The 1,146,561-nt window shown below is 38.6% G+C and overlaps 1 protein-coding gene across 2 annotated transcripts; it reads left to right on the forward strand.

Annotated features, from left to right (window-relative positions):
- The first annotated feature begins 38,510 nt into the window (after positions 1-38,510).
- Positions 38,511-644,264, forward strand: NALF1 (NALCN channel auxiliary factor 1). 2 transcript variants are annotated; one of them, XM_081081165.1, is made up of 4 exons: positions 38,959-40,036; positions 603,055-603,226; positions 640,643-640,688; positions 643,156-643,942. In XM_081081165.1, exons 1-3 carry the CDS (start codon positions 39,110-39,112, stop codon positions 640,663-640,665), a joined length of 1,122 nt encoding a protein of 373 aa, XP_080937291.1. In that variant the 5' UTR covers positions 38,959-39,109; the 3' UTR covers positions 640,666-640,688; positions 643,156-643,942. The 2 variants fall into 2 exon arrangements, with proteins under 2 accessions (XP_080937290.1, XP_080937291.1); XM_081081164.1 differs by lacking the exon at positions 640,643-640,688 and having other exon boundaries at positions 38,511-40,036; positions 643,156-644,264.
- Positions 644,265-1,146,561: the final 502,297 nt, after the last annotated feature.

Below are 1,146,561 nucleotides of genomic sequence, written 5' to 3' on the forward strand. Positions count from 1 at the left end.
GTGAGTGGTTGAACTGGTCCGTTGAACTCCCAAGGGGACAATTTGCATGTTAGCCTTTTATTATATAGGATGTCTTAGGATAGAGGTTCACCTGAAGACATCATGAAGGCTACAACAGAAGTCCAATACATTTCAGCAACCCCAGAATGTTATGTAGATGTGGAAATATTATCACTTTAGCATTACAAGTCTCGTTGGGTATTTTTTAGATTTATTTTTCTGTTAAGACTTTGAGTAGAAACTATTCCATCTCCAGGCATATGCAGACATACATAGCCAGGGACAAATGCTCAAGGTGTTTAGCTTTTTTTTATTCTATCTTTTCCGTTTTTTTCACAGGTTTTGGTCCTAAGGGCATGTTAATAAACATGGTTCATACTAAACACTCTCACAGATTATGCTTTTCAGGAAACCCAAACCGCAATACACAGGAAATCAGGCTTTAGAAAATAGAATGGTCCTTCATGAGATGGACCAAATGGACAGGCCTTTGTAATTGCCTTTGGATCCAACCTCTGAGGAATGGGCGTGGCCTTGGGTATAGTGTATGCCAGCTGTAGCCAATGGGCTGCTCTCTCCTGGAGGCTGCCCACTAACTCAGGCATCTTTGACCAATGGCTGATATGCTTTTTCTTTTCCTCTTTCCAGGGAGATAGTGGGCCTAGGATTGAAACTGTACTCTGCAGGAGGGGAATGGGGGGACTCACAGCAAGATGGATTCAAAGGTTTGGTGAGAGAATACCCCATTAATGTATGTGGAACTATGAAACCCTCTGGGTTATATACATGGAGGAAAAGAAGGAAGTAAAGAGAAGAGTGCAGTTAAGTTTCATGATACCCATCCTGACCCCATCACCAGATGATTTACAAACATGTTTGCTAGTATGACCTCAGCCATGAAGGGACTTTTGTTCCTCCCGAAATGATCTATCTTCATCATCTTCATGTAGTAACATTTAAAAAAAAATTCATTCTACCATTAAAGATTAGGTAAAATCATTAAAGTGGACATTTCACATGCAAGTAAAAATGAGGTTAAGTAAATAACTTAATTATCTAATTCTTCCCTATTTTGGAAATACGCAGGACATTGGTAACTGAAAAAAAAAAAAAAAAGAAAGAAAGAAAAGACATGAACTAAAAGTGAGAAGCATGAGATATTAAAAACACAGTTAATTGTGTTTTTATAGCCTATATTTATTTATTTTCGTTCTCACCCCAGGACATATGCAGACTTTTCTTCCTGTGGGTTCTTGTCCTCATGAACTTTGAAGAATTTAACTCTTGGACAAAAAGGTTTCTTTAATAAAAAATGTAGAAGTTTATTGAAAGCAGATACAAACTCCATCTGGACAGGGATGTCCCCAAAGGGGGTCCCATAGGGAGAGGCCCCCCCCAATGGGAAAAGCTTCTGCTCAGCCAGAAGCCAGGCTTGCTGCTCCTTAGTGCTGCCTCAGAGGTGGGAGAGGCTCCCGCCACCCCTGCTGCGCTCACCAGCCATGAGCCTGCTGGTGAGCCTGGCTTCTGGCTGAGCGGCGCCCACTGTGGGAGTGCACTGACCACCAGGGGGCAGCTCCTGCGTTGAGTGTCTGCGCCCTGGGGGTCAGTGCGCATCATAGCAAATGGCCATTCCTCCTTTTATTATATAGGATTTTTCAGTTACAAAACTGCCATCCAAGATTATGTACACACCCAAGTAGCAATAATTTGTGAGGGCAAAAGAATGATATAATCAGATGTACAAGTGCTTAGTAGGTGTACCATCCAATCCAGGGTATCATTTTGAAGGAATTGACTAAATAAATCCTCTAAGCAAAAGGAAATGGCATCAAATAAAGGTCCAAAGATGAAAAACAGATAACATGCAAGCAAAAAAATGCACCCAATGACTTTTATGTTCTTAGCTATTTTAACTGTATAGAAATTTGCCCCAAGCCATGTTGGAGTGGAAAGGACTAGACTTAACCTACTGTCATAACTAATTTGAAAAACAGGAAACATATATTAAACCACTGTTTTTAGACACTGATAGCAAGTAACTTCTGACTGTGATCTTTGATAAAAAGCAAACAAATAAGGTGAGTTCTATGGTTATTATCCAGCTTTTTGTCTGGAGGCAATTTTTGAACCAAGAGCATGGGTGGGGACATGGAGACAATGCCCAGCATTCTCACTGGATTGAGGAGAAGGAGATAGGAAGTTAGAGAGCCTGAGGGGACTGGTCTTTGTGGGAAAGAACTCCAAAAGGAAGTTTCAGGGTGAAAGAATGCTAGAGATTGGTACAGGAATATCCTGGGGGCATTGTTGAGTACTAGGCCATGCATGTAAATGGCAGACATTAAAAAGGCTCAGTAAAAAAACAAACACAAAAACAAAAAACAAAACAAAACAAAACAAAAACCAAGGGATGGTAAGCTGAGCACTTCCCAATTTCCTGCAAGGTAAAAACACATTCAAATTTTGGCCAGACCAATCAGAGAATTCTCAATAGTTCACTGAGGCATTAGGCAGAAACCCCAGAAGAGTTATGCCTATAGAAGAGTGGAACTTTCTCAAGTGAAGCCTACTTCATAATCATACTAGCAAAGCATAAAAGTAGACTGCAAAGGAAACATAGAATTTTTTCTGCAGCCATTTTACACAGTAAGTGGGTTTTTAAAAACATTTCCATTTAAGGACTTTACACAGTTTTGGGGGGAAAAATTGAAATTATCTTTGTAAATTAAAAATAAATATCTGGAATTGTATATAATTTATAAATATATACTGACATATTGGGTTTATGTTAAACATTTTACTAGAAAACCTGTGCAATCTTAAAAGTTGTAGACCAATTGTTCTTAATGTATAAGAGTAGGACCCGGTCTGAAGGTCCAACAATAGTGGGCGACTTAAATAAATTAGGCCTATTTAATAGGTTACTATAAAATCATTAAATTAACTATTGAATTACATGGAATAACAACTGTATTTTATAGCAAGTGGAAAAAACAAAGCATGACCAGTATGTGGACCTAGATAATTTGATAAGTAGAAAGATCTACTTGATATAATGAATTCTGCATCTTGACAACAGAAATGCTTTTTAAAAATTAAATGACCATATGCCCAAGCTCAAGGAAACTACAGATTATTGAAGGCATTTTAAACATGACTCTTGTAGCTATCTGGAAAATTGTTCCTTGTCTTGGTTCTCAGACACTAAATTTATGAATTGCCTCAGGCCAGATTGTACAACCTGAGTCTGTAAGTGATGGATGAGGACTTCTTCAGGTCTGAGGGCATTATTGCTCCAAAGTGATAAATTACACAGATATCTCAGTGATTGATGAAGCACACCTGGCCCAGGTGAGATGTTCTCTTGGCATGGATTTAGATTTGACTACAAGTAGGATTTCTAAAGCCTGATATACTAAATTGGACTTACCAGAAATTCTTAAAATTCAAGAAGTTCTACAGTGACTTTCATTCATTCTCATATCATCAGTCCCCTGCAGCTTTGTTTTGTTCATTGAGGAATTTTAGGACCAAATATTTACCTTCTCTGTAAAAATAATGCTGATATTTTGCTTACCTGCCAATATAGTGCTATGGATCTCTACATTATAGGTAGTTTAACGCTAGTTGACTTACTTGTACCTTATCTACTATTGACTCTTGTCAACAAAATGACCATTCATCCTTAAATAGTCACAATAATTGACAAAGAAAACATCAAACCATTCCAAAGAGAAGAAATGAAAGACATTATTATTTTATCAAAATGCAATACGACTGAATGATGACATATGAGAGAATGACATATCTACTATCTAGAGATTGAATACTTTTCTTTAAAGACATTTGGTTTAAGATGTTTTCATCCCAGATATTTTCACCAGCAGAGAGCTATGAAATTAGTGCAGGTAAAATATTTGGATTATTTATTAATATTTTCTAGTGTAGAAATGTAAGGAATTTTGATGAAAAAGCCTTTTTTCTTCCCTAACATATGATTCTGGTCATTCTAAATCTTGCATTCAAAACCTTATCAAAAGTATCAAATAAATTAAAGAGTTGCTAATGAGAGGCAGAAAATCTCCTGTGAATTCTATAAATCAGCGGTTCTCAACCTGTGGGTCGCGACCCCTTTGGGGGTCGAACGACCCTTTCCCAGGGGTCGCCTAAGACATCAGAAAACACATATATAATTACATATTGTTTTTGTGATTAATCACTATACTTTCATTATGTTCAATTTGGAACAATGAAATTGGGGGTCATCACAACATGAGGAACTGTGTTAAAGGGTCGTGGCATTAGGAAGGTTGCGAACCACTGCTCTAAAAGAACAGGATTTCTGGGCTAGGATCAGATGAATAGCAGCCAGATCTGCTTTACCTGGGGAATCTCCTAAGTTGTATGGGTGACTTCAAAATGCTCTAGAGCAGTGGTTCTCAACCTTCCTAATGCCGCGACCCTTTAACACAGTTCCTCATGTTGTGGTGACCCCCAAGCATAAAATTATTTTCTTTGCTATTTCATAACTCTAATTTTGCTACTGTTATGAATCGTAATGTAAATATCTGATGTGCAGGATGTATTTTCATTGTTACAAATTGAACATAATGAAAGCATAGTGATTAATCACAAAAACAATATGTAATTATATATGTGTTTTCCAATGGTCTTAGGCAACCCCTGTGAAAGGGTCGTTTGACCCCCAAAGGGGTCGCGACACACAGGTTGAGAACCGCTGCTCTACAGGCTGTTTCCTCCTTTCAGTAGTGCTTTAGAATCTGACTCTGCATGTATGAGTTGATTCAATTGAAGAACAGCTCCAGAAACACTTATTTTTAAACAGGGTTGTTTCTTCAACTGGAAGCTCCAATCATTATATAGTAGACCGCGTGCTTTTTGCTCCCATTTCTCTTTAATGCACAGATTAATTCCCAGGATTGGATCCTTTTCCTGTGCACTTCCTTGGTGTGACCAGCTATGCCCAATACAAGCTGCTTCTGCAGAATGGTGAGGGAATATAAAAATATTGCACGATGTGACTTCTCTACCTCTACTTCTTCTCAGTAACCCTCGTTGCTGTGTGTCTGTGCCTTGGTTGTATAAGGAGGGGAAGACTGCATACCTGCTTGCTTAGGCCAGGAGGTTGCCATGTTAAGGAATCAGCTAACATACCCCTGGCTCATTATAATCTGAGGCAGAACTACAGAGCCAATATCCAGTGATGTGCTGGAGTGGGCTCCCACCCACTCATGACAGATGATTGTTAAAGTTTTAGCACAACCTTTATTACAAATCAAATGATATAAACTCATACTTAAATCATATTAAAACAAAATAAAAAATAGCCATTTACTCCCTTATGAATTATTTTACTATTATTTTATTCAAGATTGTTTATATCTATTATATATAACCACTACACCATGGTGTACTATGCGCATTTTTTCTCAACTCTGTGTTCAGTGACATTGTGTTATCAGTTTGACAGCACACCACTGATACACCTCTCCCATATGGAAGCCATTGTTTGTTGATGACTAGAAGGCAAGAACAGAGAACTACCCATGTGGTTACCTGGTCCTGAAAACGAAGCTCTCAGGAAACTTTCTCCGGCACAGGAAACAAAGCAAACTGTTTTAATACAGAGCTGCAACTTAGCCATTTTTTTCAGTATATGTAATCAAATCTCAGTTATATACATAAATGAGAACTAACAATTAGAAATAAATAAATACATACATACATAAATAAATAAAATAATTTCAATGAGGCTTTATAAGCCATTACCTAACTTATTTGGCGAGGCCTTTACATTTACCTTTCCAAATATATCTAGTTTAACTCAATCAGTTATTAATGCCTTGAGCAAATACCCTTTGACAAAGGGCTTTGTCTCCTATCTTGAGAGAAAGAGGAAAATAGCCTGAATAACATGTTTTGCCACAAATGATGCATTCAAGAAAAAGAGTATTCTTGCAATGCCTTTCATGCTAGGAATTCTGAAGTTGTTTTAAGTTAACTAGTCTTTATTTTCTATGTTTTTTATTCTTTTATAAAAATCTTACTTTATTCTTTTATCCAACACATACTTTAAAAGAATGATGGAGGTTCAAGGGTGAAATAAGAGTGGTCTCTGTGCTCCAGGAAATTATAGTTTTTGTTTTGTTTGTTTGTTTGTTTGTTTTTGAAATTATAGTTTAATTGGAGGAGACAGCCAAACAAACAGGAAATATCCTTCAACGAAGTGTGTGTAATGATATAAATGAAGGATGGTTCATGGGAGCATATGTGTGTATAAATGTGTGTTCAAGTTTATGAACATGAGATAGCCCTTCCTTCCCACCTTCCTTTACTTTCTTATAGACCCTTCAGTGCTCCTGCTAGGTGAATCCATCTGAAATGTATGGTGATATCCCTCATCATCAGTTGCTTCTTGTGGTACTGTAAAAACAAAACTGATTTTAGCATCAAAGGGTATTTTCAAGTATTTTTCTTTACCAGGCAAGCTGTAAGAATCTTCAGCTGTCTTGTTGCCATGGTGAGTGGAGTTGAAGCAATATTTCTAGTCAATACAATCTAGAAAATGAATGCTAATATGAAATAAACTAACAGGCATCATCCTTTAATGCAGTGAAGTTTAAACGTGAGCATTATCCCCTCCTCTCAGACATGCAGAGAAGCATGTAATGGTGCATGAAGACTAGGGGGAAGGGTCACCCATTTTCTCCTCTTTGCAGATTCAGTTTTGAATATATCTAAAGTTAAAAATTGTACTTTATTTCAAGAATTGGCTTAAAATTTGATTGTTGTGAGAAGATAAATTTTTATGGGGACAGAGGAACTAGGTAGGTTTCCAATCAGTCCTCCAGAACTTATTACCTCCTATTTGATGCAGGGAAATTAATAAATTTGCAGGAGCTTAGTTTCTTCACCTAAAAATAAGAAAAAAGAAAATAAGAAAAAGTCAACTATTAACCTGATAACAGTAACAATTAAGGAATTTATGGTTTCAGTTCTGGCACCCAGGTACATTTGGTTGTACTCTGAGGGGTCCAGACAAAGGGAAGTTACAAGTTACCCTGAGATTTCACTGATATATTATTATAGATGCAAAAAGACAGTAGGCTCAGTTAAGGTAAAGATTGACCTATGTCAGGGAAAAAACTGGCCTAGGACATGACTACCCACTATAAACTGCTTTTGGTTAAAGTTTTAATTTCAGACCATCCTTTGTGGTTACTTTAGGTCTTTGAGTTTGCAAGACTGCCATGCAGGCCTCCCCTGAGCTTGTCAGGTTAGCATGTAGCCCTTTTTTTTGTCCAAATGTCCAAAAAGATTTATATACACATGCCATTTTATTCATAATAGTACCAAAATGGAAATAATCTAAATGTCCTTCCACAAGTGAATGAATACATACTTTATGATCTATAATAATAAAAGCATAATATGCTAATTAGACTGGACATCCTTCCAGACATCCTTCTGGATGACCTTCTGGGCAACATTCCGGACAAAGCCAGGGCTGCGAGGGAAGCCTGCATCCTGGGTGCCCGCCGGCAGCCAGAGGGAAGTGCGGGTACCCGGTGCCTGCGGCTGAAGGGAAGCCCGGGTCATGGGTGTCAGAGGGAAGCCGGTGCTGGCAGCCAGGGAAAGGAAGGCCTATTCTTAAATGAATTTTGTGCATCGGGCCTCTAGTATACTTATAAAATAGAATAATCCTATATAATAAAAGCCTAATATGCTAAGTGTCCTGTTGTCTGGTCATCCATTCAATCAATGAAAGTGCTATATGCTAATGATATGCTAAGGCCACTCAACTGCTTGCTATGATGTGCACTGACCACCATGGGGCAGACAGTCGATTAGTCAATCAGTTGCTATGACGTGCACTGGCCGCCATGGGGCAGATACTCCGACTGGTAGGTTAGTTTGCTGCTGGGGTCCAGCTGATTGGGACTGAGCGAGATGGGCTGGACATGCCCTGGAGCCCTCCCGTAGTCCCTCCCTGGCTGGCCAACCTCCCATGTCTTTCCTGGGCTCCAATCATGCACCAGTGGGGTCCCTTGGCCTGGCCTGCACCCTCTCACAATGTGGGACCCCTTGATGGATGTCGGAGAGCCGGTTTCAGCCCAGTGGTGGAACTACCAGTCGCCATGATGTGTACTAACCATCAGGGGGCAGATGCTCAAGGCAGGAGCTGCTGCCTGGTAGTCAGTGCGCTCCCACAGGTGGAGCACCACTCAGCCAGAAGCTGGGCTAACAGCTGGTGAGTGCAGTGGCAGTGGTAGTAGCCTCTCCCGCCTCTGTGGCAGCATTAAGGATGTCCGACTGACATCCCTCGAGGGCTCCCAGAAAGAGGGTGCAGGCTGGGCTGAGGGACCCCCCAAGTTCACAAATTTCATGCACCAGGCCTCTAGTACTTATCAATAAAAAGTAATGACAAGTTGGTTTACAAACATTGATGAAACTCAAAAACATCCTGTGACATGAAAGAAGCTTGAAACAAAAGAGTACATACTTTATGTTTTGCTTATATGAAGTTATAGAACAGTGAAATTAATATATAATGATATAGATCAGAAACTGTTTGGGTAGGAATTAGTCTGGTATTAAATTCAAAAAGATGCAAAGAACTCTGTGGAATGATAGAAATCTTCTGAATCTTGAATAATGTGGGTATATACATTTGTCAATATTCATTTGATCAGGTAGTTAAAATTTGTCCATATTCTTTAAAGTATAATTTATAAGCTTTGCTTTAAATAATGAAGGTAAAATGAAGAGTTTTTCAGATAAATACAAAGAAAATTTGTTGACACTTGGCCCTACCTTAAGAAATGCTAAGGAAAGTTTTTCAGGCTAAAAGGAAATATTATCAGACAGAAACTCAGATCTCCCTGCAAACTTTTATATTTAGTCTCCATCTTTTAAAGCTGTTTTACTGCAAATAGATGTTTGTGTAATTTTTAGTTTCAACAGTTTAAAGATGTCATTCATTAACTTTGTGTTTCCATTGTTTCTGATGAGACAGCAGCTATCCGTCTTATTGCACTTCCCATGCATGTGAAAAGTGCTTTTCTTCTGTTGCTTTTAAGATTGTTGTCTTTGTTTTTAGAGCTTAGCATTTGACTGTGATATACAGAGATGTTATTTTCAATGTATTTATCTTTCTTGGGGTTTACAGAACTTCTTAAGTTTGTGGGTTGATATTTTTTTTTTTTATCAGTTTGCCCCATATCTTATAAACTTTGCCCTATATCTTTTCTGGTCTTTTTCTATTTTATTCTTTCTCTCCTTTCCTTCTGGAAATCCAATTTTATAAATGGTAAGTTTATTTGATTTCTTAAAGGTGTCTAATATTATGTTTATGTTCTTTTCTTCATTTTAATGTTTTTAAAATTTAAATATTTACTATTTACATTCTCTATGTTCACTGATCACTTCTTATTCTATCTCAAGTATGTTGTTAATGTTACCCAGTAAATACTTTATTTTATATTTTTTAGTTCTCCATTGTCTATGAGTTTTAGTTTTGAGGCTTTGTTTGCTGAAATCCCCATATATTCATATATCCTAACCATCTTTTCCTTTAAATTAATAATCCTTATCTCCACTAGTTCTTTCATTTAGTTATTTAGTCATTAATGATTTTACCTTATTCTTTACTTTTTGCTTCCTAATTCCAAGTTCAAGGACATTCTTTGTTTTGACCCTGTTGGCTTTTTTTTTTTTTAATTCTTTATTGTTGAAAGTTTTACATATGTCTCCCTTGCCTCCCCCGCTTGACCTCTCTCTGTCTGCTTCCGCCCCTGCCTCTCCAGCACATTCCTCCACCTCCCTATTGTCTATGTCCATTGGTCATGCTCAATGCATGGATATAAGTCCTTTGGTTGATCTTTTACCCCACCTTTTCACCCTCCCCTGATTTCCTTCTGAGGTTTGACAGTCTGTTTGATGCTTCTATGTCTCTGGATCTACTTTGTTCATCAGTTTATGTTGTTCATTCCCTGTATATTTGCATGTCTCTAATCATTATAGTATGCTAGACATTTTGTATAAAGATTCAGCAGAGACTGAAATAGATCATTTTGTTTTGTTTTGATTTTTCTCCCCTGGAAACAGGAGCCTCAGTGAAATGGCTAACACCATGAGCCAAACTGAGCTGATGTTGGACAGCTGCACATTTAACTGTTTTTACTTTATATCTGGTTTCAAATGAAATAGTCGGAAGCATTATTGCCCTTTTCCCCAACCCTCAACTCCTTGCATTGACCGAGGGACTGTTCTCTCTGATCTTTCATGTATTACCTGGAACTGAGTGTTTGCTAGTAGCTTTAGTTACGTTAAGCTTAGTGCTAAGTTTAACTCCACTGGTTCTCTGTCTTCTAGCTCTACTTTCCCTCAGTTAACTTAGCAGAATGCTAGTGGAGGATAACTGTCAAGTAAAGATACTCATTTTTGTGTGTGTGTTTAATGCTCTTTCAGTTACCAACCAGATTTTCCAAACAGCATTAATGAAAGCGTGGCTGGATTCTCCTTTTCTAGGAAGGTTTCCCCAGTTTCAGCAGTCATCTCCTACTTACCCATACCTACTTTGGGCAACTGGCCCACATCTACCAGCAATTGTCTCTCTTTGCCCACTGAAGGGCTTATCCTCTCCAGAATTTATTTAATTTAGATTTTTTTGCATCCATTGCTTTTCAATTGTATTAAAGAGAAGCATGCTTTTATTTTACACAGTGTGTTTTCTTCTTTCAATGGGAGCAAGGACATTTCACATGAATGCAATTGCTATTTTTATTTTGTAGTTTGTTTTTTCCTTTATCTTTAACTGTGAACATTCCCCATTATCTTCTGAAGTGGATAGCTCTCTAAATTAGTTCATATAATGGCTTCATTATTTCCAATGGTCGAACAGTATGTCATATTATGACATTACCAAAATGTTTCCAAATTATCTTCATTGTTGATCATTACAACTTCATATAATAATAGAATGAACAACCTTGCACATATAAAATATATATTTATCTTACACCTTTGTGTGATTGTTTGTTTTGGTAAGTTCTTAGGATTGAAATTATTGACTCAAAAGAAATATTAATTTTTCTAGTTACAAATATTGCCAGATTATATTTACAAATAAGTATTATCAATAAATGCTTCAGAATTTTGTGAATGCTACTTTATCAAACCCCTACCCTCTTCACCACTACATATCTCATTCTTTTAAAATTCTGCCAAATTAATTAAGGGCCAATTTCTTCTACTCTTTTCTTTTAATGTTTTATTTTCTTGTTTACTAATGAATTTTATCTTTACTAATAACTAGTAGTTAAACTTCATCTTTTAAGATCATTTAAATTTGCCCATATGTTTTGCCATCACATCCCTTTTTATCCCCTATTGATTTTGAAGAACTCTTTAGATATTGTGGATATATAAACATTTATTGTTATTTATGTGTTTGTATTCATTACTAGGGTGGAAGCTTCTTGACATTAAGTATAAAATCATATTAAACTTTTGCTATACAGGAAAAGTACAGTTACTTGCCTAAAGCAGACATTCAAACATTAATTAACTGAATAAAATTGACACAGAGTGTTCTATTCCATAATTATTTAATTACTTCATTAAATAATATGTACCCCCATGTCCCATTACATAAGTAATCAACTAATTAAAATAGATTCCAATATATTCTGCCTTCTATTTCAGTAGTTGTAGTCATCAACATGTTTTAAAAAAATTATCTTTATTTTAAAGTATTACAGATGTCTCCCTATTTCCCCCATTGATCAACATGCTTTTTAATAAGCCCTGTCATTATAACTTTGTTTTAAGTTCCACTTACTCAGTTATTTGGATTACTCAGTGGCTGTAAAAGATTTTCCTATCATTTACTAACCAGAGGCCCAATGCATGAAATTTGTGCAAGAGTAGATCTTTCTTCTCCTGGCTGCCGGTACCGGCTTCCCTTACAGCCCTGGCTTTGTCTGGAAGGATGTCTGGTCTAATTAGCATATTACACTTTTGTTATTGTAGATGCTTCACCATTTTCTAGTGCAGCAGTTCTCAACCTGTGGGTCGCAACCCCTGAAAATACATCCTGCATATCAGATATTTACATTATGATTCACAACAGTAGCAAAATTATAGTTATGAAGTAGCAATGAAAATAATTTTATGGTTGGGGGTCACCACAACATGAGGAACTGTATTAAAGGGTCGCGGCATTAGGATGGTTGAGAACCACTGTTCTAGTGCATCAGTTGTTCTTTCTGACTCAGTAATTGATCTTATTTATTATATAGACATGATATAAGAACAATTCAAAACTGAGTTTGATCAAGTCATTGATTCAGAGTTCTGACAATGAAATATGTTTCAGCTTTTTTAACCTAAGTTAAAAGTAAAACCCTCTTAAACAAGTATGTATGTGTGTAGACAAGACCCTAATTTATTTATATGTTTGTCATTAAGAGCTAACCATGAGGCGTTTTGATTGGAAAATTTCAGTAAGAAAAGCAGAACATAACAATTGAAGCAGATGTTTTACTAAAAGAGCATCAGGTATTCTGTCATTTCAGAACAGCTTTTCTTAGCAGTCAGGACACTCCTGTGTCTTGATCAGTTATTGAACATGTAGAGAAGATAAAAATTTCAGCATTTAATTTGTGCAAAAGACAAATTGTTTATATTATTAAATTTAATATTTAGAGAACCAGGATGGTGGCAAAAGGTATAGACTTATACGTACTGCCCCCCACAACCACGCCAAAACTATAACTAAAAGACAAAATGGCTATCATCCAGAACCATGGGAAAGCTAGCTGAGTGGAAGTTCTACAACTAGAAGGAAAGAAAAAAATGCATTGAGACTGAGTAGGAGGTGTGGAGGCCAAGAGCAGAGGTATGGAGGCACACGAAATGGGCTGGCAACTGGGTGCACTGTTTTTTTCAATTGGAAGGGAGATTCAAGCTCCTGACTGCTCTGAACTCGTTTCTGGTGAGACTCTGGGGACCCAGACGCCTACGGGGAGAACCTGGACTGTCTGGCATTGGGTCGGAAAGCGAGGATGGCTTTCTCACAGAGTTGCCCGCAAGGATCATTGTTACTGTGGGGGCGCTGGACTCAGGGACACGGAGACCCGGAGACGCGGAGACAGCTGACTGACAGCCATCACTATTTGCTCCACCCTGGTGATTCCCTGAGACCCCGGCCCACCCAATTTACAACCCACCCAAGCTGTGTGCGGTGGCTTTTGCATATGAATTGCCTGTCGTTTCATAGCCTAACCTAACAAACTACAGCTGGGTCAGAGAGCTCCAAAACTTCCAAACCCCAAACAAAGAGGAGAAATCTGCAGATCTTGCTGTAGCTCCTGCTGGGTGGACTCAGGCAGTGGCTGACTTTGCACCTCCTTGGAGACCCAGAAGCCAGTGTACCCAGTGGTCAGATACCAGATTTCAAATCCTCACATCCATAAGTGACATACTCAAGAGGCAGACTCAGTGAGCACCAAAGCCCCACTGAAACAAGTCCTGCCCTATAAGGGTGTCTCCAGCACAGCAGTTCTTCCACTACAGACACAGTGGGTCCTCACAGCCAATTGGCCTGGAGGTCAATTCCTCCCAGGGATACCAACAGCAATCAAGGCTTAACTACTGTGCACCCAGCCCACAAAGGGGTGCACCAAGAGTGTCCACCTCAGGTGATTGAGGAGGCTGAGCCACTGGGCCCAATAGGACATTTACCACAAAAAGCCACTCTGTTAACACAGGGAAGCAGCCAAAATGCGGAGACAAAGAAACATGTCACAAATGAAATAAATGGAGGAAAGCAAACTACTGGATATAGAGTTGAAAACCACAGTTACAAGGTTACTCAAGAATCTTCTACAAACTTTGAGAAACTTAGTGAGACCTCTAAGGAACTTAGTGAGACCTTCAAGGATCTTAATGAGAATGCCAAAAAAATGGAAAAGGACCAGTCAGAAATTAAACATACACTGTCTGAAATAAAGAATAATATACAGAAATCCAACAGTAGACTAGAGGATCCCAAGAATCAAATCAAAGATTTGAAATATGAGGAAGCAGAAAACACCCATCCAGAAAAACAAAAAGAAAAAAGAATCCAAAAATATGAAGATAGTGTAAGGAGCCTCTGGGACAACTTCAAACATACCAACATCTGAATTGAGGGTGCCAGAAGAAGAGAGAGAGCAAGATATTGAAAACCTATTAAAAGAAATAATGACAGAAAACTTCCCCTACCTGGTGAAAGAAATAGACTTACAAGTCCAGGAAGCGAAGAACACCCCAAATAAGAGGAATCCAAAGAGGACCACACCAAGACTCATCATAATTAAAATGCCAAGGGCAAAAAACAAAGAGAGAATCTTAAAAGCAACAAGAGAAAAACCAGGGAGTACCCATCTGACTGTGAGCTGATTTCTCAACAGAAACTATGCAGGCCAGAAGGGAGTGGCAAGAAATATTCAAAGTGATGAATAGCAAGAACCTACAACCAAGATTACTCTACCCAGCAAAGCTATCATTTAGAATTGAAGGTCAGATAAAGAGCTTCACAGACAAGAAAAAGCTAAAGGAGTTCATCACCACCAAACCAAGATTATATGAAATGCTGAAGGGTATTCTTTAAGAAGTGGAAGAAGAAGAAAAAGGTAAAGATAAAAATTATGAACAACAAAGTGACAACAAATACATATCTATCAACAAGTGAATCTAAAAATGAAGTCAATAAAAAATCTGATGAACAGAATAAACTGGTGAATATAATAGAAGCAGGGGCATAGAAAGGGAGTGGACTGACAATTCTCAGGGGTAAGGGGGTGTGAGTGGTGTGGGAAGAAATTGGACAAAAATCTTACACCTATGGATGAGGACAGTGGCAGGTGTTAAGGGCATGGTGTGGGGTGGGAACGGGGTGGAGGGGAGCTATGGGGTGGAAAAAGAGGAACATCTGTAATAATCTGAACAATAAAGATTTATTTAAAAAATTAAAAACACCAAAAACAAACAGTAACCTTAATATTTAGTTCAAAGCTTTTATTCTGCTCAGACAAGAGTACCCTTAATTTTTTCTCCTATATGGCTATGTCCCAATAACTATATTGGGACATAGTCATATAGTTATACACATTTCAAAAATCTGGGGCCAGGGTATGTGTGGAGACCTGGTAGAATATGTTTCTAATTCATTGGTTCATAGATGTTACTGCATATTTCTACCCAAAAGGCTTATGCCTCTTTCCTGTCCTGCTGTAACACCATCCCTATTAATGAGTGAGATATCACTTGTTGTAGGAATGGACACAAAGGAATAGGTTAAAATAGAGGGAGAGAGAAAGGAAAGTGAAAAGAACCTCACTGCTACATATGTGATAATAATTTCACTGTGGAATACTATGAATTATTTGCTTTTCAGAGAATATATACATTAAAACAAATGTAGTTTTTCATCAAGTAGCATTCTCACTAACTTTCATTTAGAGGTGCTTTTCTGAATTGGAAACAAGTGGTTTGCACAATATAACAGAAACATGTACATTACAAAAATATTGAAATATGTAGTCAGTTACTTTGGAGGAATACTGCTGTTCCTTCAGGATTTGTGACAAAAAAATGTACAAACTTAGTAAAGTTGGATATAGAAAACTTTGGTATATCATGGAAGTATGTCAGACAAGGGAATATCTTTATTTATGCCTCCAGCAGGAAAAAAAATGCATGAAATGACTTTTTATAGAGCAAAATATAATTGGTATTTCAATGGACAGGTATCAGTTTGCAATAAAACAAAAGAATTAGGAACATATATTAAACTAGACTCATCCAGAAAAAGTTTTCAGGAAATGAATAGACAAAGTAAAATAAAAATGTGTCAGTTGTTTTTCAATTAAATATGTTTGTTTGATCATCTAATCTGTGCATTCATTTTAAAAAATGCACTTAAGGGGATGTAGACGTCTAGGAATGGGAGATAAGGACTGTGAATATCTGGCAGCAGTTATTACCAGGAAGTGCAGGACAGTGTCATGTTCTGTGGCAAGAAAAAAAAATGTTGCTGCAAATTTCTACCCAAGAGGCTTATGCCCAAATTTCAAAATCCCACGAGACTGTACTTAACTTGCCAAGACTGCCTGATGTGTGCTTCTTGATTATGCCTTTGGGAAAGTGAGAATCAAGCCTCTTTGATTCCCATAGAGAAGCAGTTCTCTACCTGTGTGTCGCCACCCTTTTGGCGGTCGAACGACCCTTTCACAGGGGTCGCCTAAGACCATCTTGCATATCAGATATTTACATTATGATACAGTTATGAAGTAGCAACAAAAATAATTTTATGGTTGGGTCACAACATGAGGAACTATATTTAAAGGGCCAGAAGGTTGAGAACCACTACCATACAGGAAGGCAGCCATTACCTTCTCAAAGTATCCAGGATATTAATAGAAAGGAGACTGGATTCTGGGTATCCAAAATGAAAAATATCTTTTACACAGGATCACAAGGACTATAAACCTTGAGTCCACCGCAATAAATTGATCAAAATTGATTGTTGTGTATGTACACATCATAATGTACACAACCAGTCTCATTTTAGATAATTAGATTATACCTTTCTTTACTTGCTACTATTATTTTAAAAATTGCAAGGAGCATTCTTACACATGACTTTGTCTTCATATAGGAATATTTTCTTTAGATTATTTCATGGAAAAGACTATTTGAATCACATCTAGTACTCATTGTACATTTTTTTTTTCATTGTACATTTTGACCTATATCACCAAACTGGTCTCCAGAAATGTTCTTTAAATTTATACAACCACCCATAGTGCTTGAGAGAAACCATTTTTATTTGCAATTGAGAACACTCTAGCAAGAGAGGGTAATGTTTGAAGATTATATGAGAGCAGTAAAAATTCAGGAAGAGAGTGCCATATGTGGCTGGGATTGTTACTGTTTATTTTGGGGTTCTATGTGGAGTGTGGTTCCTCAATGAACCACATTTTCTTCAAAATTTTTTTAGAAAGATAACAAGGTGAGGCAGGCACCTGAGAGAGCAAAGCAAACAGACACCTTTACTTCTTACGGTTTTAGTCCAGAATAGAGCATAGATGGAAGCTTTGTTAAAACTTATCTGAGATCTTAATTGGAACTTTTGTGACTTGTACATTTTAAGATTTAGTGTTTCAGGTGGAGAGTCAGACCCTGGAGTCCTGTATGAGCTTACTAGAGAAAGGCCAAGAAGTTATGTGGCGATAGGAAAATGTGGAAATTGGAGTGTAACCAAGCTTTGAAAGTGAAAACTTTTATCAAGAAATTGGAGTTGTTTAAACATGGGAATACATATGTTTGTGGAAGGTGCATGTAGTGTGATGAAAGTCCCTTTCCTTCACTCAGGAGACCCTCGAGGCTGGTTAGCTGTTGTGGGATTGGCTTTCAAGCACAATTCTGAACAACTGATGTTACCTGTATCTAGAAATATTTGTAGGAAATACAGTACCAGGAACAGAAGTGGAGAGTTTTGAGTTGGTGTTACAATGTATCACTGAAATTTCAGAAAAATGACAGGCCTTAGACAGGAGAAGTGACTGATACAAATGGAAAGTTTGCAAGGCCTGGCATTAAGAATTGTATTTGTCCACACACCCTCCAATTCTTCTGTTTCTAAGCTGATGCACAGAGCACTTGAACTAGGTAGGGAGTGATATGGAGAGTTCCTAGAATTTTGACATTTATTTTCTTCTATAGCAAAAACTGCAAAATATACCTTTGCTGAATTACGGAGTTTAGAAAATAGTCCTGGTTAGATAAAACTTGTGGGAGCAAATTCTCCCTCTTTTGAATAAACCTTCCCACACCCCTCCCCACTAAAAAAAAAAAAAAAAAAAAAAAAAAGAGTTCCATGAAAGATTAAAGAATATCCCGAAATTCTTGTAATTATTGAAGCTAATTCAGGAGAAACGAGTAGGAGGCAGCATTGAATGGTAGAAAACAAGATTCAATGTTTCAGCTTGGGATCCAGAAGTTGGGGTTAAGACAGATGTGACTCAGCCCCAGTGGAAATCCTGGAGGTAATGGAAGGCTCTCTGCTTGCCCTGCTCCAGATTCTGGGAGGAGATCAATGATTTGTTTCAGATGTAGGGAACTAGTACAAAAAGGCAGGCTTGAGCCCATTTGAATGTACTCCTAAAAGTCTTCAGTAACAATGGAATAAATCCTATAAGTAAAAAAGAACTAATCTAGGGAATCTTTTTCCAAAAAAAAAATATTTTTATTGATTTCAGAGAGGAAGGGAGAGAGAGATAGAAACATCAATGATGAGACAGAAACACTGATTGGCTGTCCACAACCCCAACCAGTAGTTGAATCGTGAACTCAAATCAAACTGTGAACTCAAATTGAACTGTGAACTCCTGATTCATAGGTTGACTCTCAACCACTGAGCCATGCCACCTGGGCTAACTTAGGGAGTCTTATGAAGAAGATCCTTTTCCTATACTGCATCTGATTTTTTGTCTCTTAAGTTCTGTGTAATGACTTAAAGCTCTGCTCAACTTTTTAGTCTGTCATCTGTCATTTTTGACTTAACTAAGTCTCCAGTTGCAGATTTTAAATTAGCAATATTCTGATGGGAGAAAATGACACCAAAATACCAAGCTCACTTATTGTACATTTTTCTTTTGTAAAATATATATTTTGGGATATGTCCAACAGGAGGACTCTCCTAAAACCATCTACTACTTTATTGCGGGAAGCCAAACTTCTCTGTCATGTTATTCGGTGGGTACATTTTCCTTATGCTCCAGTTGAGTATTTGCCGTTTTTAAAAAATATGTCTTATTTTACATTTTTCCCATTTGACTACCTTCATGTGGCTTTTAAAAATTATAAAATTTGATAAATTTTGACATATAATACACCATTCTATCTTCAGTCATGATATAAATCATTTACATCAGACGAAGAATTTCCATTTTCACCCCTTTAGTAAATTTTTACCCTCCGTAGATAAGCACTGTTTTTATTCCTATAACCATAGATTAGTTGGAAATTGTTGTTAAATTTATATAAATGGAATAACTTTGTGTGTACTCTTTGTGTATAGGTCAGTACAATGTTTTTTAGATTCATCCATGTTGACTATATAAGTAGTTTCATCTTATTGGCAAGAAGCATTTTGCTAAATAAATATGGCATAATTTGTTTATTCATCCTCCTATCTATCCATTCTCTATTTTGTTGTTTCAGTGCTATTTGTTGAAAATACGTTCTTTTCCACTTTGAAATCTTTGTTCTCTGGATCTGCTGCTTAATCCTTTCCCTAATACCACACTCTCTTTGATTACTTTAGCTTTATAGTAAGATTCAAAATCAGATATGCAAACCCCTCAAATAGATTTGCCATCTATTTTTGGCTATTCTAGATGCTTTTCAATTCCTTTTTAAATTTAGAATTAATACTCAGTATATTTTTTAAAAAAATCATGGAGATTTTCATTGGGATTGCCTCAAATCTATAGATATATTTGAAATCTTAATAACTTTGAACCTTCCTGTCTATGAACATATATATCAACTGCTCAGGAATAAATTTAACAAAAGGAATATACCTGATCATTCAGAACCACAGGAACGCTGGCTGAGTGGCAATTCTACAACTAGAAGGAAAGAGAAAAGCACACTGAGACTCAGAGGAGGTGCGGAACTAAAGTGCAGAGGTATGGAGGCGCACGTGGAAAGGGCTGGCAACTGAGGACACGGTTGTCTTTTTCAATCGGGAGGGAGTCTCAAGCTCCCAACCGCTCTGAACTCCAGTTCCGGGCGAGTCTCTGGGCTGGCATCGGTCAGAACTCAAGGGCGGCTTTCTCTCAGAGGTGCTTGCAGCGATTACCGGGACACTGAGACGCGGGGCCTCTTAGGGTAGGACTGAGGAGCAGCCATAGCTCTTGCTCCGCCCTGTTGATCCCCTGAGACCCCGCTGCACCCAAGCTGTGCGAAGAGGCTTTTGCATATGAAAGGCTTGGTCCTTTGCAATCTGAAAATTACCTAACAAACTGCAGCTGGGTCAGAGAGACCCAGAACTTCCAAAGGAAGGCCCAAGGCCCCACAGCAGCTTGCATTGCTTCACAGGTGGGCCTCATCTGGGCACCCCCAAACCCCAAACAAAGAGGAGAAATCTGCAGATCTCTCCATAGCTCCTGCTGGGTAGCTTCAGGCAGAGGCTAAATTAGCACCTCCTTAGAAATCCAAGAGCCAGTGTACTCAGTGGTCAGAGTGGGACCATCCAGATTACAACTCCTCAGATCCATAAGGGACACACTGAGGGGGCAGACTCAATGAGCACCAAAGCCCCACTGAAGCAAGTCTTGCCCCATAAGGGTGTCTCCAGCACAGAAGTTCTCCCACTATAGACACAGCTGATTCCCACAGCCAATTGGCCTGGAGGTCAATTCCTCCCAGTGATACCTACAACAATCAATGCTTAACTACAACAAGACTGTACACAAAGCCCACAAAGAGGTGAACTAAGAGTGTCTACCTCAGGTAATTGGGGAGGCTGAGCCACTGGGCCCTATAGGACACCTAGCACACAAAGCCACTCAATCAACACAGGGAAGCATAAAAAATGTGAAGACAAAGAAACAGGTCACAAATGACAGAAATGGAGGAAAGCAAACTACGGGCTATAGAGTTCAAAACCACACTTATAAGGTTTTTCAAGAATTTTCTAGAAACTGCCGCTAAACTTAGTGAGACCCTCAAGAAATCTAGTGAGACCCTCGAGGTTATGAGAAAGGACCAACTAGAAATTAAGCATACACTGATTGAAATAAAGCATATTATACAGAGTTCCAACAGCAGACTAGAGGATTGCAAGAATCAAGTCAAAGATTTGAAATACGAAGAAGCAAAAACACCCAACCGGAAAAACAAAAAGAAAAAAATAATCCAAAAATATGAAGACAGTGTAAGGAGCCTCTGGGACAACTTCAAACGTACCAACAGCAGAATTATGGGTGTGCCAGAAGAACAGAGAGAGCAAGATATTGAAACCTATTTGAAGAAATAATGACAGAAAACTTCCCCTACCTGGTGAAAGAAATAGGTTTACAAGTCCAGGAAGCACAAAGAACCCCAAACAAAAGGAATCCAAAGAGGACCATATCAAGACACATAATAATTAAAATGCCAAGAGCAAAAGACAAAGAGAGAATCTTAAAAGCAGCAAGAGAAAAACAGTCGGTTATCTACAATGGAGTACCCATATGACTGTGAGCTGATTTCTCAACAGAAACTATGCAGGCCAGAAGGGAGTGGCAAGAAATATTCAAAGTGATGAATACCAAGAACCTACAACCAAGATTACTTTATCCAGCAAAGCTATCATTCAGAATTGAAGGTCAGATAAAGAGCTTCACAGATAAGGAAAAGCTAAAGGAGTTCATCACCACCAAACCAGTATTATATGAAATGCCGAAAGGTATCCTTTAAGAAGAGGAAGAAGAAGAAAAAGGTAAAGATACAAATTATGAACAACAAATACACACCTATCAACAAGTGAATCTAAAAATCAAGTGAATAAATAATCTGATGAACAGAATGAACTGGTGATTATAATAGAATCAGGGACATAGAAAGGGAATGGACTGACTATTCTTGGGAGCTGGGGGGAAGGAGTATGGGGGGGTGCGCAAAGAGACTGGACAAAAATCAAACACCTATGGCTGAGGACAGTGTGTGTGGGGTGGGAACCGGGTGGAAGGGAGCTATGGGGGGAAAAAAGAGGAACAACTGTAATAATCTGAACAGAAGATTTAATTTAAAAAAAAGAAAAAAAAGAAAAATGAAACCAAGCAAGTTAACATATAAACTATTTATTTTATTTCCATTCCTAAAAAAAAAGGAATAGACCTTTTGTACACTTAAAAATCTATGAAACATTGTTGATATATTTATTTACCAATTATTTGCTGCTAGTATATAGAAATACAATTGAGTGCTTTATAATGACTTGCATCCTATAAGCTTGCTGAATTTACTTTTCATTTCCAATTTTTTTTATGAATTATTAAGTTTTCTACATAATTATGTTGTATGCATGTAAAAATAGTTCTAATTATTCTTGCCATTTACTTTGTTGCATTATTGCACTGGTTACAATTTCCAGTTAAAATGCTGAATAGCAGTAGTAATTTCAGGTAACTTCTCATTGTACTTTATCTTAGAGGTAAAGTGTCCAAAACTTCTCTATTAACTCTGATTCTAGTTGTAGGATCTTCATAAATGCTTAGCATTAGTTTCCTATGGCTGCGTTAATATATCACCACAAACTGGGTGGCTTAAACAACAGAAAATTATCTCACAATCAGGATGCCACAAGTTTGAAATCAAGGTTTAGGCAGTGTCATGCTCCTTCTTGAAGGGTAGATTCTGTTCTTTGCTACTTCCTGCTTCTGGTGGCTCCAGGCATTTGCTGGCTGTGGCTGCATCACTCCAATCCCTGTCCCATGGTTGTATTGCCTCCTCCTCTTCTGTGTGTAATAGTTTCTTTTTTTTGTCTCTTATAATGACATTGCTCCTTGGAAATTTGGACCCATTTTCAGCATCTCAACTGTGAGATAATGAATTTAATCCAGGTTGATCTTTTATTAACTGAAATTATATCTGCAAAGACTCATTTTCTGGATAAGGTGACATTTACAGTTTATGGGGACTAAAAATGCAAATATTGTTGAGGGGTCACCTTTTAGTCTACTACATACCTTGAATCAAGTTCAGGAGATTCCCTTATGTAATAATTTACTGAGAGTCTTTACCATGAATGGGTATTGAATTTTGTCAAATGCTTTTTCTGAACTTACTGAAATATTTCTATGCTTTTTATCCTTCATTCTCTTAACATGTTGAATTACATTTATTGATTTTCAGTTGTAAATGAACCTTACAGTTCAGGGATAAGCCTACTTAGTCATAATAGATTATACTTGAGGTATATTGCTTGATTTTCTAATATTGTATGTTTATGAGGGATTTTGGTCTGCAGCTCTGTTTTGTTTTACTTGTACTATTATTGTCAGGTTTTGGTAATAATTATTTTAGTCTTATAAAATGAGGGCATCAGGTTCCTCCCCTCTACTATAAAAAATTATTTTGAAATATTGGAAGTATTCTTGTCTTAAATGTGTGGTAGAATTCAACAGTGAAACCATCAGAACTAGAGTTTTCTTTGTAGAAAATTGTCTCATTGTGAATTAAATGTATTCAACAGATAGGAAGCTAATCAGACTTTCTATTTCTTATTGTATTATTTTGGGTATGTTTTATATTCCAAGGGATTTGTCAATTTAATCTAAGTTGTCAGACTTATAACATCATCCATAATATCTTTTGAAATATATTTTTATTGCTTTTAAAGCGGAAGGGAGCGGGACAGAGAGAGAAACATCAATGATGAGAGAGAATCATTGATTGGCTGCCTGCTGCACGCACCCCACTGGGGATTGAGCCCACAATCCGGGCATGTGCCCTTGACCAGAATTGAACTCGGGACCCTTCAGTCCGCAGGCCAACGCTCTCTCCACTGAGCCAAATGGACCAGGGCCATACTATTTCATATTATTCTCTAATGACTGTAGAATTGGTAGTGATATCCAGTCTTTCATTCTTGATAGTAGTAATGTTGTTTAATTAATAGTTAACATTTAACATTTATTACATGGTACAGGTGTTTTCAAAGTATCACTCTCTAATAATAAAAGTAAATAATTCCTGGGCAATTGTTAAGGAGTAAGCCTTTTCTAAGCACTATTTTTGTCTAAATCTTGCAGCAAAACTGTGAAAATGCTGCTTATTATTATCCAAATTTTATAGATGAAAACATTGAAGCACCAATCTGCCCAATGTCTCGTGGCTAGTAGAGACATAGTCCTGGTGAGAGCACACACTGACTGGCCCAGAATAGGCACTTTTAAGCACTTTACTACAAGTTCCTACATATATTTTATTTAGTCTGCACAACTTTATGAACAAATACTGTTATGAACACTAGTTTTATAGATGAGGACATTCTATTTCAATTAACTTGAGTTAATTAACTTGCAGTCACAAACATGGTGACCTATGAAGATAGATTTAAACTGAAGTGCAACGTCAAAATCTTTACTAAATATATGAGGCTTTTGTATGCTATGCTTCAAGGGGGCAAAGTAGGGGAAGATAATGGCAGTGTATGATGAGGCTAGCTAACATGGGTGATAACAGTAACTTGAAACCAGTGTTAAAGGGATAGATGATGTTTAAGGGAAAACAATTGGGGTGAAGGCCCAATTTGCTCCTTGCATTTCAAATATAAACTATTTGCATTTTAATTAATTGTGTACCACATGCAAGTGTGAGAGAGAGATAGGTGTGTATATTGGAAAATTGTGGGGTGTCACATTTTGATGACCTATGGAACATCAGATCTTTTAGATGCAAGGGACAGAAAAATCAACTCAAACTCTTCTAAGTAAAGAGTCTACTTACTAGCTCAAATAAAAGTCACTTACAGATATAGGTTTTATTTTGTCCAGTTCTGATTCAAAAATTGCGATGGTCTCCTGAACACATTTTTCATTTTTAGCAGCACTCTTCTTTTCTTGGGTCTCCTATCACATTACCTTGGGGATTAAGTTTCAACATATGAATTTTAGGGGGACACAGACCTTCAGTCTATAGCAATATTATACACATTAAAGCAGATCTTTAAAATCTTCTTTCATTTTCAACATTAAAGTATAGTAAAAGAAGTAAAATTAAAATCTTGGTCACATTATAAAACCACTAGAGGCCTGGTGCACGAATTTGTGCATGGGTGGGGTCCGGCCTGCCAGCCCCTATTTGGCAGATCAGGCCGGCAGGCCAGTGGGAGGAGGATGGGGAGGGGGCAGGGGACATGGGAGGTTGGCCAGCCGGCCCCACCTCCTGGTCAAACTCCCAGTGGAGGGGACAATTTGCATATTAGCCTTTTACTAATATTATGTAGGATTTCTTACCTACATCTGTTTGTTTTATTCTGTCATTGGTATTTTTCAGAAATAAAGTTTGTTTTTCAATATGATCTTATGATATATAATTTGTTATAAAAATTACTGAAATCTCAAAATTTTAAATTTATGGTTAATAATTTTATGTTTGTTGAGATCTTTGATTGACTTTCTCTGGAAACCCAAATATTTTTGAGATAATACTCCTTTTCGGTTTTTAGTTACCTAGTAATCTCTGAGCAAATTCTGCTTAGTGGAGGATTTTCTTGTCTCTTTAATAAATAAATATTAAATGTGTAGTTATTTTACCAACATATTTTGTGGGTACTATCTTTTAGTCTTCACTCAAATCATCTTTCTTTGAAAAACATTTATAAGAAAAAATTACTTTAATGCAGTCTATTCTATTTATGATTCTTTTAAATGTTTCACCTAATTTATATGCTGGAAGAAATCATAGGCCTTCTCTGTTTCATTTTGTACCATTCAGAACATAAATTTATCCAATTAAAATAGGAACTTCATCAAAAATTCTTCTCACAATCCAAGATACTCCAAGTCACACTTATAGAAGTTCAAAATTAAATTCTCTACACCATCTGAGCTCTCACTGTTTGATTTGTTCACTTCCTCCCTGGATTTTGTCAGGATAATTTTCAATGTCTTTTTGCTTGTAAGGTCTATTTGCAATAATTGCTGTCCACTAGTTATTCAAAAGCTTAAGTTTCTTAGCACTCTATTCACTGAATACTTGGATTAAAAGATTTCCAACCACTTTTAAATAAATTGGGACCAATGTTTTGAAAACCTGTTTATAAAAGAATTCAGTCATATGTTGTAGGTTTGGTTTAGCCATACCATTTCTCAACTTTGACAGTTTTGATTGGTTATTTCAAAGCTTTGATTTTTTAAAATTCTTCTAGATGAATATAAAATATTAGACCATAGTTCCATCCACTTTGTGCCTACATGTTTCTGGTGTGTTTTCGCTATCTGTCAAAATGTTAATAGGTTTATTTTTTATGTTTCTCCTTGTCATTCTCTGGTGACTTTAATGGATTAGAATATATTCCCTTTGGGCCTTCCATTGTATGAGATGATGAGACATGTTGGCTAGGGAAGCTTTCTCCATTTCCCTGCTGACTTGTAGGCTTTGCCTCTGTTGTTTTCCTGAAGGATGCAGAACATGGCCTCACCTCTGTTAGGTAGAACTTCCTTGGTCTTTTAAATCAGGTTTCTCTCAGGATGAGTTTTTTCCCCTCTTACTCGAAGCCCCAGCTCCAGGGCTCAGGAGCCTTTCTGTGCAGGGTCAGGCTCTAAGCCTGTTATTCTCTTGCTTCCCACTACTTCTTGGACCTGCTTCTCTGGGACATCTCTCCTTTGGGTCGTTGGAACATTCTCTCACTCTCATCCCCAGTGTTCCTTCTCTGCTCAATTTGCATCCTGTCTCTCCAGCTGTTCCTCCGAACAAACCTCTCCTCACCTGAAGGAGAGTATTTGAGGTATTTCTGAGGCTCACAGGGATTGACTGTCATGCCAGTGTTTGAAGCCCTGCCTTCAGAATTTTTGAGCTTGCCAGCAACTTGGAGGCTTTGAGGGCTTCAGGTGTGTCTGTGGCTCTTTGCCTTCTCAGGCTTTCAAACTCAAAGTTTCATCTTTTCTTTGGGGGCATTAGAGGTTGGAAATACATTCGTTTCTGCAGGACTTGTAGGTTGTGCATTCCCACACATCCTACCATTCCTACTCCACAGATACTTATCTGTACTGGTTTGGCTTAACCCAAACATTTCTTAGGGCCTTTAGACACTCTTTGTCATATAGTTTTATGGACTATGCCATCATTGTTTTTCCTTTCACTATCCTAAATGATTTCTTTATTTTTCCATAAAGAAAATTTTAGATATTCAAAAAATGTGCTGCCAAAGTGATCACATCACTTGCTACCCTTGAATTCTAATTAAATAATTCAAAGTAGTTTTTATTTTGCCTTTTAACCCTGCCCCTCAGAGATAACCACTATTCAGTGTTTATTGGATTTTAAAATATTTTTTATAAATGTAAACTGAAATATACAAGTTTCTATGGACAGAATTGTGTCATCCCCAAATGTATATGTTGAAGCCTTACCCACCAATGTGGTGGTATTAGGAGATGGGGCCTTTGGCAAGTAATTGGTGTGATTTGAGGTCATGAGGGTGGGGTCCTCACAATGAGATTAATGCCCTTATATCAAGAGACACTAGAGTTTGCTTCCTCTATCTTGACATAGGATTACAGAGTGAAAAAGCTACCATCTTCTTGCAAGCCAAGAAGAGAGCCCTCCCAGGAGAACCTGATCTCTGTCGCTACTACCACTATTGATTTGAAAGTCTGAGAACTGGTGAGAGAAATATATCAAGCCTACTCTTCTGTGCATGTGTCTGATACTAATTTATGATTAAATCTGTAGCTAGTGTCACAGATATATCTTTGGCTGGTACTGTGGAAACAAGCGACAGCATTATAATATCTGGAAATAACTGCCCAGGTGTAGCACTCTGGGATCTGTCCCTCTGGCTTCACCCATATTCTGGCTGGAGATTTTCTGAGTGCTGTGGAGAGATGGAGGGGCAGAGGCTGAATCAAATGTTCATGGAATGAATATGTCACCATTTATATCTCCTGCCTGGTGTGCTTTCCTGTTGAGTCCAGTGATGGAGCACTATGAAAGTCAGTTGAAAGTGAGACAGATGTTCCTATGACAACTGCAAAGTGTTGCAGGCACACATTTGGGAAGGCTTCATTCTAGTATCTATTCATGATTCCAGACAGTCTTCATAACTTTTGAGGTTCTATAAAAAATTCACGTTTTATTGAAATTCTATTAAACAAACTATATTTGTGCCTAAATATAAGGCAAACCCAAATATAATATGTCTTAAGACCATCCCTTCTATTTTACTTTATATTTTCTTTATTTTTTATTGTGGTGACACTGGTTAACAAAATTATATAGGTTTCATGTGCACAATTCTATAACACATCACTTGAGCACTATATTGTGTGTTCACCCACGTCAAGTCTCCATCCTTCACCATTTATCCCTCATATCCTCTACCACCTCCTCCCACCCACTTCTCCTCAGCAATCACCACACTGTTATCCCTGCCCATGAGTTTTTTTTTTTCCTTTTTGCTAAATCCCTCCACCATCCCTACCCAGCCCCACCCCTGACAGCTGTCAGCCTGCTCTCTATCTATGAATCTGTATCTATTTTGCTTGTTAGTTCATTTTGTTCATTAGATTCCACATTTGAGTGAAATCATATGGTACTTGTTGTCTTTTTCTGACTGGCTTATTTCCCTTCGCATAGGTAGATATATCCATGCTGTCGCAAAGGGTAAAATGTCCTTATTTTAATAGCCAAGTAGTATTCCATTGTGTAAATGTACCACAGCTTTTTTATCCACTCATCTACTGATGGGTACTTGTGCTGCTTCCAGATCTTGGCTATTGTAAATAATACTGCAATGAACATAAGGGGCATATATTCTTTCAAATTAATGTTTTGGGTTTCTTAGGATAAATTCCCAGAAGTGAAATTGCTAGGTCATAAGGCAGTTCCATTTTTAATTTTTTGAAGTAACTCCATACTGCTTTCCACAGTGGCTGGACCAATCTGCCTTCCCATCAATAGTGCATGAGTGTTCCCTTTTTTCCATATTCTAGGAAACACTTGTTATGACAAGTGTAAGGTGGCATCTCATTGTGATTTTAATTTGCATTTCTCTGATGACTGGTGAAATTGACCATCTTTTTATATGTCTGTTGGCTATCTGGGTGTCCTCTATGGAGAAGTGTCTATTCAGATCCTTTGCCATTTTTTATTGGATTGTTTGTTTTTTTTTGGTGTTGAGTTTTATAAGTTCTTTATAATATCTTTGAATATTAAGCCCTTATTAGATGTATCATTGGTGAATATATTATCCCATTCAGTGGGTTGTGTTTTCATTTTGTTGATGGTTTCCTTTGCTGTGTAAAACGTGTAAAATCTTTTTAGCTTAATGTAGTCCATTTGTTTATTTTTTTCTCTTGCCTGAGGAGATAAAGACCATCCCTCTTAATGAATCAGAAACTTATCCCAGAAAGGCTTCTTTAAGTTTGTACTTACCAATTTTAAGGATGAAAATGAAATTAAATAGCAAGTGTCTATTTATAACTTATTGAATTAGCACATGAAATCATATATTAATTTTGAAACAACTTTTTATATTCTCACAAGCCAGGAAGCAATAGTATTTAAAATCTTCAAACTGTGTATTTGATATCAGAGCCTTCCTCACCACAAGAGTCACTTTCATCATCAACTTCACTTTCTCTCCAACACATGGATAGTTCTATGATGATGTGAGTGAGAGCTTTTGCACCACATCAGAGAATCCATTTGTATAACTATTCTTTTCTTTCTAAAGAAACAAAAAATACTCCTGAAAAAATTGAAAATATATTCTTAACAACTTCCACATGAACATTTATTACATTGTGTTCCTCTATGATCCTTATTTAAAATGACATCTAATACTTGCTATTGTGAAATCTTAAAAGGACACATATGTAATACCCTTTGTAATACTTTAAGCAATAAAACAATAAAAACAAAAAGAAATCTTGCTATTGAGCAAGTCCTAGTTCTGCCCAATCAATGTAGTCAAGGTCAGTCGAGGGCAGACTCTGGTACATTTACCATTGTAGGTATTTAATCAAAGCCCTCAGGTATCTTATGGTGCTAATATTGGCTTTTATCTTTAAAGAAAGGTTTCTATTAGCAAAATCCTTATTTAAATTACAGCTAATACTTGCTATGGTGGAATAATTACCCCATAAATAATTACTAAATATACCTTCTTTAAAAAATATTAATTTTGCTTGGCCGGTGTGGCTCATGGTTGAGCATAGACCCCTGAACTAGGAAGTCATGGTTCAATTCCCTGTCAGGGTACAATGCCAGGGTTTTGGGTTTGATTCCCAGTAGGGGGCATGCTGGAGGCAGTTGATCAGTGAGTCTCTCTCATCATTGATGTTTCTATCCTTCTCTTCCTTTCCCTTCCTCTTTCTGAAATAATAATAAAAAATTATTTTTTTACAGTAACAGCTTCATTAGGTAAACTCTGTAAGTATCTAAAACTAACGTTGGTGGATATTATTTTAGGGAATACTATTATTTTATTTCAGAATTCCCCAAAAGAAGTTGAAATAAAATATAGAGCCCCCCCATATAATATGAGAGATTTTATAAGGATTAGAACATAAAGTGGCTCCCTCTTTTATGAGGGATCATTTCTTTCAGGAAAAATAATCTCATCTTGTTTTCAATTATATTTAAATTAATTTAGGGAGAATTTCCATTTTTATAATAATCATCTTCCTATTTAGATACAGGCAGATTTTTCCTACTGTTTAAGTCCTTATATTTCTCAATTACTTCTGTTCATTTCTCCTCAGGGAACTTGCTCTGTATATCTTGAAGGAAATATGATTTCTTTGTCACTTTTTTACTTGCAAAACTGTGTGTGTGTTTACACACATACACAGAACATTATATGGAAAATACTAATTTCTATGATGATGATCATGTAGATTTTTAATGTGATTTGTGGTATACTATATTCGCATTCTATGGAAAGTGTTCATGAACTAACTCCATATGTGCTAACTCTCAATCACAAATAATATTTAAGGCTACATTATCCCACAAATGAATCTTTTTTTTTAAAGCATATTTTTATTGATTTCAGAGAGGAATGGAGAGGGAGAGATTGAAACATCAATGATGAGCCCTAGCAGGTTTGCTTGGTGGATGGAGCACCAGCCTGTGGACTGAAGAGTCCCGGGTTCGGTTGTGGTCGGGGGCATGTGCCTTGGTTGCGGGCACATCCCCAGTGGGGGGTGTGTGGGAGGCAGCTGATAGATGTTTCTCTCTCATTGATGTTTCTGGCTCTCTGTCCCTCTCGCTTTCTCTCTGTAAAAAATTAATAGAATATATTTTAAAAAACAAAACAAAACAAACAACAAAAAAACACATCAATGATGAGAGAGAACCATTGATCCGCTGCCTTCTGCACACCCCCTACTGAGGATTGAGCCCGCAACCTAGGCATGTGCCCTTGTCTGGAATCGAACCCGGGACCCTTCAGTCCACAGGCCAAAGCTCTATCCACTAAGCCAAATCGGTTAGGGCACAAATAAATCTTGATACTGGTTTAGAATTTAAGACTGTGCCCTCCTTTGACTATTGCTGGCCACTCTATCCAGCTGGGTTATCATGGCGAATAGAAGGATTTATTGATTATACAAAGTTACCAAGAGGAACATCTTATGACTACAGTTTCCTCAGATCTCATCCTAGTCCCATTGAAGCAGGTCTCTGGAGAGGGGCCAAGTTTGCTAAATTCCCACTTGATTTTCTGCCCACCAACATTTGGAAACGACTGAGTTAGAGCACATTGCAAGTACACAGATAGAGAGCAAGTTTTAGTTCTGACCAATCAACCTAGTCAAGTCAAGGTCAATCGAGGTTGCAGAGAGACTCTGGTACATTTATCATTGTGGGTAATTAATCAGAGCCCTCAGGTACTTGGTAGTGATAGAATCTGTTTCTATTTTTAAAGAAAGGGTTATATTGGCAAACTATAAGGGCTTAAAAACCTAAAGGTTTAATCTTATTTATAGTCTATTCTTAATAAGCTCTTTATGCTTAATTTGTTTTTAAAAATATAGTTATTCTGATCAAGAATTTTCATATTTTCTGTGAATTCTAAATGCACAAATTCCTTTTCTAGATCATTTGGTATATAAGAACATAATCTAGTTTCACTTACATGTGGTACATAAACAGTGTATAAGAACAACGAAGATGTGCCCTTTTTTCATCCAGAAGACATTCAAAGTGGAAAAAAAAATCTCAGGATTACATACATTTGATTAGGGTAGGGGTCCTCAAACTACAGCCCAAGGGCCACATGCAAATACAAATATTGTATTTGTTCCCGTTTTGTGTTTTTACTTCAAAATAAGATATGTGCAGTGTGCATAGGAATTTGTTCATAGTTTTTTTTTTAAACTATAATCCGGCCCTCCAACGGTCTGAGGGACAGTGAACTGGACCCCTGTTTAAAAAGTTTGAGGACCCCTGATTTAGGGAGTGGTTATATTCAAGTAGTGTTTTTTGCTAGCAAATAATAGATATTCTCAGTTTGACTTTTCTGTGGTAAAATTATTTGGCAGATGTTAAATCTAGGGGATAAGAGTCAATATTTAAAAACACAACAAACATTTTATTATTTATATAATATAAAAACAGTAGAAAACCCTATCTACATTCTAATGCATTAAAAATCATTCTGTTGCCATATCCCTCAACACAATGTATTTGCAACTGTGTATGATTCAGCACCCTCCTGAAATGTGCCTGTGCTATTAAACTTCTGTATGCCATTAGTCACACTGTTAGGTAAAACCTACGTAGGAGTTTCTAGACTCCACAACCTACTTTTTCTGATAAATGAACCTACCTCCCAGCCAAACTATTTGCTCTTTTTCCCCACTGTGCTACATTTGAACGGATAAGCTAACAAGAATTAACATTTACTACCCTGGTTAACACCTTTTTTGACATATGTCCCATTTTGATTTTAGTGAGCACTGATGTTAATGAAAATGGAATTTTTAACCAATGTCTAAATTTCCTCGAAGGATCCCAACCACCTTCAGCAGAACCTTCACTTACTATGTGATATCATTTATGTGGACCCTAGTCTTTCTATTTTCTTTTTGTATATTCACCATGTACCCCCCTTCCCGAACACACACACTCCAGCACAGCCCACTCACCCATAGGCCCTCCATGCCTTGGGCTCCTCCAAGCATCAGAGTCCTTGAAAATTGGTGGTCTTCTTCAAGGATTCTTCCTAATGTTACTCATTGCTTAGTACCTTATTATCTGGTCCCTCTCAAAATTAGATGAGAACTCTCCCTCCTCATCTGAAGTTTCCTAAATTGCTAACTGTTGAGTATTTTTCATTGCATTACGGTTGCTGGCCTAATTATCTCTTTCCCTTAATTAAGCTTCAAGAGTCAAGGCATGCTCTTTCATCTCAGTCTTCCCATGTTCATTCTAGAATCAAAAGAGAGAAAGCAGACTTGGGATTGGTTGTCATTGACAATTTGCTTTCAGAGGGCCTGCACCCTTAAATCTGTCTCATTTTAAAACATACTGACTCATGGGAACTATTAGAAGAAGGCAAGGTCCAGATTACTTTAAAACTAATACTTAAATATAGTCTATTATAGAGAGTATTATTATCCTAATTATTTAAAAAATCATGTGAAACACTATTGTTTTAATGCAATATATCAGCTTTTTGCTAAACATAATTGCAATATTTTGTGAGATATAATTTGACTAGATATGCATACTAATATAAGATAAAAGTAATAGCTCAGTTTTGCTTCTTCACCTTGGTTGAGAGGAATGGATCTTTAATTTTATATATTGTTCATTTATTTTCCCCATTCCCAGTCCTCTTTCTTATTTAATCACATGCTTGAAGAAAGAGGTATAATGTTCTGATACACCATTAGATTTTGTGTGCCTGATTAAAATTAATAAAGCAGTAGTAAAGGAAAACTTGCATTATTATTTAATGAACATGGATATATCATACTTCCTATGTGAATCCCAAATGTTACAAAATGGGGATTTATAATATAACGTAAACGTTAGAGAGATACTACAAAAAAGAAATAGTGACTATATCTGGATGTTGGAATTATTTATGACTTTTTAAATTGCTTGTTTGTTTTTTTGTAATTTTCTACAATGTCATACAGAACTTCTAGATTTACATATACATGAGCAGATGTATATATTTAGTTTAGTTTATGATATATTATATTTGAGGGTCCACATAAAAAGTACAAACAGCCCTTGCTGGTGTGAATCACTTGTTTGGGCATCATCCATAAAAAGTTGCAGGTTAAATTCCTGATCAGGGCACATGCCCTGGTTTTGCGCTTGATCCTCAGTAGAGGACATACAGAAGGCAGCCAACAGATGTTTCACTCTCTCCCTTTCTCTTCCTCTCTCTCTAAAAATCAATAAGAAGTATTTTTTTTTTTTAATACAAGCAATCTGGTTAATAAATTAGTCTGAGTTATGGAGAAAAATTCCAACATTAATCAGATTTAAATGATAATTGTCGGTTATCCCCTTAACTTTGTATAGGCAAGAGAGGTTAAGGGAATTTCAAAATTTTATAGTCTTTAAAAATTATTCTATGACATACTATATGATGAGGTGATGATTCTAGATGAAGATTTCTTAGATTATAAATATACTGTATTAGAGAAAAAGGCATAGCTTTATTTCTGATGCCAGAACTCCCATGCAGATATGAATTAGGTAACCACTGCTACTTTGAGATGTTTCTAAAGCAGTGGTTCTTACTTGGGAGAAGGTTTGCTTCCAGAGGACATTTGGCAATACTTGGTGACAGTTTTGGTTGTCAGAACTGGGGAGAAGGCATTGTGTTACTGGTGTCTTGTGAGTTGAGGCTAGGGAGGCTGCTGAACCTCATACAAAGTATAGGACAGCCGTCCACAACAAAGAAGTATCGACCCCAAATGTCAATAGAGGCAATACTGAGAAACACTGTCAAGGGAAATTGTAATTAGCTTGATATCAGTAGCTCTGGTGGTTTTTAGCTTTAAACCACCCCCTGGGGGTCATAATGAATCTATCTGCCAATAGCAACAGCACTCAACAGCGAGCACAACTCTAGACTAGTGGTCATGGAATGTGAAGAAGAGTAAAAACTTGAAGTAGTGGGGTTGGGGAAGGGTGTTAGTAAAAAACTGGACTTGGGAGAAAGAATATATATTTTAAGAACAAATGTGATAGTTCATTTCAGCAGAACTTTTGCTACTTTTTATTCTTGGAAGAGGAACTTATTCATCACTGTGAATAGGAACAGGTTTGACTTGAGCTGAAAATTTTATTGCCTGGGTTGGAGGCACATGGCATGCAAAGGAAGCCAGGCTGGGAGATGGGGGTGGTGCACACATAGGAAGTGGTCACTTATTTAGGTATTCAGTTACTTTGCTCACCTTTCTCCCTTTGGGCTAACAGAAGTATTCTGGTTAATTTTTCCTTTTTATATTAAAATTCTACCTGTCCTAAGATCATCTTTGTGTTATATATTGTTCATTTCTTTATTTTCCCTATTCCCAGTCTGCTTTCTGATATAATCACTCTAGACTGCCTAGGAGCTTTCTGTGTGAGAATCCCAGCTCAGGGATATCTTGTAGACTTCTCTAGCTAAGAATTTTTCTGAGCTTTCTGTCTTACACAGGAGAGATCAAGAGAAATACAAACCTATCCAGGCAGCATCTTTAAATGAGAAAGAAACAGGGTGAAGAAAAATGAAGGGGCAGATAAGAGAAATAAGTATGAAATTAAACCCTGTAATGTAGATATTAAATAACAATCTAGATAGAGCTAAAGATAGAAAGATAGGTAACAGAGATAAGAAAAATTCCTTAGTAATTTTTTTTTAAGATTAAAAAAATCCCCACCCTGAGTTTATAAGAAGAAAGGCTTTGGGTTATTACATTTCATCTATACTTTATAACAAAGGTCCAACAGGTTAAAAACAAAAGGGAGAAAGAATAATTTTAGGATTTAAAATACAATATGCTCATTTTTATGTACTGCAAAATCTACAAAGTAGAAATGCAGACTTTTGATATTATCTTCTACATGTATTTATTTATACAATGGAAAATGCCAGACCTTATACTCACTTATGTCTGCAAGCAGACTTTATGTTGTATATAAATCTGATTTGGTTGAAGAAGTTGAAGTTTTAAATTTAAGAAAAGAGTAATCACAAGAAGAGGGTAGAAGAAAAAAACAATGTTTTCCAAAATTTTAATAGATTTTCTTCAAAGGATATCTTTATCCATGTCACTGTTTGAGAAAAGAGTATTTTACTCAATGTCAAAATAATTTAATCAAAACCTTTTGAGGCAGCATGGAAAGACGTGGATAGTATTATCCTAAGTGAAATAAGCCAGTCAGAGAAAGACAAGTATCACATGATCTCACTCATACGTGGAATCTAATGAACAAAATAAACTGATGAACAAAATAGATCCAGAGACATTGAAGCATGCAACAAACTGAGATATTTTAGAATGAAGAGGGGGGCGGGAAGAGACTAAACAAAGAACTTAAATACATATATGTATAACCCATGGACACAGACAGTAGGGTGGTGAAGGCCTGGAGAGGGAGCAGGACCAAAGTAGAGAGGCTCATTGGGGGGAAAAAGGGGACATCTGTAATACTTTCAACAATAAAATTAAGAAAAAGAAAAAAAATTGAAAGACTATCTCCTCAGCTTAAGTACTGAAAATATTTTTTAAAAAAATTTCAGCAAAACCTCAATTTTTGCTTACTTAAAGATGCTTTAATGTAAGGATGAACTTGTCATAGACAGCTTATCTGTAAATGTTGGGATCTTTTATGTAGTTAAAAAAAAGCAGCACAATGAAATCCAAAGAGTCAGAATGATATAGGTACACAAATGTTCTTTCTAAGACATTACCTGACAGATCAATCAATGGTCAACTGCACCACGCTTTAATCTTCACTGCATATAGTTTTTAGGAACTTAGAATTTACCTGGGTAAAATATAGTATACACCTTATTATGCTGAGGACAGAACTAGTTGGTTGAATCCTGCCCATTACGTTTTGCATGTTGACATTTTAAAAATTCTCATTTCTCAGGCATCCCAACACCCATAGCGTCTCTAGAAAATGAATATCATGATCCATTCCTTTGGTTTCTCAATATACTTACTTAGAACACTGGCACCCTAATACTGCCCTTGTGAATGTGCACCCAACAGAGTATGAGGGTCATTAGAAAGCAGGGACGGGATACGGTGAGTACGAGATAGAACAAACGGCTTTCCTTGATCATCAACAAAAGAGAGGACTCTGAACAAGTCGGTGCAGAGGATCCAGGCACAGGCGCAGCCTCCTGCTCCCACAGCTCTGGTGGGAGTGAGGGATAGAGTGGGCAGGGTGCCCAGATAAAGCCAGACTAATGTTTGCTCAGAGCATCAACCTGCATGAGCTGGGAGCGTGGGACCCCTTTCCCAGAGCGTCTGTTGCTCTCTTGGAACTCCAAGAACCAACGCTAAGGGGCACCAGAGGCTTGGACTCAGCGGCTGCCACCCAGGCAGCCGGTGGCCAACTGCTGCGGAAGTCTTGGGCGACAGCAAAGCCTAACTCGGTGGGGAATGGGGTTAAGGAAGCTTTTCATGCTCCAGATCCGAGGAGGAATCCTCCGAAATCAAGACGTTGAAATCCAAGCCGAGGGCTAGGCGGTGACCCCTGATATCCCAGGTTTTACTGTATTTTTTCTGACTATATGAGGCCATTTCTAACCTGTACTTTCGAATATGAAATACGTCGCTGTAACATATACAGCGGCATATATAGTTGTACATGCACACCATCCGTTCCATATAAAGCACTAAACTCACTTGACAAAATGTAACTCACTGGTAGTTGATCTCTAGTTTGTTTTAGGGATCCCGAGGTCCATACAAAGAAACCAGATGTCACCTCCTCTCTCCTCTAGCCTGTTCGTGTTTACTTCCCTACCCCCCACCTCCCAACCTTTCCTTTGAAGTCTATCATCACTTAGTTAAGAGAGCACTACCCTGACCCTCTCCCCATGAGAAACCAGGAACCGACCGCTTGCAACTCGGACTTTTTCCAGACGCAGAGAGGCAGTGGGAGACGCGGAAGAAATGAGCTAGCATCCTCAGTCATGCATCTGCATTCTGACTTTTGTCAGTGCTAACAGAAAGAAAAAGCCAAAAGGTGAGGACAGGGGACGGAAAGGAAGGAGCAAGCAGTGGAGCTCAGAAGCCCAGGCGGGGCCAGTGGCACAGCCGCACCATCCCCTCCCCCGGCCCCGTGCGTCCTCGCCCTCCTCCGCCGCCCGGCCGAAGCGGTGCCAATGCGCCAGGATGGAGAGATCTCTGCGCGGGAGGAGATGACGCAAAAGCCAGCGCTCCCCCCCAAAAAAGTGTTTCTCCAGGACGAAGATGGCGGCAACTTAGCTGGGGACTGAAGATGATTGTGGCTCTTGGGAGGCCCAGCCCAGGCGATTCGGCCCCAAGGTCCGGGGGAGGCGGCGTCAGCAGTCGGAGCCCGGTGGCGGAGGCGCCCTCGGGCAGACCTGCAACAGCAGCGGCGGCAGCAGCAGTTCGAGCGCGGGGTGGGGGGTGGGGGGGAGGGAGAGCCCTGTCTGCGGTGGCTGCCCAGGCTCCGGACTCGGGGAGAGACTGCGAGAAGTAGGAGCAGGAGGAGGAGGAGAGAAAGGAGAAGGAAAGGAAGGAGGAGGAAGAGGAGGAGAAGCGAAGGGGAAGGAGGAGGAGAGCCACTGGGGAGGCGCACTGGTCGCTGTCTGCGGGCAGCGAAGACGCGGCATGCCCCTGACTGGGAAGAGCGGGCCGTCCTCAGTAGGACCATGGGGACCCGCGCGCTGACAATGCCTGGGTGAGAAGAGCAGCGCAGAGCCACCCCGCCACCTCCACCATCACCTCCTGCACTCAGCTCGCCACCGGCCACCAGCCCAGCCACCTCCGACTGCCTCTCTCTCTCTCTCTCTCTCTCTCTCTCTCTCTCTCTCTCTCTCTCTCCACTATTGTTTCCTACTCTACAGAGGATGGGGTCGGCTGATGATTAGGTCGGAAGCAAGTCAGATCTTCCTCCAAAGCCTAGTAATATTTATGTAGGCAAAAAGAGAGAGAGAAAAAAAGAGAGGGAGAGAGAGGGAGAGGGGGAAAGGGAGAGGAAGAGAGAGAGAAGAAACGGGAGGAGGGGATAAGGAAATTAAACCCTTTAAGTCAATGCATATTGTGGTGACACCGGCACAGGAGCCCTCACGGTGGAGTCGGCCCGGGCTGTGCGTTCCCAAAATATGACCAGGGGTGCTTGGATGTGTCGGCAGTATGACGACGGCTTAAAAATCTGGTTGGCAGCACCCCGGGAGAACGAGAAACCGTTCATCGATTCAGAGAGGGCTCAGAAATGGCGACTGTCTCTGGCATCTCTCTTGTTTTTCACAGTCCTGCTCTCTGATCACTTGTGGTTCTGCGCCGAAGCCAAGCTGACCCGGACCCGGGACAAGGAGCAGCATCAACAGCAGCAGCAACAGCAGCAGCAGCAGCGGCAGCAACAACAGCGGCAGCGGCAGCAGCAGCAGCAACAGCAGCGGACGCGGCAGCAGGAGCCCTCCTGGCCCGCGCTCCTGGCGAGCATGGGGGAGTCCTCGCCCGCTGCCCAGGCACTCAGACTGCTCTCCGCCTCCTCATCCCCCACCCTCCCCCCCTCCCCGGGCGACGGCCGTGGCGGCGGCAAGGGCAGCGGGGGCAAAAACAACCCGAGCAAGGCTCTTTTTCTAGGAAACTCTGCCAAACCCGTGTGGCGCCTGGAGACTTGTTACCCCCAAGGCGCCTCCTCGGGCCAGTGCTTTACCGTGGAGAGCGCGGACGAGGTGTGCGCCAGGAACTGGAGTCAGGGGGTGGCGGCCAGGGGGGAGGAGCAGCAGGTGAGAGGGACACATCCAACTCCACTCTGGAACTTGTCGGATTTTTACCTTTCGTTTTGTAATTCCTACACACTTTGGGAGTTGTTCTCGGGGTTGTCAAGTCCCAACACTTTGAACTGTAGTCTGGATGTGGTGCTCAAGGAGGGCGGCGAGATGACCACCTGCAGGCAATGCATTGAGGCTTACCAAGACTACGACCACCACGCTCAGGAGAAGTACGAAGAGTTTGAAAGTGTGCTCCATAAATATTTACAATCGCAGGAGTACTCGGTGAAATCCTGTCCTGAGGACTGTAAGGTAGGATCAGTGGATTTTCTTTATCTTCTGCCCTTCTTGCGCTTTTCTATCTGTTTTATTTTGTTGGAATGCTTTCTAGAGTTTTAAAAGTTTTTTTTATGATGATTGTGGGGTTCCAGCGCGGGGTGGGGGGTGGGGTTTTTGTGTGGCTCTGGTTTTGTTACTTCAGTCGTCGTTATTGTGGTTATAAGAGCTTGACTTGGTGCTTGAGTTGGGAATACCTCGTGGATTAGTGGTAGACTGGTGCCTTCATTCCGGGAATCCCTGAAAAATCAGGGAACACCCTGGTTTTCTGAGATAATAAAGCTAGGGCTTAAATTACCTCTTACAGATAAGCGATTGGTTCAAACTCTGTTACCTTATTTAAAAAATGGAATTTGAATATGGCTTGTTAAGAAGACATGATGGGACTGCATTCTAATGATCCTAGCCCAAATCAGAAGAGTCAGAGACAGGCACGTGTGATTTGGCTTATGGACCTGCACACGTGAATTTTCAGAGAGTGACGTCATTAAGTTGGTTGACCAGAAGGTAAAGAGAAAGTGTTTATAGGTGTTTATGTAGGAAGAAGCAAAACACGTTTTACCTGTTTTAGAGAGATAGTTCTGGTTGTTTGGAAAGTCTGGAGGCCTACCTAAGCATACTGAAATCACAATACATTTTCTGTTTTCTCTTAGAAATTTGAATAATTATTGACCTCAGACTCAATATGAGTGGAAAGTTTCAATTAACTATCTGGTGATCAATTATTAGTTTTAGGTTTTATCAGATACCTTATGTAATTAGCTTGTATTTTCAGCATGCTCTCCAAAAATATTAAATGGCAAATGCATGGTGCTAGGGATAAAAAATACTAAACTCCTTAATAATGTGTATCATATTCAGTCTATTTCTGTTTAATATAGTAAGGGCTGTAATCCTTGCTGATTGACAAAAAAGAAGTGTATGCAAGTTTCTTAAGAAATGGCCAATGGCATGGGTGGTGCACTTCCTAGTAGAGGTGTCACTGTCCGTGGTGCTGAAATGAGATTCCCCAAGAGCTCTGTTGATGATGAAGAAACTGCAGTAAGTGACATTTTAGTAGGGAAGAAATGATGACAGAATATTAGTAAGCCTTAATGTTTTGTTCCAAGGCTAATTTATTAAATAACACAATAAAATGGTATTGCTTTTAAAAAGGAATAATATACTACACTCTCTCCTTTCCTTTCTCTTCACTACTCCCTCAACACCACACAGGAAAAGAAAAATTGTCCCTCTTCTGCTTCACTTGCTTTGTACTGGACAAGTGCAATCAAGGGCAATATTGATAAGAAATGCATTGTGATTCTATGACATGAGAACTGGTCTAAGGAATCTATTTAAAATGAACATAGTTCAAGGGCTGTACCTTACTTTGGATTGATTAATTGTGCTTTTGACAATTAAACTAAACTCAAACTAAACTTGCTTTTCAACGTTTTTTAAGATCAGAAACAGATCTTCTTTGGAAAGACTAATATTGAGTTTACAATATTAATTTAGAATGCCACTTCACAAGATAAATGGATTTAAATTTTCCTACATACTTTTCTTAACCATATCACTATAACTAGTGCCTGGGGATTAAACTTATTCTTAATGGCAGCTGTTAATAACTTATTACATAGTTATTTATTATGACCAGATATGTTTCATTGGAATTATAAAAATAAGGAAAATGGTGTGTCTGCTAATTTTGCTACTCATAAAAAGGTTATAAGCATTTCAGTATATTATTTATGTTTAAAAGTGGTATCTTGTAATAATATAAATTTGCTTGCTTTTCTTAATGTAATTCTCATAGAAATTTCTATCAATTCCAACTTGCATAGGTTCAGTATTTAAAAGATAGTCATTATTAATAGACTGCAGCATATTTTCAAATAAGCTTTTCAAATATATCTTTGCTCAAATATCCAATTTAAATATAAATAAGTATATTTTCCTCTTGACCTGAAACATTTCTCAACTTTATATTTGTCATCAAAGTTGTAAGGTATAATGTAGGTGAAATTAATTTGTAATTTCATGAACTACTTCTGGATTGTGCTTTTATATAAAGTGATAATTGTTAACTGTATATACAAAAGCACATTATAAAAGTCTTAAATTCTTAAGAACATTTCTTCTTCACATTGAAAAGTAAGTACAGCCATTTGAGTTTCTCATCACTACACACATGATTTATTACTTGTGATATCTTGTAGCTGTTTTCTTGGTTGTGTGATTTCTGTTTTTTTGTCCATTTGAAAAATTTTTTTTCCATAATAATTGTTTTTAAAAATTAGAGTTCCACATTTAAGTTTCAAGTGTTCCTGGTTGATAACTTACAAATTGATTGATTATTTTCTTAATTTAATATATAATTTCTTATGATTCTGAAAAAGCCACAAAGACATCCACATACAAATTATATTACATGCCTTAAAATGCTACTTGTAAACTTTGAATAATGTGCCTGAGTTTCTTTCTAAACAGTTTTACTCATTTCAAATATAACTATAATTATGAAATTGTGACTGTCATCAAGGACTTTGCTCAAGATATACATTCTATGAAAAATTTTCCATATTTTAAGATAGCCACAAAGCCCAAGGCTATGTTAAAAGCAAATGCATTATATTTCTTGAATTGGTAATATATTCATGAAAGATATAATTTAATAGTGTATAAATATATTTGTAAGTATAGATAGAATATACTTAGTCTTATTAGTTATACAATTTATATACAAGTTATATTTTAGGAGAAATATAATTAAATTATTGTAGTAATTTCTAAAATTTAAAACTTAAGGACCTATTACCTTCTAATTGTATATTCTCCTCCATTTACAAAAAAACCACATTCCATATATAAAATAGAATTGATTACATTTAATTTAACTTGTTTTGAAGGGCTTTTAACGCCTTATGCTGAGAAAGCAAACAAACCTTAATATTGATCTAATACAATCATAGTGCCTTGAGTCCATAGTAATTGGAGATTAAATGCAGCTCGAATTTATTTTAGTGAACATTTGTATTGAACACATAATAAAAATCATTTGTACCCAAGAATATTTTTTAATATTCTGAGAAATAGCTGGCTTAATTTTAAAAGAGTAAATATGCACATTTATCTGGGAGGAAATTTATGGAAAAATAAAGAACATTCAAGCTGCTATCTTACATAAGTAGCAAAAATGATGACAGTAATTCTCTGTAGTTTTCATTGTTTTTCAAAATGATCTTTAATATATAATAAGAGTAACAAAGCTGTAATAATCTTCAAGTTGGTTGCTAATATTTAAATACGCAGTATTCTAAGCTACAAAATTACATATGTATATTATTAAAATGCTTGTTTTTTTAAAGTTAAATAAATATTTTCTCTTGTCCTTTAGCTCCTAAGCATATGTGAAGATATATATTATTAAATTGGGATATTTAAGGAATACAAATTACTCTGTTACTGGTAAACTTTTGTTATTGATAGCTTTATGTCCTTACTAGTACTATACCTTAACTTAAGTCAGATGATCAGTGAAAGCAGATTTGAGATTAGATTATAACATAGATATTGCATCATCTGTATTTTGGTTTTCTCATAATAGATACTAATCTTCATACTCTCAAGAACATATGCATCCATATTTTTATAATCTCATGTTAAAGCAGATTCTATTGCTTATTCTTAATTTAACAGATACTGGCCGAAAGGATGCTCTGCCAATGTAAGGCATATATAATAATCGTGATACCTGAGGCCTTCTGTATTGTTTGCAGAAACCGCTCACAAACATTAACCAGTTTGAGCACATATAATTTGGATTACATAATGTACAGTTTGAACCTTTCTTAAGTTCTTAATTAATTTTGGCGTCATGCGCTCTACATTCTTAAAAGAATATATTTAAAATCAAATCAAATATCTAACAATTATTTTTATTAAAAAATATTGTTTTGCTGTTGATTAAGTGCTGTTGTAAAAAGTGTGACATTGTCCAGGAATGTGGAATGCATATGCAAATAGATATTTTTTGTATCCTATCACTTGATTATTTTCAAATCTTCTCTTTATTGCTGAATTGCTTTTCTACAAAGTCAAATAGTCTAACCATGCAGATAATCATTTTAACCATTATTAAGGCCATTTTTAGGTCAAAACCATTATCATAACAAGTTTTATGACCCTGATTTTTGTTTTTCCTATTTTTTGTTTTATATATGATCACTAATTTTATGAATTGTATTTTATTTTTATAGGAAAACAACCAAAATTTTATCTTAATATTAGGTGCCTATTGTTTTTATAGACTAAAGAATGATTGTTTTTACTTTGAACTTGTAACTGTGTCAAATTAGTAACTATATAGGGCTCAAACTTTTAATAAATGCTATTACACATTGGTTTTAATTGTTTTAATTGTATGATGTCAGTGTCTGCATGTGCAAGGTGAATTAAAGTATGGAGCAAAGGAAATCAATAATGCTCCTAGTCTCATGCCCCCCCCCCACATATAAATTATAATCCATTAAGTTTTTCATGCTAGATTGAGTACACAAGAACAAGTATACATATAACTATTTCAAATAAAATAATATTTTAATTTGAATTATTTGACCTATTGCTTTAATTTCAATCCCGTTTCCTTTTAAATTTTTATTGTCAATGTTGACCTCACATTGACTAGGCATAAACATTTTGCTTTTTACTTTATATTGATTTTCATTGCAAAGATGTTTCTTCAATATCAGTGAATTGATACCATAGATGAGTGATCCTTTGACTATCCTGGGGAATCTTTGAAAATGTCCCCAGCTCTGAGATACTGATTTCATTCACCTGGCTTGTGTCATGAGCTTGGGATCTTCCACTTTCCCTGATGATGTGTGGCCAAGGTTGAGAACAACTCTTCTAGTTGACATTGACAACTAATGTGATAAGATCTTTTGGCTCCTGTGCCTCAGTATAATCTAATTTGTTAAACTGATGAGAATGGAACTCAGACATATATTTTTTAAAGTGGTAAAGGCAATAGGTCAGGGAGCAAATATGTTGTGAGTTGGGCTAAGGAAATAGATGAGAAGTGACTCGACTGGGTGAAAGGGTTAAGGGATGCTCCAGAAGAGAACATGGAGAGAAGGTGGTGGATGCACAGAAGACCAGAGTTTGAAGTGTGTAAGGGTGGGCCTATTGGCTGTCAATATTCTGTCTTTTAGCCCAAACTGAGTCATTATGCTGGTGTTCAATAATGGGCTGAGCACATGAACAAAGAAATGGAATGATTGTCTGTAAGACTGCTCAACTATTTGATTAGAGGAACCTGGCCTTATTTCTGTCTCAAATTTTAGGCTATATAAATTGCTGAAACTTTTTCTAAAGTATATGGTTTATTTTAAGAAAAAAACACACATGTTGGCTCTTCATAGTATTTTACATCAATCAGATTTATTCTTTTTAAAAAATATATGTATTTTCTTGATTTTATAGAGAGGGGGGGAAAGGGATAGAGAGATAGAAACATCCATGAGAGAGAAGCATTAATCAGCTGCCTTCTACATGCTTCCCTCCCCTGGGGATTGAGCCCATAACCGGAGCATGTGCCCAGACCAGGAATCAACTGTGACCTCCTGGTTCATGGTCCAATGCTCAACCACTGAGCCACACCAGCTGGCCAGATTTATTCTTTTTTTAAAAAATCTATTCACTTTTGTAAACTTCGGAAGCTACTAATTATTTTTATTTCTTTATTGTGATGTTTTATTTTTTACTTCTTTTTGTAATACTGAAATAACTAGATAACATTTATGTAGTTTTTTGAAGACATAAACTGCTAAGTAATCACAGATTATTACTAACCTTAAGTTTTGGAATTAGTTTTAAAATTATCTGGTTGCTCTGTTCTGAAGGGATTGTAATATCCGTCTTTTTATTTTTTAACATTTTATATTACAAGATGTTGTGAAACACTAAAGCTAAGTTTTACTTAATAATAAATTCAGTATTATTGCAATCTAAATAATGAAATTTCCTCATGAAATGTTCTAATTTATTCTTATTTCGTACTACTGGAAATAAGAGAAATAACATTGTCCTTTTTGCTAATAAATAGTTAATGATTTGTACTATGTGTTGTACTGGAATGCATGAAAACATTTAATCCTTGGCTGTGTGAAGTGTTAAAAGGTAACAGTTACTTATCTCCCCCCCCACCCCTGTAGTCTGTTTCTGCATTCAGTCATTTATAAACAAAATGCTGTAGAAGATACCACAGATGGCAAGAAAAATCCTGCAAAAAATAGATGTTTATTATCCGTTTAAATACTGTTGTTGATTTTAGCAGTAGCAGTAGGATAGCCACACATGCGTGATAGGTGAATGCAATAATCATGTCTATGGAAATGCTTGGGGATTTTGTTTATCAGCTTCTCCACCTTGCACAAGAAGGAAAATAGGCTCTAGTTAAAACAGAATTCTTCACCTTCCTTCCTCTGTGTGCTTTCTTGCTATCATCTTGCTGTGTCCTCTCCTGGCATGTCGAAGATGCATATTCAGGGGCTGAATCCCATGAGAAATCCAAAGTTGAGAAATCTTTTTTCTCTGTATCTCTATTCCCATAAAAAATGACCAGTCTATTTCTTACTGAACTATTACTGATTTTGTTTATTTGAAAGAAAATCAAACTAAGAGGTAAATGGGATATCATGACAATGCATTAGCTCTTGCAGAAAATTATTTGAATCACTCAGACATTTAAGTATTAAAACAAGCTTCAATAATAAGCTAACATGCTTTAGAAGTCAGAAACTAGTCTAATTCATTTATTCTTCATGTCCTCTTTATGAGGTATTATCATAGATTTTACAGATGAGTAAAGTGAGGACATAAGTTTACTATTCCAAGGTCAAACTGATGGCAGTGTTAAAGATAAAGTACACTATTGCTTGAATGTATATTCTTTTTCTCTTTCATTATTAGTATTACAAACATACCAAAGAATGAGGAGATTAATATAATACCTACATATACCTGTAACATAGATTTAACAACTGTTAGGAATCTTACCATATTTATTTCTTTTTATTTTAATTTATCATTTAAAACATTTTACAGGTGATAAACAAGCCAAGATGACAGAAATTTAGGAGTCCTGGACAGCTGGGATGAATGGTCAGAAATTCCAGGTTCATCATTTCAAAGGCTTAGGGAGGAGATATGAAAATGAATAAATTCATCAGAACACCTAGGGCTAGAATTGAGCAGGTAAAATGATGCATATAAAATTTTAGTGCGAGGAAGTAAACTTAGGATGCCTGTGATTGTTCTTGTGCTGAATTTACAAGTTAAATAAGATACATCCACTTTATGATTTTTTAATCAATGTCCTATTTTTAACTTATTGCATTAAAAGATGTTTGAGTGTATTAGTTAAGAATGTCTCTGTATTGTCTAGCATCTGTAATACTTAGGCATTTTAATTTTTATCTAATTTTTATTAGCTCCTTTTAGGCCCTGTCTTCAAATACAGTCACACTGGGGCGTCTGGGTTTCAACATATGAATTTGGGGGATACAAATCCATCCATAACACTGAGTAAGGTATGTTTCAGGAGCTGTTGGAAATACCTCTGGGAAAATGTTAGTGCTCAATTGTGAAGGATCATGTATCCTGTTCTAAGGCCTTTGAATTTCATTCCTTATATGATAAAATATCAGAGAGGAATTTTAATCAAGGAATCACCTGGGATGATTTGTTTTTCTCAAAAATGAGCTCTGACAGCTATGTGATCATAGGTTGGAATAGGGTGAACTTATGCCAGGGAGACCCATTCAGAATTGGCTCTCTTCCTTGGGAGATATAGGGTGATTCCAAATCAGCACTCTCCAACAGAACTTTCCATGGTGATCCACTCTTTCCAATATACTAGCCACTAGCAATATGTGGCAATTGAGCACTTGAAATGTGGTTAGGGGGAGTTAAGAACTGAATTTTAAATTATATTTAATCTTAATTCATTTATGTTTAAATAGCGCCAAGTGGCTATTGGCTACCATGTTGGGCAGAACATTCTAAATTACTACAGGAGTTATGAAAGTAACACAAGAAGAAACATAAGAAGATTAGGAGACTTTTCTGAGTTCAAATTTACAAATTGCTATGTAGAGGAGGGATATGAGTAAAGCTTTATAAAAGGTTAGGCTGTGAATTTTGATACCATTTAATGAGAGAGGCAATATAGGAGGAATAACAAGTTGGGATTGAGAGTGGTCAAAGAAACAAGAAGTTCATTTTTGGAGATAATGATATCAGGATGTCCAGTAGATAATAGCAGATACCACATGAGAAGGGAGTTTAGGTGTGAAGTTTACTATCTACCTGTTGGTTTCATTGAAGAAGTATGGATAGAGATTAGATAACGTCACAAAAATATTATATGGAGAGAATACCAAAGATGAATCTTAAGAAAGAACAACACTTAAGGGTTTGTGTAGAAAAGGTACCAGGGAAAGATAATGAGAAGAAACAATAAGAATGAGAATGAAAATAAGGGGGGGAGGGGAGAGGAGGAGGAGGAGGAGGAAGAGGAAAGGAGAGAGAGAGAACAAAAGAGTGGAGGGAGAGGGAGAAGTAGAGACAGAGGCAAAGATGAGAATCATGAGAATGCAATGATTTGAAAGGCATAGGGAAGGATTTGTAGAAAGAACATGTAGGATGAAGCCTAGAAATAGGCCATTGAATTTGTCTGTTATATTTGTTGACTTTACAAGAGTAGTTTCAATAGAATGATAAGAAAACATGTCAAATTGTGATGAATTAAGGAATGTGTTGAAGTTGAGGTAATAAGGACTAGTCCAAACTACTCTTCATTAATTAGGCAGTGAAAAGAAAAGAAAAATGGAGTAGGTGGGAAGATGTGAGTTTAAAGAAATAAATATTTTATGGTGAAATAAACTTTAGAATATTTGTAGCTTTTAATCTAGAACCCAGATGAGAGTATAAATTTGAAAGTATCAGACTCAGAAAAATTAACGATGGCTCTGTATTCCAAAGAAGGGGTGATGGGCTCCCATCTATTACTAGCTCCCATCTATTACTAGTATAGATATTACTTATACTTTAAAAGTAGAAATTAATTGTTACCCTACTAAAGAAGTATGGTTAAAGGAATAGTTGAGCATAGATTGGGTTTAACTCCCAACATTAATCACCATTTATTATTTATATGACATTGTCCAAGTTACTTAAAATAAGGATTCTAGTATCCCTTTCACAGGATGTTTATGGGGGGAGAAATTGAGATTACTCGACATATAAAAGTACTTAAGCTATGGCTTGATGATGCCCAATAAATTGTAGCAATTCATTAAAACCCATGGAGAAAAAGCCATGGGAAGCATCAGTAAAATTAATGTAGTTTTCACTTGAGATCTCATAAATTTTCTGCTAAATAACACTCATTTACAAAAGGTTATAAACAGACTTTGCATTTTTCATGGTAAAATTGTCTGCTTTATTACACCTACATTCATCCGTTTCTCTAAATTATTGACCAACACTGGAATAAAATGAAAAAAAAAAGTTCAGCTGGAGTGAAAATATTTTATTCCTAGTGCTTGAATATTTTCTTTGTTATTTCAGATTAAAATGGACATGTGCTGGGTTTTAAACTGAGTAGATACTCTTAAATTAGTCTAAACTGGCTTGAGAACTTTTGTTCACAAACCTTTCAGAGGTTTAAGTAAAAAAATCATTGTAATGATCTTCCATATCCTAGAAACTGATGGGTAAAAATAATCTTGAGGAAGGTTGTGTGTTATATAGTTTGTTAGTCATCGCAGAATCATGTGCCCCAAATTCTATATTAAAAGGTGGAGCCCTTTGTCCTGCATTCTAGCTACTTAACTTTGTATTTTGTTGTCCTGGTTATTTTCTGCTCCGCCCACATTTACCCACTCTGCTATACTTAGTATTTTTATTGATTGGGGAGGGAGAAGAAGTGGGGTCAAAGATTGCCTTGTACGAGAGCTGGCAGACAAAGAAAACATAGTTGGTGCCAATATACAGAAGTCTGAGTTGGGTAGACTCTAAGCTGTACTCCATTGCCCTGAAAAAGAGAAGACACAGGGAGTCACAGTAAGGTTCTTTAACGATATGAATCGTATGTGTGAGTGGAGTCTTACTATTCAGTACTTCCTATGGCTGTAGGGGTGAGAAAGGGGCTGTATGTAGGTGTTTTAGGAATATCTGTACTCTATACAGGGAAGAGTGTTTTATTAAAGGATACAATGGAAAACGTTGGTTACCTGAGAACTTCAGAGCCCTTTACTATGGAGATGTGCAAATGGGTTGGGAGCTATCTGCCGAAGGCATCTTGCCTATGTGTTGCAAGTTGACCAGATGATTTTAAATATTCCATCCAACATCCTTTGACATCTCATGAGGCATCCAGAAATGATAACTTTGCATTGTGAAATGGTACTTATTGCCAATTCCATCAAAGAAATAACACCTTGCTCTTAGTAATAGCACTTTGGTTTTAAAAAGTAAAGTCTTGAACACTTTAAATTACTTATCTAATTCCTATTGTTATCAGTTTGAATAATTTTGAAAAAGAATGAATCAACTACATGAGCTTACCCTGAAGATAGATAGGAACTGAGTTAGAGTAATTTATAGTAAATTTTTGTTATTACTAATATTAAAAAATAGATATTCTTCCTATAATAAACATATCAATCACTATTATAAAATCTCAAATAATTATTTTGAGCAAAGCAGGACTCAACAACATGGTCAGACTGGGAAAGACATGGTGCATATGACCTTTCTCCATTGGTTTCACAGCACTTCTTTCACATATATCAATTCATTCCCACATCCAGTTCTTTGGGGATATTATCATTGTAAAAATTCCATGCTCTCATGGAATTGTACCCATCTATTACATTTTTATAACAAAAAAGTCCTATATTGATAACTTCAGCATGTTTCTCTTATTCATTCTCCACAACAATCCAATATTATAGGCAAGATTAGCTTTCTTCAACATATGGGGTGACTGACTAAGGCTAAAAGTTAAGGAATGTGCCCAGGTGGTCACAGGTAAATGTGGCATAACCTGAATTCAAACCCAGTAATATCTGGCTCTTAATTTCGTGGGCTTGACTTAACTATAATATATTTTCCACTCTGTCACAAATAATTGTTCATGTCTAGTGTTTGTGTTTTCTTTTGTTTTTAGGGGAGAGAATGTGGGTGGATGACAGGAGTGACTATAAAGTTTGTTGGGAATATAAACTTCGTCCAAATTTTTTTTCTTGTTGTAATATTTTGGTATAAAGAATGAGCCTTGCCTGAAAAGTTAGAAAGGCCTAGTTTCAAATAGTTTTTCTATCAATTCCTGTAAAATGGGGATACTTATATCCGGTCTAAGGAGTCCCTAAGAGAAGGAAGAGAACAATGTGTAATAAAAGGTAGCTGGCAAGTAGTGGTTCCCTCAGTTCGAGGTACTCTGAGAAGAGAGAGTCACTTCACAGTGCAAGGCAGCAAGACTGTACTTTCTTATCCGTTTAGAAACTGAGCTGGTATAGAACACCTTGACAAATTTGTCCTCCTGACCCAATAATTGGTTTCTAATCAAAGCTGTCCTAGCATAGATCAACAACCTGACAGAGATTTTCCACTTAGTTTCCACTGAGGCATTTCAAAAAAGACATCGATGATATACTTACCCTCAAGAATCACAATGATCCTAGATAAAAGCTGTTTAAAAACATGATTTTTCCTTTCCCATAGTGAAAGCTGGACTTGCTGTTATGGGCCATTAGGCAAGAAGTGGTGGGGCACCTGTGCTTCCTGAGGCAATGACTTCATGTCAAAGTCCATGTGAAATAGTAGGAAATGAAAGACCACCTGGAAATGCAAATGATCTTGGTGTCAATAGAATCTATGTCTGATCTGCTTTGTGGAAGTTAGGCAAGTTTGACAAGTTTCATGTATTCTATTTGTACCATGAAATTTATAAAAATATATTGAAATTATTGAAATCACTTATAAAAAGTAAATCATTTCATATTATTTCAGTTTAGACTTTTTTAAACTTCATTTCTATTCAATTTAAGTGAAAATTCAAGTAAAGAGGAGGGGATTTAAATCTGAGTGAACAAAGTTCTTGTTGGCTTTGTTTGGCTTCATTGATGTATATAAATTATTTGGTTTTTCAGTTGTCATAATTGCCAGCTGCATAGCTATGGATTTGATTTTTCCATTCAACTAATTGGCTTTCAAGCAGTTTTAAAATAATTGATCCAATCTTTAGTTATTTTGATATTTTTGTTCTTAGGAATAAGCCAAACATGTGCAGGGTGTGGCAAAAGTAAGTTTACAGTTGTGAGTATGCGAAACACAGAGTTTATTCTTGTTTATTACTTATTAATTATTCTATTATTTTCCATACAAACAACTGTAAACCTACTTTTGTCCACCCTACATATGCATTTTACCTACAAAGAGTCAAAGAAGCTATTTGTTTTTGACAAAAGTAAACATACTAAGAATATGTAAATTCTTCTTTTTAAAGTTGTATATTTTGTCTTTGACAAATAAATCTCTCATTTTCAAATGATGTCAAAATATGGGTAAATTTAATAGCATTAATTGATATTTATAATTCTCAAATTATCAGTTTTACATTTTATATATGATATTAAGAAATTTAACTTTATAATCATCTAAAATGTTTTCTTAAAGCTATGGGGGATTAATTTTTTATATTACTCAATTATTTCATAAAGGCCCTCATGCAGGAGGAATGCTTAACCTCAACAAAGGGAGGTCAGGCGTTGCCCTAGTCATGCTGTCAAGACGGGCAGCACCACAATGTGTTGGCTAGAGAGTTCACAGTCATTAGCTTCCACGGCTCTTGAATGTCTATCGGCTTTTTCTAACTCCCATTTTGGCTGTGTCCACACAGAGAAGAAAATTAAGAGCAACTAACTAAACAACTATAATTGAGACAAATATAAATTTGCAAAGAATTGAAACACTGTCTTGTTTTTATTTATTTATTTATTTATTTATTTATTTATTTATTTATTTATTGGCTAATTGTCTTTGTCTGAAATATGGTGCAGCCTATTAAGGAAGTAGTGCTCACTTCTCCAATATCAAGTTTTTTTAAACTTTATTTTTGTTGTTGACACTATTACAGATGTTCTTTCTCCTCCTTGCCCACCTCTGACATCTCTTGTAGCAAGGGAAACAAAGGGAAAAAGTAAATGGTACTATGTCAAACTGAAAAGCTTTTGCATAGTAAAAGAAACTAACAAAATGAAAAGGAGACCACTGTGCGGAAGAATATATTTGCCAATGGTACATCTGATAATGGGGTTAATGTCTATATATAACGAACTTATACAACTCAACACCAGGAACACAAAAAATCACACAAAACAATGGAAAAAAAATGGTCAAAGGAACTAAATAAACATTTCTCCACAGAGGACATACAGATAGCCAAAAGGCATATGAAAAAATTTTCAATGCCTCTAATCATCAGAGAGATGCAAAGTGAAATCACAATGCAATATCTCTCACACCTATCAGAATGGCTATAATCAATAAATCAACAAACAAGTGCTGGTAAGGATAGGGATAAGACTGGTGAAGCCACTGTAAAAAACAGTATGGAGTTTCCTCAAAGAAAGGAACTTTCTTTTGACCCAGTGATCCCGCTTCTGGGAATATATCCTAAGAATCCTGAAATACCAATTCGAAAGAATAAATGCACCCCTATTTTCATAGCAGCATTATTTACAATAGCCAAGATCTGAAAACAGCCCAAGTGCCCATCAGTAGTAGATGAGTGGATTAAAAAGCTGTGGTACATTTACACAATGGAATACTATGCTGTCCAGTATTACTTTAATTGGATGGATGTTTAATATTCTCACATTAGTCCCTATAAACAGATAAATGCAAAAGCTAAGCAGTGAAAATTTGCATTTTTTAACAAGTTGATTATATAATAGTAATAAAATAATCTGGTGAAATGCACGATTCAGCTCTCAACAATTTCCTTTTTTCCTCCAAGTCAAGGCTAGAGTTGATGAAGTAGAAAGTTAACTCATGATAGATATGTTTAGGGGAAAAATCATGTTTCACCCAAATATAATAATTTATTTTAATAGCCTAATAGTTGAAATAAATGGAAAAAGATTAAATGGCTGAATAGCTGAACTGATGCTGCAAATAGAGCATGGAAAACACACAATATTTGAGAGTTTCCATTTTCTACCTTTGACTGATTATAATAATCTACTCTTGTTCATGTAATGCTGTGTCCATTCTGGGTATTTTGTATGGCTCTGAGCCTGTTCTTACTGTTTTTTTTTTTTGTTTAATATCATAACAATCTATATGATAAATTATTAAAGAGAATTTCCTATGGGGCTATTTCATCCAAGTTCCTCTGAATTCTCCAAGTAATGGCTACCACTGTTTATTGTGGAATGAGCCTTGAACCAGATGGGCCAAAGAAGTATTAGCACTGAAGAGAATCATGTATTTTCTCAGAATTGTCACAGTGGTTATTTGCAAAGGATATGATAATTGCAATCCAGATGCATTAAAGGTTGCTATATAAAGAATACTTGAATAACTTAATCTACACTAATAAAAGAGAAAAATGGTAATTGGTGTACGGCGATACCGTTTTCATTGGCTAATCAGGGCTATATGCAAATTAACTGCCAACTAAGATTGGCAGTTAACTGCCAACAAGATGGCGGCTAATTTGCATATGTAGGCACAATGCAGGGAGGCGAAAGGGAAAGCAGGAAGAAGCCCCCTGCCACTGACAGTGATCGGAAACCCAGGGGGGAGCTAAGAGCTGGGGGGCAGGGCAAAGGCGGCCCTGGGGCTGCCTTTGCCCTGCCCCCCAGCCGTGATCGGAGAATCAGGTGCCTTTGCCGCCCTGGCCAGTGATAGCAGGAAGTAGGGGTGGAGCCAGCGATGGGAGCTGGGCACGGTCGAAGCTGGCAGTCCCAGGAGCTAGGGGTCCCTTGCCTGGGCCTAAAGCGAAGCCCACGATCGCGGCGCCCCCGCTGCCACTGCAGGTCCCCGCTGCCTGGGCCGGACGCCTAGGCCAGAGGCGTTAGGCCTGGGCAGGGGCGGAGCCTGCAACCGCGGGGAGCTGGTGGTCCCCTGCCCAGGCCTGACACCTCTGCCGGAGGCCTCAGGCCTGGTCAAGGGGCCGATCCGGTGATTGGTGATCGGAGGGTGATAAGGGTCAACTCCTCTGGCCGAGGCATCAGGCCTGGGTGGGGGGCGGAGCCGGGGATTGGGGGGATATGATGGTCCCCTTGCCCAGGCCTGAAGCCTGGGTCAGAGGCGTCAGGCTTGGGCGGGGGGTGGAGCAAGCGATCAGAGGGAGATGGGGGTCCCCTGCCCAGGCATGATTCCTGGGCCAGAGGCCTCAGGCCTGGGCGGGGGCCAGAGCCAGTGATCGGGGGGAGATGGGAGTCCCCTGTCCAAGCCTGACACCTCTGGCGGAGGCGTCAGGCCTGGGCAAGGGACCGATCAGGCGATCGGAGGGTGATGGGGGTCAACACCTGAGGGCTCCCAGTATGTGAGAGGGGGCAGGCTGGGCTGAGGGACACTCCCCCCCCCCACCCAGTGCACGAATTTCATGCACCGGGCCCCTAGTTTGTAATAATTTCCTCTGGGAATGCATATTTTTATGTACTATCCTATATAATAAAGAGGTAATATGCAAATTGACCATCACTCCAACACACAAGATGGCTGCCTCCATGTGGACACAAGATGGCCACCACAAGATGGCTAGCAAGGGAGGACAGTTGTGGGCAATCAGGCCTGCAGGGGAGGACAGTTGGGGGGGACCCAGGCTTGCAGGGGAGGGAAGTTAGGGGTGACCAGGCCTGCAGGGGAGGGCAGTTAGGGGTGACTGTGCCTGCAGGGGAGGGCAGTTAGGGGCAACCAGGCTGGCAGGGGAGGGAAGTTAGGGGCAACCAGGCCAGTAGGGGAGGGCAGTTGGGGGTGACCAGGCCTGCAGGGGAGGGCAGTTAGGGGCAACCTGGCCTGCAGGGGAGGGCAGTTAGGGGTGACCAGTCTGGCAGGGGAGTGCAGTTAGGGGTAATTGGGCCTGCAGGGGAGCAGTTAGACGTCAATCAGGCTGGCAGGGGAGTGGTTAGGTGCTGATCAGGCTGGCAGGCAGAAGCGGTTAGGGGTAATCAGGCAGGCAGGCAGGCGAGCAGTTGAGAGCCAGCATTCCTGGATTGTGAGAGGGATCCCAGATTGGAGAAGGTGCAGGCTGGGCTGAGGGACACCGTGTCCCCCCCCTCCCCTCCCCCCTGCACAAATTTCGTGCAACAGGCCTCTAGTATAGGATAAAAACATACTATAGAGACAAATGAATATTACTTTCAAAAAATAGATTTTTAGTAGAAACTGTTCTTAGATAACCTACTTGAGCACTATTATTATATGACAATAGTTATTTAGTCACTGAGGTATAAGATATCCCACAGTGAACCTAGTTAAAAAAAGAATAAATAATTAGACCTTTCATCATGTGTGACTCATATATGGACATGAAAAATACAAAAAAAAATTTATATATGAGCAGGATGATTGTTAAAGCAAGGGAATATGAGGGAGAGCCCAGAATAATATTTTCTTTTTCAAGATGCATGTTAATGAGAGTAAGATTAAAAGACACATAAATAAATCTCTTGATCCAAAAGCTGTTGTGCTTGTAATCTGTTACTGAAAGAAAAAAAAAAATCTTGGTAACAAATTTTCCTTTTCAAATGGTCATGCTTTCAACCTATAAGAAAAAATTGGATTTTGCTCAGAGCCATGGCATCAGGATAGTGCATCACTTTCAACGCTTAACTTGTTTATGAAAGTTCATTGTTTCCCTCTTAAACTACAGTGGGCTCTGAATAACATAATTACAAAATATCAATGTTATAAAATATGTTGTTTGATATCTTTGTTGATGAACATCAGATCTTTTTATATGGAAACATAAACAGTATTTTATTTGTACATACTTCTTTATGGGTAATTATGGGTATGAAAAGTAATAAACAGCAGTGCAATTATGCCATAGCTTGTGGTGGGGATGTGTGTTTTCTTAATCTGGCCACTTAAAGAAAGATGTAACTATTCATCACTGAACCTTTCCCGATAAGCATTTCCTTAAGCCAATATCATTTTCCAAATTTAGAAGTCTTTAGAAAAATATATCATTGTTTGCTTCTTCTGATTAGTTGATGAATTTTAAGAAACTGGAAAGCTACCATAACTTTATTATGATAATAAAATCTAGAAGAGATTGAAGCAAGTTTCCACTTTACAGGGAAAAGCAAGATAAACTATTTGACAGCATGATAGCAACTTTTCGATTAATCCAACCATTGGAATATAAAGTATAGATATATTTTTTTCTTTACTATTTCTGGTAACTAGCTTGGGTGTTCAGAGCAGCAAAATCATTATATCATCTGAGAAATTAACCAGGACAGTTCAAATGGTTTCTAAAATTCAAATAACTCACAGACAAATGTTTTAAGCTATCACTTTTTAAACAGTTCCTGTATTATATTACATTGTGGAATGAACTAGAGTGTTAGTGACGAAACAAGGAAGAAGCTGAATCCTTTTGTGAAAAATCTGTTACTCATACAAATCAGTATTTTGACTCTTTGGTCACTTGAAGAAAGTTTGACCTCAGTAAACAATCCTAGTATAGGAAAAAGAATTGATGTAAACCTGTATCTCTGTCTTTATAAATTTAAGTGATTTAGATAAATTTTCTTATGAACTTTAATTTTTCTTCATGGATATCCAGCAAAGTTATGCCCAAAGCTGGAAGGCTATTTTCTTCTCTGTTAAGATAATGATAGTTAACAATTAGAACCTAGTGTTTGTACCAGACTATTAATTTAACCCTATGAAGTATGTCTGGTAATATCCCTATTTTGTAGATAAGTGAACAAAGGCCTAGGGCACAGGTTTCCTAACTAAAGCTTTTAACAACTATTTTATGTTCATTTTCTATCAGATTGCTATGGTATAGAAGCAATCCTAGCTGTTAGAGATTAGTGATTATTGAAAAAGAAGAAAATAAGAAATCACTGAAAATATTAGTTTGAAGTCATTGTCTAGGAACATGTGGCCAGTTTACATGATACATCTATAAAATGAAATTTGTATATTCGGGGGGGGGCAAAAGTAGGTTTACAGTTGTGAGTAATCAAACCACAGTTTATTCTTGCATTATTATTTATTAACTAGAGGCCCAGTGCATGAAATTTGTGTGTGGTTATGGTCCCTAGGCCTGGCCTGTGATCAGAGCCATCTTCCCTGGCTGCCTGCAGCTGGCCCCGTTCCCACTGCCACCCACCCCCGGTTCCCCATTCACCATCGGGCAATCCGAGCCTGACGGCCATTCCCACCTGGCCCAGCCTCCACTACAGGTTGCCCTTTGTGTGTGGGGTGACTGGTGGGATGGGGGCTTTGGCCTGGCACCACCCGCATCCCCCACCACCCACCCTGGTTCTCTGTTCACCATAGTGTGTTCGGAGCCTGCTGGCCAGGGAAAGGGACCGAGAGGTGATCAGTGTGCCTCATAGTGACTGGTCAAGTCGTCATCTGATCATTTCACCATTAGGGTAAATTTGCATATTACCCTTTTATTATATAGGATAGAGGCCTGGTGCATGGGTGGGGGCCTGCCAGCCTGCCCTGATGGGGGCCTGGGATCAGGGTGGTGGTCCCGCTGGGGGGCGGGGTCAGTTGGGCCGAGGGGTTGCAGGCTGTTTGCAGGCTGGCCATGCCCTTGATCAGAGTGGGTATCACCGCTGGGGGGGGGGGGGGCGGGGTCCGCAGGGGTGAGAGGCCGCGGGGGGGCTTGCAGGCTATCCATGCCCCTGATTGGGGTGTGGGTCCCGCTGGGGGGCAGAGCTGGCTAGGGTGAGGGGACACGGGTGGTTTGTAGGCTGTCCATGCCCTGATTGGGGTGGGGGTCCTCCCTGGGGGGCGGGGCCAGCTGGGGTGAGGGGCCACAGTGGTTCTGGTCTCTGGTCGTTCTGGACGTTCTGCTGTTTAGGTCGCTGGGCTTTTATTATATAGGACTATTGTATTACTTTTTATATTAACAACTATAAGCCTACTTTTATTCCACCCTGTATATATGCTAGTCTAGTTGTTTCTTCTGTTGGATTTTGATAATACTGTTATAGCTAGGAGATCTGTCTTGGTTATTCTTGTTTAATATTTGTAAAGAAGAAAAGAAAGAAAATTAGGTAATGAGCTTGTGATGGTTATAAAACATGGAAGCAGATTCTTTGACATTCCTCCTACTGAGAAGTGCAAGCATGCCCTCCCTTTGAATCTGGACATGTGTGTGACTGCTTCATTCAAAAGATTAGGGTATATGTGATGCTCTGTGACTACTAAGATCTATACCAGTGATGTCGAACCTATGACACGCGTGTCAGAAGTGACACGCAAACTCATTTTTTTGGTTGATTTTTCTTTGTTAAATGGCATTTAAATATATAAAATAAATATCAAAAATATAAGTCTTTGTTTTACTATGGTTGTATATATAAAGAAATTTCTATATGTGACACGGCACCAGAATTAAGTTAGGGTTTTTCAAAATGCTGATACGCGAGCTCAAAAGGTTCGCCATCACTGATCTATACTAATAAAAGCCTATGTGGTCATCACACCCTCACGCCTTCACCAGGAGGCTGCATGCACAGCGGGTGGGTGGGGCTGCGTGTGTGGCAAGGTGTGCATGGGTGGGAGGGAACTTGATACTGCGTGCATGGCATGGAAGCAGGTCCCGGCGGGTCCTGGCCTACCTCTTTGGGGCACTCCATCGAGGAGTCCTGGATGGGTGGGCAGGGCCTACTTCTTTGGGGGAGATTGATTGCAGGGCTCCCTCACTCTGAGAGGGCACAGGCTGGGCTGGGGAACCACCCCCCAAAGTGCACAAATTTTGTGCACTGGGCCTCTAGTAGGTGATAATAGGCCATGCAATTTGCTGGCATATGTATTCTTGAATCTTGAGCTGTCCAGTAAAATGCTCAGTTAAACCAGGAACACCATACTGTAAGGAAGCCCAAGTCACATAAAGAGGCCAAGGGCAGGCTTTCTTGTAGACAGCGTCAGTCGAGCCCAGCCTTTGACCTGACAGGTGCCAGGTATGTGATTGACTCTTCCAGATGAGTCTACCCATTTAAGTGATCCTGAACCCTTTAAATCTTCTCAAAACAGTAGATACTTTTTTGGGGAAGAAGAACTATCCCCATTATATAATATCTGACTTAACCAATCCACAGAATTCTAGACTGTAATAAAATGGTTGTTGATTTAAATTATTTTGGGGTAATGTATTATGTAGCAACTAGAGGCCCGATGCACAAAAATTCATGCAAGAGTAGGCCTTCCTTCCCCTGGCTGCCAGCACCAGCTTCCCTCTGGCACCCGGATCCTGGGCTTCCCCCTGGCTGCCAGCAGGCACTCGGGACCTGGGCAGCCATGTCTTCATCTGGAAGGCCGTCCTTCCGGACGTCTGGTCTAATTAACATATTATGCTTTTATTATTATAGATACTTAACTAGGATAGTATTCAGTAATAGTTTGTAGAATGCTTCTTTCTTATGTGAGAAGTTCCACTGAATAAAACTATTGAAAATTAAAATACAGGAAACCTATGTGGCCTCATATGTTTTATTGAATTATTTTCCTCTCTGGTTAGTAATGTTGGTAAGTAGTTTCTTGAAGCTGTTATTATCACATTTCACCCTGCCAGTCATTTTAACTCATTTACAGAAAATATTCATGTATCGACTCTTGTGCACAATTTATCATCTGAGGAAGTATGAGATATGATGGTAAGAGACTATGCCTATAAACAGGTTGTGTGCAATATAACTGAAAATATACCATTTGAAGTTGCATATACACAGTGCCATGGAGGAGATAGCACACTGCTCTGGGAGTTTAGGAGAGACAATTTTCTTACTTCTTTCATTGGATTATACTAATATGTTACAATATGTGCCATTTGTGGCAAATATGATGTAAATCAATGTAACTGCTCAAAGAATTAAAGCAACATCATATTTCTGCTGAAAATTTTAAAAGTGATTTTAAGGCTTCATTAGTTGGGATATTCAGTTGAAATCCTCATATTTTTAATTTAATTTTAAATTAAGAAACCATAGTGAATTAGTCCTCTTGAAATTGAATCCTTTACTTTGAATTTATACCGAGCATTTTCAAGTAGGCAATTATCATGCTATTCTGTCTTAGCTACCCAGTTCTACTGATCTTTAGGAGATAGTAGTTACACTTTCACACACAAAGTAAAAACACCAGTTCTTTGAAAATATACCTACTAGCACATTGTAAACAGCATTTGCACAAATTGCATATTCAGTTCACCTGAAATATTTTGAGAAGAATTAAAAACTAATATTTAGAGAAGTCACAAAAGAAACTGGTTTGATACAGTCAGGAGCAAGCAACATTACCTAACTGCTGGGGAGAATACAAAGAAGTGAATGATCATCATGAAGGAAAATGCCAACCAGTTTTCTGAGTGATTTTTCTAGACTTTTTATTCAACAGAATAGTCACTATTTTTCTTTTCTTTTTTTAAAATATATTTTATTGATTTTTTACAGAGAGGAAGGGAGAGGAACAGAGAATCAGAAACATCGATGAGAGAGAAACATCGATCAACTGCCTCCTGCACACTCCCTACTGGGCATGTGCCCACAACCAACGCACACGCCCCTGACCGGAATCGAGCCTGGGACCCTTGAGTCCGACCCTCTATCCACTGAGCCAAACTGGTTAGGGCGAGTAGTCACTATTTCTCATGCGTTATTTCAAAAGTGGAGTAAGATTACATTTGACTTGTTTTTGAAGTTTAGATCAAAGTGAAGCAGCTTTAGTTTATTTTCTTGCTTTGCAAAGAAAAACATGTAGAAATTCCATTGTATTCATTATCTATTGCTTAGTACAAACTTAGAGATTTAAAACAATGCAGGGATAGTATCGCACAATTATATGTGGGTCAGAAGTCTGGTTGTGGCTTTGATATGTCCTCAGCAAGGTTATAGTAAAGGTGTGGGCCAGGCTAAGGTCTCATCTCAAACTCTACTAGGGAAACATCAGATTCCAAGCTGATGTGGTATTGGTGGAATTTGTGCCTTGCAGACTGTGGAACTGAGGACCACAGATACTTGCTGCCCATTGGCTGGAAAATGTCCTTGCTTCTTTGCCATGTGGCCCTCTCTGGAGTAGCTCACAACCTGGCAGCTTCCTTCTTTAAAGCCAGCAAGGGAGAAGGTTTCTCAACAAGACAAATGTTCTAATCTTATGTTATGACATTATGAAAATGATGCCCCTCACTTTTGCTCTGCTTTGGAAGCAAGTCCTGACCACCCTCAAGGAGAGGAGGCTATACAAGGATGTAAAGGCCAGAAAGGGGAATCGTGGAGCATACCCGTTCCTTTTAAGGATCCCTCAAGAACATTATTCTTTAGATAATTGGAGACAATTTCACATATTTTTAATTGTCTCAGACAAAATACACGTTTATTTTTGTTTTATGTTTGACTAAATCAAGAAATATTTGATAAATATTTAAAAATACCAGTAGAAGAACATCAGAACTGTTAAATACAAATGCTTTTTATTGTGGGAACATAGGTAAGTAAACAATTTATTAGGTATGATACTGCATGAGGAAAAGAGAATTTTAATCAAAGAAATTGGAAATGCTCATTTTCCAGCCTTCTCATTTCTTCCAAAATTGTTTCTGTATGAAATTAAATTTTATAGTTTACCTTGAAATATTTTTTTAAAATTTAAAAATGTACTCTAATTATGGAATGATAAATAGCTCATAATTGCTTTAGACAAATGCAGTCTGTTTTTTAAAATGCATTTTAGGGTAAATTATTGAATCTTTAGAACCTGTAGTTTCTAAATGGTGACTTATAGTTCTTACAATAAGATTGACTTATTTAGACCAATGCAGTAATCACATAGGCCTATTTAGTCATCCATATATAATCTCATTTGTCTGGGATGCTGCCCATAATGCTAAATTCAGATTAAAGGTTTCAGCAGTGGGATTTGAAATAAACATGAAGGCATGCTAGAGCAATTGCCTTTATTAACAGAGATATGGAAACTCTATTTCTTCAACTATTTTGACCCCACTAGAAGAATTTTACCCCCCACCAATCCCAGAACACCAGATATTCTCCAGGAACTATATATACCTTTTATCTCTAGCCCATGATCTTTATTAAAGTACTTGCTTAGTATTAAAAACCCAATTATTGGAGATAATGTTCTGTTTATGGATTTATACTCATTGAGGAGCTGTCATGGTTTTGCATGAAGAAGTAGTAAGTTATATTAGTGTGTTAAGCAAACAGGGTAAGACTAAAGTTTGCTGCCTACCTCAATTTCCACCTATTCTTTGTCATCAGGTAATTCTATTCCACAGCACAGACTAGACCTTCCAATTGTTGAAAGAAGTAGAAATGGGAGAGGGTTGGGAGACATCTGTAATACTGTCAACAATAAAAAAATATTTGACAATAAAGAAGAAGAAATGGATCACTGCAATGTATCATTACTATTTGAAAAATGATTCTAAGCATATTCTACTTGATAGCATCATCTTGGTATTTAACAGAAAAAATGGAATTAGCAATCCTGCATCTGGACTTGGGTCATGATCATGATCATGATTATCATCATCTAGTGCAAAATTAAGAGTTAAAAAATGTTTCTGGATTTACCCTTTTGCTATTAATGTATTCATCTTCCTGGACATTCTGAAATGAATATTAAACTATGTGTATGTTTTTATTTTTCCCTATGCATAATTAGTGGCTTAGAATTAATGTGCTATATAAAATTAACTCCAAGACTCATTATTTATTCTTGCCTTACACTTAGAACATAATTGTTCACTAAATATTTTTTAATAGATAGTATTATTTGGAGAAAATCTAGTTTTAATTCCATAAACATAAAAAATGGTATTAAGCTGAGTAGCCAAATCTGTGGTGACTCCCAGAAACACTTAACTTTAGGCTATATTCTTGAGGAAATCAGGCACAATTCAGCTATGATCTTTTTCTGCATGGTTTTTAGATGAAGTCATGCTGAATAACAATGTGAAAATCTTATTTGAATTAGGGAAAAAGAAGTTAAACAAACCCATCTCTTCATTTCAAACTATATTCATTCCATTGTCAAATTATAAGTAGTTGTTGGATTTTTTCAAATCAAAGCATGATTCATATAATTACTGTATTATGACTAGCTTTATTAAAGGTCTGAAGATACTTTAATGCAAAAAAGTATGAAGAACTAGTCTGCAGTAAGAACTGTTGAATATTGAATTCAGTTATAGTTATTATTGAATTTTCTTTTAATAAGATTGAATCCAGAGGCAAAACATTTTGTTTTTTTAAAATCCCCATTGAAATATATTTTAAGAGTGACCTACATAATAGTGAATTTTCAAATTTTTACTAACATCCTGAAAAAACAAACAAAAAATAACCAACCTGACATAATGACTTGGCTTTCAGTTTAAATTCATGCTTCTTATTATCAGCTTTCTTCTGGTCATTTCATAAGTTTCTCTCATATAGTTATTGATTTTCTAGATTTTCTTTCAATCTATATTTAATTAGTAGTGAGTTACAACTTGCTGCTCAACACTTTGTACTTACTTATTTCCAGTCATAAATATTAGTATCTAACAGATGCTTCCTATTTAATTTTTGTTGTCAAACAAAAGAGACTGGGATATTTTAATTAAAAATAAAGTAAAAAGAGCATTACAAAAGCACAAAACAGACACAGTCTTCCTAAATTCAGCCATATTTTTTTCTTACAATTCAGTCATGCTTATTGGTTGTCTACTGCAAAGATACTTGTTTGCTTGAAGTTATTTATACTGTATCTTTTATAAATCCATTCAGTTTGCTTTTGGTGTAAAGTTACCTTTAATAAAACCAGTTTTCATTTCTTAAATCCATCCAGTACCTTTGAATTTTAAGTCATATATTCAAGGATACTATTTTTTATCAGACTCATTAGGAAGTTTGTATGTAATGCGTGATCTATCAAAAGTGAATTAAATAAACAGAGAAACATGCACATAGTAATGAAGAAAGTAAATTCAGTATGCTATGAGAGCCATAGTTCAGAATCTGTTTTAAAAGTTACTGAGCTTTACTTCTCAACTTCAGCCTTCTGGGCATTTTGTTTTGGATTAGTTCATTTAAAAATATTCTGCACATTTAGCATATGGAATAGGAAACAATTTTTTTGCATGATGTTTAAGAAATACATCTTACTTGACTTTGACATATTACTTATTCTCTCCATTATTTGAAATGTTAATTATTATCATAATTTAGGAATATCTCAATGTCAGAAGCCTCATTTGATTAAATAAAATTTGTTAGGCTCTATTGAGTTGTTTGGATAAAAGTCCTCATTTTAGACGAGGAATCTCCCCAGTAGTCAGATTTAGACTGAGCAATTGTTCATTTGTCATGACAATAATTTAGAAGACCATAATGTATCTGGTATTTTTTCATTTTTAATTTAAGGTTAGATATAATGGTTTGAAGTTTTTTAAGATCATTGAACATAATGTGCTTTATTTATAATGTAGAAATCTGACAGATAAGGAATCATGAGTCTGATAAATTACTGGGCCAGACCAGGATACCTAGTGAGACCTTTTGACTTGTACTTAGATTAAAGTAGCTTTCACTCCTAGTAGTAGAAGTTGAGCAATGTGAAAATATAAATAGGTTGTCAAGACAGTTGATTTCTTGTATGCTTCTGTAGATACAAGAAAGGTATATGGAAACAAATCCACTCACCTGTGGGTTTGCTACCTTTCTATCTTTAGGCATATCAGCACAGAAATTATTTATACTCCCTATACTTCTATATAAGCAGGTTAATGTGGGACTTAAAGTGGGACTTGTACAAGAAATATAGCCACCAGTCCTTACCTATCCATCTAGGCTTTGGCGTAGATGATTTCTATTTTCATCTACTCCAAACTTTCCATGAGCAGTCCTGTCCGCAGCTTACTGTTTGTATAGTTTTAATTTTATATATGGAGGAGATGTCTAATACAATTTAGAGCAATAATGGGAGAAACGGAGAGTGAAATCCATCAAATGAGGCTCAGAATAACGGATACAAAATTAGAAAATTACATGCATCTGTATACTTATTCAGGCATTTAAAAATCAAGTAGAAGTTGTAAAAATATCAAAGCTTTCATTTCGTATAAAGTTTCAGAATTTAAATAATTTTATAAAATTGCTACTTTTATAATCTTAAAGTATTATTATACTTTTATCTTAAATGTAAAATAGTCTTTCAAATGTTATGTGACAAACAAGATTTTTTTTAGTTATATGAGGTTACCTGGTTGTTTATTTTGCAGAGGATGTTATAGGTGCTTAATCTTATTTTACCTGAGGTGATTCAAGTGCAGTTCTGCTCAATAGAACCTTCAATGATAGAAATGCTGAGCAATACGGTAGCCATTACCTACATGTGTCTATTGAGCATTTACAATATGACTAGTGAAACTGAGGAACTGAATTTTTAGTTTTATCTAAATTTAATTAGTTTACAATTTAATGTAAATATCCACATGTGGCTAGCCAAAATATTGAACAGAACAATTCTAGAGAATAGTAGCACTTTTATAAATACCTGTTTATTGAATGGCTTTTTATGTCTCTATAGAAATCCTAGGGTAACTTGTATATACCCTGTACTCAGTAATTAATAAAGTGAGGAGTAATTAAAATTAACTTTTAATACCACCAACCCTTACTAATTATTTTTATTCATATGAAAATCAGAATATATAATCTTCAGTTCAGGAAGCTCTCAAGTGATTGTCAGTTCTTTGATAAAGCTGAATAAGTTTGTACCAATACTTTTAAGATCAATATTATAAGATCCACAATTATGTGATTGTGCTGCACACCATGAGTAGAAAACTTCATCATCAGTAAGGTAAGCTTTGAGGAGCTCATGTCATTTGACAACATCTCCTTTGGTAGAGCAACAGATCATAGGGATAATTCTCTAAGTGATGCCTGACCTTCATGGTTAGATGTCTAGATTCAAATATTGTGTCAGCAATTTTATTTTTAAATTTTATTTTTAGATTACAGTTTTAAATTCAGTATTATTTTGTATTAGTTTCAGGTGTACAGCATAGTGGTCAGATAATCATATACTTTACAAGGTGTTTCCCCCTGATATTTCCAGTATACACCTGACACCATGCATTGTAATTTTAATATTATTAACTACTAGAGGCCCGGTGCATGAAATTCGTGCACTTGAGGGGGCCCTCAGCCCAGCCTGTGCCCTCTCGCAGTCCGGGAGCCCTCAGGGATATCTGACTGATGGCTTAGGCCTGCGGGGAGCCAGACATTCTTAGTGCTGCTGTGGAGGTGGGAGAGGCTCACACCACCACTGCTGCGCTCACCAGCCATGAGCCTGGCTGAGCGGTGCTCCCCCTATGGAAGCCCACTGACCATCAGGGGGCAGCTCCTGAATTGAGCGTCTGCCCTTGGTGGTCAGTGCGCGTCATAGCAACCAGTTATTCCGCTGTTCGGTTGATTTGCATATTAGTCTTTTATTATATAGGATTCCCTATGGTGTACCTACATCCCTATGACTATGTTGTAGCTACCAATTTATAATTTTAATAAATTCCTTTATCTTTTTCACCCAGTTCCCCACACCCCTGCCCCTTTGGCAACCATCAGCTTGTTCTATGTGACTATGAGTCTGTTTCAATTTAGTTTATTTATTATATTCTTTAGATTTCACATATAAGTGAAGTCATACGGTATTGGTATTTCTCTGACTTATTTTACTTTGCATAATATACATTAGGTCCATCCATGCTGTCACAAATGGTAAGATTTTATTATATTTTATGGGTGAGTAATATTCCTTGGTGTGTGTGTGTGTGTATATGTATATATATATATATATATATATATATATATATATATCACTTTTTAAAAAAAATCCTCACAAGAGGATATTTTTTTACATTGATTTTTTTTTTTTTTTAAGAAAGAATGGGAGCGGGGGTAGAGAGAGAGACACACACACACATAAATTGGTTGCCTCCTATGCATGCCTTGACTGGGGCTGGGGGTTGAGCTATAACTGAGGTAAACACACTTGATTGGGAATTGTACCCATAACCCTTTGATCCAAGGGCCAATGCTCTAACCACTGTGCAAAACTGGGCTGTACCACCATTTTTTTTATCTACTTGTCTATTGGTGGACACTTGGGTTGCTTCCATATCTTGACTATTGTGCATACTGTGCAATGAACATAGAGGTGCATATATTCTTTTTAAATAGTGGTTTGGGTTTCTTCAGATATATACTCAGAAGTAGAATTGCAGGTTCATAAGACAGTTCCATTTTTAATTTTTTGAGGACCTTCCATAGGGCTGCACAAATCTGCATTCCTACCAACAGTGTGTGAGAATTTCCTTTTCTCCACATTCTCATCCAATACTCCTTGTTTGTTCATTTATTGATGATAGCCATTTTGATAGGTGTGAGGTGATACCTCATTGTGGTTTTAATTTGCATCTCTCTGATGATTAGTGATATTGAGCATCTTTTCCTATGTCTGTCGACTATTGTATGTCCTCTTTGGGGAAGTGTTTTTTCAGGTCCTCTGCTCACTTTTTAATTGGCTTATTTATTTTTATTTTTTTGGTGCCGAGTTGTATGAGTTGTTTGTAAATTTTGGATATCAACCCCTTATCAGACATATTATTGGTGAATAAATACCCTTTTCTGTCCAGTAGCTTGTCTTTTTGTTTTGTTGATGATTTCCTTTGCTTGTGCAAACAATTTTGGCTTGATATAGTCCATTTGTTTATTTTTCCTTTTGTTTCCCTTGCTTGATGACATATATCAGAAAAAATATTGCTAAAAGAAATGTCAGAAATTTTACTGCCATTGTTTTTTTCCAGAAATTTTATGGTTTTGAGTTTTACATTTAAGTCTTTAATTTGTTTTGAGATTATTCTTGTGTATGATGTATAGCCTCACTTCTTTGCATGCATCCAACCAGTTTTCTCAACATTTATTGAGTAGACAGTCTTTACCCATTGTTGGTTCTTGCCTTCACTGTTAAATACAATTGACCATATAGAGGTGGGCTCAGCTCTGGGTTTTCCACTCTGTTCCATTGATTTATATGTATATTTTTATGCCAGTATCATGCTGTTCTGATTACTATGGCCCTGTAGTATAGTTTGCTATCATGTCTCTGCAATTTTGAAATGCTCTAACTGTTGGTCGTTTGCTTAACTTCTCTGACTCAGTTTCTTTAGCTGTAAGAAGGGGTTGTTTATAGCAGCCTAATTTCTGGAGTTGTTATAAAGATTATGTAAGTCTAGATTAGTAAAGCACTTAGAATAATGGCAGGCACATTACACATTTTTAGTGCCATAGAAGTATTTGTTAGACAAATAAAATATAGTTGGCATGTAAAAGAAAGCAGGCTGCCATCAGTTACCATTGATGGTCTGCTAAACGTCATTAAATGCTAAATTTATTTCTACTACCTAGGTAAGTATCAGTGGCCTGGATACAATGCACATGGCACATCCTTAGCTTGTCCAAGAATATCTGGATGATTCTTTTATTGGAGAGAACACACAAAAGCTCATTGGGGTGTTGGGGGAGTGTCCTAGTGATATCTAAATTAAAAGCTGGGAATAAATATCACACTGGCAGATGTCCTTTTCCTAAAGACTTGCCAAGATTATATTAAATCACTGTCAAATTTTTCCAAAGACTGTTCTGGGGAATGACTAATTACATAGGAGGTTAAGAGATATTGAAAGATAAAGAATTTTGTGCTCAAGTATATCTGAGATTTGATAGCTTTAAAAATGTTAATTATACTTTTATAGTAGGTATACTTAGAGTTTTCCATATATCTCTGTGCTTTGTGAATCTCTGAATTTATTTAGTCATGAAACTCTTTTTTTAAGAGACATCGGTGAGGGACTTATGTCCGGTATAATTTGAGATACTAAAATAAATCAAACAAAACTAAAGAGAATTTAAATAAATATTATTCTTTCTTGGGAAATGTACAAATGTCTACCTTTAACCTTTATATGTAATATACTTTTAATATACACATTTGATTTGGAAAGAAATTATAATATTTGCATCATAATAATTGTCACCACTTGGTGAATTTTTAAAAGGACATATACCAAATATCTATAGTAGACACTATTTCTTTGTGACCCTGCACAAGTAATTTGATCTTCCTAATTTTGATTTTCTTATATTAAACTAGGCTTACCTCATTTGAACACAATAATGGACTATATCACTTCTAATATTTTTTAAAAAATTATGATATTTATGAGTTTTTGAATTTTGGATCATGTTTACTTTAATGATATATCAGGTATTTTAAGAAAAATGATTTTTTATTATTTATCTTACTGTATATAGTCAAATTGTCTAAAATGTTTCAAAATGAGATCAGAATATTTCAATAGTTCAATAATTATGTGTATATGAAGAGAATATATTTCACCTTTATAGATAAGAAAGATTTTATAAATATAAGTAGAAAGAAAAACATTTGCGTTCTTAATATAAAACTATATAATAAAAGCCTAATATGCTATGTGTCCGGTCATCTTGTTGGCCATTCAACCAATCAAAGCGTAATATGCTAATGATATGCTAAGGCCGCACAACTGCTTGCTATGATGTGCACTGACCACTAGGGGGCAGACAGTTGACCAGTTGACCAGTTGATATGACTTGCCCTGACCACCAGGGGGCAGACACTCCGACTGGTAGGCTAGCTTGCTGCTGGGGTCCGGCCAATTGGGACTGAGCAAGACGGGCCGGACACGCTCTGGAGCCCTCCTGTGGTCCCTTCCCGGCTGGCTAACCTCCTGCTTCCTTCCCCAGCCCCCGATCATCCACTGGTGGGTTCCCTTGGCCTGGCCTGAACTCTCTTGCAATCTGGGACGCCTGGGGGGATGTTGGAGAGCTGAGTTCAGCCCTACGTAGGAATGACTGGTCTCAACGTAGGAGCTGCCCCCTGGTGGTCAGTGTGCTCCCACATGGGGAGCACCGCTCAGCCAGAAGCCAGGCTCATGGCTGGTGAGCACAGCGGCCATAGAGGGAGTCTCTCCTGCCTCCGCGGCAGCAATAAGGATGTCTGATGGTTCCCGGAGTATGAGAGGGTGCAGGCCGGGCTGAGGGGACCCCCCCACCCCCGAGTGCATGAGTTTCATGCACCAGGCCTCTAGTTCATTAATATTTTATCTACATGTGTTTTAAAATGATAGAAAATTAAGAATAGATGCACATTTTTACATATGTTTTGTGAAAAGCATTCTTTTGCAAAAATATTTGAGATTTCAGCATGGAGGAAATATTATAAAAAGTAAAACAAGTAAAGTATGCAATCGACTTTTCTCCCAGCACTGATTCAAACAATAGCTTTCCCCATGGCAGTGTGAAGCAGCCTTTGTGAAATGTGGTGTGCAAAAACAAAATAAAACAAAGCAAAGTTAAACAACAACTAAAATGAAAACATTTTCATGTTTTCTAGTTTGAGCTTTAAAAAAATAAGTTTAGCAGAAATTACTACTTGTCTTTTGCATTTTTGTTTTGTGTGGTCAATAAAAGCCCCGAGTCATTCTCACAGAGAAGAACCAAGGACTAGAACAAGAGAGAACATCTATGACCTACGATGCTTTTATAGGTTATTTGAATGCTGGGGATTTCCTGTTATTTTCCCCGTAAGCATTTTATTACTATTGTTTCTACTTAAATGAAAACATTCCTGTAATGGCATCAGTTTTGCTAAATGGTGGTCTCTGACCAGCTCTTTCCTTTTTGAAATGGCACCTGAAGGTGGATAGAGCCAGGGCTTTTGCTCCATGGCCAGCTCCTTGGACAGTAGTTTTGGCAGGAACAGATGGAGGCACAGACATGCCCAGATTACCACAATCCCTATTGGATTGTAAAGCCTTAAGTGCTGTTAAAATTTTATTATTTGAAACTTGCTTACATGTAGTTGCAGAATTTAAAAATATTTATTTTTTCTATATGAAAAATATGGGGGGGCATCATTCCATTCTTGTTTGTTGAATCCCTGGATAGATAAATGCACTGATGATTTCTGCCACCAAATAGCATATCATTCAATGGGAGAAACATAATTGCTTAAAACTATCAGGATGTTGTGAATCAGTAGGAAAAGGTCAAGTTCAACAAAGGGATTAGAAAAGATTTTGTTTAGTGAGTACATTTTAAATTGAACTATAAGGTTGGGTAGGATCTTGAATTACAGAGTAGTTATTCTCTCTTTGCTGTTTCTTGATAGAATCCTGATATCCTGAACTCATGCAGTTTGTAGGGCCACATGACCAAGTACTAGCCAATAAAATGTATGCGGTACTTCAGGGCTGTTCTTCAGAGGGGTTATGTTGAAGGGAAAAGGCAATACTTTTTTTGGTATCTCTCCATTTTGCAACCTGGAATGCAAGTGTGATGTTCTCCAGCTCCAGCAGGCATCTTGAAATCTTGATGAGGGAAGTCTGTATCCCAAGGATAGTGCAATTTAGCCAGGGGACCTGATGAGTATTTGGAACCACTAAACCGATGTGCATTACCTAGCGCTAAACTTTCTCCTTTTCAAAGTGAGCATTAAACTACCAGCTTGAAACCATTATTATTTGGGATTTACTGTTAAATGAAGCATGTGTGAATAAGTGACTTAAAAAAATGGTGAAATTGCTAAAGAGTTTCATCATCTGTGCTCATTTATTTTAGTTTCTTTATATTTAGATTTTAGGATATTTATAGGATCAATTGTAGATCTCTTTTATCTATGGCAAGACCATAGGACATTCATAGCATATGTGCATTTGTAGAGTATCCATTTATAAAATCACAAACATTTTAAATTGGTAGTGGAAGCATATTAGATGAGGAAACTGGGATTTAAGTAGGTTAAGAGATTAGAACCTGGAAGATAAAGTGAATTTGTTAGATCACCACTTAAATAACAGATAAGCTCTTACACATGGTGACTAGAACAAGAACAGGAAGATCGTTTTCATCTTCATGGCATACAGATTGTTCAAAGCACTAAACTAGTTAGGCCAACTAAATATCAACATTTTACTCACAGTCTTACTACAAGTCAGGTATTTTTCTCCCATGAGGATGGCAGTTATTAACTTATTTTGGGGTGGTGGAGAAGGCAATTATGAATCCTTGCTCTTTGGGAGGGTAAGACCCAGACTCACAGAGCTGGAATCTGAATTTCGTAGCTAAAGATAAGGTACCTGCAGATTGGTGTGGGTAGCCATCTGCTGTGCTCTCTTTCTGTAAGGTTAATTCTTCACTGGCTATAACGTAATAATTACCAATAAAATGAGATAGAATATGCTTTCATGTATGACTTTCATATTATGACTTTAATATGTTATAAAGCATCCCCAAACTCCTTGCAGACCAGTGATTAAAGAGCTCCGTGTTATCCTCTCACCTGCTCAGGAATAACTGGAACCTCTAACAGCACGTATTTTTTTAAGCTAAGCGAGATCACAAGGATGGGGGAGGGACTAGAGAGGTGGTGTATTTGGCAAAAATTTAAATCATAGCCTGAATAAAAAAGACCGCTAAAGCACTTTTTACATTCTGCTGTCTTCATTGTTTCTGCTAAGATCTTTCTAATCTATGATATATCTAGATGCATATTCATGCAAGCGTGCTTCCCATCAGTTAGCTTTTATGTGCAACACAACTTGAAATGTCTTTAAGAAATGTGTCCCTGAGTCTCCTTTGAATAGGAAAAACAAAATGATTTCCAAATATAGGGTGGTATGTAAGGTATAAGCATTACAAAAATAAATAAATACCAGAGTTGAAAAGGACTCACAAAAACATTCATTGACATTTTACTCTACTTCTTTAGGAAAAAGTACTTTGTGATGGTGCTTGTCACTGTATCCTATATGCAAATCTCCTGGGGACCCTGTTAAAATGCAGATTTTGATTTGTTCATGGGGTAGGGTCTGAGTGTGTATTTCTCACAAACTCTCAGATGATGCTGATGGATGCTGGTTTTTTGGCTGCTCTCATGCTTGATGGCATGATTCCCTGGCAGATGTGAAAAAATGGTCACAGACAAGCTCTTCAGAACCCCACCCTTTCATGAGTGGTTCTCATGTTCAGCTTCCAGCATTTGGAAGTTCAATCTAAACGGAAGCCGTAGCCACTCCTATTCACATTCTGATCGCCTAATATGAATACCAAACCACAGCACATTTCTGAAGAATAAAGTGTCTAACATTAGTTTTTGGACCTATGTGTTTTTTTTAAAAATCTGGATAATCTAATGATGGAGACTCCCTTGTAAGTTACTTATGACTGGTTTTTCACAGAGGAACCACAGTGAAATGATCTTTGAGGTTTTCAAGCTATCCTTCTTTGCAAAAATATCATTTACATTTTTCATTTTCACTAAATGTCTTTTCTGGAACTGGTTGGCACTATATCTAGTAAGTGAAAGCATATATCTTGCAACTCCAGGGAAAGTCTAGGTAACTGGTGAGGCATTCAGAGCTTGGAATGCTCCCCAGCCTGTTTCAGGTCATCTGTAGCATTCAAGCTTTGGCATCTCTCTGCATCCTCAGCATCTTCCCGCTAACTTCAGGACCCATTATATGCAACAGCCTCTGTGCATACAGAACTCACAGCAAACCCTTCAGAAAGGTAGATGCCTGAAGAAACTTGTGGAGGTGCATTTGACAGGGGGAGGACTAAGCTCTTTATTGCTACGAACAATTGCCTTTGCACCAACACACTTCATTCAGAACTGGCAACTTTGAGACTGCTGCCTTTCCTCTTACCCTGTCTCAGTACCAGCCCCCTGCATTTATCCCCGTAGACGCTCTTTGAGATTGATGAGTTTATAAAAAGGGTTGTGAATAACATCTCCCAATGTTAGTAACATTTCTAGGGTGCTTTCCATTTACAAAGCTTTTCACATAAATTGTTTCAACCACAAAAGTAGGGCAACTAGCCCTGGGGTCACTTGTCTAGTGGGGATTTAAAGGCGTTCTGAAGCTAGGTCAGGACTTCCATCGCTGGAAAAAATGCAGTTAAATACCCTTCAAATATAGAGTAATACTTAACACAGAATATTATGGAATTCTGATTTTCTTATTTTTATGTTATGATGCTATCATTTTCCTAATTAAAACCATTATATTTTGAAATTTAAAATATTCCATCTCATGATCCAATGGGTTAATGTTTCTCAGAAACTTCTCATTCTTGATGGTATCCTAACTGGTATATTTAACAAACAAAAAAAAATAACAGTATATAAATGTTAATGTTCAACTACCTTTATTTCAAGGTATATTATACCCTTGTAAGTGCTTCTTATATGAAACACAAATAACGCAGGGCAGTTTTGAAAGCAAAATATTTTCTGAAATTTGCATAAAATTGCTTCTGAATTGTTCTTAAAGTTAGGCTGGCTCTCTTTGTCACTGCCTGTGTTTGAATTTTTGTTTTAATGATAAAAATAATAGTGTGAAGCAACACAGCCTTATAGAGAGTAAGCATGGGTGAGTCAGTATTGTCATTTCACCTATTTTATCCACAGATTGTTTATATACTTACAAAATGCCTCTAAGACCAAGATAAGTTCTCACTGTTTGGCCTATTGAACTTGTTCCTGCTTTTAAGTTAGCTTGAATGGCTCACTGTGTAGTTTTGTGCTTTCCATTGCTTCAAAATCAGTGTCATAAATGTCCCCAGTTTCTTCTTTCTCAGGGAAGATTCAGCTGAAGGAAGAGACAGTCCCAAAGTTAGGATTTATTCCTCCTGACTTTGGGAGGCATGAATGGGTGGATAATATGGCCTTTTTTCTTTAGGTAAAATATGCTCATTTGTATCAGCTTTCAGAGTGCAGGAAGTTAGGAGGAGAAATGTGAAGTCAGTCTGCTTTTCCACCTTTGAGGGGGAAAATATACTGATGACATATGTATAAACATGTGAAGGCTTTTAATTTTTTGTGTACCCAAGAATAGAAAACTATTTCTATGTACCATTTTATATGTGAACTTGTACTCTTATGTGTTTCCATGACCTTCATTTTAATTTGACATTATATCTGGACAACCATCTTGTAATTTCATGCTACATTGAAGGAAAAAATAAGTAATTAACTAGTAATTGACCCAAAAGCAGACAGCAGACATTATGGATGATATATGATCATATGTTTTCATGTAAGAACGAAACAGCAGAAAAAGGAAAGTGCTAACTTAGGTATCACAGCTGTGTTGAAGGCTATCATATATAGTGTATCTATGGAAATTCTCTTCCCTTTCTGCCAGGGTGCCATTTGCTGTCATATTAAACCCGGAATTAGTTTGCCTTTCTTGTTTCATTTTTTTTTAGAAACCTTTCTGAGTGATTTGTTATACAGGATATTATAATCCCACAATAAGGGAAGTACCTTTACAGATGAGTAATGTTTTGACAGAATTTCAAAATTAAATTGCATACCATACCTTAGCAGAGTTGAAATATCATAATGTATATGTTTCTGAGAGAGTTATCGTTATCATCCAAATAGGGTATACAAGAATGAAAAATGATTCAGTTTTTCTTAACAAAAATTGGAGAGTAAGCTTTTCTCCAGGCAAATGATCCAGCTGTCTAGGGTACCATTTAGACATAAGATTCAGAATCTCTTTAATTATACCCATTAATTGTTTACTCAGTTAGTGCAGCATTAATTGCCACCCTTGTTGGGCCAGTACCCTGATGACTACCATCTCACAGCTTGGCTGATAAGTAGAGGATGATTCATTGCATCCCCCCCGCCCCCCTTGACATCAGTGCTTTATGGTTATTTAAAAATGTAAAAAAAATCAATCTCATGTCCTCCGGCTCATATATAAAACAAAATGGTCAAATTTAATATTATGTTTGAAATTTATTCCTCAAAGTTGCCAGAGTTAATACATATATTAATAAATGGTATTATTAAAAGTAAAAGGTTATCTTAACTATGCAAAATACTGAAAATTAAAATGTTACGAGAAGAAAGTATAATGGTGTCATGAAATAGTATCTTTTCATGGGAAGCATTATGGGGGATTAGATAGCTAGGGGGTCATAATCTTCTATTTATTATGGTAAGAACACAACATGATATCTATCCTCCTAAAATTTTTTGGCCTCGCCGGTAGGGCTCGGTTGGTTGAGTGTCCTCCCATGAACCTGGAGGTCACAGTTATATTCTTGGTCATGGCACATTCCAGTGTTGTGAGCTCTATCCCCAGTAGGGGGCGTGATATAAAATTGTGTATATATATATATATATATATAATACTCATTTGTATTAAAAACACATCTGTCTGCCTAAGGTCAAAAATGTCAAATTCATAGAGACAGAAAGAATGGTGGTTGCTGGCAGCTAGAGGGAAGGGGAATAGGGGCTTTTTAATTAATGGGTACAGAGTTTTAGTTTGGAAACATAGATATTTTGGTTTGCATAATCTAAACTATTCATCTTATCAATTTTTAGACCACACGCTGAATCAGATTGCTTTGAATATACAAGATGAAGTAAAAAGAAAAATGGGCCATGGACAGTTGGATCAAAGTGGTGTCAATGTAGTTTTCTTACTTATTAGGTGAGGGTTCCCAAGGGTAGTGATGGCATTCTTGGAATCATATAAATGGAGTCCTCTGGGTGGTATAGGTAGTCAAACTATCATGTTATTCCTCCTTGCTAAGCCTTACCATGACTTCATGTCATTCTCAATAGTGACACTAAAAATATTTTTATCTTAAATTGTATTATAATGTCAAAATACAAAAAGGAGGTTCTGTTGATAACATGACCCCCTAAATGTCAATGCTTTTGTCTGAAAGCCTCTGAAGGCCTGGTTTTATGCAATAGCTGAAAGAAAACAAATGACTTGAATTCTAAACTTATTTCGTTTCTATTGTGGGTACATATTATATCAACATTAAAATGTCAGGTTCACCTCTCTGTTTTTGGTCTAGCAAATTTGTGAAATATGCATGTGATTTCTGTGGTAAATGTGGTGTACTTTATCGAGCCCCGGGCTTTGACTAACCAAGGCTATTAGAAGCAAATAAGAAAGCTGGATGTAGGGATAGGTATTTTTATTTCACTCCCATGTCATCCTGAGATCCCCCAAAGATCTCTTTGCTTTGAATAAATAATAATGGCATAATTAATAATAGAAAAATCTTGATTGTATATATACCTTGCATTCTCAGATTTGCCTCTGCAGTTTCATTTATTTGTTCAACAAGTCTTACCTACAAAACAAAGAGTGGTCATCTTCATACTCCAACCTTCTTTGAAAACTCTTCTAAGTTGAGACAGTGGGTACAGATTGTATTGAACTTTGGGCCAGGAAAAAAAACAAACCAAACATAATATAACTACTTAGAGAAATGTCTTTGTCCAAGTAATGATACACACATAACTGAAATGGTGAAATTGATGCTATCCCTCCAAACTGGTATGAAGCTGCATCCCTAGTCAATATATATTGAGTTGCTAGTTATGAAGTGAAATATGAATTTACATCAGTCTTAGGTTTTGAATAGGTGACTAATTGTTAAGTCATTATTCTTTTATCTGCTTCTCTAAGCAGAAATAAATCATCTCTGAAAAGAGATATTGGATGGGAATGCACCAGAAATGGAAATCATGTTTGTTGTTAGGGGAGATTTTTTATGCTCGCATGTTCACAAGTGTGTGTGTTCTGATTGAATTTAATGTGAGTCACTATGTATTCTGAATTTCCTCATGGTATTCTTCTCTTTGGGGAAAAAAGATCTCTGTGATTCAACTTTCAAAAATTACTTTCCTTTCTGAATAATTTGACTTCATAAAATAAAATGCGATGAGTTATAGAAAAATGTTTGTCCCGCTCTGATGTATGGATGCAGTTACTACCCAGAACCTGACCAGAGGTCTTTTCACTTCCTGTGCTCACTACAATGACTGAAGATTAGAACCACACACGACATGAATAAAGGCCATATATTAATAACAAAATTTGAAATGCAAACCATACTTAAGGGGAACCTTAACTCTAATTACTCATAAAAGCCTTTTATAAAAGGAAGAAGATAAGATTGTGTAGTTTAATACAAGTGCTATCAGCATTTTAAAATGAAGCTGAAAATTACCCAAATGAGAAATCATGTGGAATCCAATTCACAGATCCCTTTGATTTGCTGGGACACTGTAAAAATCTCTATCATCTGCTCAGTGCCTAGCACTATGAATACACATTGGCGTGGCAAGCTAAATGGCAGCAAGGAGACTCTCATTGAGGGACAAAATATTTCCTCTTCTCATCTGCTGCAGTTTTGTTCAAATACTAATAAATCTACCTACATGGATATTCCTACAATTTGTCTTTTTTGTGCTAAAATATGTATTTTTAATGGCCCTTTCCAAAATTTACCCAAGTTCCATTTTTTAAAATTTTTCGAAAAAATATTTTTATTGATTTCATAGAGGAAGGGAGAGGGAGAGAAAGAGAGAGAAAAATATCAATGATGACAGAGAATCATTGATTGGCTGCCTCCTGTACACCCCTTACTGGGGATCTAGCGTGAAACCCAGGCATGTGCCCTGACCTGGAATTGAACCATGACCTCCTGGTTCATAGGTTAATGCTCAGCCACTGAGCCGCACTGACTGGGCTACATTTATTTATTTTTTTATTGTAGTTGACATTCTGTATTATATTAGTTGCAAGTGTACAACATAGTGATTAGACATTTATGTACCTTACGAAATGATTACCACAATGTCTAGTATCCATCTGGCAATATAAATTTCAGAGAGCTATTACATATTATTGATACCCCTATGACTAACTTAATAACTGGAAGTTTGTACTTTTTAGTTCCCTTAACTTCTTTCACCCATCCCTCACCTGCTTTCATCTGGCAACCAATCAATTTGTTCTCGGTATCTATGAATTCATTTTTGTTCTTTCCTTACTTTGTTTTTTTAGAATCCACATATAAGTGAAATCATATGTTATTTTTCTTTCTCTATCTGACTACTTTACTTAGTATAATACCCTCTAGATCAGCCGTGGCCAAACTATGGCCCGCGGGCCGGATCCGGCCCGTTTGAAATGAATAAAACTAAAAAAAAAAAAAAAATACGTACCCTTTTATGTAATGATGTTTACTTTGAATTTATATTAGTTCACACAAACATTCCATCCATGCTTTTGTTCCGGCCCTCCGGTCCAGTTTAAGAACCCATTGTGGCCCTCGAGTCAAAAGGTTTGCCCACCACTACTAGATCTATCCATGTTGTTGCAAATGGTAAAATTTCACTCGTTTTATGGCTGAGTAATATTCCATTCTTTCTATCTATCTATCTATCTATCTATCTATCTATCTATCTATCTATTTATCATCTATTTATCTATCTATCTATCTATCTATCTATCTATCTATCCATCCATCTATCTACCACATCCTCTCTATTTGTATATCACTGGACATTTAAATTGCTTCCATATCTTGGCTATTGCAAATAATGCTGCAATGAATATAGCAGTACATGTATCTTTTCAAATTAGAGTTTTTGATTTTTTTAAATACCCCAAAGTGGGATTGCTGAGTAATATGCTAATTCTGTTTTTAATTTTTTGAGGAATCTTCATACTGTTTTCCATAGTGACTGCACCAGTTTACAATCCCACCAACACTACACGAGGGTTCTTTTTTCTCCACATACTATGCAACACTTATTCTTTGTTATCTTTTTTGACAATAGCCATTCTGACATCTAGTTTTGATCTGCATTTTTCTAGTTGGTACTGATATTGAGCATCTATCATTTTATGTGTTTGTTTGCCATCTCTATATCCTCTTTGGAGAAATGTCTGTCAGGTCTTCTGCACATTTTAAAATCAGGTTGTTTATTTTTTATATTGAATTGTATGAATTCTTTATATATATATTTGAATATTAACCCCTTATTGAATACTAGGGGCCCAGTGCATGAATTCTTGTACCTTGAATAAAACTGTGGGCTGTGAGGCTGCACTGGGCACAGGGGCCAGGTCTTGGGCCATCCTCCACGTTCTTGCCCAGCCTCTCCCACTGCGGCCCCTAGTTCCCTGTCTGCCAGCAGCCCCCCTCCCGCTGCCGCCACTCCCACGCACAGATAGCTCTGGCCCCACTTGCACCCGCTGACTGGGTGGAGTGATTGGGGCCGGCGCCAGCAGCAGGTGTGAGTGGTGGCTGCTGCCCCAATCACCTCTCAGGAGCAGGGGGAGATGGAGAAGCTCTCAGGGGCGATTGGGACCAGAGCCAGGCATTGGCAGAGGGTGCAAGCAGCGGCTCCGTCACTGGCAGCAGGTGTGAGCAGGGCTGGCACCAGCAGCAAGTGCAAGTGCCAGCAGGACCATGGTGTGCGGGAGCAAAGAATTTTCAGTAACGACCAGAGGCTCACTCCGATGACAGCGACTGGCCTCCCGCCTTGGTCTGGCACCCCAACTCACCTGCTCCACCATCCCACCACGTCCAATGCCCACCATGTTCCACGCGCGCCCCCTGGTGGGGGCATGTCATAGTGTCCGGTGGTCCGTTTGTTCCAGCGTTTGGTCTATTTGCATATTAGCCTTTTATTATATAAGAAGATATCACTTGAAAATATTTCCTCCCAGTCAGTAGGCTGTAGGTTGCCTTTTCCTTTTGTTGATGGGTTCCTTTGCTGTGCTTTTGAGCTTAATGGGGTCCCATTTTTTTTTTCTTTTGTTGTCTTTGCCCTAGGAGTCACATCCAAAAACTATTGCTAAGGCTGATTTTAAATAATTTATTGCATCTGTTTTCTTCTGACAGCTTTATGGTTTCAGGTCTTATATTTAAGTCTTTAATCCATTTTGAGTTTATTTTTTTTAATTTTTATTTTTTTTAAGTTTTATTGCTTAAAGTATTACAAAGGGTATTACATATGTGTCCTTTTTCCCCCCCGCCCTTGACAATCCCCTGGCCTCCCCTACCCCCCAGTGTCTTATGTCCATTGGTTATGCTTATATGCATGCATACAAGTCCTTCGGTTGATCTCTTACCCCACTCCCTCCTGCCCCCCAACCTTGAGTTTATTTTTGTGTAGGGTGTAAGAAAGTTGTAGAGCTTTGATTTTTGTTGTTGTTGTTTTTTGCATGTATCTGTCCAGTTTTCCCAACACCATTTATTGAAAAGTTTGTCTTTAACTCATTGTATATTCTTAACTCCTTTGTCATAGGTCAATTGACCAATAACCATGGTTTTTTTCCTGGGCTCTTTATTCTGTTCTATTGATCAATGTGTCTGTTTTTGTGCAAGTACCAACCTGTTTTTAAAAGATATATATTTTTATTGATTTCAGAGAAGGAGGGAGAGAGAGAGATAAAAACATCAATGATGATAGAGATTGGCTGCCTTCTGCAGGCCCGCTACTGGGGATCGAGACCATAACCCTGGCATGTACCCTTTACTGGACATTAGGTCCACAGACCAATGCTTTATCCACTGAGCCAAACTGGCTAGAGCCAACACCAACCTGTTTTGATTACTATAGCTTTGTAGTATGGTTTGAAATCAGTTGGTGTGATACCTCCAACTTTGTTCTTCTTTCTGCAGTTTAAATTTTTAAAGCTGTAATAATATAGTATTTTTCAATTAATTACTATACAGACAAAGAAAGAAACATTTTATTTATGTATTTTTGTGTTTGTGGAAAATAAAGCAGAGTATTTATAAATACAACATTTTTTTGTTGAATAAGACCAGACTATTGATTCAGGGTGTCATAAACTGAATGTTTGTGTTTCTCCAAAATTCATATGTTAAAACCTAATCCCCAAAGGTGATTATATTGAAAGGTGGGTGGGGCCTTTGAGAGGTTACTATGATATTAATAACCTTATAAAAGAGACCCCAGAAAGCTCTTTTGGCCCTAATGTCGTGTGAACCAGGAAGCAGGCTCTCACCAGACCTACCAGCCTTCAGAACTGTGAGCAATAAATTTCTGTTGTTTTATAAGACAATCTATGGTAGTTTTTATAGCATCCTGAATGGACTACAACCAGGGGTGGGCAAACTTTTTGACTCGAGGGCCACAATGGGTTCTTAAACTGGACCGGAGGACCGGAACAAAAGCATGGATGGAGTGTTTGTGTGAACTAATATAAATTCAAAGTAAACATCATTACATAAAAGGGTACGGTCTTTTTTTTTTTTAGTTTTATTCATTTCAAACGGGCCGGATCCGGCCCGCGGGCCGTAGTTTGCCCACGGCTGACTACAACACAGACAAAGATTATAGCAGCAAATAACCATAAAAACACACAAAAAATGTTGGACAGTAGTTAATTAAAAGCAAATGGAATAAATTGGCCTAGAGATGGCATAATGTTAGCTGTCCTATGAAAGTGTGTTTTGGCGGTTGATTCTAATGCTTCCTTATGATCAGGAACCCTTGTGGGAAGACACTGGGTTTATTTCATAAGAATAGGTGTGTTCAATGATTCTGCAGCAAGCTCTATGTCTCTGACAAATGTTGTTCCTGGGTTCCTGCAGCTGAGGCTGGGAGAGTGAAGAGTGTTTACCCAAGGTCACATATATATTAAGATAGATGAGAGTTTTAATTGGAATATTTCTGAATTCAAAGGTGATTTCATGTCTAGAGGAAAAGGTCCTCTTCTCTGTGAGCTGACTGTAGTCTCTTTACCAGTTGGAATGATAAAAGGACTTTCCTACCCTCACAGAAAAGTGTTTACAAGCTGTCTTCTCTGTTTTTTTTCTGCTTTACACTTTCAGCCCAGAGTCCCCTTGGCATCTATTTTAGATGATGCTTTTTTTCTGCTCTTTCTAGGGCATGCTCTTCTGTTTTAAGCATGCAAATATTATTCTTGCTTTCTCTATTGTGCATGGTCCTCATGCTGTGGTTGACAGCTTTTCATCTGCTGGCATTCCCTGAGGCACGCCCTCTCAGGTTGTGTTGTTGGTTGAGTGACTTTGAAATATGGTAAGAGCTACATATGTATGCACACACACATATGCACGCATAAACACATGCACACAGGAGCAATCTGGCACCTACATAGGAATGGACTGGTTCAGAAAGGCCACTTTTCAAGGACTTCAAATGAACCACAGCTTTCTTGCTCACTCTCTCTTTCTCTTTGTCTCTCATTTTCTCAATCTAAAATTTTCTACTCCAGGCTCCAGAAAAGCACTAATAGGTTATGCTACATGCAGTCAAAATACAGATGCATCATTGGACTTTGATGGAATGGTAACTGCTCCTTTAAAAAGGTTATGGATTCTCTTTTTATAGTTTTGCAGGGGTGAAGAGCTGCTTACATGAGGGAAATGTGAAGTCAATTATTTTCTACAAGTATGTGAATTTATTTACTTTTAATTATCTTTTTGGCTTTGATTAATACATATTTTCAGGAGTTAATGCTCTTTGCAAGTTGTATTTTTAACATAGTACATAAGGATTAAGGCCTAATTATGGGTTGAGGTAAGAGTTCAAATGAAGGAAAGAGAATTCTGATGAAAGATAATGTATCTCAGTTTTTTTAAAAAGTACATTTCATTGACATTCCACAGAGAGGAAGAAAGAGGGACAGAGAGCCGGAAACATTGATGAGAGAGAAACATCGATCAGCTGCCTTTTGCACACCTCCCACTGGGGATGTGCCCACAACCAAGGCACATGCCCTTGGCCAGAATCGAACCTGGGACCCTTCAGTCCTCAGGCCAACACTCTATCCACTGAGCCAAACCGGTCAGGGCATCTCAATTTTTTTAAATTAAGGAGCATCAACATTTTTTAAAGTGTCATATGGCAATTGATATTTAAAAACTGGCATTTCAATGATTAAATAGCATGCTTCTTTTAGATTAGGTTAGAGACCATAAATTATGTATAGATCAGAAATCATACTTATAAAGCCTTTTAATTATTGGTGATCATCCACAAACCAATATCATTATTTTATAACTGAGGGAATATCATAAGGTAGATTTTAGGTTACTTATCACAAAACAACAAAGCTAGTTAGTAACATAGGCCAGAAATCCTAACTCTGCCCTGCCCTGCCCAGAAATATATCCCTTATTCCCTAGAAACTGCCAATTGCATTTTACTTCTGAGAATGATGAGTTTATTATTCTCAATATTGCCTTTCCTTTGTAAATATCCAAAATACTATTGGAATCTAAAAAACAAGAAAATAAATAACAACAATAGCATAACTGCTCAATTTGTTGTTTGGGCTCATGTCCTAATATTCAGGAGAGGTGGAAAGCAATTTATTACTTTATCTCCTACTTTCACATTTCTGACACCAGCCAATGAAGTGGCAAACTGCAATTCATAAGGGCAGTGTTGCACAGTAAGTGCGATCATGACTACATAACGATGGAAAGGCCCGATATACATATGCCAGAAAGCATGTGCACTCACACTTCTCAGACTCTCATCAGAAATGAACTGCAGTTATGGTTGTGACTTCCTCTCCTTCAACTCTGTGATTTCCATACATTTATGTATGAAGAATGGAGGAATCAGTACATAGAAAATGGAGCTGAGAGACAAGCAACCTTGTATTTGAATAAGTTATTTTAATCCTTTAATCTGGACTAGTGTAGGTCAGAATTTCCTGTGTAGAATATCAGACCCATGGGTTTCTATTCTTCTCTTTATCTTGTGTTCTCAAATCTGAGGAATGTTTCCCTAGGCTTTGTATTAATGGAGAATGAATTCCATTGTAGCCTTTTCAATCCCATGGAGTCACCCAGAGGCAAGTAGTTAAGGAAATTATGGGGGGAAAATGGCTGTAAAGCAATTAATCTGTTTACAGTTTATTTTCATTTATTTCCTAAGTTGGTCATTCATTCCATAAGATAAATATTTACTATATATTTGGCACTGTTAGGTACAAGAGTCAAAGCAGATGACTTTGATATGCTCCCTACTATTATCAGCCAGACAATTTAGTGGAAAAACACAATTATGTTTAATTATTTTAATATGAACTAAATATAATAATAGAAATAGTCATTTCTTTATACTATAAACATTTATTGACAGCCAGTTATGTACCAAGGCGAGAAAATAGAAGTCATTCTTGCCTTTAAGGAGCATGTAGCCTGATGGGGGATAATAATAAGAGCAACAATTATCCCAGTACTAGCAGCATTTCCTAGATACCAGCCATACAAGAAACCATTTACATGCGTTAACTCACTGATTCCTCACAGTCACCTTATGAAACAAGCATTATTATTATTCCTAGTTTATGGATGAGAGCTCTGAGAACAGGGTGGTTAAATAAGTTGTCCCATATCACACAGCTAGTAAGGAACATAACCAACATTTAACTTAAGGTTTTATCACTTTAAAATCTATATGCTTATTATATAAGCACTAGGGTCCCTCTGGGTGGCCTGCAGGGATCGGGCTGAAACCCACAGTCCAACACCTCCTGCAGCTCCTACCTGCTGCTCCTGCTCATCCTGGCCCCGCTGGGGGCTCCTGCCCAATCAGACCCAATGGATCAGGACAGGCTTGTGCTGCAGCAGCAGCGCTCTCCAGCCATGAGCCCTGCATCTGGCGCCCTCCCAAGGGGAGTGGCCTGCGGGATCCAGCTGTATGTAACTGGCTCTCCAACATTTCCCAAGGGATCTCGGATTGTGAGAGAGCACAGGCCAGGCTGAGGGACCCCACTGGTGCATGATTGGGAGGGACCGTGGGAGGGCTCTAAGGCGTGTCCGGCCCATCTGGCTCTGTCCTGATCAGCCGGACTGCAGCAGCAAGCTAACCTGCAGGTCCGAGCATTTGCCCCCTAGTGGTCAGTGCACTGTCATAGCGACTGGTCCACCAGTCGACTGTCTGCCCCCTGGTTGTCAGTGCACATCATAGCGAGGTGTTGAGCAGCCGTAGCATATTATTAGCATATTACACTTTGGTTGGTTGTTCAGTTGTTCTGCTGTTTGGTCTACTTGCATATTACCCTTTTATTATATAGGAGGATATGTAAAGTTACATAGAAGAAGAGCGCAGAATGGTCTCTGGAAGGTCATGAAAGGCTTCTGTAAATACTTATCCTTTGCTCAATTGTTTACTATTGTGCATTTATTAGCACTGAGCATTAGTAATTATCCCTGTAGTTAAATATCACAGGCATAAATGTAAACGTAGATGATGCGGTGATGACAGGTTTATATCATGCACCCTCTGATATGATGTGATGAGGCATTTATTCTCTGTGGTATTCTTTCCAAAGGCTTACAACCCCAGTCTAATCTTAAAAAAAATATATAGACAAATCTTGCTTGAGGGCATTCTTCAAGGTACCTGGCCAGTACTCTTCAGACTGCCAAGGTCAAAAAGATAAAGACATATTGAGAAACTCTCACAGACCAGAGGAGACTGGGGAGACATGAGAACTAAATGCAATGTGGTAGGTTAGATTAGCTTTCTCCTGGAACAGGAAGAAGACACTAATTGGGTAACTGGTGAAACCCAAATAAAGTCATATCATTAACCAACGTTAATAAAAATGTAAATAAGTTTTAAACCAATCAGTAGTTGAATAGTAGGGTGTAATCCATCAGCAAATTGTGAAGAAAATTCTCTTCCTTATAAATATTCCTATAATAAACTAAAAGTTCATAAATTATGTTAACAAGTAAACAAATAAAAAAAATCATACTTAGGCACAGAGATATTTTTGGTCCTTACACATTTGTTCTTAGTTCCAGAGACATATTTTACATTAAAGGAAGTAGGCAGTGATGCACATGTACATATGATTGTAGTTTGTATTTCATATTCCTATTTTTTGATGAAATGCTATGGGGAGGGAGTGTACAAAATAAATAGTATGCATCTTATCCATATACATGAGAGTGCAAGTAACACAGGATAATTTTTCCAGTACCTGGAATAAATATATGGCAGGGGTGTTTTGCTGCCAGGCTTCTAACATTGATTATGAACTACATCATGAAATAATGTCATATTTTGCCAAATCAGTGTCTTCTGTGGTTATTAAGCTACAGACTAGAAGTGGAAAATCTCTGTAAGCAGTAAGTACTGTGACAGAAATATCAATGTAGTTAGTGCTGGGAAACATGCATTTTCTATTAAAATGTGAAGCCTTAAGCAGGAAGAGAAAGATTTATATAGTAGATAAGGGGAAATAGATGAACTCTCCCAACATTCATTTGGAAATTGTCATTTAGGCTTTCAGACTCTATAACTGCCATAAGCTTCTGCCTGCCAAGTTTTGAAAAAATATGTTTGTGTGTCAGCACCTTGACAAGGCAGATAGGGAGCTGCAGGTAAAAAGGCTGAGGGCAATTTTAGCCTGCTTGTGTGATGCACGAGGAAGAGTCTGGGATAATCCATTCAAAGTAAATGTCAGATCTGTGTGTGCATTCAATTTTAAAAATGTGAGTGTGATTCAGGCCATTAGACTCATCCATACGCATGAAAATATATAGTTAACAATGAGTCCAGTTGACTATAAAACTTCTTCGGTAGAATAGAAAGTCTTGCATTCACAAAACATTAACTCATCCATCATTCATGAAATATGTATTTATTGAACTCTTATGTTGTGCAAAACACTGTATGGCATAGATGATGCAAATGATATGTGAGATAATGAATCTACTCCCAAGAAGTGTATGAGCAAGAACATAGATGTTTGCATATCTTTTCAGACCAAAAAGGGAGCATAGGGTTCTACCAAGTTGGGTTCCGTGAAACAGGGCAAGGCGAGGAAATGGAAAGCATTGACTCTGAAATCTGAGTAGTTCTGTAATCTGCATTGCAAGGATTTAGAAAAATTCTAGATTTCCTGCGAATGAATCTACTGTTGCTAATGAAACTGAAAATAAGCTAGAACCAGTTTAGGCAACTATATAAACAAATACTGCAAATCAGAAACACTACGAAATAGAGGTGGCAAGGATCACAAGAAGATATAGATTATGAAATATGTTTGAGAGAAGGAGGGTAAAGGAAGAACAAAGAGAGAGAGAGAGAGAGAGAGGGAGAGAGAGAGGTATTGAGTACAGAATACCTCTTCAAGTGGAGACTTTGAATTCATTTCATGGGAATGTAGTGCCAGAAAACAAGTAATATCCCCATAAAATAATTTAAGTCTAAATCTTACTAAGTGGTCAATGGGAAGTGATTAATATTTATAAGTTGTGAAGGGACATAAACACAAGCAGTACATGGAAAAGATGATGATGTCCCAAGCTTGGGAAAAAAAGAGCACACAAATGCAAGAAACACTGTTGAGGTAGGACTGAAGAATTATAACTACTTATAGAATCATTCGTGTTTAAAGGTTTTTATTGAGTGCCTGTTCTATTTGTCACAGTCACTGGGTTAACACTGGAAATTCAGAGTGAACAAAGTAGATATGGTCCCTTATCTCATATACTTATAGTTATACTTTAGTGGGAAATGGAGACTTAGCCAATGAAGTGATTACAAATCATTTATCTATTTATTCAATAGATATTTATTGAGAATCTACTATCTGTGCTCAGGAGACAGAGCAATAAACCATGAAATTATTGTCAGTGTTATAAAACGAACTAGGTGAAGTGGGAGTATGCATGAATGAGAGTGTGCCCAGTGTAAAGAAAACAGAAGGAAAGTAATTGATTTTTGACTTTCAGGAGGCAAGTTATCATTACAGTTCCTCAGCAGTCTCTTCCTGCAAGAACATAGCTGAATGTTTTCACCCTTACACTAAAAGTCTCACAGAAGTCTCAGACTTGCTCAATTGAATTTCCAGGATCAATCCTAATCTCAAGTGGAAGATATGGCAACTCTAACTCTACAGTCTCCAGTTCTGCACTAAATAATCTATGCTGCCTGATGAGGGACTCTCTGTGACTGGGACCCGTGATCCACACACCCACTTCCAGCAGGAAAAGCTGTGCCTGTACCCTTCATACCTCAATGTTGCCAGGGTCCTCATTCACAAAGCCAAAATATACTGAGTGCTTGCTATTCCCAGCAACCCATGGGAACAGGTAATCCCAAACTAAGATTACTTGACATGCAAGCTCAAAGTGCTTTGCTTTCTCTTCCCATTTTCATGTCCCTTCTTCTAGATCACTATCCCACAATGTGTCCATTTGAACAAAAGCAAGCTTATTTCTTCCCATATTTACCCCAGGAAATTAATGCACCCCTGACTCTGACAAGGAAATGCTTATTGATGTTTCTTAGACCATCATATATTAGAGAAAATAGATTTATAAAAAGATAGCACTGATCATCACAGGACTTATAAGGAGAATTCAAGGAGTATAGGAATTGCTCTTTTATTTGCTTGTCTGTCTCTACCACCAAACAACTTCTTTAAAGTAAATATTTGATTCATATATCCTTATTTTCATACTACTTAAATGAGCATCTGATAATCAACAAATATTTGCCAGATGGATGGATAAATAGATGAATGAATGGGTGGATATAGACATCTTAAAGTCTGTGTGTGCTGCTATACTACAAACAATGCTTAATTATGAGGGGTTCTTTTTGAGAAGGAGTAGGAATCACAAAGATAGTGCCCTTCCAAAAAGTTTGTCATTGATATCAAGAGGGACAGTGTAGAATAGAAGCACAGTGTTGATAAAGGACTGAGAGAAGTCCTTTAGTAGTTAGGAGACTTGGGAATGACTGTAGACTGATGGGATGTCCTCTATAATTGGTGAGAGATAGAAAACAAATTTAAAAATTAGGAGGAATGGCACAGGTGGGTGAATTACCATATAAAGAAAAAAAGGCTTCTTTAATAGGACAGAACTGTGAGAGTAGATAGAAGAAATTTATAGGGATAAAAATCCCTATAATCCTGATGGTGAATGTTTTAAGAACATTTTTGAAGAGATCATTGTATGTTTTTTAAGTAGCTATGGTTGGGTGTCATTCACCTGTTTGTACTTTTTTTTTTTTTTTTTTAGTTTTTCTCTATGACTTTTATTTTTGTTAATTTTTTTTAATTGCTTAAAGTATTACAAAGTGTATTACATATGTGTCCTTTTTCCCCCCGCCCTTGACAATCCCCTGGCCTCCCCTACCCCCCAGTGTCTTATGTCCATTGGTTATGCTTATATGCATGCATACAAGTCCTTCGGTTGATCTCTTACCCCCCTCCGTCCTTTCCCCCAACCCTCCCTGGCCTTCCTGCTGCAGTTTGACAATCTGTTTGAGGCAGCTCTGCCTCTGTATCTATTATTGTTCAAAAGTTTATAATGGTCTCTATTATCCATGAATGAGTGAGATCATGTGGTATTTTTCCTTCATTGACTGGCTTATTTCACTTAGCATAATGCTCTCCAGTTCCATCCATGCCATTGCAAATGGTAAGAGTTCCTTCTTTTTTACAGCAGCATAGTATTCCATTGTGTAGATGTACCACAGTTTTCTAATCCATTCATATACTGATGGGCACTTAGGCTGTTTCCAGATCTTAGCTATGGTGAATTGTGCTGCTATGAACATATGGGTGCATATATCCTTTCTGATTGGTGTTTCTGGTTTCTTGGGATATATTCCTAGAAGTGGGATAACAGGGTCAAATGGGAGTTCCATTTTTAGTTTTTTGAGGAAACTCCATACTGTCTTCCATAGTGGCTGCACCAGTCTGCATTCCCACCAGCAGTGCACGAATGTTCCTTTTTCTTCACATCCTCTCCAGCACTTGTCGTTTGTTGATTTGTTGATGATAGCCAGTCTGACAGGTGTGAAATGGTACCTCATTGTTGTTTTGATTTGCATCTCTCGGATGATTAGTGACTTTGAGCATGTTTTCATATGTCTCTTGGCTTTCTGAATGTCCTCTTTTGAAAGGTGTCTATTTAGGTCCTTTGCCTATTTTTTGATTGGATTGTTTATCTTCCTTTTGTTAAGTTGTATGTTTGTACTTTTAACATCACAGATTTTTGTTTATCTACAAATAGTTTTAGAAACATCATTCTAAATAACATATATAAAGATTCCACAGTTGTTATACATTGTTGTTTTCATATCTCTAATGTGTCATTTTACACAAATCCCAGTGCATTCCAAAACAGTATATTAAATGATAAGTTTATTTTATTTTGTTTTTAGTCCTGAGATGTCTTTTAAATGATCTTGTATGTACTAGTACCTTAATATTTATGCACCTATTTATATACATTTTAGGCATATATTTACATTTTAATTTATTGGTTTTAGAATTCAGATAAAGCTATCTGTTTCTCTTTATCCATCCAACCTAAGAATAGTTAAGTCCTAAAGAAATTACAAAATTATAAAAATATTGATATTAAGTTCCCCAAAGAGAATTTCATAGTATAACAGAAGGAAAAAGAGGTGATATAATAAAAATGAGACTGGAAAGGCCACTCATTGTATTTGCTGACCCATATATTTTTTGCTTTTAAAAGGTCCTGGCTACTTATGTATTAGGTAGAAAGAACATTAATTCGGTGAATTAGGTGGACACACTCTTAATAAAAATATGATTTAACATAATTTTATTTGTTTAATTTAAACTATTTTTATTTATCATTACAAAGGTCAACAAGCCTTGTCATATTAACAATCACATATGCTTTGTTGTCAGTAAAAATTTCACATATCATACAATTTACCCTTTTAAAATGTACCTTCAGTGGTGAATACTATATTTACAATGTGGTATAATCATCATCACAGTAAGTTTTAGAATATAGTCCTCACTCCCAAAAGAAATGCTGTATATATTAGCAGGCACTCCCGATTTCTTCTTACTTCTTCTTACCTTCAGCCCTAGTCAACTACTAATCTGCAGTCTCTACAGACTTGCCTATTTTGAAATTTTATATAAAGGAAATCCTGCAAGATGTAGTATTTTGTGAGTGCAGTGCTTCACTTAGCATGGTATGTTTTCAAAGTCCATCATGTTGCAGTTTGTATCAATACTACATTCATTTTCATTGCCCAATAATGTTCCATAGTATAAATATATCACATATTTATCATCCGTCCACCCATTGATGAGCATTTAAGTTGTTTATACAACAATAGATTAAGACATAAACAAATAAATAAAATATGTATTATATGTGATAATCTTATACTAATAAAAAGGTAATATGCTAATTAGACCGGACATCTTCCAGATATCTTCTGGATGTCCTTCTGGACAAAGCCACGGTGGCAGGGGCCAAGCAGAGGCAGTTAGGGGTGATCAAGCTGGCAGGGGAGAGCAATTAGGGGGCGATGAGGCTGACAGGGGGGACAGTTAGAGGGCAATCAGGCCAGCAGGGAAGGGCAGTTAGGAGGCAATCAGGCTGGCAGGGGAGGGCAGTTAGGGGCGATCAGGCTGACAGGCAGAGGCGGTTAGGTACGATCAGGCTGGTAGGGGAGCTGTTAGGGGCATCAGGCTGGCAGGTAGAGATGGTTTGGGGTGATCAGGCTTGTAGGCAGAGGTAGTTAGGGGCAATCAGGCTGGTAGGGGAGCAGTTACGGGCAGCAGACCAGCAGGCAGAGGTGGTTAGGGGCAATCAGGCAGGCAGGCAGGCAAGCGGTTAAGAGCCAGCGGTCCCGGATTGTGAGAGGGATGTCCGACTGCCCACAGGGATAGGGCCTAAAACAGCAGTCAGACATCCCCCAAGGGGTCCTGCATTGGTGAGTGTGCAGGCTGGACCCCCCACCCCCCATGCACGGATTTCGTGCACTGGGCCTCTAATCCTATATAATAAAAGCCTAATATGCTAAGTGTCTGGTCATCTGGTTGTCTGTTCAACCAATCAAAGCATAATATGCTAATTATATGCTATGGCTGCTCAACCGCTCGCTATGATGTACACTGACCACCAGGGGGCAGATGCTCTGACTGGTAGGTTAGCTTGTTGCTGGGATCCAGCCTATCGGGACTGAATGAGATGGGCTGGACACACCCTTGAGCCCTCCCACAGTCCCTCCCCGGCTGCCCAACCTTCCGCATCCTTCCCTGACCTCAGTCCTGCACTGTTGGGGTCCCTCGACCTGGCCTGCGCCCTCTTGAAATCTGGGACCCCTTGGGGGATGTCAGAGAGCAGGTTTTGGCCTGATCCCACAGGCCAGGCAGAGGGACCCAACTGGTGCATGAATTCGTGCACCGGGCCTCTAGTAATATATAATAAAATTTGCCTTTTATAGCCAACTTTATAAGAAACTGTAAAATCACACAAGCAAAAACATTAAAACAAATTTGAGTTTCCCAAAATATATATTATGAGCTTTTCAAAATGATGTTATTATAGGAAGAATTAAAAAAATTGGCTTTCTCTAGGTATGTTCATATGTTTCATACATTATTTATTTAGATAGTAAGCTTGTTTCTAAATCAGCCACTTTTAAGACCTATAATGCTTTTTCAAAATATAATCATTTTTTATCAACTTAATTATAGCTTTGGTTTCTTTGTTCATTGTGCTAATTTTCTGTGGACAAATGACACATACAAATAAACATATTTATTCAAAGCTTACAAATCACAGTTTATGAAAATTTGCTCATGCCTGTGCAAAAATGATTATTTATGAAGAAACATGTTAATCTTATCCCAATAAGGCCAAACTTTCTAAAATCTCATAATATTATGGACAGAAATAATGTAGCATTATTTAGACATTTACATAATATCATACTCCTTGAAAACAGAAATTTTGGCTTGGAAAATATATATTAATTATATACAATCTTGAGAAGTTTTACATGTCAAATATTAACTGTGTTGTATAAAGTTCTAGATGGTTCCATGTATGATAAATAAACATAAGTAGATGTTTGAATATTAATATTATAACACCAACTTTGTAGCCCTTATTAGAAATGCTGTTTCATTGGCATGATTAAAAATCACATGGTTTGTTAGACCTAGTCAGTGTCGCATATTTGCTATACCTTAGTCAAGTGAACCCATTTCCTGTGGTCTTCTTCATTATTCTAAATGGACAAACCATCTCCAGATATCTTCTTGGTGTTCACTGGAAAGTAAGCAAACACTGTTATAATAGAAATATTTAATTATTTAAAGTAGGTTAACAGTGCTTATGCTGGAAAAATTCAGTTTGTAGTTATATTTACTTTTTTTTTAATATATTTTATTGATTTTTTACAGAGAGGAAGGGAGAGAGATAGAGAGTTAGAAACATCGATGAGAGAGAAACATCGATCAGCTGCCTCCTGCACATCTCCTACTGGGGATGTGCCCGCAACCCAGGTACATGCCCTTGACCGGAATCGAACCTGGGACCTTTCAGTCCGCAGGCCGACGCTCTATCCACTGAGCCAAACCGGTTTCGGCTAGTTATATTTACTTAATGTTAATGAAAATAAAACTGCAATTGTACTGGATATTATAACATCTGTTGTACATGCAGGCTTTTTATTAATATATAGCTAGCTGAAATGAGTGAAATTTTATTCTTTTCTGGGATTTAAGATTTAATCAGTTGTAAAATCTGGCTATTAATAATTATCTTTAAATATTAAACACTATATAGTATTCAAAATGAAAATATTTTTCCTGTCTTAAAATCAATTTCTTATGCCTTATGAAAATGTTTAATAGAGAAAATTTTCAATTTTTATGATGAATTTTTAAGTGAAAACAGTGTGAGGTGTAAAGATGAGGAAAAAGCATATTTTAGACCTTAGGAAGCTAAAAAGCTTAATAAGATGCAGTTCCTGTTTACTGTGAAATAATTTAATAAAGGGAATACATAGAGGTCAATCAACATTAAATATAAAAAGTGTAACAGAGAATAAAAGCTCTGTAATCAAAGTGAAAGGGACAATTATTACTGATATAGGAACTGTCACATTTATATTGGTGTTAGATGGGTTAGTAGAATTTTTTAAGTGGACATAAGGGAAATAGCATTCCTCTTGAGGAAGCAGAATGAGTAAAAGCAAGTGTAAAATTGCACACAATGTTTCAGTAGCAATTAATTTTCTAGTGGGCCTGAAGCTTAGGTCATGTTCACTGGAGCAGTATGCATTGGTTTAAGAAAATGGACAGTCTGAAAAGCTCATCTAATAGAAGGCCTGCATTTCATAAGGAGGATTTTAATAAAGTAAAAGGTGTAATGTGTCACCGTGCATCACAGAATGTATTTGCTCATCGATTTATGTGTTATATTACACATACATTATATGTGGATAATATATGGTTACACAGAAAGGCTATATATGGAGAACTATATAGAAGTTAATCTGGTTGCATTGTAGATAGAATGGAGAGACACTGAAGATACACATTGCAGAACAATATTCAGATGCAAAACAAAAAAGCTGATGGGAGAGATTTCAAACTAAGAATTGACAGGAATTGGTGCCTGAAAGAGCAATGAATATAGAAGAGAAAGAAATCTTAGACCATCATAAGAGTTCCACTCAAATTATGAAAAGAATGGTCATAGCAATGAGCTGGTTAATGATTGAAAAAGTTGTTGTTTTTGAAAAATTATAAATTTGTTTAATCTCTCTGCAACTTGAGATATTAACAAGACAGCCATGCATAAATGTACAAGAAGCTATTGAAAAGTGAATATGCAGTTCAGTAGAGATGATGACAAAATATGGACTTGGGTATCATCTACACAGAGGTGATTAAATTAAATTATAGGAATCTATATAATAAAGAGCCAGGGTCATTATGACCGAAGGCTGACCAGACCGGAAGTCAGTGCTGGGTTGCCATGGTGACCCAGCACTGACTGGGGCCACTGTGGGTGCCCGACCCAGCACTGACTGCCTAGGGTGCTGCGGATCAGGCCCGGAGAGAGGCCTGCAGAGAGAGAGGCAGGGTCTGATCCATAGCCTCTGTGGCAGCCGTTGATCAGAATTTGCCTCTCTTTCTCTCCCGGCCTGGACAACAGCTGCACCTCCATTTCTCTCCAGGCCTCCACCAGAGTTGCTGATCAGCCCTGCCTTTTTGATCAGGCCCCGTTGATAGTCCCAGAGATGCTGACTGGCATAGAAACTGACTAATCAGAACCAAATCTGGGTCAACTGTGAGGAGCCAATGGCTGCCTAGGAGGCAGAGCTTTTGACACTGACTGGCATAGAAACTGACCAATCAGAACCAAATTGTCCTGTAGGGGAGGGCAGTTGGGAGTGAGATCAGGCTGGCAGAGGAAGGCAGTTAGGGGTGATCAGGCAGGCAGAGGCAGTTAGGGGCGATCAGGCAGGCAGGCAGGCGAATGGTTAGGAGCCAGTGGTCACAGATTGTGAGAGGGGTGTCCTATAGGGATTGGGCCTAAACTGGTGGTCAGACTTCCCCTGAGGGGTCCCCAGTTGGAGTGGGTGCAGGATGGGCTAAGGAAACCCCCCCCTCTGTGCATGAATTTCGTGCACTGGGCCTCTAGTCTATATATATAAAAGCCTAAGTAACTGCTGTGATCAGTCACTATGACAACACACTGACAACCAGGGGCAGACGCTCAATGCAGGAGCTGCTCCCTGGTGTTCAGTGTTCTCCCACAGCCAACTTCCTGCAGCCAGCCAACCTCTGCAGTCCCTCACCCGTTCCGGCTGGGTGGTCAGTGCGCTCCCACAGCCAACCTCCCATGGTCCCTCTGCCCTGTCGCCCCAATAGGCCCTGATTGCTGGCCAGGCCAAGGGACCCCACCTATGCACGAATTCGTGTACCAGGCCTCTAGTGAATATATAAAGCATGGAAAGAATGGAAATGATGTTAGTGATCTAGGAGAGATTATTTTTAGTATGGCTGAGCATAGAATGAAGAATGAAGACACTGTGAGATGAATTATCATTGACAGAGAAGGAAAAGCAATACTGAATCATCATAAAAGAACAAAGAGAGATATGATTCCAGGATTGGTCAAAAGTGTCAAATGCTGTGGACATACTGAGTCATGTGCAGACTATGGTTTCACTATTGGGAGGTGGGTGTTGATCTTGGGGAAAGTCATTTCTGCAGAAATGGAGAAAAAGAAAAGAAACCAGTTTGAGCACATTTAGGACAGAGAAAATGGTAAAGTGGAGGTAATAAATGTAAATTGCTTTCTAGAAAACCTTAGATTAGATGGAGTCATAATATGTCATGGACCTATGAGATGGAGGAAACGTGAACATGCGTAACAAGGGGAGGGCCAGTAAGATGTGAGGGAAAATGATGGACAGGAGAAGACTAAAAATACAAGAAAGCTATTTACCTAAAAAAGGAATAGAAGGCTTTCTTCCTTAAGACAGAATGGAGATGATAAATAAGGATGAAAGAAAAAATTAAGGCATAACTGAGAAATTTGGAAGACATTTGCATTAATATGAATTCTGTGTCCTAGAGAATTGTACAGGTGGACAGAGGCTGAGAGCCAGTAGCACGGACGTGGGGTTGTTACATTTGGGGAGTGAAAGTCCTGCTTGAGAAATTCAATGTGAGGATATCAGGAGGGGTGGTATTCAGATCCAGTATGAGACAGGTGACTACAGCAAAAGCAAGTCTTTGAGAAATTGAGGTTTATTTTTAAGAAGGTAAAGTCCACCAGCCAAAGACCACCAAGGACAGAGTTAACTCTTCATTTCCTGTAGAAAGGGGAGGACACCCCATATGAGCTTTGGGTGACTCAGTTAGAAGCCGAGGAGACTTTTTTAGGGTTTGAATTTTTCCTGAGTAAATGCAAGAATGTTGTCAGTAAAGCCAGGGGGAGTGACTTCAAAAGGCATATTGTCATGAGGCAGAGTCCATTGCTGATCTCCGTAATTTTGCAGGAGGTCGGGGAGCTGAGAGGGGCAGAGGTAACTTTGGAAAGAAAGCAGTTAATGCACAAGAAGAGATGTGTGGCTTCAGAAAAAAAATTATTTATGTGGTCTTGCCCATTTCTAGATAAAAACATCATTTTCTATTCTGTTAGGAAAATCATGGTCTAATTAACAGTAGTATTAAGAAGTGGATTTGAGATTAGAGTTCTGTTTCTTTGCAATATATGTGATTAAAAAATTGTGGAATGTTGACTCCAAAAGCTCCCAATTTGAGGCTCTTCTGCATCTTATTTTGACATCAAGGCTGCATTGTTGTCAGGGGAGAGATTCCTCCAGTAGTAGATTGTTTCTCACTGGTCTTTTACAGCAAATTTTGCATGATCCATGATTTTGGAAAAGAAGGATTTTTAGCCCTGTTCTTGATGTTAATCAATGAAATTAGACTTACCATTTCACAGACCGATTAGTCACCTCTTTCCTGTTCTGGGAGTCAGTCCCGAATTGGACAATCTGGTTACAAAGCACTTTGATTTGGACTTGCCTTTTCAGATTTTTTTGACCTTATTCCCAGTTATGTTTTATATTGTGAGTAGAAACTAGGAAATACATTTTGAGAGATTTCAGGAAATTACATTCCAAAATGCCTTTTCTTTTACTAAACAGTTTTCTACATTTTTCTCAATAATCTATCCAAGGAGTATTTTTTATCTGTATAATGGGAATTCTGTCACAACTAGAAGTGACATGGAAATGGGAAAGATCAATTCCTCTGTCAGCTAAACTTTTTTTTCTTCTTGTGCATCATCTGTGTTTCTCTAAATCTTTGTTCATGGCTGATGTTAATAGCAAGGAGGCCTGTTAAAGCTAACACAATGCTGTTGTACAGGAAGTCAGGAGAAAGAGAAAGACACACTTAAACAAGCCAAAAGTAGGGATAATCTTGGAAGAAATTTCCAAAAACTAAGAGAAGTTTGTATTTTCCAGGAAAAAAAACAAAAAACTGGATGGGGAGAGCTTCCTTTAATATGGAAAAATCTAACTAAGTATTATAAGCATTATATTGTAAATATTGTTTGGTGGAATCATTTATGTGTTAATCCTTATAAGGTATTCCCTGTGGGGTATATATTTAGGCTGCAAAAGCATTGGGTCCTATAATACCCTTGCAAATTAGGTGATCATTGTGGCCCCCTTTGATAAATAAACTAAATGAGGCCTAAAGAGGAAAAAAGTAACTTCTCTAATTAGACAGCCTGTTAATGAGGAAGGTCTAGAACTTACTAGAAAAAATTTGCATTCTGCATAAATTATAGTTTGTAGAAAGAACCACATTGGAATCTTGTGAGTTCAATTATCATTGATACATTTCCTCTTTTATCAAAATATGTAGGTAATGCAGTGTAGAAAGAATAATATAAAATCTGCGAGTGCTGCTTGGTGGAAACAATGTACTGGCTCTGAATCATTTTTTCTTTTGGAGAAAATCAATGCTCATCAGTTTTGGAAATTTTCATTTCTTTGTGTGGCATTTTAGATGTTCATAGACCATTTATTTGAAGTGTTAAGCTTTTTGTTTTTACTTATTTGATTTTATCAGCCTTTGCAGAATTGGCCAGGAACAGTAAGGTTATTCAATAATGCATCATAATGTATTGCATTGTGATAGTTTGTATTTCAGATGCACATAGTATACATTAGATGTTGAGGATAATATTTTGTCATAATACAAAGTGTTTCATGAAGCTGAGTAAACAGGCCCTCGCATCAATAATATCTTACTTACACATTGAATATTTTATCACTCGATATACAAAGAAGTCATGAGGGGATTAATAATAATAAAAAAATAAATACACTGCTATGTTCTTTTGCAAGTACATGTCAGTATTAGGTGTTCTACTGGCTCGATAATCTGAGTTTTAAATGCATATTTCTTTGAATTAGATAGGAACTAAGAGGAATTTACCAAAATAGTTTTAACTTTGAAAAGGAATTATAGGGTGTCTCCTAGCAGAATAATATAATTTGTAAGAATGTGAAAAAAAGAAAGAAAGAAAACATAACATGTACGAGTCAGGAGTATTTAAATATGTGTTATTGATTTCTTGCACTTAATTTGTTTGGGATTGGAATAAAGAGGTTATTGAAAAGTCTTTGTTTTTAGTTAATTGTTGCTATTTGGAGATATACTCAAAGTAAAATACAGATAGTTCAGTTTAGTTATAAAATATAATAATGGTAGGTAAGAGATTAAAAAGTTGACTTTTGTAAGAAATATTCCCAAAAATAAATTTCAGATTTTCTCATCTACTTGGTATACTAATGTTTTCGCTTTTCTGACAAGATGCCACATTTTACAGCATCTTTAATGATAAATGAATAATCTGACACTTTATAGAAATCATAAAGTTATATATTGTTACTATTTGAAATTTTATGAAATGATATGGAGAGGGACACAATATATAACTGACTTTAAAAATAATTTGTGTGCCTCAAGGTTCATTTCATTTTACAGTCTCTTCTGAGATAATTTCTTTAATTTGATCTAGAATGTTTTAACATTTCAATGTTTTACTATTTCTATAACTGATAAAACACAATATATTCTATTTCATCCTCCCCCACATAAAAAGGTCAGTGTGAACCCACATCATCAGAGACTGCATTAAGGAAACGCCTGAGGGTGTAGGGAATTTTAAAGCTGTTAGTAACAGAACCTGGAGCACAGTGGAATATTTAGTGTAGAAACTAGGTCATCTCTGAACAAATGCGTGCACTCTCCTTTTCTCTCCAGGTCACTTTGAGGTTTGTATGCTTAGTTCAAAATACTTGCAGTCTGAAACTGTTACAGAACAGGCGAGGTTCCTGAATATTTCTCCATGGTTTTTGCTCTATAATTCTATAAAATCTATCCATAACATTGAATACCAGAATAAAAGCAATCAGTATGTTTTCACTTTATTTCTTAAAACCTGTAGGTGCTTGGACTGGTCCTTTAATTTGGTGCATGAAACTTTTCCTATGGTTTTATGATCAGCAGCCCTGTCTACTTCGGGACCTGGGCCAGAAGAAGCCACAGGCATTAGTTAAACAGAAAGTCTGTTAGGACTTTGAGAATACATTGAGAATATACTTACAAAATGCTTATCTAAGACTTCCAAGACTATTGAAAATGCTTTATTTGTATATAAATTGAATCTTGTGTTCACTAATCTTAAGGATTAAGTGTACATAGGATTAAATAAAGTATGCCATTTCTCCACTAATTGTGTATTTACTCATGGAGTATAATTTAGAAATTTTGCAACCATGAAATTTATTTTCCTACATGGAAATAAAGAAAGGGTCAGGCCCTTTGGCTCAGTGGTTAGAGTGTCAGCCTGTGCACCAAAGGGTTGCTAGTTCCATTCCCAGTCAAGGGCACAAAGCTGGGTTGCAGGTTCACTCCCCTCCTGCAGGAGGCCACCAATCGATGTGTTTCTCTCACAGTGATGTTTCTCTTCCTCTCACTCTCCCATTCTCTGAAAATCAATGGAAAAAAATATCCTCAGGTGAGGATTAATGAAAGAAAAAAAAAGGGGGGGGTTAGAAAGTGGATAGACTCTGCAGTCTATTAGAGCTTCTCCCATCTCCCTTCCCTGTGTAAGAATAAAAAAGCCCCCTATGAGGGGTGGAGAATAAGTGAGTTTATTTCATAATCATTAAGGAGTAGATGTTGCATATCCTAAAACATTATCCATACCTATGGCCAAAAGCATGCAAGTGAAACACTGCAAAGAGAAGCTTGGTGAAAGTGGCAGTGCCGATGACACTGGTAAAGTTGACTTACTTGAGGGGGAAATTGATGGTGATATATGTACATGTAAGAGGACTGGGTATAGTATATAAAAATATGCTCTTAGAAATCTTTAAAATATGGCTCAATGACCTATAGAATTTACTTACACTCTGATGTAGTTACTGCTATCTCAAATGTGAGATGATTGAGCTCATAAAAACATAAACCAAGAATAATTACACTCCTCTAAACATATTTCAATTACTGTTGTTAGCTGCCTGACTCAAGGATGATTTGATGCCAAGTGTCTGGGGTTACCCATCAAGACAGTGATATACTCAGTGATTTAAATTATGCTATGTTTATGGAACATAAATTATGTTATAACATTTGCTCTTGCATGTCATTGTACTTAATTCCTTAAGTCCTTGAAATTTAATTTGAAGCAAAATAATTATGATTAAATATATAAGGCACACAATCATATTTGACTTCATAAAGTTGTTACTTACTTTTGAACTTTGAACAAGCTCTCATTAATATTTACTAGAAACAACTAGGATTCTAAGAGAAATATTGACCGAATAGTGTCAATTTTAAAAATGTTAAGTTTAGATATTTGATGTCACTAAGTTATAATTTTTCCTTGAATTCATATAAATGTAATTTGCAAATCAAATCCAGTCCCTTCTGGTTTTATGATCTGTTCATTTGCTTATTTCAAATAATAGGCACAATTCTTATGCCTTTTTCTAATTTGAGAGGATATGGTCCATTTTTTTCATGTCTGCTAGGATTATTCCATAGTACAGCCTAATGCGCAAGGGCTTAGTAAATATTTTTAAAGAACTGAATGCATGATTGAATGACACTGATGAACCCAACTTTCCACTAAGTTTTGTTACTTTTGCTCTATCAAGCAAATGATCAGTCTTTTATATAAATCTTTTCTTTATCTGTGAGAGAAACATCTTGATAATAGAGCTAAACATATTTCCAGTGAAGAGTTTTTCCTATTGAGGTGATTGTATAAGACATAGTTCAGGCAAATTTCCATTTAAAAGAATTCCTACATCATATTCCCACCTAAAAATATGGGCAAACAAGATGGCTCCTCAAACTACTGATACAGACTACAGCTAATGAAATGTGCAAACGGCAGAGAGTGCTAGTAATTCACAATCATTTTATTCAGCCAGCATAATGAAGGGTGTGGGATGAAGAAAGAGAAAAAACCCAGGCAAATAGGAGGGCTAAGTTTATGCATTTATTCACAGCCAATTTTATAGAGCTGACTGAATAGACTTGGTTCATCCTTGTAAAACATTTTCAAAGTTGCTCTCTATCAGTGGTAATTAGGACATGAAATTAAAATCTGTTCACATTCACTGAATATTATGTCAGCAATATAAGGCACATAGTTAGTTGGCCCCTGACAGGATTTTAATTTTCTGCAGTCAGTTTCTAGAAGACCTTGTAAGGAATGGAATGCACTGAATTTTATTTTCTATTGACAGCTGCTAAGGTCCAGCCAGAATCATCTTTCTTATAATTACTACATTATACTGGATTTCCTTGGAATTTCCAATATGTAAGAGAAGGATAGTACCAGAGTATTACCTGTGACTGCATTATAATTCACCCAGCCCTCTTATAACTGCCCATCTATTCAAAACATTTCTTGGAAATATTTTTAAACAAATTGACATCATCCTAGTATACCAGTTAATCTACTCATCTGTAATACCGGGAGGTGTCTTACTGCTATGTTTTGTATGCCTGGGCACCTAAGAAAGAAAATTAGCTATGGAGGCAGTGGGGAATAGTTTAATGAAATAATTACATGTAGTCATCTAGCATCACTAGATTTTTTGTGATACTGTTATAGTTTGAAAGGCTTTTAAACAAATACCTTAACATTATGTCATGTAGTATACCTTTGAATTTTGTATTAATCTGTAGATAAGACTACAGGACTAGTCAAAGCAAATGAGAACGTGCATTATTGAAGGGCATTTAAATAGTTTACTGACAAAATTAGAACCTGTAACAAGATAAATTATGCAACCCTGTATCCTTGAAATATGATGGAGGAACTAGAGTTGGTATAAGATAGTTTGGTGATATCACTGATATTCTACTGTTGGATGAAAGATAATTCTAGAGCAACCATCAAGATTTTGCTTCAAGTACATATAGTTTATTATTTTAGAAAAGGAACAATATTCTAACTCAATCCAAGTGATGCTGAGAGGAAGAGTTGAATGTTATTTCATTTGTAATTTAGAAATTACGTTTACTGCTTTTTATTTAATTGCATAAATTCAAGCCATGAGAGAGCTTCTGAAAACACACACACACACGAATTCAAAATAATTTTTTAAAAATTTTCAAATTTGAAAGTTTAAGTATCTGAAACCTTCTAAATCACTCGAGCATTAATTTTCTTGCTCACAAAATTCAGGCAATATGTAACTCTGAGTGATACCTAAGAGAAAACTTTAGACTCTACTACCTTTAAAAAATCTTTTTTTCTCTCTCTTTCTTATTTCTGTATTTCAATCAACCAACAAATAGTATGCTCTTCAAGTGTGGGGTTTTCAAAAGAAGTGTTAGGCATAGTTTAGTTCTTCAAAAACAATTGTAAAGCATTTCTTCCCCCCCCCCCCCTATATTTCTCCCTTTCTTTTCTTCCTTTCTCCCTTTCATTTCCTCTCTTCTGATATTTTTATTTTTTCTGACATCTGAAATTTTCCTTGCTTTCTCCTATATCTAATAAATAGTTTAAAAAGATGTAACTAAAGTCCCAGAAGTTACTTATCTGTTGTTTCTCCTTGTTGTATCGAGTAAAGAGAATCTGAGCAACATTTGGACCTCATCCTTGCTGTTTTGCTTGTATGTGCTGACCTAATCATAATAGTTTTCAGAGTTTCAGCATTCTCTTGATGCTCTTTTGCATAAAACATATTAATGTCCATTAATTCTGATTTCAAAAGTACCTAAGAATCAATCTATAGATCCTTCTACCCTAAGATTTATTACTATTAGCAAAACAAGCCCACAAGTTCTGTTAATTGTCAGAGTAAATAGTGAGTCCAAACTTCCAGCCTTTACCAGAGATAGTGGTTGGGTTGTAGAAAAGTCGATAAACTTAAACTCTTTACATCGTTTCCATCATCCCCCTGTTTGCATATGCCAGGGAAAGGCAGGCGAAAAGTAGGTTTAGGAAAACCAGTATTTACAGAGTGTATAGCATGGCTCTGGCACTGTGTTGAGCTCTGTGCATACATTAACTCATTTATGAAGCATGCCCCATTCATATCAGCACCAAACAGGATCCTCTGCTGAGCCAACCAATGATAGAGGCTGTAAGTAGGACATAATAAGAGGATGCTGGTGGCGGCTTACTCTAATTGGCTAATGATTTTGCAGTGCATGCTTTCATACCCCAACAGAAGGTGTTTTGATAATTGTATAAACGTCTAAGGTAATGATCATGTTTACAAGGCTTCCATGATGTTGTTTGTGAGGATTATGCACGAAGTAGAAAGTGTAGATACCATGGCAAGGAACATAGACTTTAGGGATAAGGAAGAATGCGGGGTTCTAAATTTTGCCATTTTCTGGTTGCGGGATTTTAAATACATATGGCTTTTTTGCAGCTGGCTTTTTCTGTAAATGAGACTAGTTATGGGAGAGTCATTGTGAGCTTAAAAGAGAAAACAGAAAGTCCTTGGCATAGATAAATGCTCAAAAGGCCACAATTTATGTTTTTATTATTATTAGTGATTTGTAAAACATTGCATGTTTTTTAAAAAATACATTTTATTGATTTTTTACAGAAGGAAAGGAGATAGTTAGAAACATCGATGAGAGAAAAACATCGATCAGCTGCCTCCTGCACACTCCCTACTGGGTATGTGCCCACAACCAAGGTACATGCCCTTGGCTTGAACATGGGACCTTTGAGTCCGCAGGCCGACGCTCTATCCACTGAGCCAAACTGGTTACGGCTAAAACATTGTATTTTGTTCCACAACAATTTAGGGCACATTTTTTGTCTTTATTGCCATAACTTTATGGACTATGGGCTGCACTCAAAGTAAGACTAGCCAGAAAGACTTAGCTTGGAAAAGAGATACCATTTTATCTTGCATTGCAAACTCTTTTTAGAAATACTTAAGATGGAACCATAAAAGCACTCCAAAGTAAAAGAATTTCCACTTTGGATATACTTCTTTTAATAATTTAAGCTGCACTATCACTTGGCTCATCTGTTTCTTGAGTATATTTCAAAATTTAAAAGAAAAGACAGGAAGTACATAAGTGAAAAAAATGAAGGGAAAAAGGAAAAATAAGAGAAGGAAGACACTGATAATACTGATAATGGTATTCTCTCAAAAGACTACTATAGAATTTTGAAACTATAGTTTCAGAAATTTATGTTTTTCTGTTAGGAAAATTGTGTTATTAATTTAAATAATAGTGGTATCTCAATTCTGAATGGAAATATAATCTCTAGAGACAAGAAGTTAGCATATTCAACTTGCAACATATATTTAATGTGGGTCTTATTTTATTTGTGTGGCCTCTGAAATACAATTTTGCATCCAAAGGACAAGAAAACACATAAAGCTAAAACTGACTGCCGTCAACAATTGATGATCTTCACTAATTGTTAGTGAATGGACAGGTGCTATTGCATCCCATGTTCATAAGGGTAAAAGCAGAAAGCATAAATCATGGGGAAACTGATATACTTTCTTAGACATCCACTTGTCTCTGTGGTCAAGAATATTGTTTTCCAAAGTGCAGTGATATGCCTTGTTTTTGAAGGACTTCTGTAGAATCTGCTATATCCCAAGTTAAGAAAAAATGGATATGCTCTTTAAATTGCTTCAAGAGCAATTTAGAAATTGCTCTTGTTAAATATAGAAACTTGTTAAATATAGAAAAAGATAGCCATCTTGGTTGGTTTTTATTAACATGCATTTCATTTGGCCTGTTAATACTTTTTATGTGCACACAATAGGAAAAGAATGTAGGACGTTTGGTGAGCCATCATGAAGGAAGAGAATGCATGTGTCAGAGGTTTATATTTTCTGCCAAGGAATTTTCCTTTATTCTCTAGTTAGAGAGGTGTCATTGACAAGTTAGAGAAGAAAAATGCCCTTTAATTAGAGGATGTTACAATCAATGGAATATTGTAAATGTATGCTAAATTCTCACTCATTACTAACTTATGATTTTTGGGGTTAACTAATTGCAAGCGCTATATGAACCATAATATTATTATGTGTACAATGTGATTTGTTGAAATCATAAAAGAGAGCCTTCTACCTTATGAACATGGATTGTATGAGGATGGCTTCATACAGAAAAACATAAAGGCCCTTTCTTCCAGCATTTTAAACCTGCTGAAAGGTAGAGAAGGATATGTGGCACTAGAGGAAAACCTTAGACTAGAGAGGGATGGGCTAGTCCTTTAGGGAGACTGGATTTGTTGATCCATGGCTTCTACAAAAGGATGCCTAACTACTAGTAGATATGATGAGCCTTGTTGAAGCTCTTCTCTTCTCTAGATTAGTGGGGTTTCGTTTCCCTCTTTCACAAAATGTGTACTGATTTTTTTTTTAAACCTGAGAATGAGTAAATTAGATTGACCTAAATATTACTTGACTGTAGACTATCTTGTCCAGAAGCACAGGCATGGTTTGTAATTATCCCCGAGTTCTGAATAAAAATTGCAAATGCAGAACACTAACACTATCTTCGATAATTTTTGCCTGATGCGTGTTCTTTTATTCTCAATTAGTTTTGTATGCAAATAAACACCTTGTGAAATTAATGTGAATGTTCAGTTTGCCTCTTTTCTTTTCATTGTTATACTCTCAGTCAGTAAGACTACTGGGAATAAATTAATCCAAAGATATATTTTTTGTCTCTTCAATGCTAAAAGAACTTGTTCAGACAGATATTTTTTCTCTATTGTTTAAGGACTTAAACCAATTACTTGGTTTAAACATAGCTTTAGGCATGAATATATTGTACAAACATTCAAAATATAACTCAAAGAGCATAAGTAAAATAATTATTCAGTGCTTTCTTTGTGGTAGAAGTTTGCCTTATAGTATTTTAAATTCTGACAATTATTTTGTAATGGAGTCCCCCATTACTCCCAGTGTCCCCCAGGTAGACAATAGGGATAGTTCCCCCCCCCCCATTATGTAGATTGAAAGAATACTTGGAAACTGGCAACACATGTCAAATTTTAGTAGGAATCTTGTTGTTGGATGAAGAAATTTGTGGAAAAAAATGTTTTTATAATATATTGGCATATTTTGTTTTAAGCACTTAACATTTAGCAATAAAAAACACACAACTCCATGCTACTCTGATTAGAGGACAAAGACTTTCCCATTATAATCAGCATTATGAGATCCTGTGCATCTCTATCCAGCTCAGGAGTCTAACAGTTAAAATAGAACTGGGAAAAGACAGACAGAAATTATTCAATAGGAGAGAGGTTACAAGTTCACAGGAAAACAACCATGGTTTAGATTGAGGGGTGGGGAGGCCAAAAGAGTAACATAAGCATAAGCTTTCAGATTGAATGAAAGGGTGACAGGCTTGTTCTTCATTTCAAGGGGCATAGAACTAGAAATAAGGGGTATGCTTCAGTGCATGGATTTAGGTTAACGATAAATTGGCTGTTGGTTAAATATAAAATGGCTGTGGGAAAAACTTACTTAAAGAAGTTGTCTAACTCTTTTTCCTTATATATGGGTGTCCCCCTAAAAAAATGTGTATATACTTTAACAGCTGATAGCTCAATTTTGAAAATCAAACGTATTTTAATAAACTCTGCCTTTATAATTATTAACAGTCTGTGTGCCCATTTTTTTGAACATCCTATATTTAAAAACAGTGAATATTCTCTCACCTATTTGGAATGTTTTAATTATTAGTCACTATGCTTAAAATTAAGAATGAATAGGATGAGTTAATGAATTTCATATTGAAGTTCATCTTTTTTTTTTCCAGACAATTTCCAGCAAATTTTAAAGACTTAAATTAAGAAAAAATCTGTAATGATTCATTGCCAATTTAAAGACTAAAGAAAGTAATTAAGCCGAAGTGGGTTTATTTGTGTCTGAATACCAGAATTCATTATAGGTTATGTAGGTGGGAGAGACTTTATAACCTAAAATTACAGTAGAAATTGACTCAGAATAACTAACCCTACTCAAACTTGTGACTCATTAGTGGCAGAAACTTTGAAGATGAGATTTAAAAATACTAATACTAAAATTTTGACATAAACTAACTTCTTAATAAGAGCAGGATGGGTTATTACTTGCTACATGTCAACATACTTTGGAAAAATTACAGAAATAGATTAAATAGTAAAATATTTGGGATAGCATATTACATGATATTGGGTAGAGCTATTTTATTTGATAGATATGTTGAGATGACATTGACTAACTTTAAATTTATTATCAACTTATAGGATAGAACAGTTCTTATATCATACTCAGTCTAGGGTTGACAGTATAAATTTCCACTGACATTGTACAATGTAAACACACACACACACACACACACACACATTTTTTTCCTTTTATTTCACTGTTTCCTAAGTTTTATTTCTACTTTTGGTTCAGTTCAGATGAGGCTTTGGTCTACTTTATTGACAACCCAAGGGAGCAGTTAAGTTGGACCAGGGCCTCCTTTTGTCACCCCTGACAGTTTCCTCTCTCCAGTTAGAATATCATTCGTGGCAGACACTCAGGTTTCTCTTTAATCTAATAAGGTTTCATTAATCTAACTAGGCTACACATGCTTGCTTTTTGTTATGATCAACCTCCAGGCCAGCATTTTAAATAATTAATCATATGTTTCTGCATTTTATTTTGTTATCCTTATCCGAGGATATTTTTTCCATTGATTTTTTTAGAGAGAGTGGAAGGGATTGATGGGGGAAGGGAGAGGGAGAGGGAGAGGGGGAGAGAGGGAGGGAAGGGAGAGGAGGGGAGGGGAGGGGAGGGGAGGGGAGGGGAGGGAAGGGACACATCAGTTGGATGCATCCTGTATGCATCCTGACCATGGCTGGAGATCAAACCTGCAACCCAGGTATGTGCCCTTGGCTGGGAATCAAACCCACCATGGGTTCCTTGCTAGGACCAATGCTCTAACCACTGAGCATGCCAGCCAGGGCTGCATTTTTATTTACAAAAAATTCCAACTATCCCTCTTCATCAACTTGACAAAAGACTCCCCTTAGAGGAAAAAGAAAAAAGAAAAAAGAAAAAAAGAAACAGGAAATAAAACTGCATTCATTGATTGGCAGATATGTCCCAGTCACTAAATTACGAGCTGTGGTCACTAAGATAAGCAGATAAGCCCCTGTTCTCTGGAGTTTGCCTGGTGGTAGGTGGGTGATATTGCCCACTGGACCAGGGCTGAGTAAGAACTGTTTCCATATGGAACTGTACTCCAAGTATGTGGAATCATATGGAGGGAACAATGGACAGAGCCCGGGCAGTCCCAGAAGGCTCGATGTAAGAGGACAGAACTAGAGTGATTGTGGAAGAGGTTGCCATGTATAGAAAGAAGAGGAGGATATTTTGGGAAGAAAGATAATGGTTATAACACATTCAGAGAAGTACCTTCTTTGGATAAGACTCACCCTATAGTCACCAGTGGAGGGAAAACAGAGAGAGAGCGATGTGGTCATGAATGGCCCAAGTAGAAGGATTAAAAATGGAAAACTTCATGATTAAGTTGGCAGTTAAGCACTGGCCTTCAGGCCCAAGTATGGGCAATAGATTGATAAGGCCAAAATTACCTGAGATCATAATTAGGAGACTTTTGCAATGATCCAGCTGAGAAGCAATGAAGGTCAGCGAAGACAGTGATGATGGGATGGAGGAAAACAGAAAAGTATAAAGGTAGAATTGACAGGATTCACATGTGGAGGGCAGAGAAGATTTAAGTGCTAAGAATGGCATTCAAAGTTCAGATTTACACCACTGTTTAAATAGTGATTGCACTGGGCAAAGTAAACAAGTAGAGAAGTAGATTCATGGAAATAATAGCTTTGAGATGTCCATGGGATAATTAGAGAGCACAGCTGGTTGGTAGACACCTATATAATCTGGAGATATCAATGAATTAAAGTTTCATGAGTCACAGTAATGGATGGAACCACCATGGTCTAAAATAATGAATTATGTCATATGGAAAGATTTGCTTAGCAGATACACATTAAAAACTTAAGTCAAACTATAGAGTGTAAGAAAAGAGTGTTTTTATTACCTAATCCATGAGCTACATAATGTATATTAGTTTGCAAGAGGGTTCAGATTGGCATTAATCCATTTCTAAAGAAACAACTTTGCAAATACTTTATTTTATATACTAACTTACTGGAATAAATGATACACTACTTACAGGAAGATAGCTAGAGTCAGGTTAGCTCTGAGTCCCAGTCCCTAAAACTCATAAGAAGCCATATAAACACTGGCAATAGCTTTTAATTCTTCTAACGTCAGCCACATAATATATGTCTGGTGTCATTTTTTGGGGGTAAAATTAAACACAAACTGAATCATAAAGAGAAAAAAAGGCATATTAGGGAGTCAATTCATGTGAATTTTCAATGCCTTTGGGCCTTTAATGAGGTTTGTTTCTGTGAATAAACCCACATACAGAGACATTCCCATCCATAAAATTGTGATGATATTTTCTGCCATATGCAGCTATTATTATACAAATTTAAAACTGGAATTTTAGAATGGTCAAAATAATTGGTTGCATGCATATGTATGGATTTCTCATCAGCATAAAAATATTTTCTATTATGACTAGATGAACGAATTACTTAAAACAGTTTTTTAATCCTCAGGAATAAATAGTGACAACAGTTTAATATAATAATAAAGAAATAATATTAGATTACATAATAGTTTAATAGTAGATTTTAAGTGCAGATAAATAATAAGCATAGAATGGGAGACAGAATAATTGTGTAAAATATTATGTTAAGGTTTCAGGATGTCTCTCTCCTAAGTAGGCTTATTAACCTCTCTGGAGTTCTGTGTTCTTATCTCTCAAATAGAGATGGCAAATACACCAGACATCGATTTGTCCCAACACATCCACTCTCTACCATTTTGTTCAGTCTTCTGTGGGAGGTGGACCCATGATATCTACTCTAAGCTTTATCTCAGTGAGGCTCCTGACAATTTGGGTAAGGTAAGCGGTTCCCTCAGGAAAAAATGAGAGGAAGGAAGGAGGCTGTGGTTAGGGTATTTATTCCATGGTTCCATTCCTATGATGTTGATTATCCTGGTTGGGTCCTCAAGTGGCCTCGATCTTCCAAAAGAAACCCCTCTAGAACTTTCCCTTATTTTTTCTTTCTCTCTCCTTGTCGTTTGGGGTGTTGGTTGTGGAGAAACTAGCTATTCTCTGGCTTTTACACCACCCCTTATGGTATTATTACATCTTGCCCACAATTGCCCTTTCATAAATAAAGTTTTCTCACATTATTTTAATTTGAGTGCCATCTGTGTTCTGTCAGATGCTGAGATACTATAGTCTCTAGAATTATATCCAGGAAAAGTATTCTTCGTTGCTGCATGTCTTGAAAACCAGTGTCATCAGAGTACAATCATTTGCAAGTCTGCCCAGGGGCACTGGCACTTCTTTGTATCTCAGTGTCAATTTCAGTTTAAATATTGATCAAAGAAGGCCTTGAACTGGTTCATCTGTGACACTTTTAGACAATATTTGACACTTCTGCTATGTTCATTTCCATTCTATATAAAGGAAGAAAAAGAGTCAATGACAACTAGGAAAACTCTTCCTGAACTAAGACATCGAAGCAGCTATTCTGGTATTGTGCATGCTTTTGTATAACAGCACAGGACAGTTGTTGCTTCAGTGGCTACTAGCAGCGTGCACTTTCCCTATCTCCTCCTCCTGTTTTGGTTGCTCAAAACACAATTTCTATTTGAGACTCATCATTCAGGGCAATAGTTATTTAGGCCATGTCTTCATGGTAACCTATTTATCTAAAACAAACAAATATATGTAGGCCCTAAGTATGTAAATTTCCTGATCTCTCATACACTATCTGCAGCTGCTGATACATGCTTACGACTTTTGGGAAGGGAGTTTACCTTGATCGAAGGGAGCAGTAGCATGGAATTGGTTTTTCTGTAACCCAGACAGGACTTTCTGGCCTCCTAGGAGCTCAGCTCTATTGTGCTGCATAGGAAAGGGAGTGAGTTCACCTCTAACAGTGAAAAGGTTTTCATATGATTTTCTTATAAAATTGGCCTACAGAATTGTAACTTGGCTTTCTTTACTATTTTAAACACATACTATGGAGTTAGAAAAAGTAAAAAAAACAATAACACAGTTTAACTCATAAGTCAGTTTTGTGTAAAAAATAATCAGAAATATTGACTATAGAATAGTCAGTTGGTACACTTATTCATTCAACAGCTGTTACTGAGCTGTAGGCAATGAGGATATTATAATCATTAAAACGTATATACTTACAATCCACATAATAATTACAGTAAATGCAGGCAACATTCAATTAAATAAATAATTAAAATAAAACAATAGAGCTTTTAGAGGCATAAAATAGAGGCATCTAACTCAAAATTGTATTCCCAGATGAAGTGCTCTAAAGAAGAGCTGAAGATGGGTTTTGCTTCTGACATGGTCTGGTTGTCTGGAAAATGTGTGCCTCTATCAACTAATGGGAGTTGCTGATACATTTTAAGTGATCTGACCGAAAACATCACCCTCTTAAAAACAGTTCAAACACGTAATATTATTAGTGAGGGATAAACAGATGTAGATAGACTCAAGTAGCACCTGGAGTTAGAAAAAGAACAGAGTTTACATGTGAAGGGTTGGGATGAGCTGATAAAAGTTTTGTGCAGATCCCAACTCTAGGTCAGATTTTAGAAAGTCAACAAATTATCCAGGCTGTTTCTTCACGTGGATGTTGATTTAAATCTCTAAAATCTCTTAAGCCATGTGTGATACAGCCTCTTCTCAAGTAGATACACGGTCTTTCATATAGCACCTTGTTTTGCGTTAGACTGATTAATTTGGGGGGAAGTCATTGAATGTAGAGCTGGTCAAAAAGTGTACAAATAAAATTAGATCTTTTGAATAATACTATTTATATAGATTATTTTGGTTATTTTCCCCCTTGTATGAGCAGAGATTTGTAGTATTATTATAAGTAAAAAGTGAACTACAAAGCCATCATAGATTTGATAAATATTTGACATCTCTGCTATCTTCTACTTTGTGCAACTGATAAAATACTTAGAAGGTATTTATTAATTCCATAAGTAAGCATCTAAATTGTGAGGGACAGTACACTGTTAGAGGAACAGTATAATTGTTAGAAACATAAATATCACTAAAACCTTGGTCTCCATTCTCCAAAAGCTAACTTTCTATTTTTTCTTTTGAAAGCATTACAAAAGTTTGTGTGTTTTTTTAAGCTAGCTTTGTTGAGAGATAATCTCTTTATATAAAAGTATATATATATATATATATATATATATATATATATATATATATGAATTTATTTCTGGGCTTTTAATTCTTTTCCACTGATCTATGTGTTTTGTTTTATGCCAGTGCCATGCTGTTTTGATTATTATAACTTTTCAAGATAGTTAGAATTCAGGAATTCAGGTGATGCCTCAAGCTTGACATTTCTTAGGCATGCTTTGGCTATTTGAGATCTTTTGTGGTTTTATACAAATGTAGGATTGCATTTGTTCTGTTTCTGTGAAAAAATGGCATTCGAATTTTGGTACGGGTTGCATTGAATCTAGAGATGGCTTGGGGTAATATGGACATTTTTAATATTAACTCTTTCATTCTATTAGCACAGTATATCTTTCTGCCAAAGGATTTTCATGTTAGTTTAGGACCATTAAAACGGTTACATAGTAATAACTATTATTGCAAAGCACTTTGCATAGAACTTTTATTCAATTGCATTAGCTTATTTGATACTTTCAATACTTCTGATAATAACTATCATTTTTATCATTCTCATACTATGGATAAGGTAGTTGAAATTTAATGGAGTCAGAACTTCTTTATATGGTAGGGAAAAATTGTGGTAGATGTTGGATGTAAGCAAAAACTTTAAATAAGAGAAGAAACTTGAATAAAAGTTAAAATCTATATAAAAGCCTAAGCGACCATTCCACTGAACGGATGATCGAACAGGCTGCGTGGGGTGACCAGGCTGGCAGGGGGGTTAGTGAAGGATGACCAAACGACTGAGCAGCAGGCTGCGTGGGGTGACCAGGCTGGCAGGGGGGTTAGTGAAGGATGACCAAACGACTGAGCAGCAGGCTCCATGGGGCAACCAGGCCGGCAGGGGCTTTAGTGAGGGGCGACCAAACGACTGAGCAGCAGGCTGCATGGGGTGACCGCTGGCTGGGGGTGCAGTTGGGGGCAACCAGGATGGCGGGGGCAGTGATCAGGACGGCAGGCAGAGGCAGTTAGGGGTGATCAGGCTGGCATGCAGGTGAGCGGTTAGGAGCCAGCGGTCGTTCGACCACCAAAGGGGTCGCGACCAACAGCCACTGCACGAGAGCAAAGTGAACCTGGAGCAAGTTACTGTTGCAGTGGGGGATGGAGGGAAAGCAAAGGTGAGAGACTTAAGTAAAATCAGAGTGTCTAGGAAAAATTAAAGGGAAGAGATCCTAAAACTTCCAGGAAATCTCCACCAATGAAGCAAAGAAAAAAAAATGCCTCTGTTATTCTGTGAGCAACAAACCAGACTGGGTTGGGGGTCTCAGACAATTCACTCATATGATTGCAAAGACAGACAGAAACTCCCGGATTGGAGAGGGCTCCCCTGGGGGCTCCCAGATTGGAGAGGTTGCAGGTTGGACTGAGGGACCCCCCCAACACCCCCTCCTGTGCACAAATCTTTGTTCACTGGGCCCCTAGTAAATAAATAAAATTCCTGAGATGCAGAATGCTGCACAGAGCCCTTGCTGATTCTGGCGAATGAGAGGGAAGAGAAGAAAGAGGATTCAGCAAGTTGGAAGGGACTTTAGGGTTTGTGGCCTTCATCTCCATCTCCTACAGAAAATTTATACTTAAATCCTTTTAGAAATAGGCAACTCACCCCTCCACTAAAATGTCACATTCCCATCTTAACCCTGTCCTGAAATCTGCCTTCATCAAACATCAATATTCATCAAAAGCCGCTCCAGTTTCCATTCCTCTTCTACAATCATAATTTTAACATGTGAATTTTACAGTGGTACCCCTCCCTCTTTAGGTATTCAGTCCAACAGGTACAGTATTCCCAGTTCCTTTAATCACTCCTCACAGGGTATCACTTTAACTTTCTACTGTCCTGATTTTCCTCCTCTGAGCACACCCTAATTAAGTTTCTTCTTAAAAGGTGGTGCCCAGATTTAACCATGATGTTCTAAATACATTCCACACACCAGGAAATAAAGGAGACAGATATTTCCTTTGTTCTGAATCCTGTGTTTCTGTTCATGCAGCCCAAGTTTGAAGGGGCATTTTTGCAGCCAAGCCTCTCTATGCACTCCTATTAAATATGCAGTCACCCTAAAAAAGCCCTGGGTGTTTTTCAACAAGTTCTTTCATTTGCTTGGGTGTCCTTCTTCTGGGCATTTGGAGTCAGTTCTTTAAGGCATAAAATGTGCCATTTAAATCTATTAAAATAATTTGTAAGCAAATAAGTCAGACAATTTAAACAAGATAGAAAGTAAGCATCTCATTAACAGTCTCAAGGGAGAACATTTTCTGGGAACATTTTGTAAGAATAGTTTCTAAATTTATTAAACATATACATTCCATAAAATATATATAATGTTAAGAACCATTCAAAGTTTATTTTCTCCAAATTTTAAAACCTCTCTCTTGTGCTTCCTTTCCTATAACTTATATCAAATTAGATTTCTGTCCTAGAAAGGCATTGGTGGTGTGTCTTTCTTTCACTGCAGCTTTTCCCCAGAGAGCGATGGAGCTCATGAGGCAAACTTGTGGCTGCTTCAATTGTTAGTTACATGTCTATGGCAAATATTAAATTTTCTCTTAACCTTAATTTTCTTACCTTAAAATGGGGACAGTAATAATGTTTTCCTCATGAGGATGCTGTGACAATCATGCCAGACACCACATGTCAGACAAATTACCTGACATAAGAAGGCATTAGCAGACATTAGCTATTTTTTATTAGGCCATCACTGAATTGAGACAATTTCTATGTTTTTTTAACATCAAAGTACATTTCAAGGGTATTTCAAGTTTTTTTTTTTTTTAAATATATTTTATTGATTTTTTTACAGAGAGGAAGGGAGAAGGATAGAGAGTTAGAAACCTCGATGAGAGAGAAACATCGATCAGCTGCCTCCTGCACACCCCCCACCGGGGATGTGCCCGCAACCCAGGTACATGCCCTTGACCGGAATCGAACCTGGGACCTTTCAGTCCGTAGGCCGACGCTCTATCCACTGAGCCAAACCGGTTTCGGCCAAGTTTTTGTTTACATTTTTGTTCATTCTAAAATCTGTCGCATCTTTCAGGGAACTGTTTCCAAGTCAGTTTTGTATTCATAAGTTCTGTCATGTTTCTTGGCACACAGTAGGTACCCAATAAATGCTTGTGAAAATAATGTAATAAATGAATTAATAAGTTAAGAGATACTGCAGTCTAAGAGCTCATGAGTCTATTGTTTAGTGATAGTGCTCATTACAACGTAATGCTAGTATACACCCATGCCCTATTCTTCATGTGTTAATGACTATAATGCTATTATTACTGAAAGCTTACCATATGTCAGAACAGTTTACGTACAGTTTCTCATTTAATCTGCACTACAACCCTGTGATATAGGTTCTATCACTAGCCTCTTTTTACAGATGAGGAAATTGAGGAACAGAGAGGATAAGACTATTATCCAATGTCACTTAGCTGGTGAGTGATGGAGATGGGATTAGAATCCAGGCTGTCTGACTTTAGAACTGAGACAACTCATCACTTTCTTATATTGCTTCCCACCCTGCTGGGTTTCTCAAGTTCAATATTTCTAATGTGGATAATAATAATAGTAATAATAATAATAATAATAATAATAACAAAAAAGGACTTTGATCCAGATTTAGGTCAACTTGCTAATGTTTTTTCCTCCCCTGATGGCTTCATGAAGCTATAGCTGATGAACCATGACTCTTCTTTCTTCTCTTTGGCTGACAAGGCTAACAAGTTGTATAGTTGACATGTGAGAAAATCAAGGGCAACTGCTTTTAGGATAATTTACTATGTCAGTGTTAATAGGATATCACTATTGGGCTATCATAGGCCAGGTGCATAAAAGCCAACTTGTTATGGCAGCCTATCTGTCATTTCCTAGCTAATCCCAGAGGCCTGATTCAACCTCTCCAAATTTCAGTTCCCTTGTATTTGAAGTGGTGGGTATGATACTTTATCATATTGTTGTAAAGAATAAATGAAATAACATGTGTGAGAGCTTAAAATATTGCCTAGCTTAGAGTAGAGCTTTGTGTTTCTCACCCAAATGAAATTGGCAAGTCAATGGGGAGACAGGGGAATTTATATCAATAACTGTAGTATGACACAGCCTCTGAGATGTATTGTACTAGCTATATACATATAGAGAGATATTATGTCATAACAAATATTCCTCTTGACACTGAAAAGAGGAAGAAATGTCTATAAAAATTGTGATTTCTGGCTGTTCCTTGGAGAAAAACTTTAACTCCAGCAGAGCATGGCTATTTTTATAGTGATCCATTCCTATAGATTCCATGCGGGCAAAGGCAAGAACTGTTTTCCTAAAACTCCAGCCAACCTGCCTAGCAGCAAAGGCTTACATATAAGAGGAACTTGACAAATATCTGTTGGATAAATTAGTAAATAATAGAGCATGTGAAAACCAAAATGATATACTGAGTGTTAAGTCAGAAGTATTTTTAACTTTATTTCACTGATGAAAAATTTAGGCTGAGAAAGGTTGTTATTTGGCCAAAATAGTTAATCTAGTCAGGATTTTAAAAAAGGAACATAGAATTTCTGACTGTAAAATTGGTGGCTGTAGTTTCTTAGGGGAATCAAATGAAATGTTGAAGTTTCTTTTGGAATCCAGTGGTGATTGCATGTGGACTTTATTTTCCTAGCATATTTAAAAGTAGAGTGGGTCTAATGAGAGTCCCCAGTAAGGACAAGAGCTTTCGCTAATATTTGCAAACCATTCAACAAAATGAATGGCATAACATACAAAATTGGAGCTCTATAACACAAGTATGCACATAAATACACACATATAAATTGAATCATAATTACTTCTTAAATACATTGGAAATGTCAAGAGAAATAAATGATGGAAATGAATTACTGCTCATTTTGCATTCATTAAGAGGAAGAATATTCAAGCTCACTATTGTAGCATAGTAGACACTCATTTAATGGTTGATGAATGCAAGCATAACAGGATGACTTCATTAAGTAATTAATTTAATAATGAATTGTTTAAAGTACTTGGAATTGGTCATTTAAGGGGAAAAATGTTTTAGCTGGACTGAAAACATAAAATAATCTTTAGAATCTAGTTGATTTTAACCTAGTACAAAATAGTGACACATTTTATTTTTAACTGATAAGGAAAAGACAGAGCTTAAAACACAAACATGCTTTTATTAAATACAAGATAAATTTTTGAAGGTTAATTTTTTTAAATTTTTTTTTCCAGAAAATTTGTTGAGAAATGGAGGGCTATAGTTAGGACAAGAATAAAAAGTCAAGAAAATATATCTGTAAAAAAACATCAAGCCCCTGAAATATTAAAATACAATTCTTTGTTATCCCCATGATAAACTAATAACATAATTATTTTGCTATTAACTTCAAGATACAGCCATATAGTAGCTTTAAACAAAGATATTAGGCCACATTCAACATTATTTTTAAGCTAGCTTATTATATGAATATGATTTATAATGCTGAACTATGATTTATGATGCATATCAAGATAGTTTCACATTTTCTGGTGCTATCCTTGTTCTAGCTCCTGTTTTTGATGAGAAAATTGAAAATAAACCATCAGGAATATGAACAAGCTGGCTGTGTCAAAGATGTGAATAAAATATATATCACAAGTTAAATAGCTTTTGTAGACATATGGCCAATATACTGTTAACTTTAATTAAGAACTAGTACTTTTGTTTTATCTTTGGATGAAATTGAGCTCTTTAAAATATGAACTGTGACTTATTCATTCTAAATTTTTTAGGTCTATCTGCAATGTACATTTTAGATACTCATTTAATGTTCATTCAATAAAGATGTAAGAAAACTTTTTTAAAAAAATATATTTTATTGATTTTTTACAGAGAGGAAGGGAGATAGAGAGTTAGAAACATCGATGAGTGAGAAACATCGATCAGCTGCCTCCTGCACATCTCCCACTGGGGATGTGCCAGCGACCCAGGTACATGCCCTTGACCAGAATCGAACCTGGGACCTTTCAGTCCGCAGGCCAACGCTCTATCCACTGAGCCAAACCGGTTTTGGCAAGATGTAAGAAAACTTTTTTAATGAAATAGGTAATAAAGTCTATCCTGAAATTTTCTGTTCTATAAATTTAAATGTTTTTTAACTAAGAGCAATTACAAATGGTAGTGATTTTGTATATAAATTTTAAATGTCACATTTTTTAGAAGAGTATTTAATGGAAAGAACACTGCTTTCAGAGGTTGTTATCAGGTGTTTCTCTCATACAGGGCCCATGTTCTCAGAGATTTTATTGTAATAAGTCAGTATCCAAGATCATGCCCCAATAATCGAGATTTAATCGGAAAGCACATGACTATTTCACCACAGAATTTCTTTTGTCATTGAATATATTTTGGGAAAGGCTATTTAAATGATATTGCAAATTTCAGATTAATTTGTCCTTTGCTGATGTATTTCCTACATTGTTAATAAGGAATTTTTTTCACATTAACATTTTATGTGACACCTCCAAGGTCTCACTGAAATTATGTTTCAGATTGAATTTATCTCAAAAATATGGGGACATACTGACTATATTATTTGTGCTAGGAAAAATGGGGACATACTGATCATATTACTTGTGATAATTATTCCATACTAGAGGCCCAGTGCATGAAAGTCATGCATGGCAGGGGGATATTCCTCAGCCCAGCCTGCAGCCTCTCCAATCTGGGGCCCCTAGGGGGATGTCGGACTGCCTGGATTGGGCCTAAACCGGCAGTCAGACATCACTCTCACAATCCGGGACTGCTGGCTTCTAACTGCTCGCCTGCCTGCCTGATTGCCCCCTAACCACTCCCCTGCCAGCCTGATTGATGCCTAACTGCTCCCCTGATGGCATGATCATCACCAACTGCCCTCCCCTGCTGGCCCGATCACTTCCAACTGCCCTCCCTTGCTGGCCCGATCACTTCCAACTGCCCTCCCCTGCCATCCCTATCGCCCCCAACTGCCTTCTCCTGCAGGGCTGAGAGGCCTGGGAGACTGAGACTGGATGAGGCGGATGCTGTGGGGACTGGGTGAGGCGGGGCTGAGGGGACTGTGGGACTGAGGCTGGATGAGGCGGGTGCTGTGGGGACTGGGTGAGGCGGGGCTGAGGGGGCTGGGGGACTGAGGCTGGATGAGGTGGGGCTGAGGGGACTGGGTGCCGCCATCTTGTGACTGTGGTTGCCGCCATATTGTAAGGGTGTGACAGTCAATTAGCATATCCCCTCTTTATTAGATAGGATATTGTCAACTATGGAAACTCCAGAATGCATAAACAGATCAGCCAAATAGTCCATACCACAATATTCATTCACAGTGCTTTCTAATATATAGTAATATGTTATATATATGTTGTTTAGTAACAAAAATGCAATGAAGTATCTTTTAAAGACTTACTGACTTTATTGAACAATTCATGAATTGGGCAGCATCTCTTCTAGCAAGTAGAAAGGGGCTCCTAAAGGCGACAGAAAGGGAAATGATTTTAGAGGTTGCACAAGGAAGTTACAAACAAATAAGCATACAAACAAAATATCATTGTTTCAGTCAGGGTCATAACCTTTTGGGAGAGAACGGGATCAATTTTAGGAGGATTATCTCATCTTCCTTTGGGGGATGGAAATGCCTCTGGTGTAATTACCTCATAGGTGCTAACCAGAAAATTCCAGACTGAGCAGTTAAGACTGCTTTCCGGGGGGTGGATGCAATGCAATTAAATTAGGTATCAAGTCTTGGTGGGCTTATAATATGATCCCATTTTGAGCCTGCCATTTCTGTGTGTGTGTGTGTGTGTGTGTAATGGCCTCCAATATACTTGATAGCTATTGTATATGTTATATATTAATTATAATTATAAACCTTCTAAAATATATTTACATGTTTCTTCAAAATCCAAGTATTTATAATATACTAAAACAACTTTATATAAAAACTAGAGGCCTGTTGCTAGAAAAGATTCATGCAATAGGCCTTCCTTCCCCTGGCTGCTGGCACCGGTTTTCCTCCGGCACCCGGGACCCAGGCCTCCGCTCTGGCCGGAGCCACCTTCAAGCTTTCGCTGCTCCGTCCAGAGCCGCCTTCAGTCTTCACTTCGCCGCTTCACACCTACGTATGCAAATTAACCGCCATCTTTGTTTGCATATCTCTCTGATTAGCCAATAGGAGGCATAGCAAAGGTACGGTCAATTACCATGTTTGTCTATTATTAGATAGGATATGTTCTCAAACCAATCTAAAATTTGGGGTTTGAAAATATCTATAATAATAAAAGGGTAATATGCTAATTATACCGGGTCAACCAGACATTTGAACTTTAATCACTAATGCAATGCAAATCTAAATTGCAAGATACAGTATTAGATTTTTTAGAAGTACATTGTCAAATGAAATTGTTTCATGTCCTTTTGAAAAGAAAGTATACACATCAAGTGATTTTTAGTAAGGTGCTTACCCAAGATCCCTTAGTCTTCACAAGGAAGAAGACAAATGACTGCAAGGACTGCTAAAAGTCAAGTAAAATTTAGGACAAAACCAAGAATGCAGCCAAAGAATTTTCAGAAGCAAAGAAGATACAGTGAAAAAGGAAATCAGCAAGTTCTTTAAACAGGGAGGAGAAAAATTAAAGGTTAGGTCATTAAAGATTTAATTGACTAGTCAAAGTCAGAGAGAACAGAGCCATCAAAAGAAGTTTTACAATGCTCCCATTGAGATTTCACCCAGGCCATAAACATATCCTCCTAATTACACAAGGCAACTTTCAGGCAGGCTGTTGGTAAACCCTGCACTTTTAAGACACATAATTGGATAATGTCTTGAAAGGGATAGAAGGATCATTGGGTAAGAGAGTCTGTATTATTTACTTGTGAAACCCTGGTACTTTGAAGACTATATCAGAAATTGAAGCCCAGTGTCTCTCTCATTATGCATGCCTCCCCACTCTTTAAAAATACCTCCTTATATAGAAGCATGAAAATGAGAAAACACTCTATAAAGATTTACCAATGCCTTAAAGTATTTGCTAGAGCAGGACATGCTATCATATGTAAACAGACAAATTCTATTATAAATGGCATTATGGAGTTATACCTACATGCATACAAATGAATGTATATATTGACATGATTTGCATGAAATGACCTTTAGCAACACCCATATAACTCACACTGTTTTACATGAAAGCACACAATACAGTTGATATTCTCCCTAACTTGAAGGTACTTATGCAATTCTAGGATAGTTCTCAGAAGGAATGTACTTGTCCCTTAATTTATATGTAGATATGTGATCTTCTGTAATATTCTAGATGTGGACCATGAAACTACATCTTGTAAGGCGTTATAGAGGGTTTAAGGACACTGGAATAGCATTTAATAACCAGTTATTGCTACAAAACAACAATGCAGGGCTAGACTCCGCCTCTGCTGCCCAATTATACTTGGATGGATGGCAGGGAGAGGGAGTCCTGGGCCCTTGACTGCATTTCATTCGGCCATGGAGGCAAGTAACAGGAAATGCCAAGCCATATTTACTCACCCAATCACATTGTGTCTTTAACTTTAGAAAAACTACCATAAAGGTTACACGGTGTGGAAGTCCATTGTGTTATTTTTTGTATCTGTTTCTGCACCCATAATATTCATTTCATTTCTGAGAAAAACACACCATGGGGTACTTCTGTATCATTTTCTCCATGTGAATCTTTCTTTATCTCTATTTTTCTCCTTTTCTGTTGCATTTCCCCTCGGACTCTCTTACTCTTTTGTTCCCTTCCCCCCACATTTCTAATTCTTTCTGTTTTCAGTTTTCTGCTTCCTTTAGCCATAATATAATATAAAATAAAATAACACCGAGTCAGTTTGGGGCCTTTTCTGTAATATGAAAATAAAAATTAATTTGCTTATACTTCTTTGCTTTTAATTGATTATTTTTATGGACCAGATGCTATTACAACAAAGAATGGGGCACAAATCCCTTTCTCCGCCTTTAAATGAACTGTTTCTAAGTGATTACATGAAATAACTATATGTTAATTTGCAATTTATTTTGTTACATAACATTTATTTTAGTAAAATTGGCCTTATATTTTAAATTGAATCAGCACTCTTTGAATGTTGCGTTAACTGGTGGCTCAGTTGGTTGGAATATCATCCTGCACATCAATACCTTGCTTTTCAATTCAGGTCAGGGCACATACCTAGGTTGTGAATTTGATCCCTGGTCAGGTAGCATTCAGGAGGCAACTGATCAATATTTCTTTCTGACATCAATGATTCTCTCTCTCTCTCTCTCTCTCTCTCTCTCTCTCTCTCTCTCTCTCTCTCTTCCTCTCTAGCCTTCTCTCTGAAAATCAGTACACATATCTTTGGGTGAGAATTAAAATAATAATAATAATTATCACAAAGGTATCAATATCTTCATATTATGAAAGACTTTTCTTTTGTTTTCCATATATAGATGTATATCCTTTCATATATATCCTTTCATATAAAAGACAGTGTTGTCCTAGCTGGTTTGGCTCAGTGGATAGAGCATTGGCCTGCGGACTAAAGGGTCCTGGGTTCAATTCTGTTCAAGGGCACATATCTGGGTTGCAAACTCGACCCATAGTAGGGGTTGTGCAGGAGGCAGCCGATTGATTCTCTCTCATCGTTGATGTTTCTATCTCTTTCTCTCTCCCTTCTTCTCTGAAATCAATAAAAAAATAGTGTTTGACACTCGACCCATCTATTTAAATATGTATTGATTAAACATATTAATCCAAATAGTAGCTGAGACAGCAAATTAACTGAGATTTCAATGCATAGTTCTCCTATCATTATTAATGCTAATAGGCCTGCATTTTTGTTTTGTAATAAAATTTCACTTTAAAGAAAATTAATTTTTAATGACCTGAGCATGCATTTTCTTTGTCCGATTTTCACTTTATTTCAAAAGGAAATGTTTGGTTAGCACATTTGTAAAGCAGCATTTCTAACACATCTGCTAAGTCATTGTTTGCTTAGTATGAAAGATGCCTCTTTTATTGACTTGGTCACTAGGGATGATGCAGATTCATCTTTCTAACACTGCCCTCAGTGAGATTTACTGGGGTGCTCAGGTGGCCATTAGCCACAGTCGCCTCCAGTAGAAAGGGAATGGGACTGCAGAAAGGCTCATTATAGCTGCACCTATATCACATATCCAATTACAGCACCTCCTAATATCCAATTACACTCACCTCCTAACTCAACATGAAGGATAATCATCAAATGTAAGCAGTGGTAGCCTCTGATGAAGCTATTATGGATGGTCATTCTCTTCTTTCTCTTTTTTTTTATTTTTACAATGAGCTAAGAAAAACAACAAAGAGCGAGAGAGAGAGAGAGAGAGAGAGAGAGAGAGAGAGAGAGAGAGAGACATTAATTTGTTGTTTCACTTATTGATGCATTCATTGATGCTTCATGTGTGCAACGTGAATGGAGATTGAGCCCACCTTGGCATCTCAGGACGATGCTCTAACCAATTGAGCTACCTGGCCAGGGATAAAGCATATCTCTGTTTTTTAAAAGGACAGTAATGTGACCTAGATAAAGAGGAATTTAAATCAGCTTGTTGGTTAGACCCCTAAAGGATGTGATTTGTCATAAACATGTTTCTCTAATATTTATGAAGGTTTAATAATATGTATTCTCTAAATATTTCATTCTTTTTAATGCTTCCAAATCTAAGTAATGTTTATTAGTTTAAATATTAATACCTTAGTAGGTTTAAATAAACTAAAGTGATATTTCAGGACTATTCATTAAAACCAGGTTTTATAAGTGATACAATCAAGGCCTCTATTTTTCATTTATTATGAATATAAAGAGTGAGTGGGCAGGAATTCTATTTATTAATGGTCTCATGAGAGACCATTCAATTTATGTTTTAAATCTGTCTGCATTATTAAACCCATTTTTATTTTAAAAATCTATCCTTAGTGTTACTTTGTGTATATATATATATACACACAGACATGCACATTTATATACATACACACATAATTGCAACTAATTATTATGTAAATGGGTTTGTGCATTTCTATGCTAAACTCTAATAACTAATCAAGATGACACTTTAGTATGCTATTATTTATATAACAAACTATACTGTCCAATCCACATCAACCTGATATGCTGATCCTTGGAATTTTGTTGTTAGATAGATGTTTTTAGGAGAAATTTAGAAACCCCATTGGACTGGGTTTATTCAGAACAGATTCTGGTGATACCCAGCTCTTTGGAAATGGGTATTTATGGCTTGTGGAACATTTGTGGAGCAAGGAAAAATCTGTAAATTGCAATTAGCACAACAAAGCTGAAAAATGAAGTTGTGATATTTCAGTGCATGTGGTGGTGGGGATTTCTGTGGTATTCTAATCCTAGAAACATATTTTCTTTTCATTCAGTCGTAACTCTCATTTAGAGAAGTTGCAAACATGTCTACTAGATATCGCTCAGTGGGTGAAGAGTAGCTCTTGTTTTAGAGAGTTATCAAGGATGCAGTAATTTGTACTGACTTAAAGCAGGGACTAGATGTGGTCCCTGAATAAACTAGTCCCGAGTGGTAAGATAAATGACTTTATAAATGGTATTCTTTCAATACAAACTTAGCTCTTCAAAGGGCTTGACTTGAAAATATACAGTTGATCTCAACACAGAATATTTAGCTTGAGGAATTGTAAACTTTACTAAAGTATGTCCTTACCTAATCCATCACTGAGCTGAGTATTTTGCACTGTTTCTATTGATTTTACAGGTCTTGGTCATTTGATGAATATTCTTGTGATAGAAGAGATTTCTCAGTATTAGTTATTATGCTTTACACTTGACAACACAGAATAGCCCATTTTTATATAAACAGTAATTTTTAGAAGCTTGTTATAAGAAGTGAAATGTACTTGATTTTTCTTTCTTACATAACTGTCACCTAGATGAGACCAAGTCCCTTCATTAGAATTCTATACCAGACATTCATGTCAAGGACTCTAGATCTTTTTGTTCTCTCTCTCTCTCTCTCTCTCTCTCTCTCTCTCTCTCTCTCTCTCTCTCTCTCATAGATAGGTTGGTAGGTAGATGGATAGATGATAAATAGATGATAGATGGATGGATGGATAGACATAGATATAGGCATATTTATAGACTATACACACACACACACACACACACAATAATCCTATATAATAAAAGCCTAATATGCTAAGTGTCCGACTGTTGGACCATTCGACCAGTTGCTATAATATGCACTGACCACCAGGGGGCAGAAACTCTGACGGGTAGGTTAGCTTGCTGCTGGGGTCCAACTGATTGGGACTGGGCGAGACTGGCCAGACATGCCCTGGAGCTCTCCCATGATCCCTCCATGGCCCTGGTCATGCACCAGTGGGGTCCCTGGGCCTGACTTGCACCCTCTCACAATCCGGGACCCCTTGGGGGATATCAGAGAGCCAGTTTTGGCCTGATCCCTACAGGCCAGGCCGAGGGACCCCATGGTGCATGAATCCATGCACCGGGCCTCTAGTCTATAATAATAAAAGCATAATATGCTAATTAGACTGGACTGCCAAATGACTGTCTGGTCATCATTCCGGACGTCATTCCAGACCAAGTGCGGCGGCAGGGGCAGAGGCAGAGGTGGTTAGGGGTGATCAGGCAGTCAGGCAGGCAAGCATTTAGGGGCATCAGGCAGGCAGGTGAGCAGTTAGGGGCATCAGACAGGCAGGCAGAGTGGTTAAGGGTGATCAGGCAGGCAGGCAGAGGTGGTTAGGGGCAATCAGCCAGGCAGGCAAGTGGTTGGGGACAATCAGGCAGGCAGGCAGAGGGGTTAGGGGCGATCAGGCAGGCAGGCAGGCAGAGTGCTTAGAGGTAATCAGACAGGCAGGCAAGTGGTTAGGGGTGATCAGACAGGCATGTGAGCATTTAGGAGCCAGCGGTCCCATTGGATTGGGCCTAAACCAACAGTCGGACATCCCCCGAGGGTTCCTGGATTGTGAGAGGGTGCAGGCCAGGCTGAGGGACACCCCCTTCCCCCGTGCACAAATTTTGTGCACCGGGCCTCTAGTATATATATAATAAAGCTTAGCCTCATGATTTTGCAGTATTTTTGCCATCTAGCCCCTCTCATAACATGCCCATTTCCATAATATTTCCATTTCAGCTGAGAGAAGTGGGAAATAAAACAAAGGTGTCACCATAGTGGGAAAATTATCTTGATGTTATTATGGTACTTCATCGTAAGCTTCCTGACAGGCTTTCCCAGAGTTCATGGAATAGAAAGACGTGAAGACCAAACTGAAAAGATGAAGAACAAACTGCCAAGATTATGATATCAATTAAATATATACTGCCAAACAGGAGGAAGAAGGTGGTAGATATCACACTTAGGGTAGGGTGCCAGAGGGACGGGCCGCTGATGATGGAGTGAGGTACACCTTTGGCCTGTGCTGGGAAAACTCATTCAGATGGCTGGATACCTCATTACTTCGATGATACAAAATAGTATTTTACTAGTAGAATGTGTTTATTATAAATCCTGGTAATACCACTGTAATCATAAGTACACATGTCAATGACAAAAATCAGTTTCTAAGTTTTTAAAAAATGTTTTCTTTATTTTCTAGCAATATCTATTTGATGCTCTTTTATTTATTTATTTATTTATTTATTTTTAATATATTTTATTGATTTTTTACAGAGAGGAAGGGAGAGAGATAGAGAGTTAGAAACATCGATGAGAGAGAATCATCGGTCAGCTGCCTCCTGCTCATCCCCCACTGGGGATATGCCCGCAACCCAGGTACATGCCCTTGACCGGAATCGAACCCGGGACCTCTCAGTCCGCAGGCCGACGCTCTATCCACTGAGCCAAACCGGTTTCGGCTGATGCTCTTTTATAAATGGTGTTTGACAAGTAGAAACAGGTCCCAGAGCTTTAAGAAATATTTTTGAAGGACATTTAAAATGGAAGCAATCTTATCTACTGTTTTTCTTCTTAATGAATTGGAAAGGCCTGCTTTCTTTTTTCTTCTTTTAATTTTGTGGGCCTGACCAGCAGCCCTTGAACTACGGATGAACAGATTACTCAGACACAGTTTGACTGTGAAAGAGAGGGGGCTAAAGGGCTTGCCCAGCTCTGGTGGCCAGAGCAGCCTCTATTGCCTGCCTCCTTAGGCCTTTATTGGAATTTTTATCTTTAGATACAATCAGTAGGGTGAGTAATCTTGGGAGGACACATGTGCTTACATTGTCTTCTAGGCAGGGACATCCACGGATTAAGCATAAGGATTCCAGTAAACACCCCAGGGTCTGCATATGCACACAGACTTATTTGAAAGGTCAAGGAATAATTAGGGGCACCACCTTCTACACTCCCCTAAGTCTCCCTAAGTCAGGATTCTGATAAACAGGGCAGGCGGCCTTCCACACACTTCCCTTTTTTCAGAATGTCCTTCTTACAACTTTCCACCAAGTCTCTTGTGCTCCCCAACATAATTTCAGTATGGAAAACTTCAGTATAGATCTCAGGTGTTCTGAAAGTACATTATGTGAGAACCAGTGATTTAGTGTGGAGGAAATAATAACAGTACAACTAAATAATGGTTTAAGGCTATAAGTGGACATTGTATAGAGGATGACATCTAGTGATACTTAATTTACTGGAATTGTTATTTTTATCCATTGAGGTCTAATTGGTGACTGATTCTTGGGGGAGGAGGAGGAGGAGGTTAAGAGCAGTTTAACTGGATATCTCTTATTTGTATAGAATATTGATTTTCACAGTTTTCCATTTCTGTTGTGTTAATATTTCAAAGATTTTCCAAAATATATGAAAATGGTTTCAATGATTTATTGGATGCCAGAAAAAGTAACAAAACATGTGTGCTCATTGTTATTCTTTGCAGTATCTGCAAAGGCTGATATCCAGTGTGTTGGAAAAATCTGTAATTACTTTTCTTGCCTCAATTTCCTTTCTAAAAACCTTGTGATGGAAAGAGACCTGACTTGGTGTAGTGAACACACAATGCAATATACAGATGATGTATTATAGAATTGTACACCTGAAACCTACATAATTTTATTAACCCATGTCACCTCAATAAATTTATTAAAAATACACCTTGCAGTAGTTTCTTATTGACCTTCAGATATAATTGTATCTTTAAGAAAATGTAAAAGACTCTTCATAAATAAGTGTTTTATTTTTAATTGTGGTAAAATTTACCTTCTTAGCCATTTTTAAGTGTACAGTTCAATAGTGTCAAGTATATTCACATTGTTGCACAACAGATCTACAGAACTTTTTAAAAAATCCTTCTACATTGAAACTGTGTGCCCATTAGACAACTTCTCCTTCCCTCTGTCCCCCAGCCTCTGGCAATCACCACTCTGTAAGACTTTCGTGATATGGCTCCTGCCCGTGCTGTTTGATTTTTCTCTAACTCATCTTGAAACGTGCTCTGTAGGCACACACACAGTCTTTCCTTTCCCCATTCATATTCTCACTTCCACATTGTTTCCATTGGTTGGGACAATTGTCCCCCCACCCCTTATATGGTTAACTTCCAACTTAACTTTTAGATATAAACTTATAAGCCTCCTAGATTGGGAGATGTACACCTACTATGTGCTCGTGTAGAGGGTGGGACAAAAGTGGGTTTATAGTGGTTAGTATGGAAAATATTAGTAATACAATAATTAATAATACAAAAGCTAACTGTGTTTAGTGTACTCATAGCTGTAAACTTACTTTGCCCCACCCTGTACTTCCAGCTATCATAATAATTAGCTTTACTTTTTTTTTTTTTTCTGATAGAGCCCTTTGAAACTAAAATCACTAGCTACATCAATAAGAGCATCCAGTCTTGAAAAGCAGGGACTAGATGTCTTCCATGCATTAACTACTTTTGAGTTATAGTCATTTTATAATCTGTACTAGTTCTTTCAGTCCAATGGCTGGAAAATTAATAGTCAAATATAACTCTCTAAAGGGTTTGACAACACAGAATGGCCATTTTGGCACAATCACCGTAATTTGGGGGTGCTGGTTGTAATAAGTTAAATGTACTTGATTTTCTCTTTATTTTTCTTACATTACTGTCACCTAGATGAGACAAAGTCCCTTCATCAGAATTCTGTACTAGACTTTGAAGTTAAGGTCTCTAGGTCTTTCTGCCTCTTTCTCTGTCACTATGATAGATAAATACATATATACTTAGATACATAGATATAGGCATATTTATAGATTTTATATATACTATAAAGGTTGATCTCATTTATTACTGGCACCATAGGACACACTAAATAAATAGCTGTTGTTTGACTAAATGGGTCAGTGCTCAAAACACCTAAATTTGAATTAAACTTTACATTTATTGATTGTGTGCCCTTGGATACATAATAATAATGCTGTTTACAATAATAATAATTATAGCAGTAATGACAGGGGTATCATGCTGCCATCACTGACATTTACAGAGCACTTATTATGTACTAGGGATTTTTCAGCCTATATATTAAATGAATGTTCCTTATACCTCATGTGGTAGATTTATGATAATGACTATTGTGCAGATGAGTAAATAGCACAGAGATGTTAAGTGATTTGTCCAAGTTCACATAGCTCAAAAGAATAGAACTGTCCCTGGAATCAGGCATTTTGAAACTGATGTCATATACAGAGATATATTACTTGATGTGTTGGACCCCACTTCCGTATTTATAATGATTATTATAACCATTTAATGATGAGCATTAAATGTTCTAATCTATGCAAGCTTCTTAGTATATAGTGAAAATCTAATAAATGACAATTATTACTGTCATAATATATGTCAGGTACCTGGCTTAGTGCTTAAAACGATGTAGGCTTTCAGTAAATATTAGCTCCTTTCTTCTCTTTCTTCTTCCTTAATTGGAGCAAATCACAGGCAATTACTAGTGCAAAATAATTAGGTCAGGAGCATATTGCAATGGCCACAAAACATACAAGTTACAATTGGTATAATCTGTAAAAGAAGACAAAGATTTAAGAAGAAAACAGTATCCTGTAGCTGGAGTGCTAATATTTTGCTTCAATTGTGATAAAAATGTCTGGCGTTTGAATCATATTTATAACTTTGAAAGCATGTTCACCTTTTTCATGTCATTTTTATTTTATAGCTGACCTTGAGAGAAAGACTAGGACATCACACTTCACATTTTATAAAGTCACTTGCCGAAGATAAGAATAGTTAGGGTACAAAGAATTACTGGAAATTGTATTTTTAGATTATTTGTTCTGTAAAAATATAATTCATTATGAAACCAGAACATTTTTGAGAATGGAGGGGGAAATTTCACAAGTTCATACAACAGGCATAAACTGGGACTATCCAGGACCAACCAAGAGGTAAAGTGCCCTTCCTTTATGCACATTCTTCTTTCATTTGTTCATCCTTTCTATTCTCTTGCCCAACAAGCATCACACTGACTTGAAAATTCCTTCCTCCCTCCCTTCCTTCCTTCCTTCCTTCCTTCCTTCCTTCCTTCCTTCCTTCCTTCCTTCCTTCCTTCCTTCCATTCTTCTTTCTATCTCACCTGAGGATATTTCTTTTCTACTGATTTTTAGAAAGAGTGGAAGGGAGGGGGAGAGAAAGAAAAACATCTATGTGACACAGACGCATGTATTGGTTGCCTCCCGCCAGAGCCCCAGACTGGGGCCAGGAATCAAACCTGCAACCCAGGTACGTGCCCTTGACTGGGAATTGAACCTGTGACCCTTTGGTCTGCAGACTGACACTCTAACCACTAAGATAACCAGCCAGGGCAAATATTCCTTTCTTGATCTCCAGAGGACTAGTCTTTCCTCCTCCTCAGGGCTTCTATAGTTCAGTTTGTTATGCACACATATATGTGCAAATATCAAATGTATGTAATTGGAAAAAAAGAGATTTACTGCTAGGGCTGACCAGCAGCCCCTGAACGACAGATGAACAGATAACTCCGACACAGTTTCACTATGAAAGAAAGGGCTAAGGGGTTGCCTGGCTCAAGGGACCAAGCAGCCTCGATTGCCTGCCTCGTTAGCCTTTTATTGTAACAGCAGTTTGAGATAAAGTTTATCTTTTAGATACAATCAGTAGGGTGAGCAATCTTGGGAGGACACATGTGTTTGCATTGTCCTCAAGGCAAGGGCATCCAAAGATTAGGCATAAGGATACCAGTAAACACCTGGGGGTCTTCATGTGCACAGACCTGTTTGGAAAGGTCAAGGAATAATTAGGGGCACCTGTCTCCCCTAAGTCCAAATTCTGATAAACAGGGCAGGCGGCCTTCCACACACTTCCCTTTTCTCACAATGTCCCTCTTACAAACTTTCCAATCAAGTCTCACGTGCTCCCCAACAATTTACCTTTAGGCAGTGACTATATACACACATATTTATATGTAAGCATATGTATACTTATAGGTGTATTAGTAGCCCTGTGCACGAATCTGTGTGCAAGTAGCTCGCTGTCACTTGCCTCAGCTGGCCACCCTGCCCACTGCTGCTGGTAGCTCTCTGCCGCTTGTAGCTTGCTGTCCTGCCTTCCTGTAGCTCTCCCTGCTCTTAGCTTGCTGCCCTGCCCTCCTGTAGCTCCCCCTGCTCTTAGCTCGCTTCCCTGCCCTCCTGTAGCTCTCCCTGCTCTTAGCTCACTGCCCTGCTTTCCTGTAGCTCTCCACCTCTTGTAGCTTGCTGCTCCGCCCTACTGTAGCTCTCCCTGCTCTTAGCTTGCTGCCCTGCCCTCCTGTAGCTCTCCGCTACTTGTAGATCAGTTGTGACTTTACAGCATCCCAGCTAATTTGCATATTCCTCTATTATTATACTAGAGGCCTGGTGCACGAAATTTGTGAAGGGAGGTGTCCCTCAGCTCAGCCTGCACCCTCTCCAATCTGGAACCCCTTGAGGGATGTCCATCTGCCCTCTCACAATCCAGGACTGCTGGCTCCCAACCACTCACCTGCCTGCCTGCCTGCTTGCCCCTAACTGCTTCTGCCTGCCAGCCTGATCACCCCCTAACCACTCCCCTGCCAGCCTGATCGACACCTTACTTCTCCCCTGCCAGCCCGATTTCCCCTAACTTCACCCCCTGCCAGCATGGTCTCCACTAACTGTCCTTCCTGCAGGCCTGGTTGCCCCAACTGCCCTACCCTGCTGGCCCAGTCACCCCTAACTGCCCTCCCTTGCCAGCTTAGTCCCCCCCAACTGCCCTTCCCTGCAGGCCTGGTCCCCCCACCTGCCCTCCCCTGCAGGCCTTGTCCCCCCCAGCTGCCCTCCCCTGCTGGCCCACTCACCCCTAACTTCCTTCCCTTGCCAGCCCGGTCCCCCTAACTGCCCTCCCCTGCTGGCCCAATTGCCCCTAACTGCCCTCCCCTGCTGGACTGGTCACCCCTAACTGTCCTCCCCTGCAGGCCTGGTCACCCCCCACTGCCCTCCCCTGCAGGGCTGGTCCTCCCCAACTATCCTCCTCTGCAGGCCTGGTCCCCCACAACCGCCCTCCCCTGCTGGCCTGATCGCCCACAACTGCCCTCCCCTGCTGGCCATTTTGTGTGTTGGAGTGATGGTCAATTTGCATATTATTCTTGTATTAGATAGGATTAGATTTGGGGTAAAGGCTGAAAAGCCTGACATACTTGTGGTTTGCTTCTGTGACTGAACTATATGTTTCTCTGTTGAACCTCCTTTATTAAGTGTATTGAATAATATAGTAGTCTCCTAATGCTGCTGTAACAAAGTATCACAAGGTGGGTAGCTTAAAACAACAGAGTGCATGTATTCTTTCACAGTCCTGAAGAGTAGAAGTCTCAAATCAAGTTGTGTGCAGAGGTGATTCTTTCTGAGGACTCTGAATAGTCTGTTCAGTCTCTCTTCCAGCTCTGGTAGTGCTGTCTGTTCTTTGCCTTGCAGATCGATCCATCACTCCAATCCTCTGCCTGCACATGGCATTCCCCCTGTGGGTCTGTGTCTTTACATGGCCATCTTTGATGGTCATGCTGGATCAGGGACTAACCCTACTCCAGAACGAGCTCATCATGACATTACATTTGCAATGACCCTATTTCCAAATAAGCTCATGTTTTTAGGTACTTGGGATTAGAAATTAAACATATTTTGGGGATAAGGGGGTGACATTTTAACCCAAAATAGTAACAACAGTCAACCAAATCAGATTATAGAAGGACTTGCCAATGTTGCACAATCTGTGTTGAGCTATCTGTTGTGTTACTTTGTTTTAGTAAAGTAAGAAAATATAGAATTAATTGTGTCTGTTGAAAATACAACCTCATATTGACCCTTCCTTTTCATTGCATGGAAGATGGTGATGGGCTTTAATTTTATAGATAGGAATTATAAGCAGAGCTACTACAAGATGAACATTTTGCTTACATATTTGTGTGAAAATCAAATGTTTTCTCTACTTGTCATGTTTAAAAGGTATGAAAATTACCTCCCAAGTTTACAAAAATTATATTAGTGTTTTACAGATAATTTTGTGTTGATTGTATTCATATTATAGTTCTATTTTAGTCATGAATAGTTGTTGATTTGTATGGGAAATAATTTGGCATTTTAGCAGAATTATAGACTATTATGTTGGATATAACAAAGAAGCTATTATTGTGACTTGCTCTGGTTTCACATAAAAATAAACAGCATAGTGGTATCTGGATAGATTCCTCATTCCCAGCAGAACACAGCTGAAGGAAAGGGCCGATAGGATTGAGGAAAAATATTCTGGAAAGAATGATAGACCCTCTGGCAAGAAATCAGCATTTCCAAGCAATTATGTCCCAAAGAGAGGGGCCAAAGCACCCCACAAAACAAACACACACCACAAAACAAACAAACAAACAAAAATGCCATTTGAAGGTAGCTAATTGATCTTCTAAACCAAGAGGATAAGTAGAGATGTGAACAGGTAGGGTGGATAAAAACACAGGTGGAATGCAGGCTGATGGATTCTGTGAAAGCTGAAGGACTAAGATTAGCACCTAATCTGGCAGGCAGCAGTTAAACCAGGAATTTGGGTTAGTTGAACTCATAAGAACCAGATCCATGTGCAAGAAATCAGAGGCACACATGAACCCATTTCCTCTACACATTTCTAGCAAGATAAAGGGGTATTCTTGGTGTTTGCCTTTTCTTCTTAAGCCATTGACTCCTCCACAAGAGGACAGTCTATTACAAAACCTACAAGTACCTTTCATACCACTGCTCTTCACCAGGCAACTAATGGGGAACCTATCATTTGTATATAGGTCCTCCTCACCTTTTTTTCAGACTAGATAATTTACTGTAACTTCATAGAGTCTTGCAATTTGGACATCTGGATGTTGAATTTTGGGTTTTGTGGTTCTTTGGAAATCTGCATTGAGACCCTGAATAAAAGAATTCCATACCTAAAAATTGTTTTCATTATGCATAAGAAATTATTTTAAGCATACATTTTGGGAAAAGCCAAAAGTATGGCAAAGATAACCTGCTTTGTATTGATGTAATAAATGAGTTGGCAATGAGAAAGTGAATGTGCTTTTATATAAAACTTAAAATAACTGAATTGTTTAATAGCTTTGATAGTTTGGATTTATGAAAAGGTGATGTCCATACATCATTGGGAAATTATTTATTCTGGAAACTTATAGTTTTGTCAGTATAAAACCCACACCAATTCATTAATAGTAGTGTAGGAAGGAATGACACAGATAGAAGGCCCACTTGAAATGAAAATCCTGTTGGAGTACTTTTGACCTTTTTAACCCATTTCTCAGTTAGTTGTTTTGCTTGCATTGCCTAAATAACACAAAAGAGGGGCTGGAATTTGATGCTACTTCCTTTTGTCATTTTTTTAGAGTGCAGATGGGGAAACACCATTGTTAATTGAATATATAAATAAAATAGCCAAATAAAGAGAAATAATATATCAGGCTTGTCAGTCCCCAAACAAACAATGCTATTCAGTGTTCAAAATAAGAGGTTATTCATGTGCCATTATTATTAAGAATGACATCCAAAACTTAAGATGATTTTACAAAATTTTTCAAATTGATTAAATCATTCAAGCATCCAGTTTGAAAAAAAAGTAGTCAAGTGATTCATTTGACAGATGCTCAATTTTACTGATCAATAAATAGCACTCCTAACAATTTATATTTAGGTCTTAGACCCTGTCTATCCTTCAATGACACAGCCAACATTTAATCAATTACATAAGGGAAATATGTGTGTGTGTAAACATCTATTCACCTTTTTCAAAACATTGAAAGCGATACTTTGGGAATAGTGATATGCACAACTCCTTGTATCCACAATGACTCCATTCTATTTGTTAGACAAAATTAAAATTTTTCAAAAGTAGAGCCTACATTTTTACAGATCCCTAGGTCCTTATTGTTCAGATAGACTTTTTAAAAAATTTATCTTTATTGTTGAAATTATTACAGATGTCCCCCCTTTTTTCCCCCTGTTTGCCCTCTCTACCCCAGTCCCACCCCCTCCCCAGGTCTTCACCACACCATTGTCTGTGTCCATGGGTTATGATATATGCATGTAAGTTCTTTAGTTAATCTCTTTCAATAGTATATGTTGAAAGAACAAAAACCAAGGCTAATGTTAACAGGAATGTGAAGTTGTGCTACTAATGTTCCTCCTCATTTCCCTCAAATGAAGCCCTGTAAGTTATGCCCACCCTCCCCATCAATCTCCCATCCTTCTTCCCAATGTGGAATGTCTTCCTTACTGCTAGAATAGAGGTGACCTCACGTTATGAACTGGATGTTGCAGGTTTCATAGTACTTTCCTGTATTTATCTCTCACTCCTCCACACCAGCACACACTGCCTTACAGCAGCCTTGTTCCTTGTTTAAAGTTATGGACCATGTCTTGAAACACCTCAAAGCTTATGGAGGTCAAGGATTTTGTGTTAATTTGTCTTTAGTCCATAGTCACATCTGCACATAATTTTTTCCTTTACAAAATATCTTTGAATATTTTTAATGAGGGACAACTGGAAGTTAAGATGTACATGTCAATTTGTAGCCTATAATATGAATTTATTAACTAAAACTCATGACAACGCATCAAAGAATTTATGAGACTAATTGTGAAGATTTGCGTGACAAATATATCTAATGTCATTACAACAAAATCAGATCTTTAAACCTTTGTATGTGAACAAACAATTAATTTCACAATGCAGTGAGTCTTCTGCCGTAGGTTATTGTGTGAAAGAGGAAATGTGGGTCTTCTTTCTGGGATTAATTGTTTCTTTCACTGCTCACAAACCTTCTTTTCCTGCACCCTTTTAGGATTGCCCCTGACCCATGATGTACTTGTGAAAATTGATATTCACGGTTTATGAGCCACAAGGAATAATTTAAATGGCGACAAATCCCTGGAGGTGTTCAATACAGTTAAGCATGAATATTGAATAAAGGATAAAATTTTTATAATGACAGTTGTGAGGATACAAAAGCTGTGTCAGACCTGCTTAGGCTAAAATTTATTTTAGTTTATGTTACAATGTGGGGCCTCCATCATGGATTTGTACTTATGTTTTATATGCATTGATAATGAATGATTTAATATTTAGTTATGAATGATTCAAATACTAGTCTTACTGAAAATGCAGATTTCAGGTGCCACCCTAAACAACTAAGTCAAACTTCAGTTTTAACAAGAAGCTCAATTCGATGTTGTTTATGCACATTGAAGTTCATCTGCTGTTCTTCATCTCTGTGAAGTGTTCACTCTCTGTAGACGTGAATCAGTATTTTGTTTTGAAACACTGCCACTAATTTTGAAAAGTTAGGGCCCCTGGGAGGAAAAAAAATAATGTTTTTCATAAAAAGGGTCTTCTCTTCTAGCTTCTACCTGGAAGGTAGAGATTTTACTTGGGAGCCACACAAATGAAATATTAGAAGGAAACATTAACATAGTATTGTTAGTAACTTAAAAAACAAGATTTCATTAGACATTCTGTATATGACGAGCCAAATTATCAATGAAAGCAGGTTCTTTCTCATTAGTGACCCATTTATTTTTAGTTGTCACAACTGTATTTCATGTAGAAATCTATAGGATTTTCATAGAATTGTATATAAAATAAAATTTTGGCCAGATGAATTTGTTGGATATGATTTCTGTTGTTCCTTAAGTAACAACTCCTGGTTGTAATGCTCAAGATTTTATGCTCTGAAACAAATATACCAGCTAAAATTTGGGAACCATTCTAAGTCGACAGTACCCTGTAACTTTCCCTTACATACACACACTCAGGCATATTTAGAATTAATTCTGAGCAGCTCTCACAGTTTTGACTATCAACCTAAGTTCATTATTGGAGCCTTAGCAGTTACATAGATAAGTAGAGAATAATTCTGCTGCCTGGGCATTTTTAATCTAGTATACAAAATAAATTGAACAGAAATCACTTCAATATGAAATGCCACAAAAGACCTCCTGATTACTTTTGGATGGGGTAGTCAAAAAGACATTTTTGATGAAATAATGTTTAATTGAATCTTGAAAGATTTGTGGCACTCCAACATGTAGAAAAAGGCAAGAACATTTTAACTGGAAATAACAGTATGAGCAAAAATAAAATAACAAATGATGAGGTGTGGAGAGAAATTGAAAATAATCCCAGGAAAAAAAAATAAAAAAAGATAAAAAGTACTACTATCAAAAATTGAAGAGAACTGTACTTGCCACTACTTTGCAATATGTATCCTTCTTACCTTTGTAACAGATGAGGTCTGTAAGTGCATTATTCTTGTTAATATTGGTAGCTGAAAATACTCAGGTGAATTTAGAAGACAAATGTGAAAAAATACTTCTTAAAGTCTCTCTCTCTATATAAAGCTCAAGCCACCATCCATCCAGCCAGTAACTATTATGCACACTGACCAAAAGGGGGCACATGCTCAAAGCAGGAACTGCCGAGCTGCGGTGACTTAACAGCAGTGGTTTTCGGGTGACACATCTGGAACCAGAGAGGAGGGAGCCCGATTCCAGGGTGCGGAACCCGAGAACTGCCCTCTTGTAATCTGGGACTCCTCAGGGGATGTCAGAGAGTCGGTTTTGGCCTGATACTCCCAGGCCAGGCCGAGGGACCCCACTGGTGCACGAATCCGTCCACCGGGCCTCTAGTAGTTAACTAAAAAATCACGGTCTCAGAATAAAAACCTCATTATGAGCCATCTTTTCTAACTTTCACGTAAAGGACAGAAATTCCTTTTATCTCATTTCTCATTTCCATTAAGGTTTGTTTAAATTCACTTTTTGACAGGCTTCTTCACTGACATTTTCAATACAGCTTTGGTAAGTTCTTTTTATCTTCAGTTGATTAGAAATCAAAGGAAAACCATTCATTGTTCTACTTGTTTGTCCATCCTTGACCCCAAATTAAGAAATTGGGAGCACATTCTTTCCTTCTGCTTAGACGTTTGGTACTTTTCTAAGTTAAATATTTAGATTCTCAAATGTGCTATATGTAAATTATATATATATGTGTATATATATACATATATATTTGTATATATATATATATGAATTTATAAATACACACACATACACACACTATGTCTTTATATATCTCTGTGTGTATGTGTGTGTAAAATTTTTAAACTACTCCGGTTTCCCTTTTTTATTTTTTATTTTATTTTATTTTTTTTCTGTTCATCAGATTATTTATTCACTTGATTTTTAGATTCACTTGTTGACAGATGTGTATTTGTTGTTCATAATTTGTATCTTTACGTTTTTCTTTTTCTTCCTCTTCTTAAAGGATACCTTTCAGCATTTCATATAATACTGGTTTGGCGGTGATGAACTCCTTTAGCTTTTCCTTATCTGTGAAGCTCTTTATCTCACCTTCAATTCTGAATGATAGCTTTGCTGGGTAAAGTAATCTTGGTTGTAGGTTCTTGCTATTCATCACTTTGAATATTTCTTGCCACTCCCTTCTGGCCTGCAAAGTTTCTGTTGAGAAATCAGCTAACAGTCATATAGGTATTCCCTTGTAGGTAACTGAGTTTCTTTCTCTTGCTGCTTTTAAGATTCTCTCTTTGTCTTTTGCTCTTGGCATCTTAATTATGATGTATCTTGGTGTGGTCCTCATTGGATTCCTTTTGTTTGGGGTTCTCTGTGCTTCCTGGACTTGTAAGTCTATTTCTTTCACCAGGTAGGGGAAGTTTTCTGTCATTATTTCTTCAAATAGGTTTTCAATATCTTGCTCTCTCTCATCTTCTGGCACCCCTATAATTCTGATGTTGGTACGCTTGAAGCTGTCCCAGAGGTTCCTTACACTATCTTCATAATTTTGGATTCTTTTTTCATTTTGCTTTTCCGGTTGGTGTTTTTTTTTTTTTTTGCTTTTTCGTATTTCAAATGTTTGACTTGATTCTTGCGATCCTCTGGTCTGCTGTTGGGAGTCTGTATAATATTCTTTATTTCAGTCAGTGTATGCTTAATTTCTAGTTGGTCCTTTATCACAACCTCGAGGGTCTCATTAGATTTCTTAAGGATCTCACTACATTTATTGGCGGTTTCTAGAAAGTTCTTGAAAAACCTTAAAAGTGTGGTTTTGAACTCTATATCCAGTAGTTTGCTTTCCTCCATTTCTGTCCTGTTTTTTTTGTCTTGGCATTTTTTATGCTTCCCTGTATTGATACAGTGGTTTTCTGTGCTAAGTGTGCTCTAGGGCCTGGTGGCTCAGCCTCCCCAATTACCTGAGGTAGACACTTTTGGTGCACCCCCTTGTGGGCTTTGTGCACAGTCTTGTTGTAGTTAAGCCTTGATTGTTGTCGATAACACTGGGAGGATTTGACCTCTAGGCCAATTTGCTGTGAGAATCAGCTGTGTCTACGGTGGGAGAACTTCTGTGCTGAAGACACCCTTATGGAGCATGACTTGCTTCAATGGGGCTTTGGTGCTCACTGAGTCTGCCCCCTGAGTGTGTCCCTTATGGATCTGTGGAGTTATAATTGGATGGTCCCACTTTGACGACTGGGTACACTGGCTCTTGGATCTAAGGAGGTGCTAAGCTAGCCTCTGTCTGAGGCTACCCTGCAGAAGCCAGCTGTAAAGCAATGCAAGTTGCCCTGGGGCCTTGGACAGCTGCAGTTTGTTAAGTAATTTTCAGATTACAAAGGGCCGGGCCTTTCATATGCAAAAGCCTCCATGCAGTGCTTGGGCGGGGCAGAGCCCCAGGGGATCAACAGGACGGGCAGAGCGAGCAGTATGGCTGCTCTCAGTCCTGTCCTCAGAGGCTCCGCTTCTCAGTGTCCCAGCAATTGCTTCAAATACCTCCGAGAGAAAGCTGCCCTCGAGTTCCGACCGATGCCAGACAGTCCCGTTTCTCCCGTATGAGTCTGGTTCCCCAGAGACTCGCCTGGAACTGGAACTTAGAGCCTGAGACTCCTTCCCGATTGAAAAAGACAATCGTGACCTCAGCCACCAGCCCTCTCCGCATGCACCTCTGCACCTTTGTATTTTACTCCTGCACCGCACGTTCTCTGAGTCTCGGTATGCTTTTCTCTTTCCTTCTAGTTGTAGAATTTCCACTCAGCCAGCCTTCCTGTGGTTCTGGATGTTGTCCGTTCCATCTTTTAGCTGTATTTTTGAAGTGGTTGTGCGAGGCAGCAATCTCCAGTGTTTACCTATGCCGCCATCTCTAATATTTTCTTTATGTCCGGTTTCCCTTTTTTAGACTAGTTCTAAGACTTTTGTATCTAATGGACCAATAAATTCAAATCACATCAAAGGCTTGTCAAATAATTAGATTTAAAAAATCACTATCATATATCTAATCTCACTTTTATTGTGTAAGTAAAAATATAAATTTCATTTAAATATAGGGAAAAATAACCACAGACTAAAACAATACCTCTTTGACAACAACTTAATTTTATCGTATATAGCAATACTATGCATAGTAAGTATAGTCTCTATCTTTCCACTTTTTTTTGTTTTTTACAAAGACTAGAGAAAACCTATTTATGGTCAGCAGATCAATATTTTGAAAGCATTCATCTGTGTGATCTCTATTTTGTCAATATATGTATTTTTAAATGTCAGATCAGAATTGAACACCCTACCTTCAAAGGTGCTTCTCCTGTTTGGGCATGCTCCAGGTATAAGTGCAGTTGATATTTTTGTCAGTGTTAATATTCTGTTTGCTCATCTTGGACTCTTAAGTATTGTCTCATACTTGTTACTCCACATCTTTATTTATTCAATAAACTTTTGAACCTAAAAGCAACATTTTGTATTCATCTTTGTTCAACTGTATTTCTTGTTGGTTTGGGGCCAGTATTGCATTCTGTTCTGACGTTAAAAATAATGCTGATGTATCTCTATAAAATGTATTTTTTAGTGTCTTCAAGCTGTCAAAAACATGAGCAGGAAAATACATTAAATTAATTTTATGTGCTTTAAAAATATTCTGCCATGTTGAAGTTTTGTAAAACATAGTTTTGTATTTCATCATCTGTTTAACATTTTTATAATGAATTTTTTAAAACAGAAATTATATATATTTATGGCTTACAACATGATTTTATATATTTATAGTGAAATGATTACTACATTAATATATTTCACAGTTACAATTTTTTGGTGTGTGATGAGTATATCTGGAATCTATTCTCTAAGTATATTTCCAGTGTTCAGTACAGTATTATTAAGTAGACTTTTAATGCCTGTACTTTAGTCACCTAGACATTCATCCTACATAAGTGCACATTTTTATCCTTTGGCCAACATCTCCTCATTCCCACACCACCTGCCCTAACCTCTCACAAACACTGTTTTACTCTCTGCTTCTATGAGTTTGACTTTTTAAAACAAATGTATACTAATAAAAGGGTACTATGTTAATTAGACTGGGTCAACTGAACATCTTCCGGGTGTCCAACTTCCTTCCGGACAGTTAGGGGGTGACCAGGCTGGCAGGGGGGCAATTAGAGAGTGACCAGACCAGAAGGGGGGCAGTTAGGGGGTTACCAGGCCAGAAGGGGGGCAGTTAGGGGGTGACCAAGCTGGCAGGCAAGTAGTTAGGGGGCAGCCAGGCTGGCAGAGGGGCAGTTAGGGGGCGGCCAGGCTGGCAGAGGGGCAGTTAGGGGACGACCAGGCCTACAGGGGACCAGTTAGGTGGCAATGAGGCCGGCAAGCAGAGGCAGTTAGGGGTAATCAGGCAGGCAGGTAGAGTGGTTAGGGGCAATTAGGTAGGCAGTCAGGCGAGGGGTTAGGAGCTAGAGGTCCCGGATTGCGAGAGAGATGTCTGACTGCCAGTTTAGGCCCCAACCCAGATGGAGCCTAAACTGGCAGTCGGACACCCCCTGAAGAGTCATGGATTGGAAAGGGTGCAGACTGGGCTGAGGCCCCCCCCCCCCCCCCACACACACACAAATTTCATGCACCAGGCCTCTAGTTACATATAAATGAGATCATATAGTATTTCTCTTTTTCTGGCTGACCTATTTAACTTAGCAGACATCTGTGTTGTCTCAAATAGCAGGATTTCCTTCTGTCTTGTGGACGAATAATATTCCATTGTGTATATATCTTCTTCATCCATTCATCTATTGATGGACATATATTTAGATTGCTTTCATATCTTGGCTATTATGAATAGTACTGTGGTGGTAATGGGCATATAAATATTTCCTTGAGATACTGATTTTGTTTCCTTTGGATATCTATACAAAAGTGGGGTTGCTGATTCATATCTAGTTCTATTTTTAATTTTTTGAGGAATCTCTGTACTGTTTTTCATAATGGATGTAGTTACATTTTCACCAATAGTGCATGAAGGTTTCCTTTTGTCTCCAACATTTGTTAGCTTTGCGTTTTCCATAATAGCCATCCTAACAGGTATGAGGCGATATCTCATTGTGGCTTTGATTTGCATTTCCCTGATAATTATTAATGTTGAGTACCTTTTCACACATCTGGTGGCTATTTGTACGTCTTTTGAGAAATGTCTTCTAGTGTCCTTTGCCCATTTTAATTGGGTTGTTTTCTTGCTATTGTGTTAAGTTCATTATAAATTTTGGATATTAATCCCTTGTAAGATATATAGTTTGCAAATAGTGTCTCATCACTCTTTTATTTTTTTGCTATGCAGAAGTATTTTAATTTGATGCTATAGCATTTGTTTATTTTTGTTTTGTTGCTTATGCTTTTGGAATCACATCTAAAAAGTCATTGCCTACTGATGTCAAGAAGATTTTCCCTGTTGTTGTTTTTTCCTAGTAGTTTTATTGTTTCAGGTTTTACATTTAAATCTTGAATCCATTTTGAGTTGATTTTTGTATATGGAGTGAGATGAGTCCTATTTAATTCTTCTCTATGTAGAAAACCACTTATTAAAGAGACTGTCCTTTTCCCATTGTATATCCTTGACATCTTTGTTGAAGATCAATTGACCATAAAACTATCAATTTTAAAGTTTTGAAAACACAGCTTTGTATTTTTCTATTTGTTCAACATTTTTGAGGAATGGCTGAATTGTTTTTATCATTTTGTCAAGTTGTTCAAATTAAAACTACAACAAGAAATAAGATGTATTGTTTTGTTGCTAAAAACTTTAACAACTAATTTAGGGCCAGGAATTTAGTCATGGGCTAAAATTCATTGGTAATTTCAGAAAATCTGAATGGGTTGCACCCTCTTGCAAAATGAATGAAAGAGAATTATGTATAAACCAGTTAAAAACAAGTAAAATGGCTAAAACTACTTAGAAAAGTAATGACTTAAAGAAGTTATAAATGTGTCAAGATACTAGCAAAGTTCTTGGATAATAAGACAAATATGCAAAGCAAAGGCAGATTGCTAAAGAAAGACCTAGGGCTAAAAGGAGCATTACAGAAAAAAAGCAGTTTTCTTCTTGTGTTGACTATTTATTTAAAATGTGATGACTTATCGATGAACAGAGTGTTAAGATTAAGAAATATCTTCAGAGGAATTTACAACATAAACTGATTGACTGTAAAAAGCAAATGGGAATCTCATAAAAGTCTGCTTTCATATTATTATAAACCATAATATTATGTTATGACCAAAGTCTAACTAGTGGCTAACACAGTGCTGAAAATAATTAGAAGATTAATAGGTTGGTAATCTATTATAGAAGAAAGGAAGTATATAGTGCTGTATAATTTGTGAAATGGATATAGCATAGCACACGTAGTCAAAACTTCTGACACCTCTTTATTAAATTTAATTTGAAATGTTTTATTGTGTATGAGATAACAGTGATTGAGTCTTTTCTACGTATTAGTGCTTTTTGAAAATAGAAAAAATAAAAATTTGACTTTGGTAAAAGAATAAAAGTGAATATACTTTGCAAAATTTAAAATTTATATTTTTGTTCTTTGCAAAAATTTAAAGTGCCTTGATTAAATGAATTTTATTTGATAATAATTTAAATAATAAATGGCATTATATAGGTCATAGAAATATTTTATATATGAATAATGTGCTTATAGTAAATAATATATCATTGATTAAGTTTGGGATTTGTTTAAGTTTGTTTTGGAGTGGGCAGCCATTTGTAGACTATAATATCTTTGAATTTCTGCATTATATTTCTCATCATGATTTACCATTGGTGATACAGCTATATTATAGAGCAGTTCCTTAACAGGGTTTGAATTTGTACATATTCAATACCATTCAGGAGGTGATATATACAGTAGAAAAGTCAGTTAAATTTAATTAGGTCTCTTTTAAAGAATAATTACTGTTGATGCTTGAAAAACACAGGTTTGAACTGCCTGGGTTCCCTTATGCATAGATTTTTTTCAATAAATATCAGACTTCCATATCCTCAGGTTTTACATCCATGGATTCAATCAACTGTGGATTGAAAACAGTATTTTTGATCCATGCTTAGGAATCTGTGAATGGAGAGGGACAGCTGTATGCATCATCCCACGCCATTTTATGGAAGGGACTTGTGCACCCTTGGATTTGGTATCCATGGGAGTCCTGGAACCAATCCTCTGAGGATACTGAAGAGGTCTAGTTAAGTTTTGGAGGAATCAAAAGTTATAAATAGTTTTTTGACTATGTGGGGGAGTTGGCACCGCTAACTCAAGCATTGTTCGTAAGTCAACTGTATTTATTTTATTTCAGTAAACTATGCATGTATGAGATGAGTTGATCATACTTTGTAATTGATAAATCTAAATGTATTATTTTAAAGAAAAATAGTCAATCTAGTAAATGTTTTGTGTTTAATCCAAGGACAAGTTGTTGGGGACTGCATAGCTATTATTTTTACTATTTTTTTTTATCTAAGTAATTTTCTCCAATGTTTTACAAAAACAGAGATTTTCTTCAAGGTCAGTTTCCCATTATATTTAACCTGAAAGAAGGCCTCCATAAACACAAATGAACTTCTTTTCCCTGTAAGTTGAACAAACCAATGTGAAATATTATTGGATCATACTCTGCTTTTTTACTATGAGCCTTACAATAATTTACACACTCCAGAAAGGTTAAGACATGTCATCCAGCTGAAACCTCCTAAGTCTACAAAATAGATTAATTTATGGTAAAGCAGCTTTCCTTTCTAAGTATGCTTTGCCCTGGAGGAAATGAAGTTGCTGCTTTAGAATGCTTAATAGCACATTCCACTCAGCGTTGTAGCTCACAGAGATAAATCAATTTCTGCTCTGTTTTATCACTCACTCAAGAGGCTACCAAATTAAAGTTTCCACCTGTTAGACTGTCACCTATGCACTCTAGGATATAGTCTTTACTGGAGGTTTTCTATGTTGCTTTTTTGGCTGTCCTGTATGATGGAAAGATATAAAATTAATCAGTTATTAAAAATGTAACACCATTCAGCTTCCTAAATTAAAAATAAAGAAGCTTATTTTCATATTTTTTATATTTTATAAGATTTTAGTGTAGTGGATTTCCATGGTAACATTTGGAAAAAAAAAATCACTTAGGATCTGTGATTCTCTACTGGAATTGTCAAATAACTGAGTAAAATATAATTATTATTTTAGTGGAAAGCTAATATCTACAGGTAAAGTATTTTACCTGTTACTAATAACATCACTGTTTGTGAGTTTGGTTTATTGCTTATCTTTGTTTTTCCTTTCTTTTTTTTCTGAACCCACCCCCACCTATCCTCCACACCTTCACCACTCTACTGCCTGTGTCCAGGGGTTATGCATAAGTGCCTAGCTTTGTTTTCTTTATGTTAATTAAATAGAAAATAATATTGTGGTGGGTAGGTATTTGCTCCAAAGAATTATTTTATTCTTTTTTTTTCTTTTCATAAAAGTAGTGATTCATGTTATCTATTTTCATTCTAAAACACATCTAGATATAAAATTTCAAATTGTTTAAATTTATGATGAGATTTTTAAAAAAGTGATGTGGCTAAATTTAGTGTGAGTTAAATATTGGCTAAATAATTTTCTCTTACTTGAGAAATTAGATTCTCGTGGTTACTTTATGAAAGACCTAGATAGATCCTCATGTTGGAAAGCTTGAAGGTCTTGTTGCATTTTCTAGTCTTGATGGATGATGTCATTATCATGAGCTGGCTCTATTTTTGGGCAGATAATGTGGTGAGGCTCTAAGCCTGTGCTCTCCAATGTGGCAGCCGTTGGCCACATATTGGCATCCAGCACTTAAAATGGAGTCAGTGAGATGGAAGGATTGCTTTTATGCAAGTTTATTTAATTTTAATCAATTCAACTTTAAAAACGGATACAGTGTAAAATAAATTTACATTAAGCATATCTTTGTTTTGATAGAACTGTATTTGACCTTTGAAATGTTAGCATCTAAGATATACTGCATATATAAAATACAAGATTTTGAAGATATCAAATGGAAAAAGGGGAGTAGAATTTGCAGGAATAACTTTTAGTTTAATTACATGATGAAATGATAAGATTTTAGATATGTGAAACAAAATGTATTATTAAAATGAATTTCACTTGTGTATTTTGTATGGTTTTTAATGTGGCCACCTAGGTGGTTTACATTATATTTATACAGTACAGCTGTGGCAGTTCAGATAGAGGGAGTGATAGCTCTCTACATAGAGGTGAACTTGGTAGGAAGTTCCCACAAAACATTGCAGATTCTTTCATTTTAAATTTATTAAGATAAACTAATCTTAAAACAGATTTCCAAAAATATGTTGACAATGTTAAAAAGATTTCTTAGGGTTTAATATGCCATTCGCCATATATAATAATCATTATACCATAAAGCATTTCCCAATTGACTTTGTAATGAGCATCTTTCAAAAATAGCATGCTATGGGCCAAATGATCAGATGTTGGGAAGTATAATAACAGTTATGCAAGTCATTATTTTGCTCATCTTTTATTCTAATGTCACAAATCTCAGTGCCTCATATAGCATTCGACATGCATATTACATACATATACATATAATGTTATTTGACACTTTCCCTATGGATAAATGATATTTTCCTGCTATCTAGCTTTTTGTTGTTCTTAATCCTCACCCGAGGACATTTTTTCCATTGATTTTTAGAGAGAGTGAGTGGCAGGGAGGAGGAAACACAGAGAGAGAAATGCCGAAGTGCAGGAATCAAGCCTGCAACCCATCAGTCCTCAGGTCGATGCTCTAATCACTGAGCAAACTTGCTAGGGCCAGCTTTATAACTTTAGATTCCTTACATAGCTTCACTCATTCTTTCCCTCATCCTCAGACTCATTCTTTGTGGATAAAAGAACAAATACCATATGTAAATCAAACCTTGTGTGTGAAATCCTTACCCAGTGTATATAACTTTAGATTCCTTAAATAGCTTCACTCATTCTTTCCCTCCTCAGACTCACTCTTTGTAGATAAAAGAACAAATACCGTATGTAAATCAAACCTTGTGTGTGAAATCCCTACCCAGTGTTTAGCACATATTTTCACATGCTAAATTATTTCTAATTTTTATCACTAGCTTCAATTAAATATTTAAGACATTAAGTTAAATATCAGAAGACTTTCAATGCTCTCATTACAGTTATTCATGACTAATGAGTATTAATTAATATTCAGGTCAGTTCACAAATATTTATTGAGAGCCTTCATATGCAAGAAACTGTGCTATGGACCCTAGCTGGTTTAGCTCAATGGATAGAGTGTCAGCCTGCGGACTGAAGGGTCCCAGGTTTGATTCTGGCCAAGGGCACATGCCTGGGTTGTGGGCTCATCCCTAGTAGGGGGCATGCAAGATGCAGCCAATCAATGATTCTCTCTAATCACTGATGTTTCTATCTCTCTCTCCCTCTCCCTTCCTCTCTAAAATCAATAAAATATATTTTTTTAAAAAAGAAACTGTGCTATGGACACTGGAGATTCAGCAGGAATGCACATGAATGAAATTTAATAATCTGACCTCACAGAGAATAACTGTATTAGTAAGTAATTGTCACCTATTTAGCAAAAATAGCCAATGGTGGTATAGTTTAAAGACTTGTTCATTTGTTATTTTGTGAAATCCCCCTTTTGCTTATGTTAAACAAGATATCTTATGTGGAATATTTTTATATATTTTAGGTTAATACATATAAAATTATCTATGAAAAAGCAGATGGAACATTACATAATAAAATCTTGCCTTTCATTTTCTCATGTTTTTCTCTCTTTTCAGTGTGATTTAACACTTAACATAACAATTGATCCCTGAAAAGAATAGGAAAACTGGGAGTGTTTTCACCATTCCAACAAAGAGCAGTTAAATTATTGTAGTTGAGATTCAACTTCATCATTTTGTTAAAATTGAAACCATTACTTACAGAAACAACATGGCTTCTTTCAATTGATAACTGGTTCACTTAAGATGTTCTTCAATAATAACAATAGGGAAAGTATTTGGTGAGACATAACATCATTCTATGAAATGCACCTCTGATTGTATGCAAGAAATAATAATTAAATTAATAATGAAACATTTTACCTTAAGGCTTTAAAACTCTTGAAAACGTTTTACCGTCTCAGTACAAAGTTATGTATACATTTTAACTGTGATCTTTAGATTAAAAAATAAAGTCCCAACTTTTCTTGAAGCAACACAATTATATTCTGAAAGGTTGTTTTAATAAAAAAGAGGCCACTATTACATGGCAAAATTTTAGTTATCTGTATCTAACAAAAGTGAACAACATAACTACTGTGAATTATAGAATATGGGCATATAAGACACTCCACTAGTTCCCAAGACTGCCATTCGGATATTAGATTTACACCAGAATTGGGCCATCTTGCAGAAGTGTAAGTCCATTGGAGGAAAAGATGTATTGAGCTAGGTGTTTGAGGCAATAGAGCAGGGGTGAGGAACATCCAATTCACAGGCCTCAGAAGGTCTACAAAATCATTTGGTCTGGCCCTGCCAAGGCATTAGGAGTTAGTTAATTACAGATTGATCAGATATAGCAGGCTAATTTTTAAGTTGATAATTTCATATGACCTGAGAATGATGTTATAAATATCCAAATGGCCTTACCCAGAAAAAAGGTTCCCTACCCCTTCAATAGAGTGGATTGAATTTGGAGCTATATTGGTTTAGATAGAGGCAAGTTGTGTGACCCTGAAGCCAGCTTTCTTTGAGATCAAAATTCTGGTGAAATTCAGGTAGTCCAGGAAACTACTTTGCATAAAAATATTTTATTCTCAATTTTTAAAGCCATTTAAAAGTATGAAGTTTATTGAGATTATTAAATAGAAAATTTATTTATTGAACCATTTGATTCAAAATGTTAAATGGCCTTGGGAAGTTTAAGTGGGGATTCCTTTACACTTCAGAAAGAATATGTTTAACAAATTTCTTCTTCCCATTTGAGTTTACTGTAATTCACCAGAAAGATTTAATAATTCTAGAATTGTATGCAATTAACAAAAAAGATTAAAGTGTTAACACTGCAAAATTGATAGAACTACAGAACTGTACTGTCATAATGAGAGATTTTAACATATTTTCAGTTATGTCAAGGAAGTGAATAATAAGCAAATATAAGAAAGATTGGAACAACCTAGTCAAAAAGTCTGATTCATTAAGACTTGTAGAGAAAAATCAAGAAAAAATATTTAATTTAAAAATTATATGTTGTTCATTAATTTTAAAAAATCATCTACAAAACCATACATAAACTAAGTCCCAACAACTTTTAATTTTCAAGATTTCATATCACACAATGATTCATGAGGCAGTAGGGTTTACTGGTTAAGAGTGTGGGTTCCTGGGTTCTTCATCTATTAAAGACTTTGGGAACATTTATATATTTATTACATTTTCTACCTTAGTTACCTCAACTATAAATAGAGATAATAATAGTACTGTTTATTTAGAGTTATTGTGAGTATTTAATAAATCAATATATGGAAAGTACTTGGCAAAGTATTTAGAACATAGTACGATGATCTAAGAATTTGCTATTTTAGGAAACAATAGTTTTGTATAGTACAGAAACAATGGGGAAGGAAATAGTCTTTCAGAGCAAGGTGAGATTTCTCCAGCTGTTTCAATAGAGATCCAGAATTGGGGGGTAGAGGATGGAAGAGAGTGTGTAATATAAAGAGCAAAAGGGAGCCTAGTAATTGAGAGAAGGAGAGAGGGGTTGGGAAAGTGAGTATGAAAAAAAAGCAAAATCTCCTGTTTTGTGTTGAGTGTATTGGGTAACAGTAATGATTATCAGACACTGGCTAAGGCACATTTTTGGCCCTGGCAGCTCCAGAAATATCTCTACAAATCTTAGGTGTTGGTGCTTTGAGGGGTACCAGTATGGGCATCTCATTAGCACCCCCTTCTTAACATCTTTGTCATATCATAGGTTGTGAGCCTGAGCTTTACACTGTGGTGTGGACATTCTTATAGACACTGGAACAGAGTACCAGCTATGGAGCTTGTATGCCTTGCACATTATTAAACACAGCCTGATATTGTATACTAGAGGCCCAATGCACGAAATTCATGCAAAAGTAGGCCTTTCTTCCCCCAGCTGCTGGAACTGGCTTCGCTCTGGCACCTGGGACCCAGGCTTCCCTCTGGCATCCAGAATCCGGGCTTCCCTCTGGCCACCGGCAGGCAACCAGGACCTGGGCTTCCCTTTCAGCCCCAGCTTCATCTGGGAAGTTGTCCAGAAGGACATTCAGAAGGATGTCTGGTCTAATTAGCATACTATGCTTTTATTGTCATAGATTCTTAGGCAATTTAAATTTCGTTGCTGATTTTCAGTAAAGTCCCAAAATTGGGCCTTTGGGTTTGAATCATGGTATATATGTTCATAAATGTTTTGATAGAAAGTAGAAGCCATGGTATTCTTTTAGCTACATTTATTACAATAGAAACTTGTTCCGTCTCAGAATGATAGCCAAATGCCCGCCTAAAGAATAGAATTTAATCTTCAACCTTATTAGTGGAATATATATATATGAATGCTTGCTTGAAAGGTCCTGTTTAAAAAGTTTTTACATCGAATGTTTCTTTCCAGTTAACATTAAGAAGAAGCTTCAAAATGTTAGAGCATCTGCAGCAAAGATGTAGAAATAATAATTAAGAATACAGTTTTTTATAATAAACTTTCTAAGTAAGTAGAGAATAACTGCTAATTTGCAGTCATGGATGAATTAAAAAGCAATTGGTCTCTAAAAGTCTATGCCAGGACAAAGTGCTAAACAGTGAAAAATCAAGTTCTGTAACTAAATGTTTCCCATAATGTCTTGAAAGGAAATTTGATTTTCTTTTCCAACAGGTTATCTATTTCCTTTAGACACACATTGAGGCATCAATATTTATTAGGCACCGTGAAGTGAGCTCAGATCCGAGTTATTGTTCTGCCTTGCTGGCTATAATAAATAATAAATATCGATGCTGTGTTTGAAAACAGGAATTGCCTGATTTGAAGGTGTTTTGAATCAGAAAGAATAGACACAGGTCATGATAAATATTTTATTATTTTTTATTGGTTATCTATGTGAAACCCTTTATGAAATAAAAATGAAGTGAGAATTAGGATTCGATCTATGTTGGCTCAGGAGCAATAGCAGTTTAGGTAGGATTTTAGAACTTTAAGAGACTTTTATAATGATCTAACCCAACATTCTCATGAACATTTATTGAAACTGAGTGCTAGTGAGCATCAGCAGTTTGGCTAATACACACAGCTAGTATATGACACGCATATAGTAACCTTTCCTGTCTTTAACCTTTTACATTTTAATTATGATAGGTCTTTTGTTTGGGATTCTCTGTGCTTCCTGAATTTGTAGCTCTATTTCTTTTACCAGGTAAGGAAAATTTTCATCATTATTTTTTCACAAGTATAGATTTTTCTACTGGTTTCTTCCCTCTTAATCAGTGTTCTCATTGTATCAGGAAAAACCTTACCTTTTGTCTTATTCTGCGTAACTTTCTATAGGTGGGAAGAAAACCTTGCTTCAGAAATTATTTTGAAAAAGAATAAAATCATGTGTTATCTTGTTTCTGTTTTATTTGTGTTTTAGTCACAATGAAAAGCCAATGTTTGTATTCCTTTGACTCTAGGTACTTCATGCTGAAAACCTTTCCCAAGATGGATTGGAATACTGTTATTGTTGTGTTTGTTAAGAGACTTTTATTGAAGTTGATAATGGATCCAACTTACTTGTTGCAGCTGATTATTAGTAGAAATGAAATAGAATAAAAAAGGCTATAGAGTGGAATCATTTATTCAGGAGTATAGAGGGCCACCATGTGCCAGGCACTGTGAGAGGAAAGAAATATACAAATAAACATACTTCTTGCTAAATTCTTCTCAGCCTAGAATTTGATCTTAAGATTTGTATTCTTAGAAACTTGAATTTGTCTTTGTATGTGGGTGTGTGTGGGTTTGTTAAATAGGTAATATTTCTTTCTAAAAACTTATTTTTATATTTTTTCAATTGCAGTTGACATACAATACAGACTAATGATTAGAAATTATATAACTTACTAAGTGACCACCCCGATAAATCTAGTATCCATCTGACATCATACATAGTTATTATAATATTATTGGCTATATTTTCTATGCTGTCCTTTACATCCTATGACTACTGCAACTATCAATTTGTACTTTTTAATCCCCTCATCTCTTTCACCCCTCCCCAACCCCTCTCCCATCTGGTAACTATCAAATTGTTCTCTGTATCTATGAATCTGCTTTTGTTCTGCTCATTTGTTTATTTTGTTTTTTAGGTTTCCAAATGAAATCATATGGCATTTCTGTCTAACTTATTTCACTCAGCACATTACCCTCTAGATCTATCTATGTTGTTGAAGATGGCAAGTTCATCATTTAAAGTAACTGTTGATAGATATGTATTATTGCTATTTTATTATTCATATCTTTTAGCTTTTTCTTCTATTCTTCTTAAAGAAGACCCTTTAATATTTCTTGTAATACTGGTTTGGAGATGATGAATTCTTTTAGCTTTTTCTTATCTGGGAAGCTCTTTATTTGTCCAATGCTACCTTTGCTGGGTAGAGTAATCTTGGCTGTAGGTCCTTGCTTTTCATCACTTTGAATATTTCTTGCCAATCACACTGACCTTCAAAATTTCTGTTGAGAAATCAGCTGACAGTCTTATGGAAGCTCCCTTGTAGATAACTGCTTTTCTCTTGTTTCTTTTAAAATCCCCCTTTGTCTTTAACCTTTTGCATTTTAATTATGATGTGTCTTGATGTGAGCCTCTTTGGTTTCACCTTGTTTGGGACTCTGTGCTTTCTGAATTTGCAGGTCTATTTCTTTACCAGGTAAGGAAAGTGTTCATTATTATTTTCTCACACAAGTTTTTCAATATTTGCTTTCTCTTTTTTCCTTCTGGCACCCACATGAAGAATACATTGGCACCCTTTAAGTTGGGTTAATACTCTGAGATACTGAGATTCAGTTCTATGGGAATCTGTAAGACCTTATTGTTTGTCCCTGCTAGGGAGGAGGAAGCTGGGGTGTTTATTTACTAAATCCCCTTTGGTACTAGTTGAGGATCATACTCAGATAAAGTTAATCCTCCAAGCCTCACCAGCTCAGATTGAGCCAATCTAGCAGCCAGAGAAAACAAGCATGATGGGCCTGGAAACTGAGTGTGCTGAAGGAAACTTGTATGGGTAAGGCTGACTATGTCCACCCTATGCCTCCAAGGCAAAACCTTGTGGATTTATCAGTACAGTGATCCTTGAATAACAAGGGTTTGAACTGCATCAGCCCACTTAAATGTGGATTCCCCCACCCCCCAACAATAAATACCTGTTCTGTTTTATATCTAAAGTTGAGAATTTACAGATACAAAGGACCAACTGTATGCATTGATATGTGCCATTTTATATAGTACTAGAGGCCCGGTGCACAACATTCATGCACGGGGGGGGGGTCCCCTCAGCCCAGTTTGTGCCCTCTCGCAGTCCGGGACCCCCTTGGGGGACGTCCACCAAGGAGCAGACCTAAGCTGGGAGTCGGACATCCCCCGAAAGATCCTTAGGGCTGCTGCAGAGGCAGGAGAGGCTCATGCTACCACTGCTGTGCTCACCAGCCATGAGCTGAGCTTCTGGCTGACTGGTGCTCCCCCTGTGGGAGTGCACTGACCACCAGGGGGCAGTTCCTGCATTGAGCATCTGGCCCCTGGTGGTCCGTGAGCATCATAGTGACCAGTAGATCTGCTGTTCAGTTGATTTTCATATTAGGATACGGAATTTGAATATCTGCAGGATTTGGTATTTCAGGGAGTTTCTGGAACCAATCCCGTGCAGATACTCAGTGACAACTTAAGTGTCAGGTGAGTCAAAAGTTATACTAGATTTTTAACTGTGGGGTTGGTGCTCCTAGTCCCCATGTTGTTCAGTAGTCAACTGCACTTAGAAATCAATTCAATCTAATTTATACTGAGTGTTTGAAATTACATAGCATCCATCATTGGGTCATTATTCACTATTAATCTTTCATATTCATGTCAAGGTATAATAAAATCAATACATATAATTATAAAGCTAAAATTGTTTGAATATCAGTTTCATCTATCTTTCCATGAATCAAATGGCTAGAAACTCCAAGATATTAGTGAATGTACTCACTTTGCCTAGATGATAATTTTATAAATAGTCAACATTTGCATGCATCACTGATCCAAGAATAGTTTGCCACATGGATAGAATATAGTACCAATTCCTGCCAGTTTTTTTGGGGATCAGAAAAGCAAACTCATACTGGACTCTTCAGAGTGAGGGGTAAAGAGTATCCTTTGGAATAGAGATAAGAGAAAGTAAACTATTTCTGTGGCTTAGAGATGAGGATGTGTGGCTGGAGATGAAAATAATGGAGAACATCTTCAATTTTCATTAAGTTCAAGAGGTAGAGTGGCAGTGTCCATGATGTTCATTCATTCATTCAATACACATTTAATGTGTTTCTACTATATGCTAGGCATAACATTGTTTCTCCTGTCTGATATGAGTGGTGTTTTGTTAGTTATAATGCAGCAAAATCAAATTGATATTAAGATAATATATTTGTGACAATATATATGGTGTCACAAAAAATATACACACACTTTGAATAATTACAAAGGCCGTGTTTATTAAAATAAATAAAAGCTTCCAGCAAACAAAAGCCTGGGGCCAGGGGAGTTTTACCAAACATTCAAGGAAGAACTAAAACCTATCCTCCTCTTACTATTCCAAAAAATTCAAGAGGAAGGAACACTTCCAAGCTAATTCTATGAAGCCAGCATCACCCTAATAGCAAAACCAGATAAAGACAATACAATGAAAGAGAATTACAGGCCAATATCCCTCATGAACATAGATGCCAAAATCCTCAACAAAATCCTAGCAAATCTGATCCAGCAGTACATCAGAAAGATCATACACCATGACCAAGTAGGAATTATCCCAGGGATGCAAGGATGGTACAATATCCGCAAATCAATAAACATGATACATCACATAAACAAATTGAGAGAAAAAAACCTCATAGTCATATCAATTGATGCAGAAAAAAGCATTTGACAAAATCCAACACCCATTTTTGATAAAAACTCTCAGCAAGGTGGGAATAGAAGGATCATACCTCAACATAATAAAAGCCATATATGACAAACCCACAGCCAACATCATACTCAATGGGCAAAAACTAAAATCGTTTTTCCTAAGAACAGGAACAAGACAGGGATGCCTACTCTCATCACTCCTGTTTGACATAGTACTGGAAGTATTAGCCATTATGATTAGATAAGAAGAAGAAATAAAAGGCATCCAAATTGGAGAAGAAGAAGTAAAACTGTCCTTATTCGCAGGTGACATGATATTGTACATAAAAAACCCTAAAGACTCCATCAAAAAACTATTAGACTTAATAAATGAATTCGGCAATGTAGCAGGATACAAAATTAACGCCAAGAAATCTATGGCATTTCTTTACACCAATAGTGAACTTACAGAAAGAGAGACTAAAAAAGCAATCCCATTTACCATCAAACCAAAAAAAAACTAAGATACCTAGGAATAAACTTAACTAAAGAGGTGAAAGACTTCTACTCAGAAAACTACAGGACACTGAAAAAAGAGATAGAAGAAGACATAAACAGATGGAAGAACATACCATGTTCATGGATTGGTAGAATCAACATCATTAAAATGTCCATACTTCCCAAAGCAATCTATAAGTTCAACGCACTCCCCGTTAAAATACCAATGACATATTTCACAGACCTAGAACGAACTCTCCAAAAATTCATCTGAAATAAAAAAAGACCCCGAATAGCTGCAGCGATCCTAAGAAAGAAGAACAAAGTAGGTGGGATCTCAATACCAGATATCAAGCTGTACTACAAAGCCACTGTTCTCAAAGCTGCCTGGTACTGGCACAAGAACAGACATATTGATCAATGGAATAGAATAGAGAACCCAGAAATCGACCCAAACCAATATGCTCAATTAATATTTTATAAAGGAGGCAAGAACATACAATGGAGTCAAGACAGTCTCTTTAATAAATTGTGTTGGGAAAATTGGACAGATACATGCAAAAAAATGAAACTAGACCACCAACTTACACCATACACAAAAATAAACTCAAAATGGATAAAGGACTTAAATATACCACGGGAAACCATACAAATACTAGAAAAATCCAAAGGCAACAAAATCTCAGACATATGCCGAAGCAATTTCTTCACCGATACAGCTCCTAAGGCATTGGAAACTAAAGAGAAAATAAACAAATGGGACTACATCAAAATATAAAGCTTCTGCACAGCAAAAGAAACCATCAACAAAACAACAAGAAAGCCCACTGCATGGGAGAACATATTTGCCAATGTTATCATCAATAAGGGTTTAATCTCCAACATTTATAGGGAACTCATAAAACTTAACAAAAGGAAGATAAACAATCCAATCAAAAAAATGGGCAAAGGACCTAAATAGACACTTTATAAAGGAGGACATTCACAAAACCAAGAGACATATGAAAACATGCTCAAAGTCACTAATCATCCGAGAGATGCAAATCAAAACAACAATGAAGTACCATCTCACACCTGTCAGAATTGCTATCATCAACAAATCAACAAACAACAAGTGCTGGAGAGGATGTGGAGAAAAAGGAACACTTGTGCACTGCTGGTGGGAATGCAGACTGGTGCAGCCACTATGGAAGACAGTATGGAGTTTCCTCAAAAAACTGAAACTGGAACTCCCATTTGACCCTGTGATCCCACTTTTAGGAATATAGCCCAAGAAACCAGAAACACCAGTCAGAAAGGATATATGCATCCCTATATTCATAGCAGCACAGTTTACCATAACTAAGATTTGGAAACAGCCTAAGTGCCCATCAGCAGATGAATGGATTAGAAAACTGTGGTACATCTACACAATGGAATACTATGCTGCTGTAAAAAAAGAAGGAACTCTTACCATTTGCAATGGCATGGATGGAACTGGAGAGCATTATGCTAAGTGAAATAAGCCAGTCAATTAAAGAAAAATACCACATGATCTCACTCATTTATGGATAATAAAGACCATTATAAACTGATGAGCAAAAATAGATACAGAGGCAGAGCAGCATCGAACAGACTGTCAAACTACAGCGGGAAGGCCGGGGAGGGTTGGGGGGACAGGTTAAGAGATCAACTGAAGGACTTGTAGGCATGTATATAAGCATAACCAATGGACACAAGACACTGGGGGGTAGGGGAGGCCGGGGGAAGGTCAACGGGGGAAAAAAAGGAGACATATGTAATACCCTTTGTAATATTTAAGCAATAAAAAATAAAATAAAATAAAAAATAAATTTCATTTCAAAACTGAGCCATCAGCTGTTAAAGTATGTATAAGTGTTTTAGGGATACCCTGTATATGGACTTACCAATGGTATAGTTGACATGCAATTCTAAGATTATTATTTGTATTAGATTCTGGTGCACATTGGATTCTAGAATTCCACTGACTATTGCGATTTTTCTCTGAGTATTGGTTTCCCAAATAACTAATATGACAAAGAATATTTCTATCTATTTCACAGGAAAATCTTAATAAATAGTAATTACACATTGAAAAATAATTTAACCTTTCTTAGGAAAAATATTTTCAAAAGCATAAATTGATCAAGGATAGATCAGTTTATTATTAATTTAAGCATTGTTTTGTTGATACAATAAAGACAAAAAAGATAAATGTCTTTTCATTATTAATAAGAAACAGCTATTGAGCACCTATTTTAACCGCTTTTATACAGTCTTTTTGAGAGGAAATTTTATTGAAATCATATAGCTAAAGCATTATATGATAATTGAAAAAGTGCTTTAAGCAAACAAGAGGATATATATATATATATATATATATACACACACATATGTACATAAATTTACATATAAATTTAATACTTATATATTTATTTATTTATTTTTATTTTTTTTAAATACTTTTCTTTTTTTAAAAAAATATATTTTATTGATTTTTTACAGAGAGGAAGGGAGAGAGATAGTCAGAAACATCGATGGGAGAGAAACATCGATCAGCTGCCTCCTGCACACCCCCCTATGGGGATGTGCCCGCAACCCAGGTACATGCCCTTGACCGGAATCGAACCCGGGACCTTTCAGTCCACAGGCCGACGCTCTATCTACTGAGCCAAACCGGTTTCGGCAATACTTATATATTTAATCATGTTCACCAGCACCTTTCTCCATCCTAAAGCAGTACTCCCTGGATTTTTAAGAAATGCTCTTGGTGTAGTTTTTGCTTCTTTAACCAAGCTGGGGGCAAACAAAATGTTGCTTGCAGGTGTTCCTTAAGCAGTGTGCATGGAAGCTATCTCCCTGTTTACTTCCTTCCTTGTTTCCTGATTCTTTCTCACATGTGTAAACTCTGTGAGAGCAGCACTGATATCTACCTTGTTTGTGTATATATCCACAATCCCTAGCACAGAACCTGGCATCTAACAGACACTAGATAGACAGTTTTAAACGTATGAGCAAATGAATGAATGGCACCATGCTAAGAATTATGCACACTATGAAGAATGTAAGTTGACCCTTGAACAATGTGGAGATTTGGGAACACAGACCCCCTGTGCAGTGAAAAATCTGCGTATAACTTTTGACTCCTCCAAAATTAAGTTGGTTCCAGGCCCCCGCTTTGATACCAAAATTTGTGGATGTTCAAGTATCCTATACAAAATGGCCTATATCATTGCATATACTCCACCCTCCTTATCCCAGACTCCCAACTGCAGATGAAAAGCAGTTCAGGTATTTAATGGAAAAAAAATCTATGTAAGTGGACCCATGCAGTTCAAACCCAGGCTATTCAAGGGTCAACTGACTGTACTATTTCTCCCAAACCAAAAATAATAATTTGAAACCTCCATTCTATAATCTCCAATATAAAGAGGGCAGATATAGTATTATCAACAGATACCTCATGGCTTGTATCTGTCTTGATTCTATTCTATGGTTTTGTTTTTATTCTTAACAGGATATTCTCATTCTGCTTCATTCTGCAGTTTTTATTTCTAATGGGAAAGTGCATAATTTTCTATATTCTCAGATATTATTATTTACCTGGGAATTATGAAAATATTATTTCTGGAATATAAATTGTGCAAAGCATATATTAAGTCATATTGATTTGCATGCATGTTGGAGTTCAGTTCCTCTGGGTCCTAATGAATAACAGAGATTACCTTGTACAGTCAGTATGGCATTAGTCCAATAATAATACATTAGATATATATTTGCCACCATATGTTCCTGATGATTCAGTGGGGTCAGTATCAGCAGGTGAGCATTTGTCCAATGTATGATCAGAAAACCCCTGCAGTCAGATTTTTGAGCAAACATGGTTTTTGAGTGCAAAATGTAGCTTTAGTTTTCTCCTCGAAAATTGTACACAGTTCTTTTGAAATGATTTTACTTCACTTCTAACTGCCTTTTTAATTTACCCATTCTAAAGTTATAGGGGCAAGCTCTTAACCATCTATTGTTATTGAGTAAAGTGGTCTTGTTGTTTCCTTGTGTGTACTCAAGTTACTAATTATTTGACACAAGTTGATTGTTAGGATGAAAAAAGTTTGTAAACAAGGAAATGTATAGAAGTAGGGAGATTGGGCAAATGTGTGCCCATGATTAGAAATGATGTAAGACACATAGTTACTGTGCAATTGGTCAAATGTCCATAAAGGTCTTGAGTTTATAAAATGGATAAAAGCCAGTCAGAGGAGAAAATGATGACCTCTTATCCAGAGCACACTTTTCATATACATCAGATAACCGATATCCTCATGCAAATGAAAGAAGTCTACAAATAATTAGGATTTTTTTTTTCTACTGTAGTTCTTTCAGCTCCTCGAAGTCATTTATGCAGGATTATACAGCAAAACTAAATAACATTTAGTGTTTGATTTTGACTCCTAGTCCCAGAAACCAGCAATTATTTTTAGGTTTAAGAAAAATAGTGATTGTAATATAGGAAATGTAAATGGCAGTAAACACAGAAAAGGGATACCTATCATTATTGAAGATGTATAGATTTTGAAAATAGCAATCTTCCAATTTTCCCCATTAATAGTTTAAAAAATAATTAGTTTTAAAATGAAAATCTCTGATACTATTTAGGATTCAGTGAATGGGAATTCTGCATTGCACTGGAATGTCAATAAAGCCTACTATTTCAAAAATAATTTGGCTCGCCAAAACCGGTTTGGCTCAGTGGATGGAGCGTCGGCCTGCAGACTGATAGGTCCCAGGTTCGATTCCGGTCAGGGGCATGTACCTGGGTTGCGGGCACATCCCCAGTAGGAGATGTGCAGGAGGCAGCTGATCGATGTTTCTCTCTCATCGATTTTTCTGGCTCTCTGTCTCTCTCCCTTCCTCTCTGTAAAAAATCAATAAAATATATTAAAAAAAAATAATTTGGCTCAGTAAACTTATAAATATTCATCATTTTTGACCTAGGAATTTCATTTATTGTTAGCTATAGAAGCAACAACAACAAACTTCTGAGAAGTGGGTTCATGAAATCATTAATACTGTAATAATCATGAAATCTAGAAATTACATAATGGTTAATGAAGAGGTTACTTGTGCTTCTGTATGACATGCTCTTATTCAGCTATTAACAATGCTGTTTATAAAGATTTAATAATAGTCTTTTAATGTTTAGAATAAAGGAAGAGCTCAGAGCTCAAAAAAGTTGATGTGATTCTCAGCTGGCTTCCAAACTAGTTGAACAGATAAAGCTTGCTGTAATTTATGGAAATATGTGTAATTAGAAATGCAGGGCTGCCCTGGTGGCTGGCAGGCCATTAGTATTTCTTCACTGCCTGGGAATCCCCTGCCAAATTAGTGCAGGAAGATATTAATGTGGAGGAGTGGCTTTTGTTTTGTTTTACATTGTGGGGAAGGGTGTTGCTGGCCTCTACTCGGGCACTTCTTAGCCTTTATTTTTCTCATTTATCAGTGTCTCTTCATGCTTGAAATTAGCTAACAGTCTGATTCACTCTCGATTATTCATAAATTTTAAACTAAAAGCAGTAAATTAAATGACTAGGATTTATAGGCAGCAGGATTGAGCTGAAAAAAAAAAAAGAAAAGATAATTTAAAACCCCTAACATTTGAATGGTAATCTAACATCCAAATTGAACTTGGGGCTATGCTCTATACCTGGGAGTTCTTTAGAGAAATAAAGTAGGTGCATTTTAAAGAGATTCATAACTAAGTGTAAAGGAGCGAGTAGGTTTGCTGTTTATTTGTACAGATTTATTCACGCCTGTGAATTTCAGCATCTTATTTTCAGGGAAGCCTACTGACAGCAGCAGTAGCAGGGGTGTAATCAACCTGCATGAACAATCCAACAAGTGAACTCCAACAGGGAAACGTTACATGATCTAACAAATGCTGCTGCCACAGCTGCTGCTCCACTAATGAAAGTCTCCAAATTTTTCTCACAACGGAGGGCAACTGTTTAGATATAGCTTATTAGATGTGTGTGTGTGTGTGTGTGTGTTGTGTGTGTGTGTGTGTGTGTGTGTCTTGGTGTGATTGTCAGAGAAGCCATAAAATATCATGTTTGTTCTTTTATATCCTATTGGGTTATAACTCACATCATATTATAACTCACGTCATATAAGCAGACAGCACAGGGCTATTGTCAGTATGCTGGGATTGTTTCCACCCTCAGGTTCTTTATCGTCTACTAGGGAAAATAACATTAACAACCCAGCCAGCACGGCTCAGTGGTTGAATGTCTACCTATTACCCAGGAGGTCATGGTTTGATTCCTGGTCAGGGCACATGCCCTGATTGTGGGCTCAATCCCCAGTGTGGGGCATGCAGGAGGCAGCCGATCAATGATTATCTCTCATCATTGATGTTTCTATTTCTCCCTCTCCCTTCCTCTCTGAAATCAATAAAATATATTAAAAAAAGAAATGAACATAAAAATGACTTAAAAAGGGCTTAAAACCATTAAAAAGGACTAGGAGTTCAAGAATACACATTACCTATTTGCTGCAATGATGCAGTTTTCATATTCCAGGGCTTATTGTGTTTCTACGTTATCCTCATACCTTGAACAGTTTGCTGTTAAGAGGCTGCTGGAAGAGAAGCCTGTCTTCTTTTGACAATAATCTGTTCATTATGTGAATTCAAATCTAGAAAGCCTCAACTCTTTGTATACTATCTACTTTTACTAATAAGATTAGATATTCTAGTTAAAAAATTATTTCATGATCATGGCTTCTAAAGGGGTCTATTTGAGGCAATGCAGGTAATCCATTATTTCTTTCCTACTTTGCCACTTACCCCTCTCCCAACTTAATCGAAGAGTAAAGAAAAATTAAACATGTGTGTCTTCGATGGGGAATTTGGAGAGGTGAGCTTTCTGATTTCACAATGTCTTCCTGACTAAAGTGGGCTAGTCAGGAGAAAAGGCAAGCTGCCAACACTCATGTCAGCTGAAAACATTTGGCCATTCTCTGCAAATTATTTTATTCATCCAAGCATGTAATATTCCTGATCATTTGTTATCTAGAAATGCCCATTACTTAGTCTGCCACAAAGACATATTGGCTTTGGTATGCCTTTATTGCATAGGTTTAGATATATGCGGAACTAAAATTTAATAAAATCAAATTAGGTTATTATAATCCTCTTTCTCAGGGGAAGTCTGATGAGGATAGGTGGCCTCAGTTACAATTTTTCATCGGAGATTCATGCTGCTGGATCAAGTCTTTACCCATGTTTCTGAGCTGTCAGCTCACCAGATTTCCTGGTGGAAAATTGGTTTTATGATGGGCAGGCAGGCTCTCCCACCTGCATCTGTAGTTTTTGCTCAAAGGACTGATAGCTTTTGATCCCACAGATACCCAGATGGGGTTTAGTTCACCAGTCAGCTACTCTTTCACTTCCCCAAAGAAGGGGATTGGGAATAATGTCTACCCTTTGGTCTCTAATAGTTCCTGGAGTGTAGTTGGAGGAGGGGAATTAGAAGGAAATTCACTTTGGAGAATCTAATGTAATATAATGTTATACAAACCACTAGCATACAGTGAGAGTACTGTGAGTTGTAGTTCTTGCCATCATTATTAGTAACGTGAACACATTACATATCTTACTTTATTTCATCCTATTAATATTCTTATGTGATAAGCATTGTCATCCATGTTATAGGTAGTATCTTATCCAAGTCACCAATCTTTTGGCAGGAAGAGCTAAAACTGTATCTTTCTGATTCCAAAGCTTGTTTTCATTTGGCCACAGATGTTACTATGCAATACAGTTTAAAGAATTATAAGGATTTATATGACCAGTGGTTTGACAGCAGAAAATAAAATATATTTTTCACTGTCCTATATCTAGCTATTGGCTCCTTCCTTAATTCCATTGTAATTCATTTTAAAGCACAGAAAAGATTCGTGAGTTTTCTCTTGCCTCACAGTGCAACATCATAGATGTTCTCTAACTATGACCTTTTTTTTTTTAATTGATTAAGATATTACATATGTGTACCCTCTACCCCCCCCCCCCCCCCGCTCATCCCCTCACCCCCCCGTTGTCCGTGTCCATTGGTTAGTCCTATATGCTTGCATATAAGTCCTTTGGTTGATCCTTCCCCATTGCCCCCACCCTCCCCTACCTTCCCTCCAAGGCCCGCCAGTCCAATCAAAGCCTCTCCGTCTCTGGATCAGTCCTTGTTCATCAGTTTATGTTGTTCATTATATTCCACAAATAAGTGAGATCTTGTGGTATTTATCCGCTCTCCAGTTCCATCGATGCTGTGGCAAATGGTAAGAGTTCCTTTTTCTTCTTCCTCTTCTTAAAGAATACCTTTCAGCATTTCATATAATGCTGGTTTGGTGGTGATGAACTCCTTTAGCTTTTCCTTATCTGTGAAGCTCTTTATCTGACCTTCAATTCTGAATGATAACTTTGCTGGATAAAGTAATCTTGGTTGTAGGTTCTTGGTATTCATCACTTTGAATATTTCTTGCCACTCTCTTCTGGCCTGCATGGTTTCTGTTGAGAAATCAGCTGACAGTCGGATGGGTACTCCCTTGTAGGTAACTGACTATCTTTCTCTTGCTGCTTTTAAGATTCTCTCCTTATCTTTTGCTCTTGGCATTTTAATTATGATGTGTCTTGGTGTGGTCCTCTTTGGATTCCTTTTGTTTGGGGTTCTCTGCGCTTCTTGGACTTGTAGGTCCATTTCTTTGACCAGGTGGGGGAAGTTTTCTGTCATTATTTCTTCAAAAAGGTTTTCAATATCTTGCCCTCTCTCTCCTTCTGGTACCCCTATAATTCTGATGTTGGTACGCTTGAAGTTGTCCCAGAGGTTCCTTACACTATCTTCATACTTTTTGAATCTCTTTTCTTTTTTCTTTTTCGGTTGGGTATTTTTTGTTTCTTTGTGTTTCAAATCTTTGACTTGATTCTTGGGATCCTCTTGTCTGCTGTTGGATCTCTGTAAAATATTCTTTATTTCAGTCAGTGTATGCTTAATTTCTAGTTGGTCCTTTTTCATGTCCTCCATGGTCTCACTATACTCCTTGAGGGATTCATTAAATTTATCGGCGGTTTCCATAAAATTCTTGAAAAACCTTATAAACGTGGCCTTGAACTCTATATCCAGTCGTCTGTCCTCCTCCGTTTCTGACAATTGTGACCTGTTTCTCTGTCTCCGCATTTTGGCTGCTTCCCTGTGTTGATAGAGTGGCCCTGCGCGCCAGGTGTCCTGTAGGGCCCAGTGGCTCAGCCTCCCCAGTTACCTGGGGTGGACACTCTTGGTGCACTCTTGGTGCCTTGGTTGATGTAGGATCACTGGGAGGAATTGACCTCCAGGCCAATTGGCTGTGGGAAGCAGCTGTGTCTGAAGTGGGAGAATGGTCCCCCTCTGACCACTGGATACAGTGGCTCCTGGATCTAAGGAGGTGCTAATTCAGCCCCTGCCTGAGGCCTCACAGCCGGGCCATGAAGAGGCTCAGCTGTGAAGCAATGCAAGCCGCTGCGGGGCCTTGGGCCTTCTCTTGGAAGTTCCTGGTCTGGCTGGCCCGGCTGCAGTTAGGTAATTATCAGGTTGCAAAGGGCCGGGGCATTCACATGCAAAAGCCTCTGCCGCAGCCTGGGTGGGGCGGGGTCTCAGGGAGTCAAAAGGGAGGAGAAAGAAGCAATGGCTGATTCTCCGCGCCCTGAGTCGTGCGTCTCAGTGTCCCGGTAACGGCTGCAAGCACCTCTGAGGGAAATCCGCCCTCAAGTTCGCCTGCTGCCGCCTGACAGAGCAGCCTCTCCCCGTATGAGTCCTGGGTCCCCAGAGACTTCCCAGAACCGGAGATCAGAGCAGTCGGGAGCTTGTGATTCAAAAAGACAGCCGCGTCCTCAGGTGCCACCCCCTTTCCGCGCGCCCGAGCCGCCGCCGTACCTCTGCACTCAGCCTCCGCAGCTCCTCTGGCTCTCAGCGTGCTTTTCTTTTCTTCTAGTTGTAGAAATTACACTCAGCCAGCCTTCCTGTTGTTCTGGACGATGTTTGCTCCGTCCTTTGGGATAATTTTCAATTGCTGTGGGAGGCGACTATTTCCCGGTGTTTATCTATGCCGCCATCTTAGTTTCTCTCACTATGACCTTTTTTAAATTTATATTGTAGGAGTCATCATTGGCTGGTACTACTAGCATAATTAAGTAAAGTGTGGCAAGACCAAACTCCTCTGTATACATCTTCTATTCCTTTGTCTTCTTCTTCTGGGAGGTAGATATAGCTATGTGTATCCTAGAAACAACTTTAGATGTCACATGAGATCTAAAAGTAATTATGTTTGTAAATTAAGCTTTACTAATTACCCTGGTGGCTTTTATGTAATAATATTTCTAGTTTTTGTCATTGATCTCTTTACATTATGAATTAGGAATTAGTAAAACTGCTTTTCTTGGTTTGAATCTAATACAGATATATCCCTATTTTAGGTTGACACTAACATATGCCTTTGCTTTTTTTAAAAAAAAGTAGTAGAGCTAAGATGCATCACTGTCTATTTGTGTAATTTTAATACTTAAAGATACAACTAGGTATACTAAAATATACAGTGTAATTTATTGAAATCTTCCATGTGACCAAAATTCTGTCCTTGTCTTGGAAATTCAACAAGAAAACAAAATAAGATTTAAGCCATTCTGAATAAACAGAAGCCTTCAAAGTTGTTATAGTATAAATTTACTCTCTTGAATATAGTGATACAGGAACATCTGCAGTAAAACATAAGTGTGTTCTGGGAGGTGGATGATGGTAAAGTGGTGTGCAACCTGCTTCTGCACCTTCTGGGTCATTTAGGCTGATGGGGACTAGATGGTGGTTTAATTTTAAAAATGAGACATAAGGCATGAATGACTATTGGATTGATCTGCCAGGCATTTTTTATGTCAATGGAATAATTTATGAACCCACAGAAATGCCCAATGTTTCTAGAGAATTTGAGTGAAGGTGCTTTTGATCCAGGAGCCCTTCCGGTTCTGCAGGGTGCTGCCTCACTTTATGGTTTTCTATATTATTCCATTAAGTTACCACAATGTATTTTGAAGCAATGGTGTACTCACTCCTTACCTGTGTACATCTTTATGGAGGAAGGAGGAAAGGTGAAGGGGAGAGTCAGTGGTTAGTTTACCTGTTTTCTGTAATAGACTTACACATTACTTTGCATATCTGTTTATCATGACAACAAATGTCTGGCAAAAGGTGAGGGAAAGCCACAAACCTCACTATTGAGAAAAATAGTTTAGCATAAATGAGTACCAGGATGCAAAGATTCTCCTCCTTCTCTAGTCCTGTATAATACTTAAGTGGAGCTGCTTGCACTTTTATTGACGGTATGTCCTAGATACGTGGGTGGAGAATCACGTGGCAGTCTGCTGAGGCAGTGAGGGCAGAGTAGACCTATTCAGTAGCAGTTGGTGCATCGTCCTTGCTCTCACACAGAAGAAAAGGAGGCAGGGATGCCAATTCTAAACCCAGTTCAACATGACTTCCTGTGAAGCTGGCCGAGCCTCTGGATGGTTTGACTTTTAGGTAGTTAATAAATCTTTTCAAGTGCCCACAGTGTTCAAAGCCCTCCAGCAAATGAAAAACTTACGGTGTGCACTGCACACAGTACAGACATAAAATCAAATGGAATTGAAATCAGTACAAAACATCTATGTGTACGTATTTATACATATGATGTATATAATATATACATATTTGCTGTGGGTATACTACTAGTATGCAGAGTGGGGCAAAAGTAAGTTTACAGTTGTTTATATATAAAATAATACAATAATAAATAATAATATACGAATAAATTCTGTGTTTTGCATACTCACAGCTGTAAACCTCCTTTGCCTACCATTATATGTATTCATATTTATACAGTATACAAAATCAAGTTAAAACAATCCAGAAAAGATTTGTGGAGAAGGATAAACAAAATTGTTCTCAGCTAGCTAAGAGTCAAGAATCACTAGAAAAAGGAGGAATAAGAAGTGAGAAGTTAACCTATGAGGAATATGTCAGTTCAAGAAGTCAATTCCTAATCCCCATGTTCCTTTGTTTGTCTTTCCTTTTCATAAAGATTTCTTCAGTAACAAATAGCCCTATGGAAAATTATATAGGGCAAAGGAAGAAAGAGCCAAAGGTTTTAAGGAATCTTTAAATTTAGTATTGCATAAATTAATGTGTGGATCCCCACGCACACTTTTCTCAACTATTACCCCCTAAGTGTTACATTATATTGAGAATTGACATATGCTATAAAGGCTGTTGTTGAGAATGAATCATGCTATTCTTGTTGATTTAATTTAGGGATAAATTTTTCTTACAGTATGGAGGGATATAATTCAAATCACCTCCTACAAAGATACAGGATGCCTTCTACCCCTTGGTGCAAAAATTCCTTCCACAATGTGTCTTTTGGAAAGCTAGTCAGCATGCTAACTTCCTAAGAAAGACTTCAGTAAAAATAATATCCAGAAAATTTCTAATAATGCTCATTTAGTAATTGATACTGTAGGGATAGCTCTCATGCTCTCCTAACATGTTTGACATGCAGGTCCTGCTCTTAGATGGTTATCTATTAACATACAGGTGGTGTGTGGTACTAAGCACTTCATCACTGCTCCGATGCTGAAAACCCACAGGTAATTCAGTTTTTATATGCTACGGTGTCTCTAATTGTTCATAGACTCTGACACTAACCATTTGAGTTCATGTTAGCCTACCCAGAGGAATGTTGCTTGGCTCCTACAGTATCACTGGCACCCAGTTTAGATTATATTACTTAATTGCTGATTTATAATAAAAAGTAAATAGATGGCGGCAAGCCATCTGAGATGGTCATCCGATTTTATTTAATACTAGAGGACCGGTGCATGAAATTTGTGCATGGGTGGGGTCCCTAGGCCTGGCTGGCAATCAGGGATGATCAGGTTCCCTGCCTCCCCACCTCCTCACCTCACCCCCTCCTCACCTCCCCCACTCCAACTTCCCTCCCCACCCACGTCTGCTGCCACCCACCCCCAGTTCCAGCCCAGGGCTTGGCCCTGATCAGGTGATTGGGACCTGCTGGCCAGGGGGAGGGACTGGGAAGTTGGCTGGCAGACCCCGAATGGGTGATCGGGCCTGGTGACCAGGGGGAGGGGCCAACCGCCACATGGCAGGCGGGCCGGGGGCCAATTGGGGCCTGCTGGCGGGGGGTGGGGGGAGAACAGAGGAGGGACCTGGGAGATTAGCTGCAGGCCCCAAGGAGGGAGCTGACCTTCGGTCCCCCTGGGAAAGGGGTCACATCTGCTGCCACCCACCCCTGGTTCCCCATCCCAGTCCAGGGGCCTAGCCCCGATCAGGTGATCAGGGCCTGCTGGCTAGGGGGCAGGACTGGGAGTTGGCCGGTAGGCCCCATTGGTTATTGGAGCCTGCAGGCTGGGGGTAGCTCCTGCGTTGAGCGTCTGCCCCCTGGTGGTCGGTGCACATCATAGTGACCGTTGTTCTGGTTGTTCCGTCGTAATGGTCACTTTGGCTTTCATATATATATAATTTTGTACCCCAAAACATTAAAGAAATGTGACACTTTTATTGAAAAATATATTGCAAATGATTTCCACATGACATTTTAAAAATTGTTTCTGAAATATATATTAATCCAAGGTTATACTGAATGTTTTTAAGAAATATAAGTATTAGATCAGAACACTAGGAATTATTAGAAACTCATTTCCACTCCAACTAGTGAATTAACTCAATGAGCAGAGAAATGCTGGGAAAATACTAAATCTGATTTAAGTCCCAAGTTGACTTCATGTCATGGCTAAAGTTAAAAAAACAAAAAACAAAATAAAAACATACCCAACTCAGCAGCTAATGTCAGTCACAAAAAAAAAAAAAATAAAATAAAATAAAACAAATTTAAGAACCAGAGTCCTGTTTAATTTTCATGTTATGGAGGATATGGCTCAGTTATTACATAGGAGAGTGTTGGTTGACCCTGAATCCCTGTGATATGCAAAATGTGTGTAAAGTATTTGTGTATCAGCAAAATTTTCAGTAACCCATTTATTTGTTCTGAGTTTTGTGAAGAGAAATCACTTAAAGAAAAATAATAAGAAGATTCTTGACTGCAAATTTGTGTGTATCAGTAGAAGCCTATTTTATAAATGTGCTCTTGCATTTTTCCCAGAAGACAGATGTTTGATCTTTCCTGTACCAATTTTAGTAGCAGACTTATAAAATAGGTACTATAGAGATCACATTACTGATAATCAATAGAAATGTCTTTTGTTAGATTGACCAAGAGTTTTATAGATCTAGAAAATTTGACTACGCTGCATGGAGAGAAAGTCAATAAATACTTGCACTTGATTGAGTCAGTTCTAGGCATATACCCCGAGGTCCATCCACTATACTTGGCCAAAGGGAGTTGCACAATTCTAGTAGTTTGATTTATTTTAAACTCATTTACAAAATTGAAAATAAATTAATACCTAACATCTTAAGAGCATCATTATACATTACATTTCCTCATTTATTTTATTCCTCAGTAACAATGTAATGTATCATAAATAGCATTTGTTAAGGATGAGACACAAAAAGAGATTTAAGATAATGGCATAGTTCAGGGATTGGCAGCCTTTTTTGTAAAGGGCAGGATCGTAAATGTTTTAGGCCTTAGGGTTTGCAGTCAATATACAGTTTCTATCACATATTCTTCTTTGTATTATTTTTTTTAACACCTATTCAGAAATTTAAAAATTTTCTTTGATCATCGCAATACAAAACTGATGCATTTGTATGTTGGGCTCTAATTTACAAACTCAGTCAAATTCAGTGTGTAGTTGGTGGCCCAGAGAGTAAATGCCCTCTTTCTCCCCAAAGTTCTGAAACCCTCAGCCTCTAGATCACTCATGAAAGTGCCATAAGACCCAGAATAATTTTTCATGGTAAATTTTTGGAGCAACCCATGCAAAGTCAACTAGAGATAAATAATGCATCTACTGGTAATAGATTTTATCTCTTCAGGTAAATATTTTACAAGATTATTTTGTTTATGTATATTATCACTTTTTTTTTTCATGGCAAGTTGTGCCTCTGTATGTCATTTTAGTAAAAAACTCACTGGCCTCAAGTCTGTGCCTCAACAAATGCCATTTTCTTTACTATTACGAACAGTCTCATGTGTGTGTATTTCTTTTGACAATTTTCTGTTCTGCCATGCTGAAATTTTAGAGATGTATAGTTTTACCATCAGGTAGTCATGAATCCCAAACTTGGAAAAATAAAAATAAATAATTGATAAAAGCATAAAATGCCAAGAAGATAATAACAGCTAAGACAATAATATCTCTTAGAAAAGAAAATCAAGGCAGAACTCTTTGGAAATTGGGGGTCCAAAATAGTCTTGGATTTCTCCTAAAAAGAGGTACATGTAACAAATCTCACACTTTCCTCTTTAATTTTCTGTGTTTTCTTTGTAAATAATAATATGTTTTTGCAAATTAATTTGCAAACATCTATTTTCCTATGAAAAAAGAGTCTCTTATTTTTCAACTTCAATTATTTAGGTTAGCATTTAACTTTGAATACATCTTTATCAATATAAAATTCTAATGGGCATATAAAGAATATTAATAAATACAGCATATATGAACTTCTTGAGTCTTCATACAGATTTTCATATTAAAGTTAGATAAAATAGTAAAGTTGCTACTAGAAAACATATATCAAAGATAGAATATTAAAAGGAACACAGATTTCTAGTTCAGATAACAAATATCTTTGCTTTTCTGAAGCACAATAAAATTGGAGTTTGCTGAGGGAAACCAAAGGAAAATCACAAGTTAGATGTGGATCCACTTTAAAAACCTTCTGTGAAGCCCAGTTGGATAGTTGGAGTTGTTTTATAAATAATTCAATAAATCAGTCACTAAACTAATCCCACTTAATGCTTAATTGCTTCAAGAGGAATTTTTCTCCTGAAATTACATAATTGACATTCTTTTCAGTTTCACTCTGCTAGCTTAACAACCTTCTTAGCTATGTTGGACCATTTTTTTCCCCTTACTTCTCCACAAGTCTACTCTGTTTGCAGTGAGCCTCAAGGGACCATTTTAAAAAATTACATTTAGCCCTATTGATTTTGAAATTTGAAAGTATTTACCCTCCCTGCATTTGTGGGAACTATATAACTAAAACATGAATTTATTGTAGAAGTAAAAACTCAACTTTTGGACAATCCATAAGAAATTATCAAGGGACATTACACACATACACACACACACACACATACACACTCACACACACACATATATATATATATATATATATAAGTATGGTATATTATATGTATATTTTTACATATAATATGTATTTGTATTAATGTTTATAAACTACAGCCATGTATCATATATATCATATCTCATAAACATTATTTTAACATATAGAATATGTAATACATATTTGACTCTAGTAATTTTAATTAGTAAAATTTTATTTAATTATATAAATAAGTACTAATTATTTAATTTAAATTTTAAAAAGTTTTGCACTGAACTCCAATGGGCCAGTGTATCTCTGCAGACTTCAGAGTTGATATGTGTAAAATTTAACTTTAAAATCATCTCTAGACTTGTAAGCTTCCCTAGATTTGTTCAAGAAAACCCTATAAAGTAGACATTATATGTCCTTGGTACCATCTATTCTTGTTTTCCCACTGCTGTCTCATCCACATCTCTTTTTTGATCATTAATTGTTATTTTGCAAAAGTTGTCTGAAAAGGGTTAATACCAGGGTAATTCTATACCAGTGAAGAACTCTTCACTTCCACAGAAATTAAACAGATAGGAGCAAGACTATGTCATTTCTGGACAGATGGACACACCTATTCTCTAACAGGACATTGTCAAATGTGGCTATTGACTCCACCTCATAGACATGTTTTTACAGTCAGAGATAAGGGACATCAAAGGCAGTGTATTTAAGTCTTACATATATTAAAAAGTAAGACTTCAATGAATTGATAATTTAATTATTCCCAAGCAACAAATAGATGAATTTTTAATATGATTCGATTTTATGGAAGATAGTTTACTTTGATATAAAGTAAGATATAATTTTAGATATAATTTTTAGATATAATTATTGTCCGTGGTTTTAGTTTTAAAAATATATGAAGCCTTATGTGTACCATTATATTTTCTATAATTTAACTATACCAAATCAGGACTTGTTTAAAAAAAGTAAAATAAGACCAAGTCCTCTCCATCCCCCAAATTCACGCAGGATGCCTGTAGCATATAACTATGGGAACTGAATCAAGTTACCTGCAACATGATTATGTACATAATGGTCTGGCCTGCATTATAAGAGAGATTTTACTCTGCTTTGAATATGTAGCATCAAACTTTAATATATGAATAAAATTTTAATTGCTTCTTTCTCTAATGACTAAGCCATGCATTATATCAGAAATATATTGACATTACACAATCTAAAATGAACTTTGTGGAGGTGGGAAGAGAGAGACAAGGTAGCTTTAGCATTATTGCATATATCTTTTTTGTTTAATGGACATTATCATTCAGTAGGAACACTGATTAATCGAGAGGAATTTTTTTGGTTTTGCATTTAATGAGTCAGTGGTATGGAGCTAAGAATTATACATCTTCATTGTAGAGCCCTAAGTTTAGATTATCAGAAGAATAACGCAGGCCAGACAATCTATTGCTTTAGGTGGTATGCCACTAGAAATGTCATTCTCTTTTTGAAATAATATTTTTGTAAGTGTATGGCTTCTGAATCTGATTAGGCCTACCTCTAGCCTAAAAATAGGAAGTAATTCTATAATTTTCCAGTGTTTAGGGTAGTTAGGGTTTACCCAATTCCTTACAAAGTAGAAATTTCCCTTTCAAAATTTGGGGAGAAAGCACTTTGATAAAGGAAGATTGTCCTGAATGGTAAAATTTTACTTCCAAAACAAATGATGCTTATTACTTTTCTTATTAATCAACCAATTAGCTCTTTCTGATATGTGCAAAAGCTGTTGGGTGGAGATAGTTGGAGAGGCATTTCATGACAGAACCCAACAAAGTGATTAAAGATGGATGCTTGAATTTAGAAATGTTCTTCACAGTTGAGATCTCAGGCTTGATAGCTAAAAGCCTTTTTCTTTTTGGGGAGTAAGAGAGTTGAAATATTTTGCAGGATTCAAAATGTAGCAGGCACCATGCTTAATGGATAGCAATATGAATCTTTAACCTTTGGATGTGATTTTCTTCTGTGCTTCCATTAGGGATATTTCACTTTCAGTTTACATCCATTCTATAATGCTGACTGGCATTTCTAGAGAAAATTCTACAGTTTTCCATTTCCCACATCAAAATTGTGCCCTTTATGTCTATTGTTCATTCAATAACTCAAGGAAGTGCATTTCCTGCCTCATATGTTTACATGTTCAGTCCATCTTTTATTGGGCATTAAGACCTGGCATGCTCAAAGGTTGATCAACCCAGTCTAGTTTATGTTATTGTAATATGCTCATGTAACCCTTTATTCTTATATACACAGTTCAATGAGGACAGGCTGTGTCTTCTACCTGTTACATATTAGGCATTCAATAACTATTTTGCTGAATGAATGAAAGCACACACTATTTAAAGATTGTTTTAAACCAAGTATAAGAGATTACCAGATTGAACTTTGGGGGCTAAAGAGGAAGATAAAAAACAGAAACTCATTAAGAGATAATATCAGTGTCAAAGGTATAGTATACGATAAAGAAGAAGTAGTTGAATGTTGCTACAGGTAATGAGGGATATGACACTGGCATAGTTGGGAGGAGTTTTATTTTAAACAACATCATCTGAGGAGTTTTGAAAGTGTGTAAGTTCTCTTGCTGTTATATAAAACTCCAAGAAGAAACAGTACTTGTTACAATTCAAAATTGTTTTTCTTGGAGGTTTAAGTTGATCGTATCTTTTATCCTGCCTCCAGGATATCATTTATTTTGATTTATATATAATCCACACTCAGAAGGGTTTCACAGCAGATCATTGGATATTAGTTGCATAGAACAGGGAGGGTGTTCTTGTGCCTCCCTCACAGCTGCCAAGAAAACCCCTTGCACAGAGCTGATACACAGGATCTATTAAGTTTTGTGTTTCCATCTTTCAGAATTTTTCAGCTATAGTCATTCCAGCTTTAAGGTCAAGCCTAAGAAACTTAATTTTATATATTATATATGTGTATACTCATTGTATATATTATGAAAATGAATTTTTTGAACTAGTACACTAGACTGTGAGTTTTTAGGGTCTGGAAGATACCTAAATATCTAGCAATAGTAATTGCAGGACAAAAGATGCATAGTCAGAGATCACAAAACCTGGCCATGTGAATTGGGGCATTCATAAAGGAGTAACCCAGGAATCACTTCATATTTGTTATCTTCATAATTGAACTCAACAAATGGGTTCAACTTTATGAATGAATGCAATAATTAATCAGGATTATTGTGCATGGAATTCCAGCTTTGGGTGTGGCTTCTAACTAGATTGCTTGTAAGGTTATTAAAATATTGAAAATCTGTGACAAATAAATGCATTGGAAATCCTAACTTGTGTGACTAGTATAATAGCCATCCTCTAGGGTTTGCATCAGACATGCGCTCAGAGCTGGGCTGGAAGCTTAAATTTAATATCTGAGATTGTCACAGCAACCCTTAAAATGGGATTTTCTTACTTACATTTTAGGGAGGTTTAGTGACCTGCTCGGTGGATAGGGCTAGGTATACCTGGGCTTGATCTCAGGTCTGTCTGAATGCAAAGCCTTCCTCCCTCACTTGGCTGCTAGAGCTATAGGCAGACATTTGAAGAAGGGAAGTAGCAGTGTTGTAAGGGGAACTGTAGGAAGGCACCACAGGAAATCACTCTTGAATCTAATGGCACTACTTCTGCCCCTTTGGTTTTGGAACATTCAAGTCAGGCAGCCAGACAAGAAAGGATGTGGCTGAGCTTATGCCTCAGTTTCTACTACATGAACCACTAAATCTTCCAGTTTCAGAGCCTATTTCTTTGTTTTTGTCAGTCTAGGCCAGGGGTGGGCAAACTTTTTGACTCAAGGGCCACAATGGGTTCTTAAACTGGACCGGAGGACCGGAACAAAAGCATGGATGGAGTGTTTGTGTGAACTAATATAAATTCAAAGTAAACATCATTACATAAAAGGGTACGGTCTTTTTTTTTTTTTTTTTAGTTTTATTCATTTCAAACAGGCCGGATCCGGCCTGCGGGCCGTAGTTTGCCCACGGCTGGTCTAGGCTCTCTGAATATAGAAAGGATATGGGCATCACGTTCATTTTATAAAACCATGTAATGAATTCTTTTTCCCCCCAAAATATGTTTTTATTGGTATTAGAGAGAGGGGAAGAGAGGATAGAGAGGTAGAAATCTATGAGAGCACATGAGTAGGATGCCTCATGTACGCACCCTACGGGGGATCAAGCCTTATCTGAGCATGTGCTCTGACTGGGAATAAAACCAGCAACCTTGACACTCAACCACTGGGGCACCCCGGCCGGGCTAATAATTCTTTAATATTCTCTTTCTCTTTCTCCCTCCCCCTCATCTTTCTCCCTTCCTTTCTCTGTCTGTCTGTCTCTCTGTTTAGGTCATGGTGTACATATAATTTCACCAGAATGTATTTATTTCTTAACCTGCTGAATGTTTCATTTTGACTTTATAATGGCCTTAAACTCAAAGGCTGAAATAAAAAGCACTCACTGATGACTTCTGTAATTTATCATTCGCTAGAGCGTGTGGATAAGCAGAGCATGGCAGAAGCTTAATGGATGCATATGTAGTTCAAGAAAGTTTAAAAATATTCATGAAATGACGGCAGGATGTGTATGAGAGATCCACAGTCTCCAGAACGGCTCTCCCTCGGAGGTTTCCTCTCTCCCAGGGGAGACCAGGGAGGATATTATATATTCTGTTTGCCACTACACTAGGCAGTAAGATTAATATAATGAGAAGCAAAAATGCAGATTGAGGTTACCCCTGGAGCCCATTATTCCCCAGGAGTTAGGTGTTTGGATTCTGCCAGAGAAGCCCTCATTGGACATTGTGGGCAGAGCTCAGAAGTGGGTGAACCTACTGTAATTTCCTGCAGCACAGGGCCATGCAGGGAGGGACTAGGCCATGGTTTCTGCCATTTGTATGCAGAGAGAAAGATGAATTTGCATCTCACTAGAAAGAGCTGTATTCTGCATATTTTTTTCAGGAACACAAAAGAACTTGAAATATTAAACCTGCTCTATTTGAAATGCCATGTAGCATTGAAAATGACAAAGCTTATAGGCATGGACTCGACCTGCCTGCACTGCTGTCTTCTCTAAATGTGCAACAGTTTGTTTTCGCTGCACTGCCCAAGTCCTGGCAGGGCCTCTGAACGGTAGAGGGCTGTGTTATCCTTCAGTCGTGGGTGCTGCTAGAAGAAAATGAGGGACCAGAGGGCAGGCAGAAATAGAAGCGGCAGCCAAGTCACCTTAGTTGACTTCATTTACAGTGTCCCCTCAGAAGCTACATTATTTTCTCTTGTTAACTTTATTTCCTACAATTTGGTGCATGATATCCAGAGCATTTACAATCCTGTCCTTGCTGAAACGAAAGTTAGGATAATTGCTATATGTATATGTATATGTATATGTATATGTATATGTATATGTATATGTGTATATACACATACTAGAGGCCCGGTGCACGAAATTTGTGCACTTGGGGTGTGGTCTCTCAGCCCAACCTGTGCCTTCTTGCAGTCCGGGAGCCCTGCAATCCCTCACCTCGCAGAGGGAAGCCCCGCCCACCTGCTGCAGTTCTGCCAGCCAGGTAGCCGTGGCCTCCCTCTTTGGGGCGATCGATTGCAGAGCCCCCCTCACCCATTGATCACCCCGCAGCGGGTGGCCTGGGCCTCCCTCTGTGGGGGTGATTGTGGGGCGATGGCAGGGCCTCCCTGACCAATCGCATCATACCCACCTTGGCTGGCCTGGTGCCAGTGCATGTCATAGCGTGGTCTTCTGGATGGTCATCAGGACGGTCGTTCTGCTGTTCGATCATTCAGTCGATTTGCATATTATGCTTTTATTATTATAGATACGTTGAAATTCAATGGCAAACTGGTTTTAAACTAATACAAGGTAAAGATTCACATTATACACATGATGAAATGCCCATGAGGAGTACTACCATTTATATAGATATGAATTGATTTATCTCAGAGTTCAGTTCAGATTTGCTTATAGACAAACAGAGCTGCAGTAGGTAGTCTCCCTGTATGAAAAAAAGAAGAAGCATATATGTAACCTCTGGTGTAAACAGATATGTTTCAACCTGTGTTTATCCAGGAGTGGGGCGGAATCAGTACCCTCAGCCCAGCATGATTGTGCTCTAGAACTGCAGCGCAGGCAGATGGGTACTGCTGGAGAAAATAACAAACCCTCTGGTTCCCCAGACAGATTTCTTCCATCATTTGATTTGGTTAATTTGCTGCTACAGTCTTTTAGGTGGTCAAATGCAGAAGTTAAAAATTCAATTCAACAGGCATTGCTGGACTCTTAAGACTTATAAGTATGATGCTTGGAGTTGTGGCTGCTACAAAATTGAGCAGAGCACAATTGTCTTCAAGGAGATTGAATAATTCAGATAAACCTTGTGCAGGCCCAGTGAGTGGCTAGCTTATAGGGTGGAGGGCACCAGTGTGCTATGGGATAAAAAGTATGTCCAGCTGAAAGTAAGCAGGAAGGTATCCATGGAGTTGGTGACAAATGAGAGAAGCCACAAAGGTGGGATGAGTTTGGAGTGGCGGCATAGTCCGTGGGGATGGGGAATGCATTCCAAACAAAGAGACCGGAATGAAGGGAGTGAATAGATCAGTGGGGAGTAGGAGAGAAGTCATGCAGCCATATTTGCAATGAATTTGGGTAAGAGAGGCCCCAGAACATGCCCCCCCCCAAAAAAAAAAAAAACACAAAACATTTTATTAGTCTGGGTTGGAGGTGATAAAGGGCTGAATGTGGCAGAAGCATATGAGTAAATTTTGGGAAATGGAGAAATAAAGAGTAAAATATGACTATGGGCTTTCAACTCTGAACCCCAAGAAAACATTCTATTACCAGCAATGAATCTTTCAGGCACAAAAATCGAGAATTTAGTTGGAGATGAGAGAAGATGAGGAGCTAGATTTTAATTACGTTATTGTGTGTGTATTTTCTGGAACACCTAGTGCAGATGTCCAGTAGGCTAGTAAAAGTGCAGATTTGGAGCTGAGAAAAAATGATCAGAATAGAATAAATACATTTTGGAAATAATTTTTAAAAAGCAGTGAATGTTCCAAGTGGTAAGCTGGATCATTATCATAGAAAAAGAGGGAGTTAGGAAAGTATGGTGAATATTTACATTTATGGGAGACAGTAAAAAAGAGACTCCAGACATATTTACAAGGACAATTTTGGAAGTAGTGGGCAAACAGGACAAATCTGTGTTGAAATAGCTATGAGAGTATTTCACAGAGAAGAAAGGGCTCAACAGGATTAAATTTTGGAAAATTCGAGGAACTCTGATAATTTGAAAACTAAGAGGTTATTGGTAACATCTGTAGACAGTCATCAGATTTTAAGTAGCTACAGAGAGTAGGTATGAGGAAATAGAAATAATAGCTCTCTCAAAATGTTTTTGAAGAAGAACAAAAGGAAAACTAGTAACCTGAAATGATATCATGATAATGCCATTTACTGAGTACCTACTAGGGGTTAGCATCATGTGTAATTTGTCTCATTTAATGCAGACACAAGCAATCACGATTTCAGATTTAGAGAAAAAGAAGATGAAGGCATGGAGGGTATCACTTCACTCTCCCCTTGTTTCAGCAATTTGAAAGATGAAAAAGGCAGAAGATAAAATCTTATTTTCTTGTTGAGAATCAGCCCTTGTCTGTCTGGTTCAGTCTACTCCTCCTTGCCACTTCTTGCTTATCACCACAGTGCTCTGGGTACTGGACAACATCCCCCAGCTACTTTGGCGAGCATAATCTGCTCCCTCCTGATTTCACACCTCACAGGTTTCCTAGTTTCTCTTCTCCTTCCTTTTAAGAATTTTCTAGCTCAGTTCTCAAACCTCAGTGTGCATCATAATACCCAGAGTTCATTAAACAAGTGCTTGCTGGCTTCCAGCTCAGAGTTTCTGACTCAGTAGGTTTATGGTGAGACGTGAGATTTTCATTTCTATAAGTTCCAAAGTAATGCTTGTACTGTTGGTGCACATACTGTACTGGGGCATTTTGTAAATTATGAATATCTTGGATTGACTCTGGAGAGCATGACTGACTGATTCAAGTATCTATATAGTTGTCAGTTAGAAGAGGGATTCTGTTGATGTGTAGTCCCAGTGGATACACCTATAATTAATGAGTGGAGGGTACAAGAAATTCTTGCTGGCACACAGAGGAAGAACTGAGCTCAACCAGAAGGGTGCACCGATGTGAGCCACGTGAGTGAGCTTTGAGGACCACTGCTGAGGATGCTGTAGCAGGTTCCAGCACAGATAAGCAGTTGGAACAGATTATTATTGTTGTTGTTGTTAATCCTCACACAAGGATATTTTTCCTTTTTTTTTTTTTTAAGAGCGTGGAAAGGTGGGATGGAAGGGGAAGAAGGCGAGAGAGGGAGAGACAAAGAGGAAGGGAGAGGGAGGAAGGGAGGGAGAGACATGCATTGGTTGCCTCCCTCCCAGGCTCTGACTGAGGCCCAAGATCCAACTTGCAACTGAGGTATGTGCCCTTGATGGGGAATCAAACCAATGACCTAGTGGTGGACTGGCCAACACTCTAACTACTGAGCACACCAGCCAGGGCCCAAGTTCAATGGTAAGCCTGAGCCTTCTTCCCTTTCCAAAACCCACTTTCCCATTAAAACAAGTAATCTGCTGAAACCGGTTTGGCTCAGTGGATAGAGCGTTGGCCTGTGGACTGAAAGGTCCCAGGCTTGATTCCGGTCAAGGGCATGTACCTGGGTTGCGGGCACATCCCCAATAGGAGATGTGCAGGAGGCAGCTGATCGATGTTTCTCTCTCATTGATGTTTCTAACTCTCTCTATCTCTCTCCCTTCCTCTCTGTAAAAAATCAATAAAATATATTTAAAAAAACACACACACAAAAAAACAAGTAATCAAAATTTGTGAGTTTCTCTTTACAACTCCACTCGTACCCACCACTATCTGAACTTTCTTCCTATGAAACTTAACATTCATCATACTTTCTGATGAGGCATATGACCCATGTGAGGTCTTATTAGCCATTCAAGAAATTTCACCTGGAAACAAATCCGTGTTCAAATACAGTCACCTTTCCTGTGTCCAGCTAAGCTGGCCACTGCATATCCACTTCGGGGAAGGAGGCATTTCCAGCATAATGTCCTGTAAAGATTTCAAAACATGTCCCCTGACTACACAGTAAGTGAAGAGAAAGTGGATTTTTCAAATAATTTGTCTCTACCTTAAGTGCAGAGTTCTTGTTCCATATCGAGCTGTGACCTGGATGTACTGAGAATGAGATCAGGAGGAAAAAGCAATCAAGCTGTTCTCGCTCCTGTACTCAGCCTTGAACATTGATAAAGCCTTTGCAGTGAGGAGGGAGGAGGAAAATACAGTGCAGTGAAATATAATATGCTGTGACTTTTCCCCCTGGGTGAATTTTACACCTGGCTGAAATCAGGGAGCACTGTTTGGAGTGATTGAAAGTTTTCTTTTCCAAATGCAAGGACTCCAGTGGGTGAATTTTGAACCTTTCAGCGTTCTCTTATCCTTGGTAATAACTCCGGCGAAGAAGTGTAAATGTGTCTGATGCCTTTGAGAACATCTGAATGGTCTTGATGGAAGCATTGATAGACTGAACTTGGATACTAATGTTGCCTGAAGGGTTTGACATAAATGGGTTTGAATTACTGCCTGAGAGATGGACACCTAATTTTTACAGGTACCATCAGTCTGTAGCTTCCCCAAATTAGCTGTGTTCCATGCATTGAACTTGACAAACTTTGATAAAGCAAAGTCAGAAAAAAACAACAAAAAACCAAATCTAGCATGACATATTCTTTACACATCCATATATTTTATTTTATTTTTTGGCACTGATTCTTCACTTTCAGGAAGCCCTGCATCTCAACTTTTTGAGCTTTTGTTTTCATTTAAAAATGTCGAAGTCGTTCACTGCTAATTAAACAAACTGTGGACAACTGCAGTGGTGAGCAGAAGACACTCGGGGCTTCTATGCCAGAATTGCATGCTATAGGGCAGTGCTTTGCAAACTATCTCTGCTGAAGCACTCACTCTTTCCTCTTGCATCACAGCCCATGGTAGTCTCCTGTACATGACCATGCAGAGGTCATGCCACACGCAGCTCATCACTGAGTCTCAAAACAAACACACCAACTAGGAGGTGCCCTGTGCAGCAATGTGACTCTCCTAATCTATAAAAATGTTTCAAAACCCTATCAGTTTCTATACTTACCTTGCTTGGAGCAGCTCTGCTTTTGGTAGAAGAACCTGGTTAATTTTTGAGACATTTTGTGATATGAAACTCTTTCAGGCGCCAAAACCGTAGGCATAGAATGTTGCCCTGGATTCTTGGACTTTAAGGTTAGAAGTAAAACAAATACATCTATATCAAATTCATAGGAAGCAAACTCAGAACATCAAAGCAGAAAAAATGAATACACAAAATTGGTAGATGATCTGTTCAGATTAATTAACTGCCCAAATTGTGAGGAAAAAATAATTGAGGGCAATTTCAGGGTGTCTGCTGCCATCATGTGAAGAAGCTAGGAGAAGGTTGTAAAGAAAGATTTGGAATTTGTTGATTCCAAACTTTTTATGTTTGTTTTAATCATCATATCTCATGATCAATGAGAAATGCAATATTGGCCATGAAATGGATTCTTCACATTAAAATTTATAATCACCAAATTAAAAGCTGCAAAAGGCTTTAGTGATAATCTGTTCCTTATATGAAGTCAACGTAAATCCATAGAGTTGAAGTAACTTGTGCCAGGCCCCACTGGTAGTAAATGCTTAGGTAGGGCCCTTGTCTAGGGCTTCCAAAGTCAAATATGAGATCTGTTCCTGTATCCTCTCCTGTCTCTCTCCATCTTGATTATCATTCATATCACTTAATTATTAAAAACACTTCTCTCCTTTTATCTACACAGTATACTGCCCATTAGGCAATTCTTGTTTTCTTTAAATTCAATGATCTTGTTTCTTACAATGCAAGACTCAACTTATACATTAGGAAGGGTTGAGGTATTGGGTCATGCAGTCCTTTGACCCTTTCTTTAAAAATGCTGATGCAGAAAAATTTCTGATAAGTATAGAATATACATAATGTATATACTGGCTGTTTAAACTCTCCATTTTATTATGCTCTTGCTTCCATACTATGTTATTTGCTAAGTATTCAGGACTAAGCTGCCAAACTGGGGTAAGATTATGATAGCGCATTGATTGTTACACCAGTTCATACAACCCACTCTTAAATCTACTTGTGTGATTTCAGATGATGTAGTTAATCCCTTTAGCCCTCTGTCGCCTTATATATAGGATGTAGATAATAACAGTTTCTACCATACAATCCCATGGTAAACATTATATGTGTACATTTATTAATGCACTCAGCACATGACTAACATGCAGTATGCAAGCAATAAACACCACATTTGTCATTATAAGTTTATATGATTATGTTCAGTAGAAAACTATCAGAGTCCTTAAAAAAGGAAAATATCGTGTCATGCATTAAGAAAGGAACAATGATCAGTTATATTGTCGTGCTCTCATAGGAAAATCCATTTATGGCACTCATTTCCCTCAAAGGACAATCAATATTTGAAATGCTCTGCTTTCTGAAGAAACAGAGAAATTAGAAGAATATAATTCAATTAGAAAATAAATTTAAGACTGCCATTCTTGGTAACATTAGATGCTGCCTGGCAGTGGCTGTCCCTCATGTGGCCACGGTCTGACCAACAGATTTGGGCCAGGAGGGCCTTGCTGCACCTGCAGGGACACTGTAGCTCTTAATGACTTGCTTGGGAGACAAGGGCTCACACCGCAGCGCCAGGATAACACACTGGCCAGGTCCATCTCCAGATGGAAGTGAAGCCTGGGTGGACCTCGGGACACAGTGTTTGGTTAGTGGGTTAGCAAGTCAGCTTCCATCTTTGATAGCACACAAGAGGAAAGCTTTTGAATTTAAGGAATCAAACCACTGCAGCTGTTTTGAGGAAACAATTTGAAAAGCTTTTGTAATCTGTCTGCTGAAAGACTGCTCTGGACCTTTTCATGCAAGCCTTTCACACTGCGTGACATTTTCAGTGCTTTCATTTTTTTTTTTTTTATCCTTCTAGGACATGCCACAGTAAAATTACAAGTATAGCAGTCCTCCATCTGGCAAGATTCATTCTCCTCCAAACAAAGCTGGGGCTGTGGAAGGGGCTTTGTAGTTTGCATTTCTGCTTCTCGACATCTGTATCACTCTGCGTTATCTTTTCTAATTGTTAATCAAATCTTGGAACAGAACCTTCAAAATTAATTTCTATGGCTCTCAAAGCCTCAGTCATCCTGGATCTCAGCTTAATCCAGGACCTCTGAACTTAGTTTGCGTTTATGGCTTACATCTAACATATTTTTTAGTCTGGGTGTTGCCCTAGTCTCTGTTTTATTGCTGTTATTTCCATTTGTTTGTTTAGGGTTCATTCTTTCTGTTTGTTTGTTTTTAAATTATTTTTGGGAATGTCACTGCTTAATATCTCTTCCAAGGGAGAGCCATAAAAGAATTATAGGTATCAAAAGTTCTCCAAATGCCAATGTAACATCTGAGTTTAATAAGAGTCACTGATTTGAGCATATTTTTTAGATCCTATTATCAAATTGAAGCATAATTTGTAGCATGTGTGCATTGTAAGATTAAAAGATATATTATGTATAGATTAAGATTATTTAATTAAGGTGAAAGTTCAAAGGACTTTTTTGTTTTTTGACATGAAGGGATTGATATAATTAGGGTCTTATTTGTGTATTCTGGCTGGGGACTTTTGCATGACTTTAGGTAGTCCATATAAAAATCTGGTTCTCTTGCTATAAAAATAATCTAAATTGTCTCATATCATTATCTTTTTATTAAGAACCTCATGCTCTACCAAAGGGAAGAAACTGATTCGAAAGAACAGAAATAAAAGATAGACTTCTTTGAATATACCTTGTTTTGTAGATTGAAGGAACCATCTATTACTTTATATTAGAGGCTGGGTGCATGAATTCATGCATGGGTGGGGTCCCTCTGGGTGGCCTGCAGGGATTGGGCTGAAACCCACAGTCCAACACCTCCTGCAGCTCCTACCTGCTGCTCCTGCTCATCCTGGTCCCACTGTGCCTGCCACGGGCTTGCACCCAAACAGTCCATATCGGGAGAGGCTTGTGTTGCCTCAGCAGCACTCGCCAGCCATGAGCCCTGCATCTGGTGCCCTGCATCTGGCGCCCTCCCAAGGGGAGTGGCCAGTGGGATCAGATCAGGCTGAAAACATCTCTCAGACATCCCCTGAGGGGTCTCGGATTGTGAGAGGGTGCAGGACAGTCTGAGGGACTCCACTGGTGCACAATTGGCCCAGGGAGGGCTCCATGGCATGTCCAGCCCATCTCGCTCAGTCCCAATTGGCCAGACCCCAGCAGCAAGCTAACCTACCAGTCGGAGCATCTGCCCCCTGGTGGTCAGTTCACGTCATAGTGACTGGTCGACTGTCTGCCCCTGGTGGTCAGTGCATGCCATAGCGAGTGGTTGAGCAGCCTTAGCATATCATTAGCATATTACACTTTGATTGGTTGTTCTGCTGTTAGGTCTATTTGCATATTACCCTTTTATTTTATAGGAGAATTATAAAAATAAAATTAAAAGATAAAGTGATATCTAATACTGAAAGCAAAATAAAAAAGGAAAAAAGTTAACTATATCTAATTGTCAAAGAGCTGACAAATCAAATTGTGAAAAACTGTGACCAAAATAACAGCAGTCTTTGGGCACTATTAGAGGATACTAGAGAATCTACTCATTATTTTGAAAACTAGTAAATGAAAGGAAATCAGCATTAATCAAACCATTTCTATATAAACAATAGATAACGAAGTAATTGATTATTTCAACTATTAAAAGAAGAAATGGGAAAATTATAATATGATCATTTTATAGCTTTTAATGAACTACTGGGTCTAGGCAGTGATCATCAATGGTTGAAAGTTTGTAAAAAAGAAAGCCAGCCAGATACTGTGTGCCCCTGATGGAGGTACCTCTGAAGGAGGCTTCCAAAAAACCTGCATCTGAATAGAATCAGGTAGCTTACATGGGAGCAGGGTGGGGAGGTGGGTTGAAAAGGGAAAGGGGATAAAGAAGTACAGACTTCCAATTATAAAATAAGTCACAGAGATGTGACATACAGTATGGAGAATTACACAGGGGTGGGCAAAAGTAGGATTACAGTTGTGAGTATGTGAAACAGTTTATTCTTGTATTATTTATTAATTATTGTATTATTTATCTGTATTATAACTGTAAACCTACTTTTTACCCATCCCTGTGTTGTAATAATTAGTAGTAGTATTTAGAAGTACTCTTGAGAATGCTGTTTGAAATTCTTGCTGAACAACCTGGGGTTTGTCATAGATTAATAAGATATTTCTTCTTTTTACAAAAGTTGCCCTACAAACCCTCATGGAACACAGATATCCCCAGGATGAAAAGAAAAGCTTTGATAACATATTCATGAACATTTTCCTGGGTACTTATACAACCGACTGCTTTTTTCTTCCTGAATACATATACTTTATGCTAGGTTAAAGGGAACACTATAAAAGAAGAATTGTAAGTTTGGTGTAGTGTGAGAATGTAATACAAAATTCAATTCCATAAATACTTCTGTAATATATACTGAGGGAAGGGCATTCTTTTAGTTCCTGCAGGTAATATGATGCTGTGTAAGGCACAGCCTTTTCTCTCAAGTTGCTTTTAATGTAGTCTGGAAATGAGGTAAATATAACTGCTGTAAAATATAGGTGTGAGTGGTAAATTCCTGAAAATTTCAGGAGAAGGAGAAATCCCATTATTTAGAGGCATTAAAGAAAAAGAATAAATAAGTGTTACTTGAGGTGGTCTTTAATACAAGAATTACTAACAGGAAGATTTAATTATTTCCAAGCAAATAAGACCCATGGAAATGTAATAATTAATATAAGCTTTTATATCAGGCATAAGTCAGAGGGAAGTATCCATGCTGGTTTTTACAGAACCACATTGATGCTATAAATCTTAAATGTATATCAAAAGAATGAGATGTGGTTGTCTGCAAACATCTTGGGATAACTGACGTCTTACCCATTTTGCTATTGGATGCCTATGTCAGCCAAATTTGATGAAATTACTGAATCTCAATGAAGCTACCATCACAAAAGCAGACATCAAATTATTAATGAAGACTGTCTATGCAGTTATAAATGTTATATATATATATGTATATATATATATATACATCTACACTAATAAAAGAGAAAAATGGTAATTGGTGTACGGCGATACCGTTTTCATTGGCTAATCAGGGCTATATGCAAATTAACTGCCAACTAAGATAGGCAGTTAACTGCCAACTAAGATTGGCAGTTAACTGCCAACAAGATGGCGGCTAATTTGCATATGTAGGCACAATGCAGGGAGGCGAAAGGGAAAGCAGGAAGAAGCCCCCTGCCACTGACAGTGATCTGAAAACCAGGGGGGAGCTAAGAGCTGGGGGGCAGGGCAAAGGCGGCCCTGGGGCCGCCTTTGCCCTGCCCCCAGCCATGATCGGAGAATCAGGCGCCTTTGCCGCCCTGGCCAGTGATAGCAGGAAGTAGGGGTGGAGCCAGCGATGGGAGCTGGGCACGGTCGAAGCTGGCAGTCCCAGGAGCTAGGGGTCCCTTGCCTGGGCCTAAAGCGAAGCCCACGATCGCGGCGCCCCCCGCTGCCACTGCGGGTCCCCGCTGCCTGGGCCAGACGCCTAGGCCAGAGGCGTTAGGCCTGGGCAGGGGCGGAGCCTGCAACCGCGGGGAGCTGGGGGTCCCCTACCCAGGCCTGACACCTCTGCCAGAGGCCTCAGGCCTGTTCAAGGGGCCGATCCGGTGATTGGTGATCGGAGGGTGATGAGGGTCAACTCCTCTGGCCGAGGCATCAGGCCTGGGTGGGGGGCGGAGCCGGGGATTGGGGGGATATGATGGTCCCCTTGCCCAGGCCTGAAGCCTGGGTCAGAGGCGTCAGGCTTGGGCGGGGGGTGGAGCAAGCGATCAGAGGGAGATGGGGGTCCCCTGCCCAGGCATGATTCCTGGGCCAGAGGCCTCAGGCCTGGGCGGGGGCCAGAGCCAGTGATCGGGGGGAGATGGGGGTCCCCTGTCCAAGCCTGACACCTCTGGCGTAGGCGTCAGGCCTGGGCAAGGGGCCGATCAGGCAATCGGAGGGTGATGGGGGTCAACGCCTGAGGGCTCCCAGTATGTGAGAGGGGGCAGGCTGGGCTGAGGGACACTCTCCCCCCCCACACACACACACACCCAGTGCACGAATTTCGTGCACCGGGCCCCTAGTATATATGTAACAAAATAGAATTAATAAGAAATAACTCACTCTCTATTTCTGATAATAACATTTTGTTTCATCATGAAAATAAAATTTATAAAATAGCCATATTGTTTTTATACTAAATAACAAATGTTGAAAGAGTGGAAAAGTAATATAATGAAAAATATTTTTGACCCTCTCTAAAGTTACATTCTTAACAATAGTGCACCAAACCTACCTTGTGCCGTACAACAGCCAGTATCCATGTTTTTCTATTTAAAATGAAATTCAAATTAATTAGAATTAAAGAAAGTAAAAATTCCTTTTCTCAGTCCTGCTAGCCACATTTCAAGCACACAAGAACTGCATGTGTGTAGTGGCTTCTGTATTGGACAGTTCCGATATACGACATTTCCATCATTGCACAAAGTTCTCTTGGATAGCACTGTATGTAAGTTTCTTTGAGGGCAGAGCCATAATTTTTCATTGCTTAAGAGATTAAAAAATATTTTGAATAATTAATTGAAAGAATCCTAATTTAGAACTTTTGATCTCCAGGGGATTCCTTTTGGGTTTTGAAAATCCCTGTCTTTGGTTAAATGTAAATGCTAAAATATAACAGTGGTGGTGGTGGCGATGATGGTGATAATGATCAAAAGATAATGATGATGATAATCAAATAAGAATGTTTATTAAGAATGAGCCAATCTAGAGGATTTAAATTTTTGTCAATTATATAATGAGCAATTGTTGTCAACTCTCAGAACAGGGAATGGATATCTAGAGGTTTGGTATGTCTGTGATGAGGACACAGGTGCTGTTACTTCAATCCAGTCCTTTTTAACCATATTTGACATCTCATAAAATTCCTATTAGAAATGTTCTGTATTTGGGACTGAGTGCTATGGAACAGGCCTGGAATGTGTTGAAATGTGCCATTGTGAACCACCAGTACTTGATTGGGATCATCATATGTTGTAACTATTTTAAATGGTGTAGGGAAGAGTTCTTGAGTGTTTATTCTTAGCTGCTTAAAAGGTGAAATGGCCCAGAAGAGTTTCTAAACTCCATATGCATGTTAAAACTATTGACCCATTTCTAGCTGCTGACTATTGAAAACCAATTTCACAGGAGACTGATGAATAAACCAGAATTTTTCAAAAGGATTTTACTCTATTGGAGACATTTTCTCAGAAACTACAGTGACACATTTGCAACCTAGATCTTTTTTCCAGTATAAGTTACACACAAGAAGCACATTTGTGGTCAGCTAGCTGCCTGGTTGGCATGCATTCAGAGATGAAGAATTTCAGACTCTGATCCAGAGACCTAACAGAGAATGTCATAAATCATCCCCATTCTCACTGCAGAGCACATCGCACCTGATAACCTGAAAGACACTTGGCAGTTACCTCTTTTGAGATAATTAAAGCATGTCTTTTATTAATGTTATTTAATACTAAGCCTACCCTTGAAGAAAAAGACTGTGACTTAGTTGTCTTTGCTTTCTTTCAACAGTTCACATGATGTCTGGTATAGCAGTGCTCTTGACTGTGCAGATGTCAGGGATAGAGACCTTTTCCGGAGAGCAGGTTGAAGTAACTGAAATAGACTTTCAGCCAAAAGAGAGTGACTTTAAGGGGTAGTTGTAGTCTCAAACAAGAATTGCTCCTTTCCCCCAGCAAGAATATCTTGCTTACAGATATAATGGAGAAAAATGAGAGCAATATATTTCTACCTAGAAGCAAATGTTATTATGACTTTTAAAGGTCCCCATCATTTTCTTGATATAAAAATTGCTATGAGCATTTTCTAGATGGCAGCTAATGGGCTCTATTCATCTTTTCTTTGCTGCCATCCAGAATACAATTTGGGGGAGGTTATAATTATTTGTATTAGAATAACATGCACTTCCAAAATCAGGGATCATTGTGTCTTCTTGCTCTAGAAGTTCCCAAGCTGAAAATTAGAGCAAACAGTAAAACTAGAGTATGCATAAGAGTTCTTATTGGCAAGCAACAGACATCAGCCAATTATAAGTCTAATTTAAACTAAAGTAAATTGCATTTAAATCTATTGGGTAGCTAAGGGAAACTCTAGGAAAGCCTGCTAACCCTCCTGGAAGGGTATAAAGCAATGGACAAGACAATCCACCCCCCAAATCTAGTCAGGTAAAAATGTCACCATAATCATCCGTGGGACAGTGAACGCTGTGGCTGTTGCAAACCCTCACCAGAACCTGTTCTGTGCATTTCTTCTCTCTTTGCATCATTAGCTTCCTGTTCAGAGTGGGGAGTGAGTGCTTGTGGTTGGCAGAGCCAGAGTCCTATGCCTGTGTCTTTGCTGTGTAGCAGAAGGGAAAGTGAGTGTCTGGAATTTTCAATTTGGTAGTGAGAGTCAGTTCTGGCTGAAAAGGTAGAGAATGTCTCAAATGTTGAAAGGGGATTTTGAAATGAAGCAACCACAAATGAGGAAAAAGCCCTATTATACATAAAATCTAGTTACATTTTTTATCACTGATATCAGATGCATCATTTTTATGACTCAAGAAAGCAAGGAAATGAAATGTTGCCAGATGATGAGGCTCACTTCAGCTTACCTGACTGTCCAAGTGACAGAGTAGTCCTATGATGCACTTAATTTAAAAACTGCAGGATAGAATTATCTTCCCATGTATGTTAAAAAATTAAGCAGTTGCACTAACTACTAATTAAATTAAAACTAGTAAGGGAGAAACATTTCTTGTTGATGTTCTAGGTTAGAAGATGGGAAGTTTAAAGTGAAAGAATTGAAGACCCGCAGTGTATCTAGTCATTGAACCAGCCCCCTATGAGTGGTGACTGGAGTTATGTTCTCTCCTTTAAAAAAATCCATTCTTGTTTTTCTGGATGATGCTGTTTTGCTCAGGACTAATCCTGCTTTCAAGTTGCTAAATAAAATAGACTGCATTAAATACTAAGTACAAATTTGCATTAAGGAAAGCTCTTCGAGGGGCAGTAGGCATAAAAAAACACAAATATGACAACAGAATATTTTCAAGATAAAATGCATCTGCTTCAAAAGAATGCATGTGAGGAATCTAAGTATAGGAGGAAACCTTATTAAGCTTAATGAAGTAACTGTCAATACAATCTGTCTAGCAGGTCCTCCTGCACTTGCACATCATGTATTTATAGAAAAAGAAATATAGGATGAAAGAGGAAATTTATAATATATGGAAGTGAGCAGAGTTCTGGCCACATTGCTGGCTTATAATTTGACTTTCCCTACTGTGTAGAGTGTAGGCAGAAAGCGTTTTGTTTGTTTGTTTGTTTTTTTAGGCATTTAATTGCCACTAAACACTGAGTCCTGTTGTCTCAGAATACTGCAGACCTCTGGCTTTCTCTTTCTCTGCAGTTTAGCAGGATGTTAAGCCTGTGCCCTTAAACTGAATAATTTGTCATTTATCCAGATGTCTGTTATAGTCATTGGTGTCACTGGAGTTAAAACTCAGACTCCCTGCTGAGTTAAGCTCCTGACAGCTCCTCAGTGTTTCAGCCACTGCAGCACTAAACAGCTCCCCCATCTTTTCCCTCCCTCCCTTATGTATCCGCAGTATGTGTCAGCTGGAGTGATAACTAGCCACCTCCTGTCTCCCCACTGCAAATCTATGACCAAATAAATAAATTAAGCAACCGCAAAAAAATAAAAGGCCTCAGTGGAAATAATAATAATAATAATAATAATAATAATAATAATACTAAATGCCTCGCAAATTTTGTACAAAATTTCTCACTAAAGCATCTGTTTGTTTTCTTATGCTGAAAGGCATTGTTGTTTCTCTCTGTCCTCAGCAGAGGTTGGTAGCTAATTCAACCATTTTTTTCTTTAATGGTAGAGCCTTGCCTTTGGAGTAAATTATATGGACAATTATATTACTTTCTCACTTTGTTTTTCTTTCTAAGTCAGTGTTTTGCTTCTGTTTGATACCACTTCTGTTGTTCAGTGCCAGACTCTGCGAGGTTTTATACTTATGCAACATGATCCAATTTGGATTTCAAATGTAAATAAATGTGTATATATACACACATGTACCCAGTATACATGTATATATGTGTATACATACACATACTGCTATCATTTTGTAGACTTGGCACATGAACTTTCTGCAACTGACTGCCTTAGGCTACATAACCTGCCAATATTGCAAAAGTGAGTGCATTCTCCTGTGTTGCACGCCCATCTCACAAGCACCCTCCTGAGCTTAGAGCGGTGGGTTTGGATTTATTTAAATTCAGGTTTCTTTTAGAAACAAAACAATGCCCTAGCTGATTGGCTCAGAAGATAGAGAGCATAGGCTGATGGACTGAAGGGTTCAGGTCCGATTCCTGGACAAGGGCACCTACCTTGGTTACAGGGTCGATCCCCATCCCTGGTCAGGGTATGTGCAGGAGGCAACCAATCGATGTGTCTTTCTGACATCCACGTTTCTCTCTTTCTGTCTCTTCCTCTCTCTCTCTCCCTAAAAATCAATGGAAAAAATATCCTCAGGTGAGGATTAACAACAACAAAAACAGTAACAAAAAATCTAGCAGCAATGTCCACAACATACATAGGATGCCCATCATGATATCTTTGTGAGGGAGGTGGTATTACCCACATAGCGGATAAAAGCATAAACTTCCTAGTTGGACAAAGCTGGGTTTGGGTCTTGCCACCACCATTTTATAGTGTCTTGGCCTTGGGAATACCTTTTTTTTTCTTGTCTAAAAAGGGAAGTAATATGTGCACCTGTTTCAGATAATTGATATAAACTTTAAATGAGAGAATGTCTTTTAAAGCTGGGCACATAACACAGACAAGGAGGTCAGAACATGGAAGAACCAATTTCCTTGAATTATATAGGCCATACTTGAGGCTGATAATAGGAGGAGTGGTTGAAAGTCTGTTTGCACATTCATTAGCCCCACAGATACAGACATAAACAGCCAGGGAGCATTCTCTCTCCTCTGTTTCCTTTTCCTCTCTGTTTAGTCTCTATAGTAAATGAGCCAGAGAAGTTAAGGTTCAGGGCATCTCAATTCTAGAGTAAAGTTTATAAATAAAAGCACAATGAGTGTACCATATTCTGTACTGAATGGTGTGGTTCCTGTCTTCTTAACATTTTCCCTGAGAATGCCTGCAGCCATGTAATATTTCCCAATGCTGGAGAAAATGAAATTGGCCTTGGGGTAACCTCATAATCCCAAGGAAAAGACAGTGACACTCGAATCTGGGAGCCCACAACAAGTACAGCTGGCTCAGGATAAATGTACTTGCATTCTGAGATAAGAGCAGGATAGTATGTAAAATACATTGTCAGCACGGAAAAATAGCTCTTGGAAATTAGAAATATAAGCGCTAAAAATAATTGACAGATGAATTCTAATCTAACGTTGAAGGTATTTTCCCAAAAAGTACATTGAAAAGGAAAGGGATAGAAAATATTAGTAAATGAGATAAGATAATTCAAGAATTTTCATATCTCACTATTTTGAATCCTGAAAGGGACAACAAAGGGAAATAAATAGGATATTATTAAAGAAAGAAGTATTTCTTTAATATATTCCATAAGCAGAGAGCATAGATCTTCAGATAAAAAAAACCCATGCAAACAGAATAATGGTACACTAGCTAAGGCACACAATCATACTATTTCAGGCTGCCAAACATAAAATTAAGAACCAACAATGTCTAAAAAAGGAAAAGGTCTCATGCAAATGCATCCAATTTAATGAAATATCTTAAGAGCCACATTGGAAGCTAGAAGACAGAACAATCAATGCCTTTCAATTTCTGAAAGAAAAAAAAAATATTTTTCCTTCATGATATAGCCAGCCCAAACTATCAATAAGAGAGAAAAATAAAGACATTTTTGAGCATGTAAAATTCTAAAAAAAATTTTTTTACCTTCCTTTCAATATTTGTCAGAAAGCTAGAGAGGCCAAGCTCGATCCAAATAATGGAGTAAATCGTGGAAAGGAGAAGCATGAGATCTAGGAATCAGGAGATTTAATAGAGAAGAGAGGAAAGAAATGCCCCCTATGGGATAGGACTAGAAAAGCTCTAGCATGAAGGATTCCAGATAAAAGAACATGAAAGAAAATAGAATTGATAGGTTATCTGGTGAGATTGAAAATAAGTGGATTATATTGATAAAGCTTTTATAGGTATCTTTGGGAAATTTTCACAATGGATATGTAAAAAAAATAAGCAAGTGAAGAGATACAAATCATTTTTTAACTCTAAGAAAAGCAAACTTTGTGTAAAAAATACATACATATTATAATGTTTGGGTCCAGAAGGGAACAATATGTAAATAGTTATATAATATATAAGCTAATTAATAATTTAACTAAAATATTGCTTGAGACTGCAGAATATCTATCCACCATAATGGAAAATGAGTAGAAAATTTCTAAAATGTATAATTTAAGAATTAATATTTAATAGCCATTTTTTTAGAAGTATAACTTTAACTACTAAAAGAAACAACTAAAACAGGTAATAGTGGTTGTTTCTGAGAAGCAAGCCTGGTGAGTCAGAAGAGATGGATAGGGGACACTTGTCATAATAAGCTTTGTATAGAAAATGACATTTTAAAATTTCTGTTGCCTGCATTAATTATAGTAGCTGCTACTCACATCATTACTTTCATAGAGTGAAACTAAAAGTCAAGAAAATTGAGTTCGTTTGCTAATGTCATTCAGATAGTAAGTGGAAGTGCCATAATTTAAATCGTTTCTGCCTGAATCCAAAACTCCACCATTAACAGTGTCATCAACAATTCCATATACATATGAATATACTTAGCTCTTTTTCTGCTTCAGTAAAGAGTGCAGTGTGCTTTGCTTTCAAACAAACATTTGACTAGTTGAGTTGGTTACTGTGTGCCTTTAATTATAGTTCATAGTCAGTTGTGATTTCCTTATCTGTTTGCTTCAGGTGGCTGCATAGTTTTAGGAACCCACCAATTTCTATCCAAGGGAGCCCATTGTAATGAGCATACTTTGCCACCTATTTTAATAAGAAAACAATTATTTTTCCTAATGTGCTCTCATCCTGTTTTTCCTCCCCTTGTAACAGGACAAGATACATGTTCATGAGAGTTCTTGCTTAGCATGACTGTGGCTGGAGAGGACCATGACCTTTCAGTTGCCTGTTTAGAAATGATTTGAACAGAAAATATTCAGAGAAATTCAGAATAATTGTTTCATACTGTGGAACACCCATCCCCTAATCAAGGTTCAGGACTCTGTAGTGATTTCTCTCCCCTCCATCAAAACAATCCAATCCACAGCAATGCACTTCCTCCAAGTAGCTTCTTTTTTTGGTCCTGAGTATAGTGACAGATTCATTCAAGGGGGTTTCAATTATTACTGGCTCAGCAAGACAAACATCAGTAATACCCCAAACCTGAAAGGTCACATTAACATTACTTCCATAAAATATTTATCATAATTCTTGACTTCCTAATTGAATGAAACATTGGTTGACTCTGTATATGTTTAAGAAGGAATATTCACTATAATATATGTTCAGTTATGAATTACAGAGACTTGAAATGGCAGACTCCTTAAACAAAATAGAATTATTTTTTATGTCTGTTGTCAAATTCCAAACTATTAAGGCAGCACTGCTCCATGAGGTTATGAGGATCCTAGGCTTGCTCTGTCTTGTTGCTCTGCCATACAAAATCCTCATGGTCCTAGATGTTCACCATCCCTGTGTTAACATTGCAGTTAGCGGGAAGGAAAAGGACAGGCATATCCTCCCTTTGCAGCCAAGCCCCAGAAGTTGGCTACAGTTGGCTCATACCTCATTAGATTCAAGGCCAGACCAAATCTATAAAGAGGGCTGCGAAATGTAGTCCTCATTCTGCAGACCCCTTTGTATAACCAAAAATTGTAATCACTATGGATGAGGGCAGACAACTTGTGGTCTTGAGCTCAGAGAATGGTATTTTACAATTTTTAATATTTTTGTAAAAATTTTAATCATAAAGCAAATAAGTAAACATTTAGTAGGGAGTACATCCTGTAAATATATATTTGGGGTATTGTACTGATTTACTGGGAGTAGGTAGGAGACAGCTGTGGTTACAGGAAACAGCCTCTGACAAACAGAAAAGTGATGCTAGTTGGTACTATGGTGGGCAGTTAGAGAATTTTTCCTGGCTGAACCAGGGAGGGCAAGATAGGAAGTAGAGGAATGGAGAGTAGGTCGTAATTGCTGTTGGATGTGTAAATTAGCACAACCCTTTTGGAGGGTAATTTGGCAGTATCTTATGAATTTATATAGTGTCCAACAATTTGGACATACGAACACATTTGAGAAATTATATATGTCCAAGAATATTCATTACATCACTATTTTTGTAATAAGGAAAAAATAGGAAACCACCTAAAATTCTATCATCAGGAGACTGATTAAATAAATTATTGATACATTTATATAATGGACTAGTAATTAATTGCTATTTAAAAAAAGAATGAGGATGGTCTTTATGAATTGACTTGTAGAGATTTCCAAATGAAATTGTTAAGAAAGACAAGTAAAATAGAAATAGAGGCATGAATACTTGGAACAGATTGACTGCTGTCTGAGGGGAGGTGTTGGGCGAACTGGATGAAAGAAGGTGAAGCAATTAGCCAAAGGACATATATGCATAACCCATAGATATAGATAACAGTGTGGTGATTGCTGGGGGTGGGGGAGGGCTGGGTGGAGGTGGGCAAAGGGGGAAGGATGGGGACAGCTGTAATAGTGTCAAAAATAAAGTTAAAAAAATTCCTCTCCACACAATGGATAGCCCACACTAACGGTAATGAATATAGTCATAGCAAAAAAAAAGAAAACAAAGAAACCAAACAAAACAATAAAATGCACAACAGTCTGTATGCTGTTGACACTATTTGTATCAAAAGGATGGAGATTTTATATATATACAGTTGGTTCACATATGTATTACACACTGGAAACAGGAAAATGGGTGGATGGAATCAGAATGGAGAGGACTTTCCCCCACATGTTTTTATATTTTGAGATTTTGAATCTGCTACTATGTGAAAAATAGAGAAGAGTAGAGTTGTTCGTTAAGAGAAGGTTTAAATGGTGTAAATCACAAAGTGTTAAGGAATGAAATGCAAGGAAAACAGGTTTTCATTTCAAATGCTACTTCAGTTTTTCATTTAAACAGTAAATTAGTGTCTTTACATAAGCTATTCCTAACAAACCCAGTGCTATTAAGAATTATTTTGTAGCCTGAGATAAAACATACCAAAAGGCTCTTTATAAATATTTGTCCTAGAGATAGTCATTCTATTGAAGTATTAGGTACTGGATAAATTAGTTTATATTCCCAATTTTAATTTCCATAGCCTTAATATGTAGCTTTAGTCAGGTAACTTAACTTCTATATAATCATTATTATTATACATTCTCTAAAACGCACCAAAATTGCCTCAATATACCAAATTCTTTATCCTTTATTATTGATCATTATACATATTAACTTCATGTTCATGGAAAGAAAGAAAACAAAAAGCTAATGTGGAGGGGAAATATAAGATAGAGAAAGAATGTACATGAAAATGTAGAAAAGTAAAAGTAATATACAGGCAGAAACACAATATATAAAATACAAGATCCAGGTCAATTATGAAATTAAAACCAAAATATAGAAGTAATTCCCAATATAAATACCATGTAAATTAGAAAAATTAAGTAATAGCTACTATGTATTGAGCATTTTGTATAACAAACACTATGGGTATTTTATGTAATCATATAATTTAAATTCCCAAACATTTCTATGATATATTATTAATTCTGATATCTTGGCTACATATGATATATATATATTATATATATATATATATATATATATACACATACATATACATACACACACAAATATGCATATATATAACAAATAACATTATATATGCATATAAACACATTTTATGTACACACATATAATCATATACATACAAAACTACATGCACGCGCGCGCACACACACACACACACACACACACACACGAAGTCCTGGAGGTGTGAACTACTTTACCCACATATACTTAGTACTAAGTAGGTAGTAGAGCTGGTACTTGAATTGAATGTGTCTGACTCCCCAGTCCATTATATTTCCCTCTTTGTCAGTGTTCCTTCTGCTCTCCATTTGTGTGAAGTTCTTAGCTGTGAAATGGAAATCAGATTTTGAACCACCCATTATCAAATGGATGTTCACCATAATTAACATTTGCAAGGTGTTGGAAGTTTTGAAATGTAAATTATACGTAGCATAACTTTTACCATCACCACTCTGGTGCCTTCTACTGTGTTAAGTCTCACAAATTCAAGGATGACTAATAAAGGCTTGCACTAAAAGTCACTTGTAGAAGGGCAAACGTACAGCGTATTTCCCACCATAAATGGCACTAATTTATTCAACAAAAGCTTGTTGAATTAGGAAAATTGCATCTTATTTTGTAATTAAGCTTTTTATCTATCTTTTATCTTTCTATATGTCAAAACTACCAGTTGAATGATTTAAAATAATATGAATTACCTATAAACCTCAATGTCTCTACTTGTATCTTTTTATGTAAAAAATTCTGCCTAATATTGTAGTGCTCAATTGTTCATAAGTTTTTATTTTGCTTCATTTGTTTACTTTGCAGACTTGAGAAACATTATATATGTACTATGTGCTAAAAACTATGCTTGTAGGTGAAGATAAAATAAATAGATACGCCATTGTTCTGTCCTCAATTTATCCACAAAATAATGGAGGGGTGAGGGTATTGTGGTTAAATGTTTTTAACAGAAATAGACTTTAACCAAATATGGTTCACTCTCTTTGACTATGTTTGCTTCATACATATACCATTTTTATTTTTTCACATTTGTAGAATATATCACAAATCATCCAAAAAAGCATACCATTCATATGCAATATTTGAGAATATATAGTACAGTATACATGGATTTTAGATACTTACCTTTTCAATATTCCATTGTTAATTTGTTACTGCATTGTTTGCCTGTGAAAAAACAAAACAAAACAAAACATGCTATTAAGAAAAATGGAACTCTGATTCAGGCTAGACAGAAGATGAGCTCTTCATGTTCCTTTGGTTCTGACCTCAAATGCAAAGTGTGTGTGGGTCATGCCTTTATGATCTGATGCACTTTATATATATATAAAAAAAAGGTTGAGAACTGATTCCTGGGATGCTTTATTAGTTCGCTAGGGCAGCCACAAACAAGATGCCACAAACTGGGAGGCTTAACAGCAGAAACTGTCATAATTCTGGAGCCTAGCAGTCCTTCAGGGTGTGGGCAGGTTTGGTCCTTCTGGAGGCTGTGAGCTAAAATTGGTTCCAGGCTTCTCCCCCAGTTTCCAGAGGTTTCTGACAATCTTTGGCATTCCCTGACTACTGCTGCATTACCCCAATCTTTGCTTTTATCTTTCCATGGCATTCTCCCTGTGTATGCATTTGTGCCCAAATGTCCCCTTTCTAGAAGGACATCAGTCAGGTTAGATTAAGGGCCCACCCTAATTATCTCATCTTGATTAATTGCATTTGCAATGACCCTGTTTTCACAAATGGGTACATTTTTTTTTAGGTACTTGTGGTTAGGACTGCACCACATGAATTTTGAGGGAACACAATTTAACTCCTAACAGAGAATGAATTCTTGGCTCAGATTTCCATAAAACTGGATTTTCCAAATCTCTGCAAGGGTACATGCATGATCTATATTCTTACCATCATCTTGTTTGTGGGACTTCTTCATGACTGGTAGAAACTCTTCACAAGTTTTTATAGCATGAATGGTTAAATTTCTACCTCTTATTGTTTCTTCTTCCTTTCCAAGGCAGCATTTGGTTCTTGGGTTTAGGGGCTATTCTGAATAGTATCAGTCACCCATCCTCCCTCAAACTGTTTGTTCTGACCATATGTAATGGACTGGTGCAAAACAGTCCCCTCACCCCCTCCACCCCCACCCCCCACACCACTAATCTATTCTTTGAAGTTGTAAGACGAGAACACTCAGTGTAAACAGTTTATCTGTTCCACTAAATCAAAACATCTTTAATTTTGAATATTTTCTTTAGATTAAATCACTCACTAATTCCCCAGGAGACAATGCAAAAACCACTTTAGCTTATCAGAAAAACACACTTAAAAACTGTCATTCCAAATGTCCTACATTGAATTCTCCCCAGGGAAATCAAGTCCTGGAAACTTTTAAATGCTGTTGAACCTGTGAACTGCATATTAAGAATATGAAGGTCCTAATTTGCATCCTTTCCCTCTTGGTGAAGGACTGTACATCTTTGCTTGTATTGTGAGCATTCTCATTTGACTCTCTGATTGCATTAACCCTTCAAGCATTATAGAAAGGACCAAGCATGGACTTGGGACCACAGCAAAACTGAATTTGAATCTCAGTTCAGTTTTTTTTTGTTTTTACCTCTGAAATAATTTCTTAAACTCCCCTATGCTCACATTCTTTATCTGTAAACTTGGAAGAGTGAGTCTTCCTTTTTTTTCTTAATATATATACTAGAGGCCCGATGCACGAAATTCGTGCAAGGGGCTCAGCCCTTGCAGCCTCTGCAGCATGTCTTGGACCTTACAGCTGAGGCAGCTGCCTCGGACCTCGCAGCCCCGGTTTAGTCCGGAAGGTCATTCAGCTGTCTGGTCTAATTAGCATATTATGCTTTTATTTTATATACTAGAGGCCCGGTGCACAAAAATTTGTGCACTCGGGGGGGGGGGGAGGGGGGTCCCTCAGCCCGGCCTGTGCCCTCTCGCAGTCTGGGACCCCTTGGGAGATAACGACCTGCTGGCTTAGGCCTGCTCCCGGGTGGCAGAGGGCAGGCCCAATCCCTAGGTGCAGCCCCTCGTCGGTCTCAGAGCAGGGCCGATTGGGGAGTTGGGGCGCCTTCCCCCGCCACGAACAGAGCAGGGCCGATAGGGATATTGTGGCCCTGCCCCCTGTCACACACAGAGCAGGGCCGATCAGGGGGTTTGGGCACTGCCCCCTGTCACACTGACCCCGGTGCTCGGAGGCCTCTAGCTCCGCTGATCCTGGTGCTGGGAGGCATATTACCCTTTTACTATATAGAATAGAGGCCTGGCGCATGGGTGGGGGCTGGCTGGTTTGCCCTGAAGGGTGTCCCGGATCAGGGTGGGGGTCCCCACTGGGGTGCCTGGCCAGCCTGGATGAGGGGATGATGGCTGTTTGCAGCTGGTCACACACCCTTCAGGGTGGGGGTCCCCACTGGGGTGCCTGGCCAGTCTGGGTGAGGGGCTGAGGGCTGTTTGTAGGCTGGGACTGAAGCTCCCAACTGCTCCTTTTTTTGTTTTTATTCTGGGCCAGCTTTAGCTCTGAGGCTTGGCTCCAGCTCTGAGGCCTCAGCTGCTGAAAACAGGTATCTGGTTTGTTTAGGTTCTATAATCGAAACTCTGTATCACCTCCAGCTCTGAGATCCCAGCCGGCTGAAAGCCGGCTTCTGGGTTTTTGTTTAGCTTCTATATTTGTTACAATGTTTGAAACTGCAGGCTCAGAGGCTGGCAAGGCAGGCGGGGAACGTTGCAGTTCTCCGTCACTGAAGCAAGCAAGCCTCATGTTAGTTTCAAGCTGCCTGGCTGCCGGCCGCCATCTTGGCTGGCAGTTAATTTGCATAACTCGCTGATTAGCCAATGGGAAGGGTAGTGGTCGTACTCCAATTACCATGTTTCTTTTTTATTAGATAGGATATATATATATATATATATATTTTTTTTTTTTTTTTCTTTCCTTCTTACTTTCTTTCTAGAGAGGAAGGGAGAGGGAGAGAGAAAGAAACACTGATCAGCTTCTTCTTTCGAACCCCTTACTGGGGATCGAGCCCGAAACCCAGGCTTGTGCTCTGACCAGAATTGAACCAGCAACAATTCAGTGCAGGGGATGATGCCCAACCAACTTAGCCACACTGGCCAGGATAAGACTTACTTTTAAGATTTGCTATGAGTACTGAATCAGCTAACACAGCAGCAAGAGGCAATTAATAGGGTTAGTTCCTTTCTTAAGCTTTCCTTTGCATATTTTTTCATTTTTACATATGCAAATGCTAAATTTAGCTAATAATTGCTTTCAAAAGGGTGCACGTAAAGATTTAGTTATATCTACTGGGAGTTATAGTGTTTGGTTATTAAATGATAAAATATGTACCATTCAACATAAACTGATGAACAAAAAGTAGAACCAGAGACATAGAAGCATTGAACGGACTGTCCAACCAATGAGGGAAGGCGGAGGGTGAGGGGCTAAGAGATCAACCAAAGGACTTGTATGCATGCATATGAGCATAACCAATGGACACAGACAGTAGTGGGGTGAGGGCATGTGCTGGGTAGTGGGTGCAGCATGGGAGAGGTCAATGGGGGAAAAAGGAGACTCATGTAATACTTTAAACCAGCGGTTCTCAACCTGTGGGTCGCGACCCCTTTGGGGGTGGAACGACCCTTTCAAAGGGGTCGCCTAAATACATCCTGCATATCAGATATTTACATTACGATTCATAACAGTAGCAAAATTACAGTTATGAAGTAGCAACGAAAATAATTTTATGGTTGGGGGTCAGCACAACATGAGGAACTGTATTAAAGGGTCGCGGCATTATGAAGGTTGAGAACCACTGCTTTAAACAATAAAGAATTTATATACACACATATATATGTGTGTGTGTATATATATATATATATATATATACACTATTCTAGATTTGACCTTTGATGGTGTCTTCAATTTGCAAAGGGAATGGAGCTAAATAAATAATATTAAATTGAAAGGCAGACTTAGAATGTTTTCAGAGTTGTCATAACTTATTCACTTATCCATATCAAAAATTTGAAGATTTTTTCTAGAAAAAAAATATTTTTCTTTTCACTACTCTTGCATTCCCAGATTTGTAGGGAAAATTCTAAATCCACCCCCACCCCCAAGTCAATTTTTAAAAATATCTGTCATGACTCTCTGATGTCTAATTCTTTATTAAATTGAATGTTTCAATATTATTTTCAGAGTTTCAGTTTAGGCTCATCTCTGGAAATTCTGTTTTGGGACCAGTCTATAAAACCAAAGTATATTCTTTTAAATTGTCAACCTAGCACCAAGGTAGTTTCCATTTCACTTATTAGGAAATTGCTGCAAAATTCAACTCCAGTGTGATTCTATATTTACTGGGACCTTAAAACAAAGAAACTTGAATTGTTTTATATCAGTTATAAAAAAAGAGATGTCTCCATAAAAAGTAGTAGTACTGAGTAAGACAGAGGAAGGAAGAGAAAGGAGAAAGAGAAGGCAAGATAGCTGGAGAGCAAGGGCAGATCAAGGATAAGAGATAAGAGGGAAGAGGTGAGACAGCATGACTGGGGTTGGAGGTGGGGTTGTGAATTGAAAGTCTGCCTCCTGGAGAGCACAGGCAGGTGTCCCACATCACTGTGAATCTTGGCAGGGTGACTTCTCTCTGGATGTTTTCAACAGGACTAGAGAGAAATTATCCCCAGGGAAGCAAGCTGTCTGATCAACCTTCCTGCTCAGTCCAATGACAGAACAAAGTCTAGGCTTTTCCGGCTGGGTCTTTTTGCTCTGTGTCATTATGTCCTTCTACTTCATTTAAAAGGTGCCTTCCTGCTTCTCCTATTACCATCATCCTCACCTATGACCTCAATTTAGAGATTCTTGTCTGCCTCACTTTGGTGACATTTTCATTAGGTAATGTAGTTATGTCACCAGACCCAGGAGCCACATTCTGCCAACCTTGGCCTCTGACCTCGGAATTCTCTGAGCAGATTCCTCCCAGTTCTTGGGTTGCAGGTCCATGGCCTTTGGCCCTGGGGCTGCCTAGGAAAGAGCTGTGCAGTGAGCAGCATAGAGAAATGCTGCCTTTGACTCCGCCGCTGGGTTTTTCCCTGTAAAATCTTAGACAGAAAACAAACATCTGGTTATATTTTATTTGAATAGCCCCTTAGAATTGTTATTTTCATTTTTTCTTTTAAACTCTAAAAACTATTGACTAGAGCTTTGCTATGGATATCTAAGGCTTTGCATACTTATACATATATGGTAAATCTGGGATTACCTACCACTCATCTAAGTTAACAGAAATAGCATTTAATGTAAATTTACTAATGTTAAGCTCAAGGATATTTGGGGTAAAATCCTACCTTATGTCCTTGTGAAAGGTAAACTCTCCACAATGTAGGTGAGAAGAGAGGATTGGTTGTAGACAGGAGTCTGGTGTTAGGACCTAGGCCAGCCGTGGGCAAACTACGGCTCGCGGGCCGGATCCAGCCCGTTTGAAATGAATAAAACTAAAAAAAAAAAAAAAGACCATACCCTCTTATGTAATGATGTTTACTTTGAATTTATATTAGTTCACACAAACACTCCATCCATGCTTTTGTTCCGGCCCTCCGGTCCAGTTTAAGAACCCATTGTGGCCCTCGAGTCAAAAAGGTTGCCCACCCCTGACCTGTGATGCCACTGCTTCAGATCTGAATAGCCTTGAGGAAGTGAAGGAACTGCTGCAAGCCAGTTCCACAGACATGAGATGCACTGTTGCTGTAGCTGTGCCTGTATCACTAGATTTTAATCAAAATGATATGCGAATACATTTAACAGAGCATCTGCCACATAGAAAGCAATTCAAAATTGTCAGCTGTTATTGTTAGTAGCAGTGTCTGGAATTGTCATATTAGTATATTATATTTTATTTTAAAATGTTAAAATGCTGCATCAGAAGTTTTAGAAGGAGGTTGTTATTTTTAAAGTTTCTTACTTACTAATTGGTTTGGGGATTGCAGGTCTTCTTCCCAGTGCTCTCCGGTAGGCCTCTCCACAATCTTGGCACTTTCCAAGGCCTACAGAACCATGTGCTGCTTAGGGTTATTGAGCACTTGGCATATGGCTAGTGCAGTTGACAATTGGAATTTCCAGGTATATTTAATTTTAAATAGTTTTAATTTTAATAGCCTAGGATGGTCAGCTTTAGCAGATAAAAATTATAGAACATGCAGTTCAAACAACAGACAAACAACAAATACATTTCCATATAACTATTTCCCAAATATTTCATGTGACTTGCTTATACCAAGTATTTTATCTGCAAATATAAAATAGCTACATGTTACTAGTGCTTATAGTATTGGGTAGTGTGGCTCTACCCAAACTTATTGTTTTAAGTAGATAAAATTACCATACTTTTCTAACAAGAACATATATTATTAATTCCTCACTGCATTTTGTGACCAATTATCTAAAATCAAAATACATAGTTTCTTATGATATTAAGGGGAGATTCAGGGACTTTATATGAAGCTAAGCTGAACCTTAGCTCTTTATAATTTATTATAAGTGAGAAGCCAAACAAATGAAATAGTTGGTAACTTCAAGAAATTAGTTCTTGGAGTTAAGTAGCATAAATATGGGTTTTAAATAGCATGTGGGGTAATGTGGAGGACAGGGGTGACAGGAAGATCTGGGCCATGGGATAGAGACTGAACAAGCAAGGGTTACATCTTTAAATATAGTATTATTAGTTTCTTATTTATCTGCATATCAAAGTCCCAAGCATTAGGACTTTGAGATACAAACAAACATTTGCTCCCAATAGAGATAGCAATAGTGATTTGAAATAAAAGTAGAGGAAAAAAGAGTTGTGTATTTTTTATCACTCTTCTCTGTAGAATATCTTTTGTAATTTCTCAATCTTTTGAAAAAGTCATTGAGTATTCATAATTATCATTATCAAATGCATAATTACTTGAAGTCTAGTAACATTTTCTATTCTGAGAATACAAAATTAGTTAAAATGATTTTTCCTGTAAATTTTTAAAACTATCTTTAACACAGGGAAGTTTGCATGATCATGGAACAGGTAAACTGAAGGGATGACAGAAAAAGGGGAAAATAAAACCTACCTCATAGAATGATCATGGAGACCAAAGAAGTAGGTGTATTTTATAAACATTCAAACCTTATACAGATGTAAGATGGGTCAAGGAGGCAGATGGGAGTCCCATCCTGTAGAGGAAGGACATCACAGTTGCTAGCTGTTGTTTTGCTTCTTAAAATACATTTTTTAAATTAAAAAAATTTAAATATATTTTTATTGATTTCAGTGAGGAAGGGAGAGGGAGAGATAGAAACATCAATGATGAGAGAGAATCACCGATCAGCTGCCTCCTGCATGCCCTCTATTGGGGATCAGGCCCACAATCCAAGCATGTGCCCCTGTCTGGAATCGAACCCAGGACCCTTCAGTCCGCAGGCTGATGCTCTATCCACTGAGCAAAACCAGCTAGGGCTTAAAATACATTTTACTACTGTCTTCCCTTTTAGCTTCAACTTGGAGACAGTAACATTATCTCCATCACAGAATTGCTAGGGGGTTAAAGAATAAATGCACACATGTAGAAGAGGTTGTGCAAGGCTAGCACTTGACAGAGGCTTGTTAGATGTCAGTCAAATCTGAGTTTATATGGAGTTTTTGAAAGTTTGGGATGAGCATTGGCAAACCCTATAATATATTCTGAAATTGACTTTTTTTTTTCAGTTGGTTTCAGATCATTGTTTAGCCATGTCTGTCTGTGAAATGCCCAGGCTGTCTTCGGGGTGCTCCGTGATAGTAGGGTTTTAACAACAGTCCAGGATGCACATACTCCAAGACAGTGATGATGGCAGGGAACTTGGGAGCTCTCTTGGTGGTCCTGGAGAGAACTGAATCAGGCCACAGTATCATTTCTACTCCTTTCTTGCTGCTTCCCAGCCACCTGTATCTATAAATAGTCAAGGCTTCTGGAACAAGCAGGTTCAGGTCCGAGAACAGAAGAAGAGTGGGGGATTTGCAGCACTTTGGGCTCCCTGGAGGGGATGACCTCTCATAGGCACCACAGTGTAGTGCAGGGTCCAGATGGCAACATTAAGTGTCACAAGATTGCACCAGCCTGTAGGGTTATGGACAATTTGTTCCTGCATCTCCTCTGGCTCAGCCTACCCTGCTCACTGCAGAGGCCAACCTGGCTCTCCTTCCTTTCTTCAGAATGGTATTCGATAATCGGTTTTAGAGAATAACTGGGCACAGAGGTTGTGTAAAATAGTGATTAATTTTTCCAAACTTTTTCCCCTGGAAACAGGGTTCCTGAATGTAACCCAGGGCCTTTTAGGGAGCAGAAGGTTAGATATGACAGCCTGTCCCTAGTCCCAGGCTCAACCAAATCAGTATCCCTTTTATCTCATTCATATATTAGATTTGAAGATAAATTTCTTTTGAAGTCAGTATGGTCAATTTCATAATACATACATACATCCATCCCAATGGCTGCTGGGGAGACACATTCAGATGTACCACATCCCCCTAAGTGAGGGAATTACGCTTCCTCCTCAAAGTAAGGGAGCAAAGCAGAGTAGAGAACAATGTGTTCTTGCTTCTCAGAAATGGAACTGAATATAGTCACCAGCTTCAAATACACCCTAGTGCAGAGTATTCAGGCTTTGCTTAAGAAATCTAATTCTTAGTTACATTGAGGTGCTCTGCAAATTCCACTCACAGTCAGCTGGGTGTAGCTTCATTGTGAAGATTCATTGTTTCCAGTGAGAGGTTCTTTGGTATTATAAAAATTCCCTGAAACCAGGTGAAACTAGGACAGTTGAAGGTACAGAGCCGTGTGGTTCCTGGGGCCATGGAATGCTGTGGTGATATAATCAAGGAAGGACTGTGAGAGTCTCTGAAGAGGTGGGTGCACACATTCTGTCAGGACACAGATGCCCCTTCATGGCCTTCTGCCCCCCTCCATCCAGTGGGGTCATTGGCTCTCAAAAGTTACATTCTATAATCCTAACCAATTTGCACCTTCATAACACATTAAGGTAAGAGTGAAAGTTAGCTGCACAATGCCTGTAACTGCCCCTTCTCCTACCCAGTCCCAGGTTCTATCCCTCAGCAGAGCACAGACTTTTATTCCTTCAACAAATACTTATTGAGCAGTTATTATATGCTAAGCATTAGGTATACCTAAAAGGGAATTAATAAAGAAAATTAAAAAAACATTAGGGTTCTATCCTAGGATCATTTGTAGTTAAAGATGACTTTAGTTTCCAATAAAACTTAATAGTCTGAAAAGGTGTATCTTTCTACTATAAATTTATTTATGTGAAAACCTAAGATAAAAATCAACTATTAAGTTATCGACCTAATAAATTACCCTTTTTGAACATTTTTTAAACGTATAGAAAGTTGAGGCTATCATAGAATATATAAAATGTATGGGCCCAGAGATTAAAGTCACATACATGGTGTGTGAGTGAAAACTACAGCACACAATCATCATTAAAGATATTCCCAGTAAAGGAACAATCACGTATCAAACACCAATTATTTGCCAAATACTTTACGAATTGCCTTGTGAGGTACAACAGATGAAGCCAGTGTACAAAGAGGATGGTGACCTGCTTGCAGTCACAGAGATTTGGCTTTGTGGAGGACAGTCTAGGACAGGGTGCTATTTTAGGAAACTTCCCTGGCCACTTCTCAGGAGCCATGGAAACATTTATCTAAAGTGAACGGATCATTCTAGAATATTGTTGAATTGGAGATCTGGAGATTTTCTCCCCACATCTCCTCTCTCTCCCCTGTACTCGCCACACCTTCCCACCTTCCCATCAGCTGACCTCTGGGCACACAGTTAATCCCCAGCATTAAGAATGTCCTCTGGCGCATCAAGTTCCTTGGCAGGAAAGAGAAAGCTGTTTAAAGTGTAAACTGAATGTGTAAACCCTTGGCTGTGCAAGTGCTTCAAAAAAGGTCACTGGCTTCAAAAACAGTCTACCTAGGAATATTTTTCATCTTGACACACACACAAAAGGGACTGTGACTTCTGTAATTGTTTGTCGTGGTTATTAAGAAATCCAAAACGTCAGGATTCTACTGAAAATATAGTCAGACCATTGCTGTGTATAGACATTTTCCACAATTTCCTGTGGTGGAAGCACACCTAAAAGGTTTAAAAAATGAGAAGTGGTCTCTCTAAACACAGGTATGAGAAATGTTCTAGAAAATTCAGCTTAAACCTCTGTAAGGCATCTGAATCCAAGGTCTCTACTGTTTTGTTTTGTTTGCTTGATTGTATCTGCTTCCATTATCTCACATTTTCATTCTTTACCATATAATCAGAACTGGATGTGTTGACTGAATAATGTGATTAAAATCAGTAAGTTAATAACATGATTAAAAGCCTTTTAAGCAATACCTATATATATAAAAAGCCAGTGACTGGAACGTCGTAACGACTGAACAATGGTTGCTTTGACACCCACTGCAGCCAGGGAACCCCGATCACGGGGTGGGGCCAGCCGGCCAACCTCCCGAGGCCCTGCCCCACAGCCTACCCCACTCCTAATCAGACTCTCCCACCCCGATCAAGGGTGGGGCAGCTGGCCAACTACCCCACAGCACTTCCCCCTGGCTGGCCCCACCCTTGATCAGCCCACAGCCCCTCCCTCACAGCTGGCCCTGCCCCAATCGTCCCCCCTACCACAATAGGGGGCCAGGCCAGCTGGCCAACCTCTTGCAGCTCTTCCTCCTGGCCGTTCTCATCCCCAATGGGCTTCCACCACCTCGATCGGCCAATGGCTCCTTCCCCCAGCCAGCTCTGCCCCTGATTGGCCCCCCTCCACACCAATTGGGGTGGGGCTGGCTGGCCAACCTCCCATGGCCCCTCGCCCAGCCACTGACCCCCAATAGGCTCCCCCACCCCATTCGGGGGCAGGGTCAGCTGGCCCACTGCCATAGCCCCTCTCCATGACCCGCCCCATCACCAGTGTCCCCCCACCCCAATCAGGGGCAGTGCTGCCAATTGTCCCTGGCCCCACCCCGCAGCCAGCCTCCTGCTATCTCCTCCTCCTGACAGGCTGGTCGGTTCCAATCCAGCCCGACTGGGGCTGGGCTGGCCGGACCCCACCCCTGCACAAATTTGTGTACTGGGCCTCTAGTTTAGATCATAATATTGTTGTTTTGTGACTTGCATTTTTCACTTAACAATTTGTTATATCTTTTTCTTTAAGAAATAGTTTTTTCTATATAATATTCCTTTATATGAATTTGCCATGAAATATTTTACTGTTCCCCTGTTGTTGAACAATGAATTTTATTTTCATTTTCATTTTTAAATCCTATAAATAATACCCTTGTTAACATGATTGATTATGCATCTTTGTATCCAATTCTGATTATTTCCTATATCACATTTTTAGGAGAGGAATTACAAAAGTGATATTTAACCCTTTAAAGAATCTTGATAAAAATTGTATTTTCCTCTATAATGTTTATACCAGTTTGTACATCCTGGGCATCAGATATGCAGTTTACTTTAGTCATATGTGATTCGGACCCCCAAATTCAGGCAGTGTCTTATCATCTTTAGATTTTCAGAACTAGATATGTAAATTCCATAGGAATTTTAAAATTTTCTGGTATTTTATTCCTCTCAACCATTTTTTGCTTTATTAAGTTGATTTACATGATTTTAAAAGCCTAATAACTTTATAGTCTTATAAAAAATTTTATGTATATATTGCACATTTGTCTGTGATATATATATATATAGGCATATATACACATATACACACACACATTTGGCATCTATATTAGTATAATATATATGTATCTATTTTTGGTGTATATTCAAATATAAATCTTTTCCCTTTAAGTTCCTCTAAGTGGTGGGGAACCTTTTTTCTGCCAAGGGCCATTTGGATATTATTAACATCATTCATGGGCCATACATAATTATCAGCTTAAAAACTGACTGCCCTGCTATATTTTGTCAGACATTTAATTAACTCTCCCCTAATGCATTGGCAAGGCCCAGACATTCCCCATCCCTGCTCTAATTGTAGCTGAAATCGTGTTTCTAAGAGATAATCGTATAACTCCCCTCATTTAAAAATGCTGTTGTAACTACATCTTGAGGACACAACAGAAAGTGGGGTCTTGAACATGGCATCACAGCCCCTGTAAGCAAGCCCAGTCCACCTGGTCAGCCCTGATCTTTTTACATTTTTCAGATATCCCACATATTTTTGTCTTGTCTACTATGCTCAAAGTAAGCATGCCCTGGATTTTTTCTTTCCACTCTTCTGCAGTTAAATATCTAAGACTATCCAAAGGTTGATTCTTCAAGCAAGAATTTTCAGAAAACTGCCCATTTCTAGACACTGGATCCTGCTCATCTCTATGCCTCTGTGGGTTGGAAAAGTCGTATTTTTAATGCACATATACTTGGAAGGTTGTAAGGTTCAGAATGGTCATTTGACTTCAGTATGGATTTATTTGATTTGATTACACATTTTCCAGAGCGGGAAGGAACAAACCTGGGCACCTGTGTCAGTAGGTGACATTCCATGAAGGCCTTGGTGACTTTGGGATGGTGCACTTGTAGCTCTGAAGTTCTACCTGCAGCTAAAAGTTTCTCATTAGATCTAGAAATCTGATAGAAAGTTCCCCATTCTGAGAAGGAAAGTCCCGACTTTCCTCTATTCCAGGCTGCCTGCAATTAGTGGCAAGAAGAGGGTGAAGAAAGTTTTTAAACCTCTGTATATGAATGACATTCCTGGCTTCATCTGGAATTGGCTTCATAAAAGTGACCTTTGGTAATACTTGTTTCCTTGTCATAGTAAGTAACACGAAACAATGCAAGGACAAGATACTGCACACATCTTCCAGGCAATGTTGCAACAGTTTTAATGAACTAAGTCCTGTGTTTGTCATGAGCAAATTGCTTGGCATATTCATCTGATTGAACTATTTTCATATTAAATATACAGCAACAAATAAACTTTCAGAATATGTTCAGCTCAATGAGCTGAATCGTGACTATCAAAGACAAGGGCCTGATGTTCTATTTGTGTGATATTGTGTGCATGAGGGGGTGGTAGAGAGAAATACACAATGCAATTTGAAATGACATCCACAGAAGTGACCTTGACATTCCTAGTGGGGCCAGGGAGGGCTTTCCTGAGAAGAGTACCTGTGTTAGATTCATCAAGGTGGTCACCAGTGCAGACAGTGTGGATACTCAGCCTGGGTTGTGGTCCTCACTTGCCCCTCCATTCTTGGGAAACAGCTTAAATCTCTGAATCCCGTCTTCTTTGTAAGAAGGGAATAGAACCTACTTGCTTGGATTGGTGAGGATTAAATGAGAGCATGGTTGTGTTTGCCACAAAAGCAAGGGCTCAAAAGATATACCATATTATTTTGTTTAATCAGTAGGAGTTATCTAGTGTGGAGAATAAGATGCTCATTCCAGGTTGAAAAACCTGGTACTGCTCATATCTCTACCTTCTGAGTGAGGTGGTGAAAGAAATAAGGTGAGAGATGAGAAGAGACTGGGAGAGGTAAGGCTTGGTAGTAGGTAGTTAGGAGAAATTAAATTACAGTTGATTTATGAAGGCATGAAAGTAGGTGTGATGATCCAGGGGTGTGGAAAGAATGGCATACAATGGAAATAGAAACTTGAATCCTGGGAAAATACTAATATTTAAAAGGATGGTAATAGAACAGTAAAAGAGCTATAAAAACGAGAGATTTTTTTTTGATACAGTAGACTCATTATATCTAATGCCCCTGTGACAGCAAATAAACCATGTAATGATACAAAATATTAATTAAGAAATGTTTGTATTGTTCAGACAATGCCAGTCTAGAATTTAATTAACATTAAATGCCCAAATAATAACAATTGATGTATTTTATTTTTGCAAACCAACTGATTGTTCTAAAGTCATCAAGGGCATTTTTTTTATGTACATGCAGTTTCTTTTAAAAACATTTCCTAATGTAATATTGAACATTGCATTATTTTAGCTTTAAAACCTACATTATTTTTTTGTTTCTTTTCCCTAGAAGGATTTACACCAATGACCATAGGTATAGATCAAGATCACCCTTTCTATTTGCTATGTAGTGAATGATTATATTTTTACTAATAAGAATTCAGATACTGGACAGATAGCTAACTCAAATTCTTCTGTAAGGTAGATTTGTGGCTATAAAATAACACAGATAAGAGGTCTGGCTCAGTGAGACATGCTCTGCCCCACTGTGTTGTTTCCAGAAAGGGAGTCCTAAGGATGTCCTCGTCCCTCTGGGAAGTTGGTAGTGCCATTTTCCAGGTCATAGGCCTTGCTGTCAGGGAGTTTGTCTTTCTAATGGTCTCTGGGTTGCATAATTGATGGTGACACGGAACTTCTGTGTGGGCCACTAGCATGTGTGCATGAATCGCACAGTGCCATGCATTGTCTCTAGCCTGGACATAAACCATTTTCTCAGAATAGAGACCCTGTCCTTAAACACATTACACTCTCTGGATGAACTGATTATTTGGTTAGACCACTTGTTATCTAGGGTTAGCTTTTGAGGGAGAATGAAGGTAAGGATTTTGCATATACAGATATAATGTGATTACTAATATTGTTGGAACCATTTTTTCAGTTTGAGAAAAAATTCTTTAGTGTTAGTTTAACTTTGAAAGTATTTCTTGGCTTGGTCAGAATGCTGTAGTCAACACTTATTTTAGGACTTTATATATGTAAAAGGTTAAGTGACCATCCATCCATCCAACCAACCGGCCAGTCGGTACATATGAAGCTCTCGCTGGCCCCAATCACATGCGTGTTTTAATTTTATACTATATTATGTATACTATTTTGACATGTAATTTTTTGAAGTAATGCAATTACTGCATGAATCTTTCTTCTAATTAATTTCCTTTCAATGTGCACGAATCCATGCACTGGGCCACTAGTATAATTAAATGATACACTTTCATATTTCTAGGTTCCCCGAGAAGGAAACAAAGGATGAAAGAGGTATAATGCAAGATGAGTTTAGAATTTTTACACATACCTGAAAAGAATATATTTTCCCCATAAAAAAGCCATGAGAACAACTCTGATTACTTTTATTCAACAAGTGTCTGTAGGGTGATGGTGCTGTCTATGAACAGGTGCTATAGGGGCTTGGGGACGGAGGAGCCTCTCCTCCAGTGGGGAGAGCTATAATGTGCAGGGACCAACATCAGAGCAGAAGGAGAAGCGCATTGCCATGGAGATAGTGCATTGAATGTCATTTTTCTTCTGAAAGGGAAGATTTGATGTGAAAGGTGATATTAAGAAAGAGCAAAAATGTCTCTCCAGTCCCAATTTCCCCAGCCCTTTGGCTGGGGCTGGTGTGTGTCTCTCTTGCCCAGATACTGCAGAGGACCTGTACCTGGCCTCCATCAGGACAGGCCTCGGCACTTTGACACAAAATTCGTCACACAGCCAGGTTACCTTGTGCTCAACTTCTCAGACTGGTTAAACATAGTCCTCAGAATTGAGCTCCAAGCTTCCACTCACATCTTCTTTTTGAGTAGCTGGGGAGGGAGGGAGGGAAGGTAGTAAGGTAAACTGCTACTTGGACAACATTCTCTTCCATCACTTGACCTTCTCTTCCAGCTACCATGAGCTAAACCTGGACCCTAAATCCCGAAAGCCCTTCAGTCTCCTATACTTTGGAAAATCTCGTTTTATGGTCTTACTATATTTAGAGCTAAGTTTTTCATTGTCCCTTCTGGCCTCTGACTTGCTTGTTTACACATGCATTGTAAGACAGATGGTAGAATTGTAATTGTTTTGTTTATCAGTCTCTCTCCAGTCTCCAGCTTTAGCCCTTGAGGAGGGAAGCACAGGTCCACCACATTGCATAATATGTAGACGGCACCAAATTAATGCAATTTGGGAACAAATAAGAATGCATGAATAAGTGCTGATTATTCTAAAAGAAATAAATTGGAAACAAAGGATAGAATTAAAAGAAAACAGTGTGAACAGAAGCTTCTAGTTATAAAAGGACAATATAAGTAATGATATGTGGTCTAGGGTGAAATGGAAAATGGGACTGGTATATTTGCATCATAGAAGGTGGTTATAAAAAGAGAATTTGCCATAATGCAGATTTTGGAAAAGGAAAGTGGCCTGCCCTCTTCTGTTTGTAGATCATGTTCAGATTGCATTGCAGGGCGGTGACATAGCAGTGAGTGGAGGCAGTGACTCTGTGCAGGTTTTTGGCTCTTGTTCTTTGTTTTTGAATCTTTCCATGGGTCACACCAGGACTGAAGAGCATTCGATGCCAGGAAACCAGATTAGACACTGAGCTCCATGTTGCAACTAAAAGTGAAAATTAAGTGATGGATTGGTGTTGCCTCTTGTCCCTGTAGATACACTTTGGATGACATTTAATAGCTGCTGCCCATTTTATGGTACTGCCCCCCTATGTGAGGAGAGCACATGTTGTCCCCAGGCTTCCTACCTCTGCACATGGATTAGCACCAGTATGTACACCTAAATGACTTCTGCTGTGGCTGCCATCTCATTTTCTCCTTCAATATATATATATTTTTATTTTAGTTGACAAACACTGGGAATCTTGTGCCCACAGATCCCTTTCCCCAGCTTGGCAGAGGGATTCTAAATCTTGATCCTGAGAGGAAAGGATCTGCATAGCGTGGTTAGGCTCAGCAGAATCACTATACTTCTGTGATTTACCCCTCTGGCTTCTAGAGGATGGAATAGGAGAGGTTCTAGGGACAAGTCCCACCTCTGGCTACAAGAGGGTCCAGGTGAAATGGGCTATTTTTATATATTTTTTCCTACTAATTTTGTTAAAAAATTTCCCGGAGAAATTTCCCTCACGTTGTCTGAATGTTAAGTAACAACAGAGGAGAAGAAAGAGAGGAGAAGGTGAAGAGGGAAAATGAAGCCTAATAATGATACTGTTGAAGTTTCTAGCAGATTCGAGAAAAGGCCAAATATGCAGCAGCACTGCTGGAAAAGGAGAAGGAAGCATTAATGGCATTTTGGGGGTAGATGCCAGTCATCTTTGAGGTCAAGTCTGGATATGTAGCTGCTATTAGCATTATTGGATTAGAAGTGACAATCTCAATTTGTGAAATAAAGAGATCCCCACATGAAGGCACACAAGAGGACCTTGTGAATGAAAAGCGGGGGGTGAAGGGCAGAGAGAGGAAAGGGGATGATGAGGTGTTGGGAGATGTCAGACATTGTGAGCAAGCATTGGGAGGAGAGCAGTCTACCATTAGCAGGTCAGTGATGACCATGGAAAACGTTTTCAATGTATAATTTTAAATCAGCCTGAGCTCACCAAGGTTTAGCTAGCGAGTTTATGAAGAAGGAGTGCAAGTATTGATGCAACTACAGTTCTGACATCACTGGCAATGGATATACAAAAAGAAGTAGAGATTTTTGAAGTAATGAGACAGAGGATGATGATATGAAAGAACCATAGATTTCCTAGCTGGTGTGGCTCAGTGGTTGAACATTAGTCCGTGAACCAAGAGGTCACTGGTTCAATTTCCAGTCAGAGCAAATGCCTGGGTTACGGGCTGGTTCCCCACTAAGGGGTGTGCAGGAGGCAGCCAGTCAGTATATTTCTCTCTCATCGATGTTTCTATCTCTCTATCTCTCTCCATTCCTCTCTAAAAATCAATACAAACATATTTTTTAAAGTATCATAGATTTTTAAAAGGCAATAATTTCTAATTCACATTTAAGCAAGTGTCCCAGCAGGGCAGCCTTGGCTCTCTTCTTGACCTTTATCCTCTCTCTGCTTATCCGTTTTCTTTTTGACAAAATGGTATTAAAAATAATCTCTAATCTATACTAAGCACTTATTCCATGCCATTCCCTATGATGAATATAATCCCTGAACTAGAGTCCCAACTTTTAGGATAAAGCATGTCATGTTATTTTCTAAGAGGTAAAGGGCTGGGCAAATATGTAAACAGCATTTTTAGATTGAAAACATAGTAACTATGTTAATAAATCTTTCTCAATTTTAGCAACTATCTGGGAAGGTCTCATGATCCCCTTCTGGACATATTGGAGAAAGGCCTAGATGATGTACTAGTATTTATTGAATATTCACAGCTTGATAGCAGTCTCAAGATTGTTCTTTGATGAATACATGGCCAGTGGAGACTGGAGCATAATGGAGAGAGGGAGACTATCTCACATTGTTTGAATGTCTACTCTGCCAGGTGCCAGGTTTGGGGTTTCACAAGGTTGATTTGATTTGAATTCTTAGAAACCTATGAGGTCCATATCTTCAATGTAGTTTTACCGATTTTTTCAAAAATTAAAGTTAAGAAAACTATTAGAAAAGCACAAAACATTTCCCATCACAAAGTAATAAATACTATTTAATATTTTGGTGCATATCCTTCTAGGTATATGACTATCTCCTGTACAGGAAATATTGCATCATAATAACTTCTATTCTTTGATTATTGAAGAGGTTGGTCACATTTTTCATGTCATTATTGGTCATTGGTCGTTTACTTTTGTGGATTTTTCTTAATAAATCTAAGACCATCTGAAGATGATTAGCTGGGTTGTACAACGTAAATCTATTATCTAGAACGATGAACTGAGACAGACATCAACATGGTGAATTTAAATACAATTCTGAAACACACCTAAAGAGAGCATGGTCTTAGTGACTAGGAAATAGCCATATCCCTCAAAGAATAACAAAACAGCAAGGTTATATAACTAATCACCATTAGAAGCTCCTATTTTGTGGCAGAAGCAATACTAGGCATTTTATGTACATTAGGTCATTTAATATATAAAGAGCCCCACAGGAAAGAAATCATTGCCCTATTTTAGATGATAAAACAGCCTCAAACAGGTTGACTTGCAGCCCCATCCATCTTTCTTAGAGAACTTACTTAAGTCGTTATCTCATGTTCACTCATAGTTATCTTGAAAATGTCAGGATAAATGAGAGACGGCTCTTCCTATGTTCTTGTGAGTGTGTGTAGGAGAATATTTTTAAGAGTATGACTACTTGACTAGTCACCAAGACCATGTTTTCTTTAGGTACAGTTTAAAATTTTATTTAAATTCGTATTGTTTTTGTCTGTCTCAGCCCATCCTTCTATATCATGGATTCACCTTTATGCACACCAGCTAATTATCTTCAGATGGTCTTAGATTTACTAAACTTGATGACTAATTTTAATAAGTGACTCTAAACTGGTAGCATAAACTTATCACTGTGCACCAACATCTGGTGAAGTCCAAATGATTCATTTCCTAAAGGAGGATTTAAAAGCAACTATTTTCTCGAAATCATTAAAAATCATAGAATGAGACCAAATAATTCCAAACATTATTTGAGTCAAGCTTTCATCACTGAGAATTTGAAGCCTCATTATCCGCACAGTTTCATGACCTAGAGAGAATAATAAAGCCGTGCAGAGCCAGCAGGTGGGAGGATGGATGCTGAAAAGGCACTCCAGGATTGTCCTTGTATTTGTTCTCACTTGCATTATATCCCAGAACACTTCTGCTTTTCCTCACCAGCTTTTCTCCAAAAAAGAACCAATAATTGCTCCTGTAGCTTTGGATCCTACATTGAGTGCACCAGCATTAGCAGAAAACTCTGTTGAAATGAGGGCCACAAATATGCCACTGTGCAGTTCACCTCTAAAAACATAGTTGTGTTGGTAAACCTTTGTGATGAGCTCACACAAGCTCTGCTTGTAAATCTGTTGTAAATAACAGATGTTTGATTGTTCACGTGGCAGCTCTGTGCTCTTTCAGGGAATCTGATACTTTCAGCAGCTCCTGCAACTCACTCACCTGGTATTGAATTATTGGATTTGTTTGCTCCATTAATGCCCTATTCTCCCGTCATATGTCTCTGTATTAATTTGGATGGAAGTTTGGACTCAGGTAAAAATATCTAAAGCCATTTTAGTGTAGCATTCAAAATCTGACACTTTATAATTTTTAAGCATTTTCTGCATTATAACCTTTTCTGCACAATCTTTTCAACAGTGACTAATATTACTGATTAGTACCCAAAAATTAGTAAGTAAATGCAAATTAAAGTGCAAAAACAATGCATAAGCAAAACTATCACTGACATTTCCTATTATCCGGAGCATCTCCTGAAAACCAGAGTCAGGTCTTTCTCCTTTCTTTCTCCTGGACCTCAGGTTTAGGGGAGTGCTCATATATAACAGGGTCTCACAAAGTGTTTATTGATTGTGTAAATGAATATACAATTACAAACTTAAGAAAAATACAAACTTAACATCAATGCCATATAGTTAAGTTTTCCAAAAGAGTATTTTCATTTATAAATAATGAAAAGTGTAAAAACAAGGATTTTAGAGTATGGTTTAGTATTTCTAATTTTGAAGCTGTTTGAGCTTTTACTTTTGTATTTTTAAAAGTTGTTATCTGAAAGTGAAAACTCTGGAGATCATTCTAGTATTTAGAGCACTATTTATTGGATGTCTGTCTTCCAAGAAGCTCATAGTATCCTCTAAACTCAATCTCATTAAATTCCATACTATTCCACTGAGGTAGGTGATGAGCCATGGCCAAATTATAAATGAAAAGCTGTTAGATTTATAATAAAGTATTTCATGCATGGAGTCTCAAAGGGCAGAGAGGCCTGGACTCTCCACGAGCACAACTCAGATGTCACAGACAGAGTTGCTTCTGATTCCAGTGTCAGTAGTGTGAGTCCTAAAGTGGGGAAGAGAGGAATAATTGCTATCATTAACTCAGAAACCCCCACCAAATGTAATTACTCCTCCTGAATGTTGCAACCATGGAAACAAACCAACAAAGCTCGATTTAGTTACCTAGGTATCAGATACACAGAACTAAGTAGCTTTGGGGGTGGGGGAGTTTCCTAGGGAAGTTGGAAGTTGGGTCTCCACCTCATAGCAATCCATGCTCCTCTGCACCTCCTACCCCATATTTTTCTTTATGTATTCTCCATATTAAAAATTATTTAGGGAGATTTTAAAACACAGACAACATGTTAAGGTGAGCTAAAATACAAATAAGTATTAAAATAATGTAGGGGAGCACAGTTTCCACCAGTAACAGTACCGTACTACGCTGTAGGTTATACTTAGTTCTCAGAGTTGGAAAAGGGAGAGGGAAATTTGTTTTTTGAAGAATTAGAAGCCATGAATTACTTTATGCTTGATAGAAATGATCCACAAATTTGTCTTTTAAGATTCATTGCAGCCAAAGCTGATATGGAAACATGTCAGTTACAATATTTATCCTGCCCATATAGTGAAAAACAAAAGTTTTGCTTAAGACAAAGAACTATTGAAATGTGGGGTTCGGAGGCAGACTTCTTCTTGTGGGTTCTTGTCCGACAAAGATGAAGAATAAATTTGTGGATTAATAGATTTCTTTAATAAAAGTGTAGAAGTTTATTGGAAGCATATAAAAACTCCATCTGAGCAGGGGTGCCCCCACAGGGGACCCCATGGGAAGTGGCCCCCAAATGGGAAGTCTGTTCTTTCTCTCTCTCTCTTGAAAAAAATCTAAATCCAAAAATTTAAAAACGAAAAATCTGTCTTGTGTCCCTTTGTCTCTAGTTTATATATGTTGTAGTTCTTTGTTTGAACCTGACACTTTCTAATTGGACCTTTCTTAATTTAGGAACCCTGTGCTTTCCTCATTGGTTGCTCTGCTACATAGTATCAGATTCTGAGCTCAAAGCCCATATGGTAGCTCCCCCCTTCTCTCCCCCTTATCTTTCTGGTTGAAGTTGCTTTTGATCTCCCAGCCGCTCAGGCCAGAGGTACCTCTGTCCTTGGTTTATGGTTGTTTTAATTGCTCAGGCCAGAAATGTTTCCATCTGCCTGAACCCCCTACCCCCCTCTATTTTCTTGTGGCATTTCTCTATCCTCTGTACAAGTAAGATAAGCATTTTGGTGTCTTCAAACCCCTATCTATGCATTCTTCTCCCATGGGCCTTCTTTATCTCTAAGACTCCCCAAACCAGACCTGTTTTGTCTCTAAAATTCCTTTCTCTATCATAATAGTAATAGCATATGTCTTCAGTTATCTCTCTTTAGAAATATCCTTCCTGGTCTTGGAGTAAACACAATGATAAATCTCACTGGTTGCTTGTTGTGAACATTCCCTTTTTATATGTGTATAAAATCAGTGTTATGTATGGGGGCATAATTTGGAGTACAGATGTCTCTTTTCACTTCCTGTTTCACTTGTCCACTGTTGTTCCACTTGGTGAAACCAAAGTGTCAATTTGTGGTGTGAAGAAGGGGGACAAATCGCTTGGTCAGATAGACTTCAAATTCAAGATACCCTTGGGAAACTGCAGAAGTGCTTATAGAAAAAGATGCTAGGGTCAAATTAAATAAAGATGAATGCAGAAAATCACACTGGATTAAAAGAATATAGTACAGATTCCTAATGTATGGTGCCAGGTGGGCACTTGAATTACCAGGGCAATCACTTTGTAAGTTATATAATTATCTAACCACTATGCTGTACACCTGAAACTAATATAAAATAATATTGAGTAGCAGCTATAATAGAAAAAATTCAAATGAAATAAAAGAATACAGTGCAGAAAATTAAGGGCTATGGGTGCCATAGCAAAATGAAATAAAAGAATACTGTGCAGAAAATTAAGGGCTGTGGATGCCACATCTCATATTTTTAGGGGAACCGTTTTCTTGTGTTTGTATTTGTAGTAAAGCGTATAATATCAGACATGAATTAGAGATTCATGGAGAAGGGAAGAAGTTGGTTCAGTGAAGAAGAGTAACAGGAGAGAAGTTCATAGATTTGGGGTTGGGGAGTGTTGTGGAATACAGATCAGCTAAGGCCTTGCAGATGATCATTATGGTGTTGGCTTTTTCTCTGAATGAATTGAGAAACAACTGAGGGTTTTGTTCAGAAGGGGGCTGTGAGCTGATTTATACTGACTACTGTGATGACAGTAGACTTTGAGGAGGTTGGCAAGTGTGCAAGAGAAGATTAGTTAGGCTAATGTGATAACCCAATTGAGACAAGAGAGGAGCTCAGAGAAGTTGGCGATGGGATGAGAAGTGGTTGGGTTGTGAGTATAATTGGAATGTAGGAAGAACATAGCAGATATGTGGATAGATAGGATAGGTGTGAGAGAAAGGAGAAGAATGGAAGTCTGAAAACGAAGAATGAACTCCCTTCTAACTTCAACAAATAAGACTTTTCAGGTCAGGACTCAGTCATGGATGTGCCTTTCTGAGCTATATATTAGACATGAAGAAGGCAGTTAATATATGGGTTTAGGCTTCAGCAGAGATTTCTGAGCTAGAGATAAGTATTGGGAGTAATCAGCATACAGAGGACGTTCAAAGTGATGGGATTGGGTGGGTCAGAAAAGAATGAATGTAGAGAAAGAAGAGGTCCAAGGATAGAACCCTGGACCACTACAACAGGAAGAAGTTTGGGAGTTGAGAAGAAACCAGAAATGGAGAAGAATAGGAGTGCTCTACAGTGTGGTGTCTGAGAGTCCAAATGAAGAAAATGTTTAGGGAAAGGAAGGTTCAGTTGTGCAAATGTTGAGAGCTCCTAGTAAGATAATTGAGAATTTGTTATTAAATTTGATAATGAGAAGGTTATTGATGCCATTGTCAAGAATAGTGTTGTTGTTTTTTATAAAAAGATGAGAGCATAAGGCTGACTGAATGCCTTACACAATGGATTATATATATTTAAATCTCTTTGATTTCTATAATAAGGTATTGTAACTTTTTTTCTAAATATTTGAAACAAAATATAATGTATTTCCCAAGGTAATGATACTGAAAATTGAACATGTGTAACTGTAGTTAAACTGTGGTATAAGGTGTCAAGTTCTACATTTAAAAAGGAGACTACTATCTTGATAGTTAGATTTTCTAGAGTTTTCTGCTTTAAAGATCATTAAAGATCACCTAAGTTCTCATTTGCTGAAGATAGCTTAATTGCATGTTTTCCTGCAGCGGTGGTATCTACTACATACCTTTTGAAGGTCATTTTTGGCTTTAGGATAAAAGAATTTCACATCATATATTTGTACAGAGAAAGAAAAATATGTTTCTTAAGGAACTGATGAATGAATTTTATGTGCTCAGGTATACAAAGAAATCACTAAATTTATCATCTCCAAACACAGTTGGATATTCTTGTTCAAGTATGAAAGGCCACAATACATTTTAGTCTAAGGGCTTATTACTCTGAGACTGAGATGATTCCTATATAAAACCAGCATAATTTGTTTTTTAGTGACAGGGATTCACTCAAACTGAATACTTAGTGTCACAGTAAGTGGGAGAGGAATATATATCTTGTTAATTTAGATGAATTAATTATTTAAACTTTCATATTTAGGCATATTAATGTGAATAATGTAAAAATAACCAAAATTTAAAAAATGGCATTGAATTCTGAATTAATTGTACATGACTAATTTAATTTTAATTTCTAAAATTTAAAATATACTTACTCTAAAAATTCACAGACTTAGTTTAGTTGAACTAAATCTGCTTTCAATTTTATATGTAGTCATTGAGCCCCTGAAAATTGAGATTGCCTTTTTATAACTAATAATAGTATTTGTTATCATTTAATTAGAATATGTTCATAAATGAAGATTTTCTTTTATTTCTTAAAAAATATTGCATAATAATATTTTACATAATTTCTTAATAATTTACACTATTAGAATCTTTAAGATCACAGAATTTGATGAAAAAGAATTGACACTAATTCTATTTTCAAATTATTTTAATGGACATGGTGATTGAGAACTTCATGAAATACATTTGTAGGAAATAATATGATGGCTAAAATCAAACCCAATTTTTGAAAAAGATTATTCTCATATATTTCCTATGGTGTTTTAAAAATGATTGTTGAGTTTCATATTAAAATACTACTTATGCTTTCAATAATTTAAAAAATTTGCTAAATAAAATATGGAGGCTGCTAATATATCTTAGGGCAAGGGAAATAAAGGAAAAAATAAACAAATGGAACTACATCAAACTAAAAAGCTTCTTCACAGCAAAAGAAACCATCAACAAAATGGAAAGGGAGCCCACTCTGTGGGAAAACATATTTGCCAGTGAGACATCTAATCAGGTGTTAATTCCAAAAATATGTAAAGAACTTACACAACTCAACACTAGGAAGATAAACAATCCAATTAAAAAATGGGCAAAGGGCCTAAATAGACCCTGTTCCAAAGAGGACATACAGATAACCAAAATACATATGGAAAAAATGTTCAATGTCACTAATCATCAGAGAGATGAAAATTAAAACAACAATGAAATATTGCTTCATACCTGCCAGAATAATCAACAAACAAGGCCTAGCAGGGCTGTGGCGAAAAGGGAACCCTGTTGGTGGGAATGCAGACTGGTGCAGCCACTGGAAAACAGTATGGAGGTTCCTCAAAAAATTAAAATGGCACTGTCTTTTGACCCAGTGACCCCACTTCTGGGAATATGTCTTAAGGATCCCAAAACACCAATTCAAAAGAATATATGCACCCCTCTGTTCATAGCAGTAGATCTGGAAACAGCCCAAGTCCCCATCAGTAAATGAGTGAATAAAAAGGTTGTGTTACACATTGGAATTCTATACAACCATAAAAAGGAGCTCTTACCTTGGGACAGCATCATGGTCATGGAGATTATTATTCTAAGTGAAATAAGTCAATCAGAGAAAGACAAATATATTATCTCACTTATATGTGGAATCTAATGAAAAAAGCAAACAAAACAGAAACAGAGGCAAGGATACATGGAACAGACTGACAGCTAGCTGTCAGAGGGGAGAGGGGAGGGGGTACTAGATGAAAGAAGGTGAGGGGATTAGCCAAAGAACATAGATGTATAACCAACTCATAGACACAGAAAACGGTGTGGTATTGGCCCAGCAGTGGTTCTCAACCTTCCTAATGCTGCGACCCTTTAATACAGTTCCTCATGTTGTGCTGACCCCCAACCATAAAATTATTTTCGTTGCTACTTCATAACTGTAACTTTGCTACTGTTATGAATCGTAATGTAAATATCTGATATGCAGGATGTATTTTCATTGTCCGCGACCCACAGGTTGAGAACCGCTGGGTTAGAGGCGGGGGGGTGGGGGGAGAGGTGTAGGTGGAGGTAGGCAAAGGTGGGGAACATTAGGACATCTGTAATAGTGTAAGCAATTTTTTTTTAAAGTAAAAAAATATGGAGGTTTAGTAAATGATACACTTTATTTGTTCTTCTAGTCTGTCACAGAGACATATCCTGGAAGTATTTTCACTGCCAACTGGTCAAATTTAGTGCCCGGTATACCATATGTATGTTTTCTGGTATAACTTGCAACTATGGTTACTTTCAGCATGTTCATCACCAGCCCTGGCCAGGCTATCATGACAAGACCACGGGACATAAAGAGAATGAAAAGAGTGGTTGCCAATGTAGGAGAGGAGAGAAAACATGAGTCAGAAGACTTCCATGCCCCAAAATACCAGGAGAAAGGATTAGATTTTAATGGAATGATAGAAGCTTTGTTATATAACACCACAGCCATGCCTTTTCTACCTAAAGGGGATTTTTGCATTTAGCCCACTTGGAACAAAAGTAAATACTAATAATTTCTTCATACAGTTTTTAAAAAAGTTTATAGCCATAGAAATATCCAAAATCATAAAATTATAGATTAGGTTGAAGGATTGAGAAAATTATTATTTTTCCTTCTGGATAAGACTTTAACAAGTTTAAGTATCAGACCTAAATTATGTATAAAATTAATGTAGAATATATTTATTCCTTGACATTTCTTATTAGCTAAGCATAATTACCTCAATGTGACTTGGCCTGGGGAACCCATGATTTTCCTAGTGATGATGGATGACAGGATGTTATCTCAAACTGTGAGATGGGAGGTAATTCAGTTTTCATAGAGCATTTATGTAATGCTAATTGAATTAAATCTTGAGTTATGTGGCATGCCTTATTTAAGGTATTGGATAACTACTGCTTTTATTTGTTAGAAAGCTTCTTCATCATGCATTTCATACTTAGTTATCTGTAGTCCCAGTATAACAGGTCTGTTGCAAAAGACATGGCTGCAATTTGGTTGTTGGGCATCATTCCTTAAATATGTCATGAATACAGATCCAAAAGTAAAAACAAATTCTAAACCTGATTTCTCAAGCTAACAAAAGTATATACTTTACAGATAAAATTGAAGAGTAAGTGCTATAGGAGAGAGGAGACAGAGAGGGTTTCTAAGAATAAATTAAATGTTGATAGTTTGAGGGATAAGAAGGATGATCTTTTAAGGTATTCATTCATTTGACTTTGTTTTTAATGCCAACAGACACTCCACAGGGTACTAAAGACAGGAAGATAAAAGACACTTTTGATAAGGAACCAGCAGTCTAGCTGGGGAAAAGATAAATACAATAGATTACATGCAAATTATATGGTAGCAGTATAAATGGGATGGTATGCAACACAAAGAATTGACTCTTGCCTGGCCAGTGTTGCTCAGTGGTTTAGCATCGACCTATGAACAAGGAGGTCACAGTTCAATTCCTGGTCAGGGCACATGCCTGGGTTGCAGGATCTCCAGTGTAGGGCATGCAGGAGGCAGCTAGTCAATGATTCTCTTTCATCATTGACGTTTCTTTCTCTCTTTACCTCTCCCTTCCTCTCTAAAATCAATAAAAAAAATCCTATATAATAAAAGGGTAATATGCAAATTAACCCTAACAGCAGAGCGACTGGGAATCACTGGTCACTATGACACACACTGACCACCAGGGAGCAGATGCTCATTGCAGGAGCTGCACCCTGGTGGTCAGTGTGCTCCCACAGGGGGAGCTCTGCTCAGCCACAAGCCAGGCTGATGGCTGCCAGCACAGCGGTGGTGGTGGGAGCCTCTCCCGCTTCCTCAGCAGTGCTAAGGATGTCCAACTGTAGCTTAGGCCTGCTCCCCGCTGGCAAGTGGACATCCCCCGAGGGCTCTCAGGCTGCCAGAAGGATGTCTGACTGCCAGCTTAGGCCCAATCCCCCGGGTAGTGGGCCTAAGCCGGCAGGTGGTCATTCCCCGAGGGACCCCAGACTGCAAGAAGGCACAAGCTGGGCTGAAGGACCCTCCCGAGTGCACAAATTTTTGTGCACTGGGCCTCTAGTCTATATATATATAAAAGCCTAAGCGACCATTATGACCAGTCTCAATGATGTGCACTGACCACCAGGGGGCAGACGCTCGACACAGGAGCTGCCCCCTGGTGGTGAGTGTGCTCCCACAGCCATCTCCCATGGTACCTCCCCTGGCCAGACCCGATCAGCCCTGATCGGGATGGCAAGATGGCCCAGATGGGACCCGATCACTGGCCAGGCCGAGGGACCCCACCCGTGCACGAATACGTACATTGGGCCTCTAGTATTTTTATAAAACTCCACAAAAGAACTGACTCTTGGTTCAACCTGGGAGGTGTGGTTGGCTTTCCAGTAGCACAACAGTGAATTCTTAAATGATGAATAGTTTTAATTAGGAGGAAAAGTGTGTGTGTGTGTGTGTGTGTGTGTGTGTGTGTGTGTATGCATGTAGGTGCACATGCACACATGCATGCACATGCTGACGTAGTTAGTTGAGGAGGCTATCCCAAATAGAATACTTAATATGAAAGGATATAGAGAAATGGGAAAAAATAATGGTGCATGCTGATAACTTACAAAGTTTAGTTGGCACACCTGGAGCATTATGGAGCACATGGACAAGAAGAGCTGGAGATGTAGTCCAGTTTTAGACTGTTAAGGACCTCCTTTCATTTAATGATGAAGTAATTGTTTTTTTAAATTTATTTTAAAATATGTTTTTATTGGTTTTAGAGAGAAAGGGAGAGAAACATTGATGAGAGAAAAATAACTATCAACTGCCTCCTGCATGCCATGCCCCCCCTATTAGGTATCAAGCCTGCAACCCTGACATGTGTCCTGACCAGAAGTAGAATTGCTGGCCTCTTGGTGTAGGGAATGGCATTCAACCAGTTGAGCAACACCAGCCAGGGCAAGTAATTGTTTATTGAATAAACAATTTGAGGAGGGAATGCCAATCACATTTTTGTTACTGAGATATAATTCTAGTAGTAGTAAGAGAGAGGAACCAGAAATGAGGACTTACTTAGGTAAGGTAGATTGTTTTAATAATAGTGGTACGAAATGATAAATGTGGGTGAGGTAAGGAAGCTTCCATGAGGTTGAAGGACTGCTGGGGGCAGGATGAGAATTTTGAGTTTGATTTTTCAGAAATAAAGCAGTCTTAAGTGATAAGAATCAGGGTTTGAAAAAGACAGTAGGGTTTTGAAAAGTCCTAGTGATTGAGGTAAAGGGGCCAGTCCTTTTTGTTTAGAGGTTAAGATATAAGTTTAGTATTTAATGTGAAGTACAATGGGAGGAACAAGGTTTTGACCTAAAAATAGTAGATACTCTTAAGGAAGATGATAGAGGGTCATAAAGATTGAAAAGCAAACAAAGAGATGAAGAATGTGGAAAAAAAAAATCAAGAAGCATGGATAGTAGGCAGATAAGGTCCTTGCATAAGATAATGAAAATTGCTCAACAGAGAGGAGATTATTGCCAGGAGACAAAATTCAAAGATAGGTGAGAATTTTGCAGAATCAGTAAACCCCACCAATCTTCATATTCAGTAGGCTCATCAAATCCCAACAATGGTAAGCAAAAAAAATATTCACACCTAGATACATCATAATGAAACTGCAAAATAATGAGAAAAGATACATCATAATGAAACTGCAAAATAATGAGAAAAGGAGAAAGAGAAAGAGGAGAGAGATGCTATTTCGTTTCCAGACTAATGTTGTATGCTCATTTTTTACTTTGAGTTGAGAAAGGATAGTATGCTGCTTTCTGAGTTATGAATGAAATAAGAAATTTCTGAGGACCGTGTTGATATATTGTTCCATCCCCACCTTTGTCACCTAGGGATTGATTTTTCTTGTTTATTTGGGATCCCTAAGCACCTCTCCTTGTCTGAAGGGACTACTTATTGGTCACTGTGTAGTCCCTGGTATTTGTCAGTCCATGATCTTCAATTTCTTTTCACACTTTGAAATACATAGGCATAGAGTCTAGGTCAAGGCACAGGATACCTATCAGGTGTGACCTACAGAACTTCAGGTGGGTGGAATTACATTATTTTCCGGGCTGTCTTGTCCTCGGACTGCCCTTCCTGCTTCCACAGACAGGTGACTCAACTAGTTAGCTGCTGTCTGCAGGCCAGTCACAGTATTTCCAGTATCCTGAGGGGGAAAGAGACTCTCACTTTCTGATCTTCCTCACTTTCAGATGCCACAGCATGGAGGATTTGGGCTCACATTAAAATGGCACTCATATTTTCACTTGCTTGAATTTTATTTTTTATTTACAGTTTCCCTCCTCAATGTGTATGAGCATGCATGTGAGTAGTGGGTAATAAAAGGCGAGTAAGTTTGACCTTGAAAATCCCTCAATGCGATTATTGTTTCCAGTTGAGCAATTGTGGCGGTCTCTAGGAATCTAGATTTTGGAGGTTATTTTTAATTGATTCCTGTTCCTATGTGTATTATGTATGGTAGAGTAGAGAGAATATATTTTACTTGAGGATGGTCTATCTATATGAAAAGCTCAAAAAGCATTGGAAGTAACAAATGAAGCTAATGATTTAGTCAATAGATTCCAACATTTCTACACCTTAATATGTAACAACAAAAAAAGAAAATTACTTTATGCTAAGAACAAAAATGGTGTGGTTACATTTATTAGTGTTAGATGACTAGAGACTAAAATAAATGATGCCTCAATGTAAAATTAAGTAGATAATTTCTCCTATAACCTAATTCACTTAATTTTCTGTTTGAACAGGCTTCCCAATTGGGTAATTCACAATTAGCTTCTCCCCCTATAAAAAATATGTGAAAAAGATAGTTTATGAGTTACCTAATAGGCTAACAATTCAATAAACAAAATTTATACATTTAATTTAAATGTGATAAAATAAAACAGTATAGATTATTTTTCTTGAAATACCATGTTCTTAAATAATACTGTTAATCTTACAGCAGACATTTGCTACTTAAATCCATGACATTTTTTTTGTGATCAAAAATTCATTTTCTATAATGCAAACTCCCTAATTTATCCTTTCCCCCATATATCTGACTTATTTGATCTATTCATGCATCCTTTCAAAAATGGTAATTGAGGCTTGGCTATGTGCAATTGCTATTCTAGGAGTTGGGAATACATTAGTTAGTAGTGGATATAGTCTTTCCCTCACCACTGGTTTGTCTACTGGCAAAGTAAGTCATTAAATAAGCAATAACATAAAGAACAATATGTGCTATGGTAGATGAAACCTTCGCAATGTTGACTGCCTTCTTTTGCTTCATGCTTAGGGAATATGTGTATGCACGCCTGTCCTTAATTTGATAGCATATGGAAAAGTTTAAGTTGAATAATATAAGCAATAGGTATATTATAAAATCGAAAAGGGAAGATATTTTAGGGTGCTTAATTTCTGTTAGCTAAAGTGTATCTACTGATATCTGTTTAAATTTTAATATTTTCTTAAAAGAGTGAATACATATTATATATAAATAAACTGTCATCATAAAATAATAATAAATATTATTGTTTATGTATAGTAATACTTATTTTTTTAAAAATGTATTTACTAACTCCAAAATCTATGTGTCTCCAAATATCACATTGCCACTAGCATCCTGCTCATGTTTGTGGAAAAAGTGGAAAGGAAAATAGAAAACTATAGGTTGCTATATATATATATGTATATATATATATATATATATGTATGTATATATGTATATATATATATATGTATGTATATATGTATATATATATATGCAATAATTTTGCAATTTAAATAAATTTGATTTGTGTAATCTAAGATACTGTGCAAATGAGATGCTATTTTGGAATAACATCAGTACTCTGAGTAGATACTCAAATTGCACAGCATATCTAAGTAAGCTTCGTTTAATTAAAAGGCTTATGCAAAATTCCCTGGATTTTCAAATTACTATGTTTCAAAAAAATTAATGGTGGACATTAAGACATTCTGATGGAGGAATGTAATAAGTGCAATAAGAACATATTGTACTTAATGTTTTAGGGCTCTTTCTTTTTTATGTTACTGAGTATGCTTCTATATTGAATTTAGTGCTATGACTTTTGCAGGTTATGTTTAAATCATAGTAAATACCTGATTTTTCCTTTATAATATTATAAAAATTAGCCTTGACCAAACAGTGACATTTTATTCACACTAAAAGGTATTTGCTTTCACCAATCTTTGTTCTTATTTTCATTTTATTACATCTATCTTATTCCCTTTGGTAGCATATCTTTTTTTATAGCATTTGAGGTTAGAGATTGCTTTTCAGTAATTTAACTACTGAATCTTTGTTGAAGTATTTACAGAGATGAATATTGCATTTATTTTTCATAACCTGTACCATTCATTGTCTTTCCACTTTGATCCCTACCACACTTCAGACTTCCACACATGTATACACAAATAACACAGAATAAATGAACATCAAGCCTATGCCAAGAGTGCTTTGAAATAAATGCAAAGTTTTCTCTACATTAAAAAATTACTTATTTCACCTGGAAGTCTAATTTTCAGAGAGATAGTAGCTGAAAATTCGAGAGACAAAAGTTATCAAAATTATATGGTGCCAGGATTAAACTCAAAGAAGTACTGAATTTTTCTTTTTTCTTATTTAGCAAAATCAGGTATATAGACACATAATGTCTTACATTAGCTTCAGGAGAAAAAATTACAAAATGAAACTGATAAAAATTTTAAAAAGATAAATTACTCTGATTTCTTCTAACTTCTTATAATTCATGTGATTGGTTGTCTGATGAAAATATATTGACTGCGAGTATTAGGTGTTTAGATGGTGATGATGAAATTGAGGCTAGTGAAGGCTACACATACCACTCAATAAATCCTTAGTGTTGTATATTAACCTATTTTCTCCTAAATAATAGAGTGTGTTTTATTATTATTAAGGGTAAATGAAATTTTTGGATGCCATTTTTTTTTTAAAGGAAAGGCCTTTGTTTTAAAGATATTGAATTTCATGCGGCATTTTTATATTATATCATACAAAATAATCATTAACAATGTTGAAAAAATCACAGTAAAGGAATATCTAAGTATGAAGAAAAATGTTATGGGGAAGTTTTCACCAGCATAAGAAACTGAGCTTTAAGGTTTTCCTGACAAGACTTAAGGTGTTTTTTTCTCTAGAATAAAGTAAAGGGTTACCAAGATTGACTGCTGTATTTTAATGTTCATTTTCTCACTATGAAATCGTCATAGTTGAAATTTTTTTCTTCCTCTTTACTTAAAATTTCCACATTAACAATGATATCTAAGAGTCAGATGGGAACATACAACCATAAACATGGCCAAAAAATTCTTTACCCATTCTAATTATTTATTTTTGAGCTTCTACAATACAAAGAGATGCAATATACTGATTCTGTTGAATAATGTCCTGGGGGCCTACTGTAGAGGTGAAGTTAAATCTCAAAGCTAGAAATGCTACTATCAGAAAGGTTTGCATGCCCCCCCTACCCACCCCAAAAAAATGCTTTTGCTTTGAAGTTTTATCTCCTGACAAGTAGGGGGCAGTGGAATGTCACAATTATTCCCAATCCGCAATCTTTAGAGAATAAAGTTTCCTTCAACCTGCGTTTATCTCTGTTAAAACATAGTTTGCAGAAGTCATGGAGAAAAAGGAAAGTGAACTTAGTGGATATAGCACAAGCTGTGGATAAATTGAGGGTGATGACCTGAGGCACTAAATGGTATAGTGCTTCTAATCATTGGTGTTTTCCTTATTGTAAAAAAAGGAATAATCGGTAAATTTATTCCAAGAGTAAGGTCCTTTATTGACAATTCAAGGATGATACATTTATCAAGGTTAGGACAGGCAGAAAAAATGGAAGCGGAATAATACTCCTGGAATGTTCCAAGGGCTATGACCTCAGAATTTCAACACTTTAAAAAATGACAAAAAGGGGGAAAATGTCTTTGTGAGCATTAGGTTCCCTATACTCACATATGCTTGATGAGGAGAGTTTAAAAATCCCAAATGCATTTATCATTTTAACTATATGAAAAAATAAGACCATTATTTTTCTATTTGATACCTTGTTTCTTATTAATTTGTCATATTTTTATTCTTATCTGTTCAATAGCATCAGGTGGCAAAATGCTTTAAACTCAAGTAACAGCTTGATTTGACCACTGGATTTCCCAGACTGAAAATAAGTAAAAAGAAAATACAGTATTTTAGTGTTCTGCATACATATTTATAGAGTTGATCATACCTATATCTATAAATGTATGTTTTTAAATCACATCTTTTTCTTATTTATAATCTCTCACTCATTAAAATGGAACACTTCCATGATTAAAATTAGGTTTGATGTACTCACAGGGCAATCCTGATAGCCCTGTTTGAACATCCATGGAAAGTTGGATCCTTCTACCTTCCTTGCCTTCATTTATTCTACCCCGAATCTTACTTCAATTAAACTAGATCTTAGTACTTGAAAATTAGTCTCCAAGTGTATAGTATTGAAAACACAGCATTGTGAGACAATTCTTTAGGAAGTTCTTATAGTAAGCTGAGACTTCAGCTGTCTTCAGAGACTGTTAAAAGTGCTGGAAGATAGAGGTGTGGGTAGGACTTGTGTTTTCTCCCCTGAGCAAGCTGAAATGTCTTCTCCATTTCATGCTGCTCCATTGAGCATGGTATTTTTTTTTCAAATATTTTATTGATTTCAGAGAGGAAGGGAGAGGGAAAGAGAGATAGAAACATCAATGATGAGAGAGAATCATTGATCAGCCACTTCCTGCATGCCCCCCACTGGGGAATGAGCCAGCAACCCAGGCATGTGCCCTGACCAGGAATCAAACCATGACCACCTGGTCCATAGGTCGATGCTCAACCACTGAGCTACGCCGGCTGGGCTAGTTTTTAGAGTTAGGTTTAATACTATGTCCATCAAGTTTTTCATTATTGTTATTGCAGGTACAATTTCAACATTTTAATATGTAGGTTTTGCCTGTTTTAGGGATATCCCTCATCCCCGCCAGTGCACACACAGAAATCAATCAAGTCTCTAAGATAGCAATTATCAACATTTTTCATCTCATGGCACACATAAATTAATTACTAAAACTCTGTAGCACACCAAAAAATATATATATTTTCCCCAATCTGACAAAAAATAGGTATAGTTTTGATTTATTCACACTGAATGGCTATTGTTCTGTTTGCTGCTGTCATTTTTTTATTTGACAATCTAAGGGAAAAGATGTTTTAAAAATTCTTGTGGCACACTGTGTATCTGTTGTGTCACACTAGCTGAAAATCCCTGCTCTAAGACATCAAAATATTTATGAAATCTGAGATACTCACCCAAGTGAGATAATAGAAAAAATGATATAGATGACTCATCATTTTGGCATTGAAGAGTTACAATAGTGAAATGTTTTAAAGCATCCCTGACATGATCTGTCTCCATTGATTTCCAATTATTGCTTTGTGCAAATAAAGATTGAGAATGATAGGACCCACATCTAGTGTATTATGTGACCCTGAGCAAGTCCCTTACTCTGTTGCCACATATAAAATAGGATTAATAACTCATTTGGCTCCTCTCTCATAAGTTTTTAGGATCAAATAAGGTAATGGATTTGAATTAATTCCATAAGCAGATATTACTATTCAAATTCAGTATTTGCCAAGAATCTTTTGATTTTGTTAAAGGAGACTAAACTTCTACCGCTACGTGGTGTAAACTCATTGCACTCTCCCACAGGGCCAGTTCTTGACTGCCAGACAGTTGGTCCTTTCCCATGGGAGAATTTGCTAACTCCAGAAACTGGAGTGATCTCCTTTGCATATGTCATTATAAACTTGGGAGGCATCTGTATCTGTTTCATGTTACCAGATAAAAAGTGTATTATTAATAATCATGCAAGATGTGCCCCATGTAGCACAAACTCCTCCAATGTAGACTTATTAACCAACTTTTAAAGTACTCATTTTAAATATGGAGGGATCATAATGCTCTCCATGTCCATCCATGCTGTTGAGAATGGTAAGAATTCCTTTCTTATAGCAGCATAGTATTCCATTGTGTAGATGTACCACAGTTTTTTAACCCACTCATCTGCTGATGGGCATTTAGGTTGTTGTAAAATCTTAGCTATTGTAAATTGTGCTGCTATGAACATAGGGGTTAAATTCTTCTGAACATAGGGGTGCATATGTCCTTTCTGATTGGTGTTTCTGATTTCTTGGGCTATATTCCTAGAAGTGGGATCACTGGGTCAAATGGGAGTTCCATTTTCAGTTCTTTGAGGAAACTCCATACTGTTCTCCACAGTGGCTGCACCAGTCTGCATTCCCACGAGCAGTGCACGAGGGTGCCTTTATCTCCACATCCTTGCCAGCACTTGTCATTTGTCTATTTGTTGATGATAGCCATTCTGACAGGTGTGAGATGGTATTTCATTGTCATTTTGATTTGTGTCTCTCAGATGATTAGCATGTTTTCATATGTCTCTTGGCCTTCTATATGTCTACTTTTGAAAAGTGTATAAGTTCAGCATTATGCTAAGCAAAATAAGCCAGTTGGAGAAAGATAAATATCACATGATCTCACTCATTTGTGGAATATAATGAACAACATAAAGTGATGTACAAATATAGATCCAGAGACAGAGGAGCATCAAACAGACCATCAGACTTCAGAGGGAAGTCAGGGGAGAGTGGGGGAGGTTAGAGATCAACCAAAGGACTTGTATGCATGCATATAAGCATAATCAATGGACACAGACACTAGGGGGTAAAGGCATATGCTAGGGGTGGGGTGGCTGGGGATAGGTCAATGAGGAAAAAAGAAGACATATGTAATACTGTATATGTACATATATTTTTAAACAATAAATAATTTTTAAATAGTTAAGGGAAGCTTTCTTTAAAAAATAAAATAAAAATGGAGGGGTCAGCAGAGCAAATGTATTCTTTTTAAAATTTAGATCAAGCCCTAACCGGTTTGGCTCAGGAGATAGAGCGTCAGCCTGCGGACTGAAAGGTCCCAGGTTCGATTCCAGTCAAGGGCATGTACCTTGGTTGCAGATACATCTCCAATAGGGGGTGTACAAGAGGCAGCTGATCAATGTTTCTCTCTCATTGATGGTTCTAACTCTCTATCCCTTTCCCTTCCTCTCTGTAAAAAATCAATAAAATATATTTAAAAAAAATTTAAATCACATTACCAAATATGCTTTTTAATCTATTGTTCTTCTTTTAAATTCTGTACTTTAATGAACAAAGTAACTCACAACATAGAATTACATTTTTAAATGACGAGGTGATTTTTAGGAGCCAGGACCTGACCTGTGTCTGTACCATTGTGCTGAGGATCATCTTCTTAGTTTGGACTCCAGGACATAGCAAACCACAAAATACAAATTTTACTAAAAAGTCTGTTTTACAAAAGTTGAATCTTTTGTGCTATCTCAGCTATATTATAGCTTTCCTTTTAACTACTATCTAACATAGCATGCCTTTTTTTCAATAATTCTCCAGGATATTTTTTCCCTGTGGCTGATCAACTTCTTATGTGAAAAATCTTATTTGCACTTAAAGCGAATTGAATAAAGGTAAATATGCACGTTATTCAATGAATATGCCTCATGGGGAAAGTAATGTGTAGGAAATAACACTATAACCAAGGACTCAAATGTTAATGCTTGGCAAAGGAAACATCTGACTTAATCATTTTAAATAAAAATATAACTTTGGGGACAAAACACACAATTATCGCACCATCAGTACTCTAAAAAAACTAGTTATGGAAATTTTATTGTATAACATAAAACACCAAAGAGTAATTTTTAAGAATGTTTTTGGTGTAAACACAACACAACACTATATATCTGTGTTTCTTGATTTAATCTCAAGATTCAAGAAATCCAAGTCCCTGTATGAGAATCTGAATATCTATGTAAACAATAAAAATGGAAAGTTTCCATGTAGTGTGATGGAAAGGAAAGCAACAAATTAATCCATAGCATAACTTTTTAATATGATTTTTTAACATTTTAAAACAGTGCTGTTTAGAGAAAGAAAAAAGAAGCCATAGACTGGGATAGGTAAATATTTACAAAATACATAACTATAAAAGACTTGTATTGAAAATATATAAAGAATTCTAAGTCAACAAACAGCCTAATCAAAGAATGGACAAAAACATCTGAGCAGGCTTCTCAGCAAAGATATTCAGAGGGCAAATGGGCATTTGAAAAGATGTTCAACATTATATGTCATTAGAGAATCATAAAATAAAACAAGATACCTCTATATACCCCTTAGAATGGCTAAAATTCCAAACACTGACAACAACAAACACTGGCAAGGATGTGAAAAACAAGAGCTCTCATTCATTGCCGGTAGGGATGCAAACTGGCACAGCTACTTTGGAAGACAATGAACAGTTTTACAAAACTAAACATGCATCAACCATATGATTTAGCAATCATTCTCCTTGGTGTTTACCTAAATATATTGAAAATATACCCACACAAAAACCGGCACAGGAATGTTTATAGTAAGTAGACATATTCGTAATTGCCAAAACTTGGAAGCAACTCAAATGTCCTACAATAGGGCAATGGATAAGCAAACTTGGGTCATCCATACAATGGGATATTATTTAGTGCTAAAAAGAAATGAGCTATCAAGCCACAAAAAGACATGGAATAGCATTAATTACCTATTGCTAATTGAAAGAAACAGGACTGAAAAGGCTACACACTCTCTGATTCCAACCATATGACATTCGGGAAAAGGCAATATTATGGAGACAGGAAAAAGATCAGTGGTTGCCAAGGTTTTTTGTTCTTGTTGTTTTGTAGGCGGAGCACAGGAGTTGCTTAGGGCAGTGAAATTATTCTGTATGATTCTGTAAAGGTGGATACGTGTCATTAAACATTTATAAAAACCCAGACAATAAACAGTGAACCTTAATGTAAATGTCACACTTTAACCATAAAGTGCCGGGGTCCATCCCCAGCAGGTCCAGGGGTCCCCAAAGGTGTGGACGGAGTCGGCGAAGAAGGAATGACACGGAGACAGCGTTCAGTTGATCAGCAGCCTAGCCAGGATCTCCAGCCAGGATCTCCAGCCAAGTTCTGCTCTGGATCTCCAGAGAAGTTCTGCTTAGGATCTCCAGCCAGGTTCTGTGTCCATGTTCTCTTGCTAGGTTCTCCAGGTTCTCCAGCCAGGTTCTGTAGCCATGTTCCCTCGCTATGTTCTCCAGCCAGGTTCTGTCCAGGTTCTCCAGCCAGGTTCAGTCACCAGGTTCTAGTCAGGTTCTCTTGCCAATTTCTGTAGTCAGGTTCAGTCCAGGATCTTTTGCCATGTTCTCTCCAGCGAAGTTCTTCTGTCTCTAGAGAACGCTCTGTGTAGGTTCTGTGCCAATTTCTGTCTCTCTTCGCTCTGTCTTCCTACATCTGTATTTATACCAGTTGATTCCAATCCTATCAATCTCTATTTCAAAGGTTAGGGCGTTTCTTATCTCCATTCCAGGGAGTAAAGATTATGTAGCTTAAGCATGATTGTTCGTAGTTAAAGTGATTAATTACTCACCTGGCACTTAGTTGAGGGGTTTTATTCCCTCCCTAACTTCAGGGGAAAATCACTACCTGGGGAAACAACCTTTCTCAGAGACCTTGGTTAAAACACATAGTGCCTAGAAGGTGAGCAAACATATTAAGAACAGTATGCCATATATGCCAGGTCCCTTGAAACAGCAAGCATGGACCAGCTCCCGGCAAATTCCCCCTTTTTTATTTTTTAAAAGCGGGCATTAAAAAGAAAAAAAAAACCCAAATGCTCTCTTGTATCCATTTTAAGAGTAGGATTGGCGCTTTCCGCTATTACCTGAGGCCTGATCTATCACCCCAGGGAGAGCTTGCCAATCCTGCACTTTCCCAGGGTGGAAAGGATGCAGTGGGGTTAAGGATAAGGCTCCTTGGGCCTACCTCCTCCCATGCCTTTACATTTACCTTTCCTTCCTCAGAAAAACATGGACATACTTCTTGTATAAAACGTTCTGTCTGACTAGGAGTAACCTTAATTCCTCTGCTAGCAAGCATATGTGTTAAAAGATCAATACAGAGTCTTCTTTCTTTGGACTCAGTATGGCACATCTTCTCAATCTAAGTTCTGTACTATCCACCTTCTTACCCTACTTATCCTCTATAGGGGGGTCTGAAGTACCCTGGTGGAGTCGTATCCATCCCGAATGTGGGGGTTCTCAATGGGGTGGGGGGGCTTACCTAGGGGAATCCTGTTCCAGGGGTTCCCAAAGGTGTGGACGGAGTTGGCAAAGACTATCCACCCTCTTCCTACGGTGGAGTCCTATCCATCCTGAGAGTGGGGCTTACCTAGGGGGTCCCTGTTCGGGCGCCATATGCCGGGGTCCAGCCCCAGCAGGTCCAGGGGTCCCCAAAGGTGTGGACGGAGTCGGCGAAGAAGGAATGACACGGAGACAGCGTTCAGTTGATCAGCAGCCTAGCCAGGATCTCCAGCCAGGGTCTCCAGCCAAATTCTGCTCTGGATCTCCAGAGAAGTTCTGCTTAGGATCTCCAGCCAGGTTCTGTGTCCATGTTCTCTTGCTAGGTTCTCCAGATTCTCCAGCCCGGTTCTGTAGCCATGTTCCCTCGCTAGGTTCTCCAGCCAGGTTCAGTCACCAGGTTCTAGTCAGGTTCTCTTGCCAATTTCTGTAGTCAGGTTCAGTCCAGCATCTTTTGCTATGTTCTCTCACTAGGTTCTGTCTCTAGGTTCTGAGGCCAGTTTCTGTCCAGGATCTTTTGCCATGTTTTCTCCAGCGAAGTTCTTCTGTCTCTAGAGAACGCTCTGTGTAGGTTCTGTGCCAATTTCTGTCTCTCTTCACTCTGTCTTCTTACATCTGTATTTATACCAGTTGATTCCAATCCTATCAATCTCTATTTCAAAGGTTAGGGCGTTTCTTATCTCCATTCCAGGGAGTAAAGATTATGTAGCTTAAGCATGATTGTTCGTAGTTAAAGTGATTAATTACCCGCCTGGCACTTAGTTAAGGGGTTTTATTCCCTCCCTAACTTCAGGGGAAAATCCCTACCTGGGGAAACAATCTTTCTCAGAGAGGAGACCTTGGTTAAAACACATAGTGCCAAGAAGGTGAGCAAACATTTTAAGAACAGTATGCCATATATGCCATGCCCTTTGAAACAGCAAGGATGGACCGGCTCCCGGCAATAAAGTAGCATGTTGGTTTATCAATTGCAACAAATATACTAAGGCAATATTTTAACAATAAGGGATACTTGGAGGGAGAGGCATGGGACTCTACCAAGTATTCTACCAAGTATTCAGTAAACCTAAAATTGCTCTAAACAGTAGTCTATTAATTTCTTAAAAACAATGCTAATTATTTTATTATCAATAGCTTGACATAATGCACATACTTTAGGAAATAAGTTATTGTATTTTATAAACATGAAGTAAATTTCACAGTAGGTCTTTTTAAGTTGCTAAGCTTTTTGAAAATAATTCTTAGATAAGTTTTAAAATAACATTTTTCCATTTTAAGTTGTGATGAAGTTTAAAATTTGGAAAATGTAATATTTAATGCCACTACATTCTATAACACTAACTACCTCTCCATAATATAAACATTCCTAGGTCATATTTAAAGCAATGTGACTTTTTTGCATTTTTTTCCCTTTATTGAATAAGATATTACAGATGTGTCCTTATCCCCCCAATGTCCCCTCATACCCCCAATCCTGCCCTCACCCTCACCCCCTGTTGCCCACATCCATCACTTATGCTTATATGCATGCATACAAGTCCTTTGGTTGATCTTTCCCCCTCATCCCCACCCTCCCCTGCTTTCCCACTGAGTTTTGAGCATTTGATCGATGCTTCTCTGTCTCTACATCTGTTTTTGTTCATCAGTTTACATTGTTCATTATAATCCAAAAATGAGTGAGTTCATGTGATATCTATCTTTCTCTGACTGACTTATTTTACTTAGTAGCATAATGCTCTCCAGCTCCATCCATGCTGTTGCAAATGGTAGGAGTTCCTTCCTTTTTACAGCAGCATAGTATTTCATTGTGTAGATGTGCCAAAGCAATGTGATTTTTATATATTTTCTCTCTAACTTATTTCTGACTAATTTAATTCAGAGTCAGCAGTGAGTTGCTCAGGGCAGATATGATTATCACTAGTGGACTTCTGACCCTGAAGCCCATGTTTCTGCTGTAATAAAACGTAGTTTATTTTAAATAGTATCTCACTCACATTATTAAGTTATTAAGGCTTTCATAAGGGGTATGTTAAGATTGTGATTCTGCTTTTGTAGAAGCAATCTATAAGAATTTTAAAAATGTCATAGAACACTATGCAACACTTTAAAAGGAATGAACTAGTGTTGCATGTGTTTTATTATAATTGAGTAGAACATTTTTATTAAAATGGAAACATGCTACACAAAATAGTATTGAAGAACACATAATAAAAAGTTAGTCTGTCTCTTTCAACTTGGGAGCTGGGTGGCAGAGATTTGTTCAGTTTCTTATATACTTTTCTGGGTGGCACCCCAATCTTTTCATTCCTTTCCTTTTATTTGTCTTCATTTACTAATATGTTTTAATGATTGTTTATATTATCACATATCAAATTATCTCAATCTTCACACTGAATCACTGAATATGTTTAACATAATTTTACCAGTTCAAGTTAACATGTGTTAAGATATTTCCAAACTTTTGACTTATAAAATGTTATAATAATCATTCTAGTATATACATCTTTGTCCACATGAACAAATATATTTGCAGAGTAAATTTCTATAAATGAAATTACTTGATCAACATTTGAGTCCATTTACATTTTTATTAGTAATATTGCCAAACCTTTAAAGAGATTATATAAATCCTTATCATTGGTTTTAGGAGAATAAAGTTAATATACTTTTTTTTTTTTTTTTTTTTTTTTTACCACTGAGGCCATTAAGATGAACCCTAATGAATTCATGAATGAACATTAAAATTTTACTGACAAACACTCAAAGATAGCTGCTAATGTAAAAAGATTTATTTTATACTTATGTCATGGTTAAATAAAGCTAAATGTAGGAATCTCATCAAATTGATTTATATGTAGTATTACTTAATTTTTATTGGAAATCAAATATTCGTTAATAGAGAAATAATTCACATAAAAGGCAAAAATTACTCAGTAATTAAGTCTAAGGAATAATCTAGGTCATCTGATCAACAAATCACTGGGCATTTTAACTGTGGAGAATAAAGTACAAGATGAAAGCCATAGGAAAGAGAGATAAAGATGACCTTCAAAGAATTTATTTATTTTTTATTTTTATTTTTTTTAAATATATTTTTTTGATTTTTTACAGGTCGGGGGAGGGAGAAGAATAGCGAGTTAGAAACATCGATGAGAGAGAAGCACTGATCAGCTGTCTCCTGCACACCCCCTACTGGGGATGTGTCCACAACCAAGGTACATGATCTTGACCGGAATCTAACCTGGGACCCTTCAGTCCGCAGGCCGATGCTCTATCCACTGAGCCAAACCGGTTAGGGCCAAAGAATTTATTTTATGGGAGTAGCTTCTCTATGGTGGGAGAGACCATGATGTTAGGAAAATACTCTTGCTATTATTTTAGAATGTGGGAATGTTCCTACCCATCTACATCTTTTCTGTTTCTTTGTTTTATCCTAAATAGCTGACAGTTATCCAGGGAGTATGTGTGGAAGAGGACAAGGGAGAGAATGTTTTCCCTGTATAAAATTCTCCCCCAGTTGTGATACATTAGCCTGTAGTTGACCAATGCTCTTAGGAGAACAAGTAGAAAAGTCAGATCACAGTTATAAAAAGTGTTCGAGAGTACCAGACAGCTGCCGAAGCAGCCACAACTAGAAGGGCCAACACAGTCTGTTTTCAGGTGGGGTTATCTGCTGACCACTGATGCAGGGCAAGTGCCTGAGAACTTAGGTGAGGGCAGCCACTGAGAGGCAGAGAAAGCACTAGTGCTTTCTGCCACCTCTTGCAGCTTAGGAGACGAACTTGGCATTGCATTTTGCCATGAGACCCAGGAAAGAGGAACCCAAAAGGAGGAGAGGCACTAAATTAGCCCAGCTGCGTTTTGAGTTACTTACTAATTAACCTACTCAGGGCAACTTAAGTAAAAACATATCGATACTCTAAATACTAAACATCTTTTCATACGCTTTTTTTTTCATGGTCTATGGTGCTAAAGTAATTGAGAAGAATTCCTTCAGTAAGCTCTATGTAGGGTGGTTGAATGGAAAAGACACATGCTTTAAAGTTAATTAGACATGGTTTCAAGTTCAGGGTCTGACATTTATTGGACATTTAGCATTTGACAACAATTTTTTACTTTGGTTTCTAAGTATATAAACAGAGGGAAATAAAATGAAACCTGATGGGCTGTTTGGAAAATAGTAGAAGCGCAGCTCTGAGTATGTAGCAGCACTCTATGGATTAGCAGAAGCTAGTATACAGTTGTGGAACCTGTCATTAAAAGGTCATCTGGAATTCAGTGGCAGGAGTAGTTTCCATCTCCTGACTATGGACTTCTCTCTCTTTCTCAATGCAAAATCCAGCTGCCAGGCGGGCCAGGGGCCCCTGCCTCTACAGCTTGCCCCCCCCCCCCCCCGCCCGGCTACACAAGAAGTGAATTATCAGAAGGCTCAGGGTTGCTGAGTGAGCAGGGAAGGCAACAATGGGATTTAGTTATAATTCAAATATTTTGTGGCATCAGGCACAATACTACTTTCCATATGGTTCAAAAACCCTCTTTGCCGAAACCGGTTTGGCTCAGTGGATAGACCGTCGGCCTGCGGACTGAAAGGTCCCAGGTTCGATTCCGGTCAAGGGCATGTACCTGGGTTGCGGGCACATCCCCGGTGGGGGATGTGCAGGAGGCGGCTGGTCGATGTTTCTCTCTTATCGATGTTTCTGACTCTCTATCTCTCTCCCTTCCTCTCTGTAAAAAATCAATAAAATATATTTAAAAAAAAACCAAAAAAAAACCCAAAAAAAAAACCCTCTTTCCTTGTAGAACTGCAAATGTATTTTTTTCTTATCATAAAAGATAGTATATTAAATTTTGAGACTTGAAAATAAAGAAAATCATAGAGAATAAAATAAAATTACTCATTTTTCTGTCTGCCTTTATTGATTGGTTATTTCCTCAAATAACCTTTTCTAATTTTTCTCAGATTTATTGAGGTATAATTGACACATATAGATTGAATATATTAAAGGTGTACAACCTGATGGTTTGATATACATATGCACTGTAAAATGATTACCACAATCATGCTAATTAACATACCTATCACCTCACATAGTTTTATCTCTTTTGCCTGTGTGGTGAGAACACTTAAGATCTAGTTTCTTAGCACATTTCAAGTATACAAGTATAGTCACTATATTTTAAATTCTATTCTCTTCCTTCCATTCTCCCCCCCCCCCACACTATATGTATGTATGTATATATATATATATATATATGAATTTCTATATCCCGAGTTTTTCTTATCTCATTTCATTGGAAGGCTTTCTTATAACTTACATATTCTTTGAAAACATAACTATGAATAACTATATCATATTCATTTTTGAATGGGAATAGTTTATTAATCCACAACTTGTTGGTGTGTAAACCCTCCTTTCTGCCTTTTTTTTTAGTTATGCTAATACTACTTTTATCTTTTAGTTATGCCAATTCATTAATTAAAATGAATAAAACCAAATAAAGCTTTCATCTCTGGTACCATTCAGTTGGCCATCCTACCCCTGGAAATATCACCTGAGTAGAAACATTTATTATTCATGTTTTGTATATTATATTTAACTAGAGGCCTGGTGCACGGATTTGTGCACATTGAAAGGAAATTAATTAGAAGGTGGCTGGCAGGGCAGGACTGGGAGAGATGGGTCGGACACGCTCTGGAGTCAACCTCCCAAGGTCCCTCCCTGGCCAGCCACACCTGGGGTGGCACCGGGGCTCAAAGGGCATCTGTGGAGTGAGTGGGGTCCCTTAGGCAGGTGAAGTCCCTTGGCCTGGCTTGTGGGGATCGGGCCAAAACTGGCAGTCCAACATCCTCTGAGGCAGTGGTTCTCAACCTTCCTAATGCCGTGACCCTTTAATACAGTTCCTCATGCTGTGGTGACCCCAATTTCATTGTTACAAATTGAACATGATTAAAGCATAGTGATTAATCACAAAAACAATATGTATTATATATGTGTTTTCCGATGGTCTTAGGTGACCCCTGTGAAAGGGTCGTTCGACCCCCAAAGGGGTTGCAACCCACAGGTTGAGAACCGCTGCTCTGAGGGGTCCTGGAATGAAAGAGGACACTCTGCAAAGTTGCTGTCACTTGACAGTTTCTGCGTTGAGCATCTGCTCCCTGGTGGTCTCTGTGTGTCATACCTACCAGCCGGTTGTCCAGTTACTTGGTCTCTTATATATAGAGATGGGACTGTTTTTTGAGGATTGGCACCAGTCCATAACACACCTTCATGGGAATTGAAACAAGTAACCCTTTCTTTATGGCAGACCACACCCATGCCAGGGCTCAAGTTTAGATAGGTGAATGCAGCCCCTCCCATCCCTTTGACTAAATGCCTGAGCAGAGAACAAACTGCGAAACTTAGTGACATAATAGTATTCTTGATCCAATAGTCTCTCGTGCTATTTTGCCATCTGCTGACTTATGCTTTGAGATATACTCTCTGATTCTGCATGCTTTGATTCTCATACATGTGACATTGTGACAAGACAGAAACTCCAGTGAAAGTTCTCCACATAAGCTCCTTTTCCTGAGGCACCTGTAATTCAAAAGCAGAACACATAGCTATATTTAAGTACCGGTAAAGGCTTCTGAGTTAAATAAGTAAAATATAATGAGAATGAGGAACTATGGCCTCCGTTAGTGATGAATGACATGGTGTAGCTGTGTTACCTGTTAGGCACTGACTCCTATATCTTCAACTATCTCATGTCCTCTTTGCAGCAGCATCTTCTTACTTGGTCTTTGTGATCTATTTACCAACAAATTCCTCCTTAATACACTGGTACGTCCTTCCACAGGAAGTGTACACATTTCAGATACAAATAAAAATGGGTTTATCTGGGACAAATCTCATTCATATTTTCAGGAGATGAATGCTAATATTTGTAGGTAAATATGTGGTGGAAAAATAGGTGAATTTCAGCTCAACAACATGCAATGTGCATCATGGTCACTATCTTATTTCCTGGGCATATAAAATAGATATTTTATTTATTGGAAACTGAAAATCTACCATGTTTGATACAGTGCCAGACACACAGCATTGACTTCATAAATATGTGCTGATAAATGCTGACTTTAAAGCAGATAATTTTTCATTGTGCAAACAAGGCCGATGTTTTAGCTTGAGTAACTGAATCACAGAGAAATAAACAAGTGAGATATTTACTTTTAGTGTAACTATAACTCCGTGAGTTATGGCCTTCAATTCCTACCAGTCCTGATATGTGTGTAAAGCAGAATATGTGTCAGTAAAGCTTCTCAGCTTTCACTGTGCATAAACATCACCTGGGGAATGCTTTAAAGATACTGATCGAATAGTTCTGAGGGGTGTCTGCATTTCTAACAAGCTGCTAGGCAATGTTGGTGCTGCTGGTCTCAGGACTCCCATTGGTCTCAGCACTGTGTTTTTCATACTTGGTTGCACACTGGGATCACCTGGGAAGCCATTACAGCTACTGATGCCGAATCCCACACCCACGGTATTTGGATTGCACTCGTGTACTATAAGAACTGGGTATTGAGGTTTATAATGTCCCCTAGGTGATTGTAACATACCGACTGTTTGTGGAGCACTGTGTGGAGGGAACCAGTTGTAAACCTGCCCTAGATTGTTTATCCCCCTTAGCCCTGCTAAGTTCGACCCCAGCCAAGTCCAGTATGTAATGTCTGATGAAGTACTGTCATCCAGGAACTTGTCAAATTGGGGCTGTGCCACTCTGGTGATCGCCTAACACAGAATGGAGAGCAAAGTCAATCTGGACTGTGGCTATTTTCTGACATTTGAGAAATAGAAGCATCAGTCTGCACAGAGATTGAAAAATGAAGCCAACCTCAGTAAGAATTGAGGGGATCTTGGTGCTCTGGGTTTTGGTTCCTGTCTTTTGAGATTCAGCAGCATTTACTGCCTTTAGCCTCCATGAACTATTTCTGCATCTTGGAAAGAAACTCCCCTTTGTGGGTTAGCTATCTGCGATCACATGATAATTAACTCAGATAATAACTGATCAATTTAAGCAACAGATTTTGAAAGTCCCAATCATAAGCAAATTATAAATGAGTATATATGCTTACATATTCTTCATAGACACATACTCACAAAATAGCATCATTGCTAAAAAAGTAGGGGAGTGAATGTATGTAGAAGGAAAGATGCTAAGAAAAGGGGCAGCAATATCTTTCTCAATGACACCTGACCATTTTTATCTTACCACTGCAGTGGATTCTCAGCTTTTGTTGAAACCTCACCAAAGGCAGACTACAAGTGCAGGTAAAAGTTATATGAAGAACAAAGGAGAGATTTATAAAACCCATACTTCAACTTCATTTGGTTCACTTTGTTCTCATGCAAGAGGGGGAAATTATATGACCAGATTTCCCTAAAGAAGTACTAGTATGTTCATGCCAAAGTAGCTGGGGATACCTCAACTTATGCATGAGATTTGTTGTTATGAACTAATTAAATAATTACACACTTATTATATTCTTAGCACTATGGTATATAATTTGCAGAAGTAAAAATATTATATACCCATGGTCCCTACCTTTGAGGAACTTCCAATACAGTTTTCCTTTATTCCTGCATCATTTTTATAGGTGCTGATATAGTGGACAATAATTAATATAGCTCTGCCACTTTCTGTTGTGCAATCCCGGGCATCCATTTCTGCATATACAAAACAGGGATAATAAAGATTTCACCTCCATAGATGTTGACAGGATTAAATGATTAAATGATTTTAAATAAAATAGTTGAGAATAGTACCTTAGATATAGTGGTATATTTTAGCCATTTACTAACATGGCTCTCACTAATATTTTTTCCCCTAGTCTATATTTCTTTCCCCCAACTATAGTGCTGAGTCTTTAAAGATAGGTTGTTACTCCTTTTAATCATTCTCATCTTAACACAGGGCCTTATATTGATCTCAAGATCCAGAGGTAGCATAATTAATGTTAGCTTTTTGGAGGATCTTTCATTATTGTTGTTATTAGGCCTCACCCAGAATGGTGTAACACGTATGCCAAATGCATTTCTTTCACTTAAGCATTATTCTTATAAAATATTTATGAAAATGAAACCTGTGGAGGGAAAATTTCTTTTAGAAGTATTTTCATAAATACATTTTTCTTGCCGAAACTTGTTCCATGAAGTGATGTATCAAAGTGAACTCTGAACAAAACCTGGTCCAAAAATTGTTGTTTCAGTTTCATATTTATAAATCCCAAATCTCATAAAGAAAACTGATGTGAAATTAAAGGTAATGAGAATGCTGCCAGGAGAGCTGGCTAAAATAGTTTAATGCACTCTTACTTTATCATAGAAAATTCTATCATAAGAAATACTTTATCAAAAGTATCATATTCAAATGAATAAAATCCAATAAGCTGACCTATCCAGGAATATCTATCTCATTTTAAATTATATTCTAAAATTCCATGCTTTGTTTTTAAATCCTAAATTTATTTGCACAACTGCATAAACAAGCCATGTTCTCATCAGTTTACCTGTAGGCTACATTATCTAGGGCAGCTTATAATTTTTATTTTGTTTCTCTGTGATACTTAGTGGTTAAGACATAGAATTTGTTTATAATCTTCAATATTGTATAAACTTGTTTTTCTCTTCTTTGGCAGAATAATCTTCTGATTATAATTTTAAATAATTTCCTTTGCATTCATGAAAGCAATGCCATAATAATAATACAAGGTAAACCATGAATATTTAAACTATTAAATGATTTAATCCTTTGAATATAAGATTTTTCATTATCTTATCATGTATTTGCTTATATGATGTTTGGTTATAAAGATTGGTTGAAAACAGCATAAAATAAGTTGACTGATACTGCTCAAATATTTATATATTCATCAAACATTAAGTACCAACTATCTTTCTCAGGTATTGGGAATACCAACATACGTAGAGCATAGCCCCACTCATCTTTATAGGTTACTACATGTATGAAAATAAAAGGATACCATGAGTACAACAAGGATATGAAGCTGAGCATGTTTATTTCCACTTGGGATATGAGACATGATATCAAATAGTAGATAACCTATGACCTGAGTCAAGATAGTTCATCTACTTTTAACTATTATATGAATACCTACTCTAGAATTTGTTCCTAGGTGCTAGGGATATAAAGACATACTAGTACTAGTATATGCTCAAAACCTGTATCTTGAGGAAGTCTGTGATCTGGTGAAGGGAACCAACATTCCTAAACAAACAATAGTGTTTAAAAATATGCACAGGCTACAATGAGTATATGGTGAGGAGTGGGAGGGAAGGGAGGCAATTAGTACAGGCTGGGCAGTTTCTTAGATGAATTGTTGCCTAAGCTGATTTTTTTAAAGCATGCATTGGAGGAATAGGATAAGGACACTCCAGGTAGAGGAAATACGATGAGCAAATGCAGAGATGACATGTAGTGTCTGCGGAACTATACATTTATTTTTCTGCACCATTGGAAGAGAAAGGAAGGTGACCTTGTTGATAAATACATTTGAAGAAGTAGGCAAGGGTCAGATCGCGCAAGGTCTTGTGTTCCAGATCCAGGCAGTAATGCTGTGTTCTATGGAAGATCAGACTTGTCTTGCTAGTCAGTCTAGCTGCCATAGAGGATGGATTAGAAGTAATCCACTTGGCCTCCAGCAAAATAAATAGCTTATATTAGGTAAATTATCTCTTCCATAAGACAGCTATCTTTTTCATTATTTCTCTCAGGAGAACAATTTGTTTTTACTAGGTATACACTGTAATCAATCAGCTATTCTAACAATAATCAATTAGCAACTGCTCACTGAGCTCCTGGTAATGAAAAGCATTTCACATGTCATGTGTGTATATAGAAGCAGGATGTTAGCCAATGGTTGTCCCTAATCACTGTGGGGTTTGACCTCTCTCTCTTAAATGTGTAATTTCATCACTGATCTCTTTCCCTATAGCTCATGCTTCTGCAGTCTCACCAGCTTCTGCAGTGCTTCTACCAAATCAGTCTCCATCATGCCCCAAGGTCCTTGCCCATTCCCTCTGACTGGAGAGCTCTCCTTCAAAGTCTTCAAGTGACTGTCTTCTCATTTAGGGTCTAGCAGTAGCTCTTCAGACTGGTTTCCTGACTATGCCATAGAAATTCCCTTACTTTATTTCGCTCTTTTCTTTCATTTAATGCTTTTGCTATTCTCTGAAATTGTCTTATTCTATGATGATTTTATTTTATTATTATCTAGCACCCTCGTCTTCCTCTGCCCTATTCCAGGTTTTAGACTCATTAAAGCAGGGACCACTTCTGACTCTCTCACTGTGGTATCTCCAGCCCTTTAAACAGTTTTGCACATAGTAAGCATTCAGTAAACATTTGATGAATGAATGAGAATGAGGGAATTCTCATGAGAATACAACAAAATCAGAATCAACCTTACCTTATACCAGTATATTATATATTTATGAGAAACAGTGGGAATTGTGAATACCGGAAAGTATTAAGAAATACTGAAAATAACGAATATTGAACAAAAGACACACAGAGACTACTAATTAAGTGAATTATAAAATGAAGACTGTTTTAAAGACTGCTATAATTTTATATTTTAAAACATATTTCCCCTTACCGTACAAAATTATTTAAGAGTAATAAAAAAGCCACCATTATTTCAAAACACAAAACAAAATGATGCATGATAAAAAGTGCACACATACTAAACTATTACTGAGTCATGAAGGCATTTTATTCTGTTAGAGTTAGAAATAAAGAAAAGGGTTTACCCTTTACTATTTTTCCTGAAAATAATTAAATGTTTTGTCAGTCTTTTTAACAAATCTATATATTGAGTAACCACAATTCAATCTTTTATTTTTTTATTTTATTTTTTTGACTTTTAATTTCTTTATTGATTAAGGTATTACATATGCATCCTTATCCCCCCATTTCCCCCCACTCATGCCCTCACCTCCCTGTTGTCTGTGCCCATTGGTTAAGCTCATATATGCATGCATACAAGTCCTTTGGTTGATCTCTCCTCCTTACCCCCACCCTTCCCTACCTTCCCTCTGTGGTTTGAAGTTCTGATCAATGATTCTGTGTAAAACAACAATCAGAAAAGATATACGCACCCTTATGTTCATAGCAGCACAATTCACCATAGCTAAGATTTGGAAACAGCTTAAGTTTCTATCAACAGATGAGTGGATTAAAAAACTGTGGTACATCTACACAGTGGAATACTGTGCTGCTGTAAAAAAGAAGACTTCTTACCATTTGCAACAGCAGGGATGGAACTGGAGAGCATTATGCTAAGTGAAATAAGCCAGTCAGAGAAAGATAGATATCACATGATCTCATTTTTGGAACATAATAAACAACATAAACCGATGAAGAAACAGATCCACAATTCAATCTTTTAAATAACATGCAGTGAAGCAATGTTTTGGTTTTATCTTTCAAGTTCTATAGAATTGGCACCAGACCATTTCAAACAATTGTTTGTTTAAAAAATTTTAAATTCATACATGTTTTATTTCAGTTTATTTCTTATTTGTCAGCTATGATTTTTGGATCAACTTATGCTGCTTAATGTATTAAGTAATTCAACTCTTTGATGTAGTGACAGTTTGTGCTTCTCAGACATGGAAGAGGAACTCAATTGACCTTCTGCTTTATCCCTCCTTTGGTGCAGGCTCAAACTGCACTCATTAGGGTGTTCATTTTTCAAACCTGTAGAGTCTCCCACTTATTTTCCCTTCCATACCTTACAAAAATGCCTTCATTTACATCTCATTTGTGTGGTTTTTCTTCCTGAACATCTCTTAGTCAGATTGAGGTTTACAGGTTTAATAACTGAGTATGGTAGAGGGGGAGCACAAGTCTATTTGTAAATTTTAAGATAAGCTTTTTATCTCCTATTCAAGCCAATCATTTAACTGTTTAATTAATAAGTTTTTCTTTGATTTGGGCTGCTACTAATAATTACAATTAACATTAGGTAATAATCATGTGGCATTCACAGGGTTAAGTCTTCTCTAAGCACTGTTATATTCAATTCAAACAAATGCACCAGTTTATTAAAGTTATTGCCATTCCCCTTTTAAGGATGGATGAATTAAAATTTAGTATGGCTAATCGAATTGTCCAAGGATAAGCAGCCAGCAAGTAGTGGACGGAAGGCAGAGGATGCTTTAAGAGACTTGCATTATGCCAAAACCAGTTTGGCTCGGTGGATAGAGCATCAGCCTGCGAACAAAAAAGTTCCCAAGTTCGATTCCAGTCAAGGGCATATACCTCGGTTGCGGGCACATCCCCAGTAGGAGGTGTGCAGGAGGCAGCTGTTCGATGTTTCTCTCTCATCGATGTTTCTAACTCTCTATCTCTGTCCATTCCTCTCTGTAAAAAATCAATAAAAGTATTAAAAAAAAGAGAGAGACTTGCATTAGACTCAAATGGTAATCATCAAGATATGAAGGAAATCGAGGTTGCAGATGTGTGAAAGTCAACAGCCCCACACTTTGTGAAAGGGATTCTAGTTGTTAAGATGTTCATATACTCATATTTGGTCAAACATTTTAATTATTGTTTGTATGAATTAATAATTGTAATTTGGATAAATATAAAATTCTATATAATAAAAGGCTAATATGCAAATTGTCCCCTAGACCAGGAGTTCAACTGGGAGTGAACTTCCATGGCCCTGTCCCCAATCACCCCCCTACCCTGATCAGGATTGGGGCTGGCCCGCCAACTGCCCACAGCCCCTCCCGCTGGCCAGTCCAGCCCTATCAGGACTGATCAGGGTGGGCTAGCTGGACCCTACCCATGCATGAATTTGTGCACTGGGACTCTAGTAGAGAATAAAAGTTAATTTACAAACAATACTCTTTTCTTTATTTGGATAACCATAACCTTACACTGCTTATAGGGCTTGTTCCCAGCATGTTCCTGAAACAGTGCTTTTTATAGTTAACTATAACTGTCTTGCTCTACCTCAGGTCCATCATTAACATTTTTCCCTTCACTGCTACAGTAGCATTTGATAGATACTGTAAGACACTGAATATCATCCTTTGGTCTGTCTTCTGCCTTGATGTGAATCATTGACTTTCTTGATTCTCTCAAGATTTTTCACTTTGATTTCCCTGTGATCTTTTACCGTCCTTCTCTCGCCAAGGAAGAAAGGGAGGGAGGAAGGAAGGATGGATAGAAGAGAGAGGAAGGAAGGAACTACTGTCTTTGTGTCTCTTTTCATTTTCCACCTCTGTGTTTTATTTTTTTCTTCTTTGTTTATCTAAATCTTACACAATTTAGTTGAAGTCCCACTTCCAAAAATAAATCTTCTATATCACTCCAAGCTCTACAGTTTTCTTCTCTCTCTAAACTTCTGATGCAACACCACATGTTTTAGAGAAAAAATTGTTCTCTGATTTGTTCACATGTATTAATGACATTTTCCCAGGTGAGATATAAATATGTATAAGCAAAGGGAAAGTAAATCAACATTTTAGTTACTCATTGTCTCTCTGCCATCCTTAACCATCTTCCCAGAGGTTATTTACTAAACATACCTTGGATAAATAGTAAATGTTTGTTAATTAACCAATCATAGTCCCTTGTTTGGAGTCAGTCCTGTAATTCTACATAATTTCATAAAGAGCTAGTACTTAGTACATCTTGATTTTTAAAATATATTGTTAAAACTCATATAATTATCTGAGCATTATATCTAGATAGATATAGTTATAGATATGGACATAGCTATAACTTTAGATAAAGATATAGTTATAAAACTTTGGGCAAATTTTCTGGATTTGTTTTTATATTATTCAATGTTTAAGGAGGAAGAAAAATATAAGAAAAGAGGCTTAACAAGAAATGTGACATTTATGAGATTTAGGTCATAAAGTATCACAAAAATCAGGGGAGTGTCAAATTCAAAAGCAAAACCCAGCTATTTTACTAGCAAAATTAGTTTATTTGTGAATAGCAGAGAATTGCAATTTGGAGTAAGCAAGCTATGGTGAGACATAAACAAGTCCTAAGAGACAAGGAAGGTTAGCTTTCATTAAGTTTTAGGAGGAAATTGGGGAGGGTTGTTTTGAACAAAAGTTTATTGGAGAAGAAGAGTTTTAGGTTGTGGTGTTTTCTCATTGATTGTAATTGGTCGTTAGTGTGTTGTTGCTGGCACAGAGAGGGATTTTCCTTCTTTTTATTCAAAGCAGGAGATAAAATTCTTATGGGGGGAAAATGTCTTCCGTTGTCAAAACAATTAGTTATGTAGGATGCAAAAAGTGTGTGAGAGGTCCCCCTTCAGGGTTTCCTGACCTCCTTTTAAATGAGATTTCCTGTATTTCTTTTCACAGGAGGGAATGAATGGATTGGATGAAATAATGTTAGTGACAAGCCAATGTTTCAGCATTAACAATATAGAATGATCATTTCACAATGATGAGTTATAAAATAATGCATTGTGATAGAATGAAGGAACTTGAAATGACCTCAGAAATTACCTGTTTCCACCATTCATATTCTAGATATGATTACTGAAGAGTAAAGGGTTATGTGATTTGTTGAGTGTCAGCATAGATCTTATGAGTTCGTAAGTGTCCTGACCTATTTTTTTTTACATTTGAAATTATTGTTTTCATAATTCCTTATATCTATATTTTATATGTGTGTTTTATGTACATGGAAGTCTCTAAACATTTATTTTTGAAATGTCACTAACTTTGAAAATTGTCTGCCTTTATGTCAAACTATACATGTCTGTACATCAGAATACGCTATTCAAACATCTTTGCTTTATAAGTAAAGCCTATTCACCTCCACCCCCATTTTTTTAAAAATAAGTTATGATTTTAGAATCACCAGATTTCCCTTTCTAAATATACATGCTTACCTTATTCTGCATGCCAGTTCTCACTAAAGACAGGTGCTAATTTTAAAAAGAGTTGCACTAATTGAAATCTGTCAATGGTGTCTTACACACCTGCACTTTCATGTTTTTTCATGAGGCTTGTCAAAAGTTTTTGCCTTTATTTTCATTTTTCTATAGAGAGAAGATGATATAATAATCATATTCCATGTGTCCTTATTTATTTTGAATATAAGGTTTATGCTCAGTATGTCTTAAAATAAATATAAATTGATATCAAATTTAGCCTTTAAGACTTCTGGATGGAAGCAGCTAAGAGTGAAAATTTTTTCACCCTCTATTATTGATTGGGTTTGGTGAGGAAATTAGGGGCAAGTGACATCAGCCTGGAGAGGCAGTTGAAGACTTGGTGTAGAAGATGTCATTAAAAGACACAAACAATTGTGCAGCGAAGGCTTGGGCGTGCGGGTAACTGGGGGTCAATGGGGGAAAAGCGGGACATCTATAATACTTTCAACAATAAACATAAATTAAACAAACATATGGAAGACAAAGCCCTGGCCTGTGTAGCTCAGTTGCTTGGAACATTATTCCATGCACCAAAGGGTCATGGGTTCAATTCCCGGTTAGGGCACATACCCAGGTTACAGGTTCAATCCCCAGTAAGGGTGCATACTGGAGACAACCATTTGATGCTTCTCTCTGTTTCCCTCTCCCTTCCTTTCTCTCTAAAAATTAATGAAAAGCATATCCTCAGGTGAGAATTTAAAAAAAAAAAAGAAGACGACAAAGAAAAAGTAAGAGAGGATCAATGATCTTGGAGTATGCCCACGTGTGAAAAATTACATAAGTTTAAGTGTTATTAGGAAAGTAGGTTCGTAGGGAAGGGAAGAGATGATGACAGAGGATAGTGGAGAAGACTCAGAAAAGGATCTTCTGCAGATATTAGCCAAGGCTAGACTTTCCAACAGCCCTTCACTTATACTTCCTCCCTCAGGGACAGAATCTAGAAGGGCCATACAGAGGTGTGAATAACACACAACAAGGTAAAGATGGAGATAAACCAGTCAAGTGTACGCGCGCGCACACACATGTATACACAGATGCAGGTGAATGGCTAGATGGAGACAGATAAATACATAGAGGCATGGAAAAAGATTCAGAGATACAAGATAAATACGAAGAGAGATATAACATTAGTCCCCAGAGCATTGAAAATGTGTACCATCCTGTCACTGACAGTGATAATACCCCAGTGTGGTACATTAGACTCAGTTTAAATTAAATAGCATTTGCAAAGCTGTCTTGGTAACCGCACATTTATGCAAATGATAGCTATCTTTTATTGTTATTAATATAATATATCAATTTAAAATTTTGTACCCATCACATGAAATGTGGAGAACTAAGACATGGGTCATTCTCATTTCTGATGGAGTAGTTCCATCTTTTCTAAACCTTTAAATGGAAAATTGAAGGGGACAAAGAGGAAACATGAGAGAGAGAGGTGAGGATGTTATGTGACTGAACTGATGTTTTCTTGCATTGCCTTTGAAAAATAAAAGGGAGCTCATGTGGAATTTTTAAAATATGTTTGTCTTTGTATAATCTGAGTCAGATAAGATAAGTTGTCTCTTGATTTGATGTCAGCAAGAATATGTGGGGCCTTATCATAAAGAAAACAAATCATTTGTTACTCCAGATCCTCGAAAGTCTTGACTGAAGTCGGTGCAGTCCTCCCGTGGAGTGACCTGTAGGCTTGAGTCCCGCTGTGCATTCTGCTTGCTCAAAGCCCGCCTCCTGGAAGAGAGGACTCTGAAGATGGCCTCCAGTCTAAATGCTGGTTGTCTGGCTACCTCAGTGGCATTGTTTCTGTTAGGTTTGCCAAATAGCGAAAGTAATTTTCTCATATTTGAACTAACTAAAAATCAACATTATGATGATTATTCAGTTACTTTCTTAAAAGACAGTACATTTCTCTCTTTAGTGATGCTGTTTCCATTATGAAAATATTATATGATCAGATTCTGGTCCACATTTGTAAAATAACGAAGCAAGACCTAAATGGAACGAGTGGGGAGCAGGCAAGCATAAACACCCAACACAGGAGAACACAAAGTATGTACTAAGGGTGGCAGGTTTTATTATGACATACTTATTAAAGAATATTTGAAAGTACAGCATGGAAAGTAAGCCATTTTAAACATTCAGGTCTATAGATTCAAAAGCTGGGAATGTTGAGTTGAGTTACCAAGGTAATTGCCTCAGCTTCCTGTTGGATGAGCATGAATCCTCATCTTTTCTGTCTCTTAATTGATCAATCACCTCATAGATAGGAATTTTAAAAATATGTCATAACATAACTAACCATCCATGTTTTAGAAACCATATCTCAGAACTCTTTTCTGTCCCTTTTTATGCCAGACTTAGGTAATACCTGTATATGCAAAATGAAATCTAAACCAGCTATTAATAAGTAGAACAAAAAATAAATTTTGTCCTAATTATTCATTGAGAGCTTACTCTATGACAGGGACAGCAGGTAGAGAGATGATAAAAACAGTATCCCTACCTTTAGGGGCTCTAGTGGATGAAAATGATACAGTAATTTTGTGCACTGATGGCTTTCTAGTACTCTGAGAAAGGACTGCATCTTAATGCTATTTTGGGGTCAGAGGATGATATTTGAGATTTTTTTCCACTCATATCTGGATGTTGAAGGAATTTAGGAAGAAAAAATGATCTAAAGAAAAGGCCCTAAAGTCAGAGAATTCATGATGTACAGAGTGATGTATAGAGTATAGGTGATGAATGAACCAGGATGACTGCCTGAGGTTGTGCAATTAACTAAAAGGTATGGGGGATGGAAAGAGGGTAGAATGGACAGACAGCATAACAAACCTAAAGAATGTCTTGAGTAAGAATATGGCTTAACTCAATTAGGAAAGGACACTCATCAAAGGCACTGATAAATAGATATGTACAAATATAGGTCATAGATACATGTATACATATATAATCTATTTAGTGCATGGCTGTGTGTACATGTATTCATTCTCATATATTTTTCAAGAAAAATCACAACGTTACTTTCTGGATTACTTTAACAGCTTCCTAACTAGTATCTTTGTTTCTCACTTCCACTAGTCAATATACCTTTTCTAAAATATCTATCTCTCTATCTCTCTATCATCTATCTCTCTTTCTGAAATAGAAGTTATAGAAGTTGGTGATCAGGTGAAAATGAATACAGTAGGAAAACAGTTATTGAGAATGATTTCAATGTTTGTAGCTTAGTAACATGATGAATGATGTCATTATCAATCAAGATGGAGAGACAGAGCAACTGGGAGAATGAGGAGGAATGCTGATTTGGCAAAACATGTCTGTTAGGCAAGAGATGATATCCAGTAGACAATAAAAAAAAAAAAAAGAAATATGGCCCTGGCTGGTTTGGCTCAGTGGATAGAGCATTGGCCTGCAGACCAAAGGGTCCCGGGTTCGATTCCAGTCAAGGGCACATGCCTGGGTTGCTGGCTCGACCCCCAGCAGGGGGTATGCAGGAGGCAGCCTATCAATGATTCTCTCTCATCATTGATGTTTCTATCTCTCTCTTTCCCTCTCCCTTCCTCTCTGAAATTAATAAAAAAATATATTTAAAGAAATATGGATGTGAAACTCAAGAGGAAAGTGAGAATTGAAGCCTGATGTAGATATGTGAATCAAAAGGGGTATTTTAAATGGATTACATAATTGCCCAAAACCTCAAGCACATTTTGGGACTGCAGTATATTAATTGTAATAAAAGAAACAAATGTTCTTACTGGTAAAAAAACAAAACAAAAAACAAACAAACAAAAAACCTTAAGCACAATTTTCAGTGAAATGATTTCATGATTTAGAGCACAATATTATAAATCCCTTACATATAATTATAAAAACTTATTTTAAATATTCTGGGAAGCACAGGACTTGTTTGGAAAAGTCAAGGTAGGGGCTACCACCTTCAGCAAGGTTACCCCCAGAGGCGCCTGGCCTTTCGGAGAATCCTCTTTACAGACTTTCCAACCAAGTCCCGTACTACCCAGAAAATATTTTTATGTTGATCTGAATAAATATATGTATAATGGGTGAGAGTAGAATGATATATTAATGATGACAATTAATTATATCATTATTGTTTTCAAAAAAAATAGCATCCTAGAATCAAAGGTCAAGTAAACAAGTCACTTCTGACTATTGATGAAAAAATGAGAATTTCATAAAGTTGACTCAGCCTTTGATTATATATCTAGAAACATTTTTTAAAAAATATTTTTATTGACTTCAGGGAGGAAGGGGGAAGAGAGAGAGAGAGAGAGAGAGAGAGAGAGAGAGAGAGAGAGAGAGAGAGAGAGGAGAGAGAGAGAGAGAGAAACATCAATGATGAGAGAGAATCACTGATCAGCTGCCTCCTGGGCAAGTTCCCTGATCAGGAATGGAACTGTGGCCTCCTGATTCATAGGTTGATGCTCAACTACTGAGTTACACCAGCTGGGCTATCTAGAAACATTTATTCTTTAGTGCACATTAGACTTAAGGAATTTAATTCAGCTCCATGTGGGGTTCATGAGAGATAGAAAAGAGAGTAGAAAATACTAAATCTCTCAAGTAAATTCTTAGTAGAGAGCAGACTATAAATACAACTGTTACTTATAATAACAGGTAAAAGTAAGAGGAATGTCCTAAGACATATGAACTTTAATTGGAAAAAATTACAGAGAAAGAACACAGTAACCTCACTTCTTAACCCCAGGTTAAATATGTTTGCATAGTAGCACTTTGATGTCTCAGTGTCCTGATCATTGAAAACTGCCCAAGTGTTTAATACAATATTTTGTAGTAAAATATCAATAATAATTTTTAAACATGAATGCCATTTGGCATTCCATATAAAAACTAGTCAGTCTTTGTTTGTTTAGTTTTTCTTAAGTAACATTTTTACAAATTGGCAGTATCACTTTAGACAATGGCTGCTTTCTTGAATAAGACAAAATAATTGTGACTGAAAAAATATTCAAGATATTACTTAAAACTCTGATAGTGTCTTATTTTAAAAGACATTAAGAATTACCTCAAGCATTTGAAGTCCTAGCTGGCTTGGCTCAGTGGATAGAGCGTCAGCCTGCAGACTGAAGGGTCCCCCAAGGGCACATGCCTGGGTTTCGGGCTCGATCCCCAGTGGAGGGCGTGCAGGAGGCAACCAGTCAGTGATTCTCTCTCATCATTGATGTTTCTAACTCTCTCTCCTTCTCCCTTCCTCTCTGAAATCAATAAAAGTATATTTTTTAAAAAAAGAATTACCTCAAGCAATTGAAGAACGATGTTACATTTTCATATGCAAAATGATTGAGCAAACTACTTTAAGCTAATTATGTATTCCATTTGCTAGATAGTTGTGAGTATATTGGATCAATACACCTTTTAATAATGTGAAACATATTTTATGAAATGTTAAAATGGTAAAGCACTTCTCAGACATTTGTGTGACACAAAAGTAGGTGAAGTAAAGCCTAGGCTGCCTCGAATGGAATGTGTTAACTAACAATTTTGCCAGTGGCCTCACTTTTTAACTGTGGTCCACAAAACAGCAAGAGATCAATTAATATACTCACTGGACATTCTGCTTGAAAGAATAATGCTATAAAGGGGTACCCTAGTGAAAGAAAAGTGGGTCTTGGGATGTATAATGTCCATTTCATGGAAAGGGCTTTGGGCTTTGCCTTCAATCAGCTACAATGCACTGCAAAAATGCAAGTGAAGCAGACTGTCTGTTGATTTATAACATGAAATGATCAGAGCATGCTCTTGGCTGTCTTTTTAAATGAAATGCCTTGCTTTGGGAAGATGTCAAGTGTCTATTACAAGGGTAGTAGACCTTCATGAGGGTTTATTCAAAACACACAAACAAGCATAAAGGATCAATTATATGGCTGAAGCAATATAAATCTGATTTGTGTGACAGTTTGTACATTTTCAGAAATATGAGTGAATCGTTTTACCCTCATAACATTTATACATTCCATATAGATATTACTGAGAAATGAAAGAATTATACTCATTGGTTATATATATTTTACTTTTCTACTTTCAATGCAGATAAAAACCTTTACAATTACATTCCTATTTTCCACATGAGCTGGGTTTCAGAAAAAAATTCTAGATGATAACTACTCACAAGTTTAAGGAAAATTAAGCCAATCTGTGGAAGGTATTCATTCATATGGAATGCATGCTTCCTCTGGAAAGCATGATGTTGTTAGAACGAAGCTGAGAATCAAAAATAATAATGAAAGGTGGAAAGAAAACTTGATAATGCAAAGTGGGAAGAGTCTGTTGAGGAGGAAAATTTTATCTTCTACCTACCTAGGTTCTTTTTTGACTGGTCTAATTAAATTGACCTGAGACAGAGTCACAGGAGAAAATCCAATTTAATTTCATACATACATGGACTCCATAAGAATATGAAGCCCACAGATAGGTAATTGAGGCTTTCATGCTCTTCTGAGCCATGAAAGGAGTTAGGAGTCTGGGACATCAAAGAGGAGGAAAACCATCTATAGGAAGATGGGAAAACAAAGGTTTGTCATGCCATGCAGAGAGAGCGAGATACAGAAAAGATTTCAAACAAAAAAAGACTTTGCTAAGTTTCTCCCCGTCTGCTACACCTTGCTCTTACTCTGTAGTTTTCTCTGGTGAGACATCTCTTCCTGGGCCAGGCTGGCTATGTAAATCCTTTCAATCAGGTCGGGGAGGTAAAAGCTCTTCCTGAATCTTTGGGGCTTCAGTTGTCTTCAGCTTCAATAAACCACATGCCAAAGTGGCACATTCTGGACAGACTTGTTCTGAACCCCTACAAGCCCATAGTTACAGTTCTTTCTCAATCGTGAAATTTTATTTGCTTCTTGGTTCCAAGCTGATTTCTAAGTGGCATTTTTCTTTAACCCTTGTGTGTAGGTTTTAAAATGTAAGTTAGGCAATTGCAGTCCTAGGCTTCTAGGGAAGAGTGTGTCCTGGTTGCTGACATTCAGGCAGTTTTCATGTAGAGAAAATATAAATGCAAAAGAAACAACTTCATTTAAGTGTCACTGCCACCTATTGAAAGACCCATGGCAAATATCACTGAAAGGAATGTGATTTTCTGTTAAGTCACGGGCTCCATTATAGGCTTTTCTCAGAATAATCAGAAGGAGAAAAAACCACAAGAAATCTGTTCATTTTCATAATACAGGGTCTAATCAATTAGGAATCAAGCTGGTGAGGTGCTTAAGTTCACAAAGTACTCATTTTCTTTAATAAGTTTTTGGAGACTACTCTCTAATTCCCATATCCCAGGACAAACAATAACTTATCTTGTTGGTAACTAAAACTTTCCCAAGTTCACTGGTACAGAGAACAACTAAATTAGTTGAATTAAAAATATTTAAACAGGGAGCAAAAATCACCTTCTCTAAGTTTTGATTCCTTTTTTTTGTGTGTGCCACACTATCTTGAAATTGACGCAACTTTTAGAATTGCTCCATGTAGGATCTTGGGGGGTGGGGGGGGGATACATGAGAAACTCTATGTCACTCTGAAATTGACTTAACTTTTGGAATTCATCCTTGGAGTGTGTGTCAGAGAATGAGAAATAGAATGTGCCTCATTTATTTAACCACTTTCTTGTTGTAGAGATTTTTATTGTTTCCACTTTTTAGTTACAAATAATAATTTAAGGAGCACCATTGCATATAACTCCTTTACAGTGCCGGTGATTGTGATAGATTTGTAAAAGTGGGAGCACAGTGTATTTTTGACATATCTTTTATCTCATTAGTTATTACTGAAATCTACTAAATGTCCATTGCCATTATTTTCCAATTTCATGTACTGCATAAGATTAACAAGTTTTTAAAAAGCCTTTTACAATCTACATAGTGGATACTTTTACAATAGTAGTTATTGAACCAAGTAAATACTGAGTGTCTATTGAACCACTGTACAATTTTTCTGCTTTGAATATGGAACCCCTCATGTGTCATTTATGCACTAAATTGACTACATTCGTGTCTACATTGCAAAAACAACCTGTCAGTTCAGAGAAAATAATCAGTCAAAATAGTTATTTGATGTCAGGTAGGAATGAATTTTCTTTTTCAACAGGTTTTGTTGGTGCTGGAGCTCAGACTAGAAAGCACATTTATTCCAGAAATATACTTTCTTGGAAAGGATAATATTCCCCTGGCTTGGACGACAGATGAAAGACCGTATTAGGGAATGATGAAGAGGAAATGAACATTGGGTTTAAATGGAGCAAAAGTGTACTAGTCATCTTTTTTTCAGCCTGTCATTTATAAACTTTGAATTCTTAGAGAAAAACATTGTGTATAGACAACCGATGCCTCACATTCAATGCAGCACTGACCTGTGGGAAGGAAAGAGGGGAAATGATGGTGTTGTGCAATATCCATAAGACATGTTTTAACATGTTCTGTTAGACAAAACTTTAAATAATAACTTTCACTTAAGTAAATTGTTAAATCAATTAAGACGTAGCTAATTATTAGGAGTTGATGATTCATATCTGTGTGCCATTTTCTGCTAAATGTGGGAGTCGACATCTTTTCTGAATCATTAAGATGCTCTCCTTTCAGCCCTTTTTATCAAAAACATTTGAACCATGTTTTCTTTTTTTTCAAGTTACATTGCCTCTGGGTTAAGATGAATCTAAATTCTGGTTGTCATACAGCTGCAAGTAGAGATAGGTTAGGAACAAATGATCAGATCCTACTGGAAATTTATCTTCAAAGGCAAGAAAAAGTGATACTCAATGTGGGAGTTCTGTGCCTGCTCCATAATTTTTGGTAATTCTTCAGCATAAATGGCTCTGGATCCTAACAGGCAAATGAAATCATATGCATATATGATTAATGCATGATGGGAAAGCCAGAGATTATGCAGAAGAACCTACATGTTAAAAATAGAGATTTGTAAAGGTCTATGGTTTACTGAAATTGAGTGTGTTATTTTAACTGTGGCCTGAAAATATAACCTAACATTTACCTTAAAAATGTGGAACTTGAGAATCCTTTTCTCCTCCTGCCTCTCTCTCCCCTCCTTCTTTACTGAGAAGTCAAGAAGGATAGTGGCGCCCTAGCTGGTTTGGCTTATTGGATAGAGTATTGGCCTGCGGACTGAAGTGTCCTGTGTTTGATTCCAGTCGGGGGGATGCAGGAGGCAGCTCATCAAAGATTGTCTCTCATCATTGATGTTTCTAACTCTCTCTCTCTCCCTCTCCCTTCCTCTCTGAAATCAATAAAAATAATTTTTAAATAAAAGGATAGTGGTAATACCAGCAAAGAGCATGGTGATGAAAAGAGAAATTGAGGGAGAGTTGGGAACTAAAGGTCAAAGATCCCAGATAGGGGTGATTTTAACTTCACAATTTAACTATGTCTGTTCTACAATTCACTATTTAAATTCTTTTAACAAAAACTAGGACAAACCTGAGCACCCATTATAAACATCCACTATTGATATACTCTGCAGCTATTTTTAAAAAAGGACATTGATCATATTGATAATAAAATATCTCAGGATAGGTCAATTTTAAAACAGTGCATGGTAATGTGTCTAGTATGTTACCTTTTATGTAATAAAGAGGGAAGTTAAATTGTGTATGTGCATGTTTGTGTATATGTCTGTCTGTGTTTGTGTGTGTGCATGGGCATGTGTGTTTGTGTATATGAAACAGTCTGAAGGGATACACACTATGAAGTGAGAAGTGGTGGGTGTGAAGATTGGAGATAACAGATATCAGAATAAGAGCAATAATTTTATTCTATAATTTATTGAATTATTTTGCTTTCTAAGTGATTGTGAATAAATTGTTATTCAAAATAATAAATTCACTTTAAAAAAGACAAGGTTTATACCATCCTTAAAATTATTTCAAATTAAATCATAACTTGCCTGTAGAAAGTATTACACAGATGACATTCTGTATATCCCCTGCCCCCCCACCCCCCCCCCCAGAACTACAGATTAAGGAGTGCCTACTATCTTAAGAATTTTTACTAAGAATCTCTAGTATATTATGGGAGACGAGTTATAGCAAATAATTTATATTTTCAGAGCTTTAATAATTGTCTCCTATATTTTTTTCCCAATCTTTGTTTGCCAATAGCCACATATAATATGTACTTACATTTTGTAAACCACACAATGGCTTAGTACAAGAGCATTAGATAATAAATAAGATGAAATTTTCATACTACCTCTGTCACTTTCTTGTATCTTTAGATAATTTACCAGCATTTCTGAATCTTTATTTCTTGGTTTGTAAAATAAGGATGCTTATTCCTCTATTACTGAGTTATTTTTTATCAAGGAGTTAATCCTATAATGTTAAAAATATTTTACAGATATTAAAGTACTATGCAAATGGAATTGATGATATTTGGCTATTTGGTTATACAACAGGATGGTAGTTATGCTTCAGTCAACCAAGTCTATCTGTTGACATGGTAGCCATATTCCTATATATGTTTCATTTATTGTCTTGCCTTAAAATGCTTTTGCATGTCATTTTCTCTCTTTCTAAATACTTTCTTGTCTTTTGGCTCAAACCAATTTCCTTTTTTCTATTTCTTGATTATTATCTAATCCAAAAAGTCTTTCCTAATTAATATTGCCTTCTATATGTAGTCATTTTATTAGCTTAATTGGATATTTATGATCATTTACTTTGTTTTAGAATTCTCAAGAGATGTTTGGGAACACAGAGAATAACCCCACCTCATTCTTTTTACTCCATGGGAAGCTTGCCTTAGCTCTGCATTTTTGTAGAGGTTTTGTGTAGTTGACTCAAACTATGCATACAACAGAAATAAACAAGGGTGCAGATACTACATTTACTTATGTTTAATTTAAGACTGGAATATTTTTGCATTTGATATTCTTAAGCATTCAAAACATTTCCAATAGTAACTTTAGAGATATGGCTCAAGGGGAATTAAATTATTTTCTGATTTATTTACCCTTGAAAATTTTTTCTTTCTGAGTAATATAGACCTTCAACCTAAACATGTGATTGTGTATAAAAATATTTTCCTAAAAATGCATATAAAGAAATATTACTATATATGTGTTTCTTTGAATATAGCCTAGAAAAGAAGCCATGATATGAGATATTAGAGCAAAGATTTATAAACTCTCTCACTTATGTTAATAGGAACTTGAAAGACTAATCCTAGATAACTCTGTGTGTGTGTGTGTGTGTGTGTGTGTGTGTGTGTGTGTGTGATAATTTATGGTATCTGTGCACTCTCATGAGGAAGCTACAGGTCCTGGTGACTCAAGTCACCTGATCAAGCTTGGAGCAGACTCATTGCATGCTTAGAAGCCTGTCCTTGGCAGCAGTGGCAACCTACTACAGAGGTTCTGTGTGTGTGTGTGTGTGCGTGTGTGTGTGTGTTTCACTTAAAAATAATTTATTTAAATTTTTCCCATCTCTATTGAGATACAACTGACATAATATTGTGTACATGTAAGGTTTATAATGTGTTGATGTGATACACTTAACTATTGCAAAATAATTACCACCATAATGTTAGCTAACATCTCCATCATAATTACCATTTCTTTTTCAAGGGAAGAACATTTAACATATATTATCCTAGCAACGTTCAAGTATCCATACTAATAAAAGGGTAATATGCTAATTAGACTAGACATCTTCTGGATGTCCTTCCGGACAAAGCCATGGTGGCGGGGCCAAGGCAGAGGCGGTTAGGGGTGATCAGGCCTGCAGGGGAGAGCAGTTAGGGGCATCAGGCTGGCAGGGGAGAGCAGTTAGGGGGATCAGGCCAGCAGGAGAAAGCAGTTAGGATGATCAGGCTGGCAGGGGAGCAGTTGAAGGCATCAGGAAGGCAGGCAGAGTGGTTAGGGGTGATCAGGCAGGCAGGCAGGTGAGCAGTTAGGAGCCAGTGGTCCCGGATTGCAAGAGGGATGTCAGACTACCAGCAGGGGTCCTGGATTGGAGAGAGTGCAGGCCGGGCTGAGGGACATCCCCCCCATGCACAAATTTCATGCACCAGGCCACTAGTATAAATAACTAGTGGCCCAATGCATGGATTCATGCACATTGAAAGGAAATTAATTAGAAGAATTATTTTAATATCACTGTTCGCCCTTTCTCTATAATAAAAGTGTCAACTAAATTCACAATTGACAATGACAGATGGAAACACATGCATGCAATTGGCGTTAGCAAGAGCTTTATATATAGATACGTTTGCTTAATTAGACCTGCTTTCTGATTTAGCTAAACTTTTCCCAGCCCAGTGAAGCACCCCAACTTATCTTTCAGGTAACTGTGAGCAACACAGTAGTAAATATCAACACAAAACAGATTATTATTTAGATCATACAGGGAGAACAAAGGGTAAAATATTTAACTGCAGCAGTGTTTGACTGTATTCTGCGCAGTGAGAAAACCTGAAGTCATTTTCAAGGTCCACTATTTCTTACTTCTTTTCAGTTGGGTCAAGTTTCTAAGCTTTCTAAATCTTCGTTTTCCTGCTAATGAAAAGAAAATAAGATTCCACTGAGCCTCCTATCTACCTACTCCAGGACTTCTGTGAGGATCAAACGAGATGTGGCACGGGAAAACCCTTCACAGACATTTGGTTACAGTGTAAAATGTTTCCACCTGGCTGTAAAGCAAGTTGTGTTACTGGTCTAAAGAAACTCCAAGGAGGCTAGTTGTCGCTAGGGAGAGGAAGCCTGGCATTGCTATTGGTGTCATTACTTGGTGCCCACAGCCACTGAGCCTCATTTTGTGCCATGGGGTCTCAGCAGTGTCAGCTGTGATTTGGTGGGCTGTTGCTCTGGGGTGCTTGTGGGGCTTGTGTCCCATTTGGGGGGAAGCTGAGTATTGCTTTGTTGGCATCAGGTCTGTGTGTCCGTTTCTCTGTAAATGGCAAGTGTGCAATCACAACAGTTCCTGTGTTGAGTGTCTGCCCCCTGGTTGTCAGTGCACATCATAGCGACTAGTCAGACGGTGGGAGGGACACTTAACATATTAGCCTTTTATATATATAGATATTATTAACTATAATCCCTATGCTGTACATTAGATGCTCAGAACATTTCTCTTATAACTGGGAGTTTGTACCCTTTGACAAACATCTCTCTATTTCTCCCACCCTGGCAACCACCATTCTATTTTCTATTTCTATTTTGCTTCCACATATAAGTATTATCACACAGTTTTTGTCTTTTGGCATACTGTACATTTTTCTGGTCAATTCAGGTTTATTTTATGATCTCTACAATTTTGCATGATGCAGTGAGTCTAATTTTAGTATATACATGGTCTCATATCAATGTGTTTTTCTCATTTTCATAGAAAACCACTGGAGGTGGCATCAGTCACTCTCCATTTCACTGCTATGGCTAGTTTCTGAAAACCATTCCCTATAGGTACACTGTCTTAAAGGAGGCAAAAATAAAAAGTAATACGTTAACCTGAGTTGACAAAAATAAAAACTAATAAGTTAACCTTAATTGGATCAGAAATAGAATGATTTTTGCTGGTGAATAGAGAGGTGTTCATTGACTAATCATTGATATTCCACCTGGTCAGATTTATTTTTGAATTCTTGAGGCTAAAACAACCCTAGAGTTTTATATAGTATATTTTTTCTCTTTTCTGTAGCTTATTCTGAGGTAAGCAGGAGAAATTCATCAGAGACAGAGGATCAGTGGAATCGAGTTCTATTCTTGGACAAATTCTCTCATGGGCATATTTCAGATATCATTCCATGAATCACAGCATCATCTCCTGGGCAGAAGGCGATTTTATTCCTAGTTCCACATGACAGAACTGATTCTTGGAGCAAAAAGGGAGACAGAGGCTTAGGGGACTCAGTTCTTCAGGATAACACTTGGATCAGAACCCCAGGGATTGGACTCCAGCGTGGTTTCTGCTTAGGAGGTCAGAGCCTGGTCGAGGCCTTCGTTATAGGCAGCCTCAGTGGAGTAACGTGCCTCAGTTTTTCTCCTGGATTTTGAGTGTTAAGTATGTGAGTAGGGGTGACAGGTTAGATTGCCATACATTACATTCAGGAATGTCTGGGTTGTGTTTCTTTTTGGTTGTTTTTTTCCCAAGGTTCCTATTTAAATATATATATTGATTGATTTTTTACAGAGAAGAAGGGAGAGGGATAGACAGAAACATCGATGAGAGAGAAACATCGACCAGCTGCCTCCTGCACACCTCCTACTGGGGATGTGCCCGCAACCAAGGTACATGCCCTTGACCGGAATTGAACCTGGGACCCTTCAGTCCGCAGGCTGACGCTCTATCCACTGAGCCAAACCGGTTAGGGCTGGAATGTCTGGGTTTTTAATGTGTAATGTTCTTGAGGAGCAAGAATTCCCAAAGCAGAAATTAATGTCCTAACAACTATAAGAAAGGAAAAACAATGCAACCATTTGAAAGTGAGAGCCTGCTAGCAGTGGCACAGAATGGGGACAGCAGGCATGGAAAACATGATTATCCTCTGGTAGGCCCGTGCTTCTGATGACTCAGCAATTCTCCCTCTAATTTTATGTCTAATTTAGTTTAAAAGTTCACTAAACAGGATTCTTATACTGTCTTGTTTCTCATGGTTCACAGCTTCTTAGTAGAGATTAGAAAGTTCAGCATTGTCACTAAATAAAGATATATACTTTCATGTTTCTATAATCATTTTAACCTTAAAGAATATTAATAAAACTAGATAAATAATATCTATCAAATAAGAAATAAAAAAGAACATATTCTTACTGACCTTGAAATATGCAAACTACCTCATAGTGGACTGATGTGTGAACACTGTAATTTAGGACAAGAATTTCATGAAATTGCAGGGACAGTTCAGACAGCCAGATATCAAGATCAACTAGAACACCACATGCCTTCCATGATAGCATGGGTCTGCTGCAAAACCTTCAAGATCATGATTTGGTCTGATCTTAATTACATTTTACTTGGCAGAATGATGTTCTTTGGGACTCTCAGTGAGGGGTACATTGTATTTAAGCCCTCGGTAAGCTGGGTACTATGCAAGCTATGAAGGGGTGAATGGCATGAGTCCTTTCTACTGATGTTAGAGAGAGATAAAGAGATAATAAATAGGAGAGAGAGGATGAGCCTGGGATAGACAGGATTACTTCCAGTACTGAGGACTAAATTTTCTCCTCAGAAAAATCAAAGACATTTTAGAAAACTTTGAAACACAAGAATGGTGACTGATTGGCCAAGGGGAAGCTTTGAGTTAGAATAGGCAAATGCCCATCATGCCTTCCCTGCACAGAAAGTTCCATATTTCTCTACTCTGTAGTCCTATGGGAATGGAATACCAAAGGAAAAATATGCTTGAGTAGAAATTACACTCAATGTTTAGGAACCTACATATTTGGTAATATTTGGTGGTTTGGTGTTCTCAGGTACAAAATATATACATCAGTTGTCTCTTTATATACCTTCAATTGGCCAAAGAGCGGAGACAGAAAAGAATCACCTGTACCTGGTTCTAACTGCTGTGACAAAGCCATTTTGTGCAACAGTATCAGAAACCTCTGCCCATCTACCAGGGAATACGCGGATGTGGAAGACATCCTGTGATTTATAAAGGTGAGAAATGTGGCAGATAAAGGGTCTACCTGGAAAAGAGTCCTGTTCAAGATTTGTAAACATTCAGTTATAGGATTGCAAGCCTGGAGCCTTTTCTGTTCCTCTTAGAATTTCCAGAATTACAATTAGAGATGATCCTGTCTCATTCAAACAATAGCACATTACTCCCTACATGGACTATCTCTATTAGTGTCTGGTGGCTCTTTGTGGCTCAGGTATTGATAGATAGCTTTGAATATCAAGGGTATTTCCCAGTTGATTAAATCATCACCATGCATTTGAAATCCCTTTTCTGGCTCACCATCAAATTGTGGGACCAATGTGTACTTTGGACTTCAATGATAAGCTTCTTGGCTAAGGATTGGTGACTTTTTTGTTGTTGTTCTGGAAGGTTTTTTGGAACAGATTTCAAACATCACAATTAGGGATTATTCACTTTTAAAAGCCCTGAAAAGCCAATTGGAAAATGCCAGGAAAAAAAAGTGTTCAGCTTATCTGTGCCAGATTACTTAATAATGAACACATAGAAAGAAGGATACCTGTGTCTTTCCAACCCTCTATTTATATACGGACATTAACAGGAAAACAGAATGTCCCCCAGGCACTAGAGACTCTGAAATTTTTATATTAGCCGCCTCTGGAAAAAAATAATTTTGGCTACTGTTGTTGTGGTTAAATTTTATCATGGTTACAGTAGAAGTCTACATGATATGCACTAAGAATAAGAACTTCATTCTTGTCCCAGTTCTGCCATTAGCGAGCTGTTTACCTTGAGGCAAGCCACTTAGCGAGTCACTCATTCACATAAGTCAGATGGCAGGACTCAATGATCCTTGGGTGCCCAGGTCAAACCATCTGTGATTTTCTATAATACTGGAATTCATTAGATTGGAATTCTAATATTCATTAGAATATTTTTTTATCTTTACAAATTTGAATGTACTAAAATGTTGTATATTTGGTCATGATCTAATAAATAAAAGTGCAATGTGCAAAAGATTTTGCCTTTTGAGGCAACCCAGGTTAAGTTTTCTGTCATAATTCAACATTCCTTCCAAAATCCCCATTGATTACCATATTTCATTAGGAGCATCGTTTTGATGTGAACTAAGAAGATACTCAATGATGGAGTACCACTCTTGGAGTCCTTCCAGGAATCAGATGAAGAGCATCTTCTAGATAAATTGCTATTCAATACTAGGGACAAAGAGGAAGGGACAGATGTAACAAGTATTTAGAAAGAAATCAGTAAGCCTTTGCCATTGTTGCCACATCTTAGCCCATGTCCAAACTGCCAATGGTGTTTCCTTCCCAACCCATACACTGTAATCTTCACACCTATTCCCCATAACTCTGACACCTGTGAAGTCCACCAGCCAGTCCTGCAAAATGAATCTCAAATCCAGCCACTCCTCTCTCCCTACTGCCAGCATCCTGGGCCTCCCACCATCTTATCTCTCACTTGGAGAACTCCAGAGGCATTCAGAGTGGTCTCTCATCTTTCACACTTGTCTGGACTCCAGTTCATTTTCCACATAATGGCCAAATGATCTTTTTTAACGTATAAGTTAGAATATGTCACACTTCCATTTAAAACTCAAGGGGCTTTCACAGGAAAGACTCTTATGACAGAAACACTTAGGACAACACATGGCCCAATCACCCCCCATGACCCAGTGGCCCACAATACTCCAGCCCCTATGCCTTCTCAGATAATGTTTGGCCCACACTGTGAATGTCTGGTTTCTTCTGGCTTCATCTGATCTTAGCTGAAATCTTTCTTCAAAGAGGCTTTTCCTGATTGTTTTACTTTAGATCCTTCTGTATTTCCTATCTCAGCACCCTGTTTATATGCTCTGTAGCACTTTTCACAACTATAAGTAGCTTTTAATATATTTGTGTTCTTTTTAATTACTTTCTTGATGAGAACAAGGATCATGCTTGTCATAATCACTGTGGAATATCCCCCCAAAAATGTGTTGAATGAATGAATGAATGAATGAATGCATAAATGAACAAAATTCATTCATCAGTTTAGTTTAGTTACCTGCACCAAGCACTTCTAAGAATGAGATACAGCAAAATTTTGGCAAGGGAAGGCCATCACAAAAATCTTGTACGTTATTCACAGGTTCAAGTTACAGGCAATGGGAGAGCATAAAAACACCAGGATCCAGCTAACTGTGGGAATGCTAAAGAGAAAAACGAAAGGGAAAAGGGAAAAATGAGAGCAATAGAAGAACACCTAAAACAAGTAACTATCTCCCCGCCCCCCCCTCCCCCCATAGTTTTGCTTTTTCAGTGAACTTCTTTCCATTCGTCATTCTAGTGCTGTTTTATCTACCAGGTTTTCCTGCTTTGCCTTATTTTTTAATCAATTGGTGGCACTTTCCTTATTTTTTGCCTTCTCTCACTCAGGAAGGTCCCCATGTGCTTTCTTTGTGGCTCATCTTTTTATTGGAACTCTTTTTGACAGACCAGTTACCACCCACTGCAGTGATGGTTTGACTATTGCTTGGATATTGTTTTTTCCTTATCTCTCATACAGGTAAATATAACCAAAATGTTCATTCAGCTTCTGCTGAGTTGCTATTCAAACAACTTGTCATGGGAGCAATTAAGTTGTTTCTTATGGATACAAACAGGAAAATTATAGAATCCTTTTGCAGAATGACTGTAACTAATGGTTCTCTGGTAAGATAGTCCAATGCAAGCAATGGATTGTAAAATAAGTGATTCCTGTTATCAGGCATTTCAAAAAGAGCTCCATATCATAGAGAATACCTGGATTGCTTCTTCAAATGGAAGCCTGGTCTTTAATTTTTTTTCATGGTTAAATTTAGAAGGACCTTTAAAAAAATTCAGAGGGACATAAATAGGTTCAAATGTAAAGAAGCAAGATTTTAGATATAAAATGCGTAATATTTTTATTTGGATTATTAAATCTCATGACAAAATGAATGTACTGGTCATGACTTTTCCTTGCTAAGTGTGCACTTCTTTATAGGTACTGGAGAAATCTTATTTTGTATATAAGGTGTGTCATTTCTATATTAAGATAATTTTAAAAAATGATTAAGTTGGATGCTATACATATAAAAACAATAATGGCTATAGAAGAGTTTTCACTTTTCCATACCTTGATGTTTTATTTCTGTATTTTTATCTGCGGGTGGCACCTGACTGCAAATCCAGCTTTATTGCAGTCCAGGAAGAAGTGAATACAGCCAAGCGCTTTTGGAATTGTTTTTGCTGGCCATGCTCAGTCGCTGTGGTGGGGAGCTCTTGGCAGCAAGGCACTGGCTTGTCCTTTTGCTTCTCTCACTATTCCTGATGACCCAGAGCACTGTACATCTTCTCATATGTCAGCTTGTCTGGCATTTGTTCTACAAAGGAGGGATGAAATAGCAGCTTACTGACATTTGCTTTAGACTAAAGGAAGAAAGAGTAAGCATCTGTTTATATGAGCTCAGGTAGGTTTTCAGAAGGCTTCCCCAAATTCTGTTTCAAAACCAAATTTGTATTTTCTTTTTAGTTTTAACATTTTTCATCAAAAAAAGAAGGAGATCGATGGCTTTGAAAGAGAGATTTAAAAAACAACAACTGATTATACCATATATGACATCAAAAAGTTTATCACTTGTTGAGCTAAAACTCGCAAATCGCTTTTGGGTTATTACTAAGTGAGATGATTTCTCACAAAGAACAGGCCAATTGGCAGGTATGTTTGAAGAAATCAGTTTCTAAAAAGCAGGTGCCCACTTTAAACTGAAGCATGTGTGTGTGTTTTAGAACTTTAGACCTTTTATTTTAAAAATAGATATTAATTTTCCAAAACATTTATATTTTTCTAATGCAGGAATTAACTTTCACAACACTCTTATTGAGCAGCTGCGCTGTGACAGGCACTTGAGATTCATTTGCTTCATACTCACAACAGTTCTTTGCAGTCTGCGTCTGTGTGTCCACTTTACAGATTAGGTCTTTACAAAGTAGGCGTTATAGATTCCATGGACCGTGGAGCTGTAAAATGGCATGGCAGAGCTGGGATTATAAATGGAGACCATGAGTGTTTTCTAGAAATGCCCCAGTAGCTGTAGACAAAATGTAAGACTAATTAGTAGCAGAGTAGGGAATTACCTTCAGTTACAAATGGACTGAGGCAGAGCACAGTTCAACTACGATCCTTTTTTAACTGAGCCAAGTTAGATTGCTGTGAAATAAAAACAAATCATGCCTAATAATTTTTTATACTTTGCAGGACAGATAAAATTCATTTTAAAGGAATCTAAATCACTACTCAGAGAAAGATCTTAGCTAAGAAAATATGGAACCAACCAACCAACTATTCAGCTTGGAAACAAGATTTGGGTTAATAAGTGAACCGTTTTAACTTGTATTTTGTTTTTAGGTATCACTAAATAAACTTTAAATGTTTCTTCTCAAAAGATGTGAAGAAATACAAAATTGACAGGAAGATAGAGACTGTTTCCTTGGGTGTAGTTGATCCCCACCGACTGCTTAATTTTGGTCATTGTGAACATTTAGGCCATTTGTTGTAAGTGTGGCAAGGTTTGAAAAATGCTTATTTAGGGGCTTTTTAATGTGCTTGTGAGTTTAAACAGTAGAAATCATGTTTTTCTCAAATTGGGCATTTTGTCCGCAGTATAGATATGAATGGAGAATGATGTTCTTTAGGGTATGTCAGGAAATCTGTTGAAGATTTGACTGTTGAGTAGTGAAATCCAAACATCCCCAGGTTGTGTCCCATCATGGATTATGATTTGAATGATACCGCCTGGCTGGGTCTACATGTGTTTTTGGAAGGAATTAGCTGGTACTTAAGAGGTGAGACATTAGCTTCTCAGCATGGGACGAGTTGTCTGCTAAAAATATTTTGATGAGTATTTTCTTCAACAGTGTGGACAGGCTATTTCCCAGCAGCAATAATTCCATCCAATTTGCTTAATCAGCAACATCCCCTCCCTAGCTCTCTAGACACACACAAATGTGAGCATAAGATATCTTTTCTAGCTTGTACAACATTGCGGTGTCATATGCACAGGGATGGAAATTTTCAAGAAAGACCAAGTTAGTATTCTTCCCTTCGTAGTAAGAGTCCTACTTTCTTAACACATTATTTTTTATGACACCCATAATAAAAAGTGCCCATAGCAAAAGCTAAAATGGTTGGAAATATCAAACACAAAAGCATGATAACATACAGTTAAGGAATAAGCCTTATAATGAGGTTATCCTTGGATCTGTTACAAATCTTCACAGCTGAGTCCTGAATAAGTTAACAGGGAGGTTGAAGAATGTCTTTACTTCTTTTAGGAACAGTTGGCTATGATGCCCAGTTAAGTTGGAAAGGGAGCAGGAAGATGTGTTACATACTTAATGCCGTGAACATTAAAGTGTTTTGCTAGAAGCAAAGCACATCAAGTTCTTAGAATTTTGATTTAAGGAAAACACAGGATGCCTTTAGATGTGACTATATGAAATTAAGACCTTTTCACAAATGAAAGTCATTCTTTGACTAACACTTTCTTTAAAATGTTCTTTAGAGGGTAGCAGGGCAAAGCAGCTTATAGTCTATCTCTAGAGACAACTGTAAATAACTCCACTTTCTGCAAATTATGAAACCTCAGTTTTCTCATCCATAAACAGAAACAATACTGTATCTACTTTGGAGTATACTTTTTAAAAAGAGAGACTGCATTTAAAGTGCTTATCATAGAGTCTGGCACATAGTGAGCATTCAGGAAGGGAAAGTCATTCTATCTGTAAAATATTAATAACCCGATAGGCATTGAAAAGTTAACATTGCCTTCCCTTGCTTGTTATCTGTTGCATATCCATGGGTGTTGTCTATGAGACTAACATCACATTATGTAGAAAAACTTAAATTTGATTGCTGGGTACCTTTCTTATAAATGTCATTGTAACATAATCTTCAGCCTTGAATTTCATGGTGATTTTCTTATCTATAATATTTCCTAGAGAGGTGAGTTTCCTACAGCTTCTTAACCAAAGATGAGAATTTGATTTGTGATGATTACCCATCAAGTGATAAGTCACTGAGACACTGGTCTACAATTTTTGTGATTATATATCATAAGATATGATTATCTCATTTGAATAATAGTAAAGTATTATGTTGGAGTTAGGCTCTATAATGGGAAAATCTTTGAAGATATTTAAATTTTCTTACTTATATAAAATTAGATATTTTTATAATCTACCTAATTATCCAAGGGCTTAACCTGCCTGCAGGTATCCTATACAATAAAAGGCTAATATGCAGATTGTCCCCTCAGGAGTTCGACCAACTGGGAGTTCCACTACTCACTATGACATGCGCTGACCAGCAGGGGGCGGTGTGGAATGAAGGAAGACCCTGGCCAGCAGCCGGTAGCCAGCAGCCAGAGGAAAGAAGGCCTGATTGGCCCTGATTGCCAGCCAGGCCTAGGGACCCTACCTGTGCACGAATTTTGTGGACTGGGCTCCTAGTATAGATATAATTACCCTACCTTGCACTATTCAGCTTATTTGGATAAAGACACCAAGTCATATTTCTTTGTTAGAGTTATTTTTAATAAGTAGCATTTGTTAGCTTCTTATCTCATTTTACTGGTTAAAATTGACATGCAAAGACTGGATAGGAAAAAACAAACACAAGAGCACAGAAAATGCTCAACCTTCTTAATTTTTAAATTAATTTAAAAATAAGTAATAACAGGGTAGTATATATTCATCATATTTACAAAATTTAAATGTCTGGCAGTGACAAGTATTGGCTGGGATGTGGAAAAATGGGAAGTCAGATTGCTGAAGGAGGTATAAAATTTTGTACTTTCGGGGGATATTTGACATTATTTTAAAAATATGACACCAGTTGCCCAGCTGGAGTGGCTCAGTGGTTGATTACTTAATTTGAAAATTAATTATTTTGCATTATTTACTCTTCTAGTCTTTGAGGAAAGAGCAGCCAAAAACAAACAGAAAGTACTAAATACCACTTGGCTTTGCAATCAGGGAAGACAAATTATGTCAGATCAAAAGTTAGAAGAAAAATAAGCTACAGTAAGCAAGCAATGATACTGGAAAGGAAGGCTGCTCTCTCAGGATGGTCAAGCAGAGCCTTTCTATACTGTGAGATTGATTTGAAACCTGAGTTAAGGAGGGAGTAAACTCTGCAGTAGTGTGGGGAAGAAGATCCTATGTAGAAGGGCCAGCAAATACATTCCAATGCATGTATGTCAGAGGAGTCAGTGTTTGCAATTTCTGAACAGAGAAAGTGGAATAGAAGAATTTCTGTTTTGCTTCCAGGGTGGGGAACCTTTTTTCTGCCAAGGGCCATTGGGATGTTTATAACATCATTTGAAGGCAAAGCAAAATTATCAACTTAAAAATTACTCTGCTATATTTGGTCAAACTTTTAATTAACTCACCCAAAATGCCTTGTCAGGGCCAGACCAAATGACTGTGAGAGCATTTAAGGCCCTCCGCCAGATTTAACCACACTCCGCTATAGACAAGATTGAGCAAGGAACATTCTGGAGATAAGAAGGATTAATTAATTAATTAATTTATTTATTTATTTTGTCATCCAGGAAATGATGTTGTCTGGGCAATTGTATATATGAAGCTGGCGTTCAAGGGGAATGCTCAGGACTAAAAGTATACAGTTCGGAAACTTCTGTCTTTAAATTGATTTAAAATTGTGGGACTGGCTGTGATTACCTAAAACGTGAGAATATACTTTTGAGGACTGAGCTTTGGGAGACTTAATATTTAGAGATTGGCAGATAAGAGGATTAAGCAGAAAGACAATATAAAATTCTTTTAAAGATGAAGGTAGAGATCAGAGAGTTATTTGTGCACATAACATAAAAATAAGTAAAAAGGAAATTGCACATCAATGAATTATTGTGTGTTTGTCCATAAAACATTATATGAACACATTAGTATCACCATCTAGGTCAGCGGTTCTCAACCTATGGGTCGTGACCCCTTTGGGGGTCGAATGACCCTTTCACAGGGGTATCCTAACACCATCGGAAAACACATATATAATTACATATTATTTTTGTGATTAATCACTGTGCTTTAATTATGTTCAATTTGTAACAATGAAAATACATCCTGCATATCAGGTATTTACATTACGATTCATAACAGTAGCAAAATTACAGTTATGAAGTAGCAACGAAAATAATTTTATGGTTGGGGGTCACCACAACATGAGGAACTGTGTTAAAGGGTCGCGGCATTAGGAAGGTTGAGAACCACTGGTCTAGGTGATTGGACATTGGATTCTGGATATATTTTACTTTTTTATTTTTTACTATATTGGTTGACTTTTAAAAATAATTATGTCTATTTTTTACAATGAACATCAAAAGCTCTTTTTATTTAAAAAAATCAGACATATTTTTCAGTCTTAGGATACATTTTTTAACTGTAATTTTTTACTTACATTTTTATTGATTTCAGAGAGGAAGGAAGAGGGACAGAGAGAGAAAGAAACATCAATGATAAGAGAGAATCATTGATTGGCTGTCTCCTGCATGCTCCACATTGGGAATAGAACCGTAACCTACTGGTTCATGTGTTGATGCTCAACCACTGAGCCATGCAGGCCAGGCTCAGGATACATTTCTGCTCTCATTTGCCATTGTATTGAGCTACCTAAATTTGACTATTTTTCTTTTGTTAGCTTTTGTGATGTGTTTTTTTCCTAGAAGTAAGCCATTAGCACAATTCAGTACCTTTTGTGTTACTCTATTTTTTATAAAAACAAAAGCCCTGGAAAGAAAGCATTTTCTTGGGTATGAGATTGATAATCTCAGCTGGACTTTAAATGTACAAACTAAAATTAAAGTATTTTCACTGTCTTTATTCTGTGAAAGTTTTGGAATAAATGGCGTGGGGGATGGGATGCTAGATAGGAGAATTTACTGTAGAAGTTTCCTAAATCTTGTACCAAAAGCATAATTTAAACCATATTTGCCTTAATTCACCTTTTCTACTTGTGCAGGAATGCCACGTGTATTTGTAAATATGTGTGTGTGTGTGTATGTGTGTGTGTGTGTGTCCGCGCACACATGCAAGTCACAAGGCATTAAAGCTATTACATGCTACTTTTTGTTTAGTATCTTTCATAATAGGTAGACTTTTTCAAAGATAGTCTTAAGAATCTGTTCACTTTATCTAAAAGAGCACTTCTGACAATCTCAGAGAGCAAATATGAAAAGTAGCCCCCTCAATATATGCAAAATATCATTTGCATTCATCTCAATTTAAATATAGATCAAAATATCTCAAGCAAATGCCAGATTGAAACAGGGCAATAGAGTCACATACCTAGAAGAACAAATCATTCCTGTTACTTTAACTGACAGGTGATAACTTCAGAACTTTCAGCCTCTTAAAAGGACAGGCACAATGTCTTTCCCTGAGATAAGTATAACATTGAACATAAAGAATATTGCCTTTTCCTATGAGGAGGCACTTAAATTTCTTCAGAGGATTTGGCATAGCATGGTTATTATCCAGATGTGAGACTGACAGAGACCTTAATATTGCAAGGCATCTGCGACCTTATATTTATCTAGATGTTTTCTCTCTTAAATTACTCCTCTTCCATGAAGATTTCTTCTCTTATTGCTTTCAGAACCTGATCTCTCTCTCTCTCTCTCTCTCTCTCTCTCTATCTCTATCTCTATCTCTATCTCTATCTCTATCTCTATCTCTATCTCTATCTCTCTATCTCTCACGATACCACACCATAGCACACCACAACACATACATATATGCATAGGCTGCCTTTTAGCAATTTTCATTCTACAGTCTTTAACATTACTCTTTTTATTACAGTCTTTAACATTATTCTTTTTATTTGTCATCTCAGTAGCTAGTAACCAAATATGTAAACTGAAGCCACAGAAATATCCAAAAATTAGCAGAAAATCTAGATGGTGCACTATACAATTATAAGTAGAAGATTTCAGAAAAAGGAGGCAGGCAGGTCACCTGATCATCTGTAGAGTAGGGCTTTCTTTCTCTGTGTTCAAATATGTCAGGTTCTTCAAGACTTATGTTTTCACTTTTTTGGAATTGTTCTGCATTTTTTGTCACACATCACTCATGGTCAGGGATGACGAATGCAATAGCTATCTCAGACTGCGCATGTTAACCAGAGTTTTGCATTCAACTTCGTAAGAAATATCATCTGGTAGACCTGGCAATTAGAAAGCATGCATTGGAAATACATCTATTTTTCTTACATAAAAATATAATAGACCATGGTACTACACTTATTTTTATTACCAACTATTTGGGGTTGTCATGAGTTAGTGAAGGTGGTGGGCTATGGAAAGCATAACTATCCAGGCAGGCAGTTTAGGAAACTTTCCTCAGCACTCTCTGCCATGGCCATTTCTAATGCATTCAATAAAAAATCTGAGACACTGCCTTCTAAAATTTTTAATATACTGAAGATTGTGAACAAAGAGGAGAGATGACCTGGATTTGTTCTTATTGTTTAGAATGTTTTGTACAAGAATAATTTTTCTTAGGGCCACATTATGTTCTCATTATGTCCTAGATTCAAAGTACTCCAATTACAAGGAAACATTTTGCCCTGGTTATTAGCAATGTGGTGATTTTAAAATGACTACATTGCAGTTTTCTATATAAAAGCTGAAGGAGTTCTGTTCTCTTTACTATGACACTAAAACACCTTAGGATCATGAGTGGTGATCTTGGTGGCTCACGTGCCTGGAATGGTTTCTAAATCGTGTGTGTGTGTGTGTAAGTTTTAAAATGAGCACAGGTTAATTAGTTTCTGGAATATCTAACATTTGAAATTATATAGTTGTAAAACATAAGCTAGTGCTCTGAAAGCCTACAAAAAGTTCAATGCCTACTTTTTATTTTTGCCAAGATTTTCTAACTTTTAACAGAGTTATTATTGGGAAAGCACCATTTCAACACATTCTTTAAAAGGGAAAACAACACTATTAATTGTATTTTTATTTTGCAAGTTATAGAGATAATTGTCATAGTTGAATATTGAATCTCTCAACTATTATTGTGTTTTTGTGCTTTAAATATAAACATATGAATATATGTAATTACTTTGGTTATGATTTTCATTTCTGCTCTCATATATTAAACTCTAATAGATAGAATTTTTAGGATTACTTTAATGGCAGTAAAAGTAAGATTCTTTTGTAATATGCCAAACTGATTAATTTAGGAAAAAACACAGGGACACACACAGAAAAAGAAGGGGGGGAGGGGCTGGAAGCAGAAGGAGAGAGATGGATTGTATTAAAGCCACAAATGATTGGTTTTAAACTTGGTCACTCAAATGAAAATTGTTACTCATATGTCATTTACCCAAGCTCTGAGAAAGAAGAGGTCTCTGGAATATTTCCATCCATACCCCACTTCATATGCAATTCTTCTTACCCAGTTCCTTTATATATTCTGTGCAAAGTATAACTTTATTAGAATGTCTATCTTTATATATAACAGCCTAAGTGACCATTATGATCAGTCACTATGACAATGCACTGACCACCAGGGGGCAGACGCTCAACTCAGGAGCTGCCCCCTGGTGGTCAGTGTGCTCTCACAGGTGGAGCACCGCTCAGCCAGAAGCTGGGCTCACAGCTGGCGAGCACAGCGGCAGTGCTGGGAGCTTCTCCCACCTCTGCTGCAGGCAGGTAGTAAGGAGCGAAATTCGGTCCTGGACTGCAAGAGCCCTGGACTGCGAGAGGGATGTCTGACTGCCAGCTAAGTCAGCAGGCAGACATCCCCTGAGGGGTCCCAGTCTGCGAGAGGGCTCAGGCCAGGCTGAGGGACACCCCTCCACCCCCAGTGCACAAATGTATGCAGCAGGCCTCTAGTGTAAATATATTTTGGTTATATAAAAATGCTGGAGAACCATGGAAATATTGAGTTCCCCTGGTGGGATCTGTTGTTATTTTCATTCTTATTAGTTAACCGGAGGCCTGGTGCACAAAAATTTGTGCACTTGGGGGGCACCCTCAGCCCAGCCTGTGCCCTCTCGAAGTCTGGGACCCCTCTGGGGATGTCCACTGCTGGCTTAGACCCGCTCCCTGGGGGATTGGGCCTAAGCTGGCAGTCAGACATCACTCTGGCAGCCGGGAGCCCTCGGGGGATGTCCACTTGCCAGCAGGGAGCAGTCCTAAATTGCAGTTAGACATCCTTAGCGCTGCTGAGGAGGCAGGAGAGGCTCCCGCCACCATCGCTGTGCTGGCAGCCATCAGCCTGGCTTGTGGCTGAGCAGAGCTCCCCCTGTGGGAGCACACTGACCACCAGGAAGCAGCTCCTGCATTAAGCATCTGCCCCTTGGTGGTCAGTGTGTGTCATAGTGACCAGTCATTCCAGTCCTTCTGTTGTTAGGGTCAATTTAAATATTATCCTTTTATTATATAGGATAGAGGCCTAGTGCATGGGTGGGGGCCGGCTGGTTTGCCCTGAAGGGTGTCCCGGATCAGGGTGGGGGTCCCCTGTGGTGCCTGGCCAGCCTGAGTGAGGGGCTGAGTGCCGTTTTCAGGCTGTCCACACCCCTTTCAGGGTGAGGGTCCCCACTGGGGTGCCTGGCCAGCCTGGGTGAGGGGCTGATGGCTGTTTGCAGGCTGGTCAAGCCCCCCAGTGGGGACCCTCACCACATGGGGGTGTGGCCAGCCTGGGTGAGGGGCTGATGGCTATTTGCAGGCTGGCCACACCCCCTTCACAGTGGGGCTCCCTACTGGGGTGCCTGGCCAGCCTGGGTGAGGGGCTAATGGCCATTTTCAAGCTGGCCACGCCCCCTGGCGATCCAAGCCCCAGCCTCTCCTTTTTTCTGTTTTTCCTTTTTTTCCCTGGGATTTATTTATCTTCTATAATTGAAACCTTGTAGCCTTGAGCGGAGTCCAGTGCCAGCCAGGGTAGGTGGGAAGCTTGGCTTCCTCCATCGCTGGGGCAATCTAAGCCTCCTGCTTGCTCCAGCTTCGTGGCCATTGCCATCTTTGTGACGGAGTGATGGAGTGATGGTTAATTTGCATATTACTCTTTTATTAGATAGGATTAGGCATTTGGCCCACTGGTTTGTCTGTTTCCTCTTAGCTGCCTCTCAGTTTCACATTTATACATTATTTCTGTCAAGTTTTGTCAGAGTCTTTATAAACTCTATAATAGAGTTTATAACAGTTTGATAATTTTAAGGTTAGATAATAGTCACAAAATCCCTATGATATCATAGTTTATTAGTCAACTCAAGGTAATATACCAGGGTTTCCAAGTGTCTGTATGGTAAAAGCCTATTACAGAACATAGCAGTGAAAGGTTGGGGACTGTGATGGAGCAGGAGATTTACAAAACTGCACATGAAGAAAGCACTGTGTTCATTTACATAATCAACGTGATAAGACAAACATAGCCTAAATCAGTACTCATATGCCAATTTAAAATATTGTCTATGAAATTCTACCGAAAGACAGAAATTCACCACTGATAGATGTCTAAATGGTAAAAGAAAGGTGTTAGGGATGGTTGAGGCTTGTTCCTAACTTCTGGGAAGGACTCTACCTATTTTATTTTACTTTACTAGAGGCCCGGTGCATGAAATTCGTGCACTGGGAAGGGAGTCCCTCAGTCCAGCCTGCCCCCTCTCATAGTCCAGGAACCCTCAGGGGATGTCCTACTGACACCTTAGGCCTGTTCCCCGTGGGGAGCGGGCCTAAGCCACAGTCTGGCCTCCCTCTGCAGGAGGCAACTGGGCTGATCAGGGGAAGGCATCACCCCCATCACCCTGCTGCTGTTGACACTGCTGGCTGCCATAGCCACCAAGGTGTTTTCATCAACACAGACTCCAGTCCCTTCACCACAAAAAAATGACAACTTTCTTTAGGCATTTTCAAGATGTCTCCTCCATACGATATGACATTTCTTTCTTTCTTTCTTTTTTTTTTTTTTTATCCTCGCCTGAGGATATTTTTCCATTGATTTTTAGGGAGTGTGGATCAAAGAGGGAAAGACAGAGAGAAACATCAATGTGAAAGGGATACTGGGATTGGTTGCTTCCTGCATGAGCCCTGACCTGGGCCCCAGTCAGGGAGGAGCCTGCAACCTAGGTACATGCCCTTGATCAGAATTGAACCCAGACCCTGCAGTCCACAGGCCTAGGCTCTATCCGCTGAGCCAAACCAGCTAGGGCAGTACATGACATTTCTTAGCTCCTCCAGCAGCAGACCTTCATTTTTTCCTCCAGGAGAGAGGTGTAAAAACCCTAGATTATCTTCTTGGATTCTTATTACCCAAGTTACCAATAACACTGTGAGTGGCATGCCGGGAACTTAGCTAATCAGTGGTCAAAAAAGTGTTTCCTCTGCAGCTCACGTGCAGAGGCAGGACTGCTGGCACGCGGCGGCTTGGGCAGGCCCCCCTGTCTCCACTCTGGGCCTGCTCAGGCCGCCATGGCATCCATGGCTTGCCTCACTTCGCATGCAGTCCCCTCCCGCCCACCTGCATGCACAGCATTTTCCTGAGCGGTCGTGATGTTATGGTGTCCCAGAAAATTTGCATATTACCTCGTTATATATATAGATTATTTATTTATTTAATTATTTATTTTAATATTGCTTTTATTGATTTCAGAGAGAGGAAGGGAAAGGGACAGAAACATCAATGATGAGAGAGAATCATTGATTGGCTGCCTCCTGCAAGGCCCCCATTGAGGATCGAGCCTGCAACCCAGTGCCCTATCTCCCGACCAGGAATCAAACCCTGACCTCCTGTTTCATGGATCGATGCTCAACCACTGAGCCACACCAGCGGGGTGACTCCACCTATTTCAAATAACAACTTTTTCTTTCTTCAAAATATTTATTTGATGTCACCAGATATACAAAATATTTGTGTTGTGTGTTGTTGTAAATCAGAAAAACATTTTTTGTTTTGAATAATATAAGCATGGTTTATTCATTTTACAATTAATAGTCTATAGTTCAAGAAACTTTATTTTGTTTCAACCAATGAACAGACAATTTAATACATGATATTTAAGCGATTAAAGGTCATTCAGTACAATATTTATCCTGAAGATCATACATGACATTGTTTTTCCTAAACAACTCTGAGATTTTTTAGAAATCAAGAGGTTAATGAAGTCATTTCTGTCCCTTAAAAGAAGAAAGCTTACAAATAGATTTCTCATCTTAAAAGCCAGATGTTGATGTTTTAATTGCTGTGGAAATGTTACCATTTAAATTTTTTGTATATTTTCATATATCTTTACATTACAAATATCAGATATTTCCTACCTATATAATGGTTAGTATTTTTTATGATAATATTTTTCAAAACAGTGCTTAACAGCTTTAGTAATTACAATCTTGATGCATCTCTAGTGTCTTTTATGCCAACAGTAATCAAAAATAGAAAGCATAATTAATTCCATTCAAGTAAAAACTAAATGTTAGCCTATAGAAATAGAAGTGCCTATTTGCCTCCCTCTACCTGCTTTCAGCTGTGATGTCAATGATCCAGCTAGTCTAGATTGAAATTGGTTTGGCCATCCTGACTGATGTTACAAGTTTTAGTAAATATTGCGAGCCCAATCACAGCATGTGATCACTGCCTCCGGGGAATTTTCAAAACTCAAGCAATCAAAGCAGAAACTAGTTTACTAGATAATCTACTTTCTTAATCAGTATCTAATTATACATGAATTGTTGTTTTGGAAATATTGTACTTTAATGTTTCATTTCACAATTGCAGCCTAATTACACAGAATTTAGAGAAGTTTATATTAGATGTTATAAAACTAAGGGATAATAATGTCAATTTAATTTTTAGGGTTAAATCCAAGTTATTCTCTATCTCACAAGAAAAAGAAAATTTTAGAGAGGTCATTTACCCCCAATCCATTGATAATTGCTTGACTATTAAAGCAAATTTTTAAAACAAAATTTTAACCTAACTAAATATGCCATTTATTTAATGCACTTGTAAAAGTACACAATGTTCAGGAATTATTTCCTTAATTGAATTTATTACAATAGAAAGTATTTTAATTGACATTTATTAAAAAAAACACTTCAAAAAACTACAAATGGAACTACCATTTGACCCTGTGATCCCACTTCTAGGAATATATCCCAGGAAACCAGAAACACCAATCAGAAACGATATATGCACCCATATGTTCATAGCAGCACAATTCACCATAGCTAAGATCTGGAAACAGCCTAAGTGCCCATCAGTAGATGAATGGATTAGAAAACTGTGGTACATCTACACAATGGAATACTGTGCTGCTGTAAAAAAGAAGGAACTCCTACCATTTGCAACGGCATGGATGGAACTGGAGAGCATTATGCTAAGTGAAATAAGCCAGTCAATGAAGGAAAAATACCACATGATCTCACTCATTCATGGATAATAGAGACCATTATAAACTTTTGAACAGTAATAGATACAGAGGCAGAGCTGCCTCAAACAGATTGTCAAACTGCAGCGGGAAGGCCGGGGAAAGTTGGGGGGCAGGAGGGAGGGGTATAAGAGATCAACCGAAGAACTTGTATGCATGCATATATGCATAACCAATGGACATGGGACGCTGGGGGGTGGGGGAGGCCAGGGGATAGTCAAGGGCGGGGAAAAAAAAAAGACACCTATGTAATACCCTTTGTAATACTTTAAGTAATTACAAAAAAAATGCTAAAAAACAAACAAACAAACAAAAAAAAACAACAACCAAAGTTCAGACAGTTGGAATTTGCTTTTGGCTTCTCTTGCAACCAAGAAAAGTCACCAAAAGTTGAATACTGAGAAATATATGTAGTACATGTAAATTTGACTTCATCTTGATTTTTCTCACCACTGCTAGTGAACCAGTATTTATCAAAATGTGAAAAGGCAGGAAAAGGAAAACTTACAGATAAACAACAATTTGGGTAATTCACAAATTAACATTTGATTCTTGACTTCTTGATAATTAATTATATGCTACCACATTATACACTACCACACGAATATTAGAAAACCAATAAGCAAAAATACTGGTCCAAAATATCTTGGCAGTAACCTGTTTGCTATTTTCTGTCCTGAATATTTTAGACAAATTTTCAATTGAAATTGATTGTAATTAAATTATTTTGGACAGAAATGAACCTTGGCCTTTGATTAAGTGGATAATTTTAGCATTTTTAAATGCTTAATCAATTTTTTTCAAATGACACCAAGTTATGATATTGCCATTTATGGAGGGTTACATGCTCTGAATGCATTTAAAGATTTGGCTCTCTTTCTCTTTTTTTCATTACTCTTGGAAAATATGATTGATTCAGTTTTATACACATGCAGAATGTCATCAACATGGTGCCAAGTATACCCCATTCAGAATAAAAAATTTAAAGGGCATTTCTTTTTCTGTGACAGCCAAAATTATGCAGATGTAGAAATTAAAAATCCTAAGACTACATGCCAGAAATTGTTCAAGGGAAATATACTTATGTTGTTTTCCCTTTTCCATTCACAAATAACAGATTTATAAATACCAAATGGCCTTCATCAAAACAATGTAATGAGCAAAGTGGTTCTTTAATGACTCCACTCTTTCTTCCATTTGTGCCCAAACCATCATATCTTGGGTCCCTTTTTCATGCCCAATTAGGGCTCATCTTGTTTTTTTCAGATGTGCTTAATTGGTTCAGTTATCAAGGGCTTTCCTTATGGCCTCCAGACATCTAAGGCTGTCATGGCCATGCTTCTCAAATCACTCTTTCCAGATCCTGTTACTATCCTATGTCAAATTGCATCTAGTCAGAGACTCCAAATTGCCTGAAGTGATATGGGCCATTAACTTATTTGATAAATTAAATTCTGTTAAGCCTCTTTGGACCTTTATTCTCAGCCAAATTATGTGTGTGTCAATAGTAGCCAACCACTGATACTCCACTTCTTAAAGCTATTGGATGATATCACCATGAAAATAAAGGTTGTTTATGAAGTACCCACTTCATGTGAGCATTGTAGCAATAGCCCTTGATGGGTGGACTATGGTAGCTTCCAATATAATAAAAGCCTAATATGCTAAGTGTCCGACCATTCGTTCGACCATTTAACCAGTCACTATGATGTGCACTGACCACCAGTGGCAGACACTCTGACCGGTAGGTTAGCTTGCTGCTGGGGTTCGGGCTGATCGGTGAGATAGGCTGGGCACACCCTGGAACCCTCCCATGGTCCCTCCCTGGCCCCGATCATGCACCTGTGGGGTCCCTTGGCCTGGCCTGTGCCCTTTCACAATCCGGGACCCCTCAGAGGATGTTGGAGAGCCGGTTTCGGCCCGCTCCCCACAGGCCAGGCTGAGGGACCCCACTGGTGCATGAATCCGTGCACTGGGCCTCTAGTAATTAAAGAAGTCTCTAGGAAGAAGACTCTTATTAAAGCAAGAGCACCTGTACTGACAGAAATCCTTAAGTACCATGTCTATTTGACTCAACACCAGCCCAGTTGAAAGTAAAATCAAGCACAATAGTGCTAATGGCTAGCAGCTCTACACATACCTCCCATTCATTTTTAGGCAAAGCTGTGACAAAATCTGAATCTCAGACAGTAATTTTATTTACTTTTTATCACCTTGACAGTCCCTTTCCCTTCATATCAGATGGGAGTACATTACTTTTTCAGATCCACATATAAACCTGCTTTTATCCATTCTTATTCTCTCATTTCTTCTTATCCCTCTTCTGCCAGATGCAATAATCACATTGAACTTTTGGTAACAATTACCTTCTCAAAAATGATAGTGACATTTGAAGTTTTATTTTCTTTACAGATAAATGATTAAAAAACAAAACACAATTGAAATAGGAACAGGTTACCCTGAAAGATACAGATCAGAAGTATGAATATTTTGTAAGTTAGTAAACTTATCTTCCTAAGAGAGTGATTCCTGACCGTTGCACTGTGTTGTGTTTGACACCTTTGCTTCCAAAACATCCACACGCAGCTGAGAAAAGCACATCAATCCCTGCAAGTCATAGTTAGAAATATTTATCCATCTTGCTGAATGTCCGTGTCTCCATCACACTTCTCTTGCTCTCCTGAACCTCAAAATCACGGGGGAAGCATGTTAACTTTCAGGAGCTTCGATTATCCACACACTATATAACACGTTGGGGGTAGTAGCTATGGGTAGGAGCAAGAAGCAGATACTCCTGAGCACAGGTCCCCAAACCAGTGACATGTTTAAGACTTCTCTTTCAAGTGACGAGTTTCATGAGATGTATCCATTCTACCGTTAATTCATGGTTTTGTAAAGTAACTTAGGATAATAGATGATTCGTGGCAAATATAAGAAGTGTAATGTTTCTCTTTTTACCAGGACTCCTTCGTTCTTTCTGTTTCGTTATTACCCATGTTTTTCTATGTGCATAAATCTTAGAAGCCAAAGGTAATCGAGGTAGATTGTTGAAAATAGTAGAATGCAACAGTGGTAGCATTTTGGTAATGAAACACTGTTTGCTCAAATGCATTTGAAAAACTTATCCCTAGAAAAAAATCAGCTTAGGAGAACTGTGACTAAAGGCATGATCTCTGAATGATTGCTTTCTGAAAGTATAATCCTAAACACAAGTTAAATAACTTATATCCCATGGATAGATAAATTCATTTTTTTAATTTAAATAACCAGTAAAATGATTTGAAATGGACCCATACCACACTGGTATTCTAGGAACATGTTGGAGCGATTGCTTTCAGTGTTTGAAGCCACTGGAAAGTGAAGTTCCCTCTGACACTCAAACTTTAGATGCATACGTGTTCAAGCCACATGGACCACTGGGATTCTCTTTATTAATGGATAGTAAAACTACATCTTTTAGTGCTTTACTCTCTTCATTACCTCTCTGTATAGTAGGTAAGATGGTTATGGAGCCACTTTATAAATGAGGAAACTGAGGTTAAGACTCCATGGAGCTTGCTAATTAGCACTAGCTCTTTTCTCAGAATAACACAATATCACCAGGTGCCTTGAACTTCCTTCTTTTTTTAAATCATTTTTTCAATTACAGTTGACATACATTATTATATTAGTTTCAGGGGTACACCCCAGTGATTAGACATTACATAACTTAATAAGTGATTATCCTGATAAATCTCACACCAATCTGACACCATACATAGACTATATTAACTATATTTCCCATGCTGTACTTTACATCCCCTTGACTATTCCTTTCTTGTCCTTTCTTTCTTTCATACACAGCCTTCTATACTCAGTAAGTGTAAAATGATTTTATTGCTTGACAACATTTTGTCACCTGCTGAGGTGACAAGCATTCTTCCAGAGCTTGAGCTTAAGTTTTCACAGTAGATGTCTTACAGTAGTGATTTTCAACCTGTGTACCCCAAGAGGCACACTGATGTACTGCAAAACTTCTTAAAACATGTAGTACCTGACTATTTAGTCAGGGGCACTGACTTCTTTTCCCTTAGATTATCAAATAAAAAGTGACAACAACCAACACAACAATAGGTGTGAATAAATCAAAATTATATATTTTTTTTTGTCAGATCAGCAAAAAGTTATTTTGGTGTGCTGCAGATTTTGTAATTAGTTTATGATAAGATAAAAAATGTTGAAAATTGCTGACTTTAGAGTACTGACTTTGAATTCTATCTCTGTCCTATACAAATGTTTCAGTGCTAAACATATGGCCAACAGTAATTAAATACAGACTTTGTGTGAAATTTCAGAGAATTGATACTTTTCCCCCAATAGAAAAAATGTTGTGAAACTAGCGATTGAATTAATGAAATACCATACAGTGTGTTTATGATGTTGGTATGTGGTAATGGGGGCGGGGGGTAAACACCAAGAGCATTACTTTGTTGTTCTGAAATATTTATTGTTCCTGACTGTGATCCAAGAACAGATGGCGGAGGCTGTCAGCTGGGTTGTGAAGCCCCAACCAGCAGGAAGTAGGTGATGATAAATGATTGGTGGAACAACTATACAGAATGCTCTGCCGAAATGAATAGATGCTGGGCTAAAGCATCATCTGTGGAATCTTGTCCAATAATTATTTTTTTTTCCTGTAAGAAAAGAAAATTCAGAAGTCTTGTCTTTGCCTTTTGTAATCTTCTTTAGACAACTGACAGTAATTTCTTTGCTCCTAAAATAAAATTCTTGGCCTTATCTAAGAGGTAAAACCTCATGTCTCTTGCAGTTGGGTTTTTCTTTACCTCTCTAAGCTGCTGGGTTTACCAGATACTTCTTGTTTGTTCATCTTTATCAGGCCAGTCATGATTGGTTTGCCTCATTAGCTAAAATATCCATCTAGAACTTTCCAAATTTATTTGTATTGATGTTCAGGTGAAAGAACGGAAGAGATTCTCTATTTGATTTGTTTAAACAATTGATTATTAAAAATATGTTTTTCAGGGAGACTAATGACTGATATAATAGGAAAGTTAAGACTCTGAAATCAGAATGAGTCTGAATTGCAATTTTATCACATTCTACCTTTGTGCTTACAGTCAATAACTTTATCTTTCTGGGTCTCTGTTAATCATCTTCAAAATGAAATAAAAATCACTTCCAAGGCTACTGTGAGGATAAATTATTTTTAATCATTTGAGGAAGCCAGCACTGTATAGTACCAAATAGGCATCTCAGAATGGTAGCCTGATATTAAGTACTAATGATAACTATACTACTACTAATAATAATAATGTTGAAAACACAATGAACTGGGATAAAGAATCAGCAAAGCAGGAGGAATGTGAGAACCACCTAGTCTGTAGGCTTCAAATGGAGCAATGCCTGTCACAGAGACTTTCCATCTGACCAGCTACCAAAATGAGAGTGAGACCCACCTGCTATCAGAAATGAACCTGTTCATTTATCATAAATGAAAGGACAAACCAACTAAAAGCATGTGGCAGTTCAGTTAATATTTCTGTTTTGTTTAATATTATTTACTTCAGTGATAAAAAATGAGAACCATTTTGATACTTGACATTCCCTCAGGAAGCAATAATTTAAAGGCCTCTTCTAACTGTTGTTCTTGACATATTGATCACTGCTGCTTTGAGGCTGAATTTATGATGCTAACCTGCAGGTATGAACTGATAAATGAATGCAGAAAACAATGAGTTCTTCACAGCCAAGATTTAGAAGAAAATAGCTTATTTTCTTAAACAGCCATGCATTAAAATATTTTCAATCATCCTGCTTTGTAAGTGCTTTGCTTATAAGTGGTAGCTTCAGACTATCTGACATTTCAAGTCATAGTTTCTATTAAAAGCCTTAAATAACTCTGATATATGTCTACTTTTCTTATGTATGTGATGCATATTAATCTTGCGTTCATTTTAATAGATCACTCTTATTATAGTTTATTATCCTGAGCCACACACCAATAGACAGAAAATATTTATTTTATGAATACTAAGGTCATGAAAGTTTGATCAATTTAAACTTTATAATTTATAATTGATCTGAAGTAAATTATTTTAGGAAAAAATTTCTTATTTCATGATATAAAACATGTTAATAAAATTACTTGAAAATGTATTAATTTCTTAAAACATAGATTGAAAAATACATCACAAAAGTGATTCTTGCAAAAATACGTATACATTATGATTCTGAAAAATGAATCAATTTCTTTGGTGTTCATGCTATATTAATTTTAAGACACCATTCAATCAATAAAAATTTTCTTTTCCATTACTTATTTAATATTTTGTATGTAATACTAATGATTTACACCATGTCCAGAGTTGTGTGTTAAGCACCCAATGACATAGGAGACATCAATGGCAATGTAGAATAAAATGTAAAAATTGGTGGAAGAAAGCCTATAATTATATAGCAAATGAATCATATGAGGAGTAAGTTCCCAATGGGATCTGATGAGGAAATAATCACCAGGGGATGGAATTGTTAGGAGCAAGAACAGTTATAATTATTATGGATTTATATAAGATGATGGGGAACATAATCACAGAAAGTAGGATACTATTTAATGTGAATTACTGAGTGTCTGAATTGGTGTGGGAGTAGAAAATGCAATTTGCTTGTAAAGGAAGAGTCAACAGGGCTCAAGAATGTACTTGCAAGGTTACATCTATTATCTAGAGATTATTGGAATATACTTTCACTGTGTCTCATTAAACTTTGCTCCACATACAACTAGAACTATCTGTTTACTTTTATTCATAATTCAGTTACCTCTCCTTATTCAATTTTCTTGTACTACACAGATCTTATGTGTTAGTTTTTATTAAATTAGCAGGACCATTGATTTCAAAAGTGCATTACTATCTTCTGGTTGCTTTACTCTAGATGGAATAAATAGACATTATGTTAAACTTTTACATTAAATATATAGTAATTAAGATAAATGCTAAGTAGGAAATACTAAAGGTTTAGGTCAGAAACAAGTTATAGTACACGAAGTTACAGAGCTTTGCTCTGTTAATTCTACTCTCTTCTCTTTGGCCCAAAATGGGGTTACTTTTTATATATGAAAAAAGAGCACATGTTCCAGTTCAAGTAATACCAAGAAGAAACAATAATACAGCATTTGCTCAGCCTTTGACAAATGCTGTTCTGAATCAGTGGTTAGCTTGCTGTAGCCTAATCGAAATGCCCCCAAGGAACAAACAATGCAAACAAAACAGAAATAAGCTATTTTCTTGAAAAAAATAATTTCCAAGTCTTCGTTTTTACTGCCAGAGCCTTTTACTTACTAAGCCCTTACCTGGGTTTACCGTATTTTGACCATTTTTCTCTGGTCTCTGTCTCATTCAATGCCTCTTGAGTGCTGTTCAGGTGGGCACAGTGAGGAACAGTTTTTCTTCTATTGTTACAGTGACTTTCTCTTTCCTTTTATTCTTCAGCTGGTTTTTCTTTGGCTTCTGAATCTCCACCAAGCCTTATCCTCATTGGGCAGAAGCTGGCACCCTTTCCCTCTGCTGTTATTTAGTTGTGATTCAGAAAGAGGTAAAAATCTGTGCATTAAACATGACTCCCCAGAGTTTTCAGCTTCTTTCTCCAAACTCAGAAAGAATATATGCTTACAGTTTTATGTATTAGGGAAACATTAATTGATTTCCTTCTATGTGGTAGGCACAGTTACAGAATAAAGAAACAGAAAAAGTTCCTTCTGTCATCAAACATATTCTTAAAGGAAGACACATAAAAATGGAACAAATAAAAAACGATATAATTTGAGTAGCATGTAATGAAGAGCATCTAGGGCAGTGCTGCTTTGGAACAATCGGCCAGGGCAGACCTCCCAGATAGGTGTCATTAGAGATGAGACATGAATGATAGGAAGACCCCAGCTATACACAGAATGGTGGCGGAGCATTATACACAATGAATGAAGAGATGGAAAATCTCTTGGGTAGGAACCAGGCAAAAGTGTTAAGGGTGCAAAGAGAGGACATATTGGAGCATGGTATTCTAAAATAAAATACTTTATAGATATTGATTAGGAAAATGAATATCCAAATAGAAATCTGACAGGATATGGATTATAAGGTTCACAGCATGGAAGCTTAACGACCAATTTTAGGTTATGGTAGTCATTCAGACAAGATATACAAATGACTTTGATCACATTGATAGAAATTAAGAAGGAATGCAATAAAAGTAACGGTACTTGCTAATGGATTAGATGTAGAAGATGGGAGAAAGGGAAAAAGTCAAACATTAGACTAGTTTTTGGCTTGAGGCTCTAACTTGTAAAAACATAGACCTTTATATAGGTGACCCATATGCATGAACTTGTACATAGTCTTACTATAGCATATCACATTGTGTGCTAATTGTCTTTTTACAACAGCCTCTTTCACTAGACTAGCAAGTCCTTGTTGAGTAGGTATCATGACTTTTTTGCCTTTGTCCCCTCCTCACCTGTTAGAGTTTCTAATACACAAAAGGCTTCAAACTTAGTCCAAGCAAACAATTCTCAGGAGAATAGAGAAAGAAAAATTTTCTCCCCTTTGGGGTAATAATTATTTTACTCTTGGGAATTTTAGACCCAAAACGTTTGTTAATGAATATGTATAAATTATTAATTCTACAGTTATTATCCGAAATGAACTTTTTAGTGCATTTAAATCTGGTCTAATAGGTGCTGAATTGTTATCTACAATAAGACCTGTCAGAGAGATTCCCTTTCATCATTAAATTAAAAGTTGAATAGGACAGTAGATTGTACTCTCATTTCCTGATTCTTGTAGGACAGAGAAATTAATCAGGTCTGATCCTGTCACTGTTTTATTTATGACCTTACTCTTGATCAGGAATCAGGCACTAAATGTGTTAAACTTTTACACACACACAGACACACACACACACAGACACACACACACACATACACCCCTTCCCAAATATGCATGCAGGTACTTTATTTTATACCTAAACTATGCTCCATGTCAATCTTGAGCTGGAGTTCAGAGTCTAAAGCTTATATTACTGAAGGCAAACAAGATCACCTTAAATGCTATGATTTTGTTAACACTGAAAAATCTGACATTTTTGCAAATATTGTTCCACCACAAGTGGATGAAAGTGACAGTCAAGTGTCCATCTTTAACCAGGAAAGAAAGGAAAGTGACCAAAAGGGGACAGAAGAAATAGTTCATATAGGGAAAATGGAATAATGTGGATGATAACAGCAGATCCTTTATATCAAGAAATATAAACCACTTCTTGTCATTTCCCAGCATGTCAGCCATGCTCATGGACCCTTGCTGTTCTTTGGCCTTAGCATTTTGAGGAGATTTTGCTCTCCTGGTAGTTTGGAGGAATCCGGGTGGAGCCTTAGGGAAACCATGTTGAACTTACTTACATAGTAGATAAAATAGAGCTTCTGAGATGGTGCCAGAAAAAGGTGGATCATCTTGGACTAAGCTGATTGACAATGAATTCCTCCCTCCATCTCTTTGCTCCTCAATCTTTTCAAATGCGAAATGAATTAATGTATTCCACCAGATGACCTTGAAGTCACTTTGAATCAAAGATTTTGTTCTTTTATTCCCTAGACTCTACTAAATTTTGTTAATCCAAAAAAATCAGCAAAATCCCATGGTTCCAATCTATGGCAAATCACTTTCTATTTCCTAATAATTTTCTATTGCTAGTAGAAAATAGCTTTGTCACAGCCTTGCCCACTTAGGTCTCAAGTTTTCCCTTACTCATTATAAGTAAAAAGGGTTTGATCCCCTTTCTCAGTCCCAAGAAAAATGTTATGCCATGCACCATGTGTTTTGTTAGCTGAGGATAGTATTCATAAATTATATGTGCAAAATACTTCAAATGTATTGGAAGGCTAACTTTTGGTTACTCTACCACCTGAGTTGTCAAGAACTTCTCCAGTACTTACTGTAGGTCATTTACTGGCTTTTTTCTCCAGCCGTCTCTTCTACTTGGAGTGCCAGTTTCTATTTATAATTCAAAGTAACATCTTTGCCTAAGCAGGGCTGTTCATGCAGATTGAAGAGTCAGTGTGTCCTACAGGAGTTTTAAGCTATAGAATCAAGTACAGGCCTGCAGAATAACAGGGCCATTGAGCCTTTTACATTATGAGACTTTGATCAGCTACCAACCAGTCACTAAGTTTTATCTATGAATCTCACTTCTTATGAAACAGCAAAGCATGATCTCCAGTAAGTGATTCTAATTTAGGAATATAGTCTTGGTCTTAAAAGTCTTTGTATATTCATAGCACAGATCAATTATAGAAAAGGAGTGATTCATTGTATTTTGAAATTCACTCTCATATTCAACAAATATTTATTGAGTGCTTGGTTTTGTAGGTGCTGGAATAGACCAGTCCTCAAGAAAGAGCCTCATCTCATGGAATTTGTATTCTAGTTGTGGCGAGGAGGGAAGAAAGAGACAACAAACAAACAGTAAATGATAAAGATATCATGTCAGGGGATGATAAGTGATAGAAGAAAATGGTATATGTAGGATGAGAGAAGAGAGATGATGGGGCAGTGGAAAAGACTCGGTTTGCTAATTATATCTGTCTAGTTCAGGGGTGGGCAAACTTTTTGACTCGAGGGCCACAATGGGTTCTTAAACTGGACCGGAGGGCCGGAACAAAAGCATGGATGGAGTGTTTGTGTGAACTAATATAAATTCAAAGTAAACATCATTACATAAAAGGGTACGGTCTTTTTTTTCAATAGTTTTATTCATTTCAAATGGGCCGGATCCGGCCCGCGGGCCGTAGTTTGCCCACGGCTGGTCTAGTTGATCAAATCTCTGAGCACTGTATCATTTAGGATCATGTGTTGATGCATAAAATGGAACTCCAAAATAACACTGGCTTACACGGGACCAAAATTTGTTTCTCTTTAATGCAGTAGGAGTCCAGAGATAGACTGTTCAGAGCTATTATATCAGTGTCCTAAGTGACTTATATATTTACTAGAGGCCTGTTGCACGAAGAGATTCGTGCAATAGGCCTTCCCTTCTCCTGGCTGCTGGCACTGGTTTCCCTCCGGCACCCGGGACCCAGGCCTTTGCTCCGGCCAGAGCCGCCTTCCCATCCTCTGTCTTCGCTGCCCAGCCAGAGCTGCCTTCCATCTTTGCGGCTCTGGCTCACCTTCAGTCTTCACTCCAACGCTTGGAGCCTACATATGAAAATTAACCGCCATCTTTGTTGGTGGTTAATTTGCATATCACGCTGATTAGCCAATGGGAGGCATAGGGAAGGTACAGTCAATTACCCTGTTTGTCTATTATTAGATAGGATGTTCTTCTATCTTTATGGTCCTAACAAGTAACTTCTATCCTCAACATCATCTAATGGATATGGAAGCTCAAGTCATCCTATCCACATTTCAGGCAACATGAAACAACAAAGACTCGCTAAATGCTCTCTGAGTAGCCTTCCTAGACTTTACCTACAAGTTATTTCTGTACCCTAGTTATCAGAACTTATTCGCATTCCCACACTTAGATGCCAGAGTGACTTGACTGGGAACAGTAGGCTTTCAGCTGAGGACATTGACAAAAAGAAGAAGAGTATATTGGGGGCAAAAAGTTCCTGTCTCAGACACCACTATGTGCTAAGCACTGTAGATGTTCTGATTACCCAGGTCAGTTATTTCTCTTTACACTTTGCCAGATAAGAATAGACGCCAACAGCACTGGGGGACTTTGACTATCTCATCTCAGCTTAAACTCTAGAGGCCTTTCACCTCAGAAATTGCTCTCAGTATGGTCATGAAAGTTCAGAAAGGCTTGGCTGTGACTACAGACTTCCTCACCTCTGTTTCTGGAATGGAGCGTATTTATGTTCATATTTGTTATTGCACAAGTTTGCAGAGTGTGTGAAACGCTGCAAGTACACCTCATTTCTAATTGAACATGCTCTGCTCAAGCCTTCTGCAAAACCCTTTCTTGCCTGTAAACTTGTGAATGTCTTTTATGAAATGCCTCTCATAAGATCCTCTATTGTGATGAATAGGATGGATGCTTTTATAGGAATTCCTGACTTTAGGTGAGAAAAGAATATCTTCTTAGCTCAATGTTGCTGAGAAAAAATTTCCTATCACTTAGAAATTCTTCCTATAACAATTGCCTCTCAATAAGAAAGCCTATATCAAAGTAAATTATAATTTATGTATGTTGCAATGTGTTTGTTTCCTTTATCTAGAAAAAGAGAAAAATTATATTTTACTGAAAAGTTAGGCCTTAGTTATATGTTAAGAGATTAGTTAACTTTTGAGATTGAGAAATATTGTTTCTATCTTAGAAAGTAATTTAAATATTTGAAAATGTTTCCTGTAAGAAGTTACTACTAGAAGTCGCTAGTGAAATCAATTGCAAAATATTATAGGGAAATTCAAAATTCTGCCTGGGCAAAGTATTATAGGCTCATCAATTTCAAGAACAATCAGATTCAGGAGAAAAGTCCAACTATACTCATTCTGGAAGACATAGAAGCCTTAAGAAGTTATAAAGTATGAAAAATAAGAGAGAAGAATGGGTGTTATATTATCAGAGAATTGCATGGATTTTTTTTCCTTTTTCTTTGCTAATAGAAGTGGGGTTCTTAGGGTGCCACATTTCCGGAGGCCCTCACAAGAAGATGTGATATGGTAGAAAACTGTACTTGCATGGAATTACATCCCTCAGGTTGCAAATTCAGTTCTGGAAGAGGTGCAGCTGGGAATTCAGCAGAGCTAGAAGCAAAGCCAGTGTCCAGAGAGTTCATAAGTTATATAAATGTCTAATCACTATGTTGTACACCTGAAACTAATATAATATTGTCTGTCAACTGTAATTGAAAATTTAAAAAAAATAAATGAAGGTATTTCACACTTCATAAAAAGGGAAGAAAATAGGACATATCCCAATCCTGATATATACACATACACACAATGCATACATATGTACACACATGCATGCACACACATGCATATTATTTAGCATCATGATAACTATTTTGTTTTACAAATGAGGAAATCAAAGTCTATGGGGAATAATTATTTGCTTGAGTCACAGATTCTTTCAAATTTAGGCCCAACTTGCAAAAATGCTTTCTTTTCAAAATATCCTCGTGCCTCTTCTCTAGTCCTTTTAACTAGAGTTCTGTTTTTATTTGATCTTTACTTCCTTCTTGGCATATTTTACCACATGTCTAGAGTTCCTTTGTTTCAATAATTTCTTTTTTAAATGTATTGTTATTGTTGAAAGTATTACAGATATTCACCCCTTTTTCCCCCAGTAACCCCCTCCACCCTGTGCCTGCCCCTCCCAGCCTTTACCACACTATCGTCTGTGTCCAGGGGCTAGCATATATGAATGTATATTCCCCAGTTAATCTCTCCCCTCCCCACCCCTCCATTCATCTTTCCTCTGAGATTCCTCAGTCTGTTCTATGTTTCTATGATTCTGAATCTATTTTGTTCATCAGTTTATTTTTTTAATTAGATTCCACATATGAGTGAGATCATGTGATAGTTATCTTTATCTGACTGGCTTATTTCATTTAGCTTAATACTCGCCAGGTCCCTCCACGCATCTCAGAGAGTAAGAGATCCTTTTTTTATATAGCTACATAGTATCCCACTGTGTAAATATACCACAGCTTTTTTATCCACTCATCTACTGATCAGCACCTGGGCTGTTTTCATATCTTAGCAATTGTAAATTGTGCTGCTATGAACATATGGGTACATACATTCTTTCTGATTGGTGTTTTGTATTTCTTAGGATATATTCCTAGAAGTGGGATTACTGGGTCAAATGGCAGTTCCATATTTAATTTTTTGAAGAAACTCCATACGGTTTTCCACAGAGCCTGCACCAATCTGCATTCCACCAGCAGTGCAGGAGGGTTCCTTTTCTCCACATCCTCACCAGCACTTGTCATTTGTTGATTTGTTGATGGTAGCCATTCTGACAGGTGCGAGGTGATACCTCATTGCCATTTTAGTTTGCATCTCTCTGATGATTAGTGACTTGTAGCATGTTTTCATATGTCTCTTGGCCATCTGTATGTCCACTTTGGATAAGTCTCTCTTTAGGCCTTGCCCATTTTTTGATTGTCTTGTTTGTCTTCCTTTGTTAAGTTGTATTAGTTCCTGTTATATTGGGCCATTATTCTGTTTCTTCTGGTAATCTCTGGATTTTTATGTCTTCTTCTTGTTTGACACTATTTGTTTTCACTTTATATTGGCTTCTTGTCTTTGATTTTCATTTCCCTTTGTAGTATGCTAGTTTTCCCTCAGGTATTACCCTTTGTTTTCCTACATTTCCACATTTATTCATCATCCTTTGTTCCTACCTTTACCTCTCTCCTGCCCATATTTCAAGTCACCATGATTCACCTGTATCTTTTACTTGGTTCTATTTTATTCTACTTCATTTAGGATTGCTGTTTCATTGCTGATTTTTTTTGTCTAGAGGATTTATCCAGTGATGTCAGTGGGCTATTAAAGTACCCTACTATGATTGTATTGTTGTCAATCTCTCCCTTGATATCTTCCAGAAGTTTTTTTTATGTATTTGGGTGCTCCTGCATTGGGTGCATATATGTTTACCAGAGTTATATCCTCTTGTTGTATCGATCTCTTTAGTATTATGAAGTGGCCTTCCTTATCTCTTGTTATGGCCTTCACTTTGAGGTGTATTTTATCAGATATAATTCCTCACCCCAGCTTTTTTTAATTTTCCATTTGCCTGAAAGATATTTTTTCATCCCTTCACTTTCAGTCTGTGTGAGTCCCTTGTCAAAAATAAATTAGAATTATTGAATGTTGGAGCTAATAAGCCTTTACAATGGATTAGTTGCATATTTAAATTTGAGAGATGAGCCTTTGAGGTACAGAAATAGAGGAGGCCTTCTTTCGGTTGCTCCTTCTTTCCCGGTATATACATATATTCCAAATCATGCTAAGAACGGGGAAGTTTAGAAAATATTGTCTTGATGAACAATAATGGGTCAAATATGAGACATATAATAGATGTTTAGAGATCTTTGGAAAGGTAAGGTTATCAAGTATTTGTAAATAACATTTAATTCTCTCATATTTTAAAATGGTTATCTGCCTGACATATTCATAGTGGATTAATTTATGCTTTTTATTTGGCCCCGGATGGATAAACTAAATAGAATTAGAATTATACAAGTAAATGTTATTTCAAACCCTCCAGTAGCAGGAAATAGCTTTATAACAAAATTACATAACAGCTGGTGCTGCTGCCAGTGACCGGAATGGTAATGTTTTCCTTTGATTCCCTTGCAACTGCACAGGGTTATTTAGCTGCACTGTCTTCAGAGACTTTCAGCCAAGGGGCAGAGCTAAGGGACACTGGGCTTTATAGGAATAAATAAATATTATGTTGTAGTATAAAGTGCCTTTTCCTCCTGTGAAATCAACTTTGCAGGTTGATGTCACCATTTTAAATGTGGGCATTTAAAATATGGACATATGTAGGTACATAAAATATGGGCATTGCTTCTCAAACATGGATATATTCAAATCACCTAAGAAACGTGCTTCAATGCAGGTTCTGATTCCCAGTTCTGGGTTGGTCCTGAGATGCTACTTTTTTAACCAGCTCTGATTTTGATGGCCCTCTACCTGCTCTTTCAGGAGCAGGCATCCTCACCACTGATTATCTTTGTCAAAAGTGATCGGTGCTGTCTGGCCTGTCCTTAAGCTTACAGATCTGGCCAATTGTTGATCTGGGGGCTTGTGATTTTAATCAGCAGCTGAAGTTCACGTACAGTTGTCCTCTTCCTCAGTCCACTATCCCGCTCCAGGCAAGGACTGTGTTGCATTCAGTGTTTTTACTGCTCAAATCCCGGGAAACATGCCTTAAACTAACCTCTTGTTCAGTTAATGCTTTTTTAAAATCAGATTTCAATAAACACCTCTAAAAACTCATTAAACACATTTCACTCACATTAACTTGTTTGTTTGAAGAAGACTTTCAAAAAATCTGAGTTCCAAAATGCCAGCCCATCTGAGTTCTCCATAGAACTAACTCCAAAATTTCAGAAGTCGTAATCAGCAGTTATGAAGTGGAACAGAAAGGAAACTAGACAGGGGAAATGGGCGGGCTCTAGTTGGCTGGGAGGTAAAACTTTTTAAAATGATAAAGAGAATTCACACCGCCCACTCCTGTTCCATCAGGTCACTGCACAATTCCCCTTCAGGGAAGAGACCAACTTAGCCTCCTTTAGCCTGGAGTGCCATGGAAGGTCAAGAATGTCTCTTTGGCCCTAACCGGTTTAGCTCAATGGATAGAGCATCGGCCTGTGGACTGAAAGTTCTCAGGTTTGATTCTGGCCAAGGGTGTGTACCTTGGTTGCGGGCACATCCCCAGTTGGAGGTATGCAGGAGGCAGCTGATCGATGTTTCTCTCTCATTGATGTTTCTAACTATCCCTCTCCCTTCCTCTTCGTAAAAACAATCAATAAAATATATATATTTTTTTAAAAAAAAGAACCTCTCTTTGGAAATAAATGGCATTAAGATTCTGAGCTTCACATTTGTAGGCTGATACCTGGAGACTCTACAAAGGAGATTATGATTTTAAAGACCACTAGATGCCTAGCACTTAACCAGTTTTCTCAGAACAAAATAAACTGGAAACGTTTGTATTTATCTCAGATATCTTCACAGAGCCCATGCTGCAGCTGCTGTGGGTCGCTTACAGAGCAGAAGAGGCACAGCAGGGGTGGAATCTGTGCAACACAACAGCTCCAAGTTTACAGTCTCCCAGCTTCCAGAATAGTCATGCAGTGAGGAACGGAGTGGCAGATCAGGATGGAATACACAAATTACACATACAGCTTCTGACTATCATTTCTTTTAGAAATAAAGCTGCACAGATGCTAGCATAAGACTTATTCAAAATAGCATGTGTTGCAGAATGACAATGAAAGTTAAATGTATGCCAAGATATACTAGTTTCAGAGGTTTCATACTGTTCTGAGAAAGTGTATCCATGTGTTCAAGTCATGCAATGGAGTGGGCCCAGAGGTAGAAGACAACTTTTTTAAAATTTATTTTCAAGATCTCAAGGTAAAGCCAAAATAGCAAAATCTCTTTTTTTATTATCTGACTAGAGGCCGGGTGCATGAAAATTCGTGCACTCAGGGGGGGGGGGTCCCTCAGCCCAACCTACACCCTCTCACAAACCAGGAGCCCTCAAGGGATGTCTGACGGCTTAGGCCTGTGAGGGGAGCAGTCTGTGTGCAGCTGGCCACACCCCCTGATCACCCCTCTGCCACCGTTGGTCGCCGCCACCCCCCAATAACTGTCCCCCGATCACCGGCCCCTCCCTCTGCCCACTGCTACCTGCCTTGGCTGGCCTGGTGCCACCGCTTGCCAGCCCCGTCCCCATGCTGACTGATTGTCCCGCTGTTTGGTTGATTTGCATATTAGGCTTTTATTATATAGGACGGTCTATTAGGCAGTTATTAGACTTTATTAAATAGGCTTAAATTCAAGGAATTATAAAATGGCCCTCCATTTTGCATCTTATTTTATAATGTAACATGGAAAACCTTGGAGGGTTTCTTTCAATAAAATATAAGTTTCTTAATAATAGTGTAACTAATTCACAAGCTGAGAAATAAGTGCTGCCCCTGCCTTTGAAAAGTTGATAAAGGGAGCAGACAACTACGTACCCAGGAACTTACAAAGGGTAATGTAGACAGGCATGCACAGGCTCTGCTGGCAGCACAGAAGGAAAAGCAATTAGCTGTGCTCTGGGACTGGTGAAAATTGTCTCCACAAAGATGGTAATCTTAAAAAGTAATAGGGAGGAATTCAAAAATTAAAATCTGTCAGGAAGTAGAGTATTTATATGTTCTCCAAATTTATCCCTACAGATAGCTTATTAGTTCAAAGGAAAAGTGGTAAGTGAAGTGAAAATATTAGACACCTCTTGACCGAGAATTTAAGATTAACATCAACAGGGGCAGACATTGAGTGTCTTCATAGTTGATACCCCGAGAATCACAGTTATATATTATTCTGGTGATGCTACATCAGACAAAGAAACATTCTATAAAATAATTTGCCTTTGGTCTTAAAATATCAATATCATTAAAAGGAGACTTAAGAAACATGGCAACTAAATATACTATGTAATCCTAGGCTGAATTCTATCTCAGAGCAGGGACATGCTATAAATAAAGTCCATCATTTTGCTTGTCAAAATTGCAAGATGGGATGAATATTAGATGAAACTATGGTATCACTATGACATTAAGTAACTCTAAGAGCTGTGTTATTAATATCCTATATAATAAAAGCCCAGCGACCATAACAGTGTAACTACCAGAGCGACTGCTTGACCAGTCGTTATGAGGTGCATTGACCACCTCTTAGTCCCTCCCCGAGGCCTGCAGGCTCTGATCACTGGATGGCAAATGGGGAACTGGGGTGGTTGGTAGTGGGGTGGGAATGGGGACTGGTTATCGAGTGGAAGGCAGACCTCTTGGTCCTTCCCCCCGGCCCGCAGGCTCCCATTGATCGCTAGATGGCGAACAGGGAACCACGATGGTTGGCGGTGGTTGGGACTGGGGACTGGCGAGTGGGCAGAAGGCAGACCTCTTGGTCCCTCCCCCCAGACTGCAGGCTCCAATCGCTCTCCGGATGGCGAACAGGGAACCACGGGAAACTGGGGAGGTTGATGGTGGGGTGGGACTGGGGACTGGTGAGTGGGCAGAGACAGACTTCTTGGTCCCTCCCCTGGCCCACAGGCCCCGATTGATCTCTGGATGGTGAATGGGGAACCACTGGGAAACCAGGGTGGGTGCCAGCAGGTCAGGCCTGGGGACTGGCGAGTGGGTGGAAGGCAGATCTCTTGGTCCCTTTCCTGGCCTGCAGGCTCCAATTGCCAGACGGCAAACAGGTAACCATGAGAAACCAGGGTGAGTGGCGGTGGTGGGGCAAGACTGGGGACTGGTGAGTGGGCGGAAGATGGTCCTGATCGCAGGCTAGGCCTAGGGACCCTACCCGCACATGATTTCGTGTTCTGGGCCTCTAGTATAAGAGAAGATCCTTGTTCTCAGGGAAAAACAAAAACATAAATGAGCTTATTGCTCTTAAATGATGCAGGAAAAAAAACTGGCAAGGCCATTCAACACTTAGAGCACATATGTAATGACACAAAATAATGAACTTACATAAATTATTAAAAAAATAAAATGCTATTCTCAAAATGTGTGTTTAGTGGTGGGTGGTGTTAGGAAATAAGCCTCAAAAAAGGTAGGTTGAGAACAAGTAATTAACTACATGCTTTCAACTGTAATGGGAGTTTATACTGTATACATATGTTTGCAGTGAAGACTTTCAAATTGTATTTTTAAGAAAGTTGGTTTTGTGCCTTACCAAATATAAAGATATGAACATTTTAAAATGATTGGAGTTGCTGAGCAACAGTAGATTACAGAGAGCACAGAGTGCAGGCGTGTGTGTGTGTGTGTGTGTGTGTGTGTGTGTGTGTGTGTGTGAATTTACTATATTATGAAGACACTAGAGGCCTGGTGCACGAATTCATGCACGGGTGAGGTCCCTCAGCCTGGTCAGTGATCAGGGCCAATCAGGGCCAATTGGGCCATCTTGCCCAGTCCTGATTGAGGCCAATAGGGGCCGGCCGGCTGGGGAGGGACCCCAATCAGGGTGATTGGGGTGGCCAGGGAGGGACCACAGGAGGGCTTCAGGGCGTGTCCGACCATCTCACTAGTCCTAATTGGCCAGACCCCAGCTGCAAGTGAACCAGTTGGAGCATCTGCCCCCTGGTGGTTAGTGTGAATTATAGCAACTGGTCGAGCAGTCAACCAAAAGGTCAACCAATAGGTCAGACACTTAGCATATTACGCTTTCATTATGTAAGACTAGAGGACTGGTTCACAAAAATTGCACTTGGTGGGGGGAGGGGGGATCCCTCAACCCGGCCTGTGCCCTCTCACAGTCTGGGACCCCTCAGGGGATGACCACCTGCTGGCTTAGGCCCACTCCCCGGGGGATTGGGCCTAAGATGGCAATCAGACATCCCTCTGGCAGCCCAGCAGCCCTCGGGAGATGTCCACTTGCCAGCAGGGAGCAGGCCTAAACTGTAGTCGGACATCCTTAGCACTGCTGAGGAGTCAGGAGAGGCTCCCACCACCACCCCTGTACTGGCAGCCATCAGCCTGGCTTTGGTTGAGCAGAGCTCCTCCCATGTGAGAGCGACCTGACCACCAGAGGGCAGCTCCTGCATTGAGAGTCTTCCCCCTGGTGGTCAGTGTGTGTCATAGTGACCAGTCATTCCCAGTCTTTCTGCTGTTAGGGTCAGTTTGCATATTACCCTTTTACTATATAGGATAGAGGCCTGGTGCATGGGTGGGGGCCAGCTGGTTTGCCCTGAAAGGTGTCCTGGATCAGGGTGGGGGTCCCGCTTGGGTGCCTGGCCAGCCTGGATGAGGGGATGATAGCTGTTTGAGGCTGGTCACACACCCTTCAGGGTGGGGGTCCCCACTGGGGTTCCTGGCCAGTCTGGGTGAGGGGCTGAGGGCCGTTTTCAGGCAGGCGGGTGACTGAAGCTCCCAACCTCTCCTTTTTTTCTTTTTCTTTTTATTCTGGGATTTATTTACCGTCTATGGCTGTCATTGGAGCTGAGAGCCGGCTTTAGCTCTGAGGCTCGGCTCCAGCTCTGAGACCTCGGCTGCTGAAAGCAGGTACCTGGGTTTGTTTGGGTTCTATAATTGTAACACTGTTGCGGTCCTGCTCACTCCATCTCTGATAGCTGAAAGCAGGTTTTTGGGGTTTGTTTAGGTTCTATAATTGCAACATTGTTTCTTAGACTGCAAGCTCAGAGGCCGGCAGCGGCAGGTGGGGAACCTTGTCTTCCTCCATCACTGGAGCAAGCAAGCCTCCTGTTCGCTTCAGCTGCCTGGCTGCCGGCCGCCATCTTGGCTCGCAGTTAATTTGCATATCTTTCTGATTAGCCAATGGGAAGGGTAGTGAAGTTACGGTTAATTACCATGTTTCTCTATTATTAGATAGGATAAGCAGAAAGAATGTGCTAATTAATAATCACGCAATTTTGGGAAATTCCTCTTCATTTAAAATATAAATGCTAACCCTAGTGTATATCATATTAAAAGATACATTTAAAGACTAAATTAAACAGTAAAAAAGTACTGAAAGAAAATATTAAATATATTTAATCTTGGAGCGAAGGCCTTTCCACGTAATACAGAGTGTCATGTCATATCTATTTTGCTTTTTTGTTTGCAGTGTCCTTGAAAAAAGTCATTAGACAGTATTAGCTTGAATATTAGCTCTCTTCAGAGGTCTCTCTTTCCTTTTTTCAGATCCCTAAATCTTCCCCCTCCAGACCCACTTTGTCTACCCTGCAACAGGCCCCTTCTCTTCTCCTTTCCTACCTGGAGTTTTGTTTTGTTTTGCTTTATTTTGTGTTGTTTTTATTATCCTTTCCAGTACATTCCTTTGCCAATTTTCAAAAGCATGGTCCAGAAGCCCACAGATTTGATTAAGACTGCTTGAAAATTCTTTTGGCTTTTCAAACTGAACATGTCCAAACCAACTCGTTTCCTCCATTCTCTACTTGCCACAATTCCAAGAAAGGAGGTCATGTCACTGGTGTTGCTTAATGGGATCTCATTGTTACAGAGGGAAACCTTGGAATGATCTGACTTCAAGTCTTCCTCAGCCAATTCCATATCCATTACCATGGATTCCATCCCAGCAGTGTCTCCCCTTTTCCTCTCCTTTTCTCTCACCAATATTTATTTATTTCAAATTATTATTATTCTTTCTCCTTTATATAAAAGCATTTATGTTAATTTTAGTTTTTAATTTAAAATGTTATCATTAGTGAACATTGACAAATGATATAACTACCAGGCCTATAGAGTCTGTTCTTTTTTGCATAGATCTAATACTGAATATATGGTTCTTTGCATGATCTTTACAGCCCCTAAATAGAGAGTCTCCATCTTCATGGGTAACCATTCCTCCCCTGAACAACTTAACAATGCATATAGACAGTGTATATCACCTCTGCAGACACTATGATTTCCAATTCTGATAAGGTTTTCATCCTGATTTTGGATCTAGGAAACTCAAAAAAAACAAATGGTGCATTTTTGGATATTTACTTTTCTCTTGATTTCATCTGACTTCTCCTATACATAATTTCCTGTTCCCACTGTTTCTTCATTTATTTTTACTTTTTATTGTACTCTTTGTATCCTTTTCAGCTACCTTCATCTGTTTATTTTATTTTTATTTTTTAAAATATATTTTATTGATTTTCTATAGAGAGGAAGGGAGAGTGATATAGAGCTAGAAACATCGATGAGAGAGAAGCATCGATCAGCTGCCTCCTGCACACTCCCTACTGGGTATGTGCCTGCAACCAAGGTACATGCCCTTGACCGGAATGAAACCTGGGACCCTTCAGTTCATAGGCCGACGTTCTATCCACTGAGCCAAACCAGCTAGGGCTGTTTGTTTATTTTTTTAATCCTCACCCAAGGGTACTTCTCCATTGATTTTTAGAGAAGGTGGAAGAGAGGGAAATATAGAAAGAAATATCGATGTGAGAGAAACACATCTACTGCTTGCCTCCTGCACGAGCCCCACCAAGGCCCGGGCCAGGGAGGAGCCTGCAACTTTGGTATGTGCCTTTGACAGGAATTGAACCCCAGACCCTTCTGTCTGCAGGTGGACGCTCTATCCACTGAGCAAAACCGGCTAGGGCATCTGTTTTGTTTTTCTGAGGTGAAATCCTTAAGCAATCAAAGAATTATTCCTTAGCTAAAATAAACTGTTCTCTCTGTCTGGTCCCATTCATACTATGCAAGTTCTGGGGGTAACTCACCAAAGCCTTTTGTATCACCCTTTCTTCAACTACACAGACTATTCCTTGAAAACAATTTATTCTCTCTGCTTCTCTGTATTTGTTTCTGCAGTTTGGGATGCCTCTTTCACATAGGATATCTCCACCTTCCAAAATCAAATTCCAGTTCAAGTCACATTTTAACCAATGTCAAGAGTAGGGAATGAGTTGGTTATGCTCTTACTGTGAAAATAAGCATAAACAGTCACACTTGTTCTTAGTATTTTGTTTATGTGGTCATATTAGTATTTTTTTTTGAGATATGTAGAATGCTATATTCAGTTACAGTTAGTATATTGGAATGTTCCACTAGGAAAGAAGAGACCCAAGTTTTATTCACAGACATATCACAAATTTTCTACTATATTTGAAAGTGATTAATTTTTCCTTCCTCATAAAATTTCAGTACTTTTTTTTATTGGAAGATTCTCAGGAGAAGCTGAAGAATTATTGGGCCAATGGCCTGAGTGCATCCATGAGGATATAGTTTGGGTATGGGTTCTGTTTTATCTCTACAGTCCTTCTGAGTGCAGCGCCTTTCCAATCTGAATGACCATTGTGACAAAGACACATCCCACACAATCATGAATCCACAGATTCAATGTTGACAGCAGGTACTTTTGATAAAATTATTTTTTTAATAAAGGAAATTAGAGTTACTCTGTAGCCTCTTTTTTATTCATTAAGTGTAGGTGTTTCAGTTGTTTGGTTTTTATTTGCATTTTCTTGCAGTGTGATATGGTAGAAAGCATATTGAAGTTGAATTTGGTATCCAAAGATTTTGTTTCTTATGAAAAACACCCAAATTTTCTGTGCCTAAATGTTCTGTTCTACAAAATGTGTTTTCTTCCATCTCAAAAATGGCTGCATTTCTGAGAAATCAAAATAATTAAAGGAAGAATAACATCATCTATTTTCCAGGGCAGCTGTGACATTAGAGCCAGGAAGGGCCCCATCATTTGGGCAGGCAACACAGTGTCTAGAATCCCTTATGGTGTCAGGAGTATTCTGTTAGTTGTGTCATGCATTTGGGCACTATTTAGATGTGATTTGGGCCATATTGCATCCCATTTCAGGATTCTGTTCCTCAAGAGTTTTAGGCAATTTCAAAAACATTTATTTTATGCTATAATCAGCCCAAACCCATTTCTGTTGCTTTAAAAGTAGGAACTCTGCCTTATGCAGTCAACTTATATGGTCCACAGTCTATAGAAAAGATTTATAAGAAAATTAGAAAAAGTATGATTGAACCTCTAATCTTTGAAGCTGAATCAAATCTCAGTGTCCATAGATAATAATAATAATATTACTATTGCTAATAGAAAATAGCCTTATTGAGAATTCACTATATGTTAAGAGCTGTATTAAATCTTTCTGTTCCTTATTTCCTTTAACTCATGGAAGATATATGAATTCACGTTTAGGGAAAAAGAGGCAGGTAGAAAGATATGGCCTGCATTTTAGGGCATGATGATGGTGATGATGATGAATGAAGAGAATCACAGTTAGACTCAAAGCCCATACATTTTTGAATTTGAAGTGTCCCAAGTCCTACTAACTCTATTGGCAATAACCCCAACTCCAAGTAAATTTCTTTCATATTCAAAATGAAAGAAAGATTTATACAACTGTTGATTGTAGTGATAACTTCTATGTCTTCTGAAATTAGTGACAATTTAGTGGTAAGCATGCCCTTTGGCAAATTCTTAAATTTTTCAGTTCTATTGAATTTATTTGTGAAGTGGTTAATCTCTACTAATGGTGGATGTCCAGGTCATAGGAACCATTTGAACAAGGGCAGTAGCAGCTCAGTCTGAGCACACCAGCATGATCTTTGTGGCTTTACCTACTGGGAGGAATGGCATCGTGCATGGTCACATTTTGGTACAAAGAGTATCTGGCCAACTAGCCTAATTTCAATAAGTTCTCTTTGCTATTAAAAATAGTTTAATTTAATAAATTGCTAAAATGAGTAAACAATAATGTACAATTAAATGTAGTCAAAGTAATGTGCCAAATAAAAATTTAAGTAAATTAAGCTAACAACCTATTAAGGTCCTTTGTCAGAATTAAAGACATTAAAAGGTCTCATGAGAATTAAAATATTCCTGGTTAAGCTTGAAGTGGGGAAATGTTAGTTAGGCAATTGTTTATTGTCCAGAGTGGGGTTATTAGGATGAGATATAACTGGCAAATAGCAGGCAGGCTCCTCCTTTTCTATCAGCAGCATGGAAATCTTAACCACCACTCTTCTCACATAGTCTTCCCAAAGTTTCCACCTTATCTCGAATTTGAGTTGGCTATGTGAAATTATCCCTACACTCTCCAGTGCATCTCTGGAGGAGTTAAATAAAAACTTTGTATAGACTGTGCTTATTCATGTGATTGTTGTGTTTGCAGCGGTAGCCCCTGTTTAGAAGAGGTCCAAGGCATATTCAGCACTCAATTTAGGTGAAAGAATGAGAAAGTGAATGCATGTATCAATGTTCTTTTAAAAAACCAAACAATATTCTTATTAAGAAGTAAGCTTCTTGCCTAGCTGGTTTGGCTCAGTGAATAGAATGTTGGCCTGTGGACTGAAGGGCCCCAGGTTCGATTCTGGTCAAGGGCACATGCCTGGGTTGTGGACTCGATCCCCAGTAAGGGGGCGTGCAGGAGGCAGCCGATCAATGATTCTCATCACTGATATTTCTCTCTCTTGCTCTTCCTTCCTCTCTGAAATCAATAAAAAAATGTATATATATATTTTAAAAAGTAAGCTTCTGGCCATAAAAATAGATTAAAGAACAGATATTACTTTATTTGCAATGTTTTAAAATCTGATTAAACCATTTCCCTATCTTGGGGAGGTAAACTGTTATACCCTAACCGATACATCTGGCATGTCAGAGGCTGGGAACTTGCATCATGCAAACAGTATAGTATTGACTGTATTTGCTTATCTTCTGTGTGTTAGCAGAGTATTCCTTATCTCTCATGCTCATCCTTCTCTCTGGTTTTATATTTAAGTTTTGTTTATATTTAAGCAAAACTTAAATATAAAACCAGAATAACCTTCAAGAGAAGAATGAATCCTACTTTTTTGAAGATATAATGTACTCTTAGACTAGTCTTTAAAAAAAGTTTATTGATTTAGAGTTTGAGAATATTCAATAATAATTTGTGTAAAAAAGTTATTTTTTCATATTCCCAAATTAGATTATTTTAGGTAACATTGAAACATTTCTTTTGATTTCAACAATATTCTCAACATATATAATTTTTACTCAGTCATTAAAAGAGACATGGATAATTATTGGTGGAAATGTAAAGCAATATAGCCACTATGGAAAATAATATAGAAATTCTTCAAAAAATTAAAAGTAGAACTACCATATCATCCAGCAATCCAATTTCTGGGTATATATTCATAGGAATTAAAATCAAGATCTTAGTGATATCTTCACTCCCATGTTCACTGAAGCATTATTCACAATAGCCAAAATACTTAAGCAAACTTAGTGTCCATTGACAGATAAATGGATAAAGAAAATTGGTATATATATTTACCCTTAAAAAGGAAGGAAATCCTGACATATGCTACACTGCAGATGAACTCTGAGGACATTATTGGAAGGGAAATAAGCCAATCACAAGAGGACAAATACTGCATAATCTCACCGCTTGTATGAGGTATCAAAGTGGTCAATCCCATTGAAGCAGAAAGTAGAATGGTGTTTGCCAGGGTTTGGGGATATAGGGAGTTGTTCAATGGTTATAAAATTTCTGTCACGCAAGATGTTTAAGTTCCAGAGATCTGTTGCACAACATCGTGCCCATAGTTAACAATGCTGTGTGTACACATAAATTTGTTAAGCTGGCCAGTTTGGGTCAGTGGTTGAGCATTGACTCATGAACCAAGAGTTCACCAATTCGGTTCCTGGTCAGGGCACATGTCCAGATTTCTGGCTCAATCCCCAGTAGGGGGCATGCAGGAGGCATCCAATAGATGATGTTTCTCTCATGGATGTTTCTGTTTCTCTCTATCGCTCTACCTTCCACTCTCTCTAAACATCAACATAAACATATTTTTTTAAAAATTGTTAGATTTAAAAAATAGGTAGACCTCATGTTACATGATTTTTGCACAGTAAAACAAACACAAAGAAAAAGATCTATATCAATTGCATTTGATAATATATTTTGCTACCTGATGAATGATGCACTAAAAAAACATGAAGGCAATTTGAATAAGCAGAGAAAAGTTAATGATTGTTATTCAAAGTGAATTTGGTTTTCTAGAGAGCTTCCCAAATTTGTTTTACTACAATTGAATATTTTCTCCTCTCACTAAGAACTTGGAATGATAACTTGCATGAAGAAATTTGTATTATCCTGTTCCAGAGTCCTATTCTAATGGTTAGGGGTTGTGAATCACAGTATAATTAAACAGCCTGTTAAATGATGGATTGGATTATTGTGGTTGCTGCCAACTAGAATAATTAGAGAGCTGCAGTAATTGCTCAAGTGAGAATGACTGTTTTACAGCACGACCTAATCTTCCTCACCTGAGAGAGTTAGGAGCGAGCAGACGCCTTTCAGTGGCAGCCTCCCTGGGTAGTTTGGGCTCACAGCCTTTTCTGCGCTGTTGTTGGGTCCAGTGCTTGCCTGGCTCACCGCAGAGTTAGCAAGCTCCTTGGCATTTCTCCCACCTACATGTCAGTTCCTCCCTACTTGGGCATTCTCCACAGTCCTCCCTCAGCATGCTGGCGTCCCTTCCCCATGAGCCAGCCTGATTGTGCATTTTGCAGAGGGAAAGACCTTCCCTCCACTGAAGGAATGGCAATATTTATCTTTATGCCTCAATGGCAGCGGGAGAAGGAAAATTACACAGACACAATGCAAAACCAAGGGCAGTGGGTGTGAATGGTGAGCCACTACCAGAAGCTATTAGAAAGGAAGAAACTCTGTAGTCAAAACATGTGCAAATAATGTGTCCAATGTGATGGAGGAGGGGGGTCTACTTTGACAACTCCCCACAGGCTCTCACATCTCGCTACTGCTCCCTGGGAGTGTTCCTGGGCCTCACTGCCACTGCCACGGGGCACTGCCTGAGGGGTGGCATCTCTGCCAAGGAGCAGGCCCCCCTGTGTCCCAAGCCTGCAAAGGTTTCTAGTGACTAATTGCACTGCTTTCCCTCGGGCCTCTCTTGGCTGGAGGCACTTGACCTTCAGGGAAAAAATGCTCAGCTCTGCTGTGGCTTTCTTCACCACCTCTTTGAAGCCACAAGCCATCTGACTCAGGACTCACAAAATCCATCCCCAAGTCTTTTTCCCAGGATCTCTGGCTAAGACCACGGAACCCGACAGAAGAACAGACATAGTTCTATCCTCTCAATTAATCTACAGAAAACTGAATATAGAGCTTCCTGCGAAGAGAAGCCAGCACCTTCCACTAGCTGCACCTTCTGCCACAGCCTGCCTGGCATGGGCTCATAGTTGCACTCAGACTCGCTGCCATACATCAGGAGACCCTGCCTGGTTGCAGGTGCTTTCCATATCGCCCAGCCACTGGCATGATTGTTACAAAGATTAGAATATGCATGTACAGGGTCTCTTATAATAACTGGATCCTAATAAATATTGTATAACTATTTGCTTAAAAATGTAGTTACATTCTAAGTACAGTGCAACTCCCAACACACCTACCATCAAGAATAGCAGGTTAGGGTTAGGGTGCTGTGGGCATGTCACAGGATATGATTATTGATAATTGCCCTAGGCCTACTAACTGAAATGTTATTATTTTGAAAAGTAAAGTTCATTAGTTACAATGGGTTTTTTTTTACGTTTTAAAACAGTTTTATACAAAGATTTGGTAATGAGGCCCTAGCTTTTAGAGGTCATGAAACACATCTTTTGTTTAAACATTGGGTAGAGTTTTCTCTCAGAACCATTTCTGTCCTTTTACTTGGTCTGTGTTGCTTCCCATTTACTACATATCGATGTGGTTGGAAATCCATCTGTTTGTATTTATGAGAAATGAGACTCTCAACATTTTACAATTAAATGAGGACCACTATTTAGTTTTAATTCATTGATTTACTAGAGAACAATTCAGAGTTTTTATCCAATGGCGTATACGTTTTATGCTCTATTTAATATTAGTGTGCACTAATATTTTGATATTATATAGTGGAAGTAAATCACTGGCAAAGCATATGTCTTTAAAATCCCAAACATGTGATATAACTCTATAAACATTCTAAATACCCTAACATTAAAGTGCGATATGAAAACTTGAACTGCTTAATGCAAAACTATAACATAATCATCCATCTTTTTCGTATATGCTTTCCTTGTGTAGGGCAACCAGAATCAATACAGATGTACATGTTACAGTCTCTTTAATGTTCGACAGCAGAGAAGGGCTGAAACAGAAAGACTGACCTGGGGGAGTTTTTGTGGTACCTGTAAGAGATGTTGCCAAAATCCTCTGTTTATGAGATAGCAATATGCACAAATGAGCCCAGTTAATGTCTGTAGCTTCATGATTCCTGTAAAAGGCTTTAAAATCACTAAATTCTTCCTGCAAAGGAAGAGATTCTATCAAATTGTATGTTTTCCTGATATAAAGTAGTTTGTTAATGCATGATTTGCCCAGTGCATGAATTTAATTTAATTTAATAACTAGGCGCTTTTTGAGTCTCACAAGCATCATTAGTCTTACAGCACACTTAGTGGCACTGCTCGTGTGTTATGGAACTAAAAGAGGAACAGGGGTGGGATGCAGAGAAGCCGGAGGAGTGTTAGAAGACACCAGTAAGGGACTGTGGATGGTGGAGGAGGAAGAAGCATTATGTCAGCCACTGAGATGGGGGCAGGGTTTCTAGACAGTGCTCACAGTGGTCCCGATGGGCCATCTACTGTTTCTTCTTTCCTAATAGGACGCTTATAGTCTATCATCACTTGTCTTCTGTCCTGCTGCAGGTGGTCTTGCAGACACAGCTCTTCTATCTAGATTTTTAAATTTTTGTTTCTGTTTTACTAATGGCTTTTAGGCTAAATCAATAATTTCAATTTAATACAAGTATGCATTTACCACTCTGTTAAACTCTGTTAGCTTTAGATGAAATTGCTCTCACGTGGGCCCCAGTGTTGAACACTTAGGATGATCAGAGGGGTGGATAGTGTATGTAAGTCAGAAACATAGGCTCTAGAGCCACTAGCCTCACTTTAAACCTGGCTCTGCCATTTGCTCTCTGTGTCACACTGACAGGTCATGTCTCAGCGACCTCATCTGTAAACTGGGGATAATGATACCTGCCACCTTAGAGAGCTATAATGAGGTTTAATTAAGTGAATCTATGTAAAGTACTTTTTATAGTACCCGGCCAAAAAGGTAAACTCACAATAATCCTGAACTATGATGTTATTCAACAACTGCTAACAAATTAACTTGATAACTATGGGTGGTATTTACTACAGGCTGTCTTAAATTCCAAAATAGTTGAAATTTATTTCATTCTAGTCAGAATTATAAAATGAAAGGAACTGGGATCCCATATCAGAATTCAGCTTTTCTGGATTTCCGTTTCAATAGAACATTTCTCTTTAGGGAAAACACAACCCCTTTAACACCTTTCCCCTCCACGTGTCACAAATATATTAAAAACCATAGTATTATACATCTGAGTTACTTTTCTAATGCCATAAAAGTATGACTTACAATGTAATTCTGTTAATAAAATATGACTATTATTAATAACTGCCATTTATTGGAGATTCTCCAAGTGTCAGGCACTGAGCAAGGAGCTCTATAAATACATTATCATTTAATTTTCTTTACAAAACTATGAGGCAGGTATTATTATCCCCACCTGCCAATGAGGAGCCTAAGGTGATAAGAAAGATTAAGTGATTTAGTAACTCTCACACAGCTAATTTTGGAGTTGGAATTAGAAAATCCTGCTTGCCAGTGTTTTTATGCAAATCCTTTTTACCATGTTTCCTCCCTATACAATAGATTATTCTTTTTAAAAAAATATATTAAATTGATTTTTTACAGAGAGGAAGGGAGAGAGATAGAGAGCTAGAAACATCGATGAGAGAGAAACATCGATCAGCTGCCTCCTGCACATCCCCTACTGGGGATGTGCCCGCAACCCAGGTACATGCCCTTGACCAGAATCGAACCTGGGACCTCTCAGTCTGCAGGCCGACGCTCTATCCACTGAGCCAAACCGGTTTCGGCAGAATAGATTATTCTAAACAAACTTCTTCCCTCTTCAATAACATGGCAAATATGATATTAGTTACCCAATTACACTGAGTGCTGCAGAAAATGCTACTTGGGTATATAAAGCAATATAAATAGGTATAGCTATAGCTATATATAATTGTGTATTCCTACATATGCCATTTTATGTGTATATATATAATACATTTATCTTGGATATCACATTTCTATTTTTTCTTATAGTGGTAGTAATATATCTGACAACATTTTTACTCTTTACTAAAATAGATTTTTATATATATTCTATATCAGTGGGATTTTATCTGTTTTTTTTTTTAATTTACTTAATATTGGTCTTAAGAGTTTTACTTAGTTACAGCAAGACTAGTGTGTAGAAAGCTAGCCAACAGAAAGAGAAAGAAAGAAACAACAAAGTAAACTCGCCTCACAGTGAAGTATTATTGATTTGTATTTGCAGGGCTTCAGGTTACAGCTAGAGCTCTTTTGCCCCCTGGAAGTGCAAATAAAAAGGTCAGTGTACAACATGAATCTACAAATTAATGCAGTATTTGGGAGAGCTGAACCTAGTTTAAAATGAAATAATTTGGGCTGTTATACTCTGGACACTTATCACCCATGGTGTCAATTAAGAAGAAATATGTAAGAGATTTTCTGGGCAAACCTGTGGTAGGAGAGACTAAAAAAACCATAGCACAGTATGTTTGTGCTTTCTATTTGATTCCTTTTGCCTTGTGGACAAACACAGTAGGTATCTGTTAAGAGCAATAAGTTCAAGTGGCACTTTTCCTCTTTTCGTAGGCCTGCCTGCGGAGCAGCAGAACGGATAAATCACAATGGCCTTCGCAGGCACAGGGGCCCCAGGACGCCAGAGGCCAAGTGGGAGATTACAAGTATTACTGGGTTGTTGGCTGTAACTCCTCAGGAAGGAGGAAGGCCCAGCAGCTTCAGACTTCCCCAGGGGAACTCTGGGGAAAGATAAAGATATTCTCAGGCCCTTGACCTGGAGACCATGAACACCTAGTCAAAGACACTCCTGTTTTTATTTGCCTGCAAAAAAAGCAGTGTTATTTTTTTTTTCTCTAGAAAGATGTTTGCTATTGGAAAGAAGCCATATTATTGGAGGAAAAACTAGTTATTAGGGATACTTGTATGTCCCTATGATCTATTCCAGGGTATTAGAAATCAAAGGAGAGAGTTGTGTATTGAATCTGTCTCCTGCTTAGATGTGTGATAATGGGTTTCTTTCCCATTAGGTCCATGAGGCCTTTACGATCCTGCCCTTCCTACCTCATTACCCATGCTGACTCCATTGTCTCCAGGCATAGTGCTCTTTGCAGTAGGAATGCATTAGACATCTTGCTTCCTTAGGCCTTCACACCATGCTAGTCCCTGCCTGGAAATACACCATATTTATCCTTCACTCAATTAGTTGACCCTGCTCATCCTTCAGATCTCAAACTCCAACTTCACTTCTTCAGGGAACTCTTTCCTGGCCTCCTAACTCCCTCTTGTGATAAGCTCAAGCATTTCTGCTATCCTCTTTCATAGTGTATTAGTTTCCTGCTGCTGCTGCAATAAAATACCCCAAACGGGATTATTTAAAACAGCAGAAATTTATTCTCTACTTCTGGAGGGTAGAAGTCAGAAATCATGGTATTGGCAGGGCCATATTCTCTCTGAAGGCTCCAGGGGAAAATCTGCTCCTTGCTTCTCTCTTTGCTTCCAGTGTTGCTGGCAATTCTTGGCATTACTTGGCTTGTAGATGCATCACTTCTATCTCTTCATCTGTCATCACAGAGCATTCTCCTCATGTCTCTTCACATCTTCTTCCCTCCATGCAAATTGGCTTCTGCAGTTATTATCTTACTAGAGGCCTGATGCACAAAAATTTGTGCACTCGGGGGGCGGGTGGGGGTGTCCCTCAGCCCGGCCTGTGCCCTCTCGCAGTCTGGGACCCCTTGGGGGATGTCCACCTACTGGCTTAGGCCCGCTCCCCGAAGGCTCGGGACCTAAGCTGGCAGTCAGACATCACTCTGGAAGCCCAGGAGCCCTTGGGGGATGTCCACTTGCCAGCGGGGACCAGACCTAAGCTGCAGTCAGACATTCTTAGTGCTGCTGAGGAGGCAGGAGAGGGTCCTGCCATCACCGCTGTGCTGGCAGCCATTAGCCTGGCTTGTGGCTGAGCAGAGTTCCCCCTGTGGAAACGCACTGACCACCAGGCGGCAGCTCCTGTATTGAGCGTCTGCTCCCTGGTGGTCAGTGTGTGTCATAGTGACCAGTCATTCCCAGTCATTCTCTGTTAGGTTCAATTTGCATATTACCCTTTTATTATATAGGATAGAGGCCTGCTGCATGGGTGGGGGCCGGCTGGTTTGCCCTGAAGGGTGTCCTGGATCAGGGTGGAGGTCCCCTGGGGTGCCTGGCCAGCCTGGGTGAGGGGCAGATGACTGTTTTCAGGCTGGCCACAGCCCCTTCAGGGCAGGGGTATCCTGGTGTGCCTGGCCAGCCTGGGTGAGGGGCTGATGACTGTTTTCAGGCTGGCCACACCCCCTTCAAGGTGGGGGCCCCCTGGGGTGCCTGGCCAGCCTGGGTGAGGGGCTGATGGCTGTTTTCAGTCTGGCCACAGCCCCAGCCACCCAAGTTCCCAGTGGAGGCTGGCTGGAAGCAGGTATCTGGGATTTATTTATCTTCTATAATTGAAACTTTGTTGCTTTCAGCGGAGGCCACAGCCGGCCAGCACAGGTGGGAAGCTTGGCTTCCTCCATCGCCAGGGAAACCAAGCCTCCTGCTTGCTCCAACTCCGTGGCTGCTGTCCACCATCTCATTTGGGTTAATTTGCATATAGTCGCTCTGATTGGCCAGTGGGCGTGGCTCGGGGCATAGCGAAGTTATGGTCAATTTGCATATTTCTCTTTTATTAGATTAGATTACCAGGATACCAACCATATTGGATTAGAGTCTACCCTAATGACTTCATCTCACCTTTACTGCATTTGCAAAGATCCTATTTCCAAATAAGGTTACACTTAAGGTACTAGGAGGAAAGGACTTCAAGATAATTTTGAGGGAGACACAATTCAACCCATAGCATATAGCAACCTGAACTTTTCACTTAGAGCATCCAGTACAATCTGTGATTGTACATGTATTGTGTGATTGTTAGTTGTTTCAAGTTTGTCTTCTACAGTGGACTGTGGCATGAATTTTTTCACCTCTAGCTCCATCCAGCTCTTTATACAATGGTTGGTGCACGGTTGATCCTCAAAATTTCTATGAATTAATCTCTTCTCTTCGCCTCATGTAAAAAAATATTCTTCATTTCTTTCTCCCCAAGGCAGGTGTCATTAATAGGTTCCCTGAATTTGAGAGGAAAAAGCTTCCACACAGAGGTGATTATTGAGGCAGAGGTTATGTAGTGGCCATTGATGGTAAGTGCAGATGTTGGTATTGTGGCCTGTTTGACCAAAATACATATTGTTAAACTAAGTTTAGCAGTAAAATCGATTAAAACAGACTGGAATTCTGACTTTGGAAATTGCTCATGCTTCTATTTTGCCTTTGAGACATTTTTGTTTATTGTAGTGGGGAAAGATTGTTGTTTTTCTTCATTTGGGATAGTTAAGACATCTGTTATCAATTATAGCTAGACTCATTTGAAGTAAGGACGTCTGTGAACTGGGAATATAGAGCATATTAAAATAATATCACGAATGATGAAACTTTTTAAGGATTTGGTAAAGTCAAAATGTTATTCTCTTTTGATGCCACAGAGGTCACTAATCTAAAAGCATGCATCAGCCCACTGCCTTTATGTTAGCAAATTATTATTAGTTCTCTTAGAATGATTTTTCATAATTTAACTTGTTCTGCATTAGCTTGCTATTATCATATCTGCATACTTCGATTGTCTGACTAATTGTAGCAGAAGGGTACATTCTGATATATTTGGGTTTCAAGATATTTTGGATTTATTTTGACTTTTAAAAAAAGTTTTTTTTCCTAACTGGAAATACCACTTACTGTTAGATTTACAAAAACGCATCCTTGGCCATATCTATTGACAATATATTTTTATCATTCATAGATAGTTTGCTATTTTAGATTTCCAATGTAGTTCCACTATTTTCATTCTAGTTTTATTTGCAACTCTGAAGTGCTATTAAGGTTGAGAACTAAAATTCGCCATAAAAAATCTTTCTTTAGGAAGATACCCTGTAAATGATGATCTCTGATGATTGACTGAATTATATCTGCCTTTTCATGTATAAAGCCATGAGCATACTTGGGTCATTTCCCCCACAAGTAGGCCTGTCTAACACCTTAGTTATTAGACTTGAATTCATGATATGTGATTTTTGTTTTTTGGTTGTTGATGTTTTAAATAAAGTGAGCTGAAATCAAATCATAACATATCATGAAACATTTGTTTCACATTTTAATGCTAAAGATACCTTGAGTTACATTTATTAAGTTTGGTATCTGTTACAGGAACAATATTATTTTTAATTTAAGAACAGAATTTGTCCTGAAAAATAACAATGTTATGTGTTGCAAAGTAAATAAGCTTAGTAATAACCATGTTAAATGTCAATGCTATAGCTGCACAATAATTAAATATATTTTTAGTGTTTAATTCACTTTTCCAAAAGACAATAGCTTCACTTCAGCAAGTCTGTTAAATATATTTTGATCAGAGTACATGTGGGGTAATTTCAACTGATAGCAAAACTGGGTGAGTTATGGTTCTTTGGAAAATAGAGATGAGAAACTTAACAATAATGTTTACCAAGGTAATGGCTAGAACAGTGATCACTACAAATTGTGAGGAGAAAAGGGGTTAAATAGGTAACGGGGTTAAGAAAGTTTATATAAATTATCAAGGGATATAAACTATCTGAATGCCATGGCTTCTAATGGTTTCAAAACATAAATTAAAATGATAAATGATAACATCACTTAATAGTCTAAGTGGATAATACTTTAGCATAATATCTAATAAAAATTTGAAGTTAATTAACTTTTATTTTTAATCCTTTGAAAAGCCCTATAGCAACAATATGTACAGAATAATTATATTTTGCTTTACTTTTATTTTCATACATGGTATATTGAACATCTCTTGCCTTTGACTTCATACTAAACTACATGTAAACTAAATATATTAAATAGAGTGAAAATATTAATACTTATGTGTGTTTTTTAAAGCAAATACTATTGGGCAAATATAATTTATTTATTAAAGAAAACAGATTTATAGAGATATAATTCACATACTATACAATTCACCCACTTAAAGTGTACAATTCAATGTTATTTAGGGTGTCCATAGATATGTGCAGTCATCACCATAGTTAATTTTAGAAAATTTTTATCAACATAAAGAGAAAGCTGTACCCTTTAGTTACTAACACTTTGTGCCACCATTTCCAACCAGCCCCCACCCCTGAGCAGTTACTCAGTTACTTTCTGTGTCTATAGATTAGTCTGTTCTAAATATTTTAGAAAACTGAATCATAAAGGATGTGCTCTTTTGTGACTGGCTTCTTTTACTTAGCATAATGTTTTCAAGGTTCACTCATATTATTGTATTTGTCAGCACCATATTCCTTTTCATCATTGAATAATGTTTCATAATATAGATAAAGGGCATTTTTTTTTTCATTCATCTTTTGATGGGCTTTGTTTTCACCTTTCAGTTATTATAAATAGTGTTGCTATGAATATTTGTGTACAAGTTTTTGTTTGCACAAGTTTTAAATTATTTGGCATATATAACCAGGAGAAGAATTGCTAGCTCATGTGGAATTCTGTGTTTAAACAATTGAGGAACTGCCAAACTATTTTCCAAAGTAGCTGTGTCATTTTACAATCCCAACCAACTGTGCATGTTCTGATTTCTCCCCATCCTCACCAATAGTTATTATCTGACTTCTCAATTTTAGTCATTACCATGGTGTGTGAAGTGGTATCTCATTATGTATTTGATTTGCATTTCCCTGGTGACTAATAATGCCATCCATCTTTTTTATGTATTTATTGGCCATTTGTATATATTCCTTGGAGCAATATCTATTCAGATCATTTGCACATTTATTAATTGGGTTCATTCATCTTATTTTTAACCTTGGTGATTTTAACTCTTGCTCAAGACTTCAAATCTTAATAGCAAGATTTTTATCAAAGAAATCAAGGAAAACTCTCCTTCATCTCAAATCTCCTTCTTGCTCTCTCCTTTCTTTCACAGCCCCCACATATACACCTCTGTTCATATGTCCCAGGTCTCAGTTGAATGTCACTTCCTCTGATTCTTTTAAATGGGGCCGGTCACCCTATCATGTTCTCCCATGGAAGGGTGTGCTTGTGTTTGCAGTACAACATTTATTCAATACTGCCTGTCAGATATAACTCCAACTATTCTGCATGCACTTTCATATTCAACCTTTGTATGACTGCAAGGCTAAATAACTTGTCCAAGAACTCACATCTATTGAGTGCATGATCTAGGATTCAAGCTCTAATATCAGATTCCAGAGCTCAAGCTCTTAATATCTACCAGTTTGTTTTGCTCATTTTTACTATGTTTAATTACTATAAGTAACTAACTTAATGTAACATGGACACTGGAGACACACAAAGGTAAATACCTAGTCTCTGCTCCCCACAGTATCCTTAACCCTTGTCACAGAGTAGGTGTTGGTTATGTCTTTTGCCCAAGACTGAATAATTCCCTTCACCTCTCAGTTCCTTTGCTTAACTTACCGTTGTTTATCTTTCAAAACACAGATAAGACATAATCTCCTCTGGAGGTTGACCCTTTGAGAGCAGATCATGTGCCCATATATGTGTGGGGGAAAGCATCTACTTTTCCCTAAACCATAGTATTTACTACACTATAATTTAACTCTTGCTTTGCCTGACTCTCATAATAAAATGGGAGTTTTGGGGGAGCAGACAGTGCAGAGAGAAATAATATCCCACAGTGCATTTTGTTGAACGAATGGACCTCTCTGGACTCTGTATATCTCAGTCATGGTATAGCTGTGTATCCACTAATATCTGTAATTGCACTCAAGTAAATATTTGCATTTTAGCTGCATAAAATTAATAAACCAATATGAAGAATTTTCTAAAAAGTCAGGCTCTTTGCGTTTTGAATATACCAGCTACTAATGCAGTAGTGTTCCATCCCCATGTTGGCAAAATTCCATTCATTGCAACCATAAAGGTTATAGGTAAGACTTTCTTCTCATGCTCATGGGAAGAGAAACTGAGTTCATGCTGGTTAATGCTGCTTAGGCCCGAAAAGTTTGGTGAATGGCAGGCTTGGTGACATAAGGCAACCTCTGAACTCTGGCTTCACATTAATTCAAATATTTTTTCCTGCTTCTTCATTCAAAAATAAATGAGCTAAGTATTAAAAAGCACATGGTATGTAGAAATTTATTTTATACTTTTCTGGAGTGTCTCTATTCATATATATTGAAGGAGCCTTATGATTTCTTGCTAAAATATAAGTAACACAGCAGGGTGGTGACACACTTAAGTTAGTTCTTTGAGCTGCCTTCAAATGTCATTGAGGCAAAACAGTCATCCAGAGATAGAGGTTAGGTGAACAAATATAGTAGAGTTTACTGCTTCTCTTCATCCTGGGAAAACATTTAAAAAGTTCCCTTTATTTATCTTTTGTTCCATACTTACATTGGAAGGCTGTCATGTTACTACTAGTAAAGGCGGTTGGCTGAAATTTAGAGATACAACCCCTCTGAAGAACTCTTTACTGTCAAGCCACTCATTTAATAAGATTGCCTTTGTTCTACCTAGTCTTTTATCTGTAACGTTCACATCCATTGTTTAAAATTATGTATACATACTTCTGAAATAAAAAAAATGAAGTGCATAGCAGAGATTTAAGCTATGTATAATTTAAGTGCTGGGGTGTAGTGTGGTCCACAGGGGACATAAATCTTATTCTCTCTCTCTAAATTCCAAGTGATTGGTCATTTAGAAGTCTTGAGTTTAGAATTAAAACTATTCTTTTCTTCTGCTTAAATGCTTCTTTTGATCTAGACAGTGAAGGAGGAGAAAGGATACTTCTGCAGATGCACACATTCTACATTAATACCCTGAAGCCATAAGAGAGTTCTATCACAAATACCATCTGAGCTATAACAGCCTCTTCAAAAGCAGGCTGGAACAGCACTCCAGTAACCAGCCTCATCTTTGAAATGACAGGGCCTTCTTCAAAAATGCCTATAATAATCCTAGCTTTCCATTCTATGACAATTGAATAATTAATTACAATACATTTGAAAGATTATTAAAAGCTTTAAATTGGGTGGAGAAAAGTAGGAAGCATAAATTTTGCTTTTAATTTTTGTTTATTACAAGTAGTTGTCAGCGTTGTTTTTAATTCATTTAATATTCTCCTTAATAACAAGTCTAATTAAGAAATCCTCTAGGAGTCTATAAAGTTAATTTAACAGGTGGAAATCCTAATGGGGTGTTATTGAAATTGTCTTTTTTTAAATTAAATTTATTGGTGTGGCTTTGGTTAATAACATTACAGAGGCTTCAAGTGTAAATTTCTATGATACATGATTTGTATATTACATTGTGTGCCCACCAAAGTCAAATCATCTTCTTGCACCATATTTTTGGCCCTTTTACCCTTTACAACTCCCCTACCCCTTTCTTCTGGCAACCAGCATGCTGTTGTCTGTGTCTATGAGTTTCAGTTTTATATCCCACATATGAGTGAAATCATATGGTTCTTAGCATTTTCTAATTGACTTATTTCGCTTAGCATGCATAGTATTATCAACATCCATTCATGTTGTCCCAAATCGCAGTATTTTATCCTTTCTTATGGCTCAGTAGCCGATATATTTCTTTATCCAGTACTCTAGTGAAGGACACTTTGGTTGTCTCCATGTCTTGGCAACCATGAATAAGACTACAATGAATATAAGGGTGCACATATCATTGAAAATAAATGTTTTCGAGTTTTTCAGGTAGATACCCAGAAGAGAGTTTCTTGGTTCATATGGAAACTCTATTCTTGATATTTTGAGGAATTACTATACTATTTTTCATAGTGACTGTACCAGTTTACATTCCCACCAGCAGTGAATGAGAGTTCCTTTTTCTGGACACCTTCTCCAACACTTGCTATTACCTGTCTTGTTGACAATAGCCATTCTAACAGCTATTAGGTGGTATCTCATTGGAGTTTTGATTTGCATTTCCCTAATAGCTGGTGAAGTTGAGCATCTTTTCATATATCTGTTGGCTGTTTGTATTTCTTCTTGGTAGAAGTGCCTATTCAGGTTCTCTGCTAATTTTTTTATTTGGATTGTTTGTTTGTTTTATGTGTGGGGTTGTATGAGTTCTTTTTATATTTTGCATATCAACCCCTTGTAAGAGCTGTTTCAAATGTTATCTCCTATTTCGTTGGTTGCCTTTACGTTTTGTTGTTGGTTTCTTCTGCTGTGCAGAAACTTTTTAGTTTGATATAGTCCCATTCATTTATTTTTGTCTTTAATTCCCTTGTCTTTGGGGTCAAATTCATAAAATGTTTTCTAGAACCAAGGTCCATAAATTTAGTACCTGTGTTTTCTTCTATGTGGTTTATTGTTTCAGATCTTTTATGTAGGTCTTTGATCCATTTTGAATTAATTTTTGTACATGTGGGAAAACTGAAACCCAGTTACATTATTTTGCATGTGGCTTTCCAAGTTTCCCCCCAACATTTATTGAAGAGCCTTCCTTTTTTCCATTTTGTGTTTTTGGCTCCTTTGTCAAAAATTATTTGTTCATATACATGTGATTTTATTTCTGGGCTCTCAGTTCTGTTCCATTTATCTTTGTGTGTTTGTTTTTCTGCCAATACCATGCTGTTTTAATTATTGTAGCTCTGTAGTATAATTTGATGGTAGGTATAAAAAGAATGTCATACATGGATTTTTAATCAGAATCTCCTATCTTATTATTATTTTTAAGGTAATAAATACCTTATTATTACCAAATTAGTTCATGTAGTTAAGCCTGTAAAAAGCTTAGATTTTTATTGTTTGAGTATATTTCAAAATATTTTTGGTATATGTTGTAAATGTCACCTCATAGGTACATCTTCTGACATTAGTGTTGCTATGTTGTCAGGAGTTTGAAGATAGGACAACTTTAATTTATATAAATTGTTGTGGGTATAAGGAAGATTAAGTGATTTTTACCCTTAATGAATTCGACATTTGAAAATTCAGTGGCCAGCCCCTACTGTGGAAACTGACAACAAGCTTTTAACTAATCCTGCTTTACAAAAGCAAATTGTTCACTTTTCTAAAAGACATGTTCTACCTTTTGGTCAGCATATATACACAAATATATTTATTTAAGAATGCAACTTTAGAACAAATGATATTATTTTTTGATCATGATAGGTGTTATTTATGTAGTACATAAAGCAGTCAAATGAGAACTCAGAGGCAATCTTTTTAGGTTTATCAAATTTAACAATACTTTTTATATGTTCGTTTCTAGCTTTAGTAAAGGCTGAAGGATTTGGAGTTATATTCCTTTTCAGTGGGTTAGAGCCTTAGGGTAAGACCAAAAGTCCATGTAAAATCCAGTCTCTGCTATACTTAAGGAGAATGCCATTCACACCTACATTAAGGTCTGAAGAGCATTCCTTAATTGTGGCAAGGAATGACTTAGCAGTGTTATTCTGCTGGGAGTTGCCTACAACATCATAATGATTTTAGAAATTGCCTTGCAGATGATTATTACTCCATAACTTAAAGGCACTTTAATTCTCATTGGGCTAACAAAAGCTGGTGGCTATCTGTTTTTATCTTCTTTATTTGTTGATGTTTTTAAAGGTATTTTAAAAAACTATTCATTAACTACAACTATTCTTAAAATCATGCTATCAATAAAAACTTAAAAAACCTAGATTTTGTAAGTTTATATATCTCGGTAATATAAGGCAAGGTCAATGCCTCACGGTAAATAAGACTATCTGCTTTGGAATCAGATAATTGGGTGTGAGTCTCAGCTTCACCATTTATGATGTAGACACAAAATCATAGCATCTACGGTTAGGAACATATATGTACGCCATGTAATTTAGAACATTTAAAAGAGCCAAATGAAAGAAATATACTACAAAAAGAAAGTCTGTGTAGTAATTGGAAGATAAGTCATTCAGATGTGGAAAGCAGATAGCTTGTGAGTCAGTTGTAGTCCCAACACATATTTGTAACTCTCACATTCATTCACATTGGCTGGCTGGTCCTGGGCACTCTTAAGCTGGTCATTCTGATGTAGGACAGCAATAATACCATCTTAAACATGAGTATATAAAATACTGTTGAGATGGCAGAGTGGTAAATAATCCCCAGATATTGTAGAAATCAGATGTTAAATGAATGCCAGTTCCATTAAAATGCTCAAGTGGCATGATGAAAAATGTGTCCCAGTCACTAAGTAAACAAGTTATAATAATGAAGTCAGAGAATAATCAAATGTCACATCTCAGCTATGACACAGATCACATGTGGAAGGGGAATACATGTTCAAGTTATCTTCCAAATTGGGTTAGCTAATTACATGCAGAGTACTTGTATAAAAAGCTCATTTGGATGTCTGAAGGCCCTGAGGTAAATAATCAGAAGATGAGGCAGAAATTCTGAAGTGAACACATTTGTGGTTCTCAAAATTGAGTGTGCATCAAAACCATCAGGAGGGCTTGTAAAAACACAGATGCCTGGGCCCCTCCACAAAGCTTCTGATATTGTAGGCCTGGGAAGGGCCTGAGAACATATATTTCTCCCAAGTTTCCAAGCTTACAAAGAACGCTGGTCCAAGGGCCACACTTTCAGAACCATTACTTGAGATTTCCTTCTCACATTCTATCCCCCCAGCCCTTTCATTCTCTCTCCATTGTGCAAAGGATACCTTCTTGCAGCCCTTTGTCTAGTAGCATATTTAGTCCCTTGGTTCTCCATTCAACATTAGGCCTCTGCATTCCTTCTCCTCTCCCTGTCCAATAAAATTAACTCATTAGGTTATCAGACAGTTTGAAGACCTGATTTTACCTCTTTTTATCCAATGACATATGAAGACTCTCCCTTAGAGATATTAAGCTCTTATTAAGTCCTTAACTGAAGTCATGATCTCTGACTGTCCCCTTCCAGGTACCATAGAGCCCCGTGCAACACAGGCAGGATTTGGGAGGATGGGGGTGTTTTAGTTGGTGAGCTTGTTTTGTTTTATATTTCACAGAAAGGCCTTTCTAATACTATTTCAGATTCTAATTCAAAAATATATCTGAACATGCATTTAAGAAACTGCTATAATCATAAATGCACCGTGTGCATCTCAAATGTGTGAATGTCCATGAAGATTTCTGTCACTTTACAAACAATAAAAATATAGAAAGGAAAAGAAAAGAGATTGACAAAGATGAGTTTCTTTAAAAGTTATAGTTACAGCCCTGGCCAGTGGTGTACAGTGGTTAGATTGCCGGGCCCACACATGGAAGGGTCATGGGTTCGATTCCTGGTGAAGGAAGGGCATGTACCTGGATTGCAAGTTCGATCCCCAGCCCTGGAGGCAACCGATAGATGTGTCTCTCTCACATGAATGTCTCTCTGACTTCTCTCTCTCTGTCTCCCTCCTTCCCCCCTTTCCACTCTCTCTAAAAAGTCTTAGGAAAAATATTCTCAGGTGAGGAAAGAAAAAAAAACACAGAAAAAACGTTATGGTTACAACTGTATATTTCAGTGGGAATATATATGTCTGGGTAAAATGATTTAAAATTTTAATTCCAAGGGCAGGCAACAAATAATTGAATTTTTGTCAAAGCAATCCAGTATCTAAAATGTTAAGTTTCAGCTTAGTATTTATAGTTAATTGGCTTTCATATAATTTTTAATATTTTATAGGTATTGTTTTTATGTTGTTTTTCTAGTAGTTTTGCCACTAAAGCTAAAGTAAATTATGAGGCCTATCTAGGGGCCAACATTTCGTCTTTGGTCAATATAATTGTAATTTTTTTTTTTAAAGAAACCAGCACAAAACTATGATTATATTTCTAAATTAATTTATAAACTACTGTCGTTTTAGATATTTATATTTTCTCTAAGTTAAAGTTCTTGAGGGTTTTTAAAATCCAAGGCTAATCAAATAAGTAGATGAGGCATATGAGATGGAAAATCTATGCTGTAATTATATGATAATCAAACATTTTTGATAACTCATAAAAATATGGGTACATAAAACTTCATGTAGTGCATATTTGATTAGCTTTCTAGTAGTTTCTGAAGTGTGAATTTGAACTATATCATACAAAAATCTGATGTTTTATAGAACCCAAACTCTCAATATTTAATGTGACAAAACTCATGTTTACTGATGAGAATGCACATATCACTAGAATAAGCACTTGCTGGAAAAACATTGTAACCAAGAGAAAATATTAACAGTGGTTTGCTTTTGCTGTTAGTTGTTTGTTTATTTATTTTTTGTTATTGAGGTTTTTTGGGGTGACATTGGTACAATGGTTTTTACTCACTAAGAAAATATGTAACAAAATAGTTCATGATGATAGCTTGTCTATAGAAAATAAAGATAATTGAAAAGTATTAATGGATTCTTTAAGACATACTTGAATAGGAATCTATCTCATATTTGGGGAAATTCATCATATTTCAAGAGACCTGATGAAGCTTTAAATTAAAAATGTGTTCTTGAAAACCTGTAGTTTTTCAGATTCTACTTCTGTTGAATTTATCCTATTTTGCTTTCATTGTGTACCTGGTTGACTATAAGAAATTTTATGCAGACCCAAGCACTTAAAAGGGTTTAGTGGCTTGTAAATTAGTTAGGAAATAAAGCATTTTCAACAAATGCTTCTTGGACAACTAGCTAACCGAGAGAAAAAACAATGTTTGATCAGTATACTAAATCAGCTGTATTAAAGACTGAATTATGAAAAAATATGCCTTAATCCCCTAGAAAACAAATATTAAATTGCAAAATGACAGAGAACTTTGTAAGCATAACTGTAATGAAAAACATCAAAGGAGAATATCAAGTGTTTATAAAACACAAAATTTTGTCATGTCCAAAACCACCATAAAATTACAATGTAAATGAGAACATATATATATATATATATATATATATATATATATATATCTGCAAAATTCAAACCAAGGTGAACATGACAATAGAAAAATGGAAAAAATACATATGAACAGGGAAATCATAACAGAAGAAAACAGAAATGATTAATGTAAACTTTAACAAAAATGTCTTTCTAGGGAGCCATATTAAAAAATTATGTATATATACATCAATTTTTGATTCAGTAATTCCTCTTACAAGAATGTACCTTAATATAATATTTCAGATGCAAGACAAGTATTTCTTAATAAGAATGTTCAGCAGAGATTTATTTATGAGTACAGAGGACAGAGTTCTATCTATTATTAATTGATTTTAGAGAGAAAGGAAGAGGGAGGGCGAGAGAGAGAGAGAGAGAGAGAGAGAGAGAGAGAGAGAGAGAGAGAGAGAAACATGGATTTGTTATGCCACTTATTTGTACATTCATTGGTTGATTCTTTGTGTGTCCTGACTAGAGAACAAACCCACAATTTTGGTGTATTGGGACAACGCTCTAACCAACTGAGCTACCTAACCAGGACCAGAGTTCTATCTGTTTAGGAGATTTCACACAACTAAAATTTCTTCACTAGCCTGACCAGTGTGGCTCAGTTGTTGAGCATCGACCTATGAACCAGGAGGTCATGGGTCCATTCCAGATCATGGTACATGCCCTGGTTATGGACTTGATCCCAAGGAAGGGCATGAGGAGGCAGCTGATCAATGATTCTCTCTCATCATTGATACTTCGACCTCTCTCCCTCTCCCTTTCTCTCTGAAATCAATAAAAACATTAAAAAAGAATAAAATTTCTTAACTAAAAATTGCAATAAAAATTGGGAGTAATTTTTGCACAGGGCCGGACACTCATCTGAGTTCAATAATTACATAGGATAAAAAGAAAGAAAGGTTTCAGGGACTCAGGTAGTGAATCCCTGTTTAATTAGACAATTTTAATTATAAAAGCTATGATTCCACTAAAGATTATAAGTAACTGATATGTCACTTTTTCTTTAGAGACTTAGAACATCTGTTGATTTATTTTTTACATAAGGCAACTCAAATGAAAAGGTGATTAAAAATTCATCTCTACCACATTGCTATCTGCAAAACATCAGATATTATGGATGCTAGATTGCATGTCAATATTAAACCTTCACTGATAGATGTACTTAGGTAAATCATGAGAACTCTGTAAATAAAAAGTGAATTGTGGACATAAAATGATCATGCCACTTGGATAACGGCACCAGGCAGCACTTGCATAATAACTAATGACAACCACACATGGCTAGTGATATATAAAATAAAATTTTCTTTGCAGAAAAAAAAAAAAATCCCAAGAACCTTTCATTGGTACAGGCCCATCTGGCCTAGGTGAGTGTGAGGATAAAGCGTAATGAAAGCATACCCTTACACCTGGTTGCCCTTGACTCTTCCTTTGGAATTCTCTAATACTATGCTCAGTTAATATTTGACAAAGAAGACAAGAACATACAATGGAGTCAAGATAGTCTCTTTAATAAATGGTGTTGGGAACATTGGACAGATACATGCAAAAAAAATGAAACTAAACACCACCTTACACCATACACAAAAATAAACTCAAAATGGATGAAGGACTTAAATATAAGATGGGAACCCATAAAAATATTAGAGGAATCCACAGGCAGCAAAATCTCAGACATATGCCGAAGCAATATTTTTACCAATACAGCTCCTAGGGCAATGGATACTAAGGAGAAAATAAACAAATGGGACTACATCAAAATGAAAAGCTTCTGCACAGCAAGAGAAAACAACAAGAAAGCCCACTGCATGGGAGTACATATTTGCCAATGTTATCACCGATAAGGGTTTAATCTCCAACATTTACAGGGAACTCGTATAATTTAACAAAAGAAACATAAACAACTGAATAAAAAAATGGGCAATGAACCTAAATAGATACTTTTCAAAAGAGGACATAAGGAAGGCCAAGAGATATATGAAAACATGCTCAAAGTCACTAATCATCCGAGAGATGCAAATCAAAACAACAATGAGGTACCATCTCACACCTGTCAGAATGGCTATCATCAACAAGTGCTGGCGAGGATGTGAAAAAAAGGAACCCTCCTGCACTGCTGGTGGGAATGCAGACTGGGTGCAGCCACTGTGGAGAACAGTATGGAGTTTCCTCAAAAAACTAAATGGAATTTCCATTTGACCCAGTGATCCCACTTCTAGGAATATACCCCAAGAAACCAGAAACACCAGTCAGAAAGGATATATGTACCCCTATGTTCATAGCAGCATAATTTACCATAGCTAAGATTTGGAAACAGCCTAAGTGCTCATCAGCAGATGAGTGGATTAAAAAACATATGTCACATTTTAGATTATATCTATATACATTTTCTTAAGTAGAGTATATAGTTTTACTTGTTTTTAATGTGACATAAATGTAAAATTTCTGTATACTTTATTATGTAGATGAGCAAATTGGCCCCACTGTGAAAACTATTCTAATTAGTCAAACATGATCATGTTTTTAATTGCTATTACAAACCTGCAGATTATGTATTATTGTCTAGATTAATTAAATTAGGGAGAATATTTTTAAGCTATCGTCCTCACATAATTTGCCATTTAGAACTAGTTATATTCATATCCACTTGCATTTTTTAACTCGTGGATGGTCTTTCAATTATATTAGTAATGACCACATTCATTTTAAAGGATCAATTATGTTTATATTAATGTGTAGTAAACTAAATACTTTCAAAATATAATAAATCTTATTTTTTAAAGGAGAAAAATCAAGACAAGCTTAAACTTCCCAGAGTTTTTCAAATTGTGGCAAAAAATTCTATAGTTTATTATCAATAAGAAAAAACATGCATGTGTGTGCGTATTTCAAATAACTGAAAATTAAAGATTTATTCTTCTAAAATGGAACATATCTCTGTGAGTTCTCAGAATATGTTTTTTTTTGTTTTGTTTTGTTTTGTTTTTGGTCATCAAATTTTCCCTGTTCATGTTCCCACAGATGCCCTCTGAACTGTTTGCAAATGTTAACAATTTATCACAAAGGAGCCAAGTTGAGCACGGAGGTGTATTAGCACAAATCTCTCCATCTTTCCACACTTCAAAGTGATTCCCCGTGACAATGGGTCAGCAGCTGCAATTCCCCAAGTAAAGATCAGTACATCATTGTCCTACCTGACACTTTTTTATTCTTACCACTTAAGGCAATAGAAAAATCATGTTTGAAATTTCACTGGGGTTAATTAGAAAACTCCAAAAGACACACTGCAAGTATGTGGCTTAGACATATCCTGCCTGTCCTCATTTTTAAGTGCTGTTCTTCAAGAGTCTCAGTGGATCTCCTGCAGATCAATTGGGTCATAACTAGGTTAGGCTAAACTTGTTCTCAATTTAATTTCATCTTGTCACTTAATAGACAAACACCTCCCAAGCTGTCTTGTGTCTGAAAGTGTTTTCTCGACTCCCTTTTGTTTCTGAGCAGCAGAAATATAAAAGTTGGATAGATTTCTGTTGATTTTGAATGTTTTGAGTTCAATGCTCTCTAGACACAGAGGCAGAGCTACATTTCTTCATAGGGTTCATCCCACGCCTGCAATTTCAGATTTCCGCTTGTTTTGACCTTTAAATCATATCAATTATAGTGATAACATAACAATTCCTATCACACTTTTAGACTCCCCTTGCTAAACAATATTTTTTTTTACTGTTCATCCTACTACAATAAACTTATTTGTAGTTCGAATGCAACTCCAGTGCTCAAAAATTGTCAGACTTGCTATATTGCCTTGGAAAATAATGCATGAGATGAATTATGAATATTAAATTATTCACACTAATAACCGTGCTGTGCAAGGACTCTCCATTTTCTCTGCTAGGCGATAAGCAGATAACATAAAACAATCAATTGAAACAGAGTTAAGAGATAAGGGTGTCAGTAAACAGAATGTTAGTTGCTGCCAGGAAAAGCTTTTAGTAGATGAATACTCACAGGAGGGCTGAGCTCAGAGCCACTCTTTTAGCGAAAAGGCCAAATTATCCTAATACCATACTTCAGTTTATCTAAACACATAGATGCTCAAGAAGAAACATGGGTCAGAGAAAAAGTTCCTTTAGAGGGAAATTTAAATGAAAATTAACATGATAAAAAAGGAACGATTTTAATAAAGAAAGCCTTTGCTTTGTGAATAAAAGTTGAAGAGTGAAAAGAAACTACAAACTGGGTAGAGGGGTAATATTTGCAAAGTGGAACTTTTATAGAAAGTATACAAAGAACACTTAAAACCAATAGTATAAAAAGCAAATGACTCAATTAAAAATTGGGAAGAAAACATGGAAAGACAGGTTGCCAAAGAGGACATATGGATTGTACTTAAACACATGACAAGATGTTAAAACTTATTAGCCGTTACAGAAATGCAAACTAAAACCACATAAAATACCACAACCTATTATTATAACTAACATTAAATATACATACACACATATATAGTCTTTATATGTAAATATATGAGAGAGAGAGAGAGAGAGAGAGAGAGAGAGAGAGAGAGAGAGAGAGAGAATATCAAGACGTGCCAGTGAGGATGCAGAGCATCTGGAGCTCTTATACATCGATGAAGCAAAATCTTGTAAAAGTATAAAATGGTAGAGACACTCTGGAAAACACCTTGTTCATTTTTTATAAAATTAAATATTTACTTACTACATGACCCCAGAATCTCATTCCTTTCTTTTGAACTAATTGTGGGTATTTATGCAAGCAAATATATAAACCTATATTCAAACAGTTTGTACATAAATGTTTATTGAGACTCTATTCATAATGATCTCAGAAGGTTATATACTATATGATTCCATTGATATTACATTCTGGAAAAGCAAAAGCTCTGTGCAGATCAAAAGCAAAGTAGCACTTGCTGGAGGCTAGGAGTAAGGGGGTTGTGTGACTTTAAAGGAATACAGTACAAAGGGAGTCTGGGGATTGATGAGACAATTCTGTAATCTGATTATGGTGGATGTTACAGAAATGTGCATGTGTTAAAATTCATAGAACTGTACACACACACATCTATTTTACATTAATTTAAAATTTTAAACTCTTCTCCAAGGGGGATTCACATACTAGTAACCTCTTGAAATGTTCAAGATTCGCTGACTGAACTGTAGGTTAAGCTCTCCAAAGCCCCATGTGGAAAATGAAGTCAGAAATGGTGGGTTGAACTTTCAGCGCTTGGCAACTCTCTGTGTCTCCTGGGGTTTCTGTTTTCCGAGAACAAGTTCCTCAGCTGTTGTACTGAAATGTTTAAATTCACAGCTTTTAAACTGCAGCTGCTGAACTATGGCTCTGGAAATCATCTGAAACTGAGAATCTGTAAATATTATATATACAGTAATTTATAAGAGAGTCAACATTTCCTCCCTTAACACAAGATTTTCAGTTCCTGAAACTGCCAAAGTTGAGTAAACTCTTAAGCCAACCATCTTATTTCATTTTATCCAAGTTTTCCTATTGAGTGACTCTCTCCATACCAAGGGTATTCTAAAATTCTTATGATTAGCCTGCGAAGTGCTTTGAGGCTTTGAGTGCTAATTATTTTTATGTTATAGTCTTAAAAAAAATAGCACAACTCTCTACCTTGCCTTCTCTTATACTGTCCTCCCTTATTTTCAGTTACTTTACTGCCCTCATGTTATTTTCCTGCTACATTGCTGATCTCCCATTCTACCTTTTTTTATAGATCTCCTTTTTATCACCCTTCAAATGTAGACATTTTTTTAATATATTTTATTGATTTTTCACAGAGAGGAAGGAAGAGAGATAGAGAGTTAGAAACATCGATGAGAGAGAAACATCGATCAGCTGCCTCCTGCACATCTCCCACTGGGGATGTGCCTGCAACCCAGGTACATGCCCTTGACCGGAATCGAACCTGGGACCTTTCAGTCCACAGGCCGACGCTATATCCACTGAGCCAAACTGGTTTCGGCTAAATGAAGACATTTTTAAAAGAAATTTGGATTTATGAATTCTTTCCCCTTACACACTTTTTTTCTTTGAAAAATTACATTAACTGTTTTGGCTTCTTCTAACAAATAATTGTGGAAATAGCTTCCAGACTTATTTTATCTTTGGTCTCCTTACTGAACTCCAGGCATTCAGTTCTAGTCAATTGCAGCTTCTCTGCTTGACTTTTCTGACAAGTTCTTAAATTTTCTATATTTAAAAAAAAAAAATCCCATCATTGCTGAGGGTTGGAATAGAAATTCTCTGTATTATTGATGAAATTTAAAACTATGAGAAATTTTGTTATGCAAGTTATTAAAAGGTATCTAACATTTCTATTGCATGCCCTTTCACACGGAAGTACCACTTTTGGAATAAAACACATGTGTATCATCAAGGCTCAACATCATTTAAAGTAAATAAATTGAAAATAACGTCATATGCATCAGTTGGGAACCGTCTAAATAACGTAAGGCAGTTTCATGCAATGCACTTCTGTACATCATTACATGTTCTGATATAAAATACACCCACATTATATTAATAAATGAAACTATGAGGTTATAACTAAGGTTATTATTGAATAGTTTTAATATTGATTTTTCTTAGCTTAATTATTTTTATAATCAGAAAAAATCTGCTTTCATTTCAGGAACAAATTTTAAAAAATAATTTAGCTTTATCTTAAAAGTATTCATTGTTCTGATTTGCCTTATTTCCATTGAGAGGAACCACCCATCCTCCTGATACAGACTTGAAAGCTAAAAGCAATGACCCTAAGAATGCAATCTATTCTGCTCTAGCTTTCACACCATTGACAAGTCTTGACACCCGGGGCTGTCTCTGCAACATGATTGTCAAGAAAGATTGGGGAAGAATCTGTACTAGTATATAAAAACTCCGCAGCGGCACTTTTGCAATGCAGATTCAGAAATATCTGTGAACTGCTCACCTGTGCCTCTTGTGAATCATTCTGCGCATTGAAGGCTATAACTGACAGCAGTGTTTTGCCTCCTGTGAATGATCCACAACAATAACAAATGTTGAGAATTACAGCTCTAAATTCCATCCCTTCTTCATAATTCCTGCTCAGTTCCACTGCCTGGATAATTCTAAGAATAATGTCATTGGCTTTTCTCCGCCTCCTTTTTTTCCTTCTGATATCCACACCCCCCCGCCCCCACTTCATTCAACTTACTCACCTCTCTGTGATCAGTGTTACCAAACCATAGTTTGAGATGGGGAAACAAATGATGCATTCCGTTTTTGACTTGCTAAGCTTATGACTCCATATTCCTAATTTTTTACAACTTGTCATCTTTCCAGAATTTCTTTTGAAAATCTTCTAGTGAAATGAGCAGCATTCAGGGCTCTCTCAACAAGCAGATATGAACCGAAAGTGAAAGTTTATGTAAAACTAAACCTAGTAGGTGCTCTAAAGAACACCAAATAAAATTCTGTAAATAATAAATATTTTAAAAGATCAAAGCTGAACAATTATCACTGAAGCCTTAAAAATAGGTAAATCCTTTAAAGGGTAGAAGTAGAGAGAGAAGATAAGAGAACTAGGCTAGCCCTGCCGAGGTAGCTCAGTTTGTTAGAGCATTGTCCCAATACGCCAAGGTTGCTGGTTTGATCCCAGACCAGCGAACATACAAGAATCAACCAATGAATGCATAAATAAGTGGAACAACAAATAGGTGTTTCTCTCTCTCTCTCTTTTTCCTTCCTCTCTGTCTAAAATCAATAAATAAATATTTTAAAAAGAGAGAACTAGGCTAGAGTGAAGAGACACTGGCCTTAAGAGGTAGTCTAAGATGAGGATGATTTGTTGCTGGCTGATGAATCTATTATTTTCACCTTGAATTATAAAAGGATTTGTGATGCAATCAGAGGAGGATTGCATTCTCCTCACCTATACCAGTACTCTAATTGTTTTTTTTTTCTCTTGTTCTCTGTAAGGCTGTATCTATCCCTGGAGATTGGCACACAGTAAGATTCAGGATGTGTAAGAGATATGCCCTTTTTGTGTGTGTGTTAAGTGGAAGACAAATGATTGTGAAAAGAGGGATGGAAAGGAAAATCAGGCTCTTTGTCTCTGTCCAAGTTCTTCCAGATAGATTTAAGGATGGTGCAGAATTAGAAGTGATTTATGCCTTTGTAAACTACAAGAAATTGGAATTAAGTGCCCAAAGAAGTTTTCATCTCTTTTTGAGAATCTCAAATACAAAAATTCTTATTGGAGACCAATATGAATAATAATTATACTTTATCTGTAACTTATGATTGGTTATGAACAAACATTATAAGCAATCCTATATAATAAAACCCTAATATGCAAATTGACTAAACAGCAGAATGACCAGTCGCTATGACACACACTGACAACCAGGGGGCAGCTCCTGCATTGAGCATCTGCCCCCGAGAGGGAGGTGACTGGCGGCGGTAATTGGGGGCGTGGGACCGGCCAGTGGATGGTGCCAAGCCGCCAACGAAAGTGGGTGCCAGCAGGGACCCCCAATTACCCTGCCCATCAGTCACCCCACAGATGGCCCTGATCGCCAGCCAGGCCTAGGGACCCTACCCTATATACTGGGAACAATCTCTTAGATTTAAAAATTAAAACCTAGCAAGGCTACTCTAACAGTGAAAAATAGGATGATGCAGTGATGACATGCATGGACTCGGGCTTGCATATATTGTGGTCAGCCCTGATTCTGACACTTATAACTGTGTGACAAAGCCAATTACTTAACTTCTCTCTGCTTCAGTTTTTCCACCCATAAGATGGGGAAAATGGTACTACTGCCTCAGAGGATCATGTTATGTACTACTTTTTATAATCAGGGGGAAAAAAATGTAGCTGCTCATACAACAGCAAGATGCCTTTTACCTATATGGTCACTGGTGCATGCAGCGTCCCAGATTGTGAGAGGGATGTCCGGTTGCCCGTTTAGACCCAACATCACCCGAGGGGTCCCGGATTGCTAGAGGATTCAGGCCGGGCTGAGGAATCCCCTCCCCCGCCTCCACTGTGCACAAATTTCATGCACCAGGCCTCTAGTTACCTAATGATTCTTATTGGCCAAAGTTCTCCAGAGCCACATTGTAAATTCACAATACTGAAATTTAGAAGCTTTGGAATCTGATGTCTATCAAAGACCATGTCCGTTTTTGTAAATTGACAAAACACAAATTTAAATATTTATTTTGGAAAATATCATTGAATGTCCTAATTTTTTTTTTTTACCGAATTCCTAGTATTTCTTTTTTTTTTATTATTGCTTAAAGTATTACAAAGAATATTACATATGTCTCCTTTTTTTCCCCCCCGCCCATGACAATACCCTGGCCTCCCCTACCCCCCAGTGTCTTATGTCCATTGGTTATGCTTATATGCATGCATACAAGTCCTTCGGTTGATCTCTTACCACTCCCCCTCCTGTCCCCCCACCCCCACCCTCCCCGGCTTTCCTGCTGTAGTTTGACAGGAATGTCCTAATATTTATTAAAACGAGTCCTGTGTGGTGTGCAAATAAAAAATGGGAATGGGACTGTGCTGATCATTTCTACTTGCTAAATTCATTATTTTTTAAATAATGATAGACCATGAAAGAGTAGCCACCACCATGGAAAAGTCTTTTTTTTTTTCTCTAAACGAGATTGCTAGCCACTACAAGATTATTTAAATTATATTTAGTATTTTACACATAGTTGGAGGATTCACAATAAGTTGTGAAAGAAGTGTATATTAATAAAACTGAGAGAACCTAACTTAGTTATAAAATTAAATAAAATCCCTTTGTTTATATTGTGGCATGTGCTTGTGTTTAAAGACAGTTCCTCTACACTTAACAAAATGGTTATTTTTTTAAAATGGTGTTTTTAATGGTGATGGAACAGCAAGAAAATAACCTACCCTCTTCTTTCACACACTGTTTTCTGCCACATTCCTGGATTAGCTCATATTGTTCTAAAATCTGCTGGAGTTTTTCTCTCCACTTGTAGACCTCAAACACAGACTCTGCTCATTGTCATCTTTGCCTTCTGTCATTTTAGAAAGCTGGATGGGAACTTTTTATTTCTTGTGGATCAAGTGTCAGCCTTTTTCTTCTTCAGACCATGGAGGTCATGCCCAATTGCTTCAACTCACAGAATAAATGTTACTGAAGCACAAGTAGGCTGTCCTGGATATGTGTCCCACTCTTCCCAAGTTCCTTTTTGCTCAGAACAAATTAGTTCATCCTTCACTTTTGGAGGGCTTCTCAGTTCCTTTTACACCGTAGTCAATACTGGTGGGGGGAACCTTTTTTCTGCCACTGGCTATTTGGATATAGTATTTATAACATCATTCAAGGGCCATACAAAATTGTCAACTTAAAAAGTAGCTTGCTATCTTTGGTCAAATATTTAACTAATTCACCCCTAATGTCTTGGCAGGGCCAACCAAATGATTTTGGAGGCCTTAAAAGGCCCACAGGCTGGACTTCCCTCACCTCTGTTCTGGATCAATGGTGCTTCCTGTTTGCCACTAAGACCAGAAATTATTCCTTCTTCCTTAAATCTGTCTTAACACAGTGGGAAGATAGTGTCATTTCCACTTCAATTCAACTCCAGAAATGAGTTTGACAAAGGAGCTATCCCAGGGCCTGGGAAGTGGGCAGCATGCTGTCCAAGGGCTGTGAAGGTGATGAGGAGAACGTGGAATAAATATCTCAAACTCACAGTTTAAAGGGTTGTGCTACAGCATACTTATCTGTGATCAGTACCTGGTTATTGTTAGTACTGAATATGAATATGGGCTCTATTCATGGACAGGAAATAGCTGGTTTTCAAACCTAGCATTTATTATGAAACTGTCTGATTTGAGACAATTCTCTCTGGTTTACTAAGAATGTTTCCTTTCCTGTTTCAAGGGAATGATGGCAATTCCTACCATGGAAGGTTGTTATAAGGCTACCATGGCTTAACTGATGCAAACAGCTTTGCATGGTAAACATTCAGTATACTGATATTTAATACTCAATATACTATAAGCCTGAATTTTTAAGAAAAAAAAATATGATCTTTAATCTTTCTCTCTTTCTACCAAACCATCTCTCACCCTAACCTTCTTATTCTTAATGTCAACACGAAGGTTCAGGTACCAAGTACCATTCAACTGTTTGTACAGATCATACCATCATTTTGGAGCAGTCTCTATAATAATTGCAGTGCACTTTTGCAAAGGCATGCCTTTTATCCTCAAAACTTCCTTTCAGAGGGTACACCTATTTCTCACATTCTGTAAATGAACAAACTGTTGCTCAGAGGAGCGAAGTAACCTGCTTATGGAGCTCTTTGAGAACAGGGTCTATTCCTATTTATTATAAGAATTACATGATAAATAGCTGTTTCATAAATAAAGGTCATATCTGACCACACTGTCCATTGCCTACCAGTGCATTACAATTCCTTAGTCTGACTACTTCTCTAATCTTGTTACCTATCCAATGATTCAGTCAAATGGAGTGAACAGCCCAGTGGGGAGATTTGGGGCTTTAGATCAGACAGACCCCATGTTCAAGTATAGGTTTAACCATTCACTTGGTCTGTGACCTTGAGCAAATCTCTAAGAGCTCTCTGAACAAAGAAAGGTCGTATTCAGTAAATAAAAATAATGTATACTACTTTATTCCACACTGCCACATGGAAGGTGTAAATCTTTCTGAAACAACTCTTGTATGCAAGAAAAGTTAGCTTACATTTATTTAAATCAAACCTGAGCCATAAGTTTCATCTTCAATTTTACAGCTGGCCCAGGGGTTCCCCAACCCTGAGGTCATTCAAAGAACTCAAGGTTTTTATGCTGAACAAAAATATAGAAGCAGCTTCTCAAACTATAGGTCCAATAGTCACTAAAAAAGCCATTGTCTATTGAATTGTGGCACATAACACTGATGTTCTGGGTCTTCCAACTGCCTTGGGGCCAATTCTCTTTCTGGTTTAGCATCTCTTGATGGACCTTTAGTCGTTCCCCAGCTAACCTACCACCTCCAGGAGGACACTGGGGCAATGTGAGGAAAAGTACCTGGGATCTTAGGTATCCATGCATCTCCACTGTTTACCTAGGCTTCAGGCAATACCTTTACTTTCTACCATCATCATTCAAAAGCACTTCTCTCCTCCATTATAATAGCAATAACCTTTTAATTAGTTCAGATATCAGAGGAAAAAAACCAGGCTGTTCTGGTCTCACACAACTGCTGCTTGTTTCCCCACAATGCAAACCTCCTCTAAGGCAGAGAAATACATGTATTTCTCAAAGGGCTTGAAATGAGAGAATTCCAGAGATTCATAGCCTAAGAACACCCAAAATATCATGTAGGCATGATATTTTTTTATAGTTCTGAATTTTTTTTCAGAATAAAAAAGTAGACCAAAATGACTTAGTTTTTATCTTAACCAAATTAATACTTTCATAAATTAGTTTTCCACAGAGCACCTAGAAAAGTGGTAGATGGTGTGTAGTAATCAGCAACTACCTTGTATACCCAAATATCAAGGAAAGCTTGACTTCACCTAAACATTATTCCTCAAAAAAGTTGGTGTTGTCTTATATTTGAGTCCTTATGGAGTCCTTTATACCATGCTGTGTTATCTTAAATACTTATTTTGAAATTGCTGTTATGGGAAGACATGTTGGCTTGAAATAAACTCAAGCAAAGATGTTTTGATGCCTATTATAATAGGTCACCAAATGATATTTACAAATCAAAGACATTTAATATAGGCCTAATATTTACTCCTCAGGGGTATGTTCCTACAGTGGTAAGCTTTAGATATTGAAGTAAACAAGCTTTTTCTAAAGATTATTTTGGAAAGCAATGCAGTATGTGGTTCAGATAAGTAACCCCAGAGGATATGAGAACAACAAGTACTAACATTGTAGGGATGTTTGTGTGATTTGGCATTTGACTTTCAGGAAAATCATCAAGGAGATGACTGCCTCTCAGATATTTGGAATGTGAAGGAGATGTGCTTTGGGGAATTACTTTTAGGTACTCAGAAAACTATTCAACATGAAGGCAGTAGATCAGGTAGAGATGAATGACTGTTTCTGCAATACTTTTCAAATGACTATCATTTTATCCAATTTCCAATTTGTGGAACAAAGTTAACAAATCTTGTAAGTACATGTGCAATTATTTTGTCTATAGTCCTAAAATGTGCATCCTGGCTTGGTCATTTACCAGCTGCATAAACCATTTGCCAAGATGTTTACTTGGTACCTTAATTTCTCCATTTGTAAAATCTGAATAAAATCTGACTCGTGGTGATATTATGAGAAACATGTTAATCCATGTAAGGCACATAGACTGTGCTCACTGTCATAGACTTGTTAATTCATCCTTTTGTTGGAGTTTGTCAGTATTTGGACATTTTTGGCATTATTTTAACATTTCTTACTCATTCCTGCCTCTGCACATTGTTGGATGAATTTTATTTGCCAACTCCTCCCACCCTCTCTATGTGATTTTTGTGTGTGTCCTTCAGTTGTCTGTAAATCTATATTTGAGATTCTCATGACTTCAATAGCATGCCATATGTTGTAAGTTATATAAAATTAACTTGGGCTGCAATGATGTAGGCACAACAAAATGCAGATAATAGAAGACAAGAGTTTAACACCTGAAAAAAAATAAGTTAAAAAAAGAGTTTAAAATCTTCGGTTCATTAAAAGATTTATCATCTGATGAAGACACTTAAAGTGATTTCACTCATATCTGGAATATAAACAAAAAAGCATCAAATAAACTAAGAAATTTCTAGATATAAACTACAGAATGGTGGTTACTAGAGGGAAAAGGCGTGAGGTAAGGACAAGTTGTGTAAAGTGGGTTATGTATGGTAAGTAAAGGTGAGCACACAATAGTGTATACAAATATCAAAATACTAGAGGCCCAGTGCATGAATTTATGCACAGGTGGGGTCTGGCTTGCCCGGGGGCCAAATCAGGGCCAGGGGGAGGGACCTTGGGCTATTGGCTGTCGGGCCCCGCCCCTGATTGGGGTTGGAGGCCAATCAGGGGCAGGGACCTGGGGGAGGAGCCACAGGGGGTGTTGGCCAGTTGCCCCACTCTTGATGGGGTGTGAGAGGCCAATTGGGAGCAGTGCTGGCCTGGGAGAGTGGTCACAGGAGGTTGGCTGGCCAGCCCCACTCCAGATCAGGCTGGTTTGCTGGCTGCATTGGGCATCATAGCGACCAGTTGTTCCAGTCATTGTCACATTCTGGTTGCTGGCTTTTTATATATATATAGATAATATATATATACATCTGAAATTCATATAATGTTATTTTTTAAAAAATATATTTTATTCATTTTTTACAGAGAGGAAGGGAGAGGGAGAGGGATAGTTAGAAACATCGATGAGAGGAATATTGATCTGCTGCCTCCTGCACACCCCCCCCACTGGGGATGTGCCTGCACCAAGGTACATGCCCTTGACCAGAATCGAACCTGGGACCCTTCAGTCCGCAGGCCAATGCTCTATCTGTTGAGCCAAACCGATTAGGGCCATATAATGTTATTAAGCAATATTACCTTAAATTTTAAAAAATTAAAAAAACAAACTTCCTGAGTTTTACTATGTCAATGCCCACCATCATTAGAGGCATTGAATATCACCAGAAACATACCTATAGTTAAACAAGTTGCAATATCTGTTATTGTAGGGGCGGAGAAGACACCATGGGGAATCATGAGGCACTAATAAAGCTTACCTAGGAGAAAGGAAAACCAGAGTGACAGTCACTTGTGTTAGGATAGGGGGGTATTTGACCATCTGTGGTTTGCACAGTGGCCATATTTTGTCTGCGTTCAGACAGAATTACAGAGTGCCCTTCATCTGTCATGGTCCCAGAGTGGCCTTATCTGTTGTTGATGATCTGACAGATAGTTTTGTGTTCACCAGCAGAATGCCAAGGCCTGGCTGTGAGTGATGGGCAAATTCTAGGATGCCAGAGATGACTTCTGTTTCTCACCTATTTTGCCATTTATAAATTGGGCATGATGATATTAATGTTGCAGGATTACAGTTAGTATTAAATTAAATAGGTTTTTGAGTATTTAATATAGTGTCTGAAAAATATTAAGCACTTGAGGAAGGTTATTTTTATTTCAGTGTTATTTTGGAAATCTCCAGGACACAGAGCGTGATCGACCTCTGTTGTGATTCTGTCTTTGATTTTCCTTGATATTTCATTGAAAAGCAATGAAACAAAATAGTCTGTTGTAGGCTCAAATGGGAAAACATTCCTCTTCTATTCTGCTCACAACCTTTATTGTGCAGTGCCCTTGAGAATCATGGTGCAAGACAGGTTTGTTTTTTTTTAATGCTTCTTTTTATTGAATTTATTAGGATGACATTAGCTAATAAAATTATATAAGACAGGTTTAATTGCTGATGCTCTTCGAGTTAATAAGAGGATGGCATGGGCGTTAGGTGTGAAAACATCAGTGAAACTGAATGTTATCATGTAAATAACACTGTAAAAATCACAAACATAGTTAAACTTTGATTAGGTATTATGCAGGATGTAAATTTTATTAAGGGACAACAATAGCAAGCTTAAATTTTAGTTAAATAATTTTTTAAAGAATTTCAATGGAGAGTACATTTAAATCAAGTTTTACTTAATGGTTATAAGGAAAACTTTTGAAGTGGCTAATGGTTATTATTGCTAATTTACTTCTTAATGCATTACTTTCTGATAAATTGCAACGATGAGATTAATGTACATCTAACAGAAATGTTGAAATTTTGGAAAAAAGAGAAGGAACAACTTGTAAATGACATTGTGCAAAGTTCATAGGTTTCAAGGACAGCCTGACAACTATTGTGTCTTTGAAGCATGAATATTCCAACATTGCAATTCTCCATTGTTCTAATCCCCATATGTCAATATTAAATTTGTTTCTCAAAAATTCTTTCCTACTGTAATCTTTGTCATGAGACTTCGGTTATAGTAAACTTAGTCAACAATTACCTAATTATTAATTTGCTTCTTTTTTTTATTGCTTAAAGTATTACAAAAAGTATTACAATTTGCTTCTTAATCATTATTTAGTTTCCTGGAGTTAAAGCACTAAAATAGTAAAAAGTACAACAGTTAATTGAATCTTATAAATGTGTAATAAGATTCCTAAAAGTGTCTGGTATGTTTGTGTATGAATATGTGTGCCTATATGTACAATATTGTAAGACACAATATAAATTATACACATAATTCTACTAAATATAAGTATATACACTAAGAGTATAATCTGACAAATCAGTTCTGCGACAGGCTAAATTTGTATATTTTCTACAAATTTCTGTTAGAAACAGAATCTGATAAATAATAAAAATTGTATACGTATAATTTTTATTTTTAACATAAATGTATATATCTCAAAATTTTAGCTGCATTATTAACTGTTGGAGCTTTCAAATATAATTTACAAATAATCATTTTTCTGATGTTAGACTTATTTTCATGTTAATGCACTCTAACAAAAGACAAAAATTCCTGAAATCCTAATTTTAAACCCAGTAAGCATGCAGAGTGTCTTATTTTCTTGCTTGCTTGTTTATTTGCTTTTTAACAAGTAAAAGATTTGTTTAGCTTTGCTTTCCATTTATGAGGGTGATTTGGTTGGCTATTTCTTTCTGATTCTGTATCAGTTATGGTGTGGGGGTTGTCTATGTGTAATTGAAACCTGTGATAATGCACAGCTGGGCTTTCCCTTCAGAAGTTTATTTTTGGTGTTGCTTTTCAGCAACCTGCTCAAGAAAAAAAAAAATCAGAATGCGTCTGAAAGATGATGGTGAAGTCAGATTCCATATAACTGCATTTTATTGTCCACATTTGAAAGTTAATTTATCCCTCTTTGTATTACAGATGAAAATGCGAAGTTTAAGGGAGATTAAGTGACTTGCTCAAGAGTCACACCTGTTTAGTTATAATGCTTCTACCAGGCAAGGAGTCCGGCTCTCATTTTGCTATCAAATTTCCTTATTTTCACTAGTACTAATCATCAGTGATTACAATAACCATATATTGACCCAATATATGTCACATATAGTTAGTATCATCAACTATATAGCATAGTACCATGTAATATTAATTCAATTATTATATCTATATATAAATGTTAATATAATATATTAGTAAACTTCTTATGTTACTTATTTTATTAAAGCACTTATGACTAACCTGAGAAATCCAAATATTTGTACTAAGACAAAGACTGAATCAGTGTTTTTAAGATTTTATGACTCAAGCAGAATTTCCACAAATGTTTACCACCTTGAACATTATAAAACAACAATCATGAATAGTTCTTTTCATACTTATATTAAGAGCTAAATATTCCTACAAATATTTCCAATTTTCAGACATCATGATAGATAAATTTTTATAAAGGATGTTCCAGTATAATGTATTACTATTTTTTCTAATTAATGAGCCTAATCTGTTTTTATGCAGGTTGAATTCAGAGGGAGTGGGTCAGCAAGAATATGTGGGTGAGAGAAAGCAGTCCACCCATCCCATTCTGGGAGCACCCAGTTAACTGAGCAATATTTGGTCTACTGACAGCCTTTGTTTTTTCTTTTAACTTAAACTTTTTTTTTAACTTAACACAGCCGCCCCCCCCCCCCCGCTTTTTTTAACTTCAACTTTTCATTTGGCTCTTTAAATATCCAAGCAACCATGAGTGCTAGTGATTCCCTACTCTTTTGAAAATATAGCTTTTATTGGTTGAAGGAATCCCAATATCAAGAAGGTAAAACAGTTTTAGAAACCTAGAGCTAAAACTCCTGATTTCCAAGCAACTTCACCACACGAGGTCAAGGGGCTGCCTGAGAGCTACCGGGAACTTCACTGTTTCTGCTCTTCCTTTTTTTCTGGAGGATGGAAAACTAGGACATATTGAGACAACTTTAAAATTAAAAAAATAAATTAAAAAGGTGACTTGGACTTTTAAACACACATAAGCAGGTTTGTTAACCCTTGGTTGCCTCAATTGTTTTTTGTCCCATGTAACTCTTTTTTTTTCTTTAGTCACTTAAAAATGCCAGCATATAAAATACATGTATATTCTTTGGGGCCACTTACAAACAAATGCCCTACATTCTAAGTTAATGAAGGCAAGTAAATTTGAAGAAAAACCTAGCTTCTTGTTACATTTTGTTGCCATTTTCATAGTTAAAAATCTGCAATTACCTCAAAACCCGCTGACTAGGAAATCCCTAATATAATGCTTAAACTAGGTCAGCTTAACATAAAATTCTATTTATGAAGCTCTATTGCAATCCGAATAATGATTTCCTCCTTGGGAAATGACTTAGTATTTTCATGTGTATCCATTCAATGTTGAATGAGGATTACATGGATTTTGTATGTGCTCCATGAGAGAACTCCCAAGTCAACTAGAAATTATCAATATTGAGTCAGTATTTTTTCTTTTATAGTTTACCAATAAAAATTATGTTTTTTGACAAATTCAAGTTTTCGAATTGTATTAATAGTTTAAAATAGATTTTTAGAAAGCTACTATTACCCACAATTATACTCTTAGTTATATACTCTAGAAAAATGGAAACATATATCCACTCAAAATATTGTACTAGTACATGAATGCTCATAGCAGTTTTGTTCTGAATACCACAAAAGGGAAAACAACCCAATTGTTCATCAAATGATTAATGGATAAAAGGTGGTTAAACATAGAATTACATTTTATTCAGTACAAAATAATGAAGTTCTCATAACAGTGTACCTATTTTGTTATTCCATTCATATGAGATTTCCAAAATAGGAAATATGGAAAAACAAAAAAGTAGAATAGTGGTTACCTTGAGTTGGCATGGTTGACTGCTAACAGTTACAGGTTTTCTTTTGGGGGAGACAAGCATGTTCTAAAATTAGATTGTGGTGGTGGTTGCACAATCCTGTGATTGTACGAAATCATTAAATCGGTGAATAAATGGGTGCACTGTATTGTATGTGAATTATATCTTAATAATGCTGTTTAATGCTATTTTATTTTTAAATCTAGTATATTTTAAAATCAATTCAATTGAAGCATGATTGTTATGCAAAAAAATCTGTACATATTTAATAGATACAGCTTACTGGTCCATTAAGGCCATAGACATATCCATCATCTCCCAAAGTTCCCTCTCAACCTATTATTATTAAAACTAGAGGCCATCGCTTCTCGGCCTTTTGGCTAAGATCAAGTGTAGTATCTGTTCTTATCAGTTTAAAACTAGAGGCCCAATGCACGAAATTCGTGCAAGAGTAGGCCTTCTTTCCCCTAGCTGCCAGCATGGCTTCCCTCTGGCATCCGGGATCCAGTCTTCCCTCCAGCTCCCAGGACCCAGGCTTCCCTCTCAGCCCCGGCTTTGTCTGGAAGGTCGTCTGGTCTAATTAGCATATTATGCTTTAATTATTATAGATTATTATTATTTGGTATGTGTGTGTGTGTGTGTGTGTGTAAGAACACTTAACATAATATTTACCCTCTTAGCAAATTTTAAATATATAATGAAGTATAGTTAGCTATAAGCACTGTGTTGTATAGACCTCCAGAACTTATCTGGGTATCTTTATATTGCTCCTGGTCTTAGAGGAAAAGCTTTCAGTTTTTTACTAATGAATATGATACTAGCTGTGGGCTTGTTCTATATGGCCTTTTAATATTGAGATAAAATCTAGTGTATTGTTTTAAATGTTATTGCAGTAAACAAGTAGGAATAGATATGGAATGGTTTGACTTCAGGGAGAAATAATTAAATTTGACTTCATGTCCTTAAATTAATGTTTTTTAAGGGCCTTTCTGGCCTAAACAGAATCTTTAATTTCCCACCTATTGTGATATCATAAATTAACATAATAATAACAAAATGTACCTCATATTTGAAAATTTTCATGGTAAAATGTTGTATACCATAACTGTTAATAAATAATGTCAATATAAAACATCTAACAAGCTTGAAAGAATTCAGAATTGGTTTTATGAACAAAATTCACAATGTGTCAAACCACTTACATTTTAAATGTTATTTTCATTAGTGTAGCCAATAGCCATTGAACTTAACTATCAGATTGCAATTATATGAAAACCACTCAGAAGATAATGTTCTCTCTTCAATAACTTTTTATTTTATGGCAAGTAAACAAATCTTACATATGTAATTAAGATACTAAGACTAAAAACTTCTCACAGTAATATGGATGTATCAAATCTAATAAATCCCAATTTTATATGCCCAACTCTGGAAATTCAAGATTTTCACACATTTAATGATGTAATAAAAATTTCCGTTGGCAATCACCATTTGGATGCATCATACATACCCAATAGTAGTCTTACTCTCTACTGCCCACCAAACTCACTCTTCTGCCAGTATTCTTTGATTCATCTCCATTCCTAGTTGTCATGTTCCGCACATGAACGTCATATTTGACTAACTCTTTTCCTCCTCATATCCAGTCTAGTCCATTAGCCAGTCTGGCATCCTATCTTCCACATACACCAGATATTGACCAGCTCCTCCTTTTCTCCCAGCTGCTTTTACCTCTACCTGGACCATGGCCAGAAGTCATCTCTGAGCTCCCTGTCCCTTCTGAGAGCCTCCTATCTAGCACATGGCGGGATGCTTTTGAAAAATGGATTAGATCATGCCATTTCTTGTTCAACCCTCCTCACCTTTCCTTCACACTGGAACAGAATCCACTCTTCTTTGCATGGGCCCTGAAGGCTGCCTCCCATGACTCATTGTAGTTGTGCTTCACCAATGCCCACAACATTTCTCACAAATGCTTTATTTTCTCTGCACTGGTTTTGATCTTGCTGTACTGTCTGCTTGTAACATTCATCTACATATTCAGATGGCACTGACTTCACCCCAAGTTTTCTTCTGCTCCCCTCCTGTCACCTGTGTAGAGCTCTTTCTGAGTTCCAGTTACTCTCTATGCCCGTACCCATGTAATTCCTTGCATAGTCCTTAGAGCTTCCTACAGGTACACCAAATACATATAGGTTTATCTATGTATTGTCTGTTTCCCCTGCCTAGTTCATAAACTCTCTGAAGCAGGAACCTTTGTCTGCTTTGTTTGACACTGTATTTCCAGGGCTGAAAGCAGAGTCCTAGCATATGTAACATTCACTAAATATTTGTTGAGTAAACAGACGTGTAAGGAGGGAATGACTAGGCCTGAGAACTCAAAGTGACTTTACCCAATATAATCTCTTTTCCTAGACATGAAGAATGACAGAAGAGGGACAGTTAGAATGGTGCCAGATGTAATGATAGTAACTGAAGGCAAAACAGGGAGAATGGTCCAAGTGAAAAGATATGCTGTACTCAAGGAAAATATGAGTGTTGGGGATGATGTTAGTGCATAGTATAAAATAAAAACTATGCTGAGGTCAGATTTTGGAGAGGTGTTCAATATTAGTATCAAGAACTTTGCACTTTAGGTTATAAACAATTTTAAACCTATTAAGCAATGTGAAACTGAATAGTGATATAATTGGGGCATTTTGATTAAAAAATTAGTTGTCTTTTAAAAAATTTACAATGAACAATAATAGCTACTGGGGGTCTATTAAAAAGTTGTTCTATTCTTTCTTATTACATCTGCCTTCTGTTAAAGTCCACAATTTCTAATGCCTCTAAGGGTGGACTACAGAGCAAAGTTAAATGGAAGAGCTGGCCTGGCTGGAAGGCTCCCTCTGGAAGAGGCTGAGAGAGGCTTTCCTTCAGCTAAAGACATTATATGCAATTTTGTATTTTGAACTTGAAGTCTGACCTTACCAGTGTGCTGGTAGAATTCAGCCTGAGGGCTCTGAGCCTGCAACAATATTCTCCACACTGAAATCAACTAACCCATGGGCATCCCCTGGGGCTGGATGCACCTTCAGAGCAAGGGGCTGTATTCAGTCAACCCTTAAATGGTTATTTTCACAAATAAATGAGCGAGCTATATCTTCACTCTTACAAATCGTTTTTTAAAACAAATTCACATTAAATAACAATATCAACATTAATTTAGCTACACTTTCTGAAAGCTTTTAGGAAGTCAAATATCACAAAGCACAAATATAAAAGGAAAGAGCTAAACTTAACCATCCATCTACTTTCACTTTTATCTCATTGTCAGCAAACATTTCCAACATTCTAGAGTTTATTGTTTAAATGGTTATAAGAAGCATAATATCTAACAGATAGATTTTAAAATGAGGAATAGCCCAGCCAGCATGGCTCCATGGTTGAGCATCAACCAGTGAATCAGGAGGTCATGGTTCAATTCCTGGTCAGGACACATGCCCAGGTTGCCAGCTGGATCCCCAGTTGGGGGTATATAGGAAGCAGTCCATTAATGATTTTCTCTCATCATTGATGTTTCCTCTCCCTTCCTCTCTGAAATCAATAATTTTTTTTTTAAAAAAAAAGGAAATAAAGGAGGGGTATACCCTAAGTCTCAGGTGTGAGATAAGGAGCTCTGGGCCTTTGGGAGGGGACTGGTAGTGATGTAATCAGGTGAATTCCCATTAAGATGGGTTCTCATCAAGGCCATTGAATTTCTCATTTGTTTTATTATCTTAGATGAATATCGCTTATGTAGCTTGCTGTTCTAAATTAATAACATCTGAGCTATACAATATGTATGTCTTTACATAAAAATGTCCCAAGGGATTTAACTCAGAAAACTATATGGGGGATTTACACTATGTTTAATAAAGAATGGGTTGCTGGAGGGATGAAGGGAGGCTGGAATGCTCAAACATCTCTTAAAGGTCTTTTCTGAAAACCAAAAATTGATATTAATTGTATTTTTCTAATTTTCACACTATGAAATAGTCTCAAAGGTTCTTCTCATATTTATATTTTCACAAGAATCTCCACAGTATTAAGAATGAGGGAAGCCTTATTTATCATTCAAGATTATGCATTCTTTGCATACTTGACCTTATGAAGCAGGCACTCAGTAGTAGAAACAGATTGTTCTGCTAACAGAAATAATCTGTCTTCTTCTAGGATATTAAATACTAGGTATAGTCTGCAAATGACAAGAGATTTATTCAGTCATTTTTAATTCGAGGGGATTCCTCCAAAAGAAAGCTCTGAACTAAAACATTTTGCATTTGTTCATGTGAAAAGCAATGAAATGGCCTTTACAAGTTTCATCTTTTCAGTTGGACAAATTGTTAGTTGTTCCTGTTATACATCAAAAATTCTTATTCATATTAAAAGGAATGCCTAAAGTTATATACTTCATAAGATGAAAGGATGCAAAAAAATTTCTTCTCTCTTATTTTTTATTAAATCACTATTTCATTTACCCTTTTTAAACTACCACATTCAACAGAAAGTAGAATGCTGTTCCCATTCGTAGCCACCTTAAACAATTAACAGACCTATACTTAAAATTGTATGAGAAAATCTACCCTGGCCGATTGGCTCAGTTGGTAGGAGTGTCATCCCATATATCAAAAGGCTGAGGGTTCCATTCTCAGTTAGGGAACATACCTAGGTCGTGGGTTTGATCCCTGGGAGGCAATTGATCAATTGATCAATGTTTCTCTCTCTCTCTCTCTCTCTCTCTCTCTCTCTCTCTCTCTCTCTCTCTCTCTCCTTCCTCCCTCCTAGCCAGAAAAACAAAATGGTGTAGTATTTTTCTGTATTCCTAATTAATATATGTTAGAGTCTAACATATATTAGGTGGGCAACCGCTGGCACTCGTGCCAAACATGGCACGCCAGTAAGTTTTGCTGGCACGCGAAACCCTCTCTTATAATCTTCCATTTACAAGTTTTTTCTTAATATCGACTTTTTTATTTTTCAGATAGATTCAGTGTAGGTGCATCTTAGATAGATAAATAATTTTACATAACAAGTTATCTTAAAGACCATAGACATGGATTGACGAGAGAGGGGAAGAGCGATTTCAATGGTGTCGAAAACGAACTATTGAGGACTTGGAATGCCATTCCAGAAAATTTTTTCTGTTTAAAAACCTTTGCAACAGCATTACTCTCCATGTTTTCATCCACATACGCTTGTGAATCTTTGTTCTCGGTGATGAATTTTGTTCAGTCTCGTAATAGGAGTAGCCTGATGGATGAAAGTAGTAGCTCGTGCATATCTCTGAAGGTCACGAAATATAAACCTGTTGTAAAATCTCTGTCATCAGGGATGCAGCAGCAAAAGTCCCACTGATAATATCTAATGGAGTCATAAAGTTTTCTGTCGGACTCTCAGTGTACATGTGTACATTAAAAAATAAATGTATTTTTCATCATCATATACTGTGTTTTTGTCGCTTGAATGAATTTTATTATTTCTTCAAGGTTCTTCACATACGTACACCTTAAGAGATATCAAGTAGGCGTAACATGTTCTCAAAAAATTAGGGTTGACACGCAGAAGAATTTTGAGTCAGAGATTTTGCTGGTTTTGGCACGCACTCACGTAAAGGTTGCCCACCCCTGTGTTAGACTGTCAAGCCTTCCCATACTCTTGCTAACTAGCTCAATTGAAACTTTTAACCTCATGCATCATAATTGATACAGGTGATCTATAAATCATGTGTGATCTGTTTTGATAGTATATGTAATTTTGATTCTATTTTTATATCTGACCTTTTTCAATGGAATCTTAAGATGAGTTTTAAATATAATGAGTTGTCTCAGAGAAACAAGAGTTATCTATCATCATATTATATAAAACATAAATAAAAATTAAACTAGAAAATGTATATATAATGTAAATAAAAGTCCTAAAGTCACTTATAGCTCAAGGAAAATAAAAAATATTGCATATAAAAGAAATATAGAATAATTAGAAAATAATATGTCAAATTAGGGATAGCAGGAAAGGCAAACCAAAAGCATAAGGAAATAATAGTTTTATTTTTTTCTTTGGCCTCTAATCTTAGTCTTCTTTTCACTGTCCTCAATTTTCAGAATTTTACTATAAAAATAACACATTATTAAGATGGTATCAAATGGTGACTTAATCAAGGTCATGCATGTGGCATGTAACCTAGAATTTCCAACTAAAAAGTAGGATTACCATTGCTTCTGAGTTAAAGGGACTTAAAATACTTTATTGTGCATAACCAGTGGATATGAAATAGTGATTAAACTCTAATAGTTTGTGAATTCTGTGCATCTATAATTCTCAAAATGTTTAGGAGAAATCCTTTTAGTATTTGAAGAATTGCTCTTCATGTAGTCTCTATTAATAAATTTGTTAAGTGACTGTATATGAGGTGCTTTTCCTTCTGGCATCCATTTATTGACTAAAATAATTAATTTAATTAAAAATGAGGCATAATCTCAGTTTTATTCACATGTTTGTTGATCTTGTCTCTTTGCTGAAGTATAGTTGTCATTAGGGCTGCATCACAGGTGTATGTGTGTGTGTTTGTATGCATTTATGATGGAACCCTAATAACATTTTAAAAATTCATTACCATTACTCTTTCTCCATATATTTATTCTCATTCAGTTGTTCTTAATGAAAACTGCTTCTAACTATTCTCCCAATGATATTTTTAATTAACCTTAAAGAATCTCTTCTAGCCTCTTGCTGTGTGACAATCATCAGGACTGGTGTTTTTATTTTTCTGGTTGAAGAAACTTGTACTTGTTAAAATTCTAAAAGCAACAAGAATAACAAACAAATTTATGTTTATTTTTTTTCATATTCTGTGTGTACTCATTCATTTTCTTTCCCTTTATAATTGAGATAGTCTCATTTTCAAGGCATCTCCTGGGTCTGAAATCACTTAATTCCTCATTGTTCTCATGTCTTCTTCCCACCATTTTCTCTTTTTAAAATTGCAGCAGTAAATCTTACCCTTTGATCACTAGTCATCATCTTCCCATATCTTTTTCTGCAAAAAACTTGCTTACTTCTGAAATCACTGCCCCAATTCAGTTGACTTACGAAACCTGAAGCCATTTTTAACAATGATCAGGAAGCAGACCTCTCCAGGGCTTTCTTATTTCTCCAACGTAAGTTTTCTGTTCTCCCACAGCTCTCTCCCAAGACCATCAAATTCTTTCGTAGTTATCCTGTCATGCATTCAACAATAGGAATTTTTCTTTGAGCTTTCTACAGCCTGACATATTTTATCTGCTTGGCTCCTTTGCCATGTCATTAATATTTTCTCAGCCTCTCTTTAAATATAGAATAAGTCCATCATCAGCTATAACTTTCTTCATTCTTCTTTGGTGTTTAAACATAGATTCTCAGGCCAGGATTGTTTTATGTGATATCTCTTTAATTAAGAAATATATATCCCATCACTCTAACATCAAACTAATAAAATAAAATATCAAATCTTATTAATTTTTTGGAATAACAGGCAGAACTTGGGGAAGGCAATCAAACAAGCTGGTTGTACTTCATAACACAATATTCTGTTCTTACAAAGGCAATGATGCTGGGATCAGGAAACAGATAAAATTTATAATTATTGACTATATCTTCATGCATGTTGTAGACCAGCTGATTTGTGATTTAGTTGTTTCTTTCTATTGTCAAATGCAACAAAGACATTTAATCCTCATTAGTTAAAGGACTGGACCTAGGAGAGGGGCTGTAAGCATGTGAAGATACTTGAAGACAACTATCTGATCTTGGAATGTCTACATTTGATGAGGAAGATTTGCATGCATGCAAATATCTATAATATCAATCAATTATTATAAGCTATATGCAAAGTGCTGTGGGGAAAATAAGAGTTATTAATTTTAAGTGCTTTGATTCCAAAGGCTTTTATTTTATTTTTTTTATTTTTATTTATTTTTTTTGGGGGGGGAATATGTTGTTGTTTTTTTTTTTTAATATTTTTTTATTGATTAAGATATTACATATGTGTACCCTCTACCCCCCCTCTCCCCGCTCACCCCCTCACCCCCCCGTTGTCCGTGTCCATTGGTTAGGCCTATATGCTTGCATATAAGTCCTTTGGTTGATCTTTCCCCCTTGCCCCCACCCTCCCCTACCTTCCCTCCAAGGCCCGACAGTCCAATCAATGCCTCTCCGTCTCTGGATCAGTCCTTGTTCATCAGTTTATGTTGTTCATTATATTCCACAAATAAGTGAGATCTTGTGGTATTTATCCGCTCTCTAGTTCCATCCATGCTGTGGCAAATGGTAAGAGTTCCTTTTTCTTCTTCCTCTTCTTAAAGAATACCTTTCAGCATTTCATATAATGCTGGTTTGGTGGTGATGAACTCCTTTAGCTTTTTCTTATCCGTGAAGCTCTTTATCTGACCTTCCATTCTGAATGATAGCTTTGCTGGATAAAGTAATCTTGGTTGCAGGTTCTTGCTATTCATCTCTTTGAATATTTCTTGCCACTCTCTTCTGGCCTGCATGGTTTCTGTTGAGAAATCAGCTGACAGTCGGATGGGTACTCCCTTGTAGGTAACTGACTGTCTTTCTCTTGCTGCTTTTAAGATTCTCTCTTTATCTTTTGCTCTTGGCATTTTAATTATGATGTGTCTTGGTGTGGTCCTCTTTGGATTCCTTTTGTTTGGGGTTCTCTGCGCTTCCTGGACTTGTAAGTCCATTTCTTTCACCAGGTGGGGGAAGTTTTCTGTCATTATTTCTTCAAAAAGGTTTTCAATATCTTGCCCTCTCTCTCCTTCTGGTACCCCTATAATTCTGATGTTGGTACGTTTGAAGTTGTCCCAGAGGTTCCTTACACTATCTTCATATTTTTTGAATCTCTTTTCTTTTTTCTTTTTCGGTTGGGTATTTTTTGTTTCTTTGCATTTCAAATCTTTGACTTGATTCTTGGGATCCTCTTGTCTGCTGTTGGAGCTCTGTAAAGTATTCTTTATTTCAGTCAGTGTATGCATAATTTCTAATTGGTCCTTTTTCATGACCTCCATGGTCTCCCCATACTCCTTGAGGGATTCATTAAATTTATCGGCGGTTTCCATAAAATTCTTGACAAACCTTATAAACGTGGCCTTGAACTCTATATCCAGTCGTCTGGCCTCCTCCGTTTCTGCCAATTGTGACCTGTTTCTTTGTCTCCGCATTTTGGCTGCTTCCCTGTGTTGATAGAGTGGCCTGCGCGCCAGGTGTCCTGTAGGGCCCAGTGGCTCAGCCTCCCCAGTTACCTGGGGTGGACACTCTTGGTGCACTCTTGGTGCCTCGCTTGTTGTAGGATCACTGGGAGGAATTGACCTCCAGGCCAATTGGCTGTGGGAAGCAGCTGTGTCTGAAGTGGGAGAATGGACCCCCTCTGACCACTGGGTACAGTGGCTCCTGGATCTAAGGAGGTGCTAATTCAGCCCTTGCCTGAGGCCACACAGCAGGAACTCTGAAGAGGCTCAGCTGTGAAGCAATGCAAGCCGCTGCGGGGCCTTGGGCCTTCTCTTGGAAGTTCCAGGTCTGGCTGGCCAGGCTGCAGTTAGGTAATTATCAGGTTGCAAAGTTCTGGGGCATTCACATGCAAAAGCCTCTGCCGCAGCCCGGGTGGGGCGGGGTCTCAGGGAGTCAAAAGGGCGGGGAAAGAAGCTATGGCTGATTCTCCATGCCCGGAGTCGCGCGTCTCAGTGTCCCGGCAATGGCTGCAAGCACCTCCGAGGGAAATCTGCCCCCAAGTTCGCCCGCTGCCGCCTGAGAGAGCAGCCTCTCCCCGTATGAGACCTGGGTCCCCAGAGACTTCCCGGAGCCGGAGATCAGAGCAGTCGGGAGCTTGTGATTCAAAAAGACAGCCGCGTCCTCAGGTGCCACCCCCTTTCCGCGCGCGCGCGAGCCGCCGCGTACCTCTGCACTCAGCCTCCGCAGCTCCTCTGGCTCTCAGCGTGCTTTTCTTTTCTTCTAGTTGTAGAAATTACACTCAGCCAGCCTTCCTGTTGTTTTGGACGATGTTTGCTCCGTCCTTTGGGCTAATTTTCAATTGTTGTGTGGGGCGACTATTTCCCGGTGTTTATCTATGCCGCCATCTTAGTTTCTCCGACCCAAAGGCTTTTATTGATAGACTAGCATTGGATATGGATCTTAAATCATCTAGAAAAAAGGTGTGCATCATGTTGAAGGAGTGACTTGCCCTGAGAACAGCAGGTGACCCTGCTGATCAGAGTGGCCACTTGGGTAGGGAGACCACTTAGGATACAGCTATACCAGATAAGACAGAAACAACACAGCATTCTATATCATCAGTGATTCTACACATATGTTGTTGCTTTAACAAAATTGTAAAATGTTGATATTTTCTTGGAGTGAGATGTTATTTTGTATTCACTTCTCTGTTATATCAATGCTATTCTTTAAATAAAAATAGGACTAGTTAGCAGTGTCAATTAATAGTAATTAAGTAGTAAGAATAATCAATCAAATATGTATGATAAATAGATTACAATATTTTTATAACATTTCTTTCTGCTCCTACAACAGTAATTCATTTTAACTTTTGTTAAACTAGTGGATGTTTAAAATTTGTAGGCTATATTAGGCTATATATTATTACTCTTAACATTCATAAATGTGAGGATTTTATAAAGGAAAGTAAATAAAAATAAGGACTAATTAGATATTGTTTATATTTAATAAAAATCATACAAACTCATTGCTTTCTGGTCCATAGTACACTAGGGTATTTTCACTTTTTGTTTCCCTATCCAGCACTTTTCTGGACTTCCTGCAGCCTTGGGGACATCCTTCTTTTGTGTGGTGGTAAAATTGAATACAGTCAAACATAAATTGTATTTGGACTCACAGTCCTGCTCTTTTCAGACCTGCGTGACACTTATCCCTCATGTGTCAGTCCTCTGTGATGTCATCAAGCTGAATATTCTTTCCACAAAGGCACTGGCGCATGGGATACTTAGCATTTTATTTTTTAAAAAAGTTCTTTATTGTTTAAAGTATTACATATGTCTCCTTTTCCCCCATTGACCTCTCCCCGGCCACCCCCACCCCACAGCACATTCCCTCACCCCCCTAGGGTCTATGTCCATTATTTAGGCTTATATGCATGCATACAAGTCCCTTGGTTGATCTCTTACCACCCCCTCTCCCCTGGCCTTCCCTCTGAGATTTGACAGTCTGTTCCATGCTTCTCTGTCTCTGTATCTATTTTTGTTCATCAGTTTATGTTGTTCATTATATTCCACAAATGGGTGAGATCATGTGATATTTATCTTTCTCTGACTGATTTATTTCATTTAACATAATGCTCTCCTTGTCCATCCATGCTGTTGAGAATGGTAAGAGCGCTTTCTTTTTTACAGCAGCGTAGTATTCCATTGTGTAGATGTGCCACAGTTTTTTAATCCACTCATCTGCTGATGGGCACTTAGGCTGTTTACTTTCAAGCAACAGCAGGTTTTAGACTTGTAGGATCAGTTTCTAAAAATGAACATCCACTTTGCACCTATAGGCTTGTATTGGTAGACCAGATGTTTTTCAATTAGGTCCTTTGTGTCTGAACATTCATCATACCAGCTATCTGTGACTAAAATGCCTGGCATTTTAAATGCTCTAAAGGACATTGGGTGTATTCATAAGAGAACCTTCACTTTCTTGGGGAACATGTTTTTAAAGCAAAAGGTAATTTGAACTTGTGAAATCAAAATTCTTTTCCAAATAAGTTACAATATTAGTAAATAAATTGAGAAAGATCTTAAATTTGTTTGTCCTTTTCTGGTAATGTTTTTTCAAAAAGTTTTAAGTAATCCCATTTCAAAAAAAAAAATGAGATGTTTTCTTTTTGATTGCTGTGTGTTGTTTTCGTTTGTTTCGTTTTTGTTTTTTTCCTTGCTGTTGAGTTTTTGTCATAGCTTACTCATAGTGTTGAACAACTCAGGCATAGTCAGTTTATCCCTTCCTAGGTGATTTCTGGCCTCCTCAAAGATCATTTGTTTTAGAGGAGCAGCATATGTATTTTTGTTTTCTTGTATTCTTTTTCTCCATTCCCATCCTCAGTGTGCTTCTAAATTAGTGAACTAATTTCCCCCCACACTTTGAAAGTATAATTGTACATCAGGTCAACATTTTAACATCTTTTTCTATGGCTGAGAACAATAATAACCATCTTGTCTGTAGGTGCTATCTCCTTCTATAACTCTGCATTTTAAAAATCTCATTAAGTGCTTTTGTATGTTTTGAGGCAACTGAAAACTGACCAAAACTCTTTATGATGAAAGCCTTACAGTCACAGGGAGGCAAATCAGGGCATTTATTTGGAAGGTAATTTATTGTGGCTGGATAAGGGTAGGAGTGTAGAGTTTATAAGTCTGACTGGAATTTACCAAAATTTGTATTTGTGCTTTCTGCCACATATGCAGATACATAAGCAAAGTCTAGTTCCATTTAGATAAGGTATCAAGAACTAACAATTTTTGTTTGTGTTTTCTGTGCTTTCATTAAAATTTTCATAGAAATCAAGATGACAGTGTAAAACTCAAATATTTAGAGCAAAATATTTAAGAGCTAGGAAGACTTTTTAATATTTTATTGCTGTGTTTGGACACATCAACTGATATATTATTATAGAAAGCATGCTTGTTAGTAAAATCTGACAAAATCAGTTTTATGTTGTATAGTCAACACATCTGTTGTCAAAATTCTCCCTTTGTTCACCAATGGAACATTTCAGTTGCAATCTCTGATTCAGGAAATGTTACTCGACTTGGTTTCATTGAGCCATCAAGAGAAGAATGGTATGGTAACATGGGTTTGAATGATAGGTTAATGTTTGTTTTTGCTCTGTGATACTGTGTGTTAATTTATGAAGTACACACTAAACAATTCAGTAGCTGCTATGTTTCACTGAGTATTTGTGTTTAGGGTGGGATGGGGGAGAGACAGAATCTTTTGAATGACTTAGAACTACATGTTTGTCTTACGCTGACTTGGGAGAGTCAGTCTTCATATGCGCTTGTAAGTCCCATTTTCCACCATGCCCAAAGCAAATTCTATTGTGAAATATGCTCTCTTTTGGTTATTTACCTCCATAATCCAGTTTTTTTTTAAATATATATATATATATATATATATATATGCACACATACATATATATATATATGCACACATACATATATATGTATATATATATATAGAGAGAGATATAGATATCTATATCTATATATCTATATATATATCTATCTATCTATATATATATATATATATATATATATATATATAAAAATTTCAGAGAGAAAGAGAGAAGAAGAGAGAAATAGAAACATCACTAATGAGAGAGTCATTGATCAGCTTCCTCCTTTGCTGGAGATTGAGTCAGCAATCCAGGCATGTGCCTTGACTGGGAATTGAACCATGACCTCCTGGGGTTCATAGGTTGATGTTCAATCACTGACCCATGCTGGCTGGGCATCCATGATCCAGTTTTTGTGTTCTTCCATCTTGCATTAAAATAACACTGTCATTTAGCTTTCTTTTTTCAGTAATGTCTGGGTCATGTTGCCTTGGGAGTAATCATTCTTGTTTTCACTATGTGGACTGTTAGGAAATGTGGTCACAATATTAATCATATTATAGGTAAACTAGCATTATTTTGTTACAGTGCACAATGGTTAAGCCATTGAAATTCATGAGACTGTGAAGGCTCATGATTACCATATACTTAAGTTGCATCATTAAGAGTGCAGCTATGGATGTTCAACACTGCATACTACAGACATGGTTGCCGACATCAGTTGCTGGTGGAAATTCAGCAACAGCGACCATGGATGCTGAATCATTGACACCATACACATTTGAAACTTAAAAGAACACTGCTTTCAGCGCCTGTTTTGGTGGCTGACATTGGAGTTCTGTACTTTCCCTCAGCCAACATTACTCAATGACAAAGGTTGACTTTTTGAGCTTTGCATCCTGGAGGTATTTCCTAGGATATGGGGCTGCCCAGGTGGAGCAGTAAGCTTGGCTTGGTCAACCTAACAATTTGTATATTTTGACTATTTGGAGGGTAAAAAGGTACACTAACAGTTGAAATACCACAAATAAATGTTTGTTATTTTTAGCTTCACTATTTTTTCTCTGCTAAAATGCAAATATTACAAAAAGATAAAAATATGAGGATTACTAGTTGTTCACCCTTATTGTAAATGAGGTCACCAGAGAATGAAGCATGTGATTGCAGAAGCTCTTTGATGGCCTGGTTTATGATATGAATTGAGAAAATCACCCAGACCTTTACAAGGGGATATGGTAATATGATAAACAAATCTCCCTACCTCAAAATGTTGCCTATGGTTCCTTTCCTTCTAAGGGTCCTTAATGCTGTCTTTGTTCCTTTTTGTTTTTAGAAGAAAATTTTTGCATAAAGAAAGAAATGTTGACTCTACTGCAAAGAGCAGCTGGCTTTAGGAATAGAGATGAAGTTTTTTTAAAGTTAATGCAATTAGAAGATTAGAACAAATTTGAGCTTCTGTACTTGTCAGGGAAGTTCAAAGTTAAGATCTGGTTTTTATCCTCATAAAGCTTACAGTCCACTATGCGGATGCAAGTATTATTCAAAGAACTATACACAGAACACTAAACATCCCAGCTGAAATAGTGTTGCAGGGAAGAAGTTCATAGTTTTTTGAGAATGTGATAAGAGGCAATTGATCTGGTCAGGGAGATCAAGGAAATCTTATCTGGAAAGAAGACAACTGAGCTGGTATCTGCAGAAAGGAGCTACTTAGACCAGAGAGTGCAATTTAGGCATCAGGAAGCACATGTACAGAAACCCAGAGGTGAGAAGCAGTATACTATTTTACAGGAATTGAAAAAAGTAAATGTGGTTTTGGTTATAGAGAAAGTGGGCATGGTGGCTACGCAGAGGTTAGGTCTCTGTGCTTAGTGGAAATTCTGGGTGTGTTCTTTCATTCTTGTATTTCCCCCTTTAGAAAGAAAGTCAAGAGGCTGTTCTTTACAGGGAGAGAGTAAAAATACCACTGACCCTCTGCCTACCTACCTGTTGAACCTAGCTACCCATTGTTATATTCCACAAATGAGTGAGATCATGTGATATTTATCTTTCTCTGACTGGCTTATTTCACTTAGCATAATGCTGTTGCGAATGGTAAGAGCGCTTTCTTTTTTACAGCAGTGTAATATTCCATTGTGTAAATGTACCACAGTTTTTTAATCCACTCATCTGATGATGGGCACTTAGGCTGTTTCCAAATCTTAGCTATGGTAAATTGTGCCACTATGAACATAGGGGTGCATATATCCTTTCTGATTGATGTTTCTAGTTTTTTGGGATACATATTAGAGTCTAATACATACAATTTCTGTGATAAATTCTAATTCATCAGTTTTTATAATAGATTGCTCAATTTTTCATAATTATTCTACATATGAATATCATTGTGAATTCATTTCAACAGCTGTCTTTTCTTGGTTAGAGATGTATTATCCTTAAAGAAAATAAAATTGTGTATTTCCCCCCCACCCCTTGGAGTTTTGATTGAACCGGTTTTGAATCTAAATAACTGCAGAAATAGCTTTTGTTGCTTATTTGTGACGTACATCCATTAGCCAAATCTTACAAGTTAATCTTTTTCAACACACTTTATTCCTTTGGTATCTAAGAAAACACCCTACTTGCAAACAGTGAGGAACTGATAGGAAAGTAGGAGAGAGACAAATAAACAGCCAATTATAAAAATTCTGTAGAATTGCAGTTGTAGAGTTACAGGTGGGAATATAACAAGCCATTGGGGAGCCAGTGAAGCCTTCTTTGAGGAGGTGACCCATGAAGTGAGGTTTTATAGAAGGAGAAATTTAAGGGGGCAGTGGTGCAAAAGAAGGCACAAGAAAACCTGAGGAGGCAAGACTAGGTAATTGACTTTTGAAGCCATCAGTCTGGTATTGTTTCTGGTGCCATCAGTTCTCTGTGTCAGGGTAAGTTTAAAACAGACCAGTGAAAAAAAGGCAAAAATACATTTGCAGCCTGCCAGAGTGCCTTAAATGGTATACATTCTTAGACATCATTGATCAGTATACAAATAATGGCAATAATCTTACATAATAATAGAGGAGTATGCAAATTAGCCAGGGTACTGTAATGTCATGACCGATCTACAAGTGGCTGAGAGCTATAGGAGAGCGGGGCAGCAAGCTAGGAGCAGGGAGAGCTACAAGAGGGTGGGCGTGGCAGCAAGCTACCAGCTGTGGTGGGCTGGGTGGCCAGCTGAGGCAAGCGGCAGCGAGCTACTCGTGCACGGATTCGTGCACAGGGCTACTAGTAATTATTATAATTATTATCATTTAAAATAACCTATCCTACCCTTTCTTTAGCACATTTTATCTTTGTCTTCTGCCTTTTTCTCTTTTTTTCCTTTCTACAGTAATCTTTATGAGAATGAATCAAATGTGCACCACGATTTCCATACTGTTTCATGTTTACTAAAACATAAATTATTGAGTGTTCTAAGAGAGAGAGAGAGAGAGAGAGAGAGAGAGAGAGAGAGAGAGAGAGAGCAGGGGGTGAGAGTAAGTGAGGATGTTAAATATGGGGTAAACTAGAGACAAATGAATGTATTAGCAATGGTTTCTCATGTGGTTATTTTGATGATTTGCACATTCCATTTATTGTTTCTGCCTTCTACAGTCACATCCTTAATCTTTGCAGGGGTAGAGGATAGGGCCAACCTAACTCACGTGGCACCTTTTGGTACCTGGATCAAGGACCCTCGTTTAGTGGACTCAGCTCCAGGTGGCTGGTCCTCATCTCCCTCCTGCTGTCTTGGCAGGACAACCTGGACCCTGTATCAACTCTACATGCAGCATTCTATCCTCCTCTGGAAACCGTGCCTTCTCTGCAGACATCATTCCACTTTTCCCTTTTCTTTCTCAGACCTCAAGTCATTTACCTAGAGGGATTTCTTGCAACATCTGTCACTTACAACTGACAAAGTCATTTGTATGTGACCCTCCAGAGAGAGACAGAAATTCTTCAAGCCTGTATAAATGTGAATTACAACTCGCCATTTGCCGCCTCCACTCCACAAAATGTCCTCACGGTTAGTTCCCCTTCGATTGGGTGGTCCACTGTGCAATGCATCAACTCAGGGCATTTTCTCTTCCCCAAGTTTGGTTTTTATTTCTTCTTGAAACAGACATCTTCCGCTGTAACCCACTGTCTTTTCAGACCCATAGGCATTTGTTACATATGACTTTGAGGTAGAGAAGTGTGCTGCCTTTTTAAGTTGAGTCTGTAAGATACTTGGCTTAATTTTGCAGAGGTAAAACAGTAAGTTGGGGTAAGGGTGTGGGTGTCCTTGTTTCTGGACACGTTAGTGTCTTGTCAACACTTTAAGGTTTCTTTCCAGAATAACTAGGAGTTCTTTGAATTGATTAAACACTTTTACTAGTCTCTCAGGTACCTTATATTACCGTTTTGTTATGCTGCGATATGTTTCCACATAATAAATGTGAAGAGAAAACCCCAAGAGGGTGATACTGACATTGATAATGGTACCTTTTTAAAAATGAGACATTTTGTGGGGAAATAATAAAATGTTATACAGAGTTTAGCATCAAGTGGATATACATTTCTAACACCGTGGTTCCACCATGTGGCTTAAATGCGTGCTGAGCTAATAAAATTGTTCCTTTAGTATGCAAAGTTTCCTTACTGTTGGTCATAATCCCCTACTTTTTCATAGAGGCCCCTGTTTATTTGTAGGGACCTTATCAGCAATAGATTCACTGTCCAGACATACCCAGATGTCTGGAAACTTACTTTCCAAGTCTATGGAATTGTCTGTGAAAATTACAAGTGGTTTGTTCACTTTTTAGTATTCCCAGATGATTCTCCATTATCATCATTTAGAATTGAAAGTCTATGCATTAAATAGTAAGCCCTTTTTTTTGAATTGCAACATACATATTAGGGAGTATATGGGGGGGGGTGATGGTAGGTAGTAGATGATACTCTTCATCCAAGGGTGATTTCAGACTAACCAAATGCTGTTGAGAATAGTCTTCATGGTGAGCCTTGGGGACAGAGCAGGACCCACACAGACAGGGTTACTGCATTTGAAAATTCAGATTGGACAGAGGACATGAGAAAGCCAAAAAGAAACTCTTGTGTTTACCTTCTGTGCCTGGATTTCCCTTACTGACTGACCTTTGGGGAGCTCTTCCCAGGTACATTGTAAGAGGCCAGACTTGCTAACACCAAGCCAGGAAACATCTCAAAACACAGAAAGGAGTTGGCTTCTCTCTTCTATGAGTCCAGCTTGCCCCCTAGTCTCAGAGATATGGGAATCCAGGAAATGGGAAAATTTTGATCATTGCTTCATAAAAATGCTGCTTCCTCCTAGTTTCTTGTATCTGCATTCTTCTACTGAGGGCTCTTCCTATAATCTTGCCCCCAGTAATTACTCTATATTCCTATTATCTTTAATCTGTGTTTTAACAACTAAAAACTAAACATTTTCTCATATCAATTTCTAATTATTAGTTAAGTCTACTAACTAGTACATTAGATCAAAGCTTAAAGAAAAGGCTTATTTGTCCAATAAATTGAGCTCCTTTACAATCCATGAGGGCAGAGGGTCACTCTGCATATGTGTTTTGGCCTTTTCACAATGATAAATATTTTGTGCACTCAACTTTATGCCTGACACAATGCTAAATTCTGAGCTAAGCTGGGATTAAAAACATTGGAGCTGCGGGATTTGGTTGGGTGGGTGTAAAGGAGGAGATATACATAGGACAGGCAATGATTTCACAAATTTATGGGTGACTATACTGTTTTAAGTGCTATGAGAGCATATAACAGAGAATCCTGTTATGGTCTAGGGATTTGAACATCTTCCCTTAAGGATTCAATTATCTTGAAATAACTATAAGAGGTGATGGGGAGGCAGGGTGAGATAATTTATTTTGCAAAGCTCCCCCACATACTTTGCAAGAGAGCATGGTGTTCTGGGAACTGAGAAAAGGCCCCATACCCAAAGATCCTGAATGTATGTTAATATTTTTTCACTTCAGTTAAATTTTAGGTAAACATCATATGAAATGGCTTATAGGAGTTGTGCACAGGTGCATTGATATTACGATTAAAGCAATTATTCATTTGTGCACTCAGTGAATAGTTGCTGAAAATTCTTTGCTTACGTGTTGGTCTACTGGGTACCAGGAATACAGAAGTGTCTGAGACTGAACCTCTGCCTGATTTCAGGCAGTTCAGTCTCTAAAGTATTTACAATTTTGTCTTTTATAAAAGTTTAATTTTTTTCAAGTACAGTTAATGTTCAATATTATTTTTGCATTAGTTTCAGGTGTACAGCATAGAGGTTAAAACATCATATACTTTACAAAGTGTTTTCTCTGAGAGTTTCAGAACCCACCTGGCACCATGCATAGTTATTACAATGTCATTGACTATTTCCTTTGCTGTGCTTTACAGTCCCATGACTGTTTTGTAACTACCAATCTGTACTTCTCAAACCCATCACCTTTTTACCAATTTTGTCTGTGAATGTCTGAGTGTAAATGAGATGCAGGAAATATATACAGGTAAGAGAGAGGAAAGTAGACTACTTGTTTAAAAAGCAGTGTGTTTGCCCTTCCATAAACTGCTTTGCACTGGTGGGTCAGCCTTTACAAAAGAAGAGGGCTGATGTTATTGCAGATGTCTGGAGCTTTAGAATGCTGGGAAATGCAAAAGGAACTAATGGAATCCAAGTAGTGAGCTTGCTGAAGCTCCAGCAGAAGGGCAAGTAAAGGGTCTAATTAATTTTTACTCATTGACAACCACTGAAAGAGGCAGCAGTGAACTGCACTGCTTTCATCTCCAAAAAGAACACAGACACACACAGTACAACTGGCAAAGCCTTCATTTTTTGGGAAAGTGGCAATTACCCATGAAGACCTACTCAATAACACTTACACCATAGCTGCACATTTAGGAGATTTGCTGAAAAATAAGATGCTTTTTAAGACCTATGTGAGTGTTTATGAGGTCAGCAAGTCCTGTGAGGGTATAAACAGAAGCAGAATTTGATATTCCATCATGCCCCACTAGTCAGGTGCTTTGATCATTGGAAACACCCTAAAGACAAATAGTCTGCAAGGTGATTCCTCTGAGCTCTCTGAGACGCTTTCAAACTAAAGATGAATTATTATGGCTGTGAATTCCAGTTTCTCTAAAGACTATCTCTGTTTATATGTCCATAGAGTTATGATTTGAAATATAATGATTGTCTTCTACTGCTCTTAAGAAAGCTGCTCTTAGGACTTCATCACACCCTTCTTCTACCTTTGAGAACTTTGTATAGACATCTTCTGATGAATGTCAATAGAAGATGCTCTCTCCATCTTTTCCTGCCTGCTACTGAAGCATGCTGCATTGTATGCAGGATGTTAAGGAGAGCTATGAATGGATTAGAAACATTTATTAAAGGGGGATTCACTCAACAAATATCTATTGTCTGGCATGGAAAATCCTTAAATGGGCATTAGAAAGCCCTTGCAGAGCTTTGCTTGTTCTTCATTTAACCTTGGTAAGGGAAAAGGGAAAAGACAAGAAAGTCCTTCTCAGTCCAAAGCATCTACTCTCCCCCTGCCAAACCAATGGTTCTCCTTGCCAAGGTCTTATGGGGATTTTGAAGTACTAAAGAATAATTTAACTTTCAGACATCTAATGTGTTCCTGTGATTGAAAATATGACTGTTCCCCAAAGTAATTTTCCAGAAAGTGTTTATAAAGCAAGAGAGTCACAAATGGACACGAAATGAGCTCAATTCAATAGTGAATATAGAATATATAGGAAAAAGCAGATACTTCATTTTTTCTAGAAGTACTATAATATATAAGCATATTGTACACATATTTGTTTCAATTATTTATCTAGTGTCTGTGAACTATAATGCATGACGAATTTCTCATGTCTTTTTGGCATTCTTCAACATGCTGTAGTGGTTAGGGGAAAAGAATGAGATTTTAAAGTTTGGAAATTTGCATTTAATGTTGAGTTTTCCATTTACTTGCTGTGAGACTGTAGATAAAACATTTAACCTAAAAATGTGAGAAAAGAGATGACCACAATAATAACAATAATAACAGTAATAATAGCAGTAATATATATTCTTGTGAGACTCTTAAGATTTTATATATCCATGTGTGTGAGAATATGTATGTGTACATTCTTTTAAAAACCTTTTTATCTCTAAAGGTTTCTAGCTATATTATTTATGCAAAAATTTATAGTTATTAAATTGCTGTCCTTTATAATTACTTATAGTGTTGTAATGTCACAAGTGTGAGAGTTTAAAAATTAGCTTCCAAGTTGAAGCTCCAATTCTTTTCTGTGTAATCTCATTCTGATCTAATTATATATAATAAAAGCCTAATTAATATGCTAAGTGTCCGGTTTTCTAGTCGCCATTCAACCAATCAAAGCATAATATGCTAGTGATATGCTAAGGCTGCTCAACCAATTGCTATGACTTGCACTGACCACCAGGGGGCAGACAGTCAACCAGTCAACCAGCGCTATGATGTACACTGACCACCAGGGGGCAGACACTCTGACCAGTAGGTTAGCTGGCTGCTGGGGTCCGGCTGATTGGGACTGAGCAAGATGGGCTGGACCAGGGGTGGGCAAACTTTTTGACTCGAGGGCCACAATGGGTTCTTAAACTGGACCGGAGGGCTGGAACAAAAGCATGGATGGAGTGTTTGTGTGAACTAATATAAATTCAAAGTAAACATCATTACATAAAAGGGTACGGTCTTTTTTTTTTTTTTTAGTTTTATTCATTTCAAACGGGCCGGATCCGGCCTGCGGGCCATAGTTTGCCCAAGGCTGGGCTGGACACATCCTGGAGCTCTCCCGCAGTCCCTCCCTGGCAGGCCAATATCCCACATCCCTCCCTGACCCCAATTATGCTCCGGCGGGGTCCCTCGGCCGGGCCTGCACCCTCTCACAATCCAGAGTCTGTCAGGGGATGTTGGAGAGCCTGCGGGACCTCACTGGTGCATGAATTCATGTACTGGGCCTCTAGTGTAATAATAATTTGTTCAAAGTTCATTCAACAAAAAGGGCATGGTTTACAGTTCTAAAATGATCTCATCTATTTTATGTAGTGATTCCTATGAAGTCCAATATTTGTGTCTGTAGATAAAAAAAGTAAGAAATACTCTGAAAAATTACTGCTTTAGTTGCCTTAATAAATCAGATCTCTATATGTTACAGGAGAAAATCTGATTAAATGAAGACCAAATATACTTTGCATTTCTTCAAATCCAATATACTGCCAATTATAAGAGTAAGAAAAAACAAAGATAATTAAAATATGACAAGTTATTGATTTTATTACATGACTACATTTCAGAAATGTTATGACACGATGGGTAAAGTTGTCTTAGAATCAAAGAAATGTTGAATGTGGAATTTTATCTAGATTAGCTAAAGCATTCATTATGCTGATTATAAAATATGCATGCATTCATTCATTACTTGATAGATATTGATTATGCTTGCTAGGCACTATGAGGCGGGGTGAATAAAATGAGACGCAATGAATGTGCGATATTGTACAGGGGAGCTCACACACTATTTGGGAGGTAGCCACCAATCGATAATTTCACTAATAAATTTAAATCCATGACATTCCATACCTATTTACTAGGGGATGGCATTTCCTAGGTGTTACCCTCAGCATGAATTGGGGAAGGCCTCTCTGGGAGATTTATGTGGCATTGAGGCCAGGAGAATGACAGAATATTAATTGGGAAGGGGTAAAAGGAGATGGCGATTTACATTTTCAAATTACTAGTCACAATGAACTTTGACACTGTAGCTAGGAAAGTGCTTTGGGAATGATTCTGTTCACATTCTTCCTCTTCAAGTCTAAGTCCCACAGTTAATCTTACATGTAGGACTACTATCCATTCCCCACGTTGATCTTGACCAAAATACATCTCTGTTTTCCAAGGACAATTATTTTAGATCACTTCCTAAGGTCTTGTTGAAAGTTCATTTAAAGTTTATTTTTATTAATTATTCTATTTAAAAGACTTATTTCTCATACGTTCTGCAAAATGTGGGTGCCCACTTTACTTAAAAAACTCAATTCAGTTTCTCTGTCTTTATCCATTCCCTTTTTCTTATTCCAATGCTCAGTATATTTAAGTACTCTGCTACAATCATAGAAGGATATCATAAAACTTATTTTATTAAAAAATAACTTCTTCATTAGGGTTCCTGGGTGTAGTAATCAGGGTTCTCTAGAAAAAGAGAATTAATTGTGTGTGTGTGTGCGTGTGTGTGTGTGTGCGTGTGTGTAGATGGATAGATAGACAAATAGAAAGAGCAAGAGATTAATTTTAAGAAATTAGCTCATACAATTGTGGGGCAAGTACAAAATTTGCTGGAGACCATGGAAGTGTTGATGTTGCAATCTTGAGTCTAAACACAGTCTGCAGGTAGAATTCCTCTTCCTTGGAGTACTCAGTCTTTTTCTCTTAAGACATTCAACTAATTTGATAAACCCACATTATAGAGAGTCATCTCCTTTGCCCAAAGGCTACTAATTCAAAGATTAATGTCATGTAACAAATGCCTTCATAACAACATCTAGAATGATGTTTGACCAAATATCTGGGCATAATAGCCTGCCCAAGCTGACACATACAATTCACCACACTGGGATCATCCATTCTATGCAGATGGCAGAATTTAGGATAATTGAATACTTTCTGCATGGCCTAAGTCAACATCCTCTACTTCCATGAAAACTCATGGTACTTTAATTACTTGATTAGGGAGGACCACTTAAAATCACAATGTTATGAAGCATAGGGTCCCTTTCTGTCTTCTGACCCTCCAGGGCCCCTATCAAACATCACCTTTGCCAAGAAGTGTTGCTTATGCTGTTAATTACACCCATCTAGTCCTTCTTTTAACACCTCCCCGCCGCCTCAATAGCACTTTGCACATCCTTTCCTTGGATTTTCACTCATACTGCTTCACTGAAAACTCTTAGACTGAAGGCAATACGTCTTTTTTCTCCTAGAGTGCTATCTTTTATCTAATAGATGCTTAATAGATTATTTTAATTTAATTAAAAGTCAAATTTAGTATATCTGTTTAGGTGTTTTAGAGAGAAATAACATAAACAATGGTTAGTTCAGTATGATTGCTTTTATATGACAATAACCTATTTTTAATAGAAAAGAAAATATCACTACATTTTTATTGTTTATTTTATTCTGTTCTGTTAGAGTTTGAAAGGACAGTATGAAAGAAATACTTTAAGACTATTAAATCATTGTGAGAAGGATTTATGTGTAACAAACCATTTCAAGATAGTCTCATTTATTAGGAATTTTTGGTATGGCCAATTTTCATTCTTGGAGAGAAGTTTCATGGCATAAAATCCATTCAACTATACATGGAATGAACACTTTTCTTCAGTAGCTTTCTCTTAGTCTCAATAGAATAATAATGCAATTACTCTCTAACATGTAACTCAAATTCTTAGCAATCAATCCAGTAGTTGTATGTTTGTCAGATAAGTTTAATTGTAATCAGTATAAGAAAAATTTTCAGCCTGAAAGAATCAGATGGTGCTACAGAACTTTTCTGATGGTCAAAAGAACTAGCATATTTAGATATTGATCTTCAGTAACATCAAGGGGTTCTTCAGTATCAAATGATCAAAGCTTCCCCCCTTGTTTGTTTTACTTTGTTATGTTTATAAAGATTATAGTAGAATTAGTAGATATATTAACCAGAAGATATAAGAATGCCATCATCAGTATATTCTGTTTAAAATTAGATTTAATAGCAATCCCATTTTTAGTGAATACTTAGGGCTGTAGAATTTACTTTATCTCATATAATCTCTATTGAAGTTCTAAAATACTTCATTTTGGACCAGAATACAAAATACAGTAGGCCTTTAGTATAAAGAGATTTAACTATGCTATAAAGACCCCAAAGACACATGATATAGCATTTTGGAATTTTACTGAAGAACAAATTTGAGTGAAAATACTGCAAGGCAGATATGCTAGAATGATTTAGCTAATAATTGACGTACCAAATGAGTGACTTATCAAATGAATTATTTAGCTAATGAGTAAGCTTTACCTCCACAGAGGCAAAATTAGTGTTGTTATTAAAAGAGGGTCTGTGAGGTCACCATGCCTGGTTTCAAGTTCAGCTCCTGTACTCACGAGCAATGTGCTCCTGGCCCATCTACCTAGCCTCACTGAGCCCCATTGTCCTCCACTGTAAAGTGGAAAACACCAGGAGAAATTCTGCTAAAAGAAGCTAGCTTTCAATAGCTCAATTTAGCTTTGAAGTTTGGTTATAAGTAAAATAATCCCCTACACTGATTAGTGTATTTGATTCTTTATGAAAATCAAACACTTTGAAAAAAAATTTTCTCTGCCCTATATCAAGACAGAAATTCTTTACATTGCTCATGTTCCTGAGCTTCAAACTCATACTTGGTGTTGCAAAACTTTTCATGAAGGAAATTTAGAGAAAGAGAAAGGGGAAGAGAAAAAAAGGGGGGGGGGAAGAGAAGTTGAATGGAGATAATTGTGCATGATTATAAAGAAATTATTTATTCTTTCCACAATATTAATTGCCTCCAAAGTTCTTGAAAAATAATCCACTTTGACTTTTAAAAGTTACCAGGGGGTTTCAAGTACATTTCATGTGTCTCAATGTTTTTCAATAGACTAAGACTGTAGAAGCATAACATTCTCTTTGAGGGTCAGGATATTAATGAATGATGAGTATAATTAAAAAGGAAGTATTAGTTACTTCATTTCCCTATTTTTGGACGATATCTCACTTAAAACCTCATCTAACACTTTAATTCTGTGTAGAAAGTAACTATTTAGCAATTTTAATCACCAAAGTCCTAATGAAACTGAAATGTGGGGTATTGAGTCCCAAATTCGTTGTCTCCCAAAATTGATGAAGTCTCAGTCAAAAACAGTTAGTGGAACCAAAGTTTATCGAGAGAAGCCAGTCCTGGAAAAGGTGCAACTAGAGTTTCAGGAACAGGCCGGTGTCCAGAGCTTCCTTTCCATGTTACAGTAGTTTAGTATCCAAGCTAATTAAAGTCTAATAGTCCATGGTTTATGGCCATGTGGGCACAGGGGAGCCTATTTCCTGCCATCAACCTAAGAACCTAGCATGCTATGGGAGAGGAAGAGGGAGAGGCAGCTTGTTAGTTCCAGATTGGTCCTTTCAAAGAATTTTGCCTTAGCAACATCCTTGGGATTGGTTTTTGCGCTTACTACCTTGGTTATCTGCCCACTGCCTGTCATTTTACTTGGATTTGTTCCTTGATTCAGTTTCCCTGACTACAAATGTTGTTAATAAATCTCTAAGCACCACATAGAAATATTTTTAAAGTCACATTAACATGACTTATATTTTGTAAAGAATTACTGTCCATTCAAAAAGACTACTCTCCTAAATTGTTTGTTGACTTAAAAATTAATTGATACCTGAGTTTTTAAATACCTCTTGGCTCATTAGAGGAACACTTGTGTTAATTGACCCTGCAGAGGGTCTCTGTGGTTGTCTCTGCTGCCAGAGAATTTCTACCAGGTGAATTCATTTAGGGATTCCAACATAAATCTGTCATCATAGTCTGATGAGATTAAATGCAGACCTCCCAACTCCACTTGCCTAAATTGAGGTGTACCTATAAACAGAATTAATAAAATGACCAAACGTTAGCTATACTTTATATGAAAGAGTGTGTTGGATAGCTTGATATTCTCTAAATATCAAAGAAATACGTTAGAGTTCTAACTCTTAGAATGATCTCTACTTTGCTTGCAATATATTAAAATTAGATTAATTTAATATTCTCACTATATTTCAAAGGCAGATTATATAGTTTTGCAAACTAAATGTAATTTAGCTTAATATACATGTTATTCATGAGAAAGATATATTCTGAAATGGTCAGATAGTTGGTGATGGAAATTAGAAATTCTAAACCTGTGTATCATAGATCTTTATACTATACAGCTTGCAAACCAAAATATCTCATTTTGTAATCACTGTCTTTGATAAGTGGTTTATATTTCAAAGTTCAGAGAACATGGCAGGTAATTTGTGTCCATAAAATGTCAAATCAGACATAAAGTGGCCTGCAAGCATCGGATGTTGTTTGTAACTCCGTGCCACTCCTAAAAGTAATGACATTAATCCTAGAAGCTTTCATTTTTGAAATATATATTTCAGTCATAAACTCAATGTGTAAACTCAGTACTGATTCATTTCCCAAAAGAATGTGGTTGTCTGCAGACCTAGAATCTTCTCAATAAATGTGTCTCCAGAGGCATCCTGTCCCAGCGATTTATAGGAAAAATTGTATTTTTGTGTTGGGTGAAGGCTGTTGGTATGAGTTTCCCTAGGTGTGAGTTTCCACATTATGCAGATTGAAGAACTCTTCATAAAGAGCTCTGTGAGGAAACAATTTCTCCCTCAAGCTATGTTACTTTCTGATTTAATTCTGTCCATTTCATTGAGCTGAAAGAGACAGTGATTTCTCTGAGAATTTCTTTAGTAGCTTCTAAAATAAAATTAAGTTATAATTATCCTTATTTTTATTAGTTTATTACTTTTCTCTTTAGGGCATCTTTAGAGTAAATTTACATTGAAAAGTAAATTCTTATTATCCTAAGACTCTCCAATAAACCCATTGTCGAGAGCATCAGGCATTTGATCATTTTATGGTAATTAAAACCTTCTGTGTGAAAACACAGTATTATATGTGGCACCCTACAGAGAAGTAGCTTCCCCATATATTCAATGAGTGATAGCTGAATTTGAATGTAAGTTCCATGGACTTGTGACCTATTACTTTGTCTGCCTCTCAGTTTCAGCTCCTCTAGCGTCCTCTCTAAAAACCTAGTGCCCCACCTGAGTTCTCTAATGAGAAATTTTGTTCCGTTTTTCTGGATGGTACCAATTTCAAATATTGTACCTAGATACCCATGGGTTTGTCTTTGAGCATCCCCTAGCTTTATCAGCAAGGTTTAGATAAGAGTGGCTTAACTCAAATGACATATTCAAAGACTTTATGTTTAGCTCAGATTGGAAAATAACAAATGCACTAGAAAGTAAAATATCTTGTGGAAGAGGAGGAACTTAGAAGATATTTTTCATCACTATGATTTTTAAAAATATAATATATTTTAATCTCATTTATAAATAAACATAAAAACAAAAAACTGGCTATATCTGTGGAAGTAAGACCTCAGTGAGTTTGGCTAAATCAAAGTACATATTTTCTGATAAAAAAAAAAAAAGGCATTTACTGTAAGTTACATGTAAACATAAACTGTCTGGTCAAACTACTGACATCTGTGGGACAGAGCTTAAGGGCTAACCAAACACTGTGATCAGGCAGGACCCTCTAAGGGCTGAGAAGTTATACCCCAGGAGCCAGTTAAGGGCCATCCTCCTGAGACAGGCCTTTTTTGGGATGTGCAGGACTTGTACTACTAAGACCTGCTGAAGGAACCCTTCATCGCACTCCATGTTTTATTACAATCATTCCACATGCCTCATTCTTCTACATTCTCAGTACTTGCCATTTTCAACTCAATATTTCTTGAGTGTGTGTAAAAATACATAAATGCATTTCTAAGCTGCTAACATGACCTAACATTCTTTACATATGTGCAATGTCCATTATGTATTTATAGGTTCATAATAAATAATAATAATTAAGACACAAGTTTATTTTACATTTCCTTTTATTTTAGGGAACCAGCTTAAATATAAACTTTATATTTGTTCACACTTCAAATTTTGCATTCATATTTCTTTGGATTATGAGAGAGCCTTTCAAAGATTTTGGTAGCTTGCAATTACAGTTATAAAGCAAAGAAACTCAACATTGATCTTTCCTTTAACTTGAAGTATATAAAATGACAGAGTGTTTGGGTAAACAGAGAAAATATTCCTTGGAAGGGTTCAACTTCAATTCAGCAGAAATACTGGAAATGTGGAAATGTGAGGGTCAAATCCAGTGTTTACAAAGCCAAGGGAAACGTCTAAATAGTAACTGACTGCCCAAAGATATGAATGAGACTAACCTTCCCCCCTCCCTCACCCAAGAATATGTTTCTTATTGATTTTAGAGAGGCTATAAGTTTCTCAAAAAAATAATTTTATTAGATCTAATCTCTTACAAAGAATATAAATTATTTCAACTTTTTAAAAAAGTTGATAAATCTTAGGCTTTGGGGCCTAATCCATAGCTTTGAGCTTTATTTTGCCTTCAGGTTTTTGTAATATGGACCCTCCCCCACCCCCAAAAAATGTTCTTTAGGTGGTCAGTTAAAATCAGGGCAGTATGCTCTGATTTATACTCTATATTTTATTAGGTGGTTTTTAAGTTCCACATCAAATATTAAAAGATGTGCTCTGATATGCCAACTGAGTCCTTTTTATAAAATAGGATTATGATGAAGAAAACCTTCTAATACCCATGATTAGATTATAGTACCATTAGTCAAAGTTGTTCTTGCATATAAAGGCTAAATTTGGTATAGTCTGTAAAGAATTTTCAGAAGAAAAATAATTTGTAGAATAATTTTGCCTGAGAAATATGAGTTGGGACAAAAGCAAAATTACATTAAGAAAAGCTATGACTGCCCTAACTGGTTTGGCTCAGTGGATAAAGCATCAGCCTGTGGACTGAAGGGTCCCAGATTCCATTCTGGTCAAGGGCACATGCCTGGGTTGTGGGCTTGATTCCCATTAGGGGACATGCAGGAGGCAGCCAATCAATGATTCTCTCTCATCATTGATGTTTCTTTTTTTATTTTATTTTATTGATTTTTATACAGGGAAGAAGGAAGAGGGACAGAGAGCTAGAAACATTGATGAGAGAGCAACATCAATCAGCTGCCTCCTGCACACCCCCTACTGGGGATGTGTCCGAAACCAAGGTACATGCCCTTGACCGGAATCGAACCCGGGACCCTTCAGTCCACAGGCCGACGCTCTATCCACTGAGCCAAACCGGTTAGGGCTCATCATTGATGTTTCTATCTCTCTTTCCCTCTCCCTTCCTCTCTGAAATCAATAAAAAATATATTTTTTTTTAAAAAGAAAAGTTATGGCAAATTTTTATTATCATTATACACAGTCTGGTGTATAGAATACCAGATACAACTATAATATGTGTAAAGTTATAGACCTATATTATGTGCCACCCTCATATCAAAATCTATTGTGAGATTTGTAAGGTACAGAATAGATCAGTGCTTTGCTTCACCATATAATTCCATGCACATTCTATAGAAATTGAATTTGATGCCCAGGAACATTTTCTATAGAACAAACAGACTAGGAAAAAAGTAAGTATATTGGAACTGAGCCCACCTACTCCTTACACAGAATAATACTCTGAATATCAGTTGTTAGTTAATAATATTAGAGGTAGGTGCCAAATCTCTGAGTTTTGAGATGTGTTTAAATTAGAAAAATAATTGGATGTTATGTAAAGTGTCAATAACCCTGGTTGCTGCACTCCCATCTAAGGTCCCTCTGGTGCAGAGTCTGGCTAGGGGGATGCATAGCTGCACTTCCTGGGGACAAACGTGGAGGCTGTGAATCTCTGGGGATGTCTGGGCTTTTTAATTTATCATCTTGTCACCTCCCACTCTTGCCTCTTTGGGGTTGAGATGAAAGAAGTGAGATATAAAGGAATATTCATTTCACTTTTTAATTAAACATTTGGTTTGGTTCCAAAATACAAGACTTCAGTTCACAGGCACAGAAAAAATGTCATAAAAAATGTGAAAATGTGAAGCCTTGAAAGGACAGTCTGACACACAAGGGACTTGTACTTGCTCTTCAGCAGAGCTCTGCTTGAAGAGCTGAGGCTTTCATAGATGGCCGGTTGGAGTGAGACTATTCCTTGAACTCTGTCAGTGAAAATAAGTGCAGTGTACCATAAAAATATACAATTTCATAAGATCTCTGATGAAAAATGTTTGTTGTTTTCACATTTATGCAGTACAATTTATCAATCTCTTGCTTTATTGTGTCTTCTTTTATGTTTAGGTTTAGAACAGCTTTTCTCATTGCATGTTAACAAAAATACTTATTTTTATATATTTACTTTAAAACCTTTTTATCAATTTATGAAGTGAAAGGATATCTGTAGAAAGAATTTATGCTTATTTCATCTGTATATTTTCTTTGGTAAAGTGTCTGTTCAGAGCTTTGCCCATTTTTTAAATTGGGTTCCTTGTTTCTTTTGTTGACTTTTATGAGTTCGTTGGATACCTTTTTCAGATATGTGTTTTGGAAATATTTCCTTCCAGTCTGTGGCTTGTCTGATGATTCTCTTAACAGTGTCTGCAGGGAGCAGAAGTTTTTAATGTTAATAAAATCCAACTTAGTTTTTTCTTCCTGGATCATGCCTTTGTTATTGTATTTAAATTGCTTTTAAAAATAGATTCTTAATTTTTTAAATGTATTTTATTGACTTCAGAGAGGAAGGGAAAGGGAGGGAGAGAGAGAAACATCAATGATGAGAGAGAATTATTGACTGGATACCTCCTAGGGATCAAGCCTATAACCCAGGCATGTGCCCTGAGGGGCAATCGAACCATGACTTCAACCACTGAGCAACACCGGCCAGGTGACTGGTCACTTATTTATCTTCTGACATAGGATATACTTTTTCTTTGTTTTCCTAATATTGTGTCTAGCATGAAATCGGCATTAAGAAGATGCTTTGAACAAAAAAATAAATGGACAAATGCATAAATGCAGAACGTTTTCCCTGTATAATTCTCTTCCTGCTGCTGTAATTTTTGCGAGCTGTAAAAGTAAAGAGATAGAGCATGAGAGATTACCATAGTGCTGCAGAGTATTGTTCAGTTAAACATAAAAAATAATTAACAAAAAAAAATAGACTAGGTGTCAACAACATTTCTGTTTGCATTTGGGAATGTCTCTTAAGAGTACTATAGTTCGATGTTGCGCTAGTGGAAAAATAAATGTGAACAAAGTTGCTAAAAATAAATTTAAAAATAAAGCCATAGAAACATGCTTTCAAAGTGTTTACTTGTTTGGCTTTCTTAACCCAAATAAATGTTATGGCATTTGTTCTAAAAGACTGGTTTAGATTTCTGTTCACATCTCTTCTTATTATCCTCAATTGGCCATTTAGCTTTGAGCAATAAATAAATTGCAGAGTGTTCAAAAACATGCACATCTTTTTATTTTACCTTAGCCTAGAAAGATGTAGTTACCAGGAAGACAAATGGAATATTCTCTGAGTCTAAACCACAAAGTTTTATTCTAGTAATTATTCAAGTTAAAGAATAGAATCCCTGTCTGCTTCTCTCCTGCCTGCCACACATTCCTGGGCTCAGCACGTGCTTGCAGATTAACACAGTATCTCATGATTTAAGTCAATGACAATATTCATGTGACCTAAGAACTCTCCATGTTCTTTCACTCTCTCCTGATGTTACATGCGGTATTTCTCACAGGCCCAGTGAGGAGCACTTGTTTTGGTCTGGGTCATAACTGTTTAATGGGGTGACCCTGGGTAAACCATTGCAGGTTTTAGCTTTTCACCAGTAAAATTAGGCATTTAGATAAAATGTTTTGAATGTCCCTCCTGAAGCTAATCGTTGGATATCTTAAATGTGTCATTGCCTCACGGAGAGGTTTTACTTTAAATCATACCATCAAATTGTTGGGATATAAACTTCTTTATCATTAAAGCAGGATTTATTCAACTTTAGTGGAAAAACTAAGTATAAAAACACTCATTCTAGTGCAGGGGTGGGCAAACTTTTTGACTCGAGGGCCACAGTGGGTTCTTAAACTGGACCGGAGGGCCGGAACAAAAGCATGGATGGAGTGTTTGTGTGAACTAATATAAATTCAAAGTAAACATCATTACATAAAAGGGTACGGTCTTTTTTTTTGAGTCTTATTCATTTCAAACAGGCCGGATCCGGCCCGCAGGCCGTAGTTTGCCCAAGACTGTTCTAGTGATTTGAACACTGACTTTTCTACATGTCTCCTTCTTTCTGATAGTGGCCCTATGCTCTCACATGATGCCATGTAAAGCTTAACATGTAAATTCCTGGATTAAATAAAGACATTAATTTATAAAGCTTCTCAATGGGGTAGGGAACCTATATAATCTTATTTTATGACATTTTTTGAGAAGATTTATATCTCTCAGATCTTATCTTTTTAATGAGATAATACCTTTTCCTAGAACTTATCGTGATTTTAATATCATTTTTTTAAAATATCAGCATGAGAGGAGACTTCTCACATGTCATCTATGCAAGAGGTAACAACTTCTGAGTACAGAGATGTTTTGTTTCATCTTGCTGAAATAAAACTGGTAAGAAATCTGAGACTGTGATAGATGATCAAATCTCACAAGACATTGTATATAATCAGTGGAAAAAGCAAACAAACAAAACCCTCCTACTGTGAAATCACAAATGGTAGGTAGAGTTTCCCCATTTGTACACTAGGTAAGGAGAGTCTGATGAAGAGCCAGGAAATATTGTTTGGAATCCCTAAATATTTTATTAAACTGACTGGGCTAGGAAGAGAGTTCCATGTAGATGTTGTATGATTTATTTAGGTGATTCCTATTGGCCCGAAGTAATGATTTCTTAAGTGGTTAGATTATTTAGATAATAAACAAATTCTGAAAGAGTAATGATAAATGTCACAGGTGACATAAATCTGGGTGATTCTGTGTTCTAAATGTTCGCCATTGCTTTCACTTTTATGTGTTTCACCTTAGCTGGAAAATATAATGTTTGTTTTAGTTTTTACAGTAAACAGGGACTGTGGTGTTAGGTGAGAGAGAGCCCTAACTCGACAAATTTCAATTCCAGACTGCCCTTTCACCCTTTGACATGGCTTTTTTTTTCCTGCCTGTGGCAATGAAGAAGTTCCCCACAGGTTCCCTAACCCAGTGTCATGCCTTTCGACAATCCTGCCTTCAAAAAGAGAGCACTGAAGAAACAAGGTGAGCCATTCCAGTAGTTGTGCTCTTAGGTATTTACCCAAATGAGATGAAAACTTTGTCTACTCAAAAAGCTATGTGCGGATGTTTATAGAAACTTTACTTATAATTGCCAAAACTTGGAAGCAACCAAGATGTCCTTCAGTGGGTGAGTGGGTAATTAAACATCCAGGCAATTGAACATTATTCAGAGCTAAAAAGAAATAAGCTATGAAGCTATGAAAAGACAGGGAGAGATCTTAAATACGTATTATTAGATGAAGAAGCCACTCTGAAAAGACTGTGTGATTCTGACTTTGTGATATTCTGGAAAAGCCAAAACTATGGAGAAAGAAAGGATCAGTGGTTGCTAGGGGCTAGAAGGGAGGGAGAGATGCACAAGTGGAGTAGAGAGGCTTTTTAGGGTTGAAACTATTCTGTATGATACCATAATAGTGGACAGATGCCATTCTACATTTGTAGAAACCCCAAGAGTGTGTAACACCAAGAGTGAACCTGCCGGGGTCCAACCCCAGCAGGTCCAGGGATCCCCAAAGGTGTGGACAGAGTCGGCGAAGAAGGAATGACACGGAGACAGCGTTCAGTTGATCAGCAGCCTAGCCAGGATCTCCAGCCAAGTTCTGGTCTGGATCTCCAGCGAAGCTCTGGCCAGGATCTCCAGCCAGTTTCTGTGTCCATGTTCTCTTGCTAGGTACTCTAGCCGGTTCTGTCTCTAGGTTCTTCAGCCAGGTTCTCTCGCTAGGTTCTGTCTCTAGGTTCTGTTGCCAGTTTCTGTCCAGGATCTTTTGCCATGTTCTCTCCAGCGAAGTTTTTCTGTCTCTAGGTTCTGTGTAGGTTCTGTCTTCTAAGTTCTGTCTTCTAAGTTCTGTGTGTAGGTTCTGTCTTCTAAGTTCTGTGTGTAGGTTCTGTCTTCTGAGTTCTGTCTTGTTACATCTGTATTTATACCAGTTGATTCCAATCCTATCAATCTCTATTCCAAAGGTTAGGGCGTTTCTTATCTCCATTCCAGGGAGTAAAGATTATGTAGCTTAAGCATGATTGTTCATAGTTAAAGTGATTAATTACCCGCCTGGCACTTAGTTAAGAGGTTTTATTCCCTCCCTAACTTCAGGGGAAAATCCCTACCTGGGGAAACAACCTTTCTCAGAGACCTTGGTTAAAACACATAGTGCCAAGAAGGTGAGCAAACATATTAAGAACAGTATGCCATATATGCCAGGTCCCTTGAAACAGCAAGGATGGATCGGCTCCCGGCATGAACCCTAGTGTAAAGTATGATTATGATGTGGCAATGAAGGTTCATCAGTTGTAACAAATGCATCGCTCGGTGGGGAATATTGATAAGGTGGTGGCTATGCATGTGTGGGCTCAGAGGGTATGTGGGAAACCTCTGTACTTCCCACTCAATTTTGTTGTAAACCTAAAACCCTTCTAAAAATAGGTCTATTTTTTAAAAATAAGGCAATAGTTGTTCAGGTATAGGATTTTTGAGGTGTCTCACTTTATTTATGATTCTTAATAAACATTAACATTTAAGCACTTAATATATAACTAAGAGACAGTAAGTTATATTTCTGGATAAACAAAAATGGATTATTAAAAATATTTCCATTTCACTTTAGTTTGATTTACTAAAATTTTTCACTAGCTAGACCTAACATATCACAGGTAATGCATGAGTATCTTTCATTCGGTTACTGACAAAAAGATTTAACTCCTGGCTAACAACAATAACAACAGTGGTCACGAGGAAGGGTCTGTGGGCCCAGGAAAGTGGTCTGAATGGTAGACAGCCTCCAGGAGGGAGCTCTGGAGTGAGCCGTGGAGATCAGGTTCCATCCAGCAAAATGCTGTGCAGCTGGTTGGGAGGTAGATATATTTCCAGGCTTTCCAAGTTTTCAGTAGAAGTCAATGTAAAAAACCTCCGCATTCAAACATCATGCCCTGGTGTGACGTGAAGCTTGGCAGGCCAAACAAGTGCAATTGAAGACCAATGTGGCCTGTGGGCCACTGCTGTTCTACCTTCTAGAGCAGAGGTCGCCAACCTTGCCGACCTGATGGACCACCAGTGCTCCGTCAGGTCGCTAACCACTGGTGAGCGACCGCTGCTCCAAACGTTTCCTTAAGCCAGAGGTCGCACACCTTTCGGACCTCACGGAACACCATGAATCTAGAGCTGTGGTCCACAAACTGCAGCTCGCGAGCCACATGCGGCTCTTTGGCCCCTTGAGTGTAGCTCTTCCTAAGCCTTAGGAGTACCCTAATTAAGTTAATAACAATGTACCTACCTATATAGTTTAAGTTGAAAAAATTTGGCTCTCAAAAGAAATTTCAATCGTTGTACTGTTGATATTTGGCTCTGTTGACTAATGAGTTTGCCGACCACTGAATTCTAGAGCATGAGAAATAGGTGTGAAAAAGAGACTAATGAGGAGTCCTGGGCAAGGAGCAAAGAGCTGAGTCAGGAAACATGGGAGAAGGAAGAGGAGAAGGCAGCAAGGAGGTCAATGAAATAAAATGCATTTATGCATGATAGAAAGATAGATATGGCCATGATGCTGGAGGGGGTGAGGTCCAGTGGAGATTCAAGTCTCAAGCTGAGAGGGTTCTTGGCTTTGCTCAAGAATTCAAGCCATAATCCAAACAAGAAGCTAAAGTGGAAAAGCAGGCTTTATTGAGCAGGGAGGAAAAGCAGGAAACGCCACTCCATAGATAGAGTGGCAGGCTTTCTTCACAAGAGAAGGAAGGGAGACCCAACCATCTCTAGAGATTGAGCTAATATCAGTTTGTAGTTTCTCTAGAACATTGTGGGTACGGGGAAATGCAGAGCAGAAAAATGTTGGGATTAACTTTAACTCTTACAAAGTATATTTTGGGGGCTTGTGTTTTTCTTTTATGGTATGGGTAACGATAAGGTACAGGTGAGTAGCTATTACTCAATCTTTGCAGGAATTTTCTTGGTCTGGAGGATCCTCATGGTCTGCTTCGTCTCTCTGGTCCCCTGAATTCCATGTCAGGCAGCAGGTAGCAGGCATCTGATTTAACTTTTGTTGGACTGTAGCTTATATGTATAGTTTTCATGCCCCTCTTTTATATTAGCAGGGGATAGAGGAAGGAGAGAGAGAGAGAGAGAGAGAGAGAGAGAGAGAGAGAGAGAGATCGATCAGGGAAACCAATAAAGTAGAAAACAAGCAAGCAAGCAGGATGGGTGAAATTCGTATCCTGTCTCTGCAATTAGCACACCAAATGAAAGCTGAAGACTGTCCACTCTGTTGTACAAGTAAGTTTACTTTTGAACTTTGACACTATATTTGTTGAGCATTAGGATTCCATTTAAGTAATGGGGAATATAAAGATAATGGAAAATTAGAAGGAATCCTGCACAACTTATTTAAGAAAGAAAGTGATCAGAAACCAGGGAGATCAATTGTGTCAATAGAGAAATGATTTTTCTGGGTAAGAGAGGGCTGTTCAGGTGTAAAGCAGCGTGAGAAAAACAGGGAGGAAGACAGTGAATAAAAATGCTGGAGGAAAGAGAAAATGGGCTAAAATATCCTGAGCATATATCAAATATGCTCCTTGTCGCACCTATTTTTAAAATGACACTATTTCCTGTCATTTTGTAAAGCCCACATAGCTCTCTCTCTCTCTCTCTCTCTCTCTCTCTCTCTCTCTCTCTCTCTCTCTCTCTCTCAGCTTAATAAGTGCTGTTGGTTCTGAGGATTACAGCCCCTCAGTGATCAAGACACAATATGATATTATAAATCTTTAAATTCACCTAATCCAGCCTCTGTGCTTCAAAAGAAGAAATCTTTAGACACCCATAGTATGACCAATAGCAGGGGCGATCGGGAGAACCTAATTATCTCACTGCCATCCCAGACCTGCTCCCCAGACCGATGAGTCTGCAGGGTTATATAAACCTCACGCAGGGGTCCTCACATCTGGCCTCTGCATCCGGCAGAAGAAGAAAACAGACATTCCCACCTGTTGGCGCTGGCAGGATCCTGCCATCTCTGGCGTTCTGCCACAGAGCTGGGACACAGCCTGCATTCCTTGCTCACCGTAGGCTCAGCGGAGCACGGTTGTCCTAATTGCCTCCCTTTGGGTTTTTATTTCATCTACAGGGCAACTGGTTTCAGAAGGTCCACATCCTTTGTGTAAGCAAAATAATGTGAAATCCAGTGTCATTTCCTGTGCTGTGACTCACACCCCATCTGGTACAGCCAGGAATTGAAACATCTTCTCCGGGGCACAAAGTAGTTAAAATTTAGCTCATCGCTTGAGGTTTTCACAGTCAATTCAAAGCCTATATTTTCCATTAGTTAAATATTTAGTATTGGCAACATGAATTTGGATTCTTTCATCTCCTTGCAAATTATCTGTTTATAACTATTAGTGATGCCTAATGAGACTGGCAACAAATGGGATTCCTCGGCAGTGCCTAGTCCCGCTTCAATTATCAATTTTAAGCTAATTCAGGCCACAGAGCCTGAGGAATTGACCTATGGCATCTCTACGATGCCTTACATATGGCCTTTTTGACTTCTATTCCCCTCTCCCTGCGTTAAAAATACTGTGTCGCCTCATCAACCCCACACCCCAGATTGCTCTGGGAAGCAGTTTAAACTGAATGCTTCCTTCATCTCATCTTACTCCTGTATTTCATGCCCTTGAAGTTGGGTTTTCTGAATCACTGCAGAAAGGGCTCTATTAAAACCTGGGTATAAATCAAATCTTTCAAATGCCTTTGTGCAGTTCTCTTATTGGTCCTCACCACATCCCCCGCCCCCTTTCTTCTCTCGCAAACACTGGTCAGAGTCCCCTTTTCCTCCTGGGTTTTCTCAGTCTCTGGGCTTTGTGATTAGCCCTGTCTTTTTTTTCTTCACATCCTTTCTAATTATTCCTCCTCTGTCTTTCTCATTTGCTTTGCTCTCACCAGTCCTAAAAAATGTAGGTGTTCTTAAAGATTTATCTTCCGGCTATACTGTCTTCTTAATAATATCATCTATCATGTTGCACCTGAGAATGAAGCCTTAGATGTAGATCCTATTTAGAATGTTGCTAACTAGAATGCAGCAACTGGGCTTGGAGTCCAGTGAGGGCAGATGGGAGGAAGTATGCCATTTTATGTCATCTTTTAATCTCTTACTTTACTTACGTCACCCTGCAGTCACTATCTCTCAACCCCACCTCCTCCTGGACAAACATTCTGAAGAAAACTCTTGGTGCCAAAGTGGCCAAGGTACCATAGTGAATGAGAGAGTAGCCATAGGAGGCAATCTTCTCTGCCTGCGTACTAGCTGTGCAATTCTAGGCAAGGCATCTAGCCTCTATGTGCCTCTGTTTATGTGTATGTAAAATTTGGAATATAATGAGATCTACCACATAGGTTGTTGTGATGATAAGAGTAGTTACTATGTATAAAGGACTGAGAATAGGCTCTGACACATAGTAAGAGCTGTATAGATGTTGGCTATTATTATTATTACACACAGCTTTTCTCCTTAACCTACATTTCTAGAACTCATCTCTCTTCTGAGCTGCACAGCCAGATTGATATCCTGACCTCATGTTCCCCCAGCACCTGACAACAGGTTGAAAATCAAGTTTCTTTTTTCTACTTCTGCAAACCTGCTTGAGCATTACCTTCCTAGACTTTTTTTTTTAAAGTGTCTTTGTTATATGTTACTCATCTTCTTGCTTGAAACTCCTCAGTCACTTTAAATTCCTTTATCTCTTTCGCCCTTTAATACACCCTTGACAATGTTACTGCTTCCTTTCTCATCCATTTTGTTCTTTATACTTCATTGTCAATAATCTAGGTCAGGCTTTCTTCCCTAATTTAGACAATAAGGAAATTTCCCAACCAGTTCTTGTTCCAGTTTCACCTGCTGCCCAACCCATCCTCCGGATCCTGCCACTACCCCTGTGATGTTCTGAGGGTACAGTTCTGCTCCGCAGATAGTTAGGCGAAATTCAGAGGACAGCCAGGAACAGCCCTGCAGCTCCTATCACAATGCTTATGTGAACCACAAGTAGGACATGATAATATTTACTTGGGACTCTAACATGGAAGTCCACTGTGGCACTTTTAGACACTTAATATCCAAAAACAATTCCAGGGCATTTTATATACACACATGAGAGTCCATTATAGACTCTTAAATTCCTTGTCACCTAAAACAACTCATTGTATGTTCCTACAGTGATTGAATGAATCTGTAATGCACATGAAAGGACATAAAGAAAATGCAAATGTGTGCACATGGGTATGACCATCAATCTACTACATGATCCATCTTGGACACATTCTCCCATGTAAATATTATATAAGTATTCTATTTCACCACTTCCATAGACAATGCCAAATCTATGCTGAGGTAGAGTAAAATGATCCAAGATGCCAATTGTCAAAAATTGTCTCTTCTAACTTCCAGGTCATGTGACTAGAATTCCTGAAGCTGGTATTTTTCCTTAGGTTAAATTACTGGGAAGAGAACACTGTTAAAAAAATCACATTTCTTCTTTAATATATCTACATGATATTTTTTTATCAACTTAGTTCCAATTGTTGTCACATAGTGAATGGACATTGGTTGACAGATACATGGCCACATGACAAGATGGAGCTGGTGATGTGTAAGGTGGGGCCAAGACACAAAGTAACCGTAGAACTCAGGGAAAAATAGGAAGGCTGACTGGGGGTTAGGAGATGGGCTAATAAATACTGTATGAGAAAGGTAGGGAGCAATTTCAAGCCCAGGGGGACTGGCAGGAGGTAAGCAGAAGGCAGAGAGTCAAAATCGCCCCATATTTCAAAGAGCAGTCTATAGTTCCTCAGAACTAAAAGATTTATAAGAAGTCTTTTAAATGCTGCTGGCTGTAACAGAAGCATACCAACATCTCTTAAGTGCAGCAAGGCAAGGTCAAATGCAGGGAACCCACGGCGTTTGAACAATGGCTGCACTTGTCAGGTCCTGATGCTGCAGGCTCTGTGGCTCGAAGAACTTAGTAGCTGTGGGCTTTGACACTAGATGGATAATGTTCTTTGGACTCTACTTATTCCCTAGTCAGAAAAATTACAGAATATGAAATTGTCTTTTTTAAATAAAATGACCTCTCAGTTGACAGCCATTAAAACATTTTCACATAATGTGAAATAAAATATGTTGTTTGACATCCTATTTACCTAATTGGTTGTTTTTACTTTCCATTTTTCTAGAATGTAAATGAAGTTTATTGGGTTTTTATTAATTTCTGCATGGCAAACACGTTTATTGTAACATCTAGTCCTCATAACCACCTGGGAATTGGGTATGATCCTTCCTTTATAGGTGAGAAAACTGAGTTTTAGAGTTGCCATATAGCTAGTAAGCTGCACTGATAAGAACCAATGCTTGTGAGAGTCTAAGATTATCCCACATTGATACACAGTTGAGTATCATGAACTAACGTAGGTTTGGGAAAGATTATTGCTTAGGTGAACATGTATTGATGCCTTAATTTGAAAATAAAAAGTTGGAGTGAGATTATTAGGTGGCCTCGGGGATCTTATGGTTAAGAAATGGTTGGGCCCTAACCAGTTTGGCTCAGTGGATAGACCATTGGCCTGCAGACTGGAGGGTCCCAGGTTCGATTCCGGTCAGGGGCATGTACCTTGGTTGCGGGCACATCCCCAGTGGGAGGTGTGCAGGAGGCAACTGTTCAATGTTTCTCTCCCATCGTTGTTTCTAACTCTCTATCCCTCTCCCTTCCTCTCTGTAAAAAATCAATAAAATAAATATATATTTTTAAAAAATGCTTGGGGTCGCAGGAGGAGAAAGGTGATGAGGGAAGGAGGAAGGTTTCTATGTTGGCAATATCAACAGGATTTGACCATTGATTTCTTCTAGTTCTCAAAAAAAAAAAAATAGGAGATAGAATGGGATATCATGGGTGAGGACTCTTTACTGCTGAGAGAAATGGAAAAAATTACTTAACATATATATATTTCTGCTCTCTTCATTTCTGCTTTCAAATTTTCAAATTAAATGTGCCTTGTGCTATAGCAGCTGACCTGTGGTTCTTGTACAGGCTGCAACCATGGCTCTTAGAGTAGCAAAAGTTGACTCACAGGGACATTTGTATCTTTCCTAAGGATTGGGCCCCAACCCTACACTGGTTTCCCCATTTGCTGAGTCAAGATGCACTTCTCTCATTCTTGTATGACATTGTTTGTGTTAAGCAATTCGTATGAGAGACAAGGAAGGACGCATTAAAACTTGGTTACTGATGTTTTGTGCCCTTTAGCTTTTATTTATTTTCTAAGCTCAAAATAGCTTTTTTATTACGTATTTCTCAATCAGTATTTCTTGAAAACTACAATTATAATCATTCAAGTAATTTATTATTTTTTACTGTAAAAAGTTTTTTTTTTATATTCAACAAGGTTGAGAAACAATGCCCTAAGCCAATTTTCTAATCCATTTTTTTTTTCTTAATGCAGATAAAGAAACTGTGGTTGAATGAACTGGTTCAATTTCTACTTCTAGTTAGTGAATGAATAGGGACTTAAACCCAGGTCTCCTGACTCCTAGCCTGGCTGATAGTTTTACTGCTGTACAATTAAAGAAAGTGTGCCTTTTAGGTTTTAGAATCGCCCAATGCAGATGAAACTTCCTCAAGCCAGATAAATATAGAACAAACCTCGAACACAGAAAGCATTTACCCAATTCTTATTTAGGCAGAACCTCACATACAACAACATTTCCATATACATACATGTATATCACAGAAACATGTTTTTGATCACTAGTTTTTGAATGTCTGATTGGTTGAGTTTTTTCTATAAATAAATCTTAAACTGAAGCCCAACAATTAAAACATATGTAAATCAGACCTGATGATTTAGATGTAAATGAAACTGTATAAAGAACAATAATTTTAAACACCAAAAAGTGTTAAGTAGATGAAAAGATGGGTTTCCTCAAACCAAGAACTGTCCCCAAATTACTCAGACCAGCCCATTATCACTTTTCCTGAGAATCTGAAAACATAGCTCCCCAGTAATAGTAAACTATAGAGAACATAAGCATATAATTAGAGCAGAGAGTTTCAAAATTGCCTCTAAAAAAGTCTTCCAGGCCAATAAGACTTTATAACACTTTTACCAAATTGAAATATTCTTAAAGTTAAATTGTTAATTAGAAGAAAGATTGGTGAGCCAGAAAACTTAGTAAAATGAGAATCACATGAGAACACACACACACACACACACACACACATACACACACACACACTGGAAGTATCCATCAGAATAAGCCAAGACAGAAGCTGATCAGAATTGTAAATCTATAGTAATATCACTAGTAATGAGAATAAGAACAACCAATATATTTCTATACCAGATTTTGTACTAGATACTACACCTATTTTATTGAATCCTCCTGATAACCCTATGAAGTAGATTATCATACCTACTTCACATGTGAGAAATCTGAGAGAAGTTAAGTAAGGTATTCAAGGTCACACAGTAGTGGAGCCAAAATTTCAAAACAGGCAATCTGATCCACCGTCTGTGCTCTGCCTAGGCTAAGATGAACTCACCAGGCTATGTCACCTGGTGCCATAAATATCCTCATCCTTGCATACGACTTTATTCATTCTATGTTCACAATGCAAGATTCTAATTATGATAAACCTTACCATATAGTTCTGCCTGCAGAAGTCATGTCCAATTTATGAATAACTTTATTTCTAACTAGAGGCTCGGTGCATGAAATTTGTGCACTGAGGGGGTGGGTCCCTCAGCCCGGCCTGTCCCTCTCTCAGTCTGGGACCCCTCGAGGGATGTCCGCTAAGCTGGCAGTCAGACATTCCTCTTGCAGTCTGGGGCTCTTGCAGCCCAGGACCCCTTGCTTCTTACTGCCTGCCTGCAGCAGAGGTGGGAGAGGCTCCCGCCACTGCTGCTGTGCTTGCCAGCTGTGAGCCCAGCTTCTGGCTGAGCAGCGCTCCCCCTGTGGGAACGCACTGACCACCAGGGGGCAGCTCCTGCATTTAGCGTCTGCCCCCTGGTGGTCAGTGTGCGTCATAGTGACCGGTCATTCGCTGGTCCTTCCACTGTTTGATTGATTTGCATATTAGGGTTTTATTTTGTAGGATGATAAAATATTTAATCAGCATTTTGGTTGTAATCATCAATATTTCCTAATGGAATCTAAAACAGAATTTGTAGACCTAAAAAGCTAAAATCCAAGCCTGAGTTATGGTCTAACCCATCATCTGCAACTCATGGAAATCAGCTCCTGGACTGGAAAGGAAAGGAAATAAAGCAGGCCTATAGGGAATGCAGCTGAGAATACAGACTCAGATCAAGCTGCAAAGTGAGCTGGAAATGCTGTGACTCCCAAGGTCTTGGCAGTGGCTAAAGGTTGCCATAACAACCCCTACTTTCCCATCAATGAAACCCCGTACCCACTTGGCTCTTTTCATCCATTACTGGTGTATACAACCGTTGAACATGCCCACGTGACTCTTTTCGTCTATTGCTGGTGTACACACTGTGGAGCTGTCCTCGCTCCATGGTGTCACCCAGTCCCTAGTCAATCCTGCCCCTCCCAGCTCTGACTCAGCAGCAGCAGCCAATCCAGAACTGATCTCAATTCCCTTAAATTCTCTACTGAGTCCTTCTTCTTCACCTTCACCTCAAGTCTGGACATTACAAAAGATAAGATTCTTTCTGCCTCATTCTCATGGAGTGGCATTCCATGGTTATGGAGTGTCCTCCCTCTTTATATCAAGCCAGTACATCTGATTTCATCAAAAGGCAGGCTCATACTTGGTGGTCTGTGGGATTTAATTGTTTCTAGTCCATGGTGTCTGTCTAGAACGCCTGGTTTCTGAGGCTCCTGTACTGGGTTCAGTTCCCAGGGCCTCAACTCACTACTCTTTAAACCAGCCTGTGTTTTCTGATCTTCAAGGCATGATTATCCAGCTCATCTGCCAAATCACCAGTCCTTTCTGTTTAATTGAATTCCCATTTTTTGAGAAAGGCCATAAATACTATGTAGAGAAAGGGATTAGTATTCATGCAAGTCTTATTATAGGATGTCCTATGTGAGATTGGATATATTATTTATAAAAAAAATGTGGGGTCTCCGTTTCCTCACTGGTACAATGAGGATAAAATCTACCTCATCTAGTGATGTTGTAAGGATTAAATAATGAAATTGTAAAATGTGTCTTAGAAATAATAGTTTTAAAAATTCTTTATTCCTTTCCATGATACCACTTACTCTTCTGACTCCAAACTACTAACTCCAATTGCTGCCCAATTCCAACCACAGTCTCACTCATTCCAGTGTTGGACTTGTTTCTATAACAATAAAAAAAATTAAACTGATACATCAAGAGAAAAAAACTGATTAAAAAAAGTGATGATTTGTTTTAGGAATATGTTATAAGGGAAATAACTTAAATATTTATATTTTAAAATTTAAAGTCATTTATGTTTTTAAAATATTAGCTGTATTTTGATTGCTCTAAAGAAAATAAATAAATATTTCCAAATTACCCCAAAGAATTCTCTTAAGAAGATCAGCACATTTTGAAGAAAAATGAATAACTTATAGATAGGATCAAAGGCATAACCAGGAAAAGATTTGACTCTCTTGTTTAATTTATACAATTATTTAGAATGAAACTTGTAACAAAGATTCACTCAGTTTACTTCAAGCTAAATCTGAAATAGCTAGGGTACTCCACTGGTATTGAATAAGGGTAGAATTTTAATGCAAAAACATATAAAGATAGAAATTAGTCAACACTTTCAGAGCTTCAAAATATACTTCTGAAACCTCCTCTATAACCAGAGGATGTTGATCTAGGAACCTCTTGGATCTCCTCTTCTGTGGTTATCTGGTTATGCATAAACTGCAGTGATCTATACATTTCCTTAATTTACCTCAGGTTAAATTTCTTTCTAGATCTAACCTAATTGTACAGAAGAACAATTTCATAATAAATGACTTATTTACTTCAGGAAAATTATGTCTCCTCTGACTATCTCATCTTCTGATGATTGAATTGATAATGAAACACATCAATACTGTCAGATATCAAAATTTCTGTCTCTGACAGAAATGATCCAAGGAGCAACAGACTCATATTTTTTAATAGAATGAGTTTCCTGGGATTTGGTTAAAATGGAAAATTATACAAAACTAAGTACTTGAAGGAAGTCATAACAGACTCTCCTACACAATTTTTAAAACATTGATTTGGGTGTTGGCAAGGGACCTTTTAGGTAACATCTATCTGAAGTCAGATGACATGTTACAATTTGGTGACTTGGTTGCAGACAATGGCAGTTGTTTATTTTATTATAACTGAAAATTATAACTGAAAAGCTTGTCTGAGACTGAGATGAAGTTGTGTCTGAAGGAGGTCTCTAAACAACAACAGAGTTCAAGGTTTATAGAACAAGTTTAGTATAATGGCAGAAATTGGCTTCAATACCTAGATTTTAAATTTATTGAATTTCGTTAACTCACTAAAATTCATTTTCAAGCAAGATTCTGTGCTATCTTCCTCATAAATAAAAAATAAATTGCAATAAATATGCAGATTAAACAAATGCTTGATTTCCTGCTTGGTGTCCCAGTGTTTACCCCTCCTTCACACATGTGCTTCAGCAGTAGAACTACTGGTAGTTCAGTTGTTTACTGTTATCGTTGGTATACCTTTCTGTCTAAGATAAAGTTTTGATGTAGTTTGATTTTAGGAAGATGATCCTCCTAATGAGGTGAACCTCTGACCCAGTTTTGTTGTGATAAAAACTCCAGTGACTCTGATGTGTTGGGCTGAGTTCTACAGCACAAACTGCTGGTAGGGATCTCAGTGAGGAAACTCTGCTTTAGGTCGAATAGGGAGGCTGTGGTAGGTCTTCCTGGGAAAGATAGTGCCCTGTACTCTCAATAATCAAAGCTCTCAGAAAAGAAAGGGCCATTCTCCCATCAGATTCTTGTGCTGTTTATACGGTATAATCTGTGTGTGTGTGTGTGTGTGTGTGTGTGTGTGTCTTTCTCTTTTTCATTCTCTCCCTCTCCCTTTCTCTCTGCTCTCTTCACTACCCCCCACTCTTGTTCTCATTCCTTCTCACTCTCTTTCTTCAATTACATTGTGAAGGTGTGACTATTTATCAAAGGCTCCCATAGTGCAGACATCAGCTTGTTACCCATTTCACTGAATTATTTTTCATCTTCAGCAACACTATCTCATCTCTTGTTTGAATAGAGTAAAAGCTCGTGTACTTTGGAGTTTTCCTCAGGCAAACAATGGCTGGGTTATTAGCTGTGTTAAAATTGCTGTATTTGTCAGAAAGTTAACACAAGATGTAACCATTTTATGAATGGGAAATAAACCTTTGTATCCCTATGTAATCATGCAGGAGAGATTTAAGGAGCTCTTAGATTGGTCACTTAGAAAAATGAGTAAAACTGTGGCATGCTTTTATTAATTTAATAAAACACCTAAATGGGTCTGCTAACATCATTTCGAGCTAACTTGACTTTTGTTTTGTTTTTATCTCTCTCTAATCAATCTCTAAGGTTATTATATTTTTAATATTTTCTCAACTCTCCTGCAGGTGGGAAAAATTTTCAGAAATCCACAGAGCAGCTTGATGATGTTTCAGAGGCAGGATTAGGGAGATGTGCCCATTTTGTTGTTCTCAAGTGGCTGGAATCTTTAGTTTGGGGGCTTTTTGTCCATATATTTATAAATGGTAATGGGTTGTCAAAGTTACCCCACAAATCTTGCTCATTTCTTCATGAAACTGAAGGAAGAGCCTTATAAAGAAAAAGATCTTTGAAATATACCCAATGTCTCTAGAAATCTCTGGTTATTTGATGACTGTCACCATTTTGAGGGCGGCTTGGAGATAAGTTTGATGCCACAGAAAAAAAATGGGTATGAGTGTGCAGTGTGGTTATGCTTCTCTCTATGTGTCTTCCTGTGAAGCTTGATGAAAGTAATTACATTGATTGAGCACTCCCTACATTTTGGGCCCTCTGCTATCCTATCAAATCCCTACAAGGATTCTTTGATATGTAATATTCTCCATATTCACAAAACAGGAAAAATGTATCTTGGAGAGGATATTCTAGTTGCTGAAAGTCATTGCTAGGAAGTGGCAGAGCTATAATATAAAGTAAGGTTGTCTGACTCCAACTCTGTGTTCTCAAACACTGAATGCTGCCTTCCTGAGTAGCTATACTCCTAGGAGTTAGGTCTAGTGATGCAAGTTGTACTATATCTGTGAGTTTTATTATTGTTTATTTTTGGAAATGTGTAACATTTTGCGATTCCAGAACTAACTCACAGAAAGTTGCAGGAGGGCTGGGTTGGCATAATGAGCAGAAAGAAAAATCTAACCAAATAGCCTCATATGAATTATGCAGAATTCTTTACAAATCCGATTAGTGTGAATTTTATCATCTTTACGATGATGGATCTTTACAAATAGGTTGAGAAATTATATTTCTCTTTACCTACTGAGAAAGGAGTAAAATGCACATTAACTTTAAGTGGTAATGAAAAATCATCCTACAGTAAATTGGTATAAAGCTTCTAATTTCATATACAAATCAAAACCATGGCATTCATTGACTACTCTAAGTTATCTTTGCATGATAATAAAGTAACCTTCAAATTCAATATAGAATGGGATAATCTGACATTAAAACCAGACCTCTTGCCTGGCTGGTATGGCTCAGTGGTTGAACATAGACCTATGAACCAGGAGGTCATGGTTCAATTCCGTCAGGACACATGCCCAGGTTGCGGCTCAATCCCCAGTGCAGGGCATGCAGGAGGCAGCCAATCAATGATTCTCTCTCATCATTGATGTTTCTATCTATAACTCTCACTTCCTCTCAGAAATCAATAAAAAATATATTTAAAAAACAACAACAGATCTCTTATTCAGAAAATGGCTATATAGTTCTGAAATTCTAAATTTGGAGATGCAGCCCAGCTGGCATGGCTCAGTGATTGAGCGTTGACCTATGAACCAGGAGGTTAGGGCTCGATTCCTGATCAGGGCACATGCCCAGGTTGCTGGCTCGATCCCCGGTTTGGGGTGTGCAGGAGGAAGCCGATTCATGATTCTCTTTCATCACTGATGTTTCTATCTCTCTCCCTCTTCCTTACTCCCTGAAATCAATAAAAATATATATTAAAAATAAATAAAATAAAATAAAATTGGATATGCAATTGATCAATCTACTTTAATTTTAGTAGGGCAGTGATATCAGGCTCCTGATTCTCCCTTGACATTTTCTTGATGTTTCAGCCCATCCTCCTCATTCAACAGACAACTAATTTGCTCCTATTTTCTAGTTTTAAGTGGACAAGGCTAGTTGGCCATGAGCTCACATGTCCTCCTGGCATGCATAGAGCTCCGCCAGCTCCCCAGTGTTTATCTCACGTCAGCTGGCACATCTTCTGCTTGTGTGTTTCTTGAGATGTGTCTATTTCAGCAGAGCATCTGGGAGTCTATTTAACCTTATACAGTAAATGGAAAATGATCTCTAGGGAAATCTTTCCCTTTTACTCCTCTAAGAATTTTTGATGGTACATAATCAGTGATCATAATGCTTCTATCTTGACATGAAATGAACCATTTTTAACTGAAGAAATGGGAAGTGTTCTTCCAGGAAGAAAGAGAACTAATTACCTCTTTAAATCTTCTTTCCATAATGTGTAACACTAGCAGCAGACTAATTTGGGATAGAACAGGCAAATTACCCTCAAAACACAGTCTGTGACCAGTTAAGAAGATGTGAATCAGACAATTAAAGATAATTGTATTTGCAGAAGAAATAGTTAATCTGACCTCAGAATATTATTAGCATCTGGTCTTTTTTATTATTATGTGTTATATATTATGTAAAAAACTGGTCATTTTTCTAGCCTCAAGTTAGTATATTGCATGATAATAAAATAAATTTATTCTTGCCCTAACCGGTTTGGCTCAGTGGATAAAGCGTCGGCCTGTGGACTGAAAGGTTCGATTCCGGTCAAGGGCATGTACCTTGGTTGCAGGCACATCCCTAGTAGGAGGTGTGCAGGAGGCAGCTGATCGATGTTTCTCTCTCATCGATGTTTCTAACTCTCTATCTCTCTCCCTTCCTCTCTGTAAAAAATCAATAAAATATATTTTAAAAATAAATTTATTCTTTTTTCCATTTATTTAGTAATTATAAAAAGGGAGTGTTTTATTATATTAACTACTAGTACCAGAATTCTTCATAGGGTCAGTCTGTTTCTGAGACAATATCTCCATAATTTGCTTAAAAGTGAAGGTAAGCATTAGGAAATGGCTGTCTACTTGTGGCAAGATTTCTCTGAAGGTCAAGCATGACTTTGTCTTGAGATAGAAATGAAAGACCAAGAGGTGAGAGAGGGAGTGAGGGGGATGTAAGAAGGTGTAACCTTGAGGGCTCCATGGGATGAGATGCAGCATCTTGGTGAGAATATTTTAGGAGATGAATATCTAATTTGTGATTATTAGGTATTTGCATCCATACATATAAATTTCTCCTCCATTTGCCAAAAATAATAATTAGAACCAATCATAATCTGAATTTATTTGAATGGGCAAATCATTGATATCCCAGGGAAAAACTGAAAACAGCTCAGTAGATGACAGAGCCTGGGGGCAGAGGTGACCATGAGCACGTAAGACCCAAAGGAAGTTGAAGAATCTTGTTGAAGGTTTGAATTTGCATAGACAGGGAATTTTGGGTGCATGCCCATCTATTTAGTGGTATAGATTGGGTGCCTCTGACAACTGGCTTCCCCACACATTTGTTTATTCACAGAAGCAGTTCTCAGCTGTGACGCATATTGAAATATCCTTGTGGGACCGAAAGGGTACATCAGTGGGAACCTTCCATTGTTTGTGGGGTTCTTGGGGTGCCACTGAAATAAGAATTTTCAGAAGCCCCCATGTGAGGATGAGAGGTGGTAAAAGATTTTATTGGCATGGAGTTACATTCCTCAGTTTCCAATGTCCCATTTCCCTCAAGCCAGTCCTGAAAGAGAGGCAGCTGGGAGTCAAAAGAGCCAGAAACAAGGCCAGTGTCCAGAGCTTCCATTCCATGTGGCAGCTAATTAGTCTGTTAGCCCATGTGTGGAGCCCCACATGGCCATGAGCCATGTGGCCACAGGGGAACGTGCTCCTGCAATAGGAGTCCCAAGAGGGCCCGGCAGATATATGTTGTGGTGTGTGTGTGTGTGTGTGTGTGTGTGTGTGTGTGTGTGTGTGTGTGGTGTGTGTGTTTGTGTGTGTGAGAGAGAGAGGGGGGGGAATTCCATTGTTTGGAAGTTTAAATATTCAGGTTTCTCACACTTGCAGTGGCCACACCCATCTTGGCCACTGACTTGATTTTAGGTGTGATTGATGGGTGAGCAGGTAGGCACCATCCCACCTCACTCAGATCTTACTAGGTGTGAGTCTAAACTGCCTTTGTGTAGTCCCTTCTTCCATCAATCAGTGGGGAACAAACTGGGAAAGTTTTAAAGGCAGCTTTTTCCCAGGACTGTATAAATGGCATGCCTTTATTACTTTGTCTCCCCTTTCCCTCCTTCCCTGTTAAATAATAATCAGGTTATTACAATGGTATCACTTGGACAGCTTTTAACACCTGCTAATGCCTGGCCCCCCTCTCCAGAAAGATTGATTTTTAGGATGTAACTTGAACATCATTATTATTTTCAAGCTCCTTCTAGCACAGGGGTGGGCAAACTTTTTGACTCAAGGGCCACAATGGGTTCTTAAACGGGACCGGAGGGCTGGAACAAAAGCATGGATGGAGTGTTTGTATGAACTAATATAAATTCAAAGTAAACATCATTACATAAAAGGGTACAGTCTTTTTGTTTGTTTGTTTTATTCATTTCAAACGGGCCGGATCCACCCGCGGGCCCTAGTTTGCCCACGGCTGTTAGCATGTAGTCAAGATAGAGAAGCCCTGAACTTTGTGACAATAGAGAATATAATGCTGAAAATGTCATGTAACCAAGAAATTCGGAATGAGGTTCCTCATTTGAACTATAGAACATGCAAAATTATTTTGGTAACTACTGTTTTTTAGATCCTTCAGGATTCATGTAACTGCTGCTCTCCTAAATGCATATGGTTGTCTTAGAGCCTGGGGGCTCAATTTTCTCACTGAACCTGAGTTAAGGAAATCTTGTAGACAGAACAGGTGGTTGAGGAATTACAGGGAATGAAACTGCATGTATAGAGGCATACACATTTTGGGGTACATAACATGGCCTTGAGATAGTCACTGCTGTGCCTATTAAGGCATGACTATGTATTCATTGCACTCTTAGAAGCTGAGCCAAGGTTCTACCACACTAGCCTACTTAACATTTTCGCCTATTAGCAGGAAAAAGTCCAAACAGTTTTAGTTATGCATAGAAACCTAGTGGCATCATGGTGTAGTCAAAGTGACCAAATTATTTATTGTCTAACCTGGAACAATGTGTGCATGTATGTGTTTTGGGAGGCACTGTTTATGGTTAAACTTACACATCAGACATCAACGGGGACCTCCTCAAGCACATCTGGAAGCCCATTGATCCTAGTGCTGGACAACGAGGAGTGTGACTAGGAGGGAAATTCACTTGGCCAACATGAAGAGGACCACATTATGAAGAACAAAGTAGTAGAGTGACTAAATGATGTGCTTTGGAGTCAGAACTGTGTTTGATTAGGAACTTAAGCATCCGTTAGCTCCATAACCTTTTTATGTCCAGTTCTGGTTATTTGAATCATCTGTCTTGATCAATGTCATGATATTCCAATGTCATATCATGTGATAACTTTTTTGTTCTTGTTACCCGATCAACTTTTTAAAATTAAATTTATTGGGATGACATTGGCTAATAAAACTATATGTATCAAGTATGTAATCCTGTGATACATCATCTGTATATTGCATTGTGTGCCTACCACCTAAAGTCAAATCTCCCATAACCATATATTTGACCCCTTTTCTACCTTCCCACTCCCCTTTACTTTGGTAACCACCATACTGTTGTCCTGTCTCTGAGTTTTTGTGTGTGTTTCTTATTTATTCATTTGTTGCTTTCAGTTTTATATCTCACATATGTGAGAAATCTTATGGTTCTTGACTTTTTCTGTCTGACTTATTTTGCTTAGCATGATATTCTCAAGACCCATCCATGTTATCACAAATGGCAGTATTTCAACTTCTTATGGTTGAGCAGTATTCCATTGTATATATGTACCACGTCTTCGTCCAATCATCTACTGAAGGACACTTAGTTGTTTCCATGTCTAGGCCTCTGTGAATAATGTTGCAATAAACATAGGGGTACATACGTCTTTGTGAATAAATATTTTCCATTTTTTTCAGGTAGATACCCAGAAGAAGGGTTGCTGGGTCGCATGGTAATAGCTTTGCTATAAGTATATTTGAATGTGTGGACAAGTGAATGAATACATATATTCCAAAATCTGTCATTTGATTTGCCCTGCTGTGAATGTATTCTGTAGAAATTGATGTCTCAATATTAGGGCTCAAAACTGAACACCTAAATCCAAATGTGACCACTCAGCTTTTATATCGGAAAGTTAAGCAATCTAATACTTTATGTGTTTGTTTAACAGCTTTATCAAGTGTTGTTCTTATTTAGCTGGAATATAGGAAATCCCTCAAGTTGGACATCAAGTTGTTTTAACAATGCCCTCAAAACTGTACATGTGTATTTGATAGATTGAATTTAGGATTTTTACACTTACCCCTGTTAAATTTAACTCAGGTATTTTAGTTCTACGTTTCTCCAAAATTTGATTGCTTTAAATTGTGATTCTATCTTTATATCTATTGTTCTTAGCTGCTTGTAAGCACTGCAAATTAGTAAGGAGCCTTAAGTCGTTGATAACAATATTGCATAAGAAGAGGAGAAGGGATGAACACAATGCACTTCACTGTAGACTCTTCTCTTTTTTGACATTAGTTAGTTTAGGAACACTAGTGAATGTGGTTCTCCAGTTGGCAACAACCCAATATTACTATCACTCCACAGTGATTTTGCCGTGTTATCTAAACAGAATGTTAGGATAGCACTAGGTGGCCTCTGCATTCTCCTTCATTTTAGCAATTGGTACTCTACCTAGAAATGTTATTATGTATACTTAGCAAGTAAGCATCATACACACATGAACAACATGTTGACTACTTTATAATCCCTTTGTTTTAAATATCTGAACAATTCAGACTACAAGCATTTCAAAGACTAAGCTATATGATTAAAACCCTATAAAACACCTGGTTCACATTAAGCACTCAATAACCATGCTGAAGAATTTATCTTTAAATGTCTAATGATTTCCTTATACCCTTGTATGGAGAGTTATTTAAATAGTGAAAAGGTTATAGGATTGTTATTAGCAGAATTGATGTTAAGTTGCAAAAAGCACATAGTTTGTTAAAATAAGATACCAAGCGAGCACCATGAACAATTACCAATGAAATATTTAGCTTGAAACTTTCTTAAAAGCATTAAAGATTGAATAGATAGAAGTAAGGATGTTTTTAAAAAATATTTGCTTCGAACTTTGAGAATCTAAAATTTAACAACATACCACTGTGTCACTCTCTATTCTCATAGTTCCCATTACGTTGCTGTTCAGCACCTTTTTCTTGGGCTTTTTCCTGATTCTGGAAGGCTCTGTTCTCAGATTTTTAGAACTGGAAAGAGCATAAAAGTAATACAGTCTCAAATACCTCTAAAATTTTAGGTGATAAAAATGAGATCTAGAAATTGTTTTGACATGAAGCTGCCAGTAACCCAGATTTCCTGATTTCCAGAATGATAGGCAGCATAGAGTAGTGGTGAAAATCCCAGATGGGTTCATATTGTCAGAGTTCTGATTATGGTTAGGTCGTTTATAGAAGGTGTGTTGTGATCTCCACTAAATTACTTATAACTTCTGAACCTCAGTTTCCTCATCTTTAAAATGAGATAATACTCTCATTAACCTCATTGGGCTGTAACAAGAATTAGCCTGAGTTAATAGATATGAAAGACTAGACAAGGGCCCAGCTCATGGGGAGTGCTGTATCTTAGCTAGAGTCAGCTGTACTTATTAGTACTCTACCACACGCCAGAGATCAGCTCATGCACCCCCTCTTCAAAGAAATATTTCCAACCAATTTCATCTCTTTCTTCCCCAGTAATTCTGCTTCGTCAATTACTTTATTCTGCTTTAGATAGCTGGATGTTTTTCTCCCTAAGCAAGGTTCTTTGTCCTATAAAACTAATGGAATATTTCCAACTAAATACATGCTTGTTGACTTGAAGTCCATTTTCCTTTTGGATACTGAACTTTAGAGAGAGCTTTATCTTCTTCCCCATCTTTAATAGTGTTTAGATGGAGAATTGGTATTCCTGGAACAGAGCTCTCAGCCAGGTTATGAGCAAACCTTTTGAGGCCACTCCAAAGAGAAAGCTCATAATTGGATCTGAGAAGGAAACTCTGTTCCCTGTGTCTAATTGCTCCAGCTTTGAGCATGCCCAAGAGGAAGCACAAGACAGGCGTTTTGCTTTATTTATTTAATTAAAGAGAGCAAGAATGTCACCAAACTTTCTCCAAATCTCCCCTTTCCGTCTCTTTTTGCTACCGTCATCTTTCTTCTTTCTTTCCATCCAGACGTGACTCATTTGAAGTATTATTTAAGAACTTATTATCTAAAGATGACAACTCAGCTCTAGTTTCATGAATATTCATCCTGTTCCTTAAGAATTTTATCTTTTAAGAAGTGAAATTCAAAGAAATGTGTATTTTTATACTTCAGGTAGTATATCTCTTGGTAAAAACATAATTCCCCAAACAGTCAAAAATGACTATGATAATCCCTTACCAAATTATGTCAGACTACTTTTTAAAAATTCTCCTTGTTACAGTCTGGAGCTAAAAATATTTTGGAGAAAATGCAGTAAGAGTATAAAAAAAGTGAACAAAACCCACAAGTATTGTAAGATATAAGGTTTTTCTAAAAAAAAAAAAATGAGAATATAGTGTATATAGTGTAAATGAAATATACAAAATAATTATTTAATGATAATTTTACATTACCTCAATTTTGGGTACCTATTTTAAATGCCAATATCCTTAGTTTTTAAATTATAAAAAATTACCTATTAACACAAAATCCTGACATTGAAAAGTTTTAGTTTTGCTTATTAATTTCTTTTACATGTAAACTTAGAATATACTAGTATAATAGTTGAAGTAAGTGGTTAACATTATTTAGGTTATATAATTTAGGTGATTATTTCACATAATACAAGAGATATCTTACTTTATAGTCTTTATAATGCTTAGTTTTAATGATTGTATTACATTTTATTCCATTATATCAAGAGCCTAAAATCTGAACTATTTTATGACTCAAAGTTGCATGATATCATTGAGCAAGCTTTTCCAAAAAGCAAGCTGCTGAGGGGTAAAGAAATAGAAACCATGATTCCAGAAGCAGTCTGATGAAAACCACTGGTATATGTGTTTGAAGGCTTATTTGGTTGGAAAAATGTGGAAATTCTAAAGCTGCATTATCACTTCAAGGATAGAACCTTGTTGTAGAGAGGCAGTTATAACAGCCAAACTCTCATTTCTCTCAGGAGCAAATGTGATTGGACCTTTTACGTGTTCCTCATGTATATTCAATGATTCAGTGCAAAAAATATGGGGAAAAAATTATCCCAAACACACTTAAGGCATTTCAAAGATGGTGGAGGAACACTGGTCAGTGTTGCTCAGTGTATAGAGCATAGGCCTGCTCACCAAAGGGTTGTGGGTTTGATACCTGGTTGAGGGCACATACCTGGGTTGCAGGTTTTATCTCTCCTATGTGGGAGACAAGCAATAGATGTGTCTCTTTCACATCAATCTGTCTCTCTCTTGTTCTCTTAATCTCCTTTGCCCTCCCTCCCTGCCTTCTACCCTCTCTAAAAATCAATGGGAAAAAATATCCTCAGATGAGGATTAACAAAAAAACACACACAAGAAAAAACACAAAGATGGTGGAGGAGCTTGAGCTTCAAAAGTGGTGAACATCCCATAGGCCCTAATGTTGGTCAGGTGAAGATTCAGGTATCTGTTCTGTCTGTAGGTTGCTAAAATGCTGAAGCACATTTATTCATTTTTTCAACAATTCCTGTTCTCTTGGAGCTTACCGCAGAGCATGCCTCTTCCAAGACGAAGAGTAGGCTGAGTGGTGACAGGATTGAGCAAGCAATTGAGTCGGAAAATATCTAACATTTTCTGGTACAGAGTTATTCAATATGCTATTTTCACAAGTAATAAATAAATAAAAATCTGAGTTAGTAGGAAGTCAAACTTTTTCTAATAACTTACTCCTAACTTTGCCATTCTCTTTTATTTTCCTTTTATACTACTTGTTAGAGGCCTGGTGCACAAAATCCATGCATGGTTGGGGGTCCCTAGGCCTGGCTGGTAATCAGGGCCAATCAAGTTTCCCGTCTCCCCGCCTCCTCCTTCCCTCACCACTCGCATCCACCACCACCCACTCCCAGTTCCCTGTCCCAACCTGGGGCCCAGCCCTGATCAGGTGATTGGGACCTGCTGGCTAGGAGGAGCGTCCTGGAGGTTGTCTGGCAGGCCCTGTCAGCCAGGGGGGAGAGGCCAACTACCAGTGTGGCTGGTGGGCAGTCGGCCGATCAGGGCCTGCTAGGTGGAGGAAGGGACGGGGGAGGGACCCAGGAGGTTGGCTGCCAGCCCCAAGGAGGGAGCCGGCCCTCAGCCCCCCTGGGAAAGGGTACACATTGGCCACCACTCACCCCCAGTTCCCCAGCACAGCCCGGTGGCCTGGCCCCAATCAGGCGATCGGGGCGTGCCGGTCAGTGGGAGGGACCAGTAGGTTGGCCTGCAGGCCCCATCAGTGATTGGGGCCTGAGGACTGGGGGCAGCTTCTGCTTTGAGTGTCTGCCACCTAGTGGTCAGTGCATATCATAGCAACCAGTTGTTCTGGTCATTCTGGTCATTCCATTGTACAGGTTGCTTAGGCTTTTATATAGAGAGATGTTAAGTATATGCATTCTCTATGATATTTTGTAAATGCTTTTATTATATTTTAAGCTTGATTCACTGATGAGATTTTTCTCTTTTGAAATTTATGTCAAATTACTGACCAACAGGAAGAATGTATCTAAATCTTCACCCACATTTGATTTGTGGTTGGGCTTATTGCTTCAACCAGTGTTGCTTTAAAGTAAATGCCTTTGATAAAAACATTCTTTAAGTTTATTTTGGCTGGCAATTTGGACCTTGATCTAATCAAATTCTTTACTGTTGCCAGTAGGGAAAATTAGGAGCAAAATAAAACTTTGATTTTCTAGAGAAGGTTTGGTTTGTCTAACAGGGCAAGTTTCTGAGAGCAGGTATTCCTTTCTCACTGAACAGGAAGAATGAGGAACTTAGTAACTGACAAGTCAAAGGATGTGTTTTTTTGTGTCCCATTCATAAGAAAATACTAAAGAATTGAGAGATGTATAGCCAGCAGTCTCATTTCTTCATGTAGAATACCAAAGCACTTGTAAATGAACATTTTAGTGACCTGCTAATAACTAATTACTTGGGAAATCTTAAAATTCCTTGAAAAATCAAGTGAACTTGAACAAAAGTCACAGAAATTGAGATCAATAGGAATTGAACAGAACAATAGCATATTATCAATGTGACATTTCCAAGTAAAATCTGAAATGTTTTAAAATTTCTTCCCGCGCCGAAACCGGTTTGGCTCAGTAGATAGAGCATCGGCCTGCAGACTGAAAGGTCCCAGGTTCGATTCCGGTCAGGGTCATGTACCTGGGTTGCGGGCACATCCCCGTTGGGGGATGTGCAGGAGGCGGCTGATCGATGTTTCTCTCTCATCGATGTTTCTGACTCCCTGTCTCTCTCCCTTCCTCTCTGTAGAGAATCAATGAAAAATATATTAAAAAAAAAATTTCTCCCCAACAATGACATTGATTCTTTACCCAACTATTTTGTTCAAGTGGGATGAGATAAATTGGCTTTTATAGAGTCATTGATAATTCCTTAAATTAAAATAGTATTCTGTTAACGGTACTCAACAGCAGTCTATTGGCACCTGGCATGTCAGAACTGCTTTTGTGTACATGAGAAGACAGCTTATTTCCAGATGGAGGAAGGAATCTCAGATTACTTTGGAGGGTTCTCCAAGAGTCAGCTGTACCAGTTCATATGATGTGTAGCTAGTACTGAATGAGATCTGATAAGAACACAAGCATTCAAAGAAATTGAAATGTGAAGCAGTTAAAGAATTCCATTAGAAGTAGAAACACTATTTCTCAAGATCTAGATAAATGCTAACAGATATAAATAACTCTGTTGGGTTAATAATTTGATGTTCTTTAAAAGTAACTTGCTAAATTACATGATGTATACTCATTCATCTAGGATTGGTAGCCTCGGGAAATTGTCAAATAAAAGAAGTTTGCCCTGAGCTTCTGGAGGCATAGGCGTATTTATGTTGGCTCCATGGTTACTGAGGTAGTCCAATTCTGGTTCTGGAATCAGTGAAAATCAAGTATCTCCCTCTCTAACATATTAATCCTTTGTTTCTGTTAACCCTGATAAACCTTTAAAGAAAATGCTTATTACTCAGTGTCGCAAAATGATTATAAACAAAATTTAGAATAAGTAAGTCTGGAACCAAGTCCTGGCTTGACAACATAAATATATCTATGACACAGCATATCTGCAAAGTGAAGATAATCTTAGTAACCCTTCAATAGTTGGATATGAATATTCAATGCTTGCACAGAGTCTGTTATTGAATACTGCTCAATAAACAGTTAAGTGCTGTTTTGATGAGCAGAAAAGAAGATGTGAGACAATACTTTTTATCCCTTTTATGATATTTTTAACATTCTTTATATGTATAAAATTGTTCTTAAATATTTAATGATAATACTTGAAACCTACAGGGATTGTTTCCCCCTGGTTGGCATTCTCAACAGGGAAGTGGTATGGACAGTGTACAGAGCTGAGTTTTGTGAAGTCAGGTTGCTTTGACTCTCATGAATAATGAGAGATTTATTTTTGCCTTGCCATCCTTGTCTTTATAGCAGGAGCAGTATGTCCCTATCTCGTACTGTGGTTGGGAGGTTTAAATGAAATACTGTGTGTACAGCCATGAGAGTATCCATATAGTGAGCATATGGTGAGCACCGGATACATGTGAGCTGTTATTACCTACAATGAAAAGCATCTGTTAGACAAGAGAGAAAAGGCCACCAGCCTACTGCTTATTTAGTGGGGGTGGAGATGGGTGAATACTAATAGCCCAGCAATATAAGCCTGTGGGAGGGGGGTGTCTCAATTCAGGGGAAAGCAGTGTTTTCAAATTTGTTTTTCCCTCTAAGGGAAGATTTTTTCATTTGTTTACATGTAGTAAAAGACAAAGAAGTTAATCTGTGCTAATAGTTTGTATCTGAAGCATTAAGAAAGGTTCATAGGAAGTTGATGGAAAGGAGGTGGATAGATTGAGGGATGGTAAATAAATAGGACCAATGATACTGCATGGACCAGATGATAAGTCCCAAATAGCTTTCCAGTGCTTGTTTGAAGTTAGCCAGGATTTTCAAGTAGAAAATTGGAATTTGTTCATTTTCTAAGCATTGCTGCTGCTCTCCATCTTACTCCTCTTCTTCTCTTTTTCTTTCCTGTCCTCCATCTTTATCATCTTCTATCGTCTGTTCTTATGTGTGCTGTCCTCATGGTTTATAACAGCAGAAGGATGTATACATCTGTCTACTATATTTGGAAGTAGAAATTCCAGTATCCCCAGCCCTGCCCATGACATCATAAAGGGATTTTATTGGCTGTGTCTTCATTACAGTAAAATTATAGTTAATACATACAGAAGGGATGATTGAAATTGAAAATTGCCATTTAGCAAACAACCCAGTAATAATTATTTCAGACAATTAGCATCAGTGGATGCTAAATTAAGTAGCTTACAGTATAATGAGAAAACAGATTTTTGCATAGTTTCATAAGATATTTATTAATTGAAAAAGAGAAAATAATAACTGTACAATGGAGAAACCTGACAGATATCACATTAACCATGTAATCAAAGTGAACATCACCAGTAATGAGACATGTCAGCATCCTGCATCTCCTGATATGATGTGAAGAGCGGGGTATTACACCATTTCTGTGGTATTGTTGCCCAAAAAAAGGCATACTCTGAATTTAATCATGATGAAACATTAGACAAACCCAAATTGAGAGTCATTCTAAAAGTAAAAATAATTGTTCTAGTGACTACTTAAACAAATCGTCTAAAGCATATAATACAATATTGCTTTGAGGTAAAAACATATTAATTTGAAGAATTATATTCAGCATATGAAATTATTCTAAAGCTTTTGGCAGATACACCAGGATTGTCCACATGTCTTAACTAAATTCATAATAATAACTTCTTGCCTTCCCAGAGCAATTTCAAAGCTAGAAATGTTACTAGGTCTCCAAGATTTATTTTGGATTTCATATGAGCTGAAAATATTCAATATGAGAATTACAGGATTTGTAATCAAAAGTAACAGTGAGGTATACCAGGAAAGCTTAATGCAGGAATTATTTGTACATTTTCTCTCATTTTTTCCCTTTCTGTCATTTGAGAAGAAAATAAGGAAAAATGTATTTTCTTCAAGTTGTCTGTCCTCTTTTTGAAATAATATTTGCTGTGTGTGAAAAAGGCTTCTCTTTCGGAGTGCTGGTTTTCCCACCAGTGAACATGGAATAGTCTACGGAAAATGACCAGTGCAACACCTGGATTGCGGAACATGAACTGACAAGCACCTCTACACAGAGTCACTTTCCTGCTTCTGACTCATTGTTCCACTAACTGCATCTTGAACTTTTTAGCCTTAGGAACTTATTCTCCAAATTATCTGCCTCTGTGTATCTGTCCTACTTCTCCTGAGCTTTGCTATTCAGAATCCACTCTCAAATAACTACATTATTAATTCCAAATTGACTTTCCCTTTTCAAGTGAATAGTGAAAAGAAATGCATCAGCATATTGCTGTCTCCCAAGGCAGGAGTGGACATGTTCATATCCACATATGAACACAGCTGATGTATTTCTGAGTGCATTATCACTGTATTAGTTTCCTATCACTGCTGGAACAAATGATCTCTAATTTAGTGGCTTAAAACAACACAACTCTCATCGTACAGTTCTGGAGGCCAAAAGACCAAAATTGCCTTCCCTGAGCTAAAATCAACATGTCAACAGGATTGCATTTCTTTTGGAGGTCCAAGGGAAGTATTGATTTCCTTCCCTCTCCGCATTCCTTGGCTCCTGGTCTCCAGGCAGAAATCACATCACTCTGACCTCAGCTTCCATAGTCACATCTTCCTCTAACACCTGCCTCTGTCTTTGCCTTATAAGGACTCTTGTGATTATGTTGGGTCAACCACATAGTCTGATAGCTGTTAAATGAATATGAAACGTATTTTAATAAATACTTCTTTTATAATTATTCAAAGTGTTCATATAAATATAATTATACAAGTATATACATGTACTTTGTATATATACTACTATACTAGTACATAAATGTGTGTGTATATATGTGTATATATACACACACATACATATATCCTATATAATAAAAGGCTAATATGCAAATTGACCAAATATTGGAACAACTGATAGCTATGACGTGCACTGACCACCAGGAGGCAGACACTCAATGCAGGAGCTGCCCCCTGGTGGTCAGTGCGCTCCCACATGGGGAGGGCCACTCAGCCAGAAGCCAGGCTCACAGCTGGTGAGCGCAGGGGCGGTGGCGGTGGGAGCCTCTTCCACCTCTGTGGCAGTGCTAAGGATGTCCAGCTGCCAGTTGGACATCTCCTGAGGACTCCTGGACTGTGAGAGGGTGCAGGCTGGGCTGAGGGACTCTCCCCTCCCCACAATTGCATGAATTTATATATATTAGAGGTTCTAGAGATTAGGAAGTGGGCAGCTGGGCAATTGGGAGAGTGGGCTTCTCAGACTATTATACTCAACTTGCCATCATAATGTATTAAAGACAATATAAAGCAGGCATTTGAACAATTTACCCTAGAAGGCCCATTAATGTATTGAATGTGATTATTATTATTCATGCAGGAGTTTTTAAGCTTTATTAAGGTGTCATGGAATACTTCCCTAGTTTAAAATAAAATACGGTTAGTGGGTAGTTTGATGCTTAAGCTCTTCTTCCTTGTATTCATGTACTACGGTAAAATGCATGTCAACAGTTGAGATCCTAAGGCTTAAATACAATACAGAGTATATCTTGATATCAGTATTGAACAGTAAACGCCTAATAATGAGGATAATGAGTTTAATATTCTGGTATGACACCTAGCTAGACATGTATAGAGAGCAATTTGATAAATGTTTTCATAAGCATGACTGTAACTGTGATGATGAATGTGAACAGTACTACTTCCCTTAAGAAGCGATCTATAAATTACATGGAATGCATTTCAGGGATAAGTTTCTAAAAGTGACATGGAAGGAGCCGTTACCTCCCAAGGAATAGAATGCCTAGGGGGAATTTCATGCCTTTTTGACTGCCCCCTTCAGAAAACACAAATCGTGTTGTTCTGTTTCTAAATCCTCAATATTGTCAGTTTGCCTTTCTCCAAAGTTGTCTATTAGTGCTTTGGTGAAGATTGGGCTGAAAACCAGCAACACAGTGACCTTTTGTGCCACCCAGCACTATTCTTTCAATGTTTACAGAAAAGGGAGAATGCAGAATGAACATGGAAGCTTGTGGTGATGCTCCTGACATAGCTTCTCAGCTCTCTCTCCACTTCTGCTGACGCGGCATCATGGAGTCCACCCTTCTGCATGTGTGACATCTCTCAGGGTATAGAGCTCAAGGGAGTAGCACTATAACAACAGGGCATAATTACCGTCATGTCTATCTTTCTGACTTATTATGTTTATAGAATGAAATAAGATGTATTTGGCACACTTTGCTTTCTCTTTCATTTATAATTAATTGCTTTCTGAATCAGAATTGCAATGCCCTCTTTTATTAAGTAGGCATTTTTACATCCCTAAATAGCAGAGCATATCCCCAGTAAGCAAATGTACAATTATGGCTATCTGGAAAGTAACAGGTAGTTAAAATTCTCCTTTTCGATCATTTTCGGGATATAAATGAAGGGGGAACACCAAAGAAAATGCAGCACAAATCTGTGATTAGGAAGTTTAAAGATCATCAGAGCTCAAGAGGACTGTGTAAGATTACAGCACAGGTCATGGAGCTGGGTGAAATTGTTTCCCTTTCCTTGCTTCAATTAAGTATGCATTGCTGAAAAGTGGGTATTTTGGTATAAAAGTGGTATTTCCTTCCATGTTTTTATTTTTTAAATTTTGATCTATTGACTTTAGAGAAAGAAAGAGAACATCAATTTGTTCTTCTACTCATCCACTCACTCATTGGCTGCCTCTTGTATGTGCCCTGACCTGGGATGGAACCTGAAACCTTAGTGTATTGGGATAATGCTCCAACGAGGTGAGCTACCCAGCCAGTGCTCCTTCCATGTTTAAAGCCACTTCAGTGTTGTATGTTGATGAAATGAAAAATAATTACAACTTCCCTTTATTACCTTTTTTGTTGTTGTTGTTGTTTAGAAAAGTAGTTAAGGAAACCCCTTAAATAAAAATAATAAAGAAACAACAACAGGGGTATACTGAATGGAATGCCTAGAGAAATGCAGAAATACACACACACACACACACACACAAAAAAAAAAAAAAAAAAAAAAACCACCAAGTAGGATGTTATAAAATGGTTCCTAGATTAATAAGGCCCATAAAAAATGCAAATATATCCATATGTGCCTGTGTGGTGTGTGGCTTACTTTTCCTATGTGTTGAATGGATTCCATTAGAAACCCTAAGGAGACAATATCATTTCTGAAATGAAAGCCATACATGTGGCTATCACCACTTTTAGATGATTGCCTCTATGCTGTCATTTTACAGCTGTAACTTCTCAACAAAGATACATGAGCTCCAACAAAATTAATTATTCTCAGCTAGAAATAGATACTGGCAATAAAAAGTAAAAAAAATCAATAAAATATATTATAAAAAAGAAAAAGAAAATAAGACTTCTCAATGTAGTTAGGAATAAGAAAACCTACTTAGGTGCCAGGTCGCATTGGAATACATAATTTGGGTATGTCTATCAAAAAAATCTTACAAATGATTTTAAATGAAAAGTAAAATGCAAAATTGAATAACTAATTTTTTTTGCATTAACAGTTAGAGGAAAGCTAAACCATAATACTACAGGATGTGATCAAGCAATTTAATTTTCCACATATTCAGAGTGAACTGCCTGTTACAGCAACAATAATTAATTTGGGTGAAATGTCATCAATATCATTTTTCGATTGCTTCAGAAAGTTTCAAGGCCTTTTTTTCCTCTTCAGAATAATGAAATCTGCTATGTTGTCAGCAAGATTCATACGAAGGAAAACTTGCCAGTTTTCGCCCACCACTAATCCTAAATCTGTTTCAATCTAGGTAGTACAGTATGTACTGTTGTTTCCAAGCAGAAGAGACTGTTTTGTGCACAGAAAAAAGTCTCTCATTTTGGTCCTCATTACTTTCCTTATGATGTTGGATGTTTAGAAGTGGATGTAAAATCCAATAAAATTTTACTTCTCAGGGTTAATATATTCATTGAATAATCCTTTTACTCTTTTAATTCACTGGTCCTTCACCCTCATAATAAAAAAAAAAATGAAGACAGCTGTTTATGAAGATAGGATATGTAATAAGCAGAGAGAATTTCATAGATATATTTTCTATATCCAAATATGTAGTAAAATCAGTTCACTTTTTGTCTCAGTTTACCAATATGTTATAAAAATAAACTTATAAAATTTAAAAATATATATTTTTATATTTAGATATTAAATACATAGTATTTTCTAGATCTCAGTTACTGAGAAAAATGTCCTACAAATTTAATTTAAAAACAAAATCAGGAAAAACCAAGATGGCAGCATAAGTAAACACCGGAAAGTGCTGCCTCCCACAACAACTTCAAAAATACAACGAAAAGACAAAACGGACATCATCCAGAACTACAGGAAGGCTGGCTGAGTGGAAATTCTACAACTAGAAGGAAAGAGAAAAGCACACTGAGACTCAGAGGAGCTGCAGAAGTAAAGTGCAGAGGTACGGAGGCTCGAGCACGCGTGGAAAGGCCTGACACCTGAGGACACGGCTGTCTTTTTGAATCGGGAGGAAATCACAAGCTCCCGACTGCTCTGAACTTCCAGTTCCGGGAAGTCTCTGGGGACCCAGTACTCATACAGGAAGAAACTGGACTGTCTGGCAGCGGGCAGAACTCAGAACTTGAGGGTGGCTTTCCCTCAGAGGTGCTTGCAGCAATTACTGGGACACAGAGATGCGGGGCCCCTTAGGGCAGGACTGAGGATCAGCCATAGCTGCTTGCTCCACCCTGTTGATTCTGAGACCCCGCCCCACCCAGGCTGCGGCAGAAGCTTTTGCATATGAGTGCCCTGGCCCTTTGCAATCTTAAAATTACCTAACAAATTGCAGCTGGGCCAGACAGACCCAGAACTTCCAAGAGAAGGCCCAAGGCCCCATAGCAGCTTGCATTGCTTCACAGCTGGGCCTCATCTGGGCACCTCAAAACCCCCCAAAAAGGAAGGGGAATCTGCAGATCTCTTCATAGCTCCTGCTGGGTAGCCTCAGGCAGAGGCTAAATTAGCACCTCCTTAGATCCAAGAGCCAGTGTACCCAGTGCTCAGAGTGGGGCCATCCAGATTACAACTCCTCAGATCCATAAGGGACACACTCAGGGGGCAGATTCAGTGAGCACCAAAGCCCCACTGAAGCAAGTCTTGCCCCAGAAGGGTGTCTTCAGCACAGAAGTTCTCCCACTGTAGACACAGCTAATTCTCACAGCCAATTGGCCTGGAGGTCAATTCCTCCCAGTGATAACTACAACAATCAAGGCTTAACTACAACAAGACTAAAACAAGACTGTGCACAAAGCCCACAAAGGGGTGCACCAAGAATGTCCACCTCAGGTAATTGGGGAGGCTGAGTCACTGGGCCCTATAGGACCCCTAGCACACAAAGCCACTCTATAAACACAGGGAAGCATAAAAAATGCGAAGACAAAGAAACAGGTCACAAATGACAGAAATGGAGCAAAGCAAACAACTGGATATAGAGTTCAAAACCACGGTTATAAGGTTTTTCAAGAATTTTATGGAAACCGCCGATTTAGTGAGACCCTGGAGGATATGAAAAAAGACCAACTAGAAATTAAGCATACACTGACTGAAATAAAGAATAATATACAGAGAGCCAACAGCAGACAAGAGGATCCCAAGAATCAAGTCAAAGATTTGAAATATGAAGAAACAAAAAATACCCAACTGGAAAAGCAAAAAGAAAAATCCAAAAATATGAAGATAGTGTAAGGAGCCTCTGGGACAACTTCAAGCGTACCAACATGCGAATTATAGGGATGCCAGAAGAAGAGAGAGGCCAAGATATTGAAAACCTATTTGAAGAAATAATGACAGAAAACTTCCCCTACCTGGTGAAAGAAATAGACTTATAAGTCCAGGAAGCGCAGAGAACCCCAAACAAAAGGAATCCAAAGAGGACCACCGAAGACACATCATAATTAAAATGCCAAGAGCAAAAGACAAAGAGAGAATCTTAAAAGCAGCAAGAGAAAGACAGTCAGTTACCTACAAGGGAGTACCCATACAACTGTCAGCTGATTTCTCAACAGAAACCATGCAAGCCAGAAGAGAGTGGCAAGAAATATTCAAAGTGATGAATGCCAAGAACCTACAACCAAGATTATTTTATCCAGCAAAGCTATCATTCAAAATTGAAGGTCAGATAAAAAGCTTCACAGATAAGAAAAAGCTAAAGGAGTTCATCACCACCAAACCAGCATTATATGAAATGCTAAAAGGTATTCTTTAAGAAGAGGCCAAAACTGGTTTGGCTCAGTGGATAGAGCGTCGGCCTGCGGACTGAAGGGTCCCAGGTTCGATTCCGGTCAAGGGCATGTACCTGGGTTGCGGGCACATCCCCAGTGGGAGGTGTGCAGGAGGCAGCTGATCGATGTTTCTCTCATCGATGTTTCTAGCTCTCTATCTCTCTCTCTTCCTCTCTGTAAAAAATCAATAAAATATATTTTTTAAAAAAAAGAGGAAGAAGAAAAAGGTAAAGATAAAAATTATGAACAGCAAATACATATCTATCAACAATGAATCTAAAAATCAAGTGAATAAAAAATCTGATGAACGGAGTAAACTGGTGAATATAATAGAACCAGGGGCATGGAAAGGGAGTGGACTGACAATTCTTGTGGGGAAAGGGGTGTGGGGGTGCAGGAAGAGACTGGACAAAAATTGTACACCTATGGATGAGGACAGTGGTAGGGGTAAGGGTAGAGGGTGGGGTGGGAACTGGGTGGAGGAGAGCTATGAGGGGGAAAAAAGAGGAACAACTGTAATAATCTGAACAATAAAGATTTAATTAAAAAATTAAAAAAATAAAATAAAATAAATAAAATAAAAAAAATCAGCCAGCCAGGATGGCTTAGTGGTTGAGCATTGACCTGTGAACCTGGAGGTCAAGTGTTCGATTCCTGGTCAGGGTACATGCCTGGGTTTTGATCCCCAGTAGGGGGTGTGCAGGAGGCAGCTGATCAATGATTCTCTCTCATCATTGATATTTCTATCTCTCACTCCCTCTAACTTCCTCTCTGAAATCAATAAAAATATTTTCAAAACAAAACAAAACAAAATCAGTTACTCATAAAATGTATAGGTATACATTTAACAAGAATACCAGAATCTATTAAAGGAAACCTATAGACTATTGGCAAACAAAAGGGGAAAATGCAAAAAAAAAAAAAATTTACCTTCTTGATATTAATTCCAGTGCTACAAAAACATTAATCTTAAGTCTAATACTTATATTAAATTTAAACTCAGTCTGAATCTACAAGTCCTTTTAATTTTTAACTCCAGAAAATAACTCTGAATTGTATGTCTGAATAAATATTAGAAAATGATCAGAAGAGTAAAGGTTGGAGGAAAGAATTGATTCAGTGGCATGTATTGGGGAAATATAACTAACAGCAAAAACTCCCAAACCAGAAAACCTTTCCACAAAGGTTGCAGAGAAAGAAAATACTTTTATTATCAATAAACATTAAACCAGGAAGCAGGCAGGTTTAAGAGCAGAGAGGAGAGGAGTTGAAGAAAAGAAAGCTGAAAAGGATCTTCTATAGACCCAGTGCCTGGGTCATGGATCCACAGAGCTCTCTTAGGCCCCCTATCTGAGAAATACAGTTTTAGTAAATTGGTCAATTAAGTGAATTGGACCTTTAGCAAATGTATCTTTCAGGGAGTTGGCTCTTGGCAGTGTTGTCTTTAGCAGGCCATCTAGAGTGATAGTGATATTGGCACAGGGAACAGGCAGGCAGGTCATGGAACAGAATGGAGAGCTCATAATAAAGAACCATGTTATTAGTGGAATTACAAATAAAGAAAGAAATATCAATTGCTTAATAATAAATACAGTTGGGATGATGGGATAGCTGTTTGAAATAAAATTCAAAGAAAGAGGGAGAAAAAGGGAATGAAAAAAGGATATAAGGAAGAAAACTGTATTATACTTCCCACTTTCTATGAAATTAATGTTAATGTTAAAAAGTGGCATAAAATACAGTAAATATACATGTAAGGTTTTTTTTTTTAAATAATGTTCAGTAAGGTAAGGCTTTTCAAATAATAGGAAATTATTTTAATACTAGAGACCTGGTGCACAAATTTGTGCACGGGTGGGGTCCCTCAGCCTGGCCAGCAATCAGGCTAATTGGGGCCATCTCTCCTAGTCGCAATCAGGGCCGATCAGGGCTGGCCAGCCAGCGGGAGTTTACCATGGGAGGTTGGCCAGCCGGGGGGAGGGACTGTGGGAGATTGACCGGCTGCAGAGGTTGCCTGTGAGAGCACCCTGACCACCCAGTGGCAGCTCCTGTGTTGAGCATCTGCCCCTGGGTGGTCAGTGTGTGTCATAGCGACCGGTTGATCGGTCATTCGGTCACTTAGGTGTGTGTGTGTGTATATATATATATATATATATATATATATATATATATATATATATTTATTTATGACTACATAAAAATTTTAAAGCATTATTGAAGATAATTCTGTATGACAAAATGAAGGTTGACTGAAGGTTGAATAAAAACCTGAGAAGTTTTTGCAATATATATGACAAAGTCTTTCTATTCTTTATATATACTCTTAATATGTGATCAATGCGATGTAAAAAAATAGCTTCAAAGTAGAAAACTGAGTAAAATACAGAGATGATTCACAAAAGGAGAAAAATAAGCAATAAACAGATGAGTTATTTTTCTTTTTACTTATGTAATTTTACTTCAATTAACTAGGATCCACGATTTAATTATACCAATCCTATTTTAAACGTATATAATCTAAAAAAATGTACAAAGATTATTTAAGAAGGTTAATAAAGTTTGCTTTTGCCAGTTTCCTCTTATTATTTGGCTATAATATGCAGAAGATTTGAATGGATGAGATTTAAATGTAAAAATTATGTTTCTTGTACTCAAAATATAACTTGAGACTGTTATTACTTAACCTTCATATCATTGCAAATAACATGCTCTTAGAATTATGTGGTAATTAAATATTCCTTTCAAGTTTATTTATTTAGAGCCACTTGCTCAAATATGATATTATTGCATACATTGAACAATAATGAATGTTAAATATTTCCCATAAAATCTAAAGCCTTTCTTTCAGCTTGGCAGATAGAAAAGGGATTATTCTTTATTAACATTGTATTCTTCCGTAACTGGTTCCTCCTTTTGGCAAAAAGACTACTATTAATACGTTTAAAAAATCCAGGTTAAGCTTATAAAAATCTACATGGCTTTCATATATCACACGATGAGAAATTCTTCTCATAATATTTCCCTAATGAGAAAAATGGGTGTTCTTTGTCGTGTGTCTGTGTGTGTGTATGTATGTGTGTTTAATTCTCACCTGAGGATATGTTTATTGATTTTTAGAGAGAGAGAGGAAGGAAGAGAGTGAGAGACTGAGAGATATGGATATGAGAGAAAGATTGATTGGTTGCCTCCCTTACTTGCCTCTCACATGGGATCGAACCTGCAACCTAGGCATGTGTCCTGACCTGGAAATGAACCCTCAACATTTTTGGTGTCCAGCACTACGCTCCAACCAACTGAGCCACCGGGCCAGAGCAAAATGGGTGTTTTTGCTAGAAAACACCTTTGTACAAGCATATTTCTTTTACTGTTAAAAATGAAGACTCCACTTGTTCATATAGTATAAAATCCATTTTTCCTTCTTACGATGATTTCATTATGCCAGAAGCTCTCTTGTGGTAAAGCCGTAACTAGAGTCATAACATTGTGCTGCATTGGTTAATGTGTTAATGGATGATTGCATTCTCTTGATATTATAGTTCTGCACATATTCTCAAGGCAGCATCTGACTGGATAATTGTCTTATGCTATGTTGCAGACATAACATTATGTGACAGTGATATGCAAAACACATTAAATGCAATATGAACTCAGCAATTATGAAACTGTGACTGGCTGCAGGGGACACAAACATAGCAAGCAATATGCTGCCATTCTCCTTTATGAAAATGCATGCTGCTGGTGGAGATAGTATATCTGGCCGTCTATGAGTTTAATAATAATGGCAGCAACAAGTCAACATTATAATATGGAATGATCAAAGCAATGGCTTCCCTGGAGGCAGCAGATGCCATGCATATCAAAACAGGATGATCATTTACTAATCTTTTTCAATCTGGGCAAGTTTTTTAAAATATCAGTAATATTCAAGTTTTTATCCATTAACTGAAAATAATAATAGTATCTCTTCCATAGCATTGTGCTAAAGATTAAATGGATGATTTCTGGGCCATATTCATCAAGGTGCTTGGTATAAATTAATCTTTAATAAGTGTTAGCCACTGTTGTTATTGCTGTTATTTCAGAGAAAACTGACTTTTGACTGGGAAGCTATCATTTAATTGTGTGGAAATCTGAAGCTTATGGTATTTCTGTCCCTGTCAGAGTCACAGCTCTTTAGCTGGGAAATTGTGAGTTGAACAGATCCTGATAATTTGTGGATTGTCAGGTTTTTAAAATACACATCAGATGATGTCAGCAGCTTCCCGTGGTTCTTAGGAAAAAAAAACAGAAAAGAGAGGAAGACCTTTGAAAACCCACTTGGTCGTAACTCCAGCTGCTCCCTTTTCCACACCACCATCCTCCCCAGCATGTGTACACACCACACCTCCCTCCCCACACCCTTCTTCCTCTGTGTCTGCAGAGGTGTTTCAAATGAACTTCTCGTTGGCATTCTATTGTGTTTTGCCTGGACCTTCTGTCATGCTGTCTTCTCTTCCTGGAATGGCCCTCTATTTCAGTCCCATTAACTGCCCAGCTGTTCTCATCCTTTTAAAGTGACTTCTTCTGGGCAGTTACCCCTGATGCCCTCCCCACGTTAGTGCAGCAGTGTGGTACCTGAAGGGGCAAGTGGGGCTGTGTGCGCATAGCTCATTGTAAGTGCTCAGTAAATGTAGCTGTTCTTTCTTTTTTCCCCATCCCCTAATATTTTCTGCTCCTTTTGATGATGCTCATTGTCCATGTTGTCACTTGTCCAATATCTGACTTCCTTGCTGCAGAGAAACACAATGAAGGATGGGCCAGCGCTGCTTTCCATGCTCCATCTGCAGTGTTTAGCACAGCACTTGGCCTGCAGTAAGAGCTAAACACCTGAATGTCTAAATGAAGAATAACTTCTTGATTGCAAGTCTACCTCAGATTTTATATTTTACATTCTGCCTGTGGGGAGGATTGCAACAAAGCATTCCCAGAATAAATAAATGCCATGAGCCCTGCAACAAAGGAAAATCCACAACCTTCCTTAAATGTCTACGTTTCTTTGAGTTTCACGTTACTTTCCATCAATCCCTTGTTCACAAGACTTTGTTCAAACCATCCCTAGGGTCTTAATAGTTTAAATGTAACTTTGCTATTAAAGGAAATTTATTTCTTGCACATTTCAAAACACAGCCTAAAGTAATTCAATGCTCAGCTCCAAGCATTTCTGTTGGGTGGAATTTAAGGTTACTTTTATTATGAAAATGATATACTTTCATGTTTGTGTCTTGTAGAAATATCTGGGAACAAACTTTTATAGTTTTCAATATTTTATTTATTGCACCCCGATAAAATCCAGATAAAAACAACTGTTCATACTGATGAATCTATAGCCTCAGTTTTATGTTACCGAAATCAAAAGATTATGGTGCAAAAGTAATTCTTCCCCTTTATTCTTTTTTTTACAGATCAAAACCATCATCTGACCACCTTTAATATAAAGCAAATATAAGATTCTGTTAGTTCAGATAAAAAAAGGAAAAAAAAAGCTTTAAAAGCATATAATTTCAATCGTAAATACAGGGTGTGCCAAAAGTAGGTTTACAGTTGTTCATATGGAAAATAATACAATAATTAATAAATATAATACACAAATAAACTCTGTGTTTTGCATATTCACAACTGTAAACCTAATTTTACTCCACCCTCTATAATGTTCTAAAAGCGGTGAGTCATTGCTTTTTTTTGATTTTTGGGGGGGAAAATATTGGATTTCCTCATGAAGAACTTACTTCAGCGCTTAGCATTTATTAAAGCCAGTGAGCATTCTTTTTACTGCTTTGCAGGATTGACTTAGCAACTTGCTTAAGTATTACATTGGGCATGCCATATACGATATGAAAAAGGCATTCTTTTTCATCTTCAGAGCACATTTAAAATGTTGCATTATGCATGTTAAAGACCAAATAAACAGAAACTGCTAGGGATTAACATTTAGGGCAATAGGTTGTGCTGAAAATAATGAATCATTATGGCAGAATGGCAGAGTGGCCAGAAATAAGGAAAATATCTTAAAATTCACGGATTATATTTTTTAGAATTTTAATAGTGATGATTTTATATAACCTGTTTAGTGAACACACAGTCACTTCATATACTTCCTAAAATTTTCTCTCTGAAGTAAGAATAATATCACCCCTTTTAGAGGTGAGAAACCTGAAGCCACAAGAATTTAAATTCTTTGCATAAACACACAGATTTTACATTCAGCTCTGTTTGCCTGCAAAGTCTTTACCTTTTGTGTCTTTCAATGAAAATGTGGTTGTAACATGATAACTGTAGTTGAAATATTTATGAGCAAGCCATCAATAAGTTATATAATCCAAATAAAACCAGGGTATATTGTCAGGTATTGTATTAGTTGTCTATTCCTGTTCAACAAATTAAGACAATTTAGTGCCTTAAAACAACACTCCCTTATTTTCTCACGTTATTAATGGATCAGACGGCCAGGCACAGCTTAGCTGGCTTCTGTGTTCTGAGTACCTCCAGGACTGCATTCAAAGTGCCAGGAGGGCTAGGGCCTCATCTGAAGCCTTGACTGTAGAAGGATCTATTTCCAAGCTCCTGTGGTTGTTGGGAGGATTCAGGTTCTGAGGGTTGTTGAACTAAGCATCTCAGTTCCCTACTGGTTGCAGGCCCTGCTCAGTTCCAGACTACAGGGGCCTCTCCAGCTGGGTTGCTTGCTTCAGCAGAGCCAGCAAAGGAGTGAGTGTGTTAGTACGGGTGAAATTGCTGCCTTAGGAAATGTTGGCCTGGAAGGGACATCCCATCAGCTCTGTAGGCCAGCCCCCATTGAGGGGGAGATGATTACCCATGGATATGAATACTAGGACAGTGGGGATCACTGGGAGTTATCTGAGAGTCTTCCTTCAACAGTATGGAGATTAAAATGCATTTTTATAAGAAATGCTAAAATGAATAAAGGAGAAATTAAATTAATTAAAAATTAATTAAAAGTCAAATTGTTTGTGTAGAGTCCCTGATCACTCCAAGCTGTTCAATGTGGGTGAGGTTATGCCTTTACCCTGTCCTAAAAGTATTGTGCAATCATTTACCTCCAGTCAAGTGCCAGTGGAACTGATTGGCAATTATTACAACAGGAATAGAAGCTCGACATTGTTTTTAAAAGTGACAATTCTTTCAGTTGAGTGATGATACTTTTAAAATGCTCTGTTTATTTTAGTGATGCACAATATTTTTCCCTTTGACATGGAAATGAGCAACTCTAGAGAAAAGCCTGTCATACAAAAAGCAGTTGACAAAATAAATAATTTGCTTTAATTTATCTGCAGTATTTGTTGTGATAGAGATATTTCAAATATTATTTTAAAAGAGACTGCATAGTCATTAGTGAACTACTGAACAGGAAAATGAAATTCTTTTAGCTTCCCAGGTTTAACCTTAGGTTTTCTGTATTCAACCAGGATTTACATGTTGGCCTAATCAGAATATACATATAATTAAGACTTTATTTCCTCTGAAGAGTTCTTGTAGCCTATCTCAGGGGGATTGAGTTAATCAGGTATCTAAATAATTTCACTGGGGAAGGAGTATCTACATGGGGTCTTATCAAAATTGGCCCAGTCATTTACTTGTGAGTCCAGTGATATATCAAGGTTTGTTTTTATAAACTATGTCACTACAAAAGACGGTAAGACATTTCTAAGGATAAAAAGTAAAATTGATTGTTTTAAGGCCAGTTAATAAAAGCAGATTTAAATGTATATTATATTTTTACTAGAGTTCTAAGATAGGACAATTCAGAAAGGTGATAAAATTTTAGAAAAATTAAAGAGAGGTATAATGAAATTAGAGGTATTGTGTACTATTAAAAAATACTTAGCTTTATGTAGAATAATCCATACTTCAATTTGCATAACTAATTGATAATAAGCTAAACTCATATATGTTAATATGCCTAATTATGTTTGAAAAGCTAGAAAATTAGATGATTTGTGAATCACTTATTAAACAATTAACATGTATGAGACATAGTATGCAATCCTGAGGTACAGATATAAAATAAATGTGGTATTAAGTGAATGTCATTACCCACAATTAGCAAAATTTAAATTCTAGTGTCATTTTTATTGTACATTATGGTCTTTAAAATTCTTTTAAATGAAACATTATGATTTTAAAAGAAGTATCATTATGCAATAACTTTAGTTGACATCATTTAATATAAATAATTCACCTATGCAGCAATAGCTACACAAAATGATATAATTATTTGTTAACTTAATGTTCTTTTGTGCTTTCAAATTTGTTTTTGTGTGGTCATTTTTATCATATGTTCATGAAAAAAGAATCAAAGAAGTTACATCAACATTCTAATAAAAAGCAAAGCTTGGGTTTAGGGCATTCCAAGGTTTTGTCCTCTTGGTAATGCATCTCAAGATTTCCCCATTACTTGAAACTCTGAAGGCATTAGTGGAATGTGAAGATCTGAGTTCTTCTACTAAGTGAGAAGCCAGGGACTTTGGATTAACCAGGGTTCTGCAGGTAAAGGACACAGTGAGGATATATTATCATGATGACACAACCAGAACCAAGGCATTTTTGAGAAGCACTGGGGCTGAGCAGATAGGTGAGGAGAACCTTTCTCATTCACCATCTGGGTAAATTTCTTTTCTCTTAAGCATTTTGTGCTTATGTGTGTTTTGTTTTGATTTTGAGTTATTTACTTTAGGGAAGTACAGTGCAGGCTGGATAATTATGAATGTTGAACATCCTATTTAATAAAGAGGGAATATGCTAATTGACCCTCACACTGTCAAAAATATGGTGGTGCCCACAGCCAATAAGGAGGGAATATGTTAATTGACTGCCCTGCCCTCAAAGATGGCAATGCCCACAGCCACAAGATGGCGGCACCCAGCCCCCTCAGCCCCGCCAGGGCAGCAGACGTGGCAAGGCCAGGCCCGCCCCGCACAGCTGCCTCCAGAGTCCCCTAGGTCCCCAGCCGCCCAGGGCCGGCCTGAGGCACAGGCAAGCCTCGATGGTGGCTGCCCAGCTGGCCAGGGCCACGTCAGGCTCAGGTAACCAGGGCCTGCTGAGGCTTGTGCTCCTGGCAGTGGCAGTGGCAGCAGCAGAGGTGTGATGGGGCATCGCCTTCCCCTGATGGCCAAGTCACCTCCCAACCCTGAGGGCTCCTGGACTGTGAGAGGAGCAGGCCAGGCTGAGGGACACCAGTGCATTTTTCATGTACTGGGCCTCTAGTTTCACTATATTGTGGGTGTTCTGTCGTATATGCCAAAGTAAATGCTCATTTATTTGAACACACACATTCATGCACTCACACATCTGTATGTTCTCAATTATGTGCTCAGAGACATATCAGTGATCAAGACACTTGTAGGTATCAAAGTATTTAATCTGTATTACCATGTCAAATTAGCATATCATCAATAACATATTTGGACATAATTTGTACCATGGAAAGTAATAAAGAAACGTGAATAGATTCCCAATGAAGATAAACTAGCTATAATATATATTTATTCCACACACACACAATACAGTAAGAATCACCATTTCAAAATGCTTCCACTTAGTTTCAAGAAGTATCCATTAGCATGGCTGACATGGCTCAGTGGTTCAGTGTCGACCTATGAACCAGGAGGTCACAGTTTGATTCCCAGCCAGAGCACATGCCCAGGTTGCGGGCTCTTTCCCCAGTTTGGGGTATGCAGATGGTAGCCAATCAATGATCCTTTCTCATCATTGATGTTTCTATTGCTCTCTCCCTCTCCTTTCCTCTTTGAAATCAATAAAAATATATTTAAAAAAAAATATCCATTAGATGATATGCATGTTATTAAACATTAGAATTCACATTGTTCATATATTCTCTATTACTTGGGATTTTTTGGCTGCTTGTTTATGCTTTCAAATTTGTTTTTGCTTTCAAATTTCTCACACTGCCAACATTTAAAATTCCATGTTTGTTTTTTTCTGAGTTGAGGATGAAATCTCTCTTCTCTGAATCCATTGGATAACCAGAAGAAATCAGAATCTTACCAGTTTTAAGCTTTTGTGGTCATTGATTTGGATAGCTGAAATAATAAGAAAATATGTAAAAAGGTATCATTGTACAAGGAGATGCACCCTCGTTCCTTCAAAACGGATATTTAAAGGTGAGAATTGTAACCTTAACCATGGAGTTTAGAGAAAAAATACCAAATTCTTTTGTTGAAGACCACAAGCAAGGTGAAACATGAATTGCCCATTATTTCTGTACTTCTAGAACCTTGTCAAGCTGGTGGAGGAGAATGAATAAATATCAGTCAAATTCATCTATAACAGGATCAATTATGTAACAGTGTCTTTTTGCCACTCCAATTTTAACCACTTTTCCTGACGACCATCATTTATATCATAAGCCTTATATGCCAATCCCTAGGTTATTTTTAGGATGTTGGAATTGTCTATATATAGGAAGATATTAATATTAAACACCAAAGTAACTTTTTGATACCCCCCTTTTCCATGACCACTAATAGATTCCAGCCAGAGATTAGGTTCCAAGGCCTAAAGTTGGAAACTGTAATAGGCTATTCTACTTGACAAATATGAGGCAAAGTGATGAGTCTAAGGCTCTGTCTTTGGAGCTCAAAGGAGCTCTGAAAATCCAAGTGTTGGAAGCCAATTGTAAATACAAAGTATTGTTTAAGTACAGACTGAAACTCAGGCAGGCTGGAGAATAGCTTACATACAATGAGATTAGAACCCTGGGTGATTGATTCTAATGACATAGGCGTGCCTGGGAATTATTTTTGCTGTTGACTTGTCCATGTAATTAGTAATTAACATGCATAACAGTCTAAGTTAGACATACAGGGTCAGTGCAATGAGTTTGCAAAGCGTTTCCAAGTTCTCATCAAGGTTGTTTGTCATTCCTCATACCTTAACACCTTTCGTACCGCTCAGGAGTTTTCTCGTGTTTCGCGCGCCATCTGTTAAGGACCGCTCACGAGTGTTCTCGTTTTTCACGCCCATGGAAAAAGGAGCGAATCTAGATACTTATGTAAATTTTGTTTGGTCCCTCTTCATAGAGGAAAATGTTTTACGCAGTACCATACGTTAAAAAAGTACTAGGAACTTTAATTGTTTAATTGTTTTTGTAAATAAAAATGTTATAATTATTGAAAAACAACACCTAAAGCGCATTATGATGATTTAAATAACATGCAGTTTGCCCAAAAATGTGCAGTCCCTGGCGTATGTCTTAGAGATTTCTATGCGGTACGCAATGTGTTAATATCAGGAATACACAGAACAAAGGGAGGGCCTAGGACAGTGATGGCGAACCTATGACACGCGTGTCAGAGGTGACAAGCGAACTCATTTTTTTGGTTGATTTTTCTTTGTTAAATGGCATTTAAATATATAAAATAAATATCAAAAATATAAGTCTTTGTTTTACTATGGTTGCAAATATCAAAAAATTTCTATATGTGACACGGCACCAGAGTTAAGTTAGGGTTTTTCAAAATGCTGACACGCCGAGCTTAAAAGGTCCACTATCACTGGCCTAGGATCATCTCTAATTAAGTTTTCCTCCTCTCATCAACTGTCAGGATAGAGAATAGAAAAATAAGGGTCAGGAAGAAAGCAATCAGCTATGGACATTGTGTGGCGTTAGCACCAGAAGTGGGCGCCTGTGGATGGACTCTGGAGAAGCAGAGTTTGGGAGTGGTCCCCAGGACAGTCCTAAAGTATTTTTCCTTCTGGGATGACTGGCCCAGTGTTTAGAGTCGGCCAACAGATGTGTGTTGTGTGTGAGGCAAACAAGAACCTTGACCTGTAGTCCCAGGTGTCAGAACTTACACAAAGGGTAGTGTTCTATCCTTTAAATATGCCCCTGGGGTAACATTGCTTCCTTTAGTGACCAGTGGTTCTCAACCTGTGGGTCGAGACCATTGGAAAACACATATAGCATATCAGATATTTACATTATGATTTATAACAGTAGCAAAATTACAGTTATGAAGTAGCAACAAAAATAATTTTATGGTTGGGGTTCACCACAACATGAGGAACTGTATTAAAGGATAGCGCTATTAGGAAGGTTAAGAACCACTGCTTTAGTCTCTGCCATTATCTTAAGTGATTTTATCTATATTTATGTGGTCACAGACTCACACACACACAGTCTGATTAATATCAATCAATACTTATATCTTACTTTATAATTTTCTGTAAGTCATTTCTCTCTCTCTCTCTCTCTCTCTCTCTCTCTCTCTCTCTCTCGTAAGCAGGATACACTCTGATGAGAACCGCTTCTCCACCATAGTGTAAGAGACCTGTACTAACTCTTCTGATGTGTAACTTAAAAGAAGGATGCACTAGAGCATTTTATTCTAAAAATCTCATTAAGTGTTAGTGATGGGATTTTTTAAGAATGTTTTCCATGAGTGCCCAATGTTACTATTACCTAGCCTTACCTGTGAAGCTTGTCTCTATGACACCTTGCAGTCTGTTTATTGCCATAATGGTCATTTTCTGTCATTCTTTCCTGATGGACAGTCATAGAATCTCAGTCTTCTTAAACGCTTTAAGCATTGGAATGGGATATTGAAATGTCTCCTGCTTGAAAAACAACAACAACAACAAAAAAAACACCAACCTTGTACATGCTATTCTTGGTAGCACATCTGTGCCTACTGGAGCACCAATTTTGGGGAGCTTCCCTGAGTGTTTTTTCTTGCACTCCTCCAAAACCAAAGGTAGAAATGGCTATAGGAGGGTTCTTTTAATAACAGAATATTGCCATTATGGGTTAAACTGTGCACCCCACCAACTTGTATGGTCAAGTCTGCTATGGATGAAATTGTGTACCCCAAAATTCATGTATTGAAGCCCTAACTCTCAATATGACTATATTTGGAGCTATGACCTCTGAGATGACAAAGGTTATATGAGGTCAAAAGAATGGAGACCTAATCTGATAGGGCTGGTGAACTTTTAAGAAAAGGAAGAGCTACTTGCTATATATGCCATGTGAAGGCACAGGAAGACAGCATTTACAACCTAAAAAGAGAGTTCTTACCAGACACCAAATGGACTGGCACCTTGATCTTGGACTTTTAGTCTCCAGAACTATAAGCAAATCAATTTCTATTGTTTAAGCCACCCATTCTGAAGTATTTTTTATGGAAACTGAGCTCACTAAAACAGTATTAACCCCCAAATACCTCAGAATGTGACTGCATTTGGAGATAGGATCTTTAAGGAGGTAATTAAATTAAAATGAGGTCATTAGGGTGGGTCCTGATCCAATCTGCTCATTGTGTTCTTGTAAGAAGAGGAAATTTGGGAACAGACACAGAGGAAAGACCATGTGAAGACACAGAGAGAGGGTGACCATCCACATACCTGGGAGAGAGGCCACAGAAGAAACCAACTCGATTTCTAGGCTCCAGAACTGTGAGACATTAAATTTCTGTAAGGTAAGCCACCCTCTCGAGTACTTCCTTATGACATCCCTAGCAAGCTAATACAGTTTCAGAGAAAACTACAAACTTGCCGTCCAACAGACGCATCATAAAAAGGGATAAATCTCAAAGACATGCCTGTGGGTTCATGGTGATAAATCTCAGACCTGTAGTCCTTGGACCTCAAAGGGAAGTAGGAGGAGGTGCGGACTTACTTGCACCTCCCAAGAAAGCTCTGAGTAGTTACTGGGAGGTTTACTGTGACCTTCAGTCTATGTCCTTCAGTGAGGCTGCTATTGACTTCAGTGTTGCTAAGGTTTTGTCTTCCTAGTGTCACTCCAGGGCTGGCCAAGTGAGCATGGTCATCAGTCAACTCAATCACCACCACAGAGGGTGAGAGTGTACCCAGTGGAATCTACTCTGTTAGTGTGGCGGATAAGATTATCTCAGTTTTTTTCAATGTCTTTTCAACTGACTGCTGCTATGAGCTCAAAGGCAATCAACTTGACTAATTAGGTTAGTTTTCTTGTCGTGTAAAAGTTGGTGTTTGAAAACACTAACATTCTCATTTCTCATGTAGCTGCTCCTCAGCAGCCTATTAATTTCTTTAGTGTGTGGGGGGATCTATACCTTATATTTTTGTATCACCTTTAACATCCAACTATGAACCAGAAAGTCACAGTTCAATTCATGGTCAGGGTACATCCCAGGTTGTAGGTTCGATCCCCAGTGTGGGGCCTGCAGGAGGAAGCCAATCAATGATTCTCTCTTATTATTGATGTTTCTACCTCTCTCTCCCTCTCCCTTTCTCTCTGAAATCAATAAAAATATATTAAAAATAGTAATATTAAATTGACAGCTAATAAGGAAAACGGTGTTGCAACTTATTAAAGGGCTTAGTATAATTCTGTAAAGCATCTTGGGTGTGAAGTTATTTGTATGTTACTTTAGTACCAGGTTTTCTCCAGGCCTGGCTGCAATGACTCACTTCCTAGACATTTTAATGCTCTTTTGTCATCTATCAATCTCTACATTTATTATGTAGCATTTTACTTTTTATTGTTTTTATTTATATATCTTAGAAAGTGCCTCTTCTTCATTTCTTTGTCATCTGTGATACATAAAATTCTAATGGAGGCATATTTTGTTAAGTCAAGTTTTTTTACATTTCTATCAACTTTGAATTAAAATTCACATAGTTATGTACAGATAAGGTTTTACATTGAAAAACTAAAAACCCCAAACCTCCCAAGTCATTTGGGCTGAATTCCATTGTTGAATATTTTAAGATGCCTGGCAGAGAATTATATTCTTACACTTAATTTAATCATCACTAACTTTTTGCTGGCTGATATAAACATAATCCCTATTTTTAAGCTATTTTATTTAATCATCTCTGTTCTTTCTCTCCCAGAGGAAGTCATGGGCCCATTAGGCCAGAAAGTTATTGAAAATTACATAGCATCTCCTTCCCCAGAAGGAAAAGGATTCCTACAAAGGGCCGACATTTGCTTTGTGTCACGTAGCAATTAATTGTTCCAGCTTCATGGCAAAGACCTTTACAGGCCCACTGCTTCCAGCAAGTATTGATAAGTTTGAAAAGTTTATAAAATCTGGGTAAATTGCCATGAAGCCAAATAGTTAAATCAGGAACTTCATCTCCTTCTCTTCCTCCTCTGACACCTCCTCTTCTTTCTCCTTAACAAAATGACTCATACTGAAAAATCTAGAATTTTTTTAAGCAGCATAGATATAAATCAAAGTTAAGGGATCCTCTGCATTCCCATATAACTCTTTATGCTAACTAAAATATCAGAGTAACTTTAAATCTCTTTAATGAATTGTTAACTTAACATGAATAACAATTTTACTATGTGCTTCCTTCCCCCCCCCCCTTCATTTCTTCCTTCTTTTCTTCCTCTGGACTTTGCTATACTCAGCTGCACACTGACATTCTTTCAGTTCCTAAAATGAGCCATTATTTGTCCCCCTAAGTACTGCCTTCCATCTCCCCCACCCCCCTCCCCAGGACCATAACTCCTCCATGGACTGTTTGTCTGCCCTCTCTGGCTAGAATCCTTATTGCCATCTTGGTATAATAGGATGTTAATATGGAACTGTTTCACTTTTAATTCTTCCAAGGCCCAAGATAATAGATGCTACCTTTTAATCGAGACTATAGACCACACACACATACAGACATAGAAACACATGTCTCCTTTATCCTTGGAGTCCAGCCATTTCTAGAAATAGTGAAGAAAAATTGATACATGATGCGATTGTCTCTGTGTGATATCCGTCCTGTAGAATATCAGAATATGACAGAAAAAGAGATTCATGAGTGTTCAGCAAGGGGCTTGTACAGGAGACAGCAACCTAGAGGTTGCTTTCCATCCTGTAGAGCAGCAGAAGAGACAAAGGGTGTAGTGCAAAGAAGCCGGCGGTGCTGCCAGGTGGGTGGGCAAGGGGAACCTGCATTTCTTGCTGCACAGTTCTCGAGATGTCTGCTCTTGTGAATTGGGATGATCTTGCTATGCTGGCACCATGGATTCCCTGACTCTAGCAATTGGTGGGTTCTGATGCTGGACCTCTTTCTTTCCTCCGCAGCATGCGATGTGCAGTATGACAGAGGGGTAGAGAAGCAGGCCCCGTTCCCTCGTCATCCATTTTACTTGATGAAGAGACTGAATTTAAAAACATTTCATTGTAAAACCTGCACTTTCTCTACCCAGGGCGAGAGTTTCTCCCTAACGTTGCAAACTACACCTGATTTGTTTGCATGACACCTAGGTCTTATTTATTGCTAGAGGCCCAGTGCACGAATTCATGCATGGGTGGGGTATGTAGGCCTGGCCGGCGATCAGGGCCAATCAGGGCCGAGCCTATCCAGGCAGGCTGATGGGGTCTGGTCCAATCAGAGCCTGCCGGCGGCAGGGAGAAATGGAGGAGGACCCCAGGAGGTTGGTCACAGGCACTGAAAAGGGAGTTGGCCCTCAGCCTCCCTGGAAAAGAGGTTGTGCCCACTGCCACCCACCTCTGGTTCCCTGTCCCAGCCCAGGGTCCAAAGGCCCTGGTGGGGTCTGGAGAGGAGGCGATGGTTGCAGGGCCGGGCGCAGAAGGAACGGATGTTGAACGCTGCCACTGCTGTGGGCACCCCGCCACCGTATGGTTTCCCGCCTCCTGCCCTCCTTCTTCCCTTGCACTGCCACCACCGCAGTGGGCAGGCGGCCCCCTGGGAAGGGATAGAAGGGGAGCAAGACAAACCCTTGCATCAAGGGCTGACTTTCAATAGAACGCAGCAAGGGAGCCAGCTGGGGGGAGGGACCATGGTGGTTGGCTGGCCGCAGATTGGCTGTGGGAGCGCACTGACCACCAGGGGCAGCTCCTGCATTGAGCGTCTGCCCCCTGGTGGTCAGTGCATGTCATAGCGACTGGTCGACCGGTCATTCCAGTCATTTGGTCATAATAGTCACTTAGGCTTTTATATATAGATGAAGTGATTACGGTCTCATTCTTTCCAATTTCTTAAATACTTGAACACAGGTAGTGTTAGGGCAGACATCTGTATAAGAATAGTGTGCAAATTTATGTGTGGGCATAGCAGCTTAGTCCTCTGTAATTTTACAGATTTCCAAGTATTTGAGAATAGAGACTTTAGTACAGAGCCTTTATGCTTTTCTATCTTGGTAAAATAGCTTGGTCAATAGACATAAAGTATTCTGGGTAATAAAATATGACTTTTTTTTCTGTTGCATGAGATCAGAGTTGAAAAAAATCTATTTCTGTCAAATTCAAACAGTGAATATTATAAATGATTAAGCACTATAAGAGAAATTTGGGAACATTATATTATACCTCCTATTCTTTAATTACTAGACCAAAGATCATCACTCTTATTTCTAAGACTCAGTGGCTAGAGGAAAGGGGGTAGGTGAGGACAGAGGCTGGTGCTAACAATGCTACAGGCATTAGCAGAAGGAAGGAGACAGCAAGAGAAAGTCTTCAGGGAAAGGTACACAATGGATGTGCAACACATGCTTTCTAAATGAGTGCAAATGAAGAGAGCAAGAGAAAAAAACAAAAGAGAGGCACACTTTGATGAGAAGACCCATGACAACACCTCTACCATGAGTTAGGGGCACCAAGACTTATGCATTAATCAGGCTGAAGAATGACTTAGCTTTTTTAAAAAGTGCAAATAAATACCTATGAATCTCAGCCAGTTTTATGCATAATGTGGGCTTTGCTCATCCAATTGTCAACTTCATAGACTTGAAAATGTGAAACCATTTGTCCTGTACACAATCTGAATCTACAGTTCAGCTGACAGTTTTGGGGAAAGCATAACCTCTCATGACACAAGTTATATAAACCTCATCTCGGATCAGGATTTATCTATCTTTGAAATTGTATCCCATTCAGGGGGATTCAGTTTTCCTGACACTGAGTAGATCTTATGTGCGATCCTAGAAATTTTCCTTTTAATCTAGCAGTGTGCTTTCAATTGAACAAGACAGCAGTAGACAGGCAAGCAGTGAACCCCAATCAGTGGGGCTGACACTAACCCATTACAGGTGTGAAGATAAGTCATGTCTTGTTCTGGAGACTGCAGCTTTGTGAAGCACTGAAGGGACCTGCTGCTCAGCGTTTCCTGATGGGGGTGGAACCAGGGACAGAAACTCTCTGTCTAACATCATCCCACCTCTGGTCACACAACTAGACAAATCAATTCAGACAAGCAGTAATACAGATTTCTGAAATGCCTCTGAGTTTCAAAAGTTCACATTTGGATCACTTCCAGAAAATAACTTAATTTCTGTCAGATTTGTCCAAATCTCTAAGACATTTTAAATGCCTGAAATGCCCTTTATCAACTAGTTTTATTCTCTCTCCCAGGATGTGTCTATCATTGTATTACTTGTTTGAAGTAGCTAAAGGATGCTGACACTAAAGGTGGTTTTGTGTGTGTGTGTGTGTTCATTTTTTTTTTTTTTTGCGGGTGTGCGGGGAGCAGAAGGAATGGAATCTTACCTCATAATAGACAAAGATTTAAATTGACCATACCTTTGCTAAGCCCACCATTGGCTAATCAGAGCGATATGCAAATTAACTGCCAACAAAGATGGCGGTTAATTTGCATACGTAGGCTCCAAGCAATGGAGCAAAGTCTGACAGCCTGGGGGCTGGAGCAGCAAAGGCCCCGAGGCCGGCGGAGCAGCGAAAGCCTCACGGCCCCGGAGCCAGCTCTGGCCAGAGCCCAGACAGAGGGAAGGCCTAGGTCCCGGGTGCCAGAGGAAAATCGGTGCCAGCAGTCAGGGGAAAGGAAGGCCTATTGCACGAATCTCTTCATGCAACAGGCCTCTAGTCTAATACGTAAAGTGAAGTATTTCTAGACTGAGAAAATGTATCAATCTTTAATCTGTGGTGCCAATTACTACATGAAAAACCTGTGTGCAGCTCTCTTTTTAACGTGTCACTTTTACTTAAAAGATAACTTTGTCTTTATCACTTCTCTGGAATACCCATCATCTTATATTATTTTCCTTTGACCTCTAAGCTCTCTGCATAAAAACTTGAGTGATACCTGAGTACAGGTGAGAACAGGTGGAATAGCTCAGATAACTTTAGGGATTGGCCAAGGAAAAAAATCTGTGGCCCTAGTTACAATAGAGTCATAATTTAATTAGAATATTAAAAATTTGAGGCCATCAAGCCATTTTCCTCATTTTCTAGAATTCTTAATTGTAAAGGATCATGCAGTTAAATATTGTGAAATAAGGACCGAAGCTTTTATCTCAAAATCAAGAGTTATTTGGACTTAGGAATCCAGGAAAATATTTCCAAAGCAGGTGACAATCCCATGTGGCATTATAGAGAATGACTAGTTAGAAGAGTATTATGGGTTGAAGGTTTGTGTCTCCCCCCAAAATTCGGATGTTGAAATCCTAACCCCCCAATGTGAGAACATCAGGAGAGTGGAGCCCTGATGATGGGACTAGTGGCCTTATAACAGGGGCCTCTTAAAATCTCCTGCCCCCTTCGGCCCTGGGAGGTTACAGTGAGAAGTCAGCCTTCTGCAACCAGGAAGAGGGCCCTCCCCTCACCACAATCAGATTATGCTGGCACCTGATCTTGAATTTGCATCCTCCAGAACTGTGAGAAATAAGTTTCTGTTGTTTATAAACCACCCAGTCTATGGTACATTGGTATAAAAACCCAAATGGACTAAGACAAAGAGGCTATATGGAGAGACTTTCCAAGTAGTGGGAACAGTTGTAGAAAAGCCTAGTTAGGAGAGAGAGTGCACATTGCTTACAAATTAAGAAGAAATATCACTCACACAATTTTTTCACTCTTAGAAAAGAAGTGGCTGAACATTATTCAAGGTATATCCATTTGACTTAGAGCCAACCCAAGAGGCTTTTGTCTATAAACATTGCCTTTACACACTTTTTTTGTAATTAATCTAAAAATTACATTAATTTTTAAAGAAAGGGTATTTTGAATGAATATTTCTATCTTTGAATTGTAATTTATCAGCTGGCCTCAATACCAAGCTTAATAAGCCAATTCTCACTGAGAAGATTGAACATATAAAGAAACCATCATCTCATGTTCAGTAGCATTTATAAAAAGTGTGATTTTTATGTCATTTAAAGGTGAAAGTTGTTCTCTATTTTAATACTAAAATTGGCAAGTGTCTGGTTTTAGAATGTAAGGCAGTTTCATCCATTTCAGGGCTCCATGTTGGAACATATTGTTTTAATTTTACAGTTGTGACCTGATGGACTATTCATATTCTAATAGGTACTATTTCTTCCTAATTCTGTATCTGGATTGAACTAAGAAAGGTCCTTTCTGCTCAACTTAAATATCATTAATGCGTGAGAACAAAATGTTAAAATATACTATGAAATAGCACTTTCTATAAATGGAACTAGAATATGGAAATAAGGAATTTGTTCCTTTAACACTATGTGCTAAAGATTGGCATATACAATTTGCAAACTATTAAATAAAATAAAATCTTGTCCTCCACATAGCATATAAACCTGTTACTTTAAGATATTCTCAGTGCAATTAATTTCTAAGAACTTAAGAACGTTGACTTTACTTCTTCTCATTATAGACATGCTTTTGAGTTTAATAAAGGAATTTCTTATTTAGACAGAAAAAACAGGAGGTGGAAATTTTTTCCAACTGAACATGAAAAAAGGGGCTTTTTTGTTAATTTTAGAGATTTTTTTGAGATAATAAAAATGGGAATAATAGCTAACATTTAATTATCCCTTAATATGTGCCAGGACTATGTGAACCTCTTTGCTTCCATTAGGTAATTTAATATTTATAACTATATAAAATAGGTATGGATATTATCATCTGTGTTCTGCAGATGGAGAAACAGACTTACAGGTACTAATTTGCATGCCTGAAGTCCCACAGCAGAATGTAGAACTGAGATTCAAACCCAGGGAGTCTGACTCCCAATTCTAAAGACTTCCAATTCTAAAGGCATAATCATAAGGAAGTAAACTACTTGTTACATCAGGCCTTTGAAAGCAAAATTAACATATTTTCCATATGGAATCTTTATCAGCTTATTTGTGTGTGTGTTTTTATTTTTAATCATATAGATGAAGTTGGTCTTACCTAACCTTTTCTTTCATCAGCCTGATTCAGCTTGTTTTGCATTTAATATAATTACCTTCAGAGGGAGAGAAGTTAATTGGAAAAAAATCAATAGAGGAAGCTCACAAACAAAGATTCATATATTATCTGTGCAACTAAAAATATATGCCTTGCTTGGTTTCACTTATTTAGATTATAATTGATTCACTTAAAATTTGGGAGAAATATTTTACTTTAGTCACTATAAAAATATAAATTATAGAGAAAAAATAACAAATTCTCCCCACTTCAAATAGAAATTCACAGGAATGACTTGCTTTCTCAAAAATATAATAATTATTAATAGCTCTGGTACTAAATTTCCAGACTTTCTAAAAAGTAAAGTGTAGAGGAACATGGACATGCGAAGTGTAAATATACTGCTTTTATAAAGTGTTTTAATTTTTAAGTTGCATTCAATGTTAATTGATAAGGCAAATAATACCTACTTGTACTAAGAGAGTGCATTAAAAATGAACCAAGAGTCCATCTGGTGTGGCTCAGTGGTTGAGTGTCAACCTATGAAGCAGGAGTTCACAGTAAAATATCCCCAAATATTTTAGCACCCCAAATATTTTTAAGCATAACAAGGGGATAAACGTCAGTTATTACCCACAGAGAAAAAGATAATTTCTTAAACATGTAGAGCTTTGGAGCATTCAACTTCAAAGTTGATTGCTTTAGGATAATTTTTTAAAAAAAGATAAAATGTAAATTAATTTTACATGTTAAAAGCAAAGAGACTGATATTTATGTACATTGAATTAGTATGTTAAATTATAACCACTTTAGTAGAACACCAGCAGATGGAGTGTTTGTTTGCAAATGAGGTGAAATCATATAATAGTTAAATATTAATAGGTTAAATTTGACTAGCTCAATTGTAGGTGAATAAAAGCAAAGACCATTTTCAGAAGAAAAGGGTCACAAAATTATTTTGCTACTTTAATACTAAAGTTGTGTGTTAAATAGCAGGAGTCATATAATACCCCAAGAAGAGTGGCTTATTTCTGTGGTAGATTTATTTGCATCAACCTATGAAGCAGGAGGTCATGGTTTGATTCTTGGTCAGGGCACATGCCCAGGTTGCAGGCTTGATCCCCAGTGTGGGACATGCATGAGGCAGCCGGTCAATGATTCTCTCATCATTGATGTTTCTATCTCTCTCTCCCTCTCCCTTCCTCTCTGAAATCAATAAAAATATTATATATATAAATATTCCTACACACACACACACACACACACACACACACATATCCTTAGTGTAATGAGGTTATGAAATTTTCAAAATGTACCCAACTAATAAGTTGTAGTACTTAAACCTTTAGGATATTGCTAAAAACTTAGATTTCTATATATCAATCCTAATATTACATTTCTCCTCTCCTTGGTGGCTGCAGCTAGGAGCTTTGGGGCTGTGATCCCTGGGTATCTTGTAATCACTTCACACTGTCCGAGCTCTCTGCTGTCTGGTTCACACTTATGTCTGCGCACTAAAGCAGAGATGACAGAGGCCGACTAGCCAAGAGCTGATGCATCACGTAAGAGCAGCAGCGGTCAGGGGTGGGGGTGAATATTGAACTCAATATCAGATGACACTCTTCTTAGTGCCCACTGTCAAACTGAGGGAAATTCTGCAAAACAACTGACCATTACTCTCCCAAATTGTCAAGGACGTGAAGACAAGGAAAGAGGGGAAGGTCACAGGTTGGTGGACCCTAAGGAGGCAGGACAACTAAGGCAATGTGGAATCTTGAATTCATTCCTGACATAAACAGGACATTTGAGGGGGAAAAGGATTGTTCTTTAGTTAAGAGCGAGTGTTATATTGATTTTAATTTCTTAGTTCTGCTCATTATACCATGATTACATAATATGTTAACTAACATTAAGAGAGCCTAGGTGAAGGATATACAGGAATTCCATGTACTATTTATTTGAAACTCTTCTATAAGTCTAAAATTATTTCAAAATAAAAAGTGAAAAAAATTGCCGAAACCGGTTTGGCTCAGTGGATAGTGTCGGCCTGCGGACTGAAAGGTCCCAGGTTCGATTCCGGTCAAGGGCATGCACCAGGGTTGCGGGCACATCCCCAGTAGGAGATGTGCAGGAGGCAGCTGATTGATGTTTCTCTCTCATCGATCTAACTCTCTATCTCTCTCCCTTCCTCTCTGTAAAAAATCAATAAAAATATATTTAAAAAAAGTAAAAAAAATTAAGAAGTAAAACACATGAAAGAAGATAGGGTTATATGATTCCAGAATATTAATAAGTGCTGTAGACTTAATGTGTATCCTCAAAATTCATCTGTTGAAATTTAACCTCCAAGTTGATGGTTTTGGGAAATGGAGCCTTCGGATGTGCGTAGATCATGAGGGTGGAGCTCTAGTGAATGGGATTAATTCTATATAATAAAAGGCTAATATGCAAATTGACTGAATGGCAGAATGACTGGTTGCTATGATGCACACTGATTATGAGGGGGCAGACACTCAATGCAGAAGCTGCCCCCTGGTGGTCAGTGCGCTCCCACAGGGGAGCACTGCTCAGCAAGAATCCCTGAGCTGGGCTCACGGTGGTGGCACCAAGGATGTCCGATTGCTGGCTTGGACATCCCCCGAGGGCTCCTGGACTGTGAGATGGCGCAGACTGAGCTTAGGGACCTCCCCTCCACCCCCGACCTCCGAGTGCATGAATTTCTTGCACCAGGCCTCTAGTACTTACATAAAAGAGATCCCAGCAAGCTTTCTGATCCCTTCTGGCCTGTAAGGACACAGGAAAAGACTATAAACCAGCAAGGGGCAGGGACACCAGATTTGCCTGTACCTTGATCTCATACTTCCCAGCCTCCAGAACTTTAAGAAATCAACTTCTGTTGTTTATAAGTCATCTAGACTATGGTATTCTATTAAAGCAACCCAAATGGACTAGGAGAAAAAGAATATTTGGCCAGATCCCTTTTAGTACTGGGTTGTTAATACAACTATTCAAACATATATGATGGCTTAAAGGTAAAATTTATCTACCACCATACATTATCATGCTGTGTACATATCATGTACATACTATGTACATATCACAATAAACCTATCATGTATATAACAACTGGGTCATCATTGTAAAATGGCTTCACACTTATGCACTTTAAGTGTTATAAATTTGAAAATCATTTTTAGTAAATAGCACATTTCAAGTCCATAAGCCTCTTCCTTTCCCTGGGAACATGTAGCTATAAAATCTTATAGAGTCACCCAGGTATAACAATAATTCTGAGTTTATCTAGCATGCCTAATGAATAGCTCATATTTATACCATTAGCTAATGATTTTAAGAACCCAAGATTATAAATCATTAATTGCAAATTATAGGAAGTGACAATATTAATATTGTTAAGTGAATGTTTTAGTGGTGTGAAGTAAAATTGGGTATTATTATTTCATAACTAACACAGATTCACTAATTTTTTAGCCAAGAAAATTCTCATAAAAACAATTGTTAAGTTACAGTTTTATTCATTAAATTAATTTTCTCAAATTATTGGAAAATTTCAATTGTGTAATTCATTTGAGTGAGTTCCACTTCTTTTAACCTCTAATGATTCAGATAGACTCTGAGTTAAGATTAGCTATTTGTATGATCATTCAATTTATTTGTCTGTTATAGATAGGAATTGGCCAGATAGAAATTGTTTCTCATGGGGTTAGCGGGAGGAGAATCAGAGGCCCCCACATGTGCCTAGAGACACTATACTGTTATTTTATTTTTATTCATTTGTAGAACAGCTATTTGTGGCATTCCTACTTTATTCCAGGCACTGTTCTAGACTCTGTGAATACACTTGGAGAACAGATAAGGTTCCTGCCCTTATAGATCTAATATTCCAATAAAAGAGCTGGAAATTAAAAATTAAATAAATATCTAATGCAATTTCAAAACGTAATAAGAGCTATGAAATAAATAAAGTAGGGTGAAAAGTTAATTGTGAAGAGGGGCAGGCCATTTTAAGTACAGTTATCCAAGAATGCCTTTTAAAGAAATGACCTTTGCATAAAGATGAAAATGTAGCCCAGCCAGTGTTGCTCGGTGGATGAGCATGGACCTATGAACCAGGAGGTCACGGTTCTATTCCAGGTTAGGACACATGCCTGAGTTGCAGTCTCAGTCCCCAATAGAGGGTGTGCAGGAGGAAACTGATCAATGATTCTCTTTCATTCATGTTTCTATCTCTCTATCCCTATCCTCCCTCTCTAAAACCAGTTAAAATATTTTTAAAAGGATGAAAATGTAAAAATAATTTTAGGTGGTAAGAAAGACAAGTGCAATGGTCTTGAGAAAGGAGGAAATGAGTTGGTGTGATTTAGAACCAACAGAAAGGCCAAGGTGGCTACAGGGGAATGAACATGGCAGAGAGAAATTGGAAAAGACTTTGAAGAATCAGGAAGGGTCTAGACGACTAGGACCTTGTAATCATTCTGAGGAGCTTGCATTTAACTCTGAATGCAGAGCAAGCCACTGGAGGGTATTAGAACGGAGTATAACATGAACTGATTAATGCAAGTTTGGGGCAGGTAGTTCAGGCTGCTTTAAGAAGAAAATACTCCTGCTGGAATAGAGTGGACACAGGGAATTTGGTGAGGAGACTATTACAAAAGCTCAGTAAGAGATGATAATGGCTAGAGCAGGATCATTGTGAGGAGCCAAAATCATTTAATAGATTAGGTGAGAGATAGAAGAAAATAAAGAAAGCCCAGATGACTCCTGTGTGTTTTTTTATTTGTTTCCTTTTGTTTTTGGTGTGTGTGTGGGGGTGGGGGGGGGTTAAATTTTTATTTGTTTTTTGGGTTTTTCCTACACAACAGGGTGAGTTATGGTTGCCATTTTCTGAGAAGGAAGATATTAGGGGAAGAACAACAGCCAGCAGTGGGTAGTGGAGGTGAAGTTGGGAGTGCAATTCCAATAGTAAGTGACAATGGAGATCGGGGAGGAGTTCAAGGATGGGGATCTAAAGGGTACTTGTCCACTAGGGGTAGCTATTGGATATTGATGCAGAGTGGAGCACAGACACCAAAAAGAACGAAAGATCTAGGAAGAGAACAGTGACCTTACTCCTGTGCCTGCTGGATCAGGTTTTAGCAGCAGTAACTTGTCTGGGAAATAGCCTATGATGGGCCCTTCCTCTTACATATCCCATGAACTATTTATGGGTCCCAATATCTATCATGCCCAGCCCTTCCACTTAGAACTTAGTTTTGGAGAGGCAGAAAGGACTGGGATTCCCTTTTTTCTTTCTTCATCTTTTTTTCTTTTTCAGGTTTCACTCTTCTCTTTAATAAAACCTTAAAAACACAATATACAGGAAATGAAAGCAAACCACTACTACTAAAACATATCCACTTTTTAATCTCCATCTTTTGACAAAATCCTTTCTTTTTCATTCAGAGATGGAATATTCTCTGTTTTCTTTGTTTTTAGAAAATACTCCCTCAACTAAATAACAACCTGTCTCCTGTGCTGAAAGAGGCGTGAGGGAAATTTCAAGGGAGGAGGAGACCAGAATGGCACATCTAGTTGAAGTCTCAGCACTGCCTCAGATTAATACTTGTATGTCTCCTTGCCACGCAAATATGCACCCAAGTTTTGCATTTCTTTGGTTAATACCATGAAGTACTCCATCCTCATATAAGATTTCCCCCTTAAGACGATTTGTTTTACTAGTTTTATATTTTATTTTTGTAATCATTGTCACAGAAAAAAATAACCAGAGGTGTGTTTGTGTGTGTGTGTGTATGTTTAAGAAAAATAGAACCATAAAAGAAACAGTTTTCAAGTATGCAAGAACTTGGCAAAGGCTGGGAAATTTGGAATTCCTTTAGCTGTGTTTATTTAAATTGAAAAAGTGAAAACATTCAAAATATGAATGCTTTTTAAAATTTTTATTATAGTTGGTATATTCAATTAAATGATGATATAAATGAGTACTGCCTGTACTGATATAACTACAAAAGATTATATTACTTTCTCAGTGTCATAACGAAAAAAAAGCCAATCTGCCATTAAAAAAATCTTGGCATGTGTGTAACTTTGTTTTCTTGAAACTTAAAAGGTATTCATAATGAATTTACAAGGGAGTGTGGGTCTTTAGACTAGAGCATTTATTCACCTCTGTCTTGGAGTTTTGGCATGTCCGTGTCCTATTGATTTAAGAGACTTCTATCTTAGCCTTGAGTATAAACCTCGTATGATCTAGTCAGGTGATCATTTCCCTAGAAATAGAATTGTATTCTATGACATGTCTGAAAGCATATCATCTGTCTGAAGCTTAATTAGTTTGAATAAAGGACTCCGGCTGAAGTGCAGTGAATCAGACAAGTTTTCTTGGATGAGGGGTCGTGGAAAGGAAAGAGAATTCTTAGTGAAAATGATTGGCAGATGGCAAGGCTGAGCTGGTGGTGGGAACACTCCTATGAAGGGTAGAAGTTTCCTGGTGACCCCAGTGTGGGTACCAAGCTTCACACCCTCTGTTTTACACCCTTTACTTTTCCCCAAAGTGCTTCTCAGACTTGAACTTCTCCCATGAACTCTGAAACAGAGTGGGGAAACATCATATTTGTAAATTATCATTTTGGCTTTATGGAAACAGAAATTTTAGACCATTTTGAGAAACCAATGGAGAGTTACTATAGCAAGAACCAAATCAGGCCTAGGTTGGGACTAGGACATTTGAAGTCACTGTGATTTGTTTTGGGCCATGTTCTTTGGTAATAAGAGAAGCTATAATTAATTAACAGCCTACTACAATGGTTATTTCTGGGTTATCACTGAACAGAACATAAAGTGCTTTTTTGAGCTACATAAGAAATAGAACCTTCCAAACCTATTTAAAATAATTGGTAACATGCAAGGTGGTCTATAAAGATAAAATAATTTTGTAGGAAGAGGCCCTATGAATCACCTAGCACAATAATTACTTTTTCAGGATACAATAAGGAGTTGTGTTAGCAGAGACTTATCAATCCACAGGGTGATCATTACTTTGGTCAAAATGCTACAAAGAATAAAAGCATCCTAAATTAATGTGTTCTTAATTTTATTTTTCATTTAATATATTAAGCCCTGACTTTCCTGTGTTTCATGATAATCAGCATACCGTTTGTTTTTCTATCAGACAACTGCTATTTTTAAAAAAAGGGGAGTGGGGGGTAAATGCCTGTATATCTTATGTTTCGACATAATATTAAAAATTTTGGAAAGTATTACCTAGGATTTCCTGCAGGGTTAATTGTATATACGTATATATATTTTTAGCTATGTTTTTCAATGACAGCACTGTCAATAAGTCAAATGAAATTCCATGTTTTTAAATACTCAGCTAAATATTCTTAGCACATTGAGCCAGAATTCGTGCTAATTTCTCAGAGTGTTTATGGCCAGAAAAAAGTGAAACAATCTTCAGAGAAAGTTTCTTCTCAGAATAAGCATAGAAATGGATTTTCACAATGTTTAAAAGCACTTGGAGAGGTGTATTTTTGCATGTTTAATCTGATGGTGTAGTTACCAATCAAAATTGACCATATTAAAATATGTCTACATATATTTATAGATTTAAAAATTATTAACCTGGGAAGGAGCCATTGCAAGGTAATAACCACCATTCACTGCTCATATACAGCATATCTCAAGTATAGAAACCCAGCAGTTCTTGGCATTATTCAAATTTGTAAGAACCTCTTATTTACTCTTGGGAGAAAATCGTTCTTATTGGGCGGCTTTCCCTAGCATTGTAGAGAATGTAAAAGAAACTGTTATAACTTTGAACTTTCAGACAACTCCTGGGCACTCATAATTTATTGTCTGTTACATTTTATTTATTTATTTTTTAAATATATTTTATTGATTTTTTACAGAGAGGAAGGGAGAGAGACAGAGAGCCAGAAACATCGATGAGAGAGAAACATCTATCAGCTGCCTCCTGCACATCTCCCACTGGGGATGTGCCCGCAACCCAGGTACATGCCCTTGACCGGAATCGAACCTGGGACCTTCCAGTCCGCAGGCCGACACTCTATCCACTGAGCCAAACCGGTTTTGGCAATCTGTTACATTTTAAATTGCAACTCTGTTTAGACTCTGAGGCCACAAAAGAGAAGCCAAAAGAGTGAGGGGATGGCTTTTAAGCAAATAAATCATATCTGATTAAAGCTAAGGCAGAGAGGAGGAAGAAGAAAAGGTTGTTTTGGGAAATGAATATTGGCATAAATAGATTGTGTCCAGTAGATGCATTCAGTCCTCACTTAAATTTAGAGTCAGAAGTGATTTATTATCAAGATTATTTTGAAAATAAATTGATGCCTATCTCTCAGGTCATTTTATGCTTTGTCATACAAATTTGAGAAATAACAGAATTAAGGGCATGGCCCAGGCCTTGAATCTGGGAAAAGATGTTGGCTTTCTCCCAGTTTCTTTCTGTCTCCTTTCTCTTCTTTGTGAACCTCTGAAATTCCTTTTATTTCTATAACCCACTGCTGACAACCGTGTGAAGTGAAGACGTGAAGTGCATGACTTCAGTTTCTCCACCACTTCCCGTTTGGGGTGCAGGCACAGGGCTGAGGGACATTGTGACTCAGAGGAAAAGGTGGTGACTGAGCCTCTCCCACGTGCCAGACACAGAGCTGTCTCCTTGTCATATTTGAATCCAACAAGTCCCCATCCATCCCTGGCCCCAGGGTTCATCTAATCCTTCTATTAGGAGGAAGGACACACCTGACGACTGGTAACAGGTCCAGCCCAGGTCCTAAGAAGGTAGGAAGAGGATGGATATTGTGCCAGGCAGGGCTGCTTTCTTATCAGAACAGAGTAGGACAACAAGTGAGCTTACTAGAGGGTGAATGAGTTGCCTTACATAGTTTCTGTCTTCTTTGCTGAATAGGAGGCAACATCACCTAATAGACTGGGAGGGAGGACAGGGAGATCAGCTGGTGTTAAGTGGCTGGGAGGGTAAAGGAGGCTTCACAGCCATCATTGTGCTGAACCAGGCGGGGGGGCGGGGGGGGGCGGGGGGTTGACAAGAGAAACACAGAACAATCGCTGAGCACTTGGGGAACCTGGCTGAGGCCAGTGACCATGTATTTGCAGTGCAATCAATCTTCTTGGTTCTGCAATTGTCTTCACTTTCGTAGACCGTATGTGGAAAAGTAGGTAAATTTTCATCATCCTTTCCTGCCATGGCAGGTATGCATTACAGCTTTATCATTGGCAAATGGGCTGTCTTTTTCTGTGTTTTAAAACATTTGGTGTATTTATATAGCGCACCTTATTATGTAGATCAGAGCTAAAGTATTTCTGAGATATTGAACACAATTTACAGACTCTGTTACATTACATTGTCCAGCAACTCCCTGAAGAGGGAACATGTTCGATTATATTTTTAGGGTCTTCCGGTCATTTTCATGTATCACCAGCTGCAGACTTTTAATTGAAAATGATTACTCACTGAGTTTATTTAACAAACATTTATTAAAAGCCTATTATGTGTCAGGTACTTTTCCAAGCATGGGGGTACAGAGGTAAATAAGATGGGCAGAGTAGCTGCTTTTGTGATGCTTACATGAATACGTGCTAATTATCTAAAATGAAAGGAGGAAATATTTAGAAAAGAAAAATGAAAGTTATTCTGTGTGTGTGTGTGTGTGTGTGTGTGTGTGTGTGTGTGTGTGTAGCGGGGAGTGCCCGGAAGCTTGTGACTATCACTGGGGTCATCTTAAGCCCTGCTATCACACCATTTCCCACCTTCCCAGTTCTACTCCCTAACCTAGTTTGGTTGGTATATCCTTTCTAAACTTTCTCTAGAATTGTGTTTGTTTTTATTGTGAATGTTTATCAGGATAAGAGAGTAGTGATCTGTGTTGATCCTTTTCTAAAACTTGGAGCTACTTCTTTGTTCTAGTCTTTCTTTTCTTTATGAGTTCTTATATTATTTAAAGTATTAAAATATTAAATTATTAAAAATTCTAAATGGAAGCTTTCAGTAATTTATTTATTACTCTTGGTCTGTAATTTTTTGTCACTTGATGATGGAAAATGTACAACATGAAGCTGTTAAGCACTGAAATTGGTCAAAATACAAAGATGAGTTACTTTCTAATTATCTACATGATAGATATTTCCAAGACATAATGCTTTTTCTTCTTTCATACACATTTTCATAAGTAATGATATTTTTGTGAAATGTGACCAAGCATTTCCCAGAGTCACTCTATGAGAACATAAGATGCACTAAAAGAATGTCCAATTTGTCTTCGTTGGCTTGGTCAGGCAGAAAATGGCAAGTGTAACTTTCACATAAAAACGTATTTTTGAAACTACATACTTGAAAGCTAAACATGTACACACACAAATACATACATGTGATATCACAACTCTTCCCATTTATTCATTTTTATTCCTAGAATCATAATTATTACAATTCAAAATGTGCTATATTTATTCTATCAAAATTAATGCAATTGGATTTATGCGCATACTTTTTTCCTGTAGAACCTGAGAATACATAATTGAGTCATTTATGTAATTAGAAGCTATATGAAGTTGAATTTTTTAAATTCCACCTTTACATGGAGCACATCATTTTAACTTACAAAATTGAATGTCTTTGCCAAGCTTATGTAAAAATACTCAAGAGAACATTTCTCGTCCTATCAAAATGAGTTGTCAGTCAAATGACCTCAGAGAAAAAAATCACACAAAAAAACTTTAGACAATGAATTCTCTTTTTCTGTTTACATTGCCCTTGTGAGATTAGGTCAGAGCCTCCAGCTTCTTTGTCCAAACGATCAGGTAAATTGTAGTGTCTTGCTCAGTATTTCCTCAAGCTATTCTATGATGATTAAAACATACTTTTCTCAAGTGAAAGCTGCTTAATGATATTTAAATTGTCATTTTTAAATACTGCTGAGCCTGTAATATAAAATCCAAAACATTAAAAAATAAATTATATTCCAGAATTTGATAGGCAGTCTACTTTTTAATCTCTTATTGGATTGAAAACTAGCCCAGTGAAGATGGTCTGATGCAGTCATGTGCTGGATTAGAGTGGCTGAATTCTCCCTGAAATAGTCCCATGTTCTTTACAGTGAATTGTTCCACACAATGTATATTTCCATGGAGGAGCAATTCCAGCAGACATACGTTGAGGAAACTTGATGTGATCATGGGAAGATAACAGTTTCAGAAATAACATGGGAAGCATGCTATTCAAAGAAACACTGGAAAGGTCAATGTTTTAATAATAATACTTTTCCTTGAGAAGAAAACATCCTAAATGTCGTTTTTTTAGGTGGTGAAAGGAAGAACAGTGTTTCCTTTTAAGGAATATTAAGTATGATGTTAAAACTATTGATCATCTACAATCTATTTTTCATAAATATTTTAAATGAATGAAAACTTATATAAATAAAATAGATTGTTTTGGCTGATAAGAAATTGAAAGTATGAATTTTACATGGTGAATCAGACTAAATCTCGTGTTTGAAAAATATTTAAGAAGATGATAGTGTTGCCCTCTTGTGGCTGTTTCAAAGAGCAGGTTTAAAAGGCCTGATGCTTTAAAAGGCCTGATATGAGAAGTATCTTTCACAGTTAGATGAGTTATCTCTGGAAATTTGAACAGCCTTTTTTATTTGGTCTGGTTTAGGAAAGCTACTGGACAGTGAGTATGACTCAGTTGAGGATCCATGTTTCAGTAGCTATAGGAGCTTGAGTATAATCCAAAGTGAGTAGGGGGTTTGGGATCCCAGTGCTCACTGTAATCTTGGTTGAGTCAGTAAACCCATGGTTCCCAATGAGGGGACATGCCCCAGAGGGGATCAATTTGATTTTTAAGGGGGGCAATTTGGGAATGAGTTATTAACAGTGAATTTTTTGCATTTCTTACAGTTCTAGGGACCTCATATATAGTATATAAATCTATATTGTGACATATTTATGCATTTCAGTTCTCTATTATATGTTTTGAAACTTCATTTGCTATTTTTTCATATCACTTCATATTATTTTTTTTTAAATATATTTTATTGATTTTTTACAGAGAGGAAGGGAGAGAGATAGAGAGTCAGAAACATCGATGAGAGAGAAACATCGACCAGCCGCCTCCTGCACATCCCCCACCGGGGATGTGCCCGCAACCCAGGTACATGCCCTTGACCGGAATCAAACCTGGGACCTTTCAGTCCGCAGGCCGACACTCTATCCACTGAGCCAAACCGGTTTCGGCAATTTTTTTTAACAAATTCTTCCTCAGTAATTCAACTGTCCTTTCATTCTTTTATTTTTCTCTTTCATGGTAACTTGTTTAAACCAAGTTAATGGGCTTTTAGGCTTCTTCCACATGAATAGAAGTTCAATTTTTGAATAATAAGAATTATATGTCACTGGGGGCATCAGGATTTTAGAGATGCTTAGGTGGGGTGTGGCCAAAAAAAGTTTAGGAACCACTTCACTAAACTGTCTCATAAATAATGGCCCTTAAAATTGGAATTTAAACTTATTGGCATAGCTATATTCTATTTTGGACTTCCGTCTGTGCTGGGGTCTACTTCCCTGCCCAAGGTCCCCATCACCTGTTCCTCAAAGTAAAATCGACTGTGCTCTCTTTCCCAAGAACCCAGAGCCAGCCGCCAAAAGTACTGGGTACTATTAGTTTCAGGTCTGCATTTCAGGTGTGATCCTTAAAAAGTCACTTTCTTGGTAGGTCTTATTCCTCTTTAATAAAGAATAAAAGGCAAAGGAAAGGGGAACCCACATGTGTTGAGCTCCTAGCAAGAACCTTGCCCTCCATTAGGTGTTCTATATGCCTGATATAAATGCATTCTTATTATTCATGTAATGGTTATGTAACTCAGAAGTTACAGGAGCTAATCCTTAAGGAATCAGGGTATGCATTGTTATCTCCAGTTTACAGGTAAAGAAATTGGGGCTCAGAGAAACAAAATGACCTCATGGAGCTAACAGAGGCTAACAGTGGAGGAATTAGGATCCAATCCAGATATATTTGATACTTAAGTTGTAAATATTACAGAAAGTGAGCAAATTATATTAGTAATTATTCCTGTTTGAGGAATGCGGAGGGAAACAACATGGAGCAGATTTTCTTCAGAGTTTCTTGTGGCCTTGGGTATCTAAACACCACAGCGATGCCCTCTTGCATCTTTCCAAACAAATCTGATCACAGATTAGCGCTCTGAAGGGCACATTGAGGCACTGATATATGCCCACAGGCTGTTTTCCAGAATCTCACCTAATCGAAGATCTTCCCTAATTAATTACTGCACCTGTCAGAGCTTTTGTTTTCATTCATGTTTTTTGCCTTTAATGGTACGTATTGTATGATTTATTTTAGTGTTGTAATGTCACTAAATATTTCTTCTCTGCTAAATTTCAAATTCCTAGATGGCAGAAATTAGCTTAGAGATAAGTAATATAACTTTCAATGAATAGTTGTGGCATATGAGAATAAAATGATGTGGTTATGCAAATTTCAAGTTATATTTAAGTTTGCCGGAGGTGTTCATGGCTGCCATGTCGCATGTCCCTGTCAAGTTATTATTGTTTCAACAGAGGCATCATGTATCTTACCCCGAAGGAAGGGTGTCAGAAATAGAAATCGCAGGCATGGTGGCACTGTCAGGGAAGGATCTGATCGAAAGGAGATTTCACAGCCTTTAAATCACATGCACATTGTTAAAACCTTAGCATTAGAAGGGATTATATGAGCCTGAAAGATGAAAGAAAGAGAGACTTGAGTTCATCTGAAATAATTTATTTTTCCAGCATCTCGCCTACTCTTGTTGCATTGGCAGCTGAGACTTCCCTGAGCTTTGCCGAGTTGAAACAGGAGTTCACTCAACAGGCCCCTTTGGAGCTTGGAGAATAAATACTAGCACACAGTCACAGAATTTCCAGACTGGAAGAGCTCTTAGAGGTCATGTTGACAGGTTATTTTCAAACTCTGTAGGAAATGGACGGGGAACATCTGGGAAAGTTGGATTAAATTTCTGTTTCAAAGGCTGTGTTTAAATATTTCTAAAACTTAATACAGTTTTCACACATCAGATGCCATTTATCTTTTGACCAGTGCTGCAAGTCTTTAACTTCCACCATTTCTGCCTGGTTAAAGATATCCTGAATTGGAAGGCTAATTACTAATTTTTTATCACAATTTCACAGGGTAAATATGATCACAAGAATGTAAACTGATAGTAAGACCCGTATAAAACCAAAACCCTCAATCATAAATGCTAATTTCAAAAAGACATCTTTGCTCTGGCTAAATGGACTTTCTCAGAATTAAAGACTTAAGGACAATCAATATCACGACATATGCTTATTCTAATAAAGTACCACCTTTGCTGTTTTACATTTGGGGGTTTTCCTGTGATGGTGTCTTAAAACTCTTGTTTCAGAACTTTCACCTAGGTTTCCCGTGGAGGAAACTCAGGCCCAGAGAATAAGGACTTACTCAAATCAGGCTCTCTCAACACCAAGTGCTGTCCTGCTTTCCAATACACTGCATGGAGTGGTGCCTGAGGAGGAAGTTGTTAAATAGGTGAAAAATTAAAACTTATGAAGCCTTTATGTTTTCTTTACATGAAATCACTTTTAGATCTATTCAAAGAACAACCTAAATCTGATTGGTTAAAGTCTATGTTGATCTGAGTCCATTGTGACCACTAAGGGTAGACTTTGGCTCACCAGTGGTCCACCATCTACTGATTTGGCCTTTGTAGTCTTCGAGTTTACTCATTTTGAGAACCCAAGGTAATAGACAGACCTTTGCAAGAAGGTGTTAGAATTCTCCTTAGGAACTCCGGAATATCGAGTTTCTTCCAGAGTGAAGCCAGAAGCAAGTTATTGTGGGGATATATGCCTTCCAGCAATGCTGATTCACCTCACTGCATGTGGTATACACCAGGTATGGATTCCTCAGTGATCACTCCCAGACAGGTAGTCGCAGGAAAGCTAACCTTCCCCCAAACTACAATTTGGAAGGCAGAAAACGAAACTGAAGTTTCATTTTTATTCTCTGTGAAGTTCACAGACTTGTGCTTTCTGTGCCTCCAGTTAATAGAGATTTAACTTTTGAACGTAAAATTGTATGTTTCAGAAGAATGGCATTCTATCTACAAGATTTCCATGATCACTTTTTCTCCTTCGGGGCAATTCCTGTTAATTTTAATTCATAAAAAATAAAAGTGCCCTAGCCGGTTTGGCTCAGTGGATAGAGCATTGGCCTGTGGACCAGAGGGTCCCAGGTTCAATTCCGGTCAAGGGTACTTACCTTGGTTGCAGGCTGTTCCCAGGCTCAGGCCGTGGTCGGGGCACATGCAGGAAGCAACCAATTCATGTGCTTCTCTCACACTGACGTTTCTCTCTGTCTTCCCCTATGTCTTCCACTTTCTCTAAAAAATCAATGGAAAAATAACCTGGGGTGAGGATTAACAAATAAATATATAAATAAAGTAAAAGTCATGCCCTAGCCAGTTTGGCTCAGTGGATAGAGCATAAGCCTGTGGACTGAAGGGTCCCAATTCGATTCTGGTCAAGGGCACATACATCAGTTACAGGCTCCATACCGGGCCCTCATTGGGGCCTGTGTGGGAGGCAACCAGTAGATGTATCTCCCTCACATTGATGTTTCTCTCTCTGTGTCTCTCTTCCTCTCTCAAAAAATCAATAGGAAAATATCCTCTGTTAAGAATTAACACCCCCCCCCCAAAAAAAAGAAAGCCATGATAGTTTGCTTATTTCCTCTCCTCCTTTAGTCTAATAAATAAATGAAAGAGACATTTTAGTAAGATGGATTATCTTCGCATATTTATCCCAAGACCATCTTTGGAAAGGCACCGTAGTTAAGAGTGTGGAGATAAAAATACCAACTATCTTTTATTATTCTATATAACAAAAGCCCAGCGACTGAACACGGAATGACCAGAACAACCAGTCGACCAGTCGCTATGATGCGCACTGACCACCAGGGGCAGACACTCAACGTAGGAGCTTCCCCCTGGTGGTCAGTGTGCTACCACAGTGGGGGTGCAGCTCAGCTGACCGGGATGAGCAGCTGCTCCCACTGTGAACCCTGGGCCAACGGCTAGGAACCCAGGCTGCAATTGTCACCCCCTCACCCCAGGTTCCTCCTCCTCACTCCCTGCCGCCTACTCCGCAGTGCTGCCGCTCGACTTGCAGAGCTGACCCCGGAGGCTGGGAGGCGGGTTATAGCTGCCATAGGACTGCGGCCTACTCTGCCCCCTCTCAGTGCTATTGTCCCTGGGCCCAGCCCCAACCGGGTCCCCTGGAGAGGCGAGTGAGTGGTCCAGCTCCATAGGAAGATGCCAGACCAGGGAGCAGCCACTCAGAGGGCAACCACTCAGCTGACCAGGATGAGGGGTGTTCCCACAGCGGGCCGATCCCCGCAGGGCATGCCCCCCACCGGTGCACGAATCCCATGTACCAGGCCTCTGTTATCTTAGAATATCATAAAGAAGAGATACTTTCAAGAATAAACCAGTTTCATAATATCCACTATCCAGAAGAATTTCTTCTACTTCTATTCCAAAAAAACTGTATAAATTTGGATATAGTTAAACTCTTTTTCATAAAATATTAAAAATAACTAGAGAAACCCAAGCAGAGTCTCATATTTAGGCCAAATTAATGACTTTTCCAAACCTTTTATTCTGTGACTATATTAGTTCTCTTTAGAAGGTAGTTTTTTTTCATCAATTCATTAATCCATCTAGTAAATACCTCTCAAGTATATACTATGTTTCAGCAGGACAACATGTGTACAAAAGAATTTTATTTTAGTGCCTACTAGTATATATACACACAATGAAAAATATATCAGTATTGGAAAGATATACACCAATTAAATGTTTCTTGTGTTTTATATACTAATGGTAGAGTTACAGGCAATTCTAATTTTTTTTGTCATGCTTATAAATAATCTAAATGTCATTATAATAAGAAAAGGTTTTTGAAAAATATTATGGAGCACCTAGGAAAAACTATCATATTCCAGATATTGAAACACAAATACAAAGACGAATCTTGGCATTCTGTGGTGGACGAACCACAGTCAGATGAGGGAATTTGTTTAAAAATATGTTAGAATGCATCATGTTAAGCACTCTAACATAGTTGTGCCTTAAGTGGCAGGGTAGTTCTGAGGAAGAGCGCCAAATGTCCCCTAGAAGAAAGCACGTGGAGGCAATCATTGGGAATTTGGGGCAGATGAAAAGCAGGAGATCACAAGTCTGACAAGAAAGAGAACTACATTTCATGCAGAGGGAACAGAACGTGCAAATGCATGAAGCCATGTGAAAAAGTGACACTATTTGAGAAGGGTAAGCCAATAGGTCAGGATGTAATGCATTGGGGGACATTGCAGGAAATGAAGTTAAAATATGCCCCCAAGAGAAACACCATAAAGAGTGTCATGGGACAAACAGTGCCCTTCCCCCCCTAAAAATATATTCGTGCCCTAATCTCTGGAACCTGTTAATATTATCTTATTTGTTAAAAGGACCTGAGTAAATGTAACCAAGGAACTTGAGCTAAAGAAATCATTCTAGATTACCTGGATGAGCCCTAAATCCAATCACAAGTGCCCTTATAGGAGACACATACACAGAAGAGAAGACACAGAAGGCCATGTGAAAACAGGTGAAGTGACCACAAGCCATTGAATGCCTAGGATTGCCTTCAACCACCAAAAGAGGCAGATAAGAGAATCTCTCCTAGAGCCTTTGGAGGAATGGTGGCCCTACCAACACCTCAGTTTTAGACTTCTTGCCTCCAGAACTGTGACAGTTGTTTTTAAGCAACCAAGTTTGTGGTACTTTGTTACAGCAGCCACAGGAAACTAATACAAAGGGTACTGTATGTCATATAATGAAGAACAGTATCTGGACTTTGGGAGTGAAGCCACTATATTTGTATTACAACTCTAAGTATAGGAAAATGTCCCTAGGGACCTAGATGCAAGGACTCATGAGCTTTTCTAAGAATTAAAATGAAGCATAAAAAACCAACTATGTCTGTTTATGAATATTCCTCTAATACACAGAACCACATGTTTTATATACATAAAATTAAATGCTCAATAATTTAGCACTTTATATAGGGAACCAAGTACTCAGTATAATGGTTGCATTGAAATAAAAGATAACATCTTTAGAAAGACATCCCCTTTAAAACAAAGATTATATATATATATATATATATATATATATATATATATATATATGCATCTTTTGTTAACAGTGACATAGTCTACTTGAGATCTTTAAGCCCAGTCCTGTTTTGAGCAATTTTTTAGCCTATCCTAATGTTTGCCTAGTAGTTTATCACTAGATAATGATATTTCCTCTCTTTGCCTCTCATGATAGTTTTGAATATAAAAATGAAATACTTTAGTATTTCATTATTTTGCACAAGGAGATGTGAATCTGGATGTGAGAATGTGTGTCTCTGTAGGTAAACTCCCTGACCATGATAAGGATGTGATGTTAGGGAAATGTGCTAGATAGCTTGTCCGTGGGCCAGTGAGTCTCCTAATGAAGCCACAAGCTTTATGAGTCCTTTAGGTGGAGCAAAATTCAGACCACAGTTGTAATTAATTCCTCTTCAAGTTTGGTTTTCTTCCGCCAGCCAGAAGAGATGCTAATCAAATAGGAAATTTATACTCAATATATACAGACAGGAAATGAGGACAAGACTTTGTCCTTCAGCTTCTCCACCTGAAATAAGACTTCAGGACAGTGTGAATTCTGGAAAAATATTCAGGTCAGTCTAATTCAGGGCTGAGCAACCTGTGTACCCTTAATCAGCATCAACTGATGGGGCACAGGCCTGTGATGTGGAGAGAGCGATCCATGGCTCAGTCTTTTATTATCATGATTTATTCCTGAATTGCATTTTTTTTTTAATATATTTTATTGATTTTTTACAGAGAGGAAGGGAGAGAGATAGAGAGTTAGAAACATCCATGAGAGAGAAACATCGATAAGCTGCCTCCTGCACATCTCCTACTGGGGAAGTGCCCGCAACCCAGGTACATGCCCTTGACCGGAATCGAACCTGGGACCTTTCAGTCCGCAGGCCGACGCTCTATCCACTGAGCCAAACCGGTTTCGGCTGAATTGCATTTTTATGAGGAAGATGGAGTGTGTGGTAAGGGGTTACTCCCAGTGTTTTTAAAATTAATTTCTAAATGTAAAAACATGTAGCTTAGTTGTAATATTTCTTTTCTTGCCTAAACTTAATTTTTTTATTAAATTAAATTTATTGTGATGACATTGGTTAATATGTTATATAAATTTGAAGTGTACAATTCTTTTTTATTATTTTTTTTTATTATCTCTGTTGTTGAATGTATTACAGATGCCCCTTTTTCCCCCCATTGAACCCCTCCTCTCCACCCTTTCCCCAGGCTTTCACTGCACTATTATTTATGTCCAGGGGTTATGCATATCTATATATATAAAAGGCTAATATGCTAAGTGTCCTTCCCACTGTCCAACTGGTCGCTATGTAGTGCACTGACCACCAGGGGGCAGATGCTTAACGCAGAGCCACCAGGAGCACACAGATAAATGGCACCACAGACCTGGCGCTGACAAAGCAACATTTGGCTTCCCCCAAGTGGGACACAGGCCCCACCATCACCCCAGAGTGACAGTCCACCAAATCACAGCCAAAGCTGCCATGGCACAAAATGCAGCCCACAGCCTAGCCCAGGGGTGGGCAAACTTTTTGACTCGAGGGCCACAATGGGTTCTTAAACTGGACCGGAGGGCCGGAACAAAAGCATGGATGGAGTGTTTGTGTGAACTAATATAAATTCAAAGTAAACATCATTACATAAAAGGGTACGGTCTTTTTTTTTCAATAGTTTTATTCATTTCAAATGGGCCGGATCCGGCCCGCGGGCCGTAGTTTGCCCACGGCTGGCCTAGCCCAACCTAGCCCACAAAAGGTGGCTGTGGGTACCGAGTAATGACGTCCCATTTTTGTTGACATTTTGAAGCCAAAATTGTTGACAGAATATGTCTGAAGACCAACTATTGCCACAACATACCTCTGAAGCTGAAAGAAAGCAATGTCGTTGACAGAATATCTCTGAAGAACAGTCATTGACAAGTACTACCACTACTGGTAGGAACTGCCTTCGTAGCGAAAATGAAAATGAGGTAAATAAGGATGCAATTATCGAACACAGTTGTGGTGGAATGACTGTTACATGTCAATTTTGCCTATCCCTAAATTTCTCCAATGAAAAACTATCTGATGGAAAATTTACTTGATGTTGTAGCAAAGGCAAAGTTTGTCCAAATGATATAAATTTTCCAGAATGCCGGGCATATTTTTTAAAAAATAATGATAAACGAAGATTCTGACAGTAAAAAATTCATGAAAAATATTCATTGGTATGTTATTGTTTTTTATTAATCTATTTATATATTATTTTCATGTACATTTTACTAATTTTCTTTCATCTCTGACACTTCTATTATAGAGAAAGGGCGAGTAGTGATATTAAAATATTTCTTCTAATTAATTTCCTTTCATTGTGTACTGGGCCACTAGTACGCATATAAATTCTTAGGTTAATCACTTCCTACCCACTCCCCTTCCCCCTGAGATTAGCATTTGCATATTATATTGTGTGCTCACCACCCAAAGTCTAATCACCTTTCATCATCATATATTTAGCCCCTTTTGCCTTGTTTGTCTTAACTTTCAGTTTCTATCTCTTGCCTTTTCACTTTTACTCTTTTGAGTATGAAACTAATTGTCTCCAGCATTCCTTCCTCTCTCCCCACAGAGGCTAGCCATGCCCCTAGGCACTCAGAATAAAGACCTCACTTCCCATGTAACAAAGCCCTTGCCAGTGAGCTGTAGATAAAAGAGATTTACAGAACATCCAGGAAGTATCTGAAAGGGAGGTCCTTGTTTCTGCCATGTCTTCCTTTCTGGAGACTTCAGTATGGATGTGATGCCTTGATGTGGAAACTGTATATTGAGGGCGACAGATCCACAGGGGAGAGAGAAAGGGCTGTGATTCACTGGCAGAGATATAAACTTCTGCATTGCTTAAGCCACTGTTATTTTGCATTTCTTTATGCCACAGCTTAATTTTTCTTCCAAAGCAGAAGTCATTTGAAAGAGTTAAAGGTATGGTCCACATTATCTGTATTGACAATGTGTCATTGGAGAAATAAAATAAAGGGAAAATAATGGCTACCATAAGAACCGCTTGCCTCAAAAATAAGTTGGCCTGAGAACTTTGTACATTCATATGAACTTACTCATCCCACATGCGCAGACGTTTTTTTGATTGCAACCGCAGAGCAAGCTTTGTTTTGCATTAGGGAAGTTAATAGTGGGCAGAGACCAAAAGGGGACAGAAGGGGAATAGAACAGAAAGTCCAATAATTACAATTTCTCCTTCAAGTTTAGATATTTGAAATAATTCCCCCTCTTAAGGAGAGATCAACCCCTGTGTATAACCTAACGTATTGTGTGCATTAAAATCATAGCACATTTTCTGCTTCACACTTCCCATGTACGCGAATCCAGATTTTATAGAAACCATTAGTCATAGAGAAGGTCTTCCTGAGTGAAGCTGTTACACCAGCTCTCTTTCTGGATCGAGCATCTGCGCATGCTAAGAATGACTTTGTTGATTCTATCAAAATAACCTGTGAATGAGTATCACTCTATGTGTCTCCGTGTGCTTTAGGGTGATATCTGGATTTGTTGTGTAACTTGTTTTAATGCATTCAGCACACAGGGAAATGTAGAACAGAGCCACAGTAGGTTTTATAATCCCATTGTTGCTTGCTAATTGACTGTCCAGTTTTATGACACTGTAACCAAATAGCAAGGTGCTTGATATGTAGGGAGCTCAGACATAGTCTAGGGCAGTGATGGCGAACCTATGACACGCGTGTCAGAGGTGACACGCGAACTCATTTTTTTTGGTTGATTTTTCTTTGTTAAATGACATTTAAATATATAAAATAAATATCAAAAATATAAGTCTTTGTTTTACTATGGTTGCAAATATCAAAAAAATTTCTATATGTGACACGGCACCAGAGTTAAGTTAGGGTTTTTCAAAATGCTGACACGCCGAGCTCAAAAGGTTTGCCATCACTGGTCTCGGGAAAGGGGTTGGGGGTTACTGGTAATGCTGAATAATGAACCAGAGTAGAGAAAAATATATAACTGCATAGTTTGAGGGGTAATTTGGTAATTCGAAGAGGCTGTAGCTCAGGAGAGCTATTAAATTAGTGATGTTTGGATTTAAACAAGCCCGTTTACTGTCTGACTTGGGCTATGCACAAATGAGGCTAGATTTCATTCTCTCTGTTAATCAGAATGCCTCTGCAGGAGGAAGGCAACCTTTCCAGCAACTTGATTGCAGCCCTGGCATCAATAAGCACCGTCAGAACAGAAAAGGGCCCTAAGTGTGGCATCCATGCATCTATCGTTTATTTCTGCTTCTCCACTTCTTGCCACATTTCCTCAGCTCCAAAACTCTAGAGGGAAAGCTGAAAAGTAGAGGAAGACGATTGAAGTGAGAGCTGTATGCCTGTGGTTTGAAGTTCCTTTGTACAGGTGCCAGACGAAAACGTTAGAACAATGAGAGCTCGGAGAGAATAATGTGGAACTTTGGAAAATAATGACGGTCCTTTGGCAAATGGAAAGCAGCAAACTGTCATCTCACGTTTGCCCTAACACCTGCTAACATACTCCTAGCTTATAGTGAATAATTTGTTTGCAGCTATATTTTTCTGTGCCTTTTCAAATTTTGTCTGACTACTTTTTTTTATTTTTTTATTTTTTAATCCTCACCTGAGGATATTTTTCCATTGATTTTTAGAGAGAAACACCAATGTGAGAGAGACACATCGATTGGTTACCTCTTGCATGCCCCCAACTATGGCTGGGAGCCTGCAACTGAGGTATGTGCCCTTGACCAGAATCGAACCCAGGACCCTTCAGTCTGCAGGCTGATGCTCTATCCACCCAGCCAAACCGGGTAGGGCTGGTCTGACCACTTTTACAACAGCAAGTCCATCATGCTATATGGTGAGTGTTTTCAAGTAAACATTCAACTTGTCTCTTTTTGAGGCAAGATAGGGAGAAAAAGTAAGCTTTCACAAAAAATAGCCCTAGACCTGAATGATGAAAAGTATCATCTCTTTGTCTCACTGTCGACACCACATTGTCCTGGGTGAGCCTGCCAGGCTATTAGAAACAAGTGTTGATGAACTTGTGACCTCTGCTTGTGTCCAATCATGTTTCCACTTCGTGTTTAGATCCTCACTACCTTTAGATGAAATAGAAAGAAAATGTTGACTTTTTTAAAACCTAATTTCAATTTATCTTTATTGTTGAAAATATTACAGATGTTCCCTTTTCTTCCCACTGACCCCCTCTACCCCACTCCTTCCCCCTGCCCAGGCCTTCCCTGCACTATTGTCGGTCCATGGGCGATGCATATATGCATATAAATTCATTGGTTAATCTCTTCCCACCCCCACCCCCTGCCCTTTCCTCTGAAATATATCAGTCTGTTGCATGCTACCATGTCTCTGGATCTTTTTTGTTTATAAGTTTATTTTGTTCATTAGACTCCATATATTAGTGAGATCGTGTGAAACCTGTCTTTCTTTGACTGGCTTATTTCACTTAGCATAATAAAATCCAGGTCCCTCCATGCTATCAGCAGTATCTTTTTTTACTGCTGCATAGTATTCCATTGTATAAATGTACCACAGTTTTTTAATCCATTCATCTACTGATGGGAACTTGGGCTGTTTCCAGATATTAGCTATTGTAAATAATGCTGTTATGAACACAAGAATTCATATATTCTTTCTGATTGGTGTTTCTGGCTTTTTGGGATATATTCCTAGAAGTGGGATCACTGGGTCAAATGGCAGTTCCATTTTTAATTTTTTGAGGAAACTCCATACTGTTTCCCATAGTTGCTGCACCAATCTGCATTCCCACCAGCAGCGTATTTGGGTTCCCTTTTCTCCACATCTTTGGCAGCACTTGTCATTTGTTGATTTGTTAATGGTAGCCATTCTGATTTGAACAAACTATTACAAATTAGGGAATAATACGAAAAATTTATTTACATTAAGGCATTATTTTAAAATTTGGTATGATAATTAATGATACTGAGGTTAAATCTTAAAAATATATTTTAAGTATTTTTTTAAATAAAATATGTTAATATAATGTTTGATATTTACTTCACAATAATGTAGAGTATGAAAAAGTGGCTGAGGATATAGATCAATTATAACCTGCTATGAGATGAAGCTTAATGATGGTATGTGAGGGTTCATTTATTATTCTTTTTCTATATGGGTAAAAATTTCATAATAAAAAAAGATTAGCTGAAGTTGGTAAAAAAAAAAATAACTAAGCCTCCACCAATGTAAAAAGGGTGAGATATCTCATTAGCAGTTTAGCTCCAAATGGATTTGATTGATTCCAACAGGTTTCTGATATAGAAGTGAGGAGGAAAAACAGTTTGGGGCCTGAATTCTTTGGGGATCTGAGAAGCATAGTTTAGTGGTAATTGTGTTACAATTCAAATCAAGTTTGAGTTCTAATACACTATGGAGTCAAAAATAACTAGCAATATTACATAAATTTCTTTCAACTCTGATTTACTATTTCCAATGCAATTTGTTGACTTGTGAATGCATACAAGTGCCTACTTTTATTGTCTATTATTGGCATAGCAGCCAGATACCATCAGAGTAATTATTTTTATTGTCATGCATTTAATTTTAACTGGTCTCTTGCATGTTGCCACAAGTCATTTGCAAATTCTCACATCTATGCAATAGCATAACCACATGTGTGGTTGTCAACTTTAAAAATCAATTTCTCCCGTGTGCCCATAGTGAAAATGATTACAGGTTATACAAATGCAAGTTTTATCATGACAGTGGAGCAGAACTGATGTGGCATGCTAATTTATTCATTAAAGTGCAGATGAACAAATTATGATCATAGGTGGGTGCATAGTCTCCTTCTGCCACTGTTATCTGGAAACACAGGCTCCATCCAGATGGGAGACTAACAATTGGAGCCCTAAAGAGCACTTTGATTTTGATGCACTAGAAAGTGTTTAAAATGCCACATTCTAGGGGCAGCAACATTTTTTATTTGGGTCCTAAAGTGGAGATATGTTGCCATTGAGGAAAAATGGAAGGAAGGGAGAAAAAAGGGAAGGGAAGGGAAGGGAAGGGAAGGGAAGGGAAGGGAAGGGAAGGGAAGGGGAGGGGAGGGGAGGGGAGGGGAGGGGAGGGAAGGGAAGGGAAGGGAAGGGAAGGGAAGGGAAGGGAAGGGAAGGGGAGGGGAGGGAAGGGAAGGGAAGGGAAGGGAAGGGAAGGGAAGGGGAGGGAATGAACATTTTAGAAAGTAGAACTTCATAATTTTTATCAACATGGCATTCAATGCTTTGTTAATATTTATTAAATTGGCCATTTTTAAAGGGATATTCTGTGTATTTTATGAAATGACATTACAGCAGTTAATCAATAACTTTTTTGTTATAAAAAATCTAGTTAGTTATAAATCTAACTAGTTAACACATTCTTCCATTTTTAACACTGAAGTATGGGAAGGCAAAGTCTGTACTAATTCAGATCTTTGAAGTCTAGTAAAAGAGACAGGGCAATCACAAAATACATCAATTAGCAACACACAGCAAATCAATGGAACAGTATAATTATGCTGCAAATCAATGGAATAGTTTAATTATGTTAAGATGAGGATGTTCACTGTGGGTTAGAGTATCCAGAGAGAAATCCCTGTAAGAAAGAGGGGCCTGAGAAAGAAAAATAGGAATCATTTTGAGAGTAGAGAGAAGAGACTTGAACAATGAGAGAACAGTGAACACAATTTCAGGGAAGGGATTGTTCAGAGCATATTTTAAGGGATTTTAGTCTGGCTAGAACAGAGAAGGTAAAATTGAAGTGAGACTAGGCAAAATTGTTCAGGGTCTCCAACAGGACATGAAGCAGCTTTTAAAACCAGGTATTAACACAGAGTTAATTTTAAGAACTTTTAGAGCTGTGTGCTCTTGTGGTTGAAATGCTGATAAAATTTTGAGCTGCAATATGAGTATTCTTTCCATGCTGCTTTGTCTTTTCACCAGGTTCCAAATAAAAACCTGTGTGTAAATAGAAAAAAACATAGTACTCCTCAAAATCAACATTTCAATTATGTATGTTGTCATGGTTTTCAAGCTTTTACATGAGCATAAATCCCACTTCGGGGATGTTAACTAAATTCTCTTGCATAACAGAGTGTGTTCAATGGTGCAGGGGCCCCACATATGGTTTATTCTCCTGGTGATGGCAGAAGACATTGTGTTCTTAATTTCAGACACTGTGTTTCTTTGGATATTTAAAAAAGACATGCTCTGGGAGTTTCTTCTTCAGGATTCCTTAAACAAGGAGACCTAGTCCTCGAGTCTAATTAGCTTTCTATATTTCTTAGAATGTGGTTGAGTTGACTATGTAAGCTATAACTGGGTTCATTTTGGGGGGATATCCTGATTCCTAGCACTTATTAAATCTGTGCACTGCAAGGTGCTTCTCATCTTTATCTCACTAAAGCTCAAATGATTTGTGTGATAATTACCATTATTCTCCTCTTTTGGCAGTTGAGGAAACTAAGACTCAGAAAAGTTAGATAATTTTCTAAAGGTAACATAGCCTACAAACAATGAAGCCAGCAATCAAATCCTAGTTTCTACTCCAGAACCTGCACTCATAACAACTATTGTATATATATTATATATTATAATGATGATATTCTATTTTATATGTAATATATAATCATAGTAATATAACTATAGCATACATATATACACATACATAATACTATTGCATTGTTAATAAATTTAATGCTATAATATGAAGTATAAAAACTAGGTGGATAGGAAAACACATATGTGTATTATATACAGAAACATTTATATGTATACATTTATATTCACATGCATTATATATATAATTCATCTATTTTTGTTCACTGTGATTATATAATTATGTTATTTAAAGTTAAATTTATTTTTCTTTCTTTCTTATTACAAATGCATGTTTTTGTGTAAGCCCAAATAGCCTGCTGAGTACTCTATCCAATTAAACTCAGTGATACTGTCCATGCAGATAACAACCCATGGAGAGCCCACAGTGACCCCTAATACATCAGTGATCTGTGTTGTTTATTTGAAAGCTCCTTAAGAAATAACCCATTAAACTAAGTTCTCTAATTTTATACTCATATGTTACTACATTGCTCTGCAAGAAAAACATGGAATTATTCCCCATTATTATTTTCAGATTATGTCTCGGCCCTTTGGGGGTAACACTTAGCTTTTGTCCGAGTGAATGCAGTACTGTGGGGAAAATAACAGGGGCCCGCCCCTTGAAATGCCTCTTCTTCATTCACCTGTGCAGATTCTTCAACACTACTTCTTTTGTGACGTTTCCCTTGGTCTTTCAATTTTGTGCACTCGGGCGGGGGGGGGGTGGTGGAGAGGGGGGTCCCTCAGCCCGGCCTGTGCCCTCTCGCAGTCTGGGACCCCTCGGGAGATAACGACCTGCTGGCTTAGGCCTGCTCCCGGTGGCAGAGGGCAGGCCCAATCCCTAGGTGCAGCCCCTGGTCGGGCTCAGAGCACGGCCGATTGGGGAGTTGGGGCGCCGCCCCTGTCATGCACAGAGCAGGGCAGATTGGGGAGTTGGGGCGCCGCCCCTGTCATGCACAGAGCAGGGCAGATCGGGAGGTTGTGATGCCACCCTCAGTCACGCTCAGGGTAGGGCCGATTGAGGGGTTGGGGCACTGCCCCCTGTCACACACAGAGCAGGGCAGATCAGGGGGTTGGGGCGCCTCCCTCTATCACCCACAGAGCAGGGCCGATCAGGGGATTGAGGCACCGCCACTCTCACACTCAGGGCAGGGCCGATGGGGAGGTTATGGCTCTACCCCATCACACACAGAGCAGGGCCCGTGGGGGGGCGCCTCACCCTGTCACACACAGAGCCGCAGGGCGATCAGGGGGTTTGGGCGCTGCCCCCTGTCATGCTGATCCTGGTGCCAGGAGGCCTCTCGGCTCCGCTAATCCTGGTGCTGGGAGAAATATTACCCTTTTACTATATAGGATAGATGCCTGGTGCACGGGTGGGGGCCGGCTGGTTTGCCCTGAAGGGTGTCCTGGATCAGGGTGGGGGTCCCCACTGGGGGCCTGGTCAGCCTGGGTGAGGGGATGATGGCTGTTTGCAGCTGGTCACACACCCTTCAGGGTGGGGGTCCCCACTGGGGTGCCTGGCCAGTCTGGGTGAGGAGCTGAGGGCTGTTTTCAAGCTGGTGGGTGACTGAAGCTCCCAACCGCTCCTTTTTTTTTTTTTTCTTTTTTTTTTTATTCTGGGCCAGCTTTAGCTCTGACTCCAGCTCTGAGGCCTCTGCTGCTGAAAGCAGGTATCTGGTTTGTTTAGGTTCTATAATCGAAACTCTGTATCAACTCCAGCTCTGAGATCCTGGCGGGCTGAAAGCAGGTTTCTGGGGTTTTGTTTAGCTTCTATATTTGTTACAATGTCTCAAACTGCAAGCTCAGACGCCAGCAGCAGCAGGCAGGGAACGTTGGAGTCCTCTGTCATTGAAGCAAGCAAGCCTCATGTTAGCTTCAAGCTGCCTGGCTGCTGGCCGCCATCTTGGCTGGCAGTTAATTTGCATATTGCCCTGATTAGCCAATGGGAAGGGTAGCGGACATATGCTAATTACCATGTTTCTCTTTTATTAGATAGGATATATATATATATATATATATATATATATATACACACACACTTATGTGTATATATATAGTTTCTACATTGTATTATAGTTATTCTTGTACATATCTTATTTCTCCATTAGGTTTCATGCTTCTTTATGTTTGATTCATCTCCCTGTCTCTCACTGTATATTTATGAATAGGGCACTATGATTCACCAAACATTTGTTTAAACACTAGGATTGTAACGTAGAAAAGGCTCAAGTAAAGCAGAATCAATGAAATTTGCTTGGTTGGCATCATTTCCCCCCAATTTTTATATATTAATTTGAGAGAGGGAGAGAGAAAGAGAGAGAGAGAGAGAGACAGAGAGAGAGAGAGAGACATCAATTTGTTGTTCCACTTATTTTTGCATTCATTGGTTGCTTCTTGTATGTGTCCTGACCAGAGATGGAACCCACAACTTTGGCTTATCAGGTTGACACTCTAACCAACTGAGCTACCCAGCCAGGTCTGACATATGTTTTCTAAACTGTTGTTTGAAGATAAAATAAAATTTCTCATGGAAATTTGACAATCTAATTTGTTGCCCCGTATTGATTTGACCACAGAATATCTTCCTATCCAGTGTTGCTAACAAGAGAAATTTATTTTAACAGGAGTTTTATTTATTTTTTATTGATCATGAACTTTTTTTTTTTAATATATTTTATTGATTTTTTACAGAGAGGAAGGGAGAGAGATAGAGAGTTAGAAACATCAATGAGAGAGAAACATCGATCAGCTGCCTCCTGCACATCTCCTACTGGGGATATGCCTGCAACCCAGGTACATGCCCTTGACCGGAATCGAACCTGGGACCTTTCAGTCCGCAGGCTGATGCTCTATCCACTGAGCCAAACCGGTTTTGGCGATCATGAACTTTTAAAAAACATAGATGCCAGTTATTACAGGAAATCATTTTATTTCTAAAGCTTTGCCCCAGTGGAATGATTTGCATGATCTTATTATTTATATCATCTTTCCTGAGCCTGAGTTCTAACCATTGAGGATAGGAAAAGAGATGAGATGTCAGCAGGCTACAGAACAAATGCTCACTAGAAAAAAAGGATAAATTATGTTAATTTTGAAGTAATAAAGATGACCCAAATTGTAATTTTGCTTTTCAGACAACTTACGGTCCCTTAATAGATATATAATAATTTATAAGAATTTAAGTTAGGAGAGCCCTAAATTCCTGTTTTGTTGTACACCCTTGACATTTTGAAAGTTTAATTAACTGAACATCCCCATAGTTTAATAGACTTTATATTTTCATTAAATCTTCCTCTGCCTAAAATATCTAATAAAGATTATCTTTGGGAACACCTAGTAAGTTGAAAACATGAATCAGTACTAAAATATAGTTATGTACTTAGAGCTTTGCTGAAAATCTATGACGTATCTGAGGTTTTGAGCTATGCTAACTGCACCTGTGTTAGGAGTACTGCATCCACTTATGTTTGTTAAAGGGTGAGTATCCAGAACCCCATATCAAGGGCTTTCTGAAAGACAGTAATTTGTCACAGTATAGGGGCCTTTAGTTAGATAGAGGGTGTGTAGCCACCAATCCTAGATTTTCATTGAATTTATTAGGTGCCAGAAACCTTAATGATTAAATGCACTCACATACCTTGCCTAAGAAACAGGTGCCCTAATTAAATTAAAATCTTTAATTTTTTCAAATTCTAGTCAGCATTTTTTGCACATCTCCTTCAGAAAAATATGAAATATATATATTTGGCAAAATGATATGTATATGCCTATATATAATTATATATATATATATATATATATATATATATATATATAATTTTGCCAAAATTACGGTTGCCAAGACCAATATGTCTCAAACCGATAAAAGAGGCTGATTCCCATACATAGCCTTACTTGAAACACCTTGTAACTTAATTCACTCCCCTCTTCCTGTTCTTTTCTCTTCTGTTTCAAAACTCATTGTGCTTAATTACTCTTTGTCCCTTAAGATGACATACGGATAGGTTTGAGTTACAAATCTAGTTAAGTGGGAACTATTTTTTTGCTATCTCATTTGGCAAGGAAAAGCAAAAACACTCTCAAAGAAGGGTTGGGGTCTCATCCAGGCATCTTTGTCTCTACTGCTCACAAAGGAAGAGTTATCGTCTGAAACACAGAGGGGTTTAATAAGAAGTAAATGGAAATGAGTAAGACATGAAGGGTGTATTGTACCAGATTTCATTGATTTTTATCCATATGTGTTTAAATGACCCAAAAACATCATCCTACATATATTTTTTTAAAAAAATCATTAACATAATAAATGTCTGCTTCCTCTAAAATATAAGAGTTGTCACCAAATGAAATAAGTGGACACATTTCTTGATACCTGTTGAAGGGTTAAAGTTGCTCCTGAGTAAACTTACCCTTTAATGTCAATGAAATGCTTCTTTAAAAAGTCTGATAATTCATAATTTATATGTATTAAATTAACTTATTTGATCCATAAATTGCACAAGTAATTAATTTTCTTCTGAAAATGACAAATCATTCAATGAAATATTGAGAATCTCTTTTATGTTTTCTCAAGAAGTTAAACGCAATAAGCAACATTCAAAGCTGGTTCCAGACAGTGTAAAAACCATTGAGAAATGTTTCTAGATAATTAAGTTTAATCAATAGACTAACTGCAATACTCTAAAATGGTGTCTCAGGAAGAATGTCAGGGGCGTTGACACTTTTTGGAATCAGAAGGGTGGCGATGCTTTTCCTCCTTATGCTGGGAGGTACAAACAAACAGACCAAATCCAGCCCCATGTGGAGTAACTGCTGGTTGGGGGAGTGTACTCTCTGCAGCATTTGCGTCATAATGACCATGCATCTTAAAAGCTTGGAACACTTCATGGACAACCAACAATTCATTCCCATCCTTGTCACATGCTCAGCGGACACTGAAGTTTAAGTTCTATACATTGTCATTAGCAGCCACTTACTGAGATATGGTTGATAATTACAAAGTCGCTTTGTTTTCGTTTGACTCATACGCAGACTTTTCTATTTGCACTCTGTATGATTAACCGGGAGCCCAGAAATAAGGACAGACTCTTCACTTCAGGGTCAGGCATTTTATGCTCATCATTATTTGACTTGGCTAGATCGTCTGCCAGTGAAGAAGAAGGTGATAGAATTTTAAAGTAGATTGTGTTGTAGCTGCGTAAGTGGAGCTTGGCATAGGCTCATAATAATTACATGGACTATTTTGTGTACCTTCACAACTCAAAATGTGTGTTTGCTCATCTGGGGATCCAGAGTTTAGATTTTGTGTCCATTTGAAATTTCAGGTGCCAAGTGATGCTTGATTTCTCAGGTAGAATGAGCTATAGAAAGGAAAGAGCATTCGATGGTTGGTGGTCCCCTAGGCAAGCAGGAAGTGATGAGGGGTGACTCCACAGGCAGGTAGGTCAAGGCAGAGCCACAGCCAGCCATCAGTAGAGGCTCCGTGGGTACAAGTCTGGTAAAACTAAAGAAAGGGGTTCATTCTGAGGTTCACATCATGGCTTTTGTAATCTCCTTCCTTCATAAACAAATGTGAAAATTATACTTTACTAGAGGCCCGATGCATGAAATTCGTGCATGGGTGTGTTCCCTAGGCCTGCCTGCAATCGAAGCATGAGCATCTGGCATGGGAGGGCAGGTCCCAACTGACCTCTGGGCCCTGGGCAGCACCTGGGCCTCTGGGCCCCCACACATCCCCCTCCGCCTGAGTCATGCTGGCCCAGTCCCCACGCGGAGATGCGGTGAGCACAGCCGGATGCCACGGACTGGGGTGCATTGTGGGCGTCTGGGCCACCCAGCGGCACCACAAGAAGCCAGGTGGACAGCACGCTCTCTCCCGGCCGGCCTCGCAGACCAGCTCCTGCACAAATCAACAGGGAGCCCGACCAGCCCCTGCGGTCCCAGTGGCTGTGACCCCGCTCACCCAAAAGAGACTGCATTGGTGTGGGGCAGGCTCCTCGCAGATGCCTGGCACCTGAGCGCAAGGGCTTCCCCAGCATGCAAGCCCTGGTGTCTCAGGGGAGGGTAGCTGGGGGAGTAAGAGTGAGCTCGGCGGACACCCCACATTCTCACTGTACCTCCGTCCCATCACTCCTGCCCCCCGGTAGCCAGCGAGAGGTCCCAGCACATCGCAGATGCCCACCATATTCCACACCACCCCCTGGTGTTCAGCACACATCACAGTGAGCAGTCAAACTCTGGGTCTCCCAGTTGAATGACTGCCCGAGGGGACAATTTGCATATTAGACTTTTATTATATAGGACTAGGGGCCCGGTGCACGAAATTCGTGCACTGGGTGTGTGTGGGGGGGAGTGTCCCTCAGCCCAGCCTGCCCCCTCTCACATACTGGGAGCCCTCAGGCGTTGACCCCCATCACCCTCCGATCGCCTGATCGGCCCCTTGCCCAGGCCTGACGCCTCCGCCAGAGGTGTCAGGCTTGGACAAGGGACCCCCATCTCCCCCTGATCACTGGCTCTGGCCCCCGCCCAGGCCTGAGGCCTCTGGCCCAGGAATCATGCCTGGGCAGGGGACCCCCATCTCCCTCTGATCGCTTGCTCCACCCCCCGCCCAAGCCTGACACCTCTGACCCAGGCTTCAGGCCTGGGCAAGGGGACCATCATATCCCCCCAATCCCCGGCTCCGCCCCCCACCCAGGCCTGATGCCTCTGGCCCAGCCCCCCGCCCAGGCCTGATGCCTCAGCCAGAGGAGTTGACCCTCATCACCCTCCGATCACCAATCACCGGATTGGCCCCTTGACCAGGCCTGACACCTCTGGCCTAGGCATCCGGCCCAGGCAGCGGGGGCCTGCAGTGGCAGCGGGGGGCGCCGCGATCGTGGGCTTCGCTTTAGGCCCAGGCAAGGGACCCCTAGCTCCTGGGACTGCCAGCTTCGACCGTGCCCAGCTCCCATCGCTGGCTCCACCCCTACTTCCTGCTATCACTGGCCAGGGCGGCAAAGGCGGCTGATTCTCCAATCATGGCTGGTTGGGCAGGGCAAAGGCGGCCCCAGGGCCCCCCACCTCTTAGCTCCCCCCTGGGTTTCCGATCACTGTCAGTGTCAGGGGGCTTCTTCCTGCTTTCCCTTTCGCCTCCCTGCATTGTGCCTACATATGCAAATTAGCCGCCATCTTGTTGGCAGTTAACTGCCAATCTTAGTTGGCAGTTAACTGCCAATCTTAGTTGGCAGTTAACTGCCAATCTTAGTTGGCAGTTAATTTGCATATAGCCCTGATTAGCCAATGAAAAAGGTATCGCCGTACGCCAATTACCATTTTTGTCTTTTATTAGTGTAGATTACTGCATTAGTATAAAAATGAATGAGATCCAGGGTGGATTAAATTTACCTTTTTTTTTCCTCCCTGGTTTTTTAAAAAAATTGTGTGCCCCTAATTAAAAAGAATTTAAGAAAACAATTGACCTAATCCTGAGTTCCTAATATAAGTATAGTTTGAAAGACCCCATTGTTAAAATTGCAATTTTGCCTCCCCACATTCTCATCAGAAAGAAAAATAAGCAGTTCTCCCAAAGTACGTAATCCTGAAAATGGAGTTGGATGCATTGCTTCTCAATTTATCCCAGTCCTAAATCTGTGACAATGCAAAAATTAAAAAACCTTTCTAAAGATTAACAATTTCTGAGAAAAACTATCAATGTTAGACATTTGGTATATGCCCCAATATACCAATTTTTGACAACTTCCTTTCAGTACAGTTTGTTTCTTCACAAGCATTTAAAGATTATTGCAAAAATAAGAATAGCCCTTTCCATTTCCTTTTCAGTTGTAAAGCCCAAGTACTGCATGCCATTTATGTTTTATTTAGCAAACACATAGTATGCTTCTATGGCAACATCTTTGCCTACGCCTTTTATAAATGTCAGTACTCATTTAATCTTTACAACCATTCATTATGGGTTCAATTGTATCGCCCCAAAGAGATATTCTGAAGTCCTAACCCCTGGAACCTGTGAATGTGACCTTTTTGGAAATAAGGCCTTTGTAGATATAATCAAATTAAGATAAAGTCACACAGGAGAAGCGTGGGTCCTAAGTCTAATAATGCTGGTGTCCTTATAAAAATAAATTATGTTATGTGTTTTTTAACCACAATAAAATACAACCCTCATATATGTGCTAGCAGTTAAGGAGATGGATTTATTACCCACAGTCCCATGAGAAAAATCTAAGTTAATACTTTATAGTTAAACAACAAACAAGAATTTGAAAAGTATAGAATGGCACATTCCAATAAAAGGCTTCATAGAAATTGGGCTATAATAGCTTCATAAAATTGAGACATCAAGAGCAGTGGCTGGGGGAAGACCATCTTTCAAAGTGAGCAATTAATTCCTGTGGACAAATTCTTCTTGTGTAGAATCATGCCCTGTCAACCCAGCCTGCTCCAAGGGGAGCTATTTTTTCTGGATGGTGCATTCTCAGCAAAAATTTTGAACTGTGAAGAGAAGGACTTACAAGTATCTATCTATAGCAATGTCTGAAGATGGCTTTCAGCCAGATCTTAACAGGAAAACAAAACTTTACTTGAAAAATGACAAAATTCACAATCTTAAGAGAAAAATACTTCACCGCGCATCATTCATGTAAGCAGCAAAGCAGAGTTGTCCAAAGCATGGACTCAGAAGCATCTGAGTTCCAGCTCTTTCCCTCACCACTTGTGGGTCCTTGCAAAGGTCGCCTCCCTCTCCATGCCCTAGTTTCCTCTGTGGAAGAGAGAATTACACCTGCCTCACGGGTGGCGTATTAGTTTCCTAAGGCTGCCGCAATAAAGAATCACAACTGGGGCTTAAAACAACACAGCAGTACACTCTCAATAGTGCAGGAGCCAAAAGTATAAAAGCAGGATTGGTTCCTTCTTGGGGGCTCAGAGGAAGAATCTGTCCTTACTTGTGGTGGTTGCTTGTAACCATTGGCACTTACTGGCTTGAAGTTGCATCACTCCAGTCTCTGCTTACATTGTCTTATGGATGTCTTCTTGCTGTGATTTTGTCTTTGCACTCTCTATATAGAGAGAGTACAAAATGAGGGAAATAATAGTACCCATGGATTGTGGTGAGGATTATAGAGCTAATATGTAATATATAAACTTAAGTGGTGGCTTGTTTCCTCTATCTATCTATCTATCTATCTATCTATCTATCTATCTATCTATCATATATGTATTTAGGTCAGTTTTCATAAGCTAACTGTGTTCTCATATCACTCAGTTGTATCATACATTATCGAGTACACCCACAGAGAAAGGCACCCTTCTATATAGGAACCCTGCTCCAAATATTTAACAGTTTATACAAAGGCAGGCTCCTGGGAAGTGTCTTATCGGGTCCCAAACTTGTTCAGTTTTTATTATTGCTGTAGTCTAGGCCTTGTTATCGTTAGCATCAAGTGTCAGAAATCACTGCTGTTATCCAGCATGTTGACAGAAAGGGTATGTGGGTGTTCTAGGAAAAAAAGAATCAGGAGACAGGAAAATTGGATAGTAACTGAACTCTACTTTTTCTGAATCTTTTCAACTAACTTTTATTCTATAAAATCTACTGGCATTCTGCAGAGCAAAAACCTGTCTCTAAAGTTCCTTTCCTGAGCTGCAGGACTGTGATCTGGTGACTTGTCCACGTAAATGTGATGGTTCAGAAGCTGCCCCATCGCAGTCAGCATGAGGCCGACACTATTTGTTTAAAATAACATGTTCTGTTTAAATTGAAATCATGAGGAAATCAATCAGAAATACAAAGAAAATATTAAGCCCTGGCCAGGTAGCTCAGTTGGTTAGAACATTGTCCTGATAGGCTAAAGTTGCAGGTTTGATCCCCCGTCAGGGCACATAACAAGAATCAACCAATGGATGGATGAATAAGTGGAACAACGAATCCATGTTTCTCTCTTTTTCTCTAACATCAATCAATAGAATTTTTTTAAAAGAAAGTAATATTATAGCACTGAAACTGAAAACGGACCAACGGTAGACTTCCCATGGCCACAGTAGAAAGGAAAAGGAGACAGCTAAGTTGTATGTGGCCGCTTGGCCCTGGGTACCCTTCCAACATAATGAGTCTATTTGTATTCTGCTTTCAGTGAAGTACAAAGTAATTCCTACTTTCCCACAAATGCTTTCTTCCTTTCACACTTTAGTTTCTAACTAAATAAAATTTCCAAAAGGAAGCATTTAAAGGAATGCATATGACAAGACACAAATGTAAGAGGGAGTACCATATTGGCATGGTAATGGCTAGCCTGAGCCAGATCTCTGAGGAAGTTCTGATGTCTTTGAAATAGAGAGGTCAGGGGTGACTTTCTCTCAGGACTTTTTCCATGGTAAATCGAGAACTGTGTTTTAATGTTTTCTAGCCTCAAACAGCAAGCAGAATTATCCAAGAATAGGAAATACAGTAAAAGAATTAAAAAGGAAAGTGTTTTTTTTAAATATATTTATGGATTTTTTTTTTACAGAGAGGAAGGGAGAGGGATAGAGAGTCAGGCACATCGATGAGAGAGAAACATAGATCAGCTGCCTCCTGCACATCCCCTACTGGGAATGTGCCTGCAACCAAGGTACATGCCCTTGACTGGAATCAAACCTGGGACCCTTCAGTCCGCAGGCCAACGCTCAATCCACTAACCCAAACCGGTTAGGGCAGGAAGTGGTTTTTTTAAGAGAAAAATTATAGTGGAACATATTAGGAAATGTGTGTATGTTCATATGAATCTATAAGTGTGTATATGCACACACACACACACACACACACACACTGAACAAGAGGATAAGAATCTATTCTTTTAACAAAACCTCCAAGCAACTTGCATGCTCATTAAACTTGAGAGGCACTGTCAACGGAGGTAATTATGATTATTTGATAGACTAGCGTCTTTGCCCTAAGTGCCTGCTGGGATTTTATTTAAAATGCTCTCACATTTTAAATAAACACAATACATAAATCTCTAAGTCAACAAAATAAACAAAAATAGTAAGAAAAAAATAGATGGAAAATAAAATGTAAATTTTAAAGTTATAGTTTAAATTTAAGATAGGGCTCTGTTTATAGTCTGTTTTATATATGCATCTTTAGGAAAGACACAGGGTAAAAAGGCTCCTCACTGCATAGCAGCAGATATTTCTAAACAAAGTTTCCTTTAAACTTCACAGTTGTATTAGATGATAGCTAATCTTAACTAGTGCTTAGTAGATGACAGGAACTTTTCTAGGAGCTTTATAAATATTAACTTATCTAATTCTCAGAACATACTCCGGGTATGTTGGTCAATTATTAGCTCCATTTTACAGATGGGAAAATTGACTCACAGGATAGGTCAGTGGCCAAGGTCATACATGTAGTAATTAACAAAGCAAGTAATCCAAGGTAGGTAACCTAGCTATAGACTGAGTTTCTTAACTACTAAATATGATGACTTTTATTGTGAATATATATTTATGTTCTTTTACTGGTAAGAAAGGTAAAACGTTAAATATTTTCTTAATTAGCAACTCAGTTCTGTCTTCCTTCCTAAACTAGTACTGGATCTCCTATTCTAACTCCTTCCCTAAGTACCAACTATTTAAATGGACTTGCCCTGGCCAGTGTGGCTCAGTTGTTTGGAGCATCTCCCCGTGCACCAAGAGATAGTGGGTTTGATTCCTGGACAGGGCACGTACCCAGGTTATGGGTTTGATCCCGGGTTGGGGTGTGGAGCAGGAGACAATTGATCAGAGTTTCCTTTCCCTTCCTTCCTTCCTTCCTTCCTTCCTTCCTTCCTTCCTTCCTTCCTTCCTTCCTTCCTTCCTTCCTTCCTCTCTCTCTCTCTCTCTCTCTCTCTCTCTCTCTCTCTCTCTCTCTCTCTCATCAATACCAAAAAAAGAACTTAACCTCTTATAGAAAGGAACTCTACGCCATGAGGGTTGTTACAAGAATTGTTGTTGTTACAACAATTTTGTCCTGAGTAGGCCGTGTGAGGTCATTGTCACTGATCTCACAAGAATTGTTACAAGAATTAGGCCAGCCGAAATTAGGCTCAGTGGATAGAGCGTCGGCCTGCGGACTGAAAGGTCCCAGGTTTGATTCCGGTCAAGGGCATGTACCTGGGTTGCGGGCATATCCCCAGTAGGAGATGTGCAGGAGGCAGCTGATCGATGTTTCTCTAAACTCTCTATCTCTCTCCCTTCCTCTCTGTAAAAAATCAATAAAATATATTTTTAAAAAAAGAATTAGGCCAAATAATCAATACAAAGAGCTTAGTGCTCAGCACATAGTAAGAGCTCAAATTTAGCAAATATTTTTTTTCATTATTCTATAACTATATAAAATACTTTATTTCATAGAATTTAAGAAGTTGTTTTTAGCTAAGAAACCTCCTATATCAGAGATGTTAAAATGTGGACATGCATGCATCTTTTAATGGATAAAAATATGACACTCTATACATATTAGGTTTTCAATCAGTGATGAATGTCAGATTGTCCCAGAATGTCATAACTGTTACAAAATTTTACATTGTTACTATGTGCATGATGTATATTTATTTTTATACAGCACGTATATTTATTTTTAATTTTCTCAGCAATCTTCTATGGTATTATTTTTCATTGTGCTCATAAGACAATTGAGATTTAGAGATATTAAGCAATTCATTCAAAATCAAACCATTAAGTGGCAGAGTCCAGAGGGATATTCAGTTCCTCGGATCCCAAAGTCTTCAACCATATCGCACTATGTTGCATCTGCAATTCCGAATCCCTGGATACTTTCTTTAACTTTTTTCTCTATACAAGTATTTCTGCTCTTTTATTTTGACTATTTCATAGAGGAAATTGCAGTGACAATGACCTCACACGGCCTACTCAGGACAAAAAGAGAAAAAGGACATGGCATTGAGAGATGGAGTAGCATAGCAGGCATGATGCAAAGACAAAGTATTTCTCTCCTCGTCTTTCTCGGTACTAATTTCTCAGGAAATACATTATACACATCAACAGACTTTAGCATCTCTAAGTGAGGTACCCCAAAATTCCTCTCAATTCTCTCAAGAATTCAAAGATACACAATAAAGTAAAAAGAAAGAGGTTACATTTGAAAGCCATACAGATATAGCACTGGATTTTAGTGTGTAAATATTGATACAGTAAGTTTTGTCTGCTGCAAAGCAATCACACTATCAGTAAAGTTAAAAAAAATAATAGAATTATGATTTCCATATTTCACTGATGTCTAAGATAAGTACATCAATACCTGGCATTTTAAAGGATCAGTCCTAGGCTTTCTCTCTAACCACCCAGATACTTGTATTTTCCAAGGTATTGTCCACACCATGATAGGTATCATGCCCAGAACAGGCCCTTTTCTTCTAACTTATTTTTATAGCTGACAAACATAAATACTTTCTTCTCAGGACAACCTCCTGTCTAAGACAAAAGAAGAATAACACTGGTCACTTTTCCTGTTATTGATCATTATGCATGAATGCATTAATATTGGTTAGAAACAGACACTCCAATGGTGTTCTTAATTTTCTGTCTGGATCCTATTGTCTCTGCAAAATAGAATAATAGGGAAAAATGATTTGGAGACTCTTCAAATCAAGCTAAATGATAAACCTGAATTTATTGTTTTCCATTCAGAAGAGTCTTGCTTGAATTAGACTGTTGGGGGGAAATGTAAAGCTGTTCAGCAATAGATTATTTTCAGGGTTGTTTCATAAGAGAAGAAAAAACAACTACTGCTACAGATAATGGGCTTCACTCACAGTTTCAGGCTGCATGGGATTGCCATTCATGTACATTAACACAGAAAAAAAAATGAAACCTTGTAGGTTCATAGTGTGTGATGAGTGGTTGCAACTTGTCTTCCTGACAATGTTAGAAAACAGATTGAGTTCTCCTCTATATGATTTCAGCAAGTGTGTGTCTGTTGCATGAGTAGCAACCCACAAATTAAATATATAATAATTCAGTTATTTTTGTTTCTACTGTGAAGGCTCTAGGATATAATTTTCCAGCTCATTAATTTATTAGTCAATTTTAAATACTAATAAGATACTAATTTTACAAGAAAGAGGAAGACTACAAAAAAATTCTTCACCACTCCCAAAACACCCATCTTTTCTGCAGTTCTCTGCTATACAACACTAATTTACTAATTTAATTTTTTAAAAATGCACTTTTTAAACTGAAAGATGCAATTAAAACAACTGAAAAAAAAGAAATAGTTAAAATTTGGAATTTATATCTTTATTAATTAAGTAAAATATAGTTGGTTGGAGGTGTAAAAAAATCTACTTCTCAATAACTACTGGTTTTGAGGTGGCCATGAAGATGTCACAAGCATGCCTCATGGTTGGGATTTTAAAATTACTTTTAAAGTGGCTGAAAATTAAAAGGAGATGTTTAATTGCAGATGAAAGAAAGGAAAAGGTCATTGCTCTGTGAGATTTAATTGGAGGTTTTCCATGTGCTTCCCCGAGCACTTTCTGAGGCCTGGTGAAGACTGCTTATAGCTGCAAAATACTTGGTCAGGTTTTTTTAAATCTCTTTGTTGATTAAGGTATTACATATGTGTCCTTATCCCCCCATTACCCCCCTGAACCCCTAACTCATGCCCTCACCCCCCTGTTGTCTGTGTCCATTGGTTAGGCCTATATGCATGCGTACTTGGTCAGTTTTATTTGCAGTATATGTAATGCTCTATATTCAGGAGCTGTTGTTTTAGAATCTGTCCAACTGTCAGGTATCATTTAATGAAAAGTCCTGGGGAATTTAATGTTCTCATCTAGCCAAAGCCACCAATTTTAATTTCCAGGAGATTTCAGATGGAAGTTACTTAGTTCCAACTTATTTTCTCTCTTTAGTGGAAGATAGTCTTTTTGACTCCCAGCAACCCACATTCCCCCCCCCCCCACACACACACACCACCATCACGTTTGTGCTGGCTTTGAGACAGGCAGGGTGGGGACAGTGTTCTCTCCAAATCCACTCATCTAAACCTCAGCCTGACTGTGCCACTGAGGAGATTTGCAAAGACTTGGGAATGTGAGCCCTTTAGATTTCCCCACCTTTTCCTTTTCTTTGACAGCAACTCTCAAAATCCCAAAAACAAAATAACAAAAACACCACCACCAATAATAAGCAGTAATATAAGTCTCCATCACAATTCTGCCTGTGCCTAGAATATTGCTTTTGTTTCTCCCAGGAAAACAAAACATCACAAAACCGATAGGCTCAACACCTTAGTAAACAAACCTCACATTTTGTTCCTCATTCCTGTATTTAGATACTTCATTATTTCCCCAAAATAGGAAGGTAATTGCTTTCAATTTATGTAAAGAGCCATTTAAGGAGCTTAACACACACACACACACACACACACACACACACACACACACACACAATAAAACCAGAGCCCTAAGTGGAGCCCTAGAAAAGCTCCATTTCTAGTACGAATTGCAAATTCTAAATACAACTTTTTCCCCTGCTTTCATTTTTCAAGATTATAAAACATCTTGCCTCTGGTGAATTTCTGAAATTTTTCACTAAGGAGGTGACAGAGCTTTCTGGAAGAATGTGTAACCAAAGAAGATTTAAAGAAACATTCTACAGAATCAGAGCTCACTTGGCAGGGTGCCTATGAGGGAGACATTGGAAAAGTCTCTGAATACATGAGTGAGGGTCAAGCTGAGGAGTTGAAGCTTGCTTGTTGACCTGATGGGTCACATGTTCTTAACTGAACAATCAAATCAGATGATCAGATTCTTCAATAAAACATTTTTTCAAAATATTCATATTCTGGGGTTTCTATTTGGGGAAAATCTGCCTAGGGAATAATGATAGCCCTCTATGCAAACCTTAAAATATCAGTACTATGTTAGATAAAGGTTTGTTGAATATTGATTTTCTTAAATTTGATCTGCCATCACATGAATTAAGATATAACAAGAATATTTAATTAATGTTCAGCTTCCTTTACAATGTGGATTTTTTAAATTTGCTGAAGCATTTCTTAACTTATAAACATAGCTTCATGAATGAAACACTGACATGAATGAACGAATTCATTCCTTTTGTTTAAGGGGAATTCAGAAGACAATAAATACACAAAAATAAAGATACACCCTTTTCTCTCAATTATTCATCAGTGAGGAATTCTGAAACTTGCAAATTACAATAAGTTTTTGAATAACAAGGAAAATACAACCCAAAGCAACCATCAGAAGCAATCCCTTCTACAGATTGGAAGCATTCACTGTGCTCCTGGGGAAAGAAGGGATAAACAGCTCATTGGTTCCATGTTGAGTTCACTTGCTCTGCATTCTAGCACACTGATTATCGAGCAACCTATTTAGAAGATCTCAAGTATTTGAATATTTGATGTCACTTTTTAAGTTCTGCCTCATAGTTCTTCATTGATACTGTATTTTCAAACTCAACTACTCTTTAAAATTTATTTGTAACATTCCCCCCGCAATCCATATGAGGGTACTTCCATGGTCATTCAGGGACATGCTCAAAGCAATGAAAAACTGGAGTTGCCCAAGGGGCACATTCCCAGCTGAGGTCACCCAAGGCAATGCTCTGCTTCTTGTTTCAGCTCTTTTTGTGATCTATGGAGTACCATGTTTTTTACATTTTTAAATAGTCTTTGTTGGGGATTTTGCTGTTTAAAATGCCTCCCGAGCATAATGCTAAAGTGCTGTCTAGTGTTCCTCGGAGCATTAGAAGGCTGTGACATGCCACATGGGAAAAATGCATCTGTTAGAGAAGAGTCATTCAGCCACAAGTTACAGTGCTGTTGGTCATGAGTTCACAGTTATTGAATCAACGATATATATGAAATAAGCTGCCTTTAAACAGAAACACACATAAAACAAATGTGTGCATTGATTGGTTGATGAAAACGTTCTGCGCGGAAGCTGGTAGGAACCCAGCCCTGTGTTCGCCCAGGACCAATGGCACAGTCTTCACCAATTCAGTATTTGTGGCGTCTTAATAGGACATAACTGCCATGAGTGACAAATTCACTGTAAATATTTTACAATTTATTTTAAAATTTTATCAGGTGTAGAATTGTATTACTCTTTTACTATTTTAAAATCGTTTTTGAGTACTGATAGGAATTTAGTTCCAGCAGTGGGCTTTCATAGAAATAGGCGAATTTAGCTGTTCCTCGGTTTGATCATGAGGGGAAACATCAGCGTTGTATTTTGGTAATCTGACCCTGCACCTCTGGTGATGAAAGGGGCTCCCTTTGCTCCTCCATGTAGCTCTGAGAAAGGCCATCTGTTGAGGTAGGTGAAAGGGGTGCCCTCTGGTTGTGTTTTTCTACTCCCGTTGCTCCTCTGCAGAATATCTTTTTCACTGTTTAAACAGTTTTGATTTAATTCTCTCCCATGTTTAAATTCTCTATCTGTGTGCCAGGTGGCACTGTGGTTAAATGTGTTTTTGTTCCTTCTGCTAAGTACATAATTTATACAGGGCAGGAAGGGTCATTCCAGTGTTGTTATAGAACTAATGAATTTTTTTCAAAGTAGGCTGTTTATTGTTATTTTAACAAAATCTATGTATTCAAAAGCAGATTGGTTTATATACAGAATGTGGTTATTTGCAAAGGGCACCATTCCAGGTTCTAAAGATTAATATCCATATCTAGAAATTACTCTTTTATTGGAATTTAATTTAAATTTACTGTCATTTTTCTTTGGAAAGGAAATATTTTACAAATAATTTTTTGAAATAAAGAATAGAAATAGGATGCTTAATGAGTCTTATCCCTATTTTCTCATTGGCTATTTTTATGTCCTTTGAAACATTTCCCTCATCCCAGAGAGTCAAAATTCACAATGTACAAAATTGACTGTCTTATGAAAAAATGTATATGCACTTTGACTTTCTTTTCTAAATGCCTGACCCTTTCTGAGTATTTCAAATATGCACAATAATATCCTCTACTAATTGAAAGTTGTACATATTATATAAAAATCGCATCATGTTCTAATGAATAGTTATCTAAAAGTTACTATAATATTACGATAAAGTATAGAAAGAGCCTGGGATATCTGTCAGGAGAACAAGATTTTAATACTGACTCTGCTACTACTTCATTATATAAACTTCTATAAGTTACTTGAATTTGGGGGGCCTTGGTTTTCCAAGTTGTGAAATGAAGTCTTGAAACTGGTTTTCTTCTCTGGTTCATGTCATCTGGGGAAAATGTGATGAGGTGCACCTGGTAAACATTCATGATGCCACAAGAACTTTGTCCTTATATCCAATGTCATTTTTATTAGTTGTGAGCCAATTGTTCTTCAGTCTTCACAAAAAATTGAACAATTGTTCTATATCTTCAAAATATTAGTTTACTGAGAAAGATATAAGGAAAAAAGTCAGGCTCAAAATTCCTCTAAATGCTAACAAAATAAAATTAATATATAGACATTTTTGTTCAATATTATAAAACAAAAATTGATTTCAAACACTTTAGAAAAAGTAAACATTTAAAACTGTTAGTATCTATAGGTCTCTTACCACCCTATTCTATATCATTGTAATTATTACATATTTTATATAAGTTCTGGACCATCTTACATTTCTCTATTTCATGATACAGGTTATAGTCAGGCATTGAAAAGATTCATTATATAATTAGAGAATGTACAGATGTTGATGTAGAAAAGGTTATGGTACAAGGGGGTAAGTTGATATAATTATTTTCATGTATTTTTAAAGAATTATGTTATCATAAGTCTTCATATTTATTCTTCTTTGGAACATTCTATGGTGTTCTTCATGACAGAGTTTGAGTTTAGACTGATCACAATTGAAATTGAAAGATGCAGTTCAGATGTTAGTACACAAATATGAAACAATTATTGCTGGAAGCACATTTATCCAGTATCCCTGTGTAACCATGGTGACACAGCCCCATGGCTTGAAAAATTTCACAGAACCTGCATCTATGAAAAACCCTCATGCTGTAATTCTGGATTTGAGAGATCAGTTGAGAGAAGAGGGGGAAAACAAATATACTTAAACCCCAGAATATGCGGCACTGTTTTTTTCCCTTTATCATTTGGGGTTATAAATATAAACTATCCCTGTCATAATAACCTCCATGTATTTTTTAAATTAAAGGAGAACTAGTTTAATTCAGGGTGCTATTGTCTTAAATTTCATCTATTTCATCATAATAACAAATATATAGATCAAAATTAAAATACTATATTGACATTAATAGATAGTGACTATCAGGCATCATGGAGTCATATGTCTTATGTATTTGTCAGCATCTTTTCCCCTTTGCCATCAAGTAGACAAAGTCTCACATTCTTCATCATCAGAGCCAGAATAACCAGATCTCCTCCTTACTTCTGGGGCTGCAAGTCTACTGGGTTTGTGATGTATATTTAAGTCAGATATAGTTTTGACAAGAGCTACTGCCTTGAAATGCCTGACTAGGATTTTGCTCAATGTAGTATTCAATGCAGCCAGCCTCAAGCTTCCCTCACTCTTCCCGCTGGAAGTCCTGAGGCTAGAGACCAAAAGTCTCTAGGCTGGGCAAAAGTACCTGGACACTTCTCAATGAGCTTCTTGTCTTTGAGTTCATCAGAATCAAGGATGCTGATGCCTCTCAAGGAAAAAGCAAATGTCTCATGTCCAAACTGCACTTCTCCAAGTCCTAGGACCTTGTCTTAATCAGTTTAGGCTGCTATAAAAAAAAAAGAAGAAGAAAAAAAACACACTACAGAATGGGTAGCTTAAACAGCAGACATTTGTTCCTTACAGTTCTGGAGGCTGGAAGTCTTTGATCAGGGTATTTATGTGTTTGAATTCTAGTGAGGACTCTCTTCCAGATTTCAGACAACTGTCTTCTTGCTTTACCCTCACATGTCAGGGGAAGAGGGTGAGAAAACTCTGTTATAAGGACACTAATCCCATCATGAGGACCCCACCCTTGTGACCTAATCTAATCACTCCCAAAGGCCCCACCTCCTAATACTATAACTTTGGAAGTTAAGGTTTCAACATATGAATGGGAGAGGAGGGACACAAACATTTAGTCTACAATAGACCCAAAATAAAAGGGGAGAGGAAAGAAATCATCTAAAATGTTAAAAGGTGAAGTTAGGCAATAAAACCTGTGGGGACAACTTCTTTTTCTCAAAAAGTAAATTAAAGAGTCAAGCTAGATTTTCTTAGGAAGGTAGCTATTAGATATTTGAAAACTACATTTTTTGGAAAACACTTACCTAGGTCAAGACATGATGTTTCCTGGATTCTTGACAACAGACTTCGTTTACTAAGGTGAAGGCTCCTTTCCACATCATTTGGTTATTAAATCGCTAAATGGATTTCCAGGAAAATGTTGCAAACTTCCTTGCATTGAAAATTCAATCTCTTTTATCAAAGCCAACTTTAATGTCTACTAAGATTTTGTTTTGACATTGTGCTTTTCTAAATTTCATAAGGCACATTTTTAGTTCCTAAGAAAACCTGATATTTAAAACAATATTTTAAGTATACTTAGTATTTATGGTGCACTTTTAGTCTTGAATATTATATATCTCGTGATCCTGATAATCTAGTCTTATTGAGAAACTCTATCTCATTTTTAAAAGCTAATATGTTAAATGTCATGCTAGTTAAAAATCTCTAATTTAAAACCTAGTTAATATTTTTGTAGATATATTGGCTTAAACTGTTTGTCCCTGAAAGTCCTTTTGATTAGCACTGGAATTGCAATTCCTTGGGATACTGCGAAAGTGGTAAATGTCTGATGGCTAAGACACCGCTGTGTGGATGAGCCCAGTAAGCCTCAGTGCCTCCCATTTATTCCCTACTGTGCATGCACAGGCTTAGGCTGTGGATGGCAAGTGTATTCCTCCATTTTCTTCCTTTAAAGAATGAAATGGGAAAATTGTTTTCCCAGAATGTGGATAAAATGATTTAGGAGGCATTATGCTGTTCATTTAGAAATATGCTTTGTTCCTGTAAACACTTGTGTATTTGTGGACCTAAAAGGGGAGATTAGAGAAACTACAGGTTGTGTAAAGTCCCTTCCTTTAAAGTGCACTGTAATTGACAGAAGGAAAATGCTCTATGTGAAGGCTTCTGATATCAGGTTGGATTCTTGAGTTTAAGTTGAAATAAATTAGATAATTATAAAAAAATAGTGTGTACAAACTTCAAGAAAAGTTCGATTTAAACTTTTAAAGCATGACAGGCACTGGGAGTAGAGTGTGACAAGTCTAGGGTGGGGAATTACAAGTTCCTATGAGGGACTGTAACAGTGAGAGCTGAGCCAAAGTGTGTGTGTGTGTGTGTGTGTGTGTGTGTGTGTGTGTGTGTGTGGAATTGAAAGAAAGAGAAGGGTTATTACTAAAGAGAAAATTACATTAGGCTAAGATAGCCTGTAATTGGGTGGAAACTACCAAGATGGAATGACAGGGGCAAAGATATGTACCTAGTAACTTGTACCTGGTCATGTAAAATTAATCATCACACCACTAATATCTGATGGTTGTTGAAACTAATTACCAAGAAGGTATTATTAGCCATTTGTGGGCTGCCATTGCAATCTCTGATGATACCTAAGGAGTAGAGAAAGTGAGACGGTCACCCACAGTGACATACCTTTGAAGCTTGGTGGTTCGAGTCAGTGAAAGTTTTGAAAAGTATTGCTATTATCATGTTTCATCAACCTGAAATTATTCACAAGTTTGATATATTACTATATCCAGGACACTCAGTGACATTTGATTAAGTGGTAATTATACCAAAGCCCAATAATAGGAAAGAATGTATTAAAGTATATGAATGACAACCTATTAGAATATTACCCATTATAGAATAGTTCAGACATGATGATCTCATCCATATTGCATTTGTTTTATAAAATGATTTCTCTTGAAATGAGTATAGTTTGACAGAGCTTTGAGTTGAACACAGAACAGGATCCAATACCGCCCCTCTTATGAGTCAGCAGACCAGGCCTTTCAGGTAGTATTTCTACTACCACAAATTTAAAAAATATTGTTTGAAATGTGCATATTTTTCTTTTCTGATGACTTTATGCTAGTGAAATGATCAGATAACAAATAGGATTATTTTCTTAATCTAGCAGTTACTATAGAATAAAATGTTAGAAGTCAAAGGAAATTTACTTTAAAGATGTTTTTTGCTCTTAGTTCTGAAACTGACAGATTATGAACAAGTTATTATTTTCCATGAATTTCTTTTCATTAGTCAAATCAGGACTGTAAAATATGTCTCACAGGATTTTCCAGAGGATTAACTAAAAAATAAAAGTGAAGGAATTTAGGGAAAAAAAACATAAATACCTCAAAAGGTATCTCATTATTATGCATTATACTCTTCGCCATTATATTACAGCCTTTGACTTATTTTATTTTAATTTATATTGTACTAGAGGCCTGATGCATGAAATTTGTGCAAGAGTAGGCCTCCCTTCCCCTGGCTGACTGCACCAGCTTCCCTCTGGCACCCGGGACCCAGGCTTCGCTCTAGCCCCAGCTTTGTCTGGAATGACATCTGGTCTAATTAGCATATAACCCTTTTATTATTATAGGTTATATTATGCCATTTTGTATAATAATATGCACATATACTTTTCACATTATATAGTACTTGTTAAGTACCATGAAAATGTTAGAACATGGAAAATTAATCATATTGTTAACAGAGTATTTCTATATCTATAAAGAAGCCACTGACAATTTCAAGATAGTATTTGATTGAAGAGACTATCTTTGGCAGGATGGAGTGATTGCAATAGTCATCTTTAGAATTGATTCAATTGCTTCAGCAAATTCATTTTGTGGCAATAAACATAAATCATTTAAGATTGTCAGAGTGAGCAAATTGGCTCTTCCAGGTTTTGTTAATATCATAGTTGAAAAACTGTCTATGTAGCATTTAATAATATATGTTGAATAGACAGTATTTATTTTTGCATAGCTGTTCTGTATCAATACATTTAGCTTCACTTCTGCTGTGAATAACGATTTCTTTAAAATTATTGAAAAATGGAAAAGAATTCAAGAGAATTTGGCTCTGTTTCATGAGATTACACATATATCCATTGCATACTCTCTATCTCTACCACACACACACACACACACACACACACACACACACACACACCCCAAACTCATATGCAATATACCAAGAGCTAATCCATAAATATGGTGAAAACGTGGACTTACACTTACAGCTTTATGCAATGTTATCATTGGGCATAAGATACTTCCTTAGAATTTAGGAAACTTCTTATAGAAATGTGCCCCTAAATATGCACAGATGCCCTGAATACTGTTTAAAACATTTTTTGTTTGTTTGCTTCTTTGCATTTTAAAAATATAATACTTTAATTTGTTACCAGTACATTCACTACAAGGTGAATCACTTTAAAATTGACACAGAAATGCAAATTTGAAATTATATCTAGTGAATGTAGATAAGTAGATTAAACCTAAAGGGGAAAAAAGGTTAATATGGGTTTTAAAAAGCTTTTCATGGTTAAAAAGCAAAATGTTTTAAAATGTAGTCATTTTGAGATAAACTTTGATTTAAACTGTAAGATACTATGAATTAGAGAAATAATAGCTAATCTTGGGAAATATTTATCAAAATGTTGGAACAATAATAAAAATGAACCTTCTTCAAAGCCACTTTTGTCTCTCCTACTGGTAAAAACATTTATACAATATATAAAGGACATGTACATCCTACTTGTCTTTCAGTGTAAGTTCAAATTTAAAATTAAAAATCTATACTAATAAAAGGGTAATATGCTAATTAGACCCAATAGACCAGACATCTTCCGGACATCCTTCCTGACAAAGCTGGGCGCGTGGCCAGCCTGCAAACCCCAGGGCCCCTTGCCCTGGCCAGCCCCACCCCCCAGTGGGGACTCCAACCCTGATCCAGGGCCCCCTTCAGGGAAGCTCCCAGCCAGCCCCCCAACCAGCCCCCACCCTGCACCAGGCCTTTATTCTATATAATAAAAGGGTAATATGCAAATTGACCCTAATGGCAGAACGACCACTGGGCCAGTCAGTATGAGGTGCCCTGACCACCTCTTGGTCCCTTTTCCTGGCCAACAAACTACGATCGCCTGATGGCCACCTGAGGTGGGGGCGGGGCCAGCGAGCAGGCAGGAACAGCTGACCTCTTGGTCCCTTCCCCCGGCCGTCAGGCACCGATCACCTGATGATGAACGGGGGTGGGTGGCAGCAGAGGGTGAAGCCGGCTGCGGGCAGCTGGGGAAGATGGTCCAGATCACAGGCGAGGCCTAGGGACCATATCCGTGCAGGAATTTCATGTGTCGGGCCTCTAGTTATATATAATATGCCAGAGGCTCCTTGTAAATGTCCTTAGGCTGCCTATTCCCTTTCTATCTTCATAAAAGAGTAAAATTTGACCCAACATATTAACTTACCCTTTGTATCTCTACAGAAATTCTTTTATCCAGAGATTTCAAAGTATTTTTACAAATGTAAATTAACAAGCCTCATCATTATTTCTCCCCATAGAGGTGGTCCATTTAAGTAACAGAAATCTACCTAAGTGACCTACTCAAGTTCACCTGATAAGTCCTTTGTCTAATCTGGAAATGGATTGCCGAAGTGTGCAAATACCTTGCAGCCTCATTGCAGATTCACATTCACTGCATCCCTTGGCAAGTACCACTGGCGGAAGGAACAGTCTTCTTTAATAGCAGGCTCCTACAAGTTGGCCTTTCCTCAGCCTCACCAAGCACCCACATCTGGAATCCCAGAATTCAGCCTTTTTCTCCCCTATTTTATCTCAAGATCTGAGTGAGGATAGAACATGACTGGTGTGTGTGTGTTTTAATTTTTTAATTAAATTTATTGGGGTGGCATTGGTTAATAAGATCATATAGGTTTCAAGTGCACATTTCTATGATACATGATCTGTATATTGCATTGTGTGCCCACCACCCACAGTTAAGTCATCTTCTGTCTGTCAACATATATTTGGTCCACTTTACCCTTTCCTTTCTCCCCAACCCCTTCCCTCTGGTAATCACCATACTGTTGTCTGTATCTATGAGTTTTGGTTTTATATTCCATATATGAGTGAAATCATATGATTTTTAGCTTTTTCTTTCTGGCTTATTTCACTTAGCATGATATTCTCAAGGTCTATCCCTGCTAGAACATGACTATTTTTTTTAAGATTTTTTATGAATCATTTTGATTAAATAACTAGTTGGCCATATCTTCTTTTGTTCTCAAACCTCTTCTTTTAATGCAGCCAACAAGTATTTATTAAACACTTATTTTGTTGATACTCACTGTACTAGACATAGGGAACACTACAGGCATATGCTCCTACCTTTATGGGAAGGACAGACAGTAAACAAGAATCATATACACAGTAGTCAGTGGTATGAAGCTGACAAACATAATGAGCTGGGTGAGCTAGGTAGCAGTGGATGCATCAGGGAGGCCCTCTCTAACCAGGTAGTAAATATTTTTTTCTTTTTTTTTTAAATATATTTTATTGATTTTTTTACAGAGAGGAAGGGAGAGAGATAGAGAGCCAGAAACATCGATGAGAAAGAAACATCGATCAGCCGCCTCCTGCACATCTCCCACTGGGGATGTGCCCGCAACCCAGGTACATACATGCCCTTGACCAGAATCGAACCTAGGACCCTTCAGTCCACAGGCCGACACTCCATCCACTGAGCCAAACCGGTTTCGGCAAATATTTTTTAATAAATTAATTTTTTAAAATCCTCACCTGAGGATATTTTTCCATTGATTTTTTAGAGAAAATGGGAGAGAGAGGGAAAGACAGAGAGAAATATTGATGTGAGAGAAACATATCGATTGGTTGCCTCCTGCATGTGGCCTGACCAGGGCCTGGACCAGAGAGGAGCCTGCAACCGGGGCACCTGCATTTGACTGAAATTGAACCGGGGATCCTTTGGTCCATAGGCCAATGCTCTAGCCACTGAGCCAGACTGATTAGGGCTAAGCAGGTGATATTTGAACTGAGACCTGGAGCATGAGAATAAGCCAGATTTTTCTTTTTCTCTTTTTTGTTTTACAGATTTTTATTGCTAATAGCATAAATATCAATCTGTAATATCACACATAATCAAACAAACAAACAAAAAACTCTTTGGGGACCTTTTTCCCCCAGAGTAAAAGGGTCTTAAACCACAGGTGAGAAAACACCGTGATTTATTACCAGCCATGATTGGTCCATTTCTTGCTCTGATCCCATAAGGTGCCATTGTGATGGAAGTACAGACTGTTCCCATGTAAGGCCCTGGCTAGGCTGAGGTTTTTGTGCTTTGTAGCTCAGGAAGCTGATTTGTGGTGACCTGTTGGACTTGGACTAGTTAGCTTGTTTTCTCTTCTTTTTAACCATTTCTTTACCTTTTGTTCCTTTTTCTTATTTTTCCCTTTCTCATATTTTTTTCTCACTTTTCTAAAAGATTTTTTATTAATTTTTTAGAGAGAGAGGAAGAGGAATGTAGAGAGAGAAATATTGATGTGTGAAGGAAACATCAATAGGCTGCCTCCAACACGCCCCCTACTGGGGATGGAATGATCAACCCAAGTATGTGCCTCGACCTGGGAATCAAACAAGCGACCTTTCAGGGCACAGGATGGCGCCCAACCAGCTAAGCCACATTGGCCAGGGCTAAATTTATGTTTTAAAATGATATCTTCAAAGACAAAGTAGAGAAATAATTGGGAAGGGCAAACTCAGAAACTAACTCAGAGGCTAATAAAACAATCCTGAATACCCTGCTCCTCTCACCCCCCAGAAAAGAGCAAAAGGGATATAATGCTGAATATTTAGAACAATGGGATGAATTTTCTCAAAAATTTTAAAATGGTGATCTGAAGATTAGAACCTCAAATGGAGCAAGATTGTTAAGTGTTCTAAAATGAGAGTGGAGCTTTTAAAGCTGCTCAATGGATCCTGGGAATTTATAGGTATAATATTCTTTAATTGAACTATTTTAAAGCTAATCAGAAGTTGTGTAGCATGAAGGCACTTGCAATTTTGTTGGGAGATAGATCTAAATCCTGCTCCTGGAAACCTGGAAAGGGAGCAATGGCAGAACAGCAACACTGTGTCCTTGCTTGCCTGGTGTATTGGACAAAACTTTCTTCATGAAAATACAAGGCCCCTGAAAAACAGAGAAACAGCTCATTTGAATTTTATTGGAAAAGAGCAAGTGAAATCAGTGGTGGTAAAATAAAGCTTGGCATTCATGCAGAAACCAGGGATTATCTGGGAGGCACCAGAAAATTTCAGACAATATTTTTTTCTAAACTTCAAAGGAAGACAAAAAGGAATTAGGTAACAGGTAGCACAATAGGTCCATAGTTGCTTTCTCATATCCAGTGACTGGCTTGTGTTTGCTTGAAAAACAAGAAGTCATCATAAGAATCCAAAATCAGTTAAATCTAATCTCAGGCCAAAGATTATTTATTTTCTAGGGATTCTTTATTGTTTTCATTGAAGTATTTAACAAAATGTCTTATGACAGCCTTTTAGATGAGATATAGATAAATAGGTTTATTCATAGGTATCATAGTGAGATGATAGCTGTTTGAAGTTGTTTCTGGAGAATATGAAGAAGAAAATACCAGTCTGAGAAGAGAAAGTACTACAGGCTTTAAACAAAGGAAGGTGGGAATAGTACGGCCAACTGATTGAAACAATGATCATTCTAGGGGTCAATATGGAGGTGGTGACTAGGTTCAAATAAAATCTGCGCAGTGACAAAGATGGGTGGTTTAACAAAAACTCTATATTCGGTATAAAGCAAAAGGGTGGGTGGTGTGGCTACTAAAAGATAATAATAATAAGGCATTAGGCTCCATTAATACAGAAAAGGAGATTAAAATCTTACTTCATCCGAATTGACTATGTCAGAAATATATATTTTAGGCTTTAGAAGTCAAGGATATTGAACAAATTAAAATCAGAAAAGTGTTAACCGGTAGAAAATCTGTAGAAAGACCTGAAAGGGTGGCTTTAAAGAAATCATAGACAAAGTCTATGTACTTCTAGATTCAGGCCCAGGAACAACCCACAGAAATTACTGAAAACCAGAGTTCATTTCCAGAGGAGCACAACCTTTTTACCACTCAGAGTTGCCTAAAAACCAAATGGGCTGCTTTTCCAGAGAGAAAAAGTTGACGCAAGTCCTGATCCTCAGAAAGTCATCTCACTAATTATTCCTGAAATTAGGAATTAAACACTTGGAAGAAACTTGCTAAGTGTAGCTTTTTCTTCAATTCACAAAGAAAATTTAATATTTCCAGTGAAGTTCGAGATGTTCTTCTACAAGTGAAAATTGCACAAATTACAGGGAAAATGATTAATGCTCATTATCAATCATTGGCAATGTTCTCATATTTTAGTCTCAATATTCAGAAAAATAAAATCGCTTGTTCTGTTCTTTTAGCCCGCCTGTTCCCTTCCACTCATTAATTTATCTCGGAAACTACACTTTTCAAATTTAAAGGCCCCTAATTAAAATGTTTAATATTGATGGGAAAAGTAAAATGAATATATTACCAGCGAAAATAAAAATACTTGTCATCCACTTGAATGTGTCTTCTAGATTTGCTTCACCCATTCTAAGTTTTGGTATTTATTTTAAAATACAGTGTGGAATAATATTGTAAACTTCTCCATGTTTTGAACATCTTTGACTTACAAGGTCACAAAAAAACTATTTTTATAAATATTGATAGGATATAAGATTCTTAAAAATGCAGTAGCTCTTTTTGAGACTATGTCATCATTAATTATTCATAGAGATTCACAGCCAGGAGGAATATCAGAGATCTTACAATCTATCCTATCAGCATAAGATAAAGACTTGCAATCAACTGAGGCGACATGAGTAGACTTGTCCTGTCACTGATCATTTGCCCAGGATAAAGAACTCAGTAAATGTTCATTAAGCCTCAGTTCCTTACTGAAAGAAACTTTGATTCTTGCAATATTAAACAATTACTTATCAATAATGGAAGGCTTGTAGAAATAATCCCTGATTGTTTCCAGATTTGTTCCCCTGTACTGCTATTTTATTATCCCTTCCAGACTCTGCATGGCTATCAATCTAACTCTGTTTCAGCTCCTGGACTTCATTCTGTGCAACTAAGGAGTCAATATGGGGAAGTAGGAAGGTGCCTTAAAGGTCTGGAAGAGAGGTTTCACTGACTAGCAGCAGGGTGGATCAAGAAAAGGTGGTTTTCTTTGTGGTTTTGTTTTTCTGGAATGAGAAGACCTAAGGAAAAAAGTACCAAAGGAAAGATTACAGAAGGGGTGTTTTTCTTTTTTTCTTTTTACTTTAATAGTATGCTGTTTTATGAATAAACTAGAGGCCCAGGGCACAAAATTCATGCACAGGGGGTGGTCCCCTCAGCTCAGCCTGCACCCTCTCCAATCCGGGACCCCCCAGGGGATGTCTGAATGCCGGTTTAGGCCTGGGATTGGGCCTAAACCGGCAGTCGGACATCCCTCTCACAATCCTAGACCACTGGCTTCTAATTGTTCACCTGCCTGCCTGCCTGCCTGGTTGCCTCTAACTGCCCTGCCCCCCACTGGCCTGATCACCCCTCACTGCCTCTGCGTGCCGACCTGGTTGGCCCTAACTGCCCTCTGCTGCTGGCAGGTCGCCCCCAACTTCCCCCCTCTGCCAGTCTGGTTGCCCCTATCCCCTCCCCTCACCCCCCCCGCTGGCCTGGTCGCTCCTCATGCCTCCCCCTCCCCGCCCCCCGACAGACTGGTCACCGCACACAGCCTGCTGTTCAGTCATTTGGTTGTCGCTCACTAACCCCCCTGCTGGCCTGGTCACCCCACACAGCCTGCTTGTTCAGTTATTTGGTTGTCCCTCACTAACCCCCCTTCTGGCCTGGTGGCCCCACACAGCCTGCTGTTCAGTTGTTTGGTCGTCCCTCACTAACTCCCCCTGCTGGCCTGGTCGCCCCATGCAGCCTGCTGTTCAGTCATTTGATCATCCCTCACTAACCCCCCAGCCATCCTGGTCATAGGCAGCCATCTTGTGAGGATGTGAGGGTTAATTTGCATATTACCTCTTTATTATATAGGATCCTTTTATTCTTTTTTTTTTTTTTTTTTAAATATATTTTATTGATTTTTTACAGAGAGGAAGGGAGAGAGATAGTAGGAACATCGGTGAGAAAGAAACATTGATCAGCTGCCTCCTGCACATCTCCCACTGGGGATGTGCCCGCAACCCAGGTACATGCCCTTGACCGGAATCGAACCTGGGACCTTCCAGTCCGCAGGCCGACACTCCATCCACTGAGCCAAACCGGTTTCGGCAGGATCTTTTTAAAATCTTTATTGTGTAAAGTATCACAGATGTTCCCTTCTCTTCCCCTCTCCCCCGCATTGCCCTCCTCCACCTGGTTTTCTAGAGAAATCTATATGCATAACATTGCACAGGACAAACCAGAAGTCATGGGATCCCCTTTTTTAGGAAATCACTTAGATGCCTGTAGTTTCATGTACAGTCGATATCCATCAAGGCTGGATGTTTGTAACCAGAGTCCGTTTCTCTAAGCTCCTGCTAAATGTCTCAAATGTATGTGTCACATATATCTCAGATTTAAACTCTAAGTTGGTGTCTGGGTCTCACCTTTCAATTGAGCTTCTCCTGCATTTCCAATACCAGATTAGTGGTAGCTCTTTTCACCCACGTAGCCATATTGTGACCTTGGCATCATCTTAATCTTCCCATCTTTGTTCTTACCTTGAAACCTTCCTTTATGTTTCTGGCAGTGATCTCCCAATATATAAATGGAATCACCATAGCATTCTGTTCAATATTTATCACTTTAATATTTTGTGACTCATTGTTTTAACATCTAAACCCCCTCCCTTATTTATTTATTTTTTATGAGCCCACTCATGAATAGTCTGTCTGCCAGTTTGTCCAGCCTTATCTTGTGGCACTTCCTTTTTCACATATTGATCAATATCTTGTATCTGTCCTCTAACATCTTTTTAAGCTCTTAGGACTGGATGATTTAGAAAGTTAAGTTCCCTTTACTATGCTGCTTCATCTATGTAGGAATATGTATGTGTGTGTGTGTGTGTGTGTGTGTGTGTGTGTGTGTGTGTATGTTTTATCATGGTAAACAAGAATTACTTTACTACAACATATTTCTGGTCATAGAAACATCACTGAACTTTTAAATAAAGACTTTAAAAAACTTAAAATGTTAAACATTGAAATAAATTTAGAAAGATTAATAAAAACAAGTAATAAACCTGCTTATTCCAGTTCAGGGTCAAGGGTATCCAGAGCCTATCTAGGCAGCTTAGGGCGCAAGGCAGGACCCATCCTGGCAGGATGCCCTTCCATTCCAGAGCACACTCACACCTAGCCCCCTACTGGCTCAGACTGGGACAATTCAGACACATCCATTCACCTCACCTAACATGCACATCTTCGGGATGTGGGAGGAAACCAGAGTACGTAGAGGAAACCCACACAGGCTAGGGAGAATGTGCAAACTTCAACATGATGTTGAATGAAACTCATTATTTGAGGAACTGCTATATTTAAATAGGCAAGTGTTCCTGTCTCAATGAATATTATACACCAGCTTGCTAAATCAAGAAAATAGTTATTATCTTGACTATTAGCTTACCTGAAAACAACCATACTGTACTTTCAAATAATCTTTTATTTTGCTGAATAAATTTCATCATAGTTGATTTTAAAAATTAAACATAACCCTAAGAATTATTCTAATTGCAAAATCAGAGTTATAGTTTTGGCTACTAATGTTTCTACAATAATGTTAGAGAAGTTTCGTATCTACAAAGGAGCAACCTGTTTTTCTCTTTCTAGAAAATACCTTTCTTTTACATTACTAAAGATAAAATTAAAACTAAAGTGTTTACTTTTATAGATGTTTCAGTACTTTCCACTTGTTCTGTGTTGTGATAGTTATAATGATGGATTAATGAAATATTTAAGTGTTATTTTAAGACTCTTTAAAGTTTAACTTCATTTATTATTTTTACTGGGTAAAGAATATGATCATTTTTACTACTTTGGGAAGAGGAAGCCAAAAGTAAAAATTTCAAGCAAAGAAATATGCTGTAGGCTTTTTTAAAGACCACTAAACAAAAATAGAGACTGAAGCTGTATGTGGAAAAGAGCTTTAAGTTTTCATAGGTAAAGGTTGGTGAGTTTGGAAGATCTGCTAGAATTTAATTTCTAAAACACTTCAGCAGTAAATCTTGCGGGGGGGGGGGGGAGAAACAAAGAACAGTGAACATTGCATTTACTCAGTGCCATTATGAAATTGCCTGTAATGTTTTATTTCAGACTAGAGGCCTGGTGCACGGATTTGTGCACCAGTAGGCTCCCTCAGCCTGGCCTACGCCCTCTCACAATCCTGGACCCCTCAGGGGATTTAGTAGTGCTTGAAGCAGGAGGCACTGGGGAGGAGCCTGAGCCCAGGCCTGACACCATGCTGCTCCCGCTCATCCCGGCCCCACTGCACCTGCCGCTGGCTCGTGCCCAGTCAGTACTAATCAGAAGAGGCTTGTGCCACTGCAGCGGCACTCACCAGCCATGAGCCCAGCATCTGGCACCCGTTGGTTAGCTGAGTGGTGTTCCCACTGTGGGAGCGCACTGACCATCAGGGGGGGCAGCACCTGCATTGAGCGTCTACTCCCTGGTGGTCAGTGCACATCATAGCAACCGGTCGACTGGTCCTTCGGTCGTTCGGTCGACCAGCCGCTTAGGCTTTTATATGACAAAGTAAGCAACCAAGACAAGGCAGTCAAAGTAAGATTATTGAAGGCTTTTTAATTTAGACAGAGAAGCTTCCATGCAGCAGGGATACAGTAACTCGTAAGTACAAAAAATTCTCAATGAGAAACTGTGAATTTGTCAGTAACGTTCATGTATGTGAAGCAGTCACATAGCTAACACTGCAGTTCGTGAAGCTGGGTGAATCTGAGAGATATTTGTAAGAAAACATGAAAAATTTATTACTAAGTGTCTATACAAACAACAGAAAAGAATTCCTGAATTCTTTCACATTTTCTGTTATAATACACAAAAATGGTACAGAGAAAAGAGCCAGTCTGAAGGAAAAGGTCACATTTTTCATTTTATTCTAGTTGGACTTAAGGTGAGGGCAAGAAATTCTTATGAAAGCATCCAATTACTTGTTGAAGAATGTGTGGCAATCCACAGGATAACCAAAAATGTTTGAGTTGACATTATTATGGAAAAACGAAGGAACAACACAAAGTATTTTCAGACTAGTTATCTTACTCTACCAGTTGGCGATTATTTTGCTTTGATTCCATTATTTGAATTTTATGAGCTCTTTTTCATTTGCTTGTTTCTTTTTAAAAATATATGTATAGTTGTTTTTTTATTTCAAAGAGGGAGAGGGAGAGAGATAGAAACATCAATGATGAGAATCATTGATCGGTTGCCTCCTGCAGTGCCCCACACTGGGGATTGAGCATGTAACCCAGGCATGTGTCCTTACCGGGAATCTATCTGTGACCTCCTGGTTCAATAGGTCCTCAACCACTGAGCAACACTGGCCAGGTGTTTGTTTCTTAATTCAGCTAATATTTTAAGTATTAATGAAGCATTTTTCATTGTGTAACTTTCTAGGTGTATCCTTTCAAGGTCCTGTTCTCCATTAGATTGGTTGGTTCCAGGGCAGAAGGTCATTAGTCATCAAAGCTGGTCCGAATGTCAGCCACGGTGTGGCCCTCCCCCCACCCTGACCCCCCAGCCTCGCTGCCTTTCTGGGCCTGGAGCTGAAACACAACTGAGGCCTAGAAGTTGTCTCTAGTTTGACCCAAACTCTGCCTCTGTGGTCAACAGACCCAAAGCTTTATTCCTAAGATTATTTTATGTGGATTAGAACCTCATTATCCAGAGGGCTTAATGCTGAAAGGAGTGGTCAAGCAAGGGCTTGTATGGGAGTCATATGAAGCTACTCTCTGACCCCTTTGTTCTTCTTGGCACGACTGGTGACATGCCAGGGGAGGAAATGTCAGGGAAGGGTCTGAATTGCATGACCAGCAATATGAAAGCTTAGGGGGTCTAACCTGCATGACCAGCAATATGCTGGGGAAGGAAAGGTCACCCTGTGGGTGATCTCCCATCTTATAATTCTCTTTTGCTAGGCACCCAAGACTTCCCACCACGGTGACATTCCATACCAGGCCTGTCATTCCTACTTTGCTCATGCCTGTCTAACTATCTACTACAACTCAGAGGAGATAAATGGAGTTTAGAGAGTAGTGCAAAAATAAAGCAAAAAGGGCTAAATTGGGGCACATCATGCAGAGTCTCTTTAAGGAAATAGTACACTATCCTGAGGCAATGAGGAGATGAAAGGACTTGCATTTGTAGAGGATTATTCAGACTATCTGGTGGAAAGTAGATTCCAGGAGGCCAGCTGGAGACCAAAAGCTAATTTGAAGGCAATCAAAGTGTTCTAGGAAAGGAATGATGATGGCCCTTATTGGGGTAATGGGAGTGAGGCTCAAGAGAAAATGAGTAGATTTGAGAGTTATTTAGAAGATGGCCAAACTTAGTAAATTATACATAGTGAATTGCTGTTTTGCCTTTTTTTTTTCATTGTCCAAGTTTTCTTTAAGTTAATTGAGGTCGTGGTTATGATTAGTCTTTTTTTAAATTTTATTTTATTGATTTTAGAGAGAAAGCAAGAAACATTAATTTGTTAGTACACTTATTTATGCATTCATTGGTTGCTTCTTGTATGTACCCAACCAAGAATCAAACCTGTAATCTTGGCATCTATATACATAAAAGCCTAAACTATGATGCATACTGACCACCAAAGGGCGCTCCCACAGCCAACCTCCCCGGCTGGCCAACCTCCCGCAGTCCCTCCCCCTGGCTGGCAGGCCCTGATCGGCCCTGATGGCTGGCCAGGCCAGGGGCCCCACCTGTGCACAAATTTGGTGCACCGGATCTCTAGTATTGGTATAATGCTCTAACCAACAAAGCTACCCACCCAGGGCACAATTAGTCTTTTCAGTCTGGAGACACATGCCTTAAGTCCTGGAAAATACATTTATATTGCTTTATTTTAAAAAATCCTGTTCCTGCCGAAACCGGTTTGGCTCAGTGGATAGAGCGTAGGCTTGCGGACTGAAGGGTCCCAGGTTCGATTCCGGTCAAGGGCATGTACCTGGGTTGCGGGCACATCCCCAGTGGGAGATGTGCAGGAGGCAGCTGATCGATGTTTCTCTCTCATCGATGTTTCTAACTCTCTATCTCTCTCCCTTCCTCTCTGTAAAAAATCAATAAAATATATTAAAAAAAAAAATCCTGTTCCTTATTATCTACATTCTATATTTTGGAACGTTTTCATTGATTACTTATTTATGCCTGTTCTTGATCCTACACTTGGCCATTTTCCTAATTCCCTTCTTTTGTGTTTTCTTTGTTACTTCCTAACAAAGATTTCCTTATTTTATCTTTCAAATTTTATATTTATTTAATTCCAGCTATAATAATTTACATTTTCAAGAGGTCTGTTTTCTTCTCTAGTGTTTTTTTCATAGTACTTAGTTTGTATGTCATGAATGCAGCTTTTCTTCTCTTATTTCTGTGAAAAATAACAATAGTTGTAATATCAGCATTTTCTTCTGCCCTTTTTTCTAATTTCACACTGTGTATTATGACAGTTTTTCCATATTTTCTCTTTAGGCTTGTTTTGGTTTCAATGGTAAGTAAGGAACTTTCTCAACTATTTTGTGAAATTTAATTGTTGTGTTTGTGTATTAGAAGTGAGACACTTAAATAGCTTAGTGCCTAATCTCTCCTTGGTGGTGGGAATTTTGGAATTATTGCAATTTTCTGTGCTAACCACTTCTCTTTTTGCTTTCATAATTTTTTTAAAATAAATTGCAATTCTGAGTTTTACATGTTCCTGAGTTTCATAAAAATTGTGTTTCTGCTCTGATTCTCCTTAATTTTATACTTATGACTTCTAAGTGCAGAAAGCAGGTTTTAAAATGTCTGAATTTTGTCATCTTAAAACAAGAAGTCTGCCATTTAATTCTGTTTAGGTTTTTATTGAGCTGTTTTTAGGAAACTGGATTGTGTTGACTTTGCTCTGAGATTATTGTATGACTTAATGAACAATTACATATAGTTCAGTCGTAAGAAAACTTTTTTTTAATAATGTGCTACAGTGTTCACTTCTAAGCCAGTAAGCCTAATAAGTACCAAATAAATAGATGTTTTATTAATTAGAAAATTATTTGTAGATGATAAGATATATGTTTTAAGATCTGATGGTTTTCAGATTAAATAGGTAACATTAACCCTTTTGCTTTTCTGATGACTCTTTTGAAATTAACATACACTTTCAATTATAGTTTAAACTTGGATGGTAAACATGTTTATCTTTAAAAGAAGCATGCTGGAAGGTAACAGGAACTAGCTTCCTGAACTAGACTTCTTCACTGTTCTTTTTTTCATTGGGACTATAGATAAGATACCTTCAAGAAAAAATAATATAAACTGTACTGATAGTGGAGATGGGAACAGCTGAAGAACTATCTTATTCCATAGGGGAGGCAGGGGGATGTGTTATAACGCCATTCAGGATATTGGCTGGCTCTGAGTTGTTTTCTTATCAGATTGATACCTTATTTTTTTTTTATTCCCTTGGGCCACGTTTTCTAATTTCACACTAGTCTTTTCAACAGTATATGGTCTTTAATAATCACAGATAATCTCATTGTATTTTATGATAAGGTGGTTGATATATTTACATAATTCAATATAAAAAGAAAATCAGGTTTGTGTTGTCCTTTAGCTTTCTTTTCATGTTAGGAGAGCTACCTTTCTCCTTTATATTTGATTAAATGAAATTCATGGTGATATTTTCACATAAAGAAACATCACTGCTGAGAGGCAACAAAAATGTATTTCCTTTTTCAATATTTTAGTAGAAATCACATTTTTAAACCTGAAGTACCAAGATATTAAAAGCAAACAAACACAAACACATACAAAAAACCAAAATCCCACAAAAAACCTAGCCCTGCTTTTGCATCCCAACTTGCTGGCACCTCATGAATCAAAATGGCATCTGGGATGTTTAATATCATCTGCCAGGGTACCCTGCTCTTCAATTGAAGAAATATAATGGTGGTAAGCCTTTACTTAAGAGAAGTCTTCTCTACTGTAGAACTCAGGGAATGAGTATAATTGTAAAAGAGGATTTCTATACAACAATGAATGTAAGGCTGAAATTTGAACCACATGATAACCAAATCCATTACAAATCCAAAAGCAATGTGCTTTTAAGAGGAATTGGCTGTATGTTCCAACTATATGATAGTCAGTGCCTCCTGAGCAAAATGTTAACTGAGACTCAGAATTGGGATTGATCACACAAATTCTTTCTACCAAGCACCAACCTCTATGTTAAGTCTAACCAACATCGCCTCATAATTGAATATGTTCTCCAGATTTACCTTTTGGGCACCTTGCTATAGACTTGTGTGTTGAGCTCTTATCAGGTTGATGCCAGTTTATTAAATGTCAGCTCTTGCTTTCCTGATTCAAATAAACTCTGCCTTTTCTTGTCAATATCTGAGTCATATTTGACTTGAGATTTCTCATAGAATTTTGAGAAACAAAAAATGATAGTGATCATTCTCTTTGATATTTAGAAGCAGGAATATTTCTGGGTGCAATTCAAGTGGTCAAGAACTCCGGATGCCACTGAATCTGAGATGAAAAGTAGAAGGGCTGGATGACATTGTTCTGGAAACCACTATGTTTATGTCTGTTGTTTCTAACCTTTTGTGTACACAGAGAAAGCATTTCATCAAACAAAAGCAAGTTCCATTTGCTTATCATGGTATTGTTTATTCACACATCAGCATTTTGATGAAACTACAAAGTTTCAGCAAATATGAAAATGAATGAGACAATGTCCATACCATTAATGAACTCCCTGGTTAGTTAAAACATTTAAGTTAATAGACACATCTCTATTGGAATGCTGCTCTTATAAAAGATAGACACAAAGCCCTGCAGGAATGGCTCAGAGGTTGAGCATCGACCCATGAACCAAGAGGTTACTGGTTTGGTTCCAGGTCAGGGTACATGCCCAGGTTGCAGGTTTGATCCCCAGTAGGGGTGTGCAGGAAGCAGCTGATCAATGTTTCTCTCTGCAGTGTTTCTATCTTTCTATCCCTCTCCCTTCCTCTCTCTCTAAAAAAATCAATTTAAAAAGAAACATTAAAATATTTGTTCATCCCCACCAAAAAAAGGAGATACACATGCAAACAAGACACATTTGGTCTGAAGCCTACAATGCCTTTAATTGAATTAGAAGTCAAATAAATTAAGCACCTCAAAAATTTATAGGAATTTTAAAAATGGACAGAATTCAAGTCTGAAAAGGCTGTTAGCTAATGTCAAGAGAAGAAAGAGTATATGGGTATTGGGTTGAAAAAAGAATAGCCTATGGGGTCATCCCTGTGCTAGCATGCTACTTTTTTTTGCTGATATAAGTGATTTTATTATAAATATGTTGATTAATAAATATTTTCACATTTAAGATAGATTTCCTAGGAGAGACTTTCAAAGTAGAATTACTGGATCAAAGGTATGAGCATTAAAAATTCCCTAATATGTATTGCAAACTGCTTTCCTAAAGAGTATGTCAGTTTACAGCTCTAACATCCGCAATATCTGAGAGTGCTGGTTTCCCCAATACCATGATAGAATTTATGTACTTAGCTTTATAACTTTTGTAGGGATAAAGATAAATGTGGATTTGATTTAAAAGCAGTTGAGGAGGTCTGTTATCTTGTTTCAGCATGCATATTTATTGCAAGTACTCTGGTTAAATATTGAAAAGTTATATGCTGTAGGTTAGCATTCGCCTTTGTAATTTATGGGAGGTAATGCAAAATATAAACTTTTGTTTCATTTTGCAAAAGAGAGAGAGTAAAGAGAGGAGTTGGAGGCAGGCTATATTAAAAACCACTGCACAGATTTCTTATAAGTGGAACAAAGAAGGCTGCTGGAGCAGGAATGATTTATAAGACATCACATATTAAATAGGCCTATCAATCCCATGGAGACCCATGTTCAGTCACCGCTATTTACAGTTCCTAGAGTTTGGGGAAATCACATGCAGTCTTTGACTTTGAGTCTTCTCATCTATAATGTGGGGGTGGTAATGGCCACCTTGGGGTGGTTACATGGGTGAGCACAGACGGTGTGCTACCTGGGTGACTCAGGTATGAGTATCAATAAAATACCATTAGAAGTGATTTAGAGACAATTAAGTATAGCAGTCATAGTAATATTTGTTATTGTTATATTAAAGATAAAATTATATAAATGAAATTTACTATTTTGATGGTTTATAGAGAGAAGGCGCTGGAGAAAAAACTAGATAAAAGCAATTGAGGAATATTTTCTCAGCCATTAGATGGGTTGTTAGTAAGGGGAAAGGCAACAGCACAGCAGAAGCTCTAAGCTGCTGGTTCTCCAACTTGGCTGCATATTGAGATAATCTGGGAGTTTATCCAACCCCCGGGATTCTAATTTAATAGGGTGCAGCTTGGATACTGGGAGTTCTTAGCTCCCCTGGTGATTCTAATGGAATAAAAGCTGAGAACAAGTGGTCTGAGGTACCACACCTCATCACAGGTGTGCATCCTGTCAATTAAAGTGACTAAGACCCACACATGTAGCAGGGCTTTCACAGGGGAGTGGTCGCATATATCTAGGAGGAAATAGACATAAATATGGAAAAATTATTCAGGAAAAAAAAATGTCATGGCAGGACTTTCTGGTGATAATTAACATTGTAAAGATGGGATGTTTTTAAAATAAAAGTTGCTCCTCATTCTTATGGTAAAAATATTAGGTAAGATGGTTTTTCCAGTCACTTCTTGATTGAAAATAAAATGTTTGTCCTTGTGGTAGTGATGGTGGTGGTTGCTTTTTTTTGTGTGGCAGATCTGGATCAGAACCTGTTCTTTTAGTCCCCCAAATTGTAAATGATTATCCATTCAATGTTGTGTTTGCAAATCATTGAAATTCCAGATTTCATAATTGAAACTAATCTCCATTAATACTAAATGATAACAAAATCATCGGCCAAAATCATACATAAACGTGAGTGTGCAACATGGTAGTGAACTCTGACTTTGATTCCACCGCTGCTATATTACCCACAAGTATGCATGTCTGCTACACATGGGAATTGGAGAGCACCTGAGTGGTTCAGTTCTACACCCATGATGCAATGTTGATCTTATGTCAATGTGGGAGATCAAAACCTGGATTTTTTTTGTTCGCTCGTTTGTTTGTTTGTTTGTTTATATTTGGTCCGTCTAAGAGCCATGCTTTATTTATAAAGAAGCTAATCAGAAAAAAACATTTTTAGATACAATGAATAATTACTTTGGGATAATTTTTAAATTTATTTTTTTATTTATATAAATACTTTTATCTTTTAATTTGTAATTTTAAAAATTTATAATTTCAGAAAACAGTAAACAAAGGAACTAATGAATCCCCACATACATGTCATCTAACTTCAACAGTTCTGCCATTCTTATTTCATTAACACTTCCACCCCCTCTCAAACTCCCACACATTTTAAGGTAAAAATTGCAGACATTGAAATGCATACACCTCAGCAGCACAATTTTGACAAATGGATATACATGTGTAATCTACATCTTTTCACAGCATGAACCATTTTCTCTTCCAAAACTGTTTCCTTCTTATTACCTACCAGTCAGTTCCCAACCTGCCGAGGCAGCCACTGTTCCAGGTATTTGATTATTTTGGCTTTCGCTAAAATTTCAGCTATAAGGAAACATGCAGTATACATTCTTTTGTGCATGGCTTCTTTTGCTCAACAAAGTCTATAAGGTATTCAATGTTTCTCCAACTATCAGTTTTCCATTCCTTTTCATGGCTGTGTGATATTCAATGGAACATATGGTTGGTTTGGCAAGTCAGTGATGTCATTAAGGATCCAGGCTCCTTTCTGCCAACCTTACTATGTCAGAGTTATAATTTCCCATGGATACAAACTTGTCCTCTCATGACATCTAAACCATGTGAAGGAGCCCTAACCGGTTTGGCTCAGCAGATAGAGCGTCGGCCTGCAGACTCAAGGGTCCCAGGTTCGATTCCAGTCAAGGGCATGTACCTTGGTTGCAGGCACATTCCCAGTGGGGAGTTTGCAGGAGGCAGCTGATTAATGTTTCTCTCTCCTTGACATTTCTAACTCTCTATCCCTTTCCCTTCCTCTCTGTAAAAAAATCAATAAAATATATTTTAAAAAAATAAAGCATGTGAAGGAGATAAGTTTAAAAAACTTTGATGTTTTTAAACTTAACCCAAATAAATAAAGTTAACACTTGGATAAATAAATGAAGGATGTGAATATTATTATGCCATGTGTATTAGAAATCCCATTAGCCTATAAGCAACCCCCTTTAAAATTTTATGTTTACACTAAAATAACTGATACTTTGAAGTACTTCCCAGATAAGGAACAGATAAATATGAGATTTTATGAGTTATTAAGTTGTTGTTTTTAATACAAATAACCTAAAGACAGCAAAGAAAATAAATTCTTATGCCTCCTTTTGATCTCTAAAGCAAAGTCCTGATCACATTGTAGAGACACAATAAGTATTTTTCACTTGGCAATGGGAAATAGTATGATTTGTTGACTTATGACCAGCTAATTGACGAGCATAGACCAGTGGTTCCCAACCTTTTTATGGCCATGCTCCACCTAAGCATCTCTAAAGTCCTGATGCTCCCCCTGTGACATATAATTCTTATTATTCAAAAAGTGAACTCCTATTCACATGGAGGAAGCTTAAAAAGTTTGGTCTAAATAAGCTTCCAAAGAACATGGCATCCATAAAAGAGAAAAATAAAAGAACAAAAGAACAGTTGAAGTACTGAGGAAGAAATCACTAAGAAATTGTTTAAAAAAATAATGACATGAAAAATAGCAAATAAAGTTTCAAAACATATAATAGAGAACTGAAATGCATAAATATGTCACAATATATATTAAATACTGTATATGAGGCCCCTAGAACCATAAGAAATGCCAAAAACTCGCTGTTATTAACTCATTCTCCAAATTGCCCCCTTAAAAAATCAAATTGCCCCCCTGTGGGGTGTGTGCCCCATGTTGGGAACCACTGGCATAGACCATGACTTGGAAGAGTGGGCATAGAGTTGAGTGGGAGTGTTGATTTTGTTCAATAGACTGTTTGTTTTGAAACTACTGGCTGCATTTCTTTAAATAGCTTATCATCACTGTGCATCAAGGATCTCATTTGCGTTCCTATTATTTTGTATTCAGAAAAGAGCTCCAATAAGACCTTGGAAGACTTCTGCATTTATTTTCCAGGAGTTAGCCTGTGTTCATAATTACCTAAAGGTCTTTAGTGCATTCATGGAATAATAACAACAGTGATAAATATGAGATAATATTTGCATAGGGGTACAAGTTGACCAAGACCTGACCTCTCTACAGCAACTGACATTCTTATCACCACCATCTCATTGGCACTGGGTCCCCTTGGCACACCAGCATGGTGTGGCTCTCCTCTCTCACTCCACTCAGTCTCCTTTAATTGGATTTCCCTCCTAGTCTGAAGTATAATTTTTCAAGGTTCTTAAGGAGCAGTAGACAAAAAATGAGAAATTAAAAATTCTAGTCTTGGACCCACATTTTAAACATTTAGAGTGGTCCAACCCTCTGAATGCTTAAATTTCTTTAAAATGCATTGCAATTCAGATGGTGTGGCTCAGTGGACCTATGAACCAGGAGGTCATGATTCAATTCCAGGTCAGGGCATATGCCCCAGGTTTCTGGATAGGTCTGTAGTGGGGGGCATGCAGGAGGCAGCCGATCGGTGATTCTCTCTCATCATCGATGTCCGTCTTTCTCTCCCTTTCCCTTCCTCTCTGAAATATATAAAAAATATATATTTTATAAGAATACAATTCAAATTTAAGGCACTGTCATTACTGTGCCCTCTGTATAGTCTCAGTAAATTCATCTCTTTCCACAACTCTATCTCTTAGGGATTTGTTGAGTCCCAAATTCAAAACCATATTCTTCTATTTTGGGCCTAAATTTTAATTATTTATTTCTAAAAGTCACAGTTTAATGTTCATTAGTACCTCAAACTCAATATTGAGGAATCAGTTATACTAGTAAAAACAAATAAGTATGGCCAAATATGAAAATACCATGTCTAACATGAGAAGAGTAATGCTCCTCTGAGTATGTATCTGCAATGTTAACCATGATTTTTAAATTTATAATCACTAATTTCTCTCTCTTCTGAATCATATAGAATATAATTATATGGTAAAAAATGACATGGTCATAAGAAATTGTGAATATATTTCTAGTTTTTTGTAAATCTTGGGTGAAACTAAACCCAGAGGAAGAAATTTTGTTTTGATTTATTTTTCAAAAGGATTCTGATCATGAAAATTAAAATAAAGAAATACATTAAGATATAGTTACTAACATATAGACTTAGACTATTTAACTATCTGAATATCTGCTGGAAAAAAATCTCAATCTGCTAAAAGATAATATGTATTCTATTTTTTAGTTTCCTTTTTCCAAATTCAATTGTTTGGGAGGAAAAATAATTATTGTAGAGAACAGCTAATACTTCATGAATTTTGAACATCAAGAAATAATTAGTGTAGTAATGGGTTATGTAATTGTGTAGCAAAAAACAAATTTTAGAAAAAGAAACTACATTACTTCATGTTTGTATTAGCTAAGAGAGAGAATGATGCCAAATCCAAGAGTTTCATGGCTTTTAGAAACTTGAGAAATTTGGTTTAAACAATTCAGATATTTTTTATTCTATATCTGTAATAACAAGCATCTCAAATAGGAAGAAAATGGGAAATCAAGATAAATCCACACTTAAGGCACAAATATGTGAAAATTTTAAATGTATTAACCTATTTATTTTTAGTTGAGCTACAATATATATGCAGAAAATTGCAGAAAACCCAGATGTGTAGTTTGATGAGTTTTCGCTCTTGATTTTTGTTGTTTTGATCTGGTCAAGCTATTTTTGTCTGAATTTTATTATAGGAATTTACTATCCACAAAATATAAAAAATAATCTTCTATAACACAACAACAAAAAGACAAACAAAAATGGGCAAGAGACTTCATTAGACATTTCTCCAAAGAAAATATATAAATGTCCAATGAAAAAAATGCTTATCATACATCATTAAGGAAATAGGGGAATCAAAACCACAATGAAGTCTTACTTCAATATCCACTTGATGGCTATTACAAAATGAACAACAACAACTACCAAAAGAAAGTAGTCAAGAATGTAGAGAATATTATGCATGTTTAATTCATGAAGAAAAAGAAAAAGAAAGAAGATTATTTGAGGTTCTAGATCACAAGAGTCTGCAGCCCAAATCTGGCCCAAAGCACAACTTTTGTCAAGTATGGTCAATTATTTATCCCTGATACACCACAGTTTATGTCAGCAAATGTTTCAAGCAAAAATGGACAAGAAAGAAACTTTTAAATATAAGGTCCACCTCTGTGTCACCCATCTTTTTAAGATTATGGGTTCACACATCTTTGGTAACTCTCTAATAATGCAAATAGATTTTCACCCTAGCTTTTTCAGTTCTTCTTGCTTATAGGGTTATCTTTTTTATGAGCTAGTCCAAGGCTAATAGAATGTGAAGCCCCATGTTCCCTTTTGTTTTTATATTTATCCTTTATTTTTATTGTGCAAAGTATGTTAGAATAATTAAATATAGACTATAAGAATTGTCACCAAAAAAAGTTATTCTAAGAATGAGCTAGAGAACAAAAGTGCTATTCAATAACTTTTAGGAAATAACTTCATTCTAAGTAGTTATATAGAACTAGTGGCCCGGGGCATGAAATTCGTGCACAGGGATTGGGCCTAAACCCTCAGTCGGACATTCCTCTCACAATCTGGGACTGCTGGCTCCTAACTGCTCACCTGCCTGCCTGCCTAATTTCCCCTTAACTGCCTCTGCCTGCCTGATCACCCCTAACCTCTCTGCCTGCCTGCCTGATTGCCCCTTAACTGCCTCTGCCTGCCTGATCACCCCTAACTGCCCTCCCCTGCCGGCCTGATCTCACCCCCAACTGCCCTCCCCTGCCAGCCTGATCATCCCTAACTACTTCTGCCTCAGCCCCCACCACCATGGCCTTGTCCGGAAGGAAGTTGGACATCCAAAAGATGGCCGGTTGACCCATTCTAATTCACATATTACCCTTTCATTAGTATAGATAAGTATATAATGATAATTTCATAGAAACATAATATCATATAGTATTCTAATTTTCAGATGAGGAAAATGAAGATGAGAAGTAAGTGACCCTTTCAAATTCATAAAATATGTAATATCAGAGGTAAATCCACAGCAAAAGTGTTTTATAGTGCTTATTTGGGGCTGTGTGTGGAGATTGCTATTGATGCTACTGACTATGTCATATTGCAGTAATTTTTATCTTTGTTTTATATATCTAACTAGAATGGAAGCATTGCCTTATATATATTTTTTAATTTTTCACTTTTTAATTTTTCACATCACAATGGTCCTCTGTTTTGCTCAATGAATTTGTGAATAAACACATGACCAAATGCATGGATGGATGTTGAACAGCAAGGGAGCAGCAAGACCACTGTCCACAACATTAAATTTAGGAATTAGGATGGATAAGTAAACCTAGCAGCCTCTGTTAAATTTTATAGATTATAAAATTACTATGTATATAGTAATTTACAACACACATATAATAATAATATACAGCAATATGTATAAAAAAGGAGAAGAATACAGGGAAGTCCCAAACTCTGAATGCTGTCATTCCATTTTATAATAGTTTAACCTGATACATTTAAAAATATATAAGACTAAAGTTTGTTGGAAGGAAAAATAAATAAAAAAATGCCTGTGTGTGTGTGTGTATGTTTATTAACTCATTGTAATCCAAACCTAATCTATTAAATTTGCCCAGACATCAGTGTATAATATAGAAAAATTTTGGCTACAGTTTGAGACATATTTTGAGTGAAACTGAACCTTACCCGACATAACTTGAGTGGATGGCCAGTGGCTTCTACAGTAATAAGTGCTCCCTCTAATTGTTCAAGAATTCCTCAGAGAATTGGATAACATTATTTGACTTGTGTTGATTCATGGAGATATTTATAAATGTGCCCTGTTTCTCATTTTGCTTTTAATGTATGCACGGTTCACATCCATGTGGCTATAATCTATTCAGCATTAATTCATTAAGACTGCTCCATGTTACCATCTGTTAAATAACTTCAAAACTGATTGTTAAAACATAAAAATAAGCTGTATTATTAAAGTATGAAATTATGCAGTAAGTGAGTTTTACTCAAGTTTGAATTATATCTACCAGGTTACACCTGCTTTCACGTTTTTCATATGTTATTCTGATAGTCATTATCTTCCTCCAGAAGTTCCAATATCCTTTGATTTTTCTCCCTTTCTTCTTATGAGTTACATTTTTCAAAATCTAGCCCTTTGGAAAAAACTGGCTGCCTTCTTGTGTAAAATATAAAGATAAAGGTGCCCTTTCCTTTTAATATACGAAGGTCAGATATCTTATCTTCCTCTCTTAGACATAGAAGTTATTTCATGGATACAGCTGATTTGAGGGAGGGAGGGCGGGAGGGAGAGAGAGAGAGAGAGAGAGAGAGAGAGAGAGAGAGAGAGAGAGATGAGACTCAGATAGGTAAATGAATGGTATAAGATCTCAATGATTTCGCTGGTAATTTGAGAAAAAAAAATTGTTTTCATTATCAAAGTAGTCACTAAAACATCCAGGGAGCACCTTTCTTTTGTGTACCTATGTCCTCTGAAGGTAAATACAATTCAGGCGTAACTTTTTCCCCCATAGAACTTTTCATTTAGTGAGAAAGGTGGGAGTGTGTGTGTGTGGGGGGGAGGATGGGGGGTGAGAATCAACAGCTAAAATATAGCTCAGATGGAGAGTCATAATAAAGTCCCATAGAAGAGGCCCCTTATGCAGACTGAAAGGGTGAGGGATACTCAACATGAATGTCATTTGTATTTTCTATTATAGCTCTATTAATCAATGAAAAAGATATGTACTGTGGTCTATGTGGGTCTGAGTGGTGATTAATAATGTGGCATTAATTTTCTACGTTTTCCAGACACCTTTGCCTGGGTTTTAAGATGACATCTGCTCCCAGTTATCTGTGTGAGTGGCTCCACCTTGACATTGGCTGGAGCAGAGCTGTGACTCTCAGGGCATCATTCTTCCTTAGAACCTAATCTGCAAACACTTTAAATCACATTACCTCGTTTTAATCAGCTCTTGCCACTCTCCAAGGTTATATTTTTATTCACTTCTTACCTGGTAATTTTCTGTCTTGTCCATAAGGATTTTGACATTAATACACTGCTGTGACCTAGAAGATTGACTGATGAGTCACTCCTTGCAAAATATGTGTTAAAAGAATGAAATCTAGGGTCAGCTGATACCCACTGCTTGTCAATGTAAAGCCAGATGCTTTCTCTTTAAAAGTTCCTCAGGGAAAAACACACAGACAGTTGTTAGAGGGGAGGGAGATTGGGAGGCTGGGTGAAAAAGTTGAATGGATTAAGCAGAAAAAGAAAACACAACACCACACACAAAAACACCTAATAGACACAGACAACAGTATGGTGATTGCTAGAGGGAAAGGGGACTGGGCACAGGTAGAAGAGGATAAATGGTGATGTGAGGAACTTGACTTGGGATGGGGAACACACAATACAATATACAGATGATGAATTATAGAATTGTATACTTGAAACATATATAATTCTGTTAACAAATGTCACCCCAACAAATTCAACAAAAAAGAAAAAAATTAAAATTAATTGAAATTAAAAAATAAGTTTTTCAGTGTAGCTAAAACTAACAAGGTGAAGTAAGAGCTTTAATGAAATGACTTATTTTATTTTGTGTGCGTGTGGGGATGGGGGGTGGGGGGGGACAATGCTTGCTCCCAAGTTAGCAACTAAAGCTTCCTTCATCTCTGTGCTAGCTCCCTCCTAGTCATCCTGTAGGCTGCTTATACTTTCATAGGATTTTTGTTTCACTGATGAATATTAACTAGATCTTCCTTAAAAAGGTAGCCAACCTCACAGAAATAAGCTAGAAACAAATGTAATTGATTTTTATTAGTGTTAGTTAGCGTATATTCTCATTATTCTTCGGATACATTTACAGAAAATTTAAAAAATAAACATTATAATGGATGATTACAACTGAAAATTCAGTTGGATGCAGTACAATTATTCATTGGCAGTGTTTGCTTTGGGCAGAGGAAATACAGTTTGGGGCACTGCTATTAATTCGATAGTACTGTGCAAATTCTCGTTTTCATTAATTTTTCTTATTAAATTAGATAAGGAAATGCACATAAAATTGGAAATTAAGCCTAATTGGCAATGGGCTTTTTAAAAAAATGTTTTGAATGTTTCTTGTATTTTGCTTTTTTTAAGTTCTTTAAACTCTTGAAGGTTAAATGAATTCAGTCAGAAATTGTTTCAGAATTTGCATGGACAGCTCAAAATATCAACTTGCAAGAGAATTGAGATAGTAGTTTCTATGAGTGCTTTTGAGAAACTTTTAAAACAGCGTTTCTTTAAATAATCAGTTTTTGACAGATGAAGGTACATTTTATGCCCATAGGGTTTAGTTCTAAAATAAAATAATAAAATATGATTTTTAAAAAATCAATAGTTTAGTTCAAAATCAAAGTAATTCGATACTTCTAGTTGGAAGCTAATCAGTAGTCTTCCTGCTTCTTGCTTTTCCTACTGCCCTGTCATCTTCTCTTCCCCCTCCTCCCTCTCTATCCTCCTCTCTTCCCCTCTCCCTTCTTTCCCCGCTGCTCTCCTTCCTTCCTCTTCTCTCTTCCCCCTGCTCTCCCTCCTGTTTTAATAATTTGGGAGTGGCTTTAAAGAATAGAGAGCCCCAGAACTATGACAGCATTGAGAAGGAACCCCAGTTGAATCTTACCAAGGGTGAAAAAGATGGTGGGTTGTATTGTGAGGAAGGATGCTGAGCAGGGATGGTACCTGAGCCACTGCTTCCAAGAGGTGGGAGAATCTGAGATGTCACTGGAAGAAATGCGGTGCAGGGGATGGCAACTATCAAGGCTCTCACATTCCAGAAGCGAAGAAAAAGGCCTGCTCTGAGTACTCTTCTCAGGAAATGGTGCACTGTCCCCATTTAATCCTCACATTAGCCTGCAAGCCTCATATTATACTCACACCCTTAACGTAAAAGAAGCTTGGTCCACTGAGAAGCAGTATACAGAAATGCTTAGGAACTGTGGCATGGCAGATGGAATGCTCAGCTCTGTCTCTTCCCAGCTTTCTGACCTTAGATTTCGTGACTTCTTGTTGCCTCACTTTCCACATCTTTAAGATGGGCATGAGTAATAGCACCACCTGGATGGCATTGTTGTGGATTATATGAGTTAAGACACAGAAGAGTATCCAGCACCTGTCAGGCACAAATAAATATTTGTGAAATGAATGAATTTTTTCAATAAATGATAGCTGCTATTTTTCCTGTTGTTACTGTTATCATTAAGTAGTTTCTCCAAAGTTTCATAGCTAGTTCATGGTAGAGATCTGAGTTTGAATGTTAGATCTGATATTTTGTAATTATGTGACCATGAACAAGTTATGTAGGGTAAGGTTCAGTTTCACTATTATGCATGGAAAAAAGAGCACTACCCTTCCGAGATTATAAGGATTAAATAAAATAATGAATGTGGACAGGAAGAAACAGTGCCTGCGATTCAACTAGTTTTCCTAGTTGAATGACTTTTTTCCTTTGCTGATTTCTTCCCTATGTTCTGTGACGGGATGGTCCCAAAAAGGGTGAGGCTGGCAGTAGCAATTTCTTGGATTAGTTGAACAGCCACACAATTAGTAGCCATCTGAAGACACTGCTTTTCAACCCTACCTGCAAAGTTTACTTCACAGTGAAAGAAAGCCTCACAGCATCAGGCATGTAACTAAAGTGGTAGCAGAGGAGCTTAAATCCTCTTATTTTTGTTTGTTTGTTTGTTTGTTTTAAAGGTATGCTTTGCCCTGGCTGTTTTGGCTCAATGGATAGAGTGTTGGCCTGCCAACCGAAGGGTCCCGGGTTCAATTCCTGTCAAGGGCACTTACCATGGTTGTAGGCTCCTTCTTGGCCTGGGCCCTGGTCAGGGCTCCTGCAGGAGGCAACCAATCAATGTGTTTCTCTCACATCAATGTCTCTCTCTGTCTTTCCCTCCCTCTAAAAATCAATTGAAAAATAATCCTGGGATGAGGATTAAAAAAAAAAAAAATCCTCAGATGAGGATTAAAAAACAATCCTTCAAACTGAACATTTTAGATCTGTGCATTTTTTTAAAAATGTATGCATAACTTCTTATGCATAAAATATCTGTGTTGTTTACATATAAAATAATAAGGCTTTGTTGTCCAAGTCTTTAAATAAAATTGCCTTTCCAACTAGATGCTTTGTAGTTTCTGGATTTGTTGAGATTTGTTTCCCTGAAGCCTGTTTCTCTTAATAACCTTGAGTACTTCTTACAAAATGCATGTTGCTGGGCTCCTCTCCAGCAATTCTGTGCACCAGGCCAAGGAATTTGCATTTTTCACAAGGTTCCAAGGGAATACCAATTGGGCCCTCTGTGAGAATGACTCAGTATCAGTTACCACTATATGCATAAATTGTGTTTTTTTCTTCCAGAAGTCTTTTGCTGGCTGCTAGGATGGAGGTCAAATTTCAGTAAGTGAGAAGTAGGGAGATGACAGCTGTAAATACTGAAGGCCTTGAGTTTGTGGTGGAATAAACCATATATAGCATTTTCTGTTTTCAGGGCAAATTCTAAAAAATAATAAAGCTGATGCACACTTTTCAAAGAATTATACTCTAATAGGTGCAGAATAACTAGCTATGGTGAGATATTAGGTTTCATTTATATATTTATTTATATATTTCTGTGTTCTTTTGTTTTTAAATATATTTTTTATTGATTTCAGAGAGGAAGGGAGAGGGAGAAAGAGATAGAAACATCAGTGATGAGAGAGAATCATTGATTGGCTGCCTCCTGCATGCTCCCCACTGGGGATCAAGCCTGCAACCCAGACATGTGCCCTTGAACAGAATTGAACCTGGGACCTTTCAGTCCACAGGCTGATGCTCTATCCACTGAGCAAAGTAAGTATTCTTACTTATTGAATGTAAGAAGTTTAAATGCTTCATGACTGTTTGAAAATTAAATCGATTTAGGATATGTACTAATAATTCAAGTAAAATATATGAAATATTTTCAGATAAAATACTTATTTGAAAAATATTTTTGTTACTTTTCTTTAAAAATACTTTTTGGATACTGATCCAGAGATGAGTTGTTGGGGTCCAACCCCAGCAGGTCCAGGGGTCCCCAAAGGTGTGGACGGAGTCGGCGAAGAAGGAATGACACGGAGACAGCGTTCAGTTCATCAGCAGCCTAGCCAGGATCTCTAGCCAGGATCTCCAGCCAAGTTCTGGTGTTTATTGTCTTGTTACATCTGTATTTATGCCAGTTGATTTAAATCCTGTCAATTTCTATTGCAAAGGTTAGGGCATTTCTTATCTCCATTCCAGGGAGTAAAGATTACGTAGCTTAAGTGTGATTGTTTGTAGTTAAAGTGATTAACTACCAGCCTGGCACTTAGTTAAGGGGTTTTATCCCCTCCCGAACTTCAGGGAAAAATCCCTACCTGGAGAAACAACCTTGGAGAGGTGACCTTGGTTAAAACACGTAGCGCTAAGGGGAGCAAACATATTAAGAACAGTATGCCATATACGCCAGGTCCCTTGAAACACATGCTGTGCAGATGTTTTTTTCCTGCAGCGACTGTGTCAAGCAGCAAGGATGGGCCGGCTTCCGGCAATGAGTAAGTTTAAATCTTTGGTTTGGAGATAATTTCAGGTTATCCTTTATCAATAAAGACCAAATAAGGGAGAACTTTTATTTCTTATTATCACTTAGTGATTGAGATCATGAACTAGAGCACACTAAATCAGGGCATAATTTGTCATTGTTGTTCATATCAAAATAGCTAACGGGTAGTGAAATAGCTTCCAGAATAAATATATACGTTAGGGAAGAATGTTTTACATACATGACTATATATTTGAAGTAGTTATTAAGGATCACCAAATTTCAAAATATGTCACATTAGTATAGAGTGCCTAAGGACAGATGATGATAAAAGTACAGTGTAGTTCATTAAGGGCAAGCTTTAGCCAACTAGGAGCAAGCAAAAGCTTTTGTTTCCTGGAATTTTCTTCACAATCTCAAGTGAGATCTATAGGACATACTATACCTTCGATTAATCACCGTTTCCAAATGTGTCTGTTAAACATGGCACTATATTTCCTTTTACTCAATTACTTGGAAATTAGAAGATAAACTCAGAAATTTATTTTTTAATAGTAAATGAGACACTGTTAAAGAGAATGAGGGCATACCTTCTTTTCGCATAGTCTTTTTAATATTTTTGAATTTTTTGAGCGGTTTGTCCTATTTTGGTGGGTTTGTTGTTATTTTAACTCTAAAATGTAGCTAATAGAGATCTTGTACTAGGGATAAGAGTGTATAACCTATGCAACCGTTTTCTTTATCTACACATAAAAGAATATTTTCTATATTTTCTACCAATCGTCTATAGCCTATAAAAAACTATAGACGATATGAACATAAAGATATCTATGTATACATGTATACATATAGTACACTAGAGGCTCAGTGCACAAAATTCGTGCATGGGTAGGGTCCCTAGCGGCTGCTGGCCAGGGCCTCCCTTCCCTGGCTGCTGGCTGCCAGCCGGGGCCTTCATTTGTTCTGAGCTACCGCCTGGTGGTCAGTGCACATCATAATGCGTGATCAAACTCCTGGTTGGTCGAACTCCTGAGGGGACACTTTGCATATTAGGCTTTTATATATATAGATGTACATATGTGGCACATAGAGGCATGCCTCAATAACAATTAATTACTTAATATGAAGTAATTTCATTTAAAAAATACTGATACAAACAATACATTTTCCTTTTATCATTTTTTAAGGGTTGAGGGAATTATACTGGTTATTTACATCACTAAAAAAAAGTTTTCTGACATGAAATCATCCACCATAATTTGTAGCAAAAAGTATTTTAGTTTCCTCTTGAAAGAAAGGCAAGGTTGGGAGGTTTCTGAGATAGGGGATACTTAGAATTTCTAAAGCTTGACAAAGGAATTCTGCCAGTGAAGTCTATTGAAGTCCAAGTGTACTCCAAATATAGGACAATTCTGCCATTTTCCTATCAGAAGATGGAAATGTCAACATCCTGTTACCTGATATCCTTGTTCTCCTGAAAGTTCCTGGACAAACTCATAGTGAACACTTGCCCACCTTTGAACAAGGTCTTTACTGTGACTGCTGGTCCTAGGAAATGGCTTGTCTTTAAATTCATTTATTCTTCAATACTGACTCATTTGCATTTTTTGACTCACAGGGATGACCATATTTTTTAACAATCCTTTAGTCATTGAAACATCTATATTCCAAGCTATTCTGGTAGAGTGTTGGTGATGAATTCATCCAGGAAATAGCTTGTTTTAGCCACAAAGGGCTCTCAGCTGGATGACTGTAAACGGAGATGATGGATTTGATTGTGTACACTCAGATGTCTACACTCCCTGGAAGGATCAGAAAATTTGGATCTGATTATCTTCTAGTTCAATGGTCTCCAAACGATCAGTAAACAGTTTTGAAGACTTCTCCCCAGTAGGTGTCTGTGTGTCTATGTGTGCATACAAATATATAGTATGTCATATCCTAATATATATATATATATATATATATATATATACACACACACATATATGTGTGTATATACATATATGTATATATATTAGTGTATATATAGTATGTTGTATAATATAAATATGTACATAAAATATATGTATGTTGAAATATATATATATATATATATATATATATATATATATAATGCCATGGTATACCTCTATAATGTATTACTTACATTATAAAACAAAAAAAGAACAGAAAATAAGATATCTAAGAGAACTCATTTAACAACTCTTTCAGTGAGTAATTATTGAGCATTTATTTTATGCCAGGTACTAAGTGATGAGGATTCAGCAGTGAACAGGACAAACTTTGATACTTTGATGCATGCATATATTTTAGTGGGTAGATAAACAGCAAGCACATAAGTATATAATATAGTTTCAGTGATCGAACCTCAATAAAGAGAGAATGAAGAAAATATTTGAAGCACACGGAATAAGAAGTGCAATGTGCCTTGAGGCAATGGAGGTTGGATAAAGATAAACGTAATTTATTTTTTAATAGTAAATGAGACACTGTTAAAGAGAATGAGGGCATACCTTCTTTTCGCATAGTCTTTTTAATATTTTTGAATTTTTTGAGCGGTTTGTCCTATTTTGGTGGGTTTGTTGTTATTTTAACTCTAAAATGTAGCTAACAGAGAACTTGTACTAGGGATAAGAGTGTATAACCTATGCAACCGTTTTCTTTATCTACACATAAAAGAATATTTTCTATATTTTCTACCAAGACATAAAGCTGGTCTGCTATTAAATATGGTTTCAAATCTTTTAAAAAACAGCTGTGAATTTTGACTAAACAGGACTTTATGATAAAAGCATAGAGTTAGTTATTAAAATTTTATATTTGGTATTTTGTTATCCTTTATTAATAGAGAAAGACCTAAAAGGCAAAGATCAAGTCTTTTGAAGTGTCTGTATGTCACAGTGAAAATACAGACCCAGAAACACACAGGATCTTAAATTCATTAATAATGGCCTCAAACTTTAAGCAAATTTCAGATCATTTAGGATACAAATCTCATCTTTGGTAATCAGAATTCCATGTAATGTAATAAGCCTCTCTTCTGAAAAAACTCTGTGAATTCTGGAAGAAATCTGAATTGCTTACTGCTTATCTGACCTGTTAAGGGTATCAGAGGATCAAACAAAATAAAAACAACCCACACTTTTAAGACAGCAATCAAGAATTGTAGTAACACACCAGCTTACATTATCTATGATTTGGGTATGTCACTGCAGAAAGAGAAAGTCTGAACTTTCTAAAACACACTCATAAATAAAGGGGACCCGATTGATTACTATATGGTATTGTGTTTGCTGTAAAGTTTCAATGACAAAGACTGAATCTATCTGTACCAGAACAGTTCTCCAAAGAGTGTATGTTGAGGCATGGTAGTAGAGATGGAGTGAAGACTATAGTTACCATATGTATTCAGTCACTAACAGCTCTTATCAATTCTGCAGTAAGGTAATATTGCATTCCTTTCTGGAAATATGGCTCATGAGTCTATATCTATTTTAAAAATAATTCATTGGAGTAAAATTCACATAACATAAAATTAACCAATTTAAATCGAACAATTACTTCATTGACATTTAGCGTATTTACAATGCTGTACAAATACCACCTCTATCTAGTTCTAATATAGTTTCATCATTCCAAAGTAACACCCCTCACATTAATCAAAATTTCCCTGATTTCCTCCCCCCTAGACCCTGGGAATCATCAGTCTAAGTTCTTTCTCTATGGATGTGCCTATTGTGGGTATTTTGTATAAATGGAATCATACAATATTCAATCTTATGTGTCTACTTCTTTCCCTTAGCATGTTTTCAAAGTTCACTTATGCTGTAACATGTAATAATACTTTATTCTTTTCATGACTGAGTAATATTCCATTGTATACATATTTGCATAAATAAATTGTGATATATAGATACACACACACACTAACATACTAGTAGCCCAGTGCACGAAATTCGTGCACATTAAAAGGGAATTAATTGCCCTAACCGGTTTGGCTCAGTGAATAGAGCATCGGCCTGCAGACTCAAGGGTCCCAGGTTCAATTCTGGTCAAGTGCATGTACCTTGGTTGTGGGCACATCCCCAGCGGGGAGTGTGCATGAGGCAGCTGATCGATGTTTCTCTCTCATTGATGTTTCTAACTCTTTATCCCTCTCCCTTCCTCTCTGTAAAAAATCAATAAAATATATTTTTTAATAAAAGGAAATTAATTAGCAGAGATATTTTAATAGTGCTATTTGCCCTTTCTCTATAATTGAAGTGTGAGAGATGAAAGGAAATTAGTAAAATGTATATGAAAATAATACATAAATTTATTAATAAATAAACAGTAACAAAAGGATATAACAACAACAAAGGCATTATATAAAAATGACAAAAACATGATATGAAAACAACAAAAACATGATATAAAAACAACAGTGATGCAAACAATGTCTGATAAAGTGATTAAACTTATTCTAATATCTTCCTGTACACCATATTAAGAGTGAAAACACTTTTAGAGTGCTTGACTAATTTGTGATGAATTACTTAGAACTTTAACTGTAACATCACATGCTCTTCAAACTCGAGAGAAAGCAACATATAACTGACCATGTGCAAAAATGGGTTCAGGTAGGAACATGCCTACTCTGTCTAGAGTTTGTCCTTGTGATTTATTAATAGTCATCACAAATGCTGGCATCACGGGAAACCGTCATCCAATCAATTTAAATGGAAGGCCAGTGTCAGATGGGGACAAATTAGTTCTTGGAATCAGAACAGCCTCTCCCTTGCAGATCCTGTTAATACTTCAGCTTCGATAATGTTAGTTCGTAATCTTTTGATAATATATCTGGTACCATTACAAAGACCCCATTTACTATTGAGATTTCCCAATAGCATGATGATTGCACCCACTTTCAATTTTAATTTATTTTTTTAATATATTTTATTGGTTTTTTAGAGAGAGGAAGGGAAAGGGATAGAGACTTAGAAACATCAATGAGAGAGAAACATCGACCAGCTGCCTCCTGCACACTCCCCACCAGGGATGTGCCCGCAACCAAGGTACATGCCCTTGACCAGAATCGAACCTGGGACCCTTGAGTCCTCAGGCTGACGCTCTATCCACTGAGCCAAACCGGTTAGGGCCAATTTTAATTTATGATACGGCATTCCCGAAGGAGTAATACTATTCAGAAATTCGATGGGGACATTTTCCTTTGTTTCTTTGTTATGGGGTGGGGCCACAACATTAGTAACAAAGAAACAGAATTAAGACTTTATTGTGGGGAGCCGCTACAGTGTTTTGGACAGGTTCAAGCCTTGGACTGATGAGAGGGCACAGTCCTCTCATTGCCACGTGCAAGGCCCAGCTTGGAGGGCAGCACCCTCCCAGCACAATTATAGCCAACAGCTATAGTTGTAAGCTTGAACCTATGGTCCGAACACGTGGCCCACGTGCCTGAGTGATGTGGGCTTGATAGAGTTCAGGTGCGTGTAGTTGAGTAGGATTGAAAGCCAGGAGAATGTTTGTAAACATCTTGGTCACACCCTTACTTTGCCTCGTAGCATCTGCTATAAACTAAAGGCATGGCTGTGGGCGTGGGCGCTGTCTCTCAGAGAAGCAGCATCCTACCGAGACCTGGCTTTCATTCTCTTGTCTGTCTTTTCTAAGCCTTTCAGCCGCCCCACTCAGGTTCACCCCGTGCTGGCATGGCACTCTGCCTCCATGCTCCCAGGGCAAGTTCCTGCCTCAAACTCCGCCCTTACAGGAAACAGCTCTGGGAAATAGCTTGGTGGAGGGCGCAGCCGTTGCCAAGACAACCCCTGTAGGACTGACTTCCTTCTGCTCAGTCGCTATTTGTCTGTATGTGACAAACACTACCCATGGTTTATATATATATATATATATATATATATATTTTAGAGGCCCGGTGCACAAAATTCGTGCACAGGTAGGGTCCCTAGGCCTGGCCAGCAATCAGGGCCAATCGGGGTCTTCTGGTTGCCAGCTGGGGCCTTCCCTCCACTGCCAGTCAGGGCCTCCCTTCCCCAGTTGCTGGCTGCTGGCTGGGGCCTCCCTTTTCTGGCTGCCAGCTGCCAGCCAGGGCCTTCCTTCATTCCACACCACCCCCTGGTGGCCAGCACACATCATAGTGAGCGGTTGAACTCCTGGTCTCTTGGTCGAACAACAACTGGAGGGGACAATTTGCATATTGGGCTTTTATTATATATATATATATAGTGATTTTGCTATTGTCAATAGTACTATGAATGTATGCATACATGTATCATGTATTTGGAGTACCTGTTTTGTTGTTTTATTGTGGTATCATATAGTAATTATATGTTTACATTTTAGAGGAACTTCCAAACTATTTTGCACAGCAACTGAACCATTTTATATTCCTGTCAGTAATGTATAAGATTCTCTATTTTTCTTTGGCCTTCAACACTTTGATTGCAAAGTGTCACAATGTGGATCTCTTTGCATTTATCCTACTTGGAATTCTTTGACGTTCTTGAATTCATGCATTTATTTAATGTCAACAAATTTAGGGAGTGTTTTTTTTCTTTCATTTGTTTTTCTCTTTTCTATCAGAGACTCCCATCATTTACACATTGGTGAATTTGATAGTTTCCATAAATTCCTTAGGATTTTGTCCACTTTTCTTCACTTTTTTCTTTCCACTCTTCATACTGGATACTTTCAATTGTTTGATCTTCAGATTTGCTGGTATTTCTTCTGTCTCCTCTAATCTGCATTTGAAGCTCTCTAATATTTCCTTTATTTCAGTTATTGTACTTTTCAGCTCCACAATTTCTATTGGATTACTATATTAGTTAACTGGAATGCCATAACAAAATACCATAGACTGAGTAGCTTAAATTTATTTCCGGCAATTTTGGAGGCTGTAAATCCAGTATCAAGGTGTAAAAACAGTTCTCTTGGCTTGTAGATGGTTCCTTCTCTCTGAGGCTAATAAGATCTCTTCTTTAATTATCCAGAGAGTGAAAAAAGAGATAATGCTCTATGGTTTCTCTTATTATAAGGCCACTAATCCCACCAAGAGGCCAGAATCACTAGGGGCAAACTTGGAACTGGCTACCACACCAACTATTTGATGAGGCAACAAGTTCACCAATTCTATCTCTCCCTTATCCTCTCTGTCCATTCTCGCTGTTATAACCTTAACCCAGGCCTTACTTAAGTGAAAGCATTATATATTTCAGTTAAAGCACCTAGCACAGAAGCTGATGGCATTGGTGATTATTCATTCCATTGTTTGCCATATGACTTAAGCCTGACCTCAAAAGGCTTTGTCTGGGATGGAATATTAGTGTTAATGATGATAAATGGGAGTTGAGACGGAGTTGCTCAAATCAGCAGTGTGAGATTTATATTACACTAAATAAGGTTACAGCTGAGAAAGAGAGTCTGCACTCCTAATTCTTCCCTCTTCTTTCACTGAGGTGCATCTGCTCAGTGGGCAAAACAGTCAGTACAGACTGAAAGCCTCCTGGGTCGGGTTCAAGGAAATCAGGACTGTGGACCCACTGCCTTCATAGGCCAAAAAGAGATACCTCATCACCACTCAAGTGTTTAATTGCTACCACTTTTGGTAATTCTTTCCCTGTATCTGTGTTCTGTTTCTACCATAACTAGGAACCTAGACACTCTGAAATGACCTCTTTGCTTCTTTTCATTTTGTTTCCTTTAATTGAAATATTCTCCCCGCATGTCCAAATTATACCAATTGTTAAAGGATCAGTTCAAATTCCACATTTCTGTGATGCCTTTCTTGTTCCTTCCTGCTGTGAAAAGAACCTCATTATTTCAAGACCTCCCATGGCATTTCATCTGTAATGCTCTTGTGGGACATATCACTCTCAACCCTTAATCAGAGCTATTTGTGTATCTTTCTTGTATTCTCTATTATATTGAGAGTCCCTTAAGAGCAGGATTTTTGTCTAATTTATTTTTATATTTCCAAAACACCTGAAGTATTTTGCATGCAGCAGGTACTCAATAGGTAATTTTGGAATAAATTAAAATGTTAACTAATGAATATTTGTAAGGGTACAATCCTTACATATAGATCTTTGTATTTACATTATACAGGGATATAAAAAGATGGACATGCATCATAAAACATTTAATAGAAAATGTTAAATTAATTAAGCAAATATAAAGCTCTATTATAACAAACTGTTAATGCAAAGGGCTGCAATATTCCATTTTGATCACAAGCATTCTCTTAGTTGCTTAGAAAAACTAGAGACATAGTTTCTGATTGTGAAACATTCCAGTTTGGCACACAAGTTCATATTCTCATAGTTTCCATAAACAAGTGGTACAAAAGACAGACTACAAATTACTCTTTTATTATTATTATTAATGTTTGACCTTTAGTTTGAGCTGACTAACCACAATTTGCCTAAAGGTGACAATTTAGAGAATAAGCCTCTTAAGATTCTTCAGTTTACATTAAAATAAGACGTGCAACTTTGTTTGAACAAATTTTATCTTAAGAATAGTTTGCTTTCAAGCAATAAAGGCATTTAAATTATAGGTTACTTTCTGTTTGTACATCATGTGATTATATTTTGGAAGTTCATCAATTAACAAGTCTTTGCATTTATCATTCAGTCAATCAGCAACTTCTTTGTGGTTAAACATGGGACACTCTTGGATGTTTGATGGGACCTCAATTATCATAATGTTGATGCAACATAATGTTGATATATAGCTTACTGGCCCTCATGCAGTTCACTATATAAGTAAGAGAGATGCAGCATTTATACTACTAATTCATAACATAATTGAAGTTTTTTAAGAGAGTAAACCTGAGACTTGAAATTTCACAGTTAGTGAGGGATCGTTTTCATCAAATAAAAGCATTTGATCTTTACATGGTAAAGAGGGAAATGGAACAGTTGGAAATTGTCAGTGGGAGAACTCCAAGATTCAGAGGCACAAAGTGCAGTATTGATCATGTAACAAGGCAGCCCGTCTGGAGAATGCAAAAAGTGTAGGTGGATAAGCTAGTTTAGGTACTGTAGAAGACAGAAGAGAAAGAATTGAGAAAATGCCATCTTGGTTGGCCTTTACAAAGTAACTGCTGGCCTTGGGAAGCAGTAGTTGCAAGTCATTATTGATCAAGTGGAGAGGAAATGAAAGTAGCAAGTAGAGATTGTGGGGAGTGATGATAAGAAAAAAAAGAGGAAAGAGATAAGACTGTTTGTTGCAAAGATGCAGAATTGAAGGTAAGATTTTTAGAACAAAGAAGTATTATGTAGGCAGAGTTGGGTAGGTGAGGATGGAAAGATTAAAGACAAAGACATAATGAGATAATTGATGGTCCAAGCCTGGGAAGAGGAGATTTCAAGAGCATCTCTGGATGATTTTATTAGAAAGAATTGAAGAAAGGGGAAGCTGTTTCTTCCTGTGTCTGGAGGAAATAAAGAGTAGATGAGTGTTTTGAGGAAAATTCAGAAAGCTCAAATTATGATGGCCTTTATCTCAGTCCAGTCAGAGTTCAATGTAGAAATTGTGGGGGTTAAGAGAGGGCAGATGATTTGAAAAAAAAAAAAGAAAAAAGAAGTCCTGCAAAAAACAAATAGGCAGATGGACAGTTGAGAGCAAATGACATTCATTTACCTTGAATTTAATCAGTGTTATTACCTGACTTTCTCCAGTAACCTTGCTGCAATGTGGAAAGGGAAACTTTGTATAACACGGAAAGTTCAGCAATGTCAAAGGCATAGGGAGAATAATAATATATAGTAAAAGCTTTACACTGTAAATGGGACAAACTACATTTAATAAAAAGGCCGCATGGGAGGGTTCAATGACGTTGGTATGGGACAGAATATGTAAAACACTTATAGTGCCCGTGACATCAATTTCATTAGTTTAACTCTCACTATTTTATTTTAAAGTAACTTTAGTTTGATGTTACAGTTAAAAATCAATTCCATAAACTTTCTCACTGATGCTTTGTGAAATAGCAGGTGAGCAGAAGGAATGCTAGGAATTGGTTGATAATGTGGAACGGGAAGGTGGCAAAGTAGAAGCTGCGGATATGGAGGAAAGAGCCAGAAATAGGAAACATATTTACATCTTTTAATGACTGGCTTTAAAAGCCAATTTTTATAGTAGGATAAGTGATTTCAAGTAGCCTTTTTTCAGCGCAATGCTAATGAGAACCTGGCAGCCAAGAACTAAATTTAGATACTGATAATGGCTCTTCCTGGCTGTAGGTAACTTATAACAGCTAAGTTTGGACTTAGAGGAGGAATAGACATTTTCTTTCTGGGTAGTTGAGTTTTTAGAGGAATGTGCCTAGAGTAGAAATGAATATATCATGATTCCTTTCCTGAGAGAAAAAAATGAGGCAAAGTTAAGAATAATACCTATTATCTAACTCTTAAAGTTGTATGGTGTTTGCTAATTGGACCCCCAACAGGGTAATTTATTCTGCAGCAATACATTATCTAGTTTTTAATGGGCCTATTTCTTTAGGATAAAACATGGTTTCTTACTTTGGAGATGGGAGAGATATAAAATTTAAATTTAAACACTTGATTGAAATACAACTTCTGAGATATGACTTTCATATCCCTTTTGGAGTAATGTTTGCAAAAATACAGAGATACTTGTGAACTTTTAATTTTTAAAATAATCCATCTCTTTCAGAAAACTGTGGCAATCAGAAATTAGTAGAATGATGCTTGGAGAGGGTTTGTTGGAACTAGCCACTTCAAAGCAAAAAAAAAAAAAAAAGTTTTTTCTACAACATTTGAAACTGTGCATAGTTTATACATAGGATCCCTCCAATCCATCAAAAACACGGGTTCATCAGGAAAGCAACATTTTTGAATTGTCTCCCTTTATATCTAACCATCACTAAGTACTGTTATGCCATTCTTTGCAACATTTCTCAAATTCTACCCTCCTCTCTCCTCATTTTTAAATTCCAGCCAGATAAGGTCTTTATCAGTTCTACCTGTTCCACTACCAAAGCCTTCAAATTGATCTCCTGCCAATGTTCTCTTACATGCCCAGCGCAACTCCACATGCCAGTATCCATCTTTCTGAAAGATTATAACCATCATGCTACTTCCACACTCTAAAAGCTTTACTTGCTTTCCGTAACCAAGAGAATGGGTGGAACTTATTTTGAAGTAGAAGTAATGTCTTCTGAAAATGTTGCTGTAAATCTAGTTTGTTCTGTTTTGCCACACTGTATGCTTCCATTGTATTGGTATTACCAAATCATTTGCGATACACTGGTTGCTAGAGGTTCCACAGAAGAAAATAGCTCTGTTGTTACCTAAGTGTGTGAAATGTAGCATATCTTCACTCATTTGCATAATCACCAGGTGCAGAAGCAAGGGCAGATACAGTCTGTGTGGGCATCTATGTAAAAATGCAAATTCGCCAGTACAAAATTTTGTATGAAAGTAGGAAAAAATAAGTAAAATAGAGCACTCACCCTATGAAGATTCAGGTCCTTTTTAACTTTTTTAATATCATAGACTCCTTGAGAAACTATTAGCATGGTAATTCCTCTCCCTAGCAAAATGCAGGGCTCCACACCCATACCAATTTGCAGTTGAGGGTCTTCTTAATTCTGCACTCCACTGCACCTCTCTGATCCCGGGAGGCTACGTGGATGCCTGCTCAGCATCTTGCTTTGGGAAGGCCCACCTGCACTGTACTAAGTATCCCAGCTAAAACGAGGTTCTTTCCACAGGAAATCTGTTTGCCATTCTTTTTCATAATTTTTGGTTCTTTACAGTATTTTTGTTTCTTCTGTCAATCTGCACCCCAAAAGACAGAAAACATGGTGTCCCAACTCAATATTTGCAGCTCTCCTCTAACCAAGTTAAGTTTTGATCCTAATGGTATTGCATGTTAATTTCAGTTAAATTTTACATAATTTTTCATTATATGGTCAGTTTCAAAAGTTTATATTTGTATAGTGTGGGAATAAATCTTTCCTAGATTTATTTGCCTAGATTTATCTGCCCTGGATGGACAGATAAATGTGTCATTGGTTTTTTTTGTTTTGTTTTTTGTCTTGTCTAGTAAGTAAAAATATGGAGACAGAGAACAGTGTTCAATGTAATTTTAATTTTGTGTGGTGCTGTATGAATGATGTATTGATCCAAATTTCACAGTAAATCTAATAACTTGAGCTGCATAAATAAAAGACATTTTAAATCTATTGAAAATAAGGATATTACATTTATTTACAAAGTTATTTATACTCAATGTTTTCAGTACATCAGTGTTAGCAGGTACTGCTGTTCTATTAATTCGAATTTTGGTTGGCTGCAAGTTAAAAAGACCTATTCCATAGTGCATTGAGCAAAATAGGAGTTTATGACTCTCAGTTCAATAAAGTGGGCACAGCAATTGGGACTTTATGCTATCAGAGACCGCGGCTCCCCACATGTGGCTTTCCATGATGGGCATGTTCCCAGATGGTTCGGTCCAGCTGTTATATCCCCCTGCAAAGCATCTGGAAGAAGGTGAAGTCAAAGAAGGCACACCTTATTCCTATGAGGACATTTCCACTTTCCTGACTATATCTCATTGGGAATACCTTAAATCTGTGGTATATCAAGCTGCAAGAAATGAGAGGGAATATGATCTTTGAGCTGGAAGAAATGTACCCAGTTAAAATTTCATGATATCATGTATATGAGTATGGTGATTATTTAATGTCTGTCTTAAGGTTAATTTCATTATAGATGTTTTAGAAATATTTTATGACTGAGGAAAAGGGATGCAGCTGAAGCAATGAAAAACATACTGAGATACTCCTAATATGTGTCTGTGTTTGACAAATTCATAAATATTGTTCAAAAGAAACACTGCTTACTCAATAAATGGTTTGGTAAAATCAAAGGGATGCAATATGGCCAGAAGCTTACCAAACAATATAATAGCTCTGGCTGCAAGTGGCCACACATACAATATTTCAAATCAATACTGAGTCCATCATAATTAAATTTAATTGTTAGTTAATGTTCAGTTGGGATGTATTTCCCATTTACAAGAAGAACAGGTTTTTAGAAAAGGCACATGTTTTACACACTGATTCTATGAAATCCTAAAGTGAAGCTTTTATTCAGAATGCCCAAGTACAATTTATTAACACCACATTCAGTTAAGAAAACATGTGGTGCCTAATATATAACAGTTAAATTAACACCAGCCAAATAAGTAAGCACTTTCTGTTCCATGGTACAATATATTGAAAATTGGTCAAAACTTTGGATATAATTTGTTTAGAAGAATTAAGAGATGACTATACTTTTAAAATCCTGGTAAGACAGAAATTTTCATTTTGTTATCTACCAAATCAATTAGTGGAAAGAAAAAATGAAAAGCCCCTCTAAAATGTCACAACCTTACTAAACCAAGGCTGTCTTTGTGGCTCAATTATTTTCAGATACTTCAGACTATCTGGGTAGTTGTGTTTAAGTGATACTGTTGTGTGTTTGCAAAGTCAGCTCGCTGAAGCACTGCTGTCTGAAGGAATTGTGATAGGCCGGAATAACTCTGTGTTGTGCTGTGTTGTGTTGTAAAAGCTTAAGACTATTTTCTGGCTATGGCTATACTAGTAAGTATTGTTGACAGAGATTGCTGCTGCTTTCATTTTGCCACAATTGTTTCATGGGATGCTGAATGTCCTTTTCAATACAGTATTCCATTTCGGATGATTGCATATCAATTAGTTCTGTAAAATGCAGAATGCAGTATTTCTCTGTCTCTCATTGTACTAATATGTTTTCAACCCACTTTGTATACAGACACATTTCTCACAATGTAAACATGGCTCCTTCTAAGTTCCTTGTAGTGTCTGGTATATAATATTTCTCTCATCCATCTACCTCTCTGTTACATATGCTATAGGTGATTCTATTAAAAATGACCATTCAATCATCAATAACAGCAATAAGGAAAACACCTTCTAAGAACCTCTTCTGGGGTAGGTTCTTGTGATGATCTGATTCTTGGCATGGTTTCTGATAATGCTTGGCCATCATTTAAGGAAAGTTAATTTTGAGAATAATATTAATAAAATAGTTATAGACAGTGGTCTGTGAAAACAATCCAAAGTTTATTGAGAAAACATGACATGATATCATGAACTTTACATGCTGTGTTAAAGCATGCTTGTGCCATATATTTTCTCACTGATAAAAGCATATATATATATATATATATATATATATATATATATATACATATACATACACACATATGCCTCCTTTATTCTTATTTCTATATCATAGCTATAATCAGTGTGTATTAGTTATTTTATGTCAGTGTTAATATTCATCTCTGAAATGATAACAATCTTTCTTTATTGGCTATAACAGGATTTCCTTAGTTTAGGAACTCACAACTTCAGCTTTTCTTAATTTTAATAGTACTATAAACATGTTGGCATTTCAAAGCAACCTGTAATTTATAGAATTTTTTTTCCTTGCTTGAAAGTTTTCTCAATGGCTTTTAATGGTTTTGATAGTCTATTAAATGGGTAAAACTCTTGAAGGACTAGTAAAAATCTACTCTAATACTGATTTATAGCTTCCTGATGAGCCTTCAACATCATTGCATGAGCTATATTATACAAGACAAGAATTATTAAACAAACTAACTTCCTTACAGTTGTTAAAATGTGTACAGAATTGTGTAGGGCAAGCATGTCAAACTCGTGGCCAGCAGGCTGCATGCCTTGCATCAAGTTTGGCATGCTTGGAGGGAATCTTCAAATGTGACTGAACAAATATCCATCCAAAACACTGACAAAGAATTTCTTCTTTTGGGGGGAATTTCTGGGCTCTGCTCATTGGTCAGCAAACATATTAATTTTATGTGCATTTATTTGGGTACATATATATTATATATATATGTGTGTATATGAATGTTATATTATCTTATATAATAAAAGGGTAATATGCAAATTGACCCTAACAGCAGAACGACTGGGAATGACTAGTCAGTATGACACACACTGACCACCAGAGGGCAGACGCTCAATGCAGGAGATGCCCCCTGGTGGTCAGTGCACTCCCACAGGGGGAGCTCTGCTCAACCACAAGCCAGGCTGATGGCTGCCAGTACAGCGGTGGTGGCGGGAGCCCCTCCTGCCTCCTCAGCAGCGCTAAGGATGTTCGACTGCAGCTTAGGCCTGCTCCCCGCTGGAAAATGGACATCCCCCAAGGGCTCCCGGGCTGCCAGAGGGATGTCTGTCTGCCAGCTTAGGCCCGCTCCCCCAAGGAGTGGGCCTAAGCCAGCAGGTGGACATTCTCCAAGGGGTCCCAGACTATGAGAGGGCACAGGCCAGGCTAAGGACCCACCCCCCTGAGTGCACAGATTTTTGTGCACTGAGCCTCTACTGTTGACGTATTTGTGTTGCATCTATGATTAATGTGCTATTATCTCCTTAAAGCACTACATATATATATATATATATATATATATATATATATATATATATTTTTTAAAAAGGACCCTCAATTTTTCTGTTTCAAAACATGACTCTAAGAACTATGGAATGATTTGCTACACAGGAATTTACTTACAGAAATAAAAAATTAAGTCAAACTTACATGTAGACCCATTTAAAATACTGTGGGCATCCTTTCCAAAAATCGATCTTACTATCTAACCCCTTGACCCCAGCCTTTTTCCAGGTGTTTCTGGCTTTACTAAATGACATAGATTTATCTAATCAATTACCCAGTCCATTTCTTTACTTCCTAAATAAAGCCCGAGTCCATCTATTTTCTCCATCCATATTGACGTCAGTTTGCTTGGTACTTGTATTTTTTTCATTATTGCTATAGCTTCTCAAGTACTCTCTTCCCACTCACTATTTCCCCATTTCTAATTCAATCTGCACTCCACAGCCAGAGTGATAATAGAAAAACACTCATCTAATCATATTACTCTTCTCCTTAAAACAGATTACCCTTGGAAAAAAGTAAAAAACAAAGCAAGAAGAATACTTATTATGACTTGAATGTCCCCCAAAATCTGACTTCTTGCTCACTCTTGAGACTCACATTGAGACACCCTTTCTTGCTCTCTGTGCTTTAACCAGACTAATCTTTTCTGTGTCTACAACTAGTCAGGCTTTCCTGGCTCAAGGCCTTTGAATATGCTACTTTTTTTTTTCTGAAACACCATCCCCCTAACTCCCACTTCTCCTCATCCACCTAACTCATCTTCTGGTCTTAGTTTAAACATGACTTCTTTAAGAAGATTGTCTGATTCACCAGTCTATATTAGTAAACTGTTCCCTCCCATTTTTATTGAACTTATAAATTAGATCATTGTAGGTTCACTTGCAGATGTCGAAGTAATTCTACAGAGAGATTCCATGTACCTTTTACCCATAGTGGTATTATCTTACAACACTATAGTCCAATATCACCACCAGGATATTAATAATGATACAATCAATCAATCAATCAATCAATCCTCTTCATGTTTTCCAGGTTTACTTGTATTTATTTGTGTGAGCATGTGTGTGTTTATTTGTATATAATTTGATTAGTTGTGAGCTTGAGTATGCACAACCATAGACAAAATACAATCTGATCTACAAAAATCCCTCCTATGACTTTTATAGCCATTCCCACCTCCCACCTACCCCTCCTGAATCCCTTGCAGCCACTCATCTGATCTGCAGTTTCCCTTTTCCTTCCCTCATTTATCAATTTGTGCTTCTGGCATCACTTTGCATGGCTGTATCTTAATGGTTAACTTTTATTTGGTATCTAAGCTACAGTCTCAGCTAGACTAAACTCTATGTCGACCTTTATTTTCAGCTTCTGTCATGTTGCTTGGTACAAAATAGGTGATCAATAAGTATTTATTGACTGACTGATGGATCCTAACAGGGAATACAATACAATATGGTGGAAAGAGCCTTGGCCGGAAAACAAGTGATTTCGGGGAAACCTCGATTCTAGAACTGGCCCAGGCTTGAAGCAGTACTTGCTCTGTAAACATCATGGTACAGGAAGAGGACTTGGTTTGGCTCTGGGTCGCTCACTACCAGCTGGGCTGTGCTGCACACACCATGTCAGAAATGAAGGCGCTCAGTGTTGTGGCCATGCGTTTTTCAGGGCCACGCTGTTCAGTTTAACCATGGTACTAGAATCTAACCCAATGGAAAAACAAGACAAAGTGCTAGCATTGGGCAATAAAAGGGCATTTTGTTAATGACTTGCATAGCTGATTTTGAACATAATCATGTTTCATGATCTTTTATCTTTTTTTTTTTTTTTTTTTTTTTTTTAGAATAGTTAGAAACTACATTCTGATGTGCTGTGACTTTGGTCAATGTTTGTGATGTGTTTTTCCCATCACACTATACTTCTGTATTCATAGTTTAAAAATAGGTTTATTAAATCACAGGTATCGAATTTTCCTGCAGATGAAGGCCAAACACAGGGTGGGAAACTTAGGGCAATGGGAGTAATAAGCTGAGTGAGAAGAAATCAATGCCAACAAAGAAAACAGATGTTTGTCCACGGTGTGAAATCTTGTTAATCAGCAATAGAGGTAGCCATATATTTGCCAGAATCTGTGGACGCAAAGCACTGTGTTAACTTGAAATGAACAACCTTGTGTCCTTCTTCACAAGGATAATTTATTTAATTTTAGGAGCACAAATAATAGTGACAGTTTTTCAGTTAAACTTTAAAAATCACAAAACTTGCCTGAGTGTTTATACCCATGACAAAGTCACCCTGGGACTAACCAGGTGGCTAAAAATCTGTCAGTGTGATAGGAAAGAGTACCTTGAATGGAAAAAGGAAAATTTATACTGCAATTTAGCTTGTGTAGAGAATTTATAGGTTACCTTGCATGGGTCACTGAAACTATATTTGCTGGATTGTTTTTCAAGGCCATTTGACCTTTCTTTGTCTCACTTGCTGGAAATAGATTATAACACTTGGCATTACTTCCAGGAAGAGGATAAATCAGAGAGAACCTGAGATAATGATCTCTCAACACCTTAGAGAAAACCCAAATATTTGCTTCTATATTTTTATAATTCTTGACACTGAAGCTACACTGCTGATTTCTTTATTAAGATATACTTCAGAAATAGTCATATTATTTAGTCTATGCTGATACCATTTTCTTGTGAAAAAAGGACAAGATTTCCGAGATATTAATTACATGGAAAAAATAATCATATTCATAAACCGAAGTAATTGTTTCATTTTAGAAAACATAACTTCCCTGGCACTCCTTAAAATCAGTGCTTAAAAATGTTTTTGACATTTGAAAGTTGAATTAATGTTCTAAAACACTCAATGAACTAAGGAGAATCCAGTCATATATTAACTTATATATATATAAAACCTAAGCCACCATCTGACTGTTCAACCATTTGACCAGTAGCTATGACATGCACTGGCCACCAGGGAGCAGACGCTCAACTCACAGGCATTGAAACATGGAACAGACTGATAAATCTCAGAGGGAAGGGGGAAGAGGGATGGAGAAGGGTGGGAAGAGATTAATCAAAGATCTTACATGCATATTAGTGGCCAGGTACACGGATTTGTGCACCGGTGGTGTCCCTTTGCCTGGCCTGTGGAGATCAAGCCGAAACCAGCCGTCTGACATCCCCCAAGGGGTCCCCGATTGCGAGAGGGCACAGCCAGGCCAAGGGACCCCACCGGTGTACGAATTCATGCACCAGGTCTCTAGTATTAATAATAACCAAATTTAGTATTGTGTCTAGATGAGAAAATATAGAAATAAATTTAACAAATCAATGAGGGAGAAACAAGCAACTCAATAGAAAGTTTGGAAAAGTATAGGCAGTTCATGGGAAAAATAATTTGTCAAAACATAAGATATTTCATCTTACTATAATCAGAAAAAGTATATTATAGCCAGATAAAACACTTTATTAAATCAAGCAATTGTCAAAATAAAAAAGTGGATGACATGTAGCTCTTCTTACAAGGTGTGTTTGACAACACTTCTCAAAAGGTAAAATGCCTTCTCACCTGTTAGGTAATCTTTAAGAAATTGTTCTTGTAAAAGTACTTCTTGTACATAAAAGTATATGTGCAAGCCTATTTTGTGCAACAGTGTTTGAAAGCGTGTAAGATTAGAAAGTACTCACGTGCCCAGAGATCAGGATATGGTTAATTAAAGTGCAATGCACACATATAGCCATTAAAATGAACATTATATAATCACATTAATATATAAGACAGCATTAATGAAAAAATCAAATTGAATAATAGAATAGTAACATATAATGTTATTCTATTTACTAGAGGCCCGATGCACAAAATTCATGCAAGAGTAGGCCTTTGCAGCCCCAGCAGCTGCCTGGATCCCTCCCTCGCAGCCATGGCTGCAGCCCTAGCTTTGTCCTGAAGGACATCCAGTCTAATTAGCATATTATGCCTTTATTATTATAGATATATTTAAAATTATAATCACAAAATATTTCAGAAGCCACACAGATACATACAAATATAAATGCATAGAAAAACAATGGAAAAAATAATCATCAAAGTAGTCACAGTTGTTTCTTTTAGAGCAGGGTGTGGGAATTGATGTTGGGTTGGGGTAGAGTTTGCTGCAAAGGATATTTTTATTCCTTTTTAAAAATCATATATATACTTTCATATTTCCAAAAATGTTTTAAACTGAAGGTGGCATCATGTACTATTTTTGTAATTAACAAATAAAGGTACATTGGTCCAATGGATGGTGGAGTATAAAAAGCTTTCAATAGCAGTACAGGTAGTGATGATCAAGAGCAAAATAATCAAGTATTTCCCCCTCTCTTAACCTAGTAAATTGCCTCCCCTGTGCAAGATAAACCCTTAGATGTATCTAAATTGGCCAACTCATTTAAAAACAAAATTTAGTGATTATTTCAATCTATTCAAAGAACCATATGCTTTTCCTAACGGGTTTCTAAAATAAACCCATTAAATGAAATTCAATCTTTAAAATGAGATGAGCCCTTACTGGTTTGGCTCAGTGGATAGAGCATTGGCCTGTGGACTGAAAGGTCCCAGGTTTGATTCTGGTCAAGGGCATGTACCTTGGCTGCAGGCACATCCCCAGTAGGAGGTGTGCAGGAGGCAGCTGATCGATGTTTCTCTCTCATCAATGTTTCTAACTCTCTATCCCTCTCCCTTTCTCTCTGTAAAAAAAATAATAAAATATATTTTTTTAAAAAAATGAGATGAGAAACAAGTCATTTGTGTATATAAACTAATGATTATAAACCATTTTTTTGGCAACAGCTGATAAAAAACTTAATATTAATTTACCACAACTGAAAAAAATGTCCATTAAGCATTATAGAAAATAAAAATTATAACATAAAAACAACAGCATGTTCCTTGCATTTTGGAATTTGAATATCATGAATGGAGAAAAACAAAAGTAAATGCACATTTTCTCTCAAATCAATTTTGTATCTGAATCTGCCAAAAATACTCTTTATATTAATCAACTTAAAATCTGGACACCATTTTCTAAAGAATAGTCAACCACATCCCTAACTCAGCCAAAGAATTTGTGTCAGCTATTGCTGTGAGTTGGCTGTGAATACCAATTAGGTATAAAGGGAAGTTATAAGCCCTGACCACTTGGTTCCAATCCAAATAAAGGCCTAGAATAATTTTCACAGTAGGAAGATATAATAAAATGGATTCTATGGACCATTAACAAATAAATGGATTACAGCAGCCATGAAAAGATTTGGTAGTCTGCATACTCAGGAACTACAATGAAGTCAAGATGGATTTGTAATAATCAAGCAAAGAGTCATAAATACATATGTGAGTCCATTGATACATACGTGTGTGTGTCTGTGTGTGTATAAGTATACAGTTGACTTAAAAACGCAGGTTTGAACTACTCAGATTTTTTTCAATAAATACATTTGGCCCTCCATATTCAAGAGTTTCCCATCTGCAGATTCAACAGATCACATTTGATCTGTGATGGGAATCTGAGGGCTAACTGTATGCGTTGTTCTACACCAAGCATGTCAAACTCACGGCCCATGGGCCACATGCTGCCCACAACGAATATTTTTGCGGCCCAACCAATATAATGTAAGTAAGAAACATTTTAATAAAAAATTTCGTGACTTAATTTTTACAATATCCTGTTATACATAATTATTAATAACAATGTTTGCTAATGACTGATTACTATAATCGTGTTGCATTCATTTCCCTTACGCACCTTACCCGCAGGCGCACCATTTCTCTCCACTAATACTAGCAGCGAATATTTTAGCAGGCTATTGCCACTTGCCATGTCATCAGTCTTGTACTGACTTGTTTGGTGTGTGCAACAGGAAATATTTCACTTTTGGGGAACAGGAAAAATGGGTTTATTTTCGTTATGCTTATTAATTTGTGCAGTTATTCAGTGTCTGGTAAGTGAATGTTAAAGAAAAATATTAATTTTTATTAAAATGTCCTATTATTTTATGTTAACGATTACTCATTTATTTCAGCCCTTTGTATTCAGCAAGTCTCTATCAAAATAAACCTACATTTCTATGAAAATTGAAGCTTTTGTTTTTTGCAGCCCACATACACTTAAACCTTGTTTTTTTGGCCTGCGTTAGACTTTCAGTTTGACATGCTTGTTCTACACCATTATATGTAAGGGATTTGGTGGACCTTGGTATCTGTGGACTTTGGTATCTGTTGGAGGTCCTAGAACCAATCCTCTATGAGTAGTTAAGTTTAGGGGGAGTCAAAAACTATACGTGGATTTTTTTTACTGCAAGAGGTTAGTGCCTCTAAGCCATCCATTTTTCATGTCAACTGTATATGTACACACATATGGTTATGTATGTATGTGTGTGTGTATGCAGTTATTGTCATTTGGGGGGGTTTGGGGAGTCTGTATTTCTACTTGTAAAATATAGAGTTTAGCTTCTAGATTAAGAGTCCTCTGAGGGTGACCAACCAACCTGGCCTGCCAGGATTGTTTCTTTCAGATGGGGGACTTTGCTAAAGATCCTGGCAAACCAGGATGGTTAGTAACCCTACTCCTCCCTGGTCTTTCTACACTTTTGCTAACCATTTAAGTTAATTGCTCCTGCTATTAAACATTTGATGGAGGAGTCTTGCATCTTCCCCATATGAGCATCAAGTTTGTAATTCTCTTTATCTTGCCCAAATACTCATACACTGGGCACCACATGCAGACAGTACAATTATGGAAGATGTTGTCAAGTAACTTATCATTTTTATTTTCACAATGTCTTGAGGTCACCCATGTACAATGAAGTGATCTTGCCCAAGAGTGAGGGAGTGAGCCCAAAGTTATGCAAATTAGTAGAGTCCCTTGGTATATTTTTTCCTGATAATATTGGAAATATTTCAGAGTCAGGGGCATTCATCCAGTCAGGTAGCCTAAGTGATATCTATATACATAAAAGCCTCAGTGACCATCCAACCGTCCGACTGGTAGCTATGATGCTCAGTGACCACCAGGGGGCAGACGCTCAACGCAGGAGCTGCCGGCTGTGGCTGTGGTAACTTGGCAGCTGTGGTTCTCAGGTGAAGCACCTGGAACCAAAGAGGAGAGAGCCCGATTCTGGGGTGTGTCACCCAAGAACTGCCCTCTTGCAATCCAGGACCCCTCAAGGAATGTTGGAGAGCCGGTTTTGGCCCAATCCCTGCAGGCCAGGCCGAGTGACCCCACCGGTGCACTAATACCTGCACCAGGCCTCTAGTACTTTTATAAACAGTAGTTATTCAAATTGTAATGTAAAATTTCAGCATGTGAAAGAATTTTTCTGGGGTAGTAGTTGTTTTCTGTGCCTATATCAAATGCCTTTTGGAAGTATTTGCATTCTTTGGGGCAAATAGATCCCATGGAAGGGACCATTGTGTTGGTTTGATGTACAGTATAAGCGTTATCTAAAAGAAATATGGTATCTTTCATATGTCCCTCGTGAGAGCTATATTTGTTATAATAATAGGTAGAAGATTGCTCACTTTATTTATTTATTTATTCCTTAATGTGAGTGCTAGTGTGTGAGCACATTAGGAAATAACAAATAAATTAATAAATATAATTTGTTAAGTCACATTAAAAGTGCATTGAAATAAACAAATATTACTTTTTTTATTTGAAAATTATCTTATAAAATGCAAAGTCTGCCACACTGAGTATAAAATGAGTTAAGTGAGATATAATGTTGAACTCTCAGGAGCATTAATCTAGGTTTCAGAAGTGAATGATCTAGCTGTGGACAAATGACCCCAGAACTGCTTTGGAAAGATACATGTGGCCTAGGTAGATTTCAATGCCTTGATATTTTGTAGAAATTAAGGTTTTGGGGTTTTTTTTTTTGTTAAAGGAAATATATTATGCCTATAAAACTGTGCCTTGAAATTTCTAATTTTAAACTGAGATATTTTTTCCTCTGATGTATTTACTACCTTTTTGTTAAGAAGGGATTTATTTTACTCAAGTGACTGGAATTCTAGAGGTAGTTCAGTCTCTGAAGTTAACTTAATCCAATGGCTCATACCTCATTTTCTGTATTATCTGACATTTCCTTGGCTATTACCTTCATATGTGTTGGCTCAGGGACTTCTTGTTGCTTTCCTTTAATTCTGGATTCCCTCTTCTTATGTCCTTGGACCTTCTAGCTCAGGTTCTCAACAGTGACTTATAATATCTGACAACATTTGTTTCTTTGCCCTCTTCTCCCACTTTTTATTTTTGTTGTTATTTGTTGTGCAAATTTCTTTTTGTGGCTTCCTGACCTCAACTTTTGCACAACCTGGGTTTGGACCCAATTTCCTTGCTATGATGATCTCTGTGTCTTGACATGTGAGTGGGATTTTACAAAATTTCAGACTTAATATTTGGAAAGAGACTAAATGCTTTCTATTCCAAGTCTTGAGGCTCTAACTGCCTCTACAAAAATGATTATGTAGTTTCTGCCTAAATCCTTTTAAAGCTGGAGAGCTCAGCCAAATGTAGCAACCCTTTCTACTTCAGAGAGCTTTCCCATGAGTTCTCCTTTCACTTTTGTTTTGTTTTGTTTTATATTTTTATTGATTTCAGAGAGAAAGGAAGAGGGAAAGAGAGAGCTAGAAATATCAATGATATCAATGAGAGAGAATCATTGATAGGCTGCCTCCTGCACGCCCCCCCCCCACTGGGGATTGAGCCCACAACCCGGGCATGTGCCCTTGACAAGAATCGAACCTGGGACCCTTCAGTCCACAGGCCGACGCTCTATCCACCGAGCCAAACCAGCTAGGGCTCTCCTTTCACTTTTAAGCTAAAAGTTAACTCTATGAGTCTGACTGGAGTGGCTCAGTGGTTGAGTGTCAACCTATGAACTAGGAGGTCTTGTTTCAATTCCCGGGCAGGGCATATGCCGGGGTTGCGGGCTCGATCCCCAGTGTGGAACGTGCAGGAGGCAGTCGATCAATGATTCTCTCTCATCATTGATGTTTCTATCTATCTCTCCCTCTCCCTTCCTCTCAAATCAATAAAAATATATATTTTTAAAAAGCAACTCTGAAAGTAGCACCTGGTCATTTAAATTTTGTATTGTGGAGCCACACGTCCTGATTCACCATGAATGTCCTTCAAATATTGAAAAGCAGCTTATACTTCTTTCTGTCTCTGCCCATGAAAACATTCTTCATTCAGTAAGCTAAACATAAATATATGTATTTATTTTTATAGACCATTTGTCATTCTGGTCCTCCTGCTTGTGGCAGCTTTTCACTTTGTCAATATAGCAAAAAAATTGAACATAACACTCTTTGTGTGGTATCGCTAGTGCAAAATAAATATATACTGATAACTGGTAATGTGCCCTTCTCCAAGAACTCCTAGATCAAACTGGCATATTGCTGTCCATATCATCCTGATGGATCATATCAAACTTATGCAATTAGCTGCAGATAAATCACACCTCAAGTACTTACTCAGTTGGGTTTCAGACTTGGGTAAGGACTTTGAATTTATCCGAATTAAATTTCACCATTTTAGATTTGACCAATCTATCAAGCTAATTATGATCATTTGACTCTAGGCTGTATATTGACTCTCTCTGTTAGAAGAATGAAACATAGCAACATAAAACATTTTGTTTTATGGATTTTAAATATTTGGGGAGGCAGTGGTGTGGGCGTCTGCACTATTAAAAGCAAAACAAACAGGAACAATGTTTGTTATGCCTAAAGTACTTATTAAGCAAACTAAAATTAAAATAAAAAGCACTGGCTGGTGCCCCGTGGTTAGAGCATTGGCCGCAGACTGAAAGATTGTGGGTTCCATTCCCAGTCAGGGGCACGGACCTGGGTTCCAGGTTTAATTAATCCTAGCCCAGTCAGGGCACACGTGGGAGGCAACCAATAGATGTGTCTCTCTCACATCGATGTTTCTCTCTTCTCTCTCCCTCCCTCTCTAAAAAAATCAATGGAAAAATATCTTCAGGGAGGATAAATGAATGAATAAATACAATTTTTAAAAATCCTAAAATAAAAAATAATGCTCACATTTATTATGTTATTAAATTATTTAATTTCTATACATTTTACTTAAGATAAGAACCAAACTTTCTTTGCAGTCTTTTGCTGTTACCAAATATGCCAGGTTGCTTCACAAACATATTTGTATGGGAAACAAATCATCTTTTTAAAAACTACTCTATGAGCTACACTAGAGTTATTTACATATATATATTCTTCATTGTTTATTGATTGCTGTAGAAGTATACTTCCCTTTGAAAAGGAGCTCTGTGACTTGCTAAATGTTTCCAACATTTAGAGCCACATTCTCCCTTCTATTTCAGTCCTGGTAGGAAAAAGACTTGCAGAGGCCATAGAGAGGGCTCAGGAGCTCTTCACAGTGTTGCTCTTTTATCCCTCATCCATTCTCAATAGCCCTGCAACACCCCCCAACCTCCCTCGCCAGCCCCAGCCCCAGCCCAAGTCAGTCTTGATGCAAGTCATGTGTCTCCGCTGCAAAGGCTCTGTCTGCGGATATGGCTGCCCATGCCTCTGGACACCTCAGGGCATCAAGTAGTGGGAAATAGGTCCCTGGCTTCTTCACAGATGGAGAGTTCCCTGTTGCCATTTCTCAAGATCAAAGAGAAAAACCCATTTCCGTGATGCTCTGGGCTCTTTATAACTATCCCAGTGATTTCTGCTAGAGCCTGTAAGAGATTAAATCTAAATCAAGAAAAAAAAATGGAAAGAATGATTGTCAATTCTCATGAGAATTCATGATAGCTCTTTTACACACTGATATTTTAAGTATATGTCAGATGCATCAAGTATTTTAAATTTCCTGTCATAAGGTGAACAATTCTATGCTCCATGAGAGATGAGATCATGACTGTCTTACTGCCATACTGGTAACTGGTCAACAGCAGATGCAAAGGTCATATGATAGGCATATGTACACTAAGCCTATTATATATTTTACTGATATAGTGGATGTGGAGCACACACATAATTTACAAAAAATATATACACTACTCTTTGCTATGAATTCTATATAGCCAAATGATGCTTACAGAATATTCTGCTGATATTTGCACACTTTTGTATGTGCAGGAAAACTATGGTTGTCACTGACAAATTATTATAATCCCAACATGAATGTTGGTTGATATTTTTGATCAAATTAACTAGTAAGAAGAAAGTGATACAGTGATGACATAAATTTAAACTTCACTCATCTGTCATGCAGTGATGTGAGAGCAACTTCTTTCCCAGTTTGAATGGTGGTTTTTGAACCCTGGAAAATATTTCTTAATTCTGTGCTACTCACAATGTGACAATTATGCATGAAGCACTTTTAAGCTTTATATGATTTATTAACATTTTCTCCATCATGTTCTTAAGACTAGCCAATCAACAAAACAATAAATCAGGCCAGCTGTAATTTATATTGTTTGCCTATTTCTGTGGTGTAAATACTTACATGTGGACGATCTCAAGCTATCAATGTGACATCCCTGAATGTGGAGCTGAGAAGAGACATACAGTAGCTCTCCATTAGCAGCATTTTCACCATCCAAATACACTCAATGCAAATAACCTCAAGAACACAGGTAATAATAATAGTAAAATGTTGTAAAACAATTAAGAAGTGATGCATTTTGGGTATTTTTCCCAAAATTTAGTTAATTGTAAAGTTATATAATTTAATTTTTAATAATATCTATTTTGATAACTAGTTTGCAAAGTTCCTAAAAATTTAACATTGGGCTTTCCCAAGCTGGCACAAACTGGGTCCATAGACCACTTGAATATAACTATCATCTAATAAGCATATTTTGGCACTAAGCATACACTGTCAAGTGATGTTGGTCATTATTGCCTGTGCCAATATCTGATTTCTCAAATTTCTTAAGATATTGATAATACCTTCCTATATTAGGTGGCCAGCAAATGTACTGATCAGTTGACAAGATTTTACCTCTTTATTTGAACAGTAAAAAAAGTGATTAAAGAGATGGCTTCAGAGACAAATTAAGTTTAAACCTCGGATCTGTCACTTACTAGAAGTGCAGAAAAAAAGAAATGGCCCATGTTGCTTTAAATTATATAATGGTGATAATAGCAATAACAGCATTTCTGGATTTGTAGTAAGCATAAGACATTGTATATAATGAATGTGCTTGACGTATATTAAGAACTTGAAAAATGTTACTTGCTGTAGATTTTTTATTAGGTCTCCCACTATCTTTAAATAGCAGTTAAATTTGTGTATCTATAAAATAGAGTTAATTATTCCTGCCTTTCCAAGGATGTCAGCCCATGACTACATAAGGCTGTGAATATTACTCTGTTACTCGGAGAGTGAGGAGCCATCTATACATTTGATCCTTATTTTGTGTAGTACACATTGTTGCTACAGAGGAGTTGAATACCAACCCACACTCTGACTTAAATGTTACTTCACCAGAAAATAGTAAAACATAAAGGAATGAACAGAAAAATGAAAGATCTTTTTTGGTAAGAATGAAGAACAACAAAAACATTCAATCAATAAAACAGCAAAAATGTAGAAAAGGATGAAAGAGTTCATTGTGTTTTCTGCTAGTACGCCTCCATTTAGGGACAGAATATGCAGCCTTTGAGAGATTTGTCCATTTTTTCCTTCTTTAAAATAGGAATCACAGCCGTAGCCGGTTTTGCTCAGTGGATAGAGCGTCAGCCTGCGGACTGAAGGGTCCCAGGTTCGATTCCGGTCAGGGGCACGTACCTTAGTTGTGGGCATATCCCCAGTGGGGGGTGTGCAGGAGGCAGGGGATCGATGTTTCTCTCTCATCAATGTTTCTGACTCTCTGTCCCTCTCCCTTCCTCTCTATGGAAAATCAATGGAATATATTTAAAAAATAAAATAAAATAAAATAGGAATTGCAGCTCTATGAATGAAATAGGCAGATGTTTCCCAAGCACTGCTACTTCTTCTTCCTGTGGAGTAGAGGTTCTACAGGCTATTTGTGAAATGTCCGTGATGAGAAAATTAAGATAAATTGAATGTGTCCTGAGCTTAGCAATCATATCTTTTAAGAAACAAAATAAACTAATTTTGAAAAGATTAAGTAAATATGGATTTCCATAGGTCCAATTATATTTAATAACTACTACTGTGTGTGTTTTCCTTGAGTTAATGTACTTAAACTGGATATTTGAAGGTTATAAACCAATATGCTAATAACAATAGCATGGTTAAATTATACAAGACAAATATGATTTTCTCAAAATTCTAGTTACATTGGGGAGATTGAAATCAGTAATGAGAAAAATAAAAGTTCTGGTAGCGATGACTATAATCTAAAAGAAAATTTCTCCTCTGCAGGTTATGTCATATCACTTGGTGCCTTATTTACTTTAGGACTAGTCTTTTACAAATGGTAGTGGTGGCTACAGATAAAACAGTTCCCTACTTTGGTAATGTTTTAGACTACAGTGTTAGAAACTTTCGCTAAGCCTTTTCCACTACCTTTCTGCCCTCCATTTATCCCCGCCCCTGTCTTGTAATATACACAACTCTCCTCCAGCTCCAGGTCTAATTTCTACTTACTACTCAGCACTCAGCGTAAGTCTTATTTCTCATGTGATGCCTTTTGGTATAGGGTAAGGGTAAAAGTGTGAGCTTTTAACGGAATGACCTGAGTTCAAATTCCAAATTCGTTCACCTCTAGCTGTGTTCCCTTCACAGACTAATGTGTTCCATCTCTATTTCATAAAATGAAAATGAGAACAACCTCTCCCTCAAGAAACTATTGTGGACATTAAATAGTTGGGACACATGAAGTGTGTACACTTGGCATTCAGTGACTGTTAACTCATCTTATTCTGACCAAGCTCCTGGGTGCTTACAGTTTAAGTAAACACATTTAATATGTACTGATTAAACATCTGTGGTATGCAGGTATTATTTGAGGCACTGGGAATACAGTGGTGAATAGAAAAAAAATCCTTGTCACCACAAAGTATATATTTTTATGGGAAAGACACACAATAAACAAGTAAACACAAGAATATAATATGAAGGCAGGTGTGTAAGCCAGGAAGGATATAGACACAGCGTGGGGCACTGTGAGGGAAGGCTCTTCTGAAGAGCTATCATTTAAGCAGAAAATTGACTGACATATGGAGATTTGGGACAGAGAATGATGAGGGGAAGGGAGTTGATGCACCAAAGGTGTCGAGTCAGGAATGTGCCGAAGGACCTGTGTGACTGGAGAGAGGTAATCAAGATAATGACAGGAGATTAGGTTACAGGAATAGGTGAGAGCTGTGCTAAGGAGTTGGTGTTTCATAAGCCAGTTTAGAATTAGTATTTTAGAATATGACCTGATTGCATCATGTAAACAAGCGTTAGAGATGCTGAGAACACAAACTCAGTTGAAAAGGGGGAGGATGAAGCGACATCCTGCCAGCTCAGGCTGGAATCCAGGAACTTGCTGAAGGGAGTAGGCTGTCTCCCTGCTGCTGTGCATGGCATCCTGAGGAGACCTGTGCCTCTGAGAACAGTCCCAGGTCTGCCTGCCATCGAAGGAGCACCAGCCGTCAGTCACTTAGTGTCTCTTTTAATTTATTAGCAAATGGATTTAGAAACAACCGGCTGGGTGTCTAACCTGTTGCTAAGCAGACATGCTTCAGGGCTCCCAAAACAAAGCTTTCGCTTGATAAATGGGAATAAAGAATTCTGAAAGTAGTTAAGAAAAACATCAAGCCAGGGGAAAAGGAATTGCCACCAAAAGAGAACAAAATGCATTATTTCAAAGGTCTTAGCAAATATGAATTAATTTAAAAATTCTATGTACTGGTTTTAGAAAATCACACAATAATACAAGTACAGGAAACCAAATCTGACACATTCAAAACACCATTCTTTAATGGATTCACACAATCTTTGTTCTCTCAAAATTCAACTATGTAACTCCCAAACATATGGGAGTAGAGAAAGTCCCTCTTAGTAGCAGAATACAAATAAATTGATATATTCCCCCAACACATTTTATCTTACATTGCTTCCATTACCCCATCTTTGGCTTTACTATAATTAAATTCCATGGCTCTCCTATCAGCAGTTTACAGTGTTCTTGTTTTTGAAGACACATCAAAGTCTGTAATCTCTTACTCCAGAGTGGTCCTGAGGTCACTGCCCATTGGCTGTGCTGATCTCTAATGAGAGCACTTAGCATATTTGGGGAAGGTTGCAAGTCTGCAGAAGCAAAATGTTCTGTTCCGCTTTTACAAAATGTATACTGAGACATAATGGAGATCAGTGTCTTATTTTATTGTTCTAATTCCGTGATTTTTTTCTGATCACCCAGAGATAGAACTTTCTTGGACTTTCTTGGTTTGCTGCTTTCTGAATGTACTATATGTTTTATCAGTGGGGTGTCCTCTTGCGTCCCCATCTGTTACTGGTGGAAGTGGGGCTCTTGGGATGCCCTGGGAACAAGAATCTCCTGAGGCACTGACAGGAGGATAAGGCATCATGGAAAGCTTTGCTGATGAAGTAACATAAGGGAATCCCCTCCAAGGTCCCATCTCCCTCATCTCACCATGGAAAAGGTCTTCCATAGAGCCAGGATTAAAGTCACTGCCCAGAGATTCTGCTCCATACTAAAGCGCAGTGCAGTCCAGTGTCTGGCTAGCTTAGCTTGTGTTCCTAACTGCAGTCCATTGTGTGTGGGGCCCACATGGCCCTGAGCCATGCAGCTGCTTAAGGCCACATGGCTATGGAGGGACACGATGGGTGAGTGTGGGTCACAGAGTAGGCGAGGAACAGGAGTGCAAGAGCAGGCAAGCAAGAATGAGAGCCAAAACTCCTTTGTCTTGGGCTTATAACTAGGAGCTTAACCAATTATGACTTCAGGATTTCCTGCCCTTGCAGTGGCTCCACTCCCTTAGCCAATTATCTTTGTTTCCCAGGCTATACTGACAGGCAAGTAAGTACCTTCCTTACGTCATGTCATCCCGACGTCACTGTACATGTGCCCATCATCCCCCTTGTTGGATCCCCTCCCCCAGTGATTTGCAGGGGATAGACCAGTGGTCTCTGTGGGACATGAAGTTGCAGTTTTCTGGCGAAGCTGCCCAGTTACCTATGCTTGTAATGCCTGGCCTCCCTTTGTTCTCTTCCTGTTATTAATATTAACTCGCTAATTATGACGGTGACATATGAAGTTAAAATGCAGACATTTGTTGGAGAACAAGTTCAGCTGCACAATGTGCCCAAACTAGTGATAAATGGTATTTTGCATTTTCCTATCCTCTCTGAAAATTATAGCACAAGATACTAGTGAAATTATTTCTATCACACCTACTGAGTCTAATGTTACTACTGTACAAAATGGGGAAAATTAAATTTAAAAATAATAACAACATATAAGTCATGATCATCCTGTTCTTTTGGCATTCCCTTGTCTGGCTCCATAGTTTTTTGTTTGTTTGTTTAAGTATTTTAAAATTCTTTTTACTATTGCTGAGGCTCATATTTTAAATTCTTTTTTTGTGTGTGATATGAATACACTAAATACCTTTTTTGGTTAATAACAGTAAATAGAGTTTAGATGATTTCAGTTATGTAAATATACTTTTCCTCTGTGTTATGATGTCTCTTAAATAAATCGATTATTTTTTATGATGTATAACCAGAATTGCACCTAATTCTAACTTAGGGTCCCAGTAATAGTAAAGAATTTATCTCATCCATACTCCTCAACCTTAGCTGCACAGTAATATTAACCAAGGGGCTTGAAAAAAAAATAATCAGTGCCATAGTTAATCCTTACAGGATCTATTATAATTGTTCTGATTAGGAGACAAATCATGTTCTATATTAAAACTTCCCCGAGTGATGCTAATGAGCAACCAGGGTTGAGAACCAGTGATTTATAACTGAGGGAATGCCCCTGAAAACCAGGTGTGTGTTTATAAAGTGATTAATTGATCTGCATTTTGTTTGCCCATATGAAAAAGCAAACATAAGATTAACACATGTAATTCCAAAAGCCAAACTTTTATAAAACAAAAATTTTTAGACAAAAACTAAAGGACAACATGATTTTATATATATATATATATATATATATATATATATATATATATATATATATGTGTGTGTGTGTTTTTAAATGTAGATGATGGAAGGAAGGAAGGAAGGAAGGAAGGAAGGAAGGAAGGAAGGAAGGGAAGGAGGGAAGGAGGGAAAGAGGGAAGGAGGGAAAGAGGGAAGGAAGGAAGAGAAGTAGAGAGAGAAGGGGGGAAGTGAGAAAAGAAAGGGAAAAAGGAAAACGAATAAAATACAAAATAAGAATCTCACTTATCTGCGGCATATTAAAATTCTGGTTCTGGCCATGTGCCTATATCTATAATCACAATCGATATAGTTTGCCTCTTTTGAATCTTATAAGTAAGAACAAAGCACTTACTGGTGTACGTGAGTAGCTGTTTGAGGAGTTTGGCTACTCTTCAGGTTGTGTCATAAGTATCTGACTTCATTTTCCACAAAACTACCTAGCCTGCAGTCACTAAATACCTTTTGGCTCTCCGAAGTTGGTGTTTCCATTGGAATGAAAGCATTAATTGGAGTTGGCTCAGTTTCCTAGCATCCGTCTTGTGCAATTTTATTTGTCTGAATTTTATAGTCCATTTGGGATGTGATGGTTTTAAAATAATATTTTGTGTGTGTGTGTGTCTGTCTGTGTGTGTGTTCCTCTAGCTATATTCCTCAATGAGAATGTAAGATTCTTAATTAACTATTTAAGCTAGATTTCCTTGCCATAAATTATCACAATATCTTACTGTTGTTCTGTGACTGAATATAAAACTATCTCCCATCATTTCTTTGTCATCAAAATCTCAAAAGATAAATTTGCTTTGATAGCATCTGAGTAGTTATCTGGCATTTTGTACAAATATTAAATATTTTTGTGTTAAATATAGCAGACATCATACTCTGAATAGATGGAAGACTAGGTGGAAGGATGCAAATTCTGGAATTAGAAAATTTTCTGAGATATTTTTTTTAACATGATCAACTTGAAACATTCCATTGTTGTTTTAAAAATACATATTTTCACCCAGCTGGCATGGCTCAGTGGTTGAGCATCGACCTATGAACCAGGAAGTCATGGTTTGATTCCCAGTCAGGGCAGCCTGATTCTCTCTCATCATTCATGTTTCTATCTTTCTCTTCCTTTCTAAAATAATAAAAATATAAAAATAAATCTATCTAGATCTAACCAGTTTGGCTCAGTGGATAGAGCACAAGCCTGCAGACTGAAGGGTCCCAGATTCGATTCTAGTCAAGGGCATGTACCTTGGTTGTGGGCACATCCCAGTAGGGAGTGTGCAGGAGGCAGCTGATTGATGTTTCTCTCTCATTAATGTTTCTAACTCTCTATCCTTTTCCCTTCCTCTCTGTAAAAAATCAATAAAATATATTTAAAAAATTAAATCTGTCCATATAAAACCCTAATATACAAGTCGACCGAACAGAGAAACAACCACAGAACGACTGGCTGCTGTGACAAGCACTGAACACCAGGGGGCAGATACTCAACGCAGGAGCTGCCCCAGCTCGCAGACCCCAACCAGCAGTAGTGGCAGGAGGCAGGGCCGGTGAGCAGCCAGCGCTGGGCCAGCAAGGCGAGTGTGAGTGGGGGGCCCCCCTATCACCCTGCTGGTAGCCCTGCAGATTGGCCCAGATTGCTGGGCAGGCCTAGGGACCCTACCTGTGCACGAATTTCATGCACCAGACCTCAAGTAAATAAATAAAAATACATGTTTTGCTTGGAAAACATATGTTTATATGTCATGTAAACAAATCACATTTCTGTGTTGTATATTTGTCTTCTTAAATCCGTCTTCCAGAAAAAGTTTTAAATTTTTTTTGTATTTATTAGAATGTAGTTATCCAAATCTATCAATTTGTCACTTAGAAACTGCTTAGTTCTGCACTCTATATTGTGAAGATAAAAGACTGTACATTACTCTGTACAGTCAAACTTCTCATATTATAAACATGTTCTAGTAAACTCTAGACCAATACTTGTCCATTAAAACTTCCTGCAAGGATGGGAGATGTTCTATATCAATGCTGTCCCATAGGAGCACATGCAGCTATCAAGAACTTAAAATGTGACTAGTCCAACTGAAAAACTGGACTGTAAATTTTATTTTATTTTTAATTAATTCAAATTTAATTTTAAAAGCTACATGTGGTGGTGGCTACCATGTTGGAAAGTGTAGCTCCAAAAAAAAAAAAAAAATAGAAAAGTTAGATTTTATTCACTTCAGTTTTACTGTTAGCTTTTCCTTTCGCTACAGGGAATTTTGAAAGTCTTGACTTGCCAAATTTTTGCAAGAATTTAAGTCAGTGAATGGATTATTTTCAGTGGTTGTCTACAAAACCTCAGAGTAAGCCATAATCCGTTGGATAACTAAGCTAGCAAGACCTCAGCAGTAAATGATAGGTTGTATCCTGAATGCTAAGTGAAGCATTCTTGCTAAAGAGAGCACCTGGGCATTTATTGTACAATAAAAGCTTTTGCATAAAATTTTGTTCCTGATTTTGCTGAATACTTGCATCTTTCCCCCCCTCCCCGCCCCCTTCTAATTCATGTTCTTTTGCTTTGTGGCAGTCCCATTCCCTTGTGAAGAGCTCACATTCTTCTGTCTTTATGCCCCTTTTTTTATCTTTACCTTTCTAAACAATTTTCTTCACCCACGCACTGTGGTAACAGCAAAGTGGTAGTAGTGTTAATAATGTTAATATACTTGGTAGGGGGCCTTTTCATCTGAAGTGCTTAAAGCTTTCCTGTCAATGTGAATTTTCCCTGAGATGCTTGATAATGGTCCTAGATCTTTTCTATTCCTTTACACCTGTCACTAAGCTATAGTGATGTGCTAGACTGGAACAGAATGACCAGGTGTGACCTGCTCAGTGGCACACTGATTCATATCCAGCACGTTTCTATCACAGAAGTCAGGCAGACTGAGCCAATGGATGGTTTTGTTATTTGTTTCTGGCTAGGCAAATTCAAAATCCCACAGTCATTTCTTAAGATTCATGCTTTCACCTGATTCCATCATTGTTCCTTTTTGTTTTCTACATCAAATTCATTAAATTCCATTTCAATCAAAATAACAGATATTCCCAGGTCTCCCTTGAGTGGTGGAGTGCTGTCAAGTATATGTGATCCTATCATACATTTAAGTATAATATTATTTTTGTTCCTAAAATCTGAGGCAGTTCTTTCATTTATTTTCCATTAAGCATCTTTTCACAAAGGATTCCTAAAAGTTGCTTTATATCAGAATTTGTTTAAAAATAAGCAAATCATATTCTTTTTTTCTTATTTGCTTTGAGTGCTTATGCAAATCAAATTCATGAAGAACATTGATTATCCTTGTCTGTTAAGATAAAAGAAGTAGATTTTGTCTGTCATCATCATGACAGGTATTTTATTTCAAAAGATGGCACTAGATAAAATTTGAAAAATAAATAAAATCATCATTCTTTATTCTTAAAATTTGCCCTGTCAATATCAAAGAAGAAGAAACCACAGGTTTAGGAGTGCCTTACAATATTTTGCTATTATGTGTTTCAAACAACAGGTTATTGGTAGCATTAATCTAGATTCCCTGTAGCATTTCCAACGGTTTCCTTTTCCTCCTTCATGTTAATTCAAGGAGATAAAAAGGCCAAACTTATTAAAAATTAAATTGGGTAAGAAGAATTTATTCCCTGGCTAGGAAATGTTCATTTGCAACTCTGAGTAAATTTTTACAGTTGAGAAGTAAATCCTTGCAAATAACTTTTGTAATGGAAACACTAAAATTCTTAAATGAAAGTAATCCAGTGGAAACTTTCATAAATCTGTGCAACAACTGACATAGAAATGTTCTTTTAATCCAAAAGGTTACCATTTCATTAATTGTTTATTGTAATTTTGGAAAATGCCACTGGAAGGTGAAACTTTCTTCTTTCCTACCTCCCAGCATAAGTATGATGTTTGGTAACATCATTAAGAATAGTCTCTAAAGTAGCATTTTCTTCCAGAGCTAATTTAACCACGTATTTTTTTTTAAATAGTCTTGTTTGGGTTTCATATTTACTGTGGCAAAAAACCTCTGCCAAAACCATCCTGAATGGAGAAAAGTTTTTGTTGTTGTTGCTTTTATCAGATACTATCATCTTCAGCAGATACTCATGAGGGATCAACATATATATATAAATACGTTTGAACGATCTTTTTGAAAGCCATACATTTTACTCCAGAGAGTTCTGTCACTTCTCACCATGTTCTGAAAAACAAAACAGGCATTTTAAGGGGGAAAAAATTGATTTTTGAAAGAGAAAGCAAAGAAGATGAAAGAATAAAAAACATCCTACATTTTCTAATAGGATTTCAAGCTTTAGTTTTGATATTGAAGCAGGATTCTAACGCTGCCTGCTTTGCTCTCTTAATAAAATAAAATAAAATAAAAACTATTGCCCTAACCGGTTTGGCTCAGTGGATAGAGCATCAGCCTGCGGACTCAAGGGTCTCAGGTTCGATTCCGGTCAAGGGCATGTACCTTGGTTGCGGGCGCATCCCCAGAAGGGAGTGTGCAGGAGGCAGCTGATCAATGTTTCTCTCTCATCGATGTTTCTAACTCTCTATCCCTGTCCCTTGCTCTCTGTAAAAAATCAATTAAAAATATATTTAAAAATAACTGTTAAATATAATAATATCACAACTTAATGTATAATGTAAACTAAATAGTTTTAAGATAATGGACTGAGATATGCTGGGAGAGAACTGGACCTTCAAGTATGAAAAAGATGACTTTTGTCTTTGTTGTAAGAATACTTACACCTGCAAGTAAAATATTTAATACGGCTTGAAGCATGTCCAATTAATTTTTAAAACTCAACGACGAAGACTGTACAAAATGCTCTGGGTTTCAGAGAAGCAGGCTATTGCTGTTTATGCAGAATGAGATGAAGCATGTGGCTGGAGTGAGGGAGGTCACTCTAGGTACCAGCAAAATTAGCAGAGCCAGAGGGAAGGAAATGCTGGTTTGAGAAGGAAGGTGATGGATTCAATTTTAGATGTGCTGAGTTCAAGTTTGAGGTGATATTCGCTCCTCCCAGAGGAAATACCCATGCTTCATTCAGAATGTGGGGCTAAACCTCACAAAAAAAGTGGTTTTAGTCCTAGAGGTAAGGATTTGGGAGTCATCTTTATTGATGCGACAAGTCCTTAATGGGAGGCAGAAACTTGCGTTGTGCTGAATGTCCCAGAAATAATTCCCTTACTTTAAAATTTTTGAGAGAAAATTATTTTGGAAAAAATATAAAAATATTACTTTTTTTCCCCTTCCCATTTGACGAGATTTGAGCCTCTCTCTTATGGCAAACATTTCTAGGTAAAAAGATACAAAGGAGAAAATCAGGAAAAATAATATACAAGTCATCAGTACATAAAGTGGTTAAAATTACTTTCTTAGGACTTATTTCACAGAAGGATAAGATAAAACGAAGCTATTATAAATGTATTATCTTAGAAATCAGTTATTTCTTGGTGAGATGTGGCTCTATTAGTTACAGGATGTGTAAATATGATCCAAGGCACAATAATTTCTTGTGTGTAACTTTTAAAAAACTTAATGAAATAAAACTTTAATTTGATTTCACTCTATACTAGAAACACTGAAAAGTAAATTTTAAAATTTCAACCAATTCACAACTTGCTACGAATCAACATGAAAACCGTGTTTTTCTTTATATAAGAAACTAAGGTGAAAAAAATAGCTATTTTTCATTTAACAGATGCTTGTTACTATGACTCCAATTTTAGAAATAGACTTTTAATGTCACAAAGCCATAATTAAGAGCAACGTTATCCCATGCTGCCATATTCAACATATCTCTTTGACGCTAGTATCTCAAAATTAGTTAAGTCTGGCTCTTATAATAATTAGTTAAGCTGCTTTATAAATTAAAGTTAGTGCTAAATTGCAAAATAATCATATTTTTGTTCAGCTAACACACTATGAAGTGCAAACGGCCCTTGGTGAGGCATTGATTCTTAGTTTAAATAAATAGTAAGAAAGACAGACTTATCTGTTTGCTATCTGCTGATTATCAGGATCAGATGATAACTTAGCAGCTACTGAAACTAAACAAAATTGGTAAGCAAAGATTGAACTTTTTCATCATAACACTATGAGGTAGGAATAAATATATTATTTTTCTCCACGAGGACTACTAAAAGGACTGCTCAGACCAAATGAAAGGAGAAATGAGAAATTAAGCTAAAATATGTGTAAGGACCAGATCATGTATGTTCCCAAAACACTGACCATTGATATGAAGAATCCATGCCAGAGGAATAAACACATCTACACACGAAGGAAAACAAATCAGTCTTCTTCTTAAGACTGACATTCATATTCACCTTCCCTTTTCTTTCAGAAAGAAAGGGAATCTAATCTCAAAAGATGCTAAATCACTAGGATAAAGCTCAGATAGCATTTAAATAATAAATAGTGGCATGAATACACAACTATAGAGACAGTGCATACTGACAAGTGGGCTGCGGGGAGCAGATCTCCCCCTTAGGGGTTCTTATCTCACAAAGTTTTGAAGAATAAAATTCACAGACTAAAAGGACCTGTTAGTAAAAGGGTGGAAATTTACCGGAAGCAAATAAAGACTCCTACACAGGGAAGGAGTTCCCAAGGGGGTTACCCACTAAGCCCCTTTAAGGTTTACAAAGGTTGTAGTTCTTTGTCTCTTCATGCTCTTTTCTAATTGGACCCTTCCCTATGTTATGACTCTGTGCTTTTCTAATTGGTCACTCTTTTTGCAGAATATCAGCTTCAAAGCCCAAAACCCACATGGTAGCCCATCTTTCCCTCCCTCTTATCTTGTAACATTCTTCTATCTCCTGTGAACATATGTTTCCCTTTTTCCAGCATTTGTCAACCTTTACCCTCTGTGATAGTATATTTCCTTTCTCCCCCGATACTCTGTCACGTTTCCTTATTTCTGTGAATGTATACCATCCTCTCCCCTTATCCAGTGGCACCTTTCTATTCTCTGTGAATGTATGCCTTCTGGCAACTCCCAGCCCTCACCTATGCATTCCTCCCTCAGGGACTCTCTTTATTCCTAAAACTCCCTAAGCCTGCCTATTTTATCCCTAACATTCCTTTCAATACTATATTGATAGTATACTTCTTTGATGACCAGAAAGTGCAATAAACATCTTTTCCCAACCAAAATCACCACAGCAATTAGTATGTATTTTATCAACATCATTGTTCTGGCTCAGGTTTTTGTTTGTTTGTTTGTTACAGTGTTATTGCACAGAGTCAATATGAACAATGGAATAATTTGTCGCAGGATTTGAAATGACTCCTGTTGAGGGAAAATTATAGCAAATTTTGACACAAAATGGTGGTACAAATTGTTTCAAAGTCCTTGATATGCCTTTTAATTGATGAGTTCAATACAAAAGTCAACTTTCTTATAGTTCAGGAGGCCAACCTGATATTTGTGACTTCAGAAGCTTTGGCATGGCTTTATGCAGTATTTTTCCTCAGTGATTGGATTAGGGAGGAAGGGAAGGGGACAAATGGGAAATACCCTTCAACCACACAGCAGTTTTTAGCAGAACTTGATGCCTCACAGAACGCACAGCATGGAAGTCAAATGGGGATATCGCGCCTCTTTCTCTCATTTCCAGCTGCCTCCTGGAGGCACAACAGAGGGTATTTTTCAGTTTACTGATGCTTGACTGTCAGCCCTGCTTACATGTACAGACAGCATTGTTCATCAAATACTGTGGGTAAAAGGAATAAAAATAAAGCTTTAAAACAAATAAGGATACTGCAAGGGACGGTAGCATTAAATATCTGAAGGCCCTTCTCTAGATCTTTCTCCACACAGATGCACAGCTCACTTTTTGTCCATTCATTGCTTTTAAAATGCTTAGTGAATTTCTACCACATTCCAATCATACTGTTCAATGCTGGGCAACAAATGAGACCCATGCGGTTCTAGAAGGCTTGGGATTTGGATGGAGACACACGGTAATCAAGTACAGGAAGACATAACTGTACACATGGTGATAAGTTCCATAGAGAAAACCACTAGAACAGGGAACAATGGGATTGAGAATTGGGGCCAAATTCAAATCAATTGAATGGTGGGAGTTCTCTCTGAGGATGTGGCATTTACTGAAATCAGAAAAAAAGAAGAAAAAGAAAGAGAAGAGGGCCAGGGCAAGTGGCATTCCAGCATAGAAAATGCATAAGATGCAGAGAGAGCTGAACCTGTTTGAAGATATGAAATAACTAGAAAGTAGCAGACTCTTAAGAAAATGTCAGAAAGCTGGACAGTGGTCAGATCAGGCAAGGTCTTAGGCATGAAATATTTGGTATAATTATTTCCCAGTGCAATGAGAGGGCAACAAAGGCTTGGGATCAGGGAGTGATGGAGTTTGGGTTACACTCCCTGCCCACTGTGTGAAGATGGATTGTGTTGGAGCCAGAATGTAATTGGGTGGCTAAGACAGAGGGTGGCTTGGCTTAGGGAGGGAAGGGACAACTTAGATGTATTCTAGAGATTCTTCAGAGGTATGATTGATGCCAGGTAAGAATATTAGTGTTTTTGCTAACAGAGAAGAAGTTGAAAGATAGTTGAAAGATTATCTTTCCAAGAAATTCAATTTATTTTTAGTGTTTTTTTATCAATAGTATAGAGAGAGGGAGAGTTAGAGAGAGACATTGATATGAGAGAGAAACATCAATCGGTTGCCTTGTGTACATGCCCCAACCAGGGACTGAACCCACAATCTGGGTATATGATATGCCCTGACTTGAAATCAAACCAGCAACTTTTCGGTGCACACAATGACAACCGAGACATATTGGCTAGGGCCAAATTCAATTTATATAGGGGAAGACCCAGGGATTTTATACAAACTACTTGTATCAATAGAGTAGCAGATTCTATAAACCCTGTCTTTTCACTGTGGTATTATTTCCGTATGCCATACTGCAAAATCAATCTTTACGTAAACAGACATAAATAATGTGCACACAGCCATACATTTAAATTATTTATGAATTCTGTGTTAATTAATGTCGATCAATTAATTAAAATAAATGTTAATTCATTCAAAACACATTATCCATAACTTGTTCAAATATTATGAAAGAAAAGTAATTTACCAATGGCAAAATACAACATGTTACTTTATTCTGTAAAAGAATTAAAAGAAAGCTCCTGTGCCCAGCATGTCTAGCTGTTCTTCCATATTTCTCTTTCATTCCTCCTTGCTGTCAGAGCCTGACAGCTCCTGCTGGGCGCTCACCTGGAGCAGGTCATGGAAGAGGAAGAGGGAAGGACCTCCTCAGCAGGGGTCCTCCTTGCCCTCCACAGTTTCTGTCACCACCACAGTGAGGACAGGGAGCTGCTTGTAGGAATATGTGGAGAAGGAGAGACAGAAAAGCCAATTCCAGGCGTAGAGCCAGAAAGTCTTTGATCAGGACCATTCCCTGGTCGTACAAGACCCTCTTTGAAGGTATCTTTACGTACTTTTCTGAGCTGGAAATATAAGTAGGGGTGAGTGACTAAGTGTTCTGTTCATCCAAGGGTTTAAGAAATTGGAGGCGTTTCAACAGCAAGAGCAGTGCTAATTGGAAAATAAGATTTCTGAAGATCTTGCAGAGTCAGCAGGCCCTCCCCCATGTACCAGCCAAGGTACTTTTTTTGATATGCTTTACTGCCTCTTTCAAGACCTTGGGAAAAGTTACATGTGCTGAACCTTCTGGGAAAAAGAAGGGAACTGCTTTTTGCCAACTCTCTGCTAATCACTGTTTGATTGCACTTCACATTTGTGATTTTCATATTACCAATCTCAGTAAAACCTGTGAAATACATTCCCATTCTGCAGACAAACTGAGTGTTAGAATAATGAAATGACTTACTGGATCATGCATACAGTAGCAGAGCATGGATATTCGTAAGCTTTCCAAACAACATCAAAAAGATACCTATTGTATGCCAACCACTTTCAATGACTTTTCTTCTATTAATCATTAAATCCTCACAACAACTAATGACCTCAGTATCACTCATAGCCCATTTTCACACATGGAAAGAAACTGAGGCACAGAGCGGCTCAGATATATGCTCATGATTATGGTTAACGAGCGACTGAAAAGAACTCATGTCCTTATCAAGTAGACTTCACTATATTTATTAGAATGTCAGGCAATTATTTTGAATAGATATCAAGCATTCCACCTCCCTTTGTTATTTTACCTCAAATCATTGGAGATGCTGTAACTGGGTAGTGATCAGCCAGGACACCAATGGCACTTTTCAATCCAGCTGGCCTTCACTTCTGATATTAAAGACATTGAGAATTAATATGGTTTATGATAACTGTGCTTTTAGCTCTGCTGATGGCACATTTTATTCAGCTATAGAATATCTCAAGACACCACAGGCTCAAGAACATGTGGTTTGGACCCACACACTACAGCAAAAAAAAAAACAATGATGGCCTCTGCTAAATTTTATTCTCTTTTTTATTCTTTTCATTTTACTTTGAAAACCCTATGATGAAATCATCTAAAATTAAAAATGAGATAGTGCTGAAAGGTGTGAATCCCAGGTCGGGCAGCATTCAAATTGTTCTGGGGGCAGAGCAGAAAACAAGTATGCAGAGCATGGTTGTCAATAATGCAACTTGACCAAAGCTGGAAGGGCATTTGATGCCCGATGTGCACACACGTGAAAGGAAAGGATGATGCTATACCTCACATATAATTGGAACATGGAACACAAGCATGAACAAAGGTACACTGGAGACTGTAGAGCAAGTAATGGAACATCTAACAGTTAAAGTGCTTGGTGTTATTGAACTAAAATAATTGAGGTGGGATGTTTCTTGTCAGGCAACTACAAAGTATTCTACTCTGGAAATGACAAACTCAGAAAAAGCAGAGTGGCTTTAATATTGAGGCAAGATGTAGCACAGGCAGTTTGGTGATATCATACAAGGTCTGACTTCTAGGAAAACATTAACATAACCATCATTCAAGTCTATGCTACAGAGGCTGAAAAAGATAAAGTTGAAAGGTTTTACATAAATATCTAAGAAGAAATTGATCAGACACCAAAACAAGACATGCTAGCAATTATAGGTGATTGGAATGCAAAAGCAGGAAATAAAACAGAGCCAAATGTCCTTGGAGAATTTGGACATCAGGAATGAAGCAAAAGATTGGCTCATGGATTTCTGTGAAGCCAACAACTTGTCCATCACAAACACATGCATCTAACAAGCAAAGAATTGACTGTATACATGTGCATCACCAGAAAGCCAATACAGAAATCAAATAGACTATATGACTGGAAGCAGGATATGGAAAAGCTGTATTCTCTTTGTCAAAACAAGACCAGGAGCAGATTGTGGTACTGACAATGAACTGTTAATATAAAACATGAGAGCAAACCTGAAGGCGAGAACCACCAAGAGAAGCAGAGTGCCGAAATATAATGTAGATAACACTCCTGATGACTTTAAGGTCCACATGAAAAAAAAAGAGTTGCTCCCTTAAACTTAATTGACCAGGAGCCAAGAGAACTGTGGGATAAAACTAGCACTATAATTAGGGAAGAAAGGGAAACGACAATGCTGGAAACGAAAAAGGAAAGACAAATCAGATGAATGACAGAGGAAACATTGAAGGTAGTTAAAGACAGATGAAATACAAAAGTAAAAGGTGACAAAAGCAGGATTAGAATCCTGAAAGCAGTTTTTCAATGACTATAACCTAGAGGTAGACAACTGTGACACAGTAAACGTAAGAAGAAAATAAAGGGAGGGTGGAAACAGTAAACTGAAAATCCATACAGGGGAGACAGAAGGATTGCAGACCCCTCATAACAAGATACCTCTGGGAAGAACTTGTAATTCTAGAAAGTGAAGTGTGCTACCTTGAAAATATTGGGAAAAAATAACAAGGGGCAGATGGGATAACAATAGAATTATTTTACACCACAGAGACCAAATCTGTCAAAATCCTAACAAGAGCATAGCAACAAATGGAAAACAAAACAATGGCGTACAGACTGGAAGTATTCAATATACTGTGTGTGTGTGTGTGTGTGTGTGTGTGTGTCTAAAATCTTCCATAGAAGGCATATAAACATAATGAACAAATTTATTACCTCTAATCTAGACGGTTACAAAAAGTATAGATAACAGTGTAAAATAAGGCTCCTTTTCCAGGATGGAACTAAACATGTACAAGAGGGGCCCTACCTGTTCGGTAGATACAATTTGTTGCAAGGGGTCATAATCATAAAATGTAGAGCCAGCAAGGCACAGAATGATACATCTAGGATTTGAAATCACGGCTTATCAAGCACATAGCCTAAAAAAGTCATTTAACTCTTAAAACCTCCATCTTCCTCTCTGAATTAGATGAAAGGTATGGGTGCCATGGCTTTTTTCTAAAATGAATGGCTAGCATATTTGCAAGTAAGAAAGCCGTTCAGGTAAGCACAGTTTCATTGAGCACCTCCAGCTCAGAAGGCACTCTGCTGGTTGAGGATGACTTCTGCCATAAAAGAGTTCTCAACCCACGGGGTGTACAACCAGAAGAGTTATTTCCACCTAAAATGCTGTGGGAGCACACGTGGCTAGGTGTAGGCAAAATCAAGGTGTCTTTATGAGCTAAATCTGGGATGATGAATAGGTATTGGTCCAGTAAATCAAAAAGGGGTTTCCAGATAGATGGTACACAAGCAACACTAAATAATGTGCCAGGCCAGCACAGCTAAGGGTTTGGTGAGCCTGATGAGGGTGGTGAAGGATTAAAGAAAAGACAGACAAAGAAAATTAGCTGGGTCTGGGTGGATCTCCTATGCCTGGCAGAGGTCACAGAGAGGGATCCAGAGGGCAAGCTGAGCCTTTATCTTATAGCCAGAGGTAAACAAGGTAGTGGTCACCATAGTTACAGTGTTCTTGTGAGTTTCACTTGTTTTGGCAGCACTTGCTGCACCTCCCACAGCCCATTAGCTGCCCAGATAAGATCTAGGGAGGTCATAAGTAGGTCTTATGCTAAGAGGACTGTGCCCTCTAAGCTGGGACTTGTTTGTGACTTTGCCAACAGGTCAGTCTGAGGCTTAACCCTTTAGCTGCTCCCTACAAAATAGGAGTTGTGGACAATTGGTTTTTGTGTAGGCAAAACATCAAGCAATTTTGCTATTCTTGTAAATTGCAGGGCAGGCAATGGGTTCCATGAAAACCAGCAATCAATCATGGAAATAGGCCTTATAAGTCATTCCAGAATACTTGGATTTTATCATGTAGCTGAAGATAAGCTACAGAACAATACATGATTTTTTTTTTAAATATATTTTTTAATATATTTTATTGACTTTTTACAGAGAGGAAGGGAGAGAGATAGAGAGCTAGAAACATCGATGAGAGAGAAACATCGATCAGCTGCCTCCTGCACATCCCCCACTGGGGATATGCCCGCAACCCAGGTACATGCCCTTGACCGGAATCGAACCCGGGACCCCTCAGTCCACAGGCCGACGCTCTATCCACTGAGCCAAACCGGTTTCGGCCAATACATGATTTTTAAAAAGGTGGAGCCTTATACAGGATTGTTTTAGTGCATTTTAGCAGTTGTGTGAAGGAGGAGTTATAATAGAACAAGATTATAGAAAGAGAAAAATAACATGTAACATTCAGAAAGACAAATAATGAAGGCTTGAACTAGGGTAATGGTATACGAATGGAAAGAGGAAGATGGTTTAGGGAATTTGCAGAAAAAAACACAGGAAAAACGTGATCGAATGTGGAAAATAAAAGAAAAGGAAAGAAATTTTAGATTGAGTATTGCACCCATTTCCTAATGCTGTTGTAACAAAGTTCCACATACTGGGTGGTTTAAAAAAACAACAGGAATTTATGCTTTCACCCTTTAGGAGACTGAAGTCCAAAATCAAGGTGTTGACATAGTCATGCTGTTTTGAGGGCTCTAGGGGAATCTTCTATGCCTCTCTCCTATCTTCTAGTGTCACTGGCTGCAAATCACTCATGGCCTTCTCCCTGCATCTCTGTGTCCTCAAGTGGCACTTGCTGTTCTTATAAGGACACTGGTCATTTTGAATTAGGATACACTCCAGTGATTTTATCTTAACTTGATTTTATCCACAAAGACCCTGTTTCCAATAAAAGGTCACATTCACAAGTACTTAGAACTTCAACATGTGTTTTGGGGCAACACAAGTCAACCCATAACAAGCATCAGATTTTTAGCTTACATAAGTTAGTGCCATTTATTGTAAGACACTATTAGAGCATAGTTTTGGGAGGAAGTAGATGAGTTTACCAGGTCATTTGGGGTGAAAAAAGCTAATGTGTGGTTGGACACACTGTTTAGAGCTCAGGAGAGGGACTGGGTTTAAAATATAAACCTGGGAGCCATCAACACACACACATATATGCATTTCCCCTGGAGCCACGGAGGGAAAGAACAGTAACATAGGCCTTTGGAAAGTAAGCGCTTATGAAGCAGGAAGAAAAATTCCTGATGGGAAATGGTCATGAGAAGACAACCATGTGGAAGGCATCATGAAAGCCAAAGGAGTCTGGAGATTTCTAAGTTTGTGAATTTGAGAGCTCTCTTAAGGCAAATCTGTTAAGAAAGTTAATTTCTGTTTCTAAAAAATATACCTTAGAAGTCACTCTAGGTCAAAATGGAGGGTTAATTGTGACAATGCTGTAAGGGGGTGAATTGTATCTCCCCCGAGTTTATATTTGGGTTAAAACCCTGACTCCTAGTACCTCAGAATGTGACTATATTTGGAAATAGGGCCTTCAAAATGGTGATTAAATGAAAAGGAGGTCAATAGGGTAGGCCCTAATCTATTATGATTGGTGTCCTTATGAGATAGAGAATTAGAACACAGGTGAGGTAGAAGGAAGACCATGTGAGGACATAAGCTAAAGAGGGCCAACTATAAACCAAAAAGAGAGGCCTCAGATGAGACTAAGCCTGCTGACACCTTAACCTTGGACTTCTAGTCTCTAGAATTGTGAGAAAATAAGTTTCTGTTGTATACCCAGTCTGTGGTCCTTTGTTATGGTATCCCTATTGAACCAATACAAGTAGTTTCTTCACAAATAATAATAACAATAATAATAATAATAATAATGCCTGTGGTTGGTGGAAATCAAACAATAAATTAAAAGAACAATTTCAAGTTAATGAAACTTCCATTCATTCATGCAATAATTACTTCCTACTATGTGCTACATAGTAGGGGGATATAACTTTGTGAAGTTGATAGTAAAACAGAAAAAATAGGCATTAAGCAAGTGTCATAATTGTTTAAAATATTTGGATAAACAGTTATATAACCTGGTAATGTGTCCAGGTCCATTTCTGGGTGTTTTCCATGCATTGTGTTATTTCACCTTCCTCATACAAAGAGGCTGTATGGTATATCATGCTTAAGAGGGCCTGACCTCCTGAGTTCTAGACCAGCTGTGCTTCGCACTATGTATATGACCTTGGACAGATTACTTTCTTTATCTCAATCTCAGTTTCTTAAGCTATAAAATGGGGATAACAATAATAATTGTGGGATTGTTAGATTTACAGGAGTTCATGCCTTTAGAGAATGCGTGTAGTAAGTGCCTATCTATAGGGTGGGAAGTAGGTTTACACCTACTGTAGTTGTGAACGTGGCCTTATTTGGAAATAGGTCTTTATAGATAAAAGATTGGGTCTTAATCCAATATGACCAGTATCTTTACAGAACAGGCAAGTGCCATGTGAGGACTCAGAGATACAGGTAGAAAGCCATGAGTAATGTGTAGCCAGCAACACCAGAATCATATAGATATGATTTAGAGGACATACTTGAGATTATTATAACAAAGTTAGGGCACTGAGTATTTCTAAATATTTTTATGTTTTCTTCATACTTAAAATCCTAATGTTTTACATACTTATATTCTAAATGTGTTTTAGAACTCACTACTGAGTGTTTAACTTTCTTCATACCTATCTTCAACCTTTCTTTTGGAATAAACATTCCCATTTCTATGATTAACTAGCTCATCTAAATTATTTATAATGGATAAATGTGTGTGTTTATTATAACATCACATAAAATAATTGAGGACAGGAAAATAAAAAAGGGGGACATATAGTATGTATAATGTATACCAGGTACCAGGAATATAATTATACTGGTCAAATATAATTAGCTACGAAATGGAGAGATGAGACTTACCGTTTTTATGTGTCACTAATCTGATGTGTGGCATTGAGAACACACCACTCTGTATTTGTGTTCCATTTTACGATGAAGAAAAGAGTCCTGGGAGCTCTCCTAACCTGGGAGTTTATAGTTCTGCTATCTCTGGGCTGTTCCAGGGAAAGCAGCCAGGCTTTCCTTCTCCTCTATCTTGACAACAGCCTTGCACGTTATCAGAAGAGACTGGCTTCTGACTGAACGCAGCTACCCGGGACCATTGTAAATGTTCTATAGAGGCTGCCGGCTTTGTCAGCCTGAGGAGTTCTGATACTGGACCTTTATTTCCATACCAGACCCTTTCTGTGTCTGCTTGTAGACAGCATGTCCAAGACCAGGCAGAATGCTGTGACCTGGTACAAACTCCAGCACGAAGCAGAGAGCCCCACAGTGGCGGGCTGTGGAGATGTCAGTCTTCCCACCTTTCCTGCCTTCTTCAGCAGATGGCACTGGGGCCGGGGTCAGAGGAGAAAGAGGCAGCAGACACGCACGGGCACCTGCTGCAAATTGCTCTCCAGCACTGTTAGGAGATAGCAAGCATTTACATTTCTATATGAGACGTCCTTTTCTTTTGGAGTGTTTTCTCTGTAAATGGCATCAGTTGTCATGATAGTACTTACAAGTGATGAAGCACTTGGAAGATAATAATATTAACTAATGCCTTTCATGTAGTAAACCTACACTAAGTATTAATTGAACTGACTAGAATAATATCAACTGCTACCTTTCATTTCATATAATCCTGTCATAATCCTTTGAAAAACATGTGATTTATCATGTTCTTGAAAATGGTATTCTTTGAAACAAAAACAAATTATTTTGCATTGTACACAATATATGTGGGTTTTTTAAAATTCTGTTCACAAACTTGTATTATTTTTATGTTACTGTTTAGATAGCACAACATTTTAGTAGGGTGGAATTATTCATAAATATATAGTAACTAACTACTTTCAGGGGTTATTTGAACAATAGGAAGGCATTGTATTTTTATAATACTACTTGTTTTATTGATTTCTAGTGAGATTTCTAATAGGTTGTAAAATTATTAGTGCTATCATGGTGCATTAGTCAATTAAAGTCATTGAAGACAGAATTATACAAAGAATGTGAAAAATAAAACATGAATGTTACGGAGATTTTCAGGTTTCCACAGTCAGAGGAAGGATATGCGGGGATTCATTTGATATGAAAATCATTAGGATGAAGGAAGTGTAGAGGCAGGGAGGGGGATGGGGGGACTTGGGAGCTGCACTGTGGCTCATTAGCATTCAAGAAAGCAGAGTATGAGGATTATCATGTCAAGTCTGTCTGAAGTCTGAGGAAGGGATTCTGGGTGTCAATCAGTCAAACTGTAATTACCCAAAATAGATATGTCATAGACCATTTCTTAGGAATAACCATGTTGGAAGGCGTTTTAAAATTTAAAGCAAACGAGTTAAAAATTAACTTGATGTCTTCTTCTTTCTTTCTTTCTTTCTTTCTTTCTTTCTTTCTTTCTTTCTTTCTTTCTTACTTTCTTTTTTTTATGAGCTTGTGCCTAGATACAGTAGTAAGGACTGGGGGAAGTCACTTGCAGTTGCTCTCAGCAAGGCCAAATAGCCCTAGGTGAAGGAGAACGGATGATCTTGGAGGAGAATACTCTGCTACTTTCCCACATGACCCTGTGCCGCTGCCCAGCACAGGGCTGGCTGACGGAAACCCTCTGTCTGCCTTGCCAGCCTGGCTGTCCAGCCTGTCTTTGATGTTTATAAAAGCAGCATCCTCATTAAAGCAGAAAACTCAAAATGTTGCCACCTCAAGGACACTCCCCCGTGTGAAAGGGTAATCAGGTCGCCCTTGGCACGGACTCTGCTGTGCAGGTGGCTCTGTCTTGTGCCTGAAGACACAGGCAACATTCCCCAGGTTCCCTTAGTGAGAGGGGCTCACCAAAGCTCGGGGAGTCTCCTTTTCCCTTTGATTTCAAATTTGTTTAATTTAATAATACATGGAGGAAAGATAGAGAGCATTTGGAAGAGCATGCCAATTTACCAGTCTTTAAATATGGAGCATACAGCCCTAACTGGTTGGGCTCAGTGGATAGACTGAAGGGCCCGGGCTTGATTTTGCTCAAGGGCATTTAACTTGGTTGTGGGCTCAGTCTCAGGTAGGGGGTGTGCAGGAAGCAGCTGATCGCTGTTTCTAACTCTCTATCCATCTTCCTTCCTCTCTGTAAAATCAATTAAATACATATATTTCTAAAAATGGAGCATACAAAAATCCCCAGTTAAGTGTGCTGGATCCATGTAAAATATAACATTGGCCCTAATGTGTACTTTTTCATTTGAGACTCTGAATACTGGAATTAATACTTCGTCCATACCCCTGGAAAATTAAAGACTTTTCAGCAGTATACTTCTTTATTTCTATTGCTATTCTATTTGTCATGTAATTTGTACAGTAACGTGATAATTCAAATAATGTAATAAAAGGAATGTAGTAATAGAATAAGCTCATGTGGTACAACAAGATAATAGTATTATATCATCTAGAACTCTTATTCTTTGCCATTTTACAAATAGACTGTAGATTCTTAATCATGGTATCTTTTTTCATTTAATTTGAGAATGAATAAGAACTTTTAAAAGTGGTTTGTTAGTTGTCTTGTGAATATTTCATGAATTATACTCTTAAATTATGATTATTTTACTCATTGTTGCATTTTGAAATACCTATACAGTTAATTTCCCCTTGGCATTAGAAAAGTATGCGTTTTTAAATGACATAATATTTAGACAAAGAAAAGACAGACAGAAGAAATTATTCTTTCCTTCGGTCAATGGTTGGATGCAAAATATAGATTCCGAAATGAACAGTATGATTCTATAATTACATTTCAATAATAAAATATTTTTAAATATAAGGGGATAAAATTATTCTTCATTTTATTATTTGACGATATATATTAGGAATAATACAGTTGTATGTGTGTTATTTTAAGCTTTCTACACCCCTCCCCCCCCCCCCCGCGCGTTTCTCTCTTTCTTTGCATGTGGCCTTGTGTGGTGCATGTAGTTGTTCAGGCACTAAATTCAATTTAGCAAGTATCGATTGTTGCTCGGCTCTTCCTGCCTAAGATCTGCTTATGTAACACGGAGCAGAGCCAGACAGAAATACGCCTTCGGAACTCTGGAAGCAAACCACTCATGGGTATTTTTGTCCTTTTTCATGCCCCCAAAGTTTGGCTGCAGTTGTCTGTTGGGGATGTATTCCACTCAGGTATCTATTTCAATGCCCACCAAGGTCCTTTGATTCAAGGCTTCGTGAAGTCTAAATGGAGGGAGGATTAGTGGGCTCACACTGTGGAATGTGAATTCCGCACCTTTATACCTTCTTCTAAATGGCTTGTTGTTTTCAGATGTAGCGAACTCCAAGTCTTCTATTTTAACTTGTCATCTTTTCTCACTAGAAAAAGATGCTGCCAATACCCGGAGGTGACTGTGAGAGTCTCCTGCATGGCCTTTTCATTGCGGCCTGCCTGTGTCATTGTGTTTCACCTTCCCTCTGTGCCTGTTTCCAGGTTCCTTCCCGGCCTACCTCATCTTCCCGATGTGAGGTTTCACAATGTAACACGGAGAGGAGTCTGTCTTTACATTTGCTCTTGTTTAAAATTCAGAATCAAAGCAGATCCCTTTTCAACTTAACTATTTTAGTTATTTTATGCCAATTCTTAATGGCACAGAACCAAAAGAGTGTCCCTTTTAACTTAAAACACTCTCTAAAATGCAAGCAGTCTACCAGAGCAGAGAACATGGGTTCTGAAGTTAGTCTGTTTCCGTTCAAAGTCTTGTTCCAACACCAACTACCTGGGTGGTCCTAGGCAAGTTACTTAACTTCTGGGAGACTCAGTTTCTTTATCTGTAAAGATGGGGATCCAGTAGCACCTACTGCATGGCATGATTTAGAGGATAAACATGAGTCACGGCGTATAAAGTAGAACAATAACTAGAAAAAGAGTAGGTGCTCAAAAAATGTAGGCTCTCTTGATTGCCTGTGTTACTGGTTTTCCAGGAGCTATGCACAAAATCCTTTTGCACTGGGGCTTTAGCTCTCTGTCTCTGAGTACTCTGTGTCCAGCCCGAGCAAATGCCTTTGTCATCTCAGCCTAGATCTCTGATGAAGTGAGAAACATTATTAAAACAATGCAGTTTCCTGAATTTTAAGTATACATCTAGCGACGTGAGCTTATCAAGTGGTTAGGTACTGTGAAGAAGAGTCCCTCTGTGACTCTCTCTCAAGCATTGGGCAAGATCCATTGTGGACAGAATGATGTATTTGATTGATTTCTAGATCTGTTTCTCCTGCGAGGTGAAATAGCATAGAATCCTAGAAATAAAAGGATTTTGTAAGTTGCGTCATTGTTTCCCTCTTCTCCCATATTTCAGATCTCTAGTACTCTCCATTACATGGACTGTGATATCTAGCTACCAAGATGATTGCGATCTGAGACTGTCTTTTTTCCATTATCAGATAGCCTTACTGATTAGCTCCATTGTCTCCCTTATTTTGAACTTGCCACTTGTTCGTCCTCTCAAGTCAATGCCAGGCACTATGGTAGGAATAAAAGGGCATGCCCTTACCCACCTAATGGCCTTGGCTTTATTTCCAAGTGCTTACGTAAATGGTGACTGCAAAGGAGGAAATGGCCATGATTTATAAGACTGACTTACGTATCTCTTCATTCTTTCCAGACGTTATTTGCAAATGCTTAAATTTAGATTAGAGTGCTAGATCAAGCTTGCTTAATAGTAAGTGCCTTAACTTTCACAGTTGTCTCGACATACTTATTAACGCCCACCCATTTTGAACTCTATTATTAGGAAATAAAAAGAAATAGATTTAAAATGTTAGACTGCTTTCACATGAGAGGAAACATCAAAACTTGTCTGCTTCCAGAGATGCCGTCTGCAGTCATCAGTTAAGAAGACAATTTAAAATATTTTTAAAAGGTATTAATATTTTTAGTTCTTCCTCCCTTTACCTTGATGCCATCTCATATGGTTCTGGGTTATGCTTTTAAATGCACAAATCAGGATTGGTTCTCAAAATCATAGATTCACGCACACACACACACACAATTAACAGCTCTCTCTAGAGGAAAAATAACTTTTTGCACAACTCAAAAACTACTTTATTTGTGTTTTATAGCCAGAAGGTCATAAAAAAGAGCGACCTGTAAGACCAAAATGTAGCTGGTTGATAACAATGATGAGAAGCAAAGAGATAAAAAATATGGGGCACCAATTTTATGTGGAACTTCTCTATTTAAAGGCAGATTTTTTTTAGTCTAAAATTAATGTAACTTCCAATATGTATAATTATTCACAGCACAGGGAGAAAGAAAGAAAATACTGATTATACAAACCATTAAGCCACGACCTGGGAAACTTTACTCTCCAATAAATTATACCTTTGTAATGTTTAAAATCATTAATATTGTACAAGATATTTGACACCAGAATATGCAAAGAACTGAAAAATGTGAAGGTTTTTATATAAAGACTAGAGGCCCGGTGCACAAAAATTTGTGCACTTGGGGGGAGGGGATGGCCCTCAGCCCGGCCTGTGCCCTCTCACAGTCTGGGACCCCTCGGGAGATAACGACCTGCTGGCTTAGGCCTGCTCCCAGGTGGCAGAGGGAGGCCCAATCCCTAGGTGCAGGCCCTGGTCGGCTCAGAGCAGGGCTGATTGCGGAGTTGGGGTGCTGCCCCCTGTCATGCACAGAGCAGGGCGGATCGGGAGGTTGCAATGCCGCCCTCAGTCACGCTCAGGGTAGGGCCACTGGGGGGTTGGGGCACCGCCCCCTGTCACACTCAAGGCAGGGTCGATGGGGAGATTGTGGCGCCACCCCCTGTCACGCACAGAGCAAGGACAATCAGGGGGTTGGGGCGCTGCCCCATCACTCACAGAGCAGGGCCCATCAGGGGGGTTGGGGCTCCGTACCCTGTCACACACAGAGCAGGGTCGATCAGGGGGTTGGGGAGCTCCCCCCGTCACACACAGAGCAGGGCCCATCAGGGGGTTGATGAGCTCCCCCCTGTCACTCACAGAGTAGGGCCGATAGGGGAGTTGGGGCACCGCCCCTGTCACACACAGAGCAGGGCGGATCAGAGGGTTGGGGCGCCGCCACTGTCACACTCAGGGCAGGGCCAATGGGGAGTTTATGGCTCTACCCTGTCACACACAGAGCAGGGCCCGTGGGGGGGGTTGGGGGCTGCACCCTGTCACACACAGAGCAGGGCCCATCAGGGGTTTGGGGAGCTCCCCCTATCTGGTACAGAGCAGGGCCGATCAGGGGGTTGGGGCGCCTTCCCCTGTCATGAACAGAGCAGGGCCGATAGGGAGGTTGTGGCCCCGCCCCCTGTCACACAGAGAGCCGCAGGGCGATCAGGGGGTTTGGGCGCTGCCCTCTGTCACGCTGATCCCAGTGCCGGGAGGCCTCATGGCTCCGCTGATCCTGGTGCTGGGAGGCATATTACCCTTTTACTATATAGGATAGAGGCCTGGTGCATGGGTGGGGGCTGGCTGGTGTGCCCTGAAGGGTGTCCTGGATCAGGGTTGGGGTCCCCACTGGGGTGCCTAGCCAGCCTGGATGAGGGGATGATGGCTGTTTTCAGGCTGGCGGATGACTGAAGCTCCCAACCGCTCCTTTTTTTCTTTTTCTTTGTTTATTCTGGGCCAGCTTTAGCTCTGAGTCTTGGCTCCAGCTCTGAGGCCTTGGCTGCTGAAAGCAGGTATCTAGTTTGTTTGAGTTCTATAATCGAAACACTGTTTCAAGTCCAGCTCTGAGATCCCGGCTAGCTGAAAGCAGGTTTCTGGGGTTTTGTTTAGCTTCTATATTTGTAACAATGTTTCAAACTGCAAGCTCAGATGCCGGCAGCGGCAGGCAGGGAACGTTGGAGTCCTCCGTCACTGAAGCAAGCAAGCCTCATGTTCGCTTCAAGCTGCCTGGCTGCCGGCCACCATCTTAGCTGGCAGTTAATTTGCATATCACCCTGATTACCCAATGGGAAGGGTAGCAGAGGTACGGCTAATTACCATGTTTCTCTTTTATTTGATAAGATTTTTTTGTCATGTGGACTGTCTTAGATCTCATATTCATTCTTCTTTACCTTAACCTGGGCAAATATTTTTACAAAAACTATATTGGCCAATTTTCCATTTCAAAATGCATGCTCCTTAGCTTTCCTTTGGTAAATTGCAAACTCTTGAATCTAGAACCACCACTGCTATTACTGGGTTTTTAATATCGAAGGTACCCTCAATAGTTCACTTTCTCTACTGCGTAGCCTGGCTGACTGCTTTTCTCTTTTATTTCTTCTTATCTAGGTCTTTTGGTGGTTCGCTTCCATTTTTCCTCATCATGTCATCTTTGTATTCCTCACAATACCTACTAGGCACGCAATAAATATTATCTTGAAGTTTGTAATTTTCCTATTTGATTTCCACTGTTCCTTAAATATTGAAGGGCAAAGAAAAAATATCAAAGACTAGATGCATGAACATATTGAAATAAATGCAATAATGACAATACGTTTAACACAAAAAAAGGCTTAAAGGCTTTTTCACCCCAAAGACAACCAGAAATAAAGTGGCTGACATTTTGTACTTCTAGTCCACATGCCTAGATATAGATATTCTTTGGAAATTCAAGGGTGTATAGAGATGGAGAAAAAATAAGGTCTTCCTAAATTTTGTGAGTATATTTTTTATTCTTGTATAAAATCTAGAGTTTCTTGTGTATTTGATTGAATCATACAAAATTGCCATTTTTTTATGGATGAAAATGATCGAAGATCAGGAATTTCATATGGCTCAACCTAATAAAATGAATATACTCATGAGATAATAATTTTAATACAAAAGGGTTTCTATCCATAAAGCCTGCATCTCCACGACAAGTTAACTGCTGGCATTTAGCAGCAACTAACATACTATTTCACCATAATTCTAATTATCTTCCTTCTCAAGGGCAAAATCCCATGAAGAAGGACTTCTCTGCAATGTGCAAATCTTCCATCACAGAATGAAACGGGGTGTTTTTTTGTGTTTTTGTTTTGTTTTCTTGCCTATACTTGAAGCCTAGTCTGAAATCTGTGGCAAGAAACAGAGTTTTGCTGAGGCAGCAATAGGAAGATAAGCAAACCTGGAAAACCCCTACCTGCCAAATGAGCTTTCTTGAGTCCAGGGAGACTTTAATTAATGTTAATGGAGAAACCTCCTTCAAAACCCAATTAAGCACTTAAATGTGTTCTTAATGATCTCTGCTCCCAGAGTCAGGGTGCAGAGAGGGGAATTGATTTAGCACCAAGAATGAAACTATAAACGTTCATGGGTCCAAATCACTGCGTTTCCCGTGGAAGCTTTGCTTGCTCTCTCGGTAAACAAGCTTTCCTCCAGATTTCTCACGCTCTCTGCATCTCCTGTGAACTCCTTGACCTGCTCTCTTGAACTATGCTGTGAAAAAGCGGCTGAGCCAGAAGCATCCCTTGATGCATAATAACAGTTATATAAAGCACTTTTGAAATACAAACAGATTCTGAGTGCCTAATTATGCTGCAGGTGCTGCCGTCCCCCAGCATGAGAAATGATCCTGACACTCTCTTTATTATCGTGGGGCTGACATAATGAAAATACCCTGTCCTCAGAGAGGGAATGCCTTTCTCCAGCAGCCTTTGGCCCCCATCATCATGATTGGTATTGATTTTAGATTAGCATGTATTTCCCATGATATATTTCCTTATTAAAAATTTTAAATGAAATCCAAAATGAATATGCTCATCTAAGTTTACTATTGCTTCACAATAGCTGAGTACATGCATCTAAAATATGGTTCATATTTTAACTGAGTGTGCTCTGGTCCAAAGAGTATTATGCTGGGAGGTAAAGGCAAACCAATATTGGAAAATACTATAAAACATTCACATGACATAGCATCTGTGAAGCTGGAAAGAGAATCTTAATAATTGAAATGGAGGGTTTTTCATGCTGACAAGCAGAAGCATCATCAACCAAGAATCTCCAAAACCCTTCAAATTGTATATTATTCTCTGTGTTTGATGTCGTTCCAAAGAACAATATCAGCATCTCAAAAGGACCGAACGTTTTTGGCATCTATTTGAAATAAATGTGACAACAGAGTGTAAGTGGTTTATGTCATAGCACCCCCCAGCCCGCTCCCCCAAAGAGAGGTATACCTTTAACTCTTAGGCTGCTTTTCCCTGTGATGATGGAAAAAGCAGCATTTCTTGCCTGCTTTTTCTTATTTCCCTTCTTTCCTAACAATTATTTTTACCCTTCTACCTCTTTGATATGTAGGATCTTCTAAGATCATAAAAGACATGTTTGATGGCCTGATTTCAATGAATTAGATTGTCATCTTGGCAATAAGGAGACCATTTCTGTAAAATGATAGGAGGTATGCTTATAATTCCATAATAGCACATTACCTTTTATTATATACTAGAGGCCCGGTGCACAAAAATTTGTGCACTCAGGGGGGTCCCTCAGCCTGGCCTATGCCCTCTTGCAGTCTGGGACCCCTCGGAGGATGTCCACCTGCTGGCTTAGGCCCGCTCCCTGGGGGATCTGGCCCAAGCTGGCAGTCAGACATCCCTCTGGCAGCCCGGCAGCCCTCGGGGGATGTCCACTTGCCAGCGGGGAGCAGACCTAAGCTGCAGTCAGACATCCTTAGCGCTGCTGAGGAGGCGGGAGAGGCTCCCACCACCACCACTGTACTGGTAGCCATCAGCCTGGCTTGTGGCTGAGCAGAGCTCCCCTTATGGGAGCACACTGACCACCAGGGGCAGCTCCTGCATTGAGCATCTGCCTCCTGGTGGTCAGTGTGTGTCATAGTGACCAGTCATTCCCAGTCTTTCTGCTGTTAGGGTCAATTTGCATATTACCCTTTTATTATATAGAATAGAGGCCTGGTGCATGGGCGGGGGCCAACTGGTTTGCCCTGAAGGGTGTCCTGGATCAGGGTGGGGGTCTCACTGGGGTGCCTAGCCAGCTTGGGTGAGGGGCTGAGGGCCGTTTTCAGGCTGCTCACACCCCCTTCAGGGTGGAGGTCCCCACTGGTGTGTCTGGCCAGCCTGGGTGAAGGGCTGATGGCTGTTTTCAGACTGACCAAGCCCCCTGGCGACCGAAGCTCCCAGCCTTTCCTTGTGATTTTTTTTTTATTTGTTCCAGCCATGGCGACTAGAAGCAGGTGTCTGGGGTTTATTTACCTTCTATAATTGAAACTTTGTTGCCTTGAGAGGAGGTAGCAGCCAGCTGGGAAGCCTGGCTTCCTCCATCATTGGGGCAACCAAGCCTCCTGCTCGCTCCAGCTCCATGGCCATGGTGGCTGGAAGTCGGTATCTGGGGTTTATTTACCTTCTATAATTAAAACTTTGTTGGCTTCCTCCATCATTGGGGCAACCAAGCCTCCTGCTTGCTCCAGCTCCGTGGCTGCCAACCACCATCTTGGTTGGGTTAATTTGCATATAGTTGCTCTGATTGGCTGATGGGCGTGGTAAAGATATGTAATAGTTCCCCCACTTATCTGTGAGGGATATGTTCCAAGACACCCAATTGATGTCTGAAACCACAGATAATAACAAACCCTACATATACTATGATTTTCCCTATACATTTATATCTATGAGAAAGCTTAATTTATAAATTATTCACAGTAAAAGATAAACAATCCTATATAATAAAAGCCTAATATGCAAATTGTCCCCTCAGGTGGGAGTTAGAGCTACTGGGAGTTCGACTACTTGCTATGACGTACACTGATGACCAGGGGGTGGCATGGAACATGGAGGGTATCTGTGATGCAGCGTTGGCAGAGGGCGGCATTGGAAACACTGCAGTCCCCGACAGGCCCTGACAAGAGCGGGACCACAGCAGGATGGTGGAGCAGGTGAACGGGCGGCACCATGCCAAGGCGTGTGCAAGCAGGGGCCCTGATCGCCACACCGATCACCCTGCAGATGGCAACTGCTGATGGCAGTGGGGGGTGGGACTGGCAAGCTGACAGTGCCAGGCCAAGGCAGGGTGCCAGGTGGGGCTGCGAGGCTGGGGGTGCGAGCTCAGGCTGATCTCTGTAGGCCATTCTGAAGAACCCTACCTGTGCAAGAATTTTATGCGCCTGGCCTCTATTAGCATAATAAAATAGAACAATATCTATCTATATAAAAGCCTAAGTGACCATCGCAACCAAACGGACAACTGAACAGGCTGTGTGAGGCAACCAGGCCGGCAGGGGGTTTAGTGAGGGGGTGACCAAAAGACCAAGCAGCAGGCTGCGTGTGGTGACCAGGCTGGCCTGGGGTGCAGTTGGGGGCAACCAGACCGGTGGGGAGGGGCCATTGGGGGCAATCAGGCTGGCAGGCAGAGGCAGTTAGGGGCAATCAGGCAGGCAGGCAGGTGAGAAGTTAGGAACCAGCAGTCCAGGATTGTGAGAGGGTTGTCTGACTACTGGTTTAGGCCCTATCCCTGGCATCGGGCCTAAACTGGCAGTGGGACATCCCCTGAGGGGTCCTGGATTGGAGAGGGTGCAGAGTGTGCTGAGGGAACCCTCCCCCACCCATGCACAAATTTCCTGCAGAGGGCCTCTAGTATTATAATAAAAGTTATGTGAATCTAGCATTGTTAAGTAAAATAAGGGTTACTTGAACACAAGCCATGACAATCTATCTGATAACTGGATGGCTACTGAGTGACGATGGTCAGGGAGTGCATATAGCATGGATCCACTGGACAAAGGGACAATTCACATCTGGGGTAGGATGGAGAAGGATAGTGTGAGATTTAAAACTTATGAATTGTTTATTTCTGAAATTTCCCATTTAATATTTTGGGGCCTTAGTTGACCACGGGTAACTGAAACCCTGGAAAGTGCAACTGCAGATAAGGGTGACTACTGTGATAGATTGTAGCTGCTATTAACCTTCTTTGAGATTAACCTGCATTGATATCACTTTATGTAAATTAACTCCAAAATGGATGGGGATCAATATTGGTACCACTTCTTTTACCAATGTATCTGGCAGGTGCTCTTCACATGATAGAAATTTAGTAAATGTTGGTGAAATGAGTAAGTTAATGAAAGGCAATTTATTAGTTCTAACACTATGTGTTGCACATAAAGAATTCACATTTTGAAATGCGGGTCTTTGCCAACATCTACCATTAGCAAAGTCTTATTAGACTTAATTTTATTTTTCTTCACATATATATGGTCATTTTTATCTTCCATTTTCACTAACTAAAAGACAAATAAATAAGCTAAGTGCAAAGAAATGCACTTCTTTAACACATTACCAGTAATAAATGGCTTCCCAGGGATCTTTCTCACTTGAAGGACTCTTATGCCACCATTATGTACTCTTTTCCATTTTATTGTCAATTTCATCATGTAAAACTGGCATGTATCAAGAGGATTTTGATTGTTTTTAGCCATACCTACTTTTTTGTCTATCAAGACATGAAAATCACCGGTATTATGCAATCTTGGATTACTTAATGGAGAAGATATTTCAGAAAAGCAGTTTGCTAGAATTTTAACTTAAAGTAATTACCAAGACTATTTGATCAGAAGGTTTGAGTTTATTCTTAATCACTGTTTTGATGTTTAAAGGTCCTCGACACACATGGTGTTTACCAACTATTTTCCTTAGAAGGAGTTTGACACACCTTGTGTCTTGAACATCTTTAGCAGCTGGCAATAATCAAACCCATTCAACAACTCTTCGTACATCAAGGCACAGAGCCAGACGTGGTAGACTCTCTAGAATATCAAAGTGTTGTCCTTATGAGGAGTCTCGTGGGTGATAAAGTGTTTTAACACCTCCATTCCATTTTCAAAGGAGAAATCAAGGCAACCAATAAACAGATATCATATGGTTCACAACCAGTCAGAACTGCAGGATTTAGAGGCATTTGTAATGCTTGCCTGAGGGTAACTAAAGACGGTCATACTCTTTGTTCACAAAAATTATTGGGAAAGTTTTTACACAGTTAAAGTCTGTGAAGATGTATACAACACCTATGTTTTATAAAATGAAAGATGTGTAGAGAGGATTGGAGCTTTGAGTTAAATAGGAAGAGAGCACAACCTCAAAGAATTTTCTATGCTGCTCCAATGGTGTCTTGAGTTGCTCAACACTTTTAATCTATTTGGCCTAAATAAATCTTCTGAAATAATATAACTCAAGAATACCTACATACAACATATATAGTGAAAAAAGTTGACTACATACTTTCACGAATCTAAAATGTATGGGATCAGAAAGCAGATAGCCTGGGTTTTAAATTCTGCCTCCTCAGCTTCGCTTGGTTAGGGATTTAAAGTTTCTGGGCCTCATTTTTTACATCCATAAAAAAAGAAGAAATACTACTATCTACCTTATAGAATCAAATTAGCTACTAATGTGATAATTTTATCCACACTAGTAAGTGTTATGTAAGTATTAGTGGTTGTCTTTTGCTTTCGCTCAACATGTTGCATTTGTAAGATCTTAAATCACCTATTTTCTGTAATCGTTATTATAATGCTTCAGATTGCAAGTGATGAAGAACAGTCAGGAAACTGAGGTTAAAATCCCTTAGACTGTAGCTTTATGAAATTTAACACCAGGATCTTGTTTTGTTATTTACCTTTTTGAATGACCTCTTACATGTGTACTATGTGCAAGAAATAGGTTATTGAGTAATGTTTTTCATTTTAAAAGAAACTATTTCCATTCTAAAGGTTTACACATTCCAATGACATGCAACTAACATTGTTTTACCCTTGTAATAGAAATATAAAAGACATTTTGTGGCTGAAACTGATTTCAAATAATGGAGAGCATCTTAAATTCTAACGAATAAATCCAAACTGTATTTTTGCCAAGATTTTTATCTTTTTACTTGATATCATACAAATAGTACCCCTTTCTGATCTCTCTCACCCAGAGTTTTCCCTCCAGTCTGTGCTTTGGCTGCTCTGTTACTTCTGCAGCCGTGTGTGTTTAAACTCAGCCGCTCGCCATGGCCAATCATTCTCCTTTCAGCTCGCTGACCTTCAAGAAAACAACCTTTAGCAAGGGGACTAACTTCTGTAAAGACTATCGAAGTCACAGTTCTATCCAGAAAAAAAAAATAGCTATGAGGAATGTTCATAAATCTGGAAAGTAGTAAGGTGTTTTTATTTTTAACTCATATGACATAGCTCAGTTCCAGTGTGAGCGGAACAGGCAGGAGGTGTTTTTTCCTTTATATGATAATGGGATTTGACCAACTGTAAAGAAAGTGTGAGTGTGTGTGTGTGTGTGTGTCTGTAGTGAGAGTATGGAGGAAATGATGGTTCTTTGATTTGTGCCTGCAGTCTCTCTATGATAACTTCACTTCATTATTTGGGTTTCAAAAGAGGTCCTTTTAATTCCATTCCATTTAAACACTTGATTGCCTCTCCCGCACCCTCCCCCACCCCCGAGAGATTGGTCAATGTTACCTATATCTTCCCATTTTGATGTGAAAGTGCTGTTTGTTTTATTTTCATTTATTTTTTATGTTGCAGTTTTTCAGTGAGAAATCATATAGAATATCACTTTATCATTTACGGATTCTCTTCTATTGACATAGTGGTAAACTTTTAATAGCTAATGTCTTATTTGGTTTTTAAACCCAAACTTAATTTGGAGTTTGTGTATTAAAAACACATTTCTTTTTTCACAATCAGTACTAAACCACAAAAGTTCCTTATTGCTGTTGGTTTAAAATAATAATTAAACCTTATTATTTGAAATTGAGCAAAAAAAATAATTTATTAAGGTGCTTATTTCAGAGACTATGGCAGTCAGGACAGCAAAACACACTATATGGTAGCAAATTGTTAGTTTAAAATTTTAAGGCATTACCATGGATACAAACCTTACATTTAACCAATCAGCGTTGTTTTGGACTGTGTTTTACCAATCAACATTGTTTTGGACAGCTAATACTGATCTGATATTTAAAAATGGAAGGCTCATTTGTATATGCAATGATTTATGTTTTAATTATGCCTATAAATATGCATTATCAACATAGAAAATTATTAACATTAAATATCCAAATGTTCTGATATGTTTTACTTAATGACATAAAGAAGTGCTTTCTTAATTTAATGCTAACATATTTAGTACAGTTATGCACTTTCTGTCAGGTTTTATTCTACGTGCCAAACTAGATACTGTCCTCTTCATCCTGAACAATATATAAAAACAAAATCTCTTTGGGTTCATCTTGTTTGGGACTCTCTGCATTTCTTGGACCTGTATTCTATTTCCTTCACCAGGTTAGTGAAGTTTTCTGTCATTTTTTCAAATAGGTTTTCAATTTCTGGCTCTCTCTCTTTTCCTTCCAGCATCTCCATAATGTGAGTGCTGGTAAGCTTGAAGTTGTCCCAGAGGCTCCTTACACTACCTTCTTATTTTGGGATTTTTTAAAGTCATCTTTTTGCTGTTCTGATTGGGTGTTTTTTGCTTCCTTATATTCCAAATCACTGATATGATTCTTGGTGCCATCTACCCCACTGTTGATTCCCTGTAATTTATTTTATTTAAGTTACTGTATTCTTCATTCCTGACTGGATCTTTTTTTATGCTTCTTATGTCCTTTTTCATGCTGTTGAAGTTATCACTAAGTTCCTTGAGCATCCGTATAACAATTGCTTTGAACTCTGTATCTGGTAGATTGCTTGCCTCCATTTCATTTAGTTTTTGTTTGTTTTTTTTCTGGATACTTCTGCTGTTCTTTTATTTGGGAACTATTTCTTTGTTTCTGAATTTTGGCTGCTTCCCTATGTTTGTTTCTGTGAATTAGATAGACCTGCTATGTCTCCTGGACTTGATAGAGTGGCCTGGTGCAGCAGGTGTCCTGTAAAGCCCAGTGGAACAGCCTCCCCAGTCACCTGAGCTGGGAGCTCCACATGTGCTTTTGTGTGGGCTGTGTGCCCTGTTGTAGTTGAGCCTAGACAGCTTTTGGTGTCACTGGGAGGGATTAACCCCCCCGCCCCCCCTCCAGGCCAATTGGCTGCAAGGACCAGTTGCAACTACAGTGGAGGATTAGCTGCACAGGAGTAAATCCATGAAGCAGGACTTGCTTCAGTGGGGCTTTGGTGCTCACCGAGTCCACCCCTTGAATGTATCACTTGTGAAGGTGGTAGGGATGTAACCTGGTATGGTTTGCAGCTGTGTACCGGGTGCAATATCTCTGGAACCTCTTGCATGGTGCAAAGTCAGCCACCTGCCTGTGGACACCCAGCAAGACCTACAAAGCGATAACCAGATGCCCGCTATTGGTATTGGATTGGGAGAGGCCATGTTGTGAACCAAGGTGAGCTGCTGCTATTGCCAGGGCATGGGGCCACTTAGCAAGAGGTAGGGGGTTGAAGAGGCCAGATGCTGCTTGTTTGAGGGATGTTAGGAAAGTCTGAAGCATAAGGCAAGAGAGGCCAGTTGTATGGGAAAAAAATCACTGAAAAGGCTTGGATGGGCTTGCAAATTGGGTGAGGCAAGGTCTCAGGGAATCATCAGGGCAGGGCAAGCAGTGTGAGCCCAGTTGATGGAGACTCAGACATGGTGTCCTCTGCTGGCTCTGTGGGGAGGTCTCAGAAAAGGAACGATGGACTCTGACAGCACTTTTGTCTGGCAGAAAGCTGCCCAGACCCCAACTCTCATCCTGATGCCAGATAATTCAGTTCCTACTCATATGCCCCTGGTACCTTTCAAGCTGCCTCGCCAGCACTGGAGCTCAGATGGAGTGAGTGTGAATAAGTCTGCGTGGATCTTTTAAGATAAACTGCCTAGGACTCCAGTAGTCCTCGGCCTCACTCAGACACAGTCCCTGCTGGTTTTTACAGCCAGAATTCCCGGGGACTTGTCTTCCTGATACTGGAATCCTGAGCTTGGGTGTCTGATATAGTTTTGAGACCCCTCACTCCACAATTAGAACCTCCACAGCCAAGATATCTCTCTTGAATTTGTTAAATATTTTTATTGATTAAGTTATTACATATATGTCCTTATCCCCACAATACCCCCCATGCCCCCCACTCAACCCCTCTTGATTCTCATCTGTCACACATGGGAGCCCATTCTGCATCTCCACCCCTCCTACCAGTCTCAGTGTGGCTTCTTCTATATATCTGTAGTTGTAGGACTTCTGTTCAGCTAGATTTCAGGTGGTTCTGAACGATGGTTGTTCTGTAGTTTAATTGCATTTTTTATATCGTTGTGGGAGGATCTGAGTACTGTGTTTACCTATGCCATCATCTTAACCAGAATTTCAACAATGTATCTTGATTGAATTCAACAAATGATTTAATTTTCTTTAGTTTCACAAGATGCCTGTAAATTTAGTATTAGCAGTTACATATTTAAATTTTACCTGTTAAGTCATACTAACCAGAACAAAGAAAGAGTAGCTTTAATACTGTCATTGCTAGTAAAAGTCAACACTGTTATGGCTTATCCAAAATTGTACTTATTAGCGCAACTTCTATTGCTTGCCTTTAAAAAAAATTCATCAAAGTATATGGATGCCCTTAGTTTCTAGATTTTAAAAAATAAAATAATAATAATAATAAATTGGTCAAGAAAATAATCGAACTAAATAGAACAGGAGGGGTTTGCAAAAGCCTACTTCACTGGCTGTGGCTATTTATATTCACCCTAAGCTTGTATATATTCACACTTACTCATTTGTGCAAGAAATAATAACTGAGTCCTTCCAGAGGCCAGATCCTCCCACTGGTGGAGTATTAATTGTAAAGATATACCAGGTTTTTACCCTTATTCTGATTTTTGTCTAGTTGATTAGATAAAATTAATAAAATGTGCTTGCATAATTCAAACAAATGCTCAGTTTTCAATGTCTGTGCAACACAAATTCACAATTTACACATATTTTCAGCTCTTAAAAAGTTTACAATTTATTTTTAACTTCTCAGGCTTCTCATAAATGGGGTATGCACACCCAGGATGATCCATTGGAGTATGACAAGAAAATATTAAAATTCTGTCTACAGTTATTATTTATCCTACTCTTTGTAATTACTTATGTTTTGTGTATATTTTAAAATGCACATATGAAATAATAATCCATGTGTATGCTTTTAAAGAAGTCTTGACGTAAGGGAAATATGCTAAAATGTTAAATGGATGGAGTGAAAATTATTTAGCAAGTACAGCCTAGAAGATATATACAACTAAGTGTCAGTTCTGTATAATTTAATAGTTGAATAAATGTTTATGTGAGAAATAATCAGTCAGACTAAAGGAGAAAGAGAAAAAGAGGAGAAGTGGAGAGGAGAGGCAGAGAGGGAAAAGGAGGGGAGGGGAGGGGGAGAGAAAGAGAGAGAGAGAGAGAGAGAGAGAGAGAGAGAGAGAGAGAGAGAGACCTAGGCTAAAAACCTAAACTAAAAACAGGCCTAGGCTAAAAATAGGCACTTCCTAATTAGAGAGATGACTGTTAGTTCTAGTGTTAGGCATTTTTTTTCAGACATAATTCTGGTTCTTTTCACATTAACAATAGTATTACTCCTGTCACTGATGCTTGGAGTTTTAAGCACGTGTTAATAAGATCACAAACGTTGTGATCCTTTGCTGAATTTAAAATATTTCACTATAGTGTCAAAGGCATAGCAGTTGCTGAAACATCTTATTGAGAAATGAAATAAATTATGCAGCTTATTCCTAAAAGAGATACTTCTTGCAACCCAATAACAACTCCATGTAAACTATCAGGAGCTAGTGTTGGTTGACACTAGACCAGTGATGGCGAACCTTTTGAGCTCGGCGTGTCAGCATTTTGAAAAACCCTAACTTAACTCTGGTGCCGTGTCACATATAGAAATTTTTTGATATTTGCAACCATAGTAACACAAAGATTTATATTTTTGATATTTATTTTATATATTTAAATGCCATTTAACAAAGAAAACTCAACCAGAAAAATGAGTTCGCGTGTTACCTCTGACACATGTGTCATAGGTTCGCCATCACTGCACTAGACTGTCTCTGGTGAGCGATAAACCACATTCAGGTAAAGTGACCTGAATTAGCCTGGCTCTGCTATGTTCTGCTGTGTGACTTGCTGGAATTCCCTGAGTCTTAGTTTTCATCTCTGTAAAATAGGAATAGTCACAGTCACCTCACATGGATGATGCATTGAAGATACCTAGTGGAAAGAATGAGTAGAGTAGATATTGAATTATCTGCTTCCTTCTTCCCTGACTTTCTCCCACTTTTTGCCCTTCCCTCTTCTCTTCCCTGTATCACAGGCACACTAACCTCCACTCCAGTCCTCTCTTTGACATGCCATGTCACTCTTTTTCAAGGACTGCTCTCTTCTCTTCTCCAGAAACCGCCTCCACCCTCAGTCAGCACTGCTTTCTGCTTTCTCCAAGCTGAAGTGCCCCGACAGTAACACACCCCTGAGCACATCTCACCTTGTCTCCTTTAATGTGAAGATACTATTTCTGATGCCAGGAAAAATATCTTATAATGAAATTTTTAACTTGCCCTCCATTCCTGCTCTCAAGAGTACTTATCTACTGTCAGGCCCAGAGCTGGCTCTTAATAAATAATTTTGGATTAACAGATAGATTGAATGATATCTTTGAAGCCAATGTTCATAGAAATCAATTAGCTTCTTCTGTTTCATGATAACAGGCGATAGCTCTGTATTCTAAATAGAATTATGAAGTGTTCACTCGGTGACTTTTTAAAGCTATAAATTCTAATAGAACCGCCGGCACTTTCCTGACAGTCAACAGAGACCAAATTTAAATAAATAGCACGTTTCCGGAGCCATGTGCCCTGCCCTACTGCTGCCTTCCTAAGGTGCTGGTTTGCTATCACCGTATCCTGTTCCTGCTCTTTGCAAGCAGGACATATTAGGATAAAGCAGAAAACTGTAATGATAGCATTGTATTAGCCACTAGCTGTTGAGCATTGACTCCATGATGACAAAATCAGAAATACTCACCTCCATGGGAAAAACAAAGAATGCAAAGAGCCTACTCAACCAAGGGGCGGCAACATCTTCTTTGAGCAAAAATAGATTGTTATTGTTTCAATTGACAACTCTTGCAAATCTGATATTGGTAAAGTAGGGTTGCTATTATGAATTATTAGTATAGAAATTCCCTGAAAGTATTGCAAAGAAGTAGAAAATTTAGATATATACCCAAAGCATTTTATATTCTAGTTCTATAAGGCATATGGCTATATAAAATTATTGGATTGTTAGGTAACTGATTTTACTTTATTTCATTTTTTTCCATGTTTTACTTGGTATTTTATGACAAAACTATGAATTAACTTTCTTTAGACCTTTTTGTGTTTATGAAGTGAAACATATATAGTAAGTCCAATTCTATTTAGTTTTATGAGAAAATGAATACATCTCCAGTTTTTAGTGAATTTACTGATTCTTATTATAGTTCTACTGAATGGATTGGCATTTTCTAAATCTATTCTAGATTATGGATTACAATATTCATTTATTTATTAATTAAGTGGTCCAGGATCTCTGTATGAATACTAAAAAATAAGGAAAGCCTCATATATTCATTCTTCTCATTTCCTTGGTGAATATACTATTCCTTCATATGCTTAATACTAGTTTCAGATTGCTCATCTACAGACTCTCACTTCTCTTTCTTCGCTGATTTCCTACCTTTTAAATCCTTTTCAACATTCTCAACTTGCTTAAGGTATGGAGCTCAAAAGTGAATTTATATTGACGTCTTCACGTGCTACCTTTTAAAAGCTATAAATTATAATAGGATCACTGGAACTTGTGTGATAGTTGACACAGGCCAGGTTAAACACGTAACGTGTTTAGAGGACCATGTGACATGTAATACTGCTGCATTTAAAAGTATTGATTGGCTGATTGTCTACAAAAGGAGCTTTCATTTATTCCTGTCCTTTTTCTACTTTAGGAAAAGCTATTGAGACACAGCAGTTATGTCCACCCATGGCCCACACTCAGAGGTGGTCTCCATGGAAGACTTCCCTTCTCTTCCTATGCCCACTAGCGGAGCTCCTGCACCTTTGCCCTTAACATGATAACCCAGTGAAGGCTGCTCATTAAAACACATCTTTCTTGACACCAAAAGAAATGGTTATTTACTAACTGTGACCTTAATCCACCTATTACTATTATTTTAACATTTACATTTCTGAATATACAATAGAATTCTTTGGGCAAGGTATGAGTTAGTGTGATCTGTCTGCCAGACACCTTTTGCCATAATCTCAGTCCAAGAAATTTGTTCATTTCAAATAACAAATTCAGAATAAATTCTGTCCTCTGAAGCTCTGTGTTTTAAAGCACACTTTGTCTCCTCTTTGCAGAAAATTTTCTCTGCTTGCAACCAAACCCCTATTATGTCTCAGGACCTAAGCCATGATATCCGTTTGTAAGGAGAGGTTCAATTTATGAAGTAGGTTATAAAGTTTTTTATTTCTAAATAAAAAATAAAATCCTAAAGGATTTATCTGGTCTGTAATACAAGTTAGCTGATCATTAAAAAAAAATCATAGCACCTAAGATCTTGGAAGCTCTTCAAGGTTCATAGTTTGAGACTCTACTCTGTGCAGGATCTCAGAACAGGTGGATTGGCTCACGCTAACCAATCACAAGACAGTGCTGTGCAAGCCAGAAGGTCATCGTACAAATTCCAAAGGACAATCCCATGGAAGACGTATTTCTCCCAGGTACCCCCAGGGTGCTGGGGACACAAAAGTGCACAAGACCCGTTTTGGGGGACCTGGAAGGGGGAGGCAGGTGAAGGAGTGTTGCACTTAGTGTAAGTCCATAGGAAGAGTCCATTTCAGGGTCTTGAGCATGGTGCTTGTCAAGGAAGGCTGATAGATGAGGTCACACCAGGAATCAACCAGGCTGAGGGATTTGTGAAGGAGGTGGAGAGAAGAGCATGGGTGCATGGCACATTTAGCGACCCTGTGCTTCCCTCTATATGGCCAGAGAGCACAGTGTCAGGTGGGAGTGGAGAGAGATGAGGCTGCTGTGCTAGGAAGGGCAAGGTCACAAAGCTCTGAGTTGGTTAAGGAGTTTGAATTTTTCATGACTGGAGAGATCCTGAGTGATTTAAGTGAAGTAGTGACATATCAAGTTAATTTTACAAATATCACACCAATGGCAGTTTAGGGAATAACATGAAGGAGGGTTTCATGACTGAAGACATCAAGATGGGTCCATGGATACATCCATGAAGTCATCTAGGTGAGCAATGATAATGGCTGGAATTATGATAGAATGTCAATAGAAATCAAGAGATTTGAACAGATATTAAAGATACTGCAGAGGTATGTTTGTTCATAGGACCTGGTGATGAAATATTTATGGAAGGGGGCAGGAGGAGATATCAAGGATGACTCCTGAAGAGAAGATGCTGAACTCTGCTCTGGACATGTAGAGACTGAGATGAGAAAGCTGTTAAAGAGAGATATCTGGGAGATAGTTTACAGATAGGTCAGATGAGAGAGAGAGAGAGAGAGAGAGAGAGAGAGAGAGAGATGATAAAATTGAAAGTAAAGATTTAGGCTTCACAATATCAAAGATGACAGTTGAATCATGAGAGTAGATGATTGCCCTGAAAGAATGTGTAGAAGAAAGTTTAAAACAGAAGCCTAAGGAATATCAACATTTTGGGTAATAGCAGAGGAAACAAACAAATGACAATAGCTACAAATGAAGACAGAGATGAATGGCTGAAAAGTAAGAGGAAAACCAGGATAAATGGCATTCCATAATCAGAGGTACTACCATTTCAAGAAGGAGTTTCATCAACAGTGTTCAATGCTCCCAAGAGGCCAAATAAGAAAATAACCAATTGTAGCAGCTGGGCTTATCATTAGAGAGACCTGGTGGCATAGAAAGAACAGTTTCTGTGAAACAAACAGTTCAGGCTAACTCCAGCTCATAGTGATATGGGGAGAGAAAGGGAGATGAAACAAAGAAGGCATTAAGCACATAAAATACAAGATGTATATTAATGAGGCAAAGAGAGAAAGAAGAAGCTAAGCTGGCTTTGTATTAGTTGGATAGCGCTGGAAACATACTGATAAATTTCTCCAGTTTCCCTATTCAAGAGAGCTCAGTAGAGTTGTTTTGTGTCATCTTTACTATCATGTGTCTGTAGACCTACAGGAGGCCACATCTTACTAGCTGGTGGGCCTGCTTGGCCTTTACTCTTTACAGACCAATCCCCTCTCCTATATAGATGGAGGCTTAGGGCTATACCACGGTATTGAGAATGGTTTAGGAGGACTTGAAAATGTAGGGTGGCTCCAAGAATATAGGGGAGTTCCAAAGTTCAGGAGAATAGACCAAGTGTTATAACAGGACCCAAAAAGTGGGTCATCAACAGAAAATAGGAAGACATTTGCATTTTATTTAGGAAATGAAGCCAAGACATAGCCCTGGAGGACAAGGTGTGCTGGCATCGTAAGTCTTTGGTGGATCAAGGAGCCTGGTTCTCAGAATACTGTTCATCCCTTAATATCCTTCCACAGGTGGCTTAGCACATCCTTAGGCAGGAATTTTATTTTCTTGCTTTTGTCTTAGAATACATTAGTATTTCCAATTTCTGGGTGCAATGTGCTTTAACCAGACACTGACACATATAGAAGAAAGAAGACATTCAGATGTATGAATGTGAGAATTTATTTTGACTTTCACCTCCACTTATAATTGTAACATGTGTTATGCATCAAAAAGCCTTAGCCCGAGGCAGTTGCTATAGCAGACTACTGCTTACATAACCAATTATTTCACCCACGCACTCAAAACTCAGGCCACTCACACATTAGAGTTGACAGAAAAGGATCTCATAAAATGTATCAACACATATTATAAATGTAAAAGGAGTCAGCCTTTACCAATACTTGGGGGAAAGGGGGAATTCAACCTTCTAATGTGATGATGACAGCCATTTTCCCTACCTGCCATTTTTCTTAATAATAAAAATTTGTAACCAACATGATTTTTGTCAGTAGGCTAACATATATTTGAAACATAAATATTCTACCTAGCTCTAAGCCAAAGATATAAATGCTGAGGAGGGAGGCAATATATTTAAAAGAAATGAGAACCTGAGCCTCTATTGGAAAAATATCAATCTTAGGCATTTTGTGAAAGGCTATCCACAGCATTAACCTCAGTCATATGGAACGTCCAGAGCCAAGGGAGGTCACGAGAACCTGACACAGAATATAGTGAAGGCCACTTATAAGGGTAATTCCCCAGCCATGATGATTCAGGGCACTGGGAAACTTCTAATGAACAAAATGGTGACTATTTCAGGTTCATCCTATATCCACCTAAAGCATTCCCTTCCAGAGCCAGCCCCACCGTTTAACATCACTTCCCTTAGTCAGAGGCAGGCAAAGAACCCTCCCTCTGTCTATCTCCTGAAATTTTCAACTCAACCATGTTTGTGCCATTACAACCAAAACTTTGCTGAACCCTGAAAATTATCTTTAAAAAACAAACAAACAAACAAAAAAACAGTCTTCATCAAAAGTCTGGAAATGAAGTCAGGAGACCACAGGGCCCTTGGATTACCCCTCCTCTCCTCGAGCTCTGCTCTCCTCACCCACATCTTCCAGCAGGCCTTTGTCACCCAGGGAATACAGCCCCAGGGCCAAGTGGGGGTGGTGGCGCATTGCAGCCCACTGTGCATAATTGCCAGGGAAAGTTTCCAAAGAGCAGCCTGAAATGAAGTGACTTGCAGGAATAAAAAATTAAAAAAAGGATATGTTAGGAATGGGTAATACTCAGATGGTACCTTCCAAACGCCGTGGTGCATTGTTAAAACCGTGGCCTGTGTGTCAGGGATGTGGGGGGGCTGTCACTCCTAGTCCTTCCAGCTCCCAATTCCCCCTGTGACATGAGCCTCGGGTGGGCAGTCTCTAGGGCCTTCGCCCTCCGGGACATCATGCCTCGGTGACTTCAGAGGCCCAGACTTTTTCTACAGTCAGCACTTCCTATATCCTCTCAGAGGAGCCCCAGTCACAAGAGTTCCCAATGACAATAGGGCTCATACACTGGATTCTGTTTGTTTGCTACTGTAATCTCTCTGTGACTTTTTTTTTTCTCTCCTAAAATATTTATCAAACCCATCTCAAGGATTTTATGAAGAAAAATAACAAATGATAAAATGCTTTGAGAGAAAAGGGAAAATTGTTACCCAAGTCTTAAGTAAAATTAATGTTCTCAGTTAGGCCATTTTTACAATTTAGTCTGTTCCTTTCCTTAGCTGTAACTGAAGAATAGTCTCTATCACTGAAAGATGGACAGCTCTCCAAGCACATTTTTTATATAGTCCATAGTCATTTCCAAGCACAGAGGTGAGAGTGTGGGTGAATGGTGCATTTGAAGTGCCCTGGCAAACATAACTACCTCTACAGGTAGAACATGGTACAAACCCTTAATGAGGGGTGTGGGTGGATGTCGTTTGCCCATTACTTTATACACATTTTTGTTCCTTTCCAAAATAATTGTTAAGCATCTTATAATCATTTACACCATTCAGTGACACCTAGAAAGCGAGTGCCTAATGTTACTCACTATCGGATAAGGCTAAACTGGTATAAAACAGACTTCTGACCTTCTTTGTTAGTTTGGAGTTCTTATGAATTAAGACTACTATATTTGCTTCTTACCATGTTTGTTTTTAATTTGAAAATTCCTTAGTACTTTTAAAAACTAATTATTTTGTTTCTTTAGCTTTCTGCCAATTCAAAACATTTTCTCAGCCTCCCTCTCTCAAACCTCTTGCAAAAGGGCATTAGAAATTATATCAGAACCATTTAGTTCTCTCACCCTCCTAACACGAGTCTTCTTCACAGCATATTGAAAAGAGTGTTCTAAACTCTATTAAACTTTTTCCAGTTATAGAGAACTCAGGACCTCACAAGTCAGCCCATTTTATTTTTGTAGCACTGGCAAGAAACCTCTTCTTCATACCAATATTCACCTGTCTATTTTGTCTCTTGTCTTTATCGTCTGATTTCACATTTGAAAGCTATCGACATCAGCACCCAGCAACAATTAACTCAGCTATTGAAGCAACAATGAGCACCTCACTTTTCTTTTTCTGTCCACAAAGTTTTCCCTGGTTGCTTTCAGACATATTGCATCCCTGGAATTAAACTTTTAGAAAATATTTAAAACTCAAATGAGGAATATTCTATTGCATTTCAAAAGTCTAGGATTTGAAAAACAAAAACAAAAACAAAAACAAAAAACACAAAAGTCTAGGATTTGGATCAAAAGAATTGATAATGTAATGAAACCTGGCCAGAGAGGTTGCTATGGGAGATCCAGAATTCTGCTGGTGGCTCTGCAAATCATAATCGCTTTCTTTATGACTACAACATGACATTTATAAAAACTGATTTGATGACTTGTTTAAGCCAAAAATCTGCAAAGGAAATATAGCTGACATAGCATTTAAGGATCCAGAATAAAAATGGATCTCTTCCCATCAGACAATGCTAAGGAGACTGAATAAAAAGAGGATGTGCATATATCCCAAGAGACTTCAATATGAGATACCCCATCACCTATGAGAGAGGAGACATTGTTTCTTAAGATAGAGTTTACGGGTGACTTCATAGTCATAAGCCATTTTAATTAGAACAATTTTGCAAAATTGAACTGGAAGAACAAATGGAGAGCAGTCTGGCCCATAAAAAATATGTACATGTAATTTTCTGGAATTACACAGGGCCATTCCCTAAGAGAAAAGAGATGACTCTAATCTTTAGAATCCAAATGAGCAGAATGTAAGCTTTCTTTGTAATGGAATTGTATTGTTGCTAGAAATGTCTACATAAACATAGTCAACTTCCTCTAGACAGCCGTGGGCAAACTACAGCCCGCGGGCTGGATCCAGCCTGTTTGAAATGAATAAAACTAAAAAAAAAAAAAAGACCGTACCCTTTTATGTAATGATGTTTACTTTGAATTTATATTAGTTCACACAAACACTCCATCCATGCTTTTGTTCCGGCCCTCCGGTCCAGTTTAAGAACCCATTGTGGCCCTCGAGTCAAAAAGTTTGCCCACCCCTGCATCTAGTACCTAAAAAAGGAAGTCTAAACCAGGGCTCATAAAACAGACACCTACCATTCTTGGATGACAGCTCAGTTTGTATCGTAAATGTCATCTATCACATTCCATATTATGTCATATTGAACAAATACTAATGGTATTTTGAAAAAATATCTCCAACTTCCCCAAAGTACAGTTAGGAAACCATGGCATTTTTTTCCCTCTATCCTGAGGCTGATGGTGTTAGCCTCTCTCTGCGGGCATGGCACCACAGCACAGCCACCTCATGTCCCTCACCCACACACTCCACCCCACTTCCCAGTTGAAATTTAAGAAATCTTAGGGGCTTCCTCAGCTACAGTAGTATTATTTCTAATGCAGTTTCCAATGCGTATTTTTATGGTAAGATCTGTTCAGAAGACCTATTAAAATACCGATTATTGTATATGGTTCCATCAGGTTATATGGTGATTATGAACCAATGGCGACAGCAAATAAAATTAGTTATAGCTGAATTCATACGCATCCCAATTTATCGCCACTGAGAATCCTTTGATCAAATAATAAAGCTTTATTTTGATCAAATCAATAAAAAATTATAAATAAAAATTGAATACAATCTTTCTTAGACCAAGGGACACTGACTGGGTGCATGCAATTCAGTGCTGATTTCAGATTAATCTGCAAGATCAATCTCTTGTGATTTCTTAAATTCTCTTGAAAAACCATTCCTAATTAAACGTAATTATGAAGAGTGCAGAATTTGGAATCCTACAGAATATGGGTTTGAATTCTGAATCTTCTGTTTACTTCCATTACTAATTATTATTTGTATGAAAAATGTGACTAATAGTTACCTTCTGTGTGTGTATTGAGAATTGCATGTGGAAAAATGTATATAACTTTCTTAGAGCAGAGTATAAAATTGCTAAATACTAGCTATCATTCTTGCTGTTATTGTCAAGTATTTATAATCCGTTAGTGTGCATTAAACTGTAAAACATTCACTTGTCTGGTGTACATAACTGACAGAAATCTCACCGGAATATTATTAACCCTAGAAACAGGTACACAGAAGCCACTGGTGCCACGAGTCTGGGAAATCCCCGAATCACTGAGATCTCTGCTGTAGATGGTTACTTTTGCCATTATTTTATTTGAGTTTATGTTCAGCTTACTTCCTTATATTAGAAAAATACATTTTTTTCAACATCTATTTTCCTAAATACCAACAAAAACAAAGAGATAAATGAAGCCATAATCATTTCACATTTTATGAAATTAAATAAATAAGAAGAAATGTTCATGTGGATCACACAGTATCTCAAAGGTCCAATTTGTGGTTCTGATGAGTTCCCTTCCTGCAGCATCACAGCATGCTATGGCTGACCTAGGCTGGGTGTTTCCGGGCTTTCGGAGGATGAGATATTTAATGCATTTGGTGTGAGTCATAAATGTAAATATTCTCTGCTACTAGTTCTGTGCTTCTGGATCTGTGGGGCCGTCGTCGAGGACTCAGCGCCATCTAGTGTCCTTTAGAAACATAGCCGCGGGAATGCATGCTGGGAGCGGAGTCACCAGGCACACTGCAGTAAATAGCCATGTAAGGGCACTGCCCGTGATTTCCTTCACTTTCTATATCACTGGATTTGGAAAACTTCAGGTCCTGCTCACCTCCACTGCTTTTCAAATGAGTTACATCACATCCAACGTCATATTACTTTTATGTTCTCTTAAGGGGTTAAGCAAATACTGTTTCGCTCTATTGCAGACTTGTGTTGCTACGTTTTTATCACTTGCAGCTGATATTGGGTAAATATGTTGGTTCGAAATGAGAGTTTTCTTACGGTCCACTTAAACCACAGCATGTTCTTCATTAGAGGCAGACTGTTGTCATTCCTCCCTATTTTTGATTCTTCTCTTCTCTCTCTCTATTTTTCCAGATTGTCTACAAAGCCTGGCTGTGTTCCCAGTACTTTGAAGTCTCACAGTTAAACTGCAGAAAGACAATTCCTTGCAAGCAATACTGTTTGGAGGTTCAGACGAGGTGTCCGTTTATATTGCCCGACAATGATGAAGTCATCTACGGGGGACTCTCCAGTTTCATCTGTACAGGTACAGCGCGCGTGGCAGGCCTTTGTGCCCAGCCTCTCCTGGTGGTTTTGCTTCCTTACGTAATGTTGGTTTGCTTTGTTGCTTCTTTCCACTGATGTAACCTTGAAGATATGGCTGGTAGTTTTCCACGCTTCCTTCACAGAAGCCCTGAAGGGCCTTGGTTTGGAGAGGCCACATTTATCTACAGTCTACCTGTAACCACAACCATTAGCTTTGTCAAAGGATAATTCTGAGGGCAAAGTGTCAGCAATCATTAGACATGCTTCAATTTCATTTAGACTAGGTTGGGTTCTGCCTACATTGCCTTTATATTACCTAAGAACAGCTGACGTGATAAGGCTAATAAAATCATGTTTCTTCAAACTGATAACAAGTCTATATCCCAAGTCTGTTTTCTGAGAAGTGTTACCTTAAATAAATATCAAGAACATACAGCAGTGTCCACCTCAGTTATCCGTGTGTCTGTGTGTGTGTGTGAGTATCAGAGCCACACAATAATGGCCAGATATAATTTTATCTTATATTTCCCATGACCAGTGTTTACTTCTTTAAGCAAATGATTCAGACTGGGGGAAACACCTATATCAGCATTTGATTTCTGGATACTTTATAAGAATTGCATAACGTAGACAGAATAAGATGCCAAGGATAAGCTGTTTTCTGAAATCAGTGGTGAGGGACAGGGGAGAACAAGACAGCCTGCCTGGTGTGTGACCTGTAGAGCTTTGCCCTGGGTCCTCTTAGTAAGGCGGTGCTGGACATCATCCTTGTAACTAGATAGTTAGATTGCAGCTTGCTTCGTTTTCAAGTTTTAGGAATAAAACACACTATCATAGGTATCGAGAAACATGAAATCCCTCTTTTTACACCAGACTTGATGTAACCCCTCTAAGACAGAGCAACAAATTGAAATGCTCAACATGATAACTTATTTCTATATCAATATTTATGTGCCTACCTATTAACCGTGCTAAGTGATAAGCCATCAAAAAATAGTTCACCCAAGTTCTCCAGTAAGAACCTGCTTAAACACTGGATGAGTATTTCTTATGCCACCCTATGTTGTGGGAAGAGCATGTGAGGAAAGGTTAGGAGACATGCACTTTTGACCTATTTCTACTGTGCACTCTCTCTGAGCCACCATCTCCTCTTTAGAAAATTAGTAATAATAACAGTCTTGATGCATGTTTGCTATAAAAATTACAGATAAGGGAGAAACGCAAGGTATGTTGTTAATAGGCCATAGCTATTGTACATGAGAAAGTGATTTGTGAAATGTAAAATGATTTGCCAAAATTGTTGTTCTACTGATTTGACACTGAGCTCATCTTTCATGCAGCTCCTCTCTGATGGAAGACAAAGGGAAAGCAAGGGGGGTGGGGAGAAAGAGAGAGAGAGAGAAAGAGAGAGAGAGAGAGAGAGAGAGAGAGAGAGAGAGAGAGAGAGAGAAAGAGAGAGAAAGGGGAAGGAAGGAGGGAAGGAGTGCGGGAGGGAGGGAGGGAAGAAGGATATTAGTATCTTCTTTCTTTGAATCTGAGCCAAAATTCACTAGGCACAGGGTGTGAAATCATTTGACTTTTCCCATAAAAATTTCAATAAAGGCTCATTAAGTTAAGGCCTTCAATTCAATGATAATTTTAGGACTTTGGAGAAACTCATGGAATTTTATGTAAAGGTTGTAGGTTTGCTTATTCACGTGCAAATAGATTTTTTCCTAGTGAAGGCCAGGAGCTTTCACCAGGTTCTCAAAATAGAGTAAGGCCAGAAATGAAGGCTTTGTCATCTCCTGTTTCCTGATCTTTTGTCTGTTTGTGTGAATCTGAAATGCAGGTTTGAATGTTCACTGCCTTTCCTTGTGTGCTTTCAAGGACACCAGGAAGCCAGAGAGAGATTTAATCTCTTTCTGCACAACATGAGCAGAAAGTCCACCTTATATTTTAATTGTTTTTGGATTTTGTAAAATCACCTTTCCTAGCCATAGCTACATCCCATCTTTTTTCTAAGACAGGAAAAGAGGTTTGTCATTGGGTCCAGAAGGAAATGCCATTGACATGAAAAGCTCTCAGGGAGCATCTCCTCACTGAATATGTCAGACTCTAACTCTTCTTCCACTGCAGTCAGTTGGGCTCATGTTCCTTTTGTCACTAAACTTCTCAAAAATGTACAGTGGGGCCTTGACTTACGAGTTTAATTCGTTCCGTGATGGAGCTCATAACTCAAATTACTCATATGTCAAATCAATTTGAGACATGTGATGCTGGGCTGATGTTGTGGCGTTCACTGTGACGTTCGCTGCGCCAACTAGCGGTGGGGTATCTGAAGCTGGCTCGTAACCTGAATTTTAGCTCGCAACTCGTATCTCGAAAAACTCGTTAGTCGGGACACTCGTAAGTCAAGGCCCCACTGTATTTTGATAACTAACAGCCATCACTTTCAGCCTTAGGTCTCAGGGTGAGAGTCCCCCAAACAGGACCCAGAATAGGCCCTGTCTGGGAAGAAGTTTCCCAGAGAACGTTCCCAGAGACCACTGGCTAAACCTATGAAGCCAAGTGACTGGTCACATTTCTAGGGAAACTAGTGAGGCTTTTATATTTGTTCCCAAACATTATCCCACCAGTTTTACAGATGGATACAAAGATCCAGATAACTCGCCTTTTAGATGAGTTTGGAGTGATTGTGCGTCATCTCAGATGACTTTATGCATTTTGAATGAAATGTCTTCTGTACTCAGGAATATTAGACCAAATATAGTAGAGAAATAAGAGTATTTTTTCCTAGTTTCCCAGTTGGCTGCACACAATCTAACGCCACCTGGGATGGTAGGCTCATAGCAAATTTTCATGTTCACAAGTAATAGCAGATGTCGGACTTCTTTCTCATTGCAAAAAGGTATAGACAGTCATTAATCACATTCTATTAAAAGGAATTCACTAAGTAGGTTGGTCTTAATCTTGCCTCCAACAATCCCTCCTTTAAAGAATTAATAAATGGTGTTATTTCCATTCTATATGATAAAAAATATAATCATTGATCACCAAGAATTGAAATAATAGTTTTTTTCAAATTCAACATGTTTAATTATACTGATTTTCCTATCATGTTCTGGAAATACATCCAATTCACAGCTTCCAGAAGGATAACGATCTCCTCTAAGAATCTACCTCAAGAAAGCATTCAGTAAGCATATAACTCCATACGGCTTGTTGCCAGATTTTGTCCAAGTGAGGGTCAGTTTTGCTCAAGGCACTTCTCCAAGATGACAAACTAGTGGTGTGGTGATGACTTTTCTTAGAGGCCTCTGCCTGCAGGTGTTTAGAGATGTGGAATTACAGGGCGCCCAGTTCTTCCGCTCCTATTGGCTTTTACTAGACATATACTGATGCTTAGGGATCTTATCATACATAGGAAAAGTGCATCACAACCCTTGGAATCAGTGAGCCAATTAGAAGATTCAGAGCAGACAAAGTTTCTTTAAATAATCCGGAGTTGGTAATAATTTTGGTAACAGTTATCGGATTCAATATTTAGTACATCTTTTCTTTACAATGCTTACATAACTTACCCACACCCTAAACTTGAACATTTTAAGTGTTTATGTTTTGATCATCGGCTACTTCATGTGTCTATGATCCTGTCAGTCCACAACGAATGGAAAAACCTGAAGTACCTGAGAATGCATGTCTATTGCTATACAATGCCTTTCACTGAGGATGTTACAGAAGGTCATGACCAAATGTTCTACCCACAAGCCTAGATGACAAGAAGAGCCCCTTTTTGTATGTTTAACTCTGCTCTCGTTTTAAGAGAAAAAGGAAAGACGCTTTGCCTGCGATCTCTCTTGGATTTTCTTTTAAAGAATAAAGCTGACACATTGCTGAAGGAGTGTTTTAGGAATTAATTAGGGAGGAACTCTGAGGCACTGTCAGGGGGAAACTGTCACTTACTGTCAGTCATTATTGAGCTGAAGTTTTCCAAGGTGGGCTGTGTTCGCAAACTCAGTTCGCATAATGCACTCCTAGTTTAAAAACTTGGTTCCTTATCTTTAAAGTGAGGGGGTGGAATCGTCGGTGGATTCTGTGTTGTCAACCCATCATTGAGGTGATTATTCGGGTTCCCCTTTACACACTCCTTTCCTTGTTCTCCAGTCCCCTGGAGGAATCCTTGATTGCTTACCTGCAATAGGACCCCAACGTTAAGAAAACAGAAGTGGCAGAATATCGCAGGCTGTGGGTGCTATGGTAACACACATTATGAAAATTACCATTTGATTGATAGGTACAATGGAATTGGCATGATTTGCTGCTATATTTTTCATAGAAAAATTATTGAAAGAGTAAAAGTTGGTCTGCTGGGGGTTACTGAAAATTGAGATAAAACATATTTTGATAATTTTATGTAAATTCGGCATTTCATTTTTTTAGCTGTGACAAGAATAAGGTTATGTTTCTGCATCTTGGGAAAATACTGTGGGCTGTATTTTACTGACAGGCCTGGTAATGATGTGCTGGAGGACGCACGCCCCCTGGTGGCTCAGTATGCGCTACTGCAGAGGACCCTAAGGAGATTATTGCCTATAGGCAAGAGAAATAAGTAATCCTTTGAGAAAAAAAAAAAAAAAAGAGAAAACAATTTGACATGCATATTGATCAGATTAGAAAGGAAGATTTTAATGTTTGATGTTGAATAATTAACATGAGAGAGTTCACGACTATGAAAGAACATTTCCAGAATCCATCACTAGGGAGTCATGATAAATAATTTTAAAAGATAGCATAAAAGATTTTCTCATTAAAGGGGTATTTTAATAGAAAAAAACTGCTACCTGTAGATTTAAATTTGTACATCTATGCTATTTTTAATCTCTGTGTTTCCTCAGTGTGTGACTATGTTTTATTATTTTCTGAAATGAGGGGTGTTCTGAAAAAAGGTATGTGTGCTGTAACTGAAGTGTCATTTGCTGAAATGACACTTCAGCTATAGTAAAATTTGAAGTCATAAAAAATACTTTCATAAATAAATTAAAATTTTAATCCAAAAGAAAAATGTGAAGGGAGATAGTATGATCAGAATAAAATAAAGAGATATTAAAAGAGGTTATTTTAAAAAGTAGAATGTAGTAATTTCAAGTGTTTGGGACATCTTCACCCATTAAAATACTGAGGTTTATTCAACTTCATATATTTAGACCTGATTTCAGTCCATTCATACTCAAGATTGTCTTTCCTGATTCCATCTGCGAATGCATTCCCAACAGCTCAAGTTTGCCTTGGTGCAGGGACATAACGCAGGAGAAGAGCTCTGGGGAACAAATTAAGTTGTCTGGACGCTGCCAATAGCTATGAATTTTGGAGAAGTCACACCCAGTCGGGTTTCATTTCCTTGTCTCTACAAGTGGCTAACAGTGCTGAGCCTCTGGAATACTCAGTCCTCTAGGTTGTTGGGAGCAGAACCCTCAGTGCAATGTGAGTTTCTCTGGTCCAGCAGGCGGTGCTCGTGGAAGGACGGAGTGCCGTAGCTCCAGGGGAGAATGCAGACGCCATGCTTGCCTGTGTTGTGGTAGGAAGCCATCTGGCTTTAAGTCATCCTGAATGATCTTTGCTGCAGAGCCAGGAAGAATATGTGGCTGTTCACAAGTAATAGCAGATGTCGGACTTACCTACCTCCAGGGTTGCTGTTAATGTGGACCATACCCTTCCAAGCCTGTTCACCTGGACAAACCTTGGGGAAAATCTTAACATAATTCAAGTTGTCCTTCTTCCTTTCATCTCTATACCCAATCTAGAGGAGAAATGAAAGGGATTAGACTAGGGAGAGTTGAGACAACCTGCCCGGGGCAGTTGCATGGCCTGGAGTGGGTTTAGCTCTGAAAAAATGTTTGGTGAGCTTGCTCTTTGTTCCATGGGGCCATGAAGGTCTGAGCCTGCGGCCATTTCCTGACCTGTCACCAGGAAAGTGAGCACAGAGGTAGACTGGGAAGGAAGCTGTCCTCTTTGATGCCATCTAAGGAGGATCCTAATAACATGGGCCCACAATTGCCTGTTAACTTGCCACAGAAGCGACACTGAACTTTGTGTGAAGCACATCCCCAGTGAACTGTCTAGGAATGAATGACAACACCCTTATTTCCAGCCAGAACTACTGAATGCTACTGGAACAGAGGAGCAATGCAGGGCACCTGGATCATGAGTTGGTTAGTCTATGCTTAGGTGGAAATTGAATAAAAAGTTAGAGATCTTCTCTAGAGCAAGGGCAGGGATGAGCCACACATCATGACGTCATTACGCCATTACGTCATTACATTATTGCATAGGTTCCCCAGAACTCTACCTGCCCAGTAAGACTCAGAAGTGCTTCCAAGTGGCCTGATAGCAGTTGAAATAATAAGCCAAAGGAAGAGCTCTCATTCTGGAATGTCAGTTTAAGAAGGATAAATTGGGCAAAGAGGGATTTCCAAGAACAGGTGAAATCTTACTCAATAAAGACATTTACCTACTTTTTCTACAATTAATCACTTCTGTGAAGCATTGATCCCCACCTTGTAGCTGTTTTGAACTGCTTTGGACACGGCAATTATCTCACATGGTCATAGAGTGAGTCAATTTCAGAACAAGCCCAAAGGGCAGGTCATCTAGTCTGATGTTGCTTTTATGTAGGATTAAACAGAGCCCGGTCCCCACCCACAACCTGTTAATAGATCCCCATTTCCTGGCTATTAGTCTTGTGTTTTGAATCACCAGTGGAACAGGAAATGACCAGTCAGTCCATCCTGAAATTAACCTGTAAGCAAATGTTTCCAGACTGCGGAACAGCTGGAGAAAGCCCATCAGTTGGTGAACGAGATCGACCCACAGCCTGCAGTCTGTGCTAGGCTGTTTTCAACAGTTTAACACCATGGCCTGGGGTCAGGACATCACACTGAAAATGAAAGTGACAAGTATTTTCTACCTAGAACATCTTTTTCTGGTTAAAGAAAGAAGAACTGTCGGGCTCACTATTGTCTGGAAAATGTGCTTAGCTGGCTAAATTTTTCAGTCAGCTCAGTGAATAGGTCGTTAGGATTGCATACTTACAAACATATTAGCGTGCAGGTAAGGACAAAACACCACAGTTTCTAAATGTCCCTGTAAATAAAATCTGTGAATGTAAATGACCTTCTAACTTGTGTTCAGCTATAAATGTATGTTTGTGTTCCGTGGGCAAATAATTTATGTGGTATTTTTTGATGGTTTGGCTTGAAATTACCCAAAGAGATTGTTGTTGGTACTCATCATTTCTAATTTATCAGATAATCATAATGTCTGCTTTTTACAGGAAGAATATTAGCACATCTTCCGTGTACAGTTTTCTTCAAATTAGTAAAATTTAGAAACTCAGTTTTTATACCTGTGATGCAGTCACTGTTCAAAATAATTTTTGAAATTTCTTTAGAAATCATTTTCATATTCTACAGTATTCTCTTTGTGCTTTGGAGACATATAGCCATATATACTATATCACATATAGTTAATTTATATGTAAGCACACATAATAATTTATATACTAGAGGCCCAGTGCATGAAATTCGTGTCTAAACCAGCAGTCATTTGATCGTCCCTCACTAATCTCCCTGCCAGCCTGGTTGTAGGCAGCCATCTTGTGAAGGTGTGAGGTTTAATTTGCGTATTACCTCTTTATTATATAGGATTATCAATGCAGTTGAATTTCACAAGTATTGTAGGTAATTATAACAGGAAATATTTGAGATTTAAAAATTGAAAATCAGTTTTTTGTGTGTGTGATTTTTTTATGTATTTTTTATTGATTTCAGAGAGGAAGGGAGAGGGAGAGATAGAAACATCAATGATGAGAGAGAATTATTGATCAGCTGCCTCCTGCATGCCCACACTGGGGATCAAGCCTACAACCCTAGTATGTGTCCTGACCTGGAATTGAACTGTGACCTCCTGGTTCATAGGTCAACACTCACTCACTGAGCCACACCCACTGGGCTGAAAATCAGTTTTTAAGTGTGGCTTTAAAATTAATAAAGGCAGTTCAAAAAAAAAAAAAAACACACAAGAAAAACAGGAGGGAATCCAATTTAAGAAGAGCAGCATAGATGGAATAAATGAGTAACCTCCCCAAATGAAAGCTTGGAATTACAAAGCCCGGTTATATGAAACTTCTAGGATGCTATTTTGAGACAACATTTTCATGCCTTTATTACCTTTTGGGTTGCATTACCTTCCAAATGTGATACATTATCCCTTTAGCGACCAATTTGTGCTGTCAAAAGGATGATCAAATCAGGCAGGGAGTCTGAGCACGCTGGCTTCACCACAGGCTCTGATTCCTCCTGGTAAGGCAGGGTCCTGGTAACTGCACTGTCAGCCCCTCCTTTGCCCAACGTGTCACTATCAGAGGGGGGAAAAGCTTTATTGGGGCTGACTGGGAGCATTTGTCATGAGTCAGCCTTTCTTTGTGTATGTGGGCTTGGAAAGCCCCAGGAAGTCCAACTTCCTCCTTCCAACTTTGGAAACAAACATTGCAAGGGAAATGAAAGTAACTCCAACCACAAGGGAAATAATTGTTCTGAGATAGGATCTGTTTCTTATTGCATCATGGATTCTTCTTACGGAGATCATGTAAAAATATAGAGTCTCTTTTTGAACTATGAAGAGCCAAAGGCTGTTATCTCTGATCTCTTCTAAAGTCTGATATATGTGCATATAAGGCAATAAATCAACATTTCTACCAACAATATTGTATTTTAAAGGCCAGTATTTAGGAACTGGATACAAAGCCAATATAGTTCTTAATAGCTGTCTTTTCTCTTGCATGTAATGCCTGCCAATATGTTTGATAGACCTTTTCACTACTTGAGCATTTATTTTAACTGTGCCCCTAACTCCCTCTCACCTTCCCTGCTTTTCGATTTTTTAGTTTGGAAATAGAGTTGCCACCTCCATGAATAGGAGCTACGTCATATGACACACCAATATACTGGAACTTAAGTAACTGGTATTAATACCCTTGAAATAAATAAATTGGATTTACTTATTTTTGAAAATCTTTTGTAATCTAATTTGGCAATACATGCACATGTCACAGAATTTGAAAGATACTAAAGAGTGAAAATTAAGCCAACTCTTTCCCCTCTCCAGCAGGCAGTTATTAGTTGGAGACTTATCACAATTTAATCAGTTCCTAACTGATGGCTGTTTTGGTGATTTCTTATCTTCAGTTATTAAATTCAGTTCGGCGGAGGTTATTTCCTACACTCATGATGTTTTCTGGAGGATAAACAGGATATCAAGAAGTGGAAGTGGACTAGCTGGAAGATATTTGCCATGCAGCCCATTCTGGGCACGAAGAGCGTCCTTCTCTCAAAGTCCTAATGTCCTCAGGAGGGTCCCTAAGCTCCTTCATGAGGCTGGATCTGCCCCTTGTTGCTCCACCATCCCCCACCAGCCTCACCATTTCCCTTTTGGAATCCAGCACTTCAAATGCCAGCCAATGTGTTAGTTCCCTCTGCCTGGCACATGCTCCTCCCTCAAGTCTTCACCTGGCGAATCCTTCAGCACCTGGCATTCCATTAGGACACCTTCCCGGATGCCCCAGCTCTGGGCTGGGAGCATATAAGACACAGCATCCAGTGCTTCCAGCTGCTTAGCACCTACTGTGCTGCACAGCACTTACTTACAAGGCAGCTGGCCTGTGTCCTCCATCTCACAGGGAGTTGGATTAGGGTGAGCTCTCTGCAGTTGATGGCTGCATCCTCAGTGCCCACAGAAGTGTCTGACACATAGTGCTCAATAAACAAATATGGAATGAATTAATGGGTGACAGCCCAAATGAATCTGTGGCGGTCCTTGTTATAAGTGAGAAGAGGCCCTCCAAGGAGGCGGAGAAGTCCGGGGAAGGCAGGGGTGCAGGTGATGCCCTACAGGGCCAACAGGTCTTCTGCCTGATTCCATCAGCCAGAGATATTAGTATTCACGCAAAAAAAGGTTGACAGTTAGATGCACTGTAACAAAACGTCTCCCCTTTGGAGTCAATAAGAATATCAATATTGCATTTTAAAGCCATTTGTCCCTCACATTCCATCCTCCTGTCACATGAATTATATTGACTCGTGTTGAATCGAGTTCAGACCATCCTTCTGTGCCTTGCTTACTCACCTGGAATGCTGGGACTTACAAAAAAGCCCAATAAATGATGTGATATCTTACCTCATGGAATTTACATTTTAAATGGGTATCCCAAATTGAGTGTCATGGGTCGAGTGTGATCCCTATCTCCCAAATTCATACGCTGACATCCTAACCCCCAGTACTCAGAATGTAATCTAATTTGAAAATTGGGTCTTTATGGAGGCAATTAAGTTAAAATGAGGTCATTAGGGTGGGTCCCAATCCAATACTGATTAATGTATATATTGATTTGCTAGGCTGCCATGACAAGATACCACGGATTGGGTAGTTTAAACAACATAAATTACTGTCTCCCAGTTCTGGAGGCCCGAAGACCAAGATTAAAGTGTTGGTAGAGTTATTTATCTGGAGGTTTCTCTCCTGTGCCTCCTTCTTGCTGTGTCTCACATGGTCTTCCCTTTTGTGTGTGTGCCTCTGGTATCTACATGTTTGCCCAAATTTCGTCTTTCTATGTGGGCACCAATCAGATTGGACCAGGTCCACTCTAAAGACCTCATTTTCCCTCCGTTTATATGGACACCAATCAGATTGAATGAGGATCTACCCTAAATACCTCATTTTATTTAACCATTTCTTTAAAGGCCCTCTCTCTAAATATGGTCATATTTTGAGGTACTTTAAGGAAGTTAGGGCTTCAATATATCAATTTTTTAAAAATATATTTCTTTATTGATTTCAGAGAGGAAGGGAGAAGGAGAGAGAGATAGAAACATCAATGATGAGAGAGAATCACTGATTGGCTGCCTCCTGCACACCCCCCACTGGGGATCGAGCCCGCAACCCAGGCATGTGCCCTTGGCTGTAATAGAACCCGGGACCCTTCAGTCCACAGGCCAACACTCTATCCACTGAGCCAAGCCGGCTAGGGCTCAATATATCAATTTTAGGGCAAACAATTTATTCTCCAACAATGTATTTATAAGAAGGGGAAATTTGGGCATGCAGGCACACACAGAGGGAAGATAATGTGAAGAGACACAAGGAAAAAAACAAATGGCTGTGAATGAACCAACCTCACCAATGCCCTGATCTTGGACTTCCAGCCTCCAGACCATAATATCATAAATTTCTGTGTTTAAACCACCCAGTCTGTTGTACTTTGTTACAGCAGCTCTTAGCAATGCCTAACAATTTTGGACTAAATATATTCTATTTGTGTGTTTAAGAATAGAATAATGTCTAACTCTTCTATGAAGACAAATTTCCCATACTTCAAAAGTTTTAGAGGATTAGAGGAGAGGGAGCAATAAAAAGGAATTATAAGGGCAACAAGAGAGCTCAGCCAAGAGGATTTAGACAGGATAATAATTATGTATAGTAATAATGAAGAAGAGAGCATTAACCCGTACAGATCATTTTAAATTATAAAATAAAATTATTTTTGTTAATTTGATGACTCTCCTTTTGAAGACATTTAAAACTACAATCAATTTGCAATGCTGTTTTGTGTGCTGTGTCCAAGTTTTCATGGTTTAATAATTAGAAGATTTTAAAACTGAGTCGGAAAACCCTTCATCTCAGGAAACTTCAGTTAGTGAATTTTTATTTGGGAAAATCTAACCACTCTTTGTACTTTCTGCTCAATATTGCTGTGAACTTAAAACTGCTCTAAAAAAATCAAGTCTATTGAAGGGAGAGAAAGAGGTTTTCAAAAAAATCAAGCCAAAAAAGCTATATCCAGATAAATTGTCTTTTATTTGGGAATGTGTTTATCTTAATCATTTCTAGCCTACTCTTGTGGTATTAGGAGGATATACAGCCTAATAGTTTTATGAAATATGTGGATAGCTTTCAAATTCCAAGTTTTAATCCTTATAAAAGAATGCTTTATTTCTCTGTTCATTTCTATTACTTTTTTTCCACAAAGAGATAACTTTTAAAAACATGGAGAAACTTTTATCGATAAAAACATCAGATTTATTAAACATCATGAGCTCCATCAATTAGCACTAAAAGAAGCAAATGTGAGCATATAATGAGGAGAAACTCCATATGTAAAGTCCGGGAGTTTTAGAGCCGAAAGGACACACATTGTTATCCAGCTCTCTTCAGTGGGCTTCACGTTGGCTCCATGGACTATTGGGCCTGGTCTGCTAAGGAGAATTGGGATCTCTTGGACTGGTTCATTGGGGATGATAGATATGGTGACCACTTAAGAACTGTCTGTAGGAATGAAGTAGCAGGCGGGGCTTTCTTGACTCATATTTTTCCAACAGGATACTTAACGATTACATCTAATACATAAGAAAACTCAAGATTAGAAATTAGGTAGCTTCACCAAGTTCACATGAAGGCCAGCAGTAGAAGCCAACATACATCAGACTTCTGACCTAGCTTATTGGTCTTCTGTACTCTTCACAAGATTTTTTTTGTAACTGGAGTAGCCCACCTCCTCTTATGACTTTTTCATTTCTCAAGCTTGACTCTAGAGGGTTGTAAATTCTTCCTGATTTCATTATAAAATGCCTCTATACTACAGAGAAAAGTCTAAGAATACAGATGGAGGATGTATTTAAAATTTATGTTCTGTATTCTTTCTCCTAAGTATTTTCTCTTGCATGTCTACTCACATTCAACAAAAAGTTGCTGAAGACCCCTTGCATTAGTTTTCTATTGCTGCCTGAATAAATTGCCACACACTTAGTGGCTTAAAACAACACAAATGCATTACTCACAGTTCTGTAGGCCATAGGTGGGACATGGATATCAATGGGCTGATATCAAAGTGCCCACCAGCTGTGTCCCTTCTGGAGGCTCCAGGATAGGATCTGGTTCCTGGTCATCCAGATTGTGGGCAGAATCATTTCTAGCCTACTCTTGTGGTATTAGAAGGGTATGCAGCCTAATAGTTTTATGTAACAGTTTTATGAAATTTGTGGATAGCTTTCAAATTCCAAGGACCTTGTTTTCTTGCTGTCCACCAAGGATATCCCCAGCTTCTGGAAGCCACACACATTCTTTGGCGTGTGGTTGTCTTCCCCCATGTTCAAAGTCAGCAATAGAGGAACAAGTCGTTTGCTCATCACATCTCTCTTACCCAGGATTTGGCCTTCTTCTTCCCTTTTTAAAAGCTCATGTGACTAGATTAGTCCCATTTCCAAAATCCAAAGTTATCTTATTATAAGTTCAGCTAATAAGCAACCTTATTTCCATCTGCATCCTTAATTCTTGTTTGTCATGATACAAGATATTCACAGGCTCTGGTGATGAGAATGTGGACATCTTGGGGCCTGTCACTTTGCCTACAATATCTATTATGTGTGAGGCATTGTGCTAGATTATGGTGGTTGACACAAGATTAACCAACGTGGTTGATAACCTAAGAAACACATGTTAATCTGCAGAAATAAGTAAATGCTGGGCTGGAGGCATTGCATGTCAAGTGACAAATATAGAGGAGGAAGGACATAAATTACTATATCTTTATACATTTTCTGGGATGTAAGTATGGAGAGTGTTGTTATTATCAGAAATCTACAGGGGTGAAAATGGAATACAGAGAAAGTATGTTTTCCCAGGTTTAAACAGATTATTTTCTAAACAAAGATAAACTCCATGATGAAGATTTAATAGCCTCCAGACTACTTACTGTGTATATATGTCATGACTATTATTATTATAACTACTCCCAGCATTATTACTGGCTAGTAATTGTGAGTGATTAGTATGCACAAGACATTCAACCAAGCACTTAAGTTACATGATCTCATTAAATCCTCACAGTGTCTCTGTGAGGAGAGTGGATGAATTGGTGATGTCTCTTGCAAATGGAAGAAACCTAACTAAAACTGACTTAAGCAAAAGAGAATTCATTGGTTCATATACAGTAATTGAAGTGTCCAGAGATAATTATCAGGATATATTATTCATTAGAGATAGATAGATGATAGATGATAGATAGATAGATATGTTGACATATGTAGATATATTGACACGTAGGAATACATGAGAATATTAGCTATAGATATGGAACTATCTCTAGTTCTAGCTTTAGCTCTTTTTCTCCTCTGAGCTCTACTTCTCTCTTTGTTAGTTGATTTTACTAGCAGCTAAATATATATAACCTCTCAGTTTAGAAACTGCAGCAGGAAGAGATCACCTCATTCCCAATAATTTTCATGGAAGTCTTGCCTTACAGCTGCACAGTCTTGAGCAATCCCTGCAGGAGGGGAATGGAATGTCCTGGTCAGTCAGTTAGTCAGGGCCCTTCTGCATGTGGAGCTGCTACACCAGCCCCACCTGCACTGCATCCAACAAGTGGGGGAGGACTATTCTCCCAAATAAAATCTGGGTGCTGTTCCTAAAAAGGACAATAGATGTCCCCTAAACTAATAACAGCTACCCACTAGACTACTGCCCCTGTCTCCAAGGAGACCAAGGAAGCCCAAGTGAATTTCCAGCAGGACTCTGCTGGTAAATGCCCGGTGACAGCTCAAAGCAATCTCATCTTAAATATTGGGCTTACTGTTCCTATGCCACCCAATAGTTAAAGAAAAGATGCATGTCTTTAACAATCTAACCATTTTGGTCAAATACAGTAAAAACCCACAGCATGCTTTCTGCAAAGTAATATTTATTGTAATTTTATATTGGTAAATATACGCGTAATCATTTTTAAAACATTTAGTATGTGCATATAAGCAAAAATAAAATAATAAGAAAAACCACAGAGGAAACTAAGATGGCGGCATAGATAAACACCGGGAAATTGCTGCCTCCCACAACAACTTCAAAAAAAAACAACATAAATACAAAACGGACATCATCCAGAACTACAGGAAGGCTGGCTGAGTGTAAATTCTACAACTAGAAGGAAAGAAAAGCACGCTGAGAGCCAGAGGAGCTGCGGAAGTAAAGTGCAGAGGTACGGAGGCTCGCGCACGCAGAAAGGGGCTGGCACCTGAGGACGCGGCTGTCTTTTTGAATCGGGAGGGAGTCACAAGCTCCTGACTGCTCTGAACTCCGGTTCCAGGAAGTCTCTGGGGACCCAGGACTCATACGGGGAGAAACTGGACTGTCTGGCAGCGGGCAGAACTCGGAACTTGAGGTCGGCTTTCCCTCAGAGGTGCTTGCGGCAATTACCGGGACACTGAGATGCAGGACCCTTAGGGCAGGGCTGAGAATCCGCCATAGCTGCTTGCTCCGCCCTTTGATTCCCTGAGACCCCGCCCCACCCAGGCTGCAGCAGAGGCTTTTGCATATGAATGCCCCGGCCCTTTGCAACCTGAAAATTACCTAACTGCAGCTGGGCCAGACAGACCCAGAACTTCCAAGAGAAGGGCCAAGGCCCCACAGCGGCTTGCATTGCTTCACAGCTGGGCCTCATCTGGGCACCTCCAAACTCCAAAAAAGGAAGGGGAATCTGCAGTTCTCTTCATAGCTCATGCTGTGTAACCTCAGGCAGAGGCTAAATTAGCACCTCCTTAGATCCAAGAGCCAGTGTACCCAGGTGTCAGAGGGGGACCATCCAGATTACAACTCCTCAGATCCATAAGGGACACACTCAGGGTGCAGACTCAGTGAGCACCAAAACCCCACTGAAGCAAGTCTTGCCCCAGAAGGGTGTCTTCAGCACAGAAGGTCTCCCACTGCAGACACAGCTGATTCTCACTGCTAATTGGCCTGGAGGTCAATTCCTCCCAGTGATCCTACAACAATCAAGGCATAACTACAATAAGACTGTGCAAAAAGCCCACAAGGGGGTACACCAATAGTGTCCACCTCAGGTAACTGGGGAGGCTGAGCCACTGGGCCCTACAGGACACCTAGCACACAAAACCACTCTACCAACACAGGGAAGCATAAAAAATGCGGAGACAAAGAAACAGGTCACAAATGACAGAAATGGAGGAAAGCAAATGACTGGATATAGAGTTCAAGGCCACGTTTATAAGGTTTTTCAAGAATTTTATGGAAACCGCCGATAAATGTAGTGAGACCCTCGATAAATCTAGTGAGACTCTCGAGGATATGAAAAAGGACCAACTAGAAATTAAGCATACACTGACTGAAATAAAGAATAATATACAGAGATCCAACAGCAGACAAGAGGATCCCAAGAATCAAGTCAAAGATTTGAAATATGAAGAAACAAAAAAGACCCAACCGAAAAAGAAAAAAGAAAAAAGATTCCGAAAATATGAAGATAGTGTAAGGAGCCTCTGTGACAACTTCAAGCGTACCAACATCAGAATTATAGGGGTTCCAGAAGAAGAGAGAGGACAAGATATTGAAAACCTATTTGAAGAAATAATGACAGAAAACTTCTCCTACCTGGTGAAAGAAATAGACTTACAAGTCCAGGAAGCGCAGAGAACCCCAAACAAAAGGAACCCAAAGAGGACCACACCAAGACACATCATAATTAAAATGCCAAGAGCAAAAGACAAAGAGAGAATCTTAAAAGCAGCAAGAGAAAGACAGTCAGTTACCTACAAGGGAATACCCATACGACTGTCAGCTGATTTCTCAACAGAAACCATGCAAGCCAGAAGAGAGTGGCAAGAAATATTCAAAGTGATGAATGCCCAGAACCTACAACCAAGATTACTTTATCCAGCAAAGCTATCATTCAGAATAGAAGGTCAGATAAAGACCTTCAGAGATAAGAAAACGCTAAAGGAGTTCATCACCACCAAACCAGCATTATATGAAATGCTGAAAGGTATTCTTTAAGAAGAGGAAGAAGAAAAAGGAACTCTTACCATTTGCCACAGCATGGATGGAACTGGAGAGCGGATAAATACCACATGATCTCACTCATTGTAGAATATAATGAACAACATAAACTGATGAATAAGGACTGACCCAGAGACGGAGAGGCATTGATTGGACTGTCGGGCCTTGGAGGGAAGGTAGGGGAGGGTGGGGGTAAGGGGGAAAGATCAACCAAAGGACTTATATGCAAGCATATAGGCCTAACCAATGGACACGGACAACGGGGGGGGGGGGGTGAGGGCATGAGTGGGGGGGGGGGTAGAGGGTAACGTGGGGATAAGGACACATATGTAATATCTTAATCAATAAAAAATATATTTAAAAAAAGAAAAGAAAAACCACAATCTACTACCAAGGAGAAATCATTTTATACCATGAGTAGTACTTCAGATTATTAAATATGCATCTAGAGAACAATTTACTGTTTTTATAATAATACAGCAAATAAATATAATGTAAATTACGTGTCTTACTATTTGTAAAATTTTTCATTTATATTTTTGCTATATAAAAATGTGTGATTAGATATGCATATTTATTTACATTCACTTCTGATTTATTTCCTTAAACTCATGGATTGGACTTAGAAGATAAAAGGCCACATAAAACCTTTAGGCTTTTGATATTTATTGTCCAAAACTCAGAAAGTTTATAACAACAGAGATTCTCCCCAACAGGGTATTACACCACTCATTTCTCATTCCTTTGTGGACACAGGGTATTATAATGAGTATTTCTCTCTCTCTCTTTTTTAATCTTCACCCCAGGATATGCTTATTGATTTTTAGAGAGAGGGAGGGAGGGAGAGAGAGAGAGAGAGAGAGAGAGAGAGAGAGAGAGAAACATCAATGTGAGAAACATTGACCAATTGTCTCCCCTACACTCCCAGACCAGGAAATGAACCCACAACCCACTTATATGCCCTGAACCAGAATCAAACCTGCAACTTTTTGGTGTATGGAATGATGCTCCAACCAACTGAGCCACCTGGCCAAGGCTATAATGAATATTTATCTTTCTTATAAGTAAAATATTACACACCCTTATTTTTTTCAATTCTTTAAGTACTATAGTATTAGAGCTCTTTTACATTGGTCCTTTTATTCCTCTTTTATTTGCTTCTTATTGTCTAATTTTAAAATTTTTTAAAAAATATGTTTTTATTGATTTCAGAGAGGAAGGGAAAAGGAGAGAGAGGTAGAAACATCAATGATGAGATAGAATCATTGATCGGCTGCCTTTTGCACACCCACTACTGGGGATCGAGCCCATAACCAGGCATTTGCCCTTGACCAGAGTCAAACCTGGGACCATTCAGTCCACAGGCTGATACTCTATCCACTGAGCCAAACCAGCTATGGCTAATTCTTAATTTAATACATAATCTTTTCTTCCTTCCTTTCTTTCTCTCTCTGTCATTACCCATGAGCATTTTCCTTTCCCAGCATCTTTGTTTATTGTAGGAAACAGAATTTTAAAGAATGCAGTTTTACTTACATGGAGTAGAATGGTTGACATATCAAACACTGTAAATGTCAAGTGGAGGGGACCAAGGAGCCCAACTTCTCATTCAACACATTGCTTTATATTGATTTTATTGCCTCTGGGAGACAAATATAAAAAATTCTTTTATTATTCTTCATACATATTTTCTCAGTTTAATAGGTATTGCTAAATACACACACATATAAATGTAATCAGTGGAAGACAGTAGAGATCTAAACTATTGAAGGAATGACCATATTTGTCATTATAAAGAACAGATTCTAGGTCACTCAAATGAGAGTTGTAACTGAGTGTTAAATTCTGTTATTTGTCCAAAAAAGAGAGAGACTAATTTCCTTGTATTGTATCTCTATCACTTTAAACTTATTCTTTGACAAATTAGCAACCATTGTTAGACTCCTTTCATTGTGTGAATACTTGAGTCTTGTTTTTTCGAAGTCACATGTAAACCAATGATACCAGAGTGCAACAGTCAGGAAGAAACACATAGAAATAGCTTAAGGAGCCATTGGATGAAGTGAATCATAATTATGCCCCTCTGCTTGGTCTTAAAACTAGGAGAATAAACAATTAATATGCTGCTGTCTGAGATATTTCCTTTGGCAACTGATGTGCCAGAATCTCACTCTGTGGAAAATATGTGTGACTATAAGATACAACTTTGGGTAGTAAGCATGGCGGCGGCGGCGTTCGTGGTCCCTCGGGTGAAACAGAAAGCGGGAGCTGCGCGGAGAGGGAGCGAAGAGCGGGGCTGAGGCGGCGCCATCACAGCCGGGAAGACACCCCAAGAGTCAGCGCGCCGGCCCCCGAGCCGGCTCTGCCTCTGAGGCGGAGCGAGAGCGGTCAGTCACCGAAGACGAGGCGCCAGGGTAGCCGCCTTCCTCCGCCCCGAAGCGGCGTGACTTGGAGAGTTGGAGAGTTATCCGGTATATTAATGTCTTATTGATAATGGCAGAACATCCACCACTACTGGATACATCTCAGATTTTAACTAGTGATATTTCTCTTCTATCTGCCCCTATTGTAAGTGCAGATGGAACACAACAGATATCATAGTACCGAGAAACCAAGATGGCGGCATAGGTTAATGCCAGAGATTGCTGCCTCGAACAACCACTTCAAAAAACAACTAAAAGACAAAACGGACATCATCCAGAACCACAGGAAGGCTGGCTGAGTGGAAATTCTACAACTAGGAGGAAAGAGAATATCATACCCAGACTCAGAGGAGGTGCAGTGCTGAAGTGAAATAGTAAGGTGCGGAGTGCACGCGGAGCAGGCTGGAGGCGGAGGGCGCGGTTGTTGTTTTCAATCGGGAGGGAGTTTCAGACTCTGAGCTCCAGATCCGGGCGAGTCTCTAGGGACCCAGACTCAAACGGGAGAAGCAGGACTGTCTGGCTTCGGTCGGAACTTGAAGGCAGCTTTCTCTCCGAGGTTTGCAGCCATTGACGGGACTCTGTGAGGCAGAGCCCCTAGGGACGGAACTGAGAGCAGCCATAACTGCTCACTCCGGCCCGCCCTGTAGATCCCCGGGGACCTGCCCCGCCCAAGCCCTGCACAGAGCCATTTGCCGGATAGCCTCAGGTAAACGCTAGATTAGCACTGCCCTAGAGATCCAGCACAGAAGCTCTCCCACTGCAGACACAGCTGACTCTCATAGCCAGTTAGCCTGGAGGTCAAATCACCCCCGGTATTGCCGACAACAATCAAGGCTTAACTACAACAAGACTGTGTACAAAGACCACTAGGGGATGCACCAAGAAAGCATAAAAAATGCGGAGACAAAGAAACAGGACAAAACTGTCAATGGAGGATATTGAGTTCAGAACCACACTTTTAAGGTCTCTTAAGAACTGTCTAGAAGCCGCCAATAAATGTAGTGAGATTCTCAAGAAATCTAATGAGACCCTCGATGTTATGATAAAAAACCAATTAGAAATTAAGCATACACGGACTGAAATAACGAATACTATACAGACTCCCAACAGCAGACCAGAGGAGCGCAAGAATCAAGGCAAAGATTTGAAATACGAAGAAGCAAAAAACACCCAACCAGAAAAGCAAAATGAAAAAAGAATCCGAAAATACGAAGATAGTGTAAGGAACCTCTGGGACAGCTTCAAGCGTACCAACATCAGAATTATAAGGGTGCCAGAAGATGAGAGAGAGCAAGATATTGAAAACCTATTTGAAGAAATAATGACAGAAAACTTCCCCCACCTGGTGAAAGAAATAGACTTACAGGTCCAGGAAGCGCAGAGAACTCCAAACAAAAGGAATCCAAAGAGGACCACAACAAGACACATCATAATTAAAATGCCAAGAGCAAAAGACAAAGAGAGAATATTAAAAGCAGCAAGAGAAAGAAACTCAGTTACCTACAAGGGAATACCCATACGACTGTCAGCTGATTTCTCAACAGAAACTTTGCAGGCCAGAAGGGAATGGCAAGAAATATTCAAAGTGATGAATACCAAGAACCTACAACCAAGATTACTTTATCCAGCAAAGCTATCATTCAGAACTGAAGGTCAGATAAAGAGCTTCACAGATAAGGAAAAGCTAAAGGAGTTCATCACCACCAAACCAGCATTATATGAAATGCTGAAAGGTATCCTTTAAGAAGAGGAAGAAGAAGAAAAAGATAAAGATACAAATTATGAACAACAAACATGCATCTATCAACAAGTGAATCTAAGAATCAAGTGAATAAATAATCTGGTGATCATAATAGAATCAGGGACATAGAAAGGGAATGGACTGACTATTCTTGGGGGGGAAAGGGCTGTGGGAGATGCGGGAAGAGACTGGACAAAAATCGTGCACCTATGGACGAGGACAGTGGGTGGGGAGTGAGGGCAGAGGGTGGGGCGGGAACTGGGAGGAGGTGAGTTATGGGGGGGAAAAAGAGGAACAAATGTAATAATCTGAACAATAAAGATTTAATTAAAATAAAAGAAAAAAGAAAAAAAAAGAAAGAAGAAAAAAACAAAAAGATACAACTTTGTTTGTAATGGAAGTATGCATTCTAATGAGTGATATATTCTTCAAATGGACCTACATTCCATCCCTCAAACATCTACCTGCCTGCCATTAATGTCATTGCTTCCAATGTTTTTTCTAAGTTCTTTTTTTTATATTACTTTATTTTCACTTGAATGTCCTACTTCAAATGTCGAAACTACTGGAAATCAGTTCAATTCAAATCTGACAAATAAAGGTGGCTAATCATTCTAGTTAATATTCTCTTTGTTAGATTTAATATTGACTTTAAAATATTAAGACTGACTTTCTTATCTGGTTCAAAAACTGTTCTAGAATATTTTTCTTTTCATTAGAGTCAGTGTATTGCCAACTGAAGTTCTGGCATTTGTTTTGAGTAAAAACATTTTGATTCAAATCACAACTGTTTTTGTTCCCATTTAGTGTTTCAAAAACTGGTGCATCAAATTAGGAAAATGATTTTCCCTTAACTCATTGAAAAGAAAGCATATTTCTGAAGTCAGGGTCTATTTATGAGGTGTTTACATGCCTTGAAGCCATTAACATGTGTCTACATATGCATGAGTATACACAGACGTTGGGATAATTTTGTATGTATTCTGTGATTACACGGAAAGTCTGGTTTTCTCTTTAGAAAGAAAAGCAGGAAATGTTGTTTGTACTCTAAATACATTGATGGATCAAAGCATTAGCAAAACTGTCTCTTCAATCACAACTCATGGTTTGAGATACTGCAGCCACAGAATTATTTACACAGTTTCCTGTTTTCAAGGATATTTCCTTTACAGACTCATAGTTACCAAGAATTTCTTAATTTAAAAAAAGACTGGGATATATACTAACCAATGTCACTGATTTATGATATGTGAACCCCACTGAGCCATTTCCAGAGAAAAATAACAAAAATAAAGAGAAATAGAACATAATAGGTACTGTTCTTAACAAGGAACATAGCTTTCTTCACATGGCTTCTGAAGCGATGATGCTGAACTCACTATATGGCTCAACAGGAAGTCACAGAAACAGCCCAGGAGAGAGATCCAATTTTTTCACATCCTCCTGTAATATAGATTCACATGACACGCTTTCACAAATTTCTGTGAATTCTTGAATGTACTTTGTGAAATTCCTTTAAATACTATTCCTCCTTATGAGAGGAATCCAACCGGAAAAGTGAAAGCATCTTGTAACAACACTTTGTTCCTAGTGATGGAAGGGAAGGAGTTGAGCTTTTTTTATTCCTTTTGCATGTAACTTTCACCAGATCCACTTGGAGCCCCTGGTACGTGGTAGCTTATCAGAACAGGAAGAAGGATGAGTCTTTCTGTACACCAGTACCCAGTGCTTGAACCTTGCATTGTTTTGATGCGTGGTGCAGACGCACGCAGCTGCACTCCAGTGCCTAACCTCTCTTCCAGTAATCTGTATGTCTTTCCTCCACACCACCCTATAAAGTCTTCATGAAGGCAACCACTAAAGGATTCATTAGGGAAAATTAAATGATATATTTGGTGAGTGTATATTTTCTTTGTTCGTTAACTGTTTTCTAGTTTCTTACAATACATTTTTCATAATAAAAAAAAATCACTGTAAGCATTTAGGGGAAAACAACAATGTGAAATATGATATTTAACAGAATTTGCTAGTTTGCTGTTTAAACTGTATTTTCTCTGGCTGCAGACAGTCTTTGTTCCAGTAAAATCCTGGAAAACTTTAGGACACTTTGTTGAGGAAATTCTCTGCTTAGCTTCAAGATATTTCAAATGCCCAATGTATTAATCAACTTAGCGTAGGTTTTAAAGAATGAGTGAACTCTCTGTAGAATATCTCTGCCATTTTCATGTGGGCCTTTGATTTTAAGTTTAATTAGTATCATTTTCAGTTTTTAGAGCAATTTATAGTCTATATAATGTATAGTTAGCGTTCAGCCTTTATGCAGCCACGTATTTATTTGTATGGCCTGTTCTTGAGCGTCTGTGTCACTTTTCTCTGTGATATGTGTACTTATAGTTTACCATTAGGTTAAATTGATTTGCTTTGTTATCTAATGTATTCAATCGAAACATTCTCTTATAACTCGAGGTGTTAATGAATGCATTATTCCTTGGTTCCTTCCCCTCATTAAGCAAATACTTATGTTCTTTTGGAGATAAGCAGCCTGCATGGACTGAATAAATGATCCTTACTCTCAACAATGTCAACTAGAAGAAAAACAATATGATGTTATTAATATTAGTTAGATGTAAAAGTAATGCCAGACTTTATTCATCATACATATCTGATATACCTGTTCCTACACCCCTAAGAAAAAAATGAATCCTTTAAAATATATACATTAATTACTTAAAATTTTCCCTTGCTTAAAAATAATACTCTATAAATATATAAACATTCGTAAGCCTAATTCTTTTTGCAGATGGTCACTATGATTTGGAAATTGTTTTCTAGTTGTTTTTTTTTATTCACTTGACCTCTAATTTTATATTGTTTTACCAGCTCAATAATAAAATAACTCTAGAAAATTAGCAAATTCTCTAGAGATCACTATTTTATTATCTTTACCTTTAAAAAATAGTGAACACAATTTGGATGCCAGTGCTAATTTTGTATTTCTTTAAGTTATTTCTAAATAAATCCTAAGTTATAATTATGTGAAATCACTATTGTAGCAAATATAAAATGAAAAAAAATATTAAAGTTGAAACACTAATTTCAAAAACTGTTTCTGCAACACTAATAATTTACAGCAAAAGAAAAATTGTCTTGATACTGAGTATGAGTGTGACTTCTAGATCAAATCGGCAAGCTGAAGCCAAAATTTTACTTCTGAACTGTCTCTAAACCTATGGAAATTGAAGTAAAACCTACAAAATAAGATACATTCAAGAGGTAATGAAACCTAGAAAATGAGATGTTATTAAAACAGACTTAAAATTATATATATATGAAAAGGTAGATGCACCATTTAGAATACTGCCAGAATTGGGAGAGCCTTCAGAGCAGGCTCTAAAACAGACCTCAACAGAGGTGGGAACTGTTCTTCCAATAGGATCCTTTGATGATCTTGGTTTTGTTTATGGAGAGTTCAGAGAGAAGCAGAATGAAAACACCAGAAATTCCCAGAGGATGAAAGGAGATTATTGGCAGAAATATGGTCATCCCCATTCCTGTATATGTAATGGTGGTGTTTGCCCACAAATACCATGATCTGCTTTCTAAAGACATTGAATGAGCTATTGAGATGGATGTGAGCGAGCCTTAATACTTTTGAGAGTCAGAGGGAAAGGAGCTGCAATTTGTCTAATTAAGCTCCATGCACTCATTCTAAGAAGAATTTTGCCTCCTGGTCAAACTTGAAATTGAAGGTGACAAGAGTGTAAAATGTTCTGTAGAAGGATCAGTATCCACTGCCTGTAAACCTGATAGGGAAAAAACAAAAAAGGAAAACAAAGGTGGAAGTGGAGGAAATGATAAATTATCAAAGCATTCCTTGAAGGAATTTCTCCAACGTGGAGGAAAACCATGGTTTCAGATTGGAAGGGCCTAGCAAAAGAAGCTACGCATAGACATATCTTTTTGAAATTTTAGAGTACAACAGATATATGGAGTATTCAAAGAGGTTTCATAGAAGATAAAAAACGTAAGCCCTCATGAAATGAGGAGAATATGAACATCAGTGAGGTAGGCAGGATTTTGACCCCCACGCTCTCCCTTGATGTTATGCCTATAAATCTGCTATATTACATGGCAAAGGGGACTTTGCACATGGGACTAATTTATGAATCAGCTTACCTTAAAACAGGGAGGTTATCCTGGGTCATCCAAGTGGACCCCGTATAATCACAGAACACAGAAGGGTTGGCCACAAAGATGAAGTAGATCTGAGAAATGGAATCATGGGAAGAATTCTCCCACGGTTGCTAGATTTTAAGATGGAGAAAAGGGCCATGAGCCAGGGAATTCAGGTAGCCTCTAAGAATCTCCGGTTAACAGCCAGCAAGAAAACAGAAATCTCACTTCCACAATCACATGAAACTGTATGCTGTTATTCATTATCAGCTTTAATAATCAAAGCCAATACCCTCATTTCAGCCTCAGGACACAGAGCAGAGAAACCAGTTGAACCAACCCAGGCTTCTGACCTACAGAACTGTGAGATAATTAATGGGTGCCATTTTAAGCCACTGTGTCTGTGACAATTTTTTACAGCAGCTAAGGAAAATGGATATAGATTTTGGTACTAGAAGTTGAGTGCGCTGTAACAATTGTCTAGAAATATAGAAGTGCTATGCTAGTCAGCAGTAGGGAGAAGATGGAAGAATTTTGAGAGGCATGATAGAAAAAGCCCAGATTGCCTTGCATAGGATGCCAGAGGCTGTGGCTAAGGGCTCAGAAAGAAATGAGAAATGTGTTCATAGAAATTGGAAACATGATATATAGTATGAGAAAGCTTAGCAGGATTGCATCCTGCAGTTACATGGAAAGCAGAAGTGGTTCAGTGGTGAAGTTGGCTCTATAAGCTGAGGGGATTTCCCAGCGAAATGTTTAAGGTGTTACCTGGTTTCTTCTTACTGCCTATACTAAAACACAAAAAGAGAAAGATAAATTCAGAAAACTGAAACAATAAGAATCCATGATTTGATGATTTGGAAAATTTAGTCTACTAAGAGAGCGAGAGATTTAAAACATTGCTGCCAGGAAGGCAATGTTCTAGAGAAAACAAAACAAAACAAAACACTTGAGGGTGTGGCTTTACAACCATTCTGACACCTCGGAAAGCTTGCAAGGTCAGAGTGTTCAGTTACACAAAAGGCTTCTGAGGAGATTAAAGATCCCCTCAGCCATCTGAGCAACAGCCAAAAATAGAGAAACTATTATCTAGGAAAGATCCGTGGAGGAGCTTCTTATCTAATGGAGTGAATCCCTGTGACATAGATAAGACTCTCACAAAGTTGTTGAGAATTTTAGACCAGCAACAATACTGCCAGCTTGGACTGAAAGGGACAGAGACGGGGTGAAATGAAGAAATGCTGGCTATTGGACGTCTTCCTCCCAAATGATCTGTCAAGAAACATGCTGATGAAACTACTCAGCTGCAAACATACTACTGTTCATAAAAAAAAAAATAAAAAAAAAATGCTAAATCAGAGGGGGCAAAGCTTGGAGCCCAGAGGGCGGAGCTGAGAACCACAGAAAAATTTTCCCAGGTCTGGAAACCTAGTGGAGTTAGTGCAGGTGGATTTCAAATTTGATTTGGGCCCATTTTTTCTTCCATTTTTCTCCCTTTTTGAAGCAGAATATCTGTAATTATTAGTTTACAACCTGTCTCACCACTGTATGTTGGGAACATAACTTGCTTTCTAGTTCCACAGATGGAAAGAAATTTTATCCCTGGATGGATTATGCCCAGATCACATCCATGCCTAATTTAGATGATTTAGATAATGAGATTTGGGGGGGATTTAAAACTGATGAGATTTAGAGATTTCTGCACTTGGAGTTGATGCTGCATTGGAGGAAGACTTTGGGGACATTGGATATGGTGAATGTGTTTTGCATGTGGCATGAATGTGAATCTTTGGGGACCAGAGGGACTGAATAATGCCCCCTTCAAAAGATGGCCCTAGCCTAGTGATGGTGAACCTTTTGAGCTTGGTGTGTCAGCATTTTGAAAAACCCTAACTTAACTCTGGTGCCGTGTCACATATAGAAATTTTTTGATGTTTGCAACCATAGTAAAACAAAGACATATTTTTGATATTTATTTTATATATTTAAATGCCATTTAACAAAGAAAAATCAACCAAAAAAATGAGTTCACGTGTCACCTCTGACACGTGTGTCATAGGTTTGTCATCACTGCCCTAGCCTAATCCCCAGAACTGGTGAGTGTATTACATAGCAAAAGGGGCTTTGTAGATATGATTAAGATTATAGACCTCGAGATAGGGAAATTATCTTGGATTATCTACCTTGGCCCAATCTAAATGTATGGGCCCTGAAAAACACAGAATGCAGACGAGTTAATCAGAGAGATGCCATATAAGAGACAGGAAAGATATGGCAGAAGGAGAGTTTGGAGAGACTGGAAGAATGAGGAAGATTCCATGTGTCATTGCTGCCTTTGAAGGTAGAGAAAGGGCCCATACCTAAGGAGTGGGGACAGACGAGTTCTAGAAGTTGAGAACAAACCCAGCCGACAGCATGCAAGGGAATTGGAACCTCAGTCCTACACACACAGAGAACCAAATTCTGCTAACAAACTGAGCTTTGAAGCAAATCTTCCTTATAAGCTCTAGAAAAGAACTCAGCCCTGCCAATATCTTGATTTTGGACTTCTGAACACAGAGCAGAGAAACCAGTCAACCCTTCTAACTTTTGGTATACAGAAAGGTGATTAAATAATTTCATGTTGTTTTAAGCTGCTAAATTTGTAGTAATTTCTTACAACATCAATAGGAATTTCACACACAACACTGAATACTAAGCCACAGTGAAGTTGTGTTGCCAGCGTTTTTAGAAGAAAAAGATTATGAATGTAGGATGTGATGCGGAGGAGAAATATCTTTCAAACAAAATAAAGTTTGTTGAAATTAAATATATAAACTTTGAAAGTTTACCTTCCATATATCACGTCTGAAAAAACTGAACTTTTACTATAGAACAAAAAAGTAACTGAAAGAGGATAATATAGTCTTCATGTTGATGATACAGTAACAATAAATTATAAGATAACTAGTGGCCTGGTGCATGAAATTCATGCACAATTCAAATATAAAGCTACCAACATTTTCATAAATTTCATGAAAATTTAATTAGAAGAAATATTTTAATATTGCTATTTGCCCTTTCTCTATAATAGAAGTGTCAGAGATGAAAGAAAATTAGTAAAATGTATATGAAAATAATATATAAATTTATTAATAAACAATCACAAGATATAACAACAACAAAGACATGCTATAAAAACAACAAAAACATGATGTAAAAACAACACTGATACAAACAATGACTGATAAATTGATTATGCTTATTCTAATATCTCCCTGTATACCACATTAAGAGTGAAAACATTTTCAGAGTGCTTGACTAATTTCCCTTGTGATGAAGTATTTACAACTTTAACATCACACGCTCTTCGAACTTGAGAGAAAGCAACATATAACTGACCATGTGCGAAAACGGGTTCAGGTAGGAATATTCCTACTCTGTTTAGAGTTTGTTCTTGTGATTTATTAACAGTCATCACAAATGCTGGCATCACGGGAAACTATCTTCAAATTAATTTAAATGGGAAGCCAGTGTCAGATAGGGACAAATCAGTTCTTGGAATCAGAACAACCTCTCCTTCTGCAAGGAATGGGGTTCCCTCCTTCCTCCTGTCAGGGTCCTGGGTGCAGGTGAATGGGATTCCTGGCTGGCAGGCTGCTGACAGCAAGCTGTCCAATGGCTGATTCTGTGAGGAATGGGGCTCCCTCCTCCCTCCTATCAGGGTCCAGTTTGAAGGCTGGCCACGCCCCTGATTGTGTGAGACCCAGAGTTCCACCGTGCCCTGGCCGGGGCCCAGGTCGGGCGGGTGGGAGCTCCCTCCTGCCAGCAGCCTGCTGTTTGGTTTTCCATCCAGTTGTTTAGGTCACGAAGGCCCCTGGCTATTTATATATTAGGATATCTGTGCAACAAAAGTAATCAGTTCATATTACAACATTGGACTGGTATAATTATAAACTGGATAAGTTAGTGATATAAGGATGAAAGTATCATATTTTTTCTGATTACTTGAAAAATAGAAAACAATTCAAATATAAAGCTACCAACATTTTCATAAATTTTATGAACTGGTAAGTATAAAAAGTCATCATCTATTTTGCCTAATACAGGGGTGGGTAAAAGTAGGTTTTTGGTTGTGAGTATGTGAAACAGTTTCTATTCTTGTGTTGTTACTTATTAACCAGTGTTTTATTTTCCATACAAACAGCTGTAAACCTACTTTTCCCCATGCCTGTATTTAAAGTACTTTGAATAACATTGTAATTAAATGGGGTTAAATTAACTCTAAGGACTTTAATTTTTTTTTACTTTCAATTTTTAAATTTAACATATAGAACAACAACAACAAAAAATCCCAGGAACGTGTAAATGTGGTTTTAGAACAAAAGCAATAACTGGCCAACTTTGGGGATTAATAGGGTAAAACAGAATTCTAGTGACATGAATTTACTCAGCTATTTCAGTTGAGAATAATTAGCTATGATCTAAAAATCACTGGAATAAGAAATTGTTGCATGAATATGTTGTTTAGAACTATGAAGGTAATCATTCCCAACATAAAAATAAACAAACAAGAAGCAAAAACAAAAAAATCCAAAGGTCATATTGGATTATGGCCCCAAAATTACCTCAACTTAACTTGATTAACTCATTTAAGGCTATTTCCAAATAAGGTCACCTTCTGTGGTACTAGGACTTAGGTTTTTAACAATCCTTTTGGGGGACTTGATTCAGCCTTTAACACACCTAAATGAAACATGGAACCTAAGAAAATATACTCTACATATAAAAAGGGAGACAGAGTTTGAGAGGCAAAATAGCATACACTTGAAAAAAGTTACTACAAGGATAAATTTATCATCATATCCTCTCAGTAAAATTCAGTATATGAGGACCTTTTAAAACATGGAGAGAAGAATAAATGGGAATTTGGCTGGGAAGTAGGAAAACATAATGGATTTCGATTAAATAAAATATTTCAGGAAAACAAAAACTGCAAATCTGTATACATGTACAATATCAACCATAGAGAAGTTGGAAAAAGCAAAGTGGCAGATAAACTTGAAGAATGCAAAGGCAAAGTTCAAGGTGGAGACAAAAAATATAAAAATGATGACAGGGGATTTGGTAAATTGAAAACATACAAAACATGAAACTGAAGAAAGGAAGAATCAAAGATATATAAGGAAATATCTCTTATTGACAGACAAAGGTGGTTCTCCTCATTCTGCCAAAATTAAGGAAATTATATCAAATTGAAAACATTCTTAAATTTTGGAAATGAAGAAAATATCCTGCAAGTTGCAAGCGGGAAAATATCACATTTGACTTGAAAGAAAAATACTGAGGTCACACTTTTCTTTCAAAGAGAAATATTTGCAGCTTTGTTTGCTATATGGGAATCTCTCTTGAGGGCATCTGGTTGGACAAGAAAAATAAATCAAGTAGATCTGCTTCCCTAGAAGTGTGTCATTGGAACCCAGCAGTCCTGACCAAGAGAGAAAAGCAATGAAGTCATATATGCACATGTACATGAAAACGCAGCAAAGATGTGCCTGCAAGGGGCTGGGGGATGTGCAGCAGGCAACAGATTGATTACTATGTGCTATTAATTAGTGCTATGTTTGCCACTCAGGTGAAGCACACCCAATTCCTTGTTATTCTATAATGCTGTTCTTTAATTGCCTGGCATGCTGTTGGTCTTGTATTTCAATAAATAGGCTGGAATTTTTCTAATATTCTTCCCACCACCTGTTTTTTGTTTTTCACATAACTTAGCTCCAGTGGGTTTCTGTTCATTGCAACTAAATAATCCCTGAGTTAAGTATAAAACAATATGCAAATATTTTTAATAATCACTGGAAGGCATAAAATGATAGTAATTTGACAATCCTATCTAATAAAAGAGTAATATGCAAATTGACCATCACCCACACACACAAGATGGCCGCCCCCATGTGGACACAAGATGGCCGGCAGGGGAGGGCTGTTGGGAGGGACCAGGCCTGCAGGGGAGGGCAGTTGGGGGCGAACAAGCCTGTAGGGAAGGACAGTTGGGGGTGAACAGGCCTGCAGGGGAGGGCAGTTGGGAGGGACCAGCTCTGCAGGGGAGGGCAGTTGGGGGTGAACAGGCCTGCAGGGGAGGGAAGTTGGGAGGGACCAGGCCTGCAGGGGAGGGCAGTTGGGGGTGAACAGGCTGGTAGGGGAGGGTAGTTAGGGGTAACTGAGCCAGCTAGGAAGAGCAGTTGGGGGTGACCAGGCCAGCAGGGGAAGGCAGTTAGGGGCAATTGGGCCAGCATGGGAGGGCAGTTAGGTGTGACCAGGCAGGCAAGGGAGGGCAGTTGGGGGCAACCAGGCCAGCAGGGGAGGGCAGTTAGTGGTGACCAGGCTGGCAAGGGAGGGCAGTTAGGGGTGACCAGGCTGGCAAAGGGAGGGCAGTTAGGGGTGACCAGGCTGGCAAAGGGAGGGCAGTTAGGGGTGACCGGGCCAGAAGGGGAGGGCATTTGGGGGTGACCAGGCCTGCAGAGGAGGACAGTTAGGCATCTATCAGGCCGGCAGGGGAGTAGTTAGGAGGTGATCAGGCTGGCAGGCAGAAGCAGTTAGGGGCAATCAGGCAGGCAGACAGGCGAGTGGTTGGGAGCCAGCAGTCCCAGATTGGAGAGGATGCAGGCTGGGCTGAGGGGACCCCCTGCCCCCATGCACGAATTTCATGCACCGGGCCTCTAGTAAATAAGCATAAAACATCTGATGATAGCCAAAAGAGGTTGTGGGATAAGGAGTTAAAGGAAGTACATTTTTAATTTCCTTATCAATAATCCTGATAATTAGATACATATAGGTTCAAATGGATGTAATTTTTAAAAATATAAGTTCTACTAAAATTAATAACATACATTTAACAAATTATGAAAATATGAATCTAAATATGCTCACACAGTATATGATGGAAAACAAAGGAAATGATAAACTTTTTTAAACGTTTGGAAATGTTATTATCTGCTGAAAGCAAGACCAACCACTACAAATCCAAAATAAATGCAAATTGATTAAAATCTCCTTTTCAATCATTGTGAAACTCATAGATGTAGAACATGATAGACAGAAAAATATAAAGAGATCAATAAAGACTAAAACAATAAAACTTGAGAAAAAGAAATAAAAAATTCATTTTTCAGTGGCAACAGAAAGAATAAAATACCTAGGAATAAGCTTAACAAAAAAAAAATGAAGGGCCTATATAATGAAAATGACAAAGCAATATTAAAAGAGATGGAAAAATACACCACAAAATGGAATGATATCTCATATTTATGGATTGGAAGAACCAACATAGTTAAAATGGCCATAGTATTGAAAGCAATATACAGATTTTATGCAATCCCCATCAAAGTGCCAATGTCGTTTTTAATAGAACAAAAAAATCATCAGATTTTTGTGGAACCACAAAAGATCCCAAATGGACAAAACAATCCTGAGAAAAAAGAAGCCCAAGTTACCACTCTACCTGACTTCAAATTATACTACAGAGCTACAACAATCAAAACAACAAGGTATTGGCAGAAAAACAGACACACAGACCAATGAAACAGAATTGAGAGCCCAGAAATAAAACCAAGTATATATGTGCAAATACATTTTCACAAAGGAGCCAAAATATACAGTGGAAAAAATAAAGTCTCTTCAATAAATGGTGCAGGGAAAACTGGAAAGGCACTTGCAAAAGGATGAAACTAGATTACAGTTTGTCCCCATATAAAAAAAAAGTACTTCAAAATCTATATATCATATGCAAATGGTATGCATGTGTATATGTATGTTTGTATTATCCTTTTAAATGGTGAAAATAAATTCCAATTCTTTCTTTCTTTCTTTTTTTTAATCCTAACAAATTCACATTCGGAGTGATTTCCCTCCTCTTTTTACTTTACTGTTTTCTAAACTTTTGGATTCAAAAATATATTCAAGTATGTTACTAGTTCAAATATTTGAAAAATTAGTGTCATAACTCCTTGGATTTAAAGATGATAAAAGGTAAATTGCTGGACTAGTGAAGGATTATGCTGGGGTCCAACCCCAGCGGGTCCAGGGGTCCCCAAAGGTGTGGACGGAGTCGGCGAAGAAGGAATGACACGGAGGCAGCGTTCAGTTGATCAGCAGCCTAGCCAGGATCTCCAGCCAAGTTCTGGTCTCGATCTCCAGAGAGGTTCTGCTTAGGATCTCCAGCCAGGTTCTGTGTCCATGTTCTCTTGCTAGGTTCTCCAGATTCTCCAGCCAGGTTCTGTAGCCATGTTCCCTCGCTAGGTTCTCCAGCCAGGTTCTGTCCAGGTTCTCCAGCCAGGTTCAGTCACCAGGTTCTAGTCAGGTTCTCTTGCCAATTTCTGTAGTCAGGTTCAGTCCAGGATCTTTTGCCATGTTCTCTCCAGCGAAGTTCTTCTGTCCCTAGAGAACGTTCTGTGTAGGTTCTGTGCCTAGGTTCTGTCTCTCTCTCTCTGTGTCTCCTAAGTTCTGTCTGCTGTTGTCTTGTTTCAACTGTATTTATACCAGTTGATTCCAATCCTATCAATCTCTATTTCAAAGGTTAGGGCGTTTCTTATCTCCATTCCAGGGAGTAAAGATTATGCATGCTTAAGCATGATTGTTCGTAGTTAAAGTGATTAATTACCCACCTGGCACTTAGTTAAGAGGTTTTATTCCCTCCCTAACTTCAGGGGAAAATCCCTACCTGGGGAAACAACCTTTCTCAGAGACCTTGGTTAAAACACATAGTGCCTAGAAGGTGAGCAAACATTTTAAGAACAGTATGCCATATATGCCAGGTCCCTTGAAACAGCAAGCATGGACCGGCTCCCGGCAGGATTATATTTAAATAATATCATGTGTTTATTCTAAGGATTTCCTGAAAATATTTGACTTCCTTGTACTTAACTTATATTTATAATGACTATAGTAGAATAGAGTAATTGTGTTGAGTGGTGAAAAATAAGGTGTTTCTGTGAGTGGGTTAGAGTAATTAAAATCAGCAAAAGAAATTTAATTATATGTATTTTAACCACCTTCCTAATTTATAATGGGAATAATTAAAATATTATGTGATATTTTACTATCCTCCAGGTACTATTCTAAATAAATTATATGTATTATTTAATCCTCAAAAAACTCCACGAGGTTGGTATTATAAGATTGAGCAATAATTTCTATAATTATTCTTATTCAATGACAAATAGCAGGTAATGATTCATTATATATTGCAAATAGAACATTTTGTAAGAAAATACTATATCAGAACATTTCATGAGCTGAAAATTTGCTTTTCTTTTCTAACCCTAATCAGTTAGATATTTGTGCAATGTGATTATAGTTTAAGAAATTATTTTTATTTGGAAATATGTTCTTATAGTTCTTTTGAGTGATGAGAAGAGTTAGCCACTATAGGTAGGCTTCCCTGGGAAGCACGTCTGTGTGCAAATGGTTTACTGGGGTGGACACTGGGAACTATACTGTTCTGTGAGGAAGTCAGGGAAGGAGGTTTCAGAAGAGGGAAATGGTCTGAAACTGGGATGGCCTTCACAGATTACCTGATTCTCAAAGGCAGCTGCCCAGGGTCCCAGAAACTTGAGGTAAGGCTCATCCACGGGTGGTTTCTGGGGAGACACTGAGGCGGGATCTAATTGCCTACAGCATTACCAGATGGAAGGGTAAGTGGCCATGTCCTGGGGGACCTCTTGGTGATGCACCCCACCGTCCATCACATAAAGCAAGAAACACTGGACTTGGCAGGCTGTATGTCCTGTTTATTCATAAATGTATCTAACAGAGAAGCAGACATCTGTCAGAGTTCAAGACAGAGCGAAATGATATAGAGAAAAAAGCAGTACCATTTTCTAGGCAAACCCTAAAGGAAAGAAATTGTTTTGAGGCATAAATCCAAAAGAATAGAAGAATAGATAAGGAGACAGTAACCAAAAACCTCTTAGACACAAGAAAGAACATAGATGCGTGCTCAAGGATTTGCTGAGGGCAGGAAGCAGCAGAGAGGAAACCAAGCGTCAACCAGATTTATAGACTGCACATCTGTAATTCCCAGACTCCCTCCAGGCACAAGAATTGACAGTGGAAGATGTTTGGAGGAGGCAACAAAATATGTTTAAGAAGCTGTAACATCTCCATAGCCCGTGTCCACCTCTCCAACGTAGCAATTCCCCCTTCCTCACCTTAGAGAAAAGACTTGGAATATTTGTGTGTGGGATGGGACCTATATTTTCAGAGATGACTGCAGAACATTATTGTCCTGTGTGACCCCAGGAGGAGTTAAGGTAGGGGCCCAAAATGAGGATGAAGTGAGTGCAGCATACACACCAAAGGTTGAGATTCTCCCCCAGCCCCTACCCCATCCCAGTGCCTTCTCCCATCTATCTCTCAGGAAACTGGCTCCCCAGCTTTCGCACTCCTGAACAGATATGGGATATTTCCTGGGTAACCCAAACAACCTAAGGAAATCATTTAAAAAATCTCTCCATCAAAACAGTTGAGGCAGGTCATCCTACAGTGCAGCTCACAGCTCACAGTCCTCTTTAGGTGCTGAGATCCCAATACTTTTTCATGTCAGCAGACAATCTAGAATGTGCAGACTTCCCATGTAAAAAAATAAGAGATAAACAACAACAAAAAAACCCCAACAAAGTGATTTGGAGAAAACAGAGCCTATGCAGAGAGGAAATAAAATAGCTGCAAATATCTGAGAGCAGTAAAAGAATAGATTGCAACTATGAAATGAGAACGCTTAAAAAATAAAACCTAACATTGAGAATACATAAAAGTGCTCGTGGAAATGAAAATGTGGTAGGAAAAAAAAGAGAGAAAAACTCAATTATTACAGGATAAAGCTCACCAAATCCTCTAGAATACAGAGCAAGGGATGAAGTGATATCAAATAGGAGAGATGAGATAAGAAAATTAAAGGACAGGTCCCAGAGGTCCAACAACTTAATGTGGGAGTGATGCTCAAGTACATTTGAAGGATACAATTTTCTAAATCAGAATCCCATACTCAGCCAAATAATCAATTAAATATGAAGCAAAATAAACTCATTTTTAGGCATACAGCATCTTAGAAATTTTCTGCCATGAGCTTTTCCATATGAAGATACTAGATGACATGGTCCACCAAATTGAAAAAGGAGGCAGAGGATACAGAAAATAGGGAGTCCAGAGGAGAGAGGTAGCAAGCATCCCAAAATGATGCTTCATTAGGGTTTTCAGGCTGGTAGCTATGTACCAGGCATAAAAAAACAACCAGTCCAGATGGTAGGCTCCAGGATATATTTCTTCAGGAAGATAAAACCAATAGAACATCTGACTCAATTGAAATAACTGGTAAAATATTTGGGATTGAATTAATAAGTACATAGAAAACTGTAAGATATTAACTCTAGGAAAACATTGGTTTAATAATGGGAAACTAAAGTTTACTACTTGGCTAAATTAACATTGTTTTTACAACATCCTAATAAAGCAAAGAATGAACACTGAACTTACTACCAGGGCGGAATGGGGATGGTGGCAGTATGGTGGGGATCATATAAGCTGGAGGAACAGGAGAATGAATGTTTTATTCTCACATACAAAATGAAAACTCAAGAAAAGCACAAAGTAGGCTATTTACAATATGGTGTTAAATACAGAAACGCTAAAAGAGTGGCAGTTGCCTCTAAGAAGATAGAATTCAGGATAGGGGGGATTTTTTTATTATTATTTTGTAAGAAGTCTTATGGAATTATTTGGTTGTTAAAATACATGCATGTATAACTCTGAATAAAAATTCAAATTACAAGATGCACAGGGGAAATAGAGTATTCACTTTGTCAGTCAAAAAGAGGAATACATATATTTGTTTGAACATCTTTATCTTTTCTGAAATGACTTTACTGATAATTGTAAATCAGCAATCTAGCTATTGAGCTAACTTGGAAGACCTTCTTATTGGGGTGACATTATTAAACATTTTCTGACTATGAACATTCTAAAACATTGATCTAAATGACCTTTAGATTTCTATTCTTATCATCTTAACTGTAAACTCTTTTCTGCATAGAATATAATTTTGGAAAACTTATACTTCAATAAATGATTAGTCTTACCAGTAGTTATATGATATAAGAAAATATCATACAATGAAAATGTCACAGCTGCAGACCTCATTAATTCAGTTTTCTTTCCATATTCTATCTAGGCGAAGGTGAAGTTTACCTTTGAATGCCTAAGAAGAAATGAATATTGTAAGCATCATTATAAGGATATATTGGTCATTTATTTCAAAGAAACTGAAGATTGCAGTGTATATATTGAGTTTATTCATATAATAAATGCTCATCGAGTATCTGTTTTGCTCAGGTCTTCTGCAACCCATTGGGAATGCAAAGCTGAAAATATATAGTTCTTGCTTTTAAGTTGACAGATGAGTAAGGAAATTGACATGAAAATGAGCAATTGAGAGTAAAAGAACTAATAATAATTGCTCTATTGAAGTTACACAAAATGCATTCACAGCCCAGGCATGTGTGTGCAGGCTTCACACAGGGAATTTCCTGTGAGCTGAACTTGAAGAAAAAAATGAGAATAGGTATATGAGTTGATGGAGAATATACCAGCAGCTTGGACAATGATACAGATTTGAGTGAAAGTACTACGTGTTCTGAAAAGAACCGGGAGGAGTTCAGGATAGCTGGAACAGTGAGCGATGAGTCTGGAGAGAGAGGAAAGGATATTTTAGGTTTATTATTTATGTGGCGTCACGAGACACTATTAATTGCTATTATTATTAACTAGAGACCCGATGCATGAAATTCGTGCACTAGGGGGGTGGGTGTCCCTCAGACCAGCCTACACCCTCTCTAATCTGGGACCCCTCGGGAGACATCCGACTGCCTATCCCACAGGGATTGGGCCTAAACCAGCAGTTGACATCCCTCTTACAACCCGGGACTGCTGGCTCCCAACTGCTCACCTGCCTGCCTGCCTGATCACCTCCTAACCACTCCCCTGCCATCCTGATCAATGCCTAACTGCTCCCCAGGTGGCCCGATTGCCCCCAACTGCCCTCCCCTGCCGGCCCAGTCACCCCCAAATGTCCTCCCTGGAGGCCTGGTCTCCCACAACTGCCCTCCCCTGCAGGCCTAATCGCCCCAACTTCCCTCCCCTGCTGGCCATCTTGTGCCCACATGGGGCTGCCATCTTGTGTGAGGGCATGACAGTCAATTTGCATATTATCTCTTTATTATATAGGATGGTAGCCAATTTTTAAAGCATATTTATGTGATAGGCACTGAGCCAAGAACTTTACATTCAAAATCTAATTTAATCCTTCCAATTGCTGTATCCTTATTTTTCAGTTTTTCAAGCTTGAGTGTAATATAATAAAATTTGTATAGAAACTTCATTCTATCAGTTTGAGACAATGTTTCAGTCCAGTGAAAAAATGGCTTATGCAACTACATAAAACATGCCATATGTATAATATAGCAAGAAACAATGTTGAAAGGTAATGATTAGCCAGTTATTTTATTCTTTCTTTTTTTAATCCTCACCTGAGGTTATGTTTTATTGATTTTAGAGAGAGAAACATTGATGTGAGAGAAACATTTATCAGTTGCCTCCCGTAGGCACCCTACCTGGGGATGGAACCCACAACCTAGGTGTGCCCTGACCGGGAGTCAAACACAACCATTTTCTAATGTATAGAATGCTGCTCCAACCAACTGAGCCACTGACTGGGGCACCAGTTGTTTTACTCTTTTCACCACTTTGAAAGTTTCAGAACTACCCATCTCAATTGTAAAATAAGAACAATGTGAAAAAAAAAATAAGAACAATGTGTAATTTTAAAAGAAGAAGGAAAAGGGGAAGGGAGCAAGAGAAGAAGCTCTCCAGGAGGGAATAAACAAGAGAGAAAGAGTGCGAGAGTGAGGGTGTGAGATGGACAGGTATTCGCTGAAAGGCAATGCTGAGGGAGGATAGTTTTTGGAAGTGGAGAAAATCAAGATCGGAGAGTGTCCTCCTGTAGTGGTCCAGGTGAAAGATACATTTATAATATTTATTTCATTTAACCCTCAACTGGTCCCATTAGGCAGTCATCAATAGAATAGCATATGGAAGAATAAAAGAAACATTTAGAAAATAAATCAAAAGAAAATGGTCACCCATTGGATGTGTAGATAGTTATGCCATTCTCTATCTGCCCCCCAAGACAGGGGGATAGAAGATATAGTGAGGTTTAAGAGAGGAAGCAATTAGGAAACATGGTTCCTATAGCTATGATATTTTGATTGGTTACTTATTTCATTTAGCACAACTAGTTGATGTTACTTTAGGAATTGCATTAATTAGTCATGTTCCTGTTAAAGAAAAAGGATGGTTGCATGTCCCTGGTCACCAAGTTGATCCAGAACCTCAGGTTCTGATTTTGATCTAATAACTACTTTCATTCTATATTCATCACAACCCAGAACTTTCATGGTATGACCACCAGGAATATACAGAGAACACAATGAGGAACTTAAAAGTGCTGGTTTGAGAGAATGGTTGGCCATTTATCCAGACTGTCTTGACCTTCCTTCCCTTTACAAAATGTTGCATTGCTTGTATGATTTTTGTGGATCAGAACACTGACGTAACAGCTTCTCTCTACTATGAGCTCCTTCCCACGTCTTCCTTTCCTGTTAACCGTCCACTGTCTTCATCCTGCAGGGCTCTACGAGACCTTTCTAACCAATGATGAACCAGAATGCTGTGACGTCAGGAGACAGGAGCAAAAAAACAACCCATCCAAAGGAACGGTGGACAACAGTGGCTCCTGTCACAGGACGTCGCTCACAGTTTCCTCAGCAACAAGACTGTGCAACAGCAGACTCAAACTGTGTGTTCTGGTACTGATTCTCTTACATACAGTGCTCACAGCCTCAGCAGCACAGAACACCACGGCACTGAGCTTTGGAGGCATCAACACACTGGAAGAAAGCTCAGCCAATGAGGAGTAACAGTGGAAGGACAGAGCGTCACCACAAAGTGTCACCAGAGCAGCCCTGGCCCACCATGAAAGCGCAACTGGTCAGATGTCGCAGGGACTGGGTGCTTTTACCCTCCAATCACTTCTTGCAGGGCCTGTAGGGTAACATTGAAAAAGATGGGCCTGAATCCAAACAAGGACACAAACACAGCTTTTTATTGACTGAAAGGCTGCCAAGTGACTTCTATTTCTCACACCATTTTATACACTGTGTTTTAATGTTTGGACGTTTAATTTGCTTTGGTTTTGGTTTGGGTTGATTTCGTTTGTTTTTTTTTTGCACTTGTTAATACAGGATTTATTTTGGGGGATGCTTTCTCAGAGGTAAACTAAGTCTTTTCACTGTCTTTCTCTCTCTAATATATATATATATATTTCTAGTCATTGTGTATGTTCATCAGATAGTTCTGTCTCTATGTCCTGTCAGTTTCTATTAGAGGAATGATTGCTATGACTTTGTGGTATAGCAAAAAATAAACAAACAAAAAAAAATCATAAAAAAGAAAAAAAGACAAAAAAAAGAAAAAAAATTAAAAAGTATGTCCTAACTCTCCCTCCTGCCTTGGGAACCTGCACCCTCCCCGGCCTTTCCTCCCCTGGCCCTCCTCTCTCCCCTCAGCAGACAACATCCGCTTGCTTCTGTCTGTGTGGCCATGGAGAATGGGCCTGCACGCTCTGGTGGGCCTCTGAGCCGCTGTTGCACAAACCCACAACGGAGCAGACAAGGGGATTAGCTGAAAAAACAAGTGTTCCCCATGATAGGTGGAATCAGACAGTTGGACACATTTTTATGTTGAAAACAAAATAAAAGCAAAGAAAATTACCATGAACTATTTCGCTCCCACTCCCGTTCCCCAAGGCCCCGGTCCTTTCTCACTGATCAGGTGGCTCCGAGTGGCCACCTCGCACCAGGGTGAGAAGAGGCAGAGAGTCCTTCGGAAGGTGGACTTTCACTGTGACTTCAGTTCTGTTGCAGTAACCTGGGAGCCCATTTTGGCCCTTGTAATGGGGACAAAGAGGCCAAGAACACACATCTGGATTTCTTTTGCCTCCTTTATTGCTGACAAAGGAGATAGTAGAGATGCTCAAACACCTGCAGTATACAGAATATACACAATTTTACTCCAGTATTTCCCCAACATATGGTTTTAAATTATTCCAGGTATAAAGTGTATGCAATTCTGCATTATCACAAAAAAACCCCTTTTTTTTAAAAAAGAATAGGTTAGCCATTTTCATTCAAGTGCAAAAACTGTATCACTCTAACATGCTCTAGATAGTTGAAGAAAAGAGGAGAAATCTGATTGCTCTGTTTGTACTTTTTTCTTTTTGTGGGAACATTTCACCTGCTGAATGTCTATGAGTTTGCTTTATATAAAAAAAAGGCTTTTATGAGTTTACAGTAGAATCAGTGGAAGGAAGAGTTAATAAGGGCTGTTTTTAAAAAACCAAACAAACAAAACAAATAATTAAAAAAAATACTTTACATTCCTTCCTATTCTCTAACTACACTTGGGAAGTGCACTTCAGATATGTTTGCTGTGTAGCTGGGAGATGAAGGAAAACCATAGAAAAGGTCCTCTTAGCGAACAAAATTTAGTTATTGACTTTATAGCTATGAAATTCCCCCAGGCATTTGTTTTTGTTCAAACAAACTTTAATCTCTGCATCATACTTAACCCTGCGACATGCGTACAGTATGCATATTTTGTTTTGAATAAAAAAATGTTTTGTTCCAGTCTGTTAAGAATATTCAAAAATAATAAAGGTATTGCTTAATAAAATTGCTAGAATTGTTTAGCAGAACATGCACAAATATTTTACTAGATTCTTTGTTTTAATAGTGTTTTGTTGAGACTGCAAATCCTAAAATGGTCTGCGCAAATACAAAAAAACAAAACAAAACAAAACACCACCAAAATGCAAAATTCTCTACTTTTTGTTCCTTTTTAAAAAAATGTCCTTTTCATACAAATGCAAACACATTCACGCGTGCACACACATTCACATGTGCACACACATAGACAGTAGTATTGATTTACAGAAATGTGCTATTTCTAGGGACACGTGGGTGGGAAGTGTCTGGGGATGGGCTTTGAATTGTTGCAAATTTTAAACACTTACAGAAATGAGCATTTTTAAAAGCCTAACTAGTGGTGGAATGTAGATTTAGTGGAGCAAGGGAATGAGAAAAGTAAGGGGGTCAATGAATGGAGGGTGAGGGCGTGAGGGATGGCTCATGAGGAAGAACTTAGTCAGTGAGCTCTTATTCAACTGACATCTTCAGGACTTTGAGTCATATGGCCCAAGAAAAGTTTGTTATGACCTTTGTCTACCTCTGCTGTGCAAAAGCCACTCCATAGTTTCTCAGTGCCCCTTATGCTTCTGTTCATGCCAGAGGCAGTTCTTTTTTTTTTTTTTTTTTTTTTTTTCAGAATAAATGACCCATCAACATAAATACAAGTCCCACCAACAAGACACTGGGCAAAACAATGAAAAGCTGTATTCCTTAACAAGTAGGGTTTTGCTTTCCCGTAGTATCTTTTGCAACTGGTTCAAGTTCTTTTCCAATAGAAGAGGACTGGAAGGTTCCACTTAGCTTTAGTTTGGGGAGAATGGCAGCCAAAAGAGGGATAACAAAAACCACCACTACTTTATACGAGAGTTAAGTCATCCAAAAGAAAATGTCAAGAACTGAGAGAAACAATGCAGTATTAATTGTAAGTAAACTCTAACTTGGGTGAAGAATGGGTGTAAGAAAAGAAAGGGAATGACTTCTTTCTCTCCCACAAGTCAGTTAAGGTTGGAATAGTCTGTAGGATTTTTCCTTGCCATGCACATGTACCTTCTTATGTGAGAATGATATCAGTGCCTAGTATTTATTAGCAAACGTGTGTGACCACTCCCCTTTATTTCCACTGACACACTGAACTGAAGGAGCTTTTCCTGGGGTCAGGTAAAGGATCCAGATAGGCAATGACTCCTTTACAAAGTCAAGAACAGCCATTGAAAATGCTAATCTCACTACACCTACTGATCCTTGCAGTCCTTTTTCTATTTGACATATGCTTGATGTTGTGCACACATTAATCCTGACAGGAAAAAAAATAAGACCCTGCATCTTTGTAACCACCATCTTGATCCATTTTTCTCTTAGTGGATAATCATTGAATACTGGATAATGAATTATGATATTAAAACAACTATTTTTGAAAGCAAGTTGAAAACTAAGAAAATATTTTTTCCACAAGTGTATAGAACAGATTTTCCCAAGTTCATGATTGACTTTTTCTCTACACTAGAAAAATTCCAGAGTGTGGAATATATTGATACTGAAAAGTCAAATGTCAAATAACATAAGTGGAATTACAGTAGACCATTGGTATCTGTGGGTTTCACATTGCAGATTCATATGTCACATGAATATATATATATAGATATAGATTTAGATACATTGCTTATAAGCTTTAACCACAAAATTATTCAACCCATAACAATACACTTATAACATTATGATGAATGATTTCTATTTTTTGCTAAAGTTTGAGCAGCATACTCAGTCAAAATCTTTGTCTTTAGTGTGGAAAACAGACTCTCACAAACTGTCTCCATTAAGGAAGGATTAATAGTTTTGAAATAACCAGAATCTTGTCCCTCTTCCAAAAATTTATGATGCATATTAAATATTGAATGTGGCATGAAGATAGTTGGTGATGGTCAATGACAAAGTATTAAGTAAGAGGAAGGAAGGAAACAGAGTGACACTTAAAGCCCTATCTCCATGACATTTACAGGAATAACCTAACTGCTTCAAATTCCAGAAATACTCTAAATAATGATAATATTCTCTGCCTTAGAATAAAACTTAAGACATGAAAGATGTTCTTTGGTTTGAAGATACTTCAAGGCTATGTTCACATGACACAACATGCAGATTAAAGTTAAAAATAATTGATCTCCTCAGTATTTTATCCAGGGCCACACAGGTAGGCAACACAAAGGTGGAACTCAAACCACATCTATTTGCAAATTTCAAAATCTGGCTCTGGATCACAGTAAGATTTTTGGGTTCCAAACATACTTTGGGAGTAGAATTTACTTTATCCAAACTCTCACATACCTGTGATATCACTAAGTTTTAATTAAAAATTATAACTTACAAAAGAAGCTATCCAATATCTTTGGACAGACACCTTTGCACACATTTCATTCTGTGGCACTATTCAATATTTTGGAAGTAAAGGTGAAAGGGGGCCAGTGGGAACACCTTGATGAAGCACCTAGCAAAGAAGTAGTTGGTTTAAGGGGTTTTAATTTCTTTTTTTTTTTAACATAGATAAGAAGCATGGGATCTTATGGGTAAAGCCATGGTTTGGGTACCATCTTTGGCACCCTTGATCATGTGACCCAAGGAGGTCACTTATATATTGGAACAGGACACCTCATGAAGTGAAAATATCTCATGGGATGATTTGGGGCTTAAATAAAATAAATAAAATAAATGTTTCTGGATATAATGGGTCCTCAGCAATAGTTTATTATAATGATACTATTCATGAAGTGAGTCTATCTGCTTGTTTATAGAGACTGCTCCTGGAAGTCTTTCAGAGTTGCTGAATTGCATTGATTTATCTCTTAATTCTTTTAGAAACACTTCCCATCTTTAATTTAGCAAACTGATCATCAATGAGTTTTTGGTCACAATTTGAAAGAGTTTGCATAAGTTATAGAATTTAATGTGCTCTATAAACAGGGTTTGTTTCTTTATATCCCCCCCTCCCCGCCGCCCCCCCTCCCCCCCCGCAAAATCAAACAAACCTGTTGACTAAAAGCAAAAGTTAAAGAAGCCCATAACAATTGAGAGGTCGTATCATGCACAAGTGTAACTTGATCTGAAGTAGTAGTGGAAATAAGGATGCAATCTCAAAAGGTTTTTTAAGTACCCATGGATTTTTTTTTAAAGTGTAAATCTTTGATGCCTGGATTCCTTAAGCAAAAAAAGAAAAGGAAAAAGAAAACCAAACCTACATTATATTGAACCTTTTTCAGCATATATATATATATATATATATATATATATATATATATATATATGAATTAAGCTGGGATCTTGATTAACATTACTCATTTTACTCATTCTTATCTCTCTTCCCATTCCATCCACCTCTCACCCAAAGGGTGAGATACTGCTAGCTAGAGAAATGCATTATTTCTTAAATTAAAAATGGAAAGAGAGATAAGAATGAGTGAAATGAGAAATGTTAATCAAGATCCCTGCTTAATCCATTCACATGCTATATAATAAAACCCTAATATGCAAATTGACTGAACGGCAGAACGACTAGTCACTATGATGTGCATTGACCACCAAGGAGCAAGGCGCTCAACACAGGAGCTGTCCCCTGGTGGTCAGTGCACTCCCACAGGGGGTGCGCCGCTTAGCCAGAAGCCAGGCTCAAAGCTGAGGAGATATAGGAACGAAGGGTCCCAGACTGCAAGAGGGTTGTGTGACTGCTGGCTTACGCCCACTCCCCCCGAGGAGTGGGCCTAAGCAGGCAGTTGGTTATCCCCCAAGGGGTCCTGGACTGTGAGAGGGCCCAGGCCAGGCTGGGGGACACCCCTTACCACCCCAAAGCCCACCCCTGCACGAATTTTTGTGTACCAGGCTTCTAGTTGGATTATATTTAGCCCACTACATATTTCTGTCTATAACTAACATCTTCAAAGGCTTTCACTTTTACAACTTTAGTTGAAAGCCAGATGATGGACATTGATCTATGAATATAGGCTATTGATCTGTGGATATAGAAACAGGGAGTGTGCCTCCTAAAACTGCCAGCTCACTGCAACACTGGCTGCTCCAAGATTCCAATTGTCTGAGTGCTATCTAACTAGAGGGTCATTTGTTTTGAAAAGAACATTTCAACTATGTTCATTTCTCATGTTCATTATGTTCATTATGATTATTTCACTGCACTATAGATAACATACAGGAAGAAAAAAGTAAGGCAAAAGTTAAAGTTCTATGTACACATTAGAAAAAGTTTGAATTGAAGATTATTATTCCCCTTTTACATTCTCTCTTTATTTTTTCTTCCTTTTCCTCCATATGACTTTTATTTCCATTCCATGGTAAGCATCTTCATGTTTGAACCAAAATTTAATGAGCCATATTTCCCATTTTTCTTAGTTTTCTTGATAATGTGATATATTAAAAATAGAGACAAGACTATAAACATATAATTTTTAAATTCTTTTTATGAATTCACTCAAATCTAAATTTTTTATGTGAATAGAAACATGAAACAAAAATACTATTATCACACAATTCTGAGAGACCAAGAATGATGCGAGAAAAAGCAAATTTCATTACACGATTATATAGTATGCTAGTAGCTAGAGAAATGCTTTATTTCTTAAATTATAAATTCTAAAATCATTAAAATATTAAATATTTAAAAATTAAAAAGCTATAGAAGCCCCTGCTAAAGTTCATCAATGTCTTGTTTCTTTAGATGGCTAGGTTACTCATTTTAGATTAATTTTCTCACTATCATTATGTTTCTGATCCAATTGTTTTTTCTCAAAATAGAACTAGACAAACTTTCTTATGCAAATATGTATATTAGTTTTGATCATTTTGCTGGTTGGGCTTCCAAAATATTACCTATCTAATTGTAATAGTTTAAGTGTATTAACTTCTTTCTCTTTCGTGTCTTAATTTATTATTCTCAGCTACATTTACATGTGGTTATGAAAAAATGGAACAGCACAGTTGAGGTAGTAGTTTCTGCCAACTTTATTATTCTGTCAAAAAGACCAGTGTACCACTGCTAAGGCGCGAAGGCAACTTTAATCACTTGGATTAGTCCTGCTGCCATCTGGGCTCACAAACACAACATCTACCTTCATGATGTTTCTAGTTACAACAGGTGATGAGTTGGTGATATAATCATGGCTATTGCTAAGGAACTCTACAAGGATTTCACTATTTAGAAACACCAAAGGACAGCGGCTACCCTCTTCTTATGATAGCAGAGATATAAGAGGGTAAGCCCATTGTTCAAGCATGTGCCTAATATCATCCCATTGGCTAAACCAAATGACAAGGCCAACCCCAAAGTTAGAAAGTGAGAAGTTTCACTATAGTTCTTGTGGAAGAAAGGGCAAATGGTATGGATACAGAGGGAAGTAAAAAATGAGAACAAAATTATCCATCTACCTTGGGCATACACATTATATTTAAAATCATGAACCTGGATGAGATCCAAAATGATGATGAACTTAGATGAGATCCAAAATAATGAATCAATTTACTCCCTCACAAACTGTATATGAAAAACAAAACAAAACACCAGAAATCATATATCTATTTTTCCTTCTCCTTTACCTAAAGGGCATGCAAAAGTTATCAGCAAATGAAATCTCATAGAAACAAAGTTAGTTTCTAAGCCTTTAATAGTGATTCAGATTTTGATGAAAATCTTGAAGAAACATTTGTTACCCCTGTATACAAACATCGTGTTGAGCCAAAGCATTTTGATTTAAGGCAATTTCCTTTTTCTGAAATATGATACAATGAAATAAGTTTTTGAATATGCAAAATGCACAGCATTATGAAAAAGAAATAAAACATGTAAAATGTTTTCAGGTATTTTTACAAAAATTAGAGTGTAAAGTTTGGCAGTTTTCTTTTTATTGCAGCTTTTCTTTCCCCTTAAGGTAGCATACCTTTTTATTTAGTTCCTATGGGTTTTCAGAGGCTGTCTTTTTATAGCTTTCTAAATCTCAACTTCAGGATCATTTGAAATGAGCTACACTAGGGTCAGTGTTGTTGTTTAACCATGTAGACTTTTCCATGAAATGAAAGAGAATTAAATGATGATATCAGAAAAATTATTAATAGTGGTAAAATGTTGCATTATTAGAATAAGTTTAATTGGGCAGTCACACCCCTTTAATTTTCTAGAAAAAATTTTTTGATGCAGTACTATTACAATGACTCACAAAGAAATACTCTTTTCCAAATGACATAGGAAAACAGATTGTGAATACTCTCATAAGAATAAATTTAACGATTCAAATTATGACTGGCTTTGTAGAGTTAGAAGTTTGTATTTACACATATTACTTTCAAAATTTCATATTTAAAAAGTCATGCATTTCCACTGAAATGAAAAATTAACCTCCGCAGAAATACAATTTTATTGAACATATATTATTAAAGAATTGTTGATATTTTTTTATTTTTATGGAGTAATAGCATCTTCATAAGTCCCTAATTCTCCCAAAACACCCCACAAAACTACTGATTTTGTATTTGTCTGAATACTTTGAAAATTATACAATCATAGCACTATTGCTTTAAATGTGCAGACATGTTTTGAAAGACATAAGGCTAAAGAAAATGCATTCTTTAACCTATCCTGAATTTTATATACCTGTGCAATTACAAATAGCTAAATCCTGCAAAATATATATTTACCATGTCAAATCAGCATGGGAATTCATTCATAGAACAGATAAACATCAGTTTCTTCCTTCTTTTCCCTGTGAAATTGGCCAATCAATTAATCTAGTTATCCCTAAGCCTCTCTTAAAGGTGAGTATAAAGTGAAAATTTATTTTTCTGTGACAGTAGAGGAAAAAAGATGAAGCTTGGGTACAATATGATTTGTATCCCTGTCACAACATCCCTGGTATGCTCAGCGTTCATCATGTGGGAAGGCAACACGCCACCCGCAACACTCCATCTCTTAGACGGCCTGCACCCTGCAACACTCCACCTGCAACACTCCATCTTCTAGGCAGCGTGCACCCTGATCGCTGAAGCTCTTCCCTGGAGAGGAGGGAGCATCATGCGGAAGCTGCAATCAAGCTCAACTCAGAACAAAAGGTGGGGGAGCAGAATGGCGTTTCTCTTTCCATCACAGGATGAATACCAATAAAATTTCTGCGTAATAAAAATGTGTCTTATGGTAGTCAAAGGTATCATTATATAGACTTCTTTTCTTCTGTTTTATTTTATTGAAGTTTCCAGAAAACAGGAGGGGGAAAAACCCTGAAGCTTAAAGTCAAGCCCTAATGCTTTTCATTTGAGAAGAGTATGTATATCTCACATTTCCATTATTAGTTTACATGAGATGGATAAACTGCTCAAATTCATGAGTTTAATTCACTTACTAGAGGCCCAGTGCACGAAATTAGTGCATGGTTAGGGTCCCTGGCATCTGCTGACTGTTGTCTGGGACCTCCCTTCCCACGGTTGGCCGGCCGGCCATGCCCCCTGGTCTAACTCCCTGTCAAACTCCTGGTTGAGGGGACAATTCACATATTAGGCTTTTATTATAGGAACTGGAAAAAAAATTTACTGAGAAACCTCCATGTCACTGGAACTAAGCTAGACTTAGGAGGAATATCCAAAAGAAGTATTTCTGGTCTTTCAGAAGTTCCTAGATCACTGTGGACATACCACTATAATGCAGAGAGATAAGTCAAGAGCATGGGAAACTTAGAGTACTCTGGAAGCATTTAACTCTGGTTGGCAGGAGTTAACCTTTCACAGCTAAAGTGACATCTTAATCACATAGGACTTCTGCAAGCAAAGACAGACAGAAATCGTGGCCATGTGCAAAGACACAGAAGTCAAAGGGATCTTCGTGCAGGGCACAGAGAATCACCGAGAGCCTCAGGGCTGCAGAGAGAGGAGGCTGGTCCCCTAACCCAGCCTAGAAGTTTGGATTTGACCCTCAAAGTTAAATAAAGACATTAGACTTTTTTAAAAAATAATACTGCATAATGAACTTTATGCATTTAAAATTTTTCCCTGGGCAGCAGTATAGAGCACACGCTGAAGGAAGGAAGGCACTAAAGGCCTGCCATATTGGTGAGAAATAATGAAAATCTGAATAAATGCAGCAGCAAATGAGACAGAGAAAAGGGGTGAATTTGAGCAATATTACGATGTAAAATTAACGGGGCTTGAAATCTTTCTGAATATGAGTGATAAAGACAAGGAAAGGAAAAAAAATACATAAAAGGGAACCTTAGTTTTCCAGGGTGGCCATTCATCAAATCAAGAAACCAGGAAGAACAGAATTGGGACCATGGACAACCTGTGCACCTTTAGAAATATGAGCAGCATCCTGGGGAACTGCGTCAAGGCAGCATGATATGTTCTTTAGTTAGGACAGCACTTGCTGCTCGGAGGAGAAGACAACAAAATGTCAGCAGCTTAGCACAGCGGATGTTTACTTGTTGCTCCCTTTTACATCCTGTGGGTACCTCTCCTGAGGTTAATTCAAAGGCCCAGGCTTTTCAGTCTTGTCCTCTGCCACACCCTAGGTGTCTGTATCAGTGCAGATGAAGGGGAGAGAAGGGTACATCAACTTCTAAACATGACAATGATTAAAGCTGTGGAAAATAAGACCTCTGGTGGGAAATGAGTAATGCCGGGGCCATGTTGGTTAGGACAAAGAAGGCTAAAGAAAGACGTCACTTTTCATCAAGCATCTGTCAGGGTCAGACACTTCTCATAATTCATTTCTGGTTCTTTCGACAAACCTGCATAAAAACCATTTTTAATCCTAAATTTTTGGAGGAGTGCAAGACTCAGAGAGAGTGTGATCAACTCTGATTGGCAGGTGTTCAAGTTTCACAGATAAAGTGACATCTTAATAATCAAATAGGAGTTTAGCAAGCAAAGGACAGACAGGAATTGTGGCCATGAGCAAAGGCACAGGGGCCAAAGGGGTCTTTGTGCAGGGCACAGAGAACTGGAGAGAGCCTCAGGGCTGCAGCGAGAAGAGGCAAGTTCACACAAGTAGCGAACTCCTTTATTTAGACACAAGTGAGATTTTTCTAAGGCCCGGCCCTTTTTCTCCCCCTTCAGAAAATTTAATATAAGCCTGCTTGCCTGAATCTGGGTAGAAGCCAGAATAAATAAAATTATTTAAAATTCAATTTTAGCCTTACATAATAGAAAGAAATTGCATTTTTAATTGGCAAAAATATAACAGAAATGCAGTAAAATCAGGTGGTGAAAGGAGTTCCCATTTTTCCATTCTTGCTTTTTTTGTCCTCAAGGTTAATGATTTTATAAAGTGTTCTATCCACAGATTTATAGTTACCAAACCTCTTAGAATAAAAGTTTGGGTTCAACCCGACCAGTGTGGCTCATTGGTTGAGCATCAACCTGTGAACCAGGAGATCATGGTCCGATTCTCAGTCAGGGCACATGCCAATGTAGCAGGCTCGATCCCCAATAGGGGTCGTGCAGGAGACAGCTGATCAATGATTCTTTCACATCATTGATGTTTCTATCTCTTTCTCCCTCTCACTACCTCTCTTAAATCAATAAAAATACATTTTTAAAAAAAGTTTGGGTTCAATATTGAATAAGTATGATCATATCACACAGCTATGGCATTTCTGAGAATATCAGTTGACGTGAATTGAAATAAACCACCATGGTATTCAGGGTGATAGTCAAGATGAAAAAGAGGTTTTATATTCTATTTTGAGAAGGTTATACTTGGTGGAAGTTATGTCCTATGGCTTAAAGAGAATTGGTTTTATAATCCTTTATAGTCCTTTGTTGCTCTTGAGTAATGACATTTTCTTTGTGTCCAATAATTTTTGTGGTTGGGACTCATTCTCTCAAAATTGATAGAAAAATCACTGTTTCTCAGGGAAGTATATGAAAAGAGAGAACATAAGTAATATTATAAAAAAATGTAAATTTAAGGAATGTCTCATTATAAACCCAACATTACATACAGCTCAGGATCAATAATCATAAAGGAGGTTGGAAATTCTCCATAGAATCGACATTTTCTGGGATGCTCAGAAAAATGTCTATAATTTTATAAAAATCTACTTGCAAAAAATCTAGATTTCCTGTGACCCTCTACTTCATATTTTCAGAACTAAATATAGTAAGATATATAATTTTTAAACATGTATTGACTTTTATTTTATTTTTTTATATATTTTTATTGATTTTTTACAGAGAGGAAGAGAGAGGGATAGAGAGTTAGAAACATCGATGAGAGAGAAACATCGACCAACTGCCTCCTGCACACTCCCTAATGGGGATGTGCCCGCAACCAAGGTACATGCCCTTGGCCGGAATCGAACCTGGGACCTTTCAGTCCGCAGGCTGACGCTCTATCCACTGAGCCAAACCGGTTAGGGCGAGTTTTATTTTTTATATATTTATTAAATTGATTAGGGTGACATTGGTCAACCTGAACTTATAGGTTTCAGGTGTGGGTTTCTATGTTACAAGATCAGTATATTGTACCATGTGCCCACCACTCAAAGTCAAATCTCCTCCTGTCACCTTATATTAGAGCCCACTTCTTCCCCCACTTATTTCCCTCTGGTAATTACCACACTGCTATTTGTGTTCATGAGCTTCAGTTTTATATCCCACCTATGAGTGAAATCATACAGTTCTTAGTGTTTTCTGACTGACTTATTTCACTTAGCATAATGTTCTCAAGGCCCATCCATGTGGTTGCAAATGGCACTATATTTCAAAATAATATATAAGAGCAGGTTACTGGTAGTGGGTTTAATCAATTAATAAGAGATGAAGTATGCATTGTACTCAACTTCAGTTAGATGAAATAAATAATAATATAAGAGAAGGTATTGCTATGAACTAAATGTTTGTGTCTCCCCAAAATTCATATGTTGAAACATTAATCCCCCATGTGATGGTTTTTGGAGATGGAGCTTTTGAAAGGTAATTAGGCCATGAAAGCCAAACATCCATGATGGAGTTAGTGCCTTATAAGAAGGCACATGCGGGAGCCCATCTTTCTCCCTGCCATGAAGGTAGCCATCTGTAAACTAGAAACAGGGCCCTGAATAGACATTGAATTTGCTGTCACCTGGATCTTGCACTTCCCAGTCTCCAGAACTGTGAGAAATAAGTGTTTTTTGTTTAAGCCACTCATTCCATAATAGTCTGTTATATCAACCCAAACTGACACAGACAGAAATCAACAAAATTGTAAAATAAAAATAGAGAAAAGCAGCAAAGTCAAAAGCTTGCTTTTTGAAATGATCAATGTTGACAATGCCCTAGAGTTAGACTCATCTCGAGAAAGAGAGAACACACATCACCAATATAAGAAACAACAGGTTATTACTACAGATGCTACAGACATCGAAAGGATACTATGATAATATTGCAAACAACTTTTTACCAATAATTTCAAGTTAGATAAAATTTTAAAGTTCTCTCAAAGATCTCACAAACTACAAAAGTTCATTCAAGAAAAAATAGGTCACTCAAATAGCTCTGTATGTATTAATGAAAATTGAATTCACAGTCCAAACCTTCAAAAAAAGGAAGCTCCACTACAAGATGGCTTCATTAGTGAATCTAGCAAACATTTAAAGAAAAAACACAATCCAATAAAAACTCTCTCAGAAAATGTAATAGGAGGGAATATACGCCAACTCACTTTATGACACCAGCATTACCCTTCTATAAAAATAAGTATGTCTTTCATGAACATAGCTGAAAAATCTATGGGTCCTGACAGTGAAAGTTGTTGAATGCTTTGTAGTAATTCAGCATACGATTTCCAGCTCCTTTCCTATGTAAAGTCTAACAAGTGGATGTCAACATACCCAAGAGAATATAATCTCTTTTATTTTTTTAATTGATTACCCCCCTCAAAATTTGAAGTTCTACTGAGATAGTCAATACAAATGTACAATTTATAAATTGAGTTACATTCTCATGAGATTTTTATGTGTGTTGAGATAGCAGAACATGAAATAAAAATTATAAGGGTTTTTACCATGTTAATGAATACCATATTCACCCAAATTCTTCAAAGACATCAAAAATGAAGGGCAACTATACCAACAATTTTTTTCAACCTATGTAAATAATGGCTGATAGATTAATATTTATTAATATGTCCTTATTTGAACCTCTAAAAAAAGAACAAATAAACAAAAAGGAATAATCATTAATTTATGTGGCTATACATGTATGATTTATGTTTAATGAGTAAAGTAGACAGATTATATTAAATCTGTGTAAAGAGCATTTAAATATTTATGTATACTATTTTTTTATTTCCTATGCAATTTCACAAGGTATAAATAGACTTTCTAACTATAAACACTGATTTATATTGTTTCTTTGGCAAATAGTGGTACTAATTATGGTACACTATATATATATATATATATATATATATATTATAGTTACATATTATATATATGATGAACATGTGTATATAAAAATTTATAAATTTTTAAAACAGAATTTCCTAGAGATGCAAATGAATCTGAAATTATTTGGATTAAATACTATGTTGACTTGACAATAAGCTTAACATTTTAATTTGTTTCAATACTTTTCAAAGTAAAATAATATGCATGGGATTAATTTTTAAAATAAGAATTCTAATTGATCCTTCCATTTTTACCCTAGATTGTGGTGCTTTTAAGTTTTTTTGTTTTGTATTGTAGTTATTTGGATGTATAGACATATTCTCAGGAATAAGACATCAATAATAATAAGTGCTCAATAAGTTTTTTGGGTTTTTTGTTTTGTTTTGTTTTTGTTTTGCGTTGCTGTTTTTTTGTTTTTGTATTGATTGCAAGCAAGGAAAGAATCTGTTCAGTAAGTTGAGCAATTAAGACAGATGCCCAGAAGATGGTGCTGTATGATCCCCAAATAGTGTGTTCAGCTCAAACTTCAAACAAGAAAGAATAACTGAACTATTTTATTCCACAATTTTGATGATTATTTTCCAGGAGTGAAAATCCCCTCCACCTCTACCCTCGCACCAAAAATTTCTCACACGAATAAATCTGCGTTAGTTTCCTAGGGCTGCCGAAACAAAGTACCACAGACTGGATGGTTTAAAACAACAGACGTGTATTTTTTCACAGTTCAGGAGGCCAGAAGTCCAAAATCAAGGTGTGGACAGGGCCATACTCCCCCTGAAACTGCTAAGGGAGGTTACTTCCTTGCCTCTTCGAGCTTCTGGAAGCCCCAGGAGTTCCTTGGCCTATGGCTGCATACCTCCAATCACTGCCTCTGTCTTCGCATGGTCATCTTCCTCCCTTGTGTCTCTGCGTCTTCACCTGGGGTTCTCCCTGTGTCTCTCCTCTACTTTTGGATTAGGGTCCATCCTCATGACCCCTTCTGAACCTGAGTATATCTGCAAAGAGCCAATTGCCAAGTAAGGTACTATTCATAGGTCCTGGGGGCTGAAAAGTCAACATATCTTTTTGGGATACACAGTTCAACCCGTAACAAATAATAGTATTTGCCTGCAGCATCAACACTGATGACTATAAATGGATCAAACACTTGGTTTAATTTTCTAGTAAAAGAATTTGGGTTTGCACTATTTCCTCTCTCATTCTCCTGTGCAAATTTGTGAATTGTCTGATTGGTCTCTGAGACTTAATCTATAGACCTAACTATAGATTAGAATTCAACAAAGAACCATTGTTCATATATAGGAATAATATCTGCACACTAGCTCTCATTAGCAATGTAATTTAATACTGACTTGATCAGTTAACTATTCAAATATTCAATATCATATACTTAGTATGGTTAGGCCATGCAAAAGAACAGGTGTTCATATTCACTAACAAAATAAGTCAATATCATTCTGAGTCATGGGGTGACTGCTTTATACATAAATATGATTATCCTATAAATATGTTTATCTTATCAGCCAAAACTGAAGAGAATATTACCTAATATTATGGCCCATTTTTAAGGACAAGACTCTGAAACTCATATTATGTCCATTAATATTTGGCTACAGTTGAACCTCATGTCTTCTGAGCTACATAATGAGTTGTTAGATAATGAAGTGTTATTTTTTAAAAATGAAGTTGTTATAATATACACAAATTGGCATTGCTACTAGTAGTCTCAAATAACAAACAGGAAATAATACCAAAATTTAAGCATTACTATAGCAAATTACAACTTAAAAAATATTTCATAAAAATTAAATAAAAATTAAACATTGTAAGGATATTGTGAAATCATAGAGACTTACTTTAGAGTCTGAATCCAAAACATCAGCAAATCATGAGCTGGAAAGTGAACAACTCACTCAAGCTATTAAGTGAGTTGTTTCTGTGATATGAATGATATTTCACCTGGCCCTAACTGGTTTGGCTCAGTGGATAGAGCGTCAGCCTGAGGACTGAAGGGTTGGATTCTGGTCAAGGGCACCTGCCCGAGTTGCCAGCTCGATCCTCAGTACAGGGCATACAGGAGGCAGCTGATCAATGATTCTCTCTAATCATTAATGTTTCTCTTTCTCTCTCTCCCTCTCTCTCCCTCTCTGAAAACAATAAAAAGTATAACACACACACACACACACACACACACATTTTACCTAACCTAAAAGCTGACAAATACTAGAAACTAAATTTTTGGTTCTTCATAAAAACTATTTTTCTATATGAAATTCAAATTTTAGTTTCCATAAAGTTTTTTTTTATACATACTCTTTATGTATTGTCTGTGACTGCTTCCACATTAAAATGTCAGCTTTGAGTGTTTGCAACCTAGATGGATGGTTGACCAAGCCTAAAGTATGTACTATCTGCATCTTTATGGAAAAAGTTTGCTGACCTACAGAAGAGATAAAACACAGAAATTTAGGGAACAAGTGAAACAATGAAAAATTGATGAGGTAGGCAGGAGGCTGTCAATAAGTGGTTGCTGTTATTATGTTAGAAATCTAATTGCAATTCATATTATTTCATTTATGGGGAAATGCATTAAATATTCAACAACTTTAATATAAACTTTTGGATCATAACCAATTCTTTTTACAAAAATTTAAGACTTTATTTAAAAATAGTTATAGTTAAAAAACAAATTTACAAAAATTAATAAACATCTCTTTATGTTTCTTGTTTTACCTGGAGAATAATTAGCTCCCCAGGCTGAATAGAGATAGTGTTATTAGCAAATGTTGGCACAGCGATTTTTCTACTCTAAATGTAAAGTCAATTGTACCGCTATGTGATGGGATTATGAGCCAAAACAAATACTAGATTCAGCCAAATAGACCACTTTGTTCCAGGTTTCTCAAATTGGAGGGGACACATCTTGGAAAGAAAAAAAAAAAGCAAATTAGTTAAGAGGATATTTTCAAAATAGGGAATGCCATAATCACTATTGAATATTATGAGTTCAGCAGTTATTTTTTCATACCAATGCTGCTTTGAAATTACAATCAACTGTTATCCATGCTAATGGGGGGAAAGGAAGTAGAGGTGTTGAAAAAGCATGGGTAAACCCAAGTGGTTTTGGTTGGCTTTGGTCTGTACTCCATGGAGTTTGGGTACCTGATTCATCTGAACAATTTTAACCGCTTAATATTTAAAATAGTACTTCCTGTACACTAACAAATGATGGCAGGGAAATGTCACATAAAACAGCTTGAGAGAAGCTTTTCTTGAAGTTTTAAATGCTCTGTACATAATAGTGTTTCAGAGCAGATCCCAGGAAATTTTTTTAAAGCAAATTATTGATAGCTGCCAATATTTGTCACATGCAAAGGGCATGAGCTTGGCCACAAAGGGAAGTCGTCTGAATTCCAATGGAGAATTCCTCCTACTGAGCACCACAAAATTTCATGTGGCCTAAATTTCCCCATGGCCTCTCCATGTCCCAATTCTTAACTCATGTCCTGGTTTCCATGCCTTCCTAGGATCGTTATGCATCTGAAGCTGAATCAGGGACTTTCTTGACAGTAGAGAGATATAATGGGACATAGCATCAAACAAAGCTAAGAAAACCTAGTCTGCTGAGTTGGCTATGATAGAGTAGCATTTCATTGTATTCTTCTTTAAAGGGGCCAAGTAACAGAACCTGGCAATCTGGCCCATGGAATATATAAATAAACCTAACTATGTCCCCCTAAGTGAGAAACAAAATACCATTCAAAAAAAGGAAGTGTATCAGGAATACTCTTAAGACAGCCATATGCGATCCTGTTTCCTTTTTCACTGGTTTGGATCATCTTCTCCCTTGAATATATATGGGGGCAGGAGGGGTTCTGTAACTTGCTTCCCTTCCTTGAATAAGGAAAGGTGATGGATCTAGGTGTTTATGTACATGTAACTACATAATTGTGTCTTGTAAGATGGCAATGACATCCTCCCATGCTGGCTTTGAAGAGTCAAGCTCCAGGTTGAAGTTAGCGTATGTTGGGAAGCCCACATGGCAAGGACCTGAAGGTGGTCTCTAGGAGCTGAGGGTGGCCTTGGACTAGCAGTTAGCAAAACACAAGCAAACTTATTAACAAAACAAAGAAGCCACCAATCTTACAATCCCAAGGAACTGAGTTATGCAAAGTCTCAGATGATGCTGAAGTTCTGAGAGACTCAATTGAGAGCATTTGAGAACCTAAGAGTAAACCTAGCTAAGGCATTGATGGACTCCTGGCCTACAGAAACTGAGAAAAATTCATGTGGATCTTTTAAAGAAGTTAAGTTTATGATCAAATGTTACACAGCAATAGAAAAATAATACAGGAAAATCGCAAGAATTTAATCCAGGTAATTCAGGTACATTGAAAGGGACAAGCCAAGACACTAAGATTTAACATAGTATTTTTTAAAATATATTTTATTGATTTTTTTACAGAGAGGAAGGGAGAGAGATAGAGAGTTAGAAACATCAGTGAGAGAGAAACATCGATCAGCTGCCTCCTGCACACCTCCTACTGGGGATGTGCCCGCAACCAAGGTACATGCCCTTGACCGGAATCGAACCCGGGACCCTTCAGTCCACAGGCCGACGCTCTATCCACTGAGCCAAACCAGTCAGGACAGCATAGTATTTTGTAAGTATGTTCGGAGGAACACTCACTACTTCAATGAGATTGTCTGGGGGAAAAGATTCTTTATATACATTGCAATTTACTTTTTAAAAAGATGTCTTTTCATTGATTTTAGAGAGGGAGAGGGAGAGGGATGGAAAGATAGAAACATGGATGAGAGAGACACATTGATTGGCTACCTCCTACCCATCTCCAACGAGGGACTGAGCCCACAACCTGGGCATGTGCCCTGACAAAGAACCAAATCAGCAACTTCTTGGTTCATGGGTCAATTGCTCAACCACAATGACCGGGCAAGAACTTTTGCAGTAAAGAAATCTGGTTAACATTTGAAGTTAGAAGATCCCAAATGTATTTATTAAAGGCAACTTGTGTGTATTAATTTACCAAGTGACATTTTTACCTATGGTTGTTTGGGATGATGTGTTGGTGAAAAGAAAGGTATTGGTATATAAAGTATGTGTTGCATCTGAATGTCACAATATGTATGCATCTGTGATGAGCGCAAGTACTATGGGCTGGAATTTCTATTTCTGACTACAAGGATCAAAAAGAAAGAAAAGGCTATGACAGGGCTGTAGGCTCCCAACTCAATTTACAGTCAAAGAACTAGTGGCTTTAAAAATGACTTGTTTCTGATAGCCACAGAGTAGGTTAGCTAAACACTCCAACCAAATATGAAATTATTCAGCTTGCATATTTATGAAGCAAGTTGAATTCACACCATTGCCAAATTTCTTAAATGAGGCTAGGGAAAGGATTAGAAAGGAGTGGGACCCAGAGATTTTGGAGTAAGATGAACATAAGAATCTTGAATGCCAAACTCTGTTGAGCCACCTCTTGCCTGCAGATGTACCCCTCTTCCCTGTCTGAGAGAGGACTCTGATTACGTAAAGCTGGTGTGAAATTTCATCTGAGACAGTTCTGTTACAAGGGGTTACCACCAACACTTTTTCCTGCAGACTTGAAAATGCAATCTTCTTCCAGCATATTTTGAATGGGAATATTATAAAGTTTTATTTTGGAAGACACAACTTGTACACACAAATCATTGCTACATTGTGACAATTTGTATTGGCAGAAAAGTAGCATATATGTGTGGTAATGAAATTTAAGATTGTTAGGCCAACAAGACCACTATAATGTTGGGTCAGACTAAATTTATTGTTTGGGGTATACTTTCCTGAGAATCTAAATTTAATGTGTTAGTTTAAGCAGCTGACATGGATGAAGCAGTTTGCTTTGGTGACTGCAGCATAGATTGAATGATGTACTGAATTTAATGTGGCTGAAATTCCAGAACTGACATCATGTAGAGAAAGGAATCAAAAGGCTTAGGGGAATTGGCAATGTTGGGGTAGATTATTATATGCAAATAGTTCACCTACTCCTTTACTATGTCAGAAGACAATCATTTGCTAAAATGTTAGAAATTGCACAGCTAAGGAAAATGTTAGAAAGCTCTTGGGTAACATCACTGGGAGGAGAGTGAGTGGTGCATCCTCTGAAATGGGCATCTTGATTTCAGTAGAAGTGATAAGCTCTGAGAGACAGAGTCCATATGGAAGTTTTTAAATGCTAGACACAAAGGGTGAAATTATAGAAATGGGAAGCAGGAGTATAGTGTCATTCAGTATTTTGCTCCAAAGCCACCAGTGGAGGTGGTTAATGGGTCATATTCGGCCTAAAAATTAAATAGATGGGCAGTGTACTAAGGTATTAATTGATTTGTTTAACTCCCAAGTCTCTCAAAACCTGATATGAATCCCTGCAAGGGGAATTTATGTCATCACCCCAAGTTGACAGAATCAACCCTGTTCACAGACACAGTTCTTCTTGGATGAATGTAAGGTGTCTTTGAGGAAGTTTCCTCTAACATAGCCACAATGAATATCATATTTTATAAATCTTTCTCCTTGGCCCTTTTGTAGTTGTTAGAATAGAGAAAGGAAAATATGCAGACTTCGGGAGAATATTTGACACTAGTTCTGAGTAACCCCACTTATGGTTCTTTGTTACAGCAGCTACAGGAAACTAATACAGGCTGGGAACACAAGAGTCTGGATTCTGGATCCCCTGTTGCCTTGTGAGACTCTGGCTATGAGCCTCATCTGTCTCCTAGCTTCTTCCTTCGCTCTGTCTTTATGTTCAAAATCTTTCTTCCTCTTCCCGTCCCCAGGTAGGTTAATCCCGACAAAAGCTAAGTTTTCCTACAGAACACAGAAAATCTGTTGAATTCAAGTTACTCTTGTTTTTCTTGAGAAAGTGCATTGCAAAGCTTGGGCCATCAGCCTGAAATGAAAGAAAAAGGGAAAGTATAAGAGATTAAGCTCTTTGAGATTGGAATAAATTATTCTGCCACACATTCTACGTCTACATAGACCTTAATAAAGAAAAAAATGCACTTTGCTAAGTGTACAAATATCAAAATAATGTACATTTGCGTTCAGTAGATACAATAAATGGATTAAGTACCAATGAAGGATATTCATGGAGTGAGGAAGAAAAGTTCTGTGGTGTGACAGGAGAAAAATTGGAGGGCAGTAGAGAGGAGAAAAGAAGACCCTTCAGCCCTCAGCAGTACTGCATCCTGAAGCATGTTGCAGCTGCTGGCAAGGAAAAGATAGAACCCCCTTCGAATTTAGCATTGTGATTATCAACGAAGAATGATGGTTTTAAACACTTCAAAGCTGTATTTAGATTGTGGAGTGGCTATAGGATTCTCTATTACCTATGAGTTAGAAAAAAAAAACAAAACAGGGGCATGCAAGAGTTTTCACCCAGGGGCAGGAAAATATTATACTCTTTAAAATGAACAGAGATTGGGAAGCAGAAAGTTAAATTTGTGATCAAATTTTTCAACTGTTAAGCACTTTTTTTTTTTCTTTTGGCATACCAGTTACACATGTTTTTTCACTTCAGTGGGACCTGCCCTCAGGGAGGGACTTCAAGTCCAGGCACATCCGTGTCAGGCCCACCTTGAACTCATTACCTTCTTACCCAGTTTAAATTCCATGACCCATCACATTAACCATTATGATTTATGTGTTGTCTACACCCTTAACTCAGATTCTCTCCATTACACTTCCCAGTCACAACCCCATCCATAATGAATGTTCCCCCACATTTTACCCAGGATGTTGAGAGCACCTGAAGAAAAAATGTACAATAAGGCTGCGTGGTGCCCCTACAAATACAGAATGTCTGACCATGACAGCAAACACTCCTACTGTGCTAACTACGCTTGCTCTCTCCTGTTCTCTGCAGTGGTTATTTCAAATAGTCCTTTCCCTTCTCAGACCATTGACTTTCCCAGTACCCACTGAATTTCAGCAAATGACCTCGTCTTCCAGTTCTCAGAGAAAAGACAAGCTATCACAGAAGAGATTTCCACTTTCTGTCACTTACTGTGACCATCCACTTGTACCCAAACACATATGTCACATACTGGCCATGGGAGTTCCCTCTATCTGTACTCAAGTCACTGTCTCCTCCTGACATCTCCAGGGACTTCTCTCTCCTAATAACTTTTTCTGTATCTTTAGCTTCCCCCTGCCCCCCAACTAGATTCTTGTAAGCACTACTTAAACATTCTTTATCCTCCATCTTAAAATAAACACTTGACCCCACCAGCAACAGCTTTTTCCTCCACTTTGACTTTGTCAAAGACTTGTTTATACTTGCTATCTCTGCCTCTTCACCTTCCTGTCCTTTGTTAACCTCTAAAATCTACCATCTACCCCTTTGCTTCAGTGTGAGGCCTCTCATTGAGGCCATCAATGATTTCCTGGTCAATAAAGTCAGTGGACACTTTTAGCTTTATCTTTCTTGACCTTCTGCAGCTCTTGTTCACTCTTGGCTTCTTGATCTGTTTCCTCTCATTGCTTCCATGATTTCGGATCCTTCTAATTGCTCTCTGGCCTTTCTTACTCAGTCCCCCTCCTTCTTTCCTGATTCCTCCATATCCTCAGCCCACCTCAGATTTCCGTCCTAATCCCTCCCCTCTGTCACTGTGTCCCTGGGTGAGCACAGCCTCTCCATGACTTCAGTTATAAACAACAAGCTGGTAACATTTAGTCTTATTTAAATCCAACCTAGATTTCTCCATTGTGCCTCATATTCATGTAACCACCAAATCCCAACAAAAGTTCTGTTTTGAGATATCCTTTTAGTTTCTCAAAATCAAAATGTCCACAGTTGAAAACATATTCTTACCTAAAGTTCTCCGTGTCTATCCTGATTGATGGTTCCAACCTCCAGTTACATTATTCAAAAAGTTGAGACTCTTCACTGACTCCTTCTTTGTTCCAATCAAACCTAGAGTCCTGCTGATTCTACCACTTAAGTGTGTCTCCTATCTGTTTTTCATTCCCACAGTCCCCTAGTTTGACACTAACGTTTCTAGTAAATTGTTAGAAGAGTCTTCTATAGGATCTCTGTGCTCCAGTCTTGTTTGTCCTCAATCCCTTATCCATAGTGGCACCAGGACTTTTTAAAAAGGCACAGATCTGATTATCTTTTCTTTTTGTGCTATATTCTTTTTATATATTCAGGTCACACATAAGTGAAAAATCTAAACCCAATAGGATCTTATCAAATCCTCTAATTCACTGACTGGACAATGTTTTCCCATCCATTAGACTCCTCTTTTTTTTTTTTTTTTTACTTATGACTGTATTCCTTTAAAATCACAAGATTAAGCATTGCATTTGGAAGAACGGTCACACAGGGGTTTCCAACACAGCCTCCGATGCTTACTACCACGTTTTGATCCCTGGCTCTGCCTCTTACTGGTTGTGACCTTACACGTGTTATTTAACCTCCGTGTATCTTAGTTTCCTCACCTATAAAATGGGGGTGCCAGTCATAATAATACCTACCTCACAGTATCATTGCAAGTGCTGAATAGGTAAATTTATGCAGATTGTTCTAAAACAAAGCTTAGCATATAGTAAGTGCTCTGAAAGTGTGGCAATTATTTCCTTGCAATTAATCTGACTCCCTTGATGTTTATCTTAATATCTTTGCTGGGAAAACCTTAATGCAGGAAAAAATTCAAACATATACATCTCTGACCTGCCCCATATAGGAAATACAGTAGTTGCTAGATCTCTCCAGCATGCAAATAGTCTCCAATGATCCTGCAACACTGTCCAACAACCTGATAAGTTTTCCGCTGAGATACATTTTTTGCCCATTTGCAAAAATTATTTGATAACTTCTTTCAATTCACAAATCTCTAGTAACCTCCTTTCCATAAATCCTCTGATGAGTTTGCTTCATGTTCAATTGAGAGACTAGGAAACTTCAGACTGAAACCCTGTGATTTTTTCATCTCAAGTCTAAAACCCCACCTGAACCAGCTCCCACTTCTTCCTGCCCTTTCAAAGAAAGGAGCAACCCGTCTCCTATCAGAGGACAAGGCACACACGAGTCCAAGGTCACATCCCCCTGTACATTCTTCAGGATCTGCTCCTCCACTTCGCACTCTGTGGATTACTGCACTCAGATGTCAGGAGGAGACAGTGACTTGAGTGCAGATAGAGGGATTGCTCTTTCCACTTTGCACTCTGCGGATTATTCTCATCAACATCCCCAATTTTCCTCCCAACACATCTCTTATCTACGTGTCTGCCTACAACCATGGCCCTTTTTCTCTGCTCCCCTGACAGCCAGACGTCTCAACATTTTCTCTACCAGGTCTTTCTGCTGCTTCTTATTCCACTCACTCCCAAAAGAACTCTGCACACGAGAAATTTTTAGATTTACCTTAACTTATTTTGCTCATACTTTCCTTTTTATGTTCACCCAAAGGTTATATATAATTAAAAAAAACCTTTGACAAAATGTGTCTAGAATAATATCTTCTGATAAGTATAAATAGAGATTCTAATTAAAGGGGAGCTTTGGGTTATAGCTTAATTAGCAACCTTTTTTTGAGTGGAGCATATAATATCAATGTACCTTATAATCAGGGCATCTGAGATGTGATAAAATCCAGCACCAGACCCGCAGAGGCCTTCATGATCTCTCGATAATTCCCTGTTATTCTCTCTCAACAGGAATCCTCTTTTCTTCTCCTCCAGGTGCTTATTCCAGTCATAAATTTGTCTCTTGATCTGCTATATAACTATTTCCACGACTGGGGTGTTTAAAGGTAAAGGCACATCTATCGGGCTCACTCCAGTATATACTCTGCCAACGGAGTGACTAGTTCACAATGGGATTTCACCACGTAGTTCTGGGTTTCCTGAATCAGTGGATGAAAACCTCCTTTGGGAGCTCGCTGTGTGTGAGTAACAGAATGTTGGTTGCTATGGGCTACCATGAGGTAAAAGACAGTCCACTTTGATTTTCACCCTAGACTTCTGTTATTAAGTCCTAAAACAAACTTGCTATGAAACACTTTAACATGAGAACACTCTAGGGCTTTATAAACTCAGACACATAAAAAGCAATTGGTTTTTATTTAGCAGTACAATTAGGATAAGGCTTTAAGATTTGGTCTCTGCACTACTCAGCTGAACCCTGGGAAGTATTATTAATGAAATGGCCCAAATGTGCAGGCAGGAATATCCTTCTGCAAGCATCGTTGCAGACCCTAAAAATGTGAAGTTTTTCAGAAGACAGAAGAAAATAAAATAAACATAAACAAGACCTTGAAAATTTCTTACACAAATACAAAGCAAATAGTTCCCATCTGTATTTTCTTTCGTGCAACCACCGATAGAAACCAGAGTGTAGCCATCATTCTGTAATCCCTCGGGTCCTTAAGCAAAGGATAAATGTATTTTTCTCTTCTGGATACGAAAATAAGAAATAAAGTCTTATTTGGAGCAGGGGGGTCAGTGCTTAAGTGGATCAAAAATTATGATTAAATATAAACGATGCCTTCTCTCACCTTTTGATCTAAGATTTTCATTTTAAAGACCAGATGGAATGGTGGAAATCCCTCACCAGATTAGGTTTCATTGGAAAATGTGTAGCTGTCCCTTTGGTTCTGGGTGGGGATCAGTATCATTCCTAGAGACCTTATCATTTATTGACACATATTTAGGCACTGTCTTTTGCTGGTATTGTAGGATGAAAAGCATAACTGAATCACAAAAGCATGCAAATTGGATGTCACCACTTGCATTTGAAAAATCAATTATAAACTGAAACAACAGACGTAGGAAGTTGAACAAATAAAATGTAATGATTTGCTTTCTCCTGGGGATAATGTGAGACTAAATGAGAAAACATGTATTAAGTGCTCTTTGAAAATGTCTTATGAATGCATGATATTAACAGCCATTATTATTTTCCTACATTTTCTGGCTCATTAATTTATATCTGGATTTCAAAAGATTTATACACCACTTTTAATTTTTAAAAAATAACATAAAATAATTATTTTAAAATAGATTAGGTATAAATTCATAAGGAAAAATGCTCATTTCTAGTGTGTAAATGATTTTTTAAATTGTTATTTTGTTAAAATCCTTTCTAGAAATGTTATATCAAAATGTACCAGAGGAGGGCAATAATGCTTCATATTTTAACATTCTGTTATTAGATTTGACAGAAAGAGTCATTTCAATTTTTCATTGCAAATCAAAGCATAATTATAAGCTAATGTCCTATCATGCCACCAGCCTCAAAGGTCATTGGAGTATATTCTATAAATGAAAAGAAATTGTTAGTTCTAATTACATGTAAAATTATAATTGTATGTTCTGAAAGTGCTTGTTTCTTAGTTTTACTTTTCATCTTTAAATTAATAAGATATCATAGGAGAGACAAAGAATAGCTACCAATATCCTTCATGGATTAAATTCTGTGCATTGTAGTTTAAATCAAACAAGTGATTTATTATCCCAATAATTTAAATCACTTCAAATTAAATTACTGTGTTTTTTGTACCTTCTGAATTTCTCACCAGACACTTACATTTACTTAAATAAAATAAACCAACAAAACAATAAGTTTAAGTGTTTTTTGTTGTTTTGTTTGTTTGTTGTTCTGAAAACTAGATACTTTCCTTACAGTTTTATGCTTCTAAGAAAACTAAATTCTCAAGTAGGCAATGAGTTTGAGGAGCTCTGATCCATTTGGCCACCAACACCCTTACTTAGTTCAAGTCAAATTCAAGTAGATTTCAAGTCAACACAGATATGGGTTTTATAACAATTAGAACCACTGAATGAAATAATGATTTCCATGAGAAATGAAATTCGTGTGAGCTCCAAACAGGGCATAAACAAACATAAAGATTGAAGTAATTTTGAAGTTTGCTCAAGTGGTCTTCAAAATGAGTTTGCTAATCCAGAATGATATAAAGTGAACACTTTAGAGCAACACTATGTTTACTTTGCTTGCTGCCTCTGTGGACCCCCTAGTGCCTTCCTCATGCCCCAAATTCTACTTTGGTGCCATTCTAGAGCTAATATTTGAAGAGATAATCAATGGGCTTTCCCTTTTCTTTTCACACTTTAAACTGGCCCATAGTTCTGAACATTCTGCTGGGTTCGGAATTTCACAGGTAAGTGTATGTTATAACAAAGGAAAGTGTAGACTATGTTGCTCTTTATCTCATTTTCTCAGATGAGTCAGTGTCACCAGAAGTTGAATGAAGATGCTAAACAGCAAATTAAAGTCTCCTCATGCTGAACCCCATCTAAATGTCCAACCCATTTTCAAATTCCCCACAGCTCTCTGTATAGTCCCCTTTCCCTGAAATGTGCACATCTATTTTCTCATGACCCCCGAGCTCCTTGTTGTGAGGGAGAAACACCAGACTTGCCTTTTGCCAACTGCCTCCTGTCGGGGGCACAGGAGTGGAGCCGCTCTTCATCTCATCTCTTCTGTGCCACTTGATCCCCCACTCAGTTTGTTTCCTAAAGTTACTTCTCTGTGTTTGTCAGTGCCTATTGTGTTCCCCATCTTGAGATCCCACTGTCTTTGAGGGTATTCAGTAGTTTTATTTTAGTCCCTGTGTCCATCAATTTGGGGCACAGGCCAGACCCCTACAGCACTTTCCAAATGGCCTTTTAGACACTCTCCTGGTGGCTATTTGGCAGCCACTATGTAACGTAGTAAGTACCTGATACATGCCAGGTCTCCAGATAAAGGTTTAAGTAGGCTATTCCATTTAATAGTCACAACAACCCTTCGAAGTCAAGTATGAGAATTAGTGATCATATGAGGAAGCCTAACCAATAAAGTTGGCCTGGAAACAAAGCCTGACACTTCCCATACCAATTTGGTTGGACAATTACAAATGGAAAGCAAATATTGTGTTTATCAGACAAAATGTTTAGTAACTAGTAAATCAGCCTAGACTTAATTGAAGGAAAACTAAAAAGTCAGCAGAACCCAAGCTTGATCCAAACCAATATTGCAATTGATTTTATTCCCCCAATTCAGTTAAAAAATGCAGATAAAAATGTTTTTCTTTTACCACTCTTACTACTGTTGCTCTGTATCCTATCTAATAAAAGAGTAATATGGAAATTGACCATCACTCCAACCCACAAGATGGCTGCCCCCATGTGGACACAAGATGGCCAGCAGGGGAGGGCAGTTGTGGCAGATCAGGCCGGCAGGGTAGGGCAGTTAGGGGCAACCAGGCCTGCAGGGGAGGACAGTTAGGGGTGACCAGGCCAGCAGGGGAGGGCAGTTAAGGGCATTCAGGCCGGCAGGGGAGCAGTTAGGCATCACTCAGGCTGGCAGGGCAGTGGTTATGGGGTGATCAGGCTGGCAGGCAGAAGCAGTTAGGGGCAATCATGCAGGCAGGTGAGTGGTTGGGAGCCAGCAGTCCTGGATTATGAGAGGGATGTCCGACTGCCCATTTAGGCCTGAACGAGCCTATACTGGAAGTCAGACATCCCTTGAGGGGTCCCAGATTAAAGAGGGTGCAGACTGGGCTGAGGGACACACACACACACACACACACACACACACACACACACATAGACACCCTCCCCTGTGCACAAATTTTGTGCACTAGGCCTCTAGTATTTATATAAAATGCTTTCAGCTAAGAAATAACCCTTTCCTTACTCATAAAATGGAATAAAAATATTACCTACATTATAAGAATAGTTTCTAAATTATATAAGATTATCATAGCACTAGCACATAGCAAATGTTCAATAAATGTTACTTATTTTTATGATTTGCAATATCACCAAAGTGTCTTTCCAAAGGACAGGCATTTGTGTCTCTTGCTTATTCTGTTGTCTTTGCATCCTAAATCAATGCCTAGCACAGTATATGTACTCCGGAAATAGCTCCTGAACTGTATCCTATGTAATAAAAGCCTGATATGCTAAGTGTCTGACCATTTGTTTGACCATTTGACCAGTTGCTATGATGTGCACTTACCACCAGACACTCTGACTGGTAGGTTAGCTTGCTGCTGGGGTCTGGCTGATTGGGCAGGACTGGGTGAGATGGGCCAGACATGCCCTGGAGCCCTCCCTGGTCCCAATTATGCACTGGTGGGGCCCCTTGGCCTGGCCTGCACCCTCTCACAATCCAGGATCCCTCAGGGATGTCGGAGAGCTGGTTTTGGCCCAACCCCCTCAGGCCAGGCCAAAGGACCACACTGGTGCATGTATTTGTGCACCGGGCTTCTAGCCTGGTATGATAGAGAGTATAGGCTATGACATCAAACTGTTCAAATAGACCTGAGGTAAGTACTCAACCTCCCTTTACCTTTGCTGCTTCATTTGTAAATGACGATAATCACAATACTAATCTGATAGAGCTATTATGAGGTTTAGTGGGCAAAGTGCTTATAAAATGCTTAGAAAAGCCCTTGGAATATATTAAGTGGCAAATAACTATTAATTACAATTATTATATCATCTTTGTAATGTGAAAAAAATAAAGATTTGGGGTACAATACCTCTGCCAATACATTCAGGTCTACCTTGTTATCAATCACTGTAGGAACTTTATTAATGAGAAAATCAGGTCTCAAAAAGCTATGTCAGTTTTCCACGGTGAACTTATAAAGCTCTGGAAGTCACCACACTAGTTTTTAAAACTACTGTTCACATTCTTCAGCATTGAGCCCATTATACCTGGTCTTATACAGGTTGTTTTAAAATAAATACAATTACCTTACACAATTGGTTTATGATTAAGTGGTAGTTGGCAGTCTTCTGAGCTGACTGGGAATTTAAGATTTGGCCAATTTTTATATTCTTTTTTTAAATCCTCACCTGAGGATATGCTTACTGATTTTAGAGGGAAAGAGAGAGAGAGAGAGAGAGAGAGAGAGAGAGAGAGAGAGAGAAATCAGAGATCATATGCCTTCATACATGTCCCCACCACCAGGAATCAAACCTACAACTTTATGGTCTACAGGATGACACTACAAGCAACTGAGACACCAGCTGGGCAATTTTCATATTTTTAAGAGGTGTAATAAGGGGTCATTGATGTGTCTTTTGTCCTTTAATTGTACTGTGGATCTTTGAGGACTCCCTATCTCTTTCACAGCAAGGATGCAGGAGCATGGCGACTCTCTTAGGGAAAGGATAGTCAATCTGCCATTTTAAAAGACCACCTACCTAAGATCTTTTCAAGTATAAATTAATAAAGTAATTGTTTAACTATTAACTTATTTTTTTTGTTCCTCCTTGAGAATTAGAGGTCAAAGTTGGTGGTGGCAAAGCAAATAGGTAATTGTTACCTAAGCCCAACCTCCAAAGCATTTCACTGTATCATTGAGTGAATTGATTTTTCTCACATCTAGGGTTGTGCATATATAGCTATGAAAGAATTGTCTGTGTTGGACTGAAAGTCCACAGTATGATCACAACATATTGTTACTAGAATTGCCTGGTTAATGCTTAATTTTGTAAAGAGTAAAGAGAGAGAAGGTTTTCTTATTAACCAGGCTTAAACAAGTTCATAAAGACTTTGAAGTATTAATAATTACTGATATTACAGTGCAGCAACTTTTTGACAACTATGTTCTATATATATTTTTCTGATGTTTTAAATGCAATATTAACTGGCATTTAGACTTTAGCTCTAACTGAAGAATAAAAACTACAGTTTCCCAGAGAATAGATCGGGTATATTTTGTCTACCACTGACTCATTATGTACATTTTGGAAACTTCCCACCATTTCCACCTCCACCTCAACATGTAAGAATTCCAGATTTGTTAAGTCCTAACTGAGAGTTAAATTTTGCAGTCTAAGAGAATGAATGTAAAATCTTTTTATTTAAAAAAATTAAATGGGAGTGTATATGGTTTTACTGGGAACACTTACAGACTTGCCAATAAAATTTAAACTGTCATTTTGTTTATCCCCCTGAACACTTATAAATTTCCTAGTTAATTGTTTAATATACTACTAAAATCTACCAAGTTATTTCACAGAAGCTTTTTCAGAACAGAATGGCTGCATTGAATTGTGCTGGTTCTTCCCAGCCTTTTCTGCCTCGGACATTCCCTTGTCAACCTTTCAGTGGAGTTAAGACTTAGGGTAACTATCATTCATTGTCTACTAGAGGCCCGATGCACGAAATTCATGCAAGAGTAGGCCTTCCTTCTCCCGGCTGCTGGCACTGGTTTTTCTCTGGCACCCAGGACCCAGGCTTCCCTCCAGCCGCTGGCAGGCACCCGGGACCAGGCTTCCCTTGCAGCCCCGACTTTGTCCGGAAGGTCGTCTGGAAGGATGTCCAGTCTAATTAGCATATTACGCTTTTATTATTATAGATGATTTCTCAGACACTCTGTTAAGTATTTGTGTTTGCTAATTCTCATAGTGCCCTGAGAAGTAAGGACTGTTACTATCTCTAGTGTAAAGGTGTAAAGATTGAGGCAAATATATGAAACAGCTGGTAAATAGCAGATGCGAGATTTTCAGCCTGAGCCTTCACCTCCGAAGTTTCACTAAGCGTTTTTCCTGTGTACTAGGAATATAAAATTAATTTCCTGCTGCGTAGAAAAAGTTAGCAGATTACCTATAAACCAAAAAATTAATGGAATTAGTTTCAAAAAACTATTGCTAAGTGTTATAAGAGTCAAAAAGGGAGGGTTTCACTTGCATTAAGTACCTATTGTATGTCACCCACCATTCTGGGCACTTGACATATAGTATCTCATTTAATGATTAAATTTAAATGTCCAGGCAGCTCTTATCTTCCCATTCAGCAATATAGGGAGACAATCAGCCTTAGGAGCAGTCGCAGGGGATGCATAGCCAGGGAACAGATTTCTGCTCAGTGAAATCTGAGCTTAACTGATACTTAGCACTTCAGGGCCTGGCCCTTACAAGCTTCTGTCTACTCTTTCTTTCCTCCCTCTTCTGCCAGTTGGAAGCAGAGCACCTCCACGGTGAACTCTAAGCCTCAGGGACAGTGGAACCACCACATGGAAGAAGCCCTGGTCTCTGACCAATGGCAGGAAGAACAAATAATCGAGCGTGCATGGTGCGAGGCCACTGAGAGTTGGAGATGGTTGCTGCAGCGAGCTACCCTAAGCACATTGGGTGCAGGTTTGGTTTTAGAGAGGGAGGCGGTATGTGTTTCAAACATGACTGAGGTGTTCACTGTTTGACAGGAACTGACACTTGTGACAAATTGTGGGGAGAAATCATGAAAGTTCTGATGTTCTTCAAACTTCACCAGCAAATTTTAGTTTCTGCCATTTTGGAATGACTTGCCAATGCTTGTTGAAACAATTTCTAACTCGCCCGTAAGAACCAATGAATAGACCAAATAGGACCTTTGAATATTCTTGTAGGACACCAGCTCTCAAATTTAGTGTGTAGAATAATCAATCACCCGGGAAAAAATTCAGGTTTTAATTCACAAGGTTTGGAGATGGATCATTCCCCCTTCTAATAATCTTCCAATTGATTCTGACACAGATGGTCGAGGGCAAACCCCATTTTGAGAAAAACCTACCTAAGTTCTAATCTATTGAGGAAACCCAGACTTTTATAAAAATATATTTTATCGATTTTTTTACAGAGAGGTAGGGAGAGGGATAGAGAGTAGAAACATCGATGAGAGAGAAACATGAGAGAGAAACATCGATCAGCTGCCTCCTGCACATCCCCGGGGATGTGCCTGCAACCAAGGTACATGCCCTTGACTGGAATCGAACCTGAGACCCTTGAGTCCGCAGGCTAATGCTCTATCCACTGAGCCAAGCAAGTTAGGGCAAGGAAGCCCAGACTTTATGAGACTACATATGAGAATATGAAGTATCTCCATTCGACATGCCCTGTAAAGGAATAAGCAGAACCTATGAAAATGACCTCTTAAGTGCGGTGCCAAGAGGATGTGACTCAGTGGCAGGTTGCAAACTAACCCCTAACTCCCCGTTGATTACACAGCAGAGTTTTTTCGTTTGCCTTCTGGCATTACAGCTGCCCAAAGAAATAGAAAGGTCAGCACATGGGACTCAGCTGCTTCTCCAGTCCACATATTCCTGGTTATCTATTGTCTGGACCAATAGGATGTAAATGATTTATATGGTGCTGCACGTACAATACATATTAGAATTTATTTCTGAAACCAAGATTCCATTACAGGAGACAAAAGTCACTTTGAATACATGGGAGTTACCTTTGGATGTTTGTCGTTGCAGACTGACCAGCTGGAAACTTACAATATAAATCTACACACTTGCTCTGGATCCTTCATGAACTTATTCATACAGAGAGGATGGCATTTCTTCCCGACAGGCGCACCATTGTGCATTCCTCTCCTCTCTCCCCTTTGAGGTGATGAGACGGAGCAGGTTCCATTACATTCCATCTCAGCTTAATCCCTCGCTGTTACGAGAAGTGGAAAATGCAATTAAATGCACTTCTGAAACCTTCCCCCAGAGCGCTGTTTACAATATTGCCTGCATTAAACAGGCTGAGCACGGGGATGCGGCCTCTCGTCTTTGCATCTGGTGGCTTTACGAAGCTTTGGGAAACCCGTTTGTAAATTAAAGCGTTCAATCAGCAGCTCTAAGAATAAATCCCAGTTTGTTACAAAAGAATATCGTTTAAATAAACACTCTTTGTGAGTTGTATTTGGGATCGGCTTCCAGAGTGAGAGGACTAGCAGGAGATGCCATGGGGCTGAAGACAGGCTCCATTTTGTCCCCAAAATGCCAGTGGAATCTCAACATTAACAGACCTTAAAATTACTTTAAAATAGGATTCTAAGCCAAGCAGGACTTTTTCTTTCTCACCTTAACTGTTAGCGTATTACTTAGATAAGCAGAAGCCACCATGAAAGCTACCTGTTTCTTTAAGTAAAAGATGCTATGTGTTTTATTTTTATCTCTTTCTGTTTTTGTTTGTTTGTTTGTTTTTCTGACCTGTTTCATTTGCTTCTCTCATAAGAAAGACTGTTAAGTGGCCAGGAGTCAAAATAAGATGAAACATGTTATTGGATCTACCCAGGACTTAGCGGGTGGCTATAATCAGGGCATCTAGCCTTTCCCAGTGATGTCATTTGCCCATGTAAATAGATGTCATGGGCTTGGAGAGGTAGGCACACTTTTCTCAAATTGAGCAAGCATTTTTTTCAGCATTGTGGTCAATTTCCATGCCACACCTCTTTCTGAATATACTTTCTCCCCCTTAAAACAAACAAATAGCCAAAACCAGTTTGGCTCAGTGGATAGAGCGTCAGCCTGCGGACTGAGAGGTCCCGGGTTCGATTCCGGTCAAGGGCATGTACCTGGGTTGCGGGCACATCCCCGGTGGGGGATGTGCAAGAGGCAGCTGATCAATGTTTCTCTCTCATCGATGTTTCTGACTCTCTCTCTCTCTCTCCCTTCCTCTCTGTGAAAAATCAATAAAATATATTTTAAAAAAAACACCAAACAAACAAACAAACAAACAAACAAACTGTTTTCCCTTTCCATCAATCAATCATCATATTCCTAGGGATCCACCATGGATGAACCAGGCCTGTTCTGGAGATGAATGAATAATAGTTTCTGACCTTGGACAATCTTATACTGTCTTCTTCCCATGCCCTTTATTCTCTTCCTTTCTTTCATGTTTACTGTCACCATGTCTGCCTTTGCCAAATAATGAAGAGCTGCATCTCTGCCATACATACTCACCCTAATGTAAGCAGTTTTAAGGGACTGACGTTTCACACCCATCTTTATCTGTGGCTTCATCTCCGTTCCCCCTCTACCTCCTTGCCCTCCATGCCATTGCTCTGCTGTGAGAGCATTAAGTAAACACAAGATGACTTGAAATTCTCTTCAGTAGCAGCAACAAATGTGTTGAGAGGCTAATATAAGTAAAATACAGTGATCAGTGCTTGGGATCAAAAGAGGCTTCATAGAAGGACATTAGTCCCTATATTTCCCAGACCCTCATATCAGTTAGGTTTCTCAGCTCCAACAAATAGGTTTAGCCCCATTGATTCACAAGCCCAAACTGACCAACCCAGCTTATGCATCGATCTTCTCAGACCACCAGCCCATAGGGACTAGCAGTTCCAGGAGGACTAACAACCCATGTGCTCACAAAATCATAAGACTCTCCACATCCTTGCCACAGTGGATTGGTCTTTGTAAATAGATTTTGGGTTCTGTTTTCAGTCCAGTATTCTTTTTTCTTGTTGGGATTAAGGTCTTACATGACCCAAGCCCCCGAGTTAATGTCCTGCCATCATATCCATATCTTATCAGCTCCACTTTCTATGTTTGAACTTGAACTGCCTCCTAAAGCAAGGTGTTCTGCTGAACTGGATAGTCTGCATATGCAGTGTCTATGGGGAAGCTCTCATCCAAAACTGAAACTGTGTGGACAAGCACCTCCCCGAAGGAAACTGGAGCGGACCTCTGGTCACCCTCGCCAAGGGCATGCTATCATGGGGAGCTTTGCTGTTCCCCACCCTCGGTCCCTTTAGGCCTGGCTTCTTCCTCCGTATCCCACCAGTGCATCGTGCTCCTAGGTTCTGGCATGTCCCACAACTCATTCCACCTCATTCCTAACAATGGAGCTCCCACCCAGAGAAGTTAGGGTTATAATACACTTAGAAAGACACATAAAACATTTGGCAAAATAAAAATAACAATGAGTCAATTGTGTTTATAATATTGCTACAAACAATAAATCTCAGAAGAGAACATGAGAAAGTACAAAAACTCATAAAAGATTCATAGAGGAAAAGGTTTTGAGGTGGCCTATTGAATAATGCAAAGTAGAGAGAGGGGGCAGTATTCAGGAACAAAGACTAAAATTAAAATGTAAAGATGGGAAGTAGAAGTATTTTCCAGAACTATAGGTTCATTTAGGTCAGTAATAGGAGATCTTTAGAGACTCCACTGAGGTCAGACAGCTGCGTATGAGAGGCTAAATAGTAAAAATCAATCAATAAATAGAGATTTGTATTAATAACCAAGATACTTTCTGCTGTGGCCAGGATATATAATTTTAGGCTATTTATCCTTTAATGACCTTACTTAATTCTTGTGTTAGCTGTTAAGCCATGTGTGGACTGGTGATCACTGAAGCTCTTTGTGATGAAAGATTACTAATAAGGTGAATCTGTGACATGATCTAATGAGTGACTCCTTAGAAGCTCTGAAGGAACTGTGGAGTTAGGAAAATTAAGAAGTGCATCATATGATGAGCAAGAGGGCGAAAATGTAAAAGTGGGGAAATTAGTTGAAGGATAATTATAACGTGAACTAGTGGAATGAGTATGAGAAGAGAGGAAAATAGGGTGTGAGAGACTTTTAAAAGAAATAAATGTATGGAATGTCCTGTGATTAGAAATGGAAGAAGTGAAAGAATCATGATGACATGTAGCTTTTAACTGAGTTACAGCAAGAACATTAGTGCTATCACTCAAAATAAAGAAATTTGGAATAGGAGTAAGATTTGGGATTGGCAAACTTTTTCTGTAAAAGGCCAGATAGTAAATATTGTTTATGGCCATATTGTCTCTGTTAGAACTACTTAATTCTGTTGTTATAGCACAAAAGTAGCCATAAGCAATAAGAAAACAGATAGTCATGGCTGAGTTCCATAAAAACATTATTTATAAAAGCAGGCAGCATGCCAGATTTAGCCCATGGACAGGAGTTTGCTGACCCCTACACTAGATGAGTTGACATTTGCAAAGTTGATTTTTGATACATCACAAACTTAACTGCCTTCAGTGTCTACCAGTTGACATAACTGTTAAATATAAATAATAGAGTGGTGGAGTCTTCAGCAAAATTAAAAGTGTATGTTATATATAATGAGACAAAATTCAAAAATTTCAGAAAATCAAACCAGCTAATTAAAACAAACAGCAGACATAAGAAGAGGACATCCAATGAGATATTCTGAAGTGAATATATTACAAGTTGATGACATGGAGTTATCTACACAAATTTGATGACTGATTCTATGAGGTTGAATTGTCAAGGGAGAAACTGAAAGGAAAAAGAACAAATTTCAGTGTTAGGTCCTGGAACATGCCCACTGTAGGGAACAGAGAATGTGGAAGTCACAAAAGGGGTGGCCCAAGAAACAAGAAGATAATAAAATAGAAAATAGTTTGTTAGTTGCTAAAAACAGAGGCTTTGGAAGTCAATAGGATGCCAGGCTACTCAGCCATCACAGAAACAAAAACTGATAGGAGACCAATTGGTCTGGAGTTTGTGGGGCGTTGGTGTCCTTGGAGAAGGCTGCTTCAGTGAAGAAGTATGAGCAGAAATGTTGGGATTACATTGTGTGACTAAGAAATGAGTAGCTGGGGAAGAAACAGTAGCAGCATAATGCTGCAGACACAAAATTGGATGTAGCAACAGATAGGCCTGGGTTCAACTCTCTACTCTGAACTTAGCCCAGACGAAACGACATTCAGCCTTTTTTAAAGGACAGACATCCTGCGGTGTCGCCACAAGGGTCCATTTTAGTGTGTGTTTTCAAAAATTAGCTTTATTTCGAAAACTTTCACATTTCCTCGGTCCAAAAATTAAATTACCATGAATGTTACAAAAGAAGTCCAGGTTGTTTACATCTCCCAACAAAGTAAAAATAATGATTTTGTTTTTAGTATATTCACTTCATTGAATAAACATCCCCAGTATTATCCTCTCAGATGTAAAAGAGTGTTTAAACTTTATCGGAAGTTTGTAAGCTTAAAATCAGAATTCGGCCATGTCTATATGATACCCAAATATATAATCAAGTGTATCAAACATTCAGGAGATTTAAAGTGAAATCTTTCAAACTATTTGTTGATTTGTGGCAAAATAGTTCACAAATTAAAATTTTTAGATTGAGCCTCAGAATAATACCATTTTCTGAGTAGTTCCAAGTGTTTTCTAATTATCATGACTTTTATAGTATAAGTCACCAAAGCAATCCATATTTTTCAAGAGACTATAGAAAGGCCATTACCTGCAGGTGTTACTGGCAAAGATGATGGCATTAGTTCTCTTGAGCGCCATGTACAGCGTAGTCTGGAAATACAGAGAAGCCAAACGCAAAAGCTCTAACCTCAAGAAGCTCCCTTTTATGGGGAAGAGAGAAAACAGACACGGAATCATAAATGAGCACCCTCCCTAATTGAGAACTATAGCTATATTCGGTGGCCAGCAGCAATCAAATAGCTAGCACACATTTAAAGAGTTAAAGCCCAGCAACAATCTTAGAAATTAACACAAATACCTTCCTTTAAAATATTTTGCAATCATTAGATTCCACTTCACTCATTCATTCATTCATAAATCAAATTGCCTGTTGAGTGTCTAGTTTGAGACATTCTGCTAGATGCTATGATCACAGAGATTAACTTGAGAAATGTGTGCTTTTGAGGAATGAGGCATGTAAACAAACATTACTGAATGTGCTAAGATACATACATCAAGACAGGGGTTCACAAGAAGGAGTGCTCAATTTTGTTTACAGGATGTAGGAAAGGCTTCAAAGAAGAAGAAATGTTTCCTTGGAATTGAGCAGAAATTCGTTAAGCAATGACCCTATGGAAGCTCTCACAGGTACAGGAGCAGCTAGGATAAAGGCACAGATGTTTTGGACATAGTAAGTTAAGTGGCTGAGTAAAGGAATTTTGGCAACAGCCTGAATATGGCCCCACAGCAGTGGGAAGAAAGGTAGGTTGTAGGACACTCAAACATAATCAAGTAGGTAGTAAAAGGCTCTGCAGATTTTGTGTTATTTAAAGAGCATGCTTCCTTTGATAGGGTCATCCAATTGTCTGCGTGTAAGTACCAGAAATCCTATCTCTGTGTTTCCCTACACTTATCCTCATACAATTTCAAGTGTGGAGAAAATAACCATGTACATAACCTTAGGAGATACTTATTTATTACTACAGTATAATTGGCATAGAGTGGTTATTAGCAGTTACTCTTCTCAGCCATTAAAGATCATTAATAAAGTGAAGGATCTAGATCTATAGCGAGGGGGATTTGTTTCATGGTTTTATCTCAATGATGAAGAATACAATATAAATAATATTTTAGTGAGGATGAACTGTTCAGTAGCAACTCTAAGTGTCATATATCACAAAAAGGATGTTGTCAAACATCGTATTTCATTTGACTGGCACAAAACTATAAACCTCTCAGACACAGTCTCAGCCTGGCAACATAAATTTGGTGTCAATTTTACTGCCATTTTATTAATGAATTAAATGCATTGCAATGAAGCTGTGAAATAAATAGTATTCCACATGCCTTTGGTCTTAAAGAAACAGGGTGGAATTAATAATATTCAGATGCTGAGCCTAGTGTGTGTGTGGGGGGCGGAGGGGGGTGGGCAGGGAGGAGGAGAAAGGCCAAGAGCCTGTAAAAGTAATCTAATGGATGTTTTCTACCTTTCTTCATTTCAAATTTAGTTTTCCTGGGAATTTATGTTGTGATAAGTCTATGGGAACTTCTTAAGACAAGATTGTTTGATTGATTGATTGAATTTTTTTAATGGCATTGAGTATGGTGAACTAAAGCTAATACTTTGTTTGATTGGTTTTACAATGACACACAGAAGAGGAAAGGGGGTCAAATAATGATCCCTGCCCTATGAGATGCATGAAGTTGCAAGCTAAGTGACACTCCAGAATGGCAATGCACCCAGCTAGTTTTGATCAGCAAACAACTCTGTGTCAGGCATTGTGCTGATAAATTGCCTCATCCCAAATTGTCTCATTAAATTTTTGCCCAGGCCTTCAACATAATTTCTACCTTTTCCCTAGTCCATTCTATATGGAATTACTGATATTAAGAAGGTGACCAATATGGTAGACCTTAGGAGAAACAAATAAGACCAGGAAGAGCCCAAGCTCAGCCAGATTTCTGAGTTGACAGAGGATTAGATAAGTATTTTATTTGATAAGTACTTTCCACTTATCAATTGAGATCAAGTCAGTTTCAGAAATGTGAGTAAAACAAAACAAAACCTGTGACAGACATTTGGATCAATAACGGGACTTTAAACAACCATTATAGCCAGAACCTCCTAAGGATTAGTACAATATGAGATTGAAAATGATGTTTTATATAAATCGTATTTTTACTTAAAGAAAACGGAAATATATGTAAACGGAGTAACTGCATTTGATAGAGGCTAAGGCTCACGTTTCTCTAGCTCTGAGTCTATTCTAGTATTGAATGAATCAGTTCTCAGCTTATCTAACTGTTGCAGAAGCAATGAGATCAGTTCATCAGATTCTGGCCTAGAATTCTTCTTTATAAAGGTAGAGAAAATTATGCCTACTAAGAATTCCATTTCAGTTCAATTTACTCTCAACTATATAGAGAATCTGAAGTGGGAGCAATACAAAGGCATCAGGAGGACTTTAAGAATAAAAGAGAATTGGGTGTGCTCAGGTGGGCGCACTGAAGTGCTTCACACTGAGTAGAATGCTTTTGCTGTGTGAATGTTGTTGTTTCTCAATAGCAAGCAAACCAATAACATTTGCTTATTTTCTTCTATTTAAATCCTTGTATCATCTATTTTCTCAATATTTTTCCCCACCACAAAAGTAAAATAGAAAGGTTTTATGTTTGAAGATTTATATGTGGGAATAAGACTCTGAAACAACTTTATTTTTCCAGACAAGTATCATTAAGAAAAGACTTGGAGTCTAGCAATGGGCTGGCTCCTACGTGCCCTCCCATGATACACATTAATTCAAAGGATCTGTTAATAATGAAACTGATTATTGTATAGGGTGTCCCGAAATTCACGCAAGAAGTAATTTTGAAAGAAAAGACAGGTTTATAATTAAAAATTGTAACTTTTTTATTGATTCATAAAGTATACAGTATAGGGTTATGATGGAATAGCACATTGGGTAAATGGCCTCCACGGCTTTGCTGACACATACGCAAAGCTGTGGTCTTCATTGGTCTTCATTGTCCCTGCTCCTGGGCCATAATTGGTACTTGGTAATGCTTATCAAATTGAAGGGATTGAAATCAAAGGGCAACAGATATTAGAATCTGATTCAATAAACCAAGTAAAATTAGGCTTTTATTTGTTGTTGTTGTTAATGCTCACGCAAAATTCAAATCTATATATAGAAACAAAAAGAAACATTCTAAAGAACTATTAATTATTTATTAAATTGATAATAAATATAAAGGACAGGGTAACTTCCCCACAACTATAAAACAAAAACATTATTTCTGTATTTAAACCACTTTCCCAGCATGAATTTCGATTGCTATAGATGGGTATCAAGCCTTTGCATTCAAAACATTCCCAGCAGTTTGCTATTTATTATGTGGGTCTCCATCTTTTACAACTGTGCTGCCTGGGACATTAAACTCCACATAAATATTTGTAATTCATTTTCTTTCTGTCTTGCTGAAAAAAGATCAAAAGGTTTTATGAGTTATGTTAACTTGGCAAAGAACTAGCCCGATGTCTACCTGCAAGGGTGAGCAATAAAGATCTCTTCTTATCTCCTTTACTGCATGCTTGGAACAGTAGAAGTCTAAAAGCTCATGATACTTATCAAAATGTATTTTTGGAGCAGGATTTATTATTAATAAATACTATTCTGTCTTTGGTCACCTTAAAATTATTTATTTTATTAATAAAAAGATATAGCCAAAGAATAAAACACATGCTGCTTATTCAAAGGCCCCACCGTATCCCTTATCCTTATCTGTATCTGTGCGTATCATCCAGATCTCCTTCATGATCATGATGTGTGCATTGACTAATTACCGTGATGCTCCTGCCCTCAAAATCAGTCTCCCCCAATTGGAAGGGATTGTCTTCCTATGTCTGCAGTAACTCTGGAATAAACGTTATCCTCGATTCTGTTATGCTTTAAGTGCATGCTAAACTCTGCTTTCACGAATGAGCTGGAGCTTTTGTTCTTTTATATCATCTACTACACACAGGCACCAAGAGATCTCTTTGCTGAAGTAGGTTCCTCGGGGCCGCGGGTTTCGTTGTGATAACCTAACCATTCAAGGCTTTGCCCTTTGGATAGCCCCTTCAGAGTGTTTAATGAAGCGAAGAGCTGGAAAAGGACTTTGTTCTCTCCACGCCTTTTCCACCCCTTTAAAACCACATTGCTTTCCAACACATCAACGGGACATTTTTTAATAAGATTCATCTACAGTGAGTGCATTTTAAGAAATTTGCATAATAATTGGGAGAACAAGATAATCAGAGATACAAGGAGAAATGTTTCAATGATTGAATTTCAAGAGTAGATCAAAGCAACCTGTCCAATTTCCAAATATCAGATTTCAATATTCACATGAAAAAAGGCCATGACAGATTTAACAAAAATGCTTCACTTTCAAACTAAGAAGGCACTTTCTGGTAGGGGGAAAGGATTCCCTTTCATTTAGCTAGGTGGTTCTGCGGGTCCTGAGGGGTGCATTGCAAAACACTGAGATCCCAGGTGAAGAAAAACTTGATAAACACAAAGTGCTATTATTATCTTGACAGTTTGAGATATTCTTAACTGCAATCATTTAAAGGAACATTTTTAACAACAAAACTATTACAAAATTAACCTTTTGGAGAACTGCAAGGCAGTTATATAATATCTGGAATGACGAACAATTTAAGGGAGCTTTCAGAAGCTCTATATTCTCATCAGAACGAAGTTGATGAAGGTTGTGTGCCTCAGGTGGGAACAGAATACTAAATTCCACCATCCTTAAAGCATTCTTTCTGTCCCCTAGGAAGCAGACATTTCAGAGCATGGAGTCTGTGATTTGTCTTCGCCAGGGGCAGTGGGACTTCTTTTCATGCCTACATGTACACATCTTAGTGCACATGCCAGGGGGCTTAATACAGGTGGGTAGAGGACAACTCCTTTTAGAACATATCAAACCCGGCTTGGAAACTGCAGAATATTTTTAGGAGTTAGTTGTCAGTAGCAATTAACACATCTTATCAAATAATACACAATTTTATTGCCTAATATGACCTAATTGACAAGAGAGGTAGGAACACTTTATTGTGTTTAAGAAGACCTGGATTCATCTCGCAAGTCTTCCCATACCTAGTTGTGTGCTCTGAGTTAAATTACTGAACATTAGCAGGCTGTTTGTCAGTTGTCATATGGAAGATATTGGGCAAGATAATCACTGAAGTCAATTGTGAAGACTCCATGTTTAATATTTAGCTCAATATATCTACTATTTTTTTTTGGCATTCTTTTTTTAGTTTATATAAAAAAAGCACCCTGTGAGCAAGATTCCTACAACAATGGAAAAGTGGAAATAATGGAAATAGGTATTAGTGGATATTGAGGAAATCACGACTTTGTTAGTATTTTCAAAGTCACAACCTGAAGATAAAAACATTGGATATAGAGACTAGAAAACAAAAATGTAAATTAAAAAAATGTGGTCAATGTCTCAGGCAAGAGGTAGATACATTGTGCCAGGCATTGGCCTGGGGACTGGCAGAATACACCTGGTCTAACCTCCATGCTCAGTCTAGGTGGAAAGGCATGCAAATAAATTCAGCGTGATCAATATCATGACAAAAGTTTCTTCCTAATATTTCTGTATTTGCTTTCAGGGCCACAAAACACCGCTCTCCATTTGCTGAGCTGAAAGTCCATACTATGACTAACACTGACACAATGTCACAAGTTTTAGTAACAACTTTCTGTTAAAAAACTTAACTTTTTATGAGCCTCGTTGGCTCTCGCTTTTAGGCCTGTGTCTGGGATCATCCTTCTTTGGCCTCAAGGTTTACCTGCCCCCATTACCCTAGCTTAACCCCAGACATTCTTAAGGGTGGCTTCCAGGTGAGTTTCCATTGCTTCTGGCCATGACCTCATCCTAGCACGCTCTATTGCTGTCATTCTCAAAGTGTGGCTCCTTGGGCAGTATTGTCACCTGTGAATTGTCAGAAGGCAAATTCTCTGGCTTCACCCAAGACCTCCTGAGTCGGCAGCTCTGGGAGTGGGACCCAGCTATTTGGATGACCAAGCCCTCCAGGTACATCAAATTCTGCCAATTCTCAAGAACTACTGCTACACTGCAATTTAATTGCCCGCCCCTGTAGATTAAGATCTGTATGTCCAGAAACCACACCTCCAATCACCCTCCTATTCTCATGTTTAGAGCATATTGGTTGGTCAATAAATATTTTTTGAATAAAGAAAAAATTAAATAAAATTGTTTCCTAAAAGACATTTCTTCCATCACTAAATTCCTTTTAAACCACCCATTTTAAAATATCATATAAATAGGTAGGTTATAAAGTTTAAATAAAATATCCATCCTGCTATAATGACAGGTTAATCTTCCTTAAAGCCCTCATCATGTGCTTCCTTTTGTAATAATTCCCAGAGGCTTCTAGCTACCTATTTAGTTAGATCAGAGGTTGTCTCACTATTGAGATGCTTTTGTTCCCCAAGAGACATGTGGTGATGTCTGGACACATTTTTTGGTTTTGAAAATTTGGCCAGGGGGTGCTTCTTGCATTTAGTGAATAGAGACCAGGGATGCTGCTAAACATCCTACAATGTCAGGGTAGCCTACCACTATAAAGAATTACCTGGCCCCAAATGTCAATATTGTCAAGGTTGAGAAATACTGGTCTATATAAGTGATTCTAAAATCTTCCAGCATTCAAAGCCCTCCATCAAGTACTAAACACTCCTTCAAAGTTTTTCAAAAATTGTTCCTAATTTCCTCATCACACATTCTCTCTTGCCAATGCAATTTTAACAATTTGTAAGGCCTGAATTCAACATGATAGAAATTTATGAGGCATAAAATCTTTCTTCTCCTAAATATTCCTTAAAACTCAGGTCCAGGTCTTTATAATGACAGAATATCTAAAACAGAGATGCTGGACTTCCAGATCCAGCAGAATTCCCTGTAAGGAGTGATGCTTTTATTTTTTATAGTGAAGAAGATAATGAAAGCTCCCCTGTCCCCATATTTAGGGCATCAATGACTCTTTTTTCTTCCTAGGATGATTCATTGTGAAGAAGTAAATGATAATGCAGGCAATTTTTTTCTTTAAATCTCAATCTCCCCAATTATTAAGTAAGAGGTTTGGAGAAGATTAGGAGTGGCCTACATTTGGGAGATATTTTAAGAAGTGACTTTTACACACACGGCTGACATGATGAATTAACAGGGTACCTTCTTAAACTGAGTCTAGACAGAATTTCAGACTTTTTAAAAAACAATACATAGCATCAACTATTGGGTTGGTGGCTATGATCAATCATTTAGAAATGGCCTGGGAGTTGAAACCTGTTTGTCATTCCCTGAGAAAATCTCATAGGTCCATCCATACTAGTCTTTAAATGCCTCTGAGTCCTTCAATGATCTCTGAGCAATGTGTTTACCTTAATCTGACAAACTACCTAACTCTCGAAGTGTTAACTCCAAAAGAAGCATTAGGAGCACCCAGTTGGTAGGCTATAAACAGCGGCTTCCTGGAATGGAACAAAACAGGTATCCCTGCCGCTGTAGTGGCAGCAACATATTCAGCCATTAATTCTGTAGATGTGTAGGGGTGACCACTCACCACAAACTACATAAGACAGATGACAGCAGAGTGACTTATGGTGACTGTGATACCAGTGACCACTTCAGGAGACTTGTCCAAAGGCTTGGAGAGCCAGCCACACTTCACAGTTCCTGGGATTACCTTCCCAGGTGCATGATTTCCTCAGCTCTCTATGGAATGGGACTACAGAAAAGACTTACCTGTCTTTGCAATGACATAGGTTTCTAGAAAATGTGCAAAACCCCAAGTCCTACTCCAGGAAATGTGGATGTACAAACGGCATTCTAATCCCAGGTAGTATGCACATTCAACTTTATTGTTAATCCTGGGATCCAGAAATTATATGGTGTAGATATGTAATTCGGTGTTGGTAATAATGGCTTCAGAGCAAAAATGTAAGTGCTGATGTCGTTAGGACAAAGAGGACAGTTATTGGCTGTCTATTAGTTTAAGACTTCACTGGTTGTAAAGGATTTAGTGGGATCGCTGTGTAAAAGGGTTGGACTCTCAGATTACATGTCTAGAAGGTTGATTTTTTGTCGTATACGTTGACATGTAGAAGTTTGGAGGATTAATTTACACTGACAACTTATAATAGATCAATGTATAAACCAGCATTTCAAGTTATAATATGAAAAGGGAGAAGTATGTTTTACAGAGATCAAAGTACTTGAAAGTGCTATATGTAGAATTTACAGTTTTACCATGCAGTTTTCAGGGAAGCCAAGGACAGATAGAAATCAGAGCGAGAGTTCAATAATGTTAATAAATAATTTCCCCAGATAATGTAAAAACTTAGTGAGCTCTCTAGGTTTTGAAATTGAGCACACTGCTCAGGTGATCAGGTGTCTCTCTTTAAATGCATACTATAATTTTGTGTTTTCTGACTTTTGCTTTGCTGAACTCTCTACACATTTACCTTCTTTGGTTGATACTGACCTTAATTATATCTCAGAAAACCCACAAACGATCATTATAATATTAGATTTCTATCTTCTGCTTTTCTGATTTTCACTGAAACATGATGTCGACTCTCCCTCCCTATAAGTTAACTTTCACTAGATTATTTAAGAAGGATTTAATTTACTTGTAATTTCTAGGATTATATTGCTATAAATCATTATTCATTGAACTCAAATCAGATAATGCCATTATCTCTGCTGACTCATGCTCTGTGTAACATCTAGCTCAGTAGTAAGCTTTAGGCAACTTAACAGATAATTGTTAACATAGTCAAATAAAAAGTGACTCCTGAAGATATTAATATATTTTTGGTGTACCCAATGCTCCGTGTCAAGTCTTATTCACTTTTTTTCCCCTCATAGAGTTAACTAGTTTGAGTAAATTTTCTAAAACACATTGAAATACACTATTGTTCAAAAAATGATTTCTGTTCCTTACACATTAAATAACTTAAAATTCTTTATGAAATTGATTCTTTGAATCATTGAGCACTTCTTCCCTTATACTTGTGATAAGCATGGAGTGCAAACTTCTGAGAAGTTGGGGATCAGTCATTGACAGTCATGGAGTGCTGGGGTCCAACCCCAGCAGGTCCAGGGGTCCCCAAAGGTGTGGACGGAGTCGGCGAAGAAGGAATGACATGGAGGCAGCGATCAGTTGATCAGCAGCCTTGCCAGGATCTCTAGCCACAATCTCCAGCCAAGTTCTGTGTCCATGTTCTCTTGCTAGGTTCTCCAGCCAGGTTCTGTCACCAGTTTCTAGTCAGGTTCTCTTGCCATATTCTATCCAGGTTCTGTCTCTAGGTTCTTCAGCCAGGTTCTCTGGCTAGGTTCTGTGGCCAGTTTCTGTCCAGGATCTTTTGCCATGTTCTCTCCAGCGAAGTTCTTCTATCTCTAGGTTCTGTGCAGGTTCTGTGTCTAGGTTCTGTGTCCTGTTGTCTTGTTACATCTGTATTTATACCAGTTGATTCCAATCCTATCAATCTCTATTCCAAAGGTTAGGGCGTTTCTTATCTCCATTCCAGGGAGTAAAGATTATGTAGCTTAAGCATGATTGTTCGTAGTTAAAGTGATTAATTACCCGCCTGGCATTTAGTTAAGGGGTTTTATTCCCTCCCTAACTTCAGGGGAAAATCCCTACCTGGGGAAACAACCTTTCTCAGAGAGGTGACCTTGGTTGAAACACATAGTGCCAAGAAGGTGAGCAAACATATTAAGAACAGTATGCCATATATGCCAGGTCCCTTGAAACAGCAAGGATGGACCGGATCCCGGCAATGGAGTATCTCTTCCCATCACACTCTGAATCCAAGGGTTCTCATTTTCCTCTTGAAAACATTCGTGTGTTTTTTTCTTTTCTACAATCACATGCTCTGAAAGCAATCTTCTAGAACAGTGATTTTCAACAGTTTTCATCTCATGGCGCACAAAAACTAATTACTCAAATTCTGTGGCACACCAAACAATGTGTTTTTTGCTGATCTGACAGGAAAATAGGTATAATTTTGACTCACTCACACTGGGCTGCTATTGTTGTGTTGGATGTTGTCATCTCTTTTTATTTGACAATCGAAGGGAAAAGAGGTCAGTGCACCTGACTACATAGTCAAGGATTGCATGTCTTAAAAATTCTTGCAGCACATGGGTTGAAAAGCACTGTTCTAAAAGATAGAGGAGTACAAAGCCAATTCAGAGAAACCACCACCACCAAGAAATTATTCGGTGGCCCTAGCATTCAGCATCTTGCCAAAAGTCAAGTCTTGGAAAGAAAAACAGCAGTTAAAGAAGAGGTAAAGAGGTGCACCTAGTTTCATTCTTTCTGGTTTACGGCTGCTGTCATTAAGCAGATATTTGAGGATATTTCAATGTTTCTTCTACTTTATTAGAAATCTCCACATGTCCCTTAATGGGCTGCCTTTCAGGTGAGCAAAGACGGTGTGGGCATCCTAAATGCAGCAGGCTAGGTCTATATGGTGAAGCTGTGGTAGGCAGTTAGACAGGAGCAAAGCAAGGACCATGGGCCAGTTACAGAAGTTCATCAGGACAGAATGTCCCGTACACCTAACAATGGGAAAAAAGCTGGTAGAGCAAGTATTGAAGATAAGTATTGTTAATCAGGACCTCACCCCGTAGAACCCCTCTCCATCCTAGAATGCCTCTGGTCATGCATGTTGCATTCTCCTGACCTTACCTCCCCTGGCACATGGTTAAAACCATCTGGTAGATCCCCACCTTTCTAGAGAACAAGAGGGCTGGAGGAAAGCCCCATCTAACTTCCATACAAGGACAGAAGATGACTGGACAAATCCTGATAGATCAGTTTGAAGAAGAAAGCAGTTAAAATCAGTCCTCCCCCCCTCCCCCCCCCCCCCCCACACACACACACACACTCTGAGAGGTTAGAAGGAATCCTAGCTTACTCCCCAGGGCACCTCTTTGAGCCACTCTCAAAATTTCTCTTCCATTGTACTTTCTCTTTGCTTGCCCAAATACATCTTCCTTAGGAGTTTGAGTCTTGGATTTGAATTCTCTCCTAGCCAGAACTCAAGTGCCGAGGTTGCTGAACTCAGGTCCAATCTGACCCCACTGGTCAGACACCTTGGGTCGTTCCCGCCACCTACCACAAAACTACAGCAAAATGATGCTGAGAGGCCCTACACACTCTGATTGCCCTCTCCATATTATAAGTGGCCCATTTGGGGGAAAAGCGGAATTTTGTCTGCTTGCAAAACCTCAGTTATGCTATCGAAAACTGAGGGAATGCTGATGGTTTAGAGTTTCCTACAAACTTTAATTTGAAAGACACACAAACCATAAATCTACTGAAGGTGAATGGATTACATCAATGTCACCAGCTAGTGAATGTTGCATTGAATGTGGCAGTAGAATAAATAATACACTTTTTAAAGTGTCTTAGTCCTTTGTTTTTGAAAACAGATAAGAGTAGCTACCATGCCCTATTCCAGTTCTGTGACTTTCTGAAAGTCAATGCTGGTGGTGATAATTTTAGACAAATAAAACCTTCATTGATCCTAAGAACTTGAACGTTATTCTTTCCTAAGAATTATTCCCCCACTACAGCAAATTGTGTGATTTAGCATCTTTTCTTACCAGGATTTCATCTTCCTTCTTCCTTGACAGCATACAAAATGTTATACTTAAATCTTTCTGTAATTCTAAAGTGTGTAATGAATGTCTTAAAATCTAACCAAAATGGGTAAAAAATGTATTTGTGCTATTCTAATATAAATTATATCTATGAGAAAGAAAATATGTTAAATATCTAGAAATATTGTTTATAAGTGAAATAAAAGTGACACATTTGATACTAGACACCTGAAAATTGCTTCTTTTGATATTCATTCATGAACTTAATTATTACTATATCTCACTTTCTTGCTGTTTTCCTTAGCATAAAATAAATATTTAAAAAATTTGAGTGATGTTGGGGCTGACTGGGATATCGTGCCAATAAATTTTTAAAAACCAGCTAACAGCAGAGTACTGAGAAATGCAATGTTACTTCATCATTGCAGAAAGAAAAATACGTGTTCAATTTTTCATGTCTTTTAACCATCCTTTCCTGAACTCAATGACTCTAAAATATATAGCTTGACAAAAGTAATTATAGTGTGGACATTTTGAGTTATTTTGATATTTGAAATGAGAGCTTGTCTACTGTACCATTCCTCAGCCATCAAACTTATTTTTTTTTTTAACTTGAAGGGACCTTAAAGTTACTTAGACATAGTAACCTTGAAGGCCAGTCCTGAAACTCTGATAAGCAGCCTTCTTTATTTCAGCAAGATTTCCTTGACAGGTAAAATAAGATCTCAAACTCATTCATTTCTACTGGAAACTGAGGACATTGAGACAGTTCTGAGCTTTGCACAAAAGCAGCATGTCCTTAAAGGCAGTTCTTTTATGGGTCATATAGATATAACCAGGCAGTTGCCTAATTGCTGATTCCAGAAACATTTCAGGAAATAGGCCCCAAAAGCTATGTTGTTCTTGAATAATATACATGATCTTAACTCATGAGAACCTTGATGAGAAGTGGGACATCAGGTACCCTCATGACATGTCCATGTATATCTATAATACCTATCTTCTTCCAAGTTGCTAGTCTGAAAGATATTCCAATAGCAACAACACTAAAAAAACTTATTTTGATTGCAGAATTCTTGACATAATGTCAATTTTGTGCAAAATACAATGCTATAAGGATGTAGAACATGCTTATAATTGCACATATATGGATCTGACCTTTCAGTATTAAAGAACTGAGTTTACTTTCTTCTACAGCAGTGGTTCTCAAACTGTGGTCTCCAGATCATCATCAGCAGCAGCACCTGGGAATTTCTAGAAATCCTTGTGGTGGGGCCCAACAATTTGAATTTTAATAAGCCCTGTAAGTGATTTTGATGCAAACTAATCTTTGAAAACTACAGTTCTATAGCAGCCTTTCTCAGAGTATGGTTGTAGGCCCCTGGGGATCCTGAAGACCTTTTCCAGTGTCAAGATCAACTACTCTTAAAATTATACTAAGGTATTACGTACCTTCTATGCTGTATTAACATTTGCCCTCTTGATATTAAAGCAAGGATAATGATATTGCTGATCAAGTAGTCAATTTGTTGGCAGCTGCTGGAATGGCACCAGGTGTTAGACCGGGAGGTCAGACCAGACCTGTGTTCAGCAACCTTTGTACTTGAGTTTTGGCTAAGAAAGAATTAAAAGCCAAGACCCAAACTATAAGAGAATATATATATATATATATATATATATATATATATATATATATATATATATATATCTAATATGCAAAGTGTCCCCTCAGTAATTCTACCGGAAGACCTGAATTTGATTGTTCACTATGACGTGTGCTGACCACCAGGGGGCAGCACGGAATGAAGGAAGGCCCTGGCTGGCAGACGGGATGCCCTGATCAGCCCTTATTGCCAGCCAGGCCTAGGGACTCTACCCATGCAAGAATTTCGTGCACTGGGCCTCTAGTTTATTTATAAAATCACAGAGGTGGAAGAAATAATTTGTAGAAAAAAATGGGCTTTGGAAACTAGTTCTAGAGACAAAAAGAAAGGGCCCTTGGAGCTTAGAAGTGAGAAAGGTACAGGTGAGGTGCCTGAGGGGAGGCGGAGGGAAAGGAGGAGGGAAAAGGTGAGCTCATGCTTCTGGGAGGAAGAACCTACTGAGTTCTCTGTCCTAATGGTTTTAAGGATGGAGATTTTAGGGGAGGTCCCAGGGGAAGATCTCAATAGACTATTCAGCAGCTTTCCAGGCGTGTTCTTTTAGGATTGTGGTCTCCACTGATTGGTTGGCACTAGGGCAGGGGGTCATTATTCAATGCAGCTGATCCTGAGGTCAGGCATGGTGTTGCTTGTCTGGTTTTGCTGCTTTTCTGGGCTTGGAGCTAAAATACAACTGAGGCCTAGAGTTCTCTCTAGGGAAGAAAGGTCAGGGGGTTCAACCTCATGACCAGCATAATGCTAGGGGAGGAAAACTCACCCTGGGGAGCAGGTCCCACCTTATATTGTCTTTTGCTAGACACCTGGGGCTTTCTGCCCTGGTGACCTCTGTACCTGGCCCATTGTCTTTGCTCTGCTCAGGTCTGTCTAAATGCCTACCACAAATACATTTTTTTTTTTTTAGCACAACAGGCATGGAAATTTTTTGAAAGGCTAATTTTATTTAAATATGTTCTTGATTGCACATTAAATTTTTTAAATTAAAACTTGACCCTTAAGTAGGTACTTTTATTATTCTGAGTGATGGAATGAGAAGTATGCATGAAGTACTTTTGCTGAAAATCAAAACAGGATGATCGAGGAAAAATACTAATGATACTGAGTTGTGAGCTGAACTAATAGCTAGTGTTTTTTCATGAAACAATATTTTTACTTGAAAGATCAATTGACAGACAAACTATGGCTATTTAGATGTGGGTATCTGGCAAATATTTTCCCCAGAATGAATAAAGTGAGTTCATCATCTCTCTCTCTCACACACACACACAATTGACAGTATTTGTTGCTAAATGTGAGTTTAGGGCAAATTAGAACTTTGGACACAGTATTTGCCATCATGAACTTTAGTTTTCTAAAAATTAAAGTTTTCTGATTAGATCAGTGGTGATAATAACAAATATGATTGTTAAAATATTGCATATGAATATGTGTTAACTGCATAATTTCCCAAATTATGCACCAGTAAAATATCTAACCAAAGTGCAAGCTAGACCAATGACTTTTAAAGTAATAGCACATGGGGAGTGCAATGATGTGATTTCAGGCACCACGTTCACCTGGCCTTTCCAAAACAACCTGTGTTGAATTGTGCTTAAGTGCTAAAGAAGAACATTGAGAACTTTCTGAAAAGACTATTGCAGTACTCCTCTCTTCTAAAACCTCGTATCTGTGTGAGGCCAGGTTTCCCTCCCTCTACTTAAGCCAAAACAATAGATCACAATAGCGTGAATACAAAAGCAGATATGCGAACCCAGCTGTCTTTCATTAAGCTACACATTAAATAGATTTGCAAAATGTCTTTAATGTCACGATTCTCACATTTTTATGTGTTGGAAAATATGGTTGTTTTCACCCATATATGTTGTTTATCTTAACATATAATGATTTCATTATTGTTACTCTTTAAAGAATTAATAAGTGAATATATTAACAAATTTTCCCTTTTTAAGTCCAATCTTATAAATATTCATAGTTGTAACCCACATAAACAAAAGTTCTTTGGGCTCCCCAGTGAGTTTCACTTTCTTCCAAAACGCGCTCTCCTTCAGAGTGATACCATTGGTGACATCAGTTTCATCACACTCCCTCGTTTGCCACCTAGAAAAGTCTCTAATAATTTTCAAGGCCCAGCCACAAGGCCATTCTCTCTGGAAAAAAGACTGCCTTCTCCTAATTCCCCTATCCAAATGGTGCAGATCCTTCTTAAGGCTTCTGCTACAAAAGAACAGACCCCTATTCGTTTAGACCAGTGGTTCTCAACCTTCCTAATGCCGTGACCCTTTAATACAGTTCCTCATGCTGTGGTCACCCTCAATGTCATTGTTACAAATTGAACATAATTAAAGCATAGTGATTAATCACAAAAACAATATGTAATTATATATGTGTTTTTCCGATGGTCTTAGGTGACCCCTGTGAAAGGGTCGTTCAACCCCCAAAGGGGTCACGACCCACAGGTTGAGAACCGCAGGTTTAGGCCATCTATATATATAAAAGACTAAGTGACCGACCGTCTGTCCATCCGTCTGTCTGACCGTCTGAACAACCAACTGGCCATTACATATAATGCACACTGGCAATTTAAAAATAAACGTTGACTCATGCATGCACAATACATATAAAGCTCTTGCTGGTGCCAATCGCATGTGTGTTTTAGTTTTATAATGCTATATTATATATACTATTTTGACATGTAATTTTTTGCAGTAACATAATTACCCCAGGGATCTTTCTTCTAATTAATTTCCTTTCAATGTGCACGAATCCTTGCACTGGGCCACTAGTTATTAATAAAACTTGCTGGCCTTGAAATGAAAATCCTTCTTTGCCACAACCTTTGCAGCGGGGGTTCAAGATCTGAAGGAGGGGCGGATGCAGAAATGGAAATGCTATACAAGAGATAAGAATTTAGAAGGCATTGGGGGCCAGGTGGAGCCTCTTTCTTAAAGAGACACACCGACTTCTGGCCTGGTCCACCCTTTATTTACTTGAATACACATTTGCCTTTAGCCATGCATACAGGCATACCAAAGGTAAAGTCTGGTAAACAGTAAAAAGATTATCAGGCTAGGGAATTGCCTTGAGCCACCACTATCTCAACACGAACAATTGGTCAGCCTGCTAACGCCCAAGGTCCATTGGCCTTCTGAGGTCCTTGGTACAGTCTCGTGACAGTCTCGGCAAGTGGTGGCTTCCCACACTTTACTGGCAAAGAGTTTATTTTTCTTCTACAAAAGAGGAACAGAATCTGTGGTCCAGGGTGGGCAGCTGCACGTGATATCACAGGGACACAGCATCCTTCCTCTGTCTTCTTCCAGGTCCTCAGCTTTCATATTCAGGAACATGAGGAGGCCTCTGCAACTTCCAGGCGTCGCATAAATATCCCAGGAAGCAGGAGGGAAAAGGTAGTGGACTTTGTCCTACAAGATTTGCCCTCTTCTTTGGAAAGGGATGTCTTCTTCAGGGATTTCTGTTTGCCTCTTGCTGGTCAGAACTGGGCTAGGTGACTAACCCTGGCTACACTGAAGGCTCTAATATTAAGAATGTTACCTTCCCAGACATTTCAGGAAAGGAAAGTTAAAGGGAAAGAGTTGAACTGGTTTTCAGAAAGCGAATTCACCGTCTGATATAGGTACCTGCTAGCACACCAATCATCCTCTCTTACACTTCTTCCACATTGCCCCTTGTCCCTCTGCGCAAGAAAGGGCTGTGTAACTTTTCATCTTTATCCCTGTGCCGAGCTCAGTGCCTGGCTACATTGTCTTAGGGAGTCTCTCCACGAATCCCCTGTTTCATTACTCTTTTTTTCCATCCGAGACCATATTGTATTTCCCCACTTATTATTATTACCTATCACGGAATGGTGGTGTAGATGCCTGTAACAACATGGTCCAGCCCCTGTAGCTGCCTCTCCAGATAGTGGCTGGCTCTGGTATAGTAGTTGCCTAATGTGATAACCCGGCCAGGTAGCTGTCTGTTGCAATATTGTCCTCCCAGCAGTTGCCTGTCATGTTATTGAAAAAAAATTTACATTTATACCATTATTATTTTCACCTTTGGCCCTTCTTCTTGCTTAATATTTTTTCAATGCTTAACAACATTTAATATACTCTAAATATGCATATGCACACACAAAGAGAGGGGAGAGTTCATTCTCTCTCTACACCCACTATAATAACAGCTCAATGATGCACTAGAAATGTTTTCTCTTTGATTTACTGCCATATCCTCAGCACCTAGCACAATACAATGTACAACATGCAATAGGAGTTCCATAAATAAGTGAATAAATGGCTGCTATTAGTGTTTGTCGAAGGCAGGAAACAAATGAAGGAAAGAAAGAAAGCAGCTTTGTAGAAACCTATCACTTTTTTCCAACCCAATATTTTGTAGACAATTATTGATGGAAACTAATTTAATAGGGGATAGGAAGTGGGAATCTACCTTCAACTTATTGTCAACTTGTGAATTGCATAGCTTGTGAAATACCTGTGAATTTCTTTGTATTGCTGAATTTTGGAATACAATATCCCACTAACTTTCAGAGATTTTACAACTAAATGAGGTTATATGACTCAGTATATTTTCTTCAGAATAAATGTAAGTTCAAGATATTATCATTACAATTATTTTATTTTGCTTACATTACTTTGAATCATGCTATGCAGGCAATTGGCACTTAGTAGTGACTCATCACAAAGCCATAACCATCTTTTGAAATCTAAACAACATGTTTTCTCAAAAATATACATTTCTGAGGGGAAATTTTTAATAGGAATATTACATTTCTTTCTTTGGAAAGTGCCCTTTGAAAATTTGAAAACTGACAGAGACCTCACACAGGCTCGATTTGCTATTTTTTTTATAGAACAAAACCTTCTGAGAGTATGATAGCTGCTTTCAGGATGAAGAATAATTATATAATACTTCATGTTTACAACAGAGAATTGCTGTTTTGTCATTTAGACACGCAACGCTGCTGTTCTACACAATGCAATGCATCAGAAAAGATGTACTAATCAGTTCTTAAATAATATTAATTGTGACTCACAATAGACTGTAGGGTGTGATTGTTGAAAAAATTCCAAGATGTGATAGTTTTAATTCTACATTATACTAAATAACTAAAATACATAAGACTGCTCAACAGTTAGAATGAACCTTATATACAAAATTCCAAATGCCAAGCAAATGTTCCTTCATTAATCATTATAACCAGGTGGTAACAGATAATCTTATTTCACTGTTCAAGATGAGAAAACAAAAAGACAAAGACCTTCAAATAGGAGCCAGTAATGGAAGAGTAATGATGTCACCTGGTGCTTACATGTCAACTTCTATTTTGAAAATAACTTTACACAATTTAATTAGAACGGTTCTGCCTTTTCAAATCATTATTATCAATATTTATTTTTACAAGCTTCTAAAGTAGTCATCATTCCATGCCACTCAAAGATTTGGCCCTAAAATGACCAAAAAGATTTTGGACTCAGCGTAGGAAACAGAAGTTAATTTGCTTTTAGTTTTATGGTTCTGTGAAATCTTAAAAATAAAAGTCCACACTGATCTTTTGTTCTCCTTTTAAAAAATGGAATGTTTAATTTATAATCTTTCCCATTTCTATTCATGCTTGGTAAAAGGTGAGGCTACAGGTAGTCATAATGGGCCCTCTAGGACATTGGGACTTAATTATGTGTGTTATCTCAAACAAATGGGGGAGCCAGGTGACAACATTTATATGAGAAGCTCAGTTTTTTATTTTTAAAAAGTTTCCAGGACTGACTGTGGCATAAATATTTATGTATAACCCAGGACCATTGTCAATAATATGTTTGAGGAGAAGAACGCCATTTCCTATAGGGGTAAAAGCTGGGAAAGAGATTGAGCCAAAGAAAGAATTCATTTGAATAGTCTCCCCAGTCTCTACATTAAAGTCAACAGGAGGATTTTGTTACAACACCGGAAAAGGCACCAACTTCACTTGAGCTGGCTGCTGTAATCACGTGGGAGGGTAAGGGCAGCAAGAAACCGCCTGTTTCCATGCATAATTTATTTAACTCATGGGCTGACATAGACCTGAGGAAGCCCTAATGATTTGCTATTCAAACACAGAGGAATGGAAGAGGGACGTGCTGGTGCTAAGGTTTCCTTCGAGGCTTTGAAAGCTGGAATGAGGCAATCTCCTGCAGAGACCCTCTGATCTCTGATATCCTGGAACATGTGTGGGTCCTGATTTCCAACCTGGCCTGGCTTTCACTGAATGTTGAACACAGGCCAGTGTGACTGCTGGGTGTCCAAGTGGTGTGAGCAGCTCACGGCCTCTTGAATTCAGCTGTAATGTAGAGACAAGAGGGCTGAGGCCCGCAGGCATTACTGCCAGCGCCCTGGGCATGTTCTATCTGAATCCTGGTGCCAATAGGAGAATGCAGATGCCTCAGTGTGGACACTCAGAGCTTCTACTGTTCATTGTCAAACGGTGAAGAAAGCTTTATGAATGTTCCACTATAATACCCGTACTCCACGGGAGGGGGCCCGTGGCTGTATCCTAATGTATCATCCCAACTGCCGTGTTATTTCCAGTACTGGTAAGTATTTATTGCATACGCATGAGAATGGGGGCATATGCTATTAAAAGTAGGGCTTCCTTTAATTAGAAATTTTTATACTTGAGCCTCCCAGTTTATGAACTCTTGTGATAGATGTAACTTCTTTTAGATAATTGCTTGGAATGAGTGAATGCCCCAGTATTTATTTAGCAAGGATGTCCATGAATTATGAATGGAAGCAAATAGTTCCATCGGGCAAGCAGTCTAATCAATAAAGCCAGTGTCCCATGGCTTCTTGTATGCCAGGGCAGTGCCAGCCATGTAACTGATGCACCCAGCAGATGGTAGAGGTTTTCCTAGAAAAAAGAACAAGGCACGGGAGGAGAGCTGGCCGGACTCTGGAACAACCCTTTCACCCTCCGAAAGTCTTTCTCCTTCCCCACCATAAAGACCTGGACCAGATCAATTCATTTGCACAAAAAATCCTTTCCCCCGAGACCTGACAGTTTTGTTTCTAGCCTTCATGGACTACCTCTCCTGGGAATCTTCTTGAGAAGTACATATTAAACTACAAACAGGACCCGTCCACAGCTAGGATGCACTTGTTGCCTACCAATTGATAAAATATCCAAACATCTCCATACTTGGCAAATAGCAACTGCTCATAAGGCCTCAATTATGGAACCTCATCACTATCCAGTAACTGAAGAGTTCATGCCTGGCCCCACAGAGAGCCTTCTAGATCCAGCTCCAGATATCAGACCGGTCTGTGTTTTTATTAGAAATGTCTTGTGCCTTACTGGTTGTTAAATATTTGGTGTGTGACTTCTGGGTGCCCCACTCCAACCCCAGAACTTACTTAAAGTTTCCCCACAGCAATACAGACTGGAGTGCTATTTGTGGGCTGCAGAAATGCTGTGCCACCTTCTGATCCCCAAATAGGCATCCATATATTTGGGCAGTCCTGAGAAGGGAACAGGTCAAGGCAGGGTACCATTGTGACCTTGACTATATTAAGTTTTGGTGCAGCAGGAATGCAAAGCAATGCTAACCCCTCAGTAGGTTCAGTGTTTTTGTTTTCAATAAGTCATACTAGCGCATGGCCATGATGCTAAATGCTGTGGTAAGTGCTTGCTTTATGCCATCTAATCCTGAAAGCACTCACATCAGTTAAGGAATTATAATGTCCATTTCACAGATGTGTGCAATAGTTTTACTTCTTAAATGGAACACAGGATGTCATCTCTCTTCTAAGATGGCTCCAAGATTCCTGCCCCCTCGTGTACACACCATATGTATTCTGATTCCTTTGAGCATGGGCTAGACCTGTGAATATAATGAAATATCACTCTGATGTTATTATATTACACTTTATTATAAAGAGAAGAGATTTGCACATATTATCAAGTCCCCTAATATGTTGACTTTAATCAAAAGAGAGAGTACTGTGAATGTGCCTGACCTAATCAGGTAAGCACTTCAAAAGAGAATCTAGAGGTGAGAGTCTGAAGTCAGAGAGACTGAAAGCAGCAGCCATCAGCCTCCTCCTGGCCTTGAAGAAGGTGAGGCCCTACCAGTGTGGTGAGGGCCACGTGGTAGAGAATGGCAGGAAGCCACTAGGAGCTGAGGACCACAGTCCTATGACCACAAATAACCAAATTCTGTCAACTGGTGAACTTGGACAAGGACCTGGCGCCTCAGATGAGACAGGCTCATGATTCTCCCCCTGGTGAGAACTAGAGATGGGGAAGAAGAAACCTTCTCCATACTACAAAAAATAAGTGTGTGCTGCTTGAAGTGCTAAATTTGTGGCCATTTGTTATGTGGCACTGGTAGATAATTAGGCCTCTGGACATCTCAGAGGTTATCCACATGAGGATTATACATAAGTACTAAAAGGCAGCTCATAGGCTATGCATGAGGTAATCATTAACCTTCCTGATGGTAGAAAATGTATATTAGCCCTTGCACCTATGAATGAGGACAGTGGGTAGGGAGTGAAGGCGGAGGGTGGGGCGGGAACTGGGAGGAGGGGAGTTATGGGGGGAAAAAAGAGGAACAAATGTAATAATCTGAACAATAAAGATTTAATTAAAAAAATAAAATAATAAAATAAAATAAAATTAATAAAAGCACAGGTTACAAAAAAAGAAAATGTATATTAGCCCAAAGTTCAATACATACTAGATGTTGTTAATAGGCTAATGCACACCAACATTTAACCTAAATTTTTATCAGCAGAAGCTCAGCCTTAAATCAATCTGCAAATAGGTGGACTGAAGGGTCCAGGGTTTGATTCCAGCCAAGGGCACATGCCAGGATTGTGGGTTCAATCTCCAGTAGGGGGCATGCAGGAGGCAGCCAATCAATGATTGTCTCTCATCATTGATGTTTCTATCTCTCCTTCTCCCTTCTTCTCTGAAATAAATAAAAATGTATTTTTAAAAAAATATGATGCAAATGGGCAAAACTAAAACCATTTCACCTAAGAACAGGAACAAGACAGGGATGCTCACTCTCACCACTTCTGTTTGACATAGTACTGGAAGTGCTAGCCATAGTGATTAAACAAGAAGAAGAAATAAAAGGAGTCCAAATTAGAAAAGAAGAACCAAAACTGTCATTATTCACAGATGACATGATACTGTACATAGAAAACTCTGAAGACTCCATCAAAAAATTATTAGACAATAAATGAATTCAGCAATGTAGCAGTATACAAAATTAACACCCAGAAATCTATGGCATTTATTTTTATACACAAATAGTGAACTTACACAGAGAGAGATTAAAAAAACAATCCCATTTGCCATTGCAACAAAAAATTAAGATACCTAAAAATAAACTTAACTAAGGAGGTAAAAGACCTCTACTCGGAAAACTGCAGGATGTTGAAAAAAAAAATAGAGGAAGACATTAACAAATGGAAGAACATACCGTGTTCATGGATTGTAGAATCAACGTCATTAAAATGTCCATACTACCCGAAGCAATCTATAGATTCAATGCACTCCCCATTAAAAGACCAACGTCATATTTCACAGACCTAGAACAAACTCTCCAAAAATTCATATGGTATAAAAAAAGACCCCAAATAACCGTAGCAATCCTGAGAAAGAAGAACAAAGTAGGAGGGATCTCAATACCACATATCAAGCTGTATTACAAAGCCACTGTTCTCAAAACTGCCTGGTACTGGCACAAGAACAGACATATAGACCAATGGAACAGAACAGAGAACCCAGAAATCAATCCAAGCCACTATGCTCAATTAATATTTGACAAAGTAGGCAAGAGCATACAATGGTCAAGACAGTCTCTTCAATAAATGGTGTGGAGAAAATTGGACAGACATATGCAGAAAAATGAAACTAGACCACCAACTCACACCATACACAAAAAATAAACTCAAAATGGATAAAGGACTTAAACATAAGACGGGAAACCATAAAAATACTAGAGGAATCCACAGGCAGCAAAATATCAGACATATGTCTGAGCAATATCTTTACTGGCACAGCTCCTAGGGCAATGGAAACTAAGGCAAAAATAAACAAATGGGACTACATCAAAATAAAAAGCTTCTTGGGGGGATGCGGGGACAATGGGGGAATAAGGACACATTTGTAATACTTTAATCAATAAAGGGGAAAAAACAGTTAAACAAACAAATTACAACTGGACATAGCATACAAAATGTCTAAAAATATAAAATAAAATAAAATAACCTTAAAAGTAGTCCTAGGAAAAGCAGACTACCTCCAAAGAATCAACAGTAAGACCCAAGAGCTCATTCAACAGAAAAAGGTGGAAGCCAGAAGACAATGGGATATCTTCAAAGTACTGAAAGAAAAGGACTGTCAAGTAGAATTCTATACGCAGTAAGTTATCCTTCAAAGAAGAGAAATAAAGGCATTTTCAGACCAAAAAAAAAGCTTCTGCACAGCAAAAGAAACCATCAACAAAACAACAAGAAAGCTCACTGCATGGGAGAACATATTTGCCAATGTTATCTCCAATAAGAGTTTAATCTCCAAAATTTATAGGGAACTCATATAGCTTAACAAAAGGAAGATAAACAACCCAATAAAAAAAATGGGCAAAGGATCTAAATACAGTAGACACGTTTTGAAAGAGGACATACAGAAGGCCAAGAAACATGAAAACATGCTCCCAGTCACTAATCATCCGAGAGATGCAAATCAAAACAACAATGCAGTATCATCTCACACCTGTCAGAATGGCTATCATCAACAAATGAACAAAGGACAAGTGCTGGCGAGGATGCAGAGAAAAAGGAGCCCTCGTGCACTCCTGGTGGGAATGCAGACTGGTGCAGCCACTATGGAAGACAGTATGGAGTTTCCTCAAAAAATTAAAAATGGAACTCCCATTTGACCCAGTGATCCCACTTCTAGGAATATATCCCAAGAAACCAGAAACACCGATCAGAAAGGATATATGCATCCCTATGTTCATAGAAGCACAATTTACCACAGCTAAGATTTAGAAACAGCCTAAGCGCCCTTCAGCAGATGAATGGATTAAAAAATTGTGATACTTCTACACAATGAAATACTATGCTGCAGTAAAAAAGAAGGAACTCCTACCATTCACAACAGCATGGATGGAACTGGGAGAGCATTATGCTAAGTGAATAAGCCAGTAGGAGAAAGATAAATATCACATGATCTCATTCATTTGTGGAATATAATGAACAACATAAACTGATGAACAAAAATAGATTTTAAAAAATAGATCCAGAGACAGAGAAGCCTTGAACAGATTGTCAAACCTCAGAGGGAAGGAGGAGAAGGTGGGGGGAGGGGGCAGAGATCAACCAAAGGACTTGTACACATGCATATAAGCACAACCAATGGACACAGACACTAGGCGGGTGAGGGCATGTGCTGGGGGTGGGGCATGAGGGGAAAAGGAGAAATATGTAATACCTTAATCAATAAAGAACAGAGATGTAAGTCCTGTGATGGGTTTAAATGCAGAATACAATAGGAGCATTTCTTCCCTACACTTAAAGTATTATTTTTAATCAAATGACCTAGAACCTCTCCTCCCTTGTGTCCTCTCAGCCACACCACTGATTATTTCCATTTTCTCTTTGATTCATTTCATTTTATGATTTTACTTGATTATTCTCTCATTAAAAACTTGATGCATACTTATTATTTTAGAATATATAAATAAGAAAACTATCCCAGCTTCATAGCTTAACCCATGTGTTTTACATTTTGGTGTGTATCCTGCCAGCCTGCCTCTAGGGGTAGATAAATATTTTTAATGGAACGATACAACCCACTCAGTCGTAAAACCTTTTTCTTTTGCCTAATACCATATCTTTTATGTCATTATATAAACTTCCCTCACACATTGTACATGCACGTTAAATTATTTAATCTTATTGTTATATAGTTAGTTGTTTTTCAGATTTTTGCTAATGGAAACAACACTGATGAATATCTATCCACATATGCAAATTTTCACATCCCTGATTATTTCCTTTGGAATTTCTGGATTCATATGTACAAGTAGTCTTAATATCATAACTCATATGGCTAAATATTCATGCAAAAACTTTTAGCAATTCATTCTCTCACGAGCATTTGAAAGATTATTCTCTTTTAATTGAAAGGAAACTGTTTAATTTATTAAGTACTAGGCAGGGGGTGAGAGTGTTATAAAGATACCCAGGAAAGGAAGCCTAGAGAAAGCAAAATCATTAGAGAACAGAAAGAACAAGGACCATAGAGAGACCATTCTCAATGACCCTAAAAATTAAAATCAGAAGTTTGTACCTGTTCCTGGATTTTCATTATAATTCCCCACCACGGCTATGATTACAGTATTCTCTGCATGCTCTTTTCTAAGAACCGTGTGGCCGCAGTGTGAGGAAAAGCAGCTGTGTGTGAAATGAGGTGGGAGAATTAGCCACGTGGCAGATCCTAGCTGGTGGGGCTACGGATGAAAATGGGGCAGACCCAGATTTCATCACGTGTTTGCTGTGTGCCTCTGCTCTAGAATATCAGCTTTGTGAGAACAGAAATCCATATTCCCCGAGTGGAATTGTGCAGTGCTCTATAAATACTCATTGAATGACTGATGGAATGAGTGACCTTGGACATAACAGGATTCCCAGAGCTGTTTCAATGTTTGAAAGATAAGATGACTCTTAGAAACTCAGTGGTGATAATAAGATCTAACGTGTACTAAGTATAACAGATCCTTGAATAACATCTTTTTGTCCAATATCATTTCATTATATTGGATGAGATGCCCTAAGAGCTTAACTATTTTTTCTATCAATTAGCCTATTTTAACACTGGTTTTGTTATACCTCATTTCACTTAAAGTCACTGCACCTATCAACAATGTTAAGTGAGGAATTACTCTACTTATTATGGACCACACATGTTTAAGCATTTTACATATATCAACTCATTTAATCTTCTTAACACAGCAGAGGTAGGTATTGTTATAATCCCAATTAACAAGCAGGAAGCTGAGGCAGAGTGAGTAACTTCTGCAGTAGCAGATGGCATTGGTGAGGGGAGAGCTCAGTTAATCCCAACTCTTCTCTGATGCTGCCATTTCTCAAATGGCTGTGTTAACAGCTGGGTATACAAGCCTAGACCTCAGGATTGAGTTTGGAACCCAGAGAGGTCAACATGGACGTCATCAACACAGAAATGCTGGCCAAGCCAAGGGTCCAATTTTGTAGTCAGTGCAACATGTAGAAAAGGACCCTCCAGCTCCACCAACTTGGTTATGAAAGTACCTTACATCTCATTTAATCCACAAGCAACTGGTGAGATAGTGACTTTATGCATCTTTATAGATGAAAAACAATGGGTTCAGAAAGCTGAAATAACCTGACCAAAGCCAGATGGCTAGGGGATTTAAACCTTGAGGGGGTCTTATGCCTAGTAGATCTGAACAAACCAAAATGGTTTATTATTCAGTGGAAATTAGAGACATGAGAAACATCCTCCCCCCGCCCCCACCTCGCCCTGTCCCCCGCCAAGAGTCCTGGTGAATGTCCCAGGTTTTCCTGTGATAACAATAACAGGATCTTTGGCTCAGTCCCCCCAGTAGAGAATTAATAGATTGTCAAATTTCCTAAGACACTCTTGAAATTTACAGAGACTTGGGGTTTATTATGGTGTCACATGAGGTGCCCCCCGCCACCATGGTGGGGTTTCTCCTCCCCATGAAAATCACCTGGGTCTTTGGTGGCAGCTTCATCTCTGTGGCCAAATTCCAGAAACAGGCTGGAGGTTCAGCCTTCTGCTGCTGGTGCTGACTGTACCGCCCCCCCCCCCCGCCCCCGCCCCCATGCTCTCCTCTGTACCACCTTGTGCAGCCAACTCCTTATGAGTGATGGGGATTGTGATGATGGTGGTGGGGATTGTGACGATGGAGGTACCATCTTTCAGTTCTGCTCCATTTTGTCCACAGGACAAAAGGCAGTGCTTCTCCGTGCTGTGGTATCTTTCAGAGATTTTACACATGCACATCTTTTCTCTTTACTCGCTCTCTAAAATGTCTTTCTCACCCTAGGATGCTGGTGTGGGTCCAAAGGTCCTAGGTAGGAAATCAATCTACTGACACACAGTTCCTTAAAATAACCTCTCTGCTTTTATTTAAAAAATACTGATTTGAGGGGAGAGAAGGAAGAGAGAAAGGGAAATATCAATGTGAGAGCAGAACATCAATGGGCTGCCTCCTGCATGCCCCTTACTGAGGATCAAACTGGCAACCCAGGCATGTGCCCTGATGGAGAATCAACCAGCAACCTTTTGATTCATGGGACAACTTCCAACCAACTGAACCACAATGGCCAGGGCCCTCCCTACTTCCCTCCTTTTTTCTAACCACAACGCATAACCTTTGGACCCCGCTCATCAACCTCCTCTTCACTTTGTTGAGAAGCTTCTGATAAGGCAAGTAGGCTCTGGCCCTTCATACTTACGTAGATGTGTCTGAATTCACATTATCAACAGAGTTTAGACTCCCATGCAAAGACTTCTATAACCAATTCTTGAAGGGGAAAAAAAGCAAAAATGGATATGGTTTCAGTTAGCTATTTATATTTTGAGTACATAAGTGCCTATTTATGTTACTTCCTTTTTATTTGCTCATTCCCATATCTAAGTGGTATTTATAACTTAAGAAGACATATCTGAAAGTGCGCAGCTAAGAGAAAGGGCACAAAAAATAGAGAATAAAAATATATTCCCAAGGTTGTGGCCATTAAATTCTCTCCAACTCTTCAGAGACTTTTATAAATTGGGGTAAGAAGGGTCCAATTGACCAATAGGGCATTTTGAATTCTCCAGTGATTGAGTAGCTAGAAAGGCATACTCAATATTATCATTGATTTTTTTGTTGTTGTTGAGCTTATACACATATGAATTTTAAATGATATTAAAAAAGTATTTACTATGTTTCTAAAAAGTAAATAGGTTTTTAAAAAGTAAAAACAAAAGCAAACAAACATAAAACTCTGCTCTGGCATCCTTGGTGACAGGGACCTTATGCCCTGGAGAATCTGAACCAATAATACACAGTTTTTGCAAGTCTAGATCATATAAATAACAAGGCATTTCACACTTGAAAGAATTGAGATAAATCACCTCACTAACCAAGGGCATTTATCTGTTCGACATTGTTTAGGTAAATCCAGCAGAGTGTACTCTGGGATACATCTTATAAACCACTCACCTTATAAATCTCCCCTCCCCACCCCGAAATAAATAACCTTTTCTTTCTTCAGTCCCCTCCCTTGGAAATTACCATGCAATAATTTCCGCTGGAGAAGGCAAGCCTTTTCCCTTGAGGAAAGCATTATCTCTCCCTCCGCCCCCCCAGAACACCTCACTCCCTACTCTCATTAAAATAGATATCCGCAAAGCCTGCAATAAGAAGTGAGATCCGTAATTACATGTCTTCAAAATAATAGCTTGCTATAAATGACAGATTTGGCCACTCCACTCTGTTGTTTTGTCTACATGACACCCAACAGCCCTGTTGGCTAATATTTTCACTGAGTTAATTGGTCACACCTGTTACAAAATGTCAGGCGCACCTTGGGTTTGCAATATTCCATTCCATGCAGCCTTGAAGAGGAACATGGCGGGCGGGGCGGGGGGCAGGCTGCTCTCCATTGAAAGTTATCTCCTCAGAAGGGCTGTGATGTCCCTCAGTTCCTCAGTGCTGCTGCTCAGTGACTGGTAACAGATTAGAATATTTTCTTCCACCCTCAAGTTAAAGTGCAGGGAACTATTTTCCTGCAGCATGAGGTAAAACTAAAGACAACAGGCCCTTCTTCCCGACTCTCCCCCTCCTCCAAATTCTCTCCAAACCCCCAAATCCACTTAATTCCCAGCTTTTCCAGAACATCCCTTATAAAATATGTCTTCATTGATCTCTTTCCTCCTTCATATTTCTTGCCCTATTTTTAAAATTGCTTCTTGTGCCAATACTCGAATCTGCCTAGTGTTAACAGTTTTATGTATATTATTCTTCTCAATAATATCTTTGATTATAGAAATAATAATTTAGACTTTACTGAGGTCACTGTCCTCTCTTCCTATCTTGTCTTACCCCATGCAGTCCCTCAAATAGTAAATATTCAATAAATAATTGCATTACATATGGCTCTTTAAATTGATAACTTGCAGTTTGTCCTTGCGTTGCATAATTACTAAAGGATATGTGTCTTTCAATAACATGTGACTTCTCTCCATTTTCTATAATTCCTGAAATTCATCAAACTGATGGATTCTCTTCTTCAAGATCTTACCTCTAAACTGTTTCTGGAATTTCTGCAAAGTGTAAACTTAAGAATCTTCAAGGTCCAGTGCACTATGTTTATTTTCCTTAACTCTGTGTGCATTGCAACTTCATCACATAATTCTGCTCTTCTTGAAATATATACATTCTACATGAATTACATTATTGTGACCTTTGGCTCACCTTTGATGAAAAGTTGTTTTAGAAAACTCTTTTTATGTTAACCACATCTGCACCCCATACTTTTGGAACTATGGATATAATAACATTTATTAAAACATTTCGTTGACTTTTCATCTTATTTGTATTTATTTTTATGTGTATTTACCATTAAGGTTTTTATACTTAAATTTCTCAAAATTCTTCATTGATGAGTCTCCACTATGTCCATTTGCAAGAAGTCTCAGGTATTACAAATATTTGTGGTCTGGCTAATGGCTTTCACTGGGTTCAGTCCTTAGTCCTAGCTAAAAATCCTACCATGTCTCTTCTTAACATCAGTTGACTTACCATTGGTTCAGCTTGACTCTCAGCACAAGTTCAGCTATTAACTAACTCTAAAAATATGGATTTGATTTCGAATAGTGGTTCTTGACCCAATATCTTTATATTTCCTAGAAGTTGTAAACAGAATTCTGTACAAGTGTATGTTATTTTTCTGGTTGAGGGATCATGCCCAAAAGGTCTACTGGTATGACTCCAAAAGTATGGTAAATAATGTAGAAATAGATGCTGAACCAAGAACAGAAACAAGAAAAGCCCCAAGATTTTTGGAATTTTCATTGATATTTTCAACTTCTGCATTGATAAATGAGGCCTACTTTAGATGAGAATATATAATTATCTGATTTTTTAAGTGAGCACATATATGGTTATTTCAGAGGGTTTAGGGAGACAATCAACTTTGATCCCTCATGGTTTATGTTATGTTGGGGGTACAGAGGAATAGAAAGAGAGAAGGTTGGACTTAAATATGGACAGTGATCAAAATCAGAAATCTGGACCACTTCCAATGAGTTCACATTCTATCATTAGGATGATCTTAGGGCTATAGATTAATTAGATAACACCGTGAATTTCTCAGATATCATTTATTCATGTGTAAAATCCAAAAATAAAGATGTAAATCATCTTCATCTTAGCTGCCTCTCCCACCCCAATATCAAGTGTAATTAAGAGTTGACTCTCAAAGAACAGACAAAACAAACAAAAATATTGAAAGCCCTTGAGGAAGAAAGTAAAGAGAAACACAAAATTATCCTCCTTAAAATCTTTTAACCTCACTGGGACTTAGACCCACATTTTATCCCAGAAGAGAGGATTAAGTTAAATGTTCTCTACCGTCCCTTTCAACTCTAAAATCCTTGGGTTTCTGTGATCTTGTGGTTTCATTATTTTTATTTCCAGTTTCAATAAGCAATTTCATCCTCAGCCTGCTGAAAAATCCTAAGCCTGCATTCCTCTGCCATAACACCCTGGGGCCTGTGTACTGTGAAGACAGACCCCCGAGGGACACTTCACCCTTTGCTAGCTCAGACCCACCAGTGGGTAAATTTCATGAATAGGATTTGCAAACACACACACACACACACACACACACACACACACACAGAAGCCTCCTTGTGACATGGCTAAGAGGCTGCAGGTGTCAGTCTACCCCCACCTCCCAGTCTAGGTGGTTAAAACCAGAAGGAGTGGAGTCTGAGGTTTAACACAGTGATTGGAAAATGAAAGGCATGCACAAGTGCCCGTCTTGGGAATAACATGATTCTGGAGCGGCTGAGAATTGTCTAGCAACCTGACATGACAAGACATGTAAGTGCAGCCTGGAGATCCATGCTTGCCAATTAAGTCGGCAATTACTGAAGTTGTTTTCTCCTGGCTGGATATGAAGTGATCACAAGAGACACATACAGGGTGAAAGTGGAAAAGCTTGCTCAAAAACACAGGTTTAATTTGGGGAAATCAGACAAGCATTTTAGAAAGTATCCCTTTGTCCTACAGTGACGCAAAAATAAATGAACATAAAGCAAATGCCCTCCCCTCCCCAATGGCTATGGTTTCCCTTGGAATTCACAGAATACTTAATGCCTGTATTTAAAAGATAGTTCCAACCCTTCTAAGGTTATTAGTGTTGCTGGAGAAATAGTGGTTGATACATGGTTTGCATCAAGAAAAAAAAGTGCCTGGATTCCATTTCCTCTCAGTCCTCTTATCATGTTAGAGGAGGGAAGACAAATATTTATGGGAAGAGCATTGGTTTTCTTATGTAATAAGAAACTACAAAGTGGCGGGTGGCAGAGTCCACCCACTTCCCAGGAGAAATAAACTAATTTGCAACAATAAAAGGCAATGCATTGCTCTCCCTCTGCCTAAACCAGCTTGAACCTCACCAAGTCGTTTAACTTCCTTCTGGCTCTGCTCCTCTGCACATAAAATGGGAGTAATAATGTTGGCCACTCCTTAATTTTTTATAGGAGTGTTATGAAAAAATATAAATTATACAACAACTACAAAGGTATTTAATATTCACAAGTGGCTATCCCCTTTGGGATATTGATGAGAGTGGCTCTACCATCCCAGGGAGAATACTAATGAGGAACCACAGCCTCCTGGTGCAGTGTCTCCTGGAACCCGACACCTTGAGTGAAGGCATAAGCTAACTAAACTTGTTTCCCACTCAGAAAAAGGAGAATGTTCTCCCATAATCAGTCCTCTCACCTCCAACCGCAGCTTTCTGGACATGGGTAGAGTCGATTCTTTCTATACCTGTAGGCTATAAATCTGGTTGGCAGATGTATAATAAGTATTGGGGTATAATTATATGTTTTAAGTGTGATTATACTATACTAAAGGCCCAGTGCACAAATTCATGCACAGGTGGGGTCTATCTGGGTGGCCTGTAGGGATCAGGCGAAACCTGCAGTCCAACGCCGCCTGCAGCTCCTACCTGCCACTCCCGCTCATCCTGGCCCCACTGTGCCTGCCACGGGCTCACGCCCAAACAGTCCTGCCCAATCAGTCCCGATAAGGACGGGCTCGTGCTACCACAGCAGTGCTCTCCAGCCATGAGCCCTGCAACTGGCACTCTCCCAAGGGGAGTGGCCTATGAGATCAGGCTAAAACCGGCTCTCTAACATCCCCCGAGGGGTTCTGGATTGCGAGAGAGCGCAGGCCATGCTGAGGGATCCCACCAGTGCACAATTGGGTCAGGGAGAGACCACAGGAGGGCTCCAGGGCATGTCCGGCCCATCTCGCTCAGTCCAGATCGGCCGGACCCCAGCAGCAAGCTAACATACTGGTTGGAGCATCTGCTCACTGGTGGTCAGTGCATGTCATAGCGACTGGTCAACCAGTTGACTGTCTGCCCCCTGGTGGTCAGTGCATGTCACAGTGAGTGGTTGAGCAGCCTTAGCATACCATTAGCATATAACGCTTTGATTGGTTGATCAGTTGTTCTGCCGTTGGTCTATTTGCATATTACCCTTTTATTATATAGGACTAGGGGCCCGGTGCACGAAATTCATGCACTGTGTGTGTGTTTGGGGTGGGGGGGTGGAGAGTGTCCCTCAGCCCAGCCTGCCCCCTCTCACATACTGGGAGCCCTCAGGGGTTGACCCTCCTCACCCTCCGATCGCCTGATCGGCCCCTTGCCCAGGCCTGACGCCTCCGCCAGAGGTGTCAGGCTTGGACAGGGGACCCACATCTCCCCGCGATCACTGGCTCTGGCCCCCGCCCAGGCCTGAGGCCTCTGGCCCAGGAATCATGCCTGGGCAGGGGACCCCCATCTCCCTCTGATCGCTTGCTCCACCCCCCGCCCAAGCCTGACGCCTCTGACCCAGGCTTCAGGCCTGGGCAAGGGGACCATCATATCTCCCCAATCCCCGGCTCTGCCCCCCACTCAGGCCTGATGCCTCAGCCAGAGGAGTTGACCCTCATCACCCTCCGATCACCAATCACCGGATCGGCCCCTTGACCAGGCCTGAGGCCTCCGGCAGAGGTGTCAGGCCTGGGCAGGGTACCCCCAGCTCCCCACAGTTGCAGGCTCCACCCCTGCCCAGGCCTAACGCCTCTGGCCTAGGCGTCCGGCCCAGGCAGCGGGGACCTGCAGTGGCAGCGGGGGGCGCCGCGATCGTGGGCTTCGCTTTAGGCCCAGGCAAGGGACCCCTAGCTCCCGGGACTGCCAGCTTCGACCGTGCCCAGCTCCTGTCGCTGGCTCCACCCCTACTTCCTGCTATCACTGGCCAGGGCGGCAAAGGCGCTTGATTCTCCGATCATGGCTGGGGGGCAGGGCAAAGGCGGCCCCAGGGCCGCCTTTGCCCTGCCCCCCAGCTCTTAGCTCCCCCCTGGGTTTCAGATCACTGTCAGTGGCAGGGGGCTTCTTCCTGCTTTACCTTTCACCTCCCTGCATTGTGCCAACATAAGCAAATTAGCAGCCATCTTGTTGGCAGTTAACTGCCAATCTTAGTTGGCAGTTAATTTGCATATAGCCCTGATTAGCCAATGAAAAAGGTATCACCGTACGCCAATTACCATTTTTCTCTTTTATTAGTGTAGATGTCTTCAGAGTTGATCTTTCGACATTTGTAGTAGCCACTTGCACGGATGATAATAAACTTGTTTCAGTTCCCTTGTAACCATACAATTAATTGTCAGTGTTTCCTGAGACACTGTGTTGGGGAGGATTCTGAGTCTGCATAACTTCTGAAAAGCTCCCCATTTAATTCTGCTGAGCCAGGCAAATTCTGAGAGACATTTTCACCCAGGTCAACTCAGTGAATCAATTATATAAGGTGAAGATCAATGAAAGAGGCAACCATAAGAAGCACTTCACCTATCCTACAGATCAGGGAGTCGTATCAACTTCAAATGCTGAAGTATAAGACTAGAAAACTCTTTAAAACAACACTTGTTAAAAGTTCAACTTAGTTATTATTTTAAAGCTTCCCTTTACTATCAAGAATGACTCATCATTCTTTTTGAAGGCCTTGAGCGTATTGGGCCTAAATAATATTCACTGACCATTTAGACTTTCATTTAACACATCTCTCAGATTCTCATTAGCATTTACAACCATGAAATAAATTTAATTCATATTTTTCCACAAGAAAGAGTGTATAATTTAAAGGTTTGTTTTGCTACTAAAATAATTATCTACCAATTACCAGTTGGGGGTGGGAGCAGGTTGGGGGAGAAAGGAAAAGACAAACGATGCATTCCATTTAGGAGTTAATTATCTTGCCAGAAGTCGCCATCCATTGGTATGCAATGCCACTGTCAACATGAATTTGTGTACCAGAGTATGACATGCCCTCATCCATTTCACAGCATCTGAAAACCACATACCACAGAATGGGCTCTTTCTAAAAACCACTTTATCTAAAGAAAATAGTTATACTAGAAATCTGCAGTCTTCAATGCTCCCAGATGAGTGTCAAACATACTGTTTATCTCAGACCCATTTTCCTCCGTATGCAATTTTTAAAAAACTAAAACCTATAGACTATTATTATTGTGCATAGTTTATTCTCATATGAAAAATTCCATTTCATTGTTTGTGGACATTTTTAAAAGAAGTCATTTAAGGCACATGGGTGAGGCCTTGGAGGCCTCTCCCTCCCTAGCTCGGAACAGCCAACTCAGCTGCTATCTTTTTAAGATTGAGTTTGTTTTATTTTTTTTTAACAACTTTATTGAAATTTAATCAACATACTATCAACTGTGCATATGTAAAGTGTAAAGATTGATAAAATTTCACTATGTATACAGTCATGACACGATCGCTACAATCAGGAGAATCAGCATATTCATAACCTCCAATTTCCTGCTTGATCTCTTGTAATCTTCCCTCTGTCACTTCTTATGATGGTTAATACTATGTATCAACCTGTCTGGAGGCCCTGGTGCCCTGATAGTTGGTCAAACATTATTCTGGATATTTCTGTGAAGGTGTTTTATTGGATGAGTGATATTTAAATCAGTAGACATTGAGTAAAGCAGATTGCCCACTATAATGTGGGCGGGCCTCATCCAGTCAGTTGAAGGCATGAAGAGAAAAGTCTAATACCCTTTTAGTGATAAAAATGCTGCCAGCAGAGGGCTCTACCCTACAGATTTTAGACTTGTATCTCCACAATCATGTGAGACAATTCCTTAAAATAAATCTATCTCTCTATCTTTATCTCTATATATGCTGTGGGTTCATTTTCTCTAGAGCAGTGATTTTCAACCTTTTTCCTATCATGGCACATATAAACTACTTACTAAAATTCTGCAGCTCACCAAAAATATATATATTTTTGCTGATCTGACAAATATAATAGGTATCATTTGATTTATTCTCACTGGATGACTATTGTATTGGCTATTGTCATTTTTTTTTTTTTTTGACAATCTAGGGGAAAAGAGGTCAGTGCCCCTGACTAAATAATCAGGTATTGCAAGTTTTAAAATCTTTTACTACATGAAAGAGTGTCTGCTGTGGCACACCAGTTGAAAATCATTGGTCTAGAGAACAATGACTACCATATATCCCAATCCCCCACTGGCCCCATTCCACCCAAGCCCCAGGTAAACACTTGATCTGCTTTTTGTCATTATATGAGTTTGGATTTTTAGGAACTTTATACAAAAGAAATAATACCATATGTATTCTTTTATTGTCTGACTTCTTTCATTCATTCTAATTCACTTGAGATTCATCAGTATCATTGCATGTATCCATAATTGGTCTTTCTATTGCTGAATTGTGTAGCATAGTATATATGTGCCAAAATTTTTTGTAACCATTCATGGACATTGAAGTAGCTTTCAGTTTTTGGCTATTACAAATAAATATCCTATGAATACTTGTTTGTGAAAATATGCTTTCATTTCTCTTGGTTAAATGCCTAGGAGTAGAATGTCTGTGGAGGCAATATGGTAGGTGTATGTTGCTAATAGGATTTTAAGTCTGTGCTGTTCTTTATTATACAATAGAGAGGCCAGAAGCCCAATTTATCATTCTCCTATAAATTCTAGCTATGAAATGTGATTTATTTCACCCTTAGAGTTCAGCTCCCATGTTTTGAATGACTATTTACAGGTGTGTCTTTGAACGTCAAAGAGAAATAAATCTGAACTTTCAAGTTCTAAAAACTAAATTCATTTTAGTTAAAAACAAGATTGCTTTACATCCTTTACATTTAACTCTAGTCTAGTCAATGAAGAATATAATTCAAATTAAACAAAGAATATAATTCTGAGCTTTTGTAGGTGTCAAACATTTTAAATATATGCCTCAGTCTAGAAAATAAATGTAGTTATTTTCCCCCATTATAGAGTAGTCTGTAGTTCAATGTAGGATTTGGTGTAGCAGACCAAACCGGTATTTATTGAGAAAAATACCAAGCTCTTATCATTGAAATAGAGCTGCATGGACCTGAAGCAAATTACCTCGAAACTGATAATTAGATAGACTTGCTGACTAACTAAATTATACCAAACTCTTTGTCTTTCTGCTTTTCTTAGATTCAGATTTGCTTGCTTCCATCTGTATCAGGGGAATTTGTCACCAAGTAATGTTTTCACCACCAGTAAGTTTATTGTTCAGAATCTTCCTTGTTGGCAAATGTAGTGACTCTGATGGAAAAATATATTAAGTTCTGGGACACTGAGGGAAACATTATTTGAAGTGGTATTATCATTGCTCTATAAGTGAATTCTTGGCTTATCTCTAGCATCAGAAAGATAATTTTAAAATAAATAAAGTCAATTGGTTATTGAGCCCTAAGGCACCATCAGATAGGAATAGTAATAAATCAGGCTGATAGCCTTAAAACAGTGCCTGATTTTTCTTACTAATCAAATGAGATCAGAACCTAGCCATCACTGCAGGAGAAAAGCCAAATTTAATTAGCTTATCCAACAGTGTCATTTAGTAAATCAAAAGCCTTTGAAAGGTCAATGAATCTTGCCCTTATCATGTCATTATCTTCTATCACTAACGAGGTATCATTAAGCAGCCCCACAGCAACAGTTATTTTAGTGTCATGCAATAGCTTGCTATAGTTAGTGACACTTTGCTACTTCAAACATGGCAGCGTGTGGAAAAATCTATCTCTTACTTCTAGTTCTGTTTTAACACTTCAAATTCCCCACGACTGTGATGGAAATGGTATTTTTCCTCCTTTACATAATATATTTTAATAAGTAAAGATGCCATAAAATCTATCAATATTGATACTACAAACACAGTAACTTAAGTAAAACCTTACTACTAATTATTTTACCTCTTCAGTAATTATTGAGCACCTAGTATGTTCCAGGCATTCTATGAGGCACCCATAACATCCATGTGTCTTCTTAAGGGACTAACTCATTCTTAGTTTTTTACTTTGGCAAGAGGAATAAGCTACATTAAAATGATGCCTTGAACACAGAGTATTTGAGTGTCTACTCGGTATGCTTAGGATTTACTGGTTCTCTGAGACTGCTGCTGAGTAGAACATTGGGTCATATAAGCAAGGACTAGCCTTCTACCACGCTTAAATTTTTTAAAAATATTTTTTTATTGATTTCAGAGAAAAAGGGGAGGGAGAGAGAGAGAGATAGAAACATCAATGACAGGTGGGTAGATGAAGGAGTTGGCCCAAGTGTGTTAGGAGAGGACACTTCAGAGGAAGTTAGCACACGAGCAAAGGCACAGATGCAGGAATATGTGTAACGGCTTTCAGGGCGCAAGACTGCAAACCAGCATTGCTGTTACTCAGCAGCATGGTTCTCAACATGTTTTGAACACAGACTCCTTTAAGCCTATAATGATATGATCATGATAATAGTAACCCTACTAACAATACTAGTAGGAATATACACAGTAACACACATAATTTCAATGTGCCGTGCATTATTTTTCATATAAGTGCTTTTTACTAACTAATTTAACCCTCACAACTCATGAGGTCTCCTGGTCAAAATCTCCATTTACCTGATGAGAAAACTGACATGCAAATGATTTAAAGGTCAGTCAGTAAGAATGAGTGACCTGGAACTTGGGCTCAACACCATACTCTCTCTCCAAGTGATGTGCTCTTTTTCTAGAAAAAGATGCAATCTATATTTCCTACACTATTTCAGAGGGGTTCATGGACTTTGTGGGTTCCCACAACTTCAAGTTAAATAGTTTGACCTAAGGAGTAGCTCACAAAAGTGTTGGATTCACTTTGGTAAATAACCTCTAATGCCAGGATAAGGTGCTTTCTATGGGAAACAAGGAATACTGAGTATTTCTAAGCTGGGAATGATATAGAAAAGCAGTTTATTGCCCAGCCGGTGTGGTTCAGTGGTTGAGTGCCGACCTATGAACCAGGAGGTCATGGTTTGACTCCTGGTCAGGGCACATGCCTCGGTTGCTGGCTAGATTCCTAGTATGAGCAGCCAATCAATGATTCTCTCTCATCATTGATATTTCTATCTCTCTCCCTCTCCCTTCCTCTCTGAAATCAATAAATATATATATTTTAAAAAAAAGAAAAACAAAAAGAAAAGCAGTTTACTTTAAGAAGCCTGATGAGAAAGTAAGAGCTGTTTATCGATAGTATTATATCATTTAACCCCCCCAATAGTGTTGTCTTTTTATGTAACCCCACCTACACATACACATTTTTTCTTACAGGTTAGGAATATGGTCTCTGAGAGTGTAATTTTGCCAAGGTCAGCACAGCAGGCAGAGTTTGTGCTCACCAACCCCTCTGCAGGTAACATAGTACCTGTCCTTCTCCAGTTCTGTCCTTCCCCCAACTTCTGTGAACTAATGGCTCACATCAGCCACCTTCAGAGACTGATTTGGCCAAGTGGTTCACTGCCCAACTGGTGAAGAGCCAGAAATCCCCTCGATCACCAGCAGCAGCAGCAGCAGCAGCTCCAGGCCAATGCCTAGCGTGGAAGTAGAAACATCTAGAACTTGGACTGAGCCTGGACACCCTCTCCAGAGCCCCTGCGGAATCCCATGGAGTCCAGATCTTCACCTGAAATCTCACCTTTGCCCAGCTTCGCCCGTCTCTGCACTGCTTCACCTGCCCTTGGAGAAAGAACATTCTAATAGATTGCTTACACTCAGATGCTTGTTTCCTTAGAGAACCCAAACTTAGAAGGTCATCTTCTCAGTAAGACTAAAAACTAAAAGATTACCAAGCCTAGATTTGATCTTGTTTTTCTGGCTTCATTACCTCACAATAGCCAATAGCTACAGATTTAGAGTTATAATAGCTTTCATAAAATATCAGCTTCTAGAAATTAATTATTTATGTGTAGTCTCATTCTGACAAGCTAATTCTATGAACTGTTAGAAATTGTAATTTTGTTAAAAACATTTAAAGGTAAAATTAAGAGCACAAATTATTATACACTATTTTCAATACAATTTCTAATGACTTGTTTTATATATGTGTGGATTACAAATATGTGGATTACATAGATCATTACTAAAGCAAGTTGCATACACTCCCAAAGGCTTTTAACACAAGCCTAAAGGTTAGAGCTCTTGAGTAAACTTTAATATTATGAATGAGGGCAACTCTGAAGGAGCTATGATAGGCAACTGTACCAATGCTGCACGATTAACAAGCCCTGATCGCTGGCTTCATAGGATGTAGATTTGGGAAGGTATATGTCTCCTCATCCTGTCCTGATCCATGGATGGAGACCTCCTCACTACACACCTTTGCCCCACACGCCTATGATGTGTCATCATGTTAGTGATCAATGGACTGTGGTATCCCCAGATATGAGGAATGTCGCCAACTGGTGGTAATAACATTGTGGTACAGTTTCCGAGATGTATTCCCATGGACCATGGTCCTGTACATTTAATTTTTTTAAATCTTCACCCCAAGATATTTTTCCATTGATTTTTAGGGAGAGTGGGAGAGGGAAAGACAGAGGGAAATATCAATGTGAGAGAAATACATTGATTGGTTGCCTTCTGCACACGCCCTGACCAGGGCCCAGGCCGGGGAGAAGCCTGCAATGGAGGTACATGCTCTTGACCTGAATCAAACCAGGGACTCCTCGGTTTGCAGGCCAACGCTCTATCCAGTCAAACTGGTTAGGGCTAATATTTTTTAAAGAAAAAAGTACTTAAATTAAATTTAAGTTACATAAAACACAGGGATTGATGAAAGCAACATGCTGCCCACCATAACTTAATATGTGGCAGGGTTTCCTTCAATAAGTCATGGATATGAGTTTATTTTAAATATTTTTTTCTAGCACACTCACTGAGACAAAGATATTCAGACTTTTGAAAAGATATTTTTCTTTCCCTTTGGAAAACCTCTGTTCAACATGATTTTTTTTTTTTTTTTTTTACCATTTATCTTGGGGAAAGTTATTTCCTTAGTAGTAGACAAGAACAAAATAAATAGGACTTTACTCTTAAGTAGAACTTTTCACATTTTTATGTCAACATACTGTATAGCCTTTTAAATTATGTATTGTATGTCTCCATTAGGTACATATAATGGATTTTAAAATGCTTTTTATATTTGTGAAACATAAAATATCTCAGAATAAGAATTCAGTGTAACAGAAAAAAACACAGAGAGCAGAGAATCCAGGGTCTGGATGAAGCCATCAGATGAGGAGTGCCTCTCCGGATACCACTGCTTCCTTTCCAACTAATGAAGTTCTTTCCAATCACAGGCCATTCTGCAGTGAGACTGTAGTACATGGCTTTAGCCAAAAGACATGGGACTTTTTTTACACAAATAATCAGATGGAGAATCCCAGTTGAAAAAAGAACAATCTTCTTGAGACAGACACAGTAGCAGGAAGAGGGAGAAGCTGTAAGAAACCATAGGTGCCTCTTAAAACATGCACTTTTTAAAAGAAGCAATGAATCTTTTTCTAAAGCATTCATAAAGCAGCTATCCCTAATTTGTTTTTTTTTGTGATGTATTAACCATTTCTGGTTTCATCATTAGCTTTTTTGGAGTTTGTTTGACCTGAATCTGTGGAAATGTACTTGTGTGAACTGTCAAGTGCCTGAATAACAGTGTGAAAGAATGTTTGGAGATAGAAAAAAATCAGGGCATATGGGACTGAGTGACAACTTCTTAAGGGAAACCTACAAAGAAGGTTTCTAGCCAAAATGATTAATTACGGCCTAATCAAGACAGGCCAAGCCATCTGCTGGCTGGAATCTTGTCCCCACTGTTGGGGAGTGCCTGGTGATTGGTTGGCCATGTCTGAGAGAGCCATCTCTTACTGACATCTGTCATCTGTCAGCACCCCAGCTGTAATGATGAGCAAAGTTGCTTTCTGCTGTCAATGGGCCATATGGACTGGGGAGTAAACAAACAGACTGCAGCCACATCACACAGAGTCAGGGTGTTTAAACAGGCAACCCAGCATGCCACTCACTAGCCACTTCAGCCTGGATTGGAGCCCTAGAATACATTCTGCAAAGGAAGGTGAGAGAAGTGGGGTCAAGGCATGCATTAGAAGCCATTTTGTCTTACATCTCTACTGGAAACTTGAATGGAAAAAGTAAGTAAATCTATATATATAAAAGCCTAAACGACCATTACCGGAATGACCGGTCTACCAGTCCCTAGGACGCACACTGACCACTGGGGGCAGATGCTCAACCCAGGAGCTGCCCCCTGGTGGTCAGTGTGCTCCCACAGCCAACCTTCTGTGGCTGGCCAACCTTCCGCAGCCCCTCCCTCTCCCAGGCCCTCCCCACAGCCGGCCAACCTCCTTCGGCCCCGATTGGGACTGGGCGAGTTGCCCCGTTCAGCCCTGATCACCAGCCAGGCCGAAGGACCCCATCCATGCACGAGTTCATGAACCGGGCCTCTAGTAAGTTTATAAATCAATCAATCAATTATTCGATGCATATTTGCAAGGGTAGAACAATAGTAAATCTACACACAGAGATCTGCTAATGTCATAGAGATTAGCCCCTGGGGGATCATGAATAGGAAAACATCTGTCTTGGTTAGTTTGAAAATGAAGGCATAAACAGCTTTAATACTATCTCCATTTTTGGGAGCCTCATGTAGACAAGCAAATCACTGAGGGAGAACATTTTGGTCTAAGTATATATAAAGTGCACTTGGATACTTGTTAAGTAATGACATGTTCAATAACATTAGACTTCCCCAGCAGCCTTGTACAAGTGTCCTGTGTTATTCCAAGATTTATTCAAGAGGGCTTATTATGCTGAGTTACCTAACGTAAAGAGCCATCTCATAGCCTTTAAATGGTGGAATGCATTCAGAGTACCTAAACTAAATTAGAACTTGATATGGAACCCAAGACAGTAATCATTTCTAGAACTAGAGTCCAGAGCAAGTGGGTGGTAGCATCTTTTTTATACCTAACGAGTCAATTTGCAATCCCCAATTTTTTAAACTCCATTTATTTGTGGACATAATGAAATTCAATCAGGAATTTTTTATCCTGTCTGCCCATTCCATCAATTAAATTTTTCTTATCAAATCTTGATAAATTTTATTTAAAATTTTGAAATTCAATTTTTTCTTCAAATAAAAATACATTGATACTAATTAAATTAATCAGAAGTAATAAAACTCTAAGTTCAAAGTAAATAGGCTAGTTGACTTTTTAAATTAAAAAGTGAAAGAATAGTCCTAACCGGTTTGGCTCAGTGGATAGAGCATCGGCCTGTGGACTGAAAGGTCAAGGGCATGTACCTTGGTTGCGGGCACATCCCCAGTAGGAGGTGTGCAGGAGGCAGCTGATTGATGTTTCTAACTCTCTATCCCTCTCCCTTCCTCTCTGTAAAAAATCAATAAAATATATTTTAAAAAGTGAAAGAATAAAAGCACAATAGACTGAAACACTACTTCATGTCTCTTTAAGTTTGAGCATGTTCTGGTATTGGGTTACAATACTCTAAATGAAAGCATTCAAGATATTTATTTTATACTTTTAATACAATTATTTACTATAAATGATACAATATATTTTAGTTTTAAAAATAGTACAGGCTTTTACTATAAAGTTTGGAAAAGTAGAGAATAGAATAATGATGAGAAAACAACTGTTACTATTTAAACTAAAATATTATATTTAATACTTTATGACTCAGCAATTCTATTTCTGAGTATTTATCTGAAGAAATCCAAAGCACTAATATAAGAAGACACACGCACCCCTATGTTCATTGCAGCTTTATTTATTTGTTTGTTTGTTTATTTATTGTTTTTAATCCTCACCTGAGGATACTTTTCCATTGATTTTTAGAGCTAGTGAAGAGAGAGGGAAAGAAGGAGAGAAACATCGATGTGAGAGAAACACATCAATTGATTACCTCCTGCAAGTGTACTGACCATAGCCTGGGCCGGGGAGGAGCCTGCAACCCAGATACTTGCCCTTGACTGGAATGGAACCCAGGACCCTTCAGTCCCCAGGCCAATGCTCTATCCACTGAGCCAAACTGGCTAGGGCTGCAGCATTATTTAGAATAACCAAGATATTAAAGTAACTCAAGTGCCCATGTATACACAATTGAGTAAAGAAGAAGTGGTACATATATACAATTGGAATATAACTTGGCCATAAAAAAGAATAAAATTTACCATTTGTGACAACATGGATGGACCTGAAGAGTATTGTGATAAGTGAAATAAAGTTCGACTGGGAAAGACAAACACCATCTGATTTCACTCACGTGGAATCTGAAGAACAACATAGATGAACAAACAAAACAGATTCATATGCAAATAACAAAGTAATGGATGCCAGATGGGAGGGGGTTGAGGGAATGGGATGAAAAAGGTGAAAGAATTAAGTAGTACAAATTGGCAGTTACAAAATAATCATGGGCATATGAAGTACAGCATAGGGAATGTAGTCAGTAATATTGTAGTAACTATATATGGTGCCAGGTGGGTACTAGTCATATCAGGGGATCACTGTGTAAATTATATAAATGTTTAACCATTGAAACTAATATAAAATAATATTGAATGCCAACTGTAATTGAAAATTTTTAAAAATAAAAATAATAAAAAGGAACTTAAATAATCCCTTAAAATATATTTAGTTTTACTCGTTTATTGGACATAATGAAGAACTTGATGAACTTAAAAAGTTTCTCTCAATGATGTGTACACATTCTTAGATTCCTATAAAGTTTAATTTTTTTCAAAAACGTTAAAAGGTGGTCTTTATATAAAAAGTGATAAATCACTGACTAGAAAAGAAAATCATGGTAAAGTAATTATGGCTTCTGATTATACCTGAATTGAAAATATCAGTCAGGCTTCCTTTTTCCTATGAATCACCTTAGTAATATTTGTTTGATTTTGTTACTTAAAAACTTCATCAACTGCTAAAAAATAATGTCAATATTTCATTTGGGGACCATGGTTTCATTTCATCTTGCTTTCTTAACCTCACTTTGTAATTGCCTTTCTTTCTGTCAGTAAAGATATCACTCATTTTGTATGACACTGTCTATTTTCTGCATGAAGACCATTTCGTGTACCCCTCAGACTTAACGTTCTGGAAGGATTATTTCTTTGCCAGCAGTAAAGGAGCTGCTCTGAGATTTATTTTTTCCTCCTGGTCATAAGTCAGTGCCACCTTTCTTAAAACTCATATCCTCTTCTTCCTCAGATATCCGTTTGAATTTTTTATTGCTTTTTTTTAACTGCTAATGCAATTTCTCTCATATTGTTATTGCTTCATTTGATGTCAAACATTAGATTTTGCTAATGCAAAGTCTAATGTTTGTTTAACACGTGTTGCTTTTTAAAAAAGATGGTTTAGAATCTTTCTCTTTCTATGGAGTTCTGAAATGCCCACTAGTCTATACCTATCTGCAAGTGCTTCTACTTTTCAGAAATTCCTCAAGGTTTTAGTTTGCTAATAATCCCTTTCCTTTTTACTGTCAGTTCCATTTTTGTTATTATTAATGTTAAGGAATGTGTTAGTGCTCCATCTTGAACTAGCATTTCATACTTGTTCTCTCTTTTGGCACTAACTATTCTATGAAGCAAACATTGGTAAAACAGCCCTTATTATCCACAAGGATATAAAACATGCAAACAAATAATTGCAATACAAGGCATTTAGGGTGCTTACTGTTAAGTGCCTTGTATTGTAATTCTTAAGTGATAGGACATCTGAGGGGAAAAAAAACACCCTTCCAATTGAATAATCAAGACAAGGCTGAATAAAGAAAAAAATGGCATTTGAGTAGAATGGGTAGGAACTGAAATGGTAGAAGAGAATGCAGTCTGGATGGCAGTGATGGGAGGAAGAGAGAATGGTGGGGAGGAGTGAGTAGATGGGGCCACTACAGTACTTATTCCTAGGGCAGAGACCAGACTAATTCAGTGGAATGGAAATGCTTGTATAAGGAATTGGTGGGACAAATACATTGGGAGGGGAGTTTCAGTTACTCACTACATGCCTGAGCCTGTGTGACAAAGCAGTCAGCAAGCAAGCCCAGAGGAAGCAGGTGAGAAGTGCTCTCTGAGTGCCAAACCTCTGCGGAGTTCAGCGAATTGAAATTTAATATATGTGTACAAGGTTATAAGGTGACACACATCTGTATGTATATATACGCAAAATGTATTACCTTTATGTAATATATAATGCTAAGCATACATATTTATATCTATCTCTACATAAAATATGATATGGGGCATAAAAGGAGTGATTTTTTTGTGGAAGTGGGTCAGGACTTGGGGCTAGGTTGTAGAATCTCATCCTTCATTCTGAAGCTATAAAAATGGTGGACCTGACTCAGTAGGAAATGGATGTCAGTGAAGCCTTTGATTCTGGGGAAGATGCTATAAAACATGGTGTAGAAACCTAAAATGGATGGTAGTTTGTGGAATATGACAAAGAAGAAAAAATATAAAGACCACCGAGGTAATGAAGATGTTCCTACAGAGGCCCATTTGAGAAATCCATGAGTAAATGGGAAAAAAAAGGAAGAGGCAAATGCAAAAGTTAGGTGAGCAGAAGAGCAGGCAGATATTGGCACCTGACAATAAGGTAGCAAGGAGTTGGGGAGGAGGACATAGGGCAGTGATGGCGAACCTTTTGAGCTCGGCGTGTCAGCATTTTGAAAAACCCTAACTTAACTCTGGTGCCGTGTCACATATAGAAATTTTTTGATATTTGCAACCATAGTAAAACAAAGACTTATATTTCTGATATTTATTTTATATATTTAAATGCCATTTAACAAAGAAAAATCAACCAAAAAAATGAGTTCGCATGTCATAGGTTTGTCATCACTGACATAGGGAGTGAGTGTGGTTAAAAAAATAGAGATTTTTAATTTGATACTGGAGGATGCTAAGGGTACTTTGAGGAAAAAATTCAAATGTCATGATAGGGAGGAAAGCACAGGGCTTTGCACATGGCAGGATTAAATCAAGTCACCTGCCTGCCTCTGTTACACAAATTTGGTGAGACCCTACATTTCTCTAGGTCTCCTTTTCTTTATCAATAAAATGGGTTTTCAGTAGGATATATATTTTTCAATTTTCAGATTAAAATTATAGTTTTACTTAGTATATACATCAGTTTTGTGTCATTTCTTCAGTATCTTTATTCCACATATTCGCAAGCAGCACAAATTCTACCGTAGATGAGGAATGATGCTAATCTCCTACCTGCTCATCTTACCTTTGGAAAGGTTATTTTTTAAACATCCCTTCAAATTCCAGAGCAGAAGATCAAGTAGAAGAATTTTAATGTGAATTTCAGTTTCATATATAAATCATCCTGTCATTTTTAGCACTGCAGCTGAGTTGCCTCATATTAGCTGGAGAAGATCATGAATAAATTTGCAGCATGCTGCACAGGGGATTATGTGTACATGAAATAATTCTTATTGGCAATTGCTTTTACAATTCACTGCACAGAAAATTTAACACGGGGGCACAGAATCCCATTTCTCACACTAGAGAGAAGCTGAGAACCACAAACACAGATGTTGAAGAATAGTAGCTATCCTGATGAACCTATCATTTCTGCAAACCTGTCCAGTTAACCTAAGCTAACACCAGAAGTGCACATCTCTGTTGACCATGACCTTCCAGTGACATCCCTTGGCTCTCACACAAAATCATGATCCTTCAATCTGGTAATTGCGACCTGCCACACTCTGACTCTGATTCATTCCAGAACCTTATCACTAATTTGGAATTTCCTGTGAAGGAATGATGAACATGCAATGCATGTATTGACCTCTGTCCCATGCCCATGGAAGACACCATCACTTGATTATGGCATTTTCCCCTGCTGAGTAGTAACATCTCCAATCTTCTCAGTATATGCTCCAGGCAGCAGCTAACAATGGATCAGAGTAGACATACAATTTTAAATATATCTGCTGTTCTGGGTGTCTTTCTCCCCCCTTATTTTCCAATCCTTATGGCTAGAAACAATTTCCACCTCCAGTTCAACTCTAAGCGCTGAGGCCACCCTTTCCAGTCAAGATAAAAGTTTAAGGAACATCGCGTAGTACTTTAGAGTTTCAAAAGCAAGGGAGCCTCTTTATTGATGCCACTCTGACCTTATATTTTAGTTCTATTCGCTGAGCTTTTAACCTGTTTCTTGGGATCCTTTGTATGTGGTGCCAGATCTAAGTTTATATCTTGGTCACCTGCTGAAGATATATCATTTCTTTGGGACTTAGGTGTTCCCTTGCTTTTAGTAGTCTCTCTCGGGGGGGGGGGGGGGGGGGGGGCTGAGTCCTTTCCCTTGATGCCAACTACTTGCATAACTGCCTATTTCCCAGAAAATTAAATAGCTTTCTTAGTTCACTGTTTCTACTGGGGCATGCTTGGCTGACCTTGGACTTGGGCATTATCTCCTGCAAGACTTCCTCATATTTCACTTGCTGATTTAAGGCTCTTGGTGAAAATAAAATAATACTTGATACTTGTACAGTATTTCTCAATTGACAGAAATCTCTTCTCTCATCAATTGTATCACACTGTAATTCACTGAGCCCAGTTTTTATTACAATTCTACATGAAGCTTAGCTTTAGTCAAATTGATCTCTGAATGTGTGATGATTTTTTCCCCTCCTCTGCAGATTTCCTCAGAGCATTCTCCCAACCCTGAATATCCTCCCAAGTCCTCCACAAATATTTCCCTCCCTTATTCACCCAGAGCTACCTTAAGCCCTCCCATCTTTATTGAAATTTGCTTCTTATAGCCAGTACCACAATTAGTTCTATAGCTTAATAATTCTTGAAACTTTGTCTTACAAAATAAAAAGTTCCCAGGGTTTGGAGGGATGCTAAAGGCCAAGTATTTAACATACCAACTTGCACCCTGGCCAGTGTTTCTCAGTGGTTAGAGCATCAGCCTGCACACCAAAGGGCCTCAGGTTTGATTCCTAGTCAAGGGTATGTACCTGGGTTGCAGGTTCGATCTCCAGTGTCAGTTGGGGCCTGCGCAGGAAGCAACCAATCGGTGTGTCTCACTCACATTGATGTTTCTCTCTCTCTCTCTTTCTCTCTCTCTCTCTCTCTCTCTCTCTCTCTCTCTCTCTCTCTCCCCCATGATTAACAAAAACATAAAATACCAACTTGCCATGGCATATGAGCTTCCTCCACAAACCCTAAGTGTAACCCTAGGCCATGTTTGACCATGCCAAGGACAAAGAACTCACCACCTCTTCCATCTTTGTCAATATTTAACCATCAAATAATCTCCTGTTACTTTAAGTTTAGTCTCTTAGTCTTAACTTTGCTCAAGGTGGAAACAGTAACTTCACCACAAAACCGTCGTCCCTTGAGTATTTAAGATGACTCTGTGTTCTTCAGCACATGCATGGGTAGTTGTTTATTCCTAGTTACAATGCCTCTTCTAGAACAGCCTCTGCTCCTGGGCCAGTTCTTCACACTCAGATAGCTTCCTTTTATGTCATTTTCCTTGTCAGCATCTTCCCTCAATGCTTTTCCCTGTCCACAGGTGTCTGGGGACTCCCTGCTGGCCTGTCCCTGATAGTTACACTGGCCTCCCTACAGAGCCTGCTATTCTAAAGCAAGGCCTTCCTCTCGAGAAAACTGACCTAAGGGGAGGTTTTAAAATTAGTGTAACTGGTATTTTGGCCGCCAGTGAATAACTTCTCTACGAGAATTTAGCAAATAGGAACCTGGGAGGCTGCCTCTTGCAAAGCACCAATAGCCCTGAACAAGGAAGAACAGTCCCAACTCCCTCGTGTCTTCCCAGCTCCCACAAGACATTCATGTAGAGAACAAAACCTAGTTGATAATTATTTGTCCCTAAAAACAAATTGTGAATGAAGATTATTTTGGGGAAAATTTTAATATAAATAGTCCTTTCCAACAATACAGTTGCGTATAAACTGAGGGAAGAACTTATTTTCCCCTTGTAACTTCCAAAAATTAGTCACAAGCAAATCCCATGATGTTGTTCAGGGTATTGACATCGCCATCATGAAACATCTTAGTCAGTCTGAATTTGTATCAACTGTATTCATGGAGAGTCTACACAAAGGGGTGAGGGTCCATTTCACTTTTTACAGTAGTGTTCCTGAATCAAGCCTTTACTCTCTAAAATGTGAATTACTTTATTTTGTTACTTTACTTTTGATTCTGTTTATAATAAGGGCATTTAAAAAATTTAAGTATCTAATTTTAGGTTATATGACCTGTGATTTCATTTCAATATAATAAACGGAGCATTGCAAAGCTATTTATAGTTTTAAAGGGGGGCGATGGGTCTGAGAGTACTAAAGGCATTGCTCCTCACATTCCTATGTCCCCAGCTGGATTAATTACACTAGAAGCCCAGAAAAGAGCAAAAGATTACATTAATCCAACTGAAGATTTCAATACCTGAAGCTGTTCATATTCGTTTTTATTTTATTAATAGTAATCTAGGTCTTGGACATCTGGGATGTCCAAGCATCACATTGCATTTCATGTATTACCTCATTTAATCGCTACCGTAAACCCAATGATAGGTACCATCATCTCCCTTTTACAGAAGAGTTCAGTGAGCCTGTACATTATAAGGTGGAGTCTGGATTGAGGCCAAGTTCATTCGACTCCAAGCCCCTATCTTTCTATCACAGGACCTCCTCTTATTTTCAAAGCATAGCATATCAGCTGAATAGATGTCTGCTTGGCAAAATTCCTTGCAGCAGCACACAGTGAAATGACACACTTTATGCAATGTGAGAGAAATATTTGGGAGTAGGATGCATCACAGTACTGTAGCAATGGACTCTGAGAAAACTCTCTACTTCCTGATGACTTTGCTAATTGATTACATGAACCTCAAGTGACATTTCCCACCCTTCTGTCACATGGCCGAGCTGGGCTAGGCCAGAGGGGGTCTCTGTGGAAAGCCCTATAGGAGCTGAGAGGCTCACCTCCTTTATTCAAGAGGAAATAAAGGAGTTAAATTCTCCTCTCAAAAATAAGAACTGCTTATTACTTGAGGAAGAGAATGAGAATCCAATTATTATAATTAGTGCTTCAGAGAACTCCAAACATCTCATTAGAATCACAGAAATTTTTCCATTTAAAAATTCTGTTTAGTTATTTTGTGTGTGTTTTTTTTAAGATAGTGAGTGGATGCACACAGAAAATCTTTTGCATATCTTGATGGTATCAGTACTGAGAAGTGGAAAAATTAGTACATAAACCTTCAATGTCAGTATGAAGTGCCACAATTACATAAACAAAGCATGAAGTCATAATCTTTACTTTTGCCAACACAGAGCACAGGTTTCACGCAGCCACAAATTCCTACTTGTTGTGTTATGAAACATTATCTAAAGTTTGTGCCAAATATATCTTCTTTTGCACTTTTTAACACCTTTTCACTCCCATTTTTGGCTATTGGTTTTAAAGTAAGAATGTTTTTGACCATCAGTGATTTAAAATCTATGCTTGTGTTTGATTCATAAACTTATCTGGGCATTGCAATACACTGAATATTCAGATGACTAGCTAGATTGCAAGACTATTTATATGAGCATTATATCATTTATACAAATTCGATTTTAATTCAGCACTGGTTAATGGGCCATAAAAATAAAGGGCGAGTCAACAGCAAAAGGAATATGGTTTATTGCCTGAAAGAATGCCTTGGGATTGTGGTTGCTTGATAAGTTAATAATAGCAAAACATTAACTTTCCCCAAGGCCTTTGTCAGTTTGTACGGTAGCCATTTATAAAAGTACACTTAAAATGTATAGTTTAAAGAAGAGAAAATATGCAATGCAGGGAAATTGGGTGATTCCCTGCCTGAACAATGAAGCTGGAAGCTCAGGTGTGCTGACCTGAAGAACCTTCTCTCGCCACCAGCCTGGCAATGGTTCCTCTCCATTTCCACCTGATGGAAAATACTGGCTGGAGACGGATTTTTGTTCAGAAGTATTGGCCATAAAATATAAGGAAAAGACAGTAAAATATGTTCCAGGCTGTGGTCAAAAACACTATAACCACACTTGTAATCAATCTAGTTTAATTGTCTGTTTTTAAAAAAACACAGACCATTATCTCCCAAAGGTTACCATCACAATGGGAACATTGCTAAATGTATCTACTCAGTCCTCCTATTGAACTGACCCCGCAGGTACCGGTGCAGGTCAAAATGATGGGTGGCATGGGAGTTTCTCCCCTTCCTCCAAAATAGGTAACAACGAAAAATGTGTCTTCTGATTGGGGCCAAAGGATTTTCCCTAAAATTTTATCCTTAAAGGCAGGAGATTTTAGAATAATGAGCAGAGAAACAAAATAAAAATGCTACTTTTAAAAATTTCTGGCAATATTATTTAAGTGGCATTTGACTGAGATCAGAGACAAAGAATGCTGTCGCAGCAAGTGGAAATTTTGGGTGAAAGTATTTCCAAAATCCAGACATTTGAGGATGAATCATTAGATGTAGCATTCAACACAAAGCTACAAACATGGGTGAAAGTGAATGCATACAATTTATGTGTGGAAATTATTTAAAAAATGAAAAAGATTCTTTTGCAGTTAAAATTGTACCTAAAAATCTTCTTTGAATATAATAATATAAGATTCCCTGTAAAATATTTGTATTTCACAGAGGTTGATTTTTGTATGTAAGATAGTGAGAATAGCCCCATGACTGTAACCATTGTTATGGAATAATATTCCTATTGTGCAAATGTAGAAACTAAAAGATAAAAATTCACTTTTCAATGAAATTATTCAATAATAAAAAACAGCTTCTAGCACCATTACTAACCTGGAGATTTTTGTGATGGGTCTTTTTGGTTCAAAGTTATATGCAATTATTTTCAATATGATTATCACCCAGCATAAAGCAATGGCCCTAAGAACAGTTTATATGCAATGGTCCAACGCATCAAACCTTTACTGCTCTGCTATTTGATTGTGAGGAGGGTAACCCACATAATGGGGTGGAGGGGCCAGCCCCTCACAGGAACTCAAACACGGCGAGGGTACCTGGTAGGAGAGCAGCGCAGTGCAGGGACCTGAGACCATGGGGAGACAGGATAGCATTCACCTGAGGAAATAAGGAAGTCCAGGGTGAGTGTGGAAGCTCAGGCAATGTGAGGAGGACTTCCGTGTGTCAGTTGGCCTAGCAGGAGTGTCACAGCCTGAGTGGAGAAGGGATGTTGACAACAGAAGACTAGCTACAGAAAGGGGAATTAATATATAAGTAAATAAAGGTTTCCTAAGATCAGTTCCTCACTGTTAGAAGAGAAGAATTACAAATATGAAAAAAAGGAAAACTAGAAAGACTGCTGTGCAGTTGCATTAGGGATGAGATATAAAGGTAAAAGCATCATTTTTAATATAAAGAAAATGATATGAAATGATTTAGATGCAAATGTATATATACAGTTATATTTTTCTTCTCCCAATAGTGAGGAAATGATCTCATATCTTTCTTACTTTACTTACCTACTTCTGTCCACTAACAGGGGACTAAGATTAGTGACTCCACAGAAACAACCAGCACAACTTGTCCCCAGGTCTTGGCTTCCAATACTATTCTTCTGTATATGGAGCCAGAGCTTCTGGAAGAAATGCTTGATTCCAAGACCAGGGCAAGGAGAGTACACAGTGAGAGCCTCTAACATCTTGTGCCAGAAAGTGAAGACATGCCCTTAAAAAATTGTGGGAACATATCAGAATGACACAAAAGTCATCTTAAAGAGGCTCCCAGTGACCACATATGGGACAATTTGGGCATTAAAATAATAATAATAGCCCTGGCTGGTGTTACCCAGTGCTTAAATGATTCCCAGTCAAGAGCAAATACCTGGGTTGCAGATTCAATCCCTGCCCAGTCGGGTGCATGTGGGAGGCAACCAATCAATGTGTCTCTCTCACATCAATGTCTCTCTCTCTCTCTCTCTCTCTCTCTCTCTCTCTCTCTCCCTCCCTCCCTCCCTCTCTCTCTAAAAATCAATGGAAAAATAATGATAATAACTGATTCTTACCCATTGAATAAAAGGAATCTATGAGTTCATACTGTATCATGTATATACTAGAGGCCTGGTGCATGAAATTCGTGCACTCAGATAGGGGTCCCTCAGCCTGGCCTGAGCCCTCTTGGGCATCCTTAGCGCTGCCACAGAGGTGGAAGAGGCTCCTGCCACTGCTACTGTGCTCACCAGCCATGAGCCAGACTTCTGACTGAGCAGTGCTCCCCCTATGGGAGTGCACTGACCACCAGGGGGCAGCTCCTGCATTGAGCATCTTCCCCCTGGTGGTCAGTGTGCATCATAGCGACCGGTCATTTCGCAGTTAGGTCGATTTGCATATTAGCCTTTTATGGCTACAGGATCGGGCCAGAACCAGCTCTCCAACATCCCCCGAGGGGTCCTGGATTGTGAGAGGGCACAGGCCAGGCCGAGGGACCCCACCAGTGCACAATTGGGGCTAAGGAGGGATGCAGGAGGTTGACCAGCCGGGGGGTGGGGACCACAGGAGGGCTCCAGGGCATGTCCAGCCCCTCTCGCTCAGCCCCAATAGGCTGGACCCCAGCAGCAAACTAACCTACCAGTTGGAGTGTCTGCCCTAGTCAGTGCACATCAATAGCAACAGGTCAAACAGTTGACTGTCTGCCTCCTGGTGGTCAGTGAACGTCATAGCAAGCGCTTGAGCAGCCTTAGCATATCATTAGCATATTACACTTTGATTGGTTGAACGGATGACCTAACGACTAGACACTTAGCATATTAGGCTTTTATTATATAGGATGAATACATTGATAGTTTGATGAGGAATAAGATTTTCATATAATCTCACGCCCCTCCCTGATATACGCACACACAATAACTATCAATTGTCAAAGAGAAAATGACTTTTCTGAACAGAGAAGTTTCATAGAACACAACGTGCTCTGAGCTATTCTGGCCAAATACATATAACCTGAATTCAATCATGAGGAAACCTCAGACAAGCCCATTTTTTTTTTAGGGTATCAGCTAACAATCATAAGGAATGTTCTACAAAATAAATGATCTGTAATCTTCAAAACTTTCAAGATCTTGAAAGTCAAGGAAGGACTGGGGAACCTTCCAGAGTCAATGAGCTGAAAGATTATAACAACTAAATGCTTGGGCGATTCTGAAATGAAATATTTAGCTCCACAAGAACAATTTTTGAGCAATTGGAAGGAACTTGAATGGAGTCTGAGGATTGGATAGTGGTGCGGCATGATAGTATTTTCTTCATTTTGATGTCTGCACTGTGACTATATAGGGGTGCCTTTGTTTATAGGAAATACAAGCTAAAGTATGAGGGAGCAATGGGGCATCTTATTGGCAGCATACTTTCAAATAGTTCAGGGGACAAAATGTTTTTATGATCTATATTTGCAACTTTCTCAAAGAAAAGATTGTTTCTTCAAAATTAAAAAATTAAAGAAAAGTCATAGAAGAGAAACTCAATTGTGTGGTATTTTCTCTTTCACTTAGCTCAAAACCCAACAATCTGTAGAATTTGATTTGGGGAGGGGGAGAGGAAACCCAAACACTTCACAGCTTGTGATTTCATGGCTTTTACAGTATGACTGCATTGCCCTTAAAAATTATGTTTTATGATCTCCCTTAGCTATTGTCAGGAACACATTGGTGCTTCTTACAATTTATGATGGTCAAATCTCAGCATCAGCTTGAATCACTTTATCTTTTTAGGATTTACAGTGGGAATTAAGATTACTGTATGAGTTAAATAATTAAAGAAATTAGTTATTACTATATTTATATTTGTACATATTCAAGGGCATTATTCAAACTTTGGGATCAATTCAGCCTGTTCCTAGGAAGTGTTGTCCTACAGTGAGGGGTCTTTTTCAAACCTGAAACTCCATTTTTAGGGGAAAAAATTATTTGGGTCAAAGCATTCAGTCTCCAGTATTCCTTCCTTTAGGTAGGTGCTGTTTATTCTCCACTGTCCCCCTATCCCAAGATCATTCTTTATTCCTTCCTGCGCTACCCTATGTCTCAGGAGACTGACCTGCAAACCCATGGGGCTCACTGGTCCTCTGCCTCCTTGTGGGTTTGATCTAATCAGAGCCTCCTCCATAGTTTTAGTTCCCATAGTGGCTGAATTATTTACCATTTCCATCGAGGTCCCAGGAATATGGTTCATACCTTTAGCACCTTCCCATGGTACTCAGCACCTCATATCTTCATCTCCTTCACAGGTTCTCTCAAGCCTGTCTCATCTTCTGTCAAAAGGGGCTTTATTAAACTTGCCTCAATTAAACCCTTTGAGGGAGCCATTTGTCCCTTTCAGAGCCCTAAGTCATTATATGTAAAAACTAGAGGCCCAGTGCATGAAATTCATGCACAGGTAGGGTCCTTAGCGGCTGCTGGCTGCCAGCCAGGGCCTCCCTTCCCCAGCTGCCGGATGCCTGCTGGGGCCTTCCTTCATTCCTCGCTGCCCCCTGGTGGTCAGTGCGTGTCATAGCGAGCAATTGAACTCCAGGTCAAACTCCAGAGGGGACACTTTGCATATTAGGCTTTTATATATAGAGCAGTGATGGGGGACCTTTTGAGCTCCGTGTGTCAGAATTTTGAAAAACCCTAACTTAACTCTGGTGCCGTGTCACATATAGAAATTTTTGATATTTGCAACCATCTACACTAATAAAAGAGAAAAATGGTAATTGGCGTACGGCGCTACCCTTTTCATTGGCTAATCAGGGCTATATGCAAATTAACTGCCAACTGAGATGGCAGTTAACTGCCAACAAAGATGGCAGCTAATTTGCATATGTAGGCACAATGCAGGGAAGCGAAAGGGAAAGCAGGAAGAAGCCCCCAGCCACTGACAGTGATCAGAAACCCAGGGGGGAGCTAAGAGGTGGGGGGCAGGGCAAAGGCGGCCCCAGGGCCACCTTTGCCCTGCCCCCCAACCATGATCAGAGAATCAGGCACCTTTGCCGCCCTGGCCAGTGATAGCAGGAAGTAGGGGTGGAGCCAGCGATGGGAGATGGGCACGATCGAAGCTGGCAGTCCCGGGAGCTAGGGGTCCCTTGCCTGGGCCTAAAGCAGAGCCCATGATCGCGGCTCCCCCCGCTGCCGCTGCGGGTCCCCACTGCCCGGGCCGGACGCCTAGGCCAGAGGCGTTAGGCCTGGGCAGGGGCGGAGCCTGCAACCGCGGAGAGCTGGGGGTCCCCTGCCCAGGCCTAATGCCTCGGCCAGAGGCGTTAGACCTGGGCAGGGGCGGAGCCTACAACCGCGGGGAGCTGGGGATCCCCTGCCCAGGCCGGACACCTCTGCCAGAGGCCTCAGGCCTGGTCAATGGGCCGATCCGGTGATTGGTGATCGGAGGGTGATGAGGATCAACTCCTCTGGCTGAGGCATCAGGCCTGGGTGGGGGGCGGAGCCGGGGATTGGGGGGATATGATGGTCCCCTTGCCCAGGCCTGAAGCCTGGGTCAGAGGCATCAGGCTTGGGCAGGGGTTGGAGCAAGTGATCAGAGGGAGATGGGGGTCCCCTGCCCAGGCATGATTCCTGGGCCAGAGAGAGGCCTCAGGCCTGGGTGGGGGTCAGGGCCAGTGATCTGGGGGAGATGAGGGTCCCCTGTCCAAGCCTGACACCTCTGGCGGAGGCGTCAGGCCTGTTCAAGGGGCCGATCAGGCTATTGGAGAGTGATGGGGGTCTACGCCTCTGGCCGAGGCATCAGGCCTGGGCAAGGGGCAGAACCAGTGATGGGAGGAAATGAGGGTCCCCTGCCCAGGCCTGACGCCTCTATCAGAGGCGTCATGCCTGGGCAAGGGGCCGATCCTGCGATTGGAGGGTGATGGGGGTCAACGCCTGAGGGCTCCCAGTATGTGAGAGGGGGCAGGCTGGGCTGAGGGACACTCCCCCCCCTCCCCCACCCAGTGCACGAATTTCGTGCACCGGGCCCCTAGTAGTAAAATAAAGACTTATATTTTTGATATTTATTTTATATATTTAAATGCCATTTAACAAAGAAAAATCAATCAAAAAAATGAGTTCACATGTCACCTCTGAAACGCGTGTCATAGGTTCACCATCACTGATATAGAAAGATAATGTTTTTAATTATTTTTCCTTAGAGTATCAGCTAACAAAATATGAAATTTTGAGATTAGGAACTGAGGGAATGGTTCATTAGATGGAAGATTTCCTGAAGCATTAGGTGCGATTGGGAGCAGAGGTGTATTCCAGATGGAAGATTGGGGCTGAGCATGCAATGCAAGGTCATGGTGAATTGTTTCCTTAGGGTAGAAGAATAGAGGGTGAGAGAAAAAGAAGGTGTCTATGCATATAAAAGATGAAAATGAAAATCAATTTGGTGTACCAACAGCATAGGTAGAAATGAACATGGAAGGGTAGCCAGTGGTTTCATTTCAGCATCAACTCGGGTAGTAAACACACTTCATTAACATATGTGTCCACTCACCATACATTGAAACCAGAGAACTGAAGCATCTCTAAGAATTTGCTTAAAACTGTTCACATTGTGTTGAAAATGCCCTTCAGTTAGGGCAAATCAAGTGAGAGAGGGCAAATCAAGAAGGAGTGACCTCCTTCAAAAGTTTTCATAGCCCTTCTCTTTGCTAATATAAAAATATTATATACCAAGAACGGAAAGTTAAAATAGTGTTGTTTCTATGTGTATTTTAAAGTTGTACCTATAGATGTTGCCTCTTTTTGAACTGTCTAGGGATGGATTTGCTGCTTTTGATAACAGTGAACAGCCTATAATAGTTTTTTTCTAGAACTGCACTAGAAGATTTGTAAAGAGGGGAAAAAAATGTGAGAGAGACATCATCTATTGAAACAACCACCTTTTTTGATTTGGAAATTAAGATGTGGGTCAGAACTTCCAAGAAGAAGGTCATGTAAAATTGAGCCCAAAAGTCAACAAGCTACCAGGGTTTCTCTTAAAACCTTTTTAGGAAATAGCCCTTAGATTGGGTTCAGGTAGGAAAAATGAAGACAAATGAGTAAGTATGCTACTTTATGTCTTCTATGATACTATGGTATTTCAGAATTACTAACTTTTAGTACTAAGATGAATAAGCTAAACCTTTGAAATAAACATAATTTAATATATATATATATATATATATATATATATATATATATATAATCGGTTTTTTTACAGAGAGGAAGGGAGAAGGATAGAGAGTTAGAAACATCGATGAGAGAGAAACATCAACCAGCTGCCTCCTGCACACCTCCTACTGGGGATGTGCCCGCAACCAAGGTACACCCTTGACCGGAATCGAACCTGGGACCTTTCAGTCCACAGGCTGACGCTCAATCCACTGAGCCAAACTGGTTAGGGCAAAATAAACATAATTTTAAAAACAGCTGTAACCTGTATATTATTTGTCTGGACTCAGTATTTACAATAATAAAGAAATAAACAGGAATAATTTGATAAATAAGCGTAATTTTTTATACAAAATTATTGGGTGACTTTGCTGTAGGCATGTTTGGCTCCTCCACCCTATCTTTTTAGAAAGAAGGAGCTTGGTGCTTTGGGAGGTCGGGTGCTTTGCCAAGAATGCAGTTTGTTGGTGGATAAGCATGGATTGGAGAGTGTGGCCAGATCTGCCTGCCATGCCTGGACCTCGGCCCTGATGTCACCATGGGAGTGGCTTGGTCTTAGTTCACATAAAAGCCCTCAAACTTCCCTGCATTCATTTCCTCTTCTGTAAAACAGATTTAGAATAATCCTTCATATGGTTATTGTGAATATTAAATCGGTAGCGTATGTGGAGGCACTTTCAAAACCACAAAATGCTTTACCAATTAGGTGAGTATTTTTAAGCATGATATTGCATAATGTTCTCCATTAACAATCACCTGGGAGGTGATTCCAGAACCGGGTTCCCATTTCAAGATATGTGCTTTCCAATCTGCTGAGAGTTCACTTTAAAATCACATTCTTGTCTTTCTGAGAAGCAGAGTCAATTGTTTTTCCTTTTATATTTGATGACTATTACCTGGCTCATTTCTCCTAAGCCTACTACCCCTATTGTGCCTCCTTTCTGAGTCCTGCAACATGTGTTCCACTAATAGACAGTAAACCCTAAAAATATTTTTCTTTCTAATTCCTGCAATATTCGAATGTTGTTTCTATATTTGTCAGCTTCCTTTCCATGCTATCCCTACCAAAGCTTTGCTGTAGCACGAGACAAACCTAGACAGCAGGATTGGGCAAACGAATTTACACAGTGTCCAGAGGAGCTTCGCCCACAGAGAGAGGTGTTCAAAGGTTTAGTGATGCTAGTCGTGATTGTAATGGCCATAAAGATGGCCTCACATCTGCAGATATTAATGTAGTCCACGAAGTGTCATAATATTAAAAAAATCTTATCAATACCTAAATAGCAATAGAATAATGGAAGTGTTTTCAACAATCATAAATATTATGTGTCAACTAGCATGGTTAATTGGATATAACTACCCAAACATGCCTTTATTTAATGTCCCAGATAATCCAAAATAAGTTATAGACATCACAGTGTGTACACTACAGTATAGTAAATACTCCTCAAATATATTTGCCCACATAAAGTAGATTTGCCTGTGTTTCTTGCCTTTGTTGTAGTTACTAATAAGCATGGTGAGAAAAACAGATCTAAGGACATGGGCATGTTAACTTCAGAACTCCATACTGGCCTCAGATAATTAAACAGCAGAGGGAATCCCAATGATGTGAGTCTGATAATCCCAAATATCTTCTGTTCCTTCAACATTTCCATATCACAGGCATGCGGATGCAAGAGTAACCATCAAGTGCATCAGGTATATATGACACATGTGCCTAATAATCCTAATGAAAAATTTTAAATGGGTCTCATCTGGCACAACATGTTTTTTGTAAACCCACTATCATCACTTTCTTTTCTAAATACTCACAGACAATCCACTGAATAGAGTTTATTGTATATTTTGGCTAATAGTCTATAGTTTCTGAACATTCCAGAAGATTTGCAATGTATGCTATTCTTCAATCAAAATCAAACAAGCCAAAAAAAAAAAAAAAAAAAAACCACACAAAAAAACCCCCACAATAACAACAACAAAAAACTCTTAAAGTTTTTCTGAGACTACACAATTTATTTAACATATTCACTTATAATTTTCATATATGTAACACTTTAAATTGATTTAACTGGTGTTGTTTTAAATATTCCTACCCTTTATAGTTTGGGACCTTTCTCAGTTGAAGACATTACAGTGAAATGAAAGTTGCACAGTTTTGCCTTTGGCCATCATTACATCATATTTCCCAAAAGCCTATGCCTTTTTTGTTCTTGTAGCTTCAAACAAAAAAAAAAGACTCTATTTTTTTTGTCTAGCATTTTTCATGGACTTCATTTGTCATAGATTTGAGCCTTTCCTGACATTGTTCTCGTTTTATGCCCGCCTCCTGTTTCCATTTCATTGTGCATGTGTACATCCTACTTACAGAGGATACTCATGTTTCATGTGATTCATCAGAAGTTTAGTCATAGATGGGTAAGATCAAGTGAGCACAGTAGAAGTGAAAATTGTTCCGTGATTGGTACATCTGAAAACCAACGCACAAACTTTCCAGAACCCCATTTCCTAATGCTTACCATTTCCTTCTTCTTGCTCGATTCAGTCCTCAGGAAAGCCTTCCTGGGAAAGTTCCTGGCAGTGGCTCCGCTCACTCTGGTCTGGGAAGCCCCTAGAATCCCCTGGAGCCTCCCCAACATCACCCCTTTTCGCTATTGGAGTGTGTAAGAAACGTCCATTGTTTCACAGAGGAAGTAGTATGGAATGGGCCTTCATTTATGTGTTCATTCACTTATTCAACAAATATTTATTGAGTGCTTGTTATGTGCAGGGCATCGTTCTAGGTGCTTGGACTACCTCAGGGAACAACAAAAACCCCTGCCCCTTGCAGCTTGACATTGCAGACTCTCTCATCAGTCTTGAAGAATGAAAAGACAGAGAAAAGACACTTCAGCAGAAGCAAGAGCACTTGCTAAAGCTGAGTCAGAGAACAGCCTCACAGGTTACAGGAAATAGCTGCAGACCCTTCTGAAATGCTGTCACATAATGTACAAGGTGGGGAGCAGCTGGGAGTCGGCAGAGATGGGGACGGTCCTGCCAAGAAGGCTCTGGGAGTTCCTGAGTCTGCCAAGGTTCCTACATATAATGATCAAGTATTTGTTGAGATGAAGTACAAAAGCTACGGCATCTTCAAAATGTTATTGTGCGCAATACACTCATTTTTATAAAAAGTATGAGTATATGGGAATTGGATAGGTTTTTGATAAATAAATAAAGAAGGGAAGGAATGAGTAACATGAGGACTTAGAACAGTCAGAGTTGCATTTTGGAAAGAGAATTATTGTGTCAGTTTAGACAGTAGATTTAGATGGAAAAAAGCCAGAAAGAAGGTGACCAGGTTGAAAAGTAGCAAGAGCCCCAGGAAGTAATGGTAACGATGAGGATCAGGGCCCCAGCACTGCTCCTGGGGCTCCCTGGAGGGTCTCCAAGGGAAGCTGTATTCACTGGAGCACATACCAATGCTGCCCCCTGGAGGGGTGCAGTGGACCAGCCTTGCATGAACTTTGGCAAGGACAATAGGAATGAAAAGTCGGCACGATAAAAGAGATTTGGGTAATAAAAGAGATTTGGACTTGCGGACTGCTTGGATTTTTCAAGTTGATGGCTAAAGTAATCATTAGATGTCCTTGCCCTAACCGGTTTGGCTCAGTGAATAGAGTGTCGGCCTGCGGACTGAAGGGTCCCAGGTTTGATTTCAGCCAAGGGCATTACCTTGGTTGAGGGCACATCCCCAGTAGGGGTTGTGCAGGAAGTGGCTGATCAATGTTTCTCTTTCATCGATGTTTCTAACTCTCTATCCCTCTCCCTTCCACTCTGTAAAAGAATCAATAAATATATTTTTTTAAAAAAAGAAGTCCTGAAAATTACTTTGTTTTTCCTTAAATTTTATCTGAGTGACTATAGTGTTCATTCTTTTTTTAAAAAAAAAAAATACATTTTTTATTTACTTCAGAGAGGAAGGGAGAGGGAGAGAGAGTGAGAAAAAAACATCAATGATGAGAGAGAATCATTGATTGGCTGCCTCCTGCACACCCCCACTGGGGATCGAGCCCACAACCTGGGCACGTGCCCTGACCAGGAATTGAACCCTGAGCTTCTGATTCATAGGTTGATGCTCAACCACTGAGCCATGCTGACCAGGCTATAGTGTTCATTCTTAGGTTAACATTAATAAACCATAGAATACAGATAAAAATTTTGAAAAATTAAAAAAAGCATTTTTCACTTGTTATTTACTGAAAGCCTAATAAATAGGACGTTTGCTACTCTATCGATATATGCCAGTTGAATCCATTGCACACTTGATTTCCTTCATGAAAATTTTTCATTTCCCATGATATCCCCCAGGCTGCCCACATGTCCTTTCTTTACCTACGCATCTGCCGCAGTCAAACACTTCAACATACTAGCATGTTGACCAGTTTAATACTTGACCCTCTATTGCTTCCTACTTATTTCTTTCTTGCTACTATAAAGTTTGTGATACTTATAATTGCCATGAGGGAAAATTCTTCAAAAGTTGGAGGTTGGCAAGTGTGAGATGGGGCAATGGAATGAATATAATGTGATTAAATCTCATCATTCTAAGTTTTGCAAAAGCAAAGCCTCCCTCCTAAGAAAAATCTTTAATGTTTTAAATTTAATATTTTCAGTCGAGTGACTTTTGAAATGTCTTCATATAAAAATTAATGTGTTAGAAAAGATAGCAAATGTCTTGCCATCTCAGCATTAGAATGATTAAAAGTCACCGTTCTGTTTTTTTGGGGGGGCATTTAATTTTTTTTCATCTCAGAAGTTTATTGCTATTTCGTAAGATTTCATGTTTCTCGGTTTCTATTTCCAATGTGTGGATGTTATTTCTATATTTGTTAAAAATGTGTCTGCATTTTGCACATTTCTAAGATGATCTTCAGGTGTGAAGTTTCTGTTCAGTTTTTTAAGTAACTTGGTTTTTAAAATCTTATCTTTACATTAGACTCTCTAATGTGCTGGGAGCTGATTTATTATTCAGAAGACAGGCTTGATTATTAATGGCTCACTTATTTTAAAAGGAAATTAAAATTGTTTATAAAAAGCCTTGGTAATAAAAATTTGTTGCTGTTCTTCTGGTCATGATTTGGGACCTTTAGCAAGATGAGGAGACTATAAACCAGGTGGCACAATAAATTTGGTTGGAAATAAAAGAGGATTGTTTATTTTCCAACCATCACTGGGAGTTCTTGGAGGAATAATTTTGGAGCAGGCAGGGATACGATTTGACGTAAATTGACTCTACACTTGAACTCTGTTACTTTAGATGTAGGTTTCATCAGTGAGTCCCAGACAACAAGCAAAAAGCCCTCTTCAATGGGATCATCACAGGTCAAGGTTAGATCATGGACTTAATAGAGATCATCTGACTGCAACATCTGTCACACCAGAGTCAGTGCAGCTCACCTCCTGTTAAGCAAGGTCTTCCTTCCTTACTACCCTGCCTGTGCTCTCCTGAAACTGAGTGTACAATGAACACACACAGACCAAAACAATTTGGTCAAGAATATTTAAGTAGCTCTGCAACTCCACTAGACTAAGTCCGAGGCAGACTTATACACAAATTTTGATTTCATGCCCAGAATCACTCAGTTAACTGCATTGAAAAGATAAAGCAGAGGCAGAAACCAAGACAGCAGGAAAGAAACTGGGAGTTAGATAATACATCTCAGTTTAGCCTCCGTCATGTTGACTTATGGCATTGACCTTTCTGATCTCTGCTTCCTTATCCTGAAAACTGGCCAGCCACTAACGTTCAGGAAAGAGTTCAAGACCAAAAATCATTGGCAAGTGTTCATAATCTATTTATAAGAAATCTAAAGGCCACTTCATGAACTTCACCTTTAATGAGCTTCTTTGTATTGCTGGGGATTCTCTTACTTGATGTTGAACTCCTTAAGGACATATCTCCTGGCTCTATTGTAATCATCCATAAAACCTGCATTTTTGCCTCACATGTAGAATAATAATATCACAGAACCTCACGAAGACCCCAACACTGTCAATCACGCATCAGATTCTTGAAATCTTACTACATTTCTGTCTAATGATCATTGTACTGGTTAATTTAATGTGTCAATTTAGCTAGGTTTTGGTACCAAGATTTTGGTCAAACACTAGTCTGTTACTGTTATTGTGAAAATGTTGCAGTGAACGTATTTTTTAGATAAGATTAACATTTAAATCAGTGGCCTTCGAGTAAAGCAGATTACTCCCTAATGTTGAAGGAATGAAAAGACTGAGATCCCCTGAGGAAGAGGGAATTCTACCTCCAGATTTTCTTCAGACTCTAATTGTAGCATCAACTCATTCCTGGGTCTCCAGCTTGCCCGCCTGCTCTATAGAGTTTGTTTTTGCCAGTCCCCATAATTTTGTAAGTCAATTACTTTACAATTCTTTTTTTTTCTCTCTCTCTAGACATGAATATGTTTATCTCTATATGTAGATCTATATACAGGCATCTATATCTATATGACTATATCTATATCTGCATCTCTATCTCTATAGATATGGATGTAGGTGTAGATGTAGATGTAAATGTATATAGAAAGAGATTATGGAGAGAGAGCATATATACAGGGGTGGGCCAAAATAGCTTCACAGTTGCATTGTGACATTCTTTTGAGTTAATAAAGCTATTGTAGTCATTATAACCTGCATGCCTTTTTCCATACAAACAACTGTAAATGTGCTTTTGCCAACCCCCGTATATATACTCTCTATTGGCTCTGTTTCTGAGGGAAACCCTGCCTAATATAACTACCTAGCCATTTCTCAAGTACTTCCAAGTTATCAGGACTGTTTTTGAGATTGGCCTCTATAAAAATACAACCTTGGGATTGAATCCTACCTCAAAAAGTTACTGTGATTTTGAGCAAGTTACTTAGACCTTTCTGACCCTATCTCCTCATCTGAGAAATAGGTATAATGCCAACTAGTTAGAATGTGTTGGAAATTCTCGGTGGTATGTATAAAGCACCTATAACATACCTAGTTCTTGGTAAGTGCTAGTCACCATTTTTCTTGGATGAACCAAATCTGGATAAATCCAGCTATCAGCAGCACCAGTAACTAATGGCATAGCTAGTTTGAACTCAAATGAATTCATCTTTCTTGGCTATAAATTGACTATATACTCCATATTTTAGGATTATCTTTTGTTGGAATGTTGTCATGCAGGTTTCAAAGAGCTACCTCTAGAATTGAGTCAGTTTCATTTCCTCTGAGTCAGTGAAAGGGAGACTGCTCAGTGGATAGCTCTCCGTGGCTAGTAAGAGCAATGGCTGATTAGCAGAACCACTACTGCTTTTCCAAGAAATTGAGAGATAATTGTTTGAACTGCTGATAAATCAATGGAACTTGACTTAAAAACTAAAGATTATCAAAGGAGAATCTTTCTAAGCACAGGTTCATCAACATTAATCAGCTTCCCAAATGAATCAGATTTTTAAAAAGTAATAATTACTAGCCTTACTGTGTATTGATGGTATAATTTTTTTATATGTGAGGGCTCATATTTTTTCGAAAGACCATAACTATTGAGTAAGTAATTGTTTTCAAAATATAAGCATTGGGGTTTCAAAAGCATATCAGCATTATGGCTGACATTTTGGATATGAAGTCATAATAAGTTATTAAAGGTATTTATTTATTTATTTATTTATTTATTTATTTCCTCACCCAAGTATGTTTCCATTGATTTTAGATAAAGAGAGGAAGGGGGTGGGGCAGGCGGGAATAGAGACAGAGAAAGAGAAAGAGACAGAGAGAGAGAGAGACAGAGAGATGTGAGAGAAAATCATCAATCTGCCACCTCTCGCATGCACCCTGATTAGGAATTGATCTTAAAAACTGGATATGTGCCCTGACCTGGATTTGAACCCACCCCCTTTTGTTGTACAGGAGGATGCTCCAACCAACTGAGCCACCTGGCCAGAGCTAAAGATGTTTTTAAAAAGAAAAACAGAATCTGTGTTAAGAATTTGAATGCTTACATTTTATATTCAATTTGATGTCCTGATGTTTTAGAAATCCAGTGTTACCTCACTGAGTTCCTGCTGTAACAGCTTTCACAATATTTTTTTTTCAGTTCTAAGTCTCAAACTACATCAGACAGAACAATTGGACTTTTCATTTATTAATCAGTATCTAAATTAATCAGTATCATTATGTTCAACAACAGACTCAAGAATAGCTTTCAAGGAATATTTTGTCACCTCTTCTGAAAACACATTTCAATTTGTGCTGTATGCCATGCCATGTTATCAATTTGAAATGTGTTTTAGATTGTCTAACCACTATGCTGCACACCTGAAACTAATACAAAATAATACTGAATGTAAACTGTAATTGAAAACAATTTTTTAAATTTCCAAAAAAAAAAAAAATCAAAATAGGCAGACATAACTTTAAAATGAGAGTCAAAAAGCACAAAACGTCTTATTGAAGGATAATTTGGTTACATAATGTGGACATAACCAGAAAGTTACTTGCTAAGCTGTATTGAAAATTATTACAATGAAAACCTATTAGATGTGTAGCTTTTTGCCAGGTGTCATTCCTCAGGCAGCAGAAGCTGGTTGCATTAGTTCTTAGCCCATAGCCTGTGGCAGATTAAATACTCAAACAAGAGTAGAAGTCACCAGAGACTCTCAGTCCAAACCTACAATGTTGACTGCAGCACCAGTGAGAAGATGCTTGCTGAAATGAAGAAACAAGCATAGGAACCCCAGCTGGGCATGTCAGGGAGGAGACCCATCTATGTTTCTCTCTCATCTCTCTCTCTCTCTCTCTCTCTCTCTCTCTCTCTCTCTCTCTCTCTCTCTCTTTCTCTCTCATCAACTTTAAAAAACCATATACTTGGGTGAGGATTAAAAAAAACACAAGCAGAGAAGGATCAATCAGAACTTGTCTGAAGTGCTCTGGAAACAATAAGTGAGGAGTATAATTTAGGGAATTTTAATATATTTTCTTTGGGGACAAAAAAAAATGCTGATAACAGCTTATATTTAGCTATTATATGTATTTCTTAAGTCTGTCACTTACTTCTGAGGGGAAATTGTGAGAAACTATATCACATTTTTTTTGGCCTTTGAAAATAACTAGAAACTTTTCCATAAATGACTTTAACATCCATCACTGGGAGAGATTTATTCAACATTAACATTTATCATTTTAACTCCTTCCTGTTTATTTTGTCATTTAGCATTAGTTCTGTAGGGACTTTCTTTTTTTGATTTGTCAACAACATTTTTTCCTCTGTGACCCTGTGAGAAAGTTCATTGGATCAGGATATAGATATGTAGCCACCGAATAAAAACCTTGATTTTTATATTGACCGTAAGCAACCAACTGAATATTGTTTCTTTCTATGACCTTATGATTATTCAGGAACAAAATTATCTTTCTTTGCTTAAATTTGTAAAAGGCATTTGATGTGTTGTCTTTGCTCTTTCTGTCATTTGAATCCCATGTTATCAGCCTATTCGTGGGAGCTGTCTTAGCAGTTAGCTCTCATTTTAGGGAATAAGAGAGAAATTGTACAGTAATATCTCATTTTGCCATTACAGATAACAGATCATGAAACAGTTGTAGCTTCATAATGTCCTAAAAGAGAATAGTTCATAAGGATGCTCATTTAAAGATAATGCTGAAAAGAGAAAGGCACTGCCCTAGCCAGATAGAATGTTGGCCTACGGACTGAAGGGTTCCCGATTCGATTCCAGTCAAGGGGACATGCTTGGGTTGAGGGCTCGATCTCCAGTGCAGGAGGCAGCCAATCAATGATTCCCTCTCATCATTGATGTTTCTATCTCTTTCTCCTTCTCCCTTCCTCTCTGAAATCAATAAAAATATATTTAGAAAAGATAAAGGCAAGCTCTCTTAATTAGTGGTTTTGAGAATTACTAGCTTTACTATATGAGCTTAGAAAAATTATATTCTATCAAATAAATATTTTATATCTGAATTCTAGAGAGTCTTTAATTTTTTTAAAAAATTCAGAATATATAAGAAGTTAGACTCACATTTTTAAAATTTCACTTTCATAGCCTGTGCTCTGTTTCATTATGCTCTATGAGGGGCATTCCTAAATCTAAATTTGCTTCCCGGATCTGCCGTTCATTCTGTGAACACACTTGATTTGAAAGCCCCTCCTCATGTTCCTTGTGTTCTAGTTTCTACTTGGCAAAAAAGGAGGATGAACAACACATTTACCCACAAGAGTGTTAATGAGATGAACACAGATCACTGCAGAATGCTTAAAAGGGGTTTTTATATTTGAGAGCAGTATAGTGAGATGTCTAAAAATAAGGATTTTGGACGATCATTAGAACCATGTTTGTGACTGAATTCTGCCAAATATGAAGAAAATGGCCTTGAAGAAATTGTAACTTAGCCTCTCCCAAACTAATTATCTATAAAATTAGGATAGCCACCGTACCTCCGCGTAGAGTGGTCATGAGGAGTATATGAAAGAGGAGGCGGCATTTAACACATCCTGGATCTCAGGGCTCAACAGGCATTGATGACCATTTATTATTGCATGAATAACAGCTGATGGATCTATTTTTATTAATTCAAACTATTTTCTTTAAGCTGAAAAGAAGGACTGATTCTCGTTTCAGTCATGTTTCTTAGAATTAGGTGGTGTATCTGGTGGGCAGCTGCAAATGAATGCAGTTTGGTATCTTTGGTGATGAATCTTAGCTAGACATTGCTTTTAGAGTCATCAGTCATTGTGTAGTAATTGAAGTTACACATATGGATGAAATCACCTAGTAAAATGCAGAGAGATAACACATATAGTAAAGGTCAAGAAGAAAATATTTTTTCTCCTGAAATAAGAGGGATGGAACTATGGATTGGGTACAGATACATGTTTAATAATCACTGCTTTCTCTGATGAAGATTTTGAGATAAATATTTGGAAATAAGGAAAGAACAGCAGAATGGGCAGTCAATGAACGGGTTTCAATGCTGAATATAATCCTATCTAATAAAAGAGAAACACGGTAATTGGCATACGACTGCTACCCTTCCATTGGCTAATCAGGGCAATATGCAAATTAACTGCCAGCCAAGATGGCGGCCGGCAGCCAGGCAGCTTGAAACTAACATGAGGCTTGCTTGCTTCAGTGATGGAGGACTCCAACGTTCCCAGCCTGCCGCTGCAGGCCTCTGAGCTGCAACTCTAAGCAACTATGTAACAAATATAGAAGCTAAACAAAACCCCAGAAACCTGCTTTAGTCCGCCGGGCTTCAGCCAGCAGGATCTCAACATTGTAAGCAAAGGCCAGAAACCTACTTTCAGCAGCAGAGGCCTAAGAGCTGGAGCCAAGCCTCAAAGCTAAAGCTGGCCCAGAATAAAAAAAGGAAAAAGAAAAAAAGGAGCGGTTGGGAGCTTCAGTCACCCCCAGCCTGTAAACAGCCTTCAGTCCCTCACCCAGGCTGGCCAGGCACCCCAGTGGGGACCCCCACCCTGATCCAGGACACCCTTCAGGGCAAACCAGCTGGCCCCCACCCGTGCACCAGGCCTCTATTCTATATAGTAAAAGGGTAATATGCCTCCCAGCACCGGGATCAGAGGAGCTGAGAGGCCTCCCGGCACCAGGATCAGTGTGGCAGGGGAAGGCGCCCCAACCCCCTGATTAGCCCTGCTCTGTGCGTGACAGGGGGGAGCTCCCCAACCCCCTGATCGGCCCTGCTCTGTGTGTGACAGGGTGTGGCTCCCCAACACCCCCCCCCTCCCCCACAGGCCCTGCTCTGTGTGTGACGGGGTAGAGCCATAACCTCCCCATTGGCCCTGCCCTGAGTGTGAGAGTGGCGGCGCCCCAACCCCCTGATGGGCCCTGCTCTGTGAGTGACAGGGGGAAGTGCCCCAACCCCCTGATTGGCCCTCCTCTGTGCGTGACAGGGAGTGGCGCCACAACCTCCCCATCGACCCTGCCTTGAGTGTGACAGGGGGCGGTGACCCAAACCCCCAATCGGCTCTACCCTGAGCTTGACTGAGGGTGACATCGCAACCTCCTGATCCGCCCTGCTCTGTGCATGACAGGGCGGCGCCCCAGCTCCCCAATCAGCCCTGCTCTGAGCCCGACCAGGGGCTGCACCCAGGGATTGGGCCTGCCCTCTGCCACCCGGGAGCAGGCCTAAGCCAGCAGGTCGTTATCTTCTGAGGGGTCCCAGACTGCGAGAAGGCACAGGCCAGGCTGAGGGGCCCCCCTCCCCCTCAAGTGCACAAATTTTTGTGCACCGGGCCTCTAGTTAAATATAATTCATATGAAAATAAAAGACAAGGTTAGGAAGAGACATGCGGCCTTTCAGAAAGGACTTTAGCTGTTAGAATAATATTTATCTTTCTTCACTGAGGGAAATGACAAGATTAGAACAAAAGTTTGGGAATCTTAAATTGATTGTAGAGTGCAGGATAAACCAGAGGGAAAGAAACTGAAGTCATGGAAACAAGTTGACAGTCTACTGGAATAGTGTGATGTGGGGCTACTTGTTGAGTGGGGTATAATCCAAATGGTCTGACCCTTCTGGTCTTCCCTCAGCCACTCCACCACCTTAGACCCCATCAATTATCCCCTTCATCACATGGGTAGAACATCTTTATCCTTTAATTTTCAACGGAAGTATTACCATTTCTGGGTAGCTCTCCTTACACTTGGTCTGATTTTAATGTTTCCCCTCAATATTTCCAGAGCATCCTATCAAGAACCCGTCACACAGGTTCATTTACTTGTCTTTCTCCCCCACTAAACTGCAACCTTCCTAAAGGTAGAACCCATATCTTTTTTATGAGATTAAATGTTTTTTTAAAAATGTATTTTATTGTTGAAAGTATTATAGATGTCCTTTATTCCCCCCCCCTTTGCTTCCCTCCACCCATCTCCCATCCCACCCCAGGCCTTCACCTGTCTATTGTCTGTGTCCATGGGCTATGCATATATACATATAATTTTTTTTATTATGTCTTCTTTTTCCCTGTCATTTAGCCCATAACCTGGAACACTGTCAAAATTCAATGACAGTGAATGAATGAATGAATGAACACATGTATACAGTAGCTAACTAAATATTATTAACATAAGTAACAAAATCATAAATGAAATATGGACATAGCACATTTAATAGTAAACTATGTGAAAATTGGTCTTTTAAGAAAGCAAAGGGTAATTTTTTTTTCAGTGAAGGTCAATAAATTCTTGTTAAGCCATTCTAGCCATGATTTGCATTCAAATAATAAGTGTGCTCCTCACACTTGCTTCCAAGTTATTCTGTGAAGCACTTAACAGATGCGTTAAGCCTTTCCCTGTCAGCTGGGAGCCAAGGGGTGAGAAAGTAATGAACATGCTTTTCTTTTAATGTGTTCTTGAACAGGCTTTTCTGTTACAGAACTGAATTAGTCTGACCTTCCCTGCAACTAGTGATGTTTTACAGTATAAAAAAAAAAATAACCACCACACAAAAAGCAGTGCTTTTTCTATAGTAAGGCTATGCCTGCAGTCACACCACATCAATGATTTGACAAAACTGGCCTGCTAATAACTTGTCAGAGCTTAGTTATGGTCTGCCAAAGATGATTAGGCAGGAAACTCTTGTTCCTTTTCTCTAAGCCTAGAAAAAATTATATCTTCTAACTCTAAAAGTGTAATTTATTTTAGCATTCTTCTACATCTGTGTTTTCAAACCTTTTTAACAAGTACCCATGTGATCAGGACATAGTCACTGTACATATATGTGTATCCACAGTTTCATGGATTTTCTCCCTTCACTTCTTCACTGTTCTTCTATTCTATTAAATTTTTAAAGTCCACTCCATCCCATAAATAGATTTTTTTAAAGCATTGATGGGTATTAGTCACAGTTTGAGGAACACTGTTTTGACTGTCACCCCCTGCTCCAACATGGTAAGAGTAAAATTATAGTCTGCAGGGTAAACTCTGCTGTTTCTTCATGACATGATTTTATTTTCCCTAACTTATTTAATCTAGTTGATCAATTCAGTCAAATTTCAGACATGTTTTATCTGTGAATAAATTTTATCTGTCAACTTTGTGTGTGTGGTTTTGTGTGTGTGTTGGGAAGGGTGATGAAGAGATAAGAAGAACCCTAGAATCTGTGAGCTTTGTCTTAGGATAAGAGGTAAATTTGGGGATGGAAACAGGTAAATGAGACTTTTTTTGGTAAATAAGACTTTATTTTTTTTTTTTTACTTTAACCACAAGTTAAACACTTTATTTACAATTAAAGTCTTGCAACCTAATACATGGAGAGAACCATAGTGACTCTCATTAAATCTCTAATCATTATTAACTATTAACAAATGTCTCACTTGGTTTTCAATTTACAAGCACACTTAGGGGATTCAGAATAAACAACTACATAGCTGCTTCCCAATAAAGCATTTAGAATTCTTCAAGGTCCACATGATTACTTCTTTCTTTACAAGGCTTATTACAAAGCAAATATTTTAAAATTTTTGTAATGTGTTTTTGTTGATTTCTGAGAGGGTAAAGGAGAGGGAGAGAGGGATAGAAACATCAATGAGAATCATTGATGGGGTGCCTCCTGCACACCTGCCACTGGGGATCAAGCCAGCAACCTGGACATGTGCCCCAACTGGAAATCAAACCCATGACTCAACCACTGAGCAACACAGGCCAGGCACAAAGTAAATTTTAACTTGCATTTCTATAAACAGGATTCGTAAATAATTGTCTCTCTATCTTATATTGAATATTTTCTATGTCTATTTCATACAGTATGCCTCCAGTGGGGAGCAGTTGGGGGTGGTGGAAAAGACCTAGCTAGACCAAAAAAAAAAAAGGAAGTCTTGAAATTTACCCTTCTAAAGGCCTTTTAAATCAGTAGGTTAGATCAATTCTCTAAACATTTATGTTCCTATTGTGTCCAAGACCGTGATAATATAAATGGGATAGGAGCTTCCAGCACATCAGGGAAGTAATATGGAAAAGTAGTTTTGGAGCAAAATTGCCCTGGGTGAAGAATTTAATGGATGCATTCATGATTTCAAAAAATCCTGCAGCTAAAAACTAGAGTTGTGCCTGGTACTTCCTTATAAAAACAGAATCTACAGTAGGATCTATAGTGAAAACTCGACACAAAGCTGCTTTAAGTTTATGTAGAGCTTAAATTAGCAAACTGAATTTTGTATAATACCTAGTATTGTCTTAGGCCATAAAATGTATTTCCTCTAACATAGCAACAGCTAAAATTTATTAAGCAATTACCATGTGCCAGGATCTGTTCCAAATGCACTGTATTATGACAACAATCCAAAGAGGTAGGTGGTACTGCTATCCCCATTTTACAGATCAGGTAACTGAGACAAAGAAGTTAAATCTTTTCCCAAGGTTGTACAGAGTGAAAAAGTGGTAGAGCCAAGATCTGAAGCTCAGCAGTGCGATTGCAAACACTGTGGTCTTAATCATTACTCCTGAGTTTTATAAGATAAAAGCCCTGGAGATGATCACTTTGGCTTTATCGGTTGGCATCTCACAGAATGTCTCTTGCAGAGTTGTGCTCTGTGCTTTAAATAAATGTTACTCTTTCATTATTGTATGTATTTCCATTTCTCTCCAAACATGTCAGTGTCCCTCCACTTCTTTGATCCTAAATTATGGGTTCCATTCCAGGTTGGAGTATGCGAGGCAACTGATGGATGTTGGGTTAAGAGAAGAGACCAGTAAATAAGACTTAAATGTCATCTAGCTTAACATTCTTCTAACTTACTTTACCATGATTTTTGACTCATTCATGCATCCATTCCACAAATATTTTGTAGCCCTTACTATCTGTCAGGTTCTATGCTTGGCAACTGGAGATTCAAAGATGAAATATAGGATTCTGTCATAAGTATGTTTATAATCAAGGACAAAGAGAGATGTGGGAAGAATTATGAAGTAATTATTTCAAAAAATCGACCTATTATCTAGGTCTCAGTGTCCCCATCTGAGTTAAACTGATATCTCAGTTTAATCAACTATTATTAAAAATGTTATAGTGATACTTAAATTCTACTTGATAGAAAAATAAGTAGGTAGGCCCAGTAGTTGTACTATTGGGCAGAAAGTTGATTTGAACTTAAATTATTCCCTTTCCTGGACTAGTCAAGGCTGCCTCCAAACCATTCTCTCCACCCTGATTTCAGGCTCTCACCTCTTTAGAAAGACCATTAGGGATTCTTCTTAGTAGCACTCTGTGATGTGAGATGCAATCTTATATCAAATCCGTTCTGCTAAGTTTAGTGCATATACTACTATACACTTGGACTAGGACTTATTTCATTTTTTCATTGTCAAGCAATAGTAGTGAGTATAAGACTTAAGAAAGCTAATGTATAGATAACTAAGTGAAATTCAGTGCATATGTGGATAGCTGGAGAAGATTATTTTGAATCTGATACCATTTGCTAATCTAGACTAATAAAAGAGAAACATGTAAATTGGTGTCACTCTGCTATGCCCACCAGCCAATCAGATGAGTATGCAAATTAACCCAACAAAGATGGCGGTTAATTTGCATACACAGTCATGGAGCGAAGACTGAAGGCTCCGGCCCGAGTGAAGACCGAAGACTGAAGACTGAAGACTGAAGAGGCTTGGCTTCTCTGCTGAGGCTGCAGCGGAGAAACCAAACCTCGCTGGGGCTGCAGTGGAGAAGCCAAGCAGCCACAGAGCTGGAGGCTAGGGTTGCCCCCGGTGATGGAGGAAGCCAAGCTTCCCGCCCATCCTGGCTGCTCAAGGGAGAGAACAACACGCAGGTGCGGCCAGGAGCTGAGAGATCAACACAGAGGGGCGCCTGCTCCAAGCCTCTGCAGTGTGGCTGGAGGCAGGCCCCCAGTGGACACACACACACACAGGGTGCCTGCTCCGAGCCTCCGATGCAGCTGGGGGAAGACCCCCAGCAGACACGCACACAAACACACACATACGGGGTGCCTGCTCCGAGCCTCCGATGCAGCTGGGGGAAGACCCCCAGCAGACACACACACAAACACACACATACGGGGTGCTTGCTCCGAGCCTCCGATGAGGCTGGGGGCAGGCCCCCAGTGGGGACACACACACACACACACACACACTTGGTGCCTGCTTGAGTCTCCAATGTGGCTAGGGGCAGGCCCCCAGAGGGGACACACACACACACACACACACACACACACACACACACACGGCGCCTGCTCCGAGCCTCTGCTGTCAGACTGTGGCTTAGGCCCACTCCCCAGGGTAGGACATCCACTAAGGGCTCCCAGGGGCAGGCTGGGCTGAGGGATCCCTACCCCCCAGTGCATGAATTTCGTGCATGGGGCCTTTAGTAGTGATATAAAAGTGCACATTGGAAGAGAGAAATCCAGAAGCATGAATAGCCCTTAATAATTTTCACACACAAAAAATGTTTAAATAGACCTCTTGCTGGGGAAAGACTTACATTTTACCTTATAAGTCATTTTAATGACTCATGTTTGAACTGAAATATGAGATATCTAAACTAGTGACTAAAAATACACAGAAAGTTCCTACCAGAACAGGAAAATGAACAGGGAAAAGAACAGGCAGTAAGAACAGAAATAAAGCATGGCCTGATTTTTACTTGCTTTTGAATTCAAAACTGGCCAAACCAACTAACTATATGGAGATTCTCAATGACAGTTGTCCACTTTGTGTTCAGTTTCTGCTATCTACCCCTTGGGCCTCTGCTCTGAGACGGCTATGCCCAAAGAGATGGAAAACTGTACGTGGTTGTACTGTCCTAGATCCTCAACAGGCCACACTATCTTTCTCGTGCCCAGGTTCCTCCTCCACTGGGTCTGAGGTTTTAAAGCCTATCTCACGAGATTATACTGATGATTACATGAGATCATGTAAATCCTGGTGTGTAGTATAAATTAAAATGGTAGTTGCATTAAATTTAATCTGAATCTGTGCTTTCTGTTCTCTCTTCATTAAATATATCATCCAATCTCAAGACTTCACCCATTGTCTTTATACAAAAGATTACAAAATCTTTTCTCTACAGCCCCAAATTCTCTCTTCACTTGCATTGTTTGCTGAATATTTTCTCTTGGGTAGAATGCCCTCACTTCTAACTCAGCATGTTTAAATTATTATTTTGCAGCCAAACCAGCTTCTGAATGAGAGAATTCTCTTTTACAGTTGCCTAAGGTCAAAACATTGGTGTTACTTTCAATTTCATTCTTCCATTCATTCATCCCACACCTCCTTACTTTCTACACGGTGTCAGGCCTTGTGTTAGCACTAAGACACACAGAGGTCAACAACCCATACTTTCAGACTCCTCAGACTGTTATTGGTGAAATTGAGGCATCATCTTCCCCACTGGATGAGGTATCATTGTGATATCTCAAGAAAAATAATTTTCTGAGAATCCCACAGGTGGATGAGTGATTTTTATTTGTGTGGAATTACATTCCTGGGTTTCCAAAGTCCCATTCTAGTCATAGAAGTGTAGCTGGGGTTTCAGTAGAGCTAGAAGCAAAGCCAGTGTCCAGAGTTACTGTTTCATGTTGCAGCCGGGTCCAGTTCAGCATTAGGCTAGTTACAGTCCATAGTCCATTGTGTGGGGGCGAATGCCAGGAAGTAGGGCCGAGAGAACCCCACAATCCAGGAGTCAAGTGCAACATGCCAAGAGCCAAGAGCACAAGAGAGCAAACTCCTTCATTTAAGGAATTAAATATCCCGAATTTTGTGCCTTTGCAGTGACCACATCCACGCTGGCCAATGATTTGTTCGGAGGTGTGACTGATAAACGAGTACCTTCTCAATGTCACTCTTACTTTACTGGCATGTGTCTATTCTCCTCCTTGTCCAGTCCCTTCCCCCAGTAATCTGCAGGGAATAGACCAGTGGCTCCCTGGGGAGTGTAAAGCTTTAGCTTCCTGCTGAAGCTGCCCAAGTGACCTGTTATGATATTTGGCCTTCTCTTTGCTCCTTTTCTGTTCTTTATAACTAGTTAATTGCAATGGTATCAAAACCACATCTTTCTCGTTGTTTTCCTCTGCTGTGCTTCTATCAGCTCAACCTTCTTTTCACCTTGCACTTCCATCACATAGTTCAAGCCCTAAAGAGAAGTCGTAGCTAAAATAAGCCTTTCCATACTTCAGTGCATCTGCACACTCTGCCAGACACGTTCATCTAAGCCACATCCTTCCACAAGACTTTCGAATGTTTCCTCTTGCCTCTAGCAGTGAGCATGAACTCCTTTACCCTCTATACTGGGGCTTTTTATTTATTTGCTTTGCTTCAAATCTCTTTCTTTGAGCCTTAAGCAGAGAAGAACTTTCTTTTCTTCACTCTTGGAGACTTAGTCCATCTTTAAGATAAGCTCTATTATTATTTCTTCCCCGAAGCTGAGGAGACTAGGGTCCTAGTTCTCACTCGTTCTGACCTATGATTTCTTTTATGAGAAAAAAAAATATCTTGGGATTTTCTTCCTTATCAATTAGCACTTTTTAAAGTTCAAAGTCCATTTTTTCTTAGCTTTATTGCAAATTTTTGGATAGACTGTCCAGTGTTCCTTACTGTTCATCTCTGTCTCCATATATATGTGTAAATTATATATATATATATATATACATATATATATTTACATATACTAATATATAAATACATATCGATATTTTATATATGTATTGATTAGTTTATCAATAGATAGAATTCATCCTGCTTCTATAAAAAACACAATATAGTTTGGAAATTTCATATCATGCATTATGTTTGCATGGAAATGATTACTTGTAAAATACAATTAGAAATGATTTGCCTCCATAACCTTCGACAATATACTGCCAAGATAGCTGAGATATGCAGATAACAGGTGGACTCTAAAGAAATCTGTAATTCTTGAATAAAGATGGTCTTGGGTCTTTGCAGTAGATAGCTCAGTTCTTAAATTCACTGAAATTTCTTACTGAATAATTTTTCTTTTCTGTAGCTAGTTTGTGAGTGACTTTTCTTAACACAAACAGCAGTAGATTAGGGAATTAATTAAGGGAAACCTAAACTGTCTTCTCCTTCACTTCACTTCACTTACAATGCCTGCTGGGCAGGTGGAGGCAGCCCTGGTAAAGAGGTTATTTATCCTCAATGTGTGTAGAATAGAAGAAATCCTGTAATTAATAGGCCTAGGGGGGTTATATTGAGAAAAGGCTCAGTTACTACCTAACAACTAAAGAGTATTCAAAGAAATCAATTGCCGTTAATCCTTCTCACTGGTAAAAAACTATATGTCCCAATTTTTTAAAAAACCTAAGATAATTTAAAAAGATAAAGAACGATGCTAAATATAGTCTGCAAAATGATGTCATAAAACTAACACATTTAGAGATGCAAATTTATAATTTTACATGAGGTAAGTTGCCCTCTGACACAAACATTTCTTTAAAGTAGATTTGTTCCTGAAAAAGTTTGCATTGCAAATATTTGTAAATTTAAATATATTTTAAAATGCCCTGAGGCACTGGTAGAGGGTTGTTTTGGTGGGGAGAGATATTTAAAAGTAATGCTCTTTCTTTAATATTTACATGGTGTACCTTAATATATGTGGTATATATGTTTATAGTGACTCCTTCCTGTTGCTTAGAAACAAAAAGTATTTGCTTCTAAAAATATTAAAGTGTTTTAAATTGCTTTTTAAAAGTTATTAAATACAAGTTCTAAAACCTCTTCCCTAATTACACCCTTCCCTTCTCTTCAGCCATTAAATGTGCTGCCCATCATTTCTGCCCTTCTCAAGTCTCTCCCCTACTCAATGCATTATAATCTCAATTGCTGGCTTACTTCCCATGCAAAATAATTTATGACTTGATTAATATCTGATTCTATAATCCCATAGCTTATTTTAGGTGTGTGGATTATGTTGCCCAACCATGAGGGTCAAGTTCATATCTATGTTTACAATCAAAGTCTGAAGTTCATGAAAGAGGGGGAAAGGTAAAAGCAAAAAAAGTTTTCTCTTTCTTTCAGATTAAAGCACCCTAAAGTACTTCCTTACATTAGCTAAAGTCTAGTTAAAAGTAGTATTAAGGAAATACCAAAACAAAGCTTTTTAAAGATGTTTTTAAAGGCACTTTATGATCTGACGTCTGTTTCTTTCTCACCAGACTCTCTGAAATATGCCTCTCCCACACCTGACTTCCCTATCACCAAAAATACGCCACGTCCTCTCTCCATTTGTGCTTTTTGCATGTGCTTTTCATTTTGTCTCAAACTATTTTCAGTATTTTTTTCATCTTTTTTATTCATCCGGAGGGGTCATTCCATTTGTCATCTCCCACAGAATGTGGTTAAGGACCCTCCCCACCTAATGTCCTCAATACCCTCAAGACTCTACTGAGTTTTTAAACAAAATTTCACTGGAGGATATGCTTTTTGTTAAATTTTCTTTATTGATTAAGATATTACATATGTGTCCTTATACCCCCCAAACTTCCTCCCTTGCTCATGCCCTCATGCCCCTGGTGTCTGTGTCCATTGGATATGCTTATATGCATGCATACAAGTCCTTTGGTTGATCTTTTCACCTTATGTTTTTATTGATTTTAGAGAGAGAGAGAAAGAGGGAGAGAGAGGGAAAAGGGATGAATGTGAGAAACATCAATCGGTTGCCTTCCAAACGGGCCCTGATTTGGAATCAAACCCACAAACTTTTGGTGTATAGGACAACGCTCTAACCAACTGAGCCACCTGGCCAGGGCTCTACTGTATTTTAATTATCTATTTAATTGTATACTCCTTCACCTATATCTGCCTTGAATCCCCAAAACCTAGACTGACACTTGACATTAAGAAAGCATTCACATCCTGGCCAACATGGCTCAGTGGTTGAGCATCAACCTATGAACCAGGAGATCATGGTTCAGTTCCGGGTCAGGGATCATGCCCAGGTTGTGGACTCAATCCCTAGTAGGTGGCACCAGGAAGCAGCCAATCAATGATTCTCTCTCATCATTGATGTTTCTATCTCTCTCTCCCTCTCTTTTCTCTGAAACCAATAAAAAATACATTAAAAAAAGAAAGCACCCACGAACACTTTTTGAATGAATAGTAAGTTAATTGCATGTGCAAGTGGCTAATGTTGTAAATGATTGCATCTCTGAGCCCACCATGGGTTATATTGCACTTCCCTCTTCACACAAAAGCACATAAGCCCCTGACTCGTGTGTTTCTGAGTATAGACCTGCTTTGGATAAGGAAAGAAGGGTCCCATTGGGTCCCACTCTTAAAAACTTTCCTCCTATGAACTTGAGACATGGACTTGAGGGAAGCTGTAAATGTGATATAACAGAGGAACATATAGACTGAGATGTCAGAGTTATGCTCTGAAGAGCCCGCCCTTATCCTTGCACTGGTTTCTGAAGAAAAGCCAGCTTCCTTTGCTTCCTTCCTAAACAACAGTGAAATTTAGGTTGCATCCTTACCCTTGCTTGATTATCTCGAGGTGAAGTTTTAAAGAGCTGAAAGGGAAGCTTATCCCATGGCTTCCACACAGCCCTCTGCACAAGAGGTTCTTCATATTTCAGTGTCAACGTATCACTTTCAAAATCCATGACCTCATAAAGAATGAAGGTGTTCAAGGATTTTGTTGAACTCTTTAAGTAGTGAGGGAACCAGGGATATAGTAAAATTGGATCCAAGAATAGTAGAGGAAGAGAAATTTGGATATATCCTCAGAAAATGCATTTTAAAATGCAGGCTATTAGAATGAGATATGGGTCAGTTAAATACAAAACTGTTTTATGTCCTATAGGGCATCCTATAAAATGTCTGATCTTTCCTTCTCAAAATTGTCAAGAATATCAAAAACAAGTCTAAGAAAGTAGCCACCAGGAGCCTAAAGACACATGATGGTTAAGTGTACTGTGGCCTCCTGGATGGGAACCTGGAATAGAAGGACATTAGGTGAAAACCAAGGCAAATCTAAATCAGCTATGGACTTCAGTTAATAACAATATATTAATATTGGTTCATTAATTGGAACAAAAATGCCATACTAATGAATATATTTATAACAGAGGAAACTGGGTGAGGGGGTACATAGGAACTTTCTTTTAAGTTTTTCTGTTATTCTAAAACATTTAAAAAATAAAGTTGATTTTAAAAAATAAAATAAAGGCACATATTTTCCCTTTTGTCTTGGGCTCCCACATGGCTCATCTGTCACTGGCTCAATCCCCAACTTATTTGACTGGAAGGTCCCAATATCCTGTGTATACATTTGAAGATTGTAGATGTCTTTCTACTAAATTTGTGTTAGGATTTCTCCCCAGAAACAATCCTAAATTTGTAAAAAAAAAAAAAAAATAACATCATTCTATAATTTTGAGTGATCAAACCCCTCACTCAATAAATGGATACTTTGTTTTAAAAAATCATCATCATCTACAAAGAAGAAACACTTTCAAATTTAATAACCATAAAATGATACTTTTAAAAAAACCACTGCTGAGCTCAGTTGGCTTGGTTCAGTGGTTGAGTGTAGACTCATAAACCAGGAGGTCACAGTTTGATGCCTGGTCAGAGCACATGCCAGGGTTGGGGCTCAATCCCCAGTAGGGGGTATGCAAGAGGCAGTGGATCAATAATTCTCTCTCATCACCGATGTTTCTATCTCTTTTTCCCTCCTCTTGCCTCTCTCTGAACTCAATAAAAAAACATACTTAAAAAATACGCTGCCGGAAATTTTATTTTAAAATTAAAATAATTATGCTATATTGAAAAAAATGTCTTAAGAAAAACATCAACAACACAATATCTTCACAGGTTTTTTTCTCTCCTTCCTGCAAATGACTTCTACTGAATTTACTCTTCATTCTAAAGATCACATTTAGTGAGAGGGCACTAATTTTCCTCATATAGAAATTTTGTATATTTTGTGTATACTTTCAGGAAAAAAAACACAACTTTGTACATTTACCTAATATCTAATATTAGAGGCCCAGTGCACCAGTGGGGTCCCTCGGGCTGGCCTGTGGGATCGGGCCAAAACAAGCTCTCAAACATCCCCTGAGGGTTCCAGATTGCGAGAGGGTGCAGGCCAGTCAGAGGGACTCCACCGGTGCACAGTCAGGGCTGGGGAGGGGTGCAGGAAGATGGCCAGCCAGGGAGGGACTGCTGGAGGGATCCAGGGCATGTCCGGCTCATCTCACTCAGTCCCAATCCTCGGACCCAGCAGCAAGCTAACCTACAGGTCGGAGCATCTGCCCCCTGGTGGTCAGTGCATGTCATAGTGAGCAGTTGAGTGTCCTTAGCATATCATTAGCATGATTGGTTGAACAGATGACCGACTGGATGACCAGACACTTAGCATAGTAGGCTTTTATTTTATTTTTATTTTTTTTTAAATATATACTTTATTGATTTTTTACAGAGAGGAAGGGAGAGAAATAGAGAGTCAGAAACATCGATGAGAGAGAAACATCGATCAGCTGCCTCCTGCACATCTCCCACTGGGGATGTGCCCGCAACCCAGGCACATGCCCTTGACCGGAATCGAACCCGGGACCTTCCAGTCCGCAGGCCGACGCTCTATCCACTGAGCCAAACCGGTTCCGGCGGCTTTTATTATATAGGATGATGGATACTCAATAAATACTTTGCATTCACTTTATTTCCTATTAATTAATCTTTTTTGGATATTACCTTTTCACTCTCCAAATTCCATATTCCCATTTCTAATTTTTTTCTTCACATTTAGATACACAAGTATTTCAGCCCAAGTATTTTTCACAGGCATTTCCCTTATGCCTCTATTTAAAGTAGCTGTTTTTAGCCAATATTTTGTCACTAAATGCTGTTGTTTCTTCTTTCTAAATATTGTATAAGTACATACAACTCATTCTTGTACTTGTTGTCACATCTCACTCTGGGTAGTTTTCTTTTGATAATTTAGAAAATATTCTTCCACCTTAACATAATTTAAAATTTGTTCATCTTTCTAACCAGTGAACTTTACCTCACAATATAACAGACTTCAGCAAAAGTGATTATAAGAGGAACCGAAATTTTACCAAACCATATTGGAAGAATGTTGCAACAATAAAACGGAGATTAATAAAATGATGCTTGCTACATGTGGCTGAACCTCAAAAACACTATGCTACTTGAGGGGAATCAGATTCAAAAGACCACATATTGTATAATTCCATTTATATAAAGTGTCCCTAAATGCAGATGTATGTATAAGACAGATCAGTGATGCCTGGGTCTACGAGGTGAAAAAAAGGTTTGACTGTGCAAAGTGCAGGGGATCTTTGTGGAATGATGAAATTGTTCTAAATCTGGGTTCTGGTAATGTTTTCATAACTGTGAATTTACTAAAATTCATTGAATTCTTAATTAAAATGGTGACTTCTATGGTATGTAAATTATACTTCAATAAAGCTGGTTTTTAAACTGATGCTTGTCAGCAAGGCTGTGCAGAAAGCTCAACTCAGCCCGTGTGCCATCATGGAGATGAATTTCTGAGCTTGGGGATTATTACAGTCACTTTGCTTCTGAATCTGCTCAGAGGCAGCACTGAACTTCACAGGAGGAACACTGCCATTCCAGTTGGAGGAACAAATGTGTTCGGGCCAATAATCCATGATAGAAACTGTGCAAAGCACTTCACAATGAATCAGCTCTGCAGAGAATTTAAGAAATCAATTATTCTGGATCTTATAATTACTTTCTTTTATTCAGCCATTACCCCTTCACTTCTATCATTTCTGTTTGACAACTTTGAAAAGAAATAACCCCTTATCTTTCTTCTTTTTATGGTTTAATGTCAGCTAGAATTGAAGATGCCCCTTTTCATTAACGCAAAGTTCCTTTCTTTTTTGTACATGAAACTACCAAGTTCAAGCAATTAATTGTAGAAAAAGCTATGAAAATTTTTTAGATTTCCAACTGAACTGAAGCTCTTAACCTGTGAATAAATACATGTCAGTGATAGGTAAGAAATTAATAACGAAAAACCACAAGGAAAGGCTTTGTTGCAAGAACAGGCACTCTTTAGCGACCCTTAATTTCTGGATATTTATGGGAAGCATTCATGAGTTGAAGCAAGGGCATTATTCGCTTCTTTGAATGATTAGAGAAAAGGAGCAGAAACGAGACAGTTAATAAAAACAAATTAAAAGTCCAGTGGTGATAAATTGAACATATCAGCCTTGAAATTGTGTTCATTTGATAATTAAAGACTCTTAGTTCAAATGTAGATCCTGGACACTTAACAAAATGGTGACAAAATAATAAGGAGTGAAAGCACATAATACACACCTTAGTGGGCGAAACGAAAAAAGTGGAAAGCTCCCTTCAAGGGAATGCTTTTGAACAGCACGGAGAAATTATGCATAAACCTTAGGTTATTTCATCATTCACAGAGGATCTGGGAGGAAAAGCAAGCCTTTCCAGTACAGTGGCGTTCCGAAGGGCACAGTCAGAAACAGAGGAGGAGTGGGAGGTGAAAGGGGCGAAGCGAGGGCTGCGGAAACCAGCAAATGAAGAGCGATGAGCACGCCGTCCTGCGTCTTGCCGGGCCCCTTTCTCTCCCTTTTAATTTTCTCATCCTCTTGGCTGCTGCTCTCTCCCCTCACCTTGATTGTTTCACATTTTCATCCCCTTTTAAGATTTTTCTCTAGCCCCTTTATATACTTCATCTTCATTCTTTTCTTCTCAGAAAAACATTCATTAAGTCAAGAAAACTCTTGAGAAAAATGAAAACGAATGGTTTAATGTTTGTAGCGAATTCAAGAGGTGGAAGTGAGGAAAGGAAACCATGCATCATTTCTTTATAGCTCAGACGGGATGGCAACCTTAGGGGAAAATAGCAAACCAGGGGTTAGGAACAGAGGGCTTTCATGAAAAAGGTAATTCATGACAATGCCCATTGTTCTGAGGCTGCGTGTGCGGACCGATATTCCTCCAGCTGCAGCTGGGTAATTGGGTTCCCTTGCTCCGCCTCTTTCCCTTGCGGAACTTAAATTGTTCCTTTTGTAACTCTAATACAAAGGTGAGCCAGTGGCCCCGTTTTTTGAAAAAGTAGATTTTTTAAAAACATAGTTTACAGTATAGTTAGAAACGAAGTGGCCCCGATTCGTGCCAGGGTCTCCTCTTGTGCATGAAGCATCCAGGGAATGCCTTCAACCCCCTAGTTTTGCGCCACGGGGCAGAAAGGCTGTGTGCTCTCATGTTATATCACACATCAAAACAGCACTGATAAGTCGTTTTATGTGATCAAAACAGTCGTTCCACTTAGTGTCCTACAGCAATTCCTGTTATTCACTATTATTATTTATAATTAATATGATGGTATGTATCATTTCTACTTTTATTACTATTTAGTGTATAAAGCCATTCAAGTTAAAGCATTTTTGTTGGGTCATTCATATTCTATTTAGACCTGAAATGATCAATTCTTTCATCAAACAAAAGAGGAATGGAGGTGCAGAGAAATTGAGTACCTCACTTAAGTTACATTGCTAATTGGGAACAAACTTATAAGCAACACTCAGGCCTCCTATAGTTCGCGGGATACTGGATCAGGCTACCTTTTATTAATAACCCCACAATGATCCACCAGCTGGGAAATAAGGATATTTTTAGATGTTTGCCTTCTTCTCAACATGGTCAGGAAGCAGGGAACTCTTGTATACAAATTTTTGGGTGGCCTTGGCTAATATCAGAGACATCATAAGATTATAAAGTTAAGGAGGAAGTGGTAATTCAAGGCCAACCCTAGGCCAACCAAAAGCACCCCCAGTATTTCAGGAATGGTGAAAACGTGTCAGGACAGCAAGAGATACTAGGTAAGAAATCTCAAAGCATGTCCCATCACTCCTGCCTCTCTCAGAGAAGTTGCTGAATATAACTAGTACTTGCTTCTTCATTTAATCTTCTCATTCCCTTTTAGAATTCAGATTTATTTCCAAGCAGCAGGGACTCAAGAATTCCTCTTTATAGTTTTGAAAAAGGTAAGGTTATGTTCCCATACACTGTCCCAGGAGTAACACTTAGACTTTGAGGCAGACAGTGGGCATTTGTCTAACTCCTTTTTCATTGCCATGCCTGGATGTGAACGAAAATCACCAATGTGGCCACCAAAATAAAAAGAGCAAGTCCTTATTAATATATTTATAATAAATCTTCGTATTCAGAAGTGTTTTATTTCTGTGATGCTTCCCACACAAAACTTATGATCCATTGTATAAGGTTGATTTTCTAAGAAAAGTATTTATTAGTTCCCTCTGGTGGCTTCAGGCAAGGGCTCTACCTCTCTGTGCCTCAGTTTCCCCTTCTATGAGGTTAACAATAGTGCCTACTCCAAAGGCTGGTTGTGAGGATTCGATGAGTCAACATCCAAAACCCTTAAAGTAGGACTAGTGCATAATCAGTCCCCTAAAGTGGTAGATTATCATATGGCCTTTAGATTACCTTTCAGAATAATTTTACCTGGTGAGCCAGGGGCAATGGACAAACAACAGAGAACAGTCTGCATTGATCATAAGAAACCAGACAGCCTTCCACACCCGCAGTGTGCTACATGCTAATTTCAGTCTTGTATGCAGAGAACTTCATCACCAATAATGGAGGTATTTGAACTCAGATCTTGCCCTTTTAATCTCAGCGTTCAATCTGAAACTCTAGGGGATTTGTGGCTTTAATGTTTAAACCAACGTTCCTTGGAAATACTTAACATTTCAGGGGTTACCTTTATTATGGAAATTAATACTCTCACTGTTTTATTCATTAATATTTTAATATGTTTATGATGAGACTCAACCTAAGCCAATTTCCAAATCAAATCTGTCCCTCAGTAATTTGATTTGTCAGAACAGAGAACAAAAGCATTACTAACAGGGTACTTGGAATGAAGTTATAATTAATTAGGCATATGAATGCACTAACTTAATTTTGGATGAGTAATTAGATGACTAATTATATTGAAAATAGAACTGTGTGCTTAATGAGATGACTATGGCCAATTTTACCCACAGAGAATTTTTTCTATTAGTTAAACTTTTGATTGTTTTTGATAATCCAGGGTCACCTGTTGCACACAGAAAAGGTATGTAGAGGTGTGATCTGAGCCTGTTTTCACTTGTAATTTCCATTATACACCCACAATAAGGCCCCTTTCCAAAACATATGTTCCATGACTATACTTTGCAGATTTATTGATACTCCATCTCTTTCCTTTCACACACTTCACACACACACACACACACACACACACACACACACACACCCCTTCCCACCACCACTAAATCCTAAGATAATTGCTTAAAGTTACTAAATATAGCTATAATTTATTATTTCTGCTTAAGTTTTGGATTTACACAGTGATAAATTAAACAAGAAGAGAAATAACACATCAATTGGGTTATAGATAAATCTTAATCCATCCTGGAGAAATATCGGAGCTGGCAGTTTCTCCTTTGAAAAGGCTCTGCCTGAGACCCGCTCAGATCATAGGCAACCTTGAAGCATTCAGCAGTTCCGCTTCAGGCAGCTGGTTCTAACTAGCACCTATTTGGCAGAAAGCTGCACTCAGGATTTCTGGTTTTAAGTTTAAACCAATATTTCATAGCAATTGTGTTGTCAGAATTCAGGTCAGGAAGATGGCAGATGTTAATTTAAACCAAAGGAGCAAAACAAACTCTTTTCACTTTTTCTTTTTTTATCATCGAATTGGCAGCTCTGCAGAAATTACGGACGTAAAACAAACCGCCAGTGGGTTAGAGACACGCAGAGTGGAGGAGGCTTTCTTTAGGTATTTTTGGTGTCTGGTACATACCAAAGAGGTTCTGAAACCAGACGAATCATATAATGGTGGGGAAAGTGACCCTGTTGGTCACAATCCAAATAGCATTGCTGATTTTCTTTATTCTAAAGAGCAAACTGAAAATCATAATGATATTCATTTTTATTAACATGCTTTCCCTTGCTCATATTATCCAAGAAGGCAGACTGTAAGATCGGTCCCCAGAGAAAAGGCATTCACTTCACCATGGTCTCTTCCTTTTCCCCTAGACTTAAAAAAGATTCCCTTTTGAGAAAATGTCCCACCTGCAAGAAAATGCACAGTACCTGGAAGCTACTCTCCGGTTACAATTCTTTATAGTTTGTGGTAAATACAAACTTGAGGAAAAAGCCTATGAATCTGCTTAACCTAACTGTATATGACACTTGTATATGTGTAAATAGTTTACTTTTGCTCTTCCTGTCCATCTCTTTTTTCAGTTTCATAAGGCAGAGAAAGACCTAAATATTTTCCTGATAAAGATATCTATCTTAAAAGAGAATTATCCATCAGCCATAAGATCATTTTGAATTACCAATTCATAATTCTCCATATACTTCAGGGTACTATATACTGAAATGGTGATATCTTTTTCACACCACAGCAATCATTAAACAATTACCTGTTATATTCTTTAAATCAGTCAGCAGTTAGTTGGCCAGTGTTGAAGATTATCAAGTGGAATTACCTCTCTGATCAATATTTTGTTTCCATGATACCAATAAACTATGTGCCCCCTCTCCCCCCATTCCTTTTATGGCTCACTTGTTGACCGAACATTTTCACAGAGACAGATCATCACCCCTGAGTAGCTCTTTTGTCTGCTATGTGATAATCTTATCTGGTTTGCTGTTTTATTTTGGTTCTTTGTGCTGACCTTAACCTCGCCCAAGAAAGCTGTCAGGAATGTGGGTGTTCTATCTGAAGATATGAGAACATTATTTACCTTAGAGCAGGCACTTTGGAAGGTCTTGCTTAAGGGGACATCATGCTTCCACATCCTCCTGGGAAGGAGCGCTTCGATGCCACAGGTCGCACAATACGTGTTTCCAGGCAGCTCGTGTTACACTTCAAGAAAAGAGAGACCCCTTTCTTCTGCCAGTTTAACCCAAAGAGCAAAAAATAGAAGCTCTCTTCATAGTCGGTTTATTCCTCAATGCAAAAAAAAAAAGGAAAAAGAAAGCTTTGAAAGGGTACCAGAGGGCTTATAAAGGTCCTTATGTGACAATGTAGTCAAATTTGGAAAATCACACAACAAAATCTAAGAATTGTTTTAGCTTCTCCTTTTCTCCTAACTTTCCCCCAGGTTCAGTAACACGGTGCACTCTCCTTTAGTTGTGAGGATCGCTAACAATTCCACCCACTTCCAGAAGGCTCGGCGTTGTTTCCTTTGTGAATTGGAAACTTATTAGAAAAGCTGATACTGTGTCAGAAAAGCTGAAAAAATATGAACACACAAAAGCATTCAAACATAGTCATGTATGTTTGTTTTTTAAAGTTGTAACTTTAGGAGCCACCAGTTGGCACACTTGAACAAGTTTAGAATATTCTGCTCACTGTCCCCGAGTCTATGTAAGTGTTGCACATACTATGGGAGAGAATTTGACACTGAAAGTTTTCGACTGAGTTCAGTTTACTACCGCCAATTTAAATGGCTTTCCATAAACCAAGGCGTCTGCACATAGTCCTGAACTCATCCAATTCAATTAAGTTAACAAACATTGTGAGTCCCTAATATGTGTTGAGCACATGCTTGGTTCTGTGAAACAAAAAAATACCAGCAATTCAGAGGAACAAATAGAGTTTGCAATTTATTATTGACCAAGAGTTAATTTAATACTAACATATGTTAGTCTATAACTATGCCGTGTGTATATGTGTGTTTATGTGTGTGCAGAGGTGTATGTGTGCACATTTGTGAATATTTGAGTGTATGTGTGCCCTTGTTTGCTGAAAGCATATACTTTTTAAAATACGTATAATTGTGTTTGGTGTCCTTTGTCAAATCTAAAGCCGAAATACTTCTTTTGAATTCTTATGCCTGGTTTGATTCTTTCTATATCTGACTTCATGTGTTGCTAATTATAGAATTCTACTCGGTACTATCATTTGAATTGAGAAAGCTATTTCCCTAGCTTTTTGGTATGATGCAGTACATATTTTTGCCAATGTACATGTATCAAACACATAGAGCAGACTTAAATTTTGGCCTTAAGTTAACTAACTGGAATGGCTATATTTGTTTGACTTTATTAATATCTACTTTTTGCTCTTTTGTAGAAAAGACATAAATAAATATTTATTGGCCACAGGAATTAGTGTTCCGATAGAGTTACTTCTGTACAGAGCATTCCATGATTCGGAGTGCAAAAATCCGTCTTCACTGCAGTTGATTTATAGGGACATCCCCTGAAGTCAGTGTTCTAATGACAATGGAATTCCTTCGGCAAGTTACGTACTTTCATGGACGAGGTATGCATTGAAAAAATGAATTGAAAGAAGTCAAGATAAGGATATTACATTTTGTTCTTTACCAAAGTTTTCAGACATAGTTGGCTGGTGAATTCTACCATTTCTAAAATTATTTTTAAAAGGTTAGAATGACTTTATTATGTTTTATTGCTTTATAGTTTGTGGGGATATGATAAAAAGGCCATTAAAACTATAAATGGGAAGATTCCTTCTCATAACTTATTAACTACTCTCCAGTTAAGCTGACACGGACCTGTGACGTAGGAAACAGGTGTTAGGTCACTTTTATCCTGAATAAACCCAGAGTTGTCACGGAGGTGCTGAATGGTGCTCAGAGGCGGATGCTACCCAAAACAAAGATGTCATGGCTAAATTAAAATTTCAGTAAGTGGCTACAGCATTCATAAATTGAAATATGTAAGGCTCCACGGGCAATTCTAAACTCATTATGAAGAAATAGAGACTACAATGTCAGACTGGTTGCTGCTTTCCATTCTTGGTGTTGTACAGGCCTTGACGAGGCACATCCTTTCACATTGTGTGTAACAGAGGAAGATTAGCATCATCACCGCAATTTTGTTTGAGCATACCCCATCTCTGCCCATGCATGAGAGCCTTTAAGAAGGACCTGGTCCAAGGTCAAGTGTAAATTCAGCTGCGGAGCTTCTTCCAAGAAGGTAAAATGATGATTACTTCAAGATGGCTTAAGCTCCCTCATTAGCCGAGGCTGAAAGCTCATGCAGCTGTGTCACAGCTGGGAAAGCACCTGGCTCCCCACCATCTAGAGCTGAGCCCACACAGCACTCTGGAGCCCCCTACCCTTCCTCGTGGGTGAGCTGGAGAGGAAAGCTAGGAACAAATTTCAGAAGTCAAACTCTTCCCTCCACACCAGGTGGCTACAGAGCAGATACCATCCTACGTAGATCTAAAGTATTCATTTTTCAACAGGAATTCTTCAAAGCAGCCGTGTGTAAGGCTGTTTCCAAAGTTTAAAAATTCCATATATTGCATTTAAAATAGTTAAAAATTATTGATTTATGAAAGTGAAATCTTACTCATTATCTTTGTCAGTGGAAATGCAGAGTTAAATCCTCTATTGTAAATAACAATTTTATTATGTTTTGTAAAAGCAGGAACAGTAATAGTAAATGACTTAAAGATTTATTTCTTAACCTGTATGCACTTAGCCAAGAATCCGAAGTGCCAGGGCTACAGTGTGGATCAGAAACGAGGCCATTGGATGACTTTATTTTTTTTTATTGTTGGTCAACGTGAAAATGGAAGGAATTAAGTAAATTCTGAAAAGATAAATCAAGGAAAAGTTGGAGATCAATCTATTCCAGTCCTGGAAATAAATAGCATAGATGCAAATTAGAAATGAGCATCCTGGGAACACTTGGAATGGTAAAAAATAGGTAGTTCCATTCCTCAAATTAGCAAACACTCTAAGAAGGAAAATGCTAAGGTACATAAGTAATATAATAAATAGAGAGGAGATGGTATTCAGAAAAGTGTTGTTTGAGCTGAGGATAATAGTATTTGTGTTACTAATAATGAATAACTATATTAAATGATAGTTAATAATTCAAATTGGAATACTGGCATGTGTTTTTAATACTCTACGTATGTCTTTCTTTAAAAATACAACCATATCTCTGCCTTTGGCACTGGTGTCCTTTATTGAATTGTGTGAAAATTCTACCACAACCCAACTGTGAGAACACAGAACAGCTATAACTGTCCCAACTTACAAGTAAAGGTATGAGGAACCATAGAGCATGGCAGCTGTACTGCATAAGTCCAGGAGGGACCATTCCTACTGTAGTTGTCACGTGACTTCCTGCAGACCCCAGAGATGGTGAATGACAGTTGAATCTTTTTGCCAGCGTTTCAGAACATGGGCATTAGAGTCACATGGGCATTTTTACCAGTTGAGTGGCCTTGGTGCCGATGTTTATTATCATTATCATCATTTATTTTCTTTATACCTTGGTTTCCTAATCTTCCAAATGGGATAGTAGTATTTGTTTTACACATGTGTTGGGAAGATTAATGAGGTATATATGCAAAACACTTAGTACAAAATAGACATTCAATAAATAGTTGCAGATACAAAGAAGTTATTATATAAGACCCAATGTCTTGATTTCTAGGTGAGAGCTCATTCTTATTTTTTTAAACATAGACTGATTACATATAATTTTATAATTTAAACAAATATTTTTTGTGTAAACACACATAGATACACACACACCTAATAAAAACATTATACATTTACACAATCTCTAATATACATAACCTTAAAAAAAGAACTATGAGTTTGCCCAGGTGGAATTTGCATAGTAATTTTTACTGAATAACAAAAACTTTGCTGTTGTAATAGCTTAAATATTATTTCATTTTTTGAAGTAGTCTAATTATGGGTTATATAACTTACTTTTATCAAATTACATTTAAACTAAAATTTGTAACAAGCATCTGAATTAGTAGGTAAAAAAATATTTCCTTTCAGAACTATATGACAATGGTTTTAGCTTTGTTTTGAAAATTTCTTCAAGTTTAATTTACTTAAATTAGAGATAATAACATAAAAAGTCATAAAAATGTTAACTTCCAAAAAGAATCATTGTTGGAGCAGGGGGAAAAAGGAAGTTTCATCTTTAAAATGTGACTCTAAGCTTTGATATTATAAGTTTTCAATAAATAATCTTTTCCAAAAGAAGTTCAATCAGATGAAAAAGAACCCAAGATGTGTATGATTAAAAAGTATCAGCAGCCTAATCCATCAATGTGTATTCAGGATATTTCTAATACACCCATATGTAAATTCTTTCCAGATTTTCCACACTCTTCCTATTGGCTAAGGAGCACAGCATTTTTTCATTATTTTGTTTTCCCCTTTATTTATGTCTTGGTTTAGTCAGTCAACAAATATTTATTGAGCAAATAGTAATAACAATATACACCAGGGACTGGGAAAGATATGCCTTGGCTTTGGAGGATTTTCATATATGTGTAAGCTAAGATACATAAATATGCAAGACACAAGGCACAACATGGTATCAATAAGTTTTGGGAAGAGGGAAAGAACTTCCAGCAGATGTCATCTAGAAAGCTTGATGGAGAAGGAGCAGCTGCACTGAGTGGGACCAGCAAAGATGGGTGAGACGGTATGCCAGGTGCAGGAGACCTTAAGTCAAATGAACAGAGCCATGCTGTGGGGAATGGAAAATAACATCATAAAAGTCTTTGAGAATGGAATTTAGAGCTATTTGTAATAAATCATTCAATTTGTCAATATTTGGGGGTTCCATATATGTGCCAGGCATTGTTCTCTGCACTGACAGTAGAACCCTACATAAAACACACACGAATTTCTGCCTTCATAGAATTTACATTCTATGATAGTGGAGAGGGGTCATAGACAACAGAATAAATACGTAATATTTATTATATATGTATATAGTGTGTTTTATGAGGATTGAACATTTTAAATAGGGTGCCAGGGGTGGGATCACTAAAGTGATATTTGAATAACAACCAACCAGCAAGAAGTGAGGTAGCAAGTGCTACTGGTAGATGAGGAAGGAACATCCTAGGTGAAAAGAACAAGTGCAAAGACCCTGAGCTGGGAACATGCCTGGAGTGTTGGGAGAACAGCAAGGGGGCTGGCATAGCTGGAGAAGAGTGAGCAAGAGCCAGATGAGGAGGAGAGGGGTCAGGAATGTGGAGGAATTGGCACCAGAGCTTGAAGAGGCAGACTATTTTTAAGGATCTGGCTTTAACTTTAATTGGTATGGGGAATCTCAGAGGATTGTGCTGAGGATACTTGATCTGTCTGGATAATAGACATTATCATCATCATCTGTCTCATCTATAGAGTGTGCATTCCAGGGGGCAAGGGTGAAAGCCAGGCCTAGAACCAGGAGTCTATCAGGATGTCCAGCAGGTGATCATGGTGGCTGGGACCAGAGTAGTATTAATGGAGGTGATGAAGAGTGATCAGGTACCTGCATACTTTGAAAGTACAGTTCACAGGATCTGCCAATGTAGTGTGAGACAAATAGAGACATAAAGATGACTCCAGGATGTTTGACTGAAGCAATTGAAAATAAGTTGTCATTAATTGGAATGGGAGGACTGTAGAAGAGGCAGATCTTAAAAGGGGGTGGGTGGTCAGAAATATAACTGTTTTGTTGCCTAGTTGATTTGATTTAGTGATTCAGTTTTTCAGAATTATTTGTTAATTCCGCTTAATAATTATGCCTTTATATTGGGAGAGAGTCTCACACACACCTATAAAATAAGACTGCTTTATAAACTGATAGTTAAGAGCTTTACTTCTTCAAAGAACCTAATGTTGTCAGTGTTAACTATTGTATTTTATGTTGGTTGTTTTCTTTTTAGCATTGCATAGAAGAGACTAAAAAAGTTGGGTAACAAAGATGGGTAGATATATAAAGATAAGCTATTTAGGCAAAGAAGTCTAAGGGAATTCTATGATGCCAAAGAAATTAGAAGAGTTCCCACCAATCTCATCAAAATGCCCCTTCAAACTCTTATATATCCAGTTATCCTAAACTGAAGAAAGAGAAAGAAGAATGACTTTAAATGAGAAAAATAAATTATCCATTCCACTCCACCCACACCTAAGAATATCTTAAGTATCAATTCTGATTCCAGTATTTCAAATTATGGCAAGACTAGAGGCCAGTGCACAAAAATTTGTGCACTCAGGGGGGTCCCTCAGCCTGGCCTATGCCCTCTTGCAGTCTGGGACTCCTCGGAGGATGTCCACCTGCTGGCTTAGGCCCGCTCCCTGGGGGATCGGGCCCAAGCTTGCAGTCAGACATCCCTCTGGCATCCCGGCAGCCCTTGGGGGATGTCCACTTACCAGCAGGGAGCAGACCTAAGCTGTTGTCAGATATCCTTAGTGCTGCTGAGGAGGCAGGAGAGGCTCCCACTGCCACCGCTGTACTGGCAGCCATCAGCCTGGCTTGTGGCTGAGCAGAGCTTCCCCTGTGGGAGCGCACTGACCACCAGGGGGCAGCTCCTGCATTGAGCATCTGCTCTCTGGTGGTCAGTGTGTGTCATAGTGACCAGTCATTCCCAGTCATTCTGCTGTTAGTGTCAATTTGCATATTACTCTTTTACCATATAGAATAGAGGTCTAGTGCACAGGTGGGGGCCGGCTGATTTGCCCTGAAGGGTGTCCTGGATCAGGGTGGGGGTCCCTCTGGAGTGCCTGGCCAGCCTGGGTGAGGGGCTGATGGGTGTTTGCAGGCTGGTCAAGCCCCCCAGTGGGGACCCTCACGCCATGGGGTATGGCAAGCCTGGGTGAGGGGCTGAGGGCCGTTTTCAGACTGCCCAAACCCTCTTCAGGGTGGGGGTCCCCACTGGGGTGCCTGGCCAGCCTGGGTGAGGGGATAATGGCTGTTTTCAGGCTGCCCACACCCTCTTCAGGGTGGGGGTCCTCACTGGGGTGCCTGGCCAGCCTGGGTGAGGGGCTGATGGCTGTTTTCAGTCTGACCAAGCCCCCCGGCGACTGAAGCTCCCAGCCTTTTCTTTTTTTGTTTTTTTCTTATTAGCTCCAGCTCTGTGGCCATGGTGACTGGAAGCAGGTATCTGGGGTTTATTTACCTTCTATACTTGAAACTTTGTTGCCTTGAGAGGAGGCAGCAGCCGGCTGGGAAGTTTGGCTTCCTCCATCATTGGGGCAACCAAGCCTCTTGCTTGCTCCATCTCCATGGCTGCCGGCCGCCATCTTGGTTGGGTTAATTTGCATACAGTCGCTCTGATTGGCTGGTGGGTGTGGCTTAAGGTGTAGCAAAGGTACAGTCAATTTGCATCTTTGTCCTTTATTAGTGTAGATAAGTTAGGAAGGATGGCCCTGAAATTTCATGACATACCATATTATAATAAAGAGCTGTTCCATTAATATCAACAACTGAGAAAAATGGAAGATACCTGCCAAGAACATGAGAATCTAAAGGGTGAGATGTCATATCATACTTTCTGTGCTAATCTATAGTAAATGATTTTAAATGCCTCTTTTTCTGTTTTATAAGTGGCCAAGCATTTAATTAATGGTCTACTTTTTAACCAATATTGAACTTGCATAAAGAAATGTGTGCTTCTAGAAAAAATCTGTGCTTCTGAATTTGATGATCAATTTTTTTAAGAGTGTAACTAAAACTTTCATTTTGGAGAGTTAAATTATTAGTGTTACAGTAACTATTAGCGCCTATGTCTCATGTAGCCTCTGGTTTGTTCTATTAAATATCTAAAGCAACACTATTTAAAATATTATATACACTCTTTTTTAATTTAAGATGCTTAATTATTTTATTCCTTAAACTTTCATCTTCTAATAGGAAATAATTATTTAATTCAGATTCAATGTCCTGCATATAGGGCTTTTCTAAATGAAGAATAGAAACTTACAAATTAAGCTAAGGTTGAATGAAGGGATGCGTAAAGCTCATTTGCCTTTAATGGGTTTGACCTCTGGAAAAACAAAAACCAAACAGCTTTTAGTCCATTAATTGCAAATTGATGATGCCAGCAGCAGTTTAACTTTACAAAGTTGTTTCAGAAAGAAAGAAAAAAGGAAAAGGGAGGTAATAAAGGAATAAGGGGGGAGATAGGGAGTAGGGAAAGAAGGAGAAAGCAAAGAAAGAAAACTGGAGAGAGAAAAATGGAAATTAAACTAATAGAATTATTTTTAAATCAAAACGGAGTGATGCCATGGATGAACAGATAGTCCCAAGTTCAGGAGTGCCTTCCATTCTTGCTTTTGGTTTCCCCTGCCCCAATCCATATGCTGAAGACCTAAACCCCAAAATGATAGCAATAAGAGATGGTGAAGTAATTATGTTTAGATGAGGTCATGAGGGTGGGGCCCCTGTGATGGGAGTAGTGCCCTTGGAAGAAGAGGAAGATCTTTCTCTCCACCAGGTGAACACACAGTGAGGGGGTCGCTACCTACAAACCTGGAAGAAGACCCTCATCAGAACCCAGCCACGCTGGCACCATGGTCTCAGACTTCCGGCTGCTGGAATTATGAGAAATAATTGCCTGATGTTTAAACCCCTCCCAATCTATGGTCTTTTGTTACAACAAACAGCCTAAGTTGACTAAGATACTTTTCTTATCTCACCACTAAGCATCATATCTAAAGGCCCACTCCACTGTGTTTGCCCAGTGTTTGCTGTGCTGTGTGTGGAGTTTAGAAGGGCTGCATTCTGACCTCAGAGCATGCAGACCAGACATTGAGAGGAGTGAGTTTTATTTACTCTTGCTGGTACATCTGCTCCTATAGCCCAGAAAAGTATGCCCAAATAAAGCCTCATAAGCAAAGCAAGAAGGCCAAAGAAAGCGATTTCATCCAACATCCTTCCTGCAAATGTCAAACAAAAGGTGGTTAGTTTACCAATCTTTAGAGTGTTCTCCTGAAATAAACCATAAAATGAACATTCTTCACATTCTGCATTGCTGCTTGGAATGTGTATTAATTGTTTCTACCAAACAAAACTTGACATTCATTCTTAATTTTCACCATGAATTCTGATATGTGAGCATGCAACTCTAAGCATTAACTTCCAAGTGTGTTCTTAAATGAAGTATTTCACACCTTTATCCTCCAATGTTTTGCTGCCAACCCAGGGCAGCTTTAATTTTGGAAATTTGTATTTAAAACTGCAGTAGTCACAATCCAAACATATTGATTGTGTTAGGCTAAATAACAGTAATAGCAGAAAATAGACACATTCCTCTCCTGAAAATTGGATGAATGTTATTACTTTATTTACACAATTTTGACACCATGAGAGTGACATTATAGGACAGTTGTATTTATCTGGCAGTTCTTATTATCTAAAACATATGCTGCTTTTTTTTTTAATTTGACATTTTAAAAGAGTTAATTGAATAGAACTAAATTTACACTGTATTATATATAACAAAGGTATATTTACTAGTAACAGTTTCTTTAAATGTAAACAAATGTATCCATCAATTTCTTTCACACAAGTAATGATAAACATAAGGGGATGTATCAGGTTTGCATAGCCTGAAACTTAACCAATTTTTATACTTTCCTTAATAAAAAAATACAAAATGATGAATATCACATTGCTAGGGCCCTTGCAGTGCCTTGAATGGGGTGCCATGCAAGTTACACAAGCTGAAGCATGATCATTAGCTACACAGTGTTTGCACACCTCTGATATAGGTCACAGTCAAGAAAATGTAGATGGCATGGTTGGAATCCATTTTCATTCAGTGTCAGCCTTCCCTTCCCATTGTCCACTCACACATCTCCCACCAACAAAGGAAAGACTGGTTAACCGCTGACTTTGACGCTATACCCTCACTGCGCATACCTTAGTCTCTCCTTGCAGTGCTCCAAGCTCAGTCACTGCTGTTGAATTTGTTTCCCTATTCCTAACTGCGATGGCATATCCATGCAAGCCTGTCCCGTGGACATGTGACAGTTACAGTCCTGTGGACCACTCCCCACATACAACGTGGTTGATGACTAGCCCCTGGAGGCTGCCTGTTCTCTTTGTTTCTGTGTTTCCCCATCCTCCTGAATTTTCACATATTTCTTTATCCTTTGCTGGTGTAATTTCCTCAATTAGTGCACTTTAAAGGCATGACCGTGTTTAACCCCATGACTTATTCAAACTCCCTGACCTACTTTCCATCCAGACCTGTCTTCTGAGTTCTAGACGCAACTATATAATTGGAACATTTTGCTTATGTCACAGGTTTCTCAAGCTTGATGTGTCCAAATTTGAACTCCCAACCCCCTCCTTTTTTTTAAAAAAAAAAAATATATATATATATATTTTATTGATTTTTTACAGAGAGGAAGGGAGAGAGACAGAGAGTTAGAAACATCGATCAGCCGCCTCCTGCACATCTCCCACTGGAGATGTGCCCGCAACCCAGGCACATGCCCTTGACCGGAATCGAACCCGGGACCCTTCAGTCCGCAGGCCGACGCTCTATCCACTGAGCCAAACCGGTTTTGGCCCAACCCCCTCCTTAAAACCTAGTGAATGGCACTTCCATTGATGCATTTGCTTAAATCAGACCCCGAGGAATCAATTCAGCAATCTGTCTCCTTTTCCAATCACCACATGCACACTGCGGATTCTCTTGAATTCATTCACATCTCTGCTTCCTCATCACCTCACACTAGTCTTAAGTTTTGATTATCATGTAGACTGATTCTTTAAAATACTATCTTTTTTTTTTTTACTTTATCAAATGCCTTTTGGCTTTTACTTAAATTTTTAATAGAAATGGAAGGCTTTTCAAGTTCAAACGCTATCTCTTACATTCTTCTCTATTACTCAAATATATTTTCCAGTATAATTAGTTTTGAACTCTCAACAGATGACTTTACAATCTTCCAAACAGGAAATGATGCTATTAAGGAAGACATGAACACTTTCAACAACCAAGGACAAAGCCGTAAACTTATTGGCCTCTGAACCCATTTTTAGTTTTTCATTTTGTTACATTAGAAGTTAAAATCTCCTCTGAACCAGGACTCCTCCTGTGATCTGGATTCCATTCCTTCCCTTTTTTAATATCTAAAACATATACTGCATTTTTAATTTGATAATTTTAAAAGAGTTAACTGAATAGAACTAAATTTACACTATATTATATATAACAAAGATATGCTTAACAGTTGGTGTAATTGTTGATGTAATTTCTGGCACTTTTATTGATTGTTCAGCATCTCCAACTCTACCGACCCTTTCCCATCAATGGTTCAGCATAATTGTCTTTTCCACCATTAACACCATTCTCCTTTGCTGAATCTCTTTATGACTTCAGCTTTAAATTTCCTCTAACTAGTGGAGCTTGTCACTTGAATATCTGCCAGGAAGTCTAACTCCAATGTCCCTAAATAAGCTCATCCCCTTTCTTTTCTCTTGATCCCAAACTTTGATGACAGGCACCACCATCTATGAAGATGCTTGAGCAAGTTTCCTTTCTAATCAAATCCCCATCAATTATACCACCTAAATTTTTTGAGCTTTTCTTTTATCCCCATGTCCACTTGGACATTGAAAGTGTTCATCTGCCCTAATGTTCATTATCACCTCCCACCAGTATTCCTGCAACTCTTCCAAATTGTTCTCTCTAGTCCTAGTATTTCTTTCTTTTAATACATTCTCCATATTGCAATAGGATCATTTTTCAATGCAAATTTGATCATGCCATTCTTCTGCTTAAAACCCTACAATGGAAAAAACAAACAAAACCCTTACAATGGCTCCCATTGGTCTTAGAGTAAAATGCAAACTACTTAACTTGTCTAATGAGGCCAGTAAAGTCTGGTTCCTGCCACCTCTCCAGCCTCATCTCCCAGCATTCTTGCCTTATTGTGTGTGTTGCAGCCATGCTGACCTCTTTACATACCTAGGCACTCCAGGTCATTCCCTCTGATGCACAGCCCCTCCTCATGAGCTCTTCCTTATCCTCAAGGCTCAGATTCCCAGTAAACTGTGATTAATTCTGAGATAGTTATGCCTCTTTATAGCATCTTTCACAACCTCTATTGATGCTTACTATCATAGTGCACTATATTCCCTGTTTGTTTATTTGTAAGCTATATATGCCTTAAGGATAGGACTAAAGATTGCATTGTTTCATTTACATTCTTAGTGCTGAGTTCAGTGTCTATCCCCTATTATATGGGCAAGTTATTTATTACATCCATGAATTCTGAAATTGGAATAATGTTGGTACCTACCCCCTTCAGTGTCATGAGAATTGAGTAAACTGTTCCCTATAAAGCACTTGGAGTAGCACCTAGCACATCATACATGCTCAATAAATGTTAGTGGTTGTGATTTCATGAATGAGCAAGTAATTGCACTGACTAAAGGAACTTCTTGCTCTGGGACTCAATTTTGCTCAATATTTCCTGTAAGAAAAAAAAACCTATAAATATTGAGTATTCGTATTTTTAACTGAACTAATATTGAATCGTGTAGACTTACATGAGAGGTGAGAACTACTAGTAGACAAATTAGAGGGTGGAGGATGAGCAGCACAATGTCCAAGACCTCAACACATTTCATACACTCACTCTAATATAATGTAGGAATGCCAAGGATAAAAATAACGATATAGACTGTTATGGAAATCTGTGGGAGGTAATGCTTTTAGAAAAGGTCAGGTCAGATATTAGTGAATGTATCAAAATTTTAAATTTGAAAGAAAAACATTACAATCAAAATGTATTTCACCCAGAAAAGATAAAAGTACATCAAGCTACTTTATAAATTCATTGGGATAATTGATTCCTATGTTGAAAAAATTTTTCCATAAAAATCATACATTACTATAGGGGCTACCTAAGGCCCAAGGCATATTGAGGCCAATAGAAAAGTCATACAATATGAAATTTGAGAATTCATTGGTAAATTTATATTTAAAAAAAGATGCAGTAGAGTTTTATGCAAAGCTTTCTCTCTCTGAAATTGCAATTAGTGTTACCCAACTAAAAGGATTATGGCTTGAATCAACTTGAATAATTTCAGTCATAATATCTATAGTCCACATCCTGGAAACCAGCACTTGAGAGTCACATCTGGGTTCATAAATTTGCTTGTGTGGGTTTAACTGGGAATCTAACTTAAAGAACTTCTGACAGTCTCTTAGCTCTTCATTTTAAACACGTCAGTGTGAAATACAGGGATAAATATGTTTGTATTTCCTATTGTGTTTTTTCCTCAATACACTCCACACTCCACTGATCAGTGTGCTTCAGACCATAAATACCTGAGAAAAATATCCAAATCCCAACTCTTATGTACAGCAATGCACACAGAAGAGCACTTAATTGATATTGTTGATGATAATAATGGTTAAAAACAGGGGTTTTCAACTCACCATCATTGACATTTTGGATAGTCCTTTGCTGTGGGAGGCTGTCCTGTGCATTGTAGACTGTTTACAGTATCCCTGGCCTCTATCCTCTAGATTCCAGTTGCACCCCCTCCCAGTTTTGGCAACCAAAAATATCTTTGGACATTGCCAAATGTCTCCATGGGGGAGTTGGGGGAATCATCCCACAGTTGAGAACTACTGCTCTGAATAAATGCTGCTTGTTATAAAATCAACCACAGCAAGGAAAGGATGTAGGCCCACATCACATTTCATATAATCTTGGTGTGCCAGGACAGTGAGATATACACAAGCCATAGATTCTGCCTAAAATCTGAAAAAATGGCTCACGGGATTCAAATTTATTAGACAGCCTTCTATTTTCAAAACTCCTACAAGGAGGCAATTGAGAATTCATGTCCCAGTGGTACTAGACATAAAAGAGCCTGGTGAGGTCATAGGTAGATTAAGCTTTTTATAAATCAACAGTGTTTTGATACTGACTGCCAAACCGAAGCCAATGTGATCTTCAGCTGAATTGAGTTGCATAATTTATTACATGATGGATTTAATTGTCTGTATTTTAAGATCATTGTTGGAATATCCTAAGACTACATTTTAAGAATATCTAGGTATGTATTGGGAAAGGCTCACCAACTTGTAAATGATCAAAGAAATCTTTTATTTCAATTCAAAATAAATTGTCTTTGGAGGTTTGAGATGCTTCAATCAGTAATGATGAAACTCAAGCATATGCCTTAAGACCATTGATAAGGGTATTATAGAAAACCTTAAATTGTCCATGAACATTAAACTTGAATATTGATGCTTCTTCTAATCCTGAGGGTTGTGATTCCTTAAACTAATAATACACTTTTTTCTTCTCTCTTGCCCATTTAAGATCAGGATGTAAAAGTTGAGACGGATGGGTCTCCTTAGCCTCCAGTGGAAAATGAACCATAATTGCACTTTGTATTCAGGTTTCATATGCATATGGATGACTCACTACTCCTTTGCAAACTTCTGCTCATGAATATCAAGCCCCTTGGCTTACACAACTTGGCTTCTGTAGATATGAAGAATGTGTTTCTAACCAAATAAATTATTAACTATTCTGCTCTAATACCACAGAATTTATCTTTTCCAAATAGCTTTAATCTTTGTTACTAGTCCACCATTATGTGTACAGCTTGGGTCTATCCACGAGAAGGTCATCACTGAGAGTGTGACTGGACAGAATTGAAGTTTCCCATCAATAAAGCTGTTCTAATTCAAGTGACTTGTGAAGAAACCCTCAACAAGAAATTTCAGAATTATCTCCTAGCACTTGCATGCCTTATTTCTAGAGTCAACTTTTGCATAAACAGGGCTTTCTTATTCATTTATATCTCAAGCATTAGGTTTAATTCCCTTGTGATCTCAAAGTGGCTCAGTGCCATCGAGTTAGTGGGTCCTTACTGAATGAAATAATTTCAGGGTATGATATTAAAAATGTAACTTTTTATTTGTTTCTGATTCAATCTGGAGATGGCTAACAAGTACAAGTCAACATTTCTCTCAGAAAACACACAACTTACCAAATCTTTGGCATTCCCTTTTGTTTAAATACCACCCTTGCTCTTGTGCAGAATCCCAACCTTTACATTCTAAAACAGGTTATTTCTCTACCACATAAAATACCAAGTTTCCTCTTACTCCAAAGCCAAACACACTCTGAGGACAAAAATATTTATAAATAAAATTTTCCGAGATAAACCTACCACAAAGGGGCCTCATCAGTTTTTTTTTAGGTGGTAACATTATTGTGACAATTTTCATTGATCCTTCTCAAGAAGTTCCTTCAGTTTGTCTTATATAAAAGGATTTGCTTGCTTGACTCAGTACTTCTGCTGAATTTGGTAGATAGTGTTGAAGTTGTAAATTGAGATATTTGTTTCTATTATCACCACTAACTGTGAATCCTTTCATTTCTGTCTCAGATGCTTCCTTTCTGTAAAATGAGCTCTCTGGTCCAAGAGAGGATACGATTAAGATCAGTAAATACACATCTAAGAATTTTCAGAGATACTATAGTGACACAATTATATTGCTTTCACAACTTAACATGAAGCCCTAGAAATCAGATGCTTATGGATGCAGGAGCTAATAAAGGCCTGGGGGGGGGGGGCGAAGAAGCATGATCTTTTTAATTCTTTGAGGCGGTGGGAAAATTTTTTATTATTTCTTCCTATATCTAGAATGCTTGCATATGCAGTTGTAAATGTGCTCCTATGTCTGCAATTTTTTAAGCTATGACCCTCTGAAGAGGTTACTATCAACCTGGTGGGAGGAAGAGATCCAGGAAATGTGTCCCTCAATGTTCATAGGCTATTAGCTGAATGTGATTCGTTCATCCACTCACAACGTTCTCCAAGGTTCTCATTCATTCTTCAGTCAGTCTTCAGTCCATTCAACAAGTACTTACTGAGGATTAATTAGACACCACTGTACCCACCACACCGCCTCTGTTCAACTCTGGCTTCAACTGCATCTGGATGGACAGATGGCTCTTTGCTGACAGCTTCCTACCCCAGCTGGCCCTGTATGACACTCAGCTTTTTTGTCTTTGGGCTTTCCAAAGTATGGAAGCTCGCCCCAGCCTGGGCAGTGGTACAGTACTATTTCAGGATAACCATTATGAATGGGTAGAGAGATGAGTAGATAGACATTCCAGCCTTTCTTCCTGCATAGGAGAGTTCTGAGCTACATGCCATCCAGTTTCTCAGAGAGTCTAAAGAGGACTTGAACTCCAATTGCTCTCAGTGATAAACCAGTTCAATAATTCACCCTTTATTGGTGTTTCTCCTTCCCTACTTCATTCCCCCATGACCTTACTCCTGGAATCATCTTCCAAAGAGACCACCTGCACTCAGGGCCTTTTACCAGGTTCTCTTAGTGGCTGAACTCAAACTAAGCTAATCTGCCAGATTGTTTCAGTTCGGTACACTTTTACTGGCTAATAATTCTATGCTAAGAGATGTGCTAGGTTTTAAAGATAAGCAACACAATTACAAATTCTCCTGAATTCAAGGAGTAATAGCTGTTAAAAACTTTTTTGAGCAAGCAAGACAAATAGACACACCATCACAATAGAATATTATAGCTACTATAAAAATAGCATGCCGAAAGGTGTTGGGGTCCAACCCCAGCAGGTCCAGGGATTCCCAAAGGTGTGGATGGAGTTGGTGAAGAAGGAATGACACGGAGGCAGCATACAGTTGATCAGCAGCCTAGCCACTTTCTCCAGCCAGGTTCTAGCCAGGATCTCCAGCCAAGTTCTGTGTTTTATTGTCTTGTTACATCTGTATTTATACCAGTTGATTTTAATCCTATCAATTTCTATTCCAAAGGTTAGGGCATTTCTTATCTCCATTCCAGGGAGTAAAGACTATGTAGCTTAATTGTGATTGATCGTAGTTAAAGTGATTAACTACCAGCCTGGCACTTAGTTAAGGGGTTTTATCCCCTCCCTAACTTCAGGGAAAAATCCCCACCTGGGGAAACAACCTTTCTCAGAGAGGTGACCTTGGTTAAAACACATTGCACCAAGAAGGGGAGCAAACATATTAAGAACAGTATGCCATATACGCCAGGTCCCTTGCAGCGACTGTGTCAAGCAGCAAGGAAGGACAGGCTTCCGGCACAAAGGTTTATGAGAACTCAGAGGAGGGAACAACAAATTCTTTGTGGGGTGGGAGCGGTGGAAAGGGAACCTGAAGCTTCCAGAAGAGATGTTTAAACTGATGTCAGTTGTATCAAACAATAGTGTGCTACATGAAAACCAAAGGAAAAGCAGAAGTAATCTGAACACAGATTAAATGTGTGAAATAGCCCTGGCTGGTGCAGCTCAGTGGATTGGAGCATCGTCCTGTATACTGTGTTCAATTCCTGGTCAGGGCACATATCTAGGTTTTGGGGTTGATCCCGGGTGGGCGCGTATGGGAGACAACGGATCTCTCTCTCTCTCTCTCTCTCTCTCTCTCTCTCTCTCAAGTCAATAAACATATCCTTGGGTGAGGATTTAAAGAAAGAAACAGAGATAGATAGATAGATAGATAGATAGATAGATAGATAGATAGACAGATAGATAGATAGATAGATAGATAGAAAGAATAAAAGCATGAAATATTTATATTTATTCCTTTGGCATGAAGCACAGAGCATTTGCTACATACCATGTCTCCTGCTCAGCACTGGGAACATGTCAATGAAGAAACAGCTTTTTGTAGGAAATGCCAGGGCTTACCACTTTACAGGACCACAAGCACTCTATTGACTGTCCACAGTGCTGTGAACATTCGGACAATAGGGACTACATTTCGTTGTGTGTTTTCTTTAATTTCACACAGAATTTATGAAAACCTTCTATTTCTAAAGTTTCACTCTATGTATACATCATTCTTTAAGCAGCCTTATTTCTTGAGCCAGTTTGAGGAGTGATTTCACGCAGAGATGAAGGAACTCACAATGACGCGTCTGAGGAGCTTAATGTATTTTGGGCTTCTGGGCCTCACATTTATAAAATAAACTGAAAATGTTGGGGTCCAAGCTTCCCCTCCGCTTCTCAACCCATACTTCTCTCAGCCTTGAAACGAGAGAGTGTGTTAACCACTGGGCTGAATGAGCACTTTACCCGGTGATGATCACTCAGGAAATTTTGGTCTGTAAACCTGACCTGGAGTCGTTTAGGAAACCAGCTATGAGACCTTCGTCTGGAAAACTCTGTCACTGTGATGGAATCAAAAGTGGGAACTAAGGTGCAAAGGGGCACAGCAGGCTCCCAACTTAATGAAATACACAGCCAACTGTGTCTGCAGGGGCAGATTTACTTCCTGCTAAAACATTACTTCCTGTCTCACAAACACAACTCGAATACACCTTTTCAAACCCCCAAGGAGAGACAAAGGCAATGGGGTGGGGTGGCACCGGCAGGACTAACTCACACTGGGCTCATTTTCATCCATGGGAGGTCACGTTTCTCACTCTAAATTTAGCATCTACCTACCTCACTCACAGCCCAGCTCCCAGTCTCTATTTTTAAATGATGATCCCGTTTTCTTAGCTCGGTAAACTGCCTTGTTTAAATATTCTTCTCATCTATTTTTTTCCTCCTCTGGGGAGCAAAGTATTTCCTGACATCTGTTTTGCATTTGTTTTTCTTTTAATTTCTGTGTATGCCTCTTTTTCCTATCATCTGCACTAAATTGAAAATAGCATGTTGGGCTGAAGGGGGTTTGGCCATTTTAGAATAATATTATCTTTGCCTCAGGAAACTGCAAAAGGGCATTTGTGCTACCTGTGCATGGGTCATGTGGCCATTGTAATGCAGCCACCTCTGTGTAGAGGACAGATGGATACAAAGCTGTGTGTGCCTAAAACTCTCCCACCAAGCCACTTATAAGCCCGGAACACTTACTGAAATTGAACTACAGATGCCCTTTGCTATGGACTGAACATTTGTGTCCCCTGTAAATTCATATGTGAAGCCCTAACCCCCATGTATTTGGAGATGGGGTCTTAGAGAGGCAACTAAGGGTCAGTGAAGTCAGAGGATAGAGTCCAGATCTCTCTCTCTCTCTCTCTCTCTCTCTCTCTCTCTCCCCCCCCCCTCTCTCTCTCTCTCTCATTTCCCCCTCTCTCCTTCTCTCTCTCCTATTGTGAGGACACAGCAATAAGACAGCTGTCTATAAGTCAGGCGGAGAGCTCACACCAGAACCTGCCTGTGCTGGAACCTCAAATCTCCTACTTCCAGTCTCCAGGAAATTTGAGAAAATCAATTTTGGTTGTTTAAGCCACACAGTGTACATGCCATAAACCTTTCCTAGGGTTATGGATACCTATATTGATAGATTCTTATGGATTTTCTATGTTCTGGCATCTCATGACTAGCAAAAACTCTGTCTTTGCCATATGCAATAATGTTATTTGGGGCATATTTTTAGCATCTCCATTGTAGACTTTTTGGGGAATAAACAGAAATTAAATTATCTATAAGTCTACCATCTTAAGATAAATAATAAATATGTGTTGCTAAGATTATTTCCAGTCTTTTTTTGTATCCATATCTATGCTTAAAATGAAGCATATATATTCTATTGTTTGCAGATGTGCATATATGCATGTATCCTTATATATTCATGTGTATTATATATGAGTACATCTAGTGAATATGTATGCATATGTATGTATACACTCTGAGTGATCTTATATCTGCTTTTATATATATATGTATATATATATACATATATATATATATACACACACACATCTATACAAACATTATATCAATAATCCTATGATACCAACAAATACTAGTAATCCTGCCAACCTACATACTTTACGATTCGCATCTGGAGGATGATAAGTAAACAATTGGAAGTGGAGAAAAGAATTTCTTGAGAAGTGTTGCTAAAAGTTAGGAAATGAATTCCCTTCAGTGTTACTTGAAAAATGAAGGTAAAAATTAGAATTACTTTTTATTTGCTGCTTGGCAGCTGAGCTCCTTTTTTTGAAAGCCATTCCATGCAAAGCCTATGCCATGTGGCTCCCTGCCTTATAGTTAGGGTAATATAAAAATGTCAGCAAACAGGGCCGGTCAGTTCCATCCAGCATGTGTCATTTTCCAAAGGACATCACAGTCCCCTCACTGATCTCCTCTTTAAACAAAGTATTTTATGAATAGGCACTTTTTCAACAGTAAAGAAATATGTAAATATGAAATGTTGCTCTTAGTAATTGAACACTCAGAAGTCAAAGTAAAAAGTAGATGAGCCCTCACCGGTTTGGCTCAGTGGACAGAGCATCGGCCTGCGGACTGAAAGGTCCCAGGTTCGATTCCGGTCAAGGGCATGTATCTTGGTTGCGGGCACATCCCCAGTAGGAGGTGTGCAGGAGGCGGCTGATCAATGTTTCTCTCTCATCGATGTTTCTAACTCTCTATCCCTCTCCCTTCCTCTCTGTAAAAAATCAATAAAATATATTTTTTAAAAAAGTAGATGAAAGAGGAAAAGTGATGAAGATTTAGCTCTTCCTGTTGCCTAATGCAATGAGAACTGCACTGAAAAAGTGAACATAAAGGCCACTATGTTCATAAAAGACTCACCAGCAGCTCCAAGGGCAGCTGAGCTGTGAGTCAGAGGGTGGCTCTGCCCTCCCTGAGTGACCACTGGGAGTCCCTTCACATTCTCCTGTCTACTGGCTGCTTGCCATCTGCATTTTGAGATGTCCACAGAAGAGTGGGAACATATTTTCTTCTCATTTCCAGCAGGAAATAATTTCGGTAAGTGACTGACTACTCTAAACAGTCCTCATTCTAGAATTCACATTTACTTAGATGGGCATCTCCTTTTATAAAATAGAATATCTGCTTAGACTGTCCCACAGTTCAATTCTCATGATCTTCCATGACCTTGGAAAGGAAAGAACGGGATCAGAGTGTCTTGTTGGGATATGGTGTTCCTGGACTGTCCATTTTGAACTGCTAAACTGACTGAGGTAGAGAACATCTTGGAATCTTTCCTAAAGGTACTAGAGTTTCATTAAACTCTGTCGTTTTCAAAGTTCGATATGTGGCATTATGATGAAATGTTAAGACATAAATAATGATTTTTAAACATCAATGGGAGATTGTTTTTCCCCCAAATTACATGATTACATGATTCTTTCTTTTTAAATGCACACAGGTATTAGGTTTCTTTACAAATTACCTGAAAAATGACTTCCTGAAGCTGACCAAGTACACTGCTCCTTACTATTTTGCATCAACTCGAAAGGAGGTGGGGCCTCCAGATTGGGTGAGGAAGGGGGAAAAAAGCATGAGAATATGAGATCAAAGCAGGTACACTAAAGGAGAAAATGCTTTTTCTCTGTGGCTTTGAAAATCTCTTTTTAAAGGGATCCCCCCCACCTACTTTGGGGTTTGGCATATGGTGTGTGGTACAGATGGATGCACAGTAATACAGCTGTTAAGTATCTGGCACCCTTGCTCTGCTTGTGTTCCCTGCCAGCTGGCCAGCAGCAGCCTGGGCTTGTGGAATGAGCTGATTCCTCCCAGCTGTTACACAAGAGAAAGCAGGGAAATGTTGTTGTTCACCAATTTTCCTTCCAAGCCCTTTTAGCTTAAGCTAAACAACAACAACGAGCAGGCTTCATCCACGTTACACACACGTGGTTGTGCCCCTGAGATTCCCTTTGAATAAGGTTAAGAGATGGCAGAAGCACTCCCTGCAGCAACCTGCGAGTAGTGCATGAAAGGAGAAATTTGAGTCCAGGGCAGGGGGACGTGTGGGCATTCACAGTGCTGCCCGAGTACCACCAGCACCCGGCTCAGCCCATGTAGACAGGTGGCCAGGAAATTCACCTCACTTGTAGACATGAAGTCCCAACATGAGGAGGTCACTTGACTCGGTAGCTTGTTTCTGGCAATAAAAAAATTTTAAAAAGCACAAAATAGTATTTACAGTAATAGTTTTTAAAAAATGCTCAGAATGTGAAATGAAATCCAGAAAGGAACCTGCCTGTTTTGAAAGGCTGGAGGTATTAGGAGAGTCAATCCTACCTGGAAAGCTCACGATGCAGGGAAAGGTTGTGTGGCAAAGGTTTCCAGGGGAGTCCTCAGCCCATTCCCTTCCAAAGTGCACAGGTCACACCGCTTTTTAAAAATATGAGACAACATTTTGTATTTTCTCCATGGAGATGACCGCATCTTGTCTGTAAACTTTTTTTTAATGTTTTGAATCCACATTTTTCTATTGAAGGATGATTTGTTATCTAACTCTGAATGTGACACTGGAAGAGAAAATGGTCTGCTGTGGGACCCCACCCCGACCTACCCAGAAACTTACCTCATACCCTTTCTCACTGCAGCCCCAAATCATTCCTCATGGAATACTGGCCCTTCTGCCTTGCTGACCCTGGCCGTTCTATGAGGTGGAGAGGAAAATAGTTGACTAGAAAATGGGATGTTTGCAAGATTCTCAGGGACAGGGCTGGGGTGCTGCCAGGGCTGGTAGATGAACTGACTCCTTGGCTTCCGGGCAGGAGAAAAGAGGTAAACACGGGGTTACATGGACATAGTGCCTTTCCCAGAAAGGCACAGGCCAACAAGAAATCCTCTCTTTTGCTCCCTATAATTGTTTTCTGAGATATATACCATTTAAGCTCCCAAACTCAACATGCATGGGAAAAAAAACACCAAAAATCATTGAGTCTTGAGCAAGTTCCGCTGAGAAAAACAGAAGGCAATGTGGGGAGACCTGCCATTACTAGAGAACTCAACGAGATTCCAATGGTATATTGTGTTTCATTAGCTCTCAGTTTCTTGAGATTTGACAGGCCCCTTAATCTTTCTCCAAGTACAGCAAGAAGCTATCATAAAAGTTATATATGCTGCCCATGCCTGTGGTGAAGGCAGTGCTACCAGTGGCATAATTATTATAGAACCTGAAATGAAAAACAGATAAGAAACAAATAGGTAATTTGCAAACATCAGGAGCTAGTTGTTGAAAAAGTGTAAATGAATAAATGCTGATTTCCCTCTTAATATCTTAACTGTGAAAGTTTTCATTAAACAGAGTTGGAGGCAAGTTAATGAATATTTTTAAAGAATATTTTTCTAAAACATCAAGGTGAAATTAAGGAAAAGAATTTTTCATGTAATACACACTGTATTTCTGCAATTCATCTAGGACCCATGGATAAAACATGTTCAGACACTCTCTTTATCTCCCCTGGCTGCCAATTTTATCACAAGTGAAAGCAGTGCTTTAGGAAATAACAGCACATTGGCTAATAAACACTGTCTGATTCAGTGATTTATTTTCTTCAGAAGTCATAGCCATGTTCAAAATGATACCCAGTGAAGTGTCAGACATTAATTTAAAACAATTTCAACAGGAAAATTTATCTGTGAACTTTGTGAAGCCACCACATTTTTTTCCTTTTTATTTTTTCCCTTCTATTGGCAGCAGCAATAGCAACAACATACCTCACAAATACTCAACTAAACCCATATGTTAACTACATATGTGCGTATAGTAGTGTAGAAGGCAATATGGCAGGGTAGGGATGGTGAGGGTGGGGCATAAGACAGAGAAGGAAAAGAAAAATCAATTTTAAGGAGCAGCATCTACTATGATCATTTCAGAGCGAAATGCTTTCAATGCTCAAAGAACCTATTGATTGAAGCAAAGCTTGGGTGGCGGGGTGGGGATGAGTGAGGAGAGAAACTTCCAATAAGCCTTTCAGACTAGACAGACTTAGATGCAGGAGAATAAAGAAGGTAGAAAGATGGGTTAAAGTGAGTTATTCTAGTTATGCCTCATGGCTAGTAAATTCATTAAAACTTTGGAAGAAATAGGCCTGTCTTATTATTTTAGTGATAAGAGACTCATGGATATTCCCAAAGAAAGATTTTAAAAATTGAGTTATTTCGCTTAAGATATTGTTTCTCATATAATGGTCAAATGTATATAGGCAATTGGACCAGATTGTATTATTCCTACGACCTTGAAGGATTTGCAGATTATCATAGACCAGGGGTGGGCAAACTTTTTGACTTGAGGGCCACAATGGGTTCTTAAACTGGACCAGAGGGCCGGAACAAAAGCATGGATGGAGTGTTTGTGTGAACTAATATAAATTCAAAGTAAACATCGTTACATAAAAGGGTACAGTCTTTTTTTTTTTTTTAGTTTTATTCATTTCAAACGGGCCGGATCCGGCCCGCGGGCCGTAGTTTGCCCACGGCTGTCATAGACCATCAGCTAATCCCCTGCCTTCACAGGCACAACGCGCCCTCCCTAAAGGTGTGTTTTGGTGACGTCTATGTCTCTACTGCCAGGACCCAGGAACAACTTGCCATGCTCTTACTCAAGAATAGTGGTCATAGAAATAAGCTTTATATGTAGGAGACCTTGGGAAAATAAGTAGAAGAGACACCCAAATAATCTCCCGGGCAGAAGGGAATTATGAGAGGCTGACAGAGCCTTTCACACATGCTTTCTTTCCAAACTTAAACTTACTTACTTTGAAAAACAAATTCCTAGTGCTTACTAAAACTAATCACTATTTGCCAAACTCATTGCAAACATCTCTCAGTCCAAGAGTCCCTCTTTAAAAATACCTTAAGTGCTCTTTTAACTGAGTATCATATATTACAAGAAAGTTGCGATTACTGGAACACTATGATGAAGCATATTAAGCAGTATTACTAAAGAATAAATATACGTGAAACAAGCCATAAGAAATGAGCAGCCACTAATGAAGTCCACAGTTTTAAGAATGTCTTTCCTCCCGTTTTGATTCACTGTTAGTTCTCAGTAGTCTGTGAGTTGGCCAAATTCCTTAGCCAGGGTGGATGTGTTAATTGCAGATGGCACTCAGTCTGTTTTCCATCTCAAAGTTGTCTTCAAATTATTGATTTCGCCTACTGGATTTTTGTCATTTCAGCACTTTCGCCTCCTAATTGCTATTTCACATATTCTTTACGTGCCAGAGGGAAAAAAAACACCAACCTTCCCTAATATTAATGCTCTTCAAAAAAAATATTTGTTGTAAAAAGATGATGAAAAATATGTGAGAGAGCCTTGGCCAGTGTGACTCAGTTGGATGAAGCATCCTCTAGTGTACCCAAAGGGTCTCAAGTTTGATTCTCCTTCTGGGCACATATCCGAATTTCAGGTTCCATACCTGGTCAGGGCACATACAGAAAGTGGCAGGTCAGTGTTTCTCTCTCACATCAGTGTTTCTCTCTCTCTCTCCCTCCCTCTCCCTTCTTCTCTCTCTCAAATCAATAGAAAGTATATCTTAGGGTAAGGATTAAAATGTGTGTGTGTGTGTGAGAGAGATTTTATAGAATTCTCTGACTTGGGCAAAGACAGAATAATTCCTGGGTGGAGTATTAATTGAAAAGATTCTCTAATCAAAGTCTTTCATACTATGATTATTATGACTGTTTTCTCCATCCATCCCAGCTCTAACAATTCTTTTCTTCCACCACAATATCTGTGGTTAAAAGAGAGGATTTTGCCTCTTCACTGGAATTTGTCTATGAATTTAACTATGCGAATTTCACCTAAATTTAATAAAGGCTATCTTTAATATCATTTATGTTCATTCATTCATTTTTTAAACAAACATTTATTTGGCAACCACTCTGTATCAGGCACTGTCCCTCGTCTAGTGAGATAGCAGTGTTCAAAACAGACAAAAATCTCTGCTCTGATAGAACTTTATTTGACTGGAGAGAGGGCAGCAATAAGATGGAAAGTAATTGAATGATATTTAGCCACTCCTAAATGCTAAGGAGTAAAAGTGAATATGAAATAACATGATGGGGATTGAGATGACATTTTAGATAGGATGGCCTAAGGAATAAGAACAGAGAAAATGGGTAGTCAAGGATGACACTGGTATTTGGCCTGAGCAACTAAAAGAAGAGAGTTCATTACCTAAAAGTTGGGTTGGCAGTGGGATCAAATATCAAAATACATCAGGAGGTTTTGGACTTAACTACCTATTTTCAGTATGGAAGTTAAGTAGGAATGTCAAAAAGTTGGCCTGGCCAGTGTGGCTCAGTGGTTGAGTGCGACTTATGAACCAGGAAGTCATGGTTTGATTCCTGGTCAGGGCACATACCTGGGTTGTAGGCTTGATCCCCAGTGGGTGGAGGTACAAGAGGCAGCCAATCAAGGATTCTCTCTCATCGTTGATGCTTCTATCTCTCTCGCCCTCTCCCTTCCTATCTGAAATCAATAAAAATATATTTGAAAAATAAAATCTAGTTGGACACTTGAGTCTGGAGGGAGAAGTCTGGATTAGAGAGATAAGTCTGGCAAACAACCTCTATATCAGTGGTTCTCAACCTCCCTAATGCCACAACCCTTTAATACAGTTCCTCATGTTGTGGTGACCCCCAACTATAAAATTATTTTTGTTGCTACTTCATAACTATAATTTTGCTACTGTTATGAATCATAATGTAAATATCTGATATGCAGGATGTATTTTCATTGTTATAAATTGAACATAATTAAAACATAGTGATTAATCACAAAAACAATATGTAATTATATATGTGTTTTCCGATGGTCTTAGGCGACCCCTGTGAAAGGGTTGTTCGACCCCCAAAGGGGTCACGACCCACAGATTGAGAACCCCTGCTCTATATGATAGTTAGTCTTTAGTCTGGATAAGATCACCCAGGGCATGACCAGGAAGAAGAGTACAAGGTCTGAGCCTTGTAGTGGTGAGAGAGAGAGAGACAGAGAGAGAGAGAGAGAGACAGAGAGAGACAGAAAAAGAGAGAAAGAGAAATTTTCAGAGGAGCCTGAGGAGGAGAAGCTGGGACGTCGGGAGGAAACGGAGGCAATAATGCATCCTGAAAACCAAGACAAGAAAATGTCTCAAGGCAGGGTATCATCTCTAACAAATGCTACTGAGGGAAAAGTAACACAAGGAGTCAGAAATGGCCACTGGATTTGCAACATGGAAGTCAGTGATGCCTTGAGGTGGATGGCAGTGGTAAGAAACCAAACTGCAGTGAACTCAGGGTAAAGGGAAGAAATACATTGACTTCTTAAGTACCAGGCATTTTCCTGCAAGCCTTTTTTATTGTGGGTTGGCAATAAAAACTCTTTTTTTTTTTAACCAAAGAAATAAATGAGTTGTTTTCTTGCAAGAATTTTTTAAAGACACGGGGACACTGTTTAGCTGAGGTGTTACTTTGAGCAGCTTGGCAAATGTTGACTCATTTATATCAAAACTATGGCAAAGTTCCTTCAGTCGGGATGTTCCAAAACAACACTCACATTAGCTTTCAATCCAAAAAGCTTGAGGCTTTTTTTTCTTGAAAATTGTAGTCTAGAGTATGATTACTAAGAAATACTGGAAAGCTGGCTTATTTTTTTAAAAGGAATAATCTCCTAAAAGCTTTCTCTTGTGTATAAGTACCAAAATATCAAAGGCAACGTTATTGTATTTATTTATATAATTAGTTAGTTAGCTAGTTTACATAGCCCTTCATGGAAAATATTTCTCAACCTTGGAGCAACTCAAATTTGTACTCTGGAAAAATAAAAGCTACATAATCCTCAAGCACTACAGAGGGAAAAGTTAGAAAACATATTTTTATAGTAATAGATATTAGCTCAATTATTAGCTTTTGTGCCAAAAGAAAGATAACATACCCTGAGCTCTATATCTGCCAAGGGGACTCTCATCTTTGCCCTGTCATACAATTAAAGGAGTGATATTGCATTAAATATATTAATACAATCTCACTAGTGATGGCCACGACTGGGTTTCTGATAATAACTCATTCCCTTTCCAATGAATAAGAAGCACATGGGAGCATGCCAAACTGCACTGCAATCAATTTCAGACTGCTAGAAAGGTTCTTTTGCATGGGAGGGAAGATGAAAACATGAGCTTTGCTGTAGAATTTTGATACACTTAAGAAATCATAGATCTGATGCTGGTTAACTCCTGAAATGCCAACCAATGTTATTAGAAGTTATGCATCAATGTATGAAACAGGGTCCTCTATTCAATCATCATTTGAAATCCACATGGGCAACACCTTTGTAACTTGGATTGTCATCCATCAGCTCGACTGTGATCAAGGAGCCCCAATTCAACATGGAGTTTCTGAAGTCTAATATTTACCAAATGTTCAGCCTTGATCCCTGGCAATCCTCTTTACAAGTTAGAAAATGGAGACCATTGGCTTCCTCAAAGTCCTGAAGTGACGAGGGATTACAGCTAAACACATCTCCAAGTCTCCACAGTTGCCATTGATTTTCTTGTTCTATAAAGCTGCATCATGTTCCAAACCCCTTCAAGCAAAGCTAAGTCAGTTTGTTCATTTAATACTGTAGCACTTGCCTTAATTTGGGGGGAACCATTTTTTAAAAATATATTTTTTATTGATTTCAGAGAGGAAGGGAAAGACAGAGAGAGAGAGATAGAAACATCAATGACAAGAAAGAATCATTGATTGGCTGCATCCTGCACGCCCAACACTGGGGATCTAGCCTATAACAAGGGCATGTGCCGTGACTGGGAATCGAACCGTGACCTGTGGTTCATAGGTTGACGCTCAACCACTAAGGCATGCCAGCTGGGCAGGGAGGTTGGGGGCGGGGGGGAGGATGAACCACTTTTAAAGGCATTTTATGATTAAAATTGACCTCATAATTAACTAAAAGTGATCATCTCAAATTTGCAACATTATTTAAAATACAAAATTACCTCAAATTTTATTTACACTTTCAGAAATCTTAGAAGCTTTAACATAGTCATAGACACTACATATTTTTCTGTTAAAATGATAATTTGCTTAACTCAATGTAGGGTTTCCAAAGTTAGCAAATTTACCCATGTGATATGCTTATATTGAAAAGCTTTTCGCTGTTTATCTTAAAGTCAATTTTCACTGGGTGTTCTGTCACTTCTCTGGCAACCCAGAACAGCATCACAAAAACAAACAAAATACATGAACAGCATTTATGTGATTCCTCTCTGGAATAGCAAATGGAAAAACCCTTCCTTTTAGACAGCACTGCTGCTTTTAAAACATGACAAAACTCTTTCCAAGCTGCACTTAGAAGCAGCCGTTATCTAGAGCAGAGGTGCCCACCTGCGGCCTGGGATCACAGCATGTGTCACCCGCACATTGTTAGAAATGCATACTCTCAGGTCCCCCGGAAACACTGAATCAGAAATCCTGGGGTGGGGCCAGCAATCCGTGTTTCACCAACGCCTACCCCACCCTCCAATTCTGATGCAGGTTCTCATTTGAGATCCACTGTGTAGGGGACAGTTTTTACTTCCCTTCACATCTAAAATCAACCAGAGAACACTTCTAAACTCAAGAAACTAGGTTTTGATTGGTGTTGGTTTGGGTTTTGGTTGTTTGCTTTTTATGATAGATTTAGAGAACTTGCATCCTCTCTTAATTAAATAATGAGGATATAGACATGGGGAAGGAGGAGGGGCAAAGAGAAAGTAAGGATTTGACATCTTATTTTGTATAGCCCTTCACTGAAGAGTTGGTCTAAGATAGTGTCCTTGGCACCAAGATATTTATTGAGTACAACCTAAAGCCATTTAATCAAAGCAACTCCATTGGAAGGTCAATTTTGCAGATAACAGAGCCACCTTATCTAAACAATGCTTGGTAATGGTTCCTAAGTAATATCAGGTAATGAACATTTGGAGGCTGCCGGTGAAGTGTGGGATATAATGCTTTTGCTTTTCACACAGAAGTCTGGACCCAAGATGTAAACCAAGAGAGGCTGTAACAAAGTCCTTCTAAAGTGTTGAATGATCTATGAACTATAGTTCTACGCTTCAGCACATTTCACTTTGGGAGAGTTTAGTTGGATTCCATGTTATCTTATTTACACTAACAGGGAATCAGACATTCATGGGCTCAATGTATATATTTCGTGTATTCTAATGAAATTAAATTAGAGTTATATTACCTGATAACAAAAAGCTATCATCTAGCTGGTATCAATGATTTTTTAAATATTTTATTTACTATAAATTTTGTCTTGGTCTAAGGCTTTTGATTAAATGAGCATATATTTTATTTGTTTTTATAAATAAACCAATGAGTATAAGTTAGCTTTGATGTCATTAATCTTGATCCTTTTTGAGTTTTCTCTCTTAGATTCTAAATGGATACAATAAGTAGTTCATATATGATGTAATTGTCATCCTTTCCAATATAACATATCTTTATTCAAAGAGAGTTGATTAAATGTTTAATTAAATATTTATAATTTTAAAGAGTCATCTGTATATATAAAAGGCTAATATGCAAATTGTCCCCACAGGAGTTCAACCAGGAGACCAGGAGTTCAATAGCTCACTATGATGTGCGCTGACCACCAGGGTGTGGTGTGGAACGAAGGAAGGCCCTGGCCAGCAGCCGGAAGGGAAGGCCCCAATTGGCTCTGATCACCGGCCAGGCCTAGGGACCCTACCCTTGCAAGAATTTTGTGCACTGGACCTCTAGTAATATATAAAAAAGACAAATACAGATGTGTATAACTATATTTATAATATATATATTTAAAATATATTCTATAAATACCATATCTGTCAACATTTAAATAAGTTTATAATCATCTAGATGATGTTGTAGTTCCTTACCCTAAATATACAATGTCCATATGAGCTATTCCATAAAAATATTAGCTGCCAATACAGAAAGTTTTAAGAAAATGGTGTCATGGAAGCTTACTTACAAGATCCTGATGACAAACATACTGAAGGATGAGTAATTCACACACAATGAACATTTTTCCTAAAGCCTAGTATTACAAACATTAACCCAGACACTATTTGACTCGATAACTAATACACACTCTTGAGCTAAACCCAAAGGGTATGGTATTTAACTTTGACCAGTGGGTACCTGCATGAATTAGAAAATTGTTCTCCCACAATTTGTAAATTTCTCCAGCAGAAACCCAGTTCTAATAAAAATGTTGCAAATCTTATCTGGCCCAGTGCCTTTAAGAATGTGAGTACATAATGAAACTTGGTTAATAGGACAGATGAGTCAATTATCAAGGCCTCAAATAAGCTAACCAGGTGCTGATGCATTTGCATTAAGAGGAGTTTGGGTTAATCTTATTGTGAAGTTTGAAAAGTTTAAAACATAGAATGGTGGCTACTGTACATAAACCTATTAATTTCACTCAGAAGAAAAAAGAAAGAAAACCAAACACTTCCGTTTAGTTATACACTGACTTTTGCTTAAAATAACAAGGAAAGTAATAAACTGTATCTGTTTGAAAATACAATTTCCTAATTCTATCATTCCCCAAAGCAGAAACAGCTGTGACAAATAATTATCTTTGTGCTAGTCAAGTATGAAGAGCTCAACATTGTTTTAAAAACTTACCAGTATTCCAGCTAACCTCAAGGAGAGTTCCCCAAATTCCCTTGATTCTGAATATGTTGCTTTTCTAAAGCAGAGGAGGAGAAAGTATTCTAGAAAACTCAAGTCATATTTGTTTCTTACAACTAGTTTCTTCATGTCCAAATATTTCATCTATATGACAAATCTATTTATTAGTATTTTTTTATGGCCCAACAAGTCAAGACATGCTTTTGTAGGTAACATTAAAGCAAAAGAACTTGATTTATTTTATTAAATAAATGCTTCAGTATTGCAAACATTTGTTAGACCTAAAAATGCTTCCACTGAACAAATAAAACTAATATAAAAAGTTTTATAGAGAATCATAAAAAATGAAATCATTCCATATTAACTCTAATGTTTGATTCATGTTTAAGAAGTTCTTCAGTTGAAATGTTCAGATTATGTAAATTGCTATTTCTTGGCACATTGAACTGAAAAGCACACATTGCATTTCTTTGATGACATAGGGTTTCTTTAGGTTTTCTTGTAGTTCTATTTTTGTAACCAATGTTCACAGGCTACTGTGATAATTTGACTAAAAATGCTCACATGCCTTAATTCTTCTATTTTACATGGCTAAGTACATTTTGAATGGTGAGCCATTTTATTTTTGTTCAAGAGAAAATAGTTTGAATATGAAGACTGAGCAGAAAATTGAATCTCAAGTTGCAAAATGTAGCATGAAATGCTATGAAATTAAGATGTAAAATCAACTCATCACAGCTTTTATAAGAAATTGGAAGGAAAATGGTTCAATTGGGCTGAGCTTCTTTCTTCTTAAAGTTGATATGCCGGTGTATCAAGAAAGAGATATATGTACAAGAGGAATAGCAATGTTTCTATGAGGAGGAAATCTGAGTCCAGAAGACAGTGGGCCTGAGCATTCCTAGAACCAAATTTACATTCCTGAAAACTCTGGTTCCCTTCAATTTACTAAACCTGCTTTCAAGCCGCCACTCTGGGCAGGCAAATGTCCCCGGTATGGCAAAAATTACAAAGAAGAAGAAAATGCTCTGGGTCTTGCAGCCTGTTAGCGATCATGAACATATGAGACTTTATGCCCAGGGTATTCAAGTGAGGAAGGCATCGTGTCCAGCGGAAGAGAAGGTAGCAAGTAAGATGAGCTCTACAGTAAGAATATGGAAATGAAAATTTATATTAAAACAAAAATAGGAAGAATATGAGCAATGACCTTTCTCATAGGCTGTCTGTAGAAAAGGGGGAGAAATAAGCCAGAGAAAGTCATTTGGGTTTTAGTGTGGATGATGACAAAAGCCATTCGGAGGAATGTTAGGTATTATTAATATCTGTACTGTCAAAATCTTGCTCCTCAAATATAAGAATCACCTGGAGATCTTGTCACAATGTGTTCAATCTGGGGTCTGGACTGAGATTCTGCATGTTTAAAGCTCCCAGGAGATATTGACAATGCTGATGGTTCACAGAGCACACCTTGAGCACTGAAATATTAAAATACTTTTAAAAATACTATTTTTTGTATTATGTATCACAGGCAAAGTGATTGGGAATGGGGCAGAAATAGATGCAATGTGCATAAACGTAATCCTATATAATAAAGATGTAATATGCAAATTGTCGTTACGCTGTGAAGTGTAATGACTGACTGCATAACAACCGGATCATGGATCAGCAAGAGGGTGGGGCAGGGAGCTACAAGCACTACAAGCAGGCAGTGAGGAGCTACAGGAGGGGGCAGGGAAGCAAGCTATGGGGGGAGGGGACAGGAGGGGTGGAGGGAGCTACAGGAGGGCAGAGCAGCGTGTGGAGAGCTACAGGAGGGCAGCAGCAAGCCATAAGCAAACTACTGGTGCACAGATTCATGCGCAGGACTACTAGTGATAATAATAATGCCTTATATTTATTTTTTGTGTTATAGGATAACGCTTATGCTGAATGAAAGAAGTAAGTCATTAAAGACCACATGTTATATGATTAATTTATGGAAATAGCCAGAATAGGCAAATTTTAATAAAGATGAAACAAAGTGGTGTTTATTTATAGAAATCAACCTAAAAAACCCTATGACTATATCACTGAGTGGTTAAGAAGACAGTTTTTGTAATCAGATAGACTTGTTCAAGTCTTGTTTTGTCATTATTTGCTGAATGACCATACGTAAGTGTGCCTGGGTGTATGTTTCATCTATAAGTAGGAAATATGAATGTGTACATCTCAGGATAGTCATAGGATTATATGTAATAAAGACTATAAAATGGAAAGCAAGACAAAATACTACTCAATAAATAGTAATTATAGGTATTACGTTTCAAATTAATAAATGGTTGTTTCCTGCATTCTATAATTTTAAACATCTCTTCCATTTTTTTTTATTTTTAAAAAATTTCCTAAACTGAATCAACTGAAACTTGTAATGATCCTAACTTGGAGAAAATCCAGGTATACTAAATCTAGCTATGTCATCCAGGCATGACAAATATCCTATCCTATTGAGTGCTTCCCATATTCTCCTTAAACCCTAAGTTAAGATTCCAAGAGTTTTACCTAGAATTTCCCAGTTCCTTTTTCCTCCACCACCCCACCCCAGTAGCTCATTTTCATATAGGTATAAAGATACGCATGTAAAACTACAAATAATTATCTGTATATTCACATAATGGCATTTGTATCAATAGAAACTTTTTCTTATGTATTGAGTCTCTCTCTCTCTCTCTCTCTCTCTCTCTCTCTCTCTCTCTCTCTCTCTCTCCAAAGCACTGGATCCTCAAAAACAGGAAGTGTATATATCTAATTCCATGAAACTTCTTTCATGAGAGTAGACACTTTTGCATGAGAAGATTTATTGCTGCCCAACTGACTAGTTTGGAGTGAAGGCAACGTCCCCAGACATGTTGGAAGAGTCTGGCCAGGCAAACGTTGATGTACATCTCCCACTAAAATAAGAGACTCTTGGACTCCACTCTAGACCAATATAACTGCACACTCAACTCATGTTCATGTGTCTAGCCATTTTCAATTTTTTCCTTTCCTTCACATAATTATACACACACACAAATATAAACTCTATTTTTTATTTATCATTTCCTGGTTCCCAAGAGTAGGTTAATGCATACACTATAACAAAATAAAGTTAATATAGGTAATAAAAATAATGTAAAGGTAGCATGAAAGGTTGAAAGGTAAAAGCGAACCTGGAGTAAAGTTAGATTCACAATGAGGCCACAGGTTCCTCTGCACCTTGCTGGAATTAAATAGCAAGCCTGGATTAAAGTGTTTTAGTATCAGAAAGAGAGGAAGAAATGATCAGATTTGGAGCTACAGTGTTTTTAAGTTATAAAAAAGCAGGTGCTAAAAATATCTCACAACTCTTCCAAATACTAAAAGCAGAAAGCAAGTCCTCTTGTGGGTTTCATGTGATGAAGGTAATTCTATGAGTAACACAATGAATTAAACAGGATGACATTATATCAAAACTGGTCCTCATGAACTCATTTGAGAAATATACCAGCATGTTACAATAAAGGCAATGGTCTGAGGGAAAACAAGCATTCATGTACCTATATGGTCTCCTTCTTTTCTAGTATAAGTTATTTGCCTCTTCAACAATGTACATGATAGCTTATGATATATGAATGAAAGATATCTTAAGTGCAGAAATAAATGCAGTTGAATTATATTGTCACATGCTACATCCTTGCATTCTCTTTTTCGTTATATCAAAAAAAGGTGTTTTTTTCAAGCACTTAATCTTAATTTTGGTTTTCTTTAAAAACATTTTATCCATCAGTAGATATGATTTTTAAAACATCTTCCATTAAGGAAAGATTGCAATGATTTTTCTCCTGTAACAAAAATACCATCAAGCTGACCTAATGCATGTCGTACTGGATTATGGAAGTACAATAAAAAAGGAATTCAGGGAACAGAATCTAAATTAATTGGCAATTTGAACTTTGAATGATCATTGCTTTGTGCCTGTTTGAGAAACATGATTGCTGGATTTAGAGATGGATAAAGACAAACTGCTCTGCTCTGACGAACCATTCTTCTGAGAAAATTGAACTGTTCTTTTTCCAACGGGGTAATGATACCTAGGCCATCGAGATGTAAAAACTCTATAAAAAGGCCTCTTTACAGAGCACTTCGGTCAGCCGGTTAAAGAAAGTGAGCATGGTTCTTAATGGAAGATAAATGGTTGCCCTATAGGGTTTTATCTGTCATACTAATCTCAAAAAGCATCTCATATAAAACTAGAGTTAAAAAGACTGTCAAGGCAGGCTGTACCACACCGTAAACGAAAACCCGGTGCTTAGTGCCCAAGCCCTGCACACGTGAAATGTTTAAAATATTTGGAAGAAAGCTTTGCCCTCCACATTAGTCTAGGCATACTCAGTGAACCCAATGTGAGATAATCCAAAACAATTCAGGTTCAACAAAGGTTGGGAAAATATTGTAGTAGACATAAAGCTTTGATGGAGAACTGCTTTGATCTGAAGATTATAAAATACACAGTTTCTAATCTGACAAATTTTGAGCTGCAAAGCATAGTATCTAAACATTCCTCTTTTGTCATAACAGTTTAATCCCTTAAGAATGTGATTTAAACCACTGGGGAGCAAAGGTCACCATGCGATTTGTATGAAAGAGGAAAACTGCCTCAGATACCTTGGTAGAAGTATGTGAGGGTCATTCAATTACAAAACAGAATGCTGCTTACTATTGGCCCTGCCAGGTCACCTTCAGTTCAGGGCATGCCAACTGCCCATTTCTTTTCAAAGCAATTACGTGTAAGATGAAACAAGCCTCCTCTCTTTCTCTCTCTTTCTCTCTCTCTCTCTCTCTCTCTCTCTCTCTCTCTCTCTCTCTCTCTCCCTTCTTTTACCTTTATCTCTACTCTTCCATTTCTTTGTGTGTTTTTTTTAGTGGAAGATTTAATTTTCCTCGATGGTACAAAACTAGTGCCTGTAGATTCCTTAAACTACAACTAAACTCTTAATAGAAATGCTACAGAGTTGTAATTGCAGGATTTTCATATATAATACGTTTAACCAAAAATGCCTATATATTTTAATCAGTATTGCCCCAAATTAAACACAGGAATGGCCATCAGTAATGAGAAAACAGAAACATTTGTTTTTCATGTAGGGCCAAATGAAATTTAAAATACTTGGCGTTGCCAAATATACTTGCTCATTTCCTCTAATAGAAGGAGTTTTAAACCTGTAAATACATGAAGACAAAAGCATATTAACCATAGTTACCTAACTCTCTCAAACTACTAAGCCATTTAGAACTGTGCTCCAAGTATGCTAAATATGTGACTATCTGCTCATTGATCACTAGGAACTTGGGTATAATTGATGCATCCCTATGTGATAAGTGCTCCTTTCATATTTTAATAGAAATAGATTATCAATAATGTGCTCATTAGGGCAGAAGGAACATGATAGAAGTACTGTTTGGTATTTAAACTTAATGACATATGTTATACCTCTCCTCTACCTAGCGCTCTTGCTACAAAAATGGGGTGTGGGGGTGGAAAAGGTTGGCTTCAACAGAAAGATTTGGAACTTCATTCAGAAAATGTTGTTTCCCCATCCCCTCAACTCCAGATGGTTTGGAAAGCCTAGAAAACATGCATTCTATTTCTCCCAGAAATGTAGAGTTGGGAGGAAGTTGCATACATAAATCTGCTCCAAGTAGCCAGATTTATGTATGTAGATGTCTATATGCTTCAGGAAACAGATATTCTTTTCTTAAATATTTTATAAGTGAATTAACCTATAAACTGAGCTTGCCAGATGACTAGTTCAGCATCTATTTTTCAGGAATAGTGCCAGAAAACACTAATATATATATATATATATATATATATATATATATATTAGAGGCCCGGTGCATGGAAATTCATGCACTGGAGGGGGATCTCTCAGGCCGGGCTGCCCCCTTTCATAGTCTGGGAGCCCTCAGGGGTGGGAGGCAAGCCAGCAATTAGGGGAAGACGATGCTCCATCACACCTCTGCTGCTGCCACTGCCAGCAGCGCAAGCCTCGGCTGGTCCTGGTTTCCTGAGCCTTGGTGGCTCTGCACCTCAGGCTGGCCCTAGGCAGCTGGGGGGCTGAAGGGACTTGGAGTCTCTGGAGGCAGGCACTTGGGGTGGCTGGGCCCACCTGGGGGTGGGCCCGGCCTTGCTGCGTGCCTGCTGCCCAGGTGGGGCTCAGGGGACTGGACACTGCCATCTTGTGGTTGTGGGCACCGCCATCTTTGAGGGTGTGGCAATAAATTAGCATATTCCCTCCTTATTGGCTGTGGGTGCTACCATCTTTGCGATGGTGTGAGGGTCAATTTGCATATTCCCTCTTTATTAGATAGGATATATATGAATCTGAAGGCCCTGTGGTTGCAAATCACCTTGAAGTTTCATGTAGATTCCCAGGCCTCACTGAAGGTCCAAGCCCTTCATTAGGAAGAATGGGAGAGGTTCAGGGGTTCATGAAAATCTAAAAAGAGCTCTGTACTGAATTCCATCTTCACAGTGAGTCTGAACACAGAGTTGATTTCAAGGCAGAACATCTGAGAGCCTCATAACAAAAGTTGGAAAGAACCTACACCTCCCAGAGGGTAAAGTAAGGCCTGAGGGTCACCTGGGCCAACCCCAAGCAGAACTGACTTCCCATACCATGCAATTGCTCATTCACCACTGATTAAATGTTCTGGGGCTCTTGCAGAAACACAGTCTCTGCCCTTACAGATCCCATGGTCCCTTTCAGTAGCCCCTACTTGTCAGTTCTAGTCCTGGTGGGCTGAGCCAATTCTTGCCCAGGGCCTGGTCTTCTCTATGGGTCACATGTATTTGCAATTCTGGTAGAAATTTTGGCAGGAGTGACAAGTGCTGTTCATTTTTTGCATTCATCATGGGAGTGAGCGTGAAATTGGGATGCCACTATTTGAGTATGATGCAGTGTTTATGTAAGAAAGAATAAAAATAGCCTTAGTGGAACTTGCCTGTCACAACTTGGTTGGTGTTCTCTTCTCTTATCGGAGCCAAATAGGCTCCTATAAGTAAATGTTTTTCAATCTTTATCCTATTAGTTGTCTTCTTGTGTTATTCTACTAAAAAAAGAAGCATTTTGAAAGAATAGATTTGTTTAAATGCATGAAACTAGAAGATTAATATGTCAGAAGACTTGGCTGAAATATTCATCAGGTAACCAGATATTATTTTAAGAATTCGAGGAGGACACTGGCGAAGCGCTGGAGGACTTAAAAAGGGCAAATGCAGTGTCTATATTTAAAAATGGGATGAGCAATGATCCTGGAACTACAAGCGTCAGCTTATTTTTCTTACCTGGAAAAACCAGAACAAATCATCCAAAAATCAATTTGCAAGCTCTGAGGAAAGCACATAGAGCTAGATAATAATTCACATACCGTTGTGAAGCAAAATGTTGTCAAAGTTTTATAATTTCTTCCTATGATGATGGCCTGGTAAATTAGAGGGCTGATATGGCATCATCTTTCTTCACTAATAAAGTTTTATTGTCTCCTATCACATTTCCATGTAATCTGAGTCAATATGAACTAGGACTGGAGGTCATAACAAAGGCACATGGGCACAGACATAATTGTGGTGTTTCAATGAAATATTAATCAATGAATAATTACATTTCCATTTTATAACTTAATAAAATGTGATTTTGTAAGCACCCCACTTGTGTTCTGGTATGATTTAATATTTTTAACTTTACAACATAGATAATAGAGTATACACTTATTCAACAAGCCAATAATAATCTAAGAGATATAATTATCACTTTTAGCAATAGTATTAGAATTCAAAATAACATTGAAATAATAAACACAGTAAAGTTTAGCAGCAAAGGAGAAGGTACGAGGATATATATTTTTTTTGCTTGCTGAACATCAAGAAAAGAAATCTACAATGAAAGGACGACAGTGGTATTTCTAAGTATAAATAAAAATATATTTAAAAGATCTAAGATTTGAACTGGAATACATGTGGATAATTATTCAATAAAATAATCATTATAGAAACGGATTTGAGGGCCAAAAGCATTTTTAAGTGGTCAGATTTGTTATTTAACTTTAAAAATAATTATGGAACTAAAAAGGCTTCCAACAACATTACGGAGGGTTGAAGTTACCTGCACCTGATTCAGCAGGAATTCAGCATCAGACTGTGAGCCCTCAGGGATGGGAAGTGGGTTTTACTCATTGTGACGGCTTCCCCAGGAAACAGCATGTTGTTCTTGCCTGGCAGAGCCTCCGTGAACATGACAGGGTTGGACTGAAGGCCTCCCAGCTCAGAGAGTTTGTACATATAAACCATGCTTCTCAGTGCTAAGGTGCCAGTCCCAAAGCACTACCTGTCTTTGACTAGACAGGTACTAAAATTGAAAGTAACCATTTAGAAATGTTTAGAACACGTTGAAAGAGTGATTTTATGTCGTCAAATCCAGCAATAAAAAAGTGAGGCTTGTATTTTATATACTTTAAAAAAATATTTCTAGTACTTTACTTCTTTCGTATTTTACAAATATAAGGTTTCGCCATGAGTTGAAAATTTGCAAATCTGGCGTCTCACCACAAATAGTCTGAGAAAATTTGATATAGGGCACATAGAAAGATTCAAAGTTATGAATATGGTTCATACATAAGAAATATAAGACCAGTAAATCTATGACCATAAAAATATCTCTTGAAATATCTTTGTTTTGAGATACAAGCTTTCTAATTCTTCAGGGGCCTTTTTCAAGTATCGTCTTCCCTTCTAAAACACTTAAAGCAAACATATCTATTTTAGTGTTAATGGTAATGTTAATACGACCATTGGCTTTTCAAACTCCTCATTTTAATAGATCATTTATTAAACTATCAAGCAATTCTGGTCCGGTATTGTTTACTTCTAAGGTCAGTGCAGAATCAGTTGCTAGGTGCTATCTGTGATCAAAAGCCTTAAGTCCACACAGATTGCCTATTTGTTTCCCCTTATCTACAGCCCCATCACTCCATCACAGAACACAGTTAAAATGGACTGACAGAGGAACGGGGGTGATCCTTCACACCTTATTTCTCTAGGTCTGATTGGCACCCTCTTTTATCTATCAAGGGGGCACTTTTCATCAAAATTCACATCTTCTACACATCACTTTACAATAATACATAATGAAAGGTTTTCCGCATGTTAGAGATAATGAAATAACTATATTTAAAAAACACACGAAGGTTAATAGCCCGATGGACAAAAGTTCAGCTCATCTTTTCCTTCCACCATTTTCCTAACACTCTGTCCTTTGACATTCTCAGAGGATGACAAGGGGACACATAACAATAGTGAATTAACATGAAAATTATATTGGTTTTGCTAATTGAAATATACACACACCAACCTAAATGAACCACATGGATGGCCAGGCATTTGTCAGTGGGACACTGTTTATAACACTGTTTTATAGACTTTGTTGAGGTGGAACCCTTCTTCTCTGTTAGACCAGTTCTGATGAGTTTTTCAGTGACCACCCACAGAACCATCCTGTAGGTCCCGCTATCTAAAGAACAGAACACTGTCCTAATCAAGAAGCCAGGACCTCATACACCTCTAACTCCTGTCTGACTACTTCAGAGTGGACCATTTGGTTCTCTCTCAAAGGCTCAAGACCAGAAGACTTACCTAATACCTACAGCCTGATATTCAAGGGCCTTGCCATTGTATAACCATAGCATTCAGGTGTCTCCCTTCAGTTCACCCAAATACCTAAAAACCGATGTGTCCAACCTCCTGGAATGCCTTTGGCTCTAACTCCCTTATCAGCCTTCACCATCCATCATGAAATCCTACCCATCCATCAAGGCTCACCAACCTCATGTCTTCTATGAAGCATTCCTGGTGAAAGCCAGGGCGAGTCAAAGTCCCTTGTACACATGCCCACAATGTTGTGCTTACATATTTCTGTAGTGTTGTTCACTTCTTGTTTACCTCCAAGACCCTACAACAAACTCAGCTCCTCCACAAGCTAGAGCAGTGATTTTCAACCCATGTTCCTCAAGAATTTTTAAAACATGCAATACCTGATTATTTAGTCAGGGCACTAATCTCTTTTCCCTTAGATTTTCAAATAGAAAAATACAAAAGCCAACACAACAATAGCTGTCTAATGAAAATGCTTTGTCTTGTACCATAAATATAAAGGCCATATAATAGAGCCTCATCTTATTGGTCACATCGTATAACAAGTTTGCATTTGATTGGTCAATTCTTGGTATCAGAAATTCTTATATACAAGTACAGGCACCTGATATTTTAGAAGTCACTTTGGAGCAAAAAGAGTAGATAATTACTATCATTACTTTCATTGTAAATTAATTGAAATTATTCCTATTTTTTGTCAGATTGGCAAAAAAACACATATTTTGGCGTGCAGCAGAATTTTAGTAATTAGTTTGTATGTGTCATGGGATGCAAAAGGCTGAAAACCGCGGGGCTGGCACTACGTCCCTTGTCTTTGTCTTCAGTGACTGGCACTCACCAATGCTGATGAGGGCATGTGCCTTCACTCTCTCTGACCACAGTTTCCTTAGTTTCTGGGCTTGTTCACATCAGATAAAGTTGCCTGTGAGTCATCAACCTCTATAAAGGAATTCCTTCAGGACCTGAGGGACAACCAACTATTCCTTGTCCCATGTTCTTACCGTCCTTTCCTATTTGCCACAATGTAACTGTCACTACTCATTAGTTCTCTCCTGAGGCAGCCACTTAAACTGTCACTCTTCAATTCTCTGTGATTTCTCTTTGCTGCTATCCTCTCACAGATGCCCTCCCTGCCCAGAGTTCCTATTGCCTCCTTTAGAATAATTCCCTGCATCATCTTCCTGGCCATCTCCAGAAACAGCATCTCTCATAGCCCATCAAAGAATGAAGCAATGAGGTAAATGTTTTATCTGATATTACCCTTATACTCTGTCTCTTTTTCTTATCATGTAATATTTCTGTTCACACAAATGTCTTGACATGCCTCCATGTTAGAGCCATCTCCAAAGCTCCTGATTGTCTATCCAGTCATTGATGGTTTTGTCATAAGGGCGACAGTGTTATGCTATACCCTAATTTCCACCAGCATCATGAAGCTCTTTGATATCCATGTGGAGCTTCCTACATGGTCACTTACAATGACCTTCATTTCCTTTCGGACTCATTCATCATCACCCACAACCAATGTTTGCAACATCTTATCACCCAGAACCTCTTTACATCATATTCTCAACTCTGATGTTTTTAATCTCTGACCAACAGCCTCCTGGTCTATCAATTTTCACTCCCTTATAACCACTCTATTTTTTTCTGAGCCTCCATGCTCTGCATACCTTCATTTTCTTGTCATTTATTGGATTCTCTCACCTGCGCCTACTCCTCCACCTGGCTTAACCTCTGTACATGATCTCCTGAACTACCTTCTCACCAGAAGCCTTAGCTTTCTTGACCCTCCACTTCTATCCACATAGCCCTCCAACAAAATCAAAATTCTAGTTCATCCAGATTCCTACAGCAAAGCACCTCGAGCCAAATGGTCCATGCTTTGAGAAACAAAAGTAAACATTTTAATAAGGTCCCACCGATATGACATCAGATGTCCACCAAGCATGTGCCAGCAATCTATTTTGTGTGGAATTCTGAGTAATGCAGGGCACACCCACTGCTTCTCATTAACCCTTTCACGTCCTTTTCTGGGCCTTTATTTCCTCAGAAAGATTACGTGGGGATTAAAATGCATGAGTCTTTTTAAATATATTATTTCTGTGCATCTCCTTTCTGCAACACAGCTCTTATTTTTAAATGAAATCTTATTGAGTAACCCCCAAGTATAAAAACATAGATGAAAGTGATAAAATGGGAACTTTGGGTATATACATTTTAATTGTTTGGCAAAAATAAATGTTTAATGTTCATTGCCCCAGAAGCACCTGTGTGTAGCCCAGGGTTGTATAAGGCTCACTTCGAAAACTAGTGTGCTACACCTTTTGGGTACAGCTTCATTATAAAATAAAAATGCAAATTTTACAGGAGTATATTTAATATCTCTCTCTCTCTCTCTCTCTCTCTCTCTCTCTCTCTATATATATATATATATATATATATATATACACACACACACATATATATACATATATATATAGATGCAAACACATATATGTATATACACATATATATGTGCATATACACAGATATATTCTTGAATAAATGTATAGTATATTTTAGGAGGAACAGATATAAAACTTAACATTGATGTCCACCAAAGACTGAGAATAGTATATGAAGAAGAAAGCTTATTCTTCAATACAATTAAATTCATCTTTTTACCGTACATATGTGTTATTTTCATCATTTTAAATAAAAGGAAATCACCAGACAAAGTATTATAAAGTACCTTTCAGCCCTAAGGGTCTGTGATTTTGCTTCCTGTAACCCATGAGTCAATCTCCCTTCTTTCCAAGTAGCTGCACATATCAAATATTACTTGTGAAAGGACTGCTCTAAATATCAACAGAGTTGTTTCTAGAAAGGAATTCTCCATCAGAACTTGTTAGGGTTGAACTGTGTCCCCCTTTAAAAGACATGTTGAAGTCCTATGTCCCAGTACCTCAGAAAGTACCTGATTTGGAATTAATGTCATTGCAGTTTTAGTTATCTTAAGATGAGGTCCTACTGCAGTAGGGTGGTCCCTAATCCAATATGACTGGTGTTCTTTTAAGAAAAAGAGAGGGACACAGAGAAAAAATGGCATGTCAGGACATAGAGGTCCAGGGAGAACACCATGAGAGAACAGAGGAGAGATTAGGTGATGCAGCTACAAGCCAGGAATGTCAAAGATTGGTGGCCATTACCAGAAGCTGAGAAGAGGCAAGGAAGGATTCTACTCAGAACCCTTAGAAGGAGCCAACTCTGACAAGATTTTGATTTGGAGGGAGCCTCTAGAAGTCTAAGAAAATAAGTTCCTGTTGTTTTAATCCACACAGTGTGTGATACTTTGTTACTGCAACTCTAGGAATCCAATATCTAATCCTACTCTATCAATACCATAGCTCCATATCTTTAATATTTCCCACTTGGCTGCCCACTCTAACCACATGCTGAACAGTTATCATAAAACCTATAAAGAAGACATAGTAAGCAGTCTTCTGTTTTCAGTGACCCTTAGATTCAAATTCAAGAGGAAGGGTTAAACTCGAGAATCAAATACGTTTAAGTCTGGTATTGAACCATGTGATATATGACAACAGAGTAACTACAAGTGGAATTATATTCATCACATCGCTTTATTGAAAATCAAACTGAATCTATAGTGAGTTATTGATTTGATTTTCCCTTAACTCTCAGTAAAGAAGGGACATAAACCATGAATATTTTACATCAAGAACAATCCAATTCAGAAAGACCCTCCAAAACCAGGAAACTGGAATCCTTCCTCTAAGACAAAATACATTAGATTTATTTTAATTTTAAACTTTTGTCCATATAATTCTTAGGCAGCATTATTCTCCCACTAAAATATATTTCTAGTATTAGATTATATTCTATTCCAATTCATCACTGAGAATAAAATAACACTTCAATGAGAGAATGTTAAGGGTAGCTTCATGTGCAGTATGCCACTCACACACTGGCCTAGAAACATCTCTAAAGTTGTTACAATAGTTGTCTTTGAAGTTAGCCAAAGAAAAACTTATGATTTCCTGTCAAAAAGAAAAAAATCTCAGCTTGGTTTCTGGATCCTATAATTAGTTTTTAGATTTAATCTTATGTGTTAGAAGTTTCTCTTTCTAGGAAAATTTCAAACTTCTGGTGAAAAGCATTTGAAGTGTGAAACGACCTCCAACCCAAGCAAAGGTACTCACAATTAATGTATTTAATGAGCTCATACTGTATACAAAACAAGTTTATCTTTGTGGTTTAAAATACAAAAGAAAAATAAATATAGTCCATTATTTTATCAAAGTTTACCAATTATACAGATACAACCAAAATAAGTATATCAGCTCCTATCCTAGCTTTAGGCCCATCCCTGAGATCCCAATGAACTGTTCATACATGGATTCAACTCTACCTCTGGAACTATTAACTAGTTAGCTATCAGTTGTACATCAATCACACTTAGTAACTAGTGTGCTTCAATCATGCCTGATGTGGATGAAGGTGCTAATCACCCCCATGTTAATAACTGCATCACCCTCCAACCCCCACATTTAAAACCTTCACTTACTTTAGTCACCTTCTTTTCTCCACATGTGCACACACACACACACACACACACATATGCACACACACTGTCATTTGGATTAAGACTTTTAATACAAACTAAATTTTAAAAATTTAGAAGAAAATATAAAATATAAGTTATTGTTGTTGAGCAGCTTTTCTTAAGTAAAGCTTATACTAGTATACACACCAAAAAAAAAAAGAAAAATTAAAGATTGATAAATTTGGTAAAATTAAAAATTTAAAGAAACTACTGTTAGCAAACATAAATAAAGTTAAAACAACAAAAAATTGGAAGAAAGTATTCGTAATCTCTATATTCCATCTACCTTTAAGAGATTGGGATGTGTCACAAGTTAATGAAAAAATTCAGAAACAATTCAGTAATTGAGTGGGAAAAGTTGTAAATATTCTGCCATCTATAGAAAAGAAAATGAGAATAGCCAATTAGCATGCATATATCCCTACAACATCATTAAGAATCAGGGAATTGCAAATTAAACCATTGATGAAATTCTATTTCAATTTAAAGATTGGAAAAAGTCTATGGGTGACAATGAGGAGGGAGAACTGTCATCATGCTACTGGGTGCACAACTCAATAATTCCTAGTAACGCTAAAGAGGTGTATTACTGAAATGTTGGAGCTCCACTTTTACATAACCCTGCCTCTGTGCTCGAGATGTGAAGTCAGCCACATGTGCACAAGGATATTCGCAAGGAATTTTGTTTCTAACAGTGAAATAATGATAAAACTGGGACATCACTGTCCCTCTGGAGGGGAATATATAAATAAATGAGTTTGTTCAAATACTGGAATCCCATACGAAGATTTATTAAATGAACTATATCAACATGTATCAGCACATATGTTGACAATAAAATGTCAGGTGCAAAAGGGTAAATATTTTGTGATACAATTTAAATAACAATTTAAACAACAATAAAATAAATTGCTTATCAGTATAAACACACATAGGATACAAACATATGCAGAATGATACACAAACCTTCAACCTCTAGAAAGGCAGGGAAGGGGTATGGATGGACGCCCAGCTTCAGTTATTTTTTTTTTTTAAAACAAAGAAGAGAACTCTGAAGCCAGCATAGCAAAATGTTAACAGCTGTTAAATCTGGGTGGTCCGTACATGGATTTCTGTTATGTTATTTTCATTGATTTTTGGTATGTTTGAATTATTTCATATAAAAATAAAAATGTTTAAAATCAAAATTGCTAATTTATTTATTTTTCCAGTTAAATGATATTTTTTAAATCTTCAAATAGCTGATTGCATTACTTTCATGGTTTTAAAATATTTTAATGACTATCACACCCCAAAAAGCAGCAGTGCTGTATTTGTTTTATTTCTGCGTACAGTTGTGGGGCGGGAGGGTGAATATCTGGCTATGTCCATGTGACTGTGTTGTGTATGGTAAAGCCACAGCACATGAAAGATTGAGAACTTTGGGCAGAAAAAGTAATTCTTATAGTAGAACCCAGTTGGAAAGAAATAGAGACTGGAAGCAAAGAGATAGTTGCAACAGGCCCAATGAAATTATCAAGTACTAGTAGTAGAGAGAGTATAAAATTGAAGTTTAAAAAATAGAGTTTAATAGCAAGTTCAACAAGATCTGACAATTGAATTAATGTAAAGGGAAGTATAAAACATCACCTTGAGGTGACATAAGAAAGGAGAAATATAGCACTTTTAAATGGAGAAGATGGTGAGTCCTGCTTTGGGCCTACTGAATTTCTTTTGACATTATTATTGTTTATTATTATTATTATTATTATTTAAATTTATCTTTATTATTGAAAGAATTACAGATGTCCTCTTTGTCGTTTTTTCCCCACTGACCCCCTTTACCCAACACTCGCCCCTCCCAGGCCTTCTCCACTCGATTGTCTTGTGACTTATTTAAAAGCACAAAATGATCTTCTAATGTGATTATGTGTCACCATAAGGGTCTGGAATTTAGGTTGATAGTGGGTCATAAATATGCGATCTCCCATAGGAAGCTGTGGTGGCAGTTAAGAGACACAGAGGTCAGAATAGTGAGCGGGTGAATGGGCTCCCCTAGAGGGCCTTTTACTTGATTTCTCCCCTCCCTTCCCATTTATTTTCTTCTTTGTCCATGTCCTTTCCTCCCCCAATTACAGAATATGTAACATATTTCTAATATTGGCTATTTCATAAGAGTGCAATGGTACTTCTTATATTTTTATAAAAAGTGAACCAAACTATATCTTTTTTTACTTTGAAATACACTACACACAGTATGAAATAACATTTCTGTGGATTTTTTTGCTTGAGGGGGTCATAGTTGATCACTTTTCTGGCATTTATTGCCATTTAAGAGTAACTGAAGCTTCCCTAAGTGTTTCTATACCATCACCAAAACAAGGATTGCCTATCCCTGAGTCTAAGGATGCAGGAACCATTGGCATACAGAGCCCACCCAGCTTTAGCCTTCCCAAATATACATATTTGATAAAAGAAATTCTCCAGATCTGCTCTAGGATGGAACATTCCAATCTACAGAATTTCAATTTTCTTATGACATTCTGTTCTTTGTCAAGAATATACAGAACATCCCTATAAATCTCTTTTATAACACACACGCTGTAATGCAGATAAGTTTTATTTCTTCTAGCATTCTAGCTTAAAGTTTTTCTTACCTGTGTGCAGTTCTTAACAAGAATGTGGGAACATGATTTTGGCTCAAAATTATTTACACACGTAGTAATGCTAGGCAAAAAACTAGACATTAGGGCTTAGTAATACATTTTAAAAGATCAAAACCGTGGGCCCTCATAGAATGTATACTTTTTGGAGCATAGTGTATTAACAACATATAAGTAAAATATTGAGTTAATAACTAAAATAAAGCAAGAAAAGAGAATAGGTATTCAGGAGGGTTTACAGTTTTAAATGGGGTCTTTCAGGGAAGGACTCACTAAGAACATATAATTAAGCAAAGGCCTCTGAGCATGTAGGGGGTTTACATAAAGCTAATTAGAAGATGAGTGTTTCAAGACGAAAGCACAGCACATGCAAGGGCCCTGAGGCAGGCTTCCGGGAGGGATGGTGGGACAGCCGAGATGCCATGTAGGTATCCAGCAGGGTGGCCAGAGAGCCTTTAGTACTTTGTCTCCTTTGTGGCCAGAGGTAAAGAATGGCTTCCTCGCTCTTTCCTGCTGTTGTTCAGTGACTCTCCTCATCTCCTGTAATTATCTCCTACACAGAAAGTACACGCACACCTGCATGAGTACACACACACACACACACACACACACACACACACACACACACCTTATCCCCAGGACAAACAACAATTTTTAAAAGACAGTAGGACCCATCTCCATTTGTAAGAACTATAGCATTCCTCTAAATGCAGGAGGTAAGAACTGCAAGACAATTTATATTTTAAAATAAAAAAGAGAACACTTAGAGTATTTGTCTAAAGCAAATCCCCCCAGTACCTCTGAGTAGGTCCATGTTTCACATCTTCTGGATTCCAAAGCTCACTAAGAGTCTCCTCACAGAATAAAGGGTGAGCACCCCAAGCAAGTTCCTGCTCACATCTCAGAATGCAGAAAGTGTTTACTGTTATACTAATTAAAAAGGCAGTTTTCCATCCTGGCTGATGTGACTCAGTGGTAGAGCGTCAGCCCATGCACTGAATGGTGGTCTCGTGTTCCATTCCTGGTCAAGGGTATGTGCTTGGGTTGCAGGTTTGATCCCTGCTCCAGTGGGGATTCATGCAGCCAACAGATTTGTCTCTCTCACCTCTCTCTCTCTCTTTCTACTTCTACTTTCTCTAAAAATCAATGGAAAAAATATCCTCATGTAAGGATTAACAAAAAAAGGCAGTTTTCCACCTTAACCAGTTTTAAGTTTTATTCTACATCAAATACTCTTTATGTTAACAATAATGACTAAAGAGATTTTTCAAAACACAAGCAAATTACTTTATTCAATAAAATAATTTAAAGCTAATGCTAATTGGGCCTTGACATAGGTGGAAGCTGAGATTGCATTTGGATACTGAAAGAGAACTACCCTGAAATTCAAACACTGAAATGAACTTGAAGGTTATTATTCCAAACCTTGTCTGTAAGAGAGATTTAAAGAGTTTCATTCAAGATTTCTGCCTCCCTGAAATTCTGCTCACCTTCTTGCTGTTGGTCATGATAGAGGGGTCTCTTATGGAGACTCCCAGCCTCTTTTCCCTTCCTGCTTTCCTTATTTTTTGAAGTAAAATACAAGGGCAGAGCTCCATACCTCTCTATTCCTAGTAATACTTTTTGGTTCTAATGTATTAATTTATTTTTTAATGCTACTTTTAAGTTCTTTTAAACAGATAATGAGTATAAAGGCTTTTAAATCTTCTATACAACTAGATGCCCGGTGCATGAAATTCATGCACTTGGGAGATGGGGGCTCTCAGTCCGCCATGCACCCTCTCGCAGTTCGGGAGTCCTCGGGGGATGTCCTACTGCCGGGGAGCAGGCCTAAGCCATCAGTCGGACATCCTTAGCACTGCCGGCTCAGGGCTTCTGGCTGAGCGGTGTTCCCCCTGTGGGAGCGCACTGACCACCAGGGAGTAGCTCCTGCTTCGAGCACCTGCCCCTGGTGGTCAGTGTGCATCATAGCAACTGGTTGTTTCGCCATTCAGTCAATTTGCATATTAGCCTCTTATTATATAGGATAAGGACCTCTGTTGTTTCTCTGTACTTTTCTATTTTTGGTGGGGAGACGTGGGGGAGTATGTCTGCTGAAAAGACTTCCCTTATCCTCTGGCTTGAGGGAGGTCAGTCTTTTCACTTCTTCAACAGATTGGATGAGGTCCACCCACATTATGGAGAGTAATATCCATTGGTTTAAATGCTTAATCTCACTCAAAAACACCCTGATGGAAACATCCAGAATAATGTTCAACCACATAGCTGGGCATAGTGGCACATAAAATTTTTGACACATAAAATTAACCATCATGAAAGGAAAGATAAAAATTAAGGATATAGAAGAGGGCAGCATGTATCTAGTATGTATAAGTTGTGTCCCATTGCTGAGTGTGAGTGAGGCCTGGAAGTCTTAGGACACACATAAAGCATGATCATTATGCTAAAAGAAATCAATAAAGCATAGCGTTATTTTGAAGGTTGAGGCAAATTCTCCCTACCTGAATCTCTCTGAATGCTCTAGAAATGTACTATTGGTAAATTAACTTTCCACAGTATTTCCACAGAGAAATACTTTTGTTGTGTTTTTTTTCAGAACACGCATTCTTTCTATCTTATGTCTATACAAAATAAAATATTTTTGTTATCTTAACAGATCATTAAAATTTCCATGGGAAGGTTTCAGCTATGATAACCAGCCAGGCCTTGCTCCAGTACCCAGTCATATACTGGCACGGCCCATGTGGCTTTAAAACACTCTTTAAGCTATATTTAGAGCTTCTCAGAATATAAAAATTTGATCATACATTCCTTTTATTTTTACGCTTAATTTTCCACCTCATCCCCTCTCACTTTCCACTTCAACTAATACCTCCTGTCAGATGTCTGTGTACCTAAAGCTTTTTTCCCTTACCCTTCAGGGCGGTGAGGTTCCTCCCATTAAAATTCACCTTAAACCATTTTCCTTTCTTCACATCAGGTTGACTGACCCATAAGAACTCAAGTTCCTACAAAGAGGAGGACAGTTCAGGCCTTAGTTTTATAATTCCTATTTCCTAAGAACTTCCCAGAATCAAGGAGATGACTGAAAGGTGAACCAAATGCCCAAATTTTCACAGAATCAAGGGAACAATTTGGAATTTTTTCAAAAGAAAATTGGGAGCCGAAACCAGTTTGGCTCAGTGGATAGAGCGTCGGCCTGCGGACTGAAAGGTCCCAGGTTCGATTCCGGCCAAGGGCATGTACCTGGGTTGCGGGCATATCCCCAGTAGGAGATGTGCAGGAGGCAGCTGATCGATGTTTCTCTCTCATCGATGTTTCTAACTCTCTATCTCTCTCCCTTCCTCTCTGTAAAAAATCAATAAAATATATTTTAAAAAAAAAAGAAAATTGGGAAAGTAATCATTTATGTGGGAAAGTTTCCTATATGCAGATTGAGTCTTTATTAGGATGGGATGTCTAAAAGTAGTCCAGGTAGGAGCCTTTTGGAATTGGAAACAGGAAGCTATTTATGATGAGAAGTTAAATGTGGTTGCTTCCCATAGCTCCAGTCATAAAGGGCTTATCAACATGATTAGGACAATATTCGACCTTTGGAAAGATCAATAGTCCAGTGTTCTTAATTTGCTTAAAAAAAAAAAAAAAAAAAACTCAGAAGAAGATTTCACTTTTCCTTGATTCAAGATTAGCAGGAAAGATGGAAGTGAAATGAAACTGTATAAAGAGGTTTTCACAAAGGCTAAGAAAAAAGAGGCTGCATGAATATAGATAACTGCTAGACCGATGAAGAATGAGACTGACTCAATTACTTAAGTAACATCTTTTCTAACTGATGAGAAAGGGCATTCTGCCAATTTCTACTTGAGACTTTAGGGGAAAATGATCTTTCTTATTCAATATAATAATTTTCAAGATTCCTTGAGGAGGAGGAAAAGTTTCTGAAAGATTAAAATAAAAGTAGAGACCTTTTAAAAATATATAAAACATGAGTTGATAGCTGAATTTCTCCTCCTTCATTGTTCTGGGAAGCAGTGCTAAAAATGTGAATGTGAAGAATCTATCTATTGGGAAAAATGCCAAGAAATTGCTATCAAAATCGTGAAATTTTAATTTAAGAACGAATTAAGGGTTTATAAACTGTCTTGATTGTCCTGTCATTGGTGTCATAGATTCAGCTTGCCTCCTTTAAGTGGAATTATATGTACATTATTAAGATTCTGAATATTTCTTGCTAGATTCACAAAAGTCAAATAAGTCTTCAAAACTCATGACATCTGACCCCATGATGATTGTGGAACCAATATCAAATGATCATTAGATAAAGAAATTAAACAAATGAATGACCATGAATAATAATTTTCCTGCGATAGATTTGCCCCAGTACTGTCAAGGAGAGCAGCACATAGTTACAGAGCCATGTTTGCAGGATCCCCAGGGTTTTTCTCCATCATTTGATTTATCCAGTCAAGGTTAGTCACAGTTTCCTTTGCATTTATTCTTCGGCTTCTTTCATGGATGGTCTGGGATTAATAGCTGCATCATCTTTATCTTCATTTATCTCTGAATTGCTCAACTGGAGGAAAAACAGGTTCTCTTAATTGCATCAAGGAATTGTAGTCAATCCTACTGGCAAAAAAAGTGATGTAGAAATAATTTTTGCAAACTTCAATAGATTGTTTCTGCTAATGATCAAATCAATGCAAGAGTCTCTCTCTCTCTCTCTCTCTCTCTCTCTCTCTCTCTCTCTCTCTCTCTCTCTCTCCCCTGTTCCTTTCCCCCCTTTCCCCCACTTATTCATGTATTCAGTAAATAGTTGGCTCAGCCTTAGACCTGATGCAGGAAAGAAATCACTTCTCAGCTAATAAATAGCTATTGGCAGCAATTTCCCTTCATGAGAGGAAAAGTTCTCTTAAACCAATAGCAGAGGGGAAAATGTAACTTAGCATTTTAATTACCTGACTTCCTCTGATGGTCTCTTTTTGGCATATATCCATGTATCACAAATTCTTTTCTAAATTCATAGCTCAGCTCCTATTTTCTCATTTTATGCAGCTAATATCTTCACATTATCTCAAGTACTCTTCACTTCCTCAGTCACTTCCAAGGGGAAAAAGGAGGAAATTATGGTAAAAAAAGAGAGTATTCTTTAAGGAAACTAATCAGTTAGACAGTGAAGAGATTTAAAAGCAAATTTCAAGACTCAGAAAGCAATGGAAAAGAAGAAATCTTTAGAAACAGGTATTGCATTGTAATAATGTTCTTTTAAAGTGCTTAAATCGAATTAAGGAAATAGATTAATCAGTAGAGTGCATTAAACAGAACCAACTAACATGTTTTCTCATCTGAGGATAAATTAAAAATAAAAGCTGCAAGGCCAATCTTTATTTGTTTGGAGAGTTTCAAACTAAGAAGGGACAACTGTAAAAACATCTGCAGTCAGCTGGAACTACATTTCCATCACCACAGGGCAGCTGACATCCATCCAACCATCTCTTCCAGGACATCAAAAAAAAAGATGAGCCTAATCGCGTTAGCCTTGGCTGGTTAAATAGTTAAGTGCAGGCCTGTGTCTTACTGTGTGTGATGGAAAATAAACGATCTTGTGATGAGATTGAAGAATAGCATCGTGATAGGACTTCCTTTCCCAACCCTTCCTGGCTGTGAGCATGGAAGAGGGTCAACAAGATATTCCCGCTTTCTCCCCTCAGTCTCACAGCAAGAAGCAGAGACTCTTACGAACTGTGAAGTGGAAACTTATTTTTCTCAATAGGAAGACTAACCCTTCTGGTGGGAATGAAGCTTCTAGATTGAAGCTGGGTAGTATTTTTTGAATCAAAACTGAACAAAGTACCATCTCATGAGACAAACTAGCTCCATCGTAAATGTAAAATTGACTGATATCCCTTATTTTGCTAGAAATGTGTCCCTACTACCTCATTGACCTTTTCTATTCCATTTTTTCTTCCTCCCTGTTTTCATAGATGTAATTATAGTTGTGGCCATAGAGTGCACACTTTCTTATTCCTCTCAGTTTTCTAATATGGTGCCCCTCCCTGATTCATTTCCTAATACAATGGCCCATTTTGAAGAGGTAACTATATGACTATATGTCAGAAATTTGGAATAGACATGACCATTGAAGAAAAAATGCTTTATCTCATCACATCCGTTTCCTCAAACCTGTTAATCCCTCCCAAGGTATTATTTCACATTTTTATAGTGCTATTAAATTATTCCTTTATAAAATTCAGCATTGTATTTACTATGTGATTTGGAAGTTTCTACCTGCCTCAGTATAATTACCCTGATGATAAAGAAATGAAGATAAGTTCAAGTATAAAGGCTGCTGGTATGAATTACCCATGAAAATGTTGCCAGAGTCCTATTTGTATGACTTCCTGAGACAAGCAGAGAAGACTTTCTGAAGGTGACATATCCCAGAACTATGGAAGTTTAAAACTCTAGTCTAATAAACTGAGAGTAGAACAAAACTTTCATAAAACTCTACAGAAGACAAGAGAAGGAAGGTTATATGGACATACGGACTGCTCCCACGTGGATAATGAGCCAGGAGATATTTGAGATGGCTGGACCCTCCTTGGATATTGATTCTGTGTGTTATAAAACACATGCTGGTTGTACTCTAACTCTTTTTATTCAATCCCATGAGAATTTTTTCTAAGTTCTTTAGGAAATCTGTGGATTGTAAGAAAAGGACTTGCGACAAACATTAGAAGGACCATGTTAACCATGTAGTGATTTGATAATCTATACTGTAATGTAAAATATGTTGGGAGAAAAGCTTTCCCCGCTTGCCAATGAAATAGGGGGAGAAGGAGTACAAAGGAAAAAAAAAGATAGGGCGGGAATGCAATGGCAAGATTCCTTTCTGGGCTTGAAATATCTGAAAGTAAAGCAAGTTACATTGAGACCCCAGGTGGCAGAATAAAGTATGATCACCACAGTAAAATGTCTTGTAGGAAAAATAAGAGAGTAAAATATTAAGTAAGGAAAGGGGCCAAATATTTTCTGGGTGGAATTCAGAGCCTGACACAGTAAGCCTCACATTTTTTCTTATTACTTTGACTATGGATGGCCTGAGCAAATAAGGATTAAAAATGAAGATAGAGGGAGGGACATATGGATGGATATATAATCTTGCTGGGAAAAATGTGTACTTATATAAACTCATATTTTCACTTACTTACATGTATATAAACACTAATAAATAAGCAATTACATTTATGACTAGTCCAATTTCTAATTCAAATTTATAGAACATATGCTGTGAATGAAGAAACTTGTTGATGGTAACTGGAGGCTACAAATGTATTTCATAGCTTCTCAAAAAGGAAATTTGTCTGGCCTTTACATACAACAAACAGAAGACACAGCAGAGAAAGGGTTTTGAACAGAGACACACTGGACTTAACTAAGGTGAAAAAAAGTTTTGTCCATACAGAATATTCCTACGAGTAGTGGTTTCCATAGGTATCATTTAGATCAGGTGACATGCTAGGGTGGCGCATTCATTATCTGATGAATTCAGTGCTAATGACAGCTTTCTCATTTTCATGCTGTAAGTGCTCCATGAAACTGATTATTTCCCTGGGCCCTTAGGTAGAGCTGGGTCCCAGAGTCATGCACCATGGACACACGTTTGAAATTAGTGTATTGTTTGTGACAAAGCCCAAGATTTTACTTACTACAGTACTTGAAAAGATAATATTTGAGAGAAAATATATTATAGTTAAGATAGGAAATATTACTAATACATTGTGGATAACAGTGTGACAGATAACCTAATAAACCATAAAAATAATTAGGTTTCCCATTAGGAATAAATGTTGTTTTTCAAAACGCATTACTTAGATAAAATAATAATGATAGTATCTGTACTAATAAAGGGTAATATGCTAATTAGACCAGATGTCTTCTGAACATCCTTCTGGATGTCCTTCTGGACAAAGTCATGGTGGTGGGAGCTGAAGCAGAGGTGGTTAGGAGCAATCAGGCCGGCAAGGGAGAGCAGATAGGGGTGATCAGGCAGGCAGGCAGAGTGGTTAGGGACGATCAAGCAGGTAGGCAGGTGAGCAGTTAGGAGCCAGCGGTCCTGGATTGCGAGAGGGATGTCCGACTGGGATCGGGCCTAAACTGGCAGTCGGACATCCCTGGAGGGGTCCCGGATTGGAGACGGTGCAGGCCAGGCTGAGGGACAAACCACCCCCATGCACGAATTTCATGCACTGGACCTCTAGTTCTCAAATAAGAGCAATCTGATTTCTGGTTTTTAGTTTTAGTTTAAATTCTTAAAGTCTAATGCTGGTTATTTGTCACCTCACAAAGTCTAGTTAGTATGAAAAATACCTTTAAGCTTCAAATAGCCTGATTGTGTCTAATACACTCCTCTAGGGGTTCATCATGTTGGCTGTGCATCATTAACCATTTGCTCTACATCTCTCTTAAACACCAAATAGTGACTGTGAGATCTTAATATTCAGGGTGAAGGAAATAGGATGGCAACATCTGAATATTTGGATAGAAATGACAGTCAAATCAGCTTGTTTGAAAGGTGACAGGTTATGGTTCAATGGCTCAGGTGGTTGGAGCATTGTCCTGCTGGGGTCCAACCCCAGCAGGTCCAGGGGTCCCCAAAGGTGTGGACGGAGTCGGTGAAGAAGGAATGACACAGAGGCAGCGTTCAGGTGATCATCATAGCCGGGTTCTCTTGTCAGGGTCTCCAGCCAGGTTCTGTAGCCAGTTCTCCAGCCAAGTTCTGTCTAGGATCTCCAGCCAGGTTCTGTAGCCAAATTCTGTCTCTAGGTTCTTCAGCCAGGTTCTCTCGCTAGGTTCTGTCTCTAGGTTTTGTGGCCAGTTTCTGTCCAGGATCTTTTGCCATGTTCTCTCCAGCGAAGTTCTTCTGTCTCTAGGTTCTGTGTAGGTTCTGTGTAGGTTCTGTCTTCTAAGTTCTGTGTTCTTCTCTTGCTGTCTTGTTACATCTGTATTTATACCAGTTGATTCCAATCCTATCAATCTCTATTACAAAGGTTAGGGTGTTTCTTATCTCCATTCCAGGGAGTAAAGATTATGTAGCTTAAGCATGATTGTTCATAGTTAAAGTGATTAATTACCCGCCTGGCATTTAGTTAAGAGGTTTTATTCCCTCCCTAACTTCAGGGGAAAATCCCTACCTGGGGAAACAACCTTTCTCAGAGACCTTGGTTAAAACACATAGTACCAAGAAGGTGAGCAAACATATTAAGAATCAGTATGCCATATATGCCAGGTCCCTTGAAACAGCAAGCATGGACCGGCTCCCAGCATTGTCCCGTACACCAAAAGGCAGTGGGTTCAATTCCCGCTCAGGAGACATGAGTAGATTGCACATTCTATCCCCAGTCAGGGTGCTTATGGGAGACACGCTATCAATGTTTCTCTCTTTCTCTGTGTTTCTCTTTCCCTTCCTCTCTCTCTCTAAAATAAAAACAAAAACAAAAACATATCCTTAGATGAGGATTTAAAAAAAAAGTGACAGGTTTATGAAATCACTGTCATATAAATTATAGCAAGTTAGCATGAAGGGCTGACTACTTCAATCTCTCTACCTTATACATTCAGAGTTAGAAACTCCTAATTATAACCTTAATTCTTAAATTTTTAACAAATACCCAACACAGTGCCAAATTATTTTTCTTTTAACAATTAAGCTATTGGTCTTTAGGATTCACCACATTTTTAGTTTGGTTTTGGTTTCATCACATAGTATAACAATTCTGCCATTGGTATTTTTAGGCCCCCCAAATTAAGGCTCAACCGTTTGGTCTGATATTTTATTTGTCTAGATAACACTATCTGGAACAAGGCTACATTAACCATGGAAGGATATTATCTGTATATATAAAACCCTAATATGCAAATAGACCGAATGGCAGAACAACCGAACAACCAGTCGCTATGACGTGTGCTGACCACCAGGGGGTGTGTGCGGAACATGGCAGGCATTGGCTGCGGTGGGATGGTGGAACAGGTGAGCGGAGGCACCAGACCAAGGTGGGGTGCCGTTTTCTGTCATTGGAGCAAGCCTTTGGTTGTTACTGAAAATTCTTTGCACCCACATGCCACAGTCCCCCCCACCCCCAGCACTTGCACCTGCTGCCAGTGCCGGCCCCGCTCGCACCCACTGCTGGCACTAGAGCTGCTGCTCACACCCACTGCCGGTGCCTGGTGACAGCCCCGATTGCCCCTCAGAGCTTCTCCACTGCCCCTGCTCCTGAGGAGCGATCAGGGCCAGCAGCTACCTCTTGTACCCACTGCTGGCGACAGCCCCACTCGCAACTTGCTGCCGGTGCCATAGCCACTGCTCGCACCCACTGCCAACGCTGGAGCCACCACTCGCACCTGCTGCTGGTCCCCGGCATCAGTCCCGATCTCTCGGCACTATAAGCGGGTGAGAGCAGCAGTTTCCAGCCCAGATCACCACTGAAGGCTTCTCCACTTCCCCCTGCTCCTGAGGGGCAATTGAGGCAGCAGCTGCTGCTTGCACCTGCTGAGGGCACCAACCCCGCTTGCACCCGCTGCTGGTGCTGGCCCCAATTGCTCTGCGCTGTCAGCGGGTGCAAGCAGGACCGGTGCCATCAGCATGTGGGAGCGGCAGCAGTGGGAGTGGGGTTGCCTGCAGACAGGGGATGAGGGCTGTGGCAGGAGGGGCCGGGTTGAGGCACGGAGGATGCACCAAGACCCACCCCTGTGCCCACCTTGGCCTACAGTTCCTTACAAGGTGCATGAATTCATGCACTGGGCCACTTGTTTGTATTATATTAAGTTTAATGAGAAGATAACATTTTTTACAGAGTACAGTAGTGAGTACAACTTGACCTTTGCTCCTGTGAAGGTTTTATAATATGCCTGAGAAGACAGGCATGAAAATAGATAATTCTGTGGCTGCAAAGGACTGTCCTGGAGTTCTATGTTCATAGGAAAATAAATATAAAACAAGGTAGAAAAGGAGAACATAGAAAGCAAGTATGGACCAGGCTAACTGCTTGAAGACATTTGGGAGAGTTTGATCGAAGAGTGAGCATTTAGACTGAATCTTGAAAAGAGAGGAATGTTTCCCTGGTAGAAATGTGGGAAAACATAAAACAGTCACCAAGAAAAAAAGTGTGGAGATATGTAATAATTATAACTAAAACTTGAACATTTATTCTGTACTAGACCCTATTCTAAGGATTTTAAATATTTCTTTATTTAATCCTCTCAACAATCCATTAAGGTAAATACTATTTACCCCACTTTACAGATACGAAAACTGGAAGAAATATAAAGTAACTTGTCTAAGTTTACAAAACTTATAAGTAGCAAATGAGAAGTTTGACCTATGTTGACACTCTCCGGGGCCCATACAATGTGCTTAATGAGCGATAAGTTGGCATGACCAGAAATTAGATATATATAAAGAAAGGGGATGACCAGCTTCATAAAGAGACTTGTATGATATGCCTTGTCTCATCTTCCAAGCTAAGGATCTTGGAGTTGATCCAAATGCGGTTGATGAAGAGCTATTAAATAATTTTAAATGAAGGGAATTAAATGTGTTTAAAAAAATTGCACTGGCAACATATGCAGATTGGGAGGGCGAGAAATTAGAGGGCAATTGCAATGAAGAAGTCAAGAGGGCACAAGTCCAAAAAAAAATCCCCTAAAATTCATCAAGTCCAATTATCTCCTTTGTACAGTGACTGAGGACCAAGGACACATAGCTTCAGGAAGGGACATCCTGTGGTTGTACCATTTAGAACTCGGATGAGATATCTGGCCTGGAAATAGAGCAGGCACAGAGGGTTGGTGATTGTGTTGATTAAAAATCGAAAAGTGAGAAGAGAAAAGTGCTCTCTCTCTGTCTCCTCTCAACTTCTAAGCATCCTCATTTATTTCCCCAAATTAAAAAAAAAAAAATCTCTTTGACTCCACATCGTTTACTAGCTCCCACCCTTTTAGCTTTCTTTTTCTTCTCAACCAAGTTTCTTGAAAATGATAAAAGTGATACATTCATTCCCTTCTTCCCCGCCCTCAGCTCTCATGCATTTTGCTACCAACTGCCATCTGCTCTCTGCCTCCAGGACTCCACAGAAATGACTCTGGCAAAGGGTAGCAAAGATGTCTTTCTCGCCAGAGCTCCAAGACACTTTTCAGCCTTTATCTTCCTGGATCTCTCTGATCACTCAGTATTTTAGAAGCTCCCTTGGCCAAATATCAAGGGGGAGCCCCTTCTCCTTTCCAAAGTACACATGTATTAGTTTGTTTGTTTTTAATTAAGGCAGTGATGGATGGACTCTAAAGCTGCAAAGAGAGATCTCAAACAGAAAAGTTGTGTTCATTTGTTTTTTAGCCAATTCCATGGAAATACTTATACGCTTACAGTTTTCTCTGCCTTTTGCTGATGATATAGCTGTCCTTGAACTAATTCATAAATTTAGATGGGGGAAAAAGCAACTCAAGAAATTTATCCACAGTCAATCTCCGTAACATAGGCCTAATGAATGCTCTCCCTTCATGAGGCCACCAGCCTCCCTCTTTCATTTTTGAGGTTACTCACAATGCTGTGATGGCATTGCAACCTTTTTTGTGTTTTCTGAGGCCCTGAGAGGGGGGTATCCTCTATACTTTAACAAAACAGTACGAAGAACAAGCATGCAAAAAATTCTCAAGGCTAGACCAACAGACACAGAATGAAGATCATCCCTACCTTTGGAGTTCCTTCTTACTGTTCAATTGATATAAATTGTCTGTGCAGAATATAATAGATCAGGCCCCATAACCCCACATTCCTCTAGCCAGTTTATCAATTCCTGATGAAGTTTCAGTTAAAGACACATTGTTCCATGTACTCTCTCCCTGAGTCAAGATTATACAAGGAGTCACTGAAACAATTTCTATGACACTATTCTCTTATGATTCTACATCCTCCCCCGCCCCCCCATCTCTCCTCTCCATACCCTTAAAATTGGTTCTCCTTGTGGTGTCTTCCTTGACCCAATGGTCTCCTTTCTCTCATATCCTTGAAGGTATCTCATTTTTTATTCCTCATATTCACTATAAAATAATTCTCCCCCACCCCAACCCCCACCAGAAAAAAAAAAATAAAAGAGAGAACAGTATGACTGAACAATTTGGGATAGCAGAAAGATGAGTTCCAAATGATTTGTTCCAGATATATAAATAAGGTTTAATTGAATACATGATATCTGTGGATTTCAGTTTCCAAACCAGTAAAATAGAAATGTGTATGTCTGTTACTTTCTGGTCTGAGTCCCTATTTGTGATTTGGCTAATTCCACTAAGTTTAAACATTTGAAATGATTTAATGAAACTCAAACACCATGAGCACTGCCCATTGTTGATGCAAAAGAAGAGAATTTAGTTTTTAACTGACCAAAATCATTAATTCACTCATTAGATCTATAAATCAGTCATCAATTTTCCCAGAGGGAAATGACTCACACTGTGCAATTACAACTCTGAAATAGAAATTGAGTTTCGCCCCATAGATTCATCTCTTTTGACAAGTCTGACTGAGTTCCCTTGGTAAAGTCTCCATAAATTTACATCTTTCTCTCTGTGACCTCTGAAATCTTCTAAGCTGAAGAAAAAGAAAAGAACCCAAAAGCCCAAAGTGTCTTTCACACCTCAATGCCTCCATGGGCTTGCGGCTGTGGTTGAGGGACTGGCTTCATCTGTCAACTACTTACTGCGGGAGGCTTTCGAATTGATAATGAGCTCCTTGGGGGAACATGATTTCAGAGTGTAAATTAATAATCATTTTTTCAAGGACAGCACCTGATTTTTAATAAGTTATCTACTACATTGTGCGTTCTATGTCCCAATAAAGCAATCCTGAAAAGGCAAATTTACAAAAAGGAAAAAAAAACAACAAAAAACTTTGAGTTTGATGGTACACATGGAAGAAAACCAACAAGGGTGCTGACATACTTTTCTAAAACACAAAACGCCCGTATGTGTTTTCTAAGACAGCTTGCTGATCTTAAAAGTATTTCGAACTGAGGGCTGAGTTTATGTAGGGCAGGTGTGTCTTAAACCCTAACTCATTGGGGAATATGCTGACTTTGCTTAGAAGAGCTTAAGAGAGTGTTTGGTGAAACTCAAAATAGTAACATAAACGTTGACTTTTTTTAAAAAGAGCTTTTTAGGCCTTCTGATTCATCTTAAATGAGTTCTCAGTATTTTTTTATAACCTACATTCAGGGTGGTGGATAATGCACTGGTGATCAAGCTTCTTATTAATAAATAATTCAGTAGCCAGAAAGTGTAAAAACATCATTTGTGTTGGACCCGAGTGTTTTGTTTTTTAATTACGAAGCCACTGGACGGCCTGCCGCTCCAGGGCTGAGAGATTTCACCAGGTTTGTTCTGTGGTTCCCCATTGTTGCCCTTGGAAAGAACATTCCCACAGAGCCGGCTGGAAAGACAATAAACATGGTAAGTATAAAGAAATGACATAATATGCAGATTCCGCGCTGATAAGGGGAACTTTTCCCAGGGGCTGCGTGGGACTGCCTGGGAGGGTCCCTCGGCTGCTGTCTGTGTTGGGTGCCTGGAAGGAAGTGTCTGGAGGGAGGTTTACTGGGGCCCGGGGCAGGCTCCGCACAAAGAGCCCAGAAGCGGGCTGGTCCCTCCCTGCCTCTGTGAAAATCAATCCAAGGAAGTCTGATGCCATGGAGCCGCTTCCTGTCCGCTGTGTGGGAAATTTAACTGAGTGCAAACGGCCGGCAACAATGGGACAATATATTATAATAAACAGGAAAAATAGCATTGGCCACGGAAATCAATGGCTGGAGTTCATGAGGCATTCACGGGATTGACAAGTGAATAAATTAAAACCAAGAGGTTAGGGCACTGAAAGAGAAGTTAATTTTATGTCTGCCCTGGAGCTCCTTTTTTCAGACTCAAATTAAGACTGTGTATAATAAAATGAACATAGAGTCTTCGGTGTACAAAAGAGGCTTCCTTAGGACCTACATCACCAGAGAACCAGAGGTTCTTTTTTAAACGTCCCCATGCATGTATAGTCGTTGCTCACGGTGCATTAATAACCCCCTCGACAGCATGACCAATTTAAGCGAGTTTCTTGCTTTAAATAAACCTGCTCTCAGCAACCAACTGTTCATCCAGGAAGTGCTGTGACACCCCAATACACTGAAGAAGTTTACTCACCCAGAACGGAATGGAGGTGCGTGCAGCTCAGCTATTTAATTTCAAGAACCCAAGGGAAAGTGAGACCCTCCAAACCCCCAAATAATTATAGATAACAGGACATAACTAACTCTACAATAGACTTCAGTTAAATAAACAATGATCGATGCATTGCCATGCCATAGTAGCTTCCCTTTTTACAGTTTAAAAATTTGAAGGTTTTTTTTCTAAATAATAAAATGACTTTAATTAGAATTCACCACTGAGCCTTGGCTTTGCAATAAAGTGTTTGACACACCAAATTCTTTCTCCTAATTCCTATTAAAGTTAGAGTGTTATTCAGTAGACAAAGCAATAGCTGAGGACTTTGAGACAATTAATTCTTACCCAGGCTCTGCAACTAACTTTCACTCCATCACAGTTCCTTTGACAATGAAGCAGAAATCTGCAGTGGAGTTCATGAACATTTGTTCTAAGTTGTTACAAAGCATGAAATGATCTAGTGAGTGTTGTTAGTGAGCCATTCTGCATTAGCCAATGTTTAGAAGCTATATTTCCTTTGCCTTGCAAGTCTTGTTCGGGCTTCAAAGATACGTCCCTTTGATTTTGGACTTAGATGCTTCCTTTATATAACAAAGGTTTGCTCTTAGAGTCTAATATTTTTGGAAAGTTATATGATTTAATTTCTAATAAGCAGAATTAACCCAAGAATTTCAAGTCTCTGAAGAACAGTCTTAAGCACATTAAAGCAGAAAGATAACACCAGAGAGCCATTTTACTCTAAGACAGTGGTTCTCAACCTTCCTAATGCCTCGACCCTTTAATACAGTTCCTCATGTTGTGGTGATCCCCAACCATAAAATTATTTTCGTTGCTACGTCATAACTGTAATTTTGCTACTGTTATAAATATCTGATATGCAGGATGTATTTTCATTGTTACAAATTGAACATAATTAAAGCACAGTGATTAATCACAAAAACAATATGCAATTATATATGTGTTTTCCGATGGTCGTAGGCGACCCCTGTGAAAGGGTCGTTCGACCCCTAAAGGGGTGGTGACCCACAGGTTGAGAACCGCTGCTCTAAGATAAAGTGTCCACTGTATTTTTAGGATGCTATACAAAGGCTAAGCAATAACTTCCATCAATTTATTATTTCAAATGTAGTAACCACCTAGTTTTTGTTTGTTTGGGTGTTTTTTTGTTGTTGTAGTTGTAGTTTTGTTAGGCTTCTGCAGGAAAATAAAGTCAAATTTATTTATTTGTTTAAACTAATCCAAACTCGTCCTTAAACAGTCAGTTCAGTAGCTGGTTAAACACCATTGAAGTAGCCAGTAGAGGGCAATATATAACAGTAGAAATAGTCTGTTTATTTGAAAGACAAATCCCATTAGTTCTACCAGACCAAGAAAGAAAAGAAAAATTATCGTTTTACATAAAGCAATCTCTGACCAAAGAAATAAAAATTCTGGCACAAACAATAACTGTTAGGATGCAGTGGGAGGACTCCATGGCTTCCTGGAAAATCCGCTGGGTTTCGGTGATGTTCCTCAGGAACCCTACCCTTCACACTCCTGACTCCATTTTGTCTCTAAATGGGCCAAAAATAGTAATTGCCTTCATCTGAGCTTTCTGTTTCATTTAGATTCGATCCTACTGAGCAGCAAAAATGTCCACTTCTATGTTCTGAAGAGAAACCACGGTGCTTTCAGTAAACGTTAACAAGCATGAGCCGGGCCGCTGCCAGAGGCCGGCTGCATTCCCCAAGCAGAGCTGCGGGCCTGACTTGACATCTCTGTCCCTGCCAGAGGGTGTAACACCTGCTCTCCCCCTGGTGCGGCCTTCTCCCTCATCTCTCCGCTTTCTTCCTTTCCCAGGTCTTAGGTTTCACATCTCCATTCCGTGTCCGAAATCACTAGACTATGCTGAGTGGTAGGAAAAGATTCGAAGGAAAACCCCAATCCCCAGGCGGAATCTCGAATTTGGTCCTCTGGGGCTTGTCCATCTTTTAATAGAGTCATTGAACTTAAAAATAGAATGCTTTCCTTTGGAACGCAGGCGTTGGCCCTCCTGTCTCTCCTCCTCCAGTGTGTCCCAGGCCACATTTTCCCCGATTCCCCTCCCATACCAGCCCACCCTTCCTTCGACCTATCTCCACCCCCAACACAATCACCATCACCACGCCCCTTTCCCCCTTCATATTCATATAGAATTGAATTCATAATCGTAGTGGTCTACTGGGCACTGACTTCTCATAGTTCTTCTGTGACCTAACCCCAGCACTCCCCCAGCTGCTTACTCCCCTATTCACATATCTCATTTACTGCTCACCTTTTTTTTTATTTTTTGTTTTTTCCTTAGAAAGGCAAAGACTGGTTATTAAAATAATCTACGCACACTATGCAGGGTCTGAACGAAAAGTCAGCCCAGCCGTTGTGTAACTCCCAGAACTCCAGTCAATCAACCTCACTCGGGTGAGTAAGACCTTGGTAATTTGAGTAATGAGTGGGTTCACTTTTTAAAATTCATTGTATAATGAAAAGAAAAGAAAAATATTAGTTCCTAAGCAGCTGCATCTCCCACTGAAATCGACATGAGCTGTGAGTGCTTAACTCAAAGGTGTGTCCTTCCTCTCCCAAGAGAATGTAGAACTTTTCTCTTTACATACAGGACATGAATTTGCTGGATGGCACACTGATTTGTACTGAGAGATGAAAAATACCCAGAATTTTCAAATATTTCAAATTAGAAAAAAAAATAAATGTAATAATGCATATTGTTAAAGAAATATGTGTTGTCATCTGAATTATTCATGTTGAATTATAAAGGAAAGAATAGTTTTAAAAGCTAATTAAGGATCACATGATTTCCAAGGGTAATAGAGAATCTTAACAGTTCCTACATCCCACTGTCCGCAACTCAGTTGAACTTGACTCAGTCTTAGCAGAAACATTTTATTTTGAAAAGGGTAATCCTATAGTTTACTCCATAAACAGACCCTACCTTAGGGAAAAAAAAAAAGTCCTCTGTTGAGAATATAACATTTCTGCTCTTTATCTACAAAATGAAGAGCCTAAATTTGCATCTAAGTGTATCCAACGTGATTTTGCAAATCATTATATCACTACCAACATTTTCTACTCTGATCAAAGTTCATAGGCCTGGTTATTTCAATGTTCAAAAATTTAAACATAATTATTTTCATCCATCTCAGTGAATTATGCTGCTTCTCAATGTTGAGTCTGAGTTTTTTACAGGCAGGAGCCTTAGGACGTGTCTGGCCCTGGTCAGAGAATTGACCTTACATCCAGCCTCTGAGGAATCCCATCAACAGGATCCCTGGCAGGATTTCATTCATTTTCAAAACACCCCAGTGACAAAGAACTCACTACCTGGAGTGGAGGTTCATTCCTTTTGTATAGAGTCTAATTGTAAGACAATTCCTCCTCATATATAACCCAACTTTGCTCATAATTTCTATTCATTTATCCTAACCCCAACTTCTGAGCACACATTGTGGAAAAAATCGAAACATTGCTCTGCACTGTATTCAAATATAGTTCTCATATACTCTTGAAAATTCTCTAAGCCAAACAAATGCTGGCTTCTCTGTCATTTTTGCATAGAGCATCATAGCCAAACCCTGTCAGCATCCCAGCCTCATTTCTCAGGATGTATGTTCAGAAAATGTATCATTAGAAAATGATCGCTGTCTGTTGGGTGTGGCCCGGCCAGCACCTGGGGGGATGTCTCGCCTTTCTTTCTCAGTAGTTCTTTAATGTTTGTGTGTCCAAGAGTTACCTAGGGAACTTATTAAAAAACTCTAAACCCTCTAAGCCCTCCTGAGGAATTAAAGGTTCTAAGGTCCCAGAAAGCTGCATTGAAAAATAACAAGTAAAAACCCAGGTTTTATGAAGAGGTATTCCTTGGCCTATATATTGAGAAACATTGCCTTAGGGAATTTTTTTAAAAAAAATCTGGTTCTTTTTTTTTTTAAACCACACTATCAACTCAAATTACTATTACAATGAACCTAAACAATAAGTTTTCTCACACAAACCCATATCAGAGTCCCCCATCCTGCTATTGTATAACTACGTTTTAAAGCTGACATTCATGAAAATGCATTTATCCCTATGTAGCGTTGCCAAATAAAACACAGGAAGCCCAGCTGAATTTGAATTTCAGATAAACAATAAATAATTTCTTAGGGGCATACTTATACTAAAAAAGTATTTATTTTCCACCTGAAATTCAGATTTAACTTGTTCTCCTTTATTTTTATTTACAAAATCTGATAATCCTAAACTTATCAAACTTTACTGTGGTTAGGTTTGATTTTTCTAGTTTTGCCTGCTGTAACCATTTTGGATCCTAATTATCTTCAAATATTTTTGATCCTCAAAATACTGTTCTTATTTCTGACTATCAAGTCATATTCCCTATTAATGTAAATCCCCAGGGACAGGCTTAGAGTTGATGTTTGCTCACCCACTGTAAAAAAAGACCCAGGCACTGTATCTTACACAAGTGATTATTATGTTCAAAGTTTCCATCTTTCATCCACTATCTCCAACTTTCCCCAAAGTCCATGATGGCTAGTTTGCTTTTAGTAACAGCATAAATAAAAACACAAACGGCTTAAAATCAGAAGGTCTGAGTTCAAATACTGGCTCTTCCTTTTATGAGCTGTCCAAATGCAGGCAACTAATAGACTTCTTTGAATCTCAATTTCCTCATTTGTAAAATGGAGATTCTTACTATCATTATGATAAATTAATATGATGATGCAGAAAAAAGTCTCAAGCCTTGTGCTTAATAACTCCTCAAGAAAGTAATTATTCATTCGTCAATTTATAACTAGTTATGAGAGCCTCAAGTTCAAATGGGCATAAATAAGCTCATGGATCACTTTCCATGTTGCAGAAGTCATCAGAAGTATCAAAAGAAATAAACCCATACCCATGAAGGAAAAAAGAGGCTCATGGTGTCAGATGGTTACTAGACCTACCAGGGTGATTACTTAATAAGGTATTTATATGCTTCATCACTGTGTTGTTCCCCCTGAAACTAATGTAATATTGTGTATCAACTGTAATTGAAAAATAAATTTAAAAAATTAAATGTAGTCATCAGTTAACAAAAAATGGGGAAATGAAAAGAAAAAAAGAGAGAGGAAATCATGATGAGATATATGTTATCAATGAGTTACTAGAAAACAGAAAGCCAAGCTGGACATATGAAACAGAAATAAGGGAACACAGCCCAGAATACAGTCCTCTGTGTAGGCGCCCCGGGGAAGGCGGAGCCATTCCGTGCTTCTGCACCTAGAGGCTGCGGAACAATAGAGAACTGGCAGGAACAGAAAAGAATGAGCAGAAACAGTCCGGCTCACAGGGAGGGGACCGTGTGAGTTGTTCTTTCACTGAAGATCTTCCATGCATAGGTCACCAGGGATGCATTATCAGTATAACAACAATAGGGATGCATTGTCAGAAACACAATGTGGGTCCAGCAGTCCAGAGGAAAGCTCTACTTGTTCTGATATTGTCTTTGTGGTGGCCGGAGAAGCTTGGAGAGAGCCTCTCAGCAGGCTCTCTGCCCATTTATGCTAAAGAGGAAACAAAGGGGCTACTGCCACCTTTGAGGGGTTCCCAGTGAGTCCACCTCACAAAAGGCAAAGCCTGAAGGTGTGTATGTGGAGGTGGGCAGCCCAGAAAATCCCACCTGCTCCCCAGTCTTTCCGTTTTAAGAAGGAGCCGACTGTTAAGGAGAAACTTCCTTAAACAAGACAGAGGAGGAAAAACAAAACAGAAAAACTGAACCCAGAAAGAAAGACACAATTCAGAGAATAAAGAGACCATAAAAGAAAACTTCTCATTGATAAAATTAGAGAGGTTTGAGAAAGCATTCTATTTCTAAAGTAGAAAGTGAATCCTAAGGGAAAAAATTACAATGAGGACAGGAGAGAAATTTTATACCATTGATGAAATTGAAAAAAAATAAAAGGGAAAATTGAATCTGGGAAATCTTCTGGAATGTGGAACAATATAACAGAAACGGTAAATATAAAAGAATATATGCAGCATAGAGCACAAATCCAGGTGCCATCGTGTTGAAATAATATACCTCAAAAACTGAGAAAGGAAAATAATGGACAAGGGTTTATAAAGATATAATAGGAAAAGAATTCTCCAATTCACAAAAAGTCACCTGCCTTCAGATCAAAAGAATCCAATGAGTATAAAGCAAAATAGATGCAAAAAAAAAAATTTACACTGCACTATAGCCTCATGCAAAGGTTTCACAACAGCAAAGTTGAAAGTCTTAAATGTGTCGGTAAGGCTCATAAGAACAAGAGTGAAACTGCTATCAAATACCTTATCAGCAACACTGGCGAAAAAGGAGACAGTGGAGAAATGCCTGTGAAACCTAATGGGAAATTATTCGGGACTCTAATTACAAACCAAATGTAAAAGCACTTTTTTAAAACATTCAGAAATCCATAAACTTTATCTCTCATAGACCCTGTTCTGAAAATGGTTGCAAATATAAACCAACAAAAGCTGATGTGGAAAAGAAACACAAAAAGATAAACGATGTAGTTCAGAAAACAGTGAATCCAAATCAAAAGAAGCTAAAGTCAAGTCCCAGGATGGGAGTAGGACAAGTGTAGATCAGATCTAGAAAGGAAATGGTCCCGCTTGGACCCTTGAGGGAAAGGCATGCAATTATAGACTTCAGGACCAGGAAAAAAACCTTGTAAAGTGAATAGTGGTCCAATTAAAAAACAAAATAATAATAATAGCAAATACTTATAAATACAGCTTATTATATGTCAAATACTTCTTAATTATCTTGCGTACATGGTTAGTTATGCCTTACAAATAAATGAATATCATCCATAGTTTAGAGATGAACTGGAGCATAAACACTTTAATCGACTTGACAAAGTCCCAAAGCTAATGTGTGGCAAGGCTGGACATCAGCCCCAGAAATATGACTCTAGATTTTAATGCCCTTAACTGCTATGTTCTATTGCCCATCTAAAGTGGATGACATCTATATAGATTTTTTTTGTTAATGCTCACTTGAGGATATTTTTTCCATTGATTTTTAGAGAGAGTGGAAGGGGAGGGAGGTGGGGGAGAAAGAGAAGAAACATTGAGGTGAGAGAGATTGGGTGCCTCACCCATTGGGGCAAGGATCTAACCTGCAACCCAGGTACGTGTCCTTGACCAGTAATTGAACCTTCGACCTTTCGGTGCATGGGCTGGTGCTGTAACCACGGAGCAAAACCAGTGAGGGCTGATTTTTAACTGATTATTTCTGTACAGTGGGAATATTTTTAAAAGTCAGTGAAAATCATCCCAGAGAAAAAGAGATTCTCCAGAGAAAAAGAGTGTAGAGCTCAGAGGATAAATGGGCAGATTGCCTTAGTATGTCAGGAGGAAGGGGAGATAGAGTGAACAGCACTGAAGGTAAGGTTGTTTGTATGTTTTCCAGAAGATGATAGCATCTCCATCTGATTGCTAGTTTTTCCTTTGTGAAGTACTACATGAGGTCATTGGCCAGGAGTATAGACCAAATGTGCTCAGATATTTATGGAAACTGGAAAGACATTGAAAACATTCTCTTGTGCAAAGTGGAGTAATAGTTGTCCAAAGGAACCTAGTAGGATTGCCAAGCAGCATTGCAGGTTACCGATCATGAGTTTAAAGTACACCCACTCCCCCCTGATATGTGTGGCTTTCTCTAGAAGCGCTCTACAGCTTACGGAGAAGAAAGAGATAATTGGGCCCTTTTAAGCTCTGGTTTTTGTCAGAGGAGTTGGAATTAAAAAGAAAAAAAAAAGGCAAGAGGGCTTTAGGTGTTGACAAGGATTTCTAGAAAGATGTATCATTAAATGTAAGCTGGATTATCAGAGAAGTGAAGGAGAAGGCTGATGGAGAAAAAAATAGAAAGGTCAATGGATAGAAGTTTCAGCCAGGCATGAGAAATGTTATGGTGGAAATAATTTAACAACTTAGCACAAGAGAGAGAGAAAATTTGTGGTCCAAAATCACTATTTTAATGACTTAAGAGGTGTTTGCAGTTATGTTTTATAGCAAGCTTTGCCAGTGTGACCTGCAAGTGACAAGTAGGGTGATGGTTGACAGAGGTGAGAGAGTCAAGGATGGATAAGTGCCCACAGATACAGAAGTTATCCACACTGATTAGGCCTTGGGAGAAAGACTCTAGATCACTTGCAAAGCCTATGATAATTTTGAGGTTAGAAAGTAGATTGTATCAATAGGGAGGAAGAGATGGTGATTTGGATGAAAGGTTTTGTGCTTTAAAATAGGGTTTGTTGTTGTCGCTTGATTTTGTTCTTACAGTTGGAGAAGTGAAGAAGTTGTGATATGATAGCAGCAATGGGGAGCCAGGAAAACACCAATGCTTTGCTCTGTGTCTGAAGTACATGATGTGTGAGAAAATACATAAAAACTATTTGTGGACTACTGGGGAGGTTATGGTCCCAGGTGAGAACCAGGTAATAACGCAAAAAGCTGGAGAGAACAGGAGAAAACAATTGAGGACACAAGGCAGGTGCATTAAAGAAAGCTTTGGGAGGTGGATAGAAGTTGGAAACCAGGGCACAAAGGACATGGCAACTACTAAGGGGAGAAAATGACTAGAGCTTCCTTAAGGCACTGACCAATGAAGACAAGGAAGAGAAGTGCAGTGGGTTTTGGTTGCAACAGACTGATTTGGGTGGACACTGAGCTTGGCATGTCTTTAAGTCACGGGGGGATAGGGATGCTGGGGAAAGTCATACTTTCACCTACAATGCTCTGAATTGGCACAACTCCCAAATTTTTGAAATGTTAATTTATGATAGCTACACTAATAAAAGACAAAGATGCTAATTGACCATACCTTCGCTACGCCCACCAGCCAATCAGAAGAGTATGCAAATGGCCAACAAAGATGGCCGTTAAATTTGCATACTGCTGGTGGGGTGGGCAGAGCCAGAAGCCACCCGTGGGATCCAGGCCACAGATCAGGGACTGGGGAGGCGGGGTGGGCAGGGCCAGATGCCACCTGGGGAGGCAGAGCTGGCGATCACCCCGGCCAGAAGCCTGAGGCCTGGGCAGGGGCAGAGCCTCCGATCGCACAGGGCTGGGGGTCCCCTGCCCAGGCCTAATGCCCGGCCTAAGGCCTTAGGCCTGGGCAGGGGCCGAGCTGGGGATCCGTGTGAACTACAGAGGAAACACCTTTTCTGACAGCTCATTGGCTAAGCTTACTGTATGCCACTGGTAATATTCTTAGTAACTTGGGTAATAAGAATCCAAGAAGGTGATGTAGGGTTTTTCCACCTCACTCCTGGAGAAAAAAAATGAAGGTCTGCTGCTGGAGGGGCTAAGAAATATCATATCCTGCCCTAGCCGGTTTAGGTTAGTAGATAATGCCTCGGCCTGCCTACCACAGGGTCTGGGTTCAATTCCGACCAAGAGCATGTACCTAGATTGCAGGCTCTTCCCTGGCTGGGGCCCAGGTCAGCGCTCATGCAGGAGGCAACCAATCAAAGTGTTCCTCTCACTTTGATGTTTCTCTCTGTCTTTTCCTTTCTCTTCCACATTCTCTAAAAACCAATGGAAACATATCCTCAGGTGAAGATAAAAAAAATAATAATAAAGAAATGCCATATCCTATAAAGACACATCTTGAAAATGCCTAAATAAAGTTGTCATTTTTTCATGGTGAAGGGACTGGAGTCCGTGTTGATGAAAACACCTTGGTGGCTGCGGTGACTGGCAGTGGCTGCAGCAGCAGGGTGATAGGGCTGGTGCCTTCCCCTGATCAGCCCAGTCGCCTCCCACAAAGGGAGGCCAGACTGTTGTTTAGGCCTGCTCCCCAAGGAGGGGAGCAGGGAGTGGGCCTAAGCCTTCAGTAGGACATCCCCTGAGGGCTCCCAGTATGTGAGAGGGGGCAGGCTGGGCTGAGGGACAACCACCCCCAGAAAACTGGGCCCCTAGTTTTCTAATAATATAAGACAAAGTAAAATAATCATGGAGGAAAGGGACATAAGAAAAGGCTCAGCTAGAAACCTAGAAAATCAATTGAAGAAATCAGTGATTCAAATTATCCAAGTAAAATGAAAGGGATGACATCAAAATATGGGTATTTAAGAGAAGTGTGGAACTGACTATTAAACTGAGAGCAGAAAGTATATTATTGACTTTAATGGCAGCAGAGAACAAATGGAAAAGTCAAAGGTAATGATCAGTATATCAATCCACCTTTTATTTGTGGATATGATACTTAATAATGTATACCCATGGTGTTTTCATTTTATTTGGGATTAAATCAAAGAGTATCAGTGATTTAAATTTAAGACAGTGACAGAAAGATAATCAGGAAAACAACCATTTGTAGCAAATACATCTTACAAGGAAACTCAAAGTCAAAGGTGATGCAAAGATTAGCAAGTCTGAAAAAAAAAGACTCGGGAAACTATGCAGGATGAAGGAGCTAAAAGGTATTTCTGTGGAGAGGACTCTTCTATAATAGCTCTATTTTATCAGCATTATGCTTAAGGAAATTAGCAAACGCCCAAACATTAGTACCAGAAAAACAATCATTAGATGCAGCAGGAGCCATTGTGGTATTTGCAAAGACCCATAAATATCCCCCAAGTGCCATTAGTGTGACAGTGTAGGGGATGAGCACAGGTTGTTCTGACGAATAGATGCATATTCCAGACACGCTAAATTGGTTCCAGAATATATCATCAAGGGACACCAGATGACACTGGAGACAGGGGAACTCAAAACAATATAGAGCAAATCATAAGAAAGATGTGGTGCAATTAAAGCTAATGGTCAGAGGTGTCAAAGGGCACAGAGGGGTTCAGTGGGACCAGGGAAAGAGAAGAATGACAACACTGTGTTCGAGATGCGCATAGGTCACCGCAGACAATGCAAGGACACAGAGAAGAGCCAGGCTCAAATTATGATGCACAGCAAATCAATTCTAAGTTATGCAATAATGGAGATAAACGGCCTGAAACAAGATTTATAGTTATCAGCAATGCTAACATCAAATTGTAGCCATTGTTAGAAGCTTATCTTTTGATCTTGAGGGAAACAAGAATTTGTAAATACACATTAAACCAAATCAGCAAAAAAAATCTGTCTTTAGGGTTTCCCAAAAAATTTATACATGCACTTTAAATAATTATAAAGGCAGTGTTTATGAAAATACATTTCATTTTCAAAACTGAGCTTTCAGCTGTTAAAGTGTGTATAAATTTTGGGGGAAATCAAATATAAATGCAGAGAGAGAGAGAGAGAGAGAGAGAGACAGACAGACAGACAGAGAGCCTACCATTAAATTCCCTTCAATAAACATTAGTGAAGACCAACTAATGCCAGGCACTGGGCTGGGAATTGAAGACATAAAGGCAAATACGAGACACTGAGTCTGCAGTAGAGGCAGGGAAAAGGACCATGAAAACATCAAATTATTTTATAATATATAAGCAATTGTGTGTGTTAGATGCAGAGTATTCACATGTTATCATGTAAAGGTTATGGCCATTTAATTTCCTTAAATGATTGGTATTTTAAAAACAGTTTACAGGAATATGAGACATTTTAACAGGAGAAAGGCAAAGGAAGAGGGCCATGGAGTGGCAGACACACTGTGATCAGGGCCCTGCATGGTGTTTTGTCTTGGTGTCTTGGTGGAGGAGAAAGTTCAAAGAGGCAGGAGGGAAGTAGAAGATAAAATAGAAAAAGCAGGTCCCCATAGGAGGTCATGGCAAGCTTGTGTGTCAGGCAGGGAAGAAGGACTCTGTCTCCAGGCTATGGAGTCAGTGAAGGGACGCACCAGAGGGAGCGCTGTGTTTTGAAGGATCATTCTGGTGGCAATATCGCTGGCCTGGACGACTGAACAGAAGCAAGACTAACGTGAGCTACCTCACCAGCTGGGGATGGGGAAGCCTGGACGTAAGAAGTGTTTCTGCATTTCTCTGATATTGTTATAAGAGCTACAAACTACTAATTATTCCCTATATGCTAACTGCTTCACCTGAAGTCTCGCATTCCCTCTTTATTAGAATCTAATGTCTCTGTTACAGACCTGGAATTCTCCCTGAAGCTCAGACCTCCATCAGTCTTAGCCCCAGAGAGCCTCTAAAACCCACCCTCTTTAAATCACATGTACTTGAGAGAATGTTTCTCCTGAAAATCTGTAACACTGTAAATTAATCTGAAAGCCTGTAAATAAATTTTCTTTGGTGAGGAAAGCCGCCATACCTGTTCCCATAACTTCCACCTTATGTCTCAGCTTGGACCACAAACCATTTCGTGCTGAAACAGTGTCTTGAGTTGACCCTTTCCACAGTACATGGTAGCAGCTTATTGTGCCTATACCTGGGGTTCCGACCTGCACGGTGTCCTGTATCTCTTGATCGTCAGTTCTCAGCAAGTGCCTGGCACACAGTAGACTCAATTATTGGTTGAATGAATAAGGCCATCTTCTCTAAATGGCTGTTTCGCCCTGTAAGAGGACACTTGTACAGCCACATTCATAGCTAAGGTAGTGGTTTTGGCTCTCAAGAGTTAATGTCCCCTCATCAAAGGACAAGCTTTCCCTAGAGGATAATAGTAGATGCTGCCTTCATGGAAGGGGCCTGACAACCAAGCTTTTAACTAGTGAGTGATAAAGAAATAAACTAGTACAGATCTTTACTCATCAATCTTTCATACCTAGCATGATCATTAAATAGACTCACAATCAAAGAACACTGCACAAAATGCATTGAAAGACTACTTCTAAATGCTTAAGTAAATGTTAACTTTTCATCCTTTGCCTACTCTAGCTTCATGTAATCATTGGGGTTTTTCCTATCCTTCCTTAGAAAGCGTCTCCCCTAACCAGGTGTGAAGTTGGATTTTAGAGTCATATCCCTTTCCAGTACTCACATGGATTTTTGGAACCTGAGCCATGGGACATGAGACCCAACTTGTTATCTCAGGCCATTGCAGCTCCTTACATCTGTCAAGGTTTCCACATCACCCACCCTAGATCCGTTCAGCAATTGAGGCCACCTGTGCTAATTAAATGGGAGGTCTCTCAGTGGACTTGTCCTTATCATTCTAGAATGTGTTTTCTCTTTCCTCTGATCTCTTGGCTCCACTCTCTACTAGGGACCCAAACAGGCAGGAAGCAATTAAGGTAACAAGAAACCACTCTGCTTTTTATCTAGAAGACCCCTCCACACCTGACTGCCTCCAAGGGATTTTCTGTACTCACTGCCTCTTTTTTGTTTGTTTGTTTTTTCTTTTTAAGACATTTCTCTCCATGTTTCCCCCTCTTTTCTGATCAAATCTTTATTTTCCAAGCAATGCCTTGTCTTATTAACTCTCTTATAATCTTTAAGTTTTACTTATTCAGAGAAAAGGACTATATCATATTACACAGAACACAAGTTTCTAAAACCAAACCTAAAAAGGATTTAAATTCCAGGTAATTTATTCTTTATTCTATTTTTCACCTAATCATCTGACCTACCTCTTGGGTAAATAAGATTCCCATCATTTACTCATTAAAGCAGATACATTTCAAATGAGTTCAACTGCATTTCTATTTTTTAATTCAATTTATTCGAACTAAAACACCAATTATAAAAACAGTTCACCCATCAACTACATCTCTAAATATATTTTCCCAGCTGACTGACAGAGGGAAATCAGCATCACCCTAATGAGAAGTTGAGAGTCCTAAAGTAGGAGGCTATCCTCACTATGCTGCTTGATTAGCTTGGGGACAATGGATCTCAGTCTCCCCTACGCATTTGCATTGTAAATGATGCAGCCAGAGCATAGCAAGAAGTCATAGCTTTTTTTCTTCTTCTTGTCCCTCTCCATATACAAAATAGAGGCTAGTGGAACAAAGGATGGGACTGATGTCTGATAATGACAAAGAAGCCCCATAGCAGAGGAAAACCCCAAATCCTACTGTCATCAGAACATTATTCATCACCCTCGTAGGACATTCTTGCCAATTCCATCCACAAAAGTGCTACTGCTTCTAATTGTCGTCATCTGGGGTTTTCTACTTTTTACCCACAACTATTCCAAACGCTGGAATTTAGTGAGCAATGTTTATGCCCCAAGGACTCTAAATTTCCTAGACTTAATGATTTCACACCATTGGAATGTTTATGTTATGCAACTGGTCAATTGAAAAAGATCTGAAGGACTTCGAGGAGCACTCCCCACCTTTCAAACTATTTCTTACAGATTCTCTCCCTGGATGGCTGAGTGCTCTGAGAAATGCCTGAGGAAACTATATCCCCTCTATTTTACAAAGAAAGCAAGAATTGACATCCTCACTAGCCATATTCAAATGATTACTGTGATACAGCATTAAAAACATGTAATTTGACTGGGCTGATGTGGCTCAGTGGTTGAGCATTGACTTATGAGCCAGGAAGTCACCGTTAGATTCCTGGTCAGGGCACATGCCCGGTTTGCAAGCTTGATCCCTAGTAGGGGGTGTGCAGGTAGCTGATTAATGATTCTCTTTCATCATTGATGTTTCTACCTCTCTCTCTCTCCCTCTCCTTTCCTCTCATAAATCAATAAAACTATATTAAAAACAAAACAACACCTGTCATTTGAAATCAGAAAACCTGTATTTTATGTTTGGTTCTTACACTCATCCCCGCTTGCATATTAGAATCATCTGGGAAACTCTAAAAACAAATAATAATGCTAGGCCACCTCCAGACACTTTGATTTAATTCATCTAAGATGAGCCCTGGACATGGGCATCACTGAATGGCTTCCCTGATCATTCTAATGGGTAACACCATTGAGAACACATAACACACATGCACACGCACACATATCTGTGGGACTTGGAAGACAAGCACTTTTTTGAGTAGGGTTTTTCGTTTGCAAAATAAGTGTAATTATTACTTAATTTTACAAAGTACTATGAAGATTAAACATTGTACTACTTGGAAGCACTTTATAAAATATACATCACTGAGTTTAAAATATTTTTATAATAATAATTCCAGGTAATTTGTTGACTTACTAACTCATGCTCATTCTTTATTCTGTAACTATTATAGCTTCCCATCCCAACAAGTTAGCAAGGTCTTTGTATGTACATGTGTATGTGTGTCTGTGCATGTGTGTGTGATTTTTAGGGACAAAACTGAAGTTTCCGGGAATTCAAATGCCTCCCCAACCCAGGCTGTTTGGAAGATCCTAGATTCCTGGGAAGGCTGGAGGTCAGGGAATTAGGATGTTTAAATACAGCTTCCTCAGACCTGCCAAGTGCCCACACTTTGGGAGAATGGGTTTAGGTTTGAAGTGAGGGCCAGAGAGTGCAGCAATACCTCCCAAGCCTGTCTGGAACAGTGTCCATAGCCCGATACCTCAGCACTGCAAAGTAGAGGCCCAACCTGTAGGGTAGAAGCCAGGGAATGTGACCCTGACAGATACAGCCTCAGGGGCTTGCCCAGCTGCTCACTGGAGCTTCAGGACTCACATTTGCTGCTGGAATCATTGTGATTAGAGTTCACATTTCTACCAGGTTGGAGGGATCCTGGAGCAGGTATTTTTGAGTTATAGAAACAAAGAAGTATAACTATTTATTATGCAGTGCTGATATTATATTAAATATTAAATTCCAGAGCTAATAGTTATCCATTTAACAAAAGTTTAACAAGACCCATCATGTACCTCATAGCTACTATATTAGTTTCTAGGGATAGCCTTTAAACTCAACAAAATAGGTTAGGGATAATAATAATAATAAAATTGGTAACAATATTAATACACTTGTCCTCCCCACCCCCCACACCCAAAGGGGCAAAGCTCAAATGACATAGTATTTTTGAAAGTCAAAATCTGTACTGTCATCAGTATGGATTAAGCGATTGTGGCTATGCCATAACTAGATACACATGAGTTGGGCAGAATGAAATTCAATAACTTTTAAGTAGCTATAAAATGAATTTGAGGAAAATTCAGAATACTAAACAGTAAATGCTGTTCAGTATTAATCATTGCTTGATTCCAAACTGTGGGTCAAATAGCTGGGTCATGGTTTCAGGCTTAAATCAGAGCTGATAACCAGGGAAGTTGCAAATTCAAATCAAAGTGATATCCATCCCACTTGTAGGTTTTGGACTGGGAGCCCAGTTTGACCAAGAGACTATAAAAGAAAGCTCAATCTGCCTCCCATAGTTTTGAGAAAAATTGCCCTGGATATCTACCACTCTTAGATCTCACATACTCCAGCCAAAATCTCTGAATACACAAAGCTCAGCCTTTTAATGATGTAATCCAATTTACTTGGAATAGAAAATTATTTCCATAAAGAATGAAGAGGTGGCTATAAATAACCTAGAAAGTTTTAGAGTTCAGTTTATTGATGACATAAATCAGATTTATAGTAAGAAGACTTTTGTGTTAAGTTTGGGAATAACAACCAGTATATTTGATATTAAAGTACCTGTAATGTTTAAGAAAATTTAACATCCTAGATAATCCAAAAGATTGCCTTGAGATTACAATTTTTTAAATGTAATTGAGTGGCTGATTTAGACTTGGAATTAAGATGAAAATTAAAAAAATAAATTTACCAAGTCTTAAAATATATTAAAATATGTGAAGCCTGTTTTCTAGAACAAACATTAAATTTGTCAATTTGTGTTGTTTTATGCTCTATGTCTTTGCCCCCATAAAGTAGAGAAAATATTTGGCATTTAAGGATAAAAAATGTGAAGCATTTCTAATACTAAATGGGAATATTCATACCCTTTTTCTGGGTAATTTTGGCTAGAGTCAACAGGTTTGCTCTTATCTAGAGTTTTAGATCCAAAATGGTTGCAAAATGTCATTAGACCAATTCTCTAACTATATAAGTGAAGAAACAGAGAAGTGATTTTCTCAAACTACATAGCTATTTAGGAACAAAACCAGCAAGAGATTTCATGACCACCCACCTGAGTGTTTTGTCTACAATAGCACCAGCTTGCCTTATTGCTTAATGGGATGATATTGTTCCTTGGGACATATCAATTGTAGTCTTAATATGAACACAATAGATAGTTCTTATTTTTTTTAAGCCAAAGAGAAAGCATTTAGTTTTTTCTAATCTTTACAGCTAAGAATATTTCTCTTCCTGGTTATGAAAATTCTCTCCTGTGTATATAATAAGACTGCTACCTTAATCAAACTCCATCTGCTTCTTTCTTAAAAGAAGTAGAAAACCCCATTGTCCTGAAAAATGTTTTGTTCTAGCTACAGTTTATCCGTCATTCAAAAATACTTCCTCAATGTCCAATGTTCTATGTTAATAACTATAACGAATAACTTATTCCATATGAGATTTTTGTGAAGTGCTTAGAACACAATAATCCTCCTAAGACCTATTGGAGAAGTATCTTAATGCTATAGGAACACCGATTATTCTATTTCTGCTACAAGTACAAATCGAGGTCCTGTTGTGAAGTGTTAATATTTCTCTAGGGTTAGGTGGAGAACAGCTTACGCAGGGGAAGAAATCTGGCTCACTGTCGACAAAGCACTCACAGCTCTTTGGAAAAGCAGTATTGTGTAAATGCAAAGCTATTATTATATAAAAGCATTCAGAGGATAATATTAGCCATAATTGTATTAAAAATTAATGTTAATGCAAATGGTGGCTAAGAGCTTAAAGGAGAACTGTGGAAGTCAATAGCAAATGGAGCAAAAGTACACAAAATTAGTGTTTTTCTAACAATGCATAGCACAAAAACCCAACAAACTAACAAACAGGTCTAATGAATTGATAGTAATCATGCTGCCCATCTTTGTTAACTCCTTCTGCTAAAATGATAAAAAAAAAATTAAAACCAAGGTTATTAAACTTTTTACAATCAGCATTAAAACCAGACTTGAAAAATTCATCTTACTTCATGATAGCTTTTTTGTGATATAAATCTTTACTGTTGAAAGTATTGCATATGTCTCCTTTTTCCCCCCATTTACCTCTTCTAGCCTACCCCCGCCCCCACCCCCCCTGCCCCAGGCCTTCACCACCCTATTGTCTGTGTCCATGGGTTAGCATATATGCATACAAGTTCTTTTGATGTGGCTACTTAGCTAGGCAAAACTATAGTCCTCAGTCATTCAATCAAACTCAAATCTAGGGATTTTGTGGATGTGATTAGAATCCCTAATCAGTTGGCTCTTAATTAATCAAAAGGGAGATTATGCTAGATGGACTTGACCTTACCAGGTGAGCCCTTTAAAAGAGGGTTTAAGGGTTCACTGAGCCTGAAAACTCCATGATTTAATCCAGACGTGTGGGGGTAACTGTCTGCTATCATCTTTCCTTCCTGGCTTTTACCCTGTGGACTTTAGGTTTGCTTAGCCAGCCCACAGTGGTGTAAGCCAATTCTTGCAGTAAAAGGAAATATCTGTCTATTCTCTATCTCTATTTCTGTCTGCTCCTCCTCGTTCCTACTCTCTCTTTCTCTCTCTTTTTCTTTCTCTCACCCTCCTATTGGTTCTGCTTCTCTGGTTGAACTCTGACTGAAATACTGTATTTTTCAGGAAACATGATATGGGTTATTGGACTTCCATGGGTAGAAGAATGTATTCTAAAATATTTAGATTTATTTTGTACCCATAACACTTTAAGGAAAACAATTGTTTAATTTTGCTACCATTGTAGGTAATATAATCTGTCATTGATTTTGAAAGATATCACTACTCAAGATAGATGAGTTTTCAAAGACTTTTTAATTGGATTTCAAATAAAATTCTAAACACAATAAATCATTGGTCCTAAAAATAAAGGCTTCAGTACATTGGCTTAAAGTAAAGTTTTGGAAACAGCCTAAGGCAAGCATGTCAAAGTCAAAGGCTAACCCAGGCCAAATAAACAAGGTTTAAGTTTATGTGGGCCGCAAAAAAACAAAAGCTTCAATTTTCATTGAAATGTAGGTTTATTTCGATAGAGACATGCTGAATACAAAGGGCTGAAATAAATGAGTAATTGTTAACATAAAATAATAGAACATTTTAATAAAAATTAATTAATATTTTTTCTTGAACATTAACTTACCAGACATGAATATCTGCACAAATTAATAAGCGTAATGCAAATAAACCTATGTTTCTTGTTCCATGAAAGCAAAATATTTCCTGTTGCACACACCAAACAAGTCAGTCCAAGACTAATAACATGGCAATCAGCTGCTAAAATATTCGCTGCTGGTATTAGTGGAGAGAAATGGTGCACCTGCGCATAAGGCAAGTAAGGGAAATGAATGCAACATGATTATAGTAATCAGTCATTAGCGAAGGTTGTAGTTCATTATTAATAATTATGTATAACTAGTGGCCCGGTGCATGAATTTGTGCACATTGAAAGGGAATTAATTAGAAAAAAATATTTTAATATCACTATTTGCCCTTTCTCTATAATAGAAGTGTCAGAGATAAAAGAAAATTAGAAAAATGTATATGAAAGTAATATATAAATTTATTAATAAATAAACAATAACAACATGATATAACAACAAAAAACATATAATATAAAAACAACAAAAACATGATATAAAAACAACATTGATACAGCCAATTCTGTGAGGGATGGGGCTCCTGTCGCCCTGCTGTCTGGGTCCTGGGTGCTGGTGAATGGGATTCCTGGCTGTCAGGCCGCTGACAGCAAGCTGACCAACAGCCGATTCTGTGAGGGATGGGGCTGCCCTGCTGTCTGGGTGCGGGTATCCTGCTCCCTCCTCCTGCAGGGATGCAGCATCAAGCTTCCCCCCGGCACCCATGGGGATGCAGCATCAAGTCCCCGCCCACCCATGCATGCCTCACCGCGCACACAGCCTCCTGGTGATCAGTCATTATGGTGTGAGGGCGTCTTGACCACAGGCTTTTCATATATAGGATAGGACATTGTAAAAATTAAGTTACAATTTTTTATTAAAATGTTTCTTACATACTGTTATATTGGCTGGGCCACAAAAATATTCCTTGTGGGCCACAAGTTTGACATGCTTGGCCTATTGGGTGTGGATAAAAAAGGGTTCCCAACACCTTCTATTCTTAAGGTGTTATTCCCTCCATCCATTACATAAATATCACTCATGAACACACAGACACACATACACACACACCCTAGCAAAGCAAAATATAAGGCTTATCTCTTGACAAGCCTTAAGAATACTAAAAAATTTTTAAATAAATGAAACTATAGTTTAGTTTAATGTCGAATAAATAATTAAAGTAATTTCACCTGGTTATATTAATTATCTTCTCCATTTCTTCTGAGCAGCTTTTGATATCTTGGTAGATGCCATATGTTAACATCCTTTTAAGAAGTGACAAACAAAATATTTTAAATGATATATCAAAAACCAGTTAAATTAATTATGCCTTCAAACTCCATTCCTAGCTGAAACTCCCCAAACAATAATGTCTCAAAATTAAAAAGCATCAGGGAAAGTAAATTATAATACATTCATAAAGTGGAATATTCTATAGTTTTGAAAATTACTTTATAAAGCAATTAGTGCAAAGGGAAAATTGTATATAATTAATAAAATCAGGATAGAGAATTTCATACATATAATCTGATTTAGAAACTATAGAGGAAAAAATATTGGGAAAAATGCCCACAAATCATAAATTATTTATCTCTGGGTAAAAGGGAATTATTTTTCTAAATTTCTATAGCTATTATGTATTTTTCTACACTTGAAATTATTTATAAACAATGAAATCAATTGCTTTGATTATTTATTATCTGTTAAATACTGGTAATATTTTGATATTAAGGTAGTGAAACACTCCTCTTGGTGGCGTACACTTATTTTGGAAACTGGATACATTCTGTAATGAGCTCTTGGGGTTCCACATACAAATTGTTCCTATTGTGGATTAGTTCTGGAGCGTGTTTGATTCTGGACTGTGTGTGCTGACCATGCGGGATGCTTCTGGGTTAGTTTCCTAGCCCCTCAGTCTCCCTATGACTCGTTTTATCAACACAACCTGATTTACTAAGAAAAGCCAAGATTATATGAAAGTCTTGGTAATGCATGCGCACACGGAGACACACACACACAAATAGAAAGGTATGAAATTTAATAGATTTAAATTTTTTGCTTTATTTTTGTAGACCAAGTTTGGACTCCCCATTTCAGCCTGGCTGCTTCATATATACCCTTATTCTTATGACTGGATTTTCCATCTGTTCTCAAATGGATGTTTTGATTTTAGTATTCTCAAGACATTTACTACTTTTCTCTCTCAGGTACCATGGTTCCATCAGTCATAGCATTCTCTCTCTTCTCTTAGGTTTTCTGTAGTCAAAGTTATCTTTCCAATTAGAGCTGACCAGATGGATAGAAAGTGTAAGAGAGTTCAAAATAAAGGGCATATAAATCAAAATTTCAAAAACTAGCAATTGCCCCCAATAATTTATGTATAAGAATAGACTTGCTGCTTTTCTCTCTCATCTATAGTCCCTACATATGGCGGAGAAGGTAGAAGATCAGTGGCTTCAAACATTTTCCACTCCATGCTGGATTTCAGAGCAGATTCTCTCTTTGGGCCTTTAGTTTATGAAACATCTAGCTCTGTCATCACTTAAAAAATTATGGAGCATAATGTTCCAGCCATAGGCTTGCCTGGAGGAAATATTTGGGAATGCATGCATAGCTCCATGGAGAATCATTCTGATCTGGATGGAGAGGGAATAAATTCTCCTTTCACCAAAACCACTAAAAGGTTTTCCTTTGCTTATTGATGACATCAAAAATATATATCCAGATCACATGACCAAAATTATAATTTTTTGAAGTCAGGTTTAGTATACTGAATGTAGCTTGTTATCTAGCATAATGATAAAGAAAACAGCCAAATTGATGAAAATGTATTTAATAACAACAACAAAGACATGATCATCTATGTTATAAATATATAATTATCATGTATCTAGGAAATAGATATAGGGTTTTGGATTTTGAAAGATTAAATAATGGCGTTAAAAACAACAAAATATAACTTGGACGTTATGTAAAGCCAAGTACACAAAATACACTATTTGCTTCAGGTTTAAATTTGGGCTGTTCCAGTTCCTGTCAAAATGACAAACAAACGGGGCTGTCTGCTCTCTCCCCAGTACCCAACTATGGAGATCCAGAGAAGTGAGAGTAAGTTGATGGATATGAGGAACTGACATTAGAGCCATTTGACAGTCCTGGGAAGAGAGAAGGTGATTATTTCTTAAGGTATGTGGGAAAATGGTGGCCCTGGACCAAAGTGAGCCAGGAGCATGAATGGGAATACATTGATGGAGAGTATTTTCTTTGGAATATTTTCTTTGAGTCATAACTCAGGGCAGATTATTGCTGCCCATCAAGTTAAAAGCTTCTAAAAGGAAAACAAACATGAAAATAGATCATGTCCCATAGAATAAGGATCTGGTAGATATCAAACTTTTCATCAGCAATGCAAGATGCTAGAAGATGATGGAGTCAGTATTTTCAGTGTTGATAATAACATTGAAACTAGATTTTTTCACTTATATTCTCAATCATACATCCACAGAAGTTTTATTAGGTAAACCCTCTTAAAGGAAACAGCTCAGAAATGAAGAAAAATAAATTTAGGTTCTATGAAATAGATTTCATATAATTACAGGTGAGTTAGTAACTTATTATTGTTTGTTGTTTAGAGAAAAGGCAAAAACCAACTTCATGGAAAAGGTGAGTTTGGGGATAAAATTAGAAAAAGGCTAGGTATTTGCTTTTTTAAAAATTGTGTTTGGTTCTGTGTGGTGTAGGAATGAAGACATAGATATTGATGTTTTAAAATTAATGAAGAAAATGTAAATAATGATAAGCCTTTAAAAATCAGGGGTACTCACCATATGCATAAAAATAAAACCTGTAATTTTTAAACCAAAAAATATTAATTTATTGTTTTTTAAATAGAAAAGGAGAAACATTTTAAAATATGGTTTAAAACATATAAAATAATGGCATAATAAAACTGACTTTAAGACTCATGGATATGTGTAAATTATCACATTCTCAGTGATCAAGACATTTTCAGACTTGTATTTTCAAATGAAACAGATTGAGCAATATGTTGTCTACAAGAGACAGTTTATGAACAAAACAAACTGATGAACAAAATAGATCCAGAGACATAGAAGCATGGAAGAGACTAACATGTCTCAGAAGGAAGGTAGGGGTGAGGGAAGAGGTTAACCAAAGAACATATATATACATATATGCATAACCCATGGACACAGACAATAGAGTGGTGAAGGCCTGGGGGAAGGGGGGGGCGGGTAGAGGAGACAAATGAGGAAAAATAAAAGAGGGACATTTGTAATACTTTCAATAATAAAGATAAAAAAACAACAGATAAACAAACAAACAAACAAACAAAAAGGGGGATCCAGGAAGTTTGTAAATCAAGGGATTGAGAAAGATATACCAGACAAATGTAAAGCCAAAAGAACGCCAAGATAGTGGTTTTATGATTGCACAAAAGAAAAATGCAAGGTAAAAATGTTATAGCTAACATTATATAATAAAATAACAATAGAACTTAGTATTTTATTATTATAAACATTTATTGGCAACAATATTGCCTCACAATGCATAAGGAAACAACTAACAAAATTATAAGGAGAAAGAGATAATTCAAAAAAGTTAGTCATGCTCATAGGGAAATGAAAGTATATTAAACTTCTTTGAGATTCTGTTCATTATTTATAAGCCCAGTAAAAAATCCAAATATTTGACAGGTTATTCTGTTGGTGAGACCATCGGGAAATATGCATGCTCATACTTTGCTGGTGGGAATACAAAATCACTCAACACTTGTGGGGAGGAATTTGGCTATATAGAGAAAAGTTCCACATCCAGCAGTCCTACTTCGTAAAATCTATCTCAAAAGCTACACTGACAAAAATGCAAAAAGAAATTTGCACAGGGTACCCTTTCAGCATTTATTTATAATAATAAAGTGAGGAAAAAAACAGGTTAGGGTGTAGTGTTTGATTGTTTTCTAGGGGTGTTTTGTTCTGTTTTATTTTATTTAAGGATGAAAATATAGATATTGATAAGTTTAAAAATTAATGAAGAAAATATAAATAATTATAAGTCTTTAAAAAATTAAGGATACTAACCATAAGCATATAAATAAAATGTGTACTTTTTAAAACAAAAGAAAATATTGTTCTATTTTGATAAAACACAGATGTAATAACAAAAGATTAGAAACAACCCAAATGACCATCAACAAGAGACTGGTTGAAAAATTTTGATACTTCCACAGGATGGAATATATACAGTTAGCTATAAAAAGCACTGAAGAGCCCTAGCTAGTATGGCTCAGTGGATAGAACATTGGCCTTGGACTGAAGGGTCCTGGGTTTGATTCCAGTCAAGGGCACATGCCCAGGTTTTGGGCTCAATCCCCAATGCGGGGAATGCAGGAAGAAATCAACCAATGATTCTCTCTCATCATTGATGTTTCTGTCTCTCTTTCCCTCTCCCTTCCTCTCTGAAATCAATAAAAAATATATATTTTTTAAAAGCACTAAAGAGAAACTCTATATAGTATGGATCTCTAGGTTATGAAAGACACAAACTGGAGACAGTGGTTAATTTACTCAAACTCCTGAGTAAATATGAGGGAGGGCAATATAATTGTTTTTTCAAAAGAAACACTATAAGGATAAATAATAAAGTTACCTATGGGAGAAGGAAAGAAGTAAAATTTTTGAGCAAATAAAATTGGTAAGTTAAAATTTGATAGTATTAAATTTTAATTGGAAATGCTAGGACAATTTTATGATGTGTTTTGCTTTAAGTTATACGTATTTTGCAGACTAAGATCAATGAACTTATTGGCACTGCTAGCACTAATCTGTGGTCTCCAAAACCAGTTCCCATTAATAGGGACCTGGACACATAGCGATAAAGCTGATACCAGGTCTGGGGTAAAAAGTTTATGAATGAAATCTTTCTGGCATTAACTTCTTGTTACGCCAGAACGCCAGAAAGTAAGGAAGTTATCAAAGATTAACAGGGTCCTATTAAAACCACACAGGAAATCACCTAAAGGTACTTCTGTTGGCCTTAGAAGGGGAAATCTGAGCATTAAAAAAAAAAGAAAATAAATGGAAACACTTTAAGCATATAATAGCTCATGGGTTGTTGATACTAAAATACACACATTGGTCACGTTTGGAGGTTGCTAAGACACGAGCCCATGATTCTGAAAACTGATAAAAGCAAGTAAATCAAACACTCTGAATTTCTTTTACCAACTCTTTTTCAGGGTAAGAAAATGGCTGCTGAGGGATAGTTCTTTATGGAGAAACTTCAGCTATTAAATCAGAAGGAATGACTGAATTATAAAATTACCATTTTGCCTTTTCTAATGAAATAATAAATTTAGGCAACAATGACCCAAGATCTCTTACTTTTCAGTTTAGTAAAATCTGAGATAAACAACAAAAGAAGAACAAAATATTCCATATATCTGGAAACTAAATAAATTATTACTAAAGGACTTTTGAGTTCCAGAGTAAATTACATGGCAAAATATGGAATATTTAACTGAACAATAAAATACTGCATGTCAAAAAGTGTGCAGTGCAGCTAAAACACCATGTAGCTTAAGATGAATTATTTGGTGAACAAGAAAGTTGGAAAATAAATGAGCTAAGCATTCCACTTAAGCAGTTGAAAAAAGAGCAAGATAATAAACTCAAAGGAGCAAGATGGAAAGAAATAATATAGACATGAGAATAAATCAATGAAATAGAGAATTATACCAAAACCAAGAATGATAATGTTCCATGAATTAAGGAACATGAATCATGCAGCTGTCTGCATGTAAGGTCCAAATAAAAAACAAAAACCTAAGCCATATAGTCAAAATATATAAAGCAATAAAGCTTAGATTTTGAAAGAACTCTTAGCTATAATATAGCCCAACAGTACCCATCAAATTTTTGTTTTTGACTGTTCCCAGCTCCTTTCAAATAAACTGAATGCAATCAATTAGGCAAAACTGAAAAGTCAACGAAAACAGTCCCCATAAGACTGCACTCATTTCAGACATCACTCACAAGTTCAGGGACCACCTTCACTTTAGACCAGGGGGCTATAAATTTGAGGGTCTCTATATCCACTCTTAGGTCCAATAATTCACTAGAGATATTCACAGACTTCGTGGAAGGCTCTTATAGACATGGTCAGCCAGAGGAAGAGACAGGTAAGGTGGGATCACAGTGCTTTACTGGCTGGCATCTAAGGGTGGTTGATGTGCAGAGTATCATTGCCCACCAGGAAAGCTCACCCAGACCTTTGGGGTCCAAGGTTTTTTTCAAAGGCTCAATCACATACTGCCTGCATGGCTGACTTAGATTTGCCAGCCCCATTTGGAGGTTTGGGCTGGAGTTTTTGTCTCCAGCTTCTACAAAGGTTGAAATTAATACTGTACCCACCATAGCCCCCATCATGTATCACAATGTTAGATTGTCCAGTGGCCAAAGTCCCAGGCAAACAAAGACTCTCCAGTCAGGTGGGACACTTTGAGGCTTAGAGAGCATCTCCCAGCAGCTGAAAACAATGGTCAGAGCTCAATAAGAATATTAGGGCCGAAACCGGTTTGGCTCAGTGGATAGAGCGTCGGCCTGCTGACTGAAGGGTCCCGGGTTCGATTCCGGTCAAGGGCATGCACCTGAGTTGTGGGCACACCCCCAGTAGGAGATGTGCAGGAGGCAGCTGATCGATATTTCTCTCTCATCGATGTTTCTGACTCTCTATCTCTCTCCTTTCCTCTCTGTAAAAAATCAATAAAATATATTTTTTTAAAAAAAAGAATATTAGGGAGTCAGAAAGTGAATCCATGCTTTTATTTTATTTTATTTTATTTATTTTTAAAAGATTTTGTATTGATTTTTAGAGAGAGGAAGGGAGAGAGAAACATTGATATAAGAGTGAAATATCGATTGGCTACCTCTTGCACACCCTCAACTGGGGGCCAGGCCACAACCTGGGCATGTGCCCTGACTGGGACTCGAACCTGCAACCCTTTGGTGCACAGGATGACACCCAACCAACTGAAGCACACCAACCAGGACAAGAACCCATGTTTTTTAAAAGCTGCTTGGGCAATCCTAATTAGCCAGGCTTGGAAACCAGTGATGCAGTTAAAACCCTTAGTCTTTTTTTACAGATGAAAAATTTGAAGACCTAACAAGTTAAAGGACTTGTTTATGTGGTAATGATCATGTCGATAGTAAGAGGGGAGCCAAGCCTGGAATTTGGGGGCTTGTCGGATTACTGAAGGGACCCTGTCACCCACATCTCTAATCCATTGTCTACCGACTGAACACTCACTTGCCTTGCCCATATATCCATAAACCTATTCACATGATGTAACAATTAAGAAAATATAAATTCATATGAAAACATTGCTGAATTCCTTATGGCCTTATAATTCAGAAGTTGTAAAGATTTCCAAGGTATGCTCTGTAGAGAATACTCAGGAATAATTCAATTAGCACCATTATCTATTTTACGAACAAACTCAACACGGCTCTTACCAATCTCTATGAGTCAAGTGTAATTTCCCCAAAGTTAAACATTCGCCAGTGTGGTAGGGCAAGTGCCAATTTAATGAAACAAAATTTTTTTTAAAAATTGCTGTGGTCTAATTGCTTTTTAAATAATTTACCATTCATTCAGCTTCACTGGTGCTTGAACTGTACAGGAATCTATATACTAGCTTCATTGCAGAGAGATCATCATCCCTACTAAACTGTCAGCTACTTATTTTTCCTTTTATCAGTTGTGCCTCGTAGTAGTATGCAGAGTCATTGAAATATAAGAATCTGATAAGAATCTGATAAGAATCTGTTTCTTATTCTGAGTTTTTCATATTACTAAGGCTTGCTAGTAATAGTAAACACTATTTTTCTTCAATAATTAAAGTAATTCTCTCTAATTGCAATTGAATATTAATTGCTAAATTTCTGTTATTGCTGATGTGAAATTAATGATGTCAATATAACTTCTGTAAAAATAATTGTTAAAAGAAAATAGGTAATCTAAATCTAAATTGTACTCAATTGATAAACAAATGCTTGTTGAGAAAAAAAAACAATTTTATTTCTATCTTATTAAATCTATTCCTGATGCCATTCACTAAGGTGGCGATGCGCTATCATTACCGCTCTGCTCCCACATTCATGTGAAGTTACAAGGGCTGGTAGAGTTCAAACCTTCTAAGAGGGCCCTCTGGTCATCTGTCCAACGTGGTCACAAAGGATGGGCTCATTGCCCAACACAACAGGACTCCTTGGCTACTGTTTTGGAGCCAAGCTTGGGTTCTGGGATTTTGGCCAAGGCTTGGGTATAGTCATCCTCTTGAGATGCCCACTATGTCCACTCTCTTCTAGGTCTTCCCCTTTTCCTGCATCCTACAAGGGAGAAGAGATGCTGGTCCAGGTAAACTCACCCTTCCTTGTCCTGCAAACCTCTCATCTTCCTTTGCTTTGGTTTCTTCTGCGTGCAAGGGCAGGTTCTCCTTTCTCCTACCTTCTGGAACAGACCAACATCCTCTTCTCAGAAAATAGAGGTTTTAGAATATTAAACCAGGTTTAGGGTGCACACAGGTGACTTCTACTTCAGTCTCTAATAGAAATGAGAAGGTTTTTTTCAGGGGAAGTGGGGAAAACACAGGGAAACAGTACAAATTAACATTTCATTGCCGTCCTGTTACACATGAATCCATATGAAAATGATGGTTTGCTATAGCCTTTTGAAGCTGTAGGAGCAGAAAGGATTTGAAAGCAAATGAGGGGAAAACACTGTTGGTATGGAATAATGCTTCCTCATTAATGTTCCTCTGACCATCCAGAGGATGTATTGATCCAGATCATCTGTCCAGAAATCATTTTATCATCACAGAGTGCATCATTTTCTGTTAATTCTTGGCTTAAAGCAGGTTTAAGATGTGAGATGCAGACACTTATTTTAATCTGCCTGATGAAGAAGTTGAGGAAATATTAGTATTCGTTTATTATAGCTGTAAGAATTGAACATGTAAAGATTATTAGTAGAAATTATAAACCTTTCAGTAAAATTGTAGCATGACTAAATAGCAAGAACCAGTGTGCTTTTTCTTTGAAGTAATGGAAACCATACTATCTTGTGCTCTGGACAAATATTTATAAATGCCTATCATTATAATATCATTTTCTATTATTATGTCTTCAAACTTTAAGGGTCAGCAAATTGCAGTTTAGGGAACAATTCTGGACCACTACCAGAGCTAAGAACAGCTTTATATTTTTAAATTGTTTTTTAAAGGCAAAAAAGGAACAATAATTTGTGATGTGATATATTGATGGAATTCAAATTTCAATGTACATGAATAAAGTTTTATAGGACTGCAGCCATGCACAGTGATTTATATAGTGTCTATAAACTGTTTTTCATCTACAGTGATAGAATTGAGTAGTTGAAGCAGAGAAAGTGTGGTCCACACAGCCTAAAATAATTACTATCTAGTCCTGTTCAGAAAATGATTGCCAACCCCAGCATTAGAATGTGTTTGTGCATGGGAGCACGGAGAGGGGAGGTTGTTTTTTGTTTGTTTGTTTTTAATACATGTTTTCTGGTTCTATTCCAGAGGTTCTGACTATGTAGATCCCATTAGGAGACAAGGAATCTGAATTTTTAATAAGCATCCTGGGTAATACTGTAACCTAAAGGCCCCAGGATTACTCTATGGCAAACAGTTTAAAATCCAGATGTGAATCATCTGTGGATATTTCCTCCGGTGCAAAGAAATACTCCTAATCTCTCTAGGATATTAGGAGGAATAAGTAAATTTAAATAACAAACTACAATAGATGTGAAAAAAAATTAAATATTCTTATCACAGAGCCTAGTTGTACCTTTGTCCCTTTTATAAAAATAAATTTACTCCCTACATACACTTGGGGAAAAATATTCTTTCCAGATAACATTTGTCAGAAATAATAATTCTCTTCTTCCCCAACCTAGCTCAAATTTAAATGTTTGAACAAAAAGAACATCACTAAGAATAAGATGTGAGGGAAGAGAAGTATTTCCATAACAATGTGTGTAGAGACGAACCCTACCCAGGAAGTACATGTGGCAGAACATGCTATATTTAAGAATACAAGATGCTTTCTGTTTCAATTCTCAATTTAAAGACACTTGTAGGTTTTTACGTTTGGTTTTTTTCAAGAAAAAATTTCTGAGATTATGCCTAAGAGTGTAGGGCGATTTAAACCTTTTAATTTCAGCTTATAAGTAAGTCTCAGTCCATTTATGATGCATTTGAAAATAATTCTAATGAAATGAATATAATAAACTTGAAGACCATTAATGAATCGTGATTCAATCTACCGGATTAGATTTCTTCCATTGATAGCCAACAGCAGTTATTAGCTCTTCTATTGTAACTTCCTTGGAACATTTTAAATTTCTTGGTTCTCAGTGCACAGAATATGTATTATTATGAAGTGTGGTCCAGTCCAGTTCCTCTAAGGAACCAACAACCCTCCCCAAGCAGAGGGTCTATGTAATAGGAGCATCTAACCACATACGAATGCACATGAAGGCTAAGTTTGCTGGCCCCTTTCTCAACATCATTGACCACCATGCCTGCTGTCTGGTTAGCATTTCACCACAGTCTCACTCCTTCAATTCCATACAGATCATTCTTCTCTAGCTCCCATCCTTTTCTTGGCCTCTTAGTTCTGTTCTACTTGTGCCCCCTTAAGTCTGGGTACTCATAATAAATTCTTGTGATAACATAAATCTTGGTTGTGCCAGGGCTCCAAATGCCTTCTCACCAGTCTGAGTTTCAGGGTAGGGACAGAGAGGAGACACTATAGCTGCTCTCAGCCTTTCCTTGTAAAGGAAAAGAAGCATGAGCTCGCTCTCAGGAGGTGTGGCGTATGCCCACCCGGACGGCAAGTGCCCCTCACACTCTCATGTAGGTTAGCACGGTGGACCATGTGACCGGTACCTGTGTAGATGTGGTGTAACCTTGCAGTGGAAAACTCTATGAGGTAATCTTGAATACAATGCCAAGAATAATTGAAACAGTCCCTTACAAACCTCAAAGCCCCTTAGTTTCCTTAGTGGCATTTGGGTAAATAGAAAAGGGAAGGCTGAACATTTACAACTTTTTGGAAAAGGATTGAGAGTCAGGGCCCTTGGGATTGGCGTCCTCTGGTCTCCAGAGTGATGTCCAAGTGCATCTGGCATTCAAGGCTTCTGTGGTTTCGCATGATAGCTGGTCTCCCTCACTGCCAGAGTCTGTGTCTTCCCTGAGTCACAGGATCTTACCACGGTTCTCACTGGTGTCACCAATGATGCTGTTTTTCAATCATGTCTTGTCAAGAAGTCCTTACACAGTCTTAGCCGGAGAGGGATCTCATGTCTTATCATAGATGGCCCTTGGCAGATTTCAGCTATCTTCCAAGTCCCCCATGAGGGAATTTTTGGTGTTTTTTTATTCCACAAAGCAAATCTCAATTTCAAGACCTCTGCCATGGGTTGAATTGTGCCCCCACTGATCCCTTCAAAAGAAATATGTTCAATTCCTAATCCCCAGTATCTCAGAATGAGGCCTCACTTGAAAACAGGGTTGTTGAAGATATAACTAATTCAACTAAAATGAAGTCATACAATGGATCCTTAATTAAATATGACTAGTGTTTTCATAAAAAAAGGAGACACAGAGAAGGCTAAGTGATAATGAAGGCAGAGACTAGAGTGACATATCTACAAGCCAACAAACATTGAAGATTGTTGGCAAACACCAGAATCTAGAAGAGGCAAGGAAAGATGAACCGCTATAGGTGTGAGATAAGACATGGTCCTGCAAATACCTTTATTTCAGACTTCTTGACTTCAGAACAGTGAAACAATAAATGTCTATTGTTTTAGGGCATGTGTTTGTGGTACTTTGTTACAGCAGTCCTAGGAATCTAATAGAGCCTCTTTCTGCAGCATCAGTTTACTCTGATGTGGATGCCCTCTACATTGGTGCCAAGAAGACAATGTAAAAATGATTTCTGAGTTCCAAACAGGAAGGAAGCAGAGGCCCTTTTCTATTTAGCTCTTTCTTAACCAGCTAACCCAGCGATTCTCAACCTGTGGGTCAAGACCCCTTTGGCGGTCAAACGACCTTTTCACAGGGGTCACCTAAGACCATTCTGCATATCAGATATTTACATTATGATTCATAACAGTAGCAACATTACAGTTATGAAGTAGCAATGAAAATAATTTTATGGTTGGGTCACAACATGAGGAACTGTATTTAAAGGGCCAGAAGGTTGAGAACCACTGAACCCATGTCCCTCTCTGAGCTGACATCTTGAAAGAAGAGAGCTTTGAGACACAGTTCTGATCTCTTCCTTCTCCTCTTGGATTCTTCTTTTTCCTACAAATCCCTGGTTGCAGAAGTTGGCAGGCGTCTTGTCTTCCTCTGTCCATGACTTCCCTCCTGCAGTAAAGCCTATTGTCATCAAAGCTTATCTGTCCTGGATTGAAGAGGAATCTTCTTCACACAACAGGGCAACATGTGATTCAAGTTTTCAAGTCTAACACTTGAAAAGTTAAATGGGATATTAAAGGATTTAGAAATAAGGGACCAACCTCAGAAAAAAAAAATGTGTCCTCAGAAATAGATAAGTAATCTATGGCTAAGAAAACATTTGGCATATATAAGAGTCCCCACACATGCCTATAACCTACATATTTCAAGGACAGTGATACTGGACTTAGGAGGAGTTAACTGTTTTATGTTTTAATCCTCTACTATTATTTCAAGATTTTCAGTTAAATCTATTACTCATGATTGCCTATGTTAGCTTTGGAGGAAAGAACGGGGTCTGTGGTCTTTGCACACTTAAGTGGGACAAACTGTCCTGAGAGGTTTATCAAAAAATGTGGAGAAGCAGTTGAGGATGGCAGAGGGAAACTGCAGAAACTCCTAGAAGAGCAGTTGGGTCAAAGACAACTGAGGAGTACTAAGTCATTCTCTGGGGCCCTCAGAAGTCCAGTCCATTTTCTCTAAGGAACCAATCCTCCCCAAGCAGAGGGTCTATGTATAGGAGCATCTAACCACATACAAATATATGTGAAGTCTAAGTTTGCTGGCCACCTTCTTAACATCATTGAACACCATGCCTGCTGCCTGGTTGGCATTTCATCACAGTCTCACCCCTTTAGCTCCATACAAATCAGTTTTCTCTGCCCCTGCTCCCCACATCCTTTCCCTTGCCTCTTAGTTCTGTTCTACTTGTGCCCCCTTAAGTCTGAATACTCAATAAATTCTTGTGATAACATAAATCTTGGTTGTGCCAGGGCTCCAAATGCCTCCTCACCAGTCTGAGTTTCAGGGTAGGGACACAGAGGAGACACTATAGCTGCTCTCAGCCTTTCAACTCAAGCACTTGTAAAGGAAAAGAAGCATGAGCTCGCTCTCAGGAGGTGTGGCATATGCCCACCCGGACTGCAAGTGCCCCTCATATTCTCAGGTAGCTTGGTATAGCTGACCGTGTGACTGGTACCTATATAGATGTGTTATAATCTTGCAGTGGAAAACTTAACACTCCCACTGGGACCTTGAATTTTTATTTTACATTGGATCCCCACAAATGATGTAGCTACCCCTGTTAAGAGTGAAATTAAAGCTTATTGTGTTCACTCTTTATTCTTCTCCCACTGGCCCCCAAACACACACACACACACACACACACACACACACACACACACACCAAAAACAAAACAAAACAAAAAAACCAGGGTGTGAATGGTGACAGTGATCCAGGTGTGAGGATTGGTGTAGTGGGAGCTAAGGAGAGCCTGCCAGTCTGAGGGAGTGGGAACCATGCAAGGGTGAAGACAGGAGATGCAGTAGAAAGAGGGCCTAGGAGACCAGTGCTACAGGAATGCTCTTGAACACATCCTGACAGATAATCAGGTTTGGAGAATAGTAATATTTTCTGTTTGCAGGTGTGAAAGTTATTTTCTGTTACTGGTATTTAGATTCTTAAAGCACCATTGACAAGTAAACAGGTAAAGATACAATTGAGTTTTCACTATAGGCTTATTGGGAATAAATGTTTCTGCACTTAAAACAAAACAAAAGAAATGTGTGGTTGATCTCCATTTCCTCAAGTGATAACCCACTGTTCTTTCCCCTGATTTTTCTATTTGCTTTCTTCTTCTAATAAATAAATACATAAAATTTCTATCATGAAAAAGCGTAAAGGCAAAGTCAGAAAATGCCAAAATTAGACTTCTCATCTCAAAGTTGAGTACCAATATGCATGTACTTTATTATAGTTATAAGCGTGTGTATGTATGTGTGTGTGTGTGTGTGTATGTGTGTGTGTCACAGTGTGTGTCACTGTAGCTGCAGACCTACCTCGTCCTGGGCCTCTTCTCTGCAGAGAACACATTTGAAATTGCATGTTGCTTTGCCTGAGGTAGAAAAGAGGACAGCTAAGTCTTGAACCAGTTCAAATAGAGGATCCAAGAGAAATGGCTTTTCTTCCCCTGCTTTCTCTCTGGCCACAGGGAACATGGGGCTATTTCCTATGAAACTGGAATATAAAAAGTAAGTCAGAGAGAAAATGATCTTCTCTTGAGTGCTAATTTTTGGAATTTTTCGTCCTTAGGGACATAATTTCTAAATGATTTACTAGGCACTTATTTGGACAATGACCAAGAATGTTCAATTTTGTGAGAAAATAAAATCATCCCTGTAAAACTAGAATGCAGGAGAAAACTCTTTGATGATGTTACTTGGAGAGAAACTAACATCCATCACTAAACCATTTTGCAGGAGTAGGTTTCAACTATTGATATGGGCATGGAATTTGTGAGTACTGTGTCCATTCAGCAGTGATAAAATGTTATCCTCCTTGACACTGGGCAATATATAAAAATGTGCCTGACTCACGTTATAATAATGCCACGTGTGCTTTCTATACTTGTTCTATGCCTGTGAAACATCAAAATTAAATGATTTGCTTTTCTCAATATTGAACCATGCATTGCATGCTTGTTATGTGCTAAGCCCTTTAAATAGATCATTGATTTAATTCTTATGACAGCATTGTCAGATAGGTGCTATTGTGTGATGTGCTGTAGGGGAATGAGCTTACAGAGTTGAGTGGGAAGAGTCAGTGTGTAAACCCAAGTTCGTTTGTCTTCCAGTGTGTACTCTTAACCAGGTTTATAATATGACATAGGTGCAGCCAAAGAATGTTACAATGCTCAAAAGAGACAATAAAAGTAGGGGGAAAGCATATACCAATAACTCTATTAAGCTGTGTTCTGAATTCTTTCTATAGTAGTAAAATTTTAAAAAATCAAACTTAGAAAGCTCAGTGTTTTTCTTTGTTTCTTATCACAGACTCCCTTTTCTCCTTCATCCAGCTATCGTTTTGCTATTATAACAAAGTACTTTCGACCTTTTCATTCCCCCTCTGGGGCCCAGATACTAAACATTTATTAATGGGGAAAATACTTTGATCTGGACATTTATGTTATGGGTAAATATTATATTGCATTTAAAAATGGAATGAGTTATACGGAAAAAATTTTAGAAACCAAACCAAATTGTTTAACTTCAAGTGTTTTTTTAATTAAAACAACATACATAATGTCTTTAATAATAAGAACAAACAAAAAACAGGTACTTAAAGGTTTATTTATATATATTTCTCTGATCTATGTCCCCCCAGTAGTCCTGCTTCCCAAAGATAATCACTGCTACACATTTTGTGTCCTTAATTTTTCTGCTCATTATCTTCCTATCACTAATTAACAATATGACCCTATTGCTGCCTTGAACCATAAGAGTTCAGCTTTATCAATTGATTTCCACCTGGTGAAAAAAGTCTGAGAGAAGCCATTGAAGACATCAAGTAGGTCCTATCCCAGGCCTGTCCTGTGGGCACAGCCCAGTTTACTGCACACCATTTGAAAAAAAAAAAGAAGTTAGTTTTGAAACCAGAGGGACATGTCTTCAATAACCAACTGTTATTTGTATTGCCTTAAAAACTAAGAATGTGACCTTTGGCCTCTCCAAGTAATGAGATGCATCTAGCGGTCCTTCAGGGAAGTTTTGGGCACAGACAACCAAAGGGCCTGGCTGAAAAGGGTCCTTTTTCTTTCTACATTGTTTTCACTCCTAGCCTTTTTCTTGGCTGACTGGATAATCCAGGACTTTTTAAATTCCAGGGCATTGTATGTGCTGGTTAAGAAACCCAACACCAACGCAAAGGCTCCAGGAAGTGTCTTAAGGAACCAAGTATATTTTGTAAACAGACAACTAGCACTGGATTGAATACAAATACACATAAGCCACCGCTTGTTTGTGTTTGCTAATGGTCTTCAGGATTTGGGCCAAGGTTTTAGCTTTAACTTCAATATAGCCTAAATTAGTATATGCTAGCAACAATCATGCTATTTTCTTCATTTACAAAGTAATAAACTTTTTAAAATAAAAGGCATAGCATTTTATCCATGTGGACCTACAAAAGAGTAATGCCATCTTTAATAAGAAATAGCAGGGGGAGGGGGGGGAGAGCATGATTTTAGAAATAGAAAGTGTAGATGGATGAGAATTAAAATAGCTGGGTTTGCTGAGTAGTTTCCAGTACTTATTCTTGGAAACCTTGGGATTATTTATATGATCTTAAAATACACTCATCAGACTCCAGATATGGCAAAGCCTAAATAGTTTTGATTTGAGTACCAACACAATAATGAGATTTTTTTTCTGGCATATTTTATAATACAGTTTCAGCAGGAAAAACAACAGTGGATGTATGAAATTACTTGTGTGCACACATTCAAGCAAATGTGGATGCAGTGGCCCAGGTGGAGTCAACCTGTGGCTCTATTTCCATCCCCATTGCATTTTATATTATGAAAACCTAGAGCTCCTGGCACTTCAGACAAGTCAGGGCATGAGAGTTGTGGGCCCAAAGAAGAAAGATTCGCTTGATATGAACTGAGAATGAATTTGTCTGCTAATATGGACTCCCATCCATATTAATCCATGATTAATTAATCCATGATTAATTTTACAAATAATGAGTTTCGTAGCCATTTGCTGACAGGGGCTCCTTATGTATTCTGAACACCAGGAAGAACCTCAGACTGAGCTCTCAGTTTCCCTCACTGTGCCCTACTTGTTTGTCCTACATTATCTGGGTCAACCACTGCAGGAAAACCCTGGTTTTATTTTTCTCCCAAGTCTGCGACCTGCCGGGTTCAATCAGAATTACAGGAATTGTATCCTCTCTTGAATCTGTACCTACCAATCAGAATGGCACAATTTGGAAACCTCATCTGCATAACATTGGAAACTTTCGCTATAAAAAGCACACATCCCTTTGTCTCAGTGGAACACAAGTTAGGTTGTTACCTGAATCTCTGTCTGCTGGGCTGAAACTCCTTTTGCTTAAATAAATGTTTTCCTATTCTTTATTACAGTCTAAAATTAATTTTGGTTTACAGAGTCTTGGAGGAGACTTGGCTTCTGTTTGTATTCATTTTCCTGACCCGGTCTGCACTAAAATCAGCATTGTCTATTCCAAATCTGCTCTGCATAAAAGTGATTATCACAAAATCAGAAAAATCAGGCTTTAAATTTTTTTTTCCTGAATGCTGATTTATTATACATTTTCCTATCAAGGAATAGACATGAACAAATGTCTGCTCCTGCACAATTGTGACTTGTATATGCACAAATCTGTGAGAGAATAGCTGACTAAGCTATCCTAGAGTTAAGCAAGAACTCATGATGAAAAGAACTCAAAAGTAAGAATCAAAAGGGATCACAGTTCAGGCACTGAGGACTTTGTTAAGCAGAAAATAAAGCAACTTTTAAATAGGTAATTGAATTTGGAAAACAATTTGTTTTTCTCAATCAGAACAAAGTCTTCAACAATAACATGGATATTATTGCCAGACATGTTTATATTTTTCCTTCCGTGATTTTTTCACACATGGCAGAGTGTGGAAGAAATGGTAAACAGTAATCATCATAATATGCCATACTTTGATTTCTACATACAGAACCATGAATACATTGATTGAAAGGTCTCTGTGTACAGTGGGGCCTTAACTTACGAGTTTAATTCGTTCTGTGACGGAGCTTGTAACTCAAATTACTCCTATGTCAAATCATAAAGTGAACAAGTGAGACACGTGATGCGGGGCTGACGTTATGGCGTTCACTGTGACGTTCACTGCGCCAACTAGCGGTGGGGTATCTGAAGCTGGCTCGCAACCCGAATTTTAGCTCACAACTCAAAGCAAAAAATCAGCCGAGAGATGGCTCATATCTCAAAAAACTCGTTAGTCGGGACACTCGTAAGTCAAGGCCCCACTGTATATTATCAATCGTGCTACTCTCATTGGTGTCATTTCATGATACCAATTCTAGGCTTAAACTGAGCTTGGTTTAAGGCTGAGTTTGCTTAGTTGAGATACATCTTTTTTGTTTCTTTAAGAGTCTTTCTTTTTATTTTTCAATACACAGTTTTTATTGCATTTTTTAAATATCACAAATATGTCTGAGGAATCAACCAGCACTTTGCTGTTTCTGTAGCTGGACAACTTAGATCTTATTCATCAACCTATACTGACTGTTCCTTTTTTCAGAAACATACATACCATCCCAAAGCCTTCTGACATCTTTATTTTTAACTGTTATGGCTTACTGAATCAAAGCAGCTGAATTTGATACAAGTTCAATGTCTTTTCAATGGCAGAAAGAAAAAAATCAAGAAGTATCACCATAGGTTTAAACCTATGGACACCTGTTGCAGATGATAGTTAAACAAACTTAAAAGAAATAGGTCATCTGAATACAGGTTGACCAATGACCTCAGAAGTCCTGAAGGTTGGTTCTCCCTCTGTCACAGATGTGGTGTGTCACTTGATGTGTGCTACCATACTAGGAATCTATTTCTCTTTAAGTAGCAGTAGCCTGCTTCAGAAGGGGATTGCTGAATTTTCTGATTAAATGACAGAACCCCCCCCCCCAAAAAAAATGGTCTTTCCTTTTTTATTATAGACATCTCACCATGACCTGAGTACAGTAAATCCTCACTTAATTTTGTCAGTAGGTTCTTGGAAACTGCAATCTTAAGCAAAACAATGCATATGGAAACCAATTTTATCATAGGATAATTGACATAAACAAGAGTTAAGTTTGGCATATTTCTGGTCACAAAGATATAATCAAACTTGTAAATAAAAACCCAAAACCTACAAGTATCTGATATAGTAAGAAAGTTGGCTTTCTCATGGAAGACTTTGCTTAAAATCTTGTCTGTGCCTCTGAGGGAGGCATGGCCTTGAGAACGTCATCTCACCATTCAGAAGCCTGGTGTCTCTTCTTCATAATGAGAATAATATCGATCCTGACCAGTGGCTATAAACATTACATGCGGTAAACCAAGTAAAATAAGGGCCTATGGGGGCCATTTTAGTATACCCTGTGAACCTACATCAAATTTTGAGATTCTCACTTTTATTTAGAATGTTTCTACACATTAAAAACAATGTAAATTCTTCCACAAGAGAAAGAAAACAGAATGGGATTCAGTTGATTTTCCAGATGTAATTTCCCACAAACTAAATAACTACTTTACTGGATGCATAACTTCCTAAGTAATTATTGTGACATTGTTTAGACACACTCATGGAGAACCCAAAGACTAGCAAATGTTTACCTTTAAATTTCAGAAACATCCTCTGATAGTATTTTTGTTATTTTCAACATATTCTTGAATTTCCCCCTTCTAAAAAGAAACTGACTTTTGGAAAGAATTTACATGGCTTCCATTTCCACTATAGCATGCCAGAAAGTAGTTAAATTTTGTTCATAATAATTATATTGCTTCTATAGGTATAGTCACACAGACTGGAGAATTGAGACAACTTGGGAGATAATTCAGCATTAAAAATAATTACTCTTCCCTCCACTATTGCTCTATATCAAATGATATTTTTCTCTTAATTACCTAAGTAATTGCCTCAGATCTTCGTTTCACTCTGATTGAAACACCGAGAAATACCACAGCTTCAGAGAGAAATACTATGACTGTTCCATCCACAGGAAAACTGAGAGGTAGACAAAATAGAAAACCTGTGACAAAATAAGTGCATTGACAAGGTCCTCAATTACAACACATCTTTACATGTTAAAAAAATGTTCATGTATATGAGATTAATATATCAGTGGTGACAGTGACAACCCTGAGAGAAAAGAGTGGTGGACAGTGTTTTATGCTGTGGAACATGTATTTAAATAGTGCTCTGCCAGCTGGGGAGATTAAGGAGCCCAGTAATCAGGGATATGATCATTCCATCACTATAATATGTGCAGCTTATGGTCATCTATAGGTGATCCCATATGCTTCCAAGATGTTAAATTTCAGCTATAAGGCATTGACTTCCAAATCTACATCCCTAGACTTGATGGCTATTCTGAGTTCCAACCAATAAATCTAAGTCTCTGAGGACATTTTTCTTTGGATATGGGCAGTTGCTTTAACCACATTTGCAAACTTCTAACATCATGAAATTTTTAAAAGCATGGGTTGTAGAGCCAGATTGCCGGGTTCAAATCCTGACTCTTCTACTTTGCAAGCTGTGTGACTTTGGTCACATTACCTAGCCTCTTTGCGCCTTAGTTTTTTCATCTTTAAAATGGGAGAAATAGTAGCACTGTCAGAGCGTTATCTGTGGATGGAGCCAGTTAATTTCTGAAAAGGGCTTACAATACTGCCTGACACATAAGAAGCTCTCAAGAAATGTCATATACTCTTGTGATTATTATTCTCTGTTTCAATCCATGGTACCAGGATTTGCCCAGTGATTTAAGCATAAACCTGGATCTCACTCTTGGACCAACCTTTTACAATTTCAGTGACCTTGGACAAGTAATATCACCTCTTTGAGAGCCTCAATTTCCTCATTTGGAAAATGAGCATTACAGATATTTCCAATATGCATTTAGTGAAATAACCCAAGTGGAATGCATAGGTCAGGGTTAAGTAAAGATAAGCAATGACTAATAATATCTCAGACTTTTCCTCCTCTTTTGTTCCCATTACTAATTATTTACCAAGTTTTGCTGCTTTTAACCCTTTAAAAAAAACCTCAAATATCTCTTGTCCTCCTTATACTGTATGTCTCTTACCTTTTATTGCTTTTCACTTCTTTTTTTAAAATATATATTTTATTGATTTTTTACAGAGAGGAAGGGAGAGGGATAGAGAGTTAGAAACATCGATGAGAGAGAAACATCGATCAGCCGCCTCCTGCACACCTCCTACTGGGGATGTGCCCGCAACCAAGGTACATGCCCTTGACCAGAATCAAACCTGGTCACAGGCCGACGCTCTATCCACTGAGCCAAATCGGTTATTACCAGAACGACCGCTCGATCAGTCACTATGAGGTGAACTGACCACTTCTTGGTCCCTTTCCCTGGCTGGCAGGCTCCCATCTCGTGATGGTGATCGGGGACCCAGGGGTGGGTGGCAGGGGATGTGGGTGGTGCCAGGCCAAGGCCCCCACCCTGCCAGTCACCCCCCACAAAGAAGGCAACCTGCAGAGGGGGTGGGGCCATGAGCAGGTGGGACCGGCCAACCTCTCAGTCCCTCCCGCCTGGCCGTCAGGCTCTGATCGCCTGATGGCAAACTGGGAACCTGGGTGGCGGAGGGTGGAGCCAGCTGCCTGCAGCTGGGGAAGATGGCCCTGATCACAGGCTAGGCATAGAGACTGTACCCACGCACAAATTTTGTGCGCCAGGCATTTAGTGTATATATATACTAGAGGCCCAGTGCATGCCATTCATGCACTGGGGGTGGGGTGGGGTGGGTGTCCCTCAGCCTGACCTGCACCCTCTCCAATCTGGGAGCCCTCAGGGGAGCCCTCTCCAATCCAGGAGTTTCTGCCTGTCTTTGCAATCATATGAGTGAATTGTCTGAGGCCCCAACTCAGTTTGGTTTGTTGCTCACAGAACAATAGAGGCTTTTTTTTTTTCTTTGCTTCATTGGTGGAGATTTCCTGGAAGTTTTAGGATCTCTTCCCTTTAATTTTTCCTAGATACTCTGATTTTACTTATGTCTCTCACCTTTGCTTTCCCTCCATCCCCCACTGCAACAGTAACTTGCTCCAGGTTCACTTTGCTCTAGTGTCTAGGACAGGGGTGGGCAAACTTTTTGACTCGAGGGCCACAATGGGTTCTTAAACTGGACCGGAGGGCCAGAACAAAAGCATGGATGGAGTGTTTATGCGAACTAATATAAATTCAAAGTAAACATCATTACATAAAAGGGTATGGTCTTTTTTTTTTTTTTAGTTTTATTCATTTCAAACAGGCCGGATCCGGCCTGCGGGCCGTAGTTTGCCCACGGCTGGTCTAGGAGCTCTGTCTGCCACCAGAACTACGATTCCTAGCGTTCTTGGTGCTCCCTGTGCTCTGGGCTTCCACTTCAGGTCCTGGGGCTGCCATCAGAACTACTATTCCCAGAATTCCTGGTGCTCCCCATGCTGCTGGGAACGACTGAGGGAGCCACATCCCCCCAAGCCACCGGCTCTCCCACCCTGCTCTCTGCCCGGCACCTGTGTATGCAAATTAACCTGCCATCTTTGTTGGGTTAATTGGCATACCCACTCCTCCTGACTAACTGGTGAGTGTAGTGGAGGGATGGTCAATTTACATGTTTCTCTTTTAATATATATATATATATCCTGAGTGGCCATATCTTCAGAAAAAAATCACTTCTACTGTTGTGGTAAACAATCTGCTTCCTTATTTATAATGGTCTGGCCCTCTAGCAACCTCAGCATGAAATTATAGCTAATTTGCCTACAAACATCAGGTGGTCATAATAATCCTGCCACTCAGTGTGTGTGTGTGTCTATATATATATATATATATATATATATATATATATATTTAATAAGTTTTTATTGATTTCAGAGAGAGGAAGGGAGAGAGAAAGAGAGGTGGAAATATCAGTGAAGAGAGAATCATTGATTGGCTGTTTCCTGCACATCTCCTACTCCCCACTTGGGGTGGAGCCCACAAACCTGGCATGTCCCCTGACCAGGAATTGAACCATGATCACCTGGTTCATAGGTCGATGCTCAACCACTGAGCCACACCAGCCAGGTCTCACCATATGTTTTATATCCTTTTCTTTGAGCAACTCACCAGACAAGACCAACCCTACTACTCCATGTGTCAGCCGTATAAATGATTTCTCCATGTTCAGATACAGTGGTCACCTTGTGGTCCCCATCTTCCAGCTTAGGCATCCCTGGTCATCCTGTTTACTGGTCTCTCCTCTACAGACTCTAACGGCAGATGCTTTGTCCTATTCATTTTTATATTGATAGAGCCCAGCCAAGTTTCTGACTCATGATAAAATATTAAAAAATTAACATTAGGCAAAGATAATGAGTCTCCCAAATAAATTGTTTTTCCTAGAAAAGGCAACCTGGATATCAACCAAGCTTTTTCTTGAACTTGTTTCAGTTCCTGTTACACCCTGACCTATAACAGAGACTGTAAGATATGGTCATAGATATTGTATAGATGCTGCAATGTAAATCCACGTCCACACTTGCCAATGTCACTTTGTGACATTTTGGTAGATGGCTAAGAAATGCATTTTAAAATATTTGAAGCAGAAGGTTTAAAGAGTTGTGAGGAAATAACTCAAGGACCTCAAGGTTTTGTCATTCCTTTGAAAACATGTTGGGTTATCTTCAAATTATTTGTTTTCCAAAAAGATTAAAGTGGACTCCTTCCATTTCAGTCTCCTGAGACTTCTTGTATCTTTGTTACCAAACTGCACCCTATTGAAGGCATCATGCCAAAAAAAAAATTTTTTTATATTTGTTTTTCTGGTTTTGTTTTGGAGGGGTTCAGGGATTTTTTAATTTTTTTTTAACCTTTGTCGACATTTGAGTTACAATAGCTGCAGCGGTGGCCAAGCTGATAAGAAGGAAAACCTTGTAAAAGCACAAACCTTGAGCAAGAAAGGAAATGACCAAATAAAGAATTTTCATTCTCCTAAAATTAAAAACAGCCTGGAATTAAAGCAGCATGATTGGAAGCCTCCTCTGGTTGTTTTCAATTGGCTTTTAAAGACAGTAAAGAGATGATCCTGTAAACAGAGCCAAGTGCTTCCTTCCTCACCCCATTCCTCCACCAAGAGGAACTGCTTGGTCCCAAGAATCCCATAAACCACGCTCAGCACTGCTTTTCCAAATCCAGAATGTTCTTCCACAGTTCTCTGGTCCTATCAAGAGAGTCGCCAGCAAAATCAGGCTTAATATTTCAATGCTAAAAAAAAAAAAAAGGAGGGGCAGACCAAGCTTTGATAAGGCATTTTGGCATCTCTTAAATGGAAGGACTTCACACCGGCTTATTAGGGAGCCCAGAGGGAGGTAGAGGCGAGTGCCGGGGTGGATGTGGAAAGTTCAGCCAATTAGCTCTGTCTCTCCCAGGCTGCTGGTTTGATGGCTGTGGAGGAAAGGATTCCAGAGGCAGCAGTTAGAGTTTCTTTCTTTGGACACAGAGCATCTACTGTTGTGTCTGGTTGGCTCATCATGGTTCCCTAATTCATAGCACTCTTCTCTTTGCTGCTTTAGATCTTTCCTTTCCTTCTTAATTACTTCACAATAAAATCAAAATGCAAGGATATACAGCGCATTCCTGCAAAACTCAATTGACCTGAGTAATTAAGAAGCTAGCTGTGCATATCAAACTTCACCTTTTCTCTACTTTTTCACTTCCTTCAAACCCAAATGATGATGAAGGCATGGCCAAAGCAATCAGCCGAACTCCCATAGTAGTATGTTCCCATTGCTGCTCAAACTGTGAACTTATAAAAGGAGGGATGCTTGATCTTCAGCTATTGTCGCTGCTTGATGCTTAAATAAACTATATCACAGTACAAGAAGGCTATGTAGGACAGGTCTGACCTCAACTTCATTCATCAGATCTAGCTTAATAACCATGGAGTTTGGGATTTCTTAAGTCAGCTCAGACTGCTGTAACAAGTGAGAGACCAGGTGACATAAACAACAATTATTTCTCACAGTTCTGGAGGCTGGAAGTCCAAGATTAAGGTGCCAGAAAATTTGGTTCTTGGTGAGGATGCTCCTCCTAATTGGCAGAGTGCTCCTATGGTAGAGGGAGAAGGGAGAAAGGGAAGGGGAGAGAGAGAGGGAGAGCAAGAGCATGCTCTGATGTCTCTCCTCTTATAAGGGCACTAATCCCATCATGGAAGCTCCACCCTCATGACCTCATCTAAACCTTATTGCTTCCCAAAGCTCTTACCTATAAATACCATCACATTTGGAGATAGGGCCTCAGCATATGCATTTCGGGGGGACACAAACATATAGTTCATAACAGAAATCATAATCAGTTTACTGAAATCCCTTTTAAATTAGCTATTAGTAAAAATCACGGTTAAGCCGATCCATTTCCAGGAAGGCAAGATTGCATGAGGGCTATTTTAGTAAATCTCTTTCCTGCTAAACCCTCTCAACAATGTGTTTAAAGCTTGTGGCTCTTTCAATCCTTTTTTTGGTGTGTTTTTTTTCCCTTCATATAGTTCTTTAAAAGTAATTTTAATTATATCTTTGCAGATCACGCCCCCACACAACAGATAGAATTGTCTAGAGCTTAGAACTCCTTATGTTCCAACTCATTTGTAATCACACACTGTAGCCTAACCAGAGGAAATAGCTATAAACTGTGAGGCAAATCCACTGGCCAGGAATATGCCTCATATATCTAGGCTGCACTCTCTGGATCACGATGATGAGGAAATTATTTATTATCTTCTTGATTTTCTTATGTACAACACTGTTTGCCAGAAAAATATCTGGATCCTATCTTAACCATTCAAGATGTGGTTGCCTTTCCTTTCTGATGGCCGTACCCAAAAGCCATGAGGTAAAAGTCTTACTCCTCAACTACCTGCAGCAAAATTAAAGGATGGGATATTAGCAGAGTAACTGTGTACAATGTTGCTGGTTAGGGGAAAATTCTGTTTTGCAAGTTCATGGGATGCTGTGACTCCATGTTGTCTCCCCCGACTGTGTTACTGAGGGACAAGATAAGACAGGACAGGAAGTAAGGGCTTTTAGGAAGGATTTTGTGAGGCCCTAAGAAGGGCTTACGGACCCTAAAACCAGCAAGAATATGTTAAGTTCTATTTGGGGTAATTGAAGTAAACATCCAATTAAAGGATTTCTTGCCAGAAGTGAGGGAGTCAACACATTTCAGAACATTTTTCTAAGTCCCATAGCAATACCTGTGTCAAGAAGGCAATCCCAGGAGAAGGTGGACGGTGCCCCTCCAAAGGCTAAGCCACCACTAGGTCCCACACTCTGACAATCATGGCTGAGTTTAGAGCAAGCTGCTCCTTGCATCTATCAAGGTATTTTTTATTTTAAGTATCTCCCTTTCTGTAGTGAAGCATTGCTCTGTTAAGAAACTGATTGTGCACAAATGGTACAAATTAGTAAGGATTTTAATTACTTTTTAAAGTAACATTAGGTAAATCAGCTAATAAATATTCTAAACTGTTTATAACCAGCAAGTTAGGTTAACTGAAAGTACTGGGTTATTTGTATCTATTAAAATAACCCAGTACTTTCAGTTAACCTAACTTGCTGGCCCCTTAATGTTGGCACTGAAATGAACAACTTAGTTCCAAAAAAAAAGAAGAAGAAGAAAGACTTGCAGATAAAATCTTATTACATTAACTGACAAAGTCACAAGTGATAAGTAGAACAAAGCAGGAATAAATGCACATAGTTGCATTGCATTCATACACGAATTTAAGGTACTTAGAATCCACTATTTATATGAGAGAATATAATAAAGGAAACCATGTTTCCATAATTAAATTGTTATCCTTTGAACATGTTATTTGGAAGATTTAAACATAAAGTCAGATTTTAAATATGCTTTTTAAGTCATCTATAATTACACGGGAGAACAAAGCACTGTAACAAGCTAACATCCTGTCCAGAAACAAATGTCTGCTGCATCCCTGCTCAGAACATAAAATAATTAATACCTGTGACCTCAATTTTGCAAAGTATTATTATTTCTATTTTGCCTATAGGAAGGGAGTGTTTTGTGAAAACTCATTTCTAACACTGCAAGGGGTTATGTATTATTGAAACTGTGTAAGGAGTAGCTTGCCTAAGGCCACTCATAATAACAGTTCTAGAAAGAGGTACAATCCGGGAGTACTATTAATCTTTAAAAATTATTTGGATAATATTTATAAAAAATTCAAATATATATTATTTTGTGATTTAATTAAGATTACCTATAGCCAAAACTTTGTAATTAAATTTGAGCTACTCTCCAACCATTAATAAAATGGGATATGGGTTGTTAGGAGGAAAAGACAAAAAAGCATGAGATGGAAATATGTATGATACTTTCAATATGCTTCGAAGTCTATATTTTAGATGCCATACTAGTGAGAAAGAAAAAAACCAGATCATTAATAATCTTGAAGTGGAAATGAACAATTATGAGTCTTGATGTTAATTAAAATCAAGATGACTTAAAATTGGTATAAGACTCTTATAATCATATTAACAAACTTAAATTTATTAAATTGATTATATTCATCACTTAATTTCCTTATAAGCCTGTAATCTTTATCTCATTTTGTGGTACAACTACTCATACTCTGAAGAAATAAACGTAGACTCATCCTTGACTTCTCTCCTTCAATCTCTGTATTTCACCACCAAATATTTGTCAAAGTCATCCTCTATTTCCCCATCAATACTTCTCTAGTTCAGGCTCTCAGCCTGTTAATATTGCATTAACATCCTCATTACCCCTCCACATCCAGCTTGGCCTTCCTTAATTTCATCTCCTTCAAAATCACAGTCCACTGATTAGGAGCCAGAGAAGCAAGTTGTGTGATCACAGAGGATCCCGGCTAGATTTGCCATAAGGCTACAGTGGTGATGAGCCAAACACCTATAGAATAAGATTCCCCTGTGCTTGCTTCGGCATCACATATACTAAAATTAGAATAAGATTCCCAACTCCTTGACAACCTGTATGAAACCTTCCATGACTTGTGCCTGGGTATCTTCCCTTTGTTCCATCTGGAGCCTGATCTGTGTGCATTATCTCAGTGGACTCCTTGTTTCTAGTTGGGTTCTGCCTATATGGAGTACAGGCAGATTAAAGGAAGGGAAGAGAGTGATGCCAGAGCACCTCCTGCCCAGCTCCCTCCCTGCATTCTCACCTCGCCTTCCTTAATGATGGCCCCTGTTCCTGTCAAAGTGCCCTCTCCACAGAGCACTGTTTCTACTTCTCTCTCTCTCTCTCTCTCTCTCTCTCTCTCTCTCTCTCTATATATATATATATATATATATATATGTATATATATATATACAATTATATACATATTTGTGTATATATATATACATATATATATAATCTACACTAATAAAAGACAAACACGCAAATTGACCATACCTTCGCTATGCCTTAAGCCACACCCACCAGCCAATCAGAGTGACTATATGCAAATTAACCCAACCAAGATGGCGGCCGGCAGCCATGGAGCTGGAGCAAACAGGAGGCTTGGTTGCCTCAATGATGGAGGAAGCCAAGCTTCTCATCTGCCACAGCTCCACTCAAAGCAACAAAGTTTCAATTATAGAAGGTAAATAAACCTCAGATACCTGCTTTCAGCCAGCCGCGCCCATGGAGCTGGAGCCTTGGGTTGCCCTGGCAATGGAGGAAGCCAAGCCCTGGCCAGCTCTGAGCTCCACTCCAGGCTACAAAGTTTCAATTATAGAAAGTAAATAAATCCCAGAAAAAAGAAAAAAAGGAGAGGCTTAGCCAGCCTGAAAATGGCCCTCAGCCCCTCACCCAGACTCTCCAGGCACCCCAGTGGGGACCCCCCCGCCACCCTAAAGGGGGTGTGGCCAGCCTGAAAACAGCCATCAGCCCCTCACTCAGGCTGGCCAAACCTCCATGGGGTGAGGGTCCCCACTGGGGGGGAGGGCTTGACCAGCCTGCAAACAGCCACCAGCCCCTCAGTCACCCAGGCTGGCCAGGAACCCCAGTGGGGACCCTCACCTGAAAGGGTGTGATCAGCTGCAAACAGCCATCAGCCCCTCACCCAGGCTAACCAGGCACCCCAGTGGCACCCCAGCAGCACTAAGGATGTCAGACTGCAGCTTAGGCCTGCTCCCCGCTGGCAAGTGGACATCCCCTGAGGGCTCCTGGGCTGCCGGAGGGATGTCTGATTGCCAGCTTAGGCCCAATCCCCCAGGGAGCAGGCCTAAGCCAGCAGGCGGTCATCCCCTGAGGGGTCTCAGACTGTGAGAGGGCTCAAGCCAGGCTGAGGGACCCCCCCTCCAGTGCACAAGTTTTTGTGCACTGGGCCTCTAGTTATATATATAATTGATTTCAGAGAGGAGGAGAGAGGGAGAGAGAGAGAGAGAAACATCAATGATGACAGAGAATCATTGATTGGCTGCCTTCTGCATGTCCCCTACTTGGAATTGAGCCTGCAACCTGGGCATGTCCCTGACAGGGAATCAAGCATGGGACCCTTCAGTCTGCAGGCTGACTCACTATCCACTAAGCCAAACCAGCTAGGGCTCCACTTCTCTATTTCTTGAGGGTCTATATTACCGCTGTGGTTTTCCTGTACTCTTCCCACAACTTGGCACAAAGCCCCTTTATTATACTGCCTAACCTGTTATCCTGGTGCATTGCTAGACTCACTGCCAAAGTTGGCCTCCTGGTCACTCCCCTTTCTACTTTAAATGTTGACTAATCCTCTTTCCCACTCCTTCCCAACCCCTTTTCTTCATATTGGAGGGTGCCATCCTTACATGCTATAATCCAGTAATTCAGAGTACTGCATGAATGAAAACTCAGAGAACATTATTTCTCCATTTCTACTGGTAAGCTTTGAGCTGTGCAATATTAATGTACCTATGTGATCTCTCTTCCCTGCACAATTCCAGAAAGTCTGTTACTTATGAAATCTTGGAATCTACACTCAGACAGTTGAAGTCCTAATTCCAGAATCTCTCCACTTTCTCAGTGGTGTGTCACTTTGGGCAATTTATCTCATTAACTCAGTTTCTTGTTGACAAACTGAGAAAGTAGTGGCACTTTTTCTCCTGAAATTAATATGAGGATTAAATGATATAACTCCTGTTAATTACTTAGCCCTGACTTCTTTAAGTTTGGGCTCTTAATATCTTTGTCAAATACTTTTTTTTTCTATGTAGGTTCAAGAAGACTATATTTTTTTACTAATAGAGCCTAATCATATTCTATTCCACTGTACTCATTGATACCAGATTATAGATACATGTATCTGATACATGATCATTAAGATCTGATCTACAAAATGTCATGGAAGAGTTTCACTTTGAATACACTACTGTTAAAATGCCTGCGCAGGATAATTCCCAACTATTACACGCCTGCTATGGGTTATACATCCCACTCTGTGCTTCATCTTGCTGAATCCTACTAAATGTCCTGTTTACAGGTGAGGAAACTGAGGGTTAGAGAGGATAACTCACTCAAGGTCATAAACTGGTGAGAGGCTGAGCTTGGAGATGAGCTTTTTCTGACTTCAAAGACATCTTTGCATTACATGGCGTCCCAATCAGCATCTACAACTTGCAAAACACTTCCATGCAAACTGCAAGGGTTAGGGAGATTAGAGTTTTGACTACTGCCCTAAAGAAGCATAAAACAGTTAAGAACTAGCTCTGCTAAGGCGAATCTGAATCAGTAAAATGAGAGTTGTATTGAGGAACCGTAAATACTACATTATCAACTATTGTATAAGTAATTTTTCATTCTTTCCAAGTGTTCTGGAAGGAGCTAAAATCTGTTGCCCCCACATAACTATGAATCTGTCTGCTTGGAGTAGATCACTAACATTCTATTGTCATCTAAAATCTTCAGGGTGTGTTTATCTCTGGCTTCTGCCTCCTAAAGTGAAAATGCAACAAACGTCTCCCTTTTGACTTAAATTTGTCTAACACTTTTTTCCCCTCGTTGTGTTTGAAAACGTCATAAGGGAGATCTTTGCTATCCAACTGCAGAGAGAATGCGGCCGTTTTCCTGAAACTTCTTCACCATAAAAGAATGAAAGCCCTGGCCTTTGCAGCTCCTCCCCTTGCTCCCGTGCCTTTGATGCCTGGGCCTCTTAACAGCGCTCCAGCAGGGCCCACCGCTCCATGTGTCTGCTTAGACAGTTTAATTTACTAAGACAAAGGTTGCCTAAGGAACGCTAACTCCCTTTCCCTGCAAGAAGCAAACGGATTTTTGTGTCACCACTGCTGCTGGGAGGGAGAAAACAAAAACACAGAAAGTCTAAGGGACAGGCATGGCATTCTGGTCAGGCAAGCAGGCGGTTAAAGTGCGCGGTGAAGGGAAATAGGGGGGACACACCCTGGTCACACAGAAGCCGGAGTGCTTCAGCCTTCAAAGGAAGGCAGCTCCTCCAGTCTGGGGCCTCCTTTGGTTTCTAATTTAAGCTTTCATCTTTTCACTTTGTCTCCCTTATTCTTCTAGTGGCTTCTTTTCATCTTTCCTCCCCTCTCGTTTTTCACATTTTTCACTTTGTTTGCAAATATAAATAATGCACTGTTCAATCAAGTTTAATGGATAATCAAAGAAAAAATGTAAGTTGAAAGAAATAACCCTTTTTATGTTTCCTTCTGATTTTTAATCCATAGAAATATATCAGTTTTGCATTTTTAGTTGCCCTGATATCTGTAAAATATCAATGAAACCGTAGCCTACCTTTCCATTCAACATTCTTTTGTGAAATCTTTCCCCTTTCCCATCATTTTATTGTAGTGATTTCTTTAATAATTAGGCGACATTCTGTTATGCTCCTATGCCTCTTTATTTTTTCTTGCCTCCTTTGTTTTTTTGTATACTCAAGAAGCTCTGTTTTAATTAGCTCTGCTATGGAGGAGCATTACAGTGGTCATAGTAACAGGTGGTAGAAAATTCTAGAGTAACTTTCATGGACTTGTGTGTTACAGCAGATTTTAACTAACTGTGAATGAAATTCACCTATTTCTATTCACAAGCTTTTTGTGACATTTTAAGGAGTATCAGTCTTTTTCGATAAACATAAAGCCAGTACTTTCTCCACCTTAATCACTATTTGAGAGCCCAGGGGTTACTACTTTTCATTCACAAAATTATTCCAAGTGGAGGGTGATAAGGGTTATAGTTCCTCATGCCTTGCCTGATACATAAAACTTGAGTAGTGTACATGTTATGTCAGTTATTTTTAAAAGCCCTTAGCACTCCTCAAACTTTCTCTTTGCTTTCAGAACTCTCCTGGCAGAATTCAACTCGTGTTTTCTCTTGATCTGCAGAAATGTTTCTAATTTTTTTTTAGTGAAGTGCAACTGCACTTATATTTATTTGTACAACTGGCCTAGAAACAGAAGGCCGAAGAAGAATAAACTGAGCCTGGTGATAAGCATTTTATCTCCTCCTCTCATCATGGGCCGATATTTCCTGTGCTTCCAGGTGCCATGGCTTGCTATCTAATAATGCTCTCAAGTTTCTGCTGATATGAGCAAACTAAAGACACAAGTTGTTCCTTTCTTATGGCAATGAAATATAAACCAACAAAATGAGCAGTGACATTGTAGCTAAAGGCCTACAATCGCTAATCTGTGAAGGCAAGTTTCTAAAAGTGGGAGAAATGGCTAAATCATACACCAAGCTCAGAATTCATTATTTTTGTTTCCCCCTCCCAACATTATATCTCAACCCTGCATTATTCACATTAAGTAATTTCCTACAACTCCTACCCTCAAGTAAAAAATATAGTAATATAAGCAACCACAAATACTGGTTACATTGAAAAATAAACCCCATATTCCCATTTAATTGCTCTGTAGTATAAGCATTATTGGGAAATAAATGAGTGAGGATACTTGATTTTTCAAGGTAAAGTCATCTCTTTTATGTAAAAATAAAATGAACTTAAATGAAGATTTTATTTAACTCAATAAAAAAGGGAACCAGTAAGTTGTTAAAATAAGTTCAAAAATAATTTAAAGATTAGACATAGATATAGACAATTCTAATATGAATGTACAAATTGATGCCAAGGTGATTAATATTCAATCCCATATAATAAAGTGCTAATATGCTAATTAGACCTAACAGCAGAACAACTGTTTGGACGACCTTCTGGATGAAGCCAGGGCTGCGAGGGTCAAGCCCCTTGCACAAATTTTGTGCATTGGGCCTCTAGTAAGGAAATAAAATGCAATGTTTTGGGTTATCTTAATGTAAGGCAGAAATCAATTATGTGTATTGGACAAAATTTATTTGCTTTGCTATGGACAAGAATAATTTGGCTTAATATCAGTTTTCTACAACTTAATTCTCTCCCCTAAATAATTATTTTAAAAGGTTCAAGTGCCTATAAAATATGCTCCCAGGGAGTTGGCTAGACCTACACTGTTTAATACCATAGCATTAGCCACATGTGGCTACCATATGGGACAGGAAGATACAAAACATTTCCGTGAACAGTTCAACTGCACTACACAATGACCAGTACTCAACTGAAAGGGTACCCAGTAATACTTCTTCCCCATTTCCAAGTCTTTGACAAATTTTCCTGACAAGACAAAATAAGCTACAGCAATAATGATATGGAGCAGGGCATGTGAGGGGGATAATGAATAGTATTTATTGAGTACCATCTATTTGCCAGGCATCTTATCTAATTGAGTTTTCACTTGTAGTAGCTTACCCCCATATATTAGCTGAGGAAACAGAGGCTCAAAGAGATGAAAAAATTTGAGTCCTCATAATTTGCATACATTATCTAATGAGGTCTCTTAATAATTTAGCCATACTTACTAGTTGATGACTCAAAGAAATTATAAAAATTTGTTCACTACTGGACAACTATTAATGGGTTGAATCAGGGTTCAATCTCACATGTGTATAACTCTCAGTCTTGTTAATCTTACTAAACTGAATTACCCAGCCAATGTGCCTTGAAAGAAAAGTAAGGGCAGTAGATGCAGGTAAACATAGGGTGCAGATAAATAATTTAATTAATTAAATAGACACCCAAGAAACCTGACCTGCCCAGGTTGATTTAGGCCACTTGGTCTCAACGGAGTAAAAGATGGAGGCCTGGCTGCTGAAGGAAGATGTTAGAAGTGCTTGTCCCAGCCTACGCTGTGTCCAAAGATGTCACTGAGTCAATGCCAAGCCCCATTGTCTTCCACAGGATCAAAGCACTAACAGCAGAGCAGTCTGTTCATCGTTAAGTGTCTCTCTCCCCAATTGGACCTTAGACTACCACAGCGGAGAATCAGAGAGGAAACGCACTGACTTACACCAGTGCGTAGCTTTTTAGGAATGTTTCCTAATAACATGATCTCAAACCATTTCTATACCTCTGCTTAATATCACCTCACCTTCTCCTAAGTTATCCCACACCAGTTTTTAAGAGTTATAAATATCTGGACTACTTTCTAGGTACACAGTCTTTGCTTCTACTATTACTTTTGCCACTATTAGGCAATATGTTACCATCAAATGATGGATAGACATCAAAAAGACCAGACCAGCTCCACCACTTACTAACTATGAGATTTTGGGGGAATTGTTAAAATTCTTTAGGCCTTTTTTTTTATTTTGTAAAATATTGACAATAACCAAACCTACATCATAGTGTTGATTGAAGAATTTAATAATATATGTAAACAGCTTAGCACAATGTCACATATTGAGAACCAAGAAATGTCATCTATTATTTTATTACCATTCTATCAGATAAATAATAAATGTTGTTAGAATTCTGTAATTCTCTATAATTGTATTACATATCACTGCTTATTTTTATAGATTTATGGAATAGAAAATTAAATGCCATCTACCTTAACATTTTCTCATATAAAGGCACCAAGTGTTCCATTTAAAACTATAAAACTGTCCCACCTTAGTCACCTCGCACAGTGAAGAAAACAAGATGAACATTTATGAAATATCAGAAACAATGCGATTAAATGAGAATTTTTCCAAAAAAAAACAGAGCTGAGTAGTTTCCTGGTGCAGGGGTTTAGAACTGGCCTCCCCAAAAGGTGCCACTTTGGCATGTGAATTATTTTGAGCTAAAGACAATCAAGACCCTGCAAGCTCAGGAGAAAGTTTTACCTCTCCCTTAAAGAATTTAAATTAGGGGCCTTGCCTATAATAAGAGTTATCAGCAGATATAACTTTTTAACCTATCTATATAGCAGGGCAAACTACTAATTACTGAACATCTGCTCTTCTTATCATCCTGCCATGACCTTCCTTCCCTCTGAAGCCCCGAGGCAGCTTACCTCATCCTTAGTTAAGAATGTCATATACACTTCATTTCCCCTTCTGTCTTTGAACCTCTCATGTGTGTGAGATTTCTCAGTCTCACATGTATATGGGGTTCTCATGCCTATGTATTAAATTAGCTTATTTGTCCTTGAAAATCTTCCTGGTGGTGATTTAATTATTAGACCAGCCAAAAGAACCTAAGAAGGTAGAGGAAAGCTTCTTCCTCTCGCACACTGGCTTAGAAACACCTGACTTTTGGAGCAGTTCACTTCAGTATTTCTTCACTTCTTTTCTAATGGGGGGCAATACACTCTCTCTGCTGTAGCCAGAATGAATGTGCCTTATTGTTTCCTACAAGTTATGGGTGCGGTTGTTTAGATTGAAGCGAAGGCAGGAGAAAAGGAAGTAGATGGAATGAAAGGCAATCAAATCAGCAACCTGCCTTTAGGAAACTAGTGCAGGAATTGAGCAAACCAATGAAAACAATGGAGGAGAAGAAGGATCATGGTGGTGGTGGTAGTGTGTGTGTGTGATGTGTGTGGTGTGGGGGGAGGCAGGGAGTGAAATTCTTGGAAATTTATAGGAGAAAGAAACTTGATTCTGGAGGTAAATGCAATAACATATGTATCGTCTTCACATCCTCATGCCTACACACACACACACACACACACACACACACACACACACACACACACAAGCTATTGAGTTGAGAATGACCAGGATCCTTTCTAAAATGAACTAACATGAACTAATCTCCTGAAGCAGGTCTGTGAAGCCCAGACCTCCAGCCCTTGAAACCTGAGCAGGCCTTGTGGCAGAGCCCAAGGGTGAAATCCTAGCACGCTAATCAGCTGCACAATCTTACCCTTTGCAAATTCTGTATTTGCTAAACACCTTGAGCCTGTATACACGGAGCTGAAAGGGAATGCCTTCTCGTTTTCAACCTTCTGGGGCTGATGTTCTGCATCAGTCAGTGTTGCCACCATGGATCCGACATCCTCCCTTTTAAATACACACCAGTTTCCTTTTTCATGATGTGAGCAAATTAAAATCTGTGTGCTGGTGATTTGCAAAATGTACTCTACTACAGAGAGAGCTTTCTGATGAGCCTGGTCCTGCTGTAATCATTGATTGTGCAGAAGTAATTCAGGAAATGTTCTCAGCTCAACCTAATTCCCACATGCCCTATGAAACACAGGAGGATTTTTCAGATAGAGATTTAACACACAAATAGTCAAGAGGAGCCTTTCAATTGCATTTTATTTTGAGGATCCAGGTAGTTAATATGGGAGGAACTGTTGCCAAGAAACATGGTAGGATTCTTTCTCTCTCCAGAAATGCCTACGATGATTGTCTTGTAAAGGTAAGAAGATACTTGAAACCAGATCTGTCTTCCTGCCAAGCCCTTCAGGTAGTTGAGAGGTTTATGATAATGAAATCCCCCTTTGTCATTTACATTTCTTTAGTGGTTATTTATGCAAATGATCAGAATTTTTTTTTCACAACCTAGAAACAGATTTAGGGATGAATGAATTCCTTCCTCCTAATGAAAACATTTCAGCCCTCCTAGTCTGGAAATCTCCAAAAGCATATTTGTTTGGATAATTCTAAAGTGACTTTGATATCCTACTACACTGAGCTTTGGAAAATAAATAACTATATTATTTGTGACTGTAGCAGATCTGAGCCTTCAGAGTAATCACAAAACAAAGAAGCGAAGTGTAATCCGGTATTTTAAAAATCATTAAGTGAACCTAATACTACTCAGTGGATTTAAAACTTAAAAGTCCCCAGTGTTTCTTCCAAATATAGCCCCAAAGAAAAGGAAGCAAGAATATCTCAAAGGCAAAACAAAGGTCCATGCAACTTTCTGTCCCTTCTGTCATTCATGTACTTGAAATATTAACAGAAGGAAGTCCTATAATAATTTATGCTTTGAGAAAGGGCTATAGCAACTTGAGATCCCTCTTACTGTTAAAGGTTTCTAGCCTCAGTTTGGTGGGGACCATGATAGAATTATCTGATACAGAGACTTCTGAAGAATCATCCTTAGATACTAGAACATCAGCAAAGAAGCAACAACTGTAATGACTTCTGATTTACTCTGAACCATGAAAGAAATATGGTTTCTAATTCAATAATGTGCCAGAGTTAGTTGTATTATCTTTTAAGGATCAAGTTGTTTTATGCCATTTCAAATAATCATTTAAATAAATAAATATATATACACTAGATCAGTGATGGCAAACCTTTTGAGCTCGGCGTGTCAGCATTTTGAAAAACCCTAACTTAACTCTGGTGCCATGTCACATATAGAAATTTTTTGATATTTACAACCATAGTAAAACAAAGACTTATATTTTTGATATTTATTTTATATATTTAAATGCCATTTAACAAAGAAAAATCAACCAAAAAAATGAGTACGCGTGTCACCTCTGACATGCGTGCCATAGGTTCGCCATCACTGCACTAGAGGCCCAGTGCACAGATTCATGCACCAGTGGGGTCCCTCAGCCTGGTCTGTGGGAATTGGCCAAAATCAGCTCTCCAACATCCCCTGAGGGGTCCCAAATTGCAAGAGGGCACAGGCCAGGCCAGGGATCCCACTGGTACACTGACACCGGGCCTCTGACATCTCCTGATAGGTCTGGGGTTTGGGTGAAGCAGATTCGAGGCCAACAGTGCCCCGGCAGCAACCTAACACACTATCGATTCCATGAGGAATTGGGCTCCCTCCTCTACTGGTCAGAGCATCTGCCCCCTGATGGTCATTGTGTGTCATAGCTTACTTAGGACACTTAGGCTTTTATATATATTGACTAGAGGCCTGGTGCACAAAAATTTGTGCACTTTGAGGGGGGGGGGGGTCCCTCAGCCCTGCCTGTGCCCTCTCACATTCTGGGACCCCTCTGGGGATGAGCACCTGCTGGCTTAGGGCTGCTCCCTTGGGGATTGGGCCTAAGCTGGCAGTCAGACATCCCTCTGGCAGCCCGGGAGCCCTTGGGGGTGTCCACTTGCCAGCGGGGAGCAGGCCTAAGCTGCAGTCTGACATTCTTAGCGCTGCTGAGGAGGTGGGAGAGGCTCCCACCACCACTGCTGTACTGGCAGCCATCAGCCTGGCTTGTGGCTGAGCAGAGCTCCCCCTGTGGGAGTGCACTGACCACCAGGGGACAGCTCCTGCATTGAGCATCTTCCCCCTGGTGGTCAGTGTGTGTCATAGTGACCAGTCATTCCCAGTCGTTCTGCTGTTGGGGTCAATTTGCATATTACCCTTTTATTATATAGGAGTGCCTGGCCAGCCTGGGTGAGGGGCTCATGGCTGTTTGCAGGTTGGCCACACCTTCTTCGGGGGGGTGGGGGTCCTCCTGGGGTGCATGGCCAGTCTGGGTGAGTGGCTGATGGCAGTTTGCAGGCTGGCCAAGCCCCCCAGCAGGGACCCTCACCCCATGAGGGTGTGGCCATCCTGGGTGAGGGGCTGATGGCTGTTAGCAGGCTGGCCATGGCCCCTAGCCACCCAAGGTCCCAGTGGAGACTGGCTGGAAGCAGGTATCTGGGATTTGTCTTCTGTAATTCAAACTTTGTTGACATGAGCGGAAGCTACAGCCGGCTCAGAGCAGGCGGGAAGTTTGGCTTCCTCCATCGCCCAGGCAATCAAGCCTCCTGCTTGCTCCAGCTCTGTGGCTGCCAGCCACCATCTTGGTTGGGTTAATTTGCATATAGTCACTCTGATTGGTTGGTGGGTGTGGCTTGGGGTGTAGCGAAGATATGGTCGATTAGCGTCTTTGTCTTTTATTAGTGTAGATATTTATATGAATTATGGAAAAATAATTTTGCCTCTGCATTTTTATTTTAATAGTTTGCTCTAAGCAACTAGGGAAAGTTTACCTGACTCTCATACTAGAATCTCTTTTGCTTAACCATTTGAAAATGCGCTCCAAGACTTTTATGTGGTTTTCTAAATTCAAGATGGCATTGTAAAATATTTCAACATCATCACTGGATTTTTAAAGGTTAGTGCAAATTTTTTATTGCACTAAACATCATTAAAATATGGATTTTGTTTGAAAATATAGTTCTGAATTCTTATGTATATCACCAGGTGCAGGTGAAAGCAAGGCAAGAACTCAGTGTTTGAATTCAGTTTGAATATGGCTACAAGCACCAGTCATGGAGAAGGAGGGTCCCAGTGCTAATCCTATCATTTTCTAGGTGTTTAGCTTCTGAGATTCAGTTATCTCCTATAAAACACTGTGTTTATGAAACCTAACTCTAGTGAGAATTAAGTGAGGTAGTCAATCAATAAAACAAGTAGTCAACCTGCTAATTACCAGATACTGTGTCTGAAACATTTCTAAAAAAAAAAAAAAAAAATCCATTATTAGAAGGATGTATTATTTTTTTCCATCTACTTTTGGATCACTATATGGCCATCCACTATTAATAAACAACAACCTGGCCCAGAAGATAATAAAAATTCATTGATTTGGGCAAATAAACTCATCTTGAACTTTTAAAAGGGAAAGATGGTGAAATTTTTCATTTTACACATGAAAGTAGTGAGTCTAAAAAGTTCAAGTACCTTTCGCAAGTCAATAAAAGTCTCTAAGAGCAGGTGCATAACCTAAAGGCACAACTTACCATCACCATTCTGGAAAAAACTTAATCTTCTTTTAGTTTATCATCTGGAAAGTAGCATTTAGAAATGATATAAAGGATAAGCAAACAAACAAAGGTTAATTCAAGAATAAGATTTAATAAATTATAATATCCCAGTTATTAATAAAGTAATAGTCTTGTACCAATGTGCTTTATAGATAAAAAATCTGTTTCAATTTACACTTCTTCCAATAGTCCATAAATGACTATCCTGCAACCTTTGGCAATGTTGAAATTTCAATAATGCAATGATTACAAATTTTGAGTCTCATTACTGTTTTAAATATCATTTCTCTTTTCATGAATTAACTGGCAATTTGTTTCTTTTTCAACATATTATCCTCTGCATATTCCTTAAATTTTTTCTATAATGTTGGTAGTCTTTCAAAGAAATTGATTTGTAGGAATTCTTTAAATAAAAGATGTTAATTTGTGGATATAATTTCCAGTTTTTACCAATTTTAAACGGATCATATAACTTTTTTTAACCTATCATACATTTTTTAAAAAGCTTGAACTTTCCATGTAATAGCTCTATCTTCCAGTATAAATTCTAATATTTGTCTCTTTCTTAAGGCCTTCTTCATCTCAGTTTATAAAGATAATATTCTCTTTTTTTCTGTTAGCCTTATGGCTTTATTTACTTAGGTCTAGATGTTTACTCATTTTCCCCATTGGATACATAGTCCTCACTGCACAAAGTTAAAATGCCAATTGGACAGTCATTTGGTGGCAGAGTGATTGCATTGATTAACGAATGGTCCCCATGCATCCAGGTCCCTCACCTCCCATCAGGATTGAAGTCTTTCTCTATCTCTGATCCTGGCCCCCTTGTTGCTTTGGCGAAGTGATGTGCCAGTGTTGAGAAGCCACGCATGCTTCTGCACTCTATCTCAACCAATCCTGGATGAACCCGTTAGAGGTTGAGAGACCAGGCAAAGAAGAGCCCACATTCTCCGGCCTAGTGATTGTGAACCAGCCTACAGCCAGCCAACCCTCAACAGTGCAAGAGAGCCCAGTTCAGCCCAAAATAACTGCCTAGCTGGCTTGTAGATTATTATTTTCAACCACTGAGATTTTATTAAACAGTGGATAATTGATACATACACCCAATTCATATACATACATACATACATACATACATACAATTTTTCTGGACTTTAAAGTGTTATGTAGGTTCTTGGCATCTATTTCGATATTACCATTTGACTGATTCTTAGCCATGTCCAATGTGAAGTATAGTGAATAATAGTCCTGTTTGGTATGTCACATATTCTTCCACAGCCCTTAAACACTTTTTGTTTCTTTCAGTAAATATCTATTCCACACTCTCTACATGCATGACTGCATATTAAGTTCTATAGCAGATCAAAGGATGAGCATGACATGCATACTGGGATCACATACCTTCTAACAGCGCTGCACATACTGAATACCTTTGAAATAAAGAAAAATTTAAAAAGTTTACAGTCTCTTCTAGAACAAAGCAAAAATTATTCCAAAAAACCAGAGGCAGAATAGCAATCTCCCTGGCTCATTAAGATGTGGTTGGAAATAAAAGTAAAAGCAGAAGAAAAAGACAGGAAAAAAATAAGGTCTCATCGTATATAACCTACAAAATGACTCCATAAGATAAGGCCATTATTTTTTATTTTATAAATATGGAAACTGAGGATCTCTAAGTAAAGAGAATTCTACATTTTGCCTACATTTTCTGATAAACATAAATGTACGTTCCCTAAAACTGTAGCAGTCTGGATGGTCCAGGAGCTAAAATGTGTTCTATTTCCAAACTCAGATTTCTATTCTCATCCCTTTTTCTGCCTTATACAATAAAGTCAGATGTTCAACTGTACTGTGTCTCATTTATGTATTAATAAAATTGCAACATGTTGTGAGGTTTAATTAGATAATAAAGCACTTTGAAGCACCTTCTTGATAAGTCTGTGTAAGTGAAGAATATTGCTAATTTAGTAATCATCATATGCACTGAAAAATGTTCCCCTAAAATGTTCACACACATTTTAGAAACCACAGACAATCACGTCAGCTTTGGGTAGAGTGACAAATAAGAACTGATGAGGACCTTCATCTTGGGATGGATGAACTATGTCGTGCTCAATTGCTTCTTAAAATTTCTATTTATACTTCCTCCTCATTTCAATGTTTAATTAGAAAGGAACATTTCCATGCATTATAATTATATGCAAGCACAGATTCTTCACCACAAAAGAATCATTTTCCATTCAGTTTATACAAAATTTTGTTTTGTCCCAGAATGAATCAATATAAAAATTAAGCTGGTAGTTTGAAAGTCTTAAAAAGAAGTATAGCTTTCATAATAGAAAGAAAATTAAAATGAATTAAAAATATCAAAGCAAAACGTTCTGGAATAATTGCATGCTGTATTCGTGTGACCCTTAAAGGTAGCTTTCCCAGAGAAAAGAAAATGAACAAAGGAGGTTTTTCATTCCGTTTACCTTCTTTAGAAGCTGGAACCTTTTCACAGTTGAAGCACAATTTTTCACTTTTAATTGGTGAGCTCGTAATAGGAAGATTGCAGGACCAAAAGGAGCCCTTGTTCTGATTAGTGATGGAGGGAGACCCACAAGGGATGGGAAGTTTGAAGGCAGAGAACAAATAAAAGATGTCAAGTTTACACATTTCTTGGAATCTTCTGCAGACATTCTAACCCTTCCAGAGCTGCAGAATTTGGCAGGAAATCTTGTACATAATAATGTACCAAAGCTAGGGAATTCTTGTTTTACCTGTTCAAACTTCACTCCGGTCTTCTCTGTGACAATGTATATATGTGTGTGCATGTGTGTCTGTATGTATCTGTAATAAAGAGGATAAAGATTATTTCTTAAATTCCTTCTGTACTGAAAGCTTTGCTGCTGTGAAATATAGCAAACCTTCCACTTCAGTGTTGGCTGGAGATCCTGGGCTAGAAGATTGATGAGATATAGAAGCTTTTCTCCTGGTATTTCTGTGTTTCTGTTAAACACTTCTTCCAGGCATTGAAGTGAAAAATACCCCAATATTAAATGGACCCCTTTCTCTCACTTGAAAAAGTATAATGAGTTCAAATGGAACTGAAGCTTGGATGGCTCATATTTTACCAAAACACTTTGTTTATTTCTACATTGATGTGCTTTGCTTTTTGTTTTAATCTTTATCCGAGGATATGGTTTTCATTGATTTGAGAGAGAGAAGAAGGGAGAGGGAGTGCGATAAATATTGATGTGAGGAACATAGATTGTTGCCTCAGGCACTCACATGCCCTGATCAAACCCAAAACCTGGGTATGTGCCCTTAGCCATGCACTTATTGGTTGATTCTTGTATGTGCCCCAACCGGAGGTTGAACCCCATCCTTGGTGCATGGGAAAATGCTCAGAGCTACCCAGACAGGGCTATATATTGATATTTAGTTTTAGTATGAATGTGTCTAACTCTAACCCATTCTTTTTACTAAAAAAAGAACTGATACTGTCAGGGTTTTCTGTGCACAAATTGCACAGACATGCAGATCGTGTCTTAATTATGGTGATGTCCAGAAGCTAATATGTATAAATCTGTCCACTTGCATTTAAATAGGTGTGGCCTTTACTTATCTAATAGCAAGAGGAGGAGAATGAGAATCACTGAACCATTGGAATAGCAAATTTTGGGGCCACTGACTGAGTTGATGACACCTTAGTTTATTTTTAAGTGAACTAGAAAGTTAAAGTAGAGCCTGATGGATTTAGATTATGCTGGAAAGAAATTATAAACAAAAATGGATACATAGATAATATTTTTCTCCTCAAAAAAATATGTTACACACTCCATTGCCTCAAATGCTCACATCATTGTTCTATGTAGATCATCACACATGTATTTTATGAAATGCACACTAAAAATTTTATGGTGACTTTATTTCTGTCATTTGTGGCCAAGGAATCAAAGGGTTTACTTAACAAACAGGTTTGTACAGCTATGGAAAGCCAATCTGTAACCTAAGTGAAGGCAATACACCAAACACACTCCCCAAGGAAGAAAGGTATAAGCAGTTTCATTCCAACCAAGATGCTGACATTGGATTCAACTGGAGTGTCTCTTGCTGACCACTGTGACCAGCAAATCACTCTTCTCTATTTCTGGAGCACAGTGCAGCCAACGAGGGTTTCCAGGCACCGGCATCTTCTGACCCTATCTCTGATCAACCACTTGCCACACTAATACCTAGACCTTTATGAACATATTAGGGGCCCGATGCATGAATTCGTGCATGGGTGGGGTCTGGTCAATCCAGGAGGGGCTGTAGGAAGTTGGATGGCTGGCCCCACCCCCAATAGGGGTGTTGGGGGCCCATCAGGGCTGGGCTGCCGGGCGGGGGGGGGGGCAATCGGGGCTCAGATCAGGCTGGTTGGCTGCCGCAGTACACATCATAGCCATCGGTCGTTCTGGTTGTTCTGCTATTGTTGTTCTGGTCGCTTTTATATATATTGATGTGCTCAGGCCAAAGGATAGCCACTTTTCCACACACAGGAGAGGTCCTCTGCCCTCCTCCACTTTGTATTTAACCTCTTGGTGGAATTTTCCAGAGTCAGTTGACTTCCCTAATTGCCTTTCATCCTTGCAAAGTCCAAGAAGATACAGAATGTTATCTTCATTTTACTGAAGGGGACACTAGGGTACAAAGTGGTTAGCTTGCTCCACACATCTGGGAGATATCAGGACCAGGTAGCTCCAAGGATCTTCTGAAGCTTCCCCCAGAGTTCTTTACTCACTTTTAATAATAACCAGGATAATAATGATTCTTTGGAGGTATTAAAGATACATATTCAAAAAATAATTTAGGTTCCCAGGTCACCAGAAATGGAAAGACACAGTTAAGATGCAAACTTACCTAAAACAGCATAATTTAGGGCAAAGAAACTATGCAGGTACTGATGTGGCTTTTTGAGAATATAGTATGAAAAAGCATATAAACATCTGAAGAGGGAAAGCTTTTCCCATATCATTCAATGGAGTGCTGGTAAAACTTAATATCTGGCTCTCTAGAGGGAGTTTAGCAGAGCCCTAAGTTGGAGCACTTGCCTATTGTCATGGTGAGCTGTTCCTACCATGGTGGATATTGAGCTACCAACAGCCTCTTGAGCATGTAAGAACAGACTCTAGCATACCATTGAATTATCATTACAATAACCATGTCATCCTATTTTTAAAAAGGAGACAGAGGTCCAGCTGGTGTTGCTCAGTGGTTAACCATTGACTTATGAACCAGGAGGTCATGGTTCAATTCCCAGTCAGGGCACATGCCCAGGTTGTGGGCTTAATCCCCAGTGGGGATATGTAGGAGGCAGCTGATCAATGATTCTCTATCATCATTGATGTTTCTATCTCTCTCTCCCTCTCCCTCTTCTGAAATCAATAAAAATATATTTTAAAAAAGGAGACAGAGAATGAAAACTAGGTGGGAAGATTTCATAACATGCCTTATATTGATACATTTAATACCTTTGCAAACATAAAGAAGATAATGCATGAAGAGAGCTCATTTGTGTGGGGTTGATCCACATGACCAGTCAATATTTTATAGAGGCCCACTTAAAATGGTATTGAAACTTGATTTTTTTTTCTGACTTACATTGTGAACTGTTCATATTTACACAGAGAGAAATGCCATTGGACACAGATAAGAGGAATTCTAGCAGGAGGACCCAGACATGCCATCTGTAGGTTTGGAGGTTTTCTAAAGAAGTTATAAATTGAAAAAAATTAAATATGATAATCATATTGAAGTGACGGTATCTCCATGGAGAAAACAACAGCATAGAGGATATATTCGAAGACCCCAGTGAATGTCTGAAACTGTAGATGGTACCTAACCTTATATATTCACGATTTTTTTTACTATACATACATACCTTTTCACTTAAAAGGAACACTTTATGGCTTCTCTTTGATATGTTTAAATTGCCAAGCTTTGGGGCCATTATTACATAAAATAAGGGTTACTTGAACACAACAGTTGACCTGATAACCTAGATAGCTACTACGTGACTGATGGGAGGGTGCTCATATACAGGGTAGATACTCTGAACTAAGGGATGATTCATGTTCTGGGGGGATGGTGTGGGACCACAGAAGATTTTTATCATGCTACTCAGAACAGCATGTGATTTAAAACTTACGAATTGTTCATTTCTGTAATTTTTCATTTACTATTTTTGGATTTTGGTTAGTTTCGGGTAACTAAAACCACAGAAAACACAGCCGCAGATAAGAGGGGGGACTACTGTATCAAATGGTTTCTCCTGTCTTGGAGCTCATATGCTGGTATTCAAGTCATTCTTTCTTCACATCTCTAATAAATGCTATGGAGGAAAAAAGGCAAATGCATGATGGTGAGTAATGAACTATCTGACGTAGCCTGGGAGCATTGGGCAAGGTTTCCCTAAAAGAGCTCCCTGAGAAAAATCTTTTAAGAAGTAAAGGAAGCATAGGAGTTGTCTAGATGAAGTACAACATCGAGGAGAAAAACATTTCACATGTAGGGAAACGCATGCTTAAGATTCTGAAGCAGGCCCTGCCGGCGTGGTTCAGTGGTTGAGCGTCGACCTATGAACAAGATTGTCATAGGTTCGATTCCAGTCGGGGCACATGCTTGGGTTGTGGGCTTAGCCTCCAGTGTGGGGCACGCAGGAGGCAACCGATGAGTGACTCGCTCTCATCATTGATGTTTCTATCTCTCTCTCCCTCTCCTTTCCTTTCTGAAATCAATAAAAAATATATTTAAAAAAATTTCTGAGGCAGAAGGTGTCAGGAGAACTGAAAGAAGACCAGTGGGTTGGGAGCTTTGAAAGCTGGAAAAAGTAGGTTGTTACCACCTCATCAGGGCTCTCACAGGCCAAGTCTGGGTATTTTGACTTTAGCATAAGAGCAATAGGAGGCCACTGAAGGGTGAAGCAGGGTATGACATAATCATATTTGCAAGGAAAATAAAAGCAGAAATTGCTTAGCTTAGCCTATAAACCCTCTGACTTTGAGCTGCAGAGTGGTTAAGCCCATTAATACTGAAAGCACATGACAGTAGCATATTGGTAGGCACTTAACTACTTTTATTAGGAATAGACTAGGACGGGGAACTAGCATACTTTATGAAAAAGCAACTATTATTTTAAGTACTAAAGGAAAGCTGGTGTTTGCCAGCTGGAAACCTGTAATACTGCCCTCATCCTCTCAGTGTTTGCTAATTAAGTTTGTGTTTTATTTTTAAAGGGGTGTACAGATTCGTCAGGCCTCCTTAAGCCATTTTGAAACTAAAAATGGAAAGAAAAGAATTTATGTAATTCTTTTGGAGCACATAAAATCTACAGTTCCTTTATGTGTCTATTTTTCTAGTCAATAAGCATTATCTTAACATCTATCATTTAAAGAGGACTGACCTTTGTTTGTCAAATGATGAGCTGAGCCTGTGGTAGGTTCAAATCTTTCCCCAAATCCCATGACAAGGACTGAAGACATAGAAAAACAAGAAAGAAAAAAAAAATTGCAACACCCTGCAAGCAGAGTATAGGTCCATGAGATTTTGAAGAATTTCTGACAGATATGGGGCATCCGTGATTAAACAGAAAGGGGCTCAATCAGTGTGGAACATCCCAGGAGTTAAAACAAGGCAGGGCAAGCAAGGCACAGAAAGCTGGATGTTTTTGGCAACAAAACCCAGAATATCTCCTATAAAATCTTTTGGTGCGGGAGCTTTTGTCATTTTAATGAGAGGGAGCCATGAATAAAAGGCCTGCATGCATAATTTTACAAAAAAATAAATAAATAAAAACTCCTGTGGGGCAAAAATAAAGTTGTTAGAAACTGTCAATACAAACCACAAAAATGACAACAAACAGGAATATTTTTGCAAAACAGATAGAGGCTTGATAGTTTTAATGTATAAAAAGTGTTTTTAAAAATATTAAAATATAAATAATCACCACAATTGAATAATGTTGAAGAACCAAAATGGTAAATTGTAAAGGAATTCAAATGACCATAAATATGTTTTGTTTTAATGCTCAACCTACTAATAGTCAAGAGAATACAAAATAGAACAATAAAGTATCTTCTTTTAAACCCAGTAGTTTAGTAAATATAACAGTATCCAGTGTTGACATGCATGTGGAAAAACCAGACACCATTCTGTGGATACGTAATCTTTCAGAAGAAAAATCTGGAAATAAATTAAAGCCTTGAAAATGCTATACACTTCAATTATCAATTCTATTTTTTTAATCAATCAGATAAGTTTGGCGGTAATTTTCTCTTAATATAGATGTTGCTAGAAGGAAAAAATAGAGATAAAAATTAAAACTATAATAGTGTGATATTTGCCAAAGAATCTCTCCATTATAACATTGTCCATTTCTAATGTTTATCTCTTTCAGTTCATCACCCAGTATAGATTGCATTTTGAATCAAATTAATCTCTTCTCCATTTCTTCCTTCTTTTCAAAGCACTCTGTCATGCTGCCCCTGACCTTGTTTAGGCGTCATAGTGAAAGTCACCCTGTATGTTGTGGTATAGAATTAGTTATAGATTTGCAAAGAATTCCATATGATGAATTCACACATTACTCCTCAGATAAATGTGTGTTTTCAGGTCAAATGTTTGATAGTTAGGTCTTAGGAAAATTCTAGGGGTGATGGTCCTTCCTGTATCATCTGTTCTTCCTCCTGAGCCAAAGAATAGAAAGTTTCCGGTAACCAACAATAATAAGAGTCACCATTTATTAAGTCCTGGTTTTTATCTGCTGCTATTTTTTTTATTCATGCACTCACTACTTCATTCTATCTTTTATAATTAACTTTGCCTACTATGTGGCAGATGGATTGGTCGCCACCTATAGCATCTCTACTCACTGTAGCCCTACTATGTAGGCATCCCCAACACCAATTTATAAATGAGCTTAAGTAAAGTTCCCCAACTCTCACAGGTAGTTTTTTTTTTGGCAGAGCCAATGTTCAATATCAGATCTACCAGTTCCACAGATTCATGATCTGTAACCATCAATGTTTTATGGAGCCCCTAGTTCAATGCAGGTGATGAAAAGAGAGTTTACACAAATAAAACAATAGTGGGACAGTCCAAGGTTACATTCAAGTGCAGGCAAACATAGTTTAAAGGAGCACTATAGGACGTCAGGGAGGAGAAATTTAGTGAACAGAAGTCTGGACCTCATAGGGGTTTTGAACTGAGCCTTGGGAATGTTTAGTGTTTATACCTGCCTGGAGGACAAACAGCCAGCACAGAGGCTGAAATCCCTGGGGTGGTGTGTATATAGTCCTAGTTTTATAATAATTCATTATGTAAGGTATCTTTTCTTCTGATATGGCAAGCTGTACAATATTTAATTTTTCTTGTTCCTGTGGCTGTAGGTGGCTTTAAGTCAAATGTTGCACTCAGTGAATTCATAGAATTATCATATTTTCTTTATCTTCTTTAAACATCTGATTTTACCTTTATATGTTTGTTATTTATCTTATAATATCAATCACTGTCTTTATCTCCCCATGTTCCTCTTTGTTTCTTTCTCCTTCTACCTTCTTTCCTAAGTAGAGCCTTTTCTCTCAATAAAGGAGTGTTACAGAAATTTTAAACAATTAAGTTGGGAAATTGCTGGATCTGAAGAAACTGCTGTCTGTGCAATGTGTGCTCAGTACTCTGCTAGGGTGTCGCCCTAGAAAGATCTAATGCTTCAGACAGCTCTCGACAAAAGCTTTCAAGTGGTGTTTGTCCTGTCTCTCTGCTGGTTTTAATATGCTATTGAGTTGCCTGTCTCCAAAAACATATGCCATGTACTACGTTGCTTCTGCATGCGTTTTGTTTGTATCTAATTTAATCCTCCCAATAAATCTATGAAGTAGCCATACTCCCATAGGAATAACAAAACTGAAAATCAGGTTAGTGAAAAACCTCAGACCACACAGCCAGGAAGTGTACAAAGCAAGCTTGGAATTAGATTCGTTTTACTTTAAGGCACATTTGATTACCTACTGAAATCTATCAACATGATCAACACTCGTAAATGTGTCCCACTTTATTACATAAGTCATGGATAATCTTTGAGCTTCATTTTGGAAATGCTCTCTGCTTTATTAACTGGAACATGAGAAATAAAAAGGTAGGTATAAAAGCTCATCCTAAAGCTAAGCTTCACCTGTAAAACTAAATTAAAAACAAATGCATAGAACATATTATTGTAAAAACCCAATGTGAATGAAAACCACTTTGTATCTATTTAAAGAGAAAACTTAAGTAAATGAAATAATGTATGATATACAATATACATATCTTTGTTTATGAATATGAGCATATCTTTTTAATCCCAATCAGATTAATAAAATATCAAAGAACTGACATTTTAATGCTAAAAAGATCAAATAAGTGTATATGGTCTGTTAAATCTTATTAGAGTTATAATGCATTTATTACACACCCAAGCATAGTTTGAAGTGCAATAATGCATAGGTTTTTCCTGTAGGGCACTTGCCTGTGTAAGCTGTCCTCTTGGTCTTTTGGCTGGTTGTATGGATGACCACACTTCATTGCCCCAGATGGAGGCTCCCACACATTGAAGCAGGAAGAAATGTCCTCATTTCATTAAGGTCTATTCTGTCAGGATGTCCACTAACACATGAGCCCTGAGCATGCAGCCTGCAGATCAGAGACCAAAAAGGGACGAAGCTGGGGGTACACAACACACACCATAGGGGAGCACTGTGCGCCCTGGAGCCAGCGAGACCTGAGCAGCTCCTAGCAGAACAGAGGAACTTGCTATCCAACAAGCTAGCCGCCCAGGGATTGTACTTACTTGTCCTCTCTCAGATTCTGGGCTCCTTGAAGCAGGAACCATATCTTATTCATCTCTGCCTTGTCTTTTTTATGCCAATAAGGTGCCTGTCATGGACAGGATGACTGAATGAAACTATCTGTCACTGAATTAGTGCGAAGGATTTGAAAGTGCAGGTGAACCTGGGGCTTCATGTTTTTATAGTTACTGTCAGTTCATCGTTATTTGAACAAAGACTATGCAACATGCAATCATGGATGAATACATCCAGAACTGTTTTGAGTCCTAGAGACACAAAGTATAACTAAATCCCAGGAGCCAGAAAAGGGAAATTTGGGGAATGATTGAGGTTAGGGGCTGATAAATGCACATGACCTTGCTCTGTTGCCTTTGACTCCCGTGTTTATGTGATAAACACTATAAATTCCGATCAATCTTTTATGGTTAAATATATTGACATATAGTAGAGTAACAATGGGACAATGAATTATCTATGAAGTAAAATGCAGTGAAGGGAATCATTCATCTGGAAGTCAGAAGATAAATTTGTCTTGGGCAAAGGCATGTAGGGGAGGCTGTTGAAGGACCATGGATCTAGGCTAGCCTGAGCAAGACTGTGAAATTAAGATCTAACCCCCAAGTCAGACATTGCTCACACAAAGATGACCCTTTAACTACAACATTTTTTTAAAAACCACAGATCAACCTGTTGTCCTAAAAGTTGATGGATATTTGGACCCTTAATTTTTATAACAAGATCTGGGTATCTTCATGGAGCAGTAGAGGAGATAAAGTGTTATTACCCAAGAGACTCCCTTGTCTCAAGAGTGATTTCAACGATGACCACTAATGTCTTACGTCTCAGAAGAAATAGGGAATCATGTAACCAAACCCAGGAACCCCTGCATGGCCGCAGGAGTAGCTTCCCTCTGTGAGAGGAGAAATGAGACACAGAGATTTGTAGGTTACTGCCCGTGACATATCAGCATACTGGCACCCCCACGATAGCCCACTAACAGTTTTCAGTCATCTCAGCTGGCATGGGTGAAATATCACAGCAATTATAAAACTCTGGATGCCGGGGAGGAGAACTTTAGGAAGGGCTCCAGCAAATTGCTTCCATTTTTCAGCTCACAGTGAGAAGAAAGGCGGAAACAGAGAGCGGTAAAAAAGAAAGCAAACGCAGGCTGTGTATTCTGCGTATGTAGATATATAAATATATTAAGCTCCCCTTTTGTGCCTTGGAGAGAGAAGAGCCGCATTCAGCAATTCAGGAACGACCAGATAGATTAACGTGAACATCGTATATGTCTCAGAGGAGCCAGCACTAACATCTTTATTCCCCGCTCTTTATTCCTGCTCAGCTACCTTCCACTCCACACGGTGTGAGGGAATATATTTTTATTAAAATCATTTCTTTTACCTGGAGGTCCTGTCAACTAACTAACAGGATGAAAAAGAAAAGAAATGAGAGAGTGTTCTTTGTGTGCCAAAAATAAGCTAATTAAGAGCATGTTATTTTTTTTTTTTCAATAGGGAGAAAGAAGACAGGACTAAGCTTAGGTTCCCCCTTGTGAATTTCAGCAGCATTCCTGACAGACCCTGCTTTGGTATTCAAGACAAGTTTGCTATTCAAAAATAAACTTTGTACCGAAAATAAGCAATTGGGTGTTTGGGGTTTTTTTTTTTTTTGTTAAATCTCTTTTCAAAGATACACAGAGCCTCTTGTTTGAAAACATTTTCATCTCTACAACATTAAAATTGCTTGATCTTATTTTTTTTACTACATAACACAGGTTTGGGGATGTATTTTTATTGACAAAAGAGTTGGGCAATGCAATTTAATCTAATTTGGCCCAACCTATTTTGATGTTTGCGCTATAGGTGTCATGTTATACAAGTTGCTGGGTTTTCTGTAGATCCATTGTAGTCTAAGCTTTAAAAATCAATACATACACACCTCAGAAAGTTACGTTGATTCTGCTAAGCTCTTTTCAATATTAAAAGGGAACCGGGCAATAAAAGACCGTTTACTTATTTTACTTTTTTTCTTTTGGAAGTTTCTTTCAATTTCTGGAGAGTAGAATACAGCCATACATTATCATTTCAAATTATACCACTTTAACTAGTGTTTACTGCCAATTGTCAAAGGAATAAACACATTAAATTTTCTAAAGATTGCAAATAATTTAAAAGGGAATGCATTACTTTATAAATTAAAAATTTGTGATGTTTTCCTCTCAATTCTCTTAATCAAAACTAATTTCCTCATAAGAGAGACAGCTAGCTGAGTTTTTCATGACACTGTTTTTTCTTTTCTTTTTCTTTTTTTAAGTTTTTAATCCTCACCCAAGCATTTTTTTTTCTCATTGATTTCTAGAGAAAGTGGAAGGGAGGGAGGGAGGATGGAGGGAAGAAGGGAGAGAGAGAGAAAGAGAGAAACATAGATGTGAGAGACACATCAATTGGTGGTCTCCTGTACTTGCCCCTACCTGGGATGGGGAACCTGCAACTGAGGTACATGCCCTTGACTGGGAATCAAACCTGTGACCCTACAGTCTGCAGGCCAATGCTCCACCCACTGAGCAAACTGGCCAGGACTCAGAAATGTTCTTTCTCATGCAAAGTCAGCTTGGCATTACTAGAAGAAAGCTTATCACACCTCAGGCATCTGGGCCTTTTAAACAGTTGATTTAAAGAGATGGTTGAAAAGATTGCCACCATATTTCATGACAATTGTTTTTCCAGTTTATTTCCTCACTTACAAAATAGAGGGATAACCCAGCAGGAACTATCCCAAACGTCCTTGCCCCTTCCAATGTGAGTAGCCATTATGTGCCACTCCAACAAGAAACCCACAGAGAATACTTTTCAATAGATGTGAAACCCGAAGCTTAATGATTTGACATCGGCTGCCCAGAGCAAAGAAGATGCAGAAAGAGGATCTGAATTCAGCTCTACTGAACCCCAAAGGCCCTGAGTTTTGTGCTGGCCTCTGCTGTCTCATCATCGACTCTGAGTCCAACTGCTCTGAGCCCTGTTTACAGTCCTTCCTTCTTTATTTTCAGGTCTTCTTTATTAGACACTGGCTACTTTTGTTTGGCAACTCTTCCATCTATCCCACAATTACAGGGCTTCAAGTGCATGTCTTCAACTACACAGCCTCAAGAACTGTGGGAAGTAAATCAATGTTGTTTATAAGCCACCCGTCCACGGTATTCTGTTATGACAGCCCTCAGACAATGACTCATACCAATGTGTACATACTATATTAGTTCCCTAGAGCTGCTGTAACAATTTACCACAAAGTGGGTGGCTTAAAAGAAAAGAAATGTATTCCTTCACAGTTTAGGAAGCCAGAAATGTGAAATCAGGTGTCCACAGGGATGGTTCCTTCTGGAGGCTCTGAGAGAGAATTTAGCCCATGTGTCTCTCTAGCATCTAGTGGTTGTGGGCAATTCTTTGCCTTCCTTGGCTATAGATAAATCACTCCAATATTTGTTTCCATCCTCACATGACTCTGTTCCCATGTCTGTATCCCTTCTTCTTCTTCTTCTTCTTCTTCTTCTTCTTCTTCTTCTTCACAAAAATATATTTTTATTGATTTCAGATAGTAAGGGAAAGACAAAGAGAGATAGAAACATCAATGATGAGAGAGAATCATTGATGGCTGCCTCCTCTACACCCCACTGGGGATGAAGCCTATTTGTGACCCAGTTACACGAATATAGATTTTCCCACACAATCTATTTGACACTTGCAAGTCCAGTCTGTACCAATTTCTATTGTGTTAAGCAAATAACCATGCTGCATATGCCCTGACAAGGCATATGCCCTCACTAGGAATCAAACCATGACCTCCTGGCTCATAGGTCGATGCTCAACCACTGAGCCATGCCGGCTGGACAGCTTCTCTTCTTCTTATAAGGACACCAGTCAGTAAATTTAAGATCCACCCTTAATCCAGGATGATCTCATCTTCAGATTCTTAATTCAATTACATCTTCAAAACCCAACTTTCAAATAACATCACATTTTGAAGTTCAAAGTGGACATAAATTTTTTGGGGAAAATATTCAACTGTGTTAGTCATACTATATTCTCCCAGAAGCAGAATTGATAAGATATATATATATATATATATATATATATATATATAGAGAGAGAGAGAGAGAGAGAGAGAGAGAGAGAGATTACATACATTCATATAGCTCACATATACCTTTACATATATATGCATATATATTTACATATCTCTATATATTTACATATCTCTATATATTTACATACATATATAAAAGAGGTAATATGCAAATTGGGCTGGGACACTGTAACGGTCATGACCAGCTCAGAAGGAGGGGCCAGGCATGGGCCCAGAGCCTGAGAGAACAGCAGACAGGGTGGCCCATACCTGGCCCCGGGATGGAGAGAACAACACATCGGGGGGCATCGAAGCAGAGACAAAAACCCACAGAGAGGCCTGGCCCCCAGCAGCCCTGTGGCTGCAATGCTGGGCTGCTGGGGGCCGGAGTGGAGACACAAACCCGCAGAGGGTCCCAGCCCCCAGCAGCCCCACAGCCACGGCATGCCAGCAGTCATGCCTCTACTCGGGAGCTGCAGAGGAAACATCTTTTCTGACCACTCATTGGCTAAGCTTGCAGTATGCCACTTGCTTGGGTAATAAGAATCCAAGAAGGTGATCTAGGATTTTTCCACCTCACTCCTGGAGGAAAAAATGAAGGTCCGCTGCTGGATGGGGCTAAGAAATGTCATATCCTGCCCTAGCCGGTTTGGCTTAATGGATAGAGCCTCGGCCTGCAGACCACAGGGTCCGGGTTCGATTCTGATCAAGGGCATGTACCTAGGTTGCAGGCTCCTCCCTGACCAAGGCCCAGGTCAGGGCTCATGCAGGAGGCAACCAATCGAAGTGTGCCTCTCACGTTGATGTTTCTCTCTATATTTCCCTTTCTCTTCCATGCTCTCTAAAAATCAATGGAAAAATATCCACAGGTGAGGATAAGAAAAAAAGAAAGAAATGTCATATCCTATGAAAGAGATATCTTGAAAATGCCTAAAGGAAGTTGTCATTTTTTTTTGTGGTGAAGGGACTGGAGTCCATGTTGATGAAAATACATTGGCGGCTGCAGCAGCCGGCAGTGGCAGCAGCAGGGTGATGGAGGTGGCGCCTTCCCCTGATCAGCCTGGTCGCCTCCCTCAGAGGGAGGCCAGACTGAGGCTTAAGCCCACTCCCCGTGGAATGGGCCTAAGCCATCAGTAGGACATCCTTTGAGGTTTCCCGGACTGTGAGATGGGGCAGGCTGGGCTGAGGGACCCCCACGCCCAGTGCATGAATTTTGTGCACCGGGCCTCTAGTATATACATATAGATATAGATACATGCTCACAAAATTTACATGTTAAGAGATTTATTATATGGTATTGGCTTGTGTAATTATGGATGCTGAGAAGGCCCACCATCTGCCATCTGCAATCTGGAGACCCAGGAAAACCAATGCTATCTAGTTCCAAGCCCTAGGAGCCTTGAGATGTAGGATTCCAGCCTAGGTCTGAAGGTCTGAGAACCAGTAACGCTGAGGACAGGAGATTAATGCCTGGATAAACAGTCAGGCAGAGAATGAATCTAATCTTCCTCCACCTTTGTGTTCTATCCTGTCCCTCAGTGGATTGGATGGTGCCCACCCACATTGGAGAGGGCATTCTGCTGGACTCAGTCCACCCATTCAAATGCTAATCTTTTCTGGGAAACCTCACAGACACACACAGAAATAATGTTTAACCAGATATCTGGACCTCCATTGGTCTAGTCAAGTTGACATATGAAATCAACCATCACATATATATGCCTGCAGTAGATATATTTCTGTTGTTGAAGGTGTATGGAGACTCAAAATCTATTTTTTAATCATCTTGGTAGCATGGTAATTAAAAAATCTCAAATGCATGAAGTTTGAAGAAAAAATAGCTATTGCATTTTAATATAGTATTAATATAGTATTTGACTTTATATAGTATTACTTTATGTTTTGATTACACTATTTTCAGAACCTTATTTGGAATAAAGCAGGTAGAATTAAAAAGAGAGTAACAGAATTAGTAGATAGCCTTGCTTATTGATTAAAACAAAATAGTGTATTTATAAGAAAGCAACAGTCTTATCAATTTCAAAAACACATTACTATTTGAAGCATATAAAATTCTGAAAAGCGCTTTAAAAATAATTTAACATCCTATTGGCTGTCTACTAATATAGAGTCTGCATACACAATATGGGCTCTGCCAAAATATTCCCTAAGTTACTAGAAATCCATGTTTTATTTTGTGAGAAGTTTCCAGAGCAATGATTTTCAAATGGAAGCAATTTAGTATGCCTGGGAACATGCAGCAATGTCTGAAGACATTTCTTGGTTGTCACAACTGAGAGAAGAAAGCTGTTTATTGCTGGCATCTCATGGGTAGAGACCAGGGATGCTATAAACATCCTGCAATGCACTGGCCAGCCCACCACAAAGAACCCATCCTGCCCAAAACGTCAATAGTTCCAAGTTTGAGAAACCCTTTTTTTTAAAGCTGTACTGAAGAATTGGTACTGTTCCAACTTTCTTTTTATTCCTTTTATGACCAGTGATATGTATTTGTGAGATCTCTGGCAATGAAATAAAATATTAATTGCCCCCCCCCAAATTACTGCACCTAAAACTTAAGCTTCATTTTCACTGACTGGTTTTTATTCAAGACAAGAACTCAAGTACACAGAATGCATGTGGATTATGGTTTTAAATAATGAGAATATTTACTGTGCACAGTAGACTCATCTTTGCGTTGCTCATTACCAAGTGTCTCCCAGGAATTCTAGTAAAAAAAATTGTATATATGCTTAGGAGTTAAAGAGATCATCACACCTCAGATTGTGGAGTCTACCACCCCTCTCTTTCTCCTTTCCCCATGTTTTAGAATTTAGCCTGTGATTTAGAATCCCAAAACCTAGGAGCCAATCCTTTCTTTCTGCTTGCCTGAGGGAAAGTTACATCATTGAACATAATGACATCAGTGAGGTCTTTTGAATAATGAGGACAATAATAGTACTTAACCTATTAAATTTATTAAGTATTAGAATTTATTATGTTTGTTTTTGTTTTGATCAACTACAGTGTGCTATCCCCTCACTGACTCCTTCCTTTGCAGGGTGGCCACCTGCCCAAGCCCCATGGCCCTGGGGCCCCCATAAAGTTTCCCTTCATTGATTGAAGTAGTAAAAAGAAAATGACTCTAAAGTGCTTTTGTGTGTGCACGTACACATGTGAGTGTATGTGAGACTGAGTGTGCACACGTGTGTGTGAGTGTGCGTATTTATAAATACATTTGATAGTTTCTCAACAATGTTGTGGAGCAGACCGCTGAAGAACTGAAACTTGGGTTTTGTCAATAGGAAATCGAGACTTGTAGTATTAAACTGACCTGTTTCAAATTCTTCATACAGCTCAGAACTTCTGCTTCCTGACTCCTAGTCCAGGACTTGCTCTTGACCCGGTAACCTCATGAGACTTTCTGGACCAGAAACCTGCATGATGTAAGGCAGTGACTTATTCAAGTCACATCTAAAAAGCTGTGCCTGGCCCATAAACTCAGACACACCAAGTTCAAGTAAATTCATATCCACTTGAAAACTGTTTACCCAATAAGAGCCAAAACATATCAGAAGATAGAGCATCTCCCTGTAATATAATTGCTGTTTGTTTTACACTTCATGATGCGGGTGAATAGTGGACTTGACGACTTCAGCATCTTCTTTGATAATTTGTTCTTTTGTGATTTCCCCCTATACCAGTGGTCGGCAAACTCATTAGTCAACAGAGCCAAATATCAACAGTACGGTTGAAATTTCTTTTGAGAGCCACATTTTTTAAACTTAAACTATATAGGTAGGTACATTGTTATTAACTTAATTAGGGTACTCCTAAGCTGACCTTTGCTAAAAATGTCCTCAATCAGATTGAGGTACATTTGCTGAGGTCGACCCCTTCCAACTCTCCCATCCACACTCGTCTTGTGTACTTGTTTCGTCTGTCTTCTTTCTGAAAACCGACTTCTGCACATGGGCCACGGAGTTTCAATTGTGCTGTACTTGCGCGCCCGCACGTGGTATTTTGTGGAAGAGCCACACTCAAGGGGCCAAACAGCCACATGTGGCTCATGAGCCGCGGTTTGCTGACCACTGCCCTATACCAATGGTTCTCAACCTGTGGGTCGCGACCCCTCTGGGGGTCGAACGACCCTTTCACAGGGCTCGCCTAAGATCAACGGAAAACACATATATAATTGCATATTGTTTACAGTAGCAAAATTACAGTTATAAGTAGCAACAAAAATAATTTTATGGTTGGGGGTCACCACAACATGAGGAACTGTATTAAAGGGTCGCGGCATTAGGAAGGTTAAGCACAGCCCTATATCAACCTGCCTCTGAGACGGGTATTAATTGCATACTGTTTTGTGTTTCTAATGTTTCATTTCACTGACTCTTCTTCCCCGCCCCCACCCCCAAGTTTGCAGATCCTTGCTGTTTTCAATATTTAAACATTTCTTCGGAGGTATATTTTTAATCCAGTATAACCTGTGGATATGAATTGAAGTTGGTCAAATTATTTGTTACAGTTTTGTCAGCGTTTTTGCATTCAGAAGTGTTTGTAGACTCAGTTGCACAAATATAGATTTTCCCACAGAATCTATTTGACACTTGCAAGTCCAGTCTGTACCAATTTCTATTGTGTTAAGCAAATAACCATGCTGCACTGAAATTCCACTCATTGTTAATGCTAAAGCAACAGGATTTTCTCCAGTTCACTGCCAGGCAAACCTGTTGTTATCAGAAAACCCTCTCCCGATGAAAACTGAAAATCATATGACCCAGAAAAAGATTAGCCTTCAGGAAGTCTTTGGGTCTTGCTATTTTTGTCAAGACATCCCCAGAGGGAGTAGAAAATAATAAAGTAAAGCCTATTTATGGAATGAAGGCCATTTCAAAATAGAGTCTACGAACTTCCAAATTTGCAAGACAGGGCTTCTCAAAATAAGAGCCACAAAACTGGGCTATGGCACACCCAAAGGGACAAGAAGCAATTCAAAACAGGAATTTAGTAACTTTTAATTGCCTCATTTTCAATTCAAAGGGGAGTGTAAGTATTGATATTAAGCTATAGCTCAATTGCACACACCAATCAGCTAGTTTGCTGTGACACATGAGTCCTCAGAGATTCATCATTACCCAGGATTTCTGTCATTTTAGATGAATTTTTCACCTGGTTGGAAACAGCATGCTGTACTTCCCTGATCTTCTCTATTTCTATGCTTCAGTCTGGGGAGACTGATTTACATTATTGTGTTCTGAAAAAAAAAAAAAAAAGAAAAGAAAAGAAAGGAAAAAAAGCCTGGATAAGAAACAAACCCAGTATCTTTTATATCTGAAAAGGCATAGCGTAAAAAGCTTGTTCTAAAGGCATATGTAGAAGGAATACAAAGGTTTTAGTACCTAAGATAGAAACTGAATTAAAACTGTGAAATCTGACTTAAAATTAGAAAATGGATAATTTAATCTGGCTAATAAATTGCCAAGATGTATGCTCTGGCACCAGCTGTGAGGATATCAGCTGATTCCAGAGATTCCCGGATGCTAGGACACCTCTCCAACTAGGGGGCTGTATTAAACCAGGAGCAAGTGGGTGCCTTTCTGGGCCATGACAGCTCCTGTACTTCGGGGCAGGCAGCACTAACACCCTTCATTTGGAACCATGAGGAATAACTGAAATATTCCACTTTGGACTGTTTGTATGCTAGTTATGTATTGTTGTATAATAAATTACCCCAGAACTTAGTGGAATTAATAACAACCACTTGTTACCTCACTGTGGTAGGTGGTAGCCAGCTTCCAAGATGGCCCACAGAGGTCCCCACCGCCCGGTTTCCATGTCCTTGTGTAATCCACTCCTACACTGAACAAGACCCACCTGTGTAACCAAGAGGATATTGTGGAAAAGAAAGAATTCTGATCCGTGAAGCCAAGTGAATGGTTCGTGAAAGGTCATGAAATAAAATTATTCCCATGTTTGGAGAAGAAGGAGATGTAGATATGTTTTGGGGGGGTTAATACTTAAGTTCTCTGTGCAAAACCAATTAGTTTAACTATTGTGTTTAATTTGCAATGTGTCTTCATACATATTCTTGTTAATATGCAGTATTTCTTTTTGATACAGTCATGGTGTGTTACTGGGTAATTTGGTAGGTTCTTTCTTTTTGTATGATGTAGAAAAAAAGAGCTCATAAATATTTTATATAATATTTACAATAAATACAAATATTGGCAAACATCTACTCATAGGGCAATATGCAAACACATTTGATAAGTAATAGCTATTTTAATTCTGTAAACATTGAGTGTGGTCTTCAAGGAGTTTAAAATCTCATGGAGGAAGCAGAAGTATGTGCAGCTGTCTGTAATACAAAGCTAATTATCACCATATTCAAAACAGAGAAACTAATAAAGTGCTGTGAAGGCCTGAAGTGGGGAAATATTTATTCTAACCAATAGCATCAGAACACTTCTCAGAAACCTCAATGTTGGATGATAAATAAAATGCTCCTTCAAAGAAGAAAGACAATCTTGGTGAAGGAAACAACTGAGCAAAAGCATTGGATGTAGCTGCAAGCACAAGGTGTGTCCAGAAGAGCCCAAGGACCCATGGGACCAGGATGTAAAGTGGATGATGCAGGTAGAGAGGATGAGGTCTGCATTAGGTTAAGACTACATTTGGGTGGTCTTAGGAGGAGGTCTGAACCCTTGACTAACCAACCTGGGCTCTGTTGAAGGCAAAGGGCAACAGTGGCAGATTTTTGAGAACAGAAATGACACAATCAGGCCCATGTTTCATGAACTATTATTGACTGTTTTTTCCCCCATTTTAATATATGTGAACATTTTATTATATGTGAACATTTAGTGATCTTAGAAGCAAATTAATATCTCCAAGACTAGCTGTGAGAAGTTAGTATATTAATATCTGAGAATAAAATATAAGCAAAAGGTAGAATAGATTTGATTAAAACAAAATGAAGAAAGATATTTGGAAATGCAAGTATGAGAACTCTTTAAATCCTCCCATTAAATTATAACAATGACAAAGAATCGTGGTTCATTCTTTAATCCACACATAGAAAGTAAAGAAGAAAGTAATCATGGCTTCACATTCCAAAACAAGAGCAGAGAATCCCTTTAGAGTCATTGCCCTTCCAAAAGATTGACAGACAGTTAACATACCCTATTAGACAAAAATATGTCAGAAAAGCCCTCGCTGATTTGGCTCCGTTGATAGAAGGTCAGCCCATGGACTGAAGGGTCGCGGGTTCTGGTCAAGGCACATACTTCGGTTGGGTTGCAGGCTAGTTCCCCGGGAGTCTACCAATCAATGTGACTCTCTCACATGGATGTTTCTTTCTCTCTGTCTCTCCCCCTCCCTTCCATTCTCTCTCTAAAAGAAAAAAAAAAAGACCAATGGAAAAATATCCTTGGGGGGGGGGGGGAGGATTAACAACAACAACAAAATATCTCAGAAAAACAAAAACAGGTTTCCTCATTTTCTCCTTTGATTCTCATTTTTCTCCAGGATCAAGACCTGAGCAGAGCAAGTTCTCCCAGCCTTCCAGAAGGGCCAGCCCTCTTACACCCAGCGTGGGGTAGAGCAAAGACCTGGACCATCCTCCTTGCAGCAGTGCTGTCTCAGATTCTGACAGCCCATGAAAGGTAGACAAATAACCTCCTCCTTTGAACGCTGCCCTTTCATATTTATTTTTATGATAGGTTTACTTTTTCCCCCCAAAAAATAAAATGATCAGAAAGTGGTCCATAAGCAGTTTTACTGAAGTTCAATTAAAACATGAAGCAGGAAACTCCAGACTCTAACTCATTTTTCAACCAGTGTTCCCAGGGTATTTGTTGCTGAATGATTAATGGCTGGGGTGTGGGAGGAGATATGAAGGGCTCTGAGGTGACAGGCAATGCAGCTCAAATGAGCAGATGAATGAAGGGGGCAGAAGCAGATCAGTCTGGAAAGCAGGCTACCACCTTAGAAAAAGAAAAAGACCAGTTTAAAGAATGTAGCCAAACACAGGCTATGACACATAGCCTCTATTGATTACTAAAAAGATGTGAAATTGGAGCACTACTCATTTATTTTTTTAATTACTGTTTTAATACACAGTGGTCAGAATGTAGATTGGGAAATAAAATGCAAAATCTAGAAATAAAACAGGGAAATCATAATAATAAATCATCCTTATTTTTAAACATGGCCATTGTTTTTTTTAATTGAATTTATATACAGATTGTTCATGTAGTGTTTAAAAGGTAATAAAAAAAATTCCTCTCTGCATTCACTACAGCAAGTTCTAGTCAACTGTGCTGGTAGCAAAAGAGTTTTTAGAATAGATATTACCATGGGTTACATTTAAACTATTACGTCTCCAGAAAGATAAAAATGTAGATTTTTTTAATCAATCCCTTTGCCACTTCATAAGTCTGCATTTTTGTGCTCTGGCACATAAGTGTGAGTTAAGAGTTCTATGGCAGGAAAATCGTGTCTGTTGAAAAATGAGCCGACAAACAGGGAGAAAATAGGCCAAGAGCATGAAGGAATATTAAAGCATACATTTTTTTCTGGCTTCCACTCTATGTTGATTAGTGGAACAAAAGGAACCTTTAAAAATATAGGATCTTTCTTCCTCCTAGAGAGGATTTCCTAAAAGAACAAAAGGAGACGCACCTGTGCTGTAGGAGCCTCTGGCTGCTTCCTCTGATCCATCTTAGGGGACCCTTTCCTTACCTTTGATGGAGCTGTCTCTATGGGGATTACGTCAACCTTTTTAGACTGTCTTCTGCAAGGCATTTGGCTAATTTCTTGGGGGCGATCCACATCCACTGCCTTCCAGAAGAGAGAGGAAGAAAAACACCTACCAGCCACTGAGCTCTGTCTCTACACCACCTGTAACCTGTCACTTCATTCTCTCTTTCCTGCGTCCTACAATCTGGAATGTGTCCAGGCAGCTAGCATCTGAGCTTCCCGGACTTGGCCTCTGCATGCCTCACATGAGTTCTCTCACTGACAAACACAGACGGTGGCGTTTCAAGCGATCACTTCCAGTGGAAAGGTGGCTGTGAGAGTAAGGGAGGGAGGGAGCCCGGGAAAAACGCAAAATAAAATGAGTGAAAACAGGTTGACGCTGGAAATTTTCTGTAGATCCACTGATCGGAGAAAACAGTTATTATGGAAGATGTGTTGCAAATATTTTCAGTCCAAAAGAAGAACAATAGCACTGTTTGCTCTCTGAATGTGTCCCTTTTTAAATCCACTCGATAGTTGGGTCATCTTGATCAAACCAGAGACAAGTGAGATTAGTCTATCAAATCTGGACTCTAGAATTTCTCCCAGAAAGGTCTTTCTACTTCTGGGTGGCACAGTGTAAGATACATGACTTATTAAAAATATATTTGGTGCCCTAACCTAACCGGTTTGGCTCAGTGGATAGAGCATTGGCCTGTGGCTTGAAGGGTCCCAGGTTTGATTCCAGTCAAGAGCATGTACTTTGGTTGCAGGCACATCCCCAGTAGGGGGTGTGCAGGAGGCAGCTGATCGATGTTTCTCTTTCATTGATGTTTCTAACTCTCTATCCCTCTCCCTTCCTCTCTGTAAAAAAAATCAATAATATATATTTAAAAATATATATTTGATAATTACATTGGTAAACCAAATTTTAGAAGGCATCCTCCATGCCTGGGCTACGGAGATCAGCTACAGAGTCATTTTAGATTTTACTAGATTGTGAAAGCAGCTCAGAAAAGAGAGATCGTGCCTAATGTTTACTTCAATAGAAAAGGCAGAATGTAGAGAAGGGGGTGAGGGGTGGAGAATGAAGTAATTTGAACATATTATTGCAAAACTGAATATATTAATGCAAAAATGGCAATGTCAGATGAGAAAACCAAATATTAGCTTTGAAATAGAGGAATGTATGTATGTGGGTACTTAGGAAAAAATAATTTGATTATAACAGAGAAATAGACACTCAGAAAAAAATCAAGCTCTCTCCTTGGAGGACAATATGAATGAAAGCGAGGGCAGTTGTCTTACCTTGAGGACATGATTAATGCTATTCGGGTGCCTGGCACCATCAGGGGAAGCACCGACACCTCCTTTCCGTGCGTTCCAGAGACATCGCAGGTATGTTTCACTGGCCATGGCAGTCCTATTCGGGACCCTAGCATCTTCTGAGAAATGTTCTTGAAGGTAGGTTATCGGATGAACTGCAATGTCTTCGAGTGGATTGTTGAAATTCAGACTTCATAAATACCGTCCAGATCATTTCTCCCAGAAAGTCCTTTCCAGGGTTACCGCAGACAAAGTCCATGCAAACACGGAAGAGCTCCTTGTTAGAGACAGCAGCGGAGGACCCGAAAAGACCACTAGACATGCAAGATGTTCTCAGAAAAAGGCAAAGGACTGAGGATGTACTTAAAATGATGGAAAAGCCATTTTACACAAATATTTCACAAGTGATAAACTTTCTCTTACTTCTACCCTCATTTAAGCTCAACAACACCAAGAGAGAAAAAAGCCAAGTTCAAACAAATATAAATATCCAGGCATCTTTTCTTAGTCTCCCCGTCGGTAGCCATGAAATAGAATAAAACTGTAAACAGCATCCACTGATGTTCGCAGCAGCTATTCTAGAATGAATATGTTTGTGTTTTAATGGTCACATTTGGGAGGGACTTCATCTCCTACCCTCTCTTCCTGTCTGTTCCTTCAACATCCCAAGCACATTCTCCCACTCTGGACCTTTGCACATGCTCTTTCCTTTGAATGAAACAGTCTCTCTGCACATCTATATAACTGGCTCCCTCACAGCTCAGGTCTTGCATTCATCTGTCTGATTAGAGGCTTTCCTGAGTCACTCAGTAAGTCATAACTGCTCCTGCTCCCTGAAGACCTCCTTTCTCTCTTAGCCTGTCCTATTTTCTCCAGTATTCGTTACCACCTGGCAGACTATATTTTTTGTTTGCTTATCATTTTTCTCTATCCACTAAAATGTAAGCTCTGTGAGGGATTGTGTTGCTGTTCAGGGCCAGATTCCCAGTTCTTGAAGTACATTCTTGCACAGAGTAGGTGCTCAAAAAATACTTTCTGAATGAAGATATCATAATTAAAACTCGACTAAACTTCATGTTTTCTGCACCTCCCTGCACAACTGGGAATGTGGCCATCTTTCTGAAACACAGACATGAGTATATCACTCCATTGTTTTAAAACCATTAATAGCAAACAGAGAAACAAATAACTTAGGAGGCTCTTCACCTAAGATAAAACCTAAATCACTTAAACTAGTTTACAAGGCTTTTATTTATTTACTAGTGGCCCGGTACACGAAATTTGTGTATGGTGGTGGGAGGGTTCCCTCAGCCCAGCCTGCACCCTCTCCAATCAAGGACCCCTTGGGGGATGTCCGACTGCCAGTTTAGGCCCAATGCTGCAGGGGATTGGGCCTAAACTGTCAGTCAGACATCCCTCTCGTAATCTGGGACTGCTAGCTCCTAACCACTCGCCTGCCTGCCTGATTACCCCTAACCTCTCTGCCTGCCTACCTAATTGCCCCTAACTGCCTCTGCCTGCCTGATCACCCCTAACTGCTCTCTCCTGCCAGCCTGATCTCACCCCCAACTGCCTCTGCCTGTCTGATCACCCCTAACTGCCCTCCCCTGCCGGCCTGATCTCACCCAGTCTCTGTCTCTCTTTGTTTTTCTCAGCAGTCCTCCAGGTCTCACTGCCTCCCTGATCCCTCTTCCTCTTTCCCAGCTGGGAGACTGCTGAGCCAGTGGGGGCTGCTCCACCCTCTGCAGGCCTTCCCTTCCATCTAGGCCTCGTCAGACCCAATCTGTTTTGTTTCCTCATTCTGAGAGAGGCTCCAAGAGTGAGCTGGGAGGGAGGGAAAGAAAGGGAGAAAAGGCTGTGAGCTGGTGGGCACTGTGTGTGTCTGTGCATGTGTGCGGTTGTGTGTGAGTGTGAGTGCCGGCCCCACCTCCCCCCGTCCCCATCTCCACTGCCACAAGTCCCCACCCACCAGAGCCTGCTATGCACACAGCCTGGACGTTAGGTCGAGACTCTGCTCATTGTGGATGTGACGGATCCAGGGTTTTTATATATTAGGATTTATTTATTACATTATTTTTTATTTTTCCATTACAGTTGGTATGCAATATTATTTCAGTTTCAGGTGTACAACATAGTGGTTAGACACTTCTATAACTTAAGAATTGATCACAACAATTAGTCTAGTACCCATCTAACACCACAGTTAATTATTACAATATTATTGATATACTGCCTATGCTGTACTTTACATCCCCATGACTGTTTTTATCAGTGATAATTTGTACCTCCTAATCCCTTCTCTGTTTTCATTCTTGCCCCCAACCCCCTACCCCCGACCACAAGGCTTTTAATAATCTGCCTCCTGAACATATCTCCAAATTTATTTTCCATTCATGCTGGAAGCATGAATTTTGGAACTAAATTACTGAGTTCGAACTTTGATTTTATCACATATTATCTGTGTGTCCATAACGTGGCTGTGGTTGCGTATTACTTTGTAGAATGGCAATGATGGTACCCACCTCATAAATTGTATTTTGAGAAATAAATATTTTATTGTGTGTAGAGTGCTTATGGAGAAAAAGAAAAACTAGATATTCACCTACAGTGTGATCCTGCAAGCTTATTCTTAGGGATTTACCAAAATATATATGTTCACTAAAAGACTGGTACCAAATGTTTATAACAGCTTTATTCATGATAGCACCAAACTGGAAACAGCCCAGATAGATTAACCATCAGCAAGAGAGCAGGTGAGCAACCTGTGGTGTATCCACACAATGGAATGCTACTGAACAATAAAAAGGAATAAACTACTGACATAGGCAACCACATTCATGTATTCCAAATGCATTATACAATTTATGAAATAATAGTATATACTGGATTGATATGAAATTCTAGATGAGGAAAAATATTATCTGTGGTGGAAGAAAATAATAAGAGCGCTTGCCTCAGGAAAGTAGAATGAGGACTGACCAGGAAGAGGCATGAGGGAAAGTTTTGGGGTGATGGTGATGTTCTATACATTGATAGGACATTGAGTGATACAGGTGTAAAGTATTTGCCAAAATTCAGAGAATGTACACTTATAATTTGTGCATCCTATCTTATGTGAATTTTGCATCAAGATAATATAAATAAACATTAAGTTCTAATTCATGACATGAATGCTTAATTGTAATATCTGCAATTTACTTGAAATGTATCAAAACCAGGTATTATTAATTCGTGAAAATATGAGTGGAAAAATGAATAGACATGTGATAAAGAAACTTTAGTTACATGTTAATGCTAGAATCCAGGTGGTGAGTATATGGATGTATATGAATATTTTCACAATAAAGTATTGGGGGGAAATGTACAAAAGATGAATAGCAAAACTTAATATTCAAGTTATCATTATGCAAAATGTTTCCCACTTGTATGTTTTTTATAACAGTAAACTGAAGCAAGTTTCCTTTTGTTCTTTGAAACAGTATTATATACTGCCTGACAATTATTGACAGTGTTATCCTGCACTAGCACTAACTATATATTTCTTCATTGACCATTTTTATGGAACAAAAGTTAAATGAGCCCAGTGTTTTGCAATTAATTTTTATAGAATCATTGATTAGATTTCCCCAAATAATTTATTTCTCACTTATACCCTAGAAGGTAAAAGCATTAAATATAGTAGTGTAACATTTTATACCAGACTGCCTTAGCTTCCCACTGAAAGATTTACATAGGTCTGAAACAAGAGCTATTTCTGCTTAATGATCTGCAGGTAAAAGCAACAGAAATATAGAAGATAGGAATAATCTACCTATACAATGTTATATATCTCCTAAGAGTTCTTTAGATAATCAAAGCTTTTCTGGTGAAGGTCATTATATGTTGCAGTTAACTAAACCCTAAAAATATATGTTTCTTTGGAATTTAACATAACCTCTGCACAGCTGTGATAGTAAACCATTGGGTACGGTCCATTCAAATATACAACCTAATTATCTAATTCCTTTAGTAAATAAAATAAAGCAATCGTCTGCAGTCTCAGGCCCCAGATAGATTCTCTAGGATTACAGAAGATATAGGCATACTCCTTAACCTTGAAGGGTGTTTCTTTCAAAGAGAGTTACCGTTGCAGTGTGAAACTAACTGCAAAGATACAATGAAAAAATAAGCTGAATATGGTGTCACAAGAAAATACAAAACACTTAAAGATAACAAATTGTAAAGTACCTTTCCTTTAGGATGCCAAGTGTAAGTGACAACTATGATTTCTGGTTATTAATGAACTAGGGGCCCGGTGCACGAAATTCGTGCACTGGGGGGGGGGGGGAGAGTGTCCCTCAGCCCAGCCTGCCCCCTCTCACATACTGGGAGCCCTCAGGCGTTGACTTCCATCACCCTCTGATCGCCTGATTGGCCCCTTGCCCAGGCCTGATGCCTCCGACAGAGGTGTCAGGCTTGGACAGGGGACCCCCATCTCCCCGCGATCACTGGCTCTGGCCCCCGCCCAGGCCTGAGGCCTCTGGCCCAGGAATCATGCCTGGGCAGGGGACCCCCATCTCCCTCTGATCGCTTGCTCCACCCCCCACCCAAGCCTGATGCCTCTGACCCAGGCTTCAGGCCTGGGCAAGGGGACCATCATATCCCCCCGATCCCCGGCTCCGCCCCCCACCCAGGCCTGATGCCTCAGCCAGAGGAGTTGACCCTCATCACCCTCCGATCACCAATCACCGGATCGGCCCCTTGACCAGGCCTGAGGCCTCCGGCAGAGGTGTCAGGCCTGGGCAGGGGACCCCCAGCTCCCCGCGGTTGCAGGCTCCGCCCCTGCCCAGGCCTAACGCCTCTGGCCTAGGCGTCTGGCCCGGGCAGCGGGGACCTGCAGTGGCAGCGGGGGGCGCCGCGATTGTGGGCTTCGCTTTAGGCCCAGGCAAGGGACCCCTAGCTCCTGGGACTGCCAGCTTCGACTGTGCCCAGCTCCCATCGCTGGCTCCACCCCTACTTCCTGCTATCACTGGCCAGGGTGGCAAAGGCGCCTGATTCTCCAATCATGGCTGGGGGGCAGGGCAAAGGCGGCCCTGGGGCAGCCTTTGCCCTGCCCCCCAGCTCTTAGCTCCCCCCTGGGTTTCAGATCACTGTCAGTAGCAGGGGGCTTCTTCCTGCTTTCCCTTTCGCCTCCCTGCATTGTGCCTACATATGCAAATTAGCCGCCATCTTGTTGGCAGTTAATTGCCAATCTTAGTTGGCAGTTAACTGCCAATCTTAGTTGTCAGTTAATTTGCATATAGCCCTGATTAGCCAATGAAAAGGGTATCGCCGTACGCCAATTACCATTTTTCTCTTTTATTAGTGTAGATACTCTGTAGGTCAATAATATCAGTATCATGGTTTAATATTGAATGTAGAGAAATGAAAATGAATATTTTCTAATCTTACATTCAATAATGACTAACTTTTATGAAACACTTTTTAGGCACTCTGTTAAATAGTTTTCTACAAGCAGTAGAAGAATTCTCCTAATAATTTTATGAGGTAAATACTATGTTCCCCTATGGTAATGATGAAATTGAGATGTAAGCATTAAGTTACTTGCCCAAATCTATCTGACTAATAAGGGAGAGAGATTAGAATTGGTGAGTGAATGATTTCATGGCCCATAAGGTGAACCCGCCCATAGCCAGCCTTTTTACTAGGCCAAAACAGCAGTACTAGCCACAGAAACAAGACTGAAGGTCAGGGTTGGGTTAAATAAAGAATGTATATAATATGTTTCCAGGTATTTTTATGCTTTCTAAAATAAGTGATCTGGCCTAGAGTCAAAGAATTTTAGATCTCATGTTGTCATGAGAAAAACTGGGAGAAAAAGAATTTGGGGAATTCCAAAAAATGTAAACTAAACTTTCTCAGGCAAACTTTCCCCCATTCAATACAGAACTTGGGGAAGGAGCAATGGTATCACCAAGCACCGTTCAGTTCTCTCTCCTCCATATTAATAGAAGCTAACTTTTATTGAGTACTTACTGTATACCAGACACTCTTTCTGCCCATTCTATGAACCATTTAATACTTCACATTTTATAGAGGGGGAACTGAGTCATAGACAAAATAGGGGAATTGCCTAAGGTCAGTAAGTTGGTGGAGCTGAGTTCACACCCAGATACAATCTATTTTTGAGGTCACACTTAGGTCAACTCAAATGTACCGCCTCATCCCCAAATATACAGCGTGCACTTTTTGACCTTTCCAGTTCTTCTGTGTGTGTCAGATTATTTTTTTTAATAGGACATGATATACCTACTAACAAATACTGACTTCATTTTTTATTCTTAAATCTCTTAGGAAGGACTGTCCCACTCCCAGATATGTTTTTCTGATGTAATTATTTCCCTCCCTTCTCCAGGTTTCAGGATGAAATGGGAGAAAGAAGTATACGTATCCATATTTATATCTATATATTCCCATTCATAGATTTTTCTCTTTTCCTATATGGGAGGTTGTTGTAGAGAGGTTGTCCTTAGTTGTAGACATCCAAAAGCAACAGATTTTTGAGCTGGAACAATGTAAACAGTGGTCATGTCATCCTTGACAACAATTAAAATCTCCTAGATACCCCTTTCTAGATATGGATTGACATAAACATATAGGTATGTGCCTATGCATGTAGATATCTTATGTACACATTCATAGAAAGGACAGAGATGTATGTTAATGTTCCTTTCTACACATATATGTGCTAGGTGATAGGTCTTGGCATAGATAGATAGAGATAGAGATAGAGAGAGACGGGGGGGAGAGAGAGAGACAGAGAGAAAGAGAGGATGACAGAGCTACATATATTTTTAAGGGACATTTAATGCTCACTTCCAGATTAAGTTATTTTTATTTTAGTCATTACTAGTGTAGAAATGTGTTCATTACTTGTTTAGCTTAGGTAGTTTCAAACTTGGGGGACTGGATATATATATTTGACCATCACAAGCTATGTGATTACTTTGTGCAGCCAGAGTGGTGTAGTCCAATTTCAACCTAGACCTTTAGACCCACCACTCAAGGGTCTTTCTGAGCATCACCCTTGCATTATGAACACTGGGCTGCAATTCCTCATAATCACAACTCAGAAGCATATGTGCTGTTTATGCATGTTATCTATATGCAAAAAATAATATATATTTGAAATCTCTATACTGTAACATTCTCTGTATAACTGTCTAAGCTACAATGCTCTATATTCAGTAATTTAGTAGAAATGCCTTAGATTTACTTTCACATTTTTTCTGGATAAAGAGTCACCAACCAAATTGACCTTGAAAACCTTCAGAAAGAAATCACATAAAAATAATTATAATCTATAATTCAGAACTTTGTTCTTCACAAAGGTAATAAATTAAACATTCTCCTTTGAGATTTCTTTATTGTTCAAAATGAGACTGATTAGGTCAAACTGTTCTTTCTACCACGTTTTGACATGCCAGCCAGAGATTTTAACATTTCCAAAGAGAAATGGAAAATGTTCCAGGGTTTGTAAGACTAGGGGTAATCAACCTAAAATTACACAAAGATTATGTTGTCTCTCCTCCCTTCATTCCTTTAAGATTTTCTCCTATGAAGCAATGCTGAGCTGAGGGAAAGGAAAACAATATATACTCACAAACTTTTTTAAAATTTAGTCTGCATATCATACTGAAGAAAGAGATGGCAGGGTAGCCAATGGCAAAGCGTTCTCAGGAATGCTGTTTCAGTGTGTTTTCTTCTCACACCCAACACTCTTTGCAACATGACTTCAGAACTTATTCTATGCACAAACCACAGAGTTTTACTCTAGATCCTTCTGTGCATCACAAGGAAACCAAACTGTTCAGACTCTTCTTTGCACACCTACATCCTTCCTGCTTCTCTAAGTGTCCTGCTGAGAAAAGCATGTCCTAATTTTTCAATCGTTCAACGTATTTTATGTCTATCAATGTAATGTAATGCCCCAAATAGCCCTAATACCACACACACACACACACACACACACACACACACACACACACACGCCTGTTAAAAAGCATATGCCCATGCCCTAGCCAGTTCGGATCAGTGGACAGAGTGCCGTGTCGGCCTACTGACCGGAGGGTCCTGGGTTTGATTCCAGTCAAGGGCGCGTGTGTACCTTGGTTGCAGACTCCTCTGTGGCCCAGGCCCTGGTTGGGGCTTGTGCAGGAGGCGACCAATAGATGTGTTTCTCTCACATTGATATTTCTCTCTGTCTTTCCCTCTCTCTTCTGTTCTCTAAAAATCAATGGAATAATATCCTCAGGTGAGGATTTAAAAAAGAGCATATTTCCAGGACATGTTGCTTAAAATATTTTTATCCCATAGTACCAAAAAATAATTCCTTTCCTGTTTGGATCTTAGTTAGCCAATGACTATGCTCATGAAAGCAACATTTATTGAATAGTGCACATGTTCAATAATAAATATAAATAATGATAGCAGCCGACCTTTGTTTCAGAGGTAGATCCTGACTTTCCATGACTATTTGTCTACATGACTTACCTCGGGACATCCTCCCTTACTTTGTTTCTTCTGTTTTGGATTCAGGGATCACATGACAGTGTCTTTGTAAACATCCGATCTATAACAATGAGAGCAGAAAATCTTGAGCCCTTACATCTTCCAAACTGTAAAAGCTCATGCTCAGAGGAAACATGTGCTACTGGATCTTGTTTAAAAGGTCGTGTGTGCTGAAGGCGGTATCTCAGCAAAGCTTCATGAAATGCAAAGACACACCTCTGCCATCTGATTCTACCTCCTTTTTGAAGCATTTTGCTTCATAAAAGGAAGGGTCGGTCTTAACTTGAACATGCACCGATAATTTCCATGCATCAACCTTTCGAAAGATTCTAAAAATTTGATGAGTAATTTTTAAAAAGTGACATGTAGTAATACAATACCACTTCAAGAGGAAAGAAAGAATTCCTCTTCAAGGTCATGATAGAATAAGACTGATGAGAAGAGTCGTGGTATAGTTCTACTGCATGACTATTGAATCACTCTGTCCTTGAGCTTAAATAATGTTGTGACAGATAAATTTTCATTAAGTGTAATTATTTGTAGACTATAGATTCACTTTAGTTTACTATCTGTAATTTAGATTTAATTGACTTTTTGTAGATATGCGGAGATTCCTAATTTGATTAACTTTTTTTTATATCGCCTAACCTACTTACTTGCATATGTACTCAATATATATTTTTGACATTGATTAGGTTTGACTTACTTTCCAGATTTTCATGTTATTCTTTCACCCAAAGTAAACTCTCAATTTCAATTCAGTCTGCTACCATACCTTTATTTATCTTTTGTAGTTTTTAAAATATATGTTTTTATAATCAAAGTTCTGATGTATTCTTTAAAAAATTAAATTGACATACACAGCTGAACTTCCTGAAATAAAAATATTTTGTTAACTTATTTCAGAAACTCAGTGAATTAAATGTTTATTTTAAATGTAGGCATCATGATAATCAAGTTAATTTTTTAAATAAAAGAGTGATTTATATTTTGTGCATACTGTCTAATTAAGAATTGGGGGAGGAGAACAATCTCACTAAGAATTTTAAAAAATGCAATTATAATGAAAAGATAAGATTGTCAACTAATAGACTGGCAAAAATTGAAAAAAAGTGACCATGCCTAGCTCTGGCCCGAACAGAGTTTGCTGACTCTGCTGGTGGAATCGCAAATTACCATGCCATTCACTACGTAGGAAAAGTCTTTAAAATATGCACACTCTCTGATGAAGTAATTTTATTTTTGGCAATCTAATCTGTGTCAATAACCAGAAATGTTAGAAAGTTGTACAGACAAGGACATTCATATCAAGTCCTTTGTAAAAGCTGAAGTTGATCAACAGCATAAATATTCAGAAAAGAAATAATATAAGGAAATCCCTATGAAAGAACACTAGGTATTTATTTTAAACACCCACGTAGAGAAATACTCGTTGGCATAGAAAGATGTGATAAATTAAGCAAAAGGGGCAGGTTACATATGGCATAATGCCAATTTTTATTAATGTACATGTATTGTCAGAAATACATGGAAAATGTAAGAATAGATACACCTCAAAACATTAGCATCACTTATTGGATTTATGAGGCAATGGGAGATTTAATTTGGTTTTTCTTCTGTACTATCATTGCCTTTTGTTTTTAATTATTTTTTATATTTTCTTCAGAGAACATCTGCAATTTTCATAGTAGTTGTCTTTAACTGGAAAAATGCTTAATAGAAATTACTATTTTCCTCCATTTTTTTTCTTGCTACATTCAACAGAGAAGGAGGGACCATGTCCTTTTCTATGCTCTGCCCCATCCTACCCCATCCATCCCTGTATAGAAGGATTAGCAAATCCATTTGGTCATGCTCCATAACCAACTGCATCATGAGTGGGATTGCTATACATCCAAACATGCTCATAAATGCGGTGTCCATTTTTTTTACTTTCTCTTACTTTTTTTTTTTTTTTTGGCCAAAATGATTCACTGAACTATGGTTTCCTCCCATGCTGAAAGCCATGCTTTGTCTATCCCCCTGTTCTATTGATTGGGCTTGGATTCTTTCATCGCCTCTGCTCTCTAAATAAATTAGCCTTGGGGGAGTATACTGAGATTCCAGAACTGGGTTTGGGTTTAGTGCAGCAAAGAGGAGATTATGACTTTGAATTAGGCAACATTCACCAGTCCTGTTTACCAAAGTGCTCTGCAGACTTTGTGCACAAGCCCAACCAATAATAGAATGGTATGTCGATTTTTATTTTTCTCCCAGTCACTTCTGCCTGCAACATCCTCGGGAGCCTCCTACGTAGGGGTCCCTGGGATTTGAGGTAAGATCCAGGCATTCCTCAGTCCCTAATGCAAATGCCATTGAAAAACGTGAAGATGTTGCCCCAACTCGGACTGGCATGATGAGCCCCTGATTGGGTTGCACCACAGGCCCCACACCTAGAATGGCCCTGAGCTTGGTCACTGTTCTGCTGTGGTCGTCCTGAAAACTTTAATAATTTTTGAACCAAAAGCACTGCTTCTCCCCTCCCCCAAATTATGTAGCCCCAACCACTGAATGTCTTTTCTGAAAAAAAAAAAAAAAAAAAAGGAAAAAGTAGCAGAGTTAAAATCACATATAGATTTATTCTGAATATTGGGGAAAAGAACATAGAGTATCTCTTTCCTTTTGGATTGTCTATTAATATAAATAATAGTAAGAACTGTCTTCCTTTCTCCCAAAGCCTCCTGACTATTTACCTTTGGCAGTAACTATAGATTTGCATTTTAAAATCGTTTTCAGAGATGAGGTAAGAACCCTGGGTTCTCTGCATTGTTATCAGAAGGATGGAATAGAAAACTTATAAATAATGGAAAACCAGAGATAATCCATGATCTCAAGATTCCAGTTTTGTAAATATTTTTACTTAAACATGACAGGGTGACTAATCTTGGGGAGTGGTGTTCTAAACTTATGTAAGAGCAAGGCTTACATGATGAGCCCAATGAGGCTCTCTTGGATCTTAACCAGTCATTGATTGGTGGGCTGGTCAGCTAGTAAATCAAATTATGACATCATCGAATGATCCCAGTATTCATTCTTTGTAATACCATTTGTAAAAAAAATAACATCGCTCTCGTCCCTCCCCAGGATTTAGTTCGGAAGCTTATGCTCCTGGCCTTTCTAATCAATGTCAAATTTCCTTTGGGACAAGGTCAGGAATAGCTGTCTTAACTGAAACAATAACTGGAGGTCAGAATAAAATTATTTCTATCCACAGCCAGCAAAAAGTTATGCTTACTTTGTTTCTTTCAATCCAGTGCCCTGCCAACAAATTTATATTAAATGCATGTAATATTCCAATCTGTTTAAAAGATTTGGTATAAAATAAAGAAAGAGAGTGTATTATGAATAACTGTCTGTTGACAGGCTCCAGGGACATACTGTACTTCTTTTAAATTCATCGTATTAAAACGGATATGGTTCTCATATGCTAATACATGTTCCAATTTGTTTACAACAAAATGGGTCAACGGACCATTAATTCAGTTGCAAAACTGTCATCCCTGGCTTTAGGTTCTGTAAAACTAATGAGACTTCACTGGTATTTGCTCACACATTCTGTTCAGCACTTCACGTTAACGATTTCTATGGCAAGGTTATTGGATTCAAAATGAATGTTTACATTGAAAGGGGAAACAAGTGTCAAATATGAAGCTCAAAGAGGTACTCCAAGCTGGAGGAGCTTATCATGGCCTAAACCTTGTTCTGTTTATTCCCTCTAATGAAAAGCAAAGACAATGGCAGACACGAGGATAAATGTAATGAAGAGAAACAATACTAGGGCTCTGAGAGGTTAATCCAGGCACAACAGAGTTAATCTGGAAGAGCCTGGGGGAGGTTTTAGCCTAAAGACTGAGACAAAACTTGTTACTTTTTGATCCAGTTGTACCCAATGAATGCCTCTGTTTGCAAAGAAGCTATTGGATTTTTCAAACCAGTGGGGCAGAAGCTACATCCTTGATTTTTCTTGTTAAATACACTTGAGTACTTGTTTCCAGAATAAATGATGTCAAGATCTTCTTTTTCTTCTCAAACAACAAAGTAAAAGAAGTAGAACAATACACCTATTTAAGATGACACAGGTTTTGACCCAAGACCAAAAAGTCTCTGAGAGCCAAACAGTATCTTCAACAGATGCTACCATAATATTATTTTGCAAGGCAGAGAAGAAATGCCATTTCATTTTACTGTTCCAAAGGTTAAAAGATAAAGCACACTTGATTGATTGCTTAAATAAAGTGCTTTTAAACAATCATTTATTTAAAAATTGCATAATGTGCATTATTTTATCTGACATACAAAGTCAGATAAATGAGATTGTGTCCAAAGGGTTTAATTTAAGAGTATGGTTCTGATTTGCATATATTTGCAAAATTTTTGCCTCACAAAGCTGAATGTGCAAACTTTTCAAGATATGAGTGAATTAAATTCACATAGGATATTCCCAAGGTAAGAAACCCACCATAACCTGGGGGAGGGAGATATTAAAATCAAATTAATATTTTTGAGAACTAACTATATTCTTTGAATTCAATAGCATATTTTAAAACACATCATTAAGTTTATATGTAAATCCCCAAGGATTAGATTTGAGGCTCCATTGTATAAACTGTCAGCAATTACACTATGCTTCACGTTTGAATGAATGGGAAAATCTGCAAACAAAGTAGACCCCCAAAAAAGTAACCTCACAGCCTTTCAGAGAATGGCAGGTGGTGAAGGGGAGAGTGTTACTGCCAGAACATTAACTCAGGATTGTCCTGAACCCAACAAAGTATTTTCATGTTATCTCTCCTGCTCCTAAGAGAAAGATTTATCTTAATGGCAATTTTCATTTTCCTTTCCAAATTTGAAATGTAAATATGGGGACATATTATGGAATATGAAAACTACCTTCTTACAAAAGAGTAATAAACTTACATACAACTTTAAAAATCATATGTTCACCTAAAGAGGTAATATAAAAATTATGATAAAGTGTAAATGCTATTTGAAAATGTATTTACCACTTTTTTTTATTTCTATGGTTTAATAAAACAAGTTTGAAAGCAGATAGGACACCGTTTTTTTCAAAGGAACATCATTTTTTACATATTTATAAGTGCATTAGAAACGTAAATATGTTTGTAAAAGATTTCTTTGAATTCCATTAGTGAGGTCATATTTGATTTTATGTAAACTATTTTCATTTTCTAGGGTATCATCTTTACATTAATTAAGTTGAAATGAACACAACTTATAAAGCAGTGCATTTCTGGTGTGTACGTTTTGTTTAATTCTGAGTCGTTATTGTTTAACTCTTTTTTTAAAGATAATTTGTAATGTCATACACTCAAGTTTCTCAAGATTACTCAAAAATTTCTAGGTAACAACAATGTCAAACTAAACAAAATAGATTAAAATATAAAAATGAATCCCTAGTTAGCATACTTAGCATAACTTGCTTAGAATATAAATAAGACCTTCAACAACTGGCCTTTTAATTTTGGCTTCGTTTTCTCTAATAATAGCAGATACAAATCAAGTCCCGGGTCCCCTGGGAAGCCTTTGCTAACCCCCAGATCCGCCTGGGGAGCCCGTTACATGGTCCCAGCCTCCTGTACCTCTTTCTCTCCTGTCACCTGTGCCCCGTGTAGGGAGTGACGCTGAGCATCTGAATTCCTTGTGGAAAGAAGACCCATGAGCAAAGGGACTGTGCTTTCCTGTTAGGAAGCTAAGGTTTATTGAGTGCTCACTGAGTACAGTATTTTGCATGTAGCATTTCACGTGATCTTCACATCAGTTCTCTAAGGTGGCTGCTGTTTGTCCTGCCAAAGAGACACAGCAGCACCGTGGTTAAGATTTTGGACTTTGAAGCCATCAGTGCCGGGTTTTAATCCTGACTCCGCCATTGTTAGCTGTTGAGACATCGGCAAGTCACTTACCTCTGTATGCCTCCATTTCCTGATTGTAAAATGAGGATAAAAATTGTGCGGACCTCACAGAGTTGTTATGAGTACTAAATAACTTACTACAAAGGCACTTGGAATAGTAGGAGGCACATAATAGATGATAAACAAATGTTATCTAGTATTGCCCTCATTTTGCAGATGAGGAAACTGAAGCTTAGGGAATCCACGTCACAGGTGGTGAATGGGAAAGTTACCTGACTCTTACACACTATGAAAACCTGCCCTAAAATATAAAAGCGTTTACTTGCAGAATAGAAAACAACTATAGGTGACAGACAAGTGTTCTTAGAGGAATGACTGGTCCCAAGGCAAGCTGGGACAGGACAGGGCAGCTTCAGAGGACAGACACACAGGATCCATGGGCACTCACACCTCTTTGCTTCAGAAGCCTTTCCCATTGAGAAACATCCTGGGTGAGACCTTGATGGAGGTATTAATTTCTGGCTTCTTTCTGACCGCTATTCAGAATGTCAGCTTTTCTTTCCTAATTGACTGGAACCATTACATGCTGTTGATCTGTAGGTTCACCTCTGAAAGAAGTCCTTATTAAAGCAAACATATTTATCTATGAGATGTGAGCAAACAGGTTGGGAAAGGGACCTGTGGGTGCCAGGGACAGGGACAGGTTCAGGAAGTATTCGTTTACTCAATAAACATTTAACTGAGCAACTACGGTGAACCAGACACTACACAAGCTGTAGGCATTTGCACTTCAAAATTAATTACGGTCACGTACTTTCCTTCCTAGAAATTAAAGACTTTCTTCAGTGATTGATGCTGGGGAAATCGGTTAGCTACCTAACGATGGGAAATATATCTAGATTCTCACCTTTCACAACACATTAAAATAGAATCTTAGAGTCTTAAATAATTAAATGTAAATAAAAATAAGTTATAAGTGATAATTAACTGGTTTATTGGTAGAGAACTTTCCAAAAGCATAATCTCAGTAAAAAATAGATTGTAAGATAGTAATTCAATATTAATGCCTTTGTGAGTCAAAATATCATAAAAATAACAGACCAGGAAACATATCTGAAATAAATGCACAAAGTCAGCAACCTGGAATTCACCTTGTTGCTCCATAGGACCCTGAGCCCTCCTGCAAGCCCACCACTCTGTCAGTTTATAACTAACCCTGCACTGCTTGCTTTATTCCAGTGCCTGGACTAGTATCAGTGTTCTCAAGAGCTCCCAAGTTCTTATACTGATTTTATAATTTTCCCCCAAACAGGTGACGGCCTGGCTTTGGCCCGGATTCCCAGTGGAGTTCTTACCACGCCCTTTCTCCAGCCTGGACCCTCTCACGTACCCTCAGAAAGCAGGCTCAGTCCGGGTCCAGCACAAGCATCTTTTGAATGAGGGCTGGCCTAGTCGCATTTCTCTTCTGACAACATAAGCTCTATCATGTGCACCCTCCTTGAGGAGTTACCTCTATTACGTTCTATCCATCCCAGGGTTCCTCCCCACTGGTCTGCTGCTAAGTTTCAAGCATGCCTCCTTGCTTAGTCCATCTGGGTGGTGACAAAGATACTCATGTTTATTTTAAATGGTAAAAGCTAATTATTTTCTAAATATATCTTTATTGATTTCAGAGAGGAAGGGAAAGGAAAAAAGAGATAGAAACATCAATGATGAGAGAGAATCATTGATCAGCTGCTTTCTGAAAGCTCCACACTGGAGATCGAGTCCACAACCTGGGCATGTGCCTGCCTGGGAATCAACCATGACCTCCTGGTTCATAGGTCTGCACTCAACCACTGAGGCATGCCCTCTGGGCAAAAGCTCATTATATTTTTTCTCCTAACCTAAAGAGTTGTCCTGAATTTCTATTAAGATAAACCAAAGAACTTATACACTTAGAGCCATAGCCCAAGGACACGAACATTGGGTGGCGAAGGACTGGGGGCTGGAGGGTAGGAGCTGGGCAGAAAACGGTAAGGGGGGGGGGGCGGGGAATGGGAGACATCTGTAATACTGTTAACAATAAATTTTTTTTTAAAAAAAGAGAGATCTGGAGTTTTCCAAGGGACATAAGACACCTGTGGATCAGAAAAAGTTTATTCTTATCTGGTAAAGGGTAAGCCTAGAGACCCCTGACCTGAGACTACCCACTGAGTGCTTACAGAAAAACCAGCATCACATGATTTAGCCTCTTAACACATTTGCATAAGTTTTATAAAAATTTTTCTTCCTTATCAGATGATCATCTTTTCTACTTTAAAAGTTGTACCTTCTTTTACAAGTTACAATATTTAGGAAGAAGAAAATAATTAATTGGGTGTTTATCTTCAGTTGTTTGCATTACATTCAGGCTTGGAATGCCTGCCAATCAGAAAGCTGGGAGGCTAATTGAAACAGAAACAGGAAAAAACAACAATGCACTTCTAACCCACAAGTTTCACAGCCTCATTAAACCTCACCTGGTGGGTAGCTGTGAAGGGAACTAACAAGAGTGTTCCATAACCCAGATGGCCAGAGACCAGGCTCTTCCCTTGATGTGACTTCCTTTAAATGATGTTTATCCGCACCTGGGAGTTAGGTTACTAATGGGGAGGCATGTAGCCTGGGTATTTAGTGTCATTTTGTGTATTTGTCAATGAATTAGAAAACAGAAAACATTGTCAAGGGGTTAGACTTGGGGATTTTGTGCTGTTTGAGGGTATAAATTCTGGTTTTGAAGGGGGAGCTGGAGGAAAGATTTTTTTTAATGTGCATTGAAACCTCATGAGAAAAACATCAGACAAATTCCAATCCAGGGACATCCTGCAAATTACCTGACCAGTCATCCTCAAACGTCCTCGAAACTGTCAAGGACATCAAAACAAGGAGAGTTTGAGAAACTGTCACAGCCAGGAGGGGCCTAGGGGTCTAGGAGATGTGACAACTAAATGTAATGAGGTGTCTGGATGGGATGCTTGAGCAGAAAAGGGACACTGTGTGAAAACTAAGAAACTCGAAATTCACTATGGACTTTCAATGAAAATAATCTACCAATATTAGCTCATTAACTGTAACAAATGTATCACACTATCTAAGATGTCAGTAACAGAAGAAATGATAAAGGATATATGGGGAGAGAAACTAAGATGGCAGCATAGATAAACACCGGGAAATAGTCGCCCCACACAACAATTGAAAATTAGCCCAAAGGACGGAGCAAACATCCTCCAAAACAACAGGAAGGCTGGCTGAGTGTAATTTCTACAACTAGAAGAAAAGAAAAGCACGCTGAGAGCCAGAGGAGCTGCGGAGGCTGAGTGCAGAGGTACGGCGGCGGCTCGCGCGCGCGGAAAGGGGGTGGCACCTGAGGACGCAGCTGTCTTTTTGAATCACAAGCTCCCGACTGCTCTGATCTCCGGCTCCGGGAAGTCTCTGGGGACCCAGGTCTCATACGGGGAGAGGCTGCTCTCTCAGGCGGCAGCGGGCGAGCTTGAGGGTGGATTTCCCTCAGAGGTGCTTGCAGCCATTGCCGGGACACTGAGACGCGTGACTCCGGGCGCGGAGAATCAGCCATTGCTTCTTTCTCCGGCCCTTTGACTCCCTGAGACCACGCCCCACCCAGGCTGCAGCAGAGGCTTTTGCATGTGAATGCCCCTGCCCTTTGCAACCTGATAATTACCTAACTGCAGCCGGGCCAGCCAGACCAGGAACTTCCAAGAGAAGGCCCAAGGCCCCGCAGCGGCTTGCATTGCTTCACAGCTGAGCCTCTTCGTAGTTCCTGCTGTGTGGCCTCAGGCAGGGGCTGAATTAGCACCTCCTTAGATCCAGGAGCCACTGTACCCAGTGGTCAGAGGGGGACCATTCTCCCACTTCAGACACAGCTGCTTCCCACAGCCAATTGGCCTGGAGGTCAATTCCTCCCAGTGATCCTACAACAACCGAGGCACCAAGAGTGCACCAAGAGTGTCCACCCCAGGTAACTGGGGAGGCTGAGCCACTGGGCCCTACAGGACACCTGGCGCGCAGGCCACTCTATCAACACAGGGAAGCAGCCAAAATGCGGAGACAAAGAAACAGGTCACAATTGGCAGAAACGGAGGAGGCCAGACGACTGGATATAGAGTTCAAGGCCACGTTTATAAGGTTTGTCAAGAATTTTATGGAAACCGCCGATAAATTTAATGAATCCCTCAAGGAGTATGGTGAGACCATGGAGGTCATGAAAAAGGACCAATTAGAAATTATGCATACACTGACTGAAATAAAGAATACTTTACAGAGCTCCAACAGCAGACAAGAGGATCCCAAGAATCAAGTCAAAGATTTGAAATGCAAAGAAACAAAAAATACCCAACCGAAAAAGAAAAAAGAAAAGAGATTCAAAAAATATGAAGATAGTGTAAGGAACCTCTGGGACAACTTCAAGCGTACCAACATCAGAATTATAGGGGTACCAGAAGGAGAGAGAGGGCAAGATATTGAAAACCTTTTTGAAGAAATAATGACAGAAAACTTCCCCCACCTGGTGAAAGAAATGGACTTACAAGTCCAGGAAGCGCAGAGAACCCCAAACAAAAGGAATCCAAAGAGGACCACACCAAGACACATCATAATTAAAATGCCAAGAGCAAAAGATAAAGAGAGAATCTTAAAAGCAGCAAGAGAAAGACAGTCAGTTACCTACAAGGGAGTACCCATCCGACTGTCAGCTGATTTCTCAACAGAAACCATGCAGGCCAGAAGAGAGTGGCAAGAAATATTCAAAGAGATGAATAGCAAGAACCTGCAACCAAGATTACTTTATCCAGCAAAGCTATCATTCAGAATGGAAGGTCAGATAAAGAGCTTCACGGATAAGAAAAAGCTAAAGGAGTTCATCACCACCAAACCAGCATTATATGAAATGCTGAAAGGTATTCTTTAAGAAGAGGAAGAAGAAAAAGGAACTCTTACCATTTGCCACAGCATGGATGGAACTGGAGAGCGGATAAATACCACAAGATCTCACTTATTTGTGGAATATAATGAACAACATAAACTGATGAACAAGGACTGATCCAGAGACGGAGAGGCATTGATTGGACTGTCGGGCCTTGGAGGGAAGGTAGGGGAGGGTGGGGGCAAGGGGGAAAGATCAACCAAAGGACTTATATGCAAGCATATAGGCCTAACCAATGGACACGGACAACGGGGGGGTGAGGGGGTGAGCGGGGAGAGGGGGGGTAGAGGGTACACATATGTAATATCTTAATCAATAAAAAATATTAAAAAAAAATATTATCACAATAAAAAAAAAAAAAGTTCGTCCTATTGCCGTAGTCTAATAAACCTATGACATTCAAGTATAAAAAAAAAAAAAAAAAAAAAAAGGATATATGGGAACTCTCTGTACTATCTTCTTAATGTTTCTGTACATGCAAACTGTTCTAAAAACTAAAGTTTATTTAAAACTAAAAAACCTATATAATTGAGATTAAAGTCTGTTACTAAATCTTTATATATATATATAAATTATATACATATATTTATATATATATTATTGATTTTTTACAGAGAGGAAGGGAGAAGGATAGAGAGTTAGAAACATCGATGAGAGAGAAACATCGATCAGCTGCCTCCTGCACACCTCCTCCTGGGGATGTGTCCGCAACCAAGGCACACGCCCTTGACTGGAATCGAACCTGGGACCCTTCAGTCCGCAGGCCAATGCTCTATCCACTGAGCCCAACCGGTTAGGGCTGTTACTAAATCTTAAGCAAGAAAAACAATTTGGTTGATACATGATAATCATTCTTTTAAAATGTTTTTTTTTTATTGAACAAAAAAATGCAACAACCTATAGTCACATTCTTTTTCTTTTTAAGTTAATGGTCTTAAATAATTTATTTGAGTTTTTTCTTAATCTAAGAGTAATGATTGTTCTTGTAAAGAATAAAGAGGATACAGGTAAAAAGAATAACATTAAAATCACATAAACACATACAAGTGAGATAGATCTAGTAGTGAAAGGTTATTTTACAAGTCTGAACCCCTGAATTTATCTTGAAAATATACAAAGATTACATAATTTATACACACATAACTTATAACAGCTGCATAGCATTTTAGTATATGATGGACCATTTTTATTTGGCCAGTGCATTATTTGGGGACATTAACATTCTTTACAATCTTTTAGTGTTATTTTTTACAATTCCACTCAGCCAGGCATTCTTTCTATTAATTGTTGCATATGTCTGGAATTATTTCCTTAGCATAAATACCTAGGAATGGATTTCTGAGTCAAAAGCTATGAATAGTTTTAAGACGCAAATAAATGTTACCAGATCACCCTCTGAAGTTTGTATACTCCAGTAAACTAACTGTGAGTATGTATGGAAGGTCCCTTCATTAATTAGATCAGACATTCAACAAAAATATTTAAAGAAAACCTTTCATATCCCAGTTCATGTCGTAAAAGTTTCTATTATCAAAATCAGATAGGTTACAAGAGAATTTTAAAAAGAAATTCTTACATTTTTAACTTAAAAAACTTTTCTTGAGTGAAATTCTTACATTTTTAAAACTATAACATTCTGCATTAAAACATGTTTTGTTTTGTTTTTTCCCCTTCTATTATGAAATATAAATTAACATTGTTAAATATATTAAATAATGAAGGGAGAAATAGACATTTATTGGTGCCTACATATTTTTCCACTTTCCATAATAACAAGACGTCAACTAAAATCAGTATATGGATGTTTATTTTGTTAAATTGGTAAATTTGGAATGCATCAATTGAATTCAGTGTGTTTTATATAAAACCGTAAATGTAGTATCATTCTTGCATAAGAAATGCCTTTAGCCAACAAAATAAAGTATGTGGGATGCGTTACTTTACTTTCTGTAAATACCTCTTCCCCCTTGTAAGCCCCAAATCAGCTCTTTTCTACCTGGACACTGGGCTCAGGGAGCCCATCAGATACAATCTTCTGCATGCATTTCCTCTTCTGCAAAAGAAAGACCCAGCTTCAAGCCTCCACTTTGGAGTTCTGCAGAAATTTCCCAGGCAAAATTTCCAAAGTGATAGCTACCCTCTGGAATCCTGTAAGAAAAACAAAACAAAACAAAACAAAACAAAACAAAACAAACAAAAACAGATGAAAGAGAAGACACAAAATAGTATTTCAACCACTTTTCCTTTTTTCTTTCTTTCTTTTTTAAAGGATCTTGCCTAGTGTAGACAGTGTCATCAGCTTTCCTGAGATGACTTCTTTAGTAATGTCAACTTCCTAAGAATTAGCTGGTTAGGGGGAAGGAGGTCTTAGAACAATTTAAATACAAAAAAAAAAGAAAGAAAGGAAGGAAGGGAGGAAGGGAGGAAGAAAAGAAATGTATACTGTGCTCAGAGTCAAATAGAATTCACAAGATTTTAGATCAGGATCTTCAAATTCCAATATGGTTATTCTCAGGATTACTGTTGGCAACATTTTAAAAGAGGGGAGATTTGCTCTGTGTGCACCTTCCAGGAATGTGCTTATCCACAAGGACCACCTTCCTCCCATAGCATCCTCAAATTCATGTACTTAATTGATACTGAGAATTCCCTCCACTTTCCTCTCAAACCCAGGCTCTCTGAGCGCTCAAGGTGAGCTTAACAGATAAGCATGTGCAGACTGGCAGTGAAAGAGATGGAACTTTCATAGAGGGAATGTCACACCTGTTCCTAGGAAAGGATGCTATTACAGCAAACCAACAGAAGAGACAATTTGAAGCAACTAAACAAACCATGCCTCTATAACTCAGGAACACAGTCTTCAAAAATGCAAAGTTTACCTTGCTTATTTAAAAGGGCAGCTATGAATGTGTAGGGAGTGGGATGAGGGGTTTATTACACACTTGCAAGAACTTCTAAGGTGATTATTTTGGCAGGGGGCATCTGTTTATCATAATTCTCTACATGAAGGATTTTTTCTCCACTTAATCTGAATACCCGTCTTCTCCTTCCTGCTGCTGGAGTCAGAGTTAATTAATCCATCTCTGGACCCGAGTGACACATTTATGTTTGTGAATGCACATGGTTTGGCTCTTTCATAATTGTGTATGCGCTTGTCTCCTCTGTCAGACTGTGGACTGCTCCAAAGCAGGGGCCAGGCCTCATTCCTATGTTCACCCATTCATTCAAGCGATGCCATTTTCTCTGCTCTAAGGGAGATCGGAGTTAAGTAACTGAGCTGGATGTATGCAGCAATTATTAACCGACATGGGGATGTAGAAATACATGTAGAAGATACTAGATTTCATTGGTAGGTCAAGCAACTAGATTCTTTGTTACTATAAACCCAACACTTAGTGCAGCACTTGACATAGATTAAGAACTATGGCTGCTGAACAGAAATAAATAAACAGAGTAGTTGTATCTAAAGTTGAATTTAGATTTGGACTCTTGTCTACTTCCTGCTACTCACATAATATGTGGCCTTGGCCTGCCCTGTCAGTTTACCAATATTGAAAATAGATGTTCTATATTAAAAAAAAATGAGCATTGTTCTAAAAATGATGCTGTCCTAAAGATATGTGAGCAAACAGTGCTTCTTTAATTTAAGTACTAGAATACATTCTCAATATCTAAAAAATAATCACAATAGTAGTCATTAAAGTAGATGAAAGATGTAAAGAGATTATCTAGTTATTTTATTATTTATGGTTGGTCACACTGAGCCCAGATAGGTGATCAGAAGGGCTAATGATGGCAAACAGGGAGGATGTCACAGTCTCTATCCTATCTAATAAAAGAGAAACATGAAAATTGACCATAACCCCAACACCCTTCCCATTGGCTAATCAGCAGGATATGCAAATTAACTGCCAAACAAGATGGCGGATGCCAGCCATGCAGCTGAAGCGAATAGGAGGCTTGCTTGCTCCAGCAATAGAGGAAGCCAAAGTTCCCCGCCTGCCGCAGCCCGGCTCTGAGCTGCACGCTAAGCAACTATGTTGCAATTATAGAAGCTAAATAAGCTTCAGAAACCTGCTTTCAGCCAGCCGGGCCTCAGAGCTTAGAGCTGCTGTGATGGCAACAGAGTTTCAATTATAGAAGCCAAACAGACCCAGAACCTGCTTTCAGCCCTCAGAGCTGGAGCCGGCTCTCAGTTCCAGTGACAGCTATAGAAGGTAAATAAATCCCAGAATTTAAAAAAAAGGCAAAAAAGGAGAGGCTGGGAGCTTAAGTTGCCCTCCAGCCTGAAAACGGCCCTCAGTCCCTCACCCAGACTGGTCAGGCACCCCAGTGGGGACCCCCACCCTGAAGGGGCTGTGACCAGCTGCAAACAGCCATCAGCCCGTCATTCAGGCTGGCCAGGCACCCAAGCGGGACCCCCACCCTGATCTGGGACACTTTCAGGGAAAACCAGCCAGCCCCCACCCATGCATCAGACCTCTATCCTATACTACACGCAGGGCAGGATAGTGTGAGCTGCCATCCCGGCCCCATGTGCAGCCCTGGGCAGTGGGGCATAAGCCCCGCCCCCAGCCAGGACCCCTGTGTGCCACCTGAGCCCCAGCCAGGACCCCCCGTGCCGCCTAAGCCCCGCACTGCTAAGCCCCACCCCCAGCCGGGACCCTATGACTATTGGAGAGCAGGAAAGTGCTGCTGGGCCCTGGGTCACTGTGGTGATCTGGCCATCGGTAAGTAGAAAAGTGCGGCCTATAGGCAGCCCCAGCTGCGCCTGATCCGGGAGCAGGAAAGCCTGGCCTGCAGGCAGCCCCAAGCTGGGCCTGATCCGGGAGCAGGAAAGCAAGCCTGGCCTGCAGGCAGCCCCAAACTTTCCCTGCTCCCCAGTTACCATGGTGATCCGGGAGCAGGAAAGCAAGCCTGGCCTGAAACGGGAGCAGGAAAGCCTGGCCTGCAGATAGCCCCCAGCTGGGCCTGCTCCCCGGTCGCCATGGAGACCTGGGAGCAGGAAAGCCCAGCTTGCAAGCAGCACCCCCATTCTGGCCATAGCTCAAGGGAGAGTACAACATGCAGTGGAGGCCAGGAGCCTGAGAGATCAACACAGAGGGGCTCCTGCTCCAAGCCTCCATTGTGCGGCTGGGGGCAGGCCCCCAGCAGACACACACACACACACACACACACACACACACACACACACACACACGGCAACTGCTTTGAGCACACGTGGTGCGGCTGGGGGCAGGCCCTAGCAGACAGACAGACACACACACACACACACACACACACACACACATACAGGACGCCTGCTTCGAGCCTCTGCTGCCAGACTGTGGCCATCAGTAGGACATCCATTGAGGGCTCCCGGACTGTGAGAGGGGCAGGCTGGGCTGAGGGAACCCCACCCCCCAGTGCATGAATTTCGTGCACCAGACCTCTAGTCTATACTAATAAAAGAGTAATATGCTAATTAGACCAGGAGACCTTCCAGAGACCTTCCAGATATCTTTCCGGACAAAGCCATGGTGGCGGGGCTGAGGCAGAGGCAGTTAGGGGTGATCAGGCTGGCGGGAAGAGCAGTTGCGGGTGATCATGCCATCAGGGGAAAGAAGTTAGAGGGATCAGGTCAGCAGGGGAGGGCAGTTGGGGGCAATCAGGCCAGTGGGGGGGGGCAGTTGGGGGCAAACAGGTCAACAGGGGTCAGAAGTTGGGGGTGATCAGGCTGGCAGGCAGAGTGGTTAGGAGCAATCAGGCAGGCAGGCAAGTGGTTAGAAGCCAGTGGTCCCGGATTGCGAGAGGGATTCTGACTGTGGGATTGGGCCTAAATTGGCAGTCGGACATCCCTCAACGGGTCCTGGATTGGAGAGAGTGCAGGCTAGGCTGAGGGACCCCCCCCACCAGGCACAAATTTCATGCACCAGGACTCTCGTATAATAATCAAGTAAAATCATCTGTCTCTGGTTTTTGGAGATTTTATTTACTAGTATATCCACACCATCTGAGCAATTTGTATTTACAGATTACAACAGTTTTATGTTCTGTCTTGAATTGTATTTAATTTGGCTTAAGCTTATGTTCATCTCTCTTCTAGGACTGAAGATTTTCTGGGGGTTATTAATCTTTTATATCTCATGTTAATATCCTCATCAACTGTTATCTGATTGGTGGAATAAATAATATCTGTGATCTGGATTAAGTGCTAGTTCTATTTGAATCCCCTAGCACTAACTTTCCCCCCATTTGACCCATTAGCCAAATTGAATGAAATCTGCCTTATCAGTATGAACTATTTTGCTCTAAAAAATGAGGTTTGCTTTTAAAATTTACCAGGATTGAGTTTGCAAAGATCTGAGAAGGGTCCTAACATATAAATTTAGAAAATAGATATATATTCCTACGCCCAATAAGCTTCTATTATTTTATAATCAAAGATCCAGATCTCTTATTAAATATTTTTTTCTGAGGTCATACACAGAATAATTAACATGACTTACTGCAAAGAAAAGGTATGTGGGATTGGGTGGGCAGCATTTCATGATTTGTGACATCTTTCTTCTGTGCAATCACCAAGACTCATCTTAAACAGGCTTCATCATTTGTAAAACCCTAATCCTGCAACATTTGGGGATAGTGACCCCTTCCTTTGGTCAGAAACAGAAATGATTTGAAATACTTCTAATGGAATTTCAAAGATAACTGCTTTGAAAAATTGCAAATGACTATTAACTGTTCATAAAAAGGAGCCCAGATGTCCTGACAAGAAGCCAATCGTGTTTAGACAAATTTAGAAGATGACATTCTGGACCTAGCAACACCTAGAAGATCTTTTCACACATCATTGGGTTTTTTTCCCTTTGATGGGTGGATGAGCAAACTTTAGGGAGTTAATGGGCAGATAAAAGTTGCAATGGGAAAGGACGGTAATGTTAAGACAAGTTAAAAGCTCTTTCCAACACCAGTTCCCAACAGGGCCTCCCCAGCCCTTTCCCCTGTGAACTTTTTGTGTTTCATTCATTTTGCTGGAATTGGAAATGGAGAGGCCAAGAAAAGGCCATATCCTGCTTCATTGACTAAAGCTGTCCTGTAAGTGAGTTTAATGGGTTAGAAGTTAATACCAGTGACAGTTCTAAGAAAAGTTACCAAATGTTTCCAGTGCCTGGGGAGGCTCCCTGTGGCTCTGACTTCTCTGCCTTTCCTTCCACTCTCTTCTCTTATCTGTGGGAGCTTCCATGACAAACAAGAGCATCTATTAGGAAACAAAACCAGCAGCTAAAAGAAGGGCCAGAGCCTCATTAACGAAGGATCTGACAAAGAAGTAGTTCTAAGGACAATGGACTTTAAAGTGATGACCACGTGAACCAATAAGCTCTTGAAGAGAGAAGTCAAATTTCTTTTAAATTTGCAAACTATTATTTTCTCTTGTTTATCCTCTAAAAAGAGGTCTTTCTCTGCTGTGATATGAGCCCTCTCCTTTACGCACACTTTCTCTGCCTGCTTCTATTTTGACCGTTTTCTTATATCATTTTCCCATACGTTTTCTTCCAAAACACATATAAAGGAAGTGGTCACAGAGAAGTGAAATTCCTTCTGTCAACTGTGCTCAACAAAGGCCCTTTTCCTTGACGTCATCCAAGCATATGCTTTGTGATATTGATTTTTACCTTTTTGTTGGCGTGTCAGATTGAGAGCAGGATATGGTCAGCGTATTGGTTCCCATGGTGCCAAAGCAAAGTCTCCCAAACTAGGCCGCTTAAAGCAACCGAAATGTATTCTGGGAGCCAGAAGTCTGAAATCAAGGTGTCAGCAGGATTGGTTCTTTCTAGAATCTCTGAGGGAGAATGGTGTCCATGCCTCTCTCCTAGTTTCCGGTGACAGCCAGCAATCCTTGGTGTTGCTTGGCTTGTAGACATTGTCATTCCAATCTCTGCCTCCACCTTCTTCTGGCCTTCTCCCCTGTGTGTCCTCCTTCTTCTTATAAAAGTACCAGCAATGTGGGGTTAAGGGTTCATTCTAATGGTAGACCTTAACCTGATGACATCTACTAAGAGCCTGTTTTTAAATAGGTCACATTCACAGAACTGGGAATTAGCACTTAAACACATCTTTTGAGGTTCACAATTCAACCCATAACAATCAGTGTTCCAGATACCCTCTCATCCTCCCTTTCAGTCACACACCTCCACTCCAAGGACAACTACTATTCCGACTTCTGACAAAATAAATTTGTCCTTTGGGCTTAATTTAAAACATACATATCAACTCTTTGGGCTATGCTATGATTTTTCAAAGTGGCTTTCAAATGTTAATAGTCACTCAGTGTGTCTGAACTGGTCCCAAGGTTAATATTACTGACCAACAATCAGTTACATAATCAGCATGTAGTTTTAAAAATCAGTTAACCTATCACAAAATTATTACACAATTAATATAAAAGAGAGTTGAGGATTCAGAACATGCTACCACCAAAATATGGCCCCTTGGCATACTGAATATCTTAAGCTGAAGGAGTTTGAGAAATTGACCTTTACCCTACTCTTCTCTGAAATAGGTCATAAGACCCCCGTGTTAGAGGTGCCCTCTCTGCATCCAGAGGAAAGAAGCACCCTTTCTCAAAGAGGGAGAGATGCTCAGACAAAACTGAATGAACAGGACTCACTAAGGTTCCTCAAGTCTACCACACTTCCCTCATACTCCCCAGCCTATCATATCTTTCTACAACTGTCCTTTCTTCCAAAAACTTGGCATAAAGATACTCATTTTAACCATTTCTTTGTGGTTTTATTGCTGTATCAAGTCTCCTATGACACATAAAATGCATGGTAAATAAATTTGTGAGCTTTACTCCTGTTATTCTTTGTCAATCTAATTTCAGACCCAGCCAAGGGATCTAAGAGATCTAGAAAAACTTTTTTTCTCTCCTACAGAAGAAAACAAAGCAAGTTTATTTATAAGCAGTGAGTCTACAGCACTGGGAACTTTTTAAACAAATGCATTGCATGCATTCAGGTCTGCCACCAAACACTTGTAGTATCAGGTGTGCAAGAAATGCACCTGTCTTTATGCCTCAATGCCACACCTAAGTTTTAATTTTGAGCCAATATGCAGGGCAGTGGAATCTTAATCTCAAGAGATTTATGTTTCCTGAAGGTTGGGTCTAAGTCTGAGGAGCTCTGTGGTTGGAAACCCAGGTAGAGTTTCCAAGTTCTTCTCAGGTCATCTGTCTCTGCAGGTATCTGCTGAGATGTGCATGGGCCTGTCTGATTGTGGGTTACTAATCTACCTCTGGCTATGAAACTGTTCATCTCTTGCAGTTGACTCCTGTATTCTGAGTTCCCTGAGAATCTTCTTGCAACTTCTAGCTCATGTGAAAACCCTGGCATCTCTGAGGCCATTCCTTTGTTCTCATCTTCCTTGGGCTTTGCCACCTCTCAAAATTCCAGGGAAATGAGGTTGTAAAACATCCTTCTCTCACCTCATCCCCTTCTCCTCAGCCATTCTACATAGCTCTAGGAAACAAGGAGAGAGGGAAGCTCTATCCTGTTCTCTGTCTTGATTATTTCCCATTCATTTTGTCTAAGCCTTAACTCTTCTAGGTTCCCATGAAGTTTTTTGTGTCTTTTTTCCCCAAATATAACCCTTATTTTAAGGTAATGAATACAACACGGACAACCTGATTTTGTAATTTTGGCTGAGTTATTGATTATTGATTCTAATGAAAAACTGTCCTTGTCTGTAATGAGGGGATAAAAACAGATCAAACCTAATAGACATTTTTTTAAAGGAGGGGAGATTTCTATGTAAACACTTACAAATCCTAGATTTCTATGTAATCACTGTAATGTCAGTTAATATAATTAATTAATTACACCTAAATGGGAAGGGGGAGAAGCAAAATAATAAAAAAAAAAATTCAATTTGCAAATTTAGAACAAATAGTTATTTTCTAAACTTTTCTAAAGCCATTCTAAATTCAATAACAAGATGGTAGAGATGAAGAACTATATTGAGATGTCAAGAATGGAAGTGTGAATTATGCTCTGCTTGCTTCAGTATGGTAGCTAACAGTATTGTGAGAGTTGCGGGGGGTACCATTGCATGTGTCCTGACAGAGGACTCCTTTCCAGGAAGTATAAAATGTCACAAGAAAATAAGCCACAATACAATTCTTTTCAGTAAGGGTAAGCCATCCCCAAAAGATAAAGTTAAGTTACCCATTTTAACCTAAAATATGTAAAGAGAAACAATGGCATCATGGCAACAACTATAATTAACTTTTCAAGTGACCACAGCATTCACCAATGAAGTGGAAGCCATGGGTTGTCAAAACAACAATTAGTCCTCCCTGGCTGAGTAAACACAGACGGGGAAGTCGTCCCTTTTAAATGGTTTTTCATTTTATCGCTTTCAGTGGTGTCAAATACATTACGATTAAGGCTTAAGTAGCATGTTAAGTGACACTGGTCTCACTGAATCCAAAGATCACTTTCACAGTAAACACTTTGTTTGGAGGGCCATACACCCAGTGGGAGAAAATAAATATTAAATGGAAATGATACTGATACCTCAAGTATCATGTGTTGGACGTGATGACAGTCATCTCAGCTGGAATGCATGGAAGCCCAAATGGATGTCTACTCTCCTCTGCAAGTTATACTCATCAACAGGTTGGGAAGCGTTATGTGTGTGTGTGTGTGTGTGTGTGTGTGTGTGTGTGTGTGTGTTTGGGGGGCAAGCGTTTTTGAAAGAGAGGATTAGTGACCAGCTGTTCCTCCGGTACATTAAGATGAGAAAGGAAATGTAGCTGAAATGCAGCAGCAGGGATGTAAATTATATGGGCGATAGGATGAACTCATCATGGATAGTAGAAATGATTAAACAGAGTCAGTTACTAGCAAAGGCAACTGTAGGATCTTCTTTAAAGGTAATTAAAAATCAGGGACAAAATCTATGGAGATGCATGCACATTGATGCTTCAAATTAATATATATGGTTGAAAGTAAGCAATTAGGGTGAACTGGGTGAACTAGGTGAACTGGGTGAACTGGGTGAACTAGGTGGTTTTTTTATATTCCTTTTAACCCATAGTACTGCAAAGATTTTAATGATGCAAATATTGAGAAAGGCATACGGCATTTGGACACATCTCAAACTTTCTGAAAATCTTGGGAACTGGACTCTAAATTCAATTATTGAAGACACTTTTTATAGCCACTTTCTGCATAGGAGGTCACTACTATAAAACAATTTGGTGGATATCATAGAAACTAGCAATAGGTAAAGTATTTAAAAAGTCCAATATGACCATTAATTTATTAAATTTCCTGTGCTATAAATCACAAATTATCCAGAAAGTGCTTTCCCAATGAGTGACTTAAATAAGAAAGCTCTAGTTCATTGTTTCTTTTGTTAAGATTAAATGTTAATTAAAACAGAATTCAATGCAGTGACTAATATTATGTAGAATAATATTTAATGGGTTTGGGAAAAGTTTGTGATATATTTGTCTTAAAGAAAGTAGATTACCTACCTATGTAAATAATAATTTTTAAGTAAAAAACACATGTGTATAAGCTTGTGAAAAATAAAATAAATAAATTAGTAGTATAGCTCATGGATAAAATAAAAGTAGCTTTTTTCTCTATCTTATGTTTTTAAATCTGTCTGTGATGAATAAATATTATATTTATAATGAGGAGCAAAAGCTATTATAAAAATAAAGGATATTGTGTCTTAATAGCAAAGAATAAGTGAACATTCTAGACACAAAAACGCTATCTTGGAGCAGAAAATACTATCACAGTGAGTCTTATTTGCACCCTTTCATCCCCTAACCCTCTCCTCCAGCTTGGGTGGAGGCAAGTATATTCTGTGGACTGAGAGGAGAGGTGATAACATCTATTTAAAAATATCAGCTGGCTTAACCAAATGTTGCAGAAATAGCCTGGCATTTCAGGGTCTGATGAATCATTTGGGTGGGAACTTATTCTGTTGAAATAGACCTACCATCATAAAAATTGTGCCTCTATAACCAAACTCAAATGTATTCAATGTGCTGAACTTCCCTGATGTGTACTCCAATAATGTGACGTTTATAAACATTTGGAAAGAGCCAAATTATTGCTTTAGTAAAACCTTTCTTCACATTGCACATGAATTACAGGGCTAATGTTTAAATTTCATGAAATACATTTCAAACATCACTTTTTTATTTATTAAGGCAAGTTCCTTACGGAATACTGCTTGACCTAACATGAATTATAAGTACTTTGCAGTAATAAATTGTGGGTTTCCATTCAAATATAGCATAGTTTTTTAACAGTGGTAAATTTACATAAAACTTTCACATTAGAATCATAGTATGACCATATAAAGGGTTGGAAGAGATGTTAGTTTCTATCTAAACCTCTTTAAAGATCAAGAGGAAAGGGAATCAAACCTTGTGTGTGTTTACTTTGCATAACAGAAACTAATTGTTGATATTTATTTTTAAAAATAGATTGAAAAGAAGATTGGATGTGACTAAGGTCTTGTGACTGGACTTAGAAAAGGGATCAGTACTTTATACCTGGAGCGTCGACCTTTGGTAGAAAGCATGGTGGTAACAGGATCACTAAGCGAAACCCCAGATTTCCTTAAGGGAAAGCAGGGATGTCTGCTTCATTTCCCAGAGTGTATTTTGAGGAGGATGTGGCTTTTTGGAGAAGCCTCATGACCAGCAGAGTCTCTGAATTTTCAGTAGCCACTTTCTCCAAGGGTGGCACCCCCGCCAACATTATCACCTTCATCGGTGAAATGCAGATTTAGGGCCCTGCCCCAGGCCCAGAGTCAGAAACTTCAGGGCAAGACTCAGCCATCTGTTTAGCAAGACCTTCTGGTGGCTCTGATGCACACTGTAGCTCAAGACCCACTGCTGTGGAGGAACTATGTCAAGCAAGGTGGAAGTCTTTAGTAATTAGCACTCTTCCCCAAATACTTCCTGTTCTCTTCCTGGGCCTGCAGTGGGATTACATTTGCCTTATCCTAAAAGTTAAGTGTGGCCATCTGATTTGTTTTGGCCAATGGAGTGTGAGAGGAAATGCCATGTTTCATGTTCAAGAGGACATCTGCTGGGTCCGGGGGATAATATGGAGCAAAGGTCCAGTGGACTCTTGAAAGATATGTTACACTAGAGGCCCGGTACACAAAATTTGTGCATGGGAGAAGGGGGTCCCTCAGCCCGGCCTGCACCCTCTTTAATCTGGGACCCCTCAGGACTGCTGGCTTCTAACCACTCACCTGCCTGCCAGCCTGATCCCCCTAACTGCTCTCCCCTGCTGGCCTGATCCTCCTAACTGCTCGCCCCTGCCTGCCTGATCGCCTCTAATGGCCTCTGCCTCAGCCCCACCACCATGGCTTCGTCTGGAAGAATGTCCGGAAAGTCATCTGGAAGATGTTCAGTCTAATTAGCATATTACCCTTTTATTAGTATAGATGCCACCTTGTCCTAAAAATGCAGGTTGTTAGCAGGTTTTCCTATCGTGGAAGGGGAGCCTGCAGTAACATCCTGGGTTCTGACCAGGGCTTATGCACCTGTGCTTTATCTCAGAGATGAGATTCCTAGAAGAAGACTCTTGAATGTACCTTGAACATTTCTATTGATTTTGCCAAATCACCCTCCAAAAATGTTGAACCACTTTAAACTCCCACCAGCAACCATGTATGTGTCCTCTGTCCTACTTTGATACCAATATCATTGATTTCTCCCTAGAAGCTTCCCTCCCCTCAGCTGGGACTGCTTGGCACTTGAGCCAACATCACTGTTCAGCCCCGGACTTAATTTCCTGAGATAGAATTATGGAGGAGGAAAAATAGTTTTCCTCTACCCTTCAGAGTTCTTAGCGGAGGCCCTTGTAATGAAAGACAGATTACCAAGAGAAAAACAGAAGTTCATGAACATGTGTACCTTGTGTATATGTGGGAAATCCCAGGGAAAAACAAATAACTCCCCAAGGTGGCTTAGAACCCAGATTTAAATACCTTCTTCTTAGGAAAAGGGGATGGGAGAAGCAGACCTCTTAGAGGAGAATAAATGATTTTTAGGAAAAATTAATGGAGTTTGGGGGAGATAGTTAGTAACAAAGTTTGGGTGTGATGTCAACTTCCAGTCTCCTGACCTGTAACAAGAGTCGATCTTCGCTGACTGATGAAACTTTTCCTATTGAGGCAACCTATAACATTTAAACTCCTTTTGTGGGGTCCAATTTTAGGCAGATCAGGAGACTTCAGTGAAAGCCTCTCCTGTTTTGCAAGCATCTGCAGCTCAAGATCATCAATATAATAACATGGCATATGTTGGGGTGGCATGCTCTCTGACCTTCATAATAAACCCAACAAAAACTTGTTTCCTCTCTTAGATGCTTTGCCACAGTAACATTATTCCCTGGAGACAGTATTCTGACCAGAACTTCCTGGGAGTGGTCATAACATACCATGTGCTTGTAGAAAGGTGTGGGCCATATCACTAAATAAACTAGGGTCAGTTTTCTCATCTTGTGGAAAAGGAGATAAAGTTATGATAGTTTATCTCCCTTTCCACAGGTTTCCTGCGGGTTTGTGTCTCTGCTGCGGCCCCAGCCGCCCCAGCACCACTGCAGCCGGGGGCTTGGGACTGCTGGGTGCTGGGGCCCCCTGCAGCCTTGTTACTCTGCTCCTCCAGCCCCTGCGGGAGAGGTGACGAAGCAGGCCCAGAGGCCCTCTGTGGTGTCATCCCTGCCCAGCCATCTTTTGTCATGGAGTGATGGCTAATTTGCATATTACTCTTTTATTAGACAGGATGAGCAAGAAATAAACCATTACTTCCTTAAGCCACTGATCATTTGGAATTGCTTGTTACCGCAACATAATCTAGCTAACCCTGACTGTTACAAGAGGTCCAAGGACCAACTGTGCATACTGTCCAGACCATCCCACCACCGTGGTTTGATGATGCTACATACATCTCAGGCAGAGTTTCATCACCAAAATAACATTAGAGCATCTCAAGGACAAGAGAAAAACAGAGAGGAGAGGTAAACTGGAAGAGGCAAATTATGAATTCAAAAAAAGATTTTTTAAAATTTGTGGTGTTAACTACAAGTTGCAACAGGGACAATAGGTAACTGCAGCTAATGCAAATGCAAAACTCAAAGACTGAACACAGCAGAACCCCTCAGCAAAAGGCATCAGAAAGAGGCTTTTCCATGGGTGCTATAGAGATGTGAGTCCCAGGTGACATCTCAAAAGAAGGAATTCAGAAAAGGGAATGGCAGCAACAGGAAAGGCTAAGATTTATATCAAAATCATAATTGATGCCATTGCACTATGGTTGAGAATATTTCCTTGAATTAGATTTGTCTACTATAGATGCAAATTAAAGCTTATGAGAAATGCAGAAATCTGCATTTGTGTATATATGGTTTGTGCTATAATTTTAAACATCTTCTAATTAAGGAAACATGGTATAAAAGATGACAAGGAGAAAGTATCAGGATGATGAGACAGAGAAGGCTGAGGGGATGGAGCTACCTTAGAAAGGGTGGTTCTGGAAGACCTCTTTGGGAATTGACATTTTCACTTTTTCTGTTTTAACTTTTGAGCTGAGTCCTGATGATAGGAAGCTCTTTGAGGTTCCAGGGAAGCTGAAATCCTGGCAAAGGAAAGAGCACGTGCAAAGGCCTGCAGGCAGGCATTAGTGTGCATGTGACAAGAAGAATATCTCTACATTGCCACTTCTGTTTAGAAAGGTTTCTCAACCAGAATTGCCAAGAGAATTATCCCTACCAGAAATGATTTGAGCCCTAGCTGGTCTGGCTCAGTGGGTAGAGCATCAGCATGGGGACTGAGGGGTCCCAGATTCCAGTCAGGGCACATGCTTGGGTTGTGGGCTCTATTCCCAGTGGGGGGCATGCAGGAGGCAGCCAATCAATGACTCTCTCTCATCATTGATGTTTCTATCTCTCTCTCCCTCTCCCTCTCTGAAATCAATAAAAATATATTTTAAAAAAATGATTTGAATGACAACTTTCTTAATTTCTCTCAAGTTTGGTACCATTCCAGCTGCCCGGGAGAAAAATCAAGGGCATGCCTGCGTAAGGCACTATGGCTAATTCTCTTTCTGAACCCCAGTTGAGAAGGGCTAGCTGCAGGGTGGGATGTTGGAGAGGGACTAGATGAAGTCAGGGTGGTAGGCAGCAGCCAAGAAAGGATTTGGGGTTTTATTCGATGTGCAATGGCAAACACTGGAAGCTTCCAAGCAGTGGAATGCTATATTTGACTTATTGTAAAACATCACTGGCTGCTGTTTTGAAAATGGACTACAGAAAGCCAAGAGAAAAGGCACTCAGTCAGGAGGCTTCTGTGTTATTCTAGATGAAAGATGACAAGAGGAGAATGGCTGGAGTGGGAGATGATGAGAAATGTCAAATTTAGAATATAATTTTAATGCAGAGCCAGACTTGCTTATGGGCTCAGTATGGGCCAGGTGAGGGAAGATGAGATTAGAGAAAGACATGAATCAAAACTTATTTCTGAGCAATTCATGGTTGTGATGTCATTAAAGGATATGGGGAAGATGAGAGGAAGGGTGGAATTGAGGATGGGAGAAACCTGTGGACAGCTGAACAAATGAATTTGGAGCTGAAGGAGAGGCAAAGGCTCGATATGTAAATAAGGGAGTCATCAATATCTAAAAGTATTTAAACCACATTATGGGATGAGATCATCTAATTCTATTAATTTGTCTTAGAAAGCCCCTCAAATTTATCTCTTGCTCTTATTTCTACTGCCATTAATCTCTGTTTCTCAGAAGCCCACTGCAGTGCTTCCATACCTGGTGTGTGGCCTCTCTCCTCAGCAGTCTTTCTTGTTCATAACTATACAATTTATCATCCTGTTACACAAATTAGATCATTCTTTTATTCAATAAAAACTGAGTACTCATTATGTGCAAATGTCCCAGTTAGGTGCTTTGGTGACTCAAAGATGAATAAGAAATAGATTCTGATATTAGGAGTTTATAGTCGACAGAAAGGACAGGTTTGTAAAAACAAAAACAAAAAAACCCAAGGTAGAAAGTGAAAGTGATAAGAACCTTAAGAGAAAAAGGAAATATAGTGAGAAATTTAGGAGATGAAGAGATGACTTTTAGTTCTGTGGATCTAAAGTCTTTGTTAGGAAGGTTGTATTTGGGTTGGAAGAAGATATCAAAATGGTATCTTGACCTTGTTAACGACCTTCATGGCCACCCATGGGCCCCAGTCTTTCAGGACCTGTTTAATTGGCTCTTCTTCCACTCTCTTTTAAACATTAGCGTTCCAAGGGTTCATTGTTAGGCTATCTTTTCTTGGTGCAACACTTGTTTCCTAGGCAAGCTCTTTTCTTTTTAAAAAAATATATTTTATTGATTTTTTACAGAGAGGAAGGGAGAGGGATAGAGAGTTAGAAACATCGATGAGGGAGGAACATCGATCAGCTGCCTCCTGCACACCTCCTACTGGGGATGTGCCCGCATCCAAGGTACATGCCCTTGACCGGAATCGAACCTGGGACCCTTCAGTCCACAGGCCAGCGCTCTATCCACTGAGCCAAACCGGTCAGGGCAACAAGCTCCTTTCTGATGGTACATTTATCATGTCCTTCCAATTTATTGCCAATACAACATTTTAAAAAAAATGTAAATCTGATTCTGACAGCGCCTGCTCACTAGCCTGTCAATTCTGTGGCTGCTGGGATTAATATCCAAACTCTGATCCGCAACACCCCATCTCCTGCTTGTCTCCTCTTCTCTCTCTGAACTCCAACCACTCCAAGTTCCTCCCATAAGACACACTCCATTCTGCCTCAGAGCCATTATCCCTGGCATTCCTGGTGTTTGCAAATTTTCCTCATTTCTATCTCTCTATATCACTCAGCTCACTTCCACGACTTCCCCGATAAAACAGCAACCTCAGGAAGCCTTCCCCAGTTCCACAGGACTTTCTGTTGTACATTCTCAGAGAAGCTTGCATTTTTCCTACATTGTACTATTAGATTTATAGCTCACTTATTTCTTTGTGCAACATTTGTTGTCATCCTCTTTGTCTCAATAGTCTCTAAGCACCAACAGGCCTGAAGCCATGTCTCTCTTCTTTAGCACTACACCCACAGCACAAACAGTACCAGAATCATAACAAGTACACTTTCCTTTTTATTACCCAACTAGAGGCCTGGTGCACAAAAATTTGTGCACTGGGGGGGGGGGGGAGAGGGGGTCCCTCAGCCTGGCCTGTGCCCTCCCACAGTCTGGGACCCCTCGGGAGATAACAACCTGCTGGCTTAGGCCTGCTCCCGGGTGGCAGAGGGCAGGCCCAATCCCTAGGTAGAGCCCCTGGTCGGGCTGAGAGCAGGGCCGATTGGGGAGTTGGGGCGCTGCCCCCTGTCATGCACAGAGCAGGGCGGATTGGGAGGTTGTGATGCCACCCTCAGTCACGCTCAGGGTAGGGCCGATTGGGGGGTTGGGGCACCGCCCCCTGTCACACTCAAGGCAGGCTCCATGGGGAGGTTGCAGCGCCACCCCCTGTCACACACAGAGCAGGGCCAATCATGGGGTTGGGGTGCTGCCCCCTGTCACACACAGAGCAGGGCCCATCAGGGGGGTTGGGGCTCCTTACCCTGTAACACACAGAGCAGGGTCGATCAGGGGGTTGGGGAGCTCCCCCCTGTCACACACAGAGCAGAGCCCACCAGGGGGCTGGGGAGCTCCCCGCTGTCACGCACAGAGCAGAGCCCATCAGGGGGTTGAGGAGCTCCCCCCTGTCATTCACAGAGTAGGGCTGATAGGGGAGTTGGGGCACTGCCCCATGTCACACACAGAGCAGGGCGGATCAGGGGGTTGGGGCGCTGTCACTCTCAAACTCAGGGCAGGGCCGATGGGGAGGTTATGGCTCTACCCTGTCACACACAGAGCAGGGCCCGTGGGGGGAGGGGTTGGGGTGCCGCACCCTGTCACACACAGAGCCGCAGGGCAATCAGAGGGTTGGGGAGCTCCCCCCTATCAGGCACAGAGCAGGGCTGATCAGGAGGTTGGGGCGCCTTCCCCTGTCACGAACAGAGCAGGGCGGATAGGGAGGTTGTGACCCTGCCCCCTGTCACACAAAGAGTGGCAGGGCTATCGGGGGTTTGGGCGCTGCCCCCTGTCTTGCTGATCCTGGTGCCAGGAAGTCTCTTGGCTCCACTGATCCCAGTGCTGGAGGCCTCGCGGCTCTGCTGATCCCGGTGCTGGAAGGCATATTACCCTTTTACTATATAGGATAGAGGCCTGGTGCATGGGTGGGGCTGGCTGGTTTGCCCTGAAGGGTGTCCTGGATCAGGGTAGGGGTCCCCACTGGGGTGCCTGGCCAGCCTGGGTGAGGGGATGATGGCTGTTTGCAGCTGGTCACACACACTTCAGGGTGGGGGTCCCCACTGGGGTGCCTGGCCAGTCTGGGTGAGGGGCTGAGGGCTGTTTTCAGGCTGGCGGGTGACTGAAGCTCCCAACTGCTCCTTTTTTTTTTTTTTTATTTATTCTGGGCCAGCTTTAGCTCTGGCTCCAGCTCTGAGGCCTCTGCTGCTGAAATCAGGTTTCTGGTTTGTTTCGGTTCTATAATCGAAACAATGTATAACTCCAGCTCTGAGATCCTGGCTCGCTGAAAGCAGGTTTCTGGGGTTTTGTTTAGCTTCTATATTTGTTACAATGTTTCAAACTGCAGGCTCAGAGGCCGGCAAGGCAGGCGGGGAATGTTGGTTTCCTCTGTCACTGAAGCAAGCAAGCCTCATGTTAGTTCCAAGCTGCCTGGCTGCCAGCCGCCATCTTGGCTGGCAGTTAATTTGCATATCGCCCTGATTAGTCAATGGGTAGGGTAGCGGTTTTACGCTAATTACCATGTTTCTCTTTTATTAGATAGGATGTTAGCATGCTATTCCACTGGTCCCTGGCTTGACTTTATGCTCCCTCATTTCTTGTACATCTCCCACTACCGACCACTTCAATGCCATTTCTTCTGTAATGGCATACTTACATCTCCACCTATTAAAACTCTAGCCATTTTAAAGGACCAGTCTCTCTTCCTCCTTGACCATGAAGTCTCCCCTGACCACTTCTTTATGAGATGGTTTTCCTCTCCTCTAAAAGTGTGTTGTTCCAACTGACATGGGTCACTACTGCCAAGCTTTATGATGACTTATATGCATGCACTGTTACCTCTGAGTTTTATATACTTACTAGAGGCCCAGTGCACGAATTCGTGCACAGGTGGGGTCCCTCGGCCTGACCAATGATTGGAGCCATTTTGCCCAGTCTGGGGGGAGGGACCGTAGGAGGTTGGCCGGCGGGTCCCGATCTGGGCCAATCAGGGCCAGCTGGCCAGGGGGAAGGACCACAGGAGGTTAGCCGATTGTGGGAAGTTGGCTATGGGAGTGCACTGACCACCAGGGGGAAGCTCCTGTGTTGAGCTTCTGCCCCCTGGAGGTCAGTGCACATCATAGTGACCGGTCGCAGCAGTCACTTAGGCTTTTATATGTATAGATATTCTCAGGCAGTAAGGGGTTTGTATGCACTGACAGCACCTATCATAACTTTGAAGAATTTGGGAAGTATTCAGACTACACTTGCAAAATGAATGGTCACCTCCTCCCGCTCAAAAATATGTTGACTCTTAAAGCGTTAACATTAAGTTGTTTGAAAAAATTCTCAAGTGTAGAACACCTTATTCCTGCACAACATTAGATAAAAAGAGAATTACCACTCTTGGTTGTGGACCATGATTTCCAAAGAGCTAAAAGAGAAGTGTCCTACTCCCTGATCTTAAACAACATAAATAGATGCTCCTAATCCATTTGTTGATGGGATCATGGAATCTTGCTAGGATAATGACAGTTATATGACATTCCATGGCCAGATGGTCAGGGGACTTAAACCATAACATAGAGGGACCAACCAGGGAGATGTGGCTGTTCAGCTCATTAGAGAATGTAACATGAAAGAGAAGCCGGCCTCCTGGCCATCTTCAAATATTAAAAAGGTTCTCTGATAGAAGAGGAATTAGGTTTATCCTAACTGGTCTCAAGATACCTTTCTAGGGATAATTAATAGATATTTCAGGAGGAAGAATATTTACTTAAGGTGAAGGCGAGCATTACAATATCCGGAACTTGGAGGTGACAGCATGAATTCCCTGTGAAGGTACTGAGTCTCCTTTCACTTGAGGCTTTCAAGAAGTTGGATAGACATTTAACAGGAAACTTATAGGCGATTGCAAACACTGCAAGGTTGGCTCTAGCACCTTTCACACCAGAGGTTCTTGGATTCTATCATAATAATAGCTAAAATGCGCAGGCATTCACCGCATGCCACATCCTGCCCTCAGCATTTCACATGTATTATTTCATTTCATTGTCACAACAACTATCATTATTATGTGATTAAAGAGAAGGAAACTGTACCACAGAGACATTAAATAATTTGCCTTAGTTCACACCATTTAGTAAAAGGTTGATACCAGGAAACCTTTCAGGGCCCAGGCTTTTATTGTGCCTCTCATCATCACATGACAGATGTGAGTCCAAAATGGGCAAGGGCTTGCCTGGAAAAGGGAATAATAAGGTAGAGAAGTGGGAGGATCTCTGGAAGGGTGTGTGAAGAAAAAAAGTCACCTTATGAATGGATGGCACAGACACTCTGGAACAATGAATTCAAAGATTGGCTCCAGGCACTTACACTCCCATGTGATGAGCACAGACAGGCCACTAAAACACACTGCTTCATAGTGCAACCCAGATTATTATATTTTGAGAATATGAAAACAGTGTATTTTAATTCTCCTTATAAATCAATTTCCTATGTCATTAAGACTAAGCTCTGAAACTCAGTGCCCTAGAAAATAAAAGGCACCATCTAAAATCAAGACAGTATGCAGGGTGAAGAAGGGGTGCTTGAGGTGGGGAGGCAGAAAGGAGAAAGAGGGAGGGAAATAGAAAAAGAAAGCAAGAAGCCTCATGCATGGGCCTCACCGAGGTCCAACCTGGAGGGAGGGAGATAGAAACACCGCAGGTATGTTGAGAAGGATGCTGAGTGCAGAGGTCTCTTGTCCTGCTTCCCATTTTGGATTCAGAGGAGACAGCTGTACCTAATGTCACTGCACTACTCCCAGTAGCATCCCACTGGGACCTGGATGTCACTGAGCATTTTCAATGAGGAACATGGAAAATAACTGAGTCAAGAGCCAGAAGGGCTGTAAAAAAAGTTTCCAACATCAGGGGTGAAATTGCCCTCAGAAACCCAGGTGGAGTGCCCAAGCTGGAGGCCAGTTTCAGGGCTAGAAGAGATCACAGATAGTAAGTACAAGTAAGAAAAAGAGACAAACTGAAGCAAAGGGGAATCAAAAACACTGACATGGTCAATGCCAAGAGGAACATATTGAGTAGCGTGGTGCACAGGCGTATGAATGATCAGGCCGGGCAGGGGATGGTCCAGGGACATGGAGTATCCAAGGACGCAGGGAGGAATAGAAAAACCGTGCCAGGCCCTCAGGCTCCTTTCAGTACCATAAGGACACACAGTTTGTCTCTCTATCCAAACCCTGTCTTAGGAGGAAGATCATGTACAAACACTAAAATAATCATAATAATAATAATTTTTTAAAAAAACTAAAAAAGTCTAACCTGCGCATTTAAACAAAAGCATCTGAGTTACCCAAGATGAAGCTAATTCAAAATTAAGAAACTGTTCACTTTAATTGATGATTTAAATGTTTTTCCTTCACTGTCCAGTAGGAATTCACAAGGAAGTTTGGGTTCTTTGCAGATAAATAACAAACTATTTCAGGGTTTGTTTGTTTTTCTACAGTCCAATTTGCTAAGAGTTAAATTCCCCCTCTAAGTGCCCAATTATAAAGTTTCTTGAACTATTTGTGCCAGGGGTTTTAATTTATAAAATCATTTCATTTACTTAGGAGACATTTCTCCCTGTTCTATTGAAGCAAACCTAACTGGAAGAAAACAAATACACCAACATCACTGTCCACGAATGGCCCCGACATGCCGCCTGCTGACTGGACGCCCCCATGCTGGGGAGCAGCATCAAAGGTGAATGTCAGTTCCAGGTTCTTCTGACATCTTCTAACATCTGCCAAATGCTCTCTCCGTTGGAACCAGCAAGTTCACTAGGACTTATCACTAGATACCTTTTGAAAGTGTGCAGTTGAATAAAGATAACATTATTTTAATTTTGTAACCCACGGGTGCTTATATTTTGCTACCTCACTTAAAATTATTGTACTTGCTAGAACATTGTATATGTAACAATGTAAAAGGATGTGAAATATGAACCATCTGCATGTGTGTTTTGAGCATAGAGAAAGGTGTTTCTGTTACAATGAGAAATAAAATAATTCATGTAGTTTATGATTTAACTATGTTTAAAGAAAACTAATATAATGTAAGGGAAAGTGATGAGTGAAATAGGAATAGTAAGCTATGTTTGGGAACATTTCACTTTAATTTGAGTCAAAAGTGTAATAATGTTGCAAAAACCCTAATGCAGGAAACATCTTGTCACATGGTACCTTAGTAACTGCTTGCAGATCTAGTGTCTTATTCTTTGGGAAATACTGGTGTATAAAATTGAATAAATAAGAGAATGTCACAGCAAGCAATTTTAAGACTATCTATGTGGTAAACTTGACTGACTTTATTTGGAAAAACAGAAAATAAGGTCTTGGGCTTGGAGCATACATCAGTAATAAGAGCTGAGAAAAACAAGCATCTAAGTCCTATGTGATTCTCAATGAGAGTAGTTTTCACAATGTAAAAGGCAGAACAAATATTCATGAGAGGAAATCAAACCCTCAGGTAGATGAAGACATTGTTAGGTAGCATCCAGGTACTCCAAATGAATATATATATACACATTTATATAAAGTTATATATAAACATAATATAAATACATATAATCATATATTGTAACTTACATAATATATAAAAGTATATATGTTAAAATTATGATTTCATATATATAACTAGAGGCCCAGTGCACGAAATTCATGCATGGGGAAGGGGTCCACTCAGCCCAACCTGCACCCTCTCCAATCCAGGACCTCTCAGGGATTGTCCAACTGCTGGTCGGACATCTCTCTCACAATCTGGGACTGCTGGCTTCTAAATGTTCACCTGCCTGCCTGCCTGCCTGATTGCCCCTAACTAACCCCCTGCCAGCCTGATCACCCCTAACCGCCTCTGCCTGCCAGCCTGATCACCCCTAACTGCCCCCCCTGCCCCCCGCTGGCCTGGTCGCCCTTTACTGCTCCCCCTACTGATCTGGTCACCCCATATTTTAAAAATATTCTCTTTTATCATATCACTTGTGAAACTTCATATATGACTTCAAGAGTTTTTCCATTGTAGCCTACCTCTTACATTAGTATTTGGATGTTCTTGCCTGCTAACAATTATAGCAATCCCTGTTTTGAGCGTATTTGTTCTTTCTGTTGAAAATGTTTGCTGAATTAACACTGGTTACTTTAAATAACTTTCTCAAAAATCATATTCATTCATATGCCAATGCCTTCCATGTAGCCATAAATGCGAACTCCTCATTAGGACAAAAGTCACTCACATCGTTTACCTCCTAACACCTAACTCAACTCGTGAACTGCCCAATATACCCAATGGAGGCTTAGTCTCATAGAATGACCTGTGCGCCCTTGGGATCATTTTTCTTTTTCTAGTATCTCTTTGCCTGGTGAACTCTGGATGATGAAATTTTTAAAAAGCAAATTTAGATTATGTTTATTTAGATATCATTCTATTGTAAGTTATAGAAATTCAATCTAGAGAGGAAAACACTTAAGAAAGGAAACTTATTGGCCTATGTAAATTGAAAGTTCCAGAGTGACCCATGGCATTTGCAACATATTATTGGGATTCCATTTCTATCTTTATCAGTCAGATATGCTTGCTTTTCTGCTGTTTTAGTCTAGCATTACCTTAGCTAATTTGGGCTTCACTATCTACAATTCCAGAGAATAGAATAGTTCTCTTGATAGTTGCAGCAAAAATCCTGTGGAAAGGCATTGATTGGCCTGATTTGGGCCACAGTCCATTTCATCAATGAGGATGGGGTAATTTGACACTTCAGTTGGCCAGCCAGAGAGCTGGGGACCACTCCTACAGTTGAAGATGAAGAAAGTAAGAAAGAAATCAAGTCACAGCCAAACCACATGGAATGATTGTGAACAGGAAAGGAGGGTGTGGGTGACAAGAGAAGGGAGAGGAGCAAATAAAATGACAGATTAATGCAATCTAAGGAACCAAATAAACTGATGAACAAAATAGATCCAGAGACATGGATGCATGCAAAAGACTGATGAATCTCAGAGGGAAGGCAGGGGTGGGGGAAGAGATTAACCAAAGAACTTATATGTCTGCATAACCCATGGACATAGGCAATAGTACAGTGAAGGCCTAGGGAGGAGGAGAGAGCAGGGTGAAGGGGGTGAATGGGGAGAAAAGGGAACATCTGTAATACTTTCAACAATAAAGATACTTTTTTAAAAAGACAGATTAAAAACCATGAATGCAGCAGTTTACTTCATTGTCTAGACTCTTAATAGAGTTCAATGTGAAGTTCTATATTTGGATCCAAAATAAAATAGTGTAAAACATAAAAAGGAAAGAAATGTGGCTTTACAGCTAAACACATACAAAAAAAGGAGGAAAGTTTTAATGGCTGTGAACTGAATCAGTGGAATCTGCTGTGTGTTGTGGCTACAAAGAACAACAACAACAACAACAACAAAACAAACAAAAACAGAAACACAAGAGGCAAAACATAACAAAAGAAGATCTAGATACAGAGCAGGGCAGGGGAAGCATCAAACTCTTCCTCAGACTTCAATAAGCTGGAACGTATGCAGAAAAGAGTTGCAGGCTGACTGGTGGAGCTGTCCTAAGAGAGAATGACAATTGCTAAGTAGCCAACCGAAGCTAGAGACCATGAGTTTGGGAAGGTATGAAAGGAGGTATTTGACTCAACTGATCTAAGGTTGTAAGCTTTCACTACAAGTGCTTTGGAACAACAAGCGGGCAAGAGAATTGAGGGAGTCACAGAAGAATGGCTAGAGTGCCTCCCGTGGTTTATATTGAAGGGACTGAGACCAGGAGGAGAGAGGAAGAACTGAGGCAATGATCCCTGAATGAGGTCAAAGACTCAAAGTCATGAGAGGGAAAGCGTGGGAGGAAGAGGGACTGGCAGGGAAATTTGGAGATTTCTAAGTTTAAATTTAGATTGCACATGCACAAACATTTTGTGTCTGTCTTAGTTAATTTTGGCTGCTATAACAGAAATACCATAGACTTGGAAGCTTATAAAAAATACAAATTTATTTCTCACAGATCCAAGATCAAGGTGCTGGTAGATTCAGTATCTGGTAAGATCCTATTTTCTTGTTCACATATAGTTGTCTACTGGCTGTGTCCTGACATGGCAGAAAGGATGAGAGAACTTTCTGGAGTCCGTTTTGTAAGGCTCCATTCTCATGACTTATCAATTCCCAAAGGCCCCACCTTCAAATACCAGGGGGCTTAGGATTTCACCAATACATTAAGGAGAAAGAATTTCAACATATGAATATTGAGAGGACACAGACATTCACTCCATAACAGACAACAAGGCCAGGAATATGGTATTGGTGAGTTAGACTGAAAAAAAAAATGTGTTGGAATCAGGTTGGCCTAGAAACTTGAATGCCAGGTATTGGACTGGATATCTTCATTGGTTCTAAAGTGACAGGACAATTATTGGATTCAAGTTAAAAAAAAAAAATATATGAGTCAGGAGCTAAAGTTCACAATGATTTGAGGGTATGTTCAAGAGTTTGGTTATTAAGCCAATCCTGCATGGATCAGAGGTTGAATATCAACCTATGAACCAGGAGATCATAGTTTGATTCTCAGTCAGGGCACATACCTGGGTTGTGGGCTCAATCACCAGTGGGGGGCATGTAGGAGGGCAGGAGGAAGCCGATCAATGATTCTCTCTCACCCTCTCCCTCTCCCCTCCTCTCTGAAATCAATCAATAAATATATAGAAAAGAGTTTGGTCATTAAAAATATAAAGAAAAGGTACATGAGGGTATAACCTAAAGGCAGGAACCTCTAAGGAGAAATATGTTTTAAAAGTGAGATAACGGTCAACCAGTAGCAGTAGTGTGTTTGTTTCTTAGGGGTGTTATAACAAATTACCATAAATACAGTGGCTTCTAACAACATACATTTATTTTGCAACAGTTCTGGAGACCAGAAGTTCAAAATGAGTCTTTGTGGATATCAGGGGCAAGCAGAGCTACCCTCCCTCTTGGAGACTCTAGAGCAGAATCTGCTATTGTCATCTTGTTTCAGGTGACTGCTGGCATTTCTTAACCTGCAGCCTCATAACTCCAATCTCTACCTGCTGGTCACATTGCCTTCTCTTCTCTCTACACATGCCATCACATTGCCCTCTGCCTCACCCTTAAAAGGTCTTATAAGGATAAACTTAACTGCATTTGGAATCTACCTGGATAATTCAGAATAATATATCCATCTCAAGATCTTATTTAATCACACTTGCAAAAAACTTTGCGTCTGTCTCATACTCTCTCTCTCTCTCTCTCTCTCTCTCTCTCTCTCACACACACACACACACACACACACACACACACACACACGGATCTTTGGGCTTTGATCTTTGGGGGTGTTTTTGTTTGGTCTACCACAGATGGTGAGGTAGATGTAGCAACAGTGTTCTTTGGAAAGAGCTAGAATTCGGTGAGACCAGGGGTCTACAAAAACATCCTGCAGGCCAGTGCCTGTTGTTCGTAAACAAAGTTTTATGAGAGCACAGCCATGCCAATTTCTTTACATATCATCTTTGGCTGCTTTCCTCCTACAAGGGCAGAGTGGTGTAGTTGCAACAGTAACCTTATGGTCCTCACAACTGAAAACATTTACTATCTAGTGGTCTATTACAGAAAAAGTTTGCCAATCCCTCGGTTTGACCAAGAATGAGACAGAATCATAAATTGCTAACAAAATGGTTGTTAGTAAAATATTTTGCTACTTGCCTAATAAGATATATGAATTATCCTATGTAAATATATATATGTATATTTATATTACATATATAGTTACATATTAATTGGTAAAATATATTTGCTTGAAAGTATATTCTGAGAAATTTGTGTGCACAAAGGAAAATTTAGGGTGGGAGTATAGTAGTGTTGCAAGGTAAAAATAATGAGTCATGATATTTTTTGATTAAGGGGAAAAAAGATGAAAATGTAGACAAAGATGAAGGGAGAGAGACTGAAGAAACTGGAGGGACGGGAAAGATAACGAGTGACACACCAGCCCCAAGACAGCAGGGAGGCCGTCATCGAGGCCCCGGGAGAAGGGTTCACCTGAACAAGCAAGACGGAGCCTTGCTGCTCTCCAGGGCACCAAGGAGACGGAAATGGGGAGATACTGAGAACCCCGAGGTAAAGATACAAGCCACACAGAAAAAGGAATTTTGAAACTTTATAACAGATGGAATGTGTGTAATCATAGATTTTAGAAACACCGGAGTCTATATAGAATCCTGATTAAACTGAAACCCTGGAGGATTTGGTGAGAAATTTCACCAGAAACCCAAAGAGTCGAGTCCTCGGCTGAGTGTAAGGATGTTACGACTAGGGCTTGGCTGTGGAAAATCTGTTTAACAGCTGTTGCGGGGAATGCATGGAGGGATCGCATGGGAGGCCACGGGAGGGTTTAAGCTCCACTGGGGAACATGAATTTGACCCAGTCAGGAGGGAGGTGGTGTGTACGTGTGAGTGTGAGTGTGAGTGTGTGTGTGTCTGTGCGTGTATGTGAGAGAGAAACTGTGTGTGTGTAAAAAAGAACTAGAGAAAGAGAGATACACAGATAGAGACAGAAACAGATAGAAACTTCCCAACAGTGTTATGCAAAACTGGATTAGGAGCTGCTGAAGTACATGGAAAGGAGGGTTTTCTTCAGCTCACAGCTTCCTATAGCAGGATTGCCCAAAACTTCAAAGCAGAGGGATTCTTAGAGATACGACGGAGTTGCAATGACTGCTTCCATGTCATTGAAGCAGAGGAGGGTAGGTGCCTGGGAAAATAGAAGCTGTCAGAGAGGAAATCTCTTTCTTCACTCTTATAACTTTGTTGAATAGAACAACAGTTCCTGGCACATAGTAGTTATGCAAATATTTGAGGACTTAATTAATGAAAAATTACATTTTTGAGAGCCTACAATGTACCAAGCATGACCATCCTAACAAACTGCCCCAATTGTGTTATTATTAGCATGCTACACCCAACCCTTACTGTCAACTGACGAAAACCTGGGCCCAGAGATGTGTTAGGATTTGCCAGAATAGCCATCTAGTAGGGGGCAGGGTTGGGATTCGAATCCAGGTCCACCTGACCCTAAACCTTTTCCACTCTCTTAAACTTCTGATAAACCCATGGAGGTCTGGCCTTGCCGCCCTGGAGCTGCCCGGGCCCAACAACGGTGAACCCCACCGTGTTCTTTGACATTGCCATTGACGGTGAGCTCTGGGACTGCATCTCCTTCTAACTGTTTGCAGATAAAGTTCCAAAGACAGCAGAAAACTTTCATGCTCTGAACACTGGAGAGAAAGGATTTGGTTGTAAAGGTTCCTGCTTTCACAGAGTCATTCTAGGATTTATGTGCCGAGTGGTGACTTCATAGGCCATGATGGCACAGGTGGGAAGTCCGTCTATGGGGGGAAATTGGTTGATAAGAGTTCCATCCCGAAGCATACAGGTCCCGTCATCTTGTCCATGGCAAATGCTGGGCCCAACACAGTGGTTCCCAGTTTTCATCTGCCCTGCCATGCCTGCGTGGTCGGCCGGCAAGCATGTGGTCTTCGCCAGGTGAAAGAAGGCATGGGTATTGTGACAGCCATGGAGCACTTTGGGTCGGGAACGGCAAGACCAGCAAGAAGATCACCATTGCTGACTGTGGACAACTCTAATACATTTGGCTTGTGTTTTATCTTCACCACCAGACCATTCCTTCTGTCGCTCAGGAGAGCACCCCTTCACCCCATCTGCTTTGAATGTTCTATAATCTTTGTGTTCTTGCCTCAGTTCACTGGGTTCCATATTTTCCTTACTCCTTCCCGGTCCAGCTGGATTACAGAGTCAAGTTTATGACCATGAAATAAAAACAAAGCAAAACCCGAGGAGCTCTGATGAAGACTACCCACAACAGTGGTGTCAGTGGGAGAAGTAAAATCCACTGCGGTTTTGCACTATTCACTGAAGCTCTGAGTTTGCGACTTTTGTGGAAAGCAGTGCCACGAATACGTCCTTCTGCATTTTGCTGCCTACTTGTACAGGGTCTGCTTGTCCAAACTCTGCTGGCAAGCAGAGGCCCCAAGGTGCCAGGGTCAGGGTTGCCCATGGTGATGGGCTGGGAACAAAGGGAGGACAGAAGGAATCATCCGGGAGGAAGAGTTGGGAGCCATGGAAACAGTCTAAACAAAGAATCACAAAGAAGCAATCAAGGGGGCTGTGCAGCCATGGACGTTGAGGAAGGGGAACTGCGGTGGGGAAGCCAGCAAGCCTTGGGCATTGGGGCCAACAAGAGGCTGACATCAAGAATGAATGCTGAGGGCTCTGCTCCCAGAACCAGGCCCTCCTGAATGGGGCTTCATTCTCACCAGTGCATTGTAAAAGGGATCATGAAGGTGACCAAGTCAATTTGAACAATACTGAATGTAGTTCCTCTTATCCTAGGTGACCCCAAGCATCTCTCTCTGCTACAGTACAGTCCTCCCCTGCGTCATTTTATAACTCATGACGATTTCTCCTACTCTATCCAATGCCAGTCTCTGAATGGTGTTCTCCCTGCTATGATTTTGCCTTCACAGCTTGCTAGTCATTGCTGTGGAAAAAAATATATATAAGACCCAGAATTGCATGCCATTTTCCCTTTGCAATAAAGTGCAATTGACTTAATGACAGTGGTTGCTTATACTCCCCAGGGCTCATTTAGGGAAGGTCGTTGCATTTGCCTAAGGTTGAGTTTTCCAGAAGTGTAATTTCCTCAAAAGTATGGCCTTTCCAAGTCTGCCCTGACCTGAGTTGTTTGAACATCTATAATTATCCTGAGGAGGCTGAGCAACTGGGCCTTCTCCAGCCTCTCACCTTCAGCTCTTAGGACAACAACGTGGCATCCTGATTCTCTCCTATATCCACGGCCAACCTCGCCCACCTTTCAGGATGAGTCTGCTCTTGATCCAGGAGAACTTTGAAACAATTCAGGAAAGTGGCATATCTTATACATGCTGTCCCAGTCTCCCACGGCCCTTGAACATTGCAAGTCGGCTGCACCTCCAAGGAATTTGTGGCTGAACAAACTAACCAGTATCCACATCATGATCACGTACCGTCAGAGTATGCCGCCGAATGTCAGCAGCGCATGCGGACCAGACTTCAGAGGCCTGAGTGAAGATGAGAGGCGAGGGAGAAGTAGCGTCCGCCCCACAAATCAATCAACCCAGAGGCTTTGCAAGTGAATAGAAAAGAAAACCCGCAGCCAGACTCTAGGCTGTTATCTTCCGCACGACTCCCTGCCCTCCCCTGCTTTCAAGTCAATGCCGGCGTCTCTACAAACAAAAATAATAAGGGCACTCAGGTCCTTCAAACAAAGCAAAATATGATCCCTTTGTGGCTGCTGCAGCAATAAATGAATGGCCCTCCCCACACTCAAGAAGAGCAATATCAGATGTGCTTGGGGATCTTAATAATACTATTATTAAGGATGAGACCAGTGGAGAAATTTGTTTTTCCTGTAACACCTGGAGCAACAAAGGCCCAGAGAGAGCAGGAGTAAAACAGTTTTTCTTAGGTCTGTCTTTGAAATGCATTTTCTCTCCTTAGTAGGGACCTGTCAATAAAACTCCTAACGTAAGAAAATAACCATTTTTACTAAAAAGCATCTGAGGGAAAACGTGAGTTTCACCTAGGCAGAAATCAACATGTTTACATGCTCAAGGAAAGGGGGGGAAACACCTTAGTGGTGCTTTAGGATTTTATTTGAAAAAAATAATATTCTATAAATGCATAGCTCAACACAAAATAATAAATACAAATCATGTCTAACTTAGGTGCATCGTCTTCTGGGCCAATTTGGTCATCTAAAACTAAAATTTTCCTTTCTTGGCCCCCTGCCACCAATCCTCCTTGCTTTCCCTTTCCATTTTATAAAGGAGTTAGAGAGTTTTATAAACACTTTGTATATTTTAGAGAACCATGGGATATTGAAGTTGGAAGAGATTTTAGACATCAAGTCAGTTCCTTCCTTTTATAGACAGGAAAGTTCAGACTCAGATACATTGAAACTTATCCAAATCCTACACCTAGTTAGTGGCAAAGGCTGAAATAAAACACAGGTCTTTCACCATGCAGCATCATGCTCCATCCACTCCATCAGGGATTTCCAAAATTGCCTGATTACCCAAATTACTGTGGGCCCTTGTGAAAAATATACAGCCCAGGTCTTTTCCGGAGACTCGGAGTCAGTTGTAATAACCTTCCCAGGTGATCCGTAGGACCAGGCATTGTTTGGGAAACACTCATGACAACTGGATGCTTTATCCTTTTTTCTCCAAGGGGGATTCTCTTTCACCATCTGCAGTGGATGCCTTGGTTGGAAGAGCAGGGAGCAAAGGGAGGGGAGAGTTTGGCTCCTTCTGACTTCTGGCAGCCTTCTCAAGCAGAGACAAGCAGGAAATGGAGAGTCACTTCCAGGCACGACCAAGGCAGCCCCCTGTGGTTTTCCCCTTGTCCAAATCCCCATAATTTATGCTCACTTTGGGTAAAAATCATTTGTTGCCTATTATTGAGTTAGTTTTGTATTCATATTTGTATTCCTTGGGCACATTAATAAATTGGGAACTTATTAAGATGAGAAAGAATGTCTCATTCATTCTTACTTATCTCTTAATATGTAACATTGCCTTATGAATTAATTGATTTAAGGCCTAGTATGACTTTCAGTTTGCAAGACAAATGATAAGACAGTCTTTCCCTCTTGTCCTGTCATACCCAAAAGCGACTAAAAGAATTACAAAAATAAATGTACATTTCATTTTTATAAGAAACAGTAACACCTGGAAAATCAATAATGTATGAGAAAGAACTGCCAAACGCTGTGAAGGTCAAATAGAAGGGCTGGAAGACAGAGAGAGGAGATACCCATAGCTGCAAAGTTCAGGCTCAGTCAGAACCACGAGTTTTTCAATGTATCTGTCACATCCACACCCTGATTAGAGCAATGGGAAGGGGCTGGTAGTAGGAGTTGCGCCAGATCTGTTTGGTTACACAGAAGAGCAAGGCAGGAAGCTGAATGTGAAATCATATGTGCATTTCCAGGAAGCAGTGTGTAGTTGAGGCAGGGTAGAGGACAGAGTCTGCACATTGTGGGCAGCCCTTTAGCTCCTGCCTCTGTTGAATGAAGAGATGTAAAGGTTTAAGTAACCAGATCACACATACAATCTTCTTTCATAAGGAGAATTCCTGCTAGCTTGGAACTCATGGGATCCAAAGATGTAAAAGGAAAAGGAGGAAGAGGAGGAGGAGGAGGAGGAGGAGGAGGAGGAGGAGGAGGAGGAGGAGGAGGGAGAGGAGGTGAGTCTGGCCAGCGTGGTTTAGTGGTGGAGCATTGACCTATGAACCAGGAGTTCATGGTTCGATTTCCAGTCAGGCAATGCCTAGGTTGTGGGCTCAATCCCCAGTATGGGGCATGCAAGAGGCAGGTGATCAATGATTCTTTCTCATCATTGATGTTTCTATCTCACTCTCCCTCTCCCTTCCTCTCTGAAATCAATAAAAAGTATTTTAAAAAGATAAAAATAAAGAAGAGGAGGCAAAGGAGGAGTAGTATAGAACTGTATAATTGTAAGAAAAAAAAATTAAGCAAACACTCATCAGAAAACCAAATATACAACCAGATAAATAATTATGACCAAAATATATAGCCGCACACATGCCCAAAACAAAACAAACAAACAAAAAAGTACAGTATGGAATTGTTTCTATAAAACAAAAGTTCCATCTATCTAATAATAGGGTAATATGCAAATTGGCCAGGATGCCATCACATAACGACTGATCAGCAGGCTGATTGCGCAGCAGGAGTGGGTGGACAGGGACTTCCAGCATCAGCAGGTGGGGACTTGGGCCGCCCAGGGACATGAGGCTTGTGTCTTCGCCCCCTGCACTGGCCCGGGGACTTGAGGCTCGAATTCCCACCTTCGGCAATGAGCCTGGGGCTGTGAGCCTCACATTCCCACCCCTGGCAAAGGGCAAATAGCAATATTAAAATATCTCCTCTAATTAATTCCCTTTTAATGTGCACACATTTTGTGCACTGGGCCACTACTAGTAATATAAAAACTCAGGAAAGATATGTCAGGAAAAGTTAAAACCTGAGCTAGGAGACATCAGGAAATAAGTGGAAAATTACAAAATACTGTCTCTGAGATGAAGGCCATAGTGGAGGTAGCAATATACCCCACTGAGTTCATCATTCATCCCACACCACCCTGATCATTCCATAACTCAAAAATGATCAAATTACTCCAAGGCTAAAAGAGTTTTCATTGGTTCCTCATCACCTACAGATTAAAATCTAAAATTATTTGTATAGCGTATACCCCTGCCAGTTATTTAGGTTCGCCTACCTACAACCAAACCACTAATTTTTTGTGAATTAATCTGTCAAATGCTACAAGCAATTCTTTGTGAATTAATCTTTCAAATGCTACAAGCAATTTGATGATTGTTTGTAAAATCAAGAAGCTGTCATTTTCCCATCTTCGAATATGTCCTAGAACTACTAATGCCCAACTCATGATTGCCTCCACGGTGAGATTTTCCCTCTCACCCCTGCTTCCCAACACTCACACAGGCACCACCAGGCCTTCCTTTTTCTCTTCTATTTCTAGAACTTATTGTAAAAGTGCTCACTACATTGTTACAACTCTTAAAATAAGTGTCACTTCCTCTCATGATCGATTTTAGGGAAGGAATTTGTGTTCACCAATACCCAGGACCAAAATTTGCACATAACTGGAATCTAATGAAACTTTGTTTAATTAAGGAAGGTTCTTCTTTGCTCTCTTGCAAGATTTTAGAGCCTACCCCATATACTCCCTCTAATTTGTACTGCCCTCTTCAAATCACATCATTTTATCTAGAACTTTGCTTCCAATATTTAAGATCCCAGAAGATATAAATATAAGAAATTACAATGTGGATATAAGGGTTAACATGTACAAAACTGAATTCATCACCTTTCAACCCATCCAGATTCCTTTCCCATCTTTCTTCCTTTTTGTCAGTAGCATTCCTGATCTGGAGACTTCATATTGTGGGATCCATCAGATTCATCCTTCTGTTCGATCCCTTCCTTAATATTTGTTGTTCCACAATATTTCCTACATTCTCTATTTTTTCCTATTTCCAGAGCCACACCTATTTGCTCCTTTGTTTCAGCAGTTTTCAAAGTAATCTCTTTGCTTAAAATGTTTGGTATGTATTAATCCAGACAAATACATACCAAAAGGACTATTTCATAAAGTCATGTTTTTAATTCTGAACTTAAACACTTCTGTGCTTATCTCACATTAAAAATCTCAGCTCTTTTAGAATTTTCCCCAAAACTTACAAATCCAACCATGTGCAGTGTAAATCCCCATATTAAAGCTTTCTCTTTTTTTTGACTTAGTATCACTCTTCACCCAACAAATCATTCTTCCACCTGTGTCCATGCTACTTCACACCAAAGTAGCCCATGACTTCTTTTATTGTTCATACAAATCCTATTCATTCTTCAAGGACAAACTCAAATTCTGCATAAAGTCTGTTAGAATATTCTCTGATTTCTTGCATCACACATTTAACATATATATTCTATAACTTATTAAGTACAGGGCATCTCTTAGTACATTCAGGCTGCTGTAACAAAATACCACCGACTAGGTGGCTTATAAAAAACAGAAATTAATTTCTCACGCTAATGGAGACTGCAAGAACAAGATCAGGATCAGCATGGACAGGTCAGGGCTCTTCTCTAGGTCACAGACTTCTCATTGCATCTCCACATGCTGTAAGGAAAAGGAGCTCTCTGGAGACTCTTTTATAAGGCCATATTTACCCTTCAGGAGGACTCCACCCTCATGACTTAAGCACCTTCCAAAGTTCTCACCTGCTAATAGCATCACCTTTGGAGCAAGAACTTTAACATGAATTTTGAGGGGACACAAACATTCAGTCCATAGCAGTTCAGGTGTTCATCTTAAAGGTCACCAACTATATGTGAGTGTGGTAGGAGGGGATGGGTGTATAGGTGGATGTGTGTGAATAGAAAAGTAATAAATATTGCACTGATTAGAAAAGACTGAAAGAAGCAGCTGGAGCTGTGTTTATTGCTCTGACCCTAGCATACTCTCTTTTAAATCAGTATCTTCACCACGTCAATGAAAGCCACAGGAGTAATTAACACTCAGCAAGTTGGGTAATTGAGTCTCGGTAAGTGGTCAACATAAGTTTAGAAGCTTTAGTTAAAATGGGAATTGTGTATAAAAGGATAATTGTGCAGATGTAGCTTCCTATTATTTCTAATTTGCTTTGATATACTTGCGGAATAATTGGAGGCTGGTTCTCACCTTCAATACACATAAATCACTTTGTGTGGAGGAATGTTTTGTTTGAGAAAAATCATTTGAGGGGCAAGGCATACACTTGTGAAACTAGTTTGTGGACATGAAAACTGAGAAGACACATTCATGGATATGCTGAGGCTGTGATGTTTGGGTTTAGATGGTAAGATGTCCAGGTCCAGGAGAGGGGCAGTGTCATGAGAAACAAAGACAAGGTCATTCATCAAATGGACTTGGGTGATAATGGTTAAACTATGTACTGAAAATACATGAACTTGACTTAGCAAAAGGTCTTGGTGTTACCGAACATACTGCTCAGGAAACATTGCCTTTTATAAGCCTCTATACATATCCTTTGTCAGAGCATCCATTCATCAGCTGCTTCCCAGATTTCTGGAATGGTCTATTGGGGAATATTTCCGACCAAGATTCCCTAAATTCTGTGGGTCTGCTCAATGGTAAACATAACATTATTTCTGAGATGTTAACCTAAGTCTTATATTTCTAGGACTCTCTTATCAACATTACTAGAAGGCTGAAAGGCACACTTCTAATAAATTCTTCTAATAAATAGTTTCTGCAAGTCTAGATGATCTATAATAATAAAAGCATAATATGCTAAATAGACCCGACATCCTTCTGGAAGTCCTTCCGGACAAAGCCAGGGCTGCAAGGGAAGCCCAGGTCCCAGGTTCCAGAGGGAAGCTGGTGCTGGCAGTCGGGGGTGGGGGGGTAAGGGGAGGAAGAGCGGGGGGAGGAAGGCTACTTTTGCATGAATTTCATGCATCGGGCCTGTAGTAATTATATAATAAAATAAAAATGATTTATGCTAAAAAATTATAAATCAACTTTCATTGAATATTTAATTTTTTCTTTAATTATATAATTTATAGCTATTTGAAATGACATGGAAAAGAAAAAATTATCTAGTGCAGTTCTCAGGAGTACAAGCTCTGGGTTAAATTCCAGGAAGCACCAGGTACTAGCTCTGTGACCTTGGACAAGTTAGTGACTCTTTCCTTCTGCTTCCTTAAGATAGGAAGGATATTAATTAGCATTTACCTCTGAAAGTTGTGTCATGGTGATTAAAGAAGATAACACATGTAAGATAGTACCTACAATAGTGCTGGTTAAGTATCATGATTATATTTTTATCATGATCTGTTAAATACCAATTCACCTGGAGTTCAAGGTCTCATATACAAGAAAGATCATATTTAGAAAATAATTCTTCTTATCACCTATAATAACTCTTCTTTTACATTCTATTAGGGGTTTTGTTTAATATCTAAATTACTGGGCAAACCTGGAGACAGCACATGTAATTGGTCTCTATGATCAATGGGCCCATGTTCAAATTCTAAGTCACCACTTGCTCTGTGAACTGAGGCAGATAATTAAATATTCATGAGTCTTATTTTCCCCTTCTCTTGGCTACGTCATAGAGTTATGTTTTTTATTATAATTAATTGTAATACATAATGTATGTTACTTAGTTCAATGGTAACATGCTATTAGCCCTCAAGGATGGAAATAAAAGATGGAAAATACATGGAAGACACAGAAAGAGGAGGTGACAGCCATGTGGAGATGGAAGCAGAGACCAGAGTGATGTAGCCACGAACCAGCAAATCCCAGGAGCTCCCAGATGCTGTTAGAGGCATGGAAGGATTCTCCCTGAGAGCCTCCAGAGGGAGCACAGCCTTGCCAACACTTTGATTTTGGACTCCTGCCCTCCGGAACCGTGAGAGAATACATTTCTGTTGTTTATTTTCTATTGTAAATGTTTGTTGTCATAACAAATGTTGGCCATCCTGGGAAACAAATACATTGGGAAGCAGTGAGCGTGAGCTCTCAGCAGGCCACACGGCCAGCAGCCGGGCAGCAAACGCCTTGGTTGTGAAAGGGGGGTTGAGAGTTATACCTCAGCACCCACCACACCACAAACACAAGTTTTCTTCAGTGCATCTCCTTCTTTATAAAGGAGGTTCTGTTCTTTGTTCCCCATTAGTATCTATCTTTCATGCAACACACTGTTATGGAGCTATTGACCTGGACCATGTTAGGCTGTGGGCATGGCTGTGATGACTGAAGCAATCATTGCCCTCAAGTAGCTCGAAGAATGATAGACAAATAAGAAGTGTTGAAAAGGGTCTAAGGGCTTTGGTGGAGATGTATACAAAGCAGTATCATGCAACCAAAGGAAGGAATGCAGCCGAGGTTCTGTGAGAGAAAAGAGTGACTTTGACTAAGTGCCTGGAAAGAGCTGGCTGAGCAGAGTGAACGTCTGCAAAGGCGGTGGGTGTAGGCAGCAGGGCTGGCTGTGAAAGTCAAAGGCTCAGGTGGGAAGGAACCGGCTGAGAACTTCCTTGGGTTCCTATGTCTGTGCATCTCCTAGTGTGATCACAGCCCTGCAACCAACCCACAAGCACGACCAATCACGTCTGAGGGCATCAGTGCTCCTCACAACCCTGTCCTGTGAATGTCATATGCATAAAGTTTGATAACTGCTGCTCTAATATTCGGTTAGAATAATGCAATCATGCACACTTTTCATTTTTTTAAATGCAACTACTAGATAAAATGGTGAGCAATTTATTAAAAAAATCTAATTTTTAAAACTTCTCTTTCATGTAGCGATATGGGTATGTATGGACACACTATACATATACATTTATGACAATATCTATGTACTTACCTATATATGTATGTATGTACATTATATAAAATCATTTAACATAGCCTCTCTCTGAGTTTCTGTAGGTTTCCTGATTCGTTTTAACAACGGGCAGATAAAATATGACACAACTATTCTTTGTTCTTTGCTGGCATTCATAGTTAGATCTCAGTACAAACATCTCAGCTGTAAATACAAGCAGGACTCCAAGCCCAGTGCCATCTGTGTTGACAATGGCTGGAAGTAAAAGTGATCAATTGGTGCCGAAGACCCTAAAGGATTGTCAGCAATAAAAGTCACCCTTGGATGGAGCACCATCCTGAAAGCTGGCCACCACTCAAAGGCCATCTCGCTCCTGCTTCTGAAGGTAATTGCAGCATCTGTTTCTTGAAGTCATTGAAACCAGTACACGCCTGGCTTCTATTCCGTGAATAGCAAGTGGCTTGGAGTGGAGAGGGACAGGGCTTTGAGAAGAGCCAGCCCGAGGTCCCCGCGGGTCAGAAGTGAGGCGCAAACAGCTGCTTTTTCAATAGACTCCTCGGGCTTCTCCATGACCCTTGCACTTGTCACACAAGCTGCCAAGCAGGGCCTATTGTGGGATTTTTATGCGGTGGGAACTCCGGCCTTAAAAACAAATGGACTAGCTTAACTATTAAGTGTCAATCAAAGCTGTTGGGGGGAGTGTTAAAATTTTAATTAGTTAGCATGGTTTTGGTTTTTGTTTTTTCACTCTGTGATCACTCTAGTGTCCTTTGTTAAATTTACTACATTCAGGTGAAGAAAATTCCCCAGGCCTGTTATCACCGGGCCTTTTTACTCTGTATTTTAGTGTCCCCGTCAGTAATCTCAGACCTTGGGTGTAGATCCCCAGTTTCCTGGCACTATGCTCATGCACGGACGGGTACCTGTGAGAACGCATTTACTGAGCTCACAGGCTGCACATGAGGAATAGTCATCAGAAGCGCAGCGAGCTGGGCACTGTGCTTTCTTCCTGTGCTCTGTAACCAGTTCACCAATGAGCGTGGTTTTGAAGGAAAACAAACGTGGGTAAGCAACCGAGAGTAATAGGTGATTGTTCATTTTTTTCTGAGTAAAAAAACAAAACAAAACAAAATACGAGTGATCCAAAGAATAGAAAGTATACACGTAGGAAGAATGATTCCTTCAAGATTGCTTCTGTGTCCATATTAGTTGATGCAGAGAACACGGGAAGAACTTTTATGGAAGAAGCTCCAAAGAACTCCTGGATTTTATATATATACTAGAGGCCCGGTGCACAAAAATTTGTGCACTCTGGCGGAAGGGGGGTACCTCAGCCCGGCCTGTGCCCTCTCGCAGTCTGGGACCCCTCGGGAGATAACGACCTGCTGGCTTAGGCCTGCTCCCGGGTGGCAGAGGGCAGGCCCAATCCCTAGGTGCAGCCCCTGGTCAGGCTCAGAGCAGGGCCGATTGGGGAGTTGGGGCACCGCCCCTGTCACACACAGAGCAGGGCAGATCAGGGGGTTGGGGTGCTGCACCCTGTCACACTCAGGGCAGGGCCGGTGGGGAGGTTATGGCTCTACCCCGTTACACACAGAGCAGGGCCTGTGGAGGGGGTGGGGGGGTGCCGCACCCTGTCACACACAGAGCAGGGCGGATAGGGAGGTTGTGGCCCCACCCCCTGTCACACACAGAGCCTCAGGGCGATCAGGGGGTTTGGGTGCTGCCCCCTATCATGCTGATCCCAGTGCTGGGAGGCCTTGCGGCTCCGCTGATCCCGGTGCTGGGAGGCATATTACCCTTTTACTATATAGGAGAGAGGCCTGGTGCACATGTAGGGGCCGGCTGGTTTGCCCTGAAGGGTGTCCTGGATCAGGGTAGGGGTTCCCACTGGGGTGCCTGGCCAGCCTGGGTGAGGGGATGATGGCTGTTTGCAGCTGGTCACACACACTTCAGGGTGGGGGTCCCCACTGGGGTGCCTGGCCAGTCTGGGTGAGGGGCTGAGGGCTGTTTTCAGGCTGGCAGGTGACGGAAGCTCCCAACCACTCCTTTTTTTCCTTTTTTTTTTTTTTATTCTGGGCCAGCTTTAGCTCTGAGGCTCCAGCTCTGAGGCCTCCGCTGCTGAAATCAGGTACCTGGTTTGTTTCGGTTCTATAATCGAAACAATGTATAACTCCACCTCTGAGATCCTGGCTCGCTGAAAGCAGGTTTCTGGGGTTTTGTTTAGCTTCTATATTTGTTACAATGTTTCTTAAACTGCAGGCTCAGAGGCCGGCAAGGCAGGCGGGGAATGTTGGTTTCCTCCGTCACTGAAGCAAGCAAGCCTCATGTTAGTTTCAAGCTGCCTGGCTGCCAGCCGCCATCTTGGCTGGCAGTTAATTTGCATATAGCCCTGATTAGCCAATGGGAAGGGTAGTGGTCGTACGCCAATTACCATGTTTCTCTTTTATTAGATAAGATTTTAGAGAGGCAGGGAGAGGGAGAGAGAGATAGAAACATCAATGTGCGAAAGAATCACTGATGGGCTGCCCCCTGCACATCCCACACTGGGAATTGAGCTCACAGACAGGGCATGTGCCCTGTGACCTCTTGGTTCAGAGGTCGATGCTCAACTACTGAGCCACACTGGCCTGGCAGAACTCCCATATTTTTAGCTCACCTGGACCCTAATTCACATTCCCTTGGTTATGTGCATGAACTGTGAGAAACCTTCCTTTCCGTGAAAGTATTGGCAGAGGTTCATCTAGCAATGGGTCTACCTGAGCACCAGAGAGAAAGTCCACCTGCACAACATGTTTCCAGGGACCAAGCACAGCGTCCACCACACTTTCACATGAAGACAAACCCTGTTCCTAAGCAACCAGACATCTCAGTCCCTAGTGTGAGATGTCCACCTTTTGTTTATAAAATATTATCCATATACAGACAAAAAGGAGGAAAATAACAGGAAAGCAAGCATCCTTAGCCCTGTCAGATAAGTGCAAAATTGGCTTTTGCCACCTGGAAGGAAGCTGCATGCAGGGTGTCTGAGGAAGTCTGCACAAGGACGATCTATTTTCGTGTTGAAGTATGGAAGCCGTGCCCCTAAAATAGGTGAAATAACATCCAGGGCCTGGAAAACCCACACAACCTGAATGGGAAACTCTAAGACAACCGTTTAGAAATGTTTTAACTACAGTTAAAGTCCAAAATAAATGTAGCAGACTGATGTTAGCTACTAGAAAAGTACAGTGAGAGAATTTCCACTGGGGAACTCAGTGAAGAGATCCAGGTAGCAATGTTGGGAGGAGAGCATGAAGAAGTTTACTCAAGGAAAGGTTATGAATGCATTGTCCTCAAAACCTAACTACCCCCTCAAACACAGCTGCATTGGAAGGGTTAGCATGAAGGCAACTTCCCATTTAAATGAACTGCTACTAAAAATTTGTAATTAAACTAAAAGGCCAACACTAGGAGATTGATTAAATAAATTAAAATGTGAGTTGTGAAAAAAATAATGAAGTCAGAAAATATTCTTGTTATAGTAGGTAAAAACAAATTATAAAACAGAATCCCATTTCTAGAAATACTAGCATTGATAGGTCAATATGGAGTTACTTAAACATATGCATATGCAAAGAAAAGGAGCTAAAATTTGGCAAATGAAAATGTTAACAGCAGTTATCAATGAATGAGGATATTACAGATGACTGTTATTTTATTCTTTGCATTTTTATTTTTAATTTTCTAAATTGAGTACACACCAAATATTAGTTTTTAAATTTCTAGTATATTTGTACTACCAACACATGAAGCTGCTAATATTGTTATTCTTTTAAAAAATGATTACTCTTATTAATGACAAATTTCTAATCTTCTACTTTTCAAAACACATTAAATTAATGTACATAATTATTGTTATAATAGAGGCCTGGTGCATGAAAATATTTGCATGGGGGTGGGGGTCCCTCAGCCCAGCCTGCCCCTTCTCACAGTCCAGGAGCCCTCAGGGGATGTCCTACTGACGGCTTAGGCCTGCTCCCCATGGGCCTCCCTCTGCAAGAGGCGATTGAGCTAATTAGGGGAAGGCAGCACCCCCATCACCCCACTGCTGCTGCTGAAGCTGCTGCCACTGCCAGCAGCCGCAGCCTCCAAGGTATTTTCATCAACAAGGACTCTAGTCCCTTCACCACGAAAAAATGACAACTTTCTTTAGGCATTTTCAAGATGTTTCTTTCATAGGATATGACATTTCTTTCTTTCTTTTTTTTTATCCTCACCTGAGGATATTTTTTCATTGATTTTTAGAGAATGTGGACGAGAGAGGGAAAGACAGAGAGAAACATCAATGTGAGAGGGACACTTCAATTGGTTGCCTCCTGCATGAGCCCTGACCTGGGCCCCGGCCAAGGAAGAACTTGCAACCTAGGTACATGCCCTTGACCAGAATTGAACCCGGACCCTGCGGTCTGCAGGCTGAGGCTCTACCCACTGACCCAAACTGGCTAGGGCAGGATATGATATTTCTTAGCCCCTCCAGCAGCAGCGCTTTGTTTTTTCCTCCAGGAGTGAGGTGGAAAAACCCTACATCACCTTCTTGGATTCTTATTACCCAAGTTACCAAAACACTGCGAGTGGCATACCGGGAGCTTAGCCAATGAGCGGTCAGAATAGGTGTTTCCTCTGCAGCTCACGCTCAGAGGCAGGACTGCCAGCATGCCACAGCTGGCAGGCCCTCTGCTCTCCACGCCTGCCCTCGGCCACAGCAGCTGTGGGCAGGCCCATCCTCTTCTCTCCAGGCAGCGGCCTGCGCCATCCGTGGCTTGCCTCACCGCGCAGCAGTCCCCTCCCACCCACCTGCGCACACAGCCTCCTCCTGAGTGGTTGTGACTGTTACAGCATCCCAGCTGATTTGCATATTACCTCTTTTTGTATATATAGATATTAATAAGAAGTTGCTTATGGATAATAATTTTTAACTTATTTTCCATATTAAGGATTATTTTAGTATTTTTGTGACTCAATCTGAAGAGAATTTATTAGGTGTGTTTTGGTTTCATTGAAGTCGAACAGGAAACTAGAAAGAAATGTTTTAAAACTTTCTTCATGTACAGTGTTAATACTGTTTCATTTTTATGCTGTAGTGAACACCCCAACATGTATACATACACATGCAGCCAAAATTCCAAAAATTGAAGTCACCTCTAAAAACTTATATTCAAAGTTATGAGTTTTAAAACATCATAAATGCAACATGCATGGGAAACAAATATGAATTTCCTATCGTATTAACAATTATGCATTCTGGAAAGCTAAAACTTTTTTTTTTCAAGTGTAATTTAATCATCTATGGCAACTTGTTACCTTACCTTAGCCAAAGTCATGTGTAAACATCTCAGCCCAAGTGGCCTGGACATGAAATACAGACCCAGCAGGTTTGAATGAAGAAACTAGACTTTCAAGATGTGTTCCATTTAAACGGCTGTAGAAGGAGCCACAATATCAGTGCGGGCTGAAGAAGAGCAACTGGCCTCTCTCTCCTGCACTCACATGCAGTTTTACTTTCTTCAAAGATTTACTTGTTGCCATTTGCCAAGATAATATTTTGGAAGAAAAAAACCCTTTGCTAAAAGCAGCTGTGGGAAGTCAGATGAAATCTTTTATTTGGACTATCGGTTAATATCCTAATATTCCAAGTTCTTTATCAAGGTTGTTTTAATTGCAGTATATGAAATACTGATCCCAAACAAGAAAATTCTCCTTCAACACAGAAATACTTCAATTTCCAATATTCCAATTGCTTGGCTGCTTTCTACTGAGTGTCTCTTCCCTCAATTATCCCACCTTGATTTCTTCCTATTTTTCATCCTGATATGAACGCAAATGCTTGTTAATATCCTTTCTCGAAATTGGCTTCTAGTTACATTTCTCTTCAATTAATAGCTTGGAGTAAGCAGGCCTGAGCCCATAAAAATCTTTAATCTTAAAGGACTTCCTGTCCAGAAAGGCGTCAGAGCAGACCAAATGGCACCAAACGAACAGCGTGACCCGCGGTGGCTCTCAGTGCGGATAAACAAGCCTGATTAAGAGTTCCACTCTGTTAGGGATATTCTCAACGTTTCTGCATCAGATACAGCCATCTTGCCTGTGCTGAAATTTCAGTTCATTTCCCCCGGAATAAAATGAAGCTTGTTTGGAGGGTGAGTGCAGGGGAGTGTTGGATTTCCTTCCCCGGGTCAGAGAAACACAATAACTCTGTTATGGGCCTTCCCACTGGTACCCAGAAACCACCCAAAGAGGGTGGGGGGACTGTTTTACTCCGACCCAGCTGTTAGTCTCCTTGTAGCTCCAGTGTCCTGAAACACTTGCCCACTTGCTACCCCCTTAGCTTTTTACTGCTCTTACAGTGTGCCTCTGTGCAGCCATTGAAACAGTTCAAACTTAGCCATATGCTTGTAAATCCTCTTCTTGAGCATACATGTTGAAACCCTGCCAGCCAAGGACGCCACACTTCCCTGGAGCCTCTTACTGTGTATTCTCTTCTTTGCTTGTGAGAAATGGATACTCCCCTGAAAACAATAGGCTGTAAATTGAGGAAAGTTAAGAATCAGCATCAGTTTCTCATAAATCTAATTTCCAATTTCCCACCAGTCCGGGCTCGATGTACAAACTCTTCACACACTCTCCCCGGTGGGAAATGCTCGTTCATGTTCATAAGACCTGCCTCGACTTATTCAGCTGGTTTTTCTTCTGGATGGAAGGAAATCATATAATTCAGCAAAGGATTTGCAGAAGGAGGTTATTAGAAATGGGTAGCTTTATTATTCTTTGTTTTTAAATCCTAGCTGGGTGTGAGAGGGGAGATATACTTATCCATAGCGAATGACATGGATATTTTTCCATGCTAACTTGCAGTTGCCAGGAAAGACCAGGTTAGGTTTACATTCTTACCATTCTGTATGAGAATACAGTAAAAGCATCTAAAACAAAGGATGATACTATGAACTAATCATTCATAAGGGATAACCTGAGCATATTTAACTCATTTTGATACAACAGGGAAATATAAAATATGATTTTGTTGACAGGAATAAAAAGATCATACACATATTGGAATAAATATAGTAAACCTGTAACTGAATATCCTTAAAGAGTTTGTTCTCATTGAAAAATCATATTCAGTATGAATCCTTTACTCAAATTCACCTCACTGAGACATATTACATGTCATAAGTAGTATATGTTGCACCTAGTTGGTTAAAATCATTTTTTTACTTTTGCGACAAAAATTAAAATGTAGCACCGCTGGTGTGGCTCAGTGGTTGAGCGTTGACCTATGAACCAGGAAGTCATGGTTTAATTCCTGGTCAGGGCACATGCACAGGCTGCAGGCTCAATCCCCAGTGTGGGGCCTGCAGGAGACAGAGGATCAATGATTCTCTCTCATCATTGATGTTTCTATCTTTCTCTCCCTCTCCCTTCCTGTGCACTGAAAAGTTGCAGGTTCAAGTCCCAGTCAGGGTGTGTGCCCAGGTTGAGGGCCTGATCTCTAGGGAAGTGAAGGAGTCAGGCAACTGTTATTTTACTCTTTCCCTCTCCCTTTCGCTCTCTAAAAATCTATATAAATATTTTTAAAAGTTGCTATTCTTTTAATATACCTGTTGTCCCATCTTTTTAAATCACATGGCATGGTTAATATTTCTTCAAAGCTCATGAGATGTCCTCAGATCAATGGGCATAAATACATTTTCTTCTACAACATCTCTACTAAGACAGCTCAGATATAGTGCTTATGGTTTCATGTAGCATTTAATAATTTACACAGATTCCATATCTGAGCATAAAAAATTTTGATAATGACTTTAATGGCAATATAAATCTGTAGTTGGAAAATAAAAGATGCAAGGTGATTTATCTGCTAACCTTTATCTTTAAGGTAAATAAAAATCTTACAAATGCAAATATGTCCTGGAATAAAAAAAAAAAAAGTCCCCCTTAAAAATTAGTTTGTGTCCTCTGTAATAATAATTAAGGGAGTTCAAAGGCTTAAAAATATTTTTTTATAAAAGTACTGAAAGTAGAGAGAACTCAAAACAGTAACTGGGAGCCCTGGGTCCCCATTCTGGCTAGGTCAGCACGACTCCAACGAACCACTTTACTTCTTTGGGCCTCAGTTTCCCCCTCTGTGAACCTCTTCTAGGGTGCACAAGGCCCATGCCAGACCCCACACCTAGCTACACACCTAGCACCTTCCAACTGCTTTTCCTGCACTCACTCAGTAAATCCCCCCAAACCCCAAAAGGCAGGTACAGTGGGATGAGAAAATTGAGACCCAGAGAGGCAGAGCTCTGATTGAAACTCAGACCCCAGACCAACTGCAGGACCTGAGCAGCTGACCACTGCACCACACTGCCTGTCATCGTGGGGATCTGGCTCTCATTTGAAAGAGAGCAAGGAAAGGACTGTTGGCGAGAAATGTCCATAAATGTCAACAAAGCAGAGAGACCCACTCTGCAGCCATGCACACACTGGGCTCACCTTCATGTAGTCAACTTCTGGGTTTGGGCTTGTCATCATATTGGGAAGTTGCTGGGTGCAGATAGAGTATTCAAGGGCAACAGAAGGGTTGAAGGACCAGGTTCTACCATTTTATCCTGCTGCTTTAAGCTTTAGAAACTGGATTTAAAAATAAAAGTAGGTAGCATGTGCAGAGGTGACGATACAACGGCAGATTCAAATTTGCAAAAACGTCCGGGAAATTGTTCCATAAACTTGAGAGCCACTGTAGTCATCTATGAAAGAGCCATTCAGATTTTCTTGTTTCTGCAGCAGTCTTCACAATCTTCAGCGGATTAAAAAGTATAGTAACTTAATGCAGCTCATATGGTATCACCATCAGTAAGCAAATGGTAGCAACTGCAGGAGTAAAGCACAGCAGGATAGATTGCTCTACTCCAAAGTCCCCAGGAGAATCTCAAAACACCCGATGTTTCCCTGGCAGGGCTGACTCTGGGCTGTTTTCCTTAGAGGTACAAAGTCATCCAGTTTTCTTTTTTAAACAAAATAAATTAAAAATAAGCCTACTTCTGGAGTCATACAGTATGTGTGTGTGTTTTTTCTTTTGTGACTGGCTTATTTCACTTATATGAGGTACTTAGAGTCATCAAAATCATAGAGACAGACAGTAGAATGTTGGCTGCCAGAGGCTGGGGGAGGAGGGATTGGGGAGTTATTGTTGAATGGATATAGAGTTTCAATTTTCCAAGATGAAAAGAGCTATAGAGATGGATGATGGTGATGGTTGCACAATATTATGAACGTATTTAAAACTGCTGAACTGTACACTTGAAATGGTTAGGATGGTAAGTTTTATGTTATGTGTATTTTACCATAATAAAAAAAATGGGGGGAAAAGGCTAGACAAAAATATACCAACGTTTTAGTACTTCTGTTTGGGTGATAAGACAGAGTATTTTTTTGTTTGTTTGTTTTCTCTTCTACTTTTCTTCATTTTCCAAGCAATCTTTTATGAAAAAAATCAACATTAAAAATAAAAATGATAGATAAAAAAATAAGAAAAAAGAAAGGCCTACTTATTGTCTACTATTTTTTTTTTTCATGGCAGGTAAAACCCAAGTTTCCTATTTTTATCAATCCACTAGAGGCCCAATGCACAAATTTTATGCAAGAGGAGGCCTTCCTTCCCCCAGCTGCTGGCACTGGCTTCCCTCTGGTACCCAAGACCCAGGCTTCCCTCACAGCCCTGGCTTCATCCAGGAGGTCATCCAGAAGGAAGTCTGGTCTAATTAGCGAATTATGCTTTTATTATTATAGATGTTTCTTTCCAAAGACTTGGAAATAGTGGTACAGAAATGCATGTGTGTGTGTTTTTAATGTCTCTTTATACGAAATCTTTAATTTCTAAACCTGCATTATTTCATTTGCTTGAATAGCTTATAGAATTGATATAATGGTATAATTGCATTATTTTTATCTTTCTAAAATGGCACACTGCTTCCGAGGTCTATTGGAGGTATCTGCCCTCTTCTCTGTATCACACTTGGCTCTCCAGACTAACAGAATGAACCGCGCTGAGTGACAAAGGGCCGGGTGAGTTTTTCCGGAGAGAGTCCACCCCAGACGCTGTTCCTGCCCAGTGATTCTAACCTGGCATCATCCTGTCATGATGATAAATTATATGCATATTTCATAGCTGGAGCAGATGGGAGAGTGCAGTTTATTAAAATCTAAATCTGTCCCCCTCTCCCTTGAAAAGAGAATTGTTTACCTCTCAATGAAATATAGATTTCTCATAAAGGAAATTTTGGATATTCCAGTTGTAGTAACTGAAGCAGTTATGAGGTTAGGGACACCTAACCTATAGTAAAATTAAGGTTTGTTCTAAATGGAGTTAAATAGAAGGCACTCATTCACTTATTTACCAAGTTTATTGCATGCCTGCTAGCTTTCAGATTTGCCAGGAAATATGCTATAAAAATAAATAAAACTTTTTTCTTTCCATTAAATAATTTGTGGTCAAATAAGCCTTATGGTATGTTGCTGCTGCCCAGACATACAGGGAGAGTGTTTTAAGATGTGCTATATGATGGCAAAGAGATGGGATGCATTTTTGACTTTTAAAACACTCACAAATTCACTAATCTTCAAGGGCATTGAAAAACCCTGATTTCAAAAGGATAAACCCATAGATGGAGAAAAATAATGTAAAAGCTAAAACCAATTCCTTTTACTTGCCCTAGAATTTTTTTTCCAGCCACAATAAAGCAGAATCAAGAGATTTCATATCCAAATTTGATTTATTTATTCACTCCTAATTCAGCAACTACTGATGTAGCCCTAGTATGTGATGGTATTGTAGAAAGTTCTGGAAAACTGTCATTAACATATTATTGATCCCAAAAGTAATCTTGATTCCAGAATTCCACCCAGAGCATTAGGTGTACCTTTGGTAAGCTAAATGGCATTATTCAGCTTCATTAACTAGATGGCTTCCAAGAAACCATTCATTTAAAAAAAAATTTCTATATATTATACCACCATGTGCTGGACATTTTTCATTCATTGTCACTTAGTTCAACAACAATTCTGAGAAGTTGCAGATCATCGCCCCACTTTATACAATGAACAAACCTGTGTCTTAGGCAGGAGATTCTGTCCAATGTCTCTCAGATGAAGGGGCAGAGCTGGGACTGGAACTCAGGTCTGACTGGCCCCCAAGGCCCCTCCCCATTTCACTGCACCACACTGACTTCCAGGGAAAGGGACATAGTTCTCCATTTAGGCAAGAATACAACGAAGACCTGAATTCTTACAGAAGAAAGTGTTCTATTCCATTTCAATGTTGGTATTGATTTTTCTTTAATGAGTTACAGTTCAAGTAGTATTTCGTTTTCAGAAAATTTAACTGAAATCCTACTTGCCAAAACTTACCAAAGAACTCAATATATGAAGGGTCAACCTAAACGGAATTTGTTGTACCCATTCCTCTAGAGTTCTAACCATATTCCTGAACAATGATACCATCAAAATCCAGACAGCTAGGTAGATTATATTATCTTCACTCTCTAAGAGGAAATTCATTATGCAGGCTGAAATTTAATGTAATCTCCTGTGGTTTGAAGAGATTGTATAAAAGGCATTCATTAGAAGAATGTACTCATTCAAATCTTTACTGAGTGCTTTCTTATGCGAGCCTTGTGTCTGCAATACAATGGTGAACAAAAGTAGATTTGGCCTCTACTCTCATTGAACTTAGATTTATTTAGTGCAAGTTACAGATAATAATCACATACTAATTACAACTCTGCTAAGTACTTTGAAGGAGAGAAATATGATGCTCTAAGGGAGAATCATAATGGGGCTTGACCTGATAAGGAAATTCTCCTGCAAAACCATGGCCAAAAATAATCCTTCAGAATATAAATAACTATCTATTTTTGTTAGAATCCATGTATGGAGCAATCTTTATAGAATTAAGTCAATTTAAAATATGTTACATAACAGATTGTGGTGGGTCCTTTTTTTTTTTTTTCATCTAACAAGGACCAAATCTCATCTCATCTCATCTCATCTTATCTAATCCTTTTTAAAAAATTTCTAGAAACTTACAGCTAAATTTGCTGTTCACCATTATAAAGGACTTGAGGCCCAGTACACAAAATTCATGCATGGGTAGGGTCCCTAGGTCTGGCCGGCAATCAGGGCTTTCCTTCATTCCGTGCCGCCCCCTAGTGGTCAGCACACATCATAGTGAGTGATGGAACTCCCAGTCGAACTCCTGAGGGGACACTTTGCATATTAGCCTTTTATATATATATAGATCAGCGGTTCTCAACCTGTGGGTCGTGACCCCTTTGGCGGTTGAACGACCCTTGCACAGGGGCCTAAGACGATCTTGCATATCAGATATTCACATTATGATTCATAACAGTAGCAACATTACAGTTATGAAGTAGCAACGAAAATAATTTTATGGTTGGGTCACAACATGAGGAACTGTATTTAAAGGGCCAGAAGGTTGAGAACCAATGAAGATGATCTATTTATTCTTTTAACTTCATTTGTATCTTTGTATTTTAATTGCTCTGTTTTAGATATGCTTTAACATTTAATATACCTCAAATGTTTTTGATATATTGATAAGTATAAATTAAAAAAATGTTTAATAACTAGGGTAATTTTGTCACCTGATTTGTTGCTGAATTATTATTATTTTTTTTTTACCACACCCTCGTAGAATCTCAATTAGGAGCTGAAAATTCCTTTGGACTTTTTAGGAGATTTCAAAGGAGCATTAACAGATGAATTTGTAACAAACCCCAGGACAGTAAATATTTTAGAACTATTGAGACCAAAGGTCTTAAATGTCTGAAGAAAATGTAAACATTCACAACAACCTACCTTTCACTCTTCAACTCTCCTCTTTCTACTATAAGGCATAAAATGCGGAATAAAAATGCCTATCCATTTAATCAACATTCCACCTCATACTAGAATTGGGCAATCTGATTAAGGCAAATACCTTGCCCACCCAGACTTAGGTGAGAGGTGAAAGTAGCTGAAAACACAGACACCTATGAAGGCCAGTGGGGACCCTGCTCTTAGATGGGGGTTCCATTGGCAAAGCAGCATCAACACCCACACCTTCTACATGGAAACCCTGACAGAGAGCCAGCATCCAGACGCATCCACACACTTTATGATGCTCATACTTAGAGAAGTGTTCTTTTAAGAGATTCTTAATATCTGAGGATTACACGTCTTATTTGAGAGTTACGTTAGTCACACAAGGAAAAGATGAGATTTGGTGCCTGCCTGTTCTGCTAACTACCTACTTTTATCAAGGGATTTTTTTTAATTTAATGCACTAACAACCCTTTTGATTACTTTTTCCATTCATTTATTTTTTTTAATCTTTTATATCTTGTCCTTAAAAGGTCTGACGTCCTTATTAATGACCTTTTGTCAACTTTGAGAGATATGCTATTAAAGAAGGACATTATTTTCCTGAGACAATAAAAATACTTTAAAAGATTTGCTGTACTTAGTGGTTACTCCATTTCAAAATTGAATATCCAATATGTAAAAATACAAGTAAACTTTTTAATTAAAATAAATAAAGTTATGTCTATAAAAGTTTAAGAAATTTTGAATAAATTAATAAAATCTGAATAGGTGCATCCTGTCTAATGTTTTCCATTTTCATTCTCCTTGTTAAAATTATGCTTTTGTTAATGAACTGGAGCACTGACATGTGTTCTTATTAATCTAGCTGAGCATGAAAGATGCTGTGTAGTGAATGGTTCAGACACAGGTAGGATTTAATTATTTACACAAAATTATCATGGAAATGTTTTAATTAAACAAATTGCTTCTCTTCCAACCAATCTTCTTTGTGTCACAAAGTAGATAGCAGTCCCTCTAATTCTATTTCTTCATTGGGTGTATGTGGGGCTATTTTGAAACATGAACTGGTCACAATAATATACTGGTCCCATTGATAACCTATTAAAATGGTCTTTGTGTGCTATCCTATATAATAAAAGGCTAATATGCAAATCGACCGAATGGTGGAATGACCGGTCACTATAATGTGCACGGACCACCAGGGGGAAGATGCTCAACCAGGAGCTGCCCCCTGGTGGTCAGTGAGTTCCCACAGGGGGAGTGCTGCTCAGCCAGAAGCTCGGCTCATGGCTGGCGAGCACAAGCCTGGCTTCTGTGTGGCGGGACTGCTAAGGATGTCTGACTGCCGGCTTAGGTGGGGAGCGGGCCTAAGCCATCAGTTGGACATCCCCTGAGAGCTCCCGGACTGTGAGAGGGCACAGGTGGGGCTGAGGGACCCCCTGAGTGCATGAATTTCATACACGGGGCTTCTAGTTATTTTATATAGTACATACCTTTATCTTGGTCATGAATGTTTGAAAACCCAGTAAAATACTTATTGTCAACTTGTTTATTAAACACCAGAAAAATGAACTAAAACAATTTTTATTCCCATTGGGAGTACTTGAGAAGCAGTAATGACTTCATTGGTCAAAACTTTGTTCAACTTAAAAAAAAAAAAAAGCACACAAAACAATACAAGAAACCAATCTACACTAATCCTAGCCTGAGAGCTGAGTTTCAGCAGTGCTCTGTATCCATTCCTCTGTCTGATGTTAGTGGGCCACAGCTAATACAGGTGGGTCACCACACCAGTGAATTTACTACAGAATGATGCATAGTCTCTTATGCGTTACCTGCATTTACAGCTTTTATTTTAGGTCATGTGCCTTTTCCCCAAAAAATTGCACTTTTGTTTTCAAATGTAGTTATACTTTATAATCAGTTATCTATTCTAAAGGATATGGAAGAAATGGCCACTGTGATGGCAGAGGTTAAAATCGCCCTTCCATCCAGCACACTGGAACACCAGTGACTAACCACATCTGTCCTCTATGTGTGAGTCCATGGTGACTTGAAATAAAGTAAAAGTGGGTTTTCAAGGTCTGCTGATCAAGGCCCAGCTCCAGGGCCTGAGAAAACTTCAGTAAAACTGCCCATAGATAAACATCTCTTCCGTTTTTACCTCCCTGTAATGAAGGCACGTGCTGCTGAAATTTTTCTCCTCTGAAGTTTCCCTGAGGAGGATTTGTGTTTCTTGTGTTTCAGGAAAGTTGAGCTAATTTGATGAACTATTCTCTTTCTCAACTACTCAAGTTTCATTAATGTGATTCTCGCGCCGTAATGTCATTAGTAGGTGACACTGGAGACATGAAGTAAGAGCTCGAGGCAAAGCTTGCACTGGAAGAGAAGTGGACTTGCTCATCCATTGATCAGCTAAGAGAAAACCAAAATGGACCCAGGAACAGTAAGCCAGAAATCATAACCCAAGGAAAAGGTGGAGAAAGGGTGCATACGAAAATAATGCAACACAAATCACTTACATTTGGAAAAGAATAATACCAAGAAGTCAGTAAGGAAAATAAACACAGACAGCTGCTGTATTGACAAAAAAAATAGAGGTGATAGTGAATAACAATTGTTTAGAAAACAGCTTGGTGACAAAATGGTAATGAGGAGAGGACTGACTATGTAACCATCCCATCACACACCACAAGCAGGTGAGAGTTCCTTTTCTCAGGGATGGTAACTGAATATCAAAGACACGTCAATAAAAGCTCATTGCTGGTCTGATTTGCAATATTCTTCCCAGTATGATACTGTTTATGCCTGTTTCTCAGACTTTCTAACCTTGTTATTTAAATGCATACTTTGGTGTCAAATCTTTTACATTGTGACAGAATAAATGTCTTTTAAACATTAAGCTTTTCCTAAGTGAGATTTTCAAGGGGAGGCTCTGACAACTCTGGTTTGGCAAATCCTCCTGTATAATTCACTGTTTTTAAATGAAGTCAGGCTTGGATGGGAAAGCACTACCACTGGACTGGAAAATGGCTGTATTTCTGTGAAAATCCAGAGAGCAAAGAATGTTATCCAGTTTATTGCAAGCGGCTAATAAATGTTTGTCTTGAAGTTAAATTATATACAGATTAAAGAAAAACATTACACTTGGATTAAGCAAAGTGAATCTTGTTCACCAGTAACATTCAAATAAAATACTTTATATCCTGGCAGTGCCTAGTATTTGCTGGTTACCATGTAAAGTTAACCAAAAAGACATCAGTCCATAAGGTCCATATGATATAAACACATGGACAGAGAGAAAGGCTCCATTTTTATTAGAACACTGAGAGAGTGGAGATCAATGCAAATATCAGAGGCTCTCTTTTCTTTCTTTATTAAGTGAATACATATTTATTAAGCAAAACGCTGAAGAAGGCTGAATGCATTCCACCTGCATATCATAGGATTGGCCAACCATGGGTCTGGGGAGGAGTGATGGACATGTCTGAGAGACAGGTGTGAATTACATACAATTGTTTTCACAAGGAGATAAAAAGAGGGATTAGAGAAAAGGAAACAACCAACAGGAGGTAGGAAAAAAAGAAAACATCCTCTGATGTAAAAGCCTTATTTGAAGAAAGCAAACTGGAAAAGTGAAGTGATTTTGCAGATCCTTCAAGTGCAAAAATTGTTTTGGTGGGAAGTATTTCAGTCATGGGTCTTTATGGGTAGTATAGTGCCCACATGTCTCTTAATTTTTTAAAAAATTCTGTTGGAAATCTACTTATTTACTTCCCTACTTTTACAGTGCTCCCCTTCAAAGAACACATTGAAAAGAAGGAATAACAAAGTGGGCGCATGGTGATTTTTGGTGAAGAACTATTATTGTCTTCCAACATGAAGATTTATGCCAACAGGGAACCAAAAGACAGAATGTTAAAAGAAGTTGGGAATTCTTAGAAAGTTGGAAGGAAAGATATAGACATAAACATGGGTCTTTATTTAAATAAAATGTATTGTCAGGCAGAGCAGTGACCTTTGCAAAAGTCCTATGGCTAGAGAATTGAGTCTAATCAGAATGAATGGCTCAGTTAAATTAAGGAAAGGCTGACAGAAAAAAGGGTTTTAATTATTCTTCCTACTTACTATTTTGCAGGTACTTTGTCAAGTATATTTTCAAAGAGAAGATGGAAACACAAAAATAAGATGCAAATGACTCCCCAGCATACTAGTATGTCTTACAGAAATGTTATGGGATTTTATTCTTCTGTTTTAAAATGTGCTACTTGTCCTAAAAGCCATCATATTTTTCACAACTCTCCTATGGTTCAGCAGTTGAAACTTTTTCAGCTTTATGCTGAGCTGTCTACATTTGGCTAAGTAGATTTTTAAAATTTTTGTGACTTTACCATCAACTTAAACTCTAAAGTTTAACATCAAATGGCACAGTAGAACTCAATAGGATTGGTGAAAATCGAAGTACAAACCTGAATTAAAGATGTGGTTTCTACTGGGTTATAAAGAAAAGATGGGAAATGGAATACACTCCAGTGTCAAGAGTATCTATTTTGGAAATGTGTCATTTTTTATTCTTTATTCTTTTAAAAAATAAATAACAAAAATACTATGTTTGTAGAGTGTGATTATTGCCAGATGTCTTTGTTTTTGATAATGTGTCAGGGTTGGGTTCCTGTTTACCTAATTCAAGGAAAATAAGGTTATTGCGAAGGCTACCCATAGCTACGTACATAATATACCTCATGATTCAGGAAATGAGTACTGCTTCCTGCTCAAGACTGAAGAGAAGAAATGGGAAATGTATTTTGCATACACACTAAAATACTTGCAACAGGTATGACCAATAAAGCCTTAAGGTAATGAGAAATGTCAGTTCTACCTTCTCAGCAAACAGTATCAGATTATTCATAACTCACCATGCATTTTTATCTCTTCCTCTTTCTAAAATACCTTATTTTCTTGGTCCTTTTTCCAAATGATGAATATGCATTCATCTTTTAAGCCCTAATTCCAATGCCACCTTTTCTGAAATATTTTCCCCAACTACATCAAGTGAAAGAAATGATGTCCTCCTCTGCATTTCTGTAGCATTTTATAAACACTCATCTTTTAACAAGTATTACATGGTATCAGAATTAAATGTTTACACATGATATAGCAATGCTAGACTCTAAGTTTCCCATATACAAAGCCCTTGACTTATTCATGCTTCTGTCCCTAGAAGCTAGTGATACAGAAACTGTCATTCAACATCTGTGTTTGAATGAATAGGTGGATGAGTGAATGAATCCATTACTTGGAATCAAAGCTATTGGGTTCACCTTGTAGCGAATCATATCACAATTATGAGATCTTATCGGATTTTTATGCAGGAAGGAAGAAGAGATAATCCCAAATAAACATGAGTTGACCTAAAGGATTTCTAAAATCTTTTCGCACTCCAACGTTCTATGATTTCACATCAATGATGAGCCATTTCCTGTGTCTCTTTGCTCATGTGTGATACAGGATACATGAAGGGTAATGGAGCTGTGGCACTATTTGAGCATAATTTTCTCTTCACTCTTTTTCAAAGGTGTTAGTGAAGCACACAAGCTCTTCATGCTGCACAGCTGTTGTGTATCCAGAGCCCTTGCCTCTCTACCTCATACAGCAAACATCGTGATGTAGCAATCCTTCTCTGCTTATCTCCTCCCTCCTCCCTCAGCACACTGAATGCCAAATGATTCTTAACAGTTTTACCTTGGGCTTGCTTGGTGAGAGTCAATCTTGTGTTGACTTTGGTTCTATTATTAACTACACTCTTTAAGATCATCTACAGTTTTCAAGATGAAGTGCTTCATTGCTGTTTCCTTAACTAACCAGATTTTGACATTTATACAGGAAAAGATGATAGTTACCAAAATAGCATCTCTACAGAGAAAGGAAATTCACTTGAGATAAACATAGTAAATTCGGTTAAAAGATAAGGAAGATGACCATCAACATACTCGTGAGCAAAATAGAAATCCTGGGACAGCAATGAATGCCATACACTAACCCCTATGAAAGCTTATTTATCCAGAAATTCTCTAGAAGGAGATGAGATGGTATTCTCACACTGCAAGCTGACCGGTTACAAACAGAAAAGAGTTAACTCTATAATGAATGATTACAGTCTTCCTGTGTTAAGAATTATCTTTGCATTTAATCATTTATTTACTGAATAAACATTTTTCTCCATAGCAGACTCCATGCAAGGTAATGTAGCTCTTCACGGATTATTACCGGTTACATATCAGAAAAGGACCAAGCACTGAGACAGTTTATCCATGTAATGCCCCACATGGGCCATATCGGTTATGGTAAGAAAGGCGTTGGTCCAGCATACAGCCCCTTTTCCTACAATTTTAAAAAAATAGTAAAGTCAGCCCGGCGGGTGCAGCTTGGTGGTTGAGCATTGACCCATGAACCAGGAGGTCACAATTCGATTCCCGGTCAGAGCACATGTCCAGGTTTGTGGGCTCGATCCCCAGCAGGGGTAGTGCTGGAGGCAGCTGATCAATGATTCTCTCTCATCGTTGATGTTTCTCTCTCTTCCTCTCTCTAAAATCAATAAAAACAATTTTTAAAAAAGAGTAAGGTTGTATCCAGTATTTTTTTCAAACTGCACCAACAACTAGGAAGTTTTCATTAGAAATATAACCATATTTTCTTACAATTAATAAATTGGAAGAATAAAAAAAATTAAGTAATAATAAACAAAGAAAATCAAATGATAGATTAACTTATAATTTAGGGGGGGAACTTAATTTTTTCACAGAAGACATATGCATTAGCTCAGAGCCTTCATGAGTTTCAATTTTTATTCTGACTTTCATTAGTAAAAACGTACTCTAAACCCCAGCTGTTTTTATCTTTAAAATGTTCACAAAGTTGTTGTGAAGATGAGAAATAAAGTATTTTAAAGAAAATTGTAGCTTGTTTTATAAGTTGAGCAGGCTTCATAGAGGAGATAGAGTCTTATTTCATCCTTAAAGAATGATAGAAGTTGAGTAATTGAAAAGAAGTGGAGAATGTTCCCATTTGAATAGTATCAAGAAAAAAGTCTAGGAAGCCATATCTTGCTCGGAAAGCAAAGGCTCAAAGATTTACCTTAATTGTGTTTAACATACTTAAATTTCATCCTCCTCCAAACAAAGCTTCACTTGCAATTTATCAACCAAGTGCAAAATAAGAAATTCCCTGACTGCTTTCTTGGATTTAATGGACTTAATTACTCTGGCTGAGTTCTAATCCCAGTTTAGGTGCAACCTCCATAGGCTCCTTTCTGTGATTCCTCACTCCAGATGTTATGAGGATTAACCAATCAATTTGAAACACCTTGTAAAAACATGTCAGGCTTTCTAATTCCTTTATGAATTAATTCCTATTCAATCGCATTTGTACTGCGATGGGTTTTAAGCCGCATGTACAACTATGGCACACCTGACCCAGAGCTCCAACATTCCTCCAGCCTGCTTGGCTTGCATCATTTTAGAATTGCAAAGGCAGCAGAAACAGTGCTCCCAACTTCTTCTTCAGCAAGGGATTTCCCAGTAAGATCGCGACGATGTTCTGCGCAGACCAATTTAGTATTGCCTCTCCTCCATTTAGTCCCATTTATGAACAGGCTGCCAAAATCGCTAAGCCATGCAAAAACAATTCAAAAGCACAGTGAGAATGAGACTTTGCTGCTTCCCTCCTCTGAATGTCCAGAAGAGGTTGGCAGCCTCGCTTTCTTTGTTCATGAGGAAGAAGTGTAAACAGGCCTGTCTGTGTCCTGGCTGGACTCCTGGCTATGACACCAGAGAAAGCTGAGCTAATTGGAGCTGCTGCGTTGCATGCGCTATCTTCCTCTGTCAACGCCCTGAGACCCCCAGCAGACTGCACTGGACCCAACGCCATTCCAGGGCTCTGCACACATCTCAGGCTCGGTGCCTAAACTCAGAGACTGAATCCAACACACTGTCAGGTTCAGTGGGTCAATCCAGGGCACGAAAAGCAATCCCTTTCTCTCCTTCCTGCTCAAATGTGTCTACTTCCAATTATCAAGTAACAAGATTTAGTCACATTTGCATTTCTTTTTTTACCTTTAGCTGCCAATAGGAATCAAGTAAGTTGGCCGTTTTCTAGAAATGCTTTTCTTGGAAAAAAAATTTCTGTGCCAAAAGCTCAAAAGAAAATCCCTACTTGTTGTTTGCAAAAAAAAACAAAAGCAAAAACAAAGAAAGAAAAAACTAATAGAATTGACCTTAACGTAGCATTCTGTAACTATTTTCAAGACAAACTGCATTTCCAAGATGTCGCAGAGCTGCGATAACTTGTAATACACCCTGACAACACTGCATATTACAGATTGCTGGTAAACAGCTTATTCTCACTGTCCATTAACTGTTCTGTAGTATAGCTAAGTGTGGCAATGTTGAAATACTTTTGGAATTTATCATTTACCTATACCTATTCACTTCAAAATTTATTTCATATATACGTACCCCTAATCTTTAGGAAAACACATGGTGGTATCATTCCCAAGGTAATACCCTACTTACTTACCACTGGCACATAATTACAACATACCTTGATTTATAAAATTTTGTGCAGGAGCACCCTTCATATAGCCTTTTTGATAAACCAACGCTTCAAAATAGTTTTTCTTTTAAAAGGGCACACATCTTAGTAAAAGAGCCCTCTTTGAAGAAGAAAAGTCCTCAAAGCTTCTGTCTAGGAATCCCACCTCAAAAATCTAGAAGAGTCTCAAGATGGTGAAACTGATCTGGCTGTGGGTCTTTAAAGAACAGACGTGCCAGCAAAGTCATTAGCATGGAAACCAGCTAGCCGCGCGGCCTCCGCGCTCTCCTCTCCTCACTCAGAACTCGGTTCATGCAGCAGGACTTAACGTCTCCTCTGCGGCGGCCTGGGTCAGAACTCGCCTTTGAAGGGGTTTCAAAGTAAAACAAGATAAGAGGCACCTCTTCCAACAGAATCCTTCGGATGGAGTCCTGTGATGTGAAAGAACGAAGTGCCAGTCCACTGGTCTCTTCGCCAGAGCGCTTTTTTTTTTTTTTTTCCCCTTTTAATAGATAAGATGAGTAAACTTGCAAAGGGGCGGGGAGAGCGCCACCAGATAAGACACAGAGGGTGTCTGTTCCCCTTGGAGGGGAACCATCCGGTGGAAACTGCTGTTATGAACCAGACAGGCAAGTCGCCTGTTCGCTCTGTTAAGCCACTAGGAGTCCCGGAAAGACAGTGGAAGGAAGAAGTGATGATCGGCCGGAACCTCTGATGCATCACTAGCCGGTAATGTGTCAACTAGGGAGACTCTGGTCCAAAGGCTTTAGTTATGCTAGTTAATTATGCTACTTATTGAATATTTGATGTAATCAATGCTAGGGAATACATTATGGATTATGGAAAATCAATAATATCTTAATTTTCAATATAAAATGTTGTATCCAGGTCCCAAGCCTCCAAAATGAGAGGCTTAATTGTTACTGGTCCTTAATCGGTACTGCTGGAGTTTCACCTTTTCTTGACTAGATGTGGTTTTTTTTAAGGAAAAAAAAATGCGGCAGAATTAAAAGGGCCCTGGCCTGGATGGGAGGTTTTCTCTCTTATACTCACTGGCTACTGATTTTTGCAAATCCTTTTTCCCTGGGGTCTGGGTTGCTATAACACATTTCACCTGCTTCTGTCAATACAGAGCTGGAAGTGTCTCCAGATCCTTTGAGCTCCCAAATCTCTGAGCCTGATCCTTCCTGGCCATCCTAGGTGTAAACGAGATATGTCTGCCTCTGAGCAGAAATAACAATTTGGGCCTGTTAATTTGGCAGTTGATCCAGGACTGCTTGTGACATCTCTTTCAGAGTCAGCCCTGGCTGACACACTGGCTGATTTCTAAAAGGTGCATTTGTAAAGAATGCCCCGGGCATGGTGCTTGGAACACATTTTCCAATAACATTAACATCATACATGAAGGTCATGCTCAGTCAATTCTCCAGATATCTATTTAGCACAAATTATAATCCAACCCTACATCAACACTGTATTGGCCTTGTCCGGGTATTTTTACGTTGCTTCTGTGTGAACATGTCCTCCGAGTTTTTAATGTAGGCTCACGGGATCACGCTGTCCCTGACAGAGGAAGGAAGCACCTTCCCTAAGTGACCCAAAGGCTTCCTCCAGGACCCCAGGGTTCCATCCAGGCGGTCCTAGGGGCCTCTGTGGGTGCCTGAGGCTTTCCAGGTTTTTGGAGGCAGATAGTGGTTTCTAGAATAACAGGTTTATGCACACAGGCAATCTGTTAGATGCTCCTCAAACAGGGACTGTTTACATTATACTCTCAAAATGTCACTTAAACTAGTTATTTATCTATTTATTTATTTAATTGTTTGCTTATTTATATTTCTTTTTAAGAGCACTTTAAGTTCACAGAAAAACTGAGCAAAAGGTACAGGATTTCCCATAGCCTCCCTACTCCCGCACACGCACAGCTTCTCCCATTATGAACATCCCCCTGTGGTACATTTGATGAAACTACGTTGACACATCATCATCACCCCAAACCCTAATTTACATTATGGTGCACTCTTGGTGTGGTACATTCTATGGATTTGGACAAATGTATAGTAACTCATATCCATCCTTATATCTTTCACTGCCCTAAAAATCCTCTGTGTTCTGCCTATTCATCCCACCTACCTCCCTATTGAGTGTTATTTTTATAATAATTTTTCATGTATTTAGGTCTCACTTCTGCCAGTGGAGTCTGAGCTTTTGAAAGCAGATTCTGTACCTAGACATCTTTTCATCACTCACAGCAACCCAGTACTTGAAGGGACTCAACAGATCTGGATTGATTTAATTTTCATTTGAATCTCATTGGATTTTTGGAAAATGTGATCTGACCTATGACATTATAACTAACGATTAAATAACACAAACCTATATAGGAAGGAGCTCCTTTGCCCTTTGTGGCTCTTTGTATACAAATAAAACAGGCTGTCTTCATGGTGCAAAGCCAACCACAGAATCAGAGCGCAGGCCGGTGCCACCTCTGTGCACCCAACCGTCCACGCTCACCCATGCCGGCCTTGTCCACCTGCCCAGGGTGCCAGAAGGTGGAGACCAAGCTGTGTGTGTGCATCCCCACCGGCAGGTGTGTTGTAGTCTGTTCCTCTAACAGGCAATTTTGTTTATTCCAAGTGCACATCAGCTGGCCTTGGTCACACTGGCCTGTAGCTACTCCTACTCTGGCTGCCTAGCCTGCTGTCTCATTCTTCCCTCTGATCAAGCATGCACTTCTCTTTCTAAAATTACATTGATCAAAGTCCCAGCATGTGACGGGCATTCTAGATAGAAGGCTGGGGGTGTATTGCCTACTGACCGGGCCAGCTTGCAGCATGGAACAGACTAGAAACTGATGATGTAATGTATGTTTCATTTCCAGGGGAAGATGAACAAATCTCACCTTCAGCTTGCAAAACCTAAAACTCCAACATAGTCAACGCTGTCTTCCCAAAACCATTGAGTTATTGAGAAGCATTCTTAAAAAATATTTTGCATCCTAAATGTGCTTTTTCACTATTATTTTTCCTCAACAGTAAACATTTTGAATTTCAAGGTGAAGAGACAATTTCACACAATTCAAGAATTCTGTAAAGATTATCTACAATAAGGATAGAATGCAAAAAAAAAATGTACATAAAGCCCTTTCATAGAATAATGCAATTATGCCACAAAGATTTTCTTTCCATCTTTAGTATATGTTAAACATAGTGGCAAATAGAATGTTATTTACATAAATTTTAATAATTCGCCTTGATGCTTGGGCAAAGCTGCACAGAAAACCATGTGGCTTATACAGTTTTCTCCATTATGAGGTGTTTAAAGGTTCCATTTTCACCAGAATTGCTCCAGGTTTTCCTTCTCTGAATTTGTTGACTAATTTTCCCAGAATCCATACATCAGTGTTATTAATTTATTTTAAACCCCTGTCCTCTTTTTATGGATGTAAAAATCTCACGCATTTTTAATGTTGTTGAACATATCAAAATAAATTAGATAGCATGGTAAAACAATCAAGGCAATAAGACTAAATACTGCTTTGCTACCAATCTATACCCTCCATGCCCAATAACCCCCTTCTGATATCTCCCCAGGAGGTGGGGAGAGGATGACTCATTCTCTGCGATTGAGAGTTATTACTGTGCAGGACCAGGCCAGGAACCACAGTACCGAAGCAGGAAGCAAAAAATAATGAATTGATTGATTTGTCTAGTCAACAGTAGGTAAGCCAAAGGTGGGAGGGGGGTGGAGTTGGCTGACACCAAAGAAACAAACAAGGAGGTAACAGGGGAGAATGAAAGTATCAGGAAGAAGTGGAGCAATTGGAGGCATCCTTTATTTTCCAGATTTCAGGCAAGCAGCCCCTCCCTGAAATCTACTTTGTATGCACCCCAACCCCCACTTACATCCCCAAATGAAAAGCATGGGTTGTTGTTTTGTTTTTCTGGCCTTTCCCCTTTCTCTCTTTCTTCTTTCTCTTTTGTCTTCTGCCTGATGCAGTGTCCCTCCTCTCCGGCCCTCCTTCCCCCTTCCCGATACACTTGGTTTCTTGCCCAGTGCACAGCACTGAGTGCTGCTGTTAATGCAGACTCCCCTCCCACTGGCTGTTCCAGCCACTGAAAGCAGGTGAGGGTGCAGGTGGCACAACCACGTGCAAGAGGCCCCGGAAGGTCAGAGGGCAAGGGACTCATGCACAGAGACACACACACACACACACAAATGCCCTTCCTTGCTGGCAGCCTTGGAATCCCATCAAACACTCATTCGCTCAACTTTGCTGTCATCCCTCTTTTAAACAAAGAGATGTGGGTACATGAGTCAAATGGTTTGCTACACACTCCACAGACCCAGGGTGGAAGGCCTCCTTGCAAATATGTGCCATGTTGTGCTAAAACCAACAAGTCTGTGATGTGTTAGGAAATAACTTAGCATTTTATTAAATAAATCTGCTTGGGGTTTGCACACAGCACTTGTGAGGGAAAGAAAACCTTTAGATCAGCAATGTAACAATGATTTCACTCTGATCTTTCTACACTCCCTCCTCTCCCTCCCTGCGCCCCCAAAGCCTCTTTCTTAGAAAAGAGGCAGCTGGTGGTGGTGGGCCTGGCACCCTGGGAAAGGGAAGGAGAAATGGGCCAACTAGACTGAATCAACCTAATGAAACATGATGAGCCAGTCAGGAGACTTTTTCTCTGAGATTGACAAGATAAGGCCCAGCTTTTCCACCTTCCCCGGCCCTAATTGAGTGTGAATAATGGATAGACATGCGGAGCAGCTCCATCATTGTGGACGGGTTTTGGTTTGGACACTGCCGCGCTGTTCTCCGTCTGTGTGCCATTGTTCGGGAGAGGGGAGGCCGACAGCCCAGATGCTCCCAGCCACCCACAGAATCCTGTCAAGGGTCATAAATTTGTGAGGAAAAGCAAAGATTTGCAACATAATTGGAGACAGCTACAAGGAGAGGCTCGAATACGTATAGGACTCTGTTGGTGGCATGATCCAGAGGATGGCCAGTCATATGTTACCGAGATAAATGGACGCGCTCTGGCCACCAGAGTAAACCCGCACCCAGCAGCCTGTTGTTACTTACTTTGGCTACTAGGTTTATGGACATAAGGTGGTGTTTGCCTTAATTAGATTCATTAAAATTTCTGCATTCAACCCATTTTGTTGTATGTGGGTTTTTATTTACTTTTTTTAATTTTTATTGATTTCAGAGAGGAAGGGAGAGGAAGAGAGAGATAGAAACATCAATGATGGCAGAATCATTGATTAGCTGCCTCCTGCATGCTCCACACTGGGGATAGAGCCCACAACCCAGGCATGTGGCCTGATCGGAAACCGAACTCATGACCTCCTGGCTCCTAAGTCGATGCTCAACTACTGAGCCACGCTGGCCAGGCCTATGTGGATTTTTAAATCAAGATTTAATTCTCTCAAAAAAGTTGCTTTATTTTCCTATTTTTTCCTTTCTCTAATTGAGGGACTTTTTAAGCTACTAAAATCATTACTTAGACCTTATAATACCATGTTTTAAAAAACAAGTTGCCTTTAGTTTATGTTTTAATTATTTTAAAGTAGAAGAACTAGTCATATAAGATTTTGAGATACATTTATAAAATTGGAACCAGTGAGAATTTTACTGGATTCTTTGGAATTTAGTCAAAAGCTGCTTCTTCTCCTCCTTTTGAAATAAAATAATCATTTTCTGAATAAAGAAATGCAATTTTAATTACATGTTTAAGTGTGGGGTTTCATGGTGTATAATTTTAACTTTCTGAAAGTCAGTCTGAACCAACCTCTGTTACTACTTATTCCACTATAACTTTCAGCCTGTGAATATTTATTTCTTCTACAGATTCTAAAAAATAAATCTGTGAAATGTTTCTGTAAAAGGTTGAGTCACACTATTAAAACATATATTTAAATTGTCAGAAAATTCTAAAGCATCTAATATGTGGTATTATTTGTAAGAATAAGAAAATTGATGATAGACTGGTCAAGTCACTGATTGTCTCTGAGCTTGATATTCTATATCATACATAGAGGTGTTGGTTTTGGCACAATAGATAGAAGCTGAAAATAAAAGAGAAAATTAAAGCTTAATTTACCTTATTTGCATGTTTATGTTTAAATATATAGAAATTACCTTAAAGGGACTCGAAAGATAATAGTGTCATCTTGGACTAACCTGCATATTGTATTTTCCATGATACTTCCTATTTTTCCAAACTTTTCTTAGTGAATTCATATTATCTATCTATCTATCCTATCTAATAATAGACAAACATGGTAATTAGCTGTACCTCCAACATGCTTCCCATTGGTTAATCAGGGAGATATGCAAATTAACTGCCAACCAAGATGGTGGCCGGCAGCCAGGCAGCTGAAGCGAACAGAAGGCTTGCTTGCTCCAGTGATGGAGGAAGCCAAGGTTCCCCACGTGCCGCTGCCAACCTCTGAGCTGCACTCTAAGAAACAATGTTGCAATTATAGAAGCTAAACAAACCCCAGAAACTTGCTTTCAACCAGCCGGGCCTCAGAGCTGGAGCTGCAACAGTGTTTCAATTATAGAAGCCAAACAAACCCAGATACCTGCTTTCAGCAGCCGAGGTCTCAGAGCTGGAGCCAAGCCTCAGAGCTAAAGCCAGCTCTCAGTTCCAGTTACAGCCATAGAAGATAAATAAATTCCAGAATAAAAAAATAAATAAAAAAAGGAGAGGTTGGGAGCTTCAGTCACCCGCAGCCTGAAAACAGCCCTCAGCCCCTCACCCAGACTGGCCAGGCACCCCAGTGAGGTCCCCCACCCTGAAGGGGGTGTGACCAGCTGCAAACAGCCATCATCCCCTCATCCAGGCTGGCCAGGCACCCCAGCAGGACCCCACCCTGATCCGGGACACCCTTCAGGACAAACCAGCCGACCCCCACCCGTGCAGCAGGCCTCTATCCTATATAGTAAAAGGGTAATATGCAAACTGACCCTAACAGCAGAATGACTGGGAATGACTGGTCACTATGACACACACTGACCACCAGGGGGCAGACGCTCAATGCAGGAGCTGCCCTCTGGTGGTCAGGGCGCTCTCACATGGGAGGAGCTCTGCTCAGCCACAAGCCAGGCTGATGGCTGCCTGTATAGCGGTGGTGGTGGGAGCCTCTCCTGCCTCCTCAGCAGCGCTAAGGATGTCCGACCGCAGTTTAGGCCTGCTCCCCACTGGCAAGTGGACATCCCACGAGGGCTGCCAGGCTTCCAGAGGGATGTCTGATTGCCATCTTAGGCCCAATCCCCCGGGGAGCAGGCCTAAGCCAGCAGGTGGTCATCCCCTGAGGGGTCCCAGAGTGTGAGAGGGCACAGGCCGGGCTGAGGGACACCCCCCAAGTGCACAAATTTTTGTGCACCGGGCCTCTAGTATATATATATATAAAAGTCCAGCAACCGGAATGGCGGAACAACCTAAACAACTGGAATAACTGGTGGCTATGATGCGCACTGCAGCAGGCAACCAACCTGATCTGCACCCCGATCGGCCTGCCCCCTCCCCTACTGGCCCCGCCCCCAATCAGCCTTCAACATCCCAATCTGGGGCAGAGCAGACCAACCAACCACCCACAGCCCTTCCCCCCAGCTGGCCCAACACAATGGGCCCCCATCAGGGCAGGCCTGCCGGACCTCACCCATGCACAAATTCATGCACCAGGCCTCTAGTCCTATTTAATAATAGACAAACATGGTAATTGACTGTACCTTCGCTACGCCTCCCATTGGCTAATCAGGGCAATATGCAAATTAACTGCCAACAAAGATGGAGGCTAATTTGCATACTGCAGGCAAATCCCACTGTGCCACCCCACCTGGGGCTGGCGGCAGCGCGATCCCTAGCTGCTGGCCGCCCCAGCGCGAGATCCTGACCTGCCGTGTGTGGCCCAGGGCAGGCGGAAGCAAGATCCCAAGCCTCCCCCCCAGCGCAGGATCTGGGCCTGTGGTGTGTGGGGCGGGGTGGGCAGGGCAGGTGGCAGCGAGATCCCCAGCCGCCGCCTGCCCCAGCCTGGAATCTGGGCCTGTCATGTGTGGGGCAGGGCAGGTGGGGCAGGCGGCAGCACTATCTGAGCGGCTGGCTGACCCAGCTCAGGATCCGGGCCTGCCATCTGCAACCGGGAAAGACAGGGCAGACACCGCGGGATCGGGCGTGCCATCTGCCACTAGGGGAGCGGGCCTAAGCCAGTAGGTGGTTATCTCCTGAGGGGTCCCAGACTGTGAGAGGGCACAGGTTGGGCTGAGGAACCACCCCCCTGCCAGTACACAAATTTTTGTGCACTGGGCTTCTAGTTATTATATAAGCAGCATTATATATTATAGAAAAGTGACTCATTAAATATAATTAGTTTTAAATGTCACTCAGAGCCTGGGTGCTTATGTTATAGATCCACTTCCTTTGCAGATGTCAATCTGGTTTCCTGATGCATAACTGAAATTTTTCTGTTGAGGAGGAGAAGGGAGGGTGAGTTTACTAGCAGCAATGCTTCCCACCAAGCCCCCAGCCCAAGTGGAGTCTATCACACCTCACTGATATCAGGTACTCACATTACTAAGTGTAATCCTTAAGAGACCCCCCAGAGAATCGGACATGGAGAATGAAGCAGTAAGTGTATGAAATATTTGGAAAGGTTTATATCTGAATATCTAAATTGGATATGAAGGCAGGCAGGCTGGTTTTGAACCCATTACATCACTTGGTGGCTATGTGTCCTGATAAGATTTTTAAATCATTTGGATGCTCAGTTTCAAATCAGAAAAATGGGAATGAACTAGTACCTACCCCTTAGGGTTGTAAGTGGGTGTTAAATGAGCTAGTTCATAAAGGATTTAGAACACTGACTACCAATGAGAGCTGTGGTTGTTCGGATTTTTGCTGTTCTCTAAATGATGCTCTGGAAAGCAAGGTTCCTCCAAGTGTGATTTTTCTGACTGCTTGGACCAGAATCTGAATAAGTGTTTCTGGAATGGACCCTGAAAAAAATATTTTTTTACAAGTTCAAGATTGCTCTTATGTGCACTAAACTTTAAGACGCAATGCACTAAAAGTATAATTATACTTGAATTATCTATAAATGTGCCAAAATCAACAAGAAAAAATGTTGAGTAATTCTTCTTAGGTATGTGATAGGAAGTACATATATCCTTATAAACTGATGTCTAACAAAAATGAAGAAATAAATCAAAACTTTATTTCTAAGTACATTTTGTTATCAGTAAAAATTATTTATGTGGAACACATCATTCCTTGAAGATGTGAAAGAATGTGTTATCGTATTGATGTGTGTTTTGTACATAAGATGTAATTTTACCCATTGTTTCGCAAAAATGTTATCTTCAATAAAGAGTTGAAAGTGTCCAGATTTTCTCAATTATGAAGAGAGTATGTCTATCTGTAATCAAATAAACCTGCATTCTTCTAAATGAAAAGAACAAAAAATAAGAAATGAAGTGTCTAAATTTAGATTTTTTTCCTTTGCAGTCCTTCTTATTTACTATCTGTCCCTCATAAAGACAATTTTTTAAAAAAATTAGCATTAAGAACATTCACTGTAATAAACGTAATAGCAACATGTTTTTAAGTTGAATTCCTACTCACAAAGCCTGATGCTTCTCTGATCAACTCCATGGCTGGCTCTCTGGGCCATGTCCACATGGGCTAAATGTGAGTCCAATGGTTGTTCTTCTACTCTGGTTCCTGGCATCATTTGGGGAGTCATTGTTAGGTCAGGGTGGAAAATTCATCAAGCTCACTCCACATAGAATTCAGGTACAAGGGAAGGAAATTCTGCAGTGTGAAATGCAGATTGATCTCAGCACACGTACCATACTTGCAATAAGAGCACATTTCTTCTCAAAATCAAGCATTCATAACTTTAAAGTTTCCTCTGTAAAATAATGTTACTTCAGTAAGCATTATTGAGACTGATTTCCATGTTAATTTTAAATTTCAGAATTTTTATCACTCTAAATCCATATTAGAAAATTAATCTATATTATGGAATATACCTTACTTAAGTAGGTGATTTTGTCTAGGTTTCCGTGAAATAAATGAGAATTTTGGATGACATTGATCTATTTAATTATACTAAAGAGACAACCATTTAAGTAAATGACACTCAGAATTATTTTTAGCTCACGCTAGATATCAAAGTCATTTAAAAAAGTTGAAGAAAAAGGAGGACCTATATAATACTTTCAACAGTAAAGATTTTAAGAATAAATTAAAAATAAAAAGTTGAAGAAACTTGTGCTTGTTTAATTGGGGGAGGATAAATGAGTATGCGCAGGAAGCTTTTACAATATGGCTACTAGCAAAAGTTACTCATATCAGCATCTAGATATGCCTCAAATTTCCATTCGACATACCTCCTGTTCTCATAGATGGCCATTTAATGACCACGACAGCCGACTTTAACACTGCCATGGTCAAGAAGATTTAGACATTTTGGGGGTTTGCCACTCTACTCCCAAATAAAATACTGCATTTCAACTAGCCAGAGCCATCCTAATGCTGAAAATAGCATTACTGTGGTTTCACCTCCTTAGAGTCTCTTAAAAATTCATTGTCATCTGCCCTGTCAAAATAATATATTAGGAAGCTGAACTTAAGCGTGACATTGTAGTGAAGTAGGTAAAGTTTGGAAAGAATGCAATTTAATAGCAAAGGGGTCCCTCTCAATGGGATCAACAAAAACAACCACAGAGGACACTTCATATAGAATCACGGGTGCCTAGGAGAAGAGAAAGAGACTAAATGAGCCCAAGTAGTCGTTGTCATTTGTCTTCAGTTTGTTTGTAGGAGATGTATGTATTCATCTATGAAACATTTTCTTTCTGATTACAACGGTCCAAAAGTTAAATAAATAGGCATGATGAAAAAGCTTGCAGTCTTTAAAAAAAAATTTAACAGGTGTTCTATAAGGCCATTTATTTCAAAAGGCCATATTTGTTTAAAGTGCAATGTCTTGCCATTGGCTGTTTTCATCCCAATTGTAGTAAAAACTAATATTCTAATCAAGCCAAACCAAAAAAATCCCAAACAATAATACTATGTTATTCAACTAGAGGCCCAGTGCACAGAATTCATGCACGGGAACGGGGGCTGGGGGGTGGGTCGGTCCCTCAGCCTGGCTTGCACCCTCTCCAATCTGGGACCCCTTGAGGGATGTCCAACTGCCGGTTTACTAATTAAACCAACTGGCAATCAGACATCCCTCTCACAATCCGGGACAACTGGTTCCTAACCACTTGCTTGTCTGCCTGCCTGACTGCCCCTAACTGCCCTCCCCTGCTGGCGTAATCACCACTAACTACCCTCCCCTGCTGGCCTGATCAAGCCTAATTGCTCTCCCCTGCTGGCCTGATCACTCCTAACTGCTGCCTCCCTGCTGTGTGGGTCCTGGGTACAGATATCCAGCTCCCTCCTCCCTCCTGTCAGAGTCTGGGGTGCACTGTGGGACCCAGTATCAAGTCCCTGCCCACCCGCGCATACCTCAAAATCGTGCAAGACCCAGACCCAGCTGGCCCCACCCCCACTGATCAAGACCCAGACCCAGCCGGACCCACCCCTGTCAAGGCCTGTCAGCATGTTACGTCCCTGGCTGGTGCCAGGTGGGGACGCAGTGTCAGTCACATCCCTGGCCAGCACCGGGCTGGGATGCAGCCTCCTGCTGATTGGTCGTTACAGTGTGAGGGCGTTATGACCATTTGCATATTAGCCTTTTATTATTATACGGGGGTGGGGGGGTGGGGAGAAGGGGTGTCACTCAGCCCAGCCTGCACCCTCTCCAATCAGGGATTCCTTGGGGGATGACCAATTACTGGTTTAGTGGGATATCCCTCTCACAATTCTGGATTGCTGGCTCTTAACTGCTTGCCTGCTTACCTGCCTGATTGCCCTGACCGCTTCTGCCTGCCAGCCTGATCAACCCCTAACCTCTCCCCTGCCAGCCTAATTGATGCCTAACTTCTCCTCTACTGGCCCAATTATCCTCAACTGCCCTCCCCTGCCACGACCCGCCTCCTCCTCCGGGACCCACCTCCTGCATGTGAGGTGGCAGAGATACCAGGACTGGCCTCCTCGGCACCATATGGAGCCACGGGACTCCCAGTCCTCACTACATGGAGTGGCCGCCAAGCCCCATTCCCACTGTGTGTGTGGCCATCTTGTGGCACCCATCATCTGTGGCGGCCATCTTGTGGCAACGTTGTGCACAAGGGCCACCTAGGCTTTCATTAGTATAGAATAGAGGCCCGTGCAGACTAAGACAGTGGCTTAGGCCCTAACCGGTTTGGCTCAGTGGATAGATCATTGGCCTGCAGACTGAAGGGTCCCAGGTTTGATTCCGGTCAAGGGCATGTACCTTGGTTGTGGGCACATCCCCAGGAGGGGGTGTGCAGGAGGCAGCTGATCCATGTTTCTCTCTCATCGATGTTTCTCTCTATCCCTCTCTCTTCCTCTCTGTAAAATATCAATAAAATATATTAAGAAGAAAAGACAGTGGCTTAGTCTGCACAAGCTAGTACCCCACCCCACCCCTGAAGGTATTTATTTCTGCTCCAACTTTGAAACTGAACTTTTCACACACCTTTGCACACTTCTGTGTACTTCAGTGTTAAAGAGGAAAATACAACTCAGACTCTTGAATTAGATCTTGCTCAGGGCCATAGTAATACTTTGTAGATAAAAGGGGCTAAGTAAAGTGCATTCTCCTTATTTTATTATTACTGTATTTTCCAAGCTTTTCATAGTGTAAATTCAGGTACTTGCTAACTAAACTCTTCCTGTTGGAGCTCTCCATCTAAGAGACTAGGTTTAGAAACATTTTCAGAAAATCTCTTGCTGTCCAAATTCTCTTCCAGTTTCTGAAACTCAAACACTGGATAGTATTCTAGGATTTTATGAGTTGGCAAGAGGCCTGGCTTCTAACTTATCCTTCTTACCTCTTATTATCTGGAGGATGCTGAGCATAACTTTTAACCCTACTGGGTCTCTGCTGTTTCACTTAATCTAATTCAACAAACACTAATTCAATGCTCACTATTAATCAAGCAAGCACCTTGTCAGTTCAAGGAGGGCACCTATACCAGGTACCCTCAAGACCTGAGCTGTCCCTCTCAAAGTGCTCAATTGTGTGGCTATTAAACTTGTGCTATGTAGCTAGTAAGACTGAGAAGCTGAATTTCTAATTTTATTTAATTTTAATTAAAAGTTAAAAACTGGTATTTCAATCAGTTATTAGAAAACCTTAATTATGTTTAAAATAAATTGAAGAGCTGATTTGAATTTTCAGTTGTTATTTTTATGAAATATTAATATAGCTCAATTATTTCCAATGAAAATTTAGTGTCCAAGTTGGGATATGCTATAATAGTAAACATTTTCAACATTAGTGAAAAAAAAAGTGTAAAACACAATAAAACACTAATTTTTATAGCGATTATATGTTGGAATGGTAAAATTTTAGATATGCTGGATTAAATAAAACATTTAAAATTATTTCACTGTTCTAAAAAAATGTAATGAGGCTCTTGTGACTCAGATGTAGCATGCATTATATTTTTATTAGACAGTGCAGCTCTAGGACTCTAAAATAAATTATTCCATACAACAAACTTGTCACACTTCTAACTTCCTATGTACAATGCAACCTGTTTAGGTTATTTTTTTCTATTAAAAACCCAACTGTACTTTATTTACAGTACTTTCTACCCTGCTTACTTCTGGGTCTTCCCCTGAAATAGCTTGTTGCAATACAGTTGTTTGCTCTACAGTTTCTTCCAATATGTTAAATTCCACTTGGTCCTGAAGGTTTAGCTTAGTGATTGAGCATTGTCCTATGAACCAGGAGGTCCGGGTTCATTTCCTGGTCAGAGTACTTGCCTGGGTTTCAGCCTTTACCCCAGTAGGGGGCGTGCAGGAGGCAGCCAATCAATGATTCTCTCTCATCATTGATGTTTTTATCTATCTCTCCCTCTCTCTTCCTCTCTGAAATCAGTAAGAAAATTATATATATATATTTTTTTAAGAAACAGCTTGGTTTGCTATTGCACCTTCAGTGGCTGGCATAATACAGTGCCACACACAGAGCAGAAACTCATAGTAGGTGTGTATAAAACAATAAGGACAAGTGTCCCTGAGAAGTGGCTAAATTTAACACTTGAAGGTACTGATAAGTTGTTTTTAATGACAATTCACCTTCAAGTATAAAGCCACTTAAATTATTTTAGAAAACTTTCCAGTTTCTTAAAAAACCACAGTCATTTTATTAAAAACATAAATGACAATAAGTATAATTTAGTTCTGAATATTTTTAACCCAATAATTTGAATTAAAATTGGCATGTCTTTAGAAGCATGCAGACCATTTTCTCCATACATCCCACCTAAATAGTAAATAACAAATTAATTTCTCACATTGCAACTACTCTTTAAGATATAGAATGGTAATTCTCAACTTCTCAATAAAATCATACATTAATGAAGAATGTATAAATAGACTTGTCCATTCAATCCTTTGTTTTTCCTCAGTATAGCCTTTCACTTCTTTCCTGGCATTGGTGGCTGTCACAGCTAACATAATATATAGCATGAGGGCTGCTATTTGTGTTTTAATTAAATTGACTCCCACTCATAATGTTATATGTGTTTGCATATTATTGCTAAAATGTAGAAATAATAGAGCAGTATTCTTTGAAGAATTATTTTGCAATTTTAACTCCCATTACTAAGTAGCTTTTGCTTTCATTTGTCTTTTAATTTGATTATAAAAGCAAAATCATTATTTAACAGAGAATGAGCTCCATTTTCCCCATATGCGAGCTCAAATATTCTTACTCAGAACACTCTGTGGGTTTTGGTAGAGGAATGCCTGAAAAATAAATAGAGCTCACAATTATGTCAAGAAAGATATGGTCTCCTTATCATGTTATTCACCAATGCTTCTGCCCAAAAGGTTAATAATTGATCAGATACCAAAACTGTGAGTCCGAGGGCTGGAAGCCAAAACCAAAATCTGCTTTCATTTCTGACTCTTTGCCAAAGAAACTCTACCAAAAGACCAAGATTATTGGGACTTCGTTCAAAATCCCAATAATCTGGAACTCAAAACATTACAGATCTATTGGGTTTTATAGTTACCTTGCCACTTAAAAAACAAAGAGAAGTACTGGACTAACATGTAGAGGGATTTAGTACAAACAAGATAATATACACATATTAGAATACAAAGAGGAAAATCATTTCTGGAATGGCGAATAAGAACCTGTGAAAATCTGCTGATCCATATATGCAATGACAACACTGACAAAAATGATCAAAATCGACTTTTTTTGAAACAGTGAAATTATCCAAAGACTTGTACAACTTAAGGAATGTTTATTCAATAAAAGCAGCCGAATCTTGTTAAAAACAGTGAGCTTGTGTGTCTAAATTTAAATATTAATATAAAGACCCAAATCAGATTGGATTAAGGTACATTCCAATGACTTTCTTAATGAGTTAAAACTTAATTAACTCTTTAAAGTACGTATCTCCAAAACAAGTCACAGTCTAGAGGTTCAACGCATGGGATTTGGGGAGGGGAGAATTCAGCCATAACACTGTTATTTTGCTATTTTTTTTTATATCCAATGCCTATTTTATTTTTTCATCTATTCCTCCATTACTAACTTCTCCCAAAGAAAAGTACAGGCCAAGATATCTTCACTGGTGAATTCTGCTAAACATTCAAAGAAGAGTTAACAATGATCCTTCACAAAGTCTTCCTAAAAACATTATAGGAGGTGAAACATTCCAACTCTCTTTCTGAGGCCAATATTACCCTGATAATAAAACCAGACAAAGATGACAAAAGAAAAGAAAACTATAGTCCAATACCCATTATGAACATAGACAAATAAATTTTCAATAGCATACTAGCAAAGCAACATCCTAAAGGGATTATATACCATGATCAAGTGAGATTTATTTCAGGAAGGCAAGCTTAGTTCAGCATATGGAAATCAATCAATATAATACATCACACTGAAGGAATAAAGGACAAACAGCACATGAGCATCTCCATTGCACAAAAGGCATTTGAAAAATCCAAAATTCTTTCATGATAAGGACATGTAACCAACCAATAGGAACAGAAGAAAACTTCTACAACTTGATAAAGAAATCTATTTTTAAAAATGGTGAACAAGTTTTAAAAAATTAATGGTGAACAAATGAAAGCTTTATCCCATGGGTAGGAAACAAGACGAGGATGCCCAACCCTGCCACATGCATTCAACATTGTACTGGAAGGTCTAGGCAGGAAAATTAGGCATGAAAAATAATAAAAAGCATCCAGACAAGGAACAAAGAAGTAAAACTATTTCTATTCTCAAATGACATGATCTGGGGTATAGAAGATCCTAAAGAATGCACACACACACACTCACACAGAGAGGAAATAAGTTCAACAAGATTGCAAGGTCACATACAAATGTAAATTGTATTGCTATACATGAAATTATGAACAATTTGAAAATAAAATTAAGGAAATTATTTCATTTATAATAGCATCAAAATAATAAAATACTGCCTGGATGGTGTGGCTCAGTGGTTGAGCATCAACCTATGTACCAGGAGGTAATAGTTTGATTCCTAGTCAGGGCATATGCCTGGGTTATGGGCTTGATCCCATGTAGGGGGCATGCAGGAGGCAGCCAATCCATGAATCTCATCATTGATGCTTCTATCTCCCTCTCCCTCTCCCCTCCTCTTTGAAATCAATAAAAATATATTTAAAGAATAATAAAATACTTGGGAGTAAATTTAACAAAATCAGTATAACACAAACACTGAAAACTAAAAAAAATAAAATTATTGAAAGAAATGAAAGAAGATTTAAATAAATGGGAAAATATTCTATGTTCATAAGTCAGAAAACTTAATATTGTTAGCAAATATTCCTAATTTGACCTACACATTTAACAGAGTGTCTATCAAATTTCTAACTGGCTTTGGGACGGGGGGATTGACAAAATGACCCTAACACCCATGTAAAAATGAAAGGGAACTCTAACAGCCAAAACAATCCTGAAATAGAAGAACAAAATTGGAGGACTCACACTTCTGAAAATTATAATTTACTACGAAGTTGAAATGAGCAAGACAGTAAGGTACGAGTGTAAGAATAAACTTAAAGATCAACAATAAAAATACCAAAAAAATCTGATTTTAAAACAGTCAAAAGATATGAATAATCATAGCTTCAAAAAGGATGTGCAACTAGTCTATAAGCTCATGAAAAAATGCTCAGTATCATTACTCATTAGGGAAATACAAATCAAAACCACAGTGAGGTATCACTTCATAGTCACTATGCTGTCTATAATTAGAAAGATGAATAATAAAAAGTGTTGGTGAGGATGTAGAAAATCAGAACTCTCATACATTGCTGGTGGGAATGGAAAATGGTTCTGCAACTATAAAAAAGAAGTTAAACACAATATCATACAATCCAATAATTCCACTCTCAGGCATTTAATCAAGACAACAAAAAATATATGTCTACACAAAAAAGGTACATGGATACTCATAGCAATATAATTTAATAGCCAAAAAGTGGAAACAACTCAAATTTCTGATGAATGTGTAAACAAAGTTTGCTATATACAATGAACTATTCATTAATTAAAAGAAATAAAATATTGAGACATGCTATGCCATGAATGAAACATTTTCAAAATTCACATTATTATAAGTGAAAGAATATAGTCACAAATGATCACATATTATATGACTGCATTTATATGAAATGTCCAGAATAGGCAAATCCATAGAAATAGAAGTTAAATTAGTGTTTGCCAGGGACTGGGAGGAGAGGTGGATGGGAATTGATTGGGTCTGATATTTCTTTTTGGGGTGATAAAAATGGTCTAGAATTAGATAGTAATTATGGTTGTATCATACTGAATGTGCTAAAAACTTATGAACTGTACATTTATAAAAATAAACAAAAAATACAACAATGCAAAAAAACCAACAGTGAGTGTAATGGGAAGTAAACCTAGAGATTTTGAGATGAATCTTGTAAGAATGGATATGATTTTCACAAAATGAGAATATAGCATCAATAAAGACCTCTTGGAGCAGACACCTCAGTTAACTTGGAAATTGAAAATGGTCTAGTTTGGCTAAATTGTAGAGCAGTTTGGAAAGATAACACTGGAGTGCTAGAATGAAATGAGATGCAGAAGCCCCTGAAAGCCCAGATGGAAGTTCTCACCATGTGGGACTAGTGATGGCAGCCCTGAGGGCTTTGAAGAACATCATTGCAGGTCTGCCCGGGGTGTGTGTGTGTGGGGGGGGGGGGGGGTCAATTGGTTGGAGTGACATCCTGTGCACAAAAAGGTTGCAGGTTCAATCCCCAGTCAGGACACATACAGGAGACAACTAATTGATGTTTCTCGTATCAATGTTTCTCTCTCTCCCTTCCTCTCTCCCTAAAATCAATAAAAACATGTCCTCAGGTGAGAATTTAAAAAAAAAAAAGAATACCATTGCAGGTCAGTTTGGACCCCTCGGTCTTAAGAACTCCAATCAATGCTAGAATCATACAATATCATAGTCATGGGGCTCTATGATATTATCTAGTTCTATGATTTAAAATCGATATTATCAATACATGTAACAGATAAAGGGAAGTGGCTCTGCTCGATGAGTAAAACAATGGGACCCTGTCATCTCAGCCACCCTCTGGACACCCACCCAGGAAAGCAGCAGCAGCAGCAGCAGCCCAAGCTGCTGCAGTGTGCACTCCTCACTCTAGAAACAAAGATACTTTGTTTCCAAAGACACTTAAATTGCCATGAAAACATGCAATTCATTCTCGGTAAAACGTATCCAGGCTTCACAGGAAATGACAAAGGCAGAGATGATGTGCAGAGCATGCTCAGGAATGTCCAGGCAAAGAACAGCACGGTGTGGTGGGAGCCAAGACAATTCCATCTCCGTGATGAAGTCATGTAGACCCGGCGCAGTTTAAATGAGGCAGTGATGTAACCCCTGGTGTGTGGGAGCAGGTCTGCATCTTTCTCAGTGATCTGCACGGAATAAATATCTATTGATTCAATGAACGAATTAACGTTCTCCTTGCATTTGTTCAAGGGCAGTTCCCGTGGTGGCAGCTGATATGTATCTGCAGGGTGGTCAGAGGTGGCCCTTTGGGGGAAGTCGGATACTCTTCCCTCCTCCCACGTGTACCAGAGTACAGGGGACACCCTAGCGGGGGATTCCTTAAAGCACATCTGTCCTCCAAGTTCAGGAAGGAGGGTGGCCAGCTTCCCCTGCGTGCAAAATAAAAAAGAGAGTTTATTGTACACTCTTATTTCTTGATGATCTGATGATAATATACAAAGTCCACATTTGGGTCTCAACTTTCCTCTTTTTTTTATTAATTACAGAAGCAAAAATGAACTGGTCTATTCTATAAATATAACAAGCTAACATTTCCAAGAGGTCCCCCCCCCCGAGTCCTGTCTGACCTTCACTCGCCACCCCAACAATTGGTGTAATCTTTGGTGGTGAGTGTCCCTGAACTTAGTCACCGTCTTAACTGAATGGGGAGAAAAAGTATATGCACTTGTCTGAGAAAGAATGGTGAGAAAGAGACTTCTGTCCCGGAAACGAGAGAAACCCTTTGTCAAGACATTTCCCAGTTTTCAATGCCCAGTGAAGACATACACAATGGGGAAAACTCAGGCAGCTGAAGAGGAGGAAATCTATTTATTTGCACGGTATTGTTTCTTGCATTAGATCATGATTCCAAGGAAGTGCTGTTGCGACCATTTGAATTGTGATCGTTACAAGATGCAGGCCATGCCCTGGGATGCTTATGTGAACGCCGGCAATCATTTTCAACACATAATTATGGCATTATCCCATAAAACCAGTGTCATACCACCACCCGAATTATGGGTAACAACCACCAGCTTCACTTCGGGGCTGTTTCCCAGGATCACGGGGCTATTGCTTATTTAATAATCTCAAGGAAAAAGTCCTAGCCACTCTCTGCTTGCCTCGGTAGAGTTTCCTGGATGGTTCTTTGTCCAACATGAAAGCTATTCCAGGGCTTCTATAAATAGTTGTTGTTCTTTCAGGTATATTCGTCTATTATTAAAATGTATCTGAAGGAAGGTTTTCTTTGGGGAAATCTGTGCCCAAATGTCTTTCCTGAGGATGCAACACATGGAAAGATGGAAAGCAATTCTTTCGCTTGGGGGGAAACACTCCTGACATGAGCCATGATGCACTTTGTTCTCATTATCATAAAAGACAATCGCTGCCCATAAACTTTCGTAGAAGACATGAAGAGAATGTCTCTGTCACCAGGGGAGCATTACTCATCTTCATTTCCACAAGTGGCTGTCAGTTCTGGCTCAGGGGCGCTCACCCAGAGGATGTTGTCGGTCGATCAAAGGCCAGCTGCCTGGTCCAACCTCCTCCAGCAGGAAGGGTCAGAGGTGTCCCTCCGACGGAAATTGAGTGGCTTCAGTTCCGCAAATGGGCCTCGGACTCACACCCCTCTGCTCCTCTGCGGCTGACCTTTGCTTCCTCAGTTGCCTTGTTTTCAGCACTGTTTTGTGTTCCACTTTAGAGCAGCTGCAAAGGATTCCTGTTTAGGTTTTACATGTCCTTCTTACCTCCCTCGGCCTAGAGGAGAAAACCCCCTTCTTTTTCGGAGGCTGGGATTAAACAATATAAATGATTCCTTTGGAAAACAAGAGTCAAACTTGCCCTCCGTGGCACCCTGGGCAAAGGATCGGGATGCATCAAAGCATGCTTCACATTTTCAAAGAAAATGCCTACTTGAATCAGATTTTTGATGAGTTTAATTTTCCCCTTTGAGCCTCCAGTGGAATCATAATTTCCTTTATGCGGAAGAAAGTACATTGGCTCCGTTAACCAAAATACTACAAAGCTGCTGAGTGAAGAGCAGAGGACAGCTTGGCAATAAGATGCTTATGTAAGGGATTTTGTTTTATAGTAGCCGCTTCTAACATTCATGACTCCATGCCAACGGGTTCCATATATAAAGCTTGTTATGATGTTATAATGAAACATCCTGGTCCATTAGTCCTCAAAGCATGAGGCTTTTTTGTTGCTGTCTTTTTTTAGCTTAGCAGGCTGTGCTTCTAAAATGTGGTGCACTGCTAAATGAAATCAAATTAAATTAAAAAACAAATAAAACTGGAGCTGGTAAGCCTGAGCATCACAGATTACCCTCTGACTTCTATATAAGCTAATTAGGGCATTAAATTACTTTTCTTTTTTTTTTTTTTTATCCCTTGTGTGAGTAAACTTTGATGACTGTAACAATAGATTAAATAACTTAAAGGCCACTTCTACATCCTAAAAATGTAAACAACAACAATCTTCTCTGTTGTTTTCCAGCTTGATAAAAATGAATGTTTTTCCTCCTAAAACAATAAATACTGTAAATAAATCAGATATTACTGGATTATGCCTTCAAATCTAGAAAATGTTTTCCCTTCTGTATGTTGGAGGTGAGAAGAAATTCCTTTCCCCCCTGCTTTTTACATTCACTGATTCCCATCAGGTCTGGGAATTTCATTAGGGAGGTTTCTAACTTTGCATATTCCAAAACCTTCCTTATCCAAGATAAACCGCCCTACATTGCCCTGTATTGTTGGATTCAAAGCATTGCTTTTACTGCTCTACTTGTGACCTTGACTATAAAGGCAAAAGAAAATGAGACAACAATTACACAGATGACTGAAACGGAGGCCAGCACATCGCCCTGTGCTCCTCAAGAGCCACCCAGGGAAACACATTGTGGAGCACTGAACACATTGCCTCAGGTCTTCACTTCATTTACTAGCACAGACATGGCCTTTCTGGGCACAACAGCTCTCAAGGCAAGCTTGGCAGTGAATACAAACTTTCTTTACTCAATTTTCCCCCTTCCTTGACTTTTACATCAAGCACAACACAGGGAGCATAACATTAGGGTTCGGTTCTAGCTTTCTATGCAACTTAACTGGCTCTGCTACTGGGTAGGTTTTTACTTAACTACTCTGAGCCTCGATTTTGAATTCCTAAAGTAGGGAAAATATAACTTTAAAATTGTGGTGTCATGGTTAAATGAGACAGCAGCATACTTGAGAAGAATCTTATAGAGGATGCATTTAATAATCACTATTTAGCTTTAATTCAAATTGGATCCTTAGGGGAGGAGGAGGAAATCATGGGGCGACAAAGAAAGGTTGATGCCCTTTCATTCCTTGCTCTTATATCCCACCACCTGCACCTCAGAAAACCAAACATATATTAGCACGTATGATATATTGCAATATGTTTATATAATGCTTAACAATTCACTCCGATGCATTCCCGCTCTTTTGAGTTGCTCTACCAAAAACCTAAATTCCTCTTTATCTGTTCTTCTATGTCCTTGAAAGGCATAGGAGCATGGACTGAGATGCTGGCCATCCCATCAGTGGTTCACTTAGGCATTATTAAAACAAATTTCCAATGCAATAAAGCCTCTCCCTTTTGTAAAAGTAAATTATATTAAGTAAGCCTGGGAACATGTGAGGTTGCCAAATCTGAAGCAAGACAGCCTTGATGACTTCAGTCCGTTCTCAGCCCTTGATTACAATTTGATTTCCTTTGGCATCAAAAGACAAACTATTTTAGTGAACAATGTTCTTCCTTTAGCAAGAGTGAGATCTAGTTACTTGGCAGAGGACCTGTACTTTTGCCAGACAACATGTCCGACCCCTTAGCAACAGCTGAAACACTGATTCTGACTTAGCCACAGAGCGTGAGGAAAATGGCAGGGTGTATATGGCTCCCTGAAATGCACACATTGAGCACCAGCTGGCTAATTACCATGTCATCATTCTCTTCTCAGGTAAATCTTTTCTACGAGGTCACATTTGAAAATGAAAGCTATGCCTTTCATTGGTCCTTCAGCTGTACATTTAAGTTAGTATGTTTCAAAATATTATATTCTACTCAAAATCCTTTTTTCTTTCACTGATTCTTCCTCAAAGTCACTCGGTGTTTAAAGCTAACTGTGTGGCTTAAATCTCCTGGGGAACCACCTAACCTCCTCCAACTTCACCCTGACAAGTTGCTCTCACAAGAACTTTCGGCTTCTCTCAACCATGTGAACGCCTTTCCTTGGGAGTTCATCTGAGGTTTCAGCTTGTTCATGTAATCTAATTTGATTATCTGATGAGTATTGTTAATATTATTGCTAGCTTCATATTAGCAACTTGACTTCCCTCCCCTTCTACCAGGAAGAATTTTCCGTGTGTGTGTGTGTGTGTGTGTGTGTGTGTGTGTGTGTAAGGAGGAGTCAGAAGTATTTCTGCTCACTAACTGGGCAAACAGTGGTACTCAGAGATTCTGGGTACTGCTATTAACACTGCATTTCTCATGCTTGAGGAGAGCGCTGACTACATATCTTTGTCCCCAATACTTTCCACTTTGGACCAGTACTGTTCCAACAGAGAGAGCATCTGTAGCCACATGGAATTGAGAAACAGCATGCTCTATAAATAAGACAAATATGTGAGCCAATCTATATGCCTATGTAGGATCCACAGTACTTCTCACCTAGAAAACTGTCTGTAGGGTCTGTAACCCAATCCTTTTGCAATCTCTAACCAACAGGAGCCCTATCCTAACCCTGACTAGCTAGATTTCTCCTTCCAAGTCTGTACTACAGGACTTTCCTTATGCCCTAGATCTCTTTAGTTCTATCCTTAAAATATACCTGTTATCTGTCCTATTCTTGTAGAATGCTGCTCTTGCTGGTTGGTGAACTAATCTGACATGTGTCCCAGATATAAGGTATCAGTAGACTCTAATGTATTAATGGTTCCTCGCTCATGTAGTATACTTATATTTTAATGGAAGCATGCTACAGACAATTAATTTAACCCCACAAATGTTGGCTTAATTGGGTAGAAAGTTCTGGCAGCAAGACAGAACCCTTTGGGGGAGGGAGGAAGTAGGGGGAAAGTAACATATTTTGAGGTAAATGGGAATTTTGGCATTTACTTAATTATATCATAGGCATATATCAAAGTTGGTTTAATTATTGGTTAAGTAACTACAGCACAGAAATAAAATTCTCTGCATCAAGTACATGTGAAACATCAGAATCATCCATAATTGGGCATCCTAATGGAAAAATTGGGGCATCACCTCTTTCATGCTTAAAACTTTTAGCTCATCCATTTCACACTAACAATCCAATAACAGCTTTGCCTGAGTCCGTTTTAGAATTTGTGTGTGTGTGTGTGTGTGTGTTTTATGTAATCATGAAAGATCAATAAATTTGATGAGGAGAAGAAAGAGCTATTATTACTTAAACATCTTTGTCTTCACTCTGACATAGTTGAGTAGATCACCCAACTGCATTTTTGAGCATTGTAGATAGAGGCAATTCAATAGTGATAGAAGATTCAATTCCTGACTTCAAGTTATTTCTAATATGGCAAATAAATTAAGCATACATATGAAAAACAACTTATGTGTTATGAAAAATATGTTCTGATGATAAAGTAGATATAATTTCTGAGAAATGCAGGAATGATTTAATCATCTGGGAAAACAAAAATGATCCCTGTAAAATTATCTTCTTTCCTAAGGGCTCTGCAGGTCCATCACAGAAAATTTGGAAAATACTGAGTGGTTTATGGAACAACACCTGAAACTGTTCAAATCCCACCCTACAGTGAAATGATTAATTCGTTGCACTCAACTAGCAAATTTAGTGGTTATTTACATATGTGTGTGAGGGCATTAAATTTTAAAGGATTGAGATAATATTTTATAGAATGCTATCATGCTTTTTTCACTTAGCATTAAATTATTAACTTTTCCCATACTGTATAACGTTTTCAAAAACATATGTCTCATACTTTTGTCCAAACTGCCTTTTAACAATACCTAAGTAGGAGAAGTCCAAGAACAAACCACATATAATGTTGGAAAACACCAGGTATTGTTAAGGCCATCCATACTTTAAAAAGAAATATCACACACACACACACACACACACACACACACAAACATTATTAAAATAGGAAGGCAGGGGAGTGAGCTCGAATGGAGTCTATAAAAAAATACCAGGCAGACAGTATATTGGAACATCATCTAAGGACTCAGAAGAAAACAATATCTCTGAACATTATTAACAGAACCCATAAGAAATGCTTTTAAGTTTCTGAAATTCTTTAGAACGATAATATTATTTACAGCTGTTGCTTCTGAACTGTTTTAGCAAAAGAATCATATTTTTCATATGAAGGATGCTCATATAGAAAATTTGATAAAGGGCATGGAACTGGCCAACCATGGGTGGTCAACAAAAAGTTCATCTTTGGTTTCAGATCAGTAGCTCTAATAGTGAGCTCAATCTGCCACTGTCATTATCCAGGAGATTAGAAATTACCCAACCTCCTACACCTTCCCACCTGGGGCTATGGACTTAATGCGGCGCCCTGAGCTCTAATATAGGCATTATGCATTTATGGGGAACCTCCAGATTGAGAATTTTAACTATAACATTTGAAAATATCTTTTAAGCCCCCATTCCAACTTAAAAAACACACAAGCAGGATGGTTGAAGACTAGAAATTTCTCTGCTGACAATACAAGCAGATTGGAATTTGGTGCCAGGTGTGCCCTCAAATGTCCCTGGATTCGGGGGGCGGGGGGGGGGGTGTGAAAGAATTAATATAAGCCAAGGTTATGTTATGTCCCACTTTGTCTGCAATCCATACAATTAGTTGATTATTATCTCTGACTACTCGGAAAACTGCAGCACCGAGAGGCTATGCTGGGAACCACACAGCTCATGAGCAATGAAGCATCAGACCCAGGTGCAGTCTCATTTCCAAGGCTGAGTTCTTCCCACTTCACAAAATGTCGACTCCATGCATGGGTCCTTTCTAAAGTCATTTTAGAGCAGTTCTCTGAGTTTTATCCATTTCATTTTCTTGTTTCCTTGGCAGATAAAAAAGATCCCCATATAAAAATCAGATTTCAAAACAAATAAAAATCTATGTGTGGGAAAAATGTCATAGTTCTTTTAAGAGAACTGTAACATATTAGCTTTGTGTAGTGACTCCTGGATGACGGGACAACAGTGGCTTATTTTTTATTCTTGTGTGTGTGTGTTTACAAAATCTCCATAATTAATTAATAAGGAGAAGAAACAATGAATGTATTTGTTAAAAAGGAAATATAAGTTAGTTTCCTTCTGTCTACACACACAAAACAGAACACACACAGGAAGAAATACATAAATGTTGAAGATTTACAAGTCATGTTTCTCCTCTATATTTTTTCTTTTATTTTTCTATAATGAACAAATAGTACTTACATAAGTGAGAATTATACTACTACTTTTACATGGAAAAATAACTGTCAATTTTTTTTCATTTCCTACTTAGAATAAGCCAACATTGAGTGCAGTTGAAACAGAAAATATTTCTAGCCAGTATTTACAGAATTTATTTAACCCAGAATTCCAGGGCACTTGATGTCTTTAATGATCCAACAGTCCTAGGAGGTAAATACAACTACGAGTTTTCCCTTTGTAGATAAAGAAACTAAGTCCTGGAGTTTACCAAGATGGCGAAGGCTGGATTTGACGCCAGGCAGTCCGACCAGACCAGCCGTGGGCAGACTACGGCCCGCGGGCCGCATCCAGCCTGTTTGAAATGAATAAAACTAAAAAAAAAAAAAAAAAAAAAAAGACCGTACTCTTTTATGTAATGATGTCTACTTTGCATTTATATTAGTTCACACAAACACTCGATCCATGCTTTTGTTCCGGCCCTCCGGTCCAGTTTAAGAACCCATGGTGGCCCTCGAGTCAAAAAGCTTGCCCACCCCTGCATAGACCTTGCCCGGATCATAAAGCCATCCTTCCTTAAAGAGAGCGTAAGGGTGGCACAGAGATGACAAATGCTTCCAGGAGACAGGAAATAGCCTTGTCCACAAGCCACTGCACAATCCTCCCTAGCAACAGCATGTTTCAAGATTCTAAGTGCATATGCCATAGGGTCCATACGAATGATGAAGCTCTTCGAAAGACCACAGTTCTCCTCACCAGAAGGAGGCTCTTGGTGCAGGTGAACACTAGGAGTCCCGGCATGTTTTGTACCAGCTTGTTCCCACAACTTGTTTCATTCTCTTTTAGGTCAGAAAAATAAAAGAAAACAAGCATATACCTACAGTATATATGTGTTTTATGTATACATATACACATACATACATACATACATATATGCACATACATATATTCCACACATACATATATACACATGTATACATATGTGCACATACAAATACAAGCTATATGTATTCCTTATATGGGTTCATGTATATTCCATGTATACATATTTTTTTTTCTTTTAATTAAAGAGCCAAAATTTGACTTAGGGAGGGAGTTGTTGGTTTAATCCCTAGCATCACTTCCGTCACCATCTTGATAATGATTTAGAATAATTTAGAAAAGGAAAAGGGAACAACAATAGTCTCATAATGTTCTTTTTCCATGGGAAAGAAAGATTAAATACCAAAAACCTATTCAACTTGAATGTGGGAACCTATTATTTTCTGATAAATCTTCCATGGTGGGAGAATTCAGGAGCTTAACCAATTATTAAAGAATAGAATCTGAAAGATTTGTGAGGGCTCCAGTCTTGAACATGAGCAAACAAATTCTCTCATGCACTTCTCTCCAACAAGCAGTTGCCTTTCCTGAGCCAGGATGGCTAAGTCATTCAGTTGCTGGTTCATTGACTTACTCACCCACTCATTCATTCATTCATTCATTCATTCATTCATTCAACAAATACATGCATGCCGGCATTCTACATTTCAGGTATTGCATAGAATACATTTGTGAACAAGTTAAAATTTTAGCCCTCAAGGGTCTGTTGGGTGAGGCCAATAGAAAACAAATAAATAAAAATACATGAATGCTAGAAATAAAATATAGTAGGCTAAGAGAGACACAGCAGAACTGGCTGGGTTGGGGTTCATTTAAGAAAATGTGTCAGGAAAGATCCCTCCATGGGGGTAATATTTCAGCAGAACAATTGAAACAATGAGGTGTGTAAAGCTCTTGGGACAAGAGGTATAGGATAAGGGAACTGTAGTTCAGATGCTCTAATGCAGAACTAACAAATGTTCATGAGCAGCGAGGAGGCAATTACTGCTGCATGATCTAACCTATTAGGTGAGTCTCGAATGGGGGCAATGTTACAACCCAAGGTACACTTGGAAATGCCTGGAGACCTTGATTGTCACATCCAAAGTATTGGTGGGGGTTGTGTTTCACTGGCATCTAATAGGTAGAGGCCAGGGATGCTGCTAAACACCCTATAATGCACAACCCCCAACAAACAATTATCCAACCAAAGATGTCAATAGTACCCATTGTTGAGTAACCCTGTTCTAAATTCTCCTCTATAGTCTTTCACAGACTGTTCTGTCTTTTCCTGTGATTATGGAATCCTGTGATTAAGGAGATAACTTAGCTAGGAGACTAAGATAAGCTTTTGTCACAGATTGTATACATCCTCCCATGAGGAAGAAGTAACAATGATCTCACCATATATTCACTGTACCAAATAAATAGGGAGGTGCAGCATTTCAAAAGAACATACAATAAAGAGTTAATATAAAATCATTATTACCTTTATAAAATCTTTAGCTGCAATATTAGGTAATACAAACAAAATGCAGTATAAATTCCTAACTCATTTTGACCCCTCTCTACATTGCCTCATATCTTAGCTCCATAGCATAACTTGGTCACATATGTCGTAGTACAATCTTATTTCAAATTTACATCCTAAAAATTTGGCAGTAAGTGGTGCAGTTGCTACTAAAAGGGTTGATGACAACCCAGAAAAAGGAAAGATTAAAAAGATGAAGGGAGAAAAAATGCAACCTACAGAAATTGGAAATGAGATAGCGAGTTGTCGGGGGTGTGGGGGTGAAGAGATACAGGTCAGCTGGGCTATTGTACATGTCAGACATCACCGAGCAAAGACAGCTCTGAGCTGTCCTGGCAAGATTGTGTTGGACAAGAACCAATAAATGCTGCACAGAGAATGGAAGGAGAGAGAAACAGAGAGAGTCAAAGGTTAAAATTTCTAGTTTTCATGATGCAGTCTCTTCACATTGCTGGGTTTCCAATACCTTTCAAGCAAAATGTGCTCATTTATGCTACAAAAGATGTCTGGAATTTTGGTCTTACAATTTCCTCCTTTGATTATGGACAATTGACTGCTATTACTTCTGTCCCCTCTGCCTCCCACTCTGTCCTCCTTCTTCTACGTTTAAGAAGTGGAGATCTAAGGAGAGAAGCAATAGTAGGGAAATGATTCCACCAGGAACCAAGATGAGGAGAAAAGCCTATAGGCCTAGAATGTTGTGTTCAATAAGTTGCAGCCACATAAATTAAGTAAAATATGTTATATTGGTACATAAAGATGCTCAAATAACTATGTCTAGTATAAACATGTAGAATCTATGAGATTTTAAATCTGCCTGAAATTTAAGAAATGTATAATTGTACTAATGCTGATGTATCTACCAGTTGAATTTCCCACTAAAATATGTACAAATTATTAAAGATATTAAAAAGCAGAAGACACACAATGGCCTACCCAAATGAGACATCCCAGCAATGTGATAGATAACTTCAAACCAGACACTATTCCCATGTGAAATAGTATTATGTATTTATGACTGCATGTGTCTAGTTTCACAGATCATTAATAAGATCACCCAAGAGGAGATTGCAGTCATTGCTTATTGCATTTATTATCTAGGCCACCACAACAGACACATATATCCCAGCAGAAATAGCACACAGTTCGGATACCTTTGAAATCAGTCATCTATCTTACATGTTGATAAATATCTCTTCACATCACTGAGTAAATTTACATTGTCTAGAATTAGGGGGACCTGAGAGCTCACAAATAAATGAGATGAAAGTGTTCATTCAGAATGGGAAAAGGGGTGCAAATAGAAACACCCACTTTTCCCACCATCAGAGGACAAAGGCTAGTGGATGTGGACAGCCTTAAGAAGCATCTGGTGCAAGGTTTAATACTGGCCTCAAATTGTTGGGAAAATAAGTTGATAACCATCAAGTCTAGATGTTAACAGAGATTAATCTTGCATCTGTTTGGAATACACGGTGATTTCTGTGTGTGTTGGTGGTAGTTTTTGTTTTGATTTGTTTTTTACGATAGGGATGCCTGGGATGTGTACGTAACATGGACCGGGTGAGCCACAAGTTAATCATCTGAGTCTGCCTTGTGCTTCAGGGGCACTTGTGCCTGGCTAGGAATCCCTGAGAACCTTACAGGAAATCGCCTGGTGGGTGTAGCTTCAGAGGGCTGGGTGGACAGTGAGCTGAATTTCTTTTCCCATCAGTGTCTAAATTTGTCTCCATTGTTTCTTTTTTTCTCTCTCCTACTAAAATGGGACTTGAGCCAAGTGAGGGACAACAATATCTTAACAGAGAACTCTGAGCAACGAAGACAGGGTCATCTGCATTGTCTGAACTCCATGTGCAACAGAGATTACACCCACAGAAAACAAAAGAACTACGCAACAGAAACGACCACAGCCAGTAAACAAGAGAAACGTGACCACTGGAACAGGAGTCTTCCTGCAGGGGCTGGAGTCGGTGAAAAATAACTGTTCTTCTCCCACCCTACCCCCATCGTGAGCCTATTGCCATGAAAAAGAGAATCCGGACAGCTAGGTTTTCCTAAGGCTCCGGTTACTCCTTGGAAGTGAGTTAAAGACTTTCAGAAGCTGCAGGAGCGGAAATTTAATCAACACAGTCTCCTTGCTCTAAGGGTACCCCAGCGGCCTCCAGGTATTAATGCAATTTACAGTAGTTTTATTATGATGACTGGGAGAAATCTGACTCAACATATAATAGAGGACAGTGTAGTCCAATGTTTTTCGTTTATATGGGCTATTAGACTTACTACTTGTAAATCAATGGCACATAAGTCAATGAGCCAGATGATGCATTTATCATAGTTTAATATAGCAAATAACTTTTCAGTCATTCAGCAAACATTTCTCTATGCCAGATTTTTAACTAAGCAGCAGGCTTAAAGTCCAGTATTAAATCTCGCAGTAGCTTTGCAAATATGAGCACTTGTGATTTTAAGAATTCCATATCTAAAAATATGAGACCCACAAAAGTTTAAAAGAGCACACTATTTCTTGATTTTGGAGACTCGTAGCAAAACAAACAAACAAACAAACAAACAAAACATACCCATTATAGAAGTCTTTGATGATTCTATTTTAAAAGATCGAAGCAATGCAACTAAACACAGACTTGTTAAACTGGATTGAGTCCTTGGTACTTTTAAGATAGCCATGCATTTTACTAGCCTCAGGCACAATTGTAGCATCTTGGGAAATAAAGACAGGGACCACAGAAATGAGGTTGACTCAGACACACCAACAGAAACTCCCAATATCTGGCGTCGTAGTTACAGCTGAACACATCTCAACCCTCTCTCTGGTGTTTGCTGATGCTATCACTCCTGAAAGCAAGTTATGCTCCACAAGCTGCTCCTACAGAGCTAATGGGAAATTGACAAGTTAAAGACAAAGAAGATGTTTATACTCTTCCCCAAAGTGAAATTCGTAAAAATGTTAATGTTTTTTGCAGCTATTCAACTCCTTTCATTTAATTTATTGTGCAGTATAATTTATGAATTCAAACAATGAGGTTGGCATCCAACATATGGGGGAATTAAAGGAAGGAATGAATACATGTGCAGACGGTGTTGATAAGTGAGAGGACAAAAGCTACCAAGATGTGCTTTTTCATAAATGTTATTATGGCTCATTTCAAAATCCCTTAATCAAATTTCCAATCTTCATATCATTAAGCACCTTTTCCGGATACTATGGAAATAAAATACTTTGTAATAATGGCTCTCAGTTATTTTGCATCCACTCATGTGACTGCAATAATATTGTTTCCCTTTGATTTCTGCAGAGGTATGTTGAACCTGTCATCATTAGGTATTTGGAAAGCAATTTGCAGCCTCTTGACAGTTGGTCTGTCTTTGAGATCTAGAGGGGTGTGTAGACGAACATGGATTGATGAGGCCCAAAGCAAGCAGAGGACATGCTTTCAAAATACAGCAAAGTACACATTAAAGTCATTTTACATGGGTGATGAAATTCAAGAGATAGTATCAGAAAACAAATTTTACTGGTACCCAAAACCAGAAATAAGTGCCTGAGGTGGAATGCGGATTAAGGGAAATTGTACATTAGCCCTTCAGAGCCTGATGGATTTGTTTTTTCCTTCTGTATCAACTTCATCCCAGGACTCAATGAAATTGAGACTTCAGAGGCAACGAGAGAAAGAGAAAAATAAAACCAAAAAGCTTAGGGGAGAACATACAGCAGTATTCATCTGATCGATCTCAGGATAGAAAAATAATTTCTCGGAATAAAACCATGAAAAATAATAAAAGAAAAATGTTTATACTTTTGTCTGCAATATAATAAATACTGTTGCATGTGCTTTACAAATACCAACCAATTTAATCTTTCTAACAAAGGATGAGATATACCATAAATTAACCCACTTTACAGCAGAGAAAACTGAGGTTATGAGAAATAACATGACTTGCTCAAGATGACATTGTTCATAAAGGACAAAGGCAGCTTTTAACCCTGAAAGTCTGGATTCTGAGAACATACCTTAAGATCTCTGGAGCCCATGCTTGGACTTAAAATAAAATCTGTAAATTTTTTAAAGTAAACAAAAAAATATAACAAAAGAGCAGGTTATTATTAGAAGTCTAGATCAGTGGACTTTAACTCCGGCACAGAATTACCTGGGGAGCTTAAAAAAGCCAATCTTAGTACCCCAACTTGGGCCAATTAAATCAGAAACATTGGGGAGGAGTATGGCATTAGTATCTTTATTAAAAGTCCCCACAGGTGATTCTAATGTGCAGCCAAGGTTGAGAATGACTGAGCTAGATCAAGGGAAATATATAGTATCATTTTATCTTTTTTAAAAGAAGAAAAATGAGCATAAATAAATGAATCACAGAAAATGTTCAAGAGGATGATGACAAATGATTGCTCTCACTCGTAAGCATAGACTATAGTTTCAAACAATGGAGCATCATTTAGTTCCTATCAAATTAACAAAAGGCTTTAAAATTTTTGATAACAATGATGATATTCCTCTTTAGCAAAAGAAGTTTATGGGGGGAGGGGGGGGGAAGAGGAACAAATGTAATAATCTGAACAATAAAGATTTAATTTAAAAAAAAGAAGTATATTAGGTCTATAATTTGTTACATCCTTCCTAAAAGTATTTAATGAATATGTATTAAAACACTAAGAGTTTATCTTAAGGAAATAGAGATGGGCACATTCAGTCACAAGCACAACTATAACAATATTATTTACAGTAGTAAATGAAAACATTGATCATGGCAAACATCAGGAGAATAAATAGATATATTATTGGTACACTATTGGTGCATTCTTGGTACATTGGTTCAGAGGACTACAGTAGCATGAGACATTAGAGTTTTCTTCATGAATAAGAGTTATGCCTATGGTGCAATATTATGTGAAAAAAAGGTAAAATCCTACATGATATATTTCCCATGTTGTTTATGTGTCATTAAAATGGGAAATAAGCAAAATATTAACAATAGCTATTGTTAGGTTAACTTTATTTCTTATAATATCCATAAAGTATAATAGATGTAAAAGGGAATGTTCCAACATGCTGGTTGACGACTGGTGTGGGAAGGCAACAGTCATTCAGACACCGGTCGGATCACTATGCTGAAAGAGCCTATCTAATTCTGAGAATGAAGACATGCTATCATAGCCCCAGTCAAGTGGCCTGACTCACAAAGCAGATAGGCAGAGGTGATATTCACCATGCCAAGACCCTTGGTGAAATATTTGCCTGCTGTGCTATAGGCTTATGGGCCACTTTCATCTATTCCTACTTGATTATTGGTGTCACATTGGTGACAAAAGGTAAGTAAAAAAATTCAGATATTTTCAACAGTCTAGAGGCAGAATCTATGTCATTGGATTACATTTCCAAACAACTTTGAACATATTTATGCAAGTTATAAATGTAAGCCAATTAGCATGCATGAATCACCACTGCATTCTCAAACTTCTTATTTAATTCCACTTGCTATAAATTCTGAGATTTGTTGATGCTTCAGACCTTAGGAGGCATGTTGCCCCCTCCAAAAAAAAAAAAAAAAAACAACCCCATGTTGGAGTATCAGATGCTCATGATGTCTGCACATTGAATGCTTCAGCACACACACACACACACACACACACACACACACATTTTGCTGAAATTAATCACTTAGAGAACCTTTCTTCCTGAAGCTGCCATGCCTTGCCTGAGCCCATTCAGCCAGTAATAATATCCCATCAGGATTAAGGAGAGGCCACTACACAATTCAGTGGATGGGGTCTAGAGAAAATAACTTTCACATTGGGAACAAAATCCTCCTTTTGAACGGGAAGTTAGAGCAAAGGAAGCACTGAGAGATAGACAGAGCCTCACTCTATTTTTTTTTTATTTCTTCCACATTAACAAGTGTCAAATGAGAGGTAGCTAATAGCCATCAGGATTCAGAGCTCTGAGGGTAGCATGCTGCCACAGGCAGTCACGCCCACTTACAGTAAAACACTGTGGTCTGACTACCTTTTTAACACCAGGACTCATTTGTACAGTTCACTATGAAGACACAGGAAGCTTTCATTCTGCATCATGGTCCTCCCCAGCTTCCTTGCATGTTTTCTGGGCTCACAGATCTGAAAGGAATGTGCAGAAATGATGTAGCAGTGTCTTGGTGGGCGTGGTCACATATCATCATCATTGGTAAGAAAAATAAAGCCGCCAGTCCCCCTCATAGGCTGTTGCTCTTCCCACTTTAATAAATGAGCCAAAAGGAGGGCAAGCCTATTTCTCCTGAAAAGAAGGCCCAGCGGATTGGAGAAATGTTTTGAGACCGTGAAGCACATAATGCCGTCCAGCTGTGGAATGCTGAGAACAACGGATCCAGAATGGCCTGACAAATCACGATCTGGGAGGCTGGCTCTTGGCTTAGAGACGTGATGCATGTGGCTTGTAAGTGGTTTTTAGAGTTTGAACAAGTCGGTGTGAATATGCTTTACAGAATTAAAACCCCACTTCCCATAGTAACCTATGATGTATGGACTTCTCTGTGCTCAGAAATGAGGTCGGCATTTGAGAAGATGCCAATGAAAGACGTCCCATCGCAAGGAGCTTTCCCCAAAACCAGAAGAATAAGGACAACGCTAATGACAATACTGCCAACTTAGCTATTTCTGCACCCGCCATCACCTCATTGCTTCAGTCGCAAAGAAAAAGAAGTGTTTCCATTGTCCCATTCAAGACTGTCACCTCTTCCGAACCCGGGTGACATCATCCAAACAAACTGGACTTGCTTGCTATGGGCCTATTTTTTCCTCTGTGTCCAACCTGTCCCTCTCTGTTCCATCTGTGCCCCCTACAGAATAAGAACATATTCTCGAGCTGCTTCCTTTAAACTTGAAATCCTCCCTACAGTCCCACCCTCCCCTCTTCTTACCACCTTCTCTCTCCTTTCTTTCATAGCAAGCATCTGACAGCATCTTCAACACCTGCTTGCCTCAGCTCTCTCACATTCTGTCTGAAGCTTTAAGTAATCCATCTTCTGTCTCTATCAATCCACTGCATCCCTTTTTACAAAGCAGGGTTTTGTGGATGCCACTTGAATGGACTCCTTTGGTGTTTGCACCCAGCATTGTACTTAGTATATTAGATATATTATCTCCTTAGCATGGACCTCGTCATCTCTAGCCTCAAGGTTTCAATTGCTATTCGTTTGGGTTCCTTGGTTTCCAAGTTTGTACTCCTGGAATCCATTCTCCAGGCTCTGCCAAATGATCTTCTCAAACCCCAGTCCAACCATCCCAACCTCTCAGTGGTTCCCTACTGTCAAAAGATAACATAGCTCGTCCGGTGTTGCGCAGTGGTTGAGTTTCAACCCATGAACCAAGAGGTCACCAGTTTGATTCCCGGTCTGGGGACATGCCCAGGTTGTGTACAGGAAGCAGCTGATCAGTGTTTTTTTTCTCATCGATATTTCGATCTCTTTCCCCTTCTCCCTTCCTCTCTTTTTAAAATCACTAAAAATACTTTTTTTTTTAAAAGAGATAACATAGACATGGCCCTTGCCCCATGGAGCTTACAGTTCAGAACGGAGACAATTAAAAAGCCAGTGAAATGATGAATGGTACAAACTGTGATAAGGTTACCAAGGAAAAAAATGTTATCACAGAAATTGAAAAAGATGAGGAAATATTTTAGATAAGGAAGTATAGAAACTTCTCTCTGGGAAAGTGGCATTAAAGCAAAACTAAGATCCAGGTGGAGACTCAGGAAACCCATGATCCAGGAACAGCTAAGTCCCTGATTCAGGACCATGCTTGACATGCCTGAGGGAGGGCAAGAAGATAGATATGGCTGGACAGTAAGAGGAAAAGAGGCAAGAAAGAAGGTTGCTATAGTCAGCCGGGGTAAATCATGCCTGGTCTCATGGGACAAATCAAGGAATTTAGATTTTATTATTAGTGCAAAGGAAAGCTCTTAAAGGATAATAATCAGGGGAGACACACCACCTAATTTTGTTTTTAAAACAGCTTTCATCTGCATAATGACCAATGAAATGAGGAGCAGAGAGGTGACTAGCTAAAAAGACAATGGCCTGAACTATGGAGGTATCAGTGAAGATGGAAGGAAATAGACAAATTTAGAGGCAGGGTTATAGGGCCTGCTGAATGAGTGGAAAGGAAAAGAAAGCATAAAAGAGGACAGCCAAAAGTTCTCATTGGAGCAACCAAGTGGGTAGGGATGCCATTACTAAGGTGGGGAAGATGGAAAGAAACAGGTTTGGGGGAAATTAGCAGTTCAGTCTCAGATATGTTAACTTTGAGATGTTTAGAGACATATTGTAGATAATTAGAAATATGAGTCAGAGGAGAGATTTGGCTGAATATATAAGTCATCTATGCATGAATTGTATTTATAGCCACCAGGATGGATGAGCTCATCTGGCAAGAGGGTGGCAAGTGAAAAGACTGTGCAGAACAAAGAAACCCCAAAGTTTCAAGGTGCAGTAGAGGAATTGACGCCCAAAAAAGAGACAGAGAAGTTGCCAAATACGAGGAGAAAACAAGAGAGGGTGGTGTGAGAGAAGCCAAATGAAGAAAATGTTGCAAGAAAGAGGAATAATCAAATATGTCAGTAAGATGAGGGTTGAGAATTAATCATTCGAGTTGGGAAGAGAAGTGTTGAGTAAGAGACATCTGGAAGTGGATAGTTAAATGAGAAAGATCATGAGTAGATAATTCAGGAAGGTGGACCCACAACTAATAAGTTACATAGGGAACAGCTATACCCTCACAAATAATCAGACAGAAAGATTAAAGAAAAGTATTTCACCAGTAAATAAGTAAATCAGTTTTTAAAGTTACAATAATGAAACATCAGTCAAAATGTGGTAAGATTGGTGTTTTATATACTGTCCTTGGCATTATAAATTAATGAAACTCTTTAACAGGAAAATAATTTGGCAGTAGCTATACCAAGAACCTTGACCCAGGAATTGCACTGATGAGAATCTAGCCTAAAAAATTAACCTAAAATACTTACATGCCCCAAGCTGTTCATTCTAGCAACAATCTCAAAAAAATTTTAAAATTAAATATCCCCAAATAGTGAAATGGTCAGGCAAATTAGAGTGTATTTACTTAGAGAAATATTGTGCAGACTAAAAGTAATATAAAAATGTTTATGATCTAATGAAAAATAAATAATACACAAAAACATTTTAAAATTCTGATCAGAGGTAAAAGTTCATCTGCATTTAAGAAGTACCTGGAAAGAAAGGGACTCAAAACACTAGGAGTAATTTTATAAGGGAGATGGAATTATAGGTGATTGTCCCACTATTTTCTATATCAGCTGCATTATGGTTAATATCCCGTTCACAATAACAAATATTTTATTTAATATTCTTGGCAATGTTATTCTCTTTTGGCCTCATGGATAACAATTCTGTCATGCATATAATTTTGAGTACAAAGGGAAAATATTAATATTTATGATCTTAATATCACAGTTATGAGTATTTCCTTTAAATGAATGCATGACTACTTGTGCTGACATATTTATTTTGAGACCCAAGCTCCTTGGTTTGGTCTGTTTATAACTATGTACCTTTGCGAGTTGTAAATGTGAACTGAACCTGCTTGCCCAACAGTTGACAATCTCTTAAAAGATCTTTATTTTCAGGATGTTGTTTTTTCCCCCCATTCCAGTTTTACCTTGTCACCAGTTTTCGATGCAAGTGCCTGCTCCATAAAATCCCCTCCCCCTCTCTAAAAACCACGACCCAGGCTCTTTGGGATATGAGCACAGTCCCTACTCAGTTAGTATTTTCAGAGCACAGGGGCCAAGAGGCTGCCAGCCCCCACCTGAAACCACATTCCCAAGGGTAAGGATTCAGGTGACAGACAGGAGATTTTTTTTTTTTTAACAGTTCCAATGAAGGCTCTGGGTTGAGGAAGCAGGAGGGGCCTTGTATTCCAAAGGACACACCATAGGCTACAGTGAACTTTTTCTGAGAGACATTCCACCCAATCATTGTAGAAAATAAATAAATAGATAGATAGATGATAAATAAATAAGGATGATAGATGGTAGAAGAAAATAATTAAAATATATTTAATTTAAACAAGGACTGCACATTGTCCAAATCAATGCCCAATTTTAATGTTGGAGAGGAATAATGTATAATAATGTCAAATAAAGGTAACCTTATTTATCTCAACAAGAAATTGGAAGAAATTAGTCGGGGGGGAGCCTAAAAACAATGCTTTATATTGCCTAGATGAATTATGCAGGTAAGGAAGAAAAATTGAGACATTTGGGAAAAAGAGAGTGGGTGAGGTGCAGCTCAGAGAACTTGGAGATAGTAGAAAGAAAATCTTTTTTTCCCCCAAATCTGATTTCCGAATAGAATAACAGGTTTTTCCACATTCTAGTTGAGATGCAATCCATGATTGAAAACCCTTATATATAACTCTCTGCTAAGCACAAAGCGCTGTAATGCAATTTTAAAAACATGCTTTCTCCAAGGTGAAGGCTGACTGGCTCAGCGAATAGAGTAACCCCCCAAAAACCCGATTGAAGCTAAAAATGACATAAATCACGTAGAACTATAATTTGCAAATTCATTGTATGAAGTAATTAATCAAAGCATGGCTGAGTTTTAGGAGTTGAGACTTTGATCTGACAAGTAGAAGAAATATAGTGAAACTAGTGGGGATCAGGCTGCAGCGTCAGGACTTAAAATGTTTTTTCGTGCCAGTCACAAGTTTAATTACTTCTTTTTTTCTCCCGCTGACAGTCCCAAATTAAAATAAATGGACCACATCGAGACAAGTCTTAGATACATGTAGTGCTTAAGAATATATTGTTCCGGATACAGGAACAGCTTGGAACCCATGACTATGTGTGCGTCTTCTAAAGGGTGAAGAGGTGGGGGGAGGAATAAGATGGGCCATGAAAGAAAAGGAACAGCTAAGCCTAAACCACGAACTTCCATGGACTGCACGGGAGAGGTGGGAGTTTTGCTTGCTGTACACTCACTGTATGCATGTCAGTGTGAAGGTTTTAAAGGAAGAGACAGCCGGGGGAAGTGGAATAGACAAATGCCGTGTGGTCACGCAGAGTACTGAGCCAATTCCTTTCTAAGTGCAGGTAGATCGTTTTATATTTAGTGACAACAATTGACCCTATTACAAATTAATGAGGAGTTGGAAGCTTGATTGAGGATTGTCTGCCCACACATTTGCCATCATCGTAAAAAAAAATAGACTACTCATAACCTGAGGCAAGGAGGTATTTGGAGACATCAACCTTTCAAGTTCTAGTTACCATGCACGGGCCAGACCATTTCAAGGATGTCCTTTTGACAATATCCCTTGAGGCTCCTCAGCCCTTTCTCAAACTCCTAGTCAGCATTCTCACTTTCTCAGAACCCATCATTTAGAGAGTTCTCATGTCTCCGACCTGCTTGTTTTTAAATTCCCAGTTTCCTGGTATTTTCCCAAGACTCATTGTATCTCCTTAGAATGACTCTGTAGTATACTGCAGAGGTAAACAGGAAGAGAGCTGACTTCTCAGAACCAGGAGCTGCTGCCCAGTGGTATTTAAGCTTGTAAAGCAGAGATAAGAAGGCGGATAAAAACAGCCATGTATTTGTGACAATTCGACCGTATACAACTAACTCAGTGAACAGGTTCAGCAAACATTTCAAACATGTTTCAACTAAGGAGCAACAGTCTTCCTGCCAATGCCACGTTTCATGGTAAAGTTGTATAAGGAATCACTGACATTGAACAGCACAGTAAGAATTTGGCCCCCTCCCTAATTCACCACAGAGGCTGTTTCAAACTTTTCAACTTTCCACAAACTTCCTCTCATCCATCTTCTCAACAGATAACCGTTCTTCCTTTTTCACAGAGGAAATGAATGAAAGTGGAGGTTAACTGTCCCAACTTCTCACCACTGAGCCAGACAACGGACACACAGCTGCACCCATCCTTTCCTCTCTTGTCCGGTTTTTTTGTAAGATGGGTGCCACTTCCTAGGGACTTTATTCCTTTCCATGTTTTCAAGATCTCATTCAATCAATTTCTAAATGCCAGGCCCCTTCACCATGGCTCTCCACTAGCACCTGAGGCATCTTGTGAAAAGAGAATTATGAAAAGGCATCACTTCCTCTGGATTACACCTCTTGGGTGAATCTTATCCCCAGGGTGCCCCTCTCCAGGCACTTTTGTGTGATATACAACCATAGCTTTGCCCTCTCTCTACCATTATCAACACTACCGCCAAATCTGGGCCATGCCAGCTACTTTAAAAAAAAAATGTAACTCATTCACATTGAGAGAGAGAGAGAAAAGGGAAGAAGATATAACCTCAAAATCTCTTCCTTCCCCAGAAGTTCCTATTTTTTCACAAACATTCTATAGGTATTGTCTATGTTTGTCAAAAGTCATTTTTCTCATCTTCTATTTAGTCTTCAATCCAGTGAACTATGCCTTTCACCTTGATTTCTCTGCTGCAATCATTTTTACAAAAACTCTGTTCTATCCTTTGGCATCACTGGTGAAGTTGGTCATTTCCTCTTCCAAAGGCTTTCATACCCATTCCACTCCCTCACCCCCAAAAAACACTCCTAGTTTTCCTTCTATCTTTGACTGTTCCTTCTTAGTCTCCTTTGCAGTAACTCTTCTTCTGCCGGCCTCTTGAATATTGGAATCTTTTAAGTTTCTGTCCTAAAGTCTTTTCTCATTCCACATCCTCTCACTGGCCTGTCTAATTCATCTCAAGAATTTTAATAACTCTATCTCTACCAATGACTATCAAATCCAAATCTCCAGTCAAAGAGCACACAAACTTCAAACAATTATAAAGCCAACATCCCAATGGACATCTCTATTTTGATAGCCTACTAGTCTTACAATTCAATAAATCTCAATATGGAACTTATTATATTTCAGTAAATAATATAACATTAACTCAGTTGCTCTTACCAGGAACCATGGCAGCACATTTATTTTTTGCTATTTCGTTCTTTCTACCCCCACCATCCAAACAGCAAGTCATGTCTATTCTGTTTTCTAAGTGTCTCTCAACTCCACCCAGTATCTTGCTTATGCTCACTACTTCCTTGCTCCAGAATCCTAAGTGCCCTAACTGCTTCCCCCAACCTCTCTTCTTGCCCATTTCCATTCAATGTTAGAATTATCTTTCTAAAGCACAAATATGACTTTGCTCTCTAAGCTTAAAATTCCTCAGCTGCTCCTCATTATTCAAACATACAGTCTAAAACTCTTTAAAGTGGCTTACAAGGCCCTTTATAACCTCTTTGTTGTTCTCTCTATCCTCATCTCTCAGCATTACCTCCTTACACTAATGCCCTTTGGTGTCTAGATCACATCATACTTCATACCGTCACACATAATATTCCATCTGCAGGGGGCATCAGCTCTCTGACCCCCCAAACACTATGAGGGGCTAATCTCTGCTCTTCCTTCACCGTTCAACTTGGCTATAACTTCCTCCAGAAATCTTTCACTGACACCCCCAACATCCCACCACCTCCAGGTCTGGGAGAGGAGCTTTATAAAGTAAGAAACATTATTAAGTCACATAAATTGTAAATTCAAGGAAGATTGTAGCTTTAGTCATGTGATATGCAGGGCTCTGTTTTTCCCATGTTTCAGTGATGCTTTGATCCAGTGTGGATATGATTCTGTGTGTTTTCTTCTGGAGAAAGGAATAATGCCAAACCTACATCCCTATATCATGCTGTCCCAAGGAATTAATAATAATAATAATAGGAAAGTGGAATATCAGGACAGGGAACGCAGTAAAAAAAAAAATTATGCTTGTTCAGGCAAATATCATTTATGCTTAATAAATGATGATGGAATGTCATTCTTGAAGCCACTCTCAGCCTAAAATAACCATTCCTTTTTAACAATTACTAGGTTTCTGAGATTTATTATGGTCTGGGTGACAAGCTTGACCCTGGGAATATAACAGTAAATAAAGCTTTTTTTTTTTTTTTTTTTTTTTTTTTGTCCTCACAGAATTTGGTGGGACTTATAGGTGAGTAGGGACAATACGAAGAGCTAGTTGTTACAACAGAGGAGAGCTGGGTGCTATGGTGATCCATGGGAAGAGCACAACTTGAGCTCTGCACAAAGGAGGTTTGAATCACACATGGAGGGCCATTCACACCTGGTACAGGGCTTGAAGTTATCCTTAGACAAAAGGGGAGCCAAGAAAGAGTTCTAAGCCTGTAAGACAGTCAGGTGAGTCCACTGAGATCCAGAAAGAGTTAAAAGTTTCATAGATTTAGCCAAAGGCAGCAAGAATCGGGATGGGGATAAGTGAAAAGATTAAAAAGTCACCTAGAAGGGTGAGTAGAGAAGATTTTGGGTTGATTTAGATGTAGATAGGAGAGAAAGTCAAGAATTCACAAGTGATTCTATCCCACTCAAGAAAAGGGTATGGCACAAGTTGTCTGTAATTCTTAGGGTAGTACCCAAAATTCTGGCCCTTAATTATATAGAAACCATAAAGAATAATAAAGGAACCATCCCCCTTTACACTACAAAAAACTTTAAATCCTGATAGTGACAGTGACATCTTTGTTACAATCTATAAGCTACCAAGGAAGACAATTAGAACAAAGGCTACCAAAGAAACTAAAGTACGTCTGCCTCAGGAATTCTAAAGTTGGAATGGAAAACCACCTGTCCAGTGGTGAAGTAGAGTTCTGTATAGCACTGCAGAGACAACTGATTTTTAAATAAATCTTTATTGTTCAGATTATTACATTTGTTCCTCTTTTTCCCCCATAGCTCCCCACCATCCAGTTCCCACCCCACCCCCTGCTCTTACCCCCGCACTGTCCTTGTCCATAGGTGTACGATTTTTGTCCAGTCTCTTCCTGCATCCCCACACCCACCTCCCCCTGAGAATTCTCAGTCCACTCCCTTTCTATGCACCTGATTCTATTCTATTCACCAGTTTATTCTGTTCGTCAGATTTTAGATTCACTTGATTTTTAGATTCACTTGTCGATAGATACGTATTTGTTGTCACTTTGTTGTTCATAATTTTTACCTTTACCTTTTTCTTCTTCTTCCTCTTCTTAAAGAATGCCCTTCAGCATTTCATATAATATTGGTTTAGCGGTGATGAACTCCTTTAGCTTTATCTGACCTTCAATTCTAAATGATAGCTTTGCTGGGTAGAGTAATCTTGGTTGTAGGTTCTTGCTATTCATCACTTGAATAATTCTTGTCACTCCCCTCTGGCCTGCATAGTTTCTGTTGAGAAATCAGCTGACAGTCGTATGGGTACTCCCTTGTAGGTAACTAACTGTTTTTCTCTTGCTGCTTTTAAGATTATCTCTTTGTCTTTTGCCCTTGGCATTTTAATTATGATATGTCTTGGTGTGGTCCTCTTTGGATTCCTCTTGTTTGGGGTTTTCTGAGCTTCCTGGGCTTATAAGTCTATTTCTTTCACCAGGTAGGGGAAGTTTTCTGTCATTATTTCTTCAAATATGTTTTCAATATCTTGCTCTCTCTCTTCTTCTGGCACCCCTATAATTCAGAAGTTGTCCCAGAGGCTCCTTGCACTATCTTCATATTTTTGTATTTTTTTTTCCTTTTGCTTTTCCATTTGAGTGTTTTTTGCTTCTTCACATTTCAAATCTTTGACTTGATTCTTGGGACCCTCTAGTCTGCTGTTGGATCTCTGTATATTATTCTTTATTTCAGTCAGTGTATGCTTAATTTCTAATTGGTCCTTTTTCATATCCTTGAGGTCTCACTATATTTCTCGGAGGTTTCTAGGAGATTCTTGAGTAACCTTATAACCATGGTTTTGAACTCTATATCCAGTAGTTTGCTTTCCTCCATTTCTTTTATTTGTGATCTGTTGTGTTTTTTTTTTGTCTCCTCATTTTGGCTGCTTCCCTGTGTTGGTAGAGTGGTTTTGTGTGCTAGGTGTCCTGTAGGGCCCAGTGGCTCAGCTTCCCCAGTTACCTGAGGTGGACACTCTTGGTGCACCCCTTTGTGGGCTGTGTGCACAGTCTTGTTGTAGTTAATCCTTGATTGCTGTTGGTATCACTGGGAGGAATTGACCTCCATGCCAATTGGCTATGAAGACCAGTTGTGTCTACAATGTGAGAACTTCTGTGCTGGAGCCACCCTTATGGAGCAAGACTTGCTTCAGTGGGGCTTTGGTGCTCACTGAGTCTGCCCCCTGAGTGCGTCTCTTATGGATGTGAAGAGTTGCAATCTGGATGGTCTCACTCTGACCACTAGGCACACTGGTTCTTGGATCTCCAAGGAGGTGCAAAGTCAGCCACTGCCTGAGGCCACCCAGCAGGAGCTACAGAGAGATCTGTAGATTCCTCCTCTTTGTTTGGGGTTTGGAGGTGCTCAGATGAGGTGCAGCTGTGAAGCAATGCAGCCTGTTGATGAGTCTTAAGCCTTCTTTTGGAAGCTCTGGTGTTCTCTGACCCAGCTGCAGTTTGACAGGTTTTTAGGTGGAGAAATGCCAGGCCGTTCATATGCAAAAGCCTCTGTGCACAGCTTGGGTGGGGTTGTAAAATGGGTGGGGTGGGGTCTCTGGGAATCACAGGGCTATGTAAACAGCAATGGCGGCCCATCAGCCCTGCCCTGAAGAGGTCCCTGGGTCTCTGTGTCCCAGGGCTCCGTGCAGGAACAATGACCGCTACAAGCACCTCTGCAAGAAAGCCGCCCTCACTTTCCAACCTGATGCCAGACAGTCTAGTAACAGTCTAGACCAGGGGTGGGCAAACTTTTTGACTCGAGGGCCACAATGGGTTCTTAAACTGGACCGGAGGGCCGGAACAAAAGCATGGATGGAGTGTTTGTGTGAACTAATATAAATTCAAAGTAAACATCATTACATAAAAGGGTACGGTCTTTTTTTTTCAATAGTTTTATTCATTTCAAACAGGCCGGATCCGGCCCGCGGGCCGTAGTTTGCCCACGGCTGGTCTAGACTCTAGTTTCTCTCCATATGAGTCTGGGTCCCCAGATTCTTGCCCAGAACTAGAGTTCAGAGCAGTCGGGAGCTTCTATCTCCCTCCCAATTGAAAAAGACAACAGCATACCCAGCTGCCAGCCCCTTTTGCATGTGCCTCCATACCTCTACACTTCCACACCTCTGCACCTCCTACCAGACTCAATGTGCTTTTCTCTTTCCTTCTAGTTGTAGAATTTCCACTCAGCCAGCCTTCCCATGGTTCTAAATGATATTCATTTTGTCTTTTAGTTTTAGTTTTAATGTGGTTGTGCACAGCAGCAAGTTCAGGTGTTTACCTATCCTGTCATCTTGGTTGTCCTCGAGAGCCAACATTTTACTTCCTTTCTAAACTGTTCGACTCAAGAACTTCACAATTACATTGGATGGCAGTGACCCTTGATATGTTCTTTGGATGGTTGACATGTTTTGATATGTTTTAATTCTTATTTACTCCAAAATAGTTTTCTTCATATCTAGCATTATCTTCTCAGGAACTGAAACTAAGAATTTAGCAATTTTGCATAGCAAATTAATGAAGAAAAGTAAAAATTATAAACTGCCTTGATGATGAAAAGGGAGTGTCATAACCAGATCAGTAACTACAATGAATGTATTTTAAATTATTTCTTTTTTTTAAAAATGTCCCACAATACCTGAGAATTACAATAAAACTTTCTTTAAAATGAGCAGAAAACTGCTCGTGAAGTCCACATAAAGCTAAAGAAAGATACTTGCTTAAAAACTAATAATAAAATTGAAATAAATCCTGAGAAGGAATAAACAAAAAGTATCACTTAAAGGTAAGTAAATAAGATTTCTTCCTAACCTGGTAGAGTCAATATTTCCTCTTCTCTTCAAAAGAAAAGCTATCTAAGAAAAAGGTTTTAGTGATAGGTTTGCTATTTTGAATCAGACTGCCAGTTAGGTATAAAAGAAAAATTATTTGTTCAAGTTGAGAGAAAAATGTTGGGATGGCATTGGTAACCTGACAAAAGAAAATGAATGGGGATCAGAGGGAAGCATTGAAACTAACAACAGACTATTTGTCTTGTCGCTTTATTGTCTCCATATGGAGCTATTAAAATAGAACAACGCAGAAATAATACATTAAGCTAGAGCTCAAGTTCAATCTTCAATTATATGCTTTTGACTCTGTAAAAAAGTGTATTCAAATTGTCCCTCAACCCAATTCTTATTATCTGAGTGGAGGGTTTCTGGACAGAATCAGAAACTTTAAGGAGTGGCCACTTCTGTGGAAATCTTAGCTGGGTTTTCAGCTCTGTGGAGCTGCCTTCCTTGTAGCTCAGCTCTTCATCTGGTTTCACCCTGTGCAAATGTCTAATGGAAAAGCTTTTAAGTGGGAGAAAAACAATGTGATAGATCTCTTATTTTCCTCTATAGTTGGAAACAAAGCTTTGTGACACATTTGCTAAAAAAGGGCAGTTTATATGACTGTGTATACATGTGTGCTTAAGATTAAACAGGGGCTCAGATGAATAAAATATAATGTCTTCTAAATATTGGAATTACTGGTATCATTCTTAAGCATACATAAAGCCAGGCTGGTAAATGACCACAAATCCACTTTTCCTATGCTACATGTGAATAAGTGATTTTAAAATGACAAAATATTAACAACTCTAGAATATCAAAATTGTTCATTAAAAGAAAATGTTTCATGCAATGAAGCGGGTGAGTGAGACGGTTAACCTAACAGTCACAAATAACCAACCATATTGTTCTCTCTGAATTAACTGGATTCTTAACTGAATTGATCCACTGCCTCGAATTTACAGGAAGGCAGCCAAAGTCCGTGTTGCGGTTATGATAGCTTCATATAGAACATCCATTTGTGTCCTGTACAAGAACTCAGGAGACATTCCCAGAACAAATCAATATCAATATTGAACATATATTTCAAAACATTTCCTTTCTCATTTATTTTATGTAATTCTTTTTTATTCCAGCACCTTTCTCTTTCCACCTCACTTTGGAAAAGGTTAAAATATCTTTTAGAAATCTGACAACAGGTTAAATTTCAACGGGTACTTAGAAACTTCACAAAGATCTTTAAAAAAAAGATTAGGGGGATAAAACAAACTCAGTTTAGAAAGTTAAGAGGAGGTAATCTATTTTAAGTACACATAAAAACAAATTCTTCTAGAAAAGAGACTGTATAGAGATGTGGAGATCTTGGACCAGAATACAGGATGACACTCCTTAGGGTTAAGATCTCAGACACTGAGAATGAGGGCTCCTTTTAGTCAGATGTCAGATGGGCAGGAGTCTGGAGCAGTGGCGCCTAAACTCTAAAAGTGCATAAGATTGCTTGGAGGGCTGGTGAGAACAGATCTCTGGGCAACACCCCAGAGATTCTGGCTCAGTTGGTTTGTGGTGAGATCTGAGATCAGGCACTTTTGAGCTTGCAGATGATGCAGACACAGCTGGCAAAACTACAGAGACCTGATCGATGCAGGACCACCTCCAGGACCCACAGGAAGCTGGGATGAAGCAATCTAGACTCCTCCAACTGGAGCGGACCTCAGTCAGCCTCTCCATGTGAGTGGCATATGGAAGGGAGAGCCTTGATCTGTTCCTTCTCCGAAATGTCTAGGTCAGGATTCCTTGACAAATCCAGTGTTACTATACATTTGGTGCTATTTTTCACCTAATGACTGCCTCTGGAAATAACTTTCCAATCTTTTCTTTGTGAAATAGTTTGAGCTAGTGGGAAGAGTAAATGATTTATACAGAAACACCATGCTCTTGAACTTGAGCACAGCCTGTTACTAGTTTTACAAACTTGAGCCTCTCAGGTCATCTCTTCAAAGCTCAGTCTCCTCATGTATAAAATGGTGGTGTTAAAAAAACATAATCTATACCTCTACAAAGTCATGGTGAAGAACAGTGAGATAAAGGAAAAGCCCCATTTGAAGATGCAAAGTACTTGAGAAATTTCAAGGGCTGTTATTACAGATTCCTGAAAATATTTTAATAAGGGAAACAAGGTTCTTTTGGAGAAGACAGAGGAAGATTTAAAATGCATGGTGACAATGGAAGGCAAGTTAAATGAAAAGGAAAGTGACCTTGGCTGGAGCAAGGACAAAGGAGCTTCTCCTTTCACAAGGCCCCCAAGAATGATAGATATCTTTGTGCTTCTTCTTCTTCTTCTTTTTTTTTTTTTTTTTTTTTTTGGCAATACAAGTACTTCCTGTACAGAAATGTTTCCAGGAGTTGCATTTAAAAAAATTCTTTTTAGTTACCTAAATGTTCTTTTAAACTATATCTTCATCCTCATCCTATATAATAAAAGGCTAATATGCAAATCAACTGAGCAGAGGAACGACCCGTCGCTATGATGCGTACTGACTACCAGGGGGTAGATGCTTAATGTAGGAGCTGCCCCCCTGGTGGTCAGTGTGCTCCCATAGGGAGAACGCTGCTCTCCCAGAAGCCGGGCTCACAGCTGGCGAGTGCAGCGGCAGTGGCAGGAGCCTCTCTTGCCTCTGTGGCAACACTAAGGACCCCTTGGGGGATGTCTGACTGCTTGTGGGGAGTGGGCCTAAGATGGCAGTTGGACATCCCCCAAGGGGTCCCTGGACTGTGAGAGGGCACAGGCAGGGCTGAGGGACACCCCCCTTTGTGCACGAATGTCGTGCACTGGGCCTCTAGTAGAGTATAATACATATTTACATAAGGCAAACATTGTTTTTCATTTTAATGATAATACACATTCTGCTGTAAAACTTAACCTAATGGAACTAGAAATCACAGGAAACCAGTTCTGTTCCCTTCTATCTCTTCTCAGTCTATGAATTTTGTGTCTCAGATGATTCATTTATAATCTGGTTATTACAATATTTATCTCAGAGAGAGATTAGGAGCTTTAGCCAATGTTTGCAGAATATTTGGAAAGTCCCTATTGTAAGTTAGAAGGAAAGAAAATGACATTAATATTTTACAAATAATCAAAGCGCAGTAGCAAAAAGAGATGATTGAATTCCAAATGTTTCCATTATTCTCTTTACAAAAAAAAATTTTTTTTTAAATAAATGAACTCCTGCTAGAGGTTTGCTTTCTTGAGAGATAATCTTTCCATTAGTAGAGTAATTTGCAAAGCGAAACCTTTGTATTTCCTCAGGTTAGGTTGTTTTTCTCCTTTTGATATAGATAAAAGTTCTGTGAACAGGTTATTAAGGGGCCGTTTTTCTTTGCAGAACATTCGAGGGTTGGACAGCAGAGGGAGGGAACTTGTGCACATCACATGTGTGCAGTTTTGCCAAGAGAAGAGACCCCCTGAGACTTCTATCACAGTCTGGCTCTGGGATCAGTTTAACAACTTGCTTTGAATGCATATGAGTCCTGACTGCTAAATTTGCAAATGCCTCCCCATGAAGGTTATGCACCCACTGTAAATGCAGCATCTATTCAAAAAGATGGCCAGGTTGGTTGCTAGGAGATGGTGGGATTCTCTCAAAGAAAAATCAGTCCTGACAAAAAAAAATTTTATATAAAGACCTTTTAAATATAAATACATTTGACAGTAGCTATTATTATTCACTGAGTTCCTTCACATCTGAATAAATGGCAGAAAATGATGACATTATTCTTATGCCATTATACACTAAAGTGTTAAAATAGAAGTCTCTCTCTCTCTCTTTTCTTTGTTACTGCTAAAGAGAAAGGAGAAACCTCCCCCACCCCATTGGATTTCTCTGCTTTCCTTTTTAGATTTCCAGTATAACAGAAACCTCTCAAAACTTGACACTAAAGATGTGGATGATTGCATTTTCCTTCCAGACCCAAATGCCTATTTTTTAAAGGATGGTTGAAATGGAGAAGAGGAAAGGACCAGCAAGACTGAAAAGAGTGCAACCAACTTCCAGCAAGGGGAGGTTCAGAGAAAGCAGGTGGGAGGCTCCTAGAAAGCCACCATCCATCCAATTTCATTTCAATAACGTTTGTAATTTTCTCCCTGTTGGGTTCACTGGAGGCACAGCTGCCCGTTATGTGGGTCCATGCACCCGGCTTTTGCTAAAAATGACCTTCACATAAAAAACGCAGAGCAAGTAGCAATGCTGTTTATGAATCGTGCCGTCCCTAAATGAACCAGCAATCTTTCCTAATTTAGTGTATCCTGCCTGTGCCCCAGGATCCGAGAACCTCCCAGCTGAAGCACACAAAGGCACAAGGGGCCACAAGCCAGCAGCCAGTGGCCAGTGGCCACACCTCCCTTTGACTAGAACTACAAGACACTTGCCCCAATGCTCACAATTATGGTATTGAGACACATTTCATTACCATGAGAATGGCCACACCCAGCCCCTAGTCTATTATTTTTGTTGTTATTGTGAATACCATACAAAGTTCCTCAAGATATTTTTTTTTTTGGTAGCATGCCTCAGAATCAGACCGAGGCATGTTTCCTTATACAAATATTGACATGAATCCCGCCGTTTATTTAGCATTTTCCTGTGAAAGGCTCAGTATGGTAATGTCCCTTAAAACCCTTTCACACATTTGTTCTGAGTCTTGGCACCAGGAAGTTCTTATTGTTCTAATCAATGCTCGCTGGTCCAATGACATTCTTTCCCTTTTGGAGACAGACATGGTATGTTTCCTTTCTTGGAGTTCTCATGAGAGTTTCTTGTACTGTGTTCCATATACAACTGTGTTCCTTTCTTTTTTGCTTGCTTTTTTTTTTTTTTTTTTTTTTTGTCAAAGCTTCCCTAGCCAACACCATTGCTAATTCCATAAAATCAGGGAATTTCAAATAAGAACGCCCTTCAAAATTCCTGTAATTCCCCCTAAATTCATGGTACACGAATCCACTGCTGAATTGTGGCCGAATCCCCCTGTGAATGCACCAAGGAGGTTACATTCTTTTCGATGAAAAGGCTTACTTGAGTACCTAGTTTTTTTCATGTTCCAAATAACTAGTTTTTCTTACGCAGTTCCTCAATTATATAATTTACTGGCTACATAGCATTCTCTCTGCTTGTGATGATTAATTATTTCAGCTTCGAGAGCTGGTTAGTGTACCTTTCTTATGAGAACAGAATTCATTCAATGATTTCCACAATGAAAGAAGAAATAGAAATGGAAGCAGCAGAAAACTGCCTGGATACAAAGGCTCACTTAAAGTTGGGAGGAGGAAAATCATTTGGCCCTCCCTGTTTTGCCAGTCCTATAAATCCTGGTACTTTTCTTAGTACCAGAATTTGCAGGTATCTCCAGGACTGTGGCATGGAAGCCCTTCTCTCAGCTCTCAGTGGGAGAGGAGTCTTTCAAGAGACTGAAAAGCTCAGGGCTGACTTCAACCTCACAGGCAGACCTTCCCTATCATGGCTTCCTCTTAAGATTCTTTTAATCAAAAACATCAGCTCTGTTTGGGGAAGCGGGTTCGATCAGAGAAAAACCCCTGGGGGTGAAGACTTAGACCGCTATGGATTCTGGGCATGTTGAGGGAACCTGAGTCGTGTTGGAACCAGAGTCCAAACACCGTGAGCAATTCAACCTGGTTCACATGGACCTGGGAGCCAGGCCCTCAGAAGCAACTGTGCCTGGGCTCAGTGCCCAGGAGCGCTCCCGGGCCTAGGAAATGTGGCCCAGGGCTGCCTGCAGAGACTGAGGGCTCAGAGCATCTTAGAAGGGTCAGGAAAAGGCTTTCAGGGAACGTTACCCAGCACCAGCAGCAGCCCTAAGCATTCCTTACTGCCCTCTCCCTCCCCAGACCCATCAACTGAGACCCCCCCATTCCCCGAAAGATAAACCCGCCGCATTGTCTGCCAGTGTGAAAGTTTCAAGGCACAATGCCATCATCCCTCTTTTTGGTTACATTCTTTTGCAAGTTACACTCCAGGTATGATTTATTTCTGGTTCATTTCCTGTGACTCAGTTACACAGGATGCAGAATTATGATAATAATGCTTGTCTCCAGATAATGAATAGGGGGTTTGGGTTTCTCATAGCAGAGATGTTATACCAATGCAAAGTATCATTACAGCTAAAATCCATGACTAAAGAAATTAAATTTCCTGGAATGTTTTATATCTAACAAGAATGTTTGTAATCCTCTGTATTTACCGCTAAATGAGGTGGACTACAAGAAAGAAGATATTTGAAGGGAAGGAATGAGTTCAATGGGAAAAAATTAACAAATGGGAAAATTGCAGCGCTGCATTTTGTACTTTACAGAGAAAAAGGGTTTGGTAAACATGCAACAGGAAACCATGTGTGATTTCTGCAAGGGAAATTTAACCAGCAACAGACTCATGCAGAATCTTCAAAGGAGAAGTTTCTATACTTGTTTACCTTTTGATATGCAGTTGAAAAAGAACACCATGCTTCAGCTTAAAAGAAGAGATATCATGAATAGTTGAGCCAGTTCTGCAAAGAACTAAAGACCTAAGTGGATATATAGCAAATGAAAAGTTTTGCCAGAAAAAAAAAGCTGAAAAAAATACTAGTGTTTTGTGTTTTGTTTGTTGTTTTTTTTTTTTTTTGGGGGGGGGGGGATGGGGAAGGCAGTAGAAGAGGTGACATAGCTTTAATAATTTCCCAAATTTAGTTCCCTCTATTCTTTCATAAACACATGAACCAATCAAATTCAGGTTTTTAAATTTTTTATAAGTCAAGTGTAGTTTGAGAATACAACCTATTGGCCAATTTCCATCCTATTTCTCTCTTCCTTGTTGTGAGGTACCAACTTCTGGCCTTATGAAATCAGAACAATGAGAGAATCAGCATTTATGGAAATCTCATACGTTTCTGGCATCATCACACCGATTTAGAGGTAAAAACTGGTATTGCCTCTGGCTATCAACCCAAGAAATGCCAACTAGCCCAACCCTTCTTCACCAGGACTGAAACTTCTTCTCCGAGCCTCCACCAGTGCAACTGCTAAGAAAGAGCCACAGTATGCCAGCCCACTTCTGTGCTTCCTGACAGAGGAGGAGGAAACTGTGAAGTTGGGAGCAGTGGGCAGAGTTTCCTCAAAAATACCCATCACAAACATCTCTCGTCCTTCAAGCCTAGGACGTAGTTCTCCCAGGGCCCTGTCTGATTGCACTCGGGTTGCAGGCCATTTTTAATGAGGGCGATGCTCACTGATCTCAGTGAAGTGCTATTTGAGACTGAAGAGACTTACTCACCTCTCCAGCCTGGGCCGGGGTGCACTGTGCCTACATCAACTTCCCTGGCCCCATAAAGTGTGCAAAACCTGAGGTCAAGCTCCTTCACCCCACCTGGGTGTCCTCACATGCTTCCCTCTCTGATAGACAGATGTCTCCCACACACCATCTGCAGACATGTCATTTCGCTTATCCCTTTGGAACTCGCTTTGCATTTGACATACATGGACAGATCAGCAGCTTTCTAAGGGAGCCCCAGTGACTAGACCACAGCTTGACCCACTTACTATGTAATCGTATTGAAATGAGATGTGCTCATGGTTTACTTTGGGATGATAAGTAGAATGGGGAAGCTGAAGAGAAGAGGTGAAGGAAAATAATTTAGCACATTAAACTTGAAGTCATATTAATCTGTTACCTTTTAATTGTTTAATTATAAAATATTTCAAACTATGGACCCATCATAGACATTGAACAAATGTATCATTTTGCAATACTTGCTTCAAATCTTTTAGTTTGAGGAGATTAAATTAAACATCATAAATTAAACAATGACCTCCTTCTCCCTTACTCAACTCTCTCCCCCCAGAGGTAACTTCTGATCTGAAAGTGGTGTATATATATACCACTGCTTCTTTATTTTAAAATTTATATGTTTTCATACTGTTTAGCTCACTTTGTAGCTTGCTTTTACACTCAAATATATTTTCCGTTTTATCCTTATAGTTACATGTACATCTAGTTCTACATATATTGTATACCATCTTATTCTGTGATCAAATCATAGTTTCTTTATTCATTACATGAAAAAAGAAGGTGTAAATTGTTTCTACTCTTACTACTATATACAGTGTTGCAATGATTATGTCATCTTGAACATGTGTGTGAAAGTTTTTCTAAATTAGACACACAGAAGTGGAGTTGCTAGCACCTTCACTTTACCCCATATTGTTGTTATTTCTCTTTAAAGAGGTGATACTAATTCACAATCACCAGGGTTGTATACACAGTCCTGTTTTCCCACACCTCTATCAGCCAATAGAATAAATACAAACTGTTGTTTTATCTTGCATCTCTCTAAATGCTGGTGTGGCTGAACATTCCTCTGTTTGGTTCTTCTTTCATATCCATCGCCATTGTTTTCCTGTTAGGTAGTCAAATTTTTCTTACCGATTTTTAAGAATCTTTTGTATATTCTGGATATGACTCTTTGCTATGTAGGTTGCAAGTGTCTTCTCCAGTCTGGTTATCCAATTAATAAGAAAAAGCAGCTCTACCCTGTTTGGCTCAGTGGATAGTGAAGCAGGGGGTCCCGCGGGGGTGAGGCCGACAGAGTCCTAACGAAGCATGCCCGACTCCGGAGACCAGGTTCAGTGGTCTAAGACCAGGTTCAGAACTAAGTTTATTGTGTAAGTGTAGCAACATATATAACATTCCAGACCAATCAGAAGTTTACACCATCCTTAGGGCAACCAATGGTAGGAAAGATCAGGGTACTATGTAGGGGCTCTAGGGGGCTTGCTCAGGCGGGCGCTGCCACTTCCCAGTGTGCCGAGGAAGCTTGTTTAGGCGGAGTGTGCTCACACCATTGCATCTGCCACTGCACTGAGATAAATCTCCTGAGCTCTTCCCACAGATAGAGCATTGGCCCTTGGACTGAAGGGTCCCGGGTTCTATTCCGGTCCAGGGCATGTACCTCAGTTACAGGCTCCATCCCTGGCCCTGGTCAGGGCTCCTATCAGAGGCAACCAATTGATGTGTCTTTCTCACATCAATGTTTCTCTCTGTGTGTCTCCCCCACTGAAAGAAAGAAAGGAAGGAAGGAAAGAAGGAAGGGAGGAAGGAAGGAAGGAAGGAAGGAAGGAAGGAAGGAAGGAAAGAAAGAAAGAAAGAAAGAAAGAAAGAAAGAAAGAAAGAAAGAAAGAAAGAAAGAAAGAAAGAAAGAAAGAAAGGATGAGCAGTGCTTAGGATAGGGTTATGATGTTAATATTAGGTAACTTATAAAAATGTCTAGGAATCTTTCTTCTTTGGATAAAGATTTCTCTTCTTTTCAGGGCCAAGCATAAGGCTACTTATGTTTATCTGAAACTGTATATTGTATATACTTCTGAATATTTTCAAGTAATGTGACAGTCTTTAATGCTCATATCTTGGCATACTTTTACTGTTTATAAATATTGCTAAAATTGATTTATACAATTAAAAAAAAACAGATTCTAAGTCCACTAAGTCTGAGTTTGAAATATCATAGAATGCCAACAGAAAATCCTCCAGCAACTACTTATCTTAGAAATCATTTTATAAAACAAATCCTGTTCTTGGTGACATAGTTTGTTCTCTGCCCATCATACCAGGGAGAGCTTCATTAGAGGTAAATGTATATCTGTGTACATATGTGTATATTTGTAAATGTCTAGGCAGTATCTTTATTTTAATCTTACACTCCAATTGATAAATTAAACTTTGAGGAAACTGTGTTTTTATGGCACCAGTGCAACATATGCATCATGGAAAAGTAATTTAGTTATGTCTTAATTCTTCACTCATTTCCACTAAAATAAATACAGAACAGATTCAGAAAACTGACGCTGAGGACAGACTTAGTGAATCTGTGAGCCCATGGCTGGAAGCCTAAAATATTATTTTGAATTAACCTATTAACTCATTTGAGATAATTCTATCCAGATTTTAGTCTGTATTTATTCAACTGATTTATTGTCTGTTTTTCTTTCTCCCAAATGGGACTCATTATGTCTCTTTAAAGCACTGTTTTCCATGTTTCCACCATTTTTATTTTTCAGGGTACTTTATATCCTAATTATTGATTTATGTATCATGTAGTCCTAATTATGAAACTTAGATTTACTGTGTGTCCATTTTAGTGGGTAAGTTTGTGTGTGTGTGTTTGTGTGTGTGTGTGTGTGTGTGTGTGTGTATAGACATTGCATCAAAATGGCCTTTTTAAGAGATGGTGATTTCACTTTTAGAAGCATCGTACCCCTTTAAAAGTTTCTATTGATTTATGGAGATTTCTAACATGAAAATGGATATCCCCATATAACTGGAAATACTAGAACCAATCACAGGCCACTCAGCAATCTACCTTGCATCTTAGTTAATCTGTGATAGAAGACAGTCATCTTTGCTTTTCAAATAGCAACACGGGGACCTGCATCAAGGCCGTCTTGGGTTGGGACTTACCTCTGTGGCTTGTTTGGGTGTTGATGGAGCCACTTAGCATTGGCTAATCTATTTGTTAAAGTGAGAATGCCCACCCTCTGAGGTTATTGTGAGATTAACTGTCCCGGCAAAAACAACATCAAGTACTCAGTAAATACTAGTTTCCAACAGTTCCTCCAAATGTGGAAAAAGAATATCCACATTAACAGGCTCCTCCCCCAAGGTTTCTCACAAATTGGAATCCATCCTAAAGTAAAATAAAAAAATAATTAAAAAAAAATATCTTATATTGATCAGTCCTACCAATCCACCAGAAGCCAGGTATACTGATGAACCTTTTGAATTCCACCTAGATGGGGAGATTATTTGCCATAAAGTAGGGCTTTATAACCTCAGATAAACATTATCTTCACAGCCTCACATAAACCACCAATTCCAGAAATGTGCCTAAGCGTCACTGGAAGGATCATCCTAATGAACTGTCACACATCAGAGAATTAGACGAGAAAACATGAGTAAGGCTAGAAAACATTTGAGTCTGATAGTTAACAAAGGTTTGCAGCTGCTTTATCAGCTTCCACAGTTGTATGTGTGAAGGTCGGTCGTATATAGTTATCCCTCTCTTTTCAATGACAGGAAACTGAGGCACACAGAGGCGAAAACACAAAGTAGTGAGTGGAAACAGGGCTTTAGAGTCTTCTGACTACCTGAATGTTCTGCTATATTGGGTTGAACTCTATGAAATTGTCATTTTTATAGGTAGAACCCATAAATTTACATGGCTTTCCCTTACTCAGAAACACTGGAGAAGCAAGTGACACATTTTATGTTAAAATGGACTTTTTAAAAGATGGTAATTATACTTTTAGAAGCATCATATCCCTTTAAACATTTCTATAAATTTATAGAGATTTCTGATGCTTAGGCAAATTTCTGGAGTTGGTGGTATATGTGTGGCTGTGAAAATGGATATCCCCATTTGGCCGGAAATACTAGAACCAATCACTGGCCACTCAGCAACTTACCTCGTATCTTAGTTCATCTGTGACAGAAGATGGTGACAGAATATAGGTTTCCCTCACCAGCTTAAGCACACATAGAAATCTCATTGCTGGAGGGACTGAGAACCCTGCAACATGACTGGCGTTCGGCAGAGACTGATCAGAGGCTCCAATGTCAGGATTCATCCCTCTCTCCTTATCTGGGGGGTCCTTGTGTTGGCCTCATTCCTGGGCAAGCTCTCCTCATGTGGCGCAAAGGTGGCTACTGAGAGCTCCAAATCTCCCTACTCCTTCCAGCCAGAAACTTCAGCAAATAAAGAGCTCCTTTTTCTTGATATCTTCCACAGAGGTTCTGGTTTGAGTCTGTGGCGCAGCTCAGGTCCAAGACAATGACATGGATGGAGGTTTGGGGGACATGTGATTGATAGCCCAACAGTAATAGAGGGGGGAAGTTTCCAAAATAAAGAGGAGAGCTTTGTTCCCAGAAGAAAGGCAAAAAGAAAAGTGCTGCTAAGGCAGAAATAACACATGTCCGTTGCATGTAAAAATACACATATGTACAAAGAGTCTAACATCCTCTCCAATACTACATTTAGACTTGATTAATGAGAAAATGAAAGCAAGATAACAAGAATAAGACACAAAGAAATTAACTCACCAAAAAATATGTAAAAAACCAAACCAACAAATGGCCAACCTGGTTAACTAGACATTAGAAGTTATTTCTAAAGTTTAAGAAATGTATTTCCTTGACATTGATAATATTAAATCTATAAGATAAGAAAAATATCCAAGTTTTACAGCGGTTTTTTAATTTAAAAAGTTGGTTTTTTTCACACAAATAAAGGGCTTGCTATTTCATCTATCAATTCTTCATGATGACATTTTTTTAATATATTTTATTGATTTTTTACAGAGAGAAAGGGAGAGAGATAGAGAGTTAGAAACATCGATGAGAGAGAAACATCGATCAGCTGCCTCCTGCACATCTTCCACCGGGGATGTGCCCGCAACCCAGGTACATGCCCTTGACCTGAATCGAACCTGGGACCTTTCAGTCCGCAGGCTGACGCTCTATCCACTGAGCCAAACCGGTTTCGGCTTCATGATGACATTTGAAAATGAAATAATGCCTGACCACTGGACCAAAGCCCATTGTGTTGCACAGATCTAGACTTGTATATTCCTGCTACCTCCATTGCCCCAACTTTCAGTCAAACAGGAAAGAGAATTATTTACATCTACACTACAAATTAAATTGACAAAAATAAATAATAAAGGACTTAACATGTTGTGGAAAGCCCACTTTATAACAAACTAGCTACTACACCTAAAAATCACCAACTACTGTAAGCAAGAGAAAATTATCAGTGTCAAGAGGATATTTAATATAGCTTTCCTTCACTATCCAAAAGTAGAGATTTCCTATAAATGTTTTTAATTTCTTGTTGACAGTATTACAGATGTCCCCCATTTTACCCAGCCCCTGTCCCATCCCAGGCCTTCACCACACTATGGTCTGTGTCCGTGGGCTGTACATATATGCATATATGTTCTTTGGTTCATCTCTTCCCTTCCCCCTTACCTCCCTCCCCTCTGAGGTCTGTCTGAAAGTAGAGATTTCCTATAAAAAAAACTTTTGTAAGCCAAAATGGAGCCAAGTGAAGAAGCCATTACCATTAGTTTATATGGAAAAATTTTGAGTATTCCCAGACCCAAAACATGACCTACCATTATACCAAATAACACACAAAAGCTAAAATAACACTAACGTAGGAAAAGTAGAAATGCACAACATCAATGGAGATAAAGCACAGATGCTCACAGACACTGACACCATCCCAAGCTATGGCGCTGGATCTGAGATGCTATGGGTAGTTCCCCGGGAAGTAGCCTGGCAGGGCCACACTCATTGCTCTGGTGCCGCTACAGTGGAACACTGTACAGCAAACAATGAACACTATTTTTGATTGTCGCCTTTTTTCCTAAAAGCAGAACTTTAATTCAGATTTCTTTCAGTTGTGAAAACAGGCACTAATGTAGGCCTTTTGTAAAAGTGAGGTGGTGTAATGTGAACTTCTGAAATGTGGAGAAACCTGTATTTAATATGTTCAATTTCTTTCATGTTTAAGAAATGAATAAGAGTAGAGGTTCTGATATTTTCCTCCCATACACCAATCAGCTACTGGGCATCACCTGAGTACATACAATGGCCAGGTAGTCACTGACATGGGTGTCAGACCCCAGGCAGGGTTGGCCCAGAGCTCTGTGGTCCCTGTGGAAGCCAATTATGGCTCTTGCTGTTAAAAACAACACATTAGTGACACAACAGAAGAGTGAGGGAGAAAATTCAGTGCTGGAAAGTTTACTGACTTTTTAAAACGCATAGAGCAGAATTAGTCACTGAGAAGTCATAGTGTTCACGGATCACAGTCCTCCATCTTAATAACCATCTTAACAAATAATTTTAGAAATTATTTTAGCAGAATATTGTAACTGAATTTGCTACTTTTACTCCCAAACCTAAGTCATTTCTTTGAACATTGACTAATTACATGTAGCAAAATTCTTCATTTAAATGCTATAATATCTAATCTTGCTAAAAAATACACATGAAAAATAAAATCTTGGGCATGCCTTCTTTTTGATTTTTCACAAATCTTTCAGAGATTCATGCTCATTTTTGTACAATATTATTAATAAGATGAACTTTTTGTTTTACCTGTATTCCGATAAAATGTTTACATTCACACATTTCACAGAGCAAATTGAAGATTTTTTTGCCAGTAAGTAAAGAGAAGTTTCCTTCCTTCTTTCCAATTTGGATGCCTTTTATTTCTTCTTCTTGTCTGATCACTATGGCTAGAACTTCCAACACTATGTTGCATAAGAGCGGTGAAAGCAGACATCCCTGTCTTGTTTCAGATTTAGTTTTTGCCCTTTGAGTATAATGCTGGCTATAGGTTTGTCTTATATGGCCTGTATTATGCTGAGGTATAATCCCTCTGTTACTACTTTGCTGAAAGTTTTTATCATAAATAGGTGTTGGGTTTTATCAAATGCTTTTTATGCATCTATTGATATGATCATTTCATTTTAATCTTTCATTTTGTTTATGTGATGTACCACATTTATTGATTTGAATATATTGTACCAACCTGCGTCCATGGAATAAATTCCACTTAATCATAGTGTATGATCTTTTTAATGTATTGCTGGATCTAACTTGTTAATATTTTATTGAGGAATTTAGCATCTATATTCATCAGGAGTATTGGCCTATACTTTTTTCTTTGTTGTGTCGTTATCTGGTTTTGGTATTAGGATAATGTTGGCTTCGTAAAGAGAGCTTGGAAGTCTTCCCTCCTCTTGATTTTTTTAAATAGCTTGAGGTACATATATTTCTACACTTTCAAACACAACTGGAGTAAACTGTTGATTATTAGACTTTGTATTATTTAATTAATTCCTATTTTGTTAAATAATGAACAAATTTTTTTTAAAATATATTTTATTGATTTTTTACAGAGAGGAAGGGAGAGAGATAGAGAGTTAGAAACGTCGATGAGAGAGAAACATCGACCAGCTGCCTCCTGCACATCTCCTACTGGGGATGTGCCCGCAATCCAGGTACATGCCCTTGACCGGAATCGAACCTGGGACCTTTCAGTCCGCAAGCCGACGCTCTATCCACTGAGCCAAACCGGTTTTGGCAACAAATTTTAAGGAGACTTAAGAATCTAACTGCTTTGATTCTTTTTACAATGACTCCTGAAATCTCAAAAACATTTCAAAGCATCTACTTCACCTCTCTAAAGATGGGTAGGTATAATAATTGTCTTATAAACAGTAGTGATTTTTTGAACACTGATGTAATGCCTTTGAAAAATGAGATAGCCACCAATTACAACTACCAACAATTCAGGACATTCTGCAGAATAGCTCCAAAGAGAATTCAAAGTTAGAAAAGAATTATGAATAACTCAGTTTGATTCAGTTGATTCCAAATCTCAGTAGTATTTGGCATTTAAGTTTACTGATTGTGTAATTACAATTAGGAAAAAAGTACATTAATTTGACAGGTTTTGGTTTTCCTACTGAAAGGCAATATTTTAAATAGCATAGTAAATACCAATAATTTTTAAACATATTTGTAAGAGCAATTTCCTTATTTCAACTATTTTTAATTTCAAGAAGAATTTACAGTTTGGACTGCTGCAACAACAGTGTTTGCTGTGTAAAAAGAACAAATGGAGAGTACATCTGACGTATTGAGTTCTATTTCAGGGTTTAGTTACAAGTAAAGAAAGAGAAGAGAAGGAAAGAGAGGTAAAATTACAGAATGATCATGTGTTCCAAAAGAAATCCATCATCCAACTTTTTCTGCAGGATATCAGTTGATAGCATCAAAAGATAAAAGTCTCATTTGCCAATCACATCTCCTAAATAGAAAAACATTTTAAGTGCCAGGCAAATCCAGTTATAAATGTTCAGATGTGCTCCAGATTATGTCCTCAGGAAATCTAAGTTACGTGTTCTTCTAAGGGAAATCTTAAAAGGAATAATTATTGAAATAATATTACCCTGAGCTTTTCCAGACTGTTATTGTACACACGAGATTCTCCTGTGGATTATGTTCCTACCCTCTATTGGCTACTTAATGCTATCCCCACAGTTTTCTTTTCTTTTTTCTGACATCTAAGTTGCTTTAATTATGTCATAGTCTTCATTTGCTTTTTATGTCAAATTCAAATTTGAACAGTTTTCTGATATTTGCCCACCTCTAACCAAATAATAAGAGACCTGCATGGGAAAAGGACTGTTAACCATATTACGTGAAGAATAACTAAAGAGCATGCAAAAAGAGACAAAAAGACTGGAAGAGAGGTTATGATAATCTTCAAATATCTGAAGGGTTGAGTGAAGAAAACCTTATCTGCAGTTTTGCTTTCCGCAGTTTCAGTTACCCGAGGTCAACCATAGTCCAAAAATATTAAACGGAAAATTCCAGAAATAAACAATCCATAAGTTGTAAATTCTTTGCTGCTCTGGGTAGTGTGAGGGAATCTCAAGCCATCCTGCTCCATGCCACCTGAGACGTGAATGATTCCTTTGTCCAGCGTATCAGGCATGCTGTATATGCTACCTGCCCATTAATCACTTAATAGTCATCCTGGTTGTCAATCAGATCAATTGTTAAAGTGTTAAATAAGTAATCCTTATTTCACTTAATAATGGACCGGAAAATTAAAGAGTAGTGATACTGGCAATTCACATATTCCAAAGAAAAACTGCAAAGTGCTTCCCTTAAGTGAAAAAGTATGTATGTATGAATGTATGTATGTATGTATGTACTACCCACACTTTCAGACATTCATTGTGGGTCTATCTTTGAACCATATACCCCATGCATAAGGGGGACTACTGTATATTTAACTGTTAACTGCAGACAGGTTAACTAGAACCAACCAGTTTTTAGCCAGAAAGAAAGACTAATATTTGAACAGTTACAGTTGTCCAAAAATAAAATGGGCTGCATGGTAAAGCATTAAGCTAGGTCTGGATATTTATCTGGTAGAAAAATAATGCAGGAATACCTTAACTGGGCAGAAGTGTGTTAACCTGGATAACTGCTAAGGAATCTTTCTACTCCAAGAATCTCTGACTCAGTAATCTTCTTCCAGTGCCTCAACACGCTTATTTGCTACCTGACTCCACCTTCCAATCTACCGTATCTGACAACCCAGCTCTACGTAGTACATTTTGTGCCTGTTTATTAACCACCAAATGGTTTCTGTTCCAGACAGCAACATTCTCCAAACTGTACAATCATAAGAAAATTATTAAATTGCTCAGATCTGCAACTTCCCAACTATTTCAAGGGTTGGTTGTGAGGAATAAGCTAGATGATTATGTAAAGCATTTAGCACAACGCCTGGCACATAGTAATTACTAAATAATATTTGCTGTTATTAGCCATTATTATTGTACCCCAACTCCCAGATCACTGTCTCCATGAGGCATGCATGCACTAATCAAACCCAGGTTTGGTGGACTCACTGAAGCAATTTCTCTCACTCTTAGCCATGCAGTTATTTCCAGCTGGTTTGAATTTGCTTAGAGACTTTTGGATAGAGTGGTAGAATTGTAAGGGATTCTCAGATGAGAATCATATCTGTAAAAAGCAAAAGTCTACCAAATCTGGTGTCATTCTAGAAGTCTTCAGAGATTAAAAACAAAAACAAAAAAACTCACTTGAAGCAAAAGGAACATTAGGTCTACTATGGATAACCCAGTATCTGGCCATGTTTATACCTAGAAGTCAAATCAGAAAGTGCAAAAACACTGAGAGGTCCCTTCCTCAAAAATAAAAAGAACAAAATATTCAAATTGAAGACATTCAACAAGAGAACTGACCAGCACTCCTCAAAAGTGTCAGGGATAGGAAAGACATGGAAACTGAGAAATGGTCACAATTTCAAGCAGACTAACAAGACAGGACAATTGAATGCAATATGGAATCCTGGGTTGGACCCTGGGGCAGAAAGCAGACATTACTTGAAAATTGGTGACATTCTAACATGGCCTGTGATGTCGCTAAAGGAATCATATCCTCATTAATCTCCCAAGTTTGGGTGTCTTACTATGACCACCTAAGTCGTAACACAGAGGAAGCTGGGGAAGCTGGCTGAAAGGTACTGGCAACGTCACTATTTCTGTACATTTTCTGCAAGTCTAAAATTCTTTTTAAATAAAAAGTATAAAAACAGCAAAACATAAAACTTTTTAAAGGGGTTATTTTAAAGATATTATCACAAGTACTAATTACTCTTATCCCCCCCCCTCCCCCATGAAATACAAATACATACTACACTGAACTGAAGAAACTTTTAAAATTGTAAAACTAATTGCTATGGACTGAATGATGTCCCTCGACCCCCAAAACAAAGAAATAAAAAAACACCAACGACCTCTTATGTTGAGAGTCTAATGTCCAATGTGATTGCATTTGGAGATAGGAACTTTAGGAGGTAATTAAGGTTAAATGAGTCCAAGGGTGGGGGCCTGATCTGATAGGATTAGTGTCCTCATAAGGAGAGATATGAGAGCTCTCTTTCTCTCTCTCTCTCTCTCTCTCTCTCTCTCTCTCTCTCTCTCTCTCTCTCTTTTTCTCTCTACACACACACACACACACACACACACACACACACACACGGCCATATGAAGACACAGTGAGAAGGCTGAAATCCAGGAAGAGGTCTCTCACTAGAACCCCACTCTACCAAACCTTGACCTTGGACTTCTGGCCTCCAAGAGTGAGAAAATACATTTTTGTTGTTCAAGCCATCACGTCGAGATATTTTGTTATGGCAGCCTGGGCAGATAAATACATCAACGAATTAGTTTTCTACTGTTGCCATTACAAATTATCACAAGTCTAGGAGTTTAAAACAAGACAAATATTATCTTACTCTCCTGGAGGTCCAAAGTTTGAGACAGGTCTCAGTGGGCTAAAATCAAGGTGTCAGCAAAGCTATATTTCCATCCAGGGGCTCTTTTCCAGTTTCTAACAACACACTGCATTCTCCTGTTCATGTTCCCCTTCCTCCAAATTCAAAGCCAGCCACAGTGAATCTCTCTCTGACCCTGCCTCTGTCATCTATCTCTTTCTATGGCCACAGCTGGGAAAGACTCTGCCCTTTGAAGGACTCTTGTGACTAAATAGGCTCACCCTGAGAATCCAGGTTCATGTCCCTATCAAAGTCCATACCTTTAATCACATCTGCAAAGTCCCTTTGCCATACGGTAACCTCTTCACAGGTTCCACAGACTAGGGTGCCCACCACAATTAAACTCTGTTGGCATAAAAAAACTGGCAATGGTTCAAACTCACAAGACTATTAGGAAGATATAAAACCATTTAGACCAAATCAAGAAGGTTATTGGGCACCTGTACATAACTTTCTGACACATGCGCAGAGAAGAGTGCAGCCAGGTAAGCCCTAATGCTATATACTGACAGGTGAGGCTGGAGAAAGAAAGAACAGAAAACACAAAACTCATTGCTCATTCAAAGGCCGCATGGGCTGGGTTGAGCTTCTAGGAGATAAGAGGAAAAGAGAAAACCCTGAAGTCAGGCAATACCTGTGATTTTCCTTCTGAACAGCTTCCTACATTGGAGATATCAGGCCAATCCTTTGCAGCTGTACGTCAGAGAGGACTGAGTAGAAAAAAAATGTGCACTCATCTACAAACCTATAAGACAGGCTTACAAATCAGTTCAAACCTGCCTTCTCTTCAAAATGATCAACTCAGCCAAAAAGTAGAAGCAAGCCTAAATATCCAGGGGCAACACAAGCAGACAAATATCAATAGTTTCCCAGGAATAACCCAATTAGCAAATATAGTGGAAGAAAAATTGCATTCACAGGAGTAACTTGACTCATGAAATAACTAACAAGGTATAAAAAATATATAAAAATTACAAAGCTCTACCAAGTACATAGAAGCACCTCACTACGTGGAGAGATTTATGTCATCCTGGAATAGGAACGCTCTAGAGTTTAGCCTTGAGGAAGAAGCGGGCAAAGGAAGCTACTGAAGAGAAAAAAATCAGTTTAATACCTTGGATTGGTCTGTAAAAAGGCATGTTTAATTTTTTTAATACTCGTCTCCCTTTATTACAGTGGTTCTCAACCTTCTGGCCCTTTAAATACAGTTCCTCATGTTGTGACCCAACCATAAAATTATTTTCATTGCTACTTCATAACTGTAATGTTGCTACTGTTATGAATTGTACTGTAAATATCTACTATGCAGCATGGTCTTAGGCGACCCCTGTGAAAGGGTCGTTTGACTGCCAAAGGGGTCGTGACCCACAGGTTGAGAACCGCTGCTTTATTACATGTCAAGTACCTTGTCCAAAGCTTGCGTAATTGTTGCCTTGAACACAATCAGAGATAGTGTGGCCTTCCCCATTGCTTTTGTTTGTGAAGTTTTCATGTATGAATCTCAGCTCTCCCCATATTAAAACCTCAAAAAATAGGAATGGTTTCTACATAGCCTCCTGATGCTTACTCCAATTCCTATCATTTTGTTTACTGATATTGAAATCCTAATATCCTAAATTATTTGCTGAGGAGCAAATAGTGCTGGGTAGGAATTTTTTCTATTTTATAAGAACTTCTACCCTACTGTTTCATTTTTAACCAGCCTAAGTGCTATAGTATGCTAAAAAGAGTGAATATACTTACTGATTTGTCTTGATTTTTTTTTAAAATGCTCTCCATATGGATTATATTATCATGAAATCTGTTTCACATTATTAAAACCAGCAGGGTAAGACATTGACAATCACAGAGTAGTTATAGTTTATTTTACATTATGGCTTAAAATGCCATCTTAGCCCTTTATTTCTAACATCCTTAAAAATGTGAGATTCTCTATAACACTGAAATTCTAAGTACAGTTGCTGTATATTTCAGGTTACTTCTTCTTAGATAAATATGCCTAAAATGATCATTTATAAGCTTAAATAGCAAATCTTCCATGTTTAGAGATTTATGACTTCATATTTTAAAATTATATATGTTTAAAGATTTACAATGCCTATAACTCTAGGCATTACAGTATCTGAATAAAAGGTGTTCAAAAATCATAAACAAAATATGCAAGAGGTAATTTTTATTATTTCTTTGTAATTTAAAATTCCTCCATATCTACTTCATCATTTACACATTAAAAATATATATATTATGAAAAAAATTAAAGGAATTACAAAGGCATTTACTTAACATAACCCTTTTAACATCTTAATTTTCTCTCCAGGATAGTTATAATGATGTAGTCAAATTGTTTCAAATATTTTATTTGATGATTTATTAAACCTGCACAACTCTTTATCTAGTCTGGAGCTAGACCCCACAGGACACAGATGATACAGGATGGGAAATGCTATATAACATTGAAACAGTAAGCAGCCCTAGCTGGTGTGGCTCAGTTGGTTAGAGCATCATCCTAATCACCAAAAGGTTGCAGGTTCGATTCCCAGTCAGGGCACATACTTGGGTTGCATGTTCTCAGTCAGGGTGCACACCAGAGGCAACTGATCCATGTTTATCTCTCATCTCTGTCTCTCTCTTTCTCTCTGTCTCTCTCTGTCTCTCTCTCTCTCTCTCCCTCTCTCCCTCTCTCTTTCAATAAAAACATCCTTAGATGAGGATTTTTTTAAAAAAGAAAATGTAAGGAGAACTTAGAAATGAGAGAACAGACACCAGTAAAGGGGGGAGTCAAGCCGAAACCGGTTTGGCTCAGTGGATAGAGCGTCGGCCTGCGGACTGAAAGGTCCCAGGTTCAATTCCGGTCAAGGGCATGTACCTGGGTTGCAGGCACATCCCCAGTAGGAGATGTGCAAGAGGCAGCTGATCGATGTTTCTCTCTCATCGATGTTTCTAACTCTCTATCTCTCTCCCTTCCTCTCTGTAAAAAATCAATAAAATATATTTAAAAAGGGGGGGGGGAGTCAAGAGCAAAATGAGAAAAACACCAACACAAACAGTAAAAATTGAAGTAGAGACACAGACGTGAAAGCACGAATAATTCTCAGATGAGTGCAGCTGAGCTATGTCAGCATGGGATCCATTCCCCTGACCAAACAGGAGATGTTTAAAGCCCTTTGTGCCCTCTGCCCAGTGTCTAAGATATAAAAGAGGTAAAATCAGCACCTAGTTATTATCTTCCAGTATTTAGTTCCCAATATGGTTGAGCTAACCATGTGCCCTCTTTATTTCATTGCAGTTTTTATTGCGGAAACCTTGCTCTTTTCTGAATAGAAATATTTTAAAGCTGTCTAAGGAGATCATCAGATCCCTACACTGTTTTTCACTTAGAGAAAACAGCAATGTGCCTGGCCAGTGCTGGGGAGCCTGAGGCCTAGGAGGGAGTGAGATCAGAGACCAGGCATGCTTCAGCATTTCTACAAAGCACTGTTTCAAAGAGGAGAACCATCCTGGTGGAGAACAAGAGGACACATGCTCTCACACAGGATCCCATGCTTTTTTCTCCTTGCTCAGGACCAGCGTGGTCAGTCCAAGCGAGGCCGGGTCCAGCTCTCCTGGGCATGGGGAAGTGGGAGAACGCACCCTTTTCTCTCTCCTTTTTGTCCCTTTCTCCTGCTTTCAACTCTGGGGACGTTTGGGTCTAACTTAGAGTGTGGGAGGAAGATGGAAATAAAGTTTCAGAACAAATTCAATTGAAATATTGGTGGCAAGAATCTGTTTCGGCAGGATTTTTTAGGTTTCCAGCAAGTAATATGGACTTAAATTAGAATGATTTGACTCCTTTTACAGAACACGCTTCATCCTATGTCCAAAGAGAGATGCTCGTTGACTTAACGCAGCTGAACAAGGCTGGCTGACCCAGCTATTTTCAAGGAAGGTAGAGATGACCAAAGCACGTATGTTATAATCCAATTCAGAAGGGCAAAAACGTTGGTGGGATTTGAGGTCGACTGCAAGAAAATGCGGTCTCAGAGCCCAGGACTATTATTGACCAACTGATAGCACTCAGCAGCCATCAGTGCAAATGGTGTCTAAGAAACCAGGGGTGCTATTGGAGGCAAATGATCACTTAAGTCTTAGAGGAATAAGGGGAGAAAATAAATGCCTTTAAGAAGTTTCCAGTCCTATAAAAATTAAAACAACAACAAACACATGCCTACAGTACAAAACTCTGCATTTCTAAGCAATGATAATAACTGTAGAAGTGTAATAAGGAAAAACAGGGAGGTTGGGATGAATGGAGAAGCAGATGTCTCGTCAGACTCGCTTCGCCTGGTAGAGGGTACCTCCTGGACCGTTTCCTTAAGAAAAGTCTCCATTTCCAGAATAGCTCCTCAGTCCTTAACTCCCCAAAATGATTCCACAAGCACTGGTGGCCTGAAAGCCCCCATGAGGACCCCTCTCCTGAACTCCATTTGTCAGACTCTCTTCTTAATAACCTTTTCATTGAGTCCCAGGGGGCTTCAGCCAATAGGAAGATGAAATTACAAGTGTTAAACCTTGATCTCTCCCAAATATAACTCATTGCAAATGCTTTTGCCCTTAATACTTAGAGCCCAAGCAGCATAATTTTTAAAATCTTCTTATTGATACTATTTTAATTATTATTCTTAGGGGGGAAAAGTAACCCCAATCAAGCCACCTCTCAGCTGGTCTCTTTATTTTATCATTTTGTTCGGCCAGAATCTCAAGTCTTTTTCTCCTATTAGCCCATTATTCATGTTCATCACAAGGCCTTATTCCCATCTGTATAAGACACAATGTGTCATTGTCTGAGGGCTACCTACATCAGTCTACGCTGGGGAACAAGAGCTTTTGCCACACACCCAAAATAAATCTGTTCAGAACACCCACTTTAATCACTTGGTTAAGTAGAGTGCAATGAGAGACAATACATTTTTTTTTTTATTCTCACTAGGGACAGAACGATGTTTAATTAGGCACTTAAAAGTGACTGTTAACTTATACAGACCTCATCACAAATGGTTTTTCAACCAGCTCAGTGATCTGAGACACCAATTAGTTTCAATTCACATGTATTATCTGTCCCTCATTAAAGCATTTAGTTCAGAACCTAAATTCTTTCCTGTTTAAGAAAGTGTTGATGTCTTACTGAGGATAAGAAGAATACATATATTTTTTGTCCTTTTAAAAAGCATCTTGCAAAATATCTTTCTGCGTGTTTTCCTTTTTAATGATATAAGCATGCAGAGCTGCTCCTCCTGAAAATGCCCTTTGTGGAGACTGGTGCTCTTGCTCTGAAGTCCTATGGGCTCCATCGGGGCCTTCACAGTGGGTGCCAGGGATTTCTCTCCTGAGGCTGCTGCTCTCCTGAGCACAAGAGCAGCTGCATCTATGGCAGACCTACAGGATTCCAAGGCCATGCCATCCTGTGATGGCAACTTGGTGATACGTGCCTCTCTAAATGCCCTTCTCTCAGATGCAGTGGGCAGCTAACAGCTAGTCCTCTTGGGTAGGCTCACAACCCCCAGACGGCGTGCTTCCTGCTCACTCTAATGTCCAGCTTTAGGACAACTGAAATATATAGAAAGAGCACAGAAGGAGGTGAATTAGTCAGGGCTTTCCAGGGAAACAGAACCTGGTGCTCCGTGGTTTCAGCATAACCTCCTCCCTCACCCCTCCTCGTACTGAAGGGTTGAAGGTTTGATTCCCAGCCAAGGGCACATACCTGGGCTGCAGGTTTGATCCCTGATCAGGCTCATGTGCCAGAGGCAGCCAATCAATGTGTCTCTCTCACATCTCTCTCTTCTCTCCCTTCTTCTCCTCCTCCTCCTCCTCCTCCTCCTCCTCCTCCTCCTCCTCCTCCTCCTTCTTCCTCTCTCTCTCTCTCTCTCTCTCTCTCTCTCTCTCTCTCTCTCTCTCTCTCTTTCTCCTTTCCTCCCTTCCACTCTCTTTAAAAATCAATGGAAGACATATCCTTAGGTGAGGATTAACAACAACAAAAACAATTTAAGGAATTGGCCCACATGACTATAGGGACTGGATACCCCAAAATCCATAAATCAGGCTAGAAATTCAAGTAAGTCTAATGTTGTTCTCTTGAGTCCAAATTCCTCAGGGTAGCAGGCTGGAAATGCAGTCTTGAGGAAAATTCTTTCTTCTTTGAGAAACTTCAATATGTCTTCTTAAGGCCTTCAACTGATGAGGCCCACCTACACTCAAAGTTTACTGATTTAAATGTTAATCACATCTAAGAAATACCTTCACAGCAACATCTAGAGACTTATTTTTGACCAAACAACTTGACACCATAGCTTAGCCAAGCTGACACAAGAGTCGAGTATAGACAAGAATTTCAATGACAGCTCTGCCAAACACTTACTCTAATACCTTCTTTAGGCCTCATTTCCCCCAAATTAAATGAGTAAGAATAAATATGCTTTTGGAGAGTCTCAAGGATGGCTAAAAAAAGTTGGATTTCCACTTACTGATTTGCCACCAATAATTTACTAAAGGGACATAAGTTATTCTTTGAGCCATATGAATTTCACTTCAAGTAATTACCAAACTAGTCATATTTTGTTGTATTCAAGCAAATACTGTCTGGCAGTAGGGTTCAGGCAATTTCAGTTGATTCTGTATATGGGGGAGCTTAGGCTTGAGGGCCTGTCTGTATGGGAATATGCTGAACTTGTTGAATTAACTTAGACCACTAAAACATCTAGCAAGATTGCTTGTACTAGGAAGATAGTTTATTGCTATCCAAAGCAATATGGCTGCATAGTATGAAGAATCCTACAGTAGAAATTGTGAACCCTAATTGTGTGACACTGAATCAGTCACTTGACCTCTCTTGACTTCAATTTCCTTTCTAGAAGATAAAAAATTTGGACAAAAGGATTTTAACATTCCTCCCAATTTCTTGTTGTAGTCTATTAGGATTCATGTTGTTTTTGTTTTTGTTTCTTTCTGAATTGTTTATGTCCATTAAGGAGTATTTGATGTTGGTTAAGTCAAATGATTTTAGCTTTTGAGTATATTAAAACATAAAGATAGTCTGAAATTTCAAGACTGGAAGATTTTATTTTTCTAGACTCCAGGTCATAATAGCATAATAACTATGTTAATTACTACAATGAAATAATTAATAGGTATATTTTTACATTATCTTTTCAAACATTTTATTCTCAAAAGATCTATGACTACATCTTTCTTTAGCCAATTTGGTTTCAGTTACTTTTCTTTGACAATATCTAAGGTGTATTTATTAAGCCCATTCTTTTTCCAATGTAATGCTCCTCAGCAGAACACTCTACTTTTAGGAATTAATGGTTATATTGTTACCCTTTTTTGATCAGTTCAGATTCTTACTATTTTTCACTGTTTGATCTTTGCTTCTACAGGGTACATTAGATAATAACATTTGCAACAGGGATATTTTCAGAAACAAAACTCAATAGTAATTCATTCCTTGTAAAAGGAACAACAAATGCTTAAGTGGATAAATAAGTAAATTAACAAAGAGGGACAAAGAAATAGTCCAAGCACTTCAACTCTTCCTATTTATTGTTATGTGCCCCATAGCGCCTAGTACAGTGTCTGACATATGTAAGATGTATTAAAAACAGATTTAAAATATTAGAGAAAATATGTACAAGAAAAGATCAAAGAAAATAATTCAAGTGTTGACTACACAGCCATCTATTCAGCCCTATCTGCATATGTCTCCTATGCCAGCTAGCATTCAGTCAACAAATATTGCTTCAGCATCTGCTGTGTGTTTGGCTCTCTGTCAGCTCCTGAGAACACAGCAGTGAACAAAACAAGAAGGATCCCTGACCTCCCAGAACTTATACCTCCTCCCCACACTACTTGAAACTGTGCAAAAGTAATAGCAAAGAAAGATGATGCCTTTATTACAAACTAAGAAATCAGGGAGATGTTTTATAAAGTAGGGTTGTTTATTTCGTGTTTGATAAAGTACTCAACATATAGTTCAGTCACCAGGCCATCATTTTTTTCTTTGGAAATATTGGAAATAAAGAATTTGAACCACATTACTCATGTAACATCCGTGAGCACTTGGCGATGCACAACCAAAACTGATTGACAGCAGGAGGGAGTCTTCCCGGGTATCGTTATTAATTAAGGACCTCATAGGACTCACCTTGGAGCCATGAACAACTAAAGAAGAATAGGCATTGCGGACTCAAGGGTCCCAGGTTCGATTCCGGTCAAGGGCATGTACCTTGGTTGCAGGCACATCCCCAGTAGGGGGTGTGCAAGAGGCAGCTGATTGATGTTTCTCTCTCATCGATGTTTCTAACTCTCTATCCCTCTCTGCTCCTCTCTGTAAAAAAATCAATAAAAAAATATATTTTAAAAAAAAGAAGAAGAATAGGCATTCTCCTAGGTCTGTGGCAATGTCGAGTGGGCATCAACCTCTGTCCTGGGCAGCTTTATGCTGTCCTGTAAGTTTGTAGCCTTGGGGGAGAGGGGGCGGGGTAGTACATTGCATCTGCTGGATTCAACATTCCAGTATTGACTCACAATATTGACTCACAAAACCATTTATTTTATACTGATTTTCTCTTATTTGCTATCATGTGTATTAGTAACAAAAATAATTTTAAGAACAAAATAATTTCTCCAAAGCCTTCATAAACACAGTGTCAAAAAGAGATAAAATTCAAACTAGCCCATTGACATAGGTATTGAGCAAATGAATAAAAGATTTAGTAGGAGATGTGGTCAAAATTATTGGCTAGAATCAGGCTTGGGGTTTTCTATGATTTAAAATTATTTATGCTGCTTAGCAATCATTGATGAACTGAGCTCCTGCTATCGGACAACATAGTGCAAGGCCCTGGGGACACAACGATGGATAGAGATATGTCCCTACCTCAAGGATGGGCTTCCAACACCCGTCAAATCTGGCTTTGTGTGCTGAGATTAATCATGAGAACATTTGACTTTTTTGTATGCAAAGAACAGACACATCTGCTTTGTAATTATGACTACATCTCTTTTCAACATTTCCGCTTCTGGAAATATAACTGTTTATGAGGAACATTCATTAAAATAGTTAACACACTATCTTCAGTCTCTATTACTAACTCTCTATTAATAATTCTGTTTTTCTTTGTGAAAATTGGTACCTCATGACTGGTGTTAATCAGAACATTAAATTAACCACATCTCCCCTAGCAGTTTTAATAACAAAAGAATACTTAAACTTGGAGAAGAGACTTAATCATAAAATGGTATATTACATAGAAGCTTTTCTTCCAAGGGAGTTGCAAAGCATATAATTTGTGGGCTGCTGCTGTACCCTACTCAGTCCTAAAATAAGGACTGTTGTCCAAATTAATTTTTTTATGCACAGGAATCCTGCACCATCATCCAGCCCCACATATAAATGCAGATCATTTACTTCTGTCATGCCTGCAATCTCTTCTCCTGATTACATCAGGCGGACGAGATAGCTGCCAATCCTCATCTCGGAGATGGGCCTAGAAAGATGATTTTGAAGACTCTTGATAAGCCTCTTTGAAATTACACTTACAACTCTAAATATTAGGCACTTCCCTTTTGCAGAAAAAAAAATTTTAAAACATGAAAATTCATTAAAACTCTCCACCCTACTCCAGTTCCTCCTTTCATTTTCAAATCACAGTCTGGCTAGACTACAAAAATACTTCAGGTCTTATCTATTAGAGGGATATGCCATCTGCTAAACCTAGCTTAAATTTTGTTTACTATCATTCAAATATATTTTTCTTAGCCTATTATCGTATTCTATTTTTCTGTCCACTCTTGTACCTCCGCAGACAGCCAGGAAATAGCTTTCCTGACGTCAAGGAACATACTAATGTCTATAAAGATTAATACTAATGCATCCGCACAATTAATTCAAATGTTCTTAGTTCCTTCCTCATCATTAGAAAAACAGAATAGAACAAGTGGAAAAAAAAACAGATTGCTAATCATTGAAATGATAATAACTCAACAGGTAGCAAATTATGTCAGCAGACAGTATCAGTTATATATGTATTTAGTAGGACATTTATTTACTCTGCTTCGAAAAGGATCTCAAGTTGCTTTAGTAATTTGTAAAGTATCTTCAGTTTGTTGAAAGGAAATTCTTAACTGATAATTTATGTAAGTGTTGGGTAGAAAATTAGAAAAATTATACTCAAGGTGCTTAGAGCAATTTGTACAGTGTTCCATAGAGTATAAAGGATACACTGGTTGCATAGGAATTAATGGGCTCTAGAAATGGTTTGTGTTCCTTCAGACTTCCGTCTTTCAATTGTGTAGCTTTCCTGACATTTGAGATTTCTTAAGTAAGGCTCCAAAGCAGTGAGCATTACATAACATGGAGCCGATGTATTTATTGGCCAAAGAATGTAGCTGCCCAGTGATTCTCACCTCTTTCTGAAGCTGAAGCTTCAGAATCACAGGAAAATATTTTCTTCTCACTTGGTGCTAATTTGGAAAGAAGCATTCAGTGACCCCAAACCAGGTGCCCACTTTTATCAAGATTTTAGTCCCTTGTGACAGAGGCCAACCCCTTTCCTGTCATGTTATTCATGAAAACTAAAATAAGTGAGATGCCTTGTTTGCACCAACTCATACAATTTATAGATGAGTGAGAAAAAACACATAATAAACCACTGACTTCCTGCCTCCATTCCCTTTACCCATCAGTAAATACATCTAGTTCCCCAGCAAATACATTACTGAGGATGAGATGAGGTGGCACAAATTTTTAAATCCTTAGGAAATTCATCTTTTCCCACGACAGTTTCATGTTTCTTTCATATCACACATTTTACAGACAAATAGCACAAATAATGTGTTTCAGCTTTATTTTCTCCTCATTCCCAAATCTGTTCAAACATTATAAAGAAGCAAATTTCAAAAATGACGAAGAAGCAAATTTTGCCGTACAAGTTTCAAGTCTCATCTTTTGACACCTGTTTTCTTCTTCTTTGTCATTTTGGTCCCTCTTCAGGTTTTGAAAAATGTGCCTCCATTCAACCTAAGTTGGGATTGGATATATAAGTTTCACCACAGCACAGATTTATATAATAGACAGTTATGTCATTGTGCTCTCTCTTCTGTGTATGCTTCCTTTAGGAATAGAAGTATTTATTAGCAGATAAAGCAACTGTGTACATTAGAGGCACACACACACACACACACACACACACAGTGCCATGCTAATTAGCCTTTTTGTTACCCTAGTTACTGATTTGTGGAGCAGCCTATGCTGAGGGTTCCTTCCACTACGGATAAAGAATATCACCATCTAGAATCGAGAGAGGATTCCTGGCAAAGAGGGAGGCAGGAACAATGGTGTAGAGATGAAGAACAGAAGACATGTTCAAGAAATGACCATTTAGTCTAGATTTTAGGGAACACAGAACAGTGTAGGTGAGCATGAACCTAGATCCAGACTGCCTAGGGCCCAATTCCCACTTTGACATGAGGCCTGAAGTTAGGGTTCAAAGTGCTGCCTTGATGTCTGATAAAACTGTGAGGACCTCAAATGGCCTACCCTCAAGTTCCCTACCCAACATTGCTCCTGTGGGTAAGATCCTCCAGCCAAACACAGAGATAGGCACAGTGCCTGGTCATCCCTGGGTAGTGGACTTCAGTACCCTGCCAACTCATGAAGTGATTCCAACAAGCCAGCCACATCCTCCCACAGGAAACAAGGTCCACCTCTCCCTCTTGTTATAGATCATAGCCTCCTCTTATAGATCCTACTGTTCACTCTGTGCTGGAAGCCACATGGGGCCCTGCAGGGAATGCAGTGTCCTCCTTCCTGGGCTGAGAGAACATGTGACAAAGTCCTGTCTGGCCCCTCTGTCCAGTGCAGGTGTCATGTGCTTGGCCATTTCAATAACCAGATAGTAGGAGTCTCTCCCTCACAAACAGGGTGAAGAGGAAGCAAATAAAACAGCCACTTTGGTTGTGTGATTTCGGAGAAGCCACTTCACCTCTCTGTGCTTCAATTTCCTCATCTTTGAAAATGCAGATGATAATGCTACCTGTTTCATATGGCTGCTGTGAGGGGTTAGCAGTGTCTAGCACAGAGCAACACCACAGACGTCTGATAGTTGTCAGTCAAAGGCTTAGTCTATGTCAGTCACTGCGTCAATTTGTTTTAACATATTTAATCTCACCACAAACCTATAAAACAGATGTAGTTATTATTATCATTATTTTTAATCATCAATGAGAAAATTAAAGGAGAGAGTGGATAAATCATGTGCTGCAGATCACTCAGCTGACAAGTGGATGAGCCATAACTGAGATTCAGGCAGCCTAAATCCAAAGCCCTCACCTGTGCACAAGGGCTGTCAGGTCCCCAACTATACCACCTAAAACTGCAGACAAAGACACCATGTATACTCTTTGCTACAGCACTCAGCAGATTAGATGCTGATTCCTTGTTAATTTGGTGTCACTATCAGTAAACTATATGCTTGCTGAAGGCAGAGATAGCATTTATTATTCACTAGAGGCCCGGTGCATGAATTTATGCACCAGTGGGGTCTCCTGGCCTGGCCTATGGGATCGAGCCAGAACCGGCTCTCTGACATCCCCTAAAGGGCCCAGATTGCGAGAGGGTGCAGGCCAGACCAAGGGACCCCACTGGTGCACGATCACATGATCAGGGTGGGGAGGGATGTGGGAGATTGGCCAGCCAGGGGAGGGATTCTGGGAGGACTCCAGGGCATGTTTGGCCCATCTAGCTCAGTCCTGATCAGCTGGACCCCTGAAGCAAGCTAATCTATCAGTCGGAGCACCTGCCCCCTGGTGGTCAGTGCACGTCATAGCGACTGGTCAACCAGTCGACTGTGTGCCCCTGGTGGTCAGTGCAAGTCATAGCAAGCGTTTGAGCGGCCTTAGCATATCATTAGCATATTACACTTTGATTGGTTGAATGGCCGACCAGTTGACAGGACACTTAGCATGTTAGGCTTTTATTATATAGGATTATTAAACCTGTAGACTCATTTCCCAAACAGTGCACAGCCTGCTGTTGATGCTTGGGCAGCTCTTGTTGAAGAAAAGAATGAATGACTTTGTGGCCAGGCTCATGGGCTCCTCACATTCCTGTTCTCCTTATCTCTCCACACCATCTTACTGCTCACAGTGCTGTCCCTTTGGGAATCCAGAATTCTCATTCTCATTCTCTTTCAGGGGCCTTCTCCACCTGTCCCTGAAATGCAGAATTCCTCCAAAGCTTTGTTTCAAGTCATCTTCTTTCTATATGTACAACCTTCTTCAGGCAACTCACAGCTACCCTTAAAGGCTCTCTTCTCCTTTCAAGTCGACTTCTTGAAAGTCTATCTCTTTAACTTTCATTTCTTTCTCAAGTTCTACATTCAGATTTTTCAACTTTGGTCCCTCATCACCTGACTGTCGCACAAATCCAACCTGCCTAAAATTAACCTCACCATTAACAGCACCTCGCCTGCACTCTCATTCCCCTCCTGTGGTTCCTGTTTCTGTGAATGTTGCCATTGTTTTCTTGAACACTCAGCTCAAGATACACCCCACCTATCAGTAGCACATTCCTATAGATTTTCTGCCTGCAGTGCTTCTACGCCCAAGCTCTCCTATGTGACATCCAACACACCCCCAACTCAGATTTTCACCGCCTCTTGCTTTCTTAAGCTTATGATTGCCACTAACAGGTTTCCCCACCTCCAGCTTTTCACTGCCTTTTCCACCTCCACATTGCTGCCTGCTTAATAATAGGCCAGAATCTCAGCTCTGAACGTTTGTGAAGGAGCACAGGGGCCAAATGAGACTTGTGGAGTTGGAATGGAGAACAGGAGGCAGGGGCATAAAGACAGAATGCATAGGCCACCTTTCCAAAAAGGAAATGTTTGACAGAAGCCCAGAAAACGATGCAGCTGTAGTTCATGGATCAGAGAGAGAGCATTTTGTTTATGAAAACATAGCATGAATGAATCCCTCATTTGTAGATTATTTCATCTTTAATAGACAAAAGAGAAGAAAAAGTAAAGGTGTGAAGAATTGGTAGGAAGGCTATGGGAGGCAATGAGATCACCAGCACAGGTGAGTGGATTGACTTTATAAAGAAATGCAATTCCAGTTCTGGTTTAGAGTAGAGGCAGGAGCAACATGGGGGAATTCTGAGAAGGAGGGAAAGGAAATGGAGGGAACACTAGTCAGATGACCTAAATTCTTACAATGAAGTGAGAGATCATTTATCTTGTGAAATGGTGGAAGGTGTGGGTAGAATAGAGAACTTGAGAAAAGTGGGGTGGGGGGGGGGCGGTGATAGGAGGGGAATTAGTACAGACACTTTGAGGAACCCAACAAGAATCAAACATGAAAATAATCGTGGTGTAATCTCCTTTCCAAAATATTAAGCTTAACGTGGTGGGATCAGTATGACATTCCAGACCAATCCTAATGACTTCATTCAATCATCAAACAACTCCAGGAATGCTTGCTGTATGTCAGGTTTATGCTAAGCCCTAAAACACTGGGTTAGGCCCCTGCCAGAATTTTCATGGGAAAAGCCTTAAAGAAAATGGCAAGCTGTAGTAAGAATTGTGTTTGACGTAAACAAGCAGTTTGTTGCTTCCCACATATTAGGGAAACAGTTGGATTACACATCAGAGTCTGGCGACTTCAAACAATACTACCAGGAAGTTAATGGAACTGGGACAAGGAAATTACTATGACTACACACTCCATAAAATAAAGAAATAAATTAAAGTGTAATTTATCACTGGAGAAACAATGGGAGCTGAGCTGATAAAATAACCAAAGAAACTATATGAACGATGTGCTATTGCTGAAACAAAGTTGATCATTTTCGTGTTTAACTTTAATGCTATTCTCTAGAACTGCATAGGCAATCTAAAATTAGTGGGAGGAAATGTCATTTTATAGCACACTTCTGACTGTAACGCAGTCACCATGTGTGTAGGTGTTATGGTTTAGAGAGTAAAGACATATGTTGTCACCTTTAAAAGGACCACTTTATGATTTTTTCATGTACCTGTATTGAGCATATATAAATGTAAGTTGAGGGAGTTAAATAACAGAGTCTGCCCAGGAATTGGGTTTTTGTTTTTGAAATTATATAAAATAAACTGTTTTTTCTAACAGATAATTAACATTTCATGGAGTCTGGTTCCCCACTCTGTAGGGAGCAGCTGACTCACTGAACCACAGTGGTATCACCAGTCTCCTTCTCTCCCTCCCACCAAGAGCGGTTTTGTGCAAAGCTAGAGAGGTAGCCTGCAAAGGAAACTGCAAACTCAGCCGTTTCTCTAGAGCCCTGCCTCCCTCCGTCCCCTCCTCTCCTCATGAGACGCTCAGTACCCTCACATCTTCTTCCACTCCCATCAGAACCGCCCTGGAAGCCATTTATTTAGGCCAAAGCATGTATGAAATGGCCATCGACTACCAAGAGAAAATATTTTTCTCTTTTCCTTTTTATTAAACTTATTGGGGTGACATCGGTTAATAAGACAACTGAAGTGTCCTTTGATAGATGAGTGGATAAAAAAGATACGGCACAGTTTACAATGGACTACCACTCAACCATAAGAAAATATGAAATACTGCCATTTGTGACAACATGGATAGACCTTGAGAATATCATGCTAAGCAAAATAAGTCAGTCAGAAAAAGTAAAAAATCATATATTTCACTCATATGTGGGATATAAAACTGAAAGCAACGAGTAAACAAACAAGAAAAACAAACAGAAACTCATGCAAAAAGAGAAAATGTTTTTAATATAACAAATGATTGCTGAGCAATTCTCTAGAGTCATCTAAAAGCTCTTATTCCAATATATCTAAGACTGTTTGGAATTTGGAACCACTTTCAAAGATTACCTCTCATGTGTTCCAATAGCTTCTGTACCAGCAAAACTTCCTCCTTTTAGAGTGATTTTGATTTCTGGAAATCACTAAAAGTCATTCTGAACACAGTCCGCTGTAAAGTTGGGTAATGGCATTTTGGTCCATGATGATTTCACAGAAATTCCCTTGTGGCTGAAAGCACTTCAGGATCATGGAGCTAACCATGCACACAGACCCAGTGGGCTCTTTTCAACTGTGATTCTCCCAGCCACACGTGCCCTGGCCAAGGTGGGGAGTCAGATGAGAATTGCCATAGTATTAAGCTGGGAACAGGCAAACACCCTTGTCACCAGCATCCCAAGTCTGCTGATAAATAAGTACCAGGTGACATTCTAGTTCAAAGGCCAATGAAGCTTTCCACTGCTGGCCTGCTAGCTTCACCTCCCTACACTGCCTTCCTCTGCTTCTCCATTCAACAGCTATAGTTCATTGCAGAGGCGGCAGCCTCTGCTATTTGTACTTTCTACAGCCCCTCCTTTTCTAATAATGGCTCCACACCCTCAGGGACAGGTGCGCCTAGGCTAAAGAGAGCTTTCTCTCAGAGAAATTGCAATTATTTTTATCACCCTTAGGTACTTGGTTGTAGCCCATGAACCTACAACAAATGCAGAAACTCTGGCCCTACCCCACACCTACTGCGTTTTAACAAGCTTGGAAGGAGGGAAGGCAAATCAAAGTTAAACATGCATGGCTTAGATCAGGGTATCAAATTTAGCATCACTGAAATAACCCCAGGAAGCTTGTTTAACAAAATTAACAACACAGATTAATGGGCTCCACCCCACGTTTGTGCTTCAGTAGCTGGCCCCCAAACTAATCTGAATGCTTTTAATTTTCGTTCTCACTATTAAACAGTTTGGTAAGTTTTCCAGATCATCTGGACATTCAAGGAAACAGAGAGTTGTTGGCTCTCACAAATTTGGTGACCATCAGTCCCAATTTGAGCTTCTTTTTCTCGGTAACTCTCACTTCTGGGTGAGTTTTCCAACTGCGATCAGCAACCCACACACCTGCAGATGGTAAGGCCTTCCTTCTCAAGCATTAACAGGAGTATTTCCAAAACCCATGCAGCATTTTCTTGCATTTCTCCTCCGTTTTCAGGACTGCACACAAAGTGACTCCTGGTGGGCAGCCATGCTACACCAGAGTGAAGTTCAGGCCCCCCAAATCTCCAGCATTTCAGAATTTCTCACTTAACCTAATTGACTATTTGGCGTTAGGAGAAGAAATCTCCATGCCATGGTGCCAAAGAAACAAATCAACTTTAAATGATTTCTAATTTTACCAGATGCACTTTCTTTGGTGTTTAGGTTATTATTTCCATTCAAGACTTTTGATGCTTTGCTTGTAGCTTATATTTCAAACAATATATTTCATCACTACCATTGTCCTTAAATAACTGGCAATGATTTAAAAGCAATGGTAATAGCCCTGGCTGGTTTGGTTCAGTGGATAGAGCGTCAGCTGCGCACTGAAGGGTCCAGGGTTTGATTCCAGTCAGGGGCACATGCCCAGGTTGAGGGCTCAATCCCCAGTGTGGGGCATGCAGGAGGCAGCCAATCGATAATTCTCTCTCATCATTGATGTTTCTCTCTCCCTCTTCCTTTCTCTCTGAAATCAATAAAAAATATATTTTAAAAGCAATGATTACAAATAGGTTTCAAATTTAGTTCTAATTCTGAGATATTGGTAGTGATGTCCAGAATCTTGTGTTGAGAAAAATTTTGAGGCTGACAACAGACTCCACAGAGAGTTCAATGACTGATTAGTGATGTCTGCCATGGGAAGGGGAATAGGAAATGGCAGCACCCTTTTGCTATCTTTCATTTTCCAACATACATGTTACTGAATTTTTTTCACAGATTTATACCTAAAGGTTAAGGATGCACCCATATGCAGGTGAACTGGGTCTTCTGGGGACCGTTCCCTAAAATCCTACCACAGACATGAGTACCTTTAGCTCTATTCCATGCAGACCACTCCTCCATGGCTGCCACAGTCCATTCTAGAGGTCCTGATAATTCCTTTGGTGCCCACTCACAACACCCACTCCCATGGGAAAGAAAGTTACTCTTTTGCTCTTCTGTTTCCTATTAACATTTAAGGAAGTTCACTGAGCTCACCCAAAAATAAATCTAGAGCAGTAGTTGTCAACTGGAGATTTCCCTCCCTCTCTTGCCCCTTGCAATGGAACAGACCAGTTTTTTGTTGTTGTTTTTTATCATTACAACTGGGTGAGTGGTGTGAGGGGAAGAGGGTGTTACTGGCTTCTAATGGGCAGAGGGTAGAAATGCTGCAGAACATCTTATGATGCACAAGACAGCCCCACAGCAAAGAACTATTGGACCCAGAATGTGAATAGTACTGAGGTTGAGAAATGCTGATCTAGAGGATTGAAATTCAGGTATCTGAGTGCCTGATTCCACCAATAATAAAACTTTAACTTATGACGCACTAAACAGAGAATGTAATTCTTCCAATTAGAGGAAGATGAACTCAGTTCTTGCTTTTGACCAACTGCTACTGATATGATGTCTTTATCAAATTAGAGAAAACTGTCTTTATAAACTCCTAAAGCCCTAGTATTTCTGCAAAACCAGACACATGACTTACACCTTTCTATGCGAGCACAACACCTGTGACCACAGCAAATTTGTGCAGGAGATGTGGCTGGAGGGTAGGTAGCCTTCCATTCTTCACACCACTAAGAAAGATCAGACTAAACAAAGCACTCCTTGTACCCCCCTGCTTACTTGTAGTAAATGGTAATTATACTTTTTTCCATCCTTAAGATTAAAATATTTTAGTGTGATTTGTGATTCCCACACCTATAAAAATGATGTGCTTAAAATGCTACACTTTTAAGAAAATATATATTAAAACCCCAGTTCATTTAAGACATCAGGGGAAAAAATAACGTTTGTGAGATTCTTTTTTTTTTCCTTCCTGATCAAATAACGAACAAAATCAGCGACAACACTAGACTTTTAAAACATTTTAAACTCTAGCATTTTACTGTAATGAGTCTGTGGCTTTGCAAGGCAAGCTCAAAAGTTATGACAATCAACGAAATCCCAGAGGGAAGAGTTTAGCTGTATAAGCACTGGTTTGGGGAACGCAAATTCTGTAGAATCAAAGATTCCAATAGTAGCTGGGTTTTCTCAACCCTAAATTCTTCTAAGATGCATAATTGGATATTATGCAGTTAACTGAGAAGGACCTTTGGAGAAAACAAAAACCGAAGTTCTTTTAGATCTTCATGAACATTAAAAGCTAAGCTTTCAACTCTAGCCAAATGCATTAGCATGAATTTCTTCCAATATATTGTTTAGTCACAATGCTTTATCCTTGATATTACATGTGGTCCTGACAGTTATAAACCAAGACTCCAGGACTTGTAATCCTGGAGACAGAATATGACCAACACATGGCATGTGATATGTATATGTTTTAAAATGCTACTAATGATAAGGTGGAACTGTGTGGATTTAACCAAAGTCTCCACTGAGAGGTTTGTGAAAGGTGGTATAGACAAAAGTGGTTAGGTCCCCCCAAGTGGATTCAATAACAACCTACGTAAAAATGGTTATTATACAATTACAGAAGAGTCGTGTGTTGCCTGCTTGAAGACTCCAATTTTCAAAGGAATTTTGGATTTTTTTAGCCTCCAGAATAATCCTTTCCTTGGAAACTTCACACCACATCCTCAAAGAACTGGGTACTCTTCATCACTGGCAACTCTTGTGGGGGTCAATTAACAACTGCATCAGTGTTATCTAAGACCATTCATTAAAACTGGTCATAGCCGCTCTAACTGGTTTGGCTCAGTGGATAGAGCGTTGGTCTGCAGACTGAAGGGTCCCAGGTTTGATTCCGGTCAAGGGCATGTACCTTGGTTGGGGGCACATACCCAGTAGGAGGTGTGCAGGAGGCAGCTGATCGATGTTTCTCTCTCATTGATGTTTCTAACTCTCTATCCTCTCTGTAAAAAATCAATAAAATACATTTTTTTAAAAAAAACTGGTCATAGCCAAGACCCTATAATGGCTCCCACACTTTCCCTATAACCAACTACCTTTATCCTGACCTCAAACCCACTCTCAATTTTTTGCCATCTCCTATCTCACAAAACATTCCATCCCTACATTTGGTTCACAGACTGCCATGTTCCTTCTCACCATTTCTCCACCAGTGCTTGCTTACTACGATGTCCTCAAGCCCTCTCTCGGTTCCCATCGATGCTGACCCAAGATGACCTTTGGTTTTGGGTGTGGTTGGTGACTGGGACTCAATGATGACGGTAGATTTGAAAATTTGGTCTGATGGGTATGACAAAAAAGTAAATGATTTTTATTGTTATTTTTGTCCCATGAAAGACTAGGAACAAAATTTGGGAGGCAAAAATGCCAAGGCATTTCTAGCAAATCATTTGTCCAGAACACCACAGGAAGTAAGCTAGAAGCAAAGATCAGTACCACCCTGAATGCAAAGCTTAAAAAGTTTTGTTTTGTCCAACAGGCCAGAGGAGTTATTAACATTTTGAGGTCAGTGTGGTTACATGATCAAAGTTTTTCAGGAAAATTAATTAGATGGTGTTATGCATCGGGGCTGAATGAGGGTGGAAAAAAGTCCAAAAAAGAAAAATCAGTTAGGTGCCATTAAGGTGATGAGGAATGAGGTGATGAAGGCCTGAGCTTGGGTGGTAAGAGAATGGAAAAATATTAAATAACAATCAGCCATAAGCATAAATGCACATGGTTGTTCACATATCTAGGCAGTGGGAAAGGGAGAAGGGAAAATCAGAGGTGACCAGGAAGGCTTCGAGTCTCCATTCCATCACCTGCCTTGTCCAGAATGTGAGATGTCTCTGTTCTGCTTGCATCGCAGAAAATGGGACTGCATGGTGGTACCCAGTAACTAAGTGTAGGGTGTCTGAGGAGCTGATGCTTTTCTGATTCTCAGCACACTCCAACCCTGGCCTGAAGCTGCCCCTCTATGCAGTTCCTGTTGAGTCTGATCAAAATAAATGCAGCCTTTTAGAATTGATCTGTCCTCTGTTTTATTGTTGTTGTTCTTGTTGTTGTTGTTGTTGTTGTTGTTGTTTTTAGAGAGGAAGGGAGAGAGTGATAGAAATATCAATGATGAGAGAGAATCATTGATTGGCTGCCTCCTGCACGCCCCCTATTGGGGATTGAGCCTGCAACCCAGGCATGTGCCCTTGGCCGGAATTGAACCTGGGACTCTTCAGTCCCCAGGCCAACGTTCTATCCATTGAGCCAAACCAGCTAGGGCTTCCCTCTGTTTTTGAAGCACACAGTCTTATTTTTTCCTAAGGACTCCTAAGACACTATCCTTCCCCAACACTTTATTTTGAGCCTTTCATGCCAGCTTCATGGGCATGGTAAAAACCTGATTTTGTGGAGTCAGGTGGACCAAAACTGAATCCCAACCTTTTCACTTCCTGTTCAGATGATTGGGGCAAGTTATTTAAACTTGCTGGGCCTCAGCTTTCCCATTTTAAAATGGGGCTGATAATAACCTTGCCAGGATGTTATAAAAACTAAGTAGCCTGTGAAAGCAACTGGCACATTGTAAAATGGTTAGACATTTGTTTATAAAGATAATAATTAAATGGAAGTTTTGTTGTTATTGTGTCACATACAGAACACTCTGAAGTAAATATTCTCAACTTGACTATAAGGAGCCCTATAACCACAATTAAATCATCCTGCTTTCTAATATATTCCATAAAGACCCAAACACATAGGGCTCAGTTAATTCAAGCATCACTCTCACTATTAGGGTCCCAAACTCCTCCAGTCATGGACATGCTCATGAAATTTAGAGGATTTTTTTTTAAAAAAGTCAATTTATCCTAATACCAGTTTAATAAAATGAATTTTAAAATGGCGATGTATCATAACTCTTTTTAAACAATTAAGCTAGTAAGCCATTGGGTAAGTAAAATTTTAAATAAATGAAAAATTTGAATTTATTATTTCAAAATAATGAAAGTTTGTTTTTGTTTTTAAATTAACTCCCTTCTTCACAAACCCTCGATTAACTTCTCCTTGCATGTGAGAGAGTCCTATATATCATTTTGCAGCACAACCAGCCCATTTACAAATGGGCCCGTTTCTGAAAATAGGCCTTAACATAAACACAAATCCTTCCCAGAAATCAGAACTTAAATTAAAAAAAAAAAAAAAAAAGTGTGTTTGGTAGAATTTCTTGGGCTACTCAGCTATTCCTTCTCCTTTCTGCTCATTTGAGGAAATGAGTTGCCTAGAAGGAAACCACAATAGCCCAGTGTTCATTTACCTTCACCAAGGAAAAAACGACGAAAACGCAAGGTGGTGACTTTTTATCATTTGTTTACATAAAAAGTGCAAGTGGGGGGGAGGGGGAGCGCTCTGTGTGTGATGTTCCTGACTGTTTGTATATCCCTGGTAAACTTGATTTGTGCTCACTTTATACTTGTAAAATCTCTTTCACACGCAGTCTTGCTGGATCTCGCTTTTTACCCCAGGCTAAATAGAGAGCTTTCTTCCTCATCAAAGTGTGAAGCTCTTGATCTCCTTAATCTCCTGCTTCTTCGCAGTCTATGCATACACAAGTAAGTGATGTTCTCTTCAGTGTCTACTGAATCTCTTAAAACTCCGGGAAATGTGCTTTTTTATTTCATTCTCCATCCCTAGGGACCGCTGATAGTGATTGAATTCTGAAGAGACGAAGGTGATGTAGGCAATTCATGCCCATTTTTATTACTGCTTAAGTTTTGAATTAAATTCAGCATTTCAGAAAAACAGCTTGATCTATTATCATCTGACCTGAATTCTTATGGTGTCATTTAACTGCTTTATACTCGGGAACTCGATTCACCTCTTCAAGCCCAGCCCAGCCCAGCCTTGGCAACAAGCTTCAGAGGAACTTTCTTTAGCCCTGATCTTTGGAAATTTTTTGCCATGATTATTGGTAGTCAGTTTTGCAAAGAAATGTTGTGAGAGAAATTTTTTTTAAGTTATGTGTTGACTTGAATTAAATATCGATATTGAATGTTAACCCATTTTGTATGGTAGAAAAATCGAATAATACATCATCCTACTTCTCACAAATGACTACTCTTAACATGGGAGCATGGTTTATTCTGGTCTTATTAGTCTATGTTTTCTAAATGCTCGACACCATTCTTTTTTTTTTTTTTTTTTTTTAATTTTTTTATTGCTTAAAGTATTACAAAGGGTATTACATATGTGTCCATTTTATCCCCCCGCCCTAGACAGTCCCCCAGCCTCCCCTATCCCCCAGTGTCTTATGTCCATTGGTTATGCTTATACGCATGCATACAAGTCCTTTAGTTGATCTCTTACCCCCCTACCTCCTGCCCCCCAACCCTCCCCGGCCTTCCCACTGCAGTTTGACAATCTGTTTGAGGCAGCTCTGCCTCTGAATCTATTATTGTTCAAAAGTTTATAATGGTCTCTATTATCCATGAATGAGTGAGATCATGTGGTATTTTTCCTTCATTGACTGGCTTATTTCACTTAGCATAATGCTCTCCAGTTCCATCCATGACGTTGCAAATGGTAAGAGTTCCTTCCTTTTTAGAGCAGCATAGTATTCCATCGTGTAGATGTACCACAGTTTTCTAATCCATTCATCTACTGATGGGCACTTAGGCTGTTTCCAAATCTTAGCTATGGTGAATTGTGCTGCTATGAACATAGGGGTGCATATATCTTTTCTGATTGGTGTTTCTGGTTTCTTGGGATATATTCCTAGAAGTGGGATCACAGGGTCAAATGGGAGTTCCATTTTCAGTTTTTTAAGGAAACTCCATACTGTCTTCCATAGTGGCTGCACCAGTCTGCATTCCCACCAGCAGTGCACAAGTGTTCCTTTTTCTCCACATCCTCTCCAGCACTTGTCGTTTGCTGATTTGTTGATGATAGCCAGTCTGACAGGTGTGAGATGGTACCTCATTGTTGTTTTGATTTGCATCTCTCGGATGATTAGTGACTTTGAGCATGTTTTCATATGTCTCTTGGCTTTCTGAATGTCCTCTTTTGAAAGGTGTCTATTTAGGTCCTTTGCCCATTTTTTGATTGGATTGTTTATCTTCCTTTTGTTAAGTTGTATGAGTTCCCTATAGATTTTGGAGATTAGGCCCTTATCAGATATGACATTGGCAAATATGTTTTCCCACACAGTGGGTTTTCTCGTTGTTTTGTTGATGGTTTCTTTTGCTGTGCAGAAGCTTTTTATTTTGATGTAGTCCCATTTGTTCATTTTCTCTTTAGTTTCAAGTGCCCTAGGAGCTGTATCAGTGAAGAAATTGCTTCGGCATATGTCTGAGATTTTGTTGCCTTTGGATTCTTCTAGAATTTTTATGGTTTCCTGTCGTACATTTAAGTCCTTTATCCATTTTGAGTTTATTTTTGTGTATGGTGTAAGTTGGTGGTCTAGTTTCATTTTCTTGCATATATCTGTCCAATTTTCCCAACACCATTTATTGAAGAGACTATCTTGGCTCCATTGTATGTTCTTGCCTCCTTTGTCAAATATTAATTGAGCATATTGGTTCGGGCCGATTTCTGGGCTCTCTATTCTATTCCATTGATCTATATGCCTATTCTTGTGCCAGTACCAGGCAGTTTTGAGAACAGTGGCTTTGTAATACAACTTGATATCTGGTATTGAGATCCCACCTACTTTGTTCTTTTTCAGGATTGCTGCAGCTATTCGGGGTCTTTTTTTATTCCAGATGAATTTTTGGAGAGTTCGTTCTAGATCTCTGAAGTATGCCGTTGGTATTTTAATGGGAAGTGCATTGAATTTATAGATTGCTTTGGGTAGTATGGACATTTTAATGATGTTGATTCTACCAATCCATGAACACGGTATGTTCTTCCATCTGTTTATGTCTTCCTCTATATCTTTTTTCAACGTCCTGTAGTTTTCTGAGTAGAGGTCTTTTACCTCTTTAGTTAAGATTATTCCTAGGTAGCTTAGTTTTTTTGGTGCGATGGTAAACGGGATTGTTTTTATAATCTCTCTTTCTGAAAGTTCACTATTGGTGTATAGAAATGCCTCAGATTTCTTGGGGTTAATTTTGTATCCTGCTACATTGCCAAATTCATGTATTAAGTCTAGTAGTTTTTTGATGGAGTCTCTAGGGTTTTGTATGTATAATATCATGTCGTCTGCAAATAAGGACAGTTTTACTTCCTCTTTTCCAATTTGGATGCCTTTTATTTCTTCTTCTTGCCGAATTGCAATGGCTAACACTTCCAGTACTATGTTGAACAGGAGTGGTGAGAGGGGGCATCCCTGTCTTGTTCCTGTTCTTAGGGGAAATGGTGTAAGTTTTTTTAATATGCAATTTTATAGCTACTTTTGTTTTGCTTAAAAATCATATTAGATAATCATTAAATATCCCTCAAATATTTTAATGGTTACCTATGGATATACCTCACATTAATGATCCAAGGTAAACATTTGGGTGAATTTCTTACTTATATTAACACTGTCATAAATACCATTATTTATAACTCTTTTTGTCTACACTTCTAAACATATCCCTAGGATAGCATCCTAGAAACATAACTTCAGGATCAAAGGATCTTGGATTTTAAGGGTATTTCCCTCCACGGTTCAAAATCTGAATGACTTTTAAGTTTTGATAAAATATGGCATTTCCCAATTGTGAAGGAGACTATGCAGACCGGGCAGTTTGATCATGGAAACAGTTGGACTCCATTGCAAAATATTATAAAGTTCTTTCCAGGGAGTCTCAGGTCTCTGTGTGTATGTTTCTCTCTTACCTCACATTTCTGGAGGCTTATTAAATACTCACAGTAATTTTGCGTTACTTCCCTGTAAAAGCCAACAACAATTTACACTGAAAACGGATGACAAAGAAGAAAAAGGAAAACGAGGGCAACTTTTTCCTTTCAGATCTTCCCTGCTCATCAGTGGCTGAAGGTGGGATGTGTTGGTAGAAAGTACACATATCAAGCAGTGAAATAAACATACTTGGGTTGGTGTGTGTAGCATTTCTACTGCCCTGGCAAGAACAAAAATCAGCATGGATGTACGAGCTGTGAAACACAGTGAGTCTCACTGGGTTAAAATCCAGGTGTTGGCTCGGCCGGGTTCCTTGCTGGACGCTCGCCTGGAATTGTTCTCTTGTCCTTTCCAGCATCCAGAGGCTGCTGCCTTTCTTAGCTCATGGTGTCTTCCTCATCTCCAAAGCCAGCAACTGCAGGTTAAATCCCTCTCACGCTTTAAATCATTCCTCCTCCCTCGTCTGTCTCATCTTGCTAACCTACTAGGAAAGTCTCTGCAACTTTAAGGATTCACATGAGCAGACTGAGCCAACCCGGATAATTCAGGATCATCACGGCTTTCCTGGTATCCACAGATCTGAACTCCCTAGGCAAGTCCACCTCCAGGTCTCACAGAAGGGCAGCCACTGGCTGTACTTAGAGGACAGGCAGAACCCTTTCAGCAGCAGGTTAAGGATCATGGTCTTTAGCTTTCCTGGCTGGGGCACATAGGAAGGCAAAGCAGATGCCGAGTGAGACATGTAGAAGTGTCTGCAACAGCATGGTAGTTGGTGCAGGGAGATGGCAGAGAGAGAAGCAAAAACTGCATGTGATGCTGGTTCCGTAGCAACATCATATAATGAATCAGGAGCATAGGTTGAAAAGACATGCTACACCATCACCATAGCCCTCACCTCGGTGTGAACAGCACTGGATTTGCAATTGCTCGCCATACTCTACATGGCGTGATTAACCTTCTTGTCTTACTGTCTCAGTTTTCTATTGTCAGATATATTTTTTTCTTTTGCTTTATTAAATGCCCACAATAATCATTTCAGAGAGAGGTTTGGAAACTATAGGAAATATGAAACTCACATATAGTTTTTGATTAAAGTCAAAATGGAATTTTAAAATCTGGTTATTATTTATGGTGATATTAAATTTGGTGGTTGTTTCCCGTGCAGTTTAAATTGTGAAGAGGCATAAAACGACAACAACAAAAAACGATTTTAGTAACACCTAACAAGCAGGCAATGTGATTTAGGCTAAAAGCCTAAAACTTAATTAACTTTACTGTAATCTAGCAAAGGCCATGCACCATGTGTTCAAGGACTCAAAATGAAGGGGTGGTGGGGGGGAATTTATGTCTACATCGACAGCAACAGCATTTTTATACTGCTGATTTCCAAATACGCAAAGCATTAGTATCAGAGAGTATATTCCTTTTTAATTTGCATATATTTTTGAAGAAAGAATATTTTCTGCTAGAGAAAAGCATGCAATGATTTAAAAAGAAAATGACTCTAAATGCATGCATACAAAAACTCTAATTTTCACACAACCTAGATGGGCTACACACACTAGAAAAAGTTACAATAACAAAGCCTTTTATTAGGGAAGCTGGTGCAGAGAGAGCACTGGACAGCATGGTAAAACTGATTAGCAGACATGGGAAGTAAAATGTCAGGATTAAGAAAGAAAAGAATGGAAGATGGCCTCACAATATCCCTGGGCCACAGGGAATTCACGGAAGTGAGTTTTATTTATATGTAAAGACAAATTCTGTCCTGGACTCCAGTGAATAAGTCAGCATAAATCCTTGCATTAAACTGAGGAGAGAATAAAGGTGTTTTCTCATCCTGGTTTGGATGAAAGAACCTTGGGTGGGCTCTCAGCTTCTGACCGCCCGGAGCAGCCTCCTCCAAACGAAGGTCAGTGTGAAGTTGGAGGAACGTGGACACAGCCATCAGTCTAGGCCAGCGGTTTTCAACCTGTGGGACGCGACCCCTTTGGGGGTCGAATGACCCTTTCACAGGGGTCGCCTAAGACCATCGGAAAACACATATATAATTACATATTGTTTTTGTGATTAATCACTATGCTTTAATTAAGTTCAATTTGTAACAATGAAATTGGGGGTCACCACAACATGAGGAACTGTATTAAAGGGTCGCGGCATTAGGAAGGTTGAGAACCACTGGTCTAGGCTGTTTCCAGCACCATAAGGTTTTCCCAGCTGAGCTTTGATCAGATGCTAAATTTTCAATTTACATAAAAGCTCTTGATTGGCAATGGCACCATTGGGACCAAAATTGTCATAGTAACAAGGCAGCTCCATGGGGATCCCAAAGAAGGGTCGAGAGATGATAGAAAAAAATGGGGTGCATGGAGGCCAATCATTTTCTCTTTGTGGACATGCATAGTGTTTTGATAGAGCATACACATGAGTGATATCCAGAAGTAACTACCGACTGTGAGGCGCTCCCAACCGGAATGAATGCCTGTACAGTCACAGTGTCCCCGTGGGGCCCTGAGACCCCCTTTACTTGGGATACTTTCCCATTTAGTCTTTCTTTCAAACTTGACTTTGTTTACCCCTCTTCTCTCAGAGACCAGCCCTCTGCTGTCCTTCCCAGGAAATGTGACGGCAATCCATGTAGAAGAGGAGTCTCTAGAAAGCTGTGAGAGATGCGCCTGTAGCAGCATTCCAGGGCACCGGGGCAAACCAGAAACATATCATTTTCAACAGGTGGTCTTTTCAGAGCCCCCTCAAATTACACTGTCTAGTAATAATCATCATCATTTTTGTCTTCTGCTTTGCTGCTTACGGTGCAATTATACACACACAATTTTGTTTGACTGGCTGTTCATCCAGCAGGTCTATCTGAAGCAACTGAGGGGGATGGGAGGAAACAGACACACTCTCTCCTTTGGGGATCTGACCGTCCTACAGGGGAAACAAATAGATGGTTGTGAATGAAAATGTGCAGTTGATGCTGAGGAAGCCATTATGTGAGACTGGGGCAAGTATGGGGGAGATGAGAGAAAGCCTGATGGGAAGAAAGCATGATGCCAACTGTGTTAACAGCTTAAGAAACTGCAATAGCCAAGGAGTGGCGATGTCAGTCACAGGGTGTATTCGAGGAAGGGCAAAGAGCCCTTGTGCCCACATTATAAACAGATCCTGCATCAGAGGTGACATGATAAAGGTGGTCTGAAGTCAATTTATGAAGACTTGACTATGATAAAAAGTAATGTGATTTGACCCACATAACAGATATCTTCTCTAACTGGGAGGGACCCCATCACTCCCTTTCATAGACAGGCAACCTGACAGGCCAAACCACACAGCTACTGAGCAGCAGATGTGGTCCTCAAATCCAGGTCCCCTACCTCCTACACACTCCCCTCTTCACATGGCCTAACTATGCCTGTGACCTTCTGTGCCCCCTTACTCTCAGGGCTGATAAACTCAACGCTGTACATGCCTGTTGTGGGGTGAACTGAGTCCCCCCAGAAAACATGTTGAATTCCTAGGCTTTGGTACCTGTGAATGTGACCTTATTTGGAAATATAGTTTTTGCTGATGTAATTAAGATGAGGTCACACTGGAATAGGATGGGCCATTAATCCTATATGACTGGTGTCCTTATAAGAAGAGAAAATATATAAAAACACAGAGAGAGCACCACGTGAGGCAGAGGGCAGGGTGATCAGCTGCGAGGCAAGGAACACTGAAGATTCCCAGCAACCACCAGAAGCTGGGACATGGCCCTGTGGACGCTTTGATTTAAATGGCTCACCTCTCGCACTGTGTGAAAATACATATCTGCTGTTTTACTTTTTTATATATATATTTTCTATTTATTCCAGAGAAAGGAAGTGAGAGGGAGAGAAAGATAGAAGCAAATGATGAGAGAGAATTATCCATCAGCTGCCTCCTGCATGCCCCCTACTCAAGATTGAGCCATAACCTGGGCATGTGCCCTGACCAGGAATCGAACCATGACTTCCTGGTTCATAGGTTGATGCTCAACCACTGAGCCACACTGGCCGGGCTAGCTCTGCTGTTTTAAGCCGTCCAGTGTGTGGTAGTTACAGTACCCTTAGGAAACAAATACCATGTCCAAAGCAGGTCTGAAGCTCACAACAGCTCTCTGAGTGCCTGGCTAAGTTCAACAATAAAATTTATAGAGACTCTGTAAGGATGGATGGGCTTTTCACTTTCAGGCAATTCAACTCTGCATGTTGCCTCACCTTCCAAAAGGGCCAGAGCTTAACACGCTCCCTTCACCCAGCCCAGTGGCCTGGTCCCTGTTGGAAGAACACAGAGTCCTTCTGCCCAGAGAGGGAAACAATGTGCTTTCCTTCCCCCGCTCTTCCCATCCAAAGTGGGGTAAAGGTAAGCTAAACATTCTCTAAAATGGTAAATTGGGCCGATCCCAGGCTCATATCATTTGTAAGAGCATTTGAAATGAGAAACGTTTGCCTCGAACATTTACAAAGAGACTAAAAGACGTTCACCCTCCTTTGCCCTCTCCCTTTCTCCAGGGGAACAGAGACTCGGTGATTAAACCTGCCTGGTGTTTACACACAAACTTCATCCCAGAAACACATTGTGGAGTTAGCGCAACTATAAAGAGGCCAGGACAGAAAATGTAGACGGCAGAAAGTCAGAAGAAAAGGGCTGACTTGTCTAAAAAATATAGAAACCAAGACCAAATAACAAAAATTGTTCTAGAATTCAAAACAGCTTGGGAGAAAGCTTCTTTGCCAACAGTGGAAAATGCAGTAAGGAGACAGAACAGAGGCAAACTCTAACCAAATGAAGAAAAGAAGGAAGAATGGGAGGGAGGGAGGTATATGAATTACATATGTACTATGCCCAGCGACATCCAAGCTTATCTAAAGGTGGTATCTGATTTCACTCTCAGGAGAAGCCCAGGAGATAAATATTATAAACGTCATTTGACAGATGAGAAAGCAGAGACATAGGTGTTAGACTTATTTGTCCGAGTCACAGAGCTAATAGGTGGAAGAGCTGTATTTCAAGCTCCTGATTGAAAATATCGTAGTTTAGATTTTTTTTTTTAATTGCCCAACCGAGGCAAGAAGAGCTACTGTAAAGACTAAATTAGATATTTTGTGTAAAATACTTGCTGTTCTGGATTGAATGGTGGCATCCTGGTTGAAACATCAGTCCATGAGATGAAAACTTAAAAGAATTAAACTGAATACACATTGGTATTTCTTTAATATGGATGATGAAAAATGAGGGCTGCCCAGGTACAAAAAAAGAAAATAAAATTTAGTTTTGTTCAAATATCTTACTTCTAAGGCAAGTGTGAATAAAACAGGCAATAATGCAAGAGGGGGAAATCTGCGGAGGAAAATGACAATTTTTTATCTGCCTTTGAATCTTAAAATATTTGGCACAAACCTTGAGAATAGTTCAAAGATTTTTTTTCTACCAGCTGTAAGTTAAATATTAGAAGTGAATGTCCTCATTTTGAATACAAACATAAATGCAAGAACATAAAACTGTCAGTTTCAAAGAAGATTATATTTCTTGTGCAGCTGGTATCTTACAAAGGAAGCATGAGCCCCATTCTTCTCTTCATTCTCATATGTGACCCTTGTGTTGGGGTGCCCGTAGCCTAAAGCAAGATGATGTACTCTGGAGGGTTTTTAAACAGTTTGCTTAACTCAAAACATGGGGCGAGGGCAGGACCTGAGGCGGCAGGTCATAAATACCGATATTTGAATCCTAGCTCTGCCACTCTCTAGGGCAGTGGTTCTCAACCTTCTGGCCCTTTAAATACAGTTCCTCATGTTGTGACCCAACCATAAAATTATTTTCTTGCTACTTCGTAACTGTAATGTTGTTACTGTTATGAATCGTAATGTAAATATCTGATATGCAGGATGGTCTTAGGCGACCCCTGTGAAAGGGTCGTTCGACCGCCAAAGGGGTCGCGGCCCACAGGTTGAGAACCGCTGCTCTAGGGTAAGGTAGTCAACCTCTTTTTTAAGTCTCTTTATCCACGAAATGAAGCTATTGCAGAGCTACTGTAAAGACTAAATTAGATATTTTGTGTAAAATACTTGCTGTTCTGGATTGAATGGTGGCCCCCTCTTACCCCCAGAAAGATATGTCCACTTCTGACCTCCCAGACTCTGTGAGTGGAACTGATTTGAAAAAGGATCTTTGCAGATGTAATTAAGTTAAAGATCTTGAGATGAGATCATCCTAGATCGCCTGGACAGGCCCTAAATCCCATGACAAATGTCCTTACAAGAGAGGTCAGAAGAGGAGAAGAAAGGGATGTAGGGAGGAGGTGGCATGTAAAGATGGAGGCAGAGATTGGGGTGATACAGTCACAGCAAGAAGCCCCTGGATGAGGCAAGGAACAGATTGTCCCCTGGAGCCTTCAGAGGAGCTGATGCCTTGATTTCAGACTTCTAGCCTCCAGAGCTATGAGAGAATAAATTTCTTTTGTTTTATGTCACCCTGTTTACGTTAGTTTGTATGGCAACCTTAAGAAACTGATATACCTGGTAAATCCTCAAAAGAGATTTATTCTCCCATGACCAGCATGGCTCAATGGTTGAGCGTTGACCTTTGAACCAGGAGATTATGGTTCCATTCCCATTCAGGGCACATGCCTGGGTCATGGGCTCAATCCCCAGTGTGAGACATGCAGGAGGCAGCCAATCAATGATTCTCTCTCATCATTGATGTTTCTATCTCTCTCTCTCCCCCCTTCCTTCCTCTCTAAAATAAATATATATTTTTAAAAAGAGGTTTATTCTCTTCTCCCCTTCTTCTCCTTACCTAGCTTGAGTGATGCTCCCAACAGTGGGACTAGGGTACAGTCCCCAGTGGACAACCTGCCATGCTCCCCTCCTGTGAAAGGGGAGAAATGAAGAGTGTTCTCCATTGTACCATGACATCACCACAGTGGAAAACACCATGGTGCCTTAGTATGTATTTCCACAGTGACGTGTGGTCCTGTGAGGGAGGAGAGGCAGGCTGTGACGCACATAGGAGATCATCTGTGAAAACAGCCAACATGGGGAGAGTCCTCTATGCCGAGTACTATCTATATGCTCTCCATGCACCAATATATTTCATCATTGCAATGAGTTTATAAGGCACATTGAGCCCCATCTTACAGAGAAGGAAATGGATGCACAAAGAAATTAAATAACAATCACGTGCTTATGGTCACAAAGCTAGTGAATGCCAAAGCTGGGGAATTCATGGCCAGCCATTCTAATTCCAGAAGTCATACTTTTAACCACTGTGTTAGTTTCTTGTGGATGCTGTAACAAAGTAGGTGGGTTACACAACAGAAATTTATTAGTTAATCTCATAGTCTAAAGACAGAAATGACAGTCTGAGATAAAGGTTTCAGCAGAGTTGGTTCCTTTTGAGGGCCGTTGTCTCCCTGTATCTTCACATTGTCTTCCCTATGTGCATGTCTTTGTGTCCAAATGTCCCCCTTTGGAAGGACAGCGCTCATTTTGGGTTAGAGCTCACCCTAAATCCTTCATTTTACCTCATTTATCTCCATCAAGACCCTATCTCTAAGTAAGATCACACTCTGAGGTATTAGAAGCTAGAACTTCAACATAAGAGTTTTGGGGGAACATAAACCAATTCAAAACAACCACTACACCACACCTGTTCTAATAAATGAAAAATGAATGAAGAAATAAACGACTCTCTTTCCTGCCAGAAGTCTCCAGCTGCGAAGCACACCTCCATTGCTAGTCCTACTCTTAGTTCATTGCAGCCTAAGCTATTGCATAACCATCAGGTCCATCGATAGCACTCAGTGGCTGCAGCCTAAGCTATTGCATAACCATCAGGTCCATCGGTAGCACTCAGTGGCTGCAGCCTAAGCTATTGCATAACCATCAGGTCCATCGATAGCACTCAGTGGCTGCAAGCACAGGCATCTGGAATCAAATTCTGGCTCTGACGTTTCTTAACTGTGTGACTTCGGGGACATTTCCTACTTCGGAGGTGAGCCTGTTTTCTCCTCAGATGAGAAAATAATTTCTAGTCCCGCCTATGGGACAGTGGAAGAGTGAAATGAGAGCGCCCAAGCCAAGCAGAGTATCCTGTGGGCTCCAGGAGGGCTAGCCTGCCCTCAGCCGCTGCTGCTTTCCTCTTTGTTCCATGCTGACTGCTCTTTTGCTGGCCTCTTCCCTAGGCAGTGCTAGAGCCCGCCACCAGACAGGGGCCTCCCCAGTATCTCACATCTTGATTTTCTTATCATCCTGTTCTTCCATTTTTTTTTTTTTTTTATTTTTTTTTACCATAAAAGGGATTAGGACTTGCCCAGAAACTGGTCTTGGTGGAGCAGGGTGACAGCAGGTCTGGGCACGGCCAGGGCTGAGCAACCAAAGGCTGGCTGTCAGGTTGCAAGTTATTCAAATTACAGGGTCCAGAAAGGCAGAGAAAACTCAGGCTTTACTCAAGCCAGTGTCTGTACCAAAGGGATAAAATCCAGCTGAACTTTCTGGGCTCCTCATTTAATCCTCAAAAACCCTCTGAGATTGGCAAAGTAGATGGTGTCTTTTATAACCTAGAGAGACCATATGAATGACTTGTTCAGAGCCAAACCAAATGTAATAGCCAAAGTCAATGACAGTACAAATGCCAGAGAAGTGGGGCGCCATTTAGCTCAATTCAATTGGTTCCACAAACATTTACTAAAAATCAAGTAATCATTAGACCCAGTGGCAAGAAACAAGGGCATGAAAGTAGAAACAGGGATGTTCCTTTCCCAAGCCCTCACAGGCAGAGGGGAACGTGGGCGGATACTACAGGAGAGAGGTGTGCACAGGGTCCAGTGGAAGGCTTGTAAAGGGAGTGACCGCCAAATCAAGGGCTTCAAAGGAAATTGCATGGAATAATTGGCAAGGTGGTAAAATGGAAGAATTTCCAGGTAGAAAGTGAACGAGGAAAATGGAGATAATGGTGTGGTCAGCCTTTGTAGGTAGAGGAAAGAGCCACAGAAATTTGGAAAGACGTGTGTGCAGGAAAACCATTCCTTTCTACTTATTGGAGGACAAATCTGGGCCAGGGGAGTGTGGCTTTAAAATCCAAGCTGTATATGGAGGCAGGGGCCAGGTAACAAAGGGCTTGGAACTGTTATATTGTGAGTTACAGTAAGGCTTTTAAGTGTTTTAAACAGAGAAGCGACAAAAAAAATCAGCATTGGATTTGAAGAACAACTCATAGCAGGGAGTGGACCACAGCAGTGGTTCTCAATCTCTACTATTACCAGAATTACCTAGAGAACTTATTCTAACACAGGCCCAATCCCAAAAGCTCCTGATTCTGTAGGTTTGGGATGGGGCCCAAAGAATTTGCATTTCTCACTAGTTTCCAGCTGCTGCTCTTGGTCCAGCAATCTTTTTTGGAAAGTCACTGCATGAACAGTGGTAATCCTGAAGGCAGGGAGGCCAGGTGAGACTCCTGCCAGATGAGACTCCTGCTAAAGATAGGACACTAGGCTAAGGTAGGGTCTGTGGGGTGCAGAGGCAAGGCTGAGCAATCTCAAAAAGTAGAGTCTGGTGACCAGTAGAATATGATGGGACAGTGAAAGAGCGTGAGGTTCCTCCCAAGTTTCTGGCTTGTGAGATTGGGTAGATTGGGGCAAACACATGAGCCAGATGATGGTGGGTGGTGGGGGAGAAGGTTCTGAAAAGCCAAAAGGGTGAAACCATGAGAGACTCCAAATGTCTTGAGCTAGAGATGTCTTTCATAGAAATGGCGAAGCTCTCTCATTTGGAGCTCAAGGAAGGGGTCTGCACTGGAGAGTAGCTTGCTTTTATAACCATCTTAGTGATGCATTTTGTAGCATTTATTTGATCAGTCAGGCAACTGATGGAAAATTTCAATGTATTTATTGTTTTAGAATCATTTGATAAATTAACAATATCTCTTATTGTGTGTTTAAATACCAATTGTTCATAAAGACTCCACAACAGTGCAAAATAAGATAGTCTAAATTTTGCATTAATTTGATAATCACCTTCTTAAATTACTATTTAGTAATGAATTTTAAATACCTACAATGTGGTCTGTTCTATACCTCCAGGCCTTATCGTAAGAGATAAACTAGATAATCTACGTTAAGCACCACAGTGGGGAAACATATAATTTGTATTTTATTGTTTTATTAATAATTTTTCTCTATAAACTAATTAAAAAGGGGTATCAGTAAGTATATTATGATTTTTGTTATGGATTGAATGTTTATGTCCTCCCAAATTTTAGTTGTTGAAGTTCAAACTCCCAATGTAACGGTATGTGGAATATGCAGGTGAGGACTTTGGGTGGTAATTAGGTCATGGGGGTGGGCCCCCTGATGGGATTAGTGTCCTTATAAAAAGAGGAAGAGACAATATATTCATCCCTCCCCCTTCTTCCTCCTTCTTTCTCCTTTACCTCACCCCTTCCTCCACTTATACCAAAAATGGCTAAGGGAGGATATAACCAGGACAAGAGCTCTCACCAGACCCCAGCCATGCTGGCACCCTGATCTTGAACCTCCAGCCTCCAGAACTATGAGAAATAAATCTGTTGTTTAGGCCACCCATTCTATGGTTTTCCATTATAGCATCCCAAAGGGACTAAGACAGCTCCTCCTGAGTGGTCTCAAAATTCATCTCATCTTCATCATGGTCTGAAGCTCTTACTGCCCAGTCCTGCTTGCTCCCTTTCCTGCACAGGTAACTGCAATCTAGAGGTTTCTTTGTCCAATACTGCACAATAAACCTAACCATACTTCTCACAACACCCCTTAATACATCTCAGCAGTTTTCAATTGTGATGATGATCAAAGTCCTTATGTGTGCCCTAAACTTTAGGGCCTAAAGCAGGGGTGGGCAAACTTTTTGACTCAAGGGCCACAGTGGGTTCTTAAACTGGACTGGAGGGCCGGAACAAAAGCATGGATGGAGTGTTTGTGTGAACTAATATAAATTCAAAGTAAACATCATTACATAAAAGGGTACCGTCTTTTTTTTTTTTTAGTTTTATTCATTTCAAATGGGCCGGATCCGGCCCGCGGGCCGTAGTTTGCCCACGGCTGGCCTAAAGCATGGCGGGGTCTGGCATTCCTTCCCTTCCAGCCTCATCGCTCACCACACTGGCCCTTCTTCTCCCTGTGTCCCCATCTCTGTGTCTCTGTTCCAACCACACCAGCCCTTGGTGATGTTATATGCACCACTCAGTGTCTGCACAGTGGCTCTCTCTCCTCAAACTCTGCTTCCTGTCATTCCCTCTTCACCAAGTTGAACCTTCGCTCTTCCTTCAGAGCTCAGCTTGATTTCTCCTCCCTGACTTCCCTAATAAAGCAATTTCTCCTGTTATTGATTCTTACAATACCATTCACCGCTTCTAAGAAACACCCCAGTTGTTACTTTTACACTTTTCATGACAATGAATTTTATTAATATGCGTCTCTTCCACTAGATCCTAAGCTCCGCAAGGGCCAGGGCCATGTTACTGTTATTGCCATTTCGTTTACTGTATTCTCTCCAACAGAAAGTGCAATACCTGGCACAAGGAGACTCTCAAAAAGCATCTGTTGACTAAATGAATGAATAAACCTTTTTATGATAATAACGAAAAAGCCAAGGTTCTCCCATGCCAGGTTCTATGATTCAAAGATGAGAAAATGCTGGTTTCCTTGATTTGCTTTTTCCAAGTCTTCTTCCCATTTTCTCCTCCTGGAATCAGTTAATACAACTAAAGCATATGAGAGCTGAACTGAGATCCAGCCCTAAACAAAGGGCAGTATTCGTAAACATTTAACCCAGGACACTCTGCCAAAAAGCCCGTGTTGGAGAGAATTGTAGCCATGTGGCGTGGAGCTGTGGGGAGCTTCTTTGTGGGTTTTAATTGAATTGGGGGTTGTAGGCTCTTGCTGGGAGGCCCTCCTTCCCCAAAATAAAAATGTTTCTTAAACCTCTAGAAAGCTTCCATGTTTGAACCAACTCTCAACTTTCACCCGTTTCTACTGCAAAGTTCAAAAGTTGGAAGTTCCTCTTGCTTCACTCCCAAAACTCAATTCCATTGTAAGCTGGGCTTTTCTTTCCAGTACAGTGGCTAAATATGTCAGCCATTGAGTTAAACTTCCAACCCCCAGTTCAGCACTGTTGAAACCATAAATCCTCAAGGAGCATTAGCAATACAGAAAGAATGAACAGTTTCAATAGGAATGCATTTCTTCCTTCCGTTGCAGCTAGGAATCAGAAACACCTAACATCAGCAAAGTTAGGGAGGCCCATGCAGCCCATAACCTGCACATCTTTTCAACATATGAGAAGTGTGTGATGTGAAGAAAACGATAAAACTATAAAGAACTTCAGGGCTCTGGGCACCTATTAATAAACTCCATGCAGGCAGATATTTTCACCTGTGTCATCTACACCTAAAACAGTCCCCGGCAGATAACTCAATAGACATTTCTTGAATGAAGAATGAGTGAATGAGTGAATGAATTGAAAAGTTAGTAAGTTCCAGACAATTTTCTAGGTGCTTCATATGTAACAATTCATTTCATCCTGACATCCACCTTATAAGGTGGTAATTATCACTGTGCCTGTTCTCAGATGAAGAAACTATAGAGAGATTAAATAACTTATGTACGGCCACCAAGCCTGGCAGTCACCTTTCCGGGTAGCTTAATCCCCAGTCTGCTCAGGCTCTCCCTGGGCAACAGCCCCCTGAATACGTCGATGAGAGCCCACACTCAATGAAACGGTGCCTTCGAGTATACATTGCCACCAAAATTACCACTCAGCCCTATACATCTTTCCAGGTTTCTAGGGTTGGGGTATACGAGCCAGGCACATCCTATTATCACCCCAATTAAATGAGATTTTTGTCTACTAATGTATTTTTAGCAGTAAACTGAGTTGCCCACCAGTGAAGAATATTTATTAAGTAGAGCAAGTCATTGGTAAAAGCAACAAGTCCTTGAGACTGAAGGAGATTGTGCTTTGCTAATATGTTTTTTGCCTATATGGCTGGCTTCACTAGCTTCTGACTATGAAACTTTTAATACAGAACTATTTATGGCAAAGCCCCTGGGTCTACATGCCTACCTGGGTATGGCTTCTGCATCTGACTTCTTCCTGAAGCCATGCTGTTGCCTCTGCTCTTTTGGACATAGCATCTCCCAAAGATGACTGTTTCCTGATACTCTGCTTCTTCTTGAATAAGGACTTCTGCTCTCCTAATCTCCCTGCTCTCATTGTCTCCCTCAAATGACAGCAACTGTGACCTTTCACAAGAATGCATGGAGCAGAAAGACAGCATCTTATCACACAGACACTCCTAGAACAGGTACGATTAGCCTCCCCAGCCCAGGGCTCCCACCTGGGGGAAGCCATATCGATCACCATCAGTGGGAATCCAGACTGACTTTTCTCCTACTCCCAGAGACAGTTCCCTCTCCCTAGTCTCAGGCTCACCTCACCGAGAGTAGCCACAGCTATTTCCTTCAGGGTGGATCCTGGGACCCACCCTCTGAAATCTAACTCAGAAGGCATGAACCAAACAATGACAATAATTCACAGAGCAATACCCAAAGTCTGGCTTATTCAGTTTTAAATAACAACATGTGTGGGAATCCAGCAGCCCAATTCCCAAAACTCTGCCCCGAGCCCAGTTTCATTGTCTCCCATCCCACACGAAGAAAGAAAACATCAGGCCTGCTTGTCCCTCGTGTCATGGTCCAGTTTTCAAACTTGCCATCTAAGGGCTTAGGCAAGAATTCACACACACACACCCTCTAGGAACAAGCAATAATTTCCAGACACAGAGACCTTAAATCATGATTCAAGAAAGAGAAAGAACATTGTATATGATTCCGCAGGAACAGAATCTTGGTAAAGCCTACAATTTACATTACTCAACAAAACACCGATCAGCCCAGCGTGGCACATCTGCCTTTACGTTATAATCTGGTATTCCGGGCTGTCCACTGGCTCCCTTTGCCCTTCTAAGCCCACTCCCCCTCCCCATTCACCAGGTTCTCTGGAGTACAGTGGGCTCTCTTGCCCTCTGAATTCCAGTCAGACTTGGCCAATGAGGAGACTGAGAAGAGAGTTAGAAACTTTATTCCTCCAGCTCCTTCTCTGTGGGGTCCCTCCATCCTCCAAAGGTGGTCCTCTCTACATGATTCTCCCGGGTCCCAGTAACTACCTCCTCCCCTTGTCCCTCTGGGTCCACAGGTGGTAACCGCCTTGTTTTATTAGCACTGGTTATTGCACGATTATTTGGGGTTTCCCAACAGCCTGCCCACACCATTGTAAATAGTCCCTTTATTCACCCTCCTGAATCATCCTAACTTGAAACGCCAGCAGTTTCCTGGTGTGATGCTGATTGATACAAGGGCTTTGCCAGAAATAAAGTTGCATGACTGAAAGCTGGACAATACAGGCCCGTATTGGACCACTAGAAGGTCTTCTGAAACTAAGGATTGTTTTAAGTGACTGTAGGGTAGTGTTCCTATGTCCAGTTCTTTCTTCTTCTATCTCCCTCCAGCACTCCCTTCCTCATGCTGTAGGCGGGCTTTTGTTCCCAAACACAATTAAGAGAAGTGTCTGAAAGTGAACAGTACAAGTCTTGGCACCTATAGACAAAATTATTATACTTGTTCTCCTAAGACCTGAAAAAGAAACAACATAAGAAGAAGAATTTTATTATGAGCTGAACCCCTCCATCCTGGCCTTCCTAGGCTAATGTTTAGAACTTTTTGCTTTAGAGTCTATTTTATAAGGTACATTGGTTATAGGTGTGTGTTTTTGTCTTTATAACCACTTGCTTTTTATATATTATTAAGCATTCAACCCTAGAGAAAAGTTCTATTGAATTTTTAAAATTTAACATTTGTCAAATAATTTGAAAGCACCCACTTTGAGCAATGCAAATGGTATTCCATGAAATGCCTACCACACCCTCAACAGACATTTGCTGATGTTTGGTCTCGAATGAAAGCATTAGAATATAGCGCCCTACGTGGATACCCATACAGTTTCAATGGCCAGTGGCAGGGCTCCTGGGGACAGTTCCACTCTGTTCTCCAGAAAGCACCATGTTAAAAAAGGATGGAAATGTACTGGGCGAAACTACAATGACCAAGAAGTTGTAGGAGCCCTAAACTACAAAATAGGAAAAAATAGATGAAGAATGGAGACAAGTTGGCCTTAAGAAAAGAAAACTCTAGGGGAAATTACCAGGCACCTTCAGTAGTAGTTATAATGACAATCTGTTACTGAGCAGCTACTATACACCAGGAACTGCGCAAAGTGCCTTAGCCACATTTTCTCGAATCTTCCTAACCACCCCGTAAGTCAGGTTTCGTAATCACCATTTCATGGAAGAAGAGACCTCGGGTCAGAGAGAATAGGACCTTGTCTGCCTACAAATCTCTCTTGGTCTACCCACTGCCTCGCTTTTGGGAACTGAATGGCTGCCACAGAATGGAAAACAGGCCTGTTTCTTTCTGGGTCTGAGACATAGAACTGGGAACAATGGGTGGAAATTACAGGAAGACAGATTTCAATTCGATAGCAGGAAGAACTCTGTAACACGGGTTGTTCACAGACGGAAGGCACTGCCTTTGGAGACTAAATTTCCCATCGCTGGAAATATTTGAGCATTGTTTGCGGGGTTGGGGGGGGACGTTGAAGAGGAGAATCGAGTAGCAAAAGTACAACTGCATTTGATGATTTTTTTAAAGATTTGTTATTGATTTTTAGAGAGAGAGAAAAAGAGAGGGAGAGAGAAACATCAATGTGCAGCTGCCTCAAGCCCACATCCCAGGAATGTGCCCTGACCAGGAATCAAAGCGGCAATTTTTCAGTGCTCAGGAGGACGATGCCCAAACAACTGATCCACACCGGCCAGGGCTGCATTAGATGATTTTTAAGATTTCTTTCTACTCTCCTAAAACTTGTTCAGACTGAAACAATCACTTCCCAGACTTGGAGGAGAGAGGGATACTTTTGCTTTCCCCTTTATGTTCTCCTCTAAGATAGCAAAAACCTCTGTAATGTTTGAGTGGTCTAGCAAAGAGCTTCCCCCATGTCCACCTCCAGCTCATCCTGCAAAGACTCTTAGCTTAGGAGTTTGGAAGAAGCCCTGAAACCATTCCTAGTGTCTTTGCATGTGTGTGATCTTAGCTTGGAAGCATCCTGAGTCCTCACCCTCAAGCACAGTACCACATCCCAGGCTCTTTAATCCTTATAATCGTGCATTTAGGAGTAGTTATTCAATATCTCACAAAACCTTAACAAAATGAAATGAAACAGAAAATGTAAAATAACACAACTTTCTTTCATACAAAGCATTAAAGAGAAAGCCAGAAAACGTGTTTTAGACATCTCACAAAGTTCACATTGTATTGCGAAATTATTTTTAATGAAGCTGTTATTATGTTACAAGAATGCAATAAAACATCTGAAACCTGAAATTTCCTATTTTTATCACCTCCTGTAAATTTTTCAAAAAAGCCAAAATGATTTGTTTCAAAATGTGTACAGGAATAATTGGATTGAGAGTTTTCATGCCAACTTTCCATTTGGAATGAAATCTAGAGATTGTTACTTCATAAACCACTGAAAATATGAGCACAAAATGAAAAGGGTAAAATATTATGGAATATAAGTGTAATCAAACAAAACAGACCCGGGAAGGAACCACTGATTTACCATCTCCCAGTGTGTGGTTCAGCACAGGGACCTCTTTTATATAACAAAGCATTCACAAATAATTGGTTTTACCTGAATCCCCTAATTACTTCTGGAAAGAGAAATGCAATATACATGGAATTCTGTATGTTGAACACATAATGCAAAAATGCAAATCCTACACTGGTTAGTCGTTAAGCACAATTTTATTCTGGATTGTTCACAAAGATGACATACCAGCTCCCTTAATTTTCTCTTTGCAACACAAATCTTAGTCATTCCTTGTTACAAACTCTGGCAAAACCCTAATCCTTGAGTGCTAAGCAAACGCATTTTTGCACACAAATCGAGTAGAAAAAGTTTATTTCAGATTGTGGTTTGTTTTAACAGTCCTGCCAAATGACCAGAAATGAATCATGCACCCAAACGTGTAAGTATACAGGAAGATGTTACTTATCTCGTGATTTCAGATTTAATTTCAATTCACACCTTTCTTAACGGTATTCTGGAAGCTCAGTCTCTTAGGAAACAGACAAACCCTCCTCAATTGCAAATCGAGTTTCTGTTTTTGGTGGAAGTCTTTTCCAAACCATTCATCTCTGTCAATGTATACAGAGCACGCTCTTTCATGAACAGTTTCCAGAATTAAGTAGAGCAATTCTGTCGACCATCTGGCTCTATGAGCAAAGAGTTTTTTCTATGTGAAAATATAAAACTGACCTGCCCTGTTATAGTCTAGATTTCTAGGGATGTTGTCCATCTCCTCACCCATTCCAAATGAATGGAATTTTAGATGGACCAGTAAACAGAGGCAAAAGGACTGGAATCTTATTTCATATGTTTACTTAAGTAGCTCTTAAAGAACATAGAAAATAGAATCACTTTTTTAAGAGTACCACCATCCCTGGGAACCAGGCCAAAATATACTTTTTACTATGTGACAATTGAGCACATTTTCAAAAATACAGTAGGAAATGCTACTTAACAGAAGCGATATGAGTCTTATTTAGCTGTTGCAATGTTGGTGGTTAAAACTACCCAGCTTTCACTGGTTGATCTGAAATTAGATTTCCTATCCTTGTAATAATTCTAACCACACAAGTTTATGGTAACATATTTGATAAAATCACAGTTGGGGGTTAGAGGGGTAGCAAAACCTATAAGAGTGAGTTTGGACTCTCTTTAATTGTCCTTTTAATTCTATGAGTTGCCTGCATTTGCAATGTAAGTTTAGGTTTCAGTCATGGAATTGGTTTTTTTCCTCCACCTTTGTCCCCACCGGAACAATATGCTGTACACTGACAAATACAGTCAAGGCCTCAGAGGATGAGTTCTCCAGCATCTGTGGCTATGAGCATTTTAAACTGTTTATTTTCCAAAACACTTAAACCATCATGACAAGATTTTCTTAAAGGAATCTTATTGTATTTGTTTTACAAAAAGCACTTAACGAAATTGGTGTCCTTTGTGGGGAAAAGAGTATTCTCATCTCTACCATGCAAACCCATAGACGTTGAGGCCACCTGGATTCTGACCCATCAGTGCAAAATTCAGCTGAGAATCCAGAAGAATAAGACGTAATTCTGCATCCTAAATTAAGCATCAGTACCAGACTATCCTCTTTCAGACATAGTAGCACTGATAATCAGTCAGTGTTGTCTAACAAATCTTGGTAGATCCACTGCATCAAGTCATCTGGATTAATGTCCTACAATCTGAAAAGCTCACAGTCTGGAACCCCAGCCAAACCCTCCTCCTGTGGGCATGAGAGCCCCAGCTATGTGCGGACAAGATCAGGCTGGACTCTGCCCCTCACTTACTGGCTAAGGGACTCGAAGCATGTCTCTAAACTTCTCTGTGCCCAGTTTACCTGTGCCGGGAACATTATAACAGCACCCACCTCATCATGTTGTTGGGAGGGTTGAATGAGTTACCTTAACAGGCAAAACAAAGGATGAATGGCTTTCTTTGAGCTCCTGACCTACACCACTGACATTCTGGGGGGAGAACTTTTCGTAAGGACTCACGGGTCATCCACTTTATAAGGCTGTGCCTGAGAAGAGCTGGAGGCAGCTATGAGCTCCGTATTCACACTCCTTTTCCACCTCTTAGAATGCTCCCCCATCCTCTCCTTTAACTTCTTTAACTTCCCCCTGGCAGGAACAGCTCCTTACAGTACCATTTTTTCCCCCCACCTCTTTCCAGTGCCTCAGAGTTAGGCTTTTTGAGGTTTAACCATGAAAAGAAAAAAGTGTTGATAATTAGTTGGTTTGAATGACATCTGCCTATCAATATGAACATTTGTCTTCAGCCCAAGATATCATGTCAGGCCATGTGACATAGGGTAAAAGTTTTAGCTGCATTAGGGTCTTCCTAGCCTTTCTCATATCATACAGATCAGTCCACCTTGTTTTTTAAAATATTTTTTTTCATTGATTTCAGAGGGGAATGAAGAGGGAGAGATAGAAATATGAATGATGAGAGAGAATCACTGATCGGCTGCCACCTGCATGCCCCCCCCCCGCCCCCCTGGGAATCAAACCAGGACCTCCTAGTTCACAGGTCAATGCTCAACCACTGAGCCACACCGGCCAGGCCAGCTCACCCTTCTTAAAACTATTATCAACCTCAGAAACACCGGCATAACCCTAGTGTTACACAGTTTTTTTCAGTAAAGCATGTAGAGTCCTCTCAAAAGGTCAATTAATGTGAATAATATCAACTTTACAGAACCAATTTCATTTACATTGCAATTCAGATATAAACATGCAGACAAATCATTTTTATTTTTCATAAGTTATATTTTACTGTATAATAGAAAAATACCTAAAAGGTTTGATTGTATAAGTGATAAAGTCTGATTTATACAGTTGTAACTTTGGGTGTGTATGTTGTAATCAAGTAATGAAAGATAAATATCTCATGATTTTTTACGGGACCATCTGTTGTGCTTAAAATAAAAGTTGAAACTCCCCTGAGTGATACATATTTGTCTTCTCTTGTTTTAACATCATTTCAGTCTGCATTAGAGCAAGTAAGCTGGAGCTGTTGTAAGCCACACTCCTATGGGTAATTTACCATACTTGCCGCCAGGGGGAAGTGAAGCTAAGATAGTGACTCAGGCCTGAAAAGAAGGGAGACACGTGGAAACAAAGTAATAAAGGCAAAGCCCAAATAAAAGGGAAAAAGAGGTAGGGGGAGGGAGAAGAGCTCTGGCTGGGCACCGGGGCATTTAGGGAATCAGCCATCAGTATCTTCAGATTAATGATTAGGTGCCCTGATAAGTTAGCAAAGGTAGGGCCTGCCAAAGCAAAATTGCCAGGAGCTTCCATTTGTGAGAGGAAGGGAGTGTCTGCTCCCCTTTTATCTGTGCAGGGAAATGAAGTCATGGTTCCTGATGAGAACCAGCACTTTTGAGGAATTAGCATCCGTGACACGAAACCCACTGATAACATGCTTGGCTCTGTTTTGCTTTTGTTTACTTTTCCTACTTAACACAAGCTCCTTCCATAAGCTCAGTGAGGTAGATTGTAGAGCAGCAGATGGGCTAGAGGGGACAATGCTAAGTGTGGGAGCTGCGAATCATGGCCCAGTGACAAGCCCAGTAGCAATGATCATTGTGTCTCCAGGTTTAAAAACAATCTCTCCTCCCAAAAGTCATGTTCCATTCAGCAAGTCCAAAAATAATGGCAAAAGTCACCACTGAAATGGATTGTTAATTGTCTGGTTTCAATCACTGACAAGAATAAACCTGCTGAGGCCAGCTGGTCTTTTGTCACTGTGGCTCATAACACTATTGTTCCAGCACTGGGGATCCTGAGAGGGTAAGAGAAGGAAGAGGAGAAGGGGAAGGAGGTACCCAGGGCAGACGCCTAGCCCTCTGGGAAAAGCCTACCACCTAAATGACCAAACCCAGGGGCCAGAAGAATCCCTACCCAGTTCTCTCCAGGGGCCCAGAACTCATCTCCAGGGGAGCCTTTATGCCATGCTAGAGTCTGACTCTACACTGTACCCAGAAGGCAATGGGAAGCCTTTGAGAGCCATTCCGTCGCTCTATCATATTACTCAAATTCTTGGCATAGCATTTATCCCTATCTACTATTTATCCATTCACTCCTTCATTTATTCATGTCTTAATGGTAATTGCCTGTCTCTCTACACTAAAATGTAAGCTACATGAGAGCAGGGACTTTTCTGTATCATTTTCCATGGCATGCCCAGAAAGTAATCCAGGCAGTCATAGCGCATAATCAATAACTGTTATTGCATGGCTAAAGATTTGTATTTGAGAAAGTGTCCTCCAGCAGCAAGGTGGATGATGGACTGGGGTTTGGGGTAGAAGGAGAGAGCAAATCATGTGCCAGGACAATAAGTAGAAAATGTGCAGTAAGCTTTCCATCCCATTTCCACTTCCATCCAGGCTGTGATATCAGTGCTGAGGACAAGAGAACCAAAGCCCAAGTCTACAGTGTGTGTGGTAGCAAGGTATTCAAGACACAAGGATAGAAGCAGTATTTAGGGGGTGAATAAGACAGGCAGGCAATGAGAAAGGTGGGCAGTCAAAAGGATGAGGTACAAATAGAAACATGAACCGGCGAGCAGAAAACCATGATGATCCAGGCGCAGGGCGTAGTTAAAGCCATGGGAGAAGATATGATACATCCCTCCACCCGCCCCCAAAAATATATGCATCAAAGAAAAGGCCTGAGAATGAAGCCTGGGTAGACTCAATCCTTACTGTGGAGCAGATGAGACAAGAGAGTTTTAAAAGGGACAGTAGTAGCTTTAGTGGTTCCCAGGACCCCTATACCATCCACCCCCCAGCTGCTGGGAGGGGTTGGTGGCTCCTGGCTGAATCCCTCTGTGAACTGCCCTCAGTGAAGAAAGCTGGCCTGCCCAAGTTCATGGCAGCTCACATCTAGTGGCTGGTGGATGAAAGTGGGATATAGAGGCCTGGCGCTTCCCTCGTGGTCAGACAATTATAAAAGGTCATCCCAGCTGAGACTCAAAGTGGGATTGACTGAGGCCCTTCAAACTCAACAACAGACTTCAGATCTCCCTCTGCCCAGGGTTGCTTCTGCTATTTCTTTATGGGCATAGATATCAAGGTCACTCCTCAATAAATTTGTTTCACACGGATCTTTCTCCCCAGGTCTGTTTCCCAGAGAACCTTACCTAAGACAGATGATGGCAGAAGTGATCCAAGGAAAAAGACTCTGAAATGGAATCATAGAGCAGGATCATCCACATGCTGGCTAGAAATGAAAACCCAACAACCTGGTGGGAAGTGAGGCCCTGACAATCCCCAGCTTGCTGGAAAGGTACAATTGTTAAAACTTTTATTGGTGATGAACTGGGATGGGATATGTGTGGAAGAGTCTGCCTTGGTAGGTGCAATACCCAGGCTTTTGAGAGATTCCAAAAGGTATCTCCTCTGAGAACAATGAAAACCGGTGGCTCTTGCTGAATCACTGATCACTAAAGAAAGACAATGGGAGACTTAGAGCTGTGATTCAGCAATTGGAAGTGTGAAAGTTAGAAAGCCTCATTGGTGACATCTAAGACTTTCACCTCCTATGAATGGAGGGCAGAAAAAGCTAAGGCTAATGCCCAGGACTTCGTTTATGAGAATAGCAGCACTTCCAACACTCTGACTCTTCATCCCTGGGAAATCTGCTAAGACAATGTCAGTGGCTTCCTTGGTATGATTTGGACCCTACCACCTGAATGGAGACATCAGAGTTAATGCTGGTGGTTGGAATGTTAAAACTCCACTCGGAGCCATGTGGGCCTGCCAAAGGGGCCCTCTCTACCCTGTTGAAGTGGTACGTGTGCCTTGTTTGAACATGAAGCAGAAATCTCTGCACTGTAAGACAATACACAACCTTTCCCTACTCTCACGCCCATCAGATCAATAACTAGAGTGCGGTGCAAACAGTGCATGGCAGGGAAGTGCTGGGCCTGCTGCCGAGTAAAAGGAACTAAACCCCCAGAGGCTTGCAGAATCCAGCCCATGTATACTGACTAAGACAGAGATTGTTTATGGGACTGGGTCTCAAAGATGATGGATCAAAGGCAGCAAAAGATAAAGTTGGGTAAGGGTGAGGTGACTTATATGAGTGCAGTCTATTGCAATATATGATTTAAATCCTGACAAGGACTCTGGGAGATCATTTCAAAATGCTGCTGGGATGACTCTTGGAACTTTGAACAAAATTATGGCCCACGTTAAGCAATACTGAAATGCCAGAACTGATGTCACAAATGAAAGGTGTGATAAAATTCAACCCCTGAGCCAGTTTTCTGACCCAGGCTCCACTAAATAGAGACCAGTTCCTCAGGAGTCCCTATGGCAAGTGAATACAGTAAGGATTCCTAGTTCTTTGACAAATGGATTTATAGTCATTTATTTAGGGAACAATACACTGGAAAAGTGGAATATTAAAGAATGGAAGTACATTTATATTTTCTCTACTTTGTATATATTTGAAGTTTCCCATAATATGAAGTTAAAGAAAAATACAGAAAAGGGGTGTGTGTCAATGAATACTGTTTAGGTGGCAAGTATAGAAAACCAGGAAACCAAAACTTACCTTCCCCTCATCTCTCAGCAGCTGTTCTAGGCACTGGGGATGCAGCAGTGAGCAAAACAGGTGAAAAGTCTTGCCTTTATAAAGGTAAGTTTCTAGTGGGGGGAGACAGACAATAAACAAAATAATTAAGACTAGAAAAGTGTGTGTGTGCAGACCCTGCTTTCTCTTCCCTTCCCTGAGGGTAAAGGATATAGCCTTTGAAAGCATATAACTGATTCAGAGATGAAGTCAGTGCCATGAAAATATTCTATGAAGTCACTAGGATCACAGATTACATATACAAGTTCTCCCTGGATCCTATTTTTATGGTATAAACTGTATTTCTACCATAAAAGGACTTACAGCATGGAAAGAATCACCTATAGGGAACCCAGAGTCAACTATGCACTCCACAAGGTTGATTTTTACTATGGGCTTCACGAGATGCAAAATGTCTATAGCAGATCCACACCCTACACCCTCTGTCATTCAAGTTGGCTGGGGAGACCAGAGTCTCTTTCTCAAGATATTAAGCAAAAGCTCCATTATGTGTCATTGGCTCTGATTGGGTCATGAACCCTAAACCAACCATTGTCGCCCGATGAGTGAACTGCATTGATTGACTTAGGACTGCGTCTCCTGTGCCTTTCCTGAGCTGAGGGCGGAGTCTTGCTCAAGGACTATTCACATATTACAAATGGCAGGATTTGTTTTGACAGCAGAGTCAACAGGACTTGATGATGAAGTTAAAAGAAATAATAGAGCAGTGATTTTCAATGGGGGTACCACCACTCAGAAGGAAGTTTTAAAAATTTATGGGAGTATTTCTGATTGTCACAATCAGTGAAGGGGAACTACTGACATTTAGTAGGCAGGAGTTAGAGACACCCTGAGGCTCAGCCAAGGAAGAAAAGGTATGCAGAGCAATTTGAAAAGAGCAGATAGACCCGTGATGGCAAACCTATGACACGCGTGTCAGAGGTGACACGTGAACTCATTTTTTTGGTTGATTTTTCTTTGTTAAATGGCATTTAAATATATAAAATAAATGTCAAAAATATAAATCTTTTTTTTTTACTATGGTTGCAAATATCAAAAAAATTCTATATGTGACATGGCACCAGAGTTAAGTTAGGGTTTTTCAAAATGCTGACACGCCGAGCTCAAAAGGTTCGCCATCACTGAGACAGACCTTAGTCCTGCACCATTTTCACATATCTTATCTAAAATTAAGCCTGAATGTCTGCTCTCAACGAGGTGTGCTACAAAGAGGATATTTGTTTTCTTTGATACTATCATCACCCCTGACCCATATCATAACAAAGAAAATTATTTTGTCCCCATATTTACAAATAATAAATAGAGTTCATTTATGAGTACAGTACTTCCTCCTTTTATTATTTTTTTACGTTAAGAGTCTCAGTCTGTAACTTGTCTGGACACATTATCAACTTACACACTTTAATTAAGGATAGGTTCCTCGTCCTCTTATTTTATCTCCTTGGGGGAAAAGCACCATCAATTGTGAAGCCCTTCTGATTTTCCCGATGGTCATTAGGGAGGGAGGGGCCTCACACAATCAAATAGGGGAAAAGGGACACCCTGATGCTCAGCAGAGGAGGGGAAAGTGCAGCTGGAGTCAAAACTTAGTACACACGATACAAAATACTGCGGGGAAGTCCTGGAGAGGGGGCGAGCAAGAGAGGGAGGAGGTCAAGGCAGGGGGGAGCACTTGTAATACTTTCAACAATAAAGTTTAAAAAAAAAAAACTTAGTATACACTTAAGTGGAAAAGGCTATTCAAAAGAATATTAATAACATGCATTTTTAAAGCATTATAGCATTTGTCTAGGAAAACATTTGAATCCTATAAACCAATCATAGTGTTTGTCCAAGAAGTAGAGGCAACAAGAATTCATTTGTTGGTTAAGTTTTTTTAACATAGAATACCTGGTATGAAGATTACTGGGCTATCGAAGGGCTGATTTTTTTTTTTTCAACATTGGAGTAACTGTCGTTTTCCTAAAACTAATTTCTAATAATCCAACATTGGTTTTCAATCAGTGTCCACTCAGATTTCTGCTCTTCTGTGTCCCTGAGCTTTCTATTCAGAATGACTTCTGATCTTGCTTCTCTTAAATCCAAATGATTCCCAGAAGCAGATGCAGGAATCTCATGACTTTATTGTGGATGGTTAGTTTCCACTGCTGAGTAACTCATCACCCTAAAATTTAGTGACTTAAAACAATGACACTCATTATCTCACAAAACTGGGTCAGGAATCTAGGTACAGCTCAGGATCAGGGTCTCTGATAAGGCTGCAACCAAGATATCATCTGGAGCTGCACTCATGTGAAGGCTGAGCTAGGGATGGTCCGCTTCTAAACTGGCTCATGTGGGCATTCCAGGATTCAGTTCCATGCAGGCTTTTGAAGGGAGGGCCTCAATTCTTCACTGACAATGGGGCAGAGGTTGTACATAGTTTGTTTTAACATGAGCCTCTCTATATAGTAGCTTGCTTCATCAGAAGAAGCAAGAGTCCTTTGGTTGCTCTCTAACCAAAGGACTTGTATGCATGCATATTAGCATAACCAATGGACACAGACACTGGAGGGGTGGGGGCTTGCCCAGGGGAAAAAGGAGGCATACGTAAAACTTTAGACAATAAATTTTAAAATAAATAAATAAAAGAAGAAGCAAGAGTGAGAGTGGGCAGGAGTGGGGTTGGGGGTGGAGGGATGATGGAAGTCATAGTGGCTTTTATCAAAAAATCTTGGAAGTGATTTCTCATTATATTGCTCTATTCTATTCTATTCTATTCTATTCTATTCTATTCTATTCTATTCTATTCTATTCTATTCATAAAGCCACTAGGTCCACCTGCACTCAAGGAGAAAGGATGACACAAAGGTATAATTTAACTAGGAGCCTTTTAACAAGCTACTAACCATAAAGCCCAAGCATTTGCGTATTAAAATATATATTTAGAGGGAAACCAAGATGGCAGCATAGGTAATCACCAATACTTGCTGCCTCGCATAACCACATCAAAGTTATAACTAAACAGCAGAATAACTACCACCCAGAACCATGGGAAAGCTGGCTGAGTGGAAGTTCCACAACAGAGAGGTGAAGAAAACTCATTGAGACTGGTAAGAGGTGCGGAGGCATGAAAAGTGCTGGAACCTGGATGTGCTGTTCTTTAAACTGGAGGGAGCTATAAGTTCCTGCTTGCTCTGAACTCCAGGTCCAAGCGAGACTCTGGGGGACCCAGAGTAAAATGGGGAGAAACTGGACTGAAGGCATCGGGACAGGAACGCGAGAGTGGCTTACTCTTAGAGGTGCTCCCAGCGAGCATTGTTTCTGCATGGGTGTGGGGTATGCAGAGAACCAGGGAATTCTCCAATTCAGGGCAGCCATTGCTGTTTGCTCCGCCCTGATGATTCCCAGAGACCCTGCCCCACCCAATTTACAACCCTACCCAAGCTGTCTGCATCAGCTTTTGCATATGAATGGCCTGTCCTTTCGCCTAAAACAAACAGCAGCTGGGTCAGAGAGCCCCAGAGACTCCAAAAGAAGAACCACTACCTGGCAGCAGCAGCAGCCTTGCTTCACAGCTGGGCCTCATCTGGGCACTTCCAAACCCATACAAAGAGGAGGAATCTGCAGATGTCTCTGTAGCTCCTGCTGGTCGGCCCCACACAGTGGCTGACCTTGCACTGCCTTGGAGATCCAAGAGCCAGTGTACCCAGTGGTCAGCGTGAGACTATAACAGACTACAATTCTTCACATCCATAAGAGACACACTCAAGGGGCAGACTCAGTGAGCACCAAAGCCCCACTGAAGCAAGTCCTGCCCCATAAGGGTGCCTCCTGCACAACAGATCTTCCAGTGTAGACACAGCTGGCCATCACAGCCAATTGACCAGGAGGTCAAATCCTCTCAGTGATACCAACAGCAATCAAGGGTTAACTACAACAAGACTGTGCAAACAGCCCACAAAGGGGTGCATCAAGAGCGTCCACCTCAGGTGACTGGGGAGGCTGAGTCACTGGGCCCTATAGGACACCAACCACACAAGGCCACTCTATCAACTCAAGGAGACCTACCAAGTACATAGAAACAAACACAGGGAAGCAGCCAAAATGCAGAGACAAAGAACATGTCACAAATGAAAGAAATGGATGAAAGCAAACTACTGGATATAGAGTTCAAAACCATGGTTATAAGGTTACTCAAGAATCTTCTAGAAACCTCCGAGAAATTTAGTGAGACCCTCAAGGATATGAAAAAGGGCCAATCAGAAATTAAGCATACACTGACTGAAATAACGAATAATATGCAGAGATCCAACAGCAGACTAGAGCAGTGATGGTAAACCTTTTGAGCTTGGCATGTCAGCATTTTGAAAAATCCTAACTTAACTCTGGTACCATGTCACATATAGAAATTTTTTGATATTTGCAACCATAGTAAAACAAAAACTTGTATTTTTGATATTTATTTTATATACTTAAATGCCATTTAACAAAGAAAAATGAACCAAAAAAATGAGTTCGTGTGTCACCTCTGACACGCATGCCATAGGTTCACCATCACTGGACTAGAGGATCCCAAGAATCAAGTCAAAGATTTGAAATACAAAGAAGCAAAAAACACCCAGCCAGAAAAGAAAAAAGAAAAAAAAATCCAAAAATATGAAGATAGTGTAAGGAGCCTCTGGGACAACTTCAAGCATACCAACATCCAAATTATGGGGTGCCAGAAGAAGAGAGAGAGCAAGATATTGAAAACATATTTGAAGAAATAATCACAGAAAACTTCCCCTACCTGGTGAAAGAAATAGACTTACAAATCCAGGAAGCACAGAGAACCCCAAACAAGAGGAATCTAAAGAGGATCACACCAAGACACATCATAATTAAAATGCCAAGAGCAAAAGACAAAGAGAGAATCTTAAAAGCAGCAAGAGAAAAACAGTTAGTTACCTACAAGGGAGTACCCATACAACTGTCAGCTGATCTCTCAACAGAAACTATACAGGCCAGAAGGGAGTGGCAAGAAATATACAAAGTGATGAATAGCAAGAACCTACAACCAAGATTACTCTACCCAGCAAAGCTATCATTCAGAATTGAAGGTCAGATAAAGAGCTTCATAGACAAGAAAAAACTAAAAGAGTTCATCACCACCAGACCAGTATTATATGAAATGCTGAAGGGTATTCTCTAAGAAGAGGAAGAAAAAGGTAAAGATAAAAATTATGAACAACAAAGTGACAACAAATACATATCTATCAACAAGTGAATCTAAAAATCAAGTGAATACAAAATTTGAAGAACAGAATAAACTGGTGAATATAATAGAATCAGGGGCATAGAAAGAGAGTGGACTGATAGTTCTTGGGGGAGAGGGGGGTGTGGAGGATATGGGAAGAGATTGGACAAAAATCTTACACCTATGGACGAGGACAATGGGGGGCGGTAAGGGCATGGGGTGGGGTGGGAACCAGTGGAGGGGAGCCATGGGGGGAAAAAAGAGAAACAACTGTAATAATCTGAACAATAAAGATTTATTCAAAAAAATAAAATAAAAAATAAAAAAAGAATTTAAGTGAAAAAATATATATATTATATATTTATACAATATAAGCTCTATTATAAATTGCATTTCTTTTATTTCTCTATTCATGATGTTTAAGGTATTTTATTAATATTTTACTAGGTTTAAGTTATATTGTCAATGAACTTCATTTTATTTTTTTTTAATATATTTTATTGATTTTTTACAGAGAGGAAGGGAGAGAGATAGTTAGAAACATTGAGAGAGAAACATCGATCAGCTGCCTCCTGCACATCTCCCACTGGGATATGCCCGCAACCCAGGTACATGCCCTTGACCGGAATCGAACCTGGGACCTTTCAGTCCGCAGGCCGATGCTCTAGCCACTGAGCCAAACTGGTTTCGGCAATGAACCTCATTTTAGAAGATAAAAGAGAGTACTGCAAAATATTTTTTATAAAAAAAGAAGGACATTGAGTCTGACAGAGTGGGGGAATACTCTCCCAGATTATGTACAGTTCTAAAAGAATTGAAGCATTAGAGAGCTTGACATGGGGCAAAGAAAGGGAATAGAAATCCTTGAGAAGCCAGTGGAGATGGGAATCAGGGCACATTAGAGAGATGGAATTTCGATAAGGACAAAATAAGTATTAAAGAAACTCAGAGGAAACAGGATAATGATTTTCAAATATCTGAATGGCTATCTTGTGGAAGAGGAATTATATTACATTCAATATTGCCCAAATCAGTAGACTTAGACCAATAACTGGTATTAGAAGTCATGATGATGCATGAACAGGAAAGAATAAATTTTTACCAATCAGAGCCATACAAAGATAAACAAGGCAACAGGGAAATGGATTTAACAAATCTTATTGCATGCCTGTATAGGATACATGCCTATGCTGCTTCATCAAATGATGGAAGATTAGAACAGGAAGTGACTGGAATAAATGCCATTAAGATCCCTCCTAACCACAATGTCCTCTAATATTACAAACTGACAAATGAACTCACATTTGCTAAGAAGCTGTTCTATGAATACATCTATGTTAGACTTTTTTCGTATTCTTGAGGAGCTTGTCTTTTAGAAGAATAACTTTGTCTTTTTAGTTTATGTCCTGTTTGTGTGCAAGAAGTCAGCATCTACTCAAGGTTACAGATAGTAGAAGGCAGAAGATACAAACTAGAACAAGGATAACAGAGGCAAATGGATAAAGTCCATTAGAGGGTTACATTAAATAATCCCTTCATTTAAAAATATTTATTGAACAACCTCTATGTGCCAGCTCTGTGTTAATTATTGGGAATGGTGCTAGAGGCTAGTTACAATTTTAATAGAAAGATATCCTGAGCTGAGTGAAAGTAGGACAGGGAGAGAGAAAGACTGAGCAGCATATAACTACCTCTGAACATTTCAGACACTGACAACTTGGTGGAGGTTAATTATGATAGCTAGGAACATTTTATATTTGACACAGATTTGGAAAGTTTTTCTCGAACATCCAGTGATGAGGCAGAGAGGAACTGTCTTTCATTGGGCTTCTAGAGGCAGAGCCTGAGAGAGGATATTTGTTCAAGAGGTTTACTTAGAGAGTAATCTTAGGAGAAGAGGAGCACAGGAAGCAGGATAGAGCAGGAGGAAAAGCCAAGCAAGGACATAATTTCAGTCTGATCCCACAGGGAGATTGGGAATGGTGTTTGTGTACAGAGTTCATTCTACCTTGAGGCAAGGTGTGGCCATTTAAAACCCCTGTGTCATTCAGTTATTGGCCACAGTCCATGTGGATTTAGCAACATGAATATGATTTATGACCTTAATGGAAGCAGGTCCAGTGGTGAGGTAGGGGCACAAACCTACTGAGTATGCTCAAGGGAGAATGGAAAGGGAGAAATTGCAAACAGTGGGTATAGAGAGCTCTTCTGAGAAGTACTACTACAAATGGGAGCAAAGAAATGGCATCATAGCTGGATAGGTACATGGGGTCAAGTGGAGGATTTTTAAATAGAAAAAAGAGATATAATTTTATGCCGAGAGAAATATTCTAACAGAGTAGACAGAATGATGATGCCAAGAGAAAGGCAAGATTTAAGGGAGCAAAGGGAATAGAAGCCAGTGAATAAGTGGAAGGTGTGGCCTTAATGAGGATAATTCATCTCTAGGAACACAAAAAAATATAGAGTATAAGGAAATATATTCATATAAATAAGACGGCAGGTATGGTGATAGGAGCATGCAGAAATTCTCTTCTGACTGGTTTCGTTTTTCTCTGAAATAGAAATCACAGTCAGGAGTGAAAAGTGACCAAGAAAGGGCACTGAAGAAGATAGAAAAAATATAGGTTTGAGGAGAGAGGAGAAAGGGTTAAATAGTTACCTAGAAAGTGAGAAAGTAAATGGAGTAGGGAAAATTAAGGTTATAAATATCTTTACTAATTCAAATAGCTTTTGAGTTGATGATTTGAGATTCCCTAAGCATATAGTCTGAAAATAATGGCATCTGATAGTCTATGTCATAATATGTCCTTTATTTCTGTTTCCTTCTCATTGTACTAGCCAAAACTTCTAAAACACAAAGTTCTGTTGATTTTTGTCTCAAATATCTCATTCTACTCTTTTCTCCTAATTTCAACTATCACCACCTTAGGACACACTAACATCTTGCCTGAATACTATGATAACCTCTTGTCTGGCCATCTTCCAATCCATTCTCTATTCCAAAGGCCAAATGAGCTTTTCAGTACATAAATCTGATCCTGTAACTATCACTCTAAATCCTGCAATGATTCTCACTGCTTTTTAGCTAAAGACCCTAAACAACCTGCTCCTGTGTACATCTCTGCTTCATCACATACCTCTTCCTTCTTGGTAAGTACCAGCCACACAATCCTTCTCTCAGCTTTTCTCAAGTAACTGCAAGTTTTCTCCTCTGAAAAACACTGACACCTTCCCAACTTTGTTCATTTAATGCCTACTGACCTTTAATTTCTTATAAAATATTAAAGAGAGGTACAGAAAAATGGAAGGTACACTGAGAAGATTAATATATATTTAATTGGAGTTTCAGAAGTAATGGAGAGAGAAAGAATGAAGAACAAGCAATATTTGGGGATGTATTTACTGAGACATCAAGATGCTGTCAAAAATTTACCATTGCCTTAAAATTTCCAAAAAGACATCAGTATGTATACTCAAGTACTTAGTAAATACCAACCACAATAAATAAAAGGAAATTCATACCTGTACACAGTACAGAAAAATGAAAGAACTATGGGATTAAAAATAGGAGCCAGAACAAAACAAAAAAACACACATACTAGTATTACATTTCATGGAGTGGCAATTAGAGTTTCAGATTATTTCTCAATAGCAACAATGAAGGCCAGTAGGCAGAAGAATGATGCTGTCAAAAATTTACCATTGCTCTAAAATTGAAGACCAATAGAAATATCTTTTAAGAACAAGGCAAAGTAAAAAAAACATTTTCTGAGACTGAGAATTTTCCCCTGGCTGTACCTCACTATAGGAAAGCCTAAAGGAAATAGAAAGTGATTCAGATGGAACATCTGAGATGGAAGAAGAAATGAAGAGCAAAATGGTGCAAATCAGTAAATAGGGAAAATGGCAATGTAGGACAACGATAGTGACACAGTTAGAAGAGTTTAAAAAATGAATTCAGCCCTAGCCGGTGTTGCTCAGTGGATAGAGCAGCCGTGGGCAAACTACGGCCCGCAGGCCGGATCCGGCCCGTTTGAAATGAATAAAACTAAAAAAAAAAAAGACCGTACCCTTTTATGTAATGATGTTTACTTTGAATTTATATTAGTTCACACAAACACTCCATCCATGCTTTTGTTCCGGCCCTCCGGTCCAGTTTAAGAACCCATTGTGGCCCTCGAGTCAAAAAGTTTGCCCACCCCTGGGATAGAGTGTCAGCATGCGGACTGAAGGGTCCCGGGTTCAATTCTGGTCAAGGGCACATGCCCGGGTTCCAGGCTCCATTCCCAGTAGGAGACGTGCAGAAGGCAGCCAATCAATGATTCTCTTGCATCACTGATGTTTCTATCTCTCTCTCCCTCCACCTTCCTTTCTGAAATCAATAAAAATATATTTTTAAATGAATTCATCTTTTAAGTCCTTATATTTTTCTAGATATAGGATAGATATTGATTAATTTTAGACTTTGACAATTTAAGCGTATGATTGGACTTCCAAAATTCCAATCTTTTTATTTTAACTGGACCATTTGCCCCATTTGCATTTGATTGATAAATTAAAGCTTAGCTGTGAAAGATAAAATTTGAAACATTATGAGAAGTAAGGAAGATGTTTATGACCTCAAAGTAAGCAAGGATGTTTAAAAACAAGACAGAAAGATACTTTATTAAAGAGAGGGCTGATACATTGGACTACATTTAAATTAAGAACATTTGTTCACCAAAAGACATCTTAAAGAAGGTAAAAATACTAGACATAAAGTATCTGAAGGTTTTATAATACATATAATATCAGGAGTACCATAGAAAATAAAGAACTCCCATTACTCAATAAGAAAAAACAAATAATGGAAAATATATAAATAGGACTTTTACAAAAGAGGAAACTCAAATGGTCAATAAACATTTGAAGAAATGATTAACCTTATTAGCAATATAGGAAATGCAAATTAGAACTACAACTAACCAGCATTTTCATATCCAACAGCTGAAAAAGTTAAGAAGTCTGAAGTCTATACCCTAAGGTTGTCAAGGGTATAGAATGATGGAAACTGTGGAATGCTTGGGGTAGTGTAAATTTGTTTAACTACCTTAAAGAAAAATCTGCAATCTAGTTAGTCTGAACATGTATAATTTTATTACCTGTCAACTCAATTCCTGGAGAATTTCTTGCATGTACCCATATATAATAATATTCATAGAGCATTATTTGTATTAGCAAATAAAAAGGGAAAATGGAAACAATATAAATATCCTTCAACTGTAGAAAAGAGAATCTTAACATATTCATATAATACCATACTATATTGAACATAATTCAGCTACCCACATGAACACAATAGAAATTCAATAATATTATGTAAAGCAAAGACAAAAAAGCAAAAACTAGTCTCAGAAACAATAATATGGTTTACATAACAGAAAGACTACAAAAATGTGTAGTTTATGGGGACATAAAAATGGTAAACTATAAAGAAAGATACTGCAATTATCACAAAGTTCAGGAAAGTGGTTATTTCTGTGAGAGGCAAAGTATGTGATTCAGGAACATCACATGGGGGACTTATAAGTTGCTGCTGATGTTCTATTTTAGACAGATTTCTAAATATATCTTCTATTTATATAAATAACAAATTAATATATGAAAACAAATACACTTATGGTTTACACACTCTTGAATGTGTGCTATATTTCACAATCTATCTCACATTTAAAAATTAAAAATAAATAGTAATTGAGGAAGCTAGAGCAATAAATGTAAACAACTTTTTCAAGTTTTTCTGTGATACAGAGTAAAGAAATAGCCTTGTAGGCAGAAAAGTATGACAGGTCAGTAAAAATCCTTTTAAAGATGGAAAACAAAAGTGCCCATGTGAACAAGCTAGTAGAGAAAGAGAAATAGACAAAGCAGAGAAAAAGGAAGAGAAACTTCAGAAAGAAAAGCCAGGAGCAGGACGGTGAGGGAGAATGGCATAGGTCAGAAGGGAAGGAGTTTGCCTTTAAGAAACAGCAGAGGTGTCTCACTCTTATAACAGAATGGAGGGGGCAGATATGTGTAGCTTTGGTGAGGAAAAATGAGGGATTTCCTATCTGCTTGCTTGGAAGTCGAGGTTGACAGCTGACAGAGAGGGAGGTGGAGAGGAGGGGATATATCAGTTTTGAAAAGAGTAGAAAAGTAGAGAATATTTTAAAGAACATAGCAGAACGATGAGGGAATGCTGAGTGTTCATATGGGCTTTGTGGTCATTAATTTTCATTGAAACCCTTCAACCTGGTGTACAATTTTCCCAGGTAACTTGTAACTTCCAACAGGTAAAGTTACAGAAGAGCTAGAGAGTTGGGTCTGTAGATTAACCAGGCTTGGAGATGGCTGTAATCAGAGCCAGAGTTTATAAATTATAATATGGGGGAAAGATCAAGAGATTGAGAATGTTACCAAGAGAGGAAGAAATTAAAAAGAGTGATGTTTCCAAGAGTCACAGAGTGATAAGGGAGTGTTCAAATCAAACAAATGCAGTTCATGAGTGGTTGAGAATTGTTGGAGTGAGTGAGCTAGAAGAAGAAATGGCCATGAGATGACAATGAATGAATGAACTCATTGCAAACTGTTGCCTAGTTTATACATTGCTAAGTGCCAGAGGCAAAGACCAACAGTAGTTAATGTATAAATGTGAGAAGTCTGCTAGAAGGCTAATGGACTTTGATATTCAATCAGCATTATATTACCCTGCTGTTGGCAAGATGGCTGAAGGCAATCCCCTAACCTGATAATCCTTTTATTGTTTACCAAACTTTACCATTGATATGCCTGTTTGCATTCCTAAAGGGCAAATGTGTATTCAAGTAAATAAAAGCTGATGGGCCAAAACCGGTTTGGCTCAGCAGATAGAGCATAGGCCTGCAGACTGAAGGGTCCCAGGTTCAATCCCGGTCAAGGGCATGTACCTTGGTTGCAGGCACATCCCCAGTGGGAGATGTGTAGGAGGCAGCTGATCAATGTTTCTCTCTCATTGATGTTTCTAACTCTCTATCTCTCTTCCTTCCTCTCTGTAAAAAATCAATAAAAAAATAAATAAATAAAATAAAAGCGGATGGGTCCAGGGTTTCAGAAAGCTTCTCCTTTAGAGGGAAGTTATCTGCCTGGCTCCCCCATGCCTTCTAAATTTATATTTCTTGTCTAGTGTATTCATTTGTGCATCAGCCCCTTTTCCAGATCCTGAATCCTTGATGCAAAAGGTTGTGGCAGCTAAGTGGATGTCAAGAAGCCCCACGACTACCAGGTTAAGATCATCTTTAGGAATTATGTATCTAAACAGCTTCTGGGAGGCCAAGGAGGTTCTGCAGGAGAGCTCCAGATGGGCTAAGTCAGACAGACAGACAGACAGACAGACAGGGGAGTTATCTGGGGCTCTGAGAAGCAGAGAGAGTCAACGAGTAAATACAGAGTCTACTGAGGTTCAGGGCAGTGATAATGTCTGGATGGGGACTGGAAGAGGAGAGGAAGCCTCAAGGGCAGGAGCTGAGTACACAAAGAAAGAAGCAGACGCTCTGAGGGAAGATGGCAACAGAATAAGAAATCCAAAACTTTTCACAAAAGTTGCCAAACACCTCTTACTGTAAGTGTCATCCTGGGTTCAAGGCCCAGGATCAGCACGAGAGCACCTTCCCACAAAGCAATCATTATTGGATTTCGAAGACGCTAAGAAGCAACCTGGGGAAGTAGGTTTGGAAAAGACTAACTGTAGTTCAAACACGGGCCGGAGGGAAAATTCACATGAGCTGCTTCCCGAAGGTCAGAAAGAATGTATGGCAAAGAAGAAGATACGTCCTAAGTTTTTCTTCTTATTTTTCAGATTAATAAAAAAAAAGGAAGTTAATATTTAAAATGTTGTAAAGTTTTAAAGCAATGAAACACTATTTTTTTTTTTGGCACTGAAATGGATCTACATGAGCCAAACCTAATGGAGTAAGTCAAACAAGAAGCCAATTTAAGTGTCCTTTATGCTTCAAGGTGGATTTATTTACCTTCTTGTTCACCTTCTAATGTAAGAGATTTGAAGGTTTGAAGGCTAAGTGACTCCCTTTCCTGTCTTCTTCTACTATGCGCTTACTGTTCATCTCCTCAACCCTCTGCTCCTTCACTCCATAGCTATCTCTTGCTGGTGACCTCGAAAACTTTGATCTTTGCTAATACTTGTGTGCTAATGATTCTTAACTCCTACCTCCAGCCCCAAACTCAATCCTGAGCTCCAGTCTCCTGTGTTTTAAACTGCCCCCTGAAAATCTCCATTTGAGTGTCCATGTAGACCCAAAAGAGGTTCTTCATTATGAATGTCTCCCAAAGTCTCCTCAAGCTATTTTCTATTACTGTTCCTTGAAATCCCAACTACCAGAGCCCTGAATGTTCCCAAACCCCTGGAGGTCATCCCATGCTGCTCTCCACACTGAATATCCTATCACTCATCAAAGCTTAAGAATTTCACTCATTTGACATCTGATATTCAATCATTGAACATTAAAAAAAAGTGTTCACTAGTAATCAGAAAATACAAATCAAAAGGAAAGGGGGAAAAATTTGTCAACCAGATGAAAAAGATAATACTGAATGCAGTTAGGAATCAAATGAAAGAAAGCTTTCAGAGTGCAGCTGGTGGGAAGGCATAATCTTTGCAGGCCAGTCTTGCAATGAGCAACAGAAGTCTTTATAAATGCATTTCCTTTAACTCAGTCACTTCATGTCTAGAAATCTACACCAAGAAAATAAACCAGGAAATACATAAGTATTTAACTACACATAACCTCACTACACTTTTTTTAAATAGTAAAAAGTTATAAATTGCATAAGTGCGTAAATAGCCTATGTAAAGGATTTGTTAAATTATGGTACATTTGTCATTTCTATGAAGGCTTAAGAATGATTATGTAGCCCTAGTCAGTTTGGCTCAGTGGATAGAGCATTGGCCTGCAGACTGAAGGGTCCCAGCTTTGATTTCGGTCAAGGGCACATGCCCAGGTTACGGGCTCGGTCCCCAGTGAGGGGCTTGCAGGAGGCAGTTGATCAGTGGTTCTCTTTCTCATTGATGTTTCTCTCTCTCTCTCCCTCTCCCTTCCTTTCTGAAATCAATAAAAACAAAAAATAAAAAAGAATGATTATGTAGGTATGTATTTACTGACATAAATGATATCCACACATATTTTAATTATTTTTTAAAAGTTATTATTTGAAAGAGAGAGAGAGAAAGAGAGAGAGAGAGAGAGAGAGAAATACTGATTTGTTGTTCCACTTATTTATTCATTGGTTGCTTCTAGTTAGTGCCCCGACGGGATTGAACCTGCAACCTTGTTGTATCGGGAAGACACTCTAACCAATTGAGCTCTCTGGTCAGGCCTTCCATATATTTTTAGACATAAAGAACGATTGTAAAGCAATATATCTTGTTTTCATTTTAGTTAAAAAATATTTATGTATGTGTCTAAACAGAAAAGATATTCTAGGGACTACTACCTATATAATTCTTTTTTAAATATAACATTATTTCAAAATAAAACAACTAAAGGAAAAACACTGAAACACTGGTTGAAGATTTCTGTTTGTTAAAAAAAAGCATATGAACTTCATTAAGTTAAATCTTAGATCAGCACATAAATATGCGGGAGTAAACTTTGAGACCATAAAAGGTAGGATGAATGCAAAACTGCAATACCTATGATCTGAGGTTAGGGACTGCCTACTAAAAAAACAGAGAAAGCTGCCTTCTGCTCTCTTTCTGCAGCCAAGTTATTACTAAATCAGGTAAAATAAATGTCTCACATTTTTATGTAGAAATGAGATAAAATAAAACAAAAATTTAAAGTCACAAGTTCTAGTTGGACAGAAAATACATTTACTTAAAGTAAAACAACACCCTGAGGGAACATATGATAAGTACCAGAGAAATACAGGTTAAAGGTGTGGAAGACAAAGGACTGATGAGGTCAAACAGGACGTCAAGAAGAAGGCAGGCTTGAGCCTGACTTAAAAAACAGGCAGCATAGTCCATGGACATGGGCAATAGGGTAGTGAAGATCGGGGGGTAGGAGGGGCTGGAACGGGGGAATAACAGGGGGGTGGAAGGAATGGGAGATATCTATAATACTATCAACAATAAAAATATTTTACAAAAAGGTAAATATGAGAAAGAAAAATGAAAAATTCATTTCAATTAAGATATATATTAAGGAAATGAAATTGTGGATAATGTGTTTAGGAAAAAATAGAGGACAAACTGAAATGAAAAGAATTCTCTTATAGTAGAACTGTGAGAGATAAAGGTGGCAAGAATTAGATGCAATACACAACCCACACACCCCACACTCAACATATACAACACACATACACAATATACACAGAACACACTCACAGACATACACAACACACAGCCACACTCAACATATACAATACACACACACACAAACTTGCACACCCCATACCCACAACATATATAAGACATATCTCACACAGCATGCACACACCACACACAATATATGCAATCACACAAACACAACACACACACACACACAATATCCATCTAAATAAACCACCATACACAGATACACACAAAAACACACAGCACAAATAAAACACATACACATACAATACATACACTACACACAAAACATAAAATACACACACCACACACACATATACCACACATAACACACCCAGTATATACATAAGCATACCACAACACACACATACACCCTCCACATCCCCACACACAATACACACAAACACACCACAGCACACACCACACATACATAAAACCCAAAAAATCACACACCACACATATCCCCCACACACAATACACAGCAAACATCTAACACAAAGCACACGTCACAGATCATGTGCATAAAATGAGACTAAACATCTAATGCCTTGATCTAAAATAAGTTGTATTATGGACAAAATTACATTTGGTTATAATATAACTGAATTTGTTAATATTTTTGTCATAAAGTGTTTGTCTCCATCTGTCACGTTCCCACTCTCCATCTCCCTCCCTGGCTTTGTCTCCAGCAGACATATGGGGAACTGGTCACCTGGTGGTGGATGGGAAGCAGCGACCAGCAATGTGCCTGTTCTATATTCAGGTTTTCAATCATTCTTCCTCCCCCCCCAGGCCTGTCCCCTGTCTGCTCCCACACCTGCTGCTTCCATTGGCTCAGTTCTTCTTGATACCGCCTTCCAGAATGTTGAGATTCTGCCTTCTGCTCCTCTCCTAACTCAGCTAGTTACCATTTTGCTTCCACTTTCCAACTTGTAAAAATACTCTGAATTCATCTGCTATTGTCTCTTCTCCTATTCTTTTTGTTTTTATGTCGATTGTTTATACCTTTGTATTACAATGATTTTTCATAATTCTGTAATTGCATGTGTTCACTCTGTGTTTAAACAAAAGTCCCTATATTAAGTCCTAATTGTGGAAATGAGAAAAGGGGTCTGGATAATAGTAATGGTTAAACCTATCCCCTCTCATTTGAGATAACGTTTTTCTTGAATCCAATCTCTAAGTTTTTCAAAATAAATGCACACAAAAGCACTCGCATCCGTATCCACCCCCACATACTGCAGAGCATCTGAGACCAACCAAGAAACACCACATTTAAAATAAAATGATCTCAGACTCTTGGCAGTAGGAGTGCCCAACATGATATATAACCATTTTAAGCAAAAATAATAATAACTTTCCCCACAGATATAAATTGATTCTAAGCATGCATGGCTTTGCATTTTAATCCTGTCACTATCAGGTGGAACCACCTTTTATGAAACAAACTGAAACAATGGAAAGAAAAGTCAGTTACTTAAAAATTAGCTGGAGTCCCTACTCACCCATATAACTAAGAAAATCATAAACTTAAATTTCTGGATAGTGTCTAGTTTGGCTCCAGCCTTCAGATATCATGCAGATGAATCTTCAAAACAGTATTTATTTATCTGTTTCATTCATTTACTCATTCAGCCAATCTTTATTGAGCAAATACTATGTTCTAAGCACTGTTTTAAACACAAGGGATGTAGCACTGAATGAGATGGATAAGGTTTCTCTTTTGTAGCTTTTGTTCAAGTAATAGGCAGGAACAATGAACGCACTGTGCTAATCAGGAAGAAGAAAAACAATGCAAAGTAAAGCAGGAGGATGATAGTGTGGAGAGGAGTACAGGAGAGCTCTTTTAGTAAAAGTGGTCAGAGTAGGCCTCCCTCCTTGAGGAGTGGTATTTGAGCAGACACATGAAAGAAGCAAAAGGCAGATGAATAATGCAAGGGAGTCCCAAATGTAGTGAGGAAATAAACTTCTCAAAGTCTGGGGGTAGAGAAACAGCTAAGTGCAAAGGCCCTGGGGGAGAGATAAGTTTGGTATTTGTGAGGAAGACCTAGAAGGTCAACATAGCTGAGCCAAAATGAATAAGCAGAAGTTCAGAGATTCAGATAGTGCTCTTTGTAGGCCACTAAAAAACATTTGAAGGTTGTTCTAGCAAGGGAGTGTATGTGGTTTGATTTACATTGCTTAAATGAGCACATCTGTGCCTTTGCTTCCAGAATACTGACAGTGGAACAGAACCAGGACTAGAGAGGTCCATTAAGGAGAACTGGGACTCATTTAAGAGAGACTAAGGTGGGCTCTACAAAGATGGTGAGAAGCGATCAGACTCATGCTATGTACCTAAGTTAGAGCTTATAAGACTTGGTGATTTATTGGACATAGGGTAAGGATGGAATTTGGAGAAGGCCTGAAGAACTGAGTGGCAAAAACTTGGGCTGCAGAAAGTTTGAATAAGGAACAATAAAAGTTTTGTTTTGAATATGGTAAGGTTAAAATTCTCACTGCCCATTCAAGTGGTGATAGTAAGTGAGTGGGTGGATATACAAGTCTGGACCTCAGGATAAAGAACAGGGCTGGAAATACAAGTTTGGGAGGGTCATTAGCATTCAGGTGAAATGCAGGGCCTGGAGGATTCCCTGGGGAGGGAGTGCAAATCAGAGGAAGAGAAAGAGAATGCAGAGGAATGACCCTTGAAGGAGGGAAGTGTATGATGCCCTGAGACCAGGAAAGAAGTGTTTTAAGAAGGAAGAAAGAAAAGATCTTCTCTAAGCTGCTGAGGGGTAAGATCAGGACTGCAAATAGACCATTGCTGGGGGGGGGGGGGGGTGTCAATGGCAACAAGGACAAGAGCTGTGTCAGTAGAGAAGTAGGGATCCCAACTGAAGAGAGTAGAGGGTAAGGAGAATAGTGGTGAAGACATAGAAACAGTAAACACAAAAATAGGTGTTTGGAGAACTGCTTGAAGAAGTGTAGAATCAGGGACTTTTTTTTTTTTTTAACATGGGAGTTAATTAAGCATGTTTGCAAATTGATGAACTAACTCAGGAGAAGGGAAAAAAAATTAACAATGCAGATGAGAGGAGAACAAGCAGTAATGGGATCTGGACCCAATTCAGGGGTTGAGCTTTGGGACAAGGACAGTTCTTCCATTTCTATTCTGACCCATTCATCTGTGACTCTAACCTTGGCCTAAATCCACTTATATCTAGAAATCTATCGAACTTAATGTCTGTTAAAGAAAGGGACCTCTTGCTGACATTATTTTTCATCTTATTGTAAAAACTTATCATGAGTATTTCAGCATATATGTATTTCCAGCTGACCTAAGTTTTGTTTCAAGTTCATTTTATTTAAAGTAATCATACTTTCATATAGTTTGAAATTAAAAAGTTACAAAAAGCACACAATAAAAAAAAAATCTCCCTTTTGCTAGTATCTCCCAAACATGCATTCTCCCACCTGGGGCCAACAATGTCACCATTTCAGAAATAGTTTATGCATATACAAACATTTCTATTTCTCCTTTCTTTTATACTATTAGTGACACATGACTCTGTTGCTTTATTCACTTAAACTTCACCAGATATTATTTGACATCAGTACCAAGGAACACCGTCATTCTTAAAAAAAAAAAGGAAGTCTAATAAGAAAAAAGTATTAAGGCCCCATAAGAGAAACATGAGAGCACAAGTAAGAAATGTCAAAACAAAACAAAACAAAAAAAAACAAAAAAAGAAAAAATCATACAGAAATGAAGATAAATTGGAAGTCAAATAAGGGATAAGAGATACTATTGAAGGCATAGTAAAAAATAGAAGCTAGAGATAAGAGAAGTGAACAATGTCAATTAAAAATTTAACAGTATTAAAAGGAAGATAGAAGCTGCCAAAGATTGCAAAGAAAAACAATGTACACATGATTAGAATCCCCTCACCTATAATAATAGTAATAGTAATAGCAATGATATAAAGCATATTTAAATAAAGAATTAAAAATAAACTTTCCAAACATAAAAGCAAACATGTTTCTGAATAAGAAGAGCACACACTATGTTTGAGAAACTGTATTAGTATCATCAGTGCAAATACATAAGCTAGGAAAGTTATCCAACCTTAAAGAAAGACTCCTCTGGGTGGGTAGACAAAAAGATCAGTTTGGCTTCTGATTTCCTCAGAGCAATGGTCAACACAAGAAGACAACAGAGCAGTCACTCTAAGATTAAAAACAAACAGCAACAAAAACAAGCAAACCCATGATTCAAGGATTTTATATCAAATGAAGGTATCCTTCAAATACAAAGGGGACAGAGAATTTTGCAGTTGCACGAACTCAGTGAGCACGACTCCCATTAGACATTCTTGAGGAATTCTCAGAGAATGAACTTTAGTCAACCAAAACCATCACAGAAGGACTGGCTCCAAAGGTACTACAGTGATGAAGGGGAAAGAGAAGAATGCATATGCCATGATGCTGATGATGTAGAGATGGCACAATTAACAAACAGAAGCAGGGGAAGAGAATGGAAGACAATCTGCTGAGCGCTGAGAGTGGGAGGATGTGATTCAAAGCTGACACACCAAGTAAGAGAAGTATAAGCAGATCACACTGTTCAAATGTAAATCCTAAGAAATATATTATTATTAATTAGAATCAAGTTAAGAAAAAGAGGAATGGGGATGATTCTAATGTCATCAATACTGTCTAAAAAAAATAAGTGAATAAAAAGTATGTGTAGTATCTATACTAATAATAGAGAAATATGCAAATTGTCAGTGATGCCGTCACAGTAACAGTAATGACCAAACAGCAGGCTGCATGGGGAGACAAGGCTGGCAGGGGGGGCAATTGGGGGCGACCAGGCCGGCAGGAGCCAGTTAGGGGCAACCAGGCTGGCAGGGGCAGTTGGGGGCAACCAGGCCAGCAGGGGGGTTAGTTAGGTGCGATCAGGCTGCAGGTAGAGGTGGTTAGGGGTGATCAGGCTGTGGGGGGGGGGGGTAGTTAGGGGCAATCAGGCAGGCAGGGAGTTGAGTAATTAGGAACCAGCAGTTCCTGATTGTGAGAGAGATGTCCGACTGCCGGTTTAGGCCCGATCTCCAGGAATGGGCCTAAAACAGCAGTCAGACATCCCTCAAGGGGTCTCGGATTAGGGAGGGTGCAGGCTGGGCTGAGGGGACCCCTCCCGTGCATGAATTTCGTGCACTGGGCCTCTAGTTATGTATATAAAAGTAGTCAACAAAATGTGAATACATACCTTTAATATAAAAATTCTGTACACAAAGCAAACAGATTATATTGTAAAAGACTTTTTAAAAATACCCTAAATACTGACATACAACATAAAATAATGTGACAGAGCTAATACAAAACATATCTGTTAATCATTAAATGAAAACAGGATTAAATCACCTATTAAAAGAGAAAAATTTTCAGATTTTATCACAAAGTAAAATCCAACACTATGTCATGCACAAGAGATATGCCCTATAAAAGTGATTCAATTCAGATGAAAATAAAAAGATGGGTAAAGTACAACTAAGCGAATGCAAGCAAAAAGAAAGCTTTGGTCCTGATACTAAAATAAGACAGAGTAGAATTCTGGCCCCAAATCATTACAAGTGACATGAGGAGCACTTTGTAATGCACTAACTACCCACAAACAAATCAGGATACACAAGGAGAAATAGACACAGCCCACTCATGGGAAGAGGTTTTAATTCTCCTGTAAGCATAGGACAAATCCATAAGCCAAAAATAAATATCAATAGTGAAAAGACATGATAATATCAATAAACTGAGGAAAAGTATTTTCAGTCTTATTCAAAACAAAGAATCGATCTTCCTGGTATAAAAGAGTTCCTAGTTCTAGAGGACAGAAGTTCTCCCACTGCAGACATAGCTGATTCTCACAGCCAATTGGCCTGGAGGTCAAATCCCTCTCAGTATTACCTACAACAATCAAGGCTTAACTACAACAAGACTGCGCACAAAGACCACAAGGGGGTACACCAAGAAAGCATAAAAAATACAGAGACAAAGAAACAGGACACAACTGACAGAAATGGAGGATATAGAGTTCAAAACCACACTTTTAAGGTCTCTCAAGAACTGTCTAGAAGCCGCCGATATACTTAGTAAGGCCCTCAAAAAGACTGGTGAGACCACTGATAAATATAGTGAGATCCTCAAGAAATCTAATGAGACCCTCGATGTTGTGATAAAGAACCAACTAGAAATTAAGCATACACTGACTGAAATAAAGAATATTATACAGACTCCCAACAGCAGACCAGAGGAGCGCAAGAATCAAGTCAAAGATTTGAAATGCGAAGAAGCAAAAAACACCCAACCAGAAAAGCAAAATGAAAAAAGAATCCGAAAATATGAAGTTAGTGTAAGGAGCCTCTGGGACAGCTTCAAGTGTACCAACATCTGAATTATAGGGGTGCCAGAAGAAGAGAGAGAGCAAGATATTGAAAACCTATTTGAAGAAATAATGACAGAAAACTTCCTCTACCTGGTTAAAGAAATAGACTTACAAGTCCAGGAAGCACAGAGAACCCCAAACAAGAGGAACCCAAAGAGGACCACACCAAGACAGATCATAATTAAAATGCCAAGAGCAAAAGACAAAGAGAGAATCTTAAAAACCGCAAGAGAAAGAAACTCAGTTACCTACAAGGGAATACCCATACGACTGTCAGCTGATTTCTCAACAGAAACTTTGCAAGCCAGAAGGGAGTGGCAAGAAATATTCAAAGTGATGAATACCAAGACCTACAACCAAGATTACTTTATCCAGCAAAGCTACCATTCAGAATTGAAGGTCAGATAAAGAGCTTCACAGACAAGGAAAAGCCAAAGGAGTTCATCACCACCAAACCAGGATTATATGAAGTGCTGAAAGGTATCCTTTAAGAAGAGGAAGAAGAAAAAGATAAAAATACAAATTATGAACAACAAATACGCATCTATCAACAAGTGAATCTAAAAATCAAGTGAATAAATAATCTGACGAACAGAATGAACTGGTGATTATAATAGAATCAGGGACATAGAAAGGGAATGGACTGACTATTCTTGCGGGGGAAAGGGGTGTGGGAGATGGGGGAAAGACTGGACAAAAATCGTGCACCTATGGATGAGGACAGTGGGTGGGGAGTGAGGACGAAGGGTGGGGTGGGAACTGGGAGGAGGGGAGTTATGGGGGGAAAAAAGAGGAACAAGTGTGATAATCTGAACAATAAAGATTTAATTAAAAAAAAAAAGAGTTCCTAGAAATTGAGAGGGGAAAATAGGAACTTAATGGGGGAAAAAAGAAAGAAAACATACACAAAGAATATAAACTATTCACAGAAAAGCCAATGTAAGCCTTAAACATATGAAAAAATACTCAATGTTCATCCATAATAAGAAAAATAGTTATAGGCCTGGCCAGTTACTCAGTGGTTAGAGCATCAGCCTATAGAACAAAGGGTCGCAGGTTCGATTCCCTGGAATCGATGTGTCTCTCTCTTGTACATGCTTCTCTCTCTCTCCCCCTCCTTCCTCCCTTCTACTCTCTAAAAATCAATGGAGCCCTAGCTGGTTTGGCTCAGTGGATAAAGCATCGGCCTGCGGACTGAAGGGTCCTGGGTTCAGTTCTGGTCAAGGGCACATGTCTGGGTTGCGGGCTCAATCCCCAGTGAGGGGCATGCAGGAGGCAGCCAATCAATAATTCTCTCTCATCATTGATGTTTCTATCTCTCTTTCCCTCTCCCTTCCTCTCTGAAATCAATAAAAATATATTTAAAAAAATAAAAGTCAATGGAAAAAATATCCTCGGCTGAGGATAAAAAAAAAATAGTTATTGAAACTACACTGGCAGGTGTAATAAGCAAGGGACCTTCTATATCAGGCTTGTCCTGGGTGCATAAGACAAGTAGATCTCCACATCCACTTGCTGGAATCTTACAATTTATATAGAGGCTAGAGGCCTTAAGCAGGGTTCAGGTGATCTTAGAAACACATTACTATTTCAAGGCCACATCACTGAAATGACTGCTGGTGTGAGAAGAGTGGGCACACATATATTTTAAGGACAAAGGAGAGGGTGGGGGCCTCTGATTGCACTGGGTTCAATTTGAGGGTCATTGGTGGCTGCATCCTCTATGACCTCTTCATAAAGAGGGATTCTCTTATCTCAGAGTGCTCTATAGGCAAGAGCCTACCTTGGCAAATCTGAAGGGTTTGGAGGTTCTTGAAATATATAATCAGCAGGTCTCAGCAATTCACAGGGTGCAGCAAGAATTTCCTTGACAAAAAGAAAAATGGGAAGAATATGTTGTTAATGTTATGAGATTTAGCAAATAAAAATACAGGTCACCCAGTTAAATTTCAGATTAACAATGCATTTTTGGTATAAGTATGACCCATGCAATAAGTACGTTCAATGTGATATACTACCAACACATCTAGTTAGAGCAGTGATGGCAAACCTATGACACGCGTGTCAGAGGTGAAACGTGAACTCATTTTTTGGGTTGAGTTTTCTTTGTTAAATGGCATTTAAATATATAAAATAAATATCAAAAATATAAGTCTTTGTTTTACTATGGTTGCAAATATCAAAAAATTTCTATATGTGACACGGCACCAGAGTTAAGTTAGGGTTTTTCAAAATGCTGACACGCCGAGCTCAAAAGGTTCGCCACCACTGAGTTAGAGTTTGGTGGCAAGATACTTCACATAAGATTTCAATTGGTCAGTTCAGACATCCCACCCCTACCCTCCACCTCTCCTACCTCCTGACCATTTTCTATTTTGATAACCACATCAACTTTGCTTTTGAAAGTCAACAGCCTTGACTCTGGGCTATTCTAATAGAAGCTGAGAAGCCATCTCCCCATGAAGGAGTGGGCCTGAGCAGATCCCTCAAAACGTATCTAAAGAAATACCAAGGTTAGGGTTGCTATAAGGATGAAGAGAAAATAAGGCAAAGGAGGCAAAGAAACAGCATCTAGCACTTGCAATAGGTGGATGCTATGCTTACCAGTAATTACAATGGGAAGAACTAGAATTGGAGGGTGGTGATGTGTTTCTGTTTCATTCTGCCCTAGAATGGCATGCTGCTCTCAGTGGCATCATAGCTTTCTCTCAGATAAAGGTCAGATATGAAATTCAAACTAGACTCTCTAAGGTTTTGATTATAGGAAGAGCCATAAAATCATAGCTCTGCAAAGAGCTGTGGAGCCCACCTAGGGCAGCCCTTCATCTTGTAGCTGAGGAAAGTGAGGGCTAGAGAGGTACAATATCTTACTCAACTCAAGCAGGAACTGGACATCTTCCAACTAGAATGCATTACCATTTTCATTACAGGTTATGTGAAACATTGACTTGTAAAGGGCATTGTGATGATTTTTTGACACACTTGCACATTCTTTGAGCTCTCAAGAGGTGGTATGTAAGCATTCTCCACTTAAATTTGGGCTAACCTTAGTATCTTACTTACAACCTATTGAAAGCAGCAAAAATGAGCCACACAGCTTTTGAAATAACATGAGAAAAGGCTAGATAACTTCTGTCTCACTTGTTCTCTTAAGTCACTCACATCTGGAGCTGCCACAGGCCACCATGCTGCTGTGAGGAAGCCCGGGCCACATGAAGAGACCACATGAAGAGGCCACATGTAGGCGATATAGCTGATAGTCTCAGCTCAGGTTCCAGACAATGGCTGGCATCAACTGTCATGTGAGTCCATGTGGCCCCAGGTTATTGAGCCACGCTCCTTCTTCTGCCCTCTGCCTGTGAGTCTTCCCAATTGAGCCCTGAGACTGTGGAGCAAAGACAAGCCTGAAGCACTATGTCTGAATTCCTGACCCCCAGAACCTGGGACCATAATGAAATGGTTGTTTTATGCCACTGAGTTTGGGGGTGGTTTGCTATGCAGCAGTTGAAATATAAACACGACTCTTTCCTTTCTAATGGGGCTTTTAAATGGGGAATGAAGAGAAAAAAAATCATTTCTATTCTATTTTATTTCACCTGAGGCTAACTAAAGCCAAAATACTGTATTTGATTTGAGGAGAAAAATGAATTAAAACCTGGTTTGGAAGTTTAACTTTCTGTAGCACAGATTCTTTGAGGAACAAATATAAGGCAATCCCAAGAGGTTTTTCTTTTTTAAATGTCACAAGATTTTCAGATGATAAACAATTGCTTAGCAGTATAGTTCCCAAGCAAGTATCTAGGCAATTAATCACACATATACAATACTGTTTCCTGTGGAGAAAAATTTTTTGTTGAAAAATACAGCTTTACTTTTAAAAGTATTTTAAAACAGCAAATGAGGGGCTCCTCTGCTCTAAAGTACTGTATTATTATATTGCTTATTTACTTTATATTGTAAATGTTATTTTCTTTCTAATTTTGTTTTACTTTCTAGCCATATTTAATCCTCCCTCCCTCCCTCCCTCCCTCCCTCCCTCCCTCCCTCCCTTCCTTTCTTTCTCTCTCTCTCTCTCTCTCTCTCTCTCTCTCTCTCTCTCTCTCTCCCTCTCTCTCTCTTTCTCCTTTCTAAAAGAAAACCCCTTTTGCCTAACTCTGGAGACACTTGCAGATCTTATTGTCAGGACATTCTCCCTATTTCCATAGGTCTCCCTCTCCCTTTTGTGATAGTCTTCCAACCCCCACCCTAGCTCTGGCAATAATCCTTTTGAATAAAGTCTCTTCTTACTAAGTCGGGATTTGTTTCTTATTTGACACTAAATTTGGCCTCCCACTTTGGACTGGTTCCATGTCAGGGCCTGCCAAGTTCACACGCCCATCTCAGAGATCAGCTCTAGTCACCAGCCAGTCTCAACAAGTTTCCAGAGGGCGTCCTTTGCCTTTTTGCTGCCTTGCTCTTCAGGCATCTGAGCAGAAAAGATAGAGATCTCTGCATTTGTTGCTGCTAGAACTATTTGTATGTGTTTCTCTCAGTCTGAAAACATTTTTTCCTGCTTTCTGAGTCAAGCATTTCCTTTCTGTTTCTTAGGCAAAGTTGGCTTTTGTCCCCCTTTTAATATTTGCATAGGGACATACATACAGTTTTACAATTAACCTTGCCTAGCATAGGGCCTCCTGACAATAGTTTTAGATGAAGAATAAGAGTAATATTTGTTTGGGGGGGGGGGGCAGTATGTTGTATGCAGAACCAAACATTCTAAATTGAATCAAAAGATAGCTTTTCGGAAACTAGAGTTTTGCTGATTTTACTGCCAAAGCTGTAATATCAGTTTTTCTACGTTCAAACTATGTAATATTCTGTAATCTTGGATTGTCTAACGCAGTTTTAAAAGAAGCAATGTTTTAAGGTTTCTAAGGGAAAACAGGTAACTCATTCCATGTTTACCATTTCAAATTATGTTTTGCCGAATGCTTCCCATGTGCAAAGTTCTACATTCAAAATGGAAATGCAAGTAACAAATCAGACATGGTCCCTCCCCTCCCCTTGAGAAACTCACTTTTTTCAAAAGAGAGATGAATATTAAGTAACTAATTAACATTTTCTAAAAATTACAAATATGAAAAGTGCTGCCAAGGAGAACTAACCTGCCGAAGGACAAGGGACTCAGTGGGGTAGGGAAGGATGTGTACAAATAGGGTTTCAAATAGCTTAGGGAAAAGTTAGGAAGATGATCTAAGAAACAGCAAAGACTGACCAGTTGATAAGTGAGCTACCCAGAGATTGGTACTTGGTGCCAAGGGCTCTGCCTATTTCTTCAGCGAAGGTGTAAATCTATTAACAACTAGCACAGTATTTTGCACGAACTAGGTACTTAGAATTTATGACCTGAATAAATGAAGCTTCATTAACACATTACAGGATACATCTCATATTCTGAGAAGTTGACAAAAGGTGTTGAGAATTAGTAAAGAATTAGGAGGAAAAATAAATACAGGCATCTCCTTGGTAATTTCTTCGTTAGAAGATTATTCTTTAGAATGATCTGTTTTTGAACAACCTGGTACTTATATTTGGTTATAATTATTCAAAGATGAATGGAGGAAACACTTTTAATAGGAGTGAATGGCAGGCGGGAGGCAACAGGAAATTTAAAGAGAGTCTAAAAACAAAACAATAGAAATAGGACCATTGTCGGTGGAAGTGGAGTTCTTGCAATGTCATGAGGGAAAGAATTCCCTGAGATTTGCACTGGAGGGTGGGTAATAATTCGAGTGGAACTAAACTCCTGGGTTTCCAATGTCCTTCTCACCATGGAAACGGTCCAACCATGTCTTCAGCAGGGACAGAATAAAGGCCACTGCCCATAGTTTCTGCTCCATATTAAAGTACAGTCCAGTTCAGCATCCTGCATGTGGAGTCCCCACAGCCAGGGGCCATGTGGCTGCCAAGGCCACAAGGCTATGTATGGCGAGGGAGCTTGCAAACCCACAGGTGAGTGAGTGCTGGTCAGGGAGAAAGAAAGAGAAAGTTCCTTTGTTTACTTCAAGAAAGGAACTTGACCAATTAACTTTCCAAAATTTCATGTTACTCCACCCCCCTAGCCAATTATCTTTTTCCTAGGTTAGACTGATGGGCAAGCACCTCCCCTGAGCCATTTTCACTTTACTGAGTGTGTGAGTGTGTGTGTCTGCCTCCCCCTCTGTTTTATCCCTTCACCTCCATAAACTCTGGTACTGACTTCCCTTTGCTCTCTTCCCTTTATTAATTTAAATAGCTAGCTAATTATGATGATAACAGAACCAAACACATATGCAAAGTAAAAGTCACTCAACTCTTATTCATTCCACATGTATTCAGCATACATTTTTCAGGTTAGCATGCTAACCCATGGGTTTCAATGAACACAGGACGTTTTCTTCTTTAACATTTGTATTTTCAATTGTCTGCCATTCAAACAATGCTGAGATAAATATTCTTACATACCGTTATGTCATATATAGTGCTGTTATACCTTTGGGACAAATTCTGGAAAGTGGAAAGGCTGAATCATGGAGTATAAAAACTTAAAATGCATAGAGATGTGTCCAAATTACACCCTAAACAGGTTGTAATAAACTCCTACTAACAGTTGTGTTTTCTCTGTGATGGCTTGTTTATATCCTTTGTTCTTTTTTCTATTGAATTATATTTCTCTTATTGATTATTAGAAACTCTTTCTATACTAATGATATTAATATCTTGCTTGCTAAATATTGCAAATACTTTCTCCCAAAGTTGTCTTTTATCTATGTAGATACATATATTAACCCATTCATTTATACCAGTGTTTCTCAAACTATGGTTGGTGGAATGCCTACAAGAGAATTATGTGGAATGCTTCTTTAAAAATTGAGATTCTGGGGCTCAAGCACTATATGAAAATCTCTGTGAATAGGGTTTTGTATTTAAAAAAAATCTCCAAGCTGTAGAACCATTGTTTCATATTTTTATGTTTTCATGATTATATTTGAAAAATATTTTAAGCTTTTGAATATATTTAGATTTCAATCCATCTTATACTAGTTTTTGTTCCTGTTATGATACAAAAATCTAAATTAATTGTACCTTATTTTTAATATCTTTATTTTAATTATGACAGCAGCATTTATTAATAAGCCATGTTTTCACTAAATTAAAGCATTATCCTTATCATATATTAGATTGTGACATTCTCACATTCCTGTACTACTTAAAAGAAACATCTCCTATTCTTTTCATAAAATACCATGCACTTATTATAAAGAATTCATGACATGCAAAGAAATACTAAAAAAAAAAAGCTTTTTAAAATTCAACTATTGCCTGGCTGGTGTGGCTCAGTGGTTGTGCATCCACCTAGGAACCTAGAGGTCATGGTTCCATTCCCCGTAAGGGCACATGCCCAGGTTGCATGCTTGATCCCCAGTAGGGGGCATGCAGGAGACAGCAGACAATGATGTTTCTCTCTCATTGATATTTCTGTCTATCTCTCTCCCTTCCCTCTATCTATCTTCCTTCCTCTCTCTCTAAAAACCAATAAATTAAACAAAATTTTCAACTGTTCCCTAGTCAGTGTGGCTCAGTGGCACATACTTGGGTTGTAGGTTTAATCTCAGGCCCTGATTAGATTGTGTGTGGGAGGCAATCAATGTGTCTCACATTGATGTTTCTTTCTCTCTCTCCCTCTCCCTTCCTCCCTTCCACTCTCCCTAAAAAAATCAATGAAAAGTTATCCTCTGGAGAGCAGATTGAATAGTATGTCCCCCCAAAATTCATGTGACCTGATTTGGAAATAGAGTCTTTGCAGATGTAGTTAAGTTAACATGAGGTCATAGTGGATTATAATGTGTCCTAACTTGATAATTTGCACTCATGTAAGAAGAGGACACACAGTAAATAACATGTGAAGACAGAGACTAAAATGGAATGCCAAGGATTGTCAGCAACCACCAGAAACAAAGAGAGAGGCGTTGAACAGATTCTCTCTCAGAGCCTCCTAAAGAACCAGCCTTGCTGACATCCTGATTTTGGACTTCTGGACCCCAGAACTGTAAGTGAATATGTTTCTGTTATTTTATACCATCAGTTTGCAGTACTCTAGGAAATCAATATACCAACTAATTGGAAGAACTGTTTTTAACATTGGATGGGCATCATTCCAAATGTATGTATATGTATGTGTGTGCATGTGTATAATATAGATAATAGATTGACATAAATATTTCCAGTATAATGGGGGTAATTCTATTCATTCTAAATTATTAAATGTTATTTTACTTAAATGTATCTGAAGAAAAAGAATTACATTATCCTTCTATTAAACTGATTATTTTCCTATTTATGTGCTAAAACCTTTGTGTTTAATTTTTTTTATAGGGCAAACCCTTACTACTCTTTTCTTTCAAGGTTTTCTTTATAATTCATGACTGTGTGATTTTCCATATAACATTTAAAATTAGTTGTGCCCTAACGGGTTTGGTACAGTGGATGGAGCGTCGGCCTGCGGACTCGGGGGTCCTGGGTTCGATTCCGGCCAAGGGCATGTACCTGGGTTGCTGGCACATCCCCAGTGGGGGGTATGCAGGAGGCAGCTGATAGATGTTTCTCTCTCATTGGCATATTTTTGATACTGATCTTTCACTCAAAAAAGGGGCATTGGTTTTTATTTACTCAGGTCTTGTTTCTGACGTTCAACAAAGGTTGAGGGATTGCATCATCAGGATCTTTTAACTTGTTAAATTTGATTCCAAAATATTTTATAGTTTTTGCTGCCATTGTGGAGAAAATGTTTTTATTTCACTTTTCATAGGTTATTGCTTGTTTAAAAGGA

The sequence above is a fragment of the Myotis nattereri genome (assembly GCF_964212035.1).
Source record: "Myotis nattereri genome assembly, chromosome: 2".
Taxonomy (NCBI): Eukaryota; Metazoa; Chordata; class Mammalia; order Chiroptera; family Vespertilionidae; genus Myotis; species Myotis nattereri.

What these genes read in the sequence shown, in the direction of transcription:
- NALF1 (XM_081081164.1), top strand. Translation starts at nt 39,110, where the DNA reads ATGACCAGGGGTGCTTGGATGTGTCGGCAGTATGACGACGGCTTAAAA. An exon ending in CCTGTCCTGAGGACTGTAAG is followed by an intron (nt 40,037 to 603,054) that starts GTAGGATCAGTG and finishes CTATTTTTCCAG; the next exon opens with ATTGTCTACAAAGCCTGGCT. An exon ending in CTCCAGTTTCATCTGTACAG is followed by an intron (nt 603,227 to 643,155) that starts GTACAGCGCGCG and finishes TTCATCCTGCAG; the next exon opens with GGCTCTACGAGACCTTTCTA.